The 1,067,846-nt window shown below is 38.4% G+C and overlaps 12 protein-coding genes and 1 pseudogene across 28 annotated transcripts; 7 read left to right on the forward strand and 6 right to left on the reverse strand.

The window, feature by feature from the left end:
- Window positions 1-15,271: 15,271 nt before the first annotated feature.
- ETNPPL (ethanolamine-phosphate phospho-lyase) lies at window positions 15,272-32,411 on the reverse strand. 5 transcript variants are annotated; one of them, XM_081223745.1, is made up of 13 exons: window positions 32,197-32,411; window positions 29,407-29,525; window positions 28,974-29,133; window positions 27,690-27,764; window positions 24,010-24,100; window positions 22,972-23,088; window positions 21,351-21,433; window positions 20,525-20,750; window positions 19,465-19,619; window positions 18,691-18,780; window positions 18,350-18,480; window positions 17,035-17,102; window positions 15,272-15,819 (listed from the first exon to the last, which is right to left on the reverse strand). In XM_081223745.1, exons 1-13 carry the CDS (start codon window positions 32,250-32,252, stop codon window positions 15,691-15,693), a joined length of 1,500 nt encoding a protein of 499 aa, XP_081079871.1. In that variant the 5' UTR covers window positions 32,253-32,411; the 3' UTR covers window positions 15,272-15,690. The 5 variants fall into 5 exon arrangements, with proteins under 5 accessions (XP_081079871.1, XP_081079872.1, XP_081079875.1 ...); XM_081223746.1 differs by having other exon boundaries at window positions 29,407-31,318; XM_081223749.1 differs by having other exon boundaries at window positions 31,163-32,411.
- A 43,021-nt stretch (window positions 32,412-75,432) lies between these two features.
- Window positions 75,433-570,521, reverse strand: COL25A1 (collagen type XXV alpha 1 chain; the record flags this gene model as incomplete). Of its 3 annotated transcripts, XM_081244165.1 has the most annotated exons (35): window positions 569,762-570,521; window positions 568,613-568,682; window positions 291,418-291,462; window positions 289,378-289,385; window positions 256,765-256,782; window positions 233,897-233,923; window positions 233,729-233,755; window positions 203,218-203,277; window positions 201,541-201,648; window positions 199,949-199,984; window positions 184,618-184,644; window positions 181,995-182,039; window positions 160,999-161,052; window positions 156,096-156,140; window positions 148,020-148,052; window positions 147,559-147,594; window positions 128,080-128,142; window positions 123,773-123,841; window positions 122,923-122,967; window positions 121,325-121,369; window positions 119,976-120,053; window positions 113,776-113,799; window positions 113,110-113,154; window positions 109,107-109,151; window positions 106,366-106,446; window positions 105,453-105,515; window positions 104,772-104,822; window positions 102,709-102,735; window positions 96,568-96,603; window positions 94,907-94,960; window positions 88,907-88,960; window positions 86,395-86,448; window positions 82,231-82,308; window positions 80,386-80,424; window positions 75,433-76,153 (listed from the first exon to the last, which is right to left on the reverse strand). In XM_081244165.1, exons 1-35 carry the CDS (start codon window positions 570,056-570,058, stop codon window positions 76,121-76,123), a joined length of 1,920 nt encoding a protein of 639 aa, XP_081100291.1. In that variant the 5' UTR covers window positions 570,059-570,521. The 3 variants fall into 3 exon arrangements, with proteins under 3 accessions (XP_081100291.1, XP_081100289.1, XP_081100290.1); XM_081244163.1 differs by lacking the exons at window positions 75,433-76,153; window positions 80,386-80,424; window positions 82,231-82,308; window positions 96,568-96,603; window positions 203,218-203,277 and adding exons at window positions 87,418-87,444; window positions 142,676-142,720; window positions 158,803-158,829; window positions 202,395-202,466 and having other exon boundaries at window positions 86,377-86,448; XM_081244164.1 differs by lacking the exons at window positions 75,433-76,153; window positions 80,386-80,424; window positions 82,231-82,308; window positions 113,776-113,799; window positions 122,923-122,967 and adding exons at window positions 99,280-99,360; window positions 142,676-142,720; window positions 158,803-158,829 and having other exon boundaries at window positions 86,377-86,448.
- A 7,847-nt stretch (window positions 570,522-578,368) lies between these two features.
- Window positions 578,369-665,915, reverse strand: LOC308612805 (uncharacterized protein). 2 transcript variants are annotated; one of them, XM_081225529.1, is made up of 5 exons: window positions 665,843-665,915; window positions 664,903-665,022; window positions 663,610-663,825; window positions 659,279-659,364; window positions 578,369-578,640 (listed from the first exon to the last, which is right to left on the reverse strand). In XM_081225529.1, the coding sequence occupies exons 3-5, from the start codon at window positions 663,790-663,792 to the stop codon at window positions 578,580-578,582; spliced, it is 330 nt and encodes a 109-aa protein (XP_081081655.1). In that variant the 5' UTR covers window positions 663,793-663,825; window positions 664,903-665,022; window positions 665,843-665,915; the 3' UTR covers window positions 578,369-578,579. The 2 variants fall into 2 exon arrangements, 1 of the variants encoding a protein (XP_081081655.1); XR_014015143.1 differs by lacking the exon at window positions 659,279-659,364.
- SEC24B (SEC24 homolog B, COPII coat complex component) lies at window positions 665,665-758,422 on the forward strand. Of its 4 annotated transcripts, none has more exons than XM_081225487.1 (24): window positions 665,665-666,005; window positions 687,381-688,124; window positions 697,240-697,413; window positions 706,019-706,123; window positions 719,975-720,055; window positions 723,126-723,337; window positions 729,928-730,112; window positions 732,816-732,918; window positions 735,165-735,291; window positions 735,992-736,101; window positions 737,190-737,302; window positions 738,568-738,686; window positions 739,049-739,104; window positions 739,350-739,556; window positions 741,424-741,547; window positions 741,955-742,113; window positions 742,910-743,083; window positions 743,967-744,077; window positions 745,641-745,816; window positions 746,406-746,543; window positions 747,783-747,887; window positions 749,015-749,107; window positions 757,810-757,913; window positions 758,158-758,422. In XM_081225487.1, exons 1-24 carry the CDS (start codon window positions 665,879-665,881, stop codon window positions 758,270-758,272), a joined length of 3,762 nt encoding a protein of 1,253 aa, XP_081081613.1. In that variant the 5' UTR covers window positions 665,665-665,878; the 3' UTR covers window positions 758,273-758,422. The 4 variants fall into 4 exon arrangements, with proteins under 4 accessions (XP_081081613.1, XP_081081614.1, XP_081081615.1 ...); XM_081225488.1 differs by having other exon boundaries at window positions 729,931-730,112; XM_081225489.1 differs by lacking the exon at window positions 706,019-706,123.
- Window positions 758,423-759,910: 1,488 nt separating this feature from the next.
- On the forward strand, window positions 759,911-761,227 carry LOC308625717 (annotated as a pseudogene). The gene is made up of 2 exons: window positions 759,911-760,062; window positions 760,559-761,227. The product of its transcript is annotated as an uncharacterized misc_RNA (transcript).
- A 15,833-nt stretch (window positions 761,228-777,060) lies between these two features.
- MCUB (mitochondrial calcium uniporter dominant negative subunit beta) lies at window positions 777,061-868,120 on the forward strand. Its single transcript, XM_081225625.1, is given in 9 exon segments — window positions 777,061-777,234; window positions 847,358-847,433; window positions 847,957-848,127; window positions 852,142-852,246; window positions 863,610-863,770; window positions 865,646-865,849; window positions 866,451-866,567; window positions 867,922-867,950; window positions 867,952-868,120. Coding segments are annotated over 9 exon segments (1,002 nt in total). The 5' UTR covers window positions 777,061-777,138; the 3' UTR covers window positions 867,995-868,120.
- Window positions 868,121-871,336: 3,216 nt separating this feature from the next.
- CASP6 (caspase 6) lies at window positions 871,337-886,943 on the reverse strand. Of its 5 annotated transcripts, none has more exons than XM_081247079.1 (8): window positions 886,794-886,943; window positions 886,027-886,217; window positions 880,471-880,510; window positions 878,499-878,645; window positions 877,979-878,055; window positions 875,939-876,114; window positions 872,634-872,793; window positions 871,337-871,976 (listed from the first exon to the last, which is right to left on the reverse strand). In XM_081247079.1, the coding sequence occupies exons 3-8, from the start codon at window positions 880,497-880,499 to the stop codon at window positions 871,738-871,740; spliced, it is 828 nt and encodes a 275-aa protein (XP_081103205.1). In that variant the 5' UTR covers window positions 880,500-880,510; window positions 886,027-886,217; window positions 886,794-886,943; the 3' UTR covers window positions 871,337-871,737. The 5 variants fall into 5 exon arrangements, with proteins under 5 accessions (XP_081103205.1, XP_081103206.1, XP_081103204.1 ...); XM_081247080.1 differs by lacking the exon at window positions 886,794-886,943 and adding an exon at window positions 886,560-886,639 and having other exon boundaries at window positions 886,053-886,217; XM_081247078.1 differs by lacking the exon at window positions 886,794-886,943 and adding an exon at window positions 886,560-886,639.
- Window positions 886,944-892,519: 5,576 nt separating this feature from the next.
- PLA2G12A (phospholipase A2 group XIIA) lies at window positions 892,520-916,514 on the reverse strand. The gene is made up of 4 exons (XM_081251979.1): window positions 916,061-916,514; window positions 896,696-896,772; window positions 895,473-895,638; window positions 892,520-893,053 (listed from the first exon to the last, which is right to left on the reverse strand). The coding sequence occupies exons 1-4, from the start codon at window positions 916,266-916,268 to the stop codon at window positions 892,935-892,937; spliced, it is 570 nt and encodes a 189-aa protein (XP_081108105.1). The 5' UTR covers window positions 916,269-916,514; the 3' UTR covers window positions 892,520-892,934.
- On the forward strand, window positions 907,183-912,925 carry LOC308624612 (syntaxin-7-like). Its single transcript, XM_081248024.1, is given in 2 exon segments — window positions 907,183-910,046; window positions 910,050-912,925. Coding segments are annotated over 2 exon segments (783 nt in total). The 5' UTR covers window positions 907,183-909,518; the 3' UTR covers window positions 910,305-912,925.
- Window positions 916,515-925,721: 9,207 nt separating the features above from the next.
- CFI (complement factor I) lies at window positions 925,722-964,531 on the reverse strand. The gene is made up of 14 exons (XM_081246070.1): window positions 964,439-964,531; window positions 950,800-951,079; window positions 948,814-948,967; window positions 945,772-945,938; window positions 944,788-944,901; window positions 944,533-944,643; window positions 941,019-941,042; window positions 940,832-940,852; window positions 937,865-937,900; window positions 935,925-936,028; window positions 935,650-935,753; window positions 932,551-932,828; window positions 927,527-927,631; window positions 925,722-926,135 (listed from the first exon to the last, which is right to left on the reverse strand). The coding sequence occupies exons 1-14, from the start codon at window positions 964,493-964,495 to the stop codon at window positions 925,918-925,920; spliced, it is 1,773 nt and encodes a 590-aa protein (XP_081102196.1). The 5' UTR covers window positions 964,496-964,531; the 3' UTR covers window positions 925,722-925,917.
- Window positions 964,532-976,355: 11,824 nt separating this feature from the next.
- On the forward strand, window positions 976,356-983,299 carry GAR1 (GAR1 ribonucleoprotein). Of its 2 annotated transcripts, XM_081223796.1 has the most exons (7): window positions 976,356-976,624; window positions 976,965-977,178; window positions 978,677-978,831; window positions 979,303-979,362; window positions 980,661-980,799; window positions 982,546-982,617; window positions 982,977-983,299. In XM_081223796.1, the coding sequence occupies exons 2-7, from the start codon at window positions 976,977-976,979 to the stop codon at window positions 982,988-982,990; spliced, it is 642 nt and encodes a 213-aa protein (XP_081079922.1). In that variant the 5' UTR covers window positions 976,356-976,624; window positions 976,965-976,976; the 3' UTR covers window positions 982,991-983,299. The 2 variants fall into 2 exon arrangements, with proteins under 2 accessions (XP_081079922.1, XP_081079923.1); XM_081223797.1 differs by lacking the exon at window positions 980,661-980,799 and having other exon boundaries at window positions 976,357-976,624.
- A 9,498-nt stretch (window positions 983,300-992,797) lies between these two features.
- On the forward strand, window positions 992,798-1,007,541 carry RRH (retinal pigment epithelium-derived rhodopsin homolog; the record flags this gene model as incomplete). Its single annotated transcript, XM_081242712.1, has 7 exons — window positions 992,798-992,945; window positions 998,203-998,393; window positions 999,919-1,000,018; window positions 1,000,556-1,000,709; window positions 1,001,635-1,001,803; window positions 1,005,949-1,006,127; window positions 1,007,427-1,007,541. The coding sequence occupies exons 1-7, from the start codon at window positions 992,840-992,842 to the stop codon at window positions 1,007,539-1,007,541; spliced, it is 1,014 nt and encodes a 337-aa protein (XP_081098838.1). The 5' UTR covers window positions 992,798-992,839.
- A 5,918-nt stretch (window positions 1,007,542-1,013,459) lies between these two features.
- Window positions 1,013,460-1,038,873, forward strand: LRIT3 (leucine rich repeat, Ig-like and transmembrane domains 3; the record flags this gene model as incomplete). The annotated part of the gene is made up of 4 exons (XM_081230461.1): window positions 1,013,460-1,013,575; window positions 1,016,310-1,016,782; window positions 1,036,025-1,036,330; window positions 1,037,750-1,038,873. The coding sequence occupies 4 exons, from the start codon at window positions 1,013,460-1,013,462 to the stop codon at window positions 1,038,871-1,038,873; spliced, it is 2,019 nt and encodes a 672-aa protein (XP_081086587.1).
- Between the last annotated feature and the right edge of the window lie 28,973 nt (window positions 1,038,874-1,067,846).

Here is a 1,067,846-nt window from a genome sequence, read left to right on the forward strand (position 1 = left end):
AGGCCCAGGCAAAACAAAACAGATGACTGTCCCAAGAAATGTAGAACCAGGGACTAGAGGTCTGTAATCCTGGCTGTGAGAGGACAGCAGAGGAACTGCAGTTAGAGAATATTTGCTCTCAAGGAGGAGACCCAGACTCAGCTAGGCTTGCAGAAATGGCCATAAGGACTGATCCAACAATATACAGAGACTGTGACAGTAAGTAGTCATGACTGGATCTCAGAGAAAAGGAGAAAGCCACAGCTGGGCTGTCCCAAGGAGGATTTGGGGCAGTAATTCTGATGGTCAGACAGCTCAGCTGTGATCTCCTCCCTTTTTATATGCACCCCTATCATGTGGGCATCTTGGTGCTTTTAGCAGCATCCCTTCCATACTACATCCTTCTGGGTTCGGAAAAGCAGTTCCCAGTGGTCCTACTGCCAGTGTTTCCTCAGCGTCCAGTGGGAAAAGGAAGGATAAGGTAGGCTCCCTGCTTGATGGCCCGGAGTGCAAGCAGGGAGAGTCATGCCGGCTCCCACGCCTACTCACACTTACTGTGAGAGGATATTAGTATTCTTTGGTTGCGAGTAATAGAAGCAAATAAGTTGAACTAACACAAGGAGAAAAGGGGTGGGGTTGGCAGGGACATGTCATAGAACCCAAGAGCAGGAATGCGGCTAAGCTCAGTGAGTGACTGGCAAAAGGAACTAGAAGGCCCTAGGGTTCACACTCTGTTCACATTTTTCTGCCATTTTCTGCACAATTGCTTCACTCTGCTGACCTGTTTCTTTGCTCCTTTGTGCACAGGTACATGACAGGGGAATATGGCTCATTAACATATATGTGAGTTATATTTCCTGAATCTACAAGCTATATTTCCAGCCACATAAAGAGTTTTGAATCACTAATGGTTTCAATTTTTTTTCTTATTTCTTTTTTTGTGGTTTCAAATATTGAGAGATGAATGACAGACACAGCTGGCTATACACCCCTGACCTGATCAGTTACAGCAGGTGGGCTAAGTTCGCAGAGCACCCACGTGGCTATTAGGGATTTACCTGTATTAAGTAAAATTCCCAGAGAAGGTGGAGGGAGGTCATTAGCTTATACGCTTGACAGATCCATTTAAAGATGTCTACTTGAGAGGGGGACTAGATGACCATGGGCACAACCCTTAACCTTCCTAGGTCTCTGTTTCTTCCCAAATAAAAAGAAGGGCTGCGGAACTTCCCTGGTGGTCCAGTGGTTAAGACTCTGTGCTTCCATTTGCAGGGGACATGGGATCGATTCCTGATCTGGGAACTAAGATCCTGCATGCCACAGGGCGCGGCCAGAAAAAAAAAAAGGGTTGGGACTAAACACTTTTTGTGGTCAACTCCAGCTTCAATTTAAACATCTATAAACTCAGAGCCTCTCCTTTTCACATTCTGGGACATTTTCTAGAGCCCAACAACCATTTTCTTGTAACTATGAGGGGGACATTTTACAGAAGAGCTGCCACATTTTAGCCAAAATTCCCTTTCCTTTCCAACTGGTCTGCATTATTTTCCTTCTGGAAATTGGGAGCAGACTAGGGGGACTACGAAGGTGGCTCAGGGACAGGGCAGGCCAGGCAACCCGGATGGAGCCCTTCTGTCTCTTTCAAGCCCTGGAAGGCAGACAGATGGCAGACATCGTGTAGGAGGCAGGCGGATGATTAGAACTGGATGCACGGTGCTTGCTGGTTAGCTTCGTCCCTTCCCTGCAACGTATCTCTTCCTGCCAGATGGCTCACCTGCTTTAACTCTGAACTTGACCCTAGATAATAGCAGCAGGTAGAAGTGAATAAATAACCTTTTCCTCAGTTGACCTCTCTCTCTGCTTCTCCCAGCCGTGTCAGTTATCTATTTATACGCCCTAATGTACGTCATATTGTTCTCGAACGCTGGTCACGTCCAAGTCACATCACACGTGGAGCTGCACCCTGGTGCAGCTCCAAGACAATAGCTCCCTCTGTCATGGTTGGAGAAGTGGGCGGGGCACTGGATCCCCTCCCACTTCCTCTAATGGCTCCACCCATCCCAGATCCGGGTGCCACCCCAGGCTCCTCCCACCTCTAACGTCAGCTTCTTTCTCCTCAGGGAATTTAGGCAAGTGAAGCCACTGCTGGCTTTCTACATCAGAAAGTTACCCATTGCTGCATTCCAGTATTTTCCCCAGGATTCCTGGGCCCTGGGACTGTCAGAGAACCCACCCTGGCATGAATGGGTGAACATAGATCCAATTTCCAAGCCCCATGTCGTTGCAACTGCTATTAATAATAACAACGCCATACCTACTTCCTCTTTCCACCCCCTCGTCTTCTTTTTTTTTAAAAAAATTATTTATTTATTTATTTATTTTTTGGTTGTGTTGGGTCTTCGTTGCTGTGCGCAGGCTTTCCCTAGTCGCGGCGAGCGGGGGCTACTCTTTGTTGCAGAGCACAGGCTCTAGGCACACGGCCTGCAGTAGTTGTGGCACGTGGGCTCAGTAGTTGTGGCTTGAGGGCTTAGTTCCTCCGCGGCGTGTGGGATCTTCTTGGGCCAGGGCTCAAACCCCTCTCCCCTGCATTGGCAGGCGGACTCTTAACTACTGCGCCACCAGGGAAGTACCCCACCTCCATCTTCTAATTTTCTCAAACTCCTCCTGTCAAATGAAGGAGAGCTTTTGTGTGTGAAGACACCCTGCCCGAGGGCTCGCAGGTAGCTAGAGGTGGCAGCAGGTTTGGGACTACAGATGGGGCGGGAGATCCTCAAGACTCCCCAGGCAGTGAGCTTTCAACTCGACTCCACTCCCAGTTAATAAGCACCCAGAAGTCACTTCCTTCTTTTCCACCTTCTCTTATCTCCCACCTCACAGTGCAAACAAGGATGCAGGAGGAGGAAAGCGGACTTTTTAACAGTGTGTGAGGATACAGACTCTGGTGATCGGAGGAAGACAGGGAAAGGAGTTGCTCTGAGGACATACATACATCCCCATATATACACACACATATACAGCAGAATAATTAATGTGTGAATTACATTGCTAATAATTCTTCAAGTAGCTACTTCCAAATTTAAAAAAAAATCTTTTTTTTTCTAAATTAAGAGTTTTTACAGATGGATTTTTAAAAATTTATTTATTTTATTTTTGGCTGTGTTGGGTCTTCGTTGCCACACACGGGCTCTTCTCTGGTTGCGGTGAGCGGAGGCTACTCTTCGTTGCAACGCGCAGGCTTCTCCTTGCGGTGGCTTCTCTTGTTGCAGAGCATGGGCTTTAGGTGCGCGGGCTTCAGGAGCTGTGGCACACAGGCTCAGTAGTTGTGGTTCTCAGGCTCTAGAGCACAGGCTCAGTAGTTGTGGCACATGGGCTTAGTTGCTCCGCAGCATGTGGGATTTTCCTGGACCAGGGCTTTAAGCTGCGTCCCCTCCATTGGCAGGTGGATTCTTAACCACTGCGCCACCAGAGAAGCCCACAAATGGGTTTTTACATGGTAGAATTTCTCAATCTTTTCTTCTCTGGTTTCTAAATTGTGTAACACATTTAGAAAGGCTTTCTGCACTTGATGGTTATATATATATTTTAATTATCCATGATATTTCTAGTTTAAACACTTAAATCTGTTACCTAAGGGAATTTAACCAAGTGCAAGGTGTGGACTATGGATCTAACTTCATTTTCCTCCAAGAGGCTGCCTAGTTCTCCCAACACCATTAAGAAAGAACCCACCAGTTATGAACAGTTTAAAGACTAGTTGTGTGATGTCTATAGTTTATGAGTTTTTGCATGTGCTTTGCTAGTTGTATTTTATATTATTGCTATGGGAAAGTAAAAAACAGGTTTAGATACATATTACATGAACTGCTCAGGAAAAAATTTGCTCAATATGCTTAGATATATTCATAGTTATAAAATTGTGCCTTTGATGAGAAAATGCAGTGAGGACACAAGGATGAAATAGTACTATTTGGTTAAAATAGTTAAGACAGCAGAAGCAGTGGTTAGCATATATGAAAAGTCAGCAGAAATTTTAAACCTCTAAAAAGCTACATTTGAGCAGGACACATGAGTCTGGAGAAGAAGAATCTTGGAGGGAGGCAATTCGGTAAGGGCTTCCTTAGGTCAAAATGTAGGAGGCTAAGGCCAATTCTATTATTTTGGCAGGATCAAAAATGCTCAGTTCTCTGCCCCAGATGGGTGTTCATAGAAATGGAGAGAATTCATTTGAATTGGTGACGTAAGAGCGTGAAACACTCTATCCCTTACATTTTCCTTCATTTAAGATATTTTCCCTTAGTTGCCTATAAACATTATAATTATAATTATAATTATAATTATAATTAGCCTGGGGACTGGATTGCTTTTCAGTTCTACAATTGATTTTACCATTTATTTAATATTTAATTACACTAAATGATTTTTGGGAAAGGAGTGAGGAGCAATCTTTTTTTAAAAAATAAATTTATTTATTTTATTTATTTATTATTTTTGGCTGCGTTGGGTCTTCGTTGCTGCGCACGGGCTTTCTCTAGTTGCGGTGAGCTGGGGCTACTCTTCCTTGGGGTGCACAGGATTCTCATTGCAGTGGCTTCTCTTGTTGTGCAGCACGGGCTCTAGGCACACAGGCTTCAGTAGTTGTGGCTTGCGGGCTTCAGTAGTTGTGACTCATGGGCTCTAGAGCACAGGCTTAGTAGTTGTGGTGCACAGGCTTAGTTGTTCCGCGGTATGTGGGATCTTCCCGGACCAGGGCTGGAACCCATGTCCCCTACATTGAAAGGCAGATTCTTAACCACTGCGCCACCAGGGAAGCCCCAAGGAGCAATCTTTAAGCCAGTAAAGACAGCAGGAGTGGCTTTGTCACCCTCATAATCTCCATGAGTCCCCCAAAGACAACCCCAAACTCCAATAAGCTAAGGAAAACAAAGTGTTTACCTTGCAAAAACTTCTCCAAGACCAGGACCCTAATTCTCAGCAATCTCATTAGAATTGCTGCCCCTTAAACCCTGTACCTAGAAAACCATGTCTCTATATGTCTATTTGATATATATAATTCTAAAATTATGTGACCATATTTTCCTAATTATGCCAATGCCCAGGGAAAAAAAACAGATATTTTGATGAGATCAACACTAAAAATGTTCTGAGTAACATTAAGAAGAATGTTGTAATGAAAGTATTTTTCTTGTTATTCATTTATTTTTTTATTTTATTATTATTTTTTCCCAATAAATTTATTTATTTATTTTTGGCTGTGTTGGGTCTTCGTTTCTGTGCGAGGGCTTTCTCTAGTTGTGGCAAGCAGGGGCCACTCTTCATCGCGGTGCGCAGGCCTCTCACTATCGCGGCCTCTCTTGTTGCGGAGCACAGGCTCCAGACACACAGGCTCAGTAGTTGTGGCTCACGGGCCCAGTTGCTCCGCGGCATGTGGGATCCTCCCAGACCAGGGCACGAACCCGCGTCCCCTGCATTGGCAGGCAGATTCTCAACCACTGCGCCACCAGGGAAGCCCTGTTATTCATTTATTTATTCACATTCAATCACCAAGGAATAAATATGTTCCTGTTAGGAAATGTTAGCTTGGAAAAGTGGAAAACCAGTTCAAATTAGCTTAATGAACAAAAGGATTTACTGGCTCATTTAACTGGAATGTCCAGAGGAAGAGCAGGCTTTAGGGTTGATTTTTTTCAGTGGTTCAACAGTGTGCTTCTCTCCATAGAGGTATTACTTTTATCCTCAGGATGGCTAAGTGTCTATAGAAATTTTAGATTCACATCCTCAAATAGGAGAGCTCTTCCATTCCAGCATTCACTCCACTGGGAACAGCTTAGGCCAATGGTCCATGGACTGTGCTCCAAGGAATGGAAAATGGTGACTACACCAACAAGCGTGTGTGTGTGTGTGTGTGTGTGTGTGTGTGTGTGTTGGACATTGATTTGAAAATCTAGCACTGTAAAGATGAGGGAAGGAAGAAGCCATGCTGGGACAGCAGACAGCAAACATCTAGTGTAGAAAGTGTGTTCCACTCCATGGGAGATAAAAATATGAATCAAAGCAACCAGTGCTCTCCAAGACCTCAAAGGGAAATAGTTGAGATAAGATATATTCCCTGAATAACTACACATCAATGTGCTTTCAATACAGTGTTACCTAACTTTGATGCTGTCATCAAAGTCACAAGAGAGAGAACAATGTTACGTTTTGCATGACTCATGGGCAGGCCACCCTGGAATCACAACACTTACATAATGAAAACACACACACACACACACACACACACACAATATAAATAAAGCATTGGATAAGAAGAGAAAAAAGCTAGAACATGTAGATACTAATTTCTTTTGCTTGAGTATATTTGTTCTGTTTGTAACAAGTTTCTCATTCTGCAATGGAGAAAAAATGAAACATTATATTCTTCCTTCCTAGACCTCCCTTATTTTAGGATATTCCCATGTATTTTAGGGGTTCATGTGACTTGACTCGCACTTGCAAACTATCACTGTAGTAGACTGAATAATGGCACCCAAGGGATGTTCTGTCCAAATCCCTGGAACTGTGAACGTTACCTTATATCCAAAGGGACTTTGCAGATGTGACTAAATTAAGGATTTTGAGACGGAGAGATTATCCTGGATGATCCAACTAGGTCTGATGTAATCACAAGGTCCTAATAAAAGGGAAGCAAGAAGGTGAAAGAAGGAGGAGATGGGATGACAGATATAGAAGCTGGAGTGATGCACTTTGAAGGTGGAGGAAGTGGGCCAGGAGCCAAGCAATGCAGGTGGTCTCTAAAAGTTGGAGAAGACAAGGAAACAGATTCTCCCCTGGAGCCTGCAGAAGGAACCAGCCCTGCCAATACCTTGCTTTTTAACCCCTTAGGATTCATTTTGGATTTCTGACCTCCAGAACTCTAAGAGAATAAATTTGTGTTTTAAGCCACTAAGTTTGTGATAATTTGTTACAGCAGCAAAGGAAACTAACATAGCACCTCTTCCCCTGCTCCCAAACTCACCCCTTTGCTCTCTACCCTGCAGTCACCTTCGAGTGACCTTATATAATGCAACCCTGTTTGCTTAAAGTTTTTCACTGGCTCCTCATTGTTTAGAAGATTACGTCCAAATTCCTTTACAAGTTGCCTTCATCTCCCTTCACTTCCCTTACCTTCTCTCCCTCCTCCTGTCTTCCCTTTCTCTTTCCTTTCACTGGTTCTCACTCTAGACCCTGGGCTTTTGCAATGCTGTTCCTCTTTCTGGAAGAGGGTGTCTACCTGTCTCAGTCTGGTAAATTTGTTTCTTTCAACATCTCCTAGACTATGAAGACATAAGGACTGCCCTAAACAGAGTTGATTGCTCTCTTTTCAACGTTCCCATCACACTTTCTATGCACCTTGATGATACATAGCACATACCACCCTGTGTTGTGGCTGTGCTGTTTACACCTGCTTCTCCTGGCAGGCACTGACCCTAGGCAGGAACACCAGAAGAGCCTGAGAAATACTTGCCAAAGGCATCAATGATCGCGCCTGTGTCATCCATCTTGCCTCTGGGTCTCCAGTGAGCAGTGCCATATCTCTTTTCCTCCTTGAGCATAATGCAGATGGGCTTTTAAATGGTTCCTTGGCATTTACCAAACAGACCTACATCTTCATAGGCTTCCATAGCCCTTGAGTCATAGGCTTTCAAGCCAGACAAATGCTCCAGGAGAGGCTGGGGTGGGAGGTCGGGTCAATGGATGTTTTTAGTTTGAGCACAACCCTCATACATATGGACACAAACACAGGAAGAGCAGGCCCAGCATGGGAATATTTTTAGAAGAAAAGATAGATGAGAATTCAAAATCATGGGAAGTTAAAATCAACCTTTAGCCTTTAACTAATGATTTAAAAGCACTTTGAAAAAAAAAAAAACACATGAGGGTGGTAATTATTGTTTCTCACCCATCCCAGGCTCACGCTCCCCGCTTCCTCATGTCTGCTTCCTGGGATTACCCCCAAACAAACTATCTGCCCCCTGGTTCTTGTCTCAGAGTCTATTTTTAGGAAAACCCAAGTTAAGGCATTGTTTAAAACCACATGGTTACACATTGGTGAAAGCCAAGACTTTATGATTTAATTTATGGGGATGGAGCTAAGAAAATGTTTCTGCCCTTTCATTTTAAAGTCTCACTGCCTATTCTAATCATCTGGCAACTTTGAGGATACTCTGCTTCTCTTTCCCCCGACTGGCAGCAACTCCCTCTTGAGGGGCCATGTCAGCCTGCACTCCCAAGTTATAACACCCAGAATCAAGCCAGATCAGATATAACACTAATGTAGGACTATCTAATGCAAACATGCCATTAAAAAAATAAAGACTGTTTTCTATCACTCTTGGACTTGACCTGTGAAGTTTTCAAATAGACACATGGAAACAATCACAATGAAAAGATTTCATGCATTTTTGGAACAAAGCTTATTTATTCAAAATATCTTTATATTTGGATCCCATCACAGGATTTTAGAGAAACTCTTAGGTTTTATTCTCAGAGCTATAGATTTCTTATTTAATAATTTATGATGATGATGATGTAGAAATACAGTGACTCAATTTGAGGGTTCAGTTATAATTTTGAATTATTCACTGCAGATTTTTCCCATTGAATATATAAATTGATTCTATTGTCTGAGGATCCCAAAGCAGTTCCTGGTAAAAATGATAACTTTTCACATTTTCATGGAAAGGCCAACTCCATGTAAAGTACCAACTGTAGAGGTTTTATTTTTTATTCAAATGCATCAGGGCCATCTTGACTTTTCGGATTTTTATTTTTATAACTTAAAAAAAAATTATTTATTTGGCTGCTCCAGGTCTTCGTTGCGGCACGCGGGATTCTCATTGTCAAGTGTGAGATCTTTAATTGCAGCATGCATACTCTTAGTTGCGGCATGTGGGATCTAGTTCCCTGACCAGGGATCAAAGCTGGGCCCCCTGCATTGCTAGCATGGAGTCTTAGCCACTGGACGACCAGCACAGTCCTTATTTTTATAACTTTGAATATCAGAGAAAATTCATCACATTGCTCCTTTTAAAGCAGATGCATCAGGACCTCAATGGTTAGCATAAAGAAGATTAAATTAACCCTGAGTTGTCATGCATCTGACTGTGGACTCCAAGAGCTAGGAAGGCCCAGATTTTCCGAAGAATTGAGCTTTGGCTCTTGACTCTTAAGGGTAGTGTGGAGTCTCAACCTGGCACTCTTTAACCTGAATGGTGTTAAGAAAACAGCCAGCTCATGTGTTGTCCACAGAAACAATTGACCCTCACATTTACCTATCAAGACTTGATATAGGGACTTTCCTGGTGGTGCAGTGGTTAAGAATCTGCCTGCTAATGCAGGGGACGCGGGTTTGATCCCTGGTCCGGGAAGATACCACATGCCGTGGAGCAACTAAGCCCGAGAGCCACAACTACTGAGCCTGTGCTCTAGAGCCCGCAAGCCACAAATACTGAGCCCATGCATCTAGAGCCCATGCTCCTCAGCAAGAGAAGCCACCGCAGTGAGAAGTCTGCACACTGCAACAAGGAGGAGCCCCCGCTCGCCGCAACTAGAGAAAAGCCCACGCACAGCAAGGAAGACACAACACAGCCATAAATAAATAAATAATTGAATCATAATAAAAAAAAAAGACTTGATTATAAGCGAAGAGTGTCTCTGAGTGTTTCTGTAGAAAGAGGAGATTCTCTACCCCTACCTTCTCAAATCCATTTTAGGTCTGAAGCTGAGCCACTCTATGGGTGCAACCATGGCTCCTGGAATCAAACACGTTGACCATAGATCAGAAAGAAGGGGTTTAGACTGCTTCTGCACTCTTCTTATATGTTTGTCAAATATGAATATACTGTTATCAATCTACATACCTTAAAACAGTGAATTTTACTGTGCATAAATTATACTTCATATGTAATTAAACTTGAATTAAACAAAAATAAATCAGTGCTTGGGAAACAGGTTTCTATGAGGAAAGTCTGAAATAAATGGGTTTATTTAATTTAGAGAAGATAAATTTGGGAGTACTTTCATAATGTTGGAAATCTTAATGGCAGTTTTCCCCTCCACCTTAAGGGTCACTCTGTACCATTATATTTTGTAAAAAGGGAAAAGCTTAGATTCAACCATGAGTAGTTTAGTTGGCATCAGGATAGTATGCAGTGGGCTTTATCGTGCCAATTCCAGAAGATGCGCACAGGGTGGTTATTGGTCCACGGGAGTCCAATCTATTTTAAGGACTTCTTGCCAGGATGATTTATGCAGATACACTTGTTATTCTTTTAAGTGTCCATGAGGTACCTGTTGGAAAATAAACACACACACACACACGTGTGCACGCACACACACACACCTATATGCCTCTCCCAAGGACCAATATAAATTCTCAAATATAATACGTACCAAACACATAAAAAGGAAGAAAATCCTTTCCCTAATTGACTTATAATTTATAAGGTTTTATCTGTCCACAATAAAATTGGCTCTTAATCGCTCCATCACTGACTCCTCAACGGCAACTTCCTTAGCTACATGAGCACCCCTCTTTTTTTTTTTTTTTTTTTGCGGTATGTGGGCCTCTCAGTGTTGTGGCCTCTCCCGTTGCAGAGCACAGGCTCCGGATGCGCAGGCTCAGCAGCCATGGCTCACGGGCCCAGCCACTCCACGTCATGTGGGATCTTCCCGGACCAGGGCACAAACCCGTGTCCCCTGCATCGGCAGGCGGACTCTCAACCACTGCGCCACCAGGGAAACCCTGAGCAACCCTCTTGTTTCAAACCTTTAAGCCAGTGTTAGTGAAAATATGGTTCTCTTCCTTCTCCCGATCTTTGGCTTGGTTGTACCTTTTGGCTCAACACCCACCAAGAGGTGAACCCAGTTTTTCAGGTAACGTGTACAGTTTTTAACTTTATAAAAGGGGGTATCCTGCTGTGTGTAACCTTTTGGACTTATCTTTCACTTACTATTATATTGATAAGATTTATCCATATTGTTGTGTGGCATTGCAGTTCATAATTTTTTAATGGTGTGTTGTCGATCTTCCATAGTTTGTTAATCTACTTCACCACTGAGGGGCATTTGTGTTACCAGGTTTTTACTATTATGAACAGCACTGCTGACAACATGAAATACTAGAGAAGATATGGATCTGCAAGATCTCTTATAAATTCCTGGTAAGAATATAAATTGGGGTAACGACTTTGCTAATAGTTTGGCATTGCCTACTAAAGTTGGACATGCACATACCCTAAGCACTCAGCAATTCAGTCCTAAGCATACACTCCACAGAAACTAGTGCAATGTGCAATAGAGGTGTAGAAAAGAACAGCCAAAGCAGTGGGGCAATGTATTTGGGAAAAGTTCAGAACCCTCAAGTTCAGGGAATGGGGCTGGGCTGGGATTGGGGTGGAAGAGCCCTGAGGTGGAGAGCAGCAGCCTTCAGAAACCCAGTCAGGCACTCGCCCTGCAGAGGATAACTCCTCCAGGCTTTACCCCCGAGGGAGAAGCAGCTTTAAGAGGGAGCTTGGCTGTCATTCCTAGCCCCAAGAACTTGGAAATGGAGGAGTGGTGGGAAAGTAACTGCCTGAGGTCAGTTAGTCCCCACCTACCCTTCTCATCCTGACCTTTTAAACTGTGCTATTACTCCTGGGGACACCTGGAGCTGAGGTCCGAAGGCACTGGGTGTCCCAGGGCACTGGCAAAGGTGGAGCCAGGGCAGAGCCCGACCATGTCCCCTCCTATTTTCTCCTTTCCACACTGAGCTGGACGGCCTCCTTCCCGGACCACCCTAGCCCCACCGTCAGACACTAAATTCAAAACACTCCATCCAGGGAGGTCTGTTCCCTCTATTTTCTCACCATAGTTTCTTCAACTGCAGTTTCTTCAACCGCAGTCTCTGAGGGGAAGGACTCCACAGTTGTTCAGCATCTGGGTGGGATGTGTGGGTGTTTTCAAGTTGACACCTCGGAGCGCACTTCATCGTTTCCTGCCTAAGAGTAGATGTGTGTCTTAGGTAGACAGGTTTCTTGTAGTTGCCATTCCATGATTACTTTCTTTTTAGAATTTTTTTAAAGACTTTTTTTTCTTTTTTCTTTTTTTCTGACAGCACAAGGGAACAATGTTTTAAAACGCTGGGGACTTCCCTGGCGGTCCAGTGGTTAAGACCCTATGCTTCCACTGTACGGAGCGCCAAGGGGGAGAAACACCAGGCTTAGAGGTAAAATGTTGAACACTTTCTCTTTGAGATGCAACCAGACAAGGGTATCTACCATCACCAGTTTTGGTGATGATCGTATTAGATGTCCTAGCCAGTGGAGTAAAGCAAAAGAAAAAACAAAAGATATAGGGATGACAAAGGAATAAATAAAACTGTCATTATTTTTATTTTATTCATTATCATTATTTTCAGATGATGTAATTATATATGTACAAATCCAAAAGAATGGACAATTTTTGGAATTTGCAAGTGGGTTTAGCTAGTTTACTGAAATCAGTCAATTATGCAAAAATCAACTGAACTTCCAAACACCAAGAACAGTTGGAAAACAAAAATTTAAAAAGATGCTATTTACAGTGGCACCAAAATACATCAAATGCCTCTGAATAAACCTAACAAGATGTAGACTTGGAATTCAACAAGGCATAGATGTCTTATTTCAGAACAATGAGGAGAAAGTCTTGAATTTTCTTTTCTACTTTAGCTTGCTGTTCTGTCTTGGAAATAGAGCTTTCCCCTTGCTCTCCCTGAGGAGCACCCCTTCACCCTCTATTCACAGTGAGCCCAGGGTAAAGCCTCTATACCTGCTCGCCTGTACTGCCCCAAAGGAGGTCTTCCCATTCAGTCAGGTGAGTGCCAACCCTTCTCAGAAGGATGTCGGCAAGAAACTCAATGTTCTTCAAGGCTTCACTAGAAAAGGCCACCTGGACTTCCCTGGCGGTCCAGTGGTTAAGAATCTGCCTTGCAATGAAGGAGATGCTGGTTCAATCCCTGGTCAGGGAATGAAGATCCCACACGCTGTGGGACAACTAAGCCTGCACGCCGCAATGAAAGATCCTGTGTGCCACACTAAGACCCAATGCAGTCAAAACAATAATAATAATAAATTAAAAATAAATACGTAATTTTTAAAAAGGCCACCTGTGGTTGTTTCTTCATTCTCCAAAAGTATGATTGGGATGGACATACTTGGCAGTTGGAGTCACCCATAGAACGGGTCCCTGGTCTGTGGAGTAAAAACTGTTATAGTGGAGATGGCCCCATGGAAGCCTCTGAAACTTCCCTTCCACACACCTGCCCTCACTGTCTCCAACCAAGATGATAAGTAAAAAAACAATAGAACAGGGCTTCCCTGGTGGCGCAGTGGTTAACAGTCTGCCTGCCAATGCAGGGGACACAGGTTCGAGCTCTGGTCCGGGAAGATCCCACATGCCGTGGAGCAACTAAGCCCGTGCGCCACAACTATTGAGCCTGCGCTCCAGAGTCCGTGAGCCACAACTACTGAAGCCAGTGTGCCTATAGCCCATGCTCCGCAACAAGAGAAGCCACCGCAGTGAGAAGCCCAGGCACCACAATGAAGAGTAGCCCCTGCTCACCGCAACTAGAGAAAGCCCATGTGCAGCAACGAAGACCCAATGCAGCCAAAAATAAATAAATAAAATAGATACACATTAAAGAAATAAAAAATGTTAAAAAAAAAGACAATAGAACATTCTGGGCCTTGATAGTAGAGATTAGCCACTCTTAAAAATCTAAAGGAGGCAGGGGTCGCTGTCCTCCCTACCATCTCTTCTCTTAATTAGCCGACTTGGTTTCTACAAACTGGATGATACCTAGAATGGTGAATGGTTGCATAGCTGGTCAGGAGCCTGAAAGAATTAGAAGGTCTGTGGCAAAAGGAGATATTGGGCAGGGGCATATTCATGAATATATGGAATAAAGACCGCATGTTAAGATTTTCTCTATCACATGTTAATGTCCACCAAAAAGCATCCACCCCAGAAGAGGCACTGAACAACGAAGAGGGCAGAATAACTTGGCCAGTTGACATCAGCCCATCCTTTGGCATTAACCAGCTCACAAAAGGCATAACGGCACACGAGCAGAATGGCCACAGTGGCCGAGGTGGCAGCAGCTTCTTTTAAGGAGACAAGCACTTTCCGAGTACACGAGTGCCCACAGGAGTGCTGATCTGCGCTGTGAAAAGTCTGATTGTCTTGGAATGAATCTTGTTCCCTAGAGGCAAACCACAGAGACCTCTATATTCTCTCCTCTCCGCCAGCTCCTGGGAATCCATCTCAGCACTATCCAGCTTGGATCCACAGTCAGTTATATGTTTAGGAGGAAAAACTATTTAATAATGAGACTTTGCATTTTGACAGCATTTTAACTTATGATGAACTCAGAAAGGAAGCTTCTTTACATTTGTTTCTCAGGTCTCATGCAACAGCCCTAGCAAAATTATGATCTCTTCTTTACAGAACAGAAACCAACACACAAAACTTAATAACTGTTAGGAGGGCAATAAGATACTGGGAAGTCAAGGCTAAAAGTCAAATTTCTTCCAGGTCAGTAAGTACATGAGCCTCCAAGTGGATGCCTCATGGCACCAGTGCTTTTTTTTTTTTTGCGGTACGCGGGCCTCTCACTGTTGTGGCCTCTCCCGTTGCGGAGCTCAGGCTCCGGACGCGCAGGCTCAGTGGCCATGGCTCACGGGCCTAGCCGCTCCGTGGCATGTGGGATCTTCCCGGACCGGGGCACGAACCCGTGTCCCCTGCATCGGCAGGCGGACTCAACCACTGCGCCACCGGGGATGCCCCACCACTAGCACTTTTTAAGGAAGAGATTCTTGAGGTTCTGGGTTTCCTCACTTCCCTTTGCCAATCTCTGGTTAGAAATGTGTTTATCTCTATGTGTCAGGGGTTGTGCAAAGGTGATAAGCTGGATGAGAAGAGGAAGATGGTTGGTTGAAAGTTAATTTCTCACCTAACAGGTAAGTGACTTGCCAAGGTGACAGACTGAGTAGCCAGAGCAGAGGTCTCCCAACAACACGTTTAGGAGTGTTTCTGGGTGTACTACTTGTTTGGCCTCTTCACCTCCACCCTCGTCCCCACAGGACCACGATTAACCTAGTTCCCCAACAGAAGTCCAAATTATTCATTCACGTCTTCACATTTGCTGTATGTGATTTTTTTCCAAATGGCGTTGATTTTACCGCCCCAGTGTTCTCCGCAAACGAACGGTAAACATTTTTCTGGTCAAATATTTTTTGGTTTACATTATCTTTTATTTTATTATAGTCCATAAATATATACAAATTAAATCATTAAAGAATTCATAGTCTCCAAAGTTCAGGAACCTACTACGGTACTTTGCTCTGTCATGTCAAATATTAAAACATGAGAAGTAAAACTGCCAACTTAATAAATATTCCATTTGAAGCTGAAATTGAGTAGAATAAATGAAGTACTTTCAGAAATCTCAAGTAAGGAATTAACAGGCTAGAGGCTAAATCTTGACAGGGTTTGATTATCACTCGGATTATTCTTATTACTCATTTACTTTATTTATACCTCTGAATGGAATGCAGATTCTTCCTTTGGTGGGTATAATAGAGCTTTAACAGAAGGGACACTTCCATTCATTCTGTGTAACTCTGGACATTTATCTTTCTGTAAAATGCTCGTCTTTCATGTCTTGAGCCTCTTACTGAGCAGTGAATGTTTATCTGCGCACAATCCATTTCTTTTTCGGCTGGGATTTTCTTTGGGGTCCGGGCTGCCGTCACTGAGCAATTCCGAGTGGGCTTCCTCAGGCATCTGCAAGACAGACACGGAAACTCCAGCAGGCAGCCCGCCTCTAACCCGCCCAGCCTCCAGGCTCCGCAGGGCTGACTCCACAGGCCAACAGGCAACACGGCACGTGGGAGAATACAACACAACACAACACAACACAACACAACACAACACAGCAATGCCCGTTGTTCCTCCCTAACTCTGATTACTACTGTTTTCCACCGACATCTGAAATGTGATGTCAACCTAAAATCTGGGACTGCAAGCCAAAATTTCAGAAACGCGTGCTAACTTCAAAGTGGGATTTCTGGTGGGAACTCCTTTTTTTGTAAGCTCCTTTACTTTCTTTCTTCTTCTTCTTTTTTTTAATATATTTATTTGGCTGCTCCGGCATGTGGGAATCTTCGTTGCAGGATGCAGCATGCGAACTCTTAGCTGCGGCATGTGGGATCTAGTTCCCGGACCAAGTCCCTGTAAGCTCCTATTCAATGCTTGCTTGGTCCTGACAGCTGTGATTCTGTCCCAGACTAAATAAGCCACTCTCAGACAGCAGAGAGGCACTGATTTCTAGCATTGGTTTGTGTTTGCACCAAGAGACAGAAGCGTCCTGTTAGCAAATCACTTGCTCTCTCATTCAAAGGGCCTCATGTTTTTCACTCAGGAAAAGGACATTGCTGACTACACTGGATGTTCAGGCGGGCTTGAGTGTTCCTTTATGCATCGAAGTCATAAACAAATAACTAATTATGCAACAAAGCCTCTCAAGTTATTGCCTTTCTGTTTCCCAACCCAGGGAGCGCTTTCTCACACCCTGGGCAGCTCAGGGAGAGAATGGGGAAGCCCTCTGCTGGAAGCACATCGAATGCAGAAACTAGGCCACTCCATGCCATATGGTTCCCGGGCCCCGCCGCCAGTCGAAGTGAAGGAGCTTAGGACATCTGTTATCTGTCTATATATTTTGAAGGCCCTCTTTGCAAACCTGAGGGATTTTTTTTTTGACTTTTTCTGGGGGGGCAGTATAGGAATGATCCTGTAAGAGTGGTTCTTTGGCTTTATTCTTGTCAAGTGGTAAGGCACTTGCCTTAATTGTGCACTCAAAATTGCAACAGTAAGCCAACTCTAGCAAAGGTGGGTTTTATTCTAGAGGTCATTGTACAATTTTTTTAAATTTGCACTCCTTTTTCTTAAATTCCCCCAATTTTAAACTTTTGCCCTAAATATTAAGTAACTGACTCTTACCTTGGTTCTGCATGGAGTATTCTCAGAGATCACACTCTCAGTTTTGGCTCCGATGGCTTCTTCTAAACCTATGTCAAGGAAGATACAACGGACAAGACAGAAGAATATAAAAGTCCTTAAAAAAAAACCACCCCATTTTGGTAACTAGAGGGGCACCCTTCAAGAAAACTAGAGAGGTACATGTTTTTAAAAAGTGTCACTGTTAAAATAGCTGCTTTTAAACTTTTATTGTAGCATTTCATCATTACAAGTGGCACTGAGCCTACGTTAGCTCTGCCTAGTTCACTTTGTTAAAACAGAATTCTTTAGCCGCACCACTAAAAATGCTCAAGCTCTGAGCTGAATTTTAAGTAATAGTGACAGATTTGCCCCAACCTATAGTCTCTTCCACCTCTCCCTTCAAGGCACCAGAGGCATCAGGACTGTTGGCCAAGTTTGGGTGTCTTTTGGTCCAAAGACAGTGACCGTATTACAAATAACTTGGGGCTGACTCTCAACTTTCCAAATAATAATGATCTATTTTGTATGCTGTACTGATTCCTGGCTTAGCCTTATCCCAACCCCACGAGGCTGAGAGGGAGCAGAGAAGTAGAATCTTAAAAATGTAACTAAAAGCTCTAACATTTGACAGTGCTTTATGTTTTTCAATATGATTTTACATTGTTACCTTACTTGTTAATCTCAATTTATGCTCATAACAGAAAAATAAATTAACTTAATTATTTAACAGAGGTAAACAAAAGATGAATTCCTATGACAGGCTATAATTCTGAATGACAAACATAAGTCTTCAAAAATTAAATTGTAATAAGTGAAATACAAAGTCAAATGATAACTATATAACTATATTAACCTATAACCTATATATATATATATATATATTAAGATTTTTTGATATGGACCATTTTTAAAGTCTTTATTGAATTTGTTACAATATTCCTTCTGTTTTATGATTTGGTTTTTTGGCCCCGAGCCATGTGGGATGGCTCCCTGACCAGGGATTGAACCTGTACCACCTGCATTGGAAGGCAAAGTCTTAACCACTAGACTGCCAGGGAAGTCTCTAGCCTATAATTTTTATCAAAAGCATTTCCCATATTTTCATGGTACAAAGCTCAAAGATTCTTACACTGCAGCATCTGTGGTGCATGGTACAATGAAGACATGCAATTATTTTTTAAAAAGTGAAAATAAATGATAATATAAGTGTATACAATCATTTCCACCCTCCTTCACTTCTGCCAGTGCAAGGTGCACTGTCATGTCTGACCAGAGTGTGGGTGAGGGCATCTTATTTAAAGATCTGTGGACAGACCTGTTAGAATCTCATCTAGCTGGTCCACCATAAACTTGGCATCTTCTTCAGTGAAGCACATAGGTGGTTTTATTTTAAGCACATTTCTATGAGGTCCGTCGGCACTGAGAAGCACTCGCTTTTCTTTCATCCTAATGAGTGCGGGAAATACATGTGAGTGCATACTAGTGATAACTAAGATTATTTCAGAATGATGGGAACAGAGAGCACTTTCATATTCGCATGCAGGAAGCCCACATTTGTAATTGCACGAGTCTTAAACGTTTCTCATTTGGGGAGATGAGAGGAAGTAAAAAAAAGCATTCAAGCCAAGACACCGAACGGGTGAGGGGTGTGTTTACTTGTAGATGATGTGCTGAGCTTCGGCTGTGGCGGGGGTCCTTTCCTGATGGTCCTTCACTAAGTCAATTCCAATAAAAAGGCCAACGCCCCTGAGGGGGGTAAAGAAAGGGAACTTGACACACTTTATTAAGCACTGCATTGTCACAAAAAATTAACACTGTCCCTCAAACTTCAGTTTGATTTGAAGCTGAATGTGATTCTCTTTAAAGGGTAGTTGTTATTAGTTCTAATTAATCTAAGATACCAATCTAATGTCCACAGGACTTCTCAGTTTTTGAATCAAGTTAGTTTTTGTCAACCAGTTTTTCTCTCTTCTCTTAATTGTAAAAAAAAAAAAAAGGCTTAAAAACAACCTTGTCATGCTATTTAGCTTCTCAAGACATCAACTATGACAAATCTTTAATCTTTACATATATATATATGAAAATGTTTTCATATATATATGAAAAATAGTGAGTTTTCTTGGATGTCATTTTTAATATTTTTAATAGATCATTTAGAGTTACCTTAAGTTCCTTCTTTTCATCTTTTGCCTGCTGAAATTATCCTGGCTTAATTTTTTTCAAAAAAGTATAAAAATCAGGAAAGATATGTACCCAAAATTTAACAGTGATGATATCTGGGTTCTGGATGAAAAATGAGTTTTGTTTCTGTTTCTTCAGTGTTTCTAGATCTGGTTTTGTGTTAACTTATTTTAAATTTATAAGATAAAATATAACAAATTTTCATTTGGATGAATGAATAACTGCATGACAACTTTATGATAAATATACCTGATATCTCCTATCAAAGTATGTTTAGCCTTCTGCTTATTCAGTAACTTGGTAAGATAATTCCCTACTCTTGTGGCATTTCCTTGAAGGTTTTCATTTTCAATTACATCCAGGATGGCCAAACCAACAGCAGAAGATACTGGATTTCCTCCATACTGTGGAAAGAAGATAAATGAGAAAATAGAATAGTTGAATTTGTGGTATTGCTTCATCTATGAGAAATTTGGCTCATACATAAGCAAGTAAAGATATAATTTCAATAAAAATTTCCCTTGTGATATTAGTTTCTTAGGTTTAGAATATAACATGATTCTATTCATTTAAGATTGAGAATAAAATTCTAAATTATATATAGCTGCAAAACTGGTATGAACGATTATTGGGGAATTTATAAGTTCGTCCAAACCAAAAACAGACATTGTGTTGGGAATTAAGGATTTCAGAGTGTGGTTTAGTTAGGGGGATGTGGGTTTCAGTGCTTGAATATCTGTGTGAAAAAAGCTAAGCAATGATATTTTCTCCAAATAATTTATGTTCTTAGATTTTACTCTAACTTTTAGCTGTAACAAGTCCTATTATACATACTGCGCAAACTATAATAATCTTTCCAAACTTAAAGCTTATAACTTTTAGGGGTAAAATCAAGGAAATAAAATTTCCTAAAGATAGAAATTTAGTTAGTATCTCCTATGACAGCCCTGTAACATTTATAGTAGTGAATCATCTAAGTGAAGTGTTTTGGGAATTTAAATGTGATACAAAACAAAAAAGATCCTATTATCTGTTAATGAAATATCATAACCTCTAGAGTTTAGCAGGGCAGCCATCTGTCATTGGAACAATTAATAGAAACATTTTAGGAAGGGGAAAGATACACAAGAAAAAAATACAAGGAGGATTGTGTCAGATAGAATGAAATATGGTTAGATCAAAATTTGGCTAGGGTCCTGGCGTGGTTAGCTGGCAACAGTGAGATTTATTCTTTATTACATTGGAAAGAAACATAAGAACATGCATTATTTTTCCCTCTTAGCATTAAAGTGGGGAGGTCAAAATTTACCGTATTGAAATATTCCATCCCAGAGCTGCTGAAGGCTTCTGCAATTTCTTTGGTTGTTACCACGCATGCCACTGGGTGGCCATTGCCCATTGGTTTTCCCATTGTGACGATGTCTGGAATGAAGTCTTCACCAAACATTTGGAAGCTCCAGAAATGTGTCCCAACTCGGCCAAAGCCTACTTGAACTTCATCAGCTATAAACACACCTCCTGCTCCATGTACATATCTGAAAAGCAAAAGGGCAGCCTGATGCCTTCAGGTCACTGAAAGTCCCCAAACCCTCCCATAAGATACAGACTACTGAAAACTTAAAAAATGTTGTTAAGCTGAAGTCTATAATCTTTGTTAAAAACATTTCAGTGTTCAAATCCCCAATGACATCTATGTGATGTCATTGACTTTGAAACATAATCACATAATTTCCAGATTAGATATATTCTATATTGTTTGGGTTTGTGCTGCTTAAAGGAAGCTCTACTGCAGTATTTTAATAGGGAAGAAAAATAAATGAACAAGAAGTAGTGTTCAGCAGGTTTAATCTTCAAATTTTTACTAATTAGTAAAGCTTGGACACCAACGAATCAGAGAAGATGCCAGGTGGGTAGTGGGAGCACAGCTCTGGAGGCTGCCCTGCTGGACCTTGTGTAAACCCTTTATGTGCTGGAGCTTGGGAAGGTGGAGGAGTTCCAGGAGTCCTGGGTGGCAGGCACTCCCAAGTGGCTATTTACCAGCTAGTCTGGAAGTATTTCAATATCTTAACAACCAGGATGGCCCTACAGAATTGTCACAGTGCCTTCAGTTTGACCAAGGATGCCCAAGTACATACTCTGCCACTTTCTGGAAGTAGCCTGCTGGAGGAATTATTTGTCCGCCACAACTCTGCATGGATTCAGCAATAAAGGCAGCAATCTATACAAGAGAAGATGGGGTCAAAGTCCATTAGGTCCTCCTCCCGTTACCCCCTACAAAAAGAGGACTTCTTACGGAGAAGGTGACTTAAAAAATGGTTGGGAATGGACCCATGGCAAGAGACAAATTGGCCATTTGATTAAAAAGATGTCCACGCTGGAAATGCAAGAATTCTGAAGCATTCGTTTCTGAAATTTTAGGGTACCAATGAAACCATCACAAGAAAATGGTGGAGAGGGTGCCTTCCATTTCTCCATTATTAATTTAAATGCAGTGTTTTCATTAGGAACAACTGAATAAGACTGATGTTTTGATTAGTCTTTAATATGAACCTCTAAAAATTTACCCAGGTTCCATCACTGGGGTGCTTGTTTGCTCAGCTTGGTAAATTAGGACTGCCCGAACCTGGAATTTGCACTAAGGAGATGAGAGGGTGACTGGTGGCCACGAATCTTAGTTATTGTGCTATATTTCTGGTTCTTGCCCTGAAGCAGGTTTACAACTTAACAAAATTAGGCAGTTCACAAAGGAACTAAAGAGGATGTGTTCTAGAGGATGAGAAAGGAGAAGTAAAAATAGGTAACACTAAATTAAGAGAAAGCATAGAAATAGTATGAGATAAGAAGTCAAGCAATCAACTATAATTCAATTAAGAAAAAAAAGGGGGGAACTAAAGTTCTAGTCCAGACTACCTCTTTCAAGATATGAAAAACGAATGGGAAGAAAAGAAGAAATAGTTAAGAAAGGCAAATGACTTTCCAGTCATTAAGATAAAAATACTTGAAATGGAAAACACACAGGCTTCATTTTTATCTCAATTAAAAAGTTTTTTTATTGCCATGTTGTTGCCATAAGCCAATTGAAAGGCAAAGCATGTGTCAAATCACATTAAAACTCCATGTAAGTAACTCCTGAAGGGGCTGAGAATTACCCTTAAGCTGAAGACAGTAGGGTGAAGACTGAGAAAATGGAAACTCTTTTTTTCCTACTTGGGAGGATTCTGGTTTGTTTTAGAAGTGCAGACCCAAATTGGAAGAACATTTTCCTGCTTGTCTTACACACGTTCTTCGGCTTCAGGAAAGTTGAACCAGTTCTAGGGAAGAGCCAAGGCTCCCCGGGTCCAGGAGTCTGCAGTGGCCCCAAGGCCCCAGGGCCACCCTGCCTCTTCCCTCCCTTCACCTTATATTAGCCCCTTGTGCTACTCTCAGTTGGAATGTTCTGTCCATGAGCTATCACCTTTCTTAATTTTCTCCTCCTATCACTTTGGACCAGAGTCTGCATCCCAGTGGGAAGGTCAGAATTAGACCACCAGTTCCGAAACAGGTATAGTAATTACATTTCCAGGATAAATAAAAATAGTCTTAGAGGCATGACTCTAATAATGTACTTTCTGAAATATGAACTAAGTAAAAACGTAACTAGAGAAGAACAGAAAGTGATTTGAGATCTAATCTTTTTCCACCTCTCCAATGTATCACAATGATTTCAATCTATTTTATAAAAGATATTGAAGTGTTTCCAAAGCTATAAATACAAACCTTCCTTCCACTGTTATGAGCTTCGTCAATAATTTTCTTCACTTCATCAGCATAGGCACTGGCCGGGTCTGTATGGTCTTCTCTGTATTTTCCTCTGTAAGTATCTGGAGCTGGTGCCTGAAAACATCAAAAGATAACAGTTTCTCATGATTTGTCTCCTGGACAAATGAGCTTTTAAGAAAGGGCCTTTCCCTCCAGGAGCATAATATTGTAGAAAGGTGACTCGTGGACTTAAGTGACTCTAGGTTCTTTTGCTCTTTTTCCTTAACATTTCTGAATTCTGTGAGACTTGAAATCTTTGCATTGTGAACAGGAGCTTGGATTTGCTCCTAGGCCCTTAGAAGTCAAGATTGCATCCCTAGTCACATAAGGGACAAATTCAAACAACAAGTGTGATTATGTTATTTGAAAATTTCAATGAATGGAAACTGTATTAACAATTCTATATTGAAAATAAGCCGACACTTACCAACTATATAGTAAACTGTAATCATTCAGAAAACTAGAGTGCCTTAGCACTAATTTCAGATCTTAAAATTTTGAAAGAATGTATTAATGATTCTCTTAAAAAAGTCTACTGATCCTTAATTAAGCCAAATGAGTTTTACTGTTCCAATAGCTTGGTTTCTTTATTAAATGATATTTATTTTACTTAATAAATTTACATAATAATTTAGCATAGAGTAATTTTAAGACAGTCATACACACTTGATGCAACTCTGAGTTTCAAATAGGTTTCAGTGATAGAAAAAGTAATTTAAACATCAAGGGGCAAGAAAAATAAAATGAGAGCTGTGAATAAGAGCTATCACTACCACTATACTAATTTGTATGGTACTCATCAATGGATTTTAAACCACATCTTGTCATTAACTAGCTCTTTGACTTTAGCAAACAGATCTTTGCTAAAGACCTGTAACTGCTCTAGATCTTAGTTTCCTTTTTCATGGTTTCATTTCAACGCAAGGATTGGACTGGGTTATCACTGGGCACTCTTCCAGTAGTAACATTCTGATTCTTGGATTCCAAGATACTTACCACATGCACAAATTCTTTCTTGACATCTTTGCCCTTTTGAAATTTATATGGACTGATCTCAATTAAAGATGATAGGTGACCATGGTAAGCACTGAAAAGAAAAAGGACGGTAACCAAAATCACTCAAAGAAGGACGCTTTTCTCGTATATGAAAAATAGTACTGCACATCATTCAGGGAGAATCTCAACATTGGTGCCAGATTTAACTATATGGAATCTAATTTTTCATGGTAGGACTGGCCATTAATTTGTCCCACTCTCCTGATTCAGGTAATAAAACACATAGAAAGCCAAGTATGTATCCTCATAGACAGTTACTTTTTAGCAGGAAAGAACTTAATTTCTTTGGATTGTATTAGCTCTGCTAAATTAGATTATCTAAATGTAAAACATTAATTTCTATAGCTTCATGAGAAATTTCAGATGTATGTATTCTTTAAATGTATTTGATAGTTACATTCTAGTAAATTTTAAAAACAACTTTATATCACAGAATGGGCTGTGTTTCTGTCTGGGATGGTTTCAAAGGGATATCCAATTGCTCAAATGAAAGTTGGTAAGGAACAGGAGGTCTTTTCTAAAAGGACTAAGATTAAGAGGTAATCAAATGGCTATGAAATTCCTTTCTTTCACTTAAAATACAGATGGCTATGATATTCCCTTTTATGTTTCTTGCCCAGAGATATATAATTGGGAGGCCTGGAAAAGAAATTATAAAAGGCCCATAAATAGATAAAGCAAAGAGGGAGGACTTCCCCTACCGTAGATTAAAACATGCTACAAAGCTATAGTAATGAAATTAGTATGGTATTGGAATAAGAACAAAGTCACGACTGGGACAGAAGTGAGCTCAGAGACACAGCCATACATAAATGGTAACACAGCGGCCTCTTGGTGGAGTCAATATGAGAAGCAGTTATAGAGGTAGTAGAAGAAAATAAAGAAGAGCATCTTTGTGATCTGAGGGGTGGGGGTGGGTGTGTGTGGCAGGAGAGATATTAACAAAACTTAGAAAACCAAACCATAGGATGAAAATGTCAACTATTTGATTTAATCAAATTTTTGGAGGTTGGACGATACCATGGACAAAGTTAAAAGACAGATGATAGATTGGGAAAAAACATTTGAAATGTCTCAAACTAAAAGAGATTAATATTCAAAATGGTGGTTCTTAAGTCTATCTGCATATTAGCATCACCTGGGAAACTTTAAAATCTATACCGTTTCCTGGAATCCACCTCTAGAGATCCTCTCTCTCTCTCTTTTTTAAATTTTTAAATTTTTTTGGCTGAGCCGTGCTGCATGCAGGATCTTAGTTGCCCGACCAGGCATCAAACCAGCAACACTTGTGTTGAGAACTCAGAGTCTTAACCACTGGACTGCCAGAGAAGTCCCTAGAGATTCACTTTAATTGGTCTGGAGTGGGACCTGGGCACTGGCATTAAAAAAAGAAAATTTCCCCAGGTAATTCTAAAACACAGTCAAGGCTGAGATCCTCTCATCTAAACTATGCATGCAACCACAAAAGCAAGGATGGAAATCCCAACAGAAAAGTGGGCAAAGAATATAAACAGGTAATTCTCAGAAAGGAAGTCACAAATGCATAATAAGCATATGAAGAGATACTCAAACTCATAATTAGAAATTGCAAATAAAAACAACATTGATAGGGACTTCCCTGGTCGCACAGTGGTTGAGAGTCTGCCTGCCAGTGCGGGGAACATGGGTTCAATCCCTGGTCTGGGAGGATCCCACATGCTGCAGAGCAACTAGGCCCATGCGCCACAACTACTAAGTCAGTGCTCCAGAGCCCAAGCCACAACTACTGAAGCCCAAGTCCCTAGAGCCCGTGCTCTGCAACAAAGAGAAGCCACTGCAATGAGAAGCCCTTGCACTGCGGTGGGGAGTGGTCCCTGCTTGCTGCAACTGGAGAGGGCCTGGGCACAGCACCGAGGACCCAGAGCAGCCAAGAATAAACAAACAAACAAACAAATAAATAAGTAAATTTATGAAAAGGGAAAAAAAATCCTGAAAATTAAAAAAAACCCTCAACAACCTTGATATCATTTTATACCTATTAGACGGCAAAAATTAAGAAAAAAAAAGAAGGTAGGATATTCTTAGTTTTGGGTGAGGATATGTGAAAATTGGACATTTCATGCACTGGGTAGAGTGTGCAACCACTTTGGAGACTGATCTGGCAGGCTTTGGTCAAATCAACAATGTTTACTGTACCCCTATGGCCTAGCAATCTTGTTTCTGGGTGCTTTATCCCCAAGAAATTCTCAGAAAGGTCCATAAAGTCACATGTACAAGGGCACTCATTGCAGTGTTGCTTGTGGTAGCTGAGAGTAAAGGACAGTCACAGTATCTATTCTGTGGTAGGCAGGCAGAATCATGCCTCCCCTCCCTAAAGATGCCCATGTCCTAAGCCTCAGAACCTAAGAATGTTACATGGTAAAGGGGATCTTGCAGACGTGATTAAATTAAGGACCATGAAATGGAGCGATAATCCTGGAGGGTCAGATGTTATCACAAGAAACTTTATAAGTGAAAGAAGGCAGCAGGAGAATGGTGGTCAGAGACAGATGAGGTGATGTGAAGATGGAAGCAGAGGCTAGAGTGATGTAATGTCTGGCTCTGAAGATGAAGGAGGGGACCACAAGCCAAGGAATGCAGGCAGCCTCTAGAAGGTGGAGGCAAGGAAACAGATTCTTCCCTAGTGTCTTCAGAGGGAGTGCAGCCCTGTCGAACCTTGATTTTAGCCCAGTGAGACCCATTTTGGACATCTGACCTCTAGAACTATAAGAGAATAAATTTATGTTGCTTAAGCCACTATGTTTATGATAATGTGCTATAGCGACAATAGAAAATGAATACACCAACCAACACATAAAACAAGAGATGCCTATAGAAGGGTAAGAAATGAGGTGATGTTCAATTCAACCCTTTGTGTCTGAGATTAGTGGGGTGGAGAGGTAGAAAAAAATTTTAAATCTCACTGAAGATGGAAGCTAACAAATTTCTTGTTTAAAATATAATGAATTCATTTTTGAGAAGTAAAACTAAATAGTGACTATTAAAAACAACAAATTAATGAGAAAGAACTATTTTTACTTGGCTATTTGTTGTCTTTAAAATTTGCTCTAGGGAATTCCCTGGTGGTCCAGTGGTTAGGACTCCACACTCTCACTGCCAAGGGCCCGGGTGCAATTACTGGTCGAGGAACTAAGATCTCACGAGCTGCATGGTGTGGCCACAAAAAGAAAAATAATATGCTCTAAATTGTTATCTTTTAAATTAATTATGTGAATAATCACAATTGTGACATGAATGCTTGGATTTTTAAGAAATTATATTTTTATTCTGAAAAAGATGGAGTTACACACACATTGCAGTGGCTCAATTAACAGTTAAATGTGTGAAAAGTAAACCCTGAATCATGCAAAGCCCATGAGACCATGACTACAGCACCCAAAAGAGCCTCCAAGTACTTGGAAGGAATTAAGTGTCCTTCAGGCCTGAGCTGGCCTTGAAACCTATACATAACAACAAAAAAAATACTTGTGCCATACATCCAGCCTCCTCCATACATGCTTATGGTATTAGTATGGAGAGGATCAATATAATTTTGTCTCTGAAGGCATTTCCTGCTTAGAAGTCTTGTGTTCAAGACTTACTGGTCAAGAGTGATCACGTCTTGGTGGCCTCTGAACTGCCGAGCCAGGCGTAAGGCTAAGTCATTGGCTTCAGATCTATTAAGAGAGCAGAGAGAGAAGGGACAATGTGACATAAGCCCTTTTAAAAATCTTTCAAACCATTATTTTCAAAGTTGAGGATTCCAAATCCTTTTTAACTTCGAGATTATTCTTTGTACTACTCCAGGTTCTGTCACCTCCAGTCTTTGGTGACACTGCTCTCTCTCTAAGGCTAATCACTCTTTGACAGTATAGGATTCTTCAGAAGTGAAAGTCAAATATTATATTCAATTTATTGAAGGCAAGAATGCCTTAGAACAACAAATTAGATCTGAAAATGTCCTAATTCTTCACAAAGAAAAAAGAAAAATCTTCTGGTTATAAACCAATCTTCTGGTTATTTGATTTTAAGGTATCTCATTGAAAAGAGAAAATGAATCACAGAATCATAATAGAACATTCACAGGATTTCTAATAGTTTTAATTCATATGTACATATATATCATTTTAAATTTATGCTGTATAGACAGATTTCCTCCCAACATAACTTTGTACAGGTGAGCTTTTCTCCTGTCATTAAACATGTATTTTCAAAAACATACTTTTTAATGCCTGTATAATATTCCATAGAATGGACATATCTATTCACTTGAATGGACTCATTCCTCCTTTGTGTTTGTGTTGGGGAAATGCTTATTGCCTAAGGAAACAAATCAATCAAAAATCTTATATAACTTGTTTAGTAGAGTTCTTTCTTTGCCAAAATTCCTCATTCATGCTTTGAAAGAACTATCTAGGTTCATCTAGATTCTTTAGCTACTTACTCTATTGCCCAAAGAAGTGGGTGCCATTTGACTAGTTAGGTTTTCTCACATGAACACCAGACTTGAATATTTTTGCCAATATTTGGTTACAACCCAAGTATCCATCCTTTAGGAATACTTAAGGGTATGCTGTCCCCATCTTTCACCAAGGAAGCTGTGGTAATAAAAAGCTGAGTGACATGCACTTGTTAATCATGGGACTGTTGGTATAGGCTGTGTCAGGAGTCCTGGAACATGCTGTCAGGTATCTTATCTACAAAGGGCTGGTGGGCCAAAGCAAAAGAACCAGAATGGTCAGGTCCCCCATGTGGGGTCATTAGTAAACAGCAAGAATCTCAGGAAACCTTTTTAGATATTTGTACTCCACCAGCAATCAAACAGAAAAGAGAGGAAACAAAAAGATTGGTGGGAATGCGGATGGGTGGAAAACCTCAGAACATACCCTGAATTTGTAAAATAGCAAACAGAGAGTCTGTCCGGCAGGGTTGCTGACAGGCGCTTGGCATACTCAACAATGTTGTCGTGGAGGAATCGAGAATTTGTATTTAGTAGTTCCATCTGTTTCTGGGCAGCTTTGACCACTTCTGGGTGGCAGTGTCCCACTAAAATTTAGAAGACAAAAGCCCCTAAAATGAGTTACAAATCTAAATGCCTGGGAAGTGAGGGGCATTCTGAAGCAAGCAAAAAAAAAAAAAAAAAAGGTTGATCCTCTTCCTCTCCCACATTTTGTTCTAGCTTTTCCCCGCCTAGGACTACTGGCCCTGTTCAGCCGAGGAACTGCAGCCACTGCAATTCCTGGGACAAATATCAACGGTGCCAAGTCTGCCTTACTCCAGAAACATATCCTTCAAGGCACGACAAAGACAGCACATTACCATGGGCTACGTTGTTGATGCAATCCAAGTACTGTTCACCTTTCTCGTCAAACATGTACTGCCCCTGGGCTCGCATTATTTTGATGGGATCCGCAGCAAAGAAAACTTTGCAGGAGGGCCTAGAAATAATGAAAGGAAACACTTTGGTCTGGTAGGACTGCTCAGTGTTTTTCCTTCTCAATGAAGGTCACGATCAGTGGAAAAGTACAATTACGTAAAAGAAAGGGAAAACACAACCTGGGTGACATACTTTTTTTTTTTCATTTCATTTTAGCCTGGAACCTTTTACCTTAATCCCCCATCCGTGACACTGCTCACATTTCTAATGCTTGTTATATTAAATTTGCCATGATCTGACAACTCTATTTAGAAGCACAAGGATCAACTCTGACAGCTCTAATTACACAAGCCAATAACTAATTTTCCTTTGAGAAATTTTGTTCAACCAGGAAAAAAAACAAACTTTTTTTTTTTTTGAGGCTTCCTATGTGTCAGGAACTGACAGCTATTACAAATATTATCTCATTTAATCTTCCCAACAATAATATGAGTTATTGTCATTCTCATTTTTATAGTTGAAGAAACAGACACTGAAAAATTAAGAAGCTTGGTTCAAGGTTACACAGCCAGTGAGAAAACCAGAATTTGAAATTAGACTGTCTTGATCGTAACTAGATTTATTATGGTGAACATTTTGAAATGTACAGAAATATTGAATCACTATGTTGTGTAATAGTTACTAACATAGTGTTGTAGGTCCATTATACTTCAAAAATAAACTCATAGAAAAACTCATACTAGGGATATAATTTATATGTACAACATGATAAAGATAATTAACACTGCTGTATGTTATACACGAAAGTTAAGAAAGCAAATCCTAAGAGTTCTCGTCACAAGGTAAAAAAATTTTTTTTCTATTTCTTTAATTTTGTATCAATATGAGATGGATATTCACTAAACTTATTGGGATAATGATTTCATGATGTAAGTCAAATCATTATGCTGTTCAACTCAAACTTATACAGTGTTGTATGTCAATTATATATCAATAAAATTGGAAGAAGAAAAAAAAAAGGTAGACTGTCTTATGCCATAGCCCAAAACAGGGCTTGCTTGCTAATCTAATCTCTCTCTCTAATCTAATTTGTAGAGAAATGAATAGCACTAAAAGCTAAATACAAATAACTTAGTGTTAAATACTATGCAGGAGATTTTACAGATCATTTTCATGTCTTTTGATTGGTATTCATCCTGCATCAAATGGATTTCCCTTTCTTAAATAATAAAATCCAATTATTATTCTAACCCTTTAACCCACTCTTTTCTGCAGAATAAAAAGTCATCCATATTTTTGGTTATTTGGATGGCCGGCTGGAGTACAGATTTTAGCAACATAGAAACATCACCAAGATTTCTGAACTTGGTTCTATGGACATTTAGAAACTAAAACAAAACATTATTTTTATTTTGGTGATTTTGCATGCACAAAAAATACCACATGCATTGGAGGTAGTTTAGAGGGTAATTAGATACATATTAAATGGATATGCAACTGTTTAGAAAGTATTGCGATTATTGTGAATAGGTAATTAAATTTTAAAATTGCCTAAGATTAAGCATCTTCAGCTAAGATGGAACTAATATTTAATGAGCATTTCTTCTTGGTTCAAATTCAGCTGTTAGTTTATACCTACAAGTTAAAATCCAGAAAAACCCTTCGTTATGAATGTGGGCTGGAAACTTCGGACTTCACCTTGCCTCCTTGTACTTCCCGTCTTCTCACTCAGACTTCCGGTGAAATTCTTTCTCAGTCATGCCATGGCTACCAATCCTCCTTTCACAGAATTTGTTCTGCTCACGTCAGAAATCATTAGGTTTTCATTGGAATCTAACTATATAGGATTGAAAACTAACAAAAAGGAGCGCTGATTAGAAAAAGGGAAGGAGGTGATCCGGTAATGAGGTATCTGACCATTTTGACCCTATTGCGGGGGTCGAGAGAGATTTAACTAGTCTCCTAAATCACCTAGAAACCTCCTGGGTTGAGATCAGATCAAATCTCAAATCAGATCACAAGGTAACTTGACACTACTAGGACCAGAGCCCAGGTCTGACCTAAGGTTCGGTCCTGTACGCTCACCAAGTCGTCTATAACACGAGTAAAACAAAAGTAGACCGGAGAAAACACTGCATCTTTAAATTGTAATGAGGGCACAGCTGGGGAGACCAAGGTAAGTGGTATCTTACTCTTAAGAAAGTGGTTTCAAAGTTTTTTTACTGGCTGGATTAACCTTTTACTTCTTAACCAAGCGTGCAAGAAGAAAAAGTTCACTTTAAACAAAAGTTGTCATAATGAGTTTTCATAGCCATCGTCAAAAATATTTCGGAGTTCAGTTTTCTAAAACTTTCGCGGTGGTGGGAGCGGCGGAGAGCTACCCGTCTCCCTCCCAGAGCCTATCGCTGGAACGGTGTTCTACTTCAATGGCTCTCAACCTTTACGGTCAATTCCCCCAGCCGGCCGGCCGGCAGCCCTCACCCCCTCGGCGGGCTGCAGAGCGCGGGGACCGCTCTGGAGCCGGCTGGTCGGCAGCCCCCTTGGGCGGAGGTGAGGCGGGGCGCTCCGGGCGGGCGGCGGCGCGAGTGCGCAGGTGCGGCGGGCGGGTGGCGGTCTCGCACCCCGCCGGCAGCAGCCCGCTGGCCCGCTCCCTGCCCCGCTGCGGCTCTCCGCCCCCCCGCGCCGGTGATTCCCCCTCTCTGCGCCTTTCCTCGGGGCTGGGGAGCGCTCACGCGATGTGCTTCCTCCTCAGCGCCAGGGTGTCTTGCTTGCTGTATAGCTCGCACATGGTGGCGGGGTGCCGGGCGCTCCCAGGGGTCTCCCCTCTCCGGTCCGTTCGCCTCCCTCGCGAGCCCGCGGGACTGTCTCAGAGGTGGCCCTTTTCTCCCGTTTTCCCCCGTTGGGTCCCCTTGCCCCGGGCGTCGGAGGTCAAAGGCGGCACCAACTAGCCAGGGTCATCTCCCTTTTAAGTATTGCCCAGCCTTTGCCCTTCGCCAAGCCCCACCCTCACCCTCCTCCTCCGCCCGGTGCCTGCCTGGCAAGTGGCTGGACTAGCCACTGAGTCGCCACCCACCCCAGCCCCCCGCCCCCGGTCTAACTGGCTCCTGTTCCTGCCCTGCTGCCCACTTCACCTCCCCACCCCTGTTACTTCTACTAACTCGCCTTTTATTTTCTTAAATTTGCCTTGCCATGGCCTTTCTTCCTCCTCTGCCTGTGAATTCCCTCCTTCCCACTCTCTCCCTTCCTTCCTTCCTTCCTTCCTTCCTTCCTTCCTTCCTTCCTTCCTTCCTTCCTTCCTTTCTTTCTTTCTCTCTCCTTTCTTTCTTTCTTTCTTCCTTCCTTCCTTTCCTTTCTTTCTCTCTCTCTTCCTTCCTTCCTTCCTTCCTTTCTCTCTCTCTCCCTTTCTTTCTTCCTTCCTTCCTTCATTCCTTCCTTCCTTTCTCTCCCTTTCTTTCTCCTTTCTTTCTTTCTTTCTTTCTTTCTTTCTTTCTTTCTTTCTTTCTTCTTTCTTCTTTCCTTCCTCCCTCCCTCCCTCCCTCCCTCCCTTCCTTCCTTCCTTCCTTCCTTCCCTCTTTCTTTCTCCCATTATTTTCTTGTAAACATTCAAAGAGAGGCACTCTCTGGAGACATCAGGAGGTTCATCTCCATTCTCGTTTTGAGCATATTCCAATACCATAATCTACTCAACAAAAGTAACAAGTCTTATGCCCTGAGGATAAATAACAGGGACTCAGCCTGTTATTTGTTGGGAGGGATAATATATACCGTGTTTCAGACATCTGCTTTAACAATATTGCACTTCTAATTTCTCTGAAACTATACAGATCACAAAACATTCACCTGACTTATCTGGTTCAGTCCTCAAAACAGCCCTGTGGGAGATGAGCCTGAGAGTTACCATCCCCTTTAACATACGGGGACAGTGATTGCAGATCTACCTGATGGTGAACTTGGAATTCATTCCTAGGTTTCTTGACTTCTTTAGGATGATCTTCTCACACTGATCAAATTTGAAGTTAAACATGTGGACAGAAGGAAACCTAATTAACTATAACGTTCAATCATAAATTATTTGACGAAGTAGAGATCATCTGGTTTAACCCCTCTGTTTTGTAGATAAGAACAGCTAGGTACAGGAAGGGTAAAGTCTCGCTCAGGGTCACGCAACTACTTAGCCATAGAGTTTAGATGAGATCATTTCATTCCTTGTGTTTTGAAAGACAGCAGAGAAAGCCTGATTTACCCATAAGAACACACTTGCTAAATGTTTGTAACTGACCTTTCTCTTGAATAAAGTTGTTTTTAATTAATATTAATGCCCTGCAGGAGTAGTAGAATAACATTGCCTAAGACAGGTTGAGAAATGGAGTTCTATGACGAACAGTGTGTTAAGAATTCTAACTGTTATCAGAGAAGGGCAGAAGGCACTTAGGAAACTTGCAACAACTCCCAATCACGTAACCTTGGTCTAGCTCCACACTTGAAAGAAGTGTACACCTGCTCTCAAACCACCTAGACCTGGTGAAGACACAGATAGTCATGCTCCCTCCGCAAACCTCCACGGTCCCTTGTTATTTCCAGTGCTTTAAAGTATGTTCTTTAAATAATGCTGGACTAAGGGTCTTGGATTCTTGAGCTGATTCTTCCATAAACTAGCTGGGTGTCTTTATCTTTTGGAGGCCAAACTTCTTTAAAATGTTCAAATTTTGTGTTAAAAAGAAACCCCAATCATTCTCTGACTAAAAGCATTATAAGGAAGGCTAAAAAGAGATCATGACTGTGGAATGAGCGTCAGGATTATTAAGATCTCATTGCTCTTGTCTTCTTTGTTCTTTTATTACTTTTTAACCAGACCTTTCAGTAGGGTTGCCTACTCCTTTCTCCTTGAAACGCTTCCCCTTTTGATTTCTTGACATGACCACACTTTCTTGATTTTCTTCTTCTCTCACTCAACATTCTCAACATTTAACTCGGTATCTCTGCGAGTAAGATCCTAGGCTTTTCCTTTTCTCTTGCACTCTTTCCCAAGGCAACCCAGAAATAATTCCCTTGGATTCAGAACCCATCAAGATGCCAGAATTACACCTCCACCTAGATTTCTCTTCTCAGTCCCAGATTCTCATCTCCACTTCCTTTCTTGACATCTCCACTGTGAGGTTTTGTAGACAACTCATACCTAATGAGTCCAAAATGGAAGCTTTGAACCCACTCCCCAAACTACAGCCTCCAATAAACCCCCCATCGCCAGGCATTTATTCATTCATTCAAAACATATCAAATTCTCAGTGTGCCACTGAACGTTTCAGTTGCTGGAGAGAAACAGTGAACTAGACTGAATGTGCCTGCCTTCAGTGGCTCTTTCTCCAGATCTGCACTGTCCAGTACATAGCCACTAGCCACAGGCGATTATTAAGGACTTGAAATGTGGCTAGTCGGAACTGAGGTGCACTGTCAGTGTAAAATACACACTGTATTTTGAAGACTCAGTACAAAGAGAACAGTAAGATCTCTCATTATTTTTTTTTATAAATTTATTTTACTTGTTTATTTTTGGCTGCGCTGTGTCTTCGTTGCTGCGCCTGGGCTTTCTCTAGTTGCAGCGAGCGGGGGCTACTCTTCGTTGCAGTGCGTGGGCTTCTCATTGCGATGGCTTCTCTTGTTGCGGAGCATGGGCTGTAGGTGCATGGGCTTCAGTAGTTGTGGCTCGCGGGCTCTAGAGCACGGGCTCTAAAGCGCAGGTTCAGTAGTTGTGGCACATGGACTTAGTTTGCTCTGCAGCATGTGGGATCTTCCCGGAACAGGACTCGAACCCATGTCCCATGCATTGACAGGCGGATTCTTAACCAGTGTGCCACCAGGGAAGTTCCTCTCATTATTTCTTATTTTGTTTGCTTATTGAAATAATATTATGGATATATTGGTTTAAATAAAATATATCATGAAAACTAATTTCACATCTTTTTTAATGTGACTACTAGCAAATTTAAAATTACCTATGTGTCTTGCATTACTTTTTTTAAAATTTTAAGTTGAAGTAGAGTTGATTTACAATTCTGTGTTAATTTCAGTTGTACAGCAAAGTGATTCAGTTATACATATATATATTCTTTATATATATATATATATATATATATATATATATTCTTTTTCAGATTCTTTTCCATTATAGGTTTTTACAAAATATTGAGTGTAGTTCCCTGTGCTGTACAGTTGGCCCTTGTTGGTTATCTCTTTTATATATAGTAGTGTGTATATGTTAATCCCAAACTCCTAATTTATCCCTCCTCTCCCTTTCCCCTTTGGTAACTATAAGTTTGTTTTCTATGTCTGTGGGTCTACTTATTTCTGTTTTGTGTATAAGTTCATTTGCATCATTTTTTTAACATATAAGCGATATCATATGATATTTGTCTTTTTCTTTCTGGCTTATTTCATTTAATATGATGATCTCTATGTCCATCCCTCTTGCTGCAAATGGCATTATTTCCTTTTTTTTAAGGCTGAGTTATATTCTATCGTATATATGTACCACATCTTCTTTATCCTTTCATCTGTCAGTGGACATTTAGGTTGCTTCCATGTCTTGGCTATTGTAAATAGTGTTGCTGTAACCACTGGGGTGCATGTGTCTTTTCGAATTATGGTTTTCTTTGAATATATGCCCAGGAGTGGGATTACTGGATCATGCACTACTTTTCAATTCGACAGCATTATTCTTGATGGACAGAGTAAACAACTAAACAAATAAAATAACAAGATAATGGCTTAAGTTGCTTTAATTGAGGTAAGTGACTTGAAGGAAATAAACTAAGGGAAATTATCCTCAGCCAGAAGCCTAGGAGTCCTGGATAATCTTTTTCTCAACTCCATCCCCATGTCAAATTATTTTTAAGTCCTGTTGCCTCCACTTCAAAATACATCATAAATCTATGTGCTATCACCCTATCAACTACCCCCCTGTGTAAGTCTTCTGCATCTTGCAAGACTATGCAAATATGCTCTGTTAACTCACTTCCTTGCTTCCCTTCCCGCCCTATGCAGTGAGATCATGTTCCTTCCCTCCTTAAAACCCATCAATGTCTTCCAGCTTTCTTCTCCAGGCTCATTTTGGACACCCTCCACCACCGAACACATGCACCACACCTTGTCCTTCATCACTTCAAAGACTGCATTTGCTTCAGTTTCAGTTTAAACATCAGTTTAAACCGTCAGCCTCAGAGAGGTCATTCTTGACTATTCGGTCTCAAATAGTTCTTAATGAATTAAAAAAACTAATCTCTCCCCTGTTCCTCTGTCTTAATCCCCTCTTTGTTTGGTCTTTATCTATCTTGTTCATCATTGTACCGCAGCACTAACACAGCCCTTGGCATATGGTATACTGATAAATATTTGTTGACGGACTGACTGAAAGGGAAAATCCATTTAAAGACTTAGTACCTTGTTTTGAAGATGAAAGTTCTTACAGCCATTCAGCCCTTGTGTATTGACTGCCAACTTACATTTTTAACTATTTCTTTAGGTGAGAGATATTTAGACTCATTATCTTTTATGGGAAAACAAGTTAACTGCTACATAAAAGATCATTTCCCCATTGTTTAACTTATTTCACAATGTGGTATATATAATATTAACTAAGTACCATGAATGGTCTTTAAATAAAAGACAGACACATAATAGCACCAAAATAAAGATGCATAAAGTCAACAGATCACCCTATGCAATACTTTGTCAAAAAACAAGGGTATTCTTGATATATTTTCTCATGTGCTTCTCCATCCTACAACTATTTGGTAGGAGTGGGTCCTGGAGTGCCTTTCCTCCCTGAAGTTGACGTTTCCTCAGTTTGGGTCCTGACCCTATTGATTGGCTCACCCTGTTGAGTGGGTTCTGACCTGCACGTCACAGATTTCTCAACCATCTAGGCTTGGTCAAACAAACCATACTGGTACATGACTGAAATGAGAAAGCACAGCTCGCATGAGTTTGGGACTTAAAGAATTCCACTCAATAGACTGACGTGAGAAGAGTCTGAATGGCAGGTTTTAATTTTTAAGTCAGTGAGAAACATGCAAAGGTGAATGCAGCGTATGTCCCCAGCAACAGAGGTTTTCCAGCTGTTGCCAAACCCAAGTTCATGTGCCCAACACACAGTGAGGTGAAGAAAATTGAAATGTCAGAGTTTGGAGCAGGGAAAGGTTTATTCCAGGGCCAAGCAAGGAGAACGGGTGGTTGGTGCCCCCAAACCCCTAAATCCCTGATGGTTTTCAGAGAAGAGTGTTTATAGGCAAAATTTGGGGTGAGGGCTGCAGTGTGTGACTTTCTAATGATTGGTTGGTGGTGAGGTAACAGTGGGTGGTCCAGGAATCTTAGGCTCAGCCTGAAGTTACCATCTTCCACCTGGGTGTGGGGGGACCTTAGTTCCTGAGGAAGAACTCAAAGATACATTGTTATGGATATTCCCTGGGGAGGAAGCAGGACCTTGCCCCGCCTGGTTTCTTGACTGCTCCTCCCCTATTTCTGCATTCCCTCTCTTCCCTGATTAGCAACTCTTTGAATCTGCCCTTTGGAATTCAGGGAAAGTTAAGGAGGCTGAATGAACTCTGTTTCTTACAAACAAGAAATTGGGGTGGGGGGAGCAATGCAGAGAAATGATTTGTACCTGGGAGGCCCTCACAGAGTCGTGCTTTGTTTCAAGACGAGGACATAGACATACACAGAGGGAAGACCATGTGAAGACATAGGGAGAAGATGGCCATCTGCAAGCCAAGGAGAGAGGCCTCAGAAAAAACCAACCCTGCTGACAGCTTGATCTCAGACTCCTAGCCTCCAGAATTGTGAGACAATAAATTTCTGTTGTCTAAGCTATTCTATTGCAGGAGAATGGGGCACGAGAAAACGGTCACATCTCAGGTCTCAGCCAAGTCCTTGGGACAGGCCACCAAGTGAGGGTCCTTGGCTTTGCCCAGGGAAGAATTCAAGCGTGAGCCATAGTAAAGGGAAAGCAAATTTACTTAGAGAGATACACATCCTATAGGCAGAATGTAGTCTGTCTCAGAAGGTGAGAGTGGCCCTGGGTTGTGGGGTGGTTAATTTTTTTTGGCTGGGTAATTTCATATGCTAACAAGTGGGAAGAATATTCTAACTATGTTGAAGAAGGGGCAGGAATTTCCAGGAACTGGGCCATCACCCACTTTTTGGCCTTTTATGGTCAGCCTGGGAACTTCATGGCACCTGTGGGTGAGTCATTTAGCATATGCTAATATATCACAATGAGTGTATAGGGAGGCTCAAGGTCTACTGGAAATTGAAACTTCCTCCATCTTGGGCCTAATTGGTTGTAACCATTTTTTTTTTTTTTTAACAAAAATATGGAACACTTTACAAATTTGTGTGTCATCCTTGTGCAGGGAACATGCTAATCTTCTCTTGTCGTTCCAATTTTCGTATATGTGCTGCCGAAGCAAGCACATGGTGGTAACCAGTTTTTGTCATATCCTCAAAGGCTGTCATTCTTTTAAAGGTTGTGCCCTTGGGACTTCCCTGGTGGTCCAGTGGTTAAGGCTCTGAGCTGCCAATGCAGGGGGCGGGGGTTCCATCCCTGGTTGGGGAATTAAGAGTCCACATGCCACCCAGCATGGCAAAAAAAAAAAAAAAAAAAAAGGTTGTGCCATGACCCCTTCCTTCCTGTCTCAATTCAATCTGTAGTACTTTGCTAAGACAGCCCTAGCAAACTAGTACACCATAATCGTTTTATTTTTCAGATGAGAAAACTGAAGAGCAAAGAGATTAAGTAACTTCTCCAATTAATAAATGAAAGAGCCAGGATTTGAACGTTGGTAAACTGATACCTAAACTTGTTCTCCTACCTATTGTGCATGCTCTCTGCGTGGATGAATTGATAAAGGAGATAAATGGATAGAGGGCAAAAAGTTTCCTTCTTGCTCCAACTGGATCACACGCAGTTAGGCCAATATTGAAAAGCATTTTCCAAGGATGTAATCCATATAAGGTCTTGATGTTTTCCTCTGCAGGAGCTGGCAGAGGTTGGGGCAAGTAATAAAGTCCCCAGGTCAGCAACTGATGGGCTGGGGAGGTGCGCTGAGCTCCTCAGGACGTTTATAGAATGTAGATCGAGCTAGACTCTCGCTCCATCCATTGCTCTGCACTCCTGTTGTTTCCAGCAGATCTTGCTGGAGTACCTCCTTCTGGCCTCTCTTGACAGCTGTACATCTATTAATACTGCAAACAAAACAAAACAAACAAACAGAAAAACCCCTCATATATCAAGGAACACACTTAAAAACCATGGATATAGATAATCTAAACGTTGGAGCTGTTACAGCTGAAGTGCTTTTAGTGCTAAGTAGGGAAAGCATTCTGTGACCTGTGAGTTTACACCTGGATCCTCCTCTGGTTGGGGTCATGAAAAGCACCATCTCTAGAAACACTGAATTATTTTACATGGGAAAGGAAGGTCTGTTTCTCAGTGTACACTGCGGGGTAACACGGGACAAGCTTGCCTAGTGAAAGGAATCCTTCAGGAAATTTTTTTTTTAAATTAATTAATTTTTGGTTGCGTTGGGTCTTTGTTGCTGTGCACTGGCTTTCTCTAGTTGCGGTGAGCGGGGGCTACTCTTTGCTGTGTTAGGTGGGCTTCTCATTGCTGTGGCTTCTCTTGTTGCAGAGCATGGGCTCCAGGGCACATGGGCTTCAGCACTGTGGCTTGTGGGCTCTAGAGCGCAGGCTCAGTAGTTGTGGCGCACGGGCTTAGTTGCTCCGCGGCATGCGGGATCTTCCCGGACCAGGGCTGGAACCCCTGTCTCCTGCACTGGCAGGCGGATTCTTAACCACTGCGCCACCAGGGAAGCCCAGGAAGTTTGTTTAAAGAACAGATTCCCAGACCCCCGCCCCATCCCAGCATGGGACTCTGGGAACCTGTATTTTTACCAAACGTCATAGATTTTTATCATCAGGCAAGTTTGAGAAACATTTTAATAGGAGAGAGGCTAGAGCCATGAAGCCATTTCAACACATCTCTGTTATTCCCAGTCTAAGATCTCACTATCTCTTTCCTGAATTATACCAACAGCCTCTTAATTACAGCTCCAGGTTTCATCGTGGGTCCCCTCTAGTGCCTCGTCCTCAGAGCAACCAGAGTGACACATTTAACATGAAAGCTGGGTCATTCCACGTCCCTGCAAGTATTTCTTCATGATTTCCCACTCTACTTTGGAATACAGTCCACAATCCTGAGCAAGGCCTGCTAGCCCTGTGTCCCCCAGCCTTGCCTCTTGCTTTCTCCCTCTTTTTGGCTCATGACCAGGTGCACTGGCCCTCCTCGGAGCTGCCCTCCTGGCACTCACCCTACACACACCTCTCCCCACTCAACTCAGGTCTCTGCATCAACCATGCTTGCTCCTGGTGGCTTCAACCCCCATCACCCTCCCCGCTCCCCACTTAGGAAACCAACGCCAGCCAACCTGTCTTTGTTCAGTATTTTCATAGCATCGCACAATGGTAGCACTTGGCACTGCTGTTATTAATCAATAAATTAGCTGTGTTTAAAGCCTATTTTTTCCTCTCAAGAATTAAAGTTCCCTGGGCCAGAAATTGGGTCTGACCTTTTCCCACTGTTTCCCCAGTGTCTGGTCCACGGCCCGGCACATAGTAGGTACTCAAAAATGTTCTAAAAATAAACGTCAAATTTAGTAACCAGTATAATAACAGTCATAGCTACTTCCGCCCATGTGGTTGGCATATGCTGGGTGCTTTGACTTCCATCTCTCCCGTCTTCATACCAGCATGTGGATGTTATTGTCTCCATTTTCAGAGAAGGAAATTGAGACTCAGCAGGCTGCATGCTTTCCTCCAGGTCACAGAGCTGCTCTGGGGTAGAGCTAGGACAACATCTAAAGTCCATGCTCCTTCCATTCTGCCTGGCTGCTGAGGTGCTTCCTGGTACACTATAGTTACCTGCCTTCTTAAAACTCCTCTCTTAGGAATTTCCTGTTTATTCTCTTCTTGACACTGCCAAGCTAGTCTCTGCTAACAGAGGCAGCTTCTTGCAGGTTTGGCTGAAACTGATAGCTGCTTTTCCAGGAGAAAGTCTGTTTGAGGCTTACAGTCAAATAGAAAAAAAAAAAAAGCTATCAATGCAGCAGCATTAGGCAGGTGCCTTAGTGTCCTTTAAAGTGAAAAAGTTCAGAAATGTAAGTCTCTTTAGGTGACTAAGTACAGAACTAACAGAGGACACTGTAAGAATACACAGGAGACATGGGAGTGCCAGGGCCCCCAGGCTGGCTGCCAGCAAGCAGCCTCCTGGGAACTGGCAGGCCTTAGGAGCCGCGTGGCTGCTGAAGGGACTTGGTCAACAAGATTCCTTTCTCCTCTGCTTGCCACTGAGGCTGAAGGATGCAGAGAGGCAGGCCAGGGGCAGCCAAGGTTATATAACATGTATGTTCTATTTTTTTAAATGAAAGTAAAGTGTTGTCTAGTTTGATACTGTAAAGTTTTTTAAAAAAATAAGTATGCTGAGGTTTTCATGGCATTCAGTTTTTTTTAAATAAATTTTATTTATTTATTTATTTATTTATTTATTTATTTATTTATTTATTTATTTATTTATTTATGGCTGCTTTGGGTCTTGGTTGCTGCGCGCGGGCTTTCTCTAGTTGTGGTGAGCGGGGGCTACTCTTCGTTGCAGTGCGCGGGCTTCTCATTGAGGTGGCTTCTCTTGTTGCAGAGCACGGGCTCTAGGCGCTCAGGCTTCAGTAGATGTGGCACATGGGCTCAGTAGTTGTGGCGCACGGGCTTAGCTGCTCCACAGCATGTGGGATCTTCCCGGACCATGGCTCAACCCGTGTCTCCTGCATCGACAGGCAGATTCTTAACCACTGCGACACCAGGGAAGTCCGACATTCAGGTTTTGTTCCTTGAATTTCATCCCCAGCCCACAGTTTGCCTGACAGAAAGACCCGTGGTAGGTTTTGTGGTGGCCAGTTGCTCCTGTAAAAGCCAGAGTCGTGCCTCCTCTGAGAGTGAGAGCTACCACGGAAAGTAAAATGCCTTGAGGAGCTTTCTGGATGGGAACTCACAGGCAGCAGGGAGGGTCTTGTAGCAGAGGGGTCATGAGCCTGAACTGCTGTGCCTGGGAAAGTGGGAATAATTCTTGTTCGGGAGATGCGGGTTCAAGGCCAAGAGAGGAGGGGGAAGGAGAGAGAGAGGAGGGTTATAAGGGGGAAGCTGGAGCTTGTGGGTGGAAGGAAAAGGTCAAGGAAACTTCGTTTTAAAGAACAGGGTTGTCCAGTACATACCCTTGGGGCTGCTGTGGAAATCAAGGGACCGGGGTTGAATTCCATAAAGGGGTCCACAGTGCAGAGTGGAAACCACGATTCAGCAGAGGCAGAACCTGGAGGCAGAGCTGGCCGACAACAAACAGCACCTTGACCCCTCCTGGGACTTCACCCAAAATGTACAAAGGAGTTTGCAGACACCGTTTCCTAGATTTCCAGGGGCAGGGAGACCCCAGCTGACATCTGGTTTGCATCTGTAGAGAGTTCCTTTCCCCGACTTGTCTCTCAACTTCATCTTTGGCATCTCTTTCTTTTATAGGGAAACCGTGGTAGAAAGAACAGGAGTTTTGGAGACAGACTGACCTGAATTTGAAACTGAGCTCTGTTTCAACTGTTTAACCCAGTTGAACCACAATTTTGTTAGCTATAAAAAGCAACTCAAAAAATTTTGCAACTATCCCCGCAGGCACTCCCTATGCCTCTTCCCTGCTTTACTTTTCTCTGTAGGACTTATCACCTTCTAACATAATAAATTTTTTACTGATTTCAAAAAAAGAAAAAAGCATCTCACAGGACAGGATTACGAGGAGGTTTAAATTAAATGACATATCATACATGGGTTAAGAGTTTAGGTCTTGGAGTCAGACTGCTTAATTCAAATCCTGGGTCCACCGTTTGCCGTCTGTATAATTTCTCAGCAAGCTATTCAACTTCCTTTTATGAAAAATAAGGCAAAATTAGGTTGTTGGGAAGATCGAATGAGATAATACAGAAAAGCGCTTAGAATAGTGCCTGGCATTACAGCTAGTGTTTAATAAGTGTTAGCTATCATTGTTGTTGTTACTATTATTATGTATGTAAAATGTCTGGTCTTGATAGTTCATTAATTAATGACTTTTGCTCTTTAATTTTATAGGAATACAAGATCTGAGAACTCCCATGCTACCGACAGCTCTTTTTTCCAGAGGAATTAACTAAAAGAGAACCAACTGATCACATACATCAGTTATGAAGGTGCATAGAAGCTTTGGTCATTTCTCTCCTCACTTCATCCTTTATAAAGACCTCTGGCTAAGGGGGTTAAAATGTTGTTGATACAGAAATATTTTTATTTGGAAAAAAAACCGCTGTCAGTTCTCAGAAATATACCCTATGTTTTTCTTTGCCCTTCAACAATCTCCTTGTAATTTGAACCACCAGGCCTCATGCTCTCATTGTGGAGAGTCTGCTGTGCCTTTGATGCTTTTCTACTTTCTTACATTTAAATTCCTGTTATTGCTTTAGGTTGATTGTTACCAACTTTCCATTGTATTTGCAGCATCGACATGCCAAGATTGTGAAAGCCATTCTAAATAAAGGGTTTTCAAAAGCAAGTTCTGGAAAGGGAAGCTTTCCAGGCCTTGTCACTGTGGAACAGCACTATTTAGTGCTCTGGTTGTGATGGTCCCTACTGGGATAAGCATAGCTTGGTGGGTAGGAGGCCTGAGTTCAGGGCCTGGCTCTGAGCTTAGGTATGTGATCTTGGTCAAATCATTTACATTTTCTCTTCTTTAGTTTCCTCAGGTAAAATAGGATAGCTGACTCTGGAGGGAGGGAGAGGAAATAAATTATCTATGTAGTCCTGAGATATGGTTAATGCTCCACAAGGGCTGGTTCTTACTGTTAATGGTTAGAATACTTTAGTAAATTATTTCAGGCCCCAGACCAGACTCTTTCCCATCCCCGCTCAGGAAGTAATGAATTCTAGTAGTGCTGAAATGCCAGGAAGGGTTTGGTGTTGGTGGTTGGTCGTATTCCCCAGCCCTGCACACTGTCGTAATCTTGAATGTAATGGTTCTGAGTCTCCTGAGGTAGCACCCTGCCTTCTCAATACCTGTGGCAGCGTCCCCTCTTGAGAGATCTTCTTAGACCAGCGCACCCCGTCCTGCCTGGGGCAGGATTCAGTCCCCTCAGCTTCTCTGGGTGACTTAACAGCCAGGCCATTTCACTTTCCCCAGCTGGTTTTTATAGATTCTGTAAGATTCAGATGATAAAATCAGTGTGAAATGATTTTAAAATTGGGAAATGTTAGAAAAATACGTTATTTTGTAATAAGTTGATAATAATGGTTATAGTAATAAATACCCAGGCTTTTCTGAAGCTTGTTTTTCTTCTTTTAGTCATAATGCTGGGGATCTTAGGCATCTGATTCCTCTCCTTTTGCAGTGGTGGTAATGTTGAGCAAGGTTCTATATCCGAGAAAGGTTGTGAAATGCATGTTAGTCAAATTTTGCTAATTATTAGCCACAGTATATGATTTGAAGGAGGAAGACAGAGATTTTGGGGGGTTACTGAGTGGAGTTAAACTATCCATGTGCTTTAAATTTGGATAACTTTGGAGAGTGTAGAAGGGGCTTGTTTTGAGGCATTATGTTATAGAGTGTCGATTTCAAGCTCAGAAATGAACGGAAATGCACTTTCCTTTATTTCCAAATGGCTGCTCTTTTTGGAATCCTCAATCTACTTTCTCATTTGTCCCTTAGTAAACACACCTAGTCTTTAGTAGAGGTTGAAGGAGAAAGTACACACTGCCCACCTTAGTCTAACTGCGCTCTTTACTGAAATGTGTATAAGTTTGGGCAGGACTACCAGCTGCTCTATTTGCTGAGAAACCCCATTTCCAATTCCTCTGACTTTGAGGGTCACCACAGCCCAAAGCCACCCCAGCCCCCAGGACTCTGGTACCCTCCCGGACAGGATTCTGCTCTGCCTGTACAGTGTCCAGCAGTAATGGGAGTTCTTCTACCCTTACTTACAGAAGAGATTTTTATATAAAAGGCCCATATGCAGACACAGACTCATTTGCAAGTGTACCAGGACCTCTGTTCCACTCCAGTCAAAATGTCCTCATTTGCTAAGAAAAACCTGATTCAGGGCTTAAAAACCATGACCAACATATAAAAGCACTTTTCTTCTGTTTAAGAACCATGAGTTCAAGATCTATTTAGTATTTCTCTTGGTTTCCCCTAAAGCACTTTCTTTGTGCTACCATTATCGAATTTACTATATGTTTCCCCGGGGCCTTCCAGTGGGTTGATTTTGTCTGTAGAGATTGCAGATACCTTGAGGGCAGGGGCCTTCTTTTGCTCATCTTATTCTGGGGCTTTGTCTGTGCTGTGTGCTAAAGTGTTTTTTTTTTTTTTTTGCCGTACGTGGGCCTCTCACTGTTGTGGCCTCTCCCGTTGCAGAGCACAGGCTCCGGACGTGCAGGCTCAGCGGCCATGGCTCACGGGCCCAGCCGCGGTGGGCATGTGGGATCTTCCCGGACCGGGGCATGAACCCGTGTCCCCTGCATCGGCAGGCGGACCCCCAACCACTGCGCCACCAGGGAAGCCCGGTAGTTTGTTTCTTTTTTTAACATCTTTATTGGCGTATGATTGCTTTACAATGATGTGTTAGTTTATGCTGTATAACAAAGTGAATCAGCTATATGCGTACATATATCCCCATATCCCCTCCCTCTTGCGTCTCCCTCCCACCCTCCCTATCCCACCCCTCTAGGTGGTCACAAAGCACAGAGCTGACCTCCCTGTGCTATGCAGCTGCTTCCCACTAGCTATCTATTTTACGTTTGGTAGTGTATATATGTCCATGCCACTCTCTCACTTCCCAGCTTACCCTTCCCCCTCCCTGTGTCCTCAAGTCCATTCTCTACGTCTGCATCTTCATTCCTGTCCTGCCCCTAGGTTCTTCAGAACCTTTTTTTTTTTTTTTTTAGATTCCATATATATGTGTTAGCATATGGTATTTGTTTTCCTCTTTCTGACTTCACTCTGTATGACAGTCTCTAGGTCCATCCACCTCACTACAAATAACTCAATTTTGTTTCTTCTATGGCTGAGTAATATTCCATTTTATATATGTGCCACATCTTCTTTATCCATTCATCTGTTAATGGACACTTAGGTTACTTCCATGTCCTGGCTATTGTAAATAGAGCTGCAATGAACATTGTGGTACATGACTCTTCTTGAATTATGGTTTTCTCAGGGTATATGCCCAGTAGGGGGATTGCTGGGTCATATGGTAGTTCTATTTTTAGTTCTTTAAGGAACCTCCATATTGTTCTCCATAGTGGCTGTATCAATTTACATTCCCACCAAAACTGCAAGAGGGTTCCCCTTTCTCCACACCCTCTCCAGCATTTATTGTTTGTAGATATTTTGATGATGGCCATTCTGGCCTGTGTGAGGTGATATACCTCATTGTGGTTTTGATTTGCATTTCTCTAATGATTAGTGATATTGAGCATCCTTTCATGTGTTTGTTGGCAATCTGTGTATCTTCTATGGAGAAATGTCTGTTTAGGTCTTCTGCCCATTTTTGGATTGGGTTGTTTGTTTTTTTAATATTGAGCTGCATGAGCTGCTTGTATATTTTGGAGATTAATCCTTTGTCAGTTGCTTCGTTTGCAAATATTTTCTGATGGTTGTCTTTTTGTCTTGTTTATGGTTTCCTTAGCTGTGCAAAAGCTTTTAAGTTTCATTAGGTCTCATTTGTTTATTTTTGTTTTTATTTCCATTTCTCTAGGAGGTGGGTCAAAAAGGATCTTGCTGTGATTTATGTCACAGAGTGTTCTGCCTGTTTTCCTCTAAGAGTTTGATAGTTTCTGGCCTTACATTTAGGTCTTTAATCCATTTTGAGCTTATTTTTGTGTATGGTGTTAGGGAGTGTTCTAATGTCATTCTTTTACGTGTAGCTGTCCAGTTTTCCTAGCACCACTTATTGAAGAGGTTGTCTTTTCTCCACTGTATATTCAATCAAGGTAGTTTTATAAAAGTAATGTTACTGTTCTAAAAAGTACTTACATAATTCATTTAACTTTTAAAAATCAAGAATTTATTAGCACTCAGGCAAGTTCTTTCTGCCAGTTTTCAAATAGGTGGGACTTTTGGGGGCATATGTTTTGTTACAGTTTATTTATTTTAACTGAAATATAAATCTTTATGTTAATTAGCCCTCAGATTTCTGGGTCATTTCAAATATACATCTTTCCTTGCGTTTGCTGGAAAAATCTGCTAGTTGTATACGTAAGTTTTGTTCTAATCCTTGTGTTATTTGGATTTGGGACTTGTAGAAACATGCAGTTTGCTTACTTGTTTGCTTTTTGATACTGTTTTCTTAAAAACAAGAAGACATTATTTCAAATAAGTGAAATAAATTTGGGGTCACTAATATAACCAGAAGGGCTGGCAGCTATAATTCTTTATCACATGTGAGCTTTTAAGGAAACTGGGCCCAAGGGCATTTAAGGATACAGAACTTTTCTGGGCATTCAGGGTCTGCCCTCTATTGGTGAGATGCGCTATTATAAAAAGCCTTTATCCCTCAGAATTCTGCACTAGGTTGAAATAAGTTTTATCAATTAGACATAGTGTTTATGGGAAGTCAGGTATGAATAAAGTAGAGAACACTTTACACACTTAAAATTTTTTCTTAGTCTGGGACTTGTGGTTAATGCAGGAAGAAGGATTGGGGGAATGCAAAAGAAAATAGACAAGTTAGTTATGAATGAGACTCTAAATATTTTGAGACACAAAAGTTTTTAGTTCATTGCAGAATACCATCAATTTAAGGGTTTCTAAGTTACAATGAAGTTTAACTTTGTGAAACAAAGTTACAATATAACTTCATTGAAATATTAAAGTTTAATGGATCATTACACACAAAAATAAGATTTTCTGCTATTTTGTATTTATATCTTATGTGATCTTTTGCATTATAAAGTTACTATACGTGAGAATTCTTGGAGAAGGAAAACAGTTTAATATATTACACCTATGGAATAAATGCTACATGAGTGGATTCTGGAACTTAACTGGGTTTACAGATTGACATTTTCATAATGGAAAAACACTCTTTGGTAATTACTATTCAAAGTTGTGAATTATTTACCCCTTTGTCCTACTTGATTAGCTTGTAGACTTTGGTGCAGTCTGAAGTATAAGTAAATTCCTGTGTTAGCTACATAAAAACCTGTTATTAACGCATTTTTAACCAGAGACGTATTATGGCCACAGGTGTTAGATTCTGCAAAAATCCCCTGGTCAATAATTAATAAGCAACTTCAAAGAATACCCAAACCAAAATTTCTTTATTATGAAGCTCTCTCTTTTAAAAAAACATCCAGCAGAAACAATGTGCTATATTCCAACCCCTTTATTTTTAGAGTATCAGCACCACTCCCAGAAAATTAAGTTCACAGCAGTTTCTGGGTACCATGATTTTGGGGGGAGAAAAACAAAGCTCCCAGGGTGATACCTATTATCCCTGTATTCAACTTCCCCTTCTCCTTCTCTTCCTCTTCCTTCTTCTTCTTTGTTCTGTTCTCTTGGATGGATGGGTTGAAGAGTTATGTACCCCTAAAGATATTGCATTCTAACCCTCAGTACTTGTGAGTGTGATCTTATTTGGAAATAGGGTGGTTGCAGATGATCAAGTTAAGATGAGGTCCTTAGGGTGGACCCTAATCTAATATGATTGAGTCCTTCTAAAAAGGGGAAGTTTACACAGAGAGACACATGCCTAGAGAGGGAAGACCATGTGAAGACACATGGAGAATGGCACCTACTAGCCAAGGAACATCTGAGGACACCAGAAACTAGGAACCCTTTGAAACCATCAAGATGCCAGTTTTCTCGTATGGACACCAAGGGGGGAAAGTGGCGGGGGTGGGTGGTGGTGGTGGGATGAATTGGGAGACTGGAATTGACATATATACACTAATATGTATAAAGTAGATAACTAATAAGAACATGCTGTGTAAAAAAATAAATAAAATAAAATTTTAAAAAATTTAAAAAAAGATGCCAGTTTTCTGTTTTGTATGTTTACTTTCTGGTTCCCTATGTACCCCAGCATCCATTCACATCCTTTACCTCCTGTTTCCCCACTTTTTTATGAGTCAGATTTTGGTTTTCTGAAAGTGTGAATGTTACCTTCATTAGTGTCCTGGAATACACTGCAAATAATTCTTCCTTACATTTCACTGACACTGTATTGCTTTTCCCCCGGTAGGTTCTGCTTGCTTACATTTTATATATGAAGTTGTCCTCAGAACTTCAGAAAACATGTACTATATAAAATCCAAATGTAATTATTCTTAGAAGACACTATACAGTGAGGGTTGTTAAATGGAAACTTTTATTATAATTACCAACCTCACGTGATACATGGTAGTACACATATACTTTGATTCCCATCTCTTCTTTCACTGGGAAAAGGCTGATGAATTGAGGAGAATCTTAGAGTCATTCCACTAAAAAATGCTCTAATTCAGAATATGTTAAGCATTAACTAAATTTATTCTGTCAGTTTTTTCATTATTTGATTCATGTCTCTCATTAGCAATTTTAGTATAAAATAGTTGCATTGTCTCAGAGTATACCAAGTATAGCAAAAACAGAACCTTAAACACGTAATGTGGTTTGCTCATTTTTTCTGTCTTAATTTTATCCTTGTATATTTTGGAATATGAATCAGCTGCTTCTATACCACAGGATTGGTTCTTGTGATTTCTGCTGTCCCGAGACCCCAAAGCACACACATACATATTTACATATGACATTTACATTTATACTTATATATATGTGTGCATTGATGTCTGGGTCCATAGTGACATTTGAAGTTTGTGTCAGTTTAGCCACTATACTTGGCTTCTTCCTGCTCTCAGATTTACTCTGGCAAAGAAATAGATTATATTATATAAAAGGAGAGGCATGTTGGACTAGCTTTTGCAATGGGAAACTCATCAAGGGATAGTGACCCAATTTACTTTGGAATTTGTTATGTGTGATGGAAAGACAGAAAACCTTTTTAGCAAGTAGAGTGATTCCTAATTTTGGTTCTGGTCTTAGAGAGGAGGGAGATGATTACCCCTCCAGTTCCAAGTTGTTAGGAACAGGTATCTGTAGCCTCCTCACACGAATCCAGCCACATCCCGCTTCAGCACTCAGTTTTTTTGAATTTTTTAATTTAATTTAATTTTTTTTTAATTTTCAAAATCAGAAAATTTAATATTGATATAATACTATTATCTAATCCACAGTCCATATTCAAACTTTAGGTCTTCCCACAATATAACCTTACAGCATCCCCCTCACCCCACCCCAGTCTAGGATTCATTCTGGTATCATGAATTGCATTTTGTTATTGATTTACTCTTTAATCTGGAGCAGTTCCTTGGCCTCTCTCATGTTTCTTGGCATTGACACACTTTTTTTAATTTTTGAATTTTATATTATTTATTTTCTATACGGCAGGTTCTTATTAGTTATCCATTTTATACATATTAGTGTATATATGTCAATCCCAATCTCCCAGTTCATCCCACCCGCACCACCCACCCCTGCCGCTTTCCCCGCTTGGTGTCCATACGTTTGTTCTCTACATCTGTGTCTCTATTTCTGTCCTGCAAACTGGTTCATCTGTACAATTTTTCTAGGTTCCACATATATGCATTAATATACGATATTTGTTTTTCTCTTTCTGACTTACTTCACTCTTATGACAGTCTCTAGATCCATCCACGTGTCTACAAATGACCGAATTTTGTTCCTTTTTATGGCTGAGTAATATTCCATTGTAGATATGTACCACATATTCTTTATACATTCGTCAGTTGATGGACATTTAGGTTGCTCCCATGACCTGGCTATTGTAAATAGTGCTGCAGTGAACATTGGGGTGCCTGTGTCTTTTTGAATTATGGTTTTCTCTGGGTATGTGCCCAGTAGTGGGATTGCTGGGTCATATGGTAGCTCTTTTTTTAGTTTTTTAAGGAACCTCCATACTGTTCTCCATAGTGGCTGTTTCAATTTACATTCCCACCAACAGTGCAAGAGGGTTCTGTTTTCTCCACACCCTCTCCAGTATTTGTTGTTTGTAGATTTTCTGATGATGCCCATTCTAACTGGTGTGAGGTGATACCTCATTGTAGTTTTGATTTGCATTTCTCTAATAATTAGTGATGTTGAGCAGCTTTTCATGTGCTTCTTGCCCATCTGTATGTCTTCTTTGGAGAAATGTCGATTTAGGTCTTCTGCCCATTTTTGGATTGGGTTGTTTGTTTTTGTAATATTGAGCTGAATGACCTGTTTACATACTTTGGAGATTAATCCTTTATCTGTTGATTCATTTGAAAATATTTTCTCCCATTCTGAGCATTGTCTTTTCATCTTATTTGTAGTTTCCTTTGCTTTGCAAAAGGTTTTAAGTTTCATTAAGTCCCATTTGTTTATTTTTTGTTTTTATTTCCATTACTCTAGGAGGTGGATCAAAAAAAATCTTGCTGTGATTTATGTCAAAGAGTGTTCTTCCTATGTTTTCCCCTAAGAGTTTTATAGTGTCCTGTCTTACATTTAGGTCTCTAATCCATTTTGAGTTTATTTTTTATGTATGATGTTAGGGATTGTTCTAATTTCATTAGTTTACATGTAGCTGTCCAGTTTTCCCAGCACCACTTATTGAAGAGACTGTCTTTTCTCCATTGTATATCCTTGCCTCCTTTGTCATAGATTAGTTGACCATAGGTGCGTGGGTTTATGTCTGGGCTTTCTATCCTGTTCCATTGATGTATATTTCTGTATTTGTGCCAGTACCATATTGTCTTGATTACTGTAGCTTTGTAGTATAGACTGAAGTCAGGGAGTCTGATTCCTCCAGCTCCATTTTTTCCCCTCAACACTGCTTTGGCTATTCGGAGTCTTTTGTGTCTCCATACAAATTTTAAGATTTTTTGTTCTAGTTCTATAAAAAATGCCACTGGTAATTTGATAGGAATTGCATTGAATCTGTAGATTGCTTTGGGTAGTATAGTCATTTTCACAATATTTATTCTTCCAATCCAAGAACATGGTATATCTCTCCATCTGTTTGTGTCATCTTTGATTTCTTTCATCAGTGGCTTATAGTTTTCTGAGTACAGGCCTTTTACCTCCTTAGTTAGGTTTATTTCTAGGTATTTTATTCTTTTTGTTGCAATGGTGAACGGGAGTGTTTCCTTAATTTCTCTTTCTGATCTTTTGTTGTTAGTGTATAGAAATGCAAGAGATTTCTGTGCATTAAATCTGTACCCTGCAACTTTACCAAATTCATTGATTAGCTCTAGTAGTTTTCTGCTGGCATCTTTAGGATTCTCTATGTATAGTATCATGTCATCTGCAAACAGCGACAGTTTTACTTCTTCTTTTCCAATTTGGATTCCTTTTATTTCTTTTTCTTCTCTGATTGCCATGGCTAGGACTTCCAAAACTATGTTGAATAATAGTGGCGAGAGTGGACATCCTTGTCTTGTTCCTGATCTTAGACAAAATGTTTTCAGTTTTTCACCATTGAGAATGATGTTTGCTGTGAGTTTGTCGTATATGGGCTTTATTATGGTGAGGTAGGTTCCCTCTATGCCCACTTTCTGGAGAGTTTTTATCATAAGTGGGTGTTGAATTTTGTCATGAGTTTTTTATGCATCTATTGAGATGATCATATGGTTTTTATTCTTCAATTTGTTAATATGGTGTATCACACTGATTGATTTGCATATATTGAAGAATCCTTGCATCCCTGAGGTAAAGCCCACTTGATCATGGTGTATGATCCCTTTAATGTGTTGTTGGATTCTGTTTGCCAGTATTTTGTTGAGGATTTTTGTGTCTGTGTTCATCAGTGATATTGGTCTGTAATTTTCTTTTTTTGTAATACCTTTGTCTGGTTTTGGTATCAGGGTGATGGTGGCCTCATAGAATGAGTTTGGGAGTGTTCCTTCCTCTGCAATATTTTGGAAAAGTTTGTGAAGGATAGGTGTTAGCTTTTCCCTAAATGTTTGATAGAATTCACCTGTGAAGCCATCTGGTCCTGGACTTTTGTTTGTTGGAAGATTTTTATTTATTTATTTATTTATTTTTACGGTACGCAGGCCTCTCACTGCTGTGGCCTCTCCCGTTGTGGAGCACAGGCTCCGGATGCGCAGGCTCAGTGGCCATGGCTCACGGGCCCAGCCGCTCCGTGGCATGTGGGATCTTCCCGGACCGGGGCACGAACCCGTGTCCCCTGCATTGGCAGGCGGACTCTCAACCACTGCGCCACCAGGGAAGCCCTGTTGGAAGATTTTTAATCACAGTTTCAATTTCATTACTTGTGATTTGTCTGTTCATATTTTCTATTTCTTCCTGGTTCAGTCTTGGAAGGTTATACCTTTCTAAGAATTTGTCCATTTCTTCCAGGTTGTCCATTTTATTGGCATAGAGTTGCTTGTAGTAGTCTCTTAGGATGCTTTGTATTTCTCCAGTGTCCTTTGTAACTTCTCCTTTTCCATTTCTAATTTTATTGATTTGAGTCCTCTTCCTATTTTTCTTGCTGAGCCTGGCTAAAGGTTTACCTATGTTGTTTATCTTCTCAAAGAACCAGCATTTAGTTTTATTGATCTTTGCTGTTGTTTTCTTTGTTTCTATTTCATTTATTTCTGCTCTGATCTTTATGATTTCTTTCCTTCTACTAACTTTGGGTTTTGTTTGTTCTTTCTCTAGTTCCTTTAGGTGTAAGTGTAGATTGTTTATTTGAGATTTTTCTTGTTTCTTGAGGTAGGCTTGTATAGCTATAAACTTCTCTCTTAGAACTGCTTTTGCTGTATCCCAAAGGTTTTGGATCATCGTGTTTTCATTGTCATTTTCCTCTAAGTATTTTTTGATTTCCTCTTTGATATCTTCAGTGATTTCTTGGTTATTTAGTAACGTATTGTTTAGCCTCCATGTGTCCGTGTGTCTTACATTTTTTTCCCTGTAATTGATTTCTAATCTCATAGCACTGTGGTCAGAAAAGATGCTTGATATGATTTCAGTTTTCTTAAATTTACTGAGGCTTGATTTGTGACCCAAGATGTGATCTATCCTGGAGAATATTCCGTGTTCACTTGAGAAGAAAGTGTAACCTGCTGTTTTTGGAGGGAATGTCCTATAAATATCAATTAAATCTAGCTGGTCTATTGTGTCATTTAAAGCTTCTGTTTCCTTTTTTATTTTCATTTTGGATAATCTGTCCATCGGTGTAAATGAGGTGTTAATGTCCCCCACTATTATTGTGTTACTGTCAATTTCCTCCTTTATAGCTGTTAGCAGTTGCCTTATGTATTGAGGTGCTCCTATGTTGAGTGCATATATATTTATAATTGTTATACCTTCTTCTTGGATTGATCCCTTGATCATTATGTAGTGGCCTTCCTTGTCTCTTGTAACATTCTTTAGTTTAAAGTTTATTTTATCTGATATGAGTATTGCTACTCCAGCTTTCTTTTGATTTCCATTTGCATGGAATATCTTTTTCCATCCCCTCACTTCCAGTCTGTATGTGTCCCTAGGTCTGAAGTGGGTCTCTTGTAGACAGCATATAGATGGGTCTTCTTTTTGTATGCATTCAGCGAGCCTGTGTCTTTTGGTTGGAACATTTAATCCATTCACATTTAAGGTAATTATTGATATGTATGTTCCTATGACCATTTTCTTAATTATGTTGGGTTTGTTTTTGTAGGTCCTTTTCTTCTCTTGTGTTTCCCACTTGGAGAAGTTCCTTTAGCATTTGTTGTAGAGCTGGTTTGGTGGTGCTGAATTCTCTTAGCTTTTGCTTGTCTGTAAAGCTTTTAATTTCTCCATCGAATCTGAATGAGATCCTTGCCGGGTAGCGTAATCTTGGTTGTAGGTTCTTCCCTTTCATCACTTTAAGTATATCATGCCACTCCCTTCTGGCTTGTAGAGTTTCTGCTGAGAAATCAGCTGTTAACCTTATGGCTGTTCCCTGGTATGTTATTTGTCATTTTTCCCTTGTTGCTTTCAATAATTTGTCTTTGTCTTTAATTTTTGTCAATTTGATTATTATGTGTCTTGGCGTGTTTCTCCTTGGATTTATCCTGCCTGTAACTCTCTGTGCTTCCTGGACTTAGGTGGCTATTTCCTTTCCCATGTTAGGGAAGTTTTCATCTATAATCTCTTCAAATATTTTCTCATGTCCTTTCTCTGTTTCTTCCCCTTCTGGGACCCCTATAATGCGAATGTTGTTGCATTTAGTGTTGTCCCAGAGGTCTCTTAGGCTGTCTTCATTTCTTTTCATTCTTTCTTCTTTATTCTGTTCTGCAGCAATGAATCCCACCATTCTGTCTTCCAGGTCACTTATCCGTTCTTCTGCCTCAGTTATTCTGCTATTGATTCCTTCTAGTGTATTTTTCATTTCAGTTATTGTATTGTTTATCTCTGTTTGTTTGTTCTTTAATTTTTTTTTCAATTCATTTATTTTATTTATTTATTTTTGGCTGCATTGGGTCTTCATTGCTGTTCACGGGCTCCCTCTAGTTACAGTGAGCAGGGGCTACTTTTTGTTGCCGTGGGCAGGCCTCTCATTGAGGTGGCTTTTCTTGTTGCAGAGCACAGGCTCTAGGCATGAGGTTTCAGTAATTGTAGCATGTGGGCTCAGTAGTTGTGGCTCAGGGGCTACAGAGCAGAAGCTCAGTAGCTGTGGCGCATGGGCTCAGCTGCTCTGCAGCATGTGGGAGCTTCCCAGACCAGGGCTCAATCCCACAACCCCTTCATTGGCAGGTGGGCTCTCAACGACTGTGCCACCAGGGAAGCCCTGTTCTTTAATTCTTATAGGTGTTTGTTCTTTAATTCTTCTAGGTCTTTGTTAAACATTTCTTGTTTCTTCTCGATCTTTTCCTCCATTCTTTTTCTGAGGTCCTGGATCATCTTCACTAACAGTTTTCTGAATTCTTTTTCTGAAAGGTTGCCTATCTCCACTTCATTTAGTTGTTTTTCTGGGGTTTTATCTTGTTCCTTCATCTGGTACAAAGTCTCTGCCTTTTCATTTTGTCTATCTTTCTGTGAATGTGCTTTTCCTTCCACAGGCTGCAGATTGTACTTCTTCTTGCTTCTGCTGTCTGCCCTCTGGTGGAAGAGGCTATCTAAGAGACTTGTGCAAGCTTCCTGTTGGGTGGGACTGTTGGTGGGTAGAGCTGGATGTTGCTCTAGTGGGCAGAGCTCAGTAAAATTCTAATCTGCTTGTCTGCTGATGGGTGGGGCTGGGTTCCCTCCCTGTAGATTGTTTGGCTTGAGGTAGCCTAGCACTGGCGCCTACCTGGCTCTTTGGTGGGGCTAATGGCAGACTCTGGGAGGACTCATGCCGAGGAGTACTTCCCACAACTTCTGCTGCCAGTATCGTTGTCCCCAGCATGAGCCACAGCCACCCCCCGCCTCTGCAGGATACCCTCCAATTTACCCATAGAATTCCTTTTTGTCTTTTTTTCACAGACCTTGGCAGCAGCCCTCTGTGACTACTTGTTGAGCTGAACTGATGGAGAAGAGTTTGGTCACAGTGCCCACGTGATATAGAGCTAAGGACCCAGTTAGGTTTGGATGGGTTGGTGGATCACTTAGATTCATGCTGCTTGTCTCAAAGGACCTTGAACAAGAGTATTTTCTTGGTTCGTTGCAATATCTATTGTTCAGATACCCCATAGAGACTGAACCATACCCACTGGCAGGTAGGTCTGGTGCAGTCTCCTATGGGGTCACTGCTCCTTCCCCCGGGTCCCGATGTGCACACTACTTTGTGTATGCCTTCCAAGAGTGGAGTCTCTGTTTCCCCCAGTCCTGTCAAAGTCCTGCAATCAAATCTTGCTAGCCTTCAAAGTCTGATTCTCTAGGAATTCCTCCTCCAGTTGCCAGACCCCCAGGTTGGGAAGCCTGACGTGGGACTCAGAACCTTCACTCCAGTTGGTGGACTTCTGTGGTATAAGTGTTCTCCAGTTTGTGAGTCACCCACACAGCCGTTATGGGATTTGATTTTATTGTGAGTTCACCCTTCCTACCATCTCATTGCAGCTTCTCCTTTGTCTTTGGATGTGGGGTATCTTTTTTGGTGAGTTCCAGTGTCTTCCTGTCGATGATTGCTCAGCAGTTAGTTGTGATTACACTGCTCTCACATGAGGGAGTAAGCGCACATCCTTCTACTCCGCCATCTTGAACCAATCTCTTAGTTTTTTTTTTTAACTTAAAAAAATTTTTATTTATTTAATTTATTTATTTTTGGCTGCATTGGTCTTCTTTGCTGTGCATGGGCTTTCTCTAGTTGAGGCGTGTGGGGGCTACTTTTTGTTGCGGTGCATGGGCTTCTCATTATGGTAGCTTCTCTTGTTGCGGAACACAGGCTCTAGGCACACAGTCTTCAGTAGTTGAGGCTTGCAGGCTCAGTAGTTGTGGCTTGTGGGCTGTAGATCACAGGCTCAGTAGTTGTGGTGCACGGGCTTAGTTGCTCCGTGACACGGGGGATATTCCCAGAGCAGGGCTCGAACCGTGTCCCCTGAATTAGCAGGCGGACTCTTAACCACTGCGCCACCAGGGAAGCCCAGGGTTTCAGCATGATGGTATGTGGTACACACTCATTAAATGACATCTATTACTATTTATGCTTTACCCATAGAATTCCTTTAAAAAAATTTTTTTATTGCGGTATGCAGGCCTGTCACTGTTGTGGCCTCTCGGTTGTGGAGTACAGGCTCCAGACGCGCAGGCTCACCGGCCATGGCTCACGGGCCTAGCCGCTCCGCGGCATGTGGGATCTTCCCAGACTGGGGCACAAACCCGTGTCCCCTGAATCGGCAGGAGGACTCTCAACCACTGTCCCACCAGGGAAGCCCCTAGAATTCCTTTTTGTCTTATTTTCACAGACCTTGGCAGCAGCCCTCTGTGACTACTTGTTGAGCTGAACTGATGGAGAAGAGTTTGGTCATGGTGCCCACGTGATATAGAGCTAAGGACCCAGTTAGGTTTGGACGGGCTTGTGGATCACTTATATTCAGGCTGCTGGTCTCAAAGGACCTTGAACAAGAGTATTTTCTGGGTTTGTTGCAAACCTCTTGCTGCTATCAGAAAACAGTTTAAGTGCATGTGAATGAGAGGCATCGCATCTGTAGAGGAAACATCATTAGTTACTGACTTCTTGCTGAGCTTCAGGGCTGGCTGGATTTTAGTCAAAATGCAAATATCTTTAAGAGAACAGAACTATGCACTGAATTTCCATATGACAGAAGAGTTTTATGCATTAACCTTTACTGAGTGTCAATAAAATTCTGTATTATTAACTTAAACAGGAAGAGACTAGTTCATGCAAACCTAGTACCCTAAGCTAGGTGTTAATACTCTTTTTGTCTTTGTTAATATTACAGTACATTGTGCAGTGCCAGGGTTGGAACACAAAAGTTCAGGGTTATATAAATGTTCTGGCATGTGGAACTGCTCAAGAAAGACACTTGGAGTTCTAGCTTGTCCAGTGCTTTGACTAGACTGTGCAAGCAACATGGGTGAAGACGTAGCAAAGTGCCTCTACTTCAATGGTTCTTAATGCAGCTGCCTTTGAGGGCCCTTCCTCTAATTGTTCATTCCTGAGAGTTCCATATCTTTCTCCTGTCAATAGTTAACTATCTTTACACAAGGAAACTTGCTAAGTGTCTTCAGAGATGGTGACATTCACTATTTTTGAACTCAAGTTATTAGAGAAAAACTACCTGCAGTGTTATTTACAATAGTCAAGGTATGGAAACATCCTAAGTGTTGATCAACAGATGAATTGATAAAGAAAATGTGATGTATATAAGAAAGACAAAATGCTGAATGATCTCACTTATATGTGGACTCTAAAAAGGTTGAGCTTATAAAAACAGAGAGTGGAATGGTGGTTTCCAGGGCCTAGGGAGTGGGGGAGATGGGTGTAAAGGGTCCAAAGTTTCAGTTATGTAAGATGAGTAAGTTCTGGACATCTAGTGTACAGTCTAATGTATAGTCTAATGACTATAGTTAATAATACTACAGTCTCACCATGCACACACACACACACACAAATGATAACCATATAGGGTGATGAATATGATAATTAGCTTGGTTTTGGCAATTATTTCACAATATATACATATATCAAAACATCATATGGTATACTTTAAATATATACAATTTTTATTGTCAATTATATCTCAATAAAGCTGGGTTGGGGGGAGAAGAAAGCTACTTATCATTCTCATTTAGCTCTCCCATCAGAATTGGTGCTTAGGTGTATACAGATGCTTTTGTGACAGTAAATCCATCACTGAAATGCAAGAGAAAGCATTTACCTTTTAAGAACCAATATCTCACTTTATTAGTATAGAATGGAACCTTCTAATCACTGCAGTCTTTTCACTAAGATAGTAGATATGCAGGGCTTCTGCTCTGAAGAGAATAATAGCTCGTGTTTACTGAGTACTAACTCTGGGCCAGGCTCTGACCTAAGCATGTGTATGTATTAACTCACTAAATATGTGTATTAACTCACCACCTTGAGGGAGTGAAATCATTCCCATTTTTACAAACTAGGACACTGAGGCCCACTGAGATGAGATAAGTTGCCACGGTAGGTGGTCAAACAGGGATTCAAATATAGGCCATTTGGCTCCAGGAACTGAGTTCTTAAGCACTAAACTACTTGCCTTTTGAATGCCAAGAAAGACTGCAAACGTCAATTAAGAACATTCTAGAAATAATTTATTCTTGCTATTACCCCCCAAAAGGAAATTCAGAAGAAAATGATGAGACTTTAGAATAGATTATTTCCTGTGCAAAACATCTCATGGAAGTACATGCTAAAAAGGCCTTTAGAACATTGTGTGTTTTGGGGGTTTTCACGCTTTATTTCTTGGTGTAGGACAATGTCCTAAGAGTTAGGAGACTCTGGTACTGGGCTCCACTAGTAAAAGCTGTGTCATCTGGGCCAGCCTTCCTCTTTGAATCTTTTCTCAAAAGAAATGTTAATACACTGTTATTCATCTTGTATAGTTATTTGGAGAGTCAGATATAATTGATATGGAAATGATTTAGGGACTTCCCTCATGGTGCAGTGGTTAAGACTCCGTGCTCCCGGGCTTCCCTGGCAGCACAGTGGTTAACAATCCACCTGCCAGTGCAGGGGACACGGGTTCGAGCCCTAGTCCGGGAAGATCCCACATGCTGCGGAGCAACTAAGCCCGTGTTTCAGAACTACTGAGCCTGCGCTCTAGAGCCCGCGAGCCACAACTACTGAGCCTGCATGCCACAACTACTGAAGCCCACACACCCTAGAGCCCACACCATGCAACTACTGAAGCCTTTGCACCTAGAGCCCATGCTGTGCGACAAGAGAAGTCACCACAATGAGAAGCCCGCACACCACAACAAAGAGTAGCCCCCTCTCACTGCAACTAGAAAAAGCCCGTGCGCAGCAACGAAGACCCAACACAGCCAAAAATAAATACATTTAGATAAATTAATTAAAAAAAAAAGACTCCCTGCTCCCAATGCAGGGGGCCCAGTTTCGATCCCTGGTCAGGGAACTAGATCCCACATGCATGCTGCAACTAAGAGTTCACATGCTGCAACTAAGAGTTCACATACTATAACTAAGGAGCCCGCCTGTCGCAGCTAAGACCCAGAGCAACCAAATAAATAAGTTAATAAAAAATGGTTTAAATATACTAAATGCTATGTAAATATAAAGTGATATTATTGTTGTTTACTGTCACTAGTCACATATGGAATCATGGCATCTCAGAGAGGGAAGAAATGGTAGAGGCACCAAGTGCCTCCCAGACGGCAGAGGGGTGGAGCTGTAAAGCGGTAACATTTGTCCTGTATTAAGATCCTCACTCAGTCACTTATTTCTAGATAACCAGTGATCCAACTTCTCTGAGTCTCAGCTTTTTTATTTGTAAAAGAGAGAGAATAACATTTACTTCTCAGCGTTGTGAGGATTCAGTGTGACAGTATGTAAAGTAACATCCTGTCACACACTCTTTCAGGAAATCCTTAAATAGCTTAATGTTTTGAAGATAAATAGAAGTCAATAAATATTTAAGTATTACCACATTGAGAAGAGTTTCAAGTATTCTTACTAGTATAGCATGAGAAAGGTATGAGGTGTAAATAGCATCTTTATTTTACAAAAATATGAGTGCTATGTTAACTACTTATAATTTTTAGAAGATGCGAATACTACAAAATATGATAATTTGTAGTTCCTTTAAGTTATATATACAATCAAATAATCTGTGTATAATGGCAGTGTGGTGGGCAGAATAATGACCCCCCAAAGATGTCCATGTCCTAATCTTGGAATATATGAATATGTTATGCTATATGCTAAAGGTGAATTAGATGCAGAAAAATTAAGTTCGCTAATCAGCTGACCTTACAATAGGGAGAATCCTACGTTATCCAAGTAGGCAAGTGTAATCACAAGGGTCCTTAAAAGAGGAAGAGGGAGGCAGAAGAGGAAGAACCAGAGAGAGGGCAGCATCAAGACTTGGACTGATGTTGTTGGCTTTAAAGACAGACGAAGGAGGCCACGAGCCAAGCGGTGCAGGCAGCCACTAGAAGCTGGACAAGCCAAGGATACTTCTCTCTCTACCTCTAGAGCCTCCAAAGAGAAATGCTGCCTTGCTAACACTTTGATTTTATCACAGTGAGACCCATTTTGGACTTCCAAACTATGGAACTGTAAGATAATATATTTGTGTTGTTTCAAGCCACTAAATTTTGCTAATTTATTACAGCAGCCAGAGAAAACAAACACAGGCAGTTCTGTTTCTTTCTTTCCAACACTTCCACTTTACTTTTTATTTTCTGATTGCATTGGCTGAGACTTTCAATACAATGTTTAATAGCAGTAGTGATATTAAATATCCATTTCTTGGTTTTGATTTTAAAGGGAATGTTTCTAATTTTTTGCTGTTAAGAAAGATGTTTGTACATTGTGGTGATTTCTTTTGTTGTTGTTTTTTGTTCTTTTTGGCCACCCAGCATGGTTTGCAGGATCTTAGTTCCCCAACCAGGGATTGAACCCCGGCCCTCAGCAGTGAAGGTGCAGAGTCCTAACCACTGGACTGACAGGGAATTCCCAATAAAGTGTGTTTTTTTTAAAGAAAGATGTAGACTTCCCTGGTGGCCCAGTGGTCAAGATTTCGTGCTTGCAGTGCAGGGGGTGTGGGTTCCATCCCTGGCTGGGGAACTAAGATCCCCCATGTTGCGTGGCATGGCCAAAATAATAAAGTGAAAAAGAAAGATGTTTGCTCTAGGTTGTTAATATATTCATCCCTATATCAGGTTAAGGAACTTGATTCTATTTCAATTTTTATCAGGAATACCTATTGATTTTTATCAGCTGCTATATTTCAGTCTCCCCATTCTTGTGTTATATATTTCCTCTCAGCTCTGCCTTTTTTTGTATCAAGAGCATAACATAATTAGGCTTTTTCCCCTTTCTTGTATTTTTGGGAAGGGTGATGAGTCAGGGAGGAAAGTACTCTTTTAAAATCAATGAGTCAGGGACTTCCCTGGTGGCGCAGTGGTTAAGAATCCACCTGCCAATGCAGGGGACACAGGTTTGAGCCCTGGTCTGAGAAGATCCCACATGTGGCGGGAGCAACTAATCCCATGCACCACAGCTACTGAGCCTGCATTCTAGAGCCCGCGAGCCACAACTACTGAAGCCCGCGGGCCTAGAGCCTGTGCTGAGCAACAAGAGAAGCCCACGCACCGTAATGAAGAGTAGCCCCCACTTGCCACAACTAGAGAAAGCCCATGCGCAGCAATGAAGATCCAACGCAGCCAAAAATAAATAATAAAATAAAAAAAATAAAAAATAAATTAAATAAATGTGTCCTTTAGGCCTGAAAGTAGAAAAGACATCTTTACTGTTGTGGCATTCTCAGAGCAGCACTAAAATTGTTAGATGAATTAAAAAAGAGAAGTGAGAGCTAATTATGACAGTATGTTGTGGACACTAAATTATGGGCAGTAAGTTTAGAGTAGCAATAGTGCAAAATATATGGCTAAAACCATCTAAAGATAAATTCTCTTGTCCAACATTTTTACCCAGTTTTTCCATTATCACTTGCCTTTGTTTATGTTTGTTTTTACTGATATTTTATGAAAGGGAGATAGAATAGTCTAGGAAACTCCACAGTTATTCAACACCGTATGGCTAGGATATTTGATATTTTGTTCATATACCCATCATTTCAGCCACAGGTGGAGTCAACAACTCTTTCTTCCACAGTCTGACAATGTCAGTGTGCCTATCAGCTCAATCTGCGACTTGATATACAGGCTCAGTATAAACGTGGCTCACCTGCTTTTCTTATTCTCATATTCCAACCTCCCCTTCCATTTGCAAGTACAAACTCATAATTTAACCAGAAAAATTGTTTCTGGTTGACTGCCTATTATGTGCTCTGCTGAAACACATTTCCCACATGGGATGTTATTACTCTTGGATTTTGCCATTGCCTTGAATGATGGATTTGAGTCGACACTCAAATCAAGTTCTTATTCAAACAAAGAAGTGAATCCTAGGACATTTTAGAGTGGAGATGTGAGAGGGGATTGAGGACAGCAATGAAGATGAAAAAGAGGCATGGAAAGGTGCCAAAGAGTGAGGTGTTACCAACGAGGACATCTTTGAATACAGTCACTCCTTGGAGCAGCTCCTGTGGTAGGAATGTTGACTGAGCAATAAGACACAAGGCACGCGGACTGCCTGCATGCCTGGGCTCTGGCAGGTGTTGATTTAGATCAAATAATGTTCTAGAGCAGCATTTTCCAAGCTGTGTTCTCTGGAGACTGTATCCTTTATCTTTTTCATGGACATCCCAGTACATATTCTTTTTTTAAAAATTTTATTTATTTATTTTTGGCTGCGTTGGGTCTTCATTGCTGTGCGTGGGCTTTCTGTAGTTGTGGAGAGCGGGGGCTGCTCTTTGTTGCCGTGTGTGGGCTTCTCATTGTGGTGGCTTCTCTTGTGGATCACGGGCTTTAGGCACGCGGGCTTCAGTAGTTGTGGTGCACGGGCTCAGTAGTTGTGGCGCACGGGCTTAGTTGCTCCGCATGTGGGATCTTCCCGGACCAGGGATAGAACCTGTGTCCCCTGCAATGGCAGGCAGATTCTTAACCACTGTGCCACCAGCGAAGTCCATATTCTTATATTTAATGATTTTATTTGTGGAATACTCATTATTATTTCATAGGACATTGTTTTCTAGAGAACACTACTTGGTCCAAAAGAAATGAGGAATAGCTCCCCCAAGTCTTTTTTGCTTTTGCTATTTGTTATTGATATTGATTTGATATTGATGTTGCAAGAGACAGAAAAGAACATGCCTACAGAATTATCATGTCTGAGTCAATGAAACAGTCATGCGATTTTTAACAAGAATTATAAGCTCACTCTTGCATATTTTCATGCACAGTTGCTCATATTATCCTTGGATGGCTTGTTCTGTATCCCTTTGGGTTATTGCTTTCATTCACTTATTTTTTCAACAAATATTTAATGAGTGCCAACCCTTTGCCAGACATTGTGCCGGACATTCAGGACTTAAGAGCAAACAACACAGACATCCCTCTCTGTGGAGCAGTTCCATGAAAAAGTGCTGTGAGAAATGATATCCAAGATGCAAAGGGAGCACAGAGGTAGCAATGTCTAAATTGAGACATGAAGGATAGGTAGGAGTTAGGGAAGTAAAGTGGGGTTTTAGGTGAAGAAGGGATGAGAAAGTGACAGAATGGGGCTCTGCCAGTGACAGGGAAGACCCTGCTGAAGGACTGAAAAACAAGGGCAGGTTGTCTAGATAAAGTGCAGGGGACAGACTGATGGGCCAGAAAAATAGCTATGGACTGAGTAAGAAGGAGCTTGTAAACCAAAATAAGGAATTTGAAATTTATCCCGAGAGAACTGAAGAGTTTCAGTGTAAAAAGATTTAAGAAGGGAAGATCATTCTGGCTACAATGGAGGGCAAAACCAACTTTGTGAGAGCTGCTACTATCGTGATCCAGTCAAGAGATACAAGTTACCTGGCCTTAGATTGTCGCCATGGAAATGCTATGAGGATGGTAAGTCTAATATATATTGAGCCAGTAGAATTAGCTGGTCATAGACAGTGATTGAGGATGATGAGACAGAGGGTTGAGTATCATGGGTAAGTTTTGTTTTTGCCAGCTGCGTGAGTGGTGATACCATTCTCTGAGATATAGGGCACGGGAGGGAGAACAAGGTCGGGGGACAGCGGGCAAGTTTAGTTCTGCACATGCTGAGTTGGAGGTGCCTGCTGTACATCCAAAATTATGTAGTTGCAACAAAAACTGAAGTTTGGAGATCTGGAAATATTGGTGGCAACTTAATTCATAGGACTTTAGGCGGTCACTGTGGAGACCATCTAATTTGGTGGAGTGGTAGGGGCAGAGCTTAATAGCGGACTGAAGAATGCATGGGAGGTGAAGAAGTGGGTGTAGTCAGTATGTAATTAGTTTCCTGGAAGCTCGTCTTTGAAGGCAAGGCAGGAAAGAGAGAAGGCAGTAGCTGAAGGGGTACCCAGCATTGAGGAAAATCTTTCATGAAAATGAAAGGTATGCAAATATTTTAAAATCCCTTTAGGGCATAGTCTGAAGAAAATAAGTTGACATAACAGAACAAGATCCCCAGAAGCCTGGGGTGAAAGTAGGGCATTTGGGCAGAGGTTAGACTTAAGGGGGAAGAGCGACATCATTTTCTATTGTACTAGAAGGGAAGGAAGAAATCAAGGATGTAGATGCGGGCACATTTTCAGTCTTGGTTGGAGGGATTTGAGGGAATCTGTTCTGTGGATTTCTTTTCTTCTCTGAATGCAGGATCAGCTACTGAGAGTGAGAGAGGTGAAGATAAAAGGAGAGTGGAAAAAGTTTGACATCTTAGCTAAGGAAACACAGAAAGATTGTTGGTTGTTGGGAGTTGATAAATGCACAGGTGAATCTGAAGGCTCTGAATTTACGGCGGGACCAATCTGTACCATTATGCGAGCTTCTCCTGTGGTGCTGGGTGGACTAGAGCAGGTAAAGATGCAGAGAAGGTGGACAGATGGATTATTATAGCATTTGGCTTTTTCCAGATGGACAAATGGAAGAACAATGGGATAACAAGACTTATTGGCATTGGTGTAGATGAGAATTTGAACCATGTAACCTAAGTTGGAGAGGAGAGGAAGTGGAGTTGCTTGGGACCTGATAGGAAAGAGGCGAAGAGAGCAAAGGGAATGGAAATCATTATAAGGTTCAAGAACAAGTATAGTGGGAGTTATTGGGTGTGAAGTTCTGGCAAAATAGGGAGAGGGCTCAGAATGAGATGTTTCAATGTATTATTCCAGAGTTGGAGCAGTTCCAGGGGTTGGCAAAATCAGTGTGTGAGGGGAGTGGGTGGTAGAATTAGAGGGCACAAAAAGTCACTAGAAACGAGGTCTGAGAAGGTAACATACTAAGGTGTTGTTTGCGTTGCCCATGTTGATGTTTAAGTCACCTGTGATGGCAGCACTTAGGGTGAAGAAAATCACCATAAGCCAGAGGCCAAAGTCTTCATTGAATGAAGGAGAATGACTGGGAGACCAGGAGATGATTGCTGAGGAAGGGAAAAGTGTGGTAATAACCAAATAATATGAGCCTCAAAGAAGTAGGGCTTTGTAGAATACGGGTGGAGAATTAATCGTCTGACACCAGCAATGGAGAGGCAATGTGCATGCTCAACTTTCTCCCCATCCTTAAGGTATGTGAGGGCTGTTGGAGAATTAGCAGTTTCCACTTGAGAGAGTTGTCCAAGGGTGAGCTCAGAGTTTTAATTAACAGTGATGATGAAAGAAAATTCCCCAGAGAGATTCACAATAAAAGGAAGGTTGCCATCAGTATATGAATGCCACAAACATTCCATTAAGATAGACTAGACCAGCAGTGGTTCTCCAAGAGTGGGCCCTGGACCAAATGCATTATCATCAATGAGGAGGTTGTTAGAAATATAAATTCTCAAGTCCTACCCCAGACCTACTGAATCAGAAACTCAGGGGGTGGGGCCCAGCAATATGTTTTTTTCAGAAACTCCAGTTGATTCTGATGAATGATGGAGTTTGAGAATTCCTGGACTTATCTAGCTTCCTAATATCAAGGGGCAATGAAAAGCTAGGAAACATACATTGAGAGAAAGATTTTCAGTAGGTAAATATTTGATGTTTAAATGGATGACAGCACCATGCAGAGTGCGCAAAGGTGCAGAGAGTCCCAAACTAAATCATGGTTTTCAGTTGTCTTTGGCCTGAACCTCCCATCACGATGTGTTTTCTGCTGTTTGATCCTATTCTCCATAGGGGCAGCTCAAATTCTCTCTACTTTCTATAAACTTTTAATCCTCTCTGGCCACCTCTTAGGTGACATTGCACCCTATTTCATATAAAACATATTCTTAATTTAGATTTGAAAGAGGTCGTAACACATTTTCCTTTAAGAATTACCTAGAATGCTAGGAACTAGCTGTGTGGGTTGCTTTATCCATTATGTAGATTAACAAAATTGGTACTCCAAGTGGGTTTTGTTGTTGTTGTAACTTTTGTCACTCATTTATTCATTTAAAAATATTTACTGGGAACCTGTGAATTGAGTTCATCCTTGGTTCATCATCTAGCAGAGGAGGTAGATAAACATACAATTATCAACAACTGGATAAGTGGTTTAGCAGTGACACGTAAAAGCAATTACTGGAGCATAGAAGACAGAGAATCTAATCTTGGCAGGAAATGGTGTTTAGGAAGTTGACGCATGGGTTAGGTCTTGAAAGAGCAAGAATGCTTTTTTTTTTTTTTGACAGGAAAGTAGGATTTATGGGTGGGCGTGAGTAAGGAAGGGACATCGCCAAGGTTCTCGTGAGTGCAGGGCCCGCCATTGGTCCAGGGACCACGATTAGGGATGTATTTGATCCCACAGCCATCCGGGATGAACTGCTTTTCTGCCACCGTGTTTTCAAATTCATCTGCATTAAACTTCGTAAATCCCCACTTCTTGGAGATGCCGATCTTCTGGTGGCCAGGGAACTTGAACTTGGCCCTGCTGAGGGCTCAATCACATGCTCCTTTATTCAAAGTTTGGTACGGATGAACTTTATGACTTGGCCTGTGTGGACCCTGGCCACTGTGCCCTGGGGCTTCCCAAAGGCACAATGCATACCTGTCTGGAACCTAGACGGGGGACAGCATGACAGTCATGAAGGTCCACTGGAAAGGGCTCTCTCCAAGGTCCCTTAGTGCAACATGCACAGGCAACAGGCTGCATGCACTACTGAGGAGGCTGCTGTTCACAGCCATTGCACACCAGGCCCCCAAGAGGAAAAGAGCACCTTCGGCTTAACTGGCTGCAAAAAAAGAGAGCAAGAATTCTTTAGATGAATGGTGGGGATGGGGATGGAGACTGTTTCAGGCCTAGGAAACAGCCAAAGGGATCCTCAAATAGTTTAACATGGGAAAACCTTTGGGTGAGGGTTGCTGACCAGCAAGCAATGATGCTATAAAGCTAGACAGAGTGGGATCACAAAGGCCTTTGTACTTTATACCAAAATAAGTATCTGCATGATAATGGGGGACTGCGGAGGACTGTAAGCAGGGGAATGGCATGGTTAATTTCCCTGAAGAACTGTTTTCAGTGAAGTTGGTTTTGGCACATGCACTTGGCTTATAATGAGGAACATTATGAAAAGCTGCTCTTATGTTCATTGTAGGAGTGCCCTAAATGACAGTGCCCACTCTAAGAAATCTCAGATAAGACACTTCTTATCAATCAGCTTTGATTCTTTTGAGGAAGTAGTATGTTTCACTTTATGGATGATGTAAACATGTAAACTTATTTCTTTTTTTTTGTTATGGACACCGAGAAGCTGAGAGCCATACAATTTTAAGTCTTACATCTTTTCAATACAGCTTTCTTTGTGACCTTGAAATTTGTTTAAGTATGGTTTTCTTGGTTATTTTTAAATGTATTTAATTTCTTTATAAGTGTTTTTTTAATGTGCCTCAAATGCTATATGAAATGAAATGGGAGGATAACTTCATAAATAAATAAGATACGGCCATATTTGCTTTCTCTGACTCATCAGAGTAGTATCAGGTACAAGGTGGAGGCGAGGTGGTTATTAGAGGCAGGGAGGCCAGCTCAGAGGCTCTTCTAAAAGTCCGAGAGAGAGCCGGGGGGTGCCTAGGCCGAGGCAGTGGCAATGAATGAGGAGAAGGGAGGTGGATCTCCGAGATATTTAGGAGGTAGAATTGAAGGGATTTGGTAATTAGATGCTGTACGTATGAAGGAATGGGTGGGTGATGAGATGCAGGTGGTGTCCAGAATGATTCTGACTTTTCTATCATGTTTGCTTGAATGCAAGGTGGGGGATGGTATGTTCACTGTCATATGGAAGTTTGTAAGAGAACCGGGTGTAAACATGATGAGCTACCTGTGGACATACAGATAGATGTGCCTGTAACAGTTTGTCAGGAAGGTAGAAGAGAATCTGCAATGCAGATAGCAACTTGGTCTTTGTGGGAGTGAATGAGTTTTCCTGGAGAAAAAGTGTGATGGAGAAGAGCAAAAGCAAAAGAAGCATGTAGGTCAGAGTCCTGAGGATTATCATTTAATGGTCAGGTAGAGGAGAAAGAGCTGGCAAAGGGAAATGAGAAAGAAAAGTAGAAGATACACTGTTGGTGGGAATGTAAATTGGTGCAACCACCATGGAAAACAATAGGGAGGTTCTTCAAAAAACTAAAAATAGAGTTGCCATATGATCCAGCAATCCCACTCCTGGGCATATATCCAGACAAAACTATAATTCGAAAGGATACATGCATCTTTATATTCATAGCAGCACTATTCACAATAGCCAAGACATGAAAACAACCTAAAAGTCTATCCACAGATGAATGGATAAAGAAGATGTGGTACATATATACAATAGAATACCACTCAGCCATAAAAAATAATGAAATGATGCCATTTGCAGCAACATGGATGGACCTAGAGATGATCATACTAAGTGAAGTAAGTCAGAAAAAGACAAATACCATATGATATCATTTATATGTAGAATCTAAAATATGACACAAATGAACATATATCTATGAAACAGAAACAGACTCACAGACATAGAGAACAGACTTGTGATTGCCAAGAGGGAGGTGGGTGGGGAGGGGAAGGACTGGGAGTTTGGGACGAGCAGATGCAAACTATTATATATAGAATAGATAAACAACAAGGTCTTACTGTATAGCACAGGATATTCAATATCCTGGGATAAACCGTAATGGAAAAGACTATGAAAAAGAATATATATGTGTAAAACTGAATCACTTTGCTGTACAGCAGAAGTTAACACGACGTTGTAAATCAACTATACTTCAATAAAAGTAAAAAAAAAAAAAAAAAAGAAAAGTAGGACAAAACAAGAGTGAAGGGACATGGGAGCTAAAGGAGAGTGTTTAAGAGGGTCGCATGCATCTAATGTTATTGGTAAAGGCAAAAACGATGAGGGCTGAAAAGTGTGCTCTTTTAGTTAGGACCTAAAAATAATTGATGACCTCAGTGGGGCATTTTGTCATTCATTATTCAATACATTGACATGATTACTATATACTACATTCTAATCACATGATGATAACTGATTTGATGTGGTGCAGATAAGAGTCAACTGAGCATAAGGAACTTTAATTCATCAAGACAGGGAATTCTGGAAGAAAAGTGAATTTGGAGGAGAAGCTCAGTATAGTTCTTACTATCTAATAAACAGAAAGTACTAGTCTTTTTTAGAAAATCACTATAGCTAGGCACTATGTTGAATGGCAGTGTTGCAATATTGTGGGAAAGTAGAATAAAATTCTTTACGGACTGTGTTTAAATCAGAGAAAATAGACCAAGGTGTTCATGAACATCAATAAAGCTTTATAACAATACAATTCATTACCATTGTTTGGATTAATATTGTAATAATTACACAATTTTTACATTATGAAAATAAGTCATAAATAGTGTAAAAATAATTCTGAAGATCAACTTCTCACAAACTAGGAACCCTGAAAACAAGTTAAAAAAGCAAATAAAAACAAATTAGAAACTGAACACAAGGCAATTATCTCCAGGCTGCAAATCAAAAACCACATGCGTCTTTTGATTCAATAATCTCAGCTGGAGAAATTACAATGAAATGAAATAAGAAATCAAACAGGGACAATTCAATCTTTCAATTATTTACACTATTGAGAAAAACAGGTTTGTGCCATATTTACAGTGATAAGACACAACACATTCTTAGAATAATCAGTTACATGAGACTGGCCCACAAAACATTAAGAAAAATATGCAGTGTAATGCTTGCCAAAATATTTTTTTTTGCATTTTTCTCTTACTTTGTATTCATGTGATTTTTTGGCAATATAAAAATAGCTGCACATAGAGATGAACTTTAAAATGTAAAAAATACAAATAAAAATATAATATTTTCTAAAGGAAAATCAGATACATACATCTTTTAAAAATGTTATTAAATTGAATGAGACATTTACAACAGTATAAAGAATATTCACATAAATGTCAATATATGTAAGACATTCTTTTGTGAATCCAATTTATTAATATTTCTGAGATATGTGAGAATATCCACTGCATTTTGAGAAATGTTGGTACTTTGTTATCAATAAATCAAATGTAATAGGTCAGGTTGAAAAAGTCTTATTCCCAGAAGGACAGTTCTGTCAATAAGCAGCATAGGGAAACTTATGCATTTAAATACATTTAAAAAATCAGAAATGCCATTAAAATGTTTCAGTATTGAATTAGCAAAAACAAAATCCACTAAAAATTTAAGTTGGAAGGGTATCTCTGCTATGGTATATAGTAAATCCAGCTGATATGAAGCTATTTCAACAAAAATGGGAAAAAGTAGGGACTGAAGGTCTTTATATTCTAAAATAACTTAGCAGAATCATATTGGTCAAGTGTGTTAATTCCACTAGGAATGAATTGTTTTAACAGCCAGAATCACATGTGACTGTTCTAAATCATTAGTTTTGAGAATATAAGATTACGTTGTTATGGACTTGACTTTCTAGAGATAGCAAGGTTTTTGTTTTTTTGTTTTGGCAGAAATTAGAAAAGTTCATTTCTGGTAATGTTAATTATTAATAAAACTTGATTATCAAGAAATAGAGAAAAACAAGATTTCAAATATCAATATCTGCATGTTCCTAAGATCATTTATTAGAAGATATGAAAACATCACCCACCTTAACAAGCATAGCTTATTTCTGGGCAAGATTATATATAGTGGTCAAAAAAAAAAAAGATGAAAAGTGGTGTTAACTTTTTATGCTATAATAGTAACATTAAAAATAAAACTTTGGAAAAGTAAGCATGTTTTCTAAGTGATAAAAATATAATACCAGTTAATTTTTCCACAGATACTGACATGCTGATTTGACTACTTCTAAACTAGTAGAGAGGTGTATATATATATATAGTAGACAAAGGACATATAGAATGAACTACTGGATGCATAAGAGTTCTTACTATTCCATCAGAACATCATGCATAGGATTCAAGAACAGACTTTTTTTTTTGGTAGAAATTCAAGATATTCTCATGTTTCCTATGAAATCAAATAAGAAAGAAAAACCTTCCAAGACTGCTTTTCATAATGAAAATGAAAACTAGAAGAAAAATTTTGGCATATTTATGGGTCAGGTACTCTATGAATGTGTGCAGACTTGTCTAATGTTGGTTTTGTCATGCTTAATCAAATTCTATAAGCTAAAAGATGAGAGTAAAAGTTGATAAAGGCATATGGTATATGAAATGAACATGAAATAAGAGGATCCACAATCCAAGTACACACATATCATCTATAGGTACACTGTTTTGTTTTCTTTTACATTAAGAAAAACTGGTCATTGAACCATAATTATAGTAAATCCATAAACTTGAAAAATAAAATCATGCACTAACAGTTTAGGAATGCTATTAAACAGAGAAATGAAATTATCCATAGTAGAGTTGCATTGTCCATAAAGAAAAAGAAAAGAAATACATTAGCACCAACATAAATGGAAAACAATTTTAAAGCTAAAACACATACCAGTTTGGCATCCTTAAAAGATGCTTATCAGAAATAGAACCTGATCTTGACTTATTTCCAATGTCTTTCGTGTATTTTTTCTTAATCTTCTATCCAATAATAGAAATTAAAAGAAAGCAAACAAAGAAAAATATGTAGCTGCCAACACATATATCGGCAGACACATTCATTAGTTCACTAGGCAATTATTTGAGGATTCTCTATATTGATAAAAAAATGGATGATTTAAAATATTTTAGTAAGAAAAGTTAAAGATTATGCATGTTGGTTAAGACCTAGCAGTTCCATGGAACAAAGAAGAGGACCATGGTCCTTTTGTTTTCCCCAAGGAAATGTATTGAAAGTTTACAGCTTCCTTTAATCATGGAATAAAAGGCAATATTGTCAAATCAGTTATAGAGTAAAACCTCAATATACACATAGGACAGAACAGTATTCTTAAAGGGCTGTGTTTAAAACATACATATATTTTTTGTACGTGAAATATTTCTCTTTTGATGTTAAGGTATTCTCTTTTGAAGCTGTGCAACTTTTAAATAGTGATCCATCTCAATTCCTCTTTCTACTAGAGGAGTAGAAAGAAAGATAGATAGGAAGAAATATAGCCACCAGATTTTTCTCAAGACACTACTGTTTGTTTTCCTGAAGAGATTGTGGTTTTACTCGCTTTAGTTCATTTTTCCAAAGCATTTAAGACAAATTGTTTCAGACACTGAATAAAATACCTTATCTTAACCAGATCATACAAGAGATGGGTAGAAAAGGCCCTCTGTTGTTTTAAAAATGCTAAACTGGTTTCAGAGTGTGGAATGTTACTAGAGATGTTACCAATTTGATCGATAGATTAGTTCAAACATCTTTCCATTCTTGAAAACGTAATGGAAACAAAAAGAAGGCATTTTGTATAACTGAGCATTTGTTTATATATTATGAAAGAGATCATAAGGATCTTAGGATCCTTGTCTTATAACCATATTTTAACTGTTGTCACCATAAGCCAATGATGAGATAATTTCCCCTCCGCTGGTGAAAACCTATACATGAAACCAGAAGTTTTCCCACAAAATGGCATGAAATGAGAAATTATATTGTCCAATGGGCTGAAGGAGTGACTACTCCTCATTGATGATGTTTCTCCTAATGTAACCCTTCTACTTAGAACAAGTCATTTCAAAACATGCTATCAACTCTTTACTGTGCAAAGAAATGCTCAGTCTAATACAGTTAGGTAACTTTTGAGCAAGTAGTTGAAAAATACTCTTTATGGCAACTATATTTCACAGCTTTCTGAGATCTCAGATTTGGTCTGTGCATAAGACAAACATTGAGAAATGTAAAAAAGATAAAGAAATCTAAATATAGACACAACTTAGAACTAAATAGAACTACAAGAAATAGAAATGAGTTGATACAATCAACTGTGACCAAATCTTGACTTTATCTTAACTGATAATCACTATATATGTTATATTCATCATACAAAAACAAGTCAAAAAGTACTGAAAAATTGTTTAACTTTGATGCTTTACAATGACTGAACTGAAAATGGAGCTTCTGTTATATTCTCTTCAATTATTCAGAACAGGAGAGAAGTTAGCAAATGGTACCAACTTATTAGGATTCGAAGACTTTCCTTTAAAAAACTGTTCAAAATAAATGTGACAAAAGCTGGAAAACAAATCTTTCCTGAATATTCCTGGGACTAAAAGAAAAAAGAAAAAATGTTAAAAAGAATGGAAAATATCTTTCTTTTTCTAGAAGTTTGTAGAAAATGTTTAACATGGGTTGGATCTTGGAAGGAAGGGAAGCTCCCATCAGCTTCAGTAGAGATTGTAGGATGAGCTCTCCTACATCCTCAGGAAAGGTTATTTCAGCCAACCCCTTCTTGGGACGTGTTGTATCTTCAGCAACCTGAGCTTTGGTGAGATGTACACACCATTTGTCCTCAGGAACAGGGGCTGCCATTCCAAGAATCTCCTGCCCAAAACAAATGCAGTATGCTTCTGTCATTTTCCAAAAGCATCCATGTTAACACTTGCTGGAATTCAGTTTATTAAAAAAAAAAAAAAGTCCTCTATTCTGGGTGCCTGCTTTTGTAAACCTCTTTCTTACTTGGTCACATGAGAGACAGCGAAGGAGGCTGAACCAATCCTTTCTCTTCGTCTTCACTGCCAAGGGCAGCCCAAGGAAAACTAGTGTCAGCAACCAGCTCAGTCCCTGGACATTTCAACCAAAGAGGTCACGTGAGCCCACAATAGTGGAAGCTGAAGATCTGCAGTTGGGACCGCAACTCCTTTCAAAATACAAGACCATTTGTGTGTGTATGCTCTCCGCCACCTTATCACTTTTTGGCAATGAGCCATGGTGTAACCCCCTTGAGATGACAAAAGAAATAAAAGTTCAGATGTGATCAAAGGACTCATAATGCAGCATGCTAGCATCTGAGTTTGCACAGCAAGCAGGCTTGGCACACACCATCATGCTTTTTTAGTCAGTTTCAATGAGTGGTGTGGACATGAATAGCAAAGGTGAGTAGGGATGTGACGATAAACTCTAAAATCAGTCAGTATAGTACATTTTCATAGCTTCGAGTTCATATTTGGTCACAATTTCATGTAAACTATCTCATGGCACTTTTTGTCCATGCAATTAACAAGCCCAGAGTAAGAAAATAGCAAGAACAATCAATCTCTATCACTATGTCCATATAAATACATATCTTCACATAAGATAAAGAGATACTGATCTATATTTTTTGCAGGCTTCTCACTGGTTTCACATATTGCTCAATTTCAGATGTAAGGGAAGAAAAAATGGATATGTGTACTACTGCAAACAGGAAGAAGCAGCTATATGTAAACATATCTCAGACTTGTAAAATCTGCAATCCAATTTTCAACTATAAATATAAAAAGTGGACCATTATATACACAACTTCATGCTCGGAAGGTTAGATTCATCACTGCAGAAAAACAAACAACAAAAAAGACAAATGTATAGAATTAGTAGTTTAGGATAAAAATTCCAAATTAACATTTATTTTCAGAAAACTGGTAGAACCCTGAATAGAGGGGTTTTTTTTAAAAAATCAATGAGCCAATTGATATGTCCTATACATTACTTTTCTAAAATTCATCAAAATTTTTATCCTAGGTTCAACCCACATTTTGTTTTGCTACTGAGAAATCTGTGGGAAGTGTTTGTCTCAGTAACTATTCTGGGAAAGCAGAAAATTGAGATTTTATCACAGATGTGCCATAATTAAAAACATGTCCTATATATGGCTTATGTAATCTTCTCCAAGCATTAAAACACAACTGTGGAAAATGTTGAGGATTCTGACCTCAGTGGCATTGTTTACTTCATCAATGCCCAACTATAACACTCTACTCTCTTTGGGTTCTGGTTTCCCCTTTCCTTTATCTGGTCCTGCCCTGCTGTGAGGGGCGTGCAGGGCAGACCTCTCTGCTATCAGGTCTTCAAGCTGTGTTATAGGTTCTATTGTGATCTAAGGATCTGGAAATGTCAGGTTCCTTGCTCCGAGCAGCCATAATTACTAAGGTTTTCCTAGAACTGAAGTTAAGTCTGAGAGAACAGAGGAACAATGGTCTCTGAGGTATAACTTATAGAGCAGATGTTGGCGACAATCTTCACTTTTACTCAAAGAAAAATCAGCGAGAAAAGTAGAATGTCCAGAGAAGGAGAATGATAAAGATCTCTTCATCTCCCCACCACAATGGTGACTCGTCCTCAGAGTCATTTTTCAGTTCAATAATTAAAAATATTTGCTTTTCTCTTTCCAGTAAAAATAGATGCTATATTAAGTGTGCTTAAGAGGCTGGGTACTTTCTGATCTTTAGAAATGAAGTTCACTCAATGTTACACATGTTATGCCAAGGCCAGAGAATGTGTCTACAGGAAATATTCCTTTCTCCAAGCTCCCACTTATCTCAAATTTCAAACAGATGCATTTTTTTGAGAAACCAATGTTTTGTAAATAATCTCCAGAATTTTAAAGATTTTTTTCCCCCAGACTTTAAAACTTAATTTAAAAAACCTGTCACCTTAGTTTAGGAAGATTCTGTTGCAAACCTGTCAGCCCTATCTGGAAAAATGAAATTTCATGAAACATTAAAAAATATGAAGGCCATATGTATTTTTCCTAATAAATAGTTTTTAATCTCTGGATAAGGACAGATGATAAATTTAATAGCTTGTAAGTATTTTCTTAACCATAAATTCTGCCATTTCCTCACTGTACAAATTACAATGTGAATTAGTATATCATTATTCTTCAAAATTTAGAAAACTGAGCTATATCTAGAAAGAAAAGTAATTTAAACAAAGATCAAATAGTTTACATGGAAAAACTATTATTGAGAGTAGTATGACTAACAGGACTTGTTCACAGTGATTTCTACTGTGGCTACAATCTGAATTTTCAGTCAAACATTCACCACTGTGCTCTAGAGACTACTAAACATAATGTTTAAAAAAGTGGTCCACTAAAACAGGACTGAGTAATCTACTGGCTTTCTTTTACAAATATCATTTAAAAATTAATTTGATTTGACCAACAGTGTATTTGAGATAGCTAAGTTGACCACATAAGAGATTATATTCAATAGAACATTTCATTTTTCTAATTGTTTCTTTCTTCTTTTTGGGGGGAAGGGGGTGTTGGGGGAGAATAATCACGATTGTTTGCATTTGATTGTGTTGGGGAGTGTGGTAAGCGATACTGAAGCTTTATCATTGAGTTATGATACTTTTTTTACCATTTAAAAAATTTTATTGAAGTATAGTTGATTTACAACGTTGTGCATTAGTCTTTATATAAAAAGAGGCTGGATTTAAGACAGCCTTAATCTTATGTAGAGCATAGTGTATATTCTGCGGAAAAATAAGTACTTAAAAGGGAAATTTCTGATTTTCTGAGCTACTCATATTAGCTCGTATTGCTAGGTTTGGCCATTTTATGAACCAAAAAGATGATGAATGCTTTGCTTGCTGCCCTTATTTTTATGCCTTCACAAAAAAAGGAAGTGATTTAGAAGAGGCCAAAAATGATGTGAACCCAAGTGCTGAGTAGTGTCAGAGGGTGGATAAAGCAAGCCTTTCACATCTCTCTCCATGTAAAGTGTGCCAATGACTGGATTAAAAAATCATTATAGTATTAGATTACAGGGCAAAGGTTAAAGAGCAAATGGTAATTCCAGCTCAAGAAGGTATTAAAAATTCTGAGAACAGGGGTTATGATGGTAAAAGGATAGTTTTCTCAGGTGAAGAAGAATATGATGATAGCCTCATCTTCCCAAGAACCACTTGACCTCAGCTGTGATGGAGCTAATGATCTGACAGGCTGAAAGTGGAGTATGGGAAGCTACTAAATAAATGACGCTACTGGGAGAGAAGGATTTTCTTTCCCTCACCAAGTGGGGTGAAAGTAGTTAAGCAAGAGAGTGAGTTTCACAGGATCTCCTCACAAACGGAGTTGATGAGATGAGAGGAAAATAAGTCTCTCCTCATCTTTTTGCAATCCTACATAGTTTTGCTGTAGGTTTGCCAATGAAGCAAAGCCTATCAAAAATGAACAAAGAAGCCACAGGTGTTAGAGAAAAAAATTTCAAAATGATGAAAGAGTATGTATATTTCCCTCTGGATCATTTTCACATCAGTAGAATTCCTTTAACCTTAGGTAGCACATGCACAGTCCTTTATAATTAGGTGCGCACCGTTACTGGGTAAAGGTTGGGTATTCTCTGAAAGGCACAGCACATACAGATCTCTTCCCTCCTTAAAGTTCTGCCATTGCTTTCCATTGTCAACTTCTAGTTCTGTTACATACTAGCTCTTTGTCCTTGGAAGTTACTTAACTTCTCTGAATTTTACTTTCCTCACTGGCATCATTCACAATAATAATACACTATAGGGTTATTATGAAGATTAAATAAAGTGATGTCGCCTATATGAAAGGGCTTATCACACAGCCTTTGTACAAAAAGGTTCTCTATGAAGAATAATTTCCCTTCTCTGCTGAATACATACACAGTGGCTATGGGTGGCCACATATAGAGGCTAGAGCAAACTGATATCATCAAGGACACCAACGTAAATATAACCAGATTCTCCTAAATAAATCAAGACATCATCAAAGAAAATTATGCTTACATTTTCTGCCTTCTCAGCTTTGTGACTAATATTGACAGGGTTCTACCATTTATTTGCATATTTGCCTAAGTAACTGAGTATAAACAGAAAAAGAATCACAATTAAGAATAATTTTAAACAGTAGGAGGAAAAGGAGTTTGAGACAAGCAAACCATTATCAAGATGCACTGCCCCTTTCCATTCTGAAGAAAAGATTAAATAGGGAAGGTTCCAAATTACAGTGTTTGCCAGGAATTATTTTTACTCATCAGTTTAGGAAGAAATCAGCAGCAAACACCATTAAAAGATATTCTAGAGATGGGATCTTTTGCTTTTTAATACCCAAACACCTTTCAGCAATGTCAAATTCAAAAAATCTGTTCCAAATGGAAAAGCCTAGGCCAGGTAAAGAGAAAGGGACAGTGCTTCTTTTAGAAATAATTCTGTAAAGCCTACCTTTTGCCAACAACCAGGCATGGGTAATCCATCTGGCCCCTATTTTAGAAAGAAGAATAAGAATTCCTCAGGTTCCACGAAAGTGATCATACTTCATAATTAATATGTACAGAGGCTTAAAAATGACTATCTACCTGTTAGGTGGCTTTATCATAGGTATCTTTTGCTAATAATCAACTCTCAAGATATTACCCAATATCAGTTAAAAGGAAGAAAATTCGAATGTTTTCCAAAGTGAGTACACATTTTTCAAATCAATAAAATATAGAAAGATTTATACTTAACTTTGGATAATAATTTGTAAAACCTAGTGGTCTACTTAGTTATATCTTTAGATAATAAATCTGTACTATTTCTCTTAATTTCATTAAAACACATTTTATAATTATCTTTATTCAATAAATGGAAATAACTTCTCTTCCTGGTCACTATGTTCTATGGTTGAATGCATGATAATGATGAGTAATCAGTGATGAACCATTTCTATCTGAAGTTTATAGCTCTTCCTATGGAGCATCTTTCAAAGTAAAACATTAAATTGATTGAATTAAAAGAGAAGCAGCCAGTCTATATCTTTATAGTAAAATGTTATCCATAGTCTTTCTCAATTTTTAAATTAAAATTCTTCAGAAGCCAATTAACAAATTCTGAATAAACAAGGGATTCTTAAATGTCGCAAAATTTATTTTCACTTAAAGAAGGATAAGCACTCTTCAGATACAAATGATATAAATAAGGCAGGAAGAGTTGATATATTATGAAGCATGCTTGTGTTTTCCCCCAACAAAATGATTGTAAAATATTATTTATTGTCAATACCAAGCAAACAAAATAAAAGACTGGGCATATCATATTGACATTTTCTAATTGCAGTTATTGACTGAATAAAATTTTCTTCTATAATACAATCTCTTAAAAGACTTGAGAAACAAATTTATCTTTAAAGAATCATGCTTAGTATTTAAGAATAATATAAGAACATGCAGACCAAGTATAACCATCAACAGTCATAAAAAGTTTTCCTTTACACCTCAGAAAATTTGCATACACTTTCTTTTTAAATGTAAAAAAAAAACCTTGAAATAACTTTATAAGATATTTGGGAAAAAAATCGGTAATGCCAGATTGGTACAAGGAGAAGGGTCACCCGGTAAAATTTTAGATTTTAGTATAAGGATTTTGACATGCCAATGGAGGTAGGGGAGATCTGTCTACTTTAGGAAAGTGAGTTTCAAAAGGAGGGACCATTAAACTGAAAAGGTTATGTGACACAGAAGAGGGCTTGGGCTGCAGACTATTATCTTTAGAAGCTCAGAGAAGTTTGGTTTTCTCCCCTACGGTCTCTTAACAGCATTCCTTTGAATTGGTTAAGTCTTGACCACAGAAGCTCAACTATGTAGGTTTGGTCTTATTTACACCCTGACAGAAATTTAGTGAAAGAGGCAAAAATGCCTTTATTTCTTTTAAGGAAAAAAAAAAAGATAACTTTAGGGGTAAAACCCAAAGTTATAGCCTAGTTGTACCTTTACATAGAAGATTTTTATGCACTTCTAATGCCATCTTGAAATGGTTATTAGATAAATTGACATTCCCCAGAACACAGATGTGGCAGCCGTGTCAGTTGTGAGAACAATGTCAGGAGGTTAATTTGCAGTCACTGATTGAAATGCGTGCATGCTCTTCTTTTCACTCTGCAGAGTCACTGAAGGAGCTATTCATGCACATGCATGTAGTGTGTTTATCATGTAAAGCTTGCTCCAGAAGTACCACTTTACACTGAGAGAGATGAATATGTAATAAACAAAGGAATTGCATGCAGGGTGGTAGGAAAGAGAAATACTGTACCAATTGGCAAGGGGCATCCAGCCCATCCAGGCCAGGCTGGCCTGGCTCCCCTTTTTCCCCCTTAACGCCACGGAATCCCTGTTTGTAAAGATTAACTCATAATGTTACTAAACAGGATAAATCACTTAAGCACAATTTCTGCTAATGAAATAACCACAATAACAAAAGGCTGGGAGAGGAGCAACTCTGAAGGGAAAGGTACCATCCAATGACGCTGGACAAAACAAAACAGAGCTTGATGTGGTACTACAACCAGGGCTTGTCTGGGAACGGGGACCTGCTCTCCGGAGCAGGACTGAGGAGCACGGGTTCCTCCCCCAATCCCGCATTCATGCCCCGGATGCACATCAATACTTGAGTGTTGAGAAACCAGGCATAGCTGGTGGCCAGAGACAAGGGGTGGAACACATTAACAACCTGATATCGATGTTTCTGGGACCTTAAAGTCTACGTTAAAAGACGCCAATCAGAACCCCCGCTGGTGCGGTCCCTCCAGTTTGCTCCTCTCCCAGCTTCGCCTCCGCATATGACATCTGGAGACGGTTGCATGAGTCAGACATACCAACGGGCAGGGTGCATCTAATCCAGGAGCACCCTGTTCTCCTTTCTCCCCTTTAGGCCCCTTTTTGCCTTTCTTTCCCTTTTCCCCCTGTGGATACAAGGGTTTAAATAAGACAGGTTTTATTTTTTTGGGGGGTGGGGAGCAACGGTGATTCAAAAGATGGTTTAGCCAATAAAAGTCTGGAAGGGCATTTACCACTGTTTTCTGGTTTAGGTAAGGCATGATATTATGAAAAATAACAGACTTCCAGAGTGGCAATGGATTCTGGGCAGTGATGTACAGGATTTTATTAAAAAGATTCAACAAGATGAAAGAACTTGAAGGCTGACACATCAGAAAGGAGGATCAGTGCTGACTTAGACCCCAGTGCCGTGGTCCTTGTGAATGAGGTGTTCCTGCCACTGCTTTGGTGAAGATGACAGATACCAACTGTATTGAATCCAGCCAGTGGCAGTGAAGTTCAGAGGAATAATGGAGACTTCACCCAATTTTCAGTACCTGCCAGCTTGCTTTTTTTCTAATCCTATAACAGATGAAAGCTACATTGAGCCAGAGGAAAAGGAAAAAATCTTGGCAGCTTTTATCTTTTTGAAATGAATCCAACTTTCTGACATTAGTTTTTGTAGTTAGTTCTCATTTAAACATATTCAGTGTGTTAAAAATATACTCTTTCTTTTAACATTCTTTTTAAGGAAACTAAAAGCAAATACTTTCCTTAGTAAGTCAGATAAACAAATTTTAAAAGTGCTAAGATTTCTCAGCAATGCCACTTGGAGAAACAGACTTGTTTATAAACTCAAAGATGTCCTTTAATTCACTGTTGTTGGTCTCATGCCAGGTGTTCACAATGGTAAATGGGTTTCCAGCTTGCTCACAAGGTAACAAAAGCCAAAAAAAAAAAAAAAATTCTGTTCAAGAGAGGAAAAGCAGTTTGGATTCAGTTGAGCTAATGCTAAAAATGAGGTAGGCAGGATAATTACATAGTGGGAATGTAGCCATGGAAATTAGTATTTAGGAATCAAGGTAAAGGTTGTGGAAATCTGCATGGATCATAGGGATGGAGGAATTAAGGAAAGGAGGCAAAAGGGGGAGAAGTAAGGAATGCACCTCAGCTGTTTCACATTAACATAAATATCTCTGCACATTTATAGACAAGAAGCTGGTGCAGTACAGAATACAAAATACTATGCAATACATATTTAAATTAGTGTATTCATTCTGCAATCAGGATGGCAGATACAATAAGTCTGAATAAGTTCAGAAGCGAAACAACATGAATATTCAAAGACATATACATAAAAGATATCGATGAGATATGCACTCAAATTAATGCATTCTTTCTGCGTGAGTGAAAGCTCCACATTTATCTCCTGTGTGCCAAAAACATTGCATCAGAAGGCTCAGAATCAAAGCCATTTGGGTTTCTCTACTATCAGGGAAAGAGAGAACTTCTGTGTGGTTTAGTTGATCATGATCAAAAACAAAGACCTGAGATGCCAGGGTGAAATGAAATGAGAACAGGTGTGACAGGAAGTAAGGTGGGAGGAGTTTTCGGGAGTAAATTGCTCACTCATGCAGGATGAATCAACATTCTTCCTCAGCAAGTAACATCGTTGCCGTGACGTAAAATTGATTTAAACTTCACTGGGAGGGGGTGGACTCTTCTTCACATAGGTGTGACTGACACCAGATGTGTTGGGTATTATTAATTTTGGACTCAATTCATTTTTTGATTGGTTAATCAACTCAGAATAATCACTCAACGGAAAGTGTTGTCATATGAATGTTGACTTTAACAGGCTCTGGGAATCGTTTTTCAGGAATATTCTAGTGAACCTCAAGCTTTATGGAAAACAGACACTATTTTACAGAGGATAATGTGTCAGTGTTATTATTAATCAGCATAGTTTTGTAACTCTCTGTCTTTGTGGGTATGAACCCATAAGGGCTCTTGTTAATTTTTGTCTCCCATGTCAAAGACTGATATACAAAAAGTATTCATATTTGTATCTAATTTCCCTAAATATAAAATGTCTAATTATGGAATCTGAAATATGGAAATATTTTTGTATGGATGATTAACATTATTCTGAGGATTAAATTTGTAGCTTTAGGTTTTCATAAGTTATAATACCAGTAATTTCTTCTTTGTTTAAAAGATCATTAGAATGAATATCTTCATAATGGTGACACACTTTTGAGTGAATAAGGTTTTTGACTCATACAACCCATTCAGTAAATATAAAATAAATGCCTCTAACCTTGAAAGCACACAGAGACACCTTGGGTTAAAAGACTGCATGTACAATTTATCTCAAAACTTGTATATTTTACAGTTAGAATTTACAATTCAGAATGAAAGAACTTTTTTTAATGCCTCAGTTTCCTTGTCTATGAAATGGGGACAATAATAGCACCAAACTTAGGGTGTTGTTATGAGGATTAAAAGACTTCTCTTATGTAAGGCTCTTGGAAAAACATAATAAGTGTTCAATAAATGTGACGATATTGACAATGATGATGGTGGTGCTTTCATATAACCACTCACATGAGCTTTCTTAGCAATGGGAAGCTAAGTAATGTTTAATGCCCAAAGAATACACAGCAGGCTTAATATCCTTTTTTTTTGGCAACTCTCATTTGGCCTTGCTTTTCAACAGCTATGAACTTGACTGTCAAAGAGAATTTATAGGGTTTTGAAAATAGTGTGGTAAGTAGAGTAGGACATAAATTAATCTGAGAAATAGAATTGGTTTAAATCTGAATTATGAAGGTACCATTTCAGCCACTTTAAGATTTTCATTATTCTATTGAGGTGCTGAGGTTTCAAACATTTTTTCCCCTTTTCAGCTGTGTCCAATATAAAAAAACTATTCTTTAAAGAAGAAAAAAGTGGTTTAAAAAAATCCATAATCCACATTTTGCTTCCAGACATAAAACCATTTTGCTTGATACTGGCTCCTTATTCCCTGGAGCTGACGGTCTTGAGATAGGACCTAAACATCAATCTCATAAAATACACCAATATCTTCACTTAAAAATATCTACAGCGTCTGAAGGCAACAAGTCCTGGTCCCTGCATAATGGACTCAGTGGGTTTATCGGGCATACTGCTTGCCTTCCACTTTCCAATCAAAAAAAAAAAAATCAAGATACAGGACATATCTTCTGTATCTACTGGGAATGTTGTGAAGATGAATGAGATGCTGAATTTACAGGGTTAGCTGAGCTCTGCCAGAAGACTGTTGTAGATTTGTGCTATTTAATTTTACTTAATGCCATAAATGCCTCCCCCACCCCCATTTTCAAAAACCCCTGAAAACTTCATGTTTCAATTAATTGGTGTCAGGTAGTCCAAAGATTGTAGCCCAGATATCTGGGGATTATAATTCTTTTCTTCTGTGCTAACAGTGTCCTTATCTCTTGCAGTGTAGCTTGCTTTATTCCTCTGTGAAGATCTGGTTCCTCAGATCAGACATCAGAGTGTTTTTGGAGCACAGGATGGAGAAAGATTAGATGTATGAAAGAATCGCACAGGTTGAACAGCAAAGCAGACAGAAGCAGAAAAATCAAACAGGCACATGCTAGGCTGGAGAGGTCACCTTTTCCCCCTTTTCTCCTAGATCACCCTTCTCGCCTCGTGGACCAGGGAAACCCTATAGGATAAAAAGCAAACCAAAAAGATCTATTGGTATAACGGTGGCAACACCATATTGAAAAAAAACCTTAAGAATTCATGTTTCTGAACGCAAATATAAAGAAATGTGGCATGCCCTCAAATCTCAAAACTTAGATGGGTAAAGTGGCACTTAGAAATAACAGTTTCCTAACATCCCAAGTATCTGTAAACAAAAGGTTTCTTGCTTTTTCTCCAAAGAAATGTATAGTGGAGAGAATATCAGGATCCTAGTTTGAATCCTGGCAAGTTCTCTGATCTGTAGGACCGTGGGCAACTTACTTCACCATTTTAGTCCTTTGACCATAAAACGAGGTTAATACCTATTAATACTACACATCTGCTGGTGTGAGCATTAAATGTGATGATATATATAAAGTACCAGAATGATGTCTGCACACAAATGGTGCCCAATAAAGAGTAACTACTATTACTTTTTGCTACTGCTATTATTCACATAATACAGGATGAGCAGTAATCATTTTAGAAGGTATTGACTTTTGACATTCTCTATTTTTATAGAATTATGTTACTATAAGATATATAGAGGCTTTATGCTAAAAAGAAAAATACTGCATAATAGCTTTGAGAATAAACATACCATTTCCTAAGGGTAGCATGTGAAAGATACTGCGATTTTATGCATATTTTAAAATAAGTAATTTAACCACTCATGTTGAGTGTCTCTAATTTGGGAAAGTATTTTGAAGTGCCTCTATCAACTGTCAGTTATTAATTTCATACTAGATAATTATGCTTTTTGCTTTTATGTCTATCTCATGCCAACCCTCGTGGTTTATTTCGTATTGCTGCCTACACGCACAGCAATATATTCTGTACGCATAACTATGTGCACAGAAAAAGATTAGAAGTCTTCTTGCTGTTATTGATGATGGAGACCATCAGCATCTATTATAATGGGATGATGTTTATTGTAGGTATTACTTACATCAAGACCAGGCTCTCCATCTTTCCCCTGCCAAAGAATCATAGTAGCTACATTAGTGTTCCTAAGTTTCATGAATAGGTTATTATTCTATTTAAGGCTGCCTGGACATGCAACACTAGTATAAAAACAACTAATTCAGAAATGTGAAAAAGATTCTCTATTGATTAGTAACACAAATTTCTTTCACTAAATCAAGTGAAGTGACTGTTAATAATGCAGGTAAGGGTCATGAAAATGTTTTTATTATATATCAGGTTAAATAGTCTGATATTTTGCTGAAGTTTAATGCTTGGTATTCAAGTTATCAATCAAAAGCAAAAATACTGTTTAGTTGATTTAAAAACACACCAGCACTCACAGAATAAGCAAATCTATGCTACTTTAGTTTGACAACTTAGTAGTTAGCTCATAAGTGTGTAAAGAATGTGAAAACTATTTATTGTTAAATACAATTTTAATTTGGCTAGATGTACACCTTGTCTATAAATATTGCAGGTGTGAAGATAACAGCTTAAAAACTGTAAATTAATGATTCCCTATTATAGAAGGAATATAATACTGCTGTGCAAGGATGATCCATTCAGCCTTATGGAGCAGATTTTCAGGGCATTGAAAATCACACAACAAATCCACCCAAAAGTTGTTGAGAGGTTGCTTTGATTCCACCAGTTAGATTTTGAAATCTACTTTAAAATCAGCATCTCTTTTAGCACTCAAGTAATCATGGTTTGAGCTTATTATTTCAATTCATAAAAACTAGAAAGTACAAGGTACGTGGAAAATACATAGGGGTTAAAAACCTTGAGACAACAGTATATGCTTCTACTGTAGTCCTACCTTACCCCATCAGATCATTTACGATTATCCCAAAGATGATATTCTGAAGCAAACCCGAGGCCCTCAATTTGAAGTGGGTGTAATTGAGAATTTTCAGAAGATAGAACACTATCAGCCTTCTCTGTTCTGAAGATCACTTGTCATCACAGTTATTTAGAAAGGTCAGAAACATCAAAGTCTTTGTAAACATCAATTTGAGAAATACCTTTTATTAGCAAGAGCAGTTTGTGTAAGTGATATATGAGAACAGATAAAGTCTGAAGAGAGTTTTTTAAATTAAGCTTCCACACCCACTTCTGGTACAATGACCTCCCAAGGAAGGGCCAATTATGAGTCTTGTCAGATGGCCCAGGGAGGGGTTATCTGACAGTCAAAAGCCCCCTTTCAGGTTAGCACTGTCCATCTCATGGACAACCTCTGATGCTCTCAATCTGGTGAAGTGTGTGGGTGTCTGTACGTGACTGTAAGAATATGACACAAATATGACCTATCTCTGAAGTACACAGTTACATTGACGTTGAAGAGAATTAGTGGATTGTTCTTTGCTCCTCTAATGGGATTAGTCTCCCCACGAGGGGAGGGTTAACCACGCCAGGGACAGGTCATCTGTACATGCTGAAGGGAAACACCATCGCGAGACAAGAGAACTCACAGGAAGACCATATGGCCCTCGGGGTCCCGGCTCTCCCATAGCTCCTTTTTCACCCTATAATTAAAGGTGAAAGTGCAAATCATAAACAAACACCTATATTCACACACTTTCCCTGATGGCCTGTGGCTAAAGCCTCTATTTGAAGTATCATTCTGTCAAAATTCCAAAGAGTCAGGCTCTTTCAGAGCCGCTGCCAGTGATACAGCAAAAGAAATCCATGTTAGCATATTTTACAGAATCACCTTTGAAAGAAGGACTGTCTGCCTAGCGGTGCAAAAGGACTTGCATAACAGGGGTGTGGTGCTTGGGTTTCTTTGGCCTTACTGTGAAATGTTTATTTGTTACTAATTATTTTAAGTTACTACTTTTTCAAAAACGTAATAAGAAAATTCTTTTTCCCCCTACCAAATGTCTCTTCAGCAAGCCCTTCCTCCTTGACTGCCCCTGCCCTTAATTGAGCTGTATTTTACTTCACGGTGCTCATACACCAGGAGACATACCCACGTTGTAACTTGTCTATTCTCTGCTGAGCCCCTCACTAGAATCTGCACATTAGGGTGCCAGGGCCCTGGCTTTTTTTCCTACTGCATGCCCTCAGCTTATAATAGTGTCTGGCACATCAGTAAATAATTGCAGAATTCATGAATCAAGTCAAATCAATACAATCACGTATGTTTTGCTTCCTTTTGGAAAAAGAGGGTTTAAAAACTTTTATGCTTTCTACTCAATGTCTGATAAGGTAGGAATTTACTACCTCATCACTCTCTCTCCATGTACCTATGTAAGTAGCAGAGCTTGTCTCGGCTTAAACGATAATCTTTTTTTTAAAAAAATTATTTTATTATACAGCATGTTCTTATTAGTTATCTATTTTATACATATTAGTGTATATATGTCAATCCCAATCGCCCAATTCATCACACCACCACCACCCCCGCCACTGTCCCCCTTGGTGTCCATACGTTTGTTCTCTACATCTGTGTCTCTATTTCTGCCCTGCAAACTGGTTCATCTGTACCATTTTTCTAGGTTCCACATATATGCATTAATATACGATATTTGTTTTTCTCTTTCTGACTTACTTCACTCTGTATGGCAGTCTCTAGATCCATCCACGTCTCTACAAATGACCCAATTTCGTTCCTTTTTATGGCTGAGTAATATTCCATGGTATATATGTACCACATCTTCTTTATCCATTCATCTGTCGATGGGCATTTAGGTTCCTTCCATGACCTGGCTATTGTAAATAGTGCTGCAATGAACACCGGGGTGCATGTGTCTTTTTGAACTATGGTTTTCTCTGAGTATATGCCCAGTAGTGGGATTGCTGGATCGTATGGTAATTCTATTTTTAGTTTTTTAAGGAACCTCCATACTGTTCTCCATAGTGGCTGGCTGTATTTACATTCCCACCAGCAGTGCAAGAGGGTTCCCTTTTCTCCACACCCTCTCCAGCATTTGTTATTTGTACATTTTCTGATGATGCCCATTCTAACCAGTGTGAGGTGATACCTCATTGGAGTTTTGATTTGCATTTCTCTGATAATTAGTGATGCTGAGCAGCTTTTCATGTGCTTCTTGGCCATCTGCATGTCTTCTTTGGAGAAATGTCTATTTAGGTCTTCTGCCCATTTTTGGATTGGGTTGTTTGGTTTTTTAATACTGAGCTGCATGAGCTGTTTATATATTTTGGAGATTAATCCTTTGTTGGTTGATTCGTTAAACGATCATCTTGAATGCTTATAAAAAATAAGTGTAATTAGAGGTGGCCCCAGGAATATGAAATTGTGATAATAAAAAGAGATGTCTGCATTTCAAGTAGTGTTTTCTTCTGCTGCCATCTCCAAAATTAAACTGTCAGTATTTAACATGGAAACTTCAGGAGAATGATGATGTTTATGTGAGGGGCCAAAAGAAAATGTTACCTTCTTTTATCACACCACTGAAGAAGTTTAACGGTAGCAAATCTCTTCCAGGGGTAAAATGTCAAGTTCAGCTGATAACTGTGCATGCAGATCCAAGTATTATTCTGTGTTTCTCTACACTCCAAATTCCCATGTGAGCAAATTTCAAGTCACTGTCAACAGTCTTCTTTAATTTAAACTTAGGGTTTGTTGGTGCTAATTAGCACTGTCACTTAGAGGCACATATAGTATTGGGAGATTTGGGGGAATAAATATGATAAAAGCTTATTGCACTTTTACTCATTATTACTTTATGTTTATTACTGAAAGAGCAGGAATTGCATTCAGTAAAGTGGCCAGGCTTTGAAATGAAACAGATTTAAATTTGAATGCCAGTTCTGGCACTGACTGATTGCATGGCCTTGGGTAACTTTCTTAACCTTTCTGTGCCTGTGTTTCATTGGCTGTAAAATAAGAAGAGTAATACATATTCTGCAAGAATTTTTCTGAAGATTAAGTGTGATTATAAAATATGAAATTATATGTTGCCAAATAATATGTCCATAAAAAGAAGCTCTCATTATTATCGTACAGTTAGAGGTCTTGTTTTTAATGAAAAGGGCTTGGCAGCCCAAAGAGCACTAATTCAAAATAAAGTTCTTTCAGTTTGATCTGTCAGTGTTATTTATGATTTTTTAAGTGGTGGTGGTGCTGTTGGTAATGGTGTGTGTGTGTGTGCGTGCACACGCGTCCGTGTGCATGTGTGTGCATGCATGTGTGCGTGTGTAAATGGGAGGTGGAGATTTAGAAGGAAGGTTCATGTAACCTGGAGTTGGTCTAATTCGTAAAAACTCAATGGATTAGAGTAGCTCTGGTTTGAAATATCTCCACAGATTATTATTATTATTATTATTATTATTTTTTGCGGTACGCGGGCCTCTCACTGCTGTGGCCTCTCCCTTTGCGGAGCACAGGCTCTGGACGTGCAGGCTCAGTGGCCATGGCTCACGGGCCCAGCCGCTCCGTGGCATGTGGGATCCTCCCAGACCGGGGCACGAACCTGCGTCCCCTGCATCGGCAGGCGGACTCTCAACAACTGCGCCACCAGGGAAGCCCCACAGATTATTTTGATATACTTACTCCCTTCTTCCTCCTCTGATTGAGTACTTCAGCTTTATTTTGTTTTCAAAATGAATATACCGTGGCTGATTTGAATTCAGCTGTGACTAAAGCTGTGGAGATCCTCTTGCAGAATTGCTCACCCCGAATACTTAGCTTAAGCTAATAATGACAATTCCATCTCACTCCCAGTGACTGCTTCAGAAGTGGACATATGACCCAATCCTGGTCAATGAAGTGTCAGGGGAAGTGACTGGGAAGCTTTGGGGACGGTTTCCTCACAGCTAAGGAGGGTACAGGAGAAGACAGTCCCTATGTTTGCTCTCTGCCGATGCCTCGCCAGAGGGGAGGTCTGGAAGTGCTGCAACCAGCTTGCCTGTGGTCAGAAGACAAAGCCAGCTCTTGCAAAGGGCACAGAAGCAAAGCCTAGAGTTTTTCCTTTGACTATTTTGCCACACAGAACTATACATTTCTTTATTGTTTAAGCCATTTTGAGTTGGGGTTCTGTCACTTGGAGCCAAAAGCAGCTTAATGGTTTCAGCTTGAAAACTTTTAGGAATGAAGGATTAACACAGGGCCTTGAATGTGCAACTTCTTTTCCGGGATTCATTCATTCCAAAAGAACTTTGAACCTCTCAGATTTAACACACTCTACAGGGTTCCTTAGTGGTTACAAGGCCAAGATGAAGAAATCAGCTGAAGGTAGGACGATACGTGCTCTGAAGAGCTGACTACTAATGCTGCCAGTCATGTATTTGACAATTCTTTTTTTTTTTTTTTCTTGCGGTACGTGGACCTCTCACTGTTGTGGCCTCTCCTGTTGCGGAGCACAGGCTCCGGACGCGCAGGCTCAGCGGCCATGGCTCATGGGCCCAGCCGCTCCACGGCATATGGGGTCTTCCCGGACCGGGGCACGAACCCGTGTCCCCTGCATCGGCAGGCAGACTCTCAACCACTGCGCCACCAGGGAAGCCCTTGACACTTCTTGAATAACACTGTCTGTCAAATGCCTGGTTTCTTTTAGGCTGGTCTCATTTCATTCAGGATCTTTAATTTGCATGTCTACCCTGAGGAATTATTCTAGAATGAACCCCTTTCTTGATTCCTGCCTCTTTAAAATTTGAAACTTTTTCAAGAGAGTCCAGATGGCACCTCCATCAATTAACTTTGAGAATCACACTCCAGTTTAGCACTTAGGGAGAGGGGCACTTGGAGAGAGTACTGATATCTGATCCAGTTAAGACAGTTAACATGCTGAGTAAATACAAGTGTAACGCTTTACACTGCACACCATTTGACTTAAACTATGCCTTCACAAATTCTTAAGCCATTTCATTTGCTCTCCTGGTGAATTCTACCCGGGCGCTGAGACCTGATACTCTTATGACACTGGAGCTCTCGGAAGTAACAGCTGATTTACCAAACGGTAAACCCTCTTGAGTCCCAGGGCCTTCTGCCACTAGACTACTTGAGATTTGCTGCTCCATTTTTAGTCCATGTACTGGATTTCTTGATACAATGCTTGAATGTACCAGCAGCATGAGGCTCTTAGCTTTTAAATCTTTTTAATGAAGATGATCTTCGTAAGTCTTTTGTTTGACCTTAGAAATAAATTCAGCTGATTTATTTCCTTTAGGACTCACCTCTTCCTAGAAGGATTCTTGGGTAAAGCCAGACTTCCTCATCGCTGAATGCCCAGCATGTACTATTTGTATTCATTATCTAGTTATTCCTTGCAGATATTTTTTTCCTCTGCAATTAGATTGTAAACTCTTCTAGGTCACGGAAAATAGCTGCTTCCTTCACAGTACTGAGTAAGTATATACAGTGTATTAACAAAAGGTTATAGGATGATGAATCAATTATTATTATGCAATTCATTAGAACAATTAGCAAAATAGACTTCATAAATGGGAGGAGAGTGTTTTCATTCCACACTAGGAGTATGTTGTGTTTTGTACATCTTAATGTGATAAATACTTACTGAATAAGTGAATTCACTTTATAGGACATGGAATTATGGGATGGGGATGTATGCCAAAGAAATCACTACGTGGCCATCTATTTTAAAACAAATTATCCCAGACTGATGAAACTCTATCTAGTTTTAAAAGACCACAAAGTTGCACAATGAATCATTCCAACATTTTGAAGTCCTCACCATTAGGATACTTTCTTTACATCCTATCCTGGATGGTGGGGAAACTGACGACACAATTCTACTCAGATACAAAAAAACCTTCTAAGTTTTTCAGGGTGAGGAAAAGAAAAAGCAGAAGAAAAACAGAGAAAGAGGGAGAGAAGTTCCAGACAGATGACCAGCTGCTGATGCTGTAGTACATTTTTTTGTGTCAGATGTTTATCTTCCACTCTGAGTGTCTTTTTTCCCCCCAAAGATATGGAAACATGGCTTAGCAATAGAGAGGTTAGTGGAAGGTTTTTGTTTTATAATGCACTAAAATTATTTCCTTATGGTTAAAGGAAGGCTATTCTCTTGCTAAAAAAGAGAAGCATGTGTAACTGTGCAGAGAATACTTAAGTTTTGTAAGTTCCCTTTAGAAAAGTTATAATTTATTCTGAATGAATACAGTAGCTTTATATAAAAGATTATCAACCAGAATATATAGTCCTGGAAATTTTAGACCTATTGACATCAACTTTCTGGATTAAGGCCAAATGAAAACATCTTCCTTAGGGGTTAAGAAGGAATGGTCTGAACTATTTACTTTAGCTATGAAAATGTATGCATTGGTTTTTTTTTTTTTGTTGTTGTTAAGGCAGGCCTATTCTAATACTCTGTCATTCTCTCAGTATGAGGACTCTGAATAGAACTTAAGATGGCATCTATTTCCACTTACTATTAGATGGCCCTTTATTTCTTCTGGGAAATGAACAGCTCAGATCAACTAAAATGGAAAAGCCACACTCTGTGTTTTCCTTAGGTCACAGCTTAATAACCTCAGGAGCAACTTACTCTTTCTCCTTTGGGACCTGCAGGGCCATGGGGTCCCATAGGGCCATCTGTACCCTAAAAAAAGATAAAAATAATATAATATGAGACATATCCCAAGGGCTGTAAGAAAAGCAGTTATAATTTATCCTGGACTTTTCCTGGGTGAATGATGCCTTAGAATGTCAGTAAGACAACACATCTCCTTTCAAACTGCTTTATGCTTGATTCTTTCAGGCCAGTAGTTTTCAAGAAACTCATGCAAAAGGGATGAATTATATAACTGCTTATTTCAATGAAAGGCTCACACAAAATACTGTATATCATATTTAATTATATATTTCCTCCCTGACTAAATGGAACATCTTCACTTTGCCCCCCAAATCTTAAGAAAAAATTAATTGTTTTTGCTTCACATCACCTCTTCTTCACATCCATTCTCTGCCCCTACAGTTACCCCTACTCCTCTTGGCCACAAATGCTCTGAAGTCTTATTTTCAGCTGTTTAAGAGGCTCGAATAGTTGTACAAGTAAAAAAAAAAAAAACTTAAATAAATGAGAACAGTGTTTAACTTTTCAAACTTTCTTCAGTTCTGTTGGAAGCAGCAGGGGGCTTAGAAGGAAGGAATTATTCTTATAGGTTCTGCTGCAGTGGCTCAAGTCACTGGGCTTATAAGGCACAAACCAGGCAGCTGGATGATTTAATGGCATAATTGCCCTCTGGCCTCCTGGTTCAGCATTAGGATTTCTGTGGCAGATGAGATAATATTTGGATGAATATAGAAACACTGAGGTCCAGTGAAAATAATGACTGCCTGAAACAGGTTTTTAGAATTGAAGAGCTTGGAATTCTTTTTGATTCTTAAAAATGTAACAAGAACTTCAGGTATATTTGCTCATTTTCAGGAAGACTATGCTTAGATTTGCAATGAATTTATTATGATATTTGCAAACAGAAACTATTCTAGCACAATTCTTTTAGTATTCCTATTTCTGTTTTACTATTCTTATTTATTCTATGAGTCTTGTGATATGAAATAATTCAGGGTTTTAAACTCATTCTAATGTTGGTGAATTATCAACATCAGTCTGATCTTTTTCTTACTGCCTGAACTCAAAGTTCATCTTCAGAAGACTTCTAAATATTGAGGACCTGTAGCTGAAATTTAAGAGATGGAGCTGTTAAGAACCATAGAAAAGAGACAAAATGACAGAAGACAGACAAGTCATTTCAATGAACAGAGATCTGAAAGTTAGTTCCAAAGAAGAAGTTACATTTCTAATATGGACATAAACATAAAAGGAAAAGCAAGTTAAAATAAATTCACATGATTTTGATTCCTTCAGAGGGCCCCTCCCATGGAATTGCAGGAAGTGTTCATTGGTTATGGAAAAATCTGTCTGGGATTCTACAACAATGAAGCCAATTAGATTGGTCATTCTTCCCACTTCACAAGTTATCCAGACTTGAACCCAGGCTTCAGAAAGATGTTCTGAAGTTTAGGCTGTATGACAAACAAGGCTGCAACCCAGGCTTTGTCTACCTTTCCCTTTTCTGCCACTATCTTTGTCCACTTTCTTCTGCTCCAGTCCTATGTACCCCTCATCATCTGATGGGAGTCTGTCCTGAAGCATAAAACTCCTAGCCACAAAACATGTTGGAGCAAGTTGAGGTGCTGACTCACCCGGGATCCTGGCTTTCCGTCTAAGCCAGATGCTCCCTGTGTGATTTGGTTGGTAGCAGGGTTGGTGGGTGTAACACGAATGACAAGAACAGAGATTAGTATGAGGTACTGATGAACAAATGTAACACTTCAAACAACATAATACGCAGTCACAGGGTTCTGGGATGAATATCACTTTGCTACAAATTGTTAGTTAAAAAAAAAAAAACAACCATGTGACAATAAACACCCCACAGATGATGGCATTTTTATGACATTTCCATTTGATAAATTCTTACTTAGAAATCAAGTGAATGAGGTTTATAAAGTGGGCTTTAAAATAGTTACCAGTAACAGTCTGGGTTGCTAATTTCCATGTGAAATTAATTTTCTAAAGACTGTGCCATTCACAATATATTTCTTTCGGTTCTGAAAAAAAAATAATGGCCAATCTTCTAGGAAAGGGCTCATTATAATAATCAATCAAGTTAGAATTTCAGAGGAAAAGAAAACAGCTCTAGTTTTACTTGTTAAAATAGCATTTATGAATAACAAATGCAGAATTTTAACATGTCAGGGTGACTCTGGATTTTACACAGACGATACTCATTGTTTTCTGGATTGTTCTTACTGTGTTCACATTAGTCACCACTAGAGGGACTTCTAGGAACAGGAAAAAGCCAGAAAAATTTCATGAGTCCAAAAAGAAATAACTGTCCCAAACAACATTGTTCCTCAGCTCACTTCAAGTAATCAAGCATCAAAGTCTGAATGGGAAATGCTTTAAAAATAGAATGTTGTTCTCAGGCAATGCATGCTTTTCTTTCCCTTCAACTCTAGGCTATGCATAACGTATGACCAAAAGATGACATTTTCAATGCTTGTTTCAATTATAAGCGCAATTACTTTTTTGGTATGGCTTTTGTATCTCAAAACTCAAATGTTTATTTATAGTCCTTTAAAAATGTTGATTTGATCAAGGAGTATTTAAGAAAGACAGTGCACTAGTTCTGTACATCTCTTGGCAAGGTTGCAGAACTATTTCCCCATTTTATGCTTCAGATGTAGTTAATAATACAAAATGGAAGAAAAAAATTTTATTCCAGCTGCAAACTCTACAAATGATGCTATACCATACATTTTGGGGGATACTTTTCATTTTTTATTTTACAATTCCTTCTGTACAATCCTATTGTGAGTCAGATTATAACTGCAAAATTCAATTTACTTAGCAATGATTAAAATTAAAAAAAAATACGTGTGTTATCATTCTCTTAATGCTAGCATATGTAGAGCTTTTGGCTAAACGATACATAAAAATGACCACTAGTCCTAGATTTGAAATTAGGGCAAACTTTAAAGAAATCAGATTGAGGGTTTAAATAAAATAGAAATCTAAACTTTCTTTTGCTTTTTGATACTTCAGAGTCACCATTACTAAAATTTAAAAATAAATAGGGGGATGATAAAATTTTTGCACTGATTATATAATATTATATTTACCTGGAATGTGAATTAATGACTCATATATATTATACAGGTTTTAGGTTTTATACCTGTGGCATGATCTAATTGGTGTGATTTAACCTGTACTCTAATGTAAGGCTTACATCATTCAATAAATGAATACATATTAAGCATCTACTAAGTGCCTGATCTATGTAAGGGATCGGCTATCAAGAGGAATACTTTAGTACTTAGAATACAGTACTTGTGGGAAAAATAAAATAAGTAGTCACAAATTTTTTTATGGAGACGTGTATAAACTATTTTCTATTACCAATTTTATGTCATATTTTAATAATGTAATCTATAACGTTCTTTACTAACTTTTATCTGCATTCACTGAATAGACAGCATATGAAAAGCTTGAAACTAAAACTCATATTTAGGAATTCCCTGGCAGTCCAGTGGTTAGGACTCTGTGCTTCCACTGCAGGGGACACAGGTTCGTTCCCTGGTCAGGGAGCTAAGATCCTGAATGCTGCACGGTGCAGCCAAAAACAAACAAACAAACAAAAACAAAAATAACCCCTCATATTTAATAATCATTTAAAAATATCTTTTTAGTTGTTGTGGAAAGAAGACTAGCATAAAGTGCATGAAAGTTGGAAATCTCCTTTTCATTAAAAATAAAAATCTCTAAATAACTGCAAAATACTTCTTCCATACTATCCATTATTGCCGCAAGAACCTCGTAAGAGGGCATTTCCAGCACAAACAACATACAACATTTAGACCACAATATGATTGATTAATGTAAGGAGCCACGGCACTGACCTCACGCCTTCAACAATGGCCAATTGCATACTTTCCACTAACAGGGGGCTGTGGTTTTTTGGTATTGAAGAAGAAAAAATAAAAATTGAGGGAGGATTTGACACTACACTAAATAATAAAAACATTTGGGAGAAATTATGAAATAATCCGCATAATAATTTTTTAAAGGGGAGGGTGATGGGAGAAGAATTGTCAGCCTTAAAAGAGGAAGGTTGGCATGTATGTAATTGAATGACAGAACATTTATAGCATCGTTTGTTACGGGGTCTTCCTCTGACACAAGAGCAGACATCAGAGAAAACGAAACTGGGCTGAGCTCTGCGCGAACACAGTATGTTTTCCAGTTACGGAAATCTCAACCATAAGATGGTCACTGAGTAAACCAGAGTTCTTACTTAGGGTAGAAAGAAAAGTCTGAGATTTGCACTGAAATGGAAAGTTTTCTTTACTTACTGGAAGACCAAGGGGTCCTCTGTCACCCTTTTGACCTGGTTCACCCTTCAATCCTTTAACACCATTTAACCCTGGTTCACCCTAAATGCAAAAGCAAATGCCGATTTTGGTTGCTATCATGGGTGTTTCAACTTCGAGAGAAGAGAGCCAGTCTCTGAAATGGTTGCAGATTCCAGTTTTAGGTCACAGCAGAGTCAGGCTAGATTTGTCTTGCATCAGTTCAAAAATAATTTTAAAAATTTTAAGAATTAACAAACTGAAATTGACAATTGAAGCAGAACTCCTGAGAAAGTGTGCTCCTTACAAGCAAAATGTGTATGTCTGAGCTTCAAATTTTTCAGTTTTACCTCAAGAAAATTGGTGTTATGCTACATTGTTCTGACCAAGTCAATAAAAGACAGTCGGAGTGGAGGATACTGAAGGAGGCTGAGCAGGAAAGACTCACTCTGCTGGAATGAAAAACTGGAATATGCAGGACAGTGTTATATATATGAATATTTTAAGCCTTTAAGCATTTTGCCAAGGGGAATGAGCTAAAAATGTAGCAAATGACTTTTGAAGTAATGCCAGTTGGTGAATCCTCATTCACTGACATTGTAAGTCAGGTCCCTACATGGATTAATCAGTAGAATAGACAATATAGAGCCAATCCTAGAAGAGAATGTGAAGATCACAGAACTTATATGTGGCTTTACTAACTGTCTGTCTGTCCAATCTCAGAATAAAGTAGGTTTGAATTTAACTTAAGGTGACAGTACAAAAGCCATGATAAGTGATAAATTCTCTTGACTCTGTTTTTAAAAACCTAAGAATGTAATATAGTATTTTCTATCGGCAGCAGCATGTTAGAAATAGAATTTTGATCTGTTCCCTTTTCAGCTTTTAAGTACAGATATTAATTTCATCAAGAAAATCTTGAAAGACTTGTGGAAGGAAGATGATTTCAGTTTTAAATGCCCTATAGAGTCCTGAGTGGTGGAGGTGGGAGAGGGGAGAGGTTGTGCTTATATGGTAGGAGGGATTATTAATCTGGGCAGTATTTCCCCCGTTTGCTTGATGGTGTAAATCAGTGCAGTACTTGTTAAAGAGTCCAGGGCACCACCTGGACCATAGCAGCACAGGGATGGTATTTTTAATGTCTCCCAGGTGATTCTTCTCATCAGGAAATTCTAGGAAACAGTGAGCTAGAGTCATCCATGGAACCATGCTATATATTTTAACTTTCAAAGGGGTCACAAAATAATAAACACATTGGCATGACCTAATGGAGTTTGGCAGTTCTGAGGAGAGGAAGTTTGCAATGCTGCCACTGTAGGAAAGCCAAGTGTTCTATGTTTGGTAAAGTGTGATCCTGGGAATGTCCCAGAGCTAGAGCCAATGTGAGATTAAAGCCAAGGCTCAGTAGTCAACTGCAGTTAACTGGTCTAAACTTGAGATTCAGGGCTTTACATGTGTGTGGACTTTCATTCAGCAAGTGATCTTAAGATGATGCATCGGCAGGGCAGCCTTGGTAGGCTATGAAGTTCTTTGGTGAGGAATCATGCATTGATAGGAATGGGCGTTAACTGAGAAGGTAAGTTTAAACAATCAAATTCTGGGGCAAAAATTTCAAATTTCAACTCTGAACCTAAATTCTAGTCCCAGATCTGTCATTTAATTGGCAGTGCAATTTAGAGCAAATAACCTAAGTCTCCTGAGCCTATAGTTTATTATCTATAAAATCAAGGAACTAGCACAGATAATCTATGAGATGTTTTCAACTTTATAATTCTCTGAAATCTATGATTTAAATAACAATTAAAGTTAAGTGTAGGCAAAGTGAATCATTGCCTTGTAGATATCAAAAGGATCTTGGGCATCTATTAATGTAATGGTGATGGGGTAACTGAATCACTCATAGAATTAAAAACTCAATCTTGGCGGCTTTGGCCTGAGTCATTACAATTAATCTGGTCTTTAGTGGTACCTTAAAATCCAAACAGAAGTCAACAGAAGGAAATATTATTTAGTCCATTGTGGGGAAAGATGCCCAAGAAGGCTAGATAAGTACCTAGACCACAGAGCTGATAGATAAGCTCTCTTTTGACCCCCCCAAAAATGTTCTTACCCTAAAATATAATCCATGCCACTGAGACACTGTCAATCACTGGCCTTATCAGAAGGTAAGGTATTCTAAGAAGAATAAAGAGGCACGAACTCTTTCCTTTCTTGGGTGAGTCACCTGCTTCATCTCGAAAAGGAAACTCAGGTTTCTGGAGTCAGACCAATCCCTCTGCCACCTCTAAAGCTGGGGGGTCAGGGGGAGTGCTCAGAGGAGAGGGTGGGCTGTCTCTAGGTTTTCTGATTCTTAGTGCCAACACTGCATTTATGTGTCCCCTCACCCCCTCTCCATTTCAATGCATCAACTCACTACTGAGGAGGTTTCAAGAGTCACTGAACCTTTTCTCAAGCAGCCTTGAGGACTAGCTAAATTTTTCTGTTCAGAACAAAGCATCAAAACACAAGATTACAATAACAACTGACGTTTTTTGGGTGTTTATTAACAGCTGCACTGGATATTCTGTGAAGTGTTCTATAATCATACTTCATTAAATCATCACAACACTCTGAGGTAAGTTACCTAGTTGAGTAAATGAAGGATTAGAGAGGGTAAATAATCTCCCCAAGGTGACACAGCCTGTCAGTGGCAAAGCTGATATTAGAACATACGTCCTCATCACATATGCTCACTGAAAGAAGAAGCATGTCTTTCAGGGTTCATTTTAATCCTCTAAGGTGTCTTCTTGGTCTACACAAAGGCAAAGAATGCACCTTCATCCATCTTCACAATACAAATTGCAATAATTCTGACAAGGAAGGGATATTCTCCATTGTTCTCTTGTTAATTCAGAGTGTAGAATACATGTATGTGATGTAACCTTCTCCTTAGTATAGCATACTTGATATACCTCACCTCATTCTAGACTAGTGACCTCTGGGGGAGTACAAAATTAAGATGCTGGATAATTAAAGCATTTAGATGCAGTACTGCTATATGACAAGCAAGAAGTATCAACTAATAACATCTGAATATACATCTGAAGATAACTTACTAAGAAAGAGCATCTGGACTAGTCTGAGAATGTCATCAGATTCACTTTTTTTTTCTTTTAGAATGTTGATTTTGAGTTTATTATGATTAGTAACTTAAGAAACTTACATAGTGACAAGGAAAAAGGCAAATTGAGGACTAATTCATCTCTAGGTGCTATCACTTAAATTTGTTGTAAGTCATTCGTTGTGAAATTTGAACATCTGGATACTTAAAGGCTTAAAGATTATCTATATTACTTGACAAATAAATAAGACAGGACAGACATGCTTCTCTCATGCTTCCCCACGATTAACAATGAAACAGCCATCAAATAATCAAGGGATTTGTTGGATTACCTTTGGTCCAGGAAGTCCATGGGGTCCCTGAAAATGGAAAACACAGCTTTTAATTAAGAATTGATTCACTTTTTCCCAGCAGAAGTGACTATTAACTATTATATAAAGTAACAAAAGAGATGTATAACAAGAATCTTCTTGTTTGAGTTATAGCTAGATAGAGGCAGGCCAGTGGATGTTAATGCCTAGAGAAAGTTCCTTCTAGCTCTTGGATTCCTCTGTAATAGGGAATTCATTAACAGCAATTCTTTCTGCTAAATACCTGTGAGAGGGAGGGGGGAATCTACCAGGGTTATATGGAAGAAAAAAAAAAGTGTTCGTGAACCCACACTACTTCTATTTTTCAAATCCCTATTTAAAAAAATCTAGGTGGAATATGTGAGATACCTTATGAGTTTAAAATTTGCTAAAAAACTTTTGAACTTTAAGTACCAGTGAAGAGGAGACCTTTTCAATTACTAACTGCTCTAGACCCAAGGTTTTAAGAAATCTAAAGGAGCAAGAAAATGAGGAGATGACAGTCAAGTTTGGAACACTGTTGCATCATTTCTTTAAGGCTAAGAAAAGGATTCTAGTGCTAAGCATTATTATTTAGAATGCATTCATTTTTACAAAGATGAATTATTCAAGGCTCTTGTAACAATTATTTACCAGTGGAAGGAAGTCACGACACATTCATGAATCAGGGCTTTTCCCCTGTATTTTGTGGAAAATCTAAGTATAGAAACTAATTAGTCAACCTAAATTAACTAAAGATTACTGTGGATTGCTTTAAACTTTCAAGTCATTTAAATGAACTATTTGGAGACAGGAGTATTTAAATACTCATCAGCAAAATCATACAACCGTAGGAAAATTTTTTTTAAGCAAGCAATACATAGATATTTGTTACATATGTCTACACTGGAATAATATTTTCCCTTTGGATACGCTATGGATAAACATTTTCAGGAAATGGCCATTTTATCAAGTATTCTTATTTCATTTTAGAAATGGTTTTAAATTCCTTTAAACTAATTAATTTTATGATATGAATGGATATAGCATTTTAAAATTTAAGTTTCTAACTTAAAGTGGCAGGAGTATAAAAATGCCCAAAGTACGCCCTTTGCTTGATTCTTAAAGCACTGTTTAGTTTTAAGAAAATCAGGTTAATTATAATTGTTTTGTGGTATGAAATAGAAACGGCACTTAGTAAGAAATAGATGATTGGGTCTGGGGCTACGCTCTGTGGTTTAGATCATTCCAATGATGTTCTTTCTTGGAGCACAACAGGAGGAAAGAGTGACCGACAGTTTATTTAATCTTTATGATTGAAGACATATGGTTTATCGGGACACTGTCGAGACAAATGTGACCTTAGAGACTGCCTGACTCGTTTCCAACCTATCCCAGTCAAAAGCATTTGAAGCATTCTGCCTTCTAGTTCTAGCCTTAACAAAACTGTCATTAGGCAGACATTTGGAGAATTATGCTGGTTTAATGGCTACCTTCCTCACTGAACATAAGTTCTATGAGGACACAGTCATTGTCTCCACTGGTCACTGAGGGATACTTGCAGTAAACACTGTATTTACAGAAGTATTTAAAAGTGAAAAGAAAAAGATCCAACAATATATATCATCTGTGGAAGTGAGACAACTTTTATCATATTATTTTCTAAATTTTTTTTTGAACATTTCATTAAAGGGTCTCAATCCTCAAAGTTAGTTAGAAACATTCATTAATGGCTACAATTAGTAATCTTGTTATGCTATTAATGGCCTAGAACAGTGGTTGGTTAAAATGATTTTCCAATGTTCATACCCAAAGAGTGGAGTAAAGCTTGCCAAATCTGTTTATTCAACTTTCCTATCACAAAACTACCCTATCTCTTTCCAACAGATGTGCTTGGGAGAGTGAAAGACAACACTGTAAAATCAGAAAAGCACCTCCTATTTTTTGTCCATTCCACAGAGAGTAGTACAACATACAAGCTGGCTGTCTTGAGAGATGTGTTCATGTTTCCTCTGGTAGCATGCTCTGAAACAAATGATTACATTTTGGAGAGAAGGGAAACTTACCATGGGGCCTGGTGGGCCATGGGGACCTGGTGGGCCTGGTGGGCCTATGATCTGCATGTCCAAAAAATAAACATGAATTTGGTTACTTCATTTAGATAAGGCAGTTAGGCTTGAATCTCATGCTGGGCTTCTGCTAAGGCCATTAATGGTTGCAGAGGAAGAAGGATACTGGAAGAAGTGATGCATTTGATTCTCTACATTTGGCAATTCCTTCGTGAGAATAAAATAACTTAAAAAAAATACAGTTGTTCTACAAAAGCCAGAATAAATCAAAAGTACATTAAAAGAAAAGGAAGCAACTGATTACCAAGAAATGCTATAATGCTACAACTACTATTAAACTCTCAAATATTTCACTAAGAAACAACAAGGCTCTGGAGAAAAAAAGAACATAGGTTCTACATTCACAGAGCTCTATCCAAAAGCGTCGTGGGAAAACCATTGATTTTCTCCTCGGGATTAGATAGTCCTCTGAAAAATCACTTCTAACTCAGGCCTCTGAGACACTTTTGTCTCTCGCTGTACAAGGCTGACAGATATTTCTTCTACAGTTTGACAGACCAAGAGGTTCATGGCCTTTCTACTGTTGATAAACCATCTGGCACAGGTTGAAGTCGGTGAATAATTGGCCCATTTCAGAGTTTTTCGGGAACCATGGAAGTTCAGCCCCCATGGACTTACGGAAGGACCCTGAGGACCTGGCAATCCCGAGTCTCCTTTTTCTCCTTTCATTCCATTGGCACCCTACAAATAACCATTAAGAGTTGAGCTGGTCAAGTAAGGAACAGCTGAATTTTCTCCCCAAATCCATCATCCTCTTGAAATTTTTATAAAATCATGCACATGATTATGTACCAGAAGGATTTATCCCCTTGCATTTTAGCCTCAAGCTAAACAGCAAGCTTCCTCAAATCCCTAGGATTGTGCATGATATGTGAAATAAATTATAAAGTAAATGAAACTAAGTTATGCTTGATTGGTTAAACTTATACATTGCTAAATATATCCAATTATAACTGTTATATTTTTAATGGTGGTGCGGACATTAAATAGCAGTCTTTTAACTTCATTTTCACTGACACTTATTTACACATTTCCTTGTTTTAAAAAATGATCTAGGGCAGTGAGGTTTTCTACATTTTTTTCCCCTACATTTTTCTACATTTCCCTCTCCAAATTCTCAGTAAAAATTATGGGGGAATCCATAAAAACACCATCCCATAATATTGTAACATAAGGAGAACACTTCCAGAGTAATTTGTTTTTTAATTATTTTGTATTTTTTAGTTTTTTATTATTGTTATTTTAAAATGATCAGTTACATCCTACATTAATGACCAACTCTATTTATTTTACTATCTTCTAGTGAAAATAATTCAGGAAAGCATAAAGGTTTATTTTATAATTCATTTGGTTAGATGCTTTAAAATTTCTTCTAGAGCCTTAGTTGTAGTAATTAACCAAAAACACCTCAAATATTTAAAAATAAAAATATTAAATGAACCATTAGATGAGACTGCAGCTAATAATACAACTATTTTCTGATTATTGAATTTATCTTAATATGAATACATCTTTAAGAATATAAACATACCGGTAATCCAGGAAGTCCAATTCCTCCTTTTTCACCTGGCATACCTGGGTCCCCCATGTCTCCCTTTGAACCTTTGAGCCCCTACAAATGATATGGTTTGCACTTAAGAATCATACTGACCATGGATGGTTACATAATAGGGAAAATAGAATTCCAGATTACTTTTGCCAATAGATGGACCTCAGGCTGAGATGATTCTGATTTTCATTTTTAGGTAGAGTTATCTCTTATAGCAAACTTCTACATTGAATCAATACTATTTCCTCTTGTATTGGAAGAGGTTAAATTCTATTACTTAGGCCATTTAAGTATGAAAAGCAGGAATGTAAGTGTTGACATCATTTCTCCTGATTCCACATTTTTACCTGGCAGCTAATTTTATATCACCAGTCCTGAAAACAGATTAATGGGTTTAATGCACAATATACATTTTGAAGCAGGACCTAGTGTTATAGTAACAAAGGTCCAAATAAATTTTTCACATCACTCATTATATCCCTCTATTCCCATTAAATGCAGGCAGAGGTTCCAATCACCAACAGTTTTCAATGGTCCCATCTATAGACAGGTAGATCATTCACTATACACTAATGCTCAATTAATGCTTAGAAATACTTCCACTTTTCCAGTGTTCTTATTTTGTTCTCGTGACATCTCTATGAGGTGATCCAGGATGTGATTTTTATTCTCTTTTTACAGTGAGGAAATAGATATATGTGTATCTTAAATGCAAAAAAATAGGAATTTTGTGATACTAATACTGAAATTAATGTATATCCTTAAGCATTTTCATCCAAGGAGGTTCACTGCAATATGACCAGATGGTCCATTCTCCAGCAGGGATTATCATAGTTATTTTAGTTATGGTTATAGGGGTCCCTGGTTGCACTAACCTGTTCATATTTTCTATACTAAAAACTACTTAAGGACAGGAACTTGTCTTTTCTTGTTACGTATATCTGTTTCATGGCACCTACTTCAGAGTCACCCACTAGGTGGGTGGGTGGGTGGGTAGGTACCTAAATAGATAGATGGATCTTATAGTTAATCAGATACTGGTTGGTTTCAGGAATCTAGTAAAAGAGAGCAGCAGGAGAGCCAACCCACTGGACCTAGTAGTAGAAGAAGACCTTGTGAAGCCTATAGAAAAAAAATTCAGCTATTGTATATGTAGGGATGACATACCATGTAGTATGTCATTATATATGTCAAATTATTTATAATGACTAACTGGGGGAGGTAATACCATCAGATTTTTAAATGCTAATGTGATCTCTGATGGATATAGCAGATCATCTAAAGTCTCTTTTATAACTACCACATGTTAATTTAGTGTGATGTTATATGATTTCAATATACAACTCATATTAAAATAACCCTTCTCTTAATTTTCTTATCTAATAGTATCTCCTGAGAAGGATATTTCACAAACTGTATCAAGAATGTCTTTGAGGGCTTCCGTGGTAGTGCGGTGGTTGAGAGTCTGCCTGCCGATGCAGGGGACACGAGTTCGTGCCCCGGTCTGGGAAGATCCCACATGCCGTGGAGCGGGTGGGCCCGTGAGCCATGGCCGCTGAGCCTGCGCTCCGCAACGGGAGAGGCCACATCAGTGAGAGGCCCGCGTACCGCAAAAAAAAAAAAAAAAAAGAATGTCTTTGATTTCTTATGATCTTCTTGATTTTAGCCATTTCTTAGGTAAATAATGGAAGCCCAGAAAACATCAAATATCTTGAAATTAATCCTTGTGATTAGATTCTGAATTTTGAATACTGTCCACATTCTCCTAGTCAGATTCATTTCTACCAGGGGTTGGCAAACCATGGCTTACAGGCCAAATCCAGCCCAGGAATTGTTTTTGTACAGGCTGAATTTTTTTTTTTTTTTTTTTTTTTTTTTTTTTGCGGTACGCGGGCCTTTCACTGTTGTGGCCTCTCCCGCTGCGGAGCACAGGCTCCGGACGCGCAGGCTCAGCGGCCGTGGCTCACGGGCCCAGCCGCTCCGCGGCATGTGGGATCTTCCCAGACCGGGGCACAAAGCCGTGTCCCCTGCATCGGCAGGTGGACTCTCAACCACTGCGCCACCAGGGAAATCCCGGGCTGAATGTTTAAAACAAAATTTAAGTGGCATTAAAAAAATCTGATAGAGAATGTCTTTGGCTTGCAAAGCCTAAATCATTTACTATCTGGTCCTTTATAGAAAATGTTTGTCAACCTCTGTTTTAGGGGAAACCCTCAGAGATACTGCCATATTCTACAAAGCTACAAGTATCCTGCTTGTTTCTGTCTTTTCTAATGATCTAGAAAATTAGGTACAATCTTTATTTGGGAAAAGAAAACAATGTCAAAATAACACATGTAAGCAATATCTAATTTTGTGGAAACTACCGTCACAGCTTTAAATCTTGAATTATTTGTATTCACTGACAAGAATTAGGCAATTCTTACTAAATTGGTAATTATCTTACAAGTCTAATAAAAATTCACAGAGATGTCATTGGTAGATTGACAGGGATTATTAAGGCAAATTTAAAGCATCATATAACTTGTATGTTTGTACAAAGAAAACTAATGCCTAATTTAAAACCAATTGCTTTTTAGAGTTAATGTCGTCTCTAGAACAGAAGGTAAGAAAAAAAAAGAGAATATCATAAATCAACACTCATGTCTTTTGGTCTTCAAACTTATAACAAAAGGTCATCAATAATGATGCTTTAAATGACAGTATATGTCTTTGAAAATTACCTGCTCTCCATCAACTCCTGGGACTCCTGGAGATCCTGGCTCTCCCTGTTAAGATAAAAATTGATGGCTAGCTTCTTATTTATTATTGGTAGCATACTATACTAAGTAAAAATGAGGCAAAAAATGATGCTAGTTGGTAACAGTACAATTTAACTTTCAGCAAATGCATCATAATTCAAGTACGTTATTACATCATACCACATGAGTATACAAAGTGAAATAACATTTTTTTTTTCTTTTGGCCACACTGTGTGGCATGCGGGATCTTAGTTCCCTCACCAGGGATCGAACCCGGGCCCCCTGCAGTGGAAGCCCAGAGTCTTAACCACTGGACCACCGGGGAATTCCAAAATAACATTTTTTTGAATATTATGTATAATAATACTTATATATCGCTAAGATTCAGTGTTTTCATTTTTTTCCCTTATATGAGATTCAGGCTATACAAATTTGGTGAAAGAAAACTGAAATCATCTGATGGCCAACCATATCCTACAGGAACAACCTATACACCTCAGCTAGTTAATTTTTTCCTCCTTAAAATTCTGTATGATTTCTCTTATTTTCCAATTTGAGAAAAAAGCAAAAACATGGTAGTTAACTCAAGAAAGAGTAAAATGAAAGGCCCCATATGTTTATAATATTTAAACTGGAATTGTTTGAACAGTGGATACAAATTCATAATGATTGTGAATGTGCTATTTCCAGATAAGCCTCATTGAAGGATATAATAAATCAGATAATATCTTAATCCACAGAAAATTACTTTTGGATCAATTCAATTTCCTATACTATGCTAGGAATGAACTAAATTTACTATTCATATTGTGATTTATTAGAACCCTTGACAAACCCAAAATAGATGGACTTATTTTTTCTTAACTGAAGATGTTCCATTAAAGACAAATTTAAACAATGTGCTAGAGATTTATTCAAACAACAAATGTCCAGTTACCTTTCAATTGGAAAGGTACTGAACACACAAATCCTTTGAAAAGCAAGATATTATTTTATATCAATGGGTCATTTATGTAGACCCCATTATAAATATCTCTGATGCCCACACCTCGGAAACTTTGTAAAAACAATTCTTTGGAGTGCGTGAGTAGCCTGCCTCGCAGAAAGATTTCCAAGGGAACTGACTTGAGGCTGTATTTTTCTAGAAAGGCTTGTTTGGTGATGTTATAAACCGCAATATTGAAATGGTTAGAGTTGCCTTCCCTGGTTAGAACTTTAAGAGCTATTGGTCATAGTGTGAAATCTGAGCCTTCCAAATGTTAAAGGAAGGCATGACAAACACATGAAAAAAAAAAAAGAAAAAACCTTTTTTAAAAAATTCCAGATTTCCTGCTCTTTGTGGTAGCGGCAACATTTATTTTGCCACCAACAAGTCTGTTAAGGTTGGATGCAACTGGCTAAGCCCTAGTTTCATGCAGTCTGAATACTTGTCAGCACTCTGGGTCCAGTAATCATTGCTATGCTTTTCCCTTCAAAATGTGACCCACAAACATTTAAAAGAAAAATATAATTCATGAGTTATTCATTTATCCTGCACCCACCAAAAGTAGTTTGTAAAGAGTTATTTGATGTATAAGAAGTCAAACAGTCCCTATTTGATAAAGGAAGGAGGAATGCTAATTTGAATAGGTTCCCATTCAGTCTGGGGCTGTGTGTCCTGAGTGAGAATGGGTTTTATATTTGCCTCGTGCTGAATTTGCTGACTCCTGGTCATAGGCACATCTCCCCACAATTATCCCAACCTTCTCAAGGGGAGATAATGGAAAGCATGAAGGACTGTATCAACTAAGCCAAGATCTCAATTACAAGACCATTGTGGCATGTACGAGGTGGGCCAGAGTGCTGGGAAGGGTGGCATGGTAAGAGGTAAGGGAGTATGACTAACAACCCTCCCCCACCCTACTTGTCTAGACATTCACTTGGCCAATTTCTTCCTGCCTTTCAGTTTCAGCTCGAAGTCATCCTTGACCCCAAGGCAGAGAGGAGCCTTCCTGTATGCATCTTAACCAAAGCACTTACCCTCTTTATTAATAATTGTGCCTTTACTTGCTTTTCTCCATCCCTGGGCTAAAAGCTCCTTGTTAAAACCCCTTGCTGCACTTCCCTGGTGGCGCAGTGGTTAAGAATCCGCCTGCCAATGCAGGGGATACGGGTTTGAGCCCTGGTCCGGGAAGATCCCACATGCCGCGGAGCAACTAAGCCCGTGTGCCACAACTACTGAGCCTGTGCTCTAGAGCCCACGAGCCACCACTACTGAAGCCCGTGCACCTAGAGCCCGTGCTCCGCAACAAGAGAAGCCACCGCCATGAGAAGCCCGTGCATCGCAACGAAGAGTAGCCCCTGCACGCCGCAGCTAAAGAAAGCCTGCGTGCAGTAACAATAGACCCAACGTAGCCAAAAATAAATAAATAAAATAAAACCCCTTGCTATATCCTAGTATCTTTACTAGATATCAGTATTTACCATGGAATAGAGGCCCCAAATTAATTGTTGATTAATATAACTAATAAATGAATAGCAATTGGATTATAAAACACAGGGGATGTAGCTTTTAATGATATAGCTTTCTTGGCTAGGTAGCTAGGTAGCTTTCTTTGGGTCGAGTACTTTTTGGGCTTCTGTAGGCCTTTGAGCTATAAAGAAGAGTCAAGTCCCAGAAGTTTTTGAGGTTTGTATGGAATAAGGTACATATTTAGCATTGAGGACAATTTTGCTTCTGGAGACTTAGTCAAGTGGGGGCATAAAACAAGGAACTTAGATCTTGGTTGACTCTACACAGGAAAAAGGAATCTACACATTTCCTTCTAGGTTTTCTAGCCCAGCTCACCAAGATACTAAAGAATAAGGATCCAGGCCAACTTGCTTACCAGGGATAAAGACTGCATATGATTGAAGCATTTTTTGTGTTATATCTCTTAGGGAGCAGAATGTGGTGGAGAAATAGAAAATAAAAAATCCCCAAACTTACAGTAATGTTATACATGAAATCTGTTTGAAATTAGCATCTATGTTCTAAATATATCTCACATAGCCAAGGACCTCAGTAATATTTTACTGCATATTCCTTTTAATAATAGAAAAATAATTGTTTCTATGTGCTAGCTTTCAGTTTTTAAGTATCTTGAAAGAGAAAAGTACAAAAGCTGATAGTGTGTGTGTGTGTGCATGTGTGTGTATGAGGTAGATTTAGCAAATAAACTGCCTTAAGAGGCATAAACAAAAGATGGATTTTGACACCACTTGAATCTCCTACAAAAAACCCAATGATGAAAGTCGTATTTCAACACGTGTAGCTCAGTTCCGAAAAGCCAGAATCGCTAGCCATGTGTTAATTGATCGAACATGGTTTAATAAGCTTAAGTTTGGAGGGAAAAAGCTAATGTTACCAATAAATTTTAGATATAATCAAGTAATTTGGTTTCTACTGGTCATAGTTGGTATGTTTTATTAGATGAAATTTAAATGGCAGAATGTTTGAATATATATAGCAGGATGTGTTATAAAAATGACTGAAAGTGATTCCTAAAATTGTCATTTGTGAATGCGTCATGCTGAAGCTTTTCTTGTTCTTTTTATTATGAAAGGATTGAAAGAAAGGATCTTTTTCGGTGTCAGAGTAAATTTTCCTTCAATCCTCTTCTATTTAAATATTTGTCTTTTTCCATACACCACATTTAGTGTTTCTTTACACTTACAATTTCTGTAAAACTTGTTTTTCCTTTGCTTAATATTCTGTTTTTCTGAATGTCCTCCTTCTAAACTTAATGCCATTTCTATTTCTCTTCCTTCTTTCCTAATTTTTCTTTTTTCTGATCCCTCTTCCTTCAGCCCAGACCTCAATTTCTATTCTCAGCTCTCTTAAGCAATATTGTTGATCTCAGCTCCTCCAGTATTTTGTAAGACTGATTTTCAGAGATACATATATTTAATATGGGATTGTCTGCACCATATGTAGTAAACGGAAACAAGTAAAATAAAGAATAACCTTTGGCCCTTGTAGTCCTTGAGGTCCAGGTGGTCCAGGGGGACCCTAAATCCAGAAAAGACAAAGTTTTAAAGTTTTAAAAGATAGTATCTGTAATAAAATGTATGCTTTAAATACTAAGTACACTCCACACCTCCCTAATTTCTATCATAATCAAATATCCTCCAGTATTGATTTGCAAAGAGGAAACATTTCACTGGTTACAGAATTATAAAAACTACCTACTTATATGCAGAAAAAAATCAACACATTTAGGTTAAAACAATGCTCTAGAGTTGATTTGTAAGACAATGTAAAATTGCTGCCATGTCCCACATACATCTTTCGGGGTTGAATTAGCTTCCTAATATTTCCTGTGTTTCTAGAAACACTTCTCTCCTCCCCCCAACAAAGGCTTTGATTTCCCAAACAGTAGAGAACAAAGCCATATTATTAAGATAAAGTCAAAGACTTTTAAGAAAAATAACAATAAAATTTTTTTTGACTTTTTTACTAAGCAGACAAAGTGATTCAACTGGGGCAAATGTTGTAAAAGGTTACTAATATAAGAAAACATAACATTAAATATCAGATAAAAACAATGGCTACATTAGTACTATTATGACCGGCATGCATCAACACTGAATACAAAGTCACAAACCACAGAAATCATGCAATAGGAGTTACCGTGACTGTTAAGGTGGTAATCCTCTGTTGGGAAAATGTATTGATAAAGACAGAGTTACCTAATTTGTGTGCCAAAGTACAGTAATACATTTCTGAAATAAGATTTTGAATATATTTTGTCAAGACTGATGTCTTATAAGGAATTGACAAGATCCTGAAAACATATCTTATCTTCAAATGAATACCATAGATTGTAAAAATTCTTTTAAAAATTATTTTTAGAATTTTATTTAAAAATCTATGGATAAAGAAAAAAGAAATGTCAAATTTTTAATTCACTGATTTAAATTATGAAGTAAAATAGTGTACGCTGGTGGCTTGTCAGAATAATTGGGAGTTGAGAAACTTTCCTATTCATAAAAGCTCTATTTCTAGAGTACTTTCATTAGAGAAAACGGAAATATCTAATTGTATAAGTAACATTTTTTTCTTTTAGTTTGTATCTCATTTGGTGCATTATAATTAGCTTGTGTGTGTCTGTGTGTTTGTGTGTGTCTGTGTGTGTGTGCCATGACTAAGACAGGAATTGACATGGGATTCGCCTTGTTTCTTAATGTAAAGGGCTTGAATACTGTACCAAAATATATTCTCTCAAAGTATGAATCTCTAAAACAACCAATCCCCAATCCACAAATCATTTTTGTATTAAGATTTTCTAGTCTAAGTGCTGTACAAAAAGTTCTGTAAGGCCTGTACCACTTCATGCGATTTTAGGGGAGAAAACATTTTCCATTAGGAGCTCTGGTCCTAGACAAACACTGTCCAATTACATGTAAACTTGTGACTATCGGTTTAACTCCATCTTTTTGTCTTCCACTGCTCCCTTCCAATTTCTAATTCAAGGTGTTGGTGCTGTTTTTTATTGTCGTTGTTGTAAAAAATAATCTTAACATCATCCACCCATCTCACTTCAAACACTTGAGTTTTTAGTGATATGGTGCATCATTCCTTAGAAAACAATACATTTATGCACGTGTACAGATGGTTCAAGTTTGCATTCCATGATAAGATCAGTCACGGTCATTACAGCTTCAGAGAAAACAGGGTAGGAAAAAATAACCAGTGCTTCTAAGATAGAAGGCAAAACGGCCACAAACTGGGGCAAGGTTATAAAAAAGTCAAGGCCCAGATTTTTATACCATCATATCTATGTAACATAAGGCACCACTTATTTTATTCTTAAGGGATTCACCTAAACCAAGAGTTGAATTTATGGTTATGAGAAAGCTACTTCTTTGCTCCTATATGGGTAGATGAGTCATTTTAAAAAGGCTATTAGAAATTATAGAGTAGAAATAATTTCTTTATCATTACTTTCCAATTACAAATTACATTTTTAACTAGACAGCAAAAACATAAAACCTTAGAGAGGGAAGGAGTTTAAAATTTAATGTCTCAGAGGTTTTCCAACCTGAGTCATGCATGATTCATTTTCCACCTAAGCACAAAACTAGCTTGTCTTTTTTAAAGTTCAAGGATAACAACATATTTTAAAATGAGTTGCCTAAATAAAAGAACATTATTATTGGAAACTGAACTATAACAGAAGGGGTTTAAATAAGCTTGTTAAATAACTATATTTGTGAGACCTAAAAATTATACAGGGCAGGTTCCACCCAGTTAACAGAAGAACAAATGATAGAAAACTAAGCTAACTACTCAAAAACAGTTTTAACTGCCATCTTGAAGAACCAGTGTGCAGACACTCAGAGACGTCCTAATTACTTTGGATTTCTTGTATCTGGTTCCTCTAAGTTAAAACTACATAAACTCATCAGGGTTCTCTGTTGAACTTCAGTAATGATTTGAAAACCAGAATTTTTGGTAGTGATGGAGAAAGACATGTCATCCTCTACTGAGGCACGATGTGAAATGGGAGGCATGAGTTAAAGAAGCTGTAAATTGGTTGAAGGCTAGCAGGATGCTTTGTGATTTATTCTCTGAGATGCTTATGTGAATCTCTTTAGAATTAAAAATTATTTCTTTCACGTCTCATAATGATGCAAGCTTAAAATCACCCCTGATTTACACTAGAGAAGAGGTTTAGTTTATATGGTGCTGAGAAATTTTAAAAGCTTGAGGTAGGAAGCGAAAGGTTTTACTGTTAATTGTGGAAACATAACCACCTCAAATAAAAATCAAAATAAACGGCTTGTGACAAATGCTCATGTAAATACGGGCATACCTCAGATATTGCGGGTTAGGTTTTCAGACCACCAAAATAAAGTGAATGTCGTAATAAAGCAAGTCACACAAATTTTGGTTTCCCAGTGCATATAAAAGTTTTGTTTAAACTGTAATGTAGTCTATTAAGTGTGCAATAGCATTGTGTCTAAAAAAAGTGTACATACCTTAATCGAAAAATACTTTATTGCTCAAGGATATATTGTACAATACAGGGAATATAGCCAATATTTTATAATAACTATAAATGAAGTATAACCTTTAAAAACTGTAAATCACTATATGTATTGCTCACCTGTAACTTACATAATATTGTACATCAACTATACTTCAATAAAAAAATTTATTGCTAAAAAAATGCTAACCATCATCTGAACCTTCAGAGAGTCATAGTCTTTTTGCAATAGTAACATCAAAGATCGCTGATCACAGGGAATTCCCTGGTGGTCCAGTGGTTATGACTCAGCCCTTTCACTGCCATGGGCCCAGGTTTGATCCCCGGTTGGGGAACTAAGATCCTGCAAGCCATGCGGCGCAGCCAGGTTAAAAAAAAAAAGATCACAGATCACCATAACAAATATAATCAAAATTAACAAATTTGAAATGTGAGAATTACCAAAATAGAACCAATAGACTTGCTTGGCACAGGGTTGCCATAAACTTTCCATTTGTAAAAAAAGCAGTATATTCGAATTGCAGTAAAGTGAAGTGCAATAAAAGTAGGTATGCCTGTAACAATTTTCAGTAGAGGCAACAGTAAAATTTTATATTTCTGAGTGATATTTTTATAATTGTAATATACACTTATTTATCTAAGTATCCAGATTTTGGGGCAGATGTTTTTTAGAGGAGGCAATAGTGAAATGGAATTTGCAAAACTGAATATCCATCACTGGTTAGAGAAATAGAAGAACAAATATCTATTCCTTCCTCTCAATCTAATGGCTGTTTAGTTTAATTTATTTATTAGGGACTCTTAATTCTCTAGAGTATTATATTGGAAAAACAAATAGTTTTGAAGTGCAAAAAAAAACCATAAGCTATTTACAAGCACAACACATAGTTGCCTAAACAACCCCCTAAGAATAATAACTCTTTAGGTTGAGGTATAAACATGAACTAGTTGGCTGTGATGGATACTGACTGGTTTACAGTCATATAGAACTCGAGGTGAAAAAAGAAACTGAGCACATCTATTCTTTCATATCAAGATGTAGGTGTTAGATTTTTTTAAAAAGTACAGTGTGTTTTGGCACATCAACAAAGAGTATTCAGGAACTCCTAAAAAAATAACCCTAAGCATAGTATTAGATTTTATGGACTCTTAGAAAAAATCCATTCCAAATCATCCTCATTTTACAGATCAGATCAATGAAATATAGATATGTTATGTGATTTCCCCAAAGTGACTCAGCTAGTTAGTAACAGAGGGGAAATCAAAGCCGATTTCAGTTTTAGACTGAGGGTAGCTTGCTTCATGCCAGGCTCTCTTCATGTAAAGGCTTTAAAACTCTTCCACAGTCTTTCCAGAAAATGGCCATGGCCAATAACATAGGAGCATATCTTGAAAGATAAGAGAGTGGATACCTCTTAAAGGCAGTAGTAAGAATTATGGTGCCACTGGAAGCAGTTTAAGGGAAATTTACAATATTGCTAATAAAGTTGAAAAATGTGACCCTATATTTTAGAAGTAAGAACTCTGACAACATAGTAAGTAATAAAAACTTCCTGTTCTTTCTTTTTCTTTATACACTCAGTTATCAACTTGTGGGAAAAAGGGAACAATTTAGAAAACTGATTCTAGAATTTGACCATAGCCCAGAGGCTACTGCTCTAGTCTAGTCCACTTGCACTGAGGAACCCTAATTCAAGCTGTTGACTGAACACACTGCCCAAGTAATATTTCTCTAAGCAGTAAGCATGTGTCTCTATGTGCTTTACCAGAAGAAAAAGAATAAAAAGAATAGAAAAATACAAGGCTGAAGATAGATTCTGTAAAAACTATTTAATAAATGCTTTACTATTTAAAAATGATAGTTGTAACAAAGGACCCATAGAAATGTAGATCTACCATAATTAGATAATGTTAGCAAAATCATATGGGTGGAAAAAAAATCAAACAAGTACAAAATGGAAAATATTTAAAACAACTAATTTGGCTTTCAAGCCAAAAAATGGATTGTGCATATGAATGAAGTATACTTACTAATTCAACCAATAAGTTTATTTAATATTTACATGCCTAGACCTGGGTCAGACACATTGGGGGAGACAAAATAAGCATAAGATGAGTTTACTGTCAACAAGTAATTTACAATCTGGTAAGAGGCAAAAGTAAAGTAAATTATGGAATTTGAGAATAATTAAATGTTAAACTACTGGGTCCTGACTGCTAATATTTAAAAGGATTCAGAGGAGAAATTCATCTGGGTGGCAGCAGTGAATTGTTGGTTAGGATTTAGATGGATGAATGAAAGAAAAAGGATGAACCAGGAAAAAAGATGGTTATTTTTATAGATGTGATAAATATGTTGTGGAGAAAAAAAAAATTCTGTACAGGAAAGGCAGGGTTATAGGGCCGTAAAAGTCAGATGGAGTAGTTTGGGCTTGATAGAGTAACCAAGAGGGTCACTTAGGTTTCCGAACAGATTAGAGTCATCAAAATAGTGATAGTTTAGGAAAATTAACCTTGGAGTGATATATAGGAATGAATTAGAAGAGCAAGGAGGCACTAGGGGTAGAGGAATTGGTTAAGGGCTCATTGCAGTGTTAGATCTGTTATAAACAACATGTAGACCTAGCCGGGAACGGAGAGAGTGGGGCAGCCTCAAGAGATACTTTGAAAAAGGAAACAGTAGCTTCTGGTGAGATATAAAGGATGAAGCACAAAGAATAGTTTTAAAATGACACTAAAGTTTCCATCTCAAGAAATTAGAAAACTTATGGTTTCATTAACAGAAACTGGTTAGTTAGGAAAGGGAATCATTTGGTAGGTGTGAAAGGTAACCAGTATAATTGTATGTATTGGTGGAAGTTGACAAAGCAGTGTTGCATCCACAGTGGAAATATTCCTGGACAGCTAGAGGTATATGCAGATCAGACCTGGAGGTGAAAGATTTGGAAGGCATAATGTGAAAGAACACAAAGGGAGTGATTGTACCAAGAAAAGATCAGAGACTTGAGAATACCCCAAATTAGGGGGTGGACAGAGAAATTGGAAATACTAAAATAGAGTGGATCCATCAAAGAAGAAAACTGGAAGAAATGAGAGTAGAAGGTTGGAGAAACCAGAAAGAAAGAGTTTCAAAAGGAAGGTGGTTTAGTATAATGTCACGTAAAAGTCAAGAGTGATGAGTACAATGGGCTTGACCTAGAGGTTATTGTTGACATTTATAAGAGAAATTTCAACAAAATAATGGTACAAGCTACAACACAGGAGTCTAAGTATGAAGAGGATAAATAGGAAGCAAAGGTGATGGAGGCAAGCCACACAGCCTATGGCTTTTTATTAATGGAAGAAAAAGAATTGAACAGGAGCAGTAGCAAGAAATACCTATAAAAGACTTATTATGTGCTAGGCACTGTTCTAAGTGTATAATATGTACTTAGTCATCTACTCACAACAACCCTAGCTCATGCACTTAGTAAGCAAGAGATGTGAACCCAGGCAGCTCAAACTCCAGAGCCACAGGGCTCTTAATGGCTTTGCTAGGTTCACGTATCAAGCAAGGAGACAAAGCTTGGCAAAACCAGTACAAGATTTAAGATAAGACTGACTAAGGCACATCTGAAGGTAGAAGGGAAAGAGAAGGAAAGATTGAAAAATGCTAGGAAATCAAGAGGATAAACTGGGGCAGGGAGAAGAAGATGGGTTCAGGAGATCAGTGAGAAGGTGTCCTTTGAGCAGTGGAGCCCTCTGAGATCTGAGGTGGGGTGGAAGCTGATATTTACACACATTACAAGGGTCTTATCAATCAGTGTCATTGTCTGTGTCAGGGCAGGGAGCAGTCACTTGCCTGCAAGGCTTCGTGGAGGTTGCCATTGTAGTCTATGATCTCGGTGGCTCCTTGATCTCCCTTTTGACCAGGTGGACCCTATGAAAAAATCAGCCAAGAGAACATCATGGGGGTTAGGCTAGGATGAAGGGACTGTGGTGAAAGCAGAAATAGCAGCAAACAGCTCTCTCTGACCATCGATTCCCTACTAAGGCCCAAATGTACTTTAGAATAAATAATCATGTTCAAAGTTTGTCCTTATTTCAAAGGAGGCAAACTACTTCTAACTTCCTGTCTGTGGTAGGTTAAATATATTAAATTGGATAAAAAAGAAATACAATTCAATCTCAAAAGCTGTTTCCTAAAAATTATAATGTGTATAATGAGTAATCTGATTTGACTTGCAAAATAATGTGTATAATAATGTGTATAATGTGTAATCTGATTTGACTTGCAAGATTTTGTTGGCTTTATCTATATTTATTAAAGCAACTCCTGACCTCTTTCTCCTCATCTACATCTCATAGATTGCTTCTTCATTTTTTAAGAAGATGGAACACTGTACTGTAGGAAATGCTTGGCTTTCCTGACAGGAATACAATTCCATTAAAATGGAAGCAGGTCTTCCCTGGTGGCGCAGTGGTTGCGAGTCCACCTGCCGATGCAGGGGACGTGGGTTTGTGCCCCGGTCCAGGAGGATCTCGCGTGCCGCGGAGCGGCTGGGCCCGTGAGCCATGGCCGCTGAGCCTGCGTGTCCGGAGCCTGTGCTCCGCGGTGGGAGAGGCCACAGCAGTGAGGCCTGCATACCGGAAAAAAAAAAAGGAAGCAAGTAGGGAACAAATATATATACATATATATATATATATATATATATATATATATATATATATTTGAACAGTACCTATAAGGAGGGGACAAATATTTTTAAGATGTCTATCCTACTCAGTAGCTCTGCCACTGAATTTCCATTAGTCATGTCCTAATTCCCTGCCTGTGCTTTAAAAAGGTTCTGAAAATATGGACTATCGCTTTCTTTTTAATTGAGTTAATTGAAAAGTGGAAAGTTCTATTAGGTGGATGGCTATGGGCTTGCTATTGCTCATTTGGCAGAGGGGAAGTAGATAGAAAGAATTCTTTAGACCTTCTCCTTATGGGCTTATCTTACGTGTTCCAGTCTACATACTCAGTGCTCCTGGTGACTACAATGAAAGATAAGAAGAAAGCGGGGAGTAGCAGGAATAGTCACAGTAGTCTACGTCCATTGCTGTTGTTGGGTATTATTAGTCCAAGTGCCTTGTGAAAAGCCACATAGACACACATTTCAAATCTAGGCTTGTTGGAGGCCAAAAGAGTAGATGAGACACACTCACCCTTGGTCCCAGGGCTCCAGAGTCCCCTTTGTCTCCACGGTCACCCTTTCCCCAGTGAAAAGAGAAGAAAACTGAGTTAGTAGTGAGGCCAACAGTCCAGAAATATCTCAAATCTAAGGATGTATTTAATACCATACAGCAACACTTTTAATATGAACTTCTTAAGTGGAAAATAACAACTAGAAATACAACAACCACTGACATGGCAAATGCTTCTTTAAGATGCCCCCTGAAGTGAATTAAACTTCCCCCTTCAGATGACAGAGTATCTTGAAACAACAATACCTATGGTAACTTGCTTCCTAGGGATCTTGAAAAGCAAAGCAAATGGTTTCTATGACACCCAAAGTAAGATTTTACCTCTCAGACTGAGCTATGTTCTTCCTGTATATGAAGAGATTTGGGGTGAGGGGGAAAAGAGCCAACCAATTAATTGGGTTGTCTGTTCTCTGAGAAGAAGAAGTGTAGATAATAAGGACAAGGAAGGAAGAGAGATCAATGGATAGCTCATTTTGGGGAGATTTAGGAGGGAAAGGTCACCAGCTGGGCCTCCCTCTGATGATGAGGATCTAAGGAAGAGTCTTCTATAGGTATAGGTCTCTTAGCCCTCAGAAAGTGCTGAAGTGGACAGCAGCTAGCTGGACCAGGTTGGCGGGGCTGAAGGTCAAGATCTGGGCAAACACAGCTTTCTCTTTTTTTCAATGCAATATGAAAAGTCTCGAAATGTCCATTTATGGTGTGATGACTACCTCCCATCCCCGCCAAGAGACACCAGGAATCATCTAAACCTCAAACTGCAAATGCATCACTGAGAACACTCAAAATTTTCAGAAGTCTAAACAGAAATTTTAGAGAAGAGATTTGAACCTGTGTAGATTTGAAGGTTCTTTAAAATAGCCTAAAATTTACAGGGCCCTTTTCCTAAATAGAATTCAAAGCATTTTTATATGTCTTTCTACATATTCTTATAAACTGGATAAGGACCAATGAAGATGAGCAGGAAAAGGGATTATAATTTTTCTATCCACATTATGCTAATAACATTGACCATAATAATAAAATTTTGCTACAAATGGGGAATTATTAATTTCTGATGTTTTCCCCATTTTCCACATTATTAGCATAATTAATAACATGATTAATAACATGATTCTGCTAGTAGTATATAGATTATTGCAGGTACTATATAAAGAGCATGATAAAGGAAGGATTTCAATTAGTGGTGAAACTTTAATGGAATGAAGGGAGTCAACTGACTTAAAAGCAAAGTATAATCTGAACATTTATCACAAAGATAGCCAGGAAATAAAAAATAAGATTATACTGTATATAATTTAAGTAAAGTACTTAATTTTTTCCAAATAAGCTATATATAGGAAACAGGAAATACAATTTCTCATAAAGAATGGTCTGAAGCACAAGAACACAAAAACAAACAAGATGAAACAAACCAACTCTTCTGAGACATCATAATAGGGATGAAATTGCTGCAACCCCAGTGTGTGAAAGAGTTTAATCTAAAACATTATTCTCTGTGGAAGAGGCACATGTTACATGACGGCCTCATGTTACATTAAAATGGTTACCCAGTTACTGACCTTTGACCCCTTTGGGCCTCTAGTTCCTGATTCACCTTGTTTCCCCTATTATAGAAGAATATGAAGATGAAAAAGAGAAAATGACAGAGGGAGATAAGAACAGAAAAAAAAAGAAATTAGCAGTGACTCAGAATAATAAAGAAAAATGGAAACACTTTATTTTAACTGCCTCAATATATGACTCCATATAATGTAGGCTGTTACAACACTGAACATAAGTATTATCACTGTATCATTAGTTCACTCCCTGGTCTCTCCACCAACCTTCATGCCATTATATTTCTGAAGACTGCCCACCCATCAGCAGATGAGAACAGTTCTGTGACTAATTCTCATTAGTCTCAACAGTGTTTGCATAAATTTCCTTTTCATCAAAGAGTAAATCATTTCCTGTGTCTCTAGGATGGGTTATTAAAATAAAGTGTTACCATACTAGTTTGCAGGAAGTTTAGAGGAATAGATTGAACAGTCAAATAAATCCTTAGCTCTCATATTTTCAAGGTGTTACACACCATCAAATTACCATAGAAACTAACACAGCACGGATCCACATTTTCCTCAGTAGGTTTTAATATACATCGAGTGGTAAGGTGTTAGTATGACAGTACCTCCCGATTTATATTTGGATGTGTTATTAATTTGCTGACTGAACAGAACAGAGTAAACTGGAAAAGTTGAATTGTAAACCCTTTTTAGAAAATAACGAATTGGTGTGAATTTCAATGAATCATTTGTGATTTTGGCTGTTTTAATACCCCTTGAATAATTTTATTTTAGTTGCATGTTCTAAAGTAAGTGGCACACATTTCCAAACCAGAGAATGTTGTTTCGCAGTGTGAGAATAACTGACCTTTGGTCCAGGGGCTCCAGGCTCCCCTCGATCCCCTCTTCCGGGATGCCCTGCCTCCCCACGGTCGCCCTGTCACAAATCGCAAAATAGGTAAATGGCGCCCCCTATCACCCCCAGCTAGTCCCTGTAGGTTAATGAGTGAGTTGAATAAAATCAAAGAAAGCAGAAAGTTACTATTTATTTACCACATACTCGGCATTGTATTAACCTCAACATGGATTATCTCATTTAATAATCAAAGTAATTATTCAGGGCTTCCCTGGTGGCGCAGTGGTTGAGAGTCCGCCTGCCGATGCAGGGGACACGGGTTCGTGCCCCGGTCCGGGAAGATCCCACATGCTGTGGAGCGGCTGGGCCCGTGAGCCATGGCCGCTGAGCCTGCGCGTCCAGAGCCTGTGCTCCGCAACAGGAGAGGCCACAGCAGTGAGAGGCCCGTGTACCGAAAAAAAAAAAAAAAAAATTCAACGTTTGCATTTTCATTCCCGTTTTATAGACAAGGAAATGGTTTGGTAAATGCCTGTCAGATACCTATGTTGGCAAATGGAAAGACTTTTTTTTTTTTTTTTGGCCGCGCCCTATGTGGGATCATAGTTCCCTGACCAGGTATCGAACCCGTGCTCCCTGCATTGGAAGCTCGGAGTCTGAACCACTGGACTGCTAGGGAAGTCCCAGAAAGACCTTTAAAGGGAATTGATAAGGGCCATCATTAATACCTCACAATAGGCATGGACATAGTTTTCAGTCTGCAACAACTTTTTAAGATCTTCCGAAGCATGGCAAAATGGCTAAGTGCCAAGTTTTGTAATTTGATATTCTGGGCTTTACTCCTGGCTCTGGAATACTTACCAGTTCTGTGTTTTGGGGAAAGTTAGTTAAGTTCTGAAAGCCTCAGTTTCCTCTGTAAAATGGAGAAAATTAGAGTACTGGTTTCATAACCTAGAAATGGAAAGTGCTTGGCATTGTACAAGATCCATAGGTGTTACAGCTTTTACTAGATTTATAGCTCTGGGAAGGATGAGCATGGTCACTGCCCACAGGGAGCTAGTGCTTTAGTTAGATAAGATCCACATGAACAAAATAGTTAAGAGTTAAGGAGTAATGTAAGGCCATATGTGAGAGAAGAAGAAACTCCACAGGGTTTTCAATGGTCTAGATTGACTTCCTTTTGGTGAGACTTAGGTCATGTCCTGAAGGATGGGGTAGGGTGTATAATATAATTATCACTGTTTATAACTGTGCTATTGATGAGGGCAGGAACTGCACACAACACTTTATGCATTATCCTATCTAATCCTCAGGACAAATGAGAAAGGTGTTAGTATCCATAGTCTACAGATGAGGAAACTGAAGCTCAGAGAGGTTAAACAACTTGCCCAAAGCCTTTAACGTGGGAGAGCTGTAATTTAGAACTAACTGTAGTCAATCTTCAATTTTTGCATAAGTGGTTTTGTATGTACATCTTTTGCACATCTCTGGTCATATCCTTAGGATAAATTCCTACTAGGCAAATGGCTGTGTCAAAAAGTATAAACATTTTAAAAGCTAGCTAATCGCCCTTCAGGAAGACGGTGCTGTTTTACACTCCCTGAACACAGACTTGAGAGTGTTCAGCTTCCTGCACGATGGGTAGAATTTCAATAATCAAACAAGTTTTGATTTCTGGTGATGGTATGTTTATGGATGAGGGAGGCACCCTTCTCACTGAAGGACTGATTCGTCTTGGAAAGGAAAAGAAAATAGGATTTGGATCTGTTATGGGTGATGTAGGGCTTTAAATTCCAAGAACTTTGTCTGTATCATGCCCACTGTGGGAAACCTTTGTGATTTTGCAGGGGAGGTGAGATAGATTAGGGCTAGGATAAAGAAGACTCAGTAGGTTTCTCAGCATGAACCAAAAGGGAGTGGGACAATGGAGTGACTGGGAGAAAGACAAGGGACTTGATTGGATGCAGGAGATGGAAAAGGTGCTCCAGAAGGGAATTTCCAGGGATTAGAGACTGAAGCACTTTTGCTGGTATATGGAATTTTTATTTAAATATGTATATACCATGTTTGGTGTTGCTCTAAATATTTTACAGAAGAATTCTAAGATGGTAACTATAATCTTATTTTAGAGAAAAACAAAAATTTTAGAAAATCGTTTCTTTGTAGTATTTACCAGAGTAGTGGAGTCTATATATGTTTACCTAGAATCACTTATTATCATCATGCCCCTAATCAGTTGCTTATTACTCTCTCTCTGGAATTACATTATATATTTGTTTACTTTTTTCTTTTCTTCCACCCCTTTCTTACACATATTACAGTGTAAGCTTCAGTACAGTAGAGACTATTTTTGTTGCATTTATTCCCCATTCTCAAATACTAGAAAAATGTCTGGCAAAAAATGTGTTGAATTAATGAATAAACAATATTATACAAAGTATTCTAAATTATTCATAATAAAGTCCTATTTCTTTAGACTGATGCAGGTTTCTCTCAGGCACTATACAGATGCTGAGAATACAGCAGTACATAAAACAGATTTTTAGATGCAATTATACGTCTTTCTTCATTATGATCTCTCTTCACTGTGTTGGGGATAAAATATGAGAACTTAGTTTATTTTTAAAATCTGAATTTACTGGTACAAATCCAGACTGCCTATGCAACGGGTAAAAGACTAGTGTTCAGCTGAAAGAGATTTTTAAATAATCATGACTTTTCCATTATGATACCAGTTTCATGTTAGATAGGTAATTCAGCTGAAAATTAACTTCAGAATATTGTTAAATGAATTTCTTATTCACATCCCTCTTGTGGAAATACAAAACAGTTACAGTACAGTCTTTACTTTTATTGGGAGTTCAGAGTAGTATCTGTTATAAAAGTATCTGTTCTGTAAAATCAGGCTGGGTTCTTCATGAACAGTAATTAATATTGATTTTATGGCTCTATATCTGGATTTTTTTGACTGTGGAATAGTTTAAAATAAGTGAACAGAAGAAAATATATTTAGGGATGAACTCTACACTCCATAGTCTGTGTTTCTCCTATTTTCCCTTGTTTAGCAAACAAAATGCCACAAACACTTAGAAATCATGTTCATGCCTGGTCCTCTCCAGCACTGACCAGGTTTCCCGATTCTTTGTGCTTATCCACAAAGCAATCCTCTTTCTCTACCTGGTTCTGAGGCTGCAAGCCTGAATAAATACAAGAGTTCCGACATGAACACAGAATGCTCATTATTCTTTTGTTCTAGCTCTTTTTATTCCAGAAAGTGCATTTCTTGTGTAAATCTGTTCAGGCTAAAACAGGCTTTCCCCATATTTTGTTAATAAGCTTGACAGCTCATTATGTGAAAAAGAAATTGCTGAGAAAACAGCAATTTTACATAAATTCGACAGAGTTTTAGTCTCCCTTTAGGCCACACATAGTTTCCATTTACTAAGATTTGAGTTATTTTCCCTTGACCAGCGGAAATGAGGACTCCTCTGTCAGAACAAACCATGAACATATTTCTCGAGCTCTTGGAAATCACCCTGGCTTATTTCTGGTGAATGCAATACACATTGAGGCAAAACTGCTATGGTTTAAAAATAAAAGAAAGTAGTTTGATCTAATTTTGCTCCTTCTTTGATTCATGAGTCTGTCATGAATAAAGTTCCATCCTCAGAGCTGTACCTTTTTATGTCTTACTGGGTAGATAAAAAGGGAACTATGGCTCTGACTGTATCCACAGCACATAGTTTTTTATATGGCAGCATATAGATTTTGCTTTTAAGGCCCTCTCTCAGGTTGCCAAGTGGAAGATCACGAGATGGTTTTCATTACAGAATCTTTCTGCAGACGTTATTCAGGATGGATCCTTTTGGGATGAGACACTTAGGAATCTGTATGACATCAGTACTTGCCTTTGCAATCTAGGGAGTGATGGGGGAATAGTAATAATGTTTGATTTATGTGTATATCTTAAAATGGTAACGAGGGGCAGGAGTTAATAAGTTCTACCTCTCCTCCTCAGAATTCCCTCACTTTTCCATATGGCCAGGAGACTAATAGCATTGTATCAATTTAGGTACAATTGGGGGGACAACTGGAACAATGAATGTATTCCACCATCCTGTTGTTTTGCCTAAGGTTTTCTGGAATTAACTTCCTATTATTCTATTTAACATGGTATTCCCATGAGAAGTGTTAGGAATAGATGCTAAGCTGTTTTAGTTCTCCATTAGGCAAAAATATCTGGTCACCTAAGTAACATAATGGACTAAAAATATATGACCAAAATTTTCAGAAAGGAAGGAAGGGAAAAACACTACGTTTACCTTTGTTCCTGGTAACCCTGGTAAGCCTGGTTCTCCTTGAGGACCAATGAAACCTGGTTCTCCCTTTAAAAAAATGGGCATATGAGATTATTACATATTTGACAGTAAATATGTAAAGTTAAACTGATTTCCTTCTACGGGGATTTTACTCCTTTGATTGTATATAGCTTTCTTGCTGAGATCCAGCTACTAACTATAAAATTAATCAGAACTGGTTTTGATCAGTGACAGTACTTTGAGCAAAGCTTTGGAGGAGTTTGAGAAAATAAAAGTGACAAAGAAACCAGACAAATGTCTTTACAATTTCCTTTCTCATCTGTTGTCCAGTGCTTCTTACCATTTACCAAATCAAGATCCATTATGTTAGGGTGGATGTGGTAGGTAGCCTCTATGATGGGCCTCAATGATCCCACCTCCTGGTATTCAATGCCTTTGCATAACCCCTCTGCTTGAGTGTGCACTGGATTTACTGACTCATATCTAATGAACAGAATATGGCAGAAGTAATGGGATATCACTTCTGAGACTAGGTTATAAAAAGATGGTGGCTTGCATCCCAGGGACTCTTCCTTGTTCTCTCTCACTTGAATCAACTTGCTTTCTGGAAAACAAGCTGCTATGAGCAGCCCTATGGAGAGGTCCCCATGGTGAGGACCAAGGTCTGCCAACAGCCACATGTGTGAACTTGGGAGCAGATGCTCCACCCCAGTAGAGTCTTCAGATGAGATCACAGCCCTGGCTGACAGCTTGACTGCATCCTCATGGGAGACATTGAGACAGAGGTAACCAGCTGAGCCATGCTCAAATTTTTATTCCTCCAGAAGTGTGAGAGGATTGTTGTTTTAAGCCACTCCCATTTGGGGGGCTTGTATGGTAGGCAGCAATTGATAACTGATACAGTGGGTGTGGCTAGGGAAGAGATTCAGTAATGTTCAGATGGAAAGCAAAAAACCTCTTCTTGCCCAGCCTCAAAATCTCTTCTCTACCACCTGGAGGAAACCCAGTTGTGGTATAATAAAAAAATATATATTTGGTCTTGTTCCTGGTTCCTAAAACCTTTGGAATTTCCTGAGTAATAAGAGTAACCGGAGCATGTTTTGTTACTCTTAATGAGCCCCTTTCAAACATATCTGAGTTTATGCTAATGGGGTGACTATGGTGGGCCCCTAGACAGCTTCAGGGTCGGGGCTGTGATAAGAAGGTTGGAACTTTCAACTTTTCCTCTCCTCTCACCATCTCCAGAGAGGGAGATGGAGATTGAGTTTAATCACCAATGACCAATGCTTTAATCAATCACGCCTACATAATGGAACTTTCATAAAACTTCCAAAGCAGTGGGGACTAGAGAGCTTCTGAGTTGATGAACACATCATGTTCTGGCAGGGTGATGCCCCCCAACTCCACGGGGACAGAGGCTCCTGCCCTCAGGACACTTTTGACTTCACCCTTTGTACCTCTCCATTTGGCTGCTCATTTTAATCTTTTATAACAAACTGTAATGGTAAGTATGGTATTTTCCTGAGTTCTGTGAGTCACTGTAGCAAATTATCAAACTTGAGTGGGAGTGGCAGAGGGTGGCTGTGAGTACCCTGGAATCTGTAGCCAAGTCAGACGTAAGTCCAGGTAAGGGGGAGGGGGTGAGGTGGGTGGTACTTGTAATTGGGGTCTGAAGTGAGGGCAGTCTTATGCGACTGAACCCTTAAACCTGTGGAATCTGATGCTAACCTTGAGTAGTTAGTGTCACAATAGGATTGAATTGTAGGACATGCAGTCGGTGTCAGAGAATCAGAGTTGGAGAACTGGTGTTGGAAAAGACACCAGGTGTTTGGCATCAGAAAACACCCGAAACAAGTGTTCACATAGAAACTATAGAGTTTTATTTTCTTCTTAACAACGTGAGCTCAAATGTGAAAGTCTAACTTCCTGAAATCTATAACGAAGTTTTAAAGCAAAGAAAACAAAACAAAAACATAATGCCTCTGTTCCCATGTTTTCTGGGATTTGTTTTTTCATTCGTTTCCCCCCATTGGATTATTTCTGGAGCAGTAGCTAATGTTGTTTGATATATTTGACTTTTTTCTAAGGTAGCTATATTTCAACATTTGTTTTTCAGAACTGAGCAGGAAGATACAGAGAGGATGTTTGATAAGAAGTGTTAGAGTGTCATGAAATATTTCTGCAATAATGATTTTTTAAAATATGCTGTATAAAACCTTGGTGTTGGGCAGGGAACAAAAGGATATCAGCACTGCAAAATGTGTTGAACAGTGATAAATAACTGAAATGGATTATCTCTAGCTCTTATGCTCATGGTACTGTTTTAAGAAAATAAAAAGTGTAGGGGAATGAATGCTTTTGGTTTATTGTCTGTGAAATTTCTATAACTCTGTTCTACCTGTCTCTACACCTTTACATATAACGGAGAGGAAAATCTGAACAAATTATTTTGGATCAATCTCTTAATCGTCTATAATGAAAATCAACTATATTCAGAAAAATCAATGATGACCATTCTATTTCTTGTAAAAAAATTTAACTTGTTATTTTAAACAAAAAACATAAGAAATATACTTACTTACAAGTAAGACATTTCTCCCAATAAAATGATTTATACAAATATATAAATATTCCCTCTCCACCCTCAAGAAAAAAGCTGTATTAAAGTTCATGTGTATCATTAGTAACAACTTACTGTCATGAAAATATAATGCAAGTTAATAGGTGGAAAGTTTATAGGTAGGCAAGACTCTTGCAAATCTTCAAGTAGAAATAAAATGATTTCACTGTTAGCAAAGCAAATAGAAGCACCATTAAAGCACAGTAATAAAAGAGAAGAAAAAAGAGTAAATGTTGCAAAAATGTATTTCTTATTTAGGTTAGTGTTTAGTTTATAAAAAGTTGAAGCATGCAGTTTCATAAGTCACACATAAATAAATAAGCCTTTGTGATCTAAGTGACCAAAGTGTTTTTTCTGCCTTTTTGAAAACATTAATATATTTAAGTCCTCCTGAGTTATATGGATAGCAATTTCCTTTACACAGAATGTTCAGGGTGAAAATTTTTATTTCAAGATATAAAATTAGCAATGCATTGGACACTCAACAATTTTAGCATTATTAATACTGGCTTATTTTAAAGGCTTTGAGTATGTTTAGTGGTACTTTATCATGCCACTCTAAGAAAGCATTTACCATCTCGATACATTCGTTTCTTATTTCAATTTATTCAAGGGGAACAATAGCATACTTAACTTTAGGATCACAGCTTCCTGTTTATTTAATGCCAGAGCTCTCAATTACTTTAGAGACATTGTCTCCATCCTGTCTATATCTTGGCAGGATTGGGAGGAAATAATCATTGGTCTCTTTTCTGTCTCAGGCTTGAAAGACAATTATTGAAATAAGGCATAAATATGTCTACTCATGGTCTTGAGCTGGTTGGACTGTTTCTTACCTTCCTAGACTTATACCAGAGGTTCTCAGAGTGCCTTTTCACTTACCATTTTTAGTGTACAGAGTAGGAAAGATTGATTCATTGATATGGTTTCAGATTTCACGTTGCACCTAACCTTTAAGTTGAAACTACTACTTGTAGAGTTTGGGGTAGTATCAAAGAAAAGAATAACACAATTTCATGGAAAGGCTATTAAAATAATCTTCCCTTGTCCAATTACATATCTGTATGAGGCTGGTTTTTCTTCATATGCTTTAACCAAGACAACAAATTGCAACAGATTGAATGCAGAAGCAGATATGAGAATACAGCTGCCTTCTATTAAGCCAGACATTGAAGATATTTGGAAAAAAAAAAAAAGACAACAATGTCATTCTTCCTGCTAATTTTTTGTTTGTTTGGTAAAATTCAGTTGTGTTTCATAAAAATGTTATTTAATTAACATATAATGGGTTGTTTAAATTTCTGTTTTAATATCTAATACAGACATATCAATAGGTATAACCTACATAAATAAAAACTCCTTCAATCTTAATTTTTAAGTGTGTAAAAGGGTTTTGAGGTTAAATCTTTGAGAACTGTTGGTACAAAGGTACAGAATGGAGTTAAAGCCTGGCTTTGCAGGCTGTGATCCTGAGGTGCCAAATAATGAAAGATTCTGGTGTCATTAAGGGGTGACTTAGTCAAGACTTATTGGATAATTCAAGCAAAGTGCTTAGCACCACCTCTAGAACAAAGTAAGTAAACAATAAATGTTATTGTTGTTCTTATATTATAGGCTCAAAAATGCTAGCTATCATTATTATTATTAGTGGTAGTAGTTTTATAACACCTCTGCAGCTAATTAGTGATATACATGGTGACTTCTTGATTCTTTACAACCTGTATGGGGTTATACTCAATACCTCTTCAACTCCTTTCAAGAAGTAACCCTAAATTTTCTCATGTGACTATATCATCGTTTTATGAGACAACATCCATCTGCCAGAGCATTTAGAATTGCAAAACTAAAAGTGTGTAAGGTAGAGAAATGACAGGTTTACTAAGAATGAGTTTCTTCCTGTAAGAAAGGGAAAGGAGAAAATGGTCATACCTATTAAATTTCCCTAAATAAATGTAATCCTTAAAAAAAAAACTTGCCTCTTTGGCAAGGACTGATGTAGAGTTTAAAGGTCCTAGAATTTCCTAAAATGTATAGGAGAAAGGCTATGACAACCTATGGTTCTACAAATACTTTACTGTGATTAAAAGAAAAAGCAAGTGGTTAATCCACTTTAGTCACAGTTCTAGTTAACCAGGATAGAGGAAAGAGACTGAGTCAAATGAAGGTAGGGGAAAGCAGCTGAAATATGATTCAAACACAAAGCATTTTTGCAAAATCATTTTTTGAAGTAAATCAAACCACACAAAAATGAGGTTACCTAATTTTTCAGGACAATACACAGGAGAAGTAACTATTTTTATTGGACTGTATGATGCTTCTCAGAGCCGTTTTTACACATCTAGTCTCATATAATCAATGGGAAATAGGAGATTGCTAAATTGGAAGTTATTCACACATATTTTCTGAATAGAGAAGGTGGGGGAGAGATGCAATAGAGGAAATTGGAACTATAATGGTACTAAGCTCTTATAATACTTTTAATTAAGGAACAATTAAATGTAGAGTTTTTTTCTTTTTCTTATTTACAAGGCAATTACCCAAATTAGAAAACCCAGTTCTAATTTGAGTGGGCCATTGTTGGAATAACATGGCAACATAAGGCAGGGATCCTTTGAAAAGGGCAGATGCTGGCTGTCATAATTAGGGAAACGTGGATTTATACAGGTAAACTGCAAGTAAAATAGCTCTACCATTAAAGTGAAAACACTAAAATATGACCTTTTCTGAAACAATATTAATCTTTTCAGTATGATGTGTTAGTGCTTTTTAAAAAAATGACAACCAAAAAATGGCTAAGATAAATGAAGGAAAGGCAGAGGCATTAAACATTGGTTTGTCATGAATACCAAGGCACCAATCAATAGCATAAGAATAAGTTAAGAGCACTAATTACTTCACAGCCACTTTAATCTGTTTTTCATATATATATATATATATATATATAATTTCATATATATATGTATTCTAAATTTTCCTTCACCTCTCTACCTATTCACTCACTATCTCAAGTGAGATAGTATTTTAGGTTTTTACTTTTCTTATCATTGAAAACAAGATTACAAAGTTAATTGGGATTCCAGTCATATTGGAGTTGTTGATCCTGTATGGAAGGAAAGCAAAAGAGTGAAAGCAACCAACTAGCAGGGAGACAAGACAAGAGGAGAGGAAGAATGGAGAGGGACAAGCATCTTAAAATGTTCTGTTCCTCTACCATGACCAGAACAATTAAACCCTGGATAATCTGCTAGTTTTGTTGTTGTTTTGTCTTCACTGGTCCTGGCAATGTCCAACTAGATCTACCCTTATGACAAATGGAAAAATATAAACAATGAAATATCTAACTCTTCAAATAAATACAGAGCTGTGATTTAATCAAAGCCTGGAAATAAAAAATATGCAACACTGTTTATCAGAACCCTTAAAACAATCCAACGTTTTAATCACTAAAACACAAGTAATGGCTGGCACCAAATTCTGCTACCCAAACCACATGCCTACCAGTGATCAGACGGTTGTCAGAGAAACAGAAATCTCAGCTCTGTTCATGCTACTGCAGTATGGCATTGATGCAGCTTCAAATTTCAAAATGAAAATAAAAATTTGGTTTAACTTTCTGGTCTTATCTTAAATATTACATCTGATTTCTTCCTGAGTTGTTTCATGAGTTTTGTCCTTTGTTTCTTCTCAACATTAATTAATTAGCTCACCACCAATGAGTTAAAAAACTAGGTCTCAGTACCAAGACAGTAACATATCTTCATGTGTTGAGCTGGTAGAAAAGATGAATAATGAAGTGTTTGTGGTTCTGGCAGCTAAACTGGGATTCACGTTGGGAAGAATAAATGCTATTAATTCAGGATAAAGCACAATTAGGTAGGTCTAGTAATAAACTGCTGGGAGCAACAGCAGCAAACAGACCTATTTGAAAAACTGACACAGGTTGCTAATTTGAATGAAAGCTTTAAACAGCCAGGGCACATAAAGATGCAGAAACAAATCTACAAAGAATAGCTATAGCTGAAATCAAACGTGTACTTATACATGACCAATTTAGGAAGGCCTAATGGTCTCACACTGATCTTTCCAACTGTAGTTAATGCTTTCAGCAGCCCCAACTTTGATCTTGTAGTATAAAGCTCAATGAAAATAAGTCATAGTAACTAATATGGGCTATATTTGAAAAATTATCCTGTTTTTTGCACCAAACAAAAAGTTCCCTTGTTGATTAGAGTGTCAGTATTAGAGTTTATCCCTCTCTTTCTCTGTTTTCTTTCATAAATTGGCAATATGTACACAGAGAAATGAAGTAAACTACAAGAAGATTTAGCTATGGGAAGGTGGGATCTATTCACTCTGAAGGATAAAAGGAAGATGCTGCAAAGGTAAGATATTTGACTGAAGCCACTTTTGCTCAACTCATTTGCTATTACTTTAAAAAAATTTAAACAGCCTATTGAGATAGTTTAAATTCTGTGTATTCTGGCCCCAAACCCCGAAAAACAAAACAAAAGCCCTCCAAATAACTCAAACAATTACCATCTTCACCAACCAAGGAGGCAACAAAACCTGGCCTTCTATATTATAAAAACACAAGGAAAAACTAGAAGTTCTTTCAAAACATGATCTTTCTGAAATCTAACAATGACCATTAAGTCTTGGAATTCCATAATAAAATCTGGACTGATTTTTATTCAAACTCACATTTAATACATGGCAAGAAAGTATTTTAGATGATCTTACTTTATCTTTTAAATGACCATTGGGACAGTTCACTTAATACTCTGTTGTCAAATCTACATAAAGGATGTCTTTCATATAGGTGAGAAGAGTCATCAAATATGTATATGGAATTACTAGTCAAGGTAAGAATGAAGAGGCAGCTTCATTCATACAGAAATGGCTCACCAGGTGTTTCCCTATAAACTTCCAGAACCTACCATCTGTTAAATGGAATAGTGAACAGAAAGTCCTAACTGATTATCTCTTGTCCACAGAAAAATCTCTGGTTTTTCATTTAATACCATTTGTTTTATTTTTATAAGTCATTATCAATTAAAGGAGTAAAAGATATGATTTTTTTAACCTGTCTAAAAAACCTCTAATATACCAGTTTAAACCAAGTCATGCTTTCCATGATATTTATTACCCCGAGCAGATCCAATTTTCATTGCCCAAAAAATAGTACAACGGGGCTTGAAAAATATGTGCTGACTTGCCTGGGTGCTAAAAGCATCACCAATAATTTTGATTAATGTGTCTTGACACTGAATGCATTAACCATACAATATTCTTCTTGCTTAAGGGCTAATTAGAATTCAAGTCAGCATGATACCTACTTTTGAGGATTACAGAAGGAACATTTGTTGTAATAAGAACCTTCAGGCAGCCAGTTTTGGTAATGATTGATTTGTAAACTTATTGAGGGGGAAAAAAAGAATGAGAAAGTAGAGTCTGTCCCCCAAACACTTACTTCCCTGAAGGATCACATCTGAGCATAAATTAAAACATCTTGGTGGCTATGATGAAAATGAACTACAACAGCAAGTTTATTTAAAATCCAGAAAACATAAGTACCTGATTTTTTTTAACAGGATTACATCACGAAAGCACAATTGGTGTATTTAGTCGAGGTTTCGTTATGGCTGCTAAAAAATCTCTGATTTCTGGTTGTATGAGTTTCCTAATTGGACTCTTAAACTAGTCAACTGCTCAGACATACTTTGTGCAAGCAGGAAGTAATTATAAGTAACAATAACACAATGTTATCCTTTTAACCAGTATTCTTTTTCTTTTTTCTTTTACAAATTCATTTCACATCCTATGTTACTTCCAAAAACTTTCTTCTGTTATTTTAAAAATGTGATTTGATGTTTCTAAGGAAGGAATCTCATCTCCAGTGTATTTAGAAGATAAGTTTCTATAGATTACTGAGCACTATACTTAATCCTAAGAATGACAAAATAATGTTTCTGCCACCTGTAAAAGTTAGTGCTTATATGATCTAGTGTCAAGGATGATTTTATATAACGAAGTGTAAGGAGTTAGTTACTGAAGAGTTAGTTACTGTCTCCTGATCCTCAAGTTCTTGATCTGAATGTCAAATTTTCACTAATGTGGAAGCCAGAACAAAAATATCAAGCTTTGAGGGAAAATACCATAAAAATTTCTTTGCCACCTAAATGATTTGTTTTTCTGATTTGATGTAATTTTTACTGTATTATGTCTCCCTATTGTATTCATTTTAATGTATCAGGTACATTTTCCCCAATTTACTTTCTAAATATGATGAGATACACTGGTAGTCAACGCTGAAAGGAGAAAAACAAGCATTGAAAATTCATATTTGTAAAAAATGTCTTGGGCTGGGCAACACTATGAATGGGGCCTAGAGATTTCCATTATTACATGTCAAGCTTTCCTTTTGCTTTTCCTGTGAAGAGTGTCGGGAAGGAGAACTAAGACAGTATCATGTCTTATGCGCAGAACACTGTGTTTCCTCATCCTTTATCTCTGGAATACATTGGGTTATAGGAAAAGTGGAATAGTGTGATGTCATGTTTCAAGAGAAAATATGTTATCTTACTGCTCTTAAAGGTGACATTCAACCATCACTGCAAAGGAGTTTTCAGAATTTAGATCTATGAACCTGCAGGGTGTAAATGGCTTTATGATCTCTAGGTTGAAATGACTCACAGGAGGAAAGACTCTATAGAACAGGTGCATAAACAATGTTTCCAATATTCTGAGCTGCTCCAAGAAAAAGAAATAACAATAGCTAAAATTTATATAGCACTTACTATATGTGTGGCAATATTTTAGGAGCTGCATGTATATTAATTCATTTAATCTTCACAACAACCCTCTGAGTTATGTATAATAATAATTCCCATTTTATAAGGAAACCCAGCACAGAGAGATTATATAACTTGCCCAGTATCATGATATAGCTTCATAAACTAGTAAGGGGTAGAACCAGGATCTACACACTGGTGGTCTGGTTCTAAAGACAAGGCTCTTGATCACTGCTCTTCATGACTTAATTACTAGGGTAATGTAAGCATGAAAGGGGTAAGCAATTTTTCAAAATGTATGGAAAGAAAAAAATGTTTAAAACTAGGAACTCTGAATCTTACCCCTTTATGTGATATTGGAAAAGCTAGTCACAATAAAGTTTTACCCATGAAAAATATATTTAAAGGCTTGTTTATCAAAAAAATTTTCTGAGCTCAATTCTTATTCCAGAAGACAAATGTTTGCATGGCACATTGTGCAATGTACAACGTACAATATTTTAATCTTCCCAGCTGAACATCTTAACAGTATATGAACCATGAATGCATGAAACAGCCAAATGTCTTCCACATGGTTAAAGCACTTTCCAATACTTGTTCAGGAAGCTTAAGAGTAGTTTGAAATTAAGTGATGCCTGTTCTTAGTGACTTTTATGTATGCCGAAGGTATTAGTACTTATCTCTGAGTGGGACCCTGAGGTGATAGATAGATGAGTCTGCTGTCTGTATTTAGGCACTCTGCTCATTTCCTGAGAGCAGTGTGGAAGGCATGTGGATGCTCACTAAGTTTCCAACCATTCCCCGAGAGCAACAGGTGGCAAATCAAAGCTTCCCTGGTATGTCATGGCTGGTTTCCTCAACATCTTGGAAATAACGGATGGCATTTGCACACTCTCTGTAGTACCAGCAGATAAGGAGATGAATAACAAGGAAATATTTCCAAAGCATAAACAAACACACAGGTCTAGGAAAGTTATGACTAATGGTCTTGCTACCACACATTCTAAATCCATATATGGTGGTTTCATCTTTTAAATATTATTACTCATTCAAACTATGAAATCAAGGTTGACTGTCCTGTGGTTAACTACCTAACAGAAGCAAGGTATATTAAAGGAGTAAAAAATATCCCAAGTTAATGAAGCTATATCATAAATTTATAAACTTTAAACTATACATTTAAAAATATCCAATAACTACTAATGACTATGATGTGTTTTTAAATTGCCTCCTTTAAAAAATTACTCAATTACACTGAGCACCTACTACATTATAGGGCAAGCATACCACTTACATTCTGGACTAGAGAGAGAAGACAAAAATAGAATCTGTGATTTAAACTGAATACTGGATAGTTACCCAACAACACTTGATAATTACATAGAAAAGTATCTCTAGTTAATGATAGAAAGATTTTTGTCAGTTGATAGCTTCTTCTCAGCATAGTCACTAGTCAGGTTAGAAAAACAAAGGAAAGTATCAGCTATAAGATCTTGACAAGATTTGTCTGGCAACATCCCATGACCCCAGAAATAAAAACGTTTACGGGAGGTGGCAAATCACCAACATCTTTCCCAATTTGAAAAAGTTCAAAACCTTCAAACCGGTCCACTGATGACTACGGAAATGAGCTGGGATATTTTTCACAGTGGAGGACATAAATCAAAGGTAATGAGAACAAATAGTAGTAACTGTAATTGTTTTGTTGTTTGTTTTTGAGGGAAAACCCCCAATACCTTCCCCCTTATATATTCTCTCTCGACAAGAAACCTCACCCTCAGGAGAAGGGACAACTGGATTTCTACACAGCACTGAGATTCCTGCCTCAGGATCTGGTGCTGGCAGCACAGCCCAGCTAACCTACAAGCAAGCGCTGCAGGAAACCCTGCCCTGGCCCTTCCAAAATGCCCCTCCTTTTAAATATCTCCCCCCTTACTTATAATGTTTCCGGGTTCTTTAACTTAGTGCTGAATTTAATGTTCTTAAATTTGTTTTAAAAATCTGTGATTTTCCAAATATCAGTAAAGAGCTTTTTTTTTTAATGTGTGGGATTATTAAGGAACTGCCATAAATTAACTCTGCAGTATGAAATCACATATAATTTATTAAGTTATTTTTGCTAAATATCAAATGATAAGGAAATGATTTTGACTCTTTAGTAAACTGTTGTCATGGAGTGTACTTTTCAGTGAAGAAGCCAAAGACTAAAAATATATTAAAAGGACATATCTGCTTTTGCACAGCAAAGGAAACAAACCGTAAACAAGACCAAAAGACAACACTTAGAATGGGAGAAAATATTTGCAAATGAAGCAACTGACAAAGGATTAATCTCCAAAATTTATAAGCAGCTCATGCAGCTCAATAACAAAAAAACAAACACCCAATCCAAAAATGGGCAGAAGACCTAAATAAACATTTCTCCAAAGAAGATATACAGACCGCCAACAAACACATGAAAGAATGTTCAACATCATTAATCATTAGAGAAATGCAAATCAAAACTACAATGAGATATCATCTCATACCAGTCAGAATGGCCATCATCAAAAAATCTACAAACAATAAATGCTGGAGAGGGTGTGGAGAAAAGGGAACACTCTTGCACTGCTGGTGGGAATGTGAATTAGTACAGTCACTATGGAGAACAGTATGGAGGTTCCTTAAAAAACTAAAAAGAGAACTACCATATGACCCAGCAATCCCACTACTGGGCATATACCCTGAGAAAACCATAATTCAAAAAGAGACATGTATGAAAATGTTCATTGCAGCTCTATTTACAATAGCCTGGAGATGGAAACAACCTAAGTGTCCATCATCGGATGAATGGATAAAGAAGATGTGGCACATATATACAATGGAATATTACTCAGCCATAAAAAGAAATGAAATTGAGCTATTTGTAATGAGGTGGATGGACCTAGAATCTGTCATACAGAGTGAAGTAAGTCAGAAAGAGAAAGACAAATACCGTATGCTAACACATATATACGGAATTTAAGAAAAAAAAATGTCACGAAGAACCTGGGGTAAAACAGGAATAAAGACACAGACCTACTAGAGAATGGACTTGAGGATATGGGGAGGGGGAAGGGTAAGCTGTGACAAAGCGAGAGCGAGGCATGGACATATGTACACCGCCAAACGTGGGGTGGATAGCTGGTGGGAGGCAGCCTCATAGCACAGGGACATAAGCGCGGTGCTTTGTGACCGCCTGGGGGGGTGGGATAGGGAGGGTGGGAGGGAGGGAGATGCAAGAAGGAAGGGATGTGGGAACAGATGTATATGTATAACTGATTCACTTTGTTATAAAACAGAAACTAACACACCATTGTGAAGCAATTATACTCCAATAAAGTTGTAAAAAAAAAAAAGGACATATCTGGACATCTGTGATACTAATCTGGAAACATCAAACAAAAAGCAGAACCAAAATTTCTGAGTGCCAACCTGGAATTCATAGCTTTCATGGCTGTTAATTATAAAAAATATACTCATAAAATATTACATATGATACCATATGATGTCTGGGAGCTCAGTAATTTAATATATTAATTCTAAAATCATATTATTCATGTAACACATTTCAAACACAATCTTCATAAAGCAGCATAACAACCCTCTTACTGAAACTAGGAATATTAATTTTAGAATCATCTAATGTACTCTAGAGATTAATTCAAAATTCTATAAGATAAGAACAATGTAAAGAAAAATCTACTTACATTATGTTATTTTATCTAACAGTTCTAGAATTAAAAGAATAAACTTTAAAATAAGCTGATTTTAAGGGAGCATTACAGCTAAGACACTAGAACTTTTTAGCCTTGTCAGTTGTCATGTAAAAAATTTTAAACACCTAAAAAAATGTTTCTTAATATTTTTAGACAATTTAAAAACATGTAAAACAATGTTTTCAAGCTAAGCTTTAAGCAGTTATTTCAAAAGACATACAAATTTTATGGGAATAGTATGTAGGTCAATAAAGCTTAGTAATATGATTTGTACTTTGCAGTGAGAATTATTAACAGGAAGTAGAAGCACAAAACACATTGGAAGGACTTCCCTGGTGGTGCAGTGGTTGGGAATCCACCTGCCAATGCAGGGGACACAGGTTCGAGCTCTAGTCTGGGAAGATCCCACACGCCGCAGAGCAACTGCGCCCATGCACCACAACTACTGAGCCTGAGCTCTAGAGCCCGCAAGCCACAACTACTGAGCCCATGTGCCACAACTACAGAAGACTGCGTGCCTAGAGCCTGTGCTCCACAACAAGAGAAGCCACTGCAGTGAGAAGCCTGCACACCACAATGAAGAGTAGCCTCTGCTCTCCGCAACTAGAGAAAGCCCTCACACAGCAATGAAGATGCAACACAGCCACAAATAAATAAATAAATTAAAAAAAAAAACTTTGGAAAGATTATTATAATGGGTGAATCACAAAAACAGCTGCCTGGATATTAGATTTAAGGGGATGTTAAGACTTTAATTCTGGTCAAAATCTGATAGGATCTTAAGAGTAAAATTTAAATGTGAAGGGAGACATTGTAGACTTTAAAGAATTCCTATGACTTCAAATGAAATGACTTTTACATTTATTTAAGGGGCATAGTAGGTTATATAGTGGAATATACAGTCCAGATAGCCATGGCAAACTTTAGAAATACCCGCGCTTCATTTTTTTTTTATTGAAGTATAGTTGATTTACAATGTTGTGCTAGTTTCAGGTGTACAGCAAAGTGATTGTTTCATATATATATATTTATGTATATATTATACATATACATGTATATAAATATATATATATATATATATATATATATATACTCTTTTTCAGATTCCTTTCCATTATAGCTTATTACAGATATTGAGTATAGTTCCCTGTGCTATACAGTAGGACCTTGTTGATTATCTATTTTATATGTAGTAGTGTGTATCTGTTAGTCCCAAACTCCTAATCTATCCTTTCCCCCTCCGTTCCCCTTTGGTAACCTTAAGTTTGTTTTCTATGCCTGTAAGTCTATTTCTGCTACCCGTGCTTCATTTTTAATTAAAAATTTTAATTGGTTGAAATGGCTGGTGAGTATTTAAAGAACAGCACTATATTTTTAGCTTTCATTTTTTCATTTTTGTGACTCTCACAATTACATTTCTATGAAGCCAAGACTGTCAGTGCAGTATTTACCTTTATCCCCGGAAGTCCAGGAAGCCCAGGAAGCCCTGGTTCACCCTACATAGGAAAATCACACAGCATTATAGGACAGTATTCACTCAGGCACAGTATCTGAGAAAAACATGGCAAATGCTCCCAGCTGAATTCTTGCTGTATGTATATATATGTCTAATATATATACTGTCTAGTTTCAAGATATTTGGTAAGATTATACAGTTCAGTCAACTCTTGATTCAGGGATTGTTGACCATTTTGCAAATTTTTCAGGATTTTCCCTGTTGCTGCCAGTTCACTGCTCATTGTCATCACTACCAGAAAGTGAGAAAGAGAAATAAAAGGAGAAGGAATTCCTGTGTTTTATTACTCCCTGGTCAATGATTTGTTGAGGAGGCTGAATCTATTTGGTGAAATGAGGATTATGTGCATTTAAATAATGCATCCTATTCCAGGGCTCTCTTACCTCAGATAATCAAGAGTTGGCTGTATGAACAGATGGTCATCTCAAAACAGTATACATTAAAAGTCTCATTCACTTAAAAGTATAACAAGATTTCTTTTCCATTCCTGAATGATGAGAAGGTAAATTCATGGTTAAGATTATACTTAACTCCAGCCCGTATATCAGACAATTGTTGAGTCTGGGTAACCCTGCTTAGCAATTGAGGGCTAATGGTACCATGCAGCTGTTCCTGAATACAGGTTTGAGATTAAGTGGTACATTTTGGGTGAGCACACTGGAGTCAAGCTAAATCTTCTCATTTTCACATAATTGTTTACATTATTTTAAGCACAAAGTATAGTGACAAGAAGTTATATTGCTTAGAAAATCTCCTGAATTCCACTAAAGAAGCATAAAGGAATTGCTAGAGAAAATGAAAGTCCATCCTGTGTTGGACTGAGGTGACTAAATATTGTGGAAAATAACATTTGAAGGTAAAAGTGTCACATCATTTCATGATGGCGAGTCAGTGTTAGGACAACTATACCAAAAGAGATAGAAGCATCAAACTAAAGATAAAAGTGGTAGAAGGCACTTCTTTAATCTAAATGCTTGAACAGCCCTTATTCCAAGGAAAATCTACTAAGAACAACCAGACATTTCATCTTTAATATTATTACTTTCAGATTATGGAGGGCTATAATTTGCTCTGGTATTATCACAAAATGACTTCAGATACTGTTTATATTAAGCTGTATGGTTAGACATAGAAAGGAAAATGACTTTCCTGATGGTTTAGGTCAAAGGTGCTTCAGGAATGCAAAAGAAAAGCTATTCTTTCTGAAACTACCTGAGTGAAAGTTTGCATTGTGAACAAAAAGACTAAGACGAGATTAAGCCAGAGAAGAAAGAATGATTATTAAGAATTTGATATTTCATTCAAAGAAACTTGTCCAAGTAGATTAAAGTTTACATAGATACAACATTATACATTTGATTTTCTTTTTTTCCCCCCATTTCCCTTTAATCAATAACTTTAGGAAGCTCTAGTAAAAAGAGCTTATCCATATTTCAGTGAAGATTCTCTTTTACTAAGAAAAAAGTATAAGGGCCTTGAAAACACAGTAAGTTGCAGTAGAATATACAACCAATAAAAGTAAACATATTGGTGACATATTGATAGTTTTGTATTGTTTCAGAAAAGCCCCCAAAACTCAAGACATCCTATTTAAGACATGTGTGGAAACATATAGGTTGTAACACTGTTTCCTAAAAGGAGTTTTTACTAGACCCTTCCCTCAAGGGGAAGGGTCAAATTAAAAGGATCTGATGACTATTTATATACACATGCATACATAGACACATCCATGTTTCTCACAATGAGAAAGATGTATAAAACATTATGGATTATTTTATAATGTAGATTGGATACTTACAGAGAGTTTAAGCATTTAGCTCTTCCCTACATCATATGCATATATATGTTGGTATATAGGTTATAAATGTACTTTTTAATGAACAAATCTTTCAGGAATTCATATTTTATACTCTTGGATTTTGACGTTTCCAAATTTATGTTTACTTAAAAGTTGGCAAAATGAAGGATTTTAAAATATTTAATGTTACCCTTTGTGAAACATCTCAGCATTTTTAGGAAGATATTTCTTCCTATATAAATTCTCTGTCTTTATACCATGAATGTTTATCTTTTAATTAAGAGACAGTTTTCAGTTAATTTCTCCATTCTTGCCTATTTCTTGACTCAGAGCTTCTCTGAGCTGAGTTCTTGGTCACGCACAGCCCAAGTTCAGATCTAGGTCATAATTAAGAATCGGTTTGTTATTCCATTCAAAGACTTCTTGCCCAAGTAGATTACACTTTACACTGATACGTTATCCTTCTGGTTTTCTTTTTTCTTTCCCTTTCACTCTTTAGTCTCCGTTATCAGAGACCCTTGTCTACTGTTAAAGTCAGTTCTCTGCTTTCACCCCATGTCCCTGTGACAGTGCCCTGTGTTTCTAGATACAGTTCAACTGTGCCAGTCCCTTACAATGGGAAAACATGTATTTTTACCCCATTAAAACTAAAAAATATATTTTAAAAAGATGTGGAGAAGTTAAGAAGGCAGCTATGCTCACCACTATACCACCAATGCCATTGAAGGTGAAGTTAGGAAGGAAAAAATTGTGTGGTGAAACACACACTCACTTTACAAACATATATACCCTAACTCACATATCAATCACACACTCTCCTGCTGAGTCTATAAAAGAAAAAAACTATAATTAAATCATTCCCTATTATGAATGTTACTCTAAATAACAAACTTCCATACCGCAAAATACCAGACAGTGGAGAGCTAATCAATGCACTTTAATTCTGGCAGGATATCCTCTACTTTTCTGGGAATGTCCCTAATGCAGGAGCTTAAGTACCCATGAACCCACAACAAAGTTCTGCAATGGTGAGAAAAATGTCGTGAAAGTTTCCTTGAATGGATTCTGTACTCAGTTCTGTTTGTCATTTTCCAATCTAAGCAACCAGCAAGAATGGAAACACTCTACTTTTAAATCAGTGTTGGGATAAGTATTGCCAAATCCAGATATTAGACAAGGAAGTCATAAATATTGTGGGAAAGTGAGATTGCGTCAACGGGTAGAATCTGGCCTAAATATTAATGAAAAAATATTGCTCTTTTCAGAGCACATTTTCATTCCGATGGGTTGTAATATTCATACACATATTCATTCAGGCACATATTTGTTCAGGTAGAATCCACTTCTCTCAATATAATTTAAAACAGGTTTTTAATGAAATACAAAGAAAAGCCAATGTTTCCATATGTAAACCTATAAACTGCCAGAAATGAATCTAAAATGTATTTTTAAGTAATCATGATAAAGCAATATTTTATTAACCAATTGAAAATCAATTTTGATCTTCTACTCTGAAAACAGTGGAACCTATATGAAATTATAGCAGACTTGTTTTGTTTTTTAAAAAGACATAACAGTTTTGCAGACAATTCTTTTAACTTATCACAGTTTTGGAGAGCAGTTTAAATTTAGCTTTTAATTTTTAAAGACTGAGGGACTTAAAATGAGATCATCTGAGAAAATTAGATGCTCTTTCAAACCAAAGCAGGCCATGGATCTCTGTGATATCACTAATTTCAAGCTTCTTACATAAAGAATCAGTAGGAAATCTTAGGCACCGAACAGCAAAATTTGCAGAGTTATGCTGGGTCTTTGGAAAAGTCTCAACTTTACCTGAAACTGGGTCTAATGAATCATTACTCTTAGATTCTTAATTTCAAGAAAATCTATTTTTAAATTAGGGAAATGTTAAAAGAATGTGAAAGACCTTCTCAAAACACACTTTAACCTGAAGTGTTTAAACAAAGCAGTGATCCTCTCAATAAATAACTTCAAGAATGTGGGGATATTTTTTTATGTTATGTTCTAAGGTTCCAAATGACTACAATGGGATTTATTCTCTCTTTCTCTTTATACTAATGAGGTATATTCTATGTTTCTATTCATATTTTTTCCTATAACATTAGCGTTGCTAGACAAAGGCAGAGTCATGATCTCAGAGATTTAACATAATGTGGAATTCACATTTACTTGTTAGCCACATCTGTTATCTAAAAATCTAAAATCTGCACTGGGCATTGATATCCAGATGCTCGGATGATAAACTACGAACGGTCGTTTCCTGCTTCAGACTCAAATGAGAATAAACATATTCATTGCATGTCCTCTAACTTATCACTGAAGTGAAGCACAAATGATAAAAAAAATTAACGTTAGATTGGTTAAAGTGGTTTGGCTACTGTCTCCAATTAAAATTTAGTTCATGAACAAACCTCTTTCTACAACATAACATTCACTGCTTAGGTAGATATTATTCACATAAAAAATTATCTGCAGGGAAGTATTTGAAATGAGAGGAAAGGAATATAATTTTAAAAGAACTGTCCATCGTTCCCTATTGAGACAGTTTAGTAAATATTCACTTCTTCTCATAAAAGATAGAAACATGCAGAGTATATTTAAACATGCAAGATAGGTTGTTGGCATTCCAACCCAGCAGATCTTTGTTAGTCTCAAACAGCTCAGTATATGCTGACTTCAGTTCATAAAGCATCCTTTTACACATCCAGATTATGTTTGTGTTTTACTATGGTCAGCATCAACCCTTTTAAAATGAAAAACAGTCAAAACCACTCTGCATATAAGGCATGAAAACGGCATCATTTTCCAGATTATGTTTGTACTTTTACTATGGTCAGCATCAACCCTTTTAAAATGAAAAACAATCAAAAACACTCTGCATATAAGGCATGAAAACGGCATCATTTTCAGTAATTGTTCTCATATTATACAGTGATAGCAGACATAATCAAATGGTGACTATAAGACAGTAAAAAGAACACACCAGAATAGGAATTTACCTTTTGCCCTGGACGACCAGATTCTCCGGGCTCTCCCTGGCCAAAGAAAACCAAAGATGAAAAGGGTAGTCTTACAAGAATTTTCCAAAAGCCTTAGGCCCTTGGACACTTTCAGCCTCCCCGATGACACATGCATTTCATTCACTTTATTCTGTTGCTCCACATCCTACCAGACATATGAACATTTTTTTTTTTTGCTGTTAATATACCTGAAGCTCACATACAAATCCACATTTCCATAAAAACCAATCAGAAAGGGAAGAAAAGGCAAGACCTCTTGTTTAAGCCTTTATCAGAGATTTCTAGCAGATACTCCATGTTGTGTCTAGAAGCTGATTATTGCAGTAGTATATGAACAGAGTTAGAACCATCAAAGTTGGTAAAAGGGAAGGGAAACAAGAGACTTATAAAAGTCAAAGCGGTAACTCGTGGGGTACAAACACTTGCAAGGCTATAGTTACCTTAATTCCTGCAGCGGACGATCCAGGGTCACCCTAAAATGAAACCCACGAGAGATTATTCTACAAGTGATGGGAATCGGAAACACACAAACACATAGAGAGCCGTTATCTACAGGAGCACCCAAGGAAACCCCATGACTAATGGGCCGAACTATGCTCCCTAAGATTTCGTATCAGTATGGCTAAGATGTCAGTAATTTCCAAGATAAACAATATACTTTCTAAAAACATGGGTTTACTTTGCAAAATACATAAGGACTACATTCCTTGAAATGAATATAAATATATAAATATGGATCTCTTCCCTTGATACAGTGCTAAAATTGTATTCTAAAGCAATACATTAGTGGATCTGGAATTTCAGTTTTCTCTATTTCAGGAATTTATTAATGTCACTGGCTATCATTTACTAGGAGTTCCCTGACCCTTTCGGTCTTCAGAAAGTCAGGGTTCAACAGATGAAGTCAAAGGGTTGATGATGTTGAGTTGGAAAAAGCCATGCCGCCGGTCAGTTTGTTTTCCTCATGAAGCACCGTCACTGTTATGACCAGCACGTTTTTTTCTAGCTCTACACTTATTTCATTGTAACGCAGTCACCGGAAAGTTACAGGATGATGGATGACTTGTGGGTGACAGGGACACAAGGAAGATCTGAGAGAAAATCTTGAGATAGAATCTGGTTTTCTGAAAGGCATTGTATTCCATCTGGATTTCACCGAGTGTGACTACATTCTTTTTTTTTTTTTTACATCTTTATTGGAGTATAATTGCTTCACAATGGTGTGTTAGCTTCTGCTTTATAACAAAGTGAATCAGTTATACACATACACATGTTCCCCTATCTCTTCCCTCTTGCGTCTCCCTCCCTCCCACCCTCCCTATCCCACCCCTCTAGGTGGTCACAAAGCACTACATTCTTAAGGCAGATGTGCTCTAAATACACAGGTGGGGCTAACAGGAGAGAGGACAGAGGGTGGCTGCTTATTTCTGATATGGGGCCAGGCAAGGGCCTAGATTTTCCAGTTCCTTCTAGTCCTCTGACCCATAAACATGCTACAAGGAAAATAAAAGGGAGAAAACGTAGTCATCTGAGACTGTTAAGAAAACAGAAACAGCCACAAGGAGGAAGGCACATACTGGGGTTTCCTCAGCTGTCCTATCTGTGCAAGGGCTCACAGAGCTCTAGGGGTCTACTTCCTCCTTCTAGGTTAAGAGAGATGCTCACCAATCTCATTTAGAGACGGAGATAAACCTCAGGCCTCTACACATGAGGTACTTGCCCCTCTCCCTCAGTTTCTCTCTCTTCTCCCCACAGCTGGCAGTTCTCTTTGTTCAGGTCTTAAGTGGCTTTGCCTCAACCCCTCACTGAGCAACCTAGACACATGCCCCTCACATCCACATCTCACTATGCAGCATATGTTCAAGTCCTGCAAGCTCACTGCATATGGATTATGTATATATGTTTTCTGCCTATTCTTTGCTTGTCCCTCCATTAGACGATCAGCCACATGTGGGCAAGTTCAGTGTCTGTTTTTATTCAGTGTCTGAATAAAATATGCTGGGTACATATATGGTGAATAAATGAACAAATCTCAGAAAGAATATTTTCAGCAGGTCATCAGTCAAGAATCAAAAAAAAAAGGGGCTTCTCTGGTGGCGCAGTGGTTGAGAGTCCGCCTGCTGATGCAGGGAACACGGGTTCATGCCCCGGTCCAGGAAGATCCCACATGCCGCGGAGCGGCTGGCCCCGTGAGCCATGGCCTCTGAGCCTGCACGTCCAGAGCCTGTGCTCCATAACGGGAGAGGCCACAACAGTGAGAGGCCCGCGTATTGCAAAAAGAAAAAAAAAAAAAAAAATCAAAAAAAAAAAACTTTAGGAAGAAAAAAAAGCTTAAGAAGGAAGAGGAAATAATAAATTAACTTATTTGAGGAAACATATGAGTTTTTGACATCTGTAATTGCTACTACTCAAGGAAAAATGAAAACATGACAAAACATATAGAAGAGGATCCCAAATACTGTCTTATTGTAAAATGATACTGGTTTCTTTTCCCCATCACTAATAATCAATTGAGTTCCAAATGGGCAGTGAAATAAATGTGGCTAACAAAATAATACTTATTTCTGTTTCCACTAAATCAAGTCTGTCTGAAAGCCATCAACACCAATGAATCAGTATTTTGCACAATGAGTCCTTTGTATTCATAAAAGCAATTTTGACTTTTCTAAGCCCCCTTTTTCATCTTATTTATACCTCACAAGACTCCCAAGAGATAGGGCAGATATTACTATTTTTACTCAATAGATGAGGAAATTGAAGCAACTTGAGCCTAAGTGAATTTTGGACTTCCTAAATTCTATTGCCATGTTCTTTTTATTGGAATAAGAAAAGAATTATTGGTTTATCTCATTTTGGCAACAGGGCACAATGGTTGTCGTAGACTTGTAAATAAAAGGAAGTTGCTTGTATTAACTGTAGTTTAAAAACGTTTTTTTCCAGTGTTTTAATGGAAAGTGACTGGATAACCACTAATGAGAATGACTAGATTTAGTTCTCAGAGAAAGTGGATGGGAAGGAAAGACAGTTTCCTGAAAGCCTGATTTATTTGTGGAAAGTGGAGCGGTTTCATTTGATGGAAAACTATGAGTGATATATCAACTTTCTATTCAAAAATTAGAACTGTGAAATCTCAAGGAATTTTTATAACTTTTAAGTGGCAAGGCAATTACTGGAAGACATTCCTAAGTTAAACATTTTAAAGGATAATGCTGCGAGTAGTGAAAATAAAAGTCAGTGTTTATAATCCTCATTCCTCTAAAAGTGAAAATGAATACAGGATTAAAGTAGGAAAAAAAACCCAACTGTGTCTCTCTAAGTATACCCTTAGCTTCATAAATCAGTTGGTTTGAAAATAAAAGTCTCCACAGGGTAAATCATAAAGCAAAAAATACTTTGAGAAGATACTTGAAGTAAATGAATTTGACTTTGTTATTGACCATTCAAGTACAGAGTTTTTGTTTTTGGCTGTGATTATTTTCAAGCACAACACTTGGTATGTAACTATATGTATGTGTCACTAAAGTCTATGTGGATAAATAAAGTGGATGTGGTGATATTTCTATCAGTCATTAATTCATTCAATAAATATTTATTGAGCATCGATTATGTGCCAACCATGTGCTGGATGCAGGGATACTAGGAGTTAGGGCGATAAAGCGAACAATGCTGTTTCAAACCCTGCCCTTGTCCTGTGCTTACGATACAGTCACCCTTCCATATCTCTGGGTTCTGCATCTGCGGATTCACCCAACCTTGGACTAAAAATCATTTGAGAAAAAAATTCCTGAAAATTCCAAACAGCAAAACTTAAATTTCTGTGTGCCTGGCAACTGGTTACATAGTATTTGGTATCATAAGTAATCTAGAGAAGCTTTATAGTACAGCTGACCCTTAAACAACACAGGCTTGAACTGCAAATGTCCACTTATATGTAGATTTTTTTTCAACAGTAAGTATTACAGTACCACATGATCTGCAGTTGGTTGAATTCGGTGGATGGGGAACCACGATATGGAGAAAACAGGGATGTGAAGGAACCATGTATAAAGAGGGCCTTTTGTAAATTATACCCTGATTTCAACTGGCAGAGTCTCAGCACTCCTAAGCCCAGCATTATTTAAGAGTCAGTTGAATATGGGAGCATGCGCATAGGTTATATGCAAATACTATCCCATTTTATATAAGGGACATGCTAGGATTTTGGTATTTGCAGGGATCCTGGAATCAATCTCCTGGACATACTGAAGGACTACTGTAATCATTTGTATATATGTAAACAGTATATATGTACACAAATATATGTATTCAAAAATATTATTGATTGAATGCATAAAAGATACTTTCTTTCCACGTACAAAAAAGTCTGGGATAGGAAGAAATTGTCATGTTGGGAAATTTTGTGTCACCCACAGAAGACATGATAAACAAATGCATGGTACAGGAAAAAGTTCTACCATTCAACGAAAATAAGAAGCAGGTGAAAATTAAAAAAAAAATTTTTTTTAAGATTTTTCATTCAATAAATATTTATTGGGCTTCCCTGGTGGCACAGTGGTTGAGAGTCCGCCTGTCGATGTGGGGGACAGGGGTTCATGCCCCAGTCTGGGAAGATCCCACATGCTGCGGAGCGGCTAGGCCCGTGAGCCATGGCCGCTGAGCCTGCGCGTCCGGAGCCTGTGCTCCACAACGGGAGAGGCCACAACTGTGAGAGGCTCACGTACCGCAAAATATATATATATATATATATATATATATATATATATATATATATATATATATATATATATATATATATATATATATATATATATATATATTTATTTATTTATTTATTATCTTCCTATTATGTGCCAGGAAATTGGATGGGTGTTGGGAATAGAACAGTTTGGTAACTTATAGTTTTTTGTTTGTTTATTTGTTTGTTTTTTCTTTTCCAGTGAGCTGGATGCCCAATTAAACAAGGAATCACAATAAATTGTGATAAGGGTTATGAAAGGGATCATAAAGAGTGCTCTGGGAGCACATAGGGGGTAACAGAGACAATCCAGGGGACACTGAAAGGCTGCCCCAGGGAAATGACTTAATAAATTCAGGTCTCAGTAGACTGAGGAATAGGATGAGAACGTGAGGAGGTGGAGGTGGACAGAGAAGAGTATTCTAAGCTAAGGGAAGCATCATATGTGCTAAATTGGAGAAGGCCCTGTACCCCAAAGAAAAGCCTTCCCATGTGATCTTAAGAAAAGGCAATTTGGTGGGTGGCTCCAAATATGGGTGTTGCTTCTGAAAAGGCTCTGAGGATGCAAATCAAAGATGCTCTGCAGGTGTAAAGTAAGAAGGCAGGTTATTTATAGAAATGGAGACTGGGGGAGAAAAGAAAAATGAAGACACAGACAGGAAATACCAAGAAAGTGAAGCTTCCTGCTATATTTAAAAAGGATAACCAATGAGGACCTACTGTAGAGCACAGGGAACTCTGTTCAGTGTTATGTGGCAGCCTGGATGGGAGGGGAGTCTGGGGGAGAATGGATACATGTATATGTATGGCTGAGTCACTTTGCTGTGCACCTGAAACTATCACAACATTGTTAATTGGTTATACTCCAATATAAAATAAAAAAGTTTAAAAAAATGCTCAGAAAAAAAAAAGAAAGAATGTGAAATTTCTAAATGAACAGATAAGGTTGTGAATAATAGAGTGGCATGATGGAACCATTCAGCGGTCTGCAACAACACTTACTTTCAAGTGCTGGGATAATAGATAAGAAATGCATTTCTACATTTGTTGGTGGGATTAACACTCCAAAGAGCAGAACATAACCTTCCCGTAGTAACTCCACACATGATTAAAATCAGTCTTTGGCAGGTCATTCTTAATTCTAGAGTTCATCGTAGCTCTGGCCACAGAGAAAACTCAGCCCAGAGGTTTTTACAGTCCCACAGCATTTCCAGATGACCAGTCTGGAAAGGCTTAGATTGCTTTACCATCCAAAAGCACCGAGTTGGATCACAAGGAAAAAAATCCTATTAAAGTGAATCGCCAATGATGTAATTTACTACATCAATGGCAGAAAAGAAGCATTTTTTGATTTTACATCTCAAACTTGGTAAATGATGAATGAGTTTCACATACTGAACCCAAAGGCCATGAGAAGAGTGTTTCTAACATGCTGGAAACAAATTATGTGACAGAAGCAGGAAATGTTTAAAAAACACATCAAAAATTATATTCCAATTACAGCATTCTTGGGGATGAATGCTACAGGTCAGATTACGTATTATATGTTACAGGTTCCTATTTACAATCCCCTGTTTAGACTCATTGAAAATTTATAGAAATGATTTCTGTTTTAACTGAAGCATTTCTCACACTTAATTTCAGTTGACTAATAAAACTTCTTGATAGAAAAGAAAAATAACCAATCTAGTTGATTTCCATTTCCATGTGGTAAGAAAGCTAACATTTATTGAGAGTTTACTATGTGTGAGTCAGCATGGTAAATGATTTGCATTAATATAAAAAATAAGAACTGTATTCCTTTGAGATGAATTTAGCTTTTACAAAGAAAAAAAATTGCTTTACTATTGCAATATTAAATTTTTAAAATGTGTGATTAAAGAAACTATTGGCCTACGTTCAAAAAATTAAGCTCTAAAAATACATATTCTAAAGATTAAAATTCTCTACATAAATCCACATAGGCGTAGCTCAGACTTTGCATAAATGGTTTTCACTTGAAGAAACTGCTCTCTGTTTAGAAGATTTCCTTTCTTTAAACAGAGGTTGGCAACTATGGCCTGAGGGCTAAATCCAGCTAGCCACCTGTTTTTGTGTGGCCCAAGAGCTAAGAGTGGTTTTCACATCTTTAACGGTTAAAAAAAATGTAAAAAGAATAATATTTCATGACATTTGAAAACCACATGAAATTAAAATTTCAGTGTCCAGAAATAAAGTTTTATTGGAATAGAGCCACTCTCATATGTATACATATTGTCTATGGCTGCTGTCATGCTACGATGACAGAGTTGAGTAGTTGTGACAGACGCCATATGGCCCACAAAACCTAAAATATTTATTTTCTGGCTCTTTACAGGAAAAGTTTGCTGACCCCTGCTTTTAAGCAAACACAACAAAGGTAAATAAAATATCTATGTTTATATACCTAGGGTTTTTAATTTTGACTTCAAGAAGTCATAGAGGTATATCACTGGTCCCATTAGTATTAAACATACTCATGTCATGGTGGATTGCAGCATGATACTTAAATCTGACAGATAAATAAAATGGGTTTACAGCAGTGGTTCTCAATGAGGGATGATTTTGTTCCCCAGTGGACACTTGGCAACCTCTGGAGAGAGTGTTGGTTGTCACAACTCGGAGATGCTACTGGCATCTGCTGGGCAGAGGCCAGGAACGAGGCTAGACATCTGACAGCTCCCTCAAGAAGGATTATCCAGCCCAAAATGTCAGTAGTGCGGAGGCTGAGAAACCCTGGTCTACAAGAAACTGAGAGTCCATTCTAATTTCTAGACTACCTCTTGAATACAAACACAGTTGCTACTCGGTGACATTAATTTATTCCTACCATTAATTTCTCCCTACCACCCATGCCATATTTATATTAATATTTATAAGAATGAGGAAGACAAATTTCTCTTTACTTTATGGGTATGTTTTTATGACTAGCAATTGTCCATCTGTACCGTAATAATTTTCAAAATAGAGTATTCTTATTCTCAACTACAAGCCTAAATGAATCATTCTTTGTTTCATCAATTAGCCTGATTTAAATCAAATCTGACTATTCCATTTTTAGTTTCTTAAAAGATCTTTTTCTTAATTCTTAACATATAGCACAAATGAAATAAAAATTTCCTTCTTATGTCAGAGATATGTGTGAAGTAAGAATACAAGCAAAAGCTTCAATAGACTGAGGAAAAAACAGGAGGCAGGAAGATGAACAAACGACCACCACAATATAAGTGCTAATAATGGTTTAAAGGCCAAAAAAGAAAAAAACAAAAAAAAAAGACAATACAAAGGCTGACAAAATATCTGGATCTAGTAGATTTCAAGTTGAGGCAAATTTTCAAGACTGCATGAGAGGCTCTAATCAACTGACTTTAGCTTATTATCAAACTCTTACATCCCCTCCCAATCCTCTGCAATCTTCTATCCTAAAATCGGGACAAATGGAATCACTTTAGGAACTCTATTTTTATATCTCTGTGTATAAAGGGAGTGTTCCATTTACACATAGATAGTGGGGTTTTTGTTTTGTCTTGAAAGTCATATTACTAGAAACCCAATTATGCATTTTCTAGAATTTTTGACATAGCATTTTACTTTTAAAATATTTAAATTTGTAGCTAGGAGCTGGTGGAATAATCACCTTTTATAAATTAAATATTTAAAAGTTTTCTAATTGTGTAGAATTATCTCTGATCTCCCATTTTCATGTACATGAAATAATATTCTTGCTCATACACATACTCTTTCATATTTCGCAACACTGTACCTTTTCACCTGTATCACCTTTGGGGCCATTCTCTCCAGCATCTCCCTAAGAGGGGAAAAAAACAATACATGTAAAATATATTGGTGACATTCAGCAAAGAGTAGTTTTCATTATTTTAAGTTTCCTTTCATAGGCACTATATATTAAAATCTGTTGTAAATGTTCTACAGAGCTAATGTACTTTACTTGACCAGCTGCCTGATATCAGCTAGTCCAAATAAATTTTATTACAATGAACATGGCTAAATAGTTTTAAACTACTCCACGATAATAACAGAAAGTAATTTCTCTGACTTCTAATAGCTTATTCTGGCATTAATAGCTTATTCTGGCTACCTTAACTCTTTCTCTTTTCTCTGCTCAAAGAGTCACTCTAACAAAGGCTTTCTCCTGACTCCCTCAATATGCCGTGTGCCTTAACCTTTCTGTCTCCTTCCTTGTCCCACTCCTGCCACCTGGAGTCCTGCCTTCTCCTTTCCCTTCAATCTGTGAATTCTACCCATCTCAAATCTCCAGGCCCTCAAAGTGCATGACCCAGCCCTCAAAACTGCTGCACTGAACATTGAGTTATCTGGGCCTAAGTGTTTTGTATTTGAGACATAAATGTTTTATATCTTATTAGAAAATTTTAAAAAATTATAGTAAAATAAATTGGGGAGTTTATGCTTCCTTTGTTATTTCTGAGAACTCCTATGCCTATTCCCTCACTGATATCTTTCTACCCACAAGCAATGCTTTAGGAAAAAAGTCATTTGTTTATTATCCATGCTTTGCTTTCTTAAATTCTAAACTCTTTAAGTCTTATAGCATGCTCTAGTGGAAACATCATGAATTTTGGAGCCAGAGAGTTCAAGCCCAGGTCCAGGCCCTACTGGGCAAATGAAATTCTCTTTACATCAAATTTCTCATGTGCAACATAAGGGCAAGAATATTTTATGGGGTTATAAGAAATAAACAATTACTGTGTCTAAAGCAACTGGGACAGTATCTGACACATCATAAGCTGTTAATGATAACCATTAGCAATAACAATGCATTATTGTTCATACATTCCGTAAGCTGGAATACCCTTCTGTCCAGCTGTGTAAGAGGTCACTCTTCTATCACTTAAAATTTTCCGTAAAATAAGAGAGAAGCTACTGATAATGGTTTCCCTGGGAGAAGGAGGGGTGGTGACGGAGGGAGAGTTTAACCTTTTCTCTTCACTTTCTTTTCTTGTTTCAAATAAGCATGAGGCTATCCTGCTCGGGCATTCTTTTATGGTGACGGGGACAGCACAGCGGTCTGGGAGCCTGAGCCGCTTTATCTGATGAGTCCCTGGAATGGTGCTGGCACTGCTCCTTTTCCCTCCTTAATTTCTACACAAAAGAGTCATCTGTTGACTAATTCATTTCAGGTTAATTACCACGAACTGGTTGGAAGCCAAATAAATATACTGATCATAAGTTATGGGGGATCTTTGATAGGCAGCTCATTAACACACTTTTAAAAATTGCTTGGAAATCCCTTTATTAAATAACAAAACAAACTTTCTTATTAGGAAAACTGGTTCAGAGTGGCCATGAAGTGAAGGGTTTGACTGAGTTGCCTCTCTGTTCTGCTCCCCTTCCATTTAAATAAATGTCTTTTTATTTTTGTTTTACAAGAATACAGTTGTAAAATACAGCTCAAAAATACAGTTACATTCATGAAGCTTGCTGGATCTGTAGATGTACTTCTTTTGGGGTTAGTGGTGATGATAATGATTTGTCAGAAAGATCGTATCACTTATGAAGGGCATTATGTGGTATCTTGGTAGTTGCCTGCAGAGACGGCATATTTCTCAAACACTGGTAAAGGACATAGCATGAGAACTCCCCCAAAGCAGTAAGGAAGGATGTTTGTCTAAGAGAAATTTAACATATGCACTCTGCTTCTCCTTTTGCTTCTCTTTTTGGGTTTTATGGGAATTCGTTTTGGGACAACTTTCAGTGTATTTGCTGCAGGTAAACATCTGTATCCCTTTAACCTACTGACCTAAGAAGTAGTAGAGAGAGAGATGGATGCTTAGAAAAGTACTGGAGTGGCATTAGCAAATAGGTAGAAGAGAAATTTTGCAGGCCTAGGGATTTTTGAAAGTCATCTAAAAGCCTGACATAGAATGTTTAAATTTGCACCCTTCTCCTCCATTTCTTTAAATCTTTTTTACCCAAACTTCTATACATATATAAGAATTACACTATTTTCTCCTTCCACTAATTAGCAGTTCAAAAAAACAGTGGTCATTATATCTATCTACATCTATATAACTAAGCATACCTTGTTTTATTGTGCTTTGCTTTATTGTACTTCAAAGATACTACTGCATTCTTTACAGATTGAAGATTTGTGGCAACCATGTGTCAAGCAAGTCTAAGGGTGCCATTTTTCTAACAGCATCATTTTTCAATTAAGGCAGGCATGTTGTGTTTTAGACATAATGCTGTTGAACACTTAACTGACTACAGTATAGCATAAATGTAACTTTTATATGCACTGGGAAACCAAAAAATTCATGTGATTCATTTTATTGCAATATTCACTTTATTGCAGTGATCTGGAATGGAGCCTGCAATATCTCCAAGGTATGCTTGTATACCTGTATCTGTCTATCCAACCACACATAAATACGGTTCAGTTTGGTACCTCTTTGGGGGAAAAAAATAAAAATCAGCAGAATCATTCTCACCTTTCCTCCTCGTTCTCCAGGTTCTCCCTGGGCAAAAGAACAAAGATTGAGTGACATATTAATTTATAAAACACCTAATCAATCAACACTAAAGAAAATCAGATATTGAACATACTATTAATAGATAAATTATATGTGACATTTTCTATTTAGGCAATATATAGTTGCTATATAAAAACAAAAGGTTAGGGCTCCCCTGGTAGCACAGTGGTTGAGATTCCTCCTGCCGATGTAGGGGACACGGGTTCGTGCCTCGGTCAGGGAGGATCCCACATGCCACGGAGCGGCTGGGCCCGTGAGCCATGGCCGCTGAGCCTGCGCGTCCGGAGCCTGTGCTCAGCAGTGGGAGAGGCCACAGCAGTGAGAGGCCCATGTACCGCAAAAAAAAAAAAAAAAAAAGGTTAAGACGAGTTTCCTGGAACATTGAGTATGGATATCAATAGCAAATGTAATTTTAATTCTTTGCTTTCGAGGACTAAAGAAAGATATTTAAGATGATCAGCCCAAACCTGGCTTTTAGGGCACTAAGGAGAAAAATGTGGCAATTCAACGTCTCAAGAGGCTTCTGAGATTATGACGCTTTATTCTGCTCAAACTCAGACTCAGTAAGGTGAGTTTATTTACTTACATCCTTCAATGAAATCTTCCATTCAAAGCAGCCCCTGGTGCACGGATTATTTCAGGGGTCAGAGTACCAGTGTGGTTCTCTAATCTGTCTTCCCCTGATGTGACTAAGGCCTGAACTTGGACCCCTTCACAATGTCATGAACTCTCTTCAATCTGTTGTTAACCACTATGTTCCAAATTAGGTGTACTTTAGGAGGCATTAGTTTTTTCAGGAAAGATACTATATTGGGGCAGACTCTAAGTGAGTTTAGGAGAGATGTCTTTACTAAAAATGATGACCATGACAGTACAAGGACTAAAATGCAAAATTGTGTTCTGAAAAGAATCTCATTTTCACTTTACCCAGGAAGGGACAGGGGACAGAGTCAGAGAGTAAATCTAAAGCAAATCACACACATTATGATAATATTCCTCTTAAGAAAAGCTTGAGAAAGTGTTGCAATAAGATCAGACTACTTTAAAAATTATTTTTAAGGTGGTTATTGTGTTTTTTAAAATTATAATTCACTCAAGAAATCTGTCTGAAGGCAACACTCTTTTCACTCCCTGAAACTCCGCCTGACCCTTTGGCTTTCTGAATTTCTGGTTACCTTTCACTGCTCAGCAGCCATCCTGATGGTTGCTAGGCAACAAAAGAATAGTACTGAGAACATGCATTAAGCATTAACTCCTATCATTTGGCTTTTTAGCATGGAGCAAGAGAGGGAAGAAGACAGGAAAATGGCTGTAGTCCCAGAAGGAATATTTTCTTTCCTCTCCTGCAGGACAAAAGACAGGTCTATAAATTTTAGGTCTGTCCTAGGCGCCTGTCAATAGCAATGTGATCTGTAAAATCAGCTGACAAGTATCTGTGGGTATGGATACACACCAGCACAGCTGATGGGATTAGACATTAGTTTTGTACTTCAAGGGATGGTCACTCATCAAAGGACTTGGGATTTGTCTGCCTATTTGGTTTAAACTAAACTGTCACCAATCTTTTTATATTTAAGATTAATTTGTTCTTCAAAAACAAAGGAAATTTGGAATCCAAAAAATATCTCTATTACATTTTTTCCCTACTTAGTAATTCAGACTACATCCATTTTTAAATTTCAAACATGCCACATTTTTATTATGCTCTTCATTTGATTAACTGGTTAGGTTGTGTAAGTCTTGAAGGTGGCCAAATCTTGAGGAAAAGTCACAGTGGCACTGTGAACATCTTTAGTACATCTTGTAAAAATTATGCAAATGTTGGCAGGATGGACATGGTCTATGTTGTAATATGTTCATTAAGTGGTAAAATGACAAAGTCACATTTGAAACACAGGCTTTCTCATGTTATTTAAGTATCCCAGAAATAAAAATTTAGACATATCTTACATGTTTCTCTGCATTTTTAATGCTAATGAGAATCACAAACATCACTTATTCTTTAGTCACAAAGTTTTATACTATAGTATATTATATTACTGACAAAAAATTCCATCCAAGTAAAACCAGTGGGATATATAAAAAGTGTAACAGCTTACAATCTCATGAAAACTCATGCCTCAAATGATTCTGTTTGGTTTTCTTTGCACTAACCTTTGGCCCTGGTATTCCATTCTGTCCTACTGCTCCAGGCAACCCGGGTTCACCCTCAAAATAAAAAATAGATACTACTAAATAAAACAGACAAAATCAACACATTATATAGCTCATTAGAGGATATAACCATCCAATAATGCTCAAGAAGTACATAGTATGTTAGACTAGTTACACAAGTTAGCTTGTTTGGTCCAAAATTCTATGTGCTAGGGACCGAGGATACAAGAGGGCTAATTTCCTCGTGTTGAGTCTTTTCTCCACTGAGAAAGTGAAAGCAAATTACCAATGGAAATGAATATCTAGCATGATGCTAGGTACATATAGCTAGGTATATGCTAGGTACAATATTTGTTAAATGAGTAAAAGACATCTGAAAATTTAAGACTTTCTTGGTGGAGAACTTTCAAGTGATTCATCAGCTCAGGAAAATAGAGACTAAATCATTCTATTTATTAGACTTAAGCAAATGAGCATCTCCAAACCTAAATCTTGAAGAATATACACATCTTTGAGCATCTACTTAACTCATTTAGACATGATTGACACAAAAGTAAAAATGGCTTTGATTTCTCTTTCCAGTTTCACTGTAAATATAATTAAAATAAACATTAGAAGTTGTGGTTTTCAGTGTCATATTGAGTGATAGGCATTTGAGAAAACGATGATGGCTATTAGCTAGAAAGATTTTCCATTTCAGAAGGATGATGATGTATATCAATCTTTCTAGACTCTGAACCAGCAACTGTTTTCCAAAGTGGAAGTCTCTTGCGCTCAGAAGCAAAGGAAAGATATTCTGCATGACAACTGTAGTTAACAATACTGTATGGTATATTTGAAAGTTGTTAAGAGAGTAGATCTTAAAAGTTCTTATCACAAGGAAAAAAAATTGTAAATATGTGAGATGATGGATGTTAACCAAACTTACTGTGGTAATCATTTCACAGTATATACATGTACCAAACCATTATGTTGTACACCTAAAACTAATTCAATGTCATGTGTCCAATGTATCTCAGGAAAATTAGGAGAAGAAAGAAAGTGTAGCTTTTAATACTTCCATGTAGCTCAAACTTAGAGCAACTAGAATTTCATTTTCATTTAAAGACATTCCCAAAGCCATTTATTTTGTGCTTCAACTTCTCAGCAAGTTTCTTTCCCCTGAGGGTTAAAAAGTTGATACTTAGTTGATTAAAAAAAAATTGACTTTATTTTTTAGAGCAGTCTTAGGCTAACGGCGAACCTAGTTGATTTTTTAAGAATGTTTTCTAGGTTGTCTGGAGGGCAGAAATTGTGCCATTTTAGTATTTGTGCTCTCACCTTCAAGAACACTTACATTAGTAAAACAGCAACATTTCTTAAGTTCCAGGAGCTTTATATTCATTAACTCACTTAATTCTCACAAATTTCTATAAGGTAAGTACTATCTTTATCTATATTTAATATATGAAGAAACTAAGGCACAGAGAGGTAAAGTAATTTTTCCAGATTTACACAACTCTGCCTTAAGAGGTTGTGCTTTTAGTACAGTGATGCATTGCTGAGTGAACGAATGCATCTTGAAACTGGGAGAGTTGATGAAGAATATTTCTATCCATATTATCCTTTGGTTTATACTCCCCATTTATAAATGACCTTCCAGAATGTATACAAACCTGAATTAAATGTAACTTCTATAAAGATGATTTTTGTTCACCTACCAGATAAACGAAGCAATGTGAAGTTAATAATGTCTTTCTAGAAGAGCAAAAAATGTTTTTCTCTTATACTGGATTATTGTAATTGCTAAAGACTTAACTCATGGAAGAAATTCTGCTTCCTGTATAAAGTTACACTATAATCATTTGCTCTTTCCTAGATAAAATAGCAAAAATGTTGACTTACAATAACGATGGCTATTATAAGAAAATTTTGATAAGCCATATGTTCATAACCAAGGGTAAGAACTCCAATGGAAATTGAATACACCCTGAAAGAGGACTGTCATTTACTATGCAACCAGAAAAAAGAGTTATCGAGTCTGCTTTCTTCAAAAAACTTACACCAGGAGGCACTAATATCGTAACTCATGGTTTAATGCAAACGAGATGCTGCCAGGGAACAATACAAACTTTGTTTAGACTTTCAAAGAATAACTATGGTAGCCAGAATTATTTTTTTAAAAAAATGGTTAAGCCCCTGGAACCAGGCAAAATACATGCTGAGATTTTGAAGCAAGGAAGACAAATGTTGCTTAGGTATCTGCACAACATCCTTCTTAAAATATGAACATCAAGGGACTGAAACTTGATCCTTTTTTTCCCTTTGATTTTATATTTTGTTAAAATAATCTTTTAATGTAAAAGGAAACAAAAAATTGCACCCATAATCCCATCACTCTATCATAACTGTTTTCATTTTGTCCTGTTTCCTTCTAGTTGTTTAAATTTATGCTTACATATTTCAAGCAATTGTAAGCTTATTACATAGTTTGACATTCCGATTTTATATTATTTTATACCATACGTTTGTTTTTACACAGTATTTGTGATTGTCTTGTGAATAGTTTATCATCTATCAAAGTCAGGTGTGATCATTTGTTTAAGCTGTCCCAAATTGTTGAATACTTAGGTTGTTTCCAATTTTTGCTATTAAAGGTAAATTAAAATAAACATCTATGTAAATATTTCTAAATTGCTTTCCAAAAGGGATCTGAGATTTATCTGCTTTTCTAGGCACCCACTCTGTTACTTTTTCACAACTTCATCAGCATTGGATATCACAATTTTAATTATCTTTGTGGCTATTTTATTTTTTTAAATTTATTTATTTAATTTATTTATTTTTGGTTGCATTGGGTCTTCGTTGCTGCACGCGGGCTTTCTCTAGTTGCGGTGAGTGGGGGCTACTCTTTGTTGCGGTGAGCGGGCTTGTCATTGCGGTGGCTTGTCATTGCGGTGGCTTTGCTTGTTGCAGAGCGTGGGCTCTAGGCGCGCAGGCTCAGTAGTTGTGGTACATGGGCTTAGCTGTAGTTGCTCCACAGCATGTGGGCTTTTCCGGGACCAGGGCTCGAACCCGTGTCCCCTGCATTGGCAGGCGGATTCTCAACCAGTGTGCCACCAGGGAAGTCCCTGTGGCCGTTTTAATAAGCACAAATGAGAATTTACTGGGGCCGTTTTACGTTTATCACTTGTAAGGTTAAATAGGTATGTAGTGAGATTTTAAAGCTAAAAAGTGAATAAGGCTGTTTCCTGAATGAATCAAGGGAAGATAAAAAGGAAAAATGGCTCGTAGCATTTTACCTTTGTAAAAAGTAATAACAAGAAATATATATTCAAACTCAGATTAGGAGGTTATGGAACATTCTGTTATTATTCAAATTTAGTTTCCCAGGTTGTGTTGAAGGAATGTTACCGATGAAATGCTGTACAACTTTGAGTACCAAGGCCAAGCAGTGGGATTCTGGAAGGCATTAATTCATTCAACTAACATTTAGTGAAAATTTACTATATGTTTTACTCTGAGCAGAGTGTTGCATGAGATATAAAGATGAAATAGACATGACAGGTACCTGTGCCCAGAGAGCTTGTCTTTCAGTGAGGAGAGAGATATCTACATAAATAACTTAAGAGGACATCTAATTGAGATGGAACTTTTTTCTTTGAGCAAAGTTTTCTTGCACTTCATAAAGAGGCATAATAAATAGAAATCAAAGGGAAGTCTTAATGAAGAATGAAGCATATGTCATATGGTGTATTAATATTTTCTGGTATATGAGGACAAAATATCATGAGGCCTCTTCAAATAAAGTTACAATGATATTACTTTACTACATAATATAGTAAAAAAGTACATATACAGAGAAATATATCAGAGAAGTATAGACCAAAAAAATGGGAATTGGGTTTTGTGTGTGTGGGAACTAGTCTCACGTTCACTGGATAATCTATTCATCTATTTCTGAATGCATCTCATATTCACTACTACTAAGGACATTCCAAAGATAGTAATGAAGAAAAATAGCAGCTAACATCTTAACTACAGGTAGATTGATAGAGTTTTCTCTATTACACTTTAAATTCTAGGGCTATTCCTAGTGTATTTAAGCTAAAAATAAGTTGAACTGACTTTTAAGAAGGATAACGCTGCTTTCTTTCTTTCTTTCTTTTTTAAACCAAACACTCTTTAGAACTCTAATGTAAAACATCACCCAAGGCTTTTACAGTTATTTTAGTTACTGCTATTCAGGGGCAACTTGAAAGAATACTTAACAATAGGAAGGAATGTCATTTTCCTACAAAATTGAGTGCTAAAGAGAAACAGACCATTTAGCAGTAATATTGCTCCCTGTCACTTCAATCACAAAGGGTTACAGCTTTAAATTTTTAGCATAGTATAATTTTACATTCACCTTGTCAATATAGATTTGTTTCCTTTAAGTACCTCATTTTCAGGAAGAACTCATCTAAACAGAAGAACTAAAATTATCCCCCCTTATCCTCTGTTTTGCTTTCCTTGGTTTCAGTTACCCGTGGTCAACCAAGGTCTGAAAATATCAAATGGAAAATTACAGAAACAAACAAGTCATAAGTTCTAAACTGTGTGGTGTTTTAAGTAGCGTGATGAAATCTGGTGCATTCTGCTGCATCCCACCCAGGATGTGAATCATCCCTTTGTCCAGTGTATCCTGCCCGTTAGTCATTTAGTAGCCACTAAGTTACTTGATCGACTGTCGTGGTATCACAGTGCTTGTGTTTGTGTAATTCTTATTTTATTTAATAATGGCCCCAAATATGGGCAATTCAGACATTCTCTTACTATACCTAATTTCTAAATTAAACTTCATCGTAAGTATGTACATTTAGGAAAAAACATAGTATATATAGGGCTTAGTACCCTCCTCGGTTTCAGGCATCCACTGGGGGTCTTAGAACGTATTCCCTGCAGATGGGGCTGGGGACTACTGTACAAGGAACATGAAACAGCAGCAGATGAAATTAATGATATTGAACATAACATGGTATCAGTCTTAAGGTTGTTCTCCTACCACTGGAGTTGGTGGGGTTGGTGCCTGTGTGTAATAAAATAAAGACTAAAAATGGGCAGCATTGGTCACTGATACCTCTCTAAAGCATTGGGTGGACTGGGCCTTTCTTCCTGACAGTGATAGCACATAGAAGGATCTCAGTGGCCTAAGTGGTGAGCAGGACCGGCCGTTAGTCATTCCTCTCCTGCAGGCAGTCATGTTGGGGAGTCGGGTGACCCTGTATGAGGCTTAAGAGCCTCAGAGGCTTTGGTAGCTATTGGGTAGATAACCCTTGGTAGAGGAAGATTCTCTGAAGGCAGTGAGGTGCCCACAGGGACTTCCAGTTAGAACTATCTGGGGAAGAGTCAGGAAAATGGAGTTTCTGCTCTCCATTCATATTTATTTTCTCTCTCTCTAGTTCAGTTTAGTTTAGTCTTCCACCCTAGTCCCCTAATGCCAGTGAGGATGAACAGAAACTTGGGCGAAGGTAGGAGGTAGAAAATGACCAACATATTTTACCTTGAAATTTCTAGAAATGTAGCATTTTCCCACACTAAACTATAAAATAAGAATCCTTGCCCCAAACCTCAAGTGTTATTAATGCTCTAAATAAATCCTTTGTCTTTTTGTACTCCTGCCCACTTCCATGAACTCCCAGGGGTACACACCCCTAGTTTAAGAAATTTGACTTAAGGGAGATCCAGTTTACTCTAATAATATTACAGTTTAGCTCCACCTTTTTACATAAGTTTGTGTGGGTGGACCCATTGAACTAATGCATCAGTTTTTTTCTATATATGTTCTCTCTCTCTCTCTCTCTCTCTCTCTCCATATATATATATATATATATATATATATATATATATATATATATATATGTAAAATCTAAAACACAACCCACTTGTATATTGGAGATTGTCAATCACTGCATTCAACAAGAAGCAAATCTTTGATAATGTTATAGTTCAATACATTTAGAACTGTACAACCTGGCATTAAATAGCACAAAGTAGAAGGACAAGTTGGAATCAAACACCAAAAATTAAGCCACACAGCCATAATGAAATCAGAGTAGACTGTATTAGATTTTTATACAAGCTAAACTGAATAACCATAAATTGGTAATTTATTTGTTGTTGTTGTTTACAGATGTCTAGCACCAATGTATTTAGAATTTCAATGGAAAAATGTTCTCAATCCCATATTATTTGATCCCATTTGCTCCCTAGGCAATTGTCCCACTTCTCTTTGACCACCCCCCGCCCCGTTTCCATGCCATAAAGACTGTGGTATGGGATGAACCTTGAAAATGAGCAGAGTTTAAACCCGTGTTGTCCAATATGGTACCACTAGCCACATGTGGCTCTTGAGCACTGGAAATAAGGCTAGTCTTTGAGATGTGTTGTAAGCATAAAATACGATTTTGAAGACTCAGTTGTAAAAAAAAATGTAAAATATCCCATTAATAATATGAATACTATTAATCTTAAAATATTAATTTATATGATGTTGAAATGGTAGTTTTAGATATATTCAGTTAAATAAAACATATTATTAAAATTAATATTACCTGCTTTTTAAACACCTAAAAAATGTGGTTACTAGAAAATTCACATTTACATATGTGGCTTGTATTTGGAGCTTGCTTTATGTTTCTATCAAACAGCATTAGTTTAAACCATAAAATTATATAATTATTATAAGACATGATGAAGCAGAAGCCTTTAAAAGCAGGGAAGGAGCACATCAGTATTCAATCAAGTCAACGTACGGCGCGACTTCAGAATGGAGACGCCATTGTGGAGTTAAAATCCACCACTGGACTCTGCCAAGGAAGGTGGTGTGTGTGGGGTTGAGAGCGGAGAGCTGCTCCGGAGCAGAGGCTGCTGAGGTGCCAGGGGAGCCACAGTTGGTGCGGGGGTAGAGGCTGACCCTAGGGACCTCCTAACCCACCTCCCTGCCACCCACCAGCCTCCAACGTTCTCCTAACAACAAGTCAACTTATAATTCCTTCACTCAGGTCTCTCCAAGGCTGTCCCATCGCACTCGGAATAAGGGCCCCTGCAAGGTCTGGCCCTGTTGCTTCTCTGACCTCACCTTCTGCCACTCTAGCCACATTGAACTCTTTGTTTCAAGATGCTAGGCAGGAGCTGGCCCACAGTCTTTGCATTTGGGCTTCTCTCCCATGGACCAACTCCCCTCTGATATCCAGGGATTTACTCTCTTACCTTCTCAGCCTTGGAGCAACTGTCCCCTTATTACAGGGGTTGCCTGGAATACCCACCACCACACACCACCACTCCCTATGCCCACCCATTATCTTACTTTGCTTTCTCCACTGCACTAATTTCCACCTAAGGGAGAAATTTTTTGTTCCTTTCCCGTCACCCCCATCAGGATTGCCAGATTTGGCAAATAAAAATACAAGACACCCAGCTAAAATTTAATTTCGGATAAACAATAAATAATTTTTAATTAAGTGTATCCCAAACATTGAATGGACATATCACATGAAAAATGATGGGTTGTTTATCTGAAATTCAAATTTGATTGAGCCTTCTGTATTTTACTTGGCGACTGGATTTCCCACTCCTTCTCCACCACTAGAATACGAACTTTGTTTAGTTCACTCCTCTTTCCACATTGCCTAGAAACGGTACCTTAACACATAATAATTGTTCAGTACATCCATGTTGGAGGAATGGATGAACACAGGAGACGTGAATACATTAAGCCTATATGAAAATGTGAAGCCCTTACAGGCCTAGTAAGAGGTGAAGACAGCAAGACTTTTCTGCTGGGAGACTGGAAAAGACCTATAAATCTGGTGGCAAGAGATGGCTCTTTGTCTGGACTATGGCAAAAGACAGCGGTGGGAAAAGAGATAGGGACCCAGGAAAAAGATGGGAGAGATGTTAACCCAGCAGTGACATGTCCATGTCCCGCAGGTCAGTCTGAAACAGAACTGAAAAGTAGAGGACTAGCCTGGGGTCAGTGAAGAGTGGGAGTTAGTGGAGGGGAGGAGTCCCGTAAAGGGCAGGATGCTGGGAATCAGCAGAACTTTCATTGCTGCCAAGGAAAAGCCCTGAGCCCCTCCAGGATTCTATCAGGGCAAGAGTGGTTGCGTAGAGGACTAAAGGCTCCAACAGTTGCGCCTGTGGGTACGGAGACCAGGCCATTAGAAATATTTCCATCTATTCGGTTATCTCCCCTCTTGCATCTGCTCCTTCCCTCGCCCCATGTGTCTCAGTGAAGGGCAAGTAGTAGCTGGGGCAATGCTGGTTGTATAAATTATCACGTCATCTCAACTTTCCCAGAAAACTTACATGTGTCATCATTTACCTCATGAACTCATTCTAACATCTGCTTCTCCCTAAGCAGAAGCACTCACAAAATAGGGCAATATATATATATTTTTCTCTTTTTTTGGCTGCATCGCATGGTACGCGGGATCTTAGTTCCCCGACCAGGGACCGAACCCATGCCCCCTGCAGTGGAAGTGCAGACTCTTAATCACTGGACCGCCAGGGAAGTCCCAAGGGCAATATTTTAGTTGAAAGGAACCAAGCCAGCCATTCTTAATAGATGAAGAAACACATTCAGAAAGGGGAAGTACCTTTTCCAGAAGCAAAGAGCTGCCAAGAGGCAGATATGAGATTAGAACCCAGGTCTTCCGATTCCCCATCTTGTGTTTCCTCTATCTGAGTAACGTGTGTCTAAAGAACTTATTCATATTTATTATGTTTCTTTTGTCTTTAATTTTTGCAAAAAATGAGAAAGCTGCTTCAGGAAGCCTCCAGTCTAATCCCACGTTTTCTACTTCTGGTCCTGGGACAGAGCAAATTGCTTGAGCTTCTGTGGGACTCAGCTTTTATTCTATGCAGTGTGTGGAGGGAGCTTAAATGCTTACCCTCTCCCAGATCTAAAGGATTAAAATTTATTTTATTATTATTATTAGTTGTTGTTGGACTAAACATGTCAGTGCTGGCATAAAGGAAGATTCCTCTGACATCTGATTAAACTTGCCTCAAGTCCCGATTTCACCAGCTGTGGAAGTGTAGGATTTGCTTTCCCACCCCTCTGCTTGAGTTCTTACATCTGTATGTGTCATCTCTGTTTTGCCCCAGACCAGTTCCGATGGGTCAGTTAGTTCTTAACCAGTTGCCTCAAGAAATTCACTCTCCTCAGGTCTTTTCTTTTTTTTTTTGACATGACTCATTTAATTAAATTAATTTATTTATTTAAAAAATTTTTAACATCTTTATTGGAGTATAATTGCTTTACAATGGTGTGTTAGTTTCTGCTGTATAACAAAGTGAATCAGTTATACATATATGTATGTCCCCATATCTCCTCCCTCTTGTGTCTCCCTCCCTCCCACCCTCCCTATCCCACCCCTCTAGGTGGTCACAAAGCACCGAGCTGATCTCCCTGTGCCATGCGGCTGCTTCCCACTAGCTATCTGTTTTACGTTTGGTAGTGTATATATGTCCATGCCACTCTCTCACTTCGTCCCAGCTTACCCTTCCCCCTCCCCGTGTCCTCAAGTCCATTCTCTAGTAGGTCTGTGTCTCCTCAGGTCTTTTGTGGGCTCAGGATTGAATACCTGGGGTTCCTGAAAGGTGTCCCATCACAGAGCACTCAGACTTTCCTCATCTCTCTGCCTTCTCCTCTCTCCCCCTTCCACCTCACCTTCCTCCTTCCTTCCCTCTTTCCTCAACCATCCTGGGAATTCAGCTTCACCCTCTCTTATGTGGAGCAATTCAGTAGTTTTTAGCTCCTACTTGCATACTCAATGCCTAATGCTTCTTCTGTTTCTTTCCTGGAGGCAGAGGCTTTGTTACTTGGTGAAAGAGAAACAGAAAATTCTTTGAGCTTTCTATTGTGTTGGTTGTGCACCAAAGAACCAGCATCCCTGTAGGGGAGTTTTGTCTCGTTTATCCAGTCAGCAAACTCCCTCCCTAAAATTAAAATCTCTTTGTCCACCTTGGTAATATGAATAATAGTAGAAAAGTAGACCCTTCTATCAGCCAGAAACTTAACGAAAATATTCTATTTCAGATAATTTACTGAAATGGGTCCGAAACTGATTAAAGTAATACCTAAAATAAACCTAATAACCAAACCCTCATTATACTTTTTAAAAACGTACAAATGTCTAAAATAAGAAAACATGATAGTTGTATCAATAGTGCTATAGTATGGACTATTTCAGAAATAAGTTTGTGGTTAACACTTTTATTCACTTTAAAAAAAAAATATTTATTTATTTATTTATTTATGGCTGTGCTGGCTCTTCGTTTCTGTGAGAGGGCTTTCTCTAGTTGCGGCAAGTGGGGGCCACTCCTCATGGCGGTGCGCGGGCCTCTCACTATCGCGGTCTCTCTTGTGGAGCACAGGCTCCAGGTGCGCAGGCTCAGTAATTGTGGCTCACGGGGCCAGCCGCCCCGCGGCATGTGGGATCCTCCCAGACCAGGGCTTGAACCCATGGCCCCTGCATTGGCAGGCAGATTCTCAACCACTGCACCACCAGGGAAGCCCCTATTCACGTTTTTTGTACAGCTAACATAGACAGAAATGTACGAAATATAATTTGAACAAAGAAATTCAAAGAGATAGCTAAGAATTTAGGGGTCACAGAAAATAGCTAAGTTGAGTTTATCTGGATGAAATTTACAGGAGAGAAGAATGATCTGCCTTGAGCACACCCCTAAAACGTGAAGGTCTAGGGAGAAGCACACATGGATGACCCTCCATCTCAACCTTCCCTGCTAATGTCTTCCCTTCTCTTCCCAACCCCAGTTCTCTTATTCATCAAGAAGGGACTTTGGGGCTGTGTGTGGACACCACAGCCTGCAAGCTCTGCCTAAAGCTCCCTACCAATAGCTGCTCTAGGCCCCTCACAGGTGTACAGGCACACACGCCAGCTGTGTGGTTCACCCTTGGGAAAATGGACCTGGGGAAGAGGCCACTACGGGCAATGGAAGCAGACTCAGCACAACAGACGCAGGAATTCTTGGGTCCTGGGTACCTGGGCCGTGATCTAGAAGCAGGGATCTGGGCTTTGAGTGGGCATGTCTCCTTGGCCCTGTGGACTTTTCACCCCGTGGGGACAGACCCAACATAAGAGGGACAAAGGAGGGTGAAGAGCAACACTGCCTCGGTCTAAGGGAAACACTGTCCAGTATTCCTTTTTAAATAACTTATAAAAGGTGCAAAAGTCACCAAAAACCAGCCTGGGAACATGATGTCACAGTGTGGGGTTGGGGTGTCTTTTATGTGTATCAGAGAAATTGTTCTCTGCATGTACTCTTACGGAAAAAAAGATTAAGAATAAAGACATGTTTTAGGAAGACAAAATATCAAAATGGATGAAGGGGGTATGTGACCTGGAAGAGGCTGTTAGGACCAGGATAAGTCAGATACAACACACTTTGTTTAGCTCTCGTGTCTTACACAAATTTCTTCTAAATTAAATAATTAGTGTTTATTGCAACTTTGTGCATGACTAGGGCTGCTTAGAAAAGGAACTGCAGTAGCAATAGCTAATCAGCATCTGATATTCCCCTAGTGCAGGAATGAGGAAGAGGCGGGGACTTCTGTGTATCCAATGAAAAAGAAACTCAAAAGTGGTGTTGGATGTTTGGGGAAAGACTCTCATTCACTCTCTGGATGTAGATAGGAAAGAATGAAGCCCCAGGCATGATTGGCAGCCACCTTCCAACCAAGAGGAGAGTAGGAATTAGAGTGAAGGCAGCAACATGAAAGACAGAGTGACAAGATGGAAGAAACGGGTTTTTAGTGATGAGGTTTAGGTGCCAGGACAAAGCAACGCTGCAGCCTGCATTAGTTCTGGACCTTCAAGCTACATGACCAATAAATACCTTTATTTTAAAAACTAGTTCTGTTAAGTATTCTATGACTTGCAACATAACATGCCCTTGATAATATACCCTTTTTTTTTTTTTTTTTTTTTTGTTTTGTTTTTGCGGTATGCGGGCCTCTCACTGTTGTGGCCTCTCCCGTTGCGGAGCACAGGCTCCGGACGCGCAGGCTCAGCGGCCATGTCACGGGCCCAGCCGCTCCGCGGCACGTGGGATCCTCCCGGACCGGGGCACGAACCCATGTCCCCTGCATCGGCAGGCGGACTCCCAACCACTGCGCCACCAGGGAAGCCCCATATACCCTTTTTTGAAGTTTAAAAACCCAGGTAATTTCTTCTTTCCTAAAGTATAGTTCCTAATAATAAATCTATGTATAGTTTGAATGATAAATTATCCTTTTCACTTGGAAGAGATGTGCCTAATTATTCATAGAAATGGTAAGTGGTTATGTCTAACAGGAAAAACTCTAAAGATCAGTGAAAAGTAGTGGAAAGAGATAATAGTTCTTACTAACATTCACTTATACTCCCAGCAGGTTTCTGAGTCATGGAGTTCTTAATGCCCCCAATTCAAAGTGGAAAACAGTCTGCTCTTATTTAATAATGTTTTAAAATAAACAGTTAACGTTCTATACTTCCTTTATTTTGTCCGATTAAACTTTGAGGTAAACATGACAACCTTCATTTGACAAATGAAGAAACTAAAGCTCAGAGAAGGAAAGTAACTTGTCCAAGATCATACATATACTGAACAGCAAAGATGGAATTTTCTGAATTTAAAATCCACACTCTTAACAGTTGGAGCCAACAAACTGGCTTTGAAGTTGAACTCTACCACAAACACCTCAGTGACCCTGGGCAAAATATCCTTTCTGCGCCTTGGTTTCCTCATTAATAAAATGGAGATAATAATAGTATCCACTTCATAGAATTGCTGTGAGGAATAAGTGAGGTAAACTTAGGACAGTGCCTGGCAGTTAGTAAATGCTAAATACATGTTAGTATTACATACTTCACTCTTCTATTCTCTGCATTGGGCAGAGAAGACAGAGAAGAAGATCCTGAAAGAAATTCAATTTCTCCTAAATTAACCCCACTGATGCTATTTCATAATTGGGTAATGGTTCCTATGCCCTTGGCAATGTGGCCTAGTATCAAACAGATGGAATTGGGTAAATGTTAAGCTGTTATGATTGTCACAATAAGTTATTTCACTGCAACCTTATTTTTAATGCAAATTTCAAAATCAAGAATGTCATTCAGAGATCAGATCTAATGATACAAGAACAGGCTTTGTGATTTATATTGACTTACTATTTTAGTGGTAAGAAACTTGGAAAAAAAGTAGTCCAAGATGAATACAAAAACCCTAAAGTGGTTGATAGTATGGTGTTTTAGGAACAAAATTCTAAGACCAAGGTTGTCTAACTTGAACTGTAAGTACTGCAGCGTAGTGCTATTTTCTTTTCCCTTTACCAACTGCTGTTCACTGTTTAAGGTGCACCTAAAGTCGCCTATTCAGGGAAGCATTACTTGACCCTTTTGCACCAGGCCAGGCTGTCCTGTGCTCCTCCGCTGTAGTACTTAACAGCATTGTCATTTAACAGATTTTTAGTATAACTTCATATAATGTCCTTATCCACCATAGGCTGAAATTCCATGAGGGCAGAGACAGCGTGAATGTCAGTGCTCAGATGGTGCCTTGTACTTAGTAGTAAAGGCTGAAAAAGATTTGTTGAATGGAAGATTGAAGGAATTGGTAAATAAATCAATGAAAACGTTTAAGGTAAGTTTAAAAAAAAATCACCAGATTATATATACAGTTTAATCAGATCTAATAAATAATATTTTGGTGATCTCATCTATAAAATATAGTGTCTTTTCAACTAAAATGGAAAATAAGTGGACTTGATGATGTCATAATTCATTCAAACACATTTCCCTTGTTGTTGCTTTGTTTTGCAACAGTCTGTGATCAGCTTTCCTTCCTCTCATACCCCTTCCCCCACCAATACCATTTCCTCAACTATTTAGTCTTCCCTCTCCCAATATTACCCTTTAGCAGAATGATAACTAGTATAAACTTTTATAGTAACATGCCTAAATGAAGTCAGGGGGAAAGTGTTTTTTTTTAAAAAAATTACTATAATTGCTTTATTTCAAGCCAGCATTACAGTACTTCTTTCAACCAACTTTTTATCCCCTTATAAAAGAACTTAAAATTAATTATATAAAGAATAGAAATAGCTTTTGTTTCACTTAACAAGTAAAATTGAGTGAAAAGTCCCTTTAAGAGTAAGCTCGTATATAAAAATGCCTGAGAATATATGCATAGAACTCAGGGATGATGTGATTTTACTATATGAAAGATCCTGTATATGAATTGCCAACAGGCACATGAAAAGATGCTCAACGTCACTACTCATCAGGGAAATGCAAATCAAAACCACAATGAGATATCGCATCACACCTGTCAGAATGGCTATCATCAAAAAAGACACGAGATAACAAAAGCTCATGAGGATGTGGAGAAAAGAGAACACTTGTGCACTGTTGGTGGGACTGTAAATTGGTGCATCCATTATGAAAAACAGTATGGAGGATCCTCAAAAAATTAAAAATAGAACTATCATATGATCCAGCAATTCCACTTCAGGGAACATATACAAAGGAAATGAAAACACTAAATTAAAAAGTTACCTGCACCCCATGTTCACAGCAACATTACTTACAATAGGCAAAACATGGAAACAACCCTAGTGTCCATCCACAGAAGAATGGATAAAGAAGTTATGGTGTATATACATATACAATGGAATATTGTTCAGCCATAATAAACGAGGAAATACTGCCATTTGTGACAACATGGATGGACCTTTAGGGCATTATGTTAAGTGAAATAAGTCAGACAGAGAAAGACAAAAATACTTTATGATCTCACCTTTATGTGGAATCTAAAAAAACAAAAACAAACAAACACAAACAACAAACTCACAGAAAAAGAGATCAGATTTGTAGTTCCCAGAGGTTGGGGCTTGGAGGTTTTGGGTAGAGTAGGAATTGATGGAAGGTGACCACTTCAGGAAGGTGACCTTTCCCAAAGGTACAAACTTCGGATTATAAGATGCTAAAGATGTAACGTACAACATGATAACTATAGTTACCATTGTTGTATGATGTATATGAAAGTTAAGAGAGTAATCCTAAGAGTTCTCATTATAAGGAGAAATTTTTTTCTTTTTTTTCTTCCATTTCTTTTTATTGTTATCTATATGAGATGGTGAATGTTAACTAAACTTATTGTGGTAGTCATTTCACAATATATGTAAGTAAAAACTTTATGCTATGTACCTAAAAATCATACAGTGATATATGCCAATTATATTTCAATAAAACTGGAAAAAAGAGAAATATCCTGTAATAGGAAAGTGATGATGTTTCTTCAAGAAGATAGAAAGCATCCTATTATCATAGTTACCAGAGAAAACACAGTCATGTATTCTTAGAATTCTAATGTACACAGTCACTAACTTCAAAAGGCAGAAAAATTAATAAAAATAATTTAACTCTCAACTTTAACCTGCAAAGTATTAAATTGCTGTAAGACAATTTCCCTAAACTATTAATTAATCTGGAATCAAACATCAATCACTTCATTTACTCGCTATATCTTTTCTTAAAGTCTAAAATTGGAAAGTTATAAATATATTGGGTAATAGATCACTGGGTAAATTTACGCTAACTAGCCAGGATATAAGCAGAACTACAACATACTTAAATCCTTCAGGCATTTAATTCAGACATTTTAATGATAAAGTCAAGGTAGTAAAAGGAAAGAGTTCATTTAGTGGTTACAGAAAGTGAATAAGGGATAAAAAATATTGCATTCGTTGTATATAGCTCACTGTATAGACTTGAATCAACAGCTTGACCTTTGGAAGTCTGAGAGCTTCCATTTATCTGTTCTCTAAATATACTTGCAATAAAAATGCCATTAGAAGTATGCTGTGAGGATTAATGTCAGTGGAGAACTGTGAGACTCATGGATAAGAGATGAAAAGGAACTCTTAATACCATAGCTATAAACTAATTAAATTTTAATATTACTTAAAAATCATATAGCTATCTGGGATAGATTCAAGATGATACACTAATATCAATATTTTATTTATATTGTATTTTGAAGTTTTAAATATAATAAACTATAGAAAGTATTTGAAAAATACATGAAACAAGATCATTGATATTTATCTTTTGCTTTGGAAGCAAAACTATGACTCTGGATCCTCAGAAAAATTCTAGCTTGCTTAGATAAAATAATTTGCTTTTAATCCTGAAACTCTTTAAGATGAATTTTATGGTAACAGAGACAAAGATGTGAGAGCTGCACAAAGTAGACCTTTAACGTGCCCTATCATTACCCCCAGATCTCTTCTCCTATGGCATTTGCACAGTGCTGGGCACTGCTTGCTATTCAAATATATTGTCATAATGATGATTCATTCTTATGTATGCCAATTAAAGTGAAAATGTGAAAAGAGTAGAAAAAAAGCAGGGTTCTAATAACACCTATTAAGAGTTGATATATATATAGATATATATATACCTATATATATTTAAATACACATAATATATAAATATATATACAAACACAAATTATATACATAATACATATATAAATATATAGAGAAACAAAAATTAGAGACAGCAATTTATTTTGTCAAAGGATTCTTTAGTCTAAAAAATGCTTCTACCACAAAATAATTTTAAAGCCCACTTCTCCAGTATCTATGTAGGGTTTAATTGACAAATATTCAGATATACATCTCTTCATATATGCATGTGTGTGTGAGTGTGTGTATGTGTGTGTGTGTGTGAGAGAGAGAGAGAGAGAGAGAGAGAGAAAGAATGAAGGGGCACAAATAAAATGTTTATAATACCTCTGAACCAACAAGATCTGTTCATGAGAATTACAGAAATTTTTGTGCCCAGTGCAATTAGTCAGAGGCAAAGAAGGCAACATTTTACTTTTTTAGGTAAGACCTAGTGTTACATTTACCCTAACTGCTTTGGCTATTGGGAAGAAGTCCAAATTATGGAAACAACTGCTTTCAGAACTGGACACAGAGTATGCTAGAAGCTGGTTGAACTGGAAAAGAGACTTGGCTGATTTTTTGTAGATGCACAGTATCTCTTAGAGACTTAGAAATAAATTAGTACAGCCCCTTCTCTCATTCTGCAAATGAAGCCGCCTTGAGCCTAGAGAGGAAAAGGAACTTTCAAAGTGGAAGAGCACAGAATATCTCAACTCCAGGTCAGCGCTCCTACACAACCCCACACTGGTGACTGAGCTTTCGAAATAATGTGAGATGTGTCTTCCTCTTTCTCTTTCCCTTATCTATAGTATTTGTATTCCAACTACTGGGAATGGGGTGCATCAGTGGAGAAAGAGTCAGGGGAGACGAGACAGAAATATTTTACCTTCATGTGTGACTTCGCATCTTCATTTTCTTCCCATCATAAATTCAACTGGCTTCACCTCCTTCTTGAGGGTAAGCTTAGGGCTCATTTGTTGAAATTCTTGAAGTGTGATACTACTACAGATACTTGATAATATTTATTGAGCCCCTACTAAATTATGTTCACTTAGATACATTATCTAGTTAATACTGCAAAGTCTATATTAATATCTTACACTGGAGCCTTAGAAACATTTAAGTAACCTGCCCAAAGGAGGACAAGGACTTGAAACCTTCTCTCTCAGACTGCAAGGACCACATACCACACCACCTCCTACTTTTCAGAGAAGGGTGCTTAGTAGCCCTTGATAGATTGTGATGCCAGAAAGGGCTAGAGTGGAGTTGAATGCCACGTTACTGCTTATGTAAGTCTTTTCTCCCAGTACGATCTGAAGAACTGGAGGACCATTACACAAATAAGAAATATTCAGATTAGCAATCAAGTTGACCAAAATTTAAAGAATAATAATGTAAAAAAAATGTCATCATCAAGTTATTGGCCAAAGCTAATCACCAATTTTGTCAATCTGAATGGATGGGAAATATTTTAGGGGTAGACTAACAAAATATTTGCTTAAACCAGTTTCTTTGTTTTTACAAGAGAGAAATCTTTTTATTTTCTAGTTGTTATTTGCCATGTTTCTGATGGCTTAGAAATCATATTGATCCTTAACCATTACTTGAAAATGATCTTCTAAGCATCAAAAGTACTTCTTTGGAAAAAGTGAAATTGTGATGTGCAAAAAATTTTTTTTCTTAAGACAGTTTAAGGACTTCGAGGTGCTTTAAAAAATTATTAATGTCATTATAAGCTCTCTTTCTGGAAAATAAATTCTAGAGAACCAAGATACATTTCATAGCTCTAAGTATAGAATTATAACTCCATTTTCAACTTTGTTTTTACTGTCTAAATGATCTGCTTTTTCAGTGGACTCATGTTTTTGCACCTTATTGTCCTAAAGATGATGTAACAAGTATTACAAACGTCAGATAACGGCTAGGATTAACACAAAGTTTTAGTTAAGTTCTATGGAGTAGGAAAAAAGAAATCTTGAACTATATTTTGCTGATACATTCATAAAAGTATGAAATCATTTAGCTTCCCTAGGTTTTACAGAAAACACTTTAAAAATGCTATAAAGATGTATAACAAGACATAAAACTGCAAATATTAACTGTCTATTTCCTTGAAATATAATTTAAACTTGGTGAGTAGGACAAGAAAATGTCACATTCCTTTCTCTTGCTAAGGAAATTGCATATTTCCTTTGCAAAAGTAAAGAATATGCAGTCTTCATAAGCATATATGTGACAGTTTTAAAGTTGTTTTGTTTCAGGCTAAAGGTTTCTATGAATTTTCACGATTGTCTCAAAGTTGGAAAAAGAAAAGAAACAAAGAGAAAGCAAAACATTAACCTTTGGCATACAAGTTTTGTTTTTCACCAAATGTTAAAAACAGCATTTATGTTATATGCATATGTTGTCCTTTCTAAATATTATCTTGAGTTACAGAATTTTCAAATTCTTCATAGAATGAATACACTTTCAAATTTTTGCTTATGTTTCCCTCCATAAGCTGCAATATTCTAAATAGAAAGTTAATCTTCTGTCTTTACCAGGATTTGTGAAGCAAATGGATATACATTTTACTAAGTGGAAAATAGGGCTGTGACATGGGCATTTAATTACTGATGAGAGCCCAGTATTTGATTTGTGGACCACAGGCTACCATAAGATTTGGTTGACAACAGTAATTTCACTTGGGAATCGAGAAATTCTGGAAAAAGAGAGTCTCTTAAAACATAGGTCAAGGGACTTCCCTGGTGGCGCAGTGGTTAAGAATCCACCTGCCAATGCAGGGGACACGGGTTCGAGCCCTGGTCTAGGAAGATCCCACACGCCGCAGAGCAACAAAGCCTGTGTGCCACAACTACTGAGCCTGCGCTCTAGAGCCCGCGAGCCACAACTACTGAGCCCGCATGCCTAGAGCCCGTGCTCCACCACAAGAGAAGTCACCGCAATGAGAAGCCCGCGTACCGCAACGAAGAGTAGCCCCCGCTCGCTGCAACTAGAGAAAGCCTGCGCGCAGCAACGAAGACCCAACACAGCCAAAAATAAATGAATAAATAAAAATTAAAAAAAAACAAAAACGTAGGTCAATCAAATTTCCAGAATTTCACTAAAATGAGGTGAAGGAAAAGTTTAATAGTAATATCACACATGGTCATAAGGGCTTTATGCCTATTTCCTCATTTAAGCCTCACATTAACCTGATTAGGTAGGAATTGCTACTGTGTCCCTTTTACAAATGAGGAAACTGAGGCCAGAGAGTTCAAGGACTTTGCCAAAATTCACACGGTCTCTAAGTGGCAGACCCATGTTCTTAGCCACTCAGTAGGTTTTAAATTGTTATTGTTTATGCCTCATTGGAGAAGAAAGTGTGGACAACATGGGAGAGGTCACAAGGAAGTCTGCAAGGGTTGGGCTCCTTATGATTTCAGAACTCAGTTCAGAGGGCATGGATTTAAAGTCCTCTGGGAAGACAAGCTGATGAGTCACAGGATTTCAAAGGGCCAGTCCAAAAGCTCTGAGGGAGACAGGAAAGTCCCTAGCTCAGCTCTTTGGCTCCTGGTAGATGGGCCCAGATAGCAGCGTTGGTAGCCACCACAATGGCTTTCTGGTCTCTGTAGAGGTTCCAGATTGAAGAGCAAATCAGTAGTGTTGAGGAGCACAGAATATCAGATCCACCTGTGGGATACAGCTAGATGCTTTGTCCAGCTGCAAGTGTGTTGCAGGAATAAATGTACACTGGCACATAGATATGTCTATGTAGAGCTGTGGGTTCTTTTTTACTTACATTTTTTCCCTTCATTATTAACAGTACAATAAAAGTGTACTCCCAGAGCTTAGCAAGGCTAACTCCTAATTTTGCTTAACAGTAAAAAAAAGCTTGCTCCTGGGCTTCCCTGGTGGCGCAGTGGTTGAGAGTCTGCCTGCCGATTCAGGGGACACGGGTTCGTGCCCCGGTCCGGGAAGATCCCACATGCTGCGGAGCGGCTGAGCCCGAGAGCCATGGCCGCTGAGCCTGCATGTCCGGAGCCTGTGCTCCGCAACGGGAGAGGCCACAACAGTGAGAGGCCCGCGTACCACAAAAAAAAAAAAAAAAAAAAAGCTTGCTCCTGAATTCACAAGATTCCAATAGGGTCCCTCTGTAGGAATAACTTTTGTTAATGAAAGAAATAATGTATATTAGCCTGCTATAACAAGAATAAACCAGAGTGCATTTTATCACAATTAATGTTAAACACAGCATTTTTTGTACTCCAAATATATTTATGAGAAACATACAGTTGTGTCTCATACATATCAAAATAAAATGAAAATTTTTCTAAGAGTTTCTGGCTATTTAACGCACTAGTTTAAAAATTAAACTAATTTGATCATTTGCCCCATAATATTCCTATATTTCAAAAGTATATGTAATATTTTTATGAGCACATAAACTTATTACCAACATTACTGACTAGAAAAACTTTGTGATTTTAATCCTCTCCAAATGATCAAAAGTAGTATATTCTATAGAACTCACCTTTTGCCCATTCATCCCTGGAATTCCAGATGCTCCAACAGAACCCTAAGGAGACACATGATTGAAATAAATTGATATCATAATCACAAAATATTTCAATTCTAAATTTATATTGTATTAGTTATGTCAGCCATAACTTTACCTTGCTAAAAACATGTCTGGGAGGCTATGTTTTTCAGATCTTATCTACTGTGTTCAAATATACAATAATGTAAACAGATTCATCAAGCTTTTCCAAAAACCATTAAGTTAAATTTAACCACATTTGTAAATATCTACTTATTGCTAATATGATTTTAAAGAAATTCACATCATAAATTGAGATTTAGAGCTATCAGAAGGCCACATAGCTCTAAATTTGGGTGCTTTTAATAAACATGGCATGAACATATATACACTACCAAATGTAAAATAGATAGCTAGTGGGAAGCAGCCACATGGCACAGGGAGATCAGCTCGGTGCTTTGTGTACACCTAGAGGGGTGGGATAGGGAGGGTGGGAGGGAGATGCAAGAGGGAGGAGATATGGGGATATATGTATATGTATAGCTGATTTACTTTGTTATAAAGCAGAAACTACCACACCATGTAAAACAATTATACTCCAATAAAGATGTTATAAATAAATAAATAAATATGTAAACACACACACACACACACACACATACAAAAGAATTAAACTCGCTGGGGCTTCCCTGGTGGCTCAGTGGATAAGACTCTGTGCTCCCAATGCAGGGAGCCCGGCTTCGATCCCTGGTCAGGGAACTAGATCCCATATGCATGCTGCAACTACGAGTTTGCATGCTGCAACTAAGGAGCCTGACTGCCGCAACCAGTGAGCCCTGGAGCCACAACTAAGGAGCCCACCTGCTGCAGCTAAGACCCAGGGCAACCAAATAAGTAAACAAATATTTTTTAAAAATTAAATATGCTTAGTTTCATCTGGAAAAATCCTAGCAGTAGCAGTAACTCCTGAATTTCATGAAATTAAATAACATGAAATGAAAGGTAATTAAAATAACACCCACTTGCTCCACAGTTAGACAAATAAGGGACCCATGTTGTAAACTCAAATTTGTTGTATTTGAAAGCATTTCCCCAAGACTATCAGGGAGTGTGTTTAAACCACATGAGTGTGAATACATCTTCCAAAGTAGACTAGAAAGGATGTTGCAAATGGTAAACACCAGCTAGGAACAACACAACTTCTACACATAAAATTATCTTAAGTGTGTGTGTGTATGTGTGTATGTGCATGCACACTTGGAAGTGTACACACATGCACTGGGGTGATTACAATGATTGGACATAGGTGGTTGAACTGAGAATAAGAAAGCTAATTACTACCTGAGAAAATCTGACATTTAACTGGATACAGAAACATTAACAAATATTTTCAAAGTGATTTCCCTTCACACACCTTCCTTTGAGGCTCTGTAGAAACCATTTTTAAATAGAATGTGCTTATTTTTTGTTTAGCACTAGAAAACAGATTTTTCTTAGTAGCTATATAATATTAAATTTCTTTAAGAATAATGGAAAAAGATTAAAATAGTAATTATAAATCTAAAACTGCTCTAAAAAATAAAGTTTATTAAAAATATAGTCATTACATGCAAAACAAATTGAGATAGCAAGTTCCTTAGTGCTTTCTTGGTGATTATATTGAGTGGCTCATTAAAGGACTTCCCAAAGCCTGAGGCAGTAATTTCATCCTGGTCGCATGTGGATTAGGGTAGCTTTACAATTTCACACCATACTTAATAGAGACACTATTGCTAAGGACAAATTGTTCCTATACACAAGTTGTCTCACAACGCATTTGCTTTTACTTGATTTGTGGGATTATGTTTCAACAGATGACACATGCCCAAGCTTGGGGGATAAAACATCTTTAACTTTGATGGATTCCAAAGATAAAGAATAATCACTTTTCCACCTATTGTAATACAATTATTTTCTTTAGTTTTCTGCAGGTTAAATATCCTTCTTTGTCATCTTTATGGGGTGGGAGGTGTGATAGGGAATGGGGACTTAGTGATATTTTATTGGCAAAGGGCCATCGACCTGCTACTGATGTATTGATGTAATTTTAGAAGTGCTAGACTTTCTCCATCAGAATGTAAAGGGTCAATTCTGATGGCTCTGGATAACGTTGAAATGACAATCAGGAAGCCAGTTTTTGGGCTACCTCAGCAAAGGAAGACACTAGTGGACCACTTAAATATAGCCACCAAGCAACAAGAATATCCTTTGTTCTGGTCTAACAGTCATTTAACAATCACATATTTGTGCAAGACCATGCAATTAATTTTCAATGTCTTATGGCCCTTCACATTCTAAGTTTTCTCATGATGTTTTACAAGGATTTGAATTAAAACCTCAATAACCTACAAGTTTGGCAAACAGCTTAAAAAGAGTCTGCTCTGGATATATTGACTTTTCTATATTGGAGTCAATTAGAAATCTAATGGCTAACATTACATGACTGTATTTTTAGAAAGCAGAATGCACAAACCAGACTGCTTTGGCATGACTTACAGTAGCTAATTCCATTCACTTCTCTGACTAGCCATCAGGCGATGGGAGTATAATTACCTTCACAGTATTATTTATACTCTACCTTTTGTCCTGGAGGCCCCAGAGGACCCTAAGAAAAGAAAAACAATTCAATAAACATAATATTGCAACCATTTAAACTTAAATGACTGATTAAAACTGTCCTATTCTGTAAGGTTCTATTGATATTTGTCATGCTGAAATATGCTGATGTTTTGTACATCAAGGAAAATGAAAATTTTCGGTTGGAAGTGCACAATGGGTCTTTTCTTTTGTTCTCTTTTGAAGAACATGAAGCATATGCAGTAGGATTCTGATTTTTTCCTTTAAAAAAAAGGATCACAACATTGTAAATCAACTATATTTAAACTAAAATGAAACAGAAAGAATCTTTGCCATTCCAGAGCATCTGCTTCTTCAGATACCTGAAAATCTATCACATCAGCCTCATATAGAAGGCTGGAGATGTTGCTACTAGAAGCACTTAAAATGCAATGCAATTCTCAGCACACTGACACGTTCTATGACATCTGCATCTGCAAAACTTCAGGAAGCAGATTTGCAAAGGAAATCATTGAATGGCATTACAAAGAAACATGTTTTGCTCTATTCTTTCTCTTATGAAATGTGGCCAATTGACCTGCACAAAAACTTGTTTACAAACTAGGCCATGCCAAGGTCAGTTGTGGCGTGTAGTATCCACCAGAAAAGGGAACAAAAGATGCTGTCCGCTGTTGCATAAACTATGACACCGGGGCAGGTGAGGAGAGGAGAAGAAATATAATATTTAGGAAGATGAATGGGAATATTTACATTTAAAATGGAAATGTGGCAATTCTGAGATTTAGCAATTTTTTGACCACAAAGTCAGTGTTGGAATTCTGTTGGCTTTATTTAGAGTGAGGCATGCTGTGGGATGGTAGAAAAGAGCACAAAGAGAGCTATAATTCTGACTTTTGATGTCTATTTTTAAATAAAAATATTAAGCACTTTTCTTCCAATTCTTTAAAAATACTTTTAATTTCAGTATATTTTAACAAAGTTACAGGTACTCTATCTTTCCATGTAAAAAGCTCTTTATTCCATTACACTAAACTAATGGCTAGCTTATTTTTAATGTGTGACATTTCAGTTAATCAGCATCTTACATTCAGACTGTAACATAAAAAAAGGACTAGAGTGGTAATCAGAGGAAGAATTGGTTATGCATAATTTTTTAATTAAAAATACACAATGTTTAGGAACATTCAGAGAATCTGTTCCTCATAAATTATTTTGTAATCCTCACAGGAAGACTAACAATTTCCTCCTATAATCAGCTTTAGGTTACTGAAAGTGCACTGTGCAATATCACCTTTATAGATTCCATTTTTAAAATGTAGGATGTAGTTTTATTGACTCAGTGACACTGAAGGCAAGGACATCGAATGTTAGACATATGAAAAAAATAATACTGGCCTACAAGCCTAGGAACTGCAAGAAAGTGAATTCTTTTCTTTTTTCCTTTTGATTACAAAAAATTTAAAACATAATAAAGGGTAGGGAGAGTAATATAATGTACACCCATGTATCCATCACTTATATATAACAATTGTTAATATTTTGCCATATATATTCCTTTTCAATTTACTCAACCTTCTTAATCAGCTTGTTATCTCATCTATCTGTGTGGTCTGACTTTCTCTCCGCTTATCTCACTCCTTCAACTTAAAATTCTCCCTGTCTTAGATTTTGCAGAGAAAACAGAGGCTCTCAGGCATGAATTCCCCCAACATCATGTCTCTCATCAACTCAAACCCATGTGGCCCTCCTTACTATATCAGAGGAGGAAGATGCTCTCCTCCCACTGGGCAAATGCATCCAGTAGACTCTGGAATCCAACCTTGTCTTCGCCCTCAGGGCTCTTTCTCAATCAATTATCCCTGCATCTGTATCAGAGCCTCCCACTCTGCACTGGTTCCTTCCCCTTAGCACATAAACATGTGTAATCATTTCCTTACTTGGGTAAATTGTTTGGGAAGTGAATGTTAATGCTAAGTAAAGGCAGAATTTGGAAGCTGTAGTGATAGGAGATCTGAGAGTGAAGAAAAGACTTGGGTTTTATCATTGCCTATGATTCCATTTTTCCTAGTGTCTCCAGAGTATTTCACTTTTTAAAATGTTGATGTTAGAAAGGAAATCATATAACAAAAAGTACATTAATTCAATGTTTAGACTGAGAATGTATATGTTCAATGCAAACAGGTTTGTTTCCCACTATAAACCTAACTGCCACTTGAAAAAATATTGTTGACTAAACTTGGGCATTTCCTTACATTGATATATAACCCTGGAAGGGAATATTTCAGATTAAAATAAGAGCAAATTTTAAACCAAATGTTTTAACTAGAGATGAACATATCTGGTATTTTCTAATCTGATCTTTGCTGCATGATCACAGTAAGTCAGAGATTTAGAAAGATTACTCACAACTTTGAAATCTATGAAATTATATTAGTTGTATATTTTAACACAATAGTTAATAAAAGTCAAAGGATGGCTATAAATATAGTATTTTTCTCACTGTTAAAAAACTACTGTCATTTTTGCTAAACTCCAAAAATAAAAGCAGTTTTTAAGACAATATTAATTTTGAATTGTGAATACATATCTTATAAATTTTCATAACTATGTTGCCAAGGATATATCCTCAGCTACCAAAAATGTGCATATACTCCTTTGATCTCGCTGGCAGGAAAAATGGTAACAAGCCAAAGATAGTGTCATTGTTTTAGAGAGGAACTGGGAAAAAGCAATGTTGAATATAAGGCACAGACATACATTCGAGTAAGTACACACACACACAAATATCTATTTTGATCAATATTTTGCTCATGTATATATTTTTTGAGCATTCTCTGATTAATAATCCCATTATATATCTGTGACATTGTGGTCATAAATTTAAGCTTACAAATGAAAGCTTCACTGATCAAAAATTGATTTTGAAGTTAGGGTATGCTACTACCAGTTGGTTAAGATGTCTACATTTGAGTAGTGTTCTAGTTTGTAGTACAAATACAAATTTATAAAGTAATGGGCAAATGTCATAGAACCATTGACTGACTTATCTAATCTTTCTTAAACTTACTTATATTCTCAGCCTGAATAATGACTTGGATGAAGAATGTCATATATTCATTATTCATTTGTCAAGCTAGTGTATCTTATTATTCCTAAAATTAAAACTAGTTGTTCTAGTATTCTAAGATTTCTAAAATAATTCCATTATTGTTATCCCCATGTCTTAAAAAGTTTGAATCAAATAGTCTTCCAAACCAAAGAGTCAAGCTTTTTAGTCCATTTTTATCAATCAATGAATTGTTCCTTTCTTAGGTATTTTCTTGGCGGGCACTTTTATATTTGCATATACTTTGCAGACGACCAATTAAGATGAGAATAATCTGGTCTCCTTTATTTTCTGTAATCATTTCTTTGTATATGTCTCAAGATTGGAAACTGTGTAATATACAGAATCTTAACATGTTAAACTATATTTCTTTAAGTTTAACTCCAGAATTGTTAAACTATAATTTAAACCTTAAAATGTACTCATTTCAATATAGGCTCTGGGTGATGTAGAATGTATTAACTTTTTTCATTAAAGGATTTTGCACAATGGACATAACCTTATTCAAAAGATAAGAACCAAATAAGTCACTGAAAAATTCTAAGTGTGGAGTAACGACATCACTTATCTGCAGATAAATGTTTACACCTAATTTTCATGGTCTTTCAGAAAAGACTATGGAGAGCTATGAAAACTTAAAAGTTATAAACGGGTAGGAAATTACACAGTGCACTGATTTTCTTTCCTGTTTTCCCCACCCCTACTAGATTCCATTTTTAAAGATTATGTAAAATATTATGTAGAATATGGCAGTCAAGTAAGTTAAAGAAATACTGTAGTTCCCATTTGGTCATTGCCTTTACTAAAGGCGCGTTACTCGGGCCTGAGAGTGATCATTTATTCCTCCGGCTCCGGGTCCACCAGATACTATACTTACCCAGGAACATTCTCCAGTCTGCCCTCTTTTTCAGCTGCATTGCCATGCTCTTGTTCAACCCGCTTCTCTCTCACCTAAGCTACTGTGACACCCATCCAAAAGTCACTGTGTTTTCAGTCTTCTTCAACCCTTTCTACACAGTGCTGCCCGAGGGAGCTTTCTAAAAGGCTTACAGGTTTCTACCTTGCCTCAGCTGAAAGATCCTTCCATGGCTTTCCATGGATTTTGAGAGAAAAGTTCAAGCTTTTGTAACAGTTGTAGTTTGCCACATAAGCCATGCTTCCTCATCTCTACACCTCTGCACCTCTGGTTGTCTGTTCCTTTAATGGGCTTCTTCTCTCTGGTCCTGTCTCTTTCACTCATTCCATAATTCAGGGCTCGGTGCCTCCACCCTTGGGGCTAGGTCCCCTTCTTTTGTTTTCCAAAGCACCCCTATGACAGCACTTCTTTCCCAGAATTTACCAACAATGTTGCGATTGTCAGGTTACTTCTTTCTTCACTCTACATGTCTTTTATCATACACAGAAGCCAGCACAGTAATTGCTCAGTGAATCCTTTTGGGTTCATTCATGAATTCATCCACTTAGCAGTTTTTTGAATGCCCATTGAGTGTGAGGCAATGTTCTAGGCACTGGGGATACAGTAGTGAACAAAATTAATAAAAATGCATGCCCTCCTGGACTGCGTAGTCTAGTGAATGGAAAAACACAGTAAAAAAAATAAACAAAGAAAATATAAAGTTGTGTCAGGGGGTAAGTGTTAAAGCAAATAGGGGGGTAGCGATTGGGAGGAGTGGATGTGGAGGCATTTTAACTTGGGGGTCAGTGAAGGCCTAGGATAAAGTGACTTTTGGATAGAGCCCTGAAAGAGGTCAGGCAAGACAGTCATGCACGTAGAAGGAGGAAGAATGTTCCAGGCAAGGGAATAGTAAGTACAAGGCCAAGAGGTGGGCATATGCTCAGTGTGTTCAAAGAACACGGAGGAGGCAATAGGTAGGTAGTAGAAGATGGGGCTCTGGAGGAGGGAGATCACATGTGTATAGCCTTGTAGGTTCTTGTAAGCACAATGGTGCTTACTTTGAGTTGATAAAAATTATAGGAATGGACTTCCTTGGTGGCACTGGTTGAGAGTCCGCCTGCCGATGCAGGGGACACGGATTCGTGCCCCAGTCCGGGAAGATCCCACATGCCGCGGAGCGGCTAGGCCCGTGAGCCATGGCCGCTGAGCCTGCACGTCTGGAGCCTGTGCTCCGCAACGGAGAGGCCACAACAGTGAGAGGCCCACGTACCGAAAAACAAACAAACAAATAAATAAAAACTATAGGAAGGAATGATGAACACATAGAGTAAACCAAGTTTTCCCTTATACCTTAGACAATAGTATCTCAAGATAAGAATGACAAGATTTTTCACTCAAGTTCACCCAAGTCATTCTAATGCTACTGGCCTACTCTTTTTTTTTTTAATTTTTAATTTTAAAAAATTTTTGGCTGCATTGGGTCTTTGTTGCTGCGCGCAGGCTTTCTCTCGTTGCGGCGAGCAGGGGCTCCTCTTGGTTGCGGTGCGCGGGCTTCTCATTGCGGTGGCTTCTCTTGTTGCAGAGAACCGGCTCTAGGCGTGCGGGCTTCAGTAGTTATGGCATGTGGGCTTCAGCAGTTGTGGCACGCGGGCTTGGTTGCTCCACGGCATGTGGGATCTTCCAGACCAGGGATCGAACCTGTGTCCCCTGCATTGGCAGGCGGATTCTTAACCACTGCACCACCAGGGAAGTCCCTGGCCTATTCTTACAGCCTCTAGATTACCTCTAAGTGCAAGAGCACGTGGAGGAATTCAATTCATGTCTTCTATTTTAAAACCGCAAAGCAAAAATCATCTTGATTACATGGTCTCGTTGACACGGAGAGTGTCATGGATGTGGATGTAGGTCTAAGGTCTCTAATGCATATCAAAAGCCATCATGCAAACAGTAAGTAGAATTATCAACCCATGTTAATCTTCAAAGCAGGCAGTTAAGAAATGGATGTTTCTATAACCATTATGCATTGGCTGCACTTTCCAGCTTGTAAAAATAACATTTTTAATTAAAACGTCTTTTGTTTGATAGATCATGGAATGGAAAAAAATTAATGAATTTTCCTGACTACTGATGTTAGCACAAATTTGATTGAGGTATTAATTACTTAAACAGAATGCAGAGTTTGTAAATGATGTGCTCTAGGATGCCTCTTGGGAGGTGTTTTAAGGCAAGTTCTGGTTGCCTGCTATTAGGAAATGATGTTCTGTGTGAGCAGGGGGCGGACATAGTTCCTGTTCTGTCCCTGATGGCTAACAGTAAAATTCAAAGTTCTAAAAGTTGCTGGTCATTTCTGGATGCAAGAATATACAACTAGCTTCTGTAATAAAAAAACGGAGGGAACAAAAAAGTGGTGGTCCATCTGTGAAGGGGAGAATAAAAGCCCCAATCTCTTAAGCCATTTAAAATTATTTCCTTTTTGAGTTAAGAATTTTTCCAAGATTTAATAAAAGTTAGGTAAAATGAAGAAAGTACTTTTTAAAGTCTGTTTCCACGGGGGAAAATGATAACACATATAATCTAATTTATTGGAGTCATAAAATGTTAGTATCAGATTTTCTCAAGGGTTTGGTGCAACAGACTTTAATTATAACCTTTTGAAAGCTATTAACCTGGTCACAAGATCAGAAAATACAACTTGGTTTATAAAGGGTAAGGGGAAATTTGAAATAAATAATTGAAATTTGTCTTACTTAAGAAGGATTCATTTAAGATGTACTTATATAAAATTCCATGTTCTCCTTGTATGTTTGATGAAGGAGGGTCAAGAAACATAAACTCTAGCCACTATTATACGTGAGTCTGGAGTATAATTCAAATGATGTTTTACAAGATTCAGACTCCATAGCTTAAGTGTGTGGAAATGCCAAACGAGAAACTTTGGGGAAATGTTTAGAATGTAAGAGAGTATGCTGATATGTTTTCAGTGTAAAAGCCAATGATTTAGCTGAACTGGGTATGAAGGAACATAGCATAAACAAGAAAAGAGCAGGACAGAGCTGAGATGGGAGAGCCTCATCTCTTGTTTCGAGTCCTTCATGGACTCTGTCTTCCGTCACATTGAATCATCTTTCCCAAGCAGTTTCCCATTAGCCTTCATGTAAAGGTCTTAATCATTCTTCGAGGCTCAGCAGCCATAACTCACTTCCTTTGTGAACCTTCTCCAATGCACCCAGAAAGGGCTTGTTTTTGTCCTCTGTGTTTCTCTAGCACATTTTAACTGGCTGTATTTTAATATATTTACATATTTATCAAATCTACTTGACTAGGCAGCAAATTCTTCAGGCCATATGTTTTACATCCTCAGCACCTACATAGCAGTGCCTAGCAAATAAATCATTATTGACTACATTGAAACAATGAATTAATAAATATGAAAATTATTAAATTCCACTTACTGAATTTCCTCCATTGTTTTGCAACTCTAGCTATCTTACTTCTAATCACTGGAAAGAGTTCTCAGTTTTTTGTTTTTTGTTTTTTTTTTAAGATGGCCATCTAAAACTTTTAATCAAACTGAAAAAGATATAAAGCAAAACTTTTCTAGTATATATAAATAATGATATTTTGAAATAGCATGGTTACATCACAGTAGTACCTAATGGAATCAAAATACTAGGGTGAATCATCCAACATCATCTATTTAGAAGATACACAGACAAGCTCTTCTTATGGGAAGTTAGACATCATTCTATTTTTCTCCTTAAAGTCCTCAGGTTTGAGGCAGTTGTTTCTGTTTAAGTATCTGGGATTTTCTTCTGTTTCAATAATATCATTCCATAATTTCTATTATTTGAAGAAGTTCCTCTAAAACAGGTCTCCTTCAGAGCCTATCAATACGATGACATGTTATTATATTCATTCATGAATATTTGATGAAAAAAGTTTTAAATGCGGTAATTAATTTTTTAAAAGAATAAATTCTTTTTGACTTCTCTACCTCATGTGCTGACTTTTTGGGGAAAATATTAAACCTGGATGATTCATTTGTTGGTGTTTCCCAAAATCATGAAGCTCTGACCTCCTTATGGAGGTCTCTTAACGTTCAGGAAATTAAAGAAGCCATACATTTTTCTCACCACTTGAGGAAACCAGGACCCAAGACTAAATACTGGACATTAACTACCACCAGCAGATGAAAGACAGATCTAGGTATTAGAGAATCTATGCTCTGATTAGGTCCCCCAAACAGAGATTCTATCACCTCTTATCAAATATCCTAGGCTCAAATTAGCTCATTCCATCCCTTCTAAATATTTAATAAACTGTTTCTCATTGCTGCATCCAAAATGGAAATGACCCGTAAAGAAAGAAAAATTAACAGGCTTCTTCTGCCCTCTGTGATTAAGCATACTTCCCTAGTGTACCATAAAGGAAACAAATTTATGGTTCATGAAGGCCTATCACCCTATACTACGCTCAGTAAAAAAATATTTCTATTGAGTAAAGTGCAAGTGCTTTTCCTATTTTAAATCAACAATGCTAAGAAACACTAACTACTAAAATTTAAATATCCTACGACCAGCAGAAGGACGACTTAAATTTAGAACTCTAATATGTACTCATCTACTGTCCAGATCTGTATTCCATCTAGACCAGCCTTACCCAACAGAACTTTCTGGAATAGTGGAAATAGTCTCTATTGCTCAATCCAGTAGGTAGCCAGTAACCACATGTGGCTACTGAGCACTTGAAATGTGGCTAGTGCCACTTTTAGAAAGTGGATTTTAAATTTTATTTAATTTCAGTTTAAATGGCCACATGTGGCTAGTGGCTACTATATTGGAAAGTGTAGACCTAGCAGATCTACACTGTAAAATATGTAAGATGACAATCAGGTGAACTGGATTCTACCCTAGTTCTGCCACAGACTACTCTATGAGCTTGGTCAAGTTATTTATTCACTCTGATGCTGTTTCTTTATCTGTGAAGTGATTAACTAGATGATTCCTAAGATTTCTTCTAGATCATTTACACTCTGGTTAAAAAACAGTCACAGAGTGTGACTAAAAATCGCTACAGTTATTTCCCTCATGAAAATCAGTCCTTTAGTTACACCATGCATATTCATGAACACACATATACTTCAAATTATCTATAATACATGAATGAATATATGAAGATGCAGAAGAAAAAGTAGTTTTCATCCTGCTTAATCCTACTCCTGGCATGTGATGATATTGGATGAGAGAAAAATATAAACAGGATTTCCTTGCATTAGTACCTGATTTATCGATTCATTGATTCATATTATTCAGTCATTCAGTTTATTGAATACACTAAGCACCAGACACAATTATTTTGTGATGTGATAAATGCTGTGGAGGAAGGGAGAAGGCAGCTTCTAACTTAGCTTGGGGGAGTGTGAATGTCTGTGAATGAGGAAGTGTGTGTGAAGTTTTCTCGAAGGAGGTGACCAAAGCAGAAGTCTATTTTTTTGAGTCCATTCAGACACATGGCCCCAGTACTGCCCTTAGCCCTGGGCAAGAGGGCTCTTGTGTTAGGGTCCACACTTTAGAGATCTCTTCCCTGGCTGCACACCTCCTCCTGTGGTAGCCCACCCCATGACCTTAGACTGTACTTTGTGTTCCTGGGACCTTGGGATTCTCTGCCCCAATGACTGGAGCTCCCTTTAAGGACTGTGAATTATCTCTTTCCCAGGTCTGTTCTTCTGCAGGTGAACCACACCACTGGTGTGCGCTACAGTAAACTGGAGGATGGGGCAAAGAGGTGGGTATTTGGAGGCATGTGGATGGAGTTTGATCCTGTGAGCATCCCAAATGTCTACATATGAGAGCTTCAGTCTCATAGAGATGCTGATTTTAGGTACGCGTGGACGAGCGGGGGAGCAGGCCTCGGCCCATTTGGAAAACCAACTATTACAGGCTCTGGTGGGTTGGAAGGACTCTGTTGGCATGGCATTTACATTTACTTCATGGACAATCAGATTAAGTGAGAATAATAAAGCATTAGAACAGTTGCTAAGGCACCCCGGCAGGCAGTGTAGTGTGCACAACTGAAGTAATGCAGTTTAACCAAAAAAGATTTCATTGTTAATATCTAGTCTAATAACTAAATATCCTAAGATGATTTTGGTCATTTTGGTTATTTGTGATTTGAAGGTTTGTTTGCCTCACCAGATCAAAATCATGAAGAAAAGCCTGCTACTGTGTCCGATGTCTGCCACCCTGCTGATCAATATGGTTGAGACAGCAAAGTACAATTAAGTAAAATGATAAGTTTTATCAAATCTGTGGGATAGCAGTGCATTATAACTAAATATGATTAAAGTAAATCTTCACATATTGGTTAATTCAATTTTATTTTAAATGAAGCAGAAGCAATTATCTCTGCTTATGTTATTAGCTACCATAAAATACATTATATTCACTTGACACAAACGTATTAAATGTGTTTGCAGGCAAAATCAAAATAAACTAAAAAGTATCTATAACTTCTTTGGATACAATCCAAATTTCACTTTAAGGAACAATAACAGAAAAACTTTTCTGAGTTTTGAACTCTCAGACACCACCAGGGCCCAACGAGTGACATTTTAAGTACTCTTATAATTCAGAAAGAGATGAATGGATACGCTATGGAGTTTGCATATATTTGGGGGGCAGGAGAGGAAGAGTTTCAGTGTAGGGAAAGTGATATGGTCTATGAAACCTTGGTTATAGACACTTTGGACAAAAAATAATTTCCAGGAAACAGGGACTAGTTGGTATATTGAATATACATCATTTGTCTTTTATGTTTTTGAGAACTACTATATTTGTCAAAGAAAGAAACAGTAAGGATATCAAAAGGAAAGACACCTTCAAAAATACTATTCTAACAACTACTTAAACTCCTGAAGAACTGAAAAATAAAGACCATTTGTGTCGGGGTTCAGAGCTTTAGCATTTCTAGCTGTGGTCAGTTCTTGGTTTGATTCTTGAGTCTAATTTTATAATCCAGAGCGATTCTCTCCTTATTTAGATGGAGTCCAGTTTGTTTTAGCTCAAGATTCTGCCTTTTTGTTGTTGTTGTTGTTGTTGTTGTTTTGCGGTATGCGGGCCTATCACTGTTGTGGCCCCTCCCGTTGCGGAGCACAGGCTCCGGATGCACAGGCTCAGTGGCCATGGCTCATGGGCCCAGCTGCTCCGTGGCACGTGGGATCTTCCCAGACCGGGGTACGAACCTGTGTCCCCTGCATCGGCAGGCGGACTCTCAACCACTGTGCCACCAGGGAAGCCCCAAGATACTGCTTTTTAAAATCTCCTCTAGAACTTCTCGCAAAACCTGAAGGCCTTGTTTATGGAATAGGTGCACAGCAGGGTTAAATAAATGTGGACCTGCTTGAGAGGCAGGACTTCTTTTTTATTCCATTAGAGATGCTGTTAATCTTCAGAGGATTATTTTTGTGATATAAAATATATAGCGTGGATTATGAAAACTAATTCCCCACCTGACACACTCATAAACAGTTTTGAAAGAGCTAATTTTAGATCATTCCTAGTTTTTTCATTTCATCATTAGAGACATTTTACAGTTTAAAAAATTCTCTAGTGCCTCTCAAGATCCTCACGTAAGCAAACACTCCTCCATGGTGCAAACCAACAGAGGTAGTGGGTTTTGCGTACTGTGGAAAAGATGAGAGCAGTGGTATATATTATCTTCCCTTGTCTGAACTGGTGGATGAGAAGGGGTGTGTTATGAAAAGGTGATGAGGTAAGAAGATGTGATATATAGGAGAAGGCCAAACACAATGATGGCAACAAACAGGACAAAAGGAATAAGTTGTATTATCAATCACAGTATTTGACACACTCTAATTTAATTGACAGCTATAATCACACTGTCGTTAGCCCTTATGTCTCATAGACTGGTCTTTCTGCATGCCACGTTATGTCATCTGACATTTTTGTCTTAACAGCAATACTTCTCATTTATGGAAGTCTGTGTTCCATAAAGCATTTTCATATTTTTTTCACTTGCTTCTCACCGTATTCCAGTGATATAGGTGGCATAGGAATTATTGCCTACATTTTATAGATCAGTAAAAAGGATCACAGATGATAGTCATACACTCCTAAGTTGTTCAGAGGCCAGAATTACTGGTAATATGTACTTTTCTTTCTACCAGGCTTCGAGTCAAAACACACACACCCACATATGCACACATACGCATACTATTTGAAAGGAAAAAGAAAATTTCTAAGGAAAATTTTCTCCGCATGAAAGCTGCTATTATATTTCCAGTATCTTCTGTCTTTGAGATGGGTTAAAATACACAGGTGCTATTTAAGTTAGTAAACATAGGGATTTCTTTTTAAATGATACTTTTAAAAATAATAGAAATATTTCACTTTAGGCAAATATATAAAAATTCAGTTTGCTGGGAAGAGGAACTAGGCGACCGTGTTGCTTTATGAAAAGACTCTGAATAGGATTGCTTTAAATAGCAAAATTTCCCAGCACATTTAAGCTATGTTGATTTATGAAAATCTGATTCATATAGAACTTTACAGGAATACATCTGTTATATAAATCCATGCTCACCTGTAATGTACTGTAGAGGGAACAACTGAGTGATAATAATAATAACATACTAATACAATTCTTCATTATATATTTTAAAGTGCTTTCTCTTAATTTATTGCACTTGTCTTTGGCAACCTTATAGGGGAGGCAGAGAGGGTATGATTTTCCTTTCTTTACAGATGAAAAATTGAGAGGTTAAGTGACTTGCCCAAGGTCAGACAGACAGACCATTCATTTGCTGCTATTTGAGTGATGTAGTTTTAACAGGGTAGTCAAAGAAGTAAGGTTCTTCCTCTCAATTTTTTTTTAACCAGCTGTGAAGGCTATTAAAACAGAGGTGGATGATCTCACAAATATACTGTTGGATGAAAGAAGCCAGACACAAAAGTTACATATTGTATGATTCTATTAATATGAAATTCAAACACAGGCAAAATTAATTGTGTTGGCAGAAGAGGGAGATGGTGATGGGGGGTGGGTAAAGGGGGTTTCTAGGATATGATAACCTTCTATTTCTTGATCTGGTTTGTGGTTACACAGGTATGTTTACTGTGAAAATTCACTGAGATATATACTTATTTGTCTACTTATTAAATATATATTATACAAGTTTCCTTTTAAAAAAGCATTTTACATCTTTAAGAACAGTACAATGCTGTACTTTAGAAGATCACTACGTTGGACATATCCTTTGAACATTTGTGATTTCAACTGAGTTTCTCAGCTTCATTTTTTGAAATGAGAATATGAACTATATCTGAAGAGTTTAAAGAGAGAAGAAAGGTTTAGAGAAAAATACCCAGGATCATCTTTATCTGAAAAGTTCCTATATGAAATGGGAAATCAGAGCAAACTAAGACAATGACATAATTCATTTAGGACTAGGTGGAACATTTATATTTAATGGCATTAAGCTAGAAATGGCAGGGAAATGGGACTAATTTGTTATTCACACCGTGTATTCTAGAGCATGTGTATGAATTTAAGGAAGATAAAATTATAATGTTTTAAACATCCATTTTTATTTTAGAACTTTGTATATTACAGTGCTGCACTGGGCATCAGGGTAGAAAGCCTGTGGCAATGATAAAAATCATAGGCTTTGCACACCTGGGGACAAACAAGGGCTCCTAAGAATCCTAAGTAGCCTTGGACGTAAGAGTGTATGGGAGGAATATGTTTTGACTGTTTATCCACGATAAAAATTACAGGTGCATTCAATTGCATAAAGCAATTTCAAAATTTATATGATAGTTTTCCAAAAATTCTTCACCCCCTCTGATCCTATAACCTGGAGAGCTAATGCTGCCCTTGTATGCAAAGTTACCACAGATGACAGATGTTTAATTTAGTTTTCACATATGGTCTTTTGTTGTTTTTCTTTCATTTTATTCTTTTTAAAAAGAATCCATTATCGTACTCCCAGCCTGATTGTCTGTATCAAATATCTATCTTGATACTGTAGGTCAGAAACAGAGAATTTCCAGGCAGTGGGTCAGGTGTGGTCCCAGGATGCTTCCATTTCACCAGTGATGTTTTGAAGGCAGCTACATGACAGCTAGGACTACAGCTTGCTGAGTGTCTCCCCAGGAGGGCTGTTGAAGGCATCCTGTGCAGGGAGAAGCCTTTGACCTTTAGCCCATGCACACATTTGTTTTAATTCTTGACCAACTAGCGTGTTCCTGTGCATTCGTTTCACTAGGACCTAGCTTCTATTTTTTTAAAATACATTTTATATCCTGAGCACCTGCAGGCTGCGTGCCACACATCGTGTGAAATGGACATGATCAAGCTGATTGTAATCACTGCATCCAGGGCAAGTGTGAGACATAGCTGTCTTCTGGAATTTGAGTTATTAGAGCATCATCCTGTGTTCCCCAATATTGTTCGTGCCACAAAGTAGGTCAGAAAGATAGCTCCAGAGACAGGGAGGAAGTGACAGGGAGAGGTAGGTTGAAGGAATTCTACTCTTTGGGGCTCAGCAAGCTGCCCTAACTTCTCTTTCACTGGCAAAGCATAAACAAACTTGAGGAACTGGGACCTGCGTGTTTACGGGCAAGTCCAAGAGGCATCATTCCATGATCTTTTTTAATGACAGAGATCGGGAATGCACAACTGTTTCTCTCTGGGTGGAAGGACAAATGATATTCAAACCATAACTGCTGATATTTTAACCATTAACTTACCATTTTATTATCAGTTTCAGGGGTCAAGAAGGCACAGCTGTTCTCTCTCTTCGGCAAAAGAAAAACCTCTTGAATCACTGTCGAAGCTTTGCTCTACTAGTTCACAGGCAGTGACACCTGGTTCCTTTGAAATCTCACTTCTGTTTAAGCTAATAGGCATATCCCTGAATTTAAGTCTTCCTCAGCATCCTCTGTCACTTGCTTCACCTGGAATCTCCCTCTTTTTTCATCCTGTATCAGTTCTGCAGATGTGTTGTCATGTGATCCTTAGCATGTGATGGACAGGCCCTATCACTTCTTTTTTGGTTGTTTGTTTTAAAGGAATACATTTTTTTTTTACCATTAAAAAAATTGAAGCATAGTTCATTTACAATGTTGTGTTAGCTTCAGGGGTACAGCACAGTGATTCACTACCACTTTTTAACTTTTACTGATTCTCACTGTTTGTTACAGATCACATCACAAAACAGGCACATTTGTTACACATAGTCTTGACCACAGTTTTGAGTAACTTGTCTTTTCATTCTTTTCAGTATAGAAAAAGATAAATTCAGATACTTGCCATCAAGCCTTGTTCTCCTGGTTTCCCTGGTTCACCCTTAAAAAAGAATAATGATAATTTTATTAATGCTGTAAACAGTAAAAACCAATTTCAATCTTTTTTTTTCTTTTTCACAATATCCACTAGGGATCTTGAATGTCAAATATATACTTTTTAGGCTAAAGAAAGGAATGCAAACACAATGTAATTTAAAGAGCGCTGATGTTCTTTCTTCAAATGCATTTTATAAACATTTTAGGATTTAATACAACAAATCTATATTACAGCAGAGATTTAAGAATTATGCCAAGAAGGTATTCTAAATAAAACGAGTAGGAGTGATTATACTGTAAAGCAGCTATGGGTTCTCTATCTTTTGGGGCTTCATCCCAAAGAAAGGTGAGACATTAGAAGACACTTCTAGGATGAAACCACTACCTCTGATGGTCCAGTGAAAGCAGTCCTAAAAACCAGCATATTACGCTGAAAGTCAATTCCTTATTTCATATAACAAATTTATAGCAACTTTTGGCGAGGGGTATGAAGCTTATAAGAAGGTTGTCCCAGCAAAGTTTTAAAGTACCCTATAGTCTTAAAAAAAGAGTCATTCAAAAATTACATAAATATATGCATATAAAAATGAAATCTACCAAAACATTAATGACTATGGCCGATTTGTTTTTTCTTTTTTGGTTGCCTTTATTTTCAAATTTTTCTACTTTGTGGATAAATATTTTATTATTACTTTTGTACTAGAAAAACACTGATGAAAATAATTTAAGTTACAGCAATACATTAAATAAATAATTTAATTCAGCAATAAACCTGAATTTCAGGTCCTAAAGTCATAAGTGTACAAATTTTTGACCTTTTCCATGTATTTCTTTAAATTGCTGAGTTGCCTCTACCCAACCAAACCATTTATCTAGTGTCCTGCGTTACTACTCTATTATTGACACTTGACCAATCTTAGTAGCTAAGTACTAAGTAAATTAGTACTTAGATCTAAGTGTTGAGATCGCTGTTAAGTCATTTCTATTAATAAGCTTCACATACAAAGGACAAATGATATTCAAACCATAACCACTGATATTTTAACCATTAATTTTACTATTTTATTAGTGATTTGGGGGGTCAAGTTACTTGCAAGGGATAAATATTAGGAAGATTTACCTCTTTTACTTTCCATAAATTGCATAGGACTTTATTGTCTCTATTTTGATCCTTTGTAAAATGTTATCAATCTCCCACCTAGGTTTTTCAAGCTAGTCTTCCGTTTAAACCAAAGGCATTGATGTACTCTATGGCAGTCAGGACACAAGTGAGATTGGGCGTCTCCACTCGCAGACTTCTTGAGGCTTACCTGAAGACCAGGTCAGTTGCTGTCTCCAGGCGTCTCGCTGTGGTTTGCGTGGGTACCCCGAGGGTTGAGTGGTAAAGCAGATTCCGGCTGGCAGTGCCCTCTCTGCTCGGGGATTTTCCTATCATCCCACTTCCTTCAACCCACACCGCTCACTTGACCTCTGCCACCCCCATCCCCAACTCCAACCCAATTCTCAGTGCTTTAAAGGAAACAAAACCTGTGAGAACAACTGATCCAAAAAGCAACTCACAGGCACTCCTGGCATTCCTCGGGGGCCATCTTTCCCTGTGTCTCCAGGAGGCCCTCGTGGGCCTGGAGGTCCTGGAGGGCCTGGAGGCCCAGCTTGTCCTTGGTCACCCTACAATGGAGAAGGGGACAGACCAACAATAACCGTGAAAGATAAAGACCCAGGTCTTCTTTTCAACACTTTAAATTTGTATTATCTAATTCCCATTTATACTGTGAAAAGACCCATAACAACCACAAATGGTAAAGCCTGTAGGCAATTTGCCTGCCAGTAGGAAGCAAATAAATATTCATGCTGGGCAAGCTGAGTAGACGCTGTTGAAATCAAAGCAGCTCAGAAACCAGCACTCTCAGCTCTTGGAAAGAGTGTATATGTTATCATTATACTCAGAGCTGGTAGAAAACTTTTGCATAACTTTATCCATGACAATGCTGCATCAGTTATATTCACCTTGCTTAATAAAATGGCTGCATTTATAGTTGGACAAATATTTACTTTTTCATAACTTATAAAATTAAACATACAAGGCTCTTGTCATGCTGTGTAATAATTTATAAATTACCAAAGCTAGAGAGCTTAGAAACTGGATCTATCACTGGATATAATTTTTAAGCTTTCTTTGTTTTTTTTTAATTTAAGAAGAAATTAGATTGGCTTTCTATACCTTTTGGTTTTGGTATTTTCACATACATTTCAAACAAATGCAGCTCACTAAACATAATTTTGCTCTAGAATATTTAAAAATAAATACCCACCACCCACACTCTGCCTCTGAGAGATAAACGGTAAAGCAACAGTATACAGAGTAAACATCGAATGTAAAGGAGAAATCAGACTTGAGCAAGAATAGGCACTACCTTAATCAGGCGGCGTTTAATGAGCTGCTGATCAGCAGAGAGAAACCCATGATTGATTTTAGGAAACACCATCTGATCAGTCAGGTGAGGTCAAAGGTTGGAGTTCAGAGATGAGAGAGTTGAAGAATAGGCATCAGAAGGCCCCAAGAAAGAAATAAAGATACACACATTAGACTTATAATAACCATCAAACAAAACAGAACTGGCACTTGTGTCTGACATCGGACCCTCTGGCTCTTCTTGAAAGAAACAGAACCCTGAAACGGGATGGTGAAACCAGATTTTTAGTTAGAAATGAATCTTTTTCTGCTGTGGGCATTAGGCCTTTTTTAATGTTGTATATTAAAGAAGCAGGTAACCTGGAGCCACCTGCATCCCCCATCCACCTGCACTCTGAGCAGAAAGTCCAGAGACGAAGTGCCAGTTCAATTTCTGTAAGACTCCTCAACCAGCATAATGCGGCATGAGCTCGACTGTCATTTTATGGATGCCTGAAGGCCAGAGTATTTAGGATTGTTTAATCTACTGAAAACTATCACAGAGCATTGCGATGCAAGCCAATCAAACCAATGAGGCGTGGCACAGCCTTAGAGAGCTTGCCTGCCTTTCTTCGACTTCAATATGCTCTTCTCTTATAGTCTCAAGATTCTCCTTCTTAATGTACGTTTGACCTCACTGATGGAGGTGAGGTTCCACGTGTCCAATAACCTGTGTGTGTGAGGAAAGGGAGCGCCTGGACTCGGAAAGCCAGTTGAGCTGTTCTTGCTCACTCTTATGCTGATTGCGGGCTCTGACTGAGCAGGCATGGGTGCCAACCACGAACCTTGACGGTGAGGATCTGATTACTGTGCAGAGCGGCAACTGTGGAGAAGCCTGGCAGACCCTATGGACGGGCACAGCACCAAAACAACACGACACAAAACGTCACACAGACATTCCACTGGTGGACAAACACAACAAGCATGTACCTAATGCCACCCCATCCTGGCTCTAAGTCTTGCCTTGTTTGACACAGTAAACAAAATCAGACACATGAGGCCCCCAAGCCAACCATTTCTTAAGGGGAATGGTCAGCTGGAGAACTCAGGTACATTGGGATCTGTGTACATACGCTTAAGATTTCTGGACTCTTACGTACAAAATGTTAGTACAGAATGGAGATAACTACAGACTCTGTTATGAACACAACACTGTAATTTCCCTCTACTGATATTCTGTTTACAACTCAGGACATACAATACATGTATCAAATCTTTTTTGGACAACAGTGAACAGAATTTTGCAGTCAGATCAGATGTATTCCTCAGAATAAATGCAGTATGCTTCACAAAATATAGTCTTACCACCCACATATCAAAATTTCTGTCTCCGATCATATGATGATTCTCAGGTCTTTCCTGTTTCAGGAATTCCTGCAGAGGTGGTGGATGGAAATCTGCCTCTTATAACATGTGTATTTCATGTCAGGGGGATTTATGGTCACACTCTGCAGTAATCACTTCTGTCAGGTAACTTTTCCAAAAGAACTTGACAGTTCACACAACCCCTTGAAGCACAAAAGTGGTTTTGAATTCCTTAACCAAGGAAAATGGGCAAAGGATGTTTTAAAAGCCTGTACTTTACTAGCTTGTGCTAACTTATGTTCACAGGCGTTATCAATTGGGTAGGTCTGAGAGAGAAATTTTGCCTGTGTTCTTTTTCCAACAACATGTGATATCAGAGCCTTGTATTCCAATTTTTTTCCCACACAGAATACTTTTACCATACAAAAAATTAAAGAACAACCATGGTAATATATGGTCTCGAGTGTCTGCAGGATTCCTTCCTACGTTTTCTCCTCCCCACTGCCTTTCCCCTCTTCCCACCCAAATCTACTACGAGGATATTTCTAGAAAAAGCCAGAAATTTTCTAGTTTTTAAATTTTATTAGTTTTGGTATATTTTTTCCCTTATTTCCTCCTTATTAGGGATATATTTTTCTTAAGAGAGACAATAAAATTATGTTTGTAGTCTGAGACATCTCTTCAGCCCTAATGCTTCTGATTCTTGTTCGTTAGAGCTGGGACTTCTCAGGAAGCAAAGCTGAGGAAATCTTATCCCTTTCGCCAAGTCCTATTTGATAAGGTTATTAAGTGGCTGGGTAGTTTCGAGGTGACCTATATCCTCTTTTTCTTCTCCTCAAGTAAAAGTCCTTTAAACAGAGGCTCTCCACAAATTCAGAAATACTACAAGTTGGAAAACAGATGTGTACAGTTTGCTTTTGTTTTACTATGGAATATGAGTTTAAAATGTTATTAGATGGTAATGTGCCAGCATCTTTCCATCTGTGACTCATTAGCCCTATATTACACAGTCAGAATTTTATATATAAACCTCGTATTTATGTAACAAAGAACAAAAACAGATACAAACAAGAAGTCTATGAGGGATCAGAATCTTGATTAGTGGCGATAAATCATAGTGTTACTTTAAATGGGATTATCTAACAAAAATAATTTAAAATTAAAATCCTTTTAACAGCACACATGGTAGACCTTACAAATGTTTTGAAATTTGCATGTATAAATAAGTCACTTCTTGCACTAATATCTGAGCATGACCAGTTTGCTGTTTGATCATATTTTCCAAATGCTTACAAAAAAGTATTAAGTTTTAGAACTTAGTTTGGTTTCCAGTGTTAACGAGATCTAAAGAGAGAAGTGGTTAGGTAATTCCCATCTCAGACAGATACTTTTTATCCAACAGAAAATCTCTATTTGAGGAAGCTGATTTTTTTTTAACATCTTTATTGGAGTATAATTGCTTTACAATGGTTTGTTAGTTTCTGCTTTATAACAAAGTGAATCAGTTATACATATACATATGTTCCCATATCTCTTCCCTCTTGTGTCTCCCTCCCTCCCACCCTCCCTATCCCACCCCTCTAGGTGGTCACAAGCCACCGAGCTGATCTCCCTGTGCTATGCGGCTGCTTCCCACTAGCTAGCTATTTTATGTTTGGTAGTGTATATATGTCCATGTCACTCTCTCACTTTGTCCCAGCTTACCCTTCTCCCTCCCCATATCCTCAAGTCCATTCTCTAGTAGGTCTGTGTCTTTATTCCCGTCTTACCCCTAGGTTCTTCATGACCTTTTTATTTTCTTTTTTAGATTCCATATATATATGTTAGCATACCATATTTGTTTTTCTCTTTCTGACTTACTTCACTCTGTATGACAGACTCTAGGTCCATCCACCTCACTACAAATAACTCAATTTCGTTTCTTTTTATGGCTGAGTAATATTCCATTGATGTATGTGCCACATCTTCTTTATCCATTCATGTGTTGATGGACACTTAGGTTGCTGAAGAAGCTGATTTTATATTCCCCCATCGTCTTAACAGTGGACATGCTACCAATCAGGTGCTTAGAGCAACATTTAAAAGATTTCATCAGCGAGTTAGGCCAAAGGATTTCAGGAGTTTACATGTAGCAAAGTAGAAAGGGGACAGGTGGGCGAATTCTCATATATATATATATATATATATATATATATATATATATATATATATATATATATATATATATATCCGCATCATGTGGCTTGCAGGATATTAGTTTCCCAACCAGAGATTGAACCCGTGCCCCCTGCAGTGGAAGGGCGGAGTCCTAACCACTGGACTGCCAGGGAATCCCCAATGGTAAATAATTTGAGACTTTTTTTTTTTTTTGCGGTACGCGGGCCTCTCACTGTTGTGGCCTCTCCCGTTGCGGAGCACAGGCTCCGGACACGCAGGCTCTGCAGCATGGCTCATGGGCCCAGCCGCTCCGCGGCATGTGGGATCTTCCCGGACCGGGGCACGAACCTGTGTCCCCTGCATCGGCAGGCGGACTCTCAACCACTGTGCCACCAGGGAAGCCCTAGAGACATTTTCATATAAAGCAAACGTTGACATATTTGGGGTAGAATGTAAAACTTGCACAAATTTTTAAAAATGTTACCATTTGACAGTGGTAGAGAACCTCATCTCACAGGGGATATCTTCAGGTCACAGAGACGCTCAGCTGATTCTGCTTCCTGCAGAAGGTCTTTGGAGGGTAGGTTTGAAAAGCACTGGTGCTGAGTGCTTGTCTGTACGGCTAGGCTTTGTGTGACTCTAACTGCTAGGCTGCCCTAGCTGTTCACACAGAGAGTGCACTTTTTCATCACCCGTGCCATTCTTCCACAGTATCATTAGTCACAGTCCTTTCTAAATAACTGGAATGGACATATTTCACTTGGTTTTACATCTTGGAAAGCTTGCCTGGTACACAGATGGTTTGAGTGGGTGTGGAAAAAAAAAACTGTCTCCAGAAAAACATGGAGAAAGAGCCCAGGAATAAGCTGAAGTACTGAAATAATTTGTACACGTTTTCACCCCAAATATTTTGAGTTCTTAAGAAATTGGATATACAAGCGTATAAAACTACTTTATAGAACCCATTTTCCTGAGCATAAAGACTCAGATAACTTCATGAATCTTCCCCACATTCTGTGAAGTAGGTAACCAACCAGGACCAGTGTTTTGACACCATTACAGGAGGAATTCTATCTCCCTTCATTGCCTTCTAGAAGGAAAGATGCTGGCCTACCCCAAAGGGACGGTGAACAAATAAGTAATTCATAAGAAATGCTGCTAACTACTTGGAAGCCATAAATTCAAGATGCTATTGTCATTTTTATTGTGTACTCAGAAATGATGAGTGTTACATGATTACATTATAGTGAGAAAATTTTGGGTTTTGTCAAAAATATTCAATAAGGCAATGATAGAGCCAGAAACTTAATCCAGGAATTCTGATTCCAGACTTTGTCATCATGAAATTTTGTGTCTATAATTTCTCTCTACTTGTTTTATACTTTAAGTATTAGAAAGCTTAAAAATTGACAAATATACAACAATATTTAAGAAGTATTTACTGAGTGCCTTCTGTGCAGTCTTCACTGTGCTAGGCCCTGGGGATTGAACGGTAAGGACCCTAAGCTCACTGGGTTTAATGTGTGGTGGGGAAATAGGAAAAAATAAGCAGCCAGTAATGATAGGAATGGATAATCATTACAATGGAGGAATGGAGGGGCTGCAAAAGAAATAAAATGTGCACCTAATGCAAGGTTTGGGGGGCCATGGAAGACTCCCCAACCAGGTGAAAGAGGGGATGGGGGTTGGCAAGGCAATAGTAAAATCAAAGACAGAATGACCATTTAGGAAGATGTTACAGTAGTCTAGTTGAGGGACTGTGTCCCAGAGCTAGAGGACAAACTGATAGTTTCGTGTGATATTAAGGAAGTAGGATCCATAGGACTTGTAGCTTGGCTGAGAACATAAGGGAGAAAGGGGAGCAGAGAATGGCCCTAGGTCTCTAGCTTGAGCAACTGAAGGATGGTAGAGGGAACACTAGAAGGAAGAGTGTTTTCTGGGGCAGGCAGGTGGTTTCAGATGATGAGTTCAGTTAACTTGCTGAATTTGAGGTGTATATGGACAGCCAAGGGGCAGCAGTTGTATGTGCATATAAAATAGTCAGGAGAGAGGTGGGAATCACAAGTCATAGGGCTATGTGGGGTCACCTAGGGAGGCTGTAGAGAGAACAGACCTAGGAAGGAACCCTTGGAAAGACTTTGATTTAAGGGATGAGCAGAGGGAGAGGTAACTACAAATAGGATTAATAAAATGTGGTTGTAGAAACAGGAGGTATGTGAACTCTCCTAACAAAAATTCTGTACAGGCAAATGACTCAAAGTGGTAGACACACTTGACTTCACTGTTTACTGCATCATTAATTATGCTGAATTAATGCACATAAATGACCCATAGTAAGAACAGGTTAACAATGGCCAATATCACTGATGAAGGATGCTTACTAGTAAGCACAAGGGAGTGTCCGTGAGGTTGTAGAGGTCTGGAGGAAAAAATAAACAATTATTTTAATTATAAAGGTGGTCAAGAGGCCCCCATAGCAAATCGTATTGGAAGAAAAGATATGTGTTATGCTGAGAAATGAGAATCCCTGAGTTTCTCCATAATGTAAACAGTATCATAATTCTGTTTACTTAAAACAGATCATGCATTGCGACACAACCATTACAGTGGGTATGTGTGCAGCATAAATAAAGACAAATATTCCTAGAAGTTGATAAAATGATTTGTAGCTAAGAGAGACCAGATGGGGAAATATTATAATAGATTGCAAAAATATTGAGGTAAAAGAATAACTTTAGTTTAACAGCAGGAACTCTTAGAAGGCTAACTAAGGAAAAAAATTAAAAGAAAGAAATTTGCTGCTAAATCATTCCATATTGCTGTAGATGGCATAATATGTCTGAATAGAAAAATCAACCATATGAAGCTAAACAGCTAAAAGAATCCTTTGAACAACCAAATAATATGAGCACTGGAGCCTGTGAAAATCAGTATTTATAGCTGACTGAAAAAGACTGTCTTATGATAATTATGGAAAGAACTAGCCTTCTGTGGTTAAATTAAATATTTGGCTCAAAAAGTTAATTTTTCCTTTTTATAGATACTCCAAGTTCCATGCTATTGTATTCTATCATAAATGTTAACCCTAGTCAGCCCAGGAATTATCTTTTATATGTATATGATAAATGTGAATTTACAAATTATTTAGAAGAGAAAGAGAACAATGCAATCTCTACATTGACAAAGTCATGTCATTAAATACTATAGCCACTGAAGTGCTATGTAAGCAAAGACAAACTGCAAAGGATCTATAAGTAAGCAGAAAGATGGCAGAAAAACCTCAACACTGGTAGAGGTAAAGAATAAGCAAAACCACCTGAAGTACACATACTGAGACAGGATCTCCTTGCTATGATCTAAGAAGGGATTCCAGGGGGTGTTGTGTGTCCCAAGGGCATACAGCTAAGAAACACCAACAAAAGATAAGACGTCATGAAAAGAGGTAGGATTCCCGAAGAAGGACTGCCCCAGCCCAAGGGAACCAGAGAATGCAGTGTAGATGTGGGAAACAGGGAAGAAAACAAAATAGCCTCACAGTCTGGGAAACAGTGCAAAATTAAAATTACCTCAATTTTATTTATACAAACTTTGCTATCATTGAATCAGTCCTGTGTTAGGGTTTCTTAATAATAATGAGATAATAAATAATGATGATGATGGTAATGATAGTAGTGGATACTCATATGATACTTACTATGTGCCAGATATTAGTTCTAAGAGCTTTAGCTCTTCTAGTCCTCACAACAACCATTTGACAGATGAGGAACTGGAGGCACAAAGAGGTTATGGGTTTTGCCCACCTGAATATGAGGAGCAGAGCCAAGATTCACACCCCAGCCATCTGCTCCAGAGTCTACGCTCTTAGCCACTATACATCCCATAAATCCTTCACAGTCTCTGAATTTCATTCCCATTTATTCATTCATTTATTCAAGAAGAACTTATACTACTATAAGAATTTATGCTTACTGTAAAAAAGGCAATATTTGGACACTGAGATTAGAAAGCCTTAACCCAGGCTTCATGGAGCTTAGAGTACAGTGAAGCAATGCAGACATTAACCAGGCAATTATAAATGTGACTGGGATCTCTTTTCATGTAAGTATCTATGCTCTTTTTCCCTTATAGTCCTCCATTTCCTTTGTCTCTCAATCAAGCTCTTGGTTGGCCATCTGCTGTTGCGTCAGGAGAGGTACAAGGAGGCAGTGTAGAAAAGAAAACTTGTTTGCCAACATTGCTGGAAATCAAAAATATCTCTCTTCCCCCAAACTGGAAGAGAGGAAGGAGAACTGTGGTCCTCAAGAGCAGAGGGGGCCTAAGTCCTGCTTCCCCGCAGCACTTCCAGGAAGGCAACAATACCTCAAAGAAGAAATGGCTACGTGACTTATCTAGATACACAGGACCAGGGGCAGCCTTGCAAAAGATTTCCCTGTCTGAAGCATGGCACAGAAACAGCAGAGAGTCCCCCATGCACCAGTGATGCAGCATTGACACACTGTTTCTGAAGGGCCTTGCAGGTTAGCTGGGCCATGCTGCCTTCTCAGCAGCAAACTGTGTGGACCAACAGTAGAAGACAAGGTGCCTCTCAATTCTCACTCCCAGATCTTCTGATGCTATAAGACCACAGAAAAGTGAGTCAGTCCAAAAGGAGGAAGAAAGTGTGGAAATCCCAAGAAGACTGATGTTTGTTGTTTAGTCAACAAGTGGAGGAGATGTAGATTCAGAAATCAAATTGTTATAGAAAATTAAGTCATTAAGATGAATAAGAAATTAATATTTCTTAATCATCTGAGTTTTTGGATGAGAATCATACCTTCGAAGTGAACATGATGACTGTTAGCAAAACAAAAGCTATGAGAATGCAAAGAAAGGGGGCCTAACAGATCAGCTGGTCAGGGAGGACTTCCCAGGGAAGTGATGTTTAAGTTGAGACCTGCATAATGCAGTACCCTGTAGTGCCTGGCCACTCTCCAAGGGCTCTGCTGCCTTCCTTCCTGACAGTATCAGCAAGATGAATATTGGAACCAAAGAGAAAGTATATTTTTCTTTTCCAAAGATATGCTGAATCTACACTTAGAATACAAAGATTAGGTCATGTTCTAGGTATTCCCTTGAGATCTAGACCCTTTTCTCCACTTGAGAAGGTTAGGATAAGGGCAATGGCAAGGACTATGGGTGTGGGATTCCTGTAGGAGGTTAGATTGATGAGATCAAGAGAGATTATACTAAAACATCCATTCCTTCATCTAACAAGTGACTCTTAAATATGCCAAATATAGTGAAAGAAGCTGTAAGTGTTTAAATCTAGTAGGGAAGGGAGGTTATCACATGATTTTCAATTCAAATGGAAAATATACTAAATTAGTGCTAGTTAGAGGAGCAGGCAGTATGCTTTTTAAGCACATTCTGACTGGGGAATGGAGTTGTGCCTCTGTAGAGGTGGGATTTGAGATGGGTGAAGAAGGATGAAAAGGACGATGCTATTTGAGGTGCGGTGTGGACTTGGGGCCTCTGGAAGAAGGTATTCCAGCCTGAAGTACAGTGAGCAAAAAGGAGGAAGGTATACTTGGAAATTGCTGGTAAGTTGAGTTTAGTTGGGGTGAAGCAGTTTTTAGGTAAGAGCCTAGAAAAGTTGATAGGGTATATATATGGGAGGTCTTCAAAGAAGCTTTAAAGGGGGAAGTTGTGGGAAACCACGAAGGTGTTTATAAAATGAACGTGCCATGCCTTGCATTTGAGGAAGACAACCCTGGCCAAATTATGATGAACAGATTAAAAATCAAGATGTAGTCCATGATCCTTTATCGGCAATTCCAAAATCCAAAGTCCCTGAAAACAAAACAGTTCTTCATAAGTTTAACTAAAGATTTTTCTAACTTTGCAGCAAACCCATTTGGTGGCAAAAACTTATTTGAACAGATGTGAGGCTATTTCTGCTCACTAATAATCCTGCTTAGTGTGAACATGCATGTATTTCACGGCAGAAATTAGTGGCTTAATTGCAGAGTGCCTCAGGCCTCTTTAAGGGTGTCAGACAATGCCTGGTGTATCAACAATATTAACTTTCTAATACCTAAAAACTCTAAATTCTGAAACATATTTGACTCTGAGGGTTTCAAGGAAGGATTGTAAACTTGTTCCAAAATTGATGACAAAGATCCATTTAACAGAATTAAAGATTGTAAGAAGAGTAGTAAGTTTTGAAGTTAAGGCAATGAATTTAGTTTTGAAAAATACAACTTGTTAATATAGGCTAGACTGGCAAATAGTCTGTCTAAATATATGGTAATCTGAATTATATATTATAATTTATACCAGTTTACAGTAATTAAAAATAAATTTCCATCTATGACTTCAATTTTATATATTAATCAGAACTAGCCTGATCAATTGTTATCTAGTATCTTTAATTAGTTGCTTTAATGAATAAATAAGCACATTATAGTTAGCATATACGTTTTGCAAGTAAATGCAAAAACAGACCCGTGAAAATTTTTGATCTTTTAGGAAATAAAAAAGGAAATACAGAGATCTTGTTTAGAACATCAATTTGATTACCAAACACTGCATAATAATTTGCTTAACAATCCCACCCCTTTAAAAAATAAATCACGCAAAAGCTTTAATTCCACCCATCTGATTTTCATGCAATTTGCATGAACATTCTGAATTATTTAATAAAAGATTAATAACCTTTTAATTCTCCAGGAATTTCCCCTCAAAGATGGTACAGTAACATGATAACATACAAGACAATAATATTCTGAACCTATACTTCTGTTGAAACCAAGGGGTGCTTTCTAGCTGAGGTTGCCAGGTCATGGGCTCACCTCAACTTGCATATACCCTATCCACTTTCTGGAAGAAAACAGTCTACATTTGAGAGAGGAGGCACAGTAGGATCAGGAAAGAACAGTGCCAAGCAAATAGAAGGTTCATTTGCTGACAGGGCACCTTACACTGAAGGGAAAATCGGCATTTGTCCTGTGAGAAAAACTCAACTTTTTTTGCATTCTTCATTCTGGGAGAAAAGGAAAAGTGGCCTGTTATTCCCTAGAGACTCTATTTAGTGTCTGGCTTAATGGGTATTTGCTAAACTTCCTTTGTATGATATTAAATTGAGTTGACTCTAAAATTCCTTGGGCATGCTTCCTGGATGGCAGCCTCTTTTCTTCTTCCCTCAGAAGAGGTAGATGGCTAGAAACCAGCGTATAAAAGAGCTGGTGAGGGTCCCATGGGGCTCAGCTATAACAAGTGGACAGCTATCCTTGAATTTCCTAAACCACCTCTGAAGTTCACCCTCCCCCACAAATAAATTTGAGCCCACAGCAAACACTTGATAGCCCTCTGGGATAATGCAACTATTCAAAAATGACCTTAGCAACAAAAGGATAATGGAGTAGTTGGAAGAGTTCACCAGAGAGTATTGTTACTTGGAGTAGTATCACTCTAGGTACGTTCCTCTACTAGTTAACTAGTCTTATTCTCTAATATCCCCCTTTAGTCCACATCATAAAGTTTAGTGTTTTCCCAGGGCCTGTTCAACTACTCAAAACTAAAATAGTCTGTGTCTTGAAAGCATCCCTGAAATTTGCATGTTTCCATATGGACCTAAAATACTGAATGCGATTTAGGACATTTGAATGCCCTATAATTATATTTATATTTGATGTTACTTGTTGAACACTGAGTAAATGCAAATGGCTCTAAGGACCAGGCAGATAACATAAATAAGGGAGCAGGTTTAAGACAAAAGGAAGTGGAGATGCTTGGCTGAATAGGAGTCAAGCTGGGGCTAAAAGGAAATAAGGAGGAGTTAACTGATTTTGCCACAGGGGAAGGCCTACCTAGCACTGCTACATCTTCACATGCTTCAAGAGAACCCAGAAATCTGAGGTTTTCCTTTTTCTTTTTTTTTAACGAATGCTTCAGATTTTAAACATTTGCTACCAATTCAAATTTACTTTAAAACATTTTATAGTCCAAACAAAAATACATTTGTGGGGAGGATCTGGGCCACAGAGTACTAGTTAAAGATCTGTGATCTAGTGTTTCTGAATGTTGAATTAGAAACGAGCCAAGTGTGGAAGGGCTTTGCTTCAGAAAGGAAGTAATTCAGTTAGTCCCTTGCAGGAACTTTATTTTGTTGTATTAACATTTGAAGAAAGGGCTATATGTTCTCATTGTATCAATCACATGTTGTAATTCAGACCACTGGTTCTTAAATCAAAAAATTTTCAAAATATACAGCACCTCTAGGAGGAAGAAGAGAACAAGGTGTAATTCCTTTCTGAAAAGGAAGTGATGGATACACTGTTATAGTGATATAACACCCCACAGTGATGGATCCATTTGGGAGGAGTCCCATGATTTGAGCTCCTCATGAAAGAGGCTGTTGTAATCTCTGCGAGAGTTATGGTTTCTTTGGGAATCTCAGAATTTCCCAACTTCTGTGAAATTAAGTCTAAACTTTTTAATGATATGGATATTAGAAATCATAATATGAACTTTCTCCTTTTTAGTTTTCATTTCCTGGCTGTGGTTGGTGATGATGTTATTTAATGAAATACTATACATTTTTAATGTTAAGTTGTGATATACTATGATGTTTATTATATCTACTCTTTAAAAGTGATATTTATGTGCACCTATAATTTACTTGAAATGACTACACTGATAATATTCAAACTCTTTTTTTACCTCAAATTTCCTTTTATACCTTCCAATTTCAAATATTTAGATGATAATAAGCCAGCCAAAAATGTTAAGAGTAAAGATTAACTTGTCTTGGAAAGTTACTGAAAATGCGTGCTCAAAATAAGCTGTAGCTGCAATTTCTGATGGGGTCAATTGTCTCTTTATTTAAAAGTACTTAATATGTCATGTATCAAAGGAACTTGCTACATATAACAGAAGCAAGATTTTTTTTCCCTATGATTACAAGAATTATTTCAAAGTGTAACATCGCTTTTTAACTTAGTAAACATTAAATGAAATGATTGCCTTATTTACCGGTAAATAAAAATAAAAAAGAACGAACAGTGAATAACTGTATTCTGTGTTTGAACACGTGAAATGATGGTATTAAACATAAGTAAAACCAAGGAAAATATTTCTCTGGTGTCTTAAAAGATAAAAGTAATAGCCCAGTTTCCAAAATAAAAACATATTTCATAGGTCTTATTTTAATTCAATGAGTCTATAGTTTCAGTACCCATAAGGACCAGAGTTTACATTTTAAAAACCAGGTGGTATCTGGTATACTCAGATAAGTTACCAGTTCTGCCACCTCATCAGCTACAACTTTTATGATTCCCATATGTGGCTAAAGAATTACAAGATGTATGCCTATCATATCATTACTGAAATTGAATTACTTACTTATTAACACATAAGGCACTGTCAACTATTCTCCTTGGGTGATGTGGAATATTAGCAATTACGGAACACAAAGTAAGGAAGAATAATTTACCATTTTCCAGCTCCTTATGTTACCTACAATTGAGATGAAGCTTCATAAACATTTGTCCATTTGTACAATTCTCCATGTTTCTCGACTTGTGAAATGTTTGGGAAAATTATTAAATGTTGGGAAAATGGCGTGAAACAAATATGATTGAGAAAAAAATTATTTTCAAAGGAATTGCTAGAGTCAACTTTTGTACAAGGAATCATTAACCAATTCATGAATTATTAGGCCTTTAATTTCCCTTCCATTCTCTTATTCTTTGTTGGATTTCCTTTGTTATGACTATCATAATTAGATGTAAAGAAGGAAAGGAAAAAGAAAGTGAAAGTCATACTAAGGATTAGTATAGAAGAGTGGCATGGAACAGTAAAGTATGGGTCAGGAGCACTAAGGCCCACTGGATCTGCGGGAAAATACTGAGAGCAAGAAGAGCATTTGCCGTTAGAATCGGAAAGAGAAGAAGAATCAAAGAATAGGCCTTTTTCCCCCCCTTTGGCCAAATGGGAGTAAATTGTTAATAACTGACAGAAGAAATCAACAGCATCCAGTTCCTATGTAGTTTCTAATTCTCTGTTAAACAAGACAAATACAGGTATTCGGATTAAAAAATGGCACAGAAGGGCTTCCCTAGTGGCGAAGTGGTTGAGAGTCCACCTGCCGATGCAGGGGACACGGGTTCGTGCCCCGGTCCGGGAAGATCCCACATGCCGCGGAGTGGCTGGGCCCGTGAGCCATGGTTGCTGAGCCTGCGCGTCCGGAGCCTATGCTGCACAACGGGAGAGGCCACAACAGTGAGAGGCCCGCGTACCGCAAAAAAAAAAAAAAAAAAAAAAAAAAAAAGGCACAAATATTGGTAATATAAAATGCCAAGAAAAGTAAAGAGACTATAAACGAAAACCTTGGGAGTCTAAATTAGTCTGAAGAAATGACTTTTAAAATACAACGCATTTGCCAAAAAAACTACCAAACCATTCAAGTTATTTTTCAGGAACTGTAGAAAGTAAGAGAAGTAATAGGAGAAAAAACAAGGAAGAAGGTAAATCCTTCAAAATATAGACAGGTTGGTAGAATTTTATTGACTTAAGATTAGAATAGATTATTAAAAGCATTGTTAGTGAAAATCTGAAAAAGAAGTGCAGTTTAAAAATATGATCTTTTTTGTCTTTTTAAAAAAGGTTATTAGTAGATGGATGTACATATATATATAACTGGATTACAGCAAGAGATATGTCATATTATCCTTATATACTAAATTGAGAAATATGAACTGAAAGCAAATAAAAAAGTGGATTTATAACTGGTTGAACAATTTACCTCGGTAATACTGTTTAAATTGTCCCACAGTTCCTGTTCTCAGTCTTAACTCCATTCAACATTTGTGTCATGGATTAGATTAGTCTTCTTAAAATTTGGGTCTGGGGATGGTTTCTCTCTCAGTTTGTATATCTGTTTCTATATCTATGTCTCAAATCTCCAGAAAATGGGGCAGAAGAGAGACGTAATATTTGCTGGATGGCAGAATCAGACTCCAAGAGAGGATCTCAACAGGACAGAGTACACTAATAGTGTGGGAATAAAAGTAAAGAACAGTGTTTGGGGCTTCCCTGGTGGCGCAGTGGTTGAGAGTCCGCCTGCCGATGCAGGGGACGCGGGTTTGTGCCCCGGCCCAGGAAGATCCCACATGCCACGGAGCAGCTGGGCCTGTGAGCCATGGCTGCTGAGCCTGCGCGTCCGGAGCCTGTGCTCCGTAACAGGACCGCAACGGGAGAGGCCACAACAGTGAGAGGCCCACGTACTGCAAAAAAACAAAACAAAACAAAAAGAACAACAACAAAAAAAGAACAGTGTTTGGATCCAATAAACAAGCCATAATGATACACAGTTGAGGAGCTAAGGGCTAGCAGCAGTGAAAAAAAGACTTTAGAATTTATGTTGATAATAAGTGTATACATCAATATATGATATGATTGTCAACGTGGCTTAAAGCTAATCTAATTCCCTACAATATTAACATAAACAGAGGCATAAGCATGTAGGTTCTATCCCACTTAGGCCAGCCTCCACCTGAATTAATGTGTTTAATTTTTGGGTGTTACCCTTTAAGGGTAGACAGAAACACATATAGAGAACAACCAGGAGAGAAAGAAGATACAGAGGTGTCACACGAGCAATGGATGAAGGAGCTGGGGTTGGAGCAGAAGAAAGTGAGCTGGTATATGACAGCTATTTTGAATAAGCTTAAAACTGCCTTGGGAGCATCACCGTCACCATCACAGGGAGTAGTCAGTTTTATGCTATGCCATTGCTTGTTGAGGAAAGTTGGGTTTGGACAAGCAAGGCTTTAGGGTTCATTGCAACCTTGAACTTCATTCAGTGTTTCTATAAAATCCCTGAAGGGCTGTCATGTGGAAGAGGAATTAGTTCAGAATGCAGGACTAAAACTAAATGATAGGAAGTAGAGAACAACAGATGTTAATTCAAAAGAAGGAACCATAAATATCTGTCGAATGAATTAATGATTAAATTACTCTGTAATATTTAGAACTGTCTATAATTAGAATAGTTTGCTTTTCAACAGAGTGAGCTCCTTGCCACCAAAGGTGTTTGAATAAAACTCAGGAACCATAAGGTTAGGATACCCTATATGAATTTTTAGTCAATTGGATGGCTGAGAAATGGGTTTATTGTGCAGTTATAAGAGAAACTTTGACGTAGCAGAAAGTGAATTTCTCTTACCCACATTATCTCCTACACTCAGCACCCTTTTAGAATAAGACAATCAAGATTTATCTAGAAACGCTTTCTGACATTGCCAAAATATTTTATAATCCTAATAAAAAGTAAATTTTTAGTTCCTATATTATCCTACAGTTAAAAACACTATAAGAAAAACATGTTTCAAATGCATACAACTCTCCTCCCTTTCCCCATAAAGGGAAATATGATCTACTTTATAGGATCCTTTTTATGCTATCTTTTTTAAATCATTTGAACCACACCCTCAAATTCTGTATTTGTTGTACTCAGAGAAATCAGGTTTCAATTTATTTTTACATCAAGGAGAATACAGAGAAAAAAGGATCAAATAATACTGACTCAAATTACTTCTTTTTCTTAAGATTTGTCAGCATAGCTATAAAGGGCAATTCTAAACAATTTATTAACTTAATTTTTATTGGTGCCCTGTAAGAGCAATTTCATTAGAAATGTTTACAAGGGGGGATGTTTCCATTAGTCTAACTATATAACCAGAACAACAAAAACCCAGAAGAAATATATAGTGCCTTAAAGTATGAATGCTTCTAGAAGTACACTGATTAGTATTATAAAGGAAATTATTTGGGTCCAGTAAAAAACATATGGAACTAAATTTATATTATGATTTTAAATATCTATGAACTTTGGCTACAACCTACATAGATATCTAAGCTAGATCCTTTTAAGTAATAAACAAACATCCTATATACTGCTAAGAAAAACCTAGAGGAAATTCTGTAATTAGGGGCTACATTTTCTCTCAAAGGAGTGACTCTGAAGAGCAAGCCTTCAACATCTATAGTTTCTAATTTTAAAAGTATATAATTAAAGGACGAAAATATATCTTTTAAATATTATTTGCATGTTATTAAATTACTACTCTATATACAACAAGGGTAACTTAATTCTGTTATTTACAATTCATATTTCAACAAAATTTTGAAAGATGGCATAAATTATATTGACATCTTGGTATAAAGCTACCAAGTTTGAACTAGTCCTAATTTTGACCTTTGAACAGACTTGGTATACTAATAAAAAAATTCTACACTACCAAAGATTGACAACCACCAAGGTAAGAAGAATTCTATGTAATTTAAAAACAAATTATATGTAAATTAAATTAAAGGCAATAATGTAGCCTTCTTCCTAGAAGATAAAGCGATTTGTCATTCGTTGTTTTGTTACCTGTGTCTGTATATTTTGATGGACTTTGTCATCATAATATCAAACGTAAAATTATCTTAATCTCTAATTCAGGTATTACAAACTCCAGTGCCAACAGGGGCTGTGCACATATGTAAATTACTGAAGTGGGCTGAGTGTAATACAGAATGCATCTGAAGCAGAGAGATTCCATCCAGTTTCAGTCAACTGAAATTATAAAAGAATATGTACCCAATGGTGTCAGATCTTCTAACTTTCCAAGAGGAAGTTTAAAACAAGATTTTGCATGAAATTGCCCAATATTAAAATATTAGCAAGTAATTTGGGTAAGCCAAATAAAATCCGTCTACTATTGGAATCTGTCCAGAGGCTACCAGCTTGTAGCCTCTAATTTGCCTCATGAGAATTATTGATTCAAAATAAAACATAGAGGGAAGATTGTACAAAATAGTATATCACGTTTCAAAAATAAGGAAAAATAAAGACATTGCATTCCTTTCCCCCACTGCAACCAAGGATGTTACTCTCCACCTTAAAAGGAAATTCCATATAAATTGTGACAGTTTCTCAATCGGCACATGCCATTTCATTTGACACATTCTGAAAATCTTGAATGATTATAACAGTTACTACATAAAATTCCGGGTAGATACTGTGACTCAAACCTTGCATTCTTCTCTGACACATTTTATTAGAACTACAGGGCTCCAAAGTGGAAGTAATACCAAAGACCGGTATAGAGTTACAGCATTAACATTCAACTTTGTACTGGTGACATAGAAAGCTTTTTCTATTTCTATTTTGTTTGACTTTTCTGCCTAAACGTGTAAAATGGAAAGATGAAGTTGTAAATCTCTACATTAATTTTCTGAACAAATCCAAAATGTCTAATACATCTCCAAATATTCCCTTCTTCCTGTTACTCCTCAAAATTCATTTCCTTTTACAATATTATTGAATAATTGTGAATGACTACTAAACAAAAGGTTGTAAGGCTCAAAAGTAATTTTGTACTGAACAAAAAAGGCAACAAAAAAGGCTTTATAAAGAATGGCTTTATAATGTTATACTCTAGAATTTCCTAACACTGATGATTCTTTAGAAACTTTACTTTGTCAAAGTAGAAGTAATTTATGCTTATCTATGTCAAAAAATAAAAGTGGTGTGTGTAAGGGGTGAAGTTCTTAATTTAAACATAGCAGTTATCTACTTGGCAGAGAAAAAAATAACATAATAGAAAAGGTAAAATATTCCTTACTATTAAGTCAGAAAGAGAAAAGCAAATATTGTATATTAATGCATATTTGTGGAATCTAGAAAAATTGTACAGATGAACTGGTTTGCAAGGCAGAAATAGAGAAACCGATATAGAGAACAAAAGTATGGACAACAAGGGGGGAGAAGGGGGGTGGGATGAATTGGGAGACTGGGACAAACATATATACACTAATATGTATAAAACAGATAAATAATGAGAGCCTGCTGTATAGCACAGGGAACTCTGCTTCACTTAGCTGTACAGTAGAAACTAACTCAGCATTGTAAAACAACTCTACCCCAATTAAAAAAAAATTGAGAAAAAAACAAAAACAAAAACAAGGACTCATTGTATAGCACAGGGAACTATATTCAATATTATGTAATGGCCTATATGGGAAAATAATCTGAAAAAGAGTGGAGATATGTATATGTATAACTGAATTACTTTGCTGTACACTTGAAACCAATACAACATTGTAAATCAACTATACTTCAATATAAAATAAAAATTAAATTTAAAAAATTCCTTACTATTGTTTTCATTATCAAAATTACTGTCATATAGATAGTAAATTCTTTAAACAACAAGGCATAATATTAAAGAAATGTTAAAAAATTAATAAAAATGGTTAAATTGTAGCTAGGGACTTTTTCCCATGTGATGTATCATATGCCATGTTAATCATCAGCCATGCTAATGAAGACAAAATAGTTTCCGATTTTCAAAACATCTGATAAAACTATATTAACGATTTACAATCTTTCAAATGTTTAACTTCTCAAAGAACAGTTCAGTAGGATAAAAAAAATTTAAAAAATTAAAAGTAAGGAGGAATCAAGGCTGGAAAATTACAAGGTGCTGCTATAACTTATACTAAATTCAAGGAACATGTTAAGAGTCCCTTCCATATGAAAAAGTTTATAATCTAAAAGAAAATTCTGGTGCTGGCATTCTAGAGACTTCTGACTTCCTCAACCATTAAGAAATATAAAGAAATAAGGTAGCTAAGAAACAGCAACTGAATTCTGAATTAGTTCTCAAACTTTTCTCTAGTATTAAAGTCAAGGCAAGTATTTGTTCCTCAAAGATGATCATGAAAAAGCTCATTCAGTAGACTCTACTGTGAAGTCAGAGCCAAACTGATGTCATAGGCAAGGACTATCACTGAGACCTTTCCACCTAACTTTGCAAAGGAACATTAAGAATGGTGTTCCTTGCAGGCTAGGACATGCACAAAGAAAAATTAAGCTTGAAATTATTAAAAGTTAACTTATATTAATTTTAGACAATTCTGAATTGCCATACTGAACACAAGAATACTTTTTAAAAAGACAGTTAAGGAAGATGTATCAATTTTTTCCAAAAAAAGTTAACAAACTGCTTTGAACATTTACCTTACTTTTCTTAATTGGAATCAGAGTATAAACAAGAGTAGGTTGGTTCACATTTGTATGTGTTTAGATCTTGTATACATGAATAATAATCTATGCTTATGGAGAACTCTGTTTCATTAAGACAGTATAGGCAGTGCAATTGTAAGTCAATATCCTCACACACATATGTGTATATATCTATCTCTATATATAGAATAATTCCTGTTAATGAGACTGATACATGTACTAACACCTGCATACAGAATGATATGCACTATAGTATTTTAAACCATTATTGGTGCAAAAAGCAAGTGTTTGATATGAGAAACAAGTTGTACACCTTGAAAAAGACAAAATAACACAGCATATGTAACTTAGAACTAGGTGTGTTTTAGAAGAGTCTCTGGTGTGTTCTGTGTTTGGGCACAGCCTTCTCAGTCACATCCTTCATTCCGTACTTCCTACTTCACCAGTGGAAGAACCTCTCTTCAGCAATCCTGGAAATCTCACATGGTGATGGCCTCCTCTAAGTCATGATGGGGTTAAGAGTTGGGTGCGATATTTCAAAGTTGGGCCACAATTTTAATAATCTAGATAACTAGATTAACTCAGCTTCTAAAAATAAGCTGATGAAAGGCCCAAGGAATAAAGCTATTTTAAAAAACAATCGAATTATTCTTAATTAAAAATCTGGTGGTGTCTCCTATAGCTTTTTTCCTCACCTGCCAATAAACTTGGAATGTTCAGGCTGACATGTCCTTTTGAAGACATGGTGAATGAGGCAGGAATTACCACCTGTTGTCCCCTTGTACTTCCTAAGGTTATAGTTAGTTCCTTCTGTTTCACATCACATCACACAGGCTTCAAGCCAGAAAAGCAGTGACACTCTGCCATGCCAATTTCTCTTGTTTACTCACCACCATTTCCCTATCTTAATTCTTAATTCTAATGAATTCCTTTAGGCCTGGAGCTAACTATAGTTCCTGTCCTGGAAAGAGAGTCAGATGTTCCTAGTTCTTTGGTATTCTAATGCTACATTGGAGGATTTGGATGCCACCTTATCTGTCACTTAGGCTTCTTTATGAACAGATTCATGCTAAACTTACAAGGTAATAAAGTATGATAAGAAGGCCCAGAAGTTTCTTTGGTATGTGGAATATAAAAACAATAGTGTTGCATTGTTGTCATTACTATTATTATTATTATCTGTGTGTAAAACATTCAAAAGTTCGCTTGTGCTAAGAAAAATAATAGTGGTCAGTAAAGTCTCCTCTGAATACCAACACTTTTCAAATAAAATTTAACTGACTTCCAAACAATGAAAATCAAAGCTTCCTGACTCCCTCCAAAATTGCTTTAGAATTGTATGTGAAGTAGGACCTTGCAACTGACATCTTTTTCCTACAAAGACAGTCCTGTTTGCCACTTGTGATTTACAGGCTGTGTCTGCTACAAGGAGCTGCTGGACACATTAGTGCATGTATGCTCATGAAAGGATGCTGCTGTCTGGCACTAAATGACTTTCCAGAGACCCATCTCATTCAGACCTACAGGAACTGTTCTCCCTGAACATGATCTGTCAGTGCATAAGCCATTATTCCACCCATTCTGAAGGGATGAATCAAAAATACAGTCTTGCATTCTAGTTCCTTCTGTGAATCCTGATGCACCATTAAAAATCTGCTGTTTCATACTTTCTTGATTTCTATTTAGTTAATCCACCTCTAACATTTTGTTGCAATTATAATTCTGCATTTGGGAGTGATAGAAAAGGAATGGTCGTAACTGTGTTGGATTTTGCTAGTGTGTAAATTGCTTAGAAATTGCTGTATTTCTTATTTGCAATATGCTCTTTATTTATAGATATTACCAACTATAGTATGTTGGGGGTTTTTTGTCCATTTCAAATACAGATTTTAATATATTTACCTAAAGGCTTACTTTCTTTTTCTTATATAATATTGAAAGTCACCAACCACAAATCTGTCTTTCCCTCCATATTTTATTATATGCTTCAGTTGCAGGCATTAATGCAAATCATAACTCCATAGTATATGGATTAATAAACCTAATACTCTTATGTTTGAATTCATGTGAAAACTATCTTGCTTAAATATAAGACAAAGAGAATAAAATCATCTGTATAGTTTTGAGTTTCAGAAAAAATTATTTTTTTGTCAAGGAATTCCTTGAATTATTTAGAAAACATTTCACAGAAAGCAGCACTTGCAAACTTCAAAGAAAAGAAATATAAATGTAATGATATTAAATATACATACATATATTTTTCATCTAAAATCTTTCATTCCATTCATTTTCAAGAAAAATGTGAAATGGTGCACATTAGCCTGAAAAGAGTGTAAGATATATGTCCAGATATATAAACCATGAAAAAAAAGTAAAATAAGTAAAAAGAAGAATATTGCATTTGATATGAGCAATGAGTACAAGTGTGGACAAATGAAATCTTTACTTCATGAAATATAATGAGTAGCTATTTTAATATGAAGGTCACTGTGCTAAAAGCCACTAAAAGGAAATCCAACAGCTATTTAAACTGGCTGGCATCATTCTCCAGAATTCCTTGCCAGAGGAGATACTTAGGAATGGATTTTGGTTTTATTGTAATACATCTATGGTCATTAATAGAATTTTCAGTTAAGGGCGCAAACCTCAGGCTTTTGACTAGTGTGCGTGAGTGCGCACGCGTGTGTGTGATTATAAGGGTTTTGTGAAATAATCGCTTTAACTTCCAAAATTCTGTATGAAAACTTATCCCACTGGATTACTATATATATAGATTTCTTTGTATAATACTTTACATTAGACAAAAATTTTAAGATTTAAATTGATGTAAAATAGGTAAAGTCACTTCCTCAACTTTTCATAATATCTATTTTCTTTTTCCTTAATGGGCTCAGCTATACAATCAATAACTGAGATATAATTTGCAACACTGAATTCCAAGGGAAATATTGTCTACATATCAACAGTTGTTTGCAAAAATAATTTATCCCTTAAATTAACCCACATTAGGACAAATTTACAAATGCTCCTGGGTTTTTAGTGGTTTGAAGTATGACAGAACACTTAAAAGAGAACTCTGATTATAAAATATAATAAGAACGTTTGCAAATTTTAACGAGCTTGCTGTTTCCATGCCAACTTCTCCCAAATCTGGAAATCATTAAAATAATTTTCTCACAATTTACTTCTTTCCATTGTGTTATATCCATTCCCTTTTCACAGGCAATACATTCAGTACAAAATGAGTAGTATATTCATTAGGGCTAAAGAGAAAGGCAAGGGTTAAGTAAATAAGAACATCAAATTAATATTCAGGCCTAAATGCTTTAGCAGAGCCAAAGAATCTGTTTAATCATTCAAGTCAACAAAGGTTAAGATAATAAAATAAACTTTTAAATGCTTTCCTTTTCTGGAACTTAATCTGTCTTGCTGAAGATGTTTTTAAGATGCTATCGGTTTTGCATAGTCCCAGCTGTTATGAAAATTTACTTCAGTACACTGGGAAGAGAAAGGAATTTTATGAAAATAGTTAAGCAGAGCTCCTGGGTGGCTTATTGAAACTGTGAGAGCTCAGGATCATTTAAAACCAGCTGTTGGCTGATGATATTGAGACCAATAACCACTAAATCTTTTATTTATCAGGCCTCTGTGCTATTTGGCAAGGTGATGGTAGCCAACTGATTAGAAGATTAATTTATAGTCAAAAGATAACTTCACGATGCTTGTTCATTTTATTGCCTAAGTTTGACTAACAAATTTACCACAATTTCATAACAGCATAATACCTTAGTTTAAAAAGACAGCATTAAACATTAAAATAGCTTTGCTTATGTTTAAGGCTATATTTTTAAGTCACTAAGATAGAGAAAAGAAATCTGAGTCATTAACATCAAAGCCCAGGCCTGTGGTTCATGATGAGGGCAGAGGCCCTAATGAACTGGACAACAAGCCCTCTTTAATAATGAAGGAGAGAGGGGTAGTACTAGGGTGTGCAGACGACAATGGGAAAATCCTGGAGAGTCCTGAGTCTTTTACACTTGACATTCAGTTTCCGCTACTGATCAAGAAATATAACTCAATCTCTTTTGCAAAAAGAAGCTCAGAATAAAAGCAGAATCAACAAAATACCTTGTAGAACATGTAAGCACAGCATTATGAATTGAGGAACACAGACTTCATTCATTTGGTTATCCTGAAGAAAAAAAGGTACTCAGAGCAAATACACCAGGATCTTGCTATTATACAATTTTCAAATTGGTGCGCTTGAGCTGAGAAGTGAAATTGTATCACAACAAGCTTACTGGGTATTCTGACGTGCCTTGGACAAGGGTCAGCATTGCCCTTCCTCCCTATGTTCCATGAGGAGAGATTCTAGGCTGTTGCTAAGTGGCATTCATCCATTCCTTTGGTTTTTGGAAGGTTGGCAGTGCATGAATTGTAAAGACTGTGACTGTCATGCTTGCAAAGGAAAAAGATGCACCTGTTTGCATTTGTGCTCCCCAACATTTTCAAGCTGATTCACAAAGGCATGAACTCTTAAAGTTGAAAAGAGTCCTAGCAACAACCATTTGGAGGCAGCTTGGCATTGTGGAAAGAGGGCAGAACTTGACATTTGTGTTTGAGTCCCAGCACTGTCTTTCGGTAGATGTGTGTGAAAGAACTAGATCAAGTCACTTAATCTGTGTGAGCTCAATCCTCATCAGAAAAATAAAAGGTCATATTAAAATCTGTGCTACTAAACCACTTTTGAGTTACTTTTGAGGATACATGGAAAATGTAATTTGTGAGTACTGAGGCTTAAATCCTGGCTCTGCCACTGGCTGGCTCTGTTTTCTTAGATGAAATATTTAAACTTTCTGAATCTTGGTTTCCTCATCTATTAAATGGAAGTAATAAAAGTAACTATTTTATAGAGTTGTTGAAATAATACATATCTTCACAGAGTGGTTGGCATATTTTAAGAACTCAATAAAAATTATTTATCATTATTATTGATGTTATAAATTGAACCATGGATATTTTGGTAAACTCTATTGTTTCACATTGAGGTTGATGACTATACCAACTACTTTATTGATAGGGAAGCAGTGTGACCCAGTGGGAGGAGCACAAACCAGAGGCTGAGTGAGCTGGGTTTGAATCCCATTCCTACCACTTAAATCATGTGAACTGGGCAATTTACTTTACCCCAGATTCTTCACGTGAAACTTGAGGAGAATAATCAACTATGATCTGTTGAGGGCTTATTATAGATTTTTCATACATTATTTTATTTAATCCTTCTCATAACCATGGAGACAGTGGCAGTTAGAATTGATCCTTATCCAGCCTGACTCCAGCCCATGTGGATATAATCATCTCACTCTACTGTGTTCACTCTTCCTATATTTTCTTCCCTGATAATCTACTTTGCTGAACTGTAGTAAGGCTTAGAGATGATGTGTGTATCTTGCCTAGAAAGGTGTTCTGCAAGCTGTATGACTCTAAGTAATGAGCAATTGTAATTATTTCATGAGGTATCATTTCTCAGTCCAACTTTTGTTCAGTCTAGGAATCCCCCTACAACTCCCTTACGGCGGGTCTTCAATCTCTGCTTGAATACAGAATAAAGGCTTAGCCTCAAAACTCTGTAATACAAACCTATGGGGATGAAATGAAGAAAACTGAGCATGGGCATGATAGCTGACAGCACAGAAAAAGCACCCTCCTAACCATATAGCCGAAAGGCCTAACTGCTGAGGTGCAATGTTTGACTGCAAAAATGAATTGAAGATTAAAAGCAAATCTGTAATGACGTCTCCCCAAGAATCAAGGAGGGAAGTGCAATTCTAATATCAGGATGCATCCATCTGTGGAAATCTAACCCTCAGTGTCTTGTAGAAGAAAACCAAATGATATCGATGGTTATTGTATTATACCTAAAATTGTAGGCTTGAAATTAGTTCAATGTATCCTGACAGAAAGTTCATGCCAAAAAAGTTAGCCATTTCTTCTGCATTAAATCATTTGCCATAAACAGCATTCAAAGATAGTCAACTTTCCTACCATTTACTTCTAACTTCTTGCAATCTGACTTTCCCTCTCACTACTTAAAAAAATGCACCCTCTTACAATCCCAAGATTCCAGAACACCAAATCCAAAAGTTTTTTTTTTATAGATCTCACCCCTGTGGCTTTCTTTTAATTAAGAATGTTTTGTGGGCCACCCTCACTTTTTTTTTTTTAAATAGTTCTAGGGGACTTCCCTGGTGGTGCAGTGCTTGGGAATCCACCTTCCAGTGCAGGGGACATGGGTTCAAGCCCTGGTCCTGGAGGATCCCACATGCTGCAGAGCAGCTAAGCTCGTGCACCACAACTATTGAGCCTGCGTGCCACAAGTACTGAAGCCCACGCGCCTAGAGCCCGTGCTCTGCAACAAGAGAAGCCACCGCAATCAGAAGCCTGCACACTGCAATGAAGAGTAGCCCCTGCTCACCGCAACTAGAGAAAGCCCGCAGGCAGCAATGAAGACCCAATGCAGCCCAAAATAAATGAATAAATAAATAAAGTAGTTCTGCCTACTGTTCAAACATTGCATGTCCTGGTTTTTCTTTTGAATGCTCACTCTCTTTTTTCTGATGCTCCTTTTCAGCCCACTCCCTCCGGGTGGATATTTCCTTTTTTTTTTTTTTTAATTTTTTTTAAAAACTAATTTATTTAACTTATTTATTTTTGGCTGTGCTGGGTCTTTGTTGCTGAGCAAAGGCTTTCTCTAGTTGCCGCAAGCGGGGGCTACTCTTCATTGCAGTGCACGTGCTTCCCATTGCGGTGGATTCTCTTGGTATGGAACACGGGCTCTTGGCGTGCGGGCTTCAGTAGTTGTGCTTCACGGGCTCAGTAGTTGTGGCACACGGGCTTAGTTGCTCTGTGGCATGTGGGATCTTCCCGGACCAGGGCTCGAACCCGTATCCCCTGCATCGGCAGGCGGATTCTCAACCACTGCACCACCAGGGAAGCCCCAGTGTGGATATTTCTAAAGTGGCTCTATGTTCACTCTTTCACCCTCCACTTTGCTCCCTGAGATCTCAATTCTTGCTCTGGGGGTGTTCAGCTACATAGCTGTTACCTCCAGCTGCAACACCACCTCAGAATTCTAGTCTTATATTTCCAACTGCTTGCTACATTATTCCAATGGAATAATTCGTCAAGATCGCAAATTCAGCATAACTAGGATTCAACTTATCATTTATCCTACTAACTCTCTTCTGGCCAATGTTATCAAGGGGTCAAGCCAGAAACCTCACCTCTAGCTTTACCTTCCTTTTCAACTTCAGCCCTTACATCCAATTAGCTATAAGACTTGTATTAAATTTTCACCTCAGTACCTTTTAATTTGACTCCCTGACTGCTTCTCTTCTTCTTTTTTAAAAAATTTGACATGATCACAACTTTAGCCATGGTCACAGATTTTGGATGTAAACCCAATGTAGATCAAATTCATCTCTCACCTTCTGCTTCAAGACTTCACTTTTGTACATTTCTCCTCTACTAGTATCAACCCTGGTTTTCCCTCTTTGTCTGCCCAGGTTGTTGCTTGGTGCTTGTGGCAAACCCTATTGATGACATGATGCAACTTTCCTTTTGAATCCCAATGCAAACATACAGCTTTCTCCAATATTCTGGTGACCCCTTTGGAATTTCAGCTTTGGCTCACCAACTTAGCCCCTCTCCACTGCTGAGCTTCTCATTCTGATACTGAACTTTCTGCTCAGTGAGGCCCTGTACCTCCAATGATACCTGATGTTCTAGACTGAGCCAGCCTATCCCCTCTGCTCATCTCTCCACTGAGGACTGGACATTATTCTCATAGCCCAGACTTTTATGACCTTGTCCAGATGACTGACATAGTTTCCTGGTCTACTTGGTCTCCACGCTTTCAGTCTCTTCCAATTTCTTTCCATACTGGACACTATTAACTTATATATTTTCATAAAGAACATCTGGTGGACTTCCTTGGTAGTCCAGTGGTTAAGACTCTGCACTCCCAATGCAGGGGACACAGGTTCGATCCATGGTCAGGGAACTAAGATCCCACATGCCGCACAGGCGCAGCCAAAAAAAACCTGAAAAAAAACCCACAACAGAATCCCAGGCTCCTCCTTTCTCTGGGATTCAGGAAAAGAAAAACAAAAAAAATGGTAATTACACTAAATAGTCTAGTGGTAATATTCAGCAAATGATATACTCAAAACTCTTCAGTGGTTCCTTATTGCCCACCACACTAGACATTCAAAATGCTCCATGATGTAATTTCAATAAAAAATTTCAGCCTTATATGATACAATCTTTCCATATTTAACCTATTCCCTTGGCAAATGGAATATTATTTTTCCTTAAATGAATCCTGTCATTTCCTGCTTGTATAATATTGTATGAACTATTTCTTCTTCCTGGAATGTTTAATGTCTTGCTCTTCATCTAAGCTTTTAAAGATTACCCATGTATCAAGTCCTAGCTCAAGTGTCACCTTTTCTGCAGTTATTTTTTAAAATGGAAGAATGTTCAATTATCTAGCATCTCTTAGTAAGGCTATTTAAGGCATATAACATAAAACCACATAGTTTTCTTATTCAGGCACCCATGAGATTATCAGATGCTTGAGGGCAGTAATGATGAGATAATATTTTATTCTAACATTCAACAAATATTCATTAAGTCCTTACTGTTCTGGTGATGGAGGTATGAACAAGACAGACAGAAGTCTTTGCTCTTATGGAGTTTTTGTTTTAAGGAGAGGCATGTTTTACAGATAAGAAGCAACTAAATAAATAAACAAAATAGGATAATCTCAGATTTAGATTGGGTAGTTAGGGAAGTTCTCCCCAAAGAGGTATTTGAGAGAAAAATCTCAATGATAAGAAGAACCCAATCACAAGACCAGAAAAGAGCAAATAGCAAGTCATCAAGTCGGGAGTGTGTTGTGTTTAAAGAACACGTGGATGACAGAGTGGCTGGAGTATAGTGGGTGGAGGGGAAGACTAGTTTGAGATGAGGTTATAGAGGTAAGCAAGGGCCAGATCTTGGAGGCCAAGCAAAGTGATTTGGATTTCATTTTAAGGTTTAAAACAGGGGGCAACATAATCTAGTTTACAGCATAAAGTGGTCTCTGGTTGCTGTTTAGGCAATGGACTGTACACCGTAAGAGTGGAAGCAAGATTAATTGGAAGACTACTGCAGTGATCAAGAACATGAGATGAGAATAGGTTGAATTTGCTGATAGTAGAAGAGAGAGGCAAGTGGACCCATTTATAGTCTCTATAGTATTAAGTAGGGTACCTTGAACATGGTAGACACTCAATATATATTGATAAATATATGTCCAAGTGTTTCAAGATAGTTTCACCTTCTTAAGTTGCATTTTATCTTCAAATTTTTCCTGCTTTGATTCACATAATATGGCTTAATATATTCCTGTCTGGCACTTGGCGAGCCAAAAACAAAACAAAAAAGAAACGAGAAAAAAAGGACCTCATGTTCAAGAAAACAGCATAGATCCCAGTGGAAAGTCAGTTAACAAAGAACTAAAATGATGTAAGATCACATTGTTAAGTTAATTATGGAAAGAAATAAATTACTTGGAACAAATGATAAAAAGTGGATTTTAAAAATCTATGATAGGATGAAAATGGAAATGGTATTCAAATACAAAGATCTACATTTTAAAAAAGAGAGCCTCTGTCAGCATCAGCTGGAGCAGTGTGCCCAAAGAGGATGTGGGTAAAGTTAATTTTCATTAAAATTGAAGACTTTTCCAGTTCTAACTAACTTTTGATTTTTCTGGAAATGTAAAATCTTCATTTTGCCATCTTGATATGTGAATTTCCTAATAGGTAGCTGACACTACTTATATTAAAATTCTAAGATCAGTGAATGTGACTTGCCTTGTTTCTAAATTAGGAATCTGAGAAAAGACAGGCAATTCGGTAAGTTCTCATACTCACATTCATGTATACTTCCCAGGATATTTAAATTTTTTTTCCATAAAGATTTATCCTACATTATGAATTCAATCCAAATTCCTTCAATACAAAGCAAAATCCAAATGAAAATGGGATCAATTTTTGCCACTTTCCAGCTAAAATGCTAAGTGGCCCCTGAATCGTGTGAAACTTGGCCTCAGTCAGTGTGAAAACTGGCTGAAATCTGTATGAAAGGCAGTCTGGGTTCGTCAAAGTAGTTCATGAACTTTGGCCACACTTGCAAGGAACCTGGTCCAAGTCTTAGTTTGTAATGCAACATGAAACCAGGTGAATTTCACATGGTTTCGGGTTTCCTCCTGAAAATTTGGCCTAGCTTTATAATCAATCATCACTTTTTGGAACGATGAAAGCCAACACACCTTTTTGAAACTGAGGACTGTGTGCACACTGATGACAGCTAAGCTGTGAACCACCCTTTCACTTCCTTTGCCAAAAGAAGATTTCTCAGAATAGAAACAGTTTCCCTCTTACCTGGAAAGGGCAAGTTGAGTGATTTTGATATTACATGTAGGAAGAAATAATACTCAATACATGGAGACATGCCATGTGAAATAATCATCACATACAGAGCAAGTGGCTACATTCTAATCATTTAGGGTTATGAGAATTTTATTCTATTCACATCCATGACAGATATCATGATGTTTAATCTCCTGGACCATTAAGATAGACTTTGAACAGGTCATCAGATAGAATAACTGCCATGGTGACTATGCTGAGACATAGTCATTATCTCTATATGAAGAAATGGCAGAAGAATAGAAAGGAAAGTAAATCATAGCATAATTTTCATCTAGTTTAATAAACAGAAGGGATAAGACTACAAACTTTCCAAGTTTGCACTGACTACATCTTTTGCAATAAAACCTCTACTGCAGTGTAAATGAATTCAATAATTAACTCCACAGACTGCATTTTACAAAAAACCTACACAGTGTCTGTTTTCAACCTGAAAGTTTTAAATGTGCTTTTCCACTGTAAGAAATGACTCTCTTCAACCAAATACTCGCTTTTGTGCATAGTGACACGAGAAAATTGAGAGGTATGTCTGCACGGAGCCACTACATCATTGGAACAGCATGTCTGAACATTTGGGTAATAAGGCACAGATGTGAAGCAGAGGACTTGGCACTACCAAGGTAACAACAAAGCATTCACCATTGTGTTATAATGGTTAAAAGAGCCACATTTGAGAAGAATAAAAGAATGCCCCTCCTCCCTGGAATGTTAAATTGTATTACACCTTTTATCTGCTTAAAAATCTATAAAGAATAAGAAATTCAAATAAGTATTATTCAAACTTATGATGAATAAAAATATAAAATGCATTAATATTTTCATCTATAATACAACATATTTATTCAATAGCACATAACATTTAACTGCAGAAAAAGGCCAAATTCAATAGGAATCCACATGGCCTCTACATTACAAAACAACGCATACAAATCTGAAGGACCCAATAGTCAATGGAAGAGTGGTGGTTGCTGACTTTTAGTAGTGATTCTGGCCCTTAAGCAGTAGGAATCATTATTGTAGAGTGTCCTATTTACAGGTATCAAGTTAAGATAATGCAACAAGATACAAACATTAGTTACAATTAAGGCTATTTCAGTTATAAGTGATATGGTATTTTTGTCAGCCATTACTAAACCACATGACACAAAGGCAGTTATGAAGCCAGGGCTACTTTAATTCAATGAGTTTGGAGCTGAAAACTATTAATAATTTTCTGCCCAGGATTGGAAGAGTATAACTTACCCGAGGTCCCTGATCACCCTGTTCTCCCTGTAGAGTAGGGAAGTGAGAAGATAGTTTTAGAACAAAGTCTGTAGATGCTCATTAAAAAGATCTAAAGGTAACATAGTATAAGTCACGCCAGTATGGATTTCCACTAATTTAATTTGTTCCTGCTACACACTTTCTTACCTTATCACCTTTTGGACCAGGAGGGCCCTGAAATAAAGAGAAAAAAAACATATTTTAAATACATTTCAAAATATATTGTAGCTTAAATAGATAGGCTAGGGTTAGTCACAAGATTCATCCAAAGGGCACAGAGTTGTGCATGTCAGTGAGGTTTCTCAAGGAATTTTAGGTTCTAAACTATACTTGTAATATGGTTAGAATGTGAAAATGGTATTATATACATAAACAGGAAAGTATACATATCATAAGTATATAATATGCTGAGTAAATTTTCACAAACTAAACACACCTAATGAAAGTAGAACTCAGCTAAAGGAACCCAGAAGCCCCTGTTGTGATGTTCCTTGTTACTGCTTGCCACCAACAGTAATCACTATTCTGACCTCTGGCAGAATAGATTAGTTTACCTGCTTTTGTACTTTATATAAATGTACTTATATAAATGGAATCATCCATTATGTGTTTAGCCTCTTTTGCTTAGTGTGTGTGAAATTCATGCAAAATTTTCTGTGTAGTTATAGATTGTTTGTTTTTACTGATTTATAATATTCCACTGTGTGAATAAACATTTATTTATTTATTTATCCTACTGTTAATGTACATTTGTTTCCAGGAGTTTTTGGGTCTTGGTTATTACAAATAGTGCTGCAATAAACATCCTAGTATATGTCTTTTGGTGAAAAATTGAATACATTTCTATTGGGTGTATATCTAGAAGTGGAATTGTTACATTCTAGACAATACATACATTTGGATTATTAGTTAGTAGATATTGCCAAATAGTTTTTCAATGTGGTTAACAATTATACTTCCATCAGCAATGTATGAGAATTTTCAGTTCCTCTAAAATATATGGTATATTTTACCATACCAATACTTGGTATTTTCCATCTTTTTCATTTTAGACATTCTGGTGGGAGGTGTAGTAGTTTCACACAGTGTTTTAATTTGTACTTCTCCAGTAATTAAGTTGAACTCCTTTTAATAAATGTATTGGCCATTTTGCATCCTATCCTGTAAAGTGTCTGTTCACATCGTTTTCTATTGAGTTCTCCTATTATTTGTTAGAGTTCTTTACATATTATACATTGTATTGACAGATAGGAGTTCTTTACACACTCTGAATTTGAGTCTTTTGTCAGAAAAGGATATATTTATTGCAAGCATATTCTCCCACGCTGCTTACTGTGTTTACATTCTCTTAAAGATGTTTTTGATGAATAGAAGTTCTTAAGCTCAGTTTAACATTTTTTCTCTTTATGATTATCTCTTTTATTGTTCCACTTAGAAATCTTTCCCTCCTTCAAGGTCATAAAGAGGTTCTTCTATGTTTGTTCTAAGAGCTAAAAGCTTTATTATTTTATGTTTCATATCTAGATCTGAATTCATGGAGAACTGATTTTGTGAATGACGTGAGGTTGAAGTCAAGATGCTTTTTTTCCCCGTGTGGATATCAAATTAACCCAATACCACTTATTGAAAATGCCTCTTTTCGCCATCACAGTACAGTGTTACCTTTGTCATAAATCAGATGACCATATATATGTGGATCTTTTAGGAAATTTCTATTTCGTTGGACAGCTGTCTATTCTTAAGCCACCCTGAGAGTTTCTTTATTTTTTAACAAAAATACTAGCAGGAACCATGAATTCTAGAGGCATCAGTATTTTTTTTTCCTAGCTCTTAAAGATGAAGTCATGTCTCAGGGCTCAGCCCACCTGTGGAAGTGGAGCATTTCAGAGTTACCTTCAATCTCTCACCTTCCTTTTTAGCAGGGTTGGGAGACAAGGACAAGTCTAGACAGGAGTAAAGCCAAGGTCCTAACAAAGTACCCCTTCTGAGGTCCCAGTGGGGACTGCTATCTCACTTCAGATGGGAATGTAAGAATGCTCCACCTACCAAAATACCTGCTGCTAAACACCAGTTGCAGAGGTGCTGTACCAAATTCCCGTTCTCAGTTGCAGCAATTCTAACAGCTGTGAGGTTATCATGACATTAACAGTAACAGGAACATCATGTCTTATATTTTGTATATTTTACCATCAACAAAGAACTTTCACCTGTTACTGCATGTAATCTTCTCCCAACCTAATGAGCAAAGTTTTATGATATTTCTTTTACAGATGCCAGAAATAAAACTCAAAGATTATCAAGGTTACGCCTCTTGTAGGTGAGTTAGCCAGGACTTTAAGCTAGTCTGTGTGACTTTAAATGCAGTGGATCGTGATGCTAAGTGTTAGGGCACAACTTCAGAACTAGATTCTCAGGAAGACTGATGGCCATGTATCTGGTGCCTGCTTTCAACAGGTGCCCTCTTGAATGCCTCCCAATTGCCTTTTTCTTTCTTTCTTTCTTTCTTTATTTTCTTTTGGCCAAGCCACACAGCTTGCAGGATCTTATTTCCCCAACCAGGTATCGAACATGCCCCCTGCTGTGGAAGCACGGAGTTCTAACCACTGGACCGCCAGGGAATTTCCCCCATTGCCTTTTTCATAGTGTCATGGACAGTGGCCTCAACATCTCAAGTTCAAAATGCAGGAAAGAGGAATTGTAGAGCATCTGGGAGAGGGGGCCAAGATAATGGAATCAACTAAACAAATCCTTTTCTTTCTTAATCCCCCAAATAATTTTGCCATTAAAAAGGGGAGCTAAGAGAATTATTTTTCTTAATGTTTTCAGCGAATCAAGTAGTGAGTCATGAGTACAGTCTGTCTGTGTACCTCTGTAAAATTAAGTTTAAGAAATTTATTGGTCATTCTTGACATGCACAAAATGCTCACTAATGCTCTACAAGTAGGATTTTATTTTTGGTGGGGCAGAGTCAACCCAAAGAAAAGAATGAGAGGACACCTACCATCAAGTTAAGAAATGCAGTGGAGATTTTGGTCTTGATTTAATTAAGTAGCATGTTGTTTAACTCTAATTAGATCTTTATATACATTTGGCGAATGCCTATAAAGAGTTTGGCAATGTTCTAAGCACTGGTAGAGGATATGGTGTGACATGCTGGTTTAGAAAAGCTAAACAGGCTGTTCTAGAAAATCTAAATAGCCTGTTGCCAAAGTCAAACACTTCTCCTATACTGGTGTTAAGAAAAATGACCCCTAGAAAATCCAGCTACTGTAAGGTCACTTACAATTGCTATGGACTTGTCCCCAGCCCCTCTCCTCTACGCCCATCAAAAGCTTCTCCTCTTTAAAGTTTAGTTTGCTTTTGCTTGTGAGATTTCAGAGGCCAAGGCTCTCATTGTACCATTCCCCCAAAGGGACTTTGTTAGGTGATATGGCATGTTTAAGGTCAAAACTTTTATAAAATTATTTTACAGTGGGGAACAGAGATGAGTCTTTTCCCCAAAGCCCAATTACTAATGCTAAAGCCACATGTGTCCTCTAGAGCTCTTTAGACAGCTTGCCATAAGCAAGGATGCTTAATTCATGAACACATGAAAATTTGCATTTACAATTGAGTAATAAATACTGCTTCTTCAAAAGGGGGTATTTTTGAGTAGACAGAATGGCGTCCTGGCACCTGCCAGCTCAATGCAGAACCGAAGCAGAGGTCAACCTCCATCCACAGCTGTGGCGGCTGCTTTGGACACTCCAGGCCCCACTTGTGCTCTCGGGTTTAATGGCAGGTGTTTTCTTCTGCTCTGAGTAAAATCCCACTCTTATTTCTAAGCTGGATCCTTTCACTGCAAACATGGATTAAATATGTAGAAAAACGTGAGCTACCTTACTAAGCACAGATAGTATTTCAAAATTTTGGAGCCATGATTCTTTTTAAAGTCAAAACATTACAATCGAAAGAAAGGTTTCTTTGATTATTAACTTTTAAAATTAAAGCTGGGGCATGATCTAAGTTATTTTTCTTTCGTCTTTAGAGTAAAGCAAAACAAAACTCTCTGGTATTAACTACAGGATAGGCAGCAATACAAATTAATGAATTATTTGAATCAGGGAGTATTTTACACTGGCATTTTGCTGCTTCCAACTACACCAAGTTAACACTCTAATATTCAGTGGACATATATGTTGTCCAGGTATCAGTATCAGTGGCTGGTTGTTAACTATTTGAAGGTAAAAGCCTGTTGCTAAAACAAGGTTGAGGTCAATGGGAAGGAAATATGGTAAAATTACTGGTCACAATTAAGTGAATAGTATGAGGCTTCTTTTAGGACTCCTGTCCTTCTGGTCTGGTCTAGTATGTTGGTGTCAGATCTTTTATAATGTCCACTTTAATAAATAAATAAGAATACTTGAAATGAACTTTCTAATTAGTTTTACATAATTAGCTCTAATTACATAAATTTCAAAGGTGCTGACAACGTCTTTATTATTAGTGTTGTTAGTAGTTGGAGAGTTTCTTTTAGAGTGTTGTTAAAGTGTTATTAATTTACTACCAAAGTATTTATAAATTTCAGTGGAAAACTTCAAATTAGTTCCTATTCAAATGACTTCAAATACAGAACTTAGTAGCAACCTATTTGTATCCAGCCTTTAAAGTGGGCCTATAATAATTTTAGTCTCCTGAATTCTATTTCTATCCAAAAAACTAAGGTTTTAGCTCTTTTTCCATGCACTATTATCTATTTCAATTAAATGATAAAAACCAAATTAAAAGCCCAGGAATAAGAGGAACAATAAATGAGATTCAGGAAAATATTGGATTTCAATCTACATAAAAGTAATTGAAATATAGCTGGAAAAGACAGATATAGTCATAGGGGTTGGATGGCCCAATAAAGGACTTTTACTCACTAGAACTGTAAATTTTGTCTACTTTGAACTGGCAACGGCTAAAAAGGGAATGATTTTTACAAGACGGCAATCATGAAAACAAAATTAAATTCCGCTAAAGGTAGAAAAATGAAAAGGGAGTAAACCCTGGAAATTCCTGACAGCCAGAGGTGCTGAAATATGAATGAAGTTATGATTTCTATCCCAGAAAAGTGTAGATCATTTGTATTTTTGAAATATAACAATTCTTGTCCTGATGAATCTTTGCATTCCTGTAGAATTATGAGGAAATACATATTCATATTCATATTCTAAGCATTTATGGCCAACTATCAGCCAGGCAATGTGCTCTGAGTCTGGAGGATAGATATGTAAATATAATTATAACTAGTGGAATAAATGCTGTGTTGTAGGAGTACAGACAGGAATGAAGGTAGGAGAGCAGGAATTAAAAAGATGACATTGGAACTGGCTCTTGAAAGTTGGCCGGAATAAGGGGGACTGGGGAGGAGTGAGGCTGTTCAGGCAGAAGGGATGAATGTGCAGACGTGTGAGAGGACATCCTGCCATCAGATGAGGAGTTCAGAGTGGTAAGAACATATGTGGTGTGGAGAGTGGAGATAGGGAATAGCAGGAAAGAGATTTGAGAAGACCGGCTAACAATACACAGGTCCCTGGGCTGGATTCTGTCATCGATTTAACAAGGGGGTGCTGAGATCAAGTGCGCCTTTTGGAACTCAGAGAGCATGGAATGCTATTCTTCTTAGGAAGTTGTTGCCTTGGTCCAAGCGAGAGATTGCAAAGATCTGAATTAAGATCACGACAATCAGGACGCAGGAAAAGTTCTAGATTTACGAGACATTTCTGAGGCAGAACCAACAGCAAAGTTAACTGATTGGACATGGGGGCCATTGACAGATCATCAACATGGTTGAAGAAGTTCTGTTCACTTGAAGTTCACAATTTAGTGCATTTGAAGAAAAGTGTTGGCCTAAGCTGATTCAATCCTGATAAACACAGCAGCTCCAGAGCCAAGTGAACCATATAAAGTGTGAAATCTAGTTTTAGGGATGTTTTTCAAATCCAAGCAGAGTATTAGCAGATTTGGCTGACCTAATCAGAAATAGCTGAGAGAGAGAGAATTCTCTATCATCACTGTTGGGTAAAAGGAGCATGGGTGATAATATAATATGGCGGCCATACTGTGCTGCCACCATGCAGAAGCCATCTTTCTTCCAATGTTAACTTATGAATAAAGTACATTCCTTTCCTCTACTTTTTAAACTGTAAACTTAACATGGAATTACTATATTTTAAAAGCCATAATTTCCTTAATATTTTAAGGATAATGAAGACAGAGTCTGCTGCACGACCGTTCTCTAGAAGCACAGCACAACCTCAGTAGCCACTGCATGTTTGATGTCTGTGTGCTCAGGCACCCTTGCAAACATTACTTTATCAATATTCACAGTCTCCCAGGGAGGAAGGAAACACAAAGTATCCAATGTTCCCTTGAACAGTGGGATAGAAGCCTCAGTTCTACTGATGGCAAGATACGTCCCTGACTGTATCATTAACTTGGCCCATTGTGCCAGTGAGATAGATACTCAAATCATATAGGCATGAAGAAACTGAATTTGGTAACTTGGTTCTTAGCATGTTTCTGAAACTGCACAAAATCATACTGCAAATAGTATTAGCAATGGAAAAATCTACTACTTAGTGGAAAAATAGGGACCCTAGCTATTTACATGTGGGTAAGTCTACCTTGCTTCTAAATAAATTGCAGTTAGCATAGGTTCACCTCTCACTAAAATGTGAACATGTGTTCTTCCAAGTGTATACCTCAACCTTGAACTCATATATATCGTTTTCTGCTTTACTGGCATAATATAGTTTTAGGGACATTTCTTTCTCAAATCACCAATTTTTTTGTTTGTTTCACAGACTTCCAAGTAATGTGTAAATTTAAGTAATGTGTAAATTTAAAGCTTTTTATGGAAAACCTAACATGAAAATGTACGAGTTCCTATACATATGTATAGATCATTGAGTGTGTGTGTGTGTGTGTGTGTGTGTGTTTCTGTATAATTTCTTTTCAAATGCTACAGAAAAGAGTAAAAAATAAAAAGGAAAGTATAATTTGGGGGGAATTATTTTAAAATAAAATACATAAGTTATCTTGGTGATTAAGAGCTCAAGGTTTAGAATCAAACAGATCCAGACTGAAATCCTGGTTGTGATCACCTGTGTGATCTTTAGCAGATTAATTAATCTCTTTGAGCCTCAGTTTCTTCATCTGAAAAATGGGGAAAACAATGCTTACTCTTTGCTTAAATGAAATACTGTCCACAAAGCAACTTGTAGAATGCCTGATCTACTAATGGTAATGATTTTGAAGCACACACTCAATATTTTAAATATTTTAACCATGTGAAACATAAAATTAAATTTCTTTTTCAGATACTTGACCTGAGGATGAAGAAAGTAAACATACTGATTTCCTAAAATCAAAAGGCAATGCAGTGAGAAATGTATTAGGTGGAAGGTTGAAAACATTTCAAGAATATGTGGGTTTAATATAGTTTACTTCAATGCACAGGAAATATTACCAAATGAAACAAAGCAAAACAAAAACACTTAATTGTTGTTTTAACCACACTACTTTAATGACTAAACAAGACTAAACTTTAGGTCCTGGAACTACCTGGTCGCCCCTAGCATACAGTAGATAATCAATTCTCGCTGAATCAAAACACCCAGAAAGACAAGAATGCAATAAAACTCTCTGTGTTCAAAGCAGCAACATATAAAAGAAATATACAAGAACCAGATTCAATGTTGCTGCAGAAGAACCATGTTTATTATAGTGTCAAACTCTGCTAAGCCAGGGAAGGGAATTACAGCTATAAACAGATTTATAGCTTCAGACTTTACACCTTTCGTTTTGCATTGAAGATTAAAAGAAACCAAGCAGAAACGGGGGTCGGTATAAACAGAAATTTATAATATCACAACCAGCCCCACTTATTGAGAAGCTACTTTTTGCAGCTCTTATTTCTGGGCATTTTCTGTAGTAAGATGGTAATTATAAGTTCTTTTGTGATGTCAGCTTGAGCCTTGAACGAGGGACTATACGTACCCATGATCAGTCTTAAATCATAAGCAGCTGCCATAAGGAAACAATTAGTGAGGTCTAGCACTAAAAGAAAATTTAGAAAAACCAAACATTAAAAAAGGACTCTTGAAAGTTAGGCTGATGTAGCTCAATGGAGTTAAGGGCTTATAAAACAGCAGGAATCAGGGAAGCTCACTCTGGCTTTCTTTTCTAACGCAATACAAATCAAAGACAGCCAAATTACTGCTTCTGCCAATCATAACCAAGAGGTCCCTTCTTTCTAGAATTATTCCTTACATCTAAATATTTTTAAAGATTGCTAAAACTTTTTATTTGTTTAACTTTGCTCTTTTTAAAAAACTTATTTTTAAGAGGTCAAATAAAATGAACTCCATGGTGAAAGACTTGGAATCCTAAACATTCCTTTTGTGGAAAGAAAGTATCAACTTGCTCTCTAAATGCCCATAGTAGCCGCTGTGATTTTACAGCTAATGGTGTAAACTATCCTATAATACTCTTAGTGTCCTCAATATAATTCAAAGGTATTCAGAGGTAACATCCATCTTTAAACCTGGAGTTTAATTTACAATCATTGATTTCTTCATGTTGCCTACTATACTGTCCCCAAATAATTTTTCCCAGACTATTTAAGAAAGCCTGGTTTGAAGGTCACTTTGATTCTTGACTTCACTTGTAGTATCTCATAGAGCAATATTGATTTTGTGCAGGGCAACTGAATACGATCCAGGGATGAGGGTAGGATGTCCCCTTTGAGTCTAAAGAGATACACAGAAGGGATGGAAAAAACAACTGTCAGATGAGTCTGGGAGATCCTGAATCTCAGGGTTCCTCTGTGGTTCCTGAACTTCCTATGTAAATTAGAAGCTCAATCTCCCTCATTCTCAGCTAATGACTAAACAGAGCAAAAGCTTTAATGTAAGCTTCTACAACTACCACACTCTCCATCTCCAGATTTTCTTATATCTTCACCTCCTCTCTCCTGGGAGTGAAGGGACTATCATACCTATTCTCCCACACTTGCCCTGCTCTTCATTGTTGCTCTCACTTGTCTCTTCAACAAGTTCTCTTGGCTTAATTTCCAAAATATACAAATAGCTCATACAGCTCAACAGCAAAAAACAAACAAACAAACAAAAAAAGAAACCCAATCAAAAAATGGGCACAAGAAGACCTAAACAAACATTTCTCCAAAGAAGAAATACAAATGGCCAAAAGACACATAAAAAGCTGCTCAACATCACTAATTATTAGAGAAATGCAGATCAAAACTACAATGAAGGGTTTCCCTGGTGGCGCAGTGGTTGAAAGTCTGCCTGCCAATGCAGGGGACACGGGTTCGTGCCCCGGTCTGGGAAGATCCCACATGCCGCGGAGCGGCTGGGCCCATGAGCCATGGCCACTGAGCCTGCGCGTCCAGAGCCTGTGCTCCGCAATGGGAGAGGCCACAACAGTGAGAGGTCCACGTACCACAAAAAAAAAAAAAAACTACAATGAGGTATCACCTCACACTGGTCAGAACAGCCATCATTAAAAATTCTGCAAATAACAAATGCTGGAGAGGATGTAGAGAAAAGGGAACCCTCCTACACTGTTGGTGGGAATGTAAGTTGGTACAGTCGTTATGGAAAACAGTATGGAGGTTCCTCAGAAAACTAAAAATAGAATTACCATAATGATCCAGCAATCCCACTCCTAGGCAAAAATCCAGACAAAACTCTAATCCAAACAGATACAAGCACCCCTATGGTCATAGCAGCACTACTCACAATAGCCAAGACATGGAAACAACTTAAATGTCCATTGACAGATGAATGGACAAAGAAGATGTGGTACATATATACAATGGAATACTACTCAGCCATAAAAAAGAACAAAATAATGCCATTTGCAGCAACATGGTTGCAACTAGAGATTATCATACTAAGTGAAGTAAGTCAGAAAGAGAAAGACAAATATCATATGATATCACTTATATGTGGAATCTAAAATATGATACAAATGAACCTGTCTATGAAACAGAAACAGACTTAATGGACATAGAGAACAGACTTGTGGTTGCCAGGGGGGAGGGGGTTTTGGGGAGGGATGGAGTGGGAGGTTGGGATTAGCAGATGTGAGCTATTATATATTGAATGCATAAACAACAAGGCCCTACTGTATAGCCCAGAGAACTATATTCAGTATCCTATGATAAACCATAATGGAAAAGAATATATATATATAAAAGAATTGTATATATAACTGAATCGCTTTGCTGTACAGCAGAAATTAATACACTGTAAATAAACTATACTTCAATAAAGAATAATAAAATAAAACTAAATAAACCCCATTACGGTTCCCTTGGATTCTTCTCCTTGGTCTCCAAACATGTTCATTCCCCCTCTCCTAAAGTCAAAGGAAAGAAAAGTTGCCTTTGCCCTCCATTCCCTCATTCTAAGGTCATGACTTCTTCCTACCATCTCCATTGAACTTCCCTAAGTAATAGACTGGTCACAGAAAGAAAGGAAATTGAATTTGAGGGAAGAGAAAGTAAGTAGTAGAGTAGAAGGCATATTTTTACATTCTAGCTTTGGGAAAAATAAAGTAACATGAGTTGAAATACATATTCATCTTGAGGGCATTTCTTTCCATGAGGAAGAAGAAAGCTGAGCTATGGGAAGGGAAACTGCTGAGCCAGTCACTGGGGCCCTGGAAAGGAGTCACCCTGGGCTAAACTAAAACTAAATAAACCACAGCTTTGAGGAGGGAGGGTTGACAAAGCCCATAAATGTCAAGATTGCCCAGATTTGTTTCTAAACCTTTTGTCTTTTCACTTTTCTCCCTTCATCAGCTATCAAATACACTATTTGGCTTTACCTATTACCTGAATTATGTCCTAAATTCTTTTCCAAGCTGCAATCCTGCATTCTCAACTGCTCATCAGATGTCTAAGCCAAGAGAGGCCATCATCAGCTCAAACTCAACATTTTCCAACCAAACTTCTCAGTTTCTACTGCAAGCCAATCATGACTTCTGACTTCCCTATTTTTGGTAACACACTGCTACTCCTGCAAGCCTAAAAGCTCAGTGTTTCGTTTGATTCAGTAAATAGGATCTATTGACAAGTCCTATATTCATTCTCCCCAAAATCCTTTGAATATAGCTTTCCATGTTTGTTGTTAGTACCCTTGTGCCTGGAAAACAAGAATAGTCTATAAGCATCTTTGGTCTTCCTTTACTCTACTTCCTCTTACATTCTTTTGGCAGGCTATGTTTTCTAAAGTGCATTTCTAAACATATCATTCCTCAGCTCAAAAAACATCAATGGCTCATTTGTAATCCACTCTGAGAAAGTTGTTATAGGCAATGAACCTCCATGGATGCAAAAGCTATTAGGTGACAGGTTTTGGGAAAGCAGGCCAATACCACTGACCTGCCAATCAACCAAATATTTTATGTCTCTTGGTATGATGAAATAAGAAGCATATTACACCTTTATAAGAGACTCTTTCTGAAAATTGAACCAGAACCTAATCAAACCTCTAAATAGAACTTGCAAAAGATATTTACAAGAAATACAGAAGATAAGAGAATAAGCTAAAAAGCACCATAAGGAAGTCAGACCAATCCAGAATGTGGGGCATTCTATAAATAGGATGAATGCCCTGAAAAAACTGATGACATGAAAACATAAAAAGAGGAGGAAGATGACTATAGAATAAAAGAGACTGAAGAGTTATAGCAATTAAATTCCAAGTGTGGGCTTTACATCTTGATTCAAACCATCTATAGAGACATTTTTGAGATAATTGGGGAAATTTGAATATGGACTGGGTATGATGATATTTAAAGAGTTATTATTAATTTTATTAGGGTCAATAATGAAGTGATGGATATGTTACAGAAAGGTCTTATCAGTTAGAGATTCATATTTCAGTATTTGCAGATGCAATGCCGTGATATCTAGGTTTTGCTTTTAAATACATCATCAAAAAAACAAAGCAAAACAAAATAAACGAGAGGAAGGGATTCATGAAACAAGATTAGTCTTTGGTAATTCTTGAAGCTGGTTGAGGGGTCTTGGGCAGTTTATGACACTATTTTCTCTTCCTTTTAAATAAGCTTGCGAATTCCCCAAAGAAGTAGTTATATAATTAAAAATTTAGTTTAGATGACCCTTCTGATCCCTAACAAATAAAGCGCTAGCTTCTGCTTGTGTCCAAAGTCCTCTATTGTCTCATTTTATTTTATTTATGTATTTTTTATTTTTTTAAAACATCTTTATTGGAGTATAATTGCTTTACAATGGTGTGCTAGTTTCTGCTGTATAACAAAGTGAATCAGCTATACATATACACACATCCCCATATCTCCTCCCTCTTGTGTATCCCTCCCACACTCCTTATCCCACCCCTCTAGGTGGTCACAGAGCACCGAGCTGATCTCCCTGTGCTATGCGGCTGCTTCCCACTAGCTATCTACTTTACATTTGGTAGTGTATATATGTCCATGCCACTCTCTCACTTCGTCCCAGCTTACCCTTCCCCCTCCCCGTGTCCTCAAGATCATTCTCTATGTCTGCATCTTTATTCCAAAGTCCCCTATTATCTGCTTCTAACTTTCCTTTTCTGCTTCATCCCCCATGCCACCTCTGCCTCTATTCCCTTAAGGATCCTCTCCGCCAGTCAGCCTTGAATACCAGCTGTTGACAGAATGCCCCTCACTCTCCTCACTTTCTGTACCTTTGCTTATGCCATTCTTTCTGCTGAATAAACATCATCAGTTATCATTTTGCTTAGAATAACGATAGCATAACTTTCTTGAAACTTCTTACCTGGCAACCTGAGCTATGGAGCTACTTGGAAAAAAACACAGTAGGAATCTGAGTTTCTGAAAGAAACACTAGTCCTTGCAGTAAAAGTCCCATCTTTGCCTCCTCTACAATCCCACTATTATTATTGCTAGTCATTGATGGCTCATCTCAGTGACCTCTCTTCCCTGAGCTTTACCTGACCCTCTTTTGGATATGTTCTTTCCCTAGTTTTGAACTCCTAAAGCACTTGTAACTCTTTTATAAAACTTAGCTCGTGCTCACTAGGTATAAGACGTATGCTTCATGCTAAACTACTAGGGCCCTTGAGGGCAGGAAGAGATCAATATGTAAGAGAGGGAAATGTTACAAATGCTAACTTTGGAGGCTTTAATATCTACAAGCATGGGACCTTTGGCAGGTCAGTTAACCTCTCTGAGCCTCAGTTTCTACACCTGTAAGATGGAACAAACAATAGTTAGCTCATATGGGAGTAGTAGGAAGTAATTAAAAGAACGTATGGTCTTCTGTAAATAGTATTTCCCTTCCCCTCCTCTCTTACTAATTCAAATGTGTAGCTTTGTACCTTATACATGGTAAGTATCCAATAAATATATTAGCAGATTTCTTGCAACAGAGGTTTCTAACAGGACATCAGGGCCAAAAGTAATATTCTCTGAATAGCCTGTTGACAATCAAAAAGTCACAGATAACTGTATGTCCAACATGCTCCCAATTAATGCTTATGAGGATATGTGTGACTTCAGCTAGAAATTGTGCCTTTCAAGGTCACTACCATTTCTCATTTGTGGACTCATGACTAGTTCCAGAAGAGCTAACAGCAAAAGGAATAAACAACTTTGCACAGTCTCTTGAAGACGAAATGAACTCTGTTCAGTGAAAGATTTTTTTTTCTCACGTCTCAAACATGGGCAGATATTTTTGGCTCTCTTCTCCCTCCTGCCTGTGACTCCAAGCTTTTAGAAAGAGTATATTCTATTTTCTCTCTCCCCACATTTTCAATACTGAGTCACTTCAGCCATTGTTTAAACTAGGTTTAAATGAGGTCTATCCAAAAGAAAGAAGATAGAATAAAATGTTTCTGGAGCTATCTTTCTACCTATTATCTAATAGCATTCTTCCATTGTAATCTCTACATGATCCAAAGAATATATTTTGTATGAAATATATCATATCAATTGAAATATGACTGGAGATATTCAGAGAGAAAATAACTTTAGCCTATTAAGAATTCTCATAGGATATCATGGGCTTCCCTGGTGGCGCAGTGGTTGAGAGTCCACCTGCCGATCCAGGGGACACGGGTTCATGCCCCGGTCCGAGAAGATCCCACATGCCGTGGAGCGGCTGGGCCCGTGAGCCATGGCCGCTGAGCCTGCGCATCCGGAGCCTGTGCTCCGCAACGGGAGAGGCCACAACAGTGAGAGGCCCGCATACCACAAAACAAACAAACAAACAAAAAAAGAATTCTCATAGGATATCAAAATTCTCAAAGAAATCCATAAAAACATATGTGAGAAATTACATGTGCATATATAATAAACTTGAGAAAATTTATAAATAAAATTTTTAAAGTTTGAAACACTTCAAACTGAATTAGTTTTAATTCACTGAAGAAAATATTTCTTTCTTTCTTTATTTTATTTTTTATTTTTTTTGTGATACACGGGGCTCTCACGGTTGTGGCCTCTCTCGTTGCGGAGCACAGGCTTCGGACGCGCAGGCTCAGCGGCCATGGCTCACGGGCCTAGCCTCTCCACGGCATGTGGGCTCCTCCCGGACCGGGGCACGAACCCGTGTCCCCTGTATCGGCAGGCGACTCTCATCCACTGCGCCACCAGTGAAGCCCAATATTTCTTTTTTTAAAAAACTTTTTATTGAAGTATAGTTAATTTACAATATTATATTAGTTTCAGGTGTACAACATATCAATTCGATGTTTATAGATTATACTCCATTTAAAGTTATTACAAAATAATGGCTCTAGAGAAATAAAGGTTTGTAGTATAAGCCACCCAGTCTATGGCATGTTGTTGTAGCAGCCTGAGCTAAGACACACATGTACTGATGAGTACTGTGCTGAGCTATCAAGGGGGACTCTGTGCGGACCTTCTGAGCTCTCTCCATGTGGCTCTTTGCTCTCTCACCTGCCCCACAAATTCCAGCTGCCCTGACCTCCCCAAGGGTCAGAGACCACTCTGTTTAGGTGCTCATTGCTGTACTGCAGCTGAGAAATTCTCTCCAGGCAGTAGGTTTGGGCAATCTTAGGGTTCACCTTTTTTGTTTTCCTTCTCTGTGCTGCCTGTTGTCCAATGCCTTAAAACTGTTGTTTTACATATTTTTTTCTAGGAGCAGAAGTCTTACAGTATGTTAGTAAACTAAGTTTATACTGTAGATTCAGTGTTCCAATATCTAGTAGGGAAAGTCTTCCCTCATTTTTCTTTTTATTTCAAAACATTCTTGGCCACTTGGCTCCCTTCCTCTTTCATATGAATTGCATAGCCAGCTTACTAAATTCCTTTAAAAAGTCCTCTTGGGTTTTGGATTTGGATTGAATTAAATTTATATAGTATTATGAGATAAAACTGATATTCTTACATTCGCATATGCCTTGCCCTTGGATGGAAAATTAGTATCATAAAATTCTATGAAGAACAATATTTCTAACTAAAACTTTTCGATACCTTTAGAAAGAATTAGACACATAAATGTTTGTTTTAGATACAGAATATATACAATAAGTATATCTAACAGTGATAATCATTTTTCATGAATTTCTTAATTTTAAGATTAAACTACTTATCCTAAACCTTTATCTTTTGAGGCCATTATTCTATTGGATGTTTATCCAGCAGAAGTATCACTATAAGGGTAATATATCTTCATGACTCTGTCTCAGTGTGAATGCTTATGTGAGAAGGTATGTATGTAGGTGTTTAGAGTTAATAATAACACTTATATGTGCCATACCCTGTTCCAAGTGTTTCATTAAATCATGTATTAAGTCAAACCAACCATCCTTATTTTACATTGAAAAACTGAAGGAAAAAAATAACTTGCCCAAAGTCAGGCAGCTTGTAAGTTGTAGACCAGGCTGTAAACCCAGGTGTCTGCCCATGGAGCCCATCTCCTTAACCTTATCCAATGTATTCCATATGCTCCTTTTAAAGTGGATTGTTGGGACTTCCCTGGTGTTCCAGTGGTTAAGAATCCGCCTTCCAGTGCAGGGGACATGGGTTCGATCCCTGGTTGGGGAACTAAGATCCCACATGCCACAGGGCAACTAAGCCTGAGCATCACAACTAGAGAAGCCCATGTGCTGCAACGAAGACCCAGCCAGCCAAAATTAAAAAAATAAAATAAAATTTAAAAAGTAGACTGTTAAAGCTGATATTTTCAGTTCTTTCAGTCATTTCATCATCAAATGAATATAAAATTAGCTTTAAATCTAAATTATTAAATATATACATCTATTCAACAAAACATTATTGTGCTTGTTCTATATATCAACACTGTATTAAAAAATTGAGATATAAAAATGAGTAAGTTTGGGGAATGATAACAGCTTCTATGTATGCAAATCAATGTCAGATTAATTATTCATGAAAGGCTTTGTGTTACTCACCTTTATTCAGATAGAATTAAAAGGAATATATTTGGTAGAAAACAAAGCATAAAGTTGGCAAGAGAAGTTCTTTAATTAATTTCAGTAGGAAAGAATTCTAAGGTAAAATTAAACTTTGGGATAATGTTACACCAATTCAATACACAAATGACCATGTAAAAACAAAGAGATATGGTTATAGTAAAATAAATAAGCTGTTGTATGTACTCTTAATGGTATAAGCTATTTGGAGTACAATGGAGCCTTTCATATCATGTTAACCATTTACTTAATAAAATACCACAAAAACTAAAACATTAAGACTTTTATAATCATTTTCTTTATCATATAACCACCACATAAAGTACAGATAATGGGGCATGATAATACTTTATCAGGTCTAACATGATTTATCCAGAATAGACTACATTACTAATTTAATATGACGGTTCTATTATGTAGTGAGTAAAATAAAGACTCTCTGTACACATACACACACGCACACACGCACACAAGCACATGCACATGCACACGCACGCATGCATGCATGCATGCAGTCACAGACACATTCATTTCAAATTTCTTGGAGAATGTATATGTCCTCCCCCTGCTCCCAAGTCAGATTATATGGATCTGACAAAGGCTGGAACACAAACTTGAAATATGGGAATTGCTAAAGTGTTAGGTTAGAAGGAGCTTAATATATAATTAAAAACATATGAATGGAAAGCTAAATACTGTCCCTAAATATAGTATTTTTTTCAGGAATAATTCCTTACAAGGTACACACAGCTTTATTTTTTAAATTTTAGTAAAACCTTCTGAAATGGCAATGACAATATCAGAACAACAACAACAACAAAAAGTAAAAAGGGATTTGGGGAAAGAAGGCAAAGTGACATCTTCCATTTCTTTTCAAGTGCATCTGAACAAGTACAAATGGGAGGCACACGCCTCCATGTGCAGTTGTCTGGTGGTATTTGCCTGTGGTTTTCTCTTGCATTTTTTTCTCACTGTGTAATACAGAATTACACCATGCACGCAGCTTTAGTCCTCCAAATTCCTAAGGGAACTATATCTCCTATATGTTCACATGCAACTCCAAAGGGGAGTTATGAGGAGGGCTTTAAAATTCTAAAAATTTTATGCAAAAGAAGTGCCCTTGGTATAGAAGGGGTACCAATCATTAATATAATGGTTTCATTATTGAATATACTGATGGAATTATCTGGGGTGAAGAGAAGGCCATTATATTTTATAAAGTGTGCAAGATAGAATCCTGAGGAGGTTTTTTTTAAAAAAACGACTAGTTCCTACAATTTGTATTAAGTTATTAGTGGGAGAATATTATTGCTTAAGCAATGTGGTGTTACAACCACCACGAACTACTTTCTGTAGCTGTCTTGATTGTTAAAAATCAGATCCAAGCTTTGAATCCTACAGATAAATTATTACAAAATAAAGTAATACATCATAAGTATAGTCCTGGGCTAATGCTATTTGTTTATTTTCACCAAAGATTAAATATCAACATGAATAAACTATTATCATGAAAGGAAACGAAGGCATCCAAACCCTCCAAACCATGTGGATGTGAGATATTAACATTAATACCTGTTCAGAAAAATCTCAGAACTTAGAAACCTCAGGGCAGTTTTACATGGTATTATTGATGACTAATGGTATTATTGACTGGGCATTTAGAATTATGAAAAGCTGATAGTTTTCTCTCCTCCTCAGCTTCCTTTTCCTTAAGCTCTTGTATATACCATTTGCAACTCAATAAGATTTCTTGAACTTCTACTACATACAAGGAACTAAGGTGTTGTGGAGGATAGTAAAGATTGAAGAAAGCATAGATCCCACTCTTGAAGATCATAAAAGCTAGTAATAAAGAGAGAAAAGATGTTTATGAATAACTATGATACAATAGAAAGAGGAAAAGGGAGGGAGTGAATTAATGTTTACTGAGTGCCTGTCATGTACTAAACTGTGTTAGAAGTTATACATGTGTTATTTCAATCCTCACACCCTTTGTTGGGATAAGACATGATCATCTCTGCTTTAGAGATGGGGGAAATGAGACTCAGAGTGATTGAGTAACTTGCCCAAGATCACAGAGCTTCTAAGTGGAAGAGCTAGGGTTTGACTTATGAGCTGTCTGGCTTTGCTGTCTATGACCCCTCTGTTTTAAGTGTAAAGTAATATAAAAAGGTGTACAGATAAAATGCTGTGGGGATTCAGCTAAAGGAAGAAATTACATTCAGCTAAGGGAGAGTAATGACATCCTGATGGAAGAAGTAACACGTAAGTATGAAGGGTTATCATATTTGGATGTGTGGAAACTAAGTGTATCTAGGGGCTAGGAGAGAAGCAGTTCTGGAGAAAAGACTGGTTTAAGAAAAGACAAATAAAGGAAAACATATTTGAAGAGAAAAAAGTAAATGTTTTGATTCAGTTTGGATGAAGCATTGTGCAAACTGACATCCAGAAAGAAATTTAATGAAAAATCAGTGGGTGATAGTGCTAGAAAAACAGGACAAATCAAAGGATTTGAATGTCAGGTAAGGAACTAAATGGTAGTCATACTGAGATTCAAAGTTTGGGAGTCAGAAGAATGACATAATCAGAACCGTGATAGAAAAAGACATATATATGTTGATATTGGTTGATGCTACACTCAGTCCCAACTGTTGATGTCTCCACTATACAGACAGGAAAAAGCTAAATGTTCACTTTCTTGACTCAGCTCCCTTGCAGCAGTGACTGGCCAGGCAACAGGCATGTGTCCACAGTGGGCAGAATGGCAATGGAGAAGTCATGGTCAAGAGAAATAGAAATGGAGAGTCCCTGTCAGGTAGGCAATGAGCTAGAGGCAGCTAACTGTTCAGTCAGCCATTAACAAGGCTGCACAGAACATGCACACCATGACTGTAATACCCGGCAGTAGAGAAGAAAGGAAATGGAGGACCTGGGATGAAGATGGTAATGGAGAAAGGGAATATAGGCATGAGGAACCAGGAAAGGACTCAGTCATCAGAAGAGGGGTGCCTAGATCTGGGCAGAAACCCAATTATTAGACCAAAGGCATGGCACCAGGACTACACTTAGAGCAATGGCATTGATGCTGGGTCACCTGTATGTTGGAAAAAGGCCTCCTTAAATGCTTCATGTCCAAGGTCCCAAGGAAACCTGGGCATTAACCAGATGTACAGACACAGAGCAGGTCTTGCACGTGTGGTTAGTCATCCTTGGAATGGTGGGTCTGCAGAATTGACAGAACTTTTACACTCTACTTGACTATGAATATTAAAATAACAGAGGCTGAGTCTGTCTTGTTCACAATTTCACAGCCTTACCATTTGTGCCTTGTACCTAACAGAGGTAAAATAGATACTTGAGTTATTGAAATGAATTATGTTAATATGAATTTATGAAAAATATATCAGGGTGACTTTCATGTCAATAGATTAATTTTGCCCCACCCCCTGAATAATTCCCATTACCTCTAGGTTGAAATACAAATGTTCATCTGTTTTTACTTCTAATTTCTTTCCCTTCTTTCTTCCCTTCCTTACTCTCTGTTGCCATTTGTTCTTTTTTCTCTTTCTACCCAATCATTTTATCAAGTCTTTGTGACATTATTTACTCTAACCCGTCCCTTTTCCTCTCCAAGAATTTGATTTCCTCTGATTCAGTGGGTTTACAGCAATATTCTCTCCATTCATTCCCCTGCCTCTTTTCCCATCTTAGCCACAGCTGCTAGAACTGCCTTTTTTTCTTTCTTATATCCTTTCACCATCTCATTTCCCTCATCAAGAACCATTTTCTCACCCATTTAGGTAAATGCATAGATTTACCTCTCTTCCTTAGGGCCTATTTTCATATTCAATTTCATACTGTCACTGTAACCGTGTTCACTGCTATTTAGCTTTCTAGTCTTTGCAATTTTTTAGCAATTTAAGCTAAGTCCAGCCAAGCTGTCTTCAATTTTAGGAAGATGATCAGAACTCCTTGATTATAAGACATTTTCCCTTTTTCCCACTGGTCTGCAAAATAAAACCCTGTTAATCTGGAAGTCCTTACTAAATAATGTGTGATATCGAAGAAGCAGAATTGAGTTTCACTGTCTAAGGAAGAGTTTTGCATCATATAACAATGTGAATAAGATAAGGTGGTAATGTTCAACCTATGCAAGAAAATACTCATTGACATAAACATTTGCATACGAATAACAAGCAGAACAAAGTTAACAATCATCTAGTGCTAAGTGAAAACTTCATTAAGAATTCTCTAATTTAAAATCTAAAATTGGAAGTTTCTTCTGAAAAATACTATAATGATGTAGGGATAAGAGGTAGGTCAGACTTTTCCTTGGGGACATAGCAACAAAACTCTTTGCCTATTTTTCATGGCATAGAAAGACAGTGTGAGGATATCTCTTGTCTTCTCATTTCCCCTCATACCTATCCTTCCTGAATCCATTGCTTTCCTTTTGCTGTGACACGAGGAAGGCATTTTGGAAGAAATGATCATGTGATTTGAGTGTCCACTAAAAGCAAAATTGTAGCCAAAATGAAGGAAAACCAGAGCAGATCACCTTTTGAAAATGCCAGTCCTATCCTCCTTCAAAGTTTCCAAAAATTTCAAGTATGGGCAGTTAGGTAGACTATTTTTCTGAAGAGCCATAGTAAATATAAGACTTGCTATGAAGGTATTCTGAAGTGCCATGATATACTTTCAAATCTTAGCTACAGTGATCCATCCATAGGTGTTCCTGGTTCTGACCATTCTTGGCTTTCTGTGCTGGTTTATCATCTTTCTTCTGCTCATTCACTGTGGCTGTGTAGTCAAGATTTATTATGACCATGTTCTTCCTTTTACAGTTAACCTCTTTAAAGTCTCATTAATTAATATGCTTTTAATGCTATTTTTTGTCCAGTTTTCCAAGTCTTTATATCCATATCTGAGTTTTCCACTCTGTTTTGTCTATAGGACTCTTGCACTTGGATGTTGTAGCAGATGTAGGTGCCAACACACACCACTGCCTCCCTTCAAGACGGTGCTAGAATAAAGGTCCCATATGTTCCTACTGCTTCCTGCATTCCTCGAGTAGCTGGAGTGTGCTGTATCTTCTGGGGCAGGCCAGAAGTGCCAGGGAGTTAACACCCAGGCACGACTCTTACCAATGAAGGATGGGAAATCAGTGCATAAATGCATCAATTTCCCTATCCTCAGTGGGGAGATTCTGAGACAAGCTCTACACTGTCTCTCTTAGGTTCCTCATATGTTTTATATATGAGTATATATTATATATATATATATATATATATATATTCTTATAGGTTCACACACACAGATATATAGAGATATGTATATATACAGAATAAGAAGGGATTAAAAAACATATCTCTTAGATCTAGATCTAGGATAATAATACTTTCAGGGCTATTGTAGCATTAAATAAAATAAAGCATGCAAAGCACCTTTTACTTTGTCTTCATCTCATTATAATGTAGCAGTTTCAAATCTAGGGAATAAACTACAACTTTCTTTTGTGGGTTTTTTTCCCTCCAATAATTAGCTTGAGATAACTTAGAATATAAGAGTAAAAATTATAAATAGAGTATTCTCTGATGTGAATATAAATTAATTACTTTTCAAGATATTTCTCATGAGTAGTGTGAAAAGGACTGTTCTCCTGAAGGCATTTTTGTTTATTTCGTTGGACATCCTTAAATTCGGAGCTCATAAAAACTATAAATAATATTATCATGGTCTAGTATGAGAATTAGCACACGATAGACAATTTATGATATTGATTAACAAAGATATCATGAAAATCATTTATTTACAAAACAATCTAGGACAGAAATAACATTCAGTATATCGAGGGGAAAGAGACGTAAAGGGAACTCAATAAATAACTATGTTATTTACAAGTATTATAGAGTTAAAGGTAAAACATTAATAATGGCATTTACTTCTCTCTAGATTCCTACTGACTACAATTCCTCCCCTCCCTAATATTTCCTCATTTTCTTCATTATGATTTAGGGCCGAAAGCCTGTCTGTTGACTACATTCACATTTAATTATAAACCATATCTTCAGCAGTTAGTTTATATTGAAATGTAGAATGAATTCAATATCTGTCTATAATGAATCAAAAGTAGCTGGTAGGATCACAATCTAAATAATCAGTCTGTGTGTATTTACAACATTATAGTACTGATTAATCAGTACTTCACGCAAACAAGTTCATACCTGACATCTACTATTAAATCATTTTATCTTACATGAAAGTCCTGTGGCACTGTCTCAGATCAGTTAAGAGTTTTTCTTTATATGATAGTACATTGTTAAACTTGCCATCTGGTCCAACAGCTGATGTGGCTCATACAACCCTTAAGAGGCCCTGAAGCTTTACTCCTGGGAAATATTTGGTCTACTGTGTGGTGTCATGATTACTGGTTCATAACTTTTTTATATCCTTTGAAGAGAATTGCAGAAAAACTTCCACACTGGGAAAATCCTAATTGAAATTGATTTGTTAGAAGAAAAATAGTTCACTTACCTCAGGACCAGGCTGACCCTGAAATTGAAAAGAAAAAAAGAAAAAGAATTACAAAATTGTTTCTTAAGTGAATAGTTTCAGTACTAAAAGTTAAACTAGTTCTGAATATCTTTTCAAAATATTTCTGAAGATAATACCTAACTACTGACAAATCTCACTTGTGTTTTTAAAAAAATTATGTTATATCTTAATATTTTCACTCTATGCTATTTATCTAAAATCTTGATATTATGGTCATTTTGTGTAATTCCAAAATGACTCAAGAATTTTAGTATGCTCTAGAATTAAAATGGAGAAAGAGAAGGCAAAATGTGAAATAACATCTCACATTATAATAATGACTGGGTTACATAAAGGGAAGGTCTTCTAGCACAGACTATTTTTATGAGCTGCATATTCAGAGATGGCACAAAGTGAAGAAAAAAGAGGCAGATATTTTAGTTTTAGAATTCACTGACACTTTAAATTTCTCATTGTTTCAATAATATTTTACATCAATTAAAAAAAAATAACCATCTATCTTTTGCTCTGCATAATCTAGCCTAACGGCATTTTTAAACAGATATGAGAGATCTTTGGCTCAACTAAAGTGCATCATAACTCCTCATACAATCAATAGATTATGTAACCTCTGGTCAATCGGATTTACTTTGAATGTTACTTTTTTGTTGCTTAAGGTGATAAAAATTTCCAAGCAGCATAACTGCAAATGCTTTTCACTAAAGGAAAATCACCTGTGAATAAAAGTATTGATTACATATCACCTTCTTAAAATCTCCAGTTGGGTTTTGTGTAAGATGAGATGAAAGAAAAAGTTCACACCGAGTTAGGGAATTAAAAAAAAATAAATGATGTATTATCTCATTCTATCAGCCACTGGGTATTACACAAAATAGCATGGACCTAATCCAACTCCCAGAGAAGACTCTCTTTCTCTCTCAGTCCCTCTCCAGGCTTGGAATTTCTCTAGGTACTTGCCTTCTAACTGACTGGGGATAAAACAGATGATTTCCAAGAACTTTGTCTGAAAATGTGGTTGGCTAGATTTTATCTAATCAAACCAGGAAGAGGAGCTACACCAAGTTACTGTGGATGTTACTCACCCCACTCCTGACTCTTTAGTGATGGAGAGGGAGAAAGAAAATACCATTCATTCACTCCTTACTGAGTTCCAGGCAACTCTGGATATGTTACTCCAGTTATTCCTTATAACTACCTCGTGTTTTATAAATGAAGAAACTGAAGCTCATAGAAATAAGCTAAAAATCACACAGCCTATAGTTGGAAAAGCCAGAATTTAAACCCAAAACTGATTCCAAAGCTCATACCAGGCCATTTTGCCTTTCACTCTGGAAGTTTAAACTCACAGTTATATGCAGACTTGCTCAGATCAACAGTAGTCCCCGGGCACTCTTTGCGTGAGTGGGCACTAAACTTTCCAACCACTCCCGGGCTACAACAGTGAGAATCTCTGCTTCCAGATGCAGACCTAGGACCAGCAGGCACCCAGCCTCTCAACTGACACCTGTACAGAAACCAGGCTAGCAAAGCTTCTTGAGGGGGCTTCCCTGGTGGTGCAGTGGTTAAGAATCCACCTGTCAATGAAGGTGACACGGGTTTCAAGCCCTGGTCCGGGAAGATCCCACATGCTGCAGAGCAACTAAGCCCGTGCACCACAACTACTGAGACTGTGCTCTAGAGCCCATGAGCCACAACTACTGAGCCTGTGCACCTAGAGTCCGTGCTCCACAACAAGAGAAGCTACAGCATTGAGAAGCCCGCGCAACGCAACAAAGAGTAGCCCCCGCTCACCGCAACTAGAGAAAGCCCATGTGCAGCAACGAAGACCCGATGCAGCCAAAAATAAATAAATAAAATTAATTAATAAAAAAAAAAACTTCTTGAGGGCCACAGACAGCCCTAACATCAGCTCTAAACATGGAGAACCTACAAGTGCAGGGCTGTTCATCTCCATGTAAATATGGATCTTCCCAGGTCCACGTAATGGATGAAATTATAGTATGTTCTCACTTGCACTTACATTCTCACTCTCTCTCTGGATACTTTAAGCTTCTGATCTTTCCGAACTTTTAAACTAATGCAAACTCAGAAATGTGAACATGCATCTTTTTAAGAACCTCAGAATACATTACCTGTCTTAGGTTTTTTTTGTTTTGGGGTTTTTTTTGTAAAAATTAAAACATAGGATTCTCTAAAATCAGAAAGAATTTCTTCAAAGGAATATATTTTAGCATCATTGCTGAGATTTTTTTATTCCTATGGTTGTTTTACAAATTATAGGCTTTTCCTGTCTGCCTTCAAAAAGTGGCATTTCTGTCATTACGTTGAACAAATGATTTTAGCACAATGTGTGTATAAATTTGTATGTTATTATATACAAATATACATTGTATTATGAATTTTATGTTAATGATAGTGAGAACAAATAGTAAATGACAGTGAGATTAAAAAGTTCACTTTTACATAGGCATTGGAAAGTGTGTAGCATCAGGGAACTCAGATTACCTTAACATGTGATATGAATTTCAGGTGTGTTTGGTGTGTGTGTATATGTATGTGTGTATGTGTAGGGTGGGGAACATGAAAAAGAGAGATGGAAGTGGGTTAGTAGAGAGGCTTTCCAGAAAAATGATGTATACAACATGGAAAATCTGGCAACACTCCCTAAAATGTGGATTACACAATGTAAGACTTACAAATTATACACAAGATTCCAGGACTGCCTACACCAAGTCTTCTCACTGCATGTGATATAACAAACTATTCACTAGGAGACACCCAGAATACCTGTAAGAAAACAGTCTAGCAGCTGGAGTCCTGTAGTCATGGTAGTAGAGTCATCTGGCTAAATGAGCGAAGTGATGGAGGAGTGGTTTCAGTGGGTGTAGAAGTGTTAGCTTCCCCCGCAGGAGAGCAGAGCATAGAGGAAGAGTAGACAAGAGCTCAAGAAGAGCATCTCAGAAACTCCCTGGTGACTGAGGGCTGTGATACACTTACTTTACTGTGATACATTTTAAATAAAATTGCCTTCACTTACAAAAACTTGATTAGTATTGCTCATGCAACTCTAAAAGGTGCTAACTCTGCTTCAAGGTAATTAGAAAGAAATCACTTCAATAACTTAGAAACTCACCATTAAGAAACTCAACCTTCACTACCACTTTTAGTACCCTCAGATTCAGATTTATTTCATTGTCTTGAATCGAAAGAAAAAATACTTCAAAATAATAATTTCTATGATTTTGCATTTTGGAACCCTTCCTGTCGAAAAGGATCATTTGACTATGATTACCATAACTTTATTATCTCTTGAAAATTCTCAAATTCACATATTCAGATGTCAAGCTTATTTTTCTTTTCAGAAGAAAATAGCACCTGAAGTAAGCACCCAGGTAAAGCTTTAGAATGACATCACAGGAACTTTGAGTGGCAACAGGATTATTCTGGTGGCAGAGGTTCTGAGGACCAACAGGAATCCTATCGTGGAACCATCTCAATGGGATCACTTAACCTTTCAAGAGTCGCGGTTTGACCTAAAGTCTGTGCCAGTAAATAGAACAGATGTACTCTACACTTGCAGCCAGGAAGCAGGAATCCTGCTCATCCTCCCTTCACATTTAATTCCCAATACCCCAGTGCCTAAGTTATAGGGTGCTTCAGAAACAATAACTGAATTGCTGAAAGGTGAGAATATTTTGACTGATCCAAAAATGATTTACAATATTTTTAGAGAACCATTAGAAAGTTGACTTTCCTTACATTACAGGGTTGGATTTTCAAAATGTAGCTTCTTAATCTCTTGGCTTCTGCTCACTGCAGAATAAACACTTCTATGTCAAAGAGGAAGTCTCCTCCCTCAGTGGAATCTTCTTCAGATAATAGAGATGGAACTAAGGCAGAAGCCTGCAAGAGGCATCAGAGGAGGATTTAGATACCTACATATGTGCCTCAGAACAAAAAGCATGAGAGTGCTATCTTGAAGAAAAATCACTCCCTAGTTTGATTAAACCTCCACATCTAACTAACGTGAGAATATTATATCAAATTACTTTTTAAATTATAAAATGCTCCACAATTATAGCATGGCAATTTAAAGTAGGCTATAAAACCAACACCAACAATTCATTCAACTAATTCAAATTTAGATAAAAAGTGGCTATTAATTTTAAAAGCAAATTAATATGCAAATGCTAAACTACGGAGGAAAGCAATTGAAGAAATAAAGCAATACAGATTATGTGCGTTAATTAAAAAATGGCTTTGCAGGGGCTTCCCTGGTGGCGTAGTGATTGAGAGTCCTCCTGCCGATGCAGGGGACACGAGTTCGTGCCCTGTTCTGGGATGATCCTACATGCCGCAGAGCGGCTGGGCCCGTGAGCCACGGCCGCTGAGCCTGCGCGTCCGGAGCCTGTGCTCCGCAACGGGAGAGGCCACAACAGTGAGAGGCCCGCGTACCGCAAAAAAAAAAAAAAAAAAAAAAATGGCTTTGCAAAGACTGCATAATCTCTCAACGTCTATAAGCTGCTCATTCTTCTAAAGACTCCTACGTGTTTGACTGAGACAAACATTATTCATAATTTATATTGCCTGTTGTGTTACCCTACAGGATAGATATTAATAACTCTTACCTTAGCCACGGTCACATAATATGAATTAGACTATATCAATTTAAGGTTTTCTTTTGAGAAATACTTAATCCTTGGTGGTTTTAATTCTGGGAAAGAAAAGTCATATTCTACTCAAGAGGAAAATAAATAGCTATAGTCGCAAGCCTGGTGGATGTCTGTTTTTTAATTTGAAAGAGAAAGAGAGCAAGAGCAAACATGGAGATGGTTTTGTTGGGTTCAATGTAAAGAAAACAAAAATTCATTCAAAACTTGGAAGATTTCTTCCATGATATTTGCCTTTTGTAAATAAATAACATGACTTATTTAAAGATTTACTCATTTTAAAGCAAATTAAGTCCTTCCCAAAATAACTTTAAAACATTATTATATTTTCTAAAACCATAATATTTTTAGCTTTCTTATGATTAAATGTTCATAATGGGAACATAAGAAAAGTAAAGAATTTTATCATGTGCATTTTTTGTCATTAAAAATTTCACATACAGAGCATAAGAAAGATAAAGACTTCATTTATGCATTAATTTACAATATTAAATTGTACTGGATGCCTAATATTCCACTGAGGTTGATTTTTGGTATTATAAACAGTGTTTACATATTTCTATATAAATATTTGACTATTATGATTATTTCCTTATGATACAACATGGATAATGCAGTGTTATGCCAATTATAAACTTCATATATTTTATTTATTGATATTGTAGTATATAAAATACAGATTCTATATATTTTCTAGGATATAATTCTACATGTGTATACATATGTATTTATTCAGACATATATTTGTAAATCTATCTATATGAAGAGAGAAAGAGAAAGAAAGAAGAAAGAAAGGAAGAGAGAGAAGGAAGGAAGGAAGGGAGAAAGGAGACAGAAAGGGAGAGAGGGAGGAAGAGAGAAAAAATATATGAAAATAGTGGTTATCTCTGGGTGGTGGAATTATGAGTAATTATTTCTATCTTTAGAGTTTTCTAGACTTCACAAAATGTTGCTACTCTCATGTCTTGATTATAAAAATATTTATTAGCAAGATACCTAATTCACTGCAGAAAACTTTTAAACAGAACCTTAAGTTAAATTTTTTCCATACTAGATTCATTCACTCAAAGATCTAGGTCAGTGATTTTGAATTCCATATTCCAACTTTCTCCCAATTCAGGGTGTTTTTAGTTACTTGGAAGAATCTGAAAAATTCTTAAAACTATTCTTTAAAATTCAATAAGTAAGGTTTTTAAATTCACCTTCTGTGTATGCCCCACATCATTTCTAGGAGTAGGGTTGGGGTAGAGACAGGGGCAGGAGAGTTTTAGAGTCAAGCACCACCTATAGGAGGTTATGGTTCCACGTACACTGGGGATCCCTGCTCAGGTGAGTTTGCTGGGAATCTTTGCAATTTTGCAGGCCAAAATATTTGCGTTTTTCAATTTAGCTGTATTATTTTATAAAGCCATTTAAAGCAGTGGTCCCCAACCTTTTTGGCACCAGGGACTGGTTTCGTGGAAGACAATTTTTCCACAGACCGGGGTGGGGGGATGGTTTTGGGATGACTCAAGTGCATTACATGTATTGTGCACTTTATTTCTATTATTATTACATTGTAATATATAATGAAGTAATTATACAACTCACCATAATGCAGAATCAGTGGGAGCCCTGAGCCTGTTTTCACTTGCCACTCACTGATAGTGTTTTGATATGAATCTGCAAGCAATTGATTTATTATAGTCTCTGTGCAGTCAAACCTCTCTGCTAATGATAATCTGTATTTGCAGCCGCTCCCCAGCACTAGCATCACTGCCTCAGCTCCACCTCAGATCATCAGACATTAGATTCTCATGAGGAGTGTGCAACCTAGATCCCTCTCATGCACAGTTAATTAGTAGGGTTCGCACTCCTAAGAGAATCTAATACCACCACTGATCTGACAGGAGGCGGAGCTCAGGCAGTAATGCGAGTGATTGGGAGCGGCTGTAAATACAGATGAAGCTTCGCTCGCTCTCCCGCCGCACACCTCCTGCTGTGCGGCCTGGTTCCTAACAGGCCATGGACTGGTACCGATCCGGGGGACCCTGATTTAAAGGACTTACACTTTTGGATATAAATGTGTATCAAACTTCTAAAACATACTACATCTCCAAGCCTTTTCACCAAGTGGCGTGGAATCAGGAAGGTGCAAATAAATAAGTTTACAAACATATGTTTAATAGGATACAATAAATACATGGAATACACATGAGTAGAGACACCTGCTCAGCTTCCACTGTTTTGAAAACACACATCTTTTAAAGAATGCAAAACCCATTTTTACTGCCCAACCAATTTTTCTTAAATTGCATATAATGAATAATTTGGTTTCTGTCATGTTTATTAACATCTTTGAAAGTGTGTTATTTTGATTGCACCAGATAAATACTGGAAGCCAATTTATAAACATCTCTCAGTCTGATTAAAACTTATATAAGTGCCCAATTCCAATTTTCTAAATTTTGTGCAGAAACAATGGATTTAGTGCTCTCTGCAGCTTAGATGTTTGTGTTAATAAATGCGTTAATAAAAGCAGAGTCAATTGATAACGTGTGAGTTGCATAATGCTTATTGCTCCAGTGAAACAGAACCCTAAAAATGGAAACCTACCACAAAATTGGGGCAGAGAGGCTCTGCAAGCTGAGAAGCTTGTGTGCTTTAGAGACCAAGATGTTTAGGACTGCCTCATAACAGCTGTCACTTACTGACTACCACAAGACACCAGGGGCTTTACAAATGACATCTTGGTTACAATAACTCTACAAATTAGGGCTTATTTCCATCATTTTATAGTTGAACAAACCAAGTTTCAGAGAGGTTGGGTAATATTCCCAGTCACACAGCTTCAAAAAGGGGAAACTGGAATATGGACATGGGTTTGTCTGACTTGAACCCTTTCGTGCTCTCACTTGTATGATGCTGGTGGCTGAAGCCATGAGCTTGGGCAAGATTACCCAGAGGAACAGGTAGCAGTCATCCTTAATCCTCTTTTGAATTGGATAAGAGCTATAGCTGCTCTAGCTAGAAATACCCATACAAGAAAAACTTAATTTTGCATACACACAACAAACCCCTTAAGTCCATCCATGGATTCTCTAGCAAATCATTCATCCCAAGTCAAGAATCCCTGGGTAGACAAAGATAAACATTTTAGGGGAAAGAGACAAAGAGCATCTCCAAAGGACACTAGGAGGAAAAGAATTAAAAACAATAACAACAAGCACGAGTTTATAAAGCCAATACTGGAGAGAATTTCAAAAAGATAAATTAAAATGAGGATTGGAAAGAGTCCATTGCATTTAACCATTAGGAAGTCAGAATATTTATTATAATTGTTTGAGCAGGGAGGTGAGAAAATTAAGACAAGAATAAGCTCCAGAGGTGGCAAGCAGGTGTCATACCAAGTGCCAACTCTGGTTGCGAATGGCCACCTGGAATAATGTGTTAAAAGAAGATTCTGAGGTTGGGTTATAGAGTTTGGGAAATGGCACTGGGATTAATCAGCAATGTCTACAGAAGGCAAAAAGTGGAAAGCATGTGTACTAACTCTTTGCCAATCTCAGTAGACAGTTCTTTTGAGTATCTGTGTATAAAGGGAAGAACAGAAACAGGATAGTAGCTAAAAGGGATATAGAGTTGGAGAAAAGTTTTTTGTTTATTTGTTTTCACAGTAGGTGGGAAGGATTTGAAAATGTTTGCAAACTGACGGAAAACTATTAGCTGAGAGGAAAGAAATGGCTTGTAGAGCAAAATCAATATACAAGAGAACACAAAAAGAAGTGGTGTGAGAGAATCAGGGTGAGGAGAAAGGGTATCCTTTTGTCTAAGAAGAGGAGAAAGAAAGTGAAGACAGATGCAAATACATTTGGATGTACAGGGGCAGAAAATGGAAGTATTCCTAGCCCTAAATCTCAAGACACTCTGAAGTAGAAGTCTTCTGAGTGTGGGATGGAGGTGGGAAAAGTAAGGTTGATTATTTATTTATTCATTCAATCAATATTTGCTAAGCCACTCCAGTGTGCCAGCCATTCTTCAAGTACTAGGAATATGGTAAATGTAATAAACAAAAGAGAGTGCCTGCCAACAAAGTCCCACCTGCTTGTGGGGGGAGACAGACTGTAAGAGAATGTTTATAAATAATGTTGCAGGTGGCCATAATGGCTAAGAAGAAAAATATATGAAGATAAGGAGAGTAGAGTAGGAGGGTACCATTTTATAGTGTGGTCATGGAAGGAACAGAGGAAAAGAGGGAAAAGGAATAGCAAGAGGAATGCCCTATAAGGAGATAGAGTCTTCCAGTCACTGACAGTGGGTCTGGAGTGGAGGGAGCGATGGGAATGGGGCAAGGTGTGAAGTCATAGAGGTGGAAGATCCAGGTCATGTGGAACTTTGTAAGTCATGATGAGAACTTGGCTTTTAATTGGGGGGAGATAGAAAGCCTTCGAGAGGAGCTTTTGTACAGAGAAGTGACATAATCTGAACTACATTTGAAAAGAATAGTGTTCACTGTGGGAAAAAGAGTGTAAGAAGGCAAGACTGTAAGTATGGAGGGAAGTTAAGAGGCTTTGTAATAATCCAAGTAAAATGTAAATGATGGGATGGGCCAGTATAGTAGTGGCAGAGGACAAAATGGTTAGATCCTACCACTATCTAACCAGATTTCTAACCAGATATCTAACCAGATTTCTAACCAGATTTCTAATCTAACCAGATTCTAAACCATATTTGCAGATAGATTGAACACTGGGTGTGAGAAAAAAGGAGTCAGGAGTGACTCCAAGATTTGACTGGAGCAACTAAAGGAAGGAAAGGTCATTTACTGCTGTGCTGAAGGCTAAGAGGAGCGGCTTTGGAGAATTTGGTTTTGGACATATTTGGGAGGTCTGTGAAAGAGCCATGTGGGCATGTTGAGTAGGTACTTGGATATACAAGTCTAGAGTTCATAGGAGAAGTCCAGCTTGGAGACATAAATCTGGGAGCCTTTGACATATAGATAATATTTAAAACCATGCTATTTTATGTGATCACCTAGCAACAAGTGAATGTAAATAAGGAGGAAAAAAGGTTCAAGGACCAAACCTTCCAGCACAACATTTAGAGACCATGAAGAAGTAAAAGAACTCACAAGGCTGAGAAGGAGCGATGTAGGAGTACCTTGAAAGAGTGATACCCAGCAAGGAGATAGGCAAGAAAAGGGTTTCAACAAGCAGAGGGCAATCGGTTGTGCTGAATATGGTCCAGTAAAATTTAAAAGGAACCCTGATCCCTGAATTTGTCATGGTGAATGTAATCAGTGACCCTAACAAGAACGTTTCAGCAGAGTGGTAGAGATTAATGGTCAGGGACAGTTCGTCCCTTGTGGCAGGAGGAAAGGCGGGTACAGATCTAAGTAAATTATCAGATTTGGTGGTGGGAGTGTATAGAATTATATTCTGATGGTTTCTATTTTCTCAGAGAAATAACAAACAATACTTTCAACAAAGTTAAATGAGAAGGAGATGCTGGAGGATTCAGGAGCAAGAAAAATGTTTGAAATAGCTAAGAAAGTTACAGAGGGACTGGATTACAAACATGGACAGCACCACGCATCCTTTTGAGATTAGTGGTTGTGAGCTGAAAATGAGACCAGTTAGCAGAGTTGTTTTTCTCCATCTGTATTCAGCTATGTGGATGCAGGTGCAGAGCAGAGGGTGAGTTGGATTTAAGTAGGTTTGAGGTCTCCCCAGGCCAGGACAGAGGGAGAGGAGTTACAGGTGTATACATCCAAGAGCATGAGTATAATGATGGAATGAGACACCTAATCTGTTAAGGAGGGAAGTGGGGATATAGGAGGTCTGTGGAAGAGTGTTTTCCATTTTTTTTTTGTCAGATGAATTTTTTATTCTTTCCATATTATGTTTGTGATATACCCAGTAGGTTATCTTTAATAAGTTCAATTAGTAGAATGTCTGGTGTGATCTTTTATTATAGTTCTTAACCAGTGATGTTTTAACAATTTTTAAGCCATACTTTTAATTTATTTTAGCTATGTTCCTATCTCTTTAGGCTTAATTGCAGGAATACAATTTCAATAACATATACTCTAACAATAATAAAGATAATATTATCTATATTTATTCGATAAGGACTCAAAAATCTTTAGAAGTATAGAGAAATTATGCAAAATATGTTGCTTAAAAGACTGAATTTCCCTATAATTCTTGTTTCTAGACATTGTTCATGATGAGCTACCATAGAATTTCCATGAATCACCCATTCCTACATTTTCTGTAACAAGGCCAAAGAAACTTTACCAAGCAAGTCACAAAACTTTAAGGGTTACAGTAGCTATGTAAACAAAGGGCTGCTGAAATGTCAGAGGAAGAAATATGGCACTTGGAGGACTCAGGCAGTCCCAGCAGGAACTGACCCAGTTTCAAAACTTCACTTCTGCTCCATCAAAGGTAATGACATCTCATTCTGACCAAATCAAGGCTTAGTTAGACCTGGCAGTCAAAGCTCTCAGCTCAGCCTCTGGAGAGACCCATGGCCCCCAATTGCTCCAGGCTCCTGACCCCTCAAACACCTTGTTCCTACTATCCACCCAGCCTGCGTGCCCTCCAGCCCATTCCACTTGTCAAAATCCCATCCAGGCTTTAGGGCTTTCATCTCTTTCAAAGATCTGCCTGCTTTCCCACAGCAGATAGGAACTTTATTTCTTCTGAATAGCCACAGATCATTTTCTTCATTCTTTTATGACATTATATTCTGCCTTAAATTATGACTATTGGTATCTTACCTCTCCTATTAAATGGTATGCTCCTTGAACAGCTAACACTTATGGTGCTGATACAATAAGCCAGGCACTGTGCCTTTTGTTTTGCAGACATCAGTAGGTACCATTATTAGCCCCATTATACAGTTGTGGAAACTGAGACAGAGAGGGTGAGTGACTTGCCCAAGATCACACAGCTAGTAAGGGGAAATACTGAGATATGAATTCAGGTCTGTCAGATTCCAGAGCCTATACTTTTTCAACTATTATGCTATACTGCATCTTGGGCAGTGGCAGGCATATAATAAATATTTGATTTTTAAAAATTTATCTTTATATGAATTTTTGTTCAATCAACCTACTAAATGCCAGGCACTGTGGTGGTGATAGAGGAACAAGGAAAAATAAGGCATGGACCCTTCAACGGGGGAACTCACAGTCACAAGTGACACAGAGAAATTCATACATTTTCAGATTCCCACATTTTATTGGGCTTTATCTTCCCAAGCAACTGGAAGACCTTTTGACAAAGGCTTAAACTGTGAAAACTAGTTAAAATTCTCTCTTCTCACTGTGATAAAAATGATTGTATTGAAAAATAAACTACCTTAATTTAACAGATAACGTTATACAGCTAGTGATGCTGAGACTAAATTAGAGACTGTAATGTTATCAAGAGTATACTGAATACATTCAGCTCTTCTATAATATGAATGTTCTCAGTTGAGACAGGGAATGTAACAGCATTTTTAGAGCCACTGGCTAAATTGCCTCTATTGATGAGGATCAGCAAGCAGGTTCTTTCTGAATGATTCTAAATAACTGCTGACGGGTGGAAGATGGTGTTCCTTGGGCTGTAGCCACAGCATGCTAGGAGCCTACTGGGGAGAGAATAAAGCACGAGTTCCCATGCATGAATGGTTCTATGTCCTGCCTGGATCATGCTGACTGGCCATCCTTGAAATTGTATAAATGAAAGGAAGTAGGCCCAGGTAGACGCTTGCAGTAATAATTGGTGTGAATGAAGTAAATTAGGCTAACCCACCAGGTCCTTCCTAAAGGGGTAGAGAGGCGGTACAAACCTCCAGAAATAAAGTCTCCTAAAACCTTCTCTTCAAAGCTTTTGACAAACTGAAAACCCTAGCCATTTATTTTTTTCTCACTGAAAGTAGAGTTCAGGGAGAAGTTTTAGTTCACACAAACGCACACGCACATGCACAGTATAGGTATATGAAGTATGAACTAGGATATGAGAGTCAATGTAGCACTGTCCTTATTCACAAAGGAAGTCAAGGGACCTGGTTCTGCCATTAAGCCAAGGGAGGATCTTTCTCTGATGTTAGAGGGCTGGAGTAATGCAGTTTGGGGTTCCTTTAGCTCCTGGGTCTATTCCCACATGCACTATCTGTACCACAACGGAATCTGCCCCCTTTATTTGTGCAGTCATGTTGTGACTGCAGGCAGGCACAGCTAAAGGCAGTCCCAGTCAGAAGAGAGAGCTCAAGCAGTTCAACCAAACCATGATTCATTTTCAAATTTTTGAAGGAAACAATAAGTTTGAAACCTCTTTGCTTTGTGATCCTAGAGAATACAGTTTTCACCTATTTCCTGGTGTAGACATTTCCCAGGGTTCTAAATTCTTTTCAACATCTCCCTTTCATGAAGAGCCCATAGTAATAAAGAATAATGAGAAATATCAAACCCATTTAACAATGGGGTAGAATCATGTTTTCTTCTAACTTCTGTAGGGAAGAAAATGAATTTGTTTTTGCAGCAATATCCTTTACAACAAACATACATCTCATTCCGTCTCATGTCATTCCATAATAAGTTTTTATTCTTTCACTTGCATAAACATTAATCTTGTCTAAATAAAATCTGAATCCAAAAAAGCAAAAAAAAAAGTTTATAAATAATGCCAAGAATTCAAATACTTCAACTTGATACTAAGTAGATTCTCAAACTTTCTCTTAATCCTATTTTCATTTAAATTAAAGTAAAAACACAAGTAATTAAAGATTAACAAAGTTTTGAGATTTAATTCAAGTCATTGGAAGACTATTATTTAAAAGTAGGAAATATATTTCCTTCATGGTGTTATTCTATTTCTTAGCCACACAAATATTTGAAAAACAAAAATGTAAAAGTTTATGGCTGATTGAAACCTGAAAGACATCTTTACCTAAAAGTTCTTATTTCTCTTAAGAAACCGAAACCTCCACGTGCAAAAACAGAATGCACATGGCTACTTCATCTTAAGCATCACTCAAGAAACACATTTGATGTTGGTTTGTGCCATGATGATAAGAACACAATAAACTATGAGAAGTGTCATTTCTGGAAAATTAGTTAGCTGTAGATCAGCAACAGACAAATCTTTGTAACAGATGTGACATGATGACTTTGATGAGTTGAACTTTTTAAAACACGGAGCATTTTAAAAGACATCCCCTTGGAAATGAACTAATTTAGATAGAACATACTGTATGCCATTATTCATAAGCCCATTTTCATCACTGCAGAACAGCTATGTCAGTGTGACAACATCTTCCTTAAAATTCATGTTTGGGATCCACTTTTAGTTAATTAATTTAAAAAGTGAAGAGAAAATTTGGACTCTATCTCTGAGGTTCCCACCCAATAAAATTCTATAACTTTCATATTTTATGCACTGTGAAACTTTCCATAATTTGAAGATAAAAATCTCAGGTAAAGATCCTTCTTCTAAAAAAAAAAAAAAAATATATATATATATATATTTTTTTTTTTTTGCGGTACGCGGGCCTCTCACCGCTGCGGCCTCTCCCGTTGCGGCCTCTCCCGTTGCGGAGCACAGGCCCCGGTCACGCAGGCCCAGAGGCCATGGCCCACGGGCCCAGCCGCTCCGCGGCACGTGGGATCCCCCCGGACCGGGGCACGAACCCACGCCCCCCGCATTGGCAGGCGGACCCCCAACCACTGCGTCACCAGGGAAGCCCAATATATTTTTTTTTACTTAGAAAAATTTGAGCTACAAAACATTCTGAATGAAGAATCAATATCCTGGTTAATTGTTACAGATGAACTATTTCTAAATTTGTTAGAAAGAAATTAAAAGCCTATAAATGCCAAATATAAAAACTTTAATAATTCACTATTATTTTAGTATCCCATTACATATATATTTGGATGTTAGACAAGGAGCTAAGTACACACATTCATTTACTGGGCTTCATATGATGCCCTTGGTGGATAAAGCCAAACATTCAACTAGCTTTGGTTATAGTTTTAAAAGTAAGAAGTTTGAAGATCTGTAATTTAGGATGCTTTTTAAATACCATTCTTGGTATGCAAAGGTATTTAAAAGGCTAGCCAGCACAGAGTGAGACAACGTGGGAACAAATATGTAACAAAAGAGATGTCATTTTCTCAGAGGTTTATCATACTGATTTTAATAGTAAGCCACCTGCTGTAGCCACTGTCAACGAGCAAAGCAGGATACAGCAAGGAAACATTTCACACCGGAAATGATGCTGACTTCAAGTCCCCAAACAAGAAACATTCTAATATAAACCATCCCCTTTGACTATTATCAAAACTCTTCCCAAAAGAAATTCTTACATTGTCCATGGAGTCTAATTTACTGACAATATAAAAGGATATTATAAATCACTGAAAGTACTAAAGTAGGTCACATCTTGGTAATCACTGTACTTTAGGGCAATAGATTGAGCTCCTACTGCAACAGAGAGATGATTCGGGTCAATTTCCAATAATAATTTACAAAAATGAAAGCTTCCTATTTAATTTACTTTTAACAGAACACAAGCCTAGAAAATGATCTAGGCGCTCTAGTTATTAGAGTATTTACAAAGTACTGGAAGTTACAGAAATGAATAGGAATGAAAGAAATTGTCTACCCTTTAATGATACTTTTTAATGACAAAATAAAAGCTTCTCCTCCTCACAATGATGAATAGCAGGAGGCTTCCCAATCCAAATTCATTTGCTTTGTGATTTTGATTAAATATATGCACATAGGAAACCTCATATTATAGGAAATATATAATTTCTGTATGAGTTTCTTATGAATTATAATATTTGGTACAAGGTCAAGCAATTTTTCATTTTGTTCAAAATGTTCTAACGATCTGAAATCACCTTCAGTTTGTTTACACCCTTCAAAGTCTCTCCTTCTAAACTCTATTAACATTACCAAACTGAAGCTAAATAAGGATTTTTTCCCCTCTAAATAGGGGAGTTAATGCCTATGGGAAAATAACATTCTTAACAAATAAAGCCCAGGGGATCCAGTCAGGCAAAGGAATAAATCCTCATCTTTCACACAACTTTCAAACTGGTAAAGAATACAAGAATTCAAAATAGTTTCTTTTCAAGTCATGCTGTATAAAGTACAAAGTAAGTTTGTATGTAATGGCGATGCCAGATCAACTTTCCAGACATGAAGATTCAATGATTAGAGGCTTAACTTTAACATGCAAAGTAGAGGGTTGGATGGAGATGGAGGGGGGGCAACAGGATAAATAATCCGCACAACTGGAAGTGGAAGTTTAGGTCATTTCCTATGTGAGGATATAGAGGGTATATTGGATAATGGTGAGACTATCTGAAGGGAAACCACAAGCTGATTAGTTCCACTCCAAGGGATGGTTTTTAAAAACCAGTTCTTATTCTTTACCACTGATTAGAAGTCTAAATGGAAGGCTACATATGGCGAAAGATATATCCATCCAGCCATTACAGCAAAAGGGCGATAAATTATCCAGGGTGCCTGCAGAGAACCCTTTAATCCACTCTTTCAATTTTCACTCTCACCTGAGAAAAAGTCTGAAACTGTATGCCAGTTGGTTATTAATAATGTGCCCTGGGAGGGAGCGAGTTGAAATTGTTCCCCAATCTGCAAATCAAGAGACAAACTATGTGCGTCTACTCCTGTTGAGTGAAATGATATATCAGAACAGAAGATGGTGTCTGCAGTACAGGACGAAAGTATGCTTTCATGTGTCCTCTAAACTCCATGGCTCTGGGCAGCAAAGCTCTGGAGCCCTTATATTTCTAGTCCCAGAAGAATATCCTAACATAGATGTAGCTAACAGAAGCCTCCAAAAGGAAGTTTGTGATATAAAATTTAAAATAATTGTTTTTAAATTTGTAGTTTCCAGATTGGATTTCTACTGTGCCTGCCAAACGTTCTCCCTCCTTTTCTGTGGGTTAGCTACACAAATATGGATTTCATTTGTTTATTAATGGAAGGAAGTGGTGACTCAGACACTTTGTACAGATGCCTCAGTTTTCCTATTTCTACTCTCCTTCCACAGAGCACTGTAAAACGTAACCGGTTCAAAGCTAGGAGGAGGGGAGAGCGCAGGGGGGCTGGGATTAGTAAAAGCAAGCCCCTTGTCTCTCTGGTTTGGTCTGCAGCCCAGGCTCCCTCCCCCTGGGCCTCCTGACTCCTGATCACCTCAGTCCCTGGACAGTCTGTTTTGTCCTTTTCCTAAGTCTGGATGTGGGCTCCAATCAAACCTCAGCATCATCTCCTCCCCAAATCTGCTCTTCCTTCTTTAGTCTCTATCCCATGGTCTGCACTATTATTCCCCCGAGCAAGGCCTGAGAATCACCCCCACTTCTCCATCCTCCTCATCCTTACATCTAGTCACACATTCTGCCATTTCTACCTCATTAATACACCCTGAATCTATCCCATTCTCTATATCTCTCCAGGTCATTTTATTTCTCACCCAAGTAACTGCAACAATATATTAACCATCTCTCTCTTCCCCTTTGTCTTCCTCCTAAAATGTTTGACCATGCTACCCCACTTCTTAAATCCTTCAGATTGTATACTTTTAGGATAATTACTTAGCATGGCATGCAAGGTCCTTCACCTCATCCTACCCCAATCCCTGCTTTCTATTTACTTCCTCATCCCCTCCTTGAACTTTACATTTCAACCTTAATAAGCAGTTTTCCTAAATGCCATTCTTTCGTGTATCTCAAAGGTTTTGAACATGCTAGCCTCCATGAAAACACTGCACAACTTAGACTTTTCATGTTGACAACACTGTGACTTAGATCCAGAGGCAAGCTGATCCCCTCCCCACCAAAATTTGGGTGATTTACCCCGCTATGGTTCTTCTGTCGTACCTCGACATATCCTGAGCATATTTCTCACATAATATTGCTATGTTTTTGTTTTGTTTTGCTCCTCCTAGACTCTAAGGTCTTTGAAGACAGGGGCTATGTTTATTTGCTATTGTATCCCCACCATGTATAGCAGAGGGCATGGCACATATTAGGCATTCCATATGAGTTTGATGAATGAATCATTGAATAAGTGGGCACTATATTTTAGATAACTGTATGAACTAATTATTAATAACACTTGAAGTCTCTCCTGCCTCTATATCCCATGATTCCATCCTTTATTCATTTCTTTGAGCATATAGAAATACTTGTTAATAAGACATTCTGCAGAAATCCAAGCTAGAGATGTATATGTGTATTTTTGAGACTGAAAATATTAGCAAGTAAGGAAACAAGAAAAAGTTTTATTTTATTTAACCCTAAGTAAATCTTAAGAAAGCATGGGGACTGTGAAGATAAAAAGTGCATTAAAAATATCATTCATAATGACTTTTAAAAAAACCCATAAGAACATTTAGGTAACCCGAGACACTTTAGATTCCAAGGCTTGATGTCTTTTTAATTCCACCAAAGCAAGAACTAAAGTTCATTTAATAACTAAAGGGGGAATTCTTTCTATATTATGGTTCAGGACTCAATTCAGAGCAAACAAGTCATACTTAGTTAATTTAGGCCAAATGTAGGCCAACATCACCATGTCCAAATGAGCAGAAATTAAGCATGAGACACTCTTTGAGTAAGAGGAAACCATAGCATTTTACAAAACTAGTTTGGAAGGATGGGGACATTGAGGTCTTCTCTGCAATCAGATGCTGCCGAAGATTACTAAATGCTTGGCCATTCATGAGGAAACAATAATATACCCTTAAGTCACTCATTTGACTTTGTTCAAAATATTTACATTCAAAAATGTGTCCAAACTGCTTTTTCATAGCACTTTATTTTAGTGTGGCTTTCTTGACTATGGCTAGTTATTGCCTCACAAATCCACAGAAGTCATATAATTATGACTTCCCTAATTTGTCTCATAAGGCATTACAGGCCTGCATAAGCAGACCACTCTAGGAATGCAGCCACACAACTAAGTATTTCATCACAAGAAAGTCAAACAGGAAGAAGGGACATGACACTCCATTTGTTCACAGACTGGATATTAGAAAAATATGCAGGTGTCCAATCAGCAACCAAAAGCAAAGACTTTAAAACTGAGAGATTCATTTATAATAATTCTGACTGCCTTGTGCTACCTGTTTTGCTTTTTTATTTTTTAGTGTAAAATGAAACACTCTTTTAGCTCTTTGGAAGAGAGAGGATTCATCCCTAAACTCTCACTTTTTTGTTTTAATCATGTTTCCCACTATAAGAATGTCAGTTGCTCCCTCTTCAAACCTTATGAAAGTGACCCTAAAAATATGTCATTTTTTCACAGAAGCATTATTAAAAATTAAACTTTCACATGAGACAATTGGGAATATGAAACAAGATAACCAGAACTGTTCCAATTGAGATGATCACCCTGGATCCAATACAAGGTATTGAAATCACTCAGTGGCATGAGAAATAGTAAGAAGAAAGAGAAAGCCATAACAGTGTCTGTTGGTGCTTGAAGATTTTGTAAGTGCTTAAAGACAAAAAGCCTTCATTATCAATGAAGTTATGAAGTAACCTGGGAAGCCTGAGGCTCCTAGCCTGGTACTCATACCTTATTCTTCTTACAAACCACTCCCTAACTTTTATGTTGCTCTTTTTCAAAAAAAATTCTTTTCCCTTTTCTTTTTCTGTTCAAAGTTTCTAATGATAACAGTTTTGATGAAATTTTTCTTTCCTAAAATTTTGCAAAGTCAGAGGTCACATTACTCCCCAAGTGACATACCTATACACATCTTCTTGGAGATTTCTGGTTCTCTCAATTCCTTAATGAATTATATCCAAGCAGGGTAGCAGAGATTGGCTGTTCACCAATTTTGTTTACTTTTTCTTCTAAGCCCACAGCTACATTTCATTCTCTCCCTTGCAGTTATGTGTGAAAATGTGACTTGACACTTGCCAAAGAAATGTGGTCAGCAGTGATATAAACCATAAACTCCTGTACTTCTAGTGTTGGCCAAAAAAATCCTCCCACCTGACTGTCCATTCTCTTTCTTTATCTTATCCAGTGGCTGTATGCCTATGCCCAGGGTAACCTCAGAACACACATATGGAAGATGGCAGAGTCCCCAGAGTCTTGCCCTTCATCATGTATAAGAAATCAATGTCTACTGTGGTAAACCAGTAACATCTCAGAGTTTGTCTGTTAAAACAGCTACAGTCATTCTAAAACAGATGGTATCCAGAAATAGACCACAGGAAAGAATAATCTTGCAAAAAATACATTGTCAATATTTTGGTATGTCTCTTTCCTCCTCCTTTTCCTCCTCCATTTTTTCTTTTTTTACTTTAGCACCTTTACTTATCTCAGTTTGGGGGGTATTTTTCCATTATCTCTGCCCCTTCAAGAATTCCAAAATTCTGTTTAATCTGGCACTAAATCTACGTAAACAATATCAAAAGAAGCACTGAAACAAATTGCCACTGAACACGGCAATGTTCAAACATGGCAGCCTGAACCACTCAAAACAGAAGATATGAAAAGACACTGGGGAATCTATTCTATGTAAGAATTAGAGTTATGTCCCTTTTTCTACCTTTTGTTCCAGGACACAAAGCTGTATGCAGGGTTCCAAAATGAACTACCCATCTGTGACAACCTATGGTCATTTTATTATAACTCTGTTCCCAAACAGCCATTAGACACAAATTAATTCTCCAGGTTTGTTTTGTTTGTTTATCTGGTTTGTTATGGTGACTACATCTGAATTTATCGAGCCATCTTGGTATTTTATAATGATACCGTTTCCCGCAAGATGAGTGGTTTTCTCCCTCCATCAAAAATGATATCTTATTATTACAGAAAAAAATAACAGTAACCACACATTCAAAATCACACTCCTTTTTTTTCCCTGTACGCGGGCCTCTCACTGCTGTGGCCTCTCCCTTTGCAGAGCACAGGCTCCGGACGCGCAGGCTCAGCGGTCATGGCTCATGGGCCCAGCCACTCCGCGGCACGTGGGATCTTCCCGGACCGGGGCATGAACCCGCGTCCCCTGCATCGGCAGGCAGACTCTCAACCACTGCGCCATCAGGGAAGCCCAAAATCACACTCTCTGAGCCCGAACAGAAATCAAAATATTTTTATAATTAAGCAAGAATATAGCAAAAGCAATTAAAGGAACATTTGCTGAAAAACTCCATTACAATTTTATGTTCAGTTTTCTCAACTCAAGAGCCAAAGCTCGTATCTCCACACAATTTACTTCTGTTAGATGAAAATTAGATGATTTATAAGTGTGTTTTGGGTAAAGAGCAATATGAAAGATCACTTACAAGATGTAAGATCCACAGATAGCTAAGAAAAGCCTAAAATGAACCTTAGATAATAGGTAGGATAAGATACAACAAAGAAGATAATTGCAAAGAAGTTGGTAACACTTAAAGCTTACCTGCCTAAAAAACAACTTGTAGAAATATGGGGGTAAAATGGGTTTTGAAGAGAGACAGACCTGGGTTCAAGTTCCAATTCTGCCTCCTACTAAATGTGAATCCTTGGGTGGGCTAATTTACTTGATCTGCCTAACCCTCTGTTTCTTCCTCTGTAAATGGGTATAATATATCTCTAGTTCACAGGGCTAGAATGAGAACTGGTATGTAAAGTGACACATATCAGGTAGTTATTATAAATTGTAGTTATGAAAGTATCTGGAAAAGATTTACTATTGGCTTAAAAGTCATATTGGTTTTTTTCCATATAAAGTAAAGATATCAGAGTTTCTCATCTAAAAGTTCTACAGAGATTTCTTTTCCTAATTCATCTACCACATTGGCAGAAATAGCATTGTAAGCTTAACTTGGCTAAGTCTGCTTCATTCATCTTCATTCAAGTCAACAAGATTCTGGGCTTCAAATCGAGCTGACAGTTGTTGAAGGTGGACAGAACAGAACAGGCTGCACCATGGCATTGTATTTCACACCTCAGAGGGTTCTATGCTACCAACAATAACATCATATCTCTGTCAGTCAAGCACAATTATAGGGTTCGATAGACTGATACAAATAAAAAAGCCAGTTAAAACAGATCTCCTGAGTCTGTTCTGGATATGGTTATGGGACTTGTTTGATTCTGTTACCTGTGAATAGTAGAATGGCACCTCCTTTGGGGATGAAAGGACAAAGAGAGGGCATCCCCCATTGACTCTAAAAAAAGGTCAAAATTAGTGCACAATTTGCTACAACTAAAAACGCTGAAGTTATTTTGTAAATGTTGATCATACTATTTGCTTCGTATTGAAACACGAATGTGTTTTTGAGATATCTAAATAAAAGGTACAATTTCATGCCATCTGGAATCAGGTAACAAAATGGTCAGGCAAATCATTCAAGCAAATACATTTGTAAAATCCAAGCTAGGCGCTCAAAGCACTTGCATGGATTTCTTTAGAGCAGTGTTTTAATACATATAACTTTTATGAGAAAGAAAATAGAAAAAACCACCAGATATTCACATCAAAATAAACTACATACATTATCATACAATTGCTACATTGTGGCTGTTTATAGCAAAGAATCCCGTGGTAGCAATATCTTTTTGTCAAAATGGATAAGGCTAAGAAATAAGCTGAACAGCTTCCTAAAGAGTAAATCGATATGTGGGATCTAATTCAAGTTGTATTTCAAGTTTTAAATTATACATGATCTCAATATGCAAGATACAAAAACTGACAAAAGTAACACTCTAGCTGGAAATAATTCTAGTATGACACTGCCAAGCTTTCCAAAATATATCAAATGAAGATGTAAATGTAAGGTGTCTAAATTAAATTTTATTATGAAGTGTTTCTCCCCGCCCCCCACCCCTTTAATATTACTTGAGAGTATTACTGCAGAAGGGCAATGAGAAAACGAACTCTCAGTGACAAAACAGATCTGCCAACGTCCCTCCAGGAAAACCAATCTTTCCTTTGTTTGTTTGTTGTGATGAGTGCCCTAATCCTGTCTTTGCACCAATGAGCACATTTCACAACAAAGTCAAAGTGAATGGCAAGAAAATATACACATCACCCCTTGAGCAAGTGCTCATGGAACATTCTCCAGGATAGATCATATCTTGGGTCACAAATCAAGCGTTGGTAAATTTAAGAAAATTGAAATTGAATCAAGTATCTTTTCTGACCACAGTGCTATGAGACTAAGTATCAATTGCAGGAAAAAATCTGTAAAAAATACAAACACATAGAGGCTATATAATACACTACTTAAAAACCAAGAGATCACTGAAGCAATTAAACAGGAAGTTTAAAAATACCTAGAAACAAATGACAATGAAAACACTACGACCCAAAACTTATGGGATGCTGCAAAAGCAGTTCAAAGATGGAAGTTTATAGCAATACAAGCCTACCTCAAAAAACATCTGAAATAAACACCTAACCTTACACGTGAAGCAATTAGAGAAAGAAGAACAAAAAACCCCCAAAGTTAGCAAAAGGAAAGAAATCATAAACAACAGATCAGAAGTAAATGCAAAAGAAATGAAGGAAATGATAGCAAAGATCAATAAAAGTAAAAGCTAGTTTTTCTAGAATATAAACAAAATTGATAAGCCATTAGGTATACTCATCAAGAAAAAAAGGGAGAGGACTCAAATCAATAGAATTAGAAATGAAAAAGGAGAAGTAACAACTGACACTGCAGAAATACAAAGGATCATGAGAGATTACTACAAGCATCTATATACCAATAAAATGGACAACTTGGAAGAAATGGACAAACTCTTAGAAAAGCACAACCTTCTGAGACTGAACCAGGAAGAAACAGAAAATATAAACAGACAAATCAAAAGCACTGAAATTGAGACTGTGATTAAAAATCTTCCGACAAACAGAAGTCCAGGACCAGATGGTTTCACAGGAGAATTCTCTCAAACATTTAGAGAAGAGCTAACACCTATGCTTCTCAAACTCTTCCAAAATATAGCAGAGGACGGAACACACCCAAACTCATTCTAGGAGGCCACCAACACCCTGATACCAAAACCAAACAAAGATGTCACAAAGAAAAAAAACTACAAGCCAATATCATTGATGAACAGAGATGAAAACTCCTCAACAAAATACTAGCAAACAGAATCCAACAGCCCATTAAAAGGATTATACACCATGATCAAGTGGGGTTTATCCTAGGAATGCAAGGATTCTTTAATATATGCAAATCAATGTGATATACCATATTAACAAATTGAAGAATAAAAACCATATGATCATCTCAATAGATGCAGAAAAAGCTTTCAACAAAATTCAACACTGATTTTGGAAAAAAACCTCCAGAAAAAAAAAAAAACCTCCAGAAAGTAGGCATAGAGGGAACATATCTCAACATAATAAAGGCCATATATAACAAACACAGAGCCAACATCGCCCTCAATGGTGAAAAACTGAAGCCATTTCCACTAAGATCAGGAACAAGACAAGGTTGCCCACTCTCACCACTATTACTCAACATTGTTTTGGAAGTTTTAGCCAAAGCAATCAGAGAAGAAAAAGAAATAAAGGAATCCAAATTGGAAAAGAAGAAGTAAAGCTGTCACTGTTTGCAGATGACATGATACTATACATAGAGAATCCTAAAGATGCTACCAGAAAACTACTAGAGCTAATCAATGAATTTGGTAAAGTAGCAGGATACAAAATTAATGCACAGAAATCTCTAGCATTCCTATACACTAATGATGAAAAATCTGAAAGTGAAATTAAGAAAACACTCCCATTTACCACTGCAACAAAATTAATAAAATATCTATTAATAAACCTACCTCAGGAGACAAAAGACCTGTATGCAGAAAACTATAGGACACTGATGAAAGAAATTAAAGATGATACAAATAGATAGAGAGATATATCATGTTCTTGGATTGGAAGAATCAACATTGTGAAAATGACTATACTACCCAAAGCAATCTACAGATTCAATGCAATCCCTATCAAACTACGAATGGCATTTTTCACAGAACTAGAACAAAAAATTTCACAATTTGTATGCAAACACAAAAGACCCCGAATAGCCAAAGCAATCTTGAGAAAGAAATATGGAGCTGAAGGAATCAGGCTCCCAGACTTCAGACTATAACTCAAAGCTACAGTAATCAAGACAGTATGGTACTGGCACAAAAACAGAAATATAGATCAATAGAACAAGATAGAAAGCCCACGTATAAACCCATGCACATATGGTCATCTTATTTTTGATAAAGGAGTCAAGAATATACAATGGACAAAAGACAGAATCTTCAATAAGTGGTGCTGGGAAAACTGGACAGCTACACATAAAAGAATGAAATTAGAACATTACCTAAAATCATACACAAAAATAAACTAAAAATGGATTAAAGACCTAAATGTAAGGCCAAACACTATAAAACTCTTAGAGGAAAGCATAGGCAGAACAATCTATGACATAAATCACAGCAAGATCCGTTTTTACCCACCTCCTAGAGAAATGGAAATAAAAACAAAAATAAACAAATGGGACCTAACGGAACTTAAAAGCTTTTGCACAGAAAAGGAAAACATAAACAAGGCAAAGAGTCAACCTGCAGAATGGGAGAAAATATTTGCAAATGAAGCAACTGACAGGGAATTAATCTCCAAAATTTACAAGCAACACATGCAGTTCAATATCAAAAAAAACAAACAACCCAATCCCAAAATGGGCAGAAGACCTAAATAGACATTTCTCCAAAGAAGATATTCAGATTGCCAACAAACACTTGAAAGGATGCTCAACATCACTAATCATTAGAGAAATGAAAATCAAAAGTACAGTGAGGTGTCACCTACACCAATCAGAATGGCCATCATCAAAAAATCTACAGTAAATGCTGGAGAGGGTGTGGAGAAAAGGGAATCCTCTTGCACTGTTGGTGGGAATGTAAATTGATACAGCCACTATGGAGAACAACAGTATGGAGGTTCCTTAAAAGACTAAAAGTAGAGCTACCATATGACCCAGCAATCCCACTACTGGGCATATACACTGAGAAAACCATAATTCAAAAAGAGTCATGTACCACAATGCTCATTGCAGCACTATTTACAATAGTCAGGACATGGAAGCAACCTACGTGTCCATCGACAGATGAATGGCTAAAGATGTGGCACATATACACAGTGGAATATTATTCAGCCATAAAAAGGAACGAAAGTGAGTTATTTGTAGTGAGGTGGATGGACCTAGAGACTGTCATACAGAGTGAAGTAAGTCAGAAAGAGAAAAATAGATACCGTATAGTAAAACATATATATATATATATATATATATATATATATATATATATAATCTAAAAAAAAAAAAAACGTTTCTGAAGAACCTAGGGGCAGGACACGAATAAAGATGCAGACATAGAGAATGGACTTGAGGACACGGGGAGGGGGAAGGGTAAGCTGGGATGAAATGAGAGAGTGGCATGGACATATATACACTACCAAATGTAAAATAGATAGCTAGTGGGAAGCAGCCGCATAGCACAGGGAGATCAGCTTGGTGCTTTGTGACCACCTAGAGGGGTGGGATAGGGAAGGGGGGAGGAGACACAAGGGGGAGGAGATATGGGGATATATGTATATGTATAGCTGATTCACTTTGTTATACAGCAGAAACTAACACACCATTGTAAAGCAGTTATATTCCAATAAAGATGTTAACAAAAAAAGAAAATACACATCAGGACACGAGGTCACACGTCACAATCTTCCTGTACTTGTGAAACCACAGGACCACAGAGGCTCATGGCAAGAAGGAAGTTGGAGGGATTTACTTCATACAGATTCTATGCCATGCATTGCTCATCAGAAGCAAGGCAATTTACCTTCTCTGACTACATTTGTGATTTACATTAAATTTATGGAATGGAGGCATGGGCAATTACCATTAAACTTGCCACGTTAAGTCTTGATATTTTAAACAATTTCTTATTTGTTGAGATAAATATTTTTCATTGAACACAGAATTTGGGAAATAAAATGTTCTAAAAATAACTTTATAGAAACATTCAGATTTCAGTTTATGGAAAAGAAATGGAAGGAAAAATATGCAAAAAATTAAATGATGCTAAAAATAGAGGAGTATGGTCACTGCAAGTTACAATTGTCAATAATTGGATACTATATCTAAATAAATATAAAATTGATCAATCCATTTAATCATAATAATGCCACTGTTCATCCATTTTCTCCAGATGCAAGAAAGATAGAGGTAGACTCATCCACCAGAGGACAGACAGCAGATGCAAGAAGAACTACAATGCTGCAGCTTGTGGAACAAAAACCACATTCACAGAAAGATAGACAGGAGGAAAAGGCAGAGGGCTATGTACCAGGTGAAGGAACAGGATAAAACCCCAGAAAAACAACTAAATTTAGTGGAGATAGGAAAGCTTCCAGAAAAAGAACTCAGAATAATGATAGTGAGGGTGATCCAGGACCTCAGAAAAAGAATGTAGGAAAAGATAGAGAAGTTGCAAGAAATATTTAACAAAGACCTAGAAGAATTAAAGAACAAACACTTAGAAGAATTAAAGAACAAAAAAAAAGAGATGAACAATACAATGACTGAAACGAAAAATACACTGGAAGGAATCAATAGCAGAATAACTGAGGCAGAAAAATGGATAAGTGATCTGGAAGACAGAATGGTGGAATTCACTGCCACGGAACAGAATAAAGAAAAAAGAATGAAGAGAAATGAAGACAGCCTAAGAGACCTCTGGGACAACATTAAACACAACCACATTCACATTATAGGGGTCCCAGAAGGAGAAGAGAGAAAGCACCCAAGAAAATATCTGAAGAGATTATAGTCGAAAACTTCCCTAACATGGGAAAAAAAATAGCCACCCAAGTCCAGGAAGCACAGAGAGTCCCAGGCAGGATAAACCAAAGGAGAAACATGCTGAGACACATAGTAATCAAATTGACAAAAATTAAAGACAAAGAAAAATTATTGAAGACAACAAGGGAAAAACAACAAATAACATACAAGGGAACTCCCATAAGGTTAACAGCTGACTTCTCAACAGAAACTCTACAAGCCAGAAGGGAGTGGCATCAGATATTTAAAGTGATGAAAGAGAAGAACCTACAACCAAGATTACTCTACCCAGCAAGGATCTCATTCAGATTCAACAGAGAAATCAAAAGCTTTACAGACAAGTGAAAGCTAAGAGAATTCAGCAGCACCAAACCACCTTTACAACAAATGCTAAAGGAACCTCTCTAAGTGGGAAACACAAGAGAAGAAAAGGACCTACAAAAACAAACCCATAACAATTAAGAAAATGGTAGTAGGAACATACATATCGATAATTACCTTAAATGTGAATGGATTAAAGGCTCCAACCAAAAGACACAGGCTTGCTGAATGGATACAAAAACAAGACCCATATATATGCTGTCTACAAGAGACTCACTTCAGACCTAGGGACACATACAGACTGAAAGTGAGGGGATGGAAAAAGATATTCCATGCAAACGGAAATCAAAAGAAAGCTGGAGTAGCAATACTCATATCAGATAAAATAGACCTTAAAATGAAGTATGTTACAAGAGACAAGGAAGGACACTACATAATGATCTAGGGATCAATCCAGAAAGAAGATATAACAATTATAAATATATATGCACCCAACATAGGAGCACCTCAATACATAAGGCAACTGCTAACAGCTATAAAAGAGAAAATTGACAGTAACACAATAATAGTGGGGTACTTTAACACCTCACGTACACCAATGGACATATCATCCAAACAGAAAATTAATAAGGAAACAGAAATTAAGGAAACACTCCCATTTATCACTGCAGCATAAAGAATAAAATACCTAGGAATAAACCTACCTAGGGAGACAAAAGACCTGTATGCAGAAAACTATAAGACACTGGTGAAAGAAATTAAAGATGATAGAAACAGATGGAGAGATATACCATGTTCTTATATTGGAAGAATCAATATTGTGAAAATGACTATATTGCTGAAAACCATTTATAGATCCAATGCAATATCTATGAAATTACCAAACGTGTTTTTTACAGAACTAGAACAAAAAATCTTAAAATTTGTAGAGACACAAAAGACCCCAAATAGCCAAAGCAGTCTTGAGGGAAAAAAATGGTGCTGGAGGAATCAGACTCCCTGACTTCAGACTATACTACAAAGCTACAGTAATCAAGACAATATGGTACTAGCACAAAAACAGAAATATAAATCAATGGAACAGGATAGAAATCCCAGAGATAAACCCATGCACCTATGGTCAACTAATCTATGACAAAAGAGGCAAGGATATACAATGGAGATAAGACAGTCTATGCAATAAGTGGTGCTGGGAAAACTGGACAGCTACATGTAAAAGAATGAACTTAGAACACTCCTAACACCATACACAAAAATAAACTCAAAATGGATTAGAGACCTAAATGTAAGACTGGGCACTATAAAACTCTTAGAGGAAAACATAGGAGGAACATTCTTTGATATAAATCACAGCAAGATCTTTTTTGATCCACCTCCTAGAGTAATGGAAATAAAAACAAAAATAAACAAATGGTACCTAATGAAACTTAAAAGCTTTTGAACAGCAAAGGAAACCATAGACAAGACGAAAAGACAACCCTCAGAATGGGAAAAAATATTTGCAAACAAATCAACAGACAAAGGATTAATCTCCAAAATATATAAACAGCTCATGGAGCTCAATATTAAAAAAAAAAACAACCCAATCCAAAAATGAGCAGAAGACCTAAATAGACATTTCTCCAAAGAAGACATACAGATGATCAAGAAGCACATGAAAAGCTGCTTAACATCACTAATTATTAGAGAAATGCAAAGCAAAACTCCAATGAGGTATCACCTCACACCAGTTAGAATGGGCATCATCAGAAAATCTACAAACAATGCTGGAGAGGGTGTGGAGAAAAGGGAACCCTCATGCACTGTTGGTGGGAATGTAAATTGATACAGCCACTATGCAGAACAGTATGGAGGTTTCTTAAAAAACTAAAAATAGAGCTACCATATGACCCAGCCATCCCACTACTGGGCATATACCCAGAGAAAACCATAATTCAAAAAGACACAGGCACTCCAATGTTCGTTGCAGCACTATTTACAATAGCCAGGTCATGGAAGCAACCTAAATGCCCATCGACAGATGAATGGATAAAGAATATGTGGTATATATATACACAAGGGAATATTACTCAGCCATAAAAAGGAATGAAAGTGGGTCGTTTGTAGAGACGTGAATGGATCTAGAGACTGTCATACAGAGTGAAGTAAGTTAGAAAGAGAAAAACATATGTCGTATATGAATGCATACATGTGGAACCTAGAAAAATGGTACAGATGAACCAGTTTGCAGGGCAGAAATAGAGACACAGAAGTAAAGACCTAACTTATGGATACTATGGGGGGACAGTGGGGGGGTGGGTAGGGCTTGTGGTGTGATGAATTGGGAGATTGGGATTGACATATATACACTAATATGTATAAAATGGATAACTAATAAGAACCTGCTGTATAACAACAACAAAAGAAATATAATGGAAATATTTTATCAAACCACCTACTCTAAAGGAAAATTTGATGAAAAGCAAATACAATACCTTGAAAATCATATATGGGGGTTTAGAAATTGGAGGCTTAACAGGATTTCATTACAAGGTATTCCACCCCTAAGGGCTCCCATGATATGGGGTCCAAAGTACTTAAGGTAAGACTCCATTGTATTAGTAAAGGTAGCACAATGAATATATATATTTTTTCTCTTTTTCACAATCAATGGTTTTTTATCTTATCAAATGTGAGCAACTTAACTCGAGTTATCTTTTAGTCGGTATAAAAAAAGTGTGGATATATGTATATGTATAACTGATTCACTTCGCTGTACAGCAGAAACTAACACAACATTGTAAATCAACTATACTCCAATAAAAATTTAAAGACAAAACAAAAATAACACACAAAAGAACATGAAAGAAAACCTCATAATTACATATACCTTATTTCTTGTATCTGATGCAATTTGCTAAACACATTATAACTTCTTTAAAATGCATCTGAGATGCTGTAGTATTAATGCTTATTGTATAGATTAGCCATTTTACATTTTTTGGTCATGCTTTTATTATGTGTAATTATTTATATCAAGAAATATAATTTGATATTGAATCACTATGTTGTACCCCTGAAACTAATATAATATTGTAAATCATCTATATTTCAATAAGAAAAAGAAATACAATTTGACCCATGGCTAGCCAAACCTGTGCAACAATGAGCCATATTATAATATACTCACAATTTCAAGGAAGAAGGATAACGTGGTAAGCAGAAAGCATTTACAGTCAGACATATCTAACTGAATTCCAACTTTGCAAACCCTCTTTAGCTGTACAGCCATTGATAATTAACCTCTATGAGCCTCAGTTTCCTTGTTGACAATGGTAATGTTTAGAGACATTAATAGGAATGGGGATGGTAACATCAGAGACAAAATAAATGTATGTAAAGTGCCTAGAATATTGCCTGCCATACACAGGGGCTTAAAATATATTAGTCCTCTTTTTTAGTACATAATAAGAAAAGGAAAAAACAATTGAAATATTCTAGGTGGAGAACCTGCACTAATAGATGGCCCTCTGAAAGCAAGAGCCATATGGGTGTCTAAACTTGTGAAGGACCAAACAGGAAATACTAGAATCCTCAATATCATCATAAGGCAGAAATGAGATGTAACTGCCTCTTGGCCTGCCTAATACTTACCTCCACAAAAAGAAGCCTTGAACGCTCTATTCTGGATGTAATCTCCAGAGTTTCCTTTGGGTAGTAGTGGTTTGTTTTTAGTTTTAATGACAGAGTCTTAAATATGAAGCCAAAGAATAAGGCTCCTAGACCTGGGGCATGCCATCTGCCTAGCATTAAGCAAGAGCTGAAAGTCAGTTACAGAAGCAAAGTCATTTCTAACATGATTTATGTTCTGTCCTTGAACGTGGCAGGAAGACTGCAAAAGATATTTGGAAGCCAATGCTTCCTGTGAATAAAGTAAACGAGTATATGCTAAGCCCCTCTCCCTGGACCATGCTGGCCTGTTAGAGAAGTTGCCAATGCAGAGTCTGTGAACCCTGGAGCAAACCGACTATTCGGGATGAGAAAATATCTCCAGGGCAATGATCATTGCTACCGTAAACGTACAGAGCACAGTACGGCACCGGGGTCAGACGACAGATATCCAGGATATTACTCAAAAACACATCTAGCTCAAAGCTGACAAGATAATCTGTTCCTGTGAGTACAAAGCAGGCTGGAATGCTGCAGCCATGACCTACACAAGGAAAGAAAAAAGAAAGTGCAACTCTCCAAGGGCTCCAACTCAAGCTCTTTATGCAGGCAAAACTCCAAGGGACTTCAAAGGGAGTGTTGCTTATGGAAAGAGCACTGAACCAAGCCCACCGGGGGTATCACTTCCACGATCATGTTGCCATCTACATTTCGTGAACTGGCAAATGCAAATATTTCAGATACAAGCTTAAACGGATGAAAAAAAGAAGTGTGAAAGAGCTTGAGGGTTTGCTCGCAAAGAAACCTCAGAATTTCAGGAAAAGCATTTAATATCAGGAGCTTCATAAGTTATTCCAAAATTCCCAAGGCAGTAATTGGTTTGTGATCGTATCAGTAATAAAATATTTTTTTAATTGACACATATTGCACTCCTACATATCACATGATCACAAAACAGTATACTTAAAAAATAATGTCCCACAGTTAAATACTCTTAAAAAGATCAGCAACATTTTTCTAATTGAAATATAGAGTATACTTTGATGTTTTAACAGTTTTAACATACGTGATTTGATTAACGTAGAGGAGCCAGAATGCAGCAAATATACTTACAGGAGGACCTATGGTGGGGGGAGAGTAGAGAGAATAAGAAAAAGGGAGAGACAAATTAGTGAATATACAAATAGTAAGATTTAATAAAAGATTAGAACATCATAATAATCATCAGCACAATACAAGAGACATAGAAATCACTTAAGAATTTAGTGCCTCTCAGTCATTTTTTAGATCATGAACCTATTATGAGACCATATCAGAAAAATGCATTTACATCTATGTACACACAAAATTTTATGGAAAATTTCAAAGAATATTCCCTGAGGACTGTTTATGAATTACTCAGAAGTTCATATATTTTAAGAAAAGACTGTCTAATTTATACACATAAAAATTTAGATAAAATATGAATTAGGAGGAGAGTTAGTCATTTATGATAGACCAGTTGTAGATAATTGATATATAAATTTCTTGAGTTTGGTAAAATGGCTAAATCAGAAAGGTACCTGCTATTTGTTCTAAGAATGTTTATCATTCAGTAGTATTGTCAATATATAAAAGATTAAGTCTTGATGTTTATATAAGTTTCTTTAAAACTATGTATTCTCATCAAAACACAAGCAAAGTCTAAGAAAATTTCAATATTTCGCACACCATATGTTCAATTAAAGCACCAGTTCTCAGTAGCCAAGAAGTTGGTAATTGATTTTTATATTTTCTGTAAAACTGCATAAGTACAAAATTTTCACTTTTTTTTTCTTAATCCTCTTTCTTTCTTTTGACACAAAGATCAATTCAGTGATTATTTGGGTCCACCAATGTTTTATCATTTCTTTTTCCTCAAAAACATTTATAAAGCATCCTCTATTATAAAACTTTGCACTCAATGAAAGGGATACCTATACAATTTTCCAGTTACTTAGAGTGAATGAGGTTTAAAAATAACTTTTGATAATTCTCTTAAAGGAATTAAGCAGCTATGTTTTCATAAAAACCTTTTTACTTTGACATCATATTTCCAAAAGGGAGAGGAAATGAGACAAAAAAATCAATCTGTCATCTGCTCTTTTTGATAGATTAGTATTTCTATTTTTTAACCCTTAGTAGATTGTTTTTAATATTAATAAATACTTTAGAAAACGCTGGAAAATAGCATTTCTTAGTACACTAAAATCAAACCTTAAATTACCTTCCTCCTATCTTGCAAGGAAGAATTGATGTCCTGTTAAGATTTCACATTTACATTTACATTTTTGGAGTCTTAAACTTTATAAAACTAGTAAAACCATAAGTGAACACACTCATTTGAATATATAGCTTTCAGAAAAAAATAGTTTTTATTTGACTTTGCATATAGGGATTTGGCCTGAAAGCAAAAAACAAAACAAAACAAAAATCACTAAAATGGGTGTTGGGACAACTGGTTGTGCTTCTAGTCCTGCTCATAAAAAATTGCACGGCCTTGGCTGAACCACCTAACTGCTCTGGGTCGCCATTTCCTCAACTATAAAATGAAAACTCTGGATTGATTACTAAGGTTCCTGTCATCACTAAAATTCTATGGTTATACAAGAGGAATAAAAATTCTTAAATTGTGAAAAGAATGAGAGTTAAAGCATGACAAAATTTTACCAGTTGGATAAAATAATAATCAGCTTTCCAGGACATGTGCCCCAGTGTCCCAAGGCAGATGTTTCTGCAGAGAGTGTGCATTGACTGACCACCTATGTAGGTGGAAAGATGGGTGATGCTGTCATACTGCATGTGGCTAAGAAACCCTCTGATGCTGTACACTGAAAGGGCAGATTTAACTTGACACAGTAAATAAGCCAAAATTGGGTGTCAGGGGTTAGTAAACTGTAATTAATAATATTTTGCAAACTTCTCCTTCCTACTGTTTGAAGGAAATAAGAAGATAAAAAAAAATTCTATGTGTAGCAGAGAAGATATAAACATCTCACAAACACACACACACACCCCCACATGCGCACATGCACACAACACCCAACAGAACAATATAATTACTAATTAGGAGGAACAGATGTGGGAACCTAGCCAGAACATGAATGACACAGAACAGCTGAAAGAGAGACTTACCAGATTCTCCTCTTCGGCCCCTTTTACCTCGTTTCCCCGGAGGGCCTGAAATAAAAAGAACAATTTTTGGAATTTTTGGTTCCAAAATGGCTAGTAAATGATTTCTATATATCTTGTCACTGTTTTTAACTAACATGAAAAGGACCAGAGATTTGTAAAGGCCAACTCTGTCTCTGGCATTTCAGCATAACTGTTAAGCTTCATTTAATTATAAAAGCTGTCCTAGATCTCTAACCAACTAGTGTTACTTAGAAACACTAAAGATTCAGAATTTTTGTTCATCCTGCCTGGGTATCATCAATAAGAAAGGGTTCGCTAAGCAAACTGGTGGTGTTGAGTTTTCATGTTTCTTAGGAAAATTTCTTCTCTGAAAGTTTCAGCATATTAATAATTAAAAGTACTAAGTACAAATGATTACAGTTTCTCTTCAGTCAGTTTCCTCATGCTTCTCTTGAAAATATTTAGTTGGCAGATAATTAAAAGTATATATTAATAATGTAAATAATCTTTACAAATATTTCTATTTTATTAAATGTGAATTTTCATTTATTGGAATTTCTCTAATTAAGAACCAGCTGAGTTAAATCACAACTCTTTTAATTGGAAAGTGTTTAGGTAGTAAGTATTGGTCTCATTTTTCTAAGGGGCTAGCTCATTATTGTCATTCAATAAATGTTTAGTCTTTATGGTGATTCCATTTTAAAAGTGAAGAAATAACCTTTTTTTTCAGTGAGTTCCCTATGAAGACCACCAAGCCAGTATGTGTCAGACTTGCACAAGTTTCTAGACTTTCATGGTTTTCAAGCCATTATTCTCAACTATATAATTTGTGCCCTCATTTCCTTGGTTAGGAATAGCTCCCGCTGAATTATGATCCCAGCAAATAGAAGAGAATAATTAGCCCACAGTGAGAATTGAGGTCTTAAAATATTTGCTGGGAGAAAGAGGCCAAGGAAAATACAGAACTGCTTGGTTTTGAAGAATAAGTTGCAAAGTTGGACTGATGTTTTCTAAACTCTAGAAAGTTCAAGGCACAGGCCTTGGCACCCAGTTGACTCTTAATGTGATCCTGAGCTACTGACTTCCATATGGAAACACTATCATGAGAAATAAAAACATCAGTGGGCCAGGTTACTTTCCCTGCAAGCCCTTACACAGAGTAAGTCTGGCCATCTGTGTTTTGTAAGAGGTTAAAAACAATCAAGCAATAAAATCAATTGAAAATATTAGGAGAAGTGGCTTTGTAGCAGAATCCAAAATTGTCATTCGAAATTTCAGGTTTCTTTCTGTGTTCTGAAATAAAGAGAGATTTTCATCACACTCAAGTTATCCTTGGCCAGACTGAGAGCAGAAGGAGAATCATATAAATAGGTAAATAAACCCAGTGGAATCCTAATAGGTATGAAAAATATACATTTATACACATGCTCAAACATACACAGACACAGATATATATTGACAAATTCTGATATATAATATACAACATCTTTTGGATTAGGAATCAGATTTTCTTATATTACAAAATTACTTTAAGAAGTGTTTAGCAACTACTAGATACTTATGATGTCTGTGGTCTGCACAGTAGGGACTATATGTCATGTATAAGATGTATATCTGCTCTGAAGAAGCAAAGAAGTTGAAAAGACTAAAATAACACACATGAAAAATTCGTTAGTAGTATATGTTGTGAAGGCGGCACAATAACTTTGTGCTCTGACTTGTTCCTTCTACTCTAAACACATGGTCAATTATAAAAAGAGAAAAACATTTAAAAGTATTTGCATTCGAAAAAGACATGGGCATGTCCACAGGCCAGAAATGAACCAGAACTGGAAAGTGGAGAGCAGGGATAAACCATGAGCTTGCCTGGCTCTGGTTCTAGAAGTAGAAATGGTGGCTATGGGTTCTATCCCTGAAGAGTAAATACTCAAAAGTTCTCTCATCAGATTCAGACTCACTTCTTAAAGCTGGAGGCTTATAAATACTAAAGAGAAGCTTTAAAAAAATCTAGATCTCTGGCTTAAAGGCTGGGGAATATAGATATAACCTCTCAATCAGAAAACGAAGTAAGCATCTGCTGGTTTGATGCCTGATTCTGTGATATTCCAAACATAAATTTGTGACAGGAGTCTTGAAATGTCATTTTAAGACAACTCTGGTCTAGAAAGCTGGGAGGTCAGGTAAAGACGGACATAAAATGATTAGGCAAGAAAAGGTGAGTATAGAGGAAAGAAAGGCAGACACACACAGAGAGAAAACTACACACACACACACACACACACACACACTAAAAACCTGCTACTCACAATAAGTATAGAAGTCAAATTTCCAAAACATATGAAGAAATCTAGTGCTAAGAAAGGTAGCACTAAATAATAAGATCATGAATTCTTCCTAGGTAAAATTAATTAATTTTAAGAAACCATCAGATGAAGATTAGTATGTTAATTATGCTTTAAGAGATAAATGAAGAAGTAATACCCATTAAAGAGCAAGGGATTTTGAATGTAAACAAGGGAAAAAAAGACCAAGTGGATATGAAAGAGAACCCTTTAGAAATCTTGAAAATGTCATTGAAATTTAAAAAAGAGATAAATCAGTTAAATGCTAGCCTGGATATGGTTGAAGAAGGAACAGACATGGAAGATGTAGAATGCAGCCCAGAGAGACAGATCCAGTATCTATCTATGTATTTGACTATCCACCATAGTCTGAATGTACATGTCCCACAAGTTCACAGGTTGAAATTCTAACTCCCAAAGATGATAATTTTGGGAGTGGGGTCTCTGGGAGTTGCTTAAATCATGAAACTGGAGCCCTCAAGAATTGGGCTTATAAAGAAGACCCCACAGAGACCCCTAGCCCCTTCCACTATGTGAGGACACAGTGAAAAGACACCAGCTATGAACCAGGAAGAGGGCCCTTACCTGAAGGTGACCATGCCGAAAACTTGATCTTAGATGTCCCAGCCTCCTGAACTGTGAGAAATAAATTTTTGTTGTTTATAAGCCACCCAGCCTGTGGTATTTCATTATAGCAGCCCAAACAGAATAAGACTCTACCTACTACCTACCTACTTATCTATCTATCTATCTATCCATCTATCTATCTATCATCTATCTGTCTATGTATCTATGTATCTATCTATCCATCTATGTTAAGAAGAAAATTTTTACTTATAAAAGAACTCAAAAGAAATGATAGAGAAGACTTTGTTTAAGAGATAATAGATGAGAATATTCCAGAATTGAACTTAGGAGACTTAAGATTGAACTTATACTCCAAGTGGCAAGTAAAAATAAATCACACTTAAACACAAAAGAGAAACTTAGAAATATTCAAGGATAAAGAGAAAATGTTAAGAACTACCAGAGGGAAGATTACAATGGAAGATACCTAACTGACTGCTGTCTCATCCACAACAAAGGAGCCAGAGGGCCCAGAACTGATTTTTATGAAAAGCCTTAGAAGCCTATAATTATGTTTGTTTATTGGAATTAGTTTGTCACTTTCCTCCTGAAGAATATTCCTTTTAAATAGTAGAATCTATCAAGTAAAAACAATAGATTACATAAATGTTTAAAAATAATTTAAAATAAACTTTAAAAAATTTTTTAAGATATCAGATTATAAAAAATGATCAGAGAAGCAATGATATTTTTGAAGAAACCAAGAAACAAAGTTAAAGGGATTCCCTGGTGGTCCAGTGGTTAGGATTCAGCCCTTCCACTGCCATTGGCCCAGGTTCGATCCTGGTTGGGGAACTAAGATCCCGTAAGCCACGCCAAAAAAAAAAAAAAAAAGGAACATGTCTGCCTTAAATATTCAATTTAAGAAATGAATTAAATGCTGTGGGAAATTTGCTCGTTATATTGAGAGTTGAGAAAAAATAAAATCTAAGGAAACTGAAAAGATACTTGGTAAGACAGATATCTATTGAATATGACAAGGTTTTCCAAAGAATTTCATAATATTTGAGAGAAAAAATTAAGCTAAACTAAGTTATGAGAAGATGAGAATCCAAACCCTATTGGATTTACAAAGAAAATACTTGATTTGAGAAGAGCATGTTATAATTGCTATAAGAAACAGAAGACTGAAGTGAGCATTATATTGAGCTTGTGAACTAATAAATTATACAAAACTCACAGAAACACATAAAGATCTTGCTCACAAAGAAAATAAATAGAAGTTTTGAAAAAGTCTACTGTGCAGATGAGATAATTTGATATCACTCCTGAATTTAAAGGTAAAAATAATTTAAAAATTATATACATGAGATGAATTTGACAATGGGCAGCTGGCGGATCACCAGAGTGAAAAAGAAGAAAAGATAAATGATAGATATTTCCCAGACAAAACCGATGTTAACAATAGCTAACAGTAGTTGAAAAAGATACTCCCATATGTACAATGGAATATTACTCAGCCATAAAAAGAAAGGAAATTGAGTTACCTGAAGTGAGGTGGATGGACCTAGAGTCTGTCATACAGAGTGAAGTAAGTCAGAAAGAGAAAAACAAATACCGTATACTAATGCATATATATGGAATCAAAAAAGAAAAAAAGGTACTGATGAACCTAGTTGCAGGGTAGGAATAAAGACGTAGACATAGAGAATGGATTTGAGGAAACAGGGTGGGAGGGGGAAGCTGGGGTGAAGTGAGAGTAGCATCGACATATATACACTACCAAATGCAAGATAGCTAGTGGGAAGCAGCAGCATAGCACAGGGAGAGCAACTCAGTGTTTTGTGATGACCTAGAGGGGTGGGATAGGGAGGATGGGAGGGAGGGGATATGGGGACATATGTATGCATATGGCTGATTCACTTTGCTGTACAACAGAAACTAACACAGTATTGTGAAGCAATTATACTCCAATAAAGATCTATTTTAAAAAAACGAAAGAAAGAAAAAGATAGTGCTCATTTCTATTCCAAACTGAGTGATGAAGTATCAGTCAGGCATGAGCTGTAAGAACAAATATAGAAGGTGGAACTTGACTTATTCACTGAATTTGGCCAGATACTTGCAGCAGAAATTCTAAGTGAATTTTCTCAGCAGAAAGACATGACTCTGCAAAAGAAACTCATTCAAGAATATGAATGGGAAGAGAAAAAGCAGGAGCTATCAGCAACAGAGGAAGTGAAAACTTACAGAGAATTTATGAAATAAAGAATAAATTATAGAGGAGCTTCAAGATGGCGGAAGAGTAAGACACAGAGATCACCTTCCTCTCCACAAATACATCAGAAATGCATCTACACGTGGAACAACTCCTACAGAACACCTACTGAACACTGGCAGAAGACCTCAGACCTCCCCAAAGGCAAGAAACTCCCCATGTACCTGGGTAGGGCAAAAAAAAAAAACAAAAGAAAAACAGAGACAAAAGAATAGGCATGGGACCTGCACCAGTGGGAGGGAGCTGTGAAGGAGGAAAGCTTTCCACACACTGGAAGCCCCTTCGGGGGCGGAGACAGCGGGTGGCGGAGGGGGGAAGCTTCAGAGCCGCGGAGGAGAGCACAGCAACAGGGCTGCGGAGAGCAAAGCGGAGAGATTCCCGCACAGAGGATCGGTGCTGACCAGCACTCACCAGCCCAAGAGGCGTGTCTGCTCACCCGCTGGGGCGGGCGGGAGCTGGGAGCTGAGGCTTGGGCTTCGGAGCTTAGATACCAGGGAGAGGACTGGGGTTGGCAGCATGAACACAGCCTGAAGGAGGCTAGTGCGCCACAGCTAGCCCAGAGGGAGTCCAGGAAAAAGTCTGGAGCTGCCGAAGAGGCAAGAGACTTTTTCTTGCCTCTTTGTTTCGCTGTGCACGAGGAGAGGGGATTAAGAGTGCCGCTTAAGTAGCTCCAGAGATGGGCGCGAGCCAGGGCTATCAGCGTGGACCCCAGAGATGGGCATGAGAAGCTAAGGCTGCTGCTGCCGCCACCAAGAAGCCTGTGAGCAAGCACAGGTCACTATGCACACCTACCCTCCCGGGAGCCTGTGTAGCCCGCCACTGCCAGGGTCCCGTGATCCAGGGACAACTTCCCTGGGAGAACACACAGCGCGCCTCAGGCTGGTGCAATGTCACGCAGGTCTCTGCCGCCGCAGGCTCGTCCTGCATTCCATACCCCTCCCTCCCCCCCGCTTGAGTAAGTCAGAGCCCCCAAGTCAGCTGCTCCTTTAACCCCGTCTTGTCTGAGCGAAGAACAGACGCCCTCAGGCGACCTACACGCAGAGGCGGGGCCAAATCCAAAGCTGAACGCTGGGAGCTGTGTGAACAAAGAAGAGAAAGGGAAATCTCTCCCAGCAGCCTCAGGAGCAGCGGATTAAATCTCCACAATCAACGTGATGTACCCTGCATCTGTGGAATACCTGAACAGACAACGAATCATCCCAAATTGAGGAGGTGGATTTGGGGAGCAAAGATAAATATATTTTTTCCCTTTTTCTCTTTTTGTGAGTGTGTACGTGTATGCTTCTGTGTCTGATTTTGTCTGTATAGCTTTGGTTTTACCATTTGCCTAGGGTTCTGTCCGTCTGTTTTTTTTTTTTTTTTTACTTAAAAATTTTTTTTCTTAATAATTATTTTTCATTTTAATAACTATTTTATTTTATTTCTTTTATTTCATTTTATCTCCTTTCTTTCTTTCCCTCCTCTTTCCTTCTTTCTTTCTTTCTTTCCTTCCTTCCTTCCTTCTATTTTTTCTCCCTTTTATTCTGACCCGTGTGGATGAAAGGCTCTTGGTGCTCCAGCCAGGCATCAGGGATGTGCCTCTGAGGTGGGAGAGCCAACTTCAGGACACTGGTCCATAAGAGACATCCCAGCTCCACGTAATATCAAACAGCGAAAATCTCCCAGAGGTCTCTATCTCAACGCCAAGACCCAGCTCCACTCAATGACCAGCAAGCTACAGTGCTGGACAACTTATGCCAAACAACTAGCAAGACAGGAAGGCAAACCCACCCATTAGCAGAGAGGCTGCCTAAAATCATAATAAGGCCACAGACACACCAAAACACACCACCAGACATGGACCTGCCCACCAGAAAGACAAGATCCAGCCTCATCCACCAGAACACAGGCACTAGTCCCCTCCACCAGGAAGCCTACACAACCAACTGAACCAACCTGAGCCACTGGGGACAGACACCAAAAACAACGGGAACTGCAAACCTGCAGCCTGCAAAAAGGAGACCCCAAAAACAGAAAGTTAAGCAAAATGAGAAGACAGAGAAATATGCAGCAGATGAAGGAACAAGATAAAAACCCACCAGACCTAACAAATGAAGAGGAAATAGGCAGTCTACCTGAAAAAGAATTCAGAATAATGATAGTAAAGATGATCCAAAATCTTGGAAATAGAATAGAGAAAATACAAGAAATGTTTAACAACGACCTAGAAGAACTAAAGAGCAAACAAACAATGATGAACAAACACAATAAATGAAATTAAAAATTCTCTACAAGGGATCATTAGCAGAATAACTGAGGCAGAAGAACAGATAAGTGACCTGGAAGATAAAATAGTGGAAATAACTACTGAACAGCAGAATGAAGAAAAAAGAATGAAAAGAACTGAGGACACTCTCAGAGACCTCTGGGACAACATTAAACACACCAACATTCGAATTATAGAGGTCCCAGAAGAAGAACAGACAATGAAAGGGACTCAGAAAATATTTGAAGAGATTATAGCTGAAAACTTCCCTAATATGGGAAAGGAAAGAGTTAATCAAGTCCAGAAGGCACAGAGAGTCTGAGACAGGATAAATCCAAGGAGAAACATGCCCAGACACATATTAATCAAACTATCAAAAATTAAATACAAAGAAAAAATATTCAAAGCAGCAAGGGAAAAACAACAAATAACACACAAGGGAATCCCCATAAGGTTAACAGCTGATCTTTCAGCAGAAACTCTGCAAGCCAGAAGGGAGTGGCAGGACATATTTAAAGTGATGAAGGAGAAAAACCTACAACCAAGATTACTCTACACAGCAAGCATCTCATTCAGATTTGATGGAGAAATTAAAACCTTTACAGAGAAGCAAAAGCTAAGAGAATTCAGCACCACCAAACCAGCTTTACAACAAATGCTAAAGGAACTTGTTTAGGCAGGAAACACAAGAGAAAGGAAAAGACCTACAATAACAAACCCAAAACAATTCAGAAAATGGGAATAGGAGCATACATATCGATAATTACCTGAAATGTAAATGGATTAAATGCTCCAACCAAACGACATAGACTGGCTGAATGGAGACAGAAACAAGACCCATATATATGCTGTCTACAAGAGACCCACTTCAGACCTAGGGACACATACAGGCTGAAAGTGAGATGATGGAAAAAGATATTCCATGCAAATGGAAACCAAAAGAAAGCTAGAGTAGCAATTCTCATATCAGACAAAATAGACTTTAAAATAAAGACTAGTACAAGAGACAAAGAAGGACATTACATAATGATCAAGGGATCAATCCAAGAAGATATAACAATTGTAAAGATTAATGCACCCAATATAGGAGCACCTCAAAAAATAAGGCAAATACTAACAGCCATTAAAGGGGAAATCGACAGTAACACAATCATAGTAGGGGGCTTTAACACCCCACTTTCACCAATGGACAGATCATCCAAAATGAAAATAAATAAGGAAACAAAAGCTTTAAATGATACATTAAACAAGATGGACTTAACTGATATTTATAGGATATTCCATCCAAAAACAACAGAATACACATTCTTCTCAAGTGCTCATGGAACATTCTCCAGGATAGATCATATCTTGGGTCACAAATCAAGCCTTGGTAAATTTAAGAAAATTGAAATCGTATCAAGTATCTTTTCCAACCACAACACTGTGAGACTAGATATCAATTACAGGAAGAAATCTGTAAAAAATACAAGCACATGGAGACTAAACAATACACTACTTAATAACCAAGAGATCACTGAAGAATTCAAAGAGGAAGTCAGAAAATACCTAGAAACAAATCACAATGAAAACACGACAACCCAAAACCTATGGGATGCAGTAAAAGCAGTTCTAAGAGGGAAGTTTATAGCAATACAATCCTACCTTAAGAAACAAGAAACATCTCAAATAAACAACCTAACCTTACACCTAAAGCAATTAGAGAATGAAGAGCAAAAAAACCCCAAAGTTAGCAGAAGGAAAGAAATCATAAAGATCAGATCAGAAATAAATGAAAAAGAAATGAAGGAAACGATAGCAAAGATCAATAAAACTAAAAGCTGGTTCTTTGAGAAGATAAACAAAATTGATAAACTATTATCCAGGGCTTCCCTGGTGGCACAGTGGTTGGGAGTCCGCCTGCTAATGCAGGGGACACGGGTTCGTTCCCTGGTCCGGGAGGATCCCACATGCCGCGGAGCGGCTGGGCCCGTGAGCCATGGCCATTGAGCCTGCGCGTCCGGAGCCTGTGCTCCGCAACGGGAGAGGCCACAGCAGTGAGAGGCCCGCGTACCGCAAAAAAAAAAAACAAAAAAAAAAAACAAAAAAAAAAACTATTATCCAGATTCATCAAGAAAAAAAGTGAGAAGACTCAAATTAACAGAATTAGAAATGAAAAGGGAGAAGTAACAACTGACACTGCAGAATTACAAAGGATCATGAGAGATTACTACAAGCAACTCTATGCCAATAAAATGGACAACCTGGAAGAAATGGACAAATTCTTTTTTTTTTTTTTTTTTTGCAGTACACAGGCCTCTCACTGTTGCGGCCTCTCCCGTTGTGGAGCACAGGCTCCAGACGCACAGTCTCAGCGGCCATGGCTCATGGGCCTAGCCGTTCTGCAGCATGTGGGATCTTCCCAGACCGGGGCACAAACCCGTGTCCCCTGCATTGGCAGACGGACTCTCAACCACTGTGCAACCAGGGAAGCCTGACAAATTCTTAGAAATGCACAACCTTCTGAGATTGAACCAGGAAGAAATAGAAAATATGAACAGACCAATCACAAGCACTGAAATTGAAACTGTCATTAAAATTCTTCCAGCAGGGCTTCCCTGGTGGTACAGTGGTTGGGATTCCGCCTGCCAATGCAGGGGACACGGGTTCAAGCCCTGGTCAGGGAAGATCCCACATGCTGTGGAGCGGCTGGGCCCGTGAGCCATGGCCGCTGAGCCTGCGCATCTGGAATCTCTGCTCCGCAACGGGAGAGGCCACAACAGTGAGAGGCCGGCATACCACACACACACACAAAAAAAATCTTCCAACAAATGAAAGCCCAGGATGAGACAGTTTCATAGGCAAATTCTCTCAAACATTTAGAGAAGAGCTAACACCAGTCCTTCTCAAACTCTTCCAAAATATAGCAGAGGGAGGAACACTCCCAAACTCATTCTATGAGGACACCATCACCCTGATACCAACACCAGACAAAGATGTCACAAAGAAAGAAAACTACAGGCCAATATCACTGATGAACATAGATGCAAAACTCCATAACAAAATGCTAGCAAACAGAATCCAACAGCACATTAAAAGGATCATACACCATAATCAAGTGGGGTTTATCCCAGGACTGCAAGGATTCTTAAATATATGCAAATCAATCAGTGTGATACACCATATTAACAAATTGAAGGAGAAAAACCATATGATCATCTCAATCGATGCAGAGAAAGCTTTTGTCAACACCCATTTATGATAAAAACCCTCCAGAAAGTAGGCATAGAGGGAACTTTCCTCAACATAATAAAGGCCACATATGACAAACCCACAGCCAACATTGTCCTCGATGGTGAAAAACTGAAACCATTTCCACTAAGATCAGGAACAAGACAAGGATGTCCACTCTCACCACTATTATTCAACATAGTTTTGGAAGTTTTAGCCACAGCAATCAGAGAAGAAAAAGAAATAAAAGGAATCTAAATTGGAAAAGAAGAAGTAAAGCTGCCACTGTTTACAGATTACATGATACTATACATAGAGAATGCTAAAGATGCTACTAGAAAACTACTAGAGCTAATCATTGAATTTGGTAAAGTAGCAGGATACAAAATTAATGCACAGAAATCTCTAGCATTCCTATACACTAATGATGAAAAATCTGAAAGTGAAATTAAGAAAACACTCCCATTTACCACTGCAACAAAATTAATAAAATATCTATTAATAAACCTACCTCAGGAGACAAAAGACCTGTATGCAGAAAACTATAGGACACTGATGAAAGAAATTAAAGATGATACAAATAGATAGAGAGATATACCATGTTCTTGGATTGGAAGAATCAATATTGTGAAAATGACTATACTACCCAAAGAAATGTACTGATTCTATGCAATCCCTAGCAAACTACCACTGGCATTTTTCACGGAAGTAGAACAAAAAATTTCATAATTTGTATGGAAACGCAAAAGACACTGGATAGCCAAAGCAATCTTGAGAAAGAAAAATGGAGCTGGAGGAATCAGGTTCCCTGACTTCAGCCTATACTACAAAGCTACAGTAATCAAGACAGTATGGTACTGGCACAGAAACAGAAATATAGATCAGTGGAAGAGGATGGAAAGCCCAGAGATAAACCCACGCACATATGGTCACCTTATTTTTGATAAAGGAGGCAAGAATATACAGTGGAGAAAAGACAGTCTCTCCAATAAGTGGTGCTGGGATAACTGGACAGGTACATGTAAAAGTATGAAATTAGAACACTCCCTAGCACCATACCCAAAAATAAGCTCAAAATGGATTAAAGACCTAAATGTAAGCCCAGACACTATCAAACTCTTAGAGGAAAACGTAGGCAGAACACTCTATGACATAAATCACAGCAAGATTCTTTTTGACCCACCTCCTAGAGGAATGGAAATAAAAACAAAAATAAACAAATGGGACCTAATGAAACTTAAAAGCTTTTGCACAGCAAAGGAAACCATAAGCAAGACCAAAAGACAACCCTCAGAATGGGAGAAAATATTTGCAAATGAAGCAACTGACAAAGGATTAATCTCCAAAATTTACAAGCAGCTCATGCAGCTCAATTCAAAAAAACAAACAACCGAGTCCAAAAATGGGCAGAGGATCTAAATAGACATTTCTCCAAAGAAGATATACAGATTGCCAACAAACACATGAAAGAATGCTCAACATCATTAATCATTTGAGAAATGCAAATCAAAACTACAGTGTGGTATCACCTCACACCAGTCAGAATGGCCATCATCAAAAAATTTACAAACAATAAATGCTGGAGAGGGTGTGGAGAAAAGGGAACCCTCTTGCACTGGTGGTGGGAATGTAAATTGATACAGCCACTATGGAGAACAGTATGGAGGTTCTTTAGAAAACTAAAAATAGAACTACCATACCACCCAGCAATCCCACTACTGGGCATATACCCTGAGAAAACCATAATTCAAAAAGAGTCATGTACCAAAATGTTCATTGCAGCTCTGTTTACAATAGCCAGGACATGGAAGCAACCTAAGTGTCCATCAACAGATGAATGGATAAAGAAGATGTGGCACATACATACAATGGAATATTACTCAGCCATAAAAAGAAACTAAATTGAGTTATTCGTAGTGAGGTGGATGGACCTAGAGTCTGTCATACAGAGTGAAGTAAGTCAGAAAGAGAAAAACAAATACCGTATGCTAACACCTATATATGGAATCTAAGAAAAAAAAAAAAAGGTCATGAAGAATCTAGGGGCAAGACGGGAATAAAGACACAGACCTACTAGAGAATGGACTTGAGGATATGGGGAGGGGGAAGGGAAGCTGTGACAAAGTGAGATAGTGGCAATGGACATATATACACTACCAAACGTAAAATAGCTAGCTAGTGGGAAGCAGCCGCATAGCACAGGGAGATCAGCTCGGTGGTTTGTGAGCACCTAGAGGGGTGGGATACGGAGGGTGGGAGAGAGGGAGACGCAAGAGGGAAGAGATATGGGAACATATGTATATGTATAACTGATTCACTTTGTTATAAAGCAGAACTAACACACCATTGTAAAGCAATTATACTCCAATAAAGATGTTTTAAAAAAAGGATAAATTATAGAAAACAGAGGGAGGCTATAAAACGAGATTGATTTTCATGATAAGAAAATTCATGACAACTGATACTGTGCAGCTTCAGAAAGAGTTTTTGCTTGCAAGATGGTGCAAACTGTCATCCTGAGGTAGAAATTAGTAAAAATGAGCCATAATGGCAATGCTTTAAAGACCAGGTTCAACAACCTCAACTGCAGACAGATCAAGGTCATCAAATCACACCATAGCAAGGTATCTTAAGCCAAGCCAGTTCTTTTGGCCCACAACTAATTCTGTTGGAACACTCTACTTCTCACCAATGGTGTACCTACCTGTGATAAGGCTATTCTTTAAGGTTAGAAATGTGCCTAGAAATAAACATATGCCTACTTATGGGTCTTCCCATGGTCTTGGGGGTGGGTAGTTATTGCAGGTACCTAGAATACCCTTTTCTGGTTTATCAAATCAATTACCAAATTCTGTCAATTCCCCTATGACTTGGGTCTGTTTATTCTTCCCCACTCCTAGTAGTATTTTAAGGTGAGCTTAAATATAAATTTTCTGGGTACTCTGAGAAGAGATTTTTTTTACTGGAATTCTATTTGTATTTAAAAGTATTTTTACCTCTTAAAAACATTTGCAATTAAACACACAGGAGGCATTCAAGAAAAGTTTCAGGATTCATAATTGGCTGGGTATTTTGTTTTGTTTTTACCTTATGCTTTCTATTTCAATGCACATTTCTGCTATGCCCGCTTTTTTGGGGAGAAGAAATAAGATGGATAGAAACAAAGGGAAGAAATCAACTAAAAATGGATTAAAAACTTAAACATAAAAGCTGAAACTATAAATCTCCTAGAAGAAAACATAGGGGAAAAGTTTCTTGACATTGGCCTTACAATGATTTTTTTGATATGACACCAAAAGCAAAAATAAACAAGTGGGATTACATCAAACTAAAAAATCTCAACCTACATTCTGAAATATATAAGGAACTCTTACAACTCAATAGCAGAAAAACAAATAACCCAATTAAAAAATGGGCAAAAGACCTGAATAGACATTTTTCCAAGAAACACGTACACACGGCGAACAGATATTTGAAAGGGTGCTCAATATCACTAATCATCAGAAAAATGCAAAACAAAACCACAGTGAAGTATCACTTCACACCTGTTAGGATGGCTATTAGTTTAAAAAAAAAAGGATAAGTGTTTGTGAGGGTTAGAGGAAAGAGAACCCTCTTACACTGTTGGTGAGAACATAAATTGGTGCAGTCAGCCACTATGGAAAACAGTATGGAGGTTCCTCAAAAAATTAAAACTAGAACTACCATATGTTCACTGCAGCATTTTCCACAATAACTGAGACATGGAAACAATTTAAATGTCCATCAAGAGATGAATGATGGATAAATGATGGTATATATACACATGCAATGGAAAATTATTTATCCTTAAAAAAGAAGGAAATCCTGCCATTTGTAGCAACATGGATGGACCTGAAGTGTATTATGCTAAGTGAAATATGCCAGAAACAGAAAGACAAATACTGTACAGTTGCATTTATGTGTGGAATCTAAAACAGTCGAACTCATAGAAGCAGAGAGTAGAATTGTTGTTGCCAGGGGCTGGGGGGAAATGGAGGGGTTATGGTCAAGGAGTACAAAGTTTTAATTATGCAAGATAAATAAATTCTGGAGATCCACCATACAGCATAGTGCCTATAGCTAATAATACATTGCTAAAATTTGCTAAAAGGGTACATCTTCTATTGTATTCTTACCACAAAATAATAATAATAATGGAGGGGTGGGAGGAAACTTTGGGAGATGATGGATTGTCTATGCCTTGATGATGGTGATGGTTTCATGGATGTATACTTATCCCAAGCTCATCAAGTTGTATACGTTATATATATATATATATATATATATATATATATATATATATATATATATATATATATACATATACAACTTTTTACATGTCAATTATACTTCAGTACAACAGTTTTAAAAAAGAGACATAGGAAAGGCTTATGCCTTGGGTTTTTGTGCTTAGGTCTATTGTCATAAAAACCTGAGAACAGAGAGAAATGTAGCCATCTTGTTACACAAATGACCTAATGGTCACTAATGACAAAAGTCATTGGGGAATTAGTTCCTGACTGAATTTCCATGAAGAAGGTAATGAACACATGTAAATGCACAAACTAAGGGCAAAATAAATATTAGCTCCCTCTTTTGTTTTATTTAGATTCTCTTTTTATATTTAGTCATTAAGTGATCATAATATATTTGAGTATCTGATAAGAAATGCTGAATATATATGTGAAAAAACTGTGGGAGATTAACATTACCTTCCAATTGTCATATTCAAAGAGGCAATTTAGTATAATAAAAAGAATATGGAGGCCCGGAGGAAGATGGCGGAAGAGTAAGACGCGGAGATCACCTTCCTCCCCACAGATACATCAGAAATTCATCTACACGTGGAACAACTCCTACAGAACACCTACTGAACGCTGACAGAAGACCTCAGACCCCCCAAAAGGCAAGAAGCTCCCCACATACCTGGGTAGGGCAAAAGAAAAAAAGAATAAACAGAGACAATAGGATAGGGACGGGACCTGCACCAGTGGGAGGGAGCCGTGAAGGGGGGAAGGTTTCTACACACTACAAGCCCCTTCGCGGGCGGAGACTGCAGGTGGCGGAGGGGGAAAGCTTCGGAGTAGCGGAGGAGAGCACAGCAACAGGGGTGCGGAGGGCAAAGCGGAGAGATTCTGGCACAGAGGACCGGTGCCCTCAGGCACACACCAGCCCGAGAGGCTTGTCTGCTCGGCCGCCGTGGCGGGCGGGGCTGGGAGCTGAGGCTCGGGTATCGGCTTTCAGTCGGAGCGCAGGGAGAGGACTGGGGCTGGCGGCAGGAAGAGAGCCTGAAGGGGTTAGTGCACCACGGCTAGCCCGGAGGGAGTCCGGGGAAAGGGTCTGGAGCTGCTGAAGAGGCAAGAGACTTTTTTCCCTTTTGTTTCTGGTGCGCGAGGAGAGGGCATTAAGAGGGCTGCTTGGGGAAGCGCCGGAGACAGGCACGAGCCGCGGGTAAGGCACGGACCTCGGAGACGGGCGTGGGCCGCCGCCGCCGCCGCCCGCCGCCGCCGCCCGCCGCCGCCGCTGCTGCCGCCGCCGCCGCGGGGCCTGTGTGCGAGCGCGGGTCACTGTCCGCCCCGCCTTCCGGGGGGCCTGTGCACCCCGCCACTGCCGGGGTCCCCGAGACCCGGGGACGGCTTTCCCCGGAAAGCGCACGGAGCGCCACGGGCTGCTGCAACGTCACGCCGGCCTCTGCCGCCGCAGGCCCGCCCCACACTGCGCGCCCCTCCGTCCCCTCTGCCTAAGTGAGCCAGAGACCCCGAATCAGCGGCTCCTTTAAACCCGTCCTGTCTGAGCGAAGAACGGACGCCCTCCGGCGACCTACGCGCAGAGGCGGGGCCAGGTCCAAGGCTGAGACCCGGGAGCTGTGAGAGCAGAGGCAGGGAAATCTCTCTGTGCAGCCTCGGAGGCAGCGGATTAAAGCTCCATGGTCCATTTGATGTGCCCTGCGTCTGTGGAGTGCATGAATGGGCAGCGAATCATCCCAAATTGAGGAAGTGGACTTTGAGGACAAGATTTAAGACTTTCCCCCCTTTTCCTCTTTTTACAACGAATTATTCCAAATTAAGGAGGTGGACTTAGAGAGCAAGATTTCAGACTTCTCGCCCTTTTCCTCTTTTTACAACGAATTATCCCAAATTGAGGAGGTGGGCTTGGAGAGCAAGATTTTTGATTTTTCCCCCTGCTCTCTTTTTGTGAATATGTATGTGTAATCTTCTGTGTAAGATTCTCTCTGTATAGCTTTGCTTCCACCATATGTCCCAGGGTTCTATCGGTCCGTTTTTTTTTTTTTTTCAATAATTACTTTCTAATTTTAATAACACTACTATATTTCATACTTTATTCTATTTTACTTTACCTGCTCTTTCTTTTTTTCCTACTCTCCCTTCCTCCCTCCCTCCCTCCGCTCCTCCTTTCCTTCTTTCTTTTTCTTTCCTCCCTCCCACCCTTCTTCTTTCCACTTTCTTTTTCTTTCCTTCCTCCCTCCCTCCTGTCTTTCTTCCTTTCCTTCCTCCCTCCCTCCCTCCTTTCTTTCCTTCTTTCTTTCCATCCTTCCTCCCTCCCTCCTTTCTTTCTTCCTTCCTTCCTTCCTTCCTTTCTTCCCTTCTTCCTTTCTTTCCCTCTCTCTTTCTTTCTTCTACTAATTCTTTCTTTCTACTTTTTCTCCCTGTTATTCTGAGCCGGGTGGATGAAAGGCTCTTGGTGCTGCAGCCAGGAGCCAGTGCTGTGCCTCTGAAGTGGGAGAGCCAACTTCAGGACACGGGTCCACAAGAGACCTCCCAGCTCCACATAATATCAAGCAGCGAAAATCTCCCAGAGATCTCCATCCCAACACCAGCACCCAGCTTCAGTCAACGACCAGCAAGCTACAGTGCGGGTCACCCTATGCCAAGCAACTAGCAAGGCAGGAACACAACCCCACCCATTAGCAGAGAGGCTACCTAAAAACATAATAAGGCCATAGGCACCCCAAAACACACCACCAGACGTGGACCTGTCCACCAGAAAGACAAGATCGAGCCTCAACCACCAGAGCACAGGCATTAGTCCCCCCCACCAGGAAGCCTACACAACCTACTGAAACAACCTTAGCCACTGGGGTCAGACACCAAAAACAACGGGAACTACGAATCTGCAGCCGGCAAAAAGGAGACCCCAAACACAGTAACATAAGCAAAATGAGAAGGCAGAAAAACACACAGCAGGTGAAGGAGCAAGATAAACACCTACCAGACCTAACAAATGAAGAGGTAATAGGCAGTCTACCTGAAAAAGAATTCAGAATAATGATAGTAAAGCTGATCCAAGATTCTATTTCCAAGATCCATAATCTTGGAAATAGAATAGACAACATGCAAGAAACAGTTAACAAGGACCTAGAAGAACTAAAGATGAATCAAGCATCGATTAAAAACACAATAAATGAAATGAAAAATACTCTAGATGGGATCAATAGCAGAATAACTGAGGCAGAAGAACGGATAAGTGAGGTGGAAGATAAAATAGTGGAAATAACTGATGCAGAGCAAAATAAAGAAAAAAGAATGAAAAGAACAGAGGACAGTCTCAGAGACCTCTGGGACAACATTAAACGCACCAACATTCGAATTATAGGGGTTCCAGAAGAAGAAGAGAAAAAGAAAGGGACTGAGAAAATATTTGAAGAGATTATAGTTGAAAACTTCCCCAATATGGGAAAGGAAATAGTTAATCAAGTCCAGGAGGCACAGAGAGTCCCATACAGAATAAATCCAAGGAGAAATACACCAAGACACATATTAATCAAACTGTCAAAAATTAAACACAAAGAAATCATATTAAAAGCAGCAAGGCAAAACAACAAATAACACACAAGGGAATCCCCATCAGGTTAACAGCTGATCTCTCAGCAGAAACCCTACAAGCCAGAAGGGAGTGGCAGGACATAATTAAAGTGATGAAGGAGAGAAACCTGCAACCTAGATTACTCTACCCAGCAAGGATCTCATTCAGATTTGATGGAGAAATTAAAACCTTTACAGACAAGCAAAAGCTGAGAGAGTTCAGCACCACCAAACCAGCTTTACAACAAATGCTAAAGGAACTTCTCTAGGCAAGAAACACAACAGAAGGAATATACCTACAATAACGAACCCAAAGCAATTAAGGAAATGGGAATAGGAACATACATATCAATAATTACCTTAAATGTAAATGGACTAAATGCTCCCACCAAAAGACACAGAGTGGCTGAATGGATACAAAAACAAGACCCATATATATGCTGTCTACAAGAGACACACTTCAGACCTAGAGACACATACAGATTGAAAGTAAAGGGATGGAAAAAGATATTCCATGCAAATGGAAATCAAAAGAAAGCTGGAGTAGCAATTCTTATATCAGACAAAATAGACTTTAAAATAAAGACTATTAGAAGAGACAAGGAAGGACACTACATAACGATAAAGGGATCGATCCAAGAAGAAGATATAACAATTGTAAATATTTATGCACCCAACATAGGAGCACCTCAATACATAAGGCAAATACTAACAGCCATAAAAGGGGAAATCAACAGTAACACAATCATAGTAGGGGACTTTAACACCCCACTTTCACCAATGGACAGATCATCCAAAATGAAAATAAATAAGGAAACACAAGCTTTAAATGATACATTAAACGAGATGGACTTAGTTGATACTTATAGGATATTTCCATCCAAAAACAACAGAATACACATTTTTCTCAAGTGCTCATGGAACATTCTCCAGGATAGATCATATCTTGGGTCACAAATCAAGCCTCGGTAATTTTAAGAAAATTGAAATTGTATCAAGTATCTTCTCCGACCACAATGCTATGAGACTAGACATCAATTACAGGAAAAGATGTGTAAAATATACAAACACATGGAGGCTAAACAATACACTACTCAATAACGAAGTGATCACTGAAGAAATCAAAGAGGAAATTAAAAAATACCTAGAAACAAATGACAATGGAGACACGACGACCCAAAACCTATGGGACGCAGCAAAAGCAGTTCTAAGGGGGAAGTTTATAGCAATACAATCCCACCTTAAGAAACAGGAAGCATTTCGAGTAAACAACCTGACCCTGCACCTAAAGCAATTAGAGAAAGAAGAACAAAAATACCCCAAAGCTAGCAGAAGGAAAGAAATCATAAAGATCAGATCAGAAATAAATGAAAAAGAAATGAAGGAAACGATAGCAAAGATCAACCAAACTAAAAGCTGGTTCTTTGAGAAGATAAACAAAATTGACAAACCATTAGCCAGACTCATCAAGAAAAAAAGGGAGAAGACTCAAATCAATAGAATTAGAAATGAAAAAGGAGAAGTAACAACTGACACTGCAGAAATACAAAAGATTATGAGAGATTACTATAAGCAACTCTATTCCAATAAAATGGACAACCTGGGAGAAATGGACACATTCTTAGAAATGCACAACCTGCCAAGACTGACTCAGGAAGAAATAGAAAATATGAATAGACCAATCACAAGCACTGAAATTGAAACTGTCATTAAAAATCTTCCATCAAACAAAAGCCCAGGACCAGATGGCTTCACAGGTGAATTCTATCAAACATTTAGAGAAGAGCTAAAACCTATCCTTCTCAAACTCTTCCAAAATATAGCAGAGGGAGGAACACTCCCAAACTCATTCTACGAGGCCGACATCACCTTGATACCAAAACCAGGCAAGGATGTCACAAAGAAAGAAAACTACAGGCCAATATCACTGATGAACATAGATGCAAAAATCCTCAACAAAATACTAGCAAACAGAATCCAAGAGCACATTAAAAGGATCATACACCATGATCAAGTGGGGTTTATTCCAGGAATGCAAGGATTCTTCAATATACGCAAATCAATCAATGTAATACACCATATTAACAAGTTGAAGGAGAAAAACCATATGATCATCTCAATAGATGCAGAGAAAGCTTTCGACAAAATTCAACACCCATTTATGATAAAAACCCTGCAGAAAGTAGGTATAGAGGGATCTTTCCTCAACATAATAAAGGCCATATATGACAAACCCACAGCCAACATTGTCCTCAATGGTGAAAAACTGAAACCATTTCCACTAAGATCAGGAACAAGACAAGGCTGCCCACTCTCACCACTCTTATTCAACATAGTTTTGGAAGTTTTAGCCACAGCAATCAGAGAAGAAAAGGAAATAAAAGGAATCCAAATCGGAAAAGAAGAAGTAAAGCTGTCACTGTTTGCTGATGACATGATACTATACATAGAGAATCCTAAAGATGCTACCGAACAACTACTAGAGCTAATCAATGAATTTGGTAAAGTAGCAGGATATAAAATTAATGTACAGAAATCTCTGGCATTCCTGTACACTAATGATGAAAAATCTGAAAATGAAATCAAGAAAACACTCCCATTTACCATTGCAACAAAAAGAATAAAATATCTAGGAATAAACCTACCTAAGGAGACAAAAGACCTGTATGCAGAAAACTATAAGACACTGATGAAAGAAATTAAAGATGATACAAATAGATGGAGAGATATACCATGCTCCTGGATTGGAAGAATCAATATTGTGAAAATGACTCTACTACCCAAAGCAATCTACAGATTCAATGCAATCCCTATCAAACTACCACTGGCATTTTTCACAGAACTAGAACAAAAAATTTCAAAATTTGTTTGGAAAAACAAAAGGCCCCGAATAGCTAAAGCAATCTTGAGAACGAAAAACGGAGCTGGAGGAATCAGGCTCCCTGACTTCAGACTATACTACAAAGCTACAGTAATTAAGACAGTCTGGTACTGGCATAAAAACAGAAAGATAGATCAGTGGATCAGGATAGAAAGCCCAGAGATAAACCCACGCACATATGGCCAACTTATCTTTGATAAAGGAGGCAGGAATGTACAGTGGAGAAAGGACAGCCTCTTCAATAAGTGGTGCTGGGAAAACTGGACAGGGACATGTAAAAGTTTGAGATTAGATCATTCCCTAGCACCATACACAAAAATAAGCTCAAAATGGATTAAAGACTTAAACGTAAGGCCAGAAACTATCAAACTCTTAGAGGAAAACATAGGTAGAACACTCTATGACATAAATCACAGCAAGATCCTTTTGGACCCACCTCCTAGAGAAATGGAAATAAAAACAAAGATAAACAAATGGGACCTAATGAAACTCCAAAGCTTTTGCACAGCAAAGGAAACCATAAAGAAGACCAAAAGACAACCCTCAGAATGGGAGAAAATATTTGCAAATGAAGCAACTGACAAAGGATTAATCTCCAAAAATTTATAAACAGCTCATGCAGCTCAATAGCAAAAAAACAGACAACCCAATCCAAAAATGGGCAGAAGACTTAAATAGGCATTTCTCCAAAGAAGATATACAGACTGCCAACAAACACATGAAAGAATGCTCAACATCATTAATCATTAGAGAAATGCAAATCAAAACTACAATGAGATATCATCTCACACCAGTCAGAATGGCCATCATCAAGAAATCTAGAAACAATAAATGCTGGATAGGGTGTGGAGAAAAGGGAACACTCTTGCACTGCTGGTGGGAATGTGAATTGGTACAGCCACTATGGAGAACGGTATGGAGGTTCCTTAAAAAACTACAAATAGAACTACCATATGACCCAGCAATCCCACTACTGGACATATACCCTGAGAAAACCATAATTCCAAAAGAGACATGTACCAAAATGTTCATTGCAGCTCTATTCACAATAGCCCGGAGCTGGAAACAACCTAAGTGTCCATCATCGGATGAATGGATAAAGAAGATGTGGCACATATATACAATGGAATATTACTCAGCCATAAAAAGAAACGAAACTGAGCTATTTGTAATGAGGTGGATAGACCTAGAGTCTGTCATACAGAGTGAAGTAAGTCAGAAAGAGAAAGACAAATACCGTATGCTAACACATATATACGGAATTTAAAAAAAAAAAATGTCATGAAGAACCTAGGGGCAAAACGGGAATAAAGACACAGACCTACTTGAGAATGGACTTGAGGATATGGGGAGGGGGAAGGGTAAGCTGTGACAAAGCGAAAGAGAGGCATGGACATATATACACTACCAAACGTAAGGTAGATAGATAGTGGGAAGCAGCCGCAGAGCACAGGGAGATCAGCTCGGTGCTTTGTGACCGCCTGGAGGGGTGGGATGGGGAGGGTGGGAGGGAGGGAGATGCATGAGGGAAGGGATGTGGGAACAGATGTATATGTATGACTGATTCACTTTGTTATAAAGCAGAAACTAATTAAAAAAATAAATAAATAAACTTTAAAAAAAAAAAAAGAATATGGAACAAAGAGTTAAAAGATATAGGTTCTCACTAATGTGTAAATTGAGCTAACTTCCAATTAACCTCTTTGATTTTGGTGTGCCAAAAAATTCTGATAAATAGTACTAACTCTACCACGTTTATCTTGAGGGTGAAAACGGTAAAATGCTTTATACATTATGTTAACTGACTGTTTCCTTTATTTTTCATTACTGCAGCAAGGCTTATAAACTATTTCTGTGCTATATTACTGTCATACTGTCAATAAAAATAGTAAGACTTCTAAACAATTCTACATACCTTAATAAAAGGCTAAAACTTCTTATCAGAAGTTTCATCTCCAGAAGCAGAGAGATTCTTTAAGGACATCAGAGAAAATACTATAAAATACCTCAAGCAACAGTAAATATTACAAAAAGCAAATACAGTCATCCCTTGGTATCCACGGGGGAATTGGTTCCAGGACCCCGCTTGGATACCAAAATCTTTGAATTCTCAATTTCTCTACATGAAATGGTATAGTATTTGCATATAACCCACGCACATCCTCCTGCATACTTTAAATCAGCTCTAGGTCACTTTCACTACGTAATGCAATGTAAATGGTATGTAAACAGTCGCCAGTGTGCGGCAACTTCAAGTTTTGCTTTTTGGAAGTTTCTGGAATTTTTTTCCTAATCTTTTCAATCTGTGATTGGTTGAATCCACAGAACCTGTGGATACAAAGAGCCAACCATACTCTTATCTACAATTCTGGCGTCAGAAAAATGGAAATGTTAAGGCAAAGGAAAAAGCAGGTGGCTGAGCTTGTGGTCAGCAGGGAAAGAGCGAGTAAGAAGCGATGAGCAGATAGACAAGCCCCAGGGGAAAATAAATGCTGGGGTTGGGAGGCCTAAAGGAGAAATGTGTACAAAGCTTGGATGCCCCTCCACCCCAATCAACCCCAGGAATAGGCCTCCAACAGCTGCAGATGGCCCTGGGGAGGGAGGAACCTGTCTGGACACAGAGGAGACTGCGGATCATCCTTTCTGAACCATCCATCGTTCCCCATCATCCAGTTACTTCAGAAGACTAAGCCAGGTTTACCTTCAGATCTTCTGGATTAACCTTACAAGGAGGCACAGTTGAATTTCAGAGCCTTCCCCAAAGTCCTCCCACCTGCTTACTTGCTTAATGCCTGAAATTCTTTCAGCATAGACCAAAGCTTTGCATTCCACAACTAGAAGTAAAAGGTTTAAACAGCAGATGCCTGGTAGAAGTAGAATATTAGCTAAAATTTATATTCTCCATACTCATAAAATGTCTGTACTAAAACATCCCCAGGAGGTGATACAGCCCAAAGGTTTTCACCCTGTACTTCATAGCGACTACCAGAGCAGCTCCAATTTGCCATATTGAATTGCAACCATTTGCAGTGAAAGTTTGTTGGCTAAAACGAGTTTATAAATCATATTCTTGCAAACATAAAATGAAAGCCAAGAGAGGTGAAAACAACCTGCGGAAGGTCCCACACAGCAGACACCAGCTTCCTGATTCCAAGCTCAGTGCTCTTTGACTCACTACATTGCCCCTCCTTTGTGAACTCACACTGCATGTGAGTTCCTGAGAGACTGGACACAACCAGTGCAAACTTCCCAAACTGCTTCATTTTACCAATGGCTTGCCTCATATTCTTATAACACAGCTACTTAGGCAGATATGTTATTACTTGTTACAGTCTCCCACTAGACTGTAAGCTCTGGAAGGTAGGGATTCCCTTGTTCATCCTTATGTCTCTAGCAACTGGCACAGGGCTTATCACTTGAACCTTTAAAGAAGTTTGGTCTATGGGCTATTTGATGCATGCCAACGTTATTTCATACCACATTAATTTTTCAGAGAAATAATTTTTCTTATTCAGGAGTTTCATTTCCCAAGATACTTTAAATCAGCAGGTATTCCACTATACATAACACGGACTTGTTTGTTTTAAATATCTTTTATGTGTGTGTTTTTGTTTCAAATTTCCTCAAGTTTCTAATCTCTGTGGAATATCAGTTTATAAAAGAAAGTTGATCATAATAAATAATAGGTAATAATTTAAGTTTACAGTAGACAAGCTCCATAACTCTCACTACAGAGTATTTTCCAGATATACAGTACTTATTTTAAAGCCAATGAGTTCAACTGAAAAGCTGTAAAAGTATTTCCCTTTTTTTAAACAACATAAGAGACATACTAACAAATGTTTCAGGTATTCTATTCTTACAAGTTATCAGAGTAATAAAAAACATAACAGTGAATAGTTTGTTAGCAAAAATAGTTCACTAGTATATTAGTTATAGATAACAAATATGAAGTTGCAAAGTTTTTATTTTCATACCTTAACCAGGCCATATCATAATTTTAATAGGCTATGAATATCTATAATGTACTGGCACCCTAAGATTAGTAATTAAAGTTGTTTTGTCAAATTCTATAGGGGATTTTAAAAAATCAAATAAAGATACCAAATCTTTAAGGTAACTCTATGAATATTCTTTTCATAAACATGTTTATTTTCTAGCTTTCATACCAGGAACTTTTGACAATTCCAAGTAAAACTTGTAAAACATAAAGTATATGCAGAAAATGTGTTCAATTGAGGATAAAACAATGTAACTCATGGAAGGCACAAAAAGAGAAAAAGCGGCTACTAAGTTTGAGCACAATAACAGTGTACATGTTAGGCCACCTAAAGCCCAATGGGTGGATATGTATGTGTGCACTGCTTTAAACGTAAAATACAAAATGTGCATACCTTGTTTTATCGTGCTTCATTTTATTGTTCTTCACAAATACTACATTTTTTACAAATTAAAGTTTTGTGGCAACCCCGTGTCAAGCAAGTCTATCAGCGTTATTTTTTTCAAAAGCATTTGCTCACTTCATCTCTGTGTCACATTTTGGTAATTCTTGCAAAATTTCAAACTTTTTCATTATTATTATGTTTGCTGTGAGTGATCTGTGGTCAGTGATTTTTAATGTTACTACTATGACTTATTCTTTGAAGGCTCAGATAATGGTTAGCATTTTTTAGCAATAAGATGTTTTTAAATTAAGGTATATGCTTTTTTTTTAGATATAATGTTGCTGCACACTTAATAGACTATAGTATGGTATAAACATAACTTTTATATGCACTGGGAAACCAACAAATTTGTGTGACTAGCTTTATGTGATATTTGCTTTATTGTGGCAATCTGGAACTGAACCCACAGTATCTCTGAGGTATGCCTGTAATTCTTTGGTGTAGTAGCCAAAATGGTTAATAGCCACTAATTTAGAAGAAAATGGACTAGTTATTCTAGAATATACTGCTCATTAGGAAAGTCCTTAAGCAGCAAGGCATACTCTTCTGGCAGAGTATGTTTTTATTTTCTCATGAAATATATTGAGAACAGGACTCTTGTTTTACCTATTTCTATACTTTTCCAATTTTAAATAAAGAGAAATTTTAACAATTGTGATTAAAATATTTTAAATAAATCAAAGTAACTTACATCAGAATTGTGGTCACTCTAACTCTTGACATTGCTTGATCATTAGGGTTATTTTTAAGATGGTTGAGTTTCTACTCTGCGAAGATAGGCCAATGGGCCAAAATTGTCTTCTAAACTTTCTCCTTCCGGCGGGCTTCCCTGGTGGCGCAGTGGTTGGGAGTCTGCCTGCTGATGCGGGGGACGTGGGTTCGGGCCCTGGTCTGGGGGGATCCCGCATGCTGCGGAGCGGCTAGGCCCGTGAGCCACAACTACTGAGCCTGCGTGTCTGGAGCCTGTGCTCCGCAATGGGAGAGGCCGCAACGGTGAGAGGCCCGCGCACCGCAATGAAGAGTGGCCCCCGCTCGCCGCAACTGGAGTAAACCGTTGCACAGAAACGAAGACCCAACACAGCCAAAAATAAAATATAAAATAAATAAATTTATAAACTTTCTCCTTCCCAGTCATCTCACTGTAAGTTCAGTTCTTGCTTGGGCTAGGCTTAAATGAAGCATTTCAAGTTTACCCAAGAATTAAGTGATATTTGTAAACTTTAGAGGTAGGGGGAAATGACCATATTTATGAGATAATCGGAGACTCTTACAAGAACATACTGGAAAACGACTGCACTTAAACAATAAAAGGAAGGGATTTCCAAACTAAGTGCAGTGAAACGTTTTCTGAGCTTTGTGTAGATGCTTTGTTTCTGGAAATAGAATTCCAGCAAATGAGGAATTGTCTTTATTGTTGTTTTCAATATTATATAATAAATATAGTAGAATATTCTATAGAAACTGTTCAAGACTACAAATAACCAGTGTTGCAGTTTGTTGACTTTAATGAGCTCTGATGTGGCACAGTTGTTATTTCTATCATTCTTCTCCCACACATAAAGTGTTTCATTATTACGGTACTAGAATGTTTTACCCCATGATCCTACAGGGGATTTGTCATGACAGCTTTTAAAAAAATTTCTACTTGCAGGGGAGGGGGCTGTCAGAGAGTAGGGGTTGGGAAATAGGAAAGATGTGTTGTTCCTTCATGAGATTATATGAGTGATTATTACATATACAATGTCATATATTAACATGAAAAAAAAGTTCAGTTCCCAAGCTAGCAAAAAAATTTAAATGAGCTCTCTAGATTCCATGTTTCTAATGGAATGTAGAGTGGTAAACAGATCTTTTAAAGATAAAGAGATAAAGAGAATTTTTAACAGAAAAAAATAATAAGATCAATGGATGAATGTTGTTTGTCACATGCTCAATAAATTAAATAATGTTAATTTTTAACTTATCAGAGATTGAAACAATCTTCTTTACAGGAAATGGAAAAGAAAGTGGGCTAATGGAAACTGGGATCTGTTTTCACTAATGGCTTTGCAATGTCGCAAGCTTTTGCCAAATAGCTGATGGATGACTTAAACACAGCAGCCGCACATACACCAATACACACATGTAAATGGCCCACATGTCTTCAAGCTGGTGTTAAATTAATTATTGATGTATATTGCCAAAATTAGTCACCAATAGGAAAAATAATCATAACAGATCTGGCTTAACACTGAAAATTAGTGATAGAGCGTGAGTAAACAAAAAGTCAAGATGAAACCACCGAAGTAGGAGTAGGAGTACTCCAGAGGGAAAGGGCAACATGGATGCCTGGATCTGATGAAACAAGCATGAAGGCAAAGTGTACTAAAGCAATGAGAACAAGAGAGAGAGAATAAGAGGCTGTCCATGGAAGTCAGCACACCTGATGACCACATGGGGGGAAAGAAAACCCACAGAATACTTGGACATAATAAAAAGGAAAAGTGTTCATCACTCATCTGGCACTGCCCATGCATTGTTCCATTTATTTATACTAATTGTGTGATTGAAATATAATTTTGGAAGGTGATGATATAAAGAGGTTAAGTGACTTGCTCAACATCACACATCTAGTAAGTGGTGGATTAGCCATTTATACCCAGAAAGTCTGACTCCTAAATTGTGAATTCTAAAACTAAAGACAGGCTCGTTTACCAAGCACACTATGGATCACTCTATTTTCTGATATAAACACAGAGAGCTGCCATTAAGGAAACTAGGAGCTTTAAATAAACTCAGAAAGAACAGGGTCATGAGTGTTTCGGAAAGCCTCTGTTTACAATTCCAATTTATAAGCTTATTTTTGGCTTCTCATTTTAAATGTAAAGTAACCATGAGAAATCACTGGCCAAAAGCTGACAAACTTTTATTTTATAAAACCAAAAAGAAACTGTTCTTTCTCCATATACTGAAAACATTCATAGTTAACCTAGTGGGATGTGATAGCACATATTTATGTATATGCTCGGTTAATATACTCTTACACAATGCATGACAGTTTTTGTTTGTTTGTTTGTTTGTTTGTTTTTGCGGTACGCGGGCCTCTCACTGCTGTGGCCTCTCCCGCCGCGGTGCACAGGCTCCGGACGCGCAGGCCCAGCGGCCATGGCTCACGGGCCCAGCCGCTCCGCGGCACACGGGATCCTCCCAGACCGGGGCACGAACCCGCATCCGCCACATCGGCAGGCGGACTCCCAACCACTGCGCCCCCAGGGAAGCCCTGCATGACAGGTGTTTTTTTTTGACAGTAAGAACACTTAACATGAGATCTATCCTCTTAACAAAATTTTAAATGTACAACACAGTATTGTTAACTATAGCATGCACATCAGTTTTAACAGGTCTTTTACATATAAGTATGTAGAATGAGACAAATAAGAAAAATATTGATATTTTAGAAATAAGGGATAGTGTCTGTCTTGTTTACTATTTTGTTCCCAGCACCTGGCACATAATGAAATGTTAGTTAAATGGATGACTAAGTTTTTTAAAAGATGAAATAACAATAACAGTTTTGTAATATTTCTTCTGGTTAAAAAACAGCACAGTACAATTTTTCAAATCAGCTTCGTTATAAACAAGACAACAGGCCCAAAATGGAGTTGCTTATGCTAAACCCCCATCACCGAATCGAGACTTAAGTACAGTTTCAGTCTCTCCCAGAAATGGAATCTTTAACCAGTCAATGAGGAATAGTCTAATTAGTACTAGTTAGGTAATCTGCCTGATAGACCCCTGCCATCCCCTAAAGGAAAGTAAACTTGCAATAACCAACTCACTTTCTTGCCTAGTATAACTTCCTTGTTCCCACTCCCTTCTGCCTATAAAAGCTTTCATTTTGTACAGTTCCTCAGAGCTCCTTTCTAGCTACTAGATGAGATGCTGCCTGATTCATGAATTGTTGAATAAAGTCAATAAACATCTTTAAAATGTACTAGGTTGGATTTTGTTTTTTAATGAGCCATAGGGACATATGTTTGAACCTGACTCTGCAACACACTAGTTTTGTGGCTTTAGACAGATTAACCTTATACAACCTGTTTCTTCATCTACAAAATGTAGAGAATATCTACCTCAGATAGCTTGGGTCTTTGCTCTTCAGCTCTGAATTCTTATTGGTCTCTATCAAATCCATCTGCACACAAGTACTGGGGTAATTATTTTAATATATTTTCATTGTGCAATTCTTCTGATCAATAAGCTTCCATATAAATATGGAAGGAAGTATACTGGCCCAAAAGACCAGGTTTTTCCACCAGTGAAACTGAGCAGGACCCTCCTGGGTACAAAAGCCCCTCCATGACCCCCATTTCTTGTTTGTAGAAAAAAGGCTTTAGCCTCCTAGGCCTTCCCTGAGTTCCAAAGAGCAGACTCAAGCAGTTAGTAATTAGGGAAGTAAGGGAATGCAGAAAAAAGGAAAAGAAAATAGTTCAGTGATAAAACAGTCTTGAGTTCCTCCTCAAGGGATATACATAACAATCTGACATACCTTTGAGTCGTTCTGCAGAAAATAAGACACCCCCCATCCCCCACCCAGGTAGAGGATGGTGACAGCATGCTGACCACAAGCACTAGACCCCAGACTGGTTGGAACCATGTTGGTGATTAAGATTCCTGAAACTTCACCCTGATACTTCACCACAAACCAATCAGAAGAAAGCCCACAAGCTGCAACTCTCACCCCAAATGTTGCCTTTAAAAACATTCCCTGAGGGCTTCCCTGGTGGCGCAGTGGTTGAGAGTCCACCTGCTGATGCAGGGGACACGGGTTTGTGTCCCAGTCTGGGAAGATTCCACATGCCGCGGAGCGGCTGGGCCCATGAGCCATGGCCGCTGAGCCTGTGCGTCCGGAGCCTGTGCTCCGCAATGGGAGAGGCCACAACAGTGAGAGGCCCACGTAGCGCAAAAAAAAAAAAAAAAAAAAACCTTCCCTGAAAGCCACCTGGAAGTTCAGGTCTTTTGAGCATGAGCTGCCTGATCTCCTTGCTTGGCGGCCTGCAATAAATGCTATAATTTCCTTCACTGCAATCCCGTGTCAATAGAGCAGCTTTACTATGTGGTGGGTGAGCAGATCCAAGCTCTGTTCAGTAACACTGGAAAACCTAGTCCCACTATTACTCAACCCCAAGTCTCTATCCATGCATAAGAGTCTCCTTTGCCTAATCTCTGGTCTTTCATCATTTTTGTTATCTCCTTACTTAAATTTAATTTCAAGAAGACATAATATAGTACTATCCTTTTTCCTTATCATATATTTGGCCTATTGTTCTCCTCCAATCTTTTTTTCCAACATAGCCATGAATTGATTCGGTTGTGATATAAATTCTGCCTTCTTGCTATATCACTACCAGCTTAATAATCATTTTAACAGAGTTGTTAAGTAACAGCACACAATTCTTTTATCATTATTCTTGGTTTCCTAAATAGCAATAGGAATGGGATTTCATACCTCGTACCATAGTTGAAGGAGGAGCTGCTATTTGCCTATATAAGGAATTAATTTGTTCAATGCTATGATGTATTTGAGATGTCATGCATATGAAAAGTGCTCTACAAAATGTCAAATTATCTTGTTAAACTAACTGGGAACAAAACTCAGTGCAGGTTAGGATAATGGGTGGCCTCTCATAGAAGTGTTAATATAGGCGATCTTCACCAGAAAATCAAGTCCCATTTGGCCATTAAAAAAGATACTTGAAATCTCTTAACCACCCCACAGAGTTTCACTGCCTCCTTCAAAATAAACACAGTTGTTTCCTTACAGTTAAATCTCAGATTCATCCTGACAGGCAAATTCCCTAGAATACAAAGACATTATGAGATTTCTATGAATAAAATGTTTCCCCATATGATTTCATAATAATTCTGGCACTTTACTGCTGCTATTTCCATCACACAGCAAGCAAACATTTTCCAATGAAACTACAGAAGGGCCAGTCCAAGACATACTATTTTAACTTTGGAAGTTGAGTTTCTTTTCTACGCTGTATATGAACTAATATAAAGTTTAAAAAAAATAGAAAGGCTTTTATTTTGGTAGATTCACACTCTTAGGTCCTTAAATAACAAAGAAAACATATACTAAAATCTTATTGGCTTTCTTTCTAGCATCTTTTGTTCTAATCAAGATGGGAACCTCTCAAAGAACACCAAGGTTTGGATGTGTGTCAGAGGACAATAAATAATATGTCTAATACTAGCTACAAATGGCAATTATCCTTAAAGGACTTATGAAAGACCCTTGATGAAATAGACCAGGGACTCTGGAACTAACTATCAAGGGTGAAAGTTCAAGAGTTACAACTTTAGGTTATGAGGAAGAGGGTAATTTCAAAGAAGAATTTGAGTTCTTTTCTTTTGCAACTTGCTATCACAAGAGCTTTTCATAAAATAGAACAGTTTTAAAATATGGCATTTTATTATGATACCTTCAAGGAAAATATTGACTGTAGTAAATATAGAAGGAACCATGATGCTCAGAAAGGGAATTGGTACCATGAAATCTATTTTATGCTCCTTAGTAAAATGACTCATATTTTTAATGTGCCAATAAGTGGGCTCATTAGATGTCTTTCAAAACACAAAAGAAGGTGTCCTGAATAAGACAATTGTACAATATGATTAAAATACATTTCTTACACAAAGAGCTTTGTGTAAAATATTCAATCGAATAAGTTTTCATTTATAGTGATCCTCCATATCTGTATTTGAATGCGAACAAAAATGAGGAAATTAGGATCTTAATCAGTTTTGACACTCCCTATATTCCATCCACATGCATAGTTGTGAATATGTATGAGTTGATCAGTTCATACATCATTAATCATTCTCCATATTCAGCCTCCTCGTTACACAATCATCATTAAAAGTTCTTTAGTTCTCCCAGAAAGCTTCAAAGTTAGTTGTTACTATTCAAGGTGTAAAAGGTGTCCTATAAATAAAATAAATCCCCTAAATACTTGATCGAGTTTGACTGTCCTCTGAATATTTCATTCTGAGATAAAGGTGCGCATATCTAAAACAGTTGTTGACTTTTAAAATATTTTAAGTCAAAGAATAGGCAAGAATGCCTTATGCTATCAGCACTGTGTATATATGGTTTCTTCCTGAAAAGAGCTCATGATCTTGTTAGACATACAAGGCCTAAAACAAAAACCAAACAACAACAATTAAAGAATAACATTAGCCAGCATATAATACAGTGTTGTACTGTATATGGCATTTATAACACAGAAGCTCAGAGAAGAGAATTGAGAGAAGCTTCTCAAAGAGGTGAAACTTTAGCTTGATTTAAAAGAGTAGTTAAAAAAAGGACAGGGCAGGATATTAGAGTAAGACATGAATAAATACAGTTAGCCCCGTGCACTGCAACTAACCATGAAACCACCTTCATGGGAATATTAATTTTTGTTTGAGACAAAGTTGGATAACTAAGGTGAGTCTAGATTATAGAAGGCCTCAAATGACAGGAGAAGAAGTTAGGAAATTCTCCAATAGATAATAGGAAGCCATTACAGATGGAGTAGTAAGATACTGACATGAAGAAAGTAGTACATACTTTGGGAAGACTAGCCTGGCAGGAGTTAGCAAAGTCAGTTTTGAATCTCTCATGAAAGCTGTGGCATAAAGTTATAGAGTGGCAATGGGGACAAAAATTATTTTGATAAGAAGAATCAAACTTGGAGGCTTAATGAGATATAAGGGATAAATAGGAAAGACTGAAAGTCAAAAATGGCTACTAGGATTTAAGCCTTACAGAATAAAAACCTGATGGTATATTACTTACATATGTTGGGTAGATAAAACAAAACATCCCTCTATAATTAACACAATAATCAGATGCAATCTTGGGCCTTGGAAACAGTATCAGAATATTAGCATGTTAATATGAATTAGATTCTCTGCAGAGTCACTATATTTTTTCAAGATGTGACACACAGACCTTTACAATTGAAGGTGCAAGCCCCCAAACTTGGAAAACATTGCTCTTGAATTTGGACATGGATATCATTCAAGGTCAGTTTCACAGACATAATTATGAAATTCCACCAAAGCAAAATAGATAATTATTTGATGATGATATTACATAATCTGTAACAACAAATCACAAAACTGAGGCCAAACCTATTAGGGGTATTTTTATCCTTCTACTGATTGCATTTAGAATCTGTGAAATTTTTTCCAATATTTCTACTCACAAGTTGTGAGTTAACTCAGGATTTCCATCAGTGACTATTGACTTGAATCATCCCTGAAATAAGGATACAGCAGGATAAGTGGATTGAGAACCAGAGACCTCCTGTGCTCTGCTGTCATGAAGCTTTGCAGAATCTTAGACTTATCTGTAACACAGTAAGATTGTACTAGAGCACCTTCTAACAATATGCTTCTATGGAAAACAAAAGAAAGCAATTCATTTCCTAACTAATGTCCACAACTGCTCTCTGGTACATATAAAAATGGTAACTCTAGGTCCACCAAAATAAAGACAAGAATGCCAGTCAAGTCAATTGACTTCATGTCAAACAGGCAAGCATATCATTAAGCGGGTGTCATAACAGCAGCCACTGCCATCGTTTTCTGCCTTGAGGAGGTAGAAGTAGAAATAGAGTGAGGCTGTATCAAATGAAATGGAAGGGAGGTCAGCCAGAGCCCACAATTCTTTGGCTTTTCAGAACTGTGGCAAGAACAAGGCAGTGGTAATGAATGAGAGCAACATGGTCTGTTTCTTTCAGGCTCATCTATCCCCTAGGACTGATGGCTGCAGCTGAGAAATTCCACAGGGATTGAGGACGGGAAGTGCCCAGGGCATGATGCAGGCACACAAATCCCCCTGGAGTCCTAACCATTCTGCCTGAGTACACACAATCATGAAGCACAGTTGTTTGATCTTGCTACACACTCTGGCTCCCTCGTGAAGAAATATTCGGAAGTAAGACCACGTCCATTCAATCGCATCACAAGTTGTAATAAATCAATGGTCAGTCTTTTTTCAGCTTTGTCAACTATAATCTAACCCCAGAAGTTCTATATTCCATAAGAATTGTAGAAAACTGTCTTCTGTAGTTACCTGACAGAAACATTTTGTTGTGATGTAAAATATTGATGCAGTAACCCAAATAATGCCAAAAGGCTTGTAATACCTTGTTTGTGCTTTATAGATGTGTGTGTGCTTAAAGAATGTTTCTTCTCAGTTTTATTCCTTATTTTTATTCTATTGGATGAAATAACTAAAAAAATCTAATATTAATTTAGAAGAAACCATACAAAGAGGATTACTAAATAACCTCTATTTTTATTTAAAGACTGTCTCCAGTTTGGTCATTAAGCCTAGATTTTTTGAGCTAAGATTGACAAGGCCTTCTTTATGATGATAGATTAAAGTATTCACTGTATGGCAAGGTTTTTCATTTCACTGCAGCAACCAATGATGAAATGCAATATGGTCAGATTAAAGGTAGTACATAGCTACCCTTTTGTAATAGTAATAGCTTTGGTGAACCCACACATGCTATCAGTCATTTAAATCCAGAACCTCAAGCTGAGCAGAATCCCATCAAAGTCTTTACATGTCCCACCTGCCCTAGGGTGATACATACATCATTTGAAGCAAAGCTTAGTGACAGCTGCAGAAATGTACTCAATGAATTTAAAATAGACAGCAATCTAGAATAATAGTGCTGCAACTATCTGGACATTCATTTTTAAATAAATTGTAACATTCCAAATCCAGAGCTGATTTGCAGCTGATATACTTCAGCATTACCACATGCGTTGTTAGTTAGCCAGTTTTGAAGTCACCCCCTACCCCCTGCCAAGTACCTCTCCTCTTAATGCCCTGGCCATCCTGGCCCCTTCTTTGAAGCCTCCTGAATCTCCATGCATAATGGAGGAAAGACCTGGCCCAGAAGGAGATCTCTCAAACTCTGCTCCAGCATTGAGGCTGGTATCTGCTCTGATTCATGGTGCCTGTACCATACTGCTGGATTGAAATTTTGAAAAGCACCTTGCCCACCTCCATCATCTTTATCACACTTATTATGTTGTACTGTGATTACTCCTGTATAAGTTAGCTTCCACCTACTATTCTCAAGTAGTTGAAGACAGGGAATCAGTCTAATTCATCTTTGAGCCCTAGTGCCTAGGAGAATGATTCAGTATTAGTAAGTGTCTGGTGAATCTATGAATGAACGAGCTACCAAATCAAATTTCATCATGGCACTAACATTTACAGATAAATTATTCTCATTCTTACACAGTATTTGTGATTTCTTTCAAGGATTTTCCTTTAGACACTGTGGCCTTTAAATTTTCTTTGACTTTCACATAGAGAGGTAGCAGTGATGAATTAAAAATCCCGAGAGAACTCTTTTGAGTTAGTTGTGCTTTTTATCTTAATTCTGCAACTTTCCAGGAAATATAGTAAGGTTTATAAGAGATATCCTATAAGTACAGAAATATAAAAAAGTTTTAAAAACCTTTTTTATCTAACTCAATACAGAAATCATCTTTAGAACTGGCATTCTTCAAATATCCATACTTTTTGAGTGACTCCTTCGTGCCCCCCCCACAAGCCCCCCTTCCCCTGCTTTAAAGGGTAGCCTCATCATCTAAACACAGTGTAACTCTTTAACTTTCAGAGGAAAAATACGGAAATTTTTTTTTGTCTTCACAACACTTTAAAATAAGAGTCACAGAATGTTTTTTTAACGCTTTGGTGCCAGAGGGGAACACACATTTTGTTTCATCACATTGGGGAGCATTTAGAATATTAGGATGCACAGTGGAAAAAAAACTCTCTTTAGAGAAGAATATATTCTACATCTCCTGCTGAACAATTTTTGTTTTCTTTTCCAGGGAGTAGTTTATGTGCTATGTTTAGGCCACACATGAAAGTAATATCTCCCTCATGAGACTGCCTTTGGCTTATGCTGATTTTTTGAGGCCAAGATTATGGTAATGATTTAAGAGAGAAAGAAGCAAAACAGAATAGAATGAGAAGATGGAAGGCAAGGGATTAGAGAGGTGAAAAATTTTCCCCATCTAATTCAATGTAATTAAAGAATGTCTTAGGAAAATAAGAGGAGGGTCAGATCTCAAATAAAACCAAGACACTGGGATAGTGTCTTCATCAGGTAAACACTACTGCGTATTCTTTAGCCTGATGCACCAAAGGAATGTCAAAGAGTCCAACAGTAACTTAAAACTGAAAGCTTGTCTTTTAAGTTTCGGTCCTATTCTATGAAATACCCAGAAGTCTACCGGGGCACGTGCCGTTTCTTTTGGTGGCTCCTCCAAGGCCAGCTGTGCATATCTTCGGTAGCTTGGAAGCTGGCCAGTGCAGTAAGCCCCATGCTGGACTTGGGAAACTAATCCCCTCTATTACTGCTTTTTCACAGGTGGGACACCTGCCCTTTTCTTTTATCAAGGTCTTCCTAATGACATATTAGTGGCTCTCCAAACTCAACACAGCATTTAGACCATTATATTTGAATGAAAAGATAAATGCAATGAAGAAACACTAGTAATCGGTAAATAGGATATTTAGTCTAAGGGCCTGGTGCACATGCAACAGATTTATCACTTTTGACAGCCAGATGAAAAGGGAGGGACGGAGGGAGGGAAGAAAGAAGGAAAGAAGAAAGGTCGGAAGGTAGGGAGGAACAGAGAACTCAATGTAAACCAAAACAAGCACACTTTAAGGGTTCTATGAAAAATGAAGTGCTTATATCTATCTCTGGCTCTGTTTTCTTTCCTGGGAGAAAAACAAGAGAACTGGAGTTGTCTAGGAGATGTGGAAGCTTCTGGCTTCTAAGCATTTGAAAACTCATTTTATTTATTCATTTATAAAATAACCATAATGCTGCTTACCTTAAATAGCTAAATGTTTAAAAGATGTAATTTTTAAAAAAATAAAAGCAAGATAACTACAGAACAGGAAATTTAGCAAATTTTAAAAAGCAATTTAAAAAAACTCTCACTTCCCTAACTGTTTGACTTCAGTGTATTTTCATGATCATGTATGTTTTACATACATAGTATTTTTAATCTTTTTTAACTGAATCTCACATAATGAGCATTTTCCATACTGTATCAGTCTTCATGATCATTATCTTTAATCATATTTGCTTAAGTAAATGTCTCACTTTAGAGTAAATTACATAATCTTTTATCCTCTTGAACATTTTGGTTGCCCATACATTTTGGCTACTATTAACAACATATCATGATGATATCTTTGTGCATATGGTTTGTGATGGTTTGAAAGTTTGTATCCCCCTATAATTCATATGTTGAAATCCTAACCTGCAAGGTGATGGTATTTTGGGAAGTAGAGCCTTCATGAATAGGATTAGCGCCTTTATAAAAGAGGCTCCAGAGAGATCCCTTGCCCCTTCCACCATGTGGGGACAGTGAGAAGTCGGCAGTCTGCAATCAGGAAGAGGGCCTTCACTAGAATGCACTCATGCTGATGCCATGATCTTGGACTTTCAGTCTACATAATTGTGAAAAATAATTTTTTTTGGTTTATAAACTACTCAATCTATGGTATTTTGTTATGGCAGCCTGAATAGACCAAGACGGGCTGTTGTTTTTTTGTTTTCTCAATAGGGATTATTTCCTTGGGATGTAGTCTCAGAAATATGACTCCTAAAATAAAGAAGAAGAAGAAAAAAAAAGAAATATGACTCCTGAGCTAAGCAGTCAAAGATCCTTTTTGTGGAAATTGACTAGAAATATATGATAATTCAGGTCTTCATATCTGTGCCAGCACCATATAATGCCATTAATTTTGCAATTTCTAAGTTAATAGATGAAAGATGCTACTTCACATTTCTTTCTTTACTAATTGGGGTGAACATTTCTTACTTATTAGTTATACCTCCTCTTTTATAAACTCAGTTTACATCTTTTGTATGTGTGAATTTTGAGAGAGAGCAAAACAATGAGAGTTCCTTGTGTTATTTTCAAAATGGGTATTTGAGGTTGTTATTGTTATCACTGAAGTTTTATTTCCAGTCTAAAGCATAACCAGTCATATTATAAGGATCCCAGATTTTGGAACTTTGTTCTTTCTGCAATTGTAAGATCAATATGAGTCTCTCATATCTAGTGATTGATAGTGATTTCACCATTTCTCTCCTTCCTGAAGTCTGTAATACAGATTCACCCACATTCTCAGCTTGAAAAACCCTCTGCAAGTTTTCTGTCTTCTTTCTGAAACCTTCTGATTACTCTGAAATGACAGGCACCATGACCATTACAGATCTCCCCAACCTCACCAACATGTCTTATTTCTCAATAATAAATGTTGCAATCAGCATTATAGCTGCCAAGTTATTCCTTGCCCAGATTGCTAAATAACACATAACTGTTACATAACTGTTACATAACTCTATAGGGGGCCCACATAAAACTTTACACTCCTCAGCACCACCCCATTCCAACCCCCAACACGAGCGGCCCTGACTCTGCAGCACAGTGTAGGGTTTAATGGTTTATTCCGCTCCTCCACTGTGTTCTGGGCTCAGCCTAATACCTGCAATCCAGTTTTTTCAGGTTGGGGCTTTTCTCTGAGGACATATTTACCATCATTCACTATATTTCCAGATGGGATTACTGTATTGTTATACACACAATCTGAGCTCTCTCAGAGAACCTCTGATAAAGTGTGTGTGTGTGTGTGTGTGTGTGTGTGTCGGGTAGATGGCAGAAGTGGGGAGTGGTTTAGGAAGAAGAGAAACAAAGATCTGGGCCTCTTACCTCAGAATAAACAAACTCTTTACACACCTTTTAATTCCTGAACATAATTTCTGCTGCCAATCTTCTATTTTTCTAACTTTTTATTTTATATTGGAGTAGAGTTGATTAACAATGCTGTGTTAGTTTCAGGTGTACAGCAAAGTGATTCAGTTATACATATACATGTACCTATTCTTTTTCAAGTTCTTTTCCCATTTAGGTTGTTACATAATATTGAGCAGAGTTCCAGGGACTTCCTTGGTGGTCCAGTGGCTAAGACTCCACGCTTCCACTGCAGGGGGCATGGGTTCGATCCCTGGTCAGGGAACTAAGATCCCACGTGGCAGAACGAAAAAAAAACTTTTTTAAAATATATTGAGCAGCGTTCCCTGTGCTATACAGTAGGTCCTTGTTGGTTATCCATTTTAAATATAGCAGTGTGTATATGTGAGTTCTGGACTCCCTAACTATCCCTCCTCCCCACCATTCCCCACTTTGGTCTGTGAGTCTGTTTCTGTTTTGGAAATGAGTTCATTTGTATCTTTTTTTTTTTTTAGATCCCACATATAAGCAATATTATATGATATTTGTCTTTCTTTGTCTGACTTATTTCACTCAGTATGACAATCTCTAGGTCCATCCATGTTGCTGCAAATAATCTTCTATTAAAATCCCTCTATGGTTTAGAAATGACCCTAGAGATAACCTCCGTGGTGTGCATCATGAGAATATTGAGACTTATTAGACCAAAGATTTCAGAAGGACGAAACCCATTTCCATCTTTTGGGCTGGCTCCTCCACCTGGTGTGTATTTATTCAAAAAGAATAACAGAATTTCAGCAGATCTTCTGTAGTAAGTGTCCCCTGGAATTTTAGCTTCATAATATAGCATTTCATTGTCGACTGTTAGATATTTAAGGTTTAGCTCTGCATCACAACAAAATATATGCTTTGACTATCGCAGCTTTACCTGTTTTGTGGTCTACTGATAATCAATGTTCTTCTGTTTATTCTAGCATTACCTTATATATTTTAAGATGCTATCATATCTTTCTTGGTTGCTTTCCATCAAGGCTAGAAACACTCAATTCTTTAATATCTTCTCACAGATCATATCTTCAAGCCTCTATTACTTTGCTGTTCACCTTTGGATTCTACTAAATTTTTAGTGTTGTTTGCATGACACAATAGCCACAACTAAAAACAGTAGTTTAATATATAGAAAGAAAAACCAAAACAATATCTTTTTGCTGAGGCACTAGTCATTTGACCCACAAAAAAAGTAAGATGTAGAGTATCCAGGCACAGTCAACAGTCAGTATTTATATAGCTCTTTGGACTAGTTGAAAAATGAATCAAAAGGGCTCCAGAGAATAGGACCAATTCTAGCCACCCAACCTCTTACCGCCCCGCCCCCCATACACACAGTACTACTGGCTTTTTTTTTTTTTTTTTGCTTTGCTTTGAAGAGGAATTAAACAACTACTCTCAAAATTTTCTATTGCTGTCATAGAGCAAAACATACAACACAGATGTGCCAAATGATACAAATGTTAAACAGGGTTAGCTAATGTATAAAATCCAAGGTGTTCTCCAAGCTGCTTAAACTGCATCCAAATCTAATTTATAGGCAGATGGATTCCTGATGATGTGACTTAGTTCAAGTAATGAAATTAACATAAGATCCAAAGGGAGTTCTGTGTATTATTCTCATTAATTATGAGAGTATCGTTAAGTGATTTACACTGCAATACTGCCATCATTTAGGCATTCAATGGAACCTTATAGTTCAAGAAAATCACAGATACTTCATTTAAAAAAACTGTGTTTGTTTTATTTCTATAAATCCTTTATCAAGTTATAGAATGCCACTGATGCTACTCAGGCCCTAGTAAAACACAAAATTCTTTCTTAATAAGACTGAAAGCAGTATGCACATGACTAAAAAATTGGTGACCCCAACTCATACATTTCTACCCAAAATAGTTCCCCTCAGACAAAATAGTAAAGTAAATTGAGCCTTTTCTTATATGTATCCCTAACCAAAAGAGCAAAAAGACAAGGAAAATGTAATTTCCCACCAAAATAGGTGATTGAGTTTCTCAGTAACAGATAGATCCTCTAAAGGCTGGTAACATTCTCCACATGGCAACATCATCTCACAGTTTTATCATGGGAACATGACAGTCAAATGTCAATTCAAAATCCAGAAAACACCAACACTTACTGAGTGCTAGTATCTATGATGGCAGTCCTAATAACCAGAATATCATTATTATTTTATTATTTTGTTCTTTAAAATTTAATTTTCAAGTGATTTATAGATACTTTCTATACTATTATAAAATACTGAATAACTAGATTGGTTGTCCATATATATGTTAAAATGGGAAACATTTTAGATGTACATGTTAGATGTACATACAGTTAGTTTACATACTAACAAATAAAGAAGAAATTTTTAGTCCATAAATTTTGGAGCAAAGTCAAGTCATGACCAGAATCATGTTTGAAGGGGCAAATAGTCATAAGAACTAGTGTTATGTGATCTGAAAAAGATAGAATGAAAAAAATAGACAAGAGATAAAAGTATTAAAACCTCATTTTTAATGTATTAGATCTTCTCCATAAAATTGTGGGAGAGTATACACATTTTTATTTATATTTTCCTCAAAAATTTTTACTAACATTGAAAATATATAGCCCCAAAGGAAAAACAGTTAACACAATATGTAATAAAAATATATTAAGAATTTTAGTGTGTATTGCACTTTCTGTGTATATTTTACTTCCCACATAATCTATTCAGATTCAGTCAAATCAACAACCTGTATGATCTACGTGTTCACTTGAAAGCCCATATAAACGCCAAAACATCACGTGCTTCCTGGGGGTTCTGACTGACAATGTAAAATCTGAAGGTTTAAACATTCACAATAAATATGTCTATATTCTTAGCATTTAGAAGAATTCCCTAGATGGAAGGGTCACATAGATATGATTTTTCAGGTGTTTAAACCATGTAAACAATACTTCCTTTATACTTCACAGTAAAATTATAACTTTCTCTTTAAGTAGAACTTGCTCTCTTGTCCCACTGTCAACTTTCATTGACCCTAGTAACTTGTTCATTTATTAATCGACAAGCATTTATTGAGTGCTTATTATGTGCCTAACCCTGGTGTTCTATAGACTCCTAATTGAGAAAAGGACCAAAAAATTTGCATACCATTCCTAATGAGAATACCTATTACACTAATAAGTAGAGCCAGAGGATAATGCAGTGATGCTAATGCTGTTTAAAGTAAATCATAAGATAAGCTAATTGGTACAGTACCACATACTAAGTGAACAGTTTGGTAAGTGAACAAGGGCTAAATGAAAATAGAAAACCAAATCAGGAAGCATTAAATTCGTGTGAAGGAAAAAATTTAAAACAACAAATTTTTAGAACAGAAATGTAGTAGAGAGGAAAGATGGTGGAATAAACATATACAGCAATATTTCAGCACAAGGCCAAGCCACTGCTTTAGAGAGCATGGGATAGACTATCAGCTTGTGGAATTTCTTTCCAGATTTATATTTCTGTAATTCCATTAAAAAACAAAACTAGCCTCCCACTTCTTGCCTCTTCCCCACTGGCCACCAAGGAGAAAAAGCAGCAGCATTATCTTTAAACAGCTCAGCTAATGCTGACAGCCACTTCTGTGTCTAGCAGTCACTGGCCCTAATGGCAGCCTGAGAATTTTAAACAGCCATCAGCCCGTATTACTATTGGACCCCACTGAACACCAGCTTCAAGCACTTCAGCCCCCGAACAGTGAGCAGCCATTGATACATGATGTCATCTGTCTGAAGGGTAAGAATAAAGCCATTTTAAAACGGAAACAGACAAAAAGGCAAACTCCCTCAAGCATTTTTAAACTATATCATAATCAATGGTGCTGAAAGCTGTACTGAGATCAAGTGCTGAAGGATAAGATTGGAGGAGAAAGCAAAATCTGCCATGTAAGGAAGTCATTTATTACTCTGACAAGGGTAGTCTCCCCACTCATTGTGTGTTAGGTGACTGAAATTTTCACATTTAGAGTAGTTTGGTAGATATATATTCAACTATTTGGCTATCACCCATAGAGGGCAATTCTGGGAGGGAGAGAGGATGGACATGGTCTGATTGTAGTTCGTGGTGGTGGGGTGTTTTCTTGTATTTTCTTCTTGGCTGATCCTGGAATATCAGGATCTGGGTCTGTCCAGAGAGCCTCTGTTTCCAGGGACTGTCCTAAGAAGCGCTTTGCAATGTTTGAGTTTCTTTATTAAACTATTTTTTCTGTGAATTTTTCTATACCCTCCAGAACTCAAAGAAACATTAGAATAATATCACCCGTGACTCGTTTCCTAGAACATGCTTGTTTTGTTTTACTTTTAAAACAAGAATCAAGGATCGCAGTACTATTGAAAAGTAGCTTGATATTTATGATTCCCCTTCAGAGTGTTTATCGCAGTGTAATTAAACCAATCGTGCTGGTTTGAGGAATTTTAGCATACTTTATGTATTTTTTAAGATTATCTACTTATCATATATTGCCAGACACTCTCAAATCTGCATTTTTCTTTAACTGAATAAAATAAAAGACATGAAGCATTTGCATCATCAGAACTGTCAAGCAGGCTTTCCTCAAAAAACTAATAAAGAATGTTTTTTTTTAAAGTATTTATCATAAAGCTGCTTTTCACAGCTTTCTAGCATCAGGTTAAAAATACACATTTATTGAAACAGAGTAGATCAAGATTCAAGTGGATTCTGGCAAAAAAGACACCCTTTGGCCCTAACCTCATTCAAATGTGTAAGTAAGGGTTTATAACATGTAGAAGAGTTATTTCTAGTGAAATGTTAAAATCCACAGAGGAAAAAACTTAACTAGCAGAATCACAGGGCAGGAGTGTAGTGTGGACTATGTTGTGATAGAAGCAGCGACACTGGAGAGTGCCTGCAACTCAGCATCACAGGCCACCTTGTGTGGAACCCTGTGCTGAAATCCTGGGGGTGTTCTTCCTATGGGCCCTGTCGTTAAGTCTGGAACACCTCTCTGGTGTGCCCAGCAGCTTCAGCGTGCTGGCTCCCAGGGACAGTTCTGAAGGTGAGTGCTGGCAGGATATCAGCCCACAGAGCTTTTGAAACCTGATTTTTGTTTCTGCCACTGCATGGTGCACCAAATGCAAAAGGCAAGAAGAAAAACATGCATGTTTTCACTGGCAAGCTTACTAGAGCCTCGTGGTCAGAGGGATCTTACAATTTCTGCTGATGCCCTTGGAAACAGATTGATGATCTAGCTTATTGTGCTTTTTTTTCTTTTTTTTTTAGGAGGTGAATGAAAGAATGGTGTTAAATAAGACAGATCATTCTGAAATGTATTTTCATAATAATCTCCAGACTCAGATTGAACTAAAGCAAAGCCTCACAATCTTTTAGGTGGATTTTCTTCTACGTAAGATTTTCATTTGTTCTTGGTGCCCAAAGAGATCCCCCTGCTAGTCAGTTGAATGCTCTAATTGTTCTATAGGGGAATATTCCCCATTATTCACCATTAATCCATTTTAGCTGTATACAATAGTGTTTAGTATACACAAACTGAAAATTTTATAATCTTTTGGGCAATCCTTTTGGATTGACTAATACATTCATTCAACAACAGCAAAACATGTTGGCACTTTCTGGGCTAGGTACTGTGCTAAGCATGGGTGGTGAAAAGCTGAAAAATAACACATTCTCTCATTCACAGGAGTATTCCAGTATGTAAAGGGAGATGCACATACAACTAAGATGATAAGATGATGATAAAAGCCATAAAAATTCAAGTTCAGTGAGCTAAATAGTTCACACAATAAAAGGAGTTAATTCTGTCCTATTGTGGCAGCGGCTAGGAAAAGTCTATATCATTCCACTGCAAAACATAAGAAGACAAAAATATTTATTTATTTAGAGCAGTTTTCTGCATCTTGGAGCTGACACACCAATTTTTGTGTCACATGCTTCCAATCTTCCTGAAAAAGTTTTATTTTACATTTCCAAGAGTTGACATGAGTTAAAGCTGGTAGTTTTGAGATCATATCACAGCTACTGAAATAACTAGAGACAATAGGGGCAATGTAGAATAGGAATCAACGATATGGAATTCAAACTCAGATCATGAAAGGGATAGAAATGGGAAGTGAGTCAAATGACTTTCTTTCCAGTCAGTATAAAGCTGTCTATACTCACAGCAGGTGCCTCCTTCCTATACTCAAGAAAGCTGGACCGTGCCAGCTTCTGCTTGTACATCATCATCACAAAATTGTGTTGTCATCACCACCACATTAACAACTAACACATATATAGCACAAGCCAATCTGCTACGCACTGTTCTATTACAGACGTTAACTCACTTCATCCTCACCTCAACTTTGTGTGATAGGTACTATTGTTATCCCCATTTTACAGATCAGAAAACTGAGTCATAATGAAGTTAAGTAACTTCTTAACTACTTAATAAGTAGTAGAGCTGGGAAATGAACCCAGGCAGTCTGGCTCCAGAGTCTTAGCTCTTAACCACTAAACTAAACTGTTTCTTTAGAGATTTTTAAAGTACAATAAAAATAAATACAGTCATATAGTATTTTACCTAAGAGAATTAATCCTAATAGAAAAAAAATGTATGTTTATACACAAGAAGCAAGGGATAAATCACCTCTGGGACTCTGTAAATCTGTGATACTCTTACACAAATGTATCCCACTGCAAAAAATGATCAATTCTTTTCCAAAAGCTCCTCTATTTTTCTCACCTAATTAAACACAATTTGGGGAATTAATTTTAAATATGTTATTCAGTAAACTTACCTTAAGGACAGTGATGAACAGTCTTTTTTTTTTTTTTTTTTTTTTTTTGTTTTTTTTTGCGGTACGCGGGCCTCTCACTGTTGTGGCCTCTCCCGTTGCAGAGCACAGGCTCTGGATGCGCAGGCTCAGCGGCCATGGCTCACGGGCCCAGCCGCTCCGCGGCATGCGGGATCTTCCCGGACCAGGGCACAAACCTGTGTCCCCTGCATCGGCAGGCGGATTCTCAACCACTGCGCCACCAGGGAAGCCCAACAGTCATATTTTTTCTGTAACTATCAAAAGACGTTAAACCCAGAGTTCCAATGAGTATCACATGAAATTCCTACATGTTTTATGTGCTTTAGACATCTCAGGCTCAAATTCCCTCATATTTATTACTATTCTTTCACAACTGTACTATTAGATTTTATCTCTTAAATTATATGAATATTTCCTAAATATATCCCTTCCTTCTCATCCTCAATGAAAGTGTTCTCTTTTTAGGTTTCATCTCTCACTTGAATTATTGAAATAAACTGCCTTAAATTACTGAGCATTGGGGCTTCCCTGGTGGCGCAGTGGTTGAGAGTCCGCCTGCCGATGCAGGGGACGCAGGTTCGTGCCCCGGTCTGGGAAGATCCCACATGCCGCGGAGCAGCTGGGCCCGTGAGCCATGGACTGAGCCTGCGCGTCCAGAGCCTGTGTTCCGCAACCGGAGAGGCCACAACAGTGAGAGGCCCTCGTACCGCAAAAAAAAAAAAAAAAAAAAAAAAAAAAAAATTACTGAGCACTTAACTATATGCTATTCATTGTGCTAGAAGCATTATATATTTATCTCAGTTGATCCTCATAAAAGTTCTCAGCAGAGTATTAGTATCCACATTGAACAGGTGAGGAAAAGTTTCATAGAGATTAAGTAGCTTGCCGAAGGTCACATGACTGGTGAGTAGTACAGCTGGGAGAATTCAAAACCATTTCATGTATGTTCCACATTTTTCCCAAGACACCATCTTATTTTACTGGGCAGCTCCTCTGCCTCATACGTATGAATTGGTTAATACATAAGTTTGATGCATAATAGGAAAAATGTACAAAGTCCCTCCAATCTACTATTCCATTACGATTTAGCTTTCAATACTCTATCACCCTCTGGAATTTTTTGCCTCATATCAAATAAACATGTTCTGGATCATCTCTTCAGAAAAAAAGGAAAAATTTGAGCAAATGTCTTTAGATTTGAAAGGTAGAGAGAAATTAATTCCATTTGTTTTCAATTATTACTGTTATAACATTTAGTAAGTGTTAGTAATGAATCCAAACAGATCTAACTCTACCACATTTTCAGGACTGATATTTTAAAAAGAACAATGTTGTTTCCTGAAGAAAAGAATCTCTCCCAGAATATTATTGGATGAGAAATACAATACGATGAGAGAAGGAAATTTATGAAAACAGTAGTATATAAAACAAGTCTTATACGACCATTTCTAAAATAAAACTTTCTAAAGGAAACAAGCGGTTTAAAAAATCTGATATTGTAATGAAAATTTAATAGGACTTCCAAACAAAGAAGGATTCATCTGTTTCAGGACCTTTTGAGAAACAAATCCAAGTATTTGCCTAAGAAAACTAGTCTAAGAATTTCTGATATTGTTAACTGTAAAATAGACATCTATTTGACTTACTGATATAGGTTAATTTGTTTAGTTACCACTTCTGAAAGGTAAAAAATGTGATTGTGACAAAAGCTAGAAAATGAAAAACAACTTCTAAAGGGCAGTATAACAATTTGCAATACTCCATTAATTTTCATATTAAAGTAAAATAGTTTTATGCAGTACTTTTACAAAAGAGTAGACAGGTTTCTGTAATGATCTCCCAGCAAGATATAAAATAAGGGGACAGGGCTTCCCTGGTGGCGCAGTGGTTGAGAGGTCGTCTGCCCATTGCAGGGCACATGGGTTTGTGCTCCAGTCCGGGAAGATCCCACATGCTGTAGAGCGGCTGGGCCCGTGAGCCATGGCCGCTGAGCCTGCGCATCCGGAGCCTGTGCTCCGCAACGGGAGAGGCCACAACAGTGAGACGCCCACTTAATGCAAAAAATAAAATAAAATAATAAGGGCACAAAAAAACTAGCTTTCATCTCCCCAGTTTTTCAAGTCAGTTTCCCTTCCATCTTTTCTCTTTTCCCTCTCATTCATTCTTTTAAATTCAGCAATAGAAAAACAATTTAAATTGAAGGGGGAAAGACTACAAGTATGTTTTTCTAAGAGACAAGAACAATCCACCTACCCATATTTCAAGACTCATCTTAAGTGTCACAAAATTTCCAAAGCTTTTTCCTAATGACCCTGCCCCCAAGTAGAACAGAGTCCCCTTGCTTTGTGTCCTCTTGAAATCATGTACATTGTCTTAGAGGCTGCAACATTCATTTGTTTCATCTGTCTCCATGATAGGACTAGAAGTTCCTTGAGGGCAAAGGACACATCTTATTCACCTTTGATTCCTCGGTGCCTGGTACAGAGTTTGGAAGGGACTTAATTAACATTTGTTGAAAGAAAAAAACATGTGAAAGAAAAAAAGAAATACATTATAGGTATGCCTTTCCCAAATATAGGCCACAGTATTAATATTTTTCTTGCAAAGTTGAAATTTAAAAACTAAAACTGTAATGAAGGAAACTGCTTAAAATTACCTCTTAAAAAGAAAAAAAATCAGCAATATAAAGTAGAAAAAACCCTATTTTCCACTGAAAATTCTCAAGATATGATCATTCCTGGTGACTCAGATGGTTGAAACATGTTTATTCTCACATCACATACTTAATTTCTCTAACACTACAGGGGGGCCTAAACTACTTTTTTTTTTAAATTTTTATTTATTTATTTATGGCTGTGTTGGCTCTTTGTTACTGTGCGAGGGCTTTCTCTAGTTGCGGCAAGTGGGGGCCACTCCTCATCGCGGTGCATGGGCCTCTCACTATCGCGGCCTCTCTTGTTGCGGAGCACAGGCTCCAGACGCGCAGGCTCAGTAATTGTGGCTCACGGGGCTAGTCGCTCCGCGGCATGTGGGATGTTCCCAGACCAGGGCTTGAACCCGTGTCCCCTGCATTGGCAGGCAGACTCCCAACCACTGCGCTGCCAGGGAAGCCCCTACTTTTTATATTAAATTGAATTCCTTGAGAATTTGTTCTGATATGATACTATACAAGCAACACTATACCAAGAACCACATACTGAGTTTTTATGCCCATTGTCCAAACCCATATTCCATTATGTCCTGTAGGCCCAGCATGACTCATTTATAATGCTACACCAAGCTCTCACTTTGTATAAACCAGCAGTTTTCACATCTGTGAGCTACTTGGTTGGTTTTCAGATTGTTTTGTTTCATTTCGTTTTGTTTTGTTTTCTGGGACATATTGCTTAGTGCTCCTCTGTTTTCTCAAATATTAATCCTAAGTACCATTTTTATATATGCCTTAACCTTTCTTGGATTTTGATTTTTACCCTTACAATTCTAAAAGAGCTCTCTCAATATTCACCAATAACTTCAAATTCAGTGACCTTTTTCTTTTTTCAGTACCCAACCTTAGACTTCACAACAACATTTGATACGTCTCCTTCTGGCTTCTATGACCAGTTATCCTGGTTCTCATTCCATTCTTTTCTGACCTTTGCATTTCAGTCACCTTTTATATCTGTTTGCCTGTTGTCTACATTTTGGTCTATTCTCTCAACCTCTGCATCCTGGGCTCCATCACCTCTATTGCATTTAAAATGTCAGCCCTAGGCCCTATACAAGATACAAGCCTGCATTTCTAATTGTCTTATATGTCTATATAGATAACTTTCAAACTCCTCAAATACAGAATTTTTGAAACAGAACTTATCTTCCCCTCAGATGTACCCCTTGGATTTCATTTCTGTTAATAGCCATACTACATTCCTTTCCCTCAGGATCCAATCTTATAAACTTTAACTACTCTCTTTCTTATCCATTCTGCAATATATCTTGCACTAATTATTTCTTCTGATTCCACTTACTTCACCTCAATTTAGATCTTCAATTTCATCTACCTGTACAATTGTAAAATTCCAAGTAAACTAGCTTTTTTTGCCCTTAAATTAATCTTCCTTAAGGACATCTCTGATTATATATTTCCATTGCATAAAATGCCATCAAGGGATAGAATGCAAAAACTTTGGTCTAACATTCTGGGTACTGTGCAACATCTACCACTTTTCCAACCTTATCTTCCTCTGTTCCTTTCAGGTTCAGCGTTTCAGCAGAACCGACTGACTAAATCTTCTTTGCGCATGCCAAGTGAATATGTTCATCCTTGCACTGATAGCACCAAGGACATTGCTTAGCATGTAAAAGTGCTCAATAGAAAATTGTTAAGAGAATAAATGAGAACACATAAGAGTCTTTTACCCTGAAAACATATCCAGGATATTTTAAAAGGATGAGGTAGAAGCTAACATAAACTTTACTAAATGGTGGAGAGTAGAGTAAGCCAAAGGGGTAATGGATGTGGAAGCTAAAAGGAAGCCCCAGGAGGACCCTCCCTTAAAAATATTATTAGCTTTGTTGGAAAGCGCATGAGTCTTCCAGACTTAAAGCAAAAGGACAGATGGTAACTTGCCAAAGAAGCTCCCAGTACTACACATTTTTTAGAAGAAATTCAGTTCTTGCTGTTCTTTATTTACTTAAAAATGGGTGTGACCTATAAGAGTTATTTGTCAAGGACTGAACAGTTGCAGCATAACGAATCTGAACCTTTCACTATGAATAATGCATAATTAACATATTAGCCAAAGGATGCTGAATGTTCAACTCAGAAACATTCTGGTACCAAAAGGGGAAAAAGAATCTTACTTGGTAAATTAAAACATATGTTGCACGTTTGACTCTCAACATCCATAAAACTGAAGGAATAGATGCCAATTTGCCTAATAATGATGATAAGGTTGGAAAACTGAGGGGGGGGGATTAGCCTTTAAATGACTATATTCCAGATAACCTCTCTCCTATCTATGCCTTGAGATACGTTTAGTGATGGGATGTTTGTAATAGGATTTGAACCATATAACACTGAAAATATTCAAAAATACACAGAGAAGCTGTGTGGGCTCCTCTCTAATTATCAATCTTGATTCTGTCTTTATAATTAATAGAGCTCTTAATGTTTCTAAATAAGAAAGCAATGTTATATCCTGCCCTGTACTTGACCATTGGAATTATTTCTGGACTATTAATAATTATTCATCACCTGCACCTGACTATTCTTGTTAATTCTTCTTGGAAGAGTCCCCTCTTACTCATAGGAGCCTAGGACAGTTGCTTTTTCAAAACATCAGGATCACTTTACACACCTTATTTAAAGGAATTAGTTGAATGTCTCTTGAAAGTGCCCAAAGAATTATCAAAATACCACAGATATGGAGAATCTGAACAACCAGTGCTTTAGCCAGGTGATTAAGGTCAACAGCAGTCATAAATCATGTAGATAGTAACTACCCTTGATAAGATGTGATGAAAACAGTACTTTATCTCTGTGGTCTTCCTCCCCAAAATATATAACCCACCTAATTATTAAAAACATCTGAAAAATCCCATCTGAAAGACATTCTACAAAGTAACTGATGAGTAAGTAATCCTCAAAACAGTCAAGGTTATCAAAAACAAGGAGAGTCTGAGAAACTGTCACAGCCAAAGGGAGTCTAAAGAGATATGATGACTAAATGTGACATGGTATCATGGATGAGATCTTGGAATAGGAAAATGACGTTAGGTAAAAACTAAGGAAATGTAAGAAACGTGTGGACTTTAGTTAATATTACTGTATCAGTATTGTTCATTAATTGTAACAAATGTACCATGCTAATGTAAGATGTTAACAACAGAGGAAACTGCGAAGCAAGGGTGGGGTGTATGTAAACTCTCTGTACTATATGCTTAACTGTTCTGTAATCTAAAACCATGAAAAAAAATAAAGCCGATTAATTAAACAAAAATACCAGAAATAGGGCTTCCCTGGTGGCGCAGTGGTTGGGAGTCCACCTGCCGATGCAGGGGACGCGGGTTCGTGCCCCGGTCCAGGAAGATCCCACGTGCCACGGAGCGGCTGGGCCCGTGAGCCATGGCCACTGAGCCTGCGCATCCGGAGCCTGTGCTCTGTGGCGGGAGAGGCCACAACAGTGAGAGGCCCACGTACGGCAAAAAAACAAAACAAAACAAAACAAAACCAGAAATAAGTTCACTGATAGGACCTCTGACACAGGGGGGCTGTATGATATGGTTCAGCAGGGCAAAGAGGTGGGGAGGCAGGGCAAGAAAAGGGTCTGACAGACAGTGAATAATGGGACATCTTCTATCACCTAGCGGGTGTGGAATCCCTCCTATCCAGAACGTGAGTGCAAGTACAATGAGGGATGAATATGGACCCACCTAACAACCATCTGCAGGTGAGCAAAATATTCCAAGAAGCCAGTGGAGACACAACATTCAAGTAATCCAAGAGTCATGGCTTAATCCCAGCCTTTAATAATGCTCCTGTTAGTATTCATGCTATGGCACGTTTTTTTTATTTTAGTAAAAACAAAATAACAAAAACTCTCTTTGAGGGAAACAGCACATACAGGATGATTAAGGTTAACATCAACACTCATAAATCATGTAGATGGTAAGTATCTTAGGATCCTTAGGTTTCATAAAGCCTTTCGACTGGATAGAGCAAATAAGGGGTTCTGCACCCATCACATAAATTTAACCACACTCCCCATCCCCAGCCTCTTCCTCTTCACACCGAGATGGCAACAAAACTGCCTAACCTATGCCTTGAAGTCTAACACCTTCTCTGAAGTGATTCATGTATCACCCTTGCCTGAAAGATAGACGTGGACTCTAATGCATACGCACACCAGGAAAGAGACTCAAAGTTCAAGGTCCCTGTTTCACATTCAGTGGATCTCTGCTCTTTTTGACCACTTCAGCTTTAAGATCATTTAATCCATTACTGACTGAGCTGGCTGCTGCACCTCTAGGAATGTATGTTACTTTTTTTCTGCCTTTATTTTTAAAACTCTGTTATTAAATACAGGTACTCAAGCATGTACATTAGGATTTATATTCCTCAAAAGTTTATTGCTCTCTGCATAGTATGTCTTACCTGTATTTTTTCTTGAATAACTAGACTTCCCATAATAGTTAAACACTGGGTCAAATAGCTGCAGTGTACTCAGATATACACTGTTCTCTGATTATTATTTAAGCCTTATTCTATATACTATTCATATCATTATATTTTTAAAACAACACACAACTTGACTGGCATCCAAAAAAGTTAGTACAGGAGTTATTTAATACTCTGAAGCCTCTGGCGGTAATGAATAGACTCTAAGTTTCCTTTTTTTTTTTTAATTGAAAATACATTTTTATGAAAAACTTATTTAAAATTTGAAATAATATTTTAAAAAATCAACACACATGGAAAGGCATAGTTTACGCTGCTCATCTGAGTATTAGATAAGTACTTTGTAAGTTTTAATCTTAGCAATTTTGTCTGATGCTTGAGGATGTTAGTTAACACAGTTGAGGGCCTGTCTCAGTTGAGTTTAATTTCTGAAAGGTATCTTACACAGTGCTCTGCACAGGTGTTCACCAAAACACTATTCTGCAGATACAAAGGGAAGATGATTTATAAACTAGAGAAGATACCATTAAAAGAAAAACTTTTAATCTTAGATACTAATTCATAAGAACACCTATTAAAAGGAATTTGGGGCAATGAGATATATCATGCAATTTAGCTAAAGTATCAGAGGTGTTTTATGTAATCCATAATTATCAAAGTTAGTGCTGATATCTATGATTTTGTTTTCTAGATTTTGTAACCTCATCGTTCTCTAGGTTTCAAATATAAGCAAGAGGATGCATTGTTAAAAAAAATTTTTTTTCCTTATCTGCCTAGGTATAAAGTTAAGTTGAAGGTCTCAAATGAGAGTTAAATGTAAAGAAAAGTAAACTAAAGACATCTTTTGTTTTCTCAGCTTCATAAGTCTACATTTCTAATATTATTAGATGACAAAAATAATTCTGAATTTGTTAAGAACTGGAATAATTATGGCTCCACAGTGAGGGTAAGGCATGAAGGCACAATTTAAGTTTCCAATGCCAACTGTGGCCAAAGGGAACTGAGGTTCAACTCAGTGATTCTGAGATCTTAACCACATGCACATTGGAAAAAACCAGTTCAAATTTTTAAAGTCCACATGAAACCATAAATTCTTAAAACTTTCTAATAGTAAGAGAACTGGGTTGTTTTCAATCCATAAATATAAGAAAATTCCTAGCCTGCTAATAAATATTTCACCATGAATATCATTCATAATGGAGAAATTATTAAACAAGACCAAAGTTTGCTTTTCCAATTTTATTGATTCAAAAATAAAACATTCAAACTGCATAAATGAGAAAACTTTGCATTGTCACATTCTACTGGGAGGATCAAAATAAAAGGCATCAATGGTAAATAATTTTGCCATTTCATGAAAACACTACTATTTTTAGTAAATTTTGTAATAGCTCATACTTACTGTTCATAATATTCCAAGTACTGTGTTAAGTTTCATATTCATTATCTACAGAGGTCACAAAATGTGTGCCAACTCAGTCTTCCCTATCCACTAGAAACAGAAATAAAAATGAATCCAATGATAAGAAAGCATTAAGGTACATTTTAAGAGAACTGCTCAATTTTTAAAGTACCTTATTTTAACTTTGCCATAATCCCACAAATTAGAACAGACCAAGTATCTTTTCCCCATGCTAAGGATGAGTAAATACTTCTGGATAAATTCCTCACTAGAATTTGGGGTCAGATCCAGGACTAGAATCTAGTTCTCTTTTATCTAAATTGCATTGAAGACGTGAAAATTAAATCTACTATAAAAACAGTAGTGATGGGCTTCCCTGGTGGCGCAGTGGTTGAGAGTCCGCCTGCCGATGCAGGGGACACAGGTTCGTGCCCCGGTCCGGGAGGATGCCACAGAACGGCTGGGCCCGTGAGCCATGGCCACTGAGCCTGCGCGTCCAGAGCCTGTGCTCCACAACGGGAGAGGCCACAACAGTGAGAGGCCCGCATATAGCAAAAAAAAAACAACCAAAAAAAAAAAAAAAACAGTCGTGACTATCAACAGGTTAAAAAAATTCTCAGGATATTCAAGGAATAGGTTTGAGATGTTTGTTCTTACAGTGAACCCAGTGGGTACCACTATTATCACAAGTGTCATAATGTCCTAAACTGGTTGGTTTAATCTGTCTGTCTCCCCCATAAATCTGTAAACTTCTGGAGAGAAGGGACCTTGTTCCATTCAACTTTGTCTCATGAAACTTAACAACTCTTTATTAATAAAAGGTTTCAGAGAGGACTGAAAAGGGAGCTGAGCCTGGCACCTGAAGAAGACGGCTGGACAAGCACAGTGGGAAACTCGGAAGCAGCAGTTCAAAGAAATTGTAAACAAACGAAGGCCTGAATTACCTCCCAGGAAAATTTGACACAGGGCAATCAAATTGGAGACATAACCTTTAAAAGTTACAAATAGAGTCATTTAATCATCCTGACAGAAAGATCAGGTCATTACTAAGAGAGGGAAAAAAAAAAATCAAACTGACTTCACCCTTCCCCATGGCAAAATTCAATAACAAAAGATAACAGAGTCATGCCTATAAAAAACTCAGGAAATAAATGTTCTTCCAATGAAACAACTGCAATCCATTCTGAGCACGTCAGTTTTATTTCTGATCTTCAGTTTATTCATTAGAATGCCTACCTCACAGCATGTAGGGAAGGTACATGGCAGCATGTCTTTTTAATAAATATTAGCTTCTCTTCCTTTCTACAAAGTAGAGAATTTGGAAGTGCTTAGAAGTAATTTCTCATATATAATGGTACTGATTTTATTTACTCTATTAAAAAATGCAAAGGTAAACTTCACCTCAATTCTTATATGAATGATCATAAACAATGAGGTCAGATCTACTTGAGGCATTTACTGCAGTTACATCTACAATGTGACTTATCTGAATATATTTTAGAACTTTAATTGCTGAATAGGCAATTTTTTCCAAAGATTCAATTGAACTGACAAAAATATGAAGCGCTATATTCTGCACAAAGTTTCAGTTTACAAAATTCATTATATATAAATAGAAAATATTTCTATTTCAGAATAAAGTAGATACATAAATATAAAATGTTTCTATTTCAGAATAAAGTGAAGTTATTCTTTAAGCAGATTTCTTTTTCTCTAAATAGAGTTTAAGTTCCAATTAGTACATTTGAACTACAAAAAGTATAAGGAGCTGATCATTTTACATAATTCCTTCTGTAACAAGGCTTTGATATTTTTCATCCATGAAAGTTTAATCTGAGTCTTTATCTACTACTATTTCCTCATTAACAGGTTTTCTTTATTTTTCTTCTACATTCTGTCTTCACAAAATAATTTTCTTCCTTTGGTAAATGACTTTGCATCTTAATTAAACACAGAGGAAGATATCTATCACCAGTCATTTCATTACATTTATCAAAAATTCAAGAAGCTGTTAGGAAACCCTGAAAGTGTTTTCAGAACGTAAATTAAAAATATACAGTTCTAGAATTTATAGCAACCAGAACTAAACAAATTGCTTGCAAGTGCTGAAATGTAGTTATGCTATTTCTAAATGTATTATTAAAGATAATATACTTATAAGTAAGTGCTGTTTTTTAAAAAACAAAACTTTCTTTACTCCTTAGTTTCCATATATTTAACTCTTGGTCAGAATGCCAAGTAGAACATATCAGTTTTAAATTCCACTTGAAAGTTTATTTTCTGAATTAATATCACTGAGAACTGTAGTGAGAAACAACGAAGGAAACTGTCTCTTGGACTCAGCCTTAGAGATTGACCTCTTTAAAGGATGAATGCACATCACCAAGTTAAATCAAGGTTGCTAATATTTACAGCCAGGATTGAACAAAGAGATAATTTTTTTTAATGAAATGATCTGAGGAAAGTCCTCTCTTCAGCAAACCCTATATTTTTTATGTACAGGAATAGAATCTAAATTTGCTGAGTTCTTTCCTTTTTTCCCCACTTTTATAAAGGGCAAAATACAAATTTGCCAACACCCCATAGAAGACAAAGTTTTATATAAATAGTTGAACAGGAAGTAGGTGAAAGCATTTTTTGAAATGTTTCAGGATAAGGTCGGATCCATCTTAAAGGCTTCGATAATCTGGCCCACAGTCTTAATTTCTACTCTGTTTGCTTTGATTCTCCTTCCTGTAAACCCTTAATGAGTTAGACTCATTTCCTTACTCCCCTAAAAGGTTTTCACTTTTTCTCTCTGTTATTTTGTTCATGAATACTCTCTCTCTTCTTTCTGGTCCTCCAAAGCCCATCGCTCTTTAATATGCAACTCAAACTTATTTCACTAAGGAAGTCTTCCTCAGTACAAAGTACTTCCTCTGCCCTCGAAACCCTAGAGCCATTGTCTATACAATTCTCATGCATTTCTTTCTGAGGTGTCCTAGATGGTTGCTTAGAACTTATTTTAATCCAAAATGTCTTTTCGTGTGTATGAGTGTCCATCCAGTACTTTAATACATATCCACAGCACTTAACAGAGCTCACAACAGAGTGCTCAAGAGCATACATCACTTCCTGAGAGCTCTTTTAGAAGTCAGCCAAAGCATTTCCAGGACAATTCTTCCCTTTCCTGCAAAATGGCTCATATGTCTGACTAATAGCTCTTTGGGTGAAAAAAGCCTGGTGCAATACTGTTGTCCTTTAACACTAGACTCACGGGAAATCCATTTTAATCTGAAATAGGCCAGGACACATCACCATTTATTTTGAAAAGTCTGGCTGCTCTGCCTGAACACGCAAGTGCAGGAGCAAGTTTTCCAAGATTCATTGAGCTGTGAGCCCGAGCTGTATACCTCAGATTAGAACCAAGCTGAAAGATCTGCAGACTCTTAAAACATTTATGACATGTTGGTCAGGGGCAATGGATGACAGCCCAAGGAAACAGTAATATGATACTGAGCTCTTCACCTTGAGGTGACTGGTTAAAACTCAGCTTGGGATCACGAAAAATTTATAGCCCTCTAATGCAATAAAGAAAGCTATTTGTGACCCAGGGAAAGTGACCGTAAGACAAGGGCCACTACCACTGGTCCACAGTGAGAACTGAGACAAAGGCACGCAGCCTTAAGGGAAGTTAAAACATACATATGCACATATGCTTGCAAACACATGCCAACACACACACACACACACACAGAGTGGAATAAATACTGCTTTCAGCAAAGAATAGACTTCCTTTGGGGCAAGCCCAAGATTTATTCCCTACCCCCTTACTCTTTTAGAAGCTGTCTTGAATTTTAAGGTATTAAATGATGGGTAAAATGAAACTGCTAAAGCCTGTTCCCCTTACTGTCAATCAAAAACAAAGGTGTGAATTTGATAACTGCATGGGTAAGTAATGATGTTTCTAGTTCCTTCTACACGCATAGTATTTTTTATTAATCCCGAAGATTTCTTGGAGGTACCTAAGTTGTAATGAAAAAGAGCATACAACTTGGCATGAGAAGATTTAGTTTGAGTCTCTGCCAAAATGAAGTTGGAGGACCTTGAGCAACTCACTCAATCTGTATGAGCCCCAGACCGCTCATCTACAGAATGGAGATGACAAGCAACTATGATCGCATGAGGTTCGGAAAGTTGACGGTTAAATGAAAAAATTTTACTAGAAAAAAAATTTTAACTCTGACCACTACTAATGTAAAACCACAGTCACTTTTTTGTCCTTACTGGGGAAAGTTACACTGAACACTGGTCAAATTTCCTACTCTGGGCCTGAACAAAGCAAGAAACTTTAGACTTAGGTGATCTTCCAAGCACATGCAGAGCTTGGATGATAAATTAAAAGGGAACTATCAGACACAACTTTAATAATGCTTTGAAAAAGACAACCTGAAACTAAAAATCACATCCCCATGCCCCCCATTAGTGTAAGATGGAGCTTCCAACCCTTTTGTGGATTGCAACTAAAAATCTTTTGACATAACTAATTTAATCCTTCTTAAAAGATACACACAGCCAAACATGCACATACACAAACAAATACATAGTTGTCTTCTAAGAGCTATGTTCTAAGAAAAATTTCCAGAACTAATGACAATTCTGCTAAATAATATCTGAGGCAAAGCATATTGGGACCAAAATTTTAATAGGATGTTTTTGTATTAATTATTTATGTAATCTAGATGATAATATTTTGGTTACTTCAAAATTATCATCAAAAGATTTCAGCTTTTTCTAAATCTATAGCAACTTTTAACTGATTTTTTTTAGTATTTCTCACTGCAAAAATGTTTTTAACTTTTTAAGGAACTTTAGTTGGAAAACTTTCATAACAAATCAAAGAAGCCATAATTTTAAAAGTCCTATTCGTTAATATTATGTGTCTAGTCAAATTCAGCACACTGCCTTGAAGTGCTTCAATAAATGTTTGTTGAATAAATGAAACAATAAATGAATGAAATAATGAATGAGTAAATGAATGATGACTAAAGTTTGTCTGCCAGGGTTTTGTAAATCTTTCTACATATGTAGATTTCTAGTGGGGGACAGTGAGCTCTTCCTTTCTCCATTGACAGCTGCATAAAAATACGAAAGAAATCCATCCAAACCACAGGCACATGTTGAATAAGAGATAATATCTAGGGTTGACTAGTCAAACAAGTCCTCATTCAGATCCTGCCAGGAGAACTGAGGTTTCATAAGGCAAACACTTGAATTTAATTTTCCTCATTTCCATTACATTTGCTTGGCACAGACACTGAACTCCATCAGAAGAGAACCATTAAGTACATCACCGTAATCCTCTTGAACATTCAAGTTCGCTCTGTGCCATGATTTTCTTTTTAACTTTCCTTCCTTTTTAAAAAAAAAAAAAAAGTTTTAAAAATGATTCCTCAAAAATAATGTGCGGCTTTAGTAAGTTAAGAATTTTCAATTCTTTTACTTGTCACTGCAACTTTCTTTTGGACTTAGCTTGATTCATATTCATAGCTAGTACTTGACATAGGTTCTTATGTTTGGTAGTTGACTGTCAACTTAATCAAATCATTTACATCACACAGCATTAAGATACCACATTTTGGCAATACACTTCATGCCACATGCCTGAAAACTTTAGGATTTCAGATGTTCATCAGTGGAAATGTGGATTGTTGATGATTAGTTTGCAGATCCTCCCCTGAAAGTCAACATAAGCCTCCCTGTAAGTCATCTGATGAGTTGCAAGGACTACATTGGATTTTCAACAACTACAGAAGGTAGAGACTTCTAATGACTAGACAAGAACAAGTCAGCTTAAATAGATGCTAATCATGCATTTGAATCACCAGCCCATCTTTCTTGTCGGATTTTTTTAGGTTTTTAAAAGAATACCATTCACTTTATTCTCAGCCCATATAATCAGCCACCATTTGTTGTTGATATGGCCAAATATTATCCCAAATAAAACCATTTTTAGCTTGAATATTTTTGTAAGACCTGGAAATTTCAAGCACATGTAACAAAAGTTTACTCAAATATTCAAAGTGATGAATTAAAATTTCTGATATTTTGCAAATCCTAATTCTTTAAATGACAGTGAATAGATATACTATCACTATACAGATGCTAACTCATAAATGATTCTAGCATGCACTGAGAATCCATTCCATTTTACGTCCGTCAGAACATCAAATACATACTTTCTAAAGACTCAGCTTCCATTAGAACAAAATAGATGAATAATGTATTTCTCTTTTAAAAATACGCTGGTGGGTTTTTTTGAACATAGGAAGAGTGAAAACTTGGTGCTGAGACATGCTTTCTGGAACAAAAGAAACTCATCCCATTATTCTTCATTGGAAGGGGGTATAACAATGCAAAACCAAAATGCCGAGAAATGGATAGAGACTGTGATTCTCTTTGACTTATCTTCTCAAGTACACAATACTGGACTGCAGCACATGTGCAGCCAATATGTCCAAACCCAAAGGCTTCATACCAAGAGATCATACAGAGACAATGCATGAGCTTCTCTTGGGAAAGCTTGGAGGATCCTAAACCAAAGCTCTCCAGACTATGAAAATCAGCTTCCCTTCTGAAAAGCCTTTGAAGTATGTTTCTGGATAAGACAACAGTAAAATGAACCATGATGGGGTGGGAGGCCAAGATATTTGTAAAACAAGGCCTAGCTGGACTTAATAAGGTGACCCTCATACTTACCTGAGACTTTTATCTAGAAAATGAGAAAGGAGATCAAGCTATCATATTATTCTTGGCAACCCCTGATGGGCATGTCTACATGCACAGAATTAATTATGTAAAGATAGCAATAGGAAAAAGTAGACATTGGCTCTTTGCATACCCAAAGATTTATATTTGTCCAGAAGTTGAAGATAAATTCATTAACTGAGCAGAGGTTTAGGAAATTAAAATGGAGTAAAAGTGTTTGGAATTGGAATGAAGAATTAGACAGCTACAGAAAACAATTGATTGGTGACATGATCGCAAATGGACATTGTCATTGTCACTTGACATTTAATGCCTATGCTTTTCATGCATAGCAAAATAGAGTATTGGCTGCAAACAAACTTTGCCCTATTATCATTTTCTCAGCAAAGAATAAAACTTGTTCTTCTAGTTCACTACTAAGAGACCTACTTTATTATTCTTGTTATTTTTATTACTAACAGTCCTATAGATTTAAAATTCCATTTGCCAACTAATTAACTAAGTACAGCTTCTCCTGTTTTTAATTTTATGTAAACACATCAACCAAAGAACAGGCCTGTCACAGAATGACACTCAACTGCACAGCTCCCAGTAAAGAACTCTTTCCCCTGTCTGACTGTGGGAGCAGTGGCTGACAGGAGAACCATGCTCACTGAAAGTAGATTATTTTGGATAAACAACAAATTTCACTTTTTAAGATATAAATAACAACTATTTGAATGATGAAGCAATAACATTTAGTGGGCACAGATGGCGTATCAATTTTGTGAAAGTCTCTGCTTCAGTAAACTGTTTCCATCGCTATCTGAATGCAGATACACGGAGGTCTTTTCGTTGCTCTAGACAGCGCTTTTGTGACCCTTCATCAACATCATATACTTCCTGAAATCTTCCTAGATTTATGGTGTGCTACTTTTCTTTAAGCAGACAAGGAAGTGTTAAATTGCTTAAGCTGATACCTAGTTTCTAAGACCCAAGCTGTCTTGCAGATAAGCAGCTATGAGCCAGAGGAAGGCTCCCAGTAACCTGATGCAGAGCCTGATGGTTAAGCAGAGGTGCTGTAAAATACGGGGAGACCAGGGACCAAGAATCCATATCTCTGGACAACTGGGTGTTTCTGTTTGTGATACCAGCACTTGCTTCAAGTGTGAAGCCCCATAATCTATGCAGGTATAACATTTTGGATAAGATGATAAAGCAACCTGTCCTATTTATTTGAGTAAATATTTTCCTGTGTGGTAGATGCAATTTATTTTAATTATAATTCAAACATCTTTGATATTATGAATCATTTTCACTTTCTGAGTAATAATTAAACCCTCTTATTCTCAGAGAAAAAGAAAACAAAACTTTGATGTTTGATCATTGAAGTCTTCATCACTCTTCTCTATTTATATTCATTTTCTTCACTAATTTAAATAACTGTACGGTCTAGGTCAGGTGATTTCAACTGATAGCAAGAAGTACAATTCATCAAGAAGATAAACAAACAAAAAAAGGACCCCTACTTCCCAACCTACTTCAAGTGCAGGACATTTATATAATCACTGTTAATCCCAAAATTTGAGAGATTAGAAATGCAAATGAAATAATGTAGATGCCATATTAGCTAGTGATTAAAAGTATGGATTTTGGAATCATACTGCCTTGATTCATTTCTGGCTCGACTACTTATCAGTTATGTGATATTGGATAGGCTACTCAACCCATGAAAACTCAGTCTCCTTATCTGTAAAATGGGTGTGATAACGTAAACTACTTCAAAGGATGTGGTCCCTATAAAGCATTCAGGGTATACAGGGCTCACAACAAATGCAGGATGAATGTTAACTCTATTATTATTTCACACTATTTTCTAATGATCTAAATATCTTTAATAAGATGCTTTCCTTTAAGAGGTTTTTATAGTCAAGTCAAAACTTCTAACCTGAATCTTTTGTAGAATCTTATAGAGAGATAGTCAGAAGAATAATTGCTTTGCTTGGGAAAGGAAGATTTAACAATAAATATGGAACTAGAAATCTATGTTAACATAAAGGTTATGTTAAACTAACTTGGGAAAGCCAGTATTAAGCAGATTTCCATCTGAAGTATTTGAATTTCTAGACAAGAGGCAAACATATAATTAATGTTACATGCAGCTATTTTTTAATATAAAAGAGAAGGCAAAAATACAGTATTCTATTTTTACCAAAGGTCCTGTTTAACCTCCATGAACATGATGCTCTGGCTATATTACAAATGGCATATTTATACGTAAGGTCGCAAATAAATGGTGAGAAAAAAATTCAAGAAATTACGAGAACAAAAGAAACATGCATGATAATAAAGGAATCTTTGGGAGGGGGCAGGAATGCAGCCTATATAATCACATCTATGAGGGTAAAGAATATTTACAACAAAATTTAAGTTTAAATTAGATTTAAATTATATGCAGCACCTTAAAGTTGACTAAGGAAACTTTAAAACAATATTGCAAGATGAGGGTGGTTGCTTATTTTCCCTGTAGCATTTTTAGGCCTAAAGAATGAAAATGTCTATAAAAATCTCTTTGACACCTTTAACAACAAGCTTATCTTCTCCAGAGAAAAATGTTAACTTCTAACCATTACTGCTAATCATGAACTTCCATACAAATGACTCTAGGAAGATTTATTTCATAAGGTGCAGAGTTTCAGATGTAACACTGAAGAATGACAATGCATGTTATACACTGTATAGCTATTTCTGGTCTCAGAATTCTCGAGTCTGCATTGCAGGGAAATTAGAGTGACTACTTCAGAGGGGCTTTAATGAAGATCTAACTGGACTATAAGAGGAATGGGAGACAACTCATAATTTCCTTTTAAAGTGTGATGAGACTATGTTGTTTACATCATGAAATTGCCCTGCACAATTTGGAAATACTTCAAAATAGAATCCAAAGGGAGTCAGGAAGAACCATAAATATTCAACATATTTTGTCAAACACTATGTGACTTAGCCGTAATAACGATTGGAAAGGTAGAGGCTGAGGAGGAATGCACAGATAAAGCCAACCCCTCAATAATTCTAGGTGAGTGAATAAAAGTACAGTAAGCAGCAAAGTTTGCTAAAACAGTTAAAGTAAATAGTTTTTGATACTCCAAACCTAAGCTAATCTGACCTCTTGGAAGATAAAGTTGAAAAGAAATTGTTTGTAAAAAAACAGTGTGACTTGGGGGTGGGGGGAGGATATTCTTTAAAATAGAGATTAAAGGTACATAAAAATGTAAAAATTGTGCAAAAGGAAAAAACCACATCTTTCTCAATGTAACCACTTTGTTCGCAGAAGCCAATACAACCCTCCTGCTTTCCCAGACTCATCAATTCCCTTTCCCTAGAAACAAGTCTAGGTGTTTCTTGAATTCATGCTCTCCTCCAGTTGCCTTTCCCAGTAATTTATTCCATATGTTTATCATCTCGTTCACGACATACTCCCCCCATCATGGAAAGCAGACAGAGGCTACTCTTCAGGCTGACATCTGGCTGTCTCTTTCACAAAGCTGAGACCCTTTCAATACTTCTCTTAGGTTTCCCCTTTACACACCCTGAACTGATTGAGCTACTGCTGAAATGTTCTTCCGCATCCCCTGCGAAAACCCACAACCAAGAGTTCAGTGAACTTCATTCTATAAATAACAACTCATTACACATATACAGGCTTTATCATTTTTATAAATAGCTTAAAGAGTAACATGAAATGCTCTGCATTTCTATTTTTGTGATATTTTGTTCCATTTGGGAATTAATTTCTTTAGGAGGAGCATTTTCCATCATACAGAGTCACAGCATGATTATTGTGTTTGCCCTATAGAAATCCATCAGTCACGTTTAATATTCTAACTCCATGTATTTCAAATAAGCTCAACCACATATGAAACTTTCAACTTTAAAGGTATGCATGGGGCTTCCCTGGTGGCACAGTGGTTGAGAGTCCACCTGCCGATGCAGGGGACATGGGTTCGTGCCCCGGTCCAGGAAGATCCCACATGCCGTGGAGTGGCTGGACCCGTGAGCCATGGCTGCTGAGCCTGCTCGTCCGGAGCCTGTGCTCTGCAACGGGAGAGGCCGCAACAGTGAGAGGCCCGCGTACCGCAAAAAATAAATAAAGGCATGCATGCACATGTGTATTTATAAGTAAAATGTGATATATAAAACTATAAATGCATAAAAGTCATTTACACAGGTGGATAAACATGTATTTAATTATCTTGTGATTTTTGTCTTAAACTGTACAATTTAGAAATGTGTTGTCTAATTTTCAGACATCTCTCTTTTATTAATTTCTGACTTCATTCCATTATGGTCAAAGAATATATTCTGTATGGTTTCAATCCTCTTATATTTATTGAACCTTGTTAAATTGTTCAGAATATAGTCTAGCTGGTGAATGTTCTTCTGTTGGGTGGAATGTTCTACAAAGATGAATAAAATCAAGTTGGTTGAGAGTGTTTTTCAGGTCTTCTATTTCCTTACTGATTTTCTGCCTAACTGTTCTATCAATTTCTGAGAAAGGAGTGTTAAAATCTTTAACTAAAATTGTAAAATTTTTCTATTGTCTCTTTGCAGTTCTATCCATTTTTGCCTCAAATATTTAGAAGTTATGTTACTAGTTGCATATACTTTAGAATTTTTATATCCTTTTGATGAATTGACACTTTTATCATTATTAAATATGTCTGTAACCCTGATAATCTTCCTTGTTTCAAAATCTATTTTGTCTATATGGATCAATGGAACAGAATAGAGAGCCCAGAAATAAACCTACACACCTATGGTCAATTAATCTTCGACAAAGGAGGCAAGAACATACAATGGAGAAAAGACAAGTCTCTTCAGCAAATGGTGTTGGGAAAGTTGGACAACCACATGTAAATCAATGAAGTTAGAGCACTCCCTCATGCCATACACAAAAATAAACTCAAAATGGCTTAAAAACTTAAATATAAGACATGACACCATAAAACTCCTAGAAGAGAGCATAGGCAAAATATTCTCTGAAATAAATTGTATCAATGCTTTCTTAGGTCAGTCTCCCAAGGCAATAGAAATAAAAGTAAAAATAAACAAATGGGACCGAATTAAACTTATATGCTTTTGCACAGCAAAGGAAACCATCAACAAAACAAAAAGATAACCTATGGAATGGGAGAAAATATTTGCAAACAATGCAGCCAACAAGGATTTAATTTCTAAACTATACCAACAGCTCATATAACTCAGTAACAAAAAATCAAACAACCCAATCAAAAACTAGGCAGAAGGCCTAAATAGACATTTCTCCAAAGAAGACATACAGATGGTCAATAGGCACATGAAAAGATGCTCAACATCACTAATTATTAGATAAATGCAAATCAAAACTACAATGAGGTATCACCTCACGCCGGTCAGAATGGTAATCATTAAAAAGTCTACAAATGATAAGAACCTGCTGTATAGCACAGGGAACTCTACTCAATACTCTGTAATGACCTATGTGGGAAAAGAATCTAAAAAAACAAAAATTGAGTAATGTATACGTATAACTGATTCAATTTGCTGTACTGTACTGAAACTAACACAACATTGTAAATCTATTAAATGAAAAAGTAAAAAAAAAAAAAAAAACAGTAACAAGTCAGGTTAAAAAAAGAGTCTACAAATAACAAATGATGGCGAGCATGTGGAGAAAAGGGAGCCCTCCTACACTGTTGGTGGGAATGTAAATTGGTACAGCCACTATGGAGAACAGTATGGAGGTTCTTTAAAAACTAAAAACAGAGCTGCCATAGGATCCAACAATCCCACTCCTGGACATATATCCAGAGAAAACTCTAATTTGAAAAGATATATACATGCGCCCCTATGTTCATAGTAGCACTATTTACAATAGCCAAGACATGGAAGCAACCTAAATGTCCATTGACAGATGAATGGGAAAGAAGATGTGGTAAATATATACAATGGATTATTACTCAGCCATAAAAAAGAATGAAATAATGCCATTTGCAGCAACACGGATGGACCTAGACATTGTCACACTAAGTGAAGAAAGCCAGAAAGAGAATCAAATACCATACGATATCACTTATATGTGGAATCTAAAATATGATACAAATGCACTTATTTACAAAACAGAAGCAGACCCACAGACACAGAAAACAAATGCATGGTTGCCAAAGGGGAAGGGGGGAGGGATAAATTAGGAGTTTGGGGTTAGCAGATACAAGCTACTATATATAAAATAGATAAACAACAAGGTCCTGCTGCATAGCACAAGGAACTATATTCAATATTCTGTAATAAACCATAGTGGAAAAGAATATGAAAAAGAATATATATATGGATTACTGAATCACTTTGCTGTACAACAGAAACTAATACAACATTGTAAATCAAATATACTTCACTTTTTAAAAATCTATTTTGTCTGATATTAAAATAGCCACTCCAGCTTTCTTTATATTTCTACTGAATTTCTGAAAATATATATGGTTGAGTCTTGCTATTTATCCAGTATGATAATACCTGCCTTTTAATTAGGGATGTTTAGACTGTTTAACATTTAATGTAATTATCATTATGTTTAGGTTTAAATCTGTCATTTTGCTCTGTATTTAAGTAAATACTTACAAGTCATGTAAATACTGAACTCTCACACTGGCTTGGTAACAGCACTACCATTTAAGAAACAAAAGATTCCTTAACAAAAGAATTTTAATTAAGAACCATAGAGGGACTACACTGGTGGTCCAGCAGGCAAGACTCTGTGTTCCCAATGCAGGGGGCCCAGGTTAGATTCCTGGCCTGGGAACTAGATCCCGCATGCGTGCCGCAACTAAGAACCCACATGCCACAACTAAAGATCCCACATACCGCAACGAATATCCTTGTGTGCTACAGCTAAGACCCAGAGCAGCCAAAATAAATAAATAAATAAATATTTTAAAAAGAACCATAGAAATAAACTGATGTTCTAAAACTCTCCTTCTTGTCCCCAGAGGGTACTGCAAAGAGATCTAATTCCATTAACTTCAATCAACTATGGAAAACAAATAAGAGATCATGATCAAAATATTTGTTTTCATAAAAAGCTCATTCTTTTTCTTAGCACACAATTATACTTTTTAAATGATGGTTTCACAATCAAACCTGCATGACAAAATGTTAACTCTCTAGACAAATTCAGCAGGACTTTGCAACCTACATTCCTTTTGGCCAGGGGTCCCTAACCCCCAGGCCACAGACCAGTACTGGTCCACGGCCTCTTAATAACAGGGCCACACAGCAGGAGGTGAGCGGCGGGAAGTGAGCAAAGCTTCATCTGCCGCTCCCCATCGCTCCCCGTCACTCGAATTACCTCCTGTACCATCTCCCCCACCCCACCCCCATCCGTGGAAAAACTGTCTTCCACGAAACTGGTCCCTGGTGGCAAAAAGGTGTGGGACCGCTGCTTTTGGCAACATTACCAAATACTTTTAGCTTCTGCCTCACCTTACATTATGCACTCACAGTCTGTGCTAAAAATTTATTTGTAACCTACCTTTTAGGATCACATCTAAAGTCATGCAATGAGGCCTATAAAGCACCAATATTTTATTTGCACACATAACCACATATCTACTTTTTTTTAAATTAGCAAACAAATTTCAAAGTAACTGTTCTCCCCAAAACACCAAAAACCCAATAATGTTGGTATTGAAATACCACTTGCCACTGAAAGGAACTAGAATTCCTTGGATAAATGTCCAAGTTTAGGTCTGGGATAGGAAATGATCAAGAGGAACCTGTAGAATTTTGTCATACTGTGTAGCAAGGAAGTTATCAGAGTTCTGTGAAAGGGCTCAGTAGCCAATTTGGATAAAAGATGGGGCGAATTAAGCACTAATAAAGATAATAACTACAAAGTATTGACACATTAACTTTATGAGTTTTTAATTATATTAAAACACACACACACAGACATTGATCACTTTGGGCAGATGCTAGGAAAACAATTCATTATTTTGAACACTGATAAACAAAGGGAAAGAATTAGGCATGAATTCTTCCTTTTCTATAGAAATTGTAGCTCAGCATAACTGGAATAGATGATGATAGGAAGTTCTTCTTTCTAGAAATATTCCAACTAATAAGTGAAAAAAGAATACTAAAATTAGAAAATCACTTTTATTTGCAATCCCTAATGAATTGACAGTTCCAATGAATGTTCATCTAAGTCAGATTAGAGGGAGCAAAAATCAGACATTATTTATCTCCCAGCAGAAGCACGAAACTCCCATTATATATGGTCTTACCAAAACATGAACTTAATTCTGATCAAGCCTCTAGCTCCAATTACCAAGTTGAAGGAAATTCTGGGAACAGAGGGACACATTAACAAACACCTTTGGGAATGCAGTAACAAAATTCAGACTGTGGGAAACTACAGGGATATTACCTAATTTCTTCACCAACAGGAACAAAGAAAACAAGAGATAGAGAGGCAAACTGCAGATGAAAAAAAATTTAAGAGACATAGCAACCAATTGCAAAAAATTTGGATCCTGATTCAAACAAAAGAAATGTTAAAAATTTATATAAAATCAAGGAAATGAAAATACTTCTGAATATTTGGTGTTATTAAGAAATTATTGCTAATTATTGGGTGTCATGACAGTATTGTGATTACAGCAGAGAAAGAGTCCTAAACTCTTAGAGATAAATAATGAAATATCTGCATATGAAATAATATTTTATCTTGAATTTTTTCAAAATAATCCTGGCATTGGGAGGAAGTAGGTAGGAATACAGGCCATATATGGATCATCGTTCAGGCTGGTTGAGGAGAAATTAATTTCATTAAGCTATTCTCTATACTTTTGCATTTGCTTGTAACTGTCTATGACAAAAAATTCTATTAAAAAAGGAAAAATTCTGCTCATTTTATTCAAACTAAATGCCAAAGAAATTGGAGGAAACAAATAATTTTGTGATACTCTCACAATACATAACAAAAGGAAAAATGGAGAGGTATGAAAATGTGAAATGAAGACCTATGAAAATAAGTCTCCACTACTTGGAAATATGCCATTTTCCTTGTTTTAAAGAGTGTAAAATGACCCTAGGAAGAGCTCTGATACTTGTCCTTAAGGCTGGTTTTCTCAAGGAAACAGAAGGTAAAGATATTAAGTAAAACCCCAATACCTCTTCAGCAAACTTTAATGTACCAAGCAGCAGCTTTTCCTTTTAAATACACTTCAGCTTCCTCCATAAAACCTATCAATTTTATTTCCATTTATTGAATACGGTTAATTCTAGAAGAAATTTCTAGAAGAAATTTTCTGTCAAAACTACCTTACTCTATAACAATTCTAATTACCAATTTTATTCAAGAATATTTTATTTCCCAGGATGTCAGACATGATCCCTTATTGCATTTAATGAATGAACTGCTTGGGTCTTCTACATTTTTAGTGTGAGTGATATCTCTCATGCAATTGCAATGAGAATGCAGGAGAAGGGACATTCTTAATCTCTATATAAAAACCATAAATTTTTAACACAGCAATGAATTATACAATATTTTCTTTCTTCTATGTCCCCCCAGTCCCATCCCAGAATATCATATTACAGATTATTGTTACAGTGACATATGACATTTTTTAAATTTTGAGAAAGATAGGCAGTGAAATTCTACTTCAATTCTTCATGCCTCATCTTTTGCACAAACTACACCTACTTAAAATTTAAAAAATTGACATTTATATTTACTTTGAGAGTGCAAGGGTGTTTTTACCTTAAAATTTGTCCCCCAAAAAGGGAAATCTATGAAATTCTGAAACTATATTTTATGAGAGACTGGCCTTAAAGACTGATATGCTTTTTCATCACAGCTACTTTATAGTATTATTCATGACACATGAATACCTTGAAGAGGTATTCAGCTATTTCAGAAGCTATAGAAAATCAATAAATAGGACTTCGCTGGTGACGCAGTGGTTAAGAATCCGCCTGCCAATTCAGGGGACAGGGGTTCGAGCCCTGGTCCAGGAAGATCCTACATGCCACGGAGCAGCTAAGCCCGTGAGCCACAACTACTGAGTCTGTGCTCTAGAGCCCACGAGCCACAACTATTGAGCCCACGTGTCACAACTACTGAAGCCTGCGCTCCTAGAGCCCATGCTCCACAACAAGAGAAGCCACTGCAATGAGAAACCTGAGCACCACAACGAAGAGTAACCCCTGCTGGCTGCAACTAGAGAAAGGCTGTGTACAGCAACGAAGACCCAACGCAGCCAAAAATAAAATAAAATTTAAAAATAAAATAAAATCAGTAAATAAAAAATGTTACACAGGAAGGATACAACTAAAAGCATTTGGCCCTACATCTTATCAACAGTGGACAGAATATATTAAAGAGTAGGAGTTAAAAGTTCTCATCTAGGGGCTACCCTGGTGGCGCAGAGGTTGAGAGTCTGCCTGCCCATGCAGGGGGTGTGGGTTCGTGCCCCGGTCCGGGAGGATCCCACATCCTGCGGAGGGGCTGGGCCCGTGAGCCATGGCCGCTGAGTCTGTGCGTCCGGAGCCTGTGCTCCACAACGGGAGAGGCCACAGCGGCGAGAGGCCCGCGTACCGCAAAAAAAAAAAAAAAAAAAAAAAAAGTTCTCATCTAAATGGAGCAAAATTTCATTTTGGGACTATATGCATGTCTAATTCTCAATATCCTTTTAGAGTTTAATAAGTGCTCCAACAAAAGTTTTTTTTTAATTTAGTTTAGTGTAAAACCTAATGATAGATTCAGTACTTACCACAAGTCCCAATGAAACAATTTAGACAAAAAGTGATATTAAAGAAAATGAGGCTGTTACTAAAAACTTTTCCCCCTGCCTCCATGAAATTCCCAAGGAAAGATTTTTTCTAGGTTTCTTGTCTTAATGAGAACTCCAAGAGTTATTTTCCACAAAGTCTGTTATTTACAGATTTCACCCCCATTTCACCCTCAAAGATGACCAGATATTTTAAAGTTTATACCTCAACATAACAATTCAGAAGTGAGTAATATGTATTATAGTTCCCTTGAGCTAATATAAAATTTTTCATCTATTTCTACTGAGAGAAGAAAACAAACCATTTGTCATAGAGCAAGATAATTTTTTTTTTCACTGTTGCCAAGTGAAACATGGAAATGTCAGGTGTGGGGAGAGGAAAACAGAAGAGATGAAGGTCAGGTATCCCTCCCCTTTCATCATGCCACTTCACCTAAAATAAACGGAGCAGAGAGTGATACCAGCCCCTATTCAGAGAATAATGCTGACATATCTAAAGTCATAGTAACAAATATCAGAAACTGATGGCCTTTACATGAAACCGGGCCATCAGTATGACTACTAGACATACTTTAAAATAAATCCAAGCTCTTTGTTCTTTTCCTCATTATGGGTCTCTCATGGGTATATAGCTTACCACTGATCAGAGAAAGAGATCAACATATAAGAACATTTTTTCTTAAATTCCTTTCACTCTTCCTGATCAACTCTTCCATCCTTTTGTTTTTAAAATATAAATCTGAAAAGTATCAATATACCATAAAAACCTATTTATGTACATGACCAATTTTCATAAAATCTCTATCTTATGTGAGAATATAGACAATTATTTATAGCATTTGGTAGGAAACTTTTTTTTAAATTTTACACTTTAGGTTAAAAACTGCCAACTTTTGTCCTTGGACAGAGAATGAAATACTGTGCTTAGGTTATATTTATTTCTATGCAGACTCTAAACCACAATATATATATATATATATGCATAAATGATTGAAACATTTAAATATATGAAGAGTATTTTAAAAATCCAAATAATTATTTCTAATATAGATACACCTTGAATAATATGAGAAGATTCAGAGAGACTGAGTGTCTGCTATAGATTCAAAGAACAAATAATTGCTGAGAAGGGCTTTTCTTTTAAAGTTTTGCATGAAGTCATTATCATTCAGGGTGGAAGAAAGTAGTAGCTATTGATGGCCAAAAGTGTCAGATATCAACATACACCCATGTCTTTTGTATTTCTTGTCCTTCCAGCCACACCACATTGCTTCCTTTAAGGTACAAATTCGAGGAAACTCCTGGTTCTACCGTTCAGTGGTGGGCATGTGCTATTGAGAATGCTCAGGACACCCACCACAAAGGACAGGGGCACTGCAAGCTTTGTTCCAGGAGTGCTCAGAGATTCAAACAAGCACCCACTGCATTTTTCCCCTTCTCTATTCTTGTCAACCTATAGCTATTTGTTACTTACTTTCTGTTGACCAAAAACTGTTAGCACCATCCCACTTTGGACTTTTCTGTTACATTATAAATAATTCCCCTTTGGTCCTCTATCCTTCATTAAGATAATTTTAAATAAAGCATTAAATTCATTTCTTCTGATATTAACTAGTGGTCATGTTTCTTAACACTCTTGAATCACAAGGCTGGAAGAAATCATGTTCTCCTAAAAAGTACCAAATCAGTGATTTGTGATCTGTCCCCTAGGGTTAATATGCAGTTGGTACTCATCCAGGAAACCTTACTTACTCTCTGTCATGCTTATGTTTTTGTGATCACCTTGAAATTTCTTAACTCTTGGTTTCCATAATCTCATTTGTGATTTATAGACTCACTCCACTTTTTCTCACTGTCCCTGGAATGTTAATGATTCTCAAAGTTCATATCATTTACACTCTTCTCTGCTGTTTTTCTTGCTGGAGTTTACCTACCTCTATGGCTCAACCTAAATATTTATGCCTCCCAGATTTGTAGCTTTAAGTCACATATCATTCCTGATCTCCAGATAAATATCACCAATTTCACAGGGCCAAATTCTCCAAATGCCTCAAATACAATTTGCACAAAACTGAACTTTTCAGATTATTCCTTCACTCCTCCCCATTCCTTGCCTCAAACTCACACTCACACCCCCAATTTATCCTGCTCCTATCTTATTCATCCTCTAATTTCAATCAAGAGTAATGGCACCACTGTCTATCAAGAAATCGGAGATATATCCTTGACTCTTAGTGTCACCTCATCTAATAGGTTTTCCAAACCTGTAAAGACTGGATAACATATGTTCTTCTTCCCCCTTTCCATATCTACTACCACTGTCTCAGCTTGGCCCTTAATCTGATCTTGTCTGCACTATTGCAATAGCATCCTACCTGGTCTCCATGACTACAATCCCATCTCCCTAAAATTTACCTCCAAATCAGCTCCAGAGTGATCTTTCCAAAATTTAAAGCTGAGAACATTTATCCTTCAAGGATTCCTCACGTATAGGATCAGTTCAGAACTTCCACATGTCACAGTAGGCCCTTCAAAATCTTTCCATGGCCGCTGTTCCTTATTTTCATCCAACCTCTCCTTGTACATCTACATGTGGCATCTTTATTCAGCCATAATTGTGTTTCCTTAATGTACTGTGCTATATTTTTGCACCTACTGTTCATTCTGTGTGGCATGTCTTCCTTTCTACTTCTCTGCATCCAGCAGGAATTGACTAGTTTATGTTTCTGTTTTCTGGCTCAGTAACAAGCCAGTAATGTGCCCTTTCTGTCTTGGCTTTGGAACCCTTCCTCTGGAACTTCTCTGATGGATACACTTTGGTGAGTATGGCCCAGTGCTTCCAGTCTAGATTTGGCCTCAGCCAGTTGGGTAATGGCTAGATCTCCTGGCAAAATTCTTATTATTCTTTAAGCCTCAGCTCAAACATTATACTCCTTTGTGAAGCCATCCCTGATCTTCCCAGTGTCATTAACTCAGGCTTTAAATAAATTCTGTTATACAGCTTTCATAATGTTGTAACAGTGTTTACTTCTCCCCTTCATTAGGTTATAAGCTCTTTAAAGGAAGAATGTAGTACTGATATTTATTTTACATGAACGATACCAAATAATGTCAGGAATATAGTAGATGCTTAATGCTTAACACATAATGATTGAAAAAATATATTTTTCAGTGTCATTTTTCTACAGTGAATATTCCCTAAGGACTAAAGAAATTCATGTTTCAATACATTGGAAGAATCTCATATTTAATCTTTGAGATTAAGATTATGGTTTCCCCAGGTTTCTGTTTATTCTCTCCAGTTTCTGTTTGCCTGTTGTTGTCTTACTCCCTTTTACCTAATCTTTTTGTCTTTATTTGCATGAAATAAATATTTATTGAGTGAATTAAAGAAATAGTAAATAAATGACTGAATTGATTTAGTAGTAAAAATTAAATCATCTCACTATATTTCCATTTTCTTATGAATAAACATGGGAAATAATCTCTGTTGGATCTTACGGAAGATCTTCAGGATATTTAAATGAAGCCTGAGACTCCTCCCTATTCTTCAGCCCCATTCTGTAGTGATTTACTTCTTCTCATGGGAATCAAGATGGTGACCACAGTCTACTTTTCTTAAGGTACATTAAGGCACATATGTCCTTTTCAAGCTAAAACTTGTCTGACCATAACAAATATGGTGAATTATGAAGTGAAAGTTTCCTTTACCCCAAATTCCTCTGTTTGAAAATTATGCTCGTTTGCTTTTTAGAATATGTGATTTTTATGGAAGATTAGAGAAAACTGCTTTAGAACCTAACATCAAACTTTTCATAGCAAGGTGGCTGAGAGCACAGGCTAAGAAGAAGCAGCCTGCCTGGATTTGGATTTCAAGCCACAAATTGTTAGCTGTACATGGCAGACATTGTTGGCCACCTCTCCGGAGGCCAAAGCCCCCTGCCCATTAATCTTCCTTGTTAACAAAGTCCCATTTTGTTCACTTCCTCTGAGGGTCTATTTCTATTTCTATTTCACCCCAGGGAGTGAGTCTTTACTGGAGTAGGCCAATCCTGTGGGATTTTTCTCTTTTTCTGGTGATTGGTTTAGGCCTGAGCATATAATGTGATTCCAGCCAATGAGACATCAGCACAAGACTGCCTGTAGAGTTTCCAGCAAGGGATTCCTCTTTCTTAAGAAGAGAGCTGAGAAAAGGGCTTTTCCCTTTTTCTTTCTGTCTGGTGACAAAGTTTTCTGCCTATGGTAAATAGGCAACCATATATAGGAAAATATAGCAACCATCTTAAAGGGCAGCTGGTCTAGGAGGGCAAGACAATTTGCTAAGGACAGTAAAGTAGACAGAAGGAAAGAAAATGGGTCTTTGATGATGTCATTGACTTAATCAACCCTAGAGTAGCTCTACCTCTGGACATATAGTTAGGTAAGATAGTAAATATCCCTATCATTTTGTTTTCTTGTCATCAGAAGCATATTAACTGAAATACTGTGTGGCCTTAGGAAAGTTTCTTAACTTCTCTGGCCTTCATTTGCCTCTTTTGGAAAAAGTGAATAAGTTAATTAATCCTCATAGGATTCTTGTGACAATTAAATAAAATGATATATGTAAAACACTGAAAAAAGTTTCTATTTATAAAAATTAAATAAGTGCTCAAAAAATGATAATTATTTTTGTCATTGTTACTATTAATGAATTTAAATATGAAACTCTATAGAATTTTTCTTCCCTGATGCCTTCAAAGTTTATCCAAATAGGTGAATAAATTATAAAAGCCAACATTTCTATTTTGCTATGCTATCTATTAAAAAAGCAAATTTAATTTTTATCCCTTGAATATTCCTCCTCAGTCTATATTAAATTTTTAAGTAAAACTAATACACAAATATCTCCTTATTAAAAAACTTATCCTCAAAAAGAGAAAAATGATAGTAGTTCCAAAGAAGGTAAATTTTATGTTTAATATAACCTGAAAAATTCATATAATTACAGAGCAGAGAAAAATGAGTAAGTATATGATATAAACTACTCCGTCCCATTTCCACCAACGTTTTCCTATTCTCTGTGTAGTGTTATTTTTGTTCTTATCCCAGATCTCTTAGAGGTGGAATCTTGCCAAGAATGCAAAAGTCTGTTCAACTCTGTCGTAGTTTTACAAAATTGGCAAATGTCCACAAAGACTTGAGGAAGGCCCACCAAATTCAGCTGAGCTTTGAACTAAAGGCCCCAATAAAGTCAAGTTAAAATCTGATTAATATGGGGGAAACCAGAGAACTGAGTCAGCAGTGGTGGCATAGGAGCACTTCTTCAATTTCTTTGATAAGTAAAGAATAGGAAAGGCTTCTACACTGGAGAGATAAAAAACAAACAACTGTTTTAGTAGCACTGGGGTAAATGCGAGTAATCTTCTCTTCTGATGCATTTCCCTGATCTCTTAGGAAAAAAAAAAATTCTCTCAACAGCACAGGAAGAAAACTGCTTCTTTAACCCTCTGACGACAGAAACAAATTGTTTTGCAGCTCTGGGAAGAGATTTGTCACAAATGTGCAAACCAGGTCCTGTATCCTGGACACTGTACAGAGATGTAATATCATATTTTCAGAGAATTCCAAAGTGATCCCTTAATAACACAAGAGGGTTTTTTTTAAAGCAAAGCTCTATCTTGATGGTTTAACATGTATGGATTTTGTGTGTGTGATATCAAATGTAACTTTTAGTTTAAGCATTGTTATTAATCTGCTGTAATTCTCAAAGTACCCAGGAGACTTTATTTTTATAGCAATATAGTTTTTGAAAATGCTCACTCTGTTGTTGTTTAATGGACATGTTTAAAGCCAAATATATTTAAAACTAAATAGCTACTTAGGTAAACTGGGCAGTACAGAAGGCTTGGTGACTGAGCTAACCACTCTATGAATCACTCTTTTAATGCTATTTCCATACATGAAGATGTTCTTACAGTATTCATGAGCACTTCACATGCATCTATATAAATACAACATGCATAGTGAAAAAAGTAGGAGCTCTAAATAATTGATAGACCTAGAATCCAAATCCTGGCTCTGCCGCTTAGCAGATATGAAATTGAAAAAATTACTTAATTATCTTTTAGTGTCTAGGTCCTCGATTATAAAATGAAGACAATAAAAACCAATCTTAAAGGATCATCATAAGCGTTAAATGAGAAAATATACTGAGCACCTAGCAGAATATCTAGCAAACAATAGATGACCAATAATTGTCAATGTCCATCCCTCGCACACATATAATAGTAACAACAATGATAATAGTTCCAGAATAAGATGCAAATATTTTAAGAAATGATAAGAAATGAAAAAGTCTTTTCTATAGAATTTGTGGGTAACTTAGCATAACAGTAAGCTCTGCATACATCATCCAGATACAACAACAAAAAAACAGAATGAATACTCAGATAAGTATCCACAAGCAATATTCCCATCAGTTCATTAAATTTTACCTGGTCATCTACTATGTGTTGGCAATATAGACATAAATGGCATTAATTCCTAAGATCATCAGGCTCACAAATTAGGAGAGAGATTTACAAAACTGTAAACATGCAAAGGCAGGTAATTATGTGTAAGTATGAATGCAGGATGGACATTTAATCCAGACTTGAAGGAGAGAGTAGAATTGAAAAACTTCCCAAAGGATATGACATCTGAGCTGAGTTTTGAAGGATAAGGAGTTATGCAGGTGCAGAAGGTGATGGAGAGTGGGGTTGAGAGGTGGAATGTGACATCTAGGCTAAGCGAGCAATGTATGAAAGTCATGGAGTCATAAGAAAGCAGTCTGTATCTTGGGAATGCAAAGCGCTTCAGTAAGGCTGGAGCATAGGACTCAAACACACTTACAAGGAATATTAGTGTGACACATAGCAATTTCATTTTTGGCAGGTACTAGAGTGGGAGGTTGCCAATGCTAGGTAACAGGGTCTTTTCTTTATGCAAGGCATGTGCAGTACTGGTAGCAAATAAAAGTGGCAATCTGAATGCTAAAATTGGCAGTACTACATCATCAGGACCACCCAATTTTTGGTCTTTTGAAGGAAGGAGTGGCTATATATTTAAGGCATAAGAAAATTACCAGCATAGTAAAGAACAACTTCAGTAAAGTATTTGTTCAGGTGAAATCAAATTGCACTCAAATTAGACAGCTAGACCACTAATTGTTAGAACACTAAGAAGTTATTAAAATTTTATGAATATAACATCCAATGAAATATTTGTAAAATAGAAACAAAATGCATTGAAATGGCTTTGGTACAAAATCAAATTCATATGTTTAAATAAGATTCAAAATAAGGTATAACATTTCTGTAACACTTAGAAACATAAAATTATACATCAGAAGCTTTCTTATAAATTGTCTTATCCAGTAGATTTTAAACAGCAACTGAAAGAACATCCACATCCTGACTTCTGGGGGATTTGCTTGAACAGAAACAAAACAAACCTCTTTATTTTTCTCCTTTCCATGTCCAGAGATTACTGTAGGTGACAGATTAAACTCAGAATATGAGATGGAATAAGCTACAGGAAAGTGTAACTTCAAGACCATGCCAAGACAGCTAGGCAGCAGCCATCAAGTGGCAGGTAATCCATAAGACTGTTACTTTGAAAAAAGCATGGTAATGGACCCATTCCTTGTGCAATATTGACCTCTGAGTATGAAATGGTAGTAGGAGGGTTACAGGCATGGGGATCAGAAGGTCAGGTTATATTTAGGGAAATGTATTTAGTTAGTATGAATCTCTACTGTTCTTTAACACTTTCATATTTGGGAAAGGTGTCTGTGTGTGGTTGTGTATGGGCACATGAGAGTGTTTGATCCAGTATTTGGCCACTTGACAATCATAAAGAATGAAGGAGCAGAGCAATACTTTGTATTGTCAGGGAGGCTTAAAAAGGATATAGAATTAAGGTAGAAAAGCCCACCTAGACTCTTCTGCTGGAGCTTTACCACTTCACATAGTATTTCCTCTCCCATACTAAATTGAGTATTTCAGGCTGTGGGAACTGCTGTAGGATTCATGATATCAAAGACTTTCTTGTGTGGAAAGAAAGACAAATCCTAAGGAGACCAAACTCTGTGGCGTGGGATTGGGTGAGGGCAGGCAGAGAGTCAAAATGTAGCTTTTGTAGAGTTCCGTCAGAAGTCAAAAAGTAGGCTTCAAGGGGCTTCCCTGGTGGCGCAGTGGTTGAGAGTCCGCCTGCCGATGCAGGGGACACAGGTTCGTGTCCCGGTCCGGGAAGATCCCACATGCCGCAGAGCGGCTGGGCCCGTGAGCCATGGCCGCTGAGCCTGCGCATCCGGAGCCTGTGCTCCACAATGGGAGAGGCCACAACAGTGAGAGGCCAGCGTACCGAGAAAAACAAACAAACAAACAAACAAATGTAGGCTTCAAGTCACAGAGCAAAACTAGAAAATGAAGTGGGTGGGGCTTAACATTTTTAGTTCTTTTCATTTGAAGTAGGGGGATAGTCATAATATCAATTTAATATCTATGTTTTCTATGTTCTAACTTCCATTAATCATTCCTGTTCCTTGGGTAATGTTGATGAAAACTGTAGAAAGGCTGTGGAGATGTGAGGGGGGTCCAGCAGGGAGAAGGGTAAGATTCTAGGCAATAAAAAGAATTGTAGCTTTTCTTACAAAACCCCTCTGCTGAGGCCAGCATCAGATAGGTGCATCAAGGAATCAGTAGTTCTGGAATTCCAGTTCCTAATGTATCAATGTGAGAAGAAGCCTCAGCAGCAGTTAGATCTGCAAAAGGAGGTCTAGAGAAGCTGCTGCCAAGATGATGTCTCAACAGTACCCCCCAAAACCCCCTCTGCTTAACATGTGTCTTAGAGAAGGTGACCTTTGGGTTACATATAAAAAGGGATAGTTGCCCTGACTGAAGTTGGGACAAGTTCCAGTTACATATTTCAATTGTTGTAGATTGTCCAGACTTGCAACAATGGAGATGCCACACGTTAGACAGAGGAAGAAAAAAACAAAACAACACAGAATTTCAACAGTAGAAAGAGATCACAGAAAAATTTATGAAAGTGTAGACACATATCTAGTCATTCATTTGAAAGTATTTATTGAGAACCAACTACATGGGAGGCACTATGATAATTACATAAGGGGATATATAAAAGATGACTTAGACATAATCTGTGCTTTCAACGCACACAAGTAACTTTAAGTTTTCAGTCCAGCATATAAAGAAGCTTAAAAGTTATCACTCTGTCTTCACAACAAGTAAAAAAAGCTTTAAACAAACAGAAAAATCAACAACTCTTTAAAAATCTTTCAGTGATGTCAGGTCACAGGGCAAACAGCCACCCCAGATTAGAGAGATAGACAGGCAGATAAAGAGAATCACAACTTTCACAATTTACTGAAGCAGAAAACCACGAGCAGAAACCACCCCCAGAACTAGTGCCAGGGTAGGGAAATCTAAAGTATGATTGAAGAATTGCTGGAGACTCAGTATGGACAAGTCTGAGAGTTAAAAACTCCACGGGGAATCAGTTATATGGACACCCACATATTTCTGTTTTATCTCCAGGAGCTCTACCAGTTCCTCACAGTGAATATTGAAGAAAAATCCTCTCATGCTTCTGGCAGTGGGAGAGGAAAAGGAACCATTTTGACAAATACCAGAGCATTCTGTTCTTCTTAATAAGGCCTGCCCTCAAGGGAAACAATTTTACCAAAGCAAAACCTGTTGGGGTTACATCAGAGCCTAACTAGAGAAAGGAAAATATCCAACTCCGGACCCCTTTAGCCATCCTGTCCCATCTAAGAGGGGAAAGAAAACTGAAACACACTGGTGAAATTGACAGTCCAGGGGCAGAGGCTCACTAAAGACTGAGATCTAATCACAGAGCTATAGAACACTTCCTCTCCCCCAACACCCTGCTACCACATTATTAAGAGCCTAAATACCTCACTTCCCTTTTCCCAATACATCATGTTCACCTTCCAACAAAAAATTACAGGGCATACTAAAAGGCAAAAAATGCAGTTTGAAGAGAATAAGCAAGCGTCAGAGCCAGAGTCAGAAATGGCAGGGATGCTGGCATTATCAGACCAGCAATCTTTTTTTAAACTATGACTAACATACTAAGGACTTTAATAGAAAAAGTATACAACATGCAAGAACAGATGGATAATGTAAGGAGAGAGATGGAAATTCTAAGAAAGAATCAAAAAGAAATGCTAGAAATCAAAACCACTGTAACAGAAGTGAAGAATGCCTTTGATGGGCTCATTAGTAGACTGGACATGGCTGAGGGGAAAAAAAAATCTCTGAGCTTGAGAATATGACAATGGAAATTTCCAAAACTAAAAAGCAAATCAAGAAAAGACTTTTTAAAAAGATCAAAATATCCAAGAACTTTGTGACAATTACAAAATGTGTAACATATGCTTAATGAGAATACTAAAAGGAGAAGAAAGAGAGAAAGGAAAAGAGGCAATATTTAAAGTAATAAGGATGGAGAATTTCCTTAAATTAATGGCAGACATCAAAGCACAGGTCCAGGAAGCTCAGAGAACACCAAACAATAAATGGCGAAAAAAACTAAACTTATACATACCATATTCAAACTTTAGAAAATCAAAGATTTTTAAAATCTTGAAAAAACCAAGGGGTGGGAGTGAGGAAAACACCATAACTATAGAGGAACAATGATAAGAATTAATCCAACTTCTCAGAAAACATGCAAGAAGAAAGTGGAGTGAAATACTTAAAGTATTGAAAATTCTGTACCCTTTGAAATTATGCTTCAGAATTGAATTCACCAACTTAGAATTCTGTACTTTGTAAAATTATCCTTCAAAAGTGATAGAGAAATAAAGACTAATCTCAGAAAAAGAAATTAAGGGAATTTGTTACCAGTAGACCTGTCTTGCAAGAAATGGTAAAATAAGTTCTACAGAGAGAAGGAAAATTAAATAGTTTGGAAATTGGGATCTACATAAAAAAGGAAGAGCATCAGAGAAGGAATAAGTGCAGATAAAATAAAAACTTATTTTTCTTATGCTTATGCTTAACTGATCGAGCAGATAACACTTAGTTAAAATAAGAAAGAAAACTGAGACACACTGGTGAAATTGACAGTAGTTTAAAAAAGATTGCTGGTCTGATAATGGCAATAATATATTCAATGATGTACAATTATGTACAAATGTATAGTATGTATGCTTATGTACACTTATGTATAACTGAACTGAATGACAGCAAAGATACAAGGGATGGGAGAAAAGAATTAAGATTATTTTGTTAACATAAGATATTCACACTACCCGTGAAGCGGTATAGTGTTCTTTGAAAAAAGACTTGGATTAGTTGTAAATGTATATTGTGAACTCTAGAGCAAACACTAAAAAAAAAAAGTGAAAAAAATAAGTATAATTGATATGTTAAGAAAGGAGAGAAAATGGAATCATATAAAATGCTCAATTCAAACCTAAAGAGCAGAAAAATTACAGAAGACAAAAAAAGACAAACAAGGGAGACAAAATCAAAAACAGTAACAAATATGATAGATATGAATCCAACTATATCAATACCCACTTTAAATTTCAATGATATAATCACACCAATGATCATATAATAAAACAAGGCTCAAATGTATGTTAATGTATGTTATCTATAAGAAACCCACTTTTAATAAAAAGACATAGATTAAAAGTAAGTGGATGGAAAAAGATATAGATATACCTTGTTAACACTAATCAAAAAAAAGTGGGAATACCTATATTAATTTCAGACAGAGCAGACTTCAGAGCAAGGAAAGTTTTCAGGGACAAGGAGGGGCATTATACAATGATAAAGGGGCAAATACTCCAAGAAGACATAACAACCCTTAGATGTACACATCTAACAAAAGAGCATCAAATCATGTGAGGCAAAAACTGATAGCACTGCAAGGAGAAATAGATGAATCAACTATTATAACTTGAGAATTCAACACCCCTCTATCTGAAATGGACAGATCCAGCAGGGAGAAAATCAGTAAGGAAATGGTTGAATTTAACAGCACCATCAATCAACTTAATATAATTGACATCCATGGATGTCTACTTTATCCAACAATAGCACATTGTGCTGTTCATCACTACTTATATTCATTACCCTCAGGTGATGAAGTTAGTTATCTGAAGTGAGCACTGCAGACCCCCTAAGGCTATGCAAGAGGAATCAAATATTCTTATACTTAAGCCCACTATTTAGAGACTGTAAAACTTCTCAAAGATCCCAATGATATTTATTTGACACCTTTCATGTGTAGGGCAGAGTATAATGCCTGATGTGTGGAGTGTTTAACTTTTCTCTGTTAACAAGAACTTTAATAAGGATGTCTTCCCTCTTCAAAAAATAATCAGGAGCTAGAAAACTAAGGAACCAATGTTAGTGATACCAGATTTACTGACCCAAACCACAAACTTTTTGCTTTAAATTTAAATCTAGAGATCTTTGCTTAATATAGCAAAACCATATCATTCTATTAACTGTGTCCTTCTAAATGAAAACTCGTTTTTCATTATTTTCACAATCTGATCTATATAAAACCAACAAATAATTTCCTAGCTTATATTAATAACGTTTGTTGAATGGATGAATAAATGATTAAGATGCTATGGTTAAATTATGGCAAAATAGGGCTTATGTAAATTAATAAGTAATGGAAATACAAACAATTAAATATGTTGAACTTCTCCCTAACAAAATATGTATATAGTACTATCTTTATTTGAGGGCCAAAGTTTAAGAAATAAGGCATCTCACAATTACAAAGAAAAAATATTCTATTGATGATATTGAAATTGAAAACTGAAATTATTTCTACATTTGCATAAAGAACCATGATATATTTATAATTATTCTAAAGCATTTGATGGGGCCAGCTGTTGTTCTTGGACCTGGGCCTGGGCCCTAAAGCCACCGTGGATTACTTCTGTCTCCCTAGGATTTCAACTTCATCTTGAAACCCCTGCACCTCCTGGTCATTGTTCATGGCCTCTGACACACAAATGCAAACAAACAGGAAGGTAAGTTTATACAAGTTGAGGGAAGGATATATAAAATCTACATGCTCCTTCAACTCACTCTCCTCAGCCCGAGTTTACAATGATGACCTTACACTAAATGTTCAGATTATGTTCGATTCAAGAAGAAAAAGAAATTCACAAAATGCAAAACTAGACATACAAGAGGTAACACACTATGCTCTATGATCACTTTTATCATGCTGTTTCAGGCACCAACATGAACTTTAAAACATATCAAATTAGTATTTTACTTTGTGCAAGATGGTATTCTTTTTTAAATCTCTGCTCCCTATTTAATCAGTGTTTAATTTCATACAGAAAGATAGTTATTCAGCTTCCACTCCTGTTCCCATACCCCATATATTTCTCAGCATTTTATCCTGACTTAAATTGAAGGTTTTAATTAACGTCCTAAAATGTAATGTTAAATTACACCATTATGTGGACAACGTACTCAGTGGAGTCTAGACATTATTAGCTATAATCATTCACTAAAATAAAAGTCTAAAATATATGATTTTGTGAAATTTTCCATTCTGGCTACAACCTTTCCTTAATGATACACAAACTTTTTATTTTTCTGTTCTAAAAACAATTTTTTTAAAGGAATATCACATAAATTCACAAAGAAAGACTTGAAAATTGAAACTGAAAAATTGAAATTTTTTCTTTATTTTCCTTCCAGAGTCTAATCTTTTATTGCTAGTGGAGAATGAATAGTTATTATACTTAAAAAAAAAAAAGGTGTGTTAACAGTTGAAAAGTAATGAAGTTTTCCTTCTACCGTAGACACAACAATAACTGCATAGTCCATCTCAACTTGAATTGCTCTAATTTCTAAAGAGAAAGAATTCTACCCAAAATAGAACAAGCAAAACACAGACTTACATAACCAGATAATTCAGTTCTACTAATTCATTATCTTCTTTGGATAGAAAAACATAACAAAAGATTAAAAATACTGTTTTTTATTCCCCCTTTTACTGTAACTGGGAATTTCTCGATAAGTACACTTAACTGTGTTTGATACTTGGTTGAGTGACCTGAAAGCTTGAAGTAGCCTATTTGCTTATCATGCTTGCTTAATACTTACAGAATTTCTAAAAACAAAGAAAACCCCCATTTTCCCCCTAGAATAACAACAACAACAAATCAAGCAAAAGGATTCTGACATGTAATTCCACCAAACAGGACTCTGCTCTCCAATAGAACCAATGTCAACAGATAGGAGACCGCTTCCTTAACAGCTATCAAAGGGATGTTTAAACTTAAACTTTATTCCTACATGAATGTGTGGAAGGAAGGCAGGTAGCAGATTGCTATCCCTTAGGGAAAAAATCTTGATGATATGACATCACTAATGGTTACAAGGATTTTTTTCAAGGCAGTTGCTATAATCTAGGTAGTCCATTCAATATACAGATTTATCCCCAGTGAAAGGGAAAATAGCTTCCTCAGGAAGTAACACTTCTAAATTACAAGAACTTTGTGCTAAGTACAGCTGGCAGAGTGCTGAACACCCAATTTCTTTCAATGGGTATATTTTCATGCTCAGTCTGAAGCTGCCCTGAATGAATCTTCAAAAAATTGAGACTAAATAGACAATTTCAATACATCTTAAACAAAGTGTTTCTGGAGTATAAAACTCAATGTTTCACTTCATTTCTCTATGAACTTATTAATCTTATGGGTTTTGTGCCCATGATCATTGGCTGAGAAAGCTAGTAGTTGTTAGAACAGGTATTTCAACATCATTATTATTGCTGTCATGATTATCAATTTTCAGCATTTGGAATTAGTAATCTATGTCCATTAAAGAGTTAACTGGAGATGGAACAGCTCTGGTAGGAAAAAGGTGACAGCTGCCCCACTTTGGAAGCCCCAGAGGGCTGATAAGATGAAAATTGCAATCGATAGTAGATATAAACATAGAAAGAATGATTAACTGAACATGATTTCAATATCATATAAAAACAACTTTTGCTATTTTTCTGGTAAGATTATTAAGTAAACAATATTTTGTGACTTTAAAAATACTACTGTGGGGCCGTCCCTGGTGGCTCAGTGGTTAAGAATCTACTTGCCAGTGCAGGGGACATGGGTTCGAGCCCTGGTCCGGGAAAATCCCACGTGCCGCAGAGCAACTAAGCCCATGCACCACAACTACTGAGCCTGCACTCTAGAGCCCACAAGTCACAACTACTGAGCCCACATGACACAACTACTGAAGCCTCTGTGCCTAGAGCCCGTGCTCCACAGCAAGAGAAGCTGCCGCAGTGAGAAGCCTGTGCACCACAAAGAAGAGTAAACCCTGCTCGCTGCAACTAGAGAAAGCCCTCACGCAGCAACGAAGATCCAACACAGCCCAAAATAAATAAATAAATAAATAAATTTATTAAAAAAAAAAAAAAAAACTACTATTGGGCTTCCCTGGTGGCGCAGTGGTTAAGAATCCGCCTGCCAATGCAGGGGACACGGGTTTGAGCCCTGGTCTGAGAAGATCCCACATTTCACAGAGCAGCTAAGCCCATGTGCCACAACTACTGAGCCTGTGCTCTAGAGCCCGCGGGCCACAATGACTGAGCCCGCGTGCTACAACTAGTGAAGCCCATGCGCCTAGAGCCCATGCTCCACAACAAGAGAAGCCACCACAATGAGAAGCCCATGCACTGCAAGGAAGAGGAGACCTCATTCGCTGCAACTAGAGAAAGCCCACGTGCAGTAACAAAGACCCAACGCAGTTATAAATAAATAAATAAATTTATTTGAAAAAATACTGCTGTGGACAACAAAATGTTGCTCACTATCAAGCCATCAGCCACTGCAGCCAGGCAGTTTGCCCTGAGGGGAATTCAGGATGGAGAAAACCAGGATACTGGCCCTAAACAGTTATGATGAATATGAAAGGAATAATTTCAATACTCCAGACTCTTGCATCTTCCCGTACATAGAAAGGCACTAAAATCATTAACCTGAGATGTCCGTTTTTTGTGATTAGCAGTAATCTTTTGATGTTCAACTACATGTTTGTTTTTTCCCAGCAAAAACTCCTATATCCTGGCTCTTCCCTTATCTCTCTGGAAAAGTCCCTCAGAGTTATCTGAGAGGCTTTATCCCAGCCTATAGTCCTCAGTAATGTCCCCAAATAAAACATAACTCTCAACTTTTAGTGTGCATTTTTTTTTCCTTCAGTCGACACTACCTATTAACGCTTCCTCTTTTGAAGGAAACAAAAAAGGTGGGAAGATACGCACATAATAACTCCAAATCATATTCCAACACAAAGTCTTGTTCTCATTCACCAAGCTCTATAATTAATTCCTATGTGCTTTGTTGTGCTGTAGTATTCTTTTTTAGGAAGAAAATGTATATATGGGAAAGTTTCATTATTTTGCTAATTGAAATGAAAAGAAGTTTTAAAAATCCAGAATTTTTTCATAAGTCTTGTGATAAACAAGAAAGTAAAGCACACAAATGAAAACCATACTTTCCTGATAAATGTTGACATTCTTTCTAAATCAAGATAAATTGACTCATTAGAGGCCAATTTATTTCATTTTGTGTACACCTTCTTTTAAATTGAGGCGTTCAAGGAATCAGAACATATTTGCAAACAGTGAAATTCACATTTTAAATTTATCTCTGGAAACAAGAAGGTAGAACAAAATTTCCTAACCTGGTCTTCTCTGTTTTGAGAAAAGAATTCAAGAATATATCATTACCATATCACCATGTCCAGTACTGACAGCAAAAACAAAACACAATAATGACATTAGATTGTAATATAAACTCAAGTTAGTGCATATTTTAATAATTTCCCAAAGTACAGCAGCTCTTCTTGTTTTAAGGACAAAAGAAACTAAATTATACCAGATATCTGCTACAGTGTAACACAAAGCCTATTGCATTTATTCCAAATAACCTGATAATTTTCATTTTAAAAGCTATGGGATTCTACCTCACAGGATACTTCTCTCTTCACTTCTCTTTACATTCTCACTTTCTGAAGTCATCTTTTCATTAATTAAAGAATTAGATGAACATGATAAGAGAAATGGAGAAAGAGAGAAAAGCTTCAAAATACTGAATAAGAATCACTCATGATCAGTCAGAACATTTCACTGGTACAGCATATAATTTCCTAGCCATAAAATATTTTACAGTGCTTTGATACATTTGAGTATTAGGGCCAGTTCTTCATTCCTGAGTATGTGCTGCTCAAATTAAACATTTATAAGGCACAATGAAACCTCAACATTGCTTAGTCATATTTGGTCCACTATTCTTTCCAATACTCAAAGAGAAGGTTAGTTATTGATGCCTAAATAAGTTATAGTTGAAACAGTGTGCTAAAGTAGAAAAGTCATTGATTTTGGATCCAGAAGTATGTGGCACAGAAACACAGCTCCATCATTTATTAGTTGGGTGACCTCAGGTAAGTTACTTTCTAAGCCTTAGATTCCTCATTGATTAAAAGAAAAAAAAAAGGACAGTAAAACCAACCTCAGAGGGCTGGTATGAGGACTAAATGAATTAAACGTCACTTAGTACTCAGTAAATGTTAGTTCTTTTTATTTGAGATATTGTGTATTTATATTATGTACCTATATATTGATACAACATGGATCTAATTAGTAAAGAAATATTATTGAATGTGATGATGGTGTGGTGGTCATGATCAGCATTTGAGTGGGAAACAGTGTAGATTGATTCTGTACACACCCCAAACTTAAACACAATTCCCAGGCACCTGTGTAACAAAAGGTAGGTATGGCAACACTCATACTGAATGTTATTCAGTTTAAGTTATTTTAAATCTTGTGTAAAATAAACTTAAATAGAATTGACATTGTCAAAAATAATGAGAAATGACAAAATTACTCCCTTATATGCCTCCTCTGGTATCTAAAGATTTGCTGTATTCTATTCTAGCAACTGAGTACCACCCACCTCTCCAAGGAATATCTCTGCTAGTAAATCATGGTAGGGACTTAGCTTTGTAGTCATCTGTATGCCAAATGGTGTTCCGTTTCTCTGTGCCTGAAACATGCTTGAATATCTATGGTTAAGAGCTTGGCCTTGTGGGACTTCCCTGGCAGCCCAGTGGTTAAGACTTCGCCTTCCAATGCAGGGGGTGCGGGTTTGATCCCTGGTCAGGGAGCTAAGATCCCACATGCCTCTTGGCCAAAAACCCAAAACATAAAACAGAAACAATACTGTAACAAATTCAATAAAAACTTTTTAAATAGTAAAAAGGAAAAAAAAAAAGAGCTTAGCCTTGGCCAGGGAACATCCACTCTAGATTGAGAGTTAACCTAGTCCTGAGGACTGAGCATGATGAAACTGTTATCTTGCTGTGCGTCCCAGAGTAGGTCAGGGATTTTATATTAGTGTAGGACTAGAACAAGGGCCCACGGTACACTGGAGGAAACCTCACACTGGTGAGTTCAGGGGACTGTCTGCTATCTAATCACCAAAGCCTCCTGTGGAGAAGAGAGGATCAGAGAAACTGGTACCCAAGTTCCCTTCCGGCTTATCTGCCCAGGACCAGTACTACTTTTAGAACATTAAAGCCATAGTAAGAAGTATGTTGTGCTATAACTACATGTGAAACTGGGATCAGGGAGAGTAGGGGATTCCCAAACTGGGGAGAGTATAATACACAGATTCCAAGGCTAGGGGGCTTGGAGATGTGCATTTTATGAAAACTCTTCAGGTGATTTTGATGTACAATCAAGTTTTGGAATAACTCGAATAAAGCATGTTTTTATTTAGTTGTATCTCCCCCACCCCCGTTTTGTTTTATTTTGAATTGTGATGAAATACATATAACATCTTAACCATTTTTAAGTGTATCGTTCAGTGGCATTAAATACATTCACATTTTTGTGCAATCATCACCACCATCCATGTCCAGATCTCTTTTCATCTTGTAAAACTGAAACTCTGTACCCATTAAATAATAACTTCCCTTTCCTTTACTTAGTTGTATGTATCTTATTTTATCAAATAATCTCTATAATTTTTGTGTAATTTTCACTCAAATCGCAATTTCTGCACTCAAATCTGACATATATTATAAAACGTCTCATTTTCTTCAAAACTAAAAAATAAAATGTTCTAGAGAGATAACACAAAAATGTTCAGAGAGGACAATTTACGATTAACGTAGGTGAAATATGAGTTAGATGGTGATTATATGATTTGATGACACTGAAATCTGGGCCAAGCTGGGTTTTGATTTGTGAAATTTGTCCCATTCCCTTGAAAGACGTCAAATGTTATCTTCTCACCTACATCATGTGACAACATTTCTGCTAATAAACCACACCATATTTCCATTCCTGCTGGACTATCATACTAAAATGACAAGTTATGGGAGATTATATAGAGTTGGCCAAGTTTACTAAGCCCTTCAGGGAAAGTCTCTAAATTATCCTTATCTCTTATAAAGACAAAGTTGTTTAAGGATAAAAAACTGTGGAGTTCTGAGATGAGATAACAGAAAATTCCTTGGCTTCACAAAGCAATTATTTATTAAACCCATATTTCCATACAACATACACATTTATCAATAAAATCCCTTTAGATCATAGAGACTAAGATAGGCCATAATGATGAGGATGATTAAAGTTAAAAACAGGAGCATTTAAATCTTAATTCTGTTTCAGCCTAGTGTTTATTTATATAATATTATGTTGTACTGTACACTGTAATAGGCCCTAAAAGTCCACACAAAAGACATGCAATGTCCCTGCTTTAAAATACTTAAAATTTAGTTGAGAAAACAGAGCATACACTAAAAAAGGTAAACAATAATAAAAGATAGTCTATAGATAGATGTCAAAATAAATGGTAAAAAAAATATAAGAATTCAGGCCAGAAAGACAGTAATATAGAATGGAGTGTTCATTTAAGTATGATTTTTCAGGAAGTCAAAATTGTGCCGAATCCTGAAAGATGAATTTTTATAGCTGAAAAGATGAAAGGGAGAAGCAAACAAGAAAATAAGCTTGAGCAAAATCACAGATATGAGAAATAAGATGTTGGGTTCAAGCATATAGGTTAAGAAGGAAAATCTGACTTTCATTGGTAGCCTTAATTTAGAGGAACAATAGGGGAAAGCATGGTAGTTTCAATGGTATTAATATGTGGACAAAGAAGAAGGACCTTAAAAACTAATTGAAATATTTGAACTTTACCCTGTATACCAGTAATCACCAAATATTTTTGAACATGTACCCCTTTCAATTTTGAACCTGCATTCATAATATATTTATATTTATTTATAAATTATATATTAGTGAACCACTAATTTAAAATTCATACACAAAGAGTTGATATTTTAAAAGAATATCAAAAACATAAAAATAATTTTAAATATCTTGCTAATCATGACAGTTTCATACTATCACTACTTAATATCTCAAGACACAGTAGCTACTGGAGGTGCATTGCAGCATAACGGTAGTAAATAAAAGTCCTTATTTCACCTGATCTTAGCCAGAAGGCTGAGAAGTGATGACAGTTCATATTTCTAACAATCTTTTGACTTACTTCAGATTATTTGGCAATAAGATCTGATTAGACAATCACATTTAACCTTATATGACAAAGCGCTCTTAAGAGGGGATAAAGAAATAGCTGTGCTATTTTTCAAGACTTAGAAAGAAAGAACAAAAAACATCTCAGTAATGTTTTTGTTGATTGTTTGTTGGAAAGAATATTTTGGATACACTAGGTTAAATAAAATATACTATGACAATTAATTTCACCTGTTTCTTCTTACTTTTTAAAGTGTAGCTATTAGAAAAGTTTAAATTGCACAGGTGGATAGCATTGTATTTTCATTGTACTGCTCTAGATACTGAAGTGGCTGAAATGTGAATGATGACTGAAAGCAAGATTATTCTGAATAAAGTGTTGTTGTTTTTTTTTTTGTGTGTGTTTTTTTTGCGGTACGTGGGCCTCTCACTGTTGTGGCCTCTCCCGTTGCGGAGCACAGGCTCCGGACGCGCAGGCTCAGTGGCCACGGCCCACGGGCCCAGCCGCTCCGCGGCACGTGGGATCCTCCCGGACAGGGGCACGAGCCCGTGTCCCCTGCATCGGCAGGCGGACCCTCAACCACTGTGCCACCAGGGAAGCCCCTGAATAAAGTTTTAAATATACTGTTGTATTCACTGCCTGATTTAATCAGATTATCTTTCACTGGGCACATATTTTGTTTTTTAATATCACAAATTCTATGGATATTCAATGGGAATACACAAGGAAAAAAAGACGAGGGGAGTCTATGAGAATGCTACAGGGAGTTGAAAGATACAGCCAACCAGGACAGCAAAATCCTTGCTCTTACACATCATGATCCAGATATAATCTGTATTTGGGAGATGAAGAGTGGGGTGCACAGAAAAAGGCAAGACAGTACCTACTAAGGCAAAATCATCACCAAAGCCAGCCCTCCTCACCCCCACCTTCACCAGGAGCTCAGCCAGTGCACATGAATAGTGCCAGTATAAGACCAGACATGCTGCAGTGACAGATGGGGAGCATGTGTCACTGCTGGACAACGTCAGCACAGTCACCAATGACATCATTCAACGGAAGACAGAGGGGCAGAGTGATGCCTCCAGCTTCCCCTATTATCAAGCTGTTATGGAGTCAGACAGGGAGGAGCACTATCCTTTGAAAGAGATAAAGGTCGCTAAGTAAGTTGATCAGAACTAGATTTAGAGACTCATGTTGCTGAAAAGTGTCAGTGAGGTTTTAAGATTAAAAATATTAGATTTGAAAAGAAAAATGAACGGGGATAGAGGGATGGCTAGTTCACAAATGCATCAATAAACAGTGGTAGTGAGATAAACAGTGGTTGGTGCTTATTTGAGCAGCAGGACATCAGGCAGGAAAAGCCATTAGAGTTTAAATAGTCTAGAGTCTCTCTCTGTACATAGTTTTAGTTTCTTACTGCAATTTTGCTCCCAGATTCTCAAGTTTTCTAAAAGGCTACTTGCAGCACCCTTTGAAGAACTAACTTCTTGGAACCTAATACTGCCAGATCGGCCATGATAGGTAGGTATGAAATAAGGGACTTAGCTCAGATTTGCTATTACCCACTTTCATTCTTCCCCCCGCCTCCTCCAACCAGGTATTGAACCCGGGCCCTGGCAGTGAAAGAGCCGAGTCATAACCACTGGACCGCCAGGGAACTCCCAGCCCACTTTCATTCTTGACAATATGTAAAAGAGTTTTAATTTAAATAAAATCTCAAAAAGTTTAGTAATTTGATTCAATAACCACATTTTAAGTAAATTATATTGCAACATTAATTTAACCCTAGAAACTATTTTTTAAAGTAAAAGAAGAAATTTTGCTCAGCTATTAGGAAAACTTATTGAGCCAAAATAAAGGTTTTGATATATTGGAGTGTGTTTTTGGGGGTTATGCATCATCCTCTGAAAATAAGGAATCAATGGTACAGTTTTTTTTTTTCATTTTTAGGAGACATAAGATTGGAAACAATAACATTCAAATCCTCTTCTAATAACATAATTCTTTAAACCTTCCAGGGCCTGCCATTACTTTGTGGAAATACATTCTGTTTTCACTTTTTCAGTTGAAAATACTGCATAGTAGTACTTAGAGCTGTGAGGATTAATTCATGATGATATACCATGCCACAAAAATATGAGCATTAGTGTTACATGTTCATTTACATTTTTCCTAATTAAATACTTCATTTGTGAACCTGACTTTTTCCTCCTGAAAATGACTATATTCACTGTGGTTTAGAATGACAACTTTTAATAAAGAGCCCATTTATAATATTAATTAGTAAAGCATCTAGTACCATTAGACTAGAGCCATGGACCTATCAACAGGTCTATTCTACACCCACAGTTTCAAAGATAAGATATAATTCCTCTATTGACATGATATTTAGTATGAAATATCTGTAGGGAAACTCACTTTACAATTTTAATTTGTGCAGGTGTTGGAGAAATAACACATTTTGTAATAATATGACATTAAAGAAAGGTTTGCTCCTGTGACCCAAGTAACAGAAGTTAAAACTTAACTGAAACACTAGATCCTTTTTTTTTTTTTTTGCGGTATGCGGGCCTCTCACTGTCACAACCTCTCCCGTTGTGGAGCACAAGCTCCAGACCACAGGTTCAGCAGCCATGGCTCACGGGCCCAGCCGCTCCGTGGCACGTGGGATCCTCCTGGACCGGGGCACGAACCCACGTCCCCTGCACCAGCAGGCAGACTCCCAACCACTGCGCCACCAGGGAAGCCCTAGATCCTATTTTAAAATTACTTTTTACTACTGTCCAATACTTTTTAGTATTTACTATTATGACTCACAGGGTTTTTTTTCATAACTCTACTTAATAAATGTTTGCCCATGAGGAAATGTTGGAGGAAGAAATACCCTAAGAACAAATTAAGAAAATACTAAGCAGAGATTCAATTATTCACCAAGAAAAATTCTAACTTCTTTAATGTTTATCAAAAAAGTCTCATCAAAATGTTCACGTAACTATCAATGGCTATTATATCAACCCGTATTTGCAAAATAATATAAGACCTATGGGAACAGGAATTTTTTACCTTTTTAAAAAATTATTACTATAGCAATCTGTGTACAAAGTGATGATTGGCACACAGTAGGTATGCAATAAAAAGTCTTAAGTGAAACAATGGATAAACTGCTTAAATCTATTAATTCACCTTTTCCTTCAACAAAATTTATGAACATACAGAAATATTTACCATATAGACACTAGAGATAAAGATGAATAAGACATGGTCCTCAACCTCGAAAAAACTCAGTCAATGGAAAAAAAATAAAAACAGATAATAATAGTAAAAACATGCATGTGCAATGATTTCAATTTTCATGAAATTCTATGTGCACACTTCGAACACACAGAACACACTGATCTTGTGAGGACTGTGGGGAGAGGGATGTGGGTCAGGAAATGTTTCTTGAAAGAAATGAGTATTGAATGATGAACAACTGTCAACCAAATAAAAAAGAAAGAGAAGAATACCTCAGACAGAGGGAAGCAGGAAGATGAGAAAAAGAAGGGGATGCTCAGAAAGAACAAGTTCCATGGGGCTGTGGATTAGATGAAAGGCAGAGAGCTGGAAAGGAAGACAGAGGCCAGATGGTAGAACTTGTTTTTGAACTTTTTCTTATGGGTAACGGCGAGCCTTTAAAAGTCTTAAGTGAAGATAATAGGTTTTTATATTAGATAATTACTCTGGCAACTATGTAAAAGATAGATTAGACTGAAGGTGAAATGATATTCCAGTCATCAAGTAGAGCTGATAAGGGCTTCAATTAAAACAGTGGCTTCTTCTAGCAAGAGAGCATCTCATTCCCACCATGCTTAGCACAGCAATTCTCAATCTCTGGAGTCTATTAGAACCATGTAGAGGTTTGTTTCAAACTACCCATGGCCCCTACACTCCCTCTAAGGATTTTCACTAAGGAGTGCACCCCTATTTCCAGTGAGAATCACTGACATCATGACCTATTATTAATGACATCTATAAGTGTGTCATAGCTCTCAGGTGTTTGGAGGAGAAAAAGGTTGAAAACCATAAACCATTTAGAAGGTAAAATCACCGGGACTTAGTAATTAAATAAGTTCATGGAAGAGTGAACTATAAAGTCTAGAATCATTGTGTGAACTGGATGCATATGATAGAGCCATCAACTGAGATAAGCAAGAGGGTGCAAAGAAGAAGCAAGTTGAGAGTCTTAAGTGTTTGCAGAACATTTGGGTAGAAAGGTCAACAGAGGTTGGAAGTAACAGTCTGAGAACTAGGGAAGAAATCTCAGCTGTAGACTTGAAGTCATCAGGATATAAATGACAGCTAAAATACAAGTAAAGCAATTTCTTGTAGACCAAGAAGAAATGGAGGGTCAAAATAGACCCAAGAGAACCTGTAGAGTCCTCCTTAGGGAGTGGGCAATGAGGAGCTCCAGAAGACAGCTAATAAGAAATTGTAAGGAAAAAAAAAAGTGAAGAAGAAAAAGGAAAAAAAGAAGGAGAAAGAGGACAACCACTGCCACCTGGATGGGCTCTTCTGAAACCACCAAGTAACAAGAGTTTCAAAAATAGGTGGTGAGGGGCTTCTCTGGTGGCGCAGTGGTTGAGAGTCTGTCTGCCAATGGAGGGGACATGGGTTCGAGCCCTGGTCTGGGAGGATCCCACATGCCGTGGAGCAACTGGGCCCGTGAGCCACAACTACTGAGCCTGCGCGTCTGGAGCCTGTGCTCCGCAACAAGAGGCCGTGACAGTGAGAGGCCCGCACACCGTGATGAAGAGTGGCCCCCGCTCGCCGCAACGGGGGAAAGTCCACGCACAGAAAAGAAGACCCAACACAGCCAAAAATAATAAATAAATAAATTAATTTTTTTAAAAAAGGTGGTGATCAAGAGTGCAACGCAGTAGAATAGTTCAACTAGATAAGCATCTGGAGTCCCCTGCTTTGGGCAATAAGCTGGTATCCTGAGCTTTGCCAGAGGAAATTCCATGGAGACTTAGAGGTAGGAGACAGGTTATATGGGACTGAAGAGTGAGTAGGAATTGAGGAAATGACATTAAAATATACATTAATTCTTTCTTGCTGCACTGCTTCATTATTGTGTTTACTCACCAAAAAGAATTTGTTCTCATTTTTTTTCTTTGTTTTTATTTTTTTAACATCTTTATTGGAGTATAATTGCTTTACAATGTAATGTTAGTTTATGCTGTATAACAAAGTGAATCAGCTATACATATACATATATCCCCATATCTCCTCCCTCTTGTGTTTCCCTCCCACCTTCCCTATCCCACCCCTCTAGATGGTCACAAAGCAACAAGCTGATCTCCCTGTGCTATGTGGCTGCTTCCCACTAGCTACCTATTTTAAATTTCATAGTGTATATATGTCAATGTCACTCTCTCACTTCGTCCCAGCTTAAATTTCCCCCACCCCATGTCCTCAAGTCCATTGTCCACGTCTGCGTCTTTACTCCTGTCCTGGCCCTAGGTTCTTCAGAATGCTTTTTTTTTTTTCAGATTCCATATATATGTGTTAGCATATAGTATTTCTTTTTCTCTATCTGACTTACTTCACTCTGTATGACAAACTCTAGGTCCATCCACTTCACTACAAATAACTCAACTTCGTTTCTCTTTATGGTTGAGTAATATTCCATTGTATATATGTGCCACATCTTCTGTCGATGGACACTTAGGTTGCTTCCATGTCCTGGCTATTGTACATAGAGCTGCAATGAGCATTGTGGTACAATGACTCTTTTTGAATTATGGTTTTCTCAGGGTATGTGCCCAGTAGTGGGATTGCTGGATCATACGGTAGTTCTACTTTCAGTTTTTTAAGGAACATGCATACTGTTCTCCATAGTGGCTGTATCAGTTTACATTCCCACCACCAGTGCAAGAGGGTTCCCTTTTCTCCACACAATCTCCAGCATTGATTGTTTGTAGATTTTTTTAATGATGGCCATTCTGACCAGTGTGAGGTGATACCTCATTGTAGTATTCATTTACATTTCTCTAAAAATTAGTGATGTTGAGCATCCTTTCATGAGTTTGTTGGAAATCTGTATATCTTCTTTGGAGAAATGTCTGTTTAGCTCTTCTGACCATTTTTGGATTGATATTGAACTGCATGAGCTGCATGTATATTTTGGAGATTAATATTTTGTCAGTTGCTTTGTTTGCAAATATTTGTCCCATTCTAAGGGTTACCTTTTTGTCTTGTTTATGGTCTCCTTTGCTGTGCAAAAGCTTTTAAATTTCACTAGGTCCCATTTGTTTATTTTTGCTTCTATTTCCATTTCTCTAGGAGGTGGGTCAAAAAAGGATCTTGCTGTGATTTATGTTATAGAGTTCTGCCTGTCTTTTCCTCTAAGAGTTTTATAGTGTCTGGCCTTACATTTAGATCTTTAATCCATTTGGAGTTTATTTTTGTGTATGGTGTTAGGGAGTGTTCTAATTTCATTCTTTTACATGTAGCAGTCCAGTTTTCCCAGCACCACTTGAAGATGCTGTCTTTTCTCCATTGTATATTCTTGCTTCCTTTATCAAAGATAAGGTGACCATATGTGTGTGGGTTTATCTCTAGGCTTTCTATAGGCTTTCTATCCTGTTCCATTGATCTATATTTCTGTTTTTGTGCCAGTACCATACTGTCTTGATTACTATAGCTTTGTAGTATAGTCTGAAGTCCAGGAGCCTGATTCCTCCAGTTCCATTTTTCTTTCTCAAGATTGCTTTGGCTATTCAGGGTCCTTTGTGTTTCCATACAAATTGTAAAATTTTTTGTTCTAGTTCTGTGAAAAATGCCATTCGTAGTTTGACAGGGATTGCATTGAATCTGTAGACTGCTTTGGGTAGTATAGTCATTTTCACAATGTTGATTCTTCCAGTCCAAGAGCATGATATATATCTCCATCTGTTTGTATCATCTTTAATTTCTTTCATCAGTGTCTTACAGTTTTCTGCATACAGGTTTTTTGTCTCCTTAGGTAGGTTTATTCCTAGGTATTTTATTCTTTTTGTTGCAATGGTAAATGAGAGTGTTTCATCATTAGTATATAGGAATGCAAGAGATTTCTGTGCAAAAATTTTGTATCCTGCTACTTTACCAAGTCATTGATTAGCTCTAGTAGTTTTCTGGTAGCATCTTTAGGATTCTCTATGTATAGTATCATGTCATCTGCAAACAGTGACAGTTTTACTTTTTCTTTTCCAGTTTGGATTCCTCTTATTTCTTTTTCTTCTCTGATTGCTGTGGCTAAAACTTCCAAAACTATGTTGAATAATAGTGGTGAGAGTGGGCAACCTTGTCTCATTCCTGATTTTAGTGGAAATGGTTTCAGTGTTTCACCACTGAAAACGATGTTGGCTGTGGGTTTGTCATATATGGCCTTTATTATGTTGAGGTAAGTTCCCTCCATGCCTACTCCCTGGAGGGTTTTTATCATAAATGGGTGTTGGATTTTGTCAAAAGCTTTTTCTGCATCTATTGAGATGATCATACGGTTTTTATCCTTCAATTTGTTAATATGTTGTATCACATTGATTGACTTGCATATATTGAAGAATCCTTGCATTCCTGGGAAAAACCCCACTTGATCATGGTGTATGATCCTTTTAATGTGCTGTTGGATTCTGTTTGCTAGTATTTTGTTGAGGAATTTTGCATCTATGTTCATCAACAATATTGGCCTGTAGTTTTCTTTTTTTGTGGCATCTTTGTTTGGTTTTGGTATCAGGGTGACGGTATCCTCATAGAATGAGTTTGGGAGCATTCCTCCCTCTGCTTTAGTTTGGAAGAGTTTGAGAAGGATAGTCGTTATCTCTTCTCTAAATGTTTGATAGAATTCGCCTGTGAAGCATCTGGTCCTGGGCTTTTGTTTGTTGAAAGATTTTTAATCACAGTTTCAAGTTCAGTGTTTGTGATTGGTCTGTTTATATTTTCTATTTCTTCCTGGTTCAGTCTCAGAAGGTTGTGCTTTTCTAAGAATTTGTCCATTTCTTCCAGGTTGTCCATTTTACTGGCATAGAGTTGCTTGTAGTAATCTCTCATGATCCTTTGTAATTCTGCAGTGTCAGTTGTTACTTCTCCCTTTTCATTTCTAATTCTGTTGATTTGAGTCTTCTCCCTTTTTTTCTTGATGAATCTGGATAGTGGTTTATCAGTTTTGTTTATCTTCTCAAAGAACCAGCTTTAGTCTTATTGATCTTTGCTATTGTTTTCTTCATTTCTTTTTCTTTTATTTCTGATCTGATTTTTATGATTTCTTTCCTTCTGCTAATTTGGGGGTTTTTTGTTATTCTTTCTCTAATTGCTTTAGGTGTAATATTAGATTGTTTATTTGAGATGCTTATTGTTTCTTGAGGTAGGATTGTATTGCTATAAACTTCCCCTTTAGAACTGCTTTTACTGCATCCCATAGGTTTTGGGTCATCGTGTTTTCATTGTCATTTGTTTCTAGGTATTGTTTTGGTTTCCTCTTTGATTTCTTCAGTGATCATTTGGTTATTTAGTAGTGTATTGTTTAGCCTCCATGTGTTTGTATTTTTTTTCCTGTAACTGATATCTAGTCTCATAGCATTGTGGTTGGAAAAGATACTTGATACTATTTCAATTTTCTCAAATTTACTGAGGCTTGATTTGTGACCCAGAATATGATCTATCCTAGAGAATGTTCCATGAGCACTTGAGAAAAATGTGTATTCTGTTGTATTTGGATGGCATGTTCTATAAATATCAATTAAGTCCATCTTATTTCATGTGTCATTTAAAGCTTGTGTTTCCTTATTTATTTGCATTTTGGATGATCTGTCCATTGGTGAAAGTGGGGTGTTAAAGTCCCCTACTGTGATTGTGTTACTGTCGATTTCTCCTTTTATGGCTGTTAGCATTTGCCTTGTGTACTGAGGTGCTCTTATGTTGGGTCCATAAATGTTTACAATTGTTATATCTTCTTCTTGGTTTGATCCCTTGATCATTATGTAGTGTCCTTCTTTGTCTCTTGTAATAGTCTTTATTTTAAAGTCTATGTTGTCTGATCTGAGAATTGCTACTCCAGCTTTCTTTTGATTTCTATGTGCATGGAATATCTTTTTCCATCCCCTCAGTTTCAGTCTGTATGTGCCCCTAGGTCTGAAGTGACAGCATATATACGGGTCTTGTTTTTGTATCCATTCAGCCAGTCTATGTCTTTTAGTTGGAGCATTTAATCCATTTACATTTAAGGTAATTATGGATATGTATGTTCCTATTCCATTTTCATTATTGTTTTTGGTTTGTTTTTGCAGATCTTTTCCTTCTCTTGTGTTTCCTGCCTAGAGAAGTTCCTTTAGCATTTGTTGTAAAGCTGGTTTGGTGGTGCTGAATTCTCTTAGCTTTTGCTTCTCTGTGAAGGTTTTAATTTCTCCATGAAATCTGAATGAGATCCTTGCTGGGTAGAGTAATCTTGGTTGTAGGTTTTTCCCTTTCATCACTTTAAATATTTCTTGCCACTCTCTTCTGGCTTGCAGAGTTTCTGCTGAAAGATCAGCTGTTAATCTTATGGGGATTCCCTTGTATATTATTTGTTGCTTTTCCCTTGCTTCTTTTAATACTTTTTCTCTGTATTTAATTTTTGATAGTTTGATTAATATGTGTCTTGGCATGTTTTTCCTTGCATTTATCCTGTATGGGACTCTCTGTGCTTCCTGGACTTGATTGACTATTTCCTTTCCCGTATTAGGGAAGTTTTCAACTATAATCTCTTCAAATATTTTCTCAGTTCCTTTCTTTTTCCCTTCTTTTCTGGGACCCCTGTAATTCAAATGTTAATGTGTTTAGTGTGGTCCCAGAGGTCTCTGAGACTGTCCTCAATTCTTTTCATTCTTTTTTCTTTATTCTTCTCTGTGGTAGTTATTTCCACTATTTTATCTACCAGGTCACTTATCCGTTCTTCTGCCTCAGTTTTTCTGCTATTGATTTCTTCTAGAGAATTTTTAATTTCATTTATTGTGTTGTTCATCATTGTTTGTTTGTTCTTTTGTTCTTCTATGTCCTTGTTAAACGTTTTTTGTATTTTCTCCATTCTATTTCCAAGATTTTGGATCATCTTTACTATCATTACTCTGAATTCTTTTTCAGGTAGACTGCCTCTTTCCTCTTCATTTGTTTGGCTGGTGGGTTTTTACTTTGCTCCTTCATCTGCTGCATATTTCTCTGTCTTCTCATTTTGTTTAACTTACTGTGTTTGGGGTCTCCTTTTTGCAGGCTGCAGGTTCATAGTTCCCACAGTGAATTGTGCATGTGCAGACCACAAATCTCTCTCCTTCCAGAACCAACGCCCCGAAGCTCCCAGGGTGGCTACGCCAACAACTGAGGCAGAGCTGTGGAGGCCCAATCCCCTGTCAGTCACCATCCAAGGGCCAGAAACCTTATTCCTTTCTGACTTGCCCATCCTCCAGGTAATGTCATTTTTTAAAGAAGAATTAAACATTGAAGTCCTGAGGCTGTCAAAATCATCAGAGCCGTGTGGCTGACAGGGTCTTGGTGCTGCAGCCAGGTGTCAGACCTGAGCCTCTGAGGTGGGATAGCTAGGATATTGGACCACCAGAGACCTCCCGACCCCATGTAACATCAGTCAGCAAGAGCTCTCCCAGAGATCTCCATCTCAACACTACGACCCAGCTCCACTAAATGACCAGCAAGCTCCAGTGCTGGACACCCCATGCCAAACAAGTAGCAAGACAGGAACACAACTCCACCTATTAGCAGAGAGTCTGCCTAAAATCATACTAAGTTCACAGACACCTTATTTTTTTTTAATTAGAAAAGAAATGCATAATCACATAAAGTTTCCCCAATTGTGAAGCCAGAAAATACAAACTATTATGTCCACTTTTTCAATGCAAAAATTCTAAAACCACTTAAGAAGACTCCATCTAGATTGAAAGCAAGTATACTCCAACTAAAATCTTCTTGATTCTTGGCATAACCTGGCTATCAACTTTGAAAACAAGTGAGGACAGTTTAAATCAAAACAAGGACTGGTTTCTGCCAAACGAAGTTTTGCTTAAATGAAGCTTTTTACCCCTTAATCTTATCCTCTAAACTCCAAATTTAATCTGCAGCATAGGTCTACATACTAGGTTATAAAAATGAGAGGAGAAAATAGAATAAAGTTATATAAAATAGAAATTGGCTTTTTTTTAAGCAACAAAAGTTGAGACATTCCTAAATAAAGTATATTCAGAGGAAGTTACACAGAGTGGCTCTCTGAGACATCCATATATATGGCACCATAAGCTTGTTGATTACATTGACCATATATTATGCATCTTGGTATTCATTCAGCTATTCACTCAACAAATATTAATAAGTATCTAGTATTGTGCCAGACAGAAGTCCTAGTGTTAGGGATATAGCTTACAGTTGGCATAAAAGGCAATAAAATTTATAAAGCAATAATCTTAAAGTCTGACATTTGCTAAAATTGAAGAAGGAGCAAGAATTTTTAGTTTAATTTGGGGGAGTGAGAATAAATAGTTAAGAAATGTTTCCTGAGGAAGTGTACTTGAGCTGGAATCTACAGGACACATGTGAGTTAGCCAAGTGAAGAGAAGAAAGTCTGCAGGCAAGAGAGAGCATGGAGCATTTCAGGAGCTGAAGGAAGTTTGATTTGGCTGGAGTCTCATGTGAATGGAAACCTGGCAAGGCATGAAACTGGAGAGCTGGGTAGTTAGGGTCCAGATGATGTAAGCCACGTGTTGTAGGCGGCCTCTGAGAAAGCCAGAAAGATCCCCAGCTTGTGTAACCTTTAGTTCTGGAGTGTGGGCTGGATTATTGCCTCACTCCTAATGAAGAGTATATAGGCATAGCTCAAAGATACTGCATGTTCAGTTCCAGACCACCTCAATAAAGCAAATACACAATAAAGCAAATCACATGAAATTTTTGTTTCTCAGCACATGTAAAAGTTATGTTTACATTATACTGTAGTGTATTAAATGTACAATAGCATTACATCAAAAAAACAATGTATATAACTTAATTTAAAAATACTTTATTTCTAAAAACACACTAACCATCATCTGGGCCTTCAGGGAGTCGTAATCTTTTTGCTGGTGGAGGGTTTGAAATATTGCAAGAATTACCAAAATGTGACACAGAGACACAAAGTAAGCAAATGCTGTTGGAAAAATGGTGCTGATAGACTTGCTTGATGCAGGGTTGCCACAAACCTTCAGTTTGTGAAAACCAAAATATCTTGAAGCACAATACAATGAGATATGCCTGAACAGCAAAAGTGATGGACTGTCATTTCCAAGACTAGGTTATAAAAAGACTGTGGCTTCTGTTTTAGGTGTTGCCTCTCCTTCTGGATCACTCATCCATCTCTCACTCTGGGGGAAGCCAAGTGCCATGTCATGAGGCAGTCCTTTGGAGAGGCCCGCATGTCCTTTGGGTTTCACATGAGTGAGTCTGGAAGCAAATTCTCCCCAAGTTGCGTCTTGAGATGACTGCAGCCCTAACTGACACCTTGACTGCAGCTTTGTGAGAGATCATGAAGTCAGTACTACCCACTCCTTGACACTTGACCCAAAGAAACTCTAAGATAATAAATGTGTGTTCCTTCTAGCCACTAAGTTTTGGAGTAACTTGCTAACGCAGCAGTAGATAGCTAATATACCATGAAAAAAATTGGGTTGAGCATTAACCTAATGGAATGAGAATATGTTAAAGGGTTTTAAGCGGGAAAGAACAATAACATGTCCCTATTTGCAATTTTAGGCTTTCTGTAAGCTGTCACAATAAGGCTGAAAGGATAACCTAGAACCATCCACGAAGATAAACATTTAAACAAGTAACAATATCTACTACAAAATTCTAGTTCTAAAGTTCAGTATCTTATATAAAACTTCCACCTCACTACTTAAATTAATGTCAACAGTCAACCTGATTAATTTCTTAAAAACTATAGAACTTCCCCCTTCCTCTTCAGGTCCACTGGCTCATTGTCTTCATTTAGGTCTCTATCATCTCCAACCTAGCTCACTGGCAATACCCTCCTAATCATTTCCCCACCTAAAGTCTGATGCCCGTCCAATCCATTCCCAACTACCAAAAAAGCAGGTAGTCTAAAGGGACTGTAAAAGGGAAGGCTAATCACATTCTACTCCATCAGATTATAGGAAACAATTTGATCTGCTCTGCGAGTCATACATATACTTCAGTGACATGGCACCTTCCTCTTCTGCATCAGCTCCCAAATTGCAAGTTGTTACACTACTCCAAATTTAATAGGCTCTCAAAACAACCTGTAGAGTGCTTAGTATAATTTTTCATCAAATTAAAAGAGCTGAACCCATTAATCAATAGGTACGTTTGTCCTACATGAATCTCAAAGACGGAGCCACATGTGGAAGCATTTTCAATTGTTCTCACAGCTTTCAAATATAAGCTCTAGGCTTCCCTGGTGGCACAGTGGTTGGGAGTCCGCCTGCCGATGCAGGGGACACGGGTTCGTGCCCCGGTCCGGGAAGATCCCACATGCCGCGGAGCGGCTAGGCCTGTGAGCCATGGCCACTGAGCCTGCGCGTCCGGAGCCTGTGCTCCACAACGGGAGAGGCCACAACAGGGAGAGGCCCACATACCGCAAAATAAATAAATAAATAAAAATATATAAGCTCCAATTTAGAGAAATTAAAATACTGGAAAGAAAAAATTTTTTTCATTCTTTTTGATCAGTGAAGTCAAACACATTTGGGAAAAAAATTTCAGACTCACATCTCATCAGAAAACTATTCCATTTACCAGCTTGACACCTCTGTGTAGCACTTCACAACACAGGATAAGTCCATGGCCCACTCGGGGAGACACAATTTTGTAAGTATTCAGAAACAAAGCAAGATTAGTACCTCAGGAACCATTAGCATTTCCAAAAGCATTATATGAATTGTTCCTGTGTGAGACATTTAATTGTAAAAAGGAAACTGATAATTAATTGTGGTCATTTCAACTGTATGATTGTTTCAAGCAATATTGATGTCATAAAATCCTTTAGCCAAGTCACAAATTGTGAAGTGAATATGGAAAATTCCAATAATCAAGAAAGGAAAGGTCTCTTTCTTTTCTAAAATCCAACAACCCTATCTATGAAATAAAAGTAAACAGAAGTGTTCAACTAAACTCTTAGCTTTTATTTATATAAATGATGTAGCCATAGTCTGTGAAGTTTATTGAAAAATTACACATAATCATCTATTCTTAAAATTGCTTTCACTAAGCAAAACTCTAATCATCATTAGTCATTTCTTTTATAAATTTTGACAAGGTCAAATATTGAAGTTCAGAGTTACCATCAAGGTAGAAAGTGAAAAATATTCTTTTAAACCACTATGATATACCTCCAAATATGAAATAGCCCTCCATTCTACAGTAATACTAATTAGTCTGTAAGCTAATTCTGCAAATTGAAACACTTTTTAAAAAAATTTAATTGTGTAAGTCAAAATTAATGTCAAAAAATCTTCTGTAACTTATTAAGTAAACAATCAAAATAGATTATTCACTAATATTCAGAAATTTTTATGTTCACCTTTCTGTAAAGTCAGTTTAGAATGACTTAAAGAAATCTTTTGAGTTTTTTTTTTCTAATCAGGATTAGAATAACCATGATGAAGAAGTTAAGACAACTGTTAAGTAAACATATATTTTCTAACATTTTGAGATAAGTAATAACACCCCTATAAATACCACATAACAAGAAAAATCCATTTATTTCTTATTTGCACTTTACACTTCGCATAGATGGTTCAGAATCATAAAAGCATCCATGGAGAGAGATTTAAAAATCATTATAGGACAATATTTGTTTAATAGAAAGTGATGGCTTAAATGCTACAATATGTTTCTGAGTATCTTCACATTAAATAGTAATTGAACAAAAAGCCCCCTGGTTCTGCTCAAGGGCAAGTCCCACAAAGCTCCTCATTATTGGAATTTCCAACTTGGAAGCCAAACTAAATAACAAGGAGTAATTTGCCAATTAGAACTTCCTGCTCTTTTCTCTTTATTCCTTAAACACCATTCAGGGGCTGAACCGGTCAAACACTTTTAGCTTCAAAACAGCAACTGAAAGGATTTAATTTGTGTCTCTCCAAGGTGAAGCTGTCAAGAGGCAGCCGTGATGCAGTCCATGTCCCCCTGCAGCAATTTCCCTTCAACACAGAGAAGTGGGTTTCCACTCTTGCAGAATACGGAGTTTCCTTTTCTCATTTCCCATTATTTCATTTCAATTAATGACCTCCAAATTTTATACTTGTATAACTACTGGGCTTAAGAAGCTTGAGCCAAAGTGTCCCTGGAATCTGTTAATGTCTTCAGACCAAACCTGTGTATATACTGGAAACAAAGAACTTTACAGGGGCCTGACACAGATCAGAATGAGGACCATGAAAATTGTGTTAAACCCTAAACTGTGTGGCCCTAGACAGGATCACAGTATTCTCTTATTAGTGTAGGCCATGGCAAGAGAAGCGGTAAAATAACTTAGAGATCCTTGGCAACATTTGCATTTCTTGCCTGCATTTTCCTAATAGTAATCCGAGTCAACATCTCTTCTTGTTATTCAATTTTAAATGCCCAATGATTAACAGAATTTAGTTGCAGACTTTTAAATTGCAAACATACTCACAGATTAACACTAAATCAGTGAAATCCAGTCCTCTTTTTCAACCTAAAGAGACCTGACTTGAGGCTCAGGGCTTCCCCATCAAAGACCCACTAGCACTAGAAAAAGAGGCTTCACTTCGCTTACTGTGAGCCTATAAATGACCCCAAGGGAATTGCTCACTCCTCTGAACCCTGGGCCAGGAAAGCTGGTTAAGGAAAAACTGCTTGTCAAATGTTTTCTTGCAGAAAGTATTTGTAATCAGGGATTCCGCGCCCCCCGCCCCCCGCCCAATTCATCCTATTTTGTATCTGTACTCATAATCCATTGAAAATACAGTAGTATTTCCATTTGTATATTTAAAAGTCAGTCTTAAAAATGAGAATGTGTTGCCTCTATTAATGGACCACTTGAAAGATTACCCAGGTTGAGAGAAGTTATCTTTATCGTAGTAGATAGCAGACCTACTGAGCTAAGAGGTGACAGATCTCTAAGAGTTGACAAAGATTCTCTTCATGACCAAACTTAAGTCAAGCTCTTCTGATCTCTTTTTCAACTAGCCCTCGACTTTTGGGCTCCCATGTTCTTCTCTGCATTGTCCAATTTTAGTGAGAGTCTTGCTAAGTTGGTTTAGCCAGAATCCCCCATCCTCTGTATCCGATCACCTTCAATGTCTGATCCACCAGGTGATGTGTGATCACTCAAGCCCGCCTTCAGCAAGAATCCTGTTAGCCCGAACTCCTCTTAAGCCTGAGGTTTCCTCTTAGTAATTTCCATCTGCTGACACCCAGCCTACTCCTTGGCTACAACTCCCCACTTTTCCTTGTTGTATTTGGAGTTGACTCCAATTTCTCTCCCCCACTGCAAAACTCCACTGTAGTGGTCCTTATACCTATCTCATTTGTTCCCTGAACAAAGTCTGCCTTACTGTTCTTTAACTGTGTCATGAATAATTTTTTCTTTAACAGAGGTCAGGAGAGATTAATCCCTTTTAAACTGGTTGTTAGGACAAGCTTCCTTACTTCCTAGGCTGTTTTAAAAGGGTCTGGGGAGTGTAAAGTGAAAATAAATATTATAGAGGTAAGGTATCAGGAAATATAAAGAACTTGAATTTCTTACCAGTGTCTTACTATTATTGCACTACTCTGGGACTGTTTCAGTTCAAATAAACTAGATCAAAAGAAATTTATAGTAACAGAATTTAGAACTTTAGTAAATCTTAATGATTAATTGATTAATGATCATTTGATTCTTAACCCAAGCCACATGATTTTCCAGATAAAGAATTAAACTTACAGAAATAAGATTTAATAACAATATTTTAAAATTCTAGCAGAGGTTGATGTTACTTATACATATTTTGCAATAATTTCAAGTATTACTTAACATGTGAAAAGAATACCTTTTTCTTACCTTCATAAAAGAACTTCAAAAATCAATTTATGCAAAGCAAATATCCATTCTACCATTTTGCCATGTGCCCAAATCAGAAAAAATGAAAGTCTCATGGATGCCTATTCATCTATCACCACTAATAAAATGTGTCCTGAGTCTGTCACTTGGTCTCCATTCACACTGGTCCCTGCTCTTTCCAGGAGCTCATCATCTATCTCCCTGCATCAGTCTTACTCAGTTCCAATGCATCCTCCATACTGTTGCAATAATTATTTCTCCTCCACAGTTTTGATCTTGTCATTCCCTTGCTTTCCAAGCTCTGGTGGCTCCCCATCATCCCCCTGTAGCATGGTATTCAATGACTTTTCACACTCTGACCAGTTTCCTCTGCTGCCCCTCCTCCACCCACATTTTAGGGTGGACCCTCACCCATCTTCACCATTTAACAAGATCATGCCTCCATGTCTTAGTTTATGCTTCTCAGTCTCTTGGCCCACCCACTTTTATTCTCCCCCTTCTCTGTCTTGCACATTTTCATACATCTTCACTTCACCTCCTCTTTGAAATCTTTCTCCAAAAACACACAAAATAAATCAATTGATTACTCCTCTACAACAGTTTCTTATCACAGCACATTATATCATCATATCTGCCGCTCTGAAATACCTTTAATCTCAACTTCCATATACACTCCAAAATTGTGAGCTGCCTATTTATTTTTGCAGCCATACTTTCCAGCAGAGTGCTTGTATACAGAAAGCACCCTATAAATGTGGAATCTAATCACTTTGGCAATGAATCCATTAACTGTCAATGATCAAGAGTCATTTCAGAAATGATTTCCTACTGGATCATTTGCCATCATTAAAGAAAAGTTGAGGAACTTCCCTGGTGGCGCAGTGGTTAAGAATATGCCTGCCAGTGCAGGGGCCATGGGTTCGAGCCCTGGTCCGGGAAGATCCGACATACCACAGAGCAACTAAGCCCGTGTGCCACAACTACTGAGCCTGCGCTCTAGAGCCCATGAGCCACAACTAATGAGCCCGTGTGCCATTACTACTGAAGTCCATGCACCTAGAGCCTATGCTCTGCAACAAGAGAAGCTACCCCAGTGAGAAGCCCACACACTGCAACGAAGAGTAGCCCCCGCTCACCATAACTAGAGAAAGCCCACGTGCAGCAACAAAGGCCCAACACAGTCAAAAATAAATTAATTAATTCATTATTTTTAAAAAACAGAAAGAAAAGTTGAAAATTATTGAATAATTTAATATATATTAAATTTCAGCAATTAAGTAAATATATGGAAAACTACACTATTCTTAGATGCTCATCAATTAATATTAATTGAGTCTACTGAAGTGCATGGCAGTGCTATGCACTGAGTGATTTTAAATAACATTAATAAAATATAATCTCTGCCCATGGGAATTTACAATCTAAAAATTATGACATTGGCAACATATACAGTTCTGACTGTAAGCTATAAGGATAATATATGTTATATCACTGAGGTTGGGAGTTGCTAAATATAAATGAGTCTACAAAACACAGAAAAGCAGACATCAACATGGACATTGAATTGAGATCATTGTGAAATACCTGGCTCAGCGCTACATATATTTTATTTTATTTGAAGCTTCCTTCTTAAGTAATTAGGATTTTTTTAAATGGATATAATATATATATTTATGAAAAATGATGTGAAGCATATAATAGCTGGCTGCTGTATGGGATTAGATGGATGATAACGTAGAAACATATAAATGATCAAGAGCCCATTTCTGTTTTTCACACTTAATGAAAGTTTCTGGATTGATTGTTTCCTGGAAATAATTTTACATGAATGTCTAATGAACATGTAACATAAACACACACACACACACACACGCACACACACACACACACGGTCTCTAATTTATCTAAGCTACTTCCAAAAAATTGGTTACTATTACTTTGAGATAAAGAAAGTAAAGCCATACAGAGGCTATTGCAATACTATGAATGATCACATTCTGATCTATTTTTCTGTGATTTTTCTAAAAGTTGTCTAGCCCCACTGCAATTCTTAAAATGAGAATCTATTAGGCTTCTTAAGTTTCTAAGGTCTTTGGCAGTTCTCTCCTTTCTAGTTAATCAAGTAATTCCTCCTAAGGGTACTTATGAGATGAGTAAAAACTGTGGTCATAATTTCTAAACTGTCAAGAAAATAGGAATTTATACTTTGGATAAAGCCCAGGGATGTTACATAGCAAGCAGTTCTATTTCAGTCTAGGGGGTAAAAAAAAAAAAAAAGGAGAAATCTAGAGATGTGGTGAAAAGTTTCTTGCAGCTATCTAATTTATTTTAACAGCATATTTCAAAAATAATTATCATTAATAGAATCAACAGTTATGTAAGATAGGAAAACTGCGTCTAGAGTGAAAGTGGGAAAAACAACTGTTCTATGGGAGTTAAAATTGACACTGGGACCACCAGTGTCAATTTATGTCTAGTGACAAATTTCAATACTGAAATATATTATATATACATTCATATTCTTCATCATTCTGCTGTCTGAATAGTTTTAGATCTCAAAATGATCTACATATCAAAATGTCACTGAATTTCTTGTGAAACTGTTTACCCTTTTTTCAAAATTGAAGTATAATTGACTTACAATATTATATTAGTTTCAGGTATACAACATAGTGATTCAATATTTTTATACATTACAAATGTCTAGTTTGTAATCACTAGATTACATCACTATAAGTCTAGTTACAATCTGTTACCATACAAAGTTATTACAATATTCTTGACTAAATTTTCTATGCTGTACATTACATCCCCGTGACTTATAACTGTAAGTTTGTACCTCTCAATCCCCTTTACATATTTCACCCATCCCCACCCCCACTGGCAACCACCAGTTTGTTTTCTGTATCTATGAGTCTGTTTCTGTTTTGTTATATTTGTTCATTTGTTCTGTCTTTTAGATTTCACACCTAGGTGAAATCATGCAACTGTTTTACCCTTGAGATTATATTCCTTGACTGAAGCTTTGTAGTTGTAAATTATGCTCTCTATTCATTTATTAATTTAATATTTCCAATTGTATCAGCTCTGCAAATGCAAGGGAAAGTTATTATTAGATATCAATCCCTGTTTTCCTGCCTTCTATTTTGGTTGGTTGAAAATTAATTAGATATGACCTGCAAACAGACAAATTTGAAATATTTTAAAGAGGCTTTTAACTTGGCATAAGTAGTTTCTAAGAATGCCATAGATATTATTATTTAGCACTCAGTAAAAAATAATGTATTGTTTTCACATTGTGAATGTACATATTACCACTGACTTGCATGCATTAAAATGATTAATTTTTTCTTAAGTGTATTTCCCCTCAATAAAAGAAGTATGACTGTTAATAGAGGTCATATCTATCCCACTGAAATTTACCTACAAATAAATAAAGGTTCTAATCAACGATGTCTTCCTAAATACAAAGAACCTTCTAGAATTGCTGACCATTTCTTGTCTCTTCTAAGACACACTAGACTTAGCTGGCATTCGCTTCATCAACTCTCTCAAAATAATATAACTGACATTAACTACTGAGTAACCACAGAAAAAAAATTGTATATCCTTTAGAGTTTTAGCATTACTGTTTTACAAAAATTTGTTGGTGGAGAAGTAATTTACGTAAGATAGATATAGAATTTTTTCTCCAGTAACCTAATTTTTAAAAATTTCTTAATTTTCCTGAAAAACAAAATCAAGCAACACCAAAAATTATTTAATCAGTATCAGCTGGTTCCGAGAAGCCCTCCAGGTTATCCCTAGGAATCCTAGAAACATTGGAAATAAAATCTTACACTCTTGGTATACACAACCACCATTATCTGACCTTTCAATTACTCCAAAGCTGGTTAATCTCTCACTGATTCTTAGAAATAGAATCTTTTATGTTTCTAAAGATGCTCTGGATATATGACTAAGCTTTTATCTGATCTGATTACATCAGGCAATATAAACTAAGACTAAAGAAATGGTTATTATCCAGTAAATAATGTTAACTTGACCTGCATAAAAAGGTATTCATTACAATGAATTGTCTGTGCTGAAAATTCTAAAAATTCTACGCTAGGTGCTAGACTTCCGCTTAATTGGATGCTTGACTAGATCTAGCCCAGTATTCCCTAATGCTGTTCCTAGATGAAACATAAGTGTGTAGAAGAACAGCAACTTCAAGTTTACCAATTCTCTATGTGAACAGGTAGTTTCAAGAGAAAGCTTGTCTTTTTAACCAAAAGGAAGTGATAAAATAAAATCCCAAAGTGTGTCAACTGGAGCAAAGCATACAGAAAGTTTCTCGTTTAATTTAACTTCCCTACTCTCAAGATTTCAATCAGGTGAATCCTTTCTAACATTTAGAGACTATCTTTCTTTAGTGGACAGGAAGAAGAAGGGCCTGGCAAATACATCATTAACTAGCAAGGGGAAAAAAGATGATCCTATTATACCTTCTCCATATACTTAGAGCTTGCTGACCACAAAGGAAGCTCTGATATCACTCAGAGTATTTAAAGCAAGGCAGGAAAGATGCTTATGATATTAAGTATATTCATAACATTAAAGTTTCCCTTTTTAAGCAACTCTGGTCAAGGGAGCTTAAAACTATTCAAACTTTACAGTACTTAAAGAGTCACTTGGCACTGTTTTTTATTTTTTTTTCACTTGGCACTCTTATTTCCACTTTTCAGAAATAATTCTTCTCCTTCTTCTACAAGAACACTACAGAACCCAAGAAAGAGAAACAGACTTAAGTTGTCTGACCTCCCCTGTTATTCCTCAGGCTATTGGGGAAAAGCAACACATACCTCGGTCTTCAATATATCACTTCTATTTTCACAGGCATAAATTACTTCTCGGGCTTTAAAACAACAGGATTCTAAAAGGACACCATAAGGTACTTCAATTCCGGTAACTAAACTCAGATGTATAAGGCAATTTAAAATCTTTATAAAAACTTCCTGTTTCAAAATTACCCAAAATGGAATCTTAGAAAATCTGTGTGCCAAAATGCTACAGAAATAAGGCTAAAATTAATGCACTAAACATATCTCTAAAAAGCCTTGGTACCTGGTAGATAATCAGTGAATCTTTTGAAGGTGTCTTTGCTAATCAATTAATTTTGGTTGTGATAATGCTTAATATAAATTATTACCACCTAATCTATCATGCATTATCTTCATGAACAGACCAACAGAACAATTTAGATGTTCAAAGTTCTGTTTTGTTCACCCAAGCAGAATGATTTTTCCTGAGGTTAATACATACAGGAGGTTGGTTAAGCCAGGCACCATTATGTAAGTATGCTAGGTAATGATACAAAAACAAGAAAATTTGCAAATCCTTTTGAACAAACTGAACCATGGCAAACAAAAAGCAAAAGCAACGAGAACAAAGCAGAAATAAGATGCTTAAGGAAAAACCATGGTTTTGGCACTGCTCCAGAAGAAAAACAAAAAATGTCTATTAGGTACACAGTCAGAGTAGGGCCATTTGTCAAAAGTTTGTAGGAACAAACTCTAAGTGGCTGTCTTACATGTCTCAAGAGGTAGAATTGAGCTGATGCTGTCAACTGCTGGTGCTGTAGTTCCAATCTCAGGGGCTCTAATTTGACCCTCCTGAGAAAGAATCCCAATTAGAAACACATAAAGGAAGCCATTTTAGACATGGTGCTTTGGGACAAGTCTGACCCCGTGTGTCAATGTCAACTGAAACAAAAAAACTAAAGGAACTTTCTCAAGCATGTTGTCTGTTCCAGATAAAAACTAAGGATCTTTGAGACCCAGTTTTGAAGTAGGCCTCCCCGGACTAGAAGGAGGACAACTAAAATACTGAAAGCTGGTTTTTTTTATTTTCATGCCTACTGGTGTGCTTTGTAAAAAAAATGAGGAGTACCACAGCAAGCTATACATCATATTCTAGCAAAATTAGCTAGTTAAAAATGTTTAATTCTAAATGGTCAAGCAGCAAGGTAGGAAGAGTATTCATCTATAAGTGATTTTAAATTTGGCTTCCCAGCTAAATTTGCCATCAATGACAATTCCTTTTGGAATTGCCTCAAATCTATACTATGTTGGTGTTACATCAACTACAGTAAACTTATCTGTAGAGATACAAAAAACTAGGGCCTGTTTGGGGACTTAAGAGGATAAGGGGTAAAGGGGAAAAAAAAGGATAATTTAGGAGTTCAACTGTAAATCACCCAGAAACAAGAAAATAGCATGAAACAAAACAAAAATTCTCCCTATTTCATCCAGTTCTTGTTGCCAGTGAAACACAGATCAAGGCTTCTTACTTCGACTCCAGCAAGTCTTCGATCCTCCTAAGATTACAAGCAAAAAATTTTGCATATGTACTTTTCTCTGTGTACAGGCACCATAGCTTTCATTAGATTCTCAAAGCAGTCTGCAACCCAGTAAAAGTCAGGAGTCACTGTTCTAAATTTATATGGTTTTGCATGTGGATTCTAGCTACTTGGGATAACATCTGGAGCCCCTCTTTCATTTTCAACCTAAGCTTGACGAATGCAAAAGCATCTAGCAGGCAAGTGCACAAGACCTAGTGCAAGATCCTATACCAACATTCAAGTTTTTAACTGATACTCAGTTGCCTTACATGTAGCTCCTGAATTTGAAGAAATTGAGATGAAAGTGCACAAAATGAATTTTGACTCAACCAAAATTACTGGGATTTTTAAAAGCTCATATCTTCAAGATCAAGTCTCAACTGAAAAACATGAATTAAGACAACTAAAATCCAAAGAGCATACTACACTAAGATCATGACCATTTTCAATTAACTCAGCTTAGGAAACTATCCTTGACAGATGACCTCCAGAGTCTAGTGCAGAGAGTCAAGTTGTTCCATAATTTAGCCAACAAAATAAGTTCTGGTGCTTCCTGTGGGGTTTCCCCAATATATTCACCTGTACTATTTCATAACTCCTCAAGGGAACATTGAAGACAGTACATACAATATGTTTTAGCTTCCTTAAAGAAAGATGACAATAAATTCAAAAGCATTTTAATACCCTTACTGCTCCTAATATATATTATTAGTTATAATCAACTGAAGCAAAATAAAACCACTGCTGCAATTTTGTTTCATATTTATTTTAAAATCACCAATCCTGTCTCGTAAGAATTTTGAAGGCTATTGGTAACAAGACAACCATATAGTATATAAAAAATACACCTTTTGCAAGTACAGCTGCCTGTTCCTGCCCAGAAGGAGTGGTTGTTGACACAAGAAACCAGCCTGTTGGCACTGAGTACACAGTCCCATGGCCACTGCTGCTGAGTGGCGTGGAGTGCCGTGCCATGCCCGACACCAAAGCACACACAGGACCAAAGGCATGCACATAACTGGCATGCCATCATCTACAGCGCTAACGCCTCTGAATACCCCTATATAAAATTACATGGATGTTGACAAACCACCTGTTGGACTAAAGAAAAAAATAAATTGTGCATCAATTTTCCCTATATGCTCCTATAAAATTTGTTCTTTGATTTTTTTTCAATGTGTATATTGTATTTTAAATGCTTTGCAGTATCTAGCCTATGGACAGTCATGACCATTTAAAATAAGAAAGAAAGAAAGAGAGAAAACTAGTTTTAAAAGTTTCAGCTTATCAAAATGTTTTAAAGCTGGCAGGGTGAGGTGGAGGAGAGGCATGGGGAACGATCCTTGCTATTTACCAGTCTGTGTGCTTTCCTATGATTGGCAGTGTTTTAAAGCTAATGATAAAAACAGATACAGCATTTTTTCAGTGACACCTCTAGCTCTCCCCACTCTCACTAAAAGTTTCTAGGAAATACTATCAAAAAGCTGCATTACACTATACTGTATAGTCTTTTATTCAAAACATGTTGAATATACAGCACAATGGTAATAAGGCAATGTAGAATAAACATAAAAGACCATCAAACAAGATGTTTATTCAGTCATTAAACAAATACCTATTTAAGTAAGTACAATATTTTAGGAGCAAATCTGGGCTCCAGATATAAAGAAGAACGAGTCATGGCCCTACCCTCAAAACTATCTATAAAGGAGACAGAGAGATGGACAATTACTGGAATTAAATGTAATCAGTGGATTCATAGAGGTATGTACATGGTGTTGTGCTTCTGTGATTTATGGAAGGCTTTACAGGGAAGAAGCTTCAGAATTTTAAAGAGAATACCTTAAGTTCTAAAGTTTTAATATGATTTTTTTAATAGGTAATATCATCACCTGGTTCAAAATTCAAAAGGAACAAATGGTTATATGGTGAAAACTTTCCTTGTCACACCTAGTTGCTCTCCCTATAAACATCCAATATTAACATGTGAGTTTCTTATAACACCCAAATACTGTTTCTCTGCTTAATAAGGACCTTGGCTACCAACAACACTCTCATAAGTCTACTTCATTTTATTATGTATTGAGGTAATATACATATTATTGTATGATTAAAAGCAGCACTGTAGTTGTTTTCACTAGATAGGAGGAAACCTGTTCATAGTGATATATATGGATAACAAATCATCACGATGTACACTTTAAATAGCTTACAATTTTATTTGTTGACTATACCTCAATAAAACTGAAAGAAAAAAAAGCAACTCTAATAAGTGGAACAATCCATAAAAACAGACTTCCAATGTTATAAAATATCAACTAAAAAGCTTTATTACATGCTAAAATTTCTTATAGTACTCCAAAATAGAGGAGATAATGAACAGAAACAAAATAAAAGAAAATATAAGATTCATTCTACATGAAAAAAGAAAATGGCAAGAATGTCATAAAAAGTATTGTCTAGTACATGAGGCTTTAATTAAACCTAAAGATACTGTCACAATTTCAGTTGAATATACTACTCAAGTGGCTCTTACTACAATCTAACCAAACGCCTCCAATGCTAATAGTGGTGATTCTGGTGACAGTTTTTTAAGGAAATAAAAATATAATTTATACAATGAGTCAGTTCTCACTTTTCTTCATAATGGAGACATCATGAGACCACTAAAGTATGATGGAGAACCTTCTTCTACTTCTCTCACCATCAGCACCATCATCCTTTGCTGGGTTCTTCCCTCCACTGCACTAGCTTCCCTCGGGCTTTCTTCCAAAGAACTACAATGGTTAACAGTTAAGTAACTGGATGGTATGAAGCAGGGTGTGCAGTACAGAATAGATGACTGAAAGAGAAAGAGCTATGGGGAGCATTAATTGTGAAGAAAAGGATCAGGAAAAGGCCCCAAACTTAGGTACTCCGAACTCACAAGACAGGGTTCTGAATTTGGGGTTGGAATGATTACAGGTTTGGTGTATAATCAACATTGGGAACCAGTGTAGCATTTTGAAAGTGAGGAGTGGAATCCTCAGGAACAGAAGAAATATTTGTGAACTAACTGAGAAGGTCAAAAGTATGAAAGGAAGGCATTAGAAACAAACAGAATAATCTACATAAAACAACAAGGCAAGGCAATCAGAACAAAGAGATTGGTAGCAAGGTAGGAAATACAACTGATTACCAAAGTATAAATAGAAAAAAATAAGTATTTAAAACCATGCACTTTCCAAGAGGTCAAAGTGTAAAATAACAAAAAATTGTAACTGACCGAACCAATTTCTCTTAGAATATGTAAATAAAAGAACCAAAAAGGCATCATGCTTGGGTAGGAACCGTGTAATAAAATCATGACTGCAGTTTAAACACAAGTGCCAAAATCCATGTTGCTTTTTCTAACTTATGTTCTATTACAGAAATTTACTTTTTTTTCTTAAATTAGGGTCAAGATGTGTCCATGAATAAGTAAAGGTCTAAGTAAAAATATAATTCCATTGCTCATATAAGAGCTTCCTGAAAACTGAGCATATGTGAAAAGTTAAAGGGAAGAAAAGAACAGCTCTTTGGTTCATTTTTAGAAATGTTTGAATTAGTCAAATGAAGTCAAACAAAAATTTTGTTATGCTTATAAGTAGAGCAAACTGTTAGAAGAAAATAAAACTGCCTTGGAAATTGGCCATAATTAACCCCAAATAATAAATATTATCATGAGTTTATGTTATTCAATTTTAAGGATGTAGAAGCCAAATTTTATTTAAATTGAAGGTAAAGAAAAGCAGAGGAGACTTTTGCTTATTTTATATTTTTATGACTAAGCTTGCCTTGCTTCAATTGATTGTGGATAAGCAACTACCACCCAAAAGTTCTCTGTGACCAGGCTCTGTCCAGCTGCACAACTTAACACATTTTCTCTAGTTACTGCAAGAGTGGGTTATTGTTGCTCCAACAGACTGCCAGTGAGCCAGAGGTCAGCAGGAAGAGCTGTATGACCCAACCACTGACCCCAAGGGACAGCCAGTGACCTGTTGGCCTGACCTGTAAGTGAGGAAAGAACTAAAAATTCTCATTAGGATTCACTGTTTTTCAAATTCAAAAAATAAAGTTTTAAAATAATCATACCCCCAAATCCTTTTACCATTCTACATACTATATAATTGGCTTATTTCCTTTCATTACAATATTTTATAAATTTGAATATTGTTAGACTCTGGACATTTTATGCAATCAATGCAAGAAATATTTTAATACTTTACATATTTCAACTCCTTTATATGGATTTCAACATATTCTAGTTCTGTGTTTCTCAACCAGGGCAATTCTGCCCTCAGGGGACATTTGACATACTCTGGAAACATTGATTATCATGAATGCAGGGTACTACTGGCTTCTAGTGGGTAAAGACCAAGGACTCCTGATAAATATTTTACCATGCACAGGACAGCCTTCCAAAACAAAGAATTACCGGGTCCAAAATGTCTATAAAGTCAACATTGTTCTTGTTGATTGAAAATCACATTAGTTCTTGTCACTGATTTGCCTTATAACCTAGTAAATCAACTCCTTTTTCTTTACCCTGAGCTACCTACATCAAGTAATAATACTTATAACAGAATTACCTGGATTGATTGTTTAAATATAAGCTTCATGAATCGTTGATATTGAATCTCAGTTGTTAGGGAAGGGATAAGGGAATTTACATTTATAACCAGACCCTACTGCTTCTCCTGAATTTTAAAGTCAAATATTTTCTTCATTTTCTATAATAAAGTGTTTCTTTTCCACACTTAAATTCCAGAATTTATGGTCTGTTTCCTTACACAATTCAGGAAAAATGTATTACTCCAGTTACTACATTAATATTTTAAAGTTATACTGAAGCTAGAAAATATATTGCAGTTCCTTTATAAAACTCACTTTTAGATGTGAAAATTAAGATGAGAAGTGCCTGAGATCACAGAACCAGTTAGTGACATAACCAGGGGTCTTATGTGAACTAGTTTAAAGTATGAAGAAGTGGTTCACGCCACACCTCAGGCAACAGGTACCATGTAGTGAATCTTCTCTCTACAGAGCCCTGAAGTTTCCTCAGTAATATCTGCCAGTCATTCCAACACTTTCATCCAAGGCTCTGCACATGGGGCCAGGAAAGCAACGTTGAATAAAGAACTTTGAAAGGGACTTGAGAACATGTTTAAGATACTATAGAATTCAGTTCAAATTAGCATAATATGGTGCACTTGACCTAAACATAGGCAACTGAAGATATAACAAGGGAAAAGTAGATCCGGAAAGGCTTCCTGTAGAAAGTGAGTTTTTAATCAGATTTTGAAGGATGAACAGGAGAAAAATTAACTAGGAAGAGGTGGAGGGCATTTTTATTCAAGTACTGGTACAAGCAAAAGCCCAAAAGTAGAAATTAGCAAGTCAAATGCAGAGGACTGCAAATAGTTTTAAGTTTCTGTATCACGAAGACCATGTTGGAGAAGAATCGGAGAGGAATTTGTTGAGATTAGCAAGACAATGGAGAGAAGGAAAAAAAGTTGGCAAAAGCCTCTAAGCGCCAAGCTGTATGGATTCTCAGGGTACTTGCAATTACTGTATAACACCCTGTTTTGTTTCCTATGTGGCACTTATTACTCTATGAAATTATCATATTTATTTGTTTACCTGACTTTTCTTGGTTTCCCTAACTACAATGTAAATTCAATGCACTAAGAGCTTGGATTGCAGTGAGGAATGTCTAGAGTCAAGGAGACCATTTTAACATGAATTGGACTAGTATGAAAGCTATGGAAATCAGAATAGGCACGGCTAAAAAGAATTAGATGAAAGGATCACAGTTTACTGCACTCGGTTTACGTGCCCTCATCCTCTCTTCCCACCCACCCAATCTGAACATTGCTTTCTGGCCAAGGCAGCCTCAGCAGCCACAATTGTTGAGGTCTTGGAGCCATACTGATGCCACAGCAGATGCACCGGCTCAGGTGCAGTGGCCCTGGGAAACCCTGTCTGACAGAGACTTGTTGGGCCAGAATCATAGGGAACTGGTACCATGGCAACTGCCTGGAAATGCAAGTGACACAACCTGAAAGGGGAGAGCAGTTAGTACCCCCCTCTCCAGGAGAGTGAATTTTAACTAATTTTAACAGGATGGAGCCAGTGGATAAATTCTTCTCTCTTCCTCTCCCTAAGAGACTATTCTGACATGCAGTAGCTCATATGTCCTCTCTGATAATGTCCTATGAGACTGAGCAATCTTCAGGAAGCTTGTTAGAAGCTGTGGGCAGGTTGGAAACTCACCTTCTTGTACTTTCCACCCTCCCTGCCTTGCTCTACTTTTCCCCTCACTTCTGCTTCCCTGGGTCTGCACTCCCAATAAAGTGCTAACGTGTAAGCTTCTTAGGCTCTATTTCCTGGGCATCCCAGGCTAAGACAAAAGCTATCCTCTCTAGTAAATGAAATACAACTCAAGCACTTAGCTGTATTGACTTCCGATCTATCTGAGTAACTCCAGCAAGGTGTAGAGGTGTAGAAAATGTTAAATTGGTGGCATTGACTTTAAATTGCCAGTTCATCAGCCCAAAACTGTTTCCACTAGATAATGGTGCCTTTGTTGCAGCCATGTAGCAATCAATACTCCAGAGTGTATTGTTTATATGACTAAAGGATATGCAAGATGGGATATGAAAGAACTGAGGGTGAGAGAGAGGTGGGTTAACAATATACAGAAGGGATGCAGTGGGGAAACTGAAGTAGACTGATTGCAGAAGATCAGCCATTTCCCCTTTGCAGGAAATTCTGCTACAAGTGTTGCATGGCAGCCTTTGGAAACCTGAACAGCATAAATGGCTAAAGGTGTTTTCTGATGAATAGACTTTACTTCCTTGGCAGGTAACCCAAGTCTGACTTTGGGAACAGGAACACCTGGAAGCCAGCTCATCTCTTGAAATGCTCCAAATTCCTCATATCAGGTTCATTATGAGGATCCACCTGTGTCTCTGCTCATCAAATCCTACCAGTTTCTGGTTCTGATCTGTTGCAATACACCGAAGAGTCATTTCTAATTATAAAAGTAAAATAAATAATTCATGGGATATCCTGACTCTTCAGCTTGGAACCAATGTAAAATTGGTCTATGTTGATGATCACAGAATTGCAAATTCCTTCAACACTTATGCTAAGTAATTACCTAGTCCAAGTAGGAAAACCTAAGTAATATGGATTTACGAGTGGTGTGACTCCGTTTTAATTAGTGAAAATTATGAATTGTAAGATGTTTTCTAAGGAAATGCTTGTGGAGGAGAATGTTGTGTATTCACCAAACTCTGTTTCCTTTTTTGCTTGGGCACCTAACAGAATGTGAACAGAAATAATACGGACCACTTTTAGCCTTGGCTTGGGCAAAAAGCCCTCTATGCAAATCCTCTAAGATTTTCCTCTTTGCCTAGCCACTGAGTGTAAGAAAGGAAGACCAGGCCCTGAAGGGATGTTAGCCCAGAGACACAGTGAAAGGGTCCTGGATCCTTCAATGAATGCAAGAGCAGAGACAAACCTCACACACCTCCAAGCATTTTCACAACTTGGTTTATGATACTATCAATATGAAACTTTCAGCCCAGTCTCTACCTGAATAATCACAATAAGGTCTAGTTTGACATACTAGTATCTTTCTGTTTTTTATTTATTCATTTCTTACTAAGCCTGGTTGGATGACTTGGAGAAATGTGATCCCTGAACCCTTTAGCTCCACTTAATTTAGACTCCATACCTGAACTCAGAGAGGCATCTTTCAAATGTTTGCAACAAAACTATTACCCTCAAGTAGAAAAACAACGTATCACAGTCATGTAACACCATCTGCACCTAGAACTAGATTGTATATTCTCTGAGTTAACAAAAATAAGAATTCAACTATATACATTAGCTTAAGTTTAGGCCTTAACTTCAATAGTTAAATATTGAATAAATAAATAAGAAATGGCAATCTTAAAATTTTTAAATAAAGTTTCATAACTTTCAAGCAGAGTATGTACAGTTGTCACAAAGTCCCTATGCATTAGGCTGAGTCAGAAAAAACTTGTCAACTCTATCTAACAACAGTAAACACCCCAAATCAGGTATCACTGTCATCTCTAATTATTTTCAACCATCAACATGAAAAAAGAAAACATGGAGAAAAATTAAAATTAATGGATGCATATTAATTTTAAAGATTTTTAGATGGAATTTCAGACACTTTGCTAAAAAATAAAGATTAATAGTCATGATGGTGTAAACTAGTGAGAAAAATTACAATTCATGGTAAGCGTGTGCTATTTCCATAACATTAGAAACTTTAAAATAAATTAAATGTAATGTAAATATTGTGTAATATAGGGTTTATTTCCAGAAGAGGGCTTGTACATAAACAGGTGTTCCAATATAAAGGTTTCTTGAGCTGAAGCATCTTCAGCATCCGAAAGCACCTGCAATTTCAACACTAAAAAGCTCTGATTTCTTGAGCACTTACCTTAAAAAGATGACATTTTAAGTTTAGATTTCCATCTTTACTTTTCAGAAAACTTGGTAAATGAATGAAATTAGCTCTAATTTTCTATTTAATAAGAGTGCTACACATAGTACTTGAATTTCAAATCAGTGCAGTTCAAATCAATGTGAGTTATCTATGAGTGTGTGAAAGTGTATTTTTAGTTACAACTTATGAGCTAAAGGTATTCAGTGGCATATTCCAGATTCTCCACCGAACAACAAATTTATTTCATTTGCCATGTCTGTTACATCAATTATCCCAATCTCCTTCCTTCCATGACTATTTATGCTTTAAAAACCTTAAAGCTTTTCTTTTAAATACAGCTGGGACTCATTAGCTCCTTTCTGCCAATCTACCTATCATTCTGTCACTTTTCCTTCTTTCTCTTTATGTCCTCAACCAAATAAGTGTCATTTCCCTGCTTTCATTTTGGCTGGGAATTCAACTGAATCAGCTTTCCAACAAATCTGGTGTGTAGAATTCCAATCTTCCCTATTACTTTTGGCTCACAAATAAAAACAATTAAGCCATCTTCTAGTGATGCTCCGACTCTTGTTTATTTGGGTTCTGCATTCAGAGTTGGAACAGGTGCCATTTCTTCCTGGGGCCTAAACATCAAAATATTTGTGAAATGTGCTTTGCACTCTGCTAATCTTTATCAAGTCAGTTACAGTGAAGCATATTTCCAATGAAAAGATTTCCTGGCACTGTGAGAACACGAGTCATATTAAGGTTCTTGTTGCACTATGCCATTGTTTTTGTCTCTGGAAATTAATGCCAAATAATGCACTCATTAATATAAATCAAATATGTCAATTATAGTTTGTGTCTAATGGCTTTTTCAAGAATTCTGAATTCCTTTCTTTTTTTATTGCTGAGTGATATTAGACATTTCTACTGAATTTGATATATCTGACAGTTTTCTTTCATTCTAGTTAGTGTTTGGGAAATCTGCAAGAAGAAAGTTATTGATAGGTAGTGGAAAAGAATCATGTAAATAATGTGCCTCTGAAATTGGAAAATGAATTTTTTTAATACTTATTTTATTTATTTATTTTATTTCTTTTTCTGGCTGTGTCGGGTCTTAGTTGTGGCACGCGGGATCTTTGTTGAGGCATGTGGGATCTTTGATTGTGGCATGTGGTCTCTTTGTTGCAGTGCTTGGGCTTCTCTCTAGTTGTGGTGCGTGGGCTCCAGAGCACGGGGGCTCTGTAATTTGCGGCACACGGGCTCTTTCATTGGGGTGTGCGAGCTCAATAGTTGTGGCACACCGGCTTAGTTGCCCCAAAGCATGTGGGATCTTAGTTCCCTGCCCAGGGATCGAACCTTCGTCCTCCTCATTGGAAGGCAGATTCTTTACCACTGCACCACCAGGGAAGTCCCTGGAAAATGAATTTTAATCAAGTTTCTAGAAAATGGATATGCTCAATGAATTTGTCAGTAATTTTGTCAGTAATTTTTTAACAAATTTGTTAGTAATTTTTTAACAAGTATGCTCTTCTCCAGTTTCATAAACTTGAAGGAAAATGAAAACTTTGTCCTTTAGACAAAAGTTTGTAAGGGGGAACAAAAAACCCTATAGGAATTTGTATAACATCTTTTGTAGGCTTAAATAATCCTTGAAATTGAACCAGAAGTACATTTTATAAAACTCATCTTTCTCTCTCAAGAGTCCCATTCAAGATAACATGTGTGCAAATCTGAGGCAATATATGGCTGCAAAGTGAGGCAAGGGACACAGCAAGAGTTGAGCCAAGTTTTTTCTGAGTTACGCCCCATAACTCCTATATATTTTCGAGCACTAATTCCACCTATGGAGCACAAAATAAAGTCTTTTTGCCTACAGTTTATTGAATGGATGAAGAACAAGTTTGAGAACATTCAAGTAAAACAAATATTTATTGTACCAGGCACTATTCTTGAAATGTATCATCATAATGTTTTTAGCATTTTAAGAAAAGTGTCAGTATAATTAATTACACTTGTAACAGTAATTAAAGTGATGAGACTTTACCTTATCCTCTACTTTCTGAGACTACTTGCCTTCTTTTCTCTCTCCTTCCAAACCTCCATCTCCCTTTCTTTTGAGACATATTTAATGTGCATTAGTTTGGGGCTGGGCACCCCGAGACAACATGGATACAGGCTCTTACAGTCTAGTAGAAAAGATCATCACTGAAAGAGTAAAAGTGAAAGAAGTCAAAGATATTCTGGAGCAAATAACAGAAGGAGCTATTTATAGTGACACAACTTATCAATAATTTTGGATAGATGGAGGTAGAAGGTTGATGGATTCATGATTTCTAGAACTAGAGTAACAATTTAGTCAAAACTGTTCATCTTGCCTTCCATTCATATATATCCTTAAATCCTTAATCCAGTAAATTTGGGCAGAGAGCATGGATAACAGCAACTAGTTGAGACTTCAGATTGCTATTTCCGAAGGTCATAAGAAAGAAAGATGAATGAAGAATTGAGACTCCAACTCTACCATAATGACTCATCAGTTCTTCTGAAGGTGGCTCTGCATCTTGATGAAAAATTAAATGAAACATGACAGTCCCTTGACCAAGATTGTGTTCAAGGTTATGTGAAATTTCAGTGATATCGCTCTCTGAACTCTTCCTCCACATTCTTGCTTTCACTTCTGGTTTTAAAATGCTGATGATTTAAAGTGAATTTACTACAGCACTCTCACCATCAAGGACTAAAGAAATACTAGCAAATAAATATTAAAGATCAAAAGCAAGTACCAGCAAGAGACTGTAAGTTTTTGCTAGTTCACTTTGCAAATGCAACATTGTTCTCTAGCTTTGCAATTTCTCTATAAGTTATGGTTCTTTCTTTTACTTACAAATAGGAAGAGATAATTACTATATCATGCCGACTCATTTTACTGCATGCATCTTACACACAAATGTACACAGAAACAATGCTCAGTCATAAAAGATTCACAAATTTATATTATTATTTATAGTATGTCCTTTGCTAAACTCAAAATATACAGATGAAGTTACAGTTCCTGTTGACATAGATGGCTCTCAGGAGCTGTTATACATCATATTAAAGTTTCCTTGCGGGGGGATGCTGCTTCAGCGCTGTGCCAAGGGTTTAATCTGGAACCAGACGAAACTAAACCAAGCTGTGATTCAACCTGTACTCCAAAATTTGACTCAGAAATATTACAAGCTTCTAAAACTGATGAAATATCAGCCATAGTAGAGAGAATCAAATAGGTTTAAAGTAAATTTCTTTACATCTCTTTACAGTCTCTTGATGAGAATTCATTGGAAGGTCCAAGTTTGCCCTTCTCCATCCCCATGTCCAGGGGCTTAGCACCTTTCTCGGCACCTCTCACCTGTGCTATTGCATGTGTCTTAGGCTACTCTCCCCAAATTCTCCCTGCTCACACCACTCTAAAAATCATCTTGCTAAAAATCTGGTAATGTCATCCTCCTTTTTAAAATCCTCAACATGCTCCCCACTCTCTACAGGATACATCTTAATTCTTTAATGTGGCATGAATGTCCTTATTCATATTTATTCCCACGCTACCTTTCCGGCCTCAGGTACTCTTCCACTTCATTCACTCAGCATGTCCAGCTAGATGCAACACCTCACTTCTGTCCGTGTGTGCTCCTCAGTAAATCTTGTCCGGTACATACTGTTTACTTTGCTTAAAATTTTCTTTCCCTCCATTCTCGGCCTTCTCTAATTTAGCCAGGAATGATTAGCAACATTGTCACAGGAATCTGTTCACCTCTGTTATGACACTTACTCATACTTGTCTATATTCACTTGCTGTAGCCTTTATACTCTTTGAGGTCAAAAGATCACATCTTGATTATCTTAGTGTGTGTACATATACATCTATAGCTAACTATCTATCACCTACCTGATGCTTAATATAAGCACTCAATGACAGGTGAATAAATGAATTTTCTAAATGCATATTTAGAATGAGTTGTATCATTTTGGTTAAGTTGATCAGATTCTACTCCAGCTCTTAGGATTTTAATTAAGACTAAATAGTCCAAATTAATCTATGTTAACAACTTATTTCCATCCTAATAGAATGAAGCATAGGGTTTCCCTGGTGGCGCAGTGGTTGAGAGTCTGCCTGCCGATGCAGGGGACACGGGTTCGTGCCCCGGTTCGGGAGGATCCCACATACCGCGGAGCGGCTAGGTCCGTGAGCCATGGCCACTGAGCCTGCGCGTCCGGAGCCTGTGCTCCACAACAGGAGAGGACACAGCAGTGAGAGGCCCGTGTACCGCAAAAAAAAAAAAATGAAGCATAGCTTTTCTTCAACTTATTTGTTTGGATTTATATTTTAAAATTTACCTAAAGTCATATGAATATTTTTTCCTTCCAAAAGGGCAAGGAACAAAAGAGACAAATCAAAATATTTTTTATTTTCGTATTACAGAGCATGTCTCTTGGCAATATATTGTTATACTGATATTGTCAAATTAGCCACAAGAGTTACAGAATTCAATATTTTAAATTCTATGACTTATTTGAAAATGTAATTTCATATATTAATTTATATAAATGTGTATTATATAATATATGAATTAACCTCCATATTAATTGTACAAATCAATAAAATAAATTTTAAAATAAAGGGTTTGGTGTTTCCAGCTATGAACATTAGTTCAAAGGAAAATAAATGTCATAGAACTAATCTGAACAGAGGGTGTACTCCATAACATTTTCTAAATCAATACTTTATTTTCCATAGGAAAAAATGCAAGTAAGGAGGAAATTAAACAGTGTCTTATATATTTTTTCTAACAGTTTATTAATTAGGGAGAAGAAACAATTCCATGATAGAAAAGATAAAATTTTACTTATATGCTAAAAAGTGTAGTTCTTGAAGTAAGAAATCCACACCAGGTCCTTCTAAAAAACGTTCTGTAATAAGCCGTTTTTATGAGCTCTTTTGTTTAGCTAAAGTAGAAAGCTGAATTTACTACAGTTTAATGCAGGCTATGCAATTCATATATCTTTTTTAGGTGTTTCAATAGCCATATTGAACTTTTGCTGGTGAGAACTTTTGCTGTTGCCAGGGACTGGGGGGAAGGGGAAATGGGGTGATGTAGGTCAAAGGGTACAAAGTTTCGGTTATACAAAATGAATAATTTCTGGAGACCTGATGTACAGCATGATGACAATAGTAAACAATACTGTATTGTATACTTGTAATTTGCTAAGAGGATAGATCTTAAAATTAAATCCTCTCAACACAGCCACACACATAACTATGTAGAGGTAATGAAAATAAAAATAGTTTCCCCTCAAGGGATTAGAACCTGACAAAATAGCTCCAGGCATTTGCAGGCCTAATATGTCCTGCAGGGTCACCTGAACCACCAGGGCTGAAGCCTAAGACTATATAGGACTAAGCCATTTGCTTACTGAGTTCACTTAGAACATTCTCTTGTACTTAAACCTCCCTTTGCTTCTCTGTCCATTCACTGTTCAGCACATATTTATTCTGTGAGGCATGTGCAAAGGGATAGGGATAAAAACAGTAAACAATATAGTTACAGTCTTTGCCATCATAGAGTTCACAGTCTAGCAGGGGAAACAGATATTTAAGGAAGCAAATGCAATAAAATGTGATAAAATAGAATAGAGGAAGAATAAGGCACTTGGCAAGGACAGAGCCCCAAGGGGTGGGAGGAAAGGGTGGGAAAGGCAACCCTGAGGCAGTAATGTCTAAGTTGGGACCTGAAGATGAATTTGATTGATTTAAGCCTTTCTACAAATCCATGTCCTGACCACAATCTGATCCTTCTTGCCTCCTGTGGGTCTAAGTGTCCTGCCTGCAAGACCGTAATCCATCTTGATTATAATCCATCTTGATTATACGACTTTGCCACAAACTGTTTCAATTCTCCAACTAATGACTGGACTCCTTTTGGTCCTATTAGAACACTAAAATCCAGAATCCCTCTCTGAGACCAACATTAAAAATTTTTTTTTAGTGCAATTCAGTTGAGTAAACAGCATCCTAGGATCTCTTAAGGCTGAGAGTAGCACTACAATGTTTTGTGGGCCTTTAAACCAGTTACCCCTCCTTCTGTCAAGCACTCACTGTACCTACATTGAATAGGAAAATAAATCAAATCTACACCATGGAAAGATCATTATGGGGTAAACAATAAACACGATTGGTCAACAATCTATAGATACAAGATATTATGAAAATACTTAAAATAAAAAGTCATACTTAAACATTTAAGATGTGTTAAGAGTAAATGAACATTCTAGCTTTCTAGTATATACAATTCTTGCATATACTGAATATGCTATATTTTCTAATTTTATAAGGATTAAAAGCTAAATGCTGAGAAAGGTGCTAGAACTTGTAAAACATAACCCTTAGGCCATTTTCTAATGAACATAGTAGTTTTCTATGTAGAAAAGCTTATTCCATAAGAGGGCACTGTTAGGGGCTTCCCTGGTAATGCAGTGGTTAAGAATCCACCTGCCAATGCAGGGGACACGGGTTCAAGCCCTGGTCCAGGAAGATCCCACATGTCCCGGGGCAACTAAGCCCGTGAATCACAACTACTGAGCCTGTTTTCTAGAGCCTGCAAGCCACAACTACTGACCCTGCATGCCACAACTACTGAAGCCCGTGCGCCTAGAGCCCATGCTCCACAACAAGAGAAGCCACCGTAATGAGAAGCCCAAGAGTAGCCCCTGTTCACTGCAACTAGAGAAAGCCTGCACACAGCAACAAAGACCCAACGCAGCCAAAAATAAATAAATAAATAAAGTTTAAAAATAAATAAATAAAATAAAGTCTTCTACTATTGAAAAGAAAAAAAAAGAAGAAACTGCTAGAAGTTGCTGGGGTTCTTAAAATTGAACATGGTAAAAACCATGCAGTGAGATGTGAGATAGTTTTTGATAGAATAACTGACCTTCAGTTAAAGTCCTATCTAACTGATATATTACAGGAAATATTGAGTGTATTAACAAACTTCATTAGAGAAATATATAATTTTACTGTATTTAAGGACATGAAAAGTTATACTCTTCTTTAGTAAGAAAGCTGAAGTGATTGTTTCTCTGAACCTGTTCTATAAGCCAAATGGCAAGCCTGAACTGGCAAAAATACTAGTGTAAAAAAATTCAATTACAGATCTTCCTCAACTTATGATGATGGGGTTACGTCCTGTTAAAATCATGTTAAATGGAAAATATCATTAAGTTGAAAACGCATTTAATACACCTAACAGACCAAACATCATAGCTTAGCCTCACCTACCTTAAACATGCTCAGAACATTTACAGTTGGGTAAGATCATCTAACACAAAGCCTATTTTATAATAAAGTGTTGAATATCTCAAGTAATTTATTGAATTCTGTACTGAAAGTGAAAAATAGAATGGTTATGTGGGCATAGAATGGTTCTAAGTTTATCGAAAGTTTACCCTCTTGATATCATACTGCATATCACTAGCCTAGCTCAGAAAAAAATCAAAATTCAAAGTCTAGTTTCTACTCAACGTGTATTGTTTTTGCACCATCATAAAGTCGAAAAATCGTAAGTTGAGCCATCATTAAGTCAGGGATCACCTGTATAGACATTCTCATAGAGTAAGAATTCAGTTGGTTACAAAAATGACAATAATTACAGTATACCTAAAATATCATTCATAAACTCAAAATATAATTATTGTCAGATACAATTCTTGCATATACTGAATATGCTATATTTTCTAATTTTATAAGGATTAAAAGCTAAATGCTGAGAGAGGTGCTAGAACTTGTAAAACATAACCCTTAGGCCACTTTCTAAATTCTGTCCATAGACTACAAGTAAAAACTTATCACCCCCCACCGAGTCCGTGCTGCTTATGAGAAATGAATACAATTCTGTACCTAAAAATATTAAAATACTGCGAATCACAAGTAACAAGTGAGGCATAAGGACAAAAATTAAGGACCAATATTATGTGCTGCCTTGACATTTCATGAAACTGGGAGGGCCTCAGATGGCCTAATTTCAAGTTCCCCTCCCTACCCTGCTCCCACAGGTCCTCTAGCCAAACAACCCTTTTTATCAAGGGGAAAAGGCACAGTTCCTGCTTATCCTTGAGCAGTGAGTTTCAGCTCCCTGTCAATCTATAGAATTTTTCAAGCAAGCCAATCACATCCTCCCATGGGAACCAGGGGCACCTCACCCTCTTGATATTATGAAGCCTGCCTCTCACAGCCTTCTGTTATGCAAACCCTGTGTGACCCTGCATGGCCTGTGGTGTCCTCCTCCTCCAGATATGTGAATATGTGATCAGTAAACTGTTGTCCATCTCATCTGTCCAATGTCAGGTGTTGTGAGTTCAGCCATCCCTATAACTCTTGGGCAGGAATCCTTCCTCCACCAATAGGGTGAAAAGAAGGCAATTAAAATAGCAACTTTAGGGACTTCCCTGGTGGTGCAGTGGTTAAGAATCCACCTGCCAATGCAGGGGACAAGGGTTCAATCCCTGGTCCACGAAGATCCCACATGCCACAGAGCATCTAAGCCCATGCACTACAACTACTGAGCCTGCACTCTAGAGCCCACGAGCCACAACTACTGAAGCCTGCACACCTAGAGCCCGTGCTCTGCAATAAGAGAAGCCACTGCAGTGAGAAGCCCGCACACTGCAACGAAGAGTAGCCCCAGCTCACCACGACTAGAGAAAGCCCACATGCAGCAATGAAGACCCAACATGGCCAAAAATAAGTTTAAAATAAATAAATATAAACAAACAAACAAACAAATAAATAAAATATATTAGCTGTATAAAAACCCAGGTTTGGAAATGGTACATACTATTTGCTTTGTAATGCTAGAAACCTGATGTCATTTTGCATGACCTTGACCATGAGTAGAAGCCCCTGGAAGTTTCCATATCCTTTTCTGGTAATAAAGCTTAGCACTCAATTAAAAGGATGGTCTGTGTTAAAAAAAGACAAGTCTGTTGTTTTGCATTAGAACAAACAATAACGTTGCTATTTTATTTTTCCTATTTTTTTATTTTTTAAAATTATTGTTAGCTGTTTATTTTTTTAATTAATTTATTTATTTTTGGCTGTGTTGCGTCTCATTGCTGCACGCGGGCTTTCTATAGTTGCAGCAAATGGAGGCTAATCTGCGTTGCGGTGCGCAAGCTTCTCACTGTGGTGGCTTCTCTTGTTGTGGAGCATGGGGTCTAGGTGCACGGGCTTCAGAGTTGTGGCACATGGGCTCAGTAGTTGTGGCTCATGCGTTTAGTTTCTCCTCTGCATGTGGGGTCTTCCCGGATGAGGGCTTGAACCCGTGTACCCTGCATTGGCAGGCGGATTCTTAACCACTGTGCCACCACGGAAGTTCCGCAGCTAATACATTTTAATTTGAAAATTGACACCCTGAGAATGAATCTTTACCATTCAATGAATATTCCATGAAATAATCATTATTAACCAACTTTGACTAGTTTATATTAGTGTAGGTTAGGGAAATCTTTTCTAACTGAACCACAAGATTGGTGAATATACATTATTCCAATAAGAGTTCTTCATACAAAATACACAATTGTGATTATATCTTTAAAACATGTGACTTCTTTTCTCCTCCTACTTTTTAAGATTAAATATTTCCCTGCTGGTACATAAAGTCAATCCACCCAAATATACACAAATTTTTCTTATTTATTTATCCTAAGATACTTAATTTTTACAAATAATTTGTCTCAATTTTTCTAAAATTGAAAAGACTAAAATGCTTCAACATCTGTTGAACTTGTAGTCATTCAATAGGCAGACCTAAATTCACACAAAATGCCGTGGTATAGAGCTGAAAATTCAGGTCAAATACTGTCTAATGAAGACATACAGATGTACAGTTGCATCTAGTAAGTTTTTCCTACATCCTTGTAGAGACCCCTTGGTATCAGTATTTTCTAACTCATTTAAAATTATTTTTAGCTTATATTTCATGACCTATCAAGTGTCTTTTCCAGTAAGAGTCAATCCCTATATTGAAAGTGTTGTTTGATAGAATTGCATTAGAGAATAACAGATCACGAACGATTGAAAAGTTCTATTAATTGTCATACAGCCATTCATCTATTCAACACTTATTAGACACCTACCAAGGCCATCCACTGAAGCTACAAAGATAAAATATATAGCCCCTGTCCTCAAGGAATTCACAGAGAATCTAGAGAGGGGACTTGACTCATCAGAGTAGAGGATCCAGGGAAAGTACTTCTCCCAGAGACTAAAAGGGTCAATAAATACAGGTTGAAGTGGAAAAAAAAAAAATGAGAAAGTTCCTGTAAAGAGAATAGAGTGTTGAGTGAATTAAGATAGCCTGAGAATGGCATAGCAGGTTGAACTGTGGCCCCCCAAAAGATATGTCCTAGTCCTAACCCCAGTACCCATGAATGAGACATTGTTTGGAAAAAAGGTTTTTGCAGCTATAATTAATGAAGGGTCTTGAGATCATTCTGCATTAACCAGGTGGGCCCTAAATTCAATGACAGATGCCCTTATAGTAAGAGGAGAAGACACAGGCAGAGGAGGAGAAACACAGAGAAGGCCACGTGAAGACAGAGGCAGAGACTGGAGTTATGCTGCCACAAGTCAAGAAATGCCTAGAAGCTGGAAGAGTCAAGGTAGGATTTTCCCCCAGAATTCAGAGGAAGCATGGCCCTGCTGACACCTTGATTTTGGACTGCTGGCCTCCAGAACCATGAGAGAATAAATTTCTGTTTTCAGCTACCAAACTTGTGGTAATTTGTTGCAACAGCCCTAGGAAATTAATACAAGTTGGGTATCTGTATATGGACTTCCTGGTCTGGGGACAAATAGCAGAAACAAATATACAAACAAAATTAAGTTTCTAAATTGGACAATAACTTTCTCCTGTGTAATGACAAGAGCTGGAAGGGAGAGGAGGCTGTATTGCCCTGCATCAGGGGCCCCATCTGTCACTGCTTTGCTGTGTCACTTGGACACATTCCTCTCAGAGTTTCAATTTCATTGTCTGTAGAGTGAGTGAGATGGAGGAAGGAAATCTTAAAGGCAGAAAAATATAGTGCAAACAAAACTTGAACAACAGCCTAGAGAACCATCCACCCATCCCAGCAGTTGGAGATTGCTGGTAAAAATGTAAACCCAAAACATAAAACGGAGGATCCAGGAATCAAAGTTGGTTATAAAACTTTATTCCCACAGGTTCCCTCCTAGAACTTTCCCCCACCTCCAGACCCTATTCCTTCATCTTGATGCTGAACCTTTAGAGCAAATGGAGCGGGCACCATCTGCTATCAATACAGCTGACACTCTTCCCAGCCAAGATGAGTCCCAGGCCAAGTTGATCTTCTGAGTTAACAGGACGTGACAAGCCTGGCAGGACACGAATTCTCCCTGCATGACTGATTCAGCCTGGCTGACCAGCTCCATGCTAATGAGGATGTACCAGAGCTTACAACAAAAACATTTTTGAATAATTTAAAACTTTAGAGCATGATTTGCCCGATAATGTGATTCATTGTGTCATTATGGCCTCAGTTAAATCTGCTTCTGTGGGTGCCTCTACAGCAAACATCAGTGACTACAAATTGCCCTTTACCAAAATTAACTATATAAATAATGCAAAAGGGCAGAGACATGTTAATCTTGTGAGGAAGACAGTGTAGGTAAAGGTGACCTAAGCTATCACAAACTGCTGCTTCATAAAGAACTGAGTAGTATTTCAAATGTAGTAATCTAAAATGGATAAGTGACTTAAACACAAGCAAAATATCTATTCTCATCCCATATAGTAGGCTTCATATAGACTAATCTTACAATTTCTGGGGAATTGATTTTAATTTCTTGCCCTAATTCAGTTATCTATCTAAATAAGTCTCTTTTTACCATTCTGGCAGTTTATGTTCCCTCCTTTATACAACCCTTTGCCAGTGATTCCAATGCAATATAACAAATTCAAATATGTGAAACATTCCTTAAAGGAGGGAATTGTCAAGCACCTTTCTCCTAAGGAAAGGAAACTCCAAAACATTCATAACTATGTTAGGTAAGACTTCATTAACTATGGGCCCACAGGTTGTTTTTTAAAACATGGTCCTTTAGCCTAAATATTGTACAATTAAGGGAAAAATAACAATAACTAGAACTTTCCATTTAGTCAGAGCATTGTATTGTAGAAAGAGCACTGAACTAAATGTGAAGCCAATTAATTCAGAGTGACATTTGACCTTGTGTTTGTTAGCTATGTTGCCGCTGTGACAAAGTAATCTCTCTAAGCCTCAGTTTCTTCATCTGAAAAATAGATTTCATAATACTTAGCCAACCTTCGAGCTTCAAATCTAATGGAATATTTGACAGTTTTTCTGTAACAGGAGGCTTTAATAGGACAGTAGGATATCACTCAAGTGGGTAACATAAAGGAATATACTCATTGGAGCAATATTAGACTTCCATTTTTAAAAAGGGGGAAAAAAAGTTGTCCGAAAATGTTTTTCCAAGTTCCGCCTGCCACCGAGGACAAGAATTCAGGAAATCATATCTCACTTCCTAATCTGAAGGCACAGCAAATCATCTGCCACTAATGACAGGAGGACCTTCAAGGTGACAGTCACCACCTGTGTCCCACTCCATTAAATCAACATCTCTGAGATGCCTCTGAACTGGCAAAAGCCACACATCCTCTACTGAGTCACAGACAGCCTTCCAGGCAACCTGCCTGAACGGTCCTCACCTCCCCCCCACCCCACTGCACCTGACACAGCAACTGTTTGGGGAGCTCCCGCAAGAGCTGCTGATTTCAAAGCCTGTCCTGTCCAACTATGCATGTCCATCCCATCCTATGACACCACAGTCATCTGAGACTCCAGATACGTGCTCATGATCCTAAACATTTGCTCCTTACTTCAATTTCTCTGAATTTCAGAAACCAGACTCCCTGTTAGAAACCTTGCAGGCTAGAGGAAGGTAGCGTCCATGTTGAGTATGCAATCACTTATCTCAGTTTGTTTCACAAATCTCATTATTTGAGATAACCAGTCACAAAAGCACTTAAGCAACACTTGTCTTATTGATTACTTTCTGAGTTATAAACATATATATATATACATATATATATATAAATTTTTTTTCAAATCTTCTGCAAAAACAAATTTTAAGTTTTTAAAGTTGTATTTTTGTTAATACTGTCTCTTCTAGAGTTTGGAAACTTGGAGACTTACTAGAAAAGTTTATCAGAATGTTGCTTTATTTTTAAATAGAGGTTTAGAAAGTTCTGTGTATGTTTCTTGTTTTTTAATCAATAATTAAAATAAAACAAAATGCTTAGCATCTGAAATCAATTGGGATTTTCTATGAGCAATGACTGTAAAATCAGCCCATTATGAAGAGATTTGCATACTTTAATTACTGTGTTCTAAGGCTTTTGTCAAACAGATGCTGTAATGCGGTAAGCACCATGCGGTTTTGGTAAAATGTGGACTTTCTGCTCTTAATATACATTGTTAGAAGGATAAATATGTTAAGATAGGAATATGCCCGGTTAGAGTGAGGTCTTCACTTTAGTGCAAATGTTCTTGCTCTCAAAATTTATTTAGAGAATGGGAAATTTAGGATTGACTAAAATGTTGATAAATTGCTTGTAGATCTCAAGTTAATTAGTAAATACACACAAATGACCATAATATAAGATCTTTGGCAATACTGTCAAAGCGGCCTCAAAATACAAAGCTAAATTCTGAAATAAATTTGACTTTGAAGCCCAGATAAGGAGTCAAATGCATAAGCGTTCAGGCTTTTAACACTCCGGCTCTGATAACAGGATATAAAGAAAAACCAGGATAGTGAAATATAACCACATTTTTTCACACATTTAAGTTACATGGAGAAAGCATGTTGGGCAAGTTCCTTAACCTCTTTCCTTCAGTTTTCTTATCTGTATAATGGGGTAGTACTTACTGCATAGGATTATTAATGGGTAGGTCAAATTCAGTTTTTCCGTTAGATGGCTCTAGTAGCACTTAGTTGTCTTTAACTTCATTCAAAACAATTTTGTGGGCTTCCCTGGTGGCGCAGTGGTTGAGAGTCTGCCTGCCAATGCAGGGGACACGGGTTCGTGACCTGGTCTGGGAAGATCCCACATGCTGTGGAGCGGCTGGGCCCGTGAGCCATGGCCGCTGAGCCTGCGTGTCCGGAGCCTGTGCTCCACAATGGGAGAGGCCACAAGAGTGAGAGGCCCGCGTACCGCAAAAAAAAACCAAAAAAAACCCAATTTTGTTAGATTGTATTGTGATAGCTGTCATACCAGCATGCATTTAAAAAAAAACTCATCAAAATTGGTGAATTTTTGTGTAGCCATTTTAATATGGAAGATGGAAGGAAAAAGGCAACATTTTCATCATATTATGCTTTACTATTTCAAGAAAGGTAAAAACACAACTGCTATGCAAAAAAAGATTTGCGCAGTGTATGGAGAAGGTGCTGTGACTGATCGAATGCGTCAAAAGTGCTTTGTGAAACTTTGTGCTGGAGATTTCTCGCTGGACGATGCTCCATGGTCAGGTAGACCAGTTGAAGTTGATAGCAACCAAATCGAGACAGTAATTGAGAACAACTAACATTATACCACGCGGGAGAGAGCCGACATACTCAGTATCCAAATCAAGTGTTGAAAATCATCTGCCACAGCCTGGTTATGTTAATCACTTTGATGTTTAGGGTCCACATAAGTGAAAAATAACTTCTTGACTATATTTCCGCATGCAATTCTCTACTTAAACGTAATGAAAACATTCCGTTTTTAAAACAAATTATGACAGGCAATGAAAAGTGGATACTGTACAATATTGTGGAATGGAAGAGATCGTGGGGCAAGCGAAATGAACCACCACCAATCACCCCAAAGGCCGGTCTTCATCCAAAGAAGGTGATGTTGTGTATATGGTGGGATTGGAAGGGAGTCCTCTATTATGAGCTCCTTCCAGAAAACCAAACAATTCATTCCAAAAAGTACTGTTCCCAGTTGGACCAACTGAAAGCGGCACTTGATAAAAAGCGTCTGGAATTAGTCAAGAGAAAACGCATAATCTTCCATGAGGATAATGCAAGACTGCATGTTTCTTTGATGACCAGGCAAAAACTGTTACAGCTTGGCTGGGAAGTTCTGATTCATCTGCTGTATTCACCAGACACTGAACCTTTGGATTTCTATTTTTTTTGGTCTTTACAAAATTCTCTTAATGGAAAAAATTTCAATTCCCTGGAAGCCTGTAAAAGGCACCTGGAACAGTTCTTTGCTCAAAAAGATAAAAAATTCTGGGAAGATGGAATTATTAAGTTGCCTGAAAAATGGCAGAAGGTAATGGAACAAAAGGGTAAATACATTGCTCAATAAAGTTCTTGGTGAAAATGAAAAATGTGTCTTTAATTTCACTTTAAAACAGAAGGAACTTTTTGGTCGACCCAAAATTATTAATTGTATATATATAACAATATAATTAAATGAATTAATACATGAAAAGTACTTAGAACAGTGTCTGGAACAGATGGCGATGGTGATGATTATACATAGGACTTTCAGAATTCGGAGATTCTTTTTCAGACCTCTTATATTAAAAAGGTTTCCACTTAGAAGTTTGTAAAACAAACTTCAAATCTGTATTTTTGAAGTTTAAAGATCCCTTTGAAATAATTTCATAAAGGGCAGCAATTTTAGAAAATAAAAGCAGTTTTTGCAAATTACTTAAATTTTCAGTGAGCAAATTGGTTATTTAATTTTTTAGTATTTGTAAAATATGCTACTAAAATAATACTTTGATACACATTTGTAACACTTCTAGAGGTTTTTTTTTTTTTTCAGAAGGAAAGAGAACTGAATGTATAATATCTTAACTCCTAACACTATCATCCACACAATGCAGTTTCTGTGAAGGTCTTTGGAAGGTCTGTATTGAAGGTAGCAAGCTCTGTACACCAGGAAGCACTTCCTCACTGAGCTCCAGGTCATTAAATCACAGCACTCTTGGAAACAAATCCTTAAATCTTTTCACCAGCCCACCAAGTTTTTGCTAGCCCCTTCTACTTTACATTAATCCTCTGATTCTTGAATTTTGTATGTGTTTGATGGTGGGGGTGAGGGGCAGAACCTCCATGAGAATCAAACAAAAATTATGGACCTTCTCCCCCAAAAGTTCACATACACATATCATTTTACATTCAATTTCAGGGGCTTCACAGACCAGAGTTCCATCTGTAAAACTCCCCGCTCCTAGTGGTGTCTATTTGATTTTACCCTGAAATTAACTAAATTTAATAATTTATAAAAACATCACTTACCCAAATGAAATATGGATGAAATTAATTAATATAAATGTAATTTATATGGAAAGAGATTATATTATCATCTATATTAAAGATATTGCTATCTTTTGAAAGTAGAGACCAATTGCTAATTGTCCCAACAGGATATACTGTACTACTTCAAGGTGGTTTGTTATTATTTTAAATTGTTTGTATAAAGTACAGAGCAGAAGGTATGGGCAAGAGGGTAGGTTTTGTTCAACATTAAGTAAAAGGAACCCAAAATGGTGAACTATGGCATAATTATATTGATTCCAACAGCTATATATAATAGTGTTTGAATAAGATAGTCTTCATTAAAAAAGAACAATATAACTGTTTGAAAGTAAAAATTTGATAAACAAGGTAAAAGTTTGGGCAATTTTTTCTGGTGCATAAGTGCTGCTGGCATTTCTCAACAGTTATAACAGAGTGCTAAAGCACTAAGCATGCCCAGGTAATAGCTGAAAACAAAATTCATTTAGATAACCCTACATAAAATTTATAAAAAACTTACCTATTAAACAAAACTTGGATTATAGAGATTTAAAGTTCTCTCACTTTATGGGCAAGGGACTAAAGTCACACACACACCACAAGGCCGTTGAAATCAGGGGCAGATTCAGAGCCCTGGGGCCTACCACAGCAGGTGTTAGGATAAATTGCAAACTTGCAGCCTGAGAACTTTTTGTACTATAGTACAGAAAAGGTTTCCTATTAGCCCTTCAAGCTTCAAGCTGCTTTTTTGAGAACAATAGAGGTCACAGCATTAAAAAGAAAAAAAAAGGCAGAACCAACCTAGCTTTATCAAAATCATTTTTGTCCCCACTTCACTGTTCTTTATACTGCAACCTTTTTACCTGGTGTCAGGAATATTTAAAACAAGGGTTGGCCTAGTTACTTTCATTACATGTAACTATCAAAAATACCATGTATTAATCTTGTAGGACCATTATCCTAAGTAATATGGTGACAGAGAGAAAAGCTCCCATGCTTATTATCATATTACAGGAGACTTTAAAATAAATTAAAATAAAACAACCAGATTGTTCTCCATTCCAGAGCATCGTGATTTTACAGTATCAAGGCCTTTGCTCCCATACCCACCTGCCACAAATCTAGAAAGGAGAAAAAGAGAAGAGAATGTATAGCAAGAGTGAGGGAGAAAAACTGATGATGAAATTTGTACCCATAGCAAATGGTGAACAAAAATCAAGTTCATAGGTTTCCATTCATCAACTTCATCTCAAGTCCCAGAAGCAAAGAACAAGCATTTGTTTGGTAATTAGTGGGAGAAAGGCAAAACTTTTATTTCATTTTACAAGCCTCGCTTTTCTATGCTTTTCTCTTTTTCTCCTACCCCAAGTGATTTCTAATATAACAGGTCATTTTAAGGACGACACCGAGATACAGCAAGCACAAGTTTTCATCTTTACATTGATCAAACTATATGAGGCATTTCAGATTCTCTAGGGCATCTCGAAAACATCTGTAACTCTAACCTGAAAAAATGCTATGCACTTTAAAGCATTCTTTAGAAATAAATGCAGCACTTAAAAGCAAAAAATTTCAAGGAGGTCACAGCATATATGCCCGTATGTACATTTCCCTTCCTGGATTTTAATAAGACAGCTAGAACATTCAAAATAACATTGTGATTTACAGTGTCCAAGCTGAAATTGTAAAGACTAAATTGATTTTTAAACTTAAAGTATTCATGAAGCCTATATTACTAATACCTTTAAAACACACAGCAGCTTTAAAAAATGACTGAGCTCCGGAAACTCTTTCAAAGTTTCTTTCACAAGTTTCCTTTGAAGCTTATTTCATGAAAATGCTGCTGTCTAAATTCTTCAGCTTGGAGAATACAATGTTGTTATTGTCTTGCACTTCAGAGCTAGGAAAAGCAGATATTAGTTTTTTTGGCTCTAGGTTTCCACGACTGAGCAAGCATATGGCTTTGTTCCAGATAGAAGTTTTCAAGGAATTTTGCTTACAAGGAAGTGCTAAACTGGGTATTTTAATTAATATTCATATTTACCTTGTTGTTAAATGAAGCTAAGGATTCTATTGGCGTGAATTAACACTCACTCTCATAAACCCAAAACCCTCTAGAGAATTCTACTCCGAGAAAAGAGTGAGATACATTAACACTCCATTAATATCATCCTTGGAAACATTCTTTTTAACATTTATCTCTTCATCATTTCCTGAATCTGTAATGAAATGCTTGTGCTGGCATCTAACAAAAGGATCGTGTCCAGAGTCTAATGAAGTGTTAGACACCAAGGTAAGAAGCAAGTCTGCTGCACTGGCTCGTAGAGGCAGATACAATGGTACTTTCTAGGATATAAGCTCCAAAGTCATGGTCAGTAGCCCTAAGACATAAGGCACAAGCTGAAAGAACTTCAAGTTCCAGCACTGCCTGAACAGGACAATCAGAGTTCTAATTTCTAAGTTATAAGCCAGACACTGAGGTAATTTCCATTTGTACATCCTTTTCTAAAGTGAGAGACTTCTTGAAAGTGACATTCTGTAATCAGAACGTAATCAAAGAATTTCAAAGTGGAAGAGGTCTCTGAGGTCACATATAGCACCTTCCTGTCCTCTTCTTGAAACCCTAGAATATTCCTGCCAAGTGGTCCTTGTTCAGAGATGAGGAACTCACCACCACATGAGAAAACTCATTCCTTATTCAAACAGCTCAAACTGTTCTGCAGTTCTTTCTTTAGCGGAGATTAAATCTTTCTCACGGAACCTACCTCAACATAGTAAAGGCCATATATGACAAAGCCACAGCCAAAATCATTCTCAATGGTGAAAAGCTGAAACTATTTCCTCTAAGATCAGGAACAAGACAAGGTTGCCCACTCTCACCGCTATTATTCAACATACTTTTGGAAGTTTTAGACACAGCAGTCAGAGAAGAAAAAGAAATAAAAGGAATCCACATCAGAAAAGAAGTAAACATGTCACTGTTTGCAGATAACATGATACTGTACATAGAGAATCCTAAAGATGCTACCAGAAAACTATTAGAGCTAATCAATGAATTTGGTAAACTATCAGGATACAAAATTAATGCACAGAAATCTCTTACATCCCTATACACCAATGACGAAAAATCTGAAAGAGAAATTAAGGAAACACTCCCATTTACCACTGCAACAAAAAGATTAAAATACCTAGGAATAAACCTACCTAAGGAGAGAAAAGACCTGTATGCAGAAAACTGTAAGCCACTGATGAAAGAAATTAAAGATGATACAAACAGATGGAGAGATATACCATGTTCTTGGATTGGAAGAATCAATATTGTGAAAATGACTATACTACCCAAAGCAATCTACAGATTCAGTGCAATCCCTATCAAGCTACCAATGGCATTTTTCACAGAACTAGAACAAAAAATTTTACAATTTGTATGGAAACACAAAAGACCCTGAAGAGCCAAAGCAATCTTGAGAAAGAAAAAAGGAGCTGGAGGAATCAGGCTCCCTGACTTCAGACTATACTACAAAGCTACAGTAGTCATGACAATATGGTACTGGCACAAAACCAGAAATATAGATCAATGGAACAGGATAGAAAGCCCAGAGATAAACCCACACACCTATGGTCAACTTATCTTTGACAAAGAAGGCAAGAATATACAATAGAGCAAACACTACCTCTTCAATAATGGTGCTGGGAAAACTGGACAGCTACATGCAAAAGAATGAAATTAGAACACTACCTAAAATCATACACAAAAATAAACTCAAAATGGATTAAAGACCTAAATGTAAGGCCAGACACTATAAAACTCTTAGAGGAAAACCTACACAGAACACTCTATGACATAAATCACAGCAAGATCATTTTGACCCACCTCCTAGAGAAATGGAAATAAAAACAAAAATAATCAAATGGGACCTAATGAAATTTAAAAGCTCCTGCACAGCAAAGGAAACCATAAACAAGATGAAAAGACAACCTTCAGAATGGGAGAAAATATTTGCAAATGAAACAACTGACAAAGGATTATTCTCCAAAATTTACAAGCAGCTCATGCAGCTCAATATCAAAAAAACAAACAACCCAACCCAAAAATAGGCAGAAGACCTAAATAGACATTTCTCCACAGAAGATATACAGATTGCCAACAAACATATGAAAGGATGCTCAACATCACTATTCACTAGAAAGATGCAAAACAAAACCACAATGAGGTATCACCTCACACCAGTCAGAATGGCCATCATAAAAATATCTACAAACTATAAATGCTGGAGAGGGTGTGGAGAAAAGGGAACCCTCTTGCACTGTTGGTGGGAATGTAAATTGATACAGCCACTATGGAGAACAGTATGGAGTTTCCTTAAAAAAACTAAAAATAGAACTACCATGTGACCCAGCAATCCCACTACTGGGCATATACCCTGAGAAAACCATAATTCAAAAAGAGACATGTACCACAATGTTCATTGCAGCACTATTTACAATACCTAGGACATGGAAGCAACCTAAGTGTACACTGACAGATGAATGGATAAAGAAGATGTGGTACATATATACAATGGAATACTACTTGGTGGACATAAAAAGAAATGAAGTTATTTGTAGTGAGGTGGATGGACCTAGAGCCTGTCATACAGAGTGAAGTAAGTCAGAAAGAGAAAAACAAATACCTTATGCTAACACATATATATGGAATCTAAAAAAAAAAAAAATGGTTCTGATGAAACTAGGGACAGGACAGGAATAAAGATGCAGACATAGAGAATGGACTTGAGGACACGGGGAGGAGGAAGTGTAAGCTGGGACAAAGTGAAAGAATAGCACTGACATATATACACTACCAAGTGTAAAATAGATAGCTAGTGGGAAGCAGCCACATAGCACAGGGAGATCAGCTCGGTGGTTTGTGATCACCTAGAAGGGTAGGATAGGGAGGGTGGGAGGGAGGCACAAGAGGGAGGGGATGTGGGGTTATATGTATACATATAACTGATTCACTTTGTTATACAGCAGAAACTAACATAACATTGTAAAGCAATTATACTCCAATAAACATGTTTTAAAAAAATCTTTCTCCTGCAAAATCCCATCTCTTGGTTGTGATTCTGCCCCCTGGGGCCCCCAGAAGAAGGTGAGTCAATGGAAAATCTTCACTGGTATAAACTGATTTGAAATTCAAAGATTTGTAGAGAAAAAGAAAGTGTTATAAACAATCAAGGATCTTAAGGCCAAAGAAAATAATTTTTAAAGCTGTCTTTTGAAAGTTATACATAGCTTTGCTTCTTCCCTGATTACACACTTCATAAAAACAGCTTTACTTCTCGTAAGACTATTCATATCATAAGATAGTCTAAAGACTAGGAAATACTTGCTTATGATAGTTTTCCTTGGACAAGGCAAATTGAGTCCTTGGGCTATATTAAATCTGTGAGTTAATAATAATAATCTTTTTCACTTATTGAGCATTTAACCATATGAACAACACTGTGATAAGTGCATTATGCAGTAGTCCTGAAGCGTATATCATTCCCATTTTACAAATGAGAAAACTAAGGCTCAGAAAGATTAAATAATTCATCCACTGTCACATAGGTACTAAATAAAGGAGCTACAGGTTCAAATCCAGATCTGTCTCATACCAGATCAAAGTTTCTTCACTCTTGCCTATGGTTTAGATAAAGTTATATAGTGTTCCCCACTATGATTAGGAAATACTAAACGTCTGTTATGGATTGAATATTTGTGTCCCCCCAGAGTTCACATGAAGCTCTAACCCCCCAGTGTGGCTTTATTTGGGGATAGGACCTCTAAGGGAGTAAATAAGGTTAAATGAGGTCATAAGGGTGGGGCCCTAATCTAATAGTATTAGTGTCCTTATAAGAAGAGACACCAGAGAGCTTATTCTCTCTCTGTCATCATGTGAGGACACAGCAACAAGGGGACCATCTTCAAGCCAGGAAGAGAGCTCTCGGCAGAAACCAACCCTGCCAGACCTTGATCTGAGACTTCTAGCCTCCAGAACAGTGAGAAAATTAATTTCTGTTGTTTAAGCCAATCAGTCTATAGGATTTAGTTATGCCAGCCCAAGCAGACTAATGCAGGGTCTTTCTGCCATTTGCCATAATTTACCAAACATATGAGAGAAGAACAGCAATGAGGCATCTTTCTCACCAGAACTTTGATTTTTCTTCCAACCTTCAAGTGACTGTGATCTGGTAGAATGAAAGAGAACTACCTTGAAGTCTCCTTCCCACGGCCCACTTACTGTCTATGTCACTTTAGAGAAATCAGTTCTTTGTGATTCAGTCTTCTCAGTAAACACAAAGATCTCAGTTCTAACACTCCATTATCTTATATGTATGAAAGCAAAAAATGTTTAATCTCTATTCATTTCCAGATAATTTTTGCATACTTATTCCATTTCCTCTTTTCTCAAATACGTCTTATGTCTTTGGATTTTTAAGGTAAAAATTTTTGAAGAAATATTTGATATAAATGGTAGAAATATTCAGGGGGAAGAAAAGGACCTCTGGCTTTAAAGTTAATTTTGTTTGTGAATGCATGCCATACCTCATCTTTTATATTACTACATGATGTCTATAAAAACAACCCAAAACAATTTTTTGAAAAGCATCCCAAGAATGTTCTAGTAGATCCATGAATTCTTGAAAATGCAAAACAAACAAACAAAAAAGCTCACCAAAGACAACTGAGGCCCTTCTGTGGTAGCCCTTTCAAGTGGTCCTCTCTAGAAGGGTAGCTCATTCCATAGTCTGACAAATGACACGTGTTTACTACACCCAGGAGACAATAAAATGTAGACTTCCCCACCTGGGGATAATTCTGAGTCCCTCTAAACAAATGTGGGAATAAGAAGCATTTACATAATGCTTGCCTTCCAGATGTAAATAATCTGCTCTCAGGAGCTGATTTGATTAAAGAACGTTTCTGAAAGGATCCAAAGTCATGAATTCAACATCACTGTATGATTTGCTCTCTTCTGTGGCCAAAACCTAGACTCAAAACTGTGTTCATCCATCTCACAAATTCAAACTATTGATGGAAAGTGTTGTGAGAAAATAAAGAATGAGCCAATGCAATTTTATCATTGTTACTGGGAAAAACTCAAGCATATGATCCTGGGAAATCACTGGTGTTATTTCTATATACCAAAAAAAGCAAATTTATAAAAATTAATTTCAAAATACTTGAAAGAAAAGAAACTATGGAAAGAAATTATTGTACTGGAATACTACCCATTTTTAATACTAACATACAAAGTTGTGTGTTTCTGTGTGTGTTTCTGTGTGTGTGTGTATTCTCTCTTCCAGATATAGATATAAATTAGATATAGATTATAGATATTCAACAAACTTTCCCATCCAGTTAAAGACTTCTCAGGGAAAGACTTCTCCAGGTGTTTTTCCTTGTATTTAGATTACTAATGAAATTCAAAAAACCTGAATTTGGGATTTTAGGATTAAAAAGTTCAGAATGCTACCACGGACACTTACCACCTATAAAACTTAGGGCAAGTTACTTGACTTCTCTGTGCCTCAGTTTCCTTATCTGTAAGATTCTGAAAAGAATACTTACCAAAGAGTTGTGGGAGAATTAAATGAGTTAATATATACAAAATGTTTAAAACAGTACCTAGCACACTATAAGAGCTACAGTAGCTAACATTATGAATTCATACATTTACATCATGGCATAGCTTCAAAATGAAGTCACTGTATAATTCCATATAATTATGTTTCTTTCTACCCTCTGTGATTGGCAGTTTCATTTGATTATAGTGATATAATGTGGCAAAGCCAAGTGCAATGGAGAAATGTGGTCGTTTTGTTAAAATAAGCTGTACCGCTTGCCCCAGCTACAGAAGTATGATGTCTTCTCTTTCATACTATAGCAAGTAAAGTATATCAACTGAAGAAAAATAATTTAAGGATTGAAAACATCTTTTTTCCTTCTTCCTATTTAAAATTATATTTTATTAAGGAGCTCCTGAAGCAATCTTTTCCAACTTCATGATAAAGTTTCTAACTTCATAAGTATGAAGACAGCCTCCCAAAAGGAGAAAAGTCACATAATCAAAAATGGGAGTAACAGGAAACCTATGACAAGAATCTGGAATAATTTGCCACTAATTACAAAGCCAATGAAACAAATCAGGAATCAAAATCAACAGGTCATAACTGCAGTTTCAACTCTAATATGGGCCTATAGAGTCCATGTTCCTCCCCTACCATTTCTTCTTTGGTTCACAAACACAAGGGCTACCTCAAACAAAACTGGCCAGCTGCTCTTTCTCCTGCTTGCTTCTCAAGACAGCTAGCATACTGTCCTATCCTGTTCTCTCCTCACTAACTCTCCTTCTGCAGAGACTGAGCTAGAAATAATTGGGTATCAAGATTGGGAAAAGGGTTCCCCTGGTGGCGCAGTGGTTGAGAGTCTGCCTGCCGATGCAGGGGACACAGGTTCATGTCCCGGTCCGGGAAGATCTCACATGCCGCGGAGCGGCTAGGCCTGTGAGCCATGGCCGCTGAGCCTGTGCGTCTGGAGCCTGTGCTCCGCAACGGGAGAGGCCACAACAGTGAGAGGCCTGCGTACCGCAAAAAAAAAAAAAAGATTGGGAAAAAGTGGTCATGAACTGTGTCTAAAAGCAACGCCCTCCATATTGTAGTTTTTCATGATTCCATTTGTTCCCAGTGTCAGAGAGGTGTGGAGTGAGAAGAAAACACAAGAGAAGGCACCATTTCAACCCAGCTGAGCTATACTAGATGAAAGTCAATTGGACATGAAAAACTGAACAAGAAGATATATGTATCAAAATTCCAGGGGGTTGTGGATTTGAGAATGGGACTGAACCCAAGTGGTCTAACAAAGGGGCCAAAGGCAACTCACTGGCAATCGTCAATCATAGGCTGATCTCTCATCTCAAGGCAGCATAAAGAAAAATTCAATGTGTAATCTAGGAAGAAAGGTACTGCAAAACAAAGTAAGGACATCAAACATATTTACCATAGGAAATTCTCCATTGGATGCAAGGTAGCATGCCCTCCATGAAAGAATAGAAATCCGGAAGAGAATAGGGTGTGATTAAAAAGTTGAAGGATAAGGATATACAAGGGAGAAAAGACAGTCTCTTCAATAAGAGGTCCTGGGATAACAGGCAAACTGCATGTAAAAAATGAAATTAGAACACTCCCTAACAACATACACAAAAATAAACTAAAAATGGATTAGAGACCTAAATGTAAGACTGGACACTATAAAACTCTTAGCAGAAATCATAGGCAGCACACTCTATGACATAAATCACAGCAAGATCCTTTTTGACCCACCTCCCAGAGAAATGGAAATAAAGACAGAAATAAACCAATGGGACCTAGTGAAACTTAAAAGCTTTTGCACAGCAAAGAAAACCATAAACAAGATGAAAAGACAACCCTCAGAATGGGAGAAAATATTTGCAAATGAAGCAACTGACAAAGGATTAATCTCCAAAAGTTACAAGCAGCCCATGCAGCTCAATATCAAAAAAACAAACAACCCAATCCCAAAATGGGTAGAAGACCTAACATTTCCCAAAGGAAGATATACAGAGTGCCAACAAACACATGAAAGGATGCTCAACATCACTAATGATTAGAGAAATGCAAATCAAAACTACAATGAGGTATCACCTCACACTGGTCAGAATGGCCATCATCAAAAAATCTACAAACAGGGCTTCCCTGGTGGCGCAGTGGTTGAGAGTCCGCCTGCCAATGCAGGGGACACGGGTTCATGTCCCGGTCCGGGAAGATCTCACATGCAGCGGAGTGGCTAGGCCCGTGAGCCATGGCCGCTGAGCCTGTGCGTCCGGAGCCTGTGCTCTGCAACGGGAGAGGCCACAACAGTGAGAGGCCCGTGTACTGCAAAAAAAAAAAAAAAAATCTACAAACAATAAATGCTGGAGAAGGTGTGGAGAAAAGGGAACCCTCTTGCACTGTTGGTGGAAGTGTAAATTGATACAGCCTCTATGGAGAACAGTATAGAAGTTCCTTAAAAAACTACAAATAGAACTACCACATGATCTAGCAATCCCACTACTGGGCATATACCCTGAGAAAACCATAATTCAAAAAGAGTCATGTACCACAATGTTCACTGCAGCACTATCTACAATAGCTAGGATATGGAAGCAACCTAAGTGTCCAGTGACAGATGAATGGATAAAGAAGATATGGCACATATATACAATGGAATATTACTCAGCCATAAAACAAAATGAAACTGAGTTATTTGTTGTGAGGTGGATGGACCTAGAGTCTGTCATACAGAGTGAATAAGTCAGAAAGAGAAAAACAAATACCATATGCACATATATGCACATACATATGGAATCTAAACAAAAAAGGTTCTGAAAAACCTACAGGCAGGAAAGGAATAAAGATGCAGGCATAGAGAATGGACTTGAGGACATGGGGAGGGGGAGGGGTAAGCTGGGACGAACTGAGAGAGTGGCATGGACATATGTACACTACCAAATGTAAAACAGATAGCCAGTGGGAAGCAGCCACAGAGCACAGGGAGATCAGCTCGGTGCTTTGTGATCACCTAGACAGGTGGGAGGAAGATGCAAGAGGTAGGAGATATGGGGATATATGTATATGTATAGCTGATTCACTTTGTTATAAAGCAGAAACTAACACACCATTGTAAAGCAATTATACTCCAATAAAGATGTTAAAAAAATTTTTTAATGGGCATAACAGAGATAAACCCACACACATATGGGCACCTAATTTATGACAAAGGAGGCAAGAACATACAATGGAGAAAAGACAGCCTCTTCAATAAGTGGTGTTGGTAAAACTGGACAGCTACATGTTAAACAATGAAAGTAGAACACTACATAACACCATACACAAAAATAAACTCCAAATGGATTAAAGACCTAAATGTAACACCGGACACTATAAAACTCTTAGAGGAAAACATACAAAAAACACACTTTGATGTAATCCACAGCTAAACCTTTTTTGACCCACCTCCTAGAGTAATGGAAATAAAAACAAAAATAAACAAATGGGACTGAATTAAACTTAAAAGCTTTTCCACAACAAAGGAAACCAGAAACAAGACAAAAAGACAACCCTCAGAATGGGAAAAAATATTTGCAAATGAAACAACAAAGGATTAATCTCCAAAATATATAAACAGCTCATGGAGCTCAATATCAAAAAAACAAAAATCCAGTTAAAAAATGGGCGGAAGACCTAAACAGACATTTCACCAAGGAAGACATACAGATGGCCAACAGGCACATGAAAAGCTGCTCAACATCACTAATTATTAGAGAAATGCAAATCAAAACTACAATGAGGTATCACCTCACACCGGTTAGCATGGGCATCATCAGAAAATCTACAAACAACAAATGCTGCAGAGAGTGTGGTGAAAAGGGAACCCTCTTGCACTGTTGATGGGGATGTAAATTAATACAGCCACTATAGAGAACAGTATGGAGTTTCCTTAAAAAGCTAAAAATAGAATTACCATATGACCCAGCAACCCCACTACTGGGCACATACCCTGAGAAAACCATAATTCAAAAAGACACATGCACCCCAATGTTCATTGCGGCACTATTTACAATAGCCAGGTCACGGAAGCAACCTAAATGCCCATCGACAGATGAATGGATAAAGAAGATGTGGTACATACATACAATGGAATATTACTCAGCCATAAAAAGGATGAAATTGGGTCATTTGTAGAGACGTGGATGGACCTAGAGACTGCCATACAGAGTAAAGTAAGTCAGAAAGAGAAAAACAAATATTGTATATTAACACATATGTGTGGAATGTAGAAAAATGGTACTGATGAAACAGTTTCCAAGGCAGAAATGGAGACACAGATGTAGAGAACAAACGTGTGGACACCAAGGGGAGAAAGCGGGCTGGGGGTTGGGGGATATTGGTAGTGGTGGTGGGATGAACTGGGAGATTGGGATTCACATGTATTCACTAATATGTATAAAATAGATAACTAATAAGAACCTGCTGTATAAAAATAAATAAATAAAATAAAATTCAAATTGATAAAAAATCAAGGGATGAATTAAATAGTAATGATGATAAATAAATGAAGATTGAATGTGTGTGTGTGTGTGTGTGTGTGTGTGTAGAAAGAAAAAGAGGAGGTTATTTGTTGAATATCATACACGATTTTTATTCCTTTTACAGTTAACATTAAAATGAATGTTTTTACCACATCAATAAATTCTCTTTCAAAAAACAGGTTTTTAAAAAGATGCATAATATTACACCATGTATGTGCTCTAACATGTATGATTCTCTTAGTGTTGGATGTTTAGTTTTTTTTCATTTTCCAGTTTTAAAGCATAATGAGCATCCTGTACTTATAATTTTCATAAGATCTTTTATTATTTCTTTAAGATAAATTTCCACAAGTAAGATTGCTGGATCAATGAATTTTTTTCCTTTTTAAGTTTCTTAACACATATCAACAAGTTGGCTTCAAGAAGTTATTGAAGTTTGCTCTCCTATCAGCAAGGTTTGTGATTATTCATTTACCAAATCTACTTCAGCATTGTGTCTACTTTTTAATCTTAAAATTTTATATTTAAAAAGTATTATGTTGGTTAAAAATTTTTACTAATTAAGTTTAGTACTTGTCCTGAATTTGTCTATTTATCATCTTCCATCAGTTGCTTGCAATTGCCTTTGCTAGTTTTTCTCTTAGAGTGCTGTGAAAATATAGAAAAACTATATATTGGTCTCTGCCCCCAGTTCATGGCACAGACCCCTGAAGTCTTTGTGATATCCTAAGTGATAAGGGTATTAGAAGCAACTTTTGTTCTCATATTTGGTCTTTGACCCCAGTTCCTGACACAGGACTCCTGAAATACTTGCAATTTCCTGGTTGATAGGAGTGTCTTTTGTTCTAAAGAGACAACTCTGGGTGGGCTCCTGGCTGGGAGCTGGTCACCAGAAAGAACAAGACATGATTAGGAGCTTGAAATTTTCAGCCTCGCCCCCTGTTCTCTAGAGAAGGGAGGACTGAAAATGGAGTTAATGATTGATCATGCCTATGTGAGGAACCCTCCATAAAAATCCTAATAGCATGGGGTTCAGAGAGATTCCAGGTGGGTAAATTCATATACCAGAAGGATAATGCACCCTGACACCAGGACAGAGCTGTGCTCAGGACCCTCCTACACCTCACCCTATGTATTTCTTCATCTGGCTGTTCATCTGTATACTTTATCGTATCCTTTAATAAACTGGTAAACATAAGAAAGTGTTTCCCTGAGTCTGTGAGCTGCTCTAGCAAATTAGTCAAACCTAAGGAGGGGGTCGTGGGAACCACAGACTTACAGCTGATCAGAAGCAGGGGCGACAACCTGGACTTGTGATTAGCATCTGAAGTGGGGTACAGTCTCAGGGGACGGAGCCCTTAGCCTCAGGTAGATAGTGTCAGAATTGAGTTAAGCTGCAGGACAATCAGCTGGTGTTGCAGAGAAGTACTTGGTGGTGTGAGGAAAACCTCCACACATTTGGTGACCAGAAGTGTCAGAAGTGAAATGTTCTGTGTGATAGTAAAGGAGACACACAGGAGAAAAACACAGGAGGGAAGAACTGAAGGTTTTTTAAAACAGGTATTGATATTCTTTTCAGTTAAAAGAGCTTTTTTGCATTAAGTTTATAAACCTTAATATTGGTGGGATTTCTTCTTCCAGCAAATATTTGTCCTTTGCATTTCATTTTATTTGTGATGCTCTAAAAATAAATGATGTTTCAAATTTTCATGTTTAAAAAAACTAACAAGGCAAGGGTAAAATAAATTGAGCATAAAGGCAATAAAGAGCAAAATTTATGCTTCATAAAATACAACCAGTGATATGAAAGGAAAACTTCAGATGTCCTCTATTAATGCAGAAGAAAAGCAAATAAAAAAATGAGAGAGAAGATGACATGTTTGTAGACAAAAGAATGGAGAGACAACCAATTATTGTGGTATTTCACCAAATCAATTGGAATGGAAACAATAATAAAAGACAAGTCAAAGAAAAACTTTCTTAGACTGAAAGAAATCACAGATATTCAAATGAATGGGCTCATCATGCTTCCGGCAAAATCTATGGAAAGAGACAATGCCAAGAAACATACTGGCAAATATTTTAATCAAAGAATAAGGAAAATATTCACTAAGCATTCAAATAGAGAAGGAAGGAAGGAAGGGAGGGAGAGAGGGAGGAAGATGTATATACACAGCACAAATATATATCCACACTCTTATAATCTAGGCAATTCCAATGTGGAGATCACCTGATCCTCTCTGGAACATAAACAATGCAACTTTGGCAGATGCCAGTGAGAGACTGAAGTTGTAAGTAGGACAGTAGGTTGGTCAGTGTCTAAGAGAAAGTCATGTGTGATATGAACACAATGATATTAGGGGGTACAATGGAAATTTTTTAAGTAATGGAGTTTTTATAGGCCTGAAATTATCTGATCAGTTGATTCAGTGTCTTCTTGAAGAAAATATGAAATAGATGGATTTAATAGGGATTGATTAGTTATTTAGGAGAGCCTAAATATTCTAAACCTCACCCTTTCATTACTGTTTCATAATCCATATTTCTTGTTCTTTTTCTTAGCCCATAGATATTAATGCTAACTAATAAAATCAGGCACACATCAAAACTGACATTTAATGCTGCAGAGAGGCATCTTTCATCTGCTGTTTCACATAAGGAAGCAAAATGGTGATACAAAATAAGACTTGGAGACAGCTTTAATTTATGAGTTCTGAAATTATATTTGTTGCATAAAGCATATCATCCTTCTGGGCTATAGTAGTGTTATTTTTAAGAGAGGATGGCAAATTGCTTCAGCATTTTCCTGCAAGGTTGCTAATACACACCAGATCACTATCCTGAAGCAGACAGTTTGCTGGAATAATATACAGAAAGCAGTGTTTTAAATAAGCCACAAACCATGCTTCTTGGTTTTGTTTACATTGGTTCCACACACTAGGAAAACAATAGGTTTCATAGTAAATTCAGTGATTAAGTAAATTATGCATTTGCCCATCAGGTTGGGGAAAATACATTCTTGTGGGAAACCAAGAAGGACAATGCAAAAGGGAGAAGAGAATTTGTGCTATTTGACCAGGTTGACAAATTCAAACAGCTGAGGCCATGAACCCCAAACTCTCATTTTCATCCCCTGCGTGCCTTAGAAATTTGGTACTTGTCACCCACAAGAAAGGGACACACGAAACACAGAAAGCTCAGCAGCTGCTCAAAAAGATCGAGGGGTTAGTAGGCCGCTTGCTTTTAGCCACGTTCCTGAAAGCCACTCCCTGGGACCAACCACCTTTGGCTTTGAGGGCTCCCCTGCTCTCCACAAGGAATGCATTCTGCCTTAAGTGTCTCCACACATTTTGGGTTAATAGATCCAATATTTATCATCCAGAAACTGGATATTATAGTTTAAATCATTTATTGAGTGTTGATAACAATAAGAACTATGAAAAGCACTTACACGTGCAGTAATACTCAGACTTTTAAAACATTATATCCCTCGAATATTCATGGACATTAGGTTGTTTCCATGTCTTGGCTATTGTAAATAGTGCTGTGATGAACACTGGGGTGCATGTATCTTTTTGAATTATGGCTTTCTCCAGATATATGCCCAGGAGTGGGATTGCTGGATCATATGGTAGCTCTATTTTCAGTTTTTTAAGGAAACTCCATACTGTTCTCCATAGTGGCTGCACCAGTTTACATTTCCACCAACAGTGCAAGAGGGTTCCCTTTTCTCCACACCCTCTCCAGCATTTGTTGTTTGTAGATTTTTTTATGATAGTCATTCTGACTGGTGTGAGGTGATACTTCATTATGGTTTTGATTTACATTTTTCTAATAATTAGTGATGTTGAGCATCTTTTCATGTGCTTTTTAGCCACCTGTATGTCTTCTTTGGAGAAATGTGGACCTAGAAATTGTCATACTGAGTGAACTGTGTCAGAGAGAGAAAGACAAACCTTATAAGTAGAATACCAGGAAATGGGCAGGGGGAGAGATAAATTGGAAAATTGGGATTGACATATACACACTACTATATATAAAATTGATAACTAATAAGGACCTACTGTATAGCACAGGAAACTCTACTCAATACTCTGTAATGGCCTATATGGGAAAAGACTCTAAAAAAGAGTGGATATATGTACATGTATAACTGATTCACTTTGCTGTATACCTGAAACTAACACAACATTGTAAATCAACTATACTCCAATAAAAAATTTTTTTTAATTAAAAAAATAAAATATTATACCCCAAATTGTTGAATCTCTAAGTAAGATATCACACTAAGCATCTGAGTACCCCCTAAGTGTGAGTTTCTATTCTACCACCTATATGAAAGCACTGAGGGAAACACAAGATTCATCTATGCTAAAGGAATTTACACACTGGTTCCAAAGAGGAGAGTCATATAAATTACTGTAATCAAAGGTGAATGTGGCAACTTTTCTAAGAAAAATAAAATTAAGTGCAACAGGAATACTGCTCACAGAGAAGTTAGTGACAAAAAGAGTGACAGGGAGAGCTACCTAAGTTAAGTAACAATTTAAGCTGATTCTTAAAGGGCGTGTAGGATGAGAACTAGAGAGGGACAGCCAGGGGAAATGCAGAATCTGCTTGGGACACAGCAGTAATTTAGCTTGACTAGAACAGAGGGTATGTTGAGGAACAGTGGCACCCAATCCTGGAAAGGCAGACGTGGCCATGTGGTGGATGACCATATATGTCAGGCTAAGAGTGATCACAATGTCACTGATGAAAAAAATCTTTGCTTTAGAGAGAGATTAACCCAGAGATCAAGTGTAGTAAAGTGGTAAAAGAATAAAGGCAGGAAATGTTGGGGGTGAAGGGGTGTAGTAAAATAAACTTTGCAAAAGCCTAGGCAAGAAGAAATAAGTTGACTAAAGGTTATTAGTAGGAATGGGCAGTGTTACAGGTTGAGTAACATGGCTCCCCCAAATCACATGTTGATGTCATAACCCCCAATACCTCAGAATGTCACTGTATTTGGAGACAGAGTCTTTAAAGAGGGAATTCAGTTAAAATGAGGTCATTCATATGGGCCCTACTCCATTGTGACTGGTATCCTTACAAAAGGAGGAAGTTTGGAAACAGACATACAGAGGGAAGACCATGTGAAGACACAGGCTGAAGATGGCCGTCTACAAGCAAAGGAAAGAGGCCTCAGGAGGAAGCAATCCTAACGACCTCTTGATCTCAGACTGCTAGACTTCAGGATTGTGAAAAAATAAGTTTCTGTTGCTTAAGCCAAGAAATCTGAGGTACTTTATTATGACAGACTTAGCAAACTAATACAGGCAGAAATAGACAGATAAGAGAGATTTAGGGAAGGACTAATTCAGAGCAGTGGGAAAAACCAGAAGGAGGAAAGGGAGAGGACTAAAAGTTGACAAGATGTGAGTTCAGGCGGCCAGGAAATACAAGAAATAGTAGAAATTCAGGAAACTGGAAGAAGCTGCTTTGAGGAAAAATGATAATTCAGTTTGAAAAGTGTAAAGTGTAAATTCTGACAAGACATCCATGTTAATGTGTAAATTAAGTAATTGCCAATATAACAAAAGAGCTCAGGATAGTGCTAAATTTTGGAGCCATCCTGATGGAAGTGGAAGTTGAGGCCATAGAAATAGACAAGATTGTTCAATAAGATTATGAAGAATGAGAATAGAAAATTGAAGACAACTTGCAGGAGGACCTCAATCTTGCAGGCAAAATGAAGAGAAAGAATGAGAGAAAGAAGTGGTCAAAGATCACAGAAGTCATCTGGTTTTACAGCTGCAAAATACAGGAGTGATTCAATCACCATTTCTACCTCATACTTTGTTCTCTTGATATGTAAACTTCCATCAGAGACCTGTAATATTTCAGTGTCTTTGCTCACATGTTGCTGAGTAACAGGATGCTGAGTGGGAATTCCAGGTGTTCCTGATGAGACCCACTGTTGAGCCCCAGAAGCACTCACATGTCACACTGCACAGTCGCCACAATTGGAGCTAAATGTCTTCCCTGGAGAGTTACTCAGAATTTGTAGAACTAGCCCTGCTACACCCAACAGACACCCCCCAACACACGCCTCCTATTTATAAAAATTGAAAACTGAGAATGAGGGGGAGAGAGGGTGTTTGAAAGAGCTGAGTCACCCACCTTGTTAGGGAGTGCAGTGTTTGTGGTGAGAGGAAAGAGGGTACTTCCCTGCCCACCCCATTCAGTACACCATAGGATAAAGTTGGGAATGCCATAAGGAAAAGGACACTGGTGTTCTTGCCGCCACATGGATAGCCACTTAGGCAGTGAACTTTACCATTTTCCTCACCTGTGCCTGTCCAAGCAGGACTGAAGAGATCTAGAGTAAGATTATAGGGCAGAGAGTGGCAGCCAGTAAGGCAGCTGAGCTACCCACCATCTAGAGTGGAAAGGAAATGTGTTTTCTAAGGTTTAATGGACATTGAAGGTGGCTGGGCTTGAGCTACCTTGCTAGTTCCCAACCCAGAGAGCTACCTACTGGATTAGGGGACCCATCCCTTGGATCTTTTTTCATTTTGCATATAAATTTTTTCACCATTTATTATGTCCTCAACACTATGCAAACTTCCTGGAATAAAGAGATACATAGAACACAGTGTTTGGCATACAAGGATGTGCATGAACAACTAGTTTATTGGGAGTCATGACATTGTGGGAATACCAACAAAAAATATGGGGACTTAACATCAAGGAGCTGTGATAGTGAAAACTAAAAAGGAATGGAGGAGGTTGATTTATTTGGATCCTTCATCTTAAGGTAAGGTGGTGGGACAAACTCATACCTGCCCCAGGAGATAGTCAACATTTGAATCCTAGCCATCAAATGTCAGTCAGCGTTGGTCAGAGAAACAGTGACACCAACAAACTGAGGATGAGAGCTATGCAGGCCCGCAGGGGAGGGAAGGGCAGTGCTGGTAAGGTTTAGACCACACTCTCTCACCACCACCCAAAAATGAAGAAGTGGGATGAGAAGTGAAAAGCAGATGACAGTCTCCACCCACTTCAGGTCCTGGGAACAGCTGGTCAAGTCAGCCACAGGCAGAGGAGAGGTAGTAAGATTTAAATCAAGTTTTAGATTAAAGTTCTGACCTGGACTGAATTTTCAATCAATGAAAATGACCAGAAAATTATATCTTTTAAGATATCATTAAGAAATGGAAAAATAGAATTCAACTGAAGATTAAAGGCAGTGACTGAAAACATTTTAAAGTCCCATGGTGGTACTCCTATAAAGTTGTGACTCTCTAATTAACTAGTTGTCATGCAAATCTTTGTATACCAAGCACTGTGTTCTATACATCTGTTTATTCCAGGAAGCCTACATAACATTGAGGACACAAGTGGTTAATAAATTTATTATATGCAGAATGAAAAAAGGCCCAAGGAATAGTAATTTGTGGGCACCACTATAGACAGGAAAAGGATGACACATCTTAAGAAAAACTTTGTGTCATCTGTGTTGCAGTCCCTCTTGTAAAATAGCCCCTTATCAGCTTAATGTTTGGGTCCAACAGAGTGAAAATGAAACCAAAGCACTATCTCCAAAAGATATCTGCACCCCCATATTCTTTGCAGCATTATTTACAATAACCAAGACATGGAAACAACCTAAGTGTCCATCAACTGATGAATGAATAAAGAAAATGTGGCATACATATACAATGGAGTATTATTCAGCCATAAAAAGAAGGATATTCTGCCATTTGAGACCACATGGATGGACCTTCAAAGCATCTTATGCTAAGTGAAATAAGTCAGACAGGGAAAGACAAATACTCTATGATCTCATTTATATGTGGAATCTTAAAAAAGAAAAAAAATCATAGCTATAGAGAACAGATTGGTAGTTCCCAGAAACGGAGTATGGATGAAATTGGTGAAGTTCATCAAAAAGTACAAACTTCCTGTTGTAAATAATTCCTGGGGATGTAATGTACAGCATGGTGGATATAGTTAACAATACCGTGTTGTATATTTGAAAGTTGCTAAGAGAGTAGATCTTATGGGTTTTCATCACAGGAAAAAAATTTGGAACAATGTGTAGTAATGGGTGTTAACTAAATTTGTTATCTATCTATATAATTACATTGTACGCCTAAAACTAATACAATGTTATATGTCAATTATATTTCAATTAAAAGATCAATCTACTATCCCAATTGATTTTAGGAGAAGCCTAACTTTAGATAAAGTTCACTAATTCATTGTAATAATATATTCTGAGCTTTCATTCCAAGGACTATTCTAGACCCTAGGCATAAAATGATTAATAAAGAAGATGTCACCATTATTCCATGAAGCATATAGAGGCAGTAAGAGGAGGAGAAAGGTATATAATCAGGCAGTTATATACCTAATCAAGCAATAGACTGGGATGAATTACTTTGTAAACTTCTTTCTTTGATTCCTTCAATCCATTCTATCTTTATGCTCTGTTCTCCTTAAGAGTATGAAAATAAGCAATAACCCTTGCAGTAGGCTGCATTAATGGTCTCAATACTATACCACTCCTTATATCCATGTATATTTTAATTCCTTCAGTAGACAGAATGAAAATATTTCTCTGCTCCTTGACTTTGGATTTGTCCATATGACATGCTCTGACCAATAGAACACTCGTGGGTATAATGTGACCTCCCCCCTTTAAAACACTGATGTGCACATGCATGATTGAACTTGCCCTCTTATACTTCTACCATTACTATAAGAAGAACATGTCAGGTGTAACCCACTGTCTCAGGAGGAGAAAGAGGGACATGTGAAACACAGTAGCCCCAGCCAGTTGCCTTAGATGGGCCCAGTCTAGATCTGCTGACCTCCACAGACATACAAACTTAATAAATGCTTTTTGTTTTATGTCATTGAGATAGTGTGGCTCCTTGTAATGTAGCATTATTGAAACAATGAGTGATACAAATTTATATATACTTATCTTGGTAGATCCTAATACTCTGTTCATCTGATAGGATAGAATAAGTACCATACACAGAGTAAAAACATCTAGTAAGATGTGCCTGGACATATAATTAAGTGTTCCAATCTCAACAATGAGAAATTAAGATCCAATAATATGAATTGAATAAATGGAAGAACCAAGTACAGTATCAGTCCACTTCTCTTTACCAGACTTCTTATCCTAACCAAAGTGAAGTTCACGATTCAGCCCTAAGACCTTGCTAAAATTTACTGTTTTCTAGACTGTCATATTGAACAGATCAGGACACGCAGAAGCCAAGGAAAACAAATGAAATTCGCATTTCACTGGGTCCCACATGCTGTGATGTTTGCAAACCCACATGCATCCACCAAGAAGCACTCAGAATGTTTGATTCTGAATCCATAACAAGAATAGAGAACAAAATCAACTCAACAAGTCACCCCGTATGTTTTTCATTTTCTGGTATTCTGAAAAGGAAGTGAATGTGGTATAGTGTACTTGGCTCCCAGCATAGAGACATCCAGCTATTTTTTTTTAATTTCATATTTACAGAGAGCCCTGTGTGGCTCTCTGTCCTGCCTCTGAAATAGCAACAGCAGTGAAGTAAGTAATCCACCAAGGAGTAAATGTGGTATCTTTCCTAGTGTAATGGGTTTGGACTCATGCTCCACGTCTAATACAAAGATGTTCTCTGTGTACTGTACACAGGTTGCTGGGATCCACTCGAGAGAAGATAAGGTACCTTCATTACAGGCAGATGAGACCTCTGGCAAATCACTCTCACAGTGCTGAAAGGAAACGCAGCCAGACTGCCTTCTTTCCTCTTTAAATCCAAAGGAACATTTAATGATAGGTACACAGTCTGGATGCCTATTTAAACTTAGCTATCTAAACAAAGAAAAAAAAAGAGCAAGAGATTTCTCTCATAGTTAGGAATATGTAAATATAAAAGTAGTATATGTACCATAATATATGTATATATGTGTATGTGTAAGTGTGTGTATACATATATATACATATTATTGTACAAACATTTTGTATTTGTTAAATGTGCTTACCCTAATACAGCTGTAATCACAGAACATACCATGTATCCTTACTTGCATCTCTACCAGGATTCTATACAATGAGTACGACAGCACTGTCCACTTCAAATCTTTCAGAAGAAGGTGTTTTTTTTAAAATTTGTCCTCAGAAATACAGAGTCTATTAAAAATTTAGTGTGGCTCATGGGTAAAGTGAAGCTATTTCAAAGCATCCTTCTGTGCATGAGGAACTAAGAACAGACAAATGTACTTCATCTTATAAATCTCAAACATCAAAACTACTAGACTACCTCTGTAGTGAATTTAACAAGAAAACTATGGCGCTCCTGAGCAGCACAGAAAATCAGTCAATTGCTGAGACATTTTATCAGTGTGCAAATACTGATAGGTGCCAGAGTTATTTTAGAGAGGCTAGTCTTTAACCTAATTATCATGTAATGTTAAAATGCAAAGACTTTTAGATGAATAGTACTGCTATTTCTTATTACTCATGGTCCATTTAAAATCTATTAACCAGATATATGTAAATCATACAAACACATATATTTAGCCAAACTGTATGATCAAATATTAAATATTTAAAGTCGCATGACAATATTTTTAAATTTCACATTAAAATTTGTAAGTACTCACAGGAAACACCTAAATTCAAAAGCCTACATCTTATTTTCATAAAACTGATATTATACAGGAAGTTTCTAATTCTTGATTCCATTTAAAATTCCAGGGCAACATCTTAATTCAGAATGTTTGAAATCAACTAATAAGTTCTGACTTAATACCTGACAATATGCTGAATATTATTCTAGATTCAAGGTGACTGATCAACAGATGAATAAGTTACTCATCCTGTCAAAATATTTTTTATTTCATTAAATTTAATAATTAACATGTATCAGTGGAAGGCCACTCTAGTATTAACTAAAATTATTCATAATGCACATGAAACTTTAACATGTTCCCAGTGTTATATCCATGCAATACATTTTCTCATTAGTAAAAATCTATTTTAAACAAGCTCTGATCCTTAAAAATAAGATTTATAAATTTTTCTTAGCTTGTATATGTCTCAAAATTAATTTTTCCTTGTACTTTTACATTAACCATTTTGCTTTTACTTTGAATTTTTTCCATTTTTTTCTTACTCCAGTTGTCTCAAAAATGAGTATGGGGCCCTAGCCAATGCTTACTTCTTCTGTAGACTCTTTAACTCAATACAACATGCAAAAAGGCCCTTTTCAGAAATATCTCATCTCTTCTCAGCTCCCTGAACAGTAAAGTCTACTTTTTTTTTAACCACATCAGATTCTACCTATTCATACACACACACAAAACTGATATGTAGCTATTAACACCATGCATCTAATCAGGAGAAAAGCAATGTTCAAAACACACTGCATTTTATCTCCCTGGCAGGCTTCTTGACATCTGATTTCACTCTTTTTAAATGTTCCAAAGGAACTTCATTAGTACTGTAGAGAGAGCCTCCTTTTACTCTCTTAAAATCACTGATAGCCAGGTAAAACTCATCGAACAATCAAGTCCTGCAGGACACTTGCAAGACTGTGTAGGACATCAAGGAAGTGGATGTCACCCAACAGTAAAAACACCCTGATTGCATTCTATGCTGGCACTGGAGCCTCACTTTTTAACAGACACTGCTAAGTGTTGCAGATAAATCTGTTTCAGCTGTGATGAGAAAAATGTTTCAAAATCCATAAAATTACTATACCTGCCATGCCCATACTTAAAATGGTTTACAATGTAAATCCTTATTAATGCTACAAGTGTCTAGGATGCTTCCCTGAAGACTTCTAGTAAGTACATTTGTGAAGAATCTGTCAAATTCATGAGATTATTCAGGTACCTGAAACTAGGTAATAAAGTATAGCTCTTGTTTGAACATTAAATACTTCCCTGTACAGCATTTATAAGTTGCAATTGGGAACTGAATCTATACTAAACCAAATGTGCATGATCACTTGCACAAAGAAAATGTTTCCTGTTGGGATAGCAGGATAGTTAGAGGGAGCTGAACTATTAGCCTGAGAATTTGGTCAGATCTTTGTTTCATCTTCTATTTTCTTCCTTTATAGGACTTGACTTTATTTGAAAGAATTATCTAGAATTTTTAAAGAATGAAAAGGGTCTTTAGTCAACAAGTTCCAAGAAAAATTTTGTTAATTTTATTTCACAAAGTTCATTATTTCAAATTTTAAAGTTATAATTGGTAAAATCCAAAGTATTCCTTTTATGTTTCTACCACTATATTGTGCACTTCTGGGACACAACTGGAATGTCATTTCTGAAAATGACATTGTAACCGTAAATGAGGTATAATTCAATTGTATTTTCCCACTAGGAGCAAAGTTGTAATACAGGATTATTTTCCTGAAGAAAAGTCTACTGCCCAACTTTTTATAGAAATGATCATAAATGTTAGATTTTGGATAACTATAACTCATATAGTACTGCAGATAAGTATACACCTTATGGTAGTCATTAGGGCTGTTTGCAAACACTCTGGTTAGCTCTCCTTCCTGGCATATATTAAGATTGTACTTCCCCATTCCTGGGAAGACAGCATGGCCATATGACTTGATATGGCCAATGAACTGTGATTGAAAGTGACCAAAGCTTAAAAAGCCAGTGTTGAGTTAACCATGTCTCTTTTTTCCTATGCCAGAGTGACTAGCAATGCTCAGGAAGAGAGGTGCTCTATTAGCCTGGATCCTAGAGTAAGAATAAACTGCAACAAAGTCCCCAGCTGATCTGTTACATGATACACATGGAGTGTCAGCAAGAAATACACCTTAGTTGTTTTAAGCTGCTGAGATTTGGGGGTTGTGGATTATTGAAGAACAACCTCACCTAAACTAACTGATATACGCCTTTATAAATTAAAGTATAAAGCTTCCTAAAAGACATCTAAATCATTCAGTAACCAATCACATAAATGTTGGCTTATTTTGAGGCAGCAATATATTAAATGGTAACCTCATTCTATCTAATATTCCCTTTCCATCTTGAAACTTCAATCTCTCTCCCCAGTGGCTCCTTTGACACAGCAATCAGACATGCTAAAACCTTATTGCTGATGACATACCTCCTTCAATCTTGCTATGCCTTTGAGTTAACATCTCTTCTCTCTTCTTTTCACTGTCAACAGCATTCTAACTTCCTTATAGTTTTAAGGGAAAAAATTCTATCAATGAACTTATAATTATCAAATACATGGCTCTTCACTTGGTCCCCATCTTTTCAACTTTTCTTTCATATTCAATGTTGATTACAACCCTTGTCCTTGCAATTCCTCCTTTTACTTCTGTGATATTATATAATTTTGGTTCTCCCCTGATATGCATCTTCTCAGTCTCTTTTGTTGGTTCTTTTACTCTTCTATTTATCTATGTATAAGTATTCCCTAGTGTCCATTTCAAATATATCATCTCTTTTCCATCTCCCCCTTAACAATATCATCCACTTATACAGCTTCAACTGTCACTAATATATAGATAATTCCCAAAATTCTCTATCTTCAACTTGTTTTCTGCTTATTCATTTACTTGGATATATACCTCATTCTGGCCATACCACTAGAACCACAAAAATAAATATTCTTTAATATCTTTCAAAGTATTATATTTTTGAATATATTTCTCCTCTTGTCTTCTCCATCTCCACTAATATTCTCGACAAATCTCAACAGTCTAGAGTAGTCTTCAATCATTTCCTCTTCCTCACCAACCATAATCAGTTTCTAAATCCTATCTGTATTTAGTACAATTTAACACAAGGCTACTATGAGAAAAAGGCTACATTTTCTGTTGGTATTACTTGGTTCAGTAATTTATCATAAAGAACAGAGTAAACATTATAGAGAAATTGAATCCTATTATGTATAAAAAATAACTCTATGCCACAACCACATAGAATTTATTCCAGTTGGGCAAGACTGGTTCAATATTCAAAAATCAATTAATGTAATCCACCACACCAACAGGCTAAGGAAGAAAATTCCTATGATCCTATCAATAGATACAGAAAAAGCATCTGGCAAATTCCAAAACGTATTCATCATAAAAGTTCCCAGAAAACGAGGAGGAAAGGAGAACTTCCTCAACTCGACAAAGAACATCTAAGAGCAAACTAACATACTTAATGGTGAGAAACTAGAAGCTTTCTCTCCAATACTAGGACAACATAAGGATGTCCCCTCTTACCACTCCCATTCAACATCATACTGAAAGTTCTAGTAATGCAACAAGAAAAGAAAAGGATATTAAAAATATATAGATTGAGAAAAAATAAATAAAACTATCTTTTCCACAGATGGCAAGTTGTTAAGGTAGAATATCCCAAAGAATTGGGGGAAGAAAAAAAAACCTCCTGGAACTAATAAGCAATTATAGCAAGATTGCAGGATACCAGGTTAATAAACAAACACAATTGCTTTCCTATGTACCAGCAATGAGCAATTGGAATTTGAAATTTAAAACAAACACCATTGGGGCTTCCCTGGTGGCGTAGTGGTTGAGAGTCCGCCTACCGATGCAGGGGACACGGGTTCATGCCGCGGTCTGGGAGGATCCCACATGCCGCGGAGCGGCTGGGCCCGTGAGCCATGGCTGCTGAGCCTGCGCGTCCGGAGCCTGTGCTCCGCAACAGGAGAGGCCACAGTGAGAGGCCCACATACCGCAAAAATAAATAAATAAATAAAATGATGCTCTCCACCATAATAGTCCTATTCCTAAAATAATGTACTAATCATCTTAAAAAAAAAAAAAACACCATTTACATTTACCAAAACAAAAAATAAAATACGTATAAATCTAACAAAATATGTACAAGATCCATGTGAGGAAAACTACAAAACTCTAATGAAAGAAATCAAAGAACAAAATTAATGAAGAGATATTCCACAGTCATGGATAGGAAGACTCAATATTGTAAGGATGTCACTTCTTCCTAACTTGATCTATACATTCAACACAATACCGATCAAGATCCCAGCAAGTTCTTTTTTGGACATTGACAACCTGATTTTAAAGTGTAAATGGAAAGACAAAAGACTCAGAATAGCCAACACAATGTTGAAGAACAAAGTTGGAGGACTGACACTACCTAACTTCAAGACTTACTGCAAAGCTACAGTAATCAAGACAGTATGATATTGGTGAAAACATACAGATAAATGAAACAGAATAGAGATGCCAGAAATAGACCCACACAAATATAGTCAGCTGATCTTTGACAGAGGAGCAAAGGCAATACAATGGAGAAAAGACAGTTTTTTCAACAAATGGTGCTAGTACAACTGGACATCCACATGTAAAAAAGAATCTAAACACAGACCTTGTACCTTTCACAAAAATTAACTCAAAATCGATTGCAGACCTAAATGTAAAAAGAAAACTATAAAACTCCTAGATGATAACAGAGGAGAAAATCTACATGACTTTAGATTTGGCAGTGACTTTTCAGATACAGCACCAAAAGCACAGTCCATGAAAGAAAAAAAATTGATAAAATAGACCATTAAAATTTAAAACTTTTGATCTTCAAAAGACATTGTTAAGAGAATGAAAAGACAAGTCACAGACTGGGAGAAAACATTTGCAAAACACATTATCTATCTGTCTATCTATCCATCCATCCATACCTGTACCTTTATACATATGTGTGCAGACAGATAGATATATATGTATAAGTATATATCTACACACATATCATATATATCTATATTTTTATAGATTACAAATATATATACACACATACATATATGGAGCGAGAGACAGAGACAGAGATAGAGGAGGATGATAGAGAAAGAAAGAATGAGAATGAATAGTGGCAATAGAGGGACAAAAATAATCAAAGAAATAATACTCCCTCCTCCTAAAATCCCAGAACTAAAGGATATTATAGATTGAAAATGCTCCCCGTGAGTATCCATCTTAATGACTGAAAATACTCACACAAAAGCATATCATACTAAAATCATAGATAAATAAAAGTTTCATAAAATACAGATAGAAAACCAGGACACATATGAAGGATAGCGAATCAGGAAGGCACTAGAATTCTCTAATATAATAATGGCAACTGGAAGACAAATGGAGCCACGCCTTCAAATTTCTTTTTTTTTTTTTGAACTAAAATGATTTCCAACTTAGAATTCTTTACTAACTAAATATCAAATAAAGACATCTTCAGACATAAAAGCCTTCAAAAATTTACTTCCCATGTACTCTTTCTCAGGAATTAATGCCTGCTATAGTCATCTCAACCCAGAAACTCACCCAAGGAAGAGGATGTGGGCTCAAGAGAGGAGGAAGAGGAAGCAAAAGAAATTCATAGGATGATGCTGCACAACAGCTTCTCAGGCCTAGAAAACACCAGTCCAGAAGGGAGGAAGACTGGGAGCTCTAAGAAGAATGTCACCAAGAAAACAAACAAAAAGAACACTATAGGCTGTCTGAGTTGTTTTTATTTTTGTTTTCTTTACCACAGTGAGATGAATTTGATAGCTTTGGCAGTGTTTTAAGGTGAAGTGAATAGTGAGATGAACATTGAAAAATAAGGAAGTAAACAAAAACAAAACAGTGTTTAATTCCAAAAGAAAATGTAATCAGCATACTCCATGGCTCAGTTGTGACCAATTTCTATATAATCATAATATAATAACCACAGAATCATGACTGAACTACAAATAATAAAACAGCTCTATTAAAAAGGTGGCAGGAAGATCTGTGCATATTGCGGGCATATGCAGTTGCAGGCATAATAGAATAAAATCTTCACCTTAAAAAGCTATATATCAATAGGAAATGTGTGCTTTTTACTTTAAAAAGACAAAAAAAAATAGTCCTGTGAGCATTTTATTTAGAAATAGGGAGATAAATAACAGAAACAACAGCTAAATAGTTTCAAGTTGTTGCTTTTGTGGAATAGAAATTAAGGGTAGAAAGAGAGTGGGGCAGAAAAAAACTATTTTATCATAAACATTAAGATTTCTTAAACTATATGCCTATATTAGTGTCATTTAAAAATTTAAAGAAAAACATTTGATCCCAAAGAATCCCAAAGCAAATCCCAAAGAGGTTGGATCTTTCCCAGTTGGAATTTGACAGAGGTTAATATTTGCATTATAATTTGACATAATAATTCTGAAAGATTCTGTACCAAAGAATGAGAGAAATACCACAACCAGAAAGTTCTTTTCCTTCACACCTTAGGAATAATTTGGAAAAATGGCCTAAAGTACTTTTATTAGGGCCAGAAAAGCAAAACAGAGTAAAAGAAATTAACAAAACAAAAACAACTATCACAAGCAACAGAGTATTAGAAAATAATATAAATATTGCATTAGGGTTATACAACCAGTTATGAAATTTAAAGAAACTGAAACCAAAGAGAACTTTTGTTTTATAGAAAGATAGGCTGCTTATAGACACAATATGGTTATTTCTTTGACAACACCAAACAGAAATAGACTTGATATTTTCATAAGTGCTATCCAGTGAATGAAAACATTTTCTAAGGCATGTTGAAAGAAAAAAATTTTTAAAGGTGTTGCAATACTTATAAGAGACCAAAAGAGGAAAATACATACCTACACCCTACAAAATTAATCCTAGTACTCTGGCCCAGTGGGATTTTGCTCATAACCTTCTCTTGTAGCTAAATGGTATTTCTGATTCTACCACGACTGATAAATTTGATTTTGTAATATAGAGTGGATAAGTAAGTAAATTGTTAGTACTTCTTCCAAACTTTACTATCTTAGTGTGTGTGTTGGAGGTGGAGGGGAGTGTTAAGGAATTTCTTTACTGAACTACGATCACTCCAATGCAAAATACTAAGGAGCATGGCCAAAATAACAACTTTACATTTGCCCTTTTAACATAAGAAATACATAATTCATTATCCTAATGATTTAGCGACATCATGAATCTCAGTTGAGGTAAGGACCATCTATTTGAGTACATGTATTCATCAGCAATATTGTCTAGAAAGCACATTGGATAGCACTTAACTCTAAAATAATTGTAGAGTTGATATATCTTAAAACAGATTAAAAATTTGCCATAATATGTTTCTGTGCTGGAGACTGCTGGGTTTTCCTCAATATGCATTCTCCGTTTCTTGATTTATTATCAGCCCCTCACATTTTAGCTAAGCATATGGCTGCCTAGCTAAGGACTGCATGCCCCAGGCTCTCCTGAAGCTAGATGTGTCCAGAGGACTAAGTTTTGACCAATGGATTGTGGATAGACTCTGATATGTAGGACTTCTGGTTTGTACACTCAAAAGTGTACAATGGATAGTGGATAAACACTGATATGTAGGACTCTGGTTTGTATACTGCCCCTTTCCCCCTCCCTATTGACTGAAATACTGACATGGTGAGGAAAATAAGAGTCATCTTAGATCTTCTTAAAATGAAACGCTCCCCACTGAATATAAAAGACGGGGGGGGTGGGGGGGTGGGGGGGTGGGGGGGTGGGGCGGGGCTTCCCTGGTGGCGCAGTGATTGAGAGTCCGCCTGCCGATGCAGGGGACGCAGGTTCGTGCCCTGGTCCGGGCAGATCCCACATGCCGTGGAGTGGCTGGGCCCGTGAGCCATGGCCACTGAGCCGGCACGCCCGGAGCCCATGCTCCGCAACAGGAGAGGCCACAGCAGTGAGAGGCCCACGTACCTCAAAAAAAAAAAAAAAAAAGAGGGATTCTGGGCTCCTGATACTGTCAAGCTGCCAGACCACCCCGACCACTTACCCAGACTTACAAAAGATAAAAACTTCTATCTTGATTTTCACTATATTTTTAGATTCTCTGTTGCCTTAGAAAATTTCGTATACTATCTAATAAAGTTCCACCTAACACTTTCCTCAAATATACTTCAGGGGCTCTTGACAACATATTTAATTTACCAAGCACCATTTTTTTTTCTAAAGAGTCCAATTCACTTTCCATAATTTTACATCATTTTTCTTCACAGCATCTCTGATGTAATACCAAACAATGCTTAAATCCGGTTCAACCTCCAGACTCCATGACCAAGGTGTTCATGTCAGGCTGCTTTCTACCCTGGAAAACAACATCTGGCTCTGTTTCATTACTGCTGGGCAAGTTAAATTTCCAGTTTCCAAGGACCAAGAACAGGATTATTTTAACCCATTTTCCAGACAAATTGGTTTTCATTCATAGTCCTTTCAATTCACCAAAAATAGACCTAATATATAAAGTGACTTAATAGATAGCAACTTATGGCTTTTCCCTAAAGTTATCATATGGCACAAAATGGTTAACATCCTTCTACTGTACACAACTCACCCATAATAAATAGCTTCCTCATGTAATAAGGAGTATTTTAGAGTATTTTCATCTATTTGGAAAGAAAAACACTACAAAACATAAACATTCTGTGACTCTGGTTTCCCTGGCCACCCTATTTCTCTCTACATAAGAGTGGATAATTATACTGCCACAGACTATTTCATGCTGATGTTATGAAGATAAATGAGATAACCTATATATGAAAGCATTTTTTTTGTGCTCTTAGGAAAAATAAATGCACCTAAATCCAAGATGGTATAATTCTTCATAATATTTTCCAGGGATTCTCTGAACAACTCCAGAGAGGTCATTACCCACAACAAACTTTTGGAAGCAAAGGACTACCTTTCTAAAAAAAAAAAAATCATCTCTGCACCTGACAACACTTTTCCATTAATTGGGGGTAAGTCCAGATGCTGTTCTGCTTGGTCATCTCCATTGCACTAAAAAGATCCAGATTTCTCCAATTTCTTGCACCAATGAAATGAACAAAAAGCCTTCTAAATCACAGGGGTTTCAGTTGACAGGTTAACAGTGAGACCCATTTCAATCAACTTCAAATGCAAAGCAGATTTGGCAAGAACCAGCGAGGGGATAAGTGGGAAAAGGAAAGCCCCAGTGGCAGTCTGACAACTCCCTCATGTCTACTGTCTGGTATAATACATCAGTGACCCCCAAGGACCCATCCAATCAGCTGAACTTGGCCTCCAACTCAACCAAATGGGGTTCTTTTAGTTGAAATTCCTTAGTTGTGTACAAAAATCTGCTTTAGGTACCTAATTTCTGCAGAGAATTTAGAAATAAAATGTATGATTGCAAACAAAAAAGCCAGAATTTTATCAATACAACCCATAAATCATAGCCCTTAACCAGAAATCCAACACATAGTGACCCTAGTTAATATCCCATTTATCCTCACACTGGGGTTCACTAACAGGCCTCTTTGCTTTTCAGTGAAGTGCCAAGTGTTTCTGCGTGCCCTATGCTGCTTTAGGAAGTTGCCAAACAAAAAAATCGGCAACGAGTATGCCAGCTGCCTCTGGACCTCACTGTGTATATGTGATATGCCTGAGTCAAGGCATCCCATATCAGATCATCAATTAGCTCTGGGGGATGGAGAGGGAAGCTTGGACATCTTGGCAGTCATCCTGGAGCATGGTTATAGTGATGTAAGGTAATATCAGAGTCCAAGTGAATTGTGAGAGGATCATTCAAAGTCCGCAGTACAGTTCTTTTCTCACCCCTAATGGCTTGTCCCTGAGGCTTCCATCAATGACAAAACACTTAGGATATAGTTTAGGTGCTAAACGTCACTTTTCATTGAAATTTCTCAGAATGCTACTTTTCTAGTGCATGGTTTTTCCTTAAGCAAATGTTAGTGAGCAAACAGCAGCTTATCTGTTTAGATAACGCAGGTAACAGAAAAAACAGGCTAACTATTGTTTTGAAATAAGCACTAAACATTGCCCCATAACTCAAGAATGTTCCTAATTTTATTTACATTGAGTTAGTGATTACTAACCATATTTGTGATTGTTCATTGAAGAGAATCTTCAGGATGTTGAAGAAGTTTAGAAACAAAAGAAAGTGAATATTTAATTGACAATTCATCCAAATAGACCTGGAGAGTTACGTTTTGCAGAGCAGTCTCACCTACACAGAGCTACCAGGAACAGTAGCAGGCATGCTCTATTAAAGAACAGCTTTCCAACGTGACATCATGACACCAGTTGCTAAGACATTCTTAAATTTCCTAACATCACTGAAAGGTCTTGCCTAGTCTTTCTAAAGCAGGCCCGTTGTAATCACCACTTTTCCCAGGAATCATAAACGAGGTGTCTTCTGGTTTAAAAGAGCATTATAGAGACAGACATGTGTACCCTTTCTGTGTGCCCTCAGCTAATTAGAGTTTAACATGCAATAATATGAAAATCATATGACTGGAAGAGCTAAAATATAAGTAACAACTCTGAAGCGAACCTTCCATTTACCGTGCATCAGTCTGGGAAAAACTGCTTTGACTGGAGCTCTTAGGCTGACTCTTATACTTCTGAACACAGGCAACCCACTACACCAAAAATAATAAAATCACTTAGTATACTGTGTTCTTGTGGACTACCTGAATTCATTTGACAAACATCTACCAAGGCCTTTCTTTTTAGTAGACACTGCACCACACCCTGAAGCTGCAGCTTTTACTTCACTCTGCCCAGCAGACCTTGCAGACCCCAGAAGGAAAAATTTTTTTTCCTAGAAAAAAAATATCAGTCAATAAGAAAAACTGACATTTTTAGATCTCATTCAGGTAGTTTAAGAACAAGAATTGTTCTCAAATGTAATCAGCATAGTGATTTTAATATGTCTGGTTTTTTAATCCAATATACTGTTTTGTAAAAAGACTTAATTTTATTGAAGACACTACAAAGAATCATATTATGTAGGAAAATGTTAACTCAAATATTTTTGCTTCCATTTTGGAGAGAAGGAGGCACACCTATATCATGAGTCTGTATGGCTTTCCTTCATTGTACCACATTGGATTTCCTGAATACGAAGCTATGGGCATGACAAATCATCTCACCCAGAACACAAGGTGCCCTGAGCACGATCATTTCCTTCTCCACCTTCTGTCTCCTCATTTAAGCACGCAAACACAAACCAGATTATTTCTTATACCTTTCTACTTCCTGCTCTTAGCACTGTCCTGAGAAACTAGGTAGTGTACAATAAACAGTAGTTAACTAAATGATATACTTTATTATTGTACTATTGATCATATTCAGTGAATAGGTCTTCCATTTTTATGATCAAGAATATTAAATAGAGGCATCTTTTTTGCAGATCCTCTTCCTCTAGATACCTGTGGTTAAAGCAAGATGACATAAATATTTTCAAGCAAAATTTACAACCTAAGTGAGAGTTCTATGCAAGAAAGTCCAGAAAACAATGAGTGTGAGTTGTTCCATGAATATTCAGAATAAGCTAGTATCTATTTCTGTTTCCAAAAGCAGGTGAAGCTAATCACATAATAATACTGAATGGTAAAGACTTTATTTTGATTATACCAAACAGCTGATAGGAGGTTATGCCAGAAAAAAATGAGAGGTCCTGCTATGTTCACATCTGACTGGATGACCCAGTGAACTCCTTCACAGATAAAATCTGATCCAAATCAATAAGAGTATTTTACAATAAAAATAAAGGCAGCATTAAAATGTAAAATAAAACAGAAAAGATTAACTGATAAGCTCTTTCCAGATACGTGGCAGTAAATTTTAATGTCTTTGGGGAAAATACTTCATTTATAAATCCATAAAATAGAACATAAAATGTTATCAGTAAAAACATTAAAAAATTTCCTTTGCTTTCTTTCAACAAACTTTGGTAAGTAAAACACAATTATCTTTACAACACAAACTACGAGCATTTCTATATAATGTATCTATCTTACTGAAAAGATATGATGTTCCCACTCTTTACTAATACTAATCCTTCAACACAAATACTTACTTTCAAGAATAACTATAGGGCTTCCCTGGTGGTGTAGTGGTTGAGAGTCCATCTGCCGATGCAGAGGACACGGGTTCGTGCCCCAGTCCGGGAAGATCCCACATGCCGCAGAGCAGCTAGGCCAGTGAGCCTGCGCGTCCGGAGCCTGTGCTCCGCAACGGGAGAGGCCACAACAGTGAGAGGCCCGTGTACCACAAAAAACAAACAAACAAACAAACAAAAGAATAACTATAAAAATGTAATGTGTGCTTTGTTATATTAATTTTGTTATAATTTGGTGATGAACCAACTTCAGGAAGGGAAAAGAGAGGAAGCCAAGATAAAGGAGAGAAGCCTCAAAAGAATCACTGGAAGAGCTGAAAGCCCTCTAATAGAATTATCATCAAAACAAATTGTAAGTCACATAATATGGTTTTTAGAAAACTCCATTTTATATTGAATAACTGTGATACTTTGTACTGAAATTTTCACAATTTTAATAAAAAGCTGTAGAATCTCTGAGTGTCTCTGTTTTTTCCACAAAGGGATATTTCTTTGCTTAAATTTTTTAAATTCACTTCCATTCCAAAAGAGCTCATAATCTAACCGTGTTCAGAATAGGAACTATCTCTTTTGGGTTTCTGCTCACCCTATGAAACACTACACAGTGCAGTCTAACTGCAAGATAACTTAGATGACAGGCTAATTGAACAGCACAGTTCAACAGATAAAATCGCAACATGACCTAAATTTGTCTCCCACTGTCTCTTTAGAATTTACACATTATGTCAATTTCTTCCCTTGCTGTGGATGAAAAGTCAATCATGACATTTTTGATAACTCTCAGGTAATAAAAATGCCTACATTTTCTTTAAGTTGAAAAATATCTCAATCGGATACCTACAAAGCCAGTCACATGTCATTATTAAGGCTGCCATCATCACTCCACAGTCCAGCGATTTCACCTACCCCTAGACCAAGCCTACCACCTGGGAGGCAGGTGAGTGGACTTCTCTCATTCTAGCTCACCTCCTATCCTGCTTGTCAGCTCCTCATTCTGACCCTTCCAGAACTGGGTGGAAGATGGATGATCATAATTGCAGAGAGAGAAGAGGTCAGGGGAACAAGAACATTCTTATTTAACTGGCATTGCCATAAGCTGGCATCCTACTCTATTAATCTGGAAGATGTTTAAAAGCTTTTTTGTTTGTAGGGTGCCTATGGGGCTTTTTTGGAGACACCCTTATTGCTGGAGCTCCCTGTTGCTGTCAGCTATATTTCTAATCTGGTTGTTTGTTTTACCTCTTTCCAAGCCCTGAGGAATCCATGGACCCAACAAGAACTTCTACCTGCTATGGTCTGTTCAGCAAACCAGATAACCATGTTGAATGATATTTAATATTATTTCACAGTCACATGAAGCCTGACATGAAGAATGCTGTAGTAGAAAGAATATGGGCTCTCATATCCAAAAGACTTGCATTTTTAATTCCAGACCCTTTTAACTCCTGACAATTTTCCCTTAAAGAGATTAACCTCTCTGAGCCTCAGTTTCCTTGTCTATAAAATAATACACAAATGTTAATGTTCTTAATGAGAATTCTCTAGTCATGACTCATAGAAGGGCATTGATAATTGGAAAACCAATCAAGAGAATAAGGAAGAATGGTGTTCTGGTTATCTCCTGCTGCATAACTAACCACCTGTAAACTTAGTGACTTAAAAGAACAATTTATTATTTTCTTTCATGGTTCTGGACATTTGGCTGGGTGGTTTTCTAACGTGGTTATAGATGATGGCTGGGACTATAGTCATCTGAAGGCTTCACTGAGTTGGACATCCAAGATGGTGCACTCACCTGGCTTTCAGCTGGACTGGCAACAGGAGCACTTACACACAGACTCTCTATATGGCTTGGCATTCACAACATGGAGGCTGAGTTCCAAAACGGAACATCCCAAAAGCCAACATTCTAAAAGGTCCAGGGGGATGTTGCACACCTTCACAGAACCTCAGACATTCCACAACATAACTTCTGCCACATTCTATTGGTCAAGAGATCACCAAGCCCAGACCAAATTAAAGGGGAGGGGAATTAGATTCCATTTCTTGAGATGAAGAACAGAATACTCACATCAGGACAGAAGGAATTTTTTTCAGACTATCTGCCAAAAATGGATAAAGGATAAAGTGGGAAGCCAAAGAAAGAGAAAAAAACAGTACTCTAAGAGAGTTCCCTAAAATGAGGTGCACAAAACCAGGCACATGAGGATAATACAACTTCTTAATTTTTTTACTTTTTTAATTTCTATTTTTTTATAAAGGAAATAAAATATTAGTAGTCTGGTGCATAAATGGTGCATACTCAAAATTTTTCATTAACAGAGATGGAGGCAAGGAAGCATGTGTCCTCTGCTGCAGGAATGATAAAGTATAAGAATTAGCGACACAGTCTCTATTTAACATTCTTCACAATATACAGAAGAAAATAAGAGATATTTTTTACAAGTAATTATAGAGGTGCATAATAGAAAATATTTTGAGATCACTGACAAAGGGTGGGCTGTTTTTGCCCAGAAATGATGAGGACTTCAAGTTTACTACAGGGGATTCATGTGTTTGTACGTGCCTAGAAACAGAAAAATACTCGAAAAGCTAGAGTGGATTTCTAGAATGCTGACTGTCAGGTCATGATATCTGTTGACCTGATTCCATTGTTTTGGGGTGTGACTGAAAGATTCCAATCTAAGATTACACAAGTGCCCGAGTGCCTATATTTTTACTGAGACAGTGAAAGTCTTCCCTACTCACTATAAGAAATGCCGTGACAGATTATAGACAACTGCAAATTATTTGATACTCCTCCCACCAAGGCGTGAGGCCTATGTTCCCTCACCTTAAATCTGAGTGGGATCTGACTAATTGACCAATAGAATATAGCACGAGAGATATTGAGCCAGTTTCTAGACCCATGTCTTGATTTGCTGGCAGCTTCTATTTCCTGTCTTTTAGAATGCTTGCTCTGGGAATCCAGTGGCCGTGCTGTTGAGGAAGCCCAAACAGCCCAATACAGAGGCCCATGTGGAAAGGAACTGAGAATCCTTGTCAACAGCCCCAGTTAAACTCCCAGCCAACAATCAGTACCAACTTGTGAGCCATGTGATGAGTCATCTTTGAAATGGATTTTGAAGCCCCATTTGAGCTACCTCAGTTGACTCCACATAGAACAAACACAAGCTCAGTCCAAACTGCATGTCTGTGAACAAATTAAATGATTGCTGCTATTTTGGGGATGGCTTATTCCACCAAAATAGATAACCAGAGCAATGTCCTAACCTTAGCTGTCCAAAGTGTAAGCTTACTTTAATACTGTCTTTGTTCCTCAATAAATTAAAGGTAATGAGTTTCATCTAGCATGAGAACCCACCATCTTATTTTATGACAAATAATGCAACAGAACTCTGCTATAACATGACGTTCTATCACATAGATAGGACTGTGTACTCTACACAATAACCTTCATCCCTGAAAGTAACCCTACTGTCACACATGAGAAGCTGGTGTTCATAGTCATGATGGATTAGCCTCAAGCCATCTCACCCTTTTGCCTGGATTCTCTATGTAATCAAATACACATATTGGTGAGATTGCTGATCTGTGATTAAAGGGACAGTGTGTGGTCATGAAAGAGAATAAAACTTCAGATTCAGAAGGACCAAATTTGTTTCTTTGGGATTTTAACCAACCTAATCACAAGCCAAAAAAAACAGCAAAATATATTGTAAATTTCATAATATTGCTTACACTGTTTCATACAATAGCATTAAAATGAGATTCCATTGTAGTAAACCAAGAAATTCTAGAGGGAATATAGATAGTATTATTCCCTGACTTTATAATTAATAATGCATATACTTAGTCTATAGGAAACTGGGAGTAGCCAGGAAATCAATCTACATTGTTTGTGTATAAAGCCACTAAGACCAAAAAAAGTCCTAGATTATCAACTTTGTTAGAAAAAACAAAAAGCAGTAGTTTTATAATTATTAAAATGTATATATTTTATTTCCTAACAACAGGACTTTGACAGTCTCAGCTTGGATATAAAAAAATCTGTAAAACAACTTACATGTTGGAGGAGGGCCAAGTGGAGAAAAAAAAAAAGTATCAACTTAAGATAAAACACACCATAAAAGGGAGGCAAGGACACATCTACCCTCAGCTTCATTAAAGCTGGAGAGCATCAGAACTGGCGATGTTAGTTTATCAAAGATGCCAGATAGGACCCTTACTAAGCACTCAGTGAATGCTGTGGCTGCCCTTGGATCCTAGCGTGGCTGGCATAACACCGGTGAGAAAGAGCTTGTCAGGTTCCATTCTGGTTTAACCCAGTTTTCAGACTACTAACAGATGTATTCCATAATTTTTAACATGATATACAAGAAATCTGCATGTACAATCTGCCTGTGTGTCTGGAGATTTTGCCTTTAGCTTGATGCATTACCTTTTGATGAACATTTAGCTCAGCAAATTTTATTTCTGTACACTAAGGAATTTTATAGTTCTAAAAGAGCTTTTAAATCCTCTGGCAGAGATTCATTCATCTTAGTAAAACAATAGCTGGCAGATATACACAGGAAATCAGGGTAACAACTTGTGTCATTTTTTTTAGATTAGCTACTCAGCAAACTCTGATTTGTCCTCTATGAAATGAAGATTTGTTTTCTTAAATGAAAGTACATGATTTCTTTTTATGTTATATTCTAAAAGTCAATAAACAAATTGTCAAATAAAATCTGGTCTCTACCAGCTTTCATATTTCACAGCTGAGCTATGCAGCTCACAACAATATTTTCCACTATAATATTTCTGCAAAAATAACCCCAAAACATATTAAACCAAGGAAAACAATATAGTTTATCTGGGGTCAGCGATCAGCACTCATACTAAAAATTTTCTTACTCCAGAAAATGTTGATACATGGCCTTTAGTCAATAAGCTATGAATATTTAGGAGATGTCTTTTAAACAACTAATGAAATTACATTCCATTCTTTTGCTTAGAGATCAGCAAGAAATACACAGTAAAATCAGATTCAAATTGACTCCTCTTCATATACCAATCAGCAGCTGGTTCTTTATTATCCAAGAATTTCCACATTATATCAGGATTTTGAGGGGCAGCCCTATAATATATAGTTCCATAAGGGCAGAAGCTGCCTTTTTCTTTCTCACCATTTTGCTTCTCCTGCACCTGGCACAGTTTTTGCCACACAGAATACACATATTAGTTGAATGAATACAGCAAGAGACGCTCCTCAAAGCCATTTTTCCTACCTTGTAGAATCAAATCTATATTCGATCATTCCTCTAACTTAAGGAATTATTCCTAGGAAGATGTTTTTAATATATTACATGAGTAAGTCAACACATTGGTTTACTGATAACAGCAACAGGTTCAGATATATTTGTTTAGCAGAAAAGATAGCTGGCACTGACCATCCTGTCTGAGACGGAGCTGCCACACACATGCCATGCCTATCACCCCCATATTTCTTGATCCTCTTTCTATGGTTTATCTTTGTAAGTTATTATGAAAAATGTTTTATATTTTTAATGGCTTGATTGTCTGTCAACTCCTAACAGAATGTAAGTGCATGAGGGTACGGACTTTATTTCATTCTACCCTGTATTCCCAGTGTCCACAACAATGGCTGGCACACAGCACATCTCATTTCATTTGTTGGATGGATGGAACAAACAAGATTCAAAGATAACAGAAAATAAGAAACTGAGTGGGCTTCCATAGAAGAGCTTAGGAAATTAAAGATAATACATGGATGTTATGGGTTGAATTGTGTCCTCCCAAAAGAGATGTTCAAGTCCTAATCACTTGTACCTGTGAAGGTAATCTTATTTGGGGATGGGGTATTGCAAATATAATCAAGTGAAGATGAGGTCGTACTGGATTAGAGTGAGGCCTAATCCAATATGACTATTGTCCTTATAAAAAGGAAAGAAGAGACACTGATACACAAAGAGGGAAGACATCCATGTAAAGACAGAGGCACTGACTGGGTTATGCTGCCACATGCCAAGGAACACCTGGGGCCAAAAGCTGAAAAAGGCAAGGAAGTATCTATCCTTCCCTAGAGACTTCAGAGGGAGCATGATCCTGCCAGTATCTTGATTTCTGATTTCTAGCCTAAAGAACTGTGAGAGGATAAATTTCTGTTTTTTTAAGGCCAGAGTTTGTGGTGCGTTGTTACAGCAACCCTGAGAAACTAATACAACTGGGTATATTAAAGAGAAGTAGAAGATACTGAAGACAAACTTTGCCTACCTAAGACATTTGCCTTTATATTGAAGCAAAACTAATAAAATACGTACTAGGAGTTTTAAAAGGTCAATTCTGAGACCAAAGGGTAGGTTATTCTTTTTAGAAAATTAGTTATTTTTCTTGGTTTACCAACTTAATCTCTTAGTTAAAAAAATCTAATTTTTACTGTAAATGTTTGCCTCACAAATGCTTTATGTGGGGTTCCTAAGATCTTAAGAAATAGAAAGTCTGAAAGTTGAATTTATCAATGAGTCAATATTTTATTTCAGATGGCAAAATGTAACTTTTCAGACTGCAGATATATAATTATGCTACCTTTATTATTTTGTTAATTTCACTACATTGCTATTATAAATATTTCAAAGAAGATACCCCTAATTTGGAGATACTTTATATTTCATTAAAATTCTTTTTAATTAAATCATTAAAAAGCTTTTCCCAGCCTAATATAGGGCTGGCCAAAATGTTCATTCAGGTTTTTCCATAACGTCTTACAGAAAAACCCGGAAGAATTTTTGGCCAACCCAATAAATTCAAATATCATTTTGCAAACTACTTAGCTGGTAAAAATATTTGGTCTCTACTTTCAATTTTTTTAAAAGCTAAAATATAAACTTAAACAGGTAAATCAGGAGGTGGTTAGCTTTATAAAAGATGATTCATTTTAGAATGGTAATCTCTGAGTGATAAACTCCTTTGATGTATTTTAAATTATTCTATTTATAAAAATTTAATTTGCAATTTTCAGGAATATCACTACTGTATGTGGTAAGGTACAAACATGAAATGGACACATGTTCAAGCCAGTCGCTTAACCCTTACCAGACCCATTACGCAGATGGAAGAGGTAACACGAGCTCATGAAGAGAAAATCAAGATTGAATGAGAGACTAGAGAACCAGGTTTCTGGGCCCATTTAGCCCTAGCTGATGAGGTCCTTGAGTTTACTTTTATCATCAGCTTCTTCAAATCCATTGAGGGTGTTTGGAGAAATGAACTTAGTCAGTTAATAAAATCCCATATAATCTAATAGTTCCAAGATATTGCTAACAAAGGGGACACCGGAGTGTGCAAATTTTGTTTTACTTTTATTTTTCACTGATGTTTCTAATAGGAAAATGTTAACTTACCTTTGCATTCCATTTTCACGTTTTCCAAGTCCACACAAAATCTGAATGCCTGATGGAGTTTTGCCAGTAGCATTAGCATGTCATGACATGAAAGTATCAGAGGTTAAGTTAGAGTTTGTAATTGACACTATGATCTTAGTAAGCCTAAAAGACAGAGGGGGAAAAGGTGGGAGACTGCAAAGGTGATACATAAATTTTGGCAACTGAGTTAATAAAATAGATGTGGCTTATTTCATAGATTGTGCAGGATCCAGACAAGACAATGTTTCATAAAAAGGAGATTCTGGGAAATAATAGTAAATTTGTATTTTGAATGTACTGGGGTTTATAGAAAGGGCAATGGGGGATTTCTTTATGTAAGTTTTACTTTTCTTTTGGAAATTATACTAGATTTTTAAATAAATTTTCTTCTGAGAGCTATGAAAGCTCCCAATCTCTCTCAAATTTTGTTAATATTAGAATTATTCCACATGTCTCTTTAGTTATGCATGTGGAATATCTGTTAGTTTTTGGCTACTAAAGATATCTGTTAGTTTTTATCTTAATGTTAGTATATATACCAGGTGTTTATTGTTGCTGGTTGTTAGAGCAGGAATGTTTATTTGTTCTTTTTTGTTTCTTACAAAATTTAACATCTTAATTGTCTAATCCTCTACAAGCAAATATTTCACCTTTCTATATTATTCAATTTTAAAAGCTTGGGACTTGTAGAGTGAGGTTATGGTGTAACCCATGTAACCAAAATATTAACCAGAAAAGAAAAATACATTATATGAAAAGATTTCAGGTAAAGAAAAAATTCAGGAATTTAAACTAACAAAAACTATACTACTTCAAATGAATATGATACTTGTGGAAATTTTAAGTTGGTTTACCAACAATTGAATTAAAGAACTAGAAATATAATGGATGTGTGTTTCAAATTCTTTCTTTTGCTAGACACAAACAACTTCCATTCAGATTAATATTTTTCCTCTGAATATAAGTAACATCTAAATAGAAGGTTAATTTAGTAAAGTATTACAAGGAAGACAAGGTTATTTGCCTTACCAAAATAAAAGAAAATTAGCTTTGTATCACTGATTCCTTTGCTGTACAGCAGAAACTAACACAAAATTGTAAATCAACTATACTCCAATAAAAATTAATTTAAAAAAAAGAAAATTAGTTTCAGCTGAGTCATAAAAATTTTGGTACAGTAATAACAAAGAAACTGCCAATAGAAATGATTTATCAACTGAATGAAAGGAAAGGAGACTTCATTATTAAATATTTTTAAGAAAAATCACACTCAGTTTTCCATTTAACTGGAACAAATTAGATAAAGTTTAGATTTTTAAAAGGATATGGAAGCAGAAATAGAGACACAGACATAGAGAACAAATGTATGGATACCAGGGTGGGAAGGGAAGGGGGGGAGGAATTGGGAGACTGGGATTGACACATATACACTATTGATACTATGTATAAAATAGGTAATTAATGAGAACATACTGTACAGCACAGGGAGCTCTACTTAATGCACTGTGGTGACCTGAATGGGAAGGCAGTCCAAAAAGGAGGGGATATATGTATATGTATGGCTGATTCATTTTGCTGTACAGTGGAAACTAACACAACATTATAAAGCAACTATACTCCAATAAAAATTAATTTTTAAAACTGTAATTAGAAAAAGGATATAGGACTTACATTTATAGTCAACTGATTTTTGCCATGGGTGCCAAGACCATTTAATAGAGAAAAGACAGTCTTTTCAATAAATGGTGCTGGGACAACTGGATATCCACAAACAAAATAATGACATTGAACTTCTACCTCACACCATATACAAAAATTAACTCAAAATGGCTCATAGACTTAAATGTAAGAGCTAATAACTATAAAACTCCTAGAAGAAAAAAAAAGAAGTGAATCTTCGTGACCTTAGATTAGACAATTTTTTAAAAATATGATACCAAAAGCAAAAAAGACAAAAGAAAAAATAGATTAATTAGACATCATCATAATGGAAAACCTGTGATTCAAAGAACATCATAAGAAAATGAAAAGACAACCCACAGAATGGGAGAAAATATTTGCAAACCGTGCATCTGATAAGAGACTTGTATCTAGAATAAAGAACTTTTAGAACTCAACAATAAAAAGACAATAAAGTTTTACCAAAAAAGACAATCCAATTTAAAAATGGGCAAAGAATTTAAATAGACATTTCTCCAAAGACATTATACAAATAAATAGTAAGTACATGAAAAGATGCTCACTACCAAAAGAATTCTGCTTACTTTCAAGCAACATAATCACAGTTGATATGGAGTTCTCTCTTGTGCTTGGAAGCAGCCTTCCTTGCTATACTTTCCACCATGATTTTTTTAAAAGTAACATTTGGTATGGCTTGTACATAAAATAATTGTAACAATCAGTCCTCTTTACATTTCTTTGAAATGAGATTTAAGATTTTCTTTGTTTGGCCACATTTTAAGGCTAATTCTATTTGTTCCTTTGGCTATCTAACTGCTAATGAAATAGTTCTTTAAAAAGTACAACAACTATAATAATATAATAACTAATATTTTTAAGCATTTAGACACACTTGAAAACCTTTTTTTGTGGACTAGACTATTAAATCTCAAAAACGACCTTAAGAGAAAGATACAATTAATATCCTAATTTAGCAGATAGAAATACTGAAGCTTTGAAATGTATAATGCAGTGGGTCTCAAGGATGTCAGCTTGGTTATCGGTAGGATCTGACAAGCCAGAAATTTAATCATGTGAAAGTCACATGCAATCTGTCTACCACCACACAGCCAGCAAGTGGTGGAGCCAGCTTTGTACTTAGGTGACCTGGCTTCAGAGCTTATGCCTTTATGCACTATTCTATGCTCATGTATTCTTTTTGGAGATATGTGTTTTCCCAAAGTTGGCTTACCCATAGAGATAATTGACAGTTGTACCATAGATCAAGTAAAAGTTGTACAGTAAAATCATTTCTCAGTTGCCAATAATGATGAAAATGACACTCACCTTTAGGATAAATCCTGTAACATGGGTTATTCTGCTTGACAAAATGTGATTTGGAAGCTCCACAATACTTTGCAGATTAGGAGACATGATTTATTATTGTACTACAGTGGAAAGTGTTACTAAATACTAAAGTTGTGCAGAATCAATCGCTAATTTTTTTTTTTTTTTTTTGGCTATTGAACTAAACTTACACTTTATGGCAGCTAAATAAGAGAAGCCCCATGAAGTTTCTAAACTTCATCCAAACTCAGGACAATCCAGGCTCTGTCTAGATTTTGCCTCCACCCATTTCAGATTTTGATATAATTTGTCATTCTGCCATGTCCTTGTTCAAATTATGCAGTCTGTATTCTCTCAGCTCTTAGGCCAGAAACCACATAAGTCTCCTAACTTTGGGAAAATGCTGGGTACATATTCTTACCCATTGAAATATTTTTGAACTTTTATTGGTTTGAACCTAATATATATATATCATTAATTTTCATCTTCTTCACTTCAAAAAAATTACCCTTTAAACACATATTCTGAATATATAAGCCCTGGATTCATTGACGAAAATGACCAAATTTTTTAAAAATGACCAAATTAGTAGCATTTTCATGGGAGTTTTTGATCTACTGAGATTATACTGACCTCTACAATTTAAATCTAAAATAGATTTGATTTAAGACCAAAGTGATCATCAAAAAAAAGAAGAAAGAAAAATTAAAAAAAAAAAGACCAAAGTGATCATTCTTCCTCCTTTGTAATATCCTTCATCAAAAAGGTTCCCACCAAATACACTGTTTCCCACTTCTCAGAAGCATGTATTTTGAGGTAGTTACTATCAGTGGTCACAAAAAGAATGAGGTTTTGTATTCTGGGGTTTTAGGTACAAGAAAGACTGAGAACAAATAATTTAAGTCTTCTAATTACCAGGTTTTAACCTCAATCACCATTCCATATTACCTGCCTCTTCCTCCTATTCTCCTTCCCTCCACCCTTAACCTCTCACAACATCACTCTCTGTGCCATCCCCCCCAAAAGGAAACATAAACCTGGGTGTGAGGTTTTAGTTACTCTTTTTACCTCTCCTATGCCATGCCTTTATTTTCATCAATTCCTGTCTATCATTCTCAATGAGCTTGAGAGAATCCTTGTACATCTTAGTATAAGCAGCCTCTCATGACTTTGCAGAGTATACTTTAGTTTAGCTTAACCTGAAGGAAAAGGCTACTACTGCCTTGATGTCTAAACTATAGCTATAAATTTAGTTTCTTCTTGAGATCACCTTCCATGTAACATTATAAAATGACAAAATATCAAGTTATCTTCCAATAAATCAACTTCTTTTGATAACCTGTTTTGAAAAAGTCATATTAGAATAAAAATGGTGAATGTTAATTGTTTCTATACTGTTATAATCTCCTGAAAAACAAGTCATGCTGATTTGTATCTGTGCTCATTAATGCAATGGAAAATCTGTATCTATTAGTTTTCTAATTAGAAAGCAGGATAGAAAGTACTATGTGTCATTTGTAGACTTACTTCTAATCTAATAAAGGCAATAGACCCATATCATAGCCATCAATTGTTCTGAGTTCTCAATCAATTGAGTCTTTGTATATTCTATAAGGGAAAAATTCATCAAAATCATACTATGAGAAAATCTCTGTTTTCTGGAAGACATTTAGTATGATGTCAGCGACTTGAACTGTAGTTCTTTTATTGGCTCATTATATTTTATTATAAAGATTAACTGATTTTGCTCTTCAGTGAACCCATATTTCTGAACCTGAAGATTCCTTGAGATTAAGCAGGCATCTAGTTCACTTTAGGTACTTGTGGTTTTTCTCAACTCATGAGATACTCAGAAGTAACTCTACATCACAGATTTTTATGAACAAAAGCAACTCAAACCAGACACAAAGACTACAGAAAAGGTTTTTCACCAAGCACCTTGTGGTTACTCCAATGAAATGCAGAGAATTTTAATGTTATTTTTAATGAAGATTTGAATATTGAATACATTGTACCATGTTTCAAGTATGGTAATAATATTTTTAATATCATATATATAGCACTGTCTATAATGAGTAGAATTTTTTTCATAAGTACATAGAAATGTGTTTTGCTATTAAGATCAAATCAAACCTAACAGGAATAACATCACTAAGATTATAATAATAGAAAAAAGTTCAAAAGTACATTATTAAAATCTAAATTTTGGAAACTAAATTCAAATTTCTTTAAGCACATGGAAACAATTTTCTTTCTTTTTAGTAACCAAACATAATATGATTTATTTCCAGTAATATCATTATTTCACTGTTTTCAGTGTCACATTAATTTAGGAGGTTTCTACATTTATGATTCCTCTGAAAAAATATAAAATAGACAAATATCTTACTAGAATGTGTGAATATTTTTCCAGAAAACTTTATGGCTGAAATATAGAACCAAGACTTAGCAATGTGCAAATTGAATGTGAGGGTAGGTCTTTAGAGCCAAAATTCCTAGGAAACAAGAGTTTTCCAACCTAGCATAGTGTCTTATACATATAAAGGACTAAATAATTTGGGGTGAATGACTGATAAAACCCTATAGGGGAAAAAACCCATATTACCCTTTGTGTGAATAAATTTTCAGTGAAAACTGAGTCAGTTTTAAAATTTTTCGAGTTTGCCTAATCTCCATTAAATCAGAGTAGAATGAAAATTGATGCGAATTTCTCTGATGAGTTCTGAAAGCATCAACTCAACTTTTAAAATCAATACCTTTAAAAAAAAAAAAAAACTTAAGTATTAAATCTCCCTAAAGGAGACGTTCAAGATGGCACAGGAGTAAGACGTAGAGATCACCTTCCTCTCGACAAATACATCAAAAATACATCTACATGTGGAAAAACTCCTACAGAACACCTACTGAACGCTGGCAGAAGACCTCAGACTTCCCAAAAGGCAAGAAACTCCCCATGTACCTGAGTAGGGCAAAAGAAAAAAGAAAAAACAGAGACAAAAGAATAGGGATGGGACCTGCTCCAGTGGGAGGGAGTTGTGAAGGAGGAAAAGTTTTCACACACTAGGAAGCCCCTTCACTGGCGGAGACAGGGGGGTGGGGTGGGGGGAAGCTTCGGAGCCAGGGAGGAGAGCACAGCAACGGGGGTGCAGAGGGCAAAGCGGAAAGATTCCCGCACAGAGGATCGGTGCCGGCCAGCACTCACCAGCCTGAGAGGCTTGTCTGCACACCCACAGGGATGGGTGGGGGCTGGGAGCTGAGGCTCGGGCTTCGGAGGTCAGATCCCAGGGAGAGGACTGGGGTTGGCTGCGTGAACACAGCCTGAAGGGATTAGTGCACCACAGCTAGCCGGGAGGGAGTCCGGGAAAAAGTCTGGACCTGCCTAAGAGGCAAGAGACCATTGTTGCAGGGTGCACGAGGAGAGGGGATTCAGAGCACTGCCTAAATGAGCTCCAGAGACAGGCGCGATCCACGGCTATCAGCGCAGACACCAGAGACAGGCATGAAACGCTAAGGCTGCTGCTGTAGCCACCAAGAACCCTGTGTGCAAGCACAGGTCACTCTCCATACCTCAACTCCCAGGGGCCTGTGCAGCCCGCCATTGCCAGGGTCCTGTGATCCAGGAACAACTTCCCCGGGAGAACACATGGTGCTCCTCAGGCTAGTGCAACATCACGCCGACCTCTGCCGCAGCAGGCTCACCTCACATACCATACCCCTCCCTCCTCCCGGCCTGAGTGAGGCAGAGCCCCCCAATCAGCTGCTCCTTTAAACCCATCCTGTCTGAGCAAAGAACAGACTCCCTCAGGTGACCTACATGTAGAGGCGGGGCCAAATCCAAAGCTGAACCCTGGGAGCTGTGCGAACAAAGGACAGAAAGGGAAATCTCTCCCAGCAGCCTCAGGAGCAGCAGATTAAATCTCCACAATCAACTTGATATACGTTGCATCTCTGCAATACCTGAATAGACAATGAATCATCCCAAAATTAAGGCAGTGGACTTTGGGAGCAACTGTAGACTTGTGGTTTGCTTTTTGCATCTAATTTGTTTCTGGTTTTATATTTATCTTAGTTTAGTATATAGAGTTTATTATCATTGGTAGATTTGTTTACTGATTTGGTTGCTCTCTTCCTTTTTTTTTCTATATATACAATTTTTTTTTCCTTTTTCTCTTTTTGTGACTGTACATGTATATGCTTCTTAGTGTGATTTTGTCTGTATAGCTTTGTGTTTACCGTTTCTCCTCGGGTTCTGTCAGTCAGTCTCTTTTTCTTTTTTTTTTTTTTAGTATAGTTTTTAGTGCTTGTTATCATTGGGGGATTTGTTTTTTGGTTTGGTTGCTCCTTTCTTTCTTTTCTTTTTTTATTACTTTTTAATTTTTAATAAATTTTTTTACTTTAATAACTTTTATTTTATTTTATTTCTCTCTTTCTTTCATTTTTTCTCCCTTTTCTTCTGAGCTTTGTGGTCCACAGGGTCTTGGTGCTCCGGCTGGGTGTCAGGCATGTGCCTCTGAGGTGGCAGAGCCGAGTTCAGGGCATTGGTCCACCAGAGGCCTCCCAGCTCCACGTAATATCAAAAGGCAAAAGCTCTCTCAGAGATCTCTATCTCAACGCCGAGATCCAGCTCCACTCAACGACCAGCAAGCTACAGTGCTGCACACCCTATGCCAAACAACTAGCAAGACAGGAACACAACCCCACCCATTAGCAGAGAGGCTACCTAAAATCAAAATAAGGTCACAGACATCCCAAAACACACCACCGGATGCAGTCCTGCCCACCAGAAAGACAAGATCCAGCCTCATCCACCAGAACACAGGCACCAGTCCCCTCCCCCAGGAAGCCTATACAACCCGCTGAACCAAACTTAGCCACTGGGGACAGACACCAAAAATAACGGAAATGATGAACCTGCAGCCTGTGAAAAGGAGACCCCAAACACAGTAAGTTAAGCAAAATGAGAAGACAGAGAAATACACAGCAGATGAAGCAGCAAGGTAAAAACCCCAGACCAAACAAAAGAAGAGGAAATAGGCAGTCTACCTGAAAAAAACTTCAGAGTAATGATAGTAAAGATGATCCAAAATCTTGGACATAGAATGGAGAAAATACAAGAAACGTTTAACAATACATAGAAGAACTAAAGAGCAAACAAACAATGATGAACCACATAATAAATGAAATTTAAAATTCTTTAGAGGGAATCAATGGCAGAATAACTGAGGCAAAAGAACGGATAAGTGACCTGGAAGAAAAAATAGTGGAAATAACTACCACAGAGCAGAATAAAGTAAAAACAATGAAAAGACTTGAAGACAGTCTTAGAGACCTCTGGGACTACATTAAACACACCAACATTCAAATAACAGGGGTCCCAGAAGAAGAAGAGAAAAAGAAAGGGACTGAGAAAACATCTGAAGAGATTATAATTGAAAACTTCCCTAATACGGGAAAGCAAATAGTCAATCAAGTCCAGGAAGCACAGAGAGTCCGAGACAGGATAAATCCAAGGAGAAACATGCCAAGAAACATATTAATCAAACTATGAAAAATTAAATACAAAGAAAAAATATTAAAAGCTGCAAGGGAAAAACAACATAACATACAAGGCATCCCCATAAGGTTAACAGCTGATCTCTCAGCAGAAACTCTGCAAGCCAGAAGGGAGTGGCAGGACATACTTAAAGTGATGAAAGGGAAAAAGCTACAACCAAGATTACTCTACCCAGCAAGGATCTCATTCAGATTCAACAGAGAAATTAAAACCTTTACAGCAAGCAAAAGCTAAGAGAATTCAACACCACCAAACCAGCTTTACAACAAACGCTAAAGAAACTCCTCTAGGTAGGAAACACAAGAGAAGGAAAAGACCTACAATAACAAATCCAAAACAATTAAAGAAATGGTAATAGGAACTTACATATTGATAACTACCTTAAATGTAAATAGATTAAATGCTCCAACCAAAAGACGCAGATTGGCTGAATGGATACAAAAACAGGACCCATATATATGCTTTCTACAAGAGACCCACTTCAGACCTAGGGACACATACAGACTGAAAGAGAGAGGATGGAAAAAGACAGTCCATGCAAATGGAAATCAAAAGAAAGTTGGAGTAGCAATTCTCATATCAGGCAAAATGACTTTAAAATAAAGATTGTTGCAAGAGACAAAGAAGGACACTACATAATGATCAAGGGATCAATCCAAGAAGAAGATATAACAATTGTAAATATTTATGCACTCAACATAGGCGCACCTCAATACATAAGGCAAAGCCTAACAGCCATAAAAGAGGAAATCGACAGTAACACAATCATACTAGAGGACTTTAACACCCCACTCTCTCCAATGAACAGATCATCCAAAATGAAAATAAATAAGGAAAGACAAGCTTTAAATGACACATTAAACAAGATGGACTTAACTGATAGTTACAGGACATTCCACGCAAAAACAACAGAATACACTTTCTTCTCAGGTGTCCATGGAACATTCTCTAGGATACATCATATCTTGGGTCACAAATCAAGCCTTGGTAATTTTTTTTTTTTTTTTTTTTGTGGTACACAGGCTTCTCACTGTTGTTGCCTCTCCCGTTGCAGAGCACAGGCTCTGGATGCACAGGCTCAGTGGCCATGGCTCACAGGCCTAGCCGCTCCGCAGCATGTGGGATCTTCCTGGACCGGGGCACGAACATGTGTCCCCTGCATCGGCAGGCAGACTCCCAACCACTGCGTCACCAGGGAAGCGCCAAGCCTTGGTAAATTTATGAAAACTGAAATCATATCAAGTATCTTTTCTGACCACAACACTATGAGACTAGATGTCAATTACAGGAAAAAATCTGTAACAATACAAACACATGGAAGCTAAACAATACAATACTAAATAACCAAGAGATCACTGAAGAAATCAAAGAGGAAATCAAAAAATACCTAGAAACAAATGACAATGAAAACACGATGACTGGGCTTCCCTGGTGGCTCAGTGGTTGAGAGTCCACCTGCCAATGCAGGGGACACGGGTCCATGCCCCAGTCCAGGAAGATCCCACATGCCGCGGAGTGGCTAGGCCCGTGAGCCATGGCCGCTGAGCCTGCGCATCCGCAGCCTGTGCTCCGCAACGGGAGAGGCCACAACAGTGAGAGGCCCGCGTATCGCAGGAAAAAAAAAAAAAAAAAGGAAAACACGATGATCAAAAACCTAAGAGATGCAGCAAAAGCAGTTTTAAGAAGGAAGTTTATAGCAATACAATCCTACCTCAAGAAACAAGAAGCATCTCAAATAAACAACCTAAACTTACACCTAAAGCAATTATAGAAAGAAGAAGAAAAATGCCCTAAAATTAGCAGAAGGAAAGAAATCATAAAGCTCAGATCAGAAATAAAAGAAAAAGAAATGAAGGAAACAATAGCAAAGATCAATAAAACTAAAAGCTGGTTCATTGAGAAGATAAACAAAATTGATAAACCATTAGCCAGATTCATCAGGAAAAAAGGGGAGAAGACTCAAATTAATAGAATTAGAAATTTAAAAAGAGAAGTAACAACTAACACTGCATAAATACAAAGGATCATGAGAGATTACTACAAGCAACTATATACCAATAAAATGGACAACTTGGAAGAAATGGACAAACTCTTAGAAAAGCACAACCTCCGAGACTGAACCAGGAATAAATAGAAAATATAAACAGAACAATCATAAGCATTGAAATTGAGACTGTGATTAAAAATCTTCCAACAAAAAAAGCCCAGGAACAGATGGCTTCACAGGCGAATTCTATCAAACATTTACAGAAGAGCTAACACCTATCCATCTCCAACTCTTCCAAACTATAGCAGAGAGAGGAACACTCCCAAACTCATTCTAGAGGCCACCATCACCCTGGTACCAAAAGCAGACAAAGATGTCACAAAGAAAGAAAACTACAGGCCAATAACACTGATGAACATAGATGCAAAAATCCTCAACAAAATACTAGCAAACAGAATCCAACAGCACATTAAAAAGATTATACACCATGATCAAGTGGGGTTTATCCCAGGAATGCAAGGCTTCTTCAATATCTGCAAATCAATCAATGTGATAAACCATATTAACAAACTGAAGGAGAAAAAACATTATCATCTCAATAGATGAAGAAAAAGCTTTCCACAAAGTGCAACACCTATTTATGATAAAAAAAAAACAACCCTCCAGAAAGTAGGCATAGAGGAAACGTACCTCAACATAATAAAGGCCATATATGAGAAAACCACAGCCAACATCATTCTCAATGGTGAAAAACCAAAACCATTTCCTCTAAGATCAGGAACAAGACAAGGTTGCCCACTCTCACCACTATTATTCAACATAGTTTGGGAAGTTTTAGCCACAACAATCAGAGAAGAAAAAGAAATAAGAGGAATCCAAATCAGAAAAGAAGAAGTAATGCCATCACTGTTTGAAGATGACAGGATACTATACATAGAGAATCCTAAAGATGCTACCAGAAAACTACTACAGCTAATCAATGAATTTGGTTAAGTAGCAGGGTACAGAATTAATGCACAGAAATCTCTTGCATTCCTATACACTAATGATGAAAAAGCTGAAAGAGAAATTAAGGAAACACTCCCATTTACCATTGCAACTAAAAGAATAAAATACCTAGGAATAAACCTACCTAAGGAGATGAAAGACCTGTATGCAGAAAACTATAAGACACTGGTGAAAGAAATTAAAGATGATACAAACAGCTGAAGAGATATACCACATTCTTGGATTGGAAGAATCAACATTGGAAAATGCCTATACTACCCAAAGCAATCTACAGATTCAATGCAATCCCTATCAAACTACCAATTTTTCACAGAACTAGAATAAAAAATTTCACAATTTGTATGGAAACACAAAAGACCCTGAAGAGCCAAAGCAATCTTGAGAAAGAAAAACGGAGCTGGAGGAATCAGGCTCCCTGACTTCAGACTACACTACAAAGCTACAGTAATCAAGACGGTATGGTACTGATACGAAAACAGAACTATAGATCGATGGAACAGGATAGAAAGCCCAGAGATAAACCCACACACATATGGTCACCTTATTTTTGATAAAGGAGGCAAGAATATACAATGGAGAAGAGACAGCCTCTTCAATAAGTGGTGCTGGGAAAAATGAACAGCTACATGTAAAAGAATGAAATTAGAACACTCCCTAACACCATATGCAAAAATAAACACAATATGGATTAAAGACCTAAATGTAAGGCCAGACACTATCAAACTCTTAGAGGAAAACATAGGCAGAACACTCTATGACAAAAATCACAGCAAGATCCTTTTGACCCACCTCCTAGAGAAATGGAAATAAAAACAAAAAGAAACAAATGGGACCTAATGAAACTTAAAAGCTTTTGCACAGCAAAGGAAACCATAAGCAAGATGAAAAGGCAACCCTCAGAATGGGAGAAAATATTTGCAAATGAAGCAACAAAGGATTAATCTCCAAAATTTACTAGCAGCTCATGCAGCTCAATATCAAAAAAACAAACAAACCAATCCAAAAATGGGCAGAAGACCTAAATAGACATTTCTCCAAAGAAGATATACAGATTGCCAACAAACACATGAAAGGATGCTCAACATCACTAATCATTAGAGAAATGCAAATCAAAACTACAATGTGGTATCACCTCACACCAGTCAGAATGGCCATCATCAAAAAATCTACAAATAGTAAATGCTGAAGAGGTTGTGGAGAAAAGGGAACCCTCTTGCACTGTTGGTGGGAATGTAAATTGATACAGCCACTATGGAGAACAGTATGGCGGTTCCTTAAAAAACTAAAAATAGAACTACCATATGACACAGCAATCCCACTACTGGGCATATACCCTGAGAAAACCATAATTCAAAAAGAGTCATGTACCACAATGTTCATTGCAGCTCTATTTACAATAGCCAGGACATGGAAGCCACTTAAGTGTCCATCATTGGATGAATGGATAAAGAAGATGTGGCACATATATACAATGGAATATTACTCTGCCATAAAAAGAAATGAAATTGAGTTATTTGTAGTGAGGGGGATGGACTTAGGGTCTGTCATACAGAGTGAAGTAAGTCAGAAAGAGAAAAACAAAGACCATAGGCTAACACATATATATGGAATCTTAAAAAAAAAAAAAAGGTTCTGAAGAACCTAGGGGAAGGACAGGAATAAAGACACAGATGTAGAGGATGGACTTGAGGACATGGGGAGGGGGAAGGGTAAGCTGGGACGAAGTGAGAGACTGGCATGGAGATATATACACTACCAAATGCAAAGTAGATAGCTAGTGGAAAGCAGCCACATAGCACAGCGAGATCAGCTCGGTGCTTTGTGACCACCTAGAGGGGTCGGATAGGGAGGGTGGGAAGGAGATGCAAGAGGGAGGAGATATGGGGATATATGTAGATGTATAGCTGATTCACTTTGTTATAAAGCAGAAACTAACACACTATTGTAAAGCAATTATACTCCAATAAAGATGTTAAAATAATCTCCCTTACAATAATTTTATACAATCTTTTAGAATTACACATACACACAAGAAAGGTCTGGTATTCAACTAAAAGGAAAATCTACACTTGAAAACGTGACAAAAATTGATAGCACATTTTCTTCTCTTACTCTTTTCAATGAACTAGAAAGTGGACTCCTTACAACCAAACCAAAATTAAAACCTACTTGTGTCTTTAGAAGCCACAGTTCCATTCCTCTAGGGATCAGAGCAAATTACTAAACTTGTTTTAAATAGTAATGGATGAAATCTCAGGTAATGTTTTCCAGAATTTGCAGAAATATATCTGAACCCAATAGGCTTCTGCTGTCCTTTAACACATTATATAAGTACTTCATTTTTAATAGCCCAAAACATATATTCATACCTGTTATAACAAGAAAGTGGGGCTAAAAAGCAATTGAGACATAAATACAAAATAACTCTCTTTAAAACTTCTATTATTTTAAGCAATATTGTTTTTGAATATCAGATTGAGGGTACTGCAATGTTGTTAACAGTTAGGAAACCCAACCCATACCTTCTGTATAAAGGGCTCCACACCAGTGTTGCTACACACCTGCCTGTCTTGGCCTTCCTTTCACTGATCATCTACTACATGTATGGGCTCATGATCATATCTGAAATGTAAAGACTTTATCATTCAATAACTATATCTTAATACACCTTTTATGTCAGTCTTCTTCAGTGGTATAAATTTTAAGGATTTTGTATGTCAAAAAAAAAACTCTCATAAGGGCACAGTCATGGGCCAATGTTGCTGCTGTTATAACCCTTAAAAGAGGTGGTAGGGGGATAAAGTGGGTGCAAATGTCAGCATACAGACATAAAAGCTTCAAGAGAAACTAAAAACATCTAAAAATAAAACCAGCTAAAAATTATGTTTTCAAAATTATACTTATTACCATGGTTTATAATTCAAGCATAGTGTTCCAAACAAGTTTTTATTCTTTAACCTCAATTCTAATGCTTCTCAACATTTGAAACAATTATATTTTTTAAAAGCTGATTTTCAGAGAAACTTGATAAACTCAACTCTATAAGCTTTGGGCCTCTACTAAGTACTTACAAGAATTTATTTCATGGGACTTCCCTGGTGGCACAGTGGTTAAGAAGGCACAGTGGTTAAGAATCTGCCTGCCAATGCAGGGGACATGGGTTCAAGCCTCAGTCCAGGAAGATCCCACATGCAGAGGAGCAACAAAGCCTGTGTGCCACAAGTTCTGAGACTGCACCCTAGAGCCCACGAGCCACAACTACTGAAGCCCGCACCAGAGCCTGTGCTCAGCAACAAGAGGAGCCACCGCAATGAGAAGCCCACGCACCCCAACGAAGAGTAGCCCCCGCTTTCTGCAACTAGAGAAAGCCCGCGCACAGCAATGAAGACCCAACACAGCCAAAAAATAAATAAATAAATAAATAAAATTTATTTTAAAAAGAATTTATGTCCCAATAATTAATATTAAGCTAATAATTTAATAATTACTACACAGATAAATACCTTAATATGTTAACTTATAAATTCCATCTCCCTTTAGATTAATGCTAAATGTAGAATTCAGAAGCCTTACTTCACACACCTAGTCAACTATTGCCTCAGTAACCCAAGAGAGTTTTAAAAGGTCATACTGTCTTCACAGCTATAAAACAGACATGTTCCCAAAGGAGGCTGTCAGTCCTGGGCTCAGGATGAAGTAAATCTACATTGCTGAATGGAAAAGCTGCACTCACTGTTGCTTTCCGTTTTTTGTTTTGCCGTGTTCTAAATAACTCCCTAAACAGACTCTCTATAAATCCACTTTATTGTTCAATAACTCTGTCTTGTATACAACTGGAAAGAAATGAGATTAGTTTCAGTAATTAAATAAAAATCATTAGCACTAATAAACTAATTAAAAAATGAATGGTTGCATGTATATGAACATGTAGATACAAACATGTTGTATTCAGAGGACTAAATGGTACCACAGAAGCTGGTCCTATTGTCTTCAGTTGATATTACGCATAAACCAACTCAAACAGACCAAGAATTGATTCTTGGAGTGATATTTCTGTATCTTAAAGATGCTTTAAGTCCATACATGATCAGGAAATGCTTCTTTATTTCCAGCCTCAATCTCCTCATGCTGTAATTTTTAATTTTATGATATCTATAGAAATAAAAATGTAAATGTTGTTATAGATATTTGCATCTTTCTAATCTGTATCAGCCTATTAATCAGGTCACCATAGCAGACCTTACCCCAAAATAAACATTACTATTCTAATACATCAATTGCAGCCAAGCAGGCCTCAATCTTATTCTTAAATTTTCCTTTAGAAATTTGGGGTGCATTTTTATATGAAAACATTGGCATTATTATTACAAGTTCACCAACAAAACTGCACTAATGATGATTCCGTGTCCTAAATACTGACTTTAAAACCCTAAATCCCCAAAGTATAGGAGTAGGGGGAATTGGCTGGTGAGAGTTAGCAGCAACCAAAACCAAGTCAGAAAAGAGTTTTGAGAGAAAAAGAGTGGGGCTTGTCTCTCCCATCCCCACCTTGATCTTAATTAATAGGGAAATTAAATTGTATCTTTATTTGGGTAAAGATGATGATTCTCTTCCTATAACACTGTAAGCTCCTAGTAGACTCAAAACTCCATGGAACTCAGGAAACTGTGTCTTATCTATCGTGTTTACTAGTTAAGTCTTATTCAGCAGTCTATTGCTTAACAAAATGTCTTATATCTAGTAGGGTCTCAGTAAAGGTAGTAAATGATGATGCCCTCCACATTTATTACTAATGTCTGTTACAGCCAGGCATAGCATACAAGCTAGTCTGTGACTAGTGCTGAATATAAGACGTTTATATCAATAAGGATATATGAGTACATAACTAGGAAGTACACCTATATCTACTAATTTTGAAATATACATCTCAGAATTTATATCATCCTCTTCCTTAAGGCATTATATTGATACTTATTTCATTGTTCTAAACATATTCTGAACTCCTGTTTTGGAATTTTTAATATCCTCAGTGTTTTCTTATCCTTTAAGAAAGGTCACAGTTATTCTGAGACAGGTCTTGTGATAACAGTGATGAGCCTGATGGATAATATCATTTGTATTTAAAAAGAAAGGAGGGGCTTCCCTGGTGGCGCAGTGGTTGAGAGTCCGTCTGCCGATGCAGGGGACGCAGGTTCGTGCCCCGGTCTGGGAGGATCCCACATGCCGCGGAGTGGCTGGGCCCGTGAGCCATGGCTGCTGAGCCTGCACGTCCGGAGCCTGTGCTCCGCAACGGGAGAGGCCACAGCAGGGAGAGGCCCATGTACCACAAAAAAAAAAAAAAAAAAAGGAGGAGGAGAAAAAAGTGATCAGACTGTTTTGGGGGGAGTTATCAATCAGGTTCTAAAACTCTGAAATATCCAAAAAAAAAAAAAAAGAAAAGAAAAGTCATTGGAATTGCCCACTAAAATATGTGGGGAAAACATGTGTGGAAGGACATGTGGGAGACCCATATCTGGAGGTCCCTTGAGTGACCGCACTGAAAGTAACAAGACTTTAAACTTCTAAGTTTGACATATAGATTTGAATAATAGTCACCTTAATTTAACATATTACCTTAGAGTTTATCTGTATTTTCACATATTAGGTTTACTTAATTTCGGCTATATCTGTACTCCTTAGAGGTTTAAAAAAAGCCAAATCTATTTTAGGAAAAGAATGTAAATTACTTGACTAAATAAAATATAATAGAAACTCTGGCTTTCTACCAAGTCAGTAGAAGAGTGATTCTCTCAAACTGTAGTGTACCCAGCACGTTTGTTAAAAAATACAGATACATGGGCAATACTCCCAGAAAATCTGATTTAATCAATCTGGAGTGGGTCCCTAAGGAACTGCAAACGTCATAATCCCCCAGCTGATCATGGTGCAGGTGACCCTGGAACCACACTTTGAGGAACAGAGCAATCAGATCTCAGGAAGGTTAGATGCTCCAATAATATGACCGTATCAGTAGGTGTCTGTCAACTGTTTCTAAAATAATCCACAAAGAACTGTTAAAAGATAAACTAAGGCATATTAAAAATTTTAAGAGTTTATTCGAGCAAAACTCGATTCCAGTTGAACCAAACTGGAAGTGGTTAGGAACGTTCCACCCACAGGAGCTCGGGAGAGACTTACAGAGAAAAGGAAGAAATAAAGAAAGGAAGTTATTGACTGACTACAGCTTAAAGCCTAGTTAGCTGTTTGTGATGGGCTGTCCTTACATTTCTATTCCATAACCTTGAGACATTTATGGGCTTAGATTTTGGTTTTTTCATAGGCTGCCCACAGCATCAGAGACACCTTGTTTTAATTAATTTAACAGAACTATTTGCAGTAAAATAAATGTTAAATATTAACTTGTCCACAGAAAAACAGCAGAGATTTATGAAAAGCTCCATTCAATCCCTACATAACATACTAAACTAATATGTTCAATATTAATCAAGCCTCATTTCATATCAATCCAAAGGGAAGATCTCAAGATTTCTCTTCTTTCTTAGGCCCTCAGAGTGAATTCTACCAAGGCTTTTCCTATAATGTGAAAAGTTGCTATAGCATTCTAAAGATACCTTTCTTAACCAGAGACCAAATATGGTAGGACCATCATCCCTTTATGTGCAGGGTCCACTAAAGTTTGCTGCATTGGAATTCCTAATAGTTCAGTAGTTGAATAAGTTGTAAGGAAGACGTTTTCTATCTCTCTGTTTATGAATAGCCTATCTTGGGGTTACTTGCATCATTCTTTAAACAAAATCTCTTTTAAAAGCCCAACTGCATAACTAACTAAAATGTCATTTTTGTACAATTATACAATAATTTACAGCATAGATCTAAAGAAGTAGTAAAATTTGAAAATGAGAATGAACAAAATTGTATAAGAGTAATACTAATATCTTAAGAGAAATCCCAGGAGAAGCATCTGGCAAAAACATAAAATAGCTTTAAGTTGTGGGGTTGCCCCCCTCCCCTAAGAAAAACTGATTTCAAAATAGCTACCTTTGGGGCTTCCCTGGTGGCGCAGTGGTTGAGAGTCTGCCTGCCGATGCAGGGGAAATGGGTTCGTGCCCCGGTCTGGGAGGATCCCACATGCCGCGGAGCGGCTGGGCCCGTGAGCCATGGCCGCTGAGCCTGCGCGTCCGGAGCCTGTGCTCCGCGACGGGAGGGGCCACAACAGTGAGAGGCCCGCATACCGGGAAAAAAAAAAAAAAAAAAAAGAGTAGCCCCCGCTCGCCACAACTAGGGAAAGCTCGTGTGCAGCAACGAAGACCCAACACGGCCAAAAATAAATAAAAAAAAAAAAAAAAAAAAAAAAAATAGCTACCTTTGAAAATTTTTCCTAATAATTTTGGAGGCATTTTGTTGTTACTCTAACTATAATCTATTCTTGTTATTTACACTAGTTAAGTTTTACACAGTCAGCACAAATGTTAAATTAGCAAATTCTGAACCATTGCTCTTAATGGAAATATAGGGTTAGGTTCCTGTGAGCCTTTGATTCACATCATGTTAGTCAACTGCTCAATATATAACCTTGTTTTATGAGTGTTTCTATTTAAAGATACCTTATTTAATAGATATTTTTGATTCATTAATGTTGAACACATGGGCAAAAGCACTAGCACTCAAGACTAAATAAAGCTTGTCTAACACATAATTTGTCCATAAGGTACATCATAGCCTTCTTGTGCTTGGGAACACTAGATAGCACTTCAGCACTATACCTGGAAGCCATATTAAACAGTGAAACAACCAACAAAAAAACACACACAAAAATGTGGCACTGGGCTTCCCTGGTGGCGCAGTGGTTGAGAGTCCATCTGCCGATGCAGGGGGCACAGGTTCGTGCCCCAGTCAGGGAAGATCCTACATGCCGCGGCGTGGCTGGGCCCGTGAGCCATGGTCGCTGAGCCTGCGCATCTGGAGCCTGTGCTCCGCAACAGGAGAGACCACAACAGTGAGAGGCCCGCGTACCGCAAAAAAATAAATTAAAAAAAAAATGTGGCACTAAATAGACTGCAAAAGAAAACTTGTTTGCTGTTTGAGAGCTGAACTAAGAAAGCCAACCATTGCCTTGTTGGACTTCAGTTGGAAAAGTGAGCTTTGGGTGACTCAAATTTTTCATCACTCTGTGCATGTCCATGAATAGCTGCAAAAGTGCCACAGGTATTGATTTGGGGGTTACAAATAAATTCTTGCAAGTAGGTGAATTGTAAATATGGAATCTATGAATCATAAGGATCTACTGTACTTTCACTAAAGGTGAAAGTCCTTATCTTAAGTTTGATATGTACACACACAGCAATATTTCTAAAGTCCTTTGTCAGTGATATAATATAGTAACAAAATATCTTATTGCACCATAAGTGGTGTTATTTGTAACAATTTCAATGATTTTTCTTTCCTGCCTCAGGACAATCAACAGTTGTGGCATTTAATTAAAAGTTTCTAAAACAGTCTTAATTACAAGTGTCTTTAACATTGTTTAAGGACCCAGAAGATGCCATAAAGTTTACCAAGGGTATGTCAATAACCACAGACAGGCTGTTTAAACTGTCAGAAAGGGGAGCATCTTTGCCAATCAAAAGGTTCTATTTCAAAAGCGCTTAAAAGAAATTTTAAAGATGGAAAGTACATTCAAACAGATTACTTAAATCATGGCACAGAGAAGAAATGGAGGTTAGGTGACATAGAAACAGAAATACATTTCTACTACCAAAAGTATAAACTCAAAACTTTTGTTCAAAATTAAAAGTTAGTAAAATTATTCATGGTCAGTGACAGTTACTCGATATAACAACTGCTATTATTGGGTTGGCCAAACTGTTTGTTCGTTCAGGTTTCCCATAACATTGTAACAGAAAACCCGAACAAACTTTTTGGCCAACCCAATACATATGGATTACATTTCAGTCTTCAAAAACTACTGAATACTCATAGTCAAGTCCCATGTTATGTGACAAACTAATCTACACATCTTGGAATTCTACAAGTTAGAAGTTTCAAGATATAGCTATTATTTCATTCAACTTCCTCATTTTACATATAAGACTTTAGTAAGTACAAGTTTAGCTTAAGCCAATCTCGAGCTGCACCACATTCTTGTTTGTGGTGTGTGATATTATATATCAAAGAGGGCAAAATTTCACAGGGAAATCCAGGAAAGACAACTGCAGGGAGACAGTGGCTCTTTTTACATGACATGAGGTGTGTGGTCAGGGATGGGATAAGTCTATTTGGATGGGTACTGTGGCTCTGCTTACTTTATTTTTTTATACTATGAATTGTAACCTGAAGAATGAAACAAAATGGCATTTTCTAAGCTGCTTTATTAGTGCTTATTGAAACAGATGTTTCTCTGGCTGAGAGGCAACATGACAGAATGAAAAAACGTGGCCTTGCAATTCAGACAAATCTGGTTCAAATCCAGTTACTAAGTGTGCAATTAGGCAAGTGAGAAACTTGCTGAGATTGTTTCCTCGAGCACAAAATAAGGAAATTAGATCCTTACACCAAATGGTTGTGTTGTGAAAACTACACAGGCTAAAGTATAAACAGCATCTAACATAGAACTTAGTTATATACAATTAGTCAACACATGATAGTTCTTTGGCACAGGAAAATTAATGTCAAAGAATTCTGAGGTCATCATCTCAATGTGTTAGGTTAACCAGATGCTATGAAAAATCCAAATATGATTGCTATTGATTTTAGAAGTCACCCAGTTGTATACACAATCAATTTGTAGAGTAAGTGGATAAAAAAAGAGAAATGTACCTTCAACTCATAAGTACAAGCACCAATACTTTGCCAGTAAGCCACACCATGAGCAAGAGAACAACATATCATAATCCATGCTGACAGTTTTTCCCTTTGGATTTCTGGCACAATATACTCAGAATTCATCACACTAATTGATTTTCTAACATGGCACACATGAAAAGAAGTGAGACGGTTAAATATTACTCTTTCAGTCAATAAAAATTACAAGATGACTTTAGATATTGGATCAGAAAATGTTGGTGCTAAGCAACACTCCTGTAATTTTGGCTGAAATTTTTTTTTTTTTTTTTTTTTTTTTGCGGTATGCGGGCCTCTCACTGTTGCGGCCTCTCCCGCTGCGGAGCACAGGCTCCAGACGCGCAGGCTCAGCGGCCATGGCTCACGGGCCCAGCCGCTCCGCGGCATGTGGGATCTTCCCAGATCGGGGCACGAACCCGCGTCCCCTGCATCAGCAGGCGGACTCTCAACCACTGTGCCACCAGGGAAGCCCTTGGCTGAAATTTTGATTCACTTTTTACACACACAGAGTGAATAAAACTTTGTCTTCAACAGAAAGACTTTCGCACTGAATTATCCTAATAGTTATGTCATCATTTCAATGCCCTTGTGAAGCTATCAAGAAAGTCATCAAGAACCTTAGCCCATAACAATTCCCTAAAGTAAGACTGCATTCTCCTTTAACACGAAAAATGTCCATTCAATTGTTCTGCAGTTTCATCCATAGAATTTTTTTCCTGAGTGATATACATAGGTAACCTCTGTGACAAATCACGTAATTTAGTCTAGACCAGAGAACAATACGTTATAAATCAGTGTCTCATTTTGTTATAATTGCCTCCTTAAAATAGCTGCAGCAGGATCAATGTCTCAGATTCTGTTTTATTATATACATGCATTCTTAAAAGCATCAATGACAAAATGCTAACTGACTAAGGCAGAAGTGCAGCTGGTTCCATGGCTCCATGAAAAGAATGTTCTGAAAACAGTTCAAGAATGTTTGATGCACTTCACAAGGATTCAGTTCTAAAATTTCAAAGCCACATTAAAAAGTGATAATGCTATCTTCAGTGGAAAAGAGGAAGTCCAAAATGTTGGCCTCAGACCAAACATTAGCAACAACTATCTTTGGGTACTTAATGAATTTTGCCTCCCTCCTTCCTACCAAATATGGAATTAACCTACATATTATGAATTGAAGGACTTGCGGCTGTTTTTATTTCTTTTAAGGCAGTCACAGCTTTTTAATGCTAATCAGCTGTATAGCATTCCAATTCATTTAGCAAGACAGAGGAATGTGCTGCCTAATGAAAATATAATCACTCTCATAATTAAGTACTTAATAAATGTATTACTTATAATTTTATTTTGAGGCTGCTAACCCGTATTCTCTTTCTCTTGTTCTTTCTTTGTCCCTCCATATTAATTACATTGGGTTTCTTTCTGTAGTACCCTGACTGCCATATTCATTCTGGTTCAACTAATACAAAACTATCTCACCTCAGGAACATCAGGAATCAGAGAATATTAAAAGAGAGTATGCAGATATTTTTCTTTTCCTGATTATTGGAAGAAATAATATTTAAGGCAATTTATCAAAGGAAGGTCATTTAATGAGCATTGAACAAACATTGGAAGAAATAACTGAAACACTTATAAGCTATGTGCGTGATCTCTAGTAATGTGATTCATATTTTTGAGATTCGATGTATTCATCATGTAGGAGACAAGTAATGATTATAATAACACTGATCCACTTCACAAAGATATTATGAAGAATGACTAACAAATGAGCCATCTGACATTACTATATAGAACATGATGCTCCATTACTCGCTGCAGTGTTCTGCAGTGGGTAATTATAAGCTTCTAGGAGCCAAAGAACATAATGTACCATGCTTAATACCACTTGATAGGTACAACTATGTCACCCTTCTCCAGCTACTGAATAATTCCATGCTCTGAAGATCATAGCTACTGCTTCCAAAGATTACAATGGTCCCTGGCTTGAGTAACAGAAATTCAATAGAATACTTCTCAGCTTCAAATATTTTCTGATTTCCTACTTATTTACTCCTTACAAATGTTTTCTCAATGTTCCATCCATTGACCCACACTATTTCTTGAAGCAACCTCATTCAAATCTTATTCCATTATAGAAAATTAAAAAGTGAGTAGAAGCCTATACAGACAGATTTTAAAATTCACCTGAGTGTGAGTAAAGTAAATATTCTTCCCACAACAAAATGCATCTTTGTATAAATAAAGATGAAGGCAAGAGCAAAAGACAAGGCTTGCACAAGAATTCTCAATCATTGTTTGCAGTCTTCCCCTTTTTGAGCTGTTTTTATCTTTTAAGACTGTGCCTTCCTCTTACTGAAGGTTATTCTCCAGAAGTAACTGCTAGCAGTGTGGTTGGCTCTCCAACATCCATTCCACCTCTGAATGTTTAAATTGAGCCAACAATGATCATTTCCTCCCCTTTGTCAGCAATTAACCTTAGTCTCAGGGAAGAGTTAGTCTATGTCAATTTGATTTGCTCGGAGAAGCTAGTTCTCTCTCCCCACCCTCCCACCCCAGGGAATGTGCTGTCCCAGGTGCTGCCAGCAGCCTTCTTAGATCATGAGAGAAACTTGTCCCAAAATGAGGCTTATTGGTTCGAAGCATTTAAGGAAATCTCTGCTCAGTCATTGTCTGACAATTAGGCTAACTGACCAGAGACTTCAGTGGCAGCATCTGACAAAGAGTACAGACCTCACAGAATTCATTCAGTAAAATCATGAAACAAACAACGAGATATAGGTGAAACTCAATGTACGCCTCAGACTGTGCAGTTAGGTCTCATGTCACCCTCTCATGTAGCACAGGCTTTGCAGTTGAGTACAGGTGTAACATCCTCTATGGCAAGGGTATTTATTATTTATTTATGGCAAAGTTATGTCTAAGTATAACCTGCTACTTGGCACAAATTTCTCTTTGTGCTTAAATATGTAACACTGATTTCTTGTATACTGCTTACACTTAGTGGTTATTTCATTTGTATTCTTCATAAAATTGCTTGAAGATAAAACATTATAGCCTATTGTAAAATAATAACAGCTCAAAAAGTTCACCAGGGTACCAAAATTTGGAATATAAAATTTTGGAGAAATTTTGCCAAACATTTCTTCACTTTTTTAATATCAGTTAAATGAGAAGTTACAGTATGTATTTAAAACATCTAATTTCTAAAACTTTGTTACACAAAATTTTTCAAGAATACATCTGTTGAATAAAGCAAGATACACTTAAGAAACTAAGGTAGATTTTGTGTACACAAGAGCTCTTTTGAATGTTCTCGTTTGCCAGGCATCAGAAGCAATAGAACCTAGCAGAGAATATTAGTCCTGAATTGGAGGAAACCCAAAGCCATTCCCCAAACACCTGTAACTTCTCCAGTTCATTCTTAAAAGCTGTCATAAAACTTATGGGTACAACCACAAATGGCCACTTCCTCCATTCAATACTTCAGGAAATGAATAGATCATGTTCAGTCCATAAGCCTGGCACCAAATATAGTTGATTGCTAAATATTGTTTATATTAAAAAAGGTATCCTAATCCAAGAAAGGCATTTTTAACTCTGAGTCTCCTCTGAATAACTATTTTCTAGAAATGCCTCGTTATTTATTGTTTTACAACACTTTAAAATAATCTTGTTTGTTTTGAGAACATTCTTTGATTTAATATTTCTCTCTAATGATTTATATTTTCTAAATATCAATTTATAGACCATATTAAAAGCTATACAGGGACTTCCCTGGTGGAGCAGTGGTTAAGAATCGCCTACCAATGCAGGGGACATGGGTTCAAGCCCTGGCCTGGGAAGATCACACATGCCGCAGAGCAACTAAGCCCATGCACCACAACTACTGAGCCTGCGCTCTAGAGCCCGTGTGCCACAACTACTGAAGCCTGCACACCTGGAGCCCATGCTGTGCAACAAGAGAAGCCACTGCAATAAGAAGCCCGCGCACCACAACGAAGAGTAGCCCCTACTCGCTGTAACTATAGAAAGCCCACAGGCAGCGACGAAGACCCAATGCAGCCAAAAATAAATAAATAAATTTATTTTTTTTAATCTATACATATTAGATATTAATCCTTTTTATTATATTTGTTTCTCAACAGGAATTGATATGGAAGATAATCAGACTGCAGTGGGCTCTTTTGTGCACCTCAAAAAAATTTTTCTGAAGTATAGAAGGAAAATTTTCTAGGAACATTGTTATATAGTTTTAAGTTATGCAGAATGATCACTGAAAATGAAGGAATGGCTTCCAAGTGTTAGAAACATGTAATATTAAAGTAGATAAAGAAATTTTTTGACTAGCAGCTATACTACGTTGGTCAGTTGAACATGCTAAGAAGCTAAGTGACTGTGATCTGAATCAATTATGTATAAGAGATGTAATTTACAATATGCCCAATTTTATTAAAATGCTAAATATTATCCCAGCATCCCAGTAGCAGTTCTTCGCTCTCCTTCGTGGATAACCAGAAAGGAAATATAAAAACATTTCTAATGTGATCTACACATTACAAAAAATAAATGCTGAGACATGACTCCTCAAATAAATGGTACAACCAGGAAAATGGAAAGCAAGGGCAATTCATCTGTCAATGGAGATGAATAAAACATCTCATGCCTGAGGCATTTTGAAAAATTCTCTTTCAGAATCCAACATATTTGGGGGGAAATTAGGTTTCACCAAGATGGAACTTTTCAAATGCAAGTTTACAAGGGTATAAACTTTCAACCAAGGCAGTAAAAAGAGAAGTAAAAATTATATGAGTAAACAAGGGAGTTACCCTAAGGATTATTTAAAGCGAAGATTGGTGAATTTCCACTCATATTAATGCACAGAATGTACAGTGGTAAAGGAATGGTTTAATGGCAATCTTTGAACCAACTATTCTGGAATCCATCCCATCATTGCTAAAAGAAAATATAGCATTCTTAAACTTTCAGGAACATACTTCTCATTAATATCCATCTAAAATCTACCATCTTTCAAAGGCCATTACAAGGGCCAACATCTCCTATAAACCTACCTCCAACCCTGCCCTCCACCTTGGTCCAGGTGATTTTCTCCAATCTTTCAGTTCCACATATAAGTTCATATACATCTTTCTTGCAGTGCCTTGTATAGTCAAAGGCACAGTAGGGTCAGTTATGAACAGACTCTGCAGAAAGACAGACTTGAGTTCAAGTCCTGAGACTGTCACTTGAGCTAGTGGCTTAAACTCTCTATGGTTCAGTTTATTAAGCTGTAAAATAGGAAGGATAACAATATTAGTATTGACCTTATAAGGTCAATGCAAGAATTAAATGAGATAATACATTTGTCTGCCTAGGAGTCTGGCAGTTCACTGAGTTCAACCACTGCTACTGAATTGTGATCACTTGCACATCTTATCTCATATAAAATTATAAATCTTTTCTGAAACAATACAGAGTATAAATAATTCCTTGAGAGTACTTAATTGCTTTTCCTAAAATTAATTTATTATGTGTTAATTTGAATGAAGATTAATTCTTCCAGAACACCACACAATGCCTCCCACATTTATTTGTTGAATAACTGAACTACCTTAGTATTCATCCCACAAGACTTTCAGCTGAATACAGAGACAAAAGAAAGGAAGAACTTTCTGCAACTCAGGGTGTTTGTTTGTTTGTTTTCAATTTATAAATTTAAAGGATTGAGCTATACGATCTCTAAGGTGTCTTTCACTCTTCACATTCTAGAAACCTGTAATATCCATTAGAGCCAAATAATTCTTGTTCTACGTTGAAGTTACTCCTTTTTAGCTTTGCCAGCATTCTTTGTCTTCCCACTTAAATGCCCTCTTTCTTTCCAAAACATCATCTATATGGTTTATATTTCTAGAGTGCCATGTTTCTTCATTTTCACCTTCTTTGTCCAATCCCTAAAACAACAGACACTTTGTTTTAATCATCAAGATCTATTGCTAAAAATTGTATTAAGTCATATGTACACCAGGGAGGGTGGTCTTGTTTTCTAGACGGTTTCTGAACACACCAACATTTAATCACCTGTTAGCTACTTAATGCGAGATCTTTAGAGGAAACAGGTCATGTGCTAATTCAAATCTATGAAATATTTACCCAGCAGAAAATATTTGGCCTGAGGAATAAACACCACCAGTTTTCACCTTGGCACTCCTTTAGTCCTCAAGTCCTTTTGAGCTTACAGATGGTCTTAATTAAAAACAAGTAGTTTCTAATTTACAACACAGGAAACGTTTAGAATTTGTTGTTGAAGTAGAGTTAGTGGAACCTAGTAACCCCAATCTTACCCCAGACAACTACTGCCATGACTTTAATTCATTTGTACAGATTCCTGATGTGTTCATAAGTCTTTTTTATTACAAGTATAATACACTTCTGTTCTGTTACACTTAAACTCAAAAAACAAAGTTGACATAAAGACACCATATCAAGTCTTGACTTTTTTCCATCTTGTGTCCCTAAGTTGTGTCAAGCTTGTAATGGGAGCTGAATACAAAGGCCGAGAGCCCTGGGTCTGGAATATTAATGGCTGATGGGCTTCATCTTTCATAGAGGCCACATTCTCTAAGTGTAACATCAGTGTCCTAAGCCTTTCTAAAGTGGAATACTGCTTGCTTCACACATGCTTGTATGCTTGTCATCCAGCTTTTCCTACAAAAAGTCCAATAGCTGCTGTTTCACAGCCACATTTCCTCAGCTTTATATCATTTGCGTAACAAGTCATTTTCCACCGAAAATTTTTCTAGTAGTCTATTCTGCTTGAAAGTCTTTAGCCTCATTTTTTAAAGGCAAACCCTAACCTTGGAATAATAAATGTTCTTAACCCATATGCACTCCACTTCACTCGCTGTAATAAACACACACACCAACACACAATTTGTCAAAGTTTGTCAAGAGGTGAGGGGGTAGGGTTGAAGGTCAAATTAAGAATGGTAGCTTTATGGTCTGGGAGACTAGCCAATATTAGTGTTCATAAGATGGAGCTCGAACTGGACAAGGCTTATAGTATAAACCCAGTAGACCAGAAGTCACATACTATATTTGAATTATTCTCCTTTGTTACTTAAAACTCACATTCTATGTAAAAGTTACCTTGATATTGACATTATTTGCATTTAGACACTCACAATTTTATAAAAACAAACAAAAGTAATTGGACTTTTTATTTCATGAAACTTTCTTCACTCTTTTACTTCCAGTTTGAGAAATTCTTTACACAATTATTCATTGTTAACTTAGCAAATATATTTGTATCTCTTTCATTAAACTAAAAAGGTTTTCTCTAGTTTTTGATATCTTTAAAAACTTTAATTTTTCAATATTAACTAGCTTACTTAAACTATCCCTTCAACTAATAGTTATATTCATAAACTAAGTAAAATTTTGCAGTGTAGGAGGGGGAAGAAAATAGGAGTAGAAGGAGTGTCACCTTAATATTAAGGCTTCATCTCTTTTTGACCCCATGAGTCTTCATGCCATCAACACACATGGAAGAAATTGTTCTGTGAACTTGCAAGGAAAAGGTCCAGAAACCAACTCTGCCTCTGGGGTGAAAGGGGCCTCTGGGTACAGCTGTAATGCTGCCAAAACCTTCGTAAGACCAGATAGTTGCTGTTTATTCTAAAAGGAGCAGTTTTTTAAAACCTGTACCCAATTTGTAGGGTTCAAATTTAACTCTACTAAAGTGGAGAAGAGCCACAAGATGATTAAAGGGGTGGAAAGTAATATCTATGGGGAAAGATTAAAGGAACAGAGATTATTGCGCCTGGTGAAGGGAAGACTGATGGATGATTTAATAACATTCTTAAGGTATTTGATCGGTTATTCCAGTGACCAGCTGTTCTCTATCTACAATGAGGACAGAACCAAAGGAAATAACCTTAAATTCCAATATGAAGGACTTAGGTCAGATCTAAGAAAGATCTCTCAGAGAGTGGGGTTGTTTAATATTGGAATGGACTATCACCTCTAAAAGTCTTCAGGTCGGACATAGATGACCCTCTCTGGGGTTAGGAGTTGTGGTGTTAATGGAAAGTTAGGAGGATAAATCCTCTCATGTCCCTTCTATACCTATAAACCTATGATTGTGAGTCAGATTCTCTTATGTCTATTTTAATACACAATGAATTATGTAAAAAATTATTGGAGGTGGTGAAGTTAGAAATCAAAGTCAAAAGAGGTCTGGGATCAGCCATAAAAAGAAAGGAAATTGAGTTATTTGTAGTGAGGTGGACGGACCTAGAGTCTGTCATACAGAGTGAAGTAAGTCAGAAAGAGAAAAACAAATACTATATGCTAACACATATATATGGAATCTAAAAAAAAAAAAAATGGTTCTGAAGAACCTAGGGGCAGGACAGGAATAAAGATGCAGACTTAGAGAATGGACTTGAGGACACGGGGAGGGGGAAGGGTAAGCTGGGACGAAGTGAGAGAGTGGCATGGACATATATACACTACCAAATGTAATATAGATAGCTAGTGGGAAGCAGCCGCATAGCACAGGGAGATCAGCACAGTGCTTTGTGACCACCTAGAGGGGTGGGATAGGGAGGGTGGGAGGGAGACGCAAGAGGGAGGAGCTATGGGGATATATGTATATGTATAGCTGATTCATTTTGTTATACAGCAGAAACTAACACAACATTGTAAAGCAATTGTACTCCAATAAAGATGTTAAAAAAGGGGGGGGTGTCTGGGAGACAAAACCTCTTTCCTACATAAAGAGTTCTCAGAACTTACCCAAGGTAGCCCCAGACTACAGTAAAATCCCTTTTTTGACTTTACAATCATACTAAAACACTATCCTCTTTACCTATCCTGGAATAGGCAGAAGGATATAAGAAGAAAAGAAACAGAAGCAGATTTGTTTCCTCGTCATACAAATGGCCCAAACATGGACATTGAACTCCCTAAGTCAAGGTTAATGAGGCATGTGCAATGGAAAAGCATAGTGTCCATACTGTGGATTACCTTTTTCTTTTTCTCCAATATCTTAGTATCCATTGAAATATTAGGAAAAGCAGGATAATAATGTCTGTAAAGTTCACAGAATTTATCAGAGAAAGTGCTGTGTCACCTTGTAGGCCTTCCGATGATTATGTTTCATTAAAATGTACCCATAAGATCCCACTGTTCCCTTTCTGTTGCAGTAATTTGCAATAATTTTAGGGGAATTTACAAAGTGAATAAAAAGGAATTGAAACATCTGCAATTCAAGGCATTTAAGCCTTAATTCACAGACGGTAGCCCTGAGAATAATTACCAGATCCTAGTCATTTTCTGCTACACTGAACATGAAAGGCATGCTATCACTTTTTTAAAAAAAAATATCTCCAGATGTTATATTTTTAGAATTGTTATCATTCCTCACTTAAGTGATTCAATAACTGCAGTACTTGCTATATGGTCCCCAAAAGAGCTTACATAACTAAACATATACAATTATAGGCACTCAAAATTAAGTGTCTTGGACAGTGTGCTGCTTCCCAGAATATTTGATAAGGGGAATGAAACAAATCTTTTAAAATTGGCTTCCCAGGAATTCTTAAGCCTACAATAATATAATACACAATAAATGTGTGGGCCTTGAGAAAAAAATTTTTGTCTTGATTTGTCCATTTTATGTCTTTGTATTTTATAATCTCTTTTCAAATAGCTATAAACTGAAAATCACTTCATAAACTAGATAGCTTATATTATCTGATTTAAAAAACTAAACCTCAAAGTTTCTCAATATGGGACTAAAGTTGAAACAGATAAGACAAAATTTTAAAGTTCAGCTACTGTCATATCTTAGGAAGAGGTTAGGTGACCATAATACATAATTTACTTTTTAGAGTAAAGGGGTTCTATTAATAATTAAACCAGAATGGCAGGCAAAAACCAGAACTGTCTTAGGCAAACCAGGAAATAGTGACACCCGTCTCCTAGACCAACATGATCCTGTTTGTTATAACCAAAGACAGAAGGCTGCAAGGTCCCCAGGGATTTGGCCCTCTGGGTTGGGGCTGGTATGCAGGAGATAATTAACTGGTATGAAGGAGTGGAAAGAAAGTTTATTTCAAAGGTCAAATCATCTATTGAAAGGTCACTCCAGAGAAGTGAAATAACATCTCTGAAATAACAGATAATATGTTCTACCATATGTGTAGAGCATAGTGATGGGCAAAGAAAAGGCAGAAAAAACACAAGACAAGCAGGGAACACAATCAGCAAGCAGCAGGTTTGATTGGAATTCAAGAGCTGGATCCATTCATCCAATCACTGTGCAGATATTAAATGAACATGGACTAGATTCATCCTGACTGAGGGACTAGAGCACAGTGGTGGTTACCAAGACAGGGTATAGGGCAAAAACACAGCAGATGATAATTACCAAAACCGCAGCACAAAGTAAGGATTAAATCTTAAAGAAAATCATAAAGAAGCCTTATGTAAAGAACTATGCCCAAGGCGGGAGGGGTTAGGTTAGCAGAGGCTGGGCCCGAGCTACTGGGGCCTTTTTTTAAATAGGTGATCCTCTAGTTGTGTTTTATTAAGTAACAAAAAACAGTCTGCTGAAAAAGCATTAGTAATACACACAATGAAAATACTAAGAGCAATAAAGACATCTAAAGTAGCAGGAAATTATTTTTTAAGTAGGAAGATACACATTATCACAGGCAGATACTTTGAACTCCCTAAGTCTGCTCAGAAGCAGCATTTTACATGAATGAAATTCTGATCACTGGATATTCAAACAATGTAAGGAAAGTAAACAGTGTTCTAACTGGCAATGAGTGAGTATCCCATCATATCTTGAGACACTCATTTTCTCAGAAGTGATTTGAGATCGTACTGTGTGAACTTTCTTAACATATTTATTATAATTAGTATATCTTCATATCTGTATCTTTAGAGCTAAATCAAAATACGTCTGAATAAATACTCAACAAATCTTAAAATTTTATAAATATTTAGGATTAAATTGGATAAAATATTTAGGATTAAATTTCATTCTTCTATAGAGTTGACTCTACTGTGCTCATTTTTCTCCATGTATGAATCTATCCTCTTTCTCCTATTCATTCTTTCTCTCTCTCTCTCTCTCTCTCTCATCAAACTTCTTCATTAATGTATTTATTCATTTTACAAACCTGTTAAGTCATCTGGGAAGAGGCCTCTGATCTGGAGTTGGTGAGGGATACAAAAATGAAACCACGTATGAGTCTTACCTTTAAGAAGCTTATACGAAAAAATCCACATAAGCACTGGAGTGCAAGGCATATTATAATCACTGCCATTAAAAAGAAACAGAAGCAAAAAGAAAACCTAAATAAATGAACAAACCAAACCAAACAAAAACAAACATGTAGATACAGAGAACACAGTAGTGATTACCAGAGGGGAAGAGAGAGGGAGGGCGAAATGGGTAAAGGGGATCAACTGTATGGTGACGATGGAAGCTAAACTTCTGGCAGTTAACACAGTGTAGTGTATACAGAAGTTAAAACACAATGTTGTACAATGAAAGTTATATAATGTTATAAACCAATGTTACCTCAACTTAAAAAAAATTAATTTAAAAGAAAAAGCAGAATAGGTGCTCTGAAGATTCAGATGATGAAGAAATTATTTCTAAATTAGGAGACCTGCATTTGAAATGGGCTCTAAAAGATGGAAATAAAGGAGAACATAATCAAAGCCCTAAAATGAGAAGGTCTGATATTTGTATGTTTGAGAAATGTTAACTATCCAGAACAGCTGGAGCATACGGTACAGAGGAAAGGAAGTAAAGAGATAAGCCGGGAAAGGTGGAAAGGAGCCGGATCATGGGAGGCTCCAAATGTGAGGGAAGGAATGATGCAGGGAAGGAAGTTAATGTTTTTGTATGGCAAAGCAGACAATGATCAGAACCAGCTAAGAGATTTTTTGGGGGGGAAGGCCGCATTGGGTCTTCGTTGCTGCGCGTGGACTTTCTCTAGTCGCAGCGAGCGGGGGCTACTCTTCATTGCAATGAGCAGGCTTCTCATTGCGGTGGCTTCTCTTGTTGTGGAGCACAGGCTCTAGGCTCGCAGGCTTCAGTAGTCGCAGCACACAGGCTCAGTAGTTGTGGCCTGTGGGCTTTAGAGTACAGGCTCAGTAGTTGTGGCACACGGGCTTAGTTGCTCTGCAGCATGTGGGATCTTCCCGGACCAGGGCTCGAACCCATGTCCCTTGCATTGGCAGGTGGATTCTTAACCACTGCACCACCAGGGAAGTCCTACTAAGAGACTACTGAAAGAGCCTGAATTAGGGCAGATGTAATACTGTTTAGATACAACTGCAGAGACTTTAAAACTAATAAATAGGAGAATCATAAGAAAGGAAGACCTAGATGTCAGTAATAAAAAACTAGTAGGTAATAACAGCAGGAACAGATTTAGCAGATTAAGTTAATCTTAGACATGCTAAGTGTGAGGTAAAGCTAAGGCGTTCTATGTGGATAACCACCAGGTAGGAAAAAACATGGGGCTTCAGCACAAAAGATCAGAGTTGAAAGTAAAGGTATGGGATTCACCTGAACATATGGTGTCATGAGAAAGAATATAAAGCCATAAGAGAGAAGATCCTAGTAAAAAATCATGAGGTACTTTTAGCCAGCAGAAGAAATAAGTGAATCTAGAACAGAGAGATCAGAGAAAGAAAAGAATCAAAAGAGTTGTCTGTCACAGAAGCCAAGGGAAAGAAAGTATACAAAAGGAGATATAAGCAAATGCTAAAAGAGTTGAAAAGAATGAGAACTGAGAGAACAGGCCATCTTGTTTCACAGTCAAGATAATATGTGAGAATGTTTTACCTTCTATACAGCCCTCTATAAATTTATTCTTATGATTATAACTACTATTATCTCTATTCCTTATCCAGGGTAATTTGAAACTTTTTATTCTTCATCTAGCTTGTTCAGAGTTATGATTAGTCCAGGGTGATTAATATTTCTCTTTTTTAGACTCTCATCATTTTTATCAATAAACACATATATATTCAGCTATGGCAAATGTTTATTTTGCTGACATGTGTGTCCAGAATAGATCGTGATCCTACATGGAGGTTGAAATCTGCATCTGTTACCCAGGCAATTGTGCTGAATAAGACCTCTGCTCAGCTACCCATTTGATTAGCGGCGGTGAAGACACACAAATCTAGAATTGCATCATACTAGGTTCTACACTCTGCTTGCGTCCATGAACGCAGCATTTCAGAACTGTCCCAAGCATAAATTATCAGCATCTCCCTGTCTTCATAACTGGCTTGAAAATAAGCACCCATCAATCTCCACCCATGAGATGCAATAAAGCCAAACCAGAGCACCAGTCACCTCCCAGCTGCTGGGCTATTCCTCCTCTCCTTCCTTGCAGACGATCATCTGTTTGTCAGACATCAATCCAGCTCTCTGGTGAACAGCTGATTAGTGAGGGGTGGATGAAATAGCGGCCAAGCAGCTGCATCATTTTTCAGGGACAAAGCATGATGGTTAATGAAGATGAATGTAGGGCAACTAAGCAGTTAAGGCCCTTGGTAAGCACAGAGGCACTGCTCAAGTCAGCACCTGGGCAAAAATTTTCCAATTACTTTTCTGACAGCATTCATATAAGGACGACAGCTAGTGGCATACAATTAACCTTCTGGTTCATGCACTTATTCAGCATCAATTACAGAATGCCTATTGGGTGTCAAACATTGTAGTAAGAACTAGATATTTTAACCACCTTAACTAATTCATATACGTGGTGGAAACTTTCAGAAATATCTTCCTTTTGTTCAAATCCAGCCTCATCTTTAAGAGCCCAACTCAAGTGCCAGCTCCTATAGGAAGGTTTCCTTGAGGCTCCCAGGCAAAAGTAACAACTCTTTTCTTTAAATTCTCAGAGCACTCTGTTTGGACTTCTTTTATGGGACATGATATCCCCCATTGTAATTATTTCTCCATGTCACCTCCTAATAGACTATAAGTAACTCAAAGCCAAGAGTCATGTCATCCTAACATCGTCACCATCTTCTTATTCCTCAGGGCATAATGCAGTTCCTTGCACAATGAATATATTAATAAGCTACCTGCTGTCCGCCTTGGCCCACACAAATTATTAGATATTTGGGGAGAAAACATTGTCTTATTCTCTACAGCCAGAAACTATCTTAAAATCTAGACAGAGAGATAACATAAACAACAAAAAAGGTTTTATATACATATATATATGTAATACAGTAATAATCATAATTTTAATGCCAATGATACTGAATCTATCACACTTTGGTCAAGATAAGATTTAACTTCACCTTTGCATCTATTAGAGAAAGTATTTATTAAAAAGAAAAAAATTACCAAAGTAAATATGCATGACCTACTTAAAACTTCCAAGTGAACTGTTTTTAAGTACTTTAGAACTTTAATTACACTTGAGTCTTATATGTTCATTAAAGCAGGCCCAATAAGATTTCTACCGTCCTCTATTTATAAAACATTTGTTAGCAAGAATATTGGCTTTAGAACAGAGCATATTAAGTTCCCACACTGTCTGTTCAACAATGTTAATCTCACGTCCTCTCACAGGAACCTGAAGCCTTTCGGAAAAGAGCCACACAGAGAAACTACACACAGATATGAACATTGTCGTGTGTGTGTGTGTGCCTGCGTGTGCTCACACTGACACGGATTTAACCTAGGCAGGAAAGCAAATGAGTTTACATTGTTTTAAAGTGGTCTTCTGGCACTATATTTCCAATAATTTTCAAAATAAAATAAAATTTGATCAACAACTAAATTGCAAGATTTTTTCATTCAGAAAATGTGTAGACAGTTTAAATTAATTTTTGCAGATCAAATTCACCTTGGGTGAATGTGTACAATTGCAACTAGCTTGACCAAAAGCAACTTTTGAGGCATCTTCTCCAACTGGAGTTCATGTCCCCCAATGGGATGTCAGTGCACAGGGTACCAACATGACGGATATTCCTGAAGCATCCATTTCATGTGAATATTTGGGGAATAGCTGAATTTTTTTTGATCTTAGTTTTTTAATTTATTTTTAAAGAAACACGGAATAGAAAAAGCAATCAAGTATAACAATTGAAGTTTTAGTTCCAAGTCTCAATATGCCAAAAAAATTTTTTTCTGATTTCTCAGAAGCCTCATTTCTAGACCAGCATTTGCCTGAAATAATGTTAATGCTCATGGGGTTTTTGTGGCAGAGTGGCAAGAAAACTGGGAATTAAGAGACCTAAGTTTGACCTCTGACTTGCCATTATTATGAGGAGTAGGGCAAGTCCCTTTCAATCTCTAGGCCTCCATTTCTTTCTCTCTAAAACAAAGGGTGTGTACTAGGTCATATCAAAAACCTCTTCCCACTCTATGTTCTGAGATTATTTTTAATATTTTACCCTTGAGACACTGAAGTCCACAAAAGTTAACTGAACCAGGGAAAAGTCTTCTGTGGGTCATTTCCAAATCCGTAATAAGACCTTAGCTAACTTGACCTCATTGACTAGTTTTCCCACAGCAAATATTATTCAGACTCACCTATCTACAAAGATAGTGCTTCCTACTAATCTGAGTCAGCATCTTGCTGAGACACATTCTCTTCACAATAGCATTTTCAGTCAAGTGAAATTCCTATTCTAATTGCTACATAAAAGATCAATCATTGTATCATTCATAACATCTGTACAAATAAAATTTCTAGATATGTAAGGGGGTTGGAAAATTTTATATTTCATATATCATGTTCCCACAGCTTGTCTCAGACTGCACTTAAGAATCCAATTTGAAGATAACTTTTCACCCCCAGTCTGAAATGCAATTTCACATAAAACCAGTTTATTATTACATCTCTTTGTAGTTCATATCTTATATTTTTATAAGAGTATTAACTCACTCCGTGTTTTAAAACAGAAAGACAATCACTGTGCTATTTATCCATGAAAGATGAGAATGTACAGCTTAACATCTGGCAAGCAAAAGAAAATCATGACTATTCCTCCTAATGTAGGAAGCGCCTCCATCAGGAAAACAACTTGAACTGAAGGGAAATATTTGAATAGGAGTAAGGAGAACAAAAGGAGCAAATAAAATTTGGGAAGGGACTACTGTGTTTTGGGCCTTTTCCCTAGACTCATTTAGTGCCCATAATAATCCCATAAGGTAGGTATCATTCCCATTTATAAATGAGCAAATTAAGATCAAAGGCATTGTTATTCCACAGCTAATAATGTGTAGCTGGGGTTCAGGCCCAGCTCTGTCTGCCTCCATGTGGTTATGCTGCCTCCGGATTAAAGGTAACTGGACAGCATACACACGCTATCATGAAGTGGGCATGTATAATAAAAGAAAAAGAAATGAGTTCCAGACTGAGACTTTGAAGACTGTGCACTACAGGAAAGAACTCTGAAGGAGGAATTAGGTAAGAGGAGAACCAAGATTTAACAATAGTCCCCAAGCATAAAGAAGGAAAGAGAATTTCAAAAGAAGGTTGGTTGGAATGTTAAGCATTCGGAAGTTGGTTAAACATGAGGACAGGGGCTTCCCTGGTGGCGCAGTAGTTGAGAGTCCACCTGCCGATGCAGGGGACACGGGTTCGTGCCCCTGTCCGGGAAGATCCCACATGCCGCGGAGCCGCTGAGCCTGCGCATCCGGAGCCTGTGCTCCGCAACGGGAGAGGCCACAACAGTGAGAGGCCCGCGTACCGCAAAAAAATAAAAAAAAAAAAACATGAGGACAGACTACCTCCTAATGATATCACCGTTAACCTAAGTAAAACAGCTGTAAATCATCACTGACGTTGAGCTCTCCCTCACCAAGTAGTAACAGAGCCCAGTTGAATCCTCCTTTCTGGCACTGCCTTTCCATTCTTCCTGTCCCCACCCAACTCAGGCCCTTATCATTTCAGCTGAGAACTGCAGCAGCTTGGTCTCATGCCTTCCAGTCTGTGTTCTTTATACTTTCTAGCTTAATCTCCCTAAAACACTGTCTGACCATATTACTCTTCTGTGCAGAAGTCAAAATCGTTTTCCACTAACCATACAACATTCATCCTCATGGTCTTTTCCATTAACCACATGCATGTTCTATTTAACTGTTCCCAATTATACTGTACATCTTAAACTCATATGTCAATTACATCTCAATAAAACTGGAAAAAATAAAAAATTTTAAGAGTCAAAAAAAAATAAATACATAAATATATAAAATGCTCCCCAGTATAGCCCTAGTCAATCTTATGAGTTCTGTGACCATTATACTAACTGTTGGTCTTTGGGCAAGTTAGTCTATCTGTGCCTCAGTTTATCATATGTAAAATGGGGATAAATTATAGTACTTATCTCATACAATTACTTTGAGAATAAAATGAATTAATATATGTAAAACATGAAACAGTGGCTGTACTGCTCAATAAGTGCTCAATAAACATTAACAATCATTATTGTCATTTTAAGTTATTGTTTTTATTACCTTTTCAGCCAAATATTGTACACCACCACAACATAAATATTAACAGTAATGAAAATAATAATAGCAATGGAGACACCAAAATTTGAACACATATAATTTTGCTCTAGAGTTATGCTTTAACCACTATGCTACAATGCCATGAAGAAATGATCAGATAAAACATACCTCCAAGCCTGTGTTCTTGCTATTTCCTTTATCTGAAGGATCCTCCCGTTCTCAAACTATCAAATTCTTAAATATAATCATCAAAAATCCAGTCCAATTAAAACCGTTTTTCAAGACATCTTCTCTGAGCTTTCCGGCCAAAAGTAATGGTCTACCAATTTTGAATTCCATTTGCACTTTATCTTTATTTTTTGTAACACATTGATTCATTGTACTAAAATTTTAAGTTATAATTATAACTCACTATATTTTCATATAGTATGTAAAAAAGTATATAAAGTATATAAAAGTATATGAAAAGTATATATGAAAAAAGTATATATGAAAAGTATATGAAAGTATATAAATCACTTTTAAACACATCAACTCCTTCTGTTATATTTCCCTGGCTAAGGCCCTCAAGGGCAGGGATGGGGACTTACACTTCTGATTCACTCAGCATTCCCTAGTACAGGGCCTTACAAAGAGGACATCCCTGCAGACATCTGTGTGGAGGTCAGTGGTTACCCATGTGCAAGCAGTTTCAGCAGAGTGATCGAAAAAAAAAGGAAAACAAAAACGAATTTTCACAATGAGAAAAATCAATCAAGGTGTTCAGAGACTAAATCTTGTCTTTCTTTAAGAAATAACTTTCTAATTTCAAAATAATTAATTTTCATTTAAAATGTCTATTGCTGCAAACTGTCATCTGTTTCTTCCAAATATACTGTTGATGCTTCTTAATTAATAGAAAAATGAGGCTTCATTGCCAGTGACTAAAAGAAAAGTCTGTAGACAGGAACTACAATTATGTCTGAGACTAATGACATTTTAATTTCCTTCATCTTTATTTTGACCTAATATATAAAGTCCAAAGGTTATGTTGATTAATTTCAACTACATAAGACATTGTCCTAGTTCTGATGCAGTAAGAATGCCACATTAAATTACAAAAGAAGGGTCTTTCAAATGATTTTGAACAATCCCCTAAGGACTGCAGTTAGGATTACCAAAAGCATCAATTCAAATATAAGACATATTTATATTTTTACTGACAAGTTATCTACATTCATATAAACAATCTTTGATGTGTGCACAGGCAGAGAGCTACTACCTATTTCCATTTTTTTGTAACTATCTCTAGCATCATTCTCCACTTAACCCCATTAAAGTCATGCTAGTTGCAAAGCAACAACAAAAGAAAAACAGAAAGGAAAAGACACAAGTGATACAGCCAGAGGCTGCCTTATCATTCATGCATTGCTTGCACTGTAAGGAAAGTCTTGAAAATAAAAAAAGATTTGGTGTGTGACTAACAAGAGATGAATGAACTCTTTCTGAAATTTTTACTTAGAGAGGTAGAATTTAAATTTATGACTCAAAGTGCAGCTGCATCAGGTACAAAGCAACAACAGGTGAGAAAACTCTCCTTCATTTAACCCTGTTCCTTTTACAAAGATTCCTGCATTGTCAACAACAACATTTTGAAGATGTTTTCTTTGAACTGCTGGATATCATACTGTAAACTCTTTGAAATATCCTTTTATTCAATGAGTATGGGGCAACAGAGGACAAGAGAAGAGAAATTTTCATAACAAGTTGATTCCTTAATTTGGAGAACTATACATAGCAAAGTGAACAGGGAAAACAGTCAATCCAATTTAAAGAATTAGGTAAAATAGAGAAGGAAAAATGTTTTTGGAACTTAAACAGGAAGTAAGTATTTCTACTTATATAGATAACCAGTGTTGCTTTGAACATGTCTTACCCCCTTCAAAAAGTCTTACCTTGACACTTTACTATTTTTTAATGTCTGATTATAAGAAAAAATGTATATGAAATAGGTAGAAATATTATAGAAGTCATGGAATATCTTTGCCATGTAAATATTGAGAATGATGTTTATAAAGATTTTTAAGAACATGAAAAAAAAGAACATGGAAAATATTTGTTGAATAATATTAAGTGAAAAATAGAATAAAATATCTACAGCATATGATCTCAACTATGTAAAAACATACTTAGCATTTTTTAAAAAAGAAATGTTAAAACATTAACAGTCATTGCCTTCAGTTGGTAGAACTATCTTTTCTATGAGTTCTTATATTCTACATTTTCCCCAACAAGCTTAGAGCATTACCTTTATAATTGGGGTGGAGGGGAAATCAACACTAAAAGAAAAAGATTTTCAAAATTTTGTTCAAGCAGAACGTGCTAACCCAGCTCATTTCTATATCTAAATGGAATCTGTAAATGTATAAAGGATGATACAAACTGTTGTTATAGCTATTATCATTTTAAAAATAAAGCAACCAAGGGATATTTACTATGAAAACTGGGAGGTAATAAAAACCATACAAATGTTTAAGCAGCCTTATTCCAAATTATAGTATTTCAAAGTAACTTCTTAAAGTCAAAAATAGCATTCCTCAGTGCCAATATCATTTAATGGTTACTATACCATTGTTTAAGACATGGGGTTCCTCCCAAGAGGGTTCAGTTTAGTTCAGAACTGAGATACAAGGACATGAAATAAACAATGCAAGAAGATAAACTATTCAGGGCTACATCAGAGGTCAATATACCACAGCAGAGTTGGAGAAATCAGTACGGCTATAGGATCTGTTAGGAATGCTTCGTTTGGGAGGTGGGAAAGGGGAAAATAAGCAGTGTTTGTTAAAGTTGGATCTGAGGGTCAACTGTGATTGAACCATTGGGCAAACTAGTTTAAAGATGCTAACTGGATGGTGACTAGAGTTAACAATACTATACTGTATATTTGAAAGTTGTTAAGAGAATAGATCTTAAAAGTTCTCACCACAAGAAAAAAAAATTTTTTAAATAGCTCTCCTCACAGTATACAGTTTAATGCTAGACACATTATAAGTGCTAAGCAAATATTTCTTGAATGGAAATCAGCTTTTAAGTATAAAGAAATTAACTGTGTTCCCCTCTGACAGGTGGCACTGCCCACTTGAGCATCTCTGAAGCATCTATCAAGGTGCTCTCACAGCAAATCATTGCTGATGTAATAGTAATACAGTCATCTAATATACTGATGTACAGTCATTTTAAATGTCTTTGGCCCGTGTTATTTCCTTTTTGTTCTCCTGTAACAAGGCACTGTTGATCAGTGCAAGGCCTTTATGGTCAGCCTGATCTGGATTTCTGGCCTGTAAATTTTCATTTTCAGAGGATTTCCCTCATTTTCCCATACATTTACCTCCTCTATTCTTAAATGCATGATATAATTCAAGCTCTAAAATTCTCCCATCCTAGCCATAACCAAGTTTACCTATTGAAAAAAAAGATTATACTATATAATGCAGCATCATTCTATATACCTATAACCATTGTGGGCCAGAAAGAGCCACTCCTCTCAGTTCATCAGCAAAAGTTATTTTTTTTTAAAAAGTGTCATCCCACTTAGAAAGTGCATATTCCTTTCTTTAGAGCTTCTTTGACAAAAAGGTCATACTTAAGCCCAATCTGGACAAAATGCTGAGAAAGGTATATATTTTTAAGTTCTTTATGCACAATAGCATTTTATTAGAAGGAATGATTTTCTGGCAATTTGTCCATCAAAACCTTTCAGACTAAGGGCAATAATTTCTTTTAATCACAAATTATGAAATCCTTTACAATATATCATGCAGAGATATGCTGGAGATATATTTCAAAAGAACACAACAATGAGCCTTAAGAGTAGTAATCCTTGGGGCTTCCCTGGTGGCGCAGTGGTTGAGAGTCTGCCTGCCGATGCAGGGGACACGGGTTCGTGCCCCGGTCCGGGAAGATCCCACATGCTGCGGAGCGGCTGGGCCCGTGAGCCATGGCTGCTGAGCCTGTGCGTCCAGAGCCTGTGCTCCGCAACGGGAGAGGCCACAACAGTGAGACGCCCGTGTACCACAAAAAAAAAAAAAAAAGAAAGAGTAGTAATCCTTTCACTGTATTCAGTACTAATCAGGTTTTGATTATCCTGGTTTATGACATAAAGGATGGCATACACAGAAAGGTTCAAATACTAGCAATAAAAATAATTAAAAGATTAGAAAATAAGATACAATATGAAAGGAAGAGGAAAAAAGAAATCCTGGTTATTGGAGGAAAACAGAAAAACTTTGTAATAACATAAGCAGGTGTATAAAGCTCTTAATTTCACCCAGGAAAGATCAGAAATGAGTTTATATTACAGCAAAAACAAGTTTAGGCTAGATATTAAAAGACTTGTCTAATTTGAGATTTGGTGGTTCCTACAATCCATTACTATGGAAAACTACAAACTCTGTTCCAGTGAAAATTGTTTTGAGGTTGATGGATAGATTGATAATCTGAACACTGTTTAAAACAAAGCTCTCTCTGCCTCTGGAATTTTATATTATACTCCTGCCTCATTTTCTGTCACTGAGCCCTGTGCGTTCTACCACTTACATTTTCTAAATTTTCTTCTTTCATGCTACCTTGAGAATGTACTTTGCAGAGTAACATAAGAGCTACTGTGCTCTATCAAAAAAAAAAAAAGCACACCTGAATCATTCATTCATTAAATAAAATATTTGCTAAGTGTCCTCTATGGGCCAGGCACCATGAGAAACTCTTGGCATACAATGCTGGGCAAGAGAGAGTCCCTTCCTACATGTACCTTAGAGTCAAATGGAACAGAAAAACCATCTAACAAGCAATAACAAAAGAGGATTATAAGTGCAAAAAAATTAAGTATGTTAAGAGTCCTACGGAATCCAGACAAAAGCACATAAGCAGGAGAGCTTAAGCTCCAGGAAGAAAGGGAAGTTTAAGCTGGAACTGAAGGCTGAGAAGGGTGAAGTGTCTCCCATGACATCATGGGTGAAGGTGCAGAGGTTGAAAAGGAGCACACAATAGGAGAGAACAGAAGAGAGTGCAATATGGCGCAAGGACAACCAGAAGGGTGACAGACAAGGCTGGAAGGCTGACGGAGGCCTCATCAAAGGTCCTGTTGAACATGCTCACATGTTTGGAGTTGTTTCAGGATTTGCCAGATTCCATTTTAGAAGGAGTACTCTGGCTTCGGAGTGGAAAATAGGCTGGAGTAGGGGAAACCAGACAATAGGCTATTACCATCACCCGAGGAAAGATATTGGTAGGTAGGACGATAGCAGTAGCAGAAAGAGCAAAGAAGGACAGACAGACCTGAGACATTTAGGAGGATAGACAGGACTCAGTGAATGAAAAATTACAAAGAGCGTAGGGGGACTCAAGAACAGTTCTCAAGTGTCTGGTTTGGACAATGAGCACCATTCACAGAGAGAAGTGCAAAGGGAGGAGCAAATTAGGTTTTTATTGAGTTATTATTTATTAGGGAATAACAAATTCAGTCCGAGCTACTTTGAGTTTGAGATGCCCCATCAGAGATCAGGCTGATCATGTCCCTTTAAGGAGATTTCAAATGAAATCCAGCAACACATGGTTTTTGCCTCTGATATTGAGTAATTAATTAATTGTATTATATTTTATAGAGACCAACATCACCTTTGTTGAAGGAAGTAAATGTTTTCCACCTTAGAAACATGGTCTTGGTAGAAGACAGGTATACACCATAATTTCTAGTTAATCTATTTATAATGTCTTTTTTTAAATAAAGAAAATTGAAAGCAAGTTCAGGTTCAAGTCCATGAATCACATTCTTGTTCAGGCATTTTTGACATTTCCAATTTTAACCATGTCACTAAGATGGAAAAATTCATGATTTAGTAAGCTGAGCAGCACTGACTGATCATCCAGTATTTAATTAGAAAATCCTCAGGTTTTCAGGGCAAACCAATACCGGTTCAACCATCCTGCTCAAATCTATTAACCTATCTGTTAAAGTTAGAGAACTGAGACACTGCAAAGTATTCAGCATGGGCTAAAACTTTGGACTAATGATCATACCTGCAGAAAACACTGAGCTGAAGGTCCAAAGGACACCACTTTCTTTAAATAGACCAACTATGCTTTCTCTTTAGTATTTCTTTTCAATTAATAGTGAAATAAATTTTTAATAAGTTTTCCATTAAAATTACTTATAATTAGGGCAATAGATACCTATTCCAACATGTATTTTCTTGATGTAATAACAGTGTATACTAAAGAGGAGCAGGAAGTGTTTGCTTTTAAATCATTTGAACCATACAAGGAATTAAAGATACAACAACAGAATATGAATGAATGTCAGGATTCTTCTCTAGAATAGCCACTTTTGTGGCCTTTGCTACATACCACCAGACCTTCTTAAATTTTACTTTCAGAATAACTGATCTGCTTTTTCTGATTATCTACCCACTAAATGGCTATTAAAAACAGCCAGCATTAGAGGACAAGTACCCAGAAAGTCAACCTAAAAAAAATTGAAGAATTAAATGGTGTATCAAATTTTACTTGTATACTTGTTTGAAACTACAAACAAGCCATATCACTGAATACAGCCTTTTTTCCGCATTCCTCTAATTAACATAATGCTTTTCCACAGTCCTTCTCTTCTCCCAGGTACTTTTCTGTTCCCTACCCATACTTCCTGCTACTAACAGTACCTCCAAACATTTCCTTTGATAAAGCTTTTTTTAATAGTCTCTTATCTTGGAGTAATACGTATAATAGATAAAAGCTAAAAGCTTGCACTCCAGAATAAGACAGAACTAACTTACACCTTAAAAGTTATATGATATGTGAAAGTTATTTAACCTCTTTGGGGCTCATTTATCCCATCTAGAAAACTGGGATAGAGACTTCCCTGGTGGTCCAGTGGAATCTGCCTTGCAATGCAGAGGATGCCGGTTCGATCCCTGGTCGGGAAATTAAGATCCCACATGCCATGGGGCAACTGAGCCCTCGCGCCACAACAAGGAGCCTGTGTGATGCGACTAAGACCCAACACAGACAAACAATAAACAAATAAATATTTTTAAAAAAATAAAAAATAAAAAAATAAAATTGGGACAATAGGTTATCGTAAGGATTAACTGAGATATTATGTGAAAAAGACTTAATGCTTGGTTCTTTGTATAATGAGAATCAGCTATTACCTTTATTATTTGCTGGAAGGCTATGGAAGAGCAGCTGAGGAAATGGACAAGCTACAATTATTCTCTGGAAATAAAGAGGTGAAGATAAATGACCTTCAGAAATCCACACATGACAATGGAGTATTTCAAAGAAAGAATGCTAATGTCAAGCTTTTGCCTCAAGCATAACTTCCAATATCCTAAAAACGTCCCATACACCCCCAAAATATACTTTATAGTTTGCTAATGTTGTTGGCACTAAATCTGTCAAGATAAGGAGGCCAGGAAAGAATATATTAATAATCTAGGACTAACATTCATAAATAAATGGTTGCTTCCTGACCAGTCAGCATGACCTCCTTTACACCCACTTACTACCATCTAAAAAGGTATGCTCTGGGTTTCCCTGGTGGTGCAGTGGTTGGGAATCTGTCTGCTAATGCAGGGGACACGGGTTCGAACCCTGGTCCGGGAAGATCCCACATGCCACGGAGCAACTAAGCCCATGCACCACAACTACTGAGCCTGCGCTCTAGAGCCCGCAAGCCACAACTACTGAGCCAACGTACCACAACTACTGAAGTCTACGCACCTAGAGCCCATGCTCCACAAGAGAAGCCACTGCAATGAGAAGACCATGCACCACAACAAAGAGTAGCTCCTGCTCGCCCGCGTGCAGCAATGAAGACCCAATGTAGCCAAAAATAGAAAATAATAAATAAAAAAATTTTTAAAATTAAAATAAATAAATAAATAAATGAAAAGGCATTCTCAGGAATTCCCTGGTGGTCCAGTGGTTAGGACTCAGCGCTTTCATTGCCATGGGCCCAGCTGCACAGCATGCCCCCCCCAAAATGGTTGGAAGACCTAAATAGACATTTTTGCAAAGAAGATATACAGATGGCCAACAAACACATGAAAAGATGTTCAACATTACTAATTATTAGAGAAGTGCAAATCAAAACTACAATGAGGCATCAGTGATACAAAACATGTATCATTGTACAAAAAGGTATCATGATACATTGTACATGTGTGTACATGCATGTACACACGTGTAGGTGTACATGTGTGTAAATGTATCACGATACATTGTACAAAACTACAATGAGGTATCAATGATACAATGAGGTATCATTCTCACACTGGTCAGAATGGCCATCATGAAAAATCTACAAACAATAAATGCTGGAGAGGGTGTGGAGAAAAGGGAACCCTCCTACACTGTTGGTGAGATTGTAAATTGGTGCAGCCACTATGGAGAACAGTATGGAGGCTCCTTAAAAAACTCAACATAGAACTACCATATGATACAGTGATCCTACTCCTGGGCATATACCCAGAGAAAACCATAATTCAAAAAGACACAGATACCCCAATGTTCATTGCAGCACTATTTACAATAGCCAGGACATGGATGCAACCTAAATGTCCATCAACAGAGGAATGGATAAAGAAGATGTGGTACATATATACAACGGAATATTACTCAGCCACAAAAAGGAACAAAACTGTGTCATTTGCAGAGACATGGATGGACCTAGAGACTGTCATACAGAGTGAAGTAAGCCAGAAAGAGAAAAACGAATATCATATATTAACACATATATGTGGGATCTAGAGAAATGGTATAGATAATCTCATTTGCAAAGCAGAAATAGAGACACAGACTTAGAGATAGAGAACAAACATATGCATACCAAGGTGGAAGGGGGAGTGGGGATGAATTGGGAGATTGGGATTGACATATATATACTATTATGTATAAAAAGATAACTAATGAGAACCTACTATATAGCACAGGGAACTCTACTGGGTGCTCTGTGGTGACCTAAACGGAAAGGAAATCCAAAAACAGAGGGGATATATGTATACGTATGGCCAATCACTTTGCTGTACAGCAGAAATGGACACAGCAGTGTAAAGCAACTATACTCCAATAAAAAAAATTAATTTAAAAAAAAATTTTAAGGTATTCTCTGGGGAACAACATAGACAAATAAGTAAATAAATAAATGGGTATTCACTGTAGAAGAGAAGATAAAGATTATTCTTAACCATAGGAAAAATGACATAAAAATGTGGGTGCAAAACTTTTTCTGTATAGTTGAATTACATGTTTCTTTCAAGCAAAAACCAAGTAGCAATTATAGTTATAAACTGAACCCATGACTTTCATTGTGTCAGCCTTTTGGGAGTCCTCCGAGAGCCTTCACTATTGTACTTCAAGCTTACTCTGCATTATGTCTTAATTAGATTAAACTGCATCACTTGAATCTTAGATCATCCTAAATCACATGGTGGAGAAGCTAATATTCTGAGCTACAGCCCTTAAAATCATATGGGAAAAATCTACAGAGGTTTTGATGGGTTTGTAAAAATTGTCCTTTTAGTCACTTTTCCAAATACACTATCAGAAACCCCCATTTATCTAGCCCTACTGGTGGCAAATACAAGCACAAATTCTCATTCCTATAACTGATAAAATAAGAAGGCTTAATACATCAGGTTAAATCCCATATTTACCCATTATTTGAATGAAAGTTCTCCGAACTCATAATAAACAAAAAATATTTTCACATTCAAAACATTAAATGTTCTTTCCTATTCAACTGTGTTTATAAGGATCCAGGGACCTAAAAAGGAAAAAAAAATCAAAGAAACTAGGAAATAAGCCAATTTTTAAAAAAATGTTCAATGTCCCCAATCAATGGAACAAAATTCCATTGCCAGTTTTCAGCATAATAACCAAACAAAAAATTTTAACTGTTCGTTTTTTTGTTTTCTGTTTTAATTTAGTCAGTACAGCTTTGTATATGTTCCTTATGGATAACACAGTATAAAACAGCCTAAAAGAGCTTTAATCAAATCTGACTGCATTTGAGGTTAGGATTTAGCCCATATTGTCTTATCTTACTTATGACATCCACTCATGAAGATCATTTTGTTAGTATGGAAAAATGGTGCATTGTGGGAGAGATTATTTGGGGGGAAAATCTAAAACTTTCAAATGCTGAACTTAATTTACCACAAAATCTGGACTGCAAATAAATCATCACACTGATTGAAACTCACCTTTGAATATTTTTTTAAGGTGTGAATATCTACAATACATTACAAAGAGAACACTGTTTTAACAAAGCTCAATTAGGGAATTCTCTGGCACTCCAGTGGTTGGGACTCCACCGAGCTTCCACTGCAGGGAGCACGGGTTCAAACCCTGGTCAGGGAACTAAGACCCCGCATGCCTTGCAGCAGCCAAAAAAAAAAAAAAAAGCTCAATTATTGTCGCCACAGGTAATAGCATATACATTAAGAGATTTGAGTGACAAAAGGATGTCTGTCTGCAGTTATTTGAGCTTTTTTTGCCCTTTGTTTTGTTTTCTTTTCAAGGGACTGTTGCAATTAGGTGACATACTTATGCACATTTAATCACGATGCTTGTAAATATTTTACATTGCTAATTACTGCTGCTGTGGTGACCATTGTCCAAGTTAATAAAGCATATGGAACATACATACTTGCATGCATAAACCACCTCTGGAAAGATACACAAAAAATAGGTTACTGTGATTTCTTCTGGATAGAGGAGCAGTCTTTTAGGGAAAAAGACTTCTTTCATCTTTATATTCTTGAACAATGAATCTGTGTAACTCCTTCAAAATTAACAAAATATTCTAAAATGAAACAAATGGAGCCAAAGACATGCACAAATTTAATACTGTTGTTTATGAAACAGAAAAAGATTACAAGACAATCATGATAACCTAATATGTATGAACCATAAAAGGTATTTGCTAAATGGGACTACTTCCACTGCTCGGTGGGGGGGGACAAATCCGGATGTTTGGGTCTCAGCACAAAGCTGGCCTCACAGGTGTGAGTTGGCCCAACAGAAGGACAGGATACCCAGTCTCAGGTCCGAAGTCACCCCTTGCTAAGGAGAACACCTCCTCTTGGTTCCCTCCTTCATGGTGACTCACCGTTGCTGCCCCTTCACCCATCCACATAAACCTGTAGGGCCTTAAGGGGCAGGACCCTCTCCTGGAACCTTCCCCTGGAGGATGCAGTCCAGCCCTGCTTCATGACAGCTCAGGCATTTAGAGCTACTTCTCCACTCTTGAGCTTTTTCTCAGTTATCCTTATTTAATATTTATACTATATAACACTAATGGTATATGTGAGCAGGCCCTTTTTGCACAAAATTACACTAGTTCATTTACTCAGTAAATATTTACCAAGACTCTGTCATGTGTCGGGCCATGTGTTAGGCACTGAAAAATTTATGGCATGTAATTCTTTCACTAAAAACTAGAATTTAAAGACCATGGGCTTCCCTGGTGGTGCAGTGTTAAGAATCTGCCTGCCAATGCAGGGAACATGGGTTTGAGCCCTGGTCCGGGAAGATCCCACGTGCCATGGAGCAACCAAGCCCATGTGCCACAACTACTGAGCCTGTGCTCTAGAGCCGGCGAGCCACAACTACTGAGCCCGGGTGCCACAACTACTGAAGCCCACGCGCCTAGAGCCCATGCTCCTCAACAAGAGAAGCCACTGCTATGAGAAGCCGGCGCACTGCAACGAAGACCTAACACAGCAAAAAATAAATAAATAAAATAAAATAAATTTAAAAAAACAGAGGCAGGGGACTTCCCTGGCAGTCCAGTGGTTACGATTTTGCTTTCAAATGCAGGGGGTGTGGGTTTGACCCCTGCTCTGGGAACTAAGATCCCACATGCCTTGTGGCCAAAAATACAAAACCTAAAACAGAAGCAATATTGTAACAAGTTCAATAAAGCCTTTAAAAATGGTCCACAGGGCTTCCCTGGTGGCGCAGTGGTTGAGAGTCTGCCTGCCGATGCAGGGGACACGGGTTCACGGCCCGGTCCAGGAGGATCCCACATGCCGCGGAGCGGCTGGGCCTGTGAGCCATGGCCGCTGAGCCTGCACGTCCGGAGCCTGTGCTCCACAATGGGAGAGGCCACAACAGTGAGAGGCCCGCGTACTGCAAAAAAAAAAAAAAAAAAAAGATCCACATCACAAAAATCTTTTTAAAATAAATAAAATAAAGACCAGAGGTATCTAAGACTTACCCAGCACAATTATTATATTCCATTTATTTGACACCTTCCTACATGCCAGCATTATGCTAGATGCCTACAATACATTGTTCCTAATTTTTAATGGATATTAATATTTTTATTTTATGGATGAGGAAACTGAGGCTGGATGGATTTCAGTCATTTGCCCAAGGTCAAACAGTTGGTAAGTAGCTAGGTCAAAATTAGAGCCAGCTCTCTCTTGTTCCAATGTCTAAGCTCTGCTACACCTAAGATGGCTACACCACTGCTGCCTCAGTGGAAAATAAGCAACTTTCCTTTTTGCATTAATTTAGAATATAGTGTCATTTTTCTTTTTCATTATTATTTTTACTCAAAAACACTTAAATGCAAAATTCCTAATAACATAGAAAAGCAAAGCTAAAATGTAAATTTAATGAAGGCAGGTAAAATAATGTTGGCTGCTAAAGGAAGCTGGGAGAGAAAATGACAAATTTTATAGTGTACTACGTTCTGTTTTACCTAGCTGAAAATGACATTACTTCCTCTCGCCTTCTTTACTCTATGGCCTTAAATAAGTGGCTATTAAAGAGAATAGTCTTTCTTTAGCTAAAATAAATTAGGTGAATATAGCTCTTTCACTTGTGTGATGAAACACCCACAGGAGACCAACTATATCAACTTCTACCTTGTCTTCACAGTAATGTGAAAATCCCATCTACCATGTTGGATTTGGTCTTCAGAGGCCTACATTTTCAAAGCCTCTGTAATTCATTATATTAAATATTATTGAGTACGAGTTACATGCTATGAACTATGCAGAAGAGAAATCTGACCAGCACATTTCCAGGGAGTTCTCTACATAAAAATCTTCAACCCTGGACACCATAGTTATTTTTCATACAGATGGGTTCCTTTTTACTTCAAATTTTTTAAGATGGGGCTGAGAATCGAGGGAGAAAATATCTAATTTTTACAGCATTCATGCTAAACTTTTTCAAAGAATTGGAAGGGGTAAAAAGCCCATATCCTCTCAAAATTCTATCAGTGTTTTCATTTTAAACACTTTTTTCTGGAAGTCCTCACTCAGCATGCAGTGCATATTTGCAAATTTTTGAAAAGTTGAGTTAAGAATCAAGAAGTTTCTTTCCAGTTGTATCACAATAAAATCATAGAGGGGGCTGAAGTTTGTCTATTAATGTGTGCAACAGTGTGCAAATGAACCACCTCTTTCTACATCCCATTATTAAAATACACCAAATTGTTACTCTCCTTACATAGCCAAATTTGAAGATAAGAATATACTTTGGAAATCATTTAATCCAACTCCATTATTTAAAGGATATAGAAACAAAGGTAATTATGAGAACATTACCTAGGATTAGCCAAATAATCTCTTGTAACATGAGTTCATTGATATTTGTGTTTCCCTACTCTTCATAAAGCTCTTTGAAAGCAGAGGTTTTTCATCAAATTCACACTGAGTATGTACCGAGTATGAACGAGGCACTGTGTAGGCTAAACAGGCCCAAAAATAAATAATCGAGAGTGATTATGTCGAGTCCTCAGCAGAGCTTTTAACTATGCCTGGAAGATTTGCAAGGAGGCATATCATGTGGACTTGATCGGGTCTTGAAGGATGAGCAAGCAGAGAAGGAGAATAGAGAACATTCCAGGCAAAGATAAGGAAGTAAAGACACAAAGTAGGAACCCAGCATGCCTGAGGAAATGAAGGCTTCCTATGTCGGAGTACTAAGCACTGTATCAAGTGGGCTTCATCCTAAAAGCAATGGTGAGCGAATGGAGATATTTAAGCATGACATAAGATTTGCACTTTGGGGCTCCCCTGGTGGCGCAGTGGTTGAGAGTACGCCTGCCGATGCAGGGGACACAGGTTCGTGCCCCGGTCCGGGAAGATCCCACATGCCGCGGAGCGGCTGGGCCTGTGAGCCATGGCCGCTGAGCCTGTGCGTCCGGAGCCTGTGCTCCACAACGGGAGAGGCCACAACAGTGAGAGGCCCGTGTACCGCAAAAAAAAAAAAAAAAAAAAAAATGTGCACTTTGGGAATGTCCCTATATGGCCTTACGAAGAATCACCTGTGGGAGAGAGGATGGTAGAGGAGAGGGTGATATCTGAGTTAAGTCCGTGACAGAGAGGAGGAAGAGAAACCAGATGCCACATTGGATTACTTCCTTTGTAACCCCTCACACCCATCAGCCCATTAAAATACTCCAAGCTTGCCAGTCTCAATTTATACAAGAACAAAGATTATTGTGACTCTGTGAATTACTAAGCAGAAGTCTTCCAACAAAAGGTAATGAGAGGGTTTTTTTTTGTTTTTTTTCTAACATCTTTATTGGAGTACAATTGCTTTAAAATGGTGTTAGTTTCTGCTTTATAACAAAGTGAATCAGCTATACGTATACATATATCCCCATATCTCTTCCCTCTTGTGTCTCCCACGCTCCCTATCCCACCCCTCTAGGTCACAAACCACCAAGCTGATCTCCCTGTGCTATGCGGCTGCTTCCCACTAGCTATCTATTTTACATTTGGTAGTGTATATATGTCCATGCCACTCTCTCACTTTGTCACAGCTTACCCTTACCCTTCCCCATATCCTCAAGTCCATTCTCTAGTAGGTCTGTGTCTTTATTCCCATCTTACCCCTAGGTTCTTCATGACCTTTTTTTTTCCTCTTAGATTCCATATATATGTGTTAGCATACGGTATTTGTTATTCTCTTTCTGATTTACAATGAGAGTTTTTTAAACTAAAAGTGAATTGATTGTATGAGAAATAAGTTCCCCAGATTTTTATTAAGCTAAATGCTAATAATTGAAATTTAAAATTTACCTCAAATTAGCCAAGTGTCACACAGAATCTTATATAGTCCTGTGCAAGAACCAAACTGGCACTGAACTACATCAGCAAATTGGGCTGCTGAATAATCATTTATATCCAGAAAATTAATGTAACCTTTGCATTTCTTGCTTGCCAGAAGATAACAAAATGCCAAGTTTTCAAAATAATGTTTTCATATGATTACTTCTGAATAGATATATTTAGTTGATTGAAAGCAATTATGTTTGACCCAATGGTTTCCAATATTATCAAAAGTACTAATGGCCACCTTTCTCAGTGTGTCAGCAATCTTATTTTAAGGAAATTATCACTCTGTGCATCAGAAAGAGACCCATCCTAGTAATTAGAAAAAGAAAAGGCTGACACCTCCATCTTGGGCAAGTGGCATTACCTCTGGGTCTCAGTTTTCTTCTATGCAAATTGTGATAGTAATGTCTGTCATATTTGCTGTCCAGGTTGCTATAGAGATCAAATGACTATAAAAATAAAGAATTTTTAAAGGACATTTCTTCTTTACATGGCAAAAAGCAGGACTGCCTGATACACAGACCTGAATCCTCTTTCCTCTAAATAGAATATACGATCAGTACCAATCACCTTAAAAATCAGTCATGTATTATGTGATGTTTCTTTGCATATTCATTACACAATCCCAAATTTTTCAAAGCATCTTTTATATTCCTGTCAATCAAATGTTCTATTTATTTTTTCAATTTTAAAAAAGTTGATAATCAAAACTCAATCCAAAAATCTGCTTTTCTGATTCTCTAATTAAAAATACCCTGATTTTCTGTGTACAAATTACTTTCATCGTAAATTTCCAATTCTGGGTATAGCAAAAAGAGATGAAAAGAAAAATATATAATTTAATAAGATTCTAATAAATTAAGCAGCTATTCTTTTTAGCTTTACAGAGGGATTTACAGAGGGAGAAATCTTTTCCATAGATTAGTTGACAGCTATGGAAAGTAAAGTATTATCTTCCATATAGTGAATACATATAAAGATTCTTTCATCTAATATTTGTCAATATTGTTGAATATATGGGAAATACGCCAAGCCCTAAGGGAAAGAGGCAATCACATAAAAATGATAAAAAATATCTTGCCAATTAATTCTGTTAAAACAAATAGTTTAAGAATTCAGAGGAACTACCTCTTTCTTTGTAAAGTACTTAAGACTCTTGAAAATATAAACAGAAAAATCATATTCTATACATAACTGGAAAATAATTACTAAACTCAGCAAGTAAAACTGGTATAATGGATATTTAAGTAGCTTGGTGCAGTACATATGGTTATGATACTTATAAATTGTCTAGAAACATACTGTGTATCATATAATATACAGATGATTAACTTCATGAAAATTTTCAGCATGTGTTAGCACAGTAAAAACCATTGATTATATTTTATCACAAATAATTGAGACCCAGAGTTATTGACTGTTGAACTTTCCTTTGATTGTGTTTAAAATACAAAATTAGTTTTTACACAGAAGGTACGTGTACATACAATGGCCCTCTTTATGGAGCCAGTGTTTTACTAAGTCCCTTTTTGTCACTCTACAAAAGGGCAGGCTTAGCCTACCAACAAAACAGCTGAAAAGAACAGTAGCAAAGAGTAAATGCCCCCCTTCTGGGTCTATAAAAACTGTCGGTTCCCATCATGAAGAAGGTGGGCATGTAACATGGTTGGGAGGCAAGTACTGGAGTTATTGTGCATTGTGTATGATCTCAAGTGGAGAAAACCATCTGTCCTTTTGCCCTGAAAAAGGACCCCCTGTGAGCCTCTTCTCATGGACCATTATAGTTTCCGTCAACCCTAACACTGCATAGGCTTTGAACTGATGTCTGTCTGCCACAAAAGTTCATGGCAAGCCACTTTTCCCCAGAGGTTTCATAGGGTTTAGTATGAGGTGACCAACCATGGCCTAACAAAAAGATTAGTGTGTCTGGGCACAAAGCAAGATAGCGATATGAGTGACGCTCTTTGTAACATCTTGCCACACAGAATAGAGAACAGTGGATGTAGTCAACTATAGAATATGCAGAGGCGCCTGAGGGAGAAGAAAAGAGGATTGGAGAGGGAATCTGTCTTCACTTAGAAACAAGTGCTCTTTAAGGCCAACAGGCATCTTCCTAAAGAGTTTTAATAGTTCTGTCTCTTTGTATAAGAAATATTAATAGAAATGACAATTTTATCCAACCTCAGGCAAAATTAAGAATATAGTGCAAAGTTAGGTTTCTCTCTGTAAAGTTTTTTTTAGAAGGCAATCACTTGGTAGAGCTGAAGAATTATTAACAGGCCCTAGGGGTTCTCTACCCACCAACCTGAGGACAAAGCGGTAGAAACCTTTCTTCAAAATCTTTGACAGGAAGTCATGTGAGTGTTTTCTTCCTCTCATCCTCCCTCCACTGGGCAAACACTACAGATCGTTCAATGTTAAACTCAAAGACAATCTCTTCTATAGTTTTCCCTGGCTCACTCTACATATACTGCTCTCACAGAACTGATAACATTTAATAATGCTTATTACATGTCTCTTCTTACTAGATGATAAGCTCTCAAGGATAAAGATTGTGTCATATTATTGTGTACACCTTAAGACAGTGCTTGACACATAGAAGGCAATTAATAACTATTTGTACTGTAATTCTTGAAATCTCCCCATGAGGGACAGCCCACCACATCAGAAGGAAGTCTTTTTTTTTTAGATTTTTTTTTACTTGTAGTTGATTTACAATGTTGTGTTACAAAGGAAGCCATTTTTAAACAACCTTGCTGTTGGGGGGTGGAGGGTGCATAGCAAGATTTATTCCCTGTTAACTTCCACCCGGATCCAAGTTCTGCCCTACAGTTCTAAGCAGACATAGTCCACCACACATCTGATGACAGCCACCCTGCTTTCCTTAACATCACTACCACCATCTCTAGCTCTTGTCTCTTTAAAGCTAAACATTCCCATTGTCTGCTGCTGTTATTCCTACAAGATAAATTTTAGATGTTTTTAAAAAAAAATTTAGCTGTTTTTCATCCTCATTGCTTTCCTCTAGAACTGTTCTAATGTGAGAGTATTTCCCTTAAAACTAAACAAAACTCTATGTGCATGGTTCAAACTGCATATCACCCAGTAGAACTACTACCTACTTGTTCCAGGCACAATACTATTATTGATACAACATTATGTGTCCCCCTTTGCCTTCTCCTTGGTGTCCTTCCGTCTGTGCTTCTGAAAGGGATGACTGAAAACTTCAGTGGAATTAGGACCTGTTTTCTCAATGATAGTATATTTAACCAAACAGACAGGAAACCCCTGTGTAAAGTCCATCATCATCCATACATTCATACTAATTTAGAACTTTTCTTAAAAGTCCAAGATTATAAGCAGTTGCTTCAAGTAATTAGCCTGATTGAAATACAAGAGGCAGGAGTGGCGCAAGAGGAGCGAGGGACAATCTTATTAATTTCTTCAGTTTTGAAACAGAAACTTTTTAAAATTTCTCTTCTCAAAGTATCTAGCAACTAATTTGGATTTTTTCCTATAAGTAAATATCAGAACAATGTCCCAAGAAAATCTGTTTTCCTACACTTCAAACAACAAATAAGAGTCTATTGAAAATATTAACACATAGTTCACAGAGAAATTTCACTCAATAGTAAATACCTTGGGAATCTTTCATAGAACTTAGATTATTTCCATGTATCTGACACTACTTCTACAGACCAATATTAGAGTTTTCTGGCCAATTAACATATCTTATTATCATTATGTTACACCATGATTTGCATGTGAATATTTTCTCAACTCAATATGTGCTATTATTTTAATGAACTTGAGATGAATCAGCACATCAGTTCAGGCCACCTCTCTGCAGCACAGTAATAGAACTTGATCTATATAATTTCAAACCCAGTATAATCTACTAGTTAGACAGCATGCAACTATGGAGCTTTATAAATGTACAATGATTATATCCTCTGTCTAGCATTCATATTTCATATATGCTGAAATGGTATACTGAAATAAGAAATTATTTGGCAGCTTCAGCAAACAAAAAGGCTGGATGGCTTAAACTATTAATTTTTTTTAATTTAGTCCTGTAATTCCTTGGGAAATGTTTTTTATGTCTTTCCTATGAAAATTACTTTGTAAAGCTGAACGGCCACTTACTAATTCTTACAGTATTCTGAAGAGTTAAATATACAACCATATATATAAGAAATGTATTTCTTATGGAAATTTACAATATGCTACACCGAGTACTTAGGTCTGGCTAATTGTGAAAAATTGCCTTCTGCTAATGATGCAGTTAAAATAAGAATATTTTCCCCATGGAATACCTTTCAGTTTCAATTCTGTTCACAAAGAATTTGGTAACTTGGACAAGAGGTTCACCTCCCTTGAAGAACTCTCTGGACAAATGATTTTTTTAAGAAAGTAAACTAATCCTCCAATTTGTTACAACTGGTTTCATATTCAAGTTCAAATTCTGCTTTAATTGTAGTTATAAGACTTTCATGGTCAGGAACCAAGGAATGCAACTAATCTAGTGTTTAGCCATTAAGAAGGTAACTATGATTTTTTTAAAAATATACCTCTCTCCTAAGTAGAAGCAAACTACCAGTTCTTGAAAAGTAAAACAGTGTATAAAAGCAAATAATCTAATATAAAAGATATTTTATAAAACATGTTTTCTGCAGAACAGACCACTTCTGAAAATCCTACAATTAAGGGTACAAACATGAATAATCAGCTCTAATAAAGAAATCCCAATCTATCGTTCTAAGAGCACTAAAAGATGGGGCAGGGTCTAGCAGCTAGCAAAGGATCTACATCATCTTATGAGGAAGCTAGGGTTCCTAGAGCTCTTCCAAAAAACTGATCTGCACCCCCAGTTTCAGAGCAAGCATATTCTCACAGAAGCCTTCAGAGCAGAGCCAATGCAAAAACACTTCACTATTTGGTGATGATCCTTTTAACAGCTTGAATAATCACACTGAGATTCAAGTATTTGCCTCTGTCTTAAACTGGTGTCTTTCACACAAGTGAATGCTAACTCTCTGGGTCTGCTTTAGGACCAAAGAAAACATAAAAATATTAAGCACTTCAACAGGCCTGAACAAAGAAGATGAAAATATGAGCAAACTTTAAACATTCCCTTCTCTTCACCAAAGTGCATTACTGTTTAAAAGATGTTTTAAGATGAGAAACAACCCAAATGTTTATCCACTGACAGTATTGTTTCAATTACACATCCATTCACTTGAATCCTATTTAGCTGTTAAAGCAACAAAGGATGAGACAGTATCACCTATAAAATATTCTTGCCAAAAATGCTTAACCTGAATTTTATCAATTTTATAGGAAACACACCCTTTTGGCTCTCAAAGCAGCACCACGGTGGTCGGCAAGAACAAGAGCCTTATGGAAGGCAGCAAAAAGGGAGCCAAGAAGAAAGTGGTTATCTATTTTCTAAAAAAGATTAGTAGGATGTAAAACCACTAGCTATGAGAACTATAGGAAAAACACTAGTCACAAGAACTCAAGGAACCAATATTGACCTGATGGCCTCAAGGGTCATGTTTTCAAAATGAGCCTTGCTGGTCTGCAGAATGATAAAGTTGCATTTAGAAAATTCAAGATAATTACTGTGGATGTTCAGGTAAAAAAACTGCATGACTAACTTCTGTGACATGGATCTTACTTATGAAAAACGTACTCTATGGTCAAAAAAAAAAGGTAGACCATGATTGAAGCTTATGTTGATGTCAAGGCTAGTGATGGTTATTTACCTCATCTGTTCTGTGTCGGCTTTACTAAAAGTCTCAACAGAGTCAGAAGACCTCTTTGCTAAGCACCAGTAGACTTACTGAAAAAAAACTAAAAATTTTCAAGACGTTGTTTAATTTTTCTTTTGTGATTAAGAATGCACTCAAGCAACTACAGAGTATGAGTTTGCTATTTATTGACTTTATGTCATGATATGAAAATTGCAGTCTTGAACAAATCCCTGACATCAGCTTACTATATTTTTTAAATTCTTCTCTTTTCCAAAAACAGACAACGTAGATTCCAAATAAATAAGGTATTTTTAAAAGTTAGAGGGACAGGAAGAACAGTTATTTTGACATTTTAGCTTCCTTTTTAATCAAACAGAAGAGATTCTAACTTTGCAAGGAAGGATTAGCACTCCACACCTTAAGCTGCCTTTAGAATGCTTAATTGGTCAGATGGTCCGTTCTAGAAGGTACATGGATATGAGCTGGCTGTGACCTAAAGAGACAACTTAATGGTGGTTAACAACTAATAATCTACTCAAAGCATATTTTTACATGCAGGAAGCTCAATAGCATTCAAGAACAGGAAAAGCTACTTCCAAGTTCTTCATGGTTATGTAACAGTTATTAATCTGTTTTTTCCCCAAAATACTGGTTTAAAAGATTATGTGCAGCTAGTTAATAAGGAGCAACACTAAAGTAAAGAAAACAACAGTGGGTGTTTTCCTTTTTCAGACTTATATATATAAGCCCATCTACTAGTAACTCTACTAAACTTTCTTCCCTGAAAACACTTCCTTTCCTTGAAAACCCCTAGAACAGGGACTGTTCTTTCTAAGTTACAGTCAAATGCACTGTCAATATAATCATGAATTCTTGCTGAGTTTACAGAATATGTCAATATGCCATCATGCAGGCAGCAGAAAACCAACTTAATGGGGAAATTGATGAGTCACACCGTTACATTCTGTTTTTGCTTCAAGTACGTTTTAGAAACTAGTTCACCTCTCCATGAAATCGTGTTTTTATATGAAGAAAAAAGTTCATACTAAGCAATTCTTCAGCTACTCCAAAAATACAGTAGAATGTTGATGATTACTGACTGCATTTTAAATCCATCTTTCCATTGAATAAGAGCAAAAGAAACCAAAGTTTCTGCAAAGCCTTCAGGACAAAACTTCAAGAACAGTCAAGTGCTTCAGAAATGATTATTATAATCAGAATACTCTTTTGTACTTAGGACAGTAGAATATTTTTCCCTCTATAGCACGAAAACTAAACCAGAGCTAAATGGTGAAAAAATGAACAGACTTTGGAAGGAATTGTGAGAATATTTCACTTAACTATAGAATCAAGAACAGTTAAAAATATTTTTAAATACCATTTGCTAATTCTTTATACTATGGTTGTATTACCCCCTGCCTTCAAAAGTTCCCCACCATGCCAGTGAGGATGCCAAGAGATCAGCACTTCTATTCACTTTCTAATGTGCAATTTGTATGCATTATGGGCTGTAGACATGTTTATAATATTTGAATCACCAATTCCACTTATAGGTAATTATCAGTGATCCACACAAAGACTTATATATCAGATTATTCACTGTGAAGTTATTTATAAAAGCATTAAAATAATTAAAAGGCACAAAAAGAGAGAAATTGTTAATGGGGAAAGGGAAGGAGCAAGGGGCAACATAGGGGTAGGGGAGTAAGAGGTACAAATTATTAGGTGTAAAATAAGCTACAAGGATATATTATACAACACGGGGAATATAGCCAATATTTTATAACAACTATAAATGGACTATAACCTTTAAAAATCACTATTAGAAATCACTATTTTGTACACCTGTAACCTACATAATATTGTACAGCAACTATACTTCAATAAAAAATTTTTTTAAGTTATGTGAATGCTTTTAGGTAGGTCTTACACTCCAATTTGATGATAGGATACCCTAGTTTAATGAAAACATTTATCAACCCACAAAACAATTTGCTCTTAGACATATTTTTTATCTAAACAGAAAAAAATTGTTCCATGACCATAAACAGTTAAAACACGATATATTATATTCCCCATTTTGGAGATTCACAATACACAAATCCTACAGTAAATAAATCTGCTTGTATTTGTTTAACCCAGAGCATCTCTAATTTGTCTTGAAACTTCCTTCCTCAGAATGTTTGTTAACAAGAAAAGGAAATGGTGTTCTGAGGAACACAGCTGGACACATTGCAATAAACAAAAGACAAGACAACTGAGTGCATGGATCACTGGTAGAAAGACAATTCCAAAGGTACTCATAAATAGATTAATGGCAACCAAAGGGAAAGACTACTAGAAAGCCACTTGGTTCTGTCCTGAGCTCTCTTAAGCTCAGGCATTTCATCACAGAATCAGAAGAAAACAATGTTGGTCGGTTCATCAAATTTCCAAATCATATGAAGCCAAGATGAGTTGGAAATGTATTCAAAGAATCATTATCCCAACAAATTCTGACAAGGCTGAAGTTGGGTTCTATAAAAATAGAAAATTTCATGAATAAATATGATATAAAGGCTTGATTTGCCTCCCCCTCCCCCCAAAAAAACCCAAAACTATAAAATTAAGAGTGAGAAAGACAGGACATAACAGCAGCATATATGAAAAATAATTAGGGGTTTTCACCAATGCTAAACTCAGTGACAGTTAATAGAATTATGGAACCCGCAAGAAAATCACTGTAATATTAGGCTGCATTAATCAGCAGTAATAGTATCCAGAACTAGGGAAGATTTCTTCTCTCTCCCTCTGGTATATGCCCGCCAGGCCATCTGGAGCTTTATTCAAATCAATGTGCAACACTTTAAGAAAGAAGTAGACAGGCGCGCGCTAAACGGGAGAAGCACTGGTTTGAGAAAAGCATGGGTCGCAAGTACACATTGGGACCCTGCCATTAATGGAGGGGAAAAGCGGGGAGACGCCAGCAGATTCCATCCTGTAAGCTGGTAGGAAGCCTGAAGGCTTGATGGGATTCCAGTGTGATAGGAGGCAAGGACATGCTTCAGGACCCCGGAGGAAGATGGCGGAAGAGTAAGACGCGGAGATCACCTTCCTCCCCACAGATACATCAGAAATTCATCTACACGTGGAACAACTCCTACAGAACACCTACTGAACGCTGACAGAAGACCTCAGACCCCCCAAAAGGCAAGAAGCTCCCCACATACGTGGGTAGGGCAAAAGAAAAAAAGAATAAACAGAGACAATAGGATAGGGACGGGACCTGCACCAGTGGGAGGGAGCCGTGAAGGGGGGAAGGTTTCTACACACTACAAGCCCCTTCGCGGGCGGAGACTGTAGGTGGCGGAGGGGGAAAGCTTCGGAGTAGCGGAGGAGAGCACAGCAACAGGGGTGCGGAGGGCAAAGCGGAGAGATTCTGGCACAGAGGACCGGTGCCCTCAGGCACACACCAGCCCGAGAGGCTTGTCTGCTCGGCCGCCGTGGCGGGCGGGGCTGGGAGCTGAGGCTCGGGTATCGGCTTTCAGTCGGAGCGCAGGGAGAGGACTGGGGCTGGCGGCAGGAAGAGAGCCTGAAGGGGTTAGTGCACCACGGCTAGCCCGGAGGGAGTCCGGGGAAAGGGTCTGGAGCTGCTGAAGAGGCAAGAGACTTTTTTCCCTTTTGTTTCCTGGTGCGCGAGGAGAGGGCATTAAGAGGGCTGCTTGGGGAAGCGCCGGAGACAGGCACGAGCCGCGGGTAAGGCACGGACCTCGGAGACGGGCGTGGGCCGCCGCCGCCGCCGCCCGCCGCCGCCGCCGCCGCCGCCGCCCGCCGCCGCCCGCCGCGGCCCGCCGCGGCCCGCCGCCGCCGCCGCTGCCGCCGCGGGGCCTGTGTGCGAGCGCGGGTCACTGTCCGCCCCGCCTTCCGGGGGGCCTGTGCACCCCGCCACTGCCGGGGTCCCCGAGACCCGGGGACGGCTTTCCCGGGAAAGCGCACGGAGCGCCACGGGCTGCTGCAACGTCACGCCGGCCTCTGCCGCCGCAGGCCCGCCCCACACTGCGCGCCCCTCCCTCCCCTCTGCCTGAGTGAGCCAGAGCCCCCGAATCAGCGGCTCCTTTAAACCCGTCCTGTCTGAGCGAAGAACGGACGCCCTCCGGCGACCTACGCGCAGAGGCGGGGCCAGGTCCAAGGCTGAGACCCGGGAGCTGTGAGAGCAGAGGCAGGGAAATCTCTCTGTGCAGCCTCGGAGGCAGCGGATTAAAGCTCCACGGTCCATTTTGCCCTGCGTCTGTGGAGTGCATGAATGGACAGCGAATCATCCCAAATTGAGGAAGTGGACTTTGAGGACAAGATTTAAGACTTTCCCCCCTTTTCCTCTTTTTACAACGAATTATTCCAAATTAAGGAGGTGGACTTAGAGAGCAAGATTTCAGACTTCTCGCCCTTTTCCTCTTTTTACAACGAATTATCCCAAATTGAGGAGGTGGACTTGGAGAGCAAGATTTTTGATTTTTCCCCCTGCTCTCTTTTTGTGAATGTGTATGTGTAATCTTCTGTGTAAGATTCTCTCTGTATAGCTTTGCTTCCACCATATGTCTCAGGGTTCTATCGGTCCGGTTTTTTTTTTTTTTCTCAATAATTACTTTCTAATTTTAATAACGCTACTATATTTCATACTTTATTCTATTTTACTTTACCTGCTCTTTCTTTTTTTCCTACTCTCCCTTCCTCCCTCCCTCCCTCCGCTCCTCCTTTCCTTCTTTCTTTTTCTTTCCTCCCTCCCACCCTTCTTCTTTCCACTTTCTTTTTCTTTCCTTCCTCCCTCCCTCCTGTCTTTCTTCCTTTCCTTCCTCCCTCCCTCCCTCCTTTCTTTCCTTCTTTCTTTCCATCCTTCCTCCCTCCATCCCTCCTTTCTTTCTTCCTTCCTTCCTTCCTTTCTTCCCTTCTTCCTTTCTTTCCCTCTCTCTTTCTTTCTTCTACTAATTCTTTCTTTCTACTTTTTCTCCCTGTTACTCTGAGCCGGGTGGATGAAAGGCTCTTGGTGCTGCAGCCAGGAGCCAGTGCTGTGCCTCTGAAGTGGGAGAGCCAACTTCAGGACACGGGTCCACAAGAGACCACCCAGCTCCACATAATATCAAGCAGCGAAAATCTCCCAGAGATCTCCATCCCAACACCAGCACCCAGCTTCAGTCAACGACCAGCAAGCTACAGTGCGGGTCACCCTATGCCAAGCAACTAGCAAGGCAGGAACACAACCCCACCCATTAGCAGAGAGGCTACCTAAAAACATAATAAGGCCATAGGCACCCCAAAACACACCACCAGACGTGGACCTGTCCACCAGAAAGACAAGATCGAGCCTCAACCACCAGAGCACAGGAATTAGTCCCCCCCACCAGGAAGCCTACACAACCTACTGAAACAACCTTAGCCACTGGGGTCAGACACCAAAAACAACGGGAACTACGAATCTGCAGCCGGCAAAAAGGAGACCCCAAACACAGTAACATAAGCAAAATGAGAAGGCAGAAAAACACACAGCAGGTGAAGGAGCAAGATAAACACCTACCAGACCTAACAAATGAAGAGGTAATAGGCAGTCTACCTGAAAAAGAATTCAGAATAATGATAGTAAAGCTGATCCAAGATTCTATTTCCATGATCCATAATCTTGGAAATAGAATAGACAACATGCAAGAAACAGTTAACAAGGACCTAGAAGAACTAAAGATGAATCAAGCATCGATTAAAAACACAATAAATGAAATGAAAAATACTCTAGATTGGACTTCCGGGTAAGATGGCGGAAGAGTAAGACGCGGAGATCACCTTCCTCCCCACGGATACACCAGAAATACAGCTACACGTGGAACAACTCCTACAGAACACCTACTGAATGCTGGCAGAAGACCCCAGACCTCCCAAAAGGCAAGAAACTCCCCACATACCTGGGTAGGGCAAAGCGGAGAGATTCCCGCACAGAAGATCGGTGCCGAGCGGCACTCACCCGCCCGAGAGGCTTGTCTGCTCGCCCGCCAGGGCGGGCGGCGCTGGAAGCTGAGGCTCGGGCTTCGGTCAGAGCGCAGGGAAAGGACTGGGGCTGGCGGCGAGAACTCAGCCTGAAGGGGGCTAATGTGCCACAGCTAGCCGGCAGGGAGTTCGGGGAAACTCTGGAGCTGCCGAAGAGGCAAGAGACTTTTTCTTCCCTCTTGGTTTCCTGGTGCGCGAGGAGAGGGGATTAAGAGCACTGCTTAAAGGGGCTCCACAGACGGGCGCGAGTCACGACTGAAAGCACGGAGCTCAGTGACGGGCGTGGGACGCTGGGGCTGCTGCTGCCGCCGCCAAGAAGCCTGTGTGCGAGCGCAGGTCACTGTCCACACCGCCCTTCCGGGAGCCTGTGCAGCCCGCCACTGCCGGGGTCCCGGGATCCAGGGGCAGCTTCCCTGGGAGAACGCACGGCGCGCCTCGGGCTGGTGCAACGTCACGCCGAACTCTGCCACTGCAGGCTCGCCCCGCACTCCGTGCCCCTCCCTCCCGCCCGGCCTGAGTGAGCCAGAGTCCCCGAAGAGGCTGCTCCTTTAACCCTGTCCTGTCTGAGCGAAGAACAGACGCCCTCCGGCGACCTACACGCAGAGGCGGGGCCAAATCCAAAGCTGAGACCCAGGAGCTGTGAGAACAAAGAAGAGAAAGGGAAACCTCTCCCAGCAGCCTCAGAAGCAGCGGATTAAAGCTCCACAGTCAACTTGATGTACCCTGCTTCTGTGGAATACATGAATAGACAACAAATCATCCCAAATTGAGGAGCCAGGAGTCAGTGCTGTGCCTCTGAGGTGGGAGAGCCAACTTCAGGACACTGGTCCACAAGAGACCTCCCAGCTCCACATAATATCAAACGGCGAAAATCTTCCAGAGATCTCCATCTCAACACCAGCACCCAGCTTCACTCAACGACCAGCAAGCTACAGTGCTGGACACCCTATGCCAAACAACTAGCAAGACAGGAACACAACGCCACCCATTAGCAGAGAGGTGGCCTAAAATCATAAAAAGTCCGCAGACACCCCAAAACACACCACCAGACGTGGACCTGCCCACCAGAAAGACAAGATCCAGCCTCATTCACCAGAACACAGGCACTAGTACCTTCCACCAGGAAGCCTACACAACCCACTAAACCAACCTTAGCCACTGGGGACAGACACCAAAAACAACGGGAACTACGAACCTGCAGCCTGCAAAAAGGAGACCCCAAACACAGTAACATAAGCAAAATGAGAAGACAGAAAAACACACAGCAGGAGAAGGAACAAGATAAAAACCCACCAGACCTAACAAATGAAGACGTAATAGGCAGTCTACCTGAAAAAGAATTCAGAATAATGATGGTAAAGATGATCCAAGATTCTATTTCCCAGATCCAAAATCTTGGAAATAGAATAGACAAAATGCAAGAAACAGTTAACAAGGACCTAGAAGAACTAAAGATGAATCAAGCATCGATTAAAAACACAATACATGAAATAAAAAATACTCTAGATGGGATCAATAGCAGAATAACTGAGGCAGAAGAACGGATAAGTGAGGTGGAAGATAAAATAGTGGAAATAACTGCTGCAGAGCAAAATAAAGAAAAAAGAATGAAAAGAACAGAGGACAGTCTCAGAGACCTCTGGGACAACATTAAACGCACCAACATTCGAATTATAGGGGTTCCAGAAGAAGAAGAGAAAAAGAAAGGGACTGAGAAAATATTTGAAGAGATTATAGTTGAAAACTTCCCTAATATGGGAAAGGAAATAGTTAATCAAGTCCAGGAAGCACAGAGAGTCCCATACAGAATAAATCCAAGGAGAAATACGCCAAGACACATATTAATCAAACTGTCAAAAATTAAACACAAAGAAATCATATTAAAAGCAGCAAGGCAAAAACAACAAATAACACACAAGGGAATCCCCATCAGGATAACAGCTGATCTATCAGCAGAAACTCTACAAGCCAGAAGGGAGTGGCAGGACATAATTAAAGTGATGAAGGAGAAAAACCTGCAACCAAGATTACTCTACCCAGCAAGGATCTCATTCAGATTTGATGGAGAAATTAAAACATTTACAGACAAGCAAAAGCTGAGAGAGTTCAGCACCACCAAACCAGCTTTACAACAAATGCTAAAGGAACTTCTCTAGGCAAGAAACACAACAGAAGTAAAAGACCTACAATAACGAACCCAAAACAATTAAGAAAATGGGAATAGGAACATACATATCGATAATTACCTTAAATGTAAATGGACTAAATGCTCCCACCAAAAGACACAGAGTGGCTGAATGGATACAAAAACAAGACCCATATATATGCTGTCTACAAGAGACCCACTTCAGACCTAGAGACACATACAGACTGAAAGTAAGGGGATGGAAAAAGATATTCCATGCAAATGGAAACCAAAAGAAAGCTGGAGTAGCAATTCTCATATCAGACAAAATAGACTTTAAAATAAAGACTACTAGAAGAGACAAAGAAGGACACTACATAATGATCAAGGGATCAATCCAAGAAGAAGATATAACAATTGTAAATATTTATGCACCCAACATAGGAGCACCTCAATACATAAGGCAAATACTAACAGCCATAAAAGGAGAAATCGACTGTAACACAATCATAGTAGGGGACTTTAACACCCCACTTTCACCAATGGACAGATCTTCCAAAATGAAAATAAATAAGGAAACACAAGCTTTAAATGATACATTAAACAAGATGGACTTAATTGATATTTATAGGACATTCCATCCAAAAACAACAGAATACACGTTTTTCTCAAGTGCTCATGGAACATTCTCCAGGATAGATCATATCTTGGGTTACAAATCAAGCCTTGGTAAATTTAAGAAAATTGAAATTGTATCAAGTGTCTTTTCTGACCACAATGCTATGAGACTAGATATCAATTACAGGAAAAGAGCTGTAAAAAATACAAACACATGGAGGCTAAACAATACATTACTTAATAACGAAGTGATCAGTGAAGAAATCAAAGAGGAAATTAAAAAATACCTAGAAACAAATGACAATGGAGACACGACGACCCAAAACCTATGGGATGCAGCAAAAGCAGTTCTAAGAGGGAAGTTTATAGCAATACAATCCCACCTTAAGAAACAGGAAACATCTCGAATAAACAACCTAACCTTGCACCTAAAGCAATTAGAGAAAGAAGAACAAAAACATCCCAAAGTTAGCAGAAGGAAAGAAATCATAAAAATCAGATCAGAAATAAATGAAAAAGAAATGAAGGAAACGATAGCAAAGATCAATAAAACTAAAAGCTGGTTCTTTGAGAAGATAAACAAAATTGATAAACCATTAGCCAGACTCATCAAGAAAAGAAGGGAGAAGACTCAAATCAATAGAATTAGAAATGAAAAAGGAGAAGTAACAACTGACACTGCAGAAATACAAAAGATCATGAGAGATTACTACAAGCAACTCTATGCCCATAAAATGGACAACCTGGAAGAGATGGACAAATTCTTAGAAATGCACAACCTGCCAAGACTGACTCAGGAAGAAATAGAAAATATGAACAGACCAATCACAAGCACTGAAATTGAAACTGTGATTAAAAATCTTCCATCAAACAAAAGCCCAGGACCAGATGGCTTCACAGGCGAATTCTACCAAACATTTAGAGAAGAGCTAACACCCATCCTTCTCAAACTCTTCCAAACAATATCAGAGGAAGGAACACTCCCAAACTCATTCTACGAGGCCACCATCACCTTGATACCAAAACCAGGCAAGGATGTCACAAAGAAAGAAAACTACAGGCCAATATCACTGATGAACATAGATGCAAAAATCCTCAACAAAATACTAGCAAACAGAATCCAACAGCACATTAAAAGGATCATACACCATGATCAAGTGGGGTTTATTCCAGGAATGCAAGGATTCTTCAATATACGCAAATCAATCAATGTGATACACCATATTAACAAGTTGAAGGAGAAAAACCATATGATCATCTCAATAGATGCAGAGAAAGCTTTCGACAAAATTCAACACCCATTTATGATAAAAACCCTGCAGAAAGTAGGCATAGAGGGAACTTTCCTCAACATCATAAAGGCCATATATGACAAACCCACAGCCAACATTGTCCTCAATGGTGAAAAACTGAAACCATTTCCACTAAGATCAGGAACAAGACAAGGCTGCCCACTCTCACCACTCTTATTCAACATAGTTTTGGAAGTTTTAGCCACAGCAATCAGAGAAGAAAAGGAAATAAAAGGAATCCAAATTGGAAAAGAAGAAGTAAAGCTGTCACTGTTTGCAGATGACATGATACTATACATAGAGAATCCTAAAGATGCTACCGAAAAACTACTAGAACTAATCAATGAATTTGGTAAAGTAGCAGGATACAAAATTAATGTACAGAAATCTCTGGCATTCCTGTACACTAATGATGAAAAATCTGAAAATGAAATCAAGAAAACACTCCCATTTACCATTGCAACAAAAAGAATAAAATATCTAGGAATAAACCTACCTAAGGAGACAAAAGACCTGTATGCAGAAAATTATAAGACACTGACGAAAGAAATTAAAGATGATACAAATAGATGGAGAGATATACCATGCTCCTGGATTGGAAGAATCAATATTGTGAAAATGACTCTACTACCCAAAGCAATCTACAGATTCAATGCAATCCCTATCAAACTACCACTGGCATTTTTCACAGAACTAGAACAAAAAATTTCAAAATTTGTTTGGAAAAACAAAAGACCCCGAATAGCCAAAGCAATCTTGAGAACGAAAAACGGAGCTGGAGGAATCAGGCTCCCTGACTTCAGACTATACTACAAAGCTACAGTGATTAAGACAGTCTGGTACTGGCATAAAAACAGAAAGATAGATCAGTGGATCAGGATAGAAAGCCCAGAGATAAACCCACGCACATATGGCCAACTTATCTTTGATAAAGGAGGCAGGAATGTACAGTGGAGAAAGGACAGCCTCTTCAATAAGTGGTGCTGGGAAAACTGGACAGGGACATGTAAAAGTTTGAGATTAGATCATTCCCTAACACCATACACAAAAATAAGCTCAAAATGGATTAAAGACTTAAATGTAAGGCCAGAAACTATCAAACTCTTAGAGGAAAACATAGGTAGAACACTCTATGACATAAATCACAGCAAGATCCTTTTGGACCCACCTCCTAGAGAAATGGAAATAAAAACAAAGATAAACAAATGGGACCTAATGAAACTTCAAAGCTTTTGCACAGCAAAGGAAACCATAAAGAAGACCAAAAGACAACCCTCAGAATGGGAGAAAATATTTGCAAATGAAGCAACTGACAAAGGATTAATCTCCAAAATTTATAAACAGCTCATGCAGCTCAATAGCAAAAAAACAGACAACCCAATCCAAAAATGGGCAGAAGACTTAAATAGGCATTTCTCCAAAGAAGATATACAGACTGCCAACAAACACATGAAAGAATGCTCAACATCATTAATCATTAGAGAAATGCAAATCAAAACTACAATGAGATATCATCTCACACCAGTCAGAATGGCCATCATCAAGAAATCTAGAAACAATAAATGCTGGAGAGGGTGTGGAAAAAAGGGAACACTCTTACACTGCTGGTGGGAATGTGAATTGGTACAGCCACTATGGAGAACAGTATGGAGGTTCCTTAAAAAACTAAAAATAGAACTACCATATGACCCAGCAATCCCACTACTAGGCATATACCCTGAGAAAACCATAATTCCAAAAGAGACATGTACCAAAATGTTCATTGCAGCTCTATTCACAATAGCCCGGAGCTGGAAACAACCTAAGTGTCCATCATCGGACGAATGGATAAAGAAGATGTGGCACATATATACAATGGAATATTACTCAGCCATAAAAAGAAACGAAACTGAGCTATTTGTAATGAGGTGGATAGACCTAGAGTCTGTCATACAGAGTGAAGTAAGTCAGAAAGAGAAAGACAAATACCGTATGCTAACACATATATACGGAATTTAAAAAAAAAAAAAGTCATGAAGGACCTAGGGGCAAAACGGGAATAAAGACACAGACCTACTTGAGAATGGACTTGAGGATATGGGGAAGGGGAAGGGTAAGCTGTGACAAAGTGAAAGAGAGGCATGGACATATATACACTACCAAACGTAAGGTAGATAGATAGTGGGAAGCAGCCACAGAGCACAGGGAGATCAGCTCGGTGCTTTGTGACCGCCTGGAGGGGTGGGATGGGGAGGGTGGGAGGGAGGGAGATGCATGAGGGAAGGGATGTGGGAACAGATGTATATGTATGACTGATTCACTGTGTTATAAAGCAGAAACTAATTAAAAAAATTAAAAAAAAAAAAAAAAAAAGAAAAATACTCTAGATGGGATCAATAGCAGAATAACTGAGGCAGAAGAACGGATAAGTGAGGTGGAAGATAAAATAGTGGAAATAACTGATGCAGAGCAAAATAAAGAAAAAAGAATGAAAAGAACAGAGGAGAGTCTCAGAGATCTCTGGGACAACATTAAACGCACCAACATTCGAATTATAGGGGTTCCAGAAGAAGAAGAGAAAAAGAAAGGGACTGAGAAAATATTTGAAGAGATTATAGTTGAAAACTTCCCCAATATGGGAAAGGAAATAGTTAATCAAGTCCAGGAGGCACAGAGAGTCCCATACAGAATAAATCCAAGGAGAAATACACCAAGACACATATTAATCAAACTGTCAAAAATTAAACACAAAGAAATCATATTAAAAGAAGCAAGGCAAAAACAACAAATAACACACAAGGGAATCCCCATCAGGTTAACAGCTGATCTCTCAGCAGAAACCCTACAAGCCAGAAGGGAGTGGCAGGACATAATTAAAGTGATGAAGGAGAGAAACCTGCAACCTAGATTACTCTACCCAGCAAGGATCTCATTCAGATTTGATGGAGAAATTAAAACCTTTACAGACAAGCAAAAGCTGAGAGAGTTCAGCACCACCAAACCAGCTTTACAACAAATGCTAAAGGAACTTCTCTAGGCAAGAAACACAACAGAAGGAATATACAGACCATAACGAACCCAAAGCAATTAAGGAAATGGGAATAGGAACATACATATCAATAATTACCTTAAATGTAAATGGACTAAATGCTCCCACCAAAAGACACAGAGTGGCTGAATGGATACAAAAACAAGACCCATATATATGCTGTCTACAAGAGACCCACTTCAGACCTAGAGACACATACAGATTGAAAGTAAAGGGATGGAAAAAGATATTCCATGCAAATGGAAATCAAAAGAAAGCTGGAGTAGCAATTCTTATATCAGACAAAATAGACTTTAAAATAAAGACTATTAGAAGAGACAAGGAAGGACACTACATAACGATAAAGGGATCGATCCAAGAAGAAGATATAACAATTGTAAATATTTATGCACCCAACATAGGAGCACCTCAATACATAAGGCAAATACTAACAGCCATAAAAGGGGAAATCAACAGTAACACAATCATAGTAGGGGACTTTAACACCCCACTTTCACCAATGGACAGATCATCCAAAATGAAAATAAATAAGGAAACACAAGCTTTAAATGATACATTAAACGAGATGGACTTAGTTGATATTTATAGGACATTCCATCCAAAAACAACAGAATACACATTTTTCTCAAGTGCTCATGGAACATTCTCCAGGATAGATCATATCTTGGGTCACAAATCAAGCCTCGGTAATTTTAAGAAAATTGAAATTGTATCAAGTATCTTCTCCGACCACAATGCTATGAGACTAGACATCAATTACAGGAAAAGATGTGTAAAAAATACAAACACATGGAGGCTAAACAATACACTACTCAATAACGAAGTGATCACTGAAGAAATCAAAGAGGAAATTAAAAAATACCTAGAAACAAATGACAATGGAGACACGACGACCCAAAACCTATGGGACGCAGCAAAAGCAGTTCTAAGGGGGAAGTTTATAGCAATACAATCCCACCTTAAGAAACAGGAAGCATTTCGAGTAAACAACCTGACCCTGCACCTAAAGCAATTAGAGAAAGAAGAACAAAAATACCCCAAAGCTAGCAGAAGGAAAGAAATCATAAAGATCAGATCAGAAATAAATGAAAAAGAAATGAAGGAAACGATAGCAAAGATCAACCAAACTAAAAGCTGGTTCTTTGAGAAGATAAACAAAATTGACAAACCATTAGCCAGACTCATCAAGAAAAGAAGGGAGAAGACTCAAATCAATAGAATTAGAAATGAAAAAGGAGAAGTAACAACTGACACTGCAGAAATACAAAAGATTATGAGAGATTACTATAAGCAACTGTATTCCAATAAAATGGACAACCTGGAAGAAATGGACACATTCTTAGAAATGCACAACCTGCCAAGACTGACTCAGGAAGAAATAGAAAATATGAATAGACCAATCACAAGCACTGAAATTGAAACTGTGATTAAAAATCTTCCATCAAACAAAAGCCCAGGACCAGATGGCTTCACAGGTGAATTCTATCAAACATTTAGAGAAGAGCTAACACCTATCCTTCTCAAACTCTTCCAAAATATAGCAGAGGGAGGAACACTCCCAAACTCATTCTACGAGGCCGACATCACCTTGATACCAAAACCAGGCAAGGATGTCACAAAGAAAGAAAACTACAGGCCAATATCACTGATGAACATAGATGCAAAAATCCTCAACAAAATACTAGCAAACAGAATCCAACAGCACATTAAAAGGATCATACACCATGATCAAGTGGGGTTTATCCCAGGAATGCAAGGATTCTTCAATATACGCAAATCAATCAATGTAATACACCATATTAACAAGTTGAAGGAGAAAAACCATATGATCATCTCAATAGATGCAGAGAAAGCTTTCGACAAAATTCAACACCCATTTATGATAAAAACCCTGCAGAAAGTAGGTATAGAGGGATCTTTCCTCAACATAATAAAGGCCATATATGACAAACCCACAGCCAACATTGTCCTCAATGGTGAAAAACTGAAACCATTTCCACTAAGATCAGGAACAAGACAAGGCTGCCCACTCTCACCACTCTTATTCAACCTAGTTTTGGAAGTTTTAGCCACAGCAATCAGAGAAGAAAAGGAAATAAAAGGAATCCAAATTGGAAAAGAAGAAGTAAAGCTGTCACTGTTTGCAGATGACATGATACTATACATAGAGAATCCTAAAGATGCTACCGAAAAACTACTAGAACTAATCAATGAATTTGGTAAAGTAGCAGGATATAAAATTAATGTACAGAAATCTCTGGCATTCCTGTACACTAATGATGAAAAATCTGAAAATGAATTCAAGAAAACACTCCCATTTACCATCGCAACAAAAAGAATAAAATATCTAGGAATAAACCTACCTAAGGAGACAAAAGACCTGTATGCAGAAAACTATAAGACACTGATGAAAGAAATTAAAGATGATACAAATAGATGGAGAGATATACCATGCTCCTGGATTGGAAGAATCAATATTGTGAAAATGACTCTACTACCCAAAGCAATCTACAGATTCAATGCAATCCCTATCAAACTACCAATGGCATTTTTCACAGAACTAGAACAAAAAATTTCAAAATTTGTTTGGAAAAACAAAAGGCCCCGAATAGCTAAAGCAATCTTGAGAACGAAAAACGGAGCTGGAGGAATCAGGCTCCCTGACTTCAGACTATACTACAAAGCTACAGTAATTAAGACAGTCTGGTACTGGCATAAAAACAGAAAGATAGATCAGTGGATCAGGATAGAAAGCCCAGAGATAAACCCACGCACATATGGCCAACTTATCTTTGATAAAGGAGGCAGGAATGTACAGTGGAGAAAGGACAGCCTCTTCAATAAGTGGTGCTGGGGAAACTGGACAGGGACATGTAAAAGTTTGAGATTAGATCATTCCCTAGCACCATACACAAAAATAAGCTCAAAATGGATTAAAGACTTAAATGTAAGGCCAGAAACTATCAAACTCTTAGAGGAAAACATAGGTAGAACACTCTATGACATAAATCACAGCAAGATCCTTTTGGACCCACCTCCTAGAGAAATGGAAATAAAAACAAAGATAAACAAATGGGACCTAATGAAACTTCAAAGCTTTTGCACAGCAAAGGAAACCATAAAGAAGACCAAAAGACAACCCTCAGAATGGGAGAAAATATTTGCAAATGAAGCAACTGACAAAGGATTAATCTCCAAAATTTATAAACAGCTCATGCAGCTCAATAGCAAAAAAACAGACAACCCAATCCAAAAATGGGCAGAAGACTTAAATAGGCATTTCTCCAAAGAAGATATACAGACTGCCAACAAACACATGAAAGAATGCTCAACATCATTAATCATTAGAGAAATGCAAATCAAAACTACAATGAGATATCATCTCACATCAGTCAGAATGGCCATCATCAAGAAATCTAGAAACAATAAATGCTGGAGAGGGTGTGGAGAAAAGGGAACACTCTTGCACTGCTGGTGGGAATGTGAATTGGTACAGCCACTATGGAGAACGGTATGGAGGTTCCTTAAAAAACTACAAATAGAACTACCATATGACCCAGCAATCCCACTACTGGGCATATACCCTGAGAAAACCATAATTCAAAAAGAGACATGTACCAAAATGTTCATTGCAGCTCTATTCACAATAGCCCGGAGCTGGAAACAACCTAAGTGTCCATCATCGGATGAATGGATAAAGAAGATGTGGCACATATATACAATGGAATATTACTCAGCCATAAAAAGAAACGAAACTGAGCTATTTGTAATGAGGTGGATAGACCTAGAGTCTGTCATACAGAGTGAAGTTAGTCAGAAAGAGAAAGACAAATACCGTATGCTAACACATATATACGGAATTTAAAAAAAAAAATGTCATGAAGAACCTAGGGGCAAAACGGGAATGAAGACGCAGACCTACTTGAGAATGGACTTGAGGATATGGGGAGGGGGAAGGGTGGGCTGTGACAAGGCGAAAGAGAGGCATGGACGTGTATACACTACCAAACGTAAGGTAGATAGATAGTGGGAAGCAGCCGCAGAGCACAGGGAGATCAGCTCGGTGCTTTGTGACCGCCTGGAGGGGTGGGATGGGGAGGGTGGGAGGGAGGGAGATGCATGAGGGAAGGGATGTGGGAACAGATGTATATGTATGACTGATTCACTTTGTTATAAAGCAGAAACTAATTTAAAAAATAAATAAATAAACTTTAAAAAAAAAAAAAAAAAAGAAGTAGACAACCCGAAATGCCTGAAGGAGTCAAGGGCATTTATTCCAAAAATAAAAAACCTCAATAAGAAATACAATAGGTGATTTCAAATATTTGAAGAGTTGTCATAGGACAGAGGTATTTGATTTATTTTTTATGATGCAGGGTGGGGATGGTGTACAGAATCAAATGAATGCCCACAAGAAGATGAATTTTAACCTAACAAACAGAAGAAACTTTTTAATAAACCAGTTTAAAGATTGAATGGTCTATTCAAGAGACAATCATAAGTTAATGACCATTTAACCAGAATGTCACTGAGGGAATTCAAGTACCAGGTGCAATGTAAGTCTGAATAACTCTTAAAGGCCCTCCCAACATTGAGATTCTAAAATACTATCAGAGACAGCATTACCACTTGGAGATATTACCAAGAACCACGAAGTACACTCTATATGGAATCAGGGACACCAGTGCCAACAGGTACCAGAAGCTGACTCAGGAGATCCAGTTGTCATTTTTCAGGATTTTGTAAGCCCATCGTTAAACAGTCATTGTTAAAATTTAAATTATATAAACTTACAATGAAGTAAATTATATTAAAAACAAAGCTAATAAACACCCAAACTTATCACTTTCTAATGCCACTTTGTTAACTTGCAATTGAGGGAATTCAATTCTGACTCTGGTAGGATAGTCACACCTTGGAAATCTACAAATGCTACAAATTGGGGCTTCTTTTTTTTTTGAGAGCAGTTGTTAAATATTTATCATCAGCACATCACATCATTAGTACCTTTCATCAACAACTATTTATTAAGCTCCCACATATACAGCTTTAGGCTGTGTGAAATAGAAGTACAAATCAAAGCAATCCTCCTCAGGAAACAGGAAAACCAGAACTAGGAAGCAATATCTGAACTTTCAAAAGTGATCTGCCTTTTTATTGAATACATTGTGGTACATTTATACAACAGATTACTCTACAGCCTTTAGAAAGAATGATGTAAATAAATTTGTGTTGGGAAGATACACAACAAACTAATAAAAGTAGACTCCTCTAAGGAGAGACATTGTGTACCATTTTTAATACAAATGTTTGCTTTTTTGTCATATGCATGTATTATTTTAATAATAATAACAACAATGCTGTAATCAAACACAAAGAAAGAGGTCAACCTTGGGCAATACTTTGACCGCCAGGTAAAAAAAGAGAAGCAGCCACAGGGAGAAAAGAGAAGTGGCCTTGACAAAAGCAGTAGCAGCAGAGATAAAATTCTTAAGCTCAGAGGACACTGCACTGGACGCCTCCTGCTGAGGGGATGATAATACGTCCTGACTGTTCTGACCACCTCCCATCTCCTATTCTTCTAGGGCAGCGGTCCCCAACCTTTTTGGCACCAGGGACCAGTTTCATGGAAAACAATTTTTCCATGGATCGGGGGGCCGGGGCCTGGGGGAATGGTTTTGGAATGATTCAAGGGCATTATATTTATTGTGCACTTTATTTCTATTATTATTACATTGTAATATATAATAAAATAATTATACAACTCACCATAATGCAGAATCAGTGGGAGCCCTGAGCTTGTTTTCACTTGCCAGTTATTGACAGGGTTTTGATATGAGTCTGCCAGCAATTGATTTATTATGGTCTCTGTGCAGTCAAACCTCTCTGCTAATGATAATCTATATTTGCAGCCGCTCCCCAGCGCTAGCATCACTGCCTCAGCTCCACCCCAGATCATCAGGCATTAGATTCTCACAAGGATCATGCAACCTAGATCCCTTGTATGCGCAATTCACAGTAGGGTTAGTGCTCCTATGAGAATCTAATGCCGCTGCTTATCTGACAGGAGGCGGAGCTCAGACAGTAATGCGAGCGATGGGGAGCAGCTGTAAATACAGGTGAAGCTTTGCTCACTCACCCACTGCTCACCTCCTGCTGTGCGGCCCAGTTCCTAACAGGCCACGGACCAGTACCAGTCCATGGCCCAGGGGTTGGGGACCCCTGTTCTAGAGGAACCAGCTGCAGAGTTGATATTCCTGCCTTCCTTACTCACTGGGTATCCTGAAATCGCCAGCAGTGATTGCGACCCCTGGGGGACATCTGGTAATGTTGAGACATTGTTTCATTATAGAAATTGAGAGCAACTGGTATCAGTCAGGAGAGGCCAGGGATGCTGCTAAACATTCTACAATGCACAGGACCGCCCCCCACAACAAAGAATTATCCAGTCCAAGATGTCAGTGGGAACAAAGCTGAGGATCCCTGCACCACTGTTACTTAAGGCCACCTGAACGGACCTCTGTTCTTTAAAAGCCAAGAGAGGCTAGCCAAGACCCAGAGATGCTCTCCTCACTAGAAAACATGGCCATAGAATCTGAACTGATATTTAAGAAACCCTGCAAGTCTCCTTAAAAATAACTGCCATGGAAAGTACACTGGAGAGGGGTTAAAAATGTTACACTTGACCTAACAACTCACAGAGATAATTTATATTCAGAAAAACCATCTAATTGGTATGTCACCATCATTTCTGCAAAGTATCACAGTACTCATTAGAGAACTTTTCCATTTTCTAGAAAAAAAAATCTTTTAGAAATTCGAATATCAACTCCTCTAATAACATGTTGCTATTTTTGAAGTTATGAAAAGTAAATGAAATGGAATTATGAGTTCAAATACCAATTATCATTATAGTTTTAAATCCATTAAAATTGGATACAGTTGGCTACAGGCTATACTTTTGTAGCTTTTGCTTCTCTTGTAGTCCAGTCTACATATCTGACACCATTGTTCCTTCATAAGAGCTTAGCAGCCTACTTATTTCTTTAAATAGTAAGGCATATGGCACTGGGTCTCATTCATAGTTAATCGCAATAAATATTTTATTAATTGAATAAAAAATTGTTTAAAGACTACTATACACAAGACCCCTTCACCTTTGCCAGAGTTGATTGGAGTTAGGTAATACCAGAGGTCAGTTACTACCCACAATATAGAAATTTTACATACTAATATCCAAAATATTTAATATTTACAATCAACTCTCTTCTCCATCTAGTAATATGGGACTACCAGAACATAAGCTGCTTCTGATGAAGCTAAATATTTCCCTACCAAAAAAACCACCACTCACCATGTACTTTCAATGTATCGGCCCTCACCCAGCCCCTATTCTAACATACTTTCTTCCTAGAATGTATACGCAGTGCCGTTATCTAGCTTCAGCCATTCTTCTGCCAAAATTCCCGTTCAGAGAAAAGGTGGCAGCAACTGAAACAGGTAGGAATAAAGAAGAGCATCCATACACCTGGGCAGCTGAGGGCTAAGCTGTTTGGGATGCTGGTAAGTGAACAGTATGGGCAGGTAGTGGCAGAAGGGGAGGGAGATCAAACAAGGCAGGGACAACAGGAGAGGTGACTGGCCAAGAACAGGAAATAAATCTTAGAGTATGGACTAAAGACAAGCTGTCTGAAGTAGCAACACATGAATGAATACGAAGGGAATTGGATGGAGTGTCCAACAAAAAGCCAAACTAGTAGGTAACTGAAGTCAAAGCCAGGATGCCCAAAATAGCAGCACAGAATCCCAGAGGCAACCACATGCTCACACCAGGTAAATATGGCCTGTGTAAATGTAATTGCCTGGGCATAGTATACCAAAACACAAGAGCAAGGTCAGCAATTCCTTCTTTTACATTAGTGAAACTACTCACTGATACCAAAATACAGGAAGCTGAGTCTTCCGAAGCCGTCTCTACCTTAAACAAATTTTCAGTGTTACCATTTTAAAGGCTACTTACATACATCATGCCAGTAATATAGGCATAGAAATCAGCACTACCCCCCCCAATGGGTCTAGTACATAAAGTACATAAAGCCTAACTGAAAGGAACTGTCCTTTAAATAATTTTAGCAACAATAAAATTGAGTACCACAAGATAAGGATATGGATAAAGACAAAACATAAATAACCATTACTACACTAAAGAGAAAAAAAAAATTCTTACCTAAAGAATTTTTTCCTGTAAAGTTGCTTTAGTGTAATGTAGGGGAAAAATATGCACTCCAGCAGAAAACTATGCATTGTCTAGAGCACACCCTTCCTACTTATGTCATTCTGATTCTTTGGGAGCTATTTTAAAACTCTGTAAGTTGTAGATAACTAATAACAAAGCCAAATAAATCTTGTCTATAGACATGCAAATTCTTTCTGGCTGAGTGCAATTGACTTGCCTCCCTCACTGTGGCAAAGTCCAGTTTTGCCTCCATTTATACATCAATTTCAATATTCTACAACTATAAATGTGTCTGTCTTTAAATTCTCCTTTGAACTGGTTATCACATCTCACCACCTACTTCTTTAATGATTTAAGTCATTAACATTAAGTCATTAACACGTTCATTTTCTATCTGTAGGAAAGTCATGGTTTTACCTTTTTTGAAAATTATCTTTTAACAGTAGTTTTGGAGAAACAATTAGTTACTTTTTGAAATTTGGGAGAAATATTGATATTTACCATTGACGTTTTCTCAGTTATACTGCTGGATTTAATCACAAGTATAGCTATTGCCCAGGAAAAGCCTAGAGGTTTGGGGACCTAAGGGTGACAAAGTCCCTGAATGGTCAAATTAGAGGTGGACCGTAAGCCAGGCAGAGTGTCATCCATTGAATGGAGACAAAAATAGAGTTTGTATTCATGCTAGAGAAGGGGAGGAAGAGAGGATGGAAAGGAGAGAGGTCTGACTAGAATGGGAGTTCTCATTCAAGAGTATAGAAGACCCTCTATTTTTGTAGTCTCATAGGTAGTACATGGCTACATCCCAAAGGCAACCTTGTCCACTCTGTTTGCCAACAACAGCTCACTTTAGGACAATGCTTGTTCATCTCTGTCTCTAGGTGTGTTTGTTGTGTTCATTCTTGGTTTTCAGAAGTTCAAGGAACATTATTAATCTCATCACATCCTATAACTATAAAGCCATGTGAATGTTCAAAATGCTAGTGGTATATGACTAGAGTTAAACAAAAATGGAGACTAAAAAATTGAAAATGAGGAGAAAAATGATGTATGATATACATATCTAGGGGATAAATGTGACCGATTACAAAATTCCTCTATCTGGGATTTCTTCTTGAGGATTGGGGCTGGAAGCAAGGGTTTTCTACTCAAACAGATGAAGGCTTAAAAGAATAAAATACATTCTGAATCTAATGTGTCATGGGGTCACACATAGAAAACAGAAAGTATGCCTCAGACCTCTCAATTCAAGGATACTTTTGGCCATAAAAATAAGTTAACTTTCTTTTTAACATTCCAAAAATGGTAACATAAAGTTTACCACCAACACATAGCATTCCTCATACAGAACTTGATTGCAGAACCAAAGTAATATTCAGGAGAGTATCAGAAGTAGCTGAAATCTAAAGCATTAAATAACTGTGCATGGAAGGAAACTATATAGAAGAACATAAAGGCCCTGGTTTCTTTACGGATGTAATTTCTCAATGCTAGAGCTTTTCTTTTATTAAAAACTTCCAGATGCATAACATGTAGAGTAGTACTAAGCCACACTGTCAAGCTTGCTGCTTAAACTCCTGGGAAGTTGTCAGTATATCCGTAGGGTTTTGACAGTAAATTTAGGGAATACAGTTTGTTTGGTTAGACCTCTTTTTTGCAGCTCACAATAGCTTTGGCTGGTATACTTGGTCTTTCCAGCCGTTAGTACTTGGTCAGTCTACCTTTGCTGCTTTACTAATAATTGTCTTCTCTCAAAAGGCAAAGTAACTTAAAATAGAAAAGTCATTTTTCTCTTCCAGAATTCCTGGAAGTCCATAGTTTAAGGCTGTGGGACTTCCCTGGTGGCACAGTGGTTAAGAATCAACCTGCCAATGCAGGGGACACAGGTTCGAACCCTGGTCCAGGAAGATCTCACGTAACGTGAAGCAACTAAGCCCATGCGCCAAAACTACTGAGCCTGCGCTCTAGATCCCGCGAGCCACAACTACGGAAGCCCGCGAGCCACAACCACTGAAGCCCACGCCTAGAGCCCATGCTCCGCAACAAGAGAAGCCACCGCAATGAGAAGCCTGTGCACTGCAACGAAGAGTAGCCCCTGCTCACCGCAACTAGAGAACGCCTGCGAGCAACAACGAAGACCCAACGCAGCCAAATATTAATTAATTAATTAATTATTTAAAAAAGACTGTGTATTAAGGAGAAAATAAACTGCTCACCAAAACTCAATAACGTGTACAGTTGTCATTCTACTATCTGCCCAATAAGACAATCAAGGTGTTGCACTTGACCAAACTACTGTCCACAGCTAGCTACTCATACAGTAAACAGCATTGCTGATGACATTCACCTCAATGGGATGAAGAGTTTGTCTTTCAAACTTCTTTTTGCAGTACTTGTTACAGAATGCTTGTATCCAGATTTACACTTTCTTTCTGAAATATACTACATATATCCCTTCAGTATTGGCTAAAATGTTGTTAATTCCTGAAGATTTTTCCTATTATTATTTAAACACAGATTCACAATTCATATATTCACATTGTACTGTCAATTTAAATTTTAATACATAAACATCATCAGCTTAACACAAATAAGAATCAAATCAATAAGAAAGTCTCAAAGATCTTAGAAGTATCTTTAAGAACAACTTTCTCACAATATAAATTTTCTATAAATAATATAATTTGGGGATAGTTACTTTATGTACACTACTTTGCAAACCAAGTATTCATTATTAGTTGAAAAAAATCAATTACTTTAAATAAATATATAGAAGAGGCAATAGATTGCTGTAACTTGGTAAGAAAGCCCCATATTAATATCCAAAATTAAAGAATAAGCAAAAATACAAAGGAAGAAATGTGAAAAAACACACACACAAAAAAACTGTCATAAAAAACAAGAACAATGTAATGACTTGAAAGCTTAAAAAAATAAGTGACTTTAAGACAAGGGATGAGGTGAGATGCTGATTTCCTGATGCACAGTCCCACACTCAATTACACAATGCACTTTTCCAGCTTTCCAGTGCTACCTCTATTATTACATGTTCCTTGCTATACTAAAAACCATTAAAGAATGGTATTATATTAACAGTCATTTCTGGATTCTATTCATTTTAATAAGTAATTTTGCTTCCATCATTCCTTGTAATGTTTCTAGTTACAGAATTTGGAGATGAGTTATGTGTTGACAAACATATGGTATCCCTAGACAGAGGAGCTGGGATCACAGTGGAGATTGGACTTCCAGTAATTTTCTAACAGTATCCAATGGATTCCTAAGGTTCTTTGGAGATTCTCAGGGGCCATCAGGCGGGGAGTGGGGTGGGCAAAGGAAAGAAAAGTCGTATAGGGTTTTGGTCTCTGTCCCCTCTGACCTCCAAGGTCAATCATTGTGTGTGTAGCTGACATTGTATCCAATTTCATATACTGGATTTCCTCCTAAGATCTTTTCTAAAGGTTCAGCCTCCTTGAGAAATGCTGGAAAACACTTGAACCACTTGAACTCTAAGGTCTGTATTAGTTTTAATATGTTTTGGCTCACAAAGACCTCAGGGAAAATGTTTAAAAGGCATGGGGATAAGGATATTAGTGTATGTAAAGAGATAAGCCACAATAAAAGTTCTCAACCAAATCAAGTTGACAGATCTTCATTATGATCATTACGAATTTTTATAGCTAAATTTCTGCAGAGAACTCTACAATAAGCCCTAGAGATACACAGATACAAAACAGAACCCCAGCCATGGAGCTCATAAATGAGATTGGTAGAAATGGAATCACACCCCACTCCCTCAGGAAGTGGAAGGCAATTACTCTGTGAGACCACTTAGCAGTTAGCATCAGGGTCTGCCCACAGGGACACCTGGTCCTTGACACACTTAACTCACTTGACCCCCAACCAGGTTAATAACCATCCTCAGAAAGGCAGCTATTTAAGGTGCTTGTGTTCATTCGAACTTCGTCTGCTCTGACCTTGAGCCCTAATTTTTTTAGTAGAAAAATTACTTTTAGTATTCCAAAGTTCACTGGCAAAGCCCTAGAATTTGACAGCAATTCTAGCATGACTTTAAAGTCAAATGGTTGATTTTTATGCATGCATGGTTCATGGAAATATTTTATCTTATGATCATATCATGTACATTTTTTAAATGCCAGCTGGATTTTGGATCCCCTGGTACACAAATTGGAGTTTCACAATTCCTAGAAGGGTAATACAAACAACTTACCTTAAATAACTGTCAGAATTGACCTAAGATACAGGAATATTGGGAAAGAACTGTGCCAATTTTCCAGGCATATTTAATTCTAGCATCTCAAGGATCAAAAGTAATACTACCATTCTGGCCCTGTAATAGACTGGATGGAGAGACTCCTATGAGATTTCTCCCTCCAATTAACAGCTACGAGAGCAAAAGAGGGTGCTGGGGACAGAGCTATAATGGAGAATTGCTCCGACTCTCTAACCATTGTCCAGATTTATATTATAACAGGAACTCTAAAGTACCAAGCTTGATAAATATGATGATAAAGAGATATGATTCCAAGAGATTACAGGATAAGGGTGGCTTTTTCCTCCGCTTTTTCACTCTCCGTTACATGTGAACTCTTTGATAAAAAAAAAGGAAAGTAGGTTTTCCCTTTGACACGACCAGGCCTACTTCTAGTTAGACATATTCTGACTCTTAATATTACCATCATGCACACGCTAGCGCTGCCTACAATTCATCCAATTTACTCAGCCACTTAGCCTAAACATGAAAACTGTATTTAAATATGTGCTGACTACATGTAAAATATAAGAATAAAAACTTTGTGTACATAATTCAGAAGCCTAGAGCCCCTAAAATCTAAATTATGAATATACAAATAAACAGTTAGTTTTTGGCATTCCTGGCAAATCAGACTAAGTGATCAGACTAAGGGACACAGTAGGAGAAAAATAAAGAACGCACCCCAACTATCATATTATGTGGTGACTGAAATTGAAATGGAGACTCCAGATGAAATGATGTCAAAATCACGATAGTGATACCAAATGATTCTTGATTCTGAGAAATTACAAAATATAAGCACAAAATCCCCAACTGGTAAATTCAATTACATTTAGTTCATTTATTCTAGCTATTGGAATACAAGCCTCAAGTTCATATATGTGAATTTATCTACAATACAACTGAACTTTTTGACTAATATAAATGTGAAATTTACTAGGTTATTTTAAATATCTTAAAGCTGATAGGACAGTCTAGTCTTCAAATATAGATGGAAGAAATTACTTGCTCCTTCCATTAAGCTTTTCCATAGCAAGCAGAAGTCTGCTAGGAATTTAAGTGAGAAGGAGCTGACAGAACAGAGGAAGTCCCACTACACTATTCAGCTCAGTTCTCCCTCCTTGTGGTCACGAAAGGAAGGTGCCTGCCATCTGGTGGCATTTCTTCAAGGAATCCTATCATTTAAAGAGCATAGAATACTCTGGTGAAGGAATATATGATACCAATGAAAAGTGCTCAATTTTAATTTGTAAGTGGTTTCCACTTACTTCTGCTTCCCACTCTTCTGCATCTCTTCCTTTTTAAAAGTTGACCATAAAACATTTTTTAGTTGCAACGTTGCTAAACACATCCCAAATGAAACAGTAACTATGCATGTCTAAGAACTCAGTGTGCAGGTGTGCCACAGTCACTTTTAACACAAATTCTAAAAAAATAAGTGTTAAATATCATGGTGCATTAAACCACTGTGTGGGACTTCACCCACATTTGCCAACAGGGAGGGTGGGGATGCTTCTGTGTTTAGCGGTCACATACTAGGCTATTGCCTGCAGCTCAGACCAACACATAGTTTTCCCATTCTCAGCTTCCTACAAACCACCAAGTAGCATCTATAATGTGGAAGGATGGAATAAAAACACTTTTTCATGATAGGTTTTGGATGGTTTCCACTCAGGATAACATAGGTTGATGTCATTTTGATGAGTGTCTAGTGAGGCTCCCCCCGCAGCAGACAATGCCTCCCTGAACTGTAAAACGGTCCTGATTCTGACACGTTTCCCCACCAGCTCTCCATTCACCTAATCATGTCGATGAGAGGATGCCCCCCTCCTTCATTCCTAGACCTAATCTTGACATTCAAATACTGTTTTCTAAAACGCCATGTAGTTGACTTTACATAGTTAGAAACCAATCAGAAGCACTACAGGTTATTAAGATCCTGAGAGGCTATTTGTACCGACACATTCTTTAACTGAGCTAGAAAGAACTAACACTTTTGCAGAATGCATATCCTTCTCTTAAATAATTCCTGGCTCATGGAAAAGCAGAATTACTAAAGTAAGAAAGAGAAAATAATATTTGAAGGATTTGCTTCTTAATGACTTTTAGACAAGAGAAACAGGGGAGAAGCTAAGAAACAAGAACACTGCTTCAAGAAGCAATTTGTCCTTGGTCCTTTAGGTGACCGAGGCATTTTGCCAGCTGTCACTACTGACCAACTAAAAATGTTACACCCAAACTGCTGTACTCATTAGGACTGAAACCATTTAACATGAAGACTTTAAGGCACTCAGATGTCACATTGTATTGTTTGGCCTTAGGAGAGGAGGGGAATGCCTGTTATTTATGACATTTTAATTTGCTTTCTTTCTACAAACCCATTTCTGACTATTCTTTACCTTACATAATTGAAAATCTATACATTAGTATGTCCTTACTTGATGCACTCTTTCCATTCATTTAGTAGCCGGTTAAGAAAAATGTACAGCATAAGTGAAAAACTATGTTAGTAAGAAATTCAGTTTTATATGATACAGTAGATTTATGTTAGCAAGGTAATTTAAAAGTCTTCTCATATGATGGGAAAGGGTGCACAACCTTAAAGCTACAGTTAACCTTTATTTCCTCCCCAAATTGAGAAGATGCCACAAAAGCAGTCACCAGAGGCTGTATCACTCATATTTGTGAATCGGAGGTACTTCTACTTGCCTACATTTAATCTTACTTTGTATCCAACCATTTTCATAGACTTGGAGGATGTGGAAGAACCTCGGAAATTATGGAATATATCTTTTTTATTTCTAGCTAAACTCCCTGAGTAGATGACTAGACGTGTTACATTATTTCATCATTATCTGTGAACATAGAGGAGCCAGGTCCAGTGGAACTGTTCAGTACCACCAGGCAGGAAGTTTCAACTCTTACTCAGCCCAAATTTCACTGCTTTCAGGAGAAATGTAGAAAAACAGATCACCATGCTATCTACCACAACCTTTTATATATTAAAGCCACTTTCTGTTTCAGTTGGATATCAGTGTAAACCAGCTATCAGTGCACCTTCATCTGGCCATAAATTCTTGGAAAGCCAAAAGCCAGGTGAGGCTATGCAAACCAGCTTTTTATCCATTGCTAGAGCTCTTACGTGTAATCAGAAGCCAGATTTTCTCATATTATGATTTTCTCCTACTGTGAATTTCTCTTTCCCACCCCACCCTCAAAGAAAAGAAAAAAAAATCCATAGTATTAACAGTATGGAAGAAATTTTTGGTTGGTCATGTGCTCCAAAGCACACTGTACTTTTTCTTGGTTGTACTTGTCATGCCTGTAAATTCATGTCATTTTAAAATGCCTGTCATCCTCATTGAAATGTAAGCGCCATGAGGGCAGATACCAAGTCTGCCTTGTTCATCAGTATTTTTCCTGTATCTATATATTTAGCACACACAGTCTCTTTATACCTGGAGAACTGACAAATGCCCTTCAAAATCACTCTAGTCCAACACTCCTATTTGGAAGATATGAAAACAGAGTCTGTAAAAGTCATTCTTGGAAGTGATTTCCCCAAGATTGTACAACATGTTAATGGCAAAGCCAGGGGTAGAACTCTGGATTCTTTTTTTTTTTTTTTTTTTTTTTTTGCTATATCTTAATCAAAATTTTATTTGGTATGAGAGAAAATCAATATACCTCATCCAAAAATAAGATTTAAGAATACTAAATATACTCTCTGGGACTCCCCGAAATTTCTCTCATTTGTCAGACATAATATCTTCAGAATTTTTTGTTGAACTAATTTACAGATCTATATTCCATGACCCCAATGACACTAAAGCAACCCCTTACTCAGGAAACGTTCTTTATCTGAATATAGCAGCGTCTATCATTAAAGCAGTCCTACTGGCAGATCCTGATTGCTCCTCCAGAAATGTTATCATGGAAGAAAGCCCATTATCGGTCATCAAAACTAGAACACTGGATTCTTTATTGCGTTCTCTGTCCATTATGCCACAGAGGTTCTTTCATCTAATACCCTGGGCAGGCAACACAACAAATGAGTAAGGTACAGAAACCTTTGTGATCTAAACATCTTTTGGTTGGCTGCCTGGTTCCCAGTATTCTTTATCCGTTGGAACTTAAAACCTTCCCATAAATATGCCTGATTTGTACATACTTTATGTAGGACTCTAAGAACAGAACCCCAAATGGAATTGTACAGCCACAGGAAAGAGCCGATTTATTCTCTCCTATGAAGGTCAAGTTTTACAGAGGCCAAGCCACAGATGACAGCTGAATTTCCATGGTTCAGCTACTGTTAAATCAAATATTCTGCTAAGCAGTGCTCTAATTTGTATGGTTTTTAAATTTTTATTTCAAGGTTTCTTTAAAGCAAATATTCAAGAAATAGAGCCTCTCCTGAGCACATGAAAAAAGTAAATGTAAATTTTGGCGAATGATGAAGTGATCTAAAATTGGACTGTGGTGATGGTTGTCCAGCTCCATAACTTTATTTTAATCTTTAAGTCATACACTTAAATATTATAAAATATATTTCGATAAAGCTGTTAAAAAATAAGTGTGAAAATGAGTCAGATAAAGTGCTTCTTTTTGTAAACATGTGGTACGAAGACTGTAACTACATTCTTTACCCCCACACTCTTTTAAGCCCAGGTTCTACCTACTTCAATCATGGCTTACCTCAAGGTCAAAAGTTTTTCCTATAATTTTGGTAAAAATAATTTAGCAGACTAATACAATATCTTCACTGATATAGCACCAAGAGATACTGACTCATTTGATTATTTGCATGAATGATCTCAGATATATTTGTTTAATTAAGCATATAGTGTTCTAGTCCAAAAGCTGCCATTAACTAGCCATGAGGTTTTGAGCAAGTTATACATCTTCAGGTCTCAGTTTTCCCACCTATATCATATGTCCCCATGGACACATTAGAGTCAAGTAACACACAATATATTAAAAAGAATAGTAACTGCTATCATCTAATGAATGGCCAATAATACACCAGACTTCAGGTAAATTATCAACCTATGAGGAAGGTAGTATTAGTCACTTTTTTGCAGATGGAAACTGGTACATAGAAAGGTTCATTAGTTTGACCACGATCACACAGTTATTTAGTAGCAGACCCAAGATTCCAATCCAGAACTGTCCAGCTCCAAAACCTATACTCACTCTCAATTCCTCATTAGACTATGGGTTTTGATTCTGTCAGATGTGGGCGTGAATCCTGACCTTGCCTTCACTATGTTAAGTTAGTCACCTTCTCTGGGTCCAGCTTCTCCATCTGCAAAATGAGATAACTAATACTTAACTCTCGGGGTTGTTGTGAAGATTAAATGAGAGAATGCTTCCCCTACAATGAAAAACCATTCAGTAACAGTCTTTCTCATGCCTCTCCCACAAAAGTTCCTTCTTGTGATAAAAAAAAAAAGCTTTCAATTCTATGATTTCTTGTAGCCTACCTGGATAAACCTCACTGGGACTGAATTCTATCAGAAGTGAACATAAACAACACAGCATTAGTCCTTTGCTATCAGTCCTTGGCTCTGTGACGGAGATTGTCAACAAGAGTGTCAACTTCAAGGGGTGGGCATCTGTCCACAGGAAATGAGCTGAGGTCACAGACTTGTCTCACTCTGCCCTATGAACAGATGTCTGGGTAACAACTCTTAGTCACTGTAAACGAAGGTAAAAGCCAAACCAGGTGGGAAGTATTGTATCTACTTTCTAATCCTCTTGGCCAGCCCATTCATTTCCTAAAACAATACCTCACTGACCATAATTCAAAATAGCTGGTTTTCCCCGGGATACTATTTTGAACATAATGCCTTTATTTTGATGATGTCTAATTATTCCACAAGCAGAAGAGAGTGTTTCTGTAACGGTGATTTGTCAGCAAGAATCCTGTTTAATTCTGAGTGTTGGAATATGCACCTTCAAAAGTTTACCTCTCAAGTAACCTGGTGAAAACTGGTGTAATGTGGAGCTCTAGTGGTGGCAAGAAAGTAAAGCAGCCATTAGGGAGAGCCAACAAAAACGCCAAGGAAATCACCATTTATTATTTATTTATTTGTTATCATAGTGAAATCACCATTTATTGTTAAATTAATGTTAAGAAGAAAAATGGTTCAAAATGATCTTCCAAGATAATATAAGGTGAACTCTAAATGTTATGACTTTCTTCCAGATTACAAATTAAACCTCAGCAACCAGCTTACATCAAACATCATGAAGCAGTTAAAACACCCCAAAAAAAAACCTCAGCGCTGTGGTTGTCACTTTTCTACTTTTTGCCAAGTTCACTAAGAATCCAGTTAATTAAATACTAGTTATTTTTCACACAGCTAGCAAGAGTACTGTATACAGAAAACACTGGATTCTGAGTGGTATGATCAGTGAAGCCCTGTACCAACTGTCTTGGGAATTTAAATAATCCCTACAGGCCGATGAGGTTGTTATGAGTTAATTCCTGCACTAGAAAAGTGCCTTCTTTGAATTTCTGACTTCTGAGGTCTTTCCCAACTTAAAACCACTAAGAATGAAACCTACAATGTAAAACATTAACTCTTTGTTTTCCTGTTACCTAATGTATATGTCTTCTCAATTCAAAGGGCTTCAGTTTTAAAAAATACAGCTCCATTATGGTCAACAATATAGCAGACCATAAATAGTAAAAATTTTATGATGTTCAATCAGGAGTTGACATTTGAAATTTCTAAACATTGTGCCACCAAGCTTTTAGACCTCCATGCTACAAATTAGCATGAGGCAAAAAAACCTCAGAATGTGAAAAAAATTCAGGAACTAGCCTTTCCATACAGTGTAAGTATCTAAGTATCATGTTCCTAAACATGAAAAACAATGTAAGAGACTCACCTTTCTATACATGATGATAAAATAAACCAAAATGTTCATAAATACATTAACAACATTTATCTGAAACAAAAATCTCAAGACTCATGGAAGTTTTTCATGACTTCTATCAGTTGAATCCACTAGATATTTTCCAATGGATATATTCCAAGGGCTTCTAAATTTTAGGTCTACAGATGACTGACTACCAAGCCTCAGAGGTCTGTGAAGGAAGATTTAATGATTACCCAGGGGGGTTTATTCATCAATGTCTCTCTTCTTCATCCTTCTACTACTAATATGCTGTCATTAAATTAATATAGTTCCCTAAAGCCACACAGAAAAATGGTAAAAATATAAGATCCTTTTCTGAGAAGTCATTGAGAATGCAATAGTTTGTAATGTAAAGCTCAAGATAAAGAACTAATTTCCTTTCAGTCCTCATTCATATAGGATAGGCGAGAGAGCCTTTCTGATAGAAAATAAAAGCAGGCAAGGTCTACTAACATAATCGTATGTCAAAGGGAACAAACAGATACCTGTACTAATACAACATTAGCCACTAAGGAATTCAAATCTAACGTGTTCTGCAGTCCTTTTCACCATAGATATCAAAATTGAATAAAACTGAAGAATAATTTTCCATCTTTGAATCTAAGAACTTTGTCTTTGGACATCATCTTGCCTGTATTTTCTTTGGTGATTATCTCTATCTTCTTTGCTTTCCCTTAATAGACCTTGGTATGCTGCTTAAAATAATATTGGGGGATTTATTTGCCATCCTTTTACCCAGACATGTTGATTTTACTAAAGTAAGTTGGGTCTGCATTCTTTCTTTACTATTATTACAGGTAGACTTGACAGACACAGGACCTTTGTTTTAAAATGCTCTGCTATGGAGGAAACCTTATGAAATAAGTTACATTTTACCTGCTGGGCAGTTGCACTCTGAAGGTGCTTCTCTTGCGATTCTTATTTTAGCCATATGTTCATAGGATTTCTGTAGGAAAAGAAGAGGTATTAATAATCATCAGTAGTATTGTAGAAAAATGGATTCTTTAGGAACTCTGGCCATATGCCTGATTTACCAGTCTGCATAACTAACGTTTACATATGTACTTGGACTTTAGTCAAAAGGTAACAGTACCCAAGTCCTAAAAAAAGAAAATGACCATTCACATGGTATCAAGACTGTTGGACTTGTGTAACATCTTTCTCCATTCTTCAACTACCATCACCCTCTCTCTCAGCTCAGGCATATTCAGTCAATGCAAAAAACCAGCATTAACATGTTGCAGTTCTAGGTAAGCTAGGGGTTTTAAAACAACCAGTATTTTACACATAAAGGTCAGCTGCTTATCATGTTGTCCTGCCACTACTGCCAAAAAGCCTCTCCGTTGGAAGAGCAAGTTCCAGAAAACCCCCTAACTGTAGTTAAAGCACCCCTGGTTTTGATAAACATAACACAGATTCCTTTCAAGTCTCAACTCCAATGGCTCTGCATTCACAAACACCCAGGGCACTGCATCCTTTACAAAAAAAAACAAGCTACTATTTTTTTTCTTTCTGAACATTTAATATGAAAACATTCAATGTGTGAAATAATTGATCTAAAATCATATGTAGAATTATTTCACTTTTAAGAGTGATTCCCTTTTGTATATTAATAACACCTATGGCCCTAACCTTCTTATACCGTAAAAAGGATATAACAGATGTTATCTCTGCAAGGAATATTCTCCACAACATTGGAAAAGATCCACATGCAACTCCAGAAACTAAAAAGAGCTGAAATGCCACCCTGCCATTCTGGCCACCCTTCCCCCTTTTAGACCTCCGTATATGTTTAGCATGCAAACGTTAAGAAGAGTAAGGGAAGACGATAGAGACAGAGAGGGTGATACCAAAGTGTGTGCATATACAAATATATGCTACAGTGAGCAGAGATGGTGGCCTAGCATATATGTGTACACACAGCCATATCACGTCTGCATACAGTAAGGCAGAGGCTGGTCATGTACACAGAATCACGCCTGTGCAAGATGTTATCCACGTGCAAAACACCCCTGCCTTTCACACCTGAGCCAGAAGTCGCTCCACTTTCTCTTGCACCATTGCTTTGAGCTGATCCGGACAATCAGGCAGCAGACGGATGGAAGGGTCTCCTTTGGCGGATTCGAGGGCGGCGATCCTCGCCTGGAGGTCGTTGGTTTTCACCCCCAGGTACAGACAAGACATCACGGCCACTACTGACAGGAGGGCGGCCAGGGCGGCGCACGGGGACACGGTCCGGGCACAACGCTGCCCGGCTGGGCTCCGGTCCTCGGAGCCCGGCTCCCGCCCCCCTCCTTTCCCTGCTTGCTTCTTCACCAGCATCGTGGCGGGGTCGGCTGTCTCGGCTTCGCCTCCCACCCTCTACCACCTCCAATAATCGTAAAAGAAAGAAAAAGGACGTTTCCTCCAAAGTTCAGTCCCGGTGGCTGCACAACTAGTTGGCGGAGTCGGAGCCGGGGCGCGGCGATGGATCAGCGCCGAGACCCGCAGACGTGGACCATCCTCCGCTTTCTTCTCCCCTCCCAGCCGCGAGTGAAAAGCACCCTCAGTCCGGGTACTGGTGGCAATAAGCTAAAATCCGGAATGAAACCCACCCGGGTGTCCCTCCTGGCCCCTCAAAGGACGGGGACCTCCTCTGAGGAGAGCGGCCGCGCAGGGTCCAAGGAACAGCGGCCAAGGCGCTGCGAGGGGCCGCCGCTCGCCCTCGCCGCAGAGCACCGGACCTGTTGCGCCTCTGTTAGTTTGCCTTATTTCTACCTATTCGGTGTCTTTCCTCACGCCGACCTGTTTCCCACCTGGATTCAGTTCCAGGTGAAAGGGCTGAGAGAGACCACGAGAGTGCAGTGCAAAAGGGGTGGCCAAGGGGGAGAGGAGAGAGGAAAACGAAATCCCCAAGGAGAAAATGCGAGTCGCGAGGCCGAAGTCGCGGCTGCCCGAAGTATCTCCGCAGCCTCGCTTTTGCGAGCCTTAAATACCCTTCGGGATGCTCGTGTGTGAGTGTGTGTGTGAGCGTGTAAGTGCGCGCGCACTCCGACAGCGGCGTCCCTCCCCCGACCCCCTCCCGGCGCGGGGCCTCCAGCCCGCGGCTCCTACTGCAGTGCGCCCCCCTTCCCAAGCCCGGGCAGAAGCCCGCCTCATTAGCATAATGTATTCACCTTCGCCCAGCCCGCGGGCGGGGCCGGGGAGAACCCCCGAGGGGGGGCGGGGAGCTCGGTTGGGAGCTGAGCCCCCATAATATATGCAAATAGCTGGAGCGGCCACGGCGATTGGAGAGGAGCTTGGCGACCCCTCCCCCCTCTACGGAGTTACTTCAGCTTCCCCTATGGTCATTTCTCCCGCCTGGGCCGGGGGCCGAAGAGAGGTCTGCTGCGGGGGGAGGCGGTAACTCTGGCTTTTTCTGACTCGGCTCCGCGTCCCTTCTTTATCCCGGTTAAATATGGAGAAATGGCCTCCAGGAGGGAAGAGGGGAAGCAGAAAGCTCTAGCGCTCTAGGTCTTCCCTCTAAATCAGCGGCGGGAGCTCTAGCGCTCCCGTTCTGGTGCAGCCTTCTTCCCTCCTCCCTCACCTTCCCACATGCCCAGAGGCCAAGTGTCTGGCTGACGCCTGAAGTATTAATACATTTCCCCACTTCACTTCTCTTCCCACGGCCGCGCTGCAGTCTCCGACTAGGGGAAGTTTTCTCTCCCCTCCCCCAGTATCCTTCTGTCTTGACGGGGCTGAGACTCCTTCCCGCCCTGTGTTCCTAGTCTGTATGAGGGTGCTAATGCATTTTCCTGATTCCCTGTTTTGTGGGATTGAAGAAGGGAGTGTTGAGGTGCACATGTTTCTCAGGATTTCGGAAAGGACTGAAGAATGATGTCAGTTTTTCCTCTTACCTGACTCTCCTCATGCTGCTCCCTCTGGATCAAATTTACAAGTTCTCTAAGGGGATTTTTGAAAGTAGGTAACAAGTAGCATTCTACATCTAATTGACTTTGAAGAAAAAAAAAAAAATCCTGCTTCTTACTCCAAAAAGTTCCTCCTTATCTCCTTCTCCTCATGAGAAATATCGTATATTGTATATTTTTCATATCCTTCTTAATCAAGTTAACCTCAGGTTGCTGCTCATTAATGTAAACCAACAAAATACTACACTAAACTGATCTTTCATAAATGCAAATGGGTATTGCTAGGTATGAAGCAGGGTGTAAAGATGTTTGAACAACATTGTTGATGGAGGATACAAGTTTGAAAAAATTAGGGGATGACACAGACACACATCAGAGGAAAACAGTGAATTTTGCTATAAAATCAGAAGCCTAATTCCTTACACTTGTATTACACAGTAGTTCTCAAAGAGGGGCCCCAGACCGGCAAGATCCACATCTTCTGAGAATTTATGCAAAATTCAGATTCTAGGACCCCACCCAACATCTACTGACTCAGAAACTGCTACTATTACTAATGAATCAGAAACACAGCAATCTGTATTTTAACACATCCACCTAATGATTTTGAGGCACACTAAAGTTTGAGACCATTGGAGTAACGCTTTACAAAATATTTTCAAATACACTTTTTCATTTGAACCTCATAATCCTGTGATGCAAGTAAGGAATTACTGGCCCCATCTTATATATAAAGAAACAATTTTCAAGTCACATTTAATTGTGATTAAATGTGTTTCCAATAATAGCACCCAAGGTGTGGGTACAAATTTTTTAACATGTCCACTCTTTCAGATTTTTCAATTACCTCTCGAACCATTTCTTAGTCTTCTTTGCAGGCTTTTCTTCTGTCTATCCTCTAGATGTTGGTGTTCCTCGGGACTCTATCGTAACGCCATTTTCTCTTCCAGGGGCCCACAACCCCCCGGGATCTAATGCCTGATGATCTGAGGTGGAGCTGATGTAATGATAATAGAAATAAAGTGCACAATAAATGTAATGAGCTTGAATTATCCCGAAACCATCCCTCTACTCCCCCCCACCCCCCGCCCAGTCTGTGGAAAAATTGTCTTCCAGGAAACCGGTCCCTGGTGCCAAAAAGGTTGGGGACCGCTGCTGTACACTATCTCCAGTAGTGCTGTCAGTTACTGTCCTTATACTGGTGAGTCATAAACCCATATTACAAGCCTCTCTCCTGAGCCATATAACCATTTCCACTTGGATGTCCTGTAAGCAATTCCAACTTGACTGGCATCTTAACTCCAAATTCTATTCTTCCTCATTTATTTTCCATTTCAGTGAATGGAGCCACTTAATCCAGCATCCCCAAGCCAAAATAGCGAGTAAACAACCTTTGACTTCTCCTGTATCCTCCTCTCCCCATCTACCTAAATTCCTTCGGTACTTTATATTGTCCTGAGGGTGGAAATGATGTCTTACAAGTCACCACCTGGTGTCTGTCATCTCACCTTCCTCTTCGCTCATCTTTCCCCTTACACTCTCCACGCCAGTTTCTCTAATGAAAGTATAGAGACAAAGAGTATGAAGAACTTTTCTTTGGGGCAAGGCATCATTCTCTTAAAATTTCAATAGAAAGGCCACTTTCTGTGCTGATTGGTGCTGACAGTAGGTCACACATTTAGTTTGGATGATGCAATGTTCTTATATCATACTTTGTGGAAATTGGTCATGAGAAGGTACATTAACAACTCTTGCAGGCTCTCAGAACTGCCAGATCTTAGTGGAAAGATAGAGTTAGAATTTTATGGATTTGGGATCTTTATCCAGAGGATTAGTTTTACTGTCGTAGGTGGGCACAGTACCCCAGAAAGGTACCAGTCATTAGTGCTAGGATTTCAAAGCTGGTAGATTCTCTGCATCAAGCACAGAGAACGTGTGGATCAAGAAAGCTCTGGGCATTTGAACCCATGTTGTTCTGTAGATTCATCAGAGCACAGTTGTTGTTTTGGTTCCCATGTGGAGAAGGATTCAAAAACGTAAATATAGCACTAAAAATGGTAGAGTCTAGCTGACTCCAGTTTATCAATTGGATGATATCAATGATATCAATAGGAGTAAAAGGCAGGCAGCTGGTTGTAGAACAGGTATGTGACTGGAAAAATAATGGACTCCCAAAGATGTCCACATCCTAATCCCCAAAACCTGTAATGGGGAATGTTACCTTACTTGACAAAATGGATTTGCAGATGTCATTAAGTTACGTATCTTGAGATGGGGAGATTTTCTCTGATTATGTAGGTGGGCCCAATGTAAGAGGGAGGCAGGATTTCAGAGCAGGGCCCTATGGTCCTTGCCCCCCCACCCATGTCCTCTGCCTGCCTTTTGTCTGTGGAGAAATTTTAGCCAAAGAATAATTTTAATCAGAGAAGTGAGAAAATGCAGAAACAGAGGAAAACAGTCAAAGAAGATCAAAAAATAATAGTTTAGTCATGAAACATAGTCAAGGACTTTTAGTTCATCCTTAAGGACTGTAGCTAATATTCTGAGCCATATCCTGTGAGCTGTCTTATAGATACTGAAACCTCCACCAGGTGGAAGAAGTTAACTACCTGATGACCAGCCTGTAGCCATGACATAAGCTGCCATGATTCCGAGAATTGGCCTCAAAGAAACAGAAACCAACCCTGGAACTGAAGATCAACTGTACCTACCACAATCAAGATGACGCTCGTCAGACCACTGATGACCAAATTCAAGATGACTGTCAGAGCTGACTGTACTGTTTCTACATGTCGCCCCCTCCCTCTGCCTATAAAAGCTCTTGCCCACTGGTTGTAGGAGGGGGAGAGTCGGCATTTGGACAGGCGTCTGCCCTCCCCGCCCTCTGGATGCCGGCATCCAAAATAAAGCAAACTTTCCTTCCCACCAACCTGACCTATTGGCTGTTGAGCAGTGAGCAGCCAGACCCCGCTTTCGGTGACACTTGTAACAGGAAGGCAGGGTTTCAGAGTAGGCGGAGGTATGACACCAGAAGCAGAGGTCAGAGTGATGTGAATACTAGCTTTGAACTTGGAAGCCAAAGACTATGGGCAGTCTCTAGAAGATGAAGAAGTCAAGGAACAAATTCTCCCCTAGAGCATCCATAAGGAATGCAACTTTGCCACTTCTTTTATTTGAGGACTTTTTATCATCAGAACTATAGTTAATAAGTTTGTGTTGTTTAATTCACTCAGTTTGTGGTAATCTGTTACAACAGCAGTAGAAAACTAACAGAATCAGTCATAAGAAATCAGTTTTCATCTGCTACAGCATCATAAGTGGTATTGAAAAACACCATAGTGCCAGGCAGGCCCTGCAATAACAATCTCTGTCTCTCCAGTGTTTACGCATTCCTATTTTACTGACATGCCCACTGGGAAAGAATTGGAAAGATACGCCTTCTCCCATCTCATGTGAAATTAGGATGCCCTCTATTGAGACAGATTAAACTGAATAAAATATGTTCTATTTCTTTGATGTCTCCCACTGGTGAAAGTCAAAAACAATAAACTAGTCAAGCGATACGTGCACTCTCATCTCTCCTCCTACTAATGCTAGCCTAGCCAGGATTCTGACCCAGGACTCACCACTTCCTCTAGAATTCCTGTTACCAATCTCCAGGCCCCAGAAAAAAAGAAATAGACAAAGACTTCTGACAGAGAAACATGGCAGGAAGTTTAAGTGAGAAAGAAGGTGAGTGGGAGAAAAACAAGATAACGAGAAAAAATGAAGATAGAAGAAAGTTTTTTTTTTAATAAATTTATTTTATTTATTTATTTTTGGCTGCATTGGGTCTTTGTTGCTGAGCATGGGCTGTCTCTAGTTGCGGCGAGCAGGGGCTACTCTTCATTGTGGTGATTTCTCTTGTTGCGGAGCAGGGCTCTAGGTGCGCTGGCTTCAGTAGCTGTGGCTCGTGGGCTCTAGAGCACAGGCTCAGTAGTTGTGGCGCACAGGCTTAGTTGCTCCACGGCATGTGGGATCTTCCCGAACCAGGGCTCGAACCTGTGTCCCCTGCATTGGCAGGTGGATTCTTAACCACTGTGCCACAAGGGAAGCCCCAAGAGCTTTTAACATAGGTAAAAGCATTAATTCTTTTTTTAAAGGGAGGGCGTAATCCACTCCCATAAGCCTCTAAGAGTCTCATCAATAGAGGATATTTAGCATAGAGGTGAACTAACACACACTCCAAATTTTTATGTTGTATGTGTATTTAAAAAGATTCTCTGACCAAAATAAGTCACTGGGATAATCACATTATGCTATCTTTAGATATTAATTACTTGACAGAAAAATATTTCAGTTTGGTTAGAAAATATCTTTTAGCACCATTAATTTTTGAGGTTAGTTTTCTAAAACCACAATTTTAACCAGAGTTCACCATCAAAGTTATCAAACAGAAGCGAATGTGTGAGGGGATTTGTGGCCATTTTTGTACACCCATAACCACACACTATGTCCCCTAGGTACCTTAATGAAGCAAATGGTAGAATAAATTGTGTGCTGTATTGAGCATGCTACTTCATAGACTTCAGATGAGAATGTGCTCTCAGGGAAACATCTTTTAAGAAGACAAAGTTTCCCAAATAGAATGGAGCAGGCAATAAAGTGTACTTAAAAGATGCAGCTCTCCCAGAGCCAGGCAAATTTCAGTAAATCACAAACAAATTAAAATATCTTTAGGAGCAGAAGAGCAGAAAAGAAGAATTTGCTTCTTAGTGACAGGCTGAAAAATTCCCTTCCTGACAGAACAAGGAACTGATCCCATTTACACAAGCCTGGTTAAGCAAAGGGCTTATAACTGTATGAATCCAATAATCTGGATAATACAAGTCCTCCAAAATCTCATTCCTCTCTGCAGTCAGTTTTATGTGGTTTGTTGTTTTGTTTTGTTTTGTTTTGTTTTGTTTGGCGGGAGGGAGGAGGTGAATTTTTTTCTTAAACCTTAAATTATGCAGGGCTATAACTTCACTTAAAGGATTTTTCCCCCAAATTTGCCAGTTATATTGCTAATTCTAACAAGAAACAACATTTCATTGAACTTATCAAATCAACATTGTTATAATGCTAAGCAGACAAAACTTGTTTATAGCATTGATTCAGATCATGGTTACAAGTACAAACTCCAAGGCCAGACTGCCTACGTTCATAATCCAGCTCTGCCATTTGATAGCTGTGTGATTTGGGGTAAATTACTTGACTTTTCTGTACCTCAGTTTTCTCATGAGTAAAACAAAGATAATAACACGTACCCATAAAACCTTCTGCAGTGAATAAATGGGATGGGATATGTAAAGCATTACAATGCCTGGTAGATATTATGTGCAATATAAATTTTAGATTTTATTGGTGCTATTATTATTATTACTTTAAAAGTGTCAAAATATGCTGATCCACAGATGCTGAAGGGCCAGAAAATATACCTTCTTATACCATGGGGCACCTGTACATCCCAATCATGATTTTAGTCCTATCCGATTTGTCAGAATAGAATACCAACAGGGCAACCTTTCAGCTACTGAATGATTTGAAGAATTCCTTTCCCCAGGCCAACATTGATGTGTTTCATGTCATTTTGGATGAGTTTTGTATGTTCTAGAACTTCATACAAATAGAAGCATAAGGTATGTATTCTTATGTGCCTATCTTCCTTTGCCCAACATAATGTTTTTGAGATTTATCCATAGTGTTTATGTAATGCTATTTGTTCATTTTTATTGCAGAGTAATATTGCATTGTATACAACAACCTGTTCATTTATTCACATGTTGGTGGACCTTTGAATTGTTTCCAGTTTTTGCTATATACATGAAATATCTATGAATATTTATATGCAAGTTTTTTATTTTTTTTTTTTATTTTATTTTTTTTTTTTTTCTTTTTGCGGTATGCGGGCCTCTCACTGTTGTGGCCTCTCCCGTTGCGGAGCACAGGCTCCGGATGCGCAGGCCCAGCGGCCATGGCTCACGGGCCCAGCCGCTCCGCGGCATATGGGATCCTCCCAGACCGGGGCACGAACCCGTATCCACTGCATCGGCAGGCGGACTCTCAACCACTGCGCCACCAGGGAGGCCCAAGTTTTTTATTTTTTATATTTCAAAAAACATAAGTAATACTCTTTTCACTTAGAGATGGCTACAATACTTTTCACGAAAAAGAAGAACAAAAGGAGGACTGGGATCTATCAGATACAGAAATATATTATAAAGGTATAGCAATCAACACAGTTTGGTATTGCAGCAGGGACAGAAATTAAATCAAAGAAACACAAAAAGAGAATAGAAACAAAGCCACACATAGGCATTAATATGGAAAAGAACTGACATTAAAGAGCAGTGAGGAAAAGATGGGCTTTTCAATCAATTATGCTGGGACAATTGTATATTCACACAGAAAAAAATAAAATTGAATCCTTTCTTCATAGAATAAACAAAAATTAAAAGGAGATGGCTTATAAGCTAAGTATAAAAAGTAATAATATAAAGCATTTAGAAGATAATATAGGAGAATATCTTCATGACCTTAGGTTAAGGCAGGGTTTTTTAAATAAGACACATAAAGCACTAGCCATAGAAGAAACGATTGATAAACTGGAATACATTGTTAAGCACTTCAGTTTATTAAAAAAGAAAACACATCTTAAGATGAGTGAAAAGACAAGCCACATACTGGGAAAAGATATTTGCAAACACAATTTTATTATTTCACAGTCTCTGTGGAAAAGGAATTTGGGAATGACTTAGCTGGGTGGCTCTTGCATGAAGTTGTGGTCAAGACGTCAGCTGGGGCTGTGATCATCTAAAGCCTGACTGGGGCAGAAGACTCTTCTTCCAAGATGGCTTATTCACATGCCTGTCGGCAAGAAATTTTTTTCCCTGCCTCTTGTCAGGAGACCTCAGTTTTTTGCCGCTTGGTTCTCTCTAAAGGGCTGCTTGAGTGTTCTTATGACATGGCGACTGGCTTCCCCACAGAGCAAGTGATCTAAGAGAAAGGGTAAAGAAGAAAACTTAATGCCTCCTATGACCTAGTCTTGGAAGTCACACACTGTCTTTTCCATCATATCTATTCATTAGAAGTGAGTCCCTAAATCCAGCCCCTACTCAAGGAGAGGAGAATTAAGCCCTACCTATTAAAGGGAGACGTATCAAATAATTTGTGAACATATTTTAAAACCACCAGAGCTATATTCCTACTTCATACAGGATGTATATACATGATCAACTTTGCTAGATAATGCCAAATTACTCTCCAAAGCTACTGTATCAATTTAAACAACCACCATCAACACATAACAGTTTCCCTTTTTCCATAGCCTCACCAAAATGGGCACTGTAAAACTTTTTATTATTTGCTTATCTTCCCATATTCTCATAGATATATGTTAGTTGACATTTCAGCAAGATGAGCAAAATTTACTCAATTGCAGCACTTATTACATTGCACTGAGCAAAGGCCAGAAGATGATGATGGAGTGAGACATGTGGATAATGTAAATATCTGGGGGGAGAGTACTGCAGAAAAAGTGGGAACAGGCTAAGGCCCTAAAGAGGGTATGTACCCAGGCTGTGTGAGGAAAAGCAAGGAGGTCAATGCAGTAGGAATTAGGTAAGCAAGGGGAAGCAAGGAGGGATGCTGTTAGAGGGATGACAGGGTGGAGGGTCAATCATAAAGGACCTTCTAGACCTCCATGGAAAGTTCTATTGGACAATAGAGATACATATTTGGGAGTCATCAGCATACAAATCAGTGGTTCTCAACCTTGCACACTGAAATCACCTGGACTATCTGGAGCCTTGATTCTCACTGTCATTTGAATTTCATGGCTCTACTACGTGTTCCCTCAGGGCCTCTTCCTCTCCACTTAGTCTCTTGGTATGGTCTTTTCACATGGTCTCTCCAGGAGGGTAGCTGGGCTTCTTCTCAAAGAGTGGTGTCATTTCCACCACATGTTAGTAGTTAAAGCAAGTCACATAGCCAACACTATTTCAAGCAGGGGACAAGGTGTGGGGTGCTACACAAAGGCATGAATACTGGAGGCATGATTCACTTGGGGGCCATCAATATAACCGACTACCACATGAAGAAAATATAGACACTAGAGGTATGAGAGACAATGAAATGATGCTAAGATGAATGGACTGTAGATCCCAGTAGAAGATTTATTGGAATTGGTCTATTCAAAACAGTGAGAGGGAAAATTAGCAGGTGGCAACTGAAGAGTGGAATACTTGATATTTTCACAAGGAAAGTATTAAAGTTATTGGTGATGGCAATGTCTGGGGCAATGTTTCTCAATCCTGGTGTCACATTAGAACTAATGATGCTCAGGTAATATCCCAGGAGATTTTGATGTAATTATGCTGGAGGAGGACTGTCATTGGTATTGCTTAAAAGCTCCCTAGCCAGTTCTAATTGAGAGCTAATTCTAATTCTAACCGAGGACTACTGATCTAGAATATGACCTTGGAGGCAAGTGGCTGAGGTAAACTGTACAACAAAATAATTAGGTTAAAAAAAAAAAAACAAACTGAGACACCTGGTTTTTGGAATGATCATCTACATGGACATTGAAATAATTAGAAAAATCTCAAAAGAGTAGTGATAGAGAGTGGTGAGCCCAGGGATAAAATATTTAAGGAAAGAAGATGAGTAACTCCAGGTTTTCAGTTTATGGAAGAGGGTTGGTAACACTGGCATAAATGGGGAAATATGGCCAAAAAAAAAAGTATTAGTATGGAAAACATTTATAGTTTTAGAAAAGATAATATATAGTATCACTTAAACAATTGGATATCCACATGCAGAAGAATAAAATTGGACCCTACTTCACATTATATTATAAAAATTAACCTAAAGTAATTAAAGCCTTAAATCTATAAAGTCCTTAGAAGGACCATAGGGGTAAATCTTCATGACTTTGGTTTGGACAATGATTTCTGAGATACAACATCAACTGCACAAGCAACAAAAGAAAAAATAGGTAAATTGGGCTTCATCAAAATTTAAAACTTTTGTGTTTCAAAGATCAAGAATGTGAAAACAAACAACAAAATGGTAGAAAATATTTGCAAATCGTATATTTGATGAGGGACTTGCATTTAGAAAATACAAAGAACTCTTACACGGCAATAATAAAAAGACAGCCCAATTTTTAAATGGGTAAAGGATCTGAATAGACATTTTTCCGAAGAAGATACACAAGTGGCCAATAAGTACATGAAAAAATACACAACATCATTAACCATCAGGGAATCATGAATCAAAACTGCAACAAGATATCACTTCACACTCACTAGGATGGCTATAATAAAAAGACTGATAATAACAAGTGTTATTAAAGATGTGAAGAGGAACTTCCCTGGTGGTCCCGTGGTTAAGACTTCACCTTCCAACGCAGGGGGTGCAGGTTCGATCCCTGGGTGGGGAGCTAAGATCCCAGATGCCTTGCGGCCAAAAAACCAAAACCAAAAACAAAACAGAAGCAATATTGTAACAAATTCAATAAAGACATTAAAAATCATCCACATCAAAAAAAATCTTAAAAAAAAAAGAAGATGTGGAGAAATTGGAACCTTCATTCACTGCTAGTGGAAATGCAAAACAGTACAGACTTTGGAAGAATCTGGTAGTTCTTTAAAAAGTTAAACATAGAGTTACCATATAACCCAGGGATTCCACTCCTAGGTATATCTGCAAAAGAACTGAAAACATATGTCTACCCCCAAAAATTCAAGAGAATAGAAAAACTTGTATGGATAGATATATATGATATATCCAGAATAGGCAAATCCATAGAGAACAAAAGCAGATTAGTAGTTACCAGGAGATGCGGGGGGAGGGAAAATGGGCAGTGATTACTAATGGGCATAGGGGTTTTTCTCCAGGGTGATGAAAAAGTTTTGAAACTGGAGAGAGGTGGTCATTGCACAACATTGTGAATACACTAAATGACACTGAATTGTATACTTTAAAATGGTTAATTGTATGTTATGTGAATTTTACCTCAATTTTTAAAAATAGAAAAAAAAACTTGATTATTAACCTCTTTCCATTAAACCAAGTACTCAACAAAACAAGAACATTAAAATCATCAGGGTTTAGCATCTCATTCATATAACATATACACTACAGATGTATAAAAATTGAAATATACTATTACACTTAGAGTTTATAGCTTTTTAGGAGAAAAAAAATTTTTTAACCAATTTTGTTCAGTTCTCCCAACATGATGTGTTTGACATGTTATTTCAACATCCGTAAATAATTATTATTAAAAGTAAAAGTGCTTGTTTGTGAAAAGCAATAACAAGTTTTCCTCAAGCATGTTGACATTGCAAAGAATATTTGAGGTCTCACTTTTTTTTTTTTTTTGCGTTACGCGGGCCTCTCACTGTTATGGCCTCTCCCGTTGCGGAGCACAGGCTCCAGCGGCCATGGCTCACGGGCCCAGCCGCTCCGCGGTATGTGGGATCCTCCCGGACTGGGGCACGAACCCATGTCCCCTGCATCGGCAGGCGGGCTCTCAACCACTGCGCCACCAGGGAAGCCCTGAGGTCTCACTTTTTGAGATGTCATTTACTATAATGAACAAGGGATATTTAGCTCATTGCTAACATGATGGACATGTTCTTACTCTTGTCACTAATATGTCTGGATCTAAGACACATATTTAAGTAAATTCCTAGAAGTTAGTATTCGATGAAAATCACTGCAAGTGGATAGAGTGTGGCATCAGGAGAGGGTCTGGCAGTGGGCTGTGGGCAAAGATCCAGGTGGGCTGGATATTTTAATCACCTCATGTATTAAGTTTTCCAGGCCACCCATTATATAGGCATCTATTACACATCTCACACCTGAATAGGAACTTTCTCTGATTGGGGACTCCAGGTCTTACAACAAGACTGATGTGAAGTACAGTTTTGTCAACGAATTGGCTATCTCATGTTATCATAGCAACAAATACAATTCAGGGAACCTTGCACAACCTCAGCTTCATGAAGTTCCTAGAATGATTGATTGTTTCTTTTCAGTAAACTTTTTTTTAACCTTACGAATACTTTTTTAATGACAACAGATGGTGAATTTATACAAATTACAGATTAGAATATAATGAATACAAAACCTATCTAGATAACAGTTAGAAAAGTATCACTTACAAAAGTAAATCTGATTCAAATGGCTAAAGAACTCAAGCCCCACATTTTGATAATTATATGCATCTTTCAATGTGGCACATCTAAACCCTGCCCCGTAGTCAGGGAACTATTCAAGACTACAAAATATTCAGTGACCCTAGTGATCAGCAACCTGCTTTGAGTCCTACAATGAAGCACCACAAGGTCTTGTTGGGGACCCAACCTCACAGTCAAAGTCTGTCCACACACACGTACACACAACCTACCCGTTGGCCCCTCTCTGGGGCCTGGAGATGCACACCCCAATGGCAAGATAGGCCCTTTGGAGAAGGGGTCAGAAGAAGAAGCTTGTGGAGGCCTGGGAAATGGGCTTTGGCATCATTTGGTAGGGAATTCCACTGTTCAGTATCCTGAGCATGGTTTGGGGGACAGGGGCTCGGGGAGAGAGTACAGAAGCAGCACTAGGTGGTACATGCGCTTGGCCTGGTGGACCTTCACTCTGTGGGGAGGGGACTAGCTAGAGAAGGATATAAACAGGGGCTCTCAAAAGGTGAAGCCCAGAGGATAAGCACAGTACTGCCTCAGGCCAATGTTCAGCACACTTTGTAGAGCTTTTTTTTTTTTTTTTTTTTTTTTTTAATTCTGGCTGTGCCAGGTCTTAGTTGCGGCATGTGGACACTTCGTTGAGGCGTGCGGACTTTTAGCTGCAGCATGCAAACTCTTAGTTGTGGTATGTATGCGGGATCTAGTTCTCTGACCAGGGATGGAGCCCAGGAACCATGCATTGGGAGCGCAGAGACCTATCCACTGGACTACCAGGCAAGTCCCAACTTTGTAGAGCTCTAACAGTTCCACTAACCACAAATTCAAGAACCATTTCACTTAGGATTAGCCTTATCCGAGTGAGTTCAAGGAAAGGAAGTTACAAGAGTTAGAAAGTCAAGTCACCAACCTGTCCCAGGGCAAAGGGTGTGTCTCATGAGGTTTCTGACCAGATGTTTCTGAGTTACTACTCTTATCTCTCTAAAGCCTAAAGCACTGCTCAGCTGTTTCCCCAGAAAGGTCACGTAGCTAATGTTGGGTGCAGGGGAGGTAGGACATGGGGAGAGTCCCTGCCAAGGGGCAGTGGGTGAGTCTCCAAGGTCTCCATCTTTTCTCCAGTCCTAACCCACTTATTGACCTGTGCCTCCTCATCGCTGTCCCCTCCTATACATGGCAAATGGCCTCAGAGTAAAAGATGTATCTGTTCACCAGTGTGTGCTTTTACACTCTCCCTGTTCTCTCAAAGCAATTCCTCACTATCTTATTAGGTCTTTGATGTTCTCAATAAGATGTTTTCTATATATTGTCCAGATGCTTTAGTTGATTTTACAAGAAACTTGGGCTGAATTATAGTTGACTATCACTGACAGTGGAAATCCCAAAATGGCTTTCATATACTTGTTTTTAGGCAAATCGTGTTTCAGCAAATGGACCCCATGTAGAGCTTCAAGTTTCCCTGGACTAGCTTTGAGAATGCATTATTTAACAAACACTTGTTAAACCAGCACTGACTGAGTGTTTCACTATTTAAAGCACTATAGAAAACCATGGAGAAGATACAAAACTGAAAAAGATGCAAGTCGTGCCATCAACAGAATATCATCTTGAGGGGGAGTCAGACATGTGTGTAAATAATAAAGGAATGAAGGAGGAAGGCAAAGTACCAAAAATGAACTGAGTCTGAAAGGAACAAGCCTTGAGATTACAAATTGGAACAGAAATGTCATGTTTTGGGAAGACTATAAATCAAAGATCTCAAAATGGTAGGCCACAGACTGAATTCAGCCCACAGTCATGTTTGGTTTGGCTCACACAGCGTTTTAAAAATAGGAGATTTCCCATTTTAAAAAAAATCTGGATTTCCATCCTCTGAAAGCTCAGAAGATCTGGCAACCGTTCTCATGGCCAACTGGCAACCATCAGCTGGGGCGAAGTAGACACCGCATCCCTGGGGAGAGCTTAATTTCTCCCTTTGGCTACTTTGCCTATCAGTCCCCCACCATCATCCTTCACACCCTGCGTGTTTCACTTTTCTCAATCTAATGAAAAATGGCCTATAAATGCAGCTTTCAGCCCTTCTCCTTGGAATCAGTGAATTTTTGGCCTTCAAATCCACACCCCCTACATACACACACACACACACACACACACACACACACACACACACTTTATCCCTATTTTTCTCTATAAAAAATCTAAACAATAAGGTCTTACCACCACCACTTTCAGTCATTTAAATAAATGTCCTTTCTGTAGGTATGTAGGTTTATGATCTCTGTGTATTGATCCTGTCCCCACAGAGATGAAGAAATGGTGTATTTAAAGATCCACCACTCCTTGTTCTCCCCCAAAGAGAAAAACATCAGGCTTTATTTGTCATAGACTATTGGGGCAAGAAAAGAAGAGAATAGAGCTCGCATTGGAGAATGATCAAAGGGAAACGGACACTGCATGTGGGAGTGGGGAGAGTTGAAGCCTGGCAGCACAGAGAGAGGGAGGGTTTCTCTAAGGGGCTCCATTCGAGTGTACAGGACCTGTATTGTGCTGATGTCTTTGCCAACATTGCTTGATGGCCCAGGCTTTCCTGAGAAAGATCTCCCAATGCCTCCCTTCCCTTCTGAGTGCTTTCTGTGGATGTGCTCTAGCTCTCATGATTGAAAAAAAGGGATCTAGCAGGGCGGTGGTGAGGATGACCTCTTTTTGGTAGGAACTGAGCTAAGGAAGACTTGCAGGTACATTCACTGAGATTTTAAAGCATTTTTATGTCTAATGGTTAAATGTAGTTGACACAATAAAACCGCATACAGTTTGAAGTCAGACTAACCTGGCCTTGAGCCCTGGCTCTGCCCCTCGTCACTCTGCACCTTTTCCTCTTAAGTTTCAGGATAGTTGTGAGAATTAAGGCAATATATATGCAAATTGCTGAGGACAGTGCCTCATATACAACAAGCACTCAATAATTGCTAGCTTTTATTATTGCTTCACTTTACCTAGGATCCATAAATCAGTAAGAATTTTATTTGGGGACTTTGCCAGTCTTAACTATAACCCTGCATCAATGAGAGACCAAGAATGAAATGAGTAGATAAAAGCTGGTATACTTGCTACATCATGTTTTACATGTGGAAGTCGGAGCATAGTTTGAAAAATGGGGAAATTTGCAAATATAGGGTATGACCATGTGATAACTGATTTATAAATAAAATGGTAAGTCATGTCGTTCTCTTTCTCAGTCTTCTGCATAAACTGTAAAAAGTTGGCTAGGCCTCAAGCATGGGCAAGAGAACTTTAAGCACACTCAGGGTTCGGCTGGCCATTCCAAGCTACTGTGTGATACTCTGTTCATACCTCAACAGTCGGCTTTTTGAACCCTGGCATTTCATCCTGTCCCTGCCTCTGGTCTTATTCATTTGAAACCTATATTTGTGTCTATTCTGACTCAAGCTTAGATCTCCTCTGAATTTTTCAATATTAATGGTGAGTCTATATTATTATTTATCATGACTTCAGGTTTTATCCAAATGCTAATTTATTCCCCTAAGTAATGACAGACTGGATGCACTGACCACAGCACTCTCCCAAATTTTCTTTCTGTTTGAAGCTCTCCATCACCCTTCCTTCCTAAAGTTCTTCCCTTAGGGCTTGAGTTCCCAAGCTTCCATGGGGCCTATACTTACCTGAGGACAAGGGTAAATTTTTTTTACTGAAGGTTAACATGCATCCAAAAATAGAAAACTGCACAAATCGTAAGTGTACAGCTCCATAAATGCTCACAAAGTGAACACAGCTGGGTACCTGTGCCCCGATTAAGAAACAGCCACAATTCCCTCTGCCATTCCCCAGGAGAGAACTGCAACCTAATAGTTTAGACTGACTTGCTTCTTTTTAACTTTCTATAAATGGAATCAAACAGTACAGACTTGTCTTTCCCCCGACTGCTTTGCTCAGTGCTATGTTTGTGAAATTCATTCACATTGTCACACGTGGTATCCATATTTATTCCTGTTACCGTATGTATTTCTTTGCTTGAATGTAACACTATTTATTTATCCACTTTCCAACTGATGCATATTTAGGTTGGATCCAGTTTTTTGGCTATTACAGGTATAGTTTCTATTATATACTTGCCCGAGTCTTTAGGTGAATTTCTGTACATTTCTGTTGCGCAGGTATCTAGGAGATGGCTGGTTCATACGCTTTGCAAGTGTTCAGCTTTAAAAGATACTGCTGCGGGCTTCCCTGGTGGTGCAGTGGTTGAGAGTCCGCCTGCCAATGCAGGGGACACGGGTTCGTGCCCCGGTCCGGGCGGAGCGGCTGGGCCCATGAGCCATGGCCTGTGAGCCTGTACGTCTGGAGCCTGTGCTCTGCCACGGGAGAGGCCACAACAGTGAGAGGCCTGCATAACGGGAAAAAAAAAGATACTACTACACCATTTTCAAAGTGGTCACAACAATTGACACTCCCACCATCTGTGTATGGGAGGTCCAGGTGCTCTGCATCCAACTTTTGGTATTGCAAAGCCCTTTTTTTGTTTGTTTGTTTGCGGTATGCGGGCCTCTCACTGTTGTGGCCTCTCCCGTTGCGGAGCACAGGCTCCGGACGCGCAGGCTCAGCGGCCATGGCTCACGAGCCTAGCCGCTCCGTGGCATGAGGGATCTTCGCGGACCTGGGCACGAACCTGCGTCTCCTGCCTTGGCAGGCTGACTCTCAACCACTGCGCCACCAGGAAAGCCCCTGCAAAGCCCTTCTTAATCCCCTCTTAATTTGTGGTGCATAACCCACCCACCTCCCACTCCACTGAGACAATTTTCCACTTCCCATTCCACCCTCTATCCCTGCACTCCCAGTAGCCCCATTTTAGCAGCTTCACTGTACTAATTAGTATTTACATTAAAACTAAATTCACCCTTCTATTTCTGGTACTACCTTATATGCACTATCAGTAAAGAAATGACATTACACACCACATAATCTTCTTAGACTTTCCATATTTAACTTTTCCTAACTTGGAGCTGGTTGATTAAACAGTCACAGATATGTATGTACATCTGGTGCCAGTGCTGTGAATGTGCAAATTTTATAAACCTTCTATTTCAAAAGTATTGCTGTGTTCGATCCTAAAATATAAAGAACCCTTTTAAATGATTAAAAATAAAGTGGATGGGAAGGAGATAGCAGTATTAGACTTACTGCTTTACAACAAGAAGTATGACTTCAGTACCATACTACTGGAGGTATAGAGTGAAGGATTAAAGCTTAATGCAAGTGCATGATATCAAGTCCCTCTAAGATCTGCTTCTTATTAAACTTAACCAAGAGACTTCACTCACGTTCCTCTTCTTAAACGTAGTTCCTTTTACTAGAAAGGAGATCACGTGAATTCTTACGTATTCAATTTGTCTGAAGCATTTCTCAGTGCTAAATTCAACTTTTTCCAAAAGCAGAAGAAAGATAAGACACTTCAAAGAAAACACTTCAGGTAAGACTTTTTTTTCCAATCCCCCCCTTCGTGTTCACTTATTCTTTATTTAAATGTTTGAGCACCTATTTAATACAAGCTGAAGTATGAGGACTAAAGTAAAGGATTAAAGCATGCCTGGTTTCAAATAACATACGGCTTATAAGACAGCAGTAGTAAATACTCAAAAAGAGAACCTTTATTTGTAACCCCTGACTTTTTTCTATTGATATATGTATCAATAGAAGAAAAAACACCTTTAGTTTTCTATCTCTTCTGGATAAAGAACTTTATTGTTCACTTGAACTACAGCAAAGTAATTGCAAGTTTTCTTCCAGAAATACTTTCTCCCTTGATTAAGAGATTTCCATCTACTAGTTTGTGTACCATTATGCATTTTCTTTAAAATCAGGTTTGATTATGCTCCCTTTTGTAAATAATCAAAAGCCAGAGTTTTGTTTCTGTGTAAATGAGTCTCTGTCTCTCTCTCTTTCTCTCTCTCTCTTTCTATCCCCTCTTTCTGACTGTGAAGGCTAGGAAAAATGGACAATGGTTTGAATTCCTTACATAACTCAGTATTCCAATTCGAAGGCAAATTATAAATCCTTCACAAGGGATCTATTTTACCATCTGGGGAGCAAGAATACATCCCTTAACTTTTTTTTTTTTTAATATTTATTTATTAATTTATTTATAGCTGTGTTGGGTCTTCGTTTCTGTGCGAGGGCTTTCTCCAGTTGCGGCAAGTGAGGGCCACTCTTCATCGCGGTGCGCGGGGCCTCTCACTATCGCGGCCTCTCTTGTTGCGGAGCACAGGCTCCAGACACGCAGGCTCAGTAATTGTGGCTCACGGGCCTACTTGCTCCGCGGCATGTGGGGTCTTCCCAGACCAGGGCTCGAACCCGTGTCCCCTGCATTGGCAGGCAGATTCTCAACCACTGAGCCACCCGAAGGGAAGCCCCATCCCTTAACTTTAAGCAATGATTTTGAGAACTAAATTTGGGCTTATTTTCCCTTTGCCATTCTTATAACTTCTGTCTTTAGCAAAAGAAAAACGCATTATTCCATTGATTAAAATTAAATGCCTTTCTTGCAGATATCTGTAAGTCTGTTAGACTCCTGAACTATCATCTGTGGTTTTTAATTGACTTTTTCTAGACTTCATTTAACCACATATACACAAGTCACTCTATTCACCCCATGAGTCATGCAGTTAGGTCCTATTAACACTAATGGAATTTATATGCATGAACACTGAGGGAGAATAAGCCCTTTAAACACCTTTATAATGGAACAGTTTTGTTTCTTTCCATTCCTCTTCACACTCCTCTGTTTGGACTTTGTCTTACCAGCGTGTGCTTCCAAATTAATGTAGTTCTGATTTCTTTTTCAGCTCTTATACTTTATTCTTTTTGGAACTCCAGTTTTCAAAGTAGGACTTGACTTCCCTTCTTTTATTGATCATGCCTGGAAAAAGCAGCATGACAAAATCCTTACTACCGTATTAGATTTTCTGGTTTCAGAGTGAAATTCAGATGTTGCTTTCATTCCAGTCCTGTAATTTCCAGCAAATGTATTTTACCCACAGACTATTTTTTTTTATCCTTCTGAACACTTAACTAGCCAGAAGTCAATTAAGATAATGAATATTTACCCAGGAGGCTAAAGATTTTTCCACCTTACAATGAAAATAAATAGGCAGGTTTTCAGATTCTCCCACTGTATAATGTTTTTATTTGTTTACACTTTAGGGAGGTTTTTTTATTTTTTTAAAGTACCTATGACATAGGACTTCAGCCATGTATTCAAATTTAGAGTAGTAAAGTACCAGGAAAATAAACAGTGTCATAGGAACTGTAAATCCGCAGGAAGTAAAACTACACCTCCAATGCACATGCTAACAATCATATTTTTGTTTAGCTCTTAGAAATGTATTATTCTTTATTGACCTTATAACAGCTTTATTGATGGACTTTACAAGCCAGCTTTGTTTTCACTTCTCATTTGTAAAGTGAGGGACTGGATAAGACTATTCTGACTACACACTTAGCAGCGTTCCAGACATACAGCAGTTCTTTGGCTCACATGAAATTGCCATTTTGGTAGATCAAAAATCGTTGAATAAGTGTTGGAAAATACCGATGAAAACATCTGTTTAAAAAAAGAACAAATGAATGAATGAAGTCTCTTTCAAGTCTAGAATTTAATATTTATTCTGTTTTCAAAAACTAAAAATATAGAGTAATTCATCTGAGGTAGTAAAAATATACAGCAAGCAGTAGAGTTTTCTCAATCATCTGATGGAATAAGACTCTAAAACTGACTGGTCTCTGTTGTTTTCTCATTCATTTTTTGGTGTAACACCAGAGTGCAGCAAACCTGGTGTTGATTCATTGCTACCCTGAAGGTAAACTTAAACTTTACATTATAAAGAGATGATATTCTGATATATTTGTGCATTTGGAAAATGAAATTTATATATGACAGATCTCATGGCACACGTGGAAAGAATTGAGGATACATATATAATAAACTGAATAAGTAAAAGTTCATAAAAGACATTATGCAAAAAGAAACCAAAATTATGGAATATTACTTAACTGTTCAGTGAGTAATATTCAGATATCACAATAATTTGATCTGATTTACCCAAAAATATTATCTGAGGATGTAAACATCAATACCAGAAGGAACAGCTCAAAATGTTGAAGATTAGGTCTACACTCTGGAACTAGGGGTATGAAACGGCATGGGGGGAATTGTTGCTTGTACTTATGAATTTTTAAACTATGGGAAAACCCATTGATGACACACCTCCCAATAACATGAATTCCAATATAATGGAATGAATTGGTGATTTGTTCCTATGCTCTGTTCTAGACTCATCCTAATTATTTTACTACCTTCACAATACTGCCATCCCATATTATAGCCAACTGAATTATTTTAGACTCAGTTTAGAGTGTTATGTGGGATTTTATACCCTTTGCATTTTAACTATGTACATATGTTAGTTTGATAAAAATAAAAATTAATTTAGAAAGACTTGAATTTCGTATTGAACCTATCCAAGTTTTACTCTTTTAAGAACTCAAATCCAAGTTGGAAGATAAGAGATTAGAGTGGAAAAGAAGGAGAACCCAGCTCCCTCCTGGGTGACTTTGAGTTGACTTCCCAATATTCCTTTCTTTCTCTGATTCCTCACTATTTCCTGACACCTTCTTCTCACAGCTGACTGGCCGGATGGGATAGGGCACTTTAGGTGGTATGGCCAGAATGAATGGACAAAGAAAAGAGGATTCAAGTTTCTTAGTTTTCCTGCAGTAAGCCTCAGTGTAACCTCATTATTTTGACATTAAATTTTGCGTGAATGCAATGAAATAATTTTCATTATATTGTAGTGATATAAAAAGTGTGAGAGAGTAATAGAGTTCATGAAAACTATGACTTTGTATTCACTGACTTTCAAGGCTGGAAAATTTTAACTCTGCAATAATGTATCTACAGAATTTTTCATTAATATATTCTCCATTATGTCTAATTCATTATGGAAACACATCTTTATTAGAATAATTAATCAGATCAAATAGTTTGGGGCACATTCTGGAACTGTGATGTCTGGAGTCCTTGTATGCAAAGGTGAGCATTATGCATGAAATATGGTACTTAGTACTTAATCAGAAAAGCTTTTAGGTTCAGTCTTAGAGTTGAAGGAGAGTCATAATGAAATAATGGCTTTGAACATTAGCCCTCTATGACTCAGGAGAGAAAGGAGTCCAGACAGTGGGGGCCAGAGCGGAAGCAAAATAATTCAAAGGGGGAAAAAATAGAATAGGTGATATTCAGAAAGAATATTCAGAAAGAAAGACCTTCAATGGACCCATGTCTAAAGAAGTCTTCCCTGTTGGCCAGAAGTGGCAGCCCCCCATCCCCCCCTACTGAGAGTCCTCTGGGGGTGGAAACCTACAGCAGCCCCACAATAACCTTGCACTCTAGTTCCAGTTGGAGTTCCAAGGTGCTGGCCATTGGCGTCCTCCTACTTCATAAGAGGTGCTTCCAGACCGTTGCTCTAACTTGCTCATTCACAAATCCTTTTCCTGTGAGTCCCACAGCATCTTTCTGTAAGCATTTTCTCAGAGAACAAGCAAAGTGCTTGGTGATTAGGAGTATGAACTCCTAAGCTATACATCTGGGTTTTAACCCCAACTTCTCCACTTATTGGGTGTGTGACCTGGGCAAATTCCTTAACTTCTCTGGGTCTCAAGTTCCTCATCTGAAAAATCAGAAAAATAATAGTACCTGTTTCACAGAGTTGCTGTGAGCATTAAATGATTTATCCCATGAAACAGAACAGTATAATAATATAATAAGCACAATGTAAACACCAGCTGTTGTTAAACAGGCCGAACTCGGTAGAGCTCACTCTCTCTCTCTCTCTCTGTCACTCTCACGTACACACACCGACACACACACAGACACACATACACACATACACAGTCCCTTTAAATCCAATCTAAGAACTAGTTTCTTCCTATCCTTTGGGTGAAATTGTGAACTGGTCCTATAACTTTTCCATCATTTTCTTTATGACTCCAATCACTGTCTGCCCCAAGAAGTTATTTTTGAATAGTTAAGATATCCAGTAGTGTGAAAGCATCAAAATTTCCAACTTTTATCTAACATAGAGACTTTCTTCTACCAGTTCAAAACCGTTTAGACCTGGAAGGCTTTGTGTGGTGGACAGAGTGGGAGAAAATGGTAAGTATCAGCTTTTATTCTCCCTCCTAATTTCACCTCCTTCTATCCCAGCATCCTGTCAGCACCTCTGACCTTTCCAAGCTCTGCACTAAGGGAAGAGGGTATTATGGGTAAACCCACAGTGATGGTTATGATGACTGGTGCCATTGTGATCTGACATTGGAACACTCTGAGCTTGGCAGTTGATTAGAGCTGGAACTTTCTCTAGCAGAGTGGTTTTGAAGTTTTCTCAGAAGTCTACATTTTTAAAAGGAAGGGGCCTTTTTCTCTGCTGGTCACTAATAACCCCAACTCTAATCCCCTAAGCATTTGGCAGTACACTCCAGACTCTCTCTGTTGGGGTTCCATAACCCTCCAGGTATTCCTCTTGGCAAGATGACTTTTAAGTTGGCTCCAGGCTGAGTGGGTTCCCCTTTCCCCTGTCCCCAATCCCAATGGTTTCACTTGCTTCAAAGGAAAACTCATGCATCCTTTCCTTGCAGTCAGTGAAAGTACATGGTTCTTCCTTTTAGTCTTCTCAGCTGTGTGTCAGTATCAGCACACATGCATCCTAAACTCCAGGGAACATGAGTCTAGTTTCCAGGTGGGCTTCTTGAAGCCCCTCTCATGTAGATTACAGTGTGAATGTGTACAACCCAAATACACCTGCTCCCTTCGCCCACAGGAGAACTGGTTACTCAGACCACAAGGCTCTCGCCAAATATCTTTTCTCCTAGCTTATTGACCTCCATCATGTAGCATGTCCTGAAGGGACAACTCAGTATCTACCTTGGTGCATGGTTGTGACTGGGCATGTACTGTTTTATTCTCAGCTTTGGAGCTTCAGCCAAAACTGTGATTGGAAGTTTCCTATCTTATGTGTGTCACACTTGTTTTTAACAACTGCTCACCTCCAAGCCGCTCTTCACATTCCCTGAGGTCTTTGACTGCTAGATCAGTCTTCTACATCCAGATGCCTCTTTCAGTAGAGGGATTTAAATTATGTGAATTTAATTATACACGCTTGTGGAGTAAGGAGTGGGGATGGTAAAAAGATAAATAATTTAAACTATGCCCGCAGTTCTATGGCTGTTCCTCTCAATGAATTTATAACCCCATGTAAGCTCGAGCTACAGTAAGATCTGCTATTTCTTAAGACATATTCTGTTCTTGACACTCTCTTATACTATGAGCATCTCACCTTACTGAGCATGAGTCTGTTATCTAAGATAACATGTTTTTCATACAATGGCCCCTAAATGCAAGTCAACAATTGAACATGGTTCTTAATGAAGAAACAGTGATCTTTTCTAAAGATGGAGAGAAAACTTAAAATGAGGTTGTGTAAAAAAAATAAAAAGAGAGAGAGAGAAGGGTGACTGTTTCGTCCTGATTTGCTCAGGACTTCCCTGGTTTCAGCGCTAAAAGCCCCATATCCTGAATCCCCCCCCACCAAGTCCCAGACAAACAGGAATGATTGATCATACTACCAGGAGAGTTCAAGCATGAGAAGGAACAGAGATTCTTGGAAGAGGGTGAGGCTGTGTCTGAGCACACTCCAGCCCTGCTTCCATCTGACTCTCCCCCTCAACATCGCTCTCTCCCAGGTCGCCTCCTGCCTTTCTCATTGCTTTTACCTCGGGTGACAGAAAGAAATATAAGCCTCAGCTTTGGCTTGACTTAAGCCAAAGGACTAGAAAGCTAAGTTACTAATATTTTATGCAAAGTTTTTTAAGGGATTTCTAGAACTTTTCAATGTATGTTTCTCAGACTCTTTTACACCACAAGGAGGAAAAGGAAATGAACCACAGATAGCAGAGTTGTTTACCCTTACCCACACAATAATTATGGGGAAAATCTAGTGTTTCCTGTTCTTGGCTTAGCCTACTGAGCCATTTTGTCTTAGTAAGTTACTTAACCCTATCTGGGCCTCAGTTTTGTGTTGTTTTCAATTAAACCTTTTTAAAAAGAGATAATCTATTTTCTAGCTAAGCCATTGAGTGATGGTGAGGGTCAAATATGGAAAATGTGATAATTCATGTGAAAAATTCCTACTCAGGCCTCTTTCCTCCAAATCTCCAGGCCACTCATGCTACCAGCACATTTCCCCTAGTCATTTGCTTACTTTTTCTATCCCAAACATTAAAACTCGCCTGTCTGAGATTTCTTAACATTTGTTTCATTGTGCATGTCAAAAGAAAATCAAACAGTGTGAAAAGAAATCAAACCCTTGACTACTGGGTGAAGGTAAATTGTCCAAAGTTAATAAGTCAATTTTATATTAAATAAAGCATCTTTAAACAGAAACACACATAAAACCAAGTTCTGTATTGATTGGTTGATGAAAATGTGACCAGAGGCTCACAGGAACCTGGCCCTATATTTCCCTTAGGTTCAGTATTCAGTAACTTAGAGTTTTACTGAACACAGCTACCACAAATAACAAGAATTGACTCTGTGTGGTGTGTGTGTGTGTGTGTGTGTGTACATACAACAATAAACAATTTTTTTCCTAGGGTCAATTTTTGGCTGCCCTCGATATATATTTTTTGTTCCATAAGTCTTTAAAAAGAGGATAGGGTGATCCTTTCAATGGGGAGAAAAATTTCTAGATGATCTAGATAAACACAGAGAACTAATAACACAGAGGATGAAATTGCAGAAGCCAGAGAGTATACTAAATTGACAACCAGAAATTCCTTGTTGAAAGTGGATTTTTTTGTGCTGTTTTGGACTTCTGTCAAGTTACTCAACTAACATAAGCCTCCTTGGGAAGTACATTAACTATGCATTGTCTTTATCTAGCCATGTAGTAAATAGCAGGGAAGTTCCAGAATTGACAGTGTGGATTGGAGGCAGGATGAGGGAGGTGATCTCTGGAAAAGAGAAGCAGAGCAAGGCTGTGAACTCCGATTTGCTGTTATAATTACAAGTTAACTAAACTCTTAATCAGTTAGGTAGCTTATTTCTCAAAATTAAAAAATGAATGTTGCTGCTCACCAGCATTAAACTTTGAACCCCAGCTCCACTATTTTCTAACTTAGGAGGCCTGGGCAAGCCACTCAAACTTAGTTTCCTCATTGGTAAAAATCAGGAACTAACACCTACCTCAAAATATGGTTTATGTGTTCAAATGATGTAGCCTGTGTATAGCAATACCACACGGCTAAGCCTACAGTAAGTTCTCAGTAAGTGGCAGCATTATGTACATTCACTGGCTTTATCTTGTTCTTCAGTAGAAACTCTTAGCTAACAAGTGCACCAAGATAGGATTCTTTCAGCAAATATTTTAATGCTTTGATAAGAATATGAGTATTGGGTGAGTTTCATTTCAATTACAAGAATCATATTAATATTCAATCCCTGCACCTTTTAATGTCACAGAAATGTGGTGAGGAAAAAATAGCTTATTTTAAAAGTTTCTAATGACAGGCATTTGGAAACCAGCTCAGAATATCTTCTAGAGAACTTTGGCTGAGGAGAGCATAATTTTGTCACTGAGGCTAAGGGTGATATTTAGAGATTAGAAATCTAAAACAGAATGGATTGACACGTTCATGTATTCGTTTGTCCATTCAGTTATCACTTACTGAGTGTTTACCGTGGGCCAGACCCTATCCTAGGCACTGGGGATTTAGCTCTGAAGAACACGGACATGAACCCTGCCCTGTGGTCTTAGGGGTAGGGAGGAAGAGAAAAGCATAAAACAATTACACAACTGTACACAGCAAGAAATGTTGCTCACACCAGGACACATGTGATCCAGTCTCAGCCTTGTTGTAAAGAACGTAGTCCAGGAACTAACAGGCAACTCCAGGGAAGAAATACTTATATTCAGCAACACATCCACAAATTCCCTCTCCTCGCCACTTGCCTCACTCCTTGAAACCACAAAATATCTCAGCCCCCAGCCTGAGGCCACATCAGTCCTTTATTTCTTCTTTGTTCCCCATTTCTCACCTCCCTGGTGTCTTCTCCACTTCCACTTTCCCCCCACAGTATCTCAAAATGCCCCTACAAGGTGTGAGAGTGGAACAAACAAACCAGCACACTCTTTAACAGTTGAGAGTGAAAAGGCCAGGATCATCCTATGATAGAAATTTTTATTTCTGCACAGAAAGAAAGCTACGGTGTTTCATTGAAGTGTCCAATAGAAGCCCTAACCAGACTGGTAAATGGAGAAAGGTCCCTGGGAAAATAACACTGAAGTTGAGACTGGAAAGAGAAGGGTTTAGGTAAGAGAAGGAAGCAAATCAGACATTGTGAGTGAGAGAGAAAGGCGTGGTGTTAGAGGGACAAAGAGAAGGTTAGGTAACAATGCGATCCGCGATCAGCGCAGAGTGGAGACATTTGGAAGATGAGTCTGGATAGGCAGGGAGGGGCCTGGTCATGCAGGGTTTTTATCCCCAAAGCAACAGGAAGCCACTCATGAGTATTTATTTCATTTTTATGAATGTAAATACTCTTTATATTTTTCAGATCAAATTTTATTTGTATTTTTGGTAAATACTATTCTTTTAAAGTCAAGATCTATGATCTTTTACTCTGAACCTCTCTTATTCACTGTCACAACATTCACCAAAGGTTTTTATTTGGGAATGAGAGTGATCTGTATCCACTCTTTTTAGTTTAATTCACTCTTCTTTAGGGGAAAATAATTATATAGGAAAAGTGAATATATCCACCATCTATGCAGACTTATCCTAGTCTGAATTGCTATAGACTCCGTACTGAAACAAACACCTCAATTAAGTTTGTTCTAAGGAGTGTAGCTTAATTGTAGCTCAAAACGTAGCTCTCCTTGACTATATAGTGAAACCCAGAATGGACTTGTGACATAGGTTAGTTTTTAAACATTCAAATACACCAATTTTTATCATCCTCTATGCCTGTCACAAAGATTCCTTTTCTCTATGTTCACAGTGGATGCTTGTGTTCAGCGGGAAAGAAACAAGTCTCTCATATTATTCTTTGCCTAAACACCTGGTTGTTCAGTTTTAACAAGGTGACTGGTTTCCACCATAACTCAGCTATTTTTCCACTTGGCTGGATCCCCCTGGACCTTACAGTAAAAATCTATGTAGCATTAGCTTTCCTACTAACACTATGTGGGTTTTTTCACCTACATCACACCACTAATTTATGGGTGATTCTCTGAATAATGCAAATGGGGATTCCTCTCTCTGCTCTTCCTTTTAAATTTCTATTAGATATACCGAGATGCAATGTCATTCAGATCTTTTTGGTTCCGTGTTCTGTCTCAATCTGTATTTCACTGATTTCTAAGCACCGGTAGAATTCTTGCATCTACTACTGGCTGCTTTCCTAGTTCACTGTGTATTTGAAGTAACCATAAAGTGAAAGGGTTTTCCAAGTTTCCTTATTTATAGGATTAGAATAATGGATGCCATTTACCTTTCAGACCAAAGCCCTGTCAAATATAACTAGCTATGAGGAGGTCAGTCCACATTTGCTGTCACCCTTCTGAAGCCTACAGAAATGCAAGGGAGGAATGATCTCCATGTTGAACCACCGGGTTTCATATTTTATGTGCAGCAGTAAAGAGTTTACCTTGTCTCTACTGAAATCATTCCCAGTTTTAGAGCAGATGGGCCATAAACACTAGCTAAATAATTACTGGCTTTAACCATTCTTAATTAAATGGAGAACTTAGAAATTAGCCACAATGTCTTCCTCCCCATCTGGACATAGAGGGAACAATATTATAGACTTTGAGGTTTCAAAGAAAAGTATTGTCCTTAGACCCAGGTAAAAGGGCCCTTGTCCCGAGCTTCATGCTGATGAGGGCCCCTCTCTTCCAGACCTACCCTCCCCCTACTGCAGGTGAAAGGATGTGCCCCCTCAGAGCCTGAGCTTACCCTCTGGACCACTTTCTGAATTCTAGGACCACAGAATTCCTAGCCCAAATAGTCCTCAATCTGCTTCCAGAGTTTCTAGGCCTAAGGTGACCAAGGGGCAGCTCTTGGCAAGGAGGTGTGGATGAAGCCTAGACGTGATTTGGGGCATCCGTACCATGTGCACATGAAGCCCTTGGCTATATGGAACAGAGCCAGTGATGGGAGAAGAAGGGGACTGATTTCCTTTACATGTCCCTACTCTGGTAGGAAAGTCCAGCTTAGTGGAAAGAACATCTCTTGTTTAACAGTTTGTTAATTTGATTTATAACTGATGAGTATTTAGATATATGATGTGTGGGCCTTATTTATATTCTTGCCCCAAACCTCACAAATGTGAGGGGTGGGTCTTTAGAAGAACATACTGAATTCAGAGAAATCATTGACTAATGATAAACGGGGAAACTTAGTATTCTTTTCTAAACACAAATCACTAAGACTATAATACAAAAGATGGGAGAGATAGAAGACAGAATAAAGCACCATTTAGATCAAACAGTAGGTTCAATCTCTTTTTAAGTTGTGCTCTTTGTTCATAAAGCGTGAGGAGCCAGAGAGAACATTCTTCTCTCTGCCGCAAGAATTCCATCTGTAGAACAGTGGCTCCCAGGCTGCCAGCTGCTCTTCACTCCCCTGTTGTAAGAATGCAGCTGAGGTTGAAAACTTGTCACCAAGTTGGAGCCAATATCCACCTGTCCCTCTTGTCAGTCTCCTTCTGTAAAGTCTTCCTGGGATTTAAACACTGGAGCCATAAAAATGGGATTTGCCTTGACTCTTTCTAGAACAGCTAAACACCATGCACGCGTGCATCATATGTCCCAGGATGACGGTGTCTCTTTAAAATTGTGATATTTAATAAAATAACAGCTGTGCTGGATGATGAACAGCCATTACATGTATTCTTAAGAATTGCTTTCTTATTCAAATCATTGGGTATGGATGTTGTTTTTTTCCATTTTTAAAATTTTTCTTTATTCATTTTTTAATTTGTTTTTATTTTTTGTTGTTTTGTATCTTTTATTACTTTTGGATATTATTTTTTAAGTAAAACCCCCCCAAAAGAAGAATGATAAAAGAAGAGAGATATTCACAGTTAAAATTTATATAAACATCCCTTCAGTAAATTGTCTACTACTCAAAAATAAAAAATAAGTATAACTATATATGTCATGAGTATATGCTTTTTTCCCTATAGTAGGAAAGAAAATGCTTCTGTATAATATGCATATTAACGTACTATTATTTTTTGTTCCTTTTAATTTTTAAAATTTAACATACTATTATTTTAAAACCTAATATATTTTGAAAATATATAAATCCTTAGGGGATTTTGCTTTGATGCTTAAATTATATTTTAAAACATGTTTATCTTTTCATCAGATCATTAATAGGAGGAAATGAATATGACATATGTTAAAAAAAAACTTTAACTCTTTGGAAGAAAAGTACTATATAAAGATATTTTACATAATCTCAAACCTTTTGTCTAAAGTCAAAGAGTGGGCTTAGCTAAACTCATGAGGCGAAATTCCTTCAGGGTCTAAAAAGTGTTATTGGTGAGTGGAGAATCACCCAGGCCCCAGCTGTGGATCCATATGCAAAGCCCCAGTGCAGCAGAACGGAACAGGGTGATCTGAGTTCCAATCGGGTCACTGTTGGGGTACAGTGAGAAAGTCATTCATACATCTTGGGATACTTTCCTTGTTCCATGATTACCCCTGTTGCAAACAAATGCTGTTGTGTGTGTGTGTGTGTGTGTGTGTGTGTGTTTTAAAACAGTTTTTTAAAACAGTAATCTGGGGGCTTCCCTGGTGGTGCAGTGGTTAAGAATCTGCCCGCCATTGCAGGGGACACAGGTTCGAGCCCTGGTCCAGGAAGATCCCACATGCTGCAGAGCAACTAAGCCCGTGCACCACAACTACTGAGCCTGCGCTCTAGAGTCCACATGCCACAACTACTGAAGCCCGCGCACCTAGAGTCCCTGCTCTGCAAAAAGAGAAGCCACTGAAATGAGAAGCCCGTGCACTGCATAAGAGTTGCCCCTGCTCGCTGCAACTAGAGAAAGCCTGCATGCAGCAAGGAAGACCCAATGCAGCCAAAAATAAATACATACAATTAATTAGTTAATGAATTAAAAATAAAACAGTAATCTGTTCAACTCTTTCAATGCAGAACTCAAGAAGAGAAGAGAAGAGAAAGAAAGTTGACTTCTACACCTCTCAGTACCATGCGGCTCTTATTTAGGAACCAGAGTTAGGTCATCAAGTTAGGTATCGGGTATGCTAACTTTATTCATTTTGATCATACGTGTATGGATTTCTGAAAGGACATCTTTTTCACATCTCTTAACAGTGCTGAAGCCACATATAAGAATAGTATATCACACCATTAGAATAATTATGATACAGGAGAACAGTAAGAGCCAGCAGACAGACTAGAGCAAGATGTATCACATCTATGAACACAGAATTAATACAGCAGAGCCGTGGAGAGCAGATACTTACAGCACACTCATCATCTCCTTTAAAGTAAAATCTTTAAAGAGGGTGTCCAATTGAGAGGTTTTGATTGAGCTCAAGAGAATGACTGAATAATGATATTGATCCAATTCGGATATATATTGACCTTTGGAAATCTTTCCAATTCTAATTTTTAAAAAAGAAAACATATATTTCTCTATTTGAGAGGTAAAAGTGGGTATGCCAGGGGAACTCCCTGACAGTCCAGTGATTAAGACTCTGAGTGAGCTTCCAATGCCGGGAGCCTGGGTTCCATCCCTGGTTGGAGAACTAGGATCCTGCAAGCTGTGCAGTGCCGGGGTGGGGGGGGCGGGGAACAAAGTGGGGTATGCCTTCGAGAAAACATATTGTGGACTTACAGAACCTCTGAACATATACCTTTTGTTCCCCTGACACTGACATCAGAAAGTAATAAAGGAAGGGGATTACATTCCTTGACTCCCTTGGGCTTAGCTATTCCTGGAACAGAGCTTATCAATGAGAAATTGGCTGGGAAAGTCACTTTTCAGTTCTCAACATTTCAATCATGGAAAGTGACACAAATGTCACAATCACATTTTTCTAACTCCCTGATTTGCTTTTCCTCGTGCATACCACTGTTTCCTTTGGAGAGCAAGTAGCAACTGGAAGCCAGCTGCTGAGGGTTAGTCGGTTCAGTCCATTCACTTATTTCACACTCCTCTTCACCTCTCACTTTACCATCGTCTTCACCTTTAATGCCATGAACTTCCAACATATACCAGGGAGCCAGGAAGAGCTTTGTAGTAAAGCTAAGGTTTAACAAAACGTAAACCCATTCCATCCCTTCCTGTATCAGAACATGTAACTCTACCTGGCAAAGAATGACATCGCCTTTTAAATGATACACTGTACCACAGAGGAACCAGTTTGCAGGGCAGAAATAGAGACACAGATGTAGAGAACAAACGTATGGACACCAAGGGGGGACAGAGGCGGGGTAGGGGTGGTGATGAAATGGGAGATTGGGATTGACATATATACACTAATATGTATAAAATGGATAACTAATAAGAACCTGCTGTATAAAAAAATAAATAAAATTCAAAAATTCAAAACAAAAAAATGATACACGGTACCCAGCCTCAATGTGAGCTCTCAGTACTAAGTGTATGTGTTAAATAGTAATAACTTAAACATTTGCTCACCATAACATCTGTGTATGTTCAAATAATACTGGCTACTAAAATTTCACCACACATGTACTCTTCTACCACCTCTCCTACACAGAAAGCTCATTCAAATTTAAGTCGTAGCAGCACTGGAATGTGTGTATTTAAAGGATTATTTTCAGTTTCTGTGGAGAGCCAGTTTACACACTTGCAATAATTTCAGTAAATAGACTGTACCCCTCCTACCACAGTCTTCATTGTGAGTCTATTATATACAGCAAGAGTATTTTATTGATACTGACCATGCCACATGCATATGTGCATTGATAGTGACATAGATGTAGATGCAGAGAGCTGCCATTCATCCCATGCTAACTATATGCCAGGCAATGTGCAAGTCATTTTACTCATTCATTTAACGAGTATTTGTTGAACACTTCTGATGTGTTGGGCACTTGGGTTAGGTACGAAATAGGTGAGAGCTAGTCCTCAGGAAGCTTATAGTCTAGTAGAGACTATAACATGTAAGAAAAACATCAGCAAGGCATCTAAGAGAGGGTCTGCCTCCATGATAAAGTAGCCTCTCAGATGAGACCTGAAAGAGAGTTCAGTAGGTGAAAAGTGGGGACAGAATGGTACTGTCAGAGGAAAAGGTAAGTGAGAATGCAAAGTGAGCCTGAAGAATTTTAAAAAGCTCAATGGAAGAAGCAGAGCGGTTAGTGATAATGTTGGAAGAATTACAATGGCCAGGTCTGGAAGGCCTTTTTAAAGCAAATTAAGACACCTGGACTTTCCCCTGAAGGCAGTGAGGAGGAGTCTAGAGGCTTTAAACAGGCTAGTGGCACAGATCTGCATTTCCCAAGAATACTCTTGCCTCAGTATGGAACGAGGGTTAGAGACAGGGGGATCAGTTAGAAGCCATTGCAACTACCCAGGTTGGAGATAACCATGACCTGGACTAAGGTGCAGAATTGGAGAGGAGCAAAGGGAATGCATTCAAGAAATTGATGTGTTAGTGTCATCAAGACCTGGGGACAGATTGAACTGCGGGGGTGGAGGGGAGGGGAGATATGTAGGGGAGAGAGGTATCAAGGTCTCAGCAATTGTCCGATGGGTGCAACCGTGCTGAAGAGTCAAACCAGATCCTCCACTCAGAGCACAGCCAATATGTCCTTTAATGTCGTGCCTCAATTATCGCAGTTTTCCATTTGGAAGACAGATACTCTGTAGGGTCCCTACAGTGAGGAAGACTCAAAGCACTTTCAACTCATGAGCAAGCGCTATCTTCATTTCACACATGGAAAAAAACTTATTTTATAAAAAAGGATTATTTCTACTTCTTTCCTTGGCCTCATCTGAACCTTCTGGGAAGACATATGAATAGAAATTAAGACACAACTTCCAAATGAGTATAGTTTTCTAACATTATTCTTCATCATTAAAATTGCCTTGTTTTGCTTCTCAGGTACTCTGGATTCTAACATTAGTTTGAATTATTACCAGGAATCATAGAAACATGTGGTTTTGAGAGTCCAATGAGCAGACTCTTAAAAAGTATTTAGCTAAAGCTAAATTAAAGCTAAAGTTCATGAGAAGCCAGCAGAGCCTATTTCAAAATGCAGCAAAAATCTATTCCAATAACTTCCTGTCAACTTCTAAAACTTGAAAATTAGCCCTATAACAACAGTAAGGGATTGGTGTGAAGGGAAAGATTGGAAGTGACCCCACAAAGCACACTTATTAGTAGGATAAAGTGCCATTTCTTTGAGTGTAGGTAGAGGTTCCTATAGATCAGATATGGGAGTGACGAAAATAAAGTGGAAGAGTGACAGCTGGCACATTGACAACTCCATTTTCTCTAAAAATATACACAGAGTCATTGTTAAGATGGCTTGATGATGTCTGTTGTCAGGTCCAGTGATGTCATTATAAGAATCAAGTTATTTGTGAGAACTCCTTAGAGTTCAAATCTCTGCCTCACATGATAGGGAAAGATACAGGTGGAGTGGGGACATCTGGTGAATGCTTTTTCTTATTCTACAAATAATGTCCCCAAATAATGCAATGCTGGTTCTTCAATCATTTACAGAATGAAAACAAGAAAGAATTAAAATTTAAGACGATGTCATCCAAATGGCACACATACACAGGAAAAACAAACCAAGCCAAGTAACTGAAGTCTTGTTCCAAGATGGCAATATATAAAAATAGGTTGTCTAAGAAACTGACTAAATGGCAGAGATGGGTATTATTCACAGCTGACCATGGGGAAGAATATGGAATTAGGAAGTTGAAGTATCTAGCAGAAATGTGTACAGATACACAAGGCTATGCACTCTGACTGCCCTACAACACTGCAGAATTGCTTTACTTTTTAACAAAAGTGTTTAACTCCTTGTGTGTTATTATTTTACAAATGTGAAAAGGTACTTGTTATTCTTGGAACCAACTCACAAAAGATTGTCCCTGGTGGTTTTTATGTATATGGAGAAGAGCTGGTGTCAGGTGAGCAGCGTCAAAAGAACAGAGATCACCATCCTAATCAAAGGGAATGAGAGAGGTCAGTAAATCTTCTTCCCTTAGGGAAACCACAAAACCTCTTACTCTTCCCTGAAAAAATGATGTAGAGATCTTCTTTCCCACCATAAGCACTTTAAGTCGCAGCACTCCACAAGCCAAGCTTCCAAAATATTATTACCAATGATAAGTGAATTCACCAAGGGCTCAATATAATTTTAGTGCTAGCAGAAAAAGTCATGATGTCATCTATTTCAACAGGAGAAAGAGGGGAGTGGGGAGGGGGAAAGAGGCAAAGGAGGAGGGGAGAAAAGAGGAGGAAGGAAGGAAGGAAGGAAGGGAGGGAGGGAGGGAGGGAGGGAGAAAAAAGAAGAATAAGGACAAAAAAATAAAGATCCACAAAAGGGTATGTAATCTATAATAGAGTGAAAACAAACCGCCTTAGTTCTTATAAAACAAAAACTTACTTTTAAAGTTCCCCCAATAATAATAATAGCAAAATCTTACATATACTTACTTTGTGCCAGTCTCTGTTCTAAAGGTTACACACAAATTAACTCAGAGGTACAATTTATATGCCCACTTGGCAGATGAGGTTATTGAAGCACAAGGGGATAAGTAACTTGCCCAGAATCACTAAGCAGTGGAATCAGGATTTGAACCCAGGCAATTATGCTTCTAGGTCCTTCTCACTATGTCCTTAATATTTATTATAAGCCACTGGATACAGCGCTACTGCAGGTGCTGGTCTATGGAGTATTTGTTACTGGTCCACAATGAGATGAGGCACTTGCACAGAACATAAGGACTAGGTCACTAAACACCACTCAGTTCAGCTGACTTTGTTTTTTTCAGTAGGTTTCCTGGATGAAAGAAGCAGTGCACCTAACGTATGGCCTAGATCAAGCTGCTAATCTCATCTCTAACCGGTAACAAACAGTTCATGGACTAGTAACAGTCTGGGAATTACCCTTTGAGCAGCACAATTCTAGAAGATTCCCTTCCCTGGATGCAGAAGTGGGAAGGGAACTAACATTTTTGAGCAATGAAACCACACTTAGCTTTGCCCCTATGCTGTTTGATCCTGAAAACAACCCTTTGAGGTGGGTGGTGATCAACAAGCTGAAACTGAGACTCGGGGGCTAATGAAATGTCTAGTCCCCAGTCACACAACCAGTAAGGGTTAGAACCCAGATCTGGCCAGTACCCATGCCATGCTGGACTAAGAATAAGGAACAGAGTAGGTCCAGCACCCTGGAGATTTGTGAAGTAGGAAAATTTGGGGTTTGGTTCTCTAAGCTTCCCATTCTTGCTTCAACACCATCTGTCCAACCCTTTCCTACTCATTCACCCTCCAGAGAGGCCCTCTTTTGACACATCTAGTCAGAAGTGTCTCCTTGAGTACCTTTCAAATTAAGCTAGATGATTTGTTTAATCATGTTCCTTCCAGCCTGAGCAACGACGAGTTTTCCTGTGAGTCCAATTAACATGTGCCCGTTTCCAAATAAGGGCAAAGGACAATAGAATGTGAGTTTAATCCCACTGCATTCCTATTGGGAACAGAATTTTACCTTTAGGAAACAACAATGCTCCCTCCCTCATCTCCAGGGTGCCTGTGGAATGGAGGTGGATGTGAACGGGAATTCCTTGCTTCTCTTTTTTCCACACTGGTGAAGCAGTCTCACACTGTCCTTCCCTGGGACTGCCCTGGGTGTCTAAGGAAGCCACCAGGTAAAGGACAGGTGAACCACAAAATCTGCAAGTTAGAAAGACAACTTTCTACCTGAAGAACTTTACCCCCGAGAGATGGTCATCCAAGTCTGCATAAACTTTTGTGATAAGGAAGTAGTCACTTTGAATAGCAGAGCATATTGATTCAGTGCAACTCTATGGTTACAAAGTTCTTTCTTAATATTAGTCTAAAATCTGCTTCTCTGTGTTGTCTCTATGACAAGCTCTAGGTTTCCCCTTCTACAGCAATATGAACATTTCATCCTTCCAGCTCACCACTTCACACACTAGGAAAACGTCATGCGCTCATAAATGTTCTCTTATCTGAGGAAAATACCAGTTCCTTCAGCCTTCTGTCACACGACATGGTTTCTGGAATCCAGTCACTCTGCTTTAGATACACTCTGCCTCTAGTGAATGGTTAAAAATATGGGTTCTGGAGTCAATTGCTTGAGTTTGAATGTTAGTTCTACGAGCTCTTAGCTGTGTAAATGGGGGAAATTGGCTTAACCTTTTTTTTTTTGGACCAGGGATTGAACCCGTGCCCCCTGCAATGGAAGCATGGAGTCTTAACCACTGGACCACCAGGGAAGTCCCGACTTAAACTTTCTATGTCCCTTTTTCTTCATTGAAAAAATAGAGACCTACTTCATAATGTTGCTGTGAATATGTGGTATAACCATGTATATAAAGCACATAGTAAGTGCTCCAAAATTTTAACTCTTATCATTACTCCAGAGCACAATGAGACTACACATTCCTTTGCTCGGAAACTGTGATTCTACTAGAGTAGCCAAAAACTGCATTTGCTTTCTTAACAGCCACTATTGGGAGGGTTAGGAAGGGTGCTATATTAAACAGCTTCATCAGGGTAGACCTCTTTGAGAAGGTGGTATTTGAGCAAAGGCTCAAAGTGAGGGAGTTAACTATGCATAGGTATATCAGGAAAACAGTGTTCCAATAGTGCAGGGTACAGATGCATGTGGCATGTTCCCAAAACAAAATGTGGCTCGTGAGCACAGTGGCTTGGAGCCCAGTGAGTGAGGGAGAGAGCAGTTACAGAGGAAGTTCCTGGAGGTAACCGGCAGATCAGTTAGAGCCGGGTGTGGGGTGGGGGGAAGGGGGCTTGACTTTGAGGGAAATCTAGAGCTTCTGCAGGATTTTGAACACAATCAATAATCTGACTTATATTTTACATAGATCATTCTGGATGCTGATTTGAGAAAAGACTACCCCCTCCTCAGGCTGAAGAGAAAGTGAGTTAGGAGATTATTGCCAATATGGTGAGAGAAAGAGTATGGTGACTCAGACCACGTTGGCAGCAGTGAAGATGAGATGGGGTCAGAGTCTGGGTATGTTTTAAGGGTAGGGTCAAGAGGGTTTTCTGGTGGATGAGATATGAGGTGTGATAGAAGGAGAGTCAATTACTGCCAAGTTTTCAGCTTGAACAATCAAAAAGGTAGAGTTGTATCCAGGAGTTGAAGAAGCTGCTAGTAGAGCGAGCTTAGAGAGAAAAAGCAGGAGTTGGACTTGGAGTGTGATGAGTTTCAGCTGTTAACTACACCTAAGGATGGAGGCATAGAGCAGGGAGGTGAGTGTGCATGTCTCCAGGTGGGGAGAAAGTCTGGGCTGTAGACCTAAACTGGGGCGCATCTCAGGGACTAGATGAGATCAACCCGGAGTGATTGGGGAAGGAGTGAGCCCAAGGACTAGGAGGTTGAGGGAGGAAAGTGAAAACCAGAAAAGGAGACTGAGAGGGAGCAGCCAGTGCAACAGAGGAAGATAAAGAAATATGCTCTCCTGAAAGCCAAAGGGACAGAATGCGTCAAGGGAAAGAGAGCAATCGAATGTACCAAGTGCTGCCCACAGGCCAAGTACAGCAAGGACTGAGAATTGGATTTACCCACCTAGACACCAGTGCTGACCCAGACAAGAGATGCTGAGGGGATGTGGTCCAGGCACAAGTCCCATTTCCTCTGCTTCCAGCCATGATATTAGAGACTGGATTTACCCTCCCTCCTTAAACACTTAAAAACCTGGACAAAATACATGAAATGACAGTTTCAGACATTGAAAAACAAACAGCAAGGGACAGTGGTCCCTGACCCAGTTTATTGCCTAAAAAAAGTTCCTGGCCATGGCATGTGGAGAGAGAAACCAGATCGACCTCAGAGGTTCTCCTGAGTTGAGAAGACAGAGGTGAGAATTCCAGGAGGCCAAGGCAGTGCAAGGCACAGAACAGAATAGCTGAGCCGAGAAGATGCACAGAGAAAAAGCTCTGGAGATCTGCAGGTGTTCCTTCTAGAGGGGCCTCAGCTGAGGACTGATCAGCACCTGTCTATGAAGAGGAAACTCTCCAAGGCCAGGGAAACAACCATGGAAAAGGAGGAAGGGGAACAGTTCCCAGATCACATGGGCTAGAAGAGTTCATAGAATAATAGCTCATCTCAAAGCTGATGGGAATTACCCAACAGAGAGAGAATAATTGGTGATAGAGATGAGGAAAGGAGAATTGCTTGGGTAATGTCTCTGTGGAGGCAAGAAGAGTGGGACCCAGTGCACAAATAGAGGCGTGCACTGTAGATAGTTCTGTTGCACGAGTAGGTGGGTGGAGATGCTGGTGGGCGGGTAGACACAGTGGTGCGGAATCTGTGGAAGTTCTCTCCTTATTGCTTCAATTTTCCCATCTCAGTACAAGCCCTGAGCATCAGCTAAAAAGGAGGATAAGGGAGGAGATGCTGAGGATTTGAGGAGAGAGGAGAATGTGTGAACTGTTCCTTCAGCAGAGCAAAACAGTAAAAAGTCCTAGTGTACCATGAACATTTATATAGTTCTAGGACTGGCAGCACTGAGGGCCTATTTGGTCATGAATTTGAAATGAAGACTTCCAATGTGGTTGTATTTTTTTCCAGCCACTTTCAGACGCACAAGTCCAAGTGCAGTGTAGTAAGAATTGGATTTCACCTGGGTTGTGGATACGCTAAGTGAGGTAGATAAAGGGAGAGAGGGGCAAGCAAGCTGTGTATCATCACAGTTGACTTGGATTGAATGTAGTCCTTGTAAGTGTTTTCCCCCACAAACTGCTGCTATTAAGCCAGATGCCCTCTCTGCTGTATTTGTGTGACTGATTCCTTTGAACCTAAGGCCACTCTATCTATGTATTTTTATTCCATTACCCATTGTAATAGCTCTCGTTCAAATTTGGGTCAGTGAATGTCTCTCTCTTCTTCCAGCCACCATCAGAAATACTGAACAGGACAAAGTCAAGGGCAGAGTCTATTGGTTCACCTCTAAAGACTTCTTGTTGGGTTAATATTAATCCATTTGTCAACATAATGGGTAAATATATTTAACCAGCTTTAAGTTCAGATACTCTACCACCATCAAGTTAAACGTCTCCATCATTTTGCAATGACGTCAAGTGAGTTTATTAAATGCCTTACTGAAAGCAAGATACTGTATCTATAGCATTTCCCCATCTTTTCAATCTAATCCAAAAAAAACTTTTAAGTCATGAAATTGTTTGACATAACTTGTTAACAAACCATACTGTTGTTAGCAGCTAATGTTTTGGGTTTTTTTCCTAAGTGCTTTAAATCAAGATATCACTCTTCTGGACAGGTCAGCTATATTTGTTTAAAGTAGGAGACAGCAGATTTATGATGGCTGATGGCCAAAATACCTCCCCCTGGACCATCCAAGCACCTCTTACCTCCATGCTGGGTCTAATTTAGTTTAAGACCTACTCAAGTTACCCAAATGGTAGGGGTCTAGGTATAACAATACTGGGGCAGACACTGCTAGTTGCTTACCCTATTCTCACCTTCTTCTTTGTTAACTGGACTCCCAATTTTGTCCTTGGAAGCAATGTGCTAAGCTAAAAAAGAGAAGGAAGGAAGGAAGGAAGGAGGGAAGGAAGGGAGAGAGGGAGGAAGGGAGGGGGGGAAGAGAGAGAGGGACGGGGAGAGAGAAAAAGAGAGAGAGAGACACTCTATTTCCTATCCTTTTTGTGGCGAGGAGTCCATGTTACTGTTCAGGCCAATAAGATAAAAGCAGAAGTTTTGAATTCCTGATATTTACATATGGAAAACACATTTCTCTTCATCATTTCCTTCTGCAGGCATGGAAATGGATGTGATGCCAGAGGCCATGAGATGGTAAGTATCAGGATGAAAGCTGCATGTCAAGAATGGTGAAGAGGGGGCTTCCCTGGTGGCGCAGTGGTTGAGAGTCCGCCTGCCAATGCAGGGGACACGGGTTCGTGCCCCAGTCCGGGAAGATCCCCATGACATGGAGCGGCTAGGCCCGTGAGCCATGGCCGCTGAGCCTGTGCGTCCGGATCCTGTGCTCCGCAACGGGAGAGACCACTACAGTGAGAGGCCCGCGTACCGCAAAAAAAAAAAAAAAAAAAAAAAAAGAATGGTGAAGAGGGGCTTCCCTGGTGGCTCAGTGGTTAAGAATCTGCCTGCTAATGCAGGAGACACAGGTTTGATCGCTCGTCCGGGAAGACCCCAGATACCGCAGAGCAACTAAGCCCGTGCACCACAACTACTGAGTCTGTGCTCTAGAGCCCGCGAGCCACAACCACTGAGCCTGCGTGCCACAACTACTGAGGCCCACATGCCCTGGAGCCCATGCTCAACGAGAGAGGCCACCACACTGAGAAGCCCACGCACTGCAACAAAGAGTAGCGCCCACTCACCGCAGCTAGAGAAAGCCCGCGCGCAACAATGAAGACCCAACAACGAAGACCCAATGCAGCCAAAAATAAATAAATAAATTTATTTAAAGAAAAAAAAGAATGGTGAAGAGGAAACCTAGAGGAGCCCAACATGTCATAATGTGGAGCCGCCACTCCAGCCCTGAGCACCTGCCTCCAGACTTCTTATTACCTGAAGACTGCAAACCCCCTCTGGGCTAAGTCACTAATGCAGAGCTCCAGTTCCGTGCAACAGAACTTATACCTATATATGTGGATAGAACCTGGAAAGCTGTCAGGCACTGCAGCAGCCCTACGAACGGACTACTGTCTCCATCTCACCCCCTCTCCAGTTGTTACATGGTCTGTTTCTTATGTATTTTTTTTCCTGAACATTTATTTATTCTCTTTTCTCTAACTACTTGCTTCCTAATCTGATCACTATTACCTATTCTCTAAGCAAAACGTTCTACTCTTTTTGCTATCTCATAACTTCAGTTTACCCACAATCCACCATGGCCTTTCCAGCATACCTTTACACTGTAAGTTTTAACTTTCAGTTCCCATGCTAATTTTCTCATCCTTCATTATTCCAAGTTCTGGAGCAAAGGAGTATGATTGTCTTGTTTTGTTTAGGTCACAGGCCAACCCACTGATTGGCCACCTGTGGATCTGGTGTCCAGCTCTAATCCAGCCAGCTATGGTTTGGAGGATGGATGGGTTTAGGAATATTGCAGGAAACTGGTCCTCCAAGGTGCTTCTCAGCAGGGACTATGGGAAGTCAGGGCTGGCAAGAAGGGGGTGGCAGGGGACTTCTCTGATGGTCCAGTAGCTAGGACTCCAAGCTCCCAATGCAGGGGGTCCAGGTTTGATTCCTGGTCAGAGAACTAGATCCCACATGAGGCAACTAAAGATCCCACATGCCACAACTAAGACCCAACGCAGCCAAGTAAATAAATAAAATATTTTTTTAAAAAGTGGGAGGCATGGCAAGCATCAGAGTGAACCTTAGTCTGGTACAGAAATCTTAGCCACTCCTGTAGACCAAATACAATTAAAGTCTCATTTTTAATTATTCACATTTCAGAAAATATAACCTAAAAAACTGTGGCTGGGAAATTCCAGGACTCAACTCCTAATCCCAGTTTTTCTATGAATGCACTATGTGAAAGTTTGAAGATCTATTTGTGCCTTACTTTCTTCATCTGTAAAAATAGGGAGCTCATAGCTATTACCTCTTGAGGTTGCAGAGATGAACCATAAAATTGATTTGCAAAGTGTTTTATTGCCATAAAGTGCTATGTTGAAAATGCCCTGTATTTAAATTGCCTGATTTTTTGCAGTGGATAATAAAGAGAGCTATTTAAAGAATATATTTTAAATAAATCCATGTTTAATTTCAGTTTTCTTTCTGTTATTACTTTTGTGAAAGTCATTAAAATCAAGGAAGAATTGTTTGAGATGCTAATTAAAGGCTTCAATCACACTAAATTTTTCCCTACCTAAAAGATAAAATTCCAGCTCTATGTCTTTAGTTTCCTCTCAGAATTCATTCACCAAATATGTAAGTACAGCTATGTCCTGGTTGTTATGCTTAAATGTGTAGAATCAAAATGTCTGTAGACAGACATAGACAACAAACTTATGGTTACCAAAGGGGAAAGGCGGGGAGGGATAAATTAGGATTTGGGGACGAACATGTACACTCTACTATATATAAAACAGATAACCAGTAAGGACCTACTGTATAACACAGGGAGCTATACTCAATATTTTGAAATAATCTGTAAGGGAAAAAAATCTGAAAAAGAATAGATAGATAGATAGATAGATAACTGAATCACTTTGCTGTATACCTGAAACTAACACAACATTGTAAATCAACCATACTTCAATTAAAAAAAAAATTTGATGGGTAGAGACAGTACTTTTGAGAGTTGACTAGGATCATCTCTTCCTGACTCCAGATCTCTCCCCAGCTCCATTTTCAGTGATGTCATGGTGGTACCTTGAAATTGGCCATGGTGGGAGTGTTTACACGACAGAAATAAGCAAGTCCTATAAATGAGGTCTTTCCTTTTCTTTTTCCAGAGAGCCAGTTGTTAAACATTTCCTAGCACACCACTGGAATTGATGTACTTAGAACTGAAACACACCCACAGGTACAAACGCACATCATGGTTATCAACAACAACAGCAAAATAGGCCTAGTAAGCATCAAACAGAGAGATTACTTTTTCAAAGGTTACGGTGTTTCTTCTTTTAAAAACTTTTCCATGGGAGTCTGTAGGAACACTCTGAACATTTGCTGCAAGTGAATCCTGACATTTTCTTAGTCTACAGCAGTAATTTCCAAACACTAAAATGCCATCAGAATCAACCAGAGGGCTTATCGAAACAAACGGGTGAGCGCCAACCCCTGAGCTTCTGATTCAGTAGCTTTGGGATGGGCCCTATAATTTACATTTTTAACAAGTTCCCAGGTGATGTTGATGCTATTGGCTTAAAAAATATGGAGTAGTACAAAACAAAACAAAAGAATAAATACGAAGATTAGAATGGGACTAATAAATGTGGGTTAGACCAGTGCAAATTTAGTAAAACGTACATAATGAGTCTAATATGTTTGGAAACTATATAGAAGGCCAGTTTAGGATGCTGGCTACCCAAGAAATATCCTTGTTCCTTGTTTCTAGGTCTTCTCACAGTAATTAAGGTTGTTAGCGTTTGCTCTTGATAGATCTAAAATATTGTGAATTTGGCGTCAGGGTTTTCTCTTCACCAGAAAATCACTTTGCTTCATTGGGCCTCAGTTTCCTTACCAGTTAAAAGTGAGAATTTAATTCCATGTTCAAATCTCTGTGTTAATCAACTTTAAAATGAAAAAGAATTCATCACAAGTTTCCTTACTTAATGAAGGATTGTTGTAAAATCATAATCATAATAATACACCAGGAAATAAGAAACCAGGATCTTAGACCCCAAAGAGATAGACAAACAAGGCCTACAGCAGAGCCAGCTTTCAGAAACAGTGGAGTTTGGGAACTGGGTGGTCCTTCAGAAACCAATGAAGTTTTTCCAACCCAGTTACCTTGCCACCATCTCATCAGTATGCTTGTGGGGTGCCCATTCTAGAGTCCCAATGTTACCATGTCTTTGCCACTCTCTGTCTCTGCTTCTGTGTCTCTTACTTTCCCCTCCCACTGCTACATGGGCATAACTCTCTCCCTTCTGTGGCTTCTGCATTTCTGTGTGCCATACTCATTGTGTACCTCCTAGCTTTGGCCACACTTTCTTGCTTGCCATCTCTATAAGCATTGCATTCAAAGCTTAATAAAGGATGAATCTAGATCTACTTTGTTCATAGCTTTACACAATGCCTAGCATAGTAGTTGGCATATTGTAGATTCTCAATAAATATTTTTTGAATGAATGAGTGCCTCATTTAGGCTAACTCATAGACCGGCCCACTGCAGATCTATCCATATTTGTAGCCGAGAAGGTTTCATGGTATAAAACTTGACCAGTTAACATGTAAAAAATTTGAAAATCTGCTTTGCTCATCAGGAGTCTGTGGACTAGCCCTCAAAACATGAATATTCATCTATGGACGTTCACCTGTGGAAGTGCCTTACATTGTTTGGATCCAGCAAAGGAAAGAAAAATTGGATTGGTTAAGGAGGGCTGGGGGATGGCCAGGGGTTAATATAATTACTCTTACCAACTGTCTAGACTCACCTAAATGCTTCTGCCAATTAATCACTCTGTAGAACTCTGTGGGTCAAGTCTCAGAATTATCCCACTGGGGGAGCAAAGGAACTAGGGTATTTATGTACTTACTCCCATCAGTTATTGGTGGGACTGGGGGCTGGGAAAGGGGCCATTAATTCTCTGGAATATCCAGCCTGCCCACACTGCCACAGAAAACATTCAGGCCGTCAGAGTTTAGCCACAGTAGTTACTGTAATAGTAAGGTGGAGGTGAAATTGGCTAGCCACTGACAGTGGTCGTTACAGACTCTCTTCCACCTTACGGTCATGACTGAGAATTTCACTGCCCTCAGAATACTAGAATTCCATCAGTAAGCATAACTCTTTTTTGTTCCTTAATCCTCTGACCCTCAACACTTATATCCAGCAACAGTTCCATAATTCACAATGCTCCAGAAATTGTAGTAGAAGTACAGCTACCAACCATCCATACCCCACTACTAAATCCAAAAACAGGAAATAAAAGTCATTATAGCAATTGCCATATGCTAATGCAATTTTCTGCTGACTCGCTCTCCACCCAGACTCGCTCCCAGCCCCCCACCCCGCCATCCACATACACCTACATTATGAGTTCATTGAGAAAAAGGCCTCTTTGTTACTCATTCTTAAATCCCCTGAAAGCGTATTAGGCAGGTAGTTGGCACTCACATGTTTCTTCAGTGAACTAACTAAACTGACAGTCTTAGTTTAGATCCATGGAATCACAAAGTCTAGCCTCAGAATCCTATGCATAGGATTCTGGCCATTTAGTTCCAAATCAGCATGTTCACTACATGATGGGAACTGACTTCTTTGTCAAATTCAGGCATCATTTCTGATACTTGGGAACATTGCTACTCCTCCATTAAAGCTCTGTTGTATACTTTATGAATTAGGAACTTTGAAACTATAGTACTACCTTTACCACTTTTAGAGGAGAGGAAAAATACTAAAAAGACTTTTATTTCCTGAACACCCACTAGTAACACTACTAGTGCCCTTGGTAGAAGAGTAACACCTTTGTTACTAAAGGCACCAAGTACACTGTAGGGAAGAGAGATGATTTTTGTTTTGTCTGTTATGTTTACAGGTCTCTATTTGTTTGTGTTTCCTCAGGTTCTCTCACTAAATCTTAAAGTCCCCAAGAGTTTATGACTTAATGTGTGCATTCTGCTTCTTTTGTAATTCTTCACAGTAGCTGGTAGAGTGCTTGGCACATAAAGAATCGTCAACAAACCATGGCTGATGGATAGAATCGCCCTGTACGTAGGTGGAACAACCCTAAGCAAGCACTAATAGCTAGAATATCTTGAGTCCTGACAGTAGTCAGTGTCGAAAACCTGGAAAATAGGCTGCTCTGGCCACTTCGGTTCTCACGAATGACTAAACATTTCATTTCTGCACCCACTGAGTTTGGTTTTTTCTAGTCATCTCTGAAAGCAAGTGCTAAACATGTAATGACCTTAATCTTTCATTTTTATGACCCACTGGTATATAATCAACAGTAACCATAAGGTAGACCCAATGCTTAGTAATAAGTGACACGAGAGCATTCCTTCTGAAGGTAGCCACTAAGCTGTGGAAAATATAATTAAATTCTGTAAGCATAAGGGAAGTTTCAATGGAGACTTTTGCACTCAAACTCCTGAAATACCAATCCCTTTGCTTTTCAGGCCTTCTTTTGGTGCCTCTGAGTAAAATCAAAAGCAAATGTGTGGAGTAAAATAAAAATTAGGAACTCTAATTCCGTAAGAAAACTCCTGCTCTGTGATTTGATAGGGTCAGGAGCTAGGAGGAAGGATTCAATTTTCAGCAGCTCTCTCCTGTCCCTGCAGCCTGACATGTGTTCCAGCCCAGCCTTGATCGGCAGCCATCGCTGTTTACTATGTGACAGACAGCTGTGCCCTACCGGCTCTAGGCCATCATTGTCATTCCTCCACCTCGAGCACCAGCCGTGTGTGACATGAGGCACTTCCTGAAACTGCCGCCCAACATGAGCAGTGGTCTTTGGCAGGAAAGTGCAATGTCGGACCAGGGCTGATCATCAAAGGGTCTCCCAAGACACAGATAAAAAAGCAGGCAGAAAAGGAAATTCCCTACTATATAAGACTACCAAGAAATAAAGCTTACAATAGGCCATCAAAAATCTACTAGTACTTTTTATCATATTTGGTTCTGTTTTCAGCTGTTACAGCTTTCCCTTCACCTGCTGGGCTCTTTTTGAAATAGAGATGCCAGGAAAGGGAAGCTCAGTGCAGCTCATGATTGAGAGCTGCCTGCACAGGCACGCAAATCACACCTGGGGACTGAGGCTCTGTTGTGTCTAGCATGTGCCTGCCATCTGTAAAATGTCCAGTCCCCATGATCATGTTTGGCCTTCTCACCACCACATTTTTATATATGTAATATTTTAAATGTTGTTTACAAAAATAATTGGAGGTGGTCTGAAATAAAGTATATGAACATGTGTGTGTTCGTGTATTATACATTCTTTATTGGAGTGTGTTACGTATGTTTATGCACCAACAGAATAAAGAATAAAAATTAATGCAATAAAAAAGAATGTCTTCTTTATATTGTACAGATACAGATTTTTTAAACACAGTATTCTAGTTTGCTTTCATTTTGCATTTTCTGTGTCTGGAAGACAATGATAAAAAACGAGGTGGAAAGGATTGTGGAAACCAATATAAAGAAATTCACCATTTTCCTTAAAGTGATTTATTTTATCATTTTGAATGATAAAGAGCTGGCTGGCCATCTGTTAGACTGTAGAGGGAATGCCTGCTACAGGTGGGAACTGGACCTGTGACCTCCCCTGTTCCTCCCAAATTAGCCATTTTATCGTCTTCATGTGCTGGGCAAATTCTTTTAAAATGTTTTTCCAAGAAAACTGTCAAGCTCAAAAGCACTGATTCATACAGATAATTGGTAATACTCTTGGTATCTTTTCTGTTCAAACAGGAAGAGAAGAGAAGGGAGGAACACTTCCATGGGACTTGGAAGGAGAGAAATCCATTCAAGAGGTGACTGAATCTGTTTCAGTCTCATATTTGCAATACCATCATTATATGGTTGAGTTGCAGTTTCCGTTATAGGTCCCTTTTTCAGACCTTTGTAATTCATGCCTAACCTGGCATTACTGACTTTAAACATAAAATATTCCTATGAAAGACAATGAAATTTATTTTACCAAGTTGCTTTAGAGATGAGAAAACTAATAGAAAAATGAAAAACACAGTTTCTTTAAAATTTCAAGCAACTCTATGCTTGAAATTTATATATATACATATATATATTAAAATATATATATACTTTTTTTTGGAGGGGGGGGCTGTCCCGCAGGATCTTAGTTCCCGACCAGGGATTGAGCCCCGGCCACGGCAGTGAAAGCACCAAGTCCAGACCACTGGACTGCCAGGGAATTGCTTGGTCATATTTTCAACTGAGAAAGGAATACATAAATACAGCAATGGTCACTCAAAGAGAATGCAGAACAAGCCACATAAGGACCCCCAAAACATTTTTATGCTGGTAAAACCTGGTGAAAATAAAAATCTGGAGTAGCTTTAAAGAATGAGAGAAGTTTTGTTTTGTTTTTTAATGCCGCTAACCCGCCAGAAAAGTGGGACAGAGGAGGATAATACTGTGCTGTTAACCCCAAACCTGGGGCAAAGCAAGTTCAGGGGAGAACTGTATGGACTGTTTATGACAGTCTTGAATTATTTTTAGCACCAGCTGGTAGGATCAGCTTCCTCACCCTATAAGGACGCTCCTTAGTACCTACTCATAGCACAGCACTTGGGCAATTACCCAGTTGAAACTAATCACAATTGAGCACTCCCGCCATGTCAAACACTTTAGATACATTTCTGTCATCCTGGAGAGTATGTACTTACAGTACCAGAGAGTCAAATAATTGATATTATTTTCCCCATTACACAGATGAGGAATCTGAAGCTCAGAAAAATTATTGAATTTGCCCAAGCCATACTGCTAGTATTGACTGCTCAGACTTTGAAACTCCATTTGGCTGATTAGGGTTCATGCTCTTCCCACTACACCAGACTGGCTTTCAACCATTTCTCCCTGTTGAAGGGAGAGCTCTATATTCAATTTTTTTCACTAAGGAGAGGAATGGATCTGCATTCCTTTGAAGTACATTGTTCTTAAATTAGAACAATTAATGGAGACTCCATTCTCTTCTTAAAAACAGAACTAAAATATATGAGTTTAAACATCATAAACTAATGTATCAAAATAGTTGTTCATTTGGTTATAGAAACATTTCTATTGGCAGAATGAATGTTTTGAGGTACAAAATAGCTGCTAATTTTAGAAATGCTTTTTAAGTAGTAGCCCTTAAAGTGAGAACTTTCCTGGTAAAGCTTCATTTGTTTTTTTTTTTAATAAAAAGATGAATTGAATACACTGGAAATTAGATTACCAGCAAATCACAAATGGGATTCAAGATGACAACTACAGTGAGTAGCATAGTTTTTATCACTTGGGGCAGAGCAAAAAAAGAGCACTGGGCAAGGAATCAGGATGATGTGGGATCTGATCTTGGCTTTCCACTGACCAACACAGTCAAATTTCTTAAGCTCAGTAAACCTGAAGTTCTTATTCTGTAAAATGCACTAAGTAATATATCTAGCTCCACTCAGCTATAAATTTCTATGATATGTTCCACATATCCACTCTCCGTGTAGAAGTTTTGGTTAGGGACCACCTTTGAACAGTATTATTTTAAAAAAAGAAAGAAGAATGGTTTGAAGAATTCATCACTGACACTTTGATTACATCCACATGTTCCAATAATACTGCATTGTCTAGCTTAAATCAATGAATATTCTCTCTCATGTTTAATCTATCCAGAGCTATATATAAGGTAGAATGGAAACCACTTCAGAGATAATGAGAAGACTCTCAAGTCTATCTAAGGAGCCACGGCTTGTTGCTATCTCTCTCTCCATTTCCCACATACCCACTAGTTTAAAATATATTGGTTTTGGACTTCCCTGGTGGTGCAGTGGCTAAGAATCCACCTCCCAGTGCAGGGGACACGGGTTCAAGCACTGATCTGGGAAGATCCCACATGCTGCAGAGCAACTGAGCCCATGTGCCACAACTACTGAAGCCCGCGCACCTAGAGCCGGTGTTCCAAAACAAAGAGAAGCCACCACAATGAGAAACCCACGCACCACAACGAAGAGTAGCCACTGCTCACCGCAACTAGAGAAAGCCCACGCAGCAACGAAGACACAAATCAGCCAAAAATAAATTAATTAATTTAAAAAATAAATAAAATAAAATATATTGGTTTTATAAGTGAAGGACATTCTTTGAAACACCTGGATTGTACTCTTCAAAAACAACAAGGTTGATGAAAGTGAAATGTTGATGAAACTGTTGCAGATTAAAGGAGAGTAAAGAGACTTGACAATTAAACACAGTGTATGCTCCCTGATTGGATCTTAGACTAGGGAGAAAATAGCTATAAAGGATACTATTGAATTAACTGCTAAAATTCAAATATGGACTATAGATTAGATAATAGTATAAAATCGATAATAAATTTCCTGAGTTTATGACTGCACTTAAATTATGAAAGAGAATTGTTTGTGCTTAGCAAAACACACTGAAGTATTTAAGGGTAGAGAGGCATGATATCTCTAACACACTTTCAAATGGTTCAGAGGAAAAAATATAAATATATATTTTTACTCATACATATATATATAGAGTGTATGTATCTATACATATAAAAACATATATGTGGTTATATATATGTATGTATGTATACGTAAGTAGAGAATATTATAAAAACAAATGGGACATATACAAATATAAAACCATTATGAAAACTAATATAATGTTGTATGTCATTTATACCTCAATTTAAAAAAGAAAAGAAAAAATTTAAAAGAAATAGGACAAAATATAAACTATTGGTAAATCTGGGCAATAGGTATTTGACAATTCCTCATACTATTTTGTAAGTCTGAAATTATTTTAAAACAAAGCTACCCCCTGCCAAAATTGGTTCAGAACAAACATTTTATAGAACATGCTATTAACAACATTATGGGTAAAGACCTATTGTTTTATATACCCAACCAAGGCATCATCCCAACATATATCCTATCTTGTATAAATAATATTCTCCTGTATCTTAGATCTGCTCTTTCTCTCCACTCACTTTAGCCTTGACTCTGAGCACTTTATCTCCTAGTCTACCCATGTGATAGCTACCATGTCCCTGTCCCCATGGCTACTACTGACTGGCCCATGGGTAAGCATTTGAACCAGAATGGGCCAATCTAAGAATTAAATCTATGATTTTTGCACCGGGTCACAAAGGAAACCCAAATCAGTTACTCTCTGGTGGTTGTCTCAGTCTGGATCCCCCTAAAAAAGATTCTGAAACAAGCATTTGGGTACAAGTAGTCTATCTGGGAGATGATCCCAGGAAGCATGGTAAGAGAGTGTGAAGTGAGACAGGGAAAGGAAGAAAGCAATAATAAAAGGTGTTGAGTCCTGCTGGGAACCCTCTAAGAGGCCTATAAAACAAAACTCAGAATTGTCCTCCAAAAGAATGAGGAAATTAAGGTATTTATGCACCAATTCCCACCGCTCTTTGGCTGAAGATTACTCCTGGGCATATTAACCACCTGGCGCTTCTGGCCTGCCCTACCTGCTGTCCCAGCGCACTCCCCCAGCCGCTGTCCTCAGGCAGAATGATGCAGATGCTAGAGGTAGGAAGCCTGGGACAGGTAGGGGAGCAATTCCCCAACTGTAGATGACCTCACAGATGGGCCAAGGAGACAGGGCCAGGACAGCAACAGCGTCTGCTACAGTGGTTAATGGAAAGTTTAGGAAGTTTTCAGTGGGCTGTGCTTCCTGCCATGTGGAGGAATCTGGTCTACAGGGAAAGAGAGAGAAGCAGACTTTCAGAGAAAGAGATGGAGTTAGTGGCAGCAGTGGAAGCCCTGATTCCAGCTGGTTTTAAGGCCCAGGCCCCACTTTTGTCTGTTCAGCCCTGTCTGGGATTCAGTGAGCAACTAAAATCACATTTATATCTCAACAAATTTGAGTTGGGTTTCTGTCACGTAGCCAGAAGAAGCCTGACTATTAACCTTATTACAATATTATCACCTACATCCCTATGATGAGATACAAATACTTTCACCCTAAAATCCCATCATAGAAATATGATCAAAGTAGAGTAATAATCATGAAAACTTCAGCTCTAATCTCTGTATTTCCCTCCACAGTATGACATCGCTTTACTTATTTTTAAATTGAGGCCATTTTTTAAATTTCCTCAAATATTTTCTTTATCCACTGTGGCATATATCACTGTACAACCAAAACTCATCGGACTTAGTGAAACATTCTCCATCTATCTTGAGGATGATTTTGTGAAAAAGTATTCAGTGATTTCTATTTCTAGAAAGGACTTTACATTTTTTTAAAGAAATGTGTTTGCTCATTATAAATTTTACAGCAATTGAAAAAATGTCTGGTGGTAAAAAAATAAAAAATAAAAGGAAGTGAAATACAGTATAGCTTAGAAAAACAACTCAAATAATTTAATTTGGAGGACAGGAAATAAAACATATTTATTCTTGATCCTGAGAATATAGCAGTATTTTGATCACAAAACAAGGTGAATAATTTTAATGTGCAGCTAAGTTGAAAAAAATGAAAAAGAAAAAATATTAATATATATGCAATACACCCCCGCATACACTTTATAGAAAACTCATTCAAAAAAATTCCCCAGAACATATTTCTCTCATGAGATTTTGGAATTTATACTGCAAAAGTATATAGGGACTATATGTAAGTAAGTTAAGACATCATCAAACCAATGATACAGGAATGCAGATCATGGGATGAGTCCATCACCAGTTTTTCCCTACTCCACACTGCCTGTTTAACTATGAAAAATCTGGTGTTCAGGCTCATTTTTGCTTTCTAGAGTAATATTTCAAATCATTATATAGGATATTTTAGTGTAATATACACTTTTAAATTTTTTTAATAAAAAATTTTATTTTACCTTTAAAAAAAACACTTGGAAAGTGCATGGTATAGAGAGTTTCAATAGAAAAGGGCTATTATCTTTGTTTTTCTCTTTCTTTTTTAAATTTTCTGATTGAGAACCAGGCTCATTTGTATGTTCTGTGATCCCAAATAGTTATTTAATAAATATAGGAACAATTTTCTGGGGTCAAATGGAAACAAGCAATTGACTTTCTTCTAGGGTTGTTCAGGGGGCCCTGGGTGGGGATAAGCCCTGTGAGGAAGGAAGTGCCTGGAATGAGATATCCAAGCAAGGATCAGCAGCACAAGTGGTGAGCTCTCTGTGGGGTGGCACTAAAAAGCTGGCAGCCAACCAGTTAGCTGTTTATGTAAATGAAGGAGAGCTACTACAGATCCTGGTCCTTGCTCCAGCAGAGGGTCACTGTAAACTCTCTACAGGCCATAAATGGAGACTAAGAGGTGGTCAATTCAAGCTCAAGGAGAATAAATATTATCCATCAGACTATGGCATTCGAACCTCCCATCAACTACTCTGACGGCAGGGGAACTGAGGGATGCTGATATAATATGACACAAAGTCGAAAGAGCACCATAAAGTAATCTAATCAGTGAATAAGGGGCTATAAATTCCAAATACCTTGGAGTAAGCTTAACAAGAAATATGCAGTGCTGACATAAAGAAAAATACAAAATTTTACTGGGGAATATAAAAGTAGTGGTAAATGAATAGAGTAAAATAACTTGTTCTCAGACAAGATGAATTAATGTTGTTAAATTTCAAATATCCTAAATTTCATTTATAAATTTAATGTAATTAGATTTAAATTTCCAATTCCAGAATTAGGCAGCAAAAGAGTAAAGAATGGGGCTTCCCTGGTGGCGCAGTGGTTGAGAGTCCGCCTGCCAATGCAGGGGACATGGGTTGTGCCCCGGTCGGGGAGGATCCCACATGCCACGGAGCGGCTGGGCCCGTGAGCCATGGCCGCTGAGCCTGCGCGTCTGGAGCCTGTGCTTGGCAACGGGAGAGGCCACAACAGTGAGAGGCCCGCGTACCGAAAAAAAAAAAAAAAGAGTAAAGAATGGATTTACAACTCTTAGGCAAAAATAACTAGACAATGTATGTCTGGCCTGATACTAGACAGACAGGTTAATGAAACAGATTCTAAATTCTGTGATACATCTGAGAATTTAGAATTAGTGAAGCACTTTTGTAATCAATACAGAAAGAGTAGATTTTTAATGAATGACAGCTTAAAAAATTTGTTAACTGTGGAAAAATACAGTTAGATTCTTTACCTAACACCATATACTAACATATATTTGTATATTTCCATATAGTTTGAATCATATATTGTGAAAATGAAATCAATGTATTACTTATTTAATTAAAAAAGCAAAAAAGATTAAAAAAAAAAGAACTCAAGTGACCAATATAACTTTGAAAAAGTGTTCAAACTCATTACAATTTAGAATATGAAAATTAAAATAATGAGATATGAGTGTAGCCCATAAAATTGGAATTTAGAAAATGATTGCAAAAGTGCCAATGAGAGTTCAAGTAAAGGGGTACATCCATTAACTACAGGTGAGAATGTAAATCGGTATAATCTTTCAAGGAGCAATTTGGCAATATTCTTCCAAAGTGTTAAAAAAAAAAAAAATGTTCAGACCTTTTTCACCCAGCTTCCACCTCCAGAAACATGGTAAGAAATAATGAGGACTTCAATATCTAGAATATCATGAACTATGTAACCTGAAAATATGAAATAAGTTTCTGCTACAAAGCACCCAGAAATGTTGGATTAAAAATAAACTTATTTTTTAAATACTGGGGGGAAAACAAAATGAATTTGTTTATGAGTGAAAACCTTGACAGCCCCAGAGGGGCTTATTAGTATCAACAATCGAGAGAGATTTTTTTTCAAATGTAGGAAATACATTCAAATAATCTAAAATTCAAGTCATAAAAGAGAGGTAGGGAAAAGACTTATTCCCAAACCTTTCTTCAAACCACTCCCCAGAGGCAAATATGTACTTGTACAGGCTTATGTGTATTGTGCAAATATGCATTTGTAGACTTATTTTAAATCCATATGGCAGCACACCATATACACTGTTCTGCACCTTGTTCTTTTCACTTCAGATAAGATTTTCTCATTCCAACATATAAAAAGCTTTCTCAGGGCTTTTCTGGTGGCGCAGTGGTTGAGAGTCCGCCTGCCGATGCAGGGGTCACGGGTTCGTGCCCTGGTCCGGGAAGATCCCACGTGCCCGGAGTGGCTAGGCCCGTGAGCCATGGCCGCTGAGCCTGCGCATCTGGAGGCTGTGCTCCGCAACGGGAGAGGCCGCAACAGTGAGAGGCTCGTGTACAGCAAAAAAACAAACAAACAAACAAAAAAAGCTTTCTCATTCTTTTTTTACCAATACACAGTACTACATTCACCAGTTAAAGCTATAATTATTTAACCAATCTCCTATGCACGGGCATTTACATTATTGCCTGTCTTTTTTTTTTACATTGATAACAAAATGTTACTTTATTTATACATATTGTTTTTTAAATACAAATATCATACGTTTAATTCATTTTTTTAACATCTTTATTGGAGTATAATTGCTCCACAATTGTGTGTTAGTTTCTGCTTTATAACAAAGTGAATCAGTTATACATATACATATGTTCCCATATCTCCTCCCTCTTGCGTCTCCCTCCCTCGTACCCTCCCTATCCCACCCCTCTAGGTGGTCACAAAGCACTGAGCTGATCTCCCTGTGCTATGCGGCTGCTTCCCACTAGCTATCTATTTTACATTTGGTAGTGTATATATGTCCATGCCACTCTCTCACTTTGTCACAGCTTACCCTTCCCCCTCCTCATATCCTCAAGTCCATGCTCTAGTAGGTCTGTGTCTTTATTCCTGTCTTACCCCTAGGTTCTTCATGACCTTTTTTTTTTCCTTAGATTCCATATATATGTGTTAGCATACGGTATTTGCTTTTCTCTTTCTGACTTACTTCACTCTGTATGACAGACTCTAGGTCCATCCACCTCACTACAAATAACTCAATTTCGTTTCTTTTTATGGCTGAGTAATATTCCATTGTATATGTGTGCCACATCTTCTTTATCCATTCATCTGTCGATGGACACTTAGGTTGCTTCCATGTCCTGGCTATTGTAAATAGAGCTGCTATGAACATTGTGGTACATGACTCTTTTTGAATTATGGTTTTCTCAGGGTATATGCCCAGTAGTGGGATTGCTGTGTCGTATGGTAGTTCTATTTGTAGTTTTTTTAAGGAACTTCCATACTGTCCTCCATAGTGGCTGTATCAATTTACATTCTCACCAACAGTGCAAGAGTGTTCCCTTTTCTGCACACCCTCTCCAGCATTTATTGTTTCTAGATTTTTTTTTTTTTTTGGCGGTACGTGGGCCTCCCACTGCGGAGCACAGGCTCCGGACGTGCAGGCTCAGCGGCCATGGCTCACGGGCCCAGCCGCTCCGCGGCATGTGGGATCTTCCCGGACCGGGGCACGAACCCATGTCCCCTGCATTGGCAGGTGGACTCTCAACCACTGTGCCACCAGGGAAGCTGGCAACATCTTTAATTAAACCTACAAAGACACTTTTTCCAAATAAAATAGCAGTCATAGATTCTGAGGTTTAAAAATAAACATATCTTTTGTAGGGCCACCATTTAGCCCACTACAGATATCAACTGAGAATGTAGAGTAGGCAGTGTTATATGACATTTGGACTTCTCATTTTATAGATGTTTTTAAAGCAGTGGAACTAAATGGTGTAACTTAAAAAGTACAGAAAAAAATCTAAGGACCAAACCTTGGGGCCCTACATAACTTAGCAGTTAGGAAAAGGATAAGAGCCCAGCAAAGAAAAAGGGAAACAAATGCTCTGTGAGGACAGAAAGTTGTCTGTTTTGTTCCTTAATTGTTTGCCATTATCTTAGATCCGGGTATTTAGAAAACACTCCAGAAGAAAAGAACAAAAATAAAACTCCAAATATTCCATATGACTGCTTTTGATTAGGTGGCCATTAAAGTAAGGAAAAAACAAAAACATGCCAGTGTGGTATTGCAGAATTCCAGTGAAAAAGGTATTTTCAAGAAGAGATGCTTCCTCTTCCAGCTGTGGAGCCGCATGTGGAGGATCTCTAGTCTATGCCAGCAGCCATGCTGCCCAAGGGTCCGCTGCAGTCTGTGCAGGTCTCGGGAAGCAGGAAGGTGACCACAGCTCTGGCACAGCACAAAGAGCTAACTGTTTCAACAAGATGAACAGTGGCCCCTGGAGATGATTGAGCCACTTGCTCTGCAATGTATGCTCCTGGAACCTGTTCTGTTCCTGTGCAGAGCACGGCTTCCCTGCGTGGACATCCGTGCCTGTGTGAAGGGTGGCCCACATTCCTGCAACCTGCTAGCCCATCTCCAAAGCCCTGGAGGCCAGTTACCAGAAATACATGGATGGGGCTTTGGGAAGGAAATCAAAGACACCCTCATCTAGCAGGGCCAGACCCTCCCTGCTAGCAGCTGACCCCATCACCGAAAAGCCAAAAAGTTCAGAGGCCCTGGTGCATGCAGCAGCCACTAGAAGTCTTACAGAGAAGCCAGCCACAAGGAACAGGGTTCACCTTTATATTAAACAATGGTTGTGGGATTTTAAGTTTTAAAAGAAAGGGGTGGGGGTCCCTTCCAGGTTAAGATGATGTGAATACAGACATCTATTTTTTCCCTCCCCAAACCCCATGTGAAAGTATAATAAATGAGTTTTGTTCTAAACCTACACGTGTGGGGAAAGCAGTAGAGGAAACAACAGCAACAAAATTTTGAAAGGTGGAAAGCAGATGGATGTGTGATAACTGATTTAGCACCCCCAAGAAACTCACATCCCAAGCTGGCAGCAAGCAAAGTTCAAAATCAACAAAATTTGCACCACAGCCTCAAAAGGATCAGAAATTGGCAATGCTAGAAAAATCTGAAGCACAGTGTGAAGAAGAGTTCCTAAATAAGGGGGTGTAGGCAAAAGCCGTTTGAGAAACAGTAAAAATCCCAGGTCCCTTTGCTCCAACCTAGGAAAAACAGAGGAGGGATGCCAGGAGACCATATGGCCAGTGAATTACTGAATGCAGACACCTCTAGCCTTCTTCCCTAGTACAACTCCCAACATGCTGGCAGCCAGACATTTACCCTCCAGAAAAGAAACTGAGGCTCCTTTCCACAGACGCTGAGCTGCCTAAAAGCAAGACCTAAAGGCACTGACCTCAGAGTTTCCCCTATAAATGGCCCACCCAGATTCCGATACAGTGAAGCTCAGAGTTGAAAAGTCCTTCCCACAGGCTCTGGGTGTGAATCAGTTTTTTAGTCTCACGCTTTCTTGATCATGAGCAGAGAGCCAAGGGATTACAAGCCCAAAGAAGAAAGGCTCTGCTGCAGAAACTGGAAACCAAAATAAGTAAAGAGAAAAAAAGGCAACTGTGGAGGAGGGAAAAACTAGATCCAACATAATTGGCTCTGAATGGATAATTGTGGAAGCGGAGTAATAGTAGGTAGGGATTCACTGTATCATTGTATCACTGTAGATATTAAAATTTTATGTAATATGGAGTTTTAAAAGGGATGGTAGGAAAGGTTAGGATTTCTCAGCAATACTGGAAACAAAAAGACAATGGAGCAATGCCTTCAAAATTTCTAATAATTGGAAAAATTTCCAAACAAATTCTATAACTAGACAAACTATAAATCAAGTGCAAAGGAAGCACCCAAGTAGATGGACTGGCCCTAATGAATCAATGGCAGTCCACTCATTCTACTAGGAAGTAAGACAAAGTATTTGGGTGCACATACAGGTTGGTTGATATATTTGGTAATGGAAATAAGAGCTAGTTCTCTTCTGATTGCTTTACTTTGAGGAGCACATAGTCTAGTGGGACATATGGATACATAAAGAGATAGTGTTTATATGTACTAAAATAAAATGGCTGAGTTCTGTTATAGAGCTATGCATAGTCTTATGGGACCCCAGCCTTTTGGCTCAGGAAAGGCTTTAAGGGGTAGGTCATGCCTGAGATGAGTCTTAAGGAATGAATAGTGGTTACCCAGAGAAGAAGGAGGGGAAAAGAATTCAAAGCAGAAAGACTGCCATTAACAAAGGGACAAAGGAATAAAATATCTTGGTGTGTATAGAATATAGCACAGAACCAAGCACAGAAAGTGTGCAGTAAATACTTACTGGCATCAATTAAATCACTTGGTATTTTCATGGACTTGGCATATCTAGGGTTACTAGAGGCTAGAAATGAAACCAGAAAGTATACTGCAACTGTCTGTTATTCAAGTGTTAAGTTAATCATTTTGAGACAGCAGAATCAAGAAACAAGGTGCTGAAAACTGTATTCTGGAAGAGGTATTAAGGAGCTGGAAAACAGGAAACAACCAAGATGCTAAGGCTTCATCTACTGATGGACTGCAGCACTTATTTTTAGGAGTTTTCTGGTCGACTCACAGTTCAAAAATTATTTTTGAACTGATTGAATTTAGCCTTGGGTGCTATTGCATTTGTTTAATTCAGCAATCTTTATCTTTACCTATTCTTTTGCTAGTTCATTCTACAAAAATTTTTAAGTACTCACTTGTATAGACACTTTATATAAAACGGTTCCTGGGGCTTTTGTAGTCTGAAGGGAAAGGCAGATGCTAGAGAAATTATGCGTGATTAAATATACAGATGGTATTTTTATATGGCACAAGGTTCCTGCCATATGACACAACAAGAATGTTCAAATATTTCAATACCAATAAGGTCAGCCTCAATCTTAAAAATACTACTGCAATGTTGGTGGGAATGTAAGTTGATACAGCCACTATGGAGAACAGTATGGAGGTTCCTTAAAAAACTACAAATAGAACTACCATATGACCCAGCAATCCCACTACTGGGCATATACCCTGAGAGAACCATAATTCAAAAAGAGTCATGTACCACACTGTTCATTGCAGCACTATTTACAATAGCCAGGACATGGAAGCAACCTAAGTGTCCATCAACAGATGAATGGATAAAGAAGATGTGGCACACATATACAATGGAATATTACTCAGCCATAAAAAGAAACGAAATTGAGTTATTTGTAGTGAGGTGGATGGACCTAGAGTCTGTCATACAGAGTGAAGTAAGTCAGAAAGAGAAAGACAAATACCGTATGCTAACACATATATATGGAATTTAAGAAAAAAAATGTCATCAAGAACCTAGGGGTAAAACAGGAATAAAGACACAGACCTACTTGAGAATGGACTTGAGGATATGGGGAGGGGGAAGGGTAAGCTGTGACAAAGTGAGAGAGTGGCATGGACATATATACACTACCAAACGTAAAATAGACAGCTAGTGGGAAGCAGCCGCACAGCACAGGGAGATGAGCTCGGTGCTTTGTGACCGCCTGGAGGGGTGGGATAGGGAAGGTGGGAGGGAGGGAGACGCAAGAGGGAAGGGATGGGGGAACAGAAAAAAAAGAGAAAAACAAATACTGTATGCTAACACATATATATGCAGTCTTAAAAAAAATGTTTATGAAGAACCTAGGGGCAGGATGGGAATAAAGACGCAGACCTACTAGAGAATGGACTTGAGGACACGGGGAGGGGGAAGGGTAAGCTGGGACGAAGTGAGAGAGTGGCGTGGACATATATACACTACCAAATGTAAAACTGATAGCTAGTGGGAAGCAGCCGCATAGCACAGGGAGATCAGCTCAGTGCTTTGTGACCACCTAGAGGGGTGGGATAGGGAGGGTGGGAGGGAGGGAGACACAAGAGGGAAGAGATATGGGGATATATGTATATGTATAGCTGATTCACTTTGTTATGAAGCAGAAACTAAGACACTATTGTAAAGGAATTATACTCCAATAAAGATGTTAAAAAAAATACTACCTAAGTACAATGGTAATTTTTAGTGCATATTATAAACAAGGGCCAGGAAAAAAGCAAAACAAATTTGGTCTTTATGTGTGTTCATTATAATGAAAATACTAACCACTACTTACTATTCATGTGAAATTATAAATTTTTATTCAAGATGAGTCCAAGCCTATTGGATAGACTTTGAATACTAGTAAAATGACAGAACATACTACAGGGAAAGAGTAAGAACATATAGACTCATTTTCTTTAAGTTTGAAAAAAGAAGTCTTTGATTCAAATGGAGCTTCTGTATGGTGAATTAATGGGTCATCATAACCAAATGATTGTAAGTCACAATTTAACTGAAAACCAGAAGGATAAAAATAGCAAAGACTAAACATATAATATCCTTCTTTCTTCATCTTTGCTTCTGGAAGGTGTGTCTTTCCTGAGCTATGAATCATTGCCTCAGACCTTGCAAATTTGTTCCATGAGAGGGAAGTACCAGAGAGCATTAATACTCTCATTGTGGGTGTCCCTGCTCAGGAGCGAAAAGGTACAGTCTGCAGTTTGGATAACTCTCCTTCCCCATAGGTTGCATAAAATGGAAACTAATGTTAAAAGAAAAATAGTCCAAGTAGTTTCAACCTTACCTTTCTATAACAACTGTAGTGACTGTACTAACAGAAGGAAGATCTTATTGCCTCCTAGCCTTCTTTAACTAGCCTGGGTTATTGTCATAAGCAGCCACATCACAGAACTTCCAACAGCTCAATCCTAAAAGGTAAATGAAAGTGTAGTTCATTAGATGTACAGTTTACGCAACTGTACTGTTTTGGCAACTGTTGCTACTCTATAAGCCTAGAAATAAAATGAATAGGGCTTGAATTTTGAACCAGAATCAAAATTGAGGTTTTCTTTCTTTCAAGACTTAGCTTGCTTGTTACAGAATTTTACCAAATTTTCAGATTAATAATCGTTATATTAACAAAAAACAATTTCAATATTGTTAAAAGTATAGCCTTGTTGGGCTTCCCTGGTGGCGCAGTGGTTGAGAATCTGCCTGCCAATGCAGGCGACACGGGTTCGAGCCCTGGGCTAGGAAGATCCTACATGCGGCGGAACAACTAGGCCCTTGAGCCACAACTACTGAGCCTGCGCGTCTGCAGCCTGTGCCCCGAAACAAGAGAGGCCGCGATAGTGAAAGGCCCGCGCACCACGATTTAGAGTGGCCGCTGCTTGCCGCAACTAGAGAAAGCTCTCGCACAGAAAGGAAGACCCAACACAGCCACAAATAAAAATAAATAAATAAATAAAAATTTAAAAAGTATAGCATTGTCTAGAGTCTGTGCATGTATTTTATTTCTGATATTTTTGCATTCCCTATAATTTCTATTTTTATATATTCCTTTTGGTTATTCTATTAAAAAATAAAAATTAGGATTGACTTTTTAGCTTTTCTCCTAAGACATTTTTCTTTCCGTATATGAAACAAAAATTGCAAATGACATCTTCAAAATTATATAGAAATAAGTTACGTACCATTTATTCTCTTATTTGTCTTCCCAATAATAGTTGTTTAAACAATTATGATAACGAATTTGTGGGTGAAATTATTATTACTTTGTATTTCTTTAAGCTCTCCTGGCTAATTCAGTGTACAACAGCAACACCTACTGGACATTTTGGTACTTCTCAGCTAAGAATCTATCTCACTACCATTCAAAGTATGGAATTGGCTAAGGAACGCAATTTATATGGGTATTACTGATGATTATATTTCTTAACATTGCTCTGATCAGCAAACCTGTGAATTTACAGAGTTCACCTAACATAAAGAATGATAATCAGCCTCACAATTATTGAGTATTTAAAAGTGAGAGAAGTATTTTAAAATGTGTGAAGATACACATATAGTCTGTGCTTCAATTTTAGTATGTCATATTAATTATTTTCTAAAACTGCTTTATAAGGGAAGCAGAGCCAATGCCTGAATTGTTGGTAATAAAAATTCTCAGAGTTAAGCCACTCATTCTCACTTACATTCCTGTACATCTGTGGAAAGATTCTTAATAGAGCTAATTGATGCCGTTGTGATCAAATCAAAGCACAAAAGCAAAATAACGTACGCTATCTGAGGAGATGATATGTAAATGCAGTTAACAAGGGGGGAAAGCTATGTTAATACCAACATTCTCATTTTCTCTTGCCACAGTAAAGTTGGATTTGTCAGAATTCAATTAAAATCAGCGTGGGAGAGAGGATTTTACACATTCATGGAGAAACATAAATAGCTGCCATCCAAATGCAATAATACAGTATTTAATATAGTTCTGATACTCTCATCACTTTTCTCCCCAGAATAACTGAACCTCGCTAACTCTGCACACAGCTCCCCCGCTAGATTGGATCAGAGACCCAGAAAGACTTCATTGTGTAGAAGAAAAAACTCATCCTTGGCTCCATGTTTTGCGGACTCATCCAGCTTGTTCTTAGGATCAGGCACGCTGGAAAGATTCAGGACTTAGATTCTGGTGTAGGGTGGGAGGGAGCAAAATGGAGTCATTTGCAAAAGGTAAAAAAGGACAGAGGCACTCCTAGAGAGCTCGGTCATGTAATCACTCATTTAATTAATCAGACATTACTCAGTGAATTTCTATATCCGCAGAGCACTGATCTGGGGACTGGGGACTGTATAGCAGGGGTTGGCAAGCAACTGCCATCCTGGGGCCCGTTTTTGCACAGCCTGTGAGCTAGGGATGAATTTTGCATTTTCAAAAGTTGTTGAAAAAAGAAAAGAATATGTGTATGGGGAAAAACTCGGGTTTTTACTCCTATGAGTCTCCTTTACTCTCACACTACTCCTGCATTCACAACAATTCTGACATTAGATGTGAGGGTGTTTCCCCCACCAAGAAATCCTGTGACACCAGCGGGGTGTCCTATGATTCAACTCAATTTTGACACTGCCTACCTGGAGATAGCATCCGATCCCACAGGTTAAGCGCTCAGTCCCATAAGACCGTCCCCCTCTTCAGATGTCAATCACAAGTAGGGCCCCAAGTTAACCACAACTTCTGTCCAAGTTTGCTACAAATCAGAGGTTCTCACAACCCCTTCCTTGGGTATAATTACTTGCTAGGATGGATCACAAAACTCAGCAAAACACTTTAGGTTACCAGTTTATTAAAGAATATGTCCAAGGATACAGAGAAACAGCCAGATAAAGAGTTCAGGGCGGGGTCTGGGAGGGTCCCGAGCTCAGGAGCTTCTGTCTCCTTGCAGTTGGGGTGTGTCACCCTCCCATATGTTCACCAACGTGAACACTGGTGAACAGGATGTGTTCACCACCCTAAAAGTAATCTTAACCCCATACCATTGGGATTTTATGAAGGTTTCCTCACCTAGGCATGATCAATTATTAACTCTATTTCCAGCCCCTCTCCTCTCTCTGGAGAAGCGAGTGGGGGCTGAAAATTCTAAGCTTCTTATCATGGCTTGGTCTTTTTGGTGACCTGCCCCCATCCAGGAAGGATCCAGGAGCCCACCTAGAATCACCTCATTAGAACAAAAGACATTTCCATCACCAGGAAGTTACATGGGTTTCAGGAGCCCTATGTCAACAACTGGAGTCAAAGACCAAATATTAGAACAAAAGATGCCTGTAGTAGTGCTCTTATCAGTTGGGAAACTACAAGAATTTTAGTTTCATTATGCCGGAAACTAGGGGCAGAGACCAATATACATATTTTTACTATTATTTAACAATATGTGACAGAGATATATGTTGCCTGCAAAGCCTAAAATACTGACTTTCTGACCTTTTACAGAAAAAGTTTGCTAATGCCTGATATATAGAGAGATTTAAGTCTCATGAAGTTAGAGTCTAGAAAGGAAATTAAAACAACAATAATAACAAACACAATAACATAACAATAACATGATTTTTTGATCTTTTACTATCTTTTGAGCATCGAGTTAGGTGTATTACATCATTATCTCATTTAATCTTCATCAACAAACCTATAAGATAGTTATGATTATTGTTAACTTACCGATGAAGAACCCAAGACTAAAAAAGGTTAATATCAAAGATCACATAAATGACCAGACCTGGCATTAAAATCCAGAGCCCGTAGCCATTCAGTTCAGGTGCACAAATAGAATGACAAAAGGTAGAAAGTGATAGGTCTCTCAAGAAACAGAAAAACACAACACGCTGTGGGAAAACAGATGTGGCAGCTAACATTTCCGGAGGGGATGTTAGGGAAGATTTCAGGGACAAGGCAGCTTTTAAAGGTCCTGAAAAATGGGAAAGATTGTAACGCTGTGGTGAAGGACAGGGAGCCATGGAACAGCCTAGAGGCATTGGTGTGTGGAGGGACCAGGGAGTCCCAGTTAACGAGAAGGGAGTACTGGGAGACCAGTGGAAAACCTGGATCAGAGGGAGGCCTCAGATGGCGTTGAATGCAGAACTAGGGGAAAAACAGAATAGAAATAAATGTGACGAAACATTTATGACTAAACAATTAGCACAATCAGCCCGATGCGCCAGGGAGATTAATCTGAGAAGGATGTATTGGATGGAGTAGTGGAAGGAGAACAGAGGCAGAAACATACGTTAGGAGACTACTAACAATAATCCAGATCTGAGACGATAATGATCCAAATTAGTTAGAGGGGAGACGAACAGAGTGGTAGAGAGAGATATAAAGAGTATTGTTAAGTCTCCACCTACACTCCTTCCAAAGTCACAAAGCCACGCAAGAGGGAAGGCAAATGGCTTGGCAACCACAAGCCCCTCTTTCTTCCACAGGCCCCTCAGGCTAAATATTGCCTTTTCATGACATCCTCAGTCTAGTTTTTTCCCAGCCTTGTGCCAACACACACACATGCACACACACCAGTTTGACTGTTTTGCTAACTAAAGGTCCCAGTTTTAGACATAAAGAACAGACTTGTGGTTGTCAAGGGTGAGGGGGTGGGAGAGGGAAGGATTGGGAGTTTGGGATGAGCAGATGCAAACTATTATATATAGGATGGATAGACAACAAAGTCCTACTGTATAGCACAGGGAACTATATTCAATATCTTATGACAAAACATAACGGAAAAAGAAATTAACACATTGTAAATCAAATATACTTCAAAAAAATAAATTCTTAAAAAATAAAAATAAAGGTCCCAGTTTTGGTCCTCTTGATAAAGTCATTACTTGATATTTGTTTTAATGGAATTTCACCTGAATAAAAATGTCAACATTGTGGGGCTGAGTGGGGAGGTGGAGGGAACAATGCCCACTCAGTGTGATTTCCCAGGTCCACAATCCACAGGAAATGTCCTCCAAACGGGTGGTGACATCTGTACACAGATCTACAGCTCACACTTCCTGACATGCAGGCCTTGGTTTGTTGGATCTGTCAGTTCAGTCACTTAAAAACTTAAGTGGGGGACTTCCCTGGCAGTCCAATGGTAAAGACTCTGCACTTCCACTGCAGGGGGCATGGGTTCAATCCCTGGTCGAGGAACTAAGATCCCACATGCTGCGGAATGTGGAAAAAAAAAAAAAAATCTGTGGTTATTCAGGAAGGGAAATAAGAGAGATGAAAATTCGGTCTGTGCTCTTAAGAAGCTAAGAGTTTAATAGGTAAATGAACTATTGATTGAATAGTCCAATGAATACAGAATGTTTTAATATAAATGCATGTTAATATCATCAAATTAAATTCATTTGAAACACTCGAGGAATAAACTGTTTTTGAATAGCTGAATAATATGAACAGGTGAGGTTTGCCCACCCTCTCACTCTCCCTTTCCATAGCCAAACTCTCTTTACTTCAACCATCTTGAATAGAAAGCTTCTTTGAAAATACACTAATCACTACCACTGCTTCTGAAACATATCTGAACCTCAGTGGAATGAGCCTGTCTCCAAGGGCAGGATATGGTTTGACAAATCTCAAGGGTGAAGCCAAGCAGGGAAGGACATTCTTACGCTGCGATGGTCTGTGAATGCTTCAAGACAAAGGAGAAAGAAGAAAATGTGGCTGGGAGGGAAAACAAACTCAAACCGCAAGAGAGGCTGTATTAAGCATTGAGCTGAAAGAGTAGGGTGAGGACACAAACCCCAGGGAGGCATCAACATTGAAAGCCAATTGGCGAGAGAAGGCCCTGTGGAGGGGGTGGAGCTTGTGAGTCAGACACGTGGACAAGAGGTCCTTGTACAGAAGAGCAGCGGTGTCTGGCTGGCTGCCAGGGGAGAGGAGCTCCTTAAATGTGATGCCAGACTGGACAGCCATAGTCTACTGACCATAAATGTGTTCCTGATTGGTGGCCATTACAGGACAAATCTAAATACATGCAGGCTGAAAGGATGACAAACAGTAAAAGAGCTAATAGAATCCAATAAGATTCTTCAGGTCTATTCTCTTTGGGGTGAGTTTTGACTTAGATTTTGAAGCTCATATTCCAGGCCTTCTTTGCTATTGTTGACTCATCTGGTCCAACTCCCAACAGCAAGTTATGGCCTCCTTTGTTTTGCCTGATTGTGCCTTTGAATCCCAAGCCCCACTGCCCTCGATGTATGTATGAATCAGCGTTGAGCGCACAAGGAAGGATTCCAGTAAACAAGCAGGGTTGTTAGAGGAGCGATTCTGGGGCCTTGTTGTTATTCACTGGACACTGCTTATTTCACTTTGTGGGTTTACAATGCAGCAGCTGTGTTTCAATGTCCCCTGTAAAGCTAGGTGCAGAGAAATATCACAAATTAAAACAGACCAAAAGAGACGGCAAATTACTTTACCAGTTACCCCCAAGTTGACAGTCTATAGACCACAACCAAATCTTAAAGTGTTTTGCTGGTCAGTTGTATTTTCCTGTAGCTCTTAAGTGTCTATTTGAAGATCTAAAGCAGGTGATGTTTTCGGCCCAGATCCAGAGTTTAAAACTTATGTCGTAGAATGTAAGCCTACCTAAAGTTTTAAGAGAATCTCTGTTAAGCTTTTGGGGGTTTGGACTGTATGCTGTCATCCTTCATTTTCAAAGAAGACATTTTTTTTTTTTTTTTGGTACGCGGACCTCTTACTGTTGTGGCCTCTCCCATTGTGGAGCACAGGCTCCGGACGCGCAGGCTCAGCGGCCATGGCTCACGGGCCTAGCCGCTCTGCAGCATGTGGGATCTTCCCAAACCGGGGCACGAACCCACATCCCCTGCATCGGCAGGCGGACTCTCAACCACTGCGCCACCAGGGAAGCCCAAAGAAGACATTTTTTAATGATGGTGTTTCACATATATACTTCCCCTTGTCGGCAACATCTACGCTGCATTACTTATAAACTACTGTCAAACTCTCAAAACTGTTCTGCCTCATGGCATCCTGAACTTGATTCCTTCTCCTCTTTCTCTCATGATGGATGGAGAAATAGATGATCATAAAGCTTTCAGAGGTCCTTGGTGGGTTTGTGTGGTAGAGGAGAACTTGTGGGGAGAAAGGACAAATTGGAGAGTAGAGAAATAGGAACCGTTCTTGGCAAAATAGCTTTGCACGGGAGTCACTGCATCTGTGTGATACCTCGATGCCAGCCTGTAAGAAGAGCAGGCTGGCAATGGGGACACTCAAGGGTGCTCAGTGGGGAAGAATTATGGTTCCTGCAGACTGGCAGCAAGAATTTGTCCTGTCTTTTCAAAATGCTGTGGAGAGACTTCTTTGCCAACAAATGCATCCTTGGGCCACTGAAAGGGACAAGCAAATTTACACATATGCCTCCAGGTGAAAAGCATAGAAAAAAGGTTTCCTCTCCTCTGTACCTAGGAGACCTGGGTTCCAGTTCTGATTTTACTAACAACTAGTTGTGTGGCCCACGGTAAAACCATTTAGCATCTATGAGATCTAGCTATGTTTTGTGAATAAAGAGAAGATCTGAGTAAATAATCTCCCTGGCCCTAAAATTCCCTGGGCCTATAATCTATTATGTATCTGGTAGCCTCAATAGCAGTGAAAGTCTGGTGCAGCAGTTCTTCTAAAGCTTCTATTGTCTAGTCCTGCCTATAATCGGGCCAAGTCCTGTAGTTTGTGGGATTAACACGAGGCACAAAATAACTGTGTGTCATCAGAAACAAAGAGTTTGGAAAAGACATTTCCCCTAACAAAATTAAATATCACTGCTCAAAAATAGTAAAAGGCTATAGATAGAAAATATCAACGCCACCACAAATCAACATCTGAGGAACAGCTCTAGAAAACATCTGGAAAATTGCACTAAGTTAACAAACCACTAGATAAAATGTTTGATTTCCCAGTCACTGATGTTACTAACTGCAAAAGCAGTTAAAAAGTCTTATGAGGAATAATATCTTGGCACTGGATGAACAGCAAGAAGCCCAGCTGTTTGCACTTGCTGTATAACAAGTGCCAGTGTGCATACTGTAATCCACACAGTCTGCTAAGGATGGAACAGCCAACCGCACGACGTGATGGAGAGTTCTGACTGGGCAGGGGTGATCAGGCCATGGGGACTAAGTAACAGGCACTGACCTCTTTTTACTACAACAGCCCACTTCCAGGGCAACTTCCTTGTGAAATGTTGCTTCTTGTTATATATTCATTCATTTGCTTTTACTAGAAATTTATATCATGGCCTGGAAAGAACTTCTATTTTCAGACAAGAGTCCCCTCTAAACCATAACAGATGTTGGAAATGCTACTGAGACTGGTCAAAAAAGAAAAGGAGGAGGGGATATTAGCAAGGACTGTATCAGTGACAAACAGAAAAGGAAGGGGCCCTTAGGTGAGTGGACATGTAGAGAGAGAAGCTGAGAAGCACGGGAAAGCAAGATAATGTGAATCCTTCAGCCGCCTCACCTCAAAAGACCAGAGGATCATATCCATTCTGCTACTGAGATTTTGAAAGAGACTAAGGTAAAATTCCAAGACAAAGGAAAAGGAGGGAGCATTCAGACAGCAGGACAATATGTTTATTTGCAAAGCTTCTTAGGCACACCTTGAAATTCTTTGGAATTTAAAAGCTAAAGTCTGGTCAACTTTGCTATCAATCATTCAATGGTTAGTTGTTAAGCTCCTCAGTATGCTTGAGGAAAGCTTCAGGGCGTGGGTGGGTAGGGGGAATAATAGTAAACAAAACAGAAGTGGGCTATGTGGAAGACACTTTATTCTGGTAATCTCATTATTCTGGTAACCGATCAATCACCACCTACAATAAGTGTTATGAGAACAAAAAAAGATATGTAGGGAAGGGGTTTCTTCTCTTTCCTTTATTTATATGCTAGAAAGATAGATAACAATCAAATAACCACAAAAATAAATATAAAATTGCAACTGTATGAGTGCAGCAAAGGAGAGGTATCTGGTCCTATGAGAGAAGGATTAGAAGATTTGAACTTGACAGAGGTGAGAGATAGCTTCCTTGAGGAAGCGATATTTGAATTTCAATGTGAATGATGAATGGAATTTAATTAGGTGAGGCTGGGATGGAGGTGAGAAAGAGTTCTCCAGGAAAAGGTCAGAAGAAATGGTGATCAAAGAGCTGCAAGGCCCATGTTCAGGAATGGAGGGCACTCAAGGAGCATGTTGCAAACTGAAACTGGAGAAAACATAAGAGCAAAATTTGCAGGAGTCTATAGGTCATATTTGTCTTTATTCTCAAAGCATTAAAGGGTTTTTGTGGGGACAGGGATAACGTCAAATTTGGTGTTAAGAAGATCACTCTGGCTGCAGTGTGTACAATGGATTATAGGAACAAGAATGGATGCAGACAGCCTAGTCAGTAGATTATTTCAGTAGTGCACAGTCTAAATGATAAAAGAAGGTAGCTGGCCCTAGGGTGCTGCTGATGTTGGAGGCACGGGAGTTTCAGCGAGACTCATAGCCGGGAGGGGCTAAGCACATCAGGTCTGCGATTGTTCTATGATTGGGCTGGGTGAGGCACCAACAGTCCCAAGAAGCTACACTTCATTCAAACAAGAACTTGCTTTGAATGCAGAATGCAGAAAGAAGGCAGTGGTATTCTAAAAAACACGAACAACCAAAGAACCCTACCCTGTCTTTTCTTATTTACATAATTTCCTGGTAATAGCCAACCACTTCCATTGAAAAGGATGACACAGAAGGAGAGGGAAATATAGGGGAACCCATAGTTCCTTTTCCTTTTGGTCCCTCCTTATTCATCAGGAAGCTAAAGTATTGTAGAGCACATTGGTAGGATGTGCATGTATAAATAAGTGAAAAAAAGTGTGAGAAATAAGAGAGTTAGTTTTGTGCAGCGTTTCTGCTCTTCTGTCAATACCAAAAACAAAATGCAGGGATTCCCTGGTAGCGCAGTGATTAAGAATCCGCCTGCTGGGCTTCCCTGGTGGCGCAGTGGTTGAGAGTCCGCCTGCCGATGCAGGGGACACGGGTTCGTGCCCCGGTCTGGGAAGATCCCACATGCCGCGGAGCGGTTGGGCCTGTGAGCCATGGCCGTTGGGCCTGCGCGTCCGGAGCCTGTGCTCCGCAACGGGAGAGGCCACAACAGTGAGAGGCCCGCATACAGCAAAAAAAAAAAAAAAAAAAAAAAAAGAATCCGCCTGCCAATGCAGGGCACACGGGTTCAATGGTCCAGGAAGATCCCATATGCCACAGGGCAACTAAGCCTGTGTGCCACAACTACCGAGCCTGTGCTCTAGAGCCTGCGAGCCACAACTACTGAGCCCGCACGCCACAACTACTGAAGCCCACATGCCTAGAGCCCGTGCTCCATAATGAGAAGCCACTGCAATGAGAAGCCTGCGCACCGCAACAAAGAGTTGCCCCTGCTCGCCACAACTAGAGAAAACCTGCGTGCAGCAATGAAGACCCAAAGCAGCCAAAAGAATTAAATAAATAAAATACATAAGTTTAAAAAAAATGCATGTGCATGTATCAGCTAAGAAGCATGAATTGTGTAATTTTGGAGATTCCAGAAGTTTAATGCTCTTATAGTTTCATTTAAACTGGTATTCCACAATATAAAGAGGAAAGGTAAAATTCATGCTCATAACTAAATTTTCAAATTTTTCTTTATTTAAAATGGCATTAAATCAAATATAAAAGACACCAGAACAAGTTGAAAGAGACCATGGAAGAAAAGGGAACATATTTTCATACCTTTAACAGCCCTTTTCCCCTACTCTTTTGAACAAGGCATCCCGCATTCTCATTTTGCACTGGGTCCCCAAAATTATGTAACAGGCCCTGCATACTTTCATTACTAGCTTGTAATTGGCTACTCACATGCTTAATTCCTACTAGATCGGCCCACTGCTGAACACATAGCAGGCCAGAAGGAAATGTCAAACAAAAACAAATCTGGACATAGGTAAGAAGAGACCTTATTTAAAAGAATTATTGTGACTGGAGGAAAGGGACTATTGCAGTAGAGAATGCTCTGACCATAGGATCTGCAATGGTCTTTATAAGAAGAGGAGATCTGGACACAGACGTGCACTCACAGAGAAAAGACCTTGTGAGGACACAGAGAGAAAGCAGCCATCCATAAGCTGAAGAGAGAGGCCTCAGAAGACACTGAACTTGTCAACCTCTTGATCTTGGACTTCTTGTCTCTAGAACTGTGGGAAAATAAACTTCTATTGTTTGAGCCACAAAGGCTGTGCTATTTTTTTATGGCAGCTCTAACTAACTAATACAATCTTCTTATTTTTGAGATACATTATACATTCTGTTTATATCCCTTCTCAGATATACATATTACAAATATTCACTATTTGACTGAATTGCCATTTCACTTTTTTAATGATGTCTATCAAAGAATAGAAGTCTTTAACTTTCAGGAAGTCAAATCATTTAGTTCTTTTATGTTGTGGTTCGTGTTATTTGCAATCATTCCCAACTACTCCCTCTGCCTCAGCAGTCCCCAACCTTTTCGGCACCAGGGACAGGTTTCGTGGAAGACAATTTTTCCACGGAGGGGGATGGGGGTGAGGGCTGGGCCAGGGGGGAGGGGGAATGGTTTCGGGATGATTCAAGCACATTACATTTATTGTGCCCTTTATTTCTATTACTATTACATTGTAATATATAATGAAATAATTCTACAACTCACCATAATGCAGAATCAATGGGAGCCCTGAGCTTGTTTTCCTGCAACTAGATGGTACCATCTGGGGGTGATGGGGACAGTGACACCCGAAGTGTGTTGCTTATGTCCAGTCTACTCTGTGATCTCACTTTGGTCCCTGTCACTGCAGAAAACCCTGCTTCACAAGACAGGATGTTGGAAATGCAAGCAGGCTTTTCAGTGCTTTTGTGGCAGTCTCAGGATATTCCACCTTGACTTTAATCCAGAACATATGGAGATTTGAGGTTGTCTCAAACATACTTTTAAGGCCACCATCATTTGCGATCTCAAGCAGTTGATCCTCTTCTAGCATGGACAAAGTCGATTCACCTGGCTTATTCACAAATGGGTCACGGATCCATACCTTCCCAGTTCAGGGGTCTTTTGTGGTTGGGAAGTAATACTCAAACTCTTTTGAAAGCTGAGATAGGTGAGCAGTTTTGAAGGTTTCACGGCTTCCTTGGATAGCCAGTCACCACATATTATACAAAGTGGGCTTGGAGAATGTGAATCACCTGTTGCAATGAACATGAAATTTAAGTAGACTCTTGGTATTTTCTTTTAAATGGAGCTTTCTTTTTGTGGGCAGTCTTAGAGTCTTCTGCTGTCTCTTCACTGGGTCTTTCCCCCTTTTCAAAGAAGCTCTCCAGTGACATTTGTTTTTTAATCATTTTGGCTAGGGTTAGCTTGTGGGCTTACCAAAACTGTAACTGAGATAAGTGCACAGTGTGGGAAAGGGGCATGGTCAGAGGTTGTAAACAAAATAATGGGCAGGCCATGCATGGACTAAAATAAGTGTCGGATTCTGACTTAAAGCCTGCCACCAGATGCAGCTCTACAATTGAAGTACATCAACTCACTTGCCAATATAAAGTCTGCCACCAGATGCAGCTTAATTGTCACTTGACAATCACTGATAGGGTTTTTTTTTTTTTTACATCTTTATTGGAGTATAATTGCTCCACAATGCTGTGTTAGTTTCTGCTGTAAAATAAAGTGCATCAGCTATACATAAACATATATCTCCATATCTCCTCCCTCTTGCATCGCCCTCCAACCCTCCCTATCCCACTCCTCTAGGTGGTCACAAAGAACCAAGCTGATCTCCCTATGCCATGCGGCTACTTCCCACTAGCTACCTATTTTACATTTGGTACTATATATATATATCCAAGCCACTCTCTCACTTCATCCCAGCTTCCCCTTCCCCTTCCCTGTGTCCTCAAGTCCATTCTCTACATCAGCGTCTTTATTCCTGTCCTGCCCCTAAGTTCTTCAGAACCTTCTTTTTTTTTTTTTTTTTTTAGATTCCATATATAGGTGTTAGCATATGGTATTTGTTTTTCTCTTTCTGACTTACTTCACTCTGTATGACAGACTCTAGGTCCATCCACCTCACTACAAATAACTCAATTTCATTGCGTTTTATGGCTGATTAATATTCCATTGTATATATGTGCCACATCTTTTTATCCATCCATCTGTTGATCAACACTTAGGTTGCTTCCATGTCCTGGCTGTTGTAAATAGAGCTGCAATGAACATTGCGGTACATGACTCTTTTGAATTATGGTTTTCTCAGGGTATAGGCCCAGTGGTGGGATTGCTGGATCATATGATAGTTCTATTTTTAGTTTTTTAAGGAACCTCCATACTATTCTCCATAGTAACTGTATCAATTTACATTTCCACCAACAATGCAAGAGGGTTCCCTTTTCTCCACACCCATTCCAGCATTTATTTGTAGATTTTTTGATGATGGCCATTCTGACCGGTGTGAGGTGATACCTCATTGTAGTATTGATTTGCATTTCTCTAATGATTAGTGATGTTGAGCATTCTTTCATGTGTTTGTTGGCAATCTGTATATCTTCTTTGGAGAAATGTCTATTTAGGTCTTCTGACCATTTTTGGATAGGGTTTTTTTTTTTTTTTTTTTTGATGTTGAGCTGCATGAGTTGCCTGTATATTGTGGAGATTAACCCTTTGTCAGTTGCTTCACTTGCAAATATTTTCTCCCATTCTGAAGGTTGTCTTTTCATCTTATTTATGGTTTCCTTTGCTGTGCAAAAGCTTTTAAGTTTCATTATGTCCCATTTGTTTATTTTTGTTTTTATTTCCATTTCTCTAGAAGGTGGGTCAGAAAGGATCTTGTGGGCTTCCCTGGTGGCACAGTGGTTGAGAGTGCACCTGCCGATGCAGGGGACACGGGTTCGTGCCCCAGTCTGGGAAGATCCCACATGCCACGGAGCGGCTAGGTCCGTGAGCCATGACTGCTGAGCCTGCACGTCCGGAGCCTGTGCTCCACAACAGGAGAGGCCACAACAGTGAGAGGCCCACATACTGCCAAAAAAAAAAAAAAAAAAAAAGGATCTTGCTGTGGTGTATGTCATAGAATGTTTGCCTATGTTTTCCTCTAAGAGTTTTATAGTGTCTGGCCTTACATTTAGGTCTTTAATCCATTTTGAGTTTATTTTGAGTTTATTTTTATGTATGGTGTTAGGGAGTGTTCTAATTCCATTCTTTTACATGTAGCTGTCCAGTTTTCCCAGCACCACTTATTAAAGAGGCTGCCTTTTCTCCATTGTATATTCTTGCCTCCTTTATCAAAGATAAGGTGACCATGTGTGTATGGGTTTATCTCTGGGGTTTCTATCCTGTTCCATTGATCTATATTTGTTTTTGTGCCAGTACCATACTGTTTTGATTACTGTAGCTTTGTAGTATAGTCTGAAGTCATGGAGCTTGATTTCTCCAGCTCCACTTTTCATTCTCAAGATTGCTTTGGCTATTCGGGGTCTTTTGTGTTTCCATACAAATTGTAAAATTTTTGTTCTAGTTCTGTGAAAAATGCAATGGTAGTTTGATAGCGATTGCATTGAATCTGTAGATTGCTTTGGGTAGGATAGTTATTTTCACAATGTTGATTCTTCCAATCCGAGAATATGGTATATCTCTCCATCTGTTTGTATCACCTTTAATTTCTTTCATTAGTGTCTTATAGTTTTCTGCATACAGATCTTTTGTCTCCTTAGGTAGGTTTATTCCTAGGTATTTTATTCTTTTTGTTGCAATGGTAAATGGGAGTGTTTCCTTAACTTCTATTTCAGATTTTTCATCATTAGAGTATAGGAATGCAAGTGATTTCTTGCATTAATTTTATATCCTGCTACTTTACTAAATTCATTAATTAGCTCTAGTAGTTTTGTGGTAGCATCTTTGGAATTCTCTATGTATAGTATCATGTCATCTGCAAACAGTGACAGTTTTACTTCTTCCTTTCTGATTTGGATTCCTTTTATTTTTTTCTTCTCTGATTGCTGTGGCTAAAACTTCCAAAACTATGTTGAACAATAGTGGTGAGAGTGGGCAACCTTGTCTTGTCCCTGATGTTAGTGGAAATGGTTTCAGTTTTTCACCATTGGGAACGATGTTGGCTGTGGGTCTGTCATATATGGCCTTCATTATGTTGAGGTAAGTTCCCCCTATGCCTACTTTCTGGGGAGTTTTTATCATAAATGCATGTTGAATTTTGTCAAAAGCTTTTTCTGCATCTATTGAGATGACCATATGGTTTTTCTCCTTCAATTTGCTAATATGGTTTATCACATTGACTGATTTGTATATATTGAAGAATCCTTGCATTCCTGGGATAAACCCCACTTGATCACGGTGTATGATCCTTTTAATGTTCTCTTTGATTCTGTTTGCTAGTATTTTGTTGAGGATTTTTGCATCTATGTTCATCAGTGATATTGGTCTGTAGTTTTGTTTTTTTTTTGTGACATCTTTATCTGGTTTTGGTATCAGGTTGATAGTTACACATAGAATTAGTGTGGGAGTGTTCCTCCCTCTGCTATATTTGGAAGAGTTTGAGAAGGATAGGTGTTAGCTCTTCTCTAAATGTTTGATAAGATTTGCCTGTGAAGCCATCTGGTCCTGGGCTTTTGTTTGTTGGAAGATTTTTTATCACAGTTTCAATTTCAGTGCTTGTGATTGGTCAGTTTATGTTTTCTGTTTCTTCCTGGTTCAGTCTCGGGAGGTTGTGCTTTTCTAAGAATGTGTCCATTTCTTCCAGGTTGTCCATTTTATTGGCATATAGTTGCTTGTAATAATCTCTCATGACCCTTTGTATTTCTGCAGTGTCAGTTGTTACTTCTCATTTTTCATTTCTAATTTTATTGATTTGAGTCTTCTCCCTTTTTGTTTGATGAGTCTGGCTAGTGGTTTATCAAGTTTGTTTATCACCTCAAAGAACCAGCTTTTAGTTTTACTGATCTTAGCAATTGTTTCCTTCATTTCATTTATTTCTGATCTGATCTTTATGATTTCTTTCCTTCTGCTAACTTTGGGGTTTTTTGTTCTTCTTTCTGTAATTTCTTTAGGTGTAAGGTTAGGTTGTTTATTTGAGATGTTTGCTGTTTCTTGAGGTAGGATTGTATTGCTATAAACTTCCCTCTTAGAACTGCCTTTGCTGCATCCCACAGGTTTTGGGTCATCGTGTTTTCATTGTCATTTGTTTCTAGGCATTTTTTAATTGCCTCTTTGATTTCTTCAGTGATCTCTTGGTTATTTAGTAGTGTATTGTTTAGCCTCCATGTGTTTGTATTTTTTACAGAATTTTTCCTGTAATTGATATCCAGTGTCATAGTGTAGTGGTCAGAAAAGATAGTTGATATGATTTCAATTTTCTTAAATTTACCAAGGCTTGATTTGTGACCCAAGATATGATCTATCCTGGAGAATGTTCCATGAGCACGTGCAAAGAAAGTGTATTCTGTTGTTTTTGGATGGAATGTCCTGTAACTATCAATTAAGTCCATCTTGTTTAATGTGTCATTTAAAGCTTGTGTTTCCTTATTTATTTCATTTTGGATGATCTGTCCATTGGTGAAAGTGCAGTGTTAAAGTCCCCTACTATGATTGTGTTACTGTCGATTTCCCCTTTTATGGCTGTTAGCATTTGCCTTGTGTACTGAGGTGCTCTTATGTTGGGTACCTAAATATTTCCAATTGTTATATCTTCTTCTTGGATTGGTCCCTTGATCATTACGTAGTGTCCTTCTTTGTCTCTTCTAATAGTTTTTATTTTAAAGTCTATTTTGTCTGATATGAGAATTGCTACTCCAGCTTTTTTTTGATTTCCCTTTGCATGGAATATCTTTTTCCATCCCCTCACTTTCAGTCTGTATGTGTCCCTAGGTCTGAAGTGGGTCTCTTCTAGACAGCATATATACAGGTCTTGTTTTTGTATCCATTCAGCCAGTCTATGTCTTTTGGTTGGAGCATTCAATCATTTACATTTAAGGTAGTTATCAATATGTGTGTTCCTATTACCATTTTCTTAATTGTTTTGGGTTTGTTTTTGTAGGTCTTTTCCTTCTCTTGTGTTTCCTGCCTAGAGAAGTTCCTTTAGCATTTGTTGTAAAGCTGATTTGGTGGTGCTGAATTCTCTTAGTTTTTGCTTGTTTGTAAAGGTTTTAATTTCTCCATCGAATGTGAATGAGATCCTTGCTGGGTAGAGTAATCTTGGTTGTTGTTTTTTCCCTTTCATCACTTTAAATTTGGCCTCACACTCCCTTCTGGCTTGCAGAGTTTCTGCTGAAAGATCAGCTGTTAACCTCATGGTGATTCCCTTGTATGTTATATGTTGCTTTTCCCTTGATGATTTTAATATTTTTTCTTTGTATTTAGTTTTTGGTAGTTTGATTAATATGTGTCTTGGTGTGTTTCTCCTTGGATATATCCTGTATGGCACTCTCTGTGCTTCCTGGACTTGATTGACCATTTCCTTTCTCATGTCAGGGAACTTTTCTACTATAATGTCTTCAAATATTTTCTCAGTCCCTTTTCTTTTCTCTTCTTCTTCTGGGACCCCTATAATTCAAATGTTGGTGCATTCAATGTTGTTCCAGAGGTCTGTGAGACTGTGCTCAATTCTCTTAATTCTTTTTTCTTTATTCTGCTTTGCGGTGGTTATTTCTACTGTTTTATCTGCCAGGTCACTTATCCGTTTTTCTGCCTCAGTTATTCTGCTACTGATTCCTCCTAGAGAATTTTTAATTTCATTTATTGTGTCATTCATCATTGCTTGTTTGCTGTTTTTCTTCTAGGTGTTTGTTAAACGTTTCTTGTAATTTCTCCATTATATTTCTAAGATTTTGGATCATCTTTACTATCATTATTCTGAATTTTTTTTCAGGTAGACTGTCTATTTCCTTTTCATTTGTTTGGTCTGGTGGGTTTTCACCTTGCTCCTTCATCTGCTGCATATTTCTCTGTCTTCTCATTTTGTTTAACTTACTGTGTTTGGGGTCTGCTTTTCCCAAGCTGCAGGTTCATAGTTCTCATTGTTTTTGGTGTCTGCCCACAGTGGGTAAGGTTGGTTTGGTGGGTTGCATAGGCTTCCTGGTGGAGGGGACTGGTGCCTGTGTTCTGGTGGATGAGCTTGATCTTACCTTTCTGGTGAGCAGGACCACATCCGGTGGTGTGTTTTGGGGTGTCTGTGAATTTACTATGATTTTAGGCAGCTTCTCTGCTAATGGGTGGGGTTGTATTCCTGTCTTGCTAGTTGTTTGGCATAGGGTGTCCAGCACTGTAGCTTGATGATTGTTGAGTGGAGCTGGGTCTTCGCATTGGGACAGAGATCTCTGAGAGAGCTTTTTCCATTTGATATTACGTGGGGCTGGGAGGCCTCTGGTGGGCCAATGTCCTGCACTCAGATGTCCCGCCTCCAAGGCTCAGGCCTGACACCCAGCCAGAGCACCACGGCCCTGTCACCCACATGGCTCAGAAGAAAAGGGAGGGGAAAAAAAAAGAAAGAAAGAAAGAAAAGAAAAAAAGAAAGAAAGAAGAGAGCAACCAAACCAAAAAACCAAATTCACCAATGATAACAAGCGCTAAGAATTATACTAAAAAGAAAAGAAAAAAAAAAGGACAGACAGAACACTGGACAAATGGTAAAATCAAAGCTGTACAGACAAAATCACACAAACAGGCATACACACTCACAAAAGGAGAAAAAGATAAAAAATATATATAAAGGAAGAGAGAAACTAAATCAATAAATAAATCTACGTACGAAGCTCTAAATACTAAATTATGATAAACATACAACCAGAAACAAATTAGATGCAGAAAGCAAACCCCAAGTCTACAGTTGCTCCCAAAGTCCACTGCTTCAATTTTCGATGATTTGTTGTCTATTCAGGTATTCCACAGATGTAGGGTACATCAAGTTGATTGTGGAGATTTAATCCACTGCTCCTGAGGCTGCTGGGGGAGATTTCCCTTTCTCTTCTTTGTTCGCACAGCTCCTCGGGTTCAGCTTTGGATTTGGCCCCACCTCTGTGTGTAGGTCAGCTGAGGGCGTCTGTTCCCTGCCCAGACAGGATGGGGTTAAAGTAGCAGCTGATTAGGTGACTCTGGCTCACTCAGGCTTGGGGGAGGGAGGGGTACGAGATGCGGGTAGAGCCTGCAGGGACAGAGGCCAGCGTGATGTTGCAACAGCCTGAGATACGATGGGTGTTCTCCCGCGGAAATTTTCCCTGGATTACGGGACCCTGGCAGTGGCGGGCTGCACAGTCTCCTGGGAGGGGAAGTGTGGATAGTGACCTGTGCTTGCACACGGGTTTCTTGGTGGCTGTAGCAGCAGCCTTAGCATTTCATGCCCATCTCTGGGGTCCGCACTGATAGCCGCGGCTCACACCTGTCTCTGGAGCTCATTTAGACAGTGCTCTGAATCCCTTCTCCTCGTGCACCCCAAAACAATGGTGTCTTGCCTCTTAGGAAGTTCCAGACTTGTTCCCGGACTCCCTCCCAGCTAGCTCTGGCGCACTAGCCCACTTCAGGCTGTGTTCATGCATCCAACCCCAGTCCTCTCCCTGGGATCTGACCTCCGAAGCCCAAGCCTCAGCTCCCAGGCCCCACCCACCCTGTCAGGTGAGCAGACAAGCCTCTCAGGCTGGTGAGTCCTGGTTGGCACTGATCCTCTTTGCGGGAACCTCTCCGCTTTGCCCTCTGCACCCCTGTTGCTGTGCTCTCCGCTGTGGCTCCAAAGCTTCCCCCCCGCCCACCCACTGTTTCCACCAGTGAAGGGGCTTCCTAGTGTGTGGAAACTTTTCCTCCTTCACAGCTCCCTCCCAGAGGTGCAGGTCCCATCCCTATTCTTTTGTCTCTGTTTTTTCTTTTTTCTTTTGCCCTACTCAGGTATGTGGAGGAGTTTCTTGCCTTTTGGGAAGTCTGAGGTCTTCTGCCAGCGTCAGTGTGTGTTCTGTAGTAGCTGTACCTCATGTAGATACACTTTTGATGTATTTGTGGGGAGGAAGGTGATCTCCACGTCTTACTCCTCCGCCATCTTGAAGCTCCAGTCACTGATGGGTTTTGTATTTTTTTTAATAAATTTATTTATTTATTTATGGCTGTGTTGGGTCTTCATTGCTGCTCACGGGCTTTCTCTAGTTGTGGAGAGCGGAGGCTACTCTTCATTGCAGTATGAGGACTTCTCATTGCAGGGGCTTCTCTTGTTGCGGAGCACGGGCTCTAGGCACGCGGGCTTCAGTAGTTGTGGCACACGGGCTCAGTAGTTGTGGCACGTGGGCTCTAGAGCGCAGGCTCAGTAGTTGTGGTGCATGGGCTTAGTTGCTCCACGGCATGTGGGATCTTCCCAGGGATCGAACCCGTGTCCCTTGCATTGGCAGGTGGATTGTTAACCACTGCACCCCCAGGGAAGTCCTCACTGATAGAGTTTTAATGTGAGTCTGAAAGCGATTGATTTGTTATGTTCTCTGTGCAGTCAACCCTCTCTGCTAATGATAATCTGTATTTGCAGCTGCTCCCCAGCACGCTAGCATCACTGCCTCAGCTCCACCTCAGATCATCAGGCATTACATTATCATAAGGAATGCACAACCTAGATCCCTTGCATGTGCAGTTCACAGTAGGGTTCGCACTCTTATAAGAATCTAATGCCACCACTGATCTGACAGGAGGTGGAGCTCAGGCGGTAACACGAATGATGGGGAGCAGCTGTAACTACAGATGAAGCTTTGTTCACTGGCCCGCTGCTCACCTTCTGCTGTGAAGCCTGGCTCCACAGCCCAGTACTGGTCCATGGCCCGGGGGTGGGGACCCCTGAGCTGCCGCATTCTATCATCCAAGGTCCAATCAGGAGACAAAAACCATATCAGTTACTTAAATGGAAAAGTTTAGTATAAATGACTGTAAAGTAGTAAAATGTAGTGAGCTACTAAAGGAGATAAAAGAGGATTCTAAGAGGTACAGAAATGGCACCTGCAGATAGCAGCTACCACCATTAACATTAATGGAAAGTGAATAAGGAAGGAAAATTCAAAATTTAGAGGCCTCCCACACCAAGGTTGAGATGCATACCTCCAAGGAGATGTGTGGCTGTCAGAGGAACCTTCAACCTTCTGGTGGCAATGGAACTGCTGCAGGACATGAGCCACAGCAGCCCCACCACCAGGTGAGAGAGAACTTGATGGAGGGCACAGACCTCAGCTGGTCAACAGGACTCACTGACCACAGCTCAGGTCTCCAGATGTGGACTTGTTAGTCAAAATGCTCCTAGCAAGGGAGTGAGGAAAGAGAAGGGAAAGGAACTCAGGACCAAGAAGACTGAGAAGAAGCCAGACAGGTAAGAGGAAAAGGTATTATGGAGGGCATTATGCTAAGTGAAATAAGTCAGAGAGAGAAAGACAAATACTCTATGATATCACTTATATATGGAATCCAAAAAAATACAATAAACTCGTAAATATAACAAAAAGGAAATAGACTCAGGTACAGAGAACAAACTAGTGGTTTCCAGTGGGGAGAGGGAAGAGGGGAAGGGCAAGAGAGGGGTATGGGATTAAGAGGTACAAACTACTATGTATAAAATAAATAAGCTACAAGGATATTGTACAACACACAAATATAGCCAATATTTTATAATAACAAATGGAGTATAACCTTTAAAAATTGTGAAACAATATGTTGTACACCTGTAACTTATATGATGTTGTGCATCAACTATATCTCAAAAAAAAAAAAAAAAAAAGGAGCCAGACAGGTAAGAGGAAAAACAGAAAAGTGGGAGGTAACAGAATCTGAGAGTCATTGTCTGATGCTGCTAAGAGAACTGTCTCAACACCAACTTTTTGTATTTGCAAGTTTCCTCTATGACGTTTTTTCTTCTAACCCATCTTCATCTAATCCTACTTAACATTTATACCTTTCAATATCAATTTAGTTATCTCCTCTTCTGGGTGCCTTCTCAAATCTGCCCCTTAAACACATGGTTAGGTGCTCCTTTGGCCGCTAAATGCATTTGCACTTATCCTTGTGATAAAATGTAAGCTCCTTAAACTATGAGATTATGTTTTATTCCTCACCATATCTCCAGATCATAACACACTTCTCAGCACATTGTTAGCATTTCAGCATTTGATAAATTTTTTTAATCTTAATAAATTGCTCTTTTCTCTGTCCCAAATCACTTTTGTTATACTTCCGTCAAGGCACTTATTACCTATTATTATTTTTGTATGTTATTTCCTCTCCCCAAGAAACCATTAGCTCCTACTACTATGATTGACAAGCACTGTGTATTGCACAGAGTAAGCATTTTCTAAATATTTGCTGTATAAAATGTCACCAAACTCATAAAAGGTGATTAAACTATAGTAAGACTGTTTCAGGATTGGCTTTTGAACTGTGTCTGAAGACATTTCCTTTTGTAACTTTATCAGGAGGCATGCAAGAACCTGGGGTGTACTGTTTTAAACTCATTTGACTACAAGAAGCAAATTAGCTTAAATGGAAAGGGGGGAAGTTTCTTCCTATTAGGAGTAGGACTGCTGTGGAAACTCTGGAGTGAGCTGGAATCAGGCCCTTCATTGCGGGCAAGAGCATTCTCTGTCCCTACCCTCCTGCACATCCTCTGCTTCCATCCTCCCACTCACAGTGGCCTTTCATTCATTCCTTCATCCTTCTCTTCCTTTCTTTTCTTCCCTGATAACGATGTAATCACAAGGCAAGGGAGGGAAATGCTGTTGAAAAGCATTCCTGGGAATTCCTTCCCTGGAAGTCCGGTTGTTAGGACTCCGAGCTTACAGTGCAGGGGGTGAGGGTTGGATCCCCGGTAGGGAAACTAAGATCCCACAAGCCACGAGGCCAAAAAAACCAAAAAACAAAAACCTTTCCCTAAGGTTGTCAATGGCCTCCTACAGCTCCAGAATTTACAGATCCTCCATTCAAGAGAGGTTCCAAACTGATATTGAATTATTTTATCCAGCCCCACACTGAGAGTGAAGGGACTCTGATTTACCCAGTTTGTGTCAAGTGCCTACTCCTGGTCCACTCAACTGTAGGGTCTTGCGGCAAAAGCATGGCTAAGAGTTATCCCTGTAACTGCAGCAATGGATCAGTAGGGAATAGAGGTTAGGAAGGATAGGAAACTAAAGAACTAGACAGAAAGAACCTACATTATCCACTACACAACCCACCCAGGTCAGAATTTAAGAGGAGGAAACCGTGTCTTGGGGGGAGGAAGGATCCTAAACAACTATAGGGTTGGCCCTAGATTTAATAGTCAGCAATCCAATGTAGGCAGTGTAGGGTCAGGTTTGATGTGACTCGGTAGACACGAAGGGCCTAGATCTCATCCCCAGTCACATCAGATACGGTCACTTATGGGGCAGAGGCTCCTTCAGCAGCTCCTTCGGCAGTTCCCATCTTGCTCAGTTATGTCTGACCAATTGGTGAAGGCTGGCCTGCAGGTGAAGGCACTGGGGCTGGGGACAATGGAGGCTTATGATTTCTAGTGTGTTTTGCATCTAGCAGCATATCATTATCCAAACTGACCACGTTGAAAGGCAGCATTTTTTTATATAGCTAAATATGTTCTTGTAAGTATGTATAGTTTATTACATCTCATACCACTTGTCCTATATTTATTATAGGAGAGGATGACATTGAGCAAGCTGTATATTTAATGTCTCATTTGTTTTACTAATGGAAAAATGACAAAGGAAATTAACCAAAAAAAAAAAACCCACTGAATTTTATGGATTTGATCATCAACTCTGCTGCCTCATGTCAACTGTTAACTACTTTCTTAAAATCATATGGACTTTTAAAATCTTAACTCATAACTCATTGACCAGAATGGGCCCCAGGGCCAACTTACCACCAAGTGAAACCTGACCATGTGTTGTTTAAAGGCAGAGCTGGAACTGCTCCAGGACTAGCACGACCTATTGCTTTTCGTCTGCTACACACATTCCCCAACCACATCTCTGCCCTAGCCCTTTACAGATGTTACACCTGTAAGGATTATCTGCATTTTTAAACTAAAAGAAATAAAACAATTATCAGAAATTTTAGGTGTAGGAGAAGTGAGGTTGTAGAAATAGAAATGGATGTAGATACAGAATTTCCTGTCCTTTCAAATGAGATCGCTGGATAAACATCTTTATTTAAGTTGGTCCACGGTGTTGGAATTGTTTACGAAGTGTTTTATACTATGGAGTGTGGAGTTGAAGGAGTCTAGCAAAATTAGTTAAAGAATATTTTAATTACTTTGGTTCCGTATCATCCTAATTTGTAATCCAACACCTAAAAATTGTTCCCCTTTCTACCAAGAAATAAACCATTTTTTATCCATCTAGTTTTTTTATTTCTGTGCATTCCTTTCAGATCAACGGCACGAAACACAAAACTCTTGTTAATCACGTCTCTCTAGGCTTACCTACACATTGTCCACCAGATGGCAATGGAAGCCCACCAACAGTTTATACCACAAAGGAGAAAATTAATCAAGACAAAGGGCTGGGGGGACGTTGCTTTCTATCTTTTTTAAAACTAATTGTTAAATGGAGGAGGGTTGTTGCATTTTAGAGCCTTAGATATTGGGCTTTTTAAAAAGCCTAATTAAAAAAAAACTTTTAGAAAGATATGTTAATGACAGTGTTTTTAGTACTCTAGATTACATTTTCTGGTGATTTTTTTTCAATGAAGCAAAATGGTACTGAACATCACTGCTTGGGTAAAGTTTGCTAAGATATATATTTTAAGTTCTCAGTAATCTGCTCATTGAAGTGCTTGGCTGGGGGAGGAGGAGAAAGTGGCGTCCCTCTATATACTTGAAATCTCTTACGCTTTTTCTCACCCAACTAAGGCACACGAGAGAATATCCTCTTCACAGACCTCATCAGCTGCTGGAAACTGGGTCAGCTACTTTTGCACTTAGATCCTGGAGTCTTTCAGGCAACCATCCCTTCTTCCTCTATGACTTCCCCCATGTCTCATCCCACTCACTGAATTATTGGGATAATTGTGAGCTTGGGGGGAGTTTCTTAATCATTTTGAGTTTCATATTTCTCAACCTGAGAATTATTTTTTAAATGTCTACTATTTTGTGGAAATAATATTTTAATGAACCTAAAACAATGCCTGGTTCTTGGTAGGTGCTCAAACAATAGCAACAATTATTATTTTTGCCTCCAAGTTCTACCTTATTTTGAAAGTGAACATGTGACTTATTAACCATAGTGATTTGTATAGTGTTATCATTTTTGCCTCATGATAAATGCAACAGAATTCTTGCAACAGAATTATGACTGTGCCTATGGTTTATGTGTGCAGGTTAACTATCAAAATTTACATATTTTATGTCCACAAAGAACTCAAGAACTCATGTATTTGCAGCGGTTATGATTTTTGGTTTCTTTAGCCTGGTAGGCTGAATACAACAACATAGTACACACACACGCATACAGAAGAAATGCCACCTCAGCTCAGAGTGTGTCTCAAAGCACATATTTTCCAAACTTCAGATGAGGGGAGAGAAACTAATAGATCTCAGAACTGCTGGCTCCCCAGCTCTTAGTTATGGAGAAAGTATATGGATTATATGCTTCAGTTATGTAACTTATAGCTCCATTGGAGTTTCATGGAAAACAAAGTAAGAACTTTTTTTGTCTTGGAAACTAGACAGGAAATCCCCACTTCACTCATATATCATAAATCTCAGGAAATAAGAACAGCTAGGCCTAGAGATCCTTTTTGGATTAAGCTTGTTCAATCTACAACTGGGTACCATGTGATCCAGTGTCTGTGGGAAGTCTCACTAGAAGATAATGGCACTAGTTTTGATAAATAATAAAGATCTTTACTATTATAAGTTTCCTTAGAGATGTAATACAGAGGCCTTTCACTGAAAAAGCAGAAAGGAAAGCTTCCTACAATACCTCTGTATATATTTCCTCTCTCCGAAGTTCCTTACTCATGATAGCTAAAATCTCCTACTGCTCTTTCAATCCCCCAGTCCCTCAGAGGGACTTTGCTTCCACTTTGTTCACTACCTTCTTCCCACATGATATAAAAGTGAGAACCATGGGTTCCACTGTCCCTGTGCACCAGCCACACCCAGAGGACAGCTGGAAGTCTCCTGGCTATTCTTCTCTTCTTGGTAAGAAGCATGTGGCATCCCCTAGAATGTGTATTTCTCTTTTCCTGAATGTTTGCCTACATTCCCTACCTTGTTATATTTAAAAGGAGAAAATTTCATGGGAGAAATTCTTGTTTAAAATAACTCTCTCTCTTGTACCAAGTTTCCTGTAGCTTAAGCTCTATATTATATGCTTGCTAGCATGTGATAAGGATTATTTTAGTCTATTACACAGCAACTGTGCATAGGAATCTACTTGATTTCTACTTTTCATTAGTGAAGAAGAAGGCTATTATAAGAAAAAAAAAACTTTTTGAAAGAGACTATGAACAAAGAAAGTAAAGAAACTCTACTTCAATACCTGAATATAATATAGAGGAAAGGAAGGACCTCACAGGAAGGACATTGTTTAGTTTACTAGGGCTGCCAAAATACCACAGACTGGGTAACTTAAAACAATAAAAATGTATTTTCTCATAGTTCTGGAAACTAGATGTCCAAGATCAAAGTTTCAGCAGGGTGGGTTTCTTCTGAGGCCTCTCTCCTTGGTTTGCAGATAGTATCTTCTCTCTGTGTGTCCTCACATGATCTTTCCTCTTCTTATAAGGACACCAGCCAGATTGGATTAGGGCCCATTCATATGACCTCATTTTACCTTAATTACCTCTTTAAAGGTCCCATCTCCAAATACAGTCACATTCTGAGTTATCAGGGGTTAGAACTTCAACATAAGAATTATGAGGGGACGCAACTTAGCCCATGACAGAGATTTAAATTTTACTGGAATTAGAGTTGGATATGCCTTTGAAGACTTTAAGGATATTAATAAAAGTTTTTTAATTACTGAAAATATCAAACTAAATGAAATCTAAATGACAAATAGAATGACAGGCTATGGAATCTGGAATTAGGAGAAAGTAGCTAAACCTCCCTCCCAGTGTGGGGATACCTTCTCCAGGTTTCCCAGGATCTGTGCTTGAAAGTATTTCATGTATCAAAATTCAATTCATTTGTCCTTGTTCTGACATCTGAAGCAACAGACTTACCACTCTTCAGAAGAAAACTTTCAAATATTTTAGGAAGTTTATCATTTTGCCTAGTCTTGTCTTCTCTAGTCCAAACCCCCCAAATTCCTGGACATTTTTTATATGGCAAGCTTTTTAGACATCTTGCCGTCATAGTGTTTTTTAAAAGTATGTCTCTCTAAATGAATTGGTATCTTCGACATGTTTTTAATCTGGCATTTTTTGAATAGGGAATTGTGTTTCACACAACTGATTTTTTTCACGTAATTGAAGTTTATCCTTTCAAGTAGTAACAGAAAAATTAACTTAATCTTCTGTAAAACAGAAACACTCCTTCGTATGATATTTTAACTTACAAAGTTTCATTTAAAAAAATCAGTCTTTTTTTTTTTTTAACTACTGAGCAACAGTATATCAACTTTACCTGCTTCCAGAAGATGGCACTAAAGATTGTACAAAGTAATTTTCGTCTAGGGTAGAGCTTCCCAGCCCTTTCATGTCATAGCAGAGCTGGAAAATAAGAGTATTTTTGCTGGATAAGTAAACAGTGTGTTGCAGCCAAAGAAGAGGAGCATCGGGATCACCTAAAGACCCCCTCTGGTTCTGAACTGTGTTGCTTCTACATTCATATGTTGAAGCCCTAACCACCACAATCCCTCATGTGCCTGTAATGGAAACAGGGTCTTTGAGGAGGTGATTAAGGTTAAATGAGGTCAGAAGGGTAGAACCGTGATCTGATAGAACTGGTGCCCCTGTAAGAAGGGAAGTCCCTGGTGGCGCAGTGATTGAGAATCTTTCTGCCAACATGGGGGACACGGTTTCGATCCCTGGTCCAGGAAGATCCCAAACGACGCAGAGCAACTAAGCCACGGCCTGCGCTCTAGAGCCTGTGAGCCACAACTACTGAGCCCGTGAGCCACTGCTACTGAAGCCTGCGTGCCTAGAGCCTGTGCTCTGCAACAAGAGAAGCCACTGCAATGAGAAGCCCACGCACCACAACGAAGAGTAGCTTCTGCTCACTGCAACTAGAGAAAGCCCACGCACAGCAATGAAGACCCAACGCAGCCAACAATAAATAAATAAATGAATAAAAAAAAAAAAACAAAAACAGAAGAGACACCAGGGAGATAGCTCTCCCTTCACCGTGTGAGAACACAATGAGAAGGTGGAGGTTTGCAAGCCAGGAAGAGGGCTCTCACCAGAACCTGACCATGCTGGCACCCTGATCTCAGACTTCCAGCTTCCAGAACTGTGAGAAAATAAATTTCTGTTGTTTAAGCTACCCAGGCTATGGTATTTTGTTATGGCTGCCTGAGCTAATACACCATCTTTCTACAACAAACAATAACCAGCAAGAGGAAAAGTAATTGGCAAAATGGAAACATTGTTGAATGGGTGGCAAGATGATCAGTGTCAACATTGGGCACCCATTAACCCGTTAGGAGGTGTTTCAGTATCTTAAAGGCCTAAGAAAGTACTGCTGGTGAAGAAAGCCAGGGAAATTCCAGACCCATTTTAATCTGTACCTCATCAACAGGAATGGTGGGAATACACTATAGCTACTAAGAGGTTCCCTTAGGATTGCAAAGAGGGGCATTCCTTTCCTCAATGGACTTTCAAATGTAAATGAAAAGATGCCCTTTGGAACCTTGTTGCTCAAAGTGTGGTCCAGGACCAGAAACATCAGCATCACCTGGGAGCTGGCCAGAATTTCAGAATCTCAGGCCTTCCCAAACCTACCAAATCAGAATTTGCATTTTAACAAGATCCTCAAGTGATTCATAGGCACATTAAATTTTGAGAAGCATCATTTTACATCTTATAACAGCAAAAAAAAAAAAAAAAAAAGAGAAGAGTAAGCTTGGTTCTAAAGCTTCAAAGAAGCTCACTTTTGGGAATTCCCAAAGTGGCAGTCCAGTGGTTAGGACTCTAAGCTTCCACAGCTGGGGACCTGGGTTCAATCCCTGGTTGGGGAACTAAGATCCTGCAAGCTGTGTGGCACAGCCAGAAAAAAAAAAAAAAAAAAAAGGAAAAAGGTGGGGGAAGCTCACTTTTTTGTTTGGTGGAAATACATTTGTGGCCTAGGAGAATTTACCCTGGATTTGTGAATATTGGGACTTATGAACAAGGAGCTTTGGGAACCTAACCTGTTCATATGTAAAAGAGTTTATAAGGTTCTAAAAATGCGTTGTATATCCCTGCTGTCAATGCCCTTCAGAATACCAGGTTAGAAATTCTCAGATGGTAGAGACCTGTGGTCTATGTTTATCATGTTCTCAGTGTAATATACAGGGTTATTCAATTTAACTAATTGCCTCAGACTGCTGTGCATTTAAGTTCTTCCATTTTTTCAATATTCTAATGGCGACAGCTGCGCTCACTGTGCCTATATCAACAGTGTTTCCTTCTCCTGCCTCGTGATTCATTGTTTCTAACCTGCTGGGGGCTGGATAAGTGGATAACTACAGAAATTAAGGTATAGCTAAAATAATAGCCAAATATTCTAAGTGAGAACTTGAGAGAATTTTCTGTAAGTGCACTTTTGCACATAGGCTGACTATGTGGTAATTATTTGCCTAAAAATCCCACATTTCTTTTTTTCTTTTAGGATCTTAGTTTGTCTTAGACAGTTGAGACTTAAATGATAGTTAAATTACATCAACATAAGTGATCAAAAGATATGAACATCGGTGAAATTATTTCTTCCCATCATAATATGTCCTGGAACTCAATTTAGAATGCCCTAATCAGGGGTCCCCAACTCCCGGGCCACAGACCAGTACTGGTCCACGGCCTGTTGGGAACCGGGCTGCAGAGCAGAAGGTGAGCAGCGGGTGAGCGAGTGAAGCTTCATCTGCCGCTCCCCATCCCTCCTCATCGCTTGCATTACTGCCTGAACCATTCCCCATCGCCCCCGCCCTGTCTGTGGAAAAACTATCTTCCACGAAACTGGTCTCTGGTGCCAAAAAGGTTGAGGACAGCTGACCCTAATGAAAAGGAGAAACAAAGATTCACAAGGAACATGAGAAAAAAATAACACAAGTTTGTAGAAAAAAAATCAAGAAATAAATATAAGAAAGTAGGATTATATGTAAAAGATCCTGCATAGGATCTTCAGGGACAGATTATATCCTATTAATCTTTGTATCCCCAATACCTGGCCTACTAAAAATGCAATAAATGTGTAAAGAGATCAGAAAAAGGAGAGGAAAGAAGAAAATCGTGTCTTCATATTGGGAGAGGGACATCTAATAGGGAATGCCACTGAAAGAGGAAAGGTATTCTACAAAGGTCACATGTGATTTAAAAACCAGAGGGGAAAAAGAAAAGCTGAGGAAGATGTGAAGCCAGGTACAACAGAGAAGGAACTGGATTATCATTTTTTGAGATAAAAATAGGTGTTCAGTTGTCCAAGGCTCCCACAACTTCTGTTAGAGAATGTGAGTCCTAAATTGGGGGTGACAAATAGTGGCACGTGTGTCAGAATTTGACATTCAGCAAAAATGTCCCTCCTGCACCTGTGGCAGGGCTTACTTTCAATTATAGCACTTTTTCCCATTGAACACAAACTGTGCAACAGCATTTATCTTCACATTGCCCATCAAAACAATTAAGATTGACGCTACCATATTTGACACTCCTGGAACAAAGTATCACATTTAATGATTGGCAAAAGATTGGAGACATGTCCTGAAGAAAAGGACCATCGTTTCCTGATGTTGAAACTAATGAACCAATTCAGCTTAACTTTGTGATTCAAAGCAGCGGTCCTCAAATTTTCTTGTGCATCAGAAACACCAGGAAAGCTTGCTATTGGGTCGCATCTCCAGAGTTCAGTAGGTCTGTGGTGGGACCTGAGAACTTGCATTTCAAACACTTTGAGATTTGCCATTCTAAATGTCACTGGAACAAATTCTAAATATGTAAAACTGAAAATCCTTTGACAAGCAAAATAGTACATAATAATTAGCATAGCTTTATGAAGAAAAATGTAAATTAATCAAGTATAGTACGTAGTGAATAGAGCAAAGACTTTGGAGCTAAACAGACTTTGGTTTGAGCTCTGGTTCTGCCATTTACAGGTTCATGATTTTTACTAAGATTACTTGAACTCTATCTAAGCCTTAGTTTCCTCTGGTAAAATGGGGATAAGAAAAATATCCAATAGAGTTATTGTGAGGACTAAATGGGGGGGGGATACATCTAAAGTGACTAGCACAGTGCCTGGTACTTGGTAAGCATTCATTCAGTCCTTCCTCCTTTTCCTCATTTTCTTCACTGATAGCAGTCGTGGGACTTAAAGCAGTAGAGTGAAATAACATATCTTCATAAAGGTTGTAGGATCTGTCATGCAAAAGATTCTTACAAGCATGCTAGAAAATACCACGGTGAATTAGCGGACAGATGGAAAGAGCTTAGATGATAAAGACTGTGGGGAAGATGGGTTAAAACACAGAGTCCCCGTCCTCCTTCTTTAGGAGTCTCCCCTAAAGAGACGGGGCTCAACTTCAGTCCATATACCTGTGATTAAAATGGGCTTCTTATACAGCGGTCCCCAACCTTTTTGGCACCAGGGACCAGTTTCGTGGAAGACAATTTTTCCATGGACGAGGCAGGGGGTATGGGGGATGGTTCAGGCGGTAATGCGAGCGATGGGAAGCGGCAGGTACCAGTCCGTGGCCCGGGGGTTGGGGACCCCTGTCCAAGAGGATACATTCCAAGGACAGAAAGCCAATTGGCTCGTTATTCCCTTACCCTTATAATAGCAGCCCTTAATACAGGGCTTTTCTCTGAGCCATTTTTCAAAGGACTTCCAGGCAGCACTGGAACCTGTAATCGTGTAATCTTCTCGATGAAGCAGAGTGTGGTCTTTTGCTTATGCGGGGGCTTCGTTTTTTGCGGAAAAGCTGGAAACGCTGTAGAAAAGTGCTTGCCCATTTTGTGTAGATGGATGATGTATTGTTGAACATCCTAAAACTCAGAAAGTACAAACTATTACAAAAGACAATTGTGGACTGTATATTTGATGATACTAATGAATTCTTTTTAATGACTTTACGTATAATAATGGTATTGTGTTTATGTTATACATTTAGAGATACATGTTGAATACTTACTGATAAAATGATATGTCTGAAATTCATTTCAAAATAATCTTAGAAGGCACTTCCCTGGCTGTCCAGTGGTTAAGACTCCACACTTCCACTGCAGGGGGTAGTGGAACTGATCCCTGTTCGGGGAATTAAGATCTCACATGCTGTGCAGCACAGCCAAAAAGAAAAAAACTTAATCTCGGGAGAGTGGAGGTTGGTGCCAGTATAGATAAGCAAGATTAGCCCTGAACTGACAAATGTTGACGCTGGCTGATGAGTATATGATGGTCCATTATACTACTTTCTCTTACTTTGTATTTCTTTGAAATTATCTACCTAAAATGTTAAAAAATTCAAGTAGTTTTTATTAATGGGATATTGCTTTCTGGGACAGGATTGTGTTATAATATCTGTACAGTGTAATTTTCTCTAAAGATTCTGAAAATTTACATTTAACAAAATTCTTGGCTTTTAAACCTTAGAATTTGGCTTAATGCATCTTTCACATGCAGGAACTAGTATATTTTAGCTTCTGGATATCGTAATGTAAAAGTATTGTTTGGGTTGCTTATTAGTGTAGTGTATAAAATGGAAAGGAAAAATTAATCAGAATTATGGAAATAAGAATAAAGATAAATTCCAAAAACAAAAGTACAAATCCAACTACTGAAATCCTATTTGTAATTCATTTGGTACATTAAAGCACCAAGTATTAATTCACGGCAGCAACTAAAGGGAAGCTTCACATTATTCTAGGACTACAACACACTTTATGTTTGGCATAATCATTCAGTAATTAGACTTATCGCTCCAGAAATACAATCTTGCTACATCCCATTCGGAATTCGATGCTTTTGAACAATTTCATTTCTAACAAACACAGAATGACTGTGGCATACTCAGGATTCCAAGATGGCAAAACGACTTGGGTGATGCAGTCCCAGGGCTTGCTTACCAGTTAACATGCTGGGACAGGCCAGAGATTCAACGATTTCACTAGTGTAGACAAACCACGCTGAGTTCTTGCTTTGGGTGTTACAGCTTCTCTTCTGAACATCAACAGGATGAGCCAACCCTTGACAAAAATCATTTGGACGATAAAGTTTGCCTTTCAGCTTCCCTTTTACTCCATTTCCTCCTTTCCTTTCCCAGGATTTAAGTCAGTGGGAAAAGTTCTCAATTCTTATTGAGATACTGTGTTTATCATAGAGAAATATTTCCTCTTCTTTTGCCCAGGATTATAATTCCCTACGGACAGGGAGCTTGAATGCCTATTTCCTTTAGGATTTAATATTAAGGGGGAAAACACCTCAAGATTAAAAAAAAAAAAAGCGCCAAACCCAGGGTTCCTCTTCGGAGGAAGGGTGAGCGGGGTCAGTCCGGCCAGGCGCCGCCTTGGTCTCTGGAGGTCACCCCGCAGCTCTGGAACCCCGTCCCCGCACCGCACCGCCCGGCCCAGGCCCGCCGCGCTCCTGCCTCCGCCCCACGTGGGAGCGGGCCCAGCGCCGTCTATCCTGGTCCACCCCTTTCGCCCCGAGGCGACAGCAGGTACGCCCGGGCCCGAGGTCGCAGGGCTGGCGGGGAGGCTGCCGCCCCGGGCCCCGCCTCCGGCCTGGTCGCGCCAGGCTCCGCCTGCAGGGGGCGCTGCTGTTCGCACAGTCAGCGCCTGCCGGGAGCGACCCGCGGGGTGGGAGTCCCGCGTCTCGGGGCTCGAGGCGGCGGCGGGGCAGGGCCGGGCGGGGTTCCGGCGCCCGCAGCGGCCGAGCTAGGCTCCGGGGCGGAGCGCGAGCACTCCAGCCACGGTCCCGGGTGACTCCGTCGGTGACGCCGGGCGCATTCCTTCCTCTTCCTCTCGCCGCTCCGGCTCCGCCTTCCCTTCCCTCCGCCCAACTCACCGAAGCGGAGCCGCCGCCGCCGCCCGCAGTGCCGTCATGTCGGCCCCCGCCGGGTCACCTCATCCGGCCGCCAGCTCCCGGATCCCGCCCAAGCTTGGCGGAGCCGCCGCCTCAGGAGCCGCCGCGCCCGCGGGCCCGGGCCCGGGGCCTCACCAGCAGAACGGTGAGGAGGGCGGCCGGGGCGGAGCGCGGGGCCTAGTGCTGGCGGGGCAGCCTGCGCGGCCGGATCGGGCGGGGCGGGAGGGAGGGCGGTGGGAGGGGGGGCGGCTGCCGGGGCGGTGGGGGGGGCGGCACGCGGCGGGGGTCGGCCCCGGGGGGGTTGGGGGGCGGTGGGGGAGGGGCGCCCCGGCGCGGGGGCCGGCCCGGGGAATCAGGGAGCAGGGCTGTCTCTGTAGTGTGACCCCGGGCCCGAAACCACGGGGGCGAGTAGGGGCCGTAGAAAAGGAGGAGACCAGACACCGCATGAAATCCCTTTTATCCAGCCCGGGCGCAGGGGAGTTTCCCCGGGCGACCCCTTCGCCCAGATACCGGGCGAAAAGCCGAGGCCGCAGAGTGCGTGGTCCGGGGAAGGCTGGTGTAGCCATGGAGCTGGGAGGGTTGTGCCCTTCCTGTCTCAGGAAAATTGCTGTGATTTCTGAGGCCCGGCGAGCACGCTGCCTGGAAGGGAACTGAAGTTAGTGCCCAAGTTTGTAGACAAAGGGTGTAAAGATGCAACACAAGTGTAACTGTAACCCTGACCCAGTTCGGCCTCAAGATCTGTCATTGCTGCTGCGGCCGCTACTCGAGCGTTTGGAGTTTGCTGGTCGTGTTTGAAAGGGAGCAGGTGTCAAACGGATTTAAACGAATACTTTTAGATCTGGGTGTGTTTTTCCCCCCCAGCTTCACTTTCAAAAACACAAAAACGTGCCAGAGTTGGCCCTGTTTGAGGCAAGGCCTTCATACCGGCAGCAGCCAATGCACCGTGAAAGCGCTTTCATACTAAGGTCGCGGGGCTTTGGTGATGCTCGAGTTTTCAGCTGAAAAATGATCGGCTCTAGGATATCCATTCCCTCATCTTGAGATTTGGAATGTTCGTGGCTGGGGCCGGGGGAGAGGGGGCCTCCCTTTATAGACGATAACGTTTTAGATGAGAACTCTCGAAAGTGATGGACTGAATACTTCAGAAGAATATGTCTGGTTCTCTGTAAAAGAGAACAAGGTCTGCTGGTACTCTTTAAAAATGGTTGTTGGACTGACCTATTTTATCCAATCTGTGAAATAAAAACTTACTGGACTTTATAAACCAGTTCAGCCAGCATCTGATTTTTATAACTGATACTTTTCAAGCTTGCAGTTTATCATTTATCCTGAGAACCAGAAGTTGCATTTTTTTCATAAGTCAAACGTGATGGCTTAGCCTTATCCTTTGGATCAGCCATACTTGTCAGTATTACGTGCTTTACTTTCACTGGTCATTGTTTACTCTGTGGGTTTTGAATGTGAACAGTGTAGTAGGTTTTGTACTTCTTTCCTGAACATACATGCAGATATTATTTGTGAGCAGTTTTTGTTCTTGTAAACTTGATATAAGTTCTTGTTTTTGTTTTGTTTTTAGAATAGCTTTGTGTGTGGAGGAACTAGAACACGATAATTTAGGAAGCGATCCCAAGTCTTTTAGAATATTTTAAATCCATGATTAATAGTGATCCAGGGATTGTGTCTTGATTTTCTGAGTATGCATTATTGTCTTAGTGTACAGTTTTTAAAGTGGCAAGTATTTACCTCAGCCTTAACAAATTTTGTGAACGCTCAAGGAATAGCAGGATACCAGTTGTAATCAGGCTGTTAAATATGTAAAAACAAATCAGTTAATACATTTAGAAGCCAAAAATAGATGATGCTTGATTTCTACTGTTTATAATCGTTACTTTGACATAATTCATTTCCACATTTGTTGCATGCTTGCCAGTTGGGGACTCAAGGTTAGCCTAGTAGAAAAGACAGAATCCCTGCCTCTCTCCTAAATTGACATGTATTTTGGTGACATTTGAGTTGGCTATGACCTTGAGGGATTTGACAGGGATGGATAGGAGAGGAGGGCTGTCTCAAGGGCATGAACAGAAGTCTCAAAATTTAGAAAGTAAGAGGCAGAAAGGGTGTTGGGTGAGAGGGAAAACCCAAGGCATTAAAGCTGAAAAGAATACCTAAAAGGGGCCAAGTTACAGAAAGGCCTTAAATGCTAAGGAATTTAGAAATTAAGATAAAGAACTAGAGTTAATTTTTGTTTGTTTTTGTAAAATTAAGTAGCTTATGTAGGTAAATAACAAGATCAAATCTGTTTTTGTTTTGTTTTTTAATCTTAGAAAAAAGTAATTTTTGCTATATGGTATTTGGCACCCATAGATAACGATTAAGCAGTCATTCAGGTTTGTGGTTGATTCTTTAGCCCCACGTAAACTAGTTTGCCTTTTAATATATCTCTGTGGAATTCCAGCACGGTGAAAAAGAAATAGGTCAGAAGTATGAGTTTGAAACATCACAGAAGACAGAGTTGTAAAACTGGAATGGTACTTAGAGATCACTTAGTTTAGCGGTTATCAAACATTTTTAAAAACAGATTTGTTTTCCTGCAGAGCCCTGCTATAGAAATCAGAAAAAAGCAAAGCTGTTGTGGTTAAAATAGAGGTGGAGATCCAGGTGTTTTGGGAACACAGTCTGTAAAACACCTAGTTCACTCCTCTAATTGAACAGATCCAGAAAGTTTTGGGTGGGTGTTTTTCACCAATGCCCGTATAAGCTTCTTGAGGGTAGCAGCCTGCCTCCTGTTCACTGCTGTATATTCAGGGCCTAGAACAAGTTATAGTCTCATTAAACATTTGTTAAATGAAGTCTAATACAGTCTTCCTAGTTTCAAGTCCAATCTCTTTCTATTAACAGACTCTAAGAAGTCTCTTATTAGAAACTTTGATATTGGAAAGGGTAGGGAGGCAGAAATCGGGCCTTCATTATTACTTTTCCTTATTTTCTGTGTTTAATTGTTAACATATTTTCCCCCATTTATTTGAAGATAGAATTTGACTTCTTTGAGTCTTTGAAATATTTCTTTTTAAACTTCCTTCCTTGAAGTTATATTTCTGTACTTCAGTTTTTCATTGAGCACCATACGGGCGGTTTAGAATTATTTGTATTTTCATATGAAGTATTAGTTGAATATTTTTCAACTTTTCCTCTGCCTTTTGAGAGTCCTTCCAAAACTGAGTCCTCAAACAAGGGAGGATTGAGTGAATAATATCCTAGTAATGATGGCATAACCCCATAATTTCCCCCAATCGACTTAAATTGAAAGAGGTCTTTTTAGAATTTTTGGGGGCAGTGGGTCACCCAAATTTACCAATAAAACACTGCTTTTTAATTCTACTTTTAGGAAGCAAGTGGTGCTCATTTTCAAATGAAAATGTGTTTTCTTCCTTCCATGTGCCTTTTCCAAGAATGATGCTACCAGCAGTTTCATCATTTTAATTGTTAATAATGCAAGGAAGATGAGATAGTAATGGGAATTATGAGAATTCATTATGGAAGCTATAAATAAATATACCATTCACTCAGCAATACTGTCTGGTAGGTTATAGGAAACCCTTCAACTTTGAGAGCACATGCAAAATTTAAAATGATACAAATCTCCCTAGTGTGTCTGAAGGAAGTTTCTTTTGATCAGAGCAGTGTCTGTGTCTCAGGTTTCTAGTCTTCCTTTCTAGCTAACCAGAAGCATCAAGTCCTCATGAAGATACTGCCATGGTATAACATAGCTTTCTGCACACATAATTTCCCCCTTAGTTGATTAATAGATATCTCAAGGATCTTAAAAAATATATAAACAAGTGTCTTTTATCTGGGTTCAGTTTTTATTGTTGTTGCTGTATTGCTTTGGTTATTTTGATTCCCATGCCACTCCCTCCCCCCTCAGCTTCTGAGGTTATATCTGTACTAATTTTTGTAAATCACATTCATTGCTACTGATCCTAGTATTTCAGCTAACTTCCATCTTTCTGATTCATCTGTAAACCCTGAAGTATTTATTAGATGCTAAAGATGTTGAAATAGAACAGATTTTGAGCCAATCTTCAGCAGACTTTCCTAGAAATGAGAGCATCTTCACAGTCAGCACTGCATGTTAGAGCAGATCATGTTATATTCAGCCCTGGGGAAGCCACTATTATTTCCAGTAGGCTAAGCATACTCAGAATTGTCAGAAAGTGTGGGCTAGTGAAAAGGCTGTGGGGCTCTGTTACAGCCCAGGGTTTTGTGGAGAAAATTACTTAACATCTCTGGACTTCAGGGGATAATAATACCTTCCTCATAGGGTTGTTGAGAAGATTACATTAAATGAGGTACTATTTTTTTAAAGTACCTGGTGCTTAGCAAAATGCGACGCTTAGCAAATGAGGGTCCCCTTCAAAATACCAGGATATAAATTCTTCATGTGGCAGATACCATGTGAGTTTTCCTCATCACATTCCGTGGCAGCATGCAGTAGACACTCAGTGGAGTAAGTGAACTTGGCTATTATTTTCTTACACTCCCTCCCACGAATCTGCTCTTGGAAGGTTTCCTCTAACAGGCCACTACCTCAGCTAGCTGGTTTGCGGGAAGAGGGGTTTCATCGGTTTTAAGTTTTCTAAAATTGTGTGCTGAAAGCTGCCGGTAAGAGGAACTGAGGAAAAAGCGGATGAAGTAGGGAGGGGAGAGGGACTAGTAAAATGCCTTGCCTAGGCAGTGGCCAAGTCCTAACTCGCTTGTTTTTCCTAGTATTTCTCTGAAACGGATATTGTGAAATGGGCTTTGGAACCTGCAATACCTGGCTTCTTCACTACTTCCCAACTATTTGAAATTGTATGAATTAGTGACCTTTCGTGTCCCTGTTTGTTTGTTTGTAAAATGACAATAGTGGTACTTCACAGGACTTGTGAGAATTATATAAGATTATATATAGGAAAGTAAAGTACCTGGCATGTAGTAGGTTTTCAACCAATATTGGTTTTCTTTTGGCCCCTTCACTCTTAGCACTCATTATCATGACATCCAAAGAGGACAACTGATGTAGTGGCAGGAATAACCTATACTTAGTGCAGTGAGATTTCATCCAAATGGTTGCATAGACTGTGTCTGCCAGCAGTGACTGGAACAGTTACCTTTGTAGCTATTAGCCCTCCATCAGGAAGAAAAATCCAGGGGAATCAGATGTGATTGAGACTCCCCATTTTTTAAATCACTGGAATTCCTAATTGCAGATTTCTTTAGAGGTGTATGTGTGTGTATACATTTTATGCTCACTAAAAATGTATTTTAGTAATATTATTGATACTTTATTGGTAGGGGTAGTATATTCAAAATATTTAGTAATCAGTACTGCATGTACTGACCACTGAATGGATACCAACCTTGCCCCTAGAGCAGAATTTAGACAGACTGCAGTGTGCCAGGCATTAGTCCTTTAGCTGCTAAGTTGTGAGTGGCTGTGTGGCAAGGGGCCAGCATGGTGGGGCGCAGCAGAGTCAGGGTCAGGACTGTGGCTGTTTACCAGCTGGTTCAGGAGCATTTTAACAGTTTGATAAGGACGATTATTAAAGTGCATACTGGCTGAGTATTGATGGACTTCTTGGTAACTCAGTGATGAATGAATTATCTTCTTAGATCTGATTCTCCTTCTCCCAGTTAGTACGGATTGTATCTCAATAGGATAGAGGAGTTTGTACTCCGATGACCTTTCATTATCTTTTAAAGATAATGAAAACTTTTCATCTGACTTTTTTTAAAAGTTGGAAATTCAATTCAGGAAAAGACTAATGAAACAAAAATACATTAAAAATGTTGCTTCTCTATGGGATTGGGGGGGATGAGGAAACATTAAGAGCCTATGTTTTTTTGTATAGTGACTAGACTTTCCATAAAATACTTGATTTGTAAATTTTGATTTTCATGTCGAGTTTGCTTAAAGCAGGAATAGAATGAGTTTTCCTTTGGTGAGACTCTTATCTCTGAAAGGAGATTATGTCACTGAGGCAGATCTATCCCTTGGGTGGATCTTGTGATAATTTACTCTTGCTAAGGAGGGCATAGATGCTTATAGAAAATCAGGCTGTATCTAGCTTGTATATGATAATATCAGTCAGGCTGACCAGCTGAAACCTCTGCAGCTGTGATTAGAGTTGGGGAGATTATCCTGGATCTGGGCGGGCCTGATATAATTACAACCATCCTTATTAGAAACCGGAGGAGTCAGCCTACAGAGAAAGTAATGTGACCATAGAGCAGAGGTTAGGATGTTGTGCTTTGAAGATGGAGGAAGGGGCCATGAGCCCAGGAATGCAGGTAACCACTAGAAGCTGAAAAAGGCAAAGAAATGGATTCTCTCCTCAGGCCTCGGAAGGAACCAGCTTTGCCCATGATACCTTGATATTAGCCCAGTGAAACTGACTTTGGATTTCTAACTTCCAGAACTCTAAAAGAATAAATTTGTGTTATTTCAAGCCATTGAATTTGTGTAATTTGTTACACTTGCAGCAGGAAACTCATACATCTGGTAAGAAGGGAAGAAAAAGTGGTAGTGTCAAAACACTTTAGATGTAATGAAATACAGTAGGTTTTTACTTTCCTTTTGTTTCAAATGTTCATATACTTGAACTACTACAGAGTAAAAAGTGTAGAATGCCAAGGTAAAAAAAAAGTCAGACTTGTATATTTGTTCTCATAGTAGCGTATAAATGACTTTACTTAGTGGAAGCTATTAAGTTTTGAATTCTTCCTCTTTCAGTATCATATAGTTCTTGTTGATAATTGTGATGAGGTAAATAAATGCCTGATACAGAAATATTTGAGGATTATTTATGGGACTTAATTTTTTTCAAAATATAGTAATGGATTCCATGAGCCAGTCACTATCCTAAGCCTTAAGGATACGATAGAGCTGAGAGCAAACTAGGCCCAAGTTTTTCACTTACAGAGTGTACACTTAGAGTTCCATGTGGAAAGGGCTGTCCAAAATACTGTAGTACAACATTAAGCAGGCATCTGCTTGTAGGGTTAGAAAATGTCTTCTAGAGGAAGAGCTGAGCTGAGAACTGAAGAATGAGCAAGAGTTGGTCAGATGAAGGGGCTAGAGGGAGTTTTTGAAGTTTCCACGTAGAGGGAAGAGACTGTGTAAACAGTCGGGTGAACAAGCATGACTTGAGAAAAATTTTCTATGGTAAGAGTGTGGAATAGTGATTTTCAGCCTTTTCACACTCATGGCTACTTTAGTGCCAGAGTTTTTGGTGACATTCTTTTTTTAAAATTTATTTTTATTTATTATTTGGCTGCGTGGGGTCTTCGTTGCTGCGCACGGGCTTTCTCTAGTTGCGGCGAGTGGAGGCTGCTCTTTGTTGCAGTGCGCGGGCTTCTCATTGTGGTGGCTTCTCTTGTTGCGGAGCACGGGCTCTAGGCACACAGGCTTCAGTAGTTGTGGCACGTGGGCTCAGTAGCTGTGGCTCGTGGGCTCTAGAGAGCAGGCTCAGTAGTTGTGGTGCATGGACTTAGTTGCTCCGTGGCATGTGGGATCTTCCTGGACCAGGGATCGAAGCCGTGTCCCCTGCATTGGCAGGCGGATTCTTAACCACTGCATTTGGTGGCATTCTTGAAAGAATTAAACTTTGAATACCTGTATTTTAAAAAAGCAAGTTTCAGAAAAATATCACATAATTTACTTGATCCTCTTCAGAAGTCTTTATATGGCAACTTAACTGTTGTATTCTGCCCTAATAAACCTCTTCGATGGTCTTTTGAGGCAAAGCTCCAGCATACAACCTTACCTGATGTTGTGCTGTGGCTCCTTTGCTTTTCTCGTGGCAAGTTATACCTCTTCCTACCAGGTCAGCATTCTGTGTCACTTCATCATAACAGTAGGCATTCTGAGTTGTAGCAGAATTACATTTTATTTATTGATCAAACTTTGGCGGACCCACGTGAGGACTCGCGGTATATTAAGGTATACCTGTAGGAAATCATTGTGAGAAGGGGGAGTGGTGCGCAATGAGTTGGGAGAGGTAAGCAGGGGTCAGATCATGAAGGGTCTTTGCATTGGTTTTCTCTTTGCTGATGTAACAAATTGCCACAAACTGGTGGCTTAAAACAACATGAATTCATCTTCTGTAGGTTAGAAGTCTTACTGGGCCAAAATCAAGGTGTCATTAGGGCTGCATTCACTTCTAGAGGCTCTAGGCAAAGGCAAAGGTCTTTTCCAGCTTCTAGAGGCTGCCCACATTCCTTGGCTTGTGGCCCACTCTTTCCATCTTCAAAGCCAGCAACGTTGCATGTCTCAGAGGAGTCTTCTGTAGTCACATCTCCCTCTGACTCTCTTCTGCTTCCCTCTGCCACTTTTTTTTCTTTCTTTTTTTTTTTTTTTTTGCGGTACGTGGGCCTCTCACTGTTGTGGCCTCTCCCGTTGCGGAGCACAGGCTCCGGACGCGCAGGCTCAGTGGCCATGGCTCACAGGCCCAGCCGCTCTGCGGCATGTGGGATCTTCCTGAACCGGGGCATGAACCCGTGTCCCCTGCATCGGCAGGTGGACTCTCAACCACTGCGCCACCAGGGAAGCCCCCTCTGCCACTTTTAAGGACTCTCATGATTACACTGAGCTCACCTGGATTATCAAGGATATTCTCCCTCTTCTAAGGTCAGCTGATTAACAACCCTAATGCTGTCTGTAACCTTACCTCCCCTTTGCCATGTAACCTAGCATATTCACAGGTTCCAGGGATTAGGAAATGGACATATGGGATGCAGGAGGGATTATTCTGTCTTCCACTATTTTACAGGCCATGTTAAAGAATTTGTATTTTTCCTTGATGGCGAGAAAAACCGTTAGAAAGCTTTAAACAAGGAAGTAACAATCAGATTTGTTTTTTAGGAAAATCACTCTGGTGGCTATGTTTGGTGTAGTCATTTGCTTCACAAATTTTGTCAATCAATTTAGTAGGTCGTTTCCAGCACTTTCTTCATTGATGGTTTAAAAACTTGTTATTTTGCAATAATTTTAGATTTGCAGAAGTGATACACAGTACGGAAAATGCAATAACCTTCTCTTAGCTTCCTCTAAAGTCTTAACATCTTCCTCTCATGATTTACCATCTTATAAAAAACTATGGTACCTTCATCAAAACTAGGAAATTAACACTGGGGAAATACAGTTAACAACAGATTTTTATTTACAGTTCACCAGTTTTTCTGCTAATTTTTTTTTCCGTTCCTGGATCCAATCCAGGATATCATGTTGCATTTAGTTGTCGTGTTGCCTTAGTCTCCTCTGGTCTATGACAATTTCTTAGTCTATTTTTTTGTTTTTTTAGGACTTTGACAGTACTGGTAAGTTATTTTGTAGGTAGTTCCTCACTTTGGGTTTGCTGATGCTTTCTCATGATTAGACTGGGGCTATGATTTTTTTAGGAAGAATACCCAGAGGTTGAAGTGCCCTTATCATGTCATATCAGGGGTTACATGATATCAATTTGTTTTATTACTGGTCATGTTAACCTTGGGCACTTGATTGAAGAGAAGTTTTAGTTTGGGCTACTATGACAAAATACCATAGACTAGGAGGCTTAAATCACAGACATTTATTTTCTCAGTTTTAGAGGCTGGCAGTTCAAGATCAGGGTGCCAGCATAGTCGTGTTCTGGTGAAGACCCTCTTCGTGGCTTGTAGACCTCCATCTTCTCACTGTGAGCTCAAATGGTTTTCTTCTTATAAGGATACTGATTCTTCATGAGGGTCCTACCGTTGTGACCTAATCTAAACCTAATTACTTCCCCAAAGCCCCACCTCTTAATACCTTCAAATTGGGGGTTAGGGCTTCATACGGATTTGGAGGGGACACATTCAGGCCAGATTCCTCCACTGTAAAATTACTATTTTTTATTTTTTCCTGCTCTGTTGGGAGCAACTCACTTAACTCAAGCCTACATTCAACAGAAAGGGAATTATGTTCCACCTCCTGGAGTTAAGTGTATCAAATAATTTGTGGGCATATGTTAAAATCACCACAGTAATTAATAAACATTCTTAGGGTGATACTTTGAAGTTACTATCCTGTCTCCGCTTAAAATTTCATGTACTGGGCTTCCCTGGTGGTGCAGTGGTTGAGAGTCCGCCTGCCGATGCAGGGGACACGGGTTCGTGCCCCCGTCCGGGAAGATCCCACATGCCGCGGAGCGGCTGGGCCCGTGAGCCATGGCCGCTGAGCCTGCATGTCTGGAGCCTGTGCTCCGCAACGGGAGAGGCCACAACAGTGAGAGGCCCGTGTGCCGCGAAAAAAAAAAATTTCATGTACTAATTTTAACGTTCCTCATTCGCTCTTGCCTGTGGTTATTATTGCTGTGGAATTCTAATGGTGATTTTCTTTTTCCCTCATTCTCCATATATTATTTGGAATTTTTCTGTAAGGAAGTCTTGCCCCCTTTTCTCCCATCTTAAAATTTATTCAGTCATTTATTTATATTATTATGGGCTTAAGAATATTTATTTTATTCTTTGGATTATAAGCCAATACTATCATTATTTAAAATTTTTACTCAAATTGTTACAGCTTTGGCCATTGGGAGCTCTTTCAGTTTGGCTGTTGTGACCTTTGGCCACCATCCTTTTGTTTTTTGAGCACTTCCTTACTTTCTGGCACTAGCAGATGCTCCATCTTTTACTTGCACTATGGCAGCACCAGAGTCTGCTCTTTGTCCAAGGAGCCCTGGTTCCTTTTGTTCGGACATGGTGTTAAGAAACCAAAAACTGGGCCCTGGATGTGCTCATTGCTACTGTGGTGTCACTGTTTCTAGGCTCTCTCAGCAGACAGAGCTGGGGGATGTATATGTATACGAACCCAAGTATGTAAACCTATTTATATAATTATATCTGTTGCCTATTTATCTGTATGTATATTACCTAAATATCCTTCTGTTAGGTTATCATACATTTGTAATAAACTTAGACTGATTTGTCACAGTCTGCATTCCATCCTAGATTTTCTCAACATCTAGTTGATTTTTTACAAAAATTTGCATGTAGTAAATTTCATTCATTCTTTGTAGCGTACAACTCTATGGGTTTTGATGAATGCATGTACATAGTCAAGTATCAACCACCACATTACTATTCAGAACAGTTCCATCACCATAAAAAAAAAGGTCTTCATGCAGTCCCTTTGTAGTTAACAGCTCTCCCTTCCGCAAATCCTGGCAACCATTGCTGTTCTCCTTCACCTTTTCCAGAGTGTTGTATAAATGGAACCATAAAATATATCATCTTTTGGGTCTGGTTTCTTTCACCATGTTCATCTATGCTGTTGCATGAAACAATGTTCTGTTCCCTTTTATTGCTGCATAATATTCCATTACATGTATAAACAGGATTGTTTATCCATTCCTCCGTTGTTGAATATCTTGGTGGTTTCCAGTTTTTGGTGATCATGAGTAAAGCTGCTATAAACATTCAGGCACTGGGTTTGTGTGAATACTAGTTTTCAGGTCACTTAGGTAAATATGTAGGAGTGGGACTGCTGGGTCAAATGGTAAGTGTATGTTTAACCTTTTCTAAGAAACAGCCAAACCATTTTCCAAGGTGGGTGTACTATTTTGCATTCCCTCCAACAATAAATTAGAGTTTCTGTTAAACTATATCTTTGCCAACATTTGATATTTTCAGAGTTTTTGTTTCAGTCATTCTAATGAGTGTATAGAGATATCTCATTGGGGTTTTAATTTGCATTTCTCTGACTAATGATGAGCATATTTGCATACATTTGCCATCCATATATCTTCTTTGGTGATTATCTTTTCACATCTTCTTTGGTGATTATCTTTTCACATCTTTAACCAGTTTTTGGTTGGGTTGTCTGTTTTCTCGCTGTTGAATTTTAAGAGTCCTTAATATATTCTGAATACAAGTTCTTTACTGAGCATGTGATTTGCAAATATTTTCTCCTAGTCTGCTACTTGTCTTTTAATCCTCTTAGTGTTTTTTACAGAGCAAAAGTTTTTAATTTGATTAAGTTCACTTTTTCAATATTTCATGCTTTTAGTGTCATAGGTAAGAACTTATTGCTAAGCCCATATTCACCTAGATATTCTTCTGTATTTTGTCCTATAAGTTTTAAAATTTTCCATTAAATCTATGATTCGTTTTGACTTAATATTTGTTTAAGATCTAAGACGTGTTGAGATTCATTTTTTTTGCATATGGACTATGTATGCATCAATAGAAAAGTACCATCAATTGAAAAGACTGTCTTTCCTCCGTTGAATTGCCGTGGCACCATTGTCAAAAAATCAGTTGACTGTGTTTTTGTGGCTCTATTTTTATTATTTTCTGTATGTCTAGCCTTTCCTCTGGACCACACTTTCTTTTTTTTGTTGTTGTTGTTGTTGTTGTTGTATGCGGGCCTCTCACTGTTGTGGCCTCTCCCGCTGCGGAGCACAGGCTCTGGACGCGCAGGCTCAGCAGCCATGGCTAACGGGCCCAGCCGCTCTGCGGCATGTGGGATCCTCCTGGACCGAGGCACGAACCTGTGTCCCCTGCATTGGCAGGCAGACTCTCAACCACTGCGCCACCAGGGAAGCCCTGGACCACACTTTCTTGATTATTGTTGTATATAAAGTCTTGAAATTGGGTAATGCAAATCCTCCAACTGTTCTTTTTCAAAGGTTTTTGTTTGTTTTTTGCTATTTTAGTATCTTTGCCATTTCCTAGAAATTTTAGAATCGGCTTTTTGATATCCATAAAAAAGCCTTCATGTATTTTTATTGACATTGTTTGAATCTAAAGATAAAAATTGAGATAATTTACATCTTAATGTCAAGTCTTCCAGTCCACAAACATGGTATATCATTCCATATCCTTGATTTCTTTTATCAGTGTTTTGTAGTTTTCTACATATAGATCCTTCACATATTTCATTAGATTTGTATTTTAAGTCCTACCTTTTGTATGTTTGCTATTATAAATAGTATTTTGGTTTTAGAATCTGAATTCTGAATTTTTAAAAACAGTAATTGCTGTTCTAGTTGCTATTAGTACATAGTAAATTACAACAAAACAGTCGTTAAGCAACCATTTTATTATGCTCACAGACTGTGTTGAACTAAGACTTTGAACAGGGCATGGCATAGATGGCTTTGCTCTGGGATGTCTAGGGCCTCAGCTGGGAAGACTTAAAATGATTTTGATGGCTGGAGATTGGGATGATCTTGAAGGCTTATTTATTCACACATCTGGCACTTAGACTAGAATAACTCAGAGACTCGGACTTCAAACCAGAGTCCCTAGTGGTGACCTCTCTATGTGGTTTGGCTTTCTCAGACCGTGACAGCTGTGGAGTAAATGGATTTCTTATGGAGTTGCTTAGGGATCCATATGCAGATATTCCATCAAACAATGCAGATGCTGGGTTGTCTATGACCAAGCCTGTGAAGTCACACAGCTTTGCTTCTGCCATTCTTTATTAGTGGAAGCTGTTATAAGCCTGCTCAAATTCAAGGGGAGTAGACAGATCCTACCCTTTAATCAGCAGAGTATCAAAGAGTTTGGGAACTGTGTTTTAAAACTGCCACAGGGCTTCCCTGGTGGCGCAGTGGTTGAGAGTCCGCCTGCCGATGCAGGGGACACGGGTTCGTGCCCCTATCCCGGAAGATCCCACATGCCGCGCAGCGGCTGGGCCCGCGAGCCATGGCCGCGGAGCCTGTGTGTCCGGAGCCTGTGCTCCGCAACGGGAGAGGCCACAGCAGTGAGAGGCCCGCGTACAGCAAAAAAAATAAAATAAAATAAAGTTTATAAAACTGCCACAGATGCTAAGGCAATTATAGGGAATATAAGCAAATGAAAATGCTACTACTAGTAAAAACCCCATAATTTACAGAGTGTGTAGTTTTTTTTTTTAAAGACTATGGTTGTATATAAATGATTTATTTGTGATATTTGCCAGGCTCAGTTTTTCGTTTATGCAGAAGAAATAAAACTTCAATACTAGTATACCCTAAGAAAGTTAAGAGTTATCTAATATATTTTAAAGTTGAAGAGAGTGCATGCCTTGTTAGGTCACAGTAAGACAAAATTTTAAAAAATATTTGCTTGTCCTAGATATCAGTTTTTTTCAATGTAAACTGATCTTTATGGTTTGTTCTGTTTTGTTTTTTCAGTGCAGGCTTTAAAAGTTTTTATTTTTTATACAGCAGGTTCTTATTAGTCATCAATTTTATACACATCAGTGTATACATGTCAGTCCCAGTTGCCCAATTCAGCACACCACCATCCCCACGCCCCCGCGGTTTTCCCCCCTTGCAGGCTTTAAAAGTTGATTTAAAATATTCAAAACAATCATTTTGCTTTCAACGAAGTCTTGATTCATTTATTATTTTGATTAAATTATACTAGAAATTTTGGGGGGTACATTTGGAACATTTAGATCTTGCTATAGTGTAAGGAATGGTAAGCACCAACATATAATTAGCTGTTCCTACCTTTGCATCCCCCCCTCCTCCCACAAAGTAAGGACCTTCCTTTTCTTTGATGGGCTGAAAAAGCAAATAGGATTTTTTGGGTGGGTAATTCACTTCTGATAAATTTCAGCAGATACAATGTTCCTGTTATTTTTAGAAGAATGGCATTTGAGTAGCTTGGACATGATGATGATGATTTTCCTGTTTTCAGATCATGTGGCATAGATGAACCAAATCAAATCATGAAGTGGGTAGATATTTAAACAGATTTCTCTAACTCTGACTTGGCTCTTCTCTTGATCGATAAATTTGTACCAGTGTTGGGTTTTCTGTGACTGTAATGAAGAGTAGCAAACCCTGGTTTGTTTTTTTTTTTAATTTTTATTGCAGTATAGTTGATTTACAGTGTTTTATTAGTTTCAGGTGTACAGCAAAGTGAATCAGTTATATGTATATCTAGCAAATCCATTTTTTAAATATACTTAAGGAAGAGAAGGAGCAGAACATTTTACACTTTTTTTAGTCATGTTAAATTCTTCTAAATGAACTATGATCATGTAGAATATCCTGTAAGAAAAGTAAATTATATACCTAGTGAAACAGTGTTACCTGAGTTTTGGTTCTCTGTATGCTTCTTGGAAGTGTGGCCGTTATTTTTTCTTTACAGCTTGATTGTGTAAGTTATGTTTGTATCTGCCATGGAGTATGTATTTAAATGACCAAAGATTAAGATTCCACTGCATTATTTAGTAGGAATTGAAAACAGAATAAGGAAATTATTCATATATCTTTTATAAACACATTGTCTATTTTCTATTTTTATACATTATTATGGCAAAGAATACAGTGGCACTTTCTTTGTGTCAGTGAACTTGAAACAGCTTGAAATATATATATATATATATATATTGATTATCTTTTCATTTGAGGTATGATACAGATATCTATTTCATTCCACAAGACAAGAAAATTAGATTCTAGGATAATTAAATTTGCCCTTGTAACCAAAGCTAGAATTCCATTGTTTGAGATAATTGACCTTCTTCTTGGCTAAAGAAAGCTAGCAGGATTTTAGTGTGGTGAGGGGCAGCAGATCATTGTCTGAAAGCACGGACTTCAGCCAGATTATTTGAATCAAGTCCCAGCCCTCTTACTTCCTAAGTATGTGACTGTATTGAACAACTTAACTTTTGTGCCTCATTTATTTTATTTATAAAGCGGTTATAATGATACTGTTTACTTCAGGGAGCTGTGAGGATTAAAGGAGTGAATATATGTAAAACATTTAGAACAGTGAAAGGCACAAAATGTAATGTTTAGTAATGTTTAGACTATTAATAAAATTAATATTAATATTATTTTTAACTTTAATGGTATTGATAAAATAAATACATTCTATAGTGATCAAAGATAAATACATAAAAATGGAAATATTAAAAGCACTAGAGGAAAACATTGGTATATAGCTTTATAATATTGGAATGGGGCAGGCTCTACTAAGTATGATTTTAAAATTTATCAAGCATGAAAGATTTTACTATATAATAATTGAGAAACTATAGCAAGAGACAACATGAACAAAGTTAAAAAACAAACAATAACCTGAGGGAAAATATAGACAGCACATAATAATAACATATTGTTAAATTTCTTAACATACAAGAACATTTATAAATTATTAAGGGAAGCACAATCCTATGGGAAAAGGGCAAATAACAAAGAAAGATACCCAAATGGCTAAGAAACATTAGAAAGGATTCTGAGCATCACTCAAAGTCTAGTATTGCAAACTATAATGTTTCTCTCTTATTAGATTGGCAAAGATTAAAATGGTACTCAGTGTTGGGAAGATGAGGCATTCTTAAGCATTACTGCTGAGCAGTATAAATTGATAGACATTTTTGGAGAGTTATTTGGCAATAATGGTCCATTTTAATAGCCCCAAAACCCTTTGAACCTCCAGTTTCACTTCTAGGAACTTACCCTGCAGATTCATCAAAGGAGTTGACTTCATAAGTTAGTTCTCTCCCTGGAATAAATATTCATCAATGGGGATTTGGTAAATAATGTTATGTTTCTACCATGAAATACTATATAGATTCTTTTAGAAGAACAATGAAGTTTGTATATGCTAACACAGAAGAGTATCCAGGATATATTAGGTAAAAAAAGGAAGTTGTCAAACTGTAGTATGATCTATGTCTGTTTAAATACATATGCTTATATATACATTACATATGTGTATATAGGTATACAAAGGATACACAAGAAACCATTAACTAGCTACATCTGGGACATAGGACATAAGCTACCAGGGAGAGAAGGGGACTTGTACTTTTCACATTATATTCTTCATTGTTTGAATTTTTTTAACAGTGGATATATTGTTACTTTTATAATAAAAAAAAAAAACCAGCCTGTAAGAAAGGTTTGAACATCTTCCATGCTAGGTATATTGTTATCTATTGCTGCATAACAAAATACCCCAAAATTTATCAACTTAAAACAACAAATATTTAATCTCATAGTTTCTGAGGGACATGAAGCAGCCTAGCTGGGTGGTTCTGGTTTAGGGTCTCCTGAGATTGTAGTCAGGCTGTCAGCTGGGACTCTAGTTAGATTCTACTTGGGAGAGGACCTTCAAGATGGTGGAGGAGTAAGCCATGGAGATCACCTTCCTCCCCACAAACACATCAAAAACGCATCTACATGTGGAACAACTCCTACAGAACACCTACTGAATGCTGGCAGAAGACCTCAGACTTCCCAAAAGGCAAGAAAATCCCCATGTACCTGGGTAGGGCAAAAGAAAAAAGAAAAAACAGAGACAAAAGAATAGGGATGGTACCTGCACCTCTGGGAAGGAGCTGTGAAGGAGGAAAGGTTTCTACACACTAGGAAGCCCCTTCACAGGCGGAGACAGGGGGTGGTGGTGGGGAAGCTGCGGAGCCATGGAGGAGAGTGCAGCAACAGGGTTGCGGAGGGCAAAGCGGAGAGATTCCCGCACAGAGGATCAGTGCCGACCAGAACTCACCAGCCTGAGACGCTTGTCTACTCACCCACCGGGGTGGGCGGGGGCTGGGAGCTGAGGCTCGGGCTTTGGTTGGATCCCAAGGAGAGGACTGGGTTTGGCGGTGTGAACACAGCCTGAAGGGGGCTAGTGCGCCACAACTATCTGGGCGGGAGTCCGGGAAAAAGTCTGGACCTGCGTAAGAGGCAAGAGACCATTGTTTCAGGGTGCGCAAGGAGAGGGGATTCCTTCCCTGTCTGCCCACAGAAAGCAGAGCACTGCCTAAATGAGCTCCAGAGACGGGTGTGAGCCACGGCTATCAGCTCAGACCCCAGAGACGGGCATGAAATGCTAAGGCTGCTACTATAGCCACCAAAAATCCTGTGTGCAAGCACAGGTCACTGTCCACACCTTGCCCCCAGGAGCCTGTGCAGCCCACCACTGCCAGGGTCCTGTGATCCAGGAACAACTTCCCTGGGAGAACACATAGCATGCCTCAGGCTGTTGCAACGTCTCGCCAGCCTCTGCCACCACAGGCTCGCCCCGCATTCCAACTGTAACTACCGTACCCCTCCCTCCCACTGGCATGAATGAGCAAGAGCCCCCTAATCAGCCGCTGCTTTAACCCCGTCCTGTCTGGGAGGGAACAGATGCCTGCAGGTGACCTACACGCAGAGGTGGGGCCAAAACCAAAGCTGAACCCCAGGAGCTGTGCGAACAAAGAAGAGAAAGGGAAATCTCTCCATGCGGCCTGAGGAGCAGTGGATTAAATCCCCACAATCAACTTGATGTATCCTGCATCTGTGGAATACCTGAATAGACAGTGAATCGTCCCTAAATTGAGGCGGTGGACTTTGGGAGCACCTGTAGACTTGGGGTTTGCTGTCTGTGACTGATTTGTTTCTGATTTTTATGTTTATCTTAGTATAATTTTTAGCGCTTGTTATCATCGGTGGATTTGTTCATTGGTCTCTTTTTTAATTATTATTTTTTTCATTTTAATTATTTTTTATTATTTTCTTTTTTATTCTTTATTTGCTCCCCTGTCTTCTGAGCCATGTGGCTGACAGGGTCTTGGTGCTCTGGTCTGGTGTCAGGCCTGAGCCTCTGAGGTGGGAGAACCAAGTTCAGGACACTAGCCCACCAGAGACCTCCCAGCCCCATGTAATATCATTTGGCAAGAGCTCTCCCAGAGATCTGCATCTCAACGCTAAGACCCAGCTCCCCCCAATGGCCAGCAAGCTCCAGTGCTGGGTTCCCCATGCCAAACAACTAGCAAGACAGGAACACAACCCCACCTGTTAGCAGAGAGGCTGCCTAAAATCATAATAAGGCCACAGACACCCCAAAACACACTGCCAGATGCAGCCCTGCCCACCAGAAAGACAAGATCCAGCCTCATCCACCAGAACACAGGCACTAGTCCCCTCCATCAGGAAGCCTACACAAGCCACTGAACCAACCTTACCAACTGGGGGCAGACACCAAAAACATCGGGAACTACGAACCTGCAGCCTGCAAAAAGGAGACCCCAAACACAGTAAGTTAAACAAAATGAGAAGACAGAGAAATACACAGCAGATGAAGCAGCAAGGTAAAAACCCACCAGACCAAACAAATGAAGAGGAAATAGGCAATCTACCTGAAAAAGAATTCACAGTAATGATAGTGAAGATGATCCAAAATCTTGGAAATAGAATGGAGAAACTACAAGAAACGTTTAACAAGAACCTAGAACTAAAGCGCAAATGAACAGTGATGAACAACGCTATAAATGAAATTAAAAATTCTCTAGAAGGAATCAATAGCAGAATAACTGAGGCAGAAGAATGGATAAGTGACCTGGAAGACAAAATAGTGGAAATAACTACCACAGAGCAGAATAAAGAAAAAAGAATGAAAAGAATTGAGGACAGTCTCAGAGACCTCTGGGACAACATCAAACGCACCAACATTCGGATTATAGGGGTCCCAGAAGAAGAGAAAAAGAAAGGGTCTGAGAAAATATTTGAAGAGATTATAGTTGAAAACTTCCCTAACATGGGAAAGGAAATAGACAATCAAGTCCAGGAAGCACAGAGAGTCCCATACAGGACAAATCCAAGGAGAAACACGCCAAGACACATATTAATCAAACTATCAAAAATTAAATACAAAGAAAAAATATTAAAAGCAGCAAGGGAAAAGCAACAAACAACATACAGGGGAATCCCCATAAGGATAACAGCTGATCTTTCAGCAGAAACTCTGCAAGCCAGAAGGGAGTGGCAAGACATATTTAGTGATGAAAGGGATAAACCTACAACCAAGATTACTCTACCCAGCACAGATCTCCTTCACATTCAATGGAGAAATTAAAACCTTTACAGAGAAGCAAAAGCTAAGAGAATTCAGCACCACCAAACCAGCTTTACAACAAATGCTAAAGGGACTTCTCTAGGCAGGAAGCACAAGAGAAGGAAAAGACCTACAAAAACAAACCCAAAACAATTAAGAAAATGGTAATAGGAACATACATATTGATAATTACCTTAAATGTAAACGGATTATATATACAATGGAATATTACTCAGCCATAAAAAGAAACGAAATTGAGTTATTTGTAGTGAGGTGGACGGACCTAGAGTCTGTCATACAGAGTGAAGTAAGTCAGAAAGAGAAAAACAAATACCGTAAGCTAACACATATATATGGAATCTAAAAAGGAAAAAGAAAATGGTTACGAAGAACCTAGGGGCAGGGCAGGAATAAAGACACAGACGTAGAGAATGGACTTGAGGACCCGGGGAGGGAGAAGGGTAAGGTGGGACGAAGTGAGAGAGTGGCATGGACATATATACACTACCAAATGTAAAATAGATACTAGTGGGAAGCAGCTGCATCGCACGGGGACATCAGCTTGGTGCTTTGTGACCACCTAGCGGGGTGGGATAAGGAGGGTGGGAGGGAGATGCAAGAGAGAGAGTATATGGGGATATATATATGCGTATAGCTGATTCACTTTGTTATACAGCAGAAACTAACACAACATTGTAAAGCAATTATACTCCAATAAAGATGTTAAAAAAAAAAGTAACGTAGGAAGTTTAATATCCAGTTACTCCTTGGCAGCACTATCACCACAGCCAAATGCCCACCAACTGAGAAATGGAGAAGCAAATCGTGGTCTGTCCATACAATGGAATGTGACTCAGCCATAAAAAGGAATGAAGGTCGGATACAGGCTACAATGTGGATGACCCTGAAAGCATTATGCCAAGTGAAAGAAGCCAAACACAAAAGGTCATATACTGGGTGATTCTATTTATATGAAATACTCAAAATAGGTAAATCCACAAAGATGGAAAGCAGATTAGTAGCTGCCAGGACCTGGGGGCAGGGAGGAGTGAGGAACAACTGCTTAATGGGGACGGGTTTCCTTTCAGGGTGATGAAAGTGTTTTGAAATTAGAGGTGATGGTTGCACAAGAGCATGAATGTACTAAATGCCACTGAATTGTACCTTTTAAAATGGTTGAGTGTATGTTATATAAATTTGCCTCAATTAAAAAAAAAAAAGAGAGAGACTCTACTTGGTATGAAGGATCTGCTTCCAGGCTCACTCCTGTGATTGTTGGCAGACCTCAGTTTCTCTCTGGCTGTTGGTCAGGAGAATTCGGTTCCTCACTGCATGGGTTTCTCCAGAGGGCTCTTCACAACTTGACAGCTTTGTTCTTCCACACTGAGTGAGTGATCTAAGAGAGTGCCAGCGCCCAAGACTGGGCAGATCTTTGGAGCGATATATCATTACCTCTGCTATATGCTGTTGGTCACACAGTCCAGTCCTGGTATTGTGGGAGGGGGTCAGTACCAGGGGGTGGGGGTCATTGGGGGCTATCTTGGAGGCTATCACAGTGGGTCTATCAGAGTATAATCTCTTGTAACAATTTGGGATTATGAAGAGGTAAATTAGGGCAACATTTAGATGGGAACTGTGCTTAAAAGTTAGTTGCCTTCTTACTAATTCTTGTAAATATTTGCTCTTTTTTTTTTTCCAGGTCCGGCACAGAATCAAATGCAAGTTCCATCTGGGTATGGATTGCATCCTCAAAGCTACATTGCTGCCTCAGGACATTACTCTCAAGGACCTGGGAAAATGACCTCATTGCCATTGGATAGCCAGTGTGATGATTACTACTCTGGTCCCTATAGGGTACCAACACAGAATGTGGTGACTCCTAACACAGCAAGCCAACAACCAGGAGCACAGCAGATGTATGGCAGCGTTCCTCCTGCCCCTCATGTCGTGGGATCCACTCTGGGATCATTCCAAGGTGCCGGGTCATCAGTATCACATTTGCATACGAGTGCCTCCCAGCCATACTCCTCTTTTGTGAATCATTACAATAGTCCAGCCATGTACTCTGACAATTCTTCTGTTGCTGCTCAGGGATTTCCCTCTACTTGCGGTCACTATGCTTTGTCAACTGTTTCTAATGCTGCGTATCCTAGTGTTTCATATCCCTCTCTACCTGCTGGTGATCCATATGGGCAGCAAATGTTCACCTCGCAGAATGCTCCGACTGTCAGGCCAATTAGAGATAATTCATTTTCTGGTCAAAATACAGCTATCAGCCATCCATCACCACTTCCACCTCCACCATCACAACAGTACCACCAGCAGCAGAGTCTTTCAGGATACAATACTTTTGCGTGGTCAGCTTCAGGCCATCCGTCAACCCAAGACAATCTAATCCAAAACCACACCTCCATGGCTACAGCCAACAACCCAGCAAATCCTGGTAGGTTGAATGAAAAGTTCACCAAAGCATGGTTGAAAATCAGTGCATTTCCAATCTGAATTTTACTGCATGAAGGTTAAAGATGATACTGCCTAATAGAAAAATTGGAAATTAGCTCACCTTTGCAATTTATTTGCTTTATTTATAGTGGAATTTTGCAGCATCTTCTTGAACCCTTCCCCTTCATCTATTCACAATTAGCCCCCCAACCATCTGACTTGTATAGCATGGTTCCTTGCCATGATTGGGATCTCAGTTGGTATTTGTTGCTGTGTTTTCATGCCTCTGCAGTAGTTGTCTTTAATGTGAGTTAGGAATAAGGCAAAATGGAAGGGTCTATTTGGGGATATGCTTTGGTAGTTAATACTTCCTTTTTTATATTAGTTCAACCTTGGGACAGTTACTATTCCAGCCACAGCCCTCTTCACTATAGAAAAAATGATGGCCTGCAATACCACACTGGTTTCTCTAGGTGAACCCCTATTAGCGACTTTCACAGAAGATATATTTCCTATACATTAAAGTTGATGTTTTCTCAGCCCCAGATTGGTACGTTAGGATGAAGGACAGGGAAGATGGAGAAAGATACATGAAGAATACCCTTGTAATTAGTTTTTCTTACCTTCCTAAACCAAGATGTGGTGAAATGTATTTGTTTAAAAATTATGTATGCAAGGTATGTAGTTTTTTAGTGTGGGGTTTGCATAGGATATATTCACTTTAATTCAACTTGTGAACTTGAACTTAACAAAATCTGCTCTTGAACTGAATGAAAAGGTATGTAAAGGATGGGAATTGTTAAAGCTGTGATAGTTTTCTGAATGATGTCTTTGGATTGTGTATCAGAGTCTAGATAGCCATAGGTCAAGGATGTTGTAGAAAAGTATCATTCCCTGGACAGTTAGATTATTTAAAGTTAGAACTTTAGAATATTAGATCTGAAGTGTGCATTTGAGATCATCTATTCTTTCGTTGCTATGTTGTTTAGAAACACTTTGGCCTACAAGCAACTAATAGTGGTTTAAACAAAAGTGGTATTTTTCTCACATAACAAGAAGTCTAGGCAGATGCAGTAGATCTAGATGTCCTCAGTGTCTTTTCTCCCTTTCCACTCTGCCATCCTTAGTATGTTGATTTATAGAAACAAGATAATTTCTGTACCTGTAGACAGCAAGTCAAAGTTAAAAGCAGAAAGAAGAGAGAGGAAAGAAGATGGGGTCGTGGCATTGACCCCATTTCATTTTACATATCATTTGCCATAGCTGTTTTAAAAGACCATCTCTAATTTAAGGGAAGGCTAGAAAATGAATATTTAGCTTTGTAGCCTTCATGGTAGAGGCAGGCAAGAAAGAAGGGGTTTAGCATTAACTGGATTTTAGGTAAGTCAACTTGAAGCATCTATCACAATTCCCAAATGTGGCTGTGCACCAGAATCCCTTGCACAGATTGTGATCTTGAAACCCAACTTACTGAGCTAGAATAGAATCTCCAGGGTAGTCTTTGGCGCGCAATTTGTGGGATCTTAGTTCCTTGACCAGGGATGGAACCCGGGCCCTCAGCAGTGAAAGAGCAGAGTCCTAACCACTGGACCACCAGGGAATTCCCTTGGGAATCTGTATTTCTGATTGATCATGAGTGATGTCTGGTAACAGATCCATATTCTAGTGTATGTAGTCCTTTTGTTTAACAAACGAGGAAAGCCTGTAGTCATTAATGTTAGAAACAGAGCTTGTCCTGAAGCTCAGTTTCTTCTGACTCTCACTCTACCCTTCTCAGAACCAGGGTTTTCTGTCCCCTAGAAATTCTGTTTTCTTTCTTTCTTCTTTCAGCAGTCCTTTTACACATCACCTTATCCTAAGGTCCCTCTGACTTAAGGATTTTGTGACTTTCGTGACAAAAAAATAAGAAATTCAGGTAATTCCTGTCTTATTCTGAGATGGGACTGAATAGAACTAATTTATGCTGAGATGTAGGATCAGGGAAATGTAGGGCCACTTGGCTAAGGAATAGAATACCTGTGCGGAAGGGCCTGTCGTTGAAGAAAATGTTGAATAAGGGGTAAGAATAATTACAAAATTACCTTCTATTTGAATAAGTAGTAATTAGGCCGTTAGGCAGAGAGAAGGGGGTATATTTCCATTCTTTTAATTGTGATACTATACTGTGAAAGGCATAGTAAATATAATTTTAGAAGTTCATTTGTTAAGAAGTGGGTTTCTTCATTTTTTCTCTTTAGATTGGTAAATGACTTTTTAATTGTAGTTCAGAAGTTGACAAATTAAGTGTATCTCAGGTTAATATGACCCATACTCGTCACCATTTCAAAAGAAATAAAGAGGTTACTTTTAAAATGTACTTTAAGTATTACAGAAGTTCCTAAACTTTCTCAGCTGATGTTTCTCAGTATTTTTTCCAGTGCCTCAAGCTACTTAGTATTAATAGTTCACAAGGTTTTTTGACAGATGTCACTGTGTTTCTCTTGAAAATTTAAAACATGCCTAGGAACTCTGTGAGTTTGTTGCGAGGGCAACTTGGGTACCTAATTACAAGGTTTGGGAACCATGGGTATACTGATTTTAATGTTCTAGAAAGACAAGCAATTTAATTGGTTTGGACATTCTTAAATTATATTGTCATATTAAAATGAGAATCTTAGGTATTAACCATAGTTTTGTATGAAAATCAATCTTTTAGTAATTGACAAGAATGATTGCATTTTTATTACCTTGTTATATTAGTTTCATTTTTAGGTAGTATAGTAAAAATTCTTAAGCAATTTGTGAAGGGTTGAGATCCAAAAGCATAAACCTGACTTAAGTGATTATCAAAAACACAGTGATTGATACATGCTGTTACTTTTAGGCAGTTGATGAGTTCATATTCAGAAACATAGAATAAAAGAGACATGTAAATGTTATCTCATTTGCCTATATTTTATTATTTTTTAATTCCATTTATTTGACTACGTTGTGTCTTCCTTGCTGCACGCGGGCTTTCTCTAGTTGCGGCGAGCAGGGGCTACCCTTCGTTGTAGTGCGTGGGCTTCTCATTGCAGTGGCTTCTCTTGTTGCGGAGCATGGGCTCTAGGCACTCAGGCTTCAACAGTTGCAGCACGCGGGCTCAGTAGTTGCGGTGCGCAGGCTGTAGGGTACACGGGCTCAGTAGTTGTGGCTCACAGGCTCTAGAGCGCAGGCTCAGTAGTTGTGGCACATGGGCTTAGTTGCTCTGCGGCATGTGGGATCTTACCAGACCAGGGCTCAAACCCGTGTCAGCTGCATTGGCGGGCGGATTCTTAACCACTGCACAGCCAGGGAAGTCCATTTGCCTCTTTATTTTAGAAAAGCATGTTAGTACAATTCAGCACTAGAATTTCAGGTTACTTTATTAAAAACATAGTGATGTATATGTTTTGGGGACTATGTTTAGTTGTTAACTTAGAGTGAAATTTTGGCTGGTGTTTAAAAGGTGTCATTATACCATTAAATTTTTTTAAACTGTCACTGTAGGTAAATTTCTCGAGGTTCAGAAGCTCTTTCTTAGTTTGAGATGAAGTTGGCTGAGTAATACAACTTCAGTAAGGATCACATCTTGACAGCATATTATAGAATAGTACTGAGTACAATTTTATTAAAAAACACTTAAAAATCTACTTATAAAAAAATAATAAACATTTATATAATCCTTATATAAAAATCCACAACACACATGACACTAAGGTATAACCACTGATAAGTTAATATACATCTATCATCTCGGGGTGGTGATGTGCCTGAGGAAAAGCAAAATAGATCCCTATAGGAGGTGACTATCTGGATAAAGAAATACAAGTTAGAAATAAGTTAGAAAACTACATTGGAGGTACAAATAGTACAGTTAAGAGATTATTTTCAGCTTTGGAAACGTGTGATGAGATTGCAGAGTTGTGTGGTAGTGATAATTATGCTCCCTCACACTCATACTCCTTCAGCTTTTCCAAAGCTACTCTTGAACCTTATCATCTGTACTCAAATTTATACCTTCCACCTGTAAATTGTTCTATATTTACTCCTTCTTCAAGCTCAGAAGATGAGATGTCCATCTTTGTGACCACTTCCTTCAAAAGTTGACTTTATCAGTTGTCCCTTTTCTGTATCTCAGTTTCCCAGTTTCTCCTGGGCTATGGCATTGGAAAGGTGAGAGGAAAAGACTTGAAGGAAAAACATAAGCTTGGTCCTGTATGTAATCAGCAGCCATCAGAAATTTTTAAGCAAGGGGGTGACGCTATCAGATTTGCGTTTCAGATCTTTCTTCTGTGAGCAATGTGGTAGGTGGACTGGAGGAGGAAGAACTTGGAGACAGGAAGACCAGCTAGGAAGGAATTACTACAATTATCTAGATGAAGGATGCTGACATAGGTTGAGATTTATTTATACAGAAGACAGATTGCAAGAGATGATTTCAAGAATTCATTGATAAGGTTTATGAAGGAAAAGGAATAATAAAAGTTGACTTAAATTTTCTAGTTTGAACAACTTGAGTGGGTAATGGTGCTATTAGTTGAGAATTTGCTTAATCTTCCTAGTTTCAAAAGGGTTTATGTACAGTTACTAAGGAGCTACTAAAAACTAACAGGGGAACTACCTTAATGCCAATAAATAAATAAATAGATAAACAGACAAATGATTTATTTTTGAATTGTAGGTTCTGTCTCTAAGTATACCATGTTTCATCTGTCAAATTCTCTTTGTGAAAGGGGTAGTTTTGTTGTTGTTGTTTTTGGCTGGCATTTTTCTGTGGTCCTTCATATTTGTGGAACTTGTCTCCATTTATTTGACAAATACTTGAAAGCCAGCTATGTGACAGGTGTTTATTTTAGTGCTGGGAGATAAAATAGCAAGTAGAAAGACTTGATCCTTACCTTCATGAAGTTTGTGATCTTCTTGGGGAGGCAAACATTATCCAAATAAACACAAATAAATGTAAAATTGCTACTATTATTTAAGTATCATGAAGCAGAGATGTATGGTGCTTGGTGAGAGTACTCTAGGTATAGAGTACTCAGGAAGTTTTCCCTGATCTCTGATATGTGAGCTGCAATCTGAAGAATGAATTCTCCATGTGTAAAATAAATTACAGATGAAATAAATATTTAAATGCAAAAAGGCAAAACTTTAAAACTTTTCAGAGAAAATACGGAAGAACCTTGGAGTTGGGAAAGATTTCTTAAGGACACCACACACAGTGCTAGCTAGCCATAAAGAATAAACATGATAAGGTTTACTATCATCTAATTAAGAACGTTTTTTCATTTAAAGGCAACATAAAGAGAACAAAAGGACAAGCCATGAAACGGGAGAAAAAAAATTTTATAGTATTTTATCCAGAATATACAAATAACACATAAGATCAATAAGGAGAAGACCAGCAACCCAAGAAAAAAATACATGAACAGGCATTTCACAGATGAAAGGAAAACATACTCAGTCTCATTAATAATCAGGGAAAAGCAACTTAAAACTAGAATGGGATATCTACTTATACCTAGCAGCAGGATGGTAAAACTTTGAAAGACCGACTATACCAAGGGATGGCAAGGATGTGGAATAACAGGAAAATCTTAGACAGTGTTAGTAGAAGGACCTATTGGTTCAGCATTTTAGGGAAATTTGGCATTAGTGGGATTGAAGATAACCACACCCTAAAACACAGCTATCCCACTTCTGTGTACTCTAAGGAAGTCCTTCTCATACTTTGTATGAATCACCCGGGACCTTGTTAAAATGGAGGTTCTGATCCACCAGGTCTAGTATTGCCTGGCCTAAGGATTTTATCAAGTTTCTGTATAAAGTGTTGCTAGCCCATAGAGTACACTTTGAATAAGAGGGCCCTACAGCACCACTTCCTGTTTTAAATGTGTAGTACTTGTAGAAAATAACATTCTGCGGGGCGGATTCTGAGCTAAAGGGTCTAGTCTGTTCCCCAGGCCAAGGAACTCACTTCCCACAGGCCCCCCAGGGCTGAGGGGATCCTCATCCCTTGCTGTACAACTACATACACACTTTTGAGCTGTGGCACACACATTGAGAAGCTCCACCCCAGAGAAACTAGCACATGTGTACCAGGGACATGTTCATGAATATTCCTGTAGTACTGTATGTGAAAACAAAAAATTAGAACCCAAAAGTCCATTTATGATAGAATGGATAAAGTATATCCTTCCAGTGGGCTACTGACCAGCAGTGAAAATGATGAAATAGAGCTATACTCATTAACACAAATGAATCCCAGAAATGTAACAGGATTCATGGAAGAATATATGCAGTATGCTATTGTTATAAAGTTAAAAAAACAAGCAAAAATAATGTTTAGGGATACTTATTTGTGTGGTAAACTAATAACAAAAGCAAGAGAATAAGGAACACAGTTCAGAAGGGAGGCAAGAGAATACCTTCCGTGAGGAGTACACCAGGAGCTTCAACAGTATTGGAAATGTTTTATTTTCACAGTTGGATGCTGAGTTCATGAGTATTTCTTTATTATGATTTTATAAATACATACACATATATGTATCACCTTTTATTTGTATCAATTATTTTATTAAAGAAAAAAGTTTATTGCATCTAAGGGGGAGCAAGTGTATTCCCCGTTAATGGGAGAGAGCATGGCAAGTTCAAGGGACTGAAAGACCAGTGAAGCTAGAGGAGAACCATGGGCCAGGAGGAGGCTGGGAACTCAGGATCATTCAGGGCCTCGTTGACCATGTTAAGAAGTTTTCAGGGTAAGATGTTTTGTCTTCACCCTCAAGCACTGGCAGACTATTGAAGGACTGTAAGGAGGCTGATGCCATGTATCAGGCTGGAGACTGGAGAACACAGAGGGCCGTGTTCAAACCTGAACTACTTATCTTCGACTTTGTGCTTGGAATTGTTTTTGAAAAATTACTTGTGGGAATAATTTGAGGCCTAGGATGATGGAATTGTTCTCCAGAGAGGATTTATATTTCCTTCTGCCAGTTTCCTCCAGGTACTACCAGCCTGTGATCACATTCATCCAAGTCCAAGTGTCTAGATGTACTGGACTGTGCAGATGTTCTGAATCAAAGCTCCTGGCTTTTGTAAGGCTTAGCTTCCTGGCTTATCCTTAGCCCGAGGTTATAACCCTTCAGATACTATCCTAAAAGTGGAGGTATGGGGTGCTGAATCAGGTGCCCCATCTTGGGTGTGCTGTGGGAGATGTCTTGTTTCCCATGCTCTGCAAGGCTACAGGAAACAGCAGATCAGGTTTGCAACAGATAACCACAAGGTGAAAGCATCTCTGAGTGTTAGGCTTATTTCTCTGAGTTTTCAATTTCTTAAAGATTTTCACCCAGAGATTCATTAATATCATGTTAGATCTTTGATTATTTTAAGAAGATCTTTTTAAGTATAGTTTTTAAAGTTACCTTTAGTAGAAGATTTGATACTAATTACCTAGATCATCATTACCAGAGGCAGAAATATCTTCTATATTTTTAGACAGTGTCTTTTAGTTTCTTATTATGAGCAAAGGTAAAGTTAATATATTTACTGTCTTCCACACCCCTTTCCTTTTTTTATCACTCAATTTTAGGTGATTATATCTTAATTTTTACTTTGTATTGTTAAATATATTCATCGCTCTGTTACTTTAGCATTTTTAATGATTTCACCAGTTATCTAATGCTGGTTTAAAACAAAAATTATTTATTATTTTTCATAGTTCTGTGGGTTGTATGGACAGTTCCTCTGCCGGTTTTCTTGGACTCATGTGACTTCATTTAGCTGGAGAGTTGGCTGGGCTGGAGGATCGTAGACTTCACTCATATGTCTAGCAGTTTGTGCGCACCATTCAGTGGGGCACCTAGGTTTTTCTCCACGTGATTAGATTAGCTTCCTTACATCAGGGGTCCCCAACCCCCCGGGCTGCGTACTGGTACTGGTCCGCGGCCTGTTAGGAACCGGGCCACACAGCAGGAGGAGAGTGGCAGGCAAGCGAGTGAAGCTTCATCTGCGGCTCCCCACCACTCCCCATTGCTTGCATTACCACCTGAACCATTCCCCCGTCACCCAAGGCCTTGGAAGAATTGTCTTCCACGAAACCGGTCCCTGGTGCCAAAAGGTTGGGGACCACTGCCTTACATGATGGTCTCAGGGCAGCATTTCAAGAGCAGAAAGGCATAAGCTCTAGTACCTCTTGAGACTTGAGGTCTTGGACTTTTACACCATTACTTCTGCCACATTCTGTTGATTAATATATATATTATTATTATTATTATTATTATATTATTTATATATATATTAATATATATATTATTTCCACATTTTCTTTATCCATTCATCCATTGTATATATGTCTGTTTATATACACATACACACATGCATGTATTGATATATGCATACACATACATACATACATGTATATGTATGTATATACACCACATTTTTAAAGTCCATTCATCCATCAGTGGACACTTCGGTTGTCATCATAGGTTTTTCAGTTATCTCTTGGTTGGCTGAAGATGATCCTGTAGGTCAGGCAGTTTGAGCTATCAAAAAGACCAACTATGAATCACATGTACTTTATTCCAGAGGTCCAGCCTTATGTTACTGTCAGGCCCTTACTTAGTTACCTGTGAGATATGGGATCTGATTAGAAACAGCAAATGAGAAGTGGCAGTTTACAATACAAAATGGGATCTGAGCTAATACTAGAAACATCTGTATAATTCATGAATCACATTACTGCAGAAGCAAATAACCTCTGTTCATCTTATCTATCTAAGGTACCATTGCACAGTACAATAATTAGTATTAATAATAGTGATCATTAGTTAGTAAAGAAAAGCTGTTTGGGGTTCATTTTGTTTAAGAAGGTATGGAAGCTTGTGAAATGTTTTAGGAAAATTGCCATTAAAGACTTTTAAAAACATTTAGTGAATAAGTTTTTTGTTTTTTTTGAAAATCATTTCTTTGGGTCCCTTATTTTCTAGATATAGATATAGTAGATAAATGTGATGCTGCTGAAGTTTCTTACAAGAACTCCAGATTAGCTGTATTTTGTTAGTATTTTAATATATTTCAAGCTTACTGCTGTGGATGAAATAGTTTCTTGTCTTCAGTTGCAGATACTTTGTCCTGTTCTGTAATGCAAAATGTTCAGCCTCCCAAGTCCAGCCCAGTAGTGTCCGCTGTTTCGTCAGGAGCCTCGTCAACAAGAACGCCTCCTGCTGCAAGTCGCCCAGTTGAGCCTTTGGCCTCAGTTGCGCGGCCGTCAGAGCTATTACAGCAGAAAGGTATTTGAAAAATTTGTTATACTGCATATATTGTACATATGTATACACACACAGTAATTCAAATAGCTGATTTTAAAAAGTCAAACTGATTAAGCATAATTTATGGAAAATATGAGAAAAAGTAATTTATAATCTCAATTCAAACACTATTTTTAATATATTCCAGTCTCTTGCTTATGATTTTATATAATTATGTTATAGAATTTTGTTAAATCTGTTATATATCTTATATCATTGCAATCATAGTTTACATACCATTTTGTATCTTGCTTTTACATTTATTAAATTATGCAGTTCTTCATATATCTCTGTACAGTTTTATAGTCATGGCTAATTCATTGTGTCATTGTATTATAATTTACTACTCCATCCCTCCATTATGGGCCATTTATTTCCTATTTTTTAAAGGTTATTATAGTTTCTTTTGGGATGAAACACCCAAGATTTCCTTGTTTTGTGAATTTCCATATCCTATTTGATGATTTCTTTGCTTGTCATTATTATTAATGGAAAGTAACTTTTGACCCAATTTTGAGAATGAGAGGATGAAAATGAAATTGTAAGCCACACTCTTGCATCATTGACAAAGAATATGGTTTATTTGTTTGCTTGTTTAATATTCTCCGTGTGTTAAATAAGTGACAGGTGACTAAAATGTGTTGTTTTGACCGTTTCCCCACATTGCCTTTTCTTTTGGTTGTATTCTTGATTGTTTTCTGTCTGGCTAAAATTCCAAATCTATTGATGTTTCAGGTTAATATACTATATTTTTCATATGATGAGAGATAACTGTTTTTAGGAATACGTGGTTTGTATTTCCAGCACAATCATTAGTAATATTTTAGGGGCTATATTCACTATGTAGTGACGGCCCCTCACCTTGAGTATGAAGAACTCTCTTATGTTCTGAGACTTGGAAAAAGCAACATAAATCCTTAGGCTGATCTCACTGCTTATATCTGCTGAGTGTTCCTGTGGTCAACAGAGGCTTTTCTATCCTTTGATCAGATTATACATTATAGATTTCCTTATTATTATTATTTTTTTTTAGGAAAACCAACTGCAGCACCAGAGAGTGTCCACTGATTCCCAACAAGCCAGTGGGTGTATTAGGAATAGAATCTAGTTATTATAAGCATTTACTTTCAAAGTGAGGGGCTGGTAGGAAAGTTTTACTTATCATGAGTAGAAGAAACTTAGGGGTACATAGGAGCCCTAACTAAATGAGTGATGTCTTTCCTCTACATTGATGATTACCTTCCAGATGTTAAGATATATATGCTGCTTGTTTTGGCCCTTTACATTGCCCCCGCTAATTTATTTTTTCCTATTATATTTTTCTTTTGACCATTTTAGTTTAAATACCATCCTATCATCTTACTGTATCATTTTGTAAACCACTTTCCCACTAAATAATTATAATTATTATGTTTCCTTTTTCTTACTAATAAGATAGATTTGAAAAGAGAAGGAACTATCGTTTATTGAGCAGTTACAATGTGCCAGATACTTCATATTTATTATCTCATTTAATCCCCTTACCAATTCTACTAGGTAGACATTATCCTGGTTTTACAGGTGAGAAAAGTGACATTCACAAAGATTAGGTAACTTGCCCAAGATTATAAATTAGTAAATAGCAGAGTGAAAGATTTTTCTTTTTTTCTTTCTTTTTTTGGCCACACCACACAGCATGTGGGATCTTAGTTCCCCAACCAGGGATTGAATGCGTGCCCCCTGCAGTGGAAGCACAGCATCTTAACCACTGGCCCGCCGGGGAAGTCACCAGAGTGAAAGGTTTTCAACTCAAACCTTTCTATTTTGTGCTTTCTATAAATGAGGCTGAATTATTGTTTTTGTTGGCTGTTAAACTCTTGATTTACCTAAGGTAAACTCCTTGAATAAGTAACAGGAAAGGTAATGCTGAAGACCTAGGAAAGATAATGCTGAAGACCTTTGAATTGCAGCTTTTATTGTTCCATTTTCTGAAGTAGGAGATTGGTCACTTTATGGTCTCATTGCCTTTGGGTAGATCTGGATACACACAGATGCGTATGAGTTATGGCCCCATGTACGTTGTGCAAACTGTAGTTTACAGGACTGACGCCCCTTGTGTGCAGGGTACGGCTGTGTAGGGCGTGCTGTGTGTCTGATAAGGCTACGAAAGTATTGATACTTAAAAGAGGTTAGTCTTTTTCTCCTGTGAATGAAGAGTGTTGCCTGCCATAAAGCAGAGAATGTTGAGCCACCAACCCACTACAAAGCTGCTGCCAGTGGTGAGCCCCGAGGGAACTCAGGATGGAGACAAACTGCCGAGCCCTGAGCCACTGCAGCCAACCCCGCAGCAGTGCGCCCGAGGAGACTCAGGATAGGAAAGAACAGGACACCGCCCTAGAGAGCTATGGTACCTATGAAAGGAATAATTCAGTGAGCCCAGGCTCTTGCATCTTCCCATACACAGAAGAGTGCTAAGTTCACTGACTTGAGATACCTGGTTTTCTTTAATTAATGGTTATCTTTTGATGTTCCGACTCCCTGGTCTTTGTTGCAAAAACCTCTGTATGTCCCGGCTCCTCCCTTACCTCTTCGGAGCCATTCCTCAGAGCTGCCTGAGAGGCTGTCTTCCGGGCTTGAAGTCCTCAGAAAGTCCACCAAATAACACAGTTCTCAACTTTTAGGTTGTGCTTTTTTTTTCAGTTGACATTCCCAGCTTCAAAGACACCCTTTCTGAGCTATTCTCTCAGCATTTTTTACTGGTTTTTACAGGAGAGGCTTCAAATTTTTGCTTGCATATCTATCTACGAAAAATTTTTTGAAAAAACTGTAACTACTTGAACATTTTTAGATTGACATCTAAAATTTTTCACCAAAAGTTTAAATACTTGCAGTTATATAATTTTCAACATACTGAGTATGTTGACTTTTACAAAAAAGATGTTATGTTTTTCTGTGTATCCACTGGAATGAAGCCTGTCATCCTTTAAAAGATAGTAAAGGGACTTCCCTGGCGGTCCAGTGGTTAAGATTCTGCGCTTCCAGTGCAGGGGCCGCAGGTTTGATCCCTGGTCGGGGAACTAAGATCCCACATGCTGTGCAGTGAGGCCAAAAGGTTTAAAAAAAAAAAAAAAAGAAAGAAAAGTGAAATTAGCCCTTCTTTAACACTTAGAAAGTTTACATTTTTCCTTTTTCTTCTTAACATCCCTTGAATGTTTCCCTTGAATGTAGTAATAATATAATATATTCTTAAGCTAGAAACCCTTTTATCACTCTATCATGCTTTTCTGCTACAATAACATTATATATAATTGAAATTTTAAAATATTGTCTATAACCATAAGTGTCTAAACATTAACATTTTTTCTTCTGGACTTTTCTATCAATACAATTATTGTCAGTATCTAGTGGGTCAAAACGACACAAACATCGTGAATTTTGGTATTTTTTTAATGGAAAGTACATTTTTATTGGAAATACATCTTTCATTGAGATAAACGGCTTTCCCTCCATCCCACCGTAGCTTTCTGTACCTGAATTGCTTGATTCATTATTAGAATAAGATAAACTTTAGAAAAATTTCATTCATAGTTTTTATTTGCATATATATAATTACTGAGAAACTTTGTTCATGTAAAGTAGATAGGAATGGTATTGAAAGGGTTTTATTAAAGCAATATTGTTCTATAAAGTTATTTAACCTTCTGAGTTACATGTGAGAAATTTTTATTGTTGTTGGTTGAATTTTATTTTCCAGATTGTAGATAATTGGTAGCATTAATATTTCATGTAGCAGTTTACAATTTTAAAATACCTTTAAGTTTTATTATCTCACTTGATCATCATGTGAAGCAGACATATCATATTTCACCTTTATTTTATAGATGAGGAAACTGAGGTTTAGAGAGGTTAGGTGTTTTACCCAAAGACATAGAAGTCCCCAAAAGGGATACCAAGACCCAGTGCAGATCTTCTGCTTCCAAACCCAGTGTTTGTTTTACTGAGTTAGCAATTATTCAAAATATTATGAATTTTGTTATATCATTGCCAGTATAATATCACATACTTTAATGTATTTTTATCAAAAACTTCAAGCTGTGACGTAAGTCATTTATCTCATGGATGGCATCTCCATATAACCTAATTGGCAAAGGCAGTCCTCATTTTCAAACCAGTGACACAAATTTTATTCTTTTTCAAAAAGCCTGATTTAATTTTTTAATTCAAAGAAATGTGTTCCTTAAGTTTCAAGGGGTATCATAAACTCCGCTCAGAAATAAATTTCATCCTACGTATCCTAAGCCAAATTACTAAGAGCAATCAAATTTAAATGTCAAAGATTATTCTTTTTTATAGTATAGGTTATAAAAACTAGGCAGTGAGTCAATATGCTGTTTCTCATTGCCAAATTTGAAATAAAGCATTGTAATATGTACCTAATACTAGGCTATTTGTGAAGCAAGGATTATATTAAAAAGCATTGTATTCCTGTGGTAAATATATGCATAGTGTGTATCAAACTCTGTTATTTGGCTTTTTTTAGTATTTAAATAGGAATCAAGCATAAAAATTAGAAATAACTCTTAATTTCATCATACATCATGATAAAAATGTTCCCATGTATTTTATTATATATATATATATACACATATATATATATACTACTAAGTACTAATAGGTTTACCTGCTAGTAAATTTTTGTTTTTTGTTTTTTGTTTTTTGGTTAAAAGGAGGTAGAAAGCATTAAGTACTGTATAAAGTATAAGGGGATATGAAATGATTATAACCATTATTAATATTTTATGATAAAATAGGTTGTAAAGTACTTTATTGAACATCTCATAGCTTCTGAAAGAAACATGTAGAATTTTTACCTATGAGTTTTATCCAGTGTCTCTTGAAAAAGACTGGTAGTCCTAGAAAATTTTCTACTTATTTTTAAAAGAACTAGCATTACTAAGAGTATTATTCAGGTTGGTAGAAGGTTCCTTTTCTAACTAATGACTTGTCCTAGGGATAAGTATTAAGAATAGTTGAAAATAATTGTTTTTAATTAAATAGATACAAAAACATGGTTTTAAATTTCAATAGTAATAGTAGTGAATACTTGTATAGTATTTACTATATTTCAGGCACCATTCTAATAAGATTTAAAATATATTAATTCATTTAATCCTCCCAGCAGCTGTTTGAGGTAGTTATTACCCCACCTTACAGATGATATAAATGAAGAACAGAGAGGTTAGTAATTTTGCCCAAGGACACACAGCTAGTAAGTGGTATTACCTGGAATTGAACCCAGAGACCCCATCTTTATCCATAATGTCCTGCTGCTTGTCTGTTCAGTATTTCTTACTGTGTTTGCTTTGTTCTCATGTGACTCTTTCAAAAGCAATGGATTCTTTGGCAGTAGTGGTTGGGGCCTTCACATATGCAGAATCATTAAATAAATTTATCATTACTGCCGCCACCCTACTTTTCACTTTCTGAGTTAATAAAGCCAACCCTATTTCTAATATGTTTCATTTTTAACTGCAGCATGTATGGCAAGGTAAAAGATAGTCTGTAGATTTAGGGTGCCTTGATCAATCATTTAAAGAAGGAGGAAGCTTTCCTAGTAAGATTTAGGATAAGTTAAGGTAATGTGTTTTCCTTTGTAAAGTGAGAAAAAGTCTGTTCTTAACACAGGTACTTTCTTAGGTGGATAAGATATAGGAAAGAGAGTACTGTGGAGAGTGATTCCCTTAAAAGCCTTCTTTCGTGGGAACCCTTGCAAAGTCTTCTAGTGTGTGTACCTATTTAGAAGACCAGATTAGGAAAGGTAACAGTTGCTCAAGTCTGAACTCTTGAATTTAAAAAAGCTAACCTCCACAAGGGATTTGTTTTCTCTTAAGACTAGTTTTATTTATTCCCAGTGTAACTGTATCTAGGGAATGGTAAAGATGCCTTTTATTAAGCAACTCCAACTCTCCTGGAGAATTTGGCCTGAAGGTACTTTAATGATGGGTAGTTTAAACAGAATGTCTTTTTGAAAATATTGGGACCCTGTCAGTAACAGGCTCTTCATCATGTCATTCAGTCTGTGAAATAGCGTCCCGCCTCTTGGTTTTCTAGATTCATATCTTGGAAGCTCTGCTTAAGACAGAATGAATTGGGGGTGTGGCATTCCTTCCTTGTTTGGTGGTGATGGCTGGGGTGGGAGGTACCCCAGGACATTTTGACAGTGTGCTGTATACAACCTAGAGCAGGGCATTTAAATATGAATTGATTGTTATTCTGGAGCTCTTACCATTCTTCTGTGGATTAACTAAAATATCACATCCTTCTGCTGTTAGTATTCCCAAGCTTTTAACAAAGTTTACTTAAACGAGCAAAGGAAGGCTAAATTCTGAGCCTTAAATATGGAGTCGCAGTTGGGAAGAGCTTAAATCTTGATACTTTGATCTCCGGCACTTCTCAAAAAGGATTGCATCTTTTTTTTAGGACAGTAAAATTAAGTATGTTGTGTGACATTCTGTTAATATACAGTACGTTGGCAACCACTGTATAATCTAAAATGATATTGTAATAAATAATATTACTCTGTTCTTATTTATAGGTTTGTTCCAGTGCATTAAGTAGTTGCTCTATAAATTTTTCTTTAATCATTGGATAGCCATCTCATTTGCTTCCAATTAAGCATTGGATATTTTTCCAATAATATGTGATATCTGTTTTTATTCAGTAAATCTGGAAAAAGAGAGGAAAATATTTGTCTTACAATACATATAGGTTTGCCCTATGCTTTGGCTTCTTTGATTAGTTAGAGTCAGCAGTCTACAGAATGATTCAGTCATGAAAAGAATGGATTTTCTTCCTGGTTTTTGGCCTCTCTTAGCACAGTAAATGTAATTTCTTTTTTTTCTTCTTTCTCTTATTTCTGCTTATTATATACATACATACATGTGTACTTTTTAAAGTGCAATGCTAATTGACATTTTGGGAAAGTACTTCGTTTTTAAAGAAGTTCTTAAATTGAAGAATTTCTTTTCTATAAAATCTTTTTACTGTTAACTCATGTCTGTTATAAACTTCTTAGTATATTTAACCTAAGGTCTAATATTAGTCAAATTTTCATTTTAACTAGGCCTTTATTAGAGGAACATGCCACTCTGAATTTGGTCTTTCAAGGTACCAAGTTTATTTTTTGTGTTGCCTGAACTTATTTTACATTGATTTTTACTTTCTCAGATGAATTTGTGATAACTGCCATTTTATCTGTATTTAAAACATGTTTCAGCAAAGCTAGCAGATTCTTCTATGACTTCTTTAGTCATGAGGGTCAAAGCTTCATTCATATACAGTTTAACCTTTGCTCTCTTCTAAGTTCAGATTTCACTCTTTAATAGCTTTTTTCTTATGATAGGCATGAGTTATGTTTCTCCATGCTAATTTAAAAGGTCATCTGAGGGCTTCCCTGGTGGCGCAGTGGTTGAGAGTCCGCCTGCCGATGCAGGGGATACGGGTTCGTGCCCCGGTCCGGGAAGATCCCACATGCCGCGGAGCGGCTGGGCCCGTGAGCCATGGCCGCTGAGCCGGTGCGTCCGGAGCCTGTGCTCTGCAACGGGAGAGGCCACAACAGTGAGAGGCCCACTTACCGCAAAAAAACAAAAACAAACAAACAAAAAAACCAAAAAACAAAAGAGGTCATCTGAAAAAAACAATGAAGAGAGCATCAGAGGTCTACCACATGATTTTTTCGGTGAGGCAGGGCTTCATTGTGCTTCCAATATTGTGAAGTGTTCTTGAAAATCTTTTGCTAGATTAATCAAATAATAAAAATATGCAATCAACTTTTTTTTTTAAAGGAAAGTACTATACAGTTACCAGTTGTTGTGCCTTTTCCACAGACTCTGCTTTCTCTTGCTGTATCTCACACTGAGGACTAGTCTCATTCACCTACTTCAGACTCACATGTAGGCATTAGTCTGATGCTGAGATGATTGGCCATCTCAGAAAATTTACTTTTCTGTAATTGTCTCACTTGTAGGGCCACAGTTAATAAGCCTTTTTTTTGAGCGTCTACTCTGAGCAGAGAACTATGCTCAATACAGTTCTTTTCCTTAACTCACTCTTTTTCCGTTATGAGAACTGAGTTACCAGCAGGGTGGCATTAGCAAAAGGAAGGTACCAGGTATATCTGTACGTGTGTTGTGTGCTGTATAAATTCATTTCAGTAGAAATGATCACTGCTCACCAAGAATACACAGTCCCAAAGGAAGTATACCACAAGGGCCCCAAGCTCAAAGAAGGTAAACATGTATAGAGCTCAGTAAAACGTTCAGAGAATATCAGTGCAGTTTCCTAAGTATTAACAGTGTCAGACATGGTACTTTCTTTTTTTACACTTAAACCAATTAGTTCATATTAAAGCTGCTTTTACTAAACTGCTTCGCAGAGATTTTCTAACGGTTTGTTTCAGTTTTGATAATAAATTAGCTGATATTAATATGCATGCTGGGATGTTCTTCGGAATGTCAGAGTTCTTTCTCACTTTTAATGCAATGTCAGAATTTTATTTCTCATCTTTCCTGTTGGTTTGACTCTTGTGTTTGTGCTTTCCACTTTACAGGCATGCAGTATGGTGAATATGTTAATAATCAAGCTAGCTCCGCACCAACTCCCTTGTCATCCACTTCCGATGATGAGGAAGAGGAGGAGGAGGATGAGGAAGCAGGTCTGCTTTAGCTTTACACCAGTTCTTGATCTTTTCCTACTCGAGTTTTCTTTTTATGTCCACAGTCTTACTAGTCCTTAAAAAATGTGTCTTTGCAGATTTAGCTCAATAGCTTGGTTTCAGCTATAGAAGGTTGGGTCACTCGAAATGAGGTGTTTTGCATGTTTATTTGTTTTGTGTTTTCTCCTTTGGACCTCTCTACCATTTTGTAAGTAACAATGCATTTTTCATGATGATAGAGTGCTTTCTTCTTTCCGAAGTGCATTTTCTCTCATGCCACATGCAAAAGAATGAGTCCTGACTGAAGCTTTTGGCTGATGATTGCTGTAGCACCCTTTTAGGATTCCTTTTAGTAATGTTTTATTTTCTGCTTTGCATGCTACTTTAGTCTAATCAAAATGAATCATGTGGACTTTATAAAAGTGAAAGAGAAATAGGACATTGCTCCTCTGAAGTCCTTGTGGCCTTTCCTGTCATATATTTAGAAGACCCCAAATTTTTAGTTATTTTCCTGCTTCATGAAGTAGTAGTTCACATCATGCTAGATGAAGAAACTGTGCATGCGATTATGTGTTGCAGGCTGTTTAATATCTTTTTCTGCCTTTGATAAGTATAACTGTTGAGTATTAAGCTATTCAGTTCGTCCATTAATTCTAATAGTCTGACTGAACCAATAAGTGATGATCTTTCAGGTTATTATACATGACCATGATTCTCTTTCTGTTATCTTTATAATTGCGTGGAAGGATTTGCTCTGTAAACAATCCGCTTAACTAAAAGTTTCCACTTCCTTTGCATTTTTTAAATATTCAAATCCTTATGCATGATTTGAGGTGGTGGGTTGAAAATAGAGGGTTCCAGATGGAGAGTAATTTTTCTTACCTTAAAAATCTACATACCCATTTATCTTTCTGAATTTGGGGTAATTTTATTTTATATAATTTCAATCTTATAGAAGAGTGAAAGAAACTACCGTATACACTTTATACCATTTTTGCCACATTTGCTTCTCTCTATAAACATTTTTTCCTACGTCATTTGAAGGTGGAGATATCCTGAACCTTTACCTCTAAATACTCCAGTATGTATTTCCTGACTGTAAGGACAATGCCTTACATAACATAAACACAATACAGTTGTCAAGAAATTGAGCACTGTTGCAGTAATATCTGTTACACAGTCCATAGTCAAATCTCAACAGTTGTCTCAGTAAGATCATTTATAGCTGTTTCCATGACCCAGGGTCATGCACTGAATTTAGTTGTCATTTCTGTTTAGATTCCTTCAACCTAGAACAGTCCCTTAACCTTTCTTTCTCTTTCTTGACTTTGACATTTTTGAATAATAGAGGCCAGTTATTTTGTAGAATGTCCCTCAGTTTGGGGTTATCTGGTGTGTACTTGTGATTAGATTCAAATCATGCACTTTTTTGGCAAGATTACCACTGAAGTAATGTTGTATTCTCAGTACATTGTGTCCGAGGCACATGTTGTTGATTTATCCCCATATTGATGATGTTAACTTTGACCACTTGATTAAGATGGTGTCTGCCAGGTTTCTCAACTGTAAAGGTACTTCTTTTTTCCATTGAAATTAATAAGTAATTTGTGGGGAAATTCTATGACACTACGTAAATTTCTTGTTCTTTTTTTTTAAACCGTCACTCATTAGTTTTAACATTCATTGGTGATTTTCTAGTTCCAACATTCCTTCTATATTTATGAGTTGAGGTTTCATTGTGAAGAAGAGCTTTCTCTTCTCCCTTGTTGATTTCTTTGGGTTCATATTGACTCATGGATTCTTATTTTATTCAGTGGGTAGTAATCCATTACTGTCATTAATTATTTTGATAGCAACTTGTCCTGGCCAATAGCAGCTCCTTCAAACTGTCTTTTTTAAATGTTCCCATGAATCTTTAAGCACTTATTTTAAGTACCTTAAGTCCTCGATAAGATGTTCCTAGCTCATCTTGTATTTGGGCTGCTGCAAGCCTGGGACAAACCATTTCCTTTAGTCCTGGTGCCTATAGTAGAGAAGGGTGTTTTAGAAACCAAGATGTGATCGTAATGTGTGGTCATTGCTAATGATGGGTCATTGCTCCCAGGTCCTGAATTATTATTATTATTTAATGTATATATTATTCAGATCCTACATATGTCTCACTTTTTAATCTCATGATCCTTATTTTACACATTTCAAAAATGTGTTATTTTGCGTAATGTTATTTGTCAGCCTAAATTACCCCCATTTTTTTTCTGCTTACAATTAGGTGCAGTGGTTGAAAACCCCTTTTCCTTAGACAGAAAAAAAAATTGGAAAATCAAAAAGATTTAGCATTAATGGCTTTTCTCCTATCACCTTGTCTTATTTAACTACTTTTTTCTTGAATATATTACAGATTAAAAATCCCTAAATTCTTAACTCACAGCATTTAGATTTTAATAATACCTAACATTTTTGAGTACTTACTGTGTGCCAGCTGCAGCACTAAAGAGCTAAAAGCTGTGGGGTTTTGTGTCTTTTCTTCTAAATTCAAATCCTGACTTTGTCACTTATTAGCTTTGTGACCTTAGACAAGTTTCTTAAACTCATTGAGTCTCAATTTACTCATCTGTAAATGAGGAATAATAACAGTAACAATTACATATGGTCGTTTTGAGGATTGAAGGTATTCTTCGTAAAGAGCTTAGAATAGTGTCAGGCAAATGGTAAAATCTCTCAAAAAAAATTAGATGTCATTACTAACATTGAGAACATGTTTTTATCTCAATTTGTTCTTCTCAACAATCCTGCAAGGCAGAGATAATTGGCTCCATTTTGCAGATGAGTTGACTACGATCTGAACGTGTACAATAACATTTGTCTCTGGTCACACAACTCCTAAGTAGCAGAGCGGAGATTCAAACCGAGGTCTGTCTGCAGAGAGGTGTGAAGAGGACAGTCTTTATTTCCTAGTGAGAACACAAAGCTCTGGGATAGGTGGGAACTAAAGGGCACATGGCAGTGGTCACCATGGCATTTCTTATGTGTTGTCTTCCTCCTTTGCCTTTTTTATTATGCAGCAAAATAATGACTGGACTATGGACATTTTTACTAGGATCCTGGTGTTATCTCTTCATGGTTTGTAAAAAAAAAAAAAAAAAAAAGTCCTATTTTTGTTGATTGCAAATTAAAGGGACATTCTAAGTGAGGGGAAAGAAAAAATGGAAAGAAAATCTAGCTTTAAAATGAATTTTATGTTATTTTTTAAATCCTGCTCAGTTACAGTATTTTTTTCATATGTAAAAAGGTAAAAGAATGCCTCAGATTGGTGCGGAGATTACATAGAAGTGTATCTGTCAAGTAGAGATTTTGGAGTGCTCTATTTTTTAAGCATTTCAGTGGTATTCATTCCCTGTAATCATGAGATTTTTGTGTATTTAGTTTATGTGGATTATTCTCCGATTTTGGAAAAATTTATTAAGCAGTAACAAAATATCAACTAGCAAGCAGGTTTGGAAATCAGTAATAATCTTCTTTACAGTTATATTTAAAGTAACTATCCTCTTACTTTAGCTTTTCATTTATTAAAGCTTAGGGTTTCCTTGACAGCGTGTCTATCTAGGAGTCAAGTACACGGATATTTATTTAAAACTTTCAGTTTTAAAACAAAATTTTGATTTCAGTTCTGATTTTACATTAAACCATCTAATTATATTTCTTAAATTACATGCTACAAATAGGCTTCCTTTTTAAGGTTTCCTCATTAAATGCACACTTGGAAACTAAAATAGGATTTTGTACTAGAGACAGTCTTATGTTTTGTTGGCAGCTTCTAAAAGTGCAGAATTGTTGGAGAATAAACTTAAAGAAAACTTGAACAGATAGCAAGAGATCAGGTTCCCATAATGGTTATATCTTAAACTCCTCACTAAGTTTATTCAGTCACAGGTATTCACTCCTTCAGTTGTTAGTGCTAGAGTGGACCTTTTATTAGTTTTAGATTCAGTACTGAAGACAAGTACTGTCATACCTATACTAGTAAGGAATACTAACTTGAAAATGGGAGTGAAAGGGAGAAAGCAGTGAAATAAGGTGAAAGGGGAGAGTAAAAAACCAAAGATCAGTATCAGCCCTAGTCCCTGGGAGACACTGTCAGCTAATGTTCTGTCACCTGCTATCCATACTCCCAGTGCCTTTCCTCTAGGGAGTTTTCTGGTTAGGAAGAGGCCAGAGGACAACAGGAAGCTCTCTCCCATGGCTCTAGTAATGTGACAGCTTGATGCTATATTTTGTAAATGATGTTAGGAAAAAACTTCTGATTTTTTCATAATGAATTTTAAGGTGCTAGTCAGTTTTTATTTGACTTTCACACAGGCTAATGGTAATTATTCAGTGCCAGGTACTATGTCAAAGATAATGATACGTTTATGGTTTGCTTGGATATTTTAAAAGGTCATGTTGTATTTTGATACAGAACAAATTAAGTCAACTCCTGTAGATAACAGCACAGTATTGGCCTTATCTCGAACTTCCACAGAAAATTCTTCTTTTTTTTTTAATTCAAGTATATAATATGGTATTGTTAACTATAATCATTATGCTATACATTAGATCCCCAGATCCCTAGAACATGTATAGCTGGAAGATTGTACTCTTTGATCAACATCTTCCCTTTTCTTCCACCACTCCCCTACCCTCCGCCAAAGAAAATCCCTAAAAGGGTTCAAATCTATCTTTCTCTTTAACTGATGTACTATGTGATTATTTTGACAAATAAATATCTTTCAACTAATTCAATACATACTTAGTATATTTTTTAAATTTTAGAAATTGAACACATGTCCTAGGTCTGTGAAGGATATAAAAAGATATCCATGCCATTAAGAACAGTATTAGTTTCAGGGTTTTCAGTATTCATATACATTGAAAAGAAAATGTGGTCATGTGTTTGCAGATGATACCTGTTACCTGAACACCTAGCTTGCAAACATCCTGTATATATAATTGCTATAGCTGGAAACTCCAACTCTCTGTACAGTGGAAGAGGGCAGAGTATTAGGGCTATAGCAGAAGGAGATATGGTACCAGTGTCCAGAGTTAGAATTCAGAAGGCACTTTCAAATAGAAATAGTGATTGGATGGTGATTGGATGTCTAGGCTAGCCCTAAAACTAATTAACTGAAATACTAAACATTTGCAAATGCTTTATTTTTTCCAGCCTGTCATAAATGTATAGTGTTTAATCAATAATATGGATTATGGGTTTTTTAAGAGTGCTTATGAAACAACTTGGGATAATAAATACCAGTTATTTCATTATTTCTTTGAAAAAGTATGTTCTGAGTTCTGAACAACCAACTTATAAACAGATAAATAATGCCCTATTTGTGAGTTTGATTAAAAGCCCAAGAAGCTCACAGTCTGATTTGGAATATAGAACAAAATGATAGTAAGTCCTGTGTTAATCATAGTGTTTTATAGGACTACATAGGAGAATTTGGAACCAGATGTAGGGTGGGATGACAGGGAGGATTCTCCTGGAGGGCGGGCAGGGGAACCTAAACTGAATCTGAAAGAACTTGGAATTGGGCAAGTGAGGGATCTGGGGAGAGGCAGAGACACTTTTTGAAACAAAGCAAGACGCTTGAGAGAAGGTAGCATATTTGGGGAACTTTAGTGAGTTTGGGACCTATGGTTTGCAGAGAGCAGTAGCAAGAATTGAATGAGGGTGAGTAGGATGGCTGGGTAAGATCTTTAAGAACCTTGCGTTTCCTAGTAAGGAGTTTGGATTTTATCTTGAAGGTAGTGAGAGGTCACTGAAGGAGTTTACATGGGAAAATAACATAACCAAACTTGCATTTTGGAAATGCAAATTGATTTCGCATTTACAGAAGAAATTGATTAGAGCTTGAAGCTTTTGGAATAAGCCAGTGAGAAATATGAGTTCTTAGACTAAGGTAGAAGACAGATTGGAGAAGGGGGGAGAGTATTAGCAGAGTATTACTGAAAGAAGAGAACCATTTTTACAAATCAAAAGTAACTTGGTTCTCAGTGATAAATGTTAAGGAAAGTTTGGTTGAAGTCTGAGAACAAACGATTGGCCTTATCCATCAGGAGGTTCTTGTCTTGGTCTTTCTTTTCCCCTCTTTTGTAGCACTGCTTTAGCATAGGAAGAGGGAAGAGAAAAAAAGAAGAACATTTCCTGAGTCTCTGGCTAGTATCTGTGTAATTTATGTCTGTTATAGCTGTTTAATCTTAACATTAGGCCTGTGGAGTAGGTGTTATAACATCTGTTTTTACAAATAAGGAATGGCTCAGAAATGTTAGGAGTCTCGTCCATTTTCTCTCAACTGGTGAGTGATGGAGATGGAATTTGACTTACAGTTTTTCCATGTTTTATACAAGTTATGAGGAAGTGAAATCTCAAATTACCTGGTTAATTTCAAGTTGAACAGTACTAGTAAGTAAGTATATTAGACTTGGTTGACCCATGGAGAGAGAATGGCTTCAGTTTTTTTTAGAAGGCTTCAGTGCATCCTGGTTTTTTCCCCCCAACTTCACAGATTCTGAGCTATTCATTTGACCTTACTCCTTACTTCCTCAGATTCAGCTCCGGCTCTTTTCTGACTTCCCCTTTTCTTCTCACAACCTGTGACATAGAGCCAGTAAAAGAATGAGGGAAAATGTTTCCCAAGTATTACATTCATACTCACCCTCCTTTTGATCTCAGAATATTTGTTATCACTAACTGTAGCGTGAAGTGACTAAGGCACACTGGACCTATCAGAGGTTTTAAGAGTGGTGACAAGTACCAAAGCTTCTCATTCGACTAAAACTAGCTCGTATTTAGAAAGCAGTATTTTGCTTGGTATCGTGGTTCCAAATATCAATACAGTAGCATAGCTGCCTCTATAGACTAATAATATGACAGGGAAGCAGATATCATATGTGATTACAGTACAGCTTGAAAAGTACAGTAATTCGGGGTTAAGAAAATGTCCCTATATAGGAGAAGAAATGATTTCCATTGGCATGTCAGAAAGGTTTTAGGAAGGGTTTGAAATTTGAAGGATGAGTAGGAATTTGCCATGTGGAAAAAGAAAATCTAGGCTAACAGACCAATATGTACGGTACATAACACAAAAAATAGTGTATTGGGATGAAGAGTGAGAAGTTGGGTGTGACTGTGTCATAAGGTAAAAGAGGGAAGATGGTACAAGAACAGGTGGGAGATGGAGGTGACAAGGAAAGTGGAAGACAAATTTTGAAGTTTTTTTTTATGGCAGTATAAAAGCATTTAGACCTTATTCTGTAAAATGGTAGGGGAACTAGTGAAGGTGTTTTTAAGCATGTTTAGAATATTGACATGTTTCATAATGTACCTTTTTAAAAAATATATTTTGATTTGTGTTGCAGTAATGGCATAACCTAATTAGAATTAATCTGAACAATAAATTTTAGCAAAGTTTGAGTCTGTTTAGTTTAGTGGTTCATCTGGATTTATAACTTTTATTGTTGCTTTGATATTTTAACAAGTTCAAAATAGAGATTTGCATTTGTTCTTTTCTTCTGAAAGTGAATTAAAATATTTTTTAATTTATTTATTCAACTGCATTGGCTCTTAGTTGCGGCACGTGGGATCTTTTGTTGCAGCGCGCAGGCTCTTCGTTGCTGCGCTCAGGCTTCTCTCTAGTCGAGGCGTGCAGGCTCTCCAGTTGCGATGTGCAGGCTCTAGAGCGTGTGGGCTTAGTTTCCCCACAGCATGTGGGAATCTTACTTCCCCGACCAGGGATTGAATCCGTGTCCCCTGCATTGGAAGGTGGATTCTTAACCACTGGACTACCAGGGAAGTACCTGAAAGTGGATTTTATTTTATTTTTTTATAACTTTATTTATTTATTTTTACTTTTGGCTGCATTGGGTCTTTGTTGCCGTGTGCAGACTTTTCTCTAGTTGCGGCGAGCAGGGGCTACTCTTTGTTGCGGTGCACGGGCTTCTCATTAGGTGGCTTCTCTTGTTGCAGAGCACGGGCTCTAGGTGCGTGGGCTTCAGTAGTTGCGGCACCGGGCTCAGTAGTTGTGGCTCGCGGGCTCTAGAGCACAGGCTCGGTAGTTGTGGCACATGGGCTTAGTTGCTCCGTGGCATGTGAGATCTTCCTGGACCAGGGCTCGAACCCTTGTCCCCTGCATTGGCAAGCAGATTCTTAACCACTGTGCCACCAGGGAAGCCCTGAAAGTGAATTTTAAACTAGCAGGTTTCAAGTTATCCAATAAATAAAATAGAATATTTCTATCAAATTAATACTTTAAAGTTTGTTACTATAGCATTATTATCTAAATGGGCAATATTTTTAAGCATTAATATTTGATTTGACATGGATGGAAAGAAGAAGCTAAGCAGCATAATTAGGTAGTATTATGTATTATGTACCTGTTAATCCTATACTCCTAATTTGTCCCACCCCCTTCTCCCCTTTAGTAACCATAAGTTTGTTTTCTATGTCTGTGAGTCTGTTTTGTTTTGGGTTTTTTTTCTTGTTTTTTTTTAAATTTAATTTTATTTATTTTTTTATACAGCAGGTCCTTATTACTCATCAATTTTATACACATCAGTGTATACATGTCAATCCCAATCACCCAATTCATCACACCACCCCCAGACCCCCGCCGCTTTCCCCGCTTGGTGTCCATACATTTGTTTTCTACATCTGTGTCTCAATTTCTGCCCTGCAAACTGGTTCACCTGTACCATTTTTCTAGGTTCCACATATATGCGTTAATATACGATATTTGTTTTTCTGACTTACTTCACTCTGTATGACAGTCTCTAGATCCATCCACGTCTCAACAAATGACCCAATTTCGTTCCTTTTTATGGCTGAGTAATATTCCATGGTATATATGTACCACATCTTCTTTATCCATTCGTCTGTCGATGGGCATTTAGGTTGCTTCCATGACCTGGCTATTGTAAATAGTGCTGCAATGAACATTGGGAACATTGGGGTGCATGTGTCTTTTTGAATTATGGTTTTCTCTGGGTATATGCCCAGTAGTGGGATTGCTGGATCATATGGTAATTCTCTTTTTAGTTTTTTAGGGAACCTCCATACTGTTCTCCATAGTGACTGTATCAATTTACATTCCCACCAACAGTGCAAGAGGGTTCTCTTTTCTCCACACCCTCTCCAGCATTTGTTGTTTGTAGATTTTCTGCTGATGCCCATTCTAACTGGTGTGAGGTGATGTCTCATTGTAGTTTTGATTTGCATTTCTCTAGTAATTAGTGATGTTGAGCAGCCTTTCATGTGCTTCTTGGCTGTCTGTATGTCTTCTTTGGAGAAATGTCTATTTAAGTCTTCTGCCCATTTTTGGATTGGGTTGTTTTTGTTTTTTTAATACTGTGCTGCATGAGCTGTTTATATATTTTGGAGATTAATCCTTTGTCCATTGATTTGTTTGCAAATATTTTTTCCCATTCTGAGGGTTGTCTTTTTGTCTTGTTTAAGGTTTCCTTTGCTGTGCAAAAGCTTTGTTTTTTTTGTATATAGATTCATTTGTATTATTTTTTAGATTCCACATGAGTGATATCATATAGTATTTGTCTTTCTCTGTCTGACTTCACTAAGTATAATTTTCTCTAGGTCCATCCATGTTGCTGTAAAAGGCGATATTTCATTCTTTTTATGGCTGAGTAATATTCTATTGTGTGTGTATATATATAAATACACACACACACACTCTACATGTCCTTAAGCTAATTGTCAGTTGATGGGCACTTGGGTTGCTTCCATGTCATGGCTATTGTAAATAGTGCTGCTGTGAACATTGATGTGCATATATTTTTTCAAATTAGAATTTTTATTTTTTCTGGATATGTACCCCCAAGAGTGGGATTGCTGGATCATATGGTAGCTCTATTTTTACTTTTTTAAGGAACCCCCATACTGTTCTACATAGTGGTTGCACCAATTTACATTCCCACCAACAGTACATGAGGGTTCTCTTTTCTCTACACCCTCCCCAGCATTTCTTATTTGTAGACTTTTTGTTGATGGCCATTCTGACCAGTGTGAGGTGATACCTCATTGTGGTTTTGATTTGCATTTCTCTAATAATTAGTAATGTTGAGCATCTTTTCAATGTGCCTGTTGATAATCTGTATGTCTTCTTTGGTGAAATGTTTATTTAGGTCTTCTGCCCAGTTTTTTGATTGGGTTGTTTGTTTGTTTTTTGATACTGAGTTATATGAGCTTTTTGTGTATTTTGGATATTTAACCTTGTGTCGGTCTCATCGTTTGCCAATTTTTTTCTCCCATTCTGTAGATTGTCTTTTCATTTTGTTGGTGTTTTCCTTTGCTGTGCAAAAGTGTTTAAGTTAGATTAGGTCTCATTTGTTTATTTTTGCTTCTATGGTTTTTTTTATTTTATTTTATTTATTTTTTTATACAGCAGGTTCTTATTAGTCATCAATTTTATACACATCAGTGTATACATGTCAATCCCAATCTCCCAGTTCATCCCACCACCACCACCACCACCCCGCCACATTCCCCCTTGGTGTCCATACATTTGTTCTCTATGGTATTTTTATAATAACAACTTTATTGAGATATAATTCACATACCATAAAATTCACTCATTTAAATTTAAACAAAGTTCTGCGACCATCACTGTGTAATTGTAGAACACTTTCTTCACCTCAAAGTAGAAACTCCATGTTTTAGCAGTCACTTCCTTTTCTTGTCCCCCTACATGCACGCATGCGCACATACACGCACTAACCTACTAATCTACTTTTTGTTTTTATAGATTTGTCTGTTTTGAACCTTTCATATAAATAGATGATATACTATTTGGTTTTTGTGACTGTCTTCTTTCTCAGCATAATGTTTTCAAGTTTTATCCGTGTTATGGCATGTATCAGTCCTGTGTTCCTTTCTATTGCTAAATAATATCTTATTGTGTGGATAAATATCACATTTTATTTACCTGTTCGTAAGTTGTTGGACATCTGGGTTGTTTCCACTTTGGGGCTGTTATGCGTAATGCTTCTGTGAGCGTTCATGCACAACTGTTTGTGGGGGTGTATGTTTTCATTTCTCTTGAATGGAATTGCCAGGTCATGTGATAACTGTTTGCCACCTTTTGAGGAACTGTCAGACTGTTTTTCAACATGGCTACAACATTTTACAATCTCATGGAGGCTTCCATTTCTCCACATCCTTGCCAGAACATTTTGTTATCTGTCTTTTGAATTACAGACATCCTAGTGGATGTGAAATGGTATCTCACTGTGGTTTTGATTTTTATTTCCAGAATAGCTAGTGATGTTGAGCATCTTTTCATGTGCTTATTGGCCATTGGTTTATCTTTTTTGGAGAAATGTCTGTTTAGATCCCTTACTCATTTTAATTTGGTTATTTGTCTTTTTATTGTTGAGTCATAGAGTTCTGTAAATATTTTGCATATTAGACCTTTATTAACTAGATATATGATTTGCAAATATATTCTCTCATTCTGTGGGTTATATCTTTATTTTCTTAATGATATCTTTGGAACACAAAAGTTTTTTAATTTGATGAAGTCCAGTATATCTATTTTCTTTCTTTTGGTGCTTGTGCCTTTGATGTCATATCTAAAAATCCATTGCCTAACTGAAGGTCGTGAAGATTTACTCCCATATTTTAAGAGTTTTAGCACTTACATTTAGGTCTATGATCCATTTTGAGTTAATTTTAGCATAAGGTGTAAGGAAGGGGTCTAACTTCATTCTGCTGCATGTGGATATCTAGTTGTTCCAGCACAGTTTGTTGAACAGAATATTCTTTCCCCATTGAAATGTCTTGGCATATTGGTTTTGTTTTGTTTTGAGGTGAAATCTACATAACATAAAATTAAACATTTTAAAGCATACAGTGGCATTTAGTATATTCACAGTGATGTGCAACCACCACCTCTATCTGATTCTGTCATTTGGGTTGTCGTGCAGTCACCACTTCTATCTAGTTCTAACTTTGTAAATGTAGTGAACTTGATAAAACTAAACATTTTCATCATCCGAAAAAAGAACTCTATACCCATTAAGCAGTAACTTCTCATTTCCCCCTCCTCTCAGCCCCTGGCAACCACCAATCTACTTTCTATCTCCAGAGATTTACCTATTCTGGATATTTCATGTAAATAAAATCATTCAGCGTGACCTTTTGTGTCTGGCTTCTTTTGCTTAGCATGTTTTCAAGGGTCATTCATATTGTAGCCTGTATCAGTACTTAATTCCTTTTTATAGCTGAATAATATCCCATTGTATAGATATACCACATTTTGTTCATCCATTCATCTCTTGGCGAATATTTGGGTTTTGGTGTATTGTTTTTTAATGCTATTACTTCAAGACTTTTGACCTTGTATATCGGCATTCTTCTTTAGTTATAAATTCACAAATACAAGGAAAAGGAAGAGCCATTACTTCCCATTCTTAATTAAGAGTAATGACTTATATATGCAACAATAGTCTATTTACCACAAAGAAAGCACTTAGTATGTATTAGTGTCTTTCACCTATTATTTATTTTATAGCCTTCATCTTTTGTAAGTTGCTTCATAACCGCTGTCTCATCTAAGCATCACAAGAACATTAAAAAGCACACATAGGGCATTTAAAAAATTGTTCTCATTTTGCGAGAGAGAGTATTATGATGATTGTCACTAACCCAAAGCTATTTAGAAATTAAATGACAGTCTAATGTAACTACAGTCTTTTGCCTCCAGATCATGTTCTTTACTGATAACAAAATGTTCCTACACAAAAAATTTTAGCTATTATGCCCTGAGTCAATACACTGAGTTCTTGTAGTTAACCAAAATTATTCAATGAAAGATAGTTATGTATATCTATTCTTTCTATATCACAGTTGAAAATTAACCTAAAATGTAGTTTAAACCCGGTTATAATATTGGTGTTAAGAGCCAGAGATAACCTCTGTACCACAGAATTTTGTCTTCTGGTGAAAAAGACCAAGATCTTTAACACAAGAGAGAGGCTGAGTGTGTTTTCAGTTTTATTAATTAGTATATACTCTAGTGTATCTACCTATGTTAACTGTAGGCTCTCAATAAAATATTTGTTAAGTGAATGAATGAGAGAAATATATGTTCTACCAGCTGTGTGACACCACTACGTTTTATCGTAAATGGCCACTGAATATTCCCGTTAGTCTTTCAAGTTTTGAACGAACACATGTAATAAAAATTCTTATAGTCTAACACGTATTTATTAGGGTACCTTTTATTTTTGTTACCTTATTAAATATGGCAGGTACTGTTTAATATTTATTGAGCAGATGAATAAACCGAGGCATAGAAAAGCTTAGTAACATGCTAGGTAGCAACCCAAGCCATAGATTCCTCTCTTATGAAGGTTTCATACAGCTATGCTGAGTTATAAAAGTAATTAAAATTTAATTATCTTAAAATAGCGTGATATTGATATAAGGTATTTAATAGCTTGTGATTTGGTAGATCCAATCTTTGAGGTGTGATTTTATTAACATTTCTATCAATCTAAAATTGATGTTTGTGTGTTTGACTACTTTGAAAGTTGTGTATCTTTTCTTTAAGATGCCTTCATGTGTGTCTGCTTAAATTTTATTCCACTTATCAGCTCCGTATTCTTCCCACTTTCACCCCCTGTTCTTATTATCAGAAATTTATGTATGGTTTTTTAAATGTCATTAAACATCGGTCATTTCATGTTTTTAGGATCAGGAATTTTCCTAGATCAGCAAAACATCTTTTTCAAAATTGCCAAAGGTTGCTTTAAGATATGTTGTCATTTTAAACTTAGTAGATATTTTGGTTTTCCTTTTAGGTGTTGACAGCTCTTCTACCACAAGCAGTGCTTCTCCAATGCCCAACAGTTATGATGCCCTAGAAGGAGGCAGCTATCCAGGTAATTTGTTTTGTGCGTATTTGATGTTTATTTGAAAAGTTACCATCAATTACTTTCAAACATGAACATGTACTATACATAATTAGCAGACTATATTTTTAACAGGAAAAAAGGGACATTTTCCTGGTTTTTTCAGCCTTAATTTAATGGTGTAATTGTCATATAACAACTGTGGATGCTGTTTTTGGGAGGCCTAAGGAAATTTATTATTTGATTTTTGTTACCATGGTCTTTATCTTTTTCCTCTTTCTAAAAGACTTAATACTGAATAATTTTTCTCTTCTTTTCCCTTCTTTTTCTGCTAATAATTCCTTAAATAAATTTTATATTTCTGTTCTCATGCTTAGGTCCTTGAATTTCTTCCAACTAGCCTCTGAATATAAATAGTCTTTGACTCTTTACTCCCCCTATGGCTCCTGGCTGCCTCCACCAGGTAAATAGATTAACCAACTTGGGGGTAGGTTTTGGAGGCATTACTTTTAACCATATCTGGAAGTAACTTTGGTCATATGTAGGAACAGGAGTGGTGGATAGTGTTTAAAAAAATTATGAACTGAACTTCTATAATGATTAGTTATTTCATTATAGCATCTTGTGCTGTGATCTTCCTCATTTGCCTGTCTCCTATCACCAACAGCCTGACAACCACACCTGACCTCCTTCTTTGTCTTTTCTTTCTAATGATTCCAAACTTTAGGATTAACAGAACAAGTAATTTTGCTCTTCGCCTTATTTCTTATCATGTTGTTAATTATCCAGGATGAAGCTTAATTGAAGTTGGAGTGTGCTGGACTTCACACACCGTCTTGCTATCACTGTTCTATGAGTCAGTAGAAAACTTTAATCTTCTCAGCTTAGTACAGAGTTCCCTTTTAACATTTCAAGAATACTTAAATAAGCTACTTAGTCTTTTGTGGTTAAGGATATTCTTTCCCTAGGGATGTGTGTGTGTGTGTGTGTGTGTGTGTGTGTGTGTGAGAGAGAGAGAGAGAGAGTGTGTGTGTGTGTAAAAAGTTGTGGACCATTCCAAAAGCAATTACCATTGTCAAAATATTCTAGAAGAGTTACTTCATTCACTAAAAGGTGAATACTATTTATTCAGCTATCGTATTTCATGAGCTTCAAATTAACCTGAAATAAAACATCTAATGTGGTATAGTTAAAAGATGATGGCCTTGGAGTTAGACCTTGCTGTGTTTATCTGTATTCATTTAATGAACAAATCTTAATCTTGTTATGAACTGTGCTTTGACAGTAAGCGAATAACCTTAGATAAATTTTCTAACTATTTATACTGCACCAAAATTAAGGAAAGCTATGAACATCTATCACAGTAAGGTTAACTGAATTAAGTCTGTGTCAGGTACTAGGTAGATCTTAGGGACTATAGAAATGTATGAAATACTGTCCTTTTCCTAAAAAAGGGGGGAAAAGTTTTAGACCCCCATGTTTAGGACTCCAGTTCTTCATTTCTTGAGCTGATGACTGGTGTCATGTTAAGAGACCTTTCTACCTACAGTCCCATCACAGTGAGGAGAGACAAGCAGGAAATCTAAGTATATGACACTGCATTGACGCTCTAGTCCTTTTAAGAGGTCTGGGAAGTTACCAGAAAGCCAGTAAGCCAGTGCTGGCCTAATTTGCACAAGACAATAGACAGCAGAATGTCTAGGAATGTCTCTTCAAAATGAGAGCGAAGAGAGTCAGTAGAAAGATGATTCCTCAATAAACTTTGAAAAAATAAATTTCTTAAGTCAGATGCTTTTAAGAACATATTTTCTTTTTGCAGAGTCTGATTGCTGGTGAAGAATATAATTTTTATATGAAAATATATAGTGAAATACAGTGACGAGAGATTAAAATACACATGTATTTTAGATTTGACTTTTTGTTGTTGTTATTCCTGTATATGGTGATAAAACTTTCTACAGTTTTTTTCCCCCAGTTTTAATCAAGTTTTAGTTTCTGTTTTAAATTTAAATAAAGGAAGAACATTCATTCATTACATTTTATTTGGCCTCTACTACATACCAGACATTGTTTTAGGAGCTGGACACTATTCTAGACTGTCTTTCATACTTTCATTTTTGCCTCTGCAAATAAAGCAGACTTCTAGGGGATTGTGGTAATATGCCACTCCTTCCGTGGACTTTTTTTTTTTTAAATAAATGTCAGGGTCAGATAAAAAGGCAAGTTAGAGCAAAGAGTAGTTGACACTCTTTTTGTTTTTTGTTTTTTGTTTTAATTTATTTTATTTATTTATTTTTGGCTGTGTTGGGTCTTTGTTGCTGTGCGTGGGCTTTCTCTAGTTGCAGCGAGCGGGGGCTACTCTTTGTTGTGGTGAGCGGGCTTCTCATTGCGGTGGCTTCTCTTGTTGCAGAGCACGGGCTCTAGGCATGCAGGCTTCAGTAGTTGTGGCATGCAGGCTCAGTAGCTGTGGCTCGCGGGCTCTAGAGCGCAGGCTCAGTAGTTGTGGCGAACGAGCTTAGTTGCTCTGCAGCATGTGGGATCTTCCCAGAGCAGGGCTCAAACCCGTGTCCCCTGCATCGGCAGACGGATTCTTAACCACTGCGCCACCAGGGAAGCCCGACACTCTTTTTATTGCTTTGCTTTGTCTTCCGCTTCTTAGCGCCATTTCTGCTGAGAGAATAAAAGGAAAAATAACTGTATTTTTAATATACATAAATATATACTTATATTATATGCTATGTGGTATTATATATATTTAATATGCATAAATATAAAGGTCTTATCTGTTAGAAATACCAATTGAAGTATTTGTCAATGAAATGATACGAAATGGGGTTTTCTTTTAAATACATGTGTAAAAAAAAAAAGATGGGGTAGGAACATGTGAAACAAGATTAGCCAAATACTGATGATTATTAAAGCTGAGTAATGGATATATGGGGTTTATTATTCTATTCTCTCTACTTTTGTGTATGTTCAAAATTTCTCATAATAAAAAAGTTTTAATAAAAAGGGAGATGCCAAAGGCTATGGGCTCAGCCAAGAGTATTTGTGGAGTCCTGACTTTCAGTTGTCAACACCATGCTTTTCCCTTTGTTAGACATGCTTTCTTCATCGGCAAGCAGCCCTGCTCCTGATCCCGCTCCTGACCCTGCTCCAGCTCCAGCTGCTCCTCAGCCTTCAAAAATGGCCAAGCCATTTGGGTATGGTTATCCAGCTCTGCAGCCTGGATATCAGAATGCTACAGCACCACTTAATTCCGGAGTGCCACCCAGTAGCCCAGTGTATTCTGGATTCCAGCAGTATGCTCAAGTATGTATTTAGTCATAAAAAAAAATCCTATAAAAATTGTGAAACTATTATCAATTCTGACAAATTCCTGGTGATTCAAATAGATCATAGGTATGAATACAGGTAAGTCTAGATCAAACATACATAGAATTTGATTCCAGTTTGTGTGTAAGTGTGTGTGTGTGTGTGTGTGCGTGTGTGTGCGCACATGCGTACATAGAAGAAGATAAAAGGTATTACTGTGATTTTTCTTTTCTGCATTGTACTTTTATTTTTCAGGGGTTCTGCAATGTACAGGTATTAATTTTATGATCGGGAAATTAAAGTAAATGTTATTTTAAATTCTGTATTACTAAGCTGCCTTTCTCCTCAAAAAATGACATGGTATAAGTGTGGTTTGGGATTTTGGTCTCAGTTCTTAACTTGAAGAACTCTCTGTGACATATAACTGAAATTGGTAAAAGCCTCCATACACATACATGCTCATTAATACATTTGTTCATAATTACTGCTATGACCTCTTTTGACATGACCTTTCTTGGAGTTACCTGTTAAATACCATATCAGTTTAATAATAGGACAATAAGTATTTGACATTTATATTTATTGGGAAAAAAATAAAATATAAGGAAACAATTTAAATGGCAAAAGCATTCTACTTACAATAAAAAACTGCTTGTAGTAGACTAACCTTACAGAAATTTCATCTGGTGGTGAACTGATGAAAATTAGAGGGGAAATAAGAAAACCATTTGTTCCTGGAATTTAATCTTAGAATTAAAGCACAGAAGAAAGAAGGAAACTGGGAGAGGCACTGGAGAAATGTGGTTGGTTAGTACAGATTTCCCTGCCTTCCATTTGTTAGATTTTCTTTATGACTTTATTGGTCCAGATGGAACACCACTATTTCAGGGTAACTGAGCAATAATGATTTAAGCACATAGCTAGGATGTGCTTTTAAATTCTTACCTGTGTACTAAAAAAAAGGTTATAGATTTTAATCTAATATTAACATTAACAAGCTAATTTTAAAAGCAGCCATTTATTTTTGAAGTCCTAGTTAGAATATTTTAATTTAGCTTTTAGCAGCTTTCTATAGTAAAATTGAAATGCCTTTAAATGTTGCATTTAGTATAACCCCAGTGGGAGGGTTCTGAAATCTAAGGGCTTTCTTTGTGTTCATTTATTTATGATGACCTTTATTAAGTAGTGGGAAACCCCAATGGCTGCCCTTTGAGGAAGAAAAAACTTAAATTAGTTTTTCAGGGTAGAAAAACAGGGAAAAAGTTGATGTTTAAAAATGAAAATAAAAAATAGAAAAATATTTTAGTGAATATGTAAAAAACCAGATACAGATACTGTATGGCTTTTTTTTTTTAACCAAAAAAAATGTGCATGATCAACTGTAGGAAAATGCAGATAAGCGAAAAAGAAGAAAATAAATATCAATCAATACTCCCACCATCAAGATATAAAAAGTAACAGTTGGAGTCTGTTCTTCTGGGTTTCTTGCTGTATGCATTTGCAGGAGAAAGCCAGTAAAGAAGCTGGTCGTGTAAATGACTTATTTACACAAACAAATAAGTTGATAAATATAGGCATTGTTTTGCATTTTTTTAAAATCCTTGAACAGCATAAGAGGAAACCTTTCTATATTATTACATATCCTTTACCTGATAGCTGCATAACACTTTATAATCACCCAGTCTGCCACTATTGGGCATAACTTGAGTGTTAAAATCAAAATATACACGTGTGCACAAACCTTGTGCATTCATCTCATTATTTCCTTGGATGAAATCTCTTCAGGTGAAATTAGTGAATCATAGCACCTAATTTTACCGGTCTTTGGAATTTCTCTCTACTTATTCATTCAGTGAAAACTTAACTGAGTTTCTGCTGTGTGGCAGCCCTACTCTAGGCACTGAGGTTACAAGAGGAAGCTAAGTGAACAAAACAGAGTTCCCTCTCTCAAGCAACTTGGTGGGAAGGCAGGGCCAATGGGACAGTAAGTAAGTAAAGCAATAAATTAACAAACTAGTTTCAGGGACTTCCCTGGCAGTCCAGTGGTTAAGACTTTGCCTTCTAGTGCAGGGGGTACGGGTTCGATCCCTGGTCAGGGAGCTAGGATCCCCATGCCTAGTGGCCAAAAAACCAAAACATAAAACAGAAGCAATATTGTAACAAATTCAATAAAGACTTTTAAAAAATAAAAACGAAAACATGCTAATTTCAAATAGTTACAAGTGCTATGAATCAAGAGGAGTGGAAGAAATTGCAAGGGTTGGGTATAAAGAGTAAACAGGAAGGCCCTCATTATAGAAGTTATGTTTGAGTTAATATTTGAATGACAGGAAAAGCCAGACATGGAAAAATCTGGGGGTAGAGGATTTCAGGCTGAGGAAACATATATACAGAAACGTTAAGGCAGGAGCAACTTTAACACGTTCTAAGACCAAAGTCCCAGTGTGGCTGGAACTCAGTTAGCAATGGGAAGAATAATAGGAATGAGATCAGAGAGCTAGGGAAGAACCATAGTCAGAAGCTTGGATTTTACATCAAGTGCGAAGGGAAAACATAGGAGACTTTATGTAATGGAATGAAATCTGATTTACGTATTTAGAGACTCATTTGGCTACTATGTGAAGAACAGATTAGGGCCGGGAGTATTTGAAAAGATAAAAATGGAAACAGGGAGACAAATGGAAGCTTTGCCATCATCCCAGAAATAGATAATTGGGCTTTCTTCTAAGGTGGTATTGGCAGAGGTAGTGAAAAGTGGATGGATAAGGGATATCTTTTGACTTATTGATGGATCGGATGTGGCGGGTGAGAGAAAGAAAGCATCAAGGATAACACTTAGGTTTTTGGCAGGGCATCTGGATAGAGGGTACTGTATTTACTTAGATGGTAAAGACAGAGGAATAGTTCTGAGAACAGGAATCGAATTGGCCATATTAAGTTAGAATACTTAATAGACATCCAAGTGGAGATGTATAGTAGACGGTAGTTGATCAGTATTTGGTGGTCAGGTATGGAGAAATAATGTACCAATTTATATTCCTAGCAAAAGTGTCTTTGCCTACTTTTCCGTATTACTAAGTATGCCAAGTATTATATTTTATAAGCAAAAATATTAAATTATTTTCATAATTATTAGTTATTTGTGTTTCTTTACCAAAATCCCTGTTCATATTCTTTCACCATTATTCTATTCAGGTCCTTCTAGTTTGTAACATTTTTATCTAATATATTGCAATTTTTTCCCCCAGCTTGACACTTGTTTTTAATTTTAATGTTTTTTTTCTTAATTGGAGAAATGTTTAATTTTATATAGTCATATTATAATTTCTTTTGTTTTTACCTTTGTATCTTTTTTTTTTTTTTTTTTTTGCGGTACGCGGGCCTCTCACTGTTGTGGCCTCTCCCGTTGCGGAGCACAGGCTCCAGACGCGCAGGCTCAGCGGCCGTGGCTCATGAGCCCAGCTGCTCCACGTCATGTGGGATCTTCCCAGACCAGGGCACGAACCCGTGTCCCCTGCCTCGGCAGGTAGACTCTCAACCACTGCACCACCAGGGAAGCCCATCTACCTTTGTATCTTTTAAAAGTCTTTTCAACCTTAAGATTAGGGAAAAATTCCCTCTATATATATATATTTTTTTTTTTTGCTGTACGCGGGCCTCTCACTGCTGTGGCCTCTCCCGTTGCGGAGCACAGGCTCCGGACACACAGGCTCCGCGGCCATGGCTCGCGGGCCCAGCCGCTGCGCGGCATGTGGGATCTTCCGGGATAGGGGCACGAACCCGTGTCCCCTGCATCGGCAGGCGGACTCTCAACCACTGCGCCACCAGGGAAGCCCTATATTTTTTTTTACTTTGGTGATTTCACTTTTTTGCATCTTTTAAGGTTTTGTTTTGGTACATAATGTAAATAATAAATCTCATTTCTCCCCCCCCCATATATATTCAATAGTTAGCTCTAATTTCACTGGTATTTATTAAATAATCTATCTTTCCTCATTGATTAAATATTCCACCCTTATTTTGTATCCTAGATTCTTAAATTTAAATTCTTAAATTCTAAATTCTTATCTTAAACTTGGGTCTGTTTGAGGTTTTCCATTATACACTGTTACTGATCCATGTAATTATTTTTGTCTCCTCCTTTACAGCTCTACTGAAAACTGAAAGAATCTCTTGTATTATCCAGTTTTGGGTTTTTTTCCTTAGGACCATCAGCTTCAGTTACTGTCAACAGTTTGTTATACTTGTTTGACCTATCCTCTACACACACACACACACATACACACACATACACACACACACACACACACACACACCCCTCTCTTTTCTTACTGAGGGTTTTAAAGCTAATCCTGGGCAAGGGGAGGCAGGGAGATGGAAAAGATAATTTCTTGCAAACCACAATACCACTATCATATCCAACAAAATTAACAATAATTTCTAAATGTTGTTTAAAATTCAGTCCATATTCAGATTTGCCCGACTGTTTCAGTATTGCTCTTCTGTAGTTGGTTTGTTCAAATCAGGAGCTAAGCAAGACTTACTAATTGAATTTGCTTATGTCTCTTAATTCTCTTTTTAATTTTAAAACAAAGCTCCACCCCCATTTTTTGTGCCTTTGATCTTTTGAAAAACCTGGGTCTCTTGTCCTGTAGAATGTTCCACATTCTGAATTTGGCTGATTGCTTCTTGTGGTATCATTTAACTCGTTCCTCTGTTCCATTTTCTATGTTATTAGAAATTAGATCTAATGGCCCAATTATATTCAGGTATATTACTTCATTTATTTATTTCCCTAAGCCAAAATACAATATATTTTGGTTCTGTGTACATTACAATAATAATTGGTTGTCTCACTTTTAGTGGTGTTAGGATTGATTAGTGGGTTCATATGGTGACAACCTGATCTTTTCATTGTGAGGTTCCTCATTATGCTTTTACCCAGTGGCTTTATCATCTATTGATACCTGTTTATCGTCTATTCCAGATGACCATTACCTGTATCATTTATTTCCATATGGGTTGTAAAATAGTGATTTTCCTGACTTTATCATTTTGCACTGATTAGCTAGAATTCTGCAGTACATTCACATAATGGAGTGCTCGATAACTACAAAAAAGAATGTGGAAAATCTCTATATACAGACATAGAGTTATTGCCAGGACTTTTTTTTTTTAGGTGAAAAAACGGGTCATATTTAGAGCAGTGTATATATTAGTTTATATTTGTAGATACAGACAATGGAAGATTAAACCAAAAACTGATAAAAATAGTTATTTGGGGGGAGGGATCAAGAGTGAAACAAGATATCTCTGAATTATTGTAAAGTTTTGACATTAGAATTAGGTAAATTTTGTTTACTCAAAAAAAGATTATTAAGTGGAAAAAAAGATGAAAAGCAATCCTTAAAAATTAAAATCAAACAAAAACAAGCAAACCAGTTTATCAAGTTGGATACATTCTGATACAGAAGAAAAGTATTCTAACTAATCTTAAAACTCAGTATTTTGTATGTTCTCAATGGGAAATAATCCAAGGACAAAAAGAACTACAAAGAAATCTTTATTTTAATAACTTTACATTTATAATAATATTAGTGTTGTCATTTTGGAACTATTTTAGTATATTGTAGGATAAAACAAATAAGTAAGGCTGTTACCATTAGGAATCAAGATTTTCAGCAAAAGAGAAGAGAGATGCAGGCATAAAATCAAAAAAGTTAAATTAAAACACCATCATCTTAAATTTGAATTGGAAATGTCAATGTGAACTGATTATTCTTTTTCTTCTATTTAAAAATGTATTATGTTTTCTATCTCTACGTATTGTAGAAGTCTGGAAGTAATAACAGCACACTAGCAGTGAACACCCTTATTATCCAGATTATGGTCTCTAGATACCATCCCTACTTAAAAGGAACCAAGAATCTTTTTTGGATAAGTGATTGATTTGAAGTCTGAAGGAGGAATGGTACAAAATGTCATTCCAGAAAGCAAGGAAGCTAACAGAGGCAGTGGGTTCATATCAAAAGGACACTGGGGTCAGCTTTAAGGGGATCTCACTGGCCAAAGATTGGGTAGTTTGGCCATCAAAGTGAATACTAACTAATTCATTAAGTCACTTTGAGTTAATAAAAGGCATGAATTCAGAATGATACTAAAAATATAAAGGGAAGCAAAAAATAAGCAAAGCAGAACTCATTGAACATCATTGTCATTTCTACGGCATCAACTCATTCTGAAAATTGAAAAAACTTTAAAAACAAGCATTTACCCTGCTTTTCCAGTATGAAAGATATTCAGAGAAACCAAATTCTTGATGTTGAAAAAAGCATTATTTAAATTTTATTGTGGAGTTTAATCATGCAAATAAGGTTTAAATTTATTCAGCATTTTTGCTTTGAGTTTTTTCAAGAGTGCTTTAAACTGAGCTGTCCTATTAAGTTATTTTACTGTTACAAAGCCAGATTTAAATTTTTTTTAATCTTCTTGCCTTTCTGTATGTTAACATCCTATATATAGGATAATAAATTTTATTCATGTTTGTTAACATTGTTCTTTTGTTTTGCTTTGAAATGCCTTTTCAGCAGTATCCTGGTATGAACCAGCTGTCCTCCAGTCTGGGAGGATTGAGTCTTCAGAGTTCTTCACAACCAGAAAGTTTGAGACCTGTAAACCTTACTCAGGAGAGAAATATTTTACCCATGACTCCTGTGTGGGCTCCTGTACCTAACTTGAATTTAGACCTCAAAAAATTAAACTGTAGCCCAGAGTAAGTATTTAATTTATAATCTTTAGTAAGTAAAACCTTGTCAAAAACGTTGTATGACTTTCAAAAATAGTAAAAGTACTATGGTATTAATTCCTTGATTGGAAGTTTTGTTAATGTGAACTCTTGTAAATTAGTTTGTATAGAAATTCTAGATGTAAAATTCAATTTAGGTCATTGGATCCTGTCCCCATCTCTGTCGCCATCCAATCTCATTCCCTATCATCTAATGCTAGGAAATGTTTTTTCTATTTTAGTGAAGGGTTTTAGGAACCCAAATCTAACTATATTTTTTTTCTTAAATTTCTTTTTCCTCACTTTTCACCAGTAGTAACTTCTGATGTCTTTTAAATAAAGTGAAATCTTTAAAGTTTTATGCACTTCAGTCTCTGCTTGAAAAGGATACAAATGTCATTTGTGTAATCCCAACAACAGGTTTAGATAAATAATTTATCTCTGAATTTTCTTTTCCCACTCAGTGTAGAATGAGAAGACCATTGCCCCCAGGCATATTTATCCAGCCTGAATTTAGATTTGGATTTTCTTTATTGAATATGTCCTCACCTTATGGAGAAGTTTAGCTGGCAGCCTCCATCTGGTGGCCACAAACCCCTGGTGTATCGTCTGGGTGGATGAGCTCTGTTACTCACCTCATAGTGCACCCAAAACCAAAAGTTCTCTGTTATTACCTGCTTTCCTTACTTCTGTCTCATAAGAATAGGATATTCCTCTGCACCCAGACATCCTCCTGCTTGTGGAAACTCTCCTCAAAAAGTAAACAATGATGCACAGACAACATTCACAAACAACTCTGATTCACAACAACATCACAGACAGCATTTCTTCCTTGCATTAGGATTAGTGTTCTTTAGAGACCATATATATAAATATATATATATATATGGTCCCATATATAGAGAGACCATATATATATATATATATATATATATATATATTCTATATCTATATATGTATTCTTTTTTTAAAGGCAGTAGTTTTCTAGCTTTTAAAAAAACAGTTCCTCTTTTTTTCAACCAAAGTCTTATATAGATTTCCAATACAGGAAACAGAAAATGGAGGTGCTTCAAGGGTTCCACCTCTTCTACCACACCCTACCACCAGCACCCCCATCAGTGCCAAAGGCAGTGCCAAGATCATTCTATAAAAATGTATAATCATTGATTCTAGATTGAAAGTAGCTGCCTATCCTTCTGAATGTAACTTGCCATCAGGTCGATAAGTATGTGGATTATGGCCTTGTACTATGAATGGTTAGGCATCCCCCAAGTAGGTAAATATAGTCTATGTATATGTGTAAGAGATCACATAGGTAGGGAATGGTGTCTGTGTTTCTACTCAGTTATGTGTTTTCTGTGAAAATATCTCTTATCAAAACAACAAAGCAGAGTAATAGGCTTTAGAGAATAGGCTTTAGAGTTTGACAGACCTAGGTTCATACCATGGTTCCACTGATAAGTAGCTGTGAAACTGCCAATTACTCAACTTCTCAAACCTCAGTATTGTCAACTGTAAAACAGGAATAATAATTGTGCCTGCGTATTAAGATAAATCATTCAATATTTACTGAATGCCTTCTAAAAGTACCAGGCACTGTTTCTAGGTGCTGGGAATGAAACAGTAAACAAAACAAAGTTCTCAATCTCATACAACCAATATCCTATTAGGGAAGACACACTGTGAACAGTCAAACCAATGGGTGTATAATGTAAATGTAATTTCAGAGAATAACTATGAAGTAGAGAGTAGTAAGGGTGGAGGTTGACTATTTTTAATTGAAGAGTCGGGATGGGTTTTCCCAAGGAGTTATTAACATTTGAGTAGAGATCTGAATGAAATGAGAGAGCAAGATGTGACTCTTGAAAAAGAGTGTGCCAAGCTGCATGAACAGCAAATGCAGAAGTCCTGTAGCCAGAACCAACTTGGCGTGTTCAAGGAACGTCACCAGCGTGGAGTCAACCCATAACTGGATATCTCTACATACAGTCAAGCACTCCTTGAAATTCCTGTCACGGTTTCCAGTTCCTATGCTTCTTATCTCTTTGGTTGCTCCTTTATTGATTCTGTGTCTACTGACCTTAAGTTACTTACTCTATGAGAGGAATAGTGCCAGGGTGACACAAGGACAAAATGATCTCTAATCTCAAATGGAGAAGATAAAGAAAGTACACAACCAAGTAAAGCAGATCAGACTAATTGATAACACAGAAGCATAAACAGATCTCAGAGCAGAGAGGAAGAAGTCTTTCTTTCTGACTTGTGATCAAGGGTGAGGATGGTTTCACAAGAAGCTATAACTTTGATGAGTCTCATAGAAAGATTAGGAGTTCAGCAGATGAAGAATGACAGCAAAGCAGGAACAGTATCATGAAAGCTGTACTTTTTCACTCATGTTATCTACTGCCTCCTGTTCATGCCCTGATAGTCATGATGGAGTTACTGTTTGTTCCTGGATGTGTTGTACTTTTTCACCATGAAAATGTTGAGTCCTTAATTTAGGCCTTTTGACATATAAATTACATATATGCCCATTTAAAGTAATCAGGACCCTCCTAATTGTAGTTATGTAATATACCCAAATGATTTTCATGTATGCCCTTAAATGTTTAGTTATCTACAACTATCTACATCAATATTGTTTTTTATCTCTGATAGCTAACGTAGTCTGTGTTGTTTATATCTTTGCAGTTCATTTCGGTGTACTTTGACAAATATTCCACAGACACAGGCTTTACTGAATAAAGCTAAGCTTCCTTTAGGATTGTTGTTACATCCCTTCAGAGACTTAACGGTAAAGTAACATTTTAAAATATTAGTGGGTACTGACCTGTGTACTTATGTGCGAGGTATTCAGATTGTATATTTTCTTAGAATTTTTTTCATTTTCTTTCATTTGAAGTTAGAATTAATCATTTCTGTCAATTTCAATACAGCAAACATTTTCAGTCACCTGCTTTGTGACAGGCCCTAAACTAAGCACTGGTAAATACAAAGATAATTAAGTCATTGATGTTGCCCCTAAGAAATTCTTATCTAACAGGGGACAAAGATATCCCAAATAATTACAGTGCAAATAATTACAGTGCAGGAAAACTAATACATGTAACTAATCAAATTCTATGAAGTACTTAGGTGGTGAATATAGTATTGGAAGGGATTTCCTCTGGGTACAGTAGCAGACTTTTCTACAAGTAATGAGATCTGAGCTGGATTTTGAAAGGTTAGTAGTTTTAGAAGTTGGAAAGGCCGTAGAGGATAGATAAACTTTAGGAGTTCTTTTTTAAACATAAAGGAAACACCAGCAATGATATGCATTTAGGGAGGAAAACCATATGGTTGTTCCCAACTGTATTAATCAAATAACCTTTGTAATAATAAAGTTTAAATGCTTCAAGTCTATTGAATTAAAACATTACTTTTTAAAGTTTCCATAGTCTGTTGGCCTTAATACCTAGCTTGCTGGATTTTTACACATACTTCTGGTATTTCATGCAGATATGTTGAATTTAATTTAAAATTTCTAAACTTCAGAAATAACGTTTATCCAGATACATTCTATTTATACTTTAAGTTGCATTTCTCCCTCACACATTTTTATGACTGTGGTTTCCTACGTTCATCGCTACTGAGTTTCTTTTGCTCTCATTCAACCAAAAAATATTTATTGACTACCTATCATGCTGGATGCTGAGGATACAGAGGTCATTGCTTCCTCATGGAGCTTTCTTTCCTACTAGGATGTATAGAAAGGAGCAAAGTGAATAGAAAATAGAATAATTATAATATGCAACAAGTACCTTCAATTTATTCATTCAGTAAATACTATTTGATCACCTGTAATAAAATTGCAACCTTTATCTCGAAACCAAGATAGTTAATTTCCCATATACATAGGTGAAATTTTTTTTTTTTTTGGCTGCATTGGGTCTTTGTTGCTGTGCGTGGGCTTTCTCTAGTTGCGGCGACCGGGGACTACTTTTCGTTGCAGTGCGCGGGCTTCTCATTCTTCTCATTGCAGTGGCTTCTCTTGTTATGGAGCATGGTCTCTAGGCACGTGGGCTTTAGAGCGCAGGCTCAGTAGTTGTGGCGCACGGGCTTAGTTGCTCCGCGGCATGTGGGATCTTCCTGGACCAAGGCTCGAACCCATGTCCCCTGCATTAGCAGGCAGATTCTCAACCACTGCGTCACCGGGGAAGTCCCCGAAAATTTTTGTCTAAATACATATTCCATATGTGATACCTTCTGGAAGTATATACACTAAATTGGCAGCAGTGACTTCCTCTGGAATGTAGAATTCTGGATAATTTTTTATTTTCTTATTTTCAGTTAAACATATTTCCTGATTTTTTCACAAATGATATATAGTTATGTAATAAAAATTATTTTTGTGAAAAAAATTAAGTACAAAAATAAATGTTTATGTATGGATAGGGAGGGAAAAAGCCAGAAGGAAATATACTAAAATGTTATCAGGAGTTAATTCAGGGAGATAGAATAATACGTATCATATTTTCTAAATTTCTTATATTGAATATAAAGTTCCTTCCCCAAACTAAGCATAAAGAGATGTATAGTGTTTGAGGCACATGTGTTTGGTTTCTCGTGGCCACAGTCCCCAACAGGACTGTGTGGCTGTCTAACAAGCAGGGTCTTGAGAGTCTGTTACCAGGTGCAGGCAAGCAGCAAAGACAAAGGCATTTTTATATGGTGCATGTTTCTTTCTCACTCTTGTTTCTTGAGTTTAGCTGATAGCTGAGGTTATTCTATTTTCTTGGCCAACCAGGCTTTTCTTGTCTGCCAGTAACTTTCATTACATTTGGTTTGACTTTATTTTAGTGTTATTTTATAGTTTGCGACAGAAGAGGGAGAAAACTTGATAGCTGCTTGTGTTGCTTAGTGCACCACTGGATTTTATTAAAATGTTTCAATTTCAAAACACGAGTGTGGTTTCTGTTCTGTATATGGAGCAGAGCAGTGTGTGGTCCATTTTCCTCTGGAGGGCTTTTTCTGCTACAACAGCTTTATTTTATTTCCTAGCAATTACCAGTGATAACATCCAGTACCATTGTGAGGTGCCGATCTTGTCGAACATATATCAACCCTTTTGTATCCTTCATTGATCAACGTAGATGGAAATGCAATTTGTGCTATAGAGTTAATGATGGTGAGTTTCAGATTCTTAAAATAAGTGTGTTTTATATTATTTTAAACATTTTGACATTTTTGCCGTTATCTGGTCTCTCTCTCCTCATTGCTTTAAAAACTTCCATGCCACTTTTAATGGAGAGAATACAGGCTAGGGACACTTCGTTTTGGCTGGCCAAGGGAATAATTGCTAATGAGGAGAGTGACGGGGAGGGGAAAGTAAAAAGAATTCGTAAATACAGCAGTGAAGGTCATGCAGATGAGATCATGCAGACTAATTATGCTTGATCCTGACAAGTTAAGGTTGTCTTCTGTTTGTACATTTGGTTCATTCAACTCAGTGTGGATCTCTGCCAGTATGTGTGACATGTGTGCATGTGTATCTGTTGTCCCCTTTAGTCATTCTTAGGTCCTGTTAGTATAATTGCTTTTGAATCTGTGTTTCTGTCTGATTTCTTTTCCATGTCATGTGATACAAGAAATAGGGCACAAGCCTAGGAAGCAAGATTACTTGTATCCTGGTTTTCTCATCAGATTTAAGTAAATAAGTTTTTTTATCCTTCTGATTTATTTTTTTAAAGAGGGCTTAAGGCATTAGTTTTTATCATTAGATCTTCACAGAACTGTTGTAAACCTCATAAATATTGATGATAGAGGAGTTTATTTCTAGGCGTGTATATGTGTTACTAAATTTGTACTGGATTCCTAATCTTATCTAGTTCCTGAAGAATTTATGTATAATCCCCTTACCCGATCTTATGGAGAGCCTCATAAACGGCCAGAAGTTCAGAATCCAACTGTGGAGTTCATTGCTTCTTCAGATTATATGGTAACTATTCAGTGTTAAAATTAGTCATGGGATGCAATTGTATTGGTTATTTGTAATTTGCTGTTAAGTGAATTCTTGTCTAAATTTTGAAATTGTCCATAGTATGAATTTTTTGAAATAGTGCTGAAAGTTTATACTTAATAAATAGAAAGCTCTTTGTAAAGATTACTTGATCTCCTAGAATAATGCAGTTATATCACTAAGAAACCTTGGTAATGTTTCATGATGAGCACTAGCATCTACAATTTGTTGTCATTTTGATTTGATTACTTGCATGGAATGAATATAAATATTCTTTTTACCATTTTCCTTAAACAGAAAAACTCATGTTTTTGCCAAAAACTGCCATTTTCAGGCTCTTAAAGATATCACCATCTTACTGGTTCACCCAGTACAAATATCAAGATAAATGGATATTAACTTGAATCTGACTTTTCTCTTTCCACTTCATCATAAAATTCTACCTGTTTTTTAATTATACTGATTCTTCAGATCTCATTCTTCTTTTCCACTTACAAAAACAAATTCTTCGCCTAAGTTCTGCTCATTTCTTTATTATTTCTACTCATTTAAAATATCTGTATAATAACTTGCATTTCTTCTGTGTCCTCACTTCTAATCTTTGTTGTCTGCATAAATGTAAAATGTTGCTAGTGGGAAAAGGTGAATAGGGACAACTAATGTGTATGAAGTTCCTGGTGCTTGGCCCATTTCCTTCTTTATTTTTGTGATTTTTTTTATGATCCTTTGTGTCCAATTTCGCATCTGCCCACTGAACTACTATTTTCTCGTCTGTTTCCATATTAACTATATTTTCCATTTTAACTCATGGTCACTTTTACTCTCAACTTCTTCTTTACAACTTGTTATATTCCCAACTCTGTTCTGGCTCCTTAGGAATCAGTCTAATTGAAGTGGTGAAGTAAGAAGTAATCTTTAATTTTTAGCATATGACCTATATGATTCTTGATTGGCATATCATCTTTTTTTTTTTCCGATTACACTCAGTAAATATCCAGTAGTAGTTGTGATATAAAAAGAATAAATTATACGTACTAAATACGTTACATTATTTCTATTCCTTTCAGCTTCGTCCACCTCAACCAGCAGTTTACTTGTTTGTTTTAGATGTGTCTCATAATGCAGTGGAAGCTGGATATTTGACAATTTTGTGCCAGTCACTGTTAGAAAATCTAGACAAGTAAGAATTTTTTTTACTCATTGTGTGTGTGTGTGTGTGTGGTGTGTGTGTGCGTGTATGAAGTGTTTATTAGCAATTTATGGGGTTGTTTTTTATTCAATTTGATTTCATTCATTTGTCACTAAAAGAGTACATCCTGGCTACTTCAGAATAAAGATCCTGCTACTTAGATTATTATGATTTGTGACTTGATATCTGATTCTTAAAACCGTAAAAGTTTTAATACTTGGTAAGGAATTTAGATCTCATCTAACTATCCCTCTGACTTAGCAGATCTGAGCACTGGGACTCAGAAAATTCAACTTAGCCAGGGTATCAAGAGAGAAATGAGAGAAATCTAGCTGTAATTTATGCCTGAGCAAGGAGTTTTTCATAAGATAGTTTCAAATGTGCTAATGAGAGAATGAGCCAAATAAAGGGAAGGAGGGAATTGATTTTGTGCTGAATACTTCAGGAAACCAGAAACTGAACAGGCACATTAGTAAGGAGCTTTATTGTGGAAGTGGAAACAGAGTATAGCATAGGGTGCTTATACTTGGCTTTAATTCCTACCTGTGTGTCTACCAGTATTAGTCATGAAGGAAACCCGTAAATAACTTAAAAAATGAACCTTCCAAATCTCTGGAAAACAAAGTTGTTTATACATTTCTTTTTCTACTCCAACACTCATAAGAAATATGACTTAAGATTGTTAGTAAGAGTAGTTTCCTATTGCAGTGATCCTTGACATGTGTAGAGGTGTAAGGGTGGTTATATATGAATATTTTGTCAGAAGTACTAGGTTATTCCAAAAGGTTCTTCTCCCCCATCTTCCATTTGAGTTTGAGAGTCCTTGCTCTACTGAGTGCTAGCTGTAGCCACCATAATTGCATGTCACTGATCTTGGCCTGTGAATAAACTGATAACATTGAGACATTCAAGATTAAAAACATCCATAGACATTAAATGATTTGCTTTTAGATTCTGTTAGTAACTTGGAGTTTTCATATTTTTATCCTTGATTGAAGCATTTGCCCTTTTTTAAGTCTCAAGTGCTTAATTCGGACATAACTTCAGCATTGTGTGGCAATGGAAGACCCTCTGCAAAGAAATAGTTTTTAAGACTGAAGAGTTAGCTTGCTGGAAAAGTATATGAGAATATAGCCCTAGAAATAGGAGCCAGTCCAACAAAGATGAGTGACTGCGAATTCAATGGACTATGCAAAGCCAAAAAGATAACATTGGGAATGAAAAATAGTTTTTAAAATTATCATTTCTTTCTTTAGGCTTCCTGGAGATTCACGAACAAGAATAGGATTCATGACCTTTGATAGCACTATTCATTTCTACAATTTACAAGAAGGATTATCACAGCCTCAGATGTTGATTGTGTCTGATATAGATGGTAAGCAGTGAATAGAATAAAACTCTGTTTATTAATAAAACAGAATTTTGGAATTAAGCCTGCTTTATTTTACAGTACATCTTGTCATAATGCTATACGGATAATTTGGCCTACTTTGGTATTTGTTTTAAAATAACTTTTCCTGGAAAATACTTGATTCTAAGCTTTTTACACCCATGTGTGTGTACTTATACATGCTCGAGCACACACACACATATAATACACACAGTGTATATATATATTTAATAAAGCAATATTATGGTACCCGTTACATGTATGGCCTTAGAAAAACTAAGATTTTTTAATTCAGAATTCTTTTGGCTTGATTTATCATTTGGTTAAAATATATGTTTTCCCTATAGATGTTTTCCTACCTACACCGGATAGCTTACTGGTGAATCTGTATGAAAGTAAAGAGGTGAGATTGATTTTTTTCTTAAAGTATTAAAGTATTTCTCTTAATTCAACTGATTACTAAAATGCTGAACATGTGTTTACTTGGTGTATATTAACATTGCAGTAGACAATGTAGGTAGATATCTGTTGACTACTCACTTTACAGTCCTCCAAAATGTAGTGGCACGTACTATACTCTGGAATATTTTAAAGAAGAACATTGCTTTGCCTTCTCAGTAATTCAATTTTTAATCTTTGTTTTCCCAGCTTATAAAAGACTTATTGAATGCATTACCAAATATGTTCACCAATACAAGAGAAACACACAGTGCCCTGGGTCCTGCGCTCCAGGCTGCCTTTAAATTAATGTCTCCAACAGGTGGCCGTGTGTCTGTATTTCAGACACAGTTACCTTCCTTGGGGGCAGGACTTCTGCAGTCCAGAGAAGATCCTAATCAGAGATCAAGCACAAAGGTATTTTATATTAGTTTCTCTGTCATATTTAAGATCATGTCTTCTACCTCTATAGACTGTGTAATTATTTGTTATTCTATTTTTCTACTTCATTGATAGTAAAAAAAAAAAAAGAAAACTGGTAAGAGAGTTTAATTCAATTATTGTTTTGTTTTTGTGTTACAGTGTGTTCTTTTTATTACTTTGTTTACAAGTCATAGAAATTTAGAAATTATCTACTCTAACCCTTTTATTTTACAAATGAGGAAACAGATTAAATGGTCTTGCCAAAAGTTATTAAGTATTTAATGGTAAAGGTGTGACTTGATTTTCTGACTCCACTGTTCTTTTCTATTTCACAAGTGATTATACTTACTAAATCTGAGATATTATAATTTAACATGCACATACTAATAAAGTTTTTTATTATAAAGGTAATATAAATCATTGTATAAAACTTGGAAAGTGGAAACAAATATAAGTCAATTATCTCACTGTCAAGATAATAGCATTTAGTTATACAAATACAAATAAGCATAACTAGGTATCATACATTATTCTATATTTTTTAAATGACTTTTTTCATTGAAGAGTACATAGCATTTTCTGAGGTCCCTAAAAATTCTCCTAAAAAAATTTTTTTAGTAAATGTGAAAAACTCGATTTAATTAATTGCCTGCTAGCTGTTGAATAGTTGTTGCCAGTGTTTTCACTATTAAAAAAAAAGAATATGAGGCTGAATATTACTAGGGTTTTACATGAAGATTTGGTCAGGGTAATCCCTATTTCAAATAATAAATGAACTGGGACAATCATTTTTGTTCTGTACATAAGTTTTGTCTGACCTCAACTTACATATGTATGAAAATGCCATTACAACTAGTTATGAGTATGAATTAAACATGTTTAATAGTGTTATAAATCTTTAGCCACGTATTCGTTTTTTCCATAAGATAAATTCCTAAAAGTGAAATTATTGGATCAATGAGTATAAACTGTATTTAAATTATTATTGTATTCTACTTACTGGGGGTTTTATCAACCTGTACTCTTAAGGACTCATCTTCTAGCCACCATTAAGTATTGTTGCTTTTTTATTCTTTACCAATTTGCTAAAGAAGAATAGCACTATATTGTAATCCATTACAAAATACTGAGGTGTTTTGAACAGAGCAAAGTGTTTACTGATTCTCTGATACAGTTTGAGGGGTTTTTTTCTCATTTAACTTCCAGAAATGTTCTTTATCTGCCTGGGACTCAAAAGCTTAAGTATCTCTTCCATTTTAAACTCTGATATAATAGTCATACACTATAGTTAAGAAGATTGAAACATTTTGTTGTGCAATGTAGCATAGTAATTAAGAACTTGGAGCCCAGCTCTTGCATTCTTAACTGTTCTCCAGTGCCACATCCTCACCTCAAGTGTCTTCATACCAACAGGAAAAACTTTCCTTAATCTGTTATTCTCTCATGTTGTTATGTAACAGTATACGTACAGTAATGGGTAACAGCACTCACTCTGGAGCCAGACTTCTTGGGTTTATTATATTCCATCATCTACCACTGAATGACAATGTAATTGGTCAAGTTACATAATCATTTTTTTGGCCTCAGTTCTCTCCTCTGTAAAATGTTGGTAACTCTATGAGATATATGTTATTATGAGGGTTAAATAATTTATATAAAACATCTGTGCTGGCACATAAGTGCTTTATAAATGTTAGTGATTGTTATTATCCTCATAGGAAATTTGTGCCAACTACCTAGACATTTAAGAACTCCTTCGTTTGATAGGGGGACAGAGGATATCCTCTTCCTTATTTTAACAGACAGAAATATATGCATAATTCAAGGTTTCTGGCTCTTACTTTATGACCTGTTGACTTAGGTTGTACAGCATCTTGGCCCTGCAACTGATTTTTATAAGAAACTTGCTTTAGATTGCTCAGGGCAGCAGACTGCAGTGGATCTGTTCCTTTTAAGTTCACAGTACTCTGATCTCGCTTCTCTAGGTAAGGAGATATCATTGTGTTTATCTGTTTACATAAACATTTTTAGCATATAATTAAATCTAAACTCTTTACTAAGACTTCTCAATAGTTTGGGGAGAAAGATGTGAATTAGATAATGTATATGAAAATTAACCGTAAACTTTAAAGCACTATACACATATAAAATGCTATTATGGGTTGTTGTTTTTTTCAAATACAATTCCTTTACCATTCTGCTCAACAGTAAGTTTATTATATATTTTACAAATGTCTATGTTTCTCAGATATATATATTATCCCCATTTTGACCACTTTAGTTTTTTTTCACTACGAGTTAGATTTTTTCATAATACAGAATGTGCACTGCTATTGGACAAGTAGAATATTATTGTTTCTGTAGCTAATACTACTTATATTTCTCTCTAAAGCTTGCATGTCCAAGTATTCTGCAGGGTGCATCTATTATTACCCATCTTTCCACTATACTCACAATCCTTCACAAGCAGAAAAGTTACAAAAAGATCTAAAACGATATCTCACAAGAAAAATTGGATTTGAAGCTGTTATGAGAATAAGGTGTACTAAAGGTATGAAATTATGTAAATTATACTTTATATTATATACTTTTGTCAAAATTAATAAGCATTCATATACTGATGACCTTTGACTACCTATAATAATCATAAAGGATTTTCTGCTTGATCCAGTTAGCTGTACCCTGTTTTAAATATAGTTATTAAATAATTGCCCAATTTTTTAAGCAATTTGAATAAGTGGGCAAAGGTAATGTTTTACTTTATTAGAAAGAACCCAAGAGAAAGTCCACATTGGAGGTGATTTCAGAAGAACTTGAGGAATAGGGAAGATCTTCAGTGAAAATCATCAGATTAATAGTCTTTGCCTTCCTAATCATTCAAATGGTCTTCAATTTACATTATCTCTTTTGTGTGAATGTTTGCTGGAGGGATTCTCATCCCTTATTTTAATTCTTAAGTAAGTTGTATAGTAACCTTAATTTGTTTAATTTTGTACGTTAGGTCTTTTTCGTCTGACTTCAAATTACCTATAGGAAATTTTGTCTGACTTCAAATTTTGTCTGACTTCAAATTTTGTCTGACTTTAAATTTTGTCTGACTTCAAATTACCTATAGGAAAATATTATAAGATCATCAATACAAGTTAAATGTGTAGCCTCCTTTTATATAACCTGCATTGGTGTTTTTGAATTGGTATTTTAGAACCTCCACCAACAATCCAGTACTACTCCCCAGTTATCCTTTTAATTCAAAATCAGAGATATTTTTTATTTTAAAAAGTAGCTTTAGCCTGAGGTAAAGATACTAGTATTACGTCATCTTTTATAACAAGTTTTCTCTTCTGTAGGTCTTTCGATGCACACTTTTCATGGAAACTTCTTTGTCCGTTCCACTGATTTGTTATCCCTCGCCAACATCAATCCTGATGCTGGATTTGCAGTACAGCTGTCAATTGAAGAAAGTTTGACGGATACTTCCTTAGTGTGCTTTCAGACAGCCCTGTTATATACATCAAGCAAGGGTAATGTTAACAGAAATGAAATGTAACCTGCAACAGTAATTCTCCCCTCCTTTCACGTGCTGGGAGAATAGGGAGAAAGAATGAACACCAGTGGGAGGGGATATGGAAACATATGTATATGTATAACTGATTCATTTTGTTATAAAGCAGAAACTAACACACCGTTGTTAAGCAATTATACTCCAATAAAGATGTAAAAAAAAAAGAATTTGTGAACTAAGTTGGACTAAACTTTGTAACTTTGAGACTTTAAGTGAACATGTCAGTGAAGCAGTTGGTATCAGATTTGGAATTTAGGGTAAGGGACTGGGACACTAGAGACACACACACACAAAAAGAATGAACACCAGTGGGAAGTAATGGAATTTGTATTAGTTAATCAAATATATGTTCCATTCTTTTTTTTATATTCATTTTTGAATCTTTAAAGAATATCTTTTTGACTTGTGGAAGATTTGTATTCCCAGGATCATACTACTATAATAACTCATACTAAATCTATCTGTGTCATCCTGAGTATTATTTCTATCCTCATAACATAAGAAATTCTGCATGGCACTTCAGGCCTACATTTGTTATTTCATAGTCTAAGTTTTCTGATATTTTATTATGTTGTGTATAATTTAGAATGAGTGATATTAAGATAAAACCAGAACCCAATGTTCGACTGTATACAAAATATATGTTCATAGTCTGTGTTCAGATTTGGAGAATGTTTAATTTTCTTTAAAACATGTTTATTGTAAAACTTTGTTTTTGCGTTTCAAAATCCTGTTGGTGATTTAATACAATCAAAACAGTAGCTTGAATAATATTTTGACCTGTCTGCTTTCTTTCTTGGTCTAATGTATTTTGCAATGACATGGATCCATCCTTTCATTAGGTGAGCGGAGAATTAGAGTGCACACACTTTGCTTGCCAGTGGTCAGTTCGCTAGCAGATGTATATGCAGGAGCTGATGTACAAGCTTCCATCTGCCTCCTGGCAAACATGGGTGAGTAAAAAAGTGAAGCAACAGGTGAAATATATTTTCCTGTCCTAAAAACTGAAGCCTGGGCATTTTTTTACCCTAGAAATCCCTTATTTAAAAAGTATATGTTTTACATTTTCATTTGCAACGGTGTGAATTGGACTGTTCTTACATTTCTTATTACTTCTTTAGTTTAAAAATTATGTGTGGGATTCATAATCACTAATAACTGGTAACAACTCAAATGTTTTTCAAATCGTGAATGCGTGAACAAATTATGGTACATCCGTATAATGGAATACAACTCGGCAATAAAAAGGAATGAACTGTTGATATGTGAATGGGCGTGACTCTCAAAGGCATTATGCTAAGTGAAAGAAGCTAGACTCAAAAGACAACATGCATATGATTCCATTTATATGACATTCTGGAAAAGTGAGAATTATAGGAATGAAGAATAGATAGTGATTATCAGGGTTGGTGGCAGGGGGAGGATTTCACTACAAAGGGGCAGCCACAGGGGATACTTTTAGAATGATGGATCTTGATTGTGGCAGTGATTACATGGCTATGCGTTTGACATACATATATGACACTCTGAAAGTAAATTTTACTATATGTAAGTTTAGAAAACTCCTTTGGAGAATTAGTATAACACAGTGTTTTGTTTTTAATGAATTTACCTTTTAGATGAATGTAGATGTAAAATGAACCTTGTTATTTTCCATGAAGTCCTGGAGAAAGATAACCATTATTACTCGTTTTGGGAAAAAGTTTAATAACATTTCCTAAGGATCTCAATATTTTAATTGTCATTTTTTATCTTATATTTCAAATTAATTATACTATAACTATTTTTCAATAATTGTTTTATTTTTAATATTTGGGCATTTGTATCTCTGTTTTACTAAAATATGTACCTAGAGGAAAATAAGTTCCACACTGATATCTGGCTCTTCATTGTCTATATTTAGGGAACCTGTGTTTAGTTTGACCTCTTTTTTTGTTGACCAAAGAATGCTTTGACAGAGAAGATTTTAGAGGATCATAAGGGATAATTCAGATTGCAGAACTTGCATTGTTTATGCAGAAAAGAATGATGCTTTATACACGTGACTTCTGTTTGAGTAATGAAAAGATACCCAGAGCTTTCTCAGAAGTAGATGGGTAGTACATCTTCTCTAATATATCAATAGCAATTAAGTGTTTTTAGGCTTAAAAAGATTAAAAGAAAAAGGTCCAAAACAATCTAGATTTGTTCTGATTGTCAGATTTATTCAGATTTAGTTCCAAAATTGTCTAATGAGCAGATTTTTTTTTTTTTTAATGGCTGCACTGCACGGCATACATGATCTTAGCTGCCCAGCCAGAGGTTGAACCCACACCCCCCGCAGTGGAAGTCTTAACCACTGGACTGCTAGGGAAGTGCCCAGATGCTTTTAAATTGAGGGAGCAAGTGAAATGTATTTTTCTAACCTAAAAATGGAATTTTTGTTGGTTTCTTAAAAATTGGATGTAAATCTTATCTCTTATAGTATTCATTGGCATCTAATGATTAAATTCTTTTTCATTTTGGTTGCTTTATAGCTGTGGATCGATCAATTTCATCAAGTCTATCAGATGCAAGAGATGCCTTAGTGAACGCTGTGGTGGATTCATTATCTGCATATGGCTCAACTGTCTCAAATTTACAGCACTCTGGGTTGATAGCACCCAGCTCCCTCAAGTTGTTCCCTCTCTATGTTTTGGCCCTTCTCAAACAGGTAGTTCTCTATATACTGTTAGATTTAATAAAGTCTTTTGAAATTCTTGATACATAGGTGAAAAATGAAACCTAGGTTTTCTGAGGGGTTTTAAACGTTTGATTAGACAGTTATGCAGCTTAGCATTGGAAGAGTTTTGAACAGGAAAAGGTGAGTGGAAAATGACGGTATACAAATACATGATGAGTATAAATACATACTGATGAGTCTCGTACAACCATATGCTCTCAGTCTAACATGTGGGAGCAGTTTGAATAATGGTGTGCGTATAGCACATTCATATTGCGTGCTCCTGGAAAGACACTTGAAGGAAAGGATCTACTGTTCATTGAACATCTTCCCAAGTCTTAGGCACCACAATAGGTGTTATATATATGTTCCCTGTTTTTCTTATGATGACAGTATAGCTTTGAGAAACTGAGTTACTTGCTCACATATCTACCTATTGAATGTCAGAGCTGAAAATTGAATCCAGGCCTGTCTGGTTTGAAGGCTGTGCTTTTTCCATGACTGATGGTATATATTTGTTTTAATATTTGTCCACTATATTTATGTTTTACTGAAAAATGTGTATCGTTTTTCCATGTAGAAAGCATTTAGAACTGGTACAAGCACACGCCTGGATGATCGTGTATATGCCATGTGTCAGATAAAATGTCAGCCACTTGTTCATCTAATGAAAATGATTCATCCCAACCTATACAGGATAGACAGACTGACAGATGAGGTATGATTTTTTTTCAATGTGTTTGAAATTTTTTAATTTAAATTTATTTGGGTGTCTTGATTCTACAGCTAAGGTAGTAATGTATTATTAGCAATTTCTTCCATCTGTTTTTCCCCTGTGGTGATAATACATTAAATAAGGACACTAACTATGGATTTGATTGGACAATAGGACTATTAGATACTGTCATAGTTACAGACTTTTCAAAAATAATTTCATATGGGAAGTAATTCACCTTGTGGGTTTGCTTACATTTACTGCAAAGGTATGCTATACAGTGGGCAGTTCCATCTATATTTTGAAGATATTGACTGTTTCTGATGTGAACAGAGTGAAACTTTGATTATATTATTGTAAACCAAATCTGGTATCCAACAGTATTTTTTTTTTTTTTTTTTTTTTTTTTTTTGTGGTATGCGGGCCTCTCACTGTTGTGGCCTCTCCTGCTGCGGAGCACAGGCTCCTGACGCGCAGGCCCAGCAGCCATGGCTCATGGGCCCAGCTGCTCCGCGGCATGTGGGATCCTCCCGGACCGGGGCACGAACCCGTGTCCCCTGCATCGGCAGGCAGACTCTCAACCACTGCGCCACCAGGGAAGCCCCAACAGTATTTTTAATATGCAAACATGTAACGTCTTTTTTCTTCCTTGTGTTAAAACTCTGCTAGTTGGAATCGTCTCTGTATTTTGTTACTAGAGGAATGTAAAAAAGTCCTTTGCAGCAGATTTAGTAGTCATACTTTTAACATATCCTGATCCCAGAAGGGAAGGAAATGGACAGGTCATTTTACATATTCATGTTTTTATCTTTTAAATTTAAATACATTCAAGAATCTTTTAATTTAAATACATCTGAGCATCTTGATTCTACAGCCAAGGTGGTAATGTATTATCAGTATAGTTGACCCTTGAACAATGAGGGGGTTAGGGGCACCAACCCCTGTGCAATTGAAAATCTGTGTGTAACTTTATAGTCAGACCTCTGTGTCCTCTGTTCCATATTCAACCAACTGCAGATCATGTCGTACTGTAGTATTTATTTATTTATTGATAAGAACTGCATATAGGTGGACCCATGTAGTTCAAACCCATGTTGTTCAAAGGTCAACTGTATTTTTTTGCATCCTACAAAATTCTCAAGTATCATTTTTCAGTATTTCATAAAGAACTAGGGGCCATTAGCTTCCAGCCTGTAATAATAGTAATGTAAGTACATTCACATTCCATCTTTTTCTTTTCAGGGTGCAATACACGTTAATGACAGGGTGGTACCTCAGCCGCCTCTTCAAAAATTGTCTGCAGAGAAACTGACACGAGACGGTGCTTTCCTTATGGACTGTGGCTCTGTAAGCACCCACTACTGACAAAAGCTTAACACTTCCAGCTGGCAAAAGGAGAAACACTTACAGGGTCCAGCTCTGTTATCACAGATCAGGCAATGAAAGGTGGATTAGGAACTCAAAGGCAGTAAATTGGTAACTGGCACAGGTGGTCAATTTATTTAAGAGAAGTAAAGAGATAAATTCCTGTCTTCAACGATTTTACCATCAAGAATCATAAAATTCAAAGGGACCTCAAGAATTTAGTTAAGCTTCACCCATTGTCTGAAATGCCATTAATAATTAGGAGTTCAGGAGAGGTCACTGGACAGGGTGGTGGTGAAGGGTGTCAGAATGGGCAGGATGGCTTCATAAATGATGCCTTGTGATCCCAGGAAAGGGATTCTGATAGCCACAGTATGGGGTGGGGCAGGAATAGGGTAGGGGTGTGAGGCATTAGTTAAAGTACAGAGGCAGTAATTGAAATGATGGAACTAGTGGGTAGGAAATAGAGAAAGTCCGTTATCCTGGTTGAAGCATTACATTCCTGTTGGGAAAAAGGTAAGGAAAGCAGTAAAATATATTTTATGAGAAGCCTTGACATTTAAGCAGAGAAGATATGAACCACTCTAGATTCCTGAATGTAGATTCCAAATGTGCCAGTTACAGGTTTCCTTTTTTACTTTCATGTTTGTTCCTACTTGATTTGAGTTAGTATACTTTGCCTCTTTTTTTTTTTTTTTTTTTATTTATTTATTTATTTATTTATTTATTTATTTATTTATTTATTTATTTATGGCTGTGTTGGGTCTTGGTTTCTGTGCGAGGGCTTTCTCTAGTTGTGGCAAGCGGGGGCCACTCTTCATCGCGGTGCGCGGGCCTCTCACTATCGCGGCCTCTCTTGTTGCGGAGCACAGGCTCCAGACGCGCAGGCTCAGTAATTGTGGCGCACGGGGCTAGCTGCTCCGCGGCATGTGGGATCTTCCCAGACCAGGGCTCGAACCCGTGTCCCCTGCATTGGCAGGCAGATTCTCAACCACTGCACCACCAGGGAAGCCCCACTTTGCCTCTTTTATGCTTGATAATTTTGAGAAAAGTAGCTATACTGGGTTTCTGATTAGGGAGTTTTAATATTTTGTTATTGTTATTTTTAGGTTTTTTACATTTGGATTGGAAAAAGCTGTGACAGTAACTTTATAGAGGATGTGCTCGGGTATCCGAATTTTGCATCAATACCACAGAAAATGGTCAGTGGATTTTGTGTACTTGTTTAAAATTTTTTGTGTGAGATGAAATTCCCTTGAGTCACATTTTAACCATTTTAAAGTGTACAGTGCATTCGTTCCTAGTATATTCACAATGTTTACAACCATTTCCAGTATCTAATTTCAGAGCATTCACCTCAAAAAGAAACCTATATCCCCCAGTTATTCCTTTCTTTTTTTTTAATTTTTGAATTTTATTTTATTTATTTTTTTATACAGCAGGTTCTTATTAGTCATCAGTTTTATACACATCAGTGTATGCATGTCAATCCCAATCGCCCAATTCATCCCACCACCACCACCACCCCCCCGCCGCTTCCCCACTTGGTGTCCATACGATTGTTCTCTACATCTGTGTCTCAACTTCTGCCCTGCAAACTGGTTCATCTGTACCATTTTTCTAGATTCCACATACATGCATTAATATACAATATTTGTTTTTCTCTTTCTGACTTACTTCACTCTGTATGACAGTCTCTAGATCCATCCACGTCTCTACAAATGAACACAATTTCGTTCTTATGGCTGAGTAGTATTCCATGGTATATATGTACCACATCTTCTTTATCCATTCATCTGTCAGTGGACACTTAGGTTGCTTCCATGTCCTGGCTATTGTAAATAGTGCTGCAGTGAACATTGGGGTGCGTGTGTCTTTTTGAATTATGGTTTTCTCTGGGTATATGCCCAGTAGTGGGATTGCTGGATCATATGGTAAGTCTCTTTTTAGTTTTTTAAGGAATCTCCATACTGTTCTCCATACTGTCTGTATCAATTTACATTCCCACCAACAGTGCAAGAGGGTTCCCTTTTCTCCACACCCTCTCCAGCATTTGTTGTTTGTAGATTTTCTGAAGATACCCATTCTAACTGGTGTGAGGTGATACCTCACTGTAGTTTTGATTTGCATTTCTCTAATAATTAGTGATGTTGAGCAGCTTTTCACGTACTTCTTGGCCGTCTGTATGTCTTCTTTGGAGAAATGTCTATTTAGGTCTTCTGCCCATTTTTGTATTAGGTTGTTTGTTTTTTTAATATTGAGCTACATGAGCTGTTTATATATTTTGGAGATTAATCCTTTGTCTCTTGATTCGTTTGCAAATATTTTCTCCCATTCTGAGGGTTGTCTTTTCATCTTCTTTATGGTTTCCTTTGCTGTGCAAAAGCTTTTAAGCTTCATTAGGTGCCATTTGTTTCTTTTTGTTTTTATTTCCATTTCTCTAGGAGGTGGATCAAAAAAGTTCTTGCTGTGATTTATGTCATAGAGTGTTCTTCCTATGTTTTCCTCTAAGAGTTTTATAGTGTCCGGTCTTAATGTTGGTCTCTAGTCCATTTTGAGTTTATTTTTGTGTATGGTGTTAGGGAGTGTTCTAATTTCATTCTTTTACATGTAGCTGTTCAGTTTTCCCAGCACCACTAATTGAAGAGACTGTCTTTTCTCCATGGTATATCCTTGCCTCCTGTGTCATAGATTAGTTGTCCATAGGTGTGTGGGTTTCTCTCTGGGCTTTCTATCTTGTTCCATTGATCTATGTTTCTGTTTTTGTGCCAGTACCATATTGTCGTGATTACTGTAGCTTTGTAGTATAGTCTGAAGTCAGGGAGCCTGATTCCTCCAGCACCATTTTTTTCCCTCAAGACTACTTTGGCTCTTCGGGGTCTTTTGTGTCTCCATACAAATTTTAAGATTTTTTTTTCTAGTCCCATATAAAATACCACTGGTACTTTGATAGGGATTGCATAGATTCTGTAGATTACTTTGGGTAGTATAGTCATTTTCACAATATTGATTCTTCCAATCCAAGAACATGGTATATCTCTCCACCTGTTGGTATCATCTTTAATTTTTTTCATCAGTGTCTTATAGTTTTCTGCGTACAAGTCTTTTGTCTCCCTAGGTAGTTTTATTCCTAGGTATTTTATTCTTTCTGTTGCAATGGTAAATGGGAGTGTTTCCTTAATTTCTCTTTCAGATTTTTCATCATTAGTGTATAGGAATGCAAGAGATTTCTGTGCATTAATCTTGTATCCTGCAACTTTACCAAATTCATTGATTAGCTGTAGTAGTTTTCTGGTGGCATCTTTAGGATTTTCTGTGTATAGTATCATGTCATCTGCAAACAGTGACAGTTTTACTTCTTCTTTTCCAATTTTTATTCTTTTTATTTCTTTTTCTTCTCTGATCACCGTGGCTAGGACTTCCAAAACTATGTTGAATACTAGTGGTGAGAGTGGACAGCCTTGTCTTGTTCCTGATCTTAGAGGAAATGCTTTCAGTTTTTCACCATTGAGAATGATGTTTGCTGTGGGTTTGTCGTATATGGCCTTTATTATGTTGAGGTAGGTTCCCTCTCTGCCCAGTTTCTGAAGAGTTTTTATCATAAATCGGTGTTGAATTGTGTCGAAAGCTTTTTCTGCATCTGTTGAGATGATCATATGGTTTTTATTCTTCAATTTGTTAATATGGAGTATCACATTGATTGATTTATGTATATAGAAGAATCCTTGCATCCCTGGAATAAATCCCACTTGATCATGGTGTATGGTCCTTTTAATGTGTTGTTGGATTCTGTTTACTACTATTTTGTTGAGGATTTTTGCATCTATAATCATCAGCGATATTGGTCTATAATTTTCTTTTTTGTAGTATCTTTGTCTGCTTTTGGTATCAGGGTGATGGTGGCCTCATAGAATGTGTTTGGGAGTGTTCCTTCCTCTGGAATTTTTTGGAAGAGTTTGAGAAGGATAGGTGTTAGCTCTTCTCTAAATGTTTGATAGAATTCACCTGTGAAGCCATCTGGTCCTGGACTTCTGTTTGTTGGAAGATTCTTAATCACAGTTTCAATTTCATTACTTGTGATTGGTCTGTTCATATTTTTTATTTCTTCCTGGTTCATTCTTGGAAGGTGATACCTTTCTAAGAACTTGTCCATTTCTTCCAGTTTGTCCATTTTATTGGCATAGAATTGCTTGTCGTAGTCTCTTAGGATGCTTTGTATTTCTGCGGTGTCTGTTGTAACTTCTTTTTCATTTCTAATTTTATTGATTTGAGTCCTCTCCCTCTTTTTCTTGATGAATCCGGCTAATGGTTTATCAATTTTGTTTATCTTCTCAAAGAACCAGCTTTTAGTTTTATTGATCTTTGCTATTGTTTTCTTTGTTTCTATTTTATTTATTTCTGCTCTGCTATTTATGATTTCTTTCCTTCTGCTAACTTTGGGTTTTGTTTGCTCTTCTTTCTCTAGTTCCTTTAGGTGTAAGTTTAGATTGTTTATTTGAGATTTTTCTTGTTTCTTGAGTTAGGCTTGTATAGCTATAAACTTCCCTCTTAGAACTACTTTTGCTGCATCCCATAGGTTTTGGATCATTGTGTTTTCATTGTCATTTGTCTCTAGGTATTTTTTGATTTCCTCTTTAATTCAGTGATCTCCTGGTTATTTAGTAACGTATTGTTTAGCCTCCATGTGTTTGTCTTTTTACATTTTTTTCCCTGTAATTCATTTCTAATCTCATAGCATTGTGGTCAGAAAAGATGCTTGATATGATTTCAATTTTCTTAAATTTACTGTGGCTTGATTTGTAACCCAAGATGTGATCTCTCCCGGAGAATGTTCCATGCACATTTGAGAAGAAAGTGTAATCTGCTGCTTTTGGATGGAATGTCCTATAAATATCAATTAAATCTATCTGGTCTACTGTGTCATTTAAAGCTTCTGTTTCCTTATTTATTTTCATTTTGGATGATCTGTCCATTGGTGTAAGTGAGGTGTTAAAGTCCCTTACTATTATTGTGTTACTGTCAATTTCCTCTTTTATAGCTGTTAGCAGTTGCCTTATGTATTGAGGTGCTCCTATGTTGGGTGCATATATATTTATAATTGTTATATCTTCTTCTTGGATTGATCCCTTGATCATTATGTAGTGTCCTTCCTTGTCTCTTATAACATTATTTTAAAGTCTATTTTATCTGATATGAGTATTGCTACTCCAGCTTTCTTTTGATTTCCATTTGCATGGAATATCTTTTTCCATCCCCTCACTTTCAGTCTGTATGTGTCCCTAGATCTGAAGTGGGTCTCTTGTAGACAGCATATAGATGGGTCTTGTTTTTGTATCCATTCAGCAAGCCTGTGTATTTTGGCTGGAGCATTTAATCCATTCATGTTTAAGGTAATGACCATTTTCTTAATTGTTTTGGGTTTGTTTTTGTAGGTCCTTTTTTCTCTGTGTCTTCCACTTAAAGAAGTTCCTTTAGCATTTGTTGTAGAGCTGGTTTGGTGGTGCTGAATTCTCTTAGCTTTTGCTTGTCTGTAAATCTTTTGATTTCTCCATCGAATCTGAATGAGATCCTTGCCAGGTAGAGTAATCTTGGTTGTAGGTTCTTCCCTTGCATCACTTTAAGTATATCATGCCACTCCCTTCTGGCTTGTAGAGTTTGTGCTGAGAAATCAGCTGTTAACCTTATGGGATTTCCCTTGTATGTTATTTGTCGTTTTTCCCTTGCTGCTTTCAATAATTATTCTGTGTCTTTAATTTTTGCCAAGTTGATTACTATGTGTCTCGGTGTGCTTCTCCTTGGGTTTATCCTGTATGGGACTCTCTGTGCTTCCTGGACTTGGGTGGCTGTTTCCTTTCCCATGTTAGGGAAGTTTTCGACTATAATCTCTTTCGAATATAATCAAATATTTTCTCGGGTCCTTTCTCTGTCTCTTCTCCTTCTGGGACCCCTATAATGCAAATGTTGTTGCGTTTAATTTTGTCCCAGAGGTCTCTTAGGCTGTTTTCATTTCTTTTCATTCATTTTTCTTTATTCTGTTCCGCAGCAGTGAATTCCACCATTCTGTCTTCCAGGTCACTTATCCATTCTGCCTCAGTTATTCTGCTATTGATTTCTTCTAGTGTAGTTTTCATTTCAGTTATTGTATTGTTCATCTCTGTTTGTTTTTTCTTTAATTCTTCTAGGTCTTCTAGATACAACATTTCTTGAATCTTCTCGATCTTTGCCTCCGTTCTTTTCCCGAGGGCCTGGATCATCTTCACTATCATTATTCTGAATTCTTTTTCTGGAAGGTTGCCTATCTCCACTTCATTTAGTTGTTTTTCTGGGGTTTTATCTTGTTCCTTCATCTGGTACATAGCCCTCTGCCTTTTCATCTTGTCTATCTTTCTGTGAATGTGGTTTTTGTTCCACAGGCTGCAGAATTGTAGTTCTTCTTGCTTCTGCTTTTTGCCCTCTGGTGGATGAGGCTATCTAAGAGGCTTGTGCAAGTTTCCTGATGGGAGGGACTGGTGGTGGGTAGAGCTGACTGTTGTTCTTGTGGGCAGAGCTTAGTAAAACTTTAGTCCACTTGACTGCTGATGGGTGTGGCTGGGTTCCCTCCTTGTTGGTTGTTTGGCCTGGGGCGACCCAACACTGGAGCCTACCTGGGCTGTTTGGTGGGGCTAATGGCAGACTCTGGGAGGGCTCACGCCAAGGAGTACTTTCCAGAACTTCTGCTGCCAGTGTCCTTGTCCCCACGGTGAGCCACAGCTACACCCGCCTCTGCAGGAGACCAACACTAGCAGGTATGTCTGGTTCAGTCTCCCTTGGGGTCACTGCTCCTTCCCCTGGGTCCTGATGCACACAGTACTTTGTGTGTGCCCTCCAAGAGTGGTGTCTGTTTCCCCCAGTCCTGTTGAAGTCCTGCAATCAAATTCCGGTAGCCTTCAAAGTCTGATTCTCTAGGAATTTCTCCTCCCGTTGCTGGACCCCCAGGTTGGGAAGCCTGATGTGGGGCTCAGAACCTTCACTCCAGTGGGTGGACTTCTGTGGTATGAGTGTTCTCCAGTCTGTGAGTCACCCGCCCAGCAGTTATGGGCTTTGATTTTATTGTGATTGCGCCCCTCCTACCGTCTCATTGTGGCTTCTCCTTTGTCTTTGGATGTGGGGTATCTTTTTTGGTGAGTTCCAGTGTCTTCCTGTCGATGATTGTGCAGCAGCTAGTTGTGATTCTGGTGTTCTCGCAAGAAGTGAGAGCACGTCCTTCTACTCCGCCATCTTGGTTCCTAATCCCAGTTCTTCCTTTCTATTTTCCCTTGGCAACCACTAGTTTACTTTCTATCTCTACGGATTTGCCTGTTCTGGACAATTCATATACAGTATATGGAATCACACAATATGCAGCCTTTTGTGTTTGACTTCTTATACTTCTCACAGTGTTTTAAAGGTTCATCCATGTTGTAGTATGTATGAGTAGTTCATTCTTTTTTTTTTTTTTTGCGGTACACGGGCCTCTCAGTGCTGCGGCCTCTCCCGCTGCGGAGCACAGGCTCCGGACACGCAGGCTCAGCAGCCATGGCTCACGGCCCCAGCCGCTCTGCGGCATGTGGGATCCTCCCGGACCGGGGCACGAACCCGTGTCCCCTGCATCGGCAGGGGGACCCTCAACCACTGCGCCACCAAGGAAGCCCCATTCTTTTTTATGACTAAATAATAGTCCATTGTATGAATATACCACATTTTGTTTATCCAGTAATCTGTTCACGGGCATTTGGGTTTTATTTCTACTCTGGGGCTGTTGTGAATAGTGCTGCCATGAACAGTTCATGTAGAAGTGTTTGTGTGAACATCTGTTTTCAAGCTTTCTTGAGTATGTAACTAGGAGTGGAATTGCCGGGTCATATGGTAAACTCTAAGTTTAACTTTTTGAGCAACTGCCAAACTGTTTTCCAACAGCTTTAACTTCTCTAATTGAAATTATTTTGCTGATAATAAACATAATCTTTTCAGTAGGCCTTTACTGTATGTGTGTTAATACCAAGGAAATATGATTCTGAAAGCAGTTCTTTATACTTAATGGAAAAGGCCTTCCTTATTGTAAATATATCCTTTCTCCTAAATGAATATAAATTCAATGTGATTCTTACCACATTCGCTGTTTATTTTTTTAAATTTGACACATTAATCCCAGAGTTCATTTCTAAGACTCAACAAATGAGGATAATTAGGAAAAGTTTGAAAAGAGAGAATACTATCAGCAGCGGGGAAAGCACGTGAAAAACAGGTCCTGCTAAATAAAATAGTAAACTTTATTTTATAGCTGTATTTATGCACAGTGATACTGGCACAATAAACATATCAGTAGAACAGAACAGAATACAGAAATGAATCTAATTCATGAAAAATAGAATGCGGTAAAGATTGTATTTCAAATCACTGAAAAAATGGAATATTAGAAAAATAGTATTTATTATATTAAAATGGGTAAGGCCTTTGTAAGTCAGTGGTAGAAAAGGTTAAAGAATCTGAGAGCATAAAAATAAAACATTTCTATCTGGTAAAATAAGTAAAGCCAAAAGACAACCAAATCAGAAGATTATCGGTAACTCATATGACTGGAAAGGGGCTTATTTCTCTAGGATAAGAAGTTCTTTTACAAATCTTTAAGAAAAGGACATCTCGGGGCTTCCCTGGTGGCTCAGTGGTTAAGAGTCCGCCTGCCGATGCAGGGGACACGGGTTCATGCCCCGGTCTGGGAAGATCCCACATGCCGCGGAGCGGCTGGGCCCATGAGCCATGGCCGCTGAGCCTGCGTGTCCGGAGCCTGTGCTCCGCAACAGGAGAGGCCACAACAGTGAGAGGCCCGCATACCGCAAAAAAAAAAAAAAAAAAAAAAAAAGAAAGAAAGAAAAGAAAAGGACATCTGCACTCCCTCAAGTAAGAAAAGAAAAATGAGGAATAATTTGAACAGGCAATTCATGGGCAGAAAATATAGTAGTGGCCATATGAAACAGTGTTCAACTTCATTTGTAATTAAGAAAACAGAATAACAGCATAGCATTTCTTTCATTTATCAGATTTTTGCCAGCTGGTAAAATTTTTTTAAATTTGATAACAGGCAGTAATGCAGAGGGAATAGGTCAACAGGCCTGTCAAATACTATTGATTGGACTCTACATTTACACAGTCTTTTGGAGGGTCATTTAACAATATCTGTTCAAATTAAAATCACACAGTGTATGAAACAGTAAATTATTTACTCCTAAGAATATATCCTATAGGTATATTCATGGAAGTATTTATATGTACACATATACTTGTAGCATTAAATAAGTAATATCTATGAATCTATTCAAAAGAATACAACCTGAAGAGAGAATAATGTGCAAAATATAAACTTTTTAGGTATCTAACATAGTCTTGCATATAGTGTTTAAATATATTTACACATTCACACTATTCTTTAAAATTCCTTGCCCTTAAATTTTAAGGACTAAAGAAAACATACAATTCCCTAAGAATGCCTATTATTAGAATAGGGTATAGTGTATAGTTGTTTATAAGTGAAATTGGAGCCTAGTGATAGCCCCCTTCTCTTGAATACTTCCTTTAGAAGAAACATACAAAGTGTAACACAATATACATGAAATACTAATCATTGTGTATGTTTTATTGACTTGTCTGGAAAAAAGTATAGTATTCAGGTAAAATATCAGTCACATACTTATCATTAAGTATATCTTATGACTTAGAAAAATATAAATAGATTTATCAACAGTGTAAATTTCATATATTTGTTTGCTGCTGTTTGGGCTGGGAATCGAGTGCTGGCAGTTGGTTGGTGATAGTGGCAATCATGATTGAGTCCTAACACTACCTAAGTCTATGAGAAAGGAAATAATCTCCTAATTACATTTTTTACCAGACACATCTTCCAGAGCTAGACACCCTTTCATCAGAAAGAGCTAGATCCTTTATAACCTGGCTTAGAGACAACAGACCATTAAACCCAATTCTTCACGTGGTAAAGTAAGTACTTCTATAACTTAATTATGAAATTGTCTTATCCTGTCCAATCTATGTGAAATTGTTTGTCTTCAAAAACAAATTTTAGATAATAATATCAAAATACATTCTAGTGGTAGAATGCTATTACTTGATTAACATCCCCTATTCATTTTCAAGTCCCTATGAATTAGTAATTTTTTTAATAAGTATAAGTATTCTTTTTAATAGTATGCATTATAGATAAAAACTCCTTTTTCTTCTTCAGAGATGAGAGTCCTGCCAAAACAGAATTTTTTCAACATTTGATTGAAGACCGGACAGAAGCCGCATTCTCTTACTATGAATTTTTGCTTCACGTTCAGCAGCAGATTTGTAAGTGAAGTGGAATAAAATTGAATAAGAAGAAAAACGTCTATAACCTAGGTAAAGCGTAATCTGTCAGAGAAGCACATAGGAAATTTGAAATGTAGGCATTTGTTGTTACAAGAGACAATGTGTAGCATAGCACCTGGTCTGAGGCTTTGGCAAAAGGTAAAGAGGAAGAAAGAACTTGACAGACTTTCTTCATCCTAAATTAATGGTAATGATGATGCTGTTTCACGAAGTATATTTTGAATTGGTTTCCACACATTTCCAGTAGTGCAGCAGTACAGTGCTCTGTTCATTGCAAGCCGGCGAACTTATGTAGTTATGTGGGATGATATGTCATAATGTAATATTAGATAAATTCCCTTTTCTTATAATTAATATAACATTTCTGGACTTGAACTCTGACAAGAGATGCCAAAAGGCAGTGGTACCGTGTTATTTGTTTATATGAATTACTTTTTAACAAGGAATGATTCATATTCATTAAATGAATTCAATATTTTCCCTATAAAAACAATAGAGTTTCAGTACATGAACTATAGAAAAAATATATATATAATGTACATAAATGTTACATTTGTAAAGAAAATGTAAAAATGTAACTACAGAATATGAATTGCTTAAACTGTGCTGCATTGGTGGATGACAACTCTTTTGGTGGCAGTTAGAGAATGAGGTTGACTAATGCATATTACAAATTGAGTCCACAAAAGAAACACAAAACTCTTTGTAATTCTGTTAAATCTTTTATGTGGATTTATTTATGATCAGCCTACTAATTAAAAATATTTTGCTTGACAATATGGCTTGGTGTTTGTGTGTTTGTGGTAGGGGAGAGTTGGTGGTATTTTTACATATAGGATGTATTGAATTTATTGCTTGGGGAAACGCAATGATACCACATTTCACTAGGTAATATATGTGAATATGTTTTCATTAATTTGTGGACATTATCAAATACTTTTTCTGTTTGTATTCTAAAAAAACACTACTTTCAAAACACATATGATTATTGACTAATCATAACCTTAATTTGTTTTTCTTGGTTAAATTAGGCATTTTTTCCTGCACATGCATAGCAAGAAAATTTTTATAACGTTGTGACTATCCTGTTGAATTGACTTTAAGATTACCATCTTGGGGGCCTCCCTGGTGGCGCAGTGGTTGAGAGTCCGCCTGCCAATGCAGGGGATACGGGTTCGTGCCCCGGTCTGGGAGGATCCCATATGCCGCGGAGCGGCTGGGCCCGTGAGCCATGGCCGCTGGGCCTGCGCGTCCGGAGCCTGTGCTCCGCAACGGGAGAGGCCACAACAGTGAGAGGCCCTCATACCGCAAAAAGAAAAAAAAAAAAAAAGATTACCATCTTGAACTTTGAGAGTGATTTTATTCTGATGGAAAAAAAAACACCTCATTTACTAACAGCTTATTTACTGTAAAAACTGTTCATGATCCATTAGCTTGTAAATAAAATTTTATTATAAATACTTTAAAAGTCCCATTGATGAACTTTGGAAGGAAAAAGGCTCTCGATGTGCGTGGTGAGTGATTTCTACCGGTTTGTGTTTGGTGGACCTCTTTTCTTTGGATAAAAATAAAAGTACTCTCTCGCATTCCCTGCTAGAAATGAGAGGTTAAATGACTCACCCCGGATGACGTTAGTAATTAGCGGCCGAGCCAATAGTAGACGTCAGATGCTCTGCACACCCACCACCTTCTCCCAGCCATCCCCGCACCGTGCTGCGTCCGGGAGGGGACTCTTGTGGGACGCGAGGAACGACTGCAGTACTCCAAGGGCAACCGAGTACTGTCATTTTACAATGCAAAGTATCGTGTTTCTACTTTAAGAAAGATGAAACGGGGCTTCCCTGGTGGCGCAGTGGTTGAGAGTCCGCCTGCCGATGCAGGGCACACGGGTTCGTGCCCCGATCTGGGAAGATCCCACATGCCGCGGAGCGGCTGGGCCCGTGAGCCATGGCCGCTGAGCCTGCGCGTCTGGAGCCTGTGCTCCGCAACGGAAGAGGCCACAACTGTGAGAGGCCCGCGTACCGCAAAAAAAAAAAAAAAAAAGTTTTGTCTTTGGATAGTTTGTTCTTCAGTTAATAGGTATTTATAAGTACTAATACTTGCTAGATACTGTTCTAGGCCCAAAACACATAAAATCCCTGCTTTCACAGAGCTTACACTGCAGAGTGAGCTTGTGGAGGACTGGGGGAAAGACAGTACGTTTATATGTCAGGTGTGGTGAATGCAACGGAGAAAAATAAAGCCAGATAAGGAATCCAGAATGCTGGTTTTAGCACGGGCTGCAGCAGCGGCTGCAGCTCCTCTTCAGCATCGAGCCGCTCCGGAAGTTCCAGCAGCTCCCCTGGCTCTCCGAGCCCTTCTCGGCGCAGGCATGACAGCAGGCGGCGTTCCCGCTCCAAATCCAAACCACCCAAAAGAGATGAAAAGGAAAGGAAACGGCGGAGCCCTTCCCCTAAACCCACCAAAGTGCACGTTGGGAGGCTCACCAGGAATGTGACCGAGGATCATATGGAGATATTCTCCACCTACAGGAAAATTAAAATGATTGACGTGCCTGTAGAAAGGATGCACCCCCATCTGTCTACAGGCTACGCGTATGTGGAGTGTGAGAATCCAGATGAAGCCGAGAAGGCGCTGAAGCACCAGGACGGAGGACACATCGATGGCCAGCAGATCACTGCCACCGCTGTGCTGGCCCCCCCGGCCTCGGCCAACCCCCAGGCGATTCAGCCCTCCCAGGAAGGAGAGTGACGCCACCGCCTCCCACGTGGCGCAGGTCCCCCCCACGGAGGAGGAGAAGGGCGCGTCCCCCTCGGCGCAGGTCCACCGGCCGCCGCAGCCCCAGGAGCCGCTCCAGCTTCAACTCCTCCCGATGCGCAGGGCCACCGAAGCTCTGCCCTGTGACTTGTATCCCCTCCAACTCACTTTTGTCACTTTTCTAGCCGAAGGAGGATCGAAAGGAAAGAAATCCCTCACTCGGGCAGGCCTCGAAGGTGAAGGCAGTAATTGCCACGTTTCCCCTGGCGGCAGAGTTCCGGCTTCAGGAGCGTTGTTGGTTTGGGGTCGTGCTTATGAAGATGCCCTCCAGTCTTCTGGCTAGAAAGCGTCCGCATTTCTAGTTCCTGAGAGGCAGTTTAGTGGCAGAGCCCGCAGGGATGAGCAGGGGGCTTCAGGAGCAGGTACATCCCCAGCCTGGGAGCATGTTTTCCCGTTCCACAGATGACCTGGGGCCCATCTGGTGGCCTGCTCGTGCCCTAACCTGTTGGCCTGCAGGGTACCACAGGAAAGGTGTGCTTTTATGCAACTGCCGTTCCTGTTAGCCTGGCCCTGCTCCCCTGCATGAGTCCTTTTCTGACCTCTAGGGCCAAATACCCAAAATGGTTCTTTTCACATGTACTCATGTCGTGCACAGACACACACACACACACACACACACACACACACACACACACCCATGTCTCCCTTTCTTTCTGAAACTGGTAAGTTGAGAGCTCTGTCGGGTCATCACAGACCCCCCACTCCCACCCCGCCGCATTGTGTTGGTATTCATGGTGGTTGTGCAGGTTACCTTGGCAAACGTGTACATTGATTTTTTGGCTTTTATTGTACAGTCAGTACTATACATTTTCTGTTTTGAGTTTTGTAACTTTGTAGCATTTTAGATAATATTGTGTTTGTACCTTGTTGTGTAGAGAAAAGAACTGTGTTGAATAAACCTAGGATTAGAGTGCAGCTCGAGTGTTGGGTTCACAGCCTCCTTCCTGTCCCTTGGCCCCAAAGGCAGCTTCAGTTGTGAGGTAATTAAACATGATTGTCTTAAAAAAAAAAAAATGCTTGTTTTGATAGTAACTAGGGAAGGCCCTTCTGAAAAGGTGACAGTTGAGCAGACCTCTAAAGCCATGTGGCTGTTTGGAAGAAACCGTCCCGGGGGGGACCTTTGCAGTGAGTAAATGTGGAAGTTAGCTTCTGATCACTCTGATTTTCCCTATAAAAGAAGCAATTGGAGTTATCAGCTGCGAAAGGGGAAAGAGTGTGAGATTCCAAGAAATAGTCGCCTAGGAGAGTGAGAGATCCGACTGACCAGTCAAGCAGCACCGAGGGCCCTTCTTGCGATGTGAGCCATGAACTTCAAGTGAACCCGGTTAGCATGCCTCTTCCTTCTAGCCACATTCACTGCCTGGTGGAAAGTTGGATTTAAGTTGGAACAGAAGAGCAAGGGAATTGAGGATGTATACAAGGAAGATACTCTGTCATTTAAGTGAAAGGGGCACATACTGAGTGATAGATAGAACAAGGTCCTGGGCTTAGTAGTTTGGAGGTCCTGTTGAGAGCAGAGAGCTGTTAGGGTATGGATACCAGAGGGAATGAGCTGGAAAGATAGGAAGTGGTGGTCAGGATATGGGATGCTTGAAATTGAGATTTGAGGGAAGTTTCATCTGGATGTCTACAAATGAGGAGCAGAAGGATGCCTCCCTGGGGTTTGAGATCAGAAACAGCCACCTTGAAAGGCCTTGTCCTCTGAAGAGGGCCAGACTCCAGTTAGAGAATGTGAAGACTGACATCAGCAAGAACATAGGCATGAGGAGATTGGTCCTCCTGGGGAGTAGACAGATAATCATCCTCATCACCTCCTGTGCAGCAAGTCTCTGGCCATTTGTTTTGTGAGGCAGGAAGTTGACAAGAGGAAGGGGCATGCTTACCAGGAGCTCTCGGAGCCCCTTTTCAACTAATTGAAACTGTCATTAAAGTCGGCAGTTTAAGAGTATCCCAGGTGATGTGAAAATCTCCTAATCCCTTACTAGAACCATTGTTTAATAGGAACATTCAATTTGATTTATAGTTTACATACTGCTCTTAAAGAATATATCCATAGAACAAATCAAGTGCGTTGATGGAAAAAGAATTCTATTTTTTATTCATACATTAATATATATTTGTGTGCTAAAACCTATTTGAAAGCCATTTATAGCTTGAATCTGTTGTAGTCAACCCATGAGGCTATAAAATACACATATTAGCAAAGTGTTGTTAAGAAAACTATGAGTCCTCTATTCAAAGTAACTTTTGAAGACACTAAAAATTCTTATAAAGGCCAAAAGAAGATGAAAACTAATGAAGCTGAAAACAACACTGAAGATGTTTAGGTGGAATTGCTAATCACTGAAAGAAGACAGTTTAAGATTTAAAAAAAAAAAACACCTTATTCTTTGGCACATGAAACAGAGACCTCCTGAAAAATAAAAGTAGTAGGTAGATATTTTATGAATCACTCATCTTTTATCTCTAAACTCAGAGATGGAATCTGCATCAACCAAAAAATTGGGTATCCTCTTCCTCCTGCCTTCTTGTAATACCTATGAGCAGCAGAGAAGTTAGTCTCGATTAGGAGACACAGAGGCTGTTAACGCGTTGCCTTCTCATGGGTCATAAGCTGATCCAAAAATGAAAGCCCTTTCTTTAGTTCCCATTAGTAAACAATGCACAGTTTTGTAGATTTTCATGTCAATTTTGGGGCCAAAAAGCATTGCTTACCAGTAACCCACTAAATGAGTTGTTACAGATTGCTAAATTGGTAGTCACAAATGAAAATCACTGTTTTATTAAAGATCGCTTGACACTCTACTTCTGTTCTCCTAAGAAACCTGGTTCCTGTGCAAGTTTGTAATTTTGCAAAAACTCCCCAAAGTGCGTGTATACAGATAATTGGGTCGCCACCTCCTCGGGAGCTTCTTGGGTGAAATCTGAAACATGTCTCCACATATGCAGAGGGCAGGGAGAGGCCGAAGAAAGAGGCAGCCACTCCAGATTGGTAGGTGGCAGTTTTAATAAGCAAGGGAACTTACAAGGCTTGCCTTGGGTGGCCACAAAACCAGTAGGACTCCACACCTACCTGCCAGAATCTTCAAAGTTTATATAGAGACCTTAACTGGCTTCAGTCACGTACACGGTCCAGGGAGCCTCAACACCGCATTTGTGTTTCAAGGCTGGATCCTTGGAGCAGGTGCTGGGAACAGGGAAAGCAAGCAGAATACAGAATCCAAGGATAGGGGAGCGGGTGGGGAGTCTCCAGGTGCCAGGGTTAACTGGCAGTCACGTCTTTTTGATGGCCTCCTCCAGTGACAGGTGCTATGCCACAGACAGTCTGTCAGACAACAGACAGAAACTACCCTACAGCTGGTGATCAGTCAGTTTCTTATGAGTGCATCATCGATGCTCGGACATGTTCATGGTTTTTGTGACTATTTTTGTTTTTCAGGTACCTATTATTTTAGCTCAGTAGCCAATTAATTTGTTGATAATTTGATTAGGGTGTACTGATGTATATGCTTATTTTTATACTATAATTGTCTAAAACTAGATTCTAAACTATACTTTCTGGTAGACGTAAAATGATTATACTCTCATTGTTAAAACAAATATGTATAACCTACCCTTCTACCTTGCTTATACACTCACTTTTAAAATATATATATATTATTTATTTATTTATTTGGCTGCACCGGGTCTAAGTTGCAGCACGTGGGCTCCTTAGTTGTGGCATGCAAACTCTTAGTTGTGGCATGCATGTGGGATCTAGTTACCCGACAAGGGATTGTACCTGGGCCCCTTGCACTGGGAGCGTGGTGTCTTATCCACTGCGCCACCAGGAAACCCCTCTACCTTGCTTGTAACACCTTATTGATGATGTGGCTGGTACATGTGTGCTAGTTTAAGTAATTTGTAAATATAATTATTAGGTTCTTTTAAAATTAATAGGCTATGGCTTTATAATATTAAATCATGGTTAAGCCTATTCTCTTTAGAAATAAATAAAAAGCAATTTGTATATGTTTCTCTCAATTCTTTATTACATTGAAATTTACTTTAGGTCAGGGATTTTACCTTGAGTCTTTTTAGTACTTCTTGTCTCCCAACTCACATATCCCCAAGCTCCTGTCCTTATATAGCTACGTAATAGAAACACGTTAAGTTAATTTAGTGGAAAACTTATTAGCCTTTCTTACAATGGAGTCATTTCAGAATGACCCTTGGGAAAGCTGTAAAACACTGTACTAGTTTGGAAAGCCTGTCCCATTTTTAATGAAATTTTAATGGAATTTTTTCTATATTCCAATTTCTTTCAAATCCTGCTCTTTGGGGACTTAACGTTTTATGACTTGCATAGTAACAATAGGAAAGACCTATTAATATGTGCGTCCTATTGAAACCTGAGTGATTTTACTAGAATGAAAGATACTGTGCCTCTAGACTATCTCTTATTATCAGAAACTGATAGGTAATTATTTGCAGAGTCAAGAATAACAGGGAGGCGGAGAGATGAAGGAATAAGATGTTTAAGCAAGAAAGGTCAAAGCTTAAAGCTGAGTTATTTAATTAGGACCCTGAGTACTGTGTCCCCAAGCAAATAAGGGGTCTGAAAAGGTGTTTTTCCCCCAAATCTAGTGAACCTAAGTTGTCTTCATAGAACTTACCACAGTCTTTTGAGTTATAGTTTAGGAAGGAATGGGAACCAAAGTGGGATGGAGAATGGGTAGGAACCAGAAGGGTAACTCTGAAAGTAAAAGAAGATTGATTGTACATCACTATAGGGGCTGCCCTTCTTCATGTCCAGGCTTTGCATGTGCAGCTCCCCTTACTTGAAAACCTGTTCGATCCCTTCCTGGCTTCACTGACTGAAACCCACTCTTCCTTAGAACTCAGCCTAAAGATCACCTCCTCCTGGCAGCCTTTCCTGACCACTACTCCCCCTCCTGTGTGTTTCCATAACACCTTCCGCTTTTCTCTGCCATAGCCCTTGTCAGCGTTATCGTTGACATTCTCCTTTAACACAGGAACTATGTTCTCTCTTAAACTAAGGCAAGTGCCTCCCACCCCCATGCCTGGCACATAATAGACATTCAGCAAATGTTTGTTGATTCCGTTTTAAATGATTCTAAGTTAGAGATAAAATGAGTTGAAGATCTGGAAACAGAAGTAAAGAAACAGTCTCTTTTGGATGAAAGAAGAAACATACTATACCATGCTAGATGGAAATTGAAAGAAAACCAGATGGATGGAATGGGAATAGTGCCAGAAGGTGGATATATACCCCATGAAAATTCAGTGGTTTCTGAAAATCCAGAAAGCACCTCTCAGGTTTCTGGAGCTTCAGGCGTCTGGAGCATGTTGCAAGATAGCCTCCAAAATGAAAGACAAGTCACTCCCCCCAGGTCACCTTCCACAACACCTCGCACAATGCTTGGTGACTTTTTGGGGTCTTAGAAGCTACATACGCCCCATTTAAATGTGCCACTCTGACCCATTTACCGAGTAACTGGTAAGGCTGCCAATTTGCAGTGCAGTTAGAGCAAGAGAAGGCTCTACAGCAAGGAAGGCTGTGGTGCAAACCGCTCTGCCCCTTGGGCTCTTTTGACCCAGCAAATCTAACTGGAGTGTCTGTGGCAAATGCGAATGCCATGTGGGGCTCAACTGGAAATTACAGACCTCTCTAGGGTTCGGGAGCACAGCCATATCTTCTTCAAAAAAAACTTTTATCTCTTTGAGAACAGCTCCTGGACTGCTACTGAGCTGTGCACTGCAAGACGTTGGATGCCCGAAGCGAGTAATAAAGATTGCTCATGCCCAGAAGCAGTCTATCACTAAATGTGAACAGGATATAAGGTACCAGACTCAGCTGTCCTGAAGCAAGTTGCATGAACAGGTGGCTCAGATTCTTACGGCCACTCCTGCTGCATGGCCACCTTCCCTCAGTTCACATCCATGGCCTCATGAGCTATTTCCCTATGATCAGTTAAAGAAGGAAGAAAAAAACAGAGCCTGCTTTTAAGACAAAATTATGGCACCAACTGGACTGCTGTAGGACTAGTCTAGTGGTGAAGGGAAATCTTTGTGGGCAGAACTTCAAGCCATACATTTGTCTAGACAATGAGACTCCTAAGAGATATAGGCCTATACAGCTTCATAGGCAAGTAGCTAACGGCTAGTTAAATGACCAGGGACTTGGAAGGAAAAGGATTGGAAACTGGTGACAAAGGTTTAGAGAACAGGTATTCGGATGGATTTCACAGAGTGACACTGTGAAGATATTTGTATTCCATGTGAATGTACACCACAGGGCATCTGCAGTGAAAATTGTCCACCTGATTCAGGTGAGCCATCTGTGAATGTCAGCCTCTTTCCTTAGTCACCCCAGTGTTTGCTCAATGCCTGTGAACAGATTTGCTATACCTGCGAGGATAGAAGCTATGCTTGGGCTAAATACTATGGGCAACCCCTCGCCAAGGCTGAAATGGCTACACTACTGTATTCCTAACCTGTCCTCAGCTGAGACCTACTTTGATTTCTCAATATGGCATTATTCCTTGGGGAAACAAGGCGCCACATGATAGCAGGTTAATTACATTGGACCCTTCCATCATGGAGCAGTTTTTCCTCAGTGGAATAGACACACAGTCTGGGTATGGATTTGCCTACCCTGCCTGTAGCATTTCTGCCAACACCACCATCTATGGGCTTACAGAATTACCACGGGATTTCCACATTGTTTCTGATCAAATAACTCATTTCACGGCAAAAGAAGTGTGGCAGTGGGAATTCACTGGTCTTACCACGACCTGTCACCCCCAAAAGCAGCTGGCCTGATAGAAAGGTGAAGATAGAGTGACTTTTGATGTACTGTCCTACAGGATGCAACATATGCTTTGATTCCGAAACCAGCATTTTTCTCCCATAGCCAAAGCACAGGCCTGAAAATCAAGATGGGATCAGCATTCCCTCTTAACCTATTCACAGAATTTTAGGGTCTTACTCCCCAAAGGAGCATGCTTCCACCGAGGGACACAATATTGTTCCTACTGAATTGGAAGTTATGACTACCAGCTGACTAGTTGGGGCTCCTTACGCAAGAGTCAGAAAGGGATTTATCCTGAATGTGAATAGGAATTAATTTGCTGCTATATAATGGGGTAGGGAGGACTATATCTGGAACCTATAGAATTTTCCAGAGTGCCTCTTAATACTTCTACATTCAAAATTAATGGAATACTGGGAATTCCCTGGTGGTCCAGTGGTTAGGACTCCATGCTTCCACTGCAGGGTTCGATCCCTGCTTGGGGAACTAAGATGCCACAAGCCGCACCGTGTGGCCATAAATAAATAAATAAATAAAACAAGAAAATAATGTCAGCTTAAAAAAAAAATTAACGAAATACTACAGGAACCCAGTAAAAGAAGGGGTCACTGATGACATGACTCAAACTCTTCAAAAAATTAAGATTTCTGCCTCCCACTAGGTAAAGAATGCCAACCAACATCCTGTACCATGCTAAATAGAAATTGGTAAATGATCTGAGAGGTACAATGTGAACAAATTTGAGAGTGAAAAGGAAGAATTCGATTCTAGCCCTGTATCTGTCATGTTATATTAGACCAACTCCAGTAGAAAGAAGTGTTTGAGAGCCAAACAGAACACAATTTGAGCTCTAGTCCCTCTGCTAGCTGTGTGACCTGGGCCAAGTCTCTAAACTCTTCTGAGCCTTAACAGTCCTACTAGAGATGATAATTTTTTTTCTTTAATTAAAAAAAATATTTATTTATGTAGGCTATGCTGGGTCTTCGTTGTGGTGCACGGGTTTAGTTGTGGTATGTGGGATCTTAGTTCCCTGACCAGGGATTAAACCTGAGCCCCCGGCATTGGGAGCTCGGAGTCTTAACCGCTGGACCACCAGGGAAGTCCCTAGAGATGATAGTTCTGTGGTAAGAGTTTTGTGAGAATTATATGGAACAAATGTGTAAAGTTGTACATGTAACAACTGACATAGAGTAAGTACTCAGTAAACGTCAGCCAATGTCTTGGCAGAATCGCAGCACAACAGTAATCGTAGCAATGATCTGCCCACGTTGAGCCTGCTCTCTGCCCTCGTATCACCAGTGTCAGTTTGCCTCATACCTACCAGTTTCTGCCTTCACTGAAATTCCTCCCTGCTTGAGACTAAGGACCAAAAGTTTTAGTGCTGGCTACTGCCACCTTAACTCCCTTTTTCCTAGGATTCATTTGTTAACCACACTTGTATTTGCTTCAGACCACCCAGTACTGCTGGATATACAGAAGCAAGCAGTCTTTGTCCATTACATCCATCTACCACCAGACTTCAAAATTTGATGCTCACCAGAGAGCCAAAATTGTTATGCTGTTTTCTTTGATATCAAGTTTTAACTTTCTACCTGATAATCTCTTTATTAGGAGAGAGTTATGAATTCTTATGCCTCTGGGCCTTTGAACATGCCGGAGCCTCTGCTAGAAACACATCCTCACCTCTTCATTTGACTAGCTCCCATTCCTCTTCCCGTTATTCATGTGCACTGATGTCAGCCTGACCCTCACCCCGAGCCTACCTGGACCTCCCCACTAATTGGGACCTTGGGCCCTGGTCTTCTTCCATTTATTCCACTCTAATTTCTTGTTCTGTTAACTTCCCCACTATGTTCTATGTGGGCAGGAAACTCATCTTTTTCATTCATCACTCTATCATCAGAGCCTTGAACAATATCTGACACACCCTTGTGCACGTATAACCAGAAGTATGTGTGATTTTGTTCTTCTTAAAGTGGTTGAAGTTTTAAACTTACAAGTCCTGTTTTATTTTTCATCCTTTCATTCATTCATGAAATATTTAAGAACCTACTTTGTGACAGGCTCTGTTAGGTGATGAGTTTAGAGCAGTGAACAAAACAGACAAGGTCCCTTCCATCATGGAGCTTGCATTCTAGTTGGGGGAGACAGATAAAAAATAAATATAGGTGATGATGAAATGCTAAGAAGAAAAATAAAGCAGAGTGAGGGCTACAGGCAACGAGTAGGAGGTAGTGCGGCCAGACTTATCTTTTAGGGCCTCGCAGGCTATGGTGAAGCCTTTGGGTTTCATTCTGAAAGGTGTAATGCCTTCAAAGGGCTTTGAACAGAAGGGTGATGTGAACAGGAGACAGCCAGCCAGCCTACCGTAGGAGGCGGAAGAGAACAATTCATGAATAAAGCAGTCCCCAGCATAGTTCAGATGGGACGTGTTTGGATTAAGAGAATGTGAAATTTAGGAATTGACCCTGGCAGCTTGGATCAATTTTTACTTGATCATTCTTTTATTAAACTACTGGTTCCATTTGCTAACACTTCATTTAAGATCTGTTTCATTTACTTTATAAGTAAGATTGGTCTGTGACCTGCTTTTATCATGTTTACTTGTTTCATTTTGATATCAGCATTATGCTAGTTTTGTTAAATGAATTGGATAGCTTCCCATCTGTTTTGATGCTTTGGAACAATTCATATCAGTTAGCTAAAGTTTAGGTATATAAGATAGGTATTATCTATTCTGGAAGTTTTGGTTGAACTGGCCCAGTAAGAGCTGGGCTTGGGACATTTTTCCAGGTAGATCATTAAACACTGTTTCAATCTATGACTACTGGTCTCTTCAGGTTCTCTTTGTTGAGCCAAGTTTGGTTTTTATAGTTTTAAATTGATTGATATAAGTAATTACTGGGGGTTAGTTTTTCTATCCTTTCTGTTATGTATATGTATTCCTTCTTTTTTCTTCATCATTCTTGTGTCAGGTTTGTCAGTCTTGGTGCCTTTAAAAAAAAAAACAACTTTTGGTTTTATTGACTCAGTCTATTTTGGGGAGAGGTTGCTTTAGAAAAAGGGGTAGAGGAAGTCTGATTCATTTTCTGCTTTTACCTTTATCATTTTCTTCCTACTACATCCTTTAGGCTTATTTTTGCTATTTTTATAGCTTCTTAGATTGTAAGCTTAGTTTACTTTCAGACTTTCTTGTTTTCTAATAAATGCATTTAAGACTATACATTTTCCTGAGTAGTGAACGTTTTGATATTAAGTGTTTTCATTGCTATGCAGTTTTAAAATAGTTCTCAATTTCCACTTATTTCCTACTTAATCCATGAATATTTTTAATAAGCGTGTTATTCAAATTCCAATAGTAGTGATGCTTTACCTTCTAATTTCATGAATAAATCTTATATGTTAGGAAGTTAAAAAACTATTTTTGACATTTCCTCTGAGGCCTGACATACGGTCATTATATTATGAATCTTCCCTACGAGTTTGAAAATAATATGTATTTTCATTTGGGTACTAAGTTCTTTATGACTCTGTTAAAAATGAAAGCCTAGGAATATTCTTCTCTAGTTACCTCTAGAATTCAATCAGTGTAGGAACCTCCAAGTAGGATGCTCGAGGGGACCCCTCAGCCAGTCTGCCTCTCCACTCTGCAATCCAGTGCTGCTGGCATCTGCAGAGGATATATGAGAAGTTGCTGGATTCAGATGATTTTACAAGTAAGACCAGGTGACGTAAATATAAAACTTTTTTCGTAAATAAACTTTCCTTCTACCTTGACTGAATCTAGTCCTGTTGCCAATAGTAGGCAAGTGATACCAATGGTAGATAATCCAGTATCGTTACTGGTCAGCCTATCTGTGAAAAACTAAGTTCTCAAATGATAGTTTGAGGACATAAGTGAATAACGTCTGCAAAGGCCAGTTGTATGAAAGTCAATCGGGAAATTTGGGGACCACCTTTATTAGAAGTTAAAGCACAAATCTGGATATTCATGTCCTCATTAAGGATCTGATGCCAGGCTAAAACTAGGGTGAGGCAACTGAGGTACTTGCCTTGGGCACCAAATTTAAAGGGGCACCAAAAAACTCAGTCATTGAGATAATATTTAAATGTAATATTTTTAAAAATCGAAAATTAATGCAAAATATATATGATGAACAGAGTATCAAAATTGAAAATAAAGAAAGGATTTGACCCTGTAATTGATTCACCTCCCTTCACCACACCCTAATCCCAGCTGTGGCTATGAGAAGGTCAGGTGGTTAAGCGATGTCAGAAGAGACAGGCAATGTAAGGTCAAGGTTATCTTGGGCTCTTGGAGTTGAAAAATCTTGGCATCATAGTTATACAATTCCAGGCTTGAGTTCTGACTATATGACCTTAGATAAGTTACTTACTTAACCTACTAGTTTCTTCATCTGTGATAGGGAGCTAATAACACTAATTTGTAAGGTTTTTATAATAATTAAATAAAGTGCTTATGCCTGAACCACAGAGGCAGATCCAAGTTTCGTGGAGCCTGAGGTTATATAATTTGGGAGACCGTCTTTAAGAAAAATAATAAAAAATTAGGAACGCAAAATTGGCATGGTAATGAATATTTAGAGTGAGAAAATAAGTCATAAATAACAAAATTTTTTAAAGCACAAAACCCCCCAAAATAAAACATTAAAAAAATTTAGTTGCCCCTCACCTCACTGTCATACGTTTTTTCCCCCGACAGTTTTTTGGCTACATTCCTTTTGACTGCCTTTTCATAGGGCAGCAATTTTGCAATACTTTCTATAGAGAGAATAGAAAAGAGAATAGAAAAGATAATTTTCTCTCGCATGTTGTTTTGTTTCATATCATTATAGTTTAGAAAAGTGCCTCTAAGCTTTACAACTCACTATTGGCAATGTCTTGTCAATTCTTAAAGTGTTTTTCATATATGAGCTGTAATATTTGGAAGAATATGCCACAGACCAGCTGCTTGGCATTCATTTCACATGTCGCTTCTTTTTACTAGACCCACACTCTAGTAATTTGGGGGGTCAGCAAAGTGAGAGAGCTCTGGACACTGCAGATGGAAAGACTACTGGGGCTGCCCTGTCCACGTGGTGACTCAGCACACGTGGATCACTTTGGTGCACAACACACTTCACTACAATGTGTGGGAATCTTGGTGAGACAGAACAGTTACTCCGAGCTAGTTCATTAATATACTTACATATTAGAACCTCTTCACATTTGAATCTCTGCTTTCCCTTTTTCAGAAAAAACAAACAAACAAACCATAAACAGCTTTATTGGTGTCACTTACATACCACAAATTTCACTCAAAGTGTACAAATGATTTTTAGCAAATCTACAGACTTATGCAATAATCATCACAAATTTCACTCAAAGTGTACAAATGATTTTTAGCAAATTTACAGACTTATGCAATAATCATCACAAATTTCACTCAAAATGTACAAATGATTTTCAGCAAATTTACAGACTTATGCAATAATCTCCACGATCCAGTCAATTTAGGATATTTCCATCACCCCAAAGAGGATTCCTCATGCTTGTTTGCCTCACTCCCAATTCCACCTCCAGCCCCAGGCAACTACTAATCTACTTTCCATCTCTATAGATTTGCCCTTTCTGGACATCTTATATAAATGGAATCACATTGGTTGTTTTAAAGGCCCTTCCTGTACCTGTTTTCCATCTCTTTAGTCCTGAGGTCTCTGATCCTTGTCCTCCAGCCCTGGTAGGGCTCTTCCTTCTCTACATATTGTTATCCTTCCCATCTGGAGCCACAGCTCCCAGACTTTTCTTCGGTCGCATTGGTTTTAAGTTGTTCTTGCAATATCTCTTCCTGTCTATTGGCATAGTTTCATCTATTCATTGTTGATGGAGTCTCTAATTTAAAGCAGGTCTTGTGCTAGGCACTCTGACACAGCACCTGCCCTTGAATTTATAATTGAGCTGGAGAGCCAGATATGAATGTAAATAAAAAGTGTGATAAGATCTACAAAATAGGCAGGCACTAAGTGTTATGGAATGGTTTGGAGTAATAGTAATAGCATGTATTGATGACTTAGGTGTCAGCAAATTTGATTTAGCTTAAGCTTTCAGGGGTCTTCACTTGCACAAGCCTTTCCCAAGGCACCTGGTGAGGCATTGGTCCCTAGCAATGCATTCACTTGGTGAGATGTTTTTGTAATATTTCTAAAAGTAAAATATTTTAACTGGAATCGATTAAGACCACTCACTGTCTCCTTCCTCTCCAACCACCCCTCTGTCACATGTCCCCTTGTGTCAGGTGGCTGAGTGGCCATGGCCTTTTCAAGATCCAACAAAAAGTAAGTTGAGTTGGAGATACATTTATTTCGGGTTTAGTGGGATAACTGTATGTGGCTCACAGTGATTTCCATGTATTATTAAGTATTGTTAACCATGTCCATGTAGGAATGACTTCCAAGAATACTCCTCTCACTTACTGCTGTGACAGAAGTGCAGGGCCAGAGATTGCACTGCAGTATGAATGTGCCCTGCACTGCCAAGTGGCCAGAGTGTGTGGCTAGTAAACAGAAATGATGCCCAAAAAGCAAACAAAAATAACACACAAAAACAAAAAATCAAAAACAAAAAACCCCTAAAACAACAAAAAAGAAATGATGCTTGGAATGAATGACTCAGAAGCTACTTGTGGACTATTCTTCCAAATGTTACAGCTCAGGTATGAAAAACACTTGATAGAACTTCTGCCAAATTTAAGAGCAATCATAAGAATTGACATGACATTACCAATAGTGAGTTTTAATGCTTAAAAACACTTTTCTAAACTCTCAATGATATGTAAAAACAAATCAGCATGCTAGAGAGAAGACATTAATTTTTTCTATTCTCTCCATAGAAAGTATTACAAAATTGTTGTCCTATGAAAAGGCAATTGAAGGGAATGTAGCCCGCCAAAAAACCTGTTGGAAAAAGAGTATTAGAGCGATATAGCAGCAGATTCTGTGCTCAAAATGGACATTTTCTCCTCCTGTTCTCCATTTCTCTCCAAATAAAACTCTTCTTTCTCCAAGCCCCCTCCCAGCTCTATTGAGGTATAATTAACTGACATAAAAAGTGTATATATTTAAATGTTTGATATACGTATACATTGTGAATGAACACAATCAAGTTGATAAACACATCTATCACCTCATAGAGTTACCTTTTTTTTTGGTGTGGTTAGTCCAGTTAAGATCTACTCTCCTGGCAAATTTCAAGTGTATAATACAGTACTATTAACTATAGTCACCATGCTGTACATTAGGTTGTTAGAACTGATTCATCTTGTAACTGAAAGTTTGTACTTTTTGACCAACATCTCCCCATTTTCCCCACCTTCCTGCCCCTGGAAATCACTGTTCTACTCTCTGGTTCTATGGATTTGACTTTTTTAGCATCCATATATAAGGGAGATCATATAGTATTTGTCTTTCTGACTTATTTCACTTAGCATAATGTCCTTCAGGTTTATCTATATTGTCAAAATGGCAGGGTTTCCTTCTATTTTATTGGTGAATAATATCCCATTATATATATAAACAACATCTGTATATCATTTTCTTTGTCCATTCATCCTTTGATGACACTTGGGTTGTTTCCATATTATGGCTACCGGAGAAAAGGGGACTCTTTTACACTGTTGGTGGGAATGTAAATTGGTGCAGCCATTATGGAAAGCAGTATAATGGTTCCTCAAAAAATTAAAATAGAACTACCATATAGATCCAGCAATCCCACTACTAGATATATATCCAAAAGAAATGAAATAAGTATCTCAAAAAGATACGTGCATTCCCATGTTTATTGCAGCTTTATTCACGGTAGACAAATCTCTTTCATTTGGAGCACTAGCAGATAGAAGGAAAGGACTCAGGTAAGGTAAATTACTTCCCATGTGGACTTAATGTTTAATGCGTCACTATCTGTGCAGGGCAACGGTATTTTGAAACACAGATGCTCATTAACACATATGAATCAGCCTTAAGTGGTGACAAAGTTTTTGCTATCATAGAAACTTACATCTTTTTTCCAATAAAGAAAGGAGATCGTCATCAGGTGAGATTTGCCACTTGTTGCATTGTTTGCCAGCTTTGATTCATTAACTCAAGCCTCTTGCAGATTTAGCAAATAACAATATGGGATGCCCAGGTAAATGTGAATAACAGATAATCAATAAATAATTTAGTATAAGTATATCCCAAGTATTTCATAGAAAAGTATAAGTGTGACCCATGCAATATTTGGGACATACTTATGCTAAAAAATATTATTTGTTGTTTATCTGAAAATCAAATTTAACTGGGCATTCTGTATTTTATCTAGCAACTCTGTTGTAAGTAAGCTATTTGAAAGTTGGACTAGGTTGCTCTTAAATGGTTTGTGTTTGTTTTCACAAACAATAAGTCTCCAAGACAAAACATTAGATTTCCCAGCTGTCGAGAAGACAGTTCCTGTTCCTTAGCTCCTTCAGTTAAAAACGTGCTTCAAAGGAGAAGCCAATTCGACTGTGGGAGAGATCGTCCCAAAGAGCTCTGGGTGGGTCACCGCAAATGTCTGGCAGAGGTAGGTCTGGGGTGACCGTCACAGCGCTCAACAATGAGCAGCGCAGCCCGCAGCCGGCACTGAGCCAACTGAGAGGTGGCGCCTTGGTGGACCTGCTTCTCTCCCTCCTTTCCTCTCAGTCCAGGAGGGAAACTTCCAGAGAGACGCTGCCTCTCTCCAGATGGCCACTCAGGCCCGCGCCTCCCTGCCGGCGGGGTGGAAGGCAGCAGACGGCCCCAAGGGCACTGAGTACCCAGAATTACTCGCGAGTTTTGAAGTCAACAGCCTGCAAGGTGCCAGGGGCCCGCTCTCGTTCATTTCAGAAGGGGCTTCCACTGGAAGAAGGGAGGCCGTCCCAGCGTCCGCGCTGCCCCTGGAAACCCGAGATGCGGAGGGCGGTTCCCCCGCGCTCTCTTTGGGTCCCCCTTCCCTTTTAAAATTTTGGTCGGAGGAAAGAAAACAGTCTGGCGCCCAGTTGCGTGCGAAGACGAGAAGAGAGTGACACACCCTCCCTTTAGCCCGCCCCGCGCTGCGCTGCGCTGGGAGGCGGGGTCCCGGCGAGGCTGCGCCCACCGGGAACGCCCTCTCTCAGTCGTCGGGCTCGGAGGATGGCCCGCTGACTGGGGCGGGAGCGCCGCGCCGGGCGGAATGATGCTCCGGAGGGGCCCCTGGCCCTGGCGCGCGCGGCTGCTGCAGACCTCAGGAACCCAAGGCCGAACGCATCCGCGACCGCCGATGCCCCAGGTTATGCCCGAACCCGGCGCCGTGGTCGTGGGGGGAGCTGGGGGGAGGCGGCTGGAAAAGTTTGCGTGGGGCAACTTCCGCGGGAGCGAGAGCCCAGCGGCCGGGACGTTCACTGCGTTTTGCTGGCTCCCCGGCTTCGCGCGCGGGAGGCCCCCGACAGGTGGTCGCCCGGGCCGCGGAAGTGGGCCCCGGGGTCACCCCCAGGGGCCGAGGGAAGGAAAGGCCAGGAAGGAAAGGACGTTGCGCCGGCGCATCACCTCGGTTAAGTTGGGGTGCGGGAACCATGGGGCTGCGGCCCGGGGAGCAGCACAGTTACCCCGGCAGGCAGTTTCTCCGCGTCCAAACTACGGTCTTGAATAAGTTTTCAGAGCCGTTTTGCTGTCGGCTCGATCGTCGGTGCCGAAATGGCCGAAAAGGGCTAAGAAAACGGTAGCGCGAGCAGAGTGAGTGCCCCGAGTGTGCACTGTCGTAGGAGAGTGGAATTTCCATCCTGAAAACCGCGAGCACCTCCCTTTCAAAGAGGGAAGAAAAATTCGCGTTTTGTTCCGAGACTCGAGAGACGGGGGAATCATGAGTGTGTGCTGGTGAGTAACGGTTGGCCTGACACAGTTGTATTGTGGTCTGTGAAGAGCCGTCGCTTGGGAGGAGGGAGGAGAGTGGATGTGCACTAAAAAAGACACAGGAAGACGGGGGAAAGTACTGATTGTGACTGGGATTGTGATGGAGCCTGACAGGCGCCCAGGAGCCCTGACTCTGAGCCTGATGAGGAAAGACAGCCTTTAGACTAGAGCCTTCCAGGTGTGCGCGGTTGCGGAGGGCGAGTTTTGCGTTTTAGTTCCCAGCACCGGCTCCCCACCCTCATAAATCAGTTTCAGATTGTTAACCGGGAAAAGATTTATTTTTTCTTCTAGTTGTGCAGTTTGAAAGAAAAGCAGAAAGTAAGCGATGTCATTACCAGTATCTTGTCACTTTCACGTCCTGTTCATTTTTTCTCTTTTTTTTCCCCCTCCAGATCTCTCAGGGCTTCAGAGTTTGGAATGGTGGAAGAAGTGTTTAAGTGCATTTTTAAAATGCCTTCCCTGAATGTTAGAAAGGGGATGAGGAAGGGCATTTTGTTCCTTATAACTAGGACAGGGGCAAACTTCTTAAAATGTAAAAGGGTAGACTTAATAGACTAATGGGAGAGTGAGGCTTTTTTCATTTTGTGAAATTTGTGTTTTTATTATAAATGTTGCACTTTACAGTCAAAGATATACCAAACAGTAAAACAACCCAATACAAGGAACCCCCTTCACTGTACACCATTTAAACTTAAATGATTGATTCACTTTTCTGTTAAATCTATTTAACATTTTGAGTAGAATGCTTATGGATCCTAAGACTGGCTGCTCTTTCTCAGATTATCAACTCTAAACTCTTCTCCATGTTTCCCACCTGATGCTATCCAGGGTAGTGCCATTACATGCCCCAGCAGGAATTGGATACTCTTTTAAAAGAGGTCGAAAATGATACAGTGGGGCTTATTAGGCTTAATCATAGGGGAATCTTCTTAAGAAGCCTTATGTTTGACTGTTTCTAATTTGCAGATTTTTGTTTTAGGTCTTGACTGTCCATGCTATTAAGTCAATTTGCTGAACCTTAGAAATAGAAATGTTTCCATCATTTCACTTGTCTGATTAAAGACCCCCAAAGAATAAAGAGAAGCTTTGAGTGTGCTTCTTTATATGCTCTTTGAAATTGTACCATAAAGAAACTGACAGAAATATCCTGGCTGCCTAGGAGTTTTAGCTAGGGCTACTAAACCATTTTCTGCAAATCAAATTAACTGGTTGTAGGGACATCTTTCATTCTAAGGTCTCACTGTTTTGTGATTGCCCCATTTGATATGAAAAGTCCTGTGGCTAAAGACAGGTGTTATTTCCATACATTTTTGCTGTAAACATTCAGATCCCTAGAGCCTCTGAAAGCAGCAGGAAAACAAGAAGTGATACATGTGACCTGACAGCTCATAACATCCTAGCTTGAAAGGACTTGTCATTAACAGTATCTCAAGTAAGCATTCCCAATTATATTTGGCCTCTTCTGAAAGTAGGAGTGTGCCTTACAGGAGCAATTAGTGATTTTGAAAAATAGACAGTTTTTATGCTTCACATGGTAGGTGAGTAATTGCCAGTGTTTTGGGGTAGAAAAGAAGTTTGTCAACATGGGTATGTTTACTATAGCAGAATTGCTTTTTTTTCTTTTAATTTTTATTTATTTATTTATTTATTTATTATTTTTGGCTGTGTTGGGTCTTCGTTTCTGTGCGAGCGCTTTCTCTAGTTGCGGCGAGTGGGGGCCACTCTTCATCGTGGTGCGCGGGCCTCTCATTGTCGCAGCCTCTCTTGTTGCGGAGCACAGGCTCCAGACGCGCAGGCTCAGTAGTTGTGGCTCACGGGTCCAGTTGCTCCGCGGCATGTGGGATCTTCCCAGACCAGGGCTCGAACCCGTGTCCCCTGCATTGGCAGGCAGATTCTCAACCACTGCGCCACAAGGGAAGCCCAGAATTGCTTTTTAAAGGACATATGTCTGAAGGATAAGTCTTAGTCTGAAGCATAAGAAAGCCAGAGCACGCCATATTACCTTTGGCCAAGGCATGGCCTGTTGTCCATGGTTACGTTCCAGTCGCAGCATCTCTGCTTGTCCGCAGGGCTGTGGCTGAGTGGTTGTCCCAGCAATCCACAGCTCCTGCTGCCTGTCTTGTTCTCCAGGACGCAGCTTTGAGTGATCATGGTGCCTGATAAATTATCACTAAACAGAAAGCTCTTGCCTGGTTGTGCCTTTCTTAATTGGGTTCTTCTGCTACTTAGTTGGAGAGACTCCCTGATGTGATTTCAAGCCTCCAGTACAGTATTTGGGTCCCTACATTGGCTATGTTTAAAATTTTTTAAAAATCAGGTGTACTTTGCAGAGAAGTTTAAGTATTGAGTGTGCTTTTTTTTTTAACTCATAGAAACAAAGCATATACATGTTATAATGCCACCACCAAATGTTAATTTAGAAGTTGTTTTCATCTTTTGAATTTAATAAACATGTCATCCTCGTTTGACACGTTCCTATGATTCTACCTCATGTGTTTGTAACTGGTACGTTGTATACTATAATCCTCGTTTCAGAGCTCTCTCCTGAGGACAGTGATTGTATTGGTGATTGTACTTACATTGTAGAAAAGACATGGATGCTTTGGTCTCAAAGTAATTTGAGACCGGTTTGTCTATTAAATGTTAAACATTACTACCTTCCCAGCACGTAGGTATTAGGGCTGGGTTTTTTGTTTGCTTATTTTTGTTTTTGTTTTACTTTACTGTTTATTGCAATTTAACAGTATCCTGTTTTACAGCAAGCTCTAAGCTGGGAAATCATTTTGTGGCTTGGCAGATAAATATTTATTGAATGAGGTCCCTATGAAGCTACGGTAGAAAACCAGAGGCTAAATATTGGTTAATCTAATAGCTATATAAACCAGATGTATTTACTTCATAGAATAGAAATGAGCAGCTAATTCAGTTGGTATTAGGCAACTGGGACATCTGAGGGCTAACCCGGCCCTGCCACCACTTAGCTCCTGAACTTAGCCAAGTCGTTCAGTCTACTTTGAGCCTGTTTTACTCCCTTTTAAAAACAAGATTTGTCTAAGTGGTCTCAAAAGCCCTTTCCATCTCTAAAATTGCCATTTTGTTATTTTACCGCGTGTTGTAAATATTATAAAATAATAAAATATTGTCAGTGTCAGAATGTTTGTCTTAATGGCTGAAAATCCTCTTTTATGATCTTAGGCCGCCAGTAAAGTGGCAGTTGTAACTAATGATTGTAATAACTTTTCCCCTTTAAAAATAAATTGGAATTTATTTGACATGGGGCGAGCATGGCATAATAGTATTCTCTTAGGAATTATGCATTGTCTTGTTCTAATACTTAATTCTGTCGTTGCCAGTGATTTCAACTGTGAATTGTCACTTATTCAAGAGAATCTAGCATTAGAACTCTAAAGCCATTATATAGTAGATGTCTTGGCCTAACGTATAGGCTATAAACCAATAGATAATAAAATAGCATTATCTTAGCTATATTCTAGAAGTATCTAATTTTTGATCCCATTTAACTTACCACAGTATTAATTTTCCTGGTTTTTAAAACAAATACCAGCTCTGTTCTCTGAGCTAGGTATTTAGACTGTGTGGTATGGGATCCCTCACCCAAATGTTTTACTAAACTTTCCTCATTGGCATACCTTTTAAGAAACAGGCCTATGAAACTTGGTAGGCAGTTAAGAGGTACCTTTACGAGGACCCATGAAAGAAACTGCTGTCTAGTCTTAGTCTTAGAATTGGGTTTCTCCTGAACTGATTTGGGGTTTATTATGCAGTGAGGTATACAGCCACGGGTGTTCTCTCTACGCACTGGCTGCCAGAAAGCTTACGGTCAGATTTTCAACCCACCTTCTAACAAATGTTTAAGACCTTGTGACATGCCTTTTATGTGTTTACCATACTTATGGTTTCATCCTCTCTGCCTTCATTTTTCCCTCCACTCATATCCTCACTCATTTTTCTGTGATCTCTTTTAATGGGAAAAAGTGGTGCATAAATAAGATTTTATTAAATTTCAAAAATCAGCTCTTGGGTGTTCGAACAAATATGTTCTAAGTAGTTAATGGTGGAAGCGCGGCAAACCAGGCTTCTTGTTCATGGTATCCTTGGTGCTTCACTCACAGAAAGTGCTCCACACATACTGACTGCACTGAATTGAGTTGCTCTAAGAATCTACTTTTGATGCTATGGTTCTCTTTTTGTTTTAATTGAGATTTAATTGACAATATTAATTTAATTAATATTAATTTATTAAATATTTGTTTATATTAAATAATTTATTTAATATTTAATTTATTAAATATTAATTTAATTGACAAATATTGTTGTCTCTTAAAGGTGGTGGTTACTCTCCTCTCACCTTTTTTCTTCTTACCACCCTCACCTGTTCTAAATCTTCCTATTTCCTTGCTACCTCCACTTTCCTCACCTGGGTAAAAATCGAGTTTGGGTCAACTACTAAGTCCTGTTAAATCTCTTAATTCTGAGTTTCCTATGTAAATTAACTCATAAATGATGTTATTTGATTTTACATCATTTTAACCTTAGTTTGCAGGAATGGAGAGCATGCAGTGCAGGCTTTTGTTTGGCAGCTCTTTTGAGGATAATTAGAGCTCAATGTAGGATTCACAGTACTGGTGAGAAATGATATGTGAAATCTGCACTATCAACAAAGTCCATTGAAGAGAATATCTCTCATTTGAGGGCCAGAAATAGGGAGCAGTGAAAAGAGAGGTGAGAGATGGAGCTCGAGTTGAAATTGTTATAGCCTGTGAGCAGAAACAAGAAGTAACATAAAACATTGCACCTCATATCAAGAAACTGACAGGTGCACAAGGTTTTATTGTGGCAGACTTAAGGGAGGAAAAAGTCTTCAAGATTGACAAGGGTCACACCATGAATCTGGGTTCTGTCTGAGGGTCTTACGGTATTTACCAGGTTGAGAAGGCGGTTTGGTTTATAAAAGTGCTGTGGACACAGGTGGTAATCCCAAAATATTTAACTCCACTGGGAACTCTCAATTATTTTGCTGTAGTAGGAGTGTTTTTATAATGAATGCATTGCTCAAATCTCATTTCTGGGACCAAAAGATGGATTTGCTTATTTTCAACCTCTTAGGCATAACAGTAAATAATAAATGCCCTGAACCTGTTTGGAGGAAAGAAGTTATCATTCTTCTTGATGAATTCTTGTTGTTTTTCTGACTGTGTGTGTGTTGGTGTGTGTGTGTGTTCATGTGTGGCTGTCCCTTTTGTTAAATATTTTGTTTTGGTATATGAGCTTCCCTAGTAGGGGAGTGGGCTATTTGAAGAGGGGATTTTAAAAGCTGTTGATGAATAACTGCTTTTTCCGCCAGTAATGCAACTGGAATACAAGTGTGCATTTTTATTAGAGAGACTGACAGTAATGTGGCCATAAACCTGAAAAAAATTTTTTTTGAGAAAATGTGCGCACACAGATCAGCATAGCATTCATTGGCTGTCTAAGCCCTTGCTAGAGGATATTTGTTGTGACATTTTATAGTCTGATAACTCATTTCTGCAACTCTGCTTTGGGAATGTTTCAGATAACGCATCATGAAGCAATTTTCGTTTTTCAGGAGAAAGTATGGTTTCTTTTGACCTTGTAAATACGCTTTTGTGGGTTTGTTATTACCGAAACCAAGGTAAGCCAGCTGTAAAACATAAGCAACAGTTGACCCAGAAATCGTGTGGCTTCATCCCTCCAGTCCCACCTGCTACTCCATGCCCTGCTAGGCCCACATCTGGCCACGATGGACTAATACCTCTCCTTGTGGCTTGTCCCTGGTGGCGGTTATGATGTTCCCTGGGCAGCATTGCCCCCTCCCTCTTCACCTTCCTGAATTCTCATCCCCAAGGCTGAGTTCCAATACCTACCCACCCCCACCTCACCCCAGTTTTTATGTGGTTTCTGCAGGTCTCTGCCTGCAGAATTAATTACACCTTCCTTTTCACTCCCACGGTAACTGCAGTACTTCATCTTACCCTGTATTATAGTTAGTTGGGTTCATATGATTTTCCCACCTGGATTCTCTCAGCCCTTTGGTTTTTTGTTTGTTTTTTAATTTTTATTTTATATTGGCATATAGTTGATTAACAATGTTGTGTTAGTTTCAGGTGTACAGCAAAGTGATTCAGTTACACATATACATGTATCTATTCTTTTTCAAATTCTTTTCCCATTTAGGTTATTACAGAATACTGAGCAGAGTTCCCTGTGCTCTACAGTAAGTCCTTGTTGGTTATCTATTTTAACTACAGCAGTGTACACATGTCAATCCCAAATTTCTCCTTATCTCTGATGGCTTCTGCCCCGTCACAGTAGGTGCGTAATAAATGCTTGTTGGGTAGAGGAATGAAGGAATAGATGATAAAGAGCTAAATATCATATAGACTCCTTAATGGTGTATTCTCTTCAGGTCTGAACTTCTCAATTTTCTCTTCCCCACTGACTCTAGCCAGGGAGGGCACCTAAATCGTTATTATTCACCTTTTGTGATATGAGGCTTGAATATGGAAGATTTTTTAAAGTTAATCAAAGTAATCTTTGTATGTATTGTATTTTCTAGTGAAAGAAAGCAGCAATCTTCAGTTATATTTTGGTTAATTGTTTTGTTGTAGATATGCTTTCACATCAGGATTTTTTTTTTTTTTTTTTGCGGTACGCAGGCCTCTCACTGTTGTGGCCTCTCCCGTTGCGAGGCACAGGCTCCAGACGCGCAGGCCCAGCGGCCATGGCTCACGGGCCCAGCCGCTCCGCGGCACGTGGGATCCTCCCCGACCAGGGCCCAAACCCGCGTCCCCTGCATCGGCAGGCAGACCCCCAACCACTGCGCCACCAGGGAAGCCCCCACATCAGGATTTTTAAAGGACATGATCAACATAGTTTAGTGAAACATAAATTCTGTAAGGACAACCTGGTGTATGAGTGTTTTCTTGGGTGTTCTGAAAGTGTGGTGGTGATTTAGGATGATTGTTTATATGTGGGGAAGGCAGCGCTTTTCTCCACTGACGAGGACTTTCCTAAATGGGATTCTCAGAGTGTTAGATCATATTGGTTTTTGTTTTGTGACATGCTGTTTTGTGATTGCCAAAAATTATGTGTTGGTACTAAAAGCTCAGTCATGAAAACTTAAATAATTTAGAATGGTAATTTTATTTTATTTATTTATTTATGGCCGCGTTGGGTCTTTGTCGCTGCGAGCAGGCTTTCTCCAGTTGCAGCGAGTGGGGGCTACTCTTCGTTGCTGTGCACGGGCTTCTCATTGTGGTGGCTTCTCTTGTTGCGGAGCACGGGCTCTAGGCACGTGGGCTTCAGTAGTTGTGGCCCGTGAGCTCAGTAGTTGTGGCTCGCGGGCGCCAGAGCACAGGCTCAGTAGTTGTAGTGCACGAGCTAGAATGGTAATTTTAAAATCAATTATCAAACTTTTTATTTGTAAGATACAATTTTATATTTTCCTGGGAAAAATATAAAATTAACCTTTTGGAAACCGCCCCCCCCCAAAAAAGAATATCATTTTTGACATTAAGAAACATGCAGACCTTTACCTATTACAAGGCCCCCATTACCACTGCAGAAGCGGGGCATATTCCTCTAGAGCATGGAATTGCCATGAGTAAGATTGTCATCCATTGGCCTTCCAGAACTTGGGGGCTGGTTAAGGGAGTGCCTTCAGGGTACATAGCAAAATGTATTGAATACTGTTGAATGTTCAAATATTGGATCAGTAAACCTGTATAGTGGTTGCCATTCATCTCTTTTACTGTACAGCCTAGAATCTGAGGTCTTTAAATAGGAACTTTTGATAAATCCAGAAGATTCATGCCACTGTCCCAGCATTTCTGGACTTTGGGGACAGAGGGGGTAAACAGGATGGCAGTGGAGGTTCCAGCCGCTACCTGAACTTGTGCTGCCGTCACCCTCACGAGCTCCAAGAGCTGGTTCTGGCTTGATTCCTCAAAATGTTTTAGCTGAAAGTTTGGCTTCTATTTCCCCCATCCTGGTGTTAGGTTCGTCTACTCTGAGATGTAGGTGCCACTTCTCATGCTTTTGGTCTTTCAGAGCCAAGCCCTGGTCTGTCGCATTTTAATGGCTCATATTTCCCTTGTGTCTAAAGTGGGTTTCGACTCTTATCTAAGCCCTGAGATCTCAGTGGAGGAGTTGCGGTGCTTCATGCTAGGTCTGAAAGCTTGCAGAGAAGATCCTTAAAAGTTATGTGGAAGACAAGACACTTAAAAGAGATACATACATGTTCATTCACCAGTTGGCTCTTGAGAGTCAAATATCAGAGACAATAAATACTAAAAGAATTCAGAGAAGAAACATCATTAGAAATTGGAGAGATGAAAAGAGGTGAGATTTCAACTAAGCTCTGAGAGCAGGGTAAGGAAGGGCTTAGCAGACATATTTGGAGTAGGAAGAATGGGCATAAGCACAGAGGGTGGAATCTGAAAGGAGTTGGGGGTCTAGTAAGCACTCTGATGAGGCAGCAGGAAGTGTTCTCTGGGAAGTGTGGTCCTTGATTTGACTTGTATTAGAGTTTTAGACACCATATTAAAACCTATAGGAATTCTGTTTATTAAATTAAACTCTGTATCACAAACTGATATCCTGTAGGACATTGACTCCTAGGATGTTAATAGATGTTTCAGAAAAACAAATTCCCTCTTCTTATAAGTTTGAAGAATTCTGGGTTAAGCCATACCAAGTTAGATGTGTTCCTTCACTACATACTTTTGCTAATGGGCATTGGGATGATCTGAGAGCAGGAAGGAGGTTGATCACAGATCTCTATTACTCCACAGCATTCCTAGTAACTTCTCCCAAGAGAGTGGTCTACAGGATACAGTTTGGGGAGCACTGCATTAAAAAATTAGATCGGGGATGCATTATGTTGAAAAATACAAGAAATCCTCTCACTTCCGAGCCTATTTCCTCAGGTATAACTAATCTTGCCACTCCAGCTCTAGTGTATCGGACCATTCCTAGATACTACGTTCTTCAGCCTTCTTTGCAGCTAGCATGTGACCAAGTTCTGGATATCTCATGTGACTTAGAAGTGTAATTTCTGTTCACATCCTGAATTAGGAAATTGATTTCTCTCTTCTACCTTTTACTCTCTCCCATGGGCTGCATTGTAGATGTGGAAGGGGTGAGCCAGCCTGGACCCTGTGGAGGCATATAACCCTCTAGATGATGCTGGGACAACTAGATAGAAGGGACCTGCATCCCTGGATGGCATTAATGTCCTCTTACCCTCAACTGCCTACCTACCAGAAAAACAAACCTCTCTCTTGAGTCCCGTGTGCTTTTATGTCTCTTTGTTACACAAGCTTAGCTTGTGCCTTATCTTGTCCAGTGGAAGAGCAGCCCAACCAGAAGTCTCTGAATGGAAGGATTAAAGCAGAAGAGCAGGAAAAGAAAAAAAAAAGGAGAAAAGCCAGAGGCATTATGAGACCGATGCTATTGGAGGCTCACAGAAAGCAGCACTACAGAAGCCCAAAGTATGGTTACTGATGGTTGAAACCTGAAGTTGAAAAACAACCAATTCGTGGATGGAATATGTTTTATAGAGCATAAATAACAGTTTACCTTGTGCTGTCTCCACCTGCCATGCCCATGTTCTATTCCTGGTTAGAAGTCTGACCTTGGCTTCACCATTTTCATAAATAAAACATGTCTTGATTACTAGATGGAAATCATCTTTCCTTCTTTTTTTTTTGAAATTGAGATAGAATTGACATATAACATTACATTAGTTTTAGGTGTATAGTATAATAATTTGATATTTGTATGTGTTATGAAAAGATCATCACAAAAAGTCCAGTTAACATCCATAACCATACATAGTTACAATTTTTTTTCATGTGATAAGAATTTTTAGGATTTACTCTTAGCAACTTTCAAATATACGGTGCAGTATTATTAAGTATAGTCACCATGCTGTGTATTACATCCCCAGGACTTATTTATTTTATAACTACAAGTTTGTACCTTTTGACCTCCTTCATCCATTTCACCCACCCCTCAAATGGCAGGATTTCCTTCTTTTTATGGCTGAATAATATTCCACTGTGTATATGTACACCATATTTTCTCTATCCATTCATCCATTGATGGACACTAAGGTTGTTTTCATGTTTTGGCTATTATAAATGATGCTGCAGTGAACATGGGGGTGCAGACACCTTTTCCAGTTAGTGTTTTCATTTCCACTTCCCAGAAATAGAATTACTGGATCATATGATAGTTCTATTTTTAATTTTTTGAGGAACCTCCATACTGTTCTCCATAGTGGCTGCACCAATTTACATTCCCACCAACAGTGCACAAGGGTTCCCTTTTCCCTACCTCCTCACCATCACTTGTTATTTCTTGTCTTTTTGAATGGAGCCATTCTAACAGGTATGAGGAGATACTTCATTGTGGTTTTGATTTTCATTTCTCTGATGATTAGTGATGCTGAGCACCTTTTCCTGTACATATTGCCATTTGTATATCTTCTTTGGAAAAATGTATACTCAGACCCTCTGCCCGTTTTCTTTTCTCATCTTTCCTTCCTGTGTCTGCCTAGTTGACTCATTTTACTACTCGTTTGGTACTTGTACACTCCCTTACATCAGGGCTTTTTGTGTCTGTATCTTACCAGCACGCCTGCTCCCCCTCATGAATATTCTTTTTCTCTGGACACTAGTAATTGCTGAAGAGTAAGTACCATATCTTTTAAAATTTTGGCACCATATATATATATTTATATATCTTGGTTTTTCTTATTCTGCTAGTACAGGTGCTTGTAGTGGTGCTAAATGAGTGAGGTATAAGAAGATAGCTGCCATTGTCTTTCTGAGAAATGATGTTGGTCTATACCAGGTGTTGGTAAACGTTTCCTATAAAGGTCCAGGTGGTAAACATTTTAGGCTTTGCAGCCTATGAGCTGTCACAGCTCCTCAGTGTTGCCGTTGCAGTGCAAAAGCTGCCATGCAGGGCATGGCTGTGTTCCAATAAACTTTATTTACAAAAATGGCAACGGACCAGAGTCAGCCCGTTTGCCAGCTGTAGTTTGCCAGCCCCTGATCTGTAGACTCTATATCAAGATTTTGGCAGTAGTAATAGAAATGTTATTTTAGAAGATGAATTTGGATTTAGTACTTCGGTGTATGTATAGTGGGATGAGGCAAGTGAGTACATTAATGAGGACCAGTCACGAAGTCATAGTCACTGTACATGGAGCTGAAATAACAGGAACTGGTACACTGGACAAACAAGAGGAGGAATGTGAAGACGTGTAGGAATTCTAGCAGTTTTCCACTATTAGGCTTACATCTAACCATGAGGCCACAGTGCCTGGCACGTGAGAGAAGGAAGAGAATGGACAGCTGGGACTAAGATAATGAGCTGCTGTCTGAAATCAGGGGGAGAGTCAGAGTCCTGTGGTGAGTTCTTATTCCTGTGGGAGAGGTGACGTGATGGGTGAAGAGGTGAAGACTTGGCTGAGCAATCTTCAAGAGGCCGTGCATTGGCCCAGGCATTTATTCCAGTAGGTTATTTCTCTTTGGAATTATTTAACCACGGGCACCGTTTGTCTTTCATGTGAACCCAGCATTAGAGGTTACAGTCATTATGTATGGTTTTCCTCCATTTTCTTTCCCCAAACCTTTTTTTTTTTTAATGAGTTTTCTATTATCTCTGTTGATTAGCATAAGCTGTGCTGCTGAAACAAAAGACTCAATAGTACTTGAACTTCTGTATTCTTTAAGTCAGTTTTCTCTCTCAGGAAATGGTTCTGAGGTAGCTTTTCAGGTCAGCAGTAGGTCTGCTCCACAGTCATTCAGGGACCCTAAGCTGACCAGTTCCTCTGTCGTCTTCAACACATGGCTTCCAAACTCAAAAGAGCATGGAAGGGTTTTTTTAGCCTTGCAAGGGGTTTCAGGCTAGGCCTGGAGGTGTCACATAACGCTTATGTTCATGTTCCATTGAATATTTCATTGAACAGGTCAGATGGCCATATTGAGCTGCAAGGGGGCTGAGAGATGTAGAATGTGGCTGGGAGCCACATTCCAGTGAACACTTGGTAACCATGGAAGAAGGGAGATAGGATTTTAGTGGACATTTAGATGTTCTGCTGCATTCCCCTTGACTAGAAACAGGACAGTTTTGCTTTTTGTGAGCACTGAATTTTCAAGGCTCTGCTGTGCTTCGTCTGTATGAGTTCTTCAGCAGTAGATATTTACGGGGAAACTATTTCTCCCTGGAAAAGTTAAAAAGGACATGGTGGAAATTCAGCATTTTTAATTTAGGTTAGAACAGGAACATTTGACACTTCGTTGGCTTCATTATAAGCTGCCCTTGGGGCTGTAACTTAGTAGGAAAGGGTGTAGTCTCACTTGTACACTCTAAGCTAAGGAAGAGAGAGAAATAAATTCTAATGGTTCAATTAGGATTTGAAGCCAGAATTCAAGTTTGTGCACTGACACCTGATAAGGAGGAAAAGAAGTATAGTTGAGAGAAGATGCTGACAATATAGTCTTAAGGAAGGACTTCCTTTAGAGGAATTGTGATTAATAGATAAAGGAGCAATAGTGAAAGTTATAAAAGATCATGCATATCTAGTATATGAACTTAGTGGCATTTTGTACGCTAGCCTGTTATAAATATGGTCTAAAAAAAGGGAAGTCTTAAGTAGATGCTTAGGATGGTTGAAAGATGCTGAGTCTTTGAATTAAATGTATCTTAGTATATAACATAATAGTGAGACTAATCTACTATAGTTCAGGGCATATTCAGAAAGAGATTTATTAGTAGGACCTTGTATATTGTCTCCTCACCACATTATTTACTTAATCACATCCTTTTAATCACAGGCTTTTTAATTTTAATTTGTCAGGCTTGGATATCACTATTGATCAGTCTTAAATGTGTAACTTTGACTTTGGAATATTAGAAACGTTTTCCTTTCTCATTGCTTTTCATGCACTTCAACATAGTTATTGTTTTATATAATGAAATGGCTAGATTGTCATAGATTCCTCTACATTTCTTGAACTTGGACACTATATTGTCTATGAAACATTAAATGAGCCTTCAATGAAAGAGTTGTCCAAAGGGCTGTGTGTGTGCGTGTGTGTATGTATATATATAATATTATGTAATATATATAAGATATATATAAATATATATAATTGGAAATATTATCACCAAAATGAACATATTACAATATTTTGAACTGTGCCTGGCCTGGCAGTATCCAAACATAAAAGTTCATCCTAGGTCGTATGGAATTGTCTTTTACTGGAGGCTTCTTATTCTCATTCCATACTGCAGCAGATTAATCTGGGCTATTGCTTTAAGAATAGTAGGGAAAAAAACAATTTAGCAGTGCTAGAAGAAGGCAGTCTCTCTTGATGGAGGAAAAAAGTATAGGATGAGTAAATCCTGCTTGGTAGTTAGTTGTGTGCAGGGGATCTGGGAGTTTCAGTTCACCCACAAGCCACCTCTGAATGTTGAATTTCCAGAACTCTAGTTTGGCTCCTAACTGATTGAAGGGAGGTGCAGAGTCTTAATCACCGCAAGTGATAGTCCCATTACATTGCACCAGGCTTGTCAGACTGCATCGGGGCCTTATGTTTTGTTACAGGGGCAGTGCTTTAGAAGGGATGCTGACAAGCTGGTGGCAGGGAAGTGCATCCAGAAGGCAGTTAAGGTGTTAAGGATTTATATCAGAGATGATTTCAGGGAATGGATATTTTTAATCTGGTGAAAAAGAAGGCAAAGAAGAAGCAAAATCTGTTTTCAAACACCTGAGAAGGTATTATGTGAAATATTTGTCATTCTGTGTTGCTTCAGGGCAAGGAAATTACCCCTAAGATTGGGCAGAATAGGAGGGCAGAGTTCAGCTTAGTTTAAGAAACTAGATATATTCTGCCTGTCCACCAATGCATAGAATGCTTTTTTTCTTTAATTGAGGTATAGTTGATTTACAGTCTTATATTAGTTTCAGGTTTACAACATAGTGATTTGATATTTTTATAGATTATACTCCATTTAAAGTTATTATAAAATATTGGGAATAATAAAATGTATTCCCTGTTCTGTAGTTTACATCTTTGTATCTTATTTTATTTTTTAAATAATTTATTTATATTTTACTTTTGGCTGCGTTGGGTCTTCGTTGCTGCACGTGGGCTCTCTCTAGTTATGGAGAGCGGGGGCTACTCTTCGTTGCAGTGCGCGGGCTTCTCATTGTGGTGGCTTCTCTTGTTGCGGAGCACGGGCTCTAGGTGAGTGGGCTTCAGTAGTTGCGGTGCATGGGCTCAGTAGTTGCAGCGTGCAGGCTCTAGGGTGTGCGGGCTTCAGTAGTTGTGGCACACGGGCTCAGTAGCTGTGGGTCACGGGCTCTAGAGCGCAGGCTCAGTAGTTGTGGCGCACGGGCTTAGTTGCTCCACGGCATGTGGGATCTTCCTGGACCAGGGCTTGAACCTGTGTCCCCTGCATTGACAGGTGGATTCTTAGCCACTGCACTGCCAGGAGAGTCCATGTATCTTATTTTACACCTACTAGTTTATACCTCTTAATCCCCTTTCCTTATCTTGCTCTTCTCCCAACCCCTCTCCCCACTGATAACCACTAGTTTGTTCTCTGTATCTGCAAGTCTGTTTCAGTTTTGTTATGTTCATTTGTTTTATTTTTTAGATTTCACATATAAGTGAAAAAGTACAGTATTTGTTTTTCTCTGTGTGACATAACTTCACTAAGCATAATACCCTCCAGGATCCATCCATCTTGTCACAAGTGAAATTTTTCATTCTTTTTTATGGCTGAGTAATATTCCATTGTGCATGTATATGCCAAATCTTCTTTATCCGTTCATCTGTTGATGGACTCTTAGTTTGCTTCCATATCTTGGCAATTGTAAACAATGTTGCATGAACATTGGAGTGCATATGTTTTCGAATTAGTGTTTTCATTTTCTTCTGATTTATACCCAGGATTGGAATTGCTGGATCATGTGATAGTTCTATTTTTAATTTTTTGAAGACCCTCCATACTGTTTTGCATAGTGGCCATACCAATTTACATTCCCACCAACAGTGTAGTAGGGTTTCCTTTTTTCCATATTCTTGCCAACTTTTATTATTTGTTGTCTTTTTTTTTTTTTTTTTTTTTTTTTTTTTGCAGTACGCAGGCCTCTCACTGCTGTGGCCTCCCCCGTTGCGGAGCACAGGCTCCGGACGCGCAGGCTCAGCGGCCATGGCTCACGGGCCCAGTCGCTCTGCGGCATGTGGGATCTTCCCGGACGGGGGCACGAACCCATGTCCCCTGCATCGGCAGGCGGACTCTCAACCACTGTGCCACCAGGGAAGCCCTATTTGTTGTCTTTTTGATGATGGCCATTCTGACAGGCGTGAGATGATAGCTCATTGTGGTTTTGATTTTCATTTCTCTGATGACTAGTGATGATGAACATCTTTTCACGTGCCTGTTGGCCATTTGTTTGTCTTCTTTGGAAAAATGTCCATTCAGGTCTTCTGCCCATTTTTTTTTTTTTTTTTTTTTTTGCGGTATGCGGGCCTCTCACTGTTGTGGCCTCTCCCGTTGTGGAGCACAGGCTCCGGACGCGCAGGCTCAGTAGCCGTGGCTCACGGGCCTAGCCGCTCTGCAGCATGTGGGATCTTCCCAAACCGGGGCACGAACCCATGTCCCATGCATCGGCAGGCGGACTCTCAACCACTGCGCCACCAGGGAAGCCCTGCCCATTTTTTTAATCAGATTGTTTTTTTGATATTGAGTTGTATGAGCTCTTTGTATAGTTTGGATGTTAACCCCTTATCAGAAATATCATTTTCACGTATCTTCTCCCATTCAGTAGGTTGTCTTTTCATTTTGCTGATGGTTTCCTTTGCTGTGCAAAAGCTTTTATGTTTGATTAGGTCCCATTTGTTTATTTTTGCTTTTGTTTCCCTTGTTTGAAGAGACAGATCCAAAAAATATTGGTAAGACTTATGTCAAAGAATGCGCTAGGTACGTTTTCTTCTGAGAGTTTTATGGTTTCCTGTCTTACACTTAGGTCTTTAATCTATTTTGAGTTTATTTTTGTATATGGAATGAGAAAATTTCATTCTTTTACATGTTCCAGTTTTCCCAGCATCGCTTATTGAAGAGACTGGATAGACTGTCCTTAAATACAGGACTCTTAAGTTACTAGAGGAACTCAAGCAGAAGCCAAAGAAGCACTGGAGAATCCTCTGGTGCTGCAGGAGCCTTCCCTGCTGCAGGAGTCTGCTCAGTGAGGACACCAGAAACAGGAAGCAAACCCCCTTTTCCTCCTTCAGTGTCTCTTCAGCACCCCTACGGACAAGACTTTAGTGCCAACCAGCAAAGGAAAAATATCTGAAGAACCCAGATTCATTTTCACAGAGCAGTGAAAAAGGGTGAATTTGGAGCTTACAGGCAGTAAGTTGATAAGCCTCACAGGAGGGGTGAGGTAACACCTGTGCAGTACTTGGAAGTGGCAGCTGCACTCACAGGTCAGGCCAAGGTGGGACGGGAGACAGAGGCCAGGCTGTGGTTGAGGCACTGGTAAAGGAGTGGTCATTTTGAATACAACGCTGTAGTCTAGACCAGGGATCAGGGAACTTGACTGTTCTAGGAACAGAGAATGCAACCCAAATGAGAACAGATAAAGCAGAGAGAGAGATTTAAAAAATGAAGTGTGAGACCTATAAGTGCATGAGGAAGTTAGACTGAGTAGATAGGATGCTGAGGCGTGGATTATTGAGAAGCCAAGAAGTAGGCTTAAGTAGGGTTGGTTGGAACCTGGGTGGGGTCCAGGTCAAAATGGGAGGGCAGCAGAGGTGAACTCTGAGGTTCCTTTCATCTCTATGAGGTCCCTCACGTATACCGCCTTTGATATCCTTCACAGAGTCAGAAACTGCTGCAGTCTGAGGATTGATAAACCCAAACAGCTAGCTCAGAATTGATCCACTGCTGTTCTTCCCTTGCTGACCACCTGTTACCGTCTGCCTTCTCCACCAAGAAAAGGCTTTGGATTGTTCATAGTGTATTAACTATTTAGTTGGGGTGGTTTGTGTTTTGGCCTTTTATTTGTATGATATTATCAATCTTTCTGTGAAGGTTTACAGGTTTAGAATGTTTGCTGTGAGGTTTTGCCTGGAAGTGACCCAGGCGTGCTGCTCATAACTGGTGTCCATTTGAGCTTTAAGCACCAGTGCTCTTTTAACAGGTTGTAGCCCTTCTTCACATATGAAAGTCACTTTGTAATGAACCCAGGCAGTTTCACTTAATTAGTTTATTTAGTGGGATTGTGCCTCCATTTAATTAGTGAAGTCTGAATTCGTGCCAGTGACTAAGTTTTGTAATCGACAGTTGTGATGCCTGCAATTATGTGGGAACATCCAAGTCTAACCTCTCTTACAGAGTAATTATATTACCTGAATGTACCTTTGGAACTGAATTAGAGTGAAATACCTTAATATTAATAATTATCCTGCTTACTTAAAGCTATAGGATCTTAGAAAAGGTCTTTGTAGGCACAGCAGTGACCATTAAAACTATTACTATTATAGTTTAGCATGGTAATGCTCTTGGTTTTGAAACTTTAGAAAACATCTTTGTGGTCTCTGCTAGTCCTCTTGCTTTCTCTCGAAACTCCTTTGCTCTTAAATACACAGTTATAACAGAATTGGCCATCTTAGTAGGACATGACTTTCATTCAACTGGTCACCTGACCGAGGAACTTGGAATTGGGTATAGGATTGCCATCTCTGCTGGCCGCCCTTTTGAATAGTGGAGTTATACACTTGGAGCTGTTGGGTAATGATCATTTTCTACCCCGTGGACCAGGAAGCAGTGCAAATCATTTTGTAGTGATAAAGCAGAATGACGCTGACATGCAGAGAAAAGGAGAAATGAACTATGGATCAAGAGGACTCCCCAATCTGACTGTGACCCTCCAGTCCCTAGTTCTAGTCCATTCCCAACACTCAGCTGAATCCTTCATTTAGGCTCCATGAGAGATACCCCTCTGTCCTTAAACTCCCATTCTTGCTTAAGCTAAGTCAAGTACATGTTTATTCCTTTCATCCAAATGACAGGTATATTTGAAGATCATTCAAACTTATTAAAAAAAAATCTAAGATCTTATAGAGAAATGGGCAAAGGGCATAAGTGATTTTCAGAAAAAGGAAATTTAAAATGCCTAATAAGCATATGAAAAATAGTAAACATCACTGATAGTCAAAAAATACAAAAACAACAAATAGCAAAGAAAACCAAAGATAATACTCAAAGCATAAAGCATGTCATGATGTGGGAACTCCTCTGGACTGTTAGAGTGTGAAGCCATTGTATGATGCAGAGTCCCAACAGGAAACAGATGACCCAGTCAGATAAGGGTAATTAGGACTATTCACAGAGTTGTGGGTACAGGGGAACTTCCAGGGATGGTGCAGTAACCCTGGGCTGGTGGTGGCGAGTTGGGGTGAGACGGACCCAAGGCCACCTCGAGGGGAGTACTGGCCCTGAGTTGAAGGACCCGGCCAGATAGTCACTCAGAAATTATTTTCTTATTGTTCCTTTAAATATTAACATTCATTAAAACTGAAATTACAAAATTTGCAGTCTTACTGGTCCAGTTTAAGATTTCAGTTGCTTTATTAACTCATTTGTAATGAAGAAGTTAATTTGTTCAAAGTCAGGCCTCTAGGTGTTGTTTTCCCTCTGACACCAGTGGCAGTTGAAGTCAGCACTGCTTTTGTTTGATTCATACTATACGTGATGCTAGCTCAGACAGAGCAGGGCCTGGACACTGACGTCAGCTCTCTCCCTGTGTTATCTCACAGCCCCCTCACCGAAGTCCTGGGAGACGGGTTCCCAGATTGCCCCCCATTTACTGATCATCTAAGGAAGCAACTAAGGCACCAACTCGGCTGGCCCCTCTCAGGCCTCCACTCCCAACAGCTAGTCTGCTTTATGGTTGCCAGTCTGCTTTACAGTGGCCTTCTCTCCTCTCCTACTTTGAAAAAAAATTATAAAATGATATCTTTTCAGGCTTTGAGTATGCAGATTCATTTGAAGAAGAGCTTTCAACCCCACTAAAACTTGATTGTTTCATAGTCTGAAATGGATACTTGAGTTCTGTAAGAGCCATGGGATTAAATTTTAAAGTGTACCACAAAGATGACCTCGCTGTACCAGTTTCATGTGGAAATTTGTCTGTGATGTAAAAGTATAGGTATAAAGTTTCCTAAAACCATTTAAAAATGTTTCTAAATAAGTAAATAAATTGTTGAATAAAGTTCCAAATAAACTTTTTCTCCCAAAGAAGCAGTTGGCTTTCAAAAGAGAAAATTAGGTTAATTAACATGAATTAATTAAAATAGAATTCTTTGCAGAGTCAGTCAGTGTCATGTGTGAATTCAGACAGTCCAAGAATATTGGGCAAGGAACTGCAAAAGACAGTTTGGGTCAGCATCATATTTTGTAGCAAGATTATAGCAAAATTATAGATAAACTAGCACATAGCCATCTCCTGTCACCTAAAATCAGTCATTCAATTAATCTCTTTCTCCCCCACCTTCTCCACGCTCTCTCTCTCTCTCCCCCTGTCCCTCTCCCCCCCACCCCCGCTCTCGCTCTCTCTCTCCCTCTCCGCCTTCCCTCTCCCCCGCCGCAAAGAAAGTAGTCCAGTGTCTTATATTTTTGACTTATTCTCTTAAGTGCTCATGAAATAATACATAGTAATATAGTTCTTGAAATCTGAATTTCAAGACTGTTGATGGATGAAAATTTGATTACTCACTAAGAATAACTTACTACCTAAAAGTTTAAAAGATATTTTCTGTACACGTGATCTCAGATCTCGTGTAACTTCTATACAGCCTTGTCATACAGGTATTACTCTTTTATAAATGGGAACACTGAGGCCCAGAAAGGTTAATTAAATTATTCACACAGTCATTGGTGGAGCCGAACTTAAATCCAGGTCCTCTGATGATGAATCCCACATAGACTTTCAGTAAACTACACTGCCCCAGTTTTCTCCTCTCCCTTTTGGGGCACAAAAATAATACCTAGACTTGGGCAAACCCCAGATTACCCATAAAGAGGAAATTATCTTAATTCCTGGATGATCAAAATGAGTAAGACAAGTAGCAAGAAAAAGCAGCTTGATGTTTGAAGGTGCCCTGACTTTCATATCCACTTCCATCTTTTTGAATATCCAGGTCCTGCCCATTGGAGTCCCGCCTCCGACCTTCTGTTCTCTTCACACGCCTTAGCTGTGGGTGGTGGATTGCCACTGATGCTTGATTCCACTGTTTGTGTCGTCATTGAGTCTATTATACAGTGGGTTGATTTTCCCCATGTTTTGTACTTGTTAATTCAGTTAGCCTAGATGTTCTCTAAGATCAGGGACCGTATGTGAGACTTCTGTTTTGTACTTTGAAGTGTATAATTCAGTGTATTTTATTGTTGGGACTCTGATTAAACCTCACATTTAAAGAAAAGCAGGACCACCATGTAAAGTTGTACAGGATTTGTATTACTCAAGGGCACACATCGAAGTGGGGACATTTTATCACAGACATTGTGGATAGGTCAGTTTATGATGCTTTTCTGATAAATGGCCATAAATGTATGTGAGGAAGGAGAGCTGACTTTTAAATTCATTCTTAGGCAACTATGAGTCAGTGCAAAAGCCCTGACCACTGCCACATAGAAGAGATTTATGTATTATAGTCAACTTGAAGTTTACCAAACTTATGGTTTCACAACTTTATAAATTTACTGCAAATCATTGATTGTTTCATACTTGAAATTAATGAATTTTATGGCATGTAAATTAAGCCTCAATAAAGCTGTTGAAAATTTAAAAAAAACAACAAAAAATAAACCCCAAACAAACAAAAAACTTTATCCAGAGATTGAGTCAAAACAAAAATATTTGAAGACTGGCTGAAAATGACAATTAGATGGGCAGAGAAATGACCAAATCCCTGTAACAGAACAAAAAACTTTTGAAAATTCCTTTCACAACAACCTTGAAACAAAAGTTTATGGAACTCAGCTTCTTCCTTTAAAAGATAGAGTTCTAGATTTTAGTAAGAAACAGTGACTAAATTACTAAATTTTAAAGCTGTGTTTTAAGTATTGCATCATTATTGAGATCATAATGTTTTTCTAAAACTTAGGCACATATAAAAACACATATAAGCCTACGCTGGAAGCTTTATAAATGAATTAAATTCAGAAGTATTTATTTCTTTTCTCAGACATTATAAGTAGTAATTTTGCTGCCTTTGTTGTACTGGAGAATGAACACAGTAGAAATGAAAACTTGTTGGCTGTTTCAGTTGTTATGTTTGAAATAGTTAGAAGCAAAATCCCAAGTGGTTAATGGCTATAATATGATCTAAAATACAGAAACTTTAAAGAGCTACATCCAGTATCTAAGGGACAGATCTGAAAAGGTTAATTTGTTTGTAATGTAAGAAGTTAGTTTTTCAAAACTAAGTTGAGCCATAACCTTCACCTTATGGTCATAGAAGCCAAATCACAGCTTTCACCTTAATGCCCCAGCTGAAGGGCCAGGTAGAATTGTGATGGAACTGGTAAGAAAGACTACGTCTTGAAAAATGTATCACCTATTTCTCATCTTTAAAAATATTCATGCTGGGCTTCACTGGTGGCGCAGTGGTTGAGAGTCCGCCTGCCAATGCCGGGGACACGGGTTCGTGCCCCGGTCCGGGAAGATCCCACATGCCGCGGAGCGGCTGGTCCCGTGAGCTCTGGCTGCTGGGCCTGCGCGTCCGGAGCCTGTGCTCTGCAATGGGAGGGTCCACGGCAGTGAGAGGCCCACGTACCGCAAAAAAAAAAAAAAAAAAAAATATTCATGCTAACAGGTGACATATCAAAGGGAGGGTGAAATTTTGCAGCCGATAGATGTGTGTTTGCTGTCTTGCTGTTGTGATGCAAACCGTCAGGTAACTTGTTCTGTTTCCTTGGGCAGCAGCCTAGAAATTGCGTGTGACTGCAGTGAGAATGAACTAAACATTTGAGTCAGTAAACTCAGTTGTGTTTTACTCCGTGACAGCTGAACTGACATTTCTGTTTTCTGCTGAGTTTTTGGTAGTTGCCTCTGATGCTGAAATCATAGCTTTTAGCAGCATTTGATGCTGGAAATGGCCAAGTGAAAGAAAATCTTGTTTTACCCTCACCCCCAAATTGAGGATTCCATCTGCTATTTTTATCCCTTAGGAAGGGTTACATTTCCTAGTTCAGGACTAGCAAAAATTCCTGTCCTGACAAACTGCTTCCTTTTCTGTTGGGTCATAAGAGTGAAGTAAGTCAGTCTGACCTTTCTTCCTGCCATGCCTATCATAGACAAGGGCCAAGTTTTATGCCTCACTGTGATAGCTTTCATTGGCCAAACATCACCAATTCTTGGCTTTTATTTTTTAACACCTGTTTTAAATTATGTCTGTCATTTTTGGTAATTCCATATTTTGTGGGAACTGAGTGGGGTCATAAATAATGATTGATAAATCATCCTGTAATGTCAGTGCAGTAAGATTTTCATGGAACCTGATAAACTAATTTTGAAACTCGTTTGAAAAAAATAGAATAGTCAAAATTTTGCAAAAGAAAAATGAAAGGGACTTTCCTAACAGATGTCATCTAAGACTATCATAATTAAGTGTAGTATTGGTTCAGGAATATCTAAACGGATGAGGGAATAGAAGAATGAGTAAAGAAACAGACTATATACTCATGGGAATTTAGTATATTATAAAAGTGGCATTTCAGACCAGTAAGAGAAGGGTAGATTATTCAGTCAGTGATTTGGGGATAATTGATTATCCATTTGAAGAAATAAAGAAGTGTAAGTTTGTACTTAATACATTCACAAGATAGACTTCATATGATTTGAAAAGCTCAATATGAGAAACTTTGGAAGCACTAGAAGAAAATCTAGGAGAATACTTAAAATCTTAAAAATGAGATATAAGTGAAAATATTGATAAATTTCATTTTAAACTAATTACACCAAAGTAATAAAATTTGTAATAAGATTTGTGCAGTTACTAGTATATTAGTAAAACTCTTAAACATAATTTTTAAAGGCTGCATAATATTCCATAGTACAGCTGTACCATAACAGTTCTCAGTTGCATTTCAAGTTCTCATATAAAATTCCTGACATCCTTGAGTGAATTTATGTTTTCTAAAAGATGATACCCTGAACTGGTTCAGATAATCCAGGAAAAACACTAAACTAGAAGCACCTCTTGGTCCAGATACTTTCTTTCTTAACATTTCACATTTGACTTTCTGATTAACTTAAAAAGTGCCCTTTTACATTTGTTCTTTTTATTTTTTTAATTTATTTTTTATTTTTTAAAATTATTATTATTATTTTTGGCCACGCTGTGTGGCGTGCAGAATCTTAATTCCCCAACCAGGGATTGAACCCAGGCCCTGGCAGTAAAAGTGCTGAATCCTAATCACTGGACCCCCAGGGAAGTCCCTGTTCTTTTTAAAAAGTGACTTTTTAAGTTGCATTTTAACATTTTTCTTTTAAAGTTAGTTTTTAGACGTATTTTATTCTTACCAATTTATTTGTTCCCCTATTTTATTTATGACTACCTGGTAAACCATTAGGAATCTAACAAGGTATAAACAACCTAGAATTAAAAGATTTTCAAATTTAAGTACTGGAATCTTGTTTTCAAGGGCTGTGTTTGGATGAAACCCCCAATACATATTTTTTTCAATTTATTTTATTGACGGATAGCTGATTTACAATGTTGTGTTCATTTCTACTGCACAGCAAAGTGATTCAGTTATATGTACGTTGTTTTATTTATTTATTTATTTATTTATTTATTTATTTTAGCTGTGTTGGGTCTTCGTCGCTGCGCGTGGGCTCTCTCTAGCTGCAATGAGCAGGGACTGCTCTTTGTTGCGGTGGGCGGCCTTCTCACTGTGGTGGCTTCTCTTGTTGCAGAGCACAGGCTCTAGGTACGTGGGCTTCAGTAGCTGTGGCTTGCGGTCTCTAGAGCTCAAGCTCAGTAGTTGTGGTGCATGGGCTTAGTTGCTCCATGGCATGTGGGATCTTCCCGGACCAGGACTCGAACCCATGTCCCCTGCATTGGCAGGCGGATTCTTAACCACTGCGCCACCAGGGAAGTCCCTATGTATACATTCTTTTTTGTATTCTTTTCCATTATGGTTTAACACGTAATGAATATAGTTCCCTGTGCTATACAGTAGGACTTTGTTGTTTATCTATTCTCTGTATAATAGTTTGCATCTGCTAATCCCAAACTCCCAATCCATCCCTGCCCCACTCTCTCCCCCTTGGTAACCTCAAGTCTGTTCTCTATGTCTGTGAGTCTGTTTCTGAAACCCCAAATATAAAACAGATGAATTGGACACCTGTGGTGAATGGCTCTGGGGTTCCAGACTCTGATGTGTCTGGTCTTTCCGTCTGGTCATCCCTCCAGGTTTGTGGGGCACCTCTGCAGATTTCTTGAAACATGCTTTGAAAACCATTGATTGACAGTAAGAGTGCCTGGGTAAAAAAAGGAGAAAGGTGTAGTGAACAGGCTAACGGACTAGTGAGGTTCCCAGGATTTAAGTGCCAGTCTTCTTTAAAGTGAATGTATTATGCTTTTGGAAGTTATTTTTGTGTAGCCTTGTTGGCGTTCTTCTAGTAGTCCTCCAAATGACAGCCACTGTTGCTCTCATAAATTTCTTTGGAAGGTGGAGCCTAAAGTATATGGTCTTTAGCCACTCCTTTTGCTTCAAGGTGAATTCCATGCCTGGCCCAACAAGTCCTGCCTTGTGTGGATGAGTAGGGCTGACGTACCAGAGCAGGGGTCCCCAACCTCTTTGGCACCAGGGACTGGTTTCATGGAAGGCAGTTTTTCGACGGGCGGGGGGTGGGGGGGCGGTGTGCAGGCGGTAAGGCGAGCGACGGGCAGCGATGGGGAGCGGCAGATGAAGCTTCGCTCGCCCGCCCGCCGCTCACCTGCTCTGCGGCCCGGTTCCTAACAGGCTGCGGACTGGTATCGGTCCATGGCCCGGGGGTTGGGGACCCCTGTTCCAGAGAACCCTGTTTGTCAGAAGGCAGGGCGGAGGGGTTTGACTCCTTGGTCTGACTCAGCAGTTACACGCTGGCATTTATCTCCCCTGTAGGAGTAACTTTCAAGGCGGTCTGTCTGCAGTCTGTCTTCTTGGTTCTTAGTTATTCTGTAGGAATAACATTCAAGTACTTGGAGCTTCAGTGTTTTGCCTCTCTCTTCAGACATGGATGCTGTGCTCGATACCTTAGCTTTCACCCCGCTTGCTTTAGTTCAAAGCAATAGAGAGAGCCGTTCGGTATAGGCATCTTGGCCAAAGTTCTACAAATAATCTTCATTTCAGTCACTACCTCCTGTTCTGGGATATGGAAACTAAGATGTAGACAGGTTTTCTTTTATGGAATTGTCTTTTCACTGGTGTTGCTTAAGATTAACTCCTGGGTGAACTTTAATCACATTTCTCATGGTGTCTTTCTTTCTTTCAACTCTGCTGATCAGTAGGTTTTATGAGGGCAGGGATCATGTCCCTTTCTTATCCCCAGGGCCTGGAATAGTACCTGGCACCTTGTAGGTGCTCAGTACATGTTACTTCCCTGTCTGACTTTTGTCCATCTGCCTGAGCAGGTAGGAATCCTACTATTTCTTTCCTAGACACGACCTGTATTCAGAGCTGCTTTATCGTAAGAATGTTAGGAACATTTTGTGTTTCTTCCCTCTAGTTGATACAGATCCAAAAAAATTACCATTGACAATTCATCTGGTGGTAGGCTCCCTACGGTGTGTCATTTCTCCCATTGCGGAGCACAGGCTCCAGACACGCAGGCCCAGCGGCCATGGCTCACGGGCCCAGCCGCTCCGCAGCATGTGGGCTCTTCCCGGACCGGGGCACGAACCCGTGTCCCCTGCATCGGCAGGTGGACTCTCCACCACTGCGCCACCAGGGAAGCCTGGTGTTTCGTTTGTTAACTAGGGAGAAGTTCCCTTCAACAAATTCTTATCAGTTATCTGTTTTGTTTTTGTCATTTTAGGAGGAGGGAATATTCTTTAAAATTTTTCTACTGGAAGGCTGTTAGAATTATGCTAAGAGTAATATCATAAGTCTGTTTTCTCTTAATTCTTACAGTAAGTTAGTAACCTTCTGATCCCTAGTTTCTCCACCTTTGGGAATTTTTATGAATTAGGGGTACGTTTGGAAGTATTTTGTGAACAGTAAGGTGCTTACGATGTTGTCATTGCTCTATACCTGGCTTCCTTTTGCTTTTGTTTGCTTATAGTTTACGTCCTTTCTAATCCAGTTTTAAAATATCATTTGATTAAAATGGTGAAAACTACATCTAATGCAGTTTCCACCTTACCTAGCTGTTTTATGGAATTTTAAAATTGAACTTCTTTTTTATTGGAAGGGCTGTGAAAGAGAGTAAAGGGCAAAAAACCAATTGAGTTTTTAAAATTTAGTTTTTATTTTTATTGGATTTATACATGCAATCATTAGAAGTCAAATAGTTATACAAGTTGCTGTGAAAACATCATTTCCTAAAAGCAGGCACTTCCTCTTTTTAGCTGATAGGCTTGATTTACCATCATGGCTCTAAATGATATGCTTATATTGCTGTCCTTTGACATTTCAGTTTTAGGCACTTTCTGTTGACTTCTGCGGAAGATGAGGATTCAGCTATCTTCACTCTGGCCCCATACTTCTGTCTCCAATTCTTTCTGTAAAGTTTTAATCTTAGCTCAGTGTTCAGGGCTTACTTTTCCTTTTCTGTCCAAGATTTGTCTTGCCCAAAGTTAAAAACTGTTGCTCTGTATCCAGGTGTGCACACACACTTGCACTGAATTTTCTTCCTACTACTCAGTAATTCAGTCTTAGACCTCCCTTCGGTTGGGTAAATCTCCTCTCAATGTGTTGAAAGTCATTAGAAATGCTTTCAATTGTATCTTCCCGAGGAGCTCTTTCTGGAGGCTTCTCCCTGCAGCTGCCCCTTCTGATCTCTCCCTTTGCCATCGTCCTCTGACGTGTTGGATCCTGATCCCTGGAGAGCTTTCTTGGTTTATTCAGTCAATTTGCTAGAGCAGCTCTTCCAGTGGATTTGGCGGGGGCAGGGGTGAGGGTCGTGGGGGTTTACATACACGAATGATAAATGTTCTAAAGACTTTACATTGAGTAGTTTGCTTGCATTAGCCGTGTATTGAACTCTGGATAGAAAAGCATTTTCCTCGGAATTTTGGAGGCATTTCTCCATTATATTTTAGCTTCCAGTGTTAAATCCAGTGCCATTCTGCTTCTTGGTTCTTCGTATGCAATTTTTTTTTTTTTAAATTTCTGGAAGCTTATGGGGCCTTTGCCCTACAGAGAAATTTGACATTCAGAAGTTTCATAAGGATGGGCCCGAGGCAAATATCTTTATTGTTGTGCTGGCTATTGGTAGGCTGTTTGAATCTGGAAACCACGTCCTTTAGCTCGGGGAATTTTTCTGTTTAATTGGTGAGTTCTCACATTCTCTGAGTGCTCCCTTACTTTGTGGTGCAACAAGATGTTCTAGGCTCATTTTGTGTTTTTGCTGCCATAACCTTGGACTTAGCTTTTCCTCCAAAGAATCCAGGTTTCTTTTAGTGCCTAATGGTGATTTAAAAGCCAAGATCTGGTGGCTTTATGTGTTCCTGGCTACCAGTTGTAGCCGTTGCTACCAGGTGAAGACCAAATTAGTTAGAAAAATAAATAATAAATAAATATATGTATACTATTCCTGTATAACACAGTATGTATATTTTACGTAACACACACACACACACACACACACGCACACACACATACACATACCATGAGTTCATATCTGATACCAACAATTCCAATCTAACACCAAAGGTGCATATCTAACAGTGAGGAACCTTTCTGTATTATTTCAATTTATTTAATTCAGTCAAGCCTTGAATATGCATAAAATAGAAGTTTTCAAATAAGCATTCTGTGCCACTGCTTAGAAAAGCTATTCCCTAGAGTTCAATATCTGTTTATAGTTCTTTTTTAGGTAAAATTTACATACAGTGAAACACACACATCCTGTGTGCACAACTTATGAGTTTTGACAGGACATAGACCTGTGTAACCTATCCCTCTGTAAAGCTGTAGAATATTTCCATCACACCAGAAAGTTCCCTTATGCTTTTTCTCCATCAGTCACGGGAAGAATTTAAAAGTAGTAACGTACATGTGGAGATATTGAAAGTAAGAGAGCCAGGAAAAAACATTAAGATATGTTCTGTGTTATAAATTCAGTCCTTTTTAGGCACTTACTTGGGAGGCTCCACTCATGGTTTAGTGTTTTCGTCATTTTTCTAGGCAGCAGACTAATGTTTCTTTCAATGCCGAAAGTGCCAGTACTCACTTCAAGGCTAGAGCACGTATGTGTGTGCAAGTATAAACACACACATCTTATTTCATGTCAATCAATATTTTTCTACATAATTGAGGAAAACCAGGAGCTTTCCCTCAAGACTGGGGACAATGTGCAGGGAATCACTAGAGTGTTAAGAACTGCTGTAGTCCTAGGAATTCCCTGGAGGTCCAGTGGTTGGGACTCCATGCTTTCATTGCCGAGGTCCTGGGTTCTGTCCCTGGTTGGGGAACTAAGATCCCACGAGCTCTACCAAAAAAAGAAAAAGAAAGGAAGAAAGGAAGGAGGAAAGCAAGAAGGAAAGGGAGGGAGGAAGGGGGAGGGAAGAGAGGGAGAGAGAGGGGGGGAGAGAGAGAGAGAGAAAGAAAGAAAAGAAAGAAAGAAACACTGTAGTCCAGTCTTCTGTTGAAAAGCAAACTTGGGGAAAGATACCAAACACTCTTTATTTCCAGTTTTGTCACAAAGTTGGGTAAAGCAACTGTTGGAACTTGAAGACCCACCTGGTGCAGCCCTGTTGCCTTTCAAGTATATGTAAGATGGAGACTGAATGATTATTTGAGGTCACTTCTGGGCCTTCTGAGAAGTACATGTGTCCCATTCCTTTCTGTGTCTGCATGTAATACTGATCAGATAAAGCATCCAAAGCATGAACTTATTATAGCAGAATTGATTTAGAACACCAAAGTGAATGTTCTTATTCAGAATGATGGAAAAGATTTATTTGTAAACAGCCCCTGTAATTGAGAGAACTTGATTATTAGATTGTCAGTGCAATATACACTTATATCTCCTACCTTGGATCTAGTCATAAAGTGAGCTAATGATGCCACATTAGAAGTTTTAGCCATTTTGAATTTTTCTGTAATCATCACCTTCAGTAATATATGACAGTAAGTATACTTTCTAGATCATTTAGCTCAATTACTCCCTAGCATTTTATCGGAGAGGTACAGTCAGGGAGGCAGAATTTAAGTTTGTGCAAATTTCCCTGGTGTTGCCTCTCTGCTTTTTGAACGTGTAGCCATTCCAGGGGTAGTGTCAGCCCTCCAGAAGTACTTGTCAACTTATTGGCAGACACAGTAATTGGCCAGGTGTTGCTCCTCTCACCGGAGCAGAAAAGCCTGGGGGAAGAGGTGTAGCCTTACTTCTTCCATTTACATTTAATGACACCTGCTGCCTTGCAGGCTGCCACTTCTAAATTTAGCAGATCTCTGAGAGAATTTCTACAACAGGGCATTTACCATGGCATACAATCTGCATGGATTTCGGGCACTTAGTAAATATCTGCCTTAGAAATCACTTCTTAGATTCCCTGCAGGTTGCTGAAAAGTGTGGTTCTGTTGTGAGGGTTACAGTGGGGTCCAGTTTGCATGTATCCTTCAGGAATGTCGCAGCAGTCTACCTGGTGACCTATTTGCATGAGATTCCTCAGCTTTCCAGGAGCACCGTGAGGGGCAGCATGGGGGCATATTGTCAGGGCTAGACACTGGCATTAAAAAGAGGGAGAGAGGGACTTCCCTGGCAGTGGTTAAGACTCTGTGCTTCCAATGCAGAAGGTGCGGGTTTGATCCCTGGTCAGGGAACTAAGATCCCACATGCCGTGCAACGTGGCCAAAAAACTATTAAAAAAAAAAAAAAAAAAGAGGGCAGGAAAGGCAGCCCCCTGACTAGCCCTTGGAGAGAACTCCTCACAAAGACATGGCAGCTCAGCCTGCAGTTTGGATGGAAGGGGGCGACCACCAGAAGTGTCCCAAATTGGGACAGAGAGACAGTGGGGAGGACCTGCTACTGCAGTAACTATGAACGAGGGTCTTCTGGAGTGAGTTTAGATCTCAGGAACATTGGATCACCTTCTCTTTTACTTTTGATCTGGGCCCTTGATTTTTCATATTGCCAGTGAGGCCTGATTAAAAAGGATTTGTTCAGGGACTTCCCTGGCGGTCCAGTGGTTAAGCCTTCGCGTTCCAATGCAGGGGGTGCGGGTTCGATCCCTGGTCGTGGAGCTAGGATCCCACATGCCCCGCGGCCAAAAAACCAAAACATAAAACAGAAGCAATATTGTAACAAATTCAATGAAGACTTTAAAAATGGTCCACATCAAAAATATCTCAAAAAAAAAAATAAAAAGGATTTGTTTAAGAACGTAAAAACTAAGACTTCTCTCACTGTATTCCTTTTACTTTTAAAGTACATACATGCAGTTGTCTTTCGGCAGTCAATGGTTTATGTTGTTTTGTTCCCTGAATTGGCATCAAAAGAAATAAATTGTGAACGTATTTCAGTAGACCAATCTGTATTCAGCTGTTCAAAATATAGTCAGTCAGCCATTCTACATCAGCCAAGTGTTATGTCAGAATAAATAGGGTGGACATTTATCATCTCTGAAGAATGCTTATATTTTAACTTTGGGATGAAAAGGCATTGACTGTCCTTGACATTTAATATGTTAAAAAACAACAACAACAACAAAAAACCCCAGCCAGCTATCACTTCATTTGGAGAAAAAAGGTGAAAGTGGAGAAGGTAGAAGGCACTTTTAATGCTGGATATTCAATTAAGCCCTGTGGTCCAAGAACAGAATTGGATATCATGGCTTACTGTGGAATTTGAAGCCTTAATTAAGTGCTGAGCTTTGCTGGGGATTGAATGTCAAATCAGGTGAAACTCATAATACCTCATTTCCATTAAAAACCCCTTTCCATCCCTCCCAGGGTTGTCTGATCCTCTTGGACCTTTCTTGGCTGTATGTCTTACATGACAGAATAAGTCTTGGGAGCGATGGAAAACATCAGAGCTACTGGAAACAACTTTGCAGTCTTTACTCTTTTTTTCTGGAGTTAAGTATTTTTAGCCCCAGAGCATGCGTTTAGAGTATCTAGGGTCTTTATACTGTATTAGTGTTGAGGAAAGGCTGTCTAGAAGGTCCTTGGAGGCAGCTCTACCTAAGAATGTTCTTCTCTGCTGGATCCTCTGAGTGGTCTCTTGGATTCAAAAATCTTGGTTTTATGGGTTCACTGGACTGGTCCAGCCCCAGTGAGAGCTGAGCTGTGCTGGCCAAATTTAGACCTCTTATTAAAACCATGTGAACATGAATTGGTAGTTAGAAATATTGTATGTCAGATGCGGGACAGTATTTTCCTTGTATTGGGGTACCTTGGAGATGCCAGTCAATCAGAAGGTTGCTCACTGGACAAAGGCTTAAGGAATGTATTGTCCAGGCTGTGATGAACAACCCATTTCCGCTATAGGAAATGCAGATTTTTGGTGATTAAATAGCAAAAGTACTTTATCGTGATTCAAGAGTCCTGGGTTCTAGTTCTAGTTCTGCCACTACCTGTATGATCTTAGCAGTCCTTTTACCTCTTGGGGCCCTGGTGCCCTTGTCTAAAAAAGAAGGGATGGAATTAGGTGGCCTAGAGTCTGAGCCTTAGTAACTCAGATGCAGCATTTGTCTCGCCTTACTAGTGTTCAATGCCTGTAATAAATTCCACCTCTTATCCAGATACCAGGAGTAGCCTACATTTTCCACCTCCTCCTTTTGTGGTGCTATTGTAGTAAAATGGTCGACGCATAGATTCAAAGCTATTTTAAAGATCAGTCCAACACAATCATCCATCTGATGCTTGGGGGAGCCCACACTGATTTAAAAGCTATCAGCTCTTTGGGACTAAAACATTGCATTAGGTATTTAGACATCCCTGGGGCCCTACTAGCTAGTGGTCGGAGTAGGTCTGAGAGGGGGCTGGGAAAACCCCTGATTCCTGAACTTAGTTTGGAGAACAGGGTGTACTTAGAATGGGCTAGAATTGAGAGCCCCACGGCCCCTCCATGGGGGATCTTGAGGGGTTTTGAGACATGTTTTTATTATATCTTTTAATTCCATGATCCTGTATGAATCTCTCACCTCTGCAAAGGGTTTTCCTGTTAGACTTAATCTAAAATATATTGAGGGAGTCTCGTTTGCTTCCTAGTGGATGTTCCTTTTCTAACTTGCTTGTTTGCTCTTAGGTCTGCTAATCTGGACTGTTTTGTTAGGAACTTTGAAGGGTTTGAGACGCTAGCCTACTGGTGTAGTTATGTGATTGATATGTTTGTGTGTGTGTGCGTGTGTACTGTAGAAAGATGCGGCATCTGGGTCAGGGAAAAGAGTTCTTTATTCATACAACCAGATCCACAGCCAGAGTACCATCGCAGTGTTGGGCCCCTATACCGGGGCCCACAGGCATCACATGAAAGCTCATGGAATTTCTCTATGGAGGTGGCAGGTTTCACCCCACTGATGAGAGACAGAGAACAGTGTATTTTCTTCTTTTAGAGACAGTCCCTCCCCTCCCCTCACAAAAGGAGGGAGGAAAACCTTTGCTCCTTTGAGATAAGATGGAAAGTGACCTGGGTTCTGACCCTAACCTTTAAGAATGTAAATGCATCTTTGTGAGGGCAGGTTAAGCATTCCTGAAGGTTCTTATGCCAGGAGATGTCTCCAAGGCCTGGGTTTCTGTAAATACCTAGAGAGGTAGACGTATCTCTCTGGAGATAGTTCTCCAGTCTTCCTGGCACTTTGGGCACTCAGCCAATGGGCCTAGTCTGGACTGTCACTATTTGGCTTCTTAGGGAGATAAGAAAGTTTTATCATCCCTTTTAGATCAGAGCAGTTAACTAGACAGATGGCTATAGATCTAATCCTTAGGGTATGTGAAAAGTAAAATGCATCTAAGCAATGTGAAAGCAAACATTCATTATCTTTATATTATATAGATTTCCGTGTCTCAAAGGGCTATAGGGCCGTTTACAGGAGCACTGAGAAATCCAGGCAAGTTTTATTTCCCCATCTACCAAGGATGCTTACACAATTCTGACATTCGCTTTTTTTTTTCTTTTAAATAGAAACTTAATAGAGAAGTAAAAGGAGTAATTCAGTTGCTTCTATGTCATATGAGTGCAGATTTCTGGAAATTAGGGCCAAATCTCACTGTGATTCAAATAGAACCCATAGTCCAGGCGTGTATTTCTTTTCCTCTGTTAAAAAAAAAAAAGGCTGACGTTTGAAGGCTATTTCTTTTTATTGGTATTGCTCATGCTGGTGAAAATGAAGCAGATGGCAAACTGGGACATTTTAAATTCCATTGCTAGCTAAGGCTATACGAAAATAAAGCCCTCTGATTACGCTACATTGATCAAGTGATTAAAATGAAAAGTGTCATTTTGTAGCAGAATTCTCCTCATCTTCTGGACTAGACCCATGATGTGAAAATTTTAGAATAAAATGACTGTCATTTAAAAGAGACTGCTTGTTAATTTGTTTTTCTCATTAATTTTGTTGGCCTTATGGTATATTAGTCATTTCAGGCTGTTATAACACAGTACCATTGACTGGGTGATCTAAGCAACAGACATTTATTTCTCACAGTCCTGAAGGCTGGGAAGTCCAAGATCAAGGTGCTGACAGATTTGGTTCTGGTAAGAACCCTTTTCCTGGGTAGCTGACAGCTGTCTTCTCACCATATCCTCACATGGCAGAGAGGGAGAGAGAGCTCTGGTGCCTCTTCCTCTTCTGCTAAGGGCACTGGTGCCATCATGGAGACTCCACCCTTAAGATCTCATCTAAACCTAATTACCTCCCAAAGGCCCCACCTCCTAATATATTACATTTGGGGTTAGGACTTCAACATATGAATTTGGGGTGGGAGGGGGGGGACACAAACAATTTGTCCCTAACAGAAGATTTGAGAGTGACTTCCAGTAAAAAATGGCAGGTTCAACAAATACATAATGGTTTCCTTCCTGAAACCCTAAGAAAGGAAGACTACAGGAATAAAAAAGATATATAAGCCCACAAGGATGAAGGTGGTTTCTCTCGTTGCGGAGCACAGGCTCTAGGCACACGGGCTTCAGTAGTTGTGGCGTGCAGGCTCAGTCGTTGTGGCGTGCAGGCTCAGTCGTTGTGGCTCGCGGGCTCTAGAGCACAGGCTCAGTGGTTGTGGCACACGGGCTTAGCTGCTCTGCGGCATGTGGGATCTTCCCGGACCAGGGCTCGAACCCGTGTCCCATGCATTGGCAGGTGGATTCCCAACCACTGCCACCAGGGAAGTCCCTGTGAAAGACTCTTTTTTTCTTCCAAGGGCACATCTGAGAAGGGTCACTCTATGTAGTGCTGAGGGAGGGGACACTCTTGACTAGTGACACGTGTCCTTCATATCAGTTCCCAAGCTCAGTGAGCAACAGGTGTCATCACTTATGCACCATCGTGTCCACTTAGGCAAGAAAAGGAAGTACCTCCAACATGGCGAGTAGAAACTTATGAAACGGAGGGCATAGACCAAAAGTTTAAGTTCAAAAAGTATACAAGTAAAACGAGGAGTGATAGATGCATGGTGCTTTGGGGTTCTCACTCAGCAAACATTTGATAAAGGAATAAATGACTGAATATTTTGATACTTGTTTTCCCCCTTTAGTGCATATTTCTAAATTATCTTTCTAATTATTTCCTTTCCCAGTAATCAGCTTTGCTTAAATTGTAACTACCTCCTGCTAGAGAATTTTATGTTCTACTTTTACTGCTTTATCTTAGTAGTAGAACAAACTTTAGGTCTTCATTATGTGTACTATCCTGACTAATGTACCTTTTGCTTGTATGAATCTTAAAAGTCTTGCCAGTGAGTTTTTTTTTTAATTAATTAATTTTTATTTTTGGCTGTGTTGGGTCTTCGTTGCTGCACGCGGGCTTTCTCTAGTTGCAGTGAGCCGGGGCTACACTTCATTGCAGTGTGCAGGCTTCTCATTGCCGTGGCTTCTCTTGTTGTGGAGCACAGGCTCTAGGCACGCGGGCTTCAGTAGTTGTGGCATATGGGCTCAGTAGTTGTGGCTCATGGGCTCTAGAGCACAGGCTCAGTAGTTGTGGCACACAGGCTTAGTTGCTCCACGGCATGTGGGATCTTCCTGGGCCAGGGCTCAAACCTGTGTCCCCTGCATTGGCAGGTGGGTTCTTAACCGCTGCGCCACCAGGGAAGTCCCTTGCCAGTGAGTTTTGATAGTACCTTACCTCTAGTAGAGAATACACAGTGGGGCTGTATTGTCCATGGTCTGAGCCACTTACTGCCCAGCAGATAACCAGCTATGAGGACGTAGCTCAGCTCTGAATCTTGTCATCCTTTCTTTCACCGACCTTATTTTGCTTTCATCTGGACTTGACACTAACCTTAAACACGTGTAACTTAGCCTGTTTTGCTGACTTTTGGATTTTCTTGAGGGCGTTGCAGACTTAGGTTTTTCATTTAAAATTTCAGTAAAGAAGAAAATGAAAACCTCTGATAATTCCACCACTAAGGAATAACCGTACTAATATTTTGCTATTTTCCTTACAGCCTTTCTCTGTACACAGTCATGTTTGTACATAATATGTTCTTAAGAACATGTACTGAAGTCAAAAGTACAAATGGTGTATAATATGCTTTATGTGGATCTGTTCTCTTCCAAGAAAGTAAGAACATGTTATAAAATTGCAAACAATACCTCATCTGTTGGACACAATTTGTGATTACGAATTTCTATATTTGGAACATGGGGTTTAATTTTGTTCTTTTGATTTGCAACTGAATATATGCATGTTCAATTGGCAGAAGCCTAAACATGCAATTTCATGTTAAAAAGTCACCACTCTTTGCACCTCTCTTGATTTCCTTCTTTGTCCCAACCATGTTGTTGTAGTCTCTCTGCTTTGTAACACTAGTATTAGCATTTTGAGGTACCCATCTCCACTCAGTTTAATAAAATAGTAGTGATAGATGCAAATTGTAGTCCAAATTTGCTTCAGCCTTCTGGCACAGATGCTTGCAAAACTGAGCCGTCGTCTGGCATAGGATCATTCTAAGTGTTTATTCCTTAGCTCATGGTTTTTACTGTTGGTGTTTTGGCAAGGCGGGTTTTTGTTCTCTTTAGTTTATTGCAGAATGTTTAGCGTCTCTGTTTAGCTATCATGTTTGTAGCACCCGCCAGTCGATATGGCAACTGAGAAAGGCTCCCCACACATTTCCACGTGTGCTTGGGCTGCCAGGGGGTGGGGGCAACAAACCACAGTTGGTTAGCTGATGCATTGGAGTCCAAATTTGGTGTAAAGGAAGTGAAAATGTATAGTTATGAAAGTGCTGGTTTTGAAATACAAAAAATTTTATTTATAAATAAACAAATTTATTCATACTTTTATACACATGCATTAACATTATATGTAGTTTTGGATCGAACTTCTTTCAGATATCATTATCATGAGTCTTTCCTCGTGTGGTAAATACTTTCTTGAAAGCAGTTTTCTTTTTTTAATAAATTTATTTATTTTATTTTTATTTATTTTTGGCTGCGTTGGGTCTTCGTTGCTGGGCACGGGCTTTCTCTAGCTGCGGCGAGCGGGGGCTACTCTTCGTTGCGGTGCGCAGTCTTCTCATTGTAGTGGCTTCTCTTGTTGCAGAGCTCGGGCTCTAGGAGCACGGGCTCAGTAGTTGTGGCTCACGGGCTCCAGAGTGCAGGCTCAGTAGTTGTGGCGCACGGACTTGGTTGCTCCACGGCATGTGGGATCTTCCCGGACCAGGGCTTGAATCTGTGTCCCCTGCATTGGCGGGTAGATTCTTAACCACTGCGCCACCAGGGAAGCCCTTGAAAACAGTTTTAAGGGATGCATAATAATTGTATTTTATAGATTAATAATTTATTTAACGCTTCCATTATTATTGGATAGTTGGGTTGCTTCACATTTTTTTGTTTGTTTGTTTTGGTTTGCTGTTGTAAATAATATTGCAGTTAACCTCTTTGTGGAGATAAAATCTAATTAAATACTTAAGCCCACAATAAGGAATATGCAAAGATTTTATTTTCCTGCTTGATCTCTTTTAAAACCTACTTTAGGTAATGATGCTCTCAAAACTATTTGGGGAAGGTCAAAATAAGAGTACCTTCCCTTTATTCCTTGAAAGAGCCTGGGAAGTCTTGTTTTCACATGTAGCTTTTTGGTATTTTATGTCTAGCGGATGCCCCTGGTTCTTGCACACATCCACTTTGTCGGCCTCTGATTTCGGTTGTGGCTGTGATGGATGGTGTCTTGAAAATTTAGACTCACCTTCCACTGCGGGTGTTCCACCTCAAACTCATATACACCCTGTCTTTCTGCAAGCGCAGCCTGGAAGGGCAGTGGAGTTAGTGCCCCTCCCCCAGGGGGCAGTCCTCAACCAGGCTGAGTCAACACTCTGGCCTCCTGTCTTCCAGATCGACAATCCTGGGAGATAGTTAAAATGCTTCTCATGGGTACTGGCAGAGTTCATCCCCTATTGTCTCTAGCAGTGACCTCAGTAATGCTTGTAGATTTAGCTTTTTTTCCTTCCCTGTCTCATGCCTCCCATCTCTCACTCTTGTTTCATAGGATCACCTCCAAAATACATTACTGCACCCACATCCTTGTCTTAGGCTCTACTTTGGGAGAAACCCAAACTGAGACTCATATAATAATTAACTTTTTTGGTTACTATATATATATATATATTTTTTTTTGCGATACGCGGGCCTTTCACTGTTGTGGCCTCTCCCGTTGCGGAGCACAGGCTCCGAACGCACAGGCTCAGCAGCCATGGCTCATGGACCCAGCCGCTCTGCGGCATGTGGGATCCTCCTGGACCGGGGCACAAACCCATGTCCCCTGCATCGGCAGGCAGACTCTTAATCACTGCACCACCAGGGAAGCCCTATTTCTTATTAAATTAATATATTGCATTTTTACCTAACCAAATGGTAAGTGAGGAAACAGCCTAATAACAAATTATGGTTAGCAAAGATACAGAACAACTGCACCAAAGTCAAGTAGGAACCGTAGTAGAAATAAAATATCATATGACCTGACTGAGGGTATGATTTTTCTAGTAAACATCATTAGTCTTTAAATAGTTACATTGTCTAAAGTGTACTTTAAGTAATGGTCTTTTTCCATAGGCTCTTTCTTGTTTATGACTTACATGCAGCAGAGAAAATTGTCAACTTAACTATAAGCTTCTTAGAGGATGCGCTTACTACCCTCCCCAAACTGGTGTCTTATATATTATACCAGCCATCCCAGTTAGTTCATTCCATTATTGAATATTGAATCTCTTTCTATGTTGTGCTGTTCTTCAAGAAATTAACAAAGCTTTTAGGTTATCCGTGGAGTTAGTCTATAATTGTGTTTTGGAGTCATGTTGCTTCTGCCCAGAAATTACAATAATCATAATAGTAGAGTAATAGTAATGTTGGACTGTTAAGGTACTTTACACACCTGCTCAACTTCAATGCTTATGCGAACTCTGAGAGGTAGCACTGTGATCCCCGTTGTGTAGATGAGCACACTTTAGGTTGAGAGAAGTTAATGCACCCAGATCACATAGCTGCTGAATGACAGTTTGGATGCTCATTCCTGTCTGCCTAACTTAACTCTGCCTTTAAATACTTTATCCTTTCTCATCAGATAGTTTCTGAGGCCTTTGGGGACTGACATGATGTCCCTGAGACAGGGGTAGAGGCATTACCTACCAAGCCTTCTGTTCTTCCGCTTTTTGTGCACAGGCCCTGCAGATGCCGCCAGGCAGATGCCTTGATAACCTCTAACACCAGGGTCAATTTAAATTCTGGAACCCCACAGCAGAGGTTTACAGCGACTCCTTCTGGCTCACCAACCCCAGTGACAGGACAGGAGTGAGGCCTGCCCTTATCTCTTACTGATTTCTTTCTTTATTGCATATTGTGTGCAGGAAACAGTTCATCACTGGACAGTATTAATTCCAAATTATTGCATCACAATTATCTTCCTTTTCCAGCCTTACTATTCAAACTTATACCACAGAGGGATTTTAGTTGGTCCCATTCACTGCTATAATTTATTGTACATGTGCCCTAAATAGCTCTTTATGAGGAAACTTCAAGTAACTTATTAGATGTAACAAGAATATGAGGTTAAAGAAAGGAATGTTTGTTGAGAGCCTCCCAAATGCCAGATGTTGTAATCTCACACATGCATACATTAATGTTCAGTTTTTATCATAACTGATTCTATATAGGCACCAATGATTTGATGGCAATAATTTGTATGTTTTTTCTCTTTGTTATTGATATAAAGAGATAGGTAGTTGATTAAGAATAAAGAGCAATTAACCAAAAATCAGGCCCTCGAACGGGTGCATGGCATAGTGAGTTTAGTTTATTTCTTGTATTTGGTTGTAATAACAATGTTCATTAGAATATTTATGGCCATGTTTGTACTAGATATGTTTTTTGGGTTGGTTTTAAATTTTTACCTTACTATCGGATACTTTTCATATATACAGAATACCATACTTCAAATTGTATGTTGATATAATAAATATTTTTAAACAAGCAAAAAAAGGTAAAGAGCATTTATTATATTAACAACACATTGTCTTTATGATGCTTGATAAATTTACAGACCCCCTCTTCTGTGCTGTTAAACACCTCCAGGTGGTAAAGAGGCAACTTGATCCCCATTTACAGGTGATGAGACTGAGGCTCAGAGGGACTAGATAATTTGCTCAAGAAGCCACAGCATCGACATCTTCCAGCTGTAAGCTATAGTAAACCTCGCCAGTTTGGTTGAATTTATTTCTTTGATTTTCCGTAACTATTAATAGAGTGGATTGGTTAGAAAGAAAAAATGGGTTGAAGAGAAAAGATTAAGAGACTAGAAAGAGTGGTTTTGGTTCTAAATTTTACAATTGAAGGCTCAGAGTCTGGGTCGTAGGAAGAGTTTATATACTCCTTCTGCATCTTTTTCCTACACATTTGAGAGAAGTTAGTGATTACCCTAGTTATTTCTAATATACCATGCAGAAATGTTACACCATAGATGGAGTGAAGGCTGTCTAACACTTTGAAATGCTTAGAAGAAAAACCATGTGAATCCGAGTTGGCAGTATTGAATTATAATACCCTGAGAGAAAGTAACAGTGTTCTATAGTAGCTGCACACAGAGGCAAATTTTATCCCTCAAGATTTTATAGAATATACTATAATAACGTAAGGGACAGAGCACATAAAATAGAGCAGGGTTTTTTGGTTTTTTTTTTTTGCCGTACGCGGGCCTCTCACTGTTGTGGCCTCTCCCGTTGCGGAGCACAGGCTCCGGACGCGCAGGCTCAGCGGCCATGGCTCACGGGCCCAGCCGCTCCGTGGCATGTGGGATCTTCCCGGACCGGGGCACGAACCCGTGTCTCCTGCATCGGCAGGCGGATTCTCAACCACTGCGCCACCAGGGAAGCCCAAAATAGAGCAGTTTTTTACTTGTTTCTGCTTAATGCCAAGTCACAAAATTATAATGTCACTACCAGAGTTATTACCCAAGAATAATTAAATCACAATGAAGTGACTTTAGTGTACTTGCATCTCTGTAGTTGATCCATAGAAAACATGCACATCAAACAGTGTGTGGATTTTGTGGCATTATTAATAAGTACATGTTTGTCAGTTACAAAAGGAGTATGTGCTTATTGTAAGCAACTTAAAGAATCCATTCTCTACATTCCCTTTCCCTTCCCACACCCAGTGGTAACATGTAATAATGCATGTTTGTTTATTTTAAACAAAAAGATGGAATAAGGAATATGAAATCTAATGTTTCTGAAATTTGGGATGAAATATGTAAAATAGCCAAATTATTTATTGGCAAAGAGTTTTGAATGGATGGAAACCTTTCCTATAGGAAAGGTTTTAACTACAAAGTTAAAACTTATAGGAAAGATCTTAAAGGATCTTCAGGATTTTGGAAAGTAATTCTGTGACTTCAAGGCTGTTTTATTTTTAATAGAAAGGTCAGTATGATTTAAAATCGAGGACCATCTGAGGCATTTAAAAAACCAGTTATTTAATTTTGTTAAAATATGCTCTAATTACTTCAAGATTGAATCCTATAGGTGTCTCTGTGGATGGACTCAGAGCACCCTAACCCATCATAGATCTATCACACAGTATTACAACTGTTTATTTACTCATTTGTCTCACAGTGTAGGGATTATACCTTGTTTACCAGTATATTTCCAGGGTACATTATATAGCAGATACAGTAAGTGCTCACTAAATGGTTTTGGCTGAAAGGGAAAGAGGGTGCAGGATGAGATAAGGCACCTCGTCATTCTGAATGGAATACAATTTTTCCAGTGGGTATAGTCAGAAATATCTTCATTTAGGTTATCTGCCCTAGTCATTTCCTTCATGATCTTTCCAGAATGCATTGGTCCTCAGTGTTACAGCTCAGAAGGGATTGAGTTTTAATCTTTTCTGTTGTTATTTCAATTACAAATGAGTGTCCTAGATTAGGGTTCTTGTTAGCCAGTGCCCTACATTCTGAGGCAGCACCCCAACTGTAGTGTAGATGTCTGAGACTCTGCCAATACTGACTGGTCAGCACTGTTTACTCTTAGCACTAGATTCTCTCTTCCTCACTTCCTTCCTAATTTTACAGTTCTCGCCCATTCCAAACTCCTCCTAGAAGTTTCTTACAGAAAATAGATAAAGTTTGAAGATTTTTCTAGCAGAGAAAATTTAAAAGAAAAAAGTTTTAATCACAATTTTCTTTTTCTTTTAAAAAGAAACTAGTCTGAAGAAGAATACAAAGGCTTTACAGAAGAGATTTAGTTCCGAAATTTAATATTCAGAATCATGGCTCTAGTACATAAGTGATATCATATCAACTGCCACATGGATAAGTAATTATAATTCTGAATACTCAGATTTATGAAAAGTCCTTTGAAAGCCAGGGGGGTTTGAAAATAAAAATAATAATAGTAAAGGCAATGCGGCCTGGTGACTTTGAAGTCAGACCAGCCTGCATGTGAACTTGGACCCTGTGATTTGGGCCCTGCAAGCTACTTAACCCTTAGAGTCCCCTTAGGGAAACAGGAAGAAGAACACCTACCTCATGGGGTTTACTTGAGGATTAAATCATGTAACACAAAGTGCTGCTATATAAACTTTCAGTAGATGGTAGCTCCTGTCTCAACAGTAGTGTTACAGTTAAAGCAATACAGCACATTTGTATTGTCCTGTACCTTCCCTATATTAATTACAATTAATCTTGGTGAAAACAACAGAATCCTACTCTGACTTTCTTAAATGACAAGAAATCTATTGGAAGAACATTTTAGTAGTTTCTAGAAGGAATAGCTGGATACCCGTTTTCTGCAGGGATGGGAACCAGAGCAAGTCCGTGAACTTTGCATCGGGGAATCATCTGTCTCTCCAGGGCACTTCTATATGATGCTCCAGCAACCTCGGTCACTTCCTGCTTGTTCAGGTTTTCACATTTCCAGGAGAAGGGGGTGGCCTGGCTCAGGTCTGTAGCCCTGGTCAGCTAAAAAGGCTAAAGAGAGTCTGGCCATTGGAAAATCATTCTAGACAGGCCAGCTGCCCAACTGCCTCTCCTCTGTGTAACATTTGAAGTATTTTTGAATTTTTTTCATTTTAATTTGTAAAACTTAGGCTCTTGAGGTAACAAGCAAAACCGCGTATGTATTTGTCCAAATTTAAATGAATACATTTATTCATTTAACAAATTTTTTTGAGTGCTTACTATGTGCCAGTCCCTGTGCCTGATTTCACAAATGACTACGGATTTATTTCTGACTAGCCCAAGACATGCAGTTAGCGGCAGTCTGATTTTTCTGCAGTTTACTTCAGAGACAAAATGAGAGTAACGTTGAAATTTGATCGCCAGTAGGCGCCCGACATAATCTGTTCTTCACTCCCCCCCACCATCCTCCGTCCCCGTTTCCTTGCGAGAACACTACATCTCTTTTTTTAGGAAGTTATGGTTTTATTGATTGACATTTGTGTTTTCTGCATCTATTTGTAGTATTAATTGTTGTAATTATTTATGATTTTTCACAAGGACAGAATTTCAAAGATGATGGTAATGTAGAAATCACCTCATCCCATTCCATCTTTTTCAGATGAATAAATTGGGGTTAGGTGGCTTGTCAGTCATGCATCTTGTCACAGAATCAGGATTGGTGCTCCAGCCGTTATTCATTTCAGTCCAGGCTGTTTCAGAAATCCAGTCTTCCCTCCATGTATGAAAATTTTCAAGTAGTTTGGGATAAAGGTATATGGAGCAGAGGTGAGAGACCTCTGAAATAGGCAGGTATAGCAGATACTAAGTTTCTCTGGGAAAATGCTTATACCATACTTACCTATTATCATTAAATGCTCAGCTCTTTTTTTTTTTTTAAACTGATACAAACTTTGATCTTAATACCTGATATTTTCTTTAAGAAATCATGACTGTAATACATAAGTGACGTTACGTTACTTACCAAACAGATGCCTAGCTACCAGTTCAGCTGTTTAGACTTAATTATGCTCTCAAGGTGGTGTCTGAGTGTTTTGACTGATTTGTTTTCATATTGTTAAACTAGATTTGTAATCTAGCTCAAAGAAAGAGCTAGAATTTTAAAAGGCTGGATGCTGTTGTCTACAGCTTTTGGAAGTTAAAGCTGGGTTGTTTTTGTTTCTTTTTTTTTTTTTTTTTGTGGTACGCGGGCCTCTCACTGTTGTGGCCTCTCCCGTTGCGGAGCACAGGCTCCGGACGCGCAGGCTCAGTGGCCATGGCTCATGGGCCCAGCCGCTCCGCCGCATGTGGGATCTTCCCAGACCGGGGCACGAACCCGCGTCCGCTGTATTGGCAGGCGGACTCTCAACCACTGTGCCACCAGGGAAGCCCAAAGCTGGATTTTAAGATAAATGGGAGCTGGCAGAAGTGTTAGGAATTTGCTGTTAATTGTTTGTGTTTTCTAAGAAGAATTCTATTTTAAGGAAGCCTGGATAACATTCTTACTTGCAGGACTGAACTGAATAAGTTGAGGTGTATTTGCTGTGTTTTATTATATTATGATTAAAACAGGCTCCTTTTTTTTTTTTCTTCATCACACAACAGTTTTTTATTTGTAGATATTTGTTAAACATTGAAGGGGAGAGATGAGAAAAGGAAGAATCGTGGAGATTAATATGTGAAAAATAATGCTAGTATTACATGTTAGAGTAATGGATAAATGATTCCATTATGCACTTTTGCTAGGGAGATTAGTTTTTTTTAATTTCTAATAAAATTAACATAGCTTAAGGTGCATCACAGCTTTCAATTCTAATCTTCTGACCATTATCGTTATTTCTAAATTTAGTTTCTTGAGATTTAAAAAAATTTCCTCCAAAGATACTAAGCTTATCCCCAAGTAGATCTTAATCCTTCAAGTTTTTCTGTGACCAGTAGAAGATGACTGATGTTTACTGGCATGTATCTGGAAGCATTTTGGAAGGAATGACAAAAGAAGTTGAATTTTTTATTGAAATATTTAGAGTAACCGACAAAGCCTAAGGGTACTCAGGAAGAATTAAATTCATCTCAGTAATTATTTGAGTATAAGGTGAGGTGCTGCATGATTTAGGGGAATTAAAGGGTCCGGGCTTTGCCTCCTCAAACGGAATCCATGAAGTAATTTAGGAAGTGAATAACTTTTGATGAGGTTTGGGATACGTGACCCCAGAATATGGCTCCTTGACAAGAGAACATGAGTCAAGATCCCTGTTCTCTTGAAGTTTTAGTGGGGAGAGGTGAGTGAAAAGTGAACATGTAACTGATTTGATTGCAGGTCAAGATAAGAATTAGGAAGAAGATAAAACAGGGAGAGGTGAGGGACAGGGAGTCCTGCAGCAGGAACAGCATTGGACAGGGCGATGGGAGGTCCACGTGAGGAGGCAACATTTGAGTGAGAGCTGAACGATAGGGGTCAGTGGTACACAGACTGAATGGAAGGGTGTTCCAGGCAGAGGAAGTGGCAAGCGCAAAGTCCTGGAGCAAGAATGAAATGGATGAATTTCAGGAACAGAGAGGAGGCCAGTAGCCTCGAGAGGACAGAGTGAAGGGAGGAGAAATAGAGGGGGACAGAGGCCAGACAGTGGAGGAATTCAAATTTTATTCTAAGTGCAGTTGGTGGGCTACTGAGTTTTTAGCAAGGGAGTAACAAGATTTAATTTATGCTTTTAGAAGATCATTTTGGCTCTTGTATGGAGGATAGATTGAAGAGGGCAAGAATAGAGGCTGGAAAACCAGTTAAGAGGTACTTAGAGGAGCTCTGGAGAGGCGCTGGTGGCTTGGAGAAGGTTGGCAACAGTGGAAATAGGAAGAGTTTGGTCAATTTGGAGTTCGTTTTGGAAGGAGAGCGATAGCACTTGCTGAGGGATTGCATGTGTGAAAAGAAAGGGCAGTGAAGAAGGACTCCTTGGTTTTGAGCAGCTGAGTAGATGGTGGTAGCCTTTACTGAGATGGGGAGAGTCAGCAGTGGCTGATGTGGGAGAGAAAACTTAACCTTTCTGCTTAGTTGGGGTTTTCTTGAGGGAGAGGAAAGTGAGGACCAGAAAGGTTAGGACCCTGGGCATAGGTCCTGCAGCTAGAACCAGGACTCAAATTCAAGCAGTCTGGCTTTGACCCTTGCACCCTTGTTTGGCTTCATGTTTGGCTAGAGTTTTAAGGATAGAGTCGAGGAAGGGAGGGCATTTAAGGCAGAGGAGACTGTGGGCAACAAAGTGTGAAGCCTTGGAGCAGCAATTTGGGACTTGTTGCTGGAGAAGTGTTCTTTGTGGGTCCTGGCTGGTAGGTCTCAGAGAAACCTACATCTGGTTTCCTTCTTGATCTCCCTAAGTTAAAATTCAGGCCATCCTCGGGACTTCCCTGGCAGTACAGTGGTAAAGACTTCGCCTTCCAGTGCAGGGGGTGCCGGTTCGATCCCTGGTCAGGGAGCTAAGATCCCACATGCCTCGTGGCCAAAAACCCAAAACATAAAACAGAAACAATATTGTAGCAAGTTCAATAAAGACGTTAAAAATGGTCCACATCAAAAAAAAATCTTAAAATTCAGTCCATCCTCTTGAGAACTTTTAAGAGCTGAAGCTAGAGCATTTCTCCAGGCTAGATGGTTTACTAGAAATTTGATTTGGGAAATATGGCTTCTTTTTTCTTTTATCGGATTAAAAAAGAATCCTCTAAAATTCTTCTGAGGGGTTATTTTTAGCTGCAGAAGTCCTCTTTTTCCCTTGAATTATATGAACTGCCTTCCCTGGACTCTCATGTTATATGAGCTGACTTGTTATTTGATGAGTTCCTGAGCTTTGCCATTTCACAGATTTCAGAGCGTTTAGAATTCCCTTTAATTCTTTATGTAATAGTTTGCTCTCATCTTCATCTTTTCTGCCTAAATATCAATCTCCAGGTGAGGTCAATGACATCATAGATGTGACCAAGCTAGGGTAATTTGCCGTGGAGGATATTCTTTCAGAGGAAGCAAGTTGTATAAATAATTTCTGCTCAGGAAACAACTGAGTACCCATCCAGTCTCTATAGTTCTGTTTAGTGTAGTATTTAACACCCGCCACACACAGCTGGGCAGCTGACTTGTAGTTTTCGATGATGAAGAACACATTTCTAGTTTAGGAGTATTACCCAATCTCTTATGCTTTGGGACTTAGGAATTTGTTTTTCAGCTATCACACTTCCTTTTTTGCTTTTGTTTTTTTCCCCCAACATTGGATAACTAGATAGGAATGTGAAACTCCTCCAATTCACTAGAGGTCTTTTTAACTCTGAAAATAAGTTATATAATAGAATGAAGTTGAGTGCCTGTGGCTTGTTTACTAAATACAGTGAGAAATATTGAATCTCACAATATATGCTAACATGTTTTTCCTTAAAAAAAAAAAAAAGAAGCAGGACAAAGTAGATGAGAAAAAAGAGGAAGTATGGTGTCAGTTATCAATTTATTATCCCTCAGCTTCAAATCTCCCCTTCTTTGCTTTGTGATATTGGAATTGGACCCTGTAAACCTTTCCCTTTTGCCAGCCGGTGCAGTGTTAGGCTTTGTCAGTAGAGGGACTGGAGAGACACTGCAAGGTGCATGGTCAGGCCACTCAAGATGGCTGCTCTCTTGCTCTCTGTACTGGCCCTGCTCAACCAGTGCCTGTTTCACCTACACCCTACTCACATGACTGACCTTCCTACATACTGGCCCCAGCCCCAGCTAGCGATTGTTCTTATCAAAGGGGTGGTGAGGAACGTGCCCCTTTGCTAGTTTCCCTGCTAACCGATGAGCCAACCTGACACCAGTTCCCCCTATGACTGGCAATCTCCCCTTCCCCGGGAGTGAAGCCTGCCACCGTGTCTTGCCCACTGTAGGCCACACACAGTGGGGGTGTTGCTCCAGGACCTTGCTTCAGACGTGTAAGCTGTCCAATCCATTAAACCACTGACGTCTCTGTCTCTGACTCTGGGCTCTTTCTTCGGTCTTAAAGCTGAGCAAGTGAAAGCCTTGTAGATCTGCAGGGTACAGCCCAATACAAGGTGAGAGTAGCAGGAAGTACAGCTGACCCTTGAACAACAGGGGTTTGAACTGTGTGGGTCCAATTATATGTGGATGCTTTTCAGTAGTAAGTACTACAGTACTATATGATCTGCAATCGGTAGAACCCATGGATGCGGAGGACCTGAGGATGGTGTGGAAGGCTGACTGTAAGTTATGTGTGGATTTTCCTCTGTGCAGAGGGGTCCCCTAACCCACATGCGTTGTTCAGAGGTCAACTGTGCTTCTCTTCCCAGGTCTGAATTTCCGTTCTTTAGTGCAAGAGCTCAGGGGTCCTCACAGACCAATCGAAGCAACACCCTGGAGCCTTTGTCTCCTCACCTGCCAGCTGTTTCTTCAGCAGCTTCAGCTGTATCTGAGGCTGCTTTCTTCCCACTGAGAGAGCTGGTCTTGACAAACGGCAGGTCCCTTGCACAGCCCAGCTCTGGCTGGTGCTCTCCTGGAAGTTACTGTGCCACCAGCAGCTGCATGTTTCTTACGTAGCCAATAGCCACAGCCTCTTCGAAGGTGTCTGAATCTCAGCCTTGGGGAAAGAAGCCTCTCCTGAGTCCTCCACTCTTCATCAGCCTAGATGAGTGTTATTAGAGCCCACTAGGATGCAGACGATGAACTCAAAGCAGTACTTCCCTCCATTATTGGAGTTTATAGCAGAGGTCAGCACTCTTTTTTGGTAAAAGGCCAAATAGTAAATATTTCAGACTTTGTGGGCCACATATAGCGTCTGTTGCACATTCTTCTTCATTTTTTTAAAACAACCTTTAAAATTAAAAAAAAAAAAAGGCTCAGGGGCCATAGTTTGCTGACCCCTAAGTTTAGAGGATGAATAGATTCTCACTTTTTTAAACTAGATAAGTTTAACCTAAAAAGACCTAAAACAGTGAGAATTTTAGATTTATCATAGACTTGCATAACAATTCACCCCAAAACTAAGTAGCTTAAAACGAAAATAATTTGTTAACTTTCCTGGTTTCTGTGTGGCAGGAATTGAGGAGCAGTTTGGACAGGCAGTTCTAGCTCAGTGTCTCCCGTGAGGTTGCAGCTCTGCTGGAGCTGCCGTCGCCTGAACGCTCACGTGGCTGGCTGTTGGCTGGAGGCCCCAGTTCCTTTTCACATTGGCCTCTCCGCTGGGTTTCTTGGACATTCTCATCATGTGCTGCTGGCTTCCCCCAGAGAGAGTGATCCAGGAGACTAGGCAGAAGCTACAGTGCCTTTTATGCCTCAGAATTCACACACCATCACTTCTGTGGTATTGCGTTGGCCACTCAGGTCAGCCCTAATTCAGTGCAGGAGGGCATTACACAAGGGTGTGAATGCTAGGTTGTAGGGATTGGGGGGGACCATTTTGGAAGCTGGCTACCACAAGACTTTTACATGTAACTGTTTTTAAGTGTATTCAGTAATGCTTACTAAGTTAATGGTGCTGACAAGTAGAGAATCTTGCAAACCCAACTCTTTATTTAGCAATTCAATTAATGAAATAATGTATAATTAACACACAATTACATATAAACAGCAGCTTCTAAAATGCTTAATTTTGATAGACTTATGCACAGTAAAAATGCTCTCTACTATCCATTTAATCAAATTCCTCTTAACCAAATCCCACTTATACTTATTTCTTCCATCTGTAAAACATACAGGCATGCTTAATTCTTAAGGCTGCTCCCATCAATTGAATTGCTGACTTACCAAGAATTAACTGTTGGTTCCCAAGAATGTTTATTAGTTGTATTTGTTATTGTAATTATGTACTTTAAATGTATATAAACCAAAGAAATATGACTATAAGAGTTACCTCTATGAAAATTAAGTGAAATACTTTGGACAATTTGATGAATATGAGTTACTCAAATCTGTTGTTGAGTTAGACGTTGGCAACCCAACAGTGAAAGCCTAGGAACAAAAATCATGAAAATCTAGAAAAACTCTGAACTCAGATTGCTTCTGAGGGGTCTTAAAGGTCTTTCTCTAAAGAAACAGAAACTGGAGGTGTCAGATGGTACCTTATGGATATGGTTTTTGCCGAATACAATCAATGGATTGCCTCTCAAAGAAAAGAATTTAACCTTACAACAAAATATTGGCAAATGATTGAACACTTATTTGGTTTGGGTTAAAATTAAAATGTTTAAGGTATGTTTGTATTATTTAACATCTTTCCTCTCTATCAACTAACTACTATTTGTGATTGCACTCGATAAGAGGAACAACCCCCCAGCCTCCCCATCTTAAACTAGAAAGGCCTCTGGAAATGTGTAGTCTGGAGACTTATAACTTATGTTCCAGAGGGACCTACGGGCTTGGAAAATATCTCTGGGGCTACACATTACGGGAGGCAAAAGTGGTGGGATGGGTTAGGGAGAGTCACAGGGTCGTCCGGTCACTGGGGCTGTGGTCTTCCAGAGCAGTTTCTCATGTGTCTATTTTATATATTCCTCCTGGGTAGAAATAGATTTGGACGTTCAAGGGTTTCACATTTAAAAAAAAATTTGAAACCACTTATCTGTTTAACTTATTAATTATACCCTTGAACAGGTCTTGGAAGAAGTTTTGGGATTTGCCCAAGAGAACACAGCTAGAGTGAATCAGTGAAAGAACCAACCAGATAAAAGCCTTAGTGAGCTGATGCCTCTACATTACTTTCCTGCTTCACTACACTCTGTCTCCTTAATAGATTAAGCAGTTTCTGAGAGAATTCTTTTTTTTTTTTTTGCCATTCTTTCCTTTACAAGCCTCTTAACCTTATATTGCATTTAAATAAACTTTAACTGCATCTTGCTAAATTCAAAATGTAAGAAATCTAAGTCTAACGAGCTTTTATATACTGAAATAGTGAACTTTTATTGTTAAAAACAATGCTGTTTTGACCTATGACAGATCAAAAGGAAACTCAATTCTATTTTATTAAATACTTTATTTCATCTTTTCCTGCATCAAATCCATCAGTTCTCTGTTCTCCATTCCCTCACTGTGAGTGCCTGCTTCCCATCTCTTGCCTCTGCTGATCCTCCACTTAGGTACCTTCTCCCAGGCCTTTCCTCCTTTACACTTCTACCTGTCTTCTAGGCCTAGCATATTCAATGAATGTTTTTCTCCTCTGAAAGACTGTTGCACGTGTAATCTGCCCCATGCCCCTTAGCAACCAGTTACACACTGTTTTTTCCTTCTGAGGTTATGTTGTCTTCACAGCCGGAGGGCTGGCTTCTTGAGGGCACAGACAGTGTTCTGTCCCTACTGTGGTCCTAAACTCATATTCACTCTGCCATTGTGTGTTGGGCTAATTGTCATTGGATTGCATATTATGTGTTGGGCTATTTGTCATTGGATTGAATATTATGGTTTCACTGAACCACCTTAAAAAATAATCATCTTTTCTAGATTTAATTAGATCTTACTGTCGGTTTCCTTTCTGTTTTCTTTCTTTCCTAAAATAAATTACTAGATGCCAGTAGACCTAAAAGAGCATCTTGCCATAAGATGTGTTCTGCTGTATAGTTATTTTCAGGGGTGACTGACTAAGTAGTGATGATATCTTTAGTTGCTTTTTATTTTTGATCCCCTTGGAGTCTTCTGTCATTGCCAGTTTCTGTTTCAGCACCATCTTGATAGGTGTCAGTGTGTGGTGGCCAAGTGAATGTCAGGCCCTGAGGCTGAATCTCCAAACTAACGATGGAGGCAGTAAGATGTGAGGTTAGAAAGCAGAGCTGTACGAGGCAGACATAAGATAGAAATGCATACATTGTATTTTAGGAAGGAGTCCAAAATGAAATATATAATTATAAATTCATAACACTAGAAATGACAGAAGCAAAGAAATACCTGTTAAAGTTTAAATCATCCTGGCTTTCAGTTGAAGTCTTTTGTTTTGCATTTATTTGAATAGAACATAATATTTTACAAGAAATTTTTAAAAGAAACTGTAACTATGTCATTAAATACACCTGCAGTGGAATAGATTGAAAGCACCTTGTGTGTTGGTTTGCAGGACTTGAGTGGAGTTGCCAGCAGTGCTACCCCATGGGGCCCTCAGCCTTCTATCATTTCAGACACCCATCAAAGCCAGGAAGACGACTTGATTAGCTCCATCCGGCTAGACCTCTCAAGTCTTGATTCTCTTCCTTTGAGAGAATTCTTGACAATAATTAGCCTAGATAAGGAGCAAAAAATCTGTAAATGTTCTTATCTGAAAGGCACCTCCCATGTAAAGTTTTTCTTCCTAAATGATTTCTTTCTCTGGGGCTCTATTATACTTTATTTGTTCTCTCCATTACTAGACTTACTCTCATTATTCCTGTACTAAATCTGTTACTGTAAAGACTTATCACAAAGGAGAATTTAAATCTCAGTTCAGGAGTCCAGTTTAGATTTAGCTGAGAATCTTGAACAATAACATGCATATAGGAAGTGCATCGTGCATAAATTAAATGCATTTTCACAGAGTGAACATACCTCTGCTATTAAAACCGGATCAAGAAACAGAATATTACCAGCACCCTAGAAGCCCCCTTACACTCCCTTTTAGTCACTGCATAAACCCTGAAGTATAACCACCATCCTGCCTTCTAACACCATAGATTATTTTTCCCTGTTTTTGAAATTTATAGAAACGGAATCTTAGAGCATATACTCTTTTGTACCATTTTGCTTAGAATATTTGTGAGATTCATCCATGTTGTTGCATTGCTATAATATTCCATCTGATGAATATACCTTCATTTATTCATTTTACTGATGATGGAGATTTCTGTAGTTTCCAGTGTTTGCTTATTATAGAGAGTGCTTCTATGAATGTTCTTATGTTTGTCTTTTGAGCACATATGCGATTATTTCTCTTGGTTTATATCTAGGAGTGGAATTGCTGGGTCATTAGGTATGTATGTATTTGGGGATACTGCCAGTTTTCAAAGTTGTAGTTTACACACTCACCAGCAGTGTTTGAGAATTCCAGTTTGAACACAGATTTAGCCTCAGTCAGATTCCTGGCATGGGAATCTGATCGGCCCAACTTGGAGCAGATGCCTATTCAGTTGTGATGAAGGGACTGGGGCTCACATATTACAGACCTGGTTTTGGGCATCCTATCATTGCTACACTCTAGGTAGAATGAGAGGCAGTTTTTAGAAAATGGGAGATTGTATGAGCTAGGTAGATATCCTAAAAGATTTCATCATGTATACAAATTAAATGCATGAAGAGAGGCTCTGAATTTGGGATACATATAGCTTTGAGTCATCAGGAAAATATTGTAGTTGAAGCCATGTGACTAGGCGAGACTCCCCAAAGAGAATTCATAGAGTGAGGTGAGAGAGCGTAGCATATAGTGGAACTCTGGGAAGCACCCGCATTTAAAGGATGACAAGACAAAGACGCTCTAAAGGAGGCTGACTGAGAGGATGTGACCAGAGATCCAAGGGAACATGGTATCACGGAAGCCAAAAAAGAGAATGTTTCAAGGAGTGATCAAGAGTGACGATTGCTTCTGTGAAGTCAGTGACTAAGGAGTTTTCATTTGCTTCAGAGACAAGGAGAGCAGTAGACTTCTGTAATAATTTCAGTGAAACGATGAAACAAAAGCCAGGTTGCAGTAGGTAGAGAATGAGTGAAAGCTGAAGAAGTAAGACAGCAAATGTGACCAACCCTTTCGAGTCACTCAGCTAAGAAGGGAAAAGGCGAATGGAGATGGAGGGAAGACAGTCAGAAGGTAGGAGAGGCTTGAGCAGGCTTATCTGCTGATGATCTAATTGGGAAAATATTCAGAAAAGTGAGGTCTCTAGTGTAGCAGGAAGGGATGGAATCCCAAGCTCGGGGGAAATGTGTTAGCCTTAGGGGGACACAGAAAGACTTCATCCCTGTAACACTAAGAAGGCAGGGAAGGATGGCTGGATTGGTGCAGAAGTTTGAAAGAGTTTGGTCACTCAGCACATAGCAGATACTCAGTAAATATTTGTTGAATTAACTGTTGACTGGAAGACTCTATAATTTCAGATATTATATACTAAGGTTTCATTTATCAGTTTCCTAAACATCCAGATCTCTGGTGCAAAGAGGTCTGCTGCACAGCTTCTGTCACTCAGGGGAGCAGTCACTTCCATGTCCCCCACAGCAGAGTGTGTAATAGACTGGAATTCTGTGCTTGCTAAAGAAATCCTGATATGTTCCCTTTATATAGCGCCCGTTTGTTTCCCATTATGGAACTATCACTTTTGTCATAGAGAGATCTTCAAGTACTTTTGCAATATATGAAGTTGTGACTATAAACAAATATGTGTGTATATGTATTCATTCTAATATGTATATAAATATATACATATTACATATATACTCTATAAATATACATAAATCTATAATATAAGTATATACATATTAGACCATATGTATCTAAATAAATATTTTTAGTTTGGGAAAATAGAGAATAATTACATTGACTTGGTTCTGGAGTTGTTTTTAGACCTCGAGCCATGTTATTTTGAATATCTTTAAAGGTAATAAGAGCTCACCATTTGATAGTTTCGAACAGCCAAATGTTAGGAACCAAGTCTGTTGCTTTTTCTTATCCAGTTTCCAGCTTCTGTCTTAAATATTTTTAAAGTAAATTACACGATCTACTGATATCTATGGGATACAATTGAGCAATCCCTGAAAAGAAGCAATAATAACAGAATTTACACTTGTGGATATGGAAAGGGCAAATCGTAGCACTGCATTATTGTTGAAAGCCTCATACTGAGACTAGTGTCACATGGAGTGCTTTTGTAGTAGAGTAATTAAAGTCCTTCTAAAAATGCTTATATTTGGAAGTACTCTGATTTTGTTTTTCTGTATCGGTGTATCACTGTTGCCTTTCAGCTAAGAAATTTAAATATAAACTGCTACTCCCTGATTTATATTCATTATGCAAATTAGGCTAGTTCCTGCTGTTGTCCATTATACATCAGTATCTCTTCTTCACCCCACGTCAAAAAGTTGTTTCCTTTTATCATAAATGGGTGTTGAATTTTGTCAAAAGCTTTTTCTGCATCTATTGGGATGATCATATGGTTTTTATCCTTCAATTTGTTAATAGGGTGTATCACATTGATTGATTTGCGTATTGAAGAATCAACACTGTGACAATGACTATACTACCCAAAGCAATCTACAGATTCAATGCAATCCCTGTCAAACGACCAATGGCATTTTTCATAGAACTAGAACAAAAAAATTCACGATTTGTATGGAAACAAAAAAGACCCCAAATAGCCAGAGCAATCTTGAGAAAGAAAAAAAAACTTCAGACTGTGCTACAAAGCTACAGTATTTGAGACAGTATGGTACTGGCACAAAAGCAAAAATATAGATCAATGGAACAGGATAGAAAGTCCAGAGATAAACCCATACACATATGGTCACCTTATCTTTGATAAAGGAAGCAAGAATATACAATGGAGAAAAGGCAGCCTCTTTAATAAGTGGTGCTGGGAAAACTGGACAGCTACATGTAAAAGAATGAAATTAGAACACTCCCTAACACCATACACAAAAATAAACTCAAAATGGGGCTTCCCTGGTGGCGCAGTGGTTGAGAGTCCACCTGCCAGTGCAGGGGACACGGGTTCGTGCCCCGGTCCGGGAAGATCCCACATGCCGCGGAGCGATTAGGCCCGTGAGCCATGGCCGCTGAGCCTGTGCATCTGGAGCCTGTGCTCCGCAACAGGAGAGGCCACAACAGTGAAAGGCCCGCGTGCCACAAAAAAAACAAAAACAAAAACAAACTCAAAATGGATTAAAGACCTAAATTTAAGGCCAGACACTATAAAACTCTTAGAGGAAAACATAGGCAGAACACTCTATGATATACATCACAGAAAGATCCTTTTTGACACACCTCCTAGAGAAATGCAAATAAAAACAAAAATAAACAAGTGAGACCTAATGAAACTTACTTTTTTTTTTTTTTTTTTGTCTACCAGACTTCTTCCCTTTGCAGTTACTGTTTTTCCTTTGGTATTAATGCTTTTGTGTGGAGGCATATTAAAACTTTGTAAACATCTTGTTCCTTATCAAACTTTAAATTCATTTATTTACTTAATTATATCAGAATGGACTCATGGTTTCCTATTTTCTTCAATGGATTATAATCTGTTACTATCAGTATTTGTTTTAATGCCCAAATCGTTCCAGATTTGATCATTGAGACTCCCTTCAAGCTGACTGGTGTGTCCTTTTGCTATGTCTCCCATCATTCATTGAGCACTTCCTTGCTTTCCAAGCTCATCTTGTCCTTTCCGTGCCCCAGCCCTGGAATTAGCCATTTCTTCAAGGAGCTCTGGTTCCCTTTGGATAAGAATTGTATTTAGAAGCCAAGAACTGGATGCCACATATGCTCATTATTGGGAGTGTTACTGTTCACAGTCCCCTTCAAAATTTTTTTTTATATATTTTTATTTATATCAAAATATAAATATATAAAATTTAAATCTTTTTCATTTATATACACATGTGCATTCAGTCTTTTTTGAAGTACTATATTTATTTTGTTGGTTTTATTTATTTATATTTTTACATATTAAAAACCATGAATTCATACCAATACTTCCAATTTCATTCCAGTACTACAGGGTTCATTCCAGTTTTCTCACTTTCCATAGTGTAGCTCCCTTCTTTGACAGAATAAATCTGGCTTCCATTATTCTTGATATTTTTGCTTATTTGGTTAAGTTTTCCAGTATGTGACAGCCTCTCATCTCTGCCACTAGTCCTTTCCTGCATAGATGCCTTCCACACCCAATTTGGGCTCCAACACCTAGTTCTGAGCCTACCTTCCATGTGGATGCCCTCTTCACTCCCATTCAGGTTCTGCTACCCCCCCCCCCACTAATCCCCCTTACACTATGTGGACAGCCTCCTTGCCATGCTTAAGTTCCAACACACCCCTGCCAGCTGCCCCTCTGCGTGGACACCCTCTAGCCACGCTTGGATTCAGACTCCCCACTTCGGGCCACTCCTCTCCCCATGAGGACCCTTCTCAGAATGAATCTTTAAATTAAATAGAATGAATCCCAAGCAGGAAAATGAAATTAGATCTGTACCTGGCACACTTTGGGGAAACTGTAGAACCCCAGAAGTAGAAAGATGGAAGAAAATATTTCAGAAAGTCTTAAATTTACAGAAGATGTGATAATAGAGGGCAGAAGGCAAAGGAATATCTTCAAAGTTCTGAGGGGAAGTAACAACTTGGAATTTTATATCCAGTAAACTGTTATTTTCAACAGCATTAAGTTTAAGAGATTATAAGATTCTTACTGAAAGTTCTTCTCAGGAAGCATGAAATTGAACACATCAAGAAACAGGATGTAAGAAAAAATGTAGAGCAAAATAGTTGGAAAACTTACAGATGAATCTAAGAAACAATCACTATATAAAACAACAAAAGATGCTAATTCGGGTGTTCTAAAAAAGTAAGGTCAAAATAATTCATTCTTAATTGTGATTGATACTGTCTAAGATCCTGTTGTTGTTCAGCCATAGGGTAGAGAAATTGACTTTACACACTAAGCCAAGTAAGAATGTCTCAGAATATAAAGGGCAAACACTAAAAGGATAGAAGAAAAAAACAAAACCCATATACTTCCAAGCCAATAAAGAGAGATAAAGGAGTCTAAAGAAACAGTTAAATTATTAGGAGATAAGAAAGAAGAAGGAAGCAAAAGAAAATCAGGGTAAACAGAAAGCACAAAATAAGGTGACAGATATCCAAATTTATCTGAACTAACAATAAATGTAAACAGATTAAACTCAATAGGAAAAAGACAGAAATTGAATCTATAACATAGACTGAGGGTTTACTACTCATACATAGGCTCTCAGTGAAAGCACTAATCAAAGCTCTAGTGAGCAAAATTTAACATGGAAGGAATAAGAATGCAGAAGAAATGTTGAACAAGGAAATGGGTAAAATACAAGCATAAAAAAAGAACAAAACTCAGTCATTTTAAACCATATTTTATGTACCACCTACAGTGGAGTTCTGTGGAACGTTTGAAGCAAGCAGATAAACTCCTTGGTTACATAATTGTTTTGCTTTGAAGCTTATCCTTGGGTTCATTAGTTTTCCACCCTGTGGTGCATCATGATTTTTTGTAGAACCTCACACTGAGCTTCAAGCTTTCATGATTTCTTTTTGCTTCTCTGGACAAAAACAAAACTCAAACTCCTATATAGCAACTCTCTTTTGATGTTCTCTTCTGACTTGTCTCTAGATTTATATTTTAAATCTGCCCAACAAAAATTGCATTTTGTAGCACACACTAGGCAGTTGTCTTAATTAATACTCCAGTCTCTTTCAGGTACTACATGAATCATCACTGTTAAAATAATGTTTTCTTTTTGATCTGAGCAGACCGAGAAGAGTAGTTAATATGCAGCATGATTGAAACAAAAGAAACAGGAATAACAGCATATAGCACTTGGCTAGCAACCAATAATAACTTTCACTTACTGACTGTAGATTCTCAGCCAGGCCACATTTATATCCCTCTAACCATTTGGCATTTAAGCCAGTGATCCTTCGTTCTCTGGACTGACCTCAGCAGGACCCCTGAAATTACATTCGTGTGTATGTGTATGTATATGTATATGTATCCCTCCCTCCCTCCCTTCTCTCCTTCTTTCCTCCTTTCTTCGTTCAACAAAGATGCTTTTGAGAGCAAAATTCTAAAGAAGGATTACAACCCAGAGAGAAGATACTAGACTAATTTGCTTGTCCTACTCTAGTCTGTTACAAAACGTATTGAAATAGTAGGGTATACTGGCTGAAAAATAAATTATTTACAATTAATAAATTGGTTTCAACATCATTGCATGAATGCAGTTTCTTAAGATTTGTTTGTAATAGAAGTACCTAGTATTTTATCCTTCTGGTTCAGATCGCTTGTACCTGGAAGCCTTCTTTGCATGGGTTTCAACAGTGTGGAGCTGGTTTTAACAGGTGTTTCTATCTTCCCAGGATCCCTTCTTTACTCTTCATCTGGAAATAGAGCCCATTGCTCCCCACAGGTGTGGGCACAGCATGTGATAACCTGAACCAGGATCCCTTTTCCCACAGGGTGACAGTACAGCGAAGCAGTTTAAAGAGTCGGGGCTCCTAACAGCTTGACAGTGTGCTCACTTATTAGCTATGTGACTTTAGACAGAGTACTTAATCTCCCTGTGTTCAGTATTCTGATAATTGAAATATGGGAAATAACCTGCACACAAATGTTTATAGAAGCTTTATTCATAATTGCCAAATTCATAATTGGAAGCATTCAAGTTAAGTTAGTCAATAGATAAATTGTGGTACATCCAGACAAAGGAATATTAAAGCACTAAAAAGAAATAAGCAATATAGACAATAATGTGTTATTATCATTGAACTTGCTAGGAGACTAGATCTTAATTATTCCCACCACAAAAAAGAAATGATACTAATGTGATGTGATAGAGATGCTAACTGTCGCTACAGTGACAATCATATTACAATGTATAAATGCATCAAATCAACATGCTGTACACTTAAATTTACAGAATGTTGTGTGCCAAATATATTTAAATAAAAAATCATAAAGAACAAATAAATGAGCCATCAAGCTTTGAAAGGCCATGGAACAATCTTAAATGCGTATTACTAAGTGAAAGCCAATCTGAAAAGGCTACATACTGTATGATTCCAGCTACGTGACATTCTCGAAAAGGCAAAGCTATGGAGACAGTAAAAGGATCGGTGGTGGCCAGGGGTTAGAGAGGAGAGAGGGACGAGATGAATAGGCAGAGCAGAGGATTTTTAGGGCAGTGAAGCTACTCCCTGTGATACTACGATGGTGGATGTGTCAAAACCCATAGAATGTACAACACTAAGAGTGAACCCTAATATAAACTATTAACTTTGGGTGATAAAGGTGTTCAATGTAGATTCATGAATTGTAACAGATGTACCACTCTGGTGCTGGATGAAAGGCCAGGAGTATATGAGAACTCTGTACTCTCTGCTCAATTGTACTGTTCTAAAGCTGAGCTAAAAAAAAGGCGGTGGGGGGAGAGGCATGCTGGATTAGCCCCACAGGCTCTCGTTTACCAACTCCAGTTCTCCAGTGACTTCCTATTATATCGGTGTTCAGTTAAGTGATAAGTGAGCAATAAATACATTTGAATGGAAAAAAGATGGGAAGTAATAGTATGTAGCTCATGCGGTTTCTATAAAGATTAAATAAGACACTGCATGTAAAACGTTTAGTTATACAAAATGGGGGAGAAGAGCATCCTAAACACAGAACAGCGTGTTATGCCCCTGAGATTTGAGAAACTTGTCATGTTCTAGGAATCGAGGGATGACAGTAGGATCAGAGTAAGGAAAGCCAGGAAGAAGGGGGGAATGAGATGAGATTGGCAAGACAAGCAGTGTCTAGGTCATGTAGCATCTCATTGGCTGTGATAAGCTTTTATTCTGTTGAAGTGTGAAGGGGAATCCATTGAATAATTTTAAGCAGAGGAATGTGGTGATACTATTTACATCTTAAGAAGATCACTTTTTTTTTTTTTTTTTTTTTTTTTTGCGGTGCGTGGGCCTCTCACTGTTGTGGCCTCTCCCGTTGCGGAGCACAGGCTCCGGACGCGCAGGCTCAGCGGTCATGGCTCACGGGCCCAGCCGCTCCGCGGCATGTGGGGTCTTCCCGGACCGGGGCACGAACCCGCGTCCCCTGCATCGGCAGGCGGACTCTCAACCACTGCGCCACCAGGGAAGCCCAAGAAGATCACTTTTGATGCGTTGAGGAGGGTAGCATGGAGGAGAGCAAGGGTAGAAGCAAATAAACAAGTTTGGAAACTGCTGCAGTAGATAATGGTGGCCTGGACTGGAGCATTAACAATAAAAATGGAGAGAAATGGATGAACTATGTAGGTAGAATGGATGGGTGGATGGAATTGATGGACTCAAGAATGACTCCTGGCTTTGACTCCTGGCTTCAACAGCCAGGGAGGTGATGGGTCAGTTATTACAGGGAAAGATGAACCAGAGGAATGGGTTTCAGGGGGAAATCAAGAGTTTCGTTCTGGATAAATTCACTTTCAGATGTATGTGATTATGTGACGGGAGGTATTAGTCAAGTATTGGATGTCCTAGTCTGGACCTCAGGAGGGGTCTGGCTATGTGGTTGAGGGGCTGGAGATAGAAGCCTGTTGGTAGTATGTTGGTTTTTTTTTTTTAATTGAGGTATAGTTGTTGTACAATATTATATAAGTTTCAGGTGTACAACATAGTGATTCAAAATTTTTAAAGGTTATACTCTGGTTATAGTTATTATCAAATATTGGCTATATTCCCTGTGCTGTACAACACATCTTTGTAACTTATTTTATACATAATAGTTTGTACATCTTAAGATAGGTTGTTACCCCTGTCTTGCCTGCCCCACCCCCGTTGGTAGTTTGTTTGACTGAATGGGAACCTTAAACTTGTACGGTGCTGTAAGTCTCAATAAAACTGGAAGAAAAACAGTTTTTTAAAGAGTGAATGGATGTTGAAGATGAACCAGTGTAGACAAAATGAAAAGTTTGGCCAAGGAGAACATACAAATGGGCCAGAAGCTGGAGGGATATGTGGTTGTTAGAAGGTTTGGAACTTTTTAAAGATGAGAGATATTATAGCATATTTGCTGATTGTATTGAACCTGTAGAGTGTGAGAGGCAGTGATTAAGAGGGAGTTAGGATTCTGAGAAAGCTTTGCCAGGTATAAGATGGAGAACACCTGAGGAGGGATTGACCTTTGAAAAGGAAGGTCACGTGACTGCAGTAGGAGGGAAGGAAGCAATGGTGGGAACGGATGGAATTCTGTAGGTTTTATGGTGGGAAGATGAGAGCACTAAGTGTAAGAGTTGGCCACACAGGGTGGGTACACTGGGCAGGGCTTTCCAGGCAGGGATGGGAATAAGTGTGAAGGAAAGGAAGCATAAACAGTGTGCCATATTCGAGAAACGGCAATACGCTCTGCATATCTGAAATAGAGGGTTGGGAGGGGGCCGGTGCTGGTCATGATAAGGGGAGGCGGGATAAGCGGACAAGAATCGGTTTGTGGAAAGCTTTCTTTGGAGTTGTTTCCCTTTGCAGTAGAGAACAAATAGAGGTTTTTAAATCTAGAAATAGTTTGACTTTATGTAATTTTAGAAAATTGGAGTAGGTCTTAATCTGGAATGGATTGGTGGGAGAGGCCAGTTAGGAAGCTGTTACAGTGATCTGGGTGAGATGATGAGGATCTGAACTAGGGCAGTGGAGGTGGGGACAGACGGGAGAGGATGGGTTTGAGAGCACTGATCCAAAAAAAGAAAAAAAAAATTGATTACAGTGTAAAAAAGCATGTTAGTTTTAAAATCTATTTATAAATGCAGCTTTTTAGAAACAAAAGAGCTCTTTGTGTTTGGTTGTACACACCTGGAAAATTCCTTAGGTTTCTGTGTACAGGTGAATTCAAATGTTCATAAAAAAAAAAAAAGAAGTAGAACCAGTAGGCCTTAGTGACAGTTCAGTTGTAACTACTGGTCTACCAGCTATTTTATGGAATATTAGTTGCTTAGGATAACTCTCTAGTTATCTACGCCTCTAGTCTAATGACTAGTAATTAATGGTGTGAGTCCATCAAGGAGGAGATCAGGTCCATGGAGAAACAACAAAGAGCTTTGTTCAGGAGGTACTGAGCTTGAGGTACCTGTGGCTGTCCCAGTGAAGATGTCTGGTAAGCCTGTCTGAGGATGAGCCTGTTCTATTCTTTTCCCTTTTCTACCACTGTAGAAACTGTACTTTGAATGGTTTCCTTTAAGTGTTTAGTATACACATACTCAATTATAACTTTCCTAACAAAGTCTTAGGTTTTTCACCATCTTTGCCCTCCTCTGAACGTGACGAGGGTCTTCACATGTTCTAAGAATCCACTGAATATAGCATGCCAAATCTTGTTTAGCTTTCCACTCATTTTAACACAAAAAATGGTTTAAAATTTCTTACAATAAGTAGTTTATTTACCAACATATTTTACAGCTTTGGCTTTGTATTAGTTTCCTAGGGCTTCCATAACAAGAGTTCCTCAGATTCAGTAGCTTAAACAACAGATTTATTTTCTCACAATTCTGGAAGCCAGAAGTCCGAGGTAAAGGTGTTGGCAGGGTTGGTTTCTTCTGAGGCCTCTCTCCTTGGCTTGTGGACGGCTGCCTTCTCATTGTGTCCTCACAGGGTTTTCCTCTGTGTGCTCACGTGTCTGTGTCCAAATCTCCTCTTTTTATAAGGACAACAGTCACATTGGATTAGGGCCCACACTCATGACCTCATTTTAACTTAATTACCTCCTTAAAATACAGTCACATTCTGAGGTCTTGGGGATTAGGACTCCAACATATGAATTTGGTGGGGAGTTGGGGACACAACTCAGCCTGTAACTGTGTTCTCCTGCATCTGGGTTTAGTTCCCTTATCTCTAGGAGGTTCCTTAGCAAAGATGTGTGGGAAAGAAACTATGATCTCTGTACATCTGAAAATCTCTTCATTTCCTTTAACCTTAAGTAATGTTCCTAAATATAATGTTTTAGGTTGATAGTTATTTTCCCTTAGCACCTTGAAGATATTCATACATTCATTTACCATGTGTTTATTGAGCCCCTATAGTATGTCAGGTACTATACTTTTCCAGGCACTGGAACTACAGTAGTCAGCCAGAGAGTATGCTCTCTAGAGGGACAAAATGAAATAGCATTTGTACAGTTGTATGAGGATAAGTTTTCATTTCTCTTGAGTAAACAGCTAGGAGTGGTATTGCTGTGTCACATAGAAGTGTGTGTTTAACTTTATAAGAAACTGCTAAAGGTTTTCCAGAATGGTTGTACCATTTTACATTCTTGCCAGCAGTATGAGATTGATTGCTTTTTAAAGGTATAAAGTTTCTGTATCTTTCTGTGTTGTACCTGGGTGAAATATTGTCTAATTCACTAGTTTTCTTTTCTATTGACTTTATCTAATCTAGAATTTATTTAGTTCATTAAAGCTGGGTTTTTTACATGTATATAGATTTTCTCCATTTTTGCCTTAGAAATCCCTAATTAGTTGATCCAAGTTACTAATTTTTGTTTTATATCTACCAGTTTAGTATCATAATTTTTTACTGATATTCTGGAGGTTAATTCTCCTTTTTATCTCTTTGAAGACTCTAAATATAATTTGTGTTAAAGTCAGTTTTGGATGACTCTCTTATTTTTATTTTCCCTAAGTGGAATTAAGGGAAATCGTCTAAATAAATTTGTTGGTTCCTTCTTAGCATTTAATGTCTCATATAGTAAAATTCTGGATTACAGACTCTAAGTAGGAGTTTATTTTTCATTCTGTACTCACTCCTTTCTGGCTAGTAACTTTATATTGCCTCCAACCGGGCTGTTGTGGCCAGAGTTCAGAATTGGTTCTTAAAGTGCCACCTTAAGGTCCCTGTCCGGGGAGGTTGCTGTGATATTGGTGATATCACAGATCAAGTCATCAGATCACTGGAAAGCTTGGCTTGATCTTGCCATGGGCTACTTTAGTCTGTCCTACCCAAAAAGAGTCAAACTCTTAGTTACTTCTTCTGTTCTGGACTATTAATAGATAATTTTTGGGAAAAGGTAAAAATATGACTCTCATACAGTTATAAGAATGAACATTCATTAAGGAAGTTATTTTACTCTTATGATATGAAGGAAACCAGGCAGTTATAATATCCAGTTAAAAGGAAAAATCAAAACAGCACAAATTTATATGGAGAAAAGAACGTTAAGATGAATGCAGATAGAGATAAAACCAGTGTTTGGGTTAGTGTGGGGTGTCAATTACTGCCAGATTGGACAAAAGTGACATACCTGTCAATTACCTACAGCTCACAAGTAGTTCCAAAATAGCTTCAAACCAGTGAACAGGACTAGAACGTGATAACTTGAAAAAGTGTGCTGTGCACTATGTACAACAGTCCAAGACATGGAGACAACCTGAGTGTCCATCGACAGAGGAGTGGATAAAGATGTGGTACATATATACAGTGGAATATTACTCAGACATTTCTCCAAAGAAGACATACAGATGGCCAAGAGGTACATGAAAAGATGCTTAACATCACTAGTTATTAGAGAAATGCAAGTCAAAACTACAGTGAGATAACACCTCACACCAGTCAGAATGGCCATCATCAAAAAAGCTGCAAACAGTAAATGCTGGAGAGGGCATGGAGAAAAGGGAACCCTCCTACACTGTTGTAATGTAAATTGGTACAGCCACTATGGAGAACAGTATGGAGGTTCCTTAAAAAACTAAAAATAGAGCCAGCATATGATCCAGCAATCCCAGTCTTGGGTATACGTCCGGAGGAAAGCATGATTCGGAAGGATACATGCACTCCAGTGTTCATCGCCACTGTTTACAGCAGCCAAGACATGGAAGCAACCTGAATGTCCACTGACAGATGAGTAGGTACATATATACAATGAAATATTACTCAGCCATTAAAAAGAATGAAATAATGCCATTTGCAGCAAAATGGATGGACCTGGAGATTATCATACTAAGTGAAGTAAGTCAGAGAAAGACAGATATCATAAGATATCGCTTATATGTGGAATCTAATAAAGAAAAGATACAAATGAACTTATCTACAAAACAGAAACAGACTCACAGACTTAGAGAATGAATTATCGAGTTTATCATTACCAGGGGAAGGGGTGAGGAAGGGATAGATTGAGAGTTTGGGATTGACATGTACACACTGCTGTATTTAAAACAAAATGCCTTTCCTGAAAAGAAGAAAGTCTACAAATAACAAATGCTGGAGAGGGTGTGGAGAAAAGGGAGCCCTCCTACACTGGTGGTGGGAATGTAAGTTGGTAAAGCCACTGTGGAGAACAGTATGGAGGTTCCTCAGAAAACTAAAAATAGAATTACCATATGATCCAGCAATCCCACTCCTGGGCATATATCCAGATGAAATTATAATTCAAAAAGATACATGCACCCCTATGTTCATAGCAGCACTATTTACAATAGCCAAGACATGGAAACAACCTAAATGTCCATCAACAGATGAATGGATAAAAAAGATGTGGTACATATGCACAGTGGAATACTACTCAGCCATAAAAAATGAAATAATGCCGTTTGCAGAAACAATGGATTATCATAGAGATTATCATACTAAGTGAAGTAAGTCAGAAAGAGAATGACAAATACCGTATGATATCACTTATATGTGGAATGAACCTATCTGTGAAATAGAAACAGAATCCGGACATAGAGAATAGATTGGTGGTTGCCAAGGGGGAGGGGGTTGGGGGAGGGATGGAGTGGGAGTTTGGGGTTAGCAGATGTGAGGTATTATATATAGAATGGATAAACAACAGGGTCCTACTGTATAGCATAGAGAACTATATTCAATATCCTATGATAAACCATAATAGAAAATGATTTTTTAAAAAAGGAATGTATATATATATATGTATAACTGAATCGCTTTGCTGTACAGCAGAAATTAAAACAACATTGTAAATCAACTAGACTTCAATTTAAAAAGTTGATTAAAAAAAGAAAGATAAAAAAATAAAAACATTGCCACCCCCCAACGCCAACCCAAAAAAAGTGTGCTGTAAACAGTACATCATTTTCCATTGAGACACTTTCCCTGCAGGACCCAGAACCTTAGCAGACTCTCTACTTGCTTGAGCCTTGCTTATCACATTGTTTCTGTCTTGGTTTTGGTACAGGGAGATAGATACATATGTTGTTTCTGAGCATGGAGCAGAGTTGTCACTTAAGTGTTAACTTACACATCTTGAATGTTAATTACATCTTTGTTTTGTTAATAATAATAAAGATATATACTATAAAATATGACATAGCTCTAGAAGCAATCGGATCTTGTTAAGTGGCCCCAACATGTGATCATTATACATCTCCTTTCTGCCTCCCTATTACTTTGAAGCTCAAACAGATCTTCTCGTATTAATGACATTTTCCTTCTTTTAACTATAGTCCTGGCTTCTTTTTCTTTCCTTTCCCTTTCCCTTTCCTTTCTGCCAAACTCGTCCCCTTCTTTTTCTCACAACCCGTTTCTTCCCGAACCCTCTGCCTGTCAAAGATCATGGCAGCTGGTATGTCTTGAAGCTGGGATTCCAGCTTGGTTCTGATGGCAAAGCCTGTGCCCTTTGCACCCGACCATCATGACCCTGCAGGAAGACTTAGGAAATGGCCTTTGAGCTGGGCCTGGAGGGAATGACAGGGTTTGTTAGGCAGAAGTGGATAAAGAAGGCGGCACTTTAATACATCGGTGGCACACAGCTCGTCTGCCTGGGGCCTGAGCTCCTGCTGTAAGAGAACAGTAAGTGATGGAGCTGTGGAGGGGAGGTGGCCTATACTGCTCATGTGAGGTGTGTAGACCATACCTTATACTTGCTTGACGCTTTGTTTCTTTAATTTTTATATCTGCTCTGCAAGATAGATGTTGTTATCCCCACCTAACCCTTCAGAGAACAAAAGCACAGTCCTGTGACTTACCTGTGATCTCCAGCTATTAAGTGGCTAAACTGAGTTTAGAACTCTGGGGTCACTGTTCTTTCTATTTTATATAAACTGTTGAAGTCCCTGGGGTTTTAAGCAGGGTGTGAAGTGATTAGAATTGTATTTAGGAAAACGATGTGATAAAAGAGAAGCCTGAGTCATCTTTTGACCTGATACTGAATATCATTTGAAGGCAGTAACCCTTGTCCCAGCACTAAAATTTAGAGTTCAAGATGATTCTATGCAGAAGATTAGAAATAGTGCCCTGAAGGCCTCAGAGGGTCTGCTAGAACTCAGCTACTCAAAAGGGTGACCTTCACACCTGTAACTTCAGTATAACCCTGGGGCTTATTAAAAATGCAAATTCTCATACCCCTACCTCAGACTTACTAGATCAAAAATCTAGTAAAGGTGGAGTCCAGGAAACTGTGTTTTTAACAAGCCCTGTCTGTTTAGCAGTGGACAGTATTATAGTAGCCACGTGATTCTTAGGTATGCAACAGTTTGAGAAAGCTTTAATATTCTTCCCTGGCCACTCTGCCTTCTTTCAACATTTCCTGGTTGTCAAGTGGTTGCCTCTAAAATGATAATAGTAGTAGAGAAACTTCATCAGCACATTAAATGATAAGTACTTTATGAGCAGGAATTATCATCTTTGGCATCTAGGAATTTGACTTATAAACTGTCTTTAGCATTATATAAACTCTAGCATAAAATTTAACTCAATGTGTAAAGGTGGCAGTGTATGGAAAAAAGTTTGGAAGGATACACACCAAACCACTGTTAAAGAAGAAGTTATTCATGACACTTGTTAAGGAATGTAAGGTAGACTTTATTCAGGGGGACTGATACAGTGGGGTTTTGTAATAGGGGAGAGAGATTGGGCTCATCCCTTTCACAACTGGGAACAGTGGGGATTTATATCCAATGAGCAGAGTTGGAGGGACAGTGGATGGGAATACTAAGAGGATGGAGTAATTCTTTGCTCACCTGACCTAGCAGGATTCTTGTTGAAGACAGACTGGGGTGATCAGATAATACCTGGGGAATGGTGGAGGATGAGGAATTTGATCAGATACTGAGGGTTGGGGGGTTCTGGCTAAACTAACTCGCCAACATTCTTGCTAAAGCTGGCCTCCTGGAGGACATGCACAAGGATGGGGCTTAGTCAGGCTTAGAAGACCCTGACTAAAGTTTGGTTGAGGAGGGAGTCTTTGTCACCACTGCCATGATTATCTAATACAGGGCTTCTCTGGTGGAGCAGTGGTTAACAATCTGCCTGCCAGTGCAGGAGACAGGCGTTTGAGCCCTGGTCTGGGAAGATCCCACATGCCACGGAGCAACTTAAGCCCATGCGCCACAACTACTGAGCCTGCGCTCTAGAGTCCGTGAGCCACAACTACTGAGCCTGTGCGCCTAGAGCCCATGCTCCGCAACAAGAAGCCCGCGCACCGCAACGAAGAGTAGCCCCTGCTCGCCACAACTAGACAAAGCCCGTGCGCAGCGACAAAGACCCAGCACAACCAAAATAAATAAATAAATAAATATTTTTTTTAAAACCCACCAATACAAACCCTAAAAATACATCCCATAGTAAGGTAGCCATTCAGATATTCTAGACCCAGCAGTGCCGTCCAGTAGAACTTTATGTGATGATGGAAATGATCTATTTCTCTGCTAATACTGTAGCTACTAGACCCAGAGCTATAGAGCAGTTGAAATGTGGCAAAGGTGACTGACTGTGAGAAACTGAATTTTTAGTGTTATTTAATTTTAATTGATTTAACTTTAAATGGCTGCATGTGACTAGTGGCTCCCGTATGGGACAACACAGTCAGAAAGGTCTAGTGAGCTTCTCTAAGGGCTTACCTGGGTATGTGGGGGACGCTGAAGTTTTCGTCATGCTTGCCATACAACATTAAAACAGTCTTCAAGTACAGACATTTATTTCAGCTTTCCCACTTTTCCTAAAAGAAAAAAAATCATTTTTTTTCTTACAGGTTTTGTGTGTGAAACTGTGTGGAAATCTGAAATTCTATCAGTCAAATCTTTATAGTACAGTGGTGCCATCTGACGGTAAGTTTTCTTATCACTTCTTTGATTCCCCATGCTAATTTATATCCAGTCTTCCAAATAAAGTGAGAAGTGTGAGTTTTAAGCAAAACAGACTTTTCTTGTATTGCCCCTCCCACCCCCCCTCAGAGTTCAGTTCCTTCCTTTTCTGCTCCCATAAGATCTCTGATGTCTTTTGGCAAACTCCCACTCCAACAATCAAAGGAGTTACATTACAGATGACTTAGAAGCAGTTTCTGCCCTCAATAAATTTTTACCTGGGAAGACTCTAAGCAGATAATTATAATAAAGTGTGATACATGCTTAATAAAATGTTATAGAATGGTGGGGAATATGTAAACTAGAATAATGAAGGCACTGTAGGCATGATGTAAATTATTATAGGCATTCAGAGGGTTATGAATTCTATATTTAGGCATCCCTTCTCGAATTTTTGTAGTTAATAATCTTTTAATAATAATTTAAAAAGTTATTTTTAAAGGAAATTTTATCCATCCTCTATTACCATCTCTTTTTTTCTTAACAGAAATCACAATTAATTATAAATATGGCCTTCCCTTGATAACACTTACTTTGCCATCCAGAAAAGAGCGCTGTCAATTTGCAGTCAAACCAATGTTATCAACAGTTGGTTCATTCCTTCAAGACCTACAAAATGAAGATAAAGGTATCAAAACGGCTGCCATCTTCACAGCAGGTATATATATGTTTTCTTCAACTTTGTCTTTCTCTTCTTCTGAACCTTTGTTTTGGTTCTTTACTTTTCTAGAAAATTGATTCTTTAATTCATTATATAATAAATGGTTGGCAGTTACTGAGTCCTTCACTTTTGAACATGCAGTAATATAAAAAAAATTAACCCTATTGAATAAAAAAGAAATGGAATAAACTTAATGCATGTTTTGGTTACTTATTTCATAAACTTAGCCCCCAGATTTTTCTCTGAGAAAATTTTAATGACACAGTCATTAGTGTCTAATTTTCTGTAAGAAATTTGAATAATTAGAAAATGAAATGCAGCCTCAATGATTGAAATAGCCAGTGAATAACTAAGATACACAAATAGTTCATTAACCTTTGTTATAAAGCAATTATGGTCTAGCGTGTTTTTTGACAAATTAGTTCTCAGGAAAGTATATGTGTGTGTGTGTGTGTGTGTGTGTGTATGTGTGTATATACATATATATATATATATATATATATATATATATATATATATATAGTTTAATACCAGCAGAGGTGGTTAATCACATAGACATTTAAAATTTAGGATATAGCCTTTATGTTTTCATGGTCTGAGGATATAAAAGGAGGTCCTCCTGCCCCTAAAAGAGAACAAAGAATTCTTTACCCCAGTCCAATATACAGAGGCTACTATAAATATAAATAAGTGAATAAATTTTCACTGTTATTTTATTGTAGTATTACATACTTAGAATAAACTTATTTAAAAGTTAATGATTACTATTGCAGTTTTGAAAAGGAAATTAACATTCTTCTTCCCTATCCAAGTTCAGAACCAATTAAGAGGTAGACATGGAAGTTGGAAAAATAGAGATTAAAGAATTTATTTACTCAACAAATATTGAGCACCTAACAAATGTTGACCTGAAACAAAGAGACTGCTAGGTATTTCTCCAGCAAAGATGGATTTATTGCAGATCAGCAGAGAATTGCAATTCAGGGTCTGCAACCATGGTGAGCCACATGTGAGGACTTGCAGGACAAGGGAAGGAGACCTCTTTTATAGAGGAAAAGGAAGTGAATAGGGCTATAGTAAACAAACAGTCCATGGCTTTTCGTTGGCTGAGTCCTTGCTGGGAAAGAAGAGGAGTCTTCTTCCTGTTGGGCTCTGCTGTCCTCACAGGGTGTGAGAGCTCCCCCTTCTGGTCTCTGGACTCTATTTAATTGAGGTTTCTGTGTATTAATTTTTTTATACTAACATATGCCAGGCACTATCCTAGATACTAGAGATAGAGCAAAGAACAACAGAGATTAAAACTCCTGTTCTTAGGGAGCTTACATTTTAAGAGGAGAAAGAAACAAGATAAAGAAATAAAATATATAATATGTTAGATAATTAGTGTTACAGTCAAAAATAAAGCAGAGTGATGGGGGGTGGGAGTTGGGTGTGTTGGTGGGAGGTGCTCACTCAGGTCACATTTGGGTGGAGACCCGGAAGAGATGAGAGAAGATGTAGATGGGAGAAGGGCTCTCCAGGCAGAGGCCCTGAGGTGGGAGCTAACTCCACCCTCAACTGAAAAGGGAGGGAGCTGGGTCCAAGTAGGAGGGGAAGGGCAGGTTAGGGAAAGCCTTGTTGTAGGTTATTGTAAGGACTTTGGATTCAACCAGAAGGGGAGTTTCTTCCTGCTGAAACCAGGATCAGAGAAAGAAGGTTTTAGTCCTGTGACCACAGTGGCCTAATACTTCATCCCTGACTGGACCGACATTCCCCCCCCCACCCCCCAGTCACAGGAACACTGAACCCCCTGGGCCTTCCCTGCAGGTCAGGGCCTGCCTTCCTCAGAGCAGGCAAGTGCAAACCCAGAACTCAGAAGGGCACTGAGCACAGTGCTTGCCTGAAATTAGGTTAAAACATTGATGTGTACCCTGCTTGTTTCTAAAAAATAATTTGAGTAGCTTTGAAACATAAAACACAGAGAAAACCCCTAGAAATCATAGACTAAACGGGCTCTTTGGACTGAGTGAAAACGCTGTGTTGGGGTTCATATCAGTACTTGCCCAAGCATAGGTGAAAAATTCATCACTGTATCGTTACCTCCTTAAAAGTGTTTCACATCAATCTCTTGCTGTTCCTATAATAGCATAAAGGATAATGTAGTACTTCAACTGAGAAATCATACTCAGTTGATTTCTTTTTATAATAATATTTTAAGGAGCAGGTGTGAAGTCATTTAAATGTAAATTTTAAAGTGACACTTGCAAAGTCAGATAAAAGGATTTGGTGTGTTGCTGATCTTTTTAAAAAGAGGCTCTGTGGGTGGAATTTGCCTGCATTTAATTTGGGCTTGAAAAGAGTGTTCTAAGCTTGTCACAGTTTTGCCCACAGTGTGGGCTGAGTTATTTGGCAATTCCTGGGAAGATGATCTCACCCCAGCTGATGAACAGGAACCCAAACAGCCAAATTCTAGGAACAGCCCCAGGTGCAGACTTGACTTGCTGCCTTCTGGAACAAAAGAACTGCTGAGAGCCAGACAGGAGGCAGGCAAACAGGTTCTTCCTGATTTTACTAGCAGTATTACTGTTGTCATGCATATCCGGTTGAATGCAGCCAAGCGATGCCAGGCCAGGCGAAAACATACATCCTGGACTCTATATCACATAATTATATGTAGACCGTTCCGAAAGAAGAATGATAGAGAAGCCCCTACCAGCGCCAGTTTTTTGCTTATTGTTCAGTGAGTTTGAATCTTAACACCTGGGTTACATGAAAGTTCAAAAATATAGCAGCAAAAGCTGGGCTATATAAGAAGCTGTGCAAAGCACGCTGACTCTGACATTCTCCTAGAGATTTTTTTTTTTTTTCTGAACTGTTCCTGGGATATTTGAAATCACAATCTCTCCACCTCTAGGAAATACACTGCACAAGTGCAGATTTATTCCTTTGGTTCAGCTATGTTTGTTGCTCTCCCTGCCACTCCAGCCACTTGCAGTTTTGCCTCTTGTCGTCTTTGCTCGGCTAGAAAGGGAGGGAGCCCTGTGTGGCGGTGGTTGCGGTGCTACCAAGTTTCAGTCAGTGCACATCAGTCCCCCTTAGCGGCTAAAAGTAAGAGAGAGGCGGGCTTCCACAAACGTTCCTGCCAGCGGTTAGGCGTTAGGCTGCAAGCCGCCGAAATGAGCTCTGGCTAAACGGGTGTGTGTCAGCAGGCTCTCTGACTGGAACTGACAGAAAGCCAGGCCCAGAAGAGGGCAGGAGGGTTCCCCTGGCGGCGCAGCGGTTAGGAATCCACCTGCCAATGCAGGGGACGCAGATTCGAGCCCCGGTCCGGGAAGATCCCACATGCCGCGGAGCAACTAAGCCCGTGCGCCACAACTACTGAGCCCGCACTCTAGAGCCCGTAAGCCACAACTACTGAGCCCACGTGCCACAGCTACTGAAGCCCACGCGCCTAGAGTCCGTGCTCCGCAACAAGAGAAGCCATGACAATGAGAAGCCCACGCACCGCAACGAAGAGTAGCCCCCGCTCGCTGCAACTAGAGAAAGCCGGCCTGCAGCAACGAAGACCCAACGCAGCCAAAAATAAATAAATTTTAAAAAAGAAGAAGAAAAAGAAGAAGAAGAGGGCAGGAGCCGAAGAAGGACACAAGTAGAGAGATTAGGCTGGGAACGGCCTGATGGGCTTTGCTGCCGACACCCACAGCCCCTCTGCCGCCACCTGCACTGCTCTGGCCTTGCATGACCGTCTGCAGGTACAGTCTCACGAGGGACGTCAGCCTGGGTCCCAGCGCCGCCGACAAAGTGGGAGACGGGGCGCCTGCCTGTTCTCCTTGGTCCACTGTAATGGGCAGTAGAGCAGCAAGAGAGGATTCCCTCCCGGTGGGAACAGTATCGGGTATGCGAAAGCCCCCACCACGGAACAGACAGATGTCCACTACTGTATTGTAGAGACCTGGATTAGCAAGTGTTTTTCCATATGTTGAAACATGGTTCTTACTATTGTAAAACAAGGACTTATTTTTGCATTTTCAGATGGCAGTGAAATTGCAGCTTCAACCTTGATGGAAATCTTGCTAATGAATGATTTTAGACTTGTCATTAATAAAATCACATACGATGTACAGTGCCCTAAGAAAGGTAAGAAACACGGCTATGCAAGTATCTTAACACTTCCCTTTCGCTGTGGGCCTTTTTCAGGGAGCAGGCTTATCCTAAGAATTTGTTTTAGTTAACCAAATGACCAAGAAGGCTTTGGAGAGCCAATGTTTAAGCTTTTCTAGCAATGGTAGAAATGATTGGTAGAAGTAGTCTGTCAGGGCTTTTAGTCTCATATACTCTTTTTAGACTTTTAAGGCTTCATTTTAGGATCTTGAATGCTTAATCTGACATTACTGGGTTAAGAAGAAGTCGACCTGAAAATCAGGGACTCAAGCGTATACCGTTGTACAGCTCTTAACTTTTATTTTATTTTTAAGTAGGTTTTCTTTTTTCTAGGGCAGTTTCAGGTTCACAGCGTGGTGGAGCAGAGAGCACAGAGTTCCCATGAGCTCCACCCCTTCCCCACAGTCTCCCCCACTATCAAGCGCTGGAGTGAAACATTTTCTGTTGGCTGGGCCAAAACGTTCGGTTTTTTCTGTTCAATGACTCTAGTAGCACTTAGCTGTCTCTCATTAATTCAAAACAATTTTGTTAGATTGTATTGTGACAGCTGTCATATCAGCATGCATTTAAAAAAAGATATCAAAATTGGTGAATTTTAATATGGAAGATGGAAGGAAAAAAGCAACATTTTCAGCATATTATGCTTTATTATTTCAAGAAAGGTAAAAACGCAACTGAAACGCAAAAAAAGATGTGTGCAGTGTATGGAGAAGGTGCTGTGACTGATCGAACGTGTCAAAAGTGGTTTGTGAAGTTTCATGCTGGAGATATCTCTCTGGACAATACTCCATGGTTGGGTAGACCAGTTGAAGTTGATAGCGATCAAATTGAAACAATAATTGAGGACAGTCAACGTTATACCACTCGGGAGATAGCTGACATACTCAAAATATCCAAATCAAGCGCTGAAAATCATCTGCACCATCTTGGTTACGTTAATCGCTTTGATGTTTGGGTTCCACGTAAGTTAAGCGAAAAAAACCTCCTTGACCATATTTCCACATGTGATTCTCCACTGAAACATAATGAAAACGTTCCATTTTTATCTTTTTAAAAAATTTTTTAAATTTAATTTTATTTATTTTTTTATACAGCAGGTTCTTATTAGTTATCCATTTTATACATATTAGTGTATATATGTCAATACCAATCTCCCAATTCATCCCACCACCACCATCCCCCGCCCGGCCACTTCCCCACTTGGTGTCCATACGTTTGTTCTCTAATCTGTGTCTCAATTTCTGCCCTGCAAACCAGTTCATCTGTACCATTTTTCTAGATTCCACATATATGCATTAATATACGATATTTGCTTTTCTCTTTCTGACTTACTTCACTCTGTATGATGGTCTCTAGATTCATCCACGTCTCTACAAATGACCCAATATCATTCCTTTTTATGCTGAGTAATACTCCATTGTATATATGTACCACATCTTCTTTATCCATTCGTCTGTCGATGGGCATTTAGGTTGCTTCCATGACCTGGCTATGGTAAATAGTGCTGCAGTGAACATTGGGGTGCATGTGTCTTTTTGAATTATGGTTTTCTCTGGGTATATGCCCAGTAGTGGGATTGCTGGATCATATGGTAATTCTCTTTTTAGTTTTTTAAGGAATCTCCATACTGTTCTCCATAGTGGCTGTATCAATTTACATTCCCACCAACAGTGCAAGAGGGTTCCCTTTTCTCCACACCCTCTCCAGCATTTGTTGTTTGTAGATTTTCTGGAGATGCCCATTCTAACTGATGTGAGGTGATACCTCATTGTAGTTTTGATTTGCATTTCTCTAATCATTAGTGGTGTTGAGCAGCTTTTCATATGCCTCTTGGCCATCTGTATGTCTTCTTTGGAGAAATGTCTATTTAGGATTCTGCCCATTTTTGTACTGAGTTGTTTGTTTTTTTAATATTGAGCTGCATGAGCTGTTTATATATTTTGGAGATTAATCCTTTGTTCATTGATTCGTTTGCAAATATTTTCTCCCATTCTGTGGGTTGCCTTTTTGTCTTGTTTGTAGTTTCCTTTGCTTTGCAAAAGCTTTTAAGTTTCATTAGGTCCCATTTGTTTATTTTTGTTTTTATTTTCATTACTCTAGGAGGTGGATCAAAAAAGATCTTGCTGTGATTTATGTCAGAGTGTTCTTCCTATGTTTTCCTCTAAGAGTTTTATAGTGTCCGGTCTTACATGTAGGTCTCATCCATTTTGAGTTTATTTTTGTGTATGGTGTTAGGGAGTGTTCTAATTTAATTCTTTTACATGTAGCTGTCCATTTTTTGCAGCACGACTTATTGAAGAGACTGTCTTTTCTCCATTGTAATTCCTTGCCTCCTTTGTCATAGAGTAGTTGACCATAGGTGCGTGGGTTTCTCTCTGGGCTTTCTATCTTGTTCAGTTGATCTGTATTTCTGTTTTTCTGCCAGTACCATATTGTCTTGATTACTGTAGCTTTGTAGTATAGACTGAAGTCAGGGGCTCTGATTCCTCCAGCTCCGTTTTTTTCCCTCAATACTGCTTTGGCTATTTGGGGTCTTTTGTGTCTCCGTAGAAATTTTAAGATTTTTTGTTCTAATGCTGCAAAAAAATTGCCATTGGTAATTTGATAGGGATTGCATTGAATCTGTAGATTGCTTTGGGTAGTATAGTCAGTTTCACAGTGTTGATTCTTCCAATCCAAGAACATGGTATATCTCTCCATCTGTTGGTATCATCTTTAATTTCTTTCATCAGTATCTTATAGTTTTCTTCATGGAGGTCTTTTGTCACCCTAGGTAGGTTTATTCCTAGGTATTTTATTCTTTTTGTTGCAGTGGTAAATGGGAGTGTTTCCTTAATTTCTCTTTCAGATTTTTCATCATTAGTGTATAGGAATGCAAGAGATTTCTGTGCATTCATGTTATATCCTGCAACTTTACCAGATTCATTGATTAGCTCTAGTAGTTTTCTGGTGGTATCTTTAGGATTCTCTATGTATAGTATAATGCCATCTGCAGACAGTGACAGTTTTACTTCTTCTTTTCCAATTTGTATTCCTTTTATTTCTTTTTCTTCTCTGATTGCCATGGCTAGGACTTCCAAAACTATGTTGAATAATAGTGGTGAGAGTGGACATCCTTGTCTTGTTCCTGATCTTAGAGGAAATGCTTTCAGTTTTTCACCATTGAGAATGATGTTTGCTCTGGGTTTGTCATATATGGCCTTTATTATGTTGAGGCAGTTTCCCTCTATGCATGCTTTCTGGAGAGTTTTTATCATAAATTGGTGTTGAATTTTGTCAGAAGCTTTTTCTGCATCTGTTGAGCTGATCATATGGTTTTTATTATTCAGTTTGTTAATATGGTGTATCACATTGATTGATTTACATATATTGAAGAATCCTTGCATCCCTGGGATAAATCCCACTTGATCATGGTGTGTAATCCTTTTAATGTGTTGTTGGATTCTGTTTGCTAGTATTTTGTTGAGGATTTTTGCATCTATATTCATCAGTGATATTGGTCTGTAATTTTCTTTTTTTGTAGTATCTTTGTCTGGTTTTGGTATCAGGGTGATGGTGGTCTCATAGAAGGCGTTTTGGAGTATTCCTTCCTCTGGAATTTTTTGGAAGAGTTTGAGGAGAATGGGTGTTAGCTCTTCTCTAAATGTTTGATAGAATTCACCTGTGAAGCCATCTGGTCCTGGACTTTTGTTTGTTGGAAGACTTTTAATCACAGTTTCAATTTCATTACTTGTGATTGGTCTGTTCATATTTTCTATTTCTTCCTGGTTCATTCTTGGAAGGTTATACTTTTCTAAGAATTTGTCCATTTCTTCCAGATTGTCCATTTCATTGGCATAGAGTTACTTGTGGTAGTCTCTTAGGATACTTTGTATTTCTGTGGTGTCTGTTGTAACTTCTTTTTCATTTCTAATTTTATTGATTTGAGTCCTCTCCCTCTTTTTCTTGATAAGTCTGGCTAAAGGTTTATCAATTTTGTTTATCTTCTCAAAGAACCAGCTTTTAGTTTTATTGATCTTTGCTATTGTCTTCTTTGTTTCTATTTCATTTATTTCTGCTCTGATCTTTATGATTTCTTTCCTTCTGCTAACTTTGGGTTTTGTTTGTTCTTCTTTCTCTAGTTCCTTTAGGTCTAAAGTTAGGTTGTTTATTTGAGATGTTTGTTGTTTCTTGAGGTAGGATTGTACTGCTATAAACTTCCCTCTTAGTACTGCTTTTGCTGCGTCCCATAGGTTTTGGATCATCGTGTTTCATTGTCATTTTCTCTAGGTATTTTTTGATTTCCTCTTTGATTTCTTCAGTGATCTCTTGGTTATTTAGTAACATATTGTTTAACCTCCATGTTGTTTGTGTTTTGACGTTTTTTCCCTGTAATTGATTTCTAACTCATAGTGTTGTGGTCAGAAAAGATGCCTGATATGATTTCAGTTTTCTTAAATTTACTGAGGCTTGATTTGTGACCCAAGGTGTGATCTATCCTGGAGAATGTTCCATGCTCACTTGAGAAGAAAGTGTAATCTGCTGTTTCTGGATGGAATGTCCTATAAATCTCAATTAAATCTATCTGGTCTATTGTGTCATTTAAAGCTTGTGTTTTCTTATTAATTTTCTGTTTGGATGATCTGTCCATTGGTGTAAGTGAGGTGTTAAAGTCCCCCAATATTATTGTGTTACTTTTGTTATCCTCTCTTGTAGCTGTTAGCAGTTACCTTATGTACTGAGGTGCTCCTATGTTGGGTGCATATATATTTACAATTGTTATATCTTCTTCTTGGATTAATCCCTTGATCATTATTTAGTGTCCTTCCTTGTCTCTTGTAACATTCTTTAAAGTCCATTTTATCTGATATGAGTATTGCTACTCCAGCTTTCTTTAGATTTCCATTTGCATGGAATATCTTTTTCCACCCCCTCACTTTCAGTCTCTATGTGTCCCTAGGTCTGAAGTGGGTCTGTTTTAGACAGCCTATATATGGGTCTTGTTTTTGTATCCATTCAGTGAGCCTGTGTCTTTTGGTTGGAGCATTTAATCCATTCATGTTTAAGGTAATTATTGATATGTATGTTCCTATGACCATTTTCTTAATTGTTTTGGGTTTGTCTTGTAGGTCCTTCTCTTGTGTTTCCCACTTAGAGTAGTTCCTTTAGCATTTGTTGTAGTGCTCATTTGGTGGTGCTGAATTCTCTTAGCTTTTGCTTGTCTGTAAAGCTTTTGATTTCTCCATTGAATCTGAATGAGATCCTTGCTGGGTAGAGTAATCTTGGTTGTAGTTTCTCCCCTTTCATCACTTTAAATATGTCATGCCACTCCCTTCTGGCTTGTAGAGTTTCTGCTGAGAAATCAGCTGTTAACCTTATGGGATTTCTCTTGTATGTTATTTGTCTTTTTTCCCTTGCTGCCTTCAAGAATTTTTCTTTGTCTTTAATTTTTGCCAATTTGATTACTACGTGTCTTGGCGTGTTTCTCCTTGGGTTTATCCTGTATGGGACTCACTGCGCTTCCTGGATTTGGGTGGCTATTTCCTTTCCCATGTTAGGGAATTTTTCGACTATAATCTCTTCAGATATTTTCTCGGGTCCTTTCTCTCTCTCTTCTCCTTCTGGGACCTGTATAATTCGAATGTTTTTGCGTTTAATGCTGTCCCAGAAGTCTCTTAGGCTGTCTTCATTTCTTTTCATTCTTTTTTATTTATTCTGTTCTGCAGCAGTGGACTCCAAGAGCGGAGTCTTTGTTTTCCCCAGTCCTGTCAAAGTCCTGCAATCAAATCCTGCTAGCCTTCAAAGTCTGATTCTCTAGAAATTCTTCCCCCTGTTGCCTGACCGTCAGATTGGGAAGCCTGACGTGGGGCTCAGAATCTTCACTCCAGTGGGTGGACTTCTGTGGTATAAGTGTTCTCCAGTTTGTGAGTCACCCACCAGCAGTTATGGGATTTGATCTGATTGTGATTGCACCTCTCCTCCCATCTCATTGCAGCTTCTCTTTTGTCTTTGGATGTGGGTATCACCATGATCAGCCTGACTGATTCTTTCCCCCTCTGTGTCTAGTTTACTGGTGAGCCTGTCAAAGGCATTCTTCCTTTCTATTAAAGTGTTTTTGATTTTTGGCAATTCTTTTTGATTCTTTGTTACAATGTTCATCTCTCTGTTTACATTACTCATCTGTTCTTGCATGTTGTCAACTTTTTCCATCACAGTCCTTACCATATTAATCATATTTGTCTTAATTTCCTGGTCTGAAAATTCCAAAATCTCTGCCATATCAGATTCTGATTCTGATGCTTGCTTTGTCTCTTTAGATTGTTTTTTTCTTGCCTTGTAATTTTTTGTTGAAAGCTAGACATGATATTATTAAAAATAGAAACTGAAGCAAGTAGGTCTTTAGTTTGAGGTTTTATGTGTCTCTGACCAGGAGCTCAGCTGTTTACTGTTTGCTATAGCTGTAGGTATCAGAGGCTTCAGTTTTTTCTAGTGTCCCTGTTTCTCTACACTGTTGTATTTGAGTTTCCCTAGAAATTCTTTCTTGAATAGAGTCTGTGTCTTGCACAGAACTGGAGCCCTGTTGATGTGGTGTTAAGGTTTTGGGGGGGAGAAGCATTCTATAATTTTATGATTAAATCTCAAGGATTTTATTGGGCCAGGATTACTGTGCTGTAACCTTCAGAAGAGTTTCTTAGCCATTTTTTCCCTCCCCTATATGAGACAGGAAGGCTAGAGGGGCCTGGAGTTGGCTAATTGCCCTTTCTCCAGGCCAGACTAGGTTCTGGTAAAGTACAGTTAACCCTTGAACAACATAGGTTTGAACTGCATGGGTCCACTTTACATGCAGATTTGTTTCAATAAACACTGCAGTACTAAGTGGTCCACAGTTGGTTTAGTCCATGGAATCATGAATACACAGGGCCAACTATAAAGTTATACATGGATTTTTGACTGCATGTGGGGTTGGTGCCCCTATCCCCCATATTGTTTGAGGGTCAACTGTAATTTCCTTGGTATGGAGAAAATAATGCTCAGGACTGTTTCAAAATGGTTACTTTTCTCCTTTCTCGGCTGGAAGCAGGGAGATATTTTTCTCTGATCTCTGACCTTCACTGTGAGAACCTGGTGGGACTCCTGGAGGTAAAACTCATGAATGTGTGACTGTTTTTATTTCTCAAACTAGTCAGCACTGAGCCTTCAGCAATTCAAAGATTATAGTTTAGTGTTCCTATCAGTATTGGCTCCAGAGGTTTCTGCTCTCAGTAAGCTGTGGTTGTGGACTATCGGGGTTAAGATAAAGTAATACTGAGTCTATGCCTTAATAAATAGATGGTGAGATAAATAAATCAGTAAATAAGGGAAGGTTCATGTTTTTAGTTGGAATGCCAAGTTCTGACTGGTAAATATGGGAGGAGGGCTGTTGTAGTTCAAAAATCATTACATTGCAGCCAAATTCAGACAGGAATCATCAGTAGATGCCAAGGGGATGGGGAGAGGTGGTGGGGGGAGGTGATTTAGATACAGAAAATAAAACAGAGAAGAACTACGAAAACAACTAAAAAAAGTTAATAAAATGGCAATAAGTACATACATATCAATAATTACTTTAAATGTCAGTGGACTAAATGCTCCACTCAAAAGACATAGGGGGGCTTCCCTGGTGGCGCAGTGGTTGGGGGTCCACCTGCTGATGCAGGGTACACGGGTTCGTGCCCCGGTCTGGGAGGGTCCCACGTGCCACAGAGCGGCTGGGCCCGTAGGCCATGGCCGCTGGGCCTGTGCGTCTGGAGCCTGTGCTCTGCAACGAGAGAGGCCACAGCGGTGAGGGGCCCGCGTACCACAAAAAAAATAAAAATTAAAAAAAATATATAAAAAGACATAGGGGCAGCTGATTGGATAAAAAACCCAGAAACTTCTGTATGCTGGCCTACAAGAGACTCACTTCAGAGCTAAAGACATACACAGACTGAAAACGAGGGGATGGAAAAAGATATTTCATGCAAATGGAAACTGGGCGGAAGACCTGAATAGACATTTTTCCAAAGAAGACATACAGATAGCTAACAGGCCCATGAAAAGATGTTCAGCATCGCTAATTATTAGAGAGATGCAAATCAAAACAATGAGATATCACCTCACAACTGTTAGAGTAGCTATCATCGAAACGTCCACAAATAACAAATGTTGGTGAGGATGCGGAGAAAAGGAAACCCTTGCACACTGCTGGTGGGAATGTAAATCAGTGCAGCCAGTATGGAAAACAGTGTGGAGGTTCCTCAAAAAAACTAGAAATAGGACTACCATATGATCCAGCAATTCCAATCCTGGTATGCATATAGAAAAAAATGAAAACACTAATTTGAAAAGATACATGCACCCCAGTGTTCATAGCAACACTGTTTACAGTAGTTAACCCAAGTGTCCATCAACAGACGATTGGCTTAAGAAGATGTGGTATGTACACACACACACACACACACACACACACACACACACACTAGAATATTACTCAGCCATAAAAAAGAATGAAATTCTGCCATTTGCAGCAAGCTGGATGGACCTAGAAAATATTATGCTTAGTCAGACAAAAACAAATACTGTATGTTATCACTTATGTGTAGAATCTAAAAAATAAAATGAATGTATATAGCAAAACAGAAACAGACTCACAGGTATAGAAAACAAGCTAGTGGTTACCAGCTGGGGAGAGGCAAGATAGGGGTAGGGGATTAAGAGATACAAACTATAAAATAACAACAAGGAGATATTATACAGCACAGGAAATTATAGCCATTATTTTGTAATAACTTTTAATGGAGTATAATATGTAAAAATACTCAATTACTATGCTGTACACCTGAAACTAATATAATATTGTAAGTCAACTATACTTCAATAAAAGAAAAATTAAGGAAATACTAACAAAAAATGGGAGTAAGTCACAAGAACACAGGAGCCAGCTTAAGGGGCTCCTGCTAACCATATCTGGTACAATTTTTTTTAAAAATAAATTTATTTATTTATATATTTATTTTTGGCTGTATTGGGTCTTCGTTTCTGTACGAGGGCTTTCTCCAGTTGTGGCAAGCGGGGGCCACTCTTCATCGTGGTGCACGGGCCTCACTGTCGCGGCCTCTCTTGTTGCGGAGCACAGGCTCCAGATACTCAGGCTCAGTAGTTGTGGCTCATGGGCCCAGTTGCTCCACGGCATGTGGGATCCTCCCAGACCAGGGCTCAAACCCATATCCCCTGCATTGGCAGGCGGATTCTCAACCACTGCGCCACCAGGGAAGCCCTCTGGTACAATTTGAAGATCATTGGCTCCCATGTCCTTATGACTTGCCCCCATTTTTATTTTAAGCATTTTCTTACTTTCTGGTATAACTAGACGATCCAGCTGATCTCGTGCTCCAGCACTGATATGAGCAATTACTCTGAAGATCCCTTGAGGAAAAATATTTTAAAAAATTTTCAAACACAAATTAAGTATAGAGAAATTAAAACAAATCCATCATTTCAACAATTATGAACATTCTTCTATTCTTGATTCTTTTTAAAAATCAGGACAGTATTTAACCCCAAAGACAGAAGGATGGAAGAAATTGAGAAAAATGAAAATGAAAATCCATGATGAGATAGAAATTTCATGTCCAGTGAGTTCCCAGCTCTCTGCAAGGTCTTCTCCTTCTCATTTAGCATTTAAGGGAATAAGTGGAGATAAACCTTTTCAGGGCACCTCATTGGTCTACTTGATCTTCCTCTTCTGGACAAGCGCCAGTTAACAGACCCAAATGGCCTGGTCACATTAAGCAACTTCCATTCCCACTTTTTGTAAATTTCCACTTCCCTGACTCTGCTTAAGCCCCTTGATGTTCTCCTCCCTCCCTGAAAACGCCCCTCCACCTCTGCACAAATAGAAGCTGAGTTCAGTTCATGCCAGATCCCCTTCCCTAGTACAGTAGTTACTGAATAAAATCTATCCTTACCACTTGAACTAGTGTCTGGCTTTGTTTATCTTTGTTATGTTCCACAGCTTTGGACAAAATCATGCCCCATCTCTGCCGTTTTTCTGTATGTAGACCTTTTATGTATCCATACATTTTCATCACAACAAAAGGGCTCTGACTGTTCTGCAAATCTCAAAAGGCTAGAAGGGAACTTCTCGTTTCTACCTCTTTGTAGAGTTTTAACCTAGAATGTGGAAGGGATTAAAGACCACAATAAAGTCTTGAAGAAGGGGGTGGAGATAGAGGAAAATTAACTTCAGTCTGTAACAGACTGGTTAACTGCTGTCACAGACTGGAAAACCGCTGGATAGTACTGGCACTAGGATCGTAAATCTCCCTTATCTGCAGTTGTTTCTGCTGCCTGGCAGGAAGGTCTGTCTTCTCTCCCCTCACTCTGTCCCCCTATCTCAAATTCTCTTACAGTGGTGGGGAACAGTTATAACCCTCAGAAAGGCATCATTACAGCACAGTTTTATGTAGATCTGTAGATCCACTGAAGTGGTAGTATGAGAGAAATCCAGAATCAAAAGAACTCTGTGTTAAAAGCTCAGAAACTGATTCCCTTTCGTCAGTATGAACCTCCCTTCAGATCTATACCTTGTTGAAAAGAACTTACACTTGAATTGCTTTTCAAATGTATATTATACTTTTGTTTACATGTTTGTACACCAGTTTCCCTCCCCGGGGGATCCTAAAATGATTTTGGATACATAGTTGAGGGTGAAGAAGGATCTTAGGTTAACTCAGGTATAAAAGTGAACCTGTAACTAATGTGTTACAAACTCAGGTGAGGTATTCACCTGGGTTCTGGTAGATGGATACTTCCTTTTCCTGTATTATTCTTCCTTTTTTTAAAAAACAGCACTAGTGGGCCTCCCTGGTGGCGCAGTGGTTGAGAGTCCGCCTGCCGATGCAGGGGATGCGGGTTCGTGCCCCGGTCTGGGAGGATCCCACATGCCGCGGAGCGGCTGGGCCCGTGAGCCATGGCCGCTGGGCCTGCGCGTCCGGAGCCTGTGCTCCGCAACGGGAGAGGCCACAGCAGTGAGAGGCCCACATACCGCAAAAAGAAAAAAAAAAAAAAAAAAAAAAAAACAGCACTAGTCATATTACAAAAGAAAAAAGACAAAAACATAATGAATTTTAAACCTACTGTCTGGTTATTTATTATTCCAGAGAGAGATGAATGGAATCACCTGAGACAGGAATACAGGCCGGTACCAAATGCCCCCCGAGGAGTGGGGAGCGTCCAAGTGGCCAGCCAGGGGAACTCAGATTTGGTTCCCTAGAGTTACAAACCCTGGAGGAAAAGATGTGTTAACTGCCTTATGTTTCCCTTGTGTCTTCTTTTCTCAGAAAAACTGAGTAGTGAGCACACTACTGAGATGGAAAACATGAAATCCTTGGTTCACAGGCTGTTCACAGCCTTGCATTTAGAAGAGTTTCAGAAAAAGAGAGAGCACCATCTGCTGGAGAAAATTGACCACCTGAAGGGACAGCTGCAGCCCCTCGAACAGGTTCGGAAGCATCACCTGTTGAGTCTGTTTGTAAATAATACCCAATATTTATTGGTATTATTGCTCCATGTGAGTGTTTTTCTGAACGCTGTACGTAGGCTTGTTTTCTCCTTTAATCCTCACAATGAACCTCTGAGTTTGGTATTGTTATCGTCCTCATTCTTCAGATGAGGAAACTAAGGCAGCAAAGGTATATAAGCTAATACTTATTAGAGCCAGAACTTGAACTCTGGTGGTCTGACTCCAGGCTGCTGTCTTAAACTCTGTGCCGTGCATCCTTTCCATGGATTGGCCATAGTATCTTGGTAACTGAGTATAAGATGAGCTGGGATGCACTAGCTGGAGCACTACCGCTGTTTGTTTTTCAGAGAATAGGCCCATGGCTCCCACTCTGCTCAACAGAATTACAGCTGGAAAGTTAGCAGTGGCTTCCTAACATCTGAAGTTAATCAGTGGTGGAGGAAAAAAAAAAAAAATTTCTGGGGAGGAGGGGCAGGAGTCTGTTTTAATTTAAGGGAAAAATGCATTTTTTAAACCTCTGATCCCACTTGTGATTTTTAAAAATGGGTAGGTGTATGTGTATCTTTGTGTATGAATAAAAAGTTTCTAGAGGTAGAAGAAACTTGTTTTGTTGTTGTTTTATGAAAGTATAGTTGTTTTAAATTCTGCTGTACAGCAGTGATTTAGTTATACATACATATACACACATTCTTTTTTATATTCTTTTCCATATGGTTTATCACAGGGTATTGAATATAGACCCCTGTGCTATATACAGTCGGACCTTGTTGTTAAAAGAAACTTTTTTTGCGGGGGGCTGTGTCAGGTGTTCCTTGAGGCACGCGGGCTTCAGAGCACCTGGGCTCTGTAGTTGTGGCGTGTGTGCTCTCTAGTTGAGGTGGGCTCAGTAGTTGGTGGCGCACGGGCTTAGTTGCCCCGCAGCATGTGGGATCTAAGTTCCCTGACCAGGGATCAAACCTGCATCCCCTGCATTGGAAGGCTAATTCTTTACCCCTGGACCTCCAGGGAAGTCCCTAAAAGAAACTTTTGATAGTGATTACCTCTAAGAATACTTAGGGGATGCCAGAGAGAGGGACTTTTTTATTTGTTGGATGGTACGTTTTAATTTTTTCTTTACTTTTTAAAAAGTTGGTGATATTTACTTGTGTTAAGATTTAAAAACCTAAAAAGGTGGCCAATGGAAAGTTTTCCTCCTACTGTCCTCCCCGTACCATATCCCTGAACCTGTGAATCATTTCAGATTTTCTTTATCTATGTGCAAACAAATGCAAATATATTATTATTTTGTTCCCTTTTCCAGGAAACAGTATATGCTGTTATACACTTTTCTCACCTTTTTTCACTAACAGTAGATCCTGGAAAGATCTCCGTATTGGTACATAGAGAGCCTCCTCACTATAGCTGCATGATACCTTGATGAAAAATTGGTTAATTTATGGTCTTTTACTCTTAAGAATGAACCTATGATGAATCACACGTGTGCAAGTGTACCTGTAGGATGAATTCCCAGAAGTGAAACTGCTGAGTCAAAGAAAATAGGCATGTAATTTTTAGTTAGGTTTCAGAGGATGACTTCTGAATTTTTCATTGTATACCCTTCTATACTATTTAAATTTTTTTCCATGGGCAGGTATTGCCTTTATAATTTAACAAATGGTTTATTAATGAACTGATTTGGAAATAAGTGATCACTCATGAATGTATATGTTTTATACATTCTATTTTTCGTAAATCAGACCTCTTTAAATAAAGTAATACAGATGTGCATTACTTTACTTTTCTTCCTTTTCTGTTTTTTTTTTTTTAAGTTGGTGCACTGTAAACCGAACTAACAGTCACTTTTTCTCCCCTCAGATGAAAGCGAGAATTGAAGCTCGCTCAGAAGTCAAAACCAATGGACTTCTGTGGGCTGGATTAGCATTGCTGTCCATTCAGGGCGGGGCAATGGCCTGGCTCACTTGGTGGGTGTACTCCTGGGATATCATGGAGCCAGTTACATACTTCATCACATTTTCAAATTCCATGGTCTTTTTGGCATACTTTATAGTCACTCGACAGGTGAGTAGTTTGTTAAGAAAATGGTAAGTTATAGCATCTTTTATAAATAATTTCTTATCCAAGTAATGAGCAATAAAACCTTTTTATTTATTGAATTACTGCTATCTGGGTTTTTATCAGCTATTAAATTTTGTTGTTTTCCAGAGGATGGAGATTTATATATACCACAGAGAAACTGTGTATAACCTCTATAGAGAAATAAATAGTACAAGTTAACAAATTCCTCCATTGAGATAAACACATCAAATTTGTGTACTCTGTGTCCCGTTTATAAATAAAATTGAATTTGTATTGCAAACCACCCAGTAACTTTTGCTTATCTCGTGATTATTTTGCCAAAAATCTGCATTTTCCTTTTTCTCTTTTCTTTCCCTATATGTGTGATTTCTCTTCCCAGCTTGCTTGCTTTTGAAAGGAGCAGCAGCAGATGAGACTAAATGTTTTACTTGTGTTGCCTTATGCTTGCTCTGATGGCCACTGCACATATTTTACTCATCTGCCTTCCTTTGCTTTGTTGTTGCTAAGGCACGTTTCTTGCAGAGGTATTATGTTCATTTAAAGCATGTTCGGTTCTGGTTTTTTGTCTTTTTTTTTTTTCCAGGATTATACTTACTCAGCTATTAAGAGTAGGCAGTTTCTTCACTTCTTCCATAAGAAATCAAAGCAACAGCATTTTGATGTGGTGCAGTACAACAAGTTAAAAGAAGATCTTGCTAAGGTACCTTATTGCAAATACCACATCTTATAGCTGGTCTTGTTTGGGAGCCAGAATTTAGTGTCAGGGAAATACAATCGGTGGCTCATCCTCATGGGTTAAATCTTGGTCCTGCACAGGCTTCTCTGTATTGTGGTTTTGTTCAGTGAAACAGCGGACATGTCCTGATACTAATTTCCTACAGTTTTATTCTTGTTATCTGTATTCTACATTGGCATAGCTTTAAATGTATATGGAAAAATGTCTTAAATGACTTTGAGATAGTAAAATAACAGTTTTCAATAGAAATCTATCTCTAAGTGAATATGTGTTTTTAAAGAACAAAGTCCAATATCAAGCTCAATTGCAGATTCTGTAACTATTAAGAACTAAAAGAAAGTAGAATTTTAGGAAGATGAGCACTCTGATAAACAATTTTATTAAGCTCTCGAAAGGTTTTTACAAGTTTCTTCTCCTTAAAAATAGAATCAATATGGTATTTCTCCTTTCATCATTTCCTTCTTTCAGATGTGAAAACAGAGGTTATACACGGTTAGAAAGTGGGGAAACCAAGGTATGAAGCTCAAAGTTTGGATCCTGTGCTCTGGAGCACTTCCCTATAATCTGTTTCCTAGGCAGCTTTTACCTCTGGCCTCCCAGTGGACTCATTAGCTTTTTAAATTTTTCTTAGTAATTTTATAAGAAAAAAGTTTTGGTAGAAATATCTTTTACTGCTCAATCCATGATCATTTAATAGCCAGTAATCATCATATCTTTTGTTACCCGTAACTTCTAAACTACCCATCCCTGAAATTTAAAAAAAGGAAGTATGTAACAAGAATTTGTAGTCCAAAAATTGGAGATAGCGAGCCTTTAAAAAATATGTTTAAATTCCATATAATCATTACTTAGGAAAAATATAATGATCCTTTTTTTTTTTAATTTAGTGGATACTTTTGCATTTAAATGATCCAATCCGTGAAGGCTAAGGAATGTTCTTTCAACTAGTTTATAGCACTGGGCATTGAAGATTTAGAGTAGCAAACTGTAAAGTTGTTGTTGCTTTTTTTAAGGTAATAAAGTTGAGGGAAAAAAAGGGAAACTGATAGGTCAGAGTAATGTTTTTTTATAAACTGGAAAAACCACTGTAAAGGGGAAAACTAACATTACAAGAACTATAAGGATGAACTAGAAACTCTAAACTTATCTTTTACAAAAGGATCCACATAAATTGAAATATTGTAGACAGTTTCCACTCATAGTTTAGATCTATATATTGACCTAAGGAGACGTTAAAAGTATAGAATTCCTTGTGAACAGTAATCTGATACGTTTGTGGTCCTCTTTGATCAGTGCCTCCTCTTCTTCCCATGGACAGGCTACTGAAGCCCTGAGACGGGTGCGCCACTCTATCTGCGATGCAAGTAGAGGAATTCGGTGAAAAGAAGTAATCTTACATTTTTAAATGTCAATTAATTTTTCCATTATGTGTTCATTTTGCAACTTAGCAACTGGAACTTTCATCCCATAGTTCATTTGAATTTGACTGTTTCAATCTCTTGTTAATAAAAAAAAATGCTTGCAAAACACAGGTATTCTTTGATGTTCTCATTTGAGATTTTCAGTTTGTGGATTTTCACGGCTTGTTGAGGTTTACTGCTGGAAGGAGCTTGGATGCGTCTGTCAAAATCAAAGCTGCTGCTATTACAGTTCAGCATTTAAGAAGCTTTGTCAGCCTGTCCTGTGTCATTCCCGTGCGGAGGTGAAATGGTCAGTGTTCTTGGCTTCACTTTGATTCTTAGGCTTCATTTAGAATCATCTGGTCATTAATTTCTTTTTAAATTCACAGTAGTTGCAAGATTTTTATCATTAAATATAGTTTAAATTATTATAAAATGTCATTTGAAATGTTTCATCGTAAGTAATATTTACTTAGATACTGTTTATCATTTGTTGTCAGGTACTGTTCTAGGCACTTCACATATGTATTATTTGTAATCCTATAATCCTAGGAGGTAGCTGTTTTTAATCCCAATTTAATAATAAGGAAACAGGTTCAGAGAGGTTAATTTGCCCAAGTGCACACAGCTAGAAAAGATTTTTCTTTTATTTATTTATTTATTTATTTTTGGCTGCATTGGGTCTTCGTTGCTGTGCGCGGGCTTCCTCTAGTTGGGGCGAGCAGGGGCTACTCTTCATTGCGGTGCGCGGGCTTCTCATTGCGGTGGCTTCTCTTGTTGCGGAGCATGAGCTCTAGGTGCACAGGCTTCAGTAGTTGTGGCTCACGGGCTGTAGAGCGCAGCAGGCTCAGTAGTTGCAGCACATGGGCTTAGTTGCTTCGTGGCATGTGGGATCTTCCCCGGACCAGGGATCGAACCCGTGTCCCCTGCATTGACAGGCGGACTCCCAACCACTGCGCCACCAGGGAAGTCCCTAGAAAAGATTTAAGCATCTACTCATAGTAGATCATAAATCTTTATATATGTACAACTCATGGTATTTAATCCATCAGGATGTCACCTTTTACATGTTTGACTATGGGACAGAAAGGGTAATGATGACACCGATATTAAGAGATTTGCTTAAAAAAGATACCAGTGTTTTCAGGGTATATCTTTCAACCTAATCAGATTCAAACTTCCTACACCTTAAGTAGAGCAACACACTGTGATCACCTGCTGGTTTGTATCAGTATCTCTGAAACCTGGAGATGCTGAATTAGCAGTATATTAGTGTGTTTTATTAACAAGCTAAGAATATGCACTCATATGTTTTTATAATGAGTATCACCAGGTTAAGTATTATGACAAATTCTTAGGACATGTTCTGCGTTTGAGAAACTCTATTCCCAGGAAGACAAGACTGTCAATATAATGAAAGAACAGGGAGTGTTGTTTGCTTTATTCACTGATGCATCCATCCCAAGTGCCAAGAATACCTGGCTCCTATGAGGTACCCAAGAGAGACAGGTTTAAGGTCTGTGGAAATTTCATGTATAGTGCTGGGGAAAAGCTGAGACTAGGAAAGTAGAAAGGATGGCTTCTGAATTCTCAAACTGTCTAAAGGAAGACCTGGGGAAAAAGGGTAGACTGGAGCCTATTTTTGTATATAAAGTTTTATTGGAACACAACTATGCCCACTGATGCACTGACTGTGGCTGTTCTCACACTATAGCAGCAGGGTTAACTGCAGCAGAGACAGCACGCCTGCAAAGCCCAGCATAGTTACTCTCTGGCTCTTTACAGAAAAATTTTACTGACCCCTGAACTAGAATGTGAAAGACAATTCTCAAAGAACACTTCTGTGTTTTTAGGGCTTCAGAAAATTTGTCATGCGAAAAATGAATTAATTCTTAGTAAAGATAGCTCCCTTTGACTTGGATCTTCCCACTTGGCAAAGTAAAATAAAGTTTAATTCTTCAGAGAAGGAGCTACATGTAGGTCACATTGTACTTACTTTATGACAGGTGAAACTGACTTCTGAGTACCCAGGGGATGACAGCTCAGTGATCAGAGGCAAGACTCTCTGACCTTTTTAGTATTTAAACTGTAGTTTCTCAAATGAGACACTTCATTTATGTTAAACCTTTATAGATCAGTTATTAACATAAACAGAGTATGAAATTTCTACTCAAGTTCCAAGTTGTAAGTTAAACAGATTGGAACTAAAACTAAAGGAATCCAAATTACGCGTTAGTTTTATTACAAAAGGATTGTTTTATCCTGAGACAACTGTTAAAAACAAAATTCAACTGTGTCCCTATGGCTTCCACAGCTCAAATCTGATGGCATTTTGATGCCCAGATATGTAGGTACCAATGTCACTGCATCTGTACAAGAGGATTTTATTCAGATAAACCTTTGATTACATTCAAGGGAAAAAAAAAATGAATGTGTGTGTGTGTGTGTGAGGGGGGTTTGTTCAGCTTTTTAATAACATGAGCTAAATTCTCTTAAGTAACCAAAGCTGTATATTCTTTGCCTAGAGGGCCAGGCCCATGTTCACTGGATGAACTGAGGAGAGCTTCTGTAGTCATTTGCTCTTGCAAGAAGAGCCGGCAGCACCTGTGGGTCGGGGGTTAAAGGAAAGGTACAATGTTCAACTGACATGACCACATGTCATGACCTGTCATGACCACAAAAAAAGGTATAAATGTCCCACTGACCTTAGCATATAGTTGGCACGTGTTTTGAACTACAACTGAAACAGCACAGGCAAACTACTGCTTCTGAACTAGCAACTCACAAGTTTGCTATCAAAGCCCAAACTTCTAATCATATTCAGCCTCCGGCAGGTTATTAACAAAACATATTACTCAAAATTTACATATCATATTAGTAAGAACTGAACCTTAAAAGTAACATCTGGGAATTTCCTGGTGGTCCAGTGGTTAAGACTCCGAGCTCCCACTGCAGGGGGCACGGGTCCATTCGCTGGTCGGGGAACTTAAGATCCTGCATGCCACATGCCGTGTGGCACAGCCAAAAAAAAAAAAAGGTAACATCTATTATTCCATGAACATGATGATGGTCTGTGAGTGGGACTGCCGGACAGTGCATAGTAACTAACATGCAAGATACTGACAGAATCAAACTTTGCAAGTGTGTAGCCTCTACTGACTAAGAATTAACTGTGTTTCATATTTCTCCCTCAAAATGCCATGTAATAGTTCTTGAAGGCTCATTTTCTTTTTTTAAGTGAGAGTTAAAGTCCTATATAAAAAGTGATAATTCATATGTTGATTAATTTATATGACCAAGTAAAACAAGTCATCGATAAATTACACAAATGAGTAAGAATGTGAATTTGAAAAATTTAATAAAGAATGAATTTCAGATATTAAAGGAAAACAATGAATTACTAGGTTCAAAAACTTTTAAAAACATTATAAAGTTTTATAAAAAGTCACAAAATACAAGTTAAATCAGTCAGGTATTTTGAGTAACCTTGCAATTTACTACAAAAGTCAAGTATTACAAATGCTTGTGGATTTTTATTTATAGGAATTCCCTGAGGATTTCATTTCTACATATGTCAAACCCCTTCACCGTGTCCAATATGAGCTATTTTTTTGTAAAGTTCTCTCATTAAAGCTTAAGACATTTAAAATTGCTGCACCATTTAACTTGCTTCAACCTAGTGATATTTCTTTATATAAAAATACAGATACATAAAACAAAATAGCACCTATCAATCATTTAGATTTTGGAAAGAAATGCAGCTTTTTAGTTAGCATTGAGGCAAAGCAGGGCACCTGCTTCTTTCCAATTGCACTTGGGTCTCTGCAGATGTCCACTCGGCGCTGAGAAACTTTCCTGTTCACCAGCGTGAGGAGTTCTGTGAACTCTAAGGAGGACCCGAATTTTCCCAGCATCTCGCACAAATCTTGAATGTACCACGAGCCATTCACAGTTTCCCGATGAGAATAATAACCTGAAAAAGATAGATAGGAGAGCCACTGAAGTTTTCTGGTCACTTACTGTGACAGAAAAACACCTTTAAAAAGTCTGAGTTCTTAAAAATCCTTGGAGAAGACTAAGATGTGCCGTGATACAGTTTTAAAAGTTTTGTCTGTTGACTATTCTCATGTGGGAAAAATGATTAATTCCATACAGTTCTATAAAAATAGGGTTAATGCTATGTAATTTTCTCCCTTTCCTAAAAATTCCCAAGATAGTAGTAAGCAGGCAATGATTTCTGAGACAAGCGATTAGAAAAAAGAAAAACATAAAATTATTTACTGCAAGAGCAGAGAACAACTGTCATCAGAATATTTTTCAACGTTTTCCGTGAGTGTTACCACAAAAGCAGTGTCACCATCAGTAATTGACATATTCTGCTGCTAATATTCAATATAATTAGCCTTGTAGCTTTATTTAACATAGTTCTCAGGAAGGATTTTTCTATAAGGTATTTTATACTTTTAGATATCACTCTGATCACATGGCACAAAGATCCATTAAGCCTCTGAGCTTCATGACCAAATTACATGCCCCATTAGAAAGACCTCAGCTAAATCAAGCCAACGTGAAACTTACAGGAACTTAGCCAAGAAAGCCAATTATACATTTGTATTAAACAGCCACACACCTTCTGCCACAGAGTAACACATGAGGAAGTCTGCTCCAGCAGGAAGTGTATAAACTGAGGCTGCATCCACCTGGGTTATGTTGACATTCAGCTTGTTTGTCTGATGATCCACTACATCCAAAGGGATGACTGGCACATCGTGCTGGTTTCCCCGACATGCCTACGAGACAAGGAGGAAAATCCCCTCCTTTACTTAGCTATTCTTCCCAATGCGTCATGTTCACAGTGAATGTGTGATTCAGTACGCCTCCACTGCAACATCAACAGAAGCCACTTTATAGGCGCTTCAGAAACAATGCATTCAGGTTTAGAGCAGGCCAAAGCTGACAGGTTTTTTTCCTACTTATGTTTTCCTATAGTTAATGTTGATTGAATGGTACACTGTAAAAGGGAAAGCATCTGTGGTTTTACAGTTTCTTAGGGATTACCCACACCATAGCACCAAGAGTCACCCTTTCTTTTAAAAGCTATAGTATGTCCCTAAGTGTTTCTATATAATCAGGTAATATATTCCCAGATTGGGTTTTCCTTGCCAAGCGGCCGCCATAAATTGTTAAGGGTCAAAATGACACCACATGACCTGAGGGGACATCTATTAATGTGCCTCCTACCTTTTGCTCCTACTTTAAAGTGAGGGCTCAAACTCTTACTAATTCTGACTCACACAAGGGCTAACATTAATTTCTACTCAAATAACTATTATGGGCTGCATTTTGTCCCTCCCCGATTTATACACTAAAGACTTCAATATATAACATATAACCCCCAGTATTTCAAATGTGACTGTATTTGCTGATATGGCCTTTAAAGAGATAATTAAGGTAAAATGAGGTCCTATTGGTGGGCCCTAACCCACTATGACTGGTGTCCTTATAAAAAGAGACCAGGACACAGACATGCACAGAGGAAAGACCATGTGAACAGAAGCCACCTCCCAGGCAAGGAGAGAGGCCTCAGAAGAAATCAACCCTGCTGACACCTTGATCTCAGACTTCTAACCTCCAGAACCGCAAGAAAATAAATTTCTCTTGTCTAAACTACCCAGTTTGTGTACAGGCAGACCTCAGAGAGATTGCAGATTCGGTTCCAGACTACAGCAACACAGTGAGTATTGCAATAAAGTGAGTCACATGAATTTTCTGGTTTCCCAGTGCATATAAAAGTTATGTTTACACTATACTGTAGTCTATTAAGTGTGCAATAGCATTATGTCTAAAAGTACAGACCTTAATTAAAAAATACTTTATTGCTAAAAAATGCTAACCACACCTGAGTCTTCAGCTAGTCATAATCTTTTTGCAATAGTAATGTCAAAATCACAATCATAACAAATATAAGAATGAAAAAGTTTGAAATATGAAAATTACCAAAATATGACACAGAAATGAAGTGAGCAAATGCTGTTGGAAAAATGGCATCAACACAGGGTTGCCACAAACCTTCAATTTGTTAAAAAAAAAAAAAAAAAAAAGCACTATCTGCAAAGTGCAATAAAGTGAGGTTATGCCTGTACTTTGTTCTGGGAGCCCCAGTAAACTGAATACAGTGCTCTAACAGGATTCTGCTGTAGTATTATAAATGCATTCATCAATTCTGAAATGGCTGAAGAATTAGAAGCTTTAAAAGAAACAGTTCGGATGGATCTCAGAGTTAGCATATAAATAGAAGATCCCTAACATCCTATTTTTTACAGGGAGATTTTGATCTTATATAGTATTACCAGGCTTATTTTCAGACCTTATTTTCAACTGTCTTCCTAAATGGAATGTAGAACACATAGAACTCAGTGCCATCACTCGCCAAATCAGCTGCAGCAAGAATAAGAGCCAGCCTTTACCGGGGGCCTGCCACGTGCCAGGCACTGTTCGAAGTGTTTTTCATGTTAGGCCAGATTGTTTTATCCTCTCAACCACCCCATGAGCCAGTGCTATTTCATCCCTGTGTCACAGATGAAGAACCTGAGGCATAGAGAAATGAACTAAATAACTTGGCAAAACATTTTCCTCCTTTGTGGCCCCTGAGTTATTTCCAATTCTCCTGTCTGACAGTGCTGGCCACTCCCTTTTTCACGAGCAGCCTCGCCTGTCATTTTTTTTTTTTTAATATTTATTTACTTTTTGGCTGCGTTGGGTCTTCGTTGCTGTGCGCAGGCGGGCTTTTCTCTCTAGTTTTGGCGAGCGGGGGCTACTCTTTGTTGTGGTGCGCGGGCTTCTCATTGCGGTGGCTTCTCTTGCCGCGAAGCACGGGCTCTAGGCGCGCGGGCTTCTGTAGCTGTGGCTCGTGGCTCTAGAGCGCAGGCTCAGTAGTTGTGGTACACCGGCTTAGTTGCTCCGCGACTTGTAGGATCTTAGTTCCCCGACCAGGGATTGAACTCGGGGCCCTGGCAGTGAGAGCACTGAGTCCTAACCTCTGGACTGCCACGGAATTCCCTCTACACCCGTTTTCCAGGCTTTACTTGACATGGGGAAACTCATCTACTCCCATGCCTTCCAGTACCACCCACCCATCCCCTCATTACTCCCAAACTTATTTCTCTAATCCAGGCTGCCTTTCTCAAGTTCTAGACCTGTATCTCCAACGACATGTCCCACAGACACCCCAGTGCAGCTGTCCAAACATGAAACCAGGGAGCCATCCTTGACTTTTTTTTTTTTTTTATAGCCCCCCTACTCCCTTCCTCAGGGTACGGCAGGGTGTGAAACGTGGCTGTGTCCTCCATGCCGTTCATGGAAATAGAGGATTGCAGCCCTGGAACGTGAGGAATTCTCTTTTTTGTTCAGAATCCTTATTGAGGTACCAAATGATGTTATTCAAGCCCCCAAATATTTTTATCCCTGATACCAGTTTGGCAGTGGGTAACCGCATCTTGGCCTAAGGGAAAATGTGAAAGGACGATGAAAGGATGAAGCAACTAGGACTAGAAGTCTTTATGCCCACATTCTTCCCACCGGCTAGCACGCTCTCCAGCCCCCAAACCAAACCTGGTCTGAACAGGTGGCCCTGCACTGCACTTGCCCACCAGCAGATGCTCGTCCAGCAGCTCTGCCTTGACACTGAGCTGGGCCAGGGAGCAGCACATTCGTTATTTTGAGTCATTTCCAACGTCAATCCGAGTAATAAAGATACTGAGAATCTTTATGTTAAGAAAGAATACTAACAGCTCAAACTGTGACTCTGGCTAGGATTCAAAAAGAGCCTATCTGATTACTGGAGAAAGTTACTTCCAAAATCAGCTTTAGTTCTTTCTAGTCACACGTACGGAACCACGGCCTTGATAATTAAGACTATAACATAATCAGTCATACCTGAATGATAAATATCTTGGGTTTTCCAACCAGGCTCTGACACCTGTCTCCTTTGAACAAGCCAGTCAGTGTCTGAATTTCAATCTTGGTATCATATGCATAGATGTGGTTCCCTTCACCATGACTCAGGAAAACACACAAAAAGCAATCGGCGTCTGCATGGCTAGCGGTTGATGCTAAAAAGGCCCCCAAAAGTTATTTAGAAATGAAAATAAGGTGCTTATTATCTACATCTAAAAATTTAATTTACTAATATTAGAATAAAGTTACATACATACAGTTGAAGGAGGGGAAAATATGTTATTATAATATAAAATCTCTGTAATGAAACACAACTTATTTTAGTATTTAGTCAAGCAATAATTTATACCATACTATATCTGATTTTTTAAAAATCCAAATTATTACAGTTCAAAGTAATAGAGGTGAACAGATTTTGTTAGCTCTCCTAAAACACAGAATAATGACATGGAAAACCTAAAGGGATTATTGTGGGGAACGCCCTTAAAAGATCCAAGTCATTTTGGCAATATAAGTTTCTTTGAGTCAGCAGAGACCTTCTGGAAAGACCCCAAACCTACTACATAACACCTCCCTATGTGTTGCTGCTCCTCCAAGGAGTGCAGCACCTTCACTATATGTCCGCGGCGCTCAGAGCTTCCGAAAGAGTATTAAGACAGGAGAGTGGTGTCCTCCAAAGCTGAGGAGCAAGCAAAGTAGAAAACCTAGTAAGCAGCCAGTTGAAATTATTTACAGGTTAAAGAAGAACTCTGGTATGATGTTCCTCAAAAAATTAAAAATAGAACTACTGTATCCTGCACTTCCACTTCTGGGTATTTATCCGAAGACAACAAAAATGCTCATTTGAAAAGATATATGAACCCTCATATTCATTGCAGCAATTATTACAACAGCCAAGATATGGAAGCAACCTAAATGTCCAACAATGGATGAATGGATAAAAAAAACGTGTGTATATACAGTGGCTTACCATTCAGCCATTAAGAAAAGAAATCTCGCCATTTGCAACAACATGACTGAATCCTGAGAGCATTATGCTAAGTGAGAGAAGGCAGAGAAAGACGTGGTCTCACTATATGTGGAATCCAAAACAGCAGCCAGCAAGCAGGCGACCAACCTCAAAGATGCTGAGAACAGACTGGTGGCTGCTGGGGCAGAGGCTGGGGTGGGGTGGGTGTGGCAAAGTGGGGGAGGGGGCAGAAGGTACTAACTTCCAGTTACACAAATACGTTAAGTCCCGGGGATGTAACGGACAGCATGATGACTGTAGTTAACAATACGGTATCGCATACTGGAAAGCTGCCGAGAGAGGAGATCTTCAAAAGTCCTCATCACAAGAAAGGACAGTCTTTGTAAGTACGTATGGTGACAGATGGTCACTAGACTTCCTGTGGTGATCGTTTCCCAATGTATGCAAATATCAAATCATTATGCTGTATACCTGAAACTAATGTTATATGTCAATTATACCTCAATTTTAAAAAAAGCTCGGAAGAAAGTTTAATTATGTAAATGTTATAATAGTCCATTGACAAATTACTTAAAAATCCACGACATGTAGTGATTATTACAAACGTAAGTTGTTAATTTACCTACTACTGCATAGTGATGTAGAAATTAAGAGATAATGTATATAAATCAACAGTATTATGAAGCCAGTAAAAAACTTGGGTATGGAAGGAGTCAATTAAAAAATAACTACCCAGCATCTGTAGTATTTGCATTTTTGGCTTTTAATTGCCAAATGAAAAGATCATTTCATTCATTTTTAGAGTAACAGACTGTAACTAGTGGTATATAGACTGTAACTTTGGAGGCATAATACTTTGCAAAGGTCTCTAAATCTGGTAGGTAACACAATCAGAGAAGCGCAACCAAAACCTATAACCCATGCTCAATTAACTGACAAGCCTTTTTCACAGTACGGTTAACTATTTGGACCTATCTTTACACATAGGATAACTGAAAACTACTCAATCCCATCGGAGGAATATGAATAAGAAAACTATTGATACCTACCCTCGTGAATTTTGAGCAGTAGTTCTTCTGCTTTAAGATCATCAAAGCATTTCACTTCAAATCCTAGATCTGAAAACCTGGAGATGATAAATTAAATTGGATGTTAGCTTATGAGCTATTCAAAGCTGTCACATACCCCTAATTATTTGAAGAATCTGTACACATTTTTATGACATATAAATTGAGTTTTCTTTAGAGAGAAAGAAAAATCAAATATGACAATGATGGTTTTCCTTGATAACCCATGGTAGGAAGGGATTTATTCATGATAACTGATTTAAGTTACAATACTGCCATCTACTATGCAGACAGATTTATAACAATGCAAAGAATGTTAACATTTAATAGAACAGGATTAGGGGGGAAATTCAGGCAAGTTCTTAAGGGAGGCTGTGCCCAAATGAGGTTCATCCTCAAATACTCTTGCTCTGTCTGTTATTTCATCAGTGTGGACAAGTTTTGATAAGTAGTTATCACTTAAATATCTCACCATCTTGACATATAGATCAAACCATACTACCTGCGCTTAAGATTGTCTCTGTCGGTGCTGGTGCCCTGCCTGTCTGGTAGGGTTAAGTGCCAGAAGAACCTCTCATGATTGAAGATTAAAGCAATTCCTCTCCTCTTGTGGTCCATTTTGTACGTTTCTGCCGGATCAAACACTTCTCTGTTTATGAAAAGTTTTAAAAACAATCACTTAAGTCATATTAAATAACGAGCTCCTCCAAGCCCAAGGTCAACATATAGAGTAGATAGAGGTCTGCTGCATCCTCCTCCTCTGCCAGGTGGACAGACCACTGGTGTGCCCGAGGGAAGCCTCCCAGCCACACTGGCAAGGAAAGTCCTGAAATACTGGGTGGGCCAAAAAGTTCCTTCGGAGTTTTAGTAAAAGACAGACACATTTTCCACCTTCACCAAGAACTTTATTGAACAACATATTCACCATTTTGTTACACTACCTTCTGCCATTTTTCAGGCAACTTCAATTCCATCTTCTCAAAACTTTTAATCTTTTTGAGCAAAGAACTGTTCCAGGTGCCTTTTATAGTCTACCAGGGAATTGAAATTTTTTCCATTAAGAGAATTTTGTAAAGACTGAAATAAATGGAGATCTGAAGGTGCAATGTCTGGTGAATACGGCAGATGAATCAGAACTTCCCAGCCAAGCTGTAACAGTATTTGCCTGGTCATCAGAGGAACATGCAGTCTTGCGTTATCCTGATGGAAGATTATGAATTTTCTGTTGACTAATTCTAGACGCTTTCATCGAGTTCTGCTTTCAGTTGGTCTAACTGGGAGCAGTACTTGTTGGAATGAATCGTTTGGTTTTCCGGAAGGAGCTCATAATACAGAACTCCCTTCCAATCCCACCATAGACACAACATCACCTTCTTTGGAATGAAGACCGGCCTTTGGTGTGGTTGATGGTGGCTCATTTTGCTTGCCCCACGATCTCTTCCGTTCCACATTACTGCGCAGTATCCACTTTTTGTCACCTGTCACAATTTGTTTTAAAAATGGAACGTTTTAATTACATAAAGAATCGCATGCGGAAATACGGTCAAGGTTTTTTTCACTTGACTTATGTGGAACCCAAACATCAAAGTGACTGACATAACCAAGCTGGTGCAGATGATTTTCAGTGCTTGATTTGGGTATTTTGAGTATGTCAGCTATCTCCCAAGTGGTATAACGTTGACTGTCCTCAATTAATGTCTCGATTTGATCGCTATCAACTTCAACTGGTCTACGTGACCGTGGAGCATCGTCCAGCGAGCAATCTCCAGCACGAAACTTCGCAAACCACTTCTGACACGTTCGATCAGCCACAACACCTTCTCCATACGCTGCACAAATCTTTGTGTTTCGGTTGCATTTTTACCTTTCTTGAAATAATAAAGCATAATATGTTGGAAATGTTGCTTTTTTCCTTCCATCTTCAATATTAAAATGGCTACACAAAGATTCACCAATTTTGATAAGTTTTTTTTCAAATGCACGCTGATATGACAGCTGTCACAATACAATCTAACAAAATTGTTTTGAATTAATGAGAGACAGCTAAGTGCTACGAGAGCCATTGAATGGAAAAAAGCGAACAAGCTTTTTGGCCCACCCAATATTCCTGTACCAACGGGTAACAGCAGCCATCCTGAGCACCCCTACACCTAACCCAATCCCTCTGCATGGGTGTCTTTCCCCCAGGTCTCCAGGAGTCAGTGACCAAGGACAACGGCCTGGCCCAGGCCTAGCCCCAGGGCCCATGCCATCCCAACTGTTCAGTATTTTGAACCTCAGTCTAGGTCCCTTCACAGCCAGGGGCAGCACACCTACACTAACCTGCACATCTACAAACCAACCCTCCAAATGCTAAAACCTGACATTCTCAGTTCTGCTTTCTAGCTCCCAGGTCCCTTTCTTGCTTTGATTTCTGTAGGCTGATCATGATCACCAAAGGAAAAGACCTTTACTGGTAAAGAGCACATTTTTACCTCATAGGGAAGGCATCTGTTTCTGTCATGTTTTGTTCACCTATTAAAAAAAAGTTGGGTTTTGTTAATATACTGTTTGACTTACGGTCATAAAACACATCAGGAACTCCCAGCTGCCTTGACTCCTATACTCTTAAGCCCCTTCTGTCTTGGTTAGTTTAAAGGTCAAAGTATGTGAGAAGGAGTAAGGGGGAAGGAAGGGAAAGTGCTATTAATAATAAATTAGAGTGGCACGGACTTATATATACATTACCAAATGTAAAATAGATAGCTAGTGGGAAGCAGCCGCATAGCACAGGGAGATCAGCTCAGTGCTTTGTGACCACCTAGAGGGGTGGGATAGGGAGGGTGGGAGGGAGGGAGACACAAGAGGGAAGAGATATGGGGATATATGTATACGTATAGCTGATTCACTTTGTTGTAAAGCAGAAACTAACACACCGTTTTAAAGCAATTATACTCCAATAAAGATGTTAAAAAAATAAACAAATAACTATAAATTAACAGCTCAATTTTTTCTCACCCCCAACTCTTACGTGCAAAATAAAACAGATTAGAAATGGAGAAAATAAAAAAAAAAATTTTTAATGGAGAAAATATTACTCAAACACATTTGTTGCAAAATGTCTAAAGTAACAAATGTAGCTCTGTGATTATGCAGCTCAAATGAAATATGAAATTGCTTGATATTGCAGAAAATGTTTTTGCAAATATTCTCTGAAACAGAGAAGGGATTAAGTGAAGCAAGAGAACTGAACAGAGCGTGGTTAATACTGGATTACCCTGCCACCTGGAAGAGGTCGACATTTGGTGGAGGAAGGGAAGGGGCAAAGGCTCAGACTTTGATCTCCTGAATGACACGTGCACTTACGACCCTGTAATCGGGACCCTCTGCTCTTGACCCACGAACAGACTTCCCCACCCCCGAGACAGCCTCTCACTGAATCCCTCTCTACTCCTGGGAACAGTGCTGTGCAACAGAGCTCTCTGCAATGACAGAATTCCCTACACCAGAGCTGTCCCATAGGGCAGCCACTGGCCACATGTGGTCTTGAGCGCTTGAAATGTGGCTAGTGTAACTGAGGAACTCAATTAAATTAATTTAAACGTGTGGCCAGTGGCTTCTGTACTGGACAGCACAGTCAGTCTAAGCATCTTCTACAAGAAGGGCCCATTCGCTCATAAATCTGTTTTTACCTGATAAACTTAAGAGCTTAAGAGGGGAGGGGAGAGAAGGTAATACAATATCAACAGTATAGCAAGATGCACCTCTCAGTTGAGGTCTTTGAAGGAAGCGCAACAGACCCTAAGGGTAGACTCCTACCCATCAACTCCTAGTCAAGAGGGTGGGGTCCCCTTCTCTCCTTGGAGTCTCTCCCTGACGCCTGACTGTTCTAACCTCACGTCTCCTCACTGACAAAAATCCGCCCAGGGAGGGAGGATGAGGTGAGATGGGGAATTCAACTCCAGGGCCCTTTACCAGTCACTCTCAGCCGGTTCCTCCCGTAATGCACCCAGCGTTCCAGCCAAGACCCCACGGCGGCCTTCCCCTTCCCCTGTGCCATAGGCCCCAATCAGTTTTTTCTTAACCTTTTGCATCAGTTCCTGGCCTGGGTGATAAAATGCAGATTCCTGGATCCTAACCCTGACTTACAGAATCAGAATCCTGAGAAAGGGGACAATCTGCATTTTTACCAAGGTGATTTTTACTCACACCAAAAATGAGGAGTCAAAAGCAGCCTCTAATGCATCCTCCCCTCGCTCCCAAAGTTTCCGTGCTACTCCACATCCTGCTCTAAGGTGGATACTTCATATTCCACACCCTGCTTTACTGGGAATACTTCCTACCAAGCACTCCTCTATCCAGGGGGACTTCCCTACTGTACAGCTGCTCTACTGGGGGATTTCCTACTCCACGCAGTGTTCTAAAAGGGATCCCACCGACCCCACCCACTGTTCTACGAAGGTTACACGGTAGCTCATACACGGTTCCACCAGAACTCTTCCTCCTCCACACACTGATGCTGGGGATACTTCCTGCTGTACACACTGTCCTCCCAGGGACAGTACTTACTGCACACACTTCTCTACTAGAACACTTGCTGCTCTGCACACTCAACACTGGGGATACTTCCTACCACGCACAGTGCTCTCCAGGGATCCACCAACTCCTCTACCCAGAATACTTCCTGTACCACACACCAGTCTACCATGAAACCTCCAGCCCTACTCCGCTCCCAGGGCACTTCCTTCTCCACACACTGCTCTACTGGGGACACGTCCTACCCCACACACTGCTGTACAGCTGATGCTTCCTAATAAGTCACCCCTCTACTTGGGATGCTGACCCAGTGAGCACACGGCTCTCTGGGGGATACTTCCGATTCCACAGTTATGCACAGGATACCTCCTCCTACACACCCCGTTCTACCAGGGTTACTTCCTGTGCCACACAGTGTTCTACCCGGGATACAGAAACTGCTCTACTCAGAATACTTCCGACTCCACACAATGATAAACTGGGATGCTTCGTGGTCCACACACTGCTCTGCTACGGATACTTCGACTCCACGTACTGCCCTACCTAGGACACATCCTATTGCACACCATGCTCTATCCTGGAGACTTCCTACTTCACACCCTGATCTACCAAGGTTACCTGGAAACACCCGCACACCGCTCTCCCCGGGACACGTCCTACTCTTCTTACTCTACAGATCACTCTACCCAGAATTCTCCCCACTCCACACACTGCTCTACGGAGGACACTTCCTTCTCCACACACTTTCCACCGGCGATACTTCCGGCTCCACTCAGTGCTCGCCCGAGGATACATCCTACCTTTCCTACTGCACACACTGCTCTCTGTGACATACTGCTTACTAGGACGGGGCTCCACCGGAGCAGAGTTCCTTAATAGAGACCTCTTTACCTGGATACCTCCTCCTCAACAGCGCTGTGCCCAGGGACACTTCCCTCCTGCGCTCAGTGCTCACCTAGGACACCTCCTGCCCCACGCACGGCTCCACTGAATGTACATCCTACGCTTCCCACTCCACAAACAGCCATACCCAGGATGCTTCCTACTCCACACGCTGTTCTCCTGGGATGCTTCCCACTCCACACGGCTCTATGGGGCATGCTTCCCACTAAGACTCCCCGCTACTCAGGGATGCTGCCCTTGTGAACACACTGCTCTTCTAGCGCATAAACTCCTCCACCCAGAAGACTTCCTACAACACACTGATACATCATGATACTTTCTAGTCCACACACTGCTCCCCCTGGGACACTTCCCACTTCTGACAGTGCTCCACTGGGGATACTTCCACACCCTGCTCTTCCTGGGCTACGTCCTACTCACACACTGTTCTAACTGGGATGCCTCCTGCCCCACAATTGCTCTTCCCTGAAGAGCTCCACACCGTGTCTACCGGGGTAACTTCCTGCTCCCCACACTGCCCTACCAGAGCAGTGCAGGGTTTTCTCTCCTTCCATTTCCAAAAGCTTCTGTTCCAGGATCCCTTTAATAACCTCACGTGCTTATCCTTAAACCAATTATACAATAAAGAAATAGAACCACTCAAACTAAACACATTAAATCCATATCTGAAAGCCAATCACCTCCTTCACCGGCCAAGAACCCGCACAGGCTGGAGAGCACCTGAGTCTCTTCTGTGATGCCCAGAGTAGTAGCAGACCCAGCAGTTCACCTCTCCCAGCTTTTGCACCTTGTTGGCTAGTGAGCCTAAGGCAGCTTGAAGTGTCCCTGGCGGAAGCTGTGCCAACTGGCCGGTCAACAAACTAACTCAAGTCCTTGAGGGTGAAAGCACTGGAGAGGTACCCTCGACTGGGTCTTTAAAGTTCCTTTTTCACAGTCTGAGGAAGGAGCTTCCCAATTCTCCTGGGCTGGATGTAATTTATGCTGTGCATTTGGGTCATCTCAAATACTGCCCTCAGCTTACAGACTTAGGAAAGATGGCCAGTTTTAAGTAACTCAAGATTAATTTGTTTAAAATGACATTCAATTTCAAAGTTAACAGATAGGACAATCTCAGTGAGGCATTTTTTAAAGTTTTTTTTTGTTGTCACTGTTAACATGATAGATGTAGAAAGACACTGGGCTGTGAAAACTTTAGTTCTGATCCTCACAGGCTCTAACCTTCACTCTGCTATAAACAGGCACCCTGTATCCTACAATACCAATTACTGACCAAGTCCAGCTGCCACTCTGTTCTAGCAGTTTGTTGAATCAGAACAGAAAGCTATGAAGACAGACATTAGAACTGAGGTTCCAATACTTTTCCTGGAGTTGATCAATTTTACCCTGCTTCCAGAGAACATACAATGCGACTCTGTCGCAGTCACTTTAAACTGCATGTACCCAGCAGACTAGCTTTCAGGAAGGGTGCGCTTTAACAAGTATCATCGTACTGCATGAATACAAACAAACTGGCTTTGTTGACATAGGGAAAATAAATCTTAATGAGGGAGATACCCTATATAACATTTACAAATTCCTGTTCATCTGCAATCTATTCATCAAAAATGGGTCCGCCACTAAACCTGACTCTTGACCTCTTCTCCCCTCTCCTAGCCTCTGATTTAAGCAATTTTCCTCTCCACCATAATGCAACCACGACTTCTTTGCTCCTTAAACAAGTTTAGTCTTTACAAAACCAATCAATCATTCCTTTTTCCTCCACACCTTAATCTGTTAATGCCCCCAGCTACCATTTGTTGATGGCGTGGCACTTTAGATAACTTTATCTCACTCTGCTCCACAGGCCCCGTGAGACAGAGAAAGTGCAAGAGATTTGTCCAAGGTCAGTGCCCAGGAGTTGGTACTGAAGACCCCGTTCTGACTGTAGATTCCAAAGTCCCTACACTCCCTGTCACCATGTTAAAACCACTCCCACCAGAGAGAGACCAAAAACCTTTCTAAACTAAGTGTTCATTTCTCCCAACTTCTTCAGCATCTACGGTTGTCATCTTCATTCACTGCAGTATCTATGAAGATCTACCCATATTCCCTATCAACAATTGGTTTATTAATTCTACTTTGAGTGACTCATGTCAGGCCTGGAACACACTGGAAGAGGGGTGGGGTGGAGACTGAAAAGGGAGCAAGTAGGAAAAGGAAAGAAGCCATAAAAAGAATGGTGGGCGACATGCGGTGACTAGCGGTCCCTCAAGCATCCTGGACCCCTGCCCCTGCTTCCCACCCCTCACCACTGGTTCCAAAAGGGCAATGGCCACTGGACCTCGCACTGTCCATCAAGGTAGTGCCACTTCCTCCTGAACAACCATGGTGACTTTTACAACTTGCCTCTGGGGCAAAAGGCTTGTTTTGTGCGGCGAAGAATAAAAAGCTCTGAAATAAAGGCGCTCTGCATCGACTGGACTGCCAGCGCTTCAAACCACCCCCCACTTTTTTTTTTTTTTTTTTTTACTATGGCCAGAATTTCTAAACCTTATAAGTAAAACAATAAGTGACAGGGAAGAACGTTCTAAAGCATGCGTTTAGCAGTTGATTATTTTGTAGAGAATAGTTACTGTGGCTTTAACTTAAATTCACGAACAACTGCAGGTTTCCTGGAGGCTGGAGAGCCATGGTGGCTGTGCAGCCGCCGACGCCTGGATTTTGTCTCTAGGTTCAGAGTGGTCAAGCCCGGGGACCTCTCTGCCCGGGGACTGCCTCGGGCCGGTCACGCTCCATTGTTACTGCAGGCAACCACTTCTTCTGACTGAGAATTGAGAAAACAAAACAAGATCCAACCTCCAAAAGTTAACTTTCTTATGACCAGGCGCAGTTAAAGTTTAAATAGCCCCGACGGCTAGAAAGAGATCAGCGCCCGGAGGACAAAAGCGGCCAGGGCACGCCCCAGCGCTCGGCGCCGCCACCAGGGACCGAAAGGAGGCGGCGGCTAGGTTCCCGAGTTGTTTTTCTGAGCCCAGAAGCTAAGCTGCGCCCACCAGAGCTGAGCGCTTCCCTCCAAGACCCTCAATTTCTTCCGGCCGCCGAGCAAAGCCGGAGGAGCCCGCGTCCCCGCCCCCGCCTGCGCGCCCCCCCTGCACCCGCCGCCTACCTGCACCGCGAGCCCCGCGGAGCACCGGCACCGAGCTCATCGCGGCAGAGCGCGCAGCACCGACGCCCCGACGGCCTCCGCTTCCTGCAGCCGGGCTGCAGCCCCGCCCCTTCCTCCCCCCGCCCCCGCCCCCGCCCACCCCGCGCCCGCGCTCCCTGCCCGCCGCCTGCCGGAGGGTGGGACGGAGTCGGTGGTGGCAGTGCCCCCCGCAGAGTTAAGGCCCCTTTCCCTCACACGGAGTTCGCCGAGGCAAGAGCGCCCGGGCAGGGCAGGGGACCCGGTCTCGTCCGCCTGGCGCCTTGGAGAGCCGAATCCTGCCGTGGGGAGACGTCAGATTCTATCCCGAGCACGAGCGGCGGTCCCGGCGTGGGAGGCTCCAGGCAACTGCAGATGACCTGCGGCGAGCTCCACGCTCAAGCCCCGCCCCAAGCGTTTGCTCCTCCTCACTCCCTCAAAGGTGCAGGCTGTTGTGTTCCTGTTTCCCTAGTAGTCCTTTCTCCAGTACGAGTTATTTATAGGATTTGTAAGAATATGCAGTATTTTAAAACGCTCTTTGTTTGTATAGAGGATTCGGGCCAAAGTAAACTAGATGGATTCTCAAGGGTGGCTTTTATAAGTAGAGGTAATTCGGGGAAGGAATCATGCAGAAATTAGGAGACCGGACTCTGGGGTCTGTAGACTATGGCTTTTAACGACCCAGATCATGTCTGTTGCATTTAATTGAGCTCCTCTTCGGGTGGTTGGCTAGTGTGTAAATTTGCTTCAACGAACAACTCTGAAATCGGAAGAAAAGGTGGCTTCCTCTTTCCCAACTTCTCTGGGTCTTGCCATTTAACAAGTAACCGACATCAGACTGGGGGAAAAAATGTGTTAAGGAACCATTTCTAATACATTAAAATAAGTATAAGGGATCCGTCTCCTATAAGCATCACCCTTTATTGGGGAGGGAAAAATAAAATCTAACTTGGTAACTTTTCCTACATGTACTTGTGGTTCAAAAGTCTTGCTTGGTCATTGAATAGAATATGAAATCAAAGGATTTTACTCATCCCACGCCACTTACTGTTCAGTTCCTTGTAGGCATACAATATTTCAGGAATCACTAGCTTTGTTCCTTATTCTGCAGTGAAGACATGGAGTATCGGTATCTCCCTCGTATGGTGGTTGTTAACAACTGAGTTAAATCACTGTATTGAGAACAGTGCCTGGCTTGTGAAGAGCTCAATACATTTTTACTGCCACCAGCTTAAGCTTATTGAAAGTAAAATTGGCCTTCTCACGGTTTCCCCATTACGAAGCAGTTGCTTAGTATGTAGGAGGCGCTCAATAAATATTTATCCATTGAATGAGATTCAGGGTTTCAGCATTTGCACTCTGGACTTTACCCAGTTTGAATGAGTTATCTGACCACCAGAGCTTCCTGTCCTTCTGCCTGGTTTTCAGGGTCTCCTCTGCTTGAGCCCTGAAAACACTCCTTATATAGAAGCGGAACTCCAATTGGCTGACCTTCCATTTATCTGAAAGGAGCAGATGAAAGGAATTTGTTTTATCCCCCTAAGTGTCTTGTTATCTCAGAATATTGTATTGCTTTTATAGTATGTGGTTATATAAAGATATTGTCTACCTTAAGAGATATAAATACAAAGCATTAGGATACTTATTTCACAATTATAAATGCTAAATTCTAGCTTTTTAAAGCAATAGCTATCCCCCCAGTAAAAAGGGTAAGTGCCTGGGATTGGGAAATGGGCTGCCTAGGTTCTAATCCTGACCCCACCATTTTATTGGCTGTGAGACCATGGGCAGTTTAACCTCTCCCAGCTTCAAATTCTTCTGTGTAAAATGGGGATCAAATTTACTCAATAGCTGAGATAGTAACTGCCGAAGTCCCAGAATAGTACCCAGCCCACAATAAGTTTTCAGTACATGTTATTTTTAGCTACTGAAGATTACCTACACCAGTTCTCAAACCGTAGTCTCTGAACCAGCAGGATCAACATCATCTGGGAACATACTAGAAATGCAAACTCTTGGGACCTACACAATCAGACCTACTGGATGAGAAACTGGGGGTGGCGTCCAGCAGCTCATTTTAACAAGCCCTCCAGTGATTCTGCTGCAGGGTCACGTTTGAGACATAGACTAATTAGAATCCTACCAAGGAATCTCTTCCTTCTCAAAGAAGAAAAGAACCCAAAGCATTTTCATATTATTAAAATAATTAAGATATACTGAAGACCAAAAGTTAACGGACAGGATGGCTTGATTCTTGCCATTATAGTGACCTTTAGTGACTTTAATTTTTAGTGACTTTTAGAAGTCACTTTTATGGAATTTTCTGAAACTGAAGCTCTTAGCCAACTGTTACCTATTCAAGGAATGAAATAAATGCAATAAAGTTAAATTCAGAGATAATTCTAAAACTTAAATTTTGGCCTTTTTTCAGTGTTTACCCCACTAAACCTTGTTTTTTTCTATATAAATCATAGGAATACCAAATTTCTATAATTCTGATTACTACACTTAAGAAAACTTGAGAGCCAACAAAGACATATTTGTAAAGTAGGCAGCAGGGAGACTCTGAAGGATGTTTTGGAAACCTAATAAGCCCGAGACAAAAAAAAAGCAGAACATCACGGTGACCTGTATGCAAATATGACACTGCTGATCTGGTTTTATTTTTATTGATTTTTTTTTTTTTTTTTTTTTTTGCGGTACGTGGGCCTCTCACTGCTGTGGCCTCTCCCGTTGCGGAGCACAGGCTCAATGGCCATGGCTCACGGGCCCAGCAGCTCCGCGGCATGTGGGATCTTCCCGGACCGGGGCACGAACCCGTGTCCCCTGCATCGGCAGGTGGACTCTCAACCACTGCGCCACCAGGGAAGCCCTATCGATAACTATTCATTTATTTTTCATATACTGGCTGTACACAATTCTGTGAAGAAAAACAGCAAACTAAAGGGGCTATTTCAATCATCAGAGCCAGGTGTTATACAAGACTTGAATATACTGCAGGGAGTATCTGTGATTTTGACCAATGCAATGTAATCTACGTGGAAGGATCCTTACCTAATAGGTTTCAGTCTACTCCCCAAAGTTACTAAAGTCAGTCTACTAAAAAGAGTTGTTTTTATAGAAGGACTCCACTGTCTTCATTTTGTTAGATGTTATTCCTGTTTTGTACCAGGATAAAATAATGACCATTTTGACCTCCTGCCAACCTTGTACTTCTATAAATACTGACAGAAATATCACTTTTTCATTTTAGGGGGAAGTAGTTATAAGCTAACAAAACAACTTTTTAATTAGTACTACTAGTCTAGACTAGTCTAGGGGGTCACTGAAGGAAATCCTGCTCGAGAAGATGTGTTTGCCCTCATATTTCAATTCTGTCTTCCTTACAACTTCTTTGTGCCCAGTTTCTCCACCTATGAAATGCATACAGCCATATCTGTCCCTGGAAGAGGTGTGCCGAAAGACTTTAAAAAGACAGGCATTATTTGAAGGCAATATAGTTTTATTATTTTAAAATATCAATGTATGTCTTGCAAACAGCTGCTAAAAGCTAGTTTTTTGGAGGTGATTTTTAAAATTTATTCTGTGGATAAGGAAAATACCATCCTTAAAGCTTAAATATATGCCCTGTCATACAGAATTCAAGTGAAGACAGTACAAACTTATCTTCAGCTTAATATATATACACATAAATAATTACAGATATGTACATGTACATGGGTTAATATACACGTATTTCCTAGCTCTGTTTGCTGGGAGGGTCCAGAAGCAGTGATACCCCAGTAGAAACAAGCTATCCAGTGTCCAGATCTTGGTTTCTAAGTTCCACTGTAAACCATTCTTCAATAAAAGGAACCTTTGAAAAGAGGCTGATTCTAGGGCTGGGGCTGGGAATATATAAGATGAGCCTGAAGCAACTTTCCTCCTTTCTTACCAGAAAGGATGGTGCAGGTCAAAGACACACAGAGTCAACCTGATGTAACTCCCAATGGCCAAGCTGGAACAATTTGTAAATATTACCCACAGTACAAAAGAAATAGGCATGAATCCATATTGACACAAATAACTGAATAATCAACGGGTGTGGGAAGGGGCGGATGGTGACAAGAATTTGAAATACTACAATAGATACACCCCCCGCCCAGGAGGCGGAATATAATCTTGCCCACCCCTCGCCTCCCACAGACTGGACTTGGTGACTGGTCTCCAAAGAACAAAAGCATGGAAAGGGAAAAACAGTAGCTTTACAGTGGAGGAAACTAACAGACACTACCTTAACCAAATGTCTAGAGTTTACACAACATCAAGTTGACAGCAGTCAACTACCGATATGATTTGATGAGAAGAACCACTCACCTCTTCGTTTTCTTCCTAAAAATCCATAACCCTAGTCCAAACATGAGGAAAACGTTACGACTAACCCAAATTGAAGGACATTCTACAAGACACCTGACCAGTACTCCTCAAAACTGTCAAGGTTATGAAAAACAAGGAAAGACAAGGAACCGTCACAGACTAGAGGCTAATTAGACATGGTGTATCCTAAAGTGGATCCTGGAAAAGAAAAATGACATTAGTGGAAAAACTAGTGTAATCCTAATAAAGTCTAGAGTTTCGTTAATAGTAATTACCAGTGTTGGTTTCTTAACAAATGTTTCGTGTTTATGTAAAATGTTAACATTAGGGGTAAGGAGTATAACAAGAAGCCTCTATACTATCCCTGCAACTCTTCTGTAAACCTAAAATTATTCCTAGATAAGTTTTTAAAATTTGAACATAAAAACTGCTTCTGATTTTTGTACATAATTTATGACCATGAATTAAATATTTTACAAAGACATTCTGACTTTGTCATCTTGAGAAAGCCAATGCTGCCAAGAAAATCCATGAATTTATTACAAGTTTAAAGTTACCTGGTTAAGCAATGCAACTGGAGCCCAGTTTGCTTACTTAGCCCTGAGGGATACACTTGCCTTGTCTAATAGAGGACACATCTATTAGCAGAATAGCTGCCACCATCTCAGTTTGGAAAGCCATCAGGTTCTCAGCAATAACATATATTCAAAGTTAGGAATGTGGCCCTTTTTCCAGAACATATTTTTCATTCATCCCAATTCTGCCTGTATTGATTTAGAAAGAACCACTTCTGCTGGTGCTGTCTTTCTCTGACTTTCCAAGCAGTTCATCTTAATAACTTTGGCCAGAGGTTACCCAAAAAATATACATGGCTTGGGATCTTGGGCTAGGGCAAGTCGACAGCCAGTGGGAAGCAAAGAACGGTAGAGGAACACAGCTGAGCTTTCCAAGGGGTTGAAAAGCTTTCAATCCTCACAGACATTTTCAGAGGCAGTTGAAGTTCTGGGATTTGCTCTTAAACATCTGTTAATAATTTTCTATAAAAGATAGTTCTTTGGATCCTGCTTTTCCATCCCTTTTGACTCCACAGTTAAAGACTTAAAAAACCCAACAATATCAAGAACAATTTTTATGAAGGCCAATATTAGTAAAAGGTTTACAGTCTTTTAAAAATATCCCAGAATCTACCAAGATTAAGTCCTAGGGAGTAAACACCAAAGCATATAATGCATATAATGCTCTGATGTGTATATTAAACAACTTTTCATTTGTCTCATTAAATCCATCTTTTCTCCAATTTAGGCAAAGTTTATAGCAAAATGAAATGAAATTTGTCATGAGTGGTTCATAAAATGGGATGGCTATGCTTCTGAATTTTGTTCAAGTCACCTTCTAGGCACATATTAATACCTAGATATCCTAGTTTTGTTTCCTAAGAGGTCCCAGGAGATGGTTCCAATTTTACAAGAGAAACAGACATGTCCTTGTAACTAGTCCTGTCATTCATAGAAGTGTGGCTTATTCATATGCTCAATGGGCAATGGAAAAACTGTATGTGTTAATTAAAAGAGCAAAAATAAAGTCAGATCTTTCTCGGCATAAATGTATATTTTAAATTTTACAGTAAACAAACATACTTTTAAGTGAAGATTTCCCCATATTTCCAAATAAGATACTGTTGAACATACCTTATAATGAATTTTACATTTGACCTTATTTTTTGATAAATATAGTTGTGAAAATTGAGTTAGACTCTTTAAGAAATTCTCCCTTAACATGCACCTCTTTCTGTGATTGTCAAGACAATATGGCACACTAAGGCAGCAACATCCAGGAAGATAACCTGCATTTGTTTCTTTAGTTTGAAGTTTTAATGTCAAAAGAAGGTCTTAAAATAATCCTTTCACAAAAATAAGGCAGTTTTATGCTGTGAAAACATTAGCTCTTTGTCAAAGGTTATGTTCTTCTGTCCTCATCTGCTGTCACCACCTGTCAGCATCTTCTTTAAAGATCAGTTTTTTCTTCGTAGCGACACCAACATGCGGCTCGTTGGCTGTCCAGGTACGGCTTACAGCCTAAATGTATAACACTGTCAAACAAGAGCTCCACGGTGGTTTCACATGCTGCAAAGTAAGAAAGTGCCATTACTGTTAGGCAACTGCAAAGCATCACTCTCTCTTCACATATATTACATGTTTCAGCACAATGTCAGGCACAGCCTTAGTGGGCACTTACACCTATTTTAGGTGAAAGTCTTCCCAACCCTCGCAAACTAGTAGCACATATGTACAAAGACTTTCTGTTTCAGCCTCTCTACCTGTATCTACCTTTTCTTTGCATGCAACTATTCAAACCAACTTTCTGTACTAGACAGTGAGTCTCCCTCAATAGCACTGATCAGTTCATCACTGTTAATTTTCCTTTTATATGAAAAAATATCACTAATAGAGATGCCTAATAGCACTCTTAAGTTTGCTTAAGTTTGCACTTTAAGGAAGGACTTCTAGGTGCAGGAAAAAATGAAGGTTAAAAATAGAGAAACCTCAAAACATTTAATTATAGTCAACAGCTTTTAATGATCACACATAATTTAAGATGCTTAAAGTATTAAATGGACCCCAGTCTCTTTCTTTGACCAATATCCAAATTTGGCTTGGGAGGGGAGACACAGGAATCCAAGGTGTTTTTCCTCTGGTGGGGTTTCTTAATTTTTTTTGAAAGACTATAAAAAAGATAACAGGGCTTCCCTGGTGGCGCAGTGGTTGAGAATCTGCCTGCCGATGCAGGGGACACGGGTTCGAGCCCTGGTCTGGGAAGATCCCACATGCCACGGAGCAACTGGGCCCGTGAGCCACAATTACTGAGCCTGTGCGTCCGGAGCCTGTGCTCCGCAACAAGAGAGGCCGTGACAGTGAGAGGCCCGCGCACCGCGATGAAGAGCGGCCCCCGCTTGCCACAATGAGAGAAAGCCCTCGCACGGAAACGAAGACCCACCACAGCCAAAAATAAATAAATAAATAAAGCAAACTGTCAACAAGTAAAAGTAAACACTATAAAAAAAAATAAAAATTAAAAAAAAAATAAAAAAGATAACAGATTTAACTTTTCTTATTCTAAGAAACCTGGAACACTCAGGTAAGATTATCTTAATATACTATACTTACAGAGACACGGCACAGAGTGGCTTTTGGTTACCCAAATACTTCTAGTTTCCAATATTCATGTTAAGAAAGAAACTTTTCATTATAAAATCTTGGCATTTTCAAAGTTTTCCAAAAGGCTGTGCCATTAAGGAATACAACCAACCACAGAAGTGTAAAGGTTATGATTACTAAATAGGAGACTGCCAGGAAATTGGTTTCATCATTTAACAACATTAGCATATCCTTAGGTCAGAAAACAGGAAACACATCTATCTGTGCTTCACCTGGACAACTAGTTTACCTGAGCCAAAAGCGTTCAAAGGGATTCAGAGGTTTTGAGTTCAAGCTTCACCTGGAGCAGAGATTTCCTCCTTGTTATTACTTCCTAGTTATTACCAGAATTTCAGAATAACACCTATAATATGAGACTATTTGGGAAATACTGGAATAGACAGAACACAAGTTTTAAAGTCCAAAGTATGCAACTTGGGACAAGTTACTTCTTCCTGAACCTCAGTTTCCTTCCTTTAAAAAGGGGCATAATGCCAACTAGTACTTTGGGTTTCTGTGAACATCAATGAAAACATGTCTCAAGTATCTAGCACAGTATCTTATGGAAAGTGCTTAAAAATGGTAGTTTCCTTTCTTCACCCTTCTTACTGCCCCTCCTCTTCTGATTTCAGTGTATGGTACGTTCTTTGGCTTGACAGTAAAGACATCTTGTTAGCTACTAGTATTTGTACAGTAATGTGTACTTTTTTCTACAAATATTTCATTTTACCCTTACGATAACTCTACAAGATGGGTATTACCATTCTCATTTTATAAATGAGGACACTGAAAGGCCTATTACCTTTGCTGACTGTGCTTTGTATCCCTTCACTGCAATAATCATCACCGTGAGTATGACTACATGCTGAGCCCTGCGAGTTCTCTTGGCAAATCACTGAACCTGGGCGGGGGAGTGGTGGGGGATGGTTTTGAGGACCTTCCTGACACAGATACAAATGAAGAGACAGAGTTAAGACTTAAATCTTCCAGAACTTCCTACTCCAAATGCAATGTGCTATACTCCGAACTTCACTGGATCCAGAATTTCAAACTTCAGGCTCTGGGTAATTAGAACTATACTACAGGGTACAAGATTTTGGATGAATTCTTCTCTAGCTCACACACCCTCCTCCCAAGGTTTCCTAACACTTCTTGCTTCTGTGATTGTAAACCATTTTAGATGACAAAATCATTGACTTCTCATCTCAGAAAATTGAAGGGGCTGTTTCACCATAGATAAGGTAACACACAGTGAAAGATTTCTATCGGTATATCTTGTAGTAACACAAAAGCAACTAATAAAACTTTCCAGACTGCACTCATCCCCATCCCGCCGAATCGGCCTTACCCTGCACGTGCTGAGCTAGCCCTAGTGTTTTCTGCACATCTCGGCAAATCTTGGAGAGGCAATACTGAAACTCCTCATCACAGTCGTTTTTGCTTTTGCCGCAGGTCTCATAGCACCTGTCGTGTTGGTTGCAGCACTTTGTCAAGGAAGGGATGCCAATGTTAAGCTGAAAGAGACATTTGGATGGATGATTGCTGATGAAATTCAAACCTTCTCTGAAGTAGCGCATCAAAGAAACTTACAAATCAAAGACAACACTGCTATATAGATAATTTCCAAAATTCGTTTCTGCCTCCAAATGCTTTCCAGGTTAGATATCTCTCCATTACCCTCACTTGCACCCATCCACGTTACTCCGTCCGTCCTCTCCCTCTCAGCCATGCCTCAAAGCTCCCTATTTTGCAATGTTAGAGAATTCGCAGTCATTTGCCGGTAGCAAACGCAACTTCCAATTGTCGAAAACACAAAACATAATTTTAAGAATAGAAAGATAAAGCTAAAGAAGATAAAGCTAAAGCTTCTAAAGCTAAAGATAAAGCTTTAGAAGACTTCTGCAGGGGCTATGCAGGTATGATTTTTGGATATTCCAAAGTATTTTGCACCTCCTCCTTCAATAAAATGTACTTTATATGAAATGTCACCAACAACTTCTAAGCTCCTACAACTCAAACTTTGTTTTTGGTTTTTATGGTTTAATCTTTAAGTGTTCATCCATTCCCTAAAGACATTATTCCTTCGAATCTGTAATTATCTTTAACTATTTTAAATAACTTTATATGCAAAACCCTTGTGTCTAGGAATCAGTTTCATAAAACATTTTTCTCCCGTAATACTGGCTCAGATTCAGCCTCCCTTACAACAAACACACAGCTATCCCACTTAGCCTAGTTTTAATATAGAAAATATTATGCTTTCCTGTACTTTTTCATCCTAAGTATTGTTACTTCTATACTCTAAACTTTTCAATCATATTTGTGACATGAGGAAATATCATTTAAATGGTATTAACATCTACAAGATTAAAAAATAAAACATGACTTTCACTCCATTTAGTTTCATTAGGACTTATTAAATGTGTTTTAGCTATAAAAGAATATAACAAACCTGATCACTATTACAAAAAGCAAAATTATTTCTGAGCCTGAAAACATACTGATGGTTTGTCAAGAGTATTACATAGCCTACCAATCATAAAAACTTATCAAATAAAAAATAATATTTACATGAACACCAAACAGTGGGGAGCCACATCCATTCGGCGGGGAGGGTTTATATCCATAACGTGGAAAAGGCTTAGATCCTATAAAATATAAATGGTATCATAATTAATTTTCAAATATGTTAGAGAATACATACACAAAAAGGTCTACAATGTGCTAGACTAGCCCTGGAAATATTTACTATTTGGATGCTAACATAAGTGAATATGTGTTTATTCGGATGAGCATTAAAATGCTAATTTGTCTACCGAATTATTTTTACTTCTCCTGAAGCAAAATATGTACAAATGTGTACATGTACGCATAGGTGGCAGTTCATAAAATATTATGGTGGTTCATAAAATGTAATTATATTTGCAAGCCTACACCATGCAAACATGTAAATCCTTATTCTGGACTTCTGTCAATTTCAGAGGTTACGTGCCAGACTGGGTCCATATATATGCAACACAAATCCACCCTATTTTCCTGTACATTCCAATGCTTATATTTTTAGGTTAAAACCTACAGGCAAGAACTGTATCTTCCCATCCTCAGCCAACGCTCCATTGTACACAAACCTCAATAACCATTAACTAGAGCCTAAACCTAAGGAAGACAAGGTCACCTGATCATTTAATTACTTTAATATCATTATAAGACATTACAGGCCCATTCTAGCCCAGACTCCAACCAACCATTTCACAAATATACTCCTCTGTCATCTAAGGAAAAAGGCAAGAAACAAAGATAGCTTGGTAAACTATTACTCCAGTTATACGCTCCTTAATAGCACCAATAGTTCAGAAACAAGGAGAAAGATGACATTAACAAAGCAATCTTAAATGTTGGAGGATACTTCAGAAATATCTCTCCTCATGTAATACAGAAATCACTTCAATATACCGAAATCTTTGAATGTTTCCCACAATCCTATAGTGTCAAGAAACAGCCTACCCCATTATGGACTGGCATTAACAGTTGAGTTCTTTCTTCTCTTTTTCGTGTAAATTCTACCTGTAAGCAATCCTCTGCCCTCTGGGGAACACAAAGCCACCCAATTCCCTATTTTACATGATAATCCTTTCAAACACCTGGGGCTACCATTTACCTTCCACAAATAAAATATCCCCAGTTATTCCAAATACCACCCCACATCTGGATACTTAAGAAAGACACAAAGTGTTCCACCAACTTTCATTCAATTAACATGTATTACTAGGAGACTTTAAGATAAGTTTGCCCTCCAAAAGTAAAGTGAGGAAGAAAAAAAGCAACCCTTCCGGTAATCAGCCATCAAAATAAGTAATCCACTCAAAGTAATGAACTAAAAATGGTTTAAGTGAGCTGCTAAGACTCACATGCTCAACTGAGGTGACCAAGTAGAGCCTCAAGAGAGCATAACTTCATGGAGATATAAAGTTCCACCCAGTCTGAAGAACAATATGTACAAAAGGGAATCGTCATGATGGATCTAGAAAAGAGGAGGCTAATGACAGAAGTTTCTCTAGCACTGTCCAAGAGGAGGGCTGCTCCTGGACCCTTGGAAGATGAAGGGACATGCCTCAGGCTATCACAGATGAGTCACTGTGATCCTTCAACTCCTGCTTTTAGTCCTTCACTCTTAAGAAAACTCTTTATGATTTGGCATTCCACTTTAAAGGGCCTACAGAGAGAGGATATTCTAACTATCAATACTTAGATATCTAATGGGCACCTCAAATTTAAGGTGTACCTCCTGCCATTCACCCCCAAACCTGCTCCATCCACAATTCCCTCTTCTCAGGTAATAGATATCCATCCTTCCAGGCGCTCAGGGGAAAAAAACCTCAGCCATCTTTAACTCTCTCATTTTCTTATATCCCACATCCAATTCAACAGCATATCCTGTTGACTCTACCTTCAAATTATTCAGAATCTAACCACTTCCCACCACCTCCACTGCTACCATCCTGCTCCAAGTCACCATGGATTACTGCCATAACCTAACTAGTCTCTTTGGTTTCCCCACCCGACACCACCTCCAGCTATGGTCCAATCTCAACATTGAACCTGAGTGATCCTATTAAAATATATGTTAGATTAAGTCTTTGCTCTGCCCAAACCCCTCCAATGGCTTCTCATTTTATTCAGAATAAAAGCTGGGACTTCCCTGGTGGTCCAGTGGTTAAGACTCTGCACTTCCACTGAGGGGTGCGCGGGTTCAAACCCTGATTGGGGAACTAAGATCCTATATGCCATGCTGCACAGACAAAAAAAAAAAAAAAAAAAAAAAGAGCCAAAAGTCCTTTCAGTGTCTATAAGCCCTATATAATGGCATCTCTGACCTCATCTCCTTACTGTTCTCTCTCCTCTTCCTTCCTTCCTCACTCCATTCCATCACATCTGACCTCTTTGCTGGGCCACAGACACTCCAGGTCTGCTCTTGCCTTAGTGCCACTGAAGCTGCTATTTTTCTGTGTGGATACTCGTCCTCCTGACATGTACATACTTCTTCATGTTCAAGGCCTTTTCTGACCATACCATTTGTAGCACATATGACCTTCTAACATATCACTAACCTATTCTGCTTATTATCTGTCACCCCATATTAAAATATAAACCCTTTGAGGGCAGGAATTTTTGTCTATTTTGTACCCTCAACGCATAGAACAATGTCTGGCATATAGTTAGGTTCTCAATAAATATTTGTTGATAAATGAATGAATGAATGAGCGGAAGACTTGGAAGCCTAATATTCATGGCAGTTATAATACTCATTATAAATAAACTGGCACTGCTGTTTACCCTTCAGTCTCTTTTGAGTTTGGTGAGCATTCATCAGCCTCCAAGGACTGATCACTTCTAGTCTGTCACATCCAGAATGTGGCACCCCAAACTGAACACCATTAGGAATGATGGGCCTATTTGGAGCTGGATAAACTACGTGTACTAATATAACCTAAGACAGCATATGTTTCAGCTATGTCTCCATGCTAAAATACAGCACAGGACTTCCCTGGTGGCACAGTGGCTAAGAATCCACCTGCCAATGCAGGGGACACGGGTTTGAGGCCTGGTCCGGGAAGATCCCACATGCTGCAGAGCAATGAAGCCCGTGTGCCACAACTACTGAGCCTGCACTCTAGAGCCTGTGAGCCACAACTACTGAGCTTGTGCTCTAGGGCCTGTGAGCCACAACTACTGAGCCCGCATGGCACAACAACTGAAGCCCATGCACCTAGAGCCCGCGCTCCGCAACAAGAAGCCACTGCAATGAGAAGCCCGCGCACCGCAGCGAAGAGTAGCCCCCGCTTGCCGTAACTAGAGAAAGCCCGTGCGCAGCAATGAAGACCCAATGCAGCCAAAAAATAAAATAAATTTAAAAAAATAAAATAAAATACAGCACAATAACAGTAGAAAAAAGTTTTTTTCTAAAATGAACTTTTTAACATCTACTGCTAGAGGCTCAGCACTTCTGCCATTCAATTTTTGAGCCTAAAACACGAAACTATAAAACTCTTATCTTGTTAGTTTTAGTTCATCATTCAGGACTGTTAAGCAGATTTTAAGTCTAGAGGTATTCACCCAGTTACTTGTTATACCCAGGTATTCACAAACTTGAGACACTGATTTAACCAGGACAGAGATCTGCAACACCCTGCTAGAGATGAACCCTCTCTACAAGAAGCCATGACGTCATTAACCCAACCCTTTGGGTAGACCACTTAGCCAGTTGTGATTTCACCTAAATCAAGTTCTATCCAGCCTACACTTTGCATGGGAGTATCATGAGAGACTAGGCATCTGATCTACCCTACCATGCTAGAACCCTCTTCACTGAAAGGGAGGAAGGCTGGATCAGCATTATATCCTTGGGGAAGCCATTCTAGCTCCTTGAAGTTCTCTCTTGTCAAGGGTTTTAACAATCAACCGTCTAAAATGTTTAGAAACTCGTGTAGCAAGAGATACTAAGCAGTGGGTCACATTTATAGTCTGAAAAAAGTACAATAAATATGCCAAAGAGTGTTCAAAAAGTCTGGAAACAGAAAAAATAGTGTATTTACTATACATATTTGTCTCAGGTTAACAACTGCACTTTTTGCTTTAAATTTAGAAGCATATCACCTTAAAAGGTGTCTGGAGATTGAAGCAACACGTATCAGGCATATTACTTGAAAATCTAACCAACAAACTGTTTATCCTGTTTCCAACTTTGTGGATACCCCATACATTCCCCCTGCCAGTGTCCAGATTTCTGGCACTTATCTCTTTTCCATGAGGATCAAAGATTACCACTCTCAGACAACTGATACAGGCCTAGAGTTTTAAAGGCATGTGGATGTCTAATCTCTTCTTCTCAAGTGTCTGCTTTTTTTTTTTAACCAGAAAGTTATTTCTCTCAATGTTATACAACAGTAGCACTTCTATTTTCCCTTCCCTTTGTTTTTTATATAAACCCATGCACTTTCCTTCGATTTTGAGTCTATAAAAACATTTTTGAACATTCTGATGTGTACAATGATAGCGATACATACCTGTGTGCATATGTATTAATATATACAGACATTACCTCATTTTGTAAAAGATAATTACCTTTGAATGGGAGAATGGTTAGAAGCAAATGAAGTCAGAGAAAACAAAACAAAATATGCTTGTTATAAGAGGATAAAGAGGAAAAGAGTACAGAGAAAATCAGCTGGCAAAAATGAAAATGGAGGCAAGGATGGAAGTAGTAGTCATCTCAAACAGGGCTAGTGCTTAAAACTGTCCTAAGAGAAAAGCTGCTAAAATGGAGTAATAAAGAACCTAGATCTACTGTACGTGAAATACTAGACAATAACACCATGAAATAAGTGCTGGTAAAACTGGCTCCCCAGTGTAAGTGGAGCACGTATTTCTTTTTTGTTTCTTTTGAAGGAACCTACTAATACCAGTTCCTCAGAGAGGCCTTTCTTACTCACTCTATTTGGAACAGTGCCCCTTCACTTTTATATTCATTCCATACACCCATGGTTGGTTTTATTTTTCTTTCTAACGTTTATTAACCAAATTAACATAATTAGTTTCTATGGAGACAGCAATTTTGTCTTGCTCACCTAGAAGATGCCTGGCACAAAGTGGGTGCACAGGAAATCACTGGATAAAAAAATGAGAAACATTCCTTGCTGAAATTAAAATATTCTTTATCCACAGCAAAACATAAAAACAAAACAAAAACAAAACCCCCCCCAAAAAAAATCCCAGAAAATTGAACTAGTTTCCTGAAATTTTTTTAAGTGCTTTAAATTCTAAATTCATCTTTATGTTGAAATAATTATTTCTGAACAACTTACACAGAAGGTGGTTTATTTAAGATTAAGTTGATATGGAGTAGGTTGAGAGGAGTGAGGACAAGGTGGCAGAGCAGAAGGATTGGAGCTCACGCCCTCTCATGAAAACACCCAAATCACAACTAACTGCTGAACAACCATTGAAAAGGACTGGAACCTACCAAAAACGATATTCTACTCCCAAAGACAAAGAAACCACAAGAAGGTGGTAGGAGGGTGCATTTGCCATACAATCAAACCCCATACCTGCCAGATGGATGACCGACAAACTGGAAAATAATTATATCACGGAGGTTCTCCCACATGAGTGAGAGTTCTGAGCCCCAGGTCAGGCTCCCCAGTCTGGGGGTGTGGCATCAGAGCATTGTGCTTTGAAGGTCAGGGGGGCTTGACTGCAGGAAATCAACAGGACGGGGGAAAACAGAAAGGCCTCTCTTGGAGGACACAAACAAGGCCTTGGGTGCATTGGGACCCAGGGGAAAAAGCAGTGACTTCATAGGACCAGACCTACCTGCTGATCTTGGAGGGTCTCCTGGGGAGACAGGGGGCACTTATGGCTCACTGTGGGGACAAAGACACTGGCAGCAGAGTTATTGGGAAGTACTTGTTGGCATGAGCTGTCGTGGAGACCACCATTTTGATGCCAAGACCTGGCCCCACCCTTCCCCATGCTGGGAAGCCTCAGGCCAAACAACCAACAAGGAAGGAACACAGCCCCACCAATCAGCAGACAGGCTACTTAAAGTCTTCTTGAGCCCACAGCCGCCTCTAAACACACTGCTTGACATGGCCCTGCCCACCAGAGGGACAACACCCAGCTCCACCCACCAGTGGCACCAGTCCCTCCCACCAGCAAGCCTGCACAAGCCTCTTTGACCACCCTCACCCACAGAAGCAAGAGGAACTACAATCCTGCAGCCTGTGGGACGGCAAACACAGAGAGTTAGACAAAATGAGACGGCAGAGGAGTATGTTCCAAACAAAGGAAAAGATAAAACCCCTGAAAAACAACTAAGTGAAGTGGAGATAAGCAATCTACCTGAAAAACAATTCAGAGTAATGATAGTAAAGATGATCCAAGATCTCAGAAAAAGAATGGAGGCACAGCTCAAGGATATACAAGAAATGTTTAACAAAGAACTAGAAGAATTAAAGTACAAACAGAGTTCAACAATACAATAAATGCAATAAGAAATACATTAGGGGGCTTCCCTGGTGGTGCAGTGCTTAAGAATCTGCCTGCCAACGCTGGGGACACGGGTTCAAGCCCTGGTCCAGGAAGATCCCACATGCCGCAGAGCAACTGAGCCCATGCGCCACAACTGCTGAGCCTGCACTCTAGAGCCTGCAAGTCACAACTACTGAGCCTGCGAGACTAAAGCCGGTGGTCCGCAATAAGAGAAGCCACCGCAATGAGAAGCCCGCGCACCACAACGAAGAGCAGCCCCCGCTCGCTGCAACTAGAGAAAGCCTGCGCGCAGCAACAAGACCCAACACAGCCAAAAATAAATAAATTTAAAAAAAAAGAATTTGGATTTATTTCAAGTCCCATTAAAAAAATACATTAGAAGGAAACAACAGCAGAACAAATGAAGCAGAAAAACGGGTAAGTGAGGGAAGACAGAATGGTGGAAATCACTGCCATGGAACAGAATAAAGAAAAAAGAATGAAAAGAAATGACGACAGTCTCAGAGACCTCTGGGACAACATTAAATGCACCAACATTCGAATTATAGGGGTCCCAGAAGAAGAAGAGAAAAAGAAAGGGTCTGAGAAAATATTTGAAGAGATTATAGTTGAAAAGTTCCCTAACATGGGAAAGGAAATAGTCAATCAAGTCCAGGAAGCGCAGAGAGTCTCATACAGGACAAATCCAAGAAGAAACATGCCAAGACACATGTTAATCAAATTGACAAAAATTAAAGACAAAGAGAAAATATTAAGAGCAACAAAGGAAAAGCAACAAATAACATACAAAGGAATCCCCATAAGGTTATCAGATGATTTTTCAGCAGAAACTCTGCAGGCCAGAAGGGAGTGGCACAATATATTTAAAGTGATGAAAGGGAAAAACGTACAACCAAGATTACTCTACCTAGCAAGGATCTCATTCATATTCAACAGAGAAATCAAAAGCTTTACAGACAAGCAAAAGTTAAGAGAATTCAGCACCACCAAACCAGTTTTACAGCAAATGCTAAAGGAATTTCTCTAGGTGGAAAAGAAAAATCCACAACTAGAAACAAGAAAATTATGAGCAGGAAAGCTCACCATTAAAGGCAAACACACAGTAAAGACAGGAAATCATCCACACACAAATATAATATCAAAACCAGCAATCGTGGGGCTCCCCTGGTGGCACAGTGGTTAAGAATCCACCTGCCAATGCAGGGAACATGGGTTCAAGCCCTGGTCCGGGAAGATGCCACATGGCGCAGAGCAACTAAGCCCGTGCACCACAGCTACTGAGCCTGTGCTCTAGAGCCCCCGAGCCACAACTACTGAGCCCACGTGCCACAACTACTGAAGCCCATGCGCCTAGAGCCTGTGCTCCACAACAAGAGAAGCCACCACAATGAGAAGCCCACACACTGCAATGAAGAGTGGCCACCACTCGCTGCAACTAGATAAAGCCCGTGCACAGCAACAAAGACCCAACACAGCCAAAAATAAATTAAAAGAAAAAAACAAACAAAAAACCCCAGCAATCGTGAGGAGAATACAAATGCAGGATACAGGAAATGCATTTGAAATTAAGAAACAACTTAAAACAATCTTGTATATGTATAGACTGCTATAGCAAAACCTCATAGTAACCACAAACCAAAAATCTACAATAGATAGACACACATAGACAAAATAGGAATCCAAACACAACATTAAAGATAGTCATCAAGTCACAAGACAGGAGAACAAGAAAGGAAGGGAAGAAAAAAGACCTACAAAAACAAATCCAAAACAATTAACAAAATGGTAGTAAGAACATAGATATTGATAACTACCTTAAATGTAGAGGGAATGCTCCAATCAAAAGACACAGACTGGCTGAATGAATACAAAAACAAGACCCATGTATATGCTGTCTACTAGAGGCCCACTTCAGATCTAGGGACACACACACACTGAAAGTGAGGGGATGTTAAAAGGTATTCCATGCAAATGGAAATCAAAAGAAAGTGGGAGTAGCAATACTCGTATCAGACAAAACAGACTTTAAAGACTGTTACAAGAGACAAAAGACACTACATAATGATCAAGGGAGCAATCCAAGAAGAAGATATAACAATTATAAATACATATGCATGCAACATAGGAGCACCCCAATATATAAGGGAAATGCTAACAGCCATAAAAGAAGAAATCAACAGTAACACAGTAATAGTGGGGGACTTTGACACCCCACTTACATCAATGGACAGATCATCCAGACAGAAAGTCAATTAGGAAACACAGGCCTTCAATGATACATTAGACCAGATGGACTTAATTGATATTTATAGAGCATTCCATCCAAAAGCAGAATACACATTCCTTTCAAGTGCACAAGAAACATTCTCCAGGATAGATCACATGCTGGGCCCTAAAGCAAGCCTTGGTAAATTTAAGAAAACTGAAATCATATCAAGCATCTTCTCTGACAAACTATGAGATTAGAAATCAACTACAAGAAAAAAACTGTAAAAACACAAACGTGGAGGGTAAGCAATCTGTTACTAAACAACCAATGGATCACTAAAAAAATCAAAGAGAAAATCAAAAACTACTTACAGACATTATGAAATTATATTCATATAATTATATGAAGTTATACCTATTGGTTTATACTAAAGGAGACTATGACCACTAAAAAAAAAAAAAATCCCTACAGACAAATGAAAACAAAAATATGATCCAAAACCTATGGGACACAGCAAAAGCAGTTCTAAGAGGGACGTTTACAGCAATACAATCTAACCTCAGAAAACAAGAAAAATCACAAATAAACCACCTAAAGCAACCAGAGAAAGAAGAACAAACAACCCAAAGTTAGCAGAAGGAAAGAAATCATAAAGATCAGAGCAGAAATAAATGAAATAGAGATGAAGAAAACAATAGAAAAGATCAATGAAACTAAAGGCTGGTTCTTTGAGAAGATAAACAAAATTGATAAACCTTTAGCCAGATTCATCAAGAAAAAAAGGGAGAGGGCTCAAATCAATAAAATGAGAAATGAAAAAGGAGAAGTTACTACTGACACCACAGGAATACAAAGAATCATAAGAGACTACTACAAGCAACTATATGCCAATAAAATGGACAAATTCTTAGAAAGGTACAATCTCCCAAAACTGAACCAGGAAGAAATAGAAAATATGAACAGACCAATCACAAGCACTGAAATTGAAACTGTGATTAAAAATCTCCCAACAAACAAAAGTCCAGGACCAGATGGCTTCACACATGAATTCTATCAAACATTTAGAGAAGAGTTAACACCTATCCTCCTGCAACTATTTCCAAAATTGCCGAGGAAGGAACACTTCTAAACTCATTCTATGAGGCCACCATCACCTTGATACCAAAACCAGACAAAGATACCACAAAGAAAGAAAATTGCAGGCCAATATGACTGATGAACATAGACATAAAAATCCTCAACAAAATACTAGCAAACCAAATCCAACAATACATTCGAAGGCTCATACACCATAATCAAGTGGGATTTATCCCAGGGATGCAAGGATTTTTTTTTAATTCTGCAAATCAATCAGTGTGATACACCACATTAACAAACTGAAGAATAAACACCATGTGATCATCTCAACAGATGCAGAAAAAGCTTTTGACAAAATCTAACACCCATTTGTGATAAAAGCTCTCCAGAAAGTGGATATAGAGGGAACATACCTCAACATAATAAAGGCCATATATGACAAACCCACAGCTGACATCATACTCAATGGTGAAAAGCTGAAAGTATTTCCTCTATAATCAGGAACAAGAAAAGGATGTCCACTCTCACTACTTTCATTCAACATAGTTTTGGAAGTCCTAGCCATGGTAATCAGAGAAGAAAAAGAAATAAAAGGAATCCAAATTGGAAAAGAAGAAGTTAAACTGTCACTGTTTGCAGATGACATAATACTATACATCACAGAAAATCCTAAAGATGACACCAGAAAACTACTAGAGCTCATCAATGAATTTGGTAAAATTGTAAGATACAAAATTAATTCACAGAAATCTGTTGCATTTCTATACACTAACAAAAGATCAGGAAAAGAAATGAAGGAAACAATCCAATTTAACACTGCAACAAAAAGACTACCTAGGAATAAACCTACCTAAGGAAGCAAAAGATCTATTCTCTGAAAACTATAAGATGCTGATGAAAGAAACTGAAGATTACACAAACAGATGGAAAAACATACCCTGTTCTTGATTGGAAGAATCAATACTGTCAAAATGACTATACTACCCAACGTAATCTACAGATTCAATGCAATCCCTATCAAATTACCAATGGCATTTTTCATGGAACTAGAACAAATAATTCTAAAATTTGTATGGAAACACAAAAGACTCTCAATAGCCAAAGCAATACTGAGATAGAAAAATGGAGCTGGAGGAATCAGGCTTCCTGAGTTCAGACTATACTCTAAAGCTACAGTAATTCAAAACACTATGGTACTGACACAAATTATAGATCAACGTAACAGGACAGAAAGCCCAGAAATAAACCTATGCCCCTATGGTCAATTAATCTATGACAAAGGAGGCAAGGGTCTACAGTGCAGAAAAGACAGTTTCTTCAATAAATGGTGTTGGGAAAACTGGACAGCTGCCTGTAAAAGAATGAAATTAGAACATTCTCTAACACCATACACAAAAATAAACTCAAAATGGATTAAAGACCTATACGTAAGACTGGATACTATAAAACTCTTAGAGGAAAACATAGGCAGAACACTCTTTGACATAAATTGCAGCAATATCTTTTTGGATCCACCTCCCAAAATAATGAAAATAAAAACAAAAATAAACAAATGGGACCTAATTAAACTCAAAAGTTTTTGCACAGCAAAGGAAACCATACACAAAATGAAAAGACAAGCCCCAGAACGGAGAAAATATTTGAAAATGATGTGACCAACAAGGGATTAATCTCCAAAATATACAAACAGCTCATGCAGCTCAATCAAAAAATAACAAACAACCCAATCAAAAAATGGCCAGAATATCTAAATAGACATTTCTCCAAAAAGCACATGAAAAGATGCTCAACATCACTAATTATTAGAGAAATGCAAATCAAAACTACAATGAGGTATCAGCTCACAGTGGTCAGAATGGTCGTCACCAAAAAGTCTACAAACAATAAACGCTGGAGAGGATGTGGAGAAAAGGGAACCCTCCTACACTGTTGGTAGGAATGTAAATCAGTACAGCCACTATGGAGAACAGTATGGAGGTTCCTTAAAAAAAACTAAAAATAGATCTACCATATGATCCAGCAATCCCACTTCTGGGCACATATCGGAGAAAATCATACTTTGAAAAGATACATGCACCCCAGTGTTCATTGCAGCACTATTTACAATAGCCAAGACATGGAAGCAACCTAAACGTCCATCAACAGATGAGTGGATAAAGAAGATGTGGTACATATGTACAATGGAATATTACTCAGCCATAAAAAAGAATGAAATAATGCCATTTGCAGCAATATGGATGGACCTAGAGATTATCATACTAAGTGACCAAAGTCAGACAAAATGATACAAATGAATTTATTTACAAAACAGAAACATATTCACAGACTCAGAAAACAAACTTATGGTTACCAAAGGGGAAAGGTAGGGGAGGGATAAATTAGGAGGTTGGGATTAACACATACACACTACTATATATAAAACAGATAAACAACACGGACCTACTGTATAACACAGGGAACTCCACTCAATACTCTGCAATAATTTATATGGGGAAAGAATCTAAGAATAGATGTATGTATATGCATAACTAAACCACTTTGCTGTACACCTAAAACTAACACAACATTGTAAATCAACTATACTCCAATGTAAAATAAAAATTAAAAAAATAAATGAGTTCAAAAAAAAGAAAAAATGGTTCAGTTGATATGGATACCATGATTACAACTGTATTCATATTATTTTAAGTGTTGTTATAAAAGGTGTTATAAGCCACTGATCATTAAAAATATTTAGAGCCTCCACCCATCAGCTGAGGCTCGTAGCTGGCGGCTCTGGGGCCCTTGGGTGGCCGGGGCCAAAGAAGGAGAAGGAAGCGGAGGAGGTCGGGCACGTGATGAGACTTTGCTGGGGAAGAGGAGCAAGTCACATGGAGATCATGGGAAGAACCCTTCAGGGAGAGGAAATGGCACCAAGCAATAGTCCAAGGCAGCGATAAGCCTGGGACATCCTGGATCTGAAAGAAGGCCCTGGAGTTCACTGTCTTAGAAATGGTGACTGCTTAGAAAACTGCACAGCCCACCAACAGCTGATGAAATTAGCGAACAAGCAAATCAACTATGTCTTACACTCCAGGAATTGGTGGTGACCCCGCCCAGCTGGCCCGGCTTATCTCTTCCAACATCCAGAAGATCACACAATGTTCTGCGGAAATACAGAGGACTCTGAATCAACTTGGGACACCTCAAGATTCACCTGAATTGAGGCAGCAGCTGCAACAGAAGCAGCAATATACGAACCAACTTGCCAAAGAAACAGATAAGTACATTAAAGAGTTTGGATCTCTGCCCACCATCCCCAGTGACCAGCGTCAAAGGAAAATACAGAAGGATCGCTTAGTGGCAGAATTCACCACATCACTGACAAACTTCCAGAAGGCGCAGAGACAGGCTGCTGAGAGAGAGAAAGAGTTTGTCGCTCGAGTAAGAGCCAGTTCCAGAGTGTCTGGTGGTTTTCCTGAGGAGAGCTCAAAAGAAAGGAATCTTGTGTCCTGGGAAAGCCAAACTCAGCCTCAGGTGCAGGTGCAGGATGAAGAAATTACAGAGGATGACCTCCGCCTTATTCAGGAGAGAGAGTCTTCTATTAGGTAACTTGAAGCTGATATTATGGATATTAATGAAATATTTAAAGATTTGGGAATGATGATTCATGAGCAAGGAGATGTAATAGATAGCATAGAAGCCAATGTGGAAAATGCTGAGGTGCACGTCCAGCAAGCAAACCAGCAGCTGTCAAGGGCGGCAGACTATCAGCGCAAATCCAGGAAAACCCTGTGCATCATCACTTTTTTCCTTGTTATCGGAGTTGTAATTATCGGTCTCATCACATGGGGAGTGAAAGGCTAAGATTATAAAGGAGCACACTATTGCACTACATTATGTAAATTATGTAGGAAGATTCCTTTAATCATGGTAGGTTTTTTTTATTGTTATTACTTTAAAGCTGTTGCTTAAAGGATGGTTCCCATACTTTGTTATTTTTATTTGGGGGGAAGTTTTCTTTGGATTAAATCTGATATTTTCTAATACTGAAAGTTTTTTTAAATATCACTGCTGGAATAGCTTCATGCTTTTCGACCTAGTAACTGTTAGGCTTTTGCCCACATTGTATATGCCTTTCATTTATAATTTATTTATCCTGTTGACTTAGTTTTTGGAATTAGTAAATACAAAGGTGTGTGTGTGTTCTGTGTGCACCTCTCTGTCACGGTGTAACATGCACCCACGTTTGTGTTACTTCAATTACAAATCTTAAATTTAATTTTGGGGCTTCCCTGGTGGAGCAGTGGTTGGGAGTCTGCCTGTCGATGCAGGGGACGGGGGTTCATGCCCCGGTCCGGGAGGATGCCACGTGCCGCGGAGCGGCTGGGCCCGTGGGCCATAGCCGCTGGGCCTGCGCGTCCGGAACCTGTGCTCCGTGATGGGAGAGGCCACGGCAGTGGGGGGCCCGCGTACCAAAAAAAAAAAAATTTAATTTTGATTTGGGCCAGCAGAGGAAGTATTGTCAATAACTTTAAAAATTAACATATATGTTTGTGTTTGGAGTTTTGTTTTTATCTAGTTCACAGCAACACAAATTGTCTATTTAACTTTTACTGTTATTTTTCTCTTAAGACCCTTGTTTATTCTGAATGAAATCAGTGAATAACTTCCTAGTGTACCTCTTACTCCTGATGTGTATATAGTAAGCATTTGCTGTAGATTGGCTAGTAAAATGCTAAGGATAGATTGTTTTTATATAGGTTCTGTTTAAGTCTGACGTTTGTTTGCAGGGGATTGTGTGGTCACTATAAATGTTTAATGTGATTTGGAGGAAGAGTATGACAGACCAATACCTATTGTGTTAGAATTCTAAAGATCCCAACTTGAATTCGGCTGTGTATTTCCACAGCTGTTATGATGGAAAATTAATTACCTTCTCTTATGTCCTATAGAATAATAAAGATTACTTTTGGGAAGTAACTTTCCCACAGTTACCGTTTCTGAGCACCGAACAATTAAAATTCTGTTTCCCTTCATACCATTTTGTACCATCCGTCATTAGAAAGGGAATTGATGTTCGCCACTTAACTCACTTGCCTTTTTTAATCAATGTTGTTTTAATGCACTAATCTGAATACTGTAAAGAAGATTATCTTAGTTTATAGTTTGTATTTTATAACGTTCTTATATAGCAGTTTGATAGTGAAGGCAATGTTTTACATGGCAAGCTATGAGACTTCAAACGGGAACAAATAAAATATTAAGTAACTAAGTAAATTGTATCTTTGCAGCCAAAATAAAGATGATTTTAAAAAGTGAAAAAAAAATATTTAGCATTTCTACTGGTGCCAGTTTTTACTAAGTGCTATGAACTGAACTGTGTCCCCGCCAAAATCATATGCTGAAGCCCTAACTCTCAATGTATTTGGTGATAGGGCCTTTGGAGGGTAATTAGGGTTAGATGAGGTCATAAGGGTAGGGCCCTCATGACGGGATTAGTACCCTTATAAGAAGACGCACCAGAGAACTTACTTTCCCTTCACCCCTTGCCCCTACCATGCAAGAAGGCAGCTGTCTGCAAGCCAGGGAAGAGAACTCTCACCACAGAAAATTTTGTGTTGGCTAAACCTTGATCTTGGACTTTCTAGCCTTCAGAACTGTAAGAAATAAACTCCTGTTGTTTACATCACCCAGTCTGTGGTATTTTATTATAGCAACCTGGGCAGACTAATACACAAAGCAAGCAAAAACTCAACAGTAGAAGAAACAACATCAGAGTCAAACCAAAAATCCATGATTTATAAGCAGAAATGACAAATGACAGTATCTTAGCTTTTCTGTACAGAAAGCTAAGAAAAAAAATGAGATAGGAATAAGAGTTTTAAAAACAAACCAGGTACTTCCCTGGCGGTCCAGTGGTTAAGACTCTGCCCTTCCACTGCAGGGGGCGCAGGTTTGATCCCTGGTCAGGAGCTAAGATCCTACATGCCACAGGGCGCTGCCAAACAAAACAGAACAAAACAAAAACCAAATCCACTACGTACAACTACATGGAAATACTATTCATTGATTTCACTTTTTGACTAAGCGACTGCTCTTATCTTGATGCTTTATATTTTATCATCTGTATGGGCAGTTGAAGTCTAAAGATTCTCCTGGACTGAGACAATTATAGTTCTTTTCTACATATTTTTCTTAATTTGGTGTAAATACCTTCAACAGACCAATTTCCTTCACCTGAAAGACATTGAAACGGATGAGAAGCATGAGGGGAAGCCTGTTGGGTCACAGAAAGGTCTTACCACTGTGTTTTGTATGAAGCTGTACAGAATTCCAACCTGCTTTCCCAAACACTTGAAACTTTAAATTCCTGATTATTAATCTCCAAAGGCCCTTATGCTACTTTATTTTTCTAGTACATTCACTTTCTTATTTTCCTCAATCTCCAACACTTCTATTCCCACCTTCTCACTCAGCTGATGGCCTCAATTCCTACTTCACTGAGAAAACCAAGGCAATGAGAGGATAACTTGAACACCACCCACCTAACTGGCATCTGTGCCCATATCCTCTCTGCTCTTGGCCAATCTATTTATGTACTAGAACTCACTCCTCTCACCTAAGGACATGACTCCAATAATTCTCCTTCCTCTCTCCCTCATTAGTGTTTTTACTCTCTGCTGAATCATTCTCAAAAGCATACAAATATGCTGTTATTTTTCCTAATGAACCGAAAACTAGTTTTTCCATGATCACCCCTCCCCCCCCTTTCAGTTAATGGCAACTCCATCCTTACAATTATTCAGGCTGAAAACTTTGGAATCCTTTTTTAGTTTACTCACACCCTCCTTCTAAGCCATGAGCAAATGCTTTAGGCTCTTCCTTCAAAATATACCCCAAATCCAACCACTTCTCACCACCTTTATTGCTACCACCCTGAACAAAACTACCACGTTTGGTCTGAATTTTTGCACCTGCCACTCCGCCTCCATTCTTGCTCCCCCACCTCTCTCGACCCTTTTTATTCTGAGCACAACAGCCAAAGGGATCCTGTTAAGATATCAATTACTGAATAAATTGATGACTTACTCATAATTCTAAAAACATTTTACAAGCCAATTTTGTTTTCTATTTTTAAAGGAAATTGGAAATTTTCCTTCCTCAATCTTTTCTGCTGTCAGGGAGAAAAAAGTTAAAAGAAAAAAACAGTGATCATTAAATTTGCTCCCCTAAGTAACTTTATTTCACTCTCCATAAAGCCTTGTTCCCACCCTAGGGAGGATGGCCAGAAGGAGCGAGTCTCCATAATGCTGGTCCTTCACTAGAGCAAAGATAAATGAATGCAACAAATCTGTGCCCTTTAATCCAACACCTCTCCCTCCGTTAAGTCTTTTTTTTTTAAGGCTCCCTTGACTTCTTTACTGTGACTATTAAACACCCCTTAATCACCATGCTCCTTTAATTTTGAGATTTGTCTGTTTCTGTTTGGTTCTGATTTGGTCACTAACATTCCAAAATACAGGAAAGGTTGAGATAGTGTTCCAGGGAGACTTCTCAAGTAACAGCAATTAAAGATCAATCTTCATTATGTTGGAATTATCAACACAGTGACTTGGAACCACAGTCCTATGAGCAGACAGTACTTACTAAGTACTAAAAGATTTTCACTGAAGCATACCGTTTCCTCAATTCTCGAGTTCATTTGTGTTTTTTATGCTGGAGACCTTGCTCTAAACTCCAAATGGTAAATTTTGTGAGGCTTGTGGAAGAGAAGAGGATTAAGAAAAAGGAAAGATTAAAATAATATTTTTAATAAGAATAGTATCCATTTAACTTCAGAGATATTTTAAATGTAATAAACTAAACTAAATAAATAAACTCTAGAACGCTTGACTCAATAAATTTATGAAGACCGATCCTTCCAAGTCTTTCCTATCTCGGTAAATGGCAACTACATCCTTCCTCTGGCTCAGGCCAAAACCTTCAGAGTCATCCTTGACTGGCACTTCAGCTCTGGTCCTTTACACTTGCTGTTCCCTCTGCCTGGATTGTTCTTTCCCTAGATCATCACAGTGCCACCTTCCCCATTTCAGATTTCTTCTCAAATATTATCTCATCAGTGAGGCCTTCCCCCAACCTATTTAAATGAGTAAACTAACGCCTCCCAACACCGCCACTGACGGTTCCCCTGCTGTACTGTTCTGGAAGCACTGGCACACTTCAGATCTATACACACTGCAGATTTGGCTTGTTTTACTTATTCTTTAGTTTACTGTCTCTCCCCACCAGAATGTAAGCTCCATGGACAGAAATTCTGTCAGTTTTGTTCACTGCCAAATCTCCAATTGGTACAATGCCTGACACATAGCAGGCACTCAATTATTTGTTTAATGAATGGGGATGACTAAGTAAAACTATGACATCTGCCTCAGGAAAGGCAACCATTTAATCTTCAGATTACCCACTTATTCCTCCTAACAAGCTCTACAGAGACAAAAACATCCTTCCTGATTGAACACTGGTGGTAACGTTTAGGCATACATTTAAGAAGGGATGAAATTTAGCAGTTCATAGCATACAAGATATAGTTCATTCTTTACCTCCATTAACAGAAAACTAGAAATTATGACCACATGTTGCATCACATTTTCACATAACAGATGTCCCTTTTCAATTCACCTACGTATAGTCCAGTTTTACCTCTAAAGTCCTTTAGTTCCCTATTATTTTGAGCTGCCAAGCATTAAATTAACTAGGCCCAAAACCTTGTCCACTTTTATGGGAAACATGATCTCCCAATTACTTTCTTAGCATTTTGAAATTCAAAAAAGAAGCCCAAGTACTTTGTCTGAACTATTACAACATCTAAGCATTCAAAAAAGTCAAGTGCTTCAAAAGAAAGATCTCTGCCTGAAATACTAAGTTATTATCACCAACAATGCCACCAAACAAGTTCTCAGATTCAAACAGAATTAAAGTTTAAAAATATGAAAAAGTAAATCAAAAGAATAATATTAATAGCAACCAACAATGAGGAGGCAGAGTCAGTGGTATCTAAGGAAAGAAAGTTCCTGTCAAGTACTGCTAGAATCATTTCCTAGAAGAGTTAATCAGAACTCTTTCTCAACAGTAAAGTACACCAAAAGTCTGTACAAAGGTCGCAATCTATTGTCTGTAGCTTTGCAGAAAAAAAAAATTTAAATCAATTCTTGAGAAAGTTAAAAAAAAGCATGACTTTAAAATTCCTGGTTATGTTTTGCGTGTTCAGCTGACTAATTTAAAGGCGCTAAAATCAGTCTGTTTCACTCCATCCCCATGACGCTATGTCACTAAGTTCTTAGGCAACTTTCGTGCAATTTCAACAATAACAACAAAAGTAAATCAGACGCAACGAAGACAGAACGGAGAGTACGCTCTCAGGAGATCTCTCACATTCTAACAATAGTGGCGTGAACTCGTCAGCAGGTTTCTCAATCACAAGAATGGCAAAAATCTAAAGAAGTTTTTCCAGGGCCAGAGGACACCGTCAAGGTCTGGCCGGCATCTCACACCTCCACAACCTCGGTCCCCCCCAAAAGCCCTGAAAGCACGGGCCTCGCAGGGCCTGGGGTTCCCCTCACCGTCATTGCACTTATACTGGCAGAGCCCGTCCTCGCCTCCCAGGAGGTCCAAGGCGGCGTTCAGGTACGTGTCTATCTTGTGAACGCCGTTCCGGATGGTCTTCAGGGAGGCTCTCCAGTCGGTGGTCTGGGCCTGCTCCTGGCACCTGAAAGCGGCGGTCAGGAGGAGAAGAAGCACGGCGAGCACGGGACGCAGGAGCAGGGCCATCCGCGCAGCGCCGGGCCGTGATAGGCCGCACGGGTCCCCGGAGCCGCGCCCTACGCAGCGTCCCTCGGGTCGCCCTAGGCAGCGGCGCGGGCCCGGGGCTTCGCGACGGCGGCCAGCTCCATGCCCACGCCTCCTGCCCGGCTGGGAGGCGGGCCCTCACCGCCTGCAACGAGCTCCCGCTGGGAGACAGTGAGCCGGCGGAGATCAGGTTGCAGCACAAGGGCCCACCTGGGCGGGCCGCGGCTCCTGTGCGCCTGCGCCAAGCGTGGTGCGTCAGAGGAGCGGAGGAGGCGGGCCAGAGCGGCCGCTGCGTCCTCCCCACCCACGTGGTGGACGCGGCGCGCCCCCGAGGCCGGCTCACCTGGCCCTCGTTAGTACTACTTCAGGGGTTGGTTGTACTAACTAAATACCCGTGCCGGGCCCCGTACCCCAGACAGGCAGATTAGTTCGTCCCGGTGTCAGTGGACATCGGTATTTTTTTAAAGCTCCCGGGGTAGTTGTAGGGTGCAGCCAGGTGGTGCAGCCCAGCCACCCCGAGCGACAAGCTTTTCAGGGTGTAGACAACGTCAGAGAAATGAGCCACCCCCACCCTCCCTACCCGTAATCCCCTGCAGAGAGCGCTGCTTGAAATCGTGATTCTGCGGGATACGTGGGCCGAACGCGCATCTCACCTCCTCGGGTCCTTACCCCGTCCTCTTGAACCGCGGTGGCCGCGGTTGGGGGATCGGAATTGGAACATTTTAACCCAAGGCCGTGGTGGTGCCTGGCTGACAAAGACGAGCTAGATGCTAGTTTAGAAATTTTGGAAGAAGAAAATGGTTTGACAATAAAACCATGAGTTTTCTTCCCTGGTAAGGAAGAAGCCGTACTCCATACTTCAACGCAGTTTAAAAAAAAAAAAAAAGGAAAGCACAGTTTTCCTACTCAAGATATTTTGTAACTTGATGGCTCCAGTGACATTTCCCTGTATTTTTTCCCAGTGCAGCGCAGAATCCTTAAATAACAATTGCAGTAATTTCTACCAGAGCTATAAATAGTTATCTTAGTATCCTGGCAGTTCCAAGAATTTTACAGTAAGATCCAGGGCAATATTGCGAGTGTTGAGAAAAGATGTGTCCTTTCTATAAGAATTACCAATAAATTCTAGATTGCCGTTTTGTGTTTCTTACAAGCTTCATGAGTTTATAATAAACGTGCAGTGCAGAGCTCATAAGAATTATCTCTCTATTTAGAGCTTAGTCTGTGCCAGGCACTTCATGGACTTGATCTCTCACACTCAGAACACCACTTTTCAGGAATACAACCTTTGGGCGAATTAGAAACAAAAAAGGCGGTCGCCAGATGAGCCCAACCCCAGGCTAGGTTAGTGGAGAGTGGCCTGTCTTAAGTCTGCCCTCAGATGCTCAGCCAGGCACCCTTGGGCTGTGATCAACTTGAACTAAAGTGGAAGGAAGAGGAGAAACGTGCTTGAGAGGTATTATCCTTTTTACAGTAAAGGAGTTGAGGTGCCCGCAGAGCAGTCATGTGACAGTACCCAGTCAAATCAAGGTGGCTTGCGACATCTTAGTTGCCCCACCAGGGATGGAACCCTGGCAGTGAGAGCGCCGAGTCCTAACACTGGACTGCCAGGGAATTCCCAAGGTCTCTTTCTGCCATCACGAGATGCCAAAGATTTTGTTTTTCTTTGATTTTTAGACAGCACATTTCAACAGTTGGGAAAGGGAAACAGAATTCTTTTTTCTTTTTTTTTAGCTTCCTGGAGTTTTGGGTTTCTCATCTCTAAAGTTTGGATGTTGTACCAGATTACCTCTGAGGTCCCACCAGGGGAACACTTAAACCAGGCTCGGCTCTTTCAGAGAAACTCACTGGTATGGGAATAAGTCTTCAGAAAGAAAAGACAGAATACTGTATAGTAATGTTACCTGGTTCCAGCCCTGTTATAGATGCCCCAAATCTCTCCTTTTTACCTTTTCTGTATACATTTACTCCTTGGTGATCTCATCTAATTTCTTTACCCTAAATACAGCCTCAGCTCTGAGGATTCAGGTTTAGTCTTTTCTATCGCATCTTTCCTTAGGGATTAAATTCTCACACTCCATTTCTTCTGGCTGATAGAGATCTTCTCTTTTTCTCTCAAACAGATCTCCTTTTCTACTGTGTTCTTCATGGAAATCACTGCCATCTTTCCAGAAGACAAGATTCTAAGTTTTATTTTCACATTCTTTCATAATCAATCATTAGATATTTGTTCTGCTGTAATGATTCCAAGATTTACTTTTTCCTCTTAATTCCTGCTGTCAGATACCAGGGTATGGCATTGACCACAGGACCAGCTATGTGATTTGCAGGGCTCAGCACAAAGTAAAAATGCAAGGCCCCTTGTTCAAAAATTATTAAGAATTTCAAGGTGATAACGGGAGATAGGAAAGCAAGTCTGGAACCCTTCTCGGTTCAGGGCCTTGTGCATTGGCACAGGATGCTTGCTGGTGAAGCCAGCCCTGACTGACCATATCACATAACTCCTAGATGACCCACTTTCATCTTTTCTTCCAAATAGCACTTGAGGCTTCTTTACAGGGTACTTTCATCTACTCAGCAAAACCTGTTATTATCGAGACAGACAATATTGGCTGCAAACCCACAGCTTCCAGGTCTTGCCTGCTAGCAAATGGCTAGTTTGTCTATATATACTTTGACTGTGGATGGACAGGAGCGGAAGTCAGGAAGCCAGTTAGAGCATTGTAAACTAGGTAAGATATTATTATGGCTTGGCCCAAGGAGGAAGCAGTAGAGGTGTGAAAAGTGGTCACGTTCTAGATGTAACTTCATGGTAGATCCAACAGGATTTACTGATAGATTGAATGTGCTGTAAAGGGAAAGAAGACTCAAGGATAACATTGAGGTTTTGGCTTAAACGGTTGGAAAGATAGAGAGTTCTTACCAGCTAAAATGGGGAGGATTCCAAAAGAAGCAGATTTCAGGGAAAATTTAGAAAATTAATTTCAGACATACCATGTTTGAGAAGCTGACACTGAATTTGTAGTTCAGAAGTAAGATAAGAGCTGGAAATAAACTTGGAAGTCGTCAGCATAGAAATGGCTTTTAAGCCATGGGACTAGATAAGATCCTCTAAAAAGTGAGCATGTAAAGAGGAGCGAACAGGGTCTAAGTCGTAGGAGGTCAGGTAACTAAGCAGCAGCAAAGGAGACTAAGAAGGAACAGGCAAGTGCAGCAGGACAGTGCTACATTCCAGTGTGTCTAATGAAGATAGAACCATCACTTCAGCGGGTGTGCAAGAAGGTGAGGACAGGATATTGATCACTGGATTTAATAACATGTAGGTTATTGGTGAATTTCACAAGAGACGTGTCCATGGAGTACTGGGGATAAAACACAATTGTAGTGCAGGAAGAAAACATAGAAAGAGGAACTAGGGAAAGAAATTATGGTCAAAACTATCAAAACAAATTATGAAAATATAAAATATGCTGTTTTGTGCTGATTCTTGTCTGAATGATTAAATGCCTTGGAATTGGAACTTCTGGGTGGCTGCAACTAGGCTGTGTTTTTTCTGTTTTTTAAATTTTATTTATTTATTTATTTATTTATTTATTTATTTATTTATTTATTTATTTTTGGCTGTGTTGGGTCTTAGTTGCTGCACGTGGGCTTTCTCTAACTGTGGTGAGCGGGGCTACTCTTCGTTGAGGTGCGCGGGCTTCTCATTGCGGTGGCTTCTCTTGTTGCAGAGCACAGGCTCTAGGCACGCAGCCTTCAGTAGTTGTGACTCGCGGGCTTTAGAGCACAGGCTCAGTAGTTGTGGCGCACGGGCTTAGTTGCTCCGCAGCATGTGGGATCTTCCTGGGCCAGGGCTCAAACCCGTGTCCCATGCATTGGCAGGCGGATTCTTAACCACTGTGCCACCAGGGAAGTCCCTAGGCTGTTTTTTGTTTGTTTGTTTGTTTGTTTTTTGCAGTACGCGGGCCTCTCACTGCTGTGGCCTCTTCCCGTTGCAGAGCACAGGCTCTGGACGCGCAGGCCCACTGGCCATGGCTCATGGGCCCAGCCGCTCCGCGGCATGTGGGATCCTCCCGGACCGGGGCACGAACCCGTGTCCCCTGCATCGGCAGGTGGACTCTCAACCACTGCACCACCAGGGAAATAGGCTGTGTTCTTTATGGAGAGCTTCCCAGTACAGTTATAAGCATGATCAGTCAGATACCCTTCTAAAAACCCCTAATGGTCTCTTCACTGGACATGGACATCATGGAACATGATGGTATTAATGAAGTAAGAATGCAAAATTTATTGGGTTTAATGTAACATATTAACTCAGAATGCTTGGAAACTAGGATATTATGCAATCCTTTGTGTTGTGTGAAATAATGCAAAATCAACAAAATACAAACGATCAAGGGCAGTTTCTGTTTTTAGTCTTTTCCAACGTCTCATTAAATGGCCTCAGCAGTGTTATCGTGATGAAAATAAATGCCACATGGTGAAACAATTCCAGCTATAATGATCAATCTTTACCCAGTGCTAAGGCTGGAAGGTTAGTTTCTAAAAGAGGCTCAAATTAAGGCTAAATAAGTGCTAGGTTCCAGCCCCTGCCAGAAAGAAAGAAAGAAAGAAGAAAGGAAGGAAGGAAGGAAGGAAGGAAGGAAGGAAGGAAGGAAGGAAGGAAGGAAGAAAAAACCAAACTCAAAAAACAAACAAAAATCCCTCAATGGCTGAGTAGCTTTCAAGCTGGGAATGAAGTGAAGGACAAGAAAAGGCTGTATCAGATCTGTGAACAAGAGCTGGTTCCGTGATATGTTGAAGGTAATGGCTCTTTGCTTGGGGAGGTCTACCATCAGACAAATCTCTCTGGGCTGCTGTAATAAAATACCACAGACTGGGTGGCTTATAAACAACAGAAGTTTATTTCTCACAGTTCTGGAGGCTGGAAGTTCAAGATCAGGGTGCCAGCATGGTGGGGTTCTGGAGAAAGTCCTCTTCAGGGTTGTGACTGCTGACTTTTCGCTGTGTCCTCACATGGTGGAAACGATGTGGGATCTCTGAGGTCTCTTTTATAAAAATACTAATCTCATTCGTGAGGGTTCAAACCTCATGACCTAGACACCTCCCAAAGACGCCACTTCCTAATACCATCACACTGGGTATTAGGATTTCAACATATAAATTTGGGGGCTTAACCTAAAACAATAAAACACCCAGTTATCTTACCAGCAAGCCAGGTTTATTCTGGAGCAGCAAAGAATTACATTTCAAGACATGCAACTATGGTGAACCACATGCAAGTCCACATGCAAGCAAAGGAGAGGAAACTTTTATAAAGGAGAAAGGGAAGTTGGCAGGGGCTGTTATAAACAAAAAGTCCATTGGAGAAAACTAGGAGCTTGAAGTATAGTAGCTTTTCATTGGCTGATTTGTGACAGTCTCTCATTGGCTGAGCTGTTGCCAGGCAAGGAGAAAATCTTTTTTCCTTCTGCCGGTGGTAGTAAAGTAGTGGTGTCAATTCCTGCTGGAAAGGCAAAGTAGTCTCTTCCTATTGGGATCTGTACTATTGATTGATATATGGAGTGGTATGTGCATGAGAGCTCGCCCTTCTAGCCTCTCAACTCCCATTTTAGTGAGGTTTCCCTTTGCTAATTTCCACAGGGGGATGCAAACATTCAGACCATAACAATCAGGGAGAGAGATTTTCAAGTGAAGTTTGTGGTTAGAATGTATGATTACTTGGCACACAAAGAGGAAACACTGGAGAAGATGGAAAGGAACCTGCTTAGGTGAAATCGCAGGTTTTAGACCATCAGGATAAATACAGGTGCGTGGTTTCTCTCGGTAGGGTTTCTGGCTACTTTCAAACCTCTGGTTGATTTTGAGCTTTATATTTCCTACTATTTGTCTTCCCTGGGATCCTATAGATAGCACAGCTTCAAAATATCCCTAACTAAACCTACTTCTATTCCTTTCTTCCCTTTATTTCTGCAATCAGTGGCAACACCAATCACCCCATTATCGAAGAGAAAACCTGAGAATCATCCTAGACTTCTATCCCTCTGCCTACTGCCCTACCTATTCTGTCCCCAGATGTCATCTGTTTCACTCCTTAACATATCTAGAATTAGTCCCATTCTTTTTATAAGTGCCCTGCTTTGGTTTCTACATTCATCATTTTTCATTTGGATTACTCCTATAATCTCAACTCTCTTCCCTAACTCATCTCACTTTCTCCAGTATATCTTCCTCAATGCCTCCAGCATGAACTTTCCAGATGTTTCACTGGTGCCAGATCTTTGGCATGAGGCCCTCTGTGATCTGGCCTTTCCTCCCTCTCCAGCTCCTCAGCTGCGCCCTGGGCTCCAGTCATGCTGAATTGCTCTCTGTCCCCTTGATGCTGAGTTTGGCTCCTCAAGCCACAGGGCCTTTGCATTTGCACCTGCCTGGAAAGTTCTTCCATAATTCAGATTAAGCTCACCTCTGGGGAAGCCTTCTTGGACCCTTAAGGCTGATTTATGATTCTCCTGTGAGGTTTCCTTACCATTGTACCTGGCAAAGTGATGCTTTATAATTTATTTTTCCCATCTCCCTCATAAGATGGTGAGTTCTGAGACCAGGGTTAAGTGAGATGATGGCAGAGCTCCACATTTAGTGACCTCTGTTTGTTGACCACCTTCAGGGAAGACCATGCTAACTCACAGAAGCAGTGATGGCAACGGGTCAAGCAGTAGTGTCCAATGCCCAGCCTCTGCAGTACAAACTATGCATAGATCCTTGGACCCAAGCTAGTGGCAGTGGGAATCTCTGATGAGTGTTCCTACAGTGGTCTTTGTAGCCTCCATCTTTCTGGCTTTTCTGGAGATTCTGTGAACTGCATGATATATTTGAATAAATCTATTTTTTTCCATTAAACCAATTCTATTGGCTTCTGTGGTGTGCATCCAGGAGCCCTCACACAAACCTCTAAATTGGGAGAGCCCGGAAGTCAGGTCATCCCACGTTTGCTGCTCCTGGTCTCTGCCACACAGGGTCACTGTGGAGAAGCAGGCTCTTCACACTTCATGCCCCACCGTGATACACTCTGTTTGAATCCTCCAGGTCTCGAGTCATTGTGCAGACTGGTCCTTCAAAGGGCCACGATGCTACTTCCTCCTAAGATCAGCTGAGGGTGCCCATATGCTGGGTTTCCCGGCTTGCAGCCCTTAGTACTCTTCTTTTTTTGCTCATAAACAGACACCTGCTAAAGTGCCACATGCTCCAGGTTTGCTGGGTCAGGACAAGGTGGTGGTTTTGAAGTATGCCACACATTCTTTGACACCCTTCCCATCAAGAGATGGATTATATTTCTTCCCCTTGAACCTGGTCAGGTCTTTGTGATGGAAGTGAGGCTAAATGACTTTCCAGGCAGGCTAGGTATAAAAAGACAGTGCAGGTTCCGCAGGTTTTCCTGGGACACTTGTCAGCTGCTATATAAGAAGTCTGGCAACCCCAAGTCACCACGTTGAGAGCCCATGTGGAAAGACCACATAGATAGAGATGCCTGAGAACCCCAGCTGTTGAGTCTCACAGCCCAGGCACTAGACACGAGCCATGAGTGAAGAAGCCTTGGAGATGACCCTTGTTCCAGCCCCGTCTGATGGCAGCTGCATGAGAGGATGGAAGAACTGTCCAGCCAGCCCAGTTAATCCCCAGGTGCAAGAGCAAAATCATAAAGAATTGTTATGGAAATCACTACTTTGGGGTTCTTTCTTTCACAGCTATAAGTAACCAAACACTCTCCTGCCTTCAATGACAAAAGGAATTAAAAATGGGCAGCATGGGAGGGGAGGAGGAGTTACTGCTTAGTGTTTCAGGAGTTTCAGTTTGGGAAGATAAAAGATTTCTGGAGATGGCTGCATAAAAATGTGAGTGTGGCTTCCCTGGTGGCGCAGTGGTTGAGAGTCTGCCTGCCGATGCGGGGGACACGGGTTCATGCCCCGGTCCGGGAGGATCCCATATGCCGTGGAGCGGCTGGGCCCGTGAGCCATGGCCGCCGAGCCTGCGCATCCGGAGCCTGTGCTCCGCAACGGGAGAGGCCACAACAGTGAGAGGCCCGCGTACCGCAAAAAAAAAAAAAAAAAAAAAAAAGTGAATGTACTTAATGCCACTGAACGGTACAGTTCAAAATGGTTAAAATGGTTTAAAAAAATTTTATGTATATTTTACTAAAATTTTAAAAAGGAAAAAAAATCTGGGCAGTAACTGATTTTGGAATATATGTAGAAATGGGCATTTGTATTATTAAAGCAATTGGGCTGTATCCAGAGCTGGCCCCCAGGTGTTTTTGCTTTTTTTTTTTTTTAACCTCAGGTTTCAAAGGTAATATTTATATGAAAAATATACCTCTGCCATCAGGATGATGACAGCTGTGCTTTAAAAAATAATAATAATAATAAAAGCAGTGAGCACCTTTTATGAACAAAGTGCTAGGGATGCTGATGAAAGGAAGCCAAAATCTTTCTTCTCCTGTGTCTTACAGTGTAGTGGGGCCAGTGGGATGGTGGGCGAAGAGGTAGACAATGAAAGCAGAATATGTTGGGTGATGACAAGTGCTACACTGGGATTAAGGCAGGCTCACGTGATAGAAAGAGACTGGGTGCCCACTCTACGCTGAGGCCATGGGGGATTTACTAAGGAGGGAGGAAGGGGTTTAAGAAGGGGCAGAGTTTGGGGTTGGCCTTCTTTCTTTGAAAATATCCAGAAGATATCCAGAAGGAGATGTTAAATGCTCAGGAGATACAGTCTGGAGTTCTAGCAAAGGTCAGGGTTGAAGACATGGATTTGTGTGCCGCTGGACTGTGGTGGTATTTAAAGCTGAATCTAGATGACACAGAATGAGAGAGGCGACCAGAAGGAAGAGGCTGGGAAGGAAGCTGAGACCAGCAGCTGGGGAGGCAGAAGGCCTCAGAGTGTGGCGCCCTGAGGGGCTTGACTGCTGCTGCTGCGGGGCTGGGGGGAGGCGCGCATGGCTTCCTGGCTGTGAGGTTTGGCACCAAGGAGGTCCGTGGTTGTGTCGTGGTAGCTGTGGGGACGTTTAAAGAAAGGGTCAAGGAGAACTTGCGAAATGAGGAACTCAAAATTTTCAAGAGCTCTGAATGCTTAAAGAAGCAGAAAAATGGGACAAGAGTTGTGAGGTCTGTTATTTCCCTGTGATGGGTATTATGTCAAATATTTTCCTTTAGTATGCAGTTTCATTTTCTCAAAATTCCAGTTTCCACTTTAAAAGTGCAAAATGAGACACAAAAAAGAGAATAAATTGACCAGGGCCAAGCAAGGGGTAGGTGGTAGGGTTGGGGTTTGAACCAGGCTTATGTGAAGCCAATCCAACTAGCTAAACCTTTAATACAGTCAATACAGCACTCCTGTATGAAGAGATCATTTAATCACATTTTGTAATAAATAAAATATGTATGCTTGACTAGAATTTTTATTTGAGAATTGTACAGAATTCCAAAATGACATAAACTTTGTAGAGACCTTTAAAAAATGTCCAATAAAATTGCCTTTATTTTTTTCCATGAAGAAGTACTACTTATGCAGTATCATTTCAATTAAAATGTAACTCCTGAGAGAAAAAGCGTAGAAAGAAGAGAGAGAGCACAGTTTTTTATACATTGTGCTGAGAAATAAGAGACCTTCCTACATGAAGACTAATCCAGTCAAAATAATTGGCCACTTTTGTGTAAACGCCTGGGAACTCTGAATTCCCGCAGTTTTCACCCCAACTCACAACACCCCAAACATAAGTCACATTGTTGGCGTCCTTACAGACTAAGGGGCCTCCAGAGTCCCCTTTACAGGCATCAATAGAACCATCATCTGTACCTGAGAAAGACCAAGGAAAAAGAAAATCACACATTTACTTCCATTTGTCAAGGCTGCCATGCAGATTTGCTGCCTCTTCCACCAAAGCCTGTACTGACACTGACTTTCTTACACTTTCCTAACAGGCAATAACACGTGCGCTCCCTTACAGAGCGGGGCCCACGGACTTGTAGAGGTGCGGGTTGGGAAATGCTGTGTCTTCTACTCATTCTCCAAGTTTAGCAAAGTCTCCCCCTGCTTCCTCTACTTTGTGGAAGCATATACTATGATGAGTTAGCAATCTGAAAGTAGCACCAAAGGCTGAGTGGGAAAATAATAGAAGTACCTAGTGATCATTGAGTGCTTAATATGTATTCGTCATTCATTGTTTTAATCCTCAGCACAACCCTATGAGAGAAGTATCATTATTGTCCCTATTTTAAGATGAGACAAGACACAAACAGGTTAATTAACTTGTCTCAGGTCACACAGCTAATAAGTGGCAGAGCCTGGACTTGAACCCAGGCAGCCAGACCTTGTCCTCTTAACTGTGCTATTGCCCCTTGGTAGATTTTGTGCTATTCTCTTCTTTTGTCCTCTGTAATCCTGAACTCCATTTTAAGATGGGAGGGCACAGGAAATGGCCTGTATACTTTCTTCTTACGACTTTCTAAAATTTTAAATCACTGTATCCAAGAAGTTATAGGAGGTCAATAACTCTGCCTTTTTCTATAAACCACTATTTATAAATGGTTTCAATAAAGTGTCCTAAATGCACTACCCTGGCTGGTACCCTGCCTTTGGGTCACCAACAAAAGTAGGGACTGCTGTAGTTGTGTTAGGTAGTGGCAGTAGCATCTCTGTGACCTTAAAGGAGAGAGTGGACGGTATTGTGGGAAGCAAAAAGAGATTTCTGAGGAGGGAGAATTTACTTCCAACTGGATGCATTTGAAATGAGATTGTCTGGATTTTTACTTAGAAATCTGGGTTTTGATTCTGAATATACCACTTCTTGTGTGTAAGACTTGGGCAACTTATATAAGTGCTCTGCATCTCACTTTCCTCATCTATTAAGATCACCAAGGTTGCAGGTGAGGAAACTTGCTCAAGGTCACACATGTAGTAATTGGTAAAAACCGAAATGTAAACCCAGGCAGTCTGGTTCCAGAGGCTGTGCTCTTAATCACCTTGCTAGACTGCTGCATAATGGCTTAAGGAAGATTTTTCCTCTCGGTATCAGATGGTGGAACTTGAGCTGAGGGAAAGGGACTGAAAAAGTTTGATGATGCAATAGCCAGAGGCCGAAGTTAAGAGTTGGAGGCCCAGATAAAGGGGGTGACTCAGTGGGGAGGAAAAACATGTTTGGTTAGTGCGTATAGAGAGACATCTCTGAGAAGCCACTCAGTGCTTACCTGCACACTCCATTTCTTTTTCAAAGTAGCGATCTGGGTAGAACTTAGAGCAGTTTGCTATTAGGCGAACTTCACCCCACTTAAGTGAATAGACTTTTTGGTTATCTAAGCAAAGAGAGAAAGCAAGTAGACATTTTGAAGTTACAAATGAGAACTCTAAGTATTTACTTTCATAATTTAGTAAACCATTAGGAACATATAAGAATATATATTTTCTTTAATACATATGTATACTTTTGAGGATAATTGATTAGCAAACTTAGTCATACAACTGATGGTATCCCCAGTTTCTAGAATTGTCTTTCTAAAAATAGTCAAGGGGCATTATTGAACGTCTGGCCTGGGTACTGTGACATGAATAGGATAGACTATTCCACTCTGATCACTGAGTCCAGTGGCAGGGCTGGGGGATGGCTAGGAATCTGTTATCAGCTTACGTAAATAGCTCCTGTCTTCTTATAGTCCCTTATTTCCTTGAAAGTGCTTGTTAGAGTGCAAACAACTTTTTAATATAAGAATTTAAGATGAAGGAAATACATATGAAATGACCAGTATCTATGTGTTTTTGTTTCTGTGAGGAGCTCTATCTCCTAAATGATCTGAAAGTGATTGAAAGAGGATTTAGGATTTCCTTCCCTTTTAAGTCACAGATTTGCGACTTGAACTTGGTCCAGGGAAAGAGAAAGACCAGGTGCTGTTGCTGATTGACAGTCCAGGGAAGATGAGAAAAACCTAAGAACACAGGGTGAGATGTCTCCGGTACAAGGAGTGAATTTTTGCCCTGTCTCCCCTCTTCCTCTCTCCCAGCTTGCAGCAATTTTTATGTGCTCTAAGAGGGCAGGGGCTAGGCCTGATAAATTCACTGCTGCACCAGCACCCAGCCTCATGCTAGCACAAAGCAGTTACTTAATAAATATTTATGTAATTAATGCAGGAACTCAGTAATTCTATTATACACTAAATATTTTATGCCAAATGACATGGCTCCTCAATTAATCTCTAAACTACCTGGGGACAGAGACCTCTTGCTTATCCTGAGAGGACACCGCCACAGACCCTAGCAGTGTATTGAGCACGTAGTAGTTAACTGTAGGACTAATATTCTTCTCTTCTGGGAAGCAGAGGAAGAAACAAATCCACCAATGTATGTAGCAAATCAGGAAAGAGTTTTTCTCTCCATCAAGTCCTATTTCAAGTTAGTCTTAAGATGACTACCTTATTCAGGATAACAGCTTTTCAAAAATTAGTAATTGGGTTTCCCTGGTGGTGCAGTGGTTGAGAGTCCGCCTGCCGATGCAGGGGACATGGGTTCGTGCCCCGGTCCGGGAGGATCCCACATGCCGCGGAGCGGCTGGGCCCGTGAGCCATGGCCGCTGGGCCTGCGTGTCTGGAGCCTGTGCTCCACAACGGGAGAGGCCACAACAGTGAGAGGCCCGTGTACCGCAAAAAAAAAAAAAAAAAAAAAAAAATTAGTAATTTATTATTTCCCCTAACTCAGGATAAGCCTCCAAAAACTGGGAGCTCTTGTAACATGTGAGAGATTTTTAAGACTCAGGAGGTTGCTTCCTCCCCTGAACTCTTGTTTTGTATGCTTCTTGAAGCCTCTGTCACATTCTGCTGTCTGGAGATGGCATTCACGTCTGATGGTGCCTCTGTACTGTAAGTCCCTTGAGAGCTGGCCTTTGCCATCCCACTTTGTAGCCTCAGCACCTCTTGTTTGTTGGCTGGGTTCATATTTTTCATCAGTGAGATCTTAGCACTTTAGCCTTACTATCTTGCACTCACAGAAAGGGCTCAATAAATGCGTAGAATCACATTTGATTAATAAATAAATCAGTGCATAAGAGTATATCTACTAGTTTATAGAAAATACATGGAATAGAAGCACATGTTAAATGCCACATCAAGGATACAATCATCCAAACTCAAGGTGTGGAAATTCTAAAATAAGAATGACTCAGTTTCATTTAAAATAAATACGTTTTAAATGAAAGGAAGAGGTAACTGTTCTAGATTCAAAGAGATTTAAGAAAAATAGCCACTGAATGCAATGTGTGGACTTTGTTTTGATCCCAATGGAAATAATCTGATTGTAAAAATTTGTTGTCAATAATTAAGGCACATTCAACACAGCTGGTTATTAGATGATATTACGGAATCATTTTTATTTTGTTGGGTATGAAGGGTGTTGTGGTTTTGTTTTTGTTTTTTAAGTCCTTACCTGGTAAAGATGTATACTGGAGTATTCATGGGTAAAATTACATGATAGCTGGGATTTGATTTGGTATGCTGCAGGAAAAAGTAAGTGCATGTGGGGGAATATGTTGAAAAGCTCCTGATTTGTCTTTTGGATCCTTTCTCCACCCTTCAGTGCCCTGCCCTCTGCCCTGAGAGCCTGAGCTGGAGGGATTGCCTCGATAGGAATGCCTTCACCTCTGGTTTCCAGCTGCTTTTCAGCAGAGGACTCCAGCAGAAGGGAAGGAGGGAAGGAGGGAAGGAGAGAGGATAGTGAGACTGGAGCTGGCTATAACCTTCAACCCAAGGTCATTACTTCTCTCAAGGTAGCCTGCTTTACCTAAGACTCTTTCCCCTTCTGGTAATTTCTCCTTCACCTTATACCTTCAGATCCAGGAAAGGTCTCAGTTCTGGTACTGTTAGTCCTGGGTTCCTGCATAGCCCTTGTGGTTCCCCAACCTCCCACCTACATCTTTGTTATTAACTCCTTTATGAATAAACTTTCCTAATTATCCTAGTGTGACTGTGATCAATTCAGGGAGCTAACACAAGAATGGTGGAATATTGATAACTGTGAAAACTGCGTGAGGAAAGGTAGGTTTATTTTACTTTTATCTCTACTTTTGTGAGTACATGTGAATGTACGTAATAAAAGTTTTTAAAAAACAGAACATGGAATTCCCTGGCTGGCCAGTGGTTAGGACTCTGCTCTGTCACTGCCAAAGGCCGGGGTTCAATCACTGGTTGGGGAACTAAGATCCACAAGCCACAAGGTGCAGCCAAAATAAAATAACATAAAATATTAAAATGTTGATATTAAAAAAACAAACAGCCAAGAGGCACATGAGAAGATGCTCCATATCACTAATTATTAGAGAAATGCAAATTGAAACTACAATGAGGTATCACCTCACACCAGTTAGAATGGCCATCATCAAAGAATCTACAAACAACAAATGCTGGAGAGGGTGTGGAGAAAAGGGAAACCTCTTGTACTGTTGGTGAGAATAAAAATTGGTACAGCCACTATGGAGAACAGTATGGAGATCGCTTAAAAATGTGAAAAATAGAGCTACCATATGATCCAGCAATCCCACTCCTAGGCATATCCAATGAAAACCATAATTCGAAAGAATACATGCAGTCCAGTGTTCATTGTAGCATTATTTACAATAGCCAGGACATGGAAGCAAACTAAATGTCCATAGACAGAGGAATGGATAAAGAAGATGTGGTACATATATACAATGGAATATTACTCAGCCATAAAAAGAATGAAATAATGTCATTTGCAGCAACATGGATGGACCTAGAGATTGTCATACTGAGTAAAGTAAGTGAGACAAAGACAAATGTCACATGATATTGCTTATATGTGGAATCTAAAAAAATGGTACAAATGAACCTATTTACAAAACAGAAATTGAGTCACAGATGTAGAAAACAAACTTATGGTTACCAAGGGGAAAGGGGAGGGGGTGGGTAAACTGGGAGATTGGGATTGACATATAACCATAATTTATGGATACCAAGGGGAAAAGGGGGGGGAGGGATAAATCGGGGGGATTGGGATTGACATATGACATAGTAGACATATAAAGTCTACTATATATAAAATAGATATCTAGCAAGAACCTAATGTATAACACAGAAAATTCTATTCAATACTCTGTAATGACCCATACAGGAATAGAATCTAAAAAAAGAGTGGATATATGTATATGTATAACTGATTCACTTTGCTGTATGGCAGAAATTCACACAACATTGTAAATCAACTATACTCCAATAAAAAATTTAATTCAAAAAAAAAGAACCAATATAAGGACATAATACTTTCTGGATGAATTAATTACTAATAAAATTTTAGTATTTTGTAAATCTTGGGTATTCAAACATACCACAAATCCAGGTTCATTTACATGCATATTTTATACTTTTCAATATGGCAATTATAAAGAATGTGTTGGAACAGGAGTCTATTAGACCAATGCAGTGAAGTTATTTATAACGAGAGTTTAAGAGGTCAAAAGGAAGCTAAATTTCTAGGCTGACTTTGAGACGAAGGGAAAAGCATTGCCTAAATTAATTCTAATCTATCTCCAATTTAGCATGTCTTGCTAATAATTTGTCCCTAAGAGTCTACATCTCATATTCATGTGAATTTTCACCTCAGGTCTTACTAGAAGCTCAAAGAATGAATTCTTTATGTTCTCTTTCTCTTTGTGGGATGTGGAGGTGTGAGGCATGGAGAATAGGGGAGGGCAGCAGAGAGAGCTGAAGGGTTGTGGGATCACTGACTCAGCATATACTATGACTATCCCTTTGAAAACCTTTCTATCTTTCATCCATATCATTCCAAAAAATCCAGAAAGTCCATGCTGTATATCCCCCGTCACTCTATTTTTTTCTTGGTGAATGGTTACCCCTCAATGTACGTTCTATATCACAGAGTATAGGTATCCTTTGAAACTCGAGGTCAGGATCAATTACATAATTTGCAGAACCAAATTAAAATTGAAAATGTGGGGTGGGGCCCCTGCAAAAATTATTAAGAATTTCTTGATGGTGACAATAGAGCAGTACACCAAGCACAAGGCTCTTTGGTGCCCAGAGCCCATGGGCAGCCACACAGGTCCTATGCCCATGAGCTGGCCTTGGCTGGACATTCACTTTTCTGGATTTGATGCAATGTTTCTTTCTGAACACTAGGAGATTAGCTCCTATGCATTTCTATTCCTATTCATTTTTCAGCCCCTGGATTCTGATTAACAAACTGTAAAACATACCTTTTTCTCGTCCCCAGCCAGAAATGATGCATTTATCATTAGGTTGAAATAGATAGGGAGACCAGGGGACACAGGCAGGGACGGAATGAGGCAACACACATTCTTTTCGGCGTGGGTGTTTTTTCATTTCAATCAAAGCTATGTCATTTTGGTAGGTGGCTCCACTGTACTTATCGTGGATAATAATTTGATTTACCAACTGAACAGCTATCTGAGAGTCAGGTTTTAACAAGTCTGTAAATGATGTCCATATTTGGTAACGACGAATTTTGCTGATTCTGTAACAGAAAGGAAAAGGGAAATAAATATATTGAGAACAAAAAACAGCAATATAAATTGGACTTCTGATGCTTCATCTTTAAATTCTCCCTTTTTAAGGAAGTTTTTCATTTTCCCAGATTTTTTTTTTATCTTTGCTGTCATGAAGCAGTGCAATTAAATTTTCTTAGGACAGAATTAAAGTCCGTGGGTAAATGAAGAGAGGAATAGTTCATCTAACTGCTCAATATTAGGGACATAAAGATCTTACTAACTACCAGATATGCCAGAAGTAGAATGAGTTGGCTGCCTCTGAAGTAAGAGCACCGGCACTGAAGGTGTTTAAGCAGAGACCAGAGAGCATCTAGCAAGAAATGTGCTTGAGGAAATAGGGAGTCAGAGCACAGAACCCCAGAGATTCCCAGGGTGAAGACCACAACAGTCATCATTCTGACCTTTAAAACTGACTTCACCCTAACTTTGCATTATATTTATTTGCTCACAAGACTTTCTTCCTGTTTGTGCTACCTGAAGTCAAAGATAGGGTCTTATCATCTATAGATAGATGCCTGTGTTGAGTATTATACCTGGAACACAGCAGCTGTTTTAGAATTTGGTTGAAATGGTGAATGGGCTAAATATTGCCTGTCCCAATGCCTCACTCTATTTTCATATCAGTTTTCACCTCGTGGTTTCCAGCAAATTGGGTGTCTACCATCACTTTCTCAGGGAATCACCTTACAGTTAAACAGTGATCTCCTAGGAACTAATGAGTGTTCAGGATGCTTTTATTTAAACTGAGAATTCCAAGAATGCTGTGTTTCATATTACTTTTGGTTGTTTTTCAGGATCAGAGGTCCTGAATATTGTTTAACGTTTAACTGTTGATCCATTCAATTTACTTAACAAATATTTAGTGTGTACCTACTATTACCAGGCACGGTGTTAGCCACCGGGATGCAGAAATGAGCAAATCGGAAATAGTTCCTGCTTTCATGGAACCCAGGGTCTAGGAAAGGATGCAGCATTAAATGGATAATCACACCAGTGAAGATATGTATTCGAGGAACTCACAGCACATGGGTTCTGAGAACATATCAGGAGGGCTTAGACTTTAGGGAGTGGGGGAAGGTTCTCTGAGGACGTGAGGATTGAGCTGAGATCTGAATAATGAGCAGCACTAACTAGGGAAACAAGGTAGGAAAGATGCTTTCAGGCATGGGAAACCATATGTGAAGGTCTCTTTGCAGCAGGGAGCAAGGTACACTTGAATAATGGAAAGAAGGCCAGAGCAGGTGGAATAGGGGCAAGAAGTGACGCTGTGGGGCAAGACGAGATCGGCAAAGGTAAATAGGGGTCACATCACTTGGGGCCTAATGAACTGTGTTAAACATTTTGTTTAGTTTTTTATCCCAAGAGGAATGCAAAGCCGTTGGATTTTAAGTGGGAAGTGGTCAAAACCAGGTATGGAACTACTACTCTTGCTGCACAGTAGGCAATGGATAGATGGGGGCAGTGCTGGGCAGAGTGACTGTGGGTAAGCCAATTCAGAAACGGTTGGTATAATCCAGGAGACAGGTGGGAGCAGGGTAATAGTGGAGACGGAAAGAAGTTTCGAGAATTAAATAATTGGAAATTAAAGATGCCATCTGGAGTTGGTGACATACTGGCTGAGCTATGGTAGGGTTGAGGGAGTGAAGTGTGAAGATTTTTAGATTTCTGCCCCGTGAAGCTAGATGAATGGTGCTGTCATTTGCTAAGACAGGGAACACTGGGTCAGGACCATACCTGGGGGAAGGGGCATATCATGAGCTCGGTCTTAGACCTTTTGAATTTGATTTACTTCTGATAGAGCCAAGATAGTCAGTATACTGTAGGGTCAGGGTTGGAGAAGAGGTCTAGGCTGGAAATATCGTTGTGTCAGCATACGGTGGTATTTTAAAGTACAGATAATTTTAGGAAGAAGAAGTAAGAAGAGAAGAGAAAGCCAGGATACACCTTGAGGAACTCAGGTATTTCATGTAAGCAATAATGTTCAGTCACTGGAGGAGGAAGCTGCAAAGAAGGCAGAGAAGGTGTGACCAAAGAGGTAGGTAGAAAACCAGGAGAGTGTTGTGTAACAGAAGCCAAGAGAAAAGGGTCATTCAGAAGGACGAAATTAGAGTTGGTGCATTGCTCCAATCCATGAGGATTTTTATGGGTGTCATTCAACAGATTTCCTATCTCTCTCAACTTTGGGTCACCTGCAGATTTTCTAAGCAGGCCTTCATCTAAGTTACTGTCAGATACATTGATCTTGATTTTACCCTGGCTCTGCAACTGACTTGTAGTGTTGCTTTAGCCAACTTATATAACTTCTAGTCTCAGTCTGCTTATCTAGAAAATGGGAGGAATAATATTTACCTCTTAGGACTGTTAAGACTATTAAAACAAAATAACATATATGAAAGTGCTGGACACAGTATCTGGTCTGTAAGAGGTGCTCAATAAATGGTGTTTCATTCATTCTAAAGGTCATGACTGAGGGCAGAATTCTGAACCTGTTCTCCAAGCTGACCTTGATCCATGCAAATGATCCAAGTGAAATAACTTGGTACGTACAGGTTTGATCTGCCCTTGCCAGCTGGGATCAACAGTTTGGTGTGAGGGGAACACAGTGGGTTCTGGGGAATTGGTCTCTGGGATCCCAATCATGAATACCAGAGGGCGTTTAGCAGATAATAGAGTGGAACTTGTCAATTATTTTTCTTATATATGTTTTTATTTATCACCTGCCACAATCTCTATTACCTAACTTCATTGTTTCAGGAAATCCAACATCTACTGGAGATGTTTTTTTACCTGACACAATGTGCAGCAGTCAGAATCCAACAGCCACCGATATAAATTCCTCCACAGTTGATTTTCTCACCTTCCTTAATTGCCACCTGCCATGGGAAGTCTCCCTGTAAAGACATTTGTGTGGTCACTGCCATCCTCCCAGACAGGTGGCTCAAAGATATTTCCATTGCAAGACTCTCAGTCTCTTGTAATTACCACATTCCACCTCCACCTTTATTTTTTCAAACTTGGGCTGTTTCTGGGAAGTGACATTATAACTTTTTGTGCGGGTTTACCACTTTTGCTGGCTTTCCTCCTACGACTCGTTTCCTTCGAATGTGCACGCTGTTTTTAACTCCACAGGACAGTTTAGGGAAAAACGATTTTATCCATTTTCTTTCTTTAAGAAAGGAAGAGATTGTATCATTATGATTTTGAAACCATTACCTTCTGGGCAAACTTCTTGATTATCTATGCCATAAAAACAGCAGAGTCACAATTAATATGAAACAGGCCAGATTCATTAGTAAATTATTTTGGATGCTAAACTGTGCTATTCACCTTGTTTAAAAATTCTGGCTTAATATTAAAATTGGCTTGATTCTCTGAAGTTCTGCCCAAGGTGGACTAGTGGCAGAAAGAGGCTGCCTGAGGGGTTAAACATTTACCAGCCTCTGGAAGATAAGAGAAGCCACATGCCCAGGCATTACTACCATGACAGTTCAGGATGGGGGTCACATGCAGAACTCCAGCTTCTTACTTTCATAGTTTTTACTTTCTAGAGGCTGTTTATATGGGACTCTTTTCAATAATATTAACATTAATGATGTTAATGTTGAGTACTTTCTGTCAGGCCCCATGCTAAGTACTTTGTATATAGTTTATATCACTTAATCATCATATTAACCCTGAGAGGTAATGTGCCAGGAACCCCTGGACAATCCAGGAGCAGTGGGCTGGGAGGGGGGTTGTGTTTTTAGCCACTTGACATGTGATGATATTTCCTTCCTCTGTGAGCACTCAGACAAGGCACGTTTGTCACTGCGAGACATGGTAGAGAAAGGCTTAAGACATGAATTTGCAAGAGAATTCATGACAAAGGAAGGAAGTAAAAGTATAAGATGCTCTTCTTATTCTCTCGCTCTATTTTATCATGTCACAAAAATTTCTGCAATCCCAAATGAGAAAGAAAAATTAATATCACTCTCAACTACTTTGAACATATAAGAAGGAGGTAGGTCCCCAAGGGAGAGAAGTTGTGAACAAATGTGGATAAAAGATTTTGGGGGGAGTCCCATCCATCCTAAGAACTGTGTTGGGGGAAAGAGTGTGATGATAAATTTTAAATTTCTGCTTGGACCTTTGAAAGAAGAGGGACCCCATCATTTGAGGACTATGAAACCAGCTTGGGTAGTACCTGAAAATTAATGTTACCTTGAGTAGAAAACAAAGGGCCTTTGTTGGAAATCCCTCTAACTGATATCTGTAGCTTTGAAATCTAAATCTTTCACTCATTGCCTGATTTTTAAAAAATTGTTGATAGTTTTTGGGCCTGGCAATTGGAAGGGAGTCCTACATGAACTTCAGTTTTTAAACCTCCTAAAATAGGGAGATACTTCGTTCCTAATTTGCATTTGAGATTGTTACTCACCTAAGGTCACACAACTAACAGATAACTGAGTCAGGATTTAATACAAGTCAGTCTGACTCAAAAGCTCTTATCAATTACTGTCTTCCCAGAAACTTAATACTTTAATTGAATTTGGCCCTCAGTGCAGAACTGGCCAAGATACAGATCTTCACAGACCTCCTGCTATCATGGTTTAAAATATTGCAAAAGAGCAGGTTCATTCAATTAACATCTGTTATTTTTCTATTTCAAAATGTATGCCCTGGGTCACACTTGAAATCTGGTTGTTTTTGACAAAACTGACCTAACAAATCTCATAACAAATAGAAAAATCTTTTGTAGGACTAGAGTGTTGTTTTCATTTCAAAACTAGCCACATGAATTAACACATTTTAAAAGCAGTTCTCAAGAAGCATTTATGCTTGTTTTTCTTAAAAATGATAAGGAAAGTAGTAATGTTATTTTTTTCTATTTAAGTTGATATCAAAGGTAATTGCTGCTTGAATAAATTATATTACATATATGCATACATACACACACGCAAATGACATTAAAATGCAAATTTAACCAGTGAAGCACCAGTAAAAAAGAATACTGCTAACTTACCTGCATCCATATCAGCAGTCAACATTTCTGTTTCTTCTATAATCAAACAAAAGTGCCAATGTTTAATATTGTGTTTATAGTAAGAATTAAATCATTAAAATAATTTAAACTTTGATAATAATTATCTGTCTAAACCATGTCCTACCTTTAAAAAGGGCAGTACAAAATCTTATTTCCTTTCTATAGTTAGGTAATTGTGAAGGCTCAAGATGAACTACGTAAGAAAATTTTCAGGCACAAACTACAGGTGTCTGTTGGCACAAGTGAATGGTTAGACTATGGTGCTGCAGAGTTCTGCATTTAGAGCAAGCGAAATGCCTGGTTCAGAGAAGAAAAGCATCTCTTTCAACTCTGCATTTGCAAGGTCTTTTTTTAAAATTTATTAATTTATTAATTTATTTTTGGCTGTGTTGGGTCTTTGTTTCTGTGCGAGGGCTTTCTTTAGTTGAGGCAAACGGGGACCACTCTTCATTGCGGTGCGCAGGCTTCTCACTATCGTGGCCTCTCTTGTTGTGGAGCACAGGCTCCAGACGCGCAGGCTCAGTAGTTGTGGCTCACGGGCCCAGTTGCTCCGCGGCATGTGGGATCTTGCCAGACCAGGGCTCGAACCCGTGTCCCCTGCATTAGCAGGCAGATTCTCAATGACTGTGCCATCAGGGAAGCCCTGCCAGGTCTTTATATAAGGTAGGGAGCAGTTATAGACACTGACCGAAATAGTCCTGAGCTGACATTAAAAAGGGTCTTCTCATTTTGTATATATAATAAGGCACCTCTTAACAGGGGTCATGCAATGTTTAATTGGTTTCAGTGTTAGGCATAGTTATTATTAATCATCTGGGATGCAGAAGTCAAAAGTTCAACAAAAAGAAAAACAGAAACACATTCTCTCTTCTTCCTTTTTTTCTCTGAGACCTTTGCTTGAAGTTATATGGGATGATTCCATCTTCACTCTACTGTCCTAGAACATTTCAGTCATGGACAGGCTCATCAGTTCTTTGACCTGAGGATCCAAAGGTGAATTCCCACAACGTGTTGTTCTGTCTTGGATGAGGTTGCAGCCCAGAGGGGCAATGTTGCTTTGCTGCAGCAATCCTGTGTTTTATCACTGGATTTCCCAACTTCTTTTTGGGAGAGACATACATGTATCTGTTATGCTACACATCTAGGTTATTTTCTGCTCAGAGCTTTCACAAAAGCAACAACATGAACCAAAGAGAAGACTTCATATTAAATGCTCAACAAAGGAAGATGGGGAAAGTCCAGTGTAGCTGAGATATACTGGATATCAGAAGAGCAGCATAAAACTCCAAAAGCACAGACCATAAGAAAAACAATCAATGACTTTGATTAAATAAAGATTTAAACATTTAAAGATTAAATTTAATCTTTAATCTTGGCTAAAGTTAATAGATGGGTGACAGAATGGAAGAAGGTATTTGCATGTCTAAAACCGAACATGGATTAATATCTAGAATGCAACAAGAAAGAAGACTGCAGCCCCAATATGAAATGAGGCAAAAGATGTGAACTGGAAAAAGGACAGAAGAAAGAAAAGGAAGAGGAAACTCAAAAAGCCAGTATGCATATGAAGAGAAACCCAAAATCATTGGTTACGACAAAAATTCAAATTAATAAACAATGCCATATCACTTGAGAGTATGAGACAAGCAAAATTAGAAAGCTGCATAGTACTAAACGTTAGTGGGTTTGAGGCAAGCCCTTGGGTGTTGTCGGTGGAGGTGAGGACCACTCTGCCAGAGAACTAGCAGGCACTAGTTTGTCAGATTAAGGAGAGGCATACCCCAAGACCCAACAATTCTTGGCCCAGCTAGATGTCTCAAAGAAATCCTCCCACACATCCTTAAGGAGAGGATATTCACTGCACTGTGAGTGCAGGCTGAGAGTCCATTACTGAGAAGGTAGAGAGTCAGTTGTGAAAGATGAACACCGCAGTGTTTTGTCATGTGACAGTTAGAAGCAACAGATTAGATGGAAACATCACAACATGGACAGATCTTAAAAACGTAACGCTTTGTGAAAAGATAAAAAGGAAATATAAGATCTAGAACACAATACTATGTGAATTACAAATGTATGCTCACAAGATGACAGTACCCACTGGATAAGAATGTATACAAACAAAAAGACATACACATTAAATCACATTAAAATGGTTGCTTATGGGGAATGGGAGTCAGGTATAGAAATAAAGGAGAATAAATAAAGCAAGAGAGGGGGCTTGCCTGGACAGAGATGATCGTGTGCAATGAGCTAGGGAATATCATTAAGTCTTCTCTTTGCCCCTGAGTTCTGAAACTAGGAAGGAAGGAAGGACAAGAAGGAGGGAAGGCGAAAAGGAATGAAGAAGAGGAAACAAACAAACAAAAACAAAACAAAACAAAAAGGACAGCAGCCTTGGAGGGCAAAATGACAAGAGGGAGGGAATACAAAGAAATAGTTGAAACTGCCATTTAGAACAGGGCTGATCTTGAGCATATAAAAGTCACTCAGGAACCCTAAGGAGGACCGTAAACTTTTAGTAGTCATTTTATATGAATAATGAAGAAAGGGATGACCCTAAAGAGCTGGAAGATTTCGGGATATCTATTACAAAAGTAAATAAGAAAATATCTGTCATAAAAAGATGTTATCTTTTCTCTGGTGACAATTTCTTCAGGAGCTGCCTTGGTTTTGGGGAAAAAGCAAAGGAAGAGAAGGGTATTTGGCAGAGATGAAATGTGCAGGGGATGCGCCTTGGGTGGTTTTTGGCTAGCAGGCTGTGAACGGGGAGTGTGAGAATGAAAGTTTACTACACTGCGGGGAAAAGGCCACTGTGCCTAAACAAATGTTAAAACTGGTTATGTCATCCTCAGTTAATAGTTACCTTAAAATATAAGGTAACAGCAGTGCTTGCTTGTATTTTGTTTCAATTCTGCAATACCCTGAGAATTTAATAAATTTTTTTACCTTGAGCCATGTGTAAAGCGCCTGAAAAAAGAACAAAAACAAAAAAATTACCACAGCAAAGGAGAATTTTTATTTGGAAAAAAAAATGCATACCATTTCAAGCTAGAACACCTTATTCTTCTTCTCAATTTTGTAATATAAATTTACAAAATTTATTTATTTAAATCTATTGTAAAAATAGATTTACCTTTAATTTCAGGATGTCCAGTTCCTAAAAACAAAACAAAAATCTCACTGTAGCAAAGAGATCATTTTCACTTGAATTAAATATACACTAATCATTAATATTTCAGTAATAGTATAACAACTTTAATATTTATAAAAAGATAAAAGGGAACCACAGTATGCCATTTTTTGTGGGCACAACCAAATACTTTGATTTTTAATACTGCTTAACAAATGTTTCATCTTACACTTAAACACACACCAGTTTCACCACAACAAGGAAATCATTTTAACTTCAGTTTTAAAAAAAGATTCGTATTTTAGATATATTTGAATACATACCCAATAGCAGACTTATTATGTAGTTAAACAAAAATTATTTACTCTTTTTAAGTTATATTAATAAAAAGTGGGTTTATAAAGGATAAATGAAATTAAAGTATACTCCAAAACTCCCTTGGTTTAGTGATTCTGATCTGTTCCCTGAAAGGAGAGATCAATGGATATATTAAAATATTTATATCACATCTCTGCTCTCACTTGCTGTTTCTCAGAGAGGGAAAAATTAGAATCCTTATTGAAATATAAAGAGAGCTCACTCTAAAGATGGATAAACTGAAGTAACAATGACAGTTGACAAAATATATTTTTGATACGGATTCAAGAAATTAATACTAAAAGTAAGCTTTATGTTGTAGTTATTCCCTTGCAGTAGGATTCTTTTTTTTTTTTTTTCTGATAAACTAACAAATTCTGAGGAGGAGGAGAGGGAGGGAGAGGGGAAGAAGAGGAGGAGGTGGAGAGGAAACCCAAAATATTATTATACTGAAGCGGTGAAATCAAACTGTAGAGCTTCAGAGAGAGACAAATACTGTATGGTTTCACTTATATATGGCATCTAAAAAATCCAAACTCATAGAAAAAGAGGTCAGATTTGTGGCTACCAGAGGCAGGGGTTGGGGGCTAGGGGATTGGGTGAAGGTGGGGAACTGGGTGAAGGTGGTCAAAAGGTACAAACTTGCAGTTATAAGGTAAATAAGCACTGGGGCTAGTGACGTCACCAGCATGGTGATGGTAGTTAACACTGCTGTATGGTATACTTGAAAGTTGCTTTGAGTAAATCCTGAAAGTTCTCATCACAAGGAAAAAGAATTGTAACTATATGAGGTGATGGATATCAACTAAACTTATTTTGGTAATAATTTTGCAATATATGAGTCAAGCTCATGCTGTACACCTTAAACTTCTACAGTGTTGTATGTCAATTATATCTCAGTAAAACTGAGGGTGAGGGAAGCTATCAAGCTGCACTGGCAAAAGTCAGGGCACTGTCTTCTTTCCTGAAAAATATTTTGAAATTTCTTTCTCTCCTCTCTTCACTAAGGATTTCACTACATTTAACCAACATTAAAGTACTTTGCTCAACTGCTTTATACCCTTCAAAAAAATTAACGTGATTTGAAATCCTAAAATGTGTGTCTTTTAAGAACTGATATCAATGGAAAATTAAACAAAATTTCTTTAAAGTCAAAACTTGGCATATCAAGCAACTATACATGATATAATTAATATCAATTAACTTATCCATACATATCTTCAACATTCATTTAATGCTTATGTGGAAGGCACTTTACCTGGGACATTTGGAACGTAAAAATAATTTGATCCTGCTTTAAAGGTGTTTGCTGTTGAGAAGGAAAGGTAAGACGAGTACAAAAAACTACAATAAACCATTAACAGTAATTCAGTGGTGTCCTGACACGGACTTTACCACTACACAAGAGGCTGTTGTGTCACTTCCCAGTTTGTGTTCTGTGACATCATGTCGATGGCTTGAAATCACCCACAGTGGGAGTAATTTACTCCCCAGAAATTAGCAAAAGCTACAGATCAGGGAGTCCCTGTCCCTCTTCAAAGCCAACTGTTAAACATTTACCAGAGCACCACTGGATTCATTCCATAAGTGAGGTGGATTTCTTCTTTGAAGAAAGCAGCTCCATCCTTTCCATTCTCAGGCCAAAGCCCCTGGAGCCGCCCTTGACTGCTCATTTGTTCTCACACCCCCATCCAATCTATCAGCAAATCTTTTTGGCTCTAGTTTCAAAACATATCCAGAATCTGACTGCTTCTCATCATTTCCATTCCTACCAACTTATCCTAGTCACTATCATCTCTTCCCTGGATTACTGCAGTAGCTTCCTCACTGGTTGCCCTGCTTCGCCCCTCGCCCTCATACAGCCTATTCCCCACCCAGCAGCCAGGGTAATCTTGATTTAAAATGTAAGTCAGATCATGCAGTTCCTCTGCTTAGAGACCCAATTTCACTCACTAACAGGCCTCACTGGATCTGCCCTGATCTTTCACCCAAGCACCGCTCCAACCTCTCCCACTGCTTGTCTTTTAACCCACTAACCCCACTTGGAACACCTGCCACACTAGCCTCCTTGCTGATTGCCTCTCAAACATACTGGAATGGTCCTGTCTTAGGAACACTGCACTGGCTGTTGCCTCTGCCTAGAATACTCTTCCGCAGATGTCTGCATGGCTGGCTCCATCTTTTCCTTCGGCGCTTTGCCTAAAAGTAATAGTGAGTGAGCCTTCCCAAGCCGGCTCACCTAAAATTTCGGAACTTACTGCTACCCCCCTCCCCGGGGCATTTGGTATCTTCCTTGCTTGCTTTATTTTTTTCTTAGTACTTATTATTTTACTAGATATTTTTACTTATTTCTCTTTATTGTTTCTCTTCCTCCATTAGAATATAAGATCCATGAGGGGGCAGGGATTTTGAAATATTATTCACTATTGTAACCCCAGCATCTGGAACAGGACCTGGCACACATATTAAGAACTTAATAAACATCCGTTGAGTAGATGAATGAATATATTAACTTAGGGAGATTTTTCCTCCAGAAAGCATCAATGGGAGCAAGAAGTCAGTCTGTGTGGGACAGAGTAGGTACCTAGTAAATATTTTCCACCTTTGGAGGTTTTCCAATGAGCACCAAAAAGCAAAGAGCACCTACTCACTGCTTTGAAACTTGGTAAGTAAAGGGAAATAATTAAATATCATTCTGCCTTTCTACAATGAACTGGATTTCGTGGAAACAAAATAGTTCTTCTCTATAGAATTCCAGTTAATAAACGCAGAAGGAATGTTGGGTTAGAAATTGCCATTGTTAAAGAGAAGGGGGGAGAGATAAATTAGGAGTTAACATATACACACTACTATATATAAAATGGATAACTAACAAGGACCTACTGTATAGCACAGGGAGCTCTACTCAATATTTTGTAATAACCTATAAGGGAAAAGAATCTGAAAAAGAATATATATATATATATATATATGTCACTGTGTTGTACACCTGAAACTAACACAGCATTGTAAATTAACTATACTTCAATAAAAATTTTAAAAAATGAAATTGCCATTTTATAGTCCCTATTGACAAATTGGCTCTAGGAAATAATTACAAAGCCTGCTAAAACCCCTGGGTCAAATAATGAAAAAAAGTAACCAGGAAACTTTAAATTACCTTCACAACCAATTTCATCTTCTCCAGTAATGCAGTCCACCTCACCATTGCACTTATACTGCTTTGGAATACAAACACCCGATTTACAGAAAAAACTTTCACCTCGGCACTCTGTGCAAACATAAATACAAGAGGGGTATTTTTTTTCATTCTTAAAATGGAATGAGATGGAATCTTAATTCAATGGTAAAGTTGCTTCTACTTTCTTAGTCAAAAGAATGCTTTTGAGGGTTTAAAGGCTAGATTCATTTCTACCTTTACAGCACAACTCATCACTCTGGTCTCCACAATCATTGACACCATCACAGGCCTTCTTCTGAGGAATGTGTTTCCCATTCACACACTGAAAGGAGTCGTTTGCTGGAGAAACTGTAAAGTAGGAATTATCTTTGTGAAATTTATCTATGGAGTTGTGGGTGACATCTTTATCACATGTTTGGAACAATGGGGACCTGAAGATAAAGCCAGGCACAAATAAAAAATGATATAAAATGTATGGGTGGTAGTATTGACATAGTATATATGATTAATAAGGAAACTAAATGCCAAAGCTGGCTTGTGGACGCCCTTTTATAATCTCTGAAAACCAGCATTTATTGTGGAGGTCTCTGCTCGCTGAGATGGGGCAGGGGTTTCGGGAATCAGGAGCCCTTGCTGACACTGGCGAACTCTGGTGCTCATCCATTCCTTTCACGCTACTACTTTATCCCCCACCCCCATCCTGAGGCTTACTTGGCAGTGCTGTTTACATTTTGATGGTACTTATTTTTTAGCACCAAAAAAGGCTTTGGTCTTTAATACGGTATATATGGCTAAAATATTCCAAGGTCAAGATGAAGGAGAAAAGTGGCAATGATTGCCTGAGGCACAGATGTGGTCACTTAACCATTTTAAAGAAATGTGTAATCGGCTGGACCTCTCGAGGGTGATGATGAGTTTCTTCCAATGTTTTATTAACTTGTGTTTGCTACATCAACTTTAATCCATATGTTCAAGGAATTAAAGGGGAGTCAAGCAACTTTACTTCCCATATAGGAACCTGGATAGAAGTAATATTTGAATGGCAAAAAAGGTACAATAGGGGAAAAGCACCCATTTCGGCTCTAAAACCCAAAATATGATTTTGCCATTGTGTTTGACTGGCAAGAGGGTATCTGTAATTTGTTTGTTTACTACAGACTTGACGTGAAATAAATAACCTTGAAGGAAGGGAAAATATCAGGCCAGTACTCCACTAACCTGCACTCCCCGTGTAACACACCACACCAGCCAAACCCTCGGAACTGCTAGTGAGTCCCTTAGTAAAAGTACATTCAGCCAAACTGGTCTCAAATCCTTGACAATGTACATGTAGACATTCAGTGGAATTTATATGAGGATCTCTGCTTTGAGTATCAACAGCACCTCTGCAAATCAAATAAATGAAACAGTAAGGTAGAATAATTAGTACTTTACTAATAAATAATTAGTAATTTATATTTACTAATAATTAGTAATTTATAACTTTACTGTAGGAGGTAAAGGACTATTTCCTCTTATTTTCTACATATGGGTGATAGATTGGGCAATATGCTTAAATTCTCTGAGCTTCAATATCTTCACCTATAACAGGGAATATAACTACCTGAGTTTTGCAAAGATCAACTAAAACAATCAGTTTAAACTGACTGGCCAAAGTTCAAAACATGGCAAGAACCCACAAATATTGGTTTCCTCTCCTCTGTTTCTCATTAAGGAGGAATGCATCTTCGTCCACACTGCTTTCTTTCCAACCTGAGATGTGTCATTCTTGGCCTCTCTCTACGGCTTAACTCCTTTTCTCTCCAGGAAGGGAGTGGATTAATTTTATCAGGGAATTTTGGAAATGTAAACCAGGAAAGGTCAGCCCAGCTCTTCCATTTTTTCCTTTTGGGTCCTCTTCACCTGCCGAATGCTGTAAGTCTTACCTAGTTGGCCCCATTGTTGCCTGGGATCAGGGAGGTTCAGTTAGTTTGATTCTAGCAGGTCCATTTTGCTTTTATGCTAAGCTCTATCCTCAATTCAGTCTTGAGAGTGTTAAGTGATATTTTGACATCTATGTGCCATTGCTTGGACTTCTCAGTTTGTTCAGAATTTGTGTAGCTAAGAGGCTACCTCAGTGACCCGATATCTTAGAGATGATGAGTTACAGTGAGCTATTCTTCCAGAACATTCAATTGCTCCCTGCTTTTCTCTAGAAGTTAATGGGGAAAATGGGTTAAAAATAAAAGGTTGAGCAAAGATGCATCAGGCAAATGTAAACAAAAATTAAGCAGTAATGGCAATATAAATATCAGATAAATTACAATGAAAGGGAAAAAGAGAGCAATTAAAGGGAACAAAGAGGTTCAGATCCATAATGAAGATATAGTGGTCATGAAACTGTGCCAAACCACATCGAAATATGAGAACAGATGGGAGCCATTTGGGGCAATCTGACAGGTGAATAATCTGAAAAACCTCTCAACCTATAAATATCTAAAAGTACTAGATAAATGCCCTCAGTGAGCTCTTAAGGAATTAAGGGAAATACCCACTGTCTAAAATCAGAGAAGTCTGTTCATGAGCTTATACAAAATACAAGAACAAAAATTGGGAGATCAAAGAGTGAGAGAGTTTGCCATTAGGTTGAATCATAGGTTGTAGGTCACAAACTGTCGAAAATAAGAAATACTCTATGGCTCAATTTAATGATAAGAGACTCTCACTAATGAACTACTAGCAGATGTGGTTTAGGAAGAAGAAAATTGAAGCCAGAACAAAGAAGTGAGATGAAAGAAGCAGCAACAAACCAGGAAGTTGGTAAACATGAAGTACATCTGAGTAAGCACTGACTGAACAAAAGTAATGATAATTGCTTAGTATATAATGATAGCAATTAACTTCAGGAATATATAAAAATAAGATTGAACAAAATACTGGAAACTTGACATGATAATGCCATTCTTTGTATTGATATTATTCCTGAAGAGGCCAAGGACTTTCTAAGTTAACGGTTCATGGTATAAATGTAAAGATAACTGCTAAAGGAATAGAAATAGGATGTATATAATTTTCAAACAAATTAGAGGGAGAAAAAGGAGAAGATTAAGAAACAACAACAACGACTTTATTAACCTAATAAAATTTAAAAAGGAAGAAACAAGAGGACAGAGGAAGCAAGTTAACTAATAAGCCCAAAACAAGATAGGAAAAATAAATTCAACAGTGTAAATAATCACAATAATGTAAATGGACTAAACTCTTCAGACAGTTATTGTCATATTGTATTTTTTTAAAAAAATTTAGATATGTGTTGTTTATAAGGGACACACTTAAAAGCTAAAAGCATAGAAAACTTGTAAGTAAATAAATGGGAAAATATTTGAATAAAGCAATCAACAAGCTTGCTTATTCTAATGGATAAAACATCTATTATGCAGAACCCTGCACATGAAGCATTTAAAATATACTCAGTACAAAGCAAGTCTCAAAAAAATATTTAAACAATTGTCATCATATGGAGACGTTCTCTCTCGACAATAAAATTAAATGGGAAATCTATATAAAAAAGTTAACCAAAAGTGAACTAATATACTCATTAGGAATGTAAAAAAAGAAACTTCTAAATTATGTATGAGTCAAAGAAGAAATTATATTGAAAATTAGAAAATATTTTGAACTGAACAATAAATAAAATATCCACTTATAGAGGGTTATGGCATGCAGATGAAGCATTCCCTAGAGGGAAATTTGTGCCTTAAATGCTTATATTAGAAAATAAGAAAAACTGAAAATTGATGAGCTAAGCATTTTAACTAACAGAATTAGAAAAAATACAATAGGGAAAAGAAGAGAGAGAGCCAAAGATAAAAGTCAATGAAAATAAAGAAACAAGAGAAAATTTACAAATACAAAAATCAAAAACACTAATCAAATAGACAAATCTCTGCAAGGATGAGAAAAAAAAGAGAGAAGGCCTATATAAACAACTTTAGGTATGAAGGAGTGGACATAATCATAGGTGAATAGAGATAATGATGAATGTATTTGCAAGTCTACAGATGGGCAAAGGATTGCATCCAGATACCTGAGCAAACTTTGGGTGCTCAGCAGTGTTCTAAGAGTTAGTTGAGCATAAACACGCTTTATCCTCATGACAGGCAGTTAATATGCTCAGGTTACAGTTGAGGAAGTTGAGGCACAGAAAGATAGGGTAATCAAAAAAAAAAGTTGGAATAATAAAATCAGCCCTGGGAAAATTCAGTGACACGAAGCACTCACAGTTGAAATCCAAGGTCAAGGCAGGCCACATTGGCCTGTGTAATGCTCCAGCTTTTCCCACACACAAACATTTTTTTATCTTGGTCTACAAGTTTTACTTCAACAATTCCTTCTGAATGTCCTTTTTCATTCTCCAAGGAAACACTAAATTGTTCTAAAATTAAAAAAAAAGAATGAGCAATATTCAGGCACTCTTTCGCCTCTTGATTAATTCTCTAAAGTAATAAAATACATAATTTCTAATTAACTTTGAACACCATGAAGCTTTTTTTCTTTTTTTGGCTGCGTTGGGTCTTCGTTGCTGGGCATGGGCCTTCTCTAGTTGCGGTGAGCGGGGACTTCTCTTGGTTGCGGTGCACAGGCTTCTCATTGCGGTGGCTTCTCTTGTTGCAAAGCACGGGCTCTAGGCGCGCGGGCTTCAGTAGTTGTGGCTCACGGGCTTAGTTGCTCCGCAGCATGTGGGATCTTCCCGGACCAGGGATTGAACCCGTGTCCCCTGCATTGGCAGGCGGATTCTTAACCACTACGCCACCAGGGAAGACCCACCATGAAGATTTTAACAAATGGTAAGCAATCATTTTATGAGGGCTTATTATATGTCAGTGGCTGTGCTACCCAATTGTAAAAAAAAGTACCATAAAATCTTCATATCAACCCTATGAAGATTAGGGTGATATTTATCCTTATTTTTACACATGAGGAATCTAAATTTATCCATTTTTATACATGAGATTAAGTTACTTGCTCAAGGACTGAAGCCAGGAATCTGAACCTGCTATATTGATCTGACTCCAAAATCCGTGCTCTTAAAAGTTAGCCAAGCAAATAATGAAAATGTAAGAAAGGTTTATGTATTCTCATATATTTAAGGCATTTCATGCCTCAAGAGAACAAAAGTCTGACCCTGTCAAAATAATCTCCACGGTTGCTTTCGTCCTCTCCAACAAGTAAGAGAGATGGACTCAATTATGGATCTTTCTTCTTCCTGTTCCACAGTACCTTAACAGCTTAACTCAGCAATACAAAAATATTTAGGCTACTGTGTGCTGGCATATGTCATGGTAACTTTAAAAAGAACGTTTTAAGCATTCTTCTGTAAATTCATGAAATGTCTGTGATAATTCATATCAGAAGACAACGAGCTTAAGGTTTGCTGTCATAGCTACAATTTCATGAGCGCTCTCTGTGTACTATTCACAGAGCTTTACATACATCATGTTATTTAATTTTCACGAGAGTCTTATGAATTAGGAACTACTGTTACTCACATTTTACAGATATGAAAACTGCATTCCAGAGAGGCCACATAGTTTGCAATAAGTGAGGTGGGGTTTGGAGGGGTTTACAACTAAATCTGACTGACAGTGAGACCCTTAAACCTTAAGCACTCTGCTAATCTACATATTAGGGTCCCAGCCCTCCTCACTACATTAGGCACCTGGATGAAGTCTTGACAAGCTCTCTGATCTGATGTGCCAAGTTTGCTAGGTTGGAGTATATCCTAGGCCAGCAATGGCCTGAGCTAAACCTTGGATCAGGGCTGATGGGTTGGGGCTAGGGAAAGGGGTAGGGACTGGTGGGATGGATGCTGGAAGAAATTATTGGGGCTGGGGTCCAAAGGGGTTCCATATCAGTACCAGTCTCATGTAAAGCCCTTTTCACTGGGTTCTGAACCAACTCAACAGTTCTGGGAATAATTCCTTTAGCCAAGTAGAAGTGAGAGTGGGGATAATTCTGAAGGGCTGGGCAGCAGAGAGTGGCATAGGCACTGAGGGGAAGGACCAGCCTCAGGGCCTCATGCTCTAGGCTCAAGGGCTGGCTAGATTCTGATGATCCCCTAATTTCTTTAGTTATCATCCCAGTTACTAGTGAGGGTCTAAAGAAGAATTTTGAGTTGTCGTCATAACATTTCATAGGAAAACTATTTTCTAATAGAAAATATAGTAGACAATTTTCTTCTTACAAAATAAACTAGGCTTTTCCTACCTTCACCTGTGCATGTTCCTGTTTTTAAAAACTTTGCCTCTGGACGAAGACATTCCAAACTCTTTTGCTGACAGTAAGTTGGGTAGCTTTTCCCATTAACTGAACATACCCTGGTACCATTCTTTGGGCACTGATAAGGAATTTTACAAATACAGGTCCCATCGATGCATTTCTGCCATGGTTGGCAGAAGACTTTATTGCAGGAGAGACGTGTGTATTTTTCAGTTAAGCACTTTTTCTCCACGAGATCCTCTTGAGATGTGTCTGATGTTGAAGTGGACTATAAAGCACAAAATAAACATTAGCTTAGCAACAAACTAAAATCTTTTTAAAGATGAATACATGAGCTACAAATGACCAGTGATACATGGATATTCAGATTAATCAGTATCACTGTCTCAAAGAAATGCATACAGTATAAGACATGTTTCATCAGTGATAATTCTCTGTGCTGATAAGGGAAGTGTGACAGATAATTTTTAAACTCAAATCATGGAAATCAATGTTGATATAACCTTCTTCAGATGTTGTGTATCAAGATCTTCCCCGTCCTGGAATTTATTAAAAATAGAAAAATAGTCTAAACATATGTTATCAGGGCATCATTTAAGTATATTATGGCACATTAAAAAAGAAAAGATGAATACATGAAGGAAAGGAACAAAACAGACTCATATACCCCACAGTATAGATGAGGGTAATGTGGTCTGGTGGTTTTTAGAATCAAACAACCCTGGCTTCTAGTCTCAACTTGGGCACTTACATGGCCTTGAGCAAGTTACTTACCCTCATGAAACATGTTTCCTCATCTGTAAAATGTTTCCTTCTATTTTGCAAGGTTATTGTAAGCATTAGAAATAAAATGTGTATAATGGTTGGCAGGTACTAGGCAAGAAATCAGTGGGAGCTGTTATTATTCAAAAGCCAACATAAAATTCTGCCTTTGAAGAAATCAGTGAATCTCGACAGTTACGTTAAGGAGTAGAAAATTTGGTGGTAATTATAGTCTCATGGAATGAATTGAGGAATGAAATTGATTAATTCTATTAATAAATGTAAAACCATTTGCTAAACTCCTACTTTGTGCAAAATCCTGCTAAGATGAACATGACATGGGCTCTGTCTTCCAAGGGCTTGATATCTAGACAATAAGATAGAAACACGCATAATAACTGGGGTAAGTGATATAACAGTCATACAAATAAGATACAGTATTCTTGGAGATCCAGAGTGGGAGAGAACAAGTCTTTCCGGGGGCATTTTTTTTTTTTTTTTGGCTGCTCCCTGTGGCATGCAGGATCGGGGATCCCAACTAGGGATTGAACCCGTGCTCCCTGCAGTGGAAGCACAGAGTCTTAATCACTGGACCGCCAGGGAATTCCCCCCAGGGGCATTTTAAACAGCCTCATGGGGCATCTGAGCAAGGTGAGGAAGGTCAGGTGTTAGCAGAGGGTAGGTGCTAGTAAAACACAGGAGGAATGATGCACAATGTATTTAGGGAATCGTGAGCAGTCCCAAGTGATGGGCTTGTGTGTGCTTCAACTAGGATGGTCATTGGTTAGGAAACTGGGGAGGAAGAGGCAGCAGGAGTGGAGCAAGAAAATGATTTGGAAAGACACTTGAACAAGCAAAAGCAAGAGGTCTGGACAATTTAATGCATGTAGGGGTTGACAGTAGAACTAGGTTTTGAGGCTCAGTGTTAGTAAGGATGTATAGTGCCATTAATCAATATAGATATTAAGTTAAGGTAGAGAATTATGAGTTTGGCTTGGGACCTGTTAATTCTGATATGCCTGAAGGATGTGCATTTGGAGATATTTTGTAGAAAAGGGAAATGTGTGTCCGAAGCTTGGAAAACAGATGATTAGCTCATTCATCAATTAATTCATTGAATGATTTAGTAAGCACCACTCTGTGCCAGAGAACAGCCTGAGGCTAGGATCAGAGGGATAAAAATCCCTGTCTAAGGAGTACACCAACCAGAAGAGAGGCAGGCAAGCCTGACTGACAGTTTCCCTGGTAGACGTGGGCCGGGGATGCTATTAGGACAGTGGTCCCATGGCCTGACTAGGAGGCTTGAGAACATCTCCAAGAAGAGCTGATGTCTGGGATGAGCACTGCGAGCACTGAGGAGTCAGCTGGCAAGGGTGGTGGGAGGGGCTCGGGGCAGGATTGTGAGAACAAGAACAGCAAGAACAGGGAGCCACTGAGAGACTAAACAGTGGAGCAAATTTGCATTTGAGGAAGATCTTTCTGGAGATCAGATCAGACAAACAGGCAGGAGGCCAATTAGACCTGCAGGAATCCAGAGGAAATACAATGAAGGTTGGGAATAGGTCAACGGGGTCAAAAGCCAGTTGTGGAAAGTCAACGCTCTCTCTCTGTCCCCTAGACAGCCCCTTTGGAGGATGGACATCCTTTATTCCAGTCTCCCCAGCCTCCAACCATAACACCCCCCCAACCTTGCTCAGTGCCCTCCAGCTGCAGTAACAGCAAGCTGGGGCAGAAACAAATTGAACGATCTTTAAGGGCTATGATGAAGATAAATAAAAACCAGTCATTTAAAAACCACACAAAAATTTGCAAAAGCTGTGAAAGTCATTCTATCCAACATGCTTTTCAGTAAACTTTATCAAATAGCCAGGAAATTTGACAAATTTGTCATTAACTACTCTGGTTTTTTTTTTTTTTTTTTTTTTGCGGTATGCGGGCCTCTCACTGTTGTGGCCTCTCCCGCTGCGGAGCACAGGCTCCGGACGCGCAGGCTCAGCGGCCATGGCTCACGGGCCCAGCCGCTCCGCGGCATGTGGGATCCCCCCAGACCGGGGCACGAACCCGTATCCCCTGCATTGGCAGGCGGACTCTCAACCACTGCGCCACCAGGGAGGCCACTACACTGGTTTTTGACACACTGATCTAGAATAAAATCTAGTAATTACATACCTTTCATGATTCCATGTACCTCTTTTGTAGCACTTATTAGAGTTGACAGTTTTGTAATTACTTAGCTCCTGTGTCTTCCACTGACAAAATTTAAGTGCCCTGACAGCTGAGACTGTCAGCTTTTACGTATCACCTTTCTACTGAAAGAGCAATACTCTAATTGGGTGCAAGCAGAAAAAACTTGATTTTTTTCCCAAAATTTATCCCTTTCTGAGGTGTCATTTTTCCTTGATCTTTAGAAAGAAACTTGGGCAAGTGCTATCAACTTTTCAGTCACTCTTAGATTAGAGCAAAAATGAAAGATTAAAAGACTTTTGGTCCCAGGAACAGTCATATATTACAATGTCCAGTTCTGGGTAATCATTTAGACTCTGACCTTCATTTCAGTTGAAAGGTCCTTTCTCCTAGCTCAGACTTTCTTCAGGGGCATGGTGGGCCTGGTATTCATTGAATGAATGGTGAAAAACAAAAACAAAAACAAAAAGAGAACACTGAGGAGAATTTTACATTTTAGAAGCTGAAGATTTTAGGAGCATGGGCTCTAGGCGCGTGGGCTTCAGTAGTTGTGGTATGTCGGCTCAGTAGTTGTGGCTCGCGGCCTCTAGAGCACAGGCTCAGTAGTTGTGGCACGTGGACTTAGTTGCTCTGCGGCATGTAGGATCTTCCCAGAGCAGGACTCAAACCCTCCATGTCACCTGCATTGGCAGGCGGATTCTTAACCACTGCACCACCAGGTAAGTCCCAAGCCTAGTATATTTTTAAACAACAGGTACTTTTTAAACAACCCCCCTATAGAACAAAATTATTTTCAGTAAAAATCATGAAAGAAATGAATAATAAATTATATAGAAAAATTTAAACAGCAAATATTTTCTTTTATTGAAATTTCATATATAAATATATACAAAATCAATCATGCTTGTGAAAAATAAAAATGTAAAAAGTAGGGCTTCCCTGGTGGCGCAGTGGTTGAGAGTCCGCCTGCTGATGCAGGGGACACGGGTTCGTGCCCCGGTCCGGGAAGATCCCACATGCCACGGAGCAGCTGGGCCCGTGAGCCATGGCCGCTGAGCCTGCGCATCCGGAGCCTGTGCTCCTCAACGGGAGAGGCCACAACGGTGAGAGACCCGCATACCGCAAAACAAAAAAACACAAAAAAGTAAAAAGTAAATTTCATAGTACGGTACAAATAAGGAAAAAAGTACTAGACAAATATTTTAAATTTCATTCATATACTTAATGAAAAAGGAAAAACTATACCTATATATAGGCCTGTTGCAGTAATGAATAATAATATTACAGTTTAAGAATAATTAAATATATTAATAAAAATAATAAATTTCATTTTAAAGATACTGAATAGTATCTTTCAGTATCTTTACATAATCTGATATTTTACCTAATATTAGGTAAAATATTTCCTGTATGAACTACTCTTTGCACTTAACAAACAAAAATATTACACCTTTCAGGCTGCATTGTTTTTACTATTTTATATTTTGAAAACAAAAATTCCAAATGGCCATTAGAATGACAAAACTGAAAAACTCAACTTTTTTTGTTTCTTCATTCTTATAATCACTGTGACAACACTTTATTTTGAATCTATTATAAATTCAGGAAAACGTAAGAACATAGAGTTTGAAGATGAACTATACTTGAAGCGAATTTGAACAATTCCAATGCATATGAGACTGCCTATGTCAGGGTAGAACTGAAAGTTGGCTGAATTAACTTCCATTTTTAATACAATGTCTATTAAAGAATAAGTTTTAAAAAGTGCTCATTTGAAGTTTACATTTGTATTTTAAAAACTCAACCTCAGCAACCCCAGCAATTGTTAATAGTGCCATCTAATAAAATAGCCACTAACCAAAAGTGGATATTTAAATTAAAATTATTAAAATTAAATGGGAATTCTTCTGTTTCTAGTCAAGATAGACTTATAAGGGTACTAAAGCTACCCTAGTTCTTATTCAGCCTAAACCAATCAAGAAATGGACAAAATACAGACGACAATGATTTTCAAGACACTGGACATCAGGCAATGAAAGGTAGAGATCCCTGAGACTAAAGAAACAAATGAGGTAATTCGCCCTACAGCTGTACCATGTGATTTTCTTCAGAGAGTTTCCAGACTGTGGTGTGGAGAGGAGGAACTTGAGCTGAGCCCAAGGGACTTCTTGAGTTGAGGAGACAAAGCTGAGAGTCTTGGGAGACCAAGGCAGCTATATTTCACAGAATAAAGTACTGGAAACAAGTAAGTGGCATAGAGAGAGAACTTTGTAACTCTGTAGAAGATCCCCTTTTAATTGTTCAGCTGAGTATTTATCAGCACCCAAATGTGAAGAAACTACCAGAGACTGGGGAAAGAACCACCCAATAGAAATCAAGGTAACAGGGCCCACGCTCAAATGGTGCCATGAATAGTGCTTGTTCTCAACATTCAGACTGGAAAATTCCATTATTCTTGGGGCATTGGAAGGAGTACAAAGAAGGATCTTGCCTCAGTAGTATGGAACAATTAGTCCTAGACTGAGCATTGTTCTGGTCCTACCTATGAATGCTCAAAAGCAAGACCTAAAAGGATCAAACTGTTTTCAAGTAACTTAACTGCATCTCAGAACAAAGCTCAAGAATATGTATAGGAATACAAAAATACCCAGCATCTAACAGGATAATATTCCTAATAGCTGGCATCCAATAAAAAAAAATACAGGCATGCAAAAATACAGGAAAATATGACCCACAGTGAGGAGAAAAATTAAATTGATTGAAATTTACACAGAATCCCTAATATAGATGTCAGAATTTGCAGGCAAGTATATTATATTTATTATAACTGTATTCCATATGTTTAAAAAGTAGAGACAAGAAAAATATATAAGAGATCCAAATTGAACTTCTAGGGATGAAAATGACAATATCTGAGATAAAAATACACTGGATGGAACTAACAACAGATAGGACACTGCAGAAGATTAACAAACCTAAAGATTTATTAATAGAAACTATCCAGAATGAAATGTGGAAGTAATAGAGATTTTTTTTAAAAGAACGGGGTATGAGTGAGCTGTGGGACAGGTTCAACTGGTGTAGCATACGTAGTATATGTGTAATTGGAGTTCCACAGGAGATGAGAATGAGATGGGAACAAAAAAGTTATTTGAAGAAATAATGGCTGAAACTTTCCAAATTTGATAAAAATGATAAATCCACAGATTCAATAAACTTAATGAATCCCAAGCAGAAGAAACATGAAGGAAACTCCACCAAGGCATATCATCTCAAATTGCTCAAATAACAACAGTGAGAAAATCTTTAAAACAGCCAAAGAAAAAGACCTATGTGCAAAGCCACAAAGGTAAGGGTGACAACAGAGGTCTCATGCAAGTGAGAAGACAGTGAAGCAACATTTTAAAAATACCAGAAAAAAAACCCCTGTCAACCTATAATTCTATATCCAGCAAAAATATCACTTGAAAATTAAGGCAAAATAACAACCTTTTTAGACATACAAGAGTTGAAAGAACTAATCACCAGTGTATCTGCACTACAAGAAATGTAAAAAAAAAAAAAAGTCCTTCAAGCAGAAGGGAAATTATCCTAGATGAAAATCTGTAGCTACATGCAGGAATGAAGAATACTGGAAATATCTGGAATTTTTTATATGGGGGTGGGGAGGAGGTAGCCGTTATCTCTGCTTTGTACCTTTTCTTGTAGTATCTTTGACTTTGGTATCAGAGTAACACTGACCTCATGGAATGATTTAGGAAGTAAGTATTCTCTCCTTTTTGGGGGTGGGGGTGGGCAAAAGAGTTTGAGAAGATTTGGTGTTGTTATTTGGTAGAATTCGCCAGTGAAGCCATCTGGTTTTGGACATTTCTTTGATAGAAGTTTTTTCTTTCTTTCTTTTCCTCCTCCCTTCCTTCCTTCCTTTCTTTTCTTTCTTTCTTCCCTTCTTTCTTTCTTTCTTCCTTTCTTTTTAAATCACTGATTTAATCTCTTGTTACATGTCTGTTCAGATTTCCTATTTCTTCTTGAGTTGGTTCTGATAATTTGTATATTTCTAGGAATTTGTCCATTAATCTAGGTTATCTAATTTGTTGGCATATAATTGTTCACAGTATTCTCTTATCATTCTTTTGATTTATGTAAGGTCAGTAATAATGTCTCCACTTTCTGATTTTATTTATTTGAATCTTCTCTGTTTTTTGTCAGTCTAGCTAAGGTTTGTCAATTTGGTTGATCTTTTCAAAGAACAAAATTTTGGTTTAATTGGTTTTATTGTCTTACTATTTTTAGAATTTTTTCTGTTTCTATTCAAATATTTATTATTTCCTTCCTTCTCCTAGCTTTGGATTTAATTTGCTCTTCTTTTCTAGTTCTTAAAGGTGTAAAGGTAGGTTATTGATTTGAGATTTTTGTTCCTTTGTAATGTAGGTATTTACTGCTACAATTTTCCCCCTAAGTACTGCTTTTGCCAATCCCATATGTTTTGGAATGTTGTATTTTGTTTTCACTCATCTCTAAGTATTTTCCAATTTCCTTTATTATTTCTTCTTTGACTACTGGTTAAGAGTATGCTGTTTATGTTCCACATATTTGTGAATTTTCCAGTTTCCCTTCTGTTACTGATTTCTAGCTTTATTCCATTGTCTTTAGAGAAGGTACTTCATCTGATTTCAATATTTTTAAATTAATGAGATATATTTTGTAGTCTAACATATGGTCTATACTGGAGAAGTTCCACGTGCACTTGAGAAAAGAGTGTATTCTGCTGTTGCTGTGAGGAGTGCTTCTATATGTCTAGTTGTCAAGTCAGGTTGACTTACAGTACTGTTAAAGTCCTCTGTTTCCTTACTGATCTTCTGTCTAGGTTTTCTCTCCATTTTGAAAAGTGGGTATTGAAGTCTCCAACAATTATTGTAGAATTGTCTCTTCCTCCCTTTAATTGTCAACATTTGCATCACGAATTTGGGGCTCTATTTTTTGGTGTGTATATGTTTATAAATATATATTTTTAACAAACTGACTCTGTTATCAATATCTAATGTCTTCTTTGTCTCTTGTAACAAGAGACAATTAAGGTCAATTTTGTCTGATATTAGTGTGGCACTCCAGGTCTCTTTTGATTACTATATGCATGGAATATTGTTTTCCATCCTTTCACTTTCAACCCATTTGTGTCTTTGGATCACAGATTTGTCTTACAGATAGCATATAATTACATCTTTCTTTTAAAAAATAAATTCTACCAATCTATACCTATTATTAGAGAACTTAATCCTTTTACATTTAAATTAATTACTGATAAGAATGCCTCACTTTTGACATTTTGCTATTTGTTTTCTGTATGGCTTATACCTTTATTGTCATTTCCTCCATACTGCCTTCTTTCATGTTTAGTTGATTTTTTTGTAGTGAACAATTTTGATTTTTTTCTCATTTTCTTTTCTTTTTGATTATTTAAAAAATATTTTCTTTGTGGTTACCATGGGGATTATACTTAATATCTTAAATTTATATCAGTCTAGTTTGAATTCATACCAACCTAGCTTCAAGAGCATATACATACTCTGCTCCTGTACAGTTCCATCCCCTTTTATGTTGTTACTGTTATACGTTACATCTTTATACATTGTGTGCCTGTTAATTTATAATTTTTAAATACATTTGTCTTTTGAACAGTGTAGGAAATAAAAAGGAGTTACAAGCCAAAAATAAAATTACATTGGCTTTTGTATTTATCTATGTTACCTTTACTGGAATTCTTTATTTCTTCATATGGCTTCAAGTTATTGTCTAGTGTCCTTTCATTTAGCCTGAAGGACTTCCTTTCTTGTAGTGTCTTTCTTTCCTTCTTCCTTCCTTCCTTCCTTCCTTCCTTCCTTCCTTCCTTCCTTCCTTCCTTCCTTCCATCTTTCCTTTTTCTTCTTGTAGTGTGTTTCTTATAGAGCAGGTATACTAGCACCTTCATCAGCTTTTGTTTACCTGAGAATGTTTTAATTTCTCCTTCATTCTTAAAGGATAGCTTTGCTGGATATAGAATTCCTGGCTGATAGTTCTTTTCTTTCAGCACTTAAAAAATGTCATCCCATTGTCTTCTGGCCTTTATGGTTATTGCTGAGAAAGATGCTGCTAATCTTATTGAGGATCCTTTGTCCATGATGAGTTGCTTTTCTCTTGCTGCTTTCAAGATCTTCTGTTTTGTTTCTCGGCTTTTAATAACTTCATTATTTTGCATCTTGGTGTGGATTTCTTAGTGTTATCTTTTTGGGGACCAGTAAGCACCCTGAATCTGTAGATTCATTATCTGTTATCAAATTTAAGAAGTTTTTGGCTATTATATCTTCAAATATTCTCTGACCCTTTCTCTCTTCTCCTTCTGAGATTCCTATTTTGTATATATCGATGGTATCATACAGGTCTCTTAGGCTCTTATTCTTTTTTCTTTCTGTTCCTCAGATTGGATAATCTTTTTTTTTTTTTTTTTTGTGGTACGCCAGCCTCTCACTGTTGTGGCCTCTCCCATTGTGGAGCACAGCCTCCGGATGCGCAGGCCCAGTGGCCATGGCTCATGGGCCCAGCCGCTCCGCGGCATGAGGGATCCTCCCGGACTGGGGCACGAACCCGTGTCCCCTGCATCGGCAGGTGGACTCTCAACCAGATAATTTAATTGAACAATCTTCAAGTTCATTTACTCTTCTGCCTGCTCAAATCTGCTATTAAAACCCTCTAGTGAGTTCTTTGTTATACTTTTCAGTCTAATTCCTTTTATGATTTCTGTCTCTTCACGGATATTCTCTATTTGTTCATACATCATCCTCCTTGTTTTCTTTAGCTCTTTGAACATATTTAAGATGGTTGACTTAAAGTCTTTGTCTGGTAAGTTCAAAGTCTGTTCTTCCTCAGAAATAATTTCTGTTAATTTTTCCTGTGAATGGGACATATTTTCTTGCTTCATTACATGTTTCATAATTTTGGGTTGAAGACTGGATATTTTGAATATTATAATGTAGTAATTCTTGAAATCAAATTCTTTCTTCTCCTCAGGGTTTGCATCCCTTGCTTTCTGTAGATTGTAGCTGTTTGTTTACTAACTTTTCTAAACTGTTTTTGTAAAGTTTGTTTTTTTGTCTTGTGTGGTCCCTGAAGTCTTGGTTCCTTTACCTTGCATTCAGCTAGGGTTTAGACAAAGATTTCCTTGAAAACAAGGAACCAGAAAGAGAGAAAGAGAAAGGGAAAGGGGGGGGGGGGAAGAGAAAGAAAGAAAGAAAGAAAGAAAGAAGGAAAGAAAGAAAGGAAAGAAAGAAAAAGGAACCTCTTAAATTGAAAACAACAACAACAAAAAAACTCCCCCAGATTTGCAAATTGGCTCTGTGCTGGGGCACTCCTTCAATGCTTAACCAGGCCATTTACAATTATGTCTTAGCCTTTACTTCATGCTTGCACTGAGCCTGGAGGTATAGGCTTAGAGTCTTAGGTGTTTTCTGAGCTGCATCCTGCCCTGGGTATGTGTGCTGCTTTCTAAATTCCCCAGTATACACAGGGACTTTTGAATGCACTAATTTCCCATTGAAACTCTAACTTTTCCTTCCAAGCTTTGGCACGCTATTGTATGTCTCAAATGTAATCTTTTGCCCAGGTGGATGTAGGTTGTTTTTTTGCTTGCTTTCTAATGTTCTTGAGAAACGTCTGCTGGCTTTCCAATCTGAGTTCCAAGTTAGATGAAACAAAGACAAGTACATTGTGTCAGTCTTTCAAGTAGCCCCCGGGTAGGTTAGAACAAACACAGTTCTTTTTAAATAAATTCTGCTCTCCTCCTTTTAGAGCTAGGGACTAGAGTTCCATGCTGGGAATGTGGACTGCCATCTTCAGGACTGCCACTGAGTTGGGAACAGGGTGGGGTAAGGGCAAGTAGAAATGCTACAGTTTTCCTACCATTTTTAAATTGCCTTTTTCCTTCATTCAGCATTCACTTGGGTGCTGTAGACCTCTGATAACTGGAGTTCTGACGAAGGTGGTCCTGAAAGTTTGCTTGATTTTTCTATTTTTTTTGTGGAGGGACAAGTGTTTGGATTTTCCTACTCTGCCACGGTTGCTGACATCACTCTCTGCATTGTGTGTTGCCTCCTGTGCATATTCTCTTTCCAGCATTTTGTCACTCTGCTGAACATCACCCTAATTCTTTCCTCCCCAAATACTACCCATATAAACCAAGGTTTTCAATATGCTTGTAGGGTAAAGTAAAAATGTAAGGTTTCAGTCAGGGATTATGTCACAGCACAGTACTGTCACTGTAGGTAACCATATTGACTGAAATATCTGGCTTCCCTGTTCTTTAATATCCCTTGGTTATTGATGCAGCAGCCACTCCCTCTGTGCTCTGAGTTTCTCTCCCATCCTTTCCTAAGTTCCCTTACCTCTTTGTCTGGGTAGGTTCAGTAAAACCAGAATTCTCATTTCACTATTCAGAACAACTTAAGTCTAACCCACTGCCAGCCCACCCCATCACTGACATCATTGATTCAGTGATGTAATCCACCCATCATTGATATATGATGGGTGGATTATCAGTCCATCAAAATGGACTCCAAATCAGTCCATCAGAATGTTTTGATATAAAAAGGGAGTAGGGCTTTTTATTCCCTAGAAGGAAATCTGCTCCCAGCTTTCAAAATAACAAACGTTTCTCCTAGCTGTACATATTTTATTTCATGTTGAAAATGTAGATATATTTTAAAACTTCTTTGAACACATTTATGTTGTCTCTATGGTAACCTCCATTTTAAAATGGTTCTTTCTCAGCAGGTGGGATAAAAGATCATTCCATTTTATTTTATAAACTAATATTTTAAGAAGTTCTGGAATTTTCACAAATGTGATATTAACTCTTTTCAAAATGCTGTTTCTTAAAGGAATGAAGACAACTTTATTGTTGGATGATTTTTCAGTAAAAGAAAGAGGCTCTTTTCCTTTGTGTAAGTGAAAAGTACTATATTCAGGTTTTTTTTTTTTTTTTTTTTTGCGGTACGCGGGCCTCTCACTGTTGTGACCTCTCCTGTTGCGGAGCACAGGCTCCGGACGCGCAGGCTCAACGGCCATGGCTCACGGGCCCAGCCACTCTGCGGCATGTGGGATCCTCCCGGACCGGGGCACGAACCCGCGTCCCCTGCATCGGCAGGCGGACTCTCAACCACTGCGCCACCAGGGAAGCCCTGTTGTTGTTTTTTTTTTTTCCTGTTTTTTGTCCAGGAATCCAAAATGTGGCTGAAATATCTATTTTTCAAATAACAAATTTTTCTTGTTATAATGCAACATATTTATTTGGTATTTAAAAAAGAAAAATAAAGTGAATAAAACAGAATTTCTGAACTCTGAAAATTCATAAATGCATAAAACATAAAAGAAAAATCACCAGCAATTCCATTACTTAGAGATACCAACTGTTATTTATTTGATATACATTCCTCATGAACTTTTAAATTGCCATTTATATAAGCAGTTATATGTGTGTATTTGTGTGTGTGTGTGTGTATTTTTCTCTTTAACAAAAATAAGATTTTTAGTGAGGGTTTTTTTATTTCAATAAATATAAAAGCACAATTTTAATGGCTACATGATAGTTCATTTATGGACTACAATAACTTAATCGATTTTAATCAATAAGCACTTACTTTACTTCCATTTGTTCTATACTATAAACATTGAATATATATTTTAGAAGTTACAAGAAACAAAGTATATAATTCTGATTTCTTAGGTAGTTTTCTCTAAATATTTGCTGCTATAAACAGGCATTAAAACAAATTTTGGAATTGTTTCAAAACTCTTTGATCACAAAAGCAGGCAACCATCAATAAGTATCTAAAATGTCTTAAACATTTCTAACTTTAATAGATCAGCTTTCAGACTGCCTGCAACCTGTCATTTCGGTTTTAACTCCTTGAGTTGCCTACAAAGTCTCTACTCTGATCAAATGGGTTTATTCATCCGGAAGAGCCCAGTACTGTGCTATCTTTCTGCCATAACACTTGCTGCTTTTTCAGGCTGAAAAATCACTTCCTCTTGCTCTCCACTGATCAAATCTAATCCAGAATTATAGGCCTAGCTCAAATCCTATTTGACCCATAAACTCTCCCTGACTTCTTAGCAGGAAGGGACTTTTCCTCTCATTAATGTCCCTTGGCAGATAGTATTTGTACCATTTTTTGGCAATTAAATATATATGTCTTTTAAAAGTTCCTTCTCTTGTGTTTTCATATATTATTTAAATTTTGCTTATTTCCTCATTGGCATACTTGTATCGCCTTTCTACAACTGTACCAAATGGTTACTGAAGGAAGAGATCAGTCTTGCCATTTGCCCCGCACTCTACCTTGCACACAGATAGAGGGAGCTTGATAAATGTTTACTGATTTAATAATTACTGTAAATATAGATCTATATTAGTAAAATTCTCATTCAGTTCAATTTCTATGCACAGAGAATAGCATATGGAAAAAGCAATTTCTTAAAGCTCTTTCATCAAGATGTTAACATAAAATCTTTGTTACTGACTAGATACTCTCATTGTTGGCACCTGAACTATGTAATCCTTAAGTCAAAATAGTATCCTTAAGATGTTTTCTGTATCTTTATAGTATTTGAAATATCTACTTAAAATAGTTTGCATAAATATTGAATTACTTACCTCACAAAAACTTAAGCAGAAGCACAAAAGTAACAGAACAGCATGAGCAAGCTTCATGTTGGAGACAATCAGGGTCTGTATCTCTACTGTGGACTCTTCTGCACCTCAGATATTCTTTTGAAATTTAATTTTTAACCTCTGAAAAAATATTTAAAAAGAGCAATCCTCCTAAAGAGCTTTGTACTTTTGAACTCATGTAGATTTTGGCAAAATTTCAGAGTTTTACCGTAACTGAAACCAAAAAAGGCCTCAGTAAATAGCTGAGGGACTGTTTCCTGAAGAGGAAACTGATGCCCCACCTTGATACTGAACAATGCCTCATTCTGTTTTCTAGAGAAGACAGAAATCACTAGAAGAAATTTCTTATATTTTGGTAAAATAGAATTATATATTTTTCTTTAAGGACAAAAACTAGGAAATGCTAAGAAGTAAAAGTCCATCATATTGAAGGTTATGCTGAATACATTAAAAATCCTCACCAAAACATTTCCTTTCATTCACAAGTTGTTCTGTGATCAAATTATTTTCTCTAAGCAGCAATGCTGTCAACAGTTTGGATTCTCCTGAAGCAGATGTGAGACAGAGTTTGGGGTGTGAGATACTTATCAGGAATCAGCTCCTGGGAAAGGAAGGGATGAGAAGCAGGAATGAGCAGAAAGAGAAATCAGACTGCAATGCAGGTTCGACAAAGCCTTGCCCAGCTCATGGGGGCCTCTGGAGCAAGAGTGGCCAGTCACAGTGGCCCTGGGTCGTGCAGAAATGGCTGGATCCTGCCTGCCTTGCTCAGTCACCTGGTGAGGGTTGCCCAGGAAATGCTTGCCCTTAGCTGAGGCAGGTCTCTGTCGCTGAGGCAGACCTTGAAGGATCTGACAGTTAGTTGCTGTCAGAAGGAAGTGTCAGCTGACCACACACTTCACGGCCAGGCAGCCAGACCTTCCTTGAAGGCGGATCTGGGAAACTCATCTCCCTGTCTTTCAGAGTCTACCATTTGCACCTTTTAGACCTACTTTCCATATATGCTTCAAGGGCAGCTCCTTCAAAACTGCAGTGGACTTTTCTTCCTGAGAGATTATTTAGGAGAGGGAGGTTGCGGAGAGGGGGAGGGGAGGGAACTGTAGCCCCTGCCCTTGCAGTTGACCTTGGGGCTGCAGTTGATACTCACCCTCTGCCTCCTTCCTATCCATTCTAGATTCCCTTCACCCTGAGTTTCCACCTCTGCTGACCTCAGTGACTTACCTGGTGGGATGACCCACAACCTCTTCCAGGAGTTATCCAGCCCCTGATTACCATTCACTTCTCAGACCATAGTTGCTGTTTCTATCCCTTTACTGTCACAAGAGACACCTGAGCAGCTCATATGGTTCCATACACATTTCTCTCTACCCTCATTGTATAATAGCAGACTAACTTCCTCTGAAGGATCAGAGTCAGTTACTCCTGTCAAGATGGTGACGCCTCCTCTTTCCTGTTGGTCCCCAGACACAAGCAGCTCAGTGTGCACCAGGCAGAAGGCTCACCTTATAATTCAGTGGGATTCCTGTTGTGCCAAAGGACAAAAGTGTGCTTCCTGTGAGGAACAGACCTCAGAGTACAAAGTGTGGTGACAAGAGCACACGGCCTCCAGGTGGTCATCAGAAGTGATGGTAAATGTGGTTATTCCTGCTTCTGTTCCATGGCTCCCAGACCTGTCTTCTCTCTGTTGGGGAAACAATGCATATACTGCTTCCTGGAGGATAGCACCCAGTGCTCACAGAGTATTGCCTTTAAGTAGCACCTCAGCTTGGCATTCACCAGGTTACTCTAATGCTCCATAAGGCTGCCAGCTTCACAGTGTTATAGTATGTGATATGACCAGTGGATTGCATGGTCATAGGCCCACGCTCACATCTCCTTTGCTATAAAGTGGGGAATTCCCTTGTCTGGCAGGATGTTATACGGGATCCCCTGTTGGAGGATTAGATACTCTGTAATCCTTTGGCTCATGATCCTGAGGCCCTGCAGACAGAAAAGGTACATCCTTACCCACAATTTATGTATATTCCTGTGAGAATGTACCACTGGCCTTTTTAAAATTGAAAGAACCAAATGTGTCAATTTACCAGCAAGTAGCTAGCTGGTATCCTTGATGAATTGTGCCGTCTTGGGAGCTCAGTTGTGCCATCTTGGGGGCTTGGTATCCTTGATGAGTTGTGCCATCTTGGGGGCTCAGCATTGGTCTCTGTTGCTGTCAGATTGGACATTTGTTGATGGCAGTAGCTAAAGAAACCTTCAGGGTCCATGCTATTGGCCTCATGGGTATCTTCCATCTCTGCCACCGTTGCTACTTTATTCTTGTGCCCATTGTGCTAGTACTGAGGTGGTTGATGACTGAGATTGGCTGATTATCAATTGGCTGAGTCATTTTGTTGATTATTTATTACTTTTCTTTGGTGGATGTTCTCTGGTGGACGTTAACATGTGATAAAAAGATTTTTACACTTCAGCCCTACTCCTATATGTACATCCACGTTTCTCCCCTTCTAGAAACTGTGGTTCCGTATATAGTCTAACCTTAGGCCACTTATTTTTCCACACAAAGTGGAGAGCCAGGTGTGCCACCTGAAGCTCTGCCCATAGGGACGACTTTCTTTCACCACTGTCTTTCAGAACCATTACTAAGTATGGCTGTAATGCAGCTACTATTTTCAGGTTGTACCTTCATACTGAGCCCATCTGTGAACCAAACCCAAATTTTCCCCTCCTCATTTAGCTGGTCATTACCAGAGTCTCCGCAGAGCCACAGGTGTGAGCTGAGGGAGGAACACAGGTGCAACAGTTTAGATTTGGGGGGAAGGGGGGAATTGGGGCCACCTGCTCATGTACTTTGCTTGTGCCCTTTTTTGCTGTTTATATTTGGTTCCAGATGTAACATTTTCATCTTACGTTTTTGCTAGGCCTCCTCAGCTTTGTACTTCATGGGTCTGTTAGGACCCAGCTCATAATGGGCATCTCTGCCACAAGGTGACACAGTGTCATGTTCAGTTGTTCCACATTTACCAGGGTTCAGTAGTGCCTAGGTTGTTTCTCAAAAAGAATATAATTCTCTGCTACAAATGGCATGGCCTTGCTCCAGAACCCCAGGGTCCTGTATTGTAGTTCTCCCAGAGTCTTCCTCAAACACTCCACAATGTTTTCTCCCACCATTGATACCTCCAACACTGCAGGGTCTTCTGGATTAGTGCAGAACTCTTTCCTGCTCTGGTAGCCAATGAACTATTCTTCAGTGTGAAATATTTGCCCAGAAGTCAAATATTCCCCAAAGGGAATATCCCCAAAAAGGCTCACTAAATTTTGTGCTTCCTTCTTTGTGAAAAGAAGTACAAGACATAATAATTTATCTTTTAATTTAGAGAAGATGTTCTGGAAGGTTTCTGAGCACTGTTTTCCTAAAATTTTACTGATGTACCAGGATTTATCACCTCTGGAGCATGTGTGTCTAATCAAGGCATTCAGTATGTTAGCCACCTCTTGCTTATCTGCTCTGATTAAGGTAATGCCATTAATGTAATAAAACAATGTAATGTTTTATAAGAAGTCCAGGTGATACCCAGATTTCTTCAGACTTTATTATGGCAGAAGTTGGGATATAAGACCTATGAAAAAATTCTAAATGTGTACTGTTGTTCATCCCACAAGAATGCAAACTGTTTCCAATATTCTTTTCTGCTTAAAATACTTATAGTGGTTTTGGTTTTCCTGAACAAATTCTTACTGATATACTTTATAATATTGCTAAAACTAGAATCAAGGTTCTTATCTCTAAAAGAAATTTTATTGAAACAAATATTAAACCTTAGGTAGGGGGTGAAATTTCTAAGCTTAGAAAGAAGAAAACAAAAATACATCTATATATCCAAGTTATGTTAAAAATTTTATAACAAAAAAAGCACTGAAAAAAATGAACTAAGCATGCAACTCAGGATACCATTAAAAAAATAACAAAAAGAATCAAAATGATAGAAAGGAACTAATAAAGACATAAGCAATAGTAAATAAACCAAAAAGTAAAAAAGTAGTGGACTTGATAAATAACACGAGTCATTTTGAGAAATAATTTTTGAAAAGAGAGAGTAAAACAATTTTAGAGGAAAGCTATTTAAGTGGACATTTTTAGGGGGCTGCCAACATCCATTATCCTTTATAATAGGTTCCCAATTTTCTGTGTGGAATTATCTTTCTTCTATTATGAGTTGTTTTGGTGGGAGAGTAATTCCAGCCACCTGCTTTCCAAATGGAAGTTGAGAAATCCATATCCAGCCTCTTTTCATTCCTTTTTATAGCCCAGGGACTGATCAAAGAGTCTCTCTCTCTCTCTGGTGTTTGAGTCTTGAGTTAAGTGATAAGAGAACAAAGAAACAGTTGTGGATTATTTATTGAGGCCGCAGAAGCAGCAGCAGCACACTAGTTAGACTGCTTCAGCTATAAGATAAGCTTCTTTTGATTCCTTTTGGCCTCGTTAAGTATCTTTAGTTCTTAAGCCTAGGTGCTTAGTCACCTGTCAGTACTGTAAACATCCTATTATCTTCCAAGTGAATTTTCTTTTACTAAAGTTAGCCAGAGTTGGTTTGGTGGCTTGTCACTTAGAACCTTAAGTGATAAAATCATGTGCAGTTTATGAAATAATCTGAAGATCTGGAAGAAAATTTCCAGGAAAATAGAATTATTGGAATTGACTCAGGAAGAGATAGAAAATTCAAATAAATTAATAGCTAAGAAGACATGGAAAAGTTAAAGATTTTAAACCCCCAAAGATACTAAGTTTTACCAACTCTTTTAGGAAAGATCCTTCTTCTGTTATTTAAACTTTTCCAGAACATGAAAAAAGATAAAAAGCTTTCCAACTTATTAGCAATACTCTAATATACTTATCCAAAACTGGATAAGACAAGCCTCTGAAAGAAATCTACAAGCTACTCTTAATTATTAATATACATGCAAGGACTCTAAATAAAATGTTAGCAAACCATATACCATAAGCCACAATATAGTAAAAGAATAACATACCATGACCAAGTGGGGACCATTTCAGAAATGCGGGGGTGTTCAACATTAGGATATCAGAGTAATTCAGTATATTAAAATCTTTAATTAAAATAATAGATTAAATAAGAGAGTCTGTATAATTATATCACAAGATATGGAAAAGGTATTTGATATGAGTTTAACACCAATTCTTAATTTTAAAAAAAGTGAGCAATCTAGGAAAAGAACAAATATCATTAAACTGATAAAGGGTAGAAACAAACAGTAAACACCATATACACTGGTGAAACACTAGAGCCAAACCCATTAGAATTGGGAATAAAAGCAAGGATGCAATATTTCAATATTGCTGTTATTGGAGGGAATAAACATGAAAAAATTTATAAATATTGGAGTAGAAGAGACAAAATTGCCATTATTTGTAGATGAAATGACTGTCTACTTAGATAAAATTAATTGAAAACTATTAGACCTATAGTCAAAGTTTATTAAAGCAACTGGATACACAATCAACATAAGAAAATGACTTTTCCTATTTGTCAGCAATTAACAATTAGAAAATGTAATAAATGGCTCACAATGACTGACATTCTATATAGTTTACATCTCTTCCCTTCCAACATCTCGGTAAAAATAAATATAAAAATAATTCCATTGCACCATTGAAAAATGAAGAGGGAGTCCATCAACAGGATACAAACAGTGAAGATTTACTGGAAGACATAAAACAGAGAGGAAGAGATTAACTGCAAAACTTAAAGGAGGTTTTGAAATGTTAAACGGATGTAAGTGACAACAATTGTATCCAGAATAAGGGAGACCACAAAGTAAATAAAGACAGTGGAATCTGTGAGAAGTGATAGACTAGGTAATCAATTAAATAAAGAGCAAAACAGTTGAGCCAGTACCCCATTCTTCAGGAAACTTACTTCAGCATTTGCTCCAGGATAAAGCCTACAAAAGGCTCTCTGCAGTGCATGTTCTAACCTAGTTTCCCTGGAGTGAACAGTGGGGTAGGAGAAGCAGAGAACCATTCCAGGTACAACTTCATGGGGTTCAGGGTATCTCTGCACTTAAAAAGCAAGTTATAGGCAATCTCCCAAGGCCTCACATCCCACCCCACCTTCTCCTACACAATCATCCACACAGTGCTCTGTAGTCAGAAGCTACACAACCAGTATGTATGGCACAATGAAAAGGAAGACCAACCTCATCTATGACTATAGGTGCAAAAATCCTAAACAAAATATCAGCAAACTGGTACAAACAAAATCTTAAATAGGATTCAGCAGTCTGTTAATAATAACATTAACACTTGACAACTTTTTATGCACACACACATACATAGGTATATAGGCTCAAGTAAATAAGTAATTATGTTAATGTCATAATTTCAGGGTAGGAGAGGCACACGTTTAAATTCAAAAGAAGCAAAAACCCTTTAGTCTTAACTTTGGACATGTCAGTACAAACCATGTTTTCTTTTTTCTTTCTTTCTAAAAATATGTACTAAAGATATCTCCTATCTCTGTCCAATGATAAGGCATAGAAGTCGTGAAAATCCAGAAGCAATGACCACCCCTTAGTGCCAGATTGTGTTCTTTGCATACCTTTTCCTACTAAAAGGAACAAGGGCTCCCTAAAGAAAGGGCTGGGGCAGGAAATGTATAAGATATGTTAGATAGAGACATCTGATGAGAGCAAGGAAGCTATCAGAGGCTAGTAAGTGGTATTAACAGACAGAGGACCAAACTTGAAGGGTTTCTCACAGCTGAAGATGAAACAATTTAAACACTAAAAAGGACAATGATAACAAAGGATTTAAGTAAAAATAAATATTAAAAAATAATGAAGAAAAGTTCTTTATTTCAGCTAATAATTGCTAAAGGAATGATAAAATTAGCATATCACCATTTTGCAATCCCTCATGAATAGACGAATCTAGATGAGGATCATTGATAGCTGCTAAAGCCGTCAGGTGAAAAGCTGGCAGGGAACTGTCTCACAGATGGATCAGGGTGGTATACTGATCCCACTGATCAATCTTAACAACACCAAAAGAGAAACAACCAGATGTCACGTGCCTCCTCGTGTGATGCTGTAAGGAGTGCTCTTGGAAAAAAAAAAATTGAACCTGAACATAATCAATGCTCCAGATCTCACTACCAGGCAACTACCAGTTTCCAGGAAACACAGAGGACAGAGAACCATGGTTTATATGACCAAGAAGATGGGAAATTCTACAAGATAAAAAACTCAGTTTCTACAACAAGTAGATGCCATGAAAGAAAATAAGGAGAGAAAACTGATAAAGAATAAAAGAGACTTAAGAGACATATCAATCAAATGTAACGTGTGGATAGAGCTTGCATGTTAATAGTGAATTGTTGTTATAAAGATTTCATTTTTCTTTTCTGATTTCCTTTTTTAGTTTGATTGTTTTACACTTTATTAACCTGTTTTACAAACATGACTTAGAGTTCAATGTGGTGATTTTTGAAAACAAAGTGGGAGATGAAAGAGAATTCTAGGCCTAGGTAATTCTGATAGTAATAAAGAATCACAACTTATAAGTGCAGCAATGGTTCCAGAAAAATTGAAAAGACACTCAAATCACAGTAAGAGAGCAAATAATTTCAAATGGCCTTTGGAATCCCAGAGTAAAAAACTTGTTTAAAAAAAGTCACCTTTTAGAAAGGCAGTTATCAAGTGGCAGAACTTTTTGACTAAAAAAGGAAAAAAAACCCCACAGTTGGGAAGGACCTCACAATTTTAGTACGTAAATTTAGAGAGAGCAAAATGTCAGGATAAGACATTATATGAGAAACTAGAAAGGTTTCACTCTCAAAGTTTGATAAATTGATGACATGTCACATGATGCGAAAGAGATTTTGTATAATAAACCAAAAAACAACCTTTTATCCAGATTGATGGATCAACAGATTTCAACAACAAATGTCATATGATAGCACTTGTAAGATGTAAATTGTGGTGAAATTTGAGAAAATTTTTCTGCTATAAAATGCTGCCCAAAACAAGAAAAGGCCAAGATACATTTACTGTTTTGTCTTCATATTGGAAACAAAAGGTACATATTGGAAGAAATGTGTTGGCAACTGACTGATGGTGCCCTGTCAATGATTTGAGCATTGTTCCCTGAGATGTTTCACTTTCATAAAAGAGAAAATTCTAATGAATTCACAACACCCTTCTTTCCTCCAGGAGAGTTGCTGGTGTCAGAAACTTTTGGAGCTGAAATGAAAAAAATTCTGGATGATACAAAAATGATTAACCTTATCAAAGACCAGTTTACCTGAGAACTTTTAAAAAACTGTGTAAAAATCTGGACAGAGATCGCATAAATCTGCCACATGCATAAAATCTTATGACTTAAGAGATCATATTTGTTCTGGGGGATCAGATTTGTTCTGGGGGAAGACAGCTGCCATGTCATGAGAATGGTTAAGCCCTCTGTAAAGAAGCCCACGTGGCAAGGAACTGAGGGCACCTCAGAAAGATTGATCCTCCACTCCCAGTCATGCCTTCAGATGACTGCAGCCCCAGTCACCCATGACTGCTATGTCATGAGACCCAGAGCCAGACCACCTAGCTAAGCTGCTCCTGAATTTCTGACTTACGGAGATTATTCAAGATAATGTTTATTACATTGAGCCATTAAGTTTTGGGGTAATTTGTTATACAGTAAGAGAAACTAATATTGATTTTGGTTCTTAACAGGATGCTTCAGCTGAAAAGTGAACTGTGGGAATACTAGGGTCTGGAGAAAATATCTTGATTTCAAGTGACAAGATTCTTGGTTTTAAATGGAAACTGAAACTCTGGAAAAATCATACGGCAAAAAAAAATCTTGAAATGTTTCTACTGTTGCTTGCACTTTAGAGTGAGGAAGTCTCAAGTTAAGACCAAACCACCTGAGGGAATTGCAGAACAAAACTGAACCGTATTTTCCCTCCCCTTAACACAAGTAAATGACTGAATGAGGGCTCCTTTCTCTGAATCTGCTCCTCAACCTGTGCACCTGACTTTGAGAGAAGAGGGAGAGTTTGTAAAATTATGATTATAAACAGAAGATGAAACTTAACTGATTTGCCTTTCTACAAGTTCTGGATTTTTGTGAAAGAGTATCCTGCCATTCATACGAAATAAACATTTCACTGTACTTTCAAACTTCTTACTTGTGTGAGCAAGCTTTTTCTTTGAGCTTAAAAACAGTGACTGAAATAATCTTATTTCAGCTGAAAATGAGATCTGTGTATGTGAGTCTCAAAATCGACTCAGAATTGACCATATACGTAGCAAAAGACAAGCAAAGATTTCACATTATTTTCTTTAGTTTCAAAAATAACACTTTTATGCACATATAGGCCTATAAAATGATTAATATTCATTAAAATCAATTTTTGCAATCTAATAAATTAAATGAAAAATTGAAGTTTCCTCTCCCACTTAATTTGCATCAGAATTGATATCCTATTTTAAAATAACTATAAATGGAGTGTAACCTTTAAAAATTATGGATAACTATATTGTACACCTGTAACTTTTATAATATTGTACAGCAACTCTACTTCGATAAGAAAATTTAAAAAAAGAATTGAGATCCTTTGTGAGAGGGGGGAAACTACACAGAGTAGGCTAGTAAGTTGGACAAAAATAAACAGATTCATAGAAAAACACCATTCTCTACTCAAAAGAGTACCAAGTTACACCATGTGAACCACTGAACTATACACTTCAAAATGATTAATGTGGTAGTTTATGTTATGTGTATTTTACTACAATTGAAAAAAAGAGCATTGACAATTATTATTGGACTACCATGTCTACGTGTCTATAAGCTGCTGATCATGTTAATGTACTAGGATGGATATATATATATATGTATGGATATATATATACGTTTATATTACATACATATTTATATTATGCAGGGTTTTCTGAGACATAAAAATTACTTCAATGGTTCTTCCAGGGTAAAAAGATAGAAAAAGGCTGGTCTAATGGATGGCAAACGGAGCTTTTCCAAGAAGGAAGTGATTGCCAATGGCAGGAAAAAAGAAGCAAGGCAATGATGCTGGCCTGATGGGGCAGAGAAATGGTGAACAGCACTGGAGGGAAATAAAATTAATTATATAGAAGGCCTAGTCAATGTAGAGATTTTACTTTAGACTTGTTGTTAAAGGAAATGGAGAACTATTTGTGATCCTGAGGATGGCTATGGTATGAGGAAACTTTTAATAAGTTCAGTATGTCATCACATGCAGTACAAATGGGAGGAAGAAAAGCCTGGAAGCATTTAATTTGAGACAACAAAGATGCTCAGAATGTGAGGATGTTATAGTTCACTGTAATTATTTCTCAACTTTTGAGTTGCCGTAGATTATACTGGGTGATTTCGGTTAGGAATAACAGAGGAAAGTGTGGTAGTGGCAACAGAAGGCCTGTAACAACAATACAAGCTTTAGATGGAATGAACAGAAATTGAGCGCTTTAGATAAAAGAGACTGCAGCCAAGGTTGGGTGGGGATGGTGACAAAGATGATGGAGAGTGCTCAAAGGCTTGAGTCCAAAGATGCAGAAACCAAGAGTATGATGCTACCATGAGGACAAACAGGGAACTGGAATGATGAATAATTTGGAGAGAGCAAGGACTGAGACTGGGGGTGGTGGTACAGCAAAGGACTGAGGGCTGTGAGAATCCATGGTTCCACTTTGTCCCTCTAACTAGCTGGGGAAGTTACTTCGCTTCTCTGTGTCAGTTCCTTACATGTAAGATAAAGGGGCACCACGTAATCTTGAAGGTCCCATAAAAGTTCAATGGTTTCATCACACTGAGTTGAGGATAATACTGGGACACCAAATGGAGATAAAACATTGAACGTAAACAGAGTAAAATAGAGCAGGGCAGTTATGAATAATTCTACCTCTGTATGATGTATAGAATTTAAAGTACATTTATCAAATCTGAATAAAAGTTCATTTACCAAAATTTTTTAATCTATATGACTGATGCTTTTTCAAGAAGCTTACACTTTAGTGTAGAAGACATACTGTGATTCCTAATATTTCCATCGTTAAGTTTACGAAGTTCTTCCAATATGAAAATAACCCTCTAAAAAAGGTACCAATCCCCACCCTCTTTCAAAGAGGCGGTTGACTGCGTTAAATATCAAGGTAAGATCTCAGAAGATTCGAGTGAAAAGAGAGCAACCAAATTTAACAAGTAGAGGGTTGCTGGCCTTCTTTGGGAGAGAAGTTTTAGCGGAAGTTGAAGTCAAATATCAAGGACTTAAAGACAGAAGGGGAGAGGGTCTTATGGTATAGACAGTGTCGTGAGGGGCTGAAAACATACTTGACAAAGGAATAAACTATCTGGTACAAAAGACAAAAACATGGTCTGGCTTTCTGTCAGGTAACAGTTTCTTTAAAAGGACACACACACACGCACACACACTTTTTTTTCTTCCTTTCGTGAAACCATAGTACAAAACGACGGGCGCAGTACTGCCCACAATCTCGCGTACTTCGAAAGATCCGGAAGAAACAAGCGACTCAAAAGAACGCAGACAAGCCCTTCCACTAAGTGCCGACGCGGCCAGATCCACCTCCCGGCAGAGCGCGGCTCAAACGTCCTCAGAGCCGCGGGCAGCACAGTTGCTGGAGCCGCAACCAACTGACGAGAGAGGGGACTGCAGCGCAGCCTGAGAGAACAGGGTGCACGGCCACTCAGCTGCCACCAGGAACAAGCCGATCCGCTACGAGATGGGCGGTCCCTGACGCCAGCCATCGCCAAGGGCAACGCCGCGGGGCGGCACTTCCTGCAACGTCACGCTGCAGAGGACGCCGCTATTGTACGTCACTTCCTCCGCTCTCCGTAGGCAAATAGTCGTAACTGTCGTAAAGGAGCGGTTGACGTTAGATATTATTGATACCCTTCCATCGCTGAAGGCTTTTTCGGGCAGGTGACAGCGTCCCTGATTCCGCGGGTGACTGGCTGGCTTTCTGAACCAGTTATTCGAGTTCCTAGTTGGTTCCCTCTCCGCCTCCGTTTTGTGCCGGTACGGTGGCCGAAGAGGCTCGTGTGCGGCGGAAGTACCGGACGGGAGGGTGTGAGCCTCCGGGCCTGAGGTGCACGTGGCGCCGGTGAGTGGCGGGAGGGGGCCGGGCGGTCTGAGGATGCTGGAGGTGGAACCCAGCGGAGGGAGTGGGGGAATGCGGCTGAAGACCTTGCTGCCAGCTGGGGGAGGAAGTACTCACCGGGGGTGACGGGGCTGGTCAGTGGATGGTCGGCGCTCACAGGGCTATGGGGAGGGGACGCTCACTCTTCGGGCTCGTCTCTGGCCGCCTGGCCATGGGTGAGGTGGCAGGGTTGCTATTATTATTGTTGTCTACTTTTATGGATTCCGACTGAGGCTCAGAGGGGTTCGGTGGTGCCCCCCAGAGGCCACAGTGACTGAAAGGCACTCCCTGTTTTTCTAACCAGGTGGGAGCGAGCATGTCTTTTCGAGGCCGAGGTCGCGGAGGCTTTAGTCGAGGTGGCGGCTTCGGTCGCGGCGGCGGCGGCAGCAGCAACCACCACTTCCGAGGTGGAGGCGGCGGCAATTTCAGAGGCGGCGGCAGAGGAGGATTTGGACGAGGGGGCGGCCGCGGAGGTTTTAACAAAGGCCAGGACCAAGGACCTCCAGAGCAAGTAGTTTGTAAGTAGGCTTCAAAGCTTGGCCCACCGGGGGGCGAGGGTGGAGTGGGGTCGAGGGACGGAGGTTGTGGGTTTGTGTTATTAGTAAGTTTGACTGGGAGTCGGGTGCTGAAAGATAGATCCAGCAGCTCTCTCTCCTACGGAGGTTGCTGCTTGATTGGGGAGTCAAGCCTCCGGAGAGGCTGTAAAGTGACGTATAATCGTGCTGTAGAAGTAAGGGGGATATAAGAAAAGCTGAAGGACAGTTAGAATGCATCGTGGAGATGGAACTTGGGTTTGGGCTGAAAGGGAGATACAACTACGTAATATTGTGCATTTACCCCTACTGTCCCCATTTTACAGATAAGAAAACTGATTCAGCGTTAAGTTTCTTTGCTAGGGTCATAGTGAGAAGTGATCAGTAAGTGATGTATTTGAGATACAAAGCCAAGTTTCCTGACTCCAAAGCCCATGCTTTTAATTGCTACTCATAACTAAGTGAAGTGAGTAAAAAAAACTTGCTCAGAAGGGAAACTACGGGGGGGGGGGAGTCAAGAAAAAGACCTAATTAGAGGAGTTTTGGAGTAATTACCAAAGAAGTAGGATGGAAGTCATGGAAAGTGAGACAGAGATTTGACAGTAGAAGTCTACATCAAAGAAGAGAAAGGATGAACAGAGTCTACTATAAAGAGTAGGATGGATCAGTATGCAAAATGGTTTGAAGAGGCCAACGGCTAGAGTCAAAGGTCCTAGCCCCATAACGGTCCATGCATGACACATCAGAGCGTGGTGAAAGTGAGGAAAAAAAGAAGGGCTCAATGGGAGAGATATTTCAGTGGAAACAGACTCAGTAGAACTTGGCTAATACTAGGTATAAAAGGCTCCAGGTTTTGAGCTTGGGTGATAGGAATTGAGAGTCGGTTTTGCAGGAATATGCTGAGTATTTTAGTTTGGGGTGACTGTGATATATAGGTAGGTGTTTTGAGATTCCAGACTTCCTTGGAAAAAATCAAAGAGTCATTGGTGAAGAGGTGGTAGTAGGAACTTAGGAAAGGGGAGAAAAGAAGAAAGGGCCAGAGAACAACAAAGACTGACTTAGACTTAGGGATGGGGAGAAGGAAGAGACAATAGAATGAGGCATAGTGTTGTTTAATCAAATAATAATAGTTATTATGTAAAATAACTGTTATTGTAGATTGAGTGGTCTCAGTATGCCAGGCATTTTCTAAGCACTTGACATTTATTATTGCACTTAATCTTCACAATACTATGTTAGGTGTCAGTACTGTTGTTAGCCCTACATTAAAGATGAAGACACTGAAGCACAGAGAAGGTGAGACCTGTACCCCAGGTCACATAGCTAGTATTTTGTGGAGTTGGTATACTAACCCAGGAAAGCTTTTCTGCCTCAGAACAGATATGGTGAAATCCCAGGCAGCCAAGAGGAAGGCTTCCAGAAGAAGTTGGTCAGTATCATTTGAAATTGTTTTATATTTTAACATTTTCATGTCCTATTTCAGTATTAGGAGAGTTCCTGCACCCCTGTGAGGATGACATAGTTTGTAAATGTACCACAGATGAAAATAAGGTGCCTTATTTCAATGCTCCAGTTTATTTAGAAAACAAAGAACAAATTGGAAAAGTAGATGAAATATTTGGACAACTTAGAGATTTTGTATCCTTTTTAATTGGAAAATGTAGCTATCTCATTAAAAGGTTACTGTTTGTTTTTTCTGGGGTTAAGTATTGATTAAACTAAACTTGCTGCTTCATTAAAGTGGATGGAGTATTGCTAAGATTGGACCATAAGGAGAATCAAGAGGGGGGATGTATTTTCACATATATTGAAAAGATAGGCCTTATAAGTGTGACTTCCTTTTTGGAAGGTTTTAGAAATGATTGCCACTTGGATCAGTGCCACAGGGTGGAGGAGGTACTTTGCTTTGGATATGATGATGCCACTGCAATAGGATGGTGGAATTGGAAGTTTTAAAACAAAAATTAAAATTTCACTTCTGTTTGGAAACTCATTTCTTACTTTTCCTAAATATTTCTGTATATTCTAACCTTGTTATTTAAAAAATTACATGTGAATTCAGAAGATTATCTTTGATATTAATTGCTTATTCCTTAATAAAATTAATAGTATTTTTCAGTTAAATTGTCAGAGAACATGAAGGCATCTTCCTTTAAAAAACTGCAGAAGGTGAGTCACGTTTATGATACCCAGATCCTTGGTTTTGTAAACGAATGACCTACCTTAGGACAGTTTTACTTAAGGCACTTGAGACTTCCTCAGTGTATCACTAGTGAGGCTCTTAAACTGAGATGTTCTGTACTTTAGACATTGAACTTACTAATCTTTAAAAGTAATGTGTTTAATTCAGGTTTTCAGAAAGTAATCTGTGGTCGTATTAGCAATTCTGTAACTGCCGGAGTACATTTTTTATTTTATGTACAAATCTTATTGAAAAGCTTTCATTCTAAGTATAATATTAAATTATAAAGCTTATATTATTTGGGAGAAATCAGATATTAAATGATTTCACAGATATTTCAATAACATTATGATATATGCTGTAAAGGAGTAATACATTTTGGTATGAGAATGTTAGTAGTGAGACCAAATTTAGTGCATTGGCTTTCTGAGAATGTGAGTTTGAAGCGGAGACCTGAAAGTTGGACCACAGGTGACTCCCAAACCTGGTTGCACGTGAGAATTACCTCGGGGAGCTTTTAAGAAGATGTATTTCTAGGTCCCACTCCTAGAAGTTTGACCGAGTAGGTGTTAGGTAGGGACGAGGATTCAGGTTTTAAAAGGAAACTTCTGGATGACTTTGATGAAGGTTAGGCTAGCACTTGGGAACCACTGCTCTAGTCACAGAGGAGGAGGAAGTGCATTTCAAGTAAGGAAAACAGCATGTGCAAGTCTGACAGTAAAGCCACCTTAAGGATCTGAAAAAGGCAGAGGTAGAGCTTGGACACAGAACATTTAGGAGGGGTGGGGAAAGTTGTGAAGTAATGACTAGCAAGGTAGGCAGGGGGTAGATTACTTAAGGACTTCAGGTCATGGGAAAGAATTTAGACTTTAGTCTTCATTTTGTTTTTACTATCAGGATATATACGGTTAAATTTATACTTAAAAGAGAGTGTTAGAAAAATAAAAGAGCACCCTGGAAAGAGGTCAGTACTGTGTGTGAAGGGGCCAGGTTGGATGCTGTTGCTTTAGTCCTGAAAGAGTGGAAATGGAGAAAAGTGGATGGTTTTATGAGAGATACAGGAAGTAGAATCGATAGGTCTTGGTAATTGGTTAGCTGTTGAAGTTCAAGTAAAAAATATCACCATCTTTCAGATGTCTGATTGCAACAGCTTTGTGGATGGTGTCACCATTCACTGAAATGGGCATTACTGGAGAAGAAGGGAATTAGGGGAAGATAATGAATTCAGTTTTGGACATAATGAGTGAGAAACGCATCACACTAATTATTTCTGTTATACTTGCAGTTTTATATAGACCCATATAAGCTGCTGCCGTTGCAGAGGTTTCTCCCTCGACCTCCGGGTGAGAAGGGGCCTCCCAGAGGCGGTGGCAGGGGAGGTCGAGGAGGAGGAAGAGGCGGAGGTGGCAGAGGTGCTAGGGGTGGTAAGTTACCTGTGGGGGAGATTTCTAATGAGATTTCAAAGCCGCAGCCAACTTGTAAAGCACAATTTAGTTTTATATAGAGGCGGACCTCCCTTATGGTTATTTGTCTTTTTTAATAAAGCTGCTTCCAATCTTGGCACATTACCATAGTAGTAATGCTTAGTTTCTGTAAAGTATAGTATTATCTTTTTTTTTTTTTTTGCGGTACGCGGGCCTCTCACTGCTGTGGCCTCTCCTGTTGCGGAGCACAGGCTCTGGACGCGCAGGCTCAGCGGCCATGGCTCACGGGCCCAGCCGCTCCGCGGCATGTGGGATCTTCCCGGACCGGGGCACGAACCCGTGTCCCCTGCATCGGCAGGCGTACTCTCAACCACTGCGCCACCAGGGAAGCCCGTATAGTATTATCTTAATTGAATTTTACATTTTTAGTTAATATCATTGAGTGGTGATTATATGCCAAGAGCTGGTCATATATTCTTTTAACATCCAAGTATATTCTTTTAATATTTAGCAAAACCTTATGAAGGTGGGTGATATCCTTTTTTTATGCATGAGGAAATGCAGGCTTACAAAAGTTAATTTGCTCTAATCAAACAATTGGCAGCTCAGAAATAAAACCCATGTCTTCTGATGTCATGCCAAAGAGTATTACAATAAGTTCATTGCTTTGATTTCAGTATTTTGATATATGTATTTCCCCACAGCTTGGGTACATTCATCATTCTGGGCAGCTGGATAATGAGCAGGGCTGGGGATGAGGTGGGATACAGCATTGGCTATGCTTAGATCTGCAAGTGGTGTGGTGGGTGGGTGACTGGGTGATGGGCAGAGCCAAAGAGATGAGGAAGAGGAGCTGCACAGTGGGGTTGGACAGCTTCTGGTACAGGATCAGAAAAGAGAGAATTCTGTTTTCACTTTTGCCTCTCAATGTAATTATCACTTCACTCCTTAAATATACCTTTTTGGGGTCCAAATAGCTTGGAGATAATCTCTTAAGAGATATTAACATATATCTTTAAGTATTTTTGGGAGTACCCCTTTAAGAATTTGATGAATGGAGATCCCCTCATTTCCATTCTATATTCAGTCTCGTATATGACATTTTAAAGCACTCACAACTATATTTTCTTAAAATCTTAATTTTTTTATATCAGTATTTTGGAATTATGTGTTTGTTTCCTCATTTTATAATTTTTCTTTTTATATTTCATCATTCTTTACAAAGCTAGCCCCCAAAATGAGTAAAAATAGGGACTGCAATAGGAAGCCAAACATGTTGGATAATAGAAAAAAATGCTTTCAAAATTTTAAATTTCAAGGCTCATCAGCATGTGACCATCAGTGTTGATCTGTTTGCAGCTCCATTGACCTTAAACATTGTATTTATGGTAGGATCCCCAGAGCTAAACCACCCATACCTGCTACCTTTTGTTCTTAGGATAAAAACAATTTAAAAAGTATATATAATAAGCAAAAGTTGAGGTACTCATGCATTTAATGGTAGGGCTAAGTTGACCTTTAAAGTAACAAGCTTTTCTAATTTATTAAAACAGAAAACTTGTTTAAAAAGTTGTAACCTAGGATTTTAGCCTGCTGCTGGACAGTTTCTCCATTTTTATCTTTAAAAATTCTGTAAGGTAAAATATGTGAATATATATTCATTACAACTGCAAGAATTATATTGATATTTACAGGCTTATCAAAATATGATAGGTTACAGTTAATGAATGTTTCCTTTATTTTTAGGTGGTTTTAGAGGTGGAAGAGGAAGTGGAGGTGGAGGTTTCAGAGGAGGAAGAGGGGGTGGTGGTTTTAGAGGTGAGTGGAAAAAAAACTTTAAATGGCTGAATTTCTAGAAATGGTAATGTCTACCAACTTTTATTTCTGTTTGCCAGCAAGTACATAGAACACCATGGTGTTCTTTGCTTTAGCCTAATAGATAGTTTCATTTTATATCACTTTTCCCTTTGAGTTTTTTCACCTACTTCTACTTTACTTTGCTGTATTATTAATTTGAAAAACAAAAAAGTGTAATACAAATGACAGTTAAATTTGGTAAAATACTTTTGCTAAACCTTACAAGAACTAATGCTGATTTTAAACTTGAGTTTTGGGTAATAGTATTACTAAATATTCATTTTTCTGTACCCTTAATACTTTCATTTTCTCTTAATCAGGAAGAGGACGTTAAGTGTAACAGTTGACAGAGAAACTTCACCAGTTGACTTCGGCATTAACCTCATGATCTACATCTATGGATCAGAAACTCGTTTCATGATCAAATCTTGAAGAGCTGGTCATTTTATGACAGTGGAGCTAAAATGTCAACGTCATGCAAAAACAAATGTGGCAGAACAGGCAATTTTGTTCTGAAAGAGTATGAACAAGCGCTTTAATGTTTTGTACAATGCTTGGAACTTGTGGGTGTTCAGTAAAGGGGCAGCTTTCATCTGAAGCGTATTTGAATTTTTAAAATAAAGTGTTTTATTCCTTTAAGTTATTTAGAGCTGTGTTTATTAAACCAGAGCTATTTTTGAGTTAAAAGGGACAACCCAGTAGATTTAAGTTAGAAAAAAAGGTGTTTGCATATATAACTGATCTTTAAAAAAAATAGGCTAGTAGAGCAGTACTTCAACATTCTCTATAAATTAACACTCCCTTTCAAAATGTTTGCCTTTGTATATAAGAACATCAGCACACTTTATTATATTTTCCCTTTTGTGTGTTAGTACATAAATCAAAGTTAGTAAGGCAGCTGCTCTAATTGTAATTAGTAATTGATCAGAAAATTTTAGTATTGGTTATGAATCTATTATAGATGGAACAGCTCTGTTCAAGTTGAGAACTAGAAGTTGATGACATTTCTTAAGAAATGTTTAATTTTTCTCATACAACATAGATGGAATGTTGAAAGTTTTACTGAATTTTTTTTTTTTTTTTTTTTTTTTTTTGCGGTACGTGGGCCTCTCACTGTTGTGGCCTCTCCCGTTGTGGAGCACAGGCTCCGGACGCGCAGGCTCAGCGGCCGTGGCTCACGGGCCTAGCCGCTCTGTGGCATGTGGGATCTTCCCGGACCGGGGCACGAACCCGTGTCCCCTGCATCGGCAGGCGGACTCTCAACCACTGCGCCACCAGGGAAGCCCTACTGAATGTTTTTATTTTCCTTTTTTTAAGGGACTCAAGGTTTAAGATGTTACTGACCATAAATAAATATTTGATTGCCTGCTACATGTTCAGATTCCTGGGTAGGGACGTTACAAATGAAATTGGTTTTGGTCCTCACTGCTATTGTAATATCAAGACATAACCATGATAGCAAGTTAGAATACTGTGATATAGGATAATTTTCCCTGCCACTGATTTTCCCCCCTCACATGTGTTCATTCTCTGAAGGAATGGGGTTGCTATATCTTTTAAGTTTTCTAGCATGTTTCACCTAATACTGCCTAAATCAGTATTCTGGGTTTTATGTAACTTTTTTGATTAATGGAATTGCAGCAGGATGAATAAATATGTAAGCCATAAGTATATATGTTGAACAAATATGCTGAAAATTTTTCACAAGAAGAAGCGGTTATGCTTTTACAACTTGGGAAAGGAGACTGTTTGATTTAGAATACTTGGGTTGAAACTTTGAGTGAGAGGTAGGGCCAGGGCTTTTACTTTTGGTCTGTAAAATACATAGCAATCAATTATTTGTCCTTGGTATTGTCCCAAGGACAAATAATAGTTCAAATTCCTACACTTTTTTTTTTTTAACATTTAAAAAGTCTAAACTGGCTGATGGAAGTAATGTTGGTAGACAAATCACTTGAGATTTCACCTTTTACCTTAGGTATATCTTTTGGTCATTAGCTATCTTTAAACTCTTTTTCTCTTTTCTTCCTTATAGTACTTCTTCCTGGGTTTCCTTTGGGTCATTTAGTTTTTTGTTTTTTTTTGTTTTTTTTTTTCACACTGCATGGCATGTGGGATCTTAGTTCCCTGATCAGGGATTGAACCCATGCCCCCTGGACCGCCAGGGAAGTTCCCCAGGGTATTTGGTTTTGAATTGAGTTCATATGTTTAGGGAGCCTAACATTAATGCATTTGGTACTGTGGTATCACTGAGCTCCACTGTAAAAGATACTTTGATGATTATTCACATATTAAATCTTTTGAGTTGTTAACCAAATAACATTCTGACTGCTTGCATCATGCTAAAATGTACTTGTTACCATAGCACTGAAAAGATTTAGTGGAATACAAGCAATATTTCCTGGCATTCCTGAAAATTTGAAAGGAGTTAGGAAAGGAGGACTGACTTTAGGTCAGTTAAAGTTTATGAAATTGAAGAATCATGAGCTGTGTAAACTTGACATGCTTATAATTATATTTCTTAGTATTCTAAGCCTCATCCCAATATAGCTTTTCCATGTCACTCGTGAAGGAAGCATTAAAAAGTACATTGAATGCATCTACCACACTCATAATCTGTAAAACTTGTAGCTACAGCAAATAGCTGGCCATTTTTGGAATTATTTTTTCTTCCTTTTTTTTTTTTGAATTTCTGAATTTTATTCATTTTTTATACAGCAGGTTCTTATTAGTTATCTATTTTATACATATTAGTGTATATATATCAATCCCAATCTCCCAATTCATCCCACCACCACCATCCCCACTGCTGCTTTCCCACCTTGGTGTCCATATGTTTTTTCTCTACATCTGTGTCTCTGTTTCTGCCCTGCAAACCGGTTCATCTGTACCATTTTTCTAGGTTCCACATATACGCGTGAATATACGATACTTGTTTTTCTGACTTCACTCTGTATGACAGTCTCTAGATCCATCCACGTCTCTACAAATGACCCAATTTTGTTCCTTTTTATGGCTGAGTAATATTCCATTGTATATATGTACCACATCTTCTTTATCCATTCGTCTGTCGATGGGCATTTAGGTTGCTTCCATGACCTGGCTATTGAAAATAGTGCTGCAATGAACACTGAGGTGCATGCGTCTTTTTGAATTATGGTTTTCTCTGGGTATATGTCCAGTAGTGGGATTGCTGGGTCATATGGTAATTATATTTTTAATTTTTTAAGGAACCTCCATACTGTTCTCATAGTGGCTGTATCATTTTACATTCCCACCAACAGTGCGAGAGGGGGGTTCCCTTTTCTCCATACCTTTCCAGCATTTGTTGCCTGTAGATTTTCTGATGATGCCCATTCTAACTGGTGTGAGATGATAACCTCATTGTAGTTTTGATTTGCATTTCTCTAATAATTAGTGATGTTGAGCAGCTTTTCATGTGCTTCTTGGCCATCTGTATGTCTTCTTTGGAGAAATGTCTATTTAGGTCTTCTGCCCATTTTTTGATTGGGTTGTTTGTTTCTTTAATATTGAGCTGCATGAGCTGTTTATATATTTTGGAGATTAATCCTTTAATGTCCGTTGATTCGTTTGCAAATATTTTCTCCCATTCTGTGGGTTGTCTTTTCATCTTGTTTGTAGTTTCCTTTGCTTTGCAAAAGCCTTTAAGTTTCATTAGGTCCCATTTGTTTATTTTTGTTTTTATTTCCATTACTCGAGGAGGTGGATCAAAAAAGATCTTGCTGTGATTTATGTCAGAGTGTTCTTCCTATGTTTTCCTCTAAGAGTTTTGTAGTGTCCGGTCTTACATGTAGGTCTCTAATCCATTTTGAGTTTATTTTTGTGTATGGTGTTAGCGAGTGTTCTAATTTCATTCTTTTACACGTAGCTGTCCAGTTTTCACAGCACCACTTATTGAAGAGACTGTCTTTTCTCCATTATACATCCTTGCCTCCTTTGTCATAGATTAGTTGACCATAAGTGCGTGGGTTTATCTCTGGGGTTTCTATCCTGTTCCATTGATCTACATTTCTGTTTTTGTTCCGGTACCATATTGTCTTGATTTCTGTAGCTTTGTAATACAGTCTGAAGTCAGGGACTCTGATTCCTCCAGCTCCGTTTTTTTCCCTCAGGGCTGCTTTGGCTATTTGGGGTCTTTTGTGTCTCCATACAAATTTTAAGATTTTTTGTTCTAGTTCTGTAAAAAAAAAAATGCTGTTGGTAATTTGATAGGGATTGCATTGAATCTGTAGATTGCTTTGGGTAGTATAGTCATCTTCACAGTATTGATTCTTCCAATCCGAGAACATTGTATGTCTCTCCATCTGTTGGTATCATCTTCAGTTTCTTTCATCAGTGTCTTATAGTTTTCTGCATAGAGGTCTTTTGTCTCCCTAGGTAGGTTTATTCCTAGGTATTTTATTCTTTTTGTTACAATGGTAAATGGGAGTGTTTCCATAATTTCTCTTTCAGATTTTTCATCATTAGTGTATAGGAATGCAAGAGATTTCTGTGCATTAATTTTGTATCCTGCAACTTTACCAGATTCATTAATTAGCTCTAGTAGTTTTCTGGTGGAATCTTTAGGATTCTCTATGTATAGTATCATGTCATCTGCAAACAGTGACAGTTTCACTTCTTTTCCAATTTGTATTTCTTTTTCTTCTCTGATTGCCGTGGCTAGGACTTCCAAAACTATGTTGAACAATAGTGGCGAGAGTAGACATACTTGTCTTGTTCCTGATCTTAGAGGAAATTCTTTCAGATTTTCACCATTGAGAATGATGTTTGCTGTGGGTTTGTTGTATATGGCCTTTATTATGTTGAGATAGGTTCCCTCTATGCCCACTATCTGGAGAGTTTTTATTATAAACGGGTGTTGAGTTTTGTCAAAAGCTTTTTCTATATCTATTGAGATGATCATATGGTTTTTATTCTTCAATTTGTTAATATGGTGTATCAATATGATACACCATGTTGATTTGCGTATATTGAAGAATCATTGCATCCCTGGGATAAATCCCACTTGATCATGGTGTATGGTCCTTTTAATGTGTTGTTGGATTCCGTTTGCTAGTATTTTCTTGAAGATTTTTGCATCTATATTCATCAGTGATAATTGGTCTGTAATTTTCCTTTTCAGTAGTATCTGTCTGGTTTTGGTATCAGGGTGATGGTGGCCTCATAGAATGAGTTTGGGAGTGTTCCTTCCTCTGAAATTTTTTGGAAGAGTTTGAGAAGGATGGGTGTTAGCTCTTCTCTAAATGTTTGATAGAATTTGCCTGTGAAGCCATCTGGTCCTGGACTTTTGTTTGTTGGAAGATTTAAAATCACAATTTCAATTTCAGTGCTTGTTACTGGTCTGTTCATATTTGCTACTTCTTCCTGGTTCAGACTTGGAAGGTTATACCTTTTTAAGAATTTGTCCATTTCTTCCAGATTGTCCATTTTATTGGCATAGAGTTGCTTGTAGTAGTCTCTTAGGATGCTTTGTATTTCTGCGGTGTCTGTTGTAACTTCTTCTTTTTCATTTCTAATTTTATTGATTTGAGTCCTCTCCCTCTTTTTCTTGATGAGTCTGGCTAATGGTTTATCAATTTTGTTTATCTTCTCAAAGAACCAGCTTTTAGTTTTATTGATCTTTGCTATTGTTTTCTTTGTTTCTATTTCATTTATTTCTGCTCTGATCTTTATGATTTCTTTCCTTCTAACTTTGGGTTTTGTTTGTTCTTCTTTCTCTAGTTCCTTTAGGCATAAATTTAGATTGTTTATCTGAGATTTTTCTTGTTTCTTGAAGTAGGCTTGTATTGCTATAAACTTCCCTCTTAGAACAGCTTTTGCTGCATCCCTTAGGTTTTAGATTGTCATGTTTTCATTGTAATCTGTCTCTAGGTGTTTTTTGATTTCCTCAGTGATCTTTTGGTTACTTAGTAGTGTATTGTTTAGCCTCCATGTGTTTGTGTTTTTTACGTTTTTTTCCCGTTATTGATTTCTAATCTCATAGCGTTGTGGTTGGAAAAGATACTTGATATGATTTCAGTTTTCTTAAATTTACCGAGGCTTGATTTGTGACCCAGGCTGTGATCTCTCCTGGAGAATGTTCCGTGTGCACTTGAGAAGAAAGTGTAACCTGCTGCATTTGGATGGAATGTCCTATAATTATCAATTAAATCTGTCTGGTCTATTGTGTCATTTAAAGCTTCTATTTCCGTATTTATTTTCATTTGGGATGATCTGTCTGTTGGTGTAAGTGAGGTGTTAAAGTCCCCCACTATTATTGTGTTACTGTTGATTTCCTCTTTTATAGCTGTTAGCAGTTGCCTTATGTATTGAGGTGCTCCTATGTTGGTTGCATATATATTTATAATTGTTATATCTTCTTCTTGGATTGATCCCTTCATCATTATGCAGTGGCCTTCCTCTTGTAACATTCTTTATTTTAAAGTCTATTTTATCTGACATGAGTATTGCTACTCCAGCTTTCTTTTGACTTCCATTTGCATGGAGTATCTTTTTCCATTGCCTCACTTTCAGTCTGTATGTGTCTCTAGGTCTGAAGTGGGTCTCTTGAAGACAGCATATATATGGGTCTTGTTTTTGTATCCATTCAGCAAGCCTGTGTCTTTTGGTTGGAGCATTTAATCCATTCACGTTGAAGGTAATTATCAATATGTATGTTCCTATTACCATTTTCTTAATTGTTATGGGTTTATTTTTGTAGGTTCTTTTCTTCTCTTGTGTTTCCCCTTTAGAGAAGTTCCTTTAGCATTTGTAGAACTGCTTTGTTGGTGCTGAATTCTCTTAGCTTTTGCTTGTCTGTAAAACTTTTGATTTCTCTGTTGAATCTGAATGAGATCCTTGCTGGGTAGAGTAATCTTGGTTGTGGGTTCTTCCCTTTCATCACTTTAAATATACCATGCCACTCCCTTCTGACTTATAGAGTTTCTGCTGAGAAATCAGCTATTAACCTTATGGGAGTTCCCTTGTATGTTATTTGTCATTTTTCCCTTGTTGCTTTCAGTAGTTTTTCTTTGTCTTTAGTTTTTGTCAATTTGATTACTATGTGTCTCGGTGTGTTTCTCCTTGTGTTTCTCCTGTATGGGACTCTCTGCACTTCCTGGACTTGGGTGGCTATTTCCTCTCCTATATTAGGGAATATTTCAACTATAATCTCTTCAAATATTTTCTCGGGTCCTACCTCTCTCTCTTCTACTTCTGGGTCCCCTATAATGCGAATGTTGTTGTGGTTAATCTTGTCCGAGAGGTCTCTTAGGCTGTCTTCATTTCTTTTCATTCTTTTTTCTTTATTCTGTTCTGTGGCAGTGAATTCCACCATTCTGTCTTCCAGGTCACTTATCTGTTCTTTTGCCTCAGTTATTCTGCTATTGATTCCTTCTAGTGTATTTTTCATTTCAGTTATTATATTGTTCATCTCTGTATGTTTGTTCTTTAATTCTTCTAGGTGTTTGTTCTTTAATTCTTCTAGGTCTTTGTTAAACATTTCTTCCATCTTCTTGATCTTTGCCTCCATTCTTTTTCCAAGGTTCTGGATCATCTTCACTATTACTATTCTGAATTCTTTTTCTGGAAGGTTGCCTATCTCCACTTCATTTAGTTGTTTTTCTGGGGTTTTATCTTGTTCCTTCATGTGGTACAAATTCCTCTGCCTTTTCATTTTGTCTGTCTTTCTGTGAGTGTGGTTTTCCTTCCACAGGCTGCAGAATTGTAGTTCATCTTGCTTCTGCTCTCTGCCCTCTGGTGGATGAGGCTATCTAAGAGGCTTGTGCAAGCTTCCTGATGGTAGGTACTGGTGGTGGGTAGAGCTGGGTGTTGCTCTGGTGTGCAGAGCTCAGTAAAACTTTAATCTGCTTCTCTGCTGATGAGTGGGGCTGGGTTCCCTCCCTGTTGGTTGTTTGGCCTGAGGCAACCCAGCACTGGAACCTACCCTGCTGTTTGGTGGGGCTAATGGCGGACTCTGGGAGGGCTCACGGCAAGGAGTACTTCCCAGAACTTCTGCTGCCAGTGTGCTTGTCCCCACGGTGAGCCACAGCCACCCCCGCCTCTGCAGGAGACCCTCCAACACTAGCAGGCAGGTCTGGTTCAGTCTCCTATGGGGTCACTGCTCCTTCCCCTGGGTCCCGATGCACACACTGCTTTGTGTGTGCCCTTCCAAGAGTGCAGTCTCTGTTTCCCCCCGTCCTGTTGAAGTCCTGCAATCAAATCCCGCTAGCCTTCAAAGTCTGATTCTCTAGGAATTCCTCCCCCGTTGCCTGGCCCCCAAGTTGGGAAGCCTGATGTGGGGCTCAGAACCTTCACTCCAGTGGGTGGACTTCTGTGGTATAAGTGTTCTCCAGTTTGTGAGTCACCCACCCGGCAGTTATGGGATTTGATTTGATTGTGAATGTACCCCTCCTACCGTCTCACTGCGGCTTCTCCTTTGTATTTGGATGTGGGGTATCTTATTTGGTGAGTTCCAGTGTCTTCCTGTCAATGATCGTTCAGCAGTTAGTTGTGATTCCAGTGCTCTCACAAGAGGGTGTGAGCGCACATCCTTTTACTCCACCATCTTGAACCGCTCTCTCCTCTTCAGTTCTTAGAAATAATTATTTCTGGAAAATTTAAATGGGTACTAAAACTAAGGAGGCATAATCCATTACAGAAAAGGAAGGGAGTATGGACCAAAGTAAACTCAAAAAATTTTGAGTGAATGGTGAATGCAAAAAAAAAAAAAGACTTAAAACCTAACAACCCATAGATTTTTAACAGGGAGAGGTCATCTTAGGTACTATGTTCATTGCTTTAGGGTCATTTGAAAATACTTTGATATTGGAATACTAGTATAGATACAGTTACGAATATTTCATTACATTTATACAAATTTGAGTACTAGTAGCTATGGGATCTGGGACAGATCGACCAACTTGATTTCAACTTCTTCAGTTTATATATGTGTATAACTGAGAATTGAGGCAAAAGGATTATCCAGTCCCTTGTTGCTGTGCCATTCTAAGATTTATAAAATTAAATTAAGTGGGTAAATATAGCCCTCTAGTGGTTCTGTTATATGCTTACACTGTTAACTTTGGTGCATCTAGCATTTCTGTAAAGTTACTGATTTTTAGAAATTCAGTATTGAGAAGAATCAGATTTTTATAATATTACATGGCATAAAGAATATGAGGAAAAAAGGTATAGGGATATATTATTCTAACAATAAATGTTCGTATTAGATCGTCACCCACTATGTTACCCACTTTTGGAGTTATAACAAGATAATCCAGAATATTAGAATTGCCCAGTACTTTACAAGATGAATTATTGAATCTAGATACTTTGCTGGTGCATGCTATGATTATTACCAGATTAACTACTTGTGCATATCAAAGTGTAGGGTAAATAAATGAACTGAGGTGAATTGTAAAGTAGATCATGCTATATCCATGCTTTATTGACCTGGAATTTATGGTATGGCTTTAGGGGAAAACAAATTACAGAATGATTTTATATATACATAGCTCCCCATTTTTTGAAAAGAATGAAAAAAAAAGTGGAAGAAACCTCAAACAGTTGTATATATATATGTTTCTATAAGCAAAGAAAAGCAGAATATACACCGAACAATACTATTACCATTAAGGGAGTAAAATTTGGAAGGATGGGGGAGATTACATCTTTACTTATCTCTAATGATTTAAGTTGTTAAGGAAAAAACAAAAGGAATTGAAATGGAAAACTTGAAAGGGTCAAACAGAAAACAGGGACCTTAATCTGAATAGTTTTAGAGGACTAAGTCTGGCTCTTAATTTTGAAACTGATTTCCAGCAGAAATCAGTTAAATCAGGTCCTGATCTGATTTTCTGAGTCTGTTTATTGTTTAAATGGGATGTGTGCACTTGATAATCTCCTTGGATATAAAGCCGATGCCCTAATTGCTTAAAATGTGTATTGCTTGTTATTTCTCTTTATTTTGCTAATAAGCTTTTCCCTTGTTCTGGGAATTAAAAATCCTTTCCTCTTTAGCCCAATTAAATTTGTTAAGGGAGGGCCTCTATGAAAAGGCCCTTCTTTGAGGTCTTTAAGTGGAAATGATTGGTTCTGAAAATTCTTCCCTAGGTGGCTTTTGAAACATTTCATAGATATTGAAGACCCATTATGAAGGCTATCTTGATATCGTCCCTCCAAAATGCTAAGGAATAATTTAGGCAACAGTTCAGACTCTAAGAATGAAGACGGCTCGACCTTTTCACAGACTGAACACAATATTGTTGCAGCTTACTTGATTACGGCAGGTATGGATGTTTATTCCATTAACAGTTATTTTGTTTTTGAATAAGTGAAGAAAAGCAGAGGTTTTCAGCATAAGGTAGTAGAAAAAGCATGGGTTCAGAGATAATGTTTCAAGTTCTATATTGTTGGCCAACCTTGACAAGTCACTTATCTATTCTCAGTTGGGGTGCTCATGTGATAAATAAGGATGATAATACTTGCTCTACTTCCTGGCTGTAAAGATCAAAAAGAGAATGTAGGTGAAAGAATAAATGGAAACATTGTTAATGGTGCTTAATATAACAAGTTATTTTGAATTTTGATAGGCAGTGAGAGCCGTGAAATGGGGCTGAGAAAAGTTTTCTATAAAATGAGTAATTATCCATATGTTTGGTTATTACATTGTCAAATTAAGTTTTTATTGGGGAATAGTGTGCACCATGGCAAAGATGTATTTTTCTAGCATTTACTATTCTCATACATACTTTTTGTAGTTTTATCCTTGGTGGTGGAATCTAGTTAAGATCGAAAGATCCTGGAAAGGAAATTAAAGTCGTAAAAAGAGAGAGCAGAGTGTATTGTCACTGAGGACAGAGTTTGTAAATTGAGCTCATTTTCGAATGCTGTATTGGAAAACTGAGCTTTGGTTTTCATTTTTTAGTATCCTTGTAACAGCGAGCAAGTTTTTTGTTCTTCCATTTTCATATCTGTAAAATGGGGATAAGAATAAGCTACTGTCACAATTGTTTTGAAAAGTAAAATTAAATAATGCACAAATCTACCTAAATGATATATACAGTATATGTTGGACAAATGTTTCTTTCTCCCCACATACACACACTCATTGATGCATATATTGGATTAAGATAAAGACTTGTTGGCTGAAAAAAAAGGGGTGAGGAAATTGACAATAGACGTTCTCTGATTACCTTTTTTATGTATAGGTTGAATTGTGGTATTAACTTTATGCTTAGCAGTCACTTCATTTTCAACTTTATGCTTAGTAATGAGTTTTAGAAGAAACTTTATTATTTTTTGGATTGACATGAAAATTTTCAAATATATTCAAAAGTAGAATAAAAACATAACAAATCCTACTGTACCCAGTTTATTCTTTATAATTGCTTAGTTTCCCCATAATTCACAGAGTATTACTTCTGTGATAGAAAATGTGGTTCCTCAGCTAACTTCATTTGAATACCTCTGTATGATAAGCACTGGATAAATTCTGTTTTCTTTTTGGTTTTTGGGGTTTTTTTTGGTGTTGCAACAGAAGGGAGAAAACAATATGCTACTTAAAGAGATCAGCTCCTTATCACAATTACATAGAAGTACTTTGTATACAAACTTTTGGTTTAGTTAGTTTTTGGTAGATGAACAAGAAAAGCTATCTTTTTTGATCTGGTTGCAAAAGAAGCATGCAAATAAATTTTCCTGTTAAGAAAATATTCTTGCTGGTTCTTACCCCTGTAACAGTAACAGTAACAGTAATAGTAATAGTAATCTTACTATGACGACAATGATGACTTCTACTAGAATTACTATTACTACTGCTACTACTACTCCAACCACCACCACCACCACTACTACTACTGCTACCACTACTAATGTTATTATTGGAATACTTGGTATATACCAAGCACTATTCTGAATATTTACATGTACAGAATAATTCATCCTTATGCTAATTCAGTGAGCAAATTTTATTTTCCCTGTTTACAGATAAAGAGTTTAAATAACTTTTCCAACACACACATCTACTAAGTAGCTACGCCAGGATTTGAACTCAGGTATTTCGACTCTAGAACCCTCAGGTATAACCACAAGGATCAGTTTTATCAACACTTGAGTACGTGTTGTTTGTTTGTGTTTTTAGTAGATGAACTGAAGGGAGCATATCTAACTTCTTTATGCTTTTGTTCAAACGTTTATTGTTCTTTGGGCCCCCCAATCTTTCCCTTTAACAAAACTCACTTAAATGTCCAAATCGAAACCAAAACTATGAGGAAAAGAATTTAGTCAAAGCATTTATTTCATTTGTTACTTTTACCACGAGCCTATTTTGATTTTTCATTTTAAATTTAATTTTTAGTTTAATATTTCTCTTAGATTGTAGCTCTTACAAATGTTACCAACTTGAGCACTCTCCCTTTCTCCAGTTAATGCTGGGGAGCAAGAGGGCATGGCGAATTAAGGATCTGAAATAGATTCACTACAGGTGACTTGTAGGATGAAGCGTGAGAGATATTAGGCTGAGAGGATGCCTGTGTACCAGCTAATGAAAGACCTAAGCCGTAAAGGCGATAGGGGAATCACTGAATGACATGATCCAATTTGTATTTTAGAAATGTGCTGTAGTGGTAGCTAAGAGACCAGGTAGGTGGCCCCTGTGTGATTAAGATTAAAAAGACTTCTGAGGAGGAAGTAGTAGCATTGGAGATAGAAATAGACACATTCAAGAGCTAGAAGTTAGAATTGATGGTTGGATGTGGAGACTGGGGGAGAAGGTGAGGGAGCATCAAAGATGACATCTAGGTTTCTCTTTTGGGCCACAGGATAGATGGTGAAGCTATTCATCAAGATGGGAGCACATCTGGGGAAGAACATGTTTGGGTCAAGAGAGAAGATCTCTGGGTTCCGTTTGAGAGAAGTCCCGTAGAAAGCTGCGCACATGAGTTTGAGTTTTATGAGACTGATCCGGAAAGTAACAGCATATAGCCTTGGATCTGTGTGAAATCACTGAGTGTATATTGAATGTGAAAACAAAGAAGGTCCAGGACAGAAACTTGGACAATGCATATATTTAATAAGGTAGAGATGAAGAAAGAAAGGCCAGGAAGAAGATTAAGAAGGATCTGCCAAAGAGATTGGAGGAGAGCCACAGAAGCCAAGGGGAAATTAACTGAACATAGACCTAACTACTAAGTGATCTATTGTCTACTCATTAGAAAACACCTACAGCTAGGAAATAAAGCAGAGTGCTTGAGACAGCTGCAGAGAAAATAGAAAAAGGGCTAAATTGTTTACTTCATTCTCCCTGTTATATCTAAAACCGCCCCCAAAGCACAATTACTTTATTCTGGTTGCATATTTGGTAGGCAACAATTTACTGCACTGTGTTTTTATCTGACTTCTTAAAAATCATCAAATCTGTAACTAGCCCAGAAAGATTCTTCAATTCACTAAACTTTTTGGAGCTACAATACTAGATGCAAAAATATTGAGCCAAAGAATCATCAAATTTGATATCATTGGGCCTTAATTATGCTTGCAGGAATAATAGACCTTAAGCAATATGAGTTTTAGTTGTCCGTTTATTAAATAAATCTGCTATATGTCATATATACAACATAGAAATGATTAGAAGCCTAAAATCTACACAGGAAGACTAGGCATATATGAATTAAATAATATAGCATCACATAAGATAAAGTATAATATAAACAAGTACTTTGAGAATTTAGAGAAGAGAGGATACTATGCAGAGGACAAGTCTTTGGGGCAGAATTGGCCTTGAACAGAATTTTGAAGGGTAGCATTTGGAAAGGTAGAGGAAAGGAGTAGGGTGTTCCAAGTGGGAGAAATGAAAGTCGAAATTTACCACAAGACTGGTGCATTTGATAAATAATGAGATGGAGGGCTTGTTTGACAAGTGTGAAAATTTGCTTAGAGAGGGTAAAAACAGATTGAGGCAAAGAGCCTGGAATACCAGGCTGGGACATGTGGACTTCATCCCGCAGACGTTGGGGTGTATTGGAGGTTTTGAGAAGAGCCTTGGTTAATTCTATGTTATAGAAAGTTTATTCTGCCAGCAGCATGCAGGAGGAAAGAACAGGAACCTGGAAGATTAGTATAACAGGATTTTGAATGGAAGTTTTGACCAAGGTGCCAAGATATAATAGAAGTTCTTCCTTAGCTGATACATTTGGGTGTTGGTGCTTGGAAACCTTCCCTCTCTCCGGCAATAGCTGGAGCTGATCACCAGAGTTCTCTTCATGATGGTGAACACTACTCTATTCCTTTTGTTCCTTACCCCTCCTTTACCCCCTAGGAATCTGGTAATAGCTCTAGCCTCTCTCAGCTGTTAGGACCTAATATGGCCCACATCTGGCTTATGGGAAATGTGTGCATCCTTTGTTGCATGTAGGGAGTGTTAAACAGGCTAACGTGCACATCCAGTCCACTCAACAGTATTTCTTGTTGTAAATGAAAACACTGGCATTCAGATTAAGAAGTTCAGTCATCAGTCTACCTGAATCCAGCCAATTCTGGGGCACCGACAACATTGAGTTTCTGGACCTGCAGGGCTAGGAGTCAGATCCCAGGCTGTGGAGACTTGACTAGGGTGATAAGGCCTGTGAGGCTTCTCAGTGGACCTGAAAGCCAGTCCGACTTCCTCTCTGGATAGCCAAACCTTGCAGTGTGCATTCTTCTATAGGGGTGTGTGTGTGTGTGTGTAATGAAGAATTTAGATTTGAACATGTTGAGTTTCAAGTGATATTGAAACAGTCATATGATCTTACATACTGTAGGTGCTTAATAAATGTTTAATGGCAATGAATTGTATGAAAAGGGATGTGGGACTGGAGCATATTTCAGGGATGGAAAGTGACAGAAGCACTGTTAGGATAGAATGATAGCTGAGGCTTGAGAAACTATAGAGAAAGGAGAGCCTCAGGCTTCAGGAAGGAGGATGAGAAAATTAAGCTGCCAAAGGAGATTGTATGATCATATGTATATCCTAAAAATCAGTGGTGGTGGTATCATGACATGCAAGGGAATAATATCAAGGACAGAGTGATCAATAGTGATGACATTAACACCAGTCTTTGGTGCTGGTTTATGCAATTGGTAGATTCTTTGTGCTTTAATTCTTATATTTCTGTTTTACAAAAGGGCTGTGAAGATATTACAACTAGCTTGAAGAAGAGCTGAAGCTCTTCAAATAAACGAACCAAAATGGATTTGATATATATATATATATATATATTTTTTTTTTTGCGATACGCGGGCCTCTCACTGTTGTGTCCTCTCCCGTTGTGGAGCACAGGCTCAGCAGCCATGGCTTACGGGCCCAGCCGCTCCGCAGAATGTGGGATCTTCCCGGACCGGGGCACGAACCCGTGTCCCCTGCATCGGCAGGCAGACTCTCAACCACTGCGCCACCAGGGAAGCCCTGGATTTGCTATATTTTTGAAGGAGCTTAAATAGTTAATTTGATTCTACTTTTACACATTCAAATTACACAAAATGTGTGATTTTTTTTGTTTATGTTCTCAGGTATGATAAGTGTTCTCAGCAACATAATAGTTCTGGGCATCTTCGTTAAGTACAAGGAGCTTCGGACACCCACAAATGCAATTATCATTAACTTGGCTGTTACTGATATAGGGGTCAGTAGCATTGGCTACCCCATGTCTGCTGCTTCAGATCTGCATGGAAGTTGGAAGTTTGGATATGCAGGATGTCAGGTATTGGAGATCTTTAGAATCAAAGCAAAATAAAGTAGATTAAGAAAATGTACATTTAAATGTCTTTAAAAAATCCCAAGGGTTTCAATCAAATAAGATTATGTAGGATAATAGATATAGTGCCCTTAATAAAAATGGCTTCAGGAGTGACCGGGAAATATATTCTTTAAGAAGAGAAATGAAATCAGTCGCCATCATTATATTTTCAAAATTTCCCAACTCAAAGGAAAAAACTAAACTAACAAAAAATTAGCAGTCAACTAGAGAAGAAAAGTGAACATTTGCATATTCAAATAAAAACTTACATATTGCAAATTCAAAAAGAAATACTCTGCTTTCATTTGAAACAATAAAATATTTAATGACTATGTCATAATATCTAAGTAATGTAGTTAAACTACATGTTGCTGATTTTTTTCTATGGAAAGTTCTCCATGAGAATTGCTGGTGAATATATCTACTATGATTTTTACTGACAAGAAAATAAATTAATATTAATTTGCATTAATGACTTTTGGCCTAATTTTTTTAAACAGTTAGCTATTTTAAGCTCTAAAACTATAGAGAATAAAATGAAGAGTAGAGAGTAGTGAATACCCATGTGTGCACCAACCAGTTTTGTCAAATCTTAATGTTTTGCAATATGTGCTTCAGGTTGTTTGGGTTTTTTTTTTTTTTTCTTTTTTTCTTTGGCTGCACCATGTGGCTTGGCTTGCGGGATCTTAGTTCCCCGACCAGGGATGGAACCTAGGCCCCGTCAGTGAAAGCAGCAAGTCCTAACCACTGGACTGCCAGAGAATTCTCTGTTTCCAATTTTTCTAAACCACAAACAAGGCTTCAATAAATTGTTCTCATACATGTCTTTTTCTGCAATGTGTGAGAGTTTAGATACATTACTAGGAAAGGAATGGTTTGGTTGTAGATAATGTTTATCTTCAATTTTATCAGATGTGGACAAATTTCTCTCCAAAATGGTTGTGCCAGTTGCTAGAACTTACATTACTCCACATTTTCCCCAACACTTGGGGTTGTCAGACTTTTGAATTTGTAGCATTTTGATGGATATAAAATAGTATCTTATAATTTGCATTTCTTTCAAGATTTAATGTGATTGTACATCTTATGTCGTAAACATGCAGGTTTCCTCTTGTGTGAATAACCCATTTTTCTGTTTGTCTTTCCCCCTGTTGAATTGTCTATCTTCTGAATAGCAGTCTTTTGTTGGTTATATGCATTGCACTTAATTTATGGTTTGTTTTTGCACTCCACAGAGTATGTATAGAAGTTTTACTTTAAGCCTTAACATTTTTAAAAAAGTTTATTTTAATTAATGAAGTCTCAAAGCATTTTCTATAAATGCCTTTATTAAACCACTTATAATATGACAATAAATGATATATTTTAAAATTAGTAAAATAAAAAACACTCAGTGTATTTAAAATATATTTTAGCAATGGGATAAAAGTGTAAATGTCTCTTGGGAGGATGTGTAGAATGGTGGAATCTTTCCAATTTTAATCTTCAGATTTATGCTGGATTGAATATCTTTTTTGGAATGGCAAGTATTGGATTGCTCACAGTTGTGGCGGTGGATCGATACCTGACCATCTGCTCTCCTGATGCAGGTACAGCACTTTTCTCAGCTTTTCAGTGAACCCATTTTTGCCTAAGTACTGCTCGATACACATTCACTTCAAAATGTAAATGTAATGGCTTGCAACACGGTCAGTCATATTTCTCTGATAATCCTTGACTGAAAGTTTCAGTGATTTTCTATTATACCTAGAATAAAACCCAAATTTCATAACACAGCCTCCAAGGTCCCATGCATTCTGGCCCCTGGCTACCTTTCCAGTGTGGTCTGGGGTCCTCTCACTTTGGGGTACTAGCCAAACCCTTTCCCACTTTGGGGTCTTTGTAAATGCTATTTCCCTAGTGTTTCTCCATTTCTATCGTCTGACGGATCATTTTATCATTTAGGTTTCAGCTTAAATGTCATTTTTTTTTCAGAATGTGAATTCATGTAGATAGGCTTTGTGTGAACTAAAGTGCTCTGTGAAGAATCTGTTTGATGACAACTTTGAATAATCAGTTAAAACAAAATGAAGATATGAATCACATCATTGGGAAATGACTTTGATGTTCCATATGTTTGTTAATAGGAAGAAGATTGACCACCAACACTTACATCAGCATGATTCTGGGGGCCTGGTTCAATGGCCTCTTTTGGGCTTTGATGCCTATTGTTGGGTGGGCTAGTTATGCCCCAGATCCTACTGGGGCCACCTGTACCATAAACTGGCGGAAAAATGATGTGTAAGAGACATGTTTACACTTTATAATCAAATGCTTCTAGTGTAGACATTTTCTCACCATTTCAAATTTAAGGTCAGATCAAATGTTTCTCATACAGAGATGACAAAGATCTTCCTTGGTATAGATGATATGATTACGGCAGAGATGAATTGAGAAAAGTGAATTATGCTTATTTGCAAGGAAAGGCCATCCAGCTCCCCTTGTCCCCTGCTCTGTTCCTTCCTCTAACTTCTGGCAGCAAAGGTGAAACAGAGAATCCTTCCAATATCCGCACCTTAGAGGTAGGACCTGATGGGGAAAAGGAGTGTTAGTGGAGCTAGACAGTGTGCAGATCTGACAAAAGTCCAGGCTTTCTTTTCTAGATGATCTGGTGATAAAGCATCTCCTGAGAATTATGCAGCAAAAGCACAGTCGCTGCAAGGATTTGCTTGCTCATCAGTGATGCTTTCCTATATTTACCAGGGAAAAGGGGGTAATTTAGTTTATTAAAAGAAATGAAAGATTATGAAGAAAAGCAAATAGAAAATTTCTAACTGTCAAACTAAATCTAAAACTTTTTAGATTTAGTGCAAGGTCAGAAAATAGATATTTTAGGCTTTACAGGCAAGATTGTCTCCATTGCAACTATTCAACTCTGCCTGTGATTGCAGCCCTAGACTGTATGTAATGAATGTGGTTCCAATAAAATTTTATTTACAAAGACAGGCGACAGGCTGGATTTGGCCCACAGGTCATAGTTTGCCAACCCCTAGTCCAAATGAACTCAAAGTCAAATGCACTTCCTAAGCTATTTAATAATATGATGACTGCTGGACAGTGCCAGTATTATTTCTGATAATTATCCTGTTTCCCTTACTCTGTTTAGTATATTAAATGAGTAGTGATTTAATGTCATGATTTAATTATTTCCTTTTCTTACTTTCAGATCTTTTGTTTCTTACACCATGATGGTTGTTGCAATAAATTTTATTGTGCCCTTGATAATGATGTTTTACTGCTATTACCATGTCACTCGATCCATTAAACATCATGCTACTAGTAACTGCACTGAGTATCTCAACAGAGATTGGTCAGATCAGGTAGATGTAACAAAGGTAAGACATTAAAATCCTTAAAAAGGTTTTGTAATCAAGCTTTTACATGGACATGGTTCCTTGGCCCCTGCAGTCACCTCTCCCCAACTCCCCATTCTTACTCTCTGGCTCTTTTTTCTGGTGTTGGCCTCCGTATTTCTAAATGATGTGCTTATCTGCTGTTTTGGGTAATTTTTTAATTTTTTTAATATATTTATTTATTTTTGGCTACTTTGGGTCTTTGTTGCTGCACGTGGGCTTTCTCTAGTTGTGGCGAGCAGGGGCTACTCTTCATTGTGTTGCACTGGCTCCTTATTGCAGTGGCTTCTCTTGCTGCGAGGCATGAGCTCTAGGTGTGCAGGCTCAGTAGTTGCGGCACACGGGCTTAGTTGCTCCGCGGCACGTGGGATCTTCCCGGACCAGGGCTCGAACCCATGTCCCCTGCATTGGCAGACGGATTCTTAACCACTGCGCCACCAGGGGAGCCCTGTTTTAGGTATTTTTCTTTGCTGTTACTCCTTGATTTCCTACTATAGACAAAGAAAATTTTTCTTATACCACCAACCTTTCCTGCTCCTCCCCACCAACGTTTATCTCTCATCTTATCAGTAAAATGTTAATATTTGGTTAGATGAAGAGCCAATTTTACATTATTGTGATTATCTAAATTTTATTTATTGAAAATCTCTGTAAGACTCTATGACTTATATTGCTTTTTTTATACAACTTTTCCCCCTTTGGAGTTAACAATTCATTCCTTTTCTCTTTCTCTTCCTCCATTCATCTCTCTCCCCTTCTCTTCTCTCCCTCCCTCTCTCTCTCTGTAGCTTTGTTTGCTAACTCTTCTGTGTACCTGTCACTAATTCATCTCTAAACTCTCCACCAGAAGCTTCAGTCTCCTCTTAGTATTTTCAAATACATCAGAGACTAGGTCGACTTTATCCTTTTCTTGGCGCTACCCTCCTGACACCCGCCAGATCTCTTGCCCTAGTCTACACTGGCTGTTTTTTAGGATGACTACCTAGGTAGCCAACATCCCCACAGCTGGGAATGCCTTTGGCCTGTCTCGTAGGTCAGATCGCCCGTTTTCTGGATTGCATGTCTTCCCTTTTTTTTTTTTTCGGTTAACTCCTTCACATTTGGTGTAACACATTCTCTAAGGAAGTCAAATTTTTAAGATTTTGCATGCCTGAAAATGTCTTAATTCTACGATCATGTTTGACCGATTGTTTGCTTGGTACAGAATTCTAAGTAGAAAAATGACTTTCAAAGAATTTTGAAGGCATTACTCTATGTAGTTTCTCGGCTTCAGGTGTCACTATTGAGAAGGCTTACAGCATTCTGGTGATCTGCATTCTCTCTGGAAGCTTGTGATTTTCTCTGTCTCCAGTTTTCTGAAATGTCATGCCGATATGCCTTGGTGTGGCTCTTTATTCACCCACGTGCTGGGTACTGGGTGAATGCTTTCTATGTCGAGACTCAGGTCTTCCCTTCTGGGAGTTTCCTTGTATTATTTCTCTGGTGAGTTTCACCTCCCATTTTGTTTTCTCTGTTCTCTTTCTGGAACTCTTTTTATTTGAGTATTTAATCTCCTGGATTTTTCTTTTAATTTTCTTAAATATTCTCTCCTGCATTATTTCTGTTTTTTGTTTTGTTTTTATTTATTTATTTATTTTTGGCTATGTTGGGTCTTCATTGCTGAGCATGGGCTTTCTCTAGTTGTGGTGAGCAGGGTTTACTCTTTGTTGTGGTGTGCAGGCTTCTCATTGCAGTGGCTTCTCTTGTTGCAGAGCACGGGCTCTAGGCGTGCGGGCTTCAGTAGTTGTGGTGCACGGGCTTAGTTGCTCTGCGGTATGTGGGATCTTCCCGGAGCAGGGCTCAAACCCATGTCCCGTGCATTGGCAGGCGGATTCTTAACCACTGCACCACCAGGGAAGTCCCCTGTTTGTTTTTGTTTCTACTTTCTTCTTTAAAAAAAAATTTTTTTTTGATGTGGACCATTTTTAAAGTCTTTATTGAATTTGTTACAATATTCCTTCTGTTTTATGTTTTGGTTTTTTGGCCGGGAGGCCTGTGGGATCTTAGCTCCCCAAATAGCGATCGAACCCACACCCCCTGCATTGGAAGGCAAAGTCTGAACCACTGGACCGCCAGGGAAGTCCCTGTTTCTACTTTCTGAGAGATTTCCTGAACCATGTCCAGGACTGGGATTGGGTGAGGAGAGTGAGGCTCAAGCCTGGGGTGCAAAATTTAAGCAGGTGCCAAAAAGCTCAGTAATCAAAAAATCAAGTAGTTAGTGCAGTATTTTTTTTTTTTTGCGGTACGCGGGCCTCTCACTGTTGTGGCCTCTCCCGTTGCAGGCCCAGCCACTCCGCGGTATGTGGGATCTGCCCGGACCGGGGCACGAACCCGTGTCCCCTGCATCGGCAGGCGGACTCTCAACCACTGTGCCAACAGGGAAGCCCCATGTGCAGTATTTTAAAAAATCAAAATTTATGTAGAAAATCCACATTGAACAAAATATAAAATATTAAATAAAGACAGGATCTGACCCTGCACTTGCACAGTTCACCTTATTTACCTCACCCTTACCCTGGCTGACCATATATTTCAACCTTCCTATTGCATTTTAAAAATCCTGCTTTCACTTTTATAGATGAGATGGAAGCATTATTTTATACTCTGTACTTCTTTTTAATAGTGTCCTGTCCTTGTTTAATGAATGTGTATCTTCTCTCATTTCTGTGATGATATTATGTATATATTTACATTTTCCTTCTGTTCATCACATATTTTTTTTTCCCGAGTTCCTGCACTGTTTTGGTCTCTGCCTGTCAGTTTGCGTGTTTCCTCAGTGTCTGGTGATCAGTGACTGTCCCTGCATATTTAAGAGTGATGCGCTAAAAAGTTGATTGTGAGCTCTTGCTGTGCTCTTTCACTGGGGTATGTCTTTGGAGAGGGGGGGTTCTAATGATCTGTACCTCTGGGTATTTTCTTCTGGGCTGGTCAGTTTCCAAGGAGAGAAGATTCTTTCACCTTTCTGGGTAGGCGGTACAAGTCTGTGTACCCACATTCTCATGGCTCAGTGCAGGGAAGGGACAGCGTGTAGCCCCCCTCTTTTCAGGACAGTACGCCAGCTCTCAGCTGAGCCCAGTGTCCCCCAGTCCCAAGTTTCCCTGCTTTACCTTCTCTTACACTGACCCTTGGGATTCTTCTGGGGAGAGGGGGCTGTTTCCTAGCTGAATAGAGAGGGGATTCAGAAGTCTAACTGCTTCTTTTTGCAGATTTTAATGAGTTTTTGTGTTTTAGGTTCCAAGTGCAGCCCCACATTCAGAATGGTCACCTCCAATTCCTGAGACTTTCTGTAGTTCTGTGGAGTGGATTCATCTGTACCTGATTTTCCCTTATTCCTGGCTCTTTAAAATTAAAAAAAATTGTTTTAAAATCATTCTCAGGTCTGATAAGTAATATGCCACTTGTCTAATGGTTATTCAATTTTAACTTTTACAAAGCTGTCTAATCTGTGGTTCTCAGACCTTATGCGTTTATGTCTTTTTAAACCTTTTCTATTGTTTTAGTGGACAATCAGGAGGGAGCAATGTACAATTATAATTTTTCATTCAAACAAAATGTAAGGGTAACTCCTTTACAAAATTATCTGCACTGTACGTATTATATGTGATTTATTATATACCAAGCTCAAATGGCCTGTATGAGAATTCACTGAACTCAATAGAGGACTTTTTTTTTTTTTCCCACATTGAGTTTAGAAAGTTAGAAAGTTGTTTTTTAGATTAGCAGATGAGAGTGAGGAAAAGAAAGCGCAACACCAGCAGTCCCTAGCACAGTTACTCCAAGTGGGCTAGGAGTGGGCCCTTCTGCCTGTCATCCAAGCCAGCTTTTGTATTCTCCCCAGCTCACCAAAGGAAAGTGGGCATTCTTTACATTCGTGCACCAGTATATCCATCTCATAAGCTCTTGTTATCATAGATGACCTCAGGCACATTAGCAAAGTATGAGGGGAAAAATTCAGTTTTTCCTCTGTGTCTTCAACAACATAAATTTATTCAAGTTCCAATCAAGGTAATTTTTCATGCAGTTTAAGGTATATTAGTTATTTTGATATTTTAGATATTGGGTTTGGCGAATATTGATTTCTTTTACAGATGTCTGTGATAATGATACTCATGTTTCTGGTGGCGTGGTCCCCTTATTCCATCGTGTGCTTATGGGCTTCTTTTGGTGACCCAAAGAAGATTCCTCCCTCAGTGGCCATCCTAGCTCCACTGTTTGCAAAATCTTCTACATTCTACAATCCCTGTATTTATGTGATTGCTAATAAAAAGTAAGTTATGTCTAAAATGCTTCTCAACTAAAAAAAGCATATACAGAAAGAATGTTAAAAAGGCAATGGATAATGTTCTAAAACTTTTGGGGAGGTAAGTGACAGAAACTCACTTCAGATGAATGTAAAAGTTATTTGGTTCATGCAACTTGAGAAACATTTAGGACCTTAAATGTCTGGGCCTCCAGTTCTGTGACAGGCTCTTCCCACACGGAGGTGAGATAATCACGGGTAACTCAAGACCCAAGTTCCACAAGCTAAGTATCCCCAAATGTGAATTTCGTCTCACATGGCTTTCTGGCAGAAGCGGCCCTGGATGGTCATTGGTGAGCTCAGCTTGGATCACATGGTTACTCCGTTTAAAATACGTGGAATTGGTTTTACAAAGAAGAGAGTAGTTCTATTACTGGAAAATGGACAAAGCAAGGCCAGTTGGACTCCCTAAGTGGGTAGCATAGTTGTATATTTACTAGGAGGAAGACATATCATTCAAACGCAAGGAAAAATTCAGTGCTAACATAAAGGGCTTCAGGAGTGTGTAGTCACTCAGGATAGTTGAGAATCTTCCCCTTCTCCCTTTGTTGAGCCTCTGAGCAAGGATTTCTTTCCTGCCTCCTCAGTGAAGCTTAGACTACTTCATTTCCTGTTACTGCTTAAAGATGTAACAGTAGATGAACCAATCTACAGTAGATTGGGATGAACCAATCTACTGTGCTTAAATATTTGACCAGAAAAGTCTCAGTAGAGGTGAAGTAATTTGATCCTGGAATGCCAATGCTGCTTCTATTACACTTATGTATTTATGCACATGTTAGGAAAGCAACTTTAGCCACAGATATATGAAGAAACATAAAAACTTTTAAGAAGCAGACTGCATAAGAAGCGTAAAGAACACATTTTAAATTCAGAGTCTCTTGGTAGTTCTTTAGGAAAGGTCAGGCATTCTCAAGCTCCTCTTAATTTAAACTGGCCTTTGCTCAGAAGAACAAATGTATGAAATACACATCCTTAGTTCAATTAACTGATTCCTTGCAAATGATGTTAGATGCACCCTCTTAGACATTAGTGGTTTTTATTAAGTGTCTTCAATGTTAATAGTCAGTGGGGCACAAATGGTCTTTAACTGTGTCATACACTTGATACAGTGACCAAGGGTCTCAACAGCAGATGTTAAAGCTGGAAGCAGAAATTTATCTGGAGATGCCAGTTGGTAGTAGTGGCATCTTAGCCATGTTTGAGAGTACTCTAAAAGTGCCAGGTCCTCATGGGTAATGCCAGATTTTCCCTTTTTTATTGTAGGTTCCGGAGGGCAATGCTTGCCATGTTCAAATGTCAGACTCACCAAGCAATGCCCGTGGAGAGTATCTTACCAATGGATGTACCCCAAAACCCACTGACTTCTGGAAAAGTCTGAAATAAGAGGAAAGCACACATTATCAAAACATTTGCTTTACTTTTTTTTTCAATGATTTAATTTTGCTTAAAATCTGAGCACATTTCAATCAAATGCAGACACAGAGGATTGTCCTAATAGACTGTAGATTTCTCACGTGTAGTTCATAAGTTCTGTTGGTGCACTGGCCACTGTAGGGAATGTTTCATTGTTTCCTTATATGTAAACTTATTGCTTATCTCATTTGGTGAATAGAAGCACATGAGATTAAGGCCTCTTCTCTTTCTCCCTATCATGGCATGTATTACGCTGTACCTGGTATCTTGCCTGGTCCCTCCATTAGATCAGAAGCAACTGCTATTTTAATGTTAGAATAAATTAATAATAATAATAAGTAATAGTCTTTAATAAATAATTACTGAAATAAGTTGTTGGATGTTCCCAGCTAGAATGGAAAACATATTTAGCACTTCACAATTTAAAAAATTTAATGCAATTATTTATTAACAGTCTACTTAATAAAAATGATCAAATGAATATTAAGCACTATTGCTTTTAAATCACATCAGTCAATGCACATATATATTTTATATAGCAATTTATAATCTGTGCATACTATTATGTGTTCTGCATTTTTAATTACTGTTTTCATGTGTATGTATTTCCATATATTTGGCACTAGAATTAAGTTTAATCAGAGTGAAGGTTTCTGTATGTTTGTGGTTTTTGTTCCTATCTTTTGTTTTATTGATGAAAAAATTAATCAATAGTCAGTGTAAGAAAGAAATGAAAAATTTTACTTGACCCAACCTCAAGACCATATCCCAAGAGACAGTCTTTCAGAAAGCTCTGTGGACTGTTCCAAAGAGGTAAGATGGGAGGCCAGTGTATACTGCAATCAAGTACACATCTCGGTAGAAGGTTACTGCTATATGCAAGTAATAGATATCTTAGTTAATGTTTTTAGTGCTTTTCTAAGTTTGGGAAGATGCAAAACACTGGGTTCATAAAATTTTCTCCTGAAAATATCTAACTATGAGGGCTGGTTCAGCTTGTTTTCCCAGAGAACAAAGTGCCTCATCCTGATCTTCACCCTGAATTCCTTTCAGGGTGTATTGTAGGTCCATGACTGCAGTGCCTAATGACTTGATTCTTGTAGAACTGGATAGTGGGCAATATCTTTATTTTATAATCCCCTCCTTTTTGGTCATGATTTTGACCAAGGTCTGAGAGGCATTTCGTGACCAATTTGTCCCACAGTGCTAGGAATGCTCATTCTCAGTTCAAGCGAGGATTTTGTTGATAGGCCACTCAGTGTGCTATTACTGGACTAGGCCCTGTTAGCAGTAGCCAAAGCCTCTGGACCGCCTGTCTTACTAGTCTGCTATGGTCCAGGAACTGATTCCTTCTTGTTGCTTCTTCCCATATCTAGAGTTACACTGTTACAGTCATTGATCTTATCGTAGAACTATATATTTGGTCAATTGTTTTAAGTTGTCTAGTCATAATTATTTTTATCAAAGGTTCAGTCACACATTTAGTAATTCAAGAAACAATAATCTTATAAAATAGGCTGAATAATGAAAGGATGCTCAACATCATTAATCATTAGAGAAATGCAAATCAAAACTACAATGAGGTATCACCTCACACCAGTCAGAATGGCCATCATCAAAATATCTACAAACAGTAAATGCTGGAAAGGGTGTGGAGAAAAGGGAACCCTCATGCACTGTTGGTGGGAATGTTAATTGATACAGCCACTATGGAGAACAGTATGGAGGTTCCTTAAAAAACTAAAAATAGTGTGATGAATTGGGAGATTGGGATTGACATATATACACTAATATGTATAAAATGGATAACTAATAAGAACCTGCTGTATAAAAAAATAAATTAAAAAAAAAACAAAAACTAAAACTAAAAATAGAACTACCATACGACCCAGCCATCCCACTACTGGGCATATACACTGAGAAAACCATAATTCAAAAAGAGTCATATACCACAATGTTCATTGCAGCACTATTTACAATAGCTAGGACATGGAAGCAACCTAAGTGTCCATCGACAGATGAATGGATAAAGAAGATGTGGCACATATATACGATGGAATATTACTCAGCCATAAAAAGAAACAAAATTGAGTTATTTGTAGTGAGGTGGATGGACCTAGAGTCTGTCATACAGAGTGAAGTAAGTCAGAAAGAGAAAAACAAATACTGTATGCTAACACATATATATGGAATCTAAAAAAAAAAAAAAAGGTTCTGAAGAACCTAGGGGCAGGACAGGAATAAAGATGCAGAGGCAGAGAATGGAATTGAGGACACGAGGGTGGGGAGGGTAAGCTGGGACGAAGTGAGAGAGTGGCATGGACATATATACACTACCAAATGTAAAATAGCTAGCTAGTGGGAAGCAGCCTCATAGCACAGGGAGATCAGCTCAGTGCTCTGTGCACCTAGAGGGTTGGGATAGGGAGGGTGGGAGGGAGATGCAAGAGGGAGGGGATATGGGGATAGAAGTATACGTATAGCTGGTTCACTTTGTTATACAGCAGAAACTAACAGAACAATGTAAAGCAATTATACTCCAATAAAGATGTTAAAAAAATAGGCTGAATATAAGTAATAGAGCTAGTAACATTAATAAGGTCATAAGTAAGTATTTAAGCTAAGAACTTCCACTAGGTGCCACCCAGTGTATCCCCAGGTCACCTGACCCAGTCTGTTCTGTACTAATCGTGGACCAATAGTGGACATTTAAATTGCTTCCAATTCTTAGGTTTATGGATGAACCACTGGGAATATTTTAGTATAAATACTTTTTTTTGGGGGGTGGGATTATTCTGTTTGAGTGTTTCCTCAGGCTGGAATTACTAGATAAAAATATAGAAACAGTATAATTGTTGCTAGCTTGCTCTCTGGAAGGATTGAACTAATTTGCATTGCCACTGTCAGTGAATGAGTTCATTTTCCCCATCATATTCCTGCTAATAGTGCTGTATCAATTTTTTTAAACTATAAGCTATATATTATAACAAATGCATTTTATTTCACATTTCCTTAACTTCTAGTGAGGCTGTGTGTCTTTGCATATTGTATTTTCTTATTTTTATTTTATTTTATTTTTAAATTTGTCTCTTTAGCACCTTTGGCTGCATATAAAGGAAAATAAGGGCATTAGTCCTATATATATACAACTGTCTCTATATATTTGGAATCGTAAACTGCCCTAATAATCTCTTAATTTATTTCCCCATCCTCTGCCTTTCTCCACTGCAATCAATGCATCAAGTTTATAACTAGAATAACTTTTTAAAAATAAAGTTCCAATCCCCCAAATCTTCAGCTCAAAAAATCTTCAATCACCTGCCAAGTAAGTATAAATCTGTCAGTTGGACCTTCATGACCCTCTTCAACATGGTCCCACAGGGACTTTTCAGGCTTTTGTCTTTCCCCTTGGCCAAATCAAATGTTTAGTGTTCCCAGAGAGTGCTGAGTGTCTTTGTGCCACTAGCTCTTTGCTCGTCCTATCCTCTGTAGCTGAGCCATTTACAGAGAAAACACAGTGAGGGTCTGAGCCCAAAGCCACAGAACCAGTATATGGCAGGGACAATATATGTAATGTTGTTTAGAAATTGTTTCAGAGTTCCAATTTGCGAAGGCTTGGACTCATTTCCAGCAATAATCAAGGGACAACTTTGCTTCAAGCATAAAGAACTTCAACATTGTAATTATATTTTAATACCACATTATATTTTAATACCACATTTAATACCACATCAGTCAATTAATTTGCTTATATGAAAAGACTGGGAAGACCCAGCTTTGGTTACGTATCTCCCTCTAACCTCTTAGTTATTAATTTCTGATGTTTTTAAGCAGCTTTTCTATACTCTGTTTAACATATTTTGCTTCTATGTAGATCATAACATTCATGAAATTAATAATTCAGAAACCATTTTGGTTATTTGGTGATCAGAGCCCTATCCACCTCTCTGCCATTCCTTTCTCCTCCCCTGCTTGCAAATGCACTTAGGGACACTACTAATCAACTGTGTCTCCATGCTGGGAAAACTTGGGGTTGCTTTTAAATCCCTTCTTCTCCTTCATCCCTTCATCTAGTCAGGCATTTTCCCCTCCTAGGCATTTCCGGAGGTTGCATTATCTTAGCTATGACCAACAGGGCAGTCCAGGTTGCAGGCTTGTGGCTGCTCACCTAGGCTATAACCACAGCCTCCTTCCCTCCTTGCTTTGCTCTATTTAAGCCTTTCCTCCACACAGACACCAGAGAAATCTATCTAAAATAGTAGTGTGCTGTGCCACTCCCTGGCTTAACTTTTGCTGCCGCCTGTTGCCTACCGGCTGAGTGCAAGCTCCTTGACAGGGCATCTGAAACCTTCTTTCATGACTTCATCTTTGCCCACCTCTCCAGCTTTATCTCCTCCCCTCTTTTTAAACCTCCTGCCTCAAATCATATGCTGGAACAACCTGAAATGCTTGTATTTCTCTAAGGACCACATGCTGTTTATTGCTTCCATCCCTTTGTTCCTTTTGTTATTCTGCTTGCAATGCCTCTTTCCTGATTTTCCACTTAATATATTAGTATGCATCCTATAGGGGCAGCTCAGGTACACCCTCCCTAGGAAGCCTTTCCCTACCAATACTGTTGGTCTGGTGTTCTCTTGTGCTTCTTCACAAGTGTACTCTGTGCCTCTCTTTATCATGTGGGTTCCTTTTACGTAGTGATCATGTCTTATTCATCTATGGACCCCTAGGACTTAGTGCTTGGTACAGAGTAAATGCTCAGTAAATACCAGATGAATAAATGAATTGTGCATATTCTGAAAATCCACAGTATTTTATTTTGAGAAAATTCTTTTGACACTATTGTTTCTATATGTATCCTATTAGTTTTAAATAGTATTTTCCACAATATTCTTATATTTATAGAATTAATTTCCTTTTGAAAAAGTATTTCGGTTTAAAGGGGATGAAAAGAACCATCCCAAAAGAAAGTTAAATGCCCTATATATTTATTGCCCAAATCCTTGATTGACCCTGTGGATTCTCTATGTTATGTGTATGGAAGTAGTTTTTTAAATATTTAATTTTTATTTTCTGATAGAGCCTACTATATGCTAAATACAGGACGGTTAAGCTTCAGATAAGGTTTGATTGCCCATAACTTGGGAAACTAACTTGGAATAAAATATATTCTTGAAAACAGATAATGGCTTCACTAAAAAAATAAATGTGTTGGGATGAGCCTGCACTACACAGAAATGACCTGGGAGAACTGCACGATGCACTGTCACCACAGTCTTAGTGCTGCCATGACAGTGATGGATTGAAGCATTTTGCCTAAAAAACTCTAGGTACTGAAATTAGTTTGTTTTGGGGGCTAACCAGTATGTGGCAATATTGATTACTCTAAATCAATTTTATGTCATGTGCTTCTATCTCTAAAGCTAAATTTTATAAAACTAAATATTATTTATACTTGTAAAAAGCAAAAAGTAAAATTTGTAATGTTATAACCTTCAAGTAATCTACAGTGTTTTCTAACATCTGCTAAGACATTGAATTATTTTGAGCATTATGTGTATCTTCAAGGTGTAGTAACAATTACTTCTATAGGAAAGGGATTTAACAGGCATTTTCTTGTAAATCTAGATATGGACAACTATTGAAATTTTTCTGACGTGTTTGATGTTCATTTCTCTTAGAATGTGTTACTTTGCTGAAACCAGATTCAAAGACTAGGTCGATTGATCCCCTGCAAGATACACTTGAAGGTTAAGTAACTACAGATCTCATCTAATCCCGTGTAATCTGCTGTTACTAAATGGCCGTTTGTATTCCTGGCACACCAGTTTCTGAATGCTTAGGATTTGGTTTTTACCTTTGTCCAAATAACGTCTAAAAGGAACCATGCGTCTCTTTGCAAGTCTGTGCATCGCGCTAGGCTTTTTGGAAAGAGTGGGCTGTTTGTGTCCTTCACAGTGCACCTGTGGTTATCATGGCAGAAATGACGGCATGGGATCAAGGTATGCTTCTCTCCTTGCTACTAAGTGTTCTAATGATTCCAAGGAAAAAGACTCAAACCAGATGGCCTTGTTTTGAAAGCAAATTGTTGATCAGAAATCAGAGAAGAGAAGATTTAATCTAGATAAGCTTTAACGTAATGGTGTTAATCCTGGTTGCCTGCTCCTTCATGTTTTCATTTCGAGCAGTTTAACTCCTTCAAAGCCCCTCAAATTATTTGAGACTCTCAAACACATTCCGTGTTAATAAAGTATTCATTGCACTTGTATTCACAAAATGAACCTTGCAGGAGGTCAAACCACTGAAATGCGTGTGGCCAGTTCAGCCTGATGATAGAAAGCACAAGAGGGCAGGGCTGATCAGAAGGTGTGTGACATGCCCAGATCATTTGCTTCCAGTGTTTTCCATTTCATTTTGAGGATTATTCATGGCAACTGGATAGACCTTAGGAAGTAGGAAGGACGATCACATGAGTGAAATTAGAGAGGTTCATAATCAGAATTTCTCATTTTAAGGTATTGGAGTGTGAAAGAAATGGGTCAACACTTTGTGTTGCAGACACTGTGGGACCTTACAGATATTACTTAACCTCTGTGTTGCTTTAATATCTACTTGTGGAGTGAGAATAAGTATTTATTTATAATATGCATGAATCCTTTTAGATAGAAGTTAAATGCAAAACGGAATTCTTGTTGGCTAAACATAGTAAACCTTGATTTTTTTTGGAGAGGATATTAATAACAAAATCAGATTTTTTTGTGTGACTCGGTTGAAGTGAACAGTGAGCCTCTTAAAGTAATTTGTTAAAAGAATCGCTCAATTTATATCTTACAACTTTATACAAATAAATAATAATAATTAACACGTATTTTTGTGTAGTTTGTCTTGTTATTGTATAAAATTTACTAACTCTTGGTATCTCTTTGAGATAGTCAGTAGGTGGTTAAAGACAGTGAGAAGAATGTAACAATTTAAAGACCTACTTGGCAAAAGTATGCTGCAGTTAATGACTCAGATCAGGCTACCTTTGAAAAAACAGTCACAGAAATGTTTCCTTTTTCATGGTGGCCCCATTATTGATGGATTTTATAAAAATCATAGCATGTTATGCCTGACAAGAACTCCAGAAATAATCTAGTTTGACCACTGTCATTTTTAAATGAATAAACTAAATCATATAGAGACTAAATTGCTTGTCCAAGGTCACAGCATTGCGTTGCTGCAGTGACTGCCTGACAAAGACGCTAGGTCTTTTAGCTTCCAATCCAGGCTTTCCTCCATTACAACACACTGGAACGCTGACTTAATGAGGAGAAGCTGGATCATTCTGGTATAAAGTAGCACTGAAATTTGTGATTCAGATTAGAGATGAAGAGTGAGAGGTGTATCTAGAGAATTCCAATGATGCTATAGGCTCTTCTCCTAAAGTTAAAGAGAGGAGATGACGTGACCAGTACATTGCTTATGCCTCTTCCCTCTCTTTACATTATAGCCTGGCTTTAAAAATTCACTGATTTAATGTGATGTGTTTTACTGAATGGCCGTTTTATTATTATTATTTGCTATATGTGTATTGTATTATAATTTAGATGATGCTTTGCAAAACTTTTTATTGTTCATTTTCAGCAATCCAGTGGGACTGAATATATAATGGGAGATAAATAGTTCTTTTTTTTCAGGTTTAAATGAATCTAAATTTTCTGATTTTTCATACTTTACACCCACACATGGGACAGGCTTGTTTTTCTATGCCTGTTTTACACATGCCACTAAACAAGACCACAGTGTGACTTGCTCAAGGTCACTTAAATTAGTGAGTGGTAAAAAAAAATAAACTTGCAGTTCCTGGTTTATTCCTTAGGCTGAAAGCAATGCACGTGTCACATTGTTAAAATAGGGCTTAATTTTAATCATATAGTATGAACACTTGCTATTTCCTTTCCCTTCCTACCTTGCTTCCTTTTTTTTCTTCCTTTGTCTTGTGCTCCTCTTTAAAAGGATCAATTTATAACTTCAGTAGGGGATTCTTTTAAAATGGGCCATTTCCTGAAGAGGTTGAGAGTATGCACCTTGGAGCTGGACAGTTGTGGGTCTGAAAGGTTGTTGTGTAACCACTAGCTCTGTGATCCTGGGAAGTTACCTAATGTTGATGGGCCTCAGTTATTTTATCTGTAAAAATGAGATTGAAGATAATAATAGCAAATACCCATTAAGTGCCTATTATGTGCCAGGAAGGTGTAAAATTTTCCATCCATTTCAATTAATCATTATAACAGTGCCATGTGGGAAAATGAGTTGAGAGATTGGTGAAGTGGCTTTCCATGGCCACAAAGGAGGTGATAGAGCTTAGATTCAAACCAAGATCAGCCTGACTCTAGAGCTGGTGCCTTTACCTATTACCCAATATTCAACTCACTGGGCTGTTACAATGATTAAATACAGGGATATATGTGATGTGTATTGTACAGGCCTGACACATAAAGAGCTCAGGTTGAATCACATGAAATTGCTGATATTTGATTGTTTTTAACCTACAAAAATGACCATTTCATATAGTTCAACCTAGAAGAAGGTGATGATATTGACAAATTATTAACTAACAGTTTAGCCAGGCTGAATAGATATTTTGTGCAAACCAGTAGGGAATGAAAAATTCGATGCTTGTTTCAATCAAGTATTATTTTTTTCAAATGAGTCTCAGAAAACACGTTTTCTTCCATTGCTCTGTGACACTAGGTCTGTGCTATGTAGTGACCTGGATATGAACGAGGTACCTACAAACTTCCCCGTGGACACTGTGAAGCTTCGCATAGAGAAGACCGTTGTCCATAGGATCCCCGCCGAGGCCTTCTACTACCTGGTGGAGCTCCAGTACCTCTGGTTGACTTATAATTCTGTGGCCAGCCTTGACACCAGCAGCTTTTACAACCTAAAGCAGCTGCATGAGTTGCGCTTGGATGGAAATTCTCTGGCTGCTTTCCCTTGGACATCTCTGAGGGATATGCCTCGTCTGAGGACCCTGGATTTGCACAATAACAGAATAACCAGTGTGCCAAAGGAGGCAGTCACGTATCTGAAGAACCTTGCCTACTTGGATTTATCAAGCAATAGATTAACCACACTGCCGCCAGATTTTCTGGAGAGCTGGTCCCACTTAGTTACAACATCATCCAGAAGGCTGGACCTTTCAGCAAGAAGAATTATTCTTGGTAAGCTCACAACCTCTGGGCTTCTCAGATCCAGATAATTTGCTCTGTATACCTTCAGTTGTGCAGTATTTTCATGTCTATTGAATTTGTTGTTTTACTCTATACTTGCACTTTTGATGGAATAGTACTTTATCATTTGACCTAGGTCAGTTTACCCATCTGCCCTGTGTCAGGTGTAATGGCTCTGTTTGTGTCTGTGCACAAGCACGCATGTATTTGTGCATGTATGCATCCATGTGTGTGGAGTGAGGGCAGCAGTGTATGTTTGTGTGTGTTAGGGGAGGGAAGGAAATTGGCCTCATAAACTGAGAGACTAATGCTGCTCTTAGAGAACCTCGAGAAGAATGACAAAATCTACCAACCTGCACTGATTCTCATGAGCACACACCAGTGCTCCATACTCTGCCACAACCAACCTTTTGCTCTGGTCTATTTTCAACCCTTCATAGGCTCTTCAGGAGTGGGAGAAGGGCATCTGCATCTTTATGAGGTACCAGTGGTTTAATTGGTTTAATTAGTTAGGAAGTATATCTTCCAAATATTCTTAATTTAAAAAGAACTAGTCTAGACACCAGTTATTTTACTAGCCCTAAACGGGTATCCTAATGTGTCTGGTCTCTTAGTTTAGCTGTGATTAGTTTTGTGTATTTTTATCCTAACTTCTTTTAGGTTCTCTGGGTATTTGCCTTGAATTTTAACATGTAAGCTCCTTCTAGCAAACCCTTCTCTCTTTTTTGTGTGTCTTCCCACAGTGCTTTGCACGGTGCTCTGCACATGGTGAATGCCCAGTAAATGTGGTTGCCCGATTGAAATCAGTGAACTGAGACCCTTCTCAGCAGTATCTGTGGGCAGTGAGGCCTTTTCCACTTTTGTATGAGACACAAGCCTGAGGCTTTGACTAAGCAGTTTGATTTGCTAAAGTTTTGTTCACCCAATAAGGCTGTGTTGTTATTTCACAAGTTATGTCCATCATGGCTGCAGAAGAGGTTATAGTTCTCAGAAGGATGAAAGAAGTTCTGAGTGTTTGGCCAGTGAAATGACTTATAAGACTTTGGAATGAGAAGCAACTAGATGTTAAGAAATTGTCCCAGAAATTCCTACCAGTATCACTTGCCAAATATTTGCTGAAATAAAGAATAAATAAAATACAAGATATATTTGAGATTTTTTTGATAAAAAGAAAAGTATGATGTACTTTATAATAACCATAAATGGAGTATATCCTTTAAAATTTTTGAATCACTATATTGTACACCTGTAACTTATATAATATTGTACCTTAACTATACTTCCATAAAAAATTTTCTAACTGAAAAAAGGGAAAATACTGTGACAACACTTAAATTGCTTTAGCATTACTTTTGTTGAAATGTATATGCATTTTAGTGCTTATGAAACTAAAAATATGAATAATAAGAACCAGATAGCGAAAAGGTCAAATAAATTTTTCTTACACAGCTATTTCATGTTTTTCCCACTATCTATCTAGTCATTCAAACATTTTTGATTAGAAAATAAAAGAGGTATTGTAGGACGGGTTAGAGAAAAAAATTAGTTTAATTTAACAATAGTTGTGGAGTCCTTAAAATATATACTCTAATAGGAACTATGCAAACCCATACTGTAGTATATATTTACTTTGTTCTAGTCACTAATTTAATCTTGATGAGTAAGACTAATGGCTAGAAATTTTCTTAACTTAAACATTGAGATTTTATTTCTCTACATATTCTTAAAAGTTTCTTTGGATGCAATTCTCGGTTCTAATAAAATTACCCAATGGAGACATATAGTAGAAAATAAAATCAAATTACTAAGTTGCTATTAATAGCTCTCTAATGATTACTTCCTAATATTAATATAAATAAATAACTTATAGAGCATTAATATTTTTCACTTGTGAGTTAAATCTGAATGAGAACTTAGGGATCAAATGGGAAAGGGTTATGAACTTTCATTGTCCATGGAGATAAACAGCTTTATGTTTTAGGGTTTAGATTCTTTTTAAAAAATTATATGTTTCAGGTGTACAGCATTATGATTCAACATCTGTATACTCTATGAAGTGATTACCACCACAGGTCGTTACCATCCATTACTGTACAATCGACCCCCTTCATCCATTTTGCCAACCCACCCCCCTGTTCCCCTTACCCGTTGGTAACCACTAATATGATCTCAGTATCTATGAGTTCATTCTTCTTTTATCTTGTTTGTTTTTTTCTAATTCCACATATGAAATGATACAGTATTTCTCTCTGTCTGACTTATTTCACTTAGCATAATACCATCAAAATCCATCCATGTTGTCAAAAATGGCAGGATTTCATTCTTTGTTATGGCTAAATAGTGTTCCATTGTATGTATATATACCACATCTTCTTTATCCATTCATCCATCATTGGACATTGGGTTGTTTCCATATCTTGGCCATTGTAAATAATGCTGCAATGAACATAGAGTGCATATATCTTTTTGAATTAGTGTTTTTGAATCCTTTGGATAAATACCCAGAGGAATATCTGGGTCATATGGTAGTTCTGTTCTTAATTTTTTGAGGAATCTTCATACTGTTTTCCATGTTGGCTGTACCAATTTACAGTCCCACCAACAGTGTATGAGGGTTCCCTTTTCTCCACATCCTCTCCAACATTTGTTACTTCGTGTCTTTTCGATAAAAGCCATTCTCATAGGTGTGAGGTGGTATCTCATTGTGGTTTTTGTTTGCATTTCCCTAATAATTAGTGATATTGAACATCTTTTCATGTGCCTATTAGCTATCTCTATGTCTTCTTTGGAAAAAATGTCTATTCAGATCCTCTGCTCATTTTTTAATCAGGTTGTTTATTTGTTTTTGTTGTTGAGTTGTATGACTTCTTTATGTATTTTGGAGATTAACCCCTTATCGGATATATGATTTACAAATATCTTCTCCCATTCAGTAGGTTGCCTTTTTGTTTTGATGATGGTTTCTTTTGCTGTGCAGAAGCTTTTTAGTTTAGTTCCGTTGGTTTATTTTTCTTTTTGTTACCCTTGCCTTTGGAGTCAGATCCACAAAAACATCACTTAGACCAATGTCAGTGAGGTTACCACCTATGTTTTCTTCTAGGAATTTTATGGTTTCAAGTCTTACAATCAAGTCTTTACTCCATTTTGAGTTAATTTTTGTGTATAATGTAAGATAGTGGTCTAGTTACATTTTTTTGTATGCGGCTGTCCAGTCTTCCCAACTCCATTTATTGAAGACTGTCCTTTCTCCTTTATATGTTCTTTACTCCTTTGTTGTAAATTAATTGTCCACATGTATGTGGGTTTATTTATGGGCTCTCAATTCTGTTCCATTGATCTTCATGCCTATTTTTGTGCTAGTACTATACTCTTTTGATTACTATAGCTTTGTAGTATTGTTTGAAATCAGGGATCCTAATACCTCCAGCTTTGTTCTTTCTCAAGACAGTTCTGGCTATTTGAGATCTTCTGTGTTTCCATACAAATTTTAGAATTATTTATTGTAGTTCTGCGAGCTATGCCATTGGAATTTTGATTAGATTGCATTGAATCTATAGATTGCTATGGGTAGTATAGACATCTTAATAATACTAATTCTTCCAATCCATGAGCACAGGATATCTTTCTATTTATTTGTATCATCCTCAATTTATTTCTTTAGTGTCTTACAGTTTTCAGTGTACAGGTCTTTCACCTTCTCAGTTAAGTTTATTTCTAGGTATTTTATTCTTTTTGATGCAATTGTAAATGGGATTGTTTTCTTAATTTTTCTTTCTGAAAGTTTGTTATTAGTGTACAGAAATGCACAGATTTCTGTATATTGACTTAGTATCATGTGACTTTATTGAATTATTTGTTCTTTTTTTGGTGGTTCTTTAGAGTTTTCTATATATAGTATCATGTCATCTGCAAATAGTGATAGTTTTGCTTCTTCCTTTTTAGATTTGAATGCCTTTTATTTATTTACTTATTTCCTTTTTTTCCCCTAATTGCTGTGGCTAGGACTTCCAGTATGTTGTTGAACAAAAGTGGTGAGAGTGAGCATCCTTGAATTTTTCCTAATCTTAGAGGAAAAGATTTCAGCTTTTCATCCTTGAGTATGATGTTGACTGCCGGTTTGTCATATATGGATTTTATTATGTTGAGGTACCTTCCCTTTATACCCATTTTGTTGAGAGTTTTTTATCATTAATGGATGTTGAATTTTGTCAAAAGTTTTTTCTGCATCTATTGAGATGATCATGTGACTTTTATCCTTCATTTTGTTGGATACAATATGATGTAATCATTGATTAATTTGTGGATGTTGAACCATCCTTGCATCCCTGGAATAAATCCCACTTGATTATGGTGTACGATCCTTTTAATGTATTGTTGGATTTGGTTTGCTAATATTTTGTTGAGGAAAGGTTCAGATTCTTTAAAAACTAATGAGAAAATACTTTTAGTGTAACATTAAATTTATATAATTATATATAAAGCATGATCACTATTTTAAAATTTGCAAAGAAAGAGACTGAAAAGTTACACTAATTGGTTAACTATTCTCTTTGATGTCTTTTTGCTTTTCTGTATTTTCAAAGTGTTCTGCAATGATCATGCATTACTTTTTTAATCATGATAATAATCATGATAATAAATAACGAAAGATATTTTGAAACATGTCCAGCCATGTGTGGCAGCTGACCTTAGCAAAGTCATGACTACTATGTAACAAAAGGGGAAAAGAAGTGCTACCCTCTCAAAAGAAGACTAGTTCATGTGTGTGAATCACACACAGAAAACTCAGTTTTCACATCTGGAAAATGGAGATGACAGGATTTATTCCATCTTGCTAATAGGAATGTAATGAAATGTTGAGTTTATGTGATAGTTCTTTAGAATATAAAGTGGACAGTCTCTGAGGCTATGATTTTAGATCAACAACAATCCATAGCAGCTGTGACTGAGATGTGAGTGTCTTATAAAGAAAGATTTTTCTAGTTTGGCTTTCTTGTTATTTTTAACTACATTTGAGTCTTCCAATTTCACCATTAAAATATGGTAATAAGAACCAGCTCTAGATTTTCTAGAATTCAGTGTTTAACTGTAGCAATTATATCTTTCCACGTACCCTGTAGAATTTACCTTTGTACTATTACAATGGGATACATTCTGTTTCCATTTCATTTTTATTGCCCTATGTTTATTGCTGTTAACAGATTCTATTTGTAATAATAAATAGTAATAGCTAATATTGATGGAATGCTTACTCATGGCCAAAAAGTTTATGGATATAACTTCTAGTCTCACTCCATGGTAAATACCATTTCATCCCCATTTTATAGATGAAGAAATGAGGCACAAGTTAAAAGACTTGCCCAAAGTCACTTATCACATAGTGATGGAGCTGGGGTTTGAATACAAGCCATTTGGTTCTAGAACCCATGCTCTTCCCCACTCCTTTGTAATGCGAGGTACGTTATAATACTAGAGTTATGTTCCTCATATATCTTATTTTACTGATATCTTTAAATCATATATTTATTTAATAAAAAATAATTTAGGGAGAGGCTTTTCAATTACTTCCTCTCTCTTCTGTGTGAATAAAAATATCAACCTAATAAAATTGTCCTTTAATGTATCTGTAAAAATGTAAACTAGTGTCCTGCAAATGAACATTTAAATTAGCTATGAAACTAGATTATTGATATACAAAACAGGTAAATTTCCATGGCCTCTTTTTCAAGAATAAGGACATATTTACACAGACAAACTCTATAAGACCTATCACTGTTTATCTTGGAGGAAAAAACCTGCAGTAGCAGAGAGTATAAAATGCTTTTTTGGTCCTTTTTCCTGGTACCCAAATTTGCTCCATTGTGAAAGAGCTCTTCTATTCAGAAAGGAGTTTGCCAGAAGGGCAGTGGTGGCCCTGAGTATTCCCACAGAATTCTGTAAAATGGCATTGTTTTAGTTCGACGAATACTTCTCAGTCTCTGTTGGTGTGCCTGCTCTTTCCTAGGCATGGGGGAAACAAATTCACACAGTTAAGGCTTACTTCTTGCCAGACACTCTTCTGAGGACTGCCTGGCATTATCTCAGCCTTTAGGACAACCCCATGAAGTGGGTCTGTAATTGTCATCACCTTCTTTTTCCAGCTGGTAAAGAGGCAGACTCAGCTTCAACTTCACAGTCCATCTCCAGAGACATCACTCTTTTATTTAAAAAAAATTTTTTTAACATTTAATTTAATTTTATTTTTTTGCCATGCCACACAGCTTATGGGATCTCAGTTCCCTGACCAGGGGTTGAACCCGGGCCACAGCAGTGAAAGCCTGGAATCCTAACCAGTAGACCACAAGGGAACTCCTTAAATTTCTTTTAAATTGAGGAATTGAAGTATCATTTGCATACAGTGGATTTTAAGTGTACAATTTGGTAAATGATGATAAACATATACCTGCACAAAATGCACACCCTCATCAAGATACAGCAGCAGTAGTCCCCAATCCTTTTGGCAGCAGGGACCAGTTTCATGGAAGATAATTTTCCCATGAATGTAGGGTGGGGTTGGGGGATGGTTCAGGAGGTAATGAGAGCAATGGAGAGCAATGGGGAGCGGCAGATGAAGCTTTACTCGCTTGCCCACTGCTCACCTCCTGCTGTGCAGCCCAGTTCCTAACAGGCCGCGGACTGGTATCGGTCTGTGGCCTGGGGGTTGGGGACTCTTTTTTTTTTTTTTTTTTGCGGTACGTGGGCCTCTCACTGTTGTGGCCTCTCCCGTCGTGGAGCACAGGCTCCGGACGCGCAGGCTCAGCGGCCATGGCTCATGGGCCCAGCCGCTCCACGGCATGTGGGATCCTCCCAGACCAGGGCACGAACCCGTGTCCCCTGCATCAGCAGGCGGACTTTCAACCACTGCGCCACCAGGGAAGCCCGGGGACTCTTGATATACAGAATATTTTCATCACCCTGGAAAGTTCCTCTGTGCCTCTTCTCAGTCAATTTCCCCCCACCCCAGGGAACTACTATTCTTACTGCTATTACCATAGGTTAATTTTGCCTGCCCTAGAATTTCATGTAAATGGAATCATTTAAGAGGCACTCTTGTGCCTGGCTTCTTTCACTCAGCATTATGTTTTTGAGATTCATCCATGTTGTTGCATGTATCGGTAGTTACTTATTGCTGAGTCATATTCAATTGTATGATTGTACCAATTGTTCATCTTTTCTCCTGTTATTGAACATATGAGCTGTTTCCAGTTTTTAGCTATTATGAATTAAGCTGCTATTAACATTTTTGTGCATAGCTTTTTGTAGCATGTGTTCTCATTTCTCTTGGATAAATTCCTAGGATTGAAGTTGTTAGGTTATAGGATGGCTATATATGTAACGTTTTAAGAAACTGCCAGGGACTTCCCTGGTGGCGCAGTTGTTAAGAATCCGCCTGCCAATGCAGAGGACATGGGTTTCATTCCTGGTCCGGGAAGATCCCACATGCTGCGGAGCAACTAAGCCTGTGTGCCACAACTACTGAGCCTGTGCTCTAGGGCCCATGCTCCACAACAAGAGAAGCCACTGCAATGAGAAGCCCGCACACCTAAAACAAATAGTAGCCCCGGCTCGCTGCAACTAGAGAAAGCCCACGCTCAGCAACGAAGACCCAACGAAGACAAAAATAAATAAATTAATTAAATAAACAACAGACATTTATTAAAAAAAAAAAAGAAGAAACTACCAGTATTCCAAAGAGGTTATACTGTTTTACACTCCCACTAACACAGTCTGTTTGCCCCATATCTTTACCAACGCTTGATGTCAGTCTTTCTCATTTCAGTCATTCTTGGGAGTAGATACGTCAGGGAGTGGAATCACATTGCCATTTTAATTTGCATTTCCCTGATAAGTAATGGTATTGACAGTTTATATTTGCTTATTGTCCATTGGTATATTTCTTTATACTTTTTTAATGTTTGTCTTTTTATTATTGAATATGAGTCTTTTATCAGTTGTATGCATTATGAATATTTTCTCAAGTCTGGGACTTGTCTATTCATTTTCTTCATGGTGTCTTTGGTAAGAAAGTTTAAATTTCTCTTTTTTTAATAGATCTTTTCTGGAGTATAATTGCTTCACAATACTGTATTCGTTTCTGTTGTACACCAAAGTGAATCAGCCATATGCATACATACGTCTCCATATCCCCTCCCTCCTGAGCCTGCCTCCCATCCACCCTATCCCACCCCTCTAGGTCATCGCAAAGCACCGAGCTGATCTCCCTGTGCTATGCTGCTGCTTCCCACCAGCCAACTGTTTTACATTTGGTAGTGTATATATTGTCAATGTTACTCTCACTTCGCCCCAGCTTCCCCCTCCCACCCTGTGTCCTCAAGTCCATTCTCTACGTCTACATCTTTATTCCTGCCCTGCAACTAGGTTCATCAGTACCATTTTTTTTTAGATTCCATATATATGTGTTAGTATACAGTATTTTTTTTTTTCCTCTTTCTGACTTACTTCACTCTTTATGACAGACTCTAGGTCCATCCACCTCACTACAAGTAACTCAATTTTGTTTCATTTTATGGCTGAGTAATATTCCATTGTATATATGTGCCACATCTTCTTTATCCATTCATCTGTTGATGGACACTTAGGTTGCTTCCATGTCCTGGCTATTGTAAATAGAGCTGCAATGAACATTGTGGTACATGTCTCTTTTTGAATTATGGTTTTCTCAGTGTATAAGCCCAGTAGTGGGATTGCTGGGTCATATGGTAGTTTTATTTTTAGTTTTTTTAATGAACCTCATTACTGTTTTCCATAGTAGTTGTATCAATTTACATTCCTACTAACAGTGCAGAAGTGTTCCCTTTTCACCACACCCTTTCCAGCATCTATCGTTTCTAGATTTTTTGATAATGGCCATTCTGACTGGTGTGAGGTGATACCTCATTGTAGTTTTGGTTTGCATTTTTCTAATAATAAGTGATGTTGAGCATCTTTTCATGTGCCTCTTGCCCATCTGTATGTATTCCTTGATGAAATGTCTATTTAGGTCTTTTGCCCATTTTTTTTAACATTTTTATTGGAGTATAATTGCTTTACAATGGTGTGTTAGTTTCTGTTTTATACCAAAGTGAATCAGCTATACATATACATATATCCCCATGTCTCCTTCCTCTTGCATCTCCCTCCCACCCTCCGTATCCCACCCCTCTAGGTGATCACAATGCACCGAGCCGATCTCCCTGTGCTATGCAGCTGCTTCCCACTAGCTATCTATTTTACATTTGGTAGTATATATAAGTCCATGCAACTCTCTCACTTCATCCCAGCTTACACTTCCCCCTCCCCGTGTCCTCAAGTCCATTCTCTACGTCTGCGTCTTTATTCCTGTCCTGCCCCTAGGTTCTTCAGAGCCTTTTTTTTTTTTTTTTTTTAGATTCCATATATATGTGTTAGCACATGGTATTTGTTTTTCTCTTTCTGACTTACTTCACTCTGTGTGACAGATTCTAGGTCCATCCACCTCACTACAAAGAACTCAATTTCGTTTCTTTTTATGGCTGAGTAATATTCCATGGTATATATGTGCCACATCTTCGTTATCCATTCGTCTGTCGATGAACACTTAGGTTGCTTCCATGTCCTGGCTATTGTAAATAGAGCTGCAATGAACATTGTGGTACATGACTTTTTTTTGAATTATGGTATTCTCAGGGTATATGCCCAGTAGTGGGATTGCTGGGTTGAATGGTAGTTCTAGTTTTAGTTTTTTAAGGAATCTCCATACTGTTCTCCATAGTGGCTGTATCAATTTACATTCCCACCAACAGTTCAAGAGGGTTCCCTTTTCTCCATACGCTCTCCAGCATTTACTGTTTGTAGATTTTCTGCCCATTTTTTAACTGGATTGTTTGTTTTTTTGATATTGAGCTCCATGAGCTGTTTGTATATTTTGGAGATTAATCCTTTGTCTCTTGTTTCATTTGCAAATATTTTCTCTCATTCTGAGGGTTATCTTTTTTGTCTTGTTTATGGTTTCCTTTGCTGTTAAGTCCCATTTGTTTGTTTTTGTTTTTATTTCTGTTACTCTAGGAGATGGGTCAAAAAAGATCTTGCTGTGGTTTACATCAAAGAGTGTTTTTCCCATGTTTTCCTCTAAGAGTTTGATAGTGTCTTGTCTTACATTTAAGTCTTTAATCTATTTGGAGTTTATTTTTGTGTATGGTGTTAGGGAGTGTTCTAATTTCATTCTTTTACATGTGGCTGTCCAGTTTTCCCAGCATCACTTATTGAAGAGACTGTCTTTACTCCATTGTATGTTCTTGCCTCCTTTGTCATAAATTAGGTGCCCATATGTGTGTGGGTTTATCTCTGGGCTTTCTATCCTGTACCATTGATCTATATTTCTGTTTTTGTGCCAGTATCATACTGTCTTGATTACTGTAGCTTTGTGGTATCGTTTGAAGTCAGGGAGCCTGATTCCTACAATTCCGTTTTTCTTTCTCAAGATTGCTTTGGCTATTCGGGGTCTTTTGTGTTTCCATATGTATTGTAAAAATTTTTTGCTCTAATTCTGTGAAGAATGCCACTGGTAGTTTGATAGGAATTGCATTGAATCTGTAGATTGCTTTGGGTAGTATAGTCATTTTCACATTATTGATTCTTCCAATCCAAGAACATGGTATATCTCTCCATCTGTTTATGTCATCTTTGATTTCTTTCATCAGTGTTTTATAGTTTTCTGAGTACAAGTCTTTCACCTTCTTAGGCAGGTTTATTCCCAGGTATCTTATTCTTTTTGTTGCATTGGTAAATGGGAGTGTTTCCTTAATTTCTCTTTCTGATTTTTCATTGTTGATGTATAGGAATGCAAGAGATTTCTGTGCATTAATTTTGTATCCTGCAACTTTACCAAATTCACTGACTAGTTCTAGTAGCTTTCTGGTGGCATCTTTAGGATTTTCTATGTATAACATCATGTCATCTGCAAACAGTGATAGTTTTACTTCTTTTCCAATTTGTATTCCTTTTATTTTTTCTTTCTTCTCTGATTGCCTTGACTAGGACTTCAAAAACTAGGTTGAATAAGAGTGGCAAGAGTGGACATCCTTGTCTTGTTCCTGATCTTTGTGGAAGTGCTTTCAGTTTTTCACCATTGAGAATGATGTTTGCTGTGGGTTTGTCATATATGGTCTTTATTCTGTTGCAGTACGTTCCCTCTATGCCCATTTTCTGGAGAGTTTTTTATCATAAATTGGTGTTAAATTTGGCAAAAGCTTTTTCTGCATATATTGAGATGATCATTGGTTTTTATTCCTTAATTTGTTAATGTGCTGTATCACATTGATTGATTTGCATATATTGAAGAATTCTTGCATCCCTGGGATAAATCCCACTTGATCATGCTGTGTGATCCTTTTAATGTGCTGTTGGATTCCATTTGCTAATATTTTGTTCAGGATTTTTGCATCTATGTTCATCGGTGATATTGGTCTATAATTTTCTTTTTTTGTGATATCTTTTTCTGGTTTGGGTATCAGGGTGATGGTGACTTTGTAGAACGAATTTGGGAGTGTTTCTCCCTCTACAATTTTTTGGAAGAGTTTGAGGAAGATCAGTGTTAGCTGTTCTCTAATGTTTGATAGAATTCACCTGTGAAGCCATCTGGTCCTGGACTTCTGTTTGTTGGAATATTTTTAATTACGATTTCAATTTCATTACTTGTGATAGGTCTGTTTATATTTTCTAATTCTTCCTGGCTCAGTCTTGGTAAATTGTACCTTTCCAAGAATTTGTCCATTTCTTTGTGGTTGTCCATTTTATTGGCATATAGTTGTTTGTAATAGTCTCTTACAATCCTTTGTATTTCTGCAGTGTCAGTGGTGATTTCTCCTTTTTCATTTCTAATTGTATTGATTTGTGTCCTCTCCCTTTTTTTCTTGTTGAGTCTGACTAAGGGTTTATCAATTTTGTTTATCTTCTCAAAGAACCAGCTTTTAGTTTTATTGATCTTTGCTATTGTTTTCTTTGTTTCTATTTCATTTATTTCTGCTCTGATCTTCATGATTTCTTTCCTTCTACTGACTTTGGGTTATCTTTGTTTTTCTTTCTCTAGTTGTTTTAAGTGTAGGGTTAGATTGTTTATTTGACATTTTTCTTGTTTCTTTTTTTTTCAACTAATTTAATTTATTTATATGTGGCTGCATTGGGTCTTCGTTGCTGTGCACGGGCTTTCTCTAGTTGTGGCAAGCGGTAGCTACTCTTTCTTGTGGTGTGTGGGCTTCTCATTGTGGTGGCTTCTATTGTTGTGGAGCATGGGCTCTAGGTGCACGGGCTTCAGTAGTTGTGGCACATGGGGTTCAGTAGTTGTGGTTCATGGGCTCTAGAGAGCAGACTCAGTAGTTGTGGCGCACAGGCTTATTTGCTTTGTGGCATGTGGGATCTTCCCGGACCAGGGGTCGAACCTGTGTCCCCTGCATTGGCAGGCAGATTCTTAACCACTGCACCACCAGGGAAGCCCTTTTCTTGTTTCTTGAGGTGAGATTGAATTGCTATGAGCTTCCCTCTTACAACTGCTTTTGCTGCGTCCCATAGGTTTTGGGTCGTCGTGTTTTCGTTGTCATTTGTTTCTATGGATTTTAAAATTTCTTCTTTGATTTCTTCAGTGATCTCTTGGCTATTTAGTAGTACACTGTTATCCTCCATGTACTTGTGTTTTTTACAGTTTTTTTTCCTGTAATTGATTTTCAATCTCATAGCCATTTGGTCAGAAAAGGTGCTTGGTTTGATTTCAATTTTCTTAAATTTTCCAAGGCTTGATTTGTGACCCAAGATGTGATCTATTCTGGAGAATGTTCTGTGTGCACTTGAGAAGAAAGTGTATTGTGCCACTTTTGGGTAGAATGTTCTATAAATATCAATTAAATCTACCTGGTCTATTGTGTCATTTAAAGCTTGTGTTTCCTTATTTATTTTCTGTTTGGATTATCTGTCCATTGGTGTTAAGTGGGGTGTTAAAGTTCCCTACTATGAGTGTGTTACTGTCAATTCTCCTTTCATGGTTGTAAACATTTGCCTTATGTATTGAGGTGCTCCTTTGTTGGGTGCATAAACATTTATAATTGTTATATCTTCTTCTTGGATTGATCCTTTGATCATTATGTAGTGTCCCTCCTTATCTCTTGTAACAGTCTTTATTTTAAAGTCTATTTTATCTGATACGAGTATTGCTACTCCAGCTTTCTTTTGATTTCCATTTGCATGGAATATCTTTTTCCATCCCCTCACTTTCAGTCTGTATGTGTCCCTAGGTCTGAAGTGGGTCTCTTGTAGACAACATATATATTGGTCTTGTTTTTGTATCCATTCAGTCTGTCTGTGTCTTTTGGGTGGGGCATTTAATCCATTTACATTCAAGGTTTTTATTGATATATATGTTCCTATTACCATTTTCTTAATTGTTTTGTGTTTGTTTTTGTGGGTCTTTCTCTTCTGTTGTGTTTCCTGCCTAGAGAAGTTTCTTTAGCATTTGTTGTAGAGCTGGTTTGGTTGTGCTGAATTCTCTTAGCTTTTGCTTGTCTGAAAAGCTTTTGATTTCTCCATCGAATCTGAATGAGATCCTTGTTGGATAGAGTAATCTTGGTTGTAGGTTTTTCTTTTTCACCACTTTAAGTATATCCTGCCACTCCCTTCTGTCCTGCAGAGTTTCTGCTGAAAAATCAGCTGATAACCTTATGCAGATTCCTTTGTGTGTTATTTTTTGTTTTTCTCTTGCTGCTTTTAATATTTTTTCTTTGAATTTAATTTTTGTTAGTTTGATTAATATGTGTCTTGGTGTGTTTTTCCTAGGGTTTATTCCGTATGGGACTCTCTGTGCTTCCTGGACTTGGGTGACTATTTCTTTTCCCATGTTAGGGAAGTTTTCCACTATAATCTATTCAAATATTTTCTCAGACCCTTTCTTTTTCTCTTCCTCTTCTGGGACCCCTATAATTCGAATGTTGGTACATTTAGTGCTGTCCCAGTGGTCTCTGGTATTGTCTTTAATTCTTCTCATTCTTTTTTCTTTATTCTGCTCCTGGGCAGTTATTTCCACCATTTTGTCTTCCAGCTCACTTATTCATTCTTCTGCCTCAGCTATTCTGTTATTGATTCCACCTAGTGTATTTTTCATTTCAGTTATTGTGTTGTTCATATCTGTTTGTTTATTCTTTAGTTCTTCTAGAACTTTGTTAAACATTTCTTGTATTTTCTCAGTCCATGCCTCCATTCTATTTCTGAGATTCTGGATCATCTTTACTATCATTACTCTGAATTCTTTTTCAGGTAGATTGTCTATTTCCTCTTCATTTATTTGGTCTTGTAGGTTTTTACCTTGCTCCTTCACCTGTGTCATATTTTTTTGCCATCTCATTTTTTTTTGTTTGTTTTATGAGTGTGTTTGTGTTCCTGTCTTACTAGTTGTTTGGCCTGAGACTTCCAACACTGGAGTTTGTAGGCTATTGGGTAGAGCTGGGTCTTGGTGCTGAGATGAAGACCTCTATGAGACCTCACTTCAGTGAATATTCCCTCACATCTGAGGTTCTCTGTTGGTCCAGTGGTTCAGACTCCTCCCACCACAGGAGATTTGGCCCAACCCCCAGAGGTGCACTTGGGGGTTCCTCCTGTCTCCTTGGGCATCAGGGTCCCCCACCAGCGGCTGGCAAGTGCCCTAGTTGTGGGGAGATACTAACTCAGTGTCTTCCCACACTGCCATCTTGACTCTGCCCTTCAGAAAGTTTAAAATTTTGATGACATCCAATTTATCAGTTTTTCCTTTTATAGTTAGTGATCTCTGTGTCCCATCTAAGAAATATTTGCTTACCTACAGGTCACAGAGATATTCTTTCTTTATAGTTTTAACTTTTATATTCAGTTTTTAGCTTTATATTCTTAGCTTTTATGCTTATGACTGTGACCCAGCTCAAAATAGTTTTCGAGTGTAGTGTGAGGTAGGGGTTGAGGTTTATTTGTTCCCAAGCAGATGTCCAGTAGTTCCATTTGTTGAAAAGACTTTACTTTCCCTTTTGAATTGTTAAGTACAACTGCCTCCACAAAACTGACTGAGGCATGGATTTTGCCTTCAAGAGCTTATAGTCTGCAGAATAACTTTTGTACTAGAATTTATCGCTGACTTTTCATAAAGAATAGCACATCCAACTACTGTGATGCATGAAAAACATTACCCTTTTAGAAAAGGGACAAGGGAAAGTTCTTTTGCCCCATCCAAGAATAGTTATACAAAATAAATTACTTAATGCAAATTGCTGATTGTGGTTGGTGCTTTGCCTTGAAGGAATGCAGTACAAGTAATAGTTTAACTTCAGAGAGTTCTTGTACTTTGTCCCCAGAAGAAAAAACAGTTGAATGTGTTCAGCCCTCAGATTACTATTATTATTCAGGCTTTAAAAGTTGTACCCTTGACCTTAGATATTTCATAGCTTGAATAAATAGTTTATTTTTGAGGGGTTTAAAAATATTTACTCCTGGTTCACATAACTTTTAGATATAACCAATTGGATTTGTTTTTTAAAGAATTTTGTTTCACCATTAACACATTTTAATAAAAGTTTCAAAGCATAAATGAAAATGTTAACTTTATAGCTCTTGATCTTTCCCTTTATAGACATTTATTCTCCAGACATCACTACTTTAACACTTGTTATTTGTACATGACAGCACTTACAGCTGCCACCCATGCTCTAGATGTTTTTAGGTGACAAAGAGATGAGTTATGGTGGAAGAAGTATTAGACTAGGAGGCTCAAACACATGGGACTTAGGACTCTCCGCTACTTACAAAGTCAAGGCAATACTTTCTTTGTGCCTTAATGTCTGGTATGAAATTGGAAGAATCATACTAGCTTCCCAAGGTCAGTATAAAACATATACACAGTTGTTGAGAGTGAGAGCTTTAAGATCAGGATATCAAGGTTCATATCCTGACTGCATCCAGTTGTTTGACCTTGGGCAGATTCCTTTACTTCCCTGAGCATTTTCTCATCTTTAAAATGAGGATGATACTAATATTATCCACCTCATGCTATTGTGAGGATTGAGATAGACAAACACCTTGGCATGGTCTCTCTCTTTTCCATGGTCTATCACATTTCTCTTGTGAACAGAGGTAGACACTGCAACTGCCTTTTGTTCTGAACTGTCTTTTCTAGATATACCACTTTGGAAAGCAGAGATATGTCTCCCTCCAGAGCAAAGGGTAGATATGCTTACTACCCAATATAATAAAAATAATGTCTCCTTCCAGATCTGTGATTAATAAATTATTCTTCATCTTTGACTAGGAGTCTTGTATCTTCTACCAATATCCATAAAATGGTGGCAAACTGGGATGAATTGGTCACCCTAAAGTAGGGTAAAGTGTCAACCCTTTACAATTCTTGATAAGTGCAGTATTTGCCACATAGGAAGCAACCAATAACTGTCATCTTGTGTTGTTATTATTTTATTTTATTTTTTAAAATTTTATTGAAGTATATAGTTGATTTACAATGTTGTGTCTAATTTCTGCTGTACAGCAAAGTGATTCAGTTATACATATATATATTCTTTTTCATATGGCTTATCACAGGATATTAATTATAGTTCCCTGTGCTATACAATAGGACCTTCTTATTTATCCATCCTATATGTAATTGTTTACATCTGCTATCCCAAACTCCCAGTCCTGCCCCCACACCTCCCCTACCTCTTGGTAACCACAAGTCTGTTCTCTATATCTGTAAGTCTGTTTTTGTTATTATTTTATAAAGAAAAAATCTGACATACCAACTCAAAGTGTTTTGAAAGTATGAAGCATTCTACACATGTTAATTATTTATTTTTTTTAAGCAATTAAAAAATTTTTTTAAATTAATTTATTTTTTGGCTGTGTTGGGTCTTCATTTCTGCGTGTGGGCTTTCTCTAGTTGCAGCGAGTGGGGGCTACTCTTTGTTGTGGTGCATGGACTTCTTATTGCAATGGCTTCTCTTGTTGCAGAGCATGGGCCTTAGAGTACGTGGGCTTCAGTAGTTGCGGCACGTGGGCTCCAGTAGTTGCAGCACGTGGGCTCAGTAGTTGTGGCACACGGGCTTAGTTGCTCTGCGGCATGTGGGATCTTCCCAGACCAGGGCTCAAACCTGTATCCCCTGCATTGGCAGGCAGAGTCTTAACCACTGCACCACCAGGAAAGTCCCTACACATATTAATTATTATATGACAGAGTGAATTTGGTGTTTGTTGGCAGGTTGAGTAGAATTTAAATCAATATTAGAGAACTGCTCATAGATTCACAGAACTAAATGTAAGAGGAGGAAGGTCAAGGTAATTCACCCATGAAAGAAAAGAAGTTTCTAATATGGAAGATAATAAAAACAGCAAACTTTACCAATACTGGCAGAGAAATATGAACCACTCACAAAGTGCTGTTATAATAAAAATAGGCATAAACAGAAATCTAGAATTTATGAATGGACAGTTAAATCTTCCACCAGGGTTAGATTTTTTTAAACTTGCTGTTCTGTCTTTTCTCCTTACAAATCAATGTATAATTCACTGCACAACCACAAATCTTTTTGAGATGAATCTTTTCCAACCTTGGGCTTTTTATGTAAGGCTGGTATGGGACATCACCCTTAAGATCCTTAGGGAGATTTTTGTCTGACTGAATGCTCTGAAGCACCATCTTAGATTCTTCTGAGATTTTAGCAACTAATTACATAGAACCACCCACATGGATTTGACTTTTATTCTGAAGCCCTTTCTTAATCTGAGAATTTTGGAGAGGCTGGGTGTAAGAAACAGTTTTATTATTGAACTTAGCAAGTTTTAGTTCCTTTACATTTAACGGTTCTTCCTTTAGCTATTGTCTCTCCTTTACATTTTACTATGAGCAGCAAGAAGACACCAAGCAGCAGTTTCAACACTGTAGAAATATCCTTAGTCAGAACATTCATTTCATTGAGTACCTTTTCTACTTCCCATGTTAACCACAGGTGATAGTGTTGCTAAACCTTCTGCTACTCCATAACAATGGTGCCTTTTCCTCTAGTTTCCAATAACATTTTTCTCACTTTTCTTTAAGCTTTCACTGATAGCCACTTTGAAGGACACAACACTTTGGCTAAGAGTTCTGAAAGCTGAGGCAGATCCTGAAGGCATTTGCAACTGGAGCTGTCAGCTAACTATGTTCCCTACTGCTGATCCTCTCTTGAAAGGGGATTTGAGCAGTGCACCTCCATGGCCACCACATGTAACGTTCATGCCAAGCCATGTTCTACCAGTTTTTCCAATCTTGTCTCCTAACATTGCCTGCATCTCACTCTATACTTTTGCTACAACAACTTGTACTACCTCGATATGCCTTAAAATCACACAAAATCATGACATATTGCAGGCTGAGTTAGGTGCCTTGCAGCACCCTATAATAATACTTATAATAATATAAATACTTTCGGGCTTCCCTGGTGGCGCAGTGGTTGAGAGTCCGCCTGCCGATGCAGGGGACACGGGTTCGTGCCCCGGTCCGGGAAGACCCCACATGCCGTGGAGCGGCTGGGCCCGTGATCCACGGCCACTGAGCCTGCGCATCCGGAGCCTGTGCTCCGCAATGGGAGAGGCCACAACAGTGAGAGGCCCGCGTACCGCAAAAAAAAAAATAAATAAATAAAAAAAATCTGTATCTCTCTCTCTCTCTCTCTCTCTCTCTCTCTATATATATATATATATATATATATATATATATATAAATACTTTCATGGTACCCTAGAAATCTATCATTGTATTTATGTCATTCTTTAGTACTTGGATTCAAATCTCGACTCTGACACTGCTTAGCTAAATGACTTTGGTCAAGTTATTTGGTTTCTCTGTGTCTCAGCTTCTTCATCTTTACAATGGGGAAATAATATTCTTTTCATAGAATTGTTGGGATTAAATCAGTTAATACAGGTAAGTGCTTAGAACAGAGCCTAGTACAGAGTAAATGTTCCATAACTGTTAGCTATAATCATTAATGATCTAAACTGACAGGATATATTGATTTAGGTGGCTGGAGTGCAGAGCAAAACTAACAGAGAGGTGACTCTAATCCTTCAAAGCACTTATGTTTTTAGGGCCACAGTGCAGAAATGCCATCCCACGAGGCTGTGATGTAAACAGAAGTCATCAGGAAAACCTTTATCAACCTTTTCCTCCCTTCTGGTCTAGGCCTGCAGGACAACCCATGGTTCTGTGACTGTCACATTTCCAAAATAATGGCATTGTCAAAAGTCGCTGACCCTGTTGTAGTACTTCTCGATCCACTGATGGTTTGTAGTGAACCGGAACGCCTCACAGGGATTTCGTTTCAGCGGGCTGAGCTGGAGAAGTGTCTGAAGCCATCAGTGATGACCTCGGCCACCCAGATCACATCTGCTCTGGGCAGTAATGTTCTGCTGCGGTGTGATACCACTGGCTACCCTACCCCGCAGGTCACCTGGACCAGACCAGACAGCTCACCAGTTAATTATACAGGTATCTTCTTTTTTTTTTTTTTTTTGCTTTATAACATACAGGTATCTTCTTAATTCAGGCCTTTGAAACAAGGAGTTTACAAATGACTGAACTTAATCTTATGTTTTTGTATGATTTGAGATTGGCTGGTTATTTCAAATAAAATATGCTAAGATTGTTGAATGGAAGAAATTTGAAAAGTACACTTTATTGATTAATATTTTCCTCAGTTTGTCTGATTAGCTATGTAGATGAAATCAGACAATCTGATTTCTTTCTTAGATGGAAAACAACATGATTCAGTGGATGGATGGTTGCAGATAAGGCCTTTGTCTTTATCTTTCCTCCATCATCTTGGATACTGCTCACTTTAAAATGTATAACAATTACAATTTCCTTCAAGAGAATTTCAAACAAGTTTCTTATTTTTGAATGATTATTCAAATAATAAATTACATAGGAACTTTATTATGAGGCAAAAAGTGTAATTTTTAAAAATATTGATTACACAGGTTTTTAGATCCTACTATGACCAAATCAATGCTTTGGCCTTAGTTTCAATAGTGATATTCTGATGAGTAAAGGGATATATTTTTAAAACTCTTCCAAATTAAATTTAAATTGAGGCTGAAATAATGAAACCTGATAGAATTAAAAAAAAAAAAGTCAAGGCCTAAGGCCACAGTTTAAGGTAGTGAGTTAAATTTTGGGCTACTGAAATACCACTCTGTGCATATTATTATTCTTCAGAAAGCTTCAGAAAAGGAAATATGTTCAGATTTTAGTGTTTAGGAAATTGAAATTCCAATTTTGCAAACACTATGTATTATTCCATAAATAAAAACCTCATTGTTTACTTGTTTATCTAAATTAAATATACTGTGAAAGACAAGAATAGAAATTATGACTCCTCCATGCCAGAAAATGGTCCACTATGCCTTCTGACTATGTGGATAGTTAACACTTTATTACAATGAAAAAGTATTTTGAGAAATATTTAAGTAAGGTCTTGTGATAAACATTTTACAGAATCACAGTGGGTTAAAATTGGAAGGGATATTTGAAATCACTTTGTCTTATCCCCTTATTTAAAAAATGTGGAAACAGAGGCCTAAAGACACTAATTGGCTTGTCTAGAATCACATACTACTTAGTAAACAAAAGTTTACTAAGGCCAAAGTTTCTTAATTCTCAGCCCCATGTCTTTTTAAAATACTATTTCCCGTAGAAACTTCATGACACCCAGAATGTCCTACACTTCCATATAAACCATTTACAGAACCATAACCTGCAATCAGAGACTTGCAGCGTGCCATTTCCCTCTTGGTTTATGTGAGAAGTATGCGTGTAGAACCAGAAATTGTTGCCTTTTGAGTTGGCATGTTGCAAGAATCTTTTCTTTCTTTTATCTCACAGATTATGCATTTTTCTTTCTTCCAGTAATTCAGGAATCTCCAGGGGAGGGAGTCAGATGGTCCATAATAAGCTTGACAGGCATTTCTTACATGGATGCTGGGGATTACAAATGTAAGGCCAAAAATTTGGCTGGGATGTCAGAAGCTGTGGTTACTGTGACAGTGGTTGGTGTTGTCATGACCACCATATCATCAGAAACTTCTGAAAGAAGAACTGGGGATCACCCTGAGCAAGAGGTCCAGCTGGGATCTAGAACATCTGCAACTCTACCTGGTTCATCATCATCTCCCTGGCCTTATTCCTCCTCTGCTTCCTTCCCAGCTTCTTCCACTTTTCCTCCTACTTCTACTTCATCTCCTCCCTCCACTGCTTCCTTCTCCTTATCTCCTTTCTTCTCCTCCATTGTTTCTTCAGCCACAACTCCAAGCACTAGAATATCTACAAGCACTACCATGGCCAGCCGTCAGTCACTCCACCCAGATGGGAAAAGAAATGTCAAGGTGGAGATGAGTAGCGGTAAGCTTCCCCCAGCTAGTGCAAGTAAAAGAGAAGAGTTGGCATTGTTGGATCAAGCCCTGCCTATGGAAACGAATGCCACAATAGAAAATCTCCAGGTAGTAAGCAAAACCGATGAAAGCGTGATCTTGATGTGGAACACCATTAACACCACGCAGAATTTGGAAGTGACTGTGTTGTATTCCAAGTATGGTGAGAAGGACCTGCTACTGCTTAATGCAGACTCCAGCAAGAACCAAGTCACCATAAGTGGCTTGTTGCCTGGTTGGCAATATATAGCATGTGTCTGTCCAAAAGGAATGCCTCCCCAGAAAGACCAATGTATCACCTTTTCTACTGACAGAGTTGAAGAAGAAGGTGATTCTCAAGGGTCTTTCCTTATGGTGGTGAGTGGTGCTGCCTGTGTTGTTGTCTTGCCATTGATTTTTTTCCTGTTGTACAAAGTTTGCAAACTTCAGTGTAAGTCAGACTCCCTCTGGGAAGATGATTTGGCAAAAGAGACTTATATCCAATTTGAAACGCTGTCCCCCAGGTCTCAAAGTGTAGGGGAACTTTGGACGCGAAGGCCCAGAGACGATTCAGAAAAATTGCTGCTTTGCTCTAGGTCAAGCGTGGAATCTCATGACTTTTAAAAGTGAGGGTTCTAGAGCAGAGTATTATTGCTAGGGTTTTACAGCTCAGGCAAATGTGAGCTCCACAAAATTTCTTTCACAAAATTAAGGATCTAAGGGTATATAGTTGACCCTCTGTTTGGATGACTTTTGGACACTTTCATATCCTTCATGAAAATCACAAATGGAGTGCTTTTAAGTGTGCTTTAAAAAAGTCATGCGACTTCTGAACTGAAAAGACAAATAATTTTGATTTTTGTTGTGGATAAAATGTCCACAGAAATAATTTTCAGGGTAGTGCTAAGTAAGTTAATAATATATTTTAGGATAATGTTTTAGTTCTTAAAAATAAATTCATGTGAAAATAGTCATAAAAAGTAAACTCTGAATTTTAAAAAGATAGTTTTTTGGGCAGTAAAGAAAGTTTAGTATAATGAGCTAAGCCTTGATGTTCATTCTTATTCATAGTGCTTTATGGCATTTGTTGTGCACATTTGCTGCCATTGCCTTGTAGGTGAGAGTGGAATAGTACAGATTTTTGCATTCACTAAGGTTAAATGAAACCCCATGGACAGGGAGAGCTCTAGCTCTTGGTACCATTATGCATTGCAATACAGTATAGTGGTATTTATATTGCAAGGAAGAAAACATTTTTCCTTAGAAATATAGGTACTAACAAAAATAAGTTTAAAAAGAGGATCATGGAATAGTAAGGCCATTTTGAAGATAGTAACTGTTGCATTCTAATACATCTGCTAACAGACTGTATGGGGTCTTTTTAAAAAATGTGCTCATTTTAAAACAATCTCTTTAATATTTTGTTATGTACTCTTCTTTTCCCCTTCCCTCTTTTCTTCTCTCCCTCCCTCCCCTTACTTCCTTCACTTCTCTTTTTTTTTCTTCTGCTTTGTCAGAAGATATTCATGTAGCCAAAGGACCACAGCTAAAGTGTTTGTCTTTTGCCATGTTATATTTTGATTACCTGGATAGAGGGAAGAACTTTGAAAGTCTTTTAGATCCCAAAAGGAGGTTTTAGGATTTTGAAAGAGCAAATTCAGTGGATTTATTTAGTCAAACTCTAGGTTAAAAACATCAGGGAAATTGAATTGGAGTGGGTCACATGATTAGATAGGAAAGAGGCTTCATAAATAAAATTTAGTTTTTTAAAAGAAAGTTTTTTTCACCATATTTACTAAAGATTATATTCCCTTTACATTGAAGATTTTGGAGTGTAGAACAGATTTATACAGGTGTGTCAGGAGTCCTGAAATATGCTGAGAAGCAAGTTCTATATTTTATATAAGAAACAAATTGGCTTTAATTTGTTTGTAACACATTGTGGAAATTATAACACAAGCAGCTGGAGAATGAAAAACTGCTCATTCCAAATGGCTTTTAATTAAAAAGAAAAAGAATTCTAGTTTAGCCATAATCTGAGTATTAGAAGAAGACAAGCATGGAGGGATGGCCTCCTCAGAGCTCCCAAACTTCCCCTTCTTGTCTCCTTTCCTTTCCTTTCCAGCCTCTTTGTCCTTGGTGCTTTTATCACTATGTGCATTGTCTAATGATCTAACAGTTTTCCTTTTTTTTTTTTTTTTTTTTTTTTTTGCGGTACACGGGTCTCTCACCGTTGTGGCCTCTCCCGTTGCGGAGCACAGGCTCCGGACGCGCAGGCTCAGCGGCCATGGTTCACGGGCCCAGCCACTCCGCGGCATGTGGGATCTTCCCGGACCGGGGCACGAACCTGCATCCCCTGCATTGGCAGGCGGACTCTCAACCATTGCGCCACCAGGGAAGCCCAAACAGTTTTTAATTCAGTATTCATTGTTAGGATTTTTTTGTTTGAAAAATACCTTTTTTTTTTTTTTTTTTTTTGCGGTACGCGGGCCTCTCACTGTTGTGGCCTCTCCCGTTGCGGAGCACAGGCTCCGGACGCGCAGGCTCAGCGGCCATGGCTCACGGACCTAGCCACTCCGCGGCATGTGGGATCTTCCCAGACGGGGGCACGAACCCGTGTCCCCTGCATCGGCAGGCGGACTCTCAACCACTGCGCCACCAGGGAAGCCCGGAAAATGACCTGTTAAAGACAGTTTTGTGTTTAACTTCAACTTATGTTAGATAATTTATTTTAAATTTGATGATTACAAAAATGTGCATTTCTTTACTCTAAAGACATCATGGAATTTCATTGCCATGTTTAAAAGGCTCATATAAACAGACTGCCAAAATACTACCACATTAGAAATAGTGTGGGAGAATGTTACAGACTAATGAGCCAAAAGACATCCAAATTGTACAAAGGCAGGTTATTTGTCAAGAAAGGAGACTTGGACCATCCTAATGAGATAAATTACTGACTGCTCTCATAATTGAAGTCAAGTGAAGCCTGGACTTAATTTTGCCTAGTGAGGAAAAGGTAATTGGTAGTGTGAAAGGGATAGGAACAGCAGGAGAAAGCACCTTTGTCATCCTCAACTTGGACTTGGCACACGAGGTGAGTTGCAAGTAATTTGTTACTCATAGTAAGATAAATTAAATTATAAATCATCTACTTTCTAAAAATACATATGTTTGAACGTAGTCAAGGTTATCCTGATGATATCATTGCTCTTATGTTCTTACAGTATGCTTCCTTGAGTGGGAGAGAAAGGTTGACGTTATAGCAAGTGGCATGGAATTCTACATAAGCAACAGCCTGTTTATCAGTGTCACCATATGCATTGTGAAGAGCACTCATAAATGATAGATAGCAATAGATGTGGTAATTAAATATGATTACAATATTTTACTTTCAGACAAAATATATTTGAGGTTGTAAAACTCAGGATACATGGTGAGGGTGTGTCACATGTGAGGCTATCATCAGTGATGTGCTATAACATAAAAGATGTTGAGAACTCCAGGCAAATAGTGTATAATGGCCAGAAAAGCAAACCCTAAATAGTCAGACAGGTGCCTTGGGAAACTTTTTCAAAAAGTTCAAAGAAAAAAAATTTTGACCCAGGGACTTGAGTCTCAAAAAGGGATTATGGCTAACAAAGAGAGATTTAAACACACACACACACACACACACACACACACACAAACTGCTGAATAATTATGAAATAATTCTAATAAAATGGAAGAAAGCTTAGGAAAGTTGAATGGCTATTTAGTAATCTCAGATTTCAAATGATATATATAAAAGGTATAAAGAAGGAAGAGTGGCCAAGGCTGAGCATAGAAATTAGCAAATTTATTATAAAATTGTCATAAATTAAGTCCCCAAATAAATCAAGGCCAAAAAAAATGGTAAAGTTGACCAGAAGGAACTATAAGGCTTGTTTTTTTTTAGTCAAAAATAACAAGGAAATAATAAGTCTCCTGATTAAAGATGATAACAGAAGGTATATCAGAGAAGTAGCAGAATCATTTAACTCCTATTTTTCCTTCTCTCTTTCCCATCCCTTTGTTTCCCTCTTTCCTTCCCTTTTCTAGATGGGTTTTTAAGCTGAATATGGAGAACAAATTATGAGAAGTGGGAATTTCAGCCCAAGATATATAAGGGATTAGTAAACTAACTCCAAGGTATTTAAAATAAGGCCAGATATATTAGGTAGCAGGGTGGTAACAGAATTTTCAGCCATAACCTCAGAGCTACTGTTTTTGAAAAGTATTTGAAAAGTCATGACAAATAGGAGAAATACTGCAAGACCACAGATGGGTAAGTTTCATCTTTATTTTTAAAGAGGGGACTAGGGTGGATTCTGGAAATTATAGATAACTTGGTTCATGTTTACAGATTTGACAATAGGTTGTTAAAAGGCTTGTTTTTGAGCATGCAGAAATGAATGTTATGGCCATTAGGAGCCAACAAATGTCAACCTAGGAAAAGGTTTGATAAACTAAAATGGTTTATTTTTAGGTTACTAAGCTGATAGATAAAGGACTGCTTGAAAATCGAATAGCAGCTAGTTACTGGTGTTTGTTTTGACTTGTTGGAGTAATATAGGTTGCCTCCTCTCAATAATGTCTAGAAATGGCTTTATATATTATGAAAAATTCTCTAGTAGAATGCCCTTACCCTATTCAATTCAGCATTTTTATAAGTGACTGGATGAACATAGGCTTCTCGACTCTGCAGAGGATGTGAAAATAAACAGGGTATCTTATTTTGGTGCTTCTCAAACTTTTCCTTGGAATATTCCTAATTGAAGGGGAAAGTAAAACTGTATGTCTGGAGAGACCAGGGAAATTGTCCTAAGTGTCTGGCAGAAGAGAGATATTTCTGTGAATTATTCTGTCTTAATTAAAAACCATGTGAATTTGCATTCTATGGCATAATTTTTGAAAAAATAAAATAATTCTCCCTCTCTCATTTCTTTAGGGAAAATTGACATTTCTGTGCCTTTGAACATCTTGATACAGAGTACCCCAGAGGTACTCTCCTTATCTTCACCCAAGTCAAGTATAAAAACCAGATAGAATAGGGTAAAGGACATATTTGAGGATATTTGAATTTGCATATAAGAACTGAATTATATTAAAAAAAATAGGGTAAAGGACAGAGACCTGTGGCTTTCTATTAGAGACTATTTCATGCAGTATGAAACCATCAGTGAACATATTTATATGATAGGTGAAGAAACCAAATCTTGAAAATTATCTTAATAAGATGGCATATTAAAGCTAACAGGGATAAATGAAAATTTTGTGTTTGTATTAGAATAAATATGGGCATTCAAGTAAAAAAAAATCTGTGACTTTAGTTGATTACAGTCATTCTATGAACCAATAGAGTTATGTACAGTAATTGCTAAAGATGCTAGTGTTAAGTTACTTCAATATAAGTAATAGATCAAGGAAGGTAAGAGTTCTGCTGTATTCTACATTAACAGACCATTTCTACAGGATCAGGTTTAATTTTGGGTGCCAAATTTAAATAATTATGGACCTTGATAACAACTATGGACTATCCATAGGAAGGTACCTAAGATCACCAAGCATCTGGAAATTCTATCACTCAAGAAAGGGTTAAGGACTGGAGCAGGCTGTGGGGAGACCAGACTAGCTTAGTGTAGCACAAGGCACTAACTCTTGCCCTGGAGGACTATGCTTAGGAGCGGCTGCTTAGGTTGTTAAAATGGAGGCTACTGGGTTCTACAGGTAGAAATTCAAATTCAGCAGCCTGGGGCCTTGGAAACCACAATTTGACACTCAACCCAGGAGAATGATGCAGGTGATGTAATGACTTTGAGAAACACTGTTCTATGCAATGGATACAGAAGCAATATTGCAATTACAAAGAAGCAGAATGGCTCCACATTAAAAACAAACAACTTCTTTTTTGCCAACAACCAGAGTTAGAAAACAGTGGAGTAAGACATATTATTATAATATTACTCAGGATGTTCATGGATATTCCAGAAGTCAGGAATGATGCAAAGACACACTGAAGGACATTGTAGACTAAAAGTTCAATCATTTGGACTATAGCAGAAAGAAATGAAAATTAATAAAATTGTATCTTTTGGTTTCAGTGGAAAGAGAATGCTAATATTTGTATTAAGTAACCTCTTTTTGTTTAATTATAATAAAATTGATTTTGTATGTAAACATATGAGTCTTGATTTGTTTAAATAGTGGAAAAATTAGGCTATAAACTATTGGATAAGTTTGTGTTGTCCTCTTTTTATACAATTAATTTCAACTAAGTGGTTGAATGAGGGAGTCATTATAATTTTTCTTCTTGCTATAGGGTATAACACTGATGACTCATTCCTTAACTATTCGGGGAAAAAAAACCCCAATGTTTTTTATGTATTATTTTGATATAATTTATATATACAGTTAAGTCCTTACAGAAAGGTAGCAATTTTCCTATCATTGCCATTATTTTAATACACCATTTTTTAAGTGTGCTAGCTGTTTTTATCTTAAGGAATTTCCCAAGTGTTTAACATTGTGACAGTAGTAAGGAGTTAAATTCTTGAAGTATTGTAGTTACATAGATTTCCATTGATGCTGAATTCCTTATCATATTCTCTGTGGTTCCTAGGAGCAAAGAAAGAAGGGTAAGAGTACAGAAGAATTTTGAGAGAAAACATCTCAAAAAAGCAAGATAGCAAGTCTGGAGGATAATGGTGGCCACCTGTATCCTATTATCTTCATGCATTCGTCCCTCCCCAAAGAACCTATTAGTTTAACAAAAAATTTTTAAAAACCACACATGACCACATTTTTAACATTAGTAGGAGATAGAGAATACCATGAACCTCACATTGCTTGTAAGAGAAATAAACATCAAATTCCAACATAGCCTTGCCATTGCTGCAAGCCTGGGGGTATGGAGAGTAAGAGAAGGAAGGCTTAAGAAAGAAAGAGGAGAGCTGAGAATACATGTGAAGCCGAGACAAAAATCACACCCAGAAAATAAAAGACAAACTAGTACAAATATACTGACCTGAGGTTTGGGACTTGGTAGTTTATAGCATGAGCTACAGGGAAGGGCCTTGAAAGTGAGTGGGACCAGAATTGGAAGCTTTGGAAAAGCATTGCTTCTAGGGGAAAAGGAGTCAGAAAAGTGTGGTACCCTTCAAAGATATGGCAATAAGAGGAAAGAAGCAAGAAGGGGGAAATTAAGGCAAATGCACTAACGTTCATCATTTAATACATTTAATTGTAGAACAAAGACTGAGACAAGAGTGGGTATATGGGTGGAAGGATAGTATGTGAGCATTGTACATACTGACAGAGTAGAAAGAATGCAACTAAAAAATGAGAGGAGAAGGAAGAGAAAAAGAGAGTAGAAAAGATAATTGCCTGCTATATAAGCAATATGTGGGAGTCAAAGGATACCATTTAAGAATTATAGAGCAGATAGTAAAATGTTAAGTAGGAAAAAAAAGATTTAAAGGCATTTTGAAAGACCCTTTAAAACAAAAACAAAATGCAGGCCTTCCTTAAAAACCAAGGGAAATTAAAAGAAAAAAAATCAAGCAAGCCACCAAATACAGAAATATTAAAACTATTACTCTTTAAAGACAAAGAAAAACATCCTCAGGGCCTCCAGGCAAAAAGATCGAATTAGTTATAAGGTTAAGGAAATCAGGCTGCCATCAGACTTCTAAAAAGCCACATAAAAAACAAGGTACAGCAGAGGTGCATTTTCAGAAAATTCAGGGAAAGAAAATGCAAGCCAAAAATTTTCTATACATTTATGCTGCCTTTTGAGGCTATAAGAGATAAAAAGCTATTTTCTCTTTTTCCTAAGAGGTTTAAACTTAGTGGCTTGAAATGTAGTGGTTTAAAACATTATATTTTGCACATGATTTTGTGGGTGAGGAATTTGGAAAGAGCTCTACTGGGTAGTTTATTTCTGATTCTATGGTGTCAACTGGGGTGACTTGGTTGGAGGATACACTTCCAAGATGACTTCTCTACCCACATATCCAGTGCCTTGGTAGGAACTGGGACATGGAAGGCTGGGTTTAACTGCATTCCCTTCCCTCCTCTGTAGTTTCAGGGCTCTGCACATGGTCTCTCTAGTTGAATTGTCAGACTCCTATGTGGTGGTACAGGGATTCAAGAGACCAAAGCAGTAACTGACAGTCCTCATAAGATACATCCAGAGCAACATATTCTGTTGATCTAAGTAGTAATAGTCCAGTCCAGAATCAAGCAGGAAGGTAAATAGACCCCACCTCTCAGTGGAAGTATGTAAAAAATGTATGGCCATCATCAATCCACCAAGTAGAACCTCCCACTAAGAAATTTTAAAAAGATCTTTCATTAGTTAACACTTGTGTGAAAGCTAAAATCTAAGCATAAATTTCAGAATTTCTGAAAAATAGTGATAATTCTAAAATCTATAAATAAAAATTAATGAGATACTTTTAAAGTAGCGATCAGCAGAAAATTCATAGTGGCAAGTACGTATGTGGCAAGTACATAAAAATGAAAATGAATAGAAAGAAAAATAAGTGAATTAAATATCTAAATAAAAAAATAGACCTGGGCTTCCCTGGTGGCGCAGTGGTTGAGAGTCCGCCTGCTGATGCAGGGGACACGGGTTCGTGCCCCGATCCGGGAAGATCCCACATGCCGCGGAGCAGCTGGGCCCGTGAGCCATGGCCGCTGAGCCTGCGCGTCCGGAGCCTGTGCTCCACAATGGGAGAGGCCACAACAGCGAGAGGCCTGCATACAGCAAAAAAAAAAAAAAAAATAGACCTAGAAAAAGAACAAGAAAGTAAATAAAAAGAAACCTCAAGGAAGTAAATAATGAAGGTAGAATTAGACATTAATGAGGCAGAAAATAGAAAAACAGGAGATTAAATCAAAATCCTGTTTTTTTAATCAACAAAAGAGATGAACCACTAACAAATTTAATTTTAAAAAGGGAAAAAGCACAAATATACAGCATGAAATGACAAGAGAGAAATAACTATTGCTACACAGAAAAATTTAAAAAGCCATGAAGGACTACTTTGCATAACTGTATGTGAAGAAATTAGAAAACCTAGATGAAATGCATAGGAAAATACAATTTACCAAAATGGGCCCAAGTGTTGATAGAAACATAAGCAGAGCAGTTATAACAGAATTAAAGGAAGTTATTAAGAAACTATCCTGCAAAAGTCATTAGGCTCAGATGATATAGGGGAATCCTGCAAAAGAGACCAGATAGTCTTAGTGCTACTTAAATTGCTTCAGAGAAAATGAAGGAAAACTTCCAAATTCTTCTTACAAAGGGAGTATAACACCAATATCTAAATATTATATAGTTTAAAAAGGAGAAAATTCCAGATAAATATCATTTATGAATATTGATGCAAAAAATCCAAAATAAAATTTTAGTTAAGAAACTTCAATACCACATTAAGAAAACATCATGACCAAGAAGGGTTTATAAAGAAATGCAAGGATGATTAAATGTTAGAAAATCTATTAATATAAACTAATATATTAATGTATTAATAGCTCTGAAAAAGCCTTTGAAAAAATTTAACACTCATGCCTAATAAAAACTTTGAAGAAAATAAAAATTGGTGAATTCCTTTATGGGTAATATTCAAATATCACAGATCATTGATTAGGAAATGTCAAATACCATTGATATGATTAAGGTAGACATATACACATATTGATGTATATACACATACACATATGTGTATGTGTATATACATATGTATGTATATATTCACACACATTCATATATAAAGCCAACATTCTACCTAATGTGAAAACAGAGGCATACCCATCAAGGCCAGAACAAAACAAGAATGCCTACTATCTCCACTATTATTTAACATATTACTGGAGGTATTAACCAACTCAATTAGACAAGAGAAAACAAAGGTATAAAAACTGGAACAGAAAAATAATTAAAACTAACTCTGTTTGAGGATGACATAATAGTAATGTTAGAAAACCTGGAGAATTAGTGATAAAAACAACTCTAAAAGAAATCAGCAAGGTGGCAAGGTTAATAAAATTAACACACCAAACTTAATAACTTTCATATAAGCAAATAATAACTACTAGAAGATATTTTGGAAAAGAAAACCCTGTTTACAATAGCAAGAAATCGAAAATACTTAGAAATAAATGAAATGTGAAGCATTTAAAATCTATATGAGGAAAAAATCACTCCTGAAAAATATAAAACTAAATTCGAACAGAGAGACAGTCTTTAATCTTGATTAGATTGTTCCAACATCATCAAAATATAATTTCTGTCAAAGTTAATTTATAAATTTAATATTATCCCAATAAAGATTAGCAGATACAAACTACTATATAAAAAATAGATAAACAACAAGGTCCTACTGTATAGCACTGGGAATTATATTCAATATCCTATAGTAAACCATAATGGAAAAGAATATAAATAACTATAATTGAATCACTTTGCTATACACCTGAAACTAACACAATGTTATAAATCAACTATACTTCAATTTAAAAAAATTATCCCAATAAAAATACCAATAAACTTATTTTTCTGGAGCTAGACACCTAGTTAGAAAGAAAGGGAAATAATAAAACATACATACATATATCTGCTTACTCTTGCAAAAGGAGACATAGGAAGGTTTAACCAGAAAGCAGTGAAATAGATTGCCTGAACGTGTGTGGAGGTGGAAGGCAAGAAGGAAGAGGAGATTAATGTGGAGAAAATAGGGGAAAGAGGACACTTCTCTGAGTATGCCTTTTTAAAAAAATAAATTTATTTATTTATTTATTTATTTATGGCTGCATTGGATCTTTGTTGCTGCGTGCAGGCTTTCTTTTTAGTTGCTGTGAGCAGGGGTTACTCTGTTGCAGTGCACAGGCTTCTCACTGCGGTGGCTTCTTCTGTTGCAGAGCATGGGCTGTAGATGCATGGGCTTCAGTAGTTGTGGTTCACGGGCTCAGTAGTGGTGGCTCATGGGCTCTAGAGCGCAGGCTCAGTAGTTGTGGCTCAAGGGCTTAGTTGCTCTGCAGCACGTGGGATCTTCCCGGACAAGGGCTCGAACCAGTGTCCCCTGCATTGGTTGGCAGATTCTCAACCACTGAGCCACCAGGGATGCCTGACTATGCCTTTTTGTATAGTTATTTTTTTTTCCTTTTGGAAGCATATTAATGTTCTACATATTCAAAAATTAAGATGAAAACCTCAAGTATGGGAAAATAAAACTAAATGTAAGCAAAAACAAATCCCAACCATTTCTAATTTATAACCTATCCACATTGAAGGGGAGAAGGAAGAAGTAATCCAAATAATTTGTTCTTGTTTTTAATTAAAATTTTTATTTTGAGATAATTGTAGATTTACATGCAGTTGTAATTGGGGAAGGGTGGGGATACCTCATTACAGCCCAGCAAGGGTGAAAGTCTAGGATCCCCAGTTGGCTTTTGCTGGCATGGGGTGGGGTTGGGACCCAGGTTTTTCTGTGATATTTGGTTAGAGTAGAGCAGTTAGTTATTGTCCAAAAGATTTCCATCTTGCTAGGCTACGATTTGGCTAGAGAGAACAGGCTTTTGTTGTTTTGTGGTTATCTATGCCTATTGAAATTTCTGGATTGCCAGCTCCTTCAGTTCCAAGTGTGGGATACAGGAAGCAAAAAGAAAACCCAGGGAATTCACCATCATGTCGTTCCTCAGGTGTTGAGGTCCCTGGCTGGTCTGCCTTCTCTCCACCTTTCAGTCTTCTTATGTTTGTTTTACATATAAAGTCCAGGGTTTTTAGTTGTACTGAACAGAAGAAATAAAGAAAAGCATGTTTATCCTATCTTACTAGAAGTGGAAGTTTTCCTCAAATATCTTTGAATACAGTCCTTTACTATATACTCTCAGTCTAGGGGGAGAAATTAACCCACAAATGAAGCTTGAACTCTTTTTTTTTTAGATTTGTTTTTTGTAGTATTATAGGTGTAGCAATTCTAAAATTATTTCTTATGCATTGTAGGAATAAGTAAATGAGTGAATGGATTGATATTCTTGGAAACCAGGATTTTTACTGTGCAGGAAGATACAAATATGAGATAGGGAAAGGCAAGGAAAAAACCTTGTGGGGTGGATTGGAATTTGGAATTGAAGGTATGAACTATTTCATACCTGTCTGTCCATCTGTCTATCTATCTGTCTTTATCATCTATCTATGTACATATGTTTTTCCTCTCTTAGCTCTACCTTTTGAACAGCTAGAAGCAATTACACTCCAATAGTAATGAGCACACCTAGCACCCAAATCTTACCTTCTAAATACCATGCCACACTAAGAGGAACCCAAGTTTCCTTGGAGAAATAGCTGATTTCAAGACTGTGATAGGGAAGGTAACATTTTCTTGTGCCAGAATATAAGGAAGTGCTCAAAAAAAAATTATAGGGCAATGAATCCAGCTTGAAGGTTCTCCTTCTGGCTCAATCTGGGAAAATTTAATCATAAAAATAAATAAAGACAGTAATAGTTTATAACTCACTGAATAAAATAGAAATCCATGAGTCATTACTGATAATATATAGTAGATGGTAGGTAGGTAGGTAAGTAGGTAGATAGATAGGTAGACAAACAGGTAGATAGACAGATATGAAGTGAAAGCACTTCCTTATAGCAGAAAGCTGATTGATAAATCAAGGGTCACCATTTTGTAATCATTAAAGATTGGTTTGGGTGAGAATTATCAATAAATGATAAATCCAGGTGAAAAATTTGAGAAGGATCAGGATATTTGCATGGTCTCTAAATGTCTCCCCACAGATTGCTCACTGCTGCAATGGGAAAAAATGGTTACTGTACAGTGGATGAGCAGAACAATCCTTTGACTGGATAGCAAAATGAACATCACTGATGGGAGACAACAGACATAACCTGCCTCAATATGTCATTTCCTGAGAAGGACACAATATCCCTTACTTAGTATTCTGGCTGGGGATGCAATAGAATGAATCTATTCATGAGAAAACAGCAGATAAACCCAAATTGAGGAACACTCTCAAAAATAACTGGCCTGTATTCTTTAAAAGTATGTCATTAAAGATAAAGTAAGAATTGTTCCAGATTAAATGAGAACAAAGACTAAATAACAACTAAATGCAATATGTTATCCTGGACTGGATCCTGGACTCTGAAGAGAAAAAAAGGATAAAGGACATTATTGAGATAATTGATGAAATTGGGATAAGGGTGATTGATAATGTAAAAGTATAATATTAATATTAAATTCTTTGAGTTTAATAGCTGTACTGAGATTATATAAGAGAATAAAGTCAATATTTATGTTCTTAGGAGATGCATATATACTACTGAAGAGTAAAGAGGTGTGATGTATTATGATATATGCAGCCCAAACTTCAATATGTACTTGGAGAGAACAAGAGATTGGTAATGCAAATGTAGCAAAATGTCAGCAACTGGTGAAAGTGGATAAAGCACATTTTGGAGTTCATTTGCAACCTTTTTGTGAGTTTGACATTGTTTCAAAGTAAAAAAAAGAAAAAAATATACAGGCCAGTAGATCAAAGATCAGAATGAAGGTAGGAAATAGAAACCCAACTAAAAACCCACCTCTGAATTACAGATAGAAATCTGTTATGAAACTATTTTTTTCAGCTTGACAGAGTTTATGATTATCATCCTTTTTCATATGTCCAACCTGCATTGGAAAAAACACCAAAATTTCAATGAACATAAGTGATTAGATCAGGTTCCTCAGCTTGTTAAGAAAAGACTAACATTTAAGGAGAAGTAGTGAAAACTGAAAATTGACTCTGATGGGACTTCCGTGCTGGTCCAGTGGGTGAGACTCCTCCGTGCTCCCAATGCAGGGGGCCCGGGTTCAATCCCTGGATGGGAAACTAGAGCCCTCAAGTATGCCGCAACTAAGAAGCCCACATGCCGCAACTAAAAGATCCTGCATACAGCAATGAAGATCCCGTGTGCCACGACTAAGACCCAGCGCAGCCAAAATAAATAAATAAATAATAAATAAATAAATATTAAAAGAAAAGAAAATTGACTCTGATATTAATGCAATTAAGATGCATCTCTAGACAGAATCGAACAGTGCATGTGTATTATTAGAATATGACTGCTTTGGGCAGGCATTTTTGGTATTTGTTTAAACATGATCTTTGCCATATGTCCAAACACACCATATCTATAGCCAGGGTGCAAACACAGCAGCTGATTCTCTTTCTTCTGGACAAATGGAGTAGTTTCCTTATCCCAGGGAAATACTTACAAAGTCAACATTCATCGAATTCTCTTTCCTTAGTAGTCCTTCACCTCCCTCCCCACACGCTCCTTCCAATCCTGATATCATTTTACCCTTAGCAGAATCTTATTTCACTTTAGCAATTTGCACATTTGTAAAATTGGACACCTAGGGTTTTAGTTTTCAAAGCATTGCTCAAGGGGTGTATCCCAGCTTCTTGGCTTCTTTAAACATGCGGGTGCATCTGTGTGTTCGTGCTTATGTGCACGCATGACAATCTGCTCCTGGATAAACTGGCCCTCCGGTACTGTCTTGGAATTCAAATAAAGTTCTTGATGTATGGCTACAAGTTTCTTCACTGTGGTCATGTTTCAGGAGCCAAACTCTGAGAAGGAAACAACTATGTCAGTCCATTTTCCAGGTGTTTAATATGTGTTATGATGATCAAGGAAATTCTTTTGGAGAATAATTTTATGATTTTGATATCCACTAATATATTTAATAAGTGTGAGCTAGATTATTATCTCTTTACTCAATGGCAATAAACAAAGTCCTTACAAAGGATAATAAAATATGCACATGTAATAATACTGAGGAGAGGAGGAGCGTGATGTATTATGATGTATGCAACCTATTCTTCAATATGTATTTCAAGAGAGCAAGAGATTAATGATGCACATGCAGCAAAATGTTAACAACTGGTGAATCTGGATAAAGGATATTTTGGAGTTATTTTCCCACCAAGAGAATCAAGGTCTCCTTACAGTCCTGTAAGTGGTCAAATATTTCTTTATTATTTCAATTTGAATTAATTTTTTCCTTGCTGAGATTGAACATCTGCTTTTATATTTTGGTTGTTTATGTTTCTTTTGTGAATAGCTTATTTTGGGACTTTTCACATTTTTCTAATGTGGACTGGTGGTCTGCCTTTTTAATTTGTAAGAATATTTAAATTTTAAGGATATTAATTGTACCTCTGCTACATATATCACAAATATTCTTCCCTTGCTTTTTATATGTATTTTAGCTTTATTTATGGTGTTTTTCATAGAGAGGTTTGTTGTATAGTTAAATCAGTCATATTCACACTTACATATTGCTTAAAAAGGCCCTCCCATCCCCAAATTGCATATATATTCTCCAAATGTTCTTCTGCACTTATTATAGTTGTATTTTACTTTGAAGTTTTTAATTTATATACAATTTTAATGTATGTATGATGTGAAGTGGAGAGCAGATATGATACAAACTATCAATGAGTTAAAATTAACTTAGTTTTGAAAATTTTAAGAATATTTCTTGAAACTTTACAATAAGAGAATCAGACTATATATATTTGAAATATATTTATAATAAAAATTAGGAAAAAAGAATATAATTGGAAAATAAAAAATACACTTTGTTTCTGGTTATCTCTAATCTACACTGGGGGACAAGTGTACCAGAGATGTTTTGCCATTGAGGTGAAAGACATTCTATATATTCTAAGCACTACTGGGGGTGGGGTGTGTGTGTGATGCTTTTTCCTTAGAGCTGAGTTCCCAACATTGAATGCACATTGGAATCACCTGCTTTTAAATGCACTGATACCAGACCCCAGAGATTTTGATTTCCCTGGTCTGGGCCTACATATTTGGGATTTTAAAAGCTCCCCAGGTGATTACACAATGCACAGCTGAGGTTAGAGCTTCTTAATGATGCCTAACTGATATTATTTGCTAAAAGGTTAGCCATGATTCAAGTAAAGTTGTGTCTCTAAAGTTTAGTTCTAAAGGCTTCACGTCTCTGGGCTATAATCAGTTCAGATTATATAATCAGTTTAGATTACAGCCCAGAGGAATCACTAGGACTTGGCATTGGGTTGGATATAATCTTTATTTCCTTCTAGGTGCATCATGTAGACAATGGATTTTAGAAATCTGAAAAAGTGATGTGCTAAAAAGTTTTCAGAATAATTTCCCACAAGAGAGGGAATTTACTTTAGAAATTATCAACTTACCTTAGAAGTGTAACTATAGAAGCTTACCTTAGAAGTATAACTTACTACTATGATTTCATTGCAGATTCAAAATCAGAGATATTTGTGAGAGCTTTGTAAAGCAAAACTTTGGCACAAATGTGGTCATTTAAAAAAATATTTATTTATTTATTTGGTTGCGCTGGGTGTTGGTTGCGCTGGGCATTAGTTATGGCAGGTGGGCCCCTTAGTTGTGGCAGGTGGGCCTTTAGTTGTGGCATGTATGTAGGATCTAGTTCCCTGACCAGGGATCGAACCCCGGCCCCCTGCATTGGGAGCTTGGAGTCTTATCCACTGTGCCACCAGGGAAGTCCCAGATGTGGTCATTTTTCATTTTCCTTTTTATAAAGTAATATGCTAATTATGGATTTTAGAGTAATTTTTATTTTCTGTATTTGTAAAGAATTTTTTTACAGTGAATACATACTACTTTTATCATCAGAAAACATACATGTTATTTTTTAAATAAAATTTACATTTATATCATATGATTACAACTCTGTAAAAATATATTCAGAAAGAATGCATTTGTTATATAAGTTGTTGTCTTATATAAGATGGTTGTATGGTTATATGATGGTTGGGACTTTGGGCAATTAATTTTTCCCCTCTTGCTGTTTTTTTCTATTTTCTAAGTTTTCTACAATAATCATGTTTTACTTCTATAAAGGAAAAATAATATATATTTAAACTAATTAAAAATTCATAATGGACTCATATAATCAGCCAGATATTCTTAATAACTTTCATTTTGTAAAACCAATACAGCCATTTAAGTAGCACTCTTTTAAAAAGGATTTTATTTTAAACATTTTATTTGATTTAAATTCTTTTTCTTCTTAATAATGGTTTCTCAAGGGGGGAGAATCTAGTTTTCCATCTTGATATTTTTGTGCAAGGAGGTATTTTGGTGAGCTCTTTTTTTTTTTTTTTTTGCGGTACGCAGGCCTCACTGTTGTGGCCTCTTCCGTTGCGGAGCACAGGCTCCGGACGCGCAGGCCCAGCGGCCATGGCTCACGGGTCCAGCCGCTCCGCGGCATGTGGGATCCTCCCGGACCAGGACACGAACCCGCGTCCCCTGAATCGTCAGGCAGACTCTCAACCACTGCGCCACCAGGGAAGCCCTTGGTGAGCACTTTTGTTGTTGTTTTCTTTGTATTTTTTTCTCTCCCCCCTTCTTCAAGCCTTTTCTTCAAAGGAAGAGGAGCTGCTAACATGACTGGTGAAAGTCAGGCATCAGTTGGTCCTGGGCCCAGGCAGCAGCCTCATAAACCTGAGCACCTCCAACCCCCAGCCCAGCACACCTCGTGGATTGGTCAGGACCAGATGTCTTACATGGTGTCTGGTCTCATGTGATGCTCATACCCAGGCTGGGACAGAAGACAGGTCTCCTTGTCTGCTCTGTGGGTGCCTGGGTGGCTGCTGAGGCAGCTTGTGGTCTTCTGCAAGCTCAGTTTCTTTGTGGATCCAGTTCTTTGTCTGGGTGGCTCCCAAGGCTAGAAGGGAGGAAGCATAAAGCCTCTTTTTGGCTTGAGTGCAACTGGTGTTTGCTAATCTACCTTCACCAGGGCATCATGTACGCTGAGATTTACTGAGCCTCCAATAATAAGGCTGTCACTGTGATCTCCATGTAGGTGTCAGGGGTTTGTGTTTATAAGCTACTGGAGCAAAATCTGGACGGGGATTAGAAGATGGAGCAGAGGAGGGGTAAATATTGGTACTCCCAGCCTCTCATACATTCTTCTAGAAGCACTTCATGCAGTGATATCCAGCAAACATTTATGGGGTGCCCACTATGTGTAAAACTCCTTAGAGTTGACAAAGTCCTCAAAGAACTCACAGTCTAAAGTGTGCATAAGTGCCTTTGGGGGTGAGCGTATGTATGTGTCTGTTGTTCACACCTACGCCTAACTAATTACAGTGCAATATGGTAAATGCTGAAAGAGATATTAGCAAAGAGCAATAAGAACAGAGAGAAGAGGAATTTGGTTCCACTCCTTAGCTGATGTCGGACTTCCACTTTCAGTACGAGATTTAAGAACTGTGCTTGACAGCGTCTTATAGAAGAAGTACCCAACAACATCTCAAGAGATTTGGGTCTCAGCCTGTTCTACCACTATCTAGCTGGGACACCTTTTTTTTTTTTCTATTGGCCTCATTTTCCTTATTTTGGTAACAGAGGATATTGGAGTTGGCTTTCCATGATTCCTTATAAAATGCTGTGATTTCTTCCTTTCAGTGGATGAACGATGGTAGTAACTGGTAGTCCCTTACACTGCCAGTCACAGCACATACTATTTTTGAGCCAAAAGACACCTTAGAAGTTGTCTGGTACAACCCTCTTAATTTACAGAGAAGGAAACTAGTACCCAGAAGGATAAGCATTTTATCCAAGGTCAGAGCCATTATTGGTACCCACGTTTCCTCACTTTCATGCAGGTGAATTACCTGAAGCCAGATATTAAACTAGGAGAACAGAATTTGGTTAAGAGTTGCTGGACTAAATGTCCAGTAGAATTTGACTCAACATCATCGGCATAAAACAAATGCATGCAACCCAAGGGGATTTCAGGTGAGATACATTCCCTTAAGCAATCAACTGGATGTTCTTGACTCAAGGTAGTAAATGTGATTGGGGAAATAGCTGTGAATACCATTCTTTCTGTGCCCCAGAAATGTCACCCTTCTCTGGAATGCGATTAACTGGGTGTTCAGTAACCTTAAAAAAGCATGAAATAGATTGCTAGGTGCTGAAGGTTTTCCTTTATTCATTTTAGAATAAATGGCATGTTTACAGGAAACTAAGTAAAAGGCCTATTATTGACTTTTGGTGAGCTCGGTGCTCTCAGACTCTTGATTTGTTTATTGTTTTTATCAGTAACTTCCAGGTGAATGTTAGGTACAGAGTCAATAAGTGTGAATTGCTCCAAGCCCTGTAGCATGCTGGAAAAAATAGGAACAGAGCCATCAAATGAAGTTCCGCTTTTAAATGGATTAATTCTACCAAAGATCAACTTGTTCAAATATTAAGTGAATCCAGGCACTAAAGTCACCCCTATGCCCTCCGACTTTGCTCTCCGTCAGCCTTCTCCTTGTCGCCATCCAAGAACAGCATGGACAGCTGTGATAGAAAACAGGGTGTGTCTCTGGCTATGGGACTCAGATGCCACACACTAGATTCTCTCTCTCATTGTGGCATTTAAGGTTGAGATCAACACGCTGGCTTTTCTCCCTGGGCAGCTGGGAGGTTGCGTGGGGTCACAGGGCTTCTCACATGGGTGCATTGCTCCCCCTTCCCATTGGCCTCATTTCCTTCTAGGGTAGAATTGATACATCTCCGCTCCCCTTAAGAGTTCCTCAGAATATTCCAAATGATCAGGCAGGTTTTTACCTTAGATTGATGCTATATTTGGGGAATGACTTCCATGAGGGAAAGCCAAAACTATCAGGCCCATGGAAGATTTTGCTATTATTGGGTTTTTGGAACCTATTTGCCTATGCGTAGATTTTTGAGGGTCTCAAAAAAAGACACACAGAGCAAGATGTTTTCCTATTCTTTTTACTTTTAACCTGCTAGTCATCTATTTCTTCAATTGACAAAGATATACCGAGTGCCTGCTCTGTGCCAGGCACTATCTCTGTATTGACAAGATGTATGGCTGGTCATATGACTTAGGAATCTGGTAGGAGACTTGGAGTAGCTCCCTCTGAGATAACTTTAAATAAAAATAAGCCAGTCACCAAGCAGTAATAATTTTAGAATCATAAAATGAAATGGGAAATTTATAATATCCAGATACTATTCCTAGTTCAAGCTTTCTTAGTTGTGTGATCATGAGTTAATTAATGTCATTGATGTTTTCTTCAGAGTAAAGGAGTCCGTTGGCTTAGGAAGTAGAACCTGATTCCTGTATTACTGCAAGAACAACTCAAACTACACCAATCCCTTCAGATAAATGCCAAGCCCATTATAAATATACTGCAAATCCAGAAGACCCTATAAACTTTCATACATGAATTATCATTGATCCATTAAGAATGATTCCTAACTTTTGATTTGATTCTATGCTTTTGGTACTCCTCTCAGTAAATGTGGGAAATAAAAACCTATGCTCTTCCCCACAAATGAAAAAAATCTTCAATTTACAGCCCAAAGCCCTGCCTTTGTCTTTTAATCCCTAGGCCAAAATAATCCATATTTGACTACCCTCCTGTGGGCTATGCTTCTTATTCTAAGTATTTATGTTTTTCTCAAAGAAGGGTGAATCATGAGACCAACTGTTCTCATTGAAGTCTCAGATGTGGGTAAAGATTACTGTATATGTAATACTTGCTACAGATGAAACATTCCACATGGAAACTTGTTTTAAAAATTCATAACCACATTACATTATTACTTTAACATTTATTTGAAGAAAAGAGAAACATTTAACACTATTAAACAGACAAGCTTTATAGGAAGTAATGAAATGTCTCATCTTGAAGAAACACAGTGGAGGGCCAACTCCACATATCCTTAGAAGGAACCTTGAAGGAAATACTTTAGTAAATCTGTACATCTACATCAAAAAATAGACTGAAGGAAAACTAGGTTAGTACGGTAGAAATATAAACATCATATAAAACAGTACTGATTAGGCTCATGTTTCTACCCACATATGCCTGCTTCAATAATTTTGTCAAGTAAACATCTAGTTTATTAAAAATTGTCAGAGAAAAACTGTAGCATTGAGGCTTTGTGTTTCTCTTCCAAAGCTGGAGATATATAATATGATGGATTGAAATTAATTTTCTAACAATATGGAGATTTGAAATTTTACACTAAGCATGCTTTGGAGAATTACTGTATCTTAATTTAATCTCAATTTTTAAACAGAGGGTATGTTTTGGACTCCCAAACATTCTTGACATGAACTACCAAGACTAGATATATGATCCTTACCTATGAAGTGTTGAATTCCAGATGGAATTTGGAGTAGTTTAAGTGTGGCCCCGCTGGAGGTAGGGAAACATTCTAAGGGAATTGCATTCTAAATGTGGTTTTCCTTTTAATAAACAAGGCGGTCAGAAGGAGAGCACTATCAGAGGCAGCAGACCTGAGGGCAGGATTTTTAGGTTATAAAAGAACTGAACATAATGCGCTTCATCTGAAGTCAGTGGATATTTTACTTAAGTTGCCTTTAAAATTACAGCTTTAAACAACACAATCTTAACTTTAAGATTATGGGGGGTTCCCCCCCATAATGTCACTGCCTATTCAAATAAACTATTTTCAATTTTTCTGTGTTTCTTATCTGTTATACAAAATAATAAATACTGTAATTGTAGGATAGATAAGAGTTTGTATTTTTTCTATTAATTTTGTGGTAAACACTTCCCTTTTAATGACTACATCACATTCTCATAATAATTTCTTAACTATTTCTGTTGTAAATGAAAGCTGTTTCTAATTTTTGCTATCATGACTAACAATACCTATTTGTATGATTATAACTTCTTTTTTTTTAGTGGAGAGATTATTCCTTTAGGGAGAGATTGCCAGGAGTGAGATTACATGGTCAACGCCTATGAATATTTTTACAGCTCTGAAATGTGTTGCCAAATGGCTTGCTAACAAGGTTGCACCAAATGCGAGGCGGCTCCTAAAGGTCAGACTTATTTTAATACCAGATCAACATATGTGTAATATAAAACTCACCATTTACCAACTGGGGGGAAACTAAGCATATCATTTCTCAACATATAGAACAAGAGTATAATCTAGGAATCATGCCAAAGTCTGTCATATTGTGAATGGGCTAGGTTATCAAAAACTTCAGTTCTGTTCATTTTGGTCATAATTGTAGAGTAGATTCCCTGCTGGAAGTTACATTTTGGACAAGCTGTGGCCTAAGACCCAGGTATGATAATCTCATTCTTCTTTTTGCCTCAGCACACATGGGAGGACTGAGGCTGTAACGTTTACTTGTATATACACATGGTAATCACCTTCATTTGAGGGAATGAAGAATGAAGATTATAGCTGGTTCTCAAACTCTGTGGAAACAATGTAAATTTCCTTTGAATAAAAAAGGCAGTCAGATTCTGATGTATAGTTTTAAAATACTGCACATAAGAGGTTTCATCTGCACAATGCCATAGTTGCATAATTTTGTTATTCTTGGTTTAGCAGATACATTTCATGAAAGGTTTAAAATGAACACATGAATGCACCCAGGGAAACTGGAACCACAGGTGACCTATGACAGAATGAATCTTTTCCTTGACATAGATTTAATTCAGGTGAGCTGTCACAGGATCCGAGATTCAGTGTTTTAATTGCCCCAGAATGTCTTGGTCTCAGCCAAAGTGGCTAAATTCCTTCCTCTCTTCTTTCTCCAATGTACTTAAAGTCTTTGTGTAGAATTTGGAATAACACCACCTTATTGATTATTCCACAAACAAGATACTCACTTGCATTCATTCTTGGGCTTGTTTTCTTATAATCACATTTCACTTCCCTGTCTTGAGCACTGCTTCAAACTTCCGTGAAAATCCGGACATCTATTTATTTAATTTAATGGCTGCCTCTTTTTCTTATTATCTCCAGGCACAACTTTATGGATCACTGGAAAAGGCTACTTCATTTTCCAAACAACACAAATTATGGCATTCACCAGCAGCCAGAGAGACCTTAATGGGTAGAATTTTAAACATAAGGAGACACCAAAGAAGTTGACAAAAAGAGAACAGAAGGTGGCTGTGGTAACCCATATTTTCCTGTTGATGCCCTGGTCTCAGGAGCTGGCATGGGGGATGGGCACACATCACATTATTAGTGAAATAAAAGAGGCCCTAGAGAGTAGTGGTTTAGGCACATACTCTAGAGTCAGACAGACATGGTGTTTGTGTCCATCTCCATCACTTAATAGCTCTGACACATTGGGCAAGATCCTTAACTTCTCTAACCTCATAGTTACCTTCTATAAAATGGAGTTAATGTCTACTTTTCATAAGGACTAAATGGAAGATTTTCTTCTTCATCTTATTCCTGATGATGGCTCCTGACTGATGGCAAGTAAAGATAGCTGATGTTTGAGAAAAAAACCCCATGATTTTGTATCATATTTTTAATTTTACATCTGGTATTGTAAGCAAAACATTAGGCTTTAGGCTCAATGAAAAAAATACTCGTATAGGAAATGTTTAGCAAGGTTGCAGGATACAAAGTCCATATATAAAACTCAATTTTATCTCTATAAAAGAGCAACGAACAACTAGAAAATAAAATCAGAGGACTATTCATTTGTAAGAGCATTCAAAAAATGTAAAATACAAATAAATTTAACAAAAGATGTGTAAAGCTCTACACTGAGAAGTCAAAAACATTGATGAGAGAAATTAAAGGAGACCTAAATAAATGGAGAAATATAGAATATTTGAGACTGGGAGGCTTAATATTGTAAAAATGTCAGCTCTTCCCCAATTTAACTATATATTCAGTGAATATATATGTGGAGAAAAATAAACTTCAACTCCAACCTCATATAATATACAAATATTAATAAAGATGAATCACAAACCCCAACATAAAAGCTTAAACCCTAAAAGTGCCTAGAAAAAAATAGGAGAATATATTGAGAGCTTGGAGTAGGCAATAATTTATTAGAGATAACACAGACAAAAATATAACTGTAAAGGAAAAAAATGATAAACTGGACTTCATCAAAACTAAAATTTTTTTTTTTTTTTTTTTTTTTTGCGGTATGCGGGCCTCTCACTGCTGTGGCCTCTCCCGTTGCGGAGCACAGGCTCCGGATGCGCAGGCCCAGCGGCCATGGCTCACGGGCCCAGCCGCTCCGTGGCATATGGGATCCTCCCAGACCGGGGCACGAACCCGTATCCCCTGCATCGGCAGGCGGACTCTCAACCACTGCGCCACCAGGGAGGCCCAAAACTAAAATTTTTTGCTCATCAAAAGATATTGTTAAGAAAATGAATAGATAAGGCATAGACTGGGATAAATTATTTGTAATACATAGATCTGATGTACATATTTACATATTTGTAATACATAGATCTGATGTACATATTTACATATTTGTAATACATAGATCTGATGTACATATTTACATATTTGTAATACATAGATCAGATTTGTATCCAGGATATATGCAAAGAACTTCTACAAATCAATAAAAATATTTAAAACACAATAAAGAAATGGGCAAAAGATGTGAATAGACATCTCACAAAAGAAGATACATGAATGATCAATTAACTTCTGAAAAGATGGTCAACACCAATATTCATCAGGGAAAGGCAAATTAAAATTGCAATGTGATATTATGTTACACCTACTAAAATGTTTAAAATTAAAAAGACTGCCAATACCAAATGTAGGTGAGGATGTGGAACAACTGGAACTCACACATATTGCTTGTGAGAATATAAACTGGAGCAGCCACTTTGGAAAAATATTTGGCCGCTTCTTATGAAGTTAAACATATACCTACCCTATGAACCTGTAATTAGGTATTAACTGAAAAGAAATGAAAACATTCATTGAGCCAAACCTGGAAACAATCCAAATGTCCATCAACAGGTGAATGGATAAACAAATTTTGATCTATTCATACAAAAGAATACTTCCCAGAGATAAAAAAAGAATGAAGTGCCGATACACACAACAACATGGATAAATAGCAAAAACATTATGGTGAACAAAAGAAGTCAGACACAAAAGCAAACCTACTGTATGACTGCATTTCTATAAAGTTCAAGAACAGACAAAACTAACCTATGATGATAGAAATCAGAACAATGGTTGCCTGTGGACGTGGGTGGGGTTGACTAGAGGGAGCACAGGGAAATTTCAGCAGTAATGGAAACGTTTTGTCTTGGTTGAGGTGTTGGTTTAATGTGTATATACACTTACCAAAATTCATCAGATTTTATACTTAAAATCTGTTCACTTTGTATAAATTTTACTTTAATAAAATAAAACGTGAATGCATCTCAACTGGAAGTCAGGCTGGGAAACCAAATGAAAGCAACTTAATTTATTTTGTTTGTCTGGTATTTGAAACTTTAAAAATATATCATTTACTCAAATATTTTCTCTCCACCATCTATTTTATACATCTTTCCAATTTTAAGTTGTAAACCATGATTATTTTCACACAATTTCTGTCTGAAGGTAGAGGAATGGAGAGAAGATACTACTTCACAGTTTAATAAATATAATAAAAGCAAAGGAAGAGCTGAAAATATGGTTTGCATTTTCATGAGTTTCCAGCAAGTAGTTTTAATTATATGAAATTATATATAATTTATAGCATCTGTAGTACTCTTGTCAAGACTTCAGATGTTCTATACTTAATGGAACTATGCTTTCTATAGATTCAGTAGAATTGAAGGTCAGGGGAAAGATTGTACAGTCGACCCTCCATATCTCTGGCTTCCACATCTGCATATTCAACCAACCATTCATGGAAAATTTTTGGAAAAAAATTCCAGAAAGTTCCAAAAAGCCAAACTTGAACTTGCCACATGATAGCAGCTATTTACATAGCATTTACATTGTATTAGGTATTATAAGTAATCTAGATATGATTTAAAGTATAGGAAAGGATGTGTGTAGGTCATATGCAAATATGAAGCCATTTTATATAAGGGGCTGGAGCATCCTTGGATTTTGGTATCTGAGGGGGTCCTGGAACCAGTCCCTTGCAGATACCAAGGGACAACAGAATTGTGGATGATAGAAAAGTCAGAGTTCTTTCCATTAACTTTTGATATTTTTAGAAGTTAAAATACCTGACAGAACAATGAAGGAGGGATTGTTGGAGGAGGTCATCAAGAGGACGTGACCACCAGTTGACCTGAGGCTCTTCATCCCCTCCCCTCCCCTGCCCTTGGAATGTATGTTCTGCCCACCGTTCTCATAGCCGGAGCCATTTCAAGGACTCGGCCTTGAGAGAACAATGTGTTGTTGAGATCATCTGGATAGAATACATGACTGAACTCAGTTAAGGCCTTTACAGAAAAATTGAAGATTTTAGGGGGTTAGTGTGAAGATTTACTCATTTTGTGGGTGCCCAAGACAAGCCTTGTAAATAAGTTCCCTTACTTATTAAACCTGCCACGTACCAATCAGGAGTAGTCTGCCTCTTTCTTAGTTCTCTTCTGCCCTCTGTGTTCAGAGGCCAGTTTCGATTTTCACCCAGGAACTCCTGAGGTTGCAAACCAATAGGCATGCTAGTAGGATCACAGTCTAAAATGAGCTTTTTTTTTTTTTTTTAAATTTTGTTGCTGCTTCACAGAATTAGGAATTCTATATTATGGATTATTATGGCTCTTTTAAAAATAAATACCCAGTTTCTGAAGGCTTGTTTCTTCCTCTTGGTCAGAGGAACCTTTCTAGGTGATTGGGGTGGACTTAGCTGAAAGATGGAGCATGGGTAGGACTTCTCTTTTCCTTCTTGTTTACCAAGTACTTTTAAAAATCTGATTTCTTTCATTAGAGGCATGGTATTACTTAATCTGTGCATTAAGCATAGTATTCTTTTTTTTAAAAAAAATAAACTATTTTTCTTAAAAGCAGGTTTAGGTTTATAAAAAAAATTGTGCAGAGTACAGAGAATTCCCATATATTGCCTTCCCTCCCCCTCCCTCCAGGTTGCCTTACTATTAATACCTTGCATTAATGTGGTCCATTTGCTATAATTGATGAGCCAATATTGATGCATTATTATCAACTAAAGTCCATAGTTTACATTAGGGTTCACTCCTGTTGTTGTACATTCTATGGGTTGTGATAAATGTATAATGGCCTGTATCCACCATTATCAGATCATACAGAATAGTTTCACTGTCCTAAAAATCCTTTGTTCTCCCCCTATTCATCTCTCCTCCATCCCAAACCTTGGCAATCACTGATATTTTTGTTGTCTCTATAGTTTTGCCTTTTCTGGAATGTCATATAGTTGAATTCCTACAGTATGTAGCCTTTCAAATTGACTTCTTTCACTTAGCAATATGAGTTTATGATTCCCTCATGTCTTTAGTGGCTTGATGGTTCATTTTGTTTTATTCCTGAGTGATATTCCATTGTATGGATGTACCGCATTTTGTTTATCCATTCACCTACTGAAGGACATTTTCCAAAATTTGGAAATTATGAATAAGACTGCAGTAAATATTCGTGTGTAGGGTTTTTTGTGGATATAAGTTTTCAACTCATTTTGGTAAAAACCAAGGAGCACAGTTGCCCTTCTTCTTCAATACAATTTTTATATCTGGTATTCATATCTTGATAAATTGTAATTTGCCCTTGATAGCTAACTCCTGTGCCTGGGATCCTAATTTCTTGTCCTTAATACTATTTCAATTTCTGCCGTGTATGAATTGCTAAGAATGCCAGACAGATGTCAACAACTTTCTTTTTGAAGAAAAAGAAAATGTTTTCAAATCTTGTAGGAACTGTCCTGATACAATTGACACTTATTGATAGAAGTGGACCATGAAATAATCTGTGTACTCTTTCTGTGGATGGATATTTAATAGTCACTCCTACCAAAATGCACTGCCTTGTCACTTCTGGTTCCTGTGATCATATACATCTTTCTTTTGATGATATCCCAGCCTGTTTATTCTGATCTAAAACACCATCTAGTGAGGAGAGAATCATGATTTCAGAATTCATATTCTCCGTAAATGTGTGTAATATTGGAAAAAATTCTCAGCCTTTCTGATCTTCAACGTCCTCACTTGTGAAATGGGACAATAATACCCACCTTGAAAGATGGTGTTGAGGAATGGAAGCAATGTGAATAAAGCATCTGTATTTCCTCTATGCCTGACATATTGGAAGCAATCTGCTGATGGGGTAGTGGTGGTGATGATTAATAACAGCTGTGTGTACAGCCAGGAGAATTAAGTGCTTTGTGCTTCAATAGGGAAATTTTATCTGAAGAGTTAGACTGATGACCAGCACACATAAACATATCTCCCAATAGCCTCCCTTCTCCTATTGATGTCCACTCATGTTTAAAAGCATTCAGAGCTGTCCCCTTGCCATTAACATCTAACTCTCTCATGGACCTACCAGCAGGTCGTCCCATCCAACTGCATCACCTCAGGATCTACAGATCTAATAAATAAACAGTTTTTTCTTTGCCCTGTCACAAATCCTGTTGTCAGCATGGCCTTCCTCCTTCTCCAGGCCCGTCTGAGGCTTCCTAATTAATCCAGAAAGCTTTGCTGCATACTCTGGTCCACATAGTTTGTGCAATTCCCCTTCTTTCCTGACACCCTCAGAATACTTGGTGACTGGTCATTCGTTAGTTCCTACTCATAGACTCTTCTTTGTTGTGGTGGTTAATCAACCTCAGCAAGGTCTTGAACTTAGGGACCAAGAGTTCTATTTCTTGTATTCCCTACAGTGGCCTATCACATAGAGCTCTTTAATTAATCAATGAATTAGTTAATTTGACTCAATCCAAGAAACTACAAGGTATTAGGCAGCTCAAACCCATAAAGCTACAATAGATTTCTAGGCAGCTTTAAAATAAGGAGGTTGTTCATTTGTCCAGGAGAGGTCCAGTTTTATTTAGAAATAAGAATATGGACTTATTAAATATCTCTGGCTGTCCTTTCTAGCTGGTAGCCCCTGTCCTATGTATTTGCCATCTGGGCAACCCTAGGTTGTCTCTGAATGAGCTGGGATTGACCTTTAACATGAGTCACTAATCTCAGCATCTACCATACCCATGTTGACTCCACCATTTCCTAAGGGGCTTATGCTCAACGTTAATGACCACATTAGCCCAAGTGACATGTAATTCAGAAAGCAAGATTTTTTACAACAAAAATAATATGAGAGATTCAAAGTCCAAATAGAATATATTTGTGGGTTATTTCATATTTGTGTTCATGTTATTCTCCTCTCTCTTCTCCACTAACATAGACTGTCCTCTAAGCAAGCTCCTTCTACTGCTGTCACCTGCGACACCCGCAATGCATTTGCTGGAGGGGAAGCTCATTAACAAGGTTAGTAACTCAATGCAGGGTATTTGTAGGACATTCATTCTGAGTCTTGAGTCTGAGTCCAGAAAGCAATGGAATATTCCACGTATTTCCTCCACCCCAACCCCGTGACTTCTGCTGCCCCCTAGGGTCTGTTTCTCCTGTAAGGGGTCAGAGCTGCCTGGCAGAGGCTGGCTGAAATCAGAGGAATCCTGACTTTAGCTGTTTCAGAAAAGTGACCCAGTATTTGAAAATGACGAGAACATAATTAAACATGAATAAAAGGCTTGGAG

The sequence above is a fragment of the Mesoplodon bidens genome (genome assembly GCF_964165515.1).
Source record: "Mesoplodon bidens genome assembly, chromosome: 1".
NCBI classification, from domain to species: Eukaryota; Metazoa; Chordata; class Mammalia; order Artiodactyla; family Ziphiidae; genus Mesoplodon; species Mesoplodon bidens.

What these genes read in the sequence shown, in the direction of transcription:
- ETNPPL (XM_081223745.1), bottom strand. Translation starts at nt 32,252, where the DNA reads ATGTGCGAGCTATACAGCAAGCAAGACACCCTGGCGCTGAGGAGGAAG. An exon ending in TGCTATTTTACAAATTCAGG is followed by an intron (nt 27,765 to 28,973) that starts GTATGTTCTGAG and finishes CTCTCTTAATAG; the next exon opens with ATCTGAAGCCAATGACTTAG. An exon ending in GCTCAGCACATCATCTACAA is followed by an intron (nt 18,481 to 18,690) that starts GTAAACACACCC and finishes CGCACTCATTAG; the next exon opens with GATGAAAGAAAAGCGAGTGC.
- LOC308612805 (XM_081225529.1), bottom strand. Translation starts at nt 663,792, where the DNA reads ATGGGCAAGCACTTTTCTACAGCGTTTCCAGCTTTTCCGCAAAAAACG. An exon ending in TAAGGGCTGCTATTATAAGG is followed by an intron (nt 659,365 to 663,609) that starts GTAAGGGAATAA and finishes CTTATTTTCCAG; the next exon opens with CTCTGCTATGACATGAAAGG. An exon ending in GTGCCATCTTCTGGAAGCAG is followed by an intron (nt 578,641 to 659,278) that starts GTAAAGTTGATA and finishes CCTTTCTCTTAG; the next exon opens with ATCACTTGCTCTGTGGGGAA.
- SEC24B (XM_081225487.1), top strand. Translation starts at nt 665,879, where the DNA reads ATGTCGGCCCCCGCCGGGTCACCTCATCCGGCCGCCAGCTCCCGGATC. An exon ending in CTGTTAGAAAATCTAGACAA is followed by an intron (nt 737,303 to 738,567) that starts GTAAGAATTTTT and finishes TTCTTTCTTTAG; the next exon opens with GCTTCCTGGAGATTCACGAA. An exon ending in TCCTTATGGACTGTGGCTCT is followed by an intron (nt 747,888 to 749,014) that starts GTAAGCACCCAC and finishes TGTTATTTTTAG; the next exon opens with GTTTTTTACATTTGGATTGG.
- CASP6 (XM_081247077.1), bottom strand. Translation starts at nt 886,599, where the DNA reads ATGAGCTCGGTGCCGGTGCTCCGCGGGGCTCGCGGTGCAG. An exon ending in ACAGATGCCTTCCCTATGAG is followed by an intron (nt 878,646 to 880,470) that starts GTAAAAATGTGC and finishes TTTCATAAACAG; the next exon opens with AGAAGTGTTTGATCCGGCAG. An exon ending in ACTGCTCAAAATTCACGAGG is followed by an intron (nt 876,115 to 877,978) that starts GTAGGTATCAAT and finishes GGGCCTTTTTAG; the next exon opens with CATCAACCGCTAGCCATGCA.
- PLA2G12A (XM_081251979.1), bottom strand. Translation starts at nt 916,268, where the DNA reads ATGGCCCTGCTCCTGCGTCCCGTGCTCGCCGTGCTTCTTCTCCTCCTG. An exon ending in CCAGTATAAGTGCAATGACG is followed by an intron (nt 896,773 to 916,060) that starts GTGAGGGGAACC and finishes TATATTTTATAG; the next exon opens with GATCTAAGCCTTTTCCACGT. An exon ending in CCCCACTGTTTGGTGTTCAT is followed by an intron (nt 895,639 to 896,695) that starts GTAAATATTATT and finishes TGTCTCTTTCAG; the next exon opens with CTTAACATTGGCATCCCTTC.
- CFI (XM_081246070.1), bottom strand. Translation starts at nt 964,495, where the DNA reads ATGAAGCTTGCTCATGCTGTTCTGTTACTTTTGTGCTTCTGCTTAAGT. An exon ending in AGGAACATGCACAGGTGAAG is followed by an intron (nt 948,968 to 950,799) that starts GTAGGAAAAGCC and finishes TTTTAATTTTAG; the next exon opens with AACAATTTAGTGTTTCCTTG. An exon ending in ACTGCTGCACATTGTGTCAG is followed by an intron (nt 932,829 to 935,649) that starts GTAAAAAAACAT and finishes TTTCTGTTACAG; the next exon opens with AATCAGCAAAATTCGTCGTT.
- GAR1 (XM_081223796.1), top strand. Translation starts at nt 976,977, where the DNA reads ATGTCTTTTCGAGGCCGAGGTCGCGGAGGCTTTAGTCGAGGTGGCGGC. An exon ending in ACCTCCAGAGCAAGTAGTTT is followed by an intron (nt 977,179 to 978,676) that starts GTAAGTAGGCTT and finishes GTCCTATTTCAG; the next exon opens with TATTAGGAGAGTTCCTGCAC. An exon ending in CCTTTAAAAAACTGCAGAAG is followed by an intron (nt 979,363 to 980,660) that starts GTGAGTCACGTT and finishes TTATACTTGCAG; the next exon opens with TTTTATATAGACCCATATAA.